Genomic DNA, 931455 nt, shown 5'->3' with positions numbered 1-931455 from the left:
TTTTGTCAATTTACAGTTTACAACAGGAATGCGTTATGCACCAGAAACCAAAGGGCAGGTGCATTTTGTAAATGTGATTAACTCAACAATTAAGCCTGTAAGAGTGTCTCAATCCACAGCCACTTGAAGAGAGTACTCCTTCTGTAAAATAAACTAGTTAAAAGCACGGGCAGGTGGGACAATGAATGATTTAACCACTTTAAGGAATTTCATCTCAAATTTGAACCCCTACCAAGAGAGAGTAGTGAAAAACTTTATGTCTTAGTGAAAACTTTTAATGAACATTTGATATCAAAGGCAGCACTTTCAGCAGTATATCACTTGCTTTAAAACCATTCCAGGGCAATGGCTGAGACACTGCTTCAGAGTGAAATCATGCTACTTGGTATTCGGCATCAGTTTTCTGAATATGAGGTTTTGTTTCAAAGGGCACTGCTCTTCATGAATCTCTCCAGCTCTAACCACCCAGCATGGAAAGATTGCCTGGAAGTCAGCTGTATCTATGAAAAGAAACAAGAAAAACCATGAAAATATACATAGTGCTTATGGGGGTCAGATAATATTCTACGTACTTTATGGAAATGAATTCACTCATTTAATCTTTATAACAACCTTATTAAGTAGTTACTACTATAATTGTTTTACAGATGAGGAAACAGGAACAGAGAGGACAAGTGACTTACTGAGTGCCTAAGGTAAGTGACAAAGCCAGAAATCGAACTGAGGTTTCCAAATCCAGACTGCATGCTCTTCTACAGAGGCTCCCTTTGACTATTCTATGGTACACAAAAACCCATCAAGTTTCACCAAAGGCCTTTGGGCAGGAACACCAAAGGCTGTTTATTCATTTATCAGATTTTTTACTAGTAAATATGCATAATTTCTATCTATATAACTGTATTCTACTAGAATTATTTGTATCTCTATATAAGGCTAATAAATTCCCAAGTTTTTCTAAAACATCTTTATTCTTACCAAGATCTCTCCTTGATAGATTTGATCATCATAGACTCTTAGCATCAAAAAGATCCTTAAATTACCATCTAACACATTAACTGGAATCTCTAAAACAGTGTATCTTGCAAGAATAAAAATCAAAAACACAACTGAGTATTGATGGTTCAGTAAAAGCTAATCGACTAATACATATTGGTTGAACACATACAATTTTTTAAATCACTATTCTAGGCTTAACAGGAGTTTAAAGAGACATGCAAGCAAGTTTTCTCAGTGATTTTATAAGTTAACAAAACAGGTGGGAGGTCATTTATAGAAATGCCATAGGAACTAACAAGAATATATTTAGTCTGTATAAAATATCCCCATTAACAAAAAATAAATATATTTTCTTTCTACCTCTTATGCATAACTGGTAGCAAAGCGGATGAGCCAGCATGTGGCCTGGAAGGGCATCTTCCTATCAGTATCCCTAAGCCCACCACGGAAGGCAACAATATGCCTGCTACTGAAGCTGCCAAGCTTCGAAACAAGTTTTCTAGTTCCACCCAGAACACAATGCCACGATCCCTTTCATAAGAACATTCTAGAGCAACCTCTGCAAATTGTACCATAACTAGCCTCTTATTCAATTTACTGGTAAACATTACAAATGAAGCTAGGGAAAACTTTCCATAATTTGATAGTTATAATGCCTTATTTTTCAAAAGGTATTCAAAAAATGAATGTCTTTTATGTAATAGGCACTGTGCTTTGCTTTCAAAATACCAATACCCTTGGATAGGAGAATCTTTAAATGGTCATTACTTAAAATACACCTTAGTAATATTCTAAATGCAAAACTTCCCTGATACTTTTTATGTAACTGTGTATACGTTTATAGTTTGTCAACTTAGGACCTTGTAAAGAGAAATACAAAACCTCAGCCAGGTGCGGTGGTTCACGCCTGTAATCCCAGCACTTTGGGAGGCTGAGGCAGGTGGATCACGAGGTCAGGAGATCGAGACCATCTGGCCAACGTGGTGAAACTCCATCTCTACTAAAAATATGAAAATAAGCTGGGTGTGGTGGCCCGTGCCTGTAATCCCAGCAACTCGGGAGGCTGAGGCAGGAGAATCGCTTGAACCCAGGAGGCAGAGATTGCAGTGAGCCCAGATTGCACCACAGCACTCCAGCCTGGGGAGAGAGACTCCACCTCAAAAAAAAAAAAAAAAAAAAAAAAGGCCCTCCAGTGTGCTTTAGGTCATTTAATGACATCACAGAGTCTTCAATGCTGACTGTTCTTTTAGGCTAAGACTGACCACTAATTAGTTTACCCTCAGAAGCTGATTTGGGTAACTTTTATACCCAGTCAATAACAAGAGCTAACATTTATTAAGCACTTACAGATATTATCTCATTTAACATTTCAACCATTCCATGAGACAGTTATTATTATACTACTGAGAAAACTGAAGTACAAGGAGATTAAATAACCTTCTAGAAACCCTGATAAGAGCCCAAATGCAAGCCAGGCTTCATAACTTCTGTACCCCCTTAGTCACTACACTTGCCTGCATGACAAGCCAGACACCTGGTTTGTGGTCCCTTGAAATCAACCTATCATATGAATAGAAACTCTGGTACTCGCAGCCGTCTGTGTGGACAACCCACTGAATACCTTGGCTATAGTGGCCCAGAGCCCTGCATTGGCTCCAATAGCCTGATAGTACCTCACTGACATGCAGCTGGACAAGATACCACCTGCTCCTACTTCCTACCTCCACCTACCTCCACTACTTCCTCCAAGCTTTTAACTATGAGAACTGTTTTGTAAGCACTAAAATCCCATGAACTGCCTTAACATCTTTGAGCCTCACGAGCTCCCTAGCCATGAGTTCTCCTGCTCTGGCCAGATATGCCCCCCACTCAAAAGGAAAGGCTTGCTTGCTGGCTACCTCCGTTAGCTGAACCAGCTCCATCCCACCCTGTCTTCAACCTAATGGCTTTCACCTCCCTTCAGAGCAATTATTCCAACAAGACAATCACGTCTGCCTGTGGGAACCAAGGGGTCCTCCCCGCAACACACCATCTTCTTGTTACTACAAAGCTTGCCTCCCACAACTCCTGCAGGTTCACTCTGCTCCCAAATGAAGGCCCTCCTCCCCTGTATGGCCCTGTGTGGCATGTGGTAGCCTCCTCCCCTGGGCTATGAGTGTATGTGACTAACAAACTGCTGTGAATCTCATCTGTCCAGTCTTGTGTGTTTGATCATCTCATATTATTTACAAAGGCGGATCCATCTTTCATCAACTGGGTGAAAAGGAGGTGGTCAGAGAAAGAATATCCTTAATACAAATAACTTCCACTTCACTATTTCGAAAAAAGTACTGACTTTTGTCTTGCCCTACCTTCTCTCTCCCTCCGATGTAGGCTCTAAGCCCTTGGTTGCACAGTAAATACAGCCAAGATGGAGGTCAACCCGAGCTGCCACAGTAATGAATTTCTGCCACCAAGTAACCAGAAGGAAATTGAGTGATACTTCCTTGAAATCTCTAGTGAAGATAGTAATGGTTCTGTAAAAAAAAAAAAAAAAAAAAAAATCACCACCGGGCACAGTCACAGTAACCCGCGCCTATAATCTCAGCACTTTGGGAAGCTGAGACAGGAGGATCACTTGAGCCCAGGAGTTTGAGACCAGCCTGGCCAACATAGGTAAACCCTGTCTCTACAAACATTCCAAAATATTGGCCAGGCATGATGGCACATGCCTGTAGCCCCAGCAACTTGGGAGGCTGAAGTAGGAGGATCGCTTGAGCCCAGGAGGTTGAGGCTGCAGTGAGCCATGTTTGCAGTACTGCATTCCAGCCTGGGTGACAGCGTGAGACCCTGTCTCAAAAGAAACGAAAAGAGAAGAGAGGAGAGGCGAGGTGAGGCAAGGCGAGGAGAGGAGAAGGCAAGGCTGCCTAAAGGAGAGAATACACAGCAAATAAAACATTACATAAAATACTCAAAATCAGACATCAAACTGAAATTAATATGACAGTCAGTGGGAAATTTTGATCAGCAAACATTTTCAAAAATCGCAAATGCACACACACGTATGTCTGCATACCACTAATGTATCTATATATGCACACACACATATGTGTTTCTGTATACCACTAACCTATATTTTTCAATTTGAAAACCCTCATAATCATCAGTACATGTTTATCAATGATTTTTAAATATTTTAGATATACTTATGTCATTATCTCATAACAAGTGTGCTTCAAGGCAAAGACAATGTTAACTATTTCACAAAAAGCCTTAAATAAATACTGTTCCTGTGTGAAAATTTCAAAAGTATTTTGTACTATCTTTAATTTTACATGTTTTATATTTACAATTTCTAATGAAAGACATTTCATTTTTTTCAGAGAACTTATGGAGAAATAAAAACAATAGTTGCTTTCAAAAAGAGAATGTAGGCCGGGTGCGGTGGCTCAAGCCTGTAATCCCAGCACTTTGGGAGGCCGAGATGGGCGGATCACGAGGTCAGGAGATCGAGACCATCCTGGCTAACACGGTGAAACCCCGTCTCTACTAAAAAAAATACAAAAAACTAGCCGGGCGACGTGACGGGCGCCTGTAGTCCCAGCTACTCGGGAGGCTGAGGCAGGAGAGTGGCGTAAACCCGGGAGGTGGAGCTTGCAGTGAGCTGAGATCCGGCCATTGCGCTCCAGCCTAGGTGACAGAGCCAGACTCCGTCTCAAAAAAAAAAAATAAATAAAAAAGAGAATGTAAAGTATTAGAACACTAGGAAAAGAAACCAGCAACACTCAATGATTTTATGAAACCAAATGTCTTCAAATAATTTTCTTCTAGTCTATAATGTAAGAATGTGAAAACCATGTCCCTCAAAGTTGCAATATGCATTGCATGTGTAAATTTTATGTATAATTACAATATAATGGAAATGAATATACTTCACATTTCTCTCACATTCAAATGTTTGTTTTGCACCAACTATTTTTGGTTTCCAAATAGAGTGAAATTCACATCAGAATTTCATTGCATCATTAATTATACCAACATCTTAAGGAAAAATAATTATATTAATCAATAAATCCAGTTGTTAAATACATGAAATACATAACCTTGCTTAGGTGAATGTTTTCCAGAAATTAAACTACGCAAAAAAGTCTCTAACCTTTATAAGACTTTATACCTAACATTGCCGGCTGTTTAACCTGAGAACTAAGGGGTCACAAGAGTTTTATCTGCCAGATGATAAGCCTTCTGAGGTCAAGTGAGCCTGCAAATATCCACCTCTACCCTCTGTAGTCATTGCATAACTTTATTGAATAAATTTGGCTGCTATAAGGTTGATAATCTCGTGTGTCCTATGTTATCTTTATTAAAATCTTTGATTCTTTTTTAAGCAGCAATCCACTTTTTAACTTCACTTAATCTCTAAATTATTATATTACTTTCAAAGTGGAAAATTCACTATCTGATAGAATAGTATCAATAAACATCTTCAGAACCAGGTTGTAATTTCTCAAGTTATTTGGGGATCACTGCATCTTCTAGATTTGACTTTCAGTAAATCTTTGATGTCTGTTTCACTTCTTGTCATTACTTTTTATGATTAAAAATTTGAGGTAGATATTTTAAAAAGTTAATGTTACTACTAAATTAATTATTGAATCAAGAGTTAAAGAATTATTTTCCTAATTGATTTCCTGCAACTTCTGACATTACAATATCTTAAATATTAATATATTCAGATAAAATTAATTTTAATGCTAGTTATCAAATATTCTCCAGAATGGGTATTCATTATCTGTGTCACTTTGGTGGTTGTTAAAACCATTCTGATATTCCCTTTACTTATTATGTAAAATGAGGGGAAAATACAATGTCTATGTTATAATGTTGATAGGGTTAACTGAGATAATATATGTGAAGTATTTTGTACAATTCTTGGATTATGTGACCACTCAGTAACTAGACGTTATTCTTCTTCCCCACCAGAAAAAAAAAAAATACCTTCCATTAATTTGTGATCTATTAGTTACATCCTAGAGGTATTTAAGGTAATAAATCCTCTCCTCTAAACTCAATAGTAATTCAAAAGTAAAACCTCTTGCCCTCCCCATATTTGTAACGCGGTTCCTTCATGTAGTATAGTAGTTATGCACCTATCAAACTATCTTTTTGAGTAGTGGAACAAATGAGCATCATCTCAACTCAATGTAGGTACAGGAGATTTTAAGTTGCTCGAGGTCATGAGGTAAAAGTCACTTTTAAGGGTAAAAGAGTCACTCCTCTCTGAACATAATGAGCACTTAGAGTGGGATCTGGAAACTAATTATCATCAGCTTTTTAAGATGCAAAATGTAGACACTCTCCTAATGATTACACTTTATAATTGATAATTATCTTTGATTAACGAGTAGGAAGTTCTTCCAGAGGCTTTCGCTGCTGTGTACCATTGTCATAATTGATCTTTAATTGTTCCATGTAAGAATCCCTTTTATCATGTTTAATCTTTGCTATTTATAAATAAGGACCATGTACCACCCTTATTAACTCTCCCTAGATGTAATATTACTTTACAATTGTCTTTCCAATTTAATTAACATTCAGCCTAATTCTTTATATTTGCATATGAAAAGGTACAAGCAGTTCATGCTCTCAAGCAGAAAGGAGAAACCCTTTGCTCTGACCACTTTTGAATTCTCTTCTTGATCCAAATTTTGAGAGAAGAGAGAACAATACTCTCTCTGGATATGCGAGAGGAGACTTTACATCATTGCCATCTTTCTGCTCCTGGAGAATGTATTTAGGCCCTTCTTATCTTAGTAAAATATATATCATTTCATCTCTGCTCTGTTTCTTATATAGCATCCTAGTTTTTCCTCACTTTCCTTTTCCTGCCAATATTTCTAAATGATCTAACTACTTTCCTGATCTCTGTGTATGAGATTAGTCCAAAACCACACGGCCAACTTTTTTCATGTATCTTCCGAGTCTGACATTGCTAAACACTCTCTTTAAGTTTCTGCCGCCTTCAGCTTTCCTGAAAATTGACGGTCCTCAGTCTTCTCCTAGCTCACCAACATTTCTTTGTCTATTCTTTTGCCTATTTTCCACCTTCCCCCTGCCTAAGAATTTCCCAAGGCTTATGCCCTAGACCTTGCTTTTCTTTTTCTACTTATTCTTCCAAGGAAGGTGTCCTGGGTTGAATAGTGTCCCCTCAAAATTCATGTCCACCCATGCATTTTGAATATCAGAATGTTACTTTACTTGGAACTAAGATCTTTGCAGGTGTAATTAATTAAGGATCTTAAGATGAAATCATCCTAAATTTAAATCCAATGACTGGTGTCCTTATAAGAGAAGTCGTAGACAGAGAAGGAGGAGATATGAGATGGAGGCAAAGATTAGATTGATTCAACTGCAACCCAAAAAATGCCAAGGATTGCTGACAACCACCTGATGTTAAGAGAGGAATGAGCCTCATGTGGTATTTGGTTTTCTCTCCCTGCATTAGTTTGCTGAGGATAACTAAGTAATGTGTTGATAGGTGCAGTAAACTACCATGGCACACATTTGCCTGTGTAACAAATCTGCACACACTGCACATGCAATTCCAGGACTTAAAATAAAATTCTTTTAAAAAGAGGAATGAGATACCTCCTCCCTCAGAGCCTCCGGGAGGAACCAACCCTGCTGGCACTTTGATTTCAGACCTATGGGTATTTCTGGAAACTTGAGAGAATACAATTCTGTGTTAAGCCCCCAAGTTTGTGGGTTTGGCAGTCCTAGAAAATGAATACTGAGGGCTTATGCCTTTACCTCTAGCATCTGTGCTAAATATCCAGAGACATTTCTCTCTAGGTCTGGTCTCTTATCTGCCCCATCTGCTTTTTAATTTGGGTATTCTACCATCATCTCGAACTCTATTTTTATCAAAGGGATGTTATTATCTTCTCCCCGGTTCACACTCTCCCTTATCCATTGTTAAACTTATTGACAAATACAAGAGCTCGAGGTCTGTTCTTTTTGTTAATAAAATTATCCTTGCTAAACCAGAATGTTCGTATTCTCTCTCCTTTAATATCTCTATGTAATATAAATTACATGACTTATCAAGTTATCCATTTATCTCTCATATTCATCTTTTTCATTCCAACTTCCCCACCCTTTCTCTTTAAATTACCAGTTGAGGTCGGGCGCGGTGGCTCAAGCCTGTAATCCCAGCACTTTGGGAGGCCGAGACGGGTGGATCACAAGGTCAGGAGATCGAGACCATCCTGGCTAACCCAGTGAAACCCCGTCTCTACTAAAAAATACAAAAAACTAGCCAGGCGAGGTGGCGGGCGCCTGTAGTCCCAGCTACTCGGGAGGCTGAGGCAGGAGAATGGCGTGAACCCGGGAGGCGGAGCTTGCAGTGAGCTGAGATCCGGCCACTGCACTCCAGCCTGGGTGACAGAGCGAGACCCCGTCTCAAAAAAAAAAAAAAAAAAAAAAAAATTACCAGTTGATTGCACTAGTCCCCAGAGTGGGGTCATCACCTACACTGTCTTTCTGGTCTAAATCATTCTCCATCCTAGACCCATGTCAGTCCATTTTCATCCTAGGCCCAGTCAGTCTTTTACATTAATATATGTATGCTACATAATATATTTGGTATATTATAAATATACTAAAAATGCTAATTGGTTATTTGTAGTTTATTACATATATATGTAATAAATATTTGCATATATATATATGCAATGTATATTGGTGGCAAACTAGAGTCTAGCATCTACCTCTGTATTTCTTCAAATATAGTTCAGGGAATGCCAGTAACATATTCACTGGGAGTATTAGAATGCAGATTCCCGGGTCTTATCCAAAATCAGATTCTTGGTTTGGGATCCAGAGCTATTCTCATAAAATTCTCATGAAAGCTCAACATTTAAACATATTGAGTTCCCTTTACTTTTATCTAAATTCACTCTTCTTCCTACATAAACCCTCTGTTTCTTCTGGAGGCACAAAAATCCACCACTTATCTTCCCTAAAATGTACCTTGCTTATTTAAACTTGAAGCATCACTTAAGCCTGGAATACTTCCTTCTTGCTCTCCACCTCTCTTTTGTTAAAAGCTCCACTCAAGTTACTTACTCATCACAAGGACTTTTCCAGTCATGCAATTCCACACTATTGTCTTCCACCTCTGGGTTCCTATCACATGTTATTGTGCCAGTTACTATGTACTGATTAATTGTATGTCATTATTTAAGTAAACATGCAGTTATGGTTTGTTTCCTTAAGAAAATCTTAAGCTGCTCCAGACTCTGCACAGGATCTAGTGCGTAACAGGAATTCAGCAAACGTTTTCTAAATTAGTGCTTGAAAGAAAGGCCAGGGGCAGCATCTTGAAAAGCTCACAAATGCATATAGGAGACTCAGATGTAGACCACCTTGTTAGGAAGTACACTAATGGGGATGGATACTTATATTCCTACTCATTCCACTTGAGTACAACTATGAAGGTTGACTGATGATAATGTAACAATGATACCATGTGTTATATTTGATCTTCAGGAATGTGAGAGCAGATAACCAGGCTTAAACTATTAAAGTTATTTTTTCTACTAGTCTAATAGCCCCTGAATTATTGCTAATACAACAAAACTGGACTAACAAGCTAAAAAAAATTATGTTGATAAAAGTACAATTTAAAAATTAAAACCATATCTGTATTCATTATTCACTTCTAAATATAAATCATTGCATTCACTCTGACCAATATTTATTGAGCATTGCTATGTATTATGCAAATCAAAATATTGATTACCTGACCTATGGCACACTAACCATGGAAATTAAACATAGAATGATCTCTATTGCTCTTTATGCAGATAGAGCATAAATATTCTGAAGAGAAATATCTACAACACACACATTGTACCAGCCTGCTTTATTTTCTTAAATCCATATCAACATAAATAAACACAACAGCACTTTAAGAAACTTTCTTTTTCTCCTTTTTTCTGAGACACAGTATTGCTCTGTCACCTAGGCTAGAGGGCAGTGGCATGATCTCAGCTCACTGCAGCCTTCATTTCCCACACTCAAGTGATCCTTCTTCCTCAGCCTCCCAAGTTGCTGGGACTACAGGCCTGCACCACTACACCAGATAACCTTTTTTTTTTTTTTTTTTTTTTTTTTTTTTTAAGTAGAGACTAGGTCTCCCTATGTTGCTCAGGCTGGTCTTGAACTGCTGAACTCAAGTAATGTTCCCACCTCAGCCTCCCAAAGTACTGGAATTACAAGTATGAACCACCAAGCCTAGCAAGAAACTTTGTCTACAAAGGAACATGTGTTTTCAAACTGTGCCTAGGCTTTCACTAATTAACATATTCTTCTCTCAGAAAAAATGTGTAATATATGTTACAAACTTCAGAATTCAAAACACACTCCTTGTATTCTCTTGTCCTTATTCTCACTTCGGAGATGTTACATACAGAAAATTTGGAAAAACAATCATACTAGCTCTCCCCAATATCACCTCTGCTCATACATTTAATACAGCGAATGTTTCCTCAGAATCCAAAAAGCATTACCTAAACCATTGATTCAGAGCAAACCCCACTGACTTCTGTATCAACTCTCAGTATGCCCTGAATCACTTCAATGATACACTGAAACATCAAAGCACTTATATACATGCCAGGCTCTATTCCAAGCCCAGAATTAGGGATGCAGAGCTGGATCAAATTCTGTCCCTGCCCTCAAAAAAATGTACAATTCTGAAAACTAGAAAGGCACAAAAACAAATAGGGACCATAAAAGGTTACAGATGTCCTAATCAGAGTACTCAAAGAAAGGCTACAACACCTTCACAAAGCACAAAACCTGAGAAGTAAGCTGTGTTTCTTGTGTGATTGCTTAACGTCTGATGTTCTTAATATTTCAAAATGCGGTTAAATAGAAATCTTTAAGAACATATATCTCCTTATAATAAGTCATTTATATAAGGGGGAATGTTGAAAATCATAGGGTTTGGAAAGTACAGACTCATGTTTTCACTCATAGCACTTATAAAAACAGTCCACATACCACATCATCAATATGATGGAAAGGAATGTAGTCAATAAAAATCACATTTTAAATGTTTCTAAAAACTTGAGGGCTGTCAGATGAGAAAACTAAGATTAGAAACATATACAGTCCCAGCTAGTCAGGAGGCTGAGGTGGGAGGACTTCTCAATGTAGCTGACTCTGTCTCAAAAAAAAAAAAAAAAAAAATAGAAAAGAAAAGAAAAAGAAGTGTACATAAAGTATAATAGATGCTGCACTATAAACTGCATAGAAAAAAAGCGGTGATAAAAATATACTAAAAATGCTAATTGGTTGTTTCTAGTTTATTACTTTTTTTTATACTTTCAAGTATTTTCCAAATTTACAGTTAAAATCTGAAAATGGACATTTTATGCAAATAAAATTCTACAGTCTTTAAAAAAATTCACCTTTCCCAATATTATAGAAAGAAAAGGCAGCATATAGAAAGATGAGTGGAAGAAAAATGCACTAAAATAAAGGCTAGCACTTGCCTTCCATCCCCACCACAAGAGATTTTAGTGGGAGCTTATAACTGCTCATTGTGCAGATTAGTATATTTCTAATTAGTATATTTCTAACAAAGATGAACCCTTATATCCAAATTAATTAGTATGCCTTAATTCGATTTCAGGAGCTGAAGTCAGTGGGCAGTAGTAGTTAAGTGGAAGCCCACCAGGCCCTTCAGATTATTAAACAATGTGAACTCCCCCTCTCCCTTTCTTGCCTGTGGTTTCCTCCACTGCTCATGTCCCTTGCTCCTATTCACTCAGCCTCAGCATTTCCCCGTCGTCCAGCTACTTGGCTGCCTAGGAGTCAGTGAGGTAGGTGACAGAGAGGGGGTAAAACCAACTCAGTCTAGACAGCCAGTGGTGGAAATATAAATAGTGCATATGAACAATTATTCTAGAAGGGCCAAAGAGACCACAGGATAAGTGTTATTGACATTTTCATACTGTTTGTATGTTAATTTGGATAGTGCTATAAGTAAAATAAAATATTGTCCTTGCACTTTATTACTACATGACTAAAAAATCTTCAAACAAAAATAACGATGGGGAGGGAAAATTATCAGCCCTTGGATATAATCCAAATTTTCCTGCATTTTCAGTACTCTGTGACCTTGAGCCATTCACCAAGCTCTCAGAGCTTCTGGTTTCCCTAGAGAGACTGAGCTAAATGGCCTGTTATGTCTCTTGCAGCTGTGAAAGTCTACAAACTTTAATAAGAGAGATAGTTATTGCTTTTAAACAAGGGCTCTTGAAAAACAATAAGCAGAAAAAATTTAATTGCTCAAAATGAATTAAGGCATTTATTCTCGCTATTTAGGTAGATTTTTAAAATATCATATATAATTAATTTTTTAGTCTTCATATTCTACAAGTATAAAAAGACAGCCCCCAAATTATATATAAATCTAAATAAGATAGACAGCCTTAGGGATAAAACAGAAAATAAGCTTAGCTCTGCAACAGAATGATGGGGATGGTTTTGCCTCATGATTTGGGTAATTTAGGAATTAAGACAATTTCACATAATGTAAAAGTTAAGACTATTTTATTATATTTATTAGTAATCACATTTTGTTTTACCACTTACTATATATACTAGAGTCTGTGGTAAGTGTTTTAACACTCATTTTTTCATTTGATCCACATTACAGCTTGCAGGTACAATTATCATCCCTGTACACATGAAAGAAATCAATACTCAAATAGGTTAAATGATTTGCCTGAGATCATAAAGCCAGTGAGTGGCAGAACCAGATCCAGAACACAGGTCTGGGTTTACAGATTAACCAGAAAAATAAATGAGAGTAAAAATGTTAAAGCAACTTTTCTTTGATGAAACTTTAACATTATTAAATAAAACATTTTATCCAAGGTCTTAATAATTGTGAGAATCAGAAATGTAAAATAAAAAGTTCCATGGACCAAGTTGAACTTTCTCCATATTTCAGTGAAAACTAACCAAAATTTAAAAAATAATCTTCTCAGCTTTTCTTTAAGAGCCGGTGGTGGGCAGGGAGGGAGGGGGAGATTTGCCTGTGCCCCTAACTACTTTCACTCTGCGCAATGACACACCACAGTCCCTTACTCAACCTACCATTCCAGATCGTTCTTGAGCTGAGTCCAAACCTAGTTCTTTAGAATTGTTTTCCACCATTCCCTTTTACATGAACTTCATTCAAGCCAAACTGAATAATTTCTTCTTCTCATCTTTGTGCCTTTGCCTAAGCCGTTCGTTCCTAGACTTTTATTCCCAGTCCCTAAACATGTCTCAAATTAAAACCATTGTTCATGAAACCAGCTTGTCTTATATGAAAGCCATGATCCTCTCCTCAATTCTCATCTCACTTCTCTTGTATGGCATTTATCACCTCATTATTGGGTATTATATTTCATGTCTTGATTTATCACCTCTGCTACAGTAAAGTCCTTGTATACAGACTCAATGAAGAGTTCGTTTGTGTATCATCAAGGCATTTAGTACAAGAGGGAATGTGTTTGGTTTAGAATATAACTATTTGTTCTCAGATAATCAGAAAGTTTAAATATGGTTGTTTTGTTTTAAGGTCCAGTAGCATGTAACAGAACTGGAACTCCTCTCACCAAGGAATCACTGAAGAGGGAAAGACACACATACTCTCCCTCTCTCTCTCTCTCTCTCCTTCCCCTCTCCCTCTCTCTCTCTCTCTCTTTCCCCTCTCTCTCTCTCTCTCTCTCTCTCTCTCTCTCTCTCTCCTTCCCCTTCCTCTCTCTCTCTCTCTCCTTCCCCTTCCTCTCTCTCTCTCTCCTTCCCCTTTCTCTCCCTCTCTCTCTCTCTCCCCTTCCCCTTCCTCTCCCTCTCTCTCTCTCCTTCCCCTTCCTCTCCCTCTCTCTCTCTCTCTCCCCTTCCCCTTCCCCTCTCTCTCTCTCTCCTTCCCCTTCCTCTCTCTCTCTCTCTCCTTCCCCTCTCTCTCTCCTTCCCCTCTCTCTCTCTCCTTCCCCTCTCTCTCTCTTTCCCCTTCCTCTCTCTCTCTCTCTCCTTCCCCTTTCTCTCTCTCTCTCCTTCCCCTTTCTCCCTCTCTCTCCTTCCCCTTTCTCTCTCTCTCTCCTTCCCCTTTCTCTCTCTCTCCTTCCCCTCTCTCTCTCTCTCCTTCCCCTTTCTCTCTCTCTCTCCTTCCCCTTTCTCTCTCTCTCTCCTTCCCCTCTCTCTCTCTCTCCTTCCCCTTTCTCTCTCTCTCTCCTTCCCCTCTCTCTCTCTCTCCTTCCCCTTTCTCTCTCTCTCTCTCCTTCTCCTTCCTCTCTCTCTCTCCTTTCCCTTCCTCTCTCTCTCTCTCCTTCCCCTTCCTTTCTCTCTTTGTTCCCTCTCTCTCCCTCCCCTCCTCCCCCCACCACTTCTCTGTCTTCCCCACTTCCCCTCTCTCCCTTAAAGAAAAGCTGAGAAGATTTTTTTTTAATATTGGGTTAATTCTCACTGAAATATGGAGAAAGTCGACATGCACCATGAAACTTTTCATTTTATAATTCTGATTCTTATGACAGTTATTAAGACCTTGCATAAAACATTAAATATGTTAAAGTTTCATCAAAGAAAAATCACTTGAACATGTTTACTCTCATTTATTTTTCTGGTTAATCTGTAAAACTCAAGGTAAAACTGCGGTAGTGCCTGCACAGTAAAAATATCTATGCATAAATTATTTTGAAAATTAAATCTTTTTTTCTTACTATAAGATTTTAATTACAAGCAGAAAACATTGATCAAATGAACTTTCAATGTACTCACAGAATTTATCTGTCCTCACACCCATGAAGTTCTATTGTGGGGAGTCCATAGCCAGTAGTTAGGGCTCACAAAAAAAAACAAAAAAAAAAAAACCCAAAACTATGTTATCAAACAGTGCCTTGACTCTGTTTTCTGCTTACAGTATGTTCATTTTTGCCTGCCTGCCTGCTTCACTTCCCTAGAAGCCTCTTCAACAGCTGAATCCATCAGACTTTTACTCCCCAGATAGCAATGCTCTCATCATTAAAAAAAAAGAAAACCATCTTATCCAAATGTCTTGGTTTTCACACCTTCACCACAATATCACTGGTACTTATTCCTCTTTTAATATATGTAGTCAATCATTGTCGTCAATTCTCCCTCCCAAAGTTTTCTGAGATTTACACTTTCTGTTTCTTACTTCCTTCAGCCTAATTCAAACTTCAACTTCATAGGCCATTCATTCTGCAAAGACTTCTGTGAGCTACAATATGAAACTTTCCACTTCAGAGAACGTGATGATTAAATACAAAAGAGTTGCAAATATTTCCTAAGAAAGTTAAAAGATCTCAGGTGCCTCCACATTGTTGAATGTAGAGATTTATAATCTATTCATTAATATTTTAATGAAATGGAGAATTAAAACATGAATAAGGTATATATTTACAATTTTATCTTAAGTTAGTGTACCTGATATACTTCATAATATGTTGCTTGTCCCTAACTTATTCCACATTTTTACTGTTTGTAGTATATCTAACATCTGTGGCCACAGAGGGTAAATGCTTATCAGTTGAAAATCCCAGATTCTGATGATTACACACATATTCTTCTAGTAGTTGTTTTTGGAATTGTTACCAACTTATTGGTTTTCATTTTTTCCTCCCCAGATCATTGTTCCTAAATTAGAGTTTGGCAGATGGTACAGATTACTTGTTTTTCCAGATGTTCTAAATTTTCTTAATGTGAAAGCTGCTTTACAATTGAGAAAGTAATAAACATTCTTAACTAGCTTCAAAAACGTGTTCGATTTTGATGAGATTAAGCAGCAACTGGAGATTACGCTCCAAGACTCAAAACTACTTTGCTGTGCTTAAACTTTTTAAATGCCTCATTTTCTCTGACATCCCAGTACCACAACCGTATCACAACCATTACCCGATAAATACATTGTATAGCTGTACAGACGAGCTACACTATAAAAAGGTTCCTCTTTGCCTTTCTTAGCAACAGAATAGATACTATATAATAAGGAATGAACAGCTTTAGAGGAAATCATGTACTTGGTCTAAAACAACATTTTCCAGAAAGCTGTTCAGAGCCATGCATCTTAGTTCCTGTGCTTTTCAGCACTTTCTTGGTGAAATATTCTGAAGATTCTACCCTCTACTCTGAGAAAAGACAACCTAGATTCCATTTTATTAAGTTAACTGTGTAAATAAGAAACAATTTTCAATGAAATGTCTCACTCTGCAAAAAAAATAAAGGCCTGGTGTCAAGTCATTTTATTTTTGTTAAATATGACAAAATTGATAGGAGGACAATAGTACCTATTACAGAATCTATACATGTGTAGGTTGGTGTTTACTGTGTTTATCATGTACTAGATATTTGGCATTAATACATTTGGTTTATCTTCACTAAAACCCATGAATCACATATTATACTCTCTACATTTTTTAGATGTTAAACGATGCACAAGTATGTAAGTAGTCCAAGGTCACACGGCTTGTCAATGGAGGAGCCAGGACTCAAACCCAGGTAGTCTGATTCCAGAAGCCATGTTCTTTACAATCTAGATGATAACAACAGCCAGTAAAGGGTAATCACTAATATTAGTACACTTCGGAATTCACAAATAAAATAAGATGGTGAGTTAAATTCTGGAAATGTGAAAGGGAGGAACCAGAAATGGAAGTCAAGCATGGGATAAATTGTATGATATGCCTAAAAAATTAACGAAAAAACGGCTCTACAGAGATCTAAGAATTCTTTGGTAATACAAAGCTCTCGAAAAGTTAATACTGCAATACTAATATGATGCTAGCTAAGCCACATATTTCATTCCTATGTCATCAAAATTGTGAAGCAAGCCTTCTGGATGATTTTCTATGGGAAAAGAACTTCAAGTTTAGAACCAAAATGGTACAAAAATAGTTTCTTTACAGAATTTCACTTATAAAAATCACTCTCCATCAAATATTAATAGGATCCATCTAATGTGAATAGAAGGGTTGCCCCTTGCTACGTTAGATCTGAGCTCACCTATATTGTAGCCACTAGCCGCAGCAGCTACTGAGCACTTCTAGTCCAATGGACACATGCTGTAAGTATTAAATTAACACTGGGTGTTGAAGACTTAAGACCAACAAAAGAAAAGCACATAAAATATCTCATCAGTAATTTTTATATTATGTCATTGAAATAATATTTGAGGCATATTATATTAAATATATTATTAATATTAATTACCCACCCCTTTTTATTCTTTTTTCACGTGGCTACTAGAAAATTTAAATTTAGGTATGTGGCTCATATTATATTTCTATTGGAACACTTTAGATCTTTTAAGTGCACACAGTGAGGTCGTTGTAATATGTATTCATATTACCTAGTCTGAAGCATATGTTAGTATTAAAACTTTCCTTCTCAATTCATATCTGATAAAACTTTTAATTTCTGATAAAATACACTATATTTACTCAAATGTATTTTTTGTTATCAACTTCTGCAATGAACAGTTAAAAGACAGCTATCTTATTTTTGGTATCACACTTGCAAGACAGTTGCAAAGCACTGGAGCCACCAACTGTTCAAAAGTGGCAATACCCAGGTAATTGACTCTTTTACAGAACAAGAAATAAGTATCTGTAAGAAACACAATTCTGTGAAGGAAAAAATGTTGAATAACATGTAGACAATGTGTATTATTTATATTTTAAAGCAATGTGATTTATCCATTGAGGAAAAATACATTGGCTCACATGTCAGTAAGTTCTGTTTGGAAAATAGATGGAAATATTTGATGATAAAAGAATACTGATAAGTACATTAAAAACTGTATAAAAATCAAAAAAATTCTAACAAATATTGAGTAATATATAGTTATGCTATTTGAAAATTTTAATTAGCAGAAATCAGAAAATAACATTTGATATTTTACATAACAGGAAATAAAGCAGATTATGCATATTTTTAAATGAATGCTTATAAGTTTGAGAACTTTTTTAAGATTAAAAAAAATGGATCCATGTCTATGGGATATGATGCTTTAAGGCCCCTTCTAATATAGTAGTGTTGCTAATGACAATTATGACTGTTATCAGTTCCCCCAAATTCTAGCTGGTGCTTCATTTAGGACTCATAGCCACTCCATGTGGCACCTGAGGCCTAATGAGCCCTCTTGGCTCCCATGAGAGATGCAGAATCCCTTGACTGTCTTGGTGGAAAATTTTTTAAGTAGCTTGATCTGAAGAATAAGGAGATACATGCTTTCTACCAGGGGCTGAAAGATAGAGGGAAAACAACAAACTTAGCAAACGTAAACCTTCAAATGTTAAACCTTAGGGCAGAGTCCCTGTAATAGAATTCACATCATCCAGTTTGTCTTTCATGGTGTTTGACAAGCCTAAAAAGGATGTCACCACAGTTCTGGGGAATTTTCTACAAAGAAGGGCAGGCCATTACTCTTATCTGTAGTAGCTATGGCCAAAGAGAAACCTGAAATTCTCCAGGATCATCCAGATATGAACTACTGCCAAACACTACTCTTATTTTTTGCTAAGAAAATGAACTTTATAGATGTGGTGAAATCTGAAAGAAATGTCCCAATTGCTGTGCTTAGAGAATATCAAAATGAAACATGATGGCATTAGACAAGGTTTGCAAGAAGAGGTAGCCTGAGTTCACAAGCCTGTATAGGAGAAAGGCATGAAAACTTAAGCAACTTTATTTTGAAATATACATACCTTTAGGCAAACCTAATAATTTCAACATTTAAAGAAATTTTTGCTGTTTTAATAATACTGTACAACCTTATGTTGTCCCTTGTGGACTCAAATCAAGTTTCTGGGAAATTTAACATTTTAGATTTTCTAATTCTGGCTTGAATTATATGAAAAATAAATCTTCCTTTAGAAAGTTTCTTAGAACTATCAGTTAGTTGCTAACGGTCTATATTCAAAAGTACTTAGTATGTTTAAAACTGGATGCCATCTCAAAAATCATCTTCTGATTTAATGTATTTTAAATGTGTCATTTGAAACATCTTGTTTTAAAATTTTTAACTTATAGTGTCATTTTGCAGTAAGAATTATTCTTACAAAAAAAACAGTAGCTTATGGGTAGCCAATACATGTGAAAGTTTTGCAACATATAACAAGTTACCCATCAATACAATTTCAAATGGAAAAAAGTATTGAAGTATTGAAGTAGACTTTACAGGTGGAATAGAGAGCCCAGGCTTCTTGTGTCATACAGAGGAGTAGAGATTTGATTTCTACCCTAATGAAAATTACAGACTAGTTGTAGAGACAACACTGACACCTATAGCACCCGAATGAAAATTATGGAAAAAGTGTGGGTGTTAAACTTCGTAATTAGTGCCAACCACTTCAGAGAACTTTGATGCAGCAGAGAAGTTTTGCACTAAAGGGGAGAGGCTGTGAGGGCTCTAAAGAATATATATATATAATGAATATACATATATTATATATATATGAATGTTATATGAATATATATATTCATTATATATAGATGAATATATATATTTTATATATAATGAATATATATAAAATGAATATGTGTGTGTGTGTGTGTGTGTGTGTATATATATATATATATATATCAGATAAATACAAGAGAAAGAAAAAGACATTCCAAGAAATGGGAACAAAATGAGAGTAGAAAAACAGAAATTTGATTTGCCTGTTGGATAATGAGTACAAGAGTTTGACTATTCTAGAAGGAATGTTGAGAAATAGTAAAATGACAAAAATAATATTGAATGATTATCCTTAAATGGAGTCAGGATCTCAACACAGCCAATCTGGCTGTAGCACCTGTGTAATTTCCACCATATTAAATATAACCAATAGGTTGAAAAAGTCAAAAGGGAAAATCAGTGTCCCAGAAGGAAGAGGAAGGCAAAGTGTCAACCTTTTTGCCAGGGCAAAAATGAAACATGACTTGTTCATTCATTTATTTACCAAATATTCTTGACCATCTACCATGGAAAGCTTCTATGCTCCACATCAGAAAAACGCAAGTGAAAAAGATACACTCCCTGCCATCAAAGAATTCACAGACCCACTGAGGAGACACACAAGTAAATAGGCATTGTTTCATTTTCAGAAAGGAGGAAGGCTACTACTTCCTCAAAGACAATGTTCTCTCTTTTCTTTCTTTCCCCTTCCTTCACTTCTTTACCTCTCTCCCTTTCTTCCTCCAACCCTCTCTCTTATCCTTTCCCCTTCTCTTCCTTCTTTCCTCTCTTGCTTTTTCTTTTCTCAGTACTTGCCTCAAGTAGTATATTAAATTGCAGGAAAAACAATGTATTACAAAATTCTTTATACAAATGCAAAAGCAAGTTTTCAAGCAGTGATGTCTTGTAGTGACAAGATGTAAATTTGAAAATGTAATATTTAAACCAAAATTTGAGAAGGTGATTCTGAAGAGATACTATTATTGATATTAGAAGAATAGATGTGGCCCTCAGAAGCTTGCTATTTGTCACTACTTCTTTATTGCAAAGTCCTCTGTATAGTAAAAATTGATACCATTAGGAGTATACCAATTTTCTAAAATATGCATTAGTACATAAGTAACATGAATAATACTAATTTAATCACTAAGAGGGAATTTAAGATATTTCCTGTGCAGGAATCAATATTCTAAAGTCAATAATAAAAGCATTTACTATAGGAAGTATAGTTATTCATTGAACACTATTATTCACAAACCAGAAGCATAGATCATATTCAAAAATAATATTTGTTCTGAAAGTTGACAGTTTTACATTCAGCTAAGTAAAATTATCAACCGTTCCAAAATGATAGAGTACATGTTTACCACTTTGGTATCTCAAGGAGATATGCCATATATCTCAAACAAATTGAACATCCTCTTATATTTATATAAATATCAAAACTTTCTGCTAATAGTATCCCCCTTTGCCTTCCGCTGTGATGTAAGCTTCCTGAGGCCTCCCCAGAAGTGGAGCGGATGTTGGTTCCATGATTTCTGTAAAGCCTGCAAAACCATGAGCCAATTTAACCTCTTTTCTTTAAAAAAAAAAATTCTAATGGAAACTATAACAAAAAAATTATTATAGTGTCTTTCCAAGTACCTTATTTGAAATTGTTGTCATTCTAGAAACAGTCATTAAATGTTATTAAAATCATTGAATTCAGTCATGTATGTACTTAAGCATAATCAAAACAAATTATAATATTTGTATATTTTAAATTTAAATTAATTTTAGTAATTGTTATTTTTCCAACTTACAATAGGATGAAAACATATTAACAGTGCAGTCCGCTCCTGGTTTTGTCCATGTTGAGGCTCGCTATTGTTCTGCCTGACTCTGCTTTTTCTGCATGTAAACTCCTCTGCCCTCTCCACATTGTGGAAGACACGGCCACCCACAGCTCAGGAACCTCAACTGAAAGACCTAACACTTCCCCAACAGTTGTGGAAGCAGAGTCTCGTGAATTCTTGTGTCAAATGCTTATCCCACTCCCCATCATTCTCACTCAGACTGGTCAGATACCCACTCTCATGACCAGAGATGATAGGGATGATCTCTGTCTCACTCATTCCCCACATTTAAATGGAGTTCTCTTACCAGAAATCAAGTAGGAAAAGTACAGATATATCCACAGTCTACCTAGGAAAAACACATCCTTTTTGTTTGAGACGGAGTCTGGCTCTGTCGCCCAGGCTGGAGAGCAGTGGCGCAATCTCGGCTCACTGCAAGCTCCGCCTCCCGGGTTCACGCCATTCTCCTGCCTCAGCCTCCCGAGTAGCTGGGACTACAGGCGCCCGCCACCACGCTCCGCTAATGTTTTGTATTTTTAGTAGAGACAGCGTTTCACCACGTTAGCCAGGATGGTCTCAATCTCCTGACCTTGTGATCTGCCCTCCTCAGCCTCCCAAAGCAAGCACAACACAAGGACTGTGATCACAGTGAAGATTACGTCGCATCTTGTATCCTAGCTTTAAAATGTAATCAGTTTAGGTTTTCTTCCCTTAACCTGAAAGAATACTTGGGCAGGCCCGTGATTTCTGTGGTTACTCAGAAGATAAAAAGTTCTTCAGTTAATGGTAAACACAGTTTCAACTTAAACATTGGAATGTCCAGTATAAAATTAACCACAATTTGAAACTCATCAAGAGTTCTGTTATCCTAAGCTTGGAGCTTCTCTCTCTGGAGCCTTGCCATGGGGAAGCTGAGGTGAGGAGAAGTGGGAGGAAAGAGGGTATGTACTTTGGCTCTCTGCCTTCACCCTTTCTCTCTTCAGAGAGTCCATGACAGACTGTCTCCTACAGTGCCCCCTACAGGCAGATGTCTATTCCACATTGTCTTCTGCTGCCACTGTTTCCATACTTTTAGGCCTATATGTGTTCTTCTTCTTCTCCTTTTTTTTTTTTTTTTTTGTTTTTTGTAGAAAGAGGGACTTGCTATGTTGCCCAGGCTGGCCTTGAACTCCTAGCCTCAAGCAATGCTCCTGCCTTAGCCTCCCAACTCACTGGATCCCAGGTGTAAACCACTGCAGCTGGCTGCTATCTTCGTTTTTTTCTGCTGAGGTTTCTTGGCTCTTATTGGACAAGATCCATGACATCCTACACATGTCCCACCTCTGCACCGTCTGTGCATATTTGTTACCTGGCCTCTCCTGGCCAATGCACATAGTAACAACTCTGTCCAGTAAAATCACTTAACCAATTTTACTCGGTAGAGCCCTTTTCCTTCTAATTCCGCATATGTCAGCTTCGTGAGGGCAGAAAGCTTAAACAGGTTTGTTTACTGCTCCATCCTCAGCACATGGACTAACAAGTGTCATGTAACAGGCACTCCATGTTGAAGGCATGAATATGAAGTTGGGATCATCTGCTCTCATTTAGATATCCTGATTTTGATCACTGATGGCTCTGTCAGAAGAGAGACAGGAAAGATCCAGTTTTAGCATTATTTTAGACACACACAAACAATTCCCACATTTCCTCTGCCTAATATAGTAAATACAATTACCCCACTTATAACTGAAAATGTGCTTACACTTCCCCAGAGGATAGCAACACAAAATCAAATCCAGTTACTCTGTAAGATGGTATGCCCAGGATCTCTAGAGAGGCACATTTTTCTTATTCTGATGAGTATGTGACTTGTCATGTGTGGCAAAGGTTGACTAAATTGTAAGTTTAATCACCCTGTGTTCTGGTTATCTATTGTTGAGTCACAGGCTACTCCAAAACTGGTGGCTTAAATCAATGACATTTATTCTGTTCATAAATTTGCAATTTGGGCAGGACTTGGTGGGGACATGTTATCTCTGCTCCTGCTGGAGTTAGCTGAAACAGCTTGAAAGCTGATGGCTGGCATCATCTGAAGACTCAGTTATTAACATTTTGTTGATGCTGACTCACAGTAGGACCTCTGCTGCGGTCATGACCAAAATCCTAGCACACAGGTTCTTCATATGGATACTTAGCTTCCTCAGAGCATGGTGGCTTGGTTCCAAGGGTAAGCACCTTAAGAGAATCAAGGAGAAGCCACATCTCTTTTATCTCAAAAGTCACACAATGTCACTTTTTTCATGGCCACTGACCTACCTAGATTCAAAGAGAAAATATAGACCTGTACACCTACTGATGGACAAGTGTCAACATTGCACCATAATAAGAGCACAAAGGATGGGATATAGATTATTGTGATCACCTTTGGAAAACACACTCTTCTACATTCCAAAATACCAAACATGCAGTGATGAAGACAGGCAAAATTAACCAGTATTTGAAAAAAGTGAAAGTAAGACAATAGGTTTCACACCTTATACCACCACCCTGTGGCCAGGAACAGCAAGGCCCATATTTCTGATCATTGTTTCTCAGCCTGCCAACCTTGGGCCACCAGTTGTACTTCTGCAAACTCCTCGCCACCCTCCACCCCACTACAGCCTTGTTTGAGAGGAGTTTAGGGAATAAATCTCCATCTTTAACAGCTCTCTTTTTGTTGGTGGTGGTTCTGAAGCTCTGAGAATGGACTTAAGACACAAGTGAAAGAAATTAATCAATACAGTATTACCTAAAATCTGAATTGCTGTTCCATTAGTTTTCTCTTAGTTCCACCAATTAAAATGCTGGTCCACGGCCTGTTTGTCCTCAGAAATGCGTGTTGCCTTTTTGCTCTTCTAAATTTGGTGGGCTCTTCCTCAGGTTCCTATGCCATCTACCTTTTGTTGGAAGCAAGGAGTGAGGGTACTCCTCCCTCTGCCTTGGGTAGAATCTCTGACCAGTAGCTGCATTTCCTTCATGACCCTGGGTTTCAGGAACACTCCATTCTCCCTTTCTTCCTCCATTGTAGGGAAATGGCGCCCTACCCCCTGATGTTGCTAATATCTGGGTTGACATACCATCCCATCTGACTTCTCTCAACTATTCCACCACCTAAACTAAGTCCATGGTTAAATGCCCTCTGTTTCAAAACCTTAAAGTTACTCTAGTGTTATTTAAGTATTCAAGTATTATTTTAGCTATTCTATCTCTGTTACAGTTTTTGTGTATTTGTAGCTGAATCTACAAATTTTTACAAATCAAATTAAGTCTATGTCATGTCCTCAGGCCTTTTAAAATGTGGCTTCTCCCATTTAAAGTAAGCTGAGAATGTATTAATTTATTCACTTTCAGACAAGACAGGTATTTACTGAACACATTACAAACTATACACATTTAATAAATAATTCAGTTCTCACAACTCAGTGAAGTTGGGACATCACCCTGCTCTTATAGTGAAAAACAACTGAGACTCAGATAAGTTAATAAAATAGATTATCCAGAGGTTTATTTTATTATTATTATTCTCATTGCAATACACTATGTCACTGCATTTCTTATTTTCACTCATTGGTCTTTATCCTGGTTTGAAATTAGCCATTGGAATTTGGTAATAAATTTTTGGGTGTTTAGTGAGCTCCTCCAAAGTCGTTATTAATGGTCTTGATAAGTATTTTTTTCATTGATGCTTTGATAAATCAAAGCTTTTGACTCAGAGTTTGTTACTATAAGAATCCAATTGGTGTTAAGGTAAGGAAGGGGAGATAAGGCATTTCAGGATAGGTGGACACAAGCAAATCACCAATAATTATTTCAATTTTTCGCTGTTTGCATACTAATCTCAAAAAATTAATTTGTAGAAAGAACATCTACAAATAAATAAATATTAGCATTGAAATAAACCTGTTACTTGCTTACACAGCAGGTCTGTCATTAGGAAGAAAATACACTGAATTCATAATATCCTCATTATTATAACTATATTGTCAGCTACTCTCATGTCACAAAAATGTTTCTTCATAAAATGATGGTTTTGTTGAAGCTACATATGCATTGAGCTAGATGAACAGCATCAAAGTTTATTTGGTATCACCTTGAAACATGTTTGCAGGCTCAGAAACACACATCTTTTATGTATATGTGTATTCCATCACACTCTTACATGTAGACTAATTTTGTGACAATTTGAGTTTTTCTGAGTTTCTTTTGGGGAAAAATATAGAAAAATAAAAGTTTGAATGTGAAGACAGAACCAAAGAAATGTAAACAACTGAAAGTGAAAATAACAGGTCTCTATCATAGGCAGGACTCTATGATGTCCCCCAGTATTCCCTATCCCAGGTGTACTCACACTACATAATCCTCAGAACTTTAAATTGGATGTCTTTTATGCCTGTGATTAGGTTAGGTTAAATGATACCGTTAACACTGAGATGGAGAGATCCTCTTGAAGGGGGAGACCTCATCAAACGAACCCTTTAAAGCACAGAGTTTTCTCTGGCTGCTCATAGAAGGGGAAGTTGAAGAGATTCAAAGGGGAAGTTGGAGAGATTCAAAGAGCATTTTAGTTGCTGAGATGGAAGGCCCTTCTTGGTAAGGAAGAGAGAGTAGTCTCTAGTAGCTTAAAGTTGGTCCCAGCTGATAGCCAGCAGGGAAACAGGGATTTTGATCCCACAACTGCAAAGAGCTAAATTATCCCAGTGACAACAACGAATTAGGGAAAGAACCCTCAACTCCACGTGAAAATGTAGCTGGCTGACACCCTGATGTTAACCTGAGCAGAATCCAGCCTTGATTTGCCTGCACTTCTGACCCACAGAACTGAACTAAATGGATGTTGTTACATGTTGCTCAATATGCAGTCATCCATTACCTAGCAGTAGAAAATGAATACACCTCCAAAGGTGGTCAAACAGATCCCTTTCCGCGCACTGGGAAAGCATGGGTTGACAAAACATAGAGGAGCTTTTGGGCACAGACTTGTCCAACAGAAGTCATGCTGTACACTGAACAACTCCCGTGGGTTCACGAAGTATTCAGATTTATGGAGCACTGAGGTTTTATCATTCAGCTTTAGTACTTTAAAAGCATGTATAGTGTCCAAACTCATCAGGCACATTGGATCTGGGCAAAATTCCAAGAATTGTATGAGTTTGAAGCTCAGTTCCTCTCAGCATTTCGGTCCATAATCATGTTTGTAAGCAGATGGTAATCCAAGACATTGTATGATAGAAAAACTCTATCCTCAATATTTTCTCTCTAACTCCAATCAATTCCCTAAGATGTGTAATAGTCAAGGAAAATGGTAAACTATATTTTGTAGAATAAGCTGGCATTCTTATTTTGGTACTTATTGACCAGTAAATGGATTTGAATTTTTGAGAATTCTTGTCTGCAAACTGGCAATTTACAAATACCTGAAAAGCACAAACATAATCACAAAAACATAAAAAAAGTGTTAAAGACCATACTGATAATTATTTTCTTACAAAGATAATTGTAAAGGATATTGTTAAATTGTTTTGGGCAAATACGACATTCCTGAGAAGTTGGGCATAAAAAAGTATTTTTAATAACGTAATTGCTACTGAACATATTAAATTTTAGAGATGGAGTTTATTGGCAGCTTTTACCACTTGCCTTTATCTCTTTAATTATTATGTGATTTGAGTATTTATTTAGGGAGTGAAGGTAACCTTATTAATAACATCATACTTCTGTAATACAGTATGTGTTGTATTGGTTTGCTCTAGAGTGTTAGTATCTGAAAATGATGAAAGAGAGACATAGCTATTACATACTTACTCTTAGCACTGCCTGATGGACTGAGTAGGGCATGAACACACTTTTGCTGCAATGAGACTAAGTATAGATTTTAAATTTATTGATGTCTTGAATACTAGATTTTATATACTGCAATGCCATCTCAATCATGAATCAAAATGTGGTATGTGGACCATGTGAGATGATTTTATAGATAGCACACCTAAGAACATTTTTACTTAAGTAGGTATTTCTTTGAATGTGTATTAACGTGTCTGTCCTTTCTATTTAAAGAAAATGGTACGTGTTGAGTAAAGTATTTATGTGAAGTAAAGCCATGACACTATTTTCTAAAATATCAAATATATTTAAGTAAAAATGAAATGAAATATAATAAAATGATTATTATTTTAGGTGTTAGGGGGTACGGCAAAAATTGTCAAAGTAGTTTAAACATTTAAAATATGCTTTCTTTCCAGTTTTTTCCCTCAATTTGATTCCCAATTCTAGTATTAATTATAACCCTTTACTTTTCTAAAATATGTTTACAAAAAGCATTAATGTCAGCAATTAAATGTATTTATTTTAGAATTTAAAGGTATTTACTTTTAGTTGTTCAAATACTTTTTCTAAATGATACATAAACTACTTTCTGCTATATAAAGATTCTAAATCCAAATTTCTCCACATCTTGTGATATGTGTTTTAAAATACAATTAAGATAATCTGTTTTCAACCTTTGCTTCATAGTTTTGAAATATATTTTTTTAATTTAGTCGATAAAATAGTTGATCAACAATTAAACACTTTTATAATCACTGCTTTTGTATGCATATTTTAAAATTTTAGTATATAGATGTTTATATTAAAAATGGTTTTAGCATATTTATATAAAGGATTTTTATATGTGTTATACAGTTAGTTGTTAGTGGTTATAACTAAAACTAGTATCTGCCAGTTTGTTCAGTATTTGTGATATAACAGAAAATACTGATGTTTTGTAAATTGTCCATGGTCAGTATAAAACAGAACTAAGTCACAGTGCTTTTTAAGATGAACAAAAATACTATTTCATTATGAAATATTTTGCACACCTCCAAATTATATTAGAATTTTCCCATTCTACCCTTAGGGCCTCTATATTATCTGAATCCTCCCCAGATCATCAGCAATGAAAATGGATAATGTTTTATCCTGTACTCTGCTCATTTAGTGTTAGTTACTACTGCTCTTGCCTCTGTCTATATCTTACTGTGTGATTGACACCAAAAGCAATCTTAGGATGGAGAAGCAGAGTCTTCTTATTTAGGCGTACCCTGGAATGCATTATAATTACATACTCAAGGGAACTTGTGCTGAACACAATTTTACATTTACATTATGGGCTCTGCCTACAGGCAATGACAGTCACGAGTAATGAGATGAAGCCAAAGATTTCTGCAAACTCTTCTCTCTGGGAAAAAAAAAAAAAAAGGGAGGAGTAGGCTCAAGGGAAAGAAATCCTGCTGTAAAAGTTGCATGTCAGAAATAAAATATTTAATTTGAAAGAAATATGAGAAAGAAGACTGTTTTAGTTAGGGAACAGGTTAAGCTGATATAACAAAAAGGCCAAGAATATAATAGCTACAAGGAAAAAAAAAAAGAATTTTATTCTCTCACATATCAGTCCAGAGGAAGGCAGGGGATTCAGGGCAAGCAGGAGACTCTGCTTCCCAAGGGTACAGTAAGGAACCCAGGTTTTCTATGTAGGGCTCTTTGAACCCCTCAAGAGCTTCCTCTTGACTACATATTAAAAACTGGCTCACCAGCACTGTGTCTATCCAAAACTAAGGAAAGGAGAAAAAAGAGAGCAGGGAGCAAGACTGGGGTGTTGCATGTATCAGTTCCCCTTACATTCCATTGTCAAGAACCCAGCCTTACATATCTACACAGAAAACTTGGAAACTATAGTGTCTTGCAGGGCAAGCACTCAGCAAGAACTTGAGGAGCTTTATTATTAAAGGAAAACAGAGAAAGTATATTAAAGAAAGACTAGAACTCTCTGCCTTTGGCCTCGAGCCCCCAAGGATCCCCATGCACCATCTTCCCATACAAAGAACACAGCAGGTTCTCTCCTAAAAATGCAATTAAAGCTTGTCCAGTTATTGTTCCCCATTCAAAATCTGAGATCTTTATTTCTCTCCACCTGATCTAAAACTGGCTCTTCAAAAATTAGTAATTTATTATATAATATACGAGTTACTTACAATCCCATATATCTCAATGCAACATGGTGAAGTAGGATAAAGAAATTGAATAAACACTCCATTCTGGAAGAAAGACTAGGAAACACAGTAATCACTATGACATTGTTTGGCAGGAATTCAAAAGGCTTCCTTCCGAATTCCTTGGTTAGGCTCTGGTTCTGATCTCTGGAAGGAACTACTTTGTCTACCTCACCCCACCCCCATGGCCACTGGGTTTACCCCTTGTGAGTCATTCTTGTCCATTATCCATTTTCTACTGTGGTGTCACCTTATATCAGTCTGGGTCTAATCAGAAGAGAAACCACAGAGTAATTTGAACAAGGAAAGTTTACTATAAATTACTAACTATAACAGGGATTTGTAATCATGAGGATTTGTCTAATAAGAATAAAAGATAACTAAATAATAGGAATTGTTCATATAATGAGCAGTCACCATCCTTAGGGCTGAGATAGAACTCCAAGAAGCCCCCCAGGGACTGAAATGTAGACCTCAGGGGAGAGACCACAGCTCACTGAATGTCAGAGAAGCCACTGCAGGGTTGACTCAGTGAAATTTACCAGAAATCCACCCTCTAGGATGCTAAAAATAGCTCTTCATGAGGTGGTGTCTTGCTATAGGAACATCACTAGGAACCTGCCTGAGGAATCTGCTGCCGCTTGGTACAGCTGATTGCCGTACTCCGTAGGAACCAAGCAATGGAGAAGCCACACATGCTACAAGAGCCTGTCAGTTGAGCACACCAAAGCCGGAAAGAAAACCCTTTCCTTCTGTAATCTCTTTCCAGCACCTTGTATTGACAGAGTTTAACACTGTACCAACTGGCAGGAGAAAAATATTCAAAGGGCAACCTCCATTTCTGCACTGCAGGCCATAAAAGATGAATTTATTAGAGTGGATAGGCATAAGATGGTAACTGGCACACATCTGAAGTGAATGGTTGGGAGTTACCCTGTTGGTGACCGCATGGCTTTTGCAGCATGCTTTCTGCTGGTACAGTTTCCAGTTGGAGATCGCTGGGTCAGTCACGTTTGTGATTTCCTTGGCAAATAAATTAGGAGCCAAATTTAGTAGGCTCCTAGTCTCCTTGTTTCCAGTCATGTCCATGTTAAAGAGGCTTCAAAGATTTCCTTGGCAAACAAATAGGAGCCAAATTTAGTAGGCTCCTAGTCTCCTTGTTTCCAGTCATGTCCATGTTAAAGAGGCTTCAAAGATCAGATCTTGTTACAGTTCTTAAGCTTTCGGACTCTATTTTCTGGTTGTTATGTTCAGTATACCCAGCTCTCCCTTAATTTAGAGTGGCTACCTAGAGGCCATCTCAAAAAAGAAGACTTAGGTGGGAATGCAATGCCCTCAGTCTATTGTTGTGGGGCTGGCTCCCACTTTCTGGCTGAGAACATATACAGGAGGCTCTTGCCTGAGGGACAATGTCATCTCCTGTGGTTTGGAGCTACAGAAGTTGGCTTTGCCAAACCTGAAAGCCCCCTAATGCTGTCAAATTAAAAAATTAGGAATTTATACTATATACCCTCCATTTTAACTATATTCCCTTTCACTTCTGCTTGCAAAGTGACTAATTCTCATCTGACAATCATTGTCAAACCTGCCACATCTGTTTCTTTACTAACTACTTTCCAATCAATCAGTCATTACCTCATATTGTAAGTTTATGTTATAGCAGCACCTGATTTCAGGTAATAATGTCTGCATTAGTTTGCTATACACTGTCATAAATAACAGCAATTCAAACAATAAGTGCGCATTTCTCTCACATAATAGTCTAGATGTAGGCAGGCTGCCTCCAGGAGGTGTACTGGTCACCTTTAATATACCAAGACTAGCCGACCACTTAGGAGACAAGCTGACTGCCTTGACTCAGACTTTAACTCTTAAGGGAGCAACAATATGTCCTTAAGCAGACACCTTCCTTAGATACGAGTCTGCTGTCTCTGCCCACAGTTTTACCATCTCAAGTCGTACAGAACATCAGATTCAGCATCATACCTCATATATCACTCAAACCAAGAGACTTAACTTTACAGCAAAGAAGTTGGGGCCACTGATACATTGTCCAATGGTCTTAAATACTACACCTCACTGAGAAATCTAATAATGATGGTAATAATAATAATAAACATAATAACCTGTTTAAGGCCCAGATAAGTTCCAGCTCAAGGGGACAACACTTGATGGGTTGGGATACTCCAACATGAAGCATGTGTGCTAAATCAATGGCCAATATATGGTGCTGTAACTCTGAAACTAGAATACACGTTGCTCAGAACATGAGGTGAAAATAGGATTTCACCAAGAAATCCTCAGAACGTGAGGTGAAAGCAAGATTTTATCAAAGGGTGAAAGTAGGACTGACCTCTCGAACCATTATTCCTTGTGATCTATTTGCAGAATTTGTGCTTTTTGACTCTGAAACTTTATGTCAGCCTTATTTGACGTCCTGGTCTGGAAGCAGGGTGGGATGAGAAATGCTTCTATCAGGACACAAGGGTTACACTGAACTTGATGCTGCAATTACCACCTGGTAACTCTGGCCCCTTAATACTGGGAACAAATTGGCCAAAATGAAAGTTATTGTAATGCTGAATGTAATTCTGATCACCACGAGCTGGTGTACAACGAGGTGAGTGAAGAGAATATATTGAGTGCAGGGGCTTCACAAGGCTGTTACTTTGTGCCTTTATGCCCACTGACCAGGACAAATGGGCAATCATAGCAACTGTAGGCCAAGTAGGATATGGCAAGTAAGGGGTCTCTCAGGGTTGAGGGCCTGGATGATTCCATCAAGCAAGCAACCAAGATCAGCTGAGATGCTAGCTGAGCGATAGGGAGATCTAGAGATTTTAAAAACATGGCAGAGGAAGGAAATGTTGAATATCAATGACAGAGGTAGGAATAGCTGCAGTAATAGGAACATAATATTTTCCAGTAACCTTCTTAATACTAAGTGCTTGCCAAGATTGCGGCCAGCCACAACTTGAAGGGAACTCTGCGAATGAATGCAGGATATGAGCAGATCTGAGTGGTGGAAGCAGAAAGCGCGCTGTTAAACACTATTGTGCACCATTTTAAATCTCCATGATCACACCTCTTATTCCAGCCCCTTCTTAGGCAACGTGTTCTAGCCAAACTGACCACGGTTTACAGTGCACCCAGATAATGTCTCACCTTGGATTTGTGCTGTATCTCTCTCTCTCTGCTCAAGGAAACTCGATAGATACAAATGTATGTGTGCAATCCAAAGTGTGGGGTAGTTAGCACTGGGGAACCATTTTCACCAGTAGGGGGATGAGAACCAAAGGAAAAAATGATATCCCCTTTTCAGTCCTAGGTATAAGGATTGTCAGAAGGTTTCATTGGATGGAACACCAGACAACTATAGCAGTGACTATAACTTGATAACTCTTCCTATTTCACATTCCCTCTCCCTTATTCCTGCTTCTGTGATAAGTTCTAAACTACTTGCATATAGGTATTTGACTCAGATTTGATTATCAAGGCAAACTTATTTAAGTTAGGAGGATCTGTTCCAAAAGGTCATCTAGGAATCAAGGTTCCTTTCACCCTGTTGTTCTCCCAACCTCCCAAGTTCCACTCTGCTCCTCTGCATAAAGCCAAGTTCCTAGCACCAGGTCCATATTTCACCTCAAAAAATAGTGAAAAAGAAATTGAGGAAGACAAGCACATTACTTCAAATAAAGTGACCTGGAAGTTGCACATTTTGAGAGAGAGGGTCTTGCTCTGTCACCCATGCTGGAGTGCAGTGGCATGAACAGGGCCCACTCCAGGTTCAACTTCCCCAGGCTCAAGCAATCCTCCCACCTCAGCCTCCCAAGCAGTGGGGACCACAGGCACATATCACCACACTCAGCTATTTTTTGTAGAGATGGGGTCTTGCCATTTTGCCCATGCTGGTCTCAAACTCGTGAGCTCAAGCCAATCCTCCCACATCGGTCTCCCAAAGTGCTGGGATTACAGGTATGAGCCACTGCACACATTTCTAATCACTTTTTAAAAATTCTCTTTAGCAGTAAGTCACATAGCCACTCTACTGCAAAGGAACCTGTAGTCTAGCTGGATAGCCCTGTGCCCAGGTAAACCTCTGTTGATCCTGTTCCTAAACGAAGAATGGGAGAAATGGATATCGACAGCAGTCTCTGCCACAAAAACATATAGAAAATGCAGTAGTATACATTGAAGAATTTTTAAAACTTGTTCCCTCTACCACCAAGTAATAATCGCTAGGTATCTGGTCATATAAATATGCTTCAACATTTTTTCTGACACTAATTCTGCCATTTTCAACCAACACACTCTATATTTGCCATCTGTTTCATTTTCCTTGTATTATCCACACCTGTTTTGCCTGTTCACTTAAGAGAACTTTTGTCATTTTTATTACTTATTATGATTGTTTTATGTATTAAGACTAATAATGCTACTTCTCATGTTTACTTCACATTTTGGTGTATTTTAATTTGGTTCTGCTATTTTTAATTATTTGGGGGCTCAGTATACAATGATGGCTGTTTAAGGTCTATTCATTTTGTCCCATTGATTTATCTTGATTAATGCCAGGGCATTCCATTTTATTAGTGTAACTTCAGAAAACATTCAATAGCTAGTCTTTATGTTATTTAACATCTACTCATCTTCTCACCTGTTTGTTCTTCCAGAAGGATACTAGAATTATTTTTCTCCAAGACCAAAAGTAAATTCCAGACTTCTTATAGCAGTGTTAGCAGAGTAACATAGTATGGGAAGGGTGACATAGTACTGTTTTCTCACACACAAAACCTGCCTAGAGTGCATAAACTCTATTTATGCACCTTTTTTGAATTTTATTAAAAGTTTATGAAAAAGTGAAGTATAAATTTTTACCTTTCACTCTGCATATGTCAAGATTTTCTTCTAGGTGCTTTATACTTAATAATATCTTGCAGTCTTTGTATTGAGCAAATTGTATTTGTTAGTATCAAGAAAAACAATGGTTTTTACATTTTATTTTTGTGTTAAATTACCTCACTGCAGTCTCTATTAGTATTAATTTTTCTAATAATTCTTTGGGTTTTCAAAGACAGTATTTTTGGATGTTAGCAATAGTTATGCCAATTATTTCTGCATTCTATTTAATTGAGTTTCTTAACACTACCAAAGCAGAGCTAAATCATGGTGGGGACAGCAGCTATTTAAGTATACTATTATCTTTGTTATTTGTATTATTTGTATGTAGTTCTTTTGCATCTGTCATGAGTTACCATTATGTTTTTGCTTATTTCTCAGATTTTGATGCTACTTTAAGGAAATGCATTAGGAAGTTTTTACTTTTTCCTAAGAGTTTATAATATCATTTGAATTGGCTCATACTTCAGAAATTTAAAATAAATACCCCAGATTCTCTAGGCCTAATGTCTTCCATAGAATTATTTAATTACATCTTAAAATATTTTTTGGTAACTCGCTTAACAGTTTCCATGTTTTCTGAATCATTTTGGTAATATAATTTCTCCAGAAATCAGTGATTATATAAAGATGACTGTATGTTTTTTAGCATTATTTTTTTTAAACTACAGGTTTAAAATCAAATACCAAAAAATAAAGTACAGAAGAAAAAATGACTGAAAATTTCACTACAGATTAACACTGCAACAAACCTTTTTGCATGTATTTCTCCCAGTCTTTCTGGTGTATTTTATGTAATTCTCTCCCTAGTTTTCATAAAAATTATACTCATTTTAAACTATTTTTTCTGATTGTAGCAGGAATGTGATTATTCTATAACTTTGGGAAAGGTATAAACTCAAAATATTAAAACTCCAAATTTTTCTGTTCAGTGATAACTAACGTTAATATTTTTTGCTATTTCCTTGAATTTTGTTAGCATAGTTATCGAAATGTGTAAGCTGGACTGAAAGGCAATATAGCAGTTAAGAGAACTGGTGCTAGAGCCAAACTACCTAGATTTAAATCCTGGTTCCCCTGTTTTATCAGCTTTGTGAACTTGGTCCGCTCTCTCTCTCTCTCTCTCTCTGTTTCCTTATCTGTAAAATGGCAATAATTATCAAAGCAATTACCTCAGACTGGAGTTAGGGTTTCTGCCCAATAAAATTGCCTCCATGTTGCCTAATGCAGTTCTGCAGCAGGGCAGATTTGTCTATTACTACTTTGTTTCTACTAAGAAACTAAACCAGTAGGGACAGCAGTGATTCAGAGGAGGCAGCAGCATAATTGGCTGGGTTTTTCTTAGCAGTATCCATTATTACTGTCAATAGGGATCAAACCACGGTCTCCTCTTGCTGTATTGTGAACTCAGAATTTAGGGTTCTTGTTGGCAACAAACACTGTTTCTTAATCCCATCTAACTACCACCTCCTCTTCTAATCCACACACTACTAAGTGATTCTGGACCAAGCACTCCCAGTGCCTTCTGTCTCTAATCTCTTGTACACATAGTTACAATGAATTTCAGCCCACATATTCAGGGCAGGGGTAACGGCTTTTTTTTTTTTCTATGCTGGTCTTTGGACATCAGGCCATGAATGTCACTGCTATGTTGTCTCTTGTTCAAACTGGAGACCTTCTCAAGCATGACTTTCAGGGATACAGAGATCTTTATTATGCAATCATTTAAATGTGCTGTATTGTTTATGCACATGTTTTTCATTTTCCAGTGAGGGATATAGTTGAAATCCAGAAGTCAAGTAAATTCCTTGTTTTTCTTCCTTTTATGAGACTAAGAGCTGAAAAAAATGGAAGAAAGGACATGAGGTTAAGGGAGATATCTGGGGAAAATCTTCAGGTAATATTTAAAAGTACATTGCTACATATACATCCTTACTCTGGTCTTTGGGCATAGGTTCATGAGATTTAAAAAAATATTTGAAAGACCTTTATTTAATGCTCAAACTAACATGGCTTCAAGATAAGTACCTTGTCAAGATAAGTACCTTACAAATTCCTTTGAATTTGAGGTGACTAGGAAATAAGAGACACTGTTATGAAAATAGACCAATAAATAGGCAGTTAAGTTTAGGGGGCAGTAACTTAATAAATCTGCCAGAAAATAACTTGGCCTTTCGCAACTGTTTCAAATTGTGCTATTATTTAAAATAATTACTTTTGCCCCTGAGTTTTCCCCCATATGAATGTAAAACATCCAATTGAAACTCAAAATGTATTCTGACTACCTAGATAGGTCTACAAATTCTTAAAGTAAGAATAGATAGGGTTAATAATTACTAAATTCTTAACCGTGTACATATCATTGATGAGAGATACAAATATGGTGGGGAGGGGAGAAAATGGAAGCAAGCAAACATGCATTATTGCAATTCCAACAATTCCTCAAAAAAAAACAAAAAAACAAAAAAACAAAAAAAAAACCCAAATCTACTAAAGATCTATGAAGAGTGAAGCTGTGATGTCATTAAATACCTCTTCTAAAATATTATTCGTTTTATTCCCTATGATCATGTATAGTGATCAAATTTGCTAGATAATTGCTTAACTCCACTTCAGTTTACCTTTGTAAACAAGGTCATTGAGTCAACATAAAAGACTCAAACAGTTTCAAAAGTGGAACATTTTGAAAGCATTTTGTTTGCTAATACAAATATACCTTATGGTTAACTATTTAGTAGAAATTGATTTCCTCAAACTTGGTCCAATTATTTGATGAGTCTAAGACAGAACAGCGTCAGTAGCACTTAGGCTGTTACAACATGGTTAATGTGTAAAAACCAATCATTAATCTCGTAATTTCTTCAGCATCTTTGTAGCATGTGCTCTGTGCTTAGCATTGTTATTTTTTTAAAAGTGGGCAAAGGTCATGGCTAACTCATTCTCAACAATAAGCATTATATAACATGCCCACTTAATTGCTGCAACGTAACCTCATTGAATTACCAAACTTTAACACTTTACTGGTAGTCTTTTTCATTTTAAAGCTCATCGCTACTTCCATAGCCTAGATCCTATCATTATCCAGAATTGGATATGTGTAAGAAACCTATAATTTAAAACTGAATTACATGACTGTTAAATGGATTGCTGTCTCTAATTTTTTTATAAACCAAATCAATACAAAGTAATAACCCTATACAAAATATGAAAATTACTTTTAGATGGCATCCCTTTGGAGACAGACCTATGATTAAAATATTAGACTTTAAATATCAGCAGGATTGCATGTCTTTAAAGTGAATAAAATGTGCTTAGGGTCTTTGATATTCTAATATTCCATCATCATTTTAAGAAGGCACAGTACTTTATAGCAGTGAGATGTCTCAACTCCTATATAAACAAGAAAACCAAGAATTTATTCTGATAGTAATATCAACCAGGACTGAATGGTTTCACTTGGTACTAAACTGTACATTCCATTTTTGGGTGGAAAAAATATTAAATATTAGATCCCTCATACTAAGGATCAACATACTGTGACAAAAATTCTTTTAAAGCAACCTAATTATTGTATTTGTGTATGCTAAACTAGATGGAGTAACGAGACTCTTCTAATTACCTACATGTCATAATGTGTATCAAGCACACACAGTACTGCAGCAGTTATTTCGCCCTCTGAACTCACTTTCTGAGTACTGGTTACCACTTCATTTTATGAATTCTCATTTTGCAGACATGAGACTCATCTGAAAATCACCTGCAATCTTCTTGAGCACACACATGCTTTGTTACAGGGTCATGCCTGTCTATTTTCATAGACATTCATCAGTTCACTCTGAAGCTTACTTCCCAAAGAGTGATCTGGTGAAGAACATAAAAGCCAAAAAGTGAAGATTGCAGTCCCGAGGTACGACTGATTTCTAATTTCCTAACTTATAAAGAAAACAAACAAAACCAAACCTAATTTGAGATCTGTTCTGAACTCTTTTATCATACTATGACCCACTAATAAAGTTCCCAGAGCTGACCAGAACCACTATCCCACCCCAGCCAGCCATTCATTGCCACTGTTACATATGGATTTGCAAATAACCCTTTCTTTTCTTTATATCCACTGCCTCATTCCCTGCTCTACACACACTATTGTCTTTATACTCTCCACCAAAGTAAGCATAATCTTCAGCCTCTACCTCTAAACAAAATTTGGCATCAGGAGACTGAGAAATTTAAGAATGGCATGGAAATATCTACTGCAGCACATCAAAGAATAGGTGAATTTTAACATGATGTTTAGGATAAATCTCCAATTCATTCAACAGCAATCTATTGAATGCCTACTTTGCAGTCATTTTGGGGAATACAAGTAAGATTTGTTCCTTGTTCAAGGAGCAGAGGTATAATAGAAGCTCTTACTGCTGGGCCAGAGTATCAAGGGCCAGGACTTCCCATTGACCATGGGCAAACCACCAGTTGTCTACATTTCCAATGACTAAAAATAACCAGGGCTTGCATGTTATAAAATTTAAGTAAAACTGACTTGAAATACAAACTACTTAAAATTTTTCTGTGCTTAATTTTAATTTAAAATGTTCTTATTTCTGTCTCCTCCTTTTTGTCTTTTGCTTTGTGGGCTGTTTTCCTAGCCTTTTTCCTGGTGATTTCAAAGTATAGTCTTTTATTCTGCTAGTGGTCACTTTGAAATACCATTTCTGTACTCTAAGTAGAAGATAAATTGCTTATTTTTACCTGTATTTAAAAGCTCATTTTCCAGTTCTGGCTAATTTTGAAGTTTTAGACCCTGATGGTCTCTTTACATTGTGTCATTTCTAAAAGCAATTCTTTAATGTTTACTCATATTGGTTAACAAAATTTCACTTATTTTGTCATTCTGAAGGTTGACTGATAAGGACCTACATTTTCTAGAATGTTTGCAAGAAGGATATTATAAGCTCTTCTCGTCTGAGAAAATGTTTTCTTTAAAACCTCTATAAACTGGCACTTAAATACCATAGGAAAACATTGAGACAGTTCGAGTATGTTCTATTTTTTCTCATTGGATTAAGTATTTTCCTTAACTCATTCATTTCACTTATGCTGTCTGAAAACAACTCTAAGTAGTTATGTATGCCTGGCACTATAACCATGTCCAAAACCAACACAATTCCTTAAGACAGGCAGAATGACCTCCAACAGTATCCAAGTCCTAATCCTAGAACCTGCAAATGTGAAACGTTACAAGCAAAGGGGAATTAAGACTGCCAATCAGCTTACCTTAAAATAAATTACTTCTAAATATTTGGGTGGGCTCAATATTAATCACAAGGGTCCTTAAAAGTGGAAGAGGGAGATAAGAGAGGTCTGTGTGATGCAGACGCCACCTGCTGCTGCTAGATTTGAAGATGGAGTAAGAGACCGTGAACCAAAGAGGAATAGTCTTCAGAAGCTGGAAAAGACCAAAAAAACCTTGCCTCCCCTAAAGACTCCAGGGACTAATACAGCCCTGCTAACACCTTAATTGTAACCTAGTGGGACCTGTGTCAACACTCCTGACCTACAGAACTTTAAGTTTTTAAGCCATTAAAAGTTCGTGGCCTTTGGGAGCCCGAGATGGGCAGATCACAAGGTCAGGAGTTTGAGACCAGCCTGGCCAACATGGTGAAACACTCTCTCTACTAAAAATACCAAAATTAGCCTTGCGTGGTGGCACATGCCTGTAATCCCAGCTACTGGGGAGGATGAGGCAGAATCGCTTGAACCCAGGAGGCAGAGGTTGCAGTGAGGTGAGACTGCGTCACTGAACTCCAGCCTGGGTGACAGAGCAAGACTCCGTCTCAAACAAAAAAAAAATTGTATTTGTTGAAAGCAGTAACGTTAACGAATTCAAAATAACAAAATATCCAAATACATAAAAGTACAAATTGTAGTTAAGTAATTTGAATAAAACATGGCAGATTAACTGAATAGGGGAGAGCAGTCAGAAAAGGCTTTGAGGAAGTAATGTTTTAGCTGCGATCTAGAAGCAGCAGCTACGTCGGCCCTGCCAAGTGCGGTTGGACGATGTTTGCCGCTCAGACTTGTGCTCAAGCTATTAACTTTATGAAAATACTCTTGCTTCCCCTCTACCCTCACTAAAATCTGTGCCCCCAAATGTTAATATTGTACTCTCATCTTTCAGTGATCCATGCCACCAACCTGCCTAGGTATCCTGCGTGCTTCAGGGAGGGAAGACTTTCAGTGGTACTGTCAACAGACATGGTACACAAGGCTCAAGCCTGAATGTGACTTTGTCCCTCAGACCAAGTTCAGGTGGGCAGAGTGGAGAACAAAATTCACTTTGAAGGTTGAAGAAAGGTTTATTTTCCAGCAGTATGTGAATGTGATAGCTATGACAGCTACCTTTTTGACCAAGATGGGAAAGCCTACCCAAGCTTACAATTTTGGGGGAAAGACACACACTTAACTTGCCTAAGCTGTTAATGGAGGAAACTGGTACTTGAACCCAGAATTCTCCATCCTAAACATTACATTACACTGTTAAGACTTCTTAATAGTTATTTAAGCTTCTCAACCAATTAGCCAAGTACTACATGACTCAAAATGAATAGAATTCAAGTTTTAGTTTACATTTGTTTCCTAAAACTAATCTGAGGTGCCTTTCTCAACTTCCCTTTACCATCATCCATCTTCTCATGTCACATACAAACATGAAGTAACTGGCATAAACATCTTTTCTAACTTTGAAATTTAGATGCAGTCTTAAGAGTATAAGAAAGTACCATTTTGACAATTATTTTGAGGGTAAGACTAGAAAACTGTGGACTGTAACTTTTCAACACAGAATCAAGGGACTTCTAGATGAAAGCCTTAGACGAGAATCTAAATGCTGAAGACAACCAATGTCTAAAGACATGGCTTGTACCTTGTGCACCTTACTTGTTCAGAATGATGGTGGCCACTGTTGACAAGAGCCAACCAAGGAAATCCAGGTATAGCACAAAGACAACTACACACCTGGCCTGTTAGGTGCTGTTACCAAAACAAAGTATCACTGGAGAAGAAAAAGAGAAGTTACTGAAATTGGAGAGGAAGGAAAAGCCTGTGGATTTAGAAATAAATGTGGGGTTGGAACACATATTTTTTCAGCCAGCTGTAAAACTGAGTAATGACTGCATGAAACAAAGTTTACTGAGTCTCTTACCTGCATATAAATTCTAAGGTGTTTTGTTCTTCTTCTGCTTTCTTATAGCTCATCATTTCCAATAATTCAGGGTAGCAGATAATATTCTTATGCACAGCAAAATCAACAGGTATTTCTCAAAGTACTTGTCTGCGCAGCATCCTACCCCACAAAGATTCTAGTCTAATGCAGCTAGATTAAGGTTCCAGGTCTTTATGTCTTAATAATTTTAAGACAACTGGTTAAGAATCTTTTCATAATCACTTTAGAATTCCTATCACCACCTTACAGGAGCCCAATTTTCATCTACTCTTGGAACATTCACTAGTCTCATCGTTACCCCAACCTGCTGAATAGTGTGGTATTCAATCTGGATCAGTACATCTCAACAAGTGCAGAAATGATGTTGTCAAAGTTTTTTTTCAATGTTTTTCAGTCTACATAAGTTGAAGTCAACATTAAATGTACTAAAAACTTCACAGTACATGTGCTTTTATAAACAAATGTATGACAATTAGTACATGCTCACCTCTACTGAACGTACTCACAAATCTAGGTCTTAAGAGAAAAGTAAACATGCAGTTATTAAGGATGTATATTCAACCTGAGATCTAATTACTAAACACTTAGGAATATACTAACATTTCATTTTGGGGAACTTACTACCAAACTCAAGTCTTTGTTATTTACCTTTATAGCCTGTTAAATACTTGTCCCATCAGTGACCAATGCATTTATGTTGGCATTTACTTAAGTCAGCCCTATGTATCTGTGGTTCCTGCATCCAACCACCAACAGATTGAAAATAGGAAAAAAAATTTCACAAAGTCCCCAAAAGCCAGACCTGAATTTGCCACACACAAATACTATACTGAATCTACATGAATATTGTCTAGGGTATTTTATCAGGTTATTATACAAGCAATATATAGACAGCTTAAAGCACACCTAATGATGTGTATAGATTTACATGAAAATACTGCACCATTTTATGTAAGGGACTTGAGCATCTGAAGAATTTGGTATGCACTGAGAATCCTACCAATCCCTCCATCGATACTGAGGATCAACTACGCTACAAGTCTGCATGAGCCTAGAATTCTTGTGTTACTGTCCATAGGCAGGCACAACCTCGTACCTTATTTAAAAAGTATTTACAATGATTCTTTGAATTTTTAGAGCTGCTGAGAACATACCGTTCTCATTTAATGTTTTAGAGTTAGTACAGACCCATTAACAAATATTCAACCCAGGAGCCAATAAGTATTTGACATTTATTAGAAGCAGGAGTTTAAGACTTTTCATATACTTTGGCCTCCTCTCTTAAACTTCCATATTATCAACTGGCCAAAAAACACACAAAAAACAAAAGAACTCCCATCTTAATAACATGTGTATAATATAAACAAAATGAAGATGCCTCAGACTTACCAAGATTTAAGGAAACTCAAGTGTGATCTGAGAACTTGTCAGATTCCACAAAAATACTAGGCAGAGGATAACCTTTTAAAATTGACATATTTTAATCCAGAGTCCATTTACCACCTTTCCATTCTGCTTGAAAATGAACTTGACCTCATATGTACACACTTCACAGGTAATGAAGGTTAAATAAGAGAATCCAGACAAACAACTTTGGTCCTTGTCTCCATTTCCCCAATTAATTATTAAGTAACAACTTTTAGACCATCTATAGCGACAAAACAAAAACGCCATCAAAACTGCGATAATAACCTTGAAGTTTTTATTTCAATATGCTCGTTTCAGACAATTTCTTAACAGCTTTAAAATGCAGTATTTTATTTATTAACATTAAATGCACTACAACTCCAACAGCCAGACCAAACTGTAAATACAGAATTAGGCACATCTCAATGTTGTGTCTGTGTTTACATTATTGGATAAAGAAAATTAAGCATTCTTCAACTTTTCTATGGGTCTTATTTATGGAATATGTGCATTTTCCTAATGACCCTTTAAAATACCACATATGGAATTTAATCTATCAAGGCAGAAAACTACATTAATTTCGACTTTAGTAAGAATGTAACTCATACAACCACTAAGCTAAAGAATAATCTGAAATCTCAAGTGGGCATGATGATCTTATTTCATCAAACATCAAAGCCTGGCTCTGTGTATATTAAGCTCTCCTTACCTTTACTGCTCAGTTGAGACTCTTAATTCTCTAAAGCTAGACAAACTATGCAGAAGTGTCAATTCAACAGTGTATCATCAAATACATAATAAACTTTAATGTGACACTGAGTTGTTCTCCAGAAGTTGCAGGTTGCATTTTGTCAGGAGTCAGTGTGTCTTCAAACTACAGGAGAAAACCCAAGTCTGGCTTGTAGTTAGGTTTGCCTGTAAAATGAAGATCTCAAAAGTTTTCAGTAAAATCACCAATAGTTTGCAAGCAGCTTTAAAAAGAATTCCTAAAATGTTAAGTGCTTTCTTTCCAAATATAGGCTAAAAATAGAAAGTTGTACATGCAAACGCCAAAAAAAAAAAAAAAAGTTGACCCATTTTTTTTTCCCCCCTCCAAACAGTTAAGGCTATCTATTAAACCTGAAGCAACATGACCTCTTAAGTATCAAGCAACTTCAAGGTTAAAGCATTTCAAGAACAAGAGTCAAAACTGTTTTTTCTCAGGTCAGAGATGAGGCCATTATTAACTTGTTCACTCATCCAAATTTCAAAATGGCTAAATTAATAACGTGAATCTTTTTATACAATACTTACATGGCTTTTTGTTGGCATTCCTAAGAAAATCTTAATAGAACCAAGAATGTAAAATTAGACTCACATTCTAAAGCCAGAAACAAATCAAAAGCAATACCTATTAAACTCTATAGAACCACTGATCACTACCAATCCCACAACAAAACATACACATTTATTAGCTTGCTGATTAGATTTAAATCTCAGTTCAAGACCAAGTAAGTTCTGAACACAATGAATACTACAGTTTCAGTATCTAGGGAGAAAAGCCATTTAAGTCTTTGTTATTGTAACATATTTGACTACATTTTAGACTATTTAAGGAATCATGAAGCAGGCTTCCTATCACACTGTTCCATTTTTTTAAAAATTGCTAGTATATTTCCCCAAAAGCTTTAAAGTAAAATGACATAGTCCGACAAATGTAAAACAAAATACTTTCCTCACTTATAACCACAGCACACCATTTTGCAAACTACCAGAACATGTTGTATGATGATTTTTTTTTTTTTTTTTTTTTCTGGAGACAAAGTCTCACTCTTCCGCCCAGGCTGGAGTGCAGTGGCAGGATCTCAGCTCATGAAACCTCCGCCTCCCCGGTTCAAGTGATTCTCCTGTGTCAGCCTCCAGAGTATAGCTGGGATTACAGGCGCACGCCACTGCACCTGGCTAATTTTTTATATTTTTAGTAGAGACAGCGTTTGACCATGACGGCCAGGTTGGTCTCCAACTCCTGACCTCAGGTAATCCGCCTGCCTCAGCCTCCCAAGGTGCTAGGATTATAGGTGTGAGCCACCGTGTCCAGCCGCAACTTTTTAAGCATAGTTTTAAAGCTGTGTTTGTCACCAAAATAACCAAAAGACACAATTATTAGGTCTCCTTCAATTCAAAATGCTTAAGAACTCTGCTAATGTACAATTTGATTTCCATTTTATAAATCACTGTTCATTTCACATCCTGCAAATCTTTTCATCAACTCCAGAATGATGGAATTCTTACCTTTCTATTCAGGAATCCAAGATTAAGTTCCTTAAATTTTTTTAAGAACACGTTACAGGTAAAAACTTTTGTTAGACTTCACACAATATTTTTAAAAGCTGATTTCTAGATTTATTGGGTGGTCTAACCTAGTGTTATGGAAGTTTATTTCTTATTACTAAGATAGCCTCTTTTACTCCAAAATACAATGACATTTCTCAAACCTTATTTTTTAAACATCAAGTTTGCCTGTACTTCGGCTTGTGTCCAATTTTACCACTTGGTTCTTTTAAATTTATTATTCAGGTATTCCACATTTTTTGACACATATACACATAGGTTAGAGACAAAACACACGAAGAAAAGAGAGAAGGTAGAAATGCTGGATAAAACACTAACTGCCGCTTCTTAGTTTCCACTTCAGTGACTAAGTCAAGTAAGCCTGGAATCAACTATCACTGTTGCCAAAGTCTGGCTTATGTAGGGAGTAGGGAACATAAATGTTAACTACAGACTTAGAAATAAATGAGTATCTGAATCTCACCCCACCGCTGCACTCTTGGCATTTAGGAAGAGTGTACACATACATTTATCTGTTACTCTATTTAGCATTGAGTGTGTTCTTTTTCTAACTCCCATTTTTTTAAGTTACAGATGCTAAAAGCAGTCTGAGGACCTTGGTCATTTACAGCTTATTAATCACTGACAATCAAAGAAAAACTAGTATACGAGCATTTAACAGTTACACATCAGTTACTCATGTATTGGTAAAGAAGTACTTGCTTAATAGAAACAAACTGTACCCACCCTAAATTCCATGCTTAAAAATACCCATCTTTACACATTGCTTTAAACAGAGCAGCATTCCCTCTAAATTAAAAAACTTGAGTAATATATGCGCAACATAGATTAACTTTTAGATTAAGTAAAATATCCTGGAATAACACTAACTCCAAAGAAAGCAAAAAGGTATATTCTAACTTTACAGATATCATCATGTATAGAGTATGTTTAAGCACATCGCAATACTTAACAGCCAAATAAATCTAACAACAAAAAATATAACCAGAATTTATACTGCCAAATCTGACACGCAAACCAAAAAGTGAAATGTTTTTGGATGAAAACAAGATATATTTAAACAAAAAGTTACACATTTTCTTTAATATTTCATATTTCTTGAACATTTAACAGTGGAAGTCGGAATCTTCAGTAATATTTAATTTTCATAATCTTCTGGTCACAATCCCCACCAAACTCAACAGGCCGGGACAAGTGCAATACCATACAGAAACACAGCATTGCAACCGATCCCAACCTGTGTAGAAAGGGGTTTGAGTTTCCCTTACTTTTCTACAGACTTTTCACTACCACAGTCAGTTTTGCATGGATTTGCACAGCAGAATATCACACAGCTGGATGCAAACCTGCAAAACTAACCATAGAACAGTGTTCAGTAACAGGACAGTTTGATTGGGCGACAGGCCGAAGCTGGAGTTCTACAGCTAGCAGTACTTTAAGTGCTCATAATGCAGTAGATAACTAAACACTACCTGCACTATAAGCACTTTAGTGCTACAGAAGCTGTCACATCAGATACACCAGGCAGAGTCTACATCGACACAATAAAAGTACACAAAATTAGTAAAAATCATTCATTTGAAGGAAATAGCAGGCCACCATCAGTTTTGCATAGATTTGCACAACTACATTCTTCTTGTAGTGCAACTATGCAAAACTAACAGAGGACTGCAAACAAAAACTATTAAAACACCTATATACTTGCTTGACTTGAATTATTGGATGAATACATAACTTCTTATGCCAGAAGGAGCACTTAGGGCAGTAGATGCTAATCTACTTCACTATCTGCACTAGATGCACCTTAGAACAAAAAGCACTCAACAGCAGCAGGCCCTGCACTTTAAAGCCCAACTTGGCTTCCCGAGGCAACTGTCACCATAATGCTACAAGTGCCTTCACTGCAGTAGATGCACATATCACTACCTGCACTGTAAGCACTTTGACATTATTCTGACTGGTCACAATCTTCAGTTTTACAAGGTGATGTTCTCTTTATTCCTGCTAAATTTGAAATAGATAATTAGAATTAACGCCTCCAACTCTAACAACTATAAACCATACAAATTCAGCATAATCCCTAATGGGTAAGAGAAAATTAGTTTAATTATCTCAAAGATATGAGGTCCATTTAGACACGTATTTATGCCTTAAGAATTCTTTACAGAAGGCAATCATAACCAACCATCCAACTAGCACTGGAAGTGGTGGCTCTTCCAATGGCTGGCCTCTCCCAAATGGATTGATACATAGAGAAAAAACAAAACAAAACAAAACAAAATGAGACTGCAAATAAATGAGAACTAATTTTGGAACATTTAAGGGCAATTTAGTCCATGTGTACCTTTTAGAGGAAGTCTTCACATCCACGTGGCAAAACATTTTCCTCTTCTTCTGGCTTCCACTTAGCGAATACTTGATGAAATGATTAACAAAATTACTGTTCAGACTACATTTCAAGTGTTACCAGTCAATTGTAGCAGAATTTAAACATCCTGTTTAAATCTATCATCCCAGGTTATATCTACTTTATCACCCAAAAGGATCTAAAATTGTATTTCGTAAACTGCATAAGCCAGTTTGCAAAGATGTACAGAGATATTTACACTGTAATTTTACTAACTTAAAATTAACAAATCCGTACTTAATGAGCTAGTTTTTCAGAAAAAGTAAATTGTCTAAAGGAAGAAACACCTACTTTTACTAAGAACCCAATCCTATAATATTTTTTCAACTTTACTATAATAGCAAGAGAAATTTGTTTTTAAGAAAAGTTCAAGAAAATCAGAATACACTTACCCATTCCATTAAACTTCCTTTTCAGCAAGTATCCTCAGAAAAGCTACTGGTGCAGTTAGCTCCACGTGTATGACTGGAGTAGGGGAAAATAAGGAAAAAAAGATAAACATGATTTGCTCAAAATTACCACCATCGTCCAAATCTGTATTTGCTATTTTCCAACGTCCTAATTAGCAATTAATTTCACCCATTTGCAAAACTGAGAGTAAGAGTCGGGCAATATTAGCAGGATTTAAAAAACCAATGGTATAGTTGAAAAATGCGTAAGAGAATAAAGTTGAAAAACCCTTAGCTATCAGATACATGTCTTAATAAGCTTCTAAAATACTTGATTATGATCAGCAGCAATCATTGACTGCACTGTACAGCTCCAGTAAAAGGAAAAAAAAAGCAGCCCAGGGACTATTCTTCACCACCCCTCCCCCAATCAAGACCTCGTGGCTGCAAGCCGGGATAAAGAGTTGTTTCTCCAACTGCTGTGGTCCTGATGGCATGCCGTTAATTTTCTCTTCTGGTGATACTACAACGACGAGCCTGCCTTTTTCAGTTCCTTTTCCCTTTGCTGCAGTTTAGGAACAGAAGACGGGGCAGGAACACCCGAGACTGCAAAGTGCCCGCCACGCTCATGGAGCCCGGGCCGGCAGCACATGTCGCACAAGGGAGAGCGCGGCCCTGCGATTCACCGCGTAGCCGCCAGGGGGCGGCGGGTCAGAGTCGGGCCTCGCCGGACGCGGCAACCCCCCCCCACCACCACCCCGTTTCCCGGCGGCAGCCGCGCGGCGACCGGCGGCGCCGAGGCCCGAGTGCGGCGGGGACGCGGGCGCGCCGCCCCTCCTTTGTGTCCCCCAGGCCCCCCCGAGCCCGGCCCAGAGGGGCGGGGGCTCCACGGCCGCGGTGCCCGTCGCACGCGGCCCGAGGCCTAAGCCGGGAACAATCGGCGGCGGCGCGCAGTCGCCGCCATGTCCCCCGCCCTCACCCCCGCGCAGCCCGCCCCGCAGGAACATGGCGGCGGGGACGCCGCTCCCGCCGAGCCGGGCCGGCCCTCCCGCGCCACACACCCAGCGAGCGGCAGGGCGCAGGCGGCTCCACGCCGCAGCCGAGGCCGACTCCGGCCTCCTCCGAGGGCCACGGCGAGGAAGTTGTGGGCCCCGCCCCGAGGCTGCCCACGCGGGCTAACAAAGCCCACGCGGAGCGGGGGTGGCGCCCAGGCCGCTCCGAGCTCCGCGCCCCTCCGCCCACCCTCGCGCGTACAAAGTTTGGGGAACCGCGGGCTCCCGCCCACGCCACGCCACCCGCTGGCGCGCAGGTACCTCGTGGGCGCGCCCCCTCCCGGCCCGCGGCCTGCCCCATGTGCCGCCGCCGCCACCGCTTTGTTCTGGAGGCGCTTTAACTCTCGCCCTCGGGAGAAACTTTCCTACCCGGGGACCCCACGCCCCGCGCGCGCCCCGGGCCCCGGAGAAGGCACGGGCCTCGCACGTCCTCTCCCCGAGGGGCCATTGTGTGCGCCGTCCGCCCACCCGCCTTCGGGTCGGCCCAGGCAGGGTCCGCGCGGGTCCCGGGCGCGGCCGCCACGCGCACGCCGCCCCCTCCCACCCTCCCGCCCCGGCCCTGCCGTGCCCTCTGGCGGCCCGCGGGCGAGCGAAGGGGCAGCCAGATGCGGCTGCCACACGCCGGGGCGGCCAACGGCCCGAGACCCGCCCCGGCCACGCCGCCGCCGCCACGCTGCCCCGGGCCAGTCCGCCCCGGGCCGCTCCGCCCCGCCCGCCAGACCCGGGCCGCACACAACAGGTTTCCCTCCGTCGCCGGAGGGGCGGGCAGACTCACCAGGAGGAGTAGCAGCCACCATCTTCGTCTGGCCGGCCGCGGGCGCCTGCTCCCGCCTCCCCGCCCGCCTGCGCTTTACTACGACCGGAGGCCCCAGGCCGGGGGTGCGGCCGGCCGGCCCGCCCCGCGAGGAGAGCTTCGCGGAGGGGCGCGAGCCGCGGCGGCGCTGCGGGGGTCGTCCCCACCCCCTCGGCCTCGCCCGAGGGCGCGAAGTGGCGCGAAGGCGCAGGTCAGGCGGCGGCGGCGGCACCTCGAAGGACCATGTGGGTGAATGAAGGGCGGCGGCTCCCGCCTCAACGTAAATACGGACAAGCCCCACTCCCTCATTAGCATAAAAAACAAAGTACTTCCGACCTCCCCGCCCGCCCGCCAATCACCGCAGGCCCCGCCCACGGCAGCTCGTTCTTGGCGGCCGGGAGAGCGGGAGCCGGGAGCCGCTGGCGGCGCCGCGCAGCCTTCCCCGGGCCGCGCTCCCCCGTGGCCCGCCCACCGCCGCCCGCCTCGCGGAGCGCCTCGCCCGGACACCTCGCGCCACGCCTCCGGCACGCCCTCCGTTAACAAGCTCTGCGCGCGTGCAGACCCCCGCGCGCCGCACACCCTCCTGGAAGCGCACGCTTCCCGGGGCTTCCTGGGAGCCCTGCTCTCCCGAGGACTCGACGTGTACGCGATGCGATCACAGTTTATTACTTTACTGGCCCTTGGTGGGTTTCCGAGGTAATTAGGGGCCTGCTCCATGCCATCCGGAACCAGAGAAGTAAAATCCAGTGACTTTAACATCGAAACGGAATTACTCGCTGCAAAGATCGTTTGAGACCCAGAAATAAATACATTACACCGACACTCTTGTGAATGCACACATCGTGGCAATGTGTTTCCTTAACTGGCCGCGTGTAAACCAAAACGCATGCCTAAGCAGAGGTTTCACAGCTGCAGTACCTGAGCCTCCCCTCTCATGCCCAGCTGCATTTAGTAAGAACTCTGGGTTCTCCAGTAGAAATAGTATAGCTCGGAAAGAACCTCATAAACAACCACAAAGCTGAGAAAAGAAGCCCAATCAGGAGCACCTCCTTCTTCACATTGTGGTTCAGGAAATTCCGGAATTCTCAGAAACATAATTGTTAAAACTGAGGATTCATAACATTTACGAGAAATACAGCAATTTTAAATAGGTTTAAATCTAGTAAGTAGCCACTGCAAAGCACATATCACTAGTTCGTGATTGTACAAGTCAACTGTAAAATACATGTCTTTAATGTCCCAATGTTAAAATTTTTGGCATTCAAACCTTGACAGTATTGCCGTTTACTGTCTTTTTGACTCATTTTATCATGCTTTGCTTAAATCCAATTGTCAAACTAGTGATGACATAAAAATAGTGGATTAAAGTTTTGTTTTTGCTACTCTTTTTTTAATTAAGGGTCTAGTTTCTAGACATTCCTTGCTTTGTAAATCAAAATAAGTGGCAAAATCTGAAATTTTACAATATCTAATATTTCTGTAATGTAGTCATTTATGAACCTTTCAAAGAGGAAAAAACTGCTAATTTTATTACAAGTCTAATTTTACATTACTTCTTGTCGGCATTGACTAATATGTCAATGCCTTTTTCTTTAAAACTTTATCTTCTGTTTTAAATTAGAATGGTTGAGGCGGGGGGGGATGTTGTGAGTAAGATTGTTCATCACACTCTCTGAATCATGGGAAATCCCACCTATGTACAGGTTTCTTAGCAGGAGTTATTCATCTCATAGTTTCCTTCCAATTAAAGTCAACGTTGAAATACTACTAGCTTTAAAAAGCTGTTTTTAGATATCTAACAATATTTCTGTGGAAATCTGACATACAAGCAACTATTTTCTGTGACTACAGTATAAGGAATAATTCTTAATATATATACATTTTTTATGGTAATCAGGATTTTGGAAGGCGCAAATTCATTTAAACCTACTGACTTGGAAATTCCAGAAAGTTTCAGAATTAGTAGGTTGCATTTTATTTTTAAGGGTTTCGCTCACACTTCCTTTCAAAATTAATAAATTATCTTAAGTATAATTAGAATAATTGAAAACTTTTTAATCCCAAATGAATTTGAAGCTTAGCCAACTTGATGTTTTTTGGAAGTCACTACTAATGAGAAACCTATCTTCCTCGATTTTAGGGGCCACACTTGGTTATACTTTCTAACTAAAGGAAAGATTTTTGTGGTTATGATTTTGAAGATCACAAAAATATGTGAACTGCTAACAAATGCCTTCTGCAACTAAGGAATGTAAAAATAAAGCAATCTGAAATGCCAAAGTGAGACACACAGCCTTCTCAAGTCAGCTAAAACACAGTACTGTTTTACACAATCCAGAACATTCAGAACGTTTCAGATAAAATGGAAAGCTCAGTTCGACGTCAGAGCAGTTCCATACAGCCCTCAGTTTACATGGTATATAGAAAGTAGAGAATAACTGTATTTTTTACTTTTTACCCATGTATTTCAGTCTTATAGATGTTATGAATTAAGAAGATCTGAAAAGTTCTTGACCTTCTAAATAATATTGAAGATTTTATTTCCTACCTTTATTGTTTAACTATGTCAGTATCAACTGAGTTAAATGTGTTGAATTTTTGAAAGATAAATTCAGTTAAAATGTTATGTTTTAGCATAATTATAGGGTTTAAGAAACTAATAAAACAATAATCACATTCACATTATAGATGTGAAAACATAGGAATGATGCAGGAATCTAAGTTAAAGACAACTCCTAGTGTTATTTTAAACCTGTATTTATATATAATTTAAATAGTAATTCAGAGAGTCTAAAAATTTTCTAAGCAATTAAGTATATTTCATATTTTTGCAAATTGGCATTTTTAACATAGATGCCTATAATTATGTATTATTTTCCCAAAGCATTTGTATTTTACGGAAAAGGGATACAAATTTAAACACCACGTTGAGTTCAGAAAGTGAACTGGTTATAAACCCAGAATATTTTGGACTCTTTTGTAATGTAGCAAACAGTAATCAATGACACACATTCAATGATGTAATTTGAGATTTTTTTACAATATATAGTTATAAATGTCTGAAAAGCACAGTCTAGTCCTGCTATATTAATTATGTTTTCTATTTAAACTATTCAGTCCACTTTAGCAATTATGTATTATGTGTCTGCTATGCTTGCACTGGTCATAAGTTATAAGGAAGGATAAGACAGAACCCATGCCCATGAAAAGTTCAGGAGCTCCAGAATATTATTGATTACCACGAATCTTTCACAAATAAGCTGAAGGTTTCATGTCTTCAACCTTTTTTTTTATTTGTTCCGATGTCTAATCCAATTATTCTTCTGATGGCAGGTTATTTTACATCCTTAATTTAGAATTTAGAGCAACTGCATTTTGTTTGTTAGTAGATAATCCTGCATAACATGAATATATGAATTAATCCCTACAAATGGCATTCCAAGGTGCTGCTAATGACAATAAATTTGTAGTGAACACATAGACCATAATCATTTAACCTGATCGACTTAAGGTATTGGAATTAAGAAATTATAAATTATAGAGGGAAAAGTAAACGTGTGTGGTTTTGAATAAAGAAGCAATTTGAAGAAAATACTCTCTTTTTGTATCTTTGAAATTGTTACTGTGGTACTGTGTAGAACCAGATGGGGATAATTATTATTTAATTAAGAAAAACAGACATAATAGGTATTATTTGTCACAATAAAGAGGATACAGTCTCTACCCTTAAGGAAGTTTGCTATGCATTGATATCTATCAGTATATATAAAGTGGTATGACTTTTATAAAACTAATACATTTTGAATTTAAACACTTAAAGGCAATATATTGTTATGGTACATCGTAGTAAAGTGTTTCACTAGTTTTTCATTTGTTTTTACTGGAAGAATGAAACATCAAAATTGGAAATGGCTTATTTTCAATTTCTTGTTCTTAACTCAGTGGTTCCCAGCCCAGCTGTACTTTACAATCAACCAAGAGCCTTTGAAACATGCAAATGTGTGACCCTTACTTACAGATATTCTAATTTAGGTGGTAAGAAGTGGGGCCAAAATCCTTTTTAAAAAATTCCCTATTCATGCTTATATGAATCAGGACTGACAAGCTCTGGTACTTAGTTCTTGAATGATACAAAAATGTTTGATTAATCATTACTATTAGCTGATCAATCCTGTTAAGTGTTGTGCCTGTTTGTATCGGTATCACATATGTATGTTATTAATTAACACATAAGGAAGCAATGAGAAACTGGCCTAGGATATTGCAACTCCTTCATCAAAGAGTTATGGGCATAAAGGTTAAAAAAAAGAGAGAAAGAAAACCTTCAGAAATAATTCTGAAAACTTAATGCCTTAAACTGTAGTAACCTTATTTTGGAAGACACATTGGTAATTTAGAGTGCTGTTATAGCTTTGCTATCTGAGGTTGAAGTTTAATTCAACTAACAAATATACTTAATCATGGAAAAATTATTCCTCGCATGGATTGTGTTATGTTTGAAAAAATTTCTCTGGAGTGGACATGTTTAGATATGATAAACTGAATTTGTTCTCAATCATTTAGCAGTGAAAAAGGGCTATGTAGAAATCACCTGGATCATCTACAATTTTTTTTAAAACAATAAAAGACAACAAGAAGAAGTGTCCAGGGCAGAGAAATTGCCAGATAGTAATGCTTTTAGTTAATTTCATTCAATTTGCTAAACTCTTCCTAGGTTTTTTGTTTGTTTGTTTGTTTGTTTAAATATTCTTGCTTTCAAATGTAAGATTTAACTTCAGTTTTCCCAGAAGAAACAAGTTGATTCAGCCTATCATCTGGCTTTTTTCTGCTAGATAATAGTTCTAGAAACAACTTAAGATACTGATTATATAATTTTCTCTTTAAGATTGCTCAAAATAACACACATTTGACAGTTGTCATAGTTTCACAAAACTACACTTAAGTACCAATGTTCATCTTAACCATCAAGCCTAATAATTTCTATGTATATCAAGATGACGAAAATTTATTTTTATTTTGTGTAAATTGTGATGGGTTATTTATATCCTTAATAATTTGCCTTTCTGGGGGCACTTTAAAAGTTGTATAGTGATGTGTTCAGATGGAATATTTATGAAGGTTCAATTGCTGTATTTCTAAAAGAGTGCAAAGAATAAATAAACTGATAAAATTATAAAAACTCAGAAGTATTATTTACATGAGACTACAGTGAAGGAAATACACATTTGACAAATTTTGCAAACCAGTGCACCCTAGTTCCCCTAAATACCAGTTAATTAAGCCTTTCCCCTATGCGGGCAGTACATTTTAATATACCAGCTTATTTTTCACATACTCATGTTCAAAACAAATAAGTATATTACAAAGTTTTGACCAGGTAAAACCAAGACTGAATTTGAACCATAATGATAAATCGTGTCTGAAACGATAAAACTGTAAGGACAAATTAACATTATGGAGAATCAGTGGGAGCTCTGTACTGCAATTGTCCGGAGATAAATCAGTACCCACCCAAGTCACAGAAATCATCCTTGAGAATGTGAATGATTTTCTTTGTTCTCTGAGAATATATGCATAATGGCATTGTGTTAGTAAGAAGACCAGCTATGTCTGACATATTTGCTTATAGGAATCTTCCAAAGTTATCTGGGTATAAATTAAAAAGCAAATATTTGATTTAGCCATACATGCTTACATGTGCCCAGTGTTAACATTTCCTTGCAATATATTTAGAGCAAATTGTTCTCCTTCTCTGGCTGGGATGTCATGGTAGCTATTATTAAGAGCCACAAGTAAAATTTATCCAATAAAGTGTTTAAAGCCAAGTCAAGATAGGAAAGGATGAGGAAAGCTGAAGCTTATGAGTCATACAAACCCAAGCAGGATATTGAAACAAGGGGGAAGATGGAGCCCAAAGGACGGGAATAGGGTATAGAAAATAGCCTAGGAAGGTGGGTGCTGGAAATATTCTGTATTGTGCTCTGAGTGGTTACATAGATGTAAACGAAAGTCACCATTACGCACTTATAATTGGTGTACTTTATGCCATTTTTTTCTACGTGTGTTACTTCTCAATTTCAAAATAATACTGACAGCAATAACAGCAAGGAGGAAGAAATCAGTGTAAGAACCCAAGGCAAAGAGAAGGGCAGGGATTAATGAGATACACACAAGGACAATGTAGTTAAATTCTTACATATTTGCTGTCACTGGCTTTTATGTGTTCTTTGCAATTAAGGAGTCATTAGCAGAATGGACAAATCATCACAGTTAATATTTAAGAAACTACTTACTAATGCCCAGCAGTCAGAAGAGGTGGCTTTTACAATACCAAATATTTAAGAAAAGACTAATCTCTAACATTAGCCAAGGGAATTCTCTTTTGCAATATTACGTAGTTAAGAGATGATTGACATCTTACATTATCCAGGTGAGCTGGATGTTTTAATATACATTGTTTAGATCCTCATTGAACATTAGCTGTAGCAGTTGGTTATTTTAATAATCAGTGTTTATTTTTTAATCTAATCTTTAAAGAAAGATTAGTGCCTAATGTTGGTAAAAAAGATTGGACTATTTTAAAGTCTAATACATGTTCGCTTAAAATAATTGCCACACAGTGTGTACTCAAAAATTGTTTGTTGAAATAATTATTGAATATGAAAATCCTATCTAAAGAATTATGAGTGCAATTACCATTCTATGAATGTATCCTTAGAGACATATTTAATAAATATGTCTTGTAATCTTATCTGAAACGGGAGACACATTTGGGTTTAATTTACACTCATGTAGTATTATACAAAGGGGCTTAGTTGAAGCCTTGGTAAGAACCAGTGGGATGTCAGAGATCAGAAAATACCAGAATAAAGAGATGAGTGAGATACTGATACGAGACTCTGTTAAGATTGTCAGGCTTTTGAGTTACAAAATCAGGAGTGAGTTGAGACCAAGGAATAAAATATTAATAATGGCTGGGGGTAAGGGTTATAATCAAAATGGTGGGGAAGCAGAAAGATATAAACAGGATATAAACACTCTGAATCAGAGAAACAGAAACAGAGATGAAGCTCTGAACAAATTACTGGTATCATCAGTGGGTCTTAAGAAAACACATTTTATCTGGGAAAGCTCAGTGATTTCCAAAGCATCTCTGGCCCTGAGCAGAAAGTTTTCTGTCTTAAAGAGCATTAGACACTGCCTTCCTCCATTGTCCATGTGTCATTTCAGTTATTCTAATATCAGAGTGACTACTTCACAGGCCAATAAGGGATTTCAGCTGTGTGGGCTAGATATAGGTTGATTCATTAAATTTCTAGGGCACTATATATTGTATCACATATCCCTGACATAAAACCTACAACAGGAAACTTCCAGATTCAAAAATGGTGGTGTAGACACAAGCTGGCTTTGCTTTCCCCCATGGAAAACCAAAAACAAATATACAGCACTGACATTGTCACCAGGAATATCCCAGAACTCACATATGAAGATGAGTCAGTTCCTGGGGTCACAAAAAAAAGTAAAAACAAGCAAACAACCAACAACAACAACAACAACAACTCTCCAACCAGACTGTAAGAGAATCAGATTTTCACATATGCAACACTCCTTATCCCAAGCTGATTGGCACCAGTGTGCAAAAACTTGTCCCTGACTCATGTTTTCTACACTAGAAAAAGTGAAATTGAGGTGGACAAGCAGCTTCCCCACCATCTTTTCTTTGGCAGGAGACCTCTCCTTGCCTCAAACCACAGGAAGCGTCATGATTGCCTAAAGAGAGATATATCTCCAAGGACAGCCAGAGGCAATGGGTGGAAACTAGACTAGCATCTCCACCCCTGGAAACTGCCGTGTAGCTCAACCAAAGGAGAGGCCAAATTAGAATGGCTGTTCAGCAGCACCATGCTGTAGTGGATACATTCCACAGGTCCCCTGAGCACAAACCCCTAGCAAGTCTTTCAACACTACAGAGATATCCCCTCTGGGACCTTTCCCACTCTGAATGGGCAGTGTTCTGATTATTTGCCATAGCTGTGGCAAACCTGGGCTTTAGGCACCATTTAGCACCAAAAAGGAGGTAGTGACTTAGTATGGGAAAACATAAGAAACTCAAGAGGTAAATTATGAAGAATCTCTAAGCAAACATATTCAATGAAAAACAAAACAAGACTGGGCACAGTGGCTCATGGCTGTAATCCCAGCACTTTAAGAGGCCAAAGCAGGAGGATCACTTGAACCCAGGAGTTCAAGATCAGCTTGGGCAACATGGTGAGAACCTACCTTTACAAAAAATGAAAATTAGTCAGGTGTAGTGGCATGTGACTGTAGTCTCAGCTCCTCTTGAGGCTGGAGTGTAAGGATCACTTGAGCCTGGTAGGCTGAGTCTGCAGTGAAACATGATTGTACCACTAAACTCCTGCCCGAATGATGGAGCAAGACCCTATTTATTTTTGTTAAAAAATCAAAACAAGACAGACGAGAAGACTGAAATAAATAACTAGTTTTTCAATGCAAAGTCATAGATGTACATCCATAAGAAACGATAACAAATAGGGAACTATGACCTTCCCAAATGAACAAAGCAAGGAGCCAGTGACTGACCCTAACAAGAGAGCAATATGTGAGCTCTCTCACTAAAAATTAAAAATAGCAGTTTAAAAAACTTAGTGATATCCAAGGTAACACAGAAAAACAATTCAGAAATGTATTAGATAAATTTAACCAACAGGTTGAAATAATAATAATTTTTAAAACCCAGAAATCTTGGAAGTGAGAAATACATTCTCTGAGCTGAAGAACTCATTGAGTTGAGGTTGAGTTGAGGTTCTCAACAGCAGAGTGGATCAAGTAGAGGAAAGAATAAGTGAACCTAAATACAGGTTATTTGAAATTATGCAATCAGAAGAGAAGAAAATAGAATGAAAAGGAATGTAGATTGCTTATAAGATAAAGAAAATTACCTCAAAGGACCAAATATAAAAAGTGTTAGTGTTCAAGAGGGAGTTGAGCAAGAACAAGGGGTAGAAAGCTTAATTTAAAAATAATAATAACAGAAAACATTCCAAAACTTAGAAAAGATATAAATATCCAGGTACAGGAAGTTCAGAGTACACCAAACAGGTTTGACCCAAATAAGTCTACTCTAAGTCATATAATAATCAAACACTCAAATGTCAAAGGCAAAGAAATGATCCTAAAAGCAGCAAGATTATAAAAGCAAATAACATGTAAAGGAATTCCAATTCATCTGGCAATAGACTTCTTAAGGGAAAGCATACAAGCCAGGAAGAATGACACTTTCAACATCCTGAAAGAAAAAAAAACCTGTCAGCCAAGAATACTTTGTCCAGCAAATCTGTTTTTCAACTATGAAGGAGAGATAAAGTCTTCCCCAGACAAACAAAAGCTACAATAATTCATCACCACTAGAGCAATATTACAAGAAATGCTAAAGGGAGTTTTACAATCCAAAAGGAAAAAAAAATACTAATGCCCAGAAATAATTTTGAAGGTTTAAAACCCACTGGTAAAATTAAGTACAGAGACAACCCCAGAATATTCTAATACTACAGTTGTTGTGTGCAATCCACTCAGAACTCTAGTATTAGGCGTAAAAGACAAATCTATCAAAAGCAATAATAGCTACAGAAACAAGTTAAGAGAGATAGGCATTATAAAATATGCAAATTGAGACTACTGAAAGTCAAAAAGTGGCAAGGATAAAGTTAAAGTGTAGAGTTTTCTTTTTAAGCTTTGTTTGTTTGTTTGTTTTGTGTGTGTAATGTAAGATAAGTTGTCATCTCTTTAAAATAACTTGTTTTATCTATATGTTGTTTTTGTAAACCTCATGGTAACCACAATGCAAAAACCTATACTACATACACTAAAAATAAAAAGTAATGAGTTAAAAAATACTACTAAAGGAAATCACTTAACCATAAAGGAAGATAGCAAGAAAGGAAGGAAGAGAGGAGTTACAAACCAATCAGAAAATAGGCAATGAAATGGCAGTAGCAAGTCCTTATTTATTACACTGAATGTGAATAGACTCAATTCTCCAACTAAAAGGCATAGAGTAGCTGAATGGACAAAGAAACAGACCTGACTATATGCTGCCTAGGAGAAACCTACCTTACCTGTAGAGAAACACATAGACTAACACATAGAGAAACGATGGAAAAAGTTTTCCAGGCAAGTAGAAACAAAAAAGATCAAGAGTAACTCTGTTTGTATCAGATAAAATAGACTGTAAGTCAAAGATTGCAAAAAGAGACAAAGGCGTTCACTAAATAATGATAAAGAGGTCAATACAGCAAGAGGGTATAACAATTATAAATGTCTATGCACCCAAAACTGGAGCTTCCATGTATATAAAACAAGCATTAATAGACCTAAAGGGAGATATATACTACAATACAATCATAGTAGTGGAGTTCAACATCCCACTCTCAATAATGGACAGAGTACATAGACAGAAAATCAACAAAGAAACATCACAGTTAAAACTGCATACTAGACCAAATAGATACTCTTAGAACATTTTTCCCAACTGCTGTAGAATACATATTATTTCCATAAGCACATGAAACATTCTCCAGAGTGGAACATATTTTAGGCCACAAAATAAGCCTCAATAAATTTTAAAAAGTAGAAATGATATCAAATAGCTCTTTTTTTTTTTGACTGCAAAAAGTAAAACTAGCAATCAATAACAAAACTAATCTTTGAAACTACACAAACACACAGAAATTAAACAACATGCTCCCAAATGACCAATGGGTCAATGAAGAAAGTAAGAAGAAAATTTAAAAATTTCTTGGAACAAATGAAAATGAAAATATAACACACCAAAATCAATGGAATACAGCAAAAGCAGTACTATGATGGAAGTTTATAGCAATAAATGCCTACATTTAAAAAGCTGAAAGACTTCAAATAAATGACCTAACAATGTACCTCAAGGAATTAGAAAAACACAAACAACCCTAGCCCCAAAATTGAAAGAAAAAAATAATAAAGATCAGAGCATAAATAAATAAAATTGAGATAAAAAACACAAATTAATGAAACAAAAAGTTGGTTTTATGAAAAGATAAAATCCATAAACTTTTAGCTAGACTAAAAAAGAAAAGAGAGAGAAATAAATAAACAAAAATGAGTGAAATACGACACAAAAAGGAGAAACAACAACCGAGAGACCACAAAAATATAAAGAATTATGAGACTACTACAAACAACCATATGCCAACAAATTGAAAGACCTAGAAGACATGGATAAATTCTGAAACACATAAAACCTACCAAGATTAAAACCTGAAGAAACAGAAAAATTTTACACACCAGTAATGAGTAATGAGATCAAAGTCATAATAAAAAGTCTCCCACCAAAGAAAAGCCTAGGATGTGATGGCATCACTACAGAATTCTACCAAATATTTAAAGAAGATATAATAGCAATTCTCCTCAAACTCATCAAAATAAATTTAACAGGAGAGAATACTTCCAAATATATTCTATGAGGCCAGCAATACCCTGATTAAAAAAAAATAAATAAAAACCTCAAGGACACAACAAAAACCTAATACTACAGGCCAATATCCCTAATGAACATAGATGCAAAAATTCTCAATAAAATTGCAGCAAACAAAATTCAACACATTAAAAATACCATTTACCTGATCAAATGTGTGCATCCAATGGATGCAAGGATAATTCACTATAATCAAATCTGTAAACGTGATACATCACATTAACAGAACAGAGAACAAAAACCATATGATCATTTTGATAGATGCAGAAAAGGTATTCAATAGATCCATCATCCCTTTGTAATACAAACTGTTAACAAACTTTGTATAGACAGAACATACTTCAAAATAATAAAGGTTATGTATGACAAACATATAGCCAACATAATACTGAATGGAGAAAAATTGAAAGCCTTTCCTCTAAGATCTAGACCAAGACAAGGATGCTCACCTTCACCAGTTTTATTCAACACAATACTGGAAGTCCTGCCTAGAGCAATTAAGCAAGAGAAAGAAACAGCATCCAAATTGGAAAGGAAGAAGTCAAATTAGCTTTGAATGCAATGACCTGATCTTGTATTTAGTGAAACCTAGAGACTTCACCAAAAAAGTGGTTAGAACTGACAAATAAATTTAGTAAAGTTGCAGTATATACCATCAAGGCTGGGTGCAGTGGCTCACGTCTGTAATCCCAGCACTTTGGGAGACAGAGACAGGCAGATCACTTGAGGCCAGGAGTTTGAGACCATCCTGGCCAACATAGTGAAACCCTGTCTCCACTAAAAACAGAAAAATTACAGGGGCATGGTGGCATGTGCCTGTAGTCTCAGTTACTCGGGAGGCTGAGACAGAAGAATCTCTTGAACGTGGGAGGCAGAGGTTGCAGCAAACTGAGACTGCACCACTGCGCTCCAGGCTCAGCAACAGAGCGAGACTGTCTCAAAAAAAAAAAAAAAAAAAAAAATCAGCGTACAAAAATCAGTAGCCTTTGTATACACTAACAGTAATAAATCTGTAAAAGGAATCAAGAAAGCAACCCCATTTACAATAGCTACAAAGAACATAAAATACTAGCAGGTAACCAAAGTTGTGAAAGATCTGAACAAGGAAAACTATAAAACAGTGATGAAAGAAATTGAAGAAGAAACAACAAAAAAAAGGATATTTTATGCTAATTGTTTGGTAGAATTATTAATATTGTTAAAATGACAGTAGTACCCAAAGCAATTTACAGATTCAATGCAATTTGTATGAGAATACTGATGACATTCTTCACAGAAATGGAAAAAAGATCTGAAAACGTAAATAGAACCACATAAGACCTCCGATAGCCAAAGCAATTCAGAGCAAAAAGAACAAAGATGGAGGCATCACACTACCTGACTTCAGAATAAACTACAAAGCTGTGGTAACCAAACTATCATGGTATTAAAAAAAAGCTGGCGTAAAAACAGACACATAGACCAATGGAACATAATATGGGACCCAGATATAAGTCCATACATTTAAAGCCAACCCATTTTTTGACAAAGGCACCAGGAACACTCAGCGAGGAAAGAAGACTCTCTTCAATAAATCGTGCCGGGCAAACAATAATCATATGCAGTAGAATTAAACTAGACCCCTATCTCTCACCATATACAAACATGAAATCACAATGAATTAAAGACTAAAACCTACGACCTGAAACTAGGAAACTACTAGAAGAAAACATTGGAAAAATGTTACAGGGCACTGGTCTGGACACAGAATTTTTGTGTAAGACCTTAAAAGCACAAACTACAAAGCCGAAAATAGACTAGACCCCTATCTCTCACCATATACAAACATGAAATCACAATGAATTAAAGACTAAAATCTAAGACCTGAAACTAGGAAACTACTAGAAGAAAACATCGGAAAAATGCTACAGGACATTGGTCTGGACACAGAATTTTTGTATAAGACCTTAAAAGCACAAACTACCAAGCCAAAAATAGATATGGGAATACATTAAGCTAAAAAGCTTCTGCACAGAAAAAGAAACAATGAAAACAGTGAAAAGAAAACCCACAGAATAGAGAAAATATTTGCAACCTATCCATCTGACAAGGGATTAACGACCAGAATACATAAGGAGCTCAAACAACTCAATGGCAAAAAGCCAAATAATCTGATTAAAAAATAGGCAAAAGATTTCAATAGACATTTCTCAAAAGAAGATAAAGAAATGGCCCACAGGTATACAAAAACACGCTCAACATCATTAATCCCAGAAATGCAAATCAAAACCACAATGAGATATTATCTCACCACAGTTAGAATGGCTTTTATCAGAAAGACAGGGAATAACAGATGCTGATGAGGATGTGGAGAAAGGGAAGTCCTCATACATTGTTGGTGGAAATGTAAATACACTGTTGGTGGAAATCAGGCTGGGCACAGTGGCTCATTCCTGCAATCCCAGCACTTTGGGAGGCTGAGGCAGGTGAATTGCATGAGCACAAGAGTTCAAGACCAGCCTGGTTGACATGGCAAGCCCACATCTCTACCCAAAATACAAAAATTAGCCAGGTGTGGTGGCATGCACTTGTAGTCCTAGCTACTCAGGAGTCTGAGGCAGGAGGATCAATTGAGCCCAGGAGTTTGAGGCTGCAGTGAACCGTTTTCGTGCCACTGCACTCTAGCCTGGGAGACAGAGTGAAACTGTCAAACACTAAAAATAAAAAAAAAAAAGAAGAAAAAGAAAATAGAAAATAAACCAATATATCAAAGAGATTTGCATTCCCTTATTTATTACAGCACTGATACAGTTTGGCTCTGTGTACCCACCAAAATTTCATCTTGAATTGTAATCCCCACATGTCAAGGAAGGAAGCTGCTGGGAGGTGATTGGATCATAGAGGTCATTTTCCTCATCCTGTTCTTGTGATGGTGAATGAGTTCTTATGAGATCTGACGGTTTAAAAGTGGCAGTTTCCCTTCTGCTCTCTCTCTCCTGTTGCCTTGTGAAGAAGGTGCCTTGCTTCCCCTTCGCCTTCTGCCATAATTGTAAGTTTCCTGAGGCCTCGACAGCTACGTGGAAATGTGGAAATTACCCAGCGTCAGGCAGTATCTTTATAGCAGTGTGAAAATGGACTAATACAAGCACTATTCACAATTGCCAAAATATGAAATTAAACAAAGCGTCCATCAATGGATGAACAGATTAAGAAAATGTTGTAAATATGCACAATGGAATATTATTCAACCATAAATAAGATTAAAATCTTGTCGTTTGCAGAATATGGATGGAACTGGAGGTCATTATGTTAAGTGAAACAAGCCAAGTACAACAGACAAACACTGCATGTTCTCACACAGTTGTGGGAGCTAAAAACATGAATCTCTGGCTGGGCACGGTGGCTTACGCCTGTAATCCCAGCACTCTGGGAGGCCAAGGTGGGCGGATCACCTGAGGTTGGGAGTTCGAGACCATCCTGACCAATATGGAGAAACTCCGTCTCTATTAAAAATACAAATTGGCCGGGCATGGTGGCACATGCCTGTAATCCCAGCTACTTGGGAGGCTGAAGCAGGAGAATCGCTTGAACCCAGGAGGCAGAGGTTGTGGTGAGCCAAGTTCGCGCCATTGCACTCCAGGCTGGGCAACAAGAGCTAAACTCCATCTCAAAAAAAAAAAAAAAAACCCAAAAAAAAAGTGAATCTCATGAGGATAGAGAGCAGATTGGTAGTTACCAGAAGCTAGGAAGGGTAGAAAAAAGAAGGGGATGAATAGAGGTTCATTAATGGGTACAAATGTACACTAATGTACACTTTGCAGAACTAAGACCTGGTAGACCTGGTGTTCAATAGATGAGTAGGTGACTATAATTAACAGCAATGGATTCTAAAGCAAGATGTGGTGGTTTATGCCTGTAATCTCAGCACTTTGGGAAACCGAGGTGGGAGAATGGCTTAAAGCCAGGAGTTTGAGACCAGCCCGGGTAACAAAGCAAGATCCCACCTTAAAACAAAACAAAACAAAACAAAATATTAATCAATTGTACTTTCAAAAATAGATACAGGGGAATAATTCAAACACTCCTAGAGTAAAGAAAAGATAGATATTTAAGGTGATGGATATCCCAGTTGGCCTGATCTGATTATATGAATGTATCAAATTATCACCTTTAGCCAAAAAATGTATAGATCTAAGTCAATAAAAAATAAATTATGTAAAAGTTTTTTTTTAATTTAAAAACACTAAAGTAGATATGGGATAGAAATGAGCATTTCTAGCCAACACAGTTGACTAGAACACTAAACAGTCTTACAAAATTGTAGCAGATTATACTGTAACCATTGATCAACTGAATGATGTGTTAATATAACCATTCATTCACGTGTATGTGTTTGTGAAGCTAAGTGGATGCATTCTCTAATTGAAGAAGCTGATACAGAGATAGTGATAACCACATATTGTATGCATGATGAAAACAGAAATCAATAATCATTATCTGTGAATTATATCTAGTTCATCAAACTGGGGTCATGGGGAATGCAAAGTTGATACTAGGATGAGAAGAGTGCCCCTACCCTTGCCCCCCTGCCAAAAGGCCTGCCCTCCCCTGTAGAACAGTGGAAATCAGGTGAGGACGACAGCATGAAAAAAGTCAGTGCAAAGCACCAGCAATCATAACAGTGTCTGGTAAAAACCGATAGAGAGGTAAAATTCTGTTCCACCTAGGAGTTTCTTAAATATTTCCTTTTCAGGGAGTGTACTAACCACTGGCAATCCTAAATCAGTAAGGAGTAGTAGGTACATGAAGTTGAGACTAAAAGTGTTTTAAGAAACTAACAGTGACTGGACTCTAAGCTGAGCCATCAGGTGTCACTTTTGATAAAACTCCCCTTTATTTGTTCTATTCCTTCTTTGACCCTAGAGGCTGGATCCCCTCCAGCTTCTACTACTGAGCTCAGATAAGATTAAATGATACATTTTAGCAATACTTTACAGGTAGACACTATTACATTGGATACTTTTTAGATGACATTTGAATAATGTCAGCTAAGCTAGAATTAGAGACTTAGAGATTCAAAACACTCTGTATAGTTTTTCATTTTCATTTTCATTTTTCAGAAATATCTTGTGGTTTTTTAAATCAAAAAAACTGCCAAGCTAGGTATAAGGGTATTACTACCTTTATATGGGATTCTTGGTTATTAGAAATTTGTCATATTAATATATTAAAGAAAAATTAACTAAGTCCTTACATTTCCAAGGCACCAAACCCTCCTTCATTAAACATTTAGAAAAAATAATAAAAATGTACTCATTTCAAAAAATCTAACTTCCTTCAGTTCCAACAGACATCCAAAGAATAGCAAAGTTGCTATTGTTCTGATTACTAGTAAAAGACAAGGATTATCCTCACATTGCCATTTCTAGATAATAGAAAATTGAGAATATAACATAAATTAAGTAATCTCTTTCTGTTTCTCCTGAAGTCTCAAGCGCATCTTAAAACTTTCTCAGGAGTTTTGTAAGATATTTGGCATTTCCATAGCTCTTTGTGAGAGCAGGGAAGGCACAACATATTTCAATGTTTGAAGAATAAAATTTAGAGCCATAGAGATCAGTGTGGGGGTTTTATACCTTTACCTTCTATAATCCTGGACAACCTTCTACCTCTCAGTTTCCTCATTTTAAAAAAGCATAACAGGCTGGGCACGGTGGCTCACGCCTGTAATCCCAGCACTTTGGGAGACTGAGGCGGGTGGATCACGAGGTTAGGGGTTCGAGACTAGCCTGGCCAACATGGTGAAACCCCCGTATCTACTAAAAACACAAAAAATTAGCCAGGTGTGGTGGCACATGCCTGTAATCCCAGCTACTCAGGAGGCTGAGGCAGGAGAATTTCTTGAACCAGAGAGGCGGAGGTTGCAGTGAGCCAGATTGCGTCACTACACTCCAGCCTGGGCGACAGAGCAAGACTCCGTCTTGAAAAACAAAAAATAATAATAAAATAATAATAAAAGCAGAAAATTAATAATATCTATTTCATTGATTATTTCTAAGAATTAAAGAAGATAAAAATGTCAGTGGTTGAGTGTCATAAAGGTATACAAAGACTCAATAAATATTAGTTATTATTAATAATGGAAATTTAGGCCGGGCGCGGTGGCTCAAGCCTGTAATCCCAGCACTTTGGGAGGCCGAGACGGGCGGATCACGAGGTCAGGAGATCGAGACCATCCTGGCTAACACGGTGAAACCCCGTCTCTACTAAAAATACAAAAAACTAGCCGGGCGAGGTGGCGGCGCCTGTAGTCCCAGCTACTCGGGAGGCTGAGGCAGGAGAATGGCGGGAACCCGGGAGGCGGAGCTTGCAGTGAGCTGAGATCTGGCCACTGCACTCCAGCCTGGGCGACAGAGCGAGTCTCCGTCTCAAAAAAAAAAAAAAAAAAAAAAAATGGAAATTTAAAATATATTGTAAGATCACAACATGTAGCTTTATATTGTTGAATGGATACAATCATATAGTCATATATATTGAATCAGTTTCACAATATTCCATTTTCTATGAATAAATTGTAATCAAAGATGCTATAGCAATATTTTCACCATAAACATGTCCGTTCTACCATCAAAGTACTAGAGATCTCTCCATATAGGCTCAAGTCTACATACCCAACCACACATACACACACATTCAGCAGATGCAGAACTGAATAAATTACGTGTTTTTGAAGCAAAATACGTTTACACCTAGTTATGCAATTAGCACAAAGGAAAAGAGAAACTTAATCTTTTACAAAGTCTTTTCTCCCTGGTTTGAGATTTATGGGAATAAATAATAAACTTTAAAATCACCTCTAAACTGATACACTTGCTCTGTACCGAATATGGTGTTGTCTTCCTCTGGAGCATGATAGAACGTGTTGTTCTGTTTTCTTTTTTCATTCGGCTAAATCCAGTATTCAATAATGAATGAACAAATGACTGAATGAATTCATTTATGTCTTATATCATTCAACAAATAACATTTCAGTAAGATACAGAAATGTATATCATAGACAGCTTGTTTTCAAAGTCCCGAAATATCCATATGATGTACATGTGTGTAAGTATCATATAGGAAAACACAATACCTTGCAGTGAGAAGATGCTGGATACAGGGGTTCTTTGTACGTGTCTATACATTTTTTTAAAACGTACTGAAAGTGGATCTTCACTGATTTTCTATCATTTCGGTATTGTTTGTACAGAGAACTGAGGTTAAGAGCGATGTCAGCGTTTGTCCATGGATGGGTGAAGGGAAAGCAGGACCAAGGCAGAGAACACTAATTTCTTTCCATATTTATTTAACAGCATAGTGGTCTCATCCAAAAATATCTTGAGGTTCTTTTTTACCAGGAGCTGTCTCTAACCCCCACCTCTATCCCAATAATTGTAGCCAGGTCCTGTTTTCCCATGTTCTTTGTCGAATACATTTAAAACTGCAAATGTCCCCAACCTTTTCCTTGTTCACAATTTTTAAGCACTTATCTTAAAATATTCCATTTAATTTCATATTTTATCTATTATTTACTTGCTGCCTGTCTTTCTCAACTAGAAGATAAGACAGTCATCTTTTTTTAGATTCTTTACAACCTAAAGATTCTGGTTTATTGACTCCTCTTTTTCTTAATCCCAACTTTATTTTACTCAAAGTCATTTCTGCTCCAGTCTCCCTATCACCCTGCTCATCAGCTCCGCCCTTTGCCAAATAAGGTCATAAAGGATAAAAAACAGAACAAAATATCTGAGTGTAATTTAAGTTAAATCTTCTTAAAGTTAATTCATTTTAAGTGGTATATGTATGTGCATGAAAGAAAAATCTCGACGATGGAAACACGTCAGTTAATTGTCATAATTACACAGTGTGTTATTTCCATTGGATCCTCTGATTTTCCAAGGGTTAAAGTATTTATTCAATGAAACAATCAAAGACAAGAACAACCCTGATAGGATGCAGAAATCTGAATTAACAAGGCTTTTAACTGTCTTTTTGTATTGATAGACCCCTAATTAAGTATTTTTAGAAGCATAGCACTTTTACCAATCAAAAGCCTTTAATAGTCTTCTAAAATGAACTGTGTATATAATCAGAGATCTTTGCAAACCTTGCTTACAAACCATTAGTAAGCAGGCCATCAACCACAGTGTCAATACATTTTAAAAGAGGCTTTAGAAAACACCAATTTTATAATTCCCTTTAGTGGTTTACACTGAGGGAAACATATAATCTTTTTCTAAGGCTTCAAAACTGTAGAAAGTAACATAGCTCAGAAGCACACTTTGGTAGGTGCCTAATTACTATGACTGACTTTTAATTCCTTGCATGGATGACATACCACAAAACTATCTACCAAAGAAGCAGGATGGATTCAAGTATTATATTTAAAACTACCAGAGAAAAACCCTTGATTTTATTTTGATCCAGAAAGTCTGTATATACACATATGCATATTTTTGGCATGCTTGTTAAATTGTAAGTTTCTGATGGACAAGGACAAATGAAAAACATTTTTAAATTGGAAAAGTAAGAAACTGAAGGCAATTCTAAAAATAATTAAACAATTGAAAAAATCTTTTGAAAACAATCCACTTTAAAAAGGTAAGGATGACTTACCGTAAACGTGATATTGTCTCAGTCAAAATTTGTAGAATCATTTTTTTCTCAGATTAAAAATGTAGCTCGAAACTTGAAAGCCAAAGGAAGAAAACAGAAAGCTTCAGGAATGCTTGCAAAACTGAATACATGGGATGAGATATATACATTCTCCATTAATGTAGACAATATCTCCGACATAACAAAGAGTTGACTGTACTTACTCTAAATAGGCATGGCCTAGGACAGAAGGATTCCTACCTCTGATTTTTGGAGTTTGGGGTAGGGAGTAGAGAAAGGAAGGGTTTCAGACAAACTCTAACTTTTGAGGGAAACATGGTGCCAGTGGCTTGTGGGTTATAGTTACCCAGATGCCTATTAATCAGGGTGTGACTCTAGCCATTCTATTAAGAATAACCTCTTTGGCAGGACCTAAAATGAGATCAGTACTCCTCTGGAAATTATATATAGCATGCTCCTTTTCCATCGGAAACTTATACTTTAACAAGCATGCCAAAAATATACATCCACACATAGGAGCACACACACACGTGCATGCTTGCAGAGACTAACTTTCTGGATCAAAATAAAGGTATTTTTGACTTCTGGATGCAACTTGTAAATTTACCCTGCTTCTTTGGTAAAGATCGTTTTATGTATGTCTTTGATGCAAAAACTTTAAGAGCCTTAATGATTAGAATGATTAGTTGGATTCTGTAGTATTGATTTTTAAAGAGAGTTAAAAAGTACAGTCATCGAAAATTCTCTCGTAACTCCTAAGTCTTCCAGAGCATCTGTTAAAATCCCTCCTATTAATCACAGCTTTTTTGGGTGAGAGATTATCTCCTTAAGATTCCTACTAAAATTCATCTGTTGGTAGGGTAACACAGTAACTCATGAGCATATGTTACACATTCATGCTATTAACCCCACTGAAATATTCATGTTAATTTAGCTTTTTAACTACTTTATCCAAACATAAGACAGAATCTGAAGAACTACAACAGCAAATAGTTAAGTGTTGATGCGGGAGAACTTTGAGGAGGAAGAATTTTGGAGATCATGAATTAAGGGCACTTGACCAGCCAGGAAACAGCTCTAAAATATTTATTATGGAATTAAAAGAAGTAGTAAGAGAGAAAGAGAATACAAATAATGATTTTTCAAAGAGGAATTGCGGGCATGGGGAACGGAAGACACAATGTTAGTTTAATTTATGGTTTGCCTATGATTAGCTTGCATACTTGAGTAAGGAGTAGGGCAGATCTAATATTGCTACACTAGACTTAAGGTATCTCTTGTTTAAGCCAAAATGTTTCAGATATGCCTTGTTTTTAAAAAAATTATGTGGTTTGTAAAGAATATCATTGTTATAACTCTCTCTGTGCCATTTAGTAAGCACGAGGCTAAAATGTTTCTATTGTTTTCATGATTAACTTTTCTAATAGTTAATTAATTAAATGAGAAAATAGCTAGCTTAAACACGTTTTCTTATACTTACTAGATTAATCATACTCCTCTTTTTCCTCCGCAAAATATCCTGACCTGAGACCGCAGAGTATACACTAGAATTAGTAGGCTTCCTTTCAGTATGCACTAGCTTTCCGCTCCCCCCACGATCAGAGTTGGGGTCTAGCCAAATGTCAGTTATGTTTGCTCCCAAACCGGTTTAAGTTAGTTGTTATTGGAATTATGTAATTGCATTAAATGCTACATAAACTGATGAAATAAGCGTTGGAAGAAATTTTTTTTTCTAGGAAAATGGAGTTGAATGTTTTAGAAAGACTCTCTACAGACAATATGATTTTTTTAAATGCTATTAAATTAGGTGTGTGTGAAAACTATAGAAGACTTTGAGGAAGATAGACCAAAAACCCATAAAGACTCCCATATTATTTTGCTAAAGTTTTATTTTTGATTTTTTCACTTTTAATGAAGCCAATATTAGATATCTCAGGAGATAAGCATGATGTGTAGGCCAGGCAAGGTGGCTCATGCCTACAGTACCAGAACTTTGGGAAGCTGAGTCAGGCCATCTGGTTGAGACCAGGAGTTTGAGACCAGCCTGGGCAACATAGGGAGATATTGTCATTACAAAAATTAGCTGAGCATGGCTGCATGTGCATATGGTTCCAGCTTCTCAGGAGGCTGAGGTGGGAGGATTGATTGAGCTTGGAAAGTTGAGGCTGCAGTGAGCGGAGATTGTGCCACTGCACTGCAGCCTGGGTGACAGCATGAGACCCTGTCTCCTGTCTCAAAAAAAAAAAGAAAAAAAGAAAAAGAAAAACAAGTATGGTGTGTATGTGAAACATATGATATGAACTAATTAAAACAATTCTCATTAATGAACCTGTACTTGAGGAACAGGCCTTGGTCCTGCATCAAAGAAATTTCAGAATAAAATGCACACAAATGTGTTTTGTTAATATGCTAATGTGTTTAAAACATGTCATATTAACACAATTAGAATGCAAGTTAGCCATTTTGCATTTGTTTGTGTATGAATGCATACTATTTTCCTTGTTTATTAATTTACATGTCACAATTTTGTGAGACCTATTTCCAAGCATGCAATAAAACACTAATTATCATAGTATTAGTAAGTTTGTTGGCAGTATCTGATGTCTTCTAAGGAGTTAGATTAATTTGGGTCTTTAAAACAGCATATTGATTTCTTGTACTATTTTTTTTTTAATAGAGGTCACTTTGTAAGACTTGTTGTATGTCTGGCAGAAGGGATGAAGATGGGAATGTTCAGGATATGTGAGGCTGTCTGTGTTTAAATTGTGTTATCAACAATATGGTCCACAGCAGTGTCTCCCACATTAGTCTCTGAACAGATGATACAGTGTTTCCTAACCCATGATGAAATGAGGAAAATAAAAACGATGCAGTTATTTTAAAAGCCTAAATGTATTTCATGTTAAGGACTGTATTTATTCTTAAATATGTCCATTTTATTGTTTTGTGTTGAAATTGACTATTTTTTTGAAATTAAGATAATGGAAACTTAAAAAAAAATTTTCATGGGCAAAAAAATTTTGGAGGCTCCATATATCCCATGTTGAAGTTTTCCTTTTTTATTTTCTTTTGATTGATACTTATTCCAATCAGTAGGAGACAGAAGGGAGCTAATAGCTCTCTTGGAACGGTATATAACCTGTTTTATCTTTCTTATTTATAGGGAATCCTATGGGGAAAAAAACGGTTGTAGGCTCATGGAGATCATCCAGACAGGTGGATTCTTGGCAAAGTTTGAAACCCTTGTTCTGCAATATACAAACTGGAAATATGCAGAGGGCTTTGAACAACTTTGGTTGCTCATGGATGAAGAGGCATGATCAGGCTTTTGCTTTAAGAATGAACATAGGGGCTGGGCATGGTGGCTCATGCCTGTAATCTCAGCATTTTGGGAGACCGAGGCAGGCAGATCACTTGAGGTCTTGAGGTCAAGAGTTCAAGACCAGCCTGGCCAACATGGTGAAACCCCATCTCCACTAAAAATAAAATAAAATAAAATAAAATAAAAGTTAGCCGGGTGTGGTGGTGGGCACCTGTATTCTTACCTACTCTGGAGGCTGAGGCAAGAGAATTGCTTGAACCAGGGAGGTACCACTGCCCTACAGCCTGGGTGACAGAGTGAGACTCTGTCTCAATAATAATAATAATAATAAAGAATGAGTATAGCTATTATTAATAGACAACTATGCTGACCTAGGTACAAGTGAGGAGGAGGGAGAGGATCAAAAGGTAATTATCTGTTCAGTATGAACTTGAACAGAATGAAGTTAAATGAAGAGGCATCCCTGTGGAACCACATCCATCCTCAGTTGGCTGTGGGCACTATTGATAAAGATTATTAATTACACCATTCATATATAAACTAATTATACCAAATATAACACATATCAATGATTTCCATTCTGAGTTGAGAATCTTGAGAAACCAGGCTGGATGGAGGTTAGGCTAAGCTTTCTCGTAGTTCAAAGGATACTTATGAGTTTTTATTGTTCTCCTGGGAATAAAAAATCTAATGTTAATACCAAAAGAAAACAAAACATAACAAAAATGACCTTGGCAATTAGATAAGAGATGCTTAAGCAATTCGTTCACTCAGTCCATACATAACCTTCTTAGAAGAATAACTCTGTAAGAAAAAATATTTATCAAATATTCACATAGTGCTTATATTTTTATAGGTGCTTCGCAACTATTACCTTATTTAATTCTCAAACAATATGATATGAAGCAGGTCTTAGTATTGTTACGGCCCATATTTTATAGACAAGGAAACTGAGAGAGATTAATTAACTTTCCTGAGGTACAGTTGAGAAGTGGTGGGGCTGAGATTCACACTCAGGCAGTGTGGCTGAAGAGTCTGCACTCCTATTTTCTACACATTGCTGCTTCTTTAGCAAAGGATGTGGTGGTTGTTGTGGCTGCAGTTACAGGCCACATGTTCTTCCTGCCACCACCTTTACCTTTATGTCATTAAGACCCCAGAAAACCCTGATAGTGCTTAATGAGCAGTGTTGTCCCTGACAAACCTGAAGATGGGTCCTTTCCATGACCTTCCCATGTGATTTCAGTGCACAGTGGCCAGGAGAAGCCAGAGGAAAGCTATTGAGTCATGGCCCCTGGAACAATTATTCTGGTGTAAAAGAGACAGCCAGGAGCCATCCTCCCTTATTATTATTTTTTTTTTTCCTAAACTGTAAAGGGAAGTAGGGAACTACTATAATTTACTCAACTCACTTTTAAAGTCTGTGGACACGCATATGTACCTGCATCTCTGAGAGTTCTTCTTCTTCTGGCCTGTAACTCTTCATGGTCTCTGGCCAAGGAAAAATGGGAAACCCAATTCTTGCATTAAGGCCAGGATAAGAAAGCCTAAGTCCTAAGATTTCTACATACTTCCAATCCAGATATACAATCATATCATGTACAATAAGTATCTTGCTTCATCCTTCCTAATGTTTATAACACATTGATACGGTTTGGCTGTGTCCCCACCCAAATCTTGTCTTGAATTGTAGCTCCCACAATTCCCACATGTTGTGGGAGGGACCTGGTGGGAGATAATTAAATCATCGGGGCAGTTTCCCCCTTACTGTTCTCCTGTTAGTGAATAAGTCTCATGAGATGTGATGGCTTCCCCTTTGCTTGGCTCTGATTGTCTCTTGTCTGCCGCCATGTGAGACGTGTCTTCTGCCTTCTGCCATAATTGCAAGGCTGCCCCAGTCATGTGGAACTGTGAGTCCATTAAACCTCCTCTTGTTTATGAATTACCCAGTCTCTGGTATGTCTTTATCAGCAGCACGAAAACGGTCTAATACACTCGTTCTCGTGTCTAGTTAATTATGCAAATATATAGCTATTTCCTCTAATATATTTATGTCAAGAAAATATCCTTTCATTTAACAGCAGTTTTAATTCTCACAGTGACTTAGTAAAATAAACGTTACTATCACTGATTCACAAAAGATGAAACAGGCTCAGAGAAGTGACAGAATTTTATACAAAGTCTCAACAGGTTCAAGTGACTGAGTCAGGAAAGAAACCCAGGTCTGTCCAATTCCATTATACCATACTAACTTTAATATTCAGCTCATGAAGTCAACATGCATAAAGAAACCTGAAAAAGAATCATTTATGACCTACACCTCTACTATAGGAGTGGGTTACAATATTACTAGATATCTAGTCACCTTTCTCCACTGAACACATGGCATGCTGTTGAAATATCCCAGAGATAAGACCTTTTTCTTTCCACTTGTACTGCTCAAGTGGCATGCCACCCTGCTGTACACTCTTTTTATCCCAAACCAGAACTTACCATTATGGAAAGAGGTGCAGCCACAATACCCTAACAACAATTTCTCATAAATATGCTTTTCCTCTTAAGCATACATCCTCTAGAAGACAGACTTGAGAGATCTCTGCAGGTAGCCTAATTGTCGAGCTTTTTCATCTTTGTGGTTAGCATATATGCCAATATCTAGGAAAGAGGGAAAGGGAGATTTCCCTCAGTGAGGTTGGCTGGCAGATGAGAGCAGGGATGGAAGTGTGCACCCCGAAGTGCTCTTGCTTTTCATAGTCAGCCATCAAGGTGATTTAGGAGAGTGGCTCATAAACACCCGCCATCACACTGGTGCCATTCCATACCAATGTTTACACTGGTTACGGCAAAAATAATAAAAAACAAAACAAAACATAACACCAGTGAGTTTTTTTGTCATGTTTGGAGTGTAACGATTTAGTGTTTTAGATTTTATTGTGAGGTTATAGCCATCTTATTTCTGTGGGGTTAAAACACCTTTTAAGAAAGGACAATAATGGTGATGACTGGGGAATGGCATTTGTTTTTACCAAATGAATAAAATTAAAATTAAAATTTTAAAATCTGAACAATATTAATTTTAATTTTATTTGATAAAAATTAAAAATGTAAATGAATAAAAGACTGGAGTATGAAATCAAAATGCCTAGGACTGTTCATTCTAGTGTTTCCAAACCTTGATTCTTTTCTCCCCAAACCTTGATTTTAACAACATGAGCATGCCTCTAGTTATTCCAGTGAATGTGAAATATTTAAAACTCAGTAATTTTAAAGTTTCTTTCTTTCCTTCTTTCTTTCTTTTTCTTTCTTTCTTTTTCTTACTTTCCTTCTTTCTTTTCTTTCTCTCTCTTTCTTTCTTTTTTTCTTTCTTTCTCTCCCTTCCTTCCTTCCCTCCTTTTCTTTTCTCTTTTCTTTATTTCTTTCTTTCTCTCTCTCTCTCTTTGTCTTTTCCTTCCTTCCTTCCTTACTTCTTTCCTTCCTTCCTTCCTTCCCTCCCTCCTTCTCTCCCCCTTTTCTTTTCCCTTTCCTTTCCTTTTCCCTTTCCCTTTCTTTTCTTTTCTTTCCTTCTTCCTCTCTCCTTCCTTCCTTCCTTCCTTTCTCTCTCTCTCTCTCTCTCTCTCTCTCCCCCCCCTCCCTCCCTCCCTTCCTTCCTTCTTTCTTTCCTTTTTTCACAGTCTCAATCTGTTGCCCAGGCTGGAGTGCAGTCGCATGCTCTCAGCTCACTGCAACCTCCACCTCCTGCATTCAAGCAATTCTGCCTCAGCTGGTGTCTAACACCTGACCTCAGGTGATCTGCCCGCCTTGGTCTCCCAAAGTGCAGGGATTACAAGTGTGAGCCACCACATCCAGCCTTAAAATTTATTTCTAAGGAAAGCAGAACTCCATGCCATTCAACACTTTTAAAGTTTAGGGGAGGAAATCAGTCAAACAAAGGTAGTTTGTTCTACACATCTGGTGGCAGGTATGTTATTGGGAAGTTTTCATTTTAAGCTGGAGTTTAATTGGCCAGTTATAGCTGGCTCTCAGCAGTCTGAGAAAGACAGCAGAAATTCCAAGTCTCCCGGGACATGATCCTAGATGCAGGTTCATACACAGTCCATAAGTTACATTCATCTCTTTACATCTACGGTGAGAAAAAAATGTTGTTAAGAAAATCAAAAGGAAGAGAAAATGTATTTTCTATATTAAATGGAAATGGGTCATTATAAAGGTCTTTATCTTCCTAGTCTTCATGTTGACTAGGCTGAGGAGGAGGTGGAACAAGCGGAAGGGGAAGTAGGAGAGGCAGGCATAGTGGTGTAACTTTTATTGAAAAAAAATCTGCATGTAAGTGGACCCCAACAGTTTAAACCCCTTTTGTTCCACAATCAACAGCATATTCATTTCTATTATTTTATTTTTGCATTTCACAATTTTATTGTTTAACCAGTTTCAAATAGATTTCTTTTCAGAGAAATTGTAACCCTAGCATGCTCAGGGGCATCGTCCCCAGCTCTGGCTTGCAGCTTGCCAGGGAGTGTCCTGCTGCTGCCCAGCCCATCACAAGGAGAGGATGTTTGTCTCAGAACCCGTGAGCCAAGAACCTTTCCCCTTACCGCTGCTCTGCCCACTCAGGCCCCTTCTTGTTGTGTGTTCCCTGGCTGGTGCCGCTTGGAGCAACCCCTGTGTCGAGCATGAACCTTCGTTTGGAGTCTACATGTCTGCACAAAAGAGCATCAGCATTGCCGACTCTACAAGGTTATTGTGAAACTTGAAACTTAGCTTTTGGCTATGTTCTGGTTTTTAGAGTGTGGTTTAGGATGATGTGGGCTTTCGTTCTTCAATATACAGTTTTTAATAAGGCAATGCCAATAGGTTTCTGCCACTTATTTTCTCGCAGTAGCTAATCAAAGCCGTTCACTCTTCCTCAGGACCCAAGGAAACAGTGCCATTCTTCTGGCTAACTTTAATGTGCTGAGGACTTTGCACCTATTAAAGCGGTTCACACACCGAAAGCAACTAGGTTTTAGGACAGAATTTAAGTCCCACAACCAGCATATCAACTTAATTGTAGAAGTTAATATCTTCCATGCAGGAATCTTTTTTCCACAGTGTTCTCCAGAGTGCATGTTTCCGGGCTCACAACACTTTGTTGCTGTTGTTGCTATTGTTTTGATAGTACTTGTTGTTTCTCATAACCTGCCTCTTCTTAACTGATACTGGATTAACAGAACCTTTCCATTTCTTTTGTAAAATAGGCTGACTGATGACAAAGACACTGAGTGTTTAAGAACAGTGGACTCCTCTCTGATGTTAGTCAGCTCATTTTTGACCCCAGTAGTTGAGTTATATGCTTATCAACGTACCTTAGGGTTACAACCTTAAATCGTATCACTTCCCAAACCTGTTTATGTTCATTTTAGTTGTTAGTTTAATGATATAATTTAATTAAAAATTATATAAATAATACAAGATAAGTTTGAAAAGAAAATAGATACTTATAGGGAAGCTAAATAGAATATTTTTGAATGTTCTATGAAAGGCAAGTGATAAAATTACTGTTAAATTAGTTGTGCGAGACTGACAGTGGGAAAAAAATTATGAAAACTCAAAAGTCAGTTCTCAGCTGGTTATAGTGTCTTTAACTGTAACTTTGCACTAGTCTTAAGTTCTTGTTCCACTTGAAAGAAACTGAACCTGGAAATTGTACACAATGCATTATGTGAATGGCTTAGGTAAGGAAGTTGATGTAGAACTCCAATCAATGGGTTCATATTTAAAGAAAAGGATTTGACTCTATATCAAAAGATTGGTGAATGAAATGTGGGTGTCTATGTGTATTTGTAAACGTTACGTGTTTTAACTTAAAATACATAGATGTGCTTTTCCATTAACAGACTAACCAATGGTGTTAGTACTATTAGATAAGTGACTTTTACTTTATTTAGATGTTTTTGAATTTCTTGAATTTTAGGGTTTAGTTTGTTTTGCTCACTGCTTTATGTGGAAAGGTGCCTGGCACATAGGCTGTCTATCAATGGTTGTTGCAGGTGTGTGAATGAATGTAATGATTAGGTTCTTCAATTTGGAATAACGAAATGTAAATATAAATATATATAAGGGTGTCCTTCAGACTACCCTAAGAGTCAAAAGTTGAGGGTTGCTGTAGGTGAAGGAGAAGGAGAGGAAGAAAACTGTGCTCTTTTGAAGGACCTAATACAACTGAGTGGGGTGGTTTTGTCAAATTGTACCCCACCAGTCTGACATGTATCCTCAGTGTACATCCTCAGCTTTCAAATTCCTCCTGTCTCTTCTTGGCTAAGCTCCACTGCAATTTTGTTAAGAACTACTGCCCTAAACTCTCATCTGTATTGTAATTTTTCTCTGAAACACTTAGATTTAGTTCTTTGTATGTTAGGATTGATATGTCTCTTGGTTTACTTTGAACTTTAACACACACAGTTTATTGCACATCTGATTGTTTATTGGTTGAGAGAAGCTAACGCCAAGAGATTGTTTTGAAATTAATGAGAAATTACCAGCAATTTGCTAATCAGTTATGTGACTTAATTTGATTTCATTATTAATTATGATCTTTATTATGTTGTGAAATATGGTACATATATATAAAACCCAGTGACATTATAAAAAACGAAAACCAAAAAAACTGAAATCTTGTGTGCCTACCATCCAGCTTGAGAGACAAGATAGTACAGGCACCTTTGAAGCCAGCTGAGTGCACACCCTCCTACCTTATGTCCCTTCCCATAGTACCTGAATTTGGTGCTAATCCTTGCCTCACTTTTCTTTATAATTTTAGTGCATTGGGTGTCTTCCTAAGCTATCTGTTGTTTCATTTGCCTGTTTTGGAAATTGAAATCAATGGAATCATATTATATTCCTCTGTTACTTGGTTTTTCATTTAACATTTAGTTTTTTTTTTTTTTAAAGATTCTTTTTCACTGATACCTATAACGATAGTTCATTGATTTTCCATTCCGTAAAGCATTCCAGTATACAAATGTGCTACAGTTTATTTATCGTATCCAGTGTTATTGGACTTTTGACTTATTTATATGTTTTTTGCTACTGTGAGCAACATGGCTACGAGGTTGGACATGCCTCTCCCGCTCAGGTGGAAGAATTTCTCCAGCCGATAGTATTGTGCACAGGGATGGTCATATAGTATGGATATATTAAACTTTACCAAGTAAAGTCAAGTCATTTTCCCACATTGGTTTTAGCAGTTTGCACTCCCACCAGCTGTGTATGTATGTTTAAATTCAACTTTCAAAACAACACAGGCATGTGTAGATTTATCTATACCCTGAAATGCTGCTTAATGGCTGCAGTTGGTATAAAGATGTGTACTTCTTTTAAAGCTTACATTCCCCAAAATAAAAGGAAAGCCAGGGAATATGTATGATTCTGTTTATGTTAATTTGTACTGGTTTATATTGGCTAAATAAGGAAAAAGTAAGTAGTAGACCTGAAAATGAAAGGAAAACATTTTCTTGTTTCTCTTAATTAGGTCTTTGAACTTAATTGCCTAGTGTGAAGGGTAAATTCCTAGAATATATGCTATACCATATGTATTATAACACAACCCAGAGTCATTTTGTCTTTATTTTGTAAGAACTTTAATAGAATAAAATTAACAGTTGACTACAGATTTTCTTGAAAATATTTTTGTTAATTCTATAATTATTTTGCTTTCATTTTATGACTATTATACCTTTCCTAATTTAACAGTTTCTTGAAGTAGCATTCCCTCTATTCTGTGAATTGTTTTTGATGTTTTGTGATTTAAGAAATGAAAATATATGCATGTTTTACATTTTAAACAACAAACGACTTTTATTTCCTTATTGTTTCAAATTAGACTTTGGAAATATTTTTAAATCATTTGTGACACAGTGACTAATTTACCACATGTGAAAAAGACAGTTTATTAAAAAGATGGTGAATTTCATTGTCCTATCAAATGCTTTTAATTTCAAGTTTCAACATATTTTAGGTATACAGTATTTTGATCCTAATTTCCAAGCTAACAAAAATAAATGACTCCAAGAAATGTAGAACTTACAAGAAAATGACAAAGCAAATATTTTATATGACCAAGTTGACATCAATAGAATGTCTTCTGTTATAAATATATCTTAATTGTTATTTCTGGCACACATAATTAAATGCTACTATTTCTGAAAATATAATAGCCCTTGAATTTGGCAAATAACACTTAATTTTAAAAGTTATTAATTACTAGCTATGATGAGATTATTTAACCAATTCAACTATTTCTTCCTAAATATTTTATATAAATCTAAAATTCAACATGAATTTATTATTTTGCTATAGAATTTTGAAAATAATGATGGGAACTATGGAAGAAATTTTAATATTTATTCATTTATATATAATTGGCCAATAAATGTTACTTCAGCTATTCAGTTTTGTTTTGTACTAACATTTGTAATGGTATAAAGAAAACATGTTTATGCTTGACAAGTATTTGGGAATTTACTGTTTCTTAGCAGGATCCAGACTCACATTGTGACAATGCATCAAAGATCCTATTGAATAATTACGTTTTAAAAGGGAAACAATAGTTTTACTACTCGTTTTCTTTTACTTGTGCATTCTGTCCTTAGCTACAGTATGCACAGCTTGACTATTTTAAGAAATTGAACAGCTGCTAATTAGTGGTTTTAATAGTCAAGAAAAGGGTGAAGCATGTTGTGCATATAAACTCAACCTAAATGTTTTCTTCTGAATAGGGTTGCACACAAAAAAAAGCCTTTTAAAATTGCATTTTCTTCGTGATCCAAAGTAATATAACCATTTATATCTGCATCCATTTCTCTCAAAATGATCCACAATAGATATGCTTTAAAATAATTTTTTAAAAAAATTTACAGACTCTTGAATAAGTAGTGGGCATACACAAACAAAAGTAAGAACTGTATTATAAATCAAGAAAGCATGTCGAACTTATTTTTTTAAATTCTTACATCTCTATGTTTGGGAATTATATTCTTAATGGTTTTCACCTTAAACGATATTGTCTAAACTCCTCAAGTAAGGCTAATGAAAATAGATTATAATTGAAAAGTTTGTTTGCCCAGAATGATCAGAACTAATCTATTCAGAATTAATAGTGATTCTGAAGTTTAGAGAATTTAAATGATTGAAAAAAGATATTTTAGTTCCCAAATGTGGTTTACATCAGATATAAGATATGGTACTAAATACACCAGCTTTAAAATCGGAGATGCCTTAGAAAATTTTATATAACATAAATAGTTGAGGGACTATATTGAGTTTTTTGTTGTTATTTTGTGTCAGTTGCAAATATTTGAGTTTATCTGAAAATGGAAAAAAGTTTCCTGTAAAACCCTGCACATTTGATTATGAGAAAATATTTTAGCTGCCATTTCAACAAAATCAAAATTTGCCATGATAACAATTTGCAAAAATTTTAAAAATGACTTAAAAAGGAGCTCTCATCCATCAATAACAAATACGTTAACATTTTATTTACCTGAAAATCTACGTGGATCTGCAGATAGGAGAGAGGCAAAATCCCTCCATGTCAAGACGGGTTGAGAAGCCCCTGCAGAAACCCAAGGAGAAGATGACTGAATAGCTTTTTTTTTTTTTTTTTTTCCCCGAGGATCTACCTGTGTCCTTCGATTACTCTTACTAAGTTTTTATTTTCAAGCTTCACTTGTTTCTAGATCGTACAGGTGGAGTTTTTTCTCTTGCTCAGTGGTAATGATCTTAGTTCTATTAAATGTATGGGCTTTTTTACATAGAATATTCTCTGAAAGGGCCACTTTCGTTTCATTAATTATTCCTCGTACCACACAGTCCATATTACAGTCTGGCTGTCACTGACGTGGCATTTGCAGCTTTACAGAGACACCACAGGAAATTGTTCTTCAAGTGTTAACCAGCGGGATTTAAAACAAAACAAAACCAAACAAAATGCTTATTTTAAAAAAAAAACCTTTCGAGAAAATCTCATATTAAATGCTTCCCATATTTAGATTCCCAGGATTTAAAAAAGCCATTTGATTTCAAATAATTGAGAAAACTTGTTTTATTAGAGTTTGCTGTTATTGTAAATTGCATCAAGCGTGAGATGTATGATTTATGCAGATGTGAAAGAAGCATCATGCAGAAGGAAAGAGAAGCAGCAGAGAAATAGTCTTCAGTCCTTTCTCTTCACTGTCATGACCATGCTCACTCATTGAAAGAAGATTCTGAAGACCACACATTTGTAAATTATTTCTGCTGTTGTCCACTGGACTATCAGAGACTCTAATTAATAGTGAGCCGTCTCAGCTACTTTCTGAAATTTTTACCACAGCCGCTTTCAAGTAGCAATTTTTGGTTTCACTGATTTGCCCTTATCCTGCCTACCCTCTGGTGGTGGTATTCAGTAATAGTGAAATGGCTACACAGGGAACCACAGAGAAGAAAAGCACGAGAAATCATTCACACTCCCAATGGGAAAATGAGTGCCTTGACAATTAAAATTAAATTGTACCATAAATATCCACGGAAAGACTTAAAAAATATCAACAACCTCACAGTTGATGGTGATAGTTTCTTGAGAAAATGTCTTTTCTCAAGAATTTATTTGGGGTTTTTTTTTTTTTTTTGGACCACAATTCTTTTATGTTCAACCTTTAGGTATAATTTAATACTTAGAGCAGTGTGTTGTGAGCACAACCAACGTTTATTCTGCTGTAAGTAAGTTTGAAAGGCTATCTGGATTGTCTGAAATTAATTATATGACATTAAAAATTATTTAAACAAGGAAAGAACTCATTGACTCAGGAAAAATAGCAGGCATACCAATACATAGCAAACATAATTATCTGTGAAAATTGTCAAATTTTACTTTTGCATTCTCTGTCAATTCTTCCTAAAATGGATGTATATTAACTCTTTTAACTCAAAACGGTTTATTTTAAACTTTAAAAAACTTAAAACAATATTTTAAATTTAAAAAGTTAGCCGTGGGTTGTTTTTATAAGGTTTAAAGATGTTCACAGATAGACCAAGGAAGTTTCCATGATAGACACCACTTTTGTGCCCTGGAAGTTTGTGTGTGTGTGTGTGTGTGTGGGTGTGTGGGGGTGTGTGTGTGTGTAGTGCAGGAAGATGGGGATTCTCTAGCACAATTAAAGAAGAAGGAAGTAGCTACTGTCTCTGTGATTTACAAAGATGGCTAGAGTCATAGAGTATATTCTTAATTGTTTGCTGATAGATTCACTTGCAATTTGCAACACGTTTTCAAGTCATGGGACTCTGAGACATCTGTAGTCTAATTTCAGTGCCAGGTTAAGTACCATAGTGCTAGTCATGAATTTCTAAGAATTTAAAATGCAATCCTCTGATATTAACTACCTTTGGGACTCTTGGTTTAAGTCTGTCAGTTAATTATTTTGTTTGTTTATTTGAGATGGAGTTGCTGTGTCACCCAGGCTGGAGTGCAGGGGCACACAATCACAGCTCACCGCAGCCTTGACCTCCCTGGCTCAAGTGATCCTTCTGCCTTGTGCTCCCAAAGTGCTGGAATTACAGGCATGAGCCACTGTTCCCAGTCTGAGTATAATTCTTTACACCCATTTCTTCTCCAATCTATTCCTCTCTTCCTGCTCTACCATACAGCTTCCCAATTATAGTGTTTTTCTTAGTACTTAACCCAGGGTTTACAAGACCTTTCTTAAAGCAGATACTCCAAAGATATGTTTGATTATTTGCTGTGCCAGTCATTCCTTTATCACCTCTCAGCTCCAAATTCACCCTTGAATACCTGTTCTCAGGGTCCGTATTGAATCCTTGATGGTTTTTTTCTTTTCGAAAGCATGTTGTAAATTTAGCCAGGGGGTGTGGGAGGGAAATTGCAGGAAGAGGTTAACTTTTCCTGGTTCCTTTGTGTATTTTCATTCTTGCTTCTGCTGCCTGGTTAGTCAGCGGTGGGAAGACATGCAGTGCTCCTCTGCAGGACCATGGGACCAGTGTGTGTAGTTTCTGGAACTTCCTTGTATCCTTGGCCTGAGCCAGGTGACCCGCTTCCTGCAGGACTCTCAATGTTGACAGTGCATGCTCCAGGCTTCTAACCTGCAGCAGCTCTCCTACACACTTTGCACATCTTCCTGCTAGCTGTGACTCCCTTGCACCCTCCAGGACTATTTCATGCTTTTCTAGCCGCTGGCGATGCAGTAAACTTCTCTGCCCTCCAGTGGGCTACAATAATATTTTCTCCAATTACGTCTGAACCTTAGCCTTGAGAAGAGGACCCTCCTCCCAAGTTTGTCCTTCTTTAGTCTGCTCCCTCAACTTTAGGGTACACTTCAGTGTTCTCTTTACATCTTTATAGCTACTCTCCTCTCACAACTGAAAATTCTTTGTTTTAAACATCTGCTGCTTAAATTACTGTGTGATTTTTGTCTCCTGATTGGGCCCAGACTCATACACTGGCTGATAAAGTATGACACTATCATAGAAAAAACTATGATAGTCATAATAGTACCCTCAGTTATACTTCTTATTTATATTAACATATTCAATGTTTTAAAATGTCATCATGTTTCTTTGTGCTTATTATCATTACAGAAATAATTTATATAATATCACTGAGCACCAGTGATATAAATGGTATTAATATCATAGGTTGTTTTCAGGTTTATTCAGATTTTTACTTTGCTTGTAATCTGATTTATATAAGACCAACATTTATAAAACAATCAATAAATCATATTTATAAATGTTTATATCTCAGCTATTGAGCTTTTAAATTTTGGGAGATAGATTTAAAAATTACAGTGTAATATTTTATTTTCTTGAATGTATAGTGTTACATAACTAGGAAGTTTTTTTTTATTCCAAATAGTAACTATTTACAATTTTTACTACCTCAGGATCTAGGTGTCTTTGATTGCTATTGTACTGGTCAAGATTTTTTACTTTGACCACAAGACAGCAACTCCTTCACAGATAAAACATGTGATGAACCATTGTGCAGATAACAGGAAAATAGTAGATAGCTCCATATCAAAAATGTTTCTCTGTCAAAGATGCCATTGACTGAGAATCACAATGTAATTATTTATGTAACGTAGGAAGGAAAGAAAGGGCTGAAACTAATTGTAAGACACTGTAAATGTAATATATTCTGATTTCAGAGATGTTAAAATGTGAAAAAATTATGTCTCTTAGAGTTGATGAAATATGGTAGAACTCTAGATAATTTTTAGGATCAATATCCTTGATATTGCTGCCATGACAAAATTATCCATATTTTAGTTGAAGGAAAAACTACTCTGTGAAAATCTACCAAAATATATGCATTGCAGATGTTCTACAAAAACTTCCTTAAGTCTCAGGTCCAAGGTCCTCAAGTACAGTAGTTCTCAAATTATTTTAACCACAACCCACAAGCAATAATTTTTACATATTGACCCAATACAGATTTATATATAATAAAAACAGAACTTGCGCAAAATAACATTTAGTGTTACGATGTGTGATTATCCTGATGCTTTACTGTCTTCTTTATTCTATTCTGTTTTATTTGTCTAAACTGTAAGGCACAGAGCATATGTTCTATTTTTCTTGTGTACTCTCACTCTCACCTTAGTTATGCATCTATACCGGGAAAGCATATTGCCATTATATATTATGCTATCTCTCTTGTAAATATCAATTAGTCATAGTTGGGTAAATATATATTTAATGCCACCATTAGTTTGTTTATTTATTTTCTTTTTTAAAATTTTGATGTCTCTCCACTCTTTTAAGATATCTGAAGTTTGTTCCCTGTATCATTACTTAAGAAAGGTCCATGGGAACAATTTTCTCTGAATTCTTGCATATTTGTATTAATTTGTCTGTCACTTTTATACTTGAAAATCAGTTTGGCTACAAATAAAAGTTGAGACTTTTATTTTTTTCCTTGAGGATTTAAAATACGTTACTCTATTGTGTTTTGGCATAAAATATTATATTGCTGTGCAAAAGTCTGATAGCAATCTGATTTTCTTTCCCTTGTAAACTACTTGGTCTTTTTAACTTTTTTTTTTTTTTTTTTTTTTTGCCTCGAAGGCTGAACATTTTTCTGTTTTTGTTTTTTCAAAACAAGTAGCTTCACTAGGATATGCCTGCCTTAGTTCATTCTGGATCAGTTTTCCTAGGTGTGATGTGCAACCTTTCAATATTAATTTCAAATGGTCTTTTATTTCATTTTGTTAATTTAACAAAATGTCATTTTGTTAAATTTTTCAAAAAAGTTTTTTAAGATTATGGTTTTTATTATTTGTTCTGCTTAATTAATGCACTATACGTATTTTGGATATTCATTGTGTCTGTTCCATCAACTTCTTTCAAATTCCTTTCATCTTTATCTTTTTAACTTTTAAAACCATTCCTCTTTCTCTTATTTGATTTTTCTCAAGGTATTATCTGTTGTGTTTGTTCTCTTTTGTGTTCCATCTAGTATAATCTTTATTTATCAAAAGATATTTGTTTTAATTTTATTTCTTTCCTGTGTTCTCTTTTCAAATTATCTTTTTCCCTTCTCTTTCTAAATCTTTGTTTTTCCCCAATCAGCTCATTGGTAAGTTTTTATAATTCTGATATATGTGATCCTTTCGTAACTTTTATTATTTTATTTTTTCTTTTATCATCTATCAAAATATTAGGTGTACGTATAAATTTTATACATATATAAAATGTATATATGTATAAAATGTTTATATATGTATAAATTTATATATAAATTTATATAAGTTTATATACAATATATGTATAAATTTATGTATAAATTATATATATATCTCTCTCTCTCTTTTCTGGGGATGTGTTTTTCTGGCAGGTTTTCCTGGAGTGTAGGAAGGTAATTTTGTTCTTTCAAGGAGGGAGAGTAGGTCAAGACAGTTTTTCCGCTTTTTGGCTCTAGAGCTCCCTCTTTGGTGAGACAATGATAAAGATCGTATCTCATGCTTTTCGAGATATGCATCTTTTGTTCTTCCCCTCAATTTTTATCAGAACTTTCTTTTTCCTTTGTCATTCCTGTTTCTCTCTGTGTTCAATTTGGATTCTATTCCCATTGAATTCTAATCCTCAGCAGGGGTTTTGTCTCTAAAATCAGTACGGTGTATTAGTTTAGTACTCTATAGGATTCAGAGTCCTTGGGCACCATTAGACCACATTATACTTTAACACTCTGTATTTATTCATGAATTGAGTCCCGTAGAAACCCATCATGGTTTTGGCTTCTGTTCTCAAAGTGACCTGCTGCAATTTCCAGTGAGTACTCTATGGCAACTAGATTGTTCATTATTCTTAGGACTATCAAGCCAGTTCCCTTCTCTCCACTTCCTGCCAGTCAGATGGTGATTCCCTCTGTGTCTCATAGCTCTTTATGGTCTGTCCCCATATGCTCTCACTTGCATTATAGGTTTCTAAAGTTTTCTTGTAGATGTTTCTGGATTTGCTATTCTTGCTTGACTGTCTGTTTTCATGGAGAAATTAAAGGAGATTCCAAAACCATATTGCTACTGCCAAAACCTTACCAGAAACATTTTGCTTTCTAAACTACCCATTCCAGCCCATTAGAGTAATTTCATCAATTCGTGATAGGCCTGGACCTGCAGTTTGAAAAGCTGCAGTTTATTTTGTGCATCGTGGAACTTTTGGAAATACCAGACCAGTATGCAAAATACTGTGCTTATGTGCATTTCTCTATGGTGATGTTCTAGTCGCTCTCCAACCCCCTCACTCTTAATTCTCTTCAATGTCTGATTTCCAAGAAAAAGAAAAAACGTGCTCTGAAATATATCCATGGATTCAACAATACCAACAAAAATTTATATATAGACTATATTGTTTTCTAAAGCCCATCATCTCCAAAGAATCTCTTTTATGGACCTTCCTTTTTTTTTACTATGTAACCATTTCATTACATTGAGGGATGCTAAAAGAAATAGCTGTATTTGCTGTAAAGATGTTTTAAAATGCATGCTTTTTATGTTCTTATTTCCTCTTAAGTATCCACAGAAAAATTTCTGTCATGTCTCAGTATCAGGAATTGTTAAATGTCCTTCACTGTTATTTGAAGAACACAGAAACAAATAAGTTATGAGCATTTTTAGTATAAAGATAATTAAAGAAAATACATGGCTAATGCTTAAACTCTAAAATCTAATTAAAGACACTTATTTTAATATTGTGGTATTAACAGAAAATACTATAAATTTGCCTGCCTAGATAGTACTATCTAACAATATTCTTTCTTTATTTATTCTCTTTGCCGTAGACTTCTGGGACTCTTCTACCTCATGTTGAAAATAAGAACCTGGAAATAACGTATTATAATATGAATAGATAATATGGTAGTTTCTTGACTCGGTGAAATGTCTTTATGTTTTCAATTGTAAAATGTCTAGACTCTCCATCATGTCAAACTACTGTGCATACTTTCATATTTGTTACCTGTATTATTTCCTGGAAATAACAATATTTCTTAAAGACATTTAAATATTTGTTAATGCTCTTTACAGAGCAATATTTCTATCTTACTGTCTTTAAGGCAATGAGATTTCAAAGTGGTTGGTTATTTTCTTCTATTCTGAATATAAATACTCCATTGATTTAACTTGAGCTAGTGGAACTATTATCCCAATAAATATACAACAAGTTGAAACATTGTTTATATTTTCACATGTTCTATTAGTCCATTTTCACACTGCTATAAAGAACTATCTGAGACTGGGTAATTGATGAAGAAAAGAGGTTTAGTTGACTCACAGTTCTGCAGACCTAACAGGAAGCATGACTGGAAGGCCTCAGTAAACTTCCAATCATGCCAGAAGGTGAAGAGGAAGCAAGGACCTTCTTCACATTGTTTCAGGAGAGAGAGAGAGTGAAGGGGGAAGTGCCACACACTTTCAAACAACCGCATCTCATGAGTACTCACTCACTATCATGAGAACAGCAAGCGGGTAGTCCACCCCCATGATTCAATCACCCTCCACCAGGCCCTCCCCTGATACAGAGATTATAACTCAAGATGAGATTTGAGTAGGGACACAGAGCCAGACCACATCATTCCTCCCCTGACTCCTCCCAAATTTCATGTCCTTCTCGTATTTCAAAACCAATCAGGCCTTCCCACCAGTCCCCAGAAGTCTTTACTCATTTCAGCATTAACTCAAAAATTCAAGTCCAAAGTCTCATCTCAGACCAGGCAAGTCCTTTCTGCCTATGAGCCTATAAAATTAAAAACAATTTAGTTGCTTCTAAGATACTATGGGGGTACAGGAATTGGGTAAGTATTTCAGTTGCAAATGGGATAAATTAGCCGAGACAAAGGGGTTACAGACCATGAAAGTCCAAAACCCAGGAGGGTAGTCATTAAATCTTAAAGCTTCAAAATGATCTCCTTTGACTCCATGTCTCACATTCAGGGCACGCTGATGCAAGGGGTGGGTTTCCAAGCCCTTGGCAGCTCCACTCCTCTTGCTCTGCAGGATACGGCTCCCATGGCTGCTTTAGTGGTCTGGCATTGAGTATCTGTGGCTTTTCCAGGCACTTTATGTAAACTATCTGTGGACCTACCATTCTGGGATCTGGAGAACAGTGGCTTCTTCTCACAGATTTACTAGGAAGTGCCCCAGGGAGGACTCTATGTGGGGGCTCCAACCCAACATTTTCTTTCCCCACTTCCCTGGTAGAGGTTCTCCATAAGGGCTCCACCTCTTCAGCAGACTTCTGACTGGAAATCCATTTGTTCCCATACATCCTCTGAAATCTAGGTGGAAGCTCCCAAACCTCAACTCTTGCCTTCAGTGCACCCACAGACCCAACACCACATGGAAACCACCAAGGCTTGCACCCTCTGAAGCAATGGCCTGAGCCATACCTTGGCCCCTTTTAGCCAAGGTTGGAGCTGGCATGGCTAGTATGCAGGGTGCCATGCCCTGAGGCTGCACAGAGCAGCAGAGCCTTGAGTGTGTTCTGCCAAACCATTTTTCCCTTCTAGGCCTCCAGGCTTGTGATGGGAGGGGCTGTCACAAAGGTCTCTGACATGCCCTGGAGACATTTTCCCCATTGTCTTGACTATTAACATTTGGCTCCTCTTTACTTATGCAAATGTATGCAGCAAGCTTGAATATCTCCCCAGAAAATGATTTTTTTCTTTCCTACAACATGGTCAGGCTTCAATTTTTCTAAACTTTTATGCTCTGCTTCCCTTTTAAACGTAAGTTCCAATTTCAGACCATCTCTTTGTGAACACACAATTCTATATGCTCTTAGGAGCAGCCAGGCCACATCTTGAATATCTTTCTGCTTAGAAATTTCTTTTTCCAGATACCCCTACCTAAATCATGTCTCTTAAGTTCAAACTTTCACAGAGGTCCCTAGAGTAGGGGCACAATGCCACTAGTCTCTTTGGTAAAGCATAGCAATAGTGACCTTTACTCCAGTTCCCAATAAGTTCTTCATCTCCATCTGAGACCACCTCAATATAGACTTCATTGTCCATATTACTATCAGCATTTTGGTCTAAACCATTCAATACGTTTCTGAGAAGTTCCAAACTTTTACACGTCTTCCTTTCTTTCCCTGAGCCCTCCAAACTGATCCAACCTCTGCCTGTTACCAAGTTCCAAAATTGCTTCCACATTTTCTGGTATGTTTCTAGCAGTGTCCCCACTCCAACCAATTTTCTGTATTAACACTTTTTCACACTACTCTGAAGAACTACCTGAGACTCGGTAATTTATGAAAAAAGAGGTTTAGTTGACTCATACTTCTGCAGGCTTAACAGAAATCATGACTGTGAGGTCTCAGGAAACTTACAAGCATGGCAGTAGGTGAAGAGGAAGCAAAGACCTTCTTCACATAGTTTCAGGAGAGAGGGAGAGTGAAGGGTGAAGTGCCACACACTTTCAAACAACCAGATCTCATGAGAACTCACTCACTATCATGAGAACAGCAAGGCGGAAATCTATCTCCATTATTCAATCACTTCGCACCAGACCTCTCTCCTAACATGTAGGGATTACAATTTGAGATGAAATTTGAGTGGGGAAACAGAGCCAAACCATATCAGATATCATTACAACTTTCTTTTCTAATTATATCTTTTGAAAAACACTTTGAGTATAAAAACAATATTTCATTAGGAATTTGGTGAATAATGTAAAAAAATGCATTAGATATTTTGATTTTATAATTTTATAAACTCCAATAATATAAAACGATTAGAAACCAAATATGGATGGGTGATGAGGCGAATTTTAGAAGTACGATGCTGTGATCATAGAATTCTCCAGATTTGCCGGAGTTCTCTGAATGTTTTTCTAAATGTGTTACTATTCTATGGGCAGCAAACATCCAAACACCATTTTAGGGAAAGAACTCCAGATTCTAGGACAGGAATCGGTAAGGGCTTGGAAGGGCTTCAGTTCTATGGGGCACTGAGTTGTAGGCAAAACTTGAAATCAGAAAAACAGAAGCCAAAGCAGGCCCTGATCTATCAGACCTAGTGCAACGTGTTAGCATTGCATTGCTGCCCATAATGGTGAATCTCAGAAGGTGGGAAGTCTCAGAAGTCTCAGAAGGTGGCTGGGACCATTTACATATGTGTTATTGAAACACCAGGGTTTGGTCTAGGTGCTGGTGCTCATTGCATGGAAAGCCCATCACTGACACAATGCAGTACTGACAAGGAAGAAGGCTTTAATTGGGTGCTGCAGCTGAGGAGTTGGGAGCTCAGTCTCAAATCCATCTCCCTGCTGGATTAAAAGTAGGGGCTTATATAGAAGGGAAGAAATGTGATCATGTGTAAGAAAGCAGGAACTATTGAAGAACAAGGAAGCAATCATGATGATTGAGGGGTTGGCATCTGACGTAGTGATCTTGTGAGTTTCAGTTATTTGATACTTTTTTAAAGAGGTCTGAAGGTTGGTTTTCTGAGGAAGAAATTTAGATAAAACAAATGTTAAGTTTTAAGATCATATGAGTCAATTTTTATGTTTATAAAAAAACTACGAGACTATTGGATCAGTTTCATATCCACTGTCACGCATAACTACTAATCCCCAGAACCCTGGGTGTAACCTAGGGGTAGGCATAAGTGATTATGGGGGAAAAAAGATAGATGGATTTAGAAATATGCATGTTGGATAATTAATATAATTGAAGTAGTGTGCCATCACTACATTTCTATAAATGAATTAGTCAAGGAGAAAAAAATGAAATTATTATAGGAAACACAGGTAGAATTAAGATGATCACGATCTAAGAGTACATGTTAAGAGGGGCAGTTTTCTAAAAAAAAGTCTTCCTTCAAAAACTTGCCTATTTGTCAGCTAAGTGGCCTCTGCTTGACTCCTTGACATTGGCTGCAAGAGTTGGCCTAATGACATGTTTCGTTTCGTTCCTGGGAGGAGAACAAAAGATCTTTCTTTGTGAAAATCCAAACCATCCAACTTTAGGCCTATCCTTAGTATTCTCCCTGTGTGAGAGTCTGGGCAGAGGGAGGGACTTGGCTGATGTCAGGGCTCTGAGACTCTAATAAATCTCAAATCTGGGATTAAGTATAGTATTATAGTATTAAGATGAGTCACTAGAGTCCAGTGAACTTATTGTAAAACAAACTAATTATAAGAGTAAATCTAAAACAGTTTAGTGCAGTCTCATAAAAGCAAAAAAAAAAAAAAAAAAAAAAAAAAAAAAGAACAGTTCTACAATTAACAAAATCTGTTTGCAACACCCAACAGGAGAGAACAAGAGAACAAGTCCTCTGACAGTAACATTTTTATCTCTCTAAAGACAATACTTTATGACAGTGAAAATCTACTCGCTGACTACTGAGACTCATTTAAAAGAAAAGATACGTATTGATATTCATGGAAATGCAGTTAACTTTTCCTGGCAAGCTCTCTGGGTATGCCAGGCATTGAAAGGAAATAACAACAGAATAGGTTAACCCTCCTCCTTAGTAAAGATTTGATCAATAAGAATTTTCTCAGCAGGGCACAATTGCTCACACCTGTAATCCCAACACTTTAGGAAGTGGAGGTGGCAGCTCGCTTGAGCCCAGGAGTTTGAGACCAGCCTGGGAAACATGGAGAACTCCGTCTCTATTAAAAAGAAAAATTACCTGAGCATGGTGATGTATGTCTGTAGTTCCAGCTACTCAGAAGTCTGAGGTGGCAGGATCACCTGAGCCCAGGACACAGAGGTTGCAGTGAGCTGAACTCCAGCCTGGGCCATAGAGCAAGAGCCTGTCTCAAATTAAAAAATAAAAAAGAATTTTCTCAAAAGTGATATCTCAGGTCTCCTGCAATTTAATGAAACCATAAAAAATACAAAATGTTTCCTTTCTCACAGCAAATGATAATTTAAAATTAGACTACAGAGAGGGAGGCTGAGACATAAAACCATGTACCACCTTTACTTTGCAGGCAGAGTAGTGGCATGGCTTCATTGCTGTCTTTCTTGTTGCAACTCAATTTTACATTAAACTCATAAGAGAAATAATTATACGTATACTGCTTAATTTTTGTTAATGCACTTTTTAAAAACCTGGCATTCAATTGCTTTTTTTTTTTTTTTTTTTTTTTTTTTTTTTTTTTTTGCTGATTGTCTTTACAATTGCACTGGAGTATTAGATCTATAAAGACAGGAACTCACTGTATTCTCATATTTGAAACAGTGCATGACACATAGTAGGTGTTGAATGAAAGAGTTGAGATGAGGTAGGGCAACTCATGCATGTAATCCCAGCATTTTGGGAGGCCAAGGCAGGAGGGTTGCTTGAGGCCAGGAACTTGATACCAGCTTGGACAGCATTGTGAAACCCTGTCTCTACAAAAAAAAGTTTACAAAATTAGCTGGGCATGGTGGCAGGTACTTGTAGTCATAGCTATCTGGGAGGCTGAGGCAGGCCAATTGTTTGAGCCCAGGAGGTCAGGGCTGCAGCAAACTATAATCATACCACTGCACTCCAGCCTGAGTGACAGAGCAAGATCCCATGATATGGCTTGGAGCTATGTCCCCACCAAATCTCATGTCAAATTGTAATCCTCAGTGTTGGAGGTGGGACTTGGTGGGAGTTGACTGGATTACGGGAGTTGAGTTCTCATGAATGGTTTAGCACCATCCCCTCAGTGCTGCTCTCGTGATAGTGAGTTATCGTGAGATCTGGTTGTTTAAAAGCGTGTAGCATCTCCCCCGCCCCGCTTTTCCTTCTGCTCTGGCCATGTAAATTGTGCCTGCTTCCTCTTTGCCTTCCAACATGATTGTAAATTTGCCAAGGCCTCCCCAGAGGCAGAAGCTGCCATGCTTTCTGTACAGCCTGCGGAATGGTGAGCCAATTACTCCTCTTTTCTTTGTCAATCACCCAGTCTCAGGTATTTATTTATAGAAGTGCAAGAATGGACTAATACACCCTGACTCAAAAAAATGAATCAATGGATGAGTGAACAAATGGATATTCTAAAGGACTGTTTTCTAATGGGGTGTTTGTACTACAGTCTCATGAAGGAAAATTTATCATACAGGAGAGTGATGACAAAGGGGGGAAAGCTAAAGGAAATGGTGGTCTTTCTTTACCTAGCAGACTCATGTACTCTAAAATAAGAAATAGCACCTGTAATCCCAGCACTTTGGGAGGTCGAGATGTGTGGATCACTTGAGGTCAGTAGTTCAAGAGCAGCCTGGCCAACATGGTGAAACCCCGTCTCTACTAAAAATACAAAAAAATTAGCTGGGCGTGGTGTCAGGTGCCTATAATTTATCCCAGCTACTCGGGAGGTTGAAGCAGGAGAATAGCTTGAACCCTGGAGGCAGAAGTTGCAGCGAGTCGAGGTTGCGCCACTGCACTCCAGCCTGGGCAAGAACAAGACTCCATCTCAAAAAAGAAAGAAAGAAAGAAAGAAAGAAAGAAAGAAAGAAAGAAAGAAAGAAAGAAAGAAAGAAAGAAAGAAGGAAGGAAGGAAGGAAGGAAGGAAGGAAGGAAGGAAGGAAGGAAGGAAGGAAGGAAGGAAGGAAGGAAGGAAGGAAGGAAAGAAAGAAAGAAAGAAAGAAAGAAAGAAAGAAAGAAAGAAAGAAAGAAAGAAAGAAATAGAACCCCAACCATTTCATGTCTCTGATTTCTGTCTTTGGCTTATAATTGGCTTATATTTTCTAATGTGGGACGTTTTATGAGATAGTATTAGAAAGTACTGTGTTTCAATAGATAAGCTATTAGTTAGATAAAAGTTCTAGGCAGAAATATGCATTTTTTTTCAGTAGTTTGCAAGCTGGAGGTTTTCCCCAAATACTAATGAGATCACAGGAGAAAACCCACTTAATTTCCCTAAGGGTTGGGTCACTTCCATAAGCACAGACGAGTGCACTTTATGGGGCTCTCAGAAACTTGTTTTGATTATTTCACTTCCTATTTTGGGCCTAGGTTATTTCATCAGTGAAACAGAATTATGGAGGTAAAACTCTCCTGAATGTATACCCACACTTGATATATGTATATATATTAAATATTGAAATATGTAGTTTCTGCAGATAATCTTGAAATTTGGCTGAGGATACACATTAGAAGAGTTCTTGGAATATAGTAAGCACTATTTAGATATTAGCTGTTATCATTATGATTATTATTTTGATGATAACCACTCAGTAGCTTAAGTGTTAAATAAAGAATTGATTTAGGCCAGGTGTGGTGGCCATGCCTATAATCCCAGCAATTTGGGAAGCCAAGGGGCAACAGGATCTCTTGAGCTTAGGACTTTGAGACCAGCCTGGGCAGCATAGTGAGACCTCATCTCTACTAAAAAAAAAAAAAAGAAAAGAAAAGAAAAAAAAGTACCCAGGCATGTGGTGGCAAGTGCCTATAGTCCCAAGTATTCAGGAAGCTGAGATGAGAGGATGACTTAAGCCCAGGTGGTTGAGGCTGCAGTGAGCCACGATTGTGCCCAGAGAGAGTGTCCCCAAGAAAGAGAAACAACTCTTAATGAAGCCTTACTGCTAAATAGCTCACACTGGAGAGGATATCACAAATTCTTACATTTGATGTCATGCCTTGATAAAACATTAAAACGTCAGACTCAGGTAGATATATGTAGACATGTGGATGTGGGCTTTGTTTTGTTTTGTTTGAGACAGGGTCTTAAACCATTGCCCAGCTGGAGTGCAGTGGCGCAATCATGGCTCACAGCAGCCTCTACCTCCCAGGCTCAAGCAATCCTCGCACCTCAGCCTACAGTGTAGCCAGAACTACAGGCTTGCACTGCCACACCCAGCTGATATTTGGATTTTTTTTTTTTTTTTTTTTTTTTTTTTGGTAGAGAGAGTCTCACCCTGTTGCCCAGTCTTGGATGTGGAGTTTCAGGTTTTTTTGAGATGTTGGACCCTTATAGGAAATTGGGGCATCATCTGTGAAATAATTATTCCCTCACCAAAAGAGTTACACCAATCTCCTATTCTTTCAAAAAATGGTTTGCTACATTGATCTTAACTATGTAAAGAAATATCTTCAAATATCTGATGGCCTCTATGTAGACCATGATAAAGTACTATCATGGTGTAAGAATAGCATATTTTTAAAAGTTTTTTTAGGGGTTCGGAAAAGTTCCATAATATTTTTACTATTTTTATAAAATCTCAGTATATTTGAGATAAACTAGAACTAGGTGTTGCTTACACACTTAAGCCAGATCTCATTTAGTCAAAGAATGAATTCAACTGTTTGACATAAATTAGCTAGTTTTCATCAATTGTTGCAAAGACGTTTAGACAGCACACCTGACACTAAGATATTGGTGTCTAATACTATCCCACAAGAAACCAGGGCTCCTTGGAGAAATGGCTGATCTCTAGGAGAAGACAGAGTAAGTATAAGATAAGCCTGGCATGAAAACCTTGTTGTGCCAGAAGGTGAGGAAGAACTAAAAACAAACAGACAAAAGCCAAAAAGAAGTGTAGGCTTCCATCCATGTCTGTGGGTTCGCCATCCACAAATTCAGCCAACTGAGAATTGAAAATATATTTTTAAAAAGGATAGCTGCATCTGTATTGAACATGTACAGGCTTTTTTTCTTGTCATTATACCCTAAACAACACAATATAAGGACTACTTACTTAGCATTTACATTGTATTAGGTATTATAAGTAATCTAGAAGTGATTTAGAGCAGTGGTCCACAACCTTTCTGGCACCAGGGACCAGTTTTGTGGAAGACAATTTTTCCACAGACCAGGGTTGGCGGGGGTGGGGGTGGGGCGTTTTCGGAAAGATTCAAGTGCATTACAGGTATTATGCACTTTATTTCTATTATTATTACATATTCACTGTAATGTAGAATCAGTGGGAGCCCTGAGCTTGTTTTCCTGAAACTAGATGGTCCCATCTGGGGGTGATGGGAGACAGTTGACAAATCATCGGACATTAGCTTCGCATAAGGAGCATGCAACCTAGATCCCTCACGGTTCACAATTGGGTTCACACTCCTGTGAGAATTTAATGCTGCCGCAGATGTAACATGAGGTGGAGCTCAGCTTCACCCACTGGCCTGAATCTCACCTCCTGCTGCGCAGTCATGTTCCTAACAGGCCACGGACCAGTTCTGGTCCATGATCTGGGGATTGGGGACCCCGATTTAGAGTATACAGGAGGATATGCACAGGTTATATGCAAATATTACACCATTTTATAGTACCAAGAACTTGAGCATCCATGGATTTTGGTGTCCTCAGGCGTCCTGGAACAAATTCTCCAGGGATACTGAGAGATGACTATGTTATGGGGACATAGGATCCAGCTTGAGGGGGCTCCTACTGGTCAAATCTGGGAAATTGGAGCACCAAAATAATGAAGTCCAGGGATGAATCATAAACCACAAAAACCACAATGAAATGTCTTCCTGAACCCTGATAATCATTTGATAGATGAATGGATACATATGGATACATAATGGATACATAAAACAAAGATACATAAATGGATACATAAAACAAGGAAGGAATTCAGGAGAGGGGAGACTACTGATCACAGTAGCATGCTGAGGATTGACTGATAAAGGCTGAGGAAATGCTGGAGTTGAAAAATCAGGTTTTTGCAGCCATCATAGTAAAGATCTGCTGAGGAAAGAATCACATTTATACTATCAGGATTATCTTCATGGTCTTGAAGGGTCTCTTCCTAGACTTTATCCTAGATTCAGGGGGAAAATTAATAATTGCACAGTGAGGAAATCAGACAACACCTTGGCTAGAGACCCAAATTAACTTCATTAGTAAGGGGCAGATGAACACTGAATGCCACCTGAGAGGCAATAACCTCATCAATCCAATATCCCCACCTGGGGATGCATAACCTGAATCTAATCATGAAGGAGTATCAGGCAAACATGAAATGAGGAATGTTCTGTTAGAATATAGGACTTTACTGTTTATAAGTGCCAGTGTCATCAAAGACAAAAGATGGCTACAGAAATGTTTCAGATTAAAGAAGGCCAATGAGGCTTAACAATTAAACACAATACCTGAATCTATACTGGATCCTATACTAATGAAGAAAAGTAATACAATGGATATTATTGGATCATGTGAGAAAACTGGAAGAATGGTGGTGGACTAAATAAGTGTGTAGTAGTCTGTTTTCACACTGCTGATAAAGACATACCCAAGACTGAGTAACTTATAAATGAAAAGAGGCTTAATGGTCTTACAGTTCCATGTGGCTGGGGAGGCCTCACAATCATGGCAGAAGGTGAAAGGCACGTCTTACATGGTGGCAGGCAAAGAGAGAGAATGACAACCAAGCGGAAGGGGTTTCCCCTTAAAAAACCATCAGATCTCATGAGACTTATTCACTTACCATGAGAACAGTATGGGGGAAACTGCCCCCATGATTCAATTATCTCCCACCTGGTCCCTCCCACAACATGTGGGAATTATGGGAGCTACAATGCAAGATGAGATTTGGGTGGGAACAGAGCCAAACCATATCAAAGTGTTAATTGCTGAAGTTAATAATTGTATTAAGTAATTGTATTGTGGTTAAGTAAGGTTATTCCTATGTGTAAGAAACATAAGCTGAGATGCTTAGGAGGAAGAGTCATGAAGTATATTACTTACCCTCAAATGTTTAATAAAACATACATACACATCCAATTAGAAAACAAATAGAATAAAACGTTAGTATACAAAGTAATATATGGCATTGTTTGTACTATTTTCACTTTTGTATTTTTTGTACATTTGAAATTATTTCAAAATAACAAGTTTAAAAAATACATTTGTGTCTTAAACCTATTTTAAAAATTTAACTCTGCCTGCCAAAATTATTTTGATGAAATAAAACTTAAGACCAAAATGAATATTCCTATATTAAATAATTCAAATTTGATAATAATTAGCATGTAGTATTCTACTTATGAATCCTACTTTATTGCTTTTAAAATGTTATTTTTAGATTTCTAAAAATATACCCTTGGATAAACTTTGTGTGTCATCTGTGAGTTTTATATAGTATTGGAAAAACACTGATTAAAGAATAGATAGACCAACAGATCAACTGACATGTAATATTGTAAGGAAATTAGCAAAAGATTTTATTTAATTATTATTTATCTTGGAGAACCAGCAATAAGATGATATTTTAAAAGACAATTTAAATATTAATAAAAACTTCACGTTTAAACTTTATTTTCACTTTATTTACTTCACTTTTGTTTTTCACTATTTGTTTTGCTTTTGAAAATTATTTACTATTGCCTGTAATAAGTGTAGTTAATATAATAGCTCTTATCTTAAACAAAATTGTACTGATGGTTGCAAAGATATTCAAACATAATTGTTTGCACCCATAGACATAAGATTCCTTATCAGTTGTAACCAATCATCTTTTGTTCATGGATACTCAGTTAATAAGTGAATGTTTCTATTGCATAATTTACATTAAAATGTTTCATTTGTCTTTGCTAAATGGCACCCTGTGCTGACCCAAAGATGAAAGCCTTACTGTGTTCCCTCTTGGAGAATATGAAAAATTATGGCAATTCTGGAATATTTCCATTTCATTTTCAACAGGACATCTAAACTATTGTCAGTGGTGTAATTTAAAAAATATAGATCAACAATGGTTAAGCTCTTTAAATCCTTAGTTATCCCACATTCCACAACATTAATATTTTAAGGGGCAGCCATCCGACAACACATTTTGTGGGCAAAATAACAGATTCATAATGTTGTATTATTTATGTACAGTTATCATCACTGTGGATTCTGTTAGTAAAAGCAAATAGCATGCATTTATAATAACTAAAATATATTTTATTTATGAAATTATCTTATAAAAATTCTCTAACACTATACATACACACAGTGAATTTTGTAAAAAAATGCTAATAAAATTTAATTAGATTATCTTATGGAAATTAGCAATAGTTAACATTATTTAATAGCCAATTCCTTGAAATAATTTGAAATCCAATTTGCCTTGTATAGCCATTTTAGTTTATTTAGTGTTGCTATAAAGGAATACCTGAGGCTGGGTAATTTGTAAAGAAAAGATGTTGATTTGGCTCATGCTTCTGCGCATCGTACAAGAAGCATGGCACCAGCGTCCGCTTCTGGTGAGGGCTTCAGTCTCCTTACACTCATGGTGGGAGGTGAAGGGGATCAGGCATATGTAGAGAACATCCAGCAAGAGGGGAAGCAAAAAAGAGGAGAGAGGTGCTAGGCTCTTTTCAACAACTAGCTCTCCTGGAAATTAGCTCTCCTGGGAATAGAGAACACACTCATTACCACGAGAACAGCACCAAGACATTCATGAGGGATTTGCCCCCATTACCCAAACATCTCCCATTTGGCCCCACTTCCAACACTGGGTATAACATTTCTACATGAGATTTGGAGGGCACAAACTGTAGCAATAGCTAACATTTGAAGCTATTTCTATCTAATCCAAACAGATAATTTAATAAATAACTCAAATAAATAAATAAATAAATATCCATTTGATTCTAAACAATTCTATTTAGTATTTATAAATATTCAGATAATTGACAACCATTTTTATGTTCATTCTGATCTTTAACTCTTGCATGCATACAATGTTTACAGTTTAAACTAAATAGTATAAGTAGATAATAAGAAAACCTGATTGATTATACCTATTCTTTCTAGGCATTTATAATATGTCATCAATATTATCCATGTGTATTTACTTAAATCAACTAGCTTTTAACTGCTTTTCTGACATTTGAATAGACATTATTTCTACTGATTCAATTCAGATAATTGAAACTTTAATATATCCATCAGTTACCTTGCTTAGACTCCAACACAGTTTTGTTCATTGTTCCAAGGATCAAAGTTTTCTTGTGGAATGCAATAGTTCCCTGACCCACCTCTCAGGATGTGTGACAAGGGTGTGGCTCATCTGTTCAGTTGCTGCCGCTGCTCAAACTCCTTATGGCAGGGGGAGTACGTAGACGGACAGGTGCAGGAGCCCAAGTGGGCATGTGTTACAGTGGGCTCTTTTAGCCTTGCTGTCCTTGGATGGCTTAGGTGTTAAGCAGCTCAGTGAACCCTCTGCCTTTTTGCATGAGCAGAGGGCCAGTGTGACAGATTTCTGTATCCTGAGCTCTGGTGTAGCATCCCAGAAGAATCAGGTCACACATGGGCTTGAAGGATGGTGAATGTGGGGGTTTTATTGGGTGGGGGAGGTGGCTCTCAGCCGGATGAATGGGGAGCTGCAAAGGGGATGGAGTGGGAAGATGATCTTCCCCTGGAGTTTGGCCATCCAGCAGCTGATTCTCTGACCATCCCCAGCTAAACTCCTCCCAACATATCTTCTCTCCTCTGTTGCTCTTCTGCTCTTCCCTCTGCCTGCTTGTCTCCTCCTGGAGCTAGGGGTTTGGGGCTTATAGAGTACAGGATGCGGCAGGGTGCGGGGGGAGGTTGTGGTGGGCCAAAAGGCAACTTTCAGGCACAAAAACAGGAATGCCTGTTCCCATTAAGGGCTGTGGGTATCCAGGCTTGAGGGTGAGGCCTTTCCCAGGGAACAGCCCTCTTCTACCCAGTACTTCCCTGTCTCCTGTCCATATCACTTGTTGTAGAAAAAATAATGCCCCCTTAAATTAACTGAAACTAAATGTTGACATTCAGAAAAGCTGCAGTGAAACACCGTGTTGTGAAGTTTTTATTAATGAGTCTCCCAGTACTGCTGAAATTTACTCCAACTGATAGGGTTAATTCCACTGTAGAGTTCACACATTTTATTCTGTGGTTAATATTAAAGATGAATTGAGAAGAATCTAAATGAGAGAATTAGGAGTTAAGCCATAATCTGGCACTATTGAATCGATGGATTTCAAAGTTTTTTGGATTGCAACTCACAAGACAATTTTTTTTTAACATATGATCACATACACATATGTAAAATTGAAATAAAAGCTTCATAAAGTAATCTTCTTAATAGCTCTTTTTCACTCTGAAATTTCATCTTTTCTGTTTTACATGCACACAAACACACATGCTGGTCAAAACCCACTGAACTGATTTCATGATCTGCTGATAGGTTGCAAATCACAGTTTGAAAAACACTCATGGGAGATCAACTCTGTTGTTTATTGTTTATTTGATATAAAATGATTAAACATATAATACTGTTTATAAAATGAGATGACTGTACTAGTTACTCTCTGAATCACTTAAATCAGGAATCTACTTTAAAATTCAATTTAAAGTCCCAGCTCGTGGATGATTTTGGCTGCCTCCTGCACTGTTTCAGAAAAGCAGATCAAAACCAGTTCGTTCAGGCCTTTTGATTCCTGGGTAATATTGTAAAGACTGGATATCGTCAAAAATTCCACAGATAGATACATAGGCAGATAGATGAATAAATTGAAAGTATTTTTATTACAATGTGTGGTTTACTATATATGTGAAAACACTGATGGATATTCATGTTTGTGTGGGTGTCTAGTGAGTTCACACACTCGTTAAACAAATACTGATAAATTTCTACCATGTGCTCATCACAATGCTAAAAAGTAATCACTGTGGTTTGGGCGCGGTGGCTCACGCCTGTAATCCCAGCAGTTTCGCAGGCTGAGGCGGTCAGATTGTCTGAGCTCAGGAGTTCGCCACCAGCCTAGGCAACACGGTGAAACCCTGTCTCTACTAAAACACAAAAAATTAGCCGAGTGTGGCAGGCGCCTGTAGTCCCAGCTACTCGGGAGGCTGAGGCAGGAGAATCGCTTGAACTCAGGAGGCGGAGCTTGCAGTGAGCTGAGATCGCGCCGCTGCACTCCGGCCTGGGCAACAGAGCGAGACTCCGTCTCAAAAACAAAAAACAAAAAGCAGGTACATGTTTGAGCACTTCAAGGAGCTTCTATATGAAACGAAGACGTCTAAAGACCGTGATTTCTGGAAACATTCTGGAATTGACATTTATACCCTTTTCTGGAGAATGTAGGTTTATCAAATCTGGTCTAAGTCCAGACTTGTTTTCAGTGGGCATCTTTAAGGGCTTAAGCCAGGGGACAGTTTAGGGGTGGGAGTTGAGAGTGGGCCTGAGGAAAGCAGAAACTTCTTGAGTAACTGTTCACGTTATTTTCCCTTAGTAACTTTTTACCATAATTGCTCCAACATTTTGGAAATCTTTCTTCCTTTCAAGTACTTTGTTTTCACTTTTTTTAGATAGAGAATCATGAGAATTTTCAAACTGGAAGGAAAAATGCAAATCTTTCCATAAGCCTCTTTCAGTGCTTAATATTATGCATATTTCTGTTTCTGCTACTTATAAATTATTTAGGCATATAGAATATTATTTTATGGTTCACAGAAAAATCAGATTATTTTCTTGACCCGTTCTTTTATTCATTCATTCAATATTTAGACAGCCAAAGAATTGTAATAGCCTGGTTAATGAGTTTCCTTGTCAATCTGTACTTCTAGGGAAAATCAGTGAATACATGCTTTTTCATCTTTTCTTATTTTAAATTTGTTTATTTAAGAAGTCTTTCTTGTGGCGGGGGCAGTGGCTTACGCCTGTAATCCCAGCACTTTGGGAGGCCAAGGCGGGTGAATCACAATGTCAGGAGTTCGAGACCAGCATGGCCAATATGGTGAAACCCTGTGTCAACTAAAAATACAAAAACATTGGCCAGCCGCAGTGACGCGCCCCTGTAATCCCAGCTACTCAGGAAGTTGAGGCAGGAGAATTGTTTGAACCCGGGAGGCAGAGGTTGCAGTGAGCCGAAATTGTACCACTGTACTCCAGCCTGGGCGACAGAATGAGACTCCATCTCAAAAAAAAAAAAAAAAAAAAAGAAAGAAAGAAAAGAAAAAGAAAAAAGTCTTTCTTGAGCACCTACTATGTGCTGCTTGGAATAGAAGACACAAAGAAGAATAAGCTAAGTCTGTGTGTAAGGGTCCGTTGTTTACAAATACAGCATTCTGGCTCAATAATGCAGCCTAATAAAGCTGTAAAAGTGCTATCCAGTTCTTACAGAATTGGAAACCATCACTCTTTTTAATAGTTCATAATCAATATTGTGTAAGCAAAGTTGTCATATATCGATGAAAATCTACATAACATACACTAATAGTTGAACTCACTTTGGAATTACATGGAGGACTTGTTAAAACCCGGATTGTGGCTTTACCCCTCAGTTGCTGATTCAACGCATATGGGGTGGGATCTAAGAATCTGTATTTCTAACCAAGTTCCCAAGTGAGCCTGATGTTGATGGTCCCAGAAACACACTTTGATTTAAATCAGGGCTCCATAAACTAAAGCCCAGGGGCTAAATCCAGCCACCACCTGTTTTGTAAAAATAGCTTCGCTGGAACACAGCCACGGCCATTTCTATTGTCTCTGATGGCTGCCTTTGTGCTGCTGTGACAGAGTTGAATAGTACTGACAGAAGAGACCTTATGACCTACAAAGCCTAAAATATTTACTACCTGGCCCTTTACAGAAAAAACGTGGCCAACCTCTGATTTAAATGATCATTGTATTTTCATGTGGGATTCTTATTTAAAACTACTTCTGTGATTTTTGAGTTAAATATTATTTTGACAATCACAAATTCAAAGCAAGAATTATTTGTTTAATGCTTGTTTGAGGTATTGAATATGCAGTTTTTTAAAAAATGATTTAACCAGTTTCCATAAAGTGTTGACTAACAAGTAAAATAGAAATTCTTTTTCACTCCTACAAAGGGCAACTATGCCAGTAAGAAAAATAGAATAAGTAATTCAGTTTAAAGAGTGAAGTATTTTGACAGCCAGACCGAACTATATTATTTGACATATCAACTCGAAATTCTAGATGTTTCATCAACTAACATGTTGTCAGTTGGCAAGAATATTGAGATAGTGGTTGTTTTCCCAACTATTTTTTTTCTGAAATGAATAATGTTTCTATTTCTTTCAGAATAAGTGACTTTCAGATATTTTTTCAGATATCTTTCTTTCAGACAGAAAGTGACTATATGGTATAAGATGTGAAATTTTTTCTTTTAAAATTAATCAAGAACCAAGTATAATTCATAAAGCTGTCAGTTTTGAGGGAGTACCACAGCTAACGAAACTCTCCAGGAGGTCCTACCAGTTCTACCACTTGGCGGTGGATCAGTGATGCATTGTATCTGATCTGTGGTTAATCAGGGTGCTGAATTCAGGCCATTTAAGACCCTGGAAGAGGCCTCCTGTGTTCTTAGAGAGGCCTTGACTGTGTTCTCAGAGAAAAGTTGTTACTTCCAGCAAGAACTTATTCTCTTTTTGAGGAACATTCTCTAGCTTTACTGTTGGACCTTTACTGGTTAGTTTAGGTGCCTGACTATGGTGGTTTTAAAGTGTGGCCACAGGTTATTTGATACTCTTCTATTGAAAGGTGGTGCCTATGTCCTTTCCACTTAAATCTGGATGAGCTGTGACTGTGTTGACAAATAGAGATTAGTGGAAGTGATGGTATGTGATTTCCAAGACTAGGTCATAAAATGTCATGCAGCTTCAGCTATAGGGCTGGAGCACCTGTTCTTGGAGTTTTAGCCTACCGCCTAAGACATCCAGATTCACCCAGGGTCCATGCTTGAAGAAGCCCAAATCACATGGAAATACTACACAAAGCACTTTTGTTAGAGTCCCAGCTGCACCCCAGCCTTCAAGTCATCCCTGCCTAGGCACCAGACATGTGCATGAAGAAGCCTGTGGATGAGTCTAGCTTTGAGTTGTTTGTGTATTCTTTGCTATTCAAACATTTTCAGCTGAGACCACAAGCATTATGGAGAAAAAACAAAACAAAATGAGTCAGTATATATCCAATATGAATGGTGTCCTTATAAGAAGAGACACCAGTGGTGCAAGTGCACAAAGGGATGGCCATGTGAAGAGGCAGCAAGACGGCAGCCAGCTGCAAGCCAGTTGAGAGAGGCCTCAGAGGAATCCACACTGCCAGTGCCTTGTTACTGGACTTTTAGCCTCCAGAACCATGAGAAAATAAATTTCTGTTGTTTAAGCAAACAAATAAACAAAAAACTATCTAAACTGTACAGTCTCTGAATTCTTGAGCCATAGATATGTGACTATTCACAGGTGATTTACTAGGTAGCAATAGATAACTGGAACAAAATTTGGCATTTGGAGTGGGGTATGATATAAAAAAGACAGAGCCAAATAAAAAGAAACTTAATGATGGGGCATTGTTTTGGGGATAGTGCTGTGGATGGAAGTCTGACAGGTAACAAGGAGGCTGTTTGTCAATGTTTCAAGAAAAGCAAGGAAATTTCTACAGAAAGTGGAAGGAAAAAGGACCCCCGTTATATAATGGTGGAAAGTTGTCAACACTGCTGTTTGCAGCGTTGTGGAAAATTGATCTAGCTAAGGAGATTTCCAGGCAGAGTATTGAAGCTACCACCTGGCTGACTTTTTCTGCCTATTATAAAATACAAGCAAAGAGAAATAAAATAAAGAGTACATTTTCATTTTCAAATAGAATTTAGAAGAAAAATGGAGGAATCAGAATGGTCTTTTCAGCCAGTAAAGGGCAATACAAGAAGGAACTGCAGGGCAAAAATTAAATCTAGTTTAATTTTTACATATTGCCAGTAAAATGCAGTGTCAGACTAAAGAGAAAGGCATAGGGAAGAAGCAGGAGAATGATATGGCTATAAGCACAGACAGGAATGGTTCTTGACTTATTTTAGCAATAACTCATGCATTGCCCTTATTCTTGCCTGCTACCATTTTATGCTTGGTAAGTTTTTGCTTTTGTAAATGATAATTTCACTAGCTTTACTTTGAACTCACTTTTATTATCCTGGAGATATAGAACCAACAGGGAAGCCTTCAAACTGCGTGTATTTGTATGACTTATGGTCTGACTATTTTAGGGAAGGTAGTGTTAGAACTCAGGCTGAAGCATCTGAAAATTGGTTGGCCATACTTCAGTTTTCTCAAGGGAGTGGATAAGGTTATGACAGTTTGGAAATCATGTTTCTTTGTCTAAATCATTTTTAAAAGGTCCATGAATGATGAATACATTTATTCAGGAAATAAATATATTTTGAACTCCACAAAACATATATTTTTTTCTCCCTTCTCTTCTCTACCCACCATACACCTCACAAATTACATGTAAAACACTATGAGAATGAAACTGAAAATGTGTGTGTGTGTTTGTGTGTGTGTGAGAGATAGAAAGTGTGTGTGTGTGTATCATAAAACACTAGTTATGTTTTTATGGCAATGATTAAATATAAGCATTTTGTTGGATAATTAGTATAGGAAATATTACATAGTAAATATGTAAGATAGTTAATGCCATAATCAGATATCTCATCTTTGAAAATTTATTTCCTAAACATTAAAATGTAGAATCAAAAGAAATGTAAATTCTACATCCCAAATAACAGAGACTTACAAACCAGCAGTGCAGTGCTAACCTTAGAATGCTAAGCATTTTAAAGTTATTGAATAATCCTGATAATATCAATGAGTTTTGTTATTGATTAATATATAGGTGTGAATCTCAAATCATTGATGATTTAGTAAGAGTTCTCAGTGTTCAGTTTTGGCAAGTAATAATGGACCCAACTGGTTAGTCATATTGTCACTGGACCATTCACATATATGATATTAGTATTTATAATATAATAACACAGTATCTGATATCAGGTATTAAGTGCTTTTTAAGATAGGTAATTTAAAATTGACATTAACTAACTGATATTTAACGGTGAAACTCATTAAATTTCCATTAATTGAGGAAACTTGCCTTTTGCTTTACATGTAGAAATGAATGTTGTAAGTAGCCAGTCTATGGTGGTCTTCTGCCAAAATTATCCATGATTAATATGTTTGCAAACCAGTCTACTCTATCAATCACAGTAAAATGATGTAAGAGGTAAAGGAAACAAAGAGATTATCTTGTTGAAATATTTACAGCCCTAAGCTTTAGAGAGCCTAAGTGATTTGTTTGAGGTCCCTCAGATAATTGTAATATAAATTCCTTAATTTAAAATTAGATTATACTACAAAATATTAATCTTGCTAATTTTACTGATTGAAATATAAATTTAAAATAATGTAAAAAGTGTTCTCATGGTGGATAGAAAAGGAAACAAATAATAGAATATATTATGCTCCACTTTGAGAATTTCGTATTTGAGACGAAAATGTAGAAAACTATTTTTAATATGGTAAATTTTAAAAATAGCAAAGCAATATTGTCTCCAGTTTGTTTTCTGTTGTCATAATAGATTGCCACAGACTGAATAATGTGAAAGAAGTTTATTTGGTTCATGGTTCTGGGGGCTGGTAAATGTGAGAACACGGTGCCTCATCTGGTAGCCTTTGTGCTGTGTTGTAATATAGAGAAAAGCATCATATGGTGAGAGAGGGCAAGAGCACAGGAGACAGAGAAGGAAATCAGACTAAACTCATTCTTTTATCAGAAGCCCACTGCTATGATAATGGTATTAATCTATTTATGAGGGCAAAGCCCTTGTGATGTAATCATCTCTTAAAGATCCACCTCTTAATACCCTCACAATGGCAATTAAATTCTAACATGAGATTTGGAGGGGACATTCAAAGCATAACAAATATTTTAAAAATGTAGCATTATCTTGAATAATGCTTAATCTGAGGAGTTCCAAAATTAGCACCTTCTTTCTTGCCCATGGCTCTGAACACTTTGAGAAATAAAACAGCAAATATTAAATCAATGTTACTGATAGAGACCAGGTTGGAATATATACTCTGGTGTGAGATGCAAGTGTGATTTCTAACACTGAGCAGAATTAGACAGTCTTACAAACCTAAGCACTAATTCCTCCTACATTTAAGAAATTTATGGCAGGGTAAAGTGGCTCATGCCTGTAATCCCAGCACTTTGAGAGGCTGAGGGGGGTGGATTGTTTGAGCCCAGGAGTTTGAAATCAGCCTGAGCAACATGGCAAAACCCTGTCTCTACAAAAAAAAAATGCAGAAATTAGCTGGGCATGGTGGCATGTGCCTGATTCAGGAAGCTGAGGTGGGAGGTTCGCCTGAGCCCAGGCGAGGTTGAGGCTACAGTGAGCCATGATCATGCCACTTCACTCCAGCCTGAGTTACAGAATGAGACTCTGTCTGGAAAAAAAATGTGCAGAGCCCCTGTATCGTCAGAAGTACCAGGAAGAGTGTGCTCCAAATAATGCATGGCTTTCCACTGAAACAGAGAATCCCCCCACTATTTTATATATCCCAATTAGAAAAACATGATTGTAGCAATGGAATCTATAGAATGTTTTTGCACAGAATGATCTAACAGACAAATCTAACAATATAGGTTTATAGTTTCCTATAGTACTGGGTAGCTGTACTATATAGCTGTACTATATAGGCTTGCACCATCATGCCCCTCTAAGCTTTGCATTTTTATTTATCTATTTATTTATTTTTGTAGAGACAGGGTTTTGCCATATTGTCCAGGCTGGTCTTCAACTCCTGGAGTCAAGAGATCTTGCCTGCCTCAGCCTCCCAAAGTGCAGGGATTACAGGCGTGAGCCACCAGACTCTGCACTTTTTATTACTGTTGATCTATGTTACAATACCTTTGTTGTAGTTGACTGACAGCGATGCAAAATAATTCTTATTTATAGACATGCAAACATATTCTATTAGGTGATGTCAAAGAGATTTTTTTTCTCTGTACAATGGAAGAGGCAATTTTGCCTTTATTTGCAAGTTCATTTCAGTATTTCTGATTTATAATTGTGATTGTTCTTTGGATTATCTGAACAGATTTTAGCATCTTACCAGCTCCCTCATTGATAATGAGTTACATAAAAATTTTCACATATGTTCACTTTTTTATCTGTATAAGACTCAGAATTTTACCTTTTAAAAAATCCTTTAAAAAAGAAATGAGTTTTCACTTTGGTGATTCTTAAAATATCATTTTCTCCTTTTTTCAAAACAAAATTATTTTAAAATATATTTTCTACTGGGGACGTGAATTCAATACAAATAAATGTAGGAGCAATAAAATTACGAATGGTAATGAAAAGATATAAGTACAACTTTAAATCACTGAGGGATGAAAGAGGCGTAACACTATCTCTGCAACTCTCCCAGTGAACATGAAGGTAAGAAGCAACCAACCTATATACCAATATACATACATTTCACCTTGTAACCAATGTAAGCAGAATCAGCGCAACATATACACACCTATTTTAAGTGTAACTCTTATTTTTTGAGATACAAATGAAGCTAGACTTTATTTTCCCTTGTGCAATAAGACCTTAGCAATAATGAAATACAACCATTGTTCTTGAAAAGATATTTAAAAACAAACTATGAACATTTTAAAGGAAAGACAGAGGAAATTTTATATCAAAAAAGAAAAAATAGAGCGGAAGCCTTGGTCAGGAGGTGTAGAAATAGACAAACAAGTAAATAACTGGATCACTTTATCCTTGCCCTAAAGGATGGGAGTTTACCAGGGGAGACAAACACACAGTCATATATCACTTCACGATGGAGATACATTCAAGGAAATGCATCGTTAGGTAATTTTATCATTGTGCAAACATCATAGAGTGTAGTTATACAAACCTAGATAGTATAGCCTACTACACACCTAGGCTATATGGTAGAGCCCATTGCTCCTAGGCTAAAAACCTGTACAGCATGTGTCTACTAAATACTGTAGGCAGTTGTGACACAATGATACATATTTGTGTACTTAAGTATATCCAAACACAGAAAAGGTACAGTAGAAATATGGTATTATAGTCTTATGGAACCACTGTCATATGTGTAATCAGTTACTGACCAAAATGTCATTACGTGGCAAATGACTGTACAGATAAATAATTACAAAAAGGTAAAATAATGTATTAGTTTCCTGTGCTGTTATAACAAATTACCAAAACTTAGCAGCTCAACATAAAATATATTATCTCACAGTTTGATAGATCAACATGAATCTTGCCGGGCTAAAATCAAGGTATTAGGAGGGCTGCATTGTCTCCTGGAGTCTCTGAGGAAGAATTTGTTTTAAACTGGCTTCAGGTTATTGGCAATATTCAGTTCTGGGTGGCTGTTAAACTGGGATTATTTTTGCTTGCCAGCTGGCAGTGGGGTCATTCTCAGTGGGTGGGTAGAGACCATCCACACTCCCTAGCTCATGGCCGCCTTCATTGTTAAAGCCAGTAATGGCAGGTCAGGTCCTTCTCACACTTTCATTTTCTCTGCTCCTTTCTGCCTCATCTCTTCTGCCTTACTTTTCTACTTTCCTCCTTGGCTTTTAAGATCTCATGTGATTACCTTGGGCCCACCCTACCTTGAGGCCATTTGGCCTTAATTACATCTCCAGAGTCCCTTTAGCACAGTGCCTAGATTCATGTTTGAATAACTTGATTTGAGGAATCTTGGGACAGGAGACATCTATAGAATTATGACTACCACAGATTGTGGGTCAATACTCATGTTCTATATAGGATACATGCAAAGCTCTGCACCAAGATGCTAGTGACTACACTGAGGGCACTGAAATTGTCATCACAATGCCTGTCACTTTTAGCAATCTTTTTGCCACCACTGCAGTGATTGTCTTTAGCACAAATATGCCTATCAAACTAGTATTAAGAATTTTGATATTTTGAGTGCTAACCATCCTAGGGAGGGTATTTAGAAAATGTCCATTTTAGCTTTACTCTTTCTTTTTGCAGCCTCCTTGTCCTTGAACTCAGGCAGGAGTCATCAGGCATTTGGCCAGAGAGCAATCTAACATAAAAATCCTACGCATAATGTTTTCCCTTTGACAACAAGTCCATTATACTTGAAACAATCTTCTACAGAACTATCTTTTTCCCCCTAAGAATGAGTTCGTCAGAGGTTTCTTAGGCTTTCACGTAAACAGACTCATGCCATTCCTACCTCCTAAGACCTATAGGCTCTGCCAGACAAACACAGATCCAGGACAAACATAGATCCATTTTAAACGGAAATGCTTGTTACACAATGCTGCAAAGACGAGCAATGGAACCTTCATTTTCCTTAGAATTGGAGTATGGTTTCTTTGAACTTCCCAATTCTTGGTCTGTGAAAAATTCAACACCCTTGCTACGATTTCTGTAAATTATCTTCCAGCTTACTTCTTCACGGTCCTGTCTCTTCCCTCTCCTATATTTGGGTATATTGATCAGTTAGGACCTGCTTTAGCAGCGTGTAACAGAAATGCAACAGCAATGGCTCAATGAAATAAGGGAGTATTTCTCCCAATCTAGTTCCACAGGGTCACCGTTGACTCAGGCTCTTTTCATCTTTCTGGCCCTCTATCTTCAGGGTACTGACATTACCCTCCTGCTTGCCAGGTGACTGCTGCACCGGTAATAGCCTGATCATACCACTGGCAGGAAAACGGGAAAAGGAAGAGTTGACGAGTCACCTACATTAGGAAACCCAAATCCCCATCAGTCCATCACTCGTGTCTCATTGATGAGAACTGTGTACCTGGGTACAATTTCACCCTGAACAAATGAGGTTCTGTTAATAAAGAAGAACGAGGAGTGGGTATTCGTCAGGTGTTCGTAGTGACTGCTCCAATAGGTGCCTTCTCACTTCTAATTTAAACCAACATATGCAAACAGGCCTGTCATGTGTCAGTTTCAACTAAAGATCACTCCGCGCCAAACATTCCGACAGTCTGATAATTTTGCTGAAGACTCTGGTTTCATCGGGAAAGAGGGAGTCTCTCAAACATCTTATTGGCTGCACTTACCATGCTTTCTTACCCCTCAATTCACACAAACAGAGCCACTGCATCTAACACAGGGTTCCGAAGATGAAGGCCTATGCCTGCCATTAATATAATAATTCCTCAGTCTGTTACATACACGGCACTTTGATATAAAAATATATTTTAACAAGAAGGAAATATTCATGCTCTTCATATACATTCTCAAACAATGTATGTTCCACATTCACATAATTGCTATCTCCAAGAAGTTGATCTCACAGTCCATATTGAGAAAAACTGTTGTCATGTTGTAAAGGAAGCAGCCTTTTAAAACTATTTCCTTGAGCTTAACTTGATTTTTTTTAATTCTGGAAGAATAAGGTTGTAGCAGCTTGATTGTAGAGAGTCTGAAAGTTTACATTAGAAGTTAGGAGACTGGGTTCTATTTTTTGCTGTAACATTAAGAATGACTGCTGTAAGAAGTTACAGGTGTTGTGTCTGTTTTGATCTACATGTGCCTTTTCTGTAAAATAGAGCTCAGCATGCGTAAGTTCCAAAAAGTTCTGAGTTGTGAGAGATCAAACACTTGTATTATTATTATTATTATTATTATTATTATCATTGTTATTATTTTGAGATGGAGTCTCACTCTGTTGCCCAGGCTGGAGTGCACTGGCGTGATCTCGGCTCCCTGTAACCTCTGCCGCCCGGGTTCAACCGATTCTCCTGACTCAGCCTCCCTAGTAGCTGGGATTACAGGTGTGCACCACCACGCCTGGCTAATTTTTGTGTTTTTAGTAGAGACGGGGTTTTGCCATGTTGGCCAGGTTGGTCTTGAACTCCTGACCTCAGATGATCCACCCACCTCAGCCTCACAAAGTGCTGGGATTACAGGCATGAGCCACTGTGCCCAGCCAAGATCAAACACTTGTAATTAGCTGTTGCTTTAAGAGAAAGGAGGAAGAAAATAAGCAAAGGAAGATGGGGATGGGAGGAGAGAATCATATGGAAGCAGAGAGGCAGACCTGGAGAGACAGGAAGGAGGGACAGAATGAAGGGGCGGTGGAGAACCCAGTAGAGTAGGAATGACCAAAGGAAAAATGTAGCTACCTTGTATTCTACTTTTGACTATGACTAGGTAGTTATTTCTGTCTTGGTCAATTTCTGAAAAAGACTTTGATACACCCACTCTGTGCCATAGTACATGCTGTTTCTTCAGTATGAGGACACTAGTTCATATCAGCAAGCATTCCTTTCTCTATCACTGTGCCTGGCTTATTCCTAGCCACTCTTCTAAATCGGCACAGAAAGCACCATCTCTGCAGGGGAGTTTTCAAGCCTTTGCCTGCCCCCTAAATTCATAACCATTTTGAGCTATGAGCTTCTCTATGTGCTCTTATAGTTCCTTATGATAGCTTCTTCTATCAGACTTACCTTTATATACAAGTGTATTCATTTATTCTGTAAAGCATTAGGTCAATGGAGTTTATTGAGTAGATATCATGAAGGAAAGCATATGATAGGTAATAGGTTCAAAGAGAAATAAGTTAGTGTTGCTTTCAAGGACTGAATATTCTACCAGGATAAATAACTTAAAGGGAAAGATAAATGCTATAATAATGATATGCACATAATTCCATGGAAGCTAAGAGGAGAGGTACATAGACAAAGCTAAAGGAGTCAGAGGAAGCTTTCCAGAGAAGATTCCTAAGAATAAGAACAATCTAGCAAAAGAGGAAGCACTAGCAGCAGGCATGCCAAGCAGAGGGCACAGCATAGGCAAAGGACAAGAGAGAGAGAAATGGCACAGCTTGGGCTGTGAGAAGTCACTGCTGCAGGAAAGAGCTGTCCTGGTAGTGGTGAACAAGGGACATTTACGGCAGGGTATGTGTACAAATTCCAAGTTTATCCTAAAACCCATGGAACCCATGGAGAGGTTTAACTGTCTGGGATGTGACATGATCACGCTACAAAATCATGGATGCTACAAAAATTATTTAATTTTTTTTGAATTGTTGATTTTAAAAATACTGAATTAGAACCACGTATTTCCTTCTATGTCTTGCCTACTATCCAGTGAATTTCTTTGAAGGCAGGGATGATGTTTTATTTGCATCTTTTCACTCAGCAAAGTTTCAGCACATAGTAGGTAGGCGTTTAATAAATGTTTGTTGAATGAATAACAATAAGTGAAAATAAGTGAATTTAAAAAATGAATAGGAGAATTTGAGTGAAAAGAAAAGTAACATTGTTAAATATATTCAGGGATGCTGTTAAATTGCACACAAGATGGGAAAGGCTAAGATACGTCCATGTATCTAAAATCTAAAACAAAAGCTTCCTAACTCTGAAGTTGCATTGATTTGAGTCATGGAGCTATTTTTTAAACTCTTAGTTTATTTTTTAAGATGGAGTCTTGCTCTGTTGCCCAGGCTGGTGCAGTGGTGTGATCACGGCTCAGTGCAACCTAGACCTCCCAGGCTCAAGTGATCCTTCCACCTTACCCTCCCTCCAGGAGCTGGGACCCCAGGCATATACCACCATGTCTGGTTAATTTTCAAATTGTATTTAATTTTTTGTAGAGATGGGGGTCTCCCTATGTTGCTGAAATTCCTGGCCTCACATAACCCTCCCATCTCTGCCTCCCAAAGGGCTGGGATTACAGATGTGAGCCACTGTGCCTGGCCTGTTAAAGCCTGAAATCTTGAAAGTAAAATGTCTTTACAATATGGTGAATAGGAATTGTTAATGAGTTTAAAGAAGAGGCAGATGTGAATTGTTAGAAGGTATTTTCTTCCTAATGCTAATAGGCAAATACTAATATGTAAATGGCATTTAATCAGTAAACTGTAATATTAATGATATCATTTTTACTTAAGGAAAAAAGCATCCTTGGCTAAGACAGGTACATTTTTTGAAATATTAATCCTACATTTTATGTCACATTTATATTCTAGATTTTAAATCAGCCATATAACCCATCTTGTGCTACTTCTAGGATGGTGCCTAGGAGTAAGTAGTAACCAGCTTCCATGTTTTAAATTCCAACCATATTTCAGGAAGGATAAACGCAGGCAAAAATAGTAAGTGGAGAATTGCTATCATCTCTCTTAATTAGCTATACCAATGGAAGCCTAGTTCTTCAAGACAGTGAATCCCTAACTACGATTGAACCTGTATTTGGTATCACAGGATATTAAACTGCAGGCCCAATTCTTAGGGAATAAACAGTTTGAAGATAACTGATCTTGAAGACGCACATCTACAAAATATGATAAATTTTATATATGGTTTTAATCTTTATTGCAAGGATCTCCAAATCCATTATGGACAGATTAATCCTCATAACCTTTATTTGGGAGATGGCAAGTATTGTCTTCGTCTGATATAGTGAAAAATTGAGTCATCTAAGATCTTGGCTTGCATCCAGTTGCAGAGCTGGAACATGAAGAGGAAGGAGAAAAGGATGTTAGATCTGCTGCCACTTGGTTTAGAGCTTTAGTCACTAAAGTTTGGCAGCTATCTAGGTGGTAAATTATAAAATTAATTTTCTTCTGAAATTCATTCTTGACAGATGTTTTCCTATTGGTAGATTTCAAAATGTACGCTGCCTAGGAAAGAAACATTTTTTCTCCTCCTAGGATTTCTTCTGGTTGAATTGGAAAATGTTGTTGGTGAAAACAACCTTGCTGTTTCGTTTTAAGTTAAATGAATGCATCATTTAACAAAGCTTGTGTTTTAAAAGCCCGTTTTTCATACTTCAGGCTAATATTTTGTTTCTTTAATTAACTGCCTTAATTAAAATGCCTGATAAATTATATAGTTAATTGCTATGCAATTAAATATATAGCTAAATACTATGCAATTTAACTGTAAATATGTGTACATGTGATGTATGTGATATATATGTGATTTAATTTTATTTAAATTTAATAGTATAAATTTATTTCTTTTTTTTAATATAAATTAAATTTCAACTGTATTTCAGGAAGGCTAAATGCATGCAAAAATAATAAGTGGAAAATTGCTATCATCTCTCTTAATTAATTAGCCTAGTTATTCAGGATGGTGAATTCCTGAGATTGAACCACATATTGGGTTTGTTTTTTTTTTTTTTTTTCTTTTTTTTTTTTAAGACAGGGTCTCACTCTGTTGCCCAGGCAAACAGGCAAATATATATAACCATATTCATATATAACTATAAATGTAATATATGTATGATGTAAAGATATATGTTGTATGATTTTAAAAAAACAGTAAAACCAACACCCGTATATCTAGCATTCAGCTTCAGAAATGCATTACCAATAACTCTGAAGCCCCCTTTCTTCATTTCTGGGGGTAACCACTGAATGATGTGTTTATCATTTCCTTGATTTCTTTATAGGCTTTCTACATATGAACCTATACCCTAAACAAAAAACAACATATTGTTGAGTTTCATCTGTTTTTGAATTCTATATAAATGGGATTATACTATATGTATTTTTTGACTTGCTTATGTCATTTTAACTCCAGAACTTAATTTTATTACATATATATCATAATTTATTTTTCATTCTTGTGTCAGTTGCCATTTGGTGATTTCCTGGTTTTTTTGTTTTGTTTTGTTTTTGTTTTTTTTGCTATTGCAAACAATGCTGCTATGGAAATTTCTGGAAGCATTTCTTGCCTTATCCTGGGTTCTCATGAAAACAGAACTTGATCCACTTGTTTACAGATAGTTTATTTGGAAAGTGATCTTAGGAAGTAGGAGTGAGGAACCAGGGATATGAAACAGATGAGAGGAAACCAATAGAGGATGTTGTCTTTATTGACTGAATATTTGTGTCCTTCCAAAATCTATATGTTGAAGACCCAATCCCCAGTGTGACTATATTTGGACATTGGGCTTCTAAAGAAATAATTAAGGTTAAATGAGGTCATAAGACTGAAGCCCTCATCCTATAAGATTAGTGTTTTCATAAGAAGAGACAGCAGAAAGTTATTTCTTTCTCCCACTCTCTGACATGGAAGGATATAGTAAGAAGGTGGCCATTTGCAAGCCAGGAAGAAAGCCCTCACCAGGAACCAAATCAGCAGGCACCTTGATCTAATGCTTCTAGACTCCAGAAGTGTGAGAAAATAAATTCCTGTTCTTTGAGTCACCCAATTTATGGTGTTTCATTCTGGCAGCCTGAACCAACTAAGGCATTATCCATTGCAGTGGATACAGGTGTAGTGAGTACTTGCAATTTTATGTTGGCCCTGAATCCATTTTGAGTATAGGGTTAACTGTCTTCTACTAGAAACAGGATTTAGTCACCTTTGATCCAGTTTTCAACTCTCTGCCTCCTGCCAGTTCCTCAGTGTGGTCTATCTAGATATCTGCCCTACATAACCACCTCCTGTTAACCACTTCCCTATGAAACATAGAGACACAACCTACTGGACTCATCACACTGACACTCATACCTCTCATGGAATGTGCAGATGTGCCATAGTGATCACTTCTAAGTCACAGTGTGGCTTATGGGTCTTATGTCTAATTCCATCAATTAGAACTCCTCATGGGAAATCTGCTTGGGTGCCCTGCACCCCAATAAAGGCCTCAGCCTGCATCAAGGGTGACTAAATCCTGTTTCTAGTATGAGACAGTTAACCCTGTGCTCAAAATGGAGTCATGTCTATACTTAGACCTTATATATTTAGCCCTATACTCAAATGGAGTCCTCCTACAGGTCTACCTCTCTATCTTCTGGTTGAGCACAATCCCCTTGAGACCTTCCCATCAGCCCTGATTAGTAACTCTCTTCTCTCTTGGACCTGTAAGTAATAAATGATTGCTGTTATTTTGAGTATTTTGTTGTGTGCCTTCTCTGTGCCTCTCCTGACTGACACACTTGGATGCAATGTTTCTCCCAGTCATAGTTATTTTTCTAGAGATGGGCTATCTTGACCAATCTCTTAAGATACAAATCTTAAATACAGGTCAGACAGGAGCCACATGGTACCTGCCAGTATAAACAAGTGTCCTGTGAGGACACCTGGTCATAGGTTAGACATTAGGTAGTCCATCAGGATAAAGAAGTATCTGGGAAAGGCACACTAAATTTCTATAACCAAATCCTTGAGGTCCCCATCAGGGTAGGGCTAGAGTTTATGGCTATTCTCAGGAGAGGTACCTCAAGATCAAATTAGAAAGAAATGAAACAAAAATGTGTCCTATTGTGTTGATGTTCTCTGGGGGGAGTTTTTTTGAAAGACTAAACTGCAAAAAAACAGACACAAATACATGTATATTGTCTTTTATGTTTACCTATGTGTTAGTGTTATTTCTTTCTTCATGTGAATTACAGCAAGTCTAATACCCTTTCATTTCAGGCTGAAAAACTTGTTTTTGTATTTCTTATAGAGTTAGTCTGCTGGAGACCAATTTTTAAAGTTTTTGCTTATCTGAGAATTACTTAATGTACCCTTTGTCTTTTGAATATTAGTTGCACTGAACATAAAATTCCTCACTGACAATCTTTTTCTTTTAGCATTTTGAATACAATTACCTTCTCTTATCCGTGGTTTCACTTTTCACAGTTTCAGTTACCTATGGTTAACTACAGTCTGAAAATATTAAATGGAAAATTGCAGAAATCACCAATTCATAGGTTTTTAATTGCACACCATTCTGAATAGAATGATGAAATCTTGCACCATCCTGCTCCATCCCACCCAGGACACAAATCATCCTTTTTTTTGCAAAGTATCCAGGATGTACACAGTACCTGTTCATTAGTCACTTAGTAGCAGTCTCAGTTATCAGATCAACTGTAGTAATAATCCAGTACTTGTGTTTAAATAACCCTCGTTTAACTTAAAATGTTCCTAAAGCAGAAGGGTTGTGATGCTGGCAATTTAGATATGCCAAATAGAAGCCATAAAGTGCTTTCTTTAAGTGAAAAGCTGAAAGTTCTTGACCTGATATGAAAAGAAGAAAAGTTGTGTGCTGGGGTTGCTAAGATCTGTGGTAAAAATTAATCTACCTATGATATTGTAAAGAAGAAAAGAAGAAATTCATGCTAGTTTTGTTGTTGCATCTCCAACTGCAAAAGTTACAGTGCTTAGTTAAGACAGAAAAGGCATTAAATTTGTGGATAGAAGACATGAACAGAAACGAATTCCAATGAACAGCAATAGAGTTTGATGTTATCTGCAGTTTCAGGCATCCACTGGTGGTCTTGGAATATATCCCTTGTGAACAATTGGAGACTGCTTTATATAATTCCATGGTCTCCTGGCTTCATGATTTCTGATGGGAACTCAGCTGTTAATCTTGAAGATTCTTTGCATGTGAGGAGTTGTTTCTTTGTTTTTTGACAGTTTGATTATGATGTGTCTAGATGTGGATCTCTGAGTTTATTCTACCGTGAATGTGTGGAGATACTTCTATTAGGAGGTTAACATTTTTCATTAAATCTGGGAAGTTTTCAGTGATTGTTTCTTCAAATATCCTTTCTTCCCCTTTATCTCTCTCTTTTCTTTCTGGAACTTTCATTATGCATGTGTTTGCAATGCTTGATGGTCTCTAACAGTTCTCTGATGCTCTATTCATCTTTTTTAAAATTCTTTTTAATTTCTGCTTCTTAGATTGGATAATCTCAACCGATGTATCTTAAAGTCTGCCAGTTCTCTCCTGTGTAAGTTGAAATCTGCTGTTGAGAATCTCTAGGAAATTTTAAATTTCAGATATTTTAATGTACTTGTTTATATTCTTATTTCCCTCACCAGAATGTGAGCTGTTTAGAGAAAGGACTAGAAAGGACTAGATCATATTTGTTTTTTAGCCCTAGCATTGGGAACATAGAACATACTAAGTGCTCTATAAATAGAATTGAATTAATTAATGTAAATCAAGTTTAATATACAAATAGTGTGTACCATGCAAACACAGCTAGACCCACTGGATTCTCTGGAGGATTCTTTCACCATTTAGATAAACTATTTTTTATTATATAAAATCAGTTCTAGAATAAATAGAAAGATCAGAAATTTCTTGATTTATCCTGTATGACAGCATAGTGTTGTGGTCAGAGTGCCAGCTTCTGAATGAGACAGACTGGGTTCACATTCTTTCTCTGCCACTTACTGACTGTGTAGCCTAGGGAAAGTGGCCTCCTATAGGCTTAAATTTCACTTCCTGTAAAGCAAAGAGTTGCTATAAGCATGAAGTGACATATAGATGGATAGAAAATAACTGGCACAGTTCTAGATACATAGAATACATTCAATAAATTGTATCATTAATAAAATGACCAATATGCCACTCTAAAGAACACCACGGATCAATCTCATCAATGTATAGAGACATAGCATTTTCAAATAAAATGTTATTTCATATGATTAATCATAAGTATACAAATATTTCCTTATGACTAGATAACCTTTTTCCTGAACTCAAGAATGTGTCAACATATGGGATTCTAATAATAGACTGAATTTCTTTGCCAAAGATCTATGGTAAAAACTAATCACCTATGGTATTGTAAAGAAGAAAAGAAGAAACCTATGCTAGTTTTTTTGTTGCATCTCAAACTGCAAAAGTTACAGAGCTTAGTTAATACAGAAAACGTATTAAATTTGTGGGCAGAAGACATGAACAGAAACATATTCCAATTGCCAGCAGTAGGTCAATCTTTCCTTTATAATTGATAGGATGTTGATAGCACTGCCAGGTTTCTTTCCTTAAATTATTATATGCATTGCTTCATTAATCTATAAGGTTTTTCTCAAGTGGATTTACATTGTCTATGGAATCAAATACTTAATTTAAGCCCCACCTTCATATTTTGCTTCACCACATTTATTTAATTTTTATTTTATTTTAATTTTTTCTCCTGACATTTCCCCATGCTAACTTTGGACTAGAAATAAGGTGGATCATCTCTCCTTTCAAATCTCTTCTGCTCTTCTGCCTCTTTCTGTGTGTTCATTTCATACCTTCTCCCAAAACTGTAACTTGAATTTTTTCCTCAGGTTTATTTTAAATGTGTATATAGTCACATAATAATCATGTCTTTTCTGAATTTTCCTATATATTTTTGTGTTTATTATTAGGTGAATGCTATTATTACCTAAAATGCCTTTATTGTCCTTTTCTACAACTAGATTATAGTCTTCTATAATAGAAAAGTCTAGTTACTTTTGTAGACTCCACTAGCAATACTTATGATTACTGAGGAAATATTTGGTGATTTTGAAGCCAACTTTACACATCACGCTTTGTAAAAATTCAGTTTTATCTAGTCATTCTTTTCCAATTGTGAAGAAACCATTTCATGTCACTTTTTAGAACATTTAATGTGCTCTGATCAAATGCATCTGTTTAAAATTTTGTTTCTCTGTACACATAAAAGTTTAAACTATATGATCTTTTACAAGTTGAGTTTATCAAGGAGTAGGTATGTCTATTCCACTGTGTGATAGTTGCCATAGAAATGAATGAATGAGGATGTTATTAATTTGGTGATTTTAGGGTGGAGGAATACAGTTCAGAGTGAGAATACTCTGTATGTGAAATAAATATAGACCTGCAATTGCTGGAGAGAAAATTCAATAGGGGCAAAAACAGTTGCTGATTTTCTGTGGTGTTTATTTAGTTATTGAGACAGAGTCTGGCTCTGTCACCCAGGCTGGAGTACAGTGGCGCAATCTCAGCTCACTGCAACCTCTGCCTCCCGGGTTCAAGTGATTCTCCTGTCTCAACCTCCCTAGTAGCTGGGATTACAGCCGCCCGCCACCACGCCCAGCTAATTTTTGTATTTTTAGTAGAGATGTGGTTTCACCATGTTGGTCAGGCTGTTCTCAAACTCCTGACCCCGTGATCTGCCCACCTCGGCCTCCCAAAGTGCTGCTATTACAGGCGTGAGCCACCGCGCCCGGCTGTGGTGGTGATTTTTTTGTCCAGTGTAGGCAGGCTGGAGAGAAGGGACTGTTGGGGAGAGTTCTGGTTTTTAGTATCTACTTAACATCCCTCTGGGGCAGCTGTTTTGTGTTTTGTAATATATAGAACTGGGAAAGACAAATAAAATGAGAAAATGTAGCCTATCTCTTTTTAGCAAGGGAAAAACCAAATGTTTTTGTAGTAACATGATAGCAGAGTTTTGTTTGTGACCTGACAACAGAGAGAGGAGGAAAAACTGTTCTGTTCTTCGCAAAGGATAGAACAGGAATTTGATAAAGTGTGACTAATAATTGAAGATAAATAAAGTGAATGCCTAGTGTTACCTTTAGTTTTCTTTTTAATCTCTTCAAAATATGCTTCATTCACGAATGACTATACTGCTCTGATGGCATAAATAATTATTTAAGGTAGACATATATACTTTTGACTTGTTTTCCAGTTACCTTATGTTATAGAAATGCGGATGTTGAATCAAGAAAATTTTAGAAGCTACCACTTATTGTGTGACATTCCCCAACTTATGGTTCGAGTTACGATTTTTTTCAACTTTAAGACGGTGCAAAAGTGATACGCATTACATAGAAACAGTCCTTTGAGTATTGATGTTTTCCCATGCCAGCAGTATGTGGTACAACACTCTTGTGATGCTGGGCAACAACAGCTGTCAATCAGCCATGGGATCCCAAGGTTAGACAACCAGTATGCTACATTATCCCATGTTGCCAGATGATTTTGCCCAACTCTAGGCTAATGCAAGTGTTCTGAGCACGTTTAAGGTAGGCTGGGCTAAGGTATGATGTTTGGTAGGTTAGATGTATTAAATGCATTTTTTTTTTTTTTTTTGAGATGGAGTCTCGCTCTGTTGCCCAGGCTGGAGTACAGTGGCGCAATCTTGGCTCACTGCAACCTCTGCCTCCCTGGTTCAAATGATTCTCCTGCCTCAGCCTCCAGAGTAGCTGGGATTACAGGCACCCTCCACCAGGTCTGTCTAATTTTTTGGATTTTTAGTAGAGATGGGGTTTCACCATTTTGGCCAGGCTGGTCTTGAACTCCTGCCCTCAGGTGATCCACCCGCCTCGGCTTCCCAAAGTGCTAGGATTACAGGTGCGAGCCACTATGCCCGGCCTTAAATGCATTTTTGATTTAGGATATGTTCAACTTATGATAGATTTATCAGGATGTAACCTTATCACAAGTTGAGCAGGTTCTGCCTTTTAAACAAGGGCAAAAGAACTAAAACGTAAACAGCTTCTAGAATATTGAACTTGTAACTCTTTATCTATTCCATTATAGTGTCAACATTCAGCAATGCTGACAGGAAAGCTCTCTCCTATTTAATTAGAATCCTTATATTTCAAACTCTATTCCTCAATTCTTGGTGCTGGTAAGGAATGCATCCTTTATCAGAGCTAGATTTACCAATGGAGTCTAGCTTCTCGGCTTCTCACTTGCAGGGGGCCTTGGGAGGGATCCCAGCATTCTGTTACATGGATGTATATTTTCATAACATTTGCAAAATTAAGATATTTTAATTGTGCTTAGTTGGATTACTATCACTCATCCATACTTACTGTTATCATGCTTTCCCTTGGTGCTAGATAGCAGGAGAATGGTCATGGGCATTTGTGGATCTGCTAAAGGGAAGTCAAATGTTGAATACATGTATTTTGGTGTGGTGGATGGTCGACATATTTTTATAGTTCACAGACTCACTTCTATGTGTAGTTCAGTTGTTGCTAGTTATCCCATGACAGGAATTGTTTCCAGGAGTATTACTACTTGGTACCCACTGGTGACTTACCTAGTGTCATGAAATAAAGATGTAGGACCAGATATTGTAAAATCAAATAAGCTTGTCCTGTGACACTTGCCACTGGACTTACATGGGAAGTGGGAACAAATAAGTGTTGAAGGCTTTGCAGATGCCACCTCTGCTGTGAGCCCTGTACTATCAGTCATGGTCAACCTCACTGTGTTCTTCGACGTCGCCGTCAACAGCGAGCCCTTGGATTGTGTCTCCTTCGAGCTGTTTGCAGACAAGTTTCCAAAGGCAGCAGAAAACTTTCATGCTGTGAGCACTGGAGAAAAAGGATTTGGTTATAAGGGTTCCTGCTTTCACAGAATTAATCCAGGGTTTATGTGTCAGGGTGGTGACTTCTTATGCCATAATGGCACTCTGGTGGCAAGTCCATCTACGGGGAGAAATTTGATGACAAGAACTTCATCCTAAAGCATATAGGTCCTGGCACCTTGTCCATGGCAAATGCTGGATCCAACACAAATGGTTCCCAGTATGTCATCTGCACTGCGAAGACTGAGTGATTGGATGGCACGCATGTGGTCTCTGGCAAGATGAAAGAAGGCATGAATATTGTGGAGGCCATGGTGCACTTTAGGTCTGGGAATGGCAAGACCAGCAAGAAGATCACCATTGCTGACAGTGGACAACTCGAATAAATTTGACCTGTATTTTATCTTAACCACCAGACCATTCCTTCCGTAGTTCAGAAGAACAGTCCTCCACCTCTTTTGCTCGCAGTATCCTAGAATCTTTGTGCTCTAGCTGCAGTTCCCTTTGGGTTCCATGTTTTCCTTGTTCCTTTCCAGGCCTAGCTGGATTGCAGAGTTAAATTTATGATTATGAAATAAAAGCTAAATAACAAAAAACAATGAGGGTTGAAGTGTTCCGATCCAGAAGCTGATCTATGAAAGATTTTTCTATTTGTCAGACTCATAAAATTATAAGCAGAGAATTGGTTCTCATCAACACCTAATCCAACACCTAATCAAAATGGAAAATATCCCTTATTGGGAATATTTGATAATGTAGCATATACAGTGATCAGTGTATCATATATTTTTTTTATTGTTGGGGGAATTATACAATGGAGAATTGATCAGAATGTGTTTTTATAGGGCACAAACCTGTGGGTTCTAAAAAAGCACATGTCTGTGTGAAGTCACGTTTTTGAGCATCCTAAATTCATTTTTTAAAAATTCAATTGACCATCCTAGAAGGAAGATTGAATTGTCTCTCTATTCTTTCTCTATAAAGTTACACAGAACCATTGTCATATGATGAGGCAAAATATGGAACATGTAAAGGTATACTACACAGACAATAGAAATATTTTTTGAATTTTTGATGTTTGTGATAGTTGTCAGTTTTTTAAAATTTTGCAGTTTGTTGTAATTTCATTTTTCATTCTGAAAATACTGTTCTTCTAACTAATTTGTTATTCTTTTCCTTAAGTATCCCCCAAATTATACGTTTAACAGACCATTTGTATTTGCCCTTCTGCGCTATGTAATGATATTTAAAGGGTCTCACCAATTTAGTTAAAACATTGAGACACTGAAAACATTTTTTGAAACTATATAGAAACAGCATAAAATTTTTCATATGTTGTATGCTCATTTCATATGCTCATTCCTTTTTTTCTAAGAACAACAATCTTAGTTTTAAAACTATTTCTTTGTGTGTTATATTCTGAACACCATTGCTGTCCAATAGAACTTTGTGTGATGATGGAAACGTACTATATCTAGACTGTATAATATGATAGCCACTAACCATATGCACTGGAAATGTAGCTGGTGAGTCTGAGGAACTAAGATGACAACTTTATTTAATTTACATTTACACAGCCAAGTGTTTGGCTATGTAACACAGTTTATACCTTCAATCAACTTTGGGATTAATCCTTCATGTCCTATCCACATTTCTATCTAGTCACTGAGTATGGATTCTATGTCTCTATGAAGTAAAATCCTAACTCATAACTAATATAACATGTATTATTCAGAAAAGTGTGTTTTATTTTTCAATATCTCTCAAATCAAATATTCTTGTATTCTGATTATGTTGTAGACATTTTTATAGACAGGTCATATTTATTTTGTTTACATTTTGCAGATACTGGAAAGCTTAACACAGTTTTGTGGAAATTCCCCATTAAAACATGCTTTACAACGTGTAAAATCAATCAACTCAAGGATGCTTTATTTTGGGGAAATGATGCATGGAATCCAATCAATAATGACATTCTGTTTGCCTAAAAGTGGTGCTTACTAAACTGAGCTTGGCAAAAGTTTGACACATTCAATAAATTGAGACTTGGTGCTATATCAGAATTAACAACTCTTAGCTAGATACTTCATATATTCTACAAATATAGAGTGATAGACAAGGCAGATGCAGCCATGACCTGCCCCCTGGAAGATGACTGTTTATACCCAAGAACAATTCCTGGAATGTAACAGGAAACTGCACATGACCATATATCTAAGCTGGGTATTTCTCTGGGCTTCCTGTTAGAGAAATGACGGATTTTCACTCCCCTCCAGGCACAGAAGAAAATCACTCTGAAAACCATACAGAAGAAAATACGTATTTAAAACAAATGTGACTTCCCAATATCTGATTCTTAACACAATAATCTCTAGATAGCTATTGAAACAGTAGGAATTGGAAATCTAAACTAAAGCTTCAGAAAAATTAGGAGCAGTCTAGAGTTTCAGTATATGCAAAATTATTCTGAAATTCAATAGTAGTGCTAAACAATCTCTCAATCTTTAGGCCCACAAAAATTTACAGAAGTTTGCAAATTTGAGTCAAGACATTTTTCCTTCTTACTTCTTTATTTACATAATATGCCTATGTTTTAGTCTACTGTTTTCATGCTAATGATTGAAAAATCACAGTTATTTTTCGATCAAATATAGTACCCTGTATGCATATGTAATGTTAAGTATTGTGTTAAAACTAAAATGGTTAGGCAAACATCAACATATTTTTGTGTCAGTTAACTGTGTCCTTGAGGCAAGTGGATGATGAGGCATTTTTTTCAATTTTCACTTAGAATGAACCCTAGCGCTGGGTGCACACCAATTCAGCTTGCTTATAAAAAGGGACACTTATAAAAACCCAGAGTAATAAAAGATTTTTTAGAGGCTCCATTTTGCTTTATATTTTGATATTTGGGTTCTCAGCGTGTAAGTATTTGCTCATTTTTTGGGCAGGGTTCACAGTTTATGTAGAGATATAATTACTTTCTAAAACTTCTGTGTCCCTATAAGAAAAATCCTGACTTAGTGTTTATGTAATGGATTTAAAGGTTTAAAAACATTGTTTCCAATATAATTAAATGATAACAAATTTTGGAAGAAGAAATGAATATTTGTCAAGCTGAAGAAGATAAAGCCACCTAGGATTATAATGTCCGCTTTAGCAGTGGAGTCATAGTTTTATGACTGAGAGTTAATTCATGGACCATGAAAAAGTAAGGTTAAAAAAAAAAACAGAGAAAACACTATGAGAAAACCTCAGGAATGAGAGTGTTTATAATGTTCTTTTACATGAGATTTCAAAGTTATTTAAAAAGTTATAAGGAAATATTATGAACAACTTTATGCCAATGGACTCAACAAAACAGATAAAGTGAATAAATTCCTAGAAAGGTAAAAACTACTAAAGTTCACTCAAAAATAAATTGATACACAAGTAACCCTACCTTCACTATAGAACTGAACTTTTAGTTACCAGCCTTTCTGTAAATACAGTTCCAGGCCCATAAAGCTTCACTGGTAAATCCTTCAAAGCATTTAGAGAGGAAATGCCATCTACACACAGGCTCTTTCAGAACATTGAAGAGAACTGAAAAGAAGAAACACTATCTTTAGCTTTATAGGCAGTTACGCAAACTTCTTGTAGCACCCTTTCTTCAGATGGCCTGGACCATAAAAATATTCATGGAGAACTGTCTCCCAAAATATACTAGCAGTGAACACTTGGAAATTAAAATTTTTAAAAATTATTTTTATAATCCCAATACAAGTTGTTTATGTTTAAGGATAAATCTGGAAAGGGTGCAATATCTGCACACTGAAAACTACAAAACATTATTGAGATTTTTTCAAATATTTAATAAATGAAGACATATGCCATATTAATGGATTGGGAAACTCAAGTATTATTAATATATCAGTTCTCCATAAATTGTTCTATAGATTTGACATTGTCCTAATTGAAGTCCTGGAGGCTTTTTTATAGAAGTTGACAACCTGATTCTTAAATTGATATGAAAATGTAGAGAACCTAGAATACCCAAACTCTTTGAAAAAGAACAGTTAGATGGCTGAAATACTTGTCTTCAAGGGTTAAAAACTATAGTAATCAAGACAGTGTAGTATTGGAGTAAAGATAGACAAATTGAATCATAATACAGAATAGCATCCAGAAATACACTCACACATATTATCAATCGATTCTTGAAAAAGTTGAGAAAGGACAGTCTTTTCAAAAATTAATACTGAAACAAATGGATATTCCATAGGTAAAAAATAAGAAAGTTAAGTATAATCTTACCTCATACAATTTCAAAACTTAACTCAAAATTTATCAGTGACCTAAATATAAGTTCTAAAACTATAAAACTTTTAGAAGGAAGCACAGGAGGAAATCATCATACTCTTGACTTAGAGAGTTTTTAGCTGTGATATCAAAGCATGATTCATAAAACAAAAATGTGATAAATTGGACTTCACTAAGATTAAGATCTTCTTCCCTTCAAAAGACATGGTAAAAGAATGAAAAGATAAGCCTCAAACTGGAAGAAAATATTTGCAAATCATGTGTCTAATAAAGATATGGATCCAGAATATTTAATGAACTCTCAAAATTCAGTAGGAAAACAAACAAAAAAGGCCTGGTTTTATGGGCAAGAGATGTGAACAGACACTTCACTAAAGAAGGCATATGGCTCTGTACAATGTGAAGACACAGCTAGAAGACACCTTTTATGAGCCAGGAAGCCAGCCCTCACCAGATACTGAATCCGCTTGGAAACTGGACTTTCTGGTCTCCTGAACTGTGGCTTACTAGAGACGTTGTATACCAGTTGTCAGAAAGAAGGTCCAAAGTTACCGGAGAATGATCATGGCCTGAGTGGAGTGCTGAGGGAAGAGGGCTGGAACCCGTCAAAGAACTCACAGGAAGAAGCTGAGGCACAGAAAAACAAAGCAGCAAGAGTGTGGCAAAGATTAATCCCTGAGGAAATTGGAGTCCCATGGAAAGGGTAGGTAGAGGTATTTGTTTATTCTCACATCCCAGCGGTAGACTGCTGACCAACGAATTGTCAGAGAACCCCTCAGTCCCTGTGAGACCAGGCACTGCTGTGAGTGGCAGTTTGTGAACTTCTGGAAAGCAGAGCACAGGGCAGCCATCTTGTACAAGTTTGCTTGTTCTCCCTTCAAATGCAAGGTGAGGTGATGAGTGCCATTTGTGCTGTGCAAACATTGTGGACCACTCTCCTGCCAAAGAAATCTCAGCTCTTGTTTCTCTGCATCACTAGATCCCCCACAAACATTTGTCAGAACCCACTCTGACTGTGGCAGCCACAAGGGGCTGGCAGCACCCTGGGGAGCTGTGGAATCCCCGGAGATCTAGCTCTCAGCATGGGCTTCTCCTAGGGGAAGGGGGATTGCAGACCCTTTGAAACAAAGGAAACCAGATTATCTGCTCTTTCCTGCATGAGAGCCCTCCTGCTTGTGACCAGACAGTGACCGGGACTCTCCCAATGGAGACATGGGGGTGGTGCTAATCTCTGAAGCAGGGAAGGGTTGTTCTGCTCCAGCAGCAGGCAGCACTATTGGCCAGGAATTAACATGGAGAGGAAGTCTTCTCCTGCTCCCCCTGCCCACTGTTATGGACACAACTGTGGCCTTTCCTACTGGGAGTTGGCATGGGTGGACTTGGAGAAAGTCCTGCCAGTGCCATGCAGGGTGATGTATCCCCACTGAAAGTGAGCCCACTGGCCCAGGCTTGCACAAAGGGAAGGATTCATCTCTCCCTTTCTATGCAGAGTGGCAGTGTTCCTGCAGTGGAGTGCAGACCAGCTGAGGGCTGCCTGTTTTGGGTTGAGGAAAGAGGTTCCACCCTGAGGTCATTTTGGTGGTAGTCGTGGGATAGGCATTTTTCACAGACCTCAGTTGCACTGTGGCCTGGAAGTAAAAGACAGTACTTATGTGAACTGAAATTTGCAAGCCCTGGGATGGGGTCTGATAGGGAAGTGGATCATGTTTCTGCCTGGCAGGATGAGAAGCTGATGCAGCCCCCTCTTGCACACCCCCTACAAAGATGTCAGAGCATCCCACCAGGAGGCACCCCCACAACCCCTGTCAAGATGGGTGATTTCATTCATTATTGGGGTATTCGAGGAAGAGCCAGCTCTTACTTGTAAGTGCCACGTACTGGGCTGGAGACTGAAATGCACAACCAAATGAAAAACCTGCTGACAGAAGGGCATAGTGCTAAGGAGCTAGATAAACTTCTTGAGACATCCGCACTCCTAGTCCTGCGGAAGATAGTTAGTCGGCTTATACACTCAATAAATTGTTACAACGACCAGAATTTGAGAAAACTACTTATACAAAAGTTATCTACAACCAAGGAACTCACAGGGAGTCTTGGTCCCCTGAAAGTGCCCAGACTTGAAGCCAAATGATGACACACAACATACATTACAGTTACACCCTCAAGGGAGAGGATAATAAAAACTTAAAAGTCCAATCCAAATGAAAGCACATTCAAATATAAGAAGTGATAGCTTCTTCAAATAAGAAGGAATCAGTGTAAAAACTCTAGCAGTACAAAAATACCGTGTGTCCTGTGAACTTTGAAAGGAGAGAAGGTGAGAGAGGAGTGAGAGTTGAAAAATTACCTCTTGGGTACATGTTTAATATTTGGGTGATGGGTGCACTAGAAGCTCAATCTCCACCATTAAGCATGTACTACCCATGTAACAAACAAGCACATGTATCCCTGAATCTAAAATTTAAAAAATAAGACAGAGTGTTTAGACACCACAAAGAATAACACTAGATCTCTAGCAATGGATCATAAGCAAAATGAAAACTGTGAAATGACAGATAAATAATTCAAAATATGGATCATAAGGAAGCTCAATGATATCCAAGACAAAGTTGAAAATCAAAAGAAAGAAATTTTGAAAACAATTCAGGAATGAAAAATTTACTAAAGAGATAGATATATAAAAAAACAAACAGAACTTCTGGAAATGAAAAATTTATTGAAGGAATTATAAAATATAGTAGAAAATTTAACAACAGAGTAGCCCAAGTGTAGGAAAGACTTTTAGAGTTTGAAGACCCGTTCGTTGAATTAACCCAGTCAGACAAAAATAAAGAGAAATGAATTTTAAAAATGAACAAAGACTTCAAGAAATATGGGATTATGTAAAACACAACCAAAACTATAAGTTATATGCATTCCTAGGGAGAAGAAGTAAAAAATAGAAAATTTGGAAAATGTATTTGACAGAATGATCCAAGAAAACTTCCCAGGTCTAGATAAATAATTAGATATATAGATACAGGAACTTCAAAAAACATTTGGAATAATCTTTGCAAGACAAGGCTCATCAAAGCATATATTCATTAGACTATCCAAAATTGTCATGAAGGAATACATCCTAAGTGCAGCTGGAGAGAAGCATCAAATCACCTATAAAGAAATCCCATTAGACTAACAGTTGACTTCTCAGCAGAAACCTTACAAGCCAGAAAGTACTGGGGTCCTATTGTCAGCCTTCTTAAAGAAAAGAACGCCAGCCAAGAATTTCATATCCTGCTAAACTAAGCTTCATCAATGAAAGAGAAAAAAAATCTTTCTCAGATAAGCAAATGCTAAGGGAATTTATTACCAATACACTGGCTCTCCAAGAAATGCTTAAATGAATTCTAAACATAAAAGTGAAGGAAAAGGATGTACTCAGAATTATTAAAGTACGCATAAGTAAAAAGCTCACATCCTACAAAGCAATCATACAATCAAGATTACAAAGCAACCAGGTAACAACATTATGACAGGAACAAAACTTCACATATCAATATTAGCCTTGAACATAAATGGCCTAAATGTTCCAGTTAATAGGTATAGACTGGAAAATTGGATCAAACAAAACAAAACAAGATTCAACCATTTTCTGCTGACAAGAGACCCACCTAACAGGTAAATACACACACAGACTCAAAATAAAAGGGTAAAAAAGATATACCAGGCAAACATAAAACAAAAACAAGCAGGAGTAGCTATACTTATATCACATTGAAGAGACCTTAAATCAGTAAAAGTTAAAAAAGATAAGATTATCACATAATGATAAAGGGTTCAATTCAACATGAAGATATAACTACTATAAATTTATATGTACCCAACAGCAGTCCACCCATATTCATAAAACAAATCCTACTAGACCTAAGTAAAGAGACAGAGAGCAGTAGAATAATACTGAAGCCTTCAAAACACCACTGAGAGCACTAGGCAGATCACTGAGGCAGAAAATCAGCAAAGAAACTCTGGACTTAAACTGGTTGCCAGATCAAAAGGACCTAATGGACATTTACAGAATATTCCACTCAACAATTGCAGAGTATACATTTTTCTCACCTGGGCATGGAACATTCTTGAAAATAAACTATATGCTTTGCCATAAAGCAAATCTCAATAAGTTTTTAAAAACCTGAAATCATATTGGATATCTTTTTAGACCGCAGTAGAATAAAATTAGAAATCGATACCACCAGAAACTCTGAAAACTATAGAAACACTTGGAGACCAAACAACTTGCTCCTAAATGATCTTCAGGTAAATGAAATTAAGGCAGAAAAAAAAAATTTTTGAAATGAATAAAAATAGAGACACAAGATAGCAAAACCTCTGAGATATAGCAAAAACAGCACTAAGAGGAAAGTTTATAGCATCAAATACCTACATAAAAAAGATAGAAAAAGATTAAATTAATAACCTAATATCATACTTCAAGGAGCTAGACAAAGAAGAAAAGAAATAAAAAAGATCAGAGCAGGACTGAGATTGAGACAAAAAAATACAAAGGATCAATGAAATAAAAAGTTGTTTCTTTGAAAAGATAAACAAAATCGTTAGACTGCTAGTTAGACTAACAAATAAAAAGAGAGAAGATTCAAATAATATTCAACATAGTTCTGGAAATCCTAACCAGAGCAACCAGGCAAGGGAAAGAAATAAAAAAAAAAATCCAAATTGGAAAAGAGGAAGTCAAATTATCTCTGTTCACTGAAGACATGATCTTATACCTGGAAAACACTAAAGACCCCTTCAAATGACTCCTAGACTTGATAACTGACTTCAATCTAGTTTCAGGTTACAAACTTAATGTACAAAAATTAGTAGCATTTCTACACACCAATAACGTTCAATCTCAGAAGCAAATAAAAAACTCAGTCTTATTTATAGTAGCCACAAAAAATTAAATAAAATACTTAGGAGTACAGCTAACCAAACAGGTAAAAGATCTCTACAAGGAGAATTACAAAACACCAATAAAAGAAATAGTAGATAACACAAATGGAAAAACATCTCATGCTCATGGATTGAAAGAATCAATATCATTAAAATGGCCACATATTCTAAAGCAATATAAGACTCAGTGCAATTCCTATCAAATTACCAACATCACTTTCTACAGAATTAGAAAAAATAATCCTAATATTTATATGGAACCAAAAGTGAGCCCAGATAGTCAAAACAATACTAAGAAAAAATAACAAAGATGGAGGCATCACATTACCTGATTTCAAATTATGCTACAAGAGTATTGTAACCAAAACAGCATAGTACTGAAACAAGAGTAGACATATAGATAAGTGGAACAAAATAGAGAACCTACAACAAAATGATCTTTGACAAAGCCAAAAATATATATACAATGGGGAAAGGAAACCCTGTGAAAATTGGCATATACTGAAGAATAAAACTGGATCCATATTTCTGACCATATACGAAAATTAAATCAAGATGGATTAAAGACTTAAATGTAAGACCTGAAACTGTAAAAACCCTGAAAGAAATCCTAAGAAAAATTCTTAAGACATTGGCCTAAGCAAAAAATTTAAGACTAAGACCTCAAAAGCAAATTCAACAAAACCAAAAATAGACAAGTGGAAGTGAATTAAACTAAAAGTCTTCTGCAGAGCAAAAGAGATAATCAACAGAATAAACAGACAACCTACAGAATGGGAGAAAATATTTTCAAACTGTGCATTGAACAAAGGACTGATATCCAGGATTGACAAGAAACTCAAACAACTCAACCAGAAAAAACATAATCCCATGAAAAAGTGGGCAAAGGACATGAACAGATAAGCACATTACTAGATGCTCAACATCATTATTCGTTAGGAAAATACAACAAAAATATGCAATGTACTATTTCTGCAAACCCATTACAATACCTAAAATTAAAAGGAATGACCTTATCAAGTGTTAGTAAAAAGATGGTGAAACTGCAAACGTTACACATTGCTTATGGGATATAAAATGGTGAAACCACTTTGGAAAACCATTTTGGCAGTTTCTTAAACAGTTAGATATACCTGCATATAACTAAGCCATTTAAATTCTAGATATTTCTGTAAGAAAATGCAAGCCTCAATGACCCGTACATTAATGTTCATAGTAGTCTTATGTGTAACAGTTAAAGCCAGGAAACAATTCCAATGTCCATCGACTGGTGAATGTATAAACAATTTTGGTTTACACAATAAAATACTACTCAGCACTAAAAAGGAATACGTGCCTCAATGCAGATAAATCTCAAATAATTATGCTGTCCAGCAAATACTGGATAAATACAAAAGGTACCTCAAAGAAGCAAATGATCAGTTTTGAAAAGTGTGACAGTAGAAACCAGGAGTTGTTGGGGGAGCAAATCAGATGATGTTACTTTGCTGTCTCTGCGAATGGCGTCAGTCTTTATTCATTTGCTGAAGTAAAATACTTGGACATCCTCTTAGACTTATTTTCTCCCTTGTTCTTTCATTCAATTAGTTATAGTTGCTTTTCTCTCCTATATTAGATATTTTTGAAATATATCTTATTTCTGTCTTGTTTTCTCTCGTTCATTATCCACTACTTTGGTCAGCCCCCAATTATTTCCTACCTACGAGTACTTTGTAACCATTCTCTCTACTTCCAGTCTTCTACAGTCAATCTTCATGCAACAAAGGGAAGCAGTTACCTGAGGGCAGGGTACCAAGCACCTACCACAAGTAGGAAAGAGAAAGTTCTAGCTATAGGCCAGGTGACAAGAGCTGTAGTCTTTGACAGAGACCATGTTCAGCACAGCCATTGCTGAACCATGGCCTAGAGGGAAATGGGGGAACAAATACTGACTTCACCTTCCTCTTCCTGTTCAGTCTCCTGCCATTGTCTTTTATTGGACAAACCAAAACTGGAAGCCAGGGAGACCAGTTGATGCAGTCCACAAAGGTCAGCCTTCCAGGGCACAAAGCAGGGTGGAAAAGAGATAGAGTGGATTTGGAGAGGCAGAGACTTTATCAGTTCATCCTTCTAAAACATAACCCTGATCATATCATTCCCCCTATGAAAATAGCCTTGTGCATGTTTTGGGGCAGGAGCAGATCTTTGCCCCTTCCTTCAAAGTTGAAGGGTGATACTTTGTTGTTATCATTAATATTTATTTGTAAGAAAAATTATGTGCTGAACTGGATTAATGATAACTATAATTTATTAAGTGAGTACTAGGTGATAGGCACACTCTTAAGTATTATATTTTTATATATATATATATATATATATAGTTTCATTTAATCCTCTCAATATCTCTGTGAAAGAGTTGTTACTTTCATTATTTTACTGTTAAGGAAGCTTGTCTGACTTTACCATGGTGTTGCATTACATATACATATCAGTAATCTTACATGAATTCAGTAATACTTATAAGGAGGAAGATGTGATAAAGCAAAATGACAAATTAAATAATACAGATGATTCCACTGCCTTTCCACTGTCAACACTGAGTAAAAATCTAGAGTGTATTTATTTTTTAAACGTACACTAACTAGTTTATCTGGTACTCAATGGAAGAAGCAAAGTAGGAAGAAAATTGGCAATTATGATTTATTGCAAGATAGTATGCTGTTTTCCAATGTGGCTCAATTTGCGTACCTTATTTTCGTCTTATTCACTGACTTTGAAACCTAACCTTTTGATAAGCTGGCTCCACTGTGAAGAATTAGAGCCTAGACTAAAACCCAGGCTGATTGGCAAAGTCTTTCTGATGATCAACCCTATCTGTGCTCCTCAGCACTGTTGTATACAGCCTGGCTAAATAAAAGGATAAAAGCTGCCAACTTTTTTTTTTTGTTTCTCCTTGCAGAATTGAGAGCTCAAGATTATTTCCCTTTCTCTCAGTTTGCTGTTGCTTAATATTTTCAAATGCCTGCAACTTGAAAGGCAATGAAAATTGTATATACCCTGCCATTGTCTTTTGTTAGTATGATTTTTATGAAAGGGTACACTTATAAAATAGTATTCATATTTTAGAGTGTAGGATATGTCAAATTTCTATTGGATATAAAAAGTTTATTTCCATAACTTATACAATATATGTCAGAAAAAATGCTAGTATTTTCAACACTGGTGGCAATTGTTTTCTCTGTTAGTTTTCTTTGTCTAAATATTGTGCAGAAAAATTTAGTAACCATAATCTAACACTGATAGGGATTCAAATACATCCATTTTTTAAAGCAGAAGATACTTTTAAAAAAAGAAACAATGAATAGTACATTCTAATTGGAATAATCATATATTTTTCTTTGAGTCCATATTCCTACTTTCAAAATATCTTTCTAATTCATAAGGCACATCAACTTATATTATTGCTATTTATTTTTAAGCTTTATCTTCTGTATTAAATGAAAGAGTCATGTATTTTTTAATTTGAATTTTGAGGGTGCCTAGAATATTCCTGCAAAGAAATACTCAGCAATGACTGCTGAATGAATGAATTTTCTAGATGACAGCCACCATCTAGATTTATTTATTTTATTCTGATTTTTCTGAATTTTCACTAATTTCATTAATAGTTGACCTTGAAAATCTATACTATTTATATATAAGAAATGATATAAAATTCTAATATATAGAGTTATCATAGTTATATATATATATTTATATATACATTATTTTATGTTTTTGAGATGGAGTTTTGCTCTGTTGCCCAGGCTGGAGTGCAGCAGCCTGATCTTGGCTCACTGCAAGCTCCGCCTCCCAGGTTCACGCCATTCTCCCCCCTTAGCCTCCTGAGTAGCTGGGACTACAGGCGCCGCCACCATGCCCGGCTAATTTTTTTGTATTTTTAGTAGAGACAGGGATTCACCATGATAGCCAGGATGGTCTCGATCTCCTGACCTCATGATCTGCCCACCTTAGCCTCCCAAAGTGCTGGGATTACAGGTGTGAGCCACCGCGTCTGGCCATCATCATTATATTTTTATACTTTGAAATAAAATGTGTTTATTTTAAGCAGAAAACAACAATAAGAGCAACAACAAGAAAACTATCAATGGCATAAAGCAAAAAGTAGCAGTAAGTGTTCTGTCGGGTGTGCACAGAATTTTTTTCAAAGTTTTTGAGTTAGCAGTTTAAACTTAGATTATTTGAAATAAAAGTTGGGATTTCCAGATTTTCTTAAAATCTGAAGATAAGCCAACACTTCCTCTCTTCCCAATGCAGCCTTTTAGACCTGGCCCTTGGCACCCTCTGGTTCACCACTGACCCCACCCCTCATGCAGTGCACGCATTTTCACTTGTAACTGGCTCCAGTCATTATTTATACCACTTGCCTTGAGACTGAGAGTACATGAGAAGAATAATCAGATTGAATGGTTTTAAGGAAATCGGTTTATCAAGTTCTGGTATTCTTTCCTAAATTAGTCTGACTGAGAACCTGCCTGAGTTCACGGTAACCCTTCTTCCACAAGGCGTGTCCTCTCCCATCGCGCATCTATCCATGGACTAGGGCTTTGGGGCATACAATTTATTTCAAACAAGCCTCTTGTAAGGATTAATCAGAGCACCACAGAACTCAGGAGCTGCTTATCCTTCCTGTATTCCATTTGTGGGTTCTTGGAGAAGCCAGGCATAAGAAAGGAGGTCCTTATTTGATGCTTTAAATTCAGATAAATTCTCTAATAAGGTTGTGAGAACAATGTTTATTTTACTCATTTGCTAATTAATTAAACTTATTTTGAACAAATATATGATTCTATTGAGGGAAAGTCTCTCTATTCATGCAACTAGAGTATTTATAAGAGACACCGAACTAATAAAAACATACTTATTTAGTTTTTAAAATTTAATTCTAAAGAGTCATCTTTAGTCAATTTTAATTTTCTTCTTATTTCAGATTGCTGTCCGGGTATGATTTAGCAATATATACCTTTCTCTTTTTTAAATAAAGAGGAAAAAAATTAATTATAAAGTCCAATGAAATTAATGGCTTTAGCTATAACTTTGATACTCAATTATTATTTTTAATTGTTCCTCACATCTGCACACCAGAGGACCACTACACTGTGTATTATCCTTCTCAGTCTATATATAACTTAAAATTGTAGCTACACAATTTTTACACATTATTACAAATTAAGTATCCATCTTGGACAGTGTTTTTTATTTATATAATTCCCTGAAACACCTATTATGTATATTTGAATTGAAAATGGTGTTCTGAGTTTCTGTTTTTATAAGAATATAAGTCTAATTTTGTTGATTCATTTGACAGTGAGGATGGTTCTATCAATTAGATATAATAGGTATTTTCTGTAAATCATGTGAGCTAAAGCTGCAGTTCCAAGTTGTGATGAAAATATATTTTAAAAATGTAATAGTATAAAACTTTTATTAAAAACATATGTGTAATTAACATTATATTTGCAAAATTAGCAATATTTTTATTTTCTCAACTCTTCTGAGTCTTTTGGGGTAAACTATTTCCAGGTGAAAGAACAACAGAACTATTTAATAATCATTTGATAAGTGTTGGCAAAGGCTTTTTTATTTTATTCCTAGAAATTGAGTAAGGGAATGATAGGACACAAACAAAATTCAATTTTTTTTTTTTGAGACGGAGTCTCGCTCTGTCGCCCAAGCTGGAGTGCAGTGGCGAGGCACGATCTCGGCTCTCTACAACCTCCGCCTCCTGGATTGGATGGATTCTCCTGCTGTAGCCTCTCTAATAGCTGGGATTATAGGCGCCCGCCACTATACCCAGCTAATTTTTGTATTTTCAGTAAAGACGGGGCTTCGCCATGTTGGCCAGGCTGGTCTCCACCGTGTGATCCACCCGCCTCGGCCTCCCAAAGTGCTGGGATTACAGGCGTGAGCCACCGCGCCTGGCTCACAAAATTCTTTTACGCTTAAGGTGGTTTCCAATTCTTTGCTTTCAACAAATTTGGACAATAACCTAATAAAGTAGACAGCTGATAGCATATTAAAAAGTAACTTTTAAGGATAGATGGTTATGTAATTTTGACAGCTCATAAACATTTTAAAAATTTAGTGACACTCCAATAACAAAACTTGTTTATATAATGTTTCTCAGTGCTTACATTAATTAAAATGAAAAATTGCAACAGAATTGATACTGACCCCTTTATCAGTTTGGCCAGATGAAATATGGAATAATTGAAAAAAGGAAACCTAATCCCATCTATGTCATATAAGAGATGCATTCACAGTAAAATGTTGTTTTATATTTATTATTTGTATTGTATTTATGTTGTTTTAATCAATTGTTTATAAAATATAGATTAAAATTTATATACATGTATTAGTTATAGAAAAATCTGATGCATAATCATTAAAATACTTTGTGATTTTTAATTTTCAAACATAATACATTACATAAAAATAAAGTTCAACAGAGAAAAGGAATGGAAATACAAGTTAAAGGAAAAAAAGAAAATGTATACAATTTCTAACTGTTAAAGATGAACTTTTCTTTGTAATGGTGATAGTAAATAACTTATCATTAAAGTGTTTAGCTTCCACTTGATAAATTTAAAACCATGATTTAACTGTTTTGTTAAAAATGTTTTATTTACAATATGCTGAAAAACATATGCATTGCAATTATTTAAACTCGTGATGAAAAATTTTAGATGACTTAAAAATACGTGAGGGACGCATAGTTTTTCTGAAACTACTTTAGGGGCTATATGAGCAAAACGTTTGTTCCTATAACATTTGAATTTGTAACTTCTGCTCTAAGGTAGGTTTGTGTACATAACAGAAAACGTCTTCACTTGAGGGAAAGGTTCCAGATTAATTTAAATTAATCTTCAGTAACTGGGACTAAATATTTAAAAGAGCCTCTGTAGTCAGAATGCACCCTGCTTAGTGAGAAAGAGAAAAACTCTAAGAGAGGCGTGTCCAATCTTTGGGCTTCCCTGGGCCACTTTGGAAAAATAATTGTCTTGGGCCACACATAAAATACACTAACACTAATGAGAGCCGACGAGCTAAGAAAAATCGCAAAAATAAACCTTCACAATTTTTTGAGACAGTTTTTGAATTTGTTCTGAACTACATTCAAAGCCATGTAGGACCACATGCGGCCCATGGGCCGGGGGTTGGACAAGCTTGCTATAAGACATGAAGTGGATTTCAACAAACAAGGTGCACATGTTTCACAGCTAAATGAACATTCAATTCATATCAAAGAATGGAAAGAAATTAAAAGTTCTCACTGTGTACACTGAAGTTTAAGATGCTATAAACCTTAGAGGGCTATCAACAGGTTTACTGTAGTGTAGGATAAATAACCTTAATTCTCTTACATAAATGAATTTCTTATCATTGTCTTCTGTTGAGTGAATTTTAGCACTTAAGATTTGGGAGGAGACAGCTAGCTGATTTAACTTTTTGTGTTTATATTTATAGGTTAGTGTAACTGTATTTAGTTCTATAAAGATAAAAAATGATAAATGTCATAAATAGAAAATAATTGTTGAATATTCAATTGACACAAACTATTTTAATGGATTAAATAACAGACCTTTAATGGTATTGGTGTCTTCCTTGATTTTACTTTTTGCTTTTCTCACTTTCTACTAACCATGATTTTAGCAAAACATATGGAGGGAAATTAAGTCATCCCGAAATGAAGAGGATATTAAAGAAGTAAGGAAGTGACATAAGCTTTTCTCTTTTTTGATAATGCTGTCTTCACATACACCAACTCCAACACAACAATAGCAACAAACTGAAAAAATGATGATGAAGTGTACAATGTTCATGGATTAAGTTAAACCCACAATGAATAAAGGGACTATGCATCACAGCAATGTTATCCCTACTGATTAGCAAATATTCTAAAAAAATCCAGTGCACTCCACAATGCAACTCCTTCTTTCTCCTTACATTCATGACAAAAGGACACGTCAGTGGCACTGAAAATCACAGGGCACCTTTGCTAGCTGAGATGGAGGAATGTCAGAGCTGTAGAAAGTTGTCCACAACAATAGTAATCTCCACTCCATAAAATGACACAAATTCTGCCTCTTTGGCATATTTTATGAATGGGGCCTGGCTTCCCGTGAGCTGGCAACATGGTCCAGAGTGGGGTTCTACCACTGGTATAGAAGCTTACCTGCCTCTGTTGCTCAACTGTATTCACTTTACAGATAAATAAATGGAGGCTTAAAAATATAAGTAAATTATCCAGAGTACATGATTTGTAGGTGGTTGAAACTGGAATTTTAAATGTCTGACTCTGTGTTCTTTATAAAAATTTTAAAAATAGATTTATAGATTTAGGGGTACAACAGCAGATTTCTTTTTATTTTATTTTATTTTATTTTATTTTATTTGAGATGGAGTCTTGCTCTGTCACCCAGGCTGGAGTGCAGTGGTGCAATCTCAGCTCAGTGCAGCCTCTGCCTCCTGGGTTCAAGTGATCCTCCTGCCTCAGCCTCCTTGATAGCTGGGATTACAGGCTCCCACCACCACACCCGGCTAATTTTTTTTTTTTTTTTTTTAGTAGAGATGGGGTTTCACCATGTTGGTCAGGCTAGTCTCAAACTCCTGACCTCAGGTAATCCACCTGCCTGGGCCTCCCAAAGTGCTGGGATTACAGACGTGAGCCACCACACCCGTCACAATGCAGGTTTCTTACATGTGTGTATTGCATCGTGGTGAAGTCTGGGCTTTTACGTTAACTGTCACTGGAATACCGAACATCTTACCCAACAGGTAAGTTTTCCACCACCCTCACCCTGCTCCTACCCACCCACCTTCCTCCCCTTGGTAGTTTCCAGTGTCTAGTGTTCCACCCTGCGTGTCCATATGTACTCATTGTTTAACTCCCACTTGTAAGTGAGAACATGTGTTTGACTTTCTGTTTCTGTGTTATTTCGCTTTGGGTAAAGGCCTCCAATTTCTTCCGTGTTGCTGCAGAAGAGGTGATTTCTCTCATTTTTATGACTAAGTAGTATTCCATGGTATAATTATACCACATTTTCTTTATCTGACCCTCTGTTGATGGACACTTAGGTTGATTCCATATCTTTGCTATTGTGAATAGTGCTGTGGTAAACATACAAGTGCAGGTATCTTTTTGATATAATGATATTTTTTCCCTTTGGGTAGATACCCGGTAGTGGGACTGCTGGGTGGAATAGTAGTTCTATTTTCAGCTCTTTGAGAAATCCCATACTGTTTTCAATAAAGGTCGTACCAATGTTCCTTCCCACCAACAGTGTAAAAGCATTCCCTTCTAAGTTTGTATTCTGAACTTCTCTATTATACTATCTTTTATTAAATTTCAAGCTCTCAGAAACCCACAGATCTTATTTGTAAGTTTTATCCAGTTCCACCTTCTGGCTCACCTGTGTCTTGCTTGTTTTGAGGGATACCCTCCAGCCTGAGACTCCGCAATTCCTCCAGCCTGGGGCTCCACAATTCCTCCTGTCCATCTGGGTACTTTGAGGTATCCTTCAACAATGTCTACCTAAGCACAAAATAGTAAAAACAAAACAAAACAAAACAAAACAAAACAGGCCGGGCACGGTGACTCACGCCTGTAATCCCAGAACTTTGGGAGGCCGAGGCGGGTGGATCACGAGGTCAGGAGATCCAGACCATTCCGGCTAACACGATGAAACCCCGTCTCTACTAAAAATACAAAAAACTAGCCGGGCGAGGTGGCGGGCGCCTGTAGTCCCAGCTACTCGGGAGGCTGAGGCAGGAGAATGGCGTGAACCCGGGAGGCGGAGCTTGCAGTGAGCTGAGATTGCGCCACTGCACTCCAGCCTGGGAGAGAGAGCAAGACTCCATCTCAAAAAAAGAAAAAGAAAAAAAAAAAAAAAAAACCACAAAAACCAAACATGAAAACCCAAAACAAACAAAAAATGTTTTAAGATATACATAAAATTGCGATTGATCATTTTACATTTTTATTACATGTGAGAACCTTAAAATCACTTAAAAGATATATCTGTGTTAATATTCAACATACATTAAGTGTAAATTACCTTGGGCTCAGTTCTGTCATTCACACTTAGGAAATACTACTTCATGTCGCCAAGGGAACGCAATTCTCCTTGGGACTATATGATGTGGGGGAATTAATTCTGATTTCTTCTGCCACAAGCAAAGTAAGTTTCCAGAAACTTTCTTTACTCCTGAAATCCATGACATATTCAGAAATATTTAGTGCCCTTCATATTCTTTTCATTATTTTTTAAAACAGGGAAAATCATAAAATCTCCAAGTAGCTACAATATCTATTTGTTTATTGCTGCGGCTGTTTCACACTGACCTTAAGAAATCAGGCTCGCTTATGGTGCTTGCTTTAACTAAAATTATTAAGAAAGGAAAAGAAAATCAGCCTCTTGGATATTATCACACAAGAGGCAAAATTGTTAGAATTCAATAATTTGGTTGAAAATTTTAGTAACTAATGAAAAATTTAAAAGAATATTAAAATTTAAATACACAGTGATACATGTTGTGTATTTAGATACACCTGTGTCTGCATTATGCATCTTAGATTTTAAGTCTACACTAGACAAAGATTTTTAAAACTTGTTCTATATAATGCTCTCAATTTTTGAAGATAATAAGATTGAGAGTTCATGTTTCTATATCATACTCTACTTTGACAATTAGAAAGACTAATAATCAGAATCCAATTTTTGTATGTTTCTTAATTGATACAAACCTTTCCACATAAACTCTACCAATTTCTTAAGAATTTCCCTTCTTGTCTAGACATTAATCATATTTGATCATATAGAAAATCAGATAATGCCACATTTTCTAAAAGGTATTTTTTTTTTAAAAGCCTGATCTAATATATTAGCATGTTAGTCAGGTTCTTCAGAGAAACAGAATCAACGCATTATTTATTAATTAATTTATTTATTATTAGGTACTGGTTCATGCAATTATGGAAGCTGATTAGTTCCAAGGTCTGCAGTCTGAAGGCTTGAGAACTGGGAGAGTTGACGGCAAAAGTTCCAGTCTGAGTCCAAAGTCAAGGGAACTCTGATGTCCCAGCTCAAAGACTGTGAGGCAGGGAGAGTGAATTCTTTAATTCTTTCTTGCTCAGCCTTTTCTTCCATCCAGGCCTTCAGTGGGTTGGAGGAGTCCACACTGGAGAGGACAGTCTGTCTTACCCAGTCTACTGATTCAAATGTTAACCTTATCCCTGCAACACGGGAGACTTTTAATCAAATATCTGGGCACCCTGTAGCCCAGTCAAATCAGTGCATAACATGAACCATCACAATTACCTCTGTGTGAATTTCAGCAATGTGCCTATGGTCACTGCATAAAATTTGTGCAGGCTGTGTACTTCACAAATTTAGAAAACATTATTTATCAAATTATTCATCAAAAGGTCTTAAAGGTGCAAACATTCTCCCCACTAATTTATGTAAAATTAATGTTTAGGCTAGATAGAGGATTCCCTTTACTATCAAACTGTTATAAAAGAGTTTCCAAGTTATGATTTAAAAACTGCTCCCGTCCGGGCTCGGTGGTTCACGTTTGTAATCCCAGCACTTCAGGAGGCCAAGGCAGGCAGATCACTTGAGGTCAGGACTTTAGGACCAGCCTGATCAACATGGTGAAACGCCCATCTCTACTAAAAATACAAAAATCATCCAGGAGTGGTGGCATGCACCTGTACTCCCAGCTACTTGGGAGGCTGAAGTGGAAGAATCTCTTGAACCTGGGAGAGTGAGGTTGCAGTGAGCCATGATTATTCCATTGCACTCCAGCCTGGGTGACAGAGAAAGACTCTGTCTCAAAAAACAAACAAACAAAAAGCAACAAAACAAAACGAAAAAAAACCCTGCTCCTACACAGTTAATAAGATAATTAGGTAATCTTTAGAGTAAAACAAAATTCCCATTTCCTTTAAGACATATTGGAGATTGAGTTACCTCTGTTCTTCATTTACTCATTCCTAGCTTAGTGATTAGTTTTTGAAACGAAATTGTATTCTTAATTAAGTATACAATGTTGCAATCTCAAAAAATATATGGTAACTTGTAACTTACAATATTAAAATGCTTCTAAAGGGCAACAACTTAAACATTTCCAAATAGAAAATGAAGAGAAAGAAGGAAAAATTAACTAAAATAATTTTACAGTTATTTTTTCAACTCATTAATAATCAATTTGCAAGAGAAAAATCTAGTTTAATCAATTTTTAAAATTAGAGTCTCTCTTGTTTTTTTGTTTTGTTTTGTTTTGTATTTACAATAAACTTTTTTCCTCAAACTTGTTTGCCATGTTAAAATAACTGTTGATTTGGAGTTCATTTTGTCGTGAAAATCATTGCACCGAGAAGAAACAGTGTCTGGCTTGCCAGAGTAAAAATGATGTGGCAATCTGGAACTGCACCCCTTTCCATCTAAGATAAAAGTTGTTGAGTAAAAATAAAATCATTGATTTTGAATTCAGACAAATGGTTTCAGAAATCTTTGCAAAATAACCTCTTTTAGTGATCCAAAGGGTCTTATGAATTTTCATGGGAATAATATCTAGCAAGTAATTCCAAATTTGATATCAAATTATCTTACATTTTAGTTCCTTTCTCACCTACTATCACTTTTGTTGAAAGATGACCCTAAAATTAACCTAAAAATAATCTGTCCTGCATCTCAGTGTGTACCCTCACCTCATGCTGAACATTTTTCTTTCTCTCTGGACTTCCTTACTTTTCTCAAACTAACAAACTATCGTTGTTGTCATTCTGACTTAAGAGGTTTCCTTTATGCCTTTTTCTCATCTTCTCCAAATTCAGTAATGAGAAACTCACGGTTATTTTTTCTTGTCATTGATACCTCATTTTAATTCCCACTGTTATCATCTTGGTACCAGAACTCATTACTTCACAGCAAGATGATTTTAATAATTTCTCAGCTGATCTTTCTTGATCTTGTTTCTGGCCTCTCCAATATTTTCTGTATGCCACTACTTGCTTTATTCAGTTCATCTTTCTACTCAAAATCCATCCAGATTCCCTCATAATTAGTAGAATAGCTTTCAGATTCCTTTAGATTTTCTTTAAGATTTTCCACATTCAGACTGCAATCTACTAATCTAACATGGTTTTGCTCTGTATCCCCATCCAAATCGCATCTTGAATTGTAATCCCCACAGGTCAAGGGAGGGAGATGATTGGATTTGGGGGACAATTTCTCCCAAGCTGTTCTTGTGATAGTGAGCAAGTCTCAGGAGATCTGGTTGCTTGATAAGTGTGGGGCTCTTCCCTCTTGGTGCTCTCTCTTCTTTCTCATCTGTTGGCATGTAAGACGTGCCTGCTTCCCCTTCTGCCATGATTGTAAGCTTCCTAAGACCTCCCCAGAAATGTGGAACTGTGAGTCAATTAAACCACTTTTCTTTATAAATTACCCAGTCTTGGGTATTTCTGTATAGCAGTGTTAAAATGGGCTAATACAGTAACCTCATTGATTGGCTCAATCAGAAGACATTTTTAAGAGCTACTCTGTGCCAGGGGCTGTGCTGGGAACTTGATGTATCAAGTTAAGGAGTATGATTATCGGTCTTGACAAGCTCACAATGCTTCTCAGCCGAAGGACCTTAGAGGCTGGTAATGCTTTCCATTACCCCCTCCACAATTTCAAGTGCTATTTTTTGATTTAATAACTAGTTCATTTACATTGTTTTTCCATGAAACCTTCTCTAACTATCCCAGTCCATTTTGGTTTCTTCCTCCTCTGAAATTTCATCTTATTACATTTACTTATGATAATCTAGATCACTTGTTTTTAACTGGGGAGGACTTTGCTTCCCAGGAGATGTTTAGCAATTTCTGGAGACATTTTTAATAGTCAGAACATGCTATTGGCATGTAATGAATAGAGGCCAAGGAAACTGCAAAACATTCTAAAATATGGGGACAGCCCCCCACAGCAAAGAATTATCTGGCCCCAAATGTCGATAGTGCCAGTTAAGAAACCCTGATCTAGGTAGGTGTTATCTATATATAAGCCTTATTTCCAATTATGCTGTAAACGTATTGAAGTAGAAACCATTTATTTTTCCATATATTTTTCTTTCTTTTTAAAATCATAGTGTAGGCTGGGTGCAGTGGTTCACACCTGTAATCCCAGCACTTTGGGAGACCAAAGCAGGAAGAGTGGTTGAGAGTTTGAGACCAGTCTGGGCAACATAGGGAGACCCCATCTCTACAAAAAATTAAAACATTAGCTAGGCATGGTGGCATGTAGTCCTAGCTACTCAGGAAGCTGAGGTGGGGGGATGAATTGAGCCTGGAAGGTCAAGGCTGCAGTGAGCCATGTTTCTACCACTGCACTCCATCCAGCCTGGGTGACAGAGTGAGATCCTGTCTCAAAAAGCATAGTGTAGTGGGTTGAATGGTGCCCCCCCAAAAAAAGATATGTCCACATTAAATCCCTGGAACATGTGAATGTTACCATATTTTGAAAAAGGGTCTTTGTAGATGTCATTAAGTTAAGGATCTTAAAAGGAAGATATCATCCTGGATCATTTAGACAGGCACCAGATTGAATGATAGACAATAAACAGAAGAACAATAAATGGTCCTTGTAAGACATACAAAGAGGAGATGCACAGACAGGAGACACACACACACAGAGAGGAGGAAATGTGAAGATAGAAGCGGAGGTTGCAACCACGCAGCCACAGCCCAACACACAGAGGTGAGGAGAAAACAGAGATGGAGATGGAAAGGATGTGGCTACAAGCAAAGGAAGATAAGGATTGCCAGAAGCCACCAGAAGCTGCAAGAAACAAGGAAGGAGGATTCTCCTGCAGAGCCTCCAGAGAGACTGCAGTCTGCCAAAACTTTGCTTTTGAACTTCTGGCCTTCGGAACTCTGAGAGAGTAAATTTCTGCTATTTTAAGCCACCAGGTTTTCAGTAATTTGTTATGACAGCCTCAGGAAATGAATACACCTAGTAGGTACAATGCATTCATTACCCATAGTGGGTGGTTAATGAATATTTCATATTTATAATGAAAACCGTCTTTCTTCTTTGTAGAAGTTCAATTATGCCTTCCTACAAAAATTAATCAAATTAATATTCTTGTACTTCGCTATAACTTTCCTCAGTTAAACTTCTAGATGTATCAGCACAGGCATACCACTTGCTCACATGAGAAGCCACCCAATGTAAATATCAGATGCCAATGCAAATTCATATGTGTAAGTAGTCATTAATTTATTTAAAATATACTCCATGTAGATGTACTTTAATGAAAATTTAACCTACCCTGCTAAACTTAACAACTATAAAATATAATTTCATACTTTAGAAGTTGGTTGTGTTTAATGTAGCTTGTAGCAACATCAGCTTTAATCTCTAGATGGCACTATGTTATAAGGAATCAACCCAAAATCTGATAATACAATTTTCATATAACTCTTCTTGGAAATGAAGAAAATTGTGCTGCTAAAAATCTTCTGAGGAATTATATACCACATAACGAAAGTCCGATTTTACTAAATATGGATAGGCTTCTAATTTATACATTCCTGTGGGATAAGGAAAGATGATAGGGGAATTGAGTTCTTAAAACATGCTAGTCAACAGTAAAAAATATGTCATAAAAGTTGTTCACTTATGCTTTTGGATTATTTTGTGTACATTTTGTTGGAAAATTATATATAAACAACAGAGCTAGCGCTAGGATTTTTATATGAGAATGTCCATGTAACCTAACACTTTATCTTTGATAGTTATAGGTGAAGATTAATGAACTACTTTTCACTTTAGCTTAAAACATAAACAAGATAACACATTTGCTTTTTTAATCATTATTGAAATTCCAACTTTGGTCTCAGTAGAAAGACAAAGCTACTTGTATCATCTTTTTCTTAATTCTCTTTTTTACATTCCTGACCTCTCCTCTGAAGAATATATTTTGCCTTGAGTCTCTAGTGACTTCTAGGGATTTAAAAAATTCTTTTAACTTCCCAAAGCCTTTAGTAATGAGATTTTTCTCTATTTGCATATGTGGTAAATTCAATAAGGCAATCAATAATCTCTTATCTAGGATTTCTTCACTTTCATAGCATTTTGAACCACTCCTAAAGTACACTTTTTCATTTATTGTCTTGTATTTTAATTATCTGCAAATAGGTCTTGCCATCTCTATAAAATTATACACTTCTGGGGGGATGGCATCCTGACTACCTTTATGTACCTGCTATGTGCTTAGTAACTTCCTATTGAATTAAATGGATTTAGTAGCACACAACATTATCGTATTCAAAGTGAAAAAAAAAAAAGCAAATTTGTAAGTTGACTTTCAAAAACCCCCAAAACATCAGAGTATCTTTGATTGAAGTATAAAATGAAGGTTTCAAATAAAATTACACATAATTTTCTTGGTGAGATCAATGATTTATGCAATAGTTTTTAGGTAAAATTTGAGTACCTTCAAAACCAGTTTGTTTGAATTTTTGTACTCTCTATGTACAAATAGAAAAATAATCTCTATCATCACCCCTACCAATCCCATTCCCTTAACCTTTACTCTTCCTTCAGATCTCAACTTATCTGCCAATTCTTGTGGGAACAATTCTTTCATCTTCAAAAAGATGCCACATTTCTGTGTTCCTAAGTCATACCACCTTTCCCCTGTTATAGCACAAAATTAGACTTTCACTGCTTATTTCTTTGTCTATGTCTTTTACTAGTCTTTAAATTTTAAAAGAACAGGAATCATGTGTATTTTATTTACTCTTACAAGCCCAGCACCTAGCACAAAGCCTGCTGCATCTTAATCCACACACGTGGATATGGGGAGACGGAATGATTTCAGGATGAAAGGAAAACATTTACATTGTTTACTTTACCAATATGTTGGGATATTTATGAAGTGCCAAGCACTTGTGTATTCTAGACACAAACAACAGAACAGTGAGCAAGGCAGAAACTTCCCCTGCCTCCATGGAGCTTCCATTTTGGTGGGGCAAAGACAGGCAAGTCAACAAATAAATACATACGTAAACAACTGAATACAAAATAAAGAATTTGTAAAAAAAAAAAAAAAAAAAAGCTAAAATATAATAAACAAATAATTATATAACATACATAAATTAGGTAAGCACATGTGATGAAGAATGATGGAGACCAGGCGTGGTGGCTCATGCCTGTCGTTCCAGCACTTCGGGAGGATGAGGTGGGAGGATTGCTTGAACCCAGGAGTTTGAGACCAGCTCATGATAATTTGAAACAAAAGATGATGGTACTTAATTATAGCACATTGAATTAAAAATATGCAGGGACATTAGTAATACTTCGTAATAAGAAAGAAGGAATAAAGAAAGAGGGGTCCAGGCAGGGTAGCTCATGCCTGTAGTATCAGCATTTTGGGAGGCTGAGGCAAAAGGATCTTCTCAGCCTGGGAGTTTCAGACCAGGCTGGGCAACATAGCAAGACCTCATCTCTACAAAATACTAAAAAAAAATTAGCCAGGTATGGTAGCACATTCCTATAATCCCAGCTACACTGGAGGCTGAAGTGGAAGGATCACTTGAGCCCAGGAGTTGGAGGGTGCTGTGAGCTAGGATTGTGTTATTGCATTCCAGCCAGGGTAACAGCGTGAGACCTACCAAAAAATAAATAAATAAATAAATGTGATGAAAACCTTTCCAAGAAGATACAACTGAGGCAAAATCTGAATGAAGTGGATGAGGGGAAGGGTACCTGTGTGTGTTTGTGGAAGGACATCTCCTTTAGAGGGCAGTTAATCTGATGGGCATGGAAGCAGAAGATTGCTTGGTGTGTTCCAGGAACAGGCGTGAGGCTGGAGTGCGTGAACAGGAGTAGCAGAGTGTGGTTGGAGATATGGCTGGAGAGGAAACCTGGTGTCAGATAATAAAGAACCTTGTAAAACCTGACAATGACTTTGGATTTCACTGGCTATGGGAGGTCCTTGTACTGAGGTGGTGGTGATGGCGGTAGCGGGCATAGCCAGATTTGGTTTATATTTGAGTTGGAACTGTCAGAATTTGCTGATAAATGTGGAGTGTGAGGGAAAGGGAGGCATTAAAGATGACACCAGGTTTTCGGTGAAGGCAACGGGAAAAATGGAGCTGCTGTTTATTGAGACCGATAAGAAGTAGAAGTTTTAACTTTTTGAAGCAGATATGGGGACAGAGAGGCTTTTGCTTTTAAGGTAGGAGCTATATCAGTGTGTGTGTATGCTAAAGGAAGTGATCCTCAAAGGTGGGAATGATTAAAGTTGCAGAAAAGAGGGGATAATTCCAGGAGTGCTCCTCTATTTGCTGAGAAGAGCTGTGAACCTATACAGGTGAAGTGGTTGCCTCAGATAGTTCACCCCATGTGCAAGGAAGGACTGTAAGGGTACAAAGGTACAGATGCAGAAAGATTGGTAGATTTGAAGCTGAGAGTACATCAAAGCTCTTTTTGATGCCTTTTATGTTAATTAATGAATCAATAAATATGTAATGTTTCTGAGTCATTGCAGGAGGCTATGAAGAAACCCTGAGTAGCCTGGCAGCCTAAGAGTAAGTTCTGAAGTCAGAGAGACTTAGGAATTGATTCTCAGGTCCTTCACTTAGTAGTTGTGCAGTTTTGGAAAAGTAGTATCTCTGAGTCTCATTTAGAAAAAGGAAAGAAAAAGGCCACCATTTATGAGCCAGTCGACCATCTGAGAGCCAGGAATTTGTGTTAAGGCTTTACATGAATTATTTCACTTAATCTTACAAAATATATATAAATCAAGTACTACTTATCTCCATATCTTGATGATGTGAAAAACCAAATTTGGGAGGGCTATAAGGATCTTGATTAGGATCTTGATTGTCACTCATATCAGATGAGTGACAGAGGCGAAATGCCTCTGGGGAGGCAGACCCCAGATCTCATGCTCTTAAATGCTAAATTAAATTACTCATTAATAAACTTCATGGAAATACCAGCCTTTGAATGAAACATCTGAAAGTCTCTAAGATAGCTTTGGGTCTCATCCGTCATATACCACCGCTAGGCAAAGTTCTGAGATGGCCCTCAATGTTCTCTGCTCTCTGGTGCATATACCCTGTATAGCCCCTGGATTTGTGAATATGAAGATTTTGGTCTCTGATTATATTATGTTCTATGGCAAAGTTGACCTTTAAAAAGGAAGATTGGCCAGGTGTGGTGGCTCACCCCTGTAATACTAGTACTTCAGGAGGCTGAGGTAGGAGGATTGCTTGAGCCCAGGAGTTTGAGACCAGCCTGGACAACATGGCAAGATCCTGTCTCTACAAAAACAAAAAAAACAAAAAAAAAAAACAAATTAAAATTAGCTGGGTGTAGTGGCACATGCCTGTGGTCCCAGCTACTTGTGAGGCTGAGGCAGGAGGATCACTTGAGCCCAGGAATTCAAGGCAGCAGTGAACTATGATCACACCACTGCATACCAGCTTGATTAACAAAAATGTGTGTGGCCTCAAGGACCACACAATGGCCCTGGGGGGCCTCTAGGAGCTAGAAAACCCTCTGCTGACAACCAGCAAGGAAACATGGACATCAATCCCACCGCCACAAGTAGCTGAATTCTTCCACTATCCTGAATAGCTTAGAAGTGGAATTTTCCCAAAGCTTCCAGATAAGAACTCCATTTGGCCAACACCTCAATTTCAGTCTTGGGAGAACCTGAATAGAGAACTCAGTCACAGACTTCTGACCCACAGAACTGTGAGCTAATAAATGGCCATGGCTTTATGTCACTACAATTGTGGTAATTTACCACGCAGCAAGAGAAGCGTAATACAATATCTCAAAGATTGTTGTGAAGATCAAGTACCCAGTATTCCTACTTACTTATCAAATGGAGGTAGGAGACCTGCAGGACTTGTTTTCTGGTCAGAATCCTGCTGACCAAAACAGGATCTGGTCTAGACAGGTTGAAATGAAGGAACTGTCAGGAACCAGCAGATGATGAAAAAAGAGATCCCAAGTTGCTCACTGCTCATTAGCATAAGACACTCCCATCAGCACCATGACAGTTTACAAGTGTCATGGCAATGATCTGCAAGTTACCACCCCTTTTCATGGCAACAACCTTGAGGTTACCACCCCTTTTCTAGAAAGTTCTAAATAACCCACTCCTCAATTTGTATTGACTTACCCCTTAATTTGCATGCAATTGAAAGTGGATTTATGTGACTATAAATGTGATTGACAAGAGCCCATATGTGGCCGACTGTGGGTGCACTGCCTCCGAGTTAGCTCTGCTCTACAAGGAGCAGTACCATTCAGTGAAACAGTGCTCTCTAACACCACTGGCTTGCCCTTGAATTTGTTCCTGGGTGAAGCCAAAAACCCTCCCTGGCTAAGCCCCAATTTTGGGCTTGCCCATCCTGCAATAAAACCATAGTAATTTTCTTGAGAAAGCATTCATTTTCAGTCAGATTTCATTCACTTGAGAATGGAGACCTAAAATAGCAGAAAAGCCTGAAAAGAGCAACTGGTTATGGGAAGCTGAACAGATCTGGAAGAAAGCCCAGATGTGAGGAACACAGGAGGAGGTGGTGTGTTGGAAACCCATACATGAGCCATGGGAAAATAGGAGTGGCTATTAAGGATCCTCAGCAAGTTCACACTCTAGGGTTCTTGCTGTGGAACCTAAGGCTGAAACTAAGGGGCGGTTCTTAAAGTGGAGGGAAGGTATTTAGGGTGGCTAGAGCCAAAGCAAACTTGTGTGGTTGCATTTCACTCTGGCTTTGCCCTTAATATGCTTTTCTAATTAGACTCTAATGTTTAGTCACCTAGGTTCAAAGCAATGCTGTTATTTTTGCTGGTTTTTTGTTTTGTTTTGTTTTTTTGAGATGGAGTCTCACTCCGTCCCCCAAGCTGGAGTGCAGTGGCGCGATCTCAGCTCACTGCAAGCTCTGCCTCCCAGGTTCATGCCGTTCTACTGTCTCAGCCTCCTGAGTAGCTGGGACTACAGGCACCCACCACCATGCCTGGCTATTTTTTTTTTTTTTTTAAATTTTTAGTAGAGATGGGGTTTTGCCGTGTTAGCCAGGATGGTCTCAATCTCCTGACCTTATAATCCACCCACCTCAGCCTCCCAGAGTGCTGGGATTGCAGCCATGAGCCACCGCGCCAGAGCAATGCCGTTATTTTTAAGTCAGTCCTTCTACAAGTCATTGAGTCTGATTAATGATACATTCAAATATTTCTTACTTTTCCATTTCTTATGCTTGCTCCTTATTTTAGCACTTTGTCTTCTGGTAATTGGTTTGCTATTGCAAACACTTCCAGGCCATTTCTGTGCATCAGACTGATATTACCCGAACCTTTCACTCCTCACGGCATTTCCTTGCTCGCAGCTTCTCTGCCTGGGACTCTATCTTGCCTAGAACTTTGAGTTGTAGCAGTCTTTTGGTCTAGCTCGATTCTTGTATGAAGAAACTGAAGCCAATGCAGTGCACTTGTTACAGCAGCAAACAGGGCCAAAGGAAGGCCTAGTACAAGATCTCCTGATTTAGCTCAGTGCTTTTGTCCATCACACTATTCATATTTCTCACAATGGCTTCAAGGTTTTCCTCATTTATTTCCAGCCTTACCCCACCACCTTTGCTGTCTTTACTCCTCATTGTGAATCTCCCACTCCAGACAGCCCCATTTCCTCTCTGTCCTGTGAATGTGTGGGACTCACCTTATTCCACCTAGTGGGTGCCCTCTTTTCTCCTTTGCCTTTCTAATGATGGTGTTTATGCTTGCCTGTCACTCTACCAGCACAGATTTCTTCTTTCTCTGAATTCTGCCAGCATTCACTGTTTCATTTCAGACATAAATGAAACTTTATGTATCATTGAAACAAAGTTTACAAACCACCTTATTTGGTTGTAAATGTTTCATGGGTGCCTGCCTTATTTTCCAAGAAGATTGTACATTCCCAGATGATATCCACAGTTTCCCTTTTATTTGTAGCCAGTTCTATGCCTCGTACAGAGTAAATAAATAATATATTGAATTAAATTAGTCTCAGTGTTCTGCACTGTTTACAGATTAAATCGCGATCATTTATTTAGGGCCTATTAGGTATTAGGCAGGGGGATAAAAGGTGAGTTAGGTTAAATCTCTCCTCAAAAGGAGCCCATACTCTAATGGGGAATTTGGGCAAGTGAATTGGAGAGTTAAATACATTGGAGAGTTTTGAGGTTATACTACTCCGAATACCAATCCAATTATTACAGGAAAGTGAGATGTCATGGCTGGTCTTGCTCTTGGCACGGCTTTTCTCCAGATGAGACTGATGATTCATGCAGGGATTTTATCCGTGCTACATGTTACATTAGTTCCATGATCTAGCCAGTTGAACGCACTCAGAGAACTAAAAAATGTTGCAGCAAAGCCACATTTTAAGGACTTTGCTGTAGCACAGATTCAATTATTCTGGGTAAATAACTTATCTGATTAGATGCCCTATTGTATTTTCATTTGAAAAGTGCTCTGATCCAGAGCCAGTTAATTAAAAATCAATTTTCAACCTGATCTTTTTCATTTTAAACAAATATGCCCTTACCATATTGTGAACAATTTAAAGTTTAGAATGTTGGCCCTTCAGAAACATGTTGAACTTAATTATAATAAATTATGTTGCTTTGACACTAGCTACAAATGAAAACAAATCTTTTTTACATAATACTTTCTAAAAAGGCAAAAATAAATAAATAAATAAATAAATAAGACTGAAAAGTCCAGTTGACAAATTGCAACCGGTCTGCACTAGGATGCTTTAGTACATCATTCAGTATCACTGAAATGTAAAGGAGCTTTGTTAGGATTTTAAAAATTGAGGACTTGGATTCCTACCCAGTTGCAGTAACACAGGGTAGCATTGTTAGTTCTGATTCAAGTGCAACTGATCAAAAGGTTATTGAATATTCCTTGTCTCTCTGCCAACTCTGAATGTGTTCTCCCTGCCTGGAATATTTGGATCCTGTTGTTCATTAATGCTTATCTTACATTCCACTCACTATCATTATCTACCTTTCTCAGTAATTAGCTAATTATATTTCAAGATAATTAGTTTAATGAAAGTGTGGGAAGTATGCAGTAAGAATCTAAGTGATATTGTCATGACCTCTACGTGTAGATTAAGTAAAAAATAAGGGACACAAAACACACAAAAATAAGGAACACTTACAGTATTATGCATGTTCAAATGATAGGATATACTTTAGTGAAATATCTCAAATAATCTCTAGTCTCCTTTTTGTTTCTACAACTCCTGGAGAGTATATAATGGTCCATTGCATGTTAGAGATATGAAATTATTGTTTCAAGCCATTAGGGCAGCTTTTTGGCCCCTATAGTTGTAATTTATGGTGTTCTGTTTATGGATTTCTCAAATACAAATAAAGAAATGCAGCAATTTAGGAAAATGAAGTGAAATAATGTAAGATGAGTAAAGTAGCTTTATTAGTAGATGCAATATAGCCACACTTGTAGAATTTCTCTACTTTTTAAAAAAGAGCATATTAAAAAAAAAGAGCAAGTTGAAAGTAAAACTAAATGCTTATTTATTACCTTGTGATCTATTCATTTGTAGCTATGTATGTATGCATTTACATATGTATGTCCTTGAATGTGGCACTTTGCAGTTTGCTATGGAAGAAGAAAAGTATATTAGACATGATTTCCATCTGTAAGGAGGTTATTTCTCCTTAATGGCAGTTATGAGAATGTGCTTCTCAGTTCTCTAACTCTGTGGGTATTGAGTATGACTGACTGTGTTAGTCCATTCTCGTACTACTATGAAGAAATACCCGAGACTAGGTAATATATAAAGGAAAGATGTTTAATTGACTCACAGTTCTACATTCCTGGGGAGGCTTTAGGAAACTTAGAATCATGGTGGAAAGCAAAGGAAAAGCAGGCACCTTCTTCGCAGGGTGGCAAGACGGAGTGAATCCAAAGAGGGGAAATGCCAGATGCTTATAAAACCATCAGATCTCATTAGAACTCACTATCACGAGAACAGCATGGAGGAAACTGCCCCTATGATCCAATTTTCTCCATCCAGTCCCACCCTTGACACAAGGGGATTATGGGGATTACAACTTGAGGTAAGATTTGAGTGGGGATACAAAGTCAAACCATATTACTGACCAAGGACTTCTGCTGTTGTGCTTTGAAGGCCATCACTGCCACATTTGCACTGTGCACAAGGAAAATCATACAGTTATCACAGCCTTCCAAGCTATGGTTAAATTCTCCACACTTCCTAGTGACTGTTCTCAGCTGATGACTGAGTATAGCTGAGATACTAAAACAGCTTATTCCCAGAAGACATGAGACTCCTAAGATAGCGCAATTTGGATTAGGGACTCTCCATGAATATTACTGGACCTTCCTCTGACTGCATCGCAGTCTAGGACGATTCCACCCAAGCTTCCTTCCCAGTCTTCTTCCTTTGGGATCAGACTTGCATTGTATTTGAATAGTTCTTCCAGCCTCCCGCTCCTTATTTTCCTGTGCAGACACATTTTCCCCAGTAAAAATCCTCACATGCTTAATCTTGTCTTGACATCTTATCTTGGAGGACCCAGACTAACATGCTAGATGAATAAATCAAATATTACTCTGGAAAAATTGAAAACAACATTATCAGTAAGTACAAAAGAAGAGGAAATGGGCAATACAGTGGAAGATGTCACAAAATGACATAAAGTACTTGATTCAGATAGGTAAAAAGGGACTGATACAGAAATTGTAATGCATAACGTGCTTTGGGTACAGTAGGCATTGTAACTGAATGGAATACAAAGAACTGAGGATATGCTGGAAAGGTTTATTGAAATCAGATTATGGAGGAACTTGAATTTGGCTGGTCTTTTTTCTCTACATTTCTTTTGAAAATGTGGCAGCAGTGGAGTTCCAAGGATCTGAGAATGCTGGACACTAGCTGGCGTTTTCTTTCTCAGACTATCAATATAGGGGCAGGACTAACGTCTAGTGGAGTTCAGCAGCCCAGGAAGAAAGTTGTGAAAAGGAACTTTAACTCTGGACTGGGATTTGGGATCCTAACCACTTTGTAGTTTCCCAGTGAGCCAAAAATGTAACTACACATGCATGCAACAGATTGCTTTCGGGAATCAGACTTCAGTTCTGCACAAGAACAAGCAAAGGGGCTTCTTTCACTTCTTTCTTCTAGAAATGGGGTAACAATGAGCAGTTATGGGCTAAAGTTGAAAGGTTTTGTTTGGCAATCCAAAACAAGGTTTGTTTGACAATGAATGTGCTTTAAAAAATCCAGAAATTTAACATTGAAATCTAATTTTGTGACTGTTCTTGAATAATCAGTTTATGTGAACAGATTTTTATTCTTGCATGGTCGCAAAACTAGAGTTGAGTAGCAATCCCTCTGTTTAGATAGGGTAAGCGTTCTTTGGTATACCACAATCCCCACTTCACCCTATTGTCTAACATCTGTTTCATGTTGTAAATCTATAGTCCTGTCCAGTGTTTGTAATTTTTGAGTGTATGACCCCAATCTAAACCTACACTTAAACTTTAGCTTTTTAGATCCTCCCACGTTAGTGTCGAAACCTCATACCAGTTCATTCGCATGGGCAGGGCGTTTTGCTTTTGGGCAATTACTTTGTGTATATGAGTTAAAACAGCTGAAATGCATTGGATGCCTGGGAAATTTGTTGTGAGATTTTCTTGTTGACCAAGACATAGAAGGCTAACATTTTCTACTAAGCTGCAAGAGGAATGAATTGACAATCATGGCAACTGAGTTTCCATGCAATGATTGTTGAGAACAATGGTTGGGGAGTCTTACTCCAAGGAATAACCTGAGTGCTTTCCTCCTCTACAGGTGCTGAGGAACATCAAGCATTACTTGAAAACAAGTGCCCTCAAACTATTCAATATGTTATCACGTTATATGTCTATGTTATGTGAGAGCTTACATAATCTTCCTTTAAAGGTTCAAAAACTTTTATTCAAAGACCACAGGAGCCACCTACTCTGTGTCTCAAATCACGAGGCTCATACTTGATTTCTCTAGTCACGGCACCTACCTTACAGATCCATAGATTGGAAATCAGCAAACTTTTTCTATGAAGTACCAGATAATAAACATTTCCAGTTTTGTGGGCCATACAATCTTTGTCACAACTATTCAACTTGGCCCTTGTAGTATGAAAGCAGTCATAGACATTATGTAAATAAAGGAGCGTGGTTGTGTTCCAATAAAACTTTATTTACAAAAACAGGCCGTGGATAGGATTTGGCCAGCAAATATAGTTTGCCAACACTGCCATGGAGCATAAGGAAAATGATACACTTATCACAGCCTTCCAAGCTACAGTTAAATTCTCCAAGAATTTAGGAAGTGTTAAAACTCCAGCCACCACTCCATGTATTCCAGGTCCCTTCCCTCTCTGGTTAAAATGTAAGCTTCTCCATATTTCTACAATATGCTTTCCAGAAAACTCTCATTTTTTTCTTCCTAACTTCCTCATGAACTCTCCAAGAATTTTGTCATTCCTAAGCCTCTGTAGTTTCCTGGCCTTACCAAAAGCCTGGTTCTCTCCCTGAGCACACCGCCTCTATAGCCTGTGTAAGTAAATGGAACAACCGGAACCTGGAGCCTCAGGTCATTGACCTTCTCATGCTCAAATAACTGAGCTCTGGCAACTCCTGACAACCTCCTGTGACATTTCCATTGCCTATATTATTTCCACATTTCTATCTGCAGTCCTGACAAGAATTTCAACTTGTTTATCCTACCGCATGACTGATAGCCTTTTAGAGACCTAACAAAGAACTCAAACTCAGTATTTCCAAAACAGAATTTACTATTGCAGCCCCTAAGTCTGTTCCATCTTCATCTTCTCACCTCAGAAAATGACTTCACTTGACCCTCATTGCCTTAGTCCCAAGCTTATCTTGTTCTCTTTTTCTTATTCCCCACCTTCAAGTCACGAAAACATATTCCAACTCTCACCTTGTCATTGTCACGCTTTAGAGTATTCTACCTTTGTCTCTTCCCTAGATTACTGCAATGACTACCAGCAACTTGATATTCCTGAGGCCCACTGTTTGTAGTCTACACATAGAAGCCAGAATTGACTTTTAAAGCACGAAACAGATCACTCCTCCACTTTAATTTTCTGACATTAAAAAAAAAAGGAGCAAACTCCATGCATTTTTCTATTAGACTGTACACATTATGGCCTGTGTCACTTGGATGTCATTCTTATTTTATTTTATTTTATAATTTGAGATGGAGTCTTGCTGGTCACCCAGGGTGGAGTGCAATGGCTCAATCTCAGCTCACTGCAACCTCTGCCTCCTGGCTTCAAACTATTCTTCTGCCTCAGCCTCCTGAGTAGCTGAGTGGATTACAAGCACCCACCACCACGTTCGGCTAATTTTTGTATTTTTGGTAGTGACGGGGTTTCACCATGTCGGCTAGCCTATTTTCAATCTCCTGACCTCAAGTAATCCCCTGCCTCAGCCTCCCAAAGTGCTGGGATTACAGGCGTGAGCCACAGCGCCCCATCGCATGTCATTCTTAAGCACTCTTCTCCGTGTTTGCTCCCCCTTGTGCCGTGGGCCTACTTTGCATTCCAAGCTCATTCCCATCTTAGTGCATCTGCACTTTTGCTCTGTCATCTTTCCAAATTGTTTTTCCCTTCATGCTTCAAAGAGTAATATTTCTTGTCATTCAGATTTCAACTTAAATGATGTCTCCCCGAGATCCTGACCCCTCAATAGAAAGTAGGCACCCTGTCGTTCTGTATCCCTTCGCCATAATTTTCTCTGTGGTATTCATCACACTCTTTGCCATTTTATCTATGTTTGTTTTATGGCTCCTCCAGTAGAACGTGAGTTTCAAAGGAACAAGAATTGTCTGCTTATTCAATTACATTGGGTCCTTAGTCAGTTGATTCATCACCCCTTCTAGTTTTCTCTCCTTGGTTTTGGTTGTAAATTGTCTTGATGATCATTTCAGCAACTTTCCTGCCAATTGTTCAGGCCTCTTTTCTTTTCATCACACCATTCTCCCAAGTCGTCATCCCTGGATGAATCTAACTTCTACCCACTCTGTGCCAATAGTCTGTCTGATAAGATTTGCTGCAGAAAATTACATAACCAAGATTGGTACCATTATAAATTTACAGTCATCACCTCCCCTGGGCTCTCATTGTTGCCTGGCATTCTTAATATATTTCCCAATTGGCTCATGCTGATGTGCATCACAACAATTATTTCAAATCTCCACCCCTTCACTCTCACCAAATAACCTCACCCCGATTCCATTTAAACAAAGTCCCAAGAGAGGTGTTTTTACACCTTCCACTACCAAACCTACAAATCTTCCTTTCTTCCTTCCCCCCTGTCATATTGGCAGAGGTGGTTGTTTCTTGGATGTAACTGCACTCTTATTTTTGCTTTGGACACTATCCTTTCCCCTCTTTCAGGATCTTGCCCTATTAGTTATTTTCTGTTCTGTTTCAGACACTTCCTCCCCTTACTGGCCCTTCCTCACTCATTGTTCTTGATAGGTTGAATTCATTTTCAGTTCCTGGCCTCCAACAACCTTACTCTCTCTCTCACTCCTTCCTTTTTCCACCTCTTTTGGGATTTCTAGCAGCTTTCTCTGCTTGCATCATTCCCTCTTCTGTTCTTCAGTGCCCCTTCCCCTCATATCATATGGCTAATTCCCTTTCCTGCAGATTTTAGCTTAGATGTCCATTCTTCAAAGTGGCCTTTTCTTTCTGCAGACTGTATTAGGGCCCTTACTATTGCATCTATATAATTTTAATTTTCCTTTTTTAACCCCCATCATAGTTGTAATTATTTGTTTAATATCTGTTTTCCTTGATCAGGGAATGAATGCTCCATGAGGGAAGGGACTGTGTGTATCTTGTTCGCCCCTGACATTTGTACCTGACACAGCTCTGGCATTCATGCAGTGGATATTTGTTGGATGAACGAATAGAAGAAAAAGGAAGGGAAGGAGAAAGGATGACAAAGGAAAAGGAAGAACAACCAAAAAAAAAAAAAGCACACCCGAAAGCCTGAAGCTGATAAGACCGTATTAATTTCATGTCTCCTTTCACTAGAGTCACCCTGTGGCTCCCAAAAGATGGGAGGCCCTGGCCTTGCTATCAGGTATGTGGTCCAGTCTCAGTGCATTACCCATATGGGTGACAAGCATTCTGAGCTGGCTCCAAGTTCCTCCAGCCTGATGTGCTTAATACTCCATCTCCTAGTACTGTTGCCCAATGAGTCTGATGTGTACTCAGACCTCCCTGAGGGTGGATTTAGTGTGGGGACAGGGAGGAGAATGTTGTGCTCCTCTTAGTGGTCATAACCCATAACAAGGAAGTTTTGGGTGAAGGGGAGAGATTAGAGTTTGTAGGGGTAGACTGGGCTAATAGGAGGATATTGCAATGGATGAAAAGCGAGGTGATAAGGATCTATGTTAGAGCAGTGAGAACTCTGGCTTTATACTGTTAATCATGTGTATACTACTGAATATTAACACACAGCTTAAAAATCACTAACAACAGAAGACTAATTCAAACGAGTGTGTTCTTGTGTGTTTCCGCCTAGGGAGATTAGGCTAAGAAATTATTAAAATAAAAATAAAAAGCTAATTTGAACATGTCAAATTGGCTTAGTGAATAACAAGAACTTTGTTTTAAACAAAGGAGGACATATTCAAAATATCAGATTACTGTTTTAATTAGTAACTAGGGTTAAAAGAAAAAAGAGAGAAAAGAAACAAAAAAATCCCTTCAGAATTCAATTATAGAATCCTTAGATAAATGCTATGTGAATTTGATTTTCCTTTTATAATCTTTACCGTGTCACATAAAGAGTAGCAGATGACATAAGCAGATGGACTTGTGTTATCTGCTACTGCTTAAAACCTTCTCTAACATTTTTTTGGCCATATTCATAAACATAGGGTATGGTAGAACTAACTTACATCTGTTTAAAATCCTTGGTAACTTCTGTTAAAATTTATTTTAGTAAGTTATAATATGGCAAGGCTTTTCTTCTTTTTATTATGGACAATATTCTATCCATTTTAGAAATAAAGTCTGAGGTATATTTCAATGCTTCTAGATAACTATGAGTTTGAAAAAGGAAATGTGCCTTTACTTGAGCTTTCATATGGGTGAGCATTCCTAAGGGAATCATTGATTTTGGATGACAGTTTCAATTCATGGAGGAAACGGGAGAAAGAGATGGAGAGTCTCGTTTTAATTCATAACTTCTATAGCTTTTCACAATTTTCAAAGCATTTTAGCACCATCAATTTCATTCTTTACCTAGGCTTGGCATTTTGAGAAGTAGTATGTTTTTCAAATGAGCAGAAAACGAACCACTCTGTGTGCATTACCTTCACTGACTTTATCTGAGAAAAAAAATGTAACCATCACCACTCTTTACTTGGTAAGAATTTACACAGGGAATTGCTTGAGCATTGTACCCAGGAAATGTCACACAGAGTCTTAAGAACTCTTAAATAATTAATCTTAATAAAAGGAATAGGTTAATACTTATGTAGTTATTGTTCAGGTTATGAACAAATTCAAATCTAATGAAATTTGTGTTTACTCCAGTAAATTTTTAAAGAAAATTATGTATTAAAATAGGACCTCTAATAAATGTAGAACTAAATAGCAGTAACATATATACTGTCTGAAATAATAGTCATAACTTTCAAGTTCTGATTATATAACTACTTTTTTTGTTTTAGAACAAATCTGATGACAATCTAAAATTGTCTTAAAAAGCAAGATTTAAAAGCTAGAAGCTGTAAGCCTCAAAGAAGCTCCAGGTCAGATGTAGTTACACATAGAAAATGTGTTAGTGAAGTATACATTCACTTTCAGGCAAATACTCTTAAAAGAGTTTCTTTAGCAGGGATCATTGAGGAAGGACAATTCCTTCAGTTATGTCTGGATTGTTGCGGCAGGTCACTGATTTCAGACGGACTTTATGGAGTCCTAGCGTCCCATAGAATTCCCTGAGAGCCTCTCAGAGGGTAGCAGGGAGATGAGAGGGAGTGGGCTACTTGGAAGATATCCTAAAGCATATAGTTGAAACACAATTCCAGGAAAGTAACCACATAAACCACATTGACTCAGTAATTTTTGTTTTTTGGCAGATACCTAGCCAGAACAGAAAGAAATAAAATAATTATAATAAGAAAATATCATAAATAATTTTTGTGGAGAGCTTACTAGGTCCCAGGTACTAGAATAAATATCTTATATATATTAATACATGTAATTTTCACCTCATCCTCACTAGGTGGCTAATATTATTATTATCTCCATTTATGGTTGAGGAAACTGAGGCAGAAAGTAATGAAATACCTTGTTCAAAGTTTATCCAGGCAGCAAGTGGTGGAGTCCAGATTGAGGTTGACTCTAAGCTTCCCCAAACTTCTCCCTTCTAAAGAGCAGCTCTGCCTTTATATTTGATTTATTGAGGTCTCACTTAAGATGTTTTGTTTTTTAAATAATGTTTTGCTACTAAACACAACTAATAACCACCATACAAAATAAACAAAATAATTACTTCTTAAATAAGGATGTTAAAACGATGAGCTACACCAAATAGCAATCAGATAGATCAGCTACTGTTTTCTAAGCATTTGGGCAGTTATTTCTATTTGAATTCCACCCAAGAATCCCCATATAGTCTCAATGTGTTTTTGAGGTTATTTTGATGTAACATATTGGCATTAGAATATTTATAACATGCTTTTCTCCTTGATTCTTAATCGTCCTAAAAATCCTCCTTGTACAATTCAACAATTTGCTAACAAAATTTGCTAATCTGTTCATTTTCAAGACAATGCAAAATAATTATTCAATATGTAAGTGCATTAAAATGATGTCAAGTCACTTTTATAGGACCAGGAACTAACAGCAGGGGAGTCTTAGCTAGTAGCAAACATAGATCCTGAAGTTTATACCTGTTTTGCCATTACTGTACTCAACAGCTCCAGATGCTTAGAATCAGGTCATAGAGAAAAGTCCAAGTTGATGGGTCAAATGAAAAATGATACTTTAAAAGATTAAAAGTCAAGAATTCCCAAGCAAGAACAGAAAAGATTGGTTGAGATATGAATAGCAGTTCTTTTGTGTGTATCAGATATTTTTGGTTTCTAGTACCTGAGGATGGAAGAGTCAGCAATACCCACAGACATACCCACTTATATTTCACACCAATGTGTTTACTTCCAGCTCTTAATGATGGGGCTGAAGGCCTACAATTCAACAGGACCATTAGATTAATAATGTCACCCAGGGAATACATCAATGCCAACCACTGTTTCTCAGCAGAGAAACCTTCTCATTCTGAATTCCTGTGAAGCACTTTCCTTCTTCGTTGGCCACACAGTCTGAAATATTTAGTTCACAATGGAAAAAGATAAAAACTTCAACTCTATCCATTTTTTTTCAAGCTAAAGAGAAATAAACCTTAATGCCTCTCAAGCTTGTGATAGGTGACCTTTGTTGTCTGACAGGAAAATGAAAAGCCCCCTATTTTTATATTTGGCTTAATAAGGTACTTGAGGTAGTATGCTCAGTAGCCAAAACTGACTGGTGATTTCCTTTCTAGATGACCCATTAAAATTGGCTGGAGATAATGAATTCATCCATCACTTATGACTAAGTGTACTGTCCCCTGCATACACTCAGGATAATAGCATTTCAAAATGAAGGGTATTAAAATCATCAGATAAATCTAACATTACTGAGGAAAGTCATTTCAGAATGATCACCCGGAGGTCATCATTATGCACATTCATGCCAGTTTCCAACTGGTCGAGGCCCAAAATTGGAGAAGGGAGCAGGGCAAGGAACAATTTCTTGTGAATGACATCATGATTTTTTAGCTACTAGGTTGCTCAGCCTTTTTCAGGAAGAAAGAGACTGAGATAGAGAGAGATAAGAATGTTTTTCAGTTCCAGGTTTGTAGAAAATTTTCCTACATTTTACAAAACTGAACCTTTATTTGTTTTATTAATATGAAGCCATATGAAGTCATATTTTCAGAGAATAGGATGAAAATGTGATGAAAGGCACACAGCTTTGACACAGCTCCAGGAGAAGCTGTCTCTAGCATAAGAGTGAGGCCTAACTCAGCTTCAGTCTGGACTCTACCACTTGCTGCCTGGATAAACTTTGAACAAGGTATTTCATTACTTTCTGCCTCAGTTTCCTCAAACATAAATGGGGATAATAATAATATTAGCCACCTAATGAGGATGAGGTGAAAATCACATGTACTAATATATGTAAGATATTTCTCACAGTACCTGGGACCTAGTAAGCCCTCCACAAAGGTTATTCATGATATTATTCTTATCATTGTTTTATTTCTTTCTCTTCTGACTAGGTATCTGAAAAAAATAGTACTGAGTCAATGTGGTTTTCATGGTTACTTTTTTGGATTTGTGTTTCAGCTAAATTCTTTAGGATATCTTCCAAGCCAGCTTGCATTTTCTCTTATTAATTGGATTTCATAACACTCATGATCAGAAATTACTCTTGTTTAATCCAACTTACCCATTACTTTGGGAAACATAGAATACTGAAAGCATAATATTGGATTCAGTTTGTTGGTGGGGGGTGGTAGAACAAGGAGTCTGGAATGATAAGAACCCTCTGGAATATGAATGGTCTGATGGACCATTCACTGTGGAAGGTGATAAAAAGACAGGATAGGAGTGTCAACCTATCTCAACCAAAACTTTCTATCATTCGTTATGGGTGACTGCTGTTTTGGTAAAGGAACATGGTGGAGCAGAATGGATGTTGGAGAAGATACTACAACCAGTTTGCCTATAAAGCAAAATATGCCAAATTCCCCTAATCTGCCTTCTCCCTATTACCCTGAGATCCTATAGAGCTGAAGTAGGATCCTCCTTCCCACTAAGCCTATAGGGAACATTCTCATTTGTTTTCTTTTCATCGGATTAAGAGACTATAACCACCCACTGTGTACAGGACAAACTTGCTGATGAAAAGTTTCACATATTTGTGGCCCATCTTTATTAAGAAATATCTATTTAGCTAATTTACTCTTTGTTTAGATCCTAGGACTACAAATATAAGTAAGACATAATCCTTGCCTTCAAGGATCTCATAGTCTAACAGAGGAAAACCCTATGATAGAATGACTCTAACAAGTAACAAATCATTTAAGCGTAAAAATTGTTCTAGAAACTGAGAGGAGGAAGAAGCTGGTCGACCAAGTAATCAGTTGCTGCTGACCAATTTTTATAGCATCAGTGAAAATTCATTCATTTAAATGAAGCTCATTCAAAGAGACAGATGGTCTCAGAAATTAAAATATCCCTAGATGGCTTTCCTGAGTTAACATATTTTGATAGAACTGAATAAAAAGAAGACTTCTTTAGGCTTTAATGTTTTATATATTATAGCACTGAAAGAGGTGATTCTTATTCAGCAAGGACTTCTTCTAGGCATTCTTGGTCTCTATGTTTGCATTTTGATTCTATTAATATTTATAGAACAGCCACAGGGTGCTCAGCGCAGTCACCAGTTATATGATTTCATTGAGTTTCACTCTTAAAAAGCAATGTTGGAGCATCCAACAGGGATAAATATTTATTGGTGAAACTATGTATCAGAAGAAATCATTTAAATTCATTACTCACCATGCCCCTGAGCTATAATTCTGTAGTATTGGAGGCAAAACTAAGAATAAACCCCCAAATGCCATAACTTGGGTTTAGAATTCAAGACAACAAATGTGGCTACGTAAATTCTATATTTCACAAATAAGATTATTATTCCTTACCATAGAAAACTGAAATGTAAAAGATAGGGGAGGAGTGAGATTAAATGTCTTAACATGATAGTTAATTGAATTATAAGCTGCAAGTTTTGTGGGCCACTTCTACTAAACTACATACATTGAAATATGTTTAAATATAGTAAAATTTTGGTTGCAAGGTAATACATAAAGGTCAAACAGAAATTAGATTGTATTTAATATATGTATCTATTCATCTTTTCTTGTAGATACTTTTAGATTTATACCTCCTCACGTTACCATTTATCACTCTTCCCGCCAACACCATTCCTTGGATGGGTTCAGAGTTCCCAACTTAAAAATTCATTCTCAATTGTATGACTAATCTTTTTAACAATTGTTATTATTTTGTTAAATATATATAACATATAAATTACTATTTTAACCACTTTTAAGTGCACAATTCGGTGGCATTAAGTACATTTACAATGTTGTGCAAACATCATCACTATCTAGTTCCAGGAAACTCCATGCCCATTCAGCAGTCACTCCTTTCTTCCCTCCTTCCCCTAGACCGTGGAAGCCACTAATATGCTTTCTGCATCTATGTATTTGTCTATTCTGGATTGTGTGGCTAATTGAGATGACTAGTGCTGACCTGAGAACAAACATTTTGGTGCCTGGGATGCTGACCTCATTCTTATTCTGGGAAGTGCTTTCAAAATTTTACTTCTTTTCAACTTTGGAATGTATGTTCCAACACTTACCATTACTTGCCCTGCTGTAGGATACTGACTTTTAACTCTGTATTGCCTTTGAGCTCACTTTCTGTTTATATTAGACACCCAAGTTGTTAAGAATGCCATCTGTGAATGGCATGTAAATGTAAATGGCATGAGTGTAAATGACATAGGTGAATGAATGTAAATGGCAATAGGATAGTAGAATGAGTAATTAATTCAGAGGAAGAGAGCTACTACTTAGGGTTTACTCTCCAACATGATCTTAAAATTCAACACATGTTTATTGAGACCTTCCTAAGTGCAAAGTGCTGTGAGTGTGTGAAGGTAAAATTTCTAGGGACTATGGATGGATGCACAACACTCAGTCCCTCCAATGATAGAAAAGAAAATAAAGGACCATCTCTCAGGCCTCATCAGCAAAGGAGGCCCAGCACCTTACTGAACTTTGGGATATTAGAGACAGTATGTCTCAGCTGGCCGTTCTACTCGATCCTTCATATCAGCTATTCTGCAAATCCACATCCTTTGAATAGCACTTGAATCAATGGGCATCTCTGAAAGTTGTCCAAAAATGCTTTGACTGATGACAGTTCACATGAGTGGCAATTTTGCCTATTATAGTGTCTGGGAAAGGGAGGCCATCTGAATTACTTATGCAGATGCTTATGGTAAGTGTCTGTTGTAAGATGAAATTGACTGCTGTGAAGCTACTGATCGAGCCTGCACTGACCTGGGGGACAGCACTAATAACTGGATCCTTCAGTGTATCAGAACTCATAACACATTGACCGTCGTAGACTGGGCACAAATTAAAAGACTTTGTACTTTGAATACAGAGCTACCACTGCATGAAAGATTTGTGACTTTCCCCAAACGTTAATGGGAAGGCCACTTTGCATGGGCTCTGACCTCTGCTTACTCCTGGGAGTCTATCAGGCATATGGCTCCTTTGGGGGCCATAAAGGTGGCCTGATTGCTGTTGATACTTGTCAGGGTATGGAGTTGTTGCAGTCTGATCAGCTGACTCTGGTCACACTATTGTGGCCCTTGAACTAATCAAATGTGTCATGGTTTTGGCTTTTCAGACCATTTTTAGTCTGACAATTGTGAGCCTTCTAACACAAAAGCCACATGGCAGTGGACTGATAGTCAAAATATTCAATAGCCTTTGATGCTCTGCGCTTTCCACAGGCATCTGGTATTTGGTGCATTGGAATGGCCCCCTCAAAAGTTGACTGAAATACATTTTGACTCTACCTCCCTCACCTTCTTCTGATCCATACACCTTTGTGAAGCAGTTTGCTCACTGAATGCACTATTCTCAGATATTCTCAGAAAAGGATTATTGCCTTTAGACCACTTCCTGGGTTATGATCAAGGCAAAAAGCATTGGATAGGGAAGTTATACAGACCTACTTTGCAAAAATTGGGATTCTGTTCCAACCATGCCTGGGCATGATTCTTCTTTCTTTTTCCTTAATGACATCCACATTTTAGTGTGGTTTATGCCTCCATTGGCTGGCAGCCTGGCCTAGGAGATTCAAACTTTATTTGGTTCAGCCACCTGGAATCTATTCTTGAATTGACATGATCCAAGATCATATGGCTAATGACCACTTGGATAAGTACATTAGTCATGAATTCCCACAAAATGGCTCACATAAGACAAAATAGAGAACATAACGGGTCTTCGAAAGATTTAGTAAAATGCCTTTATCATTCCTGTGGCTGGCTCTTCATGATGAAATGTCTGGATGCAACTACGGGGAGATTAGAAAAAAAAAGTAAAGCTACAGCTACTGGACTAGGACATGCTTTTTTGGGGAGGTTTTGCGGGGAGGTGAAATGAGAGCAATGACCTGGAGGGAAACACTGTAGGCCCTGAGAAGTACAAGAGAATGAGGGACATTAGTGATCACTGACTTTCAGATTCAATACTGGAACTTTTTTCACAAAGGAAAATACTCTAAGGCTCTCTGAAAGTTTTGTAAACACCTCGAAATAATTAACTAACTGTTGGTCTGTCATCTTCTGCCACATGATTTTGACTATGATTTGATCTCCACTCCCTAAAACTTTACCTAGGAGTCTGTTGGAAACATCAGGGAGGGCTGAGCTCCTGCACTTCCCTTGCAAAACACCCCATCAGTACCTCAGAATATCGTTTCTAACACCACTCCTGCAGTCATTGTAGTGACATGGAAAAACAGGCAGGTTGGACTGACACCCTGAGGCAGTCTCTTCAGAAACAAGGAGTAGATTCAATTATTTGAACTGAACTGGAAATCTAAGCCCTGCCAGTTACCTAAGAAATTGTGTTGGAAGCACTGCCTCCTGTTTCCTTAATTGATATAGGTCCCAGTTAGGAGGCACTGACATTTAATTTGGTCCCAGTCTCTGTTCAGATTAAGTACTGTGACTGATGAAGTGGTGTACTCAAGAGAAGATTTACCAAAAGACAAGATAGTATAGAAATGAAGAGGCAATATCATTGGGAGACAGTTCTTCATGGGTTTCTTCCTTTTCTGCACATCTTATGAGCAGAGGGACTAATTCACCTTTGTTCAGGGCTCTCTTTTAAAGGATTTTTGTGTGGCAAACAGCCTCAGAAGTTGGAGCTATTTTCACCAAGTACGTGTTACTGTATATTATAAAACACTGGGATTTCCTAAGCTCAGGGTAACTCTGCTGTAATGCCATTCACTCCAGATGCAGGTGTCACCTGACCCTTTCTACACTGCCTTATGGGAATTGGGACGTAGGGGTCAGCACAAGAAAATTGACACTCTGACCAATGCTCTTTCTGCGAGCAATAAACTGTGCATTGTTTCTGACCGAGGAGTCTCTTGTCTTCTGTCAGCATCCATGAAACTGGCAGAAGCTTGCTCAACTTGCTAGCTTAAAAGCAGGTTAAAAATTTTAGACTCTACTATTTCTTAAGAAGCCTGCCCTGAAATAGGGTCTAAGCTGTGATGTGGATGATGCTGTTTGTGAAAATAAAATTTCCAAAGGTTGAAGCCAGATCCACCAGCCAGAATTGCTCATGAAAATATAGATCATTCTAATATGCTTTGGAAAATCAGACAAATTAACTTGAGGTTTGATGATTGGTTTTACTTAGAAAGTATGACTTTTTGGTGGGCTAATCAACTGCCTTTCTATTTTAGCTAAACTGACTAAATAATATGATCCCATATAATCATATTCCTTAACCAAAGAGCCAAAACACTAAATGTTTCTTGGTTATAGCAACTAAGCATAAATAACTGTGAATTGCTGCATACTTGAATGAGTAACTAGAACACAACTCTCATAATATAAAACAAGATAGAAAGAAACCCAGTTCTGCAAATTGGGTTATAGTTTTGAAGTTAAAGGAAGGCAGGGATCAGGTCCCCCATTTTCAGAAAGAGGCACCATTGTGACAGTGTAAATTGATTTGAGAAACAGTGCTGAAAGCCCATGATGAGTACTGAAGGACACTGGATTAAGGTCACAAAGATGATTCACAGCACAAATGGGGAGTTTCAGGTCGGCAGAAAGAAAACCCATTGAGATGCATAACTGAGAGAGTGACAAAACTAAGTCCCACAGAATGTGGCAAGCTGGACAGCTTAAATATATCTTTTCAAACTCATGCTAACAGGGAACCGATTAATATGTTGCTAAATCTGAAGGTGTGGTATATTGGAGCTAGGAGGTGGTGTGCATTCTGCAATCAGTGGTTGAAAATGTTGGGAAAATCAGGGAAAGGGAAAGGAGTCAAGGAGTTGCTGCCTTCTGGAAACTTAGTATCTACGTGAATAGTACACACTGAAGGAGCTGAGGGAGGGGAGGATGGAAAACAGAAGACTGTGCTCCAGGAACTGGGAAAAATTACCTGAAGGAGAACTAGGATAGTGCCATAAGCATACTTTCCCTGACCTCATAATTGTTTTCTTGGAGCTTCTAGCATGCTTAGACTCATCTCCACATGCAAAGGACAGAATGTTTATTGTTATTATTGGTGCCATTATTATTACATGAATATATATGATTATGTCACACTAAAATATGTCTTTGGACAAAAAAGTAATGAAATTTTGTCATTTTGTTACTTTATCAGAAAGTTGAAAGTCACATGAATTCATTTTATTTCTATTTAGCTCTGAAGAATAAATTTGAATTCTTTCCTTCAGTGGCAATATTGCTTTTAGTAATTTCTATCAAAAGATGACAGATGAAATAATTTTGGAAAGATGATTTGGACTAAGTATATGGTTTCATTAATGGGGTCTACAGTATACATTTGCATCATGAAAATATGAATATGTATAAAACATACTTGTAAATTCTGATTTCCTAAATTACACCAGCCTTGGGGAGGGATAGGAAGATAAAACTTGGGTAACCTTCAGAGTGGCATTACTCAAGTCTCAAGTCAGATCTTGAAGTTTGTAACTATACTTACTTTAGATTGCAAACTTTATTATGTTTCCTATTTTATAGGTAGGAAAAATGCCGATTATTTAGGGAAATAGATACTGAACCAAACTCCAACTGAGAGTTGGTTAGAGAAAAGCAGGGATCGGGAATCCTATTAGCAGATGAGGGCTTTCACAGATCTTGGTTCCCTCTCACTTCTATTTCTCCATTATTTGCATCTTATACATACTTTTTGTGCCAAATAAAAATACATCTCAAATGCAATGTGACATTCCCCAAATGAGGATCATCCCTTTCCATTTTGAAGTAGGATGACTCTGTTATTGCAAGAATGACTTCCTTTCCTTCGTTGTGTTCCTCCTGTTATAATAGTGCCAAGACACAAATATGGTTATTCAGCAAAAAGAGTTAGTTCTGGTTTCTGCTACAAACCAACACAGAAAAAAACCCAGAAAACTGGCTCAGTCATTCAAAGCCAAGGTTAAAGAATTCTTTTTTCTAGTTTTGATTTAATTTGGGTGCCATTGCCATGTGGTCACAAATATCCTTTGCTTGACCAAACTTCAGTCAGGCTTCTGAAATTTCTCCTCAGCCCATCTCTGTACTTCCTTATAAAATCCTGGTTTAGCAAGGCAGTTTAGCTGGATATCTGCTCACACCAGATATCTGATCGGATTCTTCATCCCTCACCATCCCCCAGGTGAGGTCTCATTACCCTGGCCTGCATTCAGCAAGAATCCTGTTAGGTCGGTTTAGCCAGAATCCCCCTTACCTCTGATGTTTCTTCTTAGTAATTTTCCATCCTTTGACCCCCTACTTTGCTCCTTGGATGTAAATTCCCACCTGCCCATGCTGTATTTGGAGTTGAGCCCGATCTCCAATAACTACAAGACCCTATTGCAGTGGTCTCTATACCTATTGCAACTGTCCTGAATAAAGTCTTTCATACTGTGCTTTAATAAACATCATTTAATTTTTTTTTTTTTTTTTTTTTTGAGATGGAGTCTCACTCTCACCCAGGCTGGAGTGCGGTGGCACGATCTCGGCTCACTGCAAGCTCCGCCTCCAGGGTTCACACCATTCTCCTGCCTCAGCCTCCTGAGTAGCTGGGCCTAGAGGTGCCTGCCACTGCACCGGCTAATTTTTTGTATTTTTTAGTAGAGACGGGATTTCACTGTGTTAGCCAGGACGGTCTCTATCTCCTAACCTTGTGATCCTCCTGCCTTGGCCTCCCAAAGTGCTGGGATTACAGGCGTGAGCCACCGCTCCCGGCCTAAATAATTGTTTCTTTAACAACGGTGTCACTTTGTCACTTTTTTTTTTTTTTTTTTTTTTGAGACAGGGTCTCACTCTGTTACCCAGGCTGGAGTTCGGTGGCTCTATCATGGCTTACTGCAGCCTCAACCTCCCCAGGCCTAGATGATCCTTCCACCTCATCCTCCCAAGTAGCCGGGACCACAGGTGCACACCACCACACGCAGCTAATTTATGTATTTTTTGTAGAGATGGGATTTTGCCGTATCGCCCAGATTGGTCTTGAACTCCTAGGCTCAAATGACCCTCCTCTCTTGGCCTCCCAAAGCGCTAGGATTACAGATGTGAGCCATCATGCCCTGCCTATGTTTAACAATCTTGCCATGCCACTCATGTGGCAGTACAGGGAAAACATCTTGGGTGTCTGGAACAGGATAAGTAAACACCACAGTGAGGCAGAATCGGTGGCCACCGCCTGGTGTGAATCTGGATAGTGAGGGTTAAGGCCTCTCTGTACAGTATCATCTTCCCAAGTCAGGAAAGGGCCACAGATTTGACATCACAGCTTTCTCTCCCTGGATTTGGAACAGTGTTTTCTCCCTAAGAACCTCACAGGAAGGCACAAATATACTTCCAGGGTAATATCTAGCAAGAGAAAATAAAATAACAATCTCAAGACTGCCTTTAAGGGGCAGTAGTGAAATTATTCCCATACTGAGGGGGTAACATTTTAATCCCCAGCTCACTTATTGCCTAATTTGCTGGGGTTGATTCCTTTGTATTCCTTAAGAATTATTAGCTAATATTTTAATAAGGGTCACTGGGAGATGAGATGTGATCATTAAACAGGGAAAAGAGGAGCTTCACATACAAGCTTTAGTCTGCTTTTCAGTTTTGCCCAAAGTTGGATAGGATCCAGAGACTGGAGAGGGTCTCGGTTCCTCCCCACCTTCACGTTTCCACTATCCACATCTCATGCACACTTTGTGCATCCAACAATAATACACCTCAAATGCTATGCTGTTTCCTGAGCCTCTTAAGGAGCTTATTTTTATCATGCCAAGAACTTTCTGCTTTCCATGAAAGTAGTTCTTTTAGTTAGCACCTTGAATATTCCTTTTTCTAAATTCTTGCTCTCAAATGAAGAACTGCTTTGAACACTACAAAAAATCTAAGTAGAGAAGAGGACTGGGAGAAGAACAGACAGTGGCCATCTGTTGCTCTGGCTATACTCATGCAAATTGGGAAAGCTGTTTCTTTTCTTTTTTTAAAAGATATGTTTAATTTTGAAATTATATAAATGTTTAAAGTAGCTAAAAAGCCTAATATTAAACTAATAATTTATCTCAAAGTTTATGAAACATTATTGACTTTACTCACCTTCTAGCACATAAACATACCTTCGAGCAGATAAACATCCAAATAAATATCATCAAAATCAGATTACAAAATGGGAAGCTTTATTCTTGCTCAGTTAGGAGTATCATTTTCTGAAACTTTTTAGAAATAAACTTTGGCAATTGGCTTCAAAACTAAATTAAAATTAGACCAAACATTATTTTTACTATATAATCATATTTTTTCCCCAACTTTTCATCAGACTTGAAGCCATATATTTCCTAGCTGTTTTCAAAATTCAAATCTGTTATCAACACAATTTGTTATATTTTATTTTTCAAGTCATTTTATTTTAGTTTCAGAAGAGATCCCTGATTCTATAGAAGTAACAATGAAAAAAATGTCTAAAGCCACCAATAAAAACCAATATTATAAAAAGTATTATAAAGGGTCAACAATTATTTGGGTGTGTGGCATATGGCAGGTTTGTTTTAAAAAGTCACTTTTCTGAATGTTATACTGCGTATATTTCTCTGTTTTCAAAACCAATGTGATTGAGGAAATCAGCTCTGAGTGTCAAAAGAACTTCCTGAGTTTTCGTTCATTTGCTTCTTTATTGTCGCGAGATCGCTTATTGCTTACATTGAAACATTTATTTATTCTTCTATAAAGATGCCAGTGCCAGAATCTCAGCAGAGAAGCAGTCAGTAGATGTAAGAGGTTCTTTTCTGAAAGAAATAGATTCATGCTTCTTGTCTAGCATTTATGCAGTTATTCTGATAATGAATTTCTAGGTCAATTTTGTGAGTGGAAGGTATACAACTCTCACAACCACAATAGGCATTTGGAATCTGTAGTAAGAAACACTAGACAATTTGAAAACAAAGTCAGAAACAGGAACTCTTAATGAAATTGATAACGAATATTCAATATATAATATGAAAGATAGCTAACTGCAGAAATCATACACTAAAGAAAAAATAATAAAATTCACCCATTCTAAGAAGGCATTTGTAAACATTTTAATAACACCAAGTTGTTGTTTTAATATTTAAACCTCATCAAGATAATTACAGCAATTGAATTCAGTGGGTCCAAATGCCAGTCCATGGATAAACTGCATCAGAATTACTTGGGCAGTTTTAAAATTGTTTCCACTTTAAACATTTTTGATATAGTCCCTAGGGCCTTACTTTAAAACTATTGAAGCAAAATTGCAAAGACCAAGGTATCTTTAATTTAAAAAATATCTCAGGTGATTCCGATACAGTTTAGCTATGGACAAGGACTACATTTGAGAACTCCAGGTGCAAAGGAGAGTATCCTTAGCAGTTGTCTCAGAGAAACTGCAGAGCAGAATAACCTTTAGTGATCAGATATGAACCACGATTCCTGCTTTAAAAAAGCTCTGTGTTAGGGGAGAGGGGTTGGAGGTTGCCAAGAATGGGTTCTCTGCAGATGCTGAAGAGAGAGAAACCTGAACAACTCTGAAGACTCTAGACGGACTCTGAAAAATATGGAGGCTTTTACTGAGTATTAGAGGATGTTAAATTCAGCAGGTGATGGAAGACACAGGCAAGACACTATGTGTGCAAAGGGAGGGATAGGTCTATAAGAGAACATGTAATGATCTCTTAAAATGTTTGCTGGGCCTCTCTCCTTAGAGTTAAATTTCCCTGCAGGGGATCTTTGGCAGATGTCCTTTGAGCTGAGAGCAAAAGGGCAAAGGGCATGACCCTTGCCCTCTGGCTGGTCCCTGTATTCTCTTATGCAGCTGTTAGAGATGCTTATCAGCCTTCAAAGGTTGCCCGCAGGGAATCCCTGCTGGGTGCCTACTGGCACGTAGAAGTCCTTTTCTTTAGGGAATCTCTCTCAAGCTAGGGGCAAATCTAACCAACACATGTTTAACCTAGGACAGTATGTAAAACCCTTTTGTATGCACCATTTCATCTAATCTTCACAACAATCCTGCAAGACAAGTATTATTTCTCAACTTTTTTTTTTTCCTTAGGGGATTAAGTCACTTGCTTAAGAACACAAACTTAAGTTCCTGTGCAGCAGGAACTCAAACCTATGTCTTGGACTCAGAATCCTGTGATCTTTGCTCTACATTTATAAAGCCCCTCTGCTTCTGAGTAAACTGATGAAATTGAGATTCTGGGTTTATAAGGCTGAAAGCCACACCTGCACTAGTCCTACTTCCACCTTGCCATTTTAAGTTTCCTTGGAGTGTTCTTTTAAAGGACTATGTGGATCTCAGTAAAAGCACAACAAATATTTGTTAAAAAATAAACGGATATATTTTATACTTTGAGAGTCTTTGCAAAGTGTATCGAAGTTAATCTTCCTTAAAAGTTCAATTCAGAGGAATTTTATCTCTTCTATGTCTGAAAATTATGCTCCCTTGCCTTTAATTAACAGAGGACAGTGCCTTAAAAATAAGGCTTTCCCAATGCAGAGAGCAACATACTAACAGATTGAAATAAGGTAAGCTACTGGTCCAAGGGTGTAAGGTTGAGAAGGGAAAATACAAAATAGTGGGTATCAAGACCTGTGTGAATAGAAGGGGAGCTAGAGAACAGGCTTACAAAAGTGACAACGAGGACATTTCTTTTTTATAATGATGTCGAGGGTTTCCCCAGTCTACACCTGCTATTTTTGTAATTTCTTTATGAATACTTTGAGCTATTTAGCAAATTGTAGATCATTCATACTCTTTCACTTAGTCCCCTGACTTCTATTGCCAACCTAGCAACTGTTGTTTTCCTCAGCAGAAATAGATATAAAAATAAAGCATCAGACCAAATGTGCTTAAACGCGGTGATCAAATTCTCTTAGAGAGTGGCTTTAAAAGCCGGATGCAGCTGAGCCCATTCCTTAAGCAAAAACATGGAAACCCAGTAAGTAAAACAAAAGCAGAGCTGATGTAATAAAAACGGGGTCAGGGGGACAAACCTCTATTTCATCACATCCTTCGGGGCGACCTCTCCTCTAGCAAAGGAGAGCCACTTCTGGGATTTGAAACGAGTTGAATTATCCTGTTTTGTTTTCTATAATACAATAAAACAACGGGACCTAGAATCTATTCCTTGAATGTCTTTTCTGGCTCCACTAAAAAGTAGAGTTCAGGACAGTAAGGAATCCGGGTGGCACATAAACTAAGTCCCACGAAAATGGGAAGTGGGAAAACTGACACACATCTAGTAGCATTTCAATAGCAACAAAGAACTATTTTTCTTTGAGAATTTTCACAGTGAATATAATCTCATGAAAGAATAAATGTTCTGTCATTTTCAGAATTTAAAGAGTGGGATGAATAACTTTTAAAAATACTGAAAAGTGCATTGTATCTCTTTGATTTGTGGTTTAGCTCCACCATCCATCATAATTGTAGGTGATAGGAAGAGAATCTTGATCATGAATCTACCCGTGCTCTTGTCAGCGCTGCTGTCCTCAGATAAACATAATTTGTTTCTACTATTTATTTTTTTTTTCTGAAAATATTTGAATAAATGGAAACATAGAAGCATTTATTTTAGGCATATTCTTTTGTAGAACTGAGTGGCTTTGGAGCTTGTTTAAAGCCTGGCCAACCAAAAATGGAGAGAGGAAATTATATGTACATTTTATAATATATAGTAAACTTTAGGTCAGCTTGCTTTCTACTGGGCTAGAGGACATTAGATCCTTTTGTGCTTTTGTAAATCACAGGATGAGGTATTTATGAAGCTCTTATGAAAATTACATAATTTTCAAAGTGCTCTTTCTATTAAGGATATGTGTATTTTTTCACTGAGTAATGTTTCACAAGCAGCATTCTTCTGTCTATGTGCAATAGTTAGAAATCTTGAAGAAAGGAGATTCAACTGAACTTGGACCTGCCATTGTTGAGTACTTCTCACTTATAAATTAGATTTACCCTTATATGATATACAATTTGTTTTTGTATTCAGTCAAATTCCTCATTCACTTTATGGCATTTCTCTAGTCTTGGCCTTTTAGGCATCCAAGTTTTTCAGAACTTTAGTCCAATTAAACATCTCTGAAAATATTTATAGGTATACACCAACTATCTCTGAATCCCAGAGAAAATTAGGAGATGCTCGGCTTATTCTTTTTTTGTAATTAGCTCTTTTTTTTTTTTTGAGACGGAGTCTTACTCTGTTGACCAGGCTGGAGTGCAGTGGCACGATCTCGGCTCACTGCAACTTCCGCCTCCCGGGTTCAAGCTATTCTCCTGCCTCAGCCTCCAGACTAGCTGGGATTACAGGCGTATGCCACCACGCCCGGCTAATTTTTGAATTTTTAGTAGAGATGGGGTTTCAGCATGCTGGCCAGGCTGGTCTCGAACTCCTGACCTCAGGTGATCCTCCCGCCTTGGCTTCCCAAAGTGCTGGGATTATACGCGTGAGCCACTGTGCCTGGCCGTAATTATCTCTTTAGAAATAAAAAGTCTTCTAAACTTATCTCCATTATGTATTGACTTGAAAGGCCATTACATACACAATAAAGCTTAGAGGTATAAATACACAATGCAAAATGTCTGTTTTTTGAGTTTTTTCTTTTCTTTAAAGTAACTTATTTAGAGATTTCGGGGGTACAGAATACTAAGGAAGACAGCACAGATTCAGTAGCAAACAATTTCTGCATATTAGAGCATTTCTTTGAGGAAATATCATGGAGAGGATGTACGAAAATTTTAGTTGTCTACCTAAGAAAAAGCTACCATGTTTTTATACACAGGGACTCAAAATAAGTGTGGCCACCAATTTTAATTTTCCATATAGTCCTTTGGCATTAGGTGGCAAGTCAGATGATGTTTTTACTAACACCCTCCTTTTTGGTCCTTACAATAGAGATGGTAATTCCTAAAATGGCTATGTAAAGAGGGTGTCATGAAAATAACCTTAAAAATGAGTGCAAAAGTTGAAAAAAAAAATGAATCCAGATTATGGGCTCATTCCACAAGAATGAATCAAACAGGGCTGATATTCTTTTCTAAATGCAGATGAGTGTTGGAACAGCATGCACGTTCTGAAAGGCTCAGACAACCTGAAGTTTCATTTTTTTGAGCCCTTCAAAGTTTTGGCTTTTCAGAGAAAGACTAAAGAGAGGAAATGACTCAGCATCATTGAAAAAAGGAATAGATCAAACTTGAACTCAAAAGTTCTATTTTCAGTTGAGGAAGTCTTGTTGCTAAAGCACAGATCTGTTCGCAACTTGAACACACTGAACAAGCCCCACTTCTTTTGCAACCTCTATTCTTACAACAGAATATGTGTAGATGTGTACCCCTTTATAATGCTCTTGTTTTGCATGCAATCAAATGGTTATGAAGTTTTTGTACAAGAATTTCCGTTTGAGGCTAACCTTTATTCCTGAAGTGTCATATATAGTTCCTCTTAAAATATTTATTGCTATTACTCTTGATTCCTTAATGTGAGGTTTGGTAGAGCAGTAACTGCCATCTCTTACCGTGTTGTTATCTTAGTTGCCAACTATACTTTTCTATTTTTTAGAGCACTTTTACATTCCCAACAAAATTGAGCAGAAAGTACAGAGTTCATATTTAACTCCCTGTCCCTGCAAATGCACAGCCTCCCCCACTGTCAAGGACCCTCACCAGATGGTACGTTTGTCACAATTGATGAACATATATTTATATTTCTTTATCACCCAAAGTCTATAATCTCCATTAGGGTTCACCCTTGGTGTTGTATGTTCTATGGGTTTTGACAAATGCATAACGCCATATAGTAACCATTAAAGTATCATACAGTATCACCTTAAATATTCTCTGTGCTTCACCTATGGATATATGTGTCTCTCCCTCTCCCTCCTCCCAGCCCCTGCCAGCTACTGCTCATCTTATTGTCTTCATACTTTTGCCTTTTCCAGAATGCCATCTAGCTGATATTATACAGTAGGTAGCCTTTTCAGAACAATTATACTTTTGGAAAACCCAAAGTATTTAGTTGCAAATCATAGAATTCATTTCTAAATTCATGGCTATTTTTAAGATTAAAAAATTAGTAACAATTGAAAATATAGTTATTTTAATATAAGATATAAATATATATGTGTTTCATGTAAAATAAAAATACATACGTATTCTTTGCACGATCGCTGCATCCAATGTCAGGAGCCATTTTCAGATCCTGAAAGAGGCAAACTATTGTCTTAACTGTATTCATACGTAGTTTCCAAATCTCCTTTTTCTGTATTCTTAGATAAGATACCTGCTAAGAAAAAAGACAAATAAGGCTAAAATATTTGAAAAAGAGAGATTTACTTTTTTCACTTTAAGATTCAGTTTTTCAATTTTTATCTACTTTTCTGTCAAGAAAGGAAATCCTGATTTCTACCAGGGTCATGACTTCTTAATATATTTCCTGCCTAACTAGAATTTAGAAGACTTGAAATTTTCAAAATGGATTGCTGGAGGCTTAATTTTTAATTACTTATTTTAGGTTAGCCGTCTTGTTCCTCCAAACTAAACCTCGAGTAGTTTGGTTTATGATTACCCTGGCAGCTGTGAAACAAGGTGACAAGGAGGTCTTGTTTTTGTTTTGTCAGAAGTAACTGTTATGGACCTTGCTAGGCTGTAGCGATTTCGTCCCTCTACATGGATGGTGTTAAAATCTCCTCATAAAGTGAAGTTTTAAAATCTCATAGTAAAAAAATCAATTTTCCTTTGAACTGCCAACCAAGTTTCCATGTCACATTTGTAAACGTCATTGTGGTGAAGTGAAAACTGCTTGAGAACTCCTAGAGAACTGTGGAAAGAAACACTTACGTGTGAGTTTTGCTAGCTGTCAATTCTTAAATATGGAAGCCTAAGACGAGAAAGTGATAATATTCAAAGAAGAGGAGGGATACTGAAGGAATAAAAGAGTGTGTTAAGCTTTGTTCCATGTGTTAATAATGTTAATACTTTTTAATTGTTATTAAAAATTTGGTAGTTGGCTCTTCTTTTTTTATCAATGAAATGTCAATTAATTTTGAGAATAATTTTCAACGCCGTGTGAGATAAAAAAAAAAAGTCACAAAACAGAGACATTATTACCTGAAGAGGAAGTGGTTTAGGAAACTTGTCAATCACAGTCATGACTAGGGAACCACTTTGGTCACCACTTCCGATCCTAACTAGCTGTTATCTGGAGAAGAACAGTTAGTGGCACCCAAGCTAGATGTCACATTCATGACAATTGCTTGCGGTAGGGATGAAGAAAATGGATTTAAGATATTTGTCTATGGAGTATGTTTTATTTTAAAAAATCAACTTTAAAAATTACTTGTAAAATATTCTAGTCATCAGCTGACCCTAACATGTTAATGTTCTTTAATGGAAAAAATATTCTTGATAAAGTTTGCATAAAACAAAGAGTGTCAAATGCTGTTGAAAAGTAAAGCAGATTTCTAATCTAAAATAAACCACCTTAGTTATATGATATACTGATAAGCGGACTGGTTGAAAGTTACAGAAGAATTAGATACGACATTAAAAACGTATGTCTTGACAAATGATAATTTGTTAGAATGCGGTCAAAAGTGAAGCATGCAGAGGTGCAGTCTAATAAAACTTAACTTTCAAATCAATTTTCTTTTTTTTCTTTTTTGAGACGGAGTCTCGCTCTGTCACACAGGCTGGACTGCAGTGGCGCCATCTTGGCTCACTGCAAGCTCCGCCCCCCGGGTTTACGTCATTTTCCTGCCTCAGCCTCGCGAGTAGCTGGGACTACAGGCACCTGCCACCACGCCTGGCTTATTTTTTGTATTTTTAGTAGAGACGGGGTTTCACCGTGGTCTTCATCTCCTGCCCTCGTGATCAGCCCGCCTCGGCCTCCCAAAGTGCTGGGATTACAGGCGTGAGCCACCGCGCCCGGCCGAAAATCAATTTTCAACAGATGTGAGTGCTCTCAAAATTCTCAATGTATGAGATATCTTTACAAGAATCATTACTTATTACAAATCCTGGCATAGTTCTGTTTCTTTTAAATGCAGCAGGGCGAAAATATGTAATCTTATCAGCTGCCTCCGGAACTCCGGCGGTATTGTTTTGTTTATGCAACATTCACTAGAACAGGGAGACCCTGAGGGAATGGGTGTTGGCAGGAATGAAAGTAAAGTAGGAACAGTTCTGCTTCTGCGAGCCAGGTGGAGAAGAGAGGGTTGGAAGTGAACACTACCAGAGAAGTAGTGTTGGAAGGGAGGTGGGTGTCAGAGATGCCAGAAAGGTTAAAGCCTGGAGTGCTACATGGCATAAATCTGTCCCTCCTTGGGACCCCCAAATCTCCAGTAGAAGTTTTGTTACACTTAATAAGCCTGATTTTTGTAGCTTTTGGGAGATAGGATAGAAGAGGGACCTTTGTTCTATATTTGGGATGACCCCAGGATGAAAATATAAAAATAGGCATGAGACGCATGGCAGGGGTAAAAAATTCAACCTGAGGAAGAAAACCGTATCAGAAGAGATTATGAGAATTTAAGGCACACCTCCACCTTCTCCATTCCCAGGAATTTGAATATAATTAGGGAAGATGTTGAATTTCCACAATCCATGCATTTGAGTGTTTGAATTAATCTTATTTAGATTTTAAGTAGTGAGGAGACCAGGTGACATCATGATTACACAATAAAGTGTGATTCCGTCCATGATTGTGTTTGAAACTTCAGAAGAGGTCTTTTGCCCATGTTTTTAGTGGATTTTCTTTTTCATGTTAACGTGTAGAAGTTCTTTATATATATGAATACTAATTCTTGGTCATATTTTTCTACTATATGGCTCTTTATTGCTTTTATAGTATCTTTTGATGAGCAAAAGTTTGAAGTTTTAATGAAGTTGTGTTTATTAATATTTTTCTTTATAGTTGGAACTTTCAGGGTCTTAAGAAATCTTTCCCAATTCTGAAATCATGAAGATAAACTGTCTTCAACAACTAAGTCTTAGTCTTGAATCCATTTAAAGTTAATGTCTATGTATGATGCAAAGTGTGGAGGCAATTTTATTTTGTTTTACCTTTTTGCCATGGAAGTGATAATAATGAATATCTTTGTCATTAAGCTGCTTTATCTTAAAGTAAATGTTCTCAATGTTTTGCCATTAAGTGTGGCATTTATTTTAATGCTATTTTTATACATGTTCTTTTCAGGTTAGGAAATTTCTCTCTTGCCATTTTCTTGTTTGTCTCCTTGCTTGGATTTTTTATGGGTGATGCTGAATTTCATCAGTCCCCTTTTTTTGTATCCATTGGGGTAATAACATAATTCTCCTTTTTTATTCTTTTAGAGTAGTAACTGATTTTAATACTTTATTATTATTAATTCAATCCTATATTTCTGAAATAATTCCAGCTGGGTCTTGACATATATACACTTTTAAACAATGCTGTGCTCAATTTGTTGAATTTGTGCTCATAAGTAAGTTTGATAAATACTGTTTTCCTTGTTTTTCCTTGGTATCACAGCTTGAGCGCGCCATCTCAAGCTTGAGAACTACATTCAAAATGTATTGAGGAGACTATTACTTTTCTATTCTCTGAAAACTTGTGTAGGATTGGAATTTATCTGCTACAAAGCCATTTGGACCTAGTGTTCTCCTTTGGAGAAGATTTTTAACTGCTGATTTAATTTCTTTAATGGCTCTAAGACTACTAAACTTTTACCTGCTCTTTGAGTAAATTTTGGAATTTGTATTTTTAAAGGATATATCTATTTTTGACGACATTTTCAAGATATTTGACATTACTGTTGCCCCTAAAAACTTGTCGCCTTTTTAAAATCTCTGTAGCATGTACTGTAATGTCTCTTTTTTATTACAAGTATTTTTTATTTTGTGTCTTCTATTTGTCTTTCAATTGATCTAGCCAGAAGTCTTTCTGTATTATTAATCTGTCCAAAGGCTTAATTTTTGGCATTGTTGATTCTCTCTATTGTATGTTTTCACTTCTCATTGTTATGATTTTATTTTTAATATTTCTTTCCTCTTATTTTCTTTGTTTTTGGTTTTCTATTCTTTTTCTAAATTTCTGGGTTGCACACTAAACTTATTAATGTTGAATGTTTCTACTTCTCTAATGTAGGTATTTCATGATATATATTATACTCTATGCATCAATATATCTATGGCAAGTATTTTTTGTTGTGTTGTGTTGTGTGTGTGTTTCTTTCATTTTTGGTGTGTTTATTTATTTATTTATTTATTTATTTATTTATTTTGAGACGGAGTCTCACTCTGTTGCCCAGGCTGGAGTGCAGTGGCCTGATCTGGGCTCACTGCAAGCTCCACCTCCCGGGTTCACGCCATTCTCCTGCTTCAGCCTCGTGAGTAGCTAGGACTACAGGCGCCCGCCACCATGCCCAGCTAATTTTTTGTAGTTTTAGTAGAGACAGGGTTTCCCTGTGTTAGCCAGGATGGTCTCGATCTCCTGACCTTGTGATCCACCCGTCTCGGCCTCCCAAAGTGCTGGGATTACAGGCGTGAGCCACTGCGCCCGGCCGTCTTTTTTTTCCTTTTACTTTTTTCTCCTCAACTTGTTTAGAAGCTATGTGTTCCGCGTCTATTCTTCTAGAAGTATCAAAACGTTTACCTTCATCCTGAAAATTACAAGAACCTTAAAATGCTTTAACTTTGATCTTACTTCCTTTCTAATTTACATACGGTGGTACCTGATATTTTAATTCTGCTGATCTTTAAAGACAGAAATTAAATGTTACTATTTTATTCAATCAATATTGTTGAGATTTAATAAAAAATTTAACGATATCTCTGCTTATGATCCCTTCTCATACTCAGACCTCCTCCCTGGTATTATCTTTATTCTGCCTAAAATACATCCTCAGACTTTCCATTATTAAGGATTTGGGATGACAAAATGATTTTTCGTTTGTTTCTTTCTCAAGGATTTGGGATGACAAAATGATTTTTAGTTTGTTTCTTTCTCAGTTTTTGTTACAGAGATTCAGTTTTACTTCATTTACTCAAAAGAAGGAAGTAGTTAAAAAGACAGGCTGTGGGACTGAGGGAGGGAGAAAAGTTAATTCATCTTAAAAGGTAGAGAGTTTCTGTTTGGGATGATGAAAAAGTTGTGGAAATTGATAGGAGTAATGGTTGTACAATGTTGTGAATGCACTTAATGTCACTGAATTGTATACTTGAAAATGATTAGAATGGTAAGTTTTATGTTACTGTGTTTACACACAGACTCGCACACACACACGCATGCACGCACAGGTTTTGTGGGTGCATGTATAAATGTACCCGTATTCAAATCGCCCATCTTTTGCTAACAGTGATTTTCAGGCAAGTAAATTAACCCTGCTCTGCCTTTCTTCTCGTATCTGTCGAACGGAACTGTACATGAGGTAGACTGCCTACCTCAGGGTTTTTATGAGGACTCAATGAGGTGGTATATGTAAAATGATTAAAACAAGGCCAGTTTATATTCACTATTCAGTAAGCATTAGCTATTATTATTGTTCCTTGTTCCTTATATGCAGAGATCACTAGGCAGTGATAAGAAAGACAACACAGGCCTAGGGAGGCCATGGAATTCACACCAAGCTTAAACCCAAGCTGAAAAACGTCTATGCTGCTTCCCCTGAAATCATGGCTGCATACCCAATGATCTCACACCATTCAGGCTTATTCCCACTCACCTTTTCTGGGATGTGAACCTGTGACTTTAATTTCATCATTTAAAAACCAAGTTTCAGTTTAATAATTTAGTGTTTAAGATGGTTTATGAAACAAAAGTCATCATCCTGTGAGGGTAACTGTCGTACCATTTCATGTTAGTGTTAGAATACTTGAGTACTTGTCAGAGAACAAATCTTTGGCTACCTTTCAATTCTTGTAATAGTCTGAAGGTGCTTGTGAGTAGGATGATTTTTGGCTGTTTTACGTATTTGTTTGTAGTTCTGAACAAAGATATCTGTTTAACCTGGATGTGAAGGCCTGGTCTATTTTCATTCTTTAAAATTGTTTTTTTTCCTTTCTTGTTTTGATGTCTTGAAAAAAATAAAATTAAAGATACCATTGTAGTTTATGAAGAAAAATAATAGGAAGTAACACAATATAAACATGTTTAATTTCTTAATCTGCAGATTTTATTGGGCATACAGTATATATTTTTGAATACAGTTAGGAAATTGCTAAAGATTTAATCAATATGAAAGAATTAATGTTATCTCCATTCTTGTAAGAGACATATTCAACTGCAGTCATTAAGATTGCTAACCTTATTTATCAGGCAGTCCAAGTATCTTTTAAAGGTACGTAGAATGTTTAGAATACTTATACATGCTTAGACTGGAAAGAGTTTATATTGAAATTTACCCAATTGTTTGGTTTGGAAAAAAATGTAAACCTCTGTAATCACATTTGCAATATGAAAATTATTAGTGAAGACAGAAAGTATCTAACTGACTGAGAACTCATCAACAGAGAAAAAGCTTCTTTCAGGCACCCATGGGATATCAGAGCTCTGCAGCCCCTTGACGCTGAGGGTCCCTCAGAGGCACAGCCACTTCAAAGGCTCCCTTCTTCCCAGCTGGCTCTCCACTTCCTGTGAATTCCGCTAGGAATATTTCACCAAGCTGGAAGATAAAAATACCTTTCAGGGTCAAAATCTCACAATCTTTAATAATAAGATGTTTTAATTGGCTTTTCTGCTTTTGTTTTTTAAACAGGGCAGCATAGCCTAATAACTCAGAGCTAGCGTATCTTTTGGTGGTCAAATGTAAGAAATCCACGAATTCCAACTTTTTAATATTATAAATAGAGCAAGATCTGGTGGCCGTTGATTTTCGAACCAATTAAAGTTACGCCACAAAAAACAGTGATGACTACTGTACACTACTGGTTTTATGTAATATTTTAAGTGCAAATTAAATTAAATCTCTCTAGGAGATATTTCATATTCGTTGTTTATTCGTAGTTTTTGTTTGTTTTGAGGCACATGGGACCTGGAAGAATAACTCACTGTAGAAATCAGCATCTTCAAAGATGAAGGATTGAATTTTAAATCCCCAAACTGATGAATCATAGGGCTGCAAGGGATCATGTTTTGTATTTTTATTGTTATTTTGCCTTTTAGAAGGATGTATGTTATGTAGTCAAATAAGGTTATAGTCCGTATTGAAAGTTTCTCCAAAGAAATAAATGTAATATACAGTTCACTTTTTCCAATAGTAGACAGAGCTATTTGCCCTACGGAAGTAGAGAAATCTAAGTTAACAGTTTACTTTCGCCTCGCTTTTAAATGTAATGTCTTCTGTCTTTTATTGTTCAGAAGTTTGCTGTCAGTCTATTGTTGATCCCTTGTAAATAATCTGTCTTTTTTTTTTTCTGGTTTCTTTAAATACTTTCTCTATGACTGTAACTCTACAGTTTCAATATTATCTATCTATCTATCTATCTACCTATCTATACAGTTTCAATATTATTTGTCTGTCTCTCTCTCTCTCATCTACCTGTCTACCTATGTATCTATTTATCTATCATCCATCTATTATCTACCCACCCATCTATTAATCTTGAGAAGATCTTTTGCTTTTCGACTTATGAATGACAGCCTGAATACATTATCAATTAGTAACATTCACAGCCATTATATTTTTGAGTAATATTTCTACATTCCCTCTGTTATCACTATCCAGAACTCCAAAGAGCTGTATATTTGAACATCTGATTTTGTTTTCTTTGATGCTTAAATTGTCTTTTATTTTCCTAATTCCTTATCTCTCTTTGATACATTTTAGGTATTTTCCTTATCTTTCAATTTGTCAATTGTGCCTTACATTTTGTTTTATCTCCTATGTCATCTGCCTATTAAGATTTAATTTCTATGATTATATTTTTTACTGTTACAAGTTTGAATTGTTCTTTCTCAAAGCTAGCCAGTCTTTTTCCATTATGTCTTGTTCTTTTTAGAAGTTGATTTCTCTTTCAATAATTTTAAACATGCTCATTTCCAAAGGGTTTATCAGAGTCTTTTATAATATGAAGTTTGTGGGATTCTAATCCTTTTGGCTGTCCCTGCTAATCATTGCTCATATGGAATATTTAAAAGTAACTTTAAACATATTTTTGGCATTGCAATTTTAGGGTACTTGTAGGTATGTAGTGAGCTTAGGTGGAATTCGTGGCCCTCCAAGGCAGATTTGCTTTTGCTTCTACCAGATACCCTACAAGCTATCAATGCTCGGAATAGTTTTGCTATTGTTGCTAATACCTTGGCTTGGGAGTTCCTAGACAAACTAGTAGAAGAATTCTGAACCCCGAACCCACACTAGGTGCTGGTCAGTTGTTTTTGATTTTCAGGGGAGATTCTCTTTTTTTTTTTTTCCTACCTAAGCCCATGGCAGAGACATAGCTTCCTTGTTATTTTGTATGTGAGTATATTTTTGCGTCAGTCTACTTGTCATCGATAGTGAAATATTTTGAGGTTCCAGATTTCGGTAGGGGTTTGAGTTCTAACTTCCTCCTCCTGTTTGGGCCCAAGGCCTCATTTCTTGTCACTTATGGTGTTTAAACCCAGGCTGTAAGTTTATGGAAGCTGACCACATCTATCATCCACGGTAAGGACAGCTGCCAGTATATTCGCATACTACTTTAGTTTTTCAACTCTCTTTTGTTTCTGACTCCTGAGTACTTTCTGTTCTTGGACTTTCAACTGTGGATTTAGGTGGATTTTATCCAGCATTTCTGGGTGTTTGCATCTGGATCATTTTTAGTTTATCATTTTCCACCATCTTGTTAGAATATGTCATACAGCTAGTAAATGCTGCTCCCCTGAAAAGCCAGTTGATGCTTTAAAATGACCTCTTCCTAAGCAAAATGCCGTTTTTCTCCTTGGCTTCTCTTTGAAGTGAGTATAGTTGTAGTTATAATGTGTTGAATTATTACCATATATTTATGCTTCAATTATATTATTTAATGCTCACATAAAAACCTGACAGGTTGGGTATATATGCATTTTATAAGTGAGGATATTGAGACTCAGAGAGGTTAAATGACTTGACCAAGGTCACATAGTAGAAGAATATCACAGGCACGATATCAGTGGAGGTCTACTCAATGCAAAAACTTTGCTTATAAGCCTTTACAGGTTCAGTATCACTTATCCCAAATGCTTGGGACCAGAAGTGTTTCAGATTTCAGGTTTTTTGGGGGTATTTTAGAATGTGCACATATACATAATGAGAAATCTTGGCGATGGGACCCAAGTCTAAACACAAAATTTATTTGTGTTTCATATACATCTTATATACATAGCCTGAAGGTAATTTTACACAAGATTTGCAATAATTTTGTGCATGAAACAAAATTTTGACTGCAACCCATCATATGAGGTCAGGTATGAAATTTTCCGCTCGTGATGCTGTGTTTACCGAAAATAGTTTTGGGATTTTGGAACATTTTGGATTTCAGATTTTCAGACTAGGGATGTTCAACTTGTGTCTCTGTGGTCCACAGAGATAATTAGTTTCAAGAGATACTATTTGATATGAATTATCTGGTATGCTCCTTATAAAAAGTTTTATTGCCATTAATATTTGGCTTTAGAATATGCTATTTATATGTATATATTCACATGCACACATGGAATTTTTTAATTTAAATAATGATCCCTTCCCATTAATGTTTGACTTTAGAATGCATTTTATGATTTAACAAATTTTCTCCCTGTTTCCCAGCCAGACATTAAAATTAATCAGAGCCTATTTATCACTAATGAAAATTCACAGAGTGCCTTATAAATATATTCTTTCATTTAGCTATGTGACAAGGCAATGCTAGCAGTGATTGAATGGCAAAATTGTCTATAGGATAATACCTACAGTTTTCAGCTTGTCCCATGAAACCTTCCCGTCTTGTTACTACTCACCCTCCCAAACATTGCCCTATGCTTTTGAAGTAAGAGGTGAAGTAGGAAGTGACCCACGGAATGCTCCTTCTCATTCTAATTTAGTAACTGGATGGGTTGGGGCAGTTGCTAAGACAGAGAATGTTGGAGGTGAGGATCCGGTTTGGGGATTGGAGGAGAAAACAAATAAGCATTGAGTCTAATAAGTTTTAGCTCTGGTGGGACATCCAAGTGAAGATGTCTAGGAGGAAGTTTGGTTCTGGAAAAAAGGGGAGAGAACTTTGGCCTCCATATTCCCAATTACAGTGAATTTTCTGGGCAGCAGGGGCTGAATTTATATTTTACAATGCCCCAACACAGTGCCTTGCTCAACAGGTGCTCTCTGTCTAGCATCTGAGTCCGTGAAGTTATTTGGCTACATTATCTCCATGCATTTCCAGAACACCCTGTTTACCTAAGCCTTAGCCCTTTCCACACTACATGCCTCAGATACTATCACACTGTTTTGAAACCTTCTGCTTAATTTGTGTTCTCCCCACTGGACTATAAGCTTTTGGAGAGCAGGGACAGCTCTCTTGTTTATTATCACAAATGGTACCTGGTGCTAAATACATACTCGTGGACTAAATGAGTAGATGCTGACTAATTATAGTTCTAATTCAACACGAAAGCACAGCAGGTAAGGAAGGAAGCCAGGGAATTGTTATGTGGGAATGAATAGTAAAAATGAGGGCATTCTCTTTGGGCTAGGTCAGAAGAAAAGTGCCATGAAAGATAAGCCTCATGAAATGTACTTGTTTGGAATTATTGCTTAGTTTTTAACTCGGAAATAAACTGGAGTTAAGCTCACTTATTTCTGATCTTATTATACTTTGGTGTTCTGTACACTCCAGTTCCTTATTCATTTTTCACAAGTTAGAAGGGTTATTTGGAATTATACAAAGAGGTCTTCCATTGCTATGAAAGGAATGTGTGTTGGTAACTTCCACTAACATTTGTCAAAGTTTATATGTCCTTAACTCAGTGTAAACAAAATGCCTCAAATTTCTGTCTCTTACAACCTTTGTTTATCATTAATAATTTTCCTATTTAAATGACACAAAAATGTACATGCTTTAAAACTATATTAGTTGTTTAAAAATGTCAAGAAAGGTAAAGTTTATGTAGTCTGCCACCTGCTTAATGCCTGTAAAATCATTCCTGCTGGAGATACTGAATTGTTTTCCATTATATTAACATTGCATGAATAAAAATCTAAGCCTTTTAAATCACAAGTTTCATAAGGTGTTGATTGGCCTGGAGCAGGATAAATTCAGACAAATATTTATGGTGCCAAGAGTTGTGTGTATAAATATTCTTCCTCGAAAATGTTTCCAGTGTACTGTTAAACTGCCAAGGTGATATAATTTAACAGGTAAAGCAGTGAATAGAGAGCCAGGGGTCACTGAGTTTGAATTCTTTCTTCATTCCTACTTTAATATTTGATCCTGAACCATTTGGACCTTACCAAAGTCAAATTTCTACTTTGTGAAATGAGGACAAATTAATCGTTCAGTTGCTGGGGCATGAGGATAGGGTCCGTGGTTAAAGACACTTTAAAAATATACAATTACTATTAGAATGTAGATAGTCACAGCATTGCTTTAATAGTTCATTCAGGCTGGTATAACAAGGGCATTAAACCAAATCATGACTTAATCACCTCCCAGAGGCTCCACTTCTTAAGACCATCACCTTGGCAGTGAGGATTTCAACATATGAGTCTTGAGAAGACATAAACATCAGACCATAGCAATTGTCAGGTATGAGGGAATTGGTTTGCATTTATTAATAATCTTCACAAAGCATCATCAAATTAATTTGCAGTGACACTTGTTACTATTTACTGACTGCTTGCTGTTACTCAGACACTGCCCTAAGTGCTCTATGTACCCCATTTGCTCCTTGTAACAAGGAGTTAATAATACCTTTGAGGCGGGTATTATTCCAATATCAGTGAGAGTAATATTAAAGGAGGTGAATGAACTCAACATCACCCAGCTTGAAGATGGCAGAATCACGTTCAAACCCACGTGATTCTAAAGCCAGAAGTCTGCGTTTTTGTACTCCATGCTATGATGTCTCCATGCTTTGCAAATGAGGTATCTGAGGCTTAGAAAGTTCAAGCAGTTTGGTGAAGCTCACAAGCTAACATACTGGACTGAGATGAAAGCCCTGATGTGTCTGACAAGGGAGCTCTAGCTATTTCTAGTATTGCTTCTCTAATATTATTAATGTGCTTGATATCTTTTGCACCACTTCTCTCTCTTGGATTACCAAGATAATTAGAGTCAGTGTTCTGCTGAATGCCTTGACCCCTAATCTCAGAAGCCCAGTCTTGCTAATGAATTCTACTTTGGGGGATATGAAGGTGGATTATGCATCAAAGGTGGAATCAGCTGCATTTAAACCTTTCAGAATTCAGTTCCTTATTGTTTAAATGAGGGGTTAGGATGGTAGAATCTATGGGTTTTTACCTCTATTATAGTTTAGCGTCTTTGAGTGCAATGAACAAATGTGGTCCATCTACTGAGGCCCTGGTGCCTAACTTTGTAGATATACCAAAAATATTCATCAGCTTTAATGAAGTTGCATTAAATTCCTTGATTTTAAGACTAGGTAAAACAAAATTTCCACTCTATTTCATTGCTTTTTAAAATGGCAAATATGTTATTTTCTTTACCAGATGAAAGGAATTAAATATAGTGGCCAAACAATGTACTTAAATTGTTTATTACATCTTTGTTCGTTAGACAGAACATGTGACATGGTGGCATGATCAAACTACTTAGGTAGATCCATTTAGAATAATTCATTTGCTTAATTGAGATGAAGCTGCCAAACCAGTCGTGCTGTCTTGCTAAGACTGTTGAGCAGAACGTACACTGTGGAGAAGAACATTCACAGAGAGTGTAAAATGGTTAAACACTAAAGCCCCAGGTAGTTGCAGCCGTGGGATATATTGATTAGGGACATGAAAGTAGTGTCAGAGAGTCCAAGGATTTCAACATAGATGGGCGTATTTTCAACACGACTGCTCTCTTAAGATAGTCGTAGAGCATGATTGCTTCTAACTTAATAGCATTTACACTAACACGATTTCACTGGGTAGAGGAAGAATGGAAAGTTTCTTCAGCATTAAGTTCCATGTTTCTAGGAATGTCCAATGCCAGCAGCAGCAATAGTTACATCTGAGTTCCAGCCACTTGTTGCCACAATACAGGACCCTTCCAGTTGGTCCCGTGGTGTCGTTAGTAGGTCGAATAGTGCTGTCTAAATATGTGCATGCTCTGATCTTTGAAACCTGTGAATGTGCTACCATGCAGGGCAAAAGGGACTTAGCAGATGTCATTGTTTCCAGACCTTGAGATGGGGGAGATTATCTTAAGTTATCTTTGTGTGTCCAGTGCAATCATATGAATCTTTAAAAGCAAAAAATCTTTTCTGGTTTTTCTGGTGGCCAGAGAGATGTGATGAGAGGACTCAACCCATTGTCGCTGGCTTTGAAAATAGATTAAAGAGGCCACAAACCAAGAAATGCAGGTGGCCCCTAGCAGATGGAAAAGGGAAGAAAACAGGATTTTATCCTCCCTAGAGTGCAGAAAGAAGTGCAGTTCCTTTGATTTTAGCCTGATGAAACTTTTGTTGTACTAATGATCTATAGAACTATAAAATCATAATAAACTTCTGTTTAAGTGGTTATATTTGTGGTAATTTGTTAGTGAAGCAATAGAAAACTAATACAGTGTCATTGTACATATTTCTTGAATCACAGCAATGAGATTCAATAAGAACTACCTTTCGAAGGGTGTGTTAGGTATGGTATTAAGCTATATGTGTGTGTGTGTGTGTATAATTATCATGCAACGACCACCCCCTAAGAATCTATATTATTGTCTCCATTTCATAGATGCAAGAACTTACATAAGTTCTTTTTTTAAAGAACTTAAAATAACTTACATAAATCACCTAAGTAACTTACATAAATCACATATCTAGTAAGCGATGCAATAGTTATTTGAAACCAGGTCAATCTGGAGTCAAAACCCATAGTGGGTCTACGCTACCCTTCATATACAAAATGTTAGGATTATTTTTCTTTATCAGAAGGTATTTAAAAGCAATCACATTCATGTAAAATAGACTTTGTTACGTCAGATCTTTAGTTACCTTAGATGTCAAGTCATTTTCTCCAGAAGAGTGCCTGCTATATTATAGGCATTCAACATGTGGTAATAGAATGAATGATCAGTGCTGTTTAATAGACATGTGTGATATAGGTATATGTTATTATGTTTATTGTATTCTGTGTACATATTATATTACACCACACCTGTATATGTATAGGTATCAGCTTTTTTTTTTTTTTCTTTGTAAAAACGGCAGAGAGATGTTACTTTTGCCACTGAAAAATCAGAGATTCTAATAGGTTTCTTCTACATCTATAACATTTGAAGTTATAATTACATATTATTTTTAAGAAGTTATTTAGGCCAGGGGTGGTGGCTCATGCCTGTGATCGCAGCACTTTGGGAGGCCGAGGCAGGCAGATCACTTGAGGTCAGGAGTTCGAGACCAGGTTGGCCAACACAGCGCAACCCTGTCTCTACTAAAAATGCAAAAAAAAAAAAAAAAATTAGCCAGGCGTGGTGGTGCACGCCTGTATCCCAGCTATTCAGGTGACTGAGATACCAGAAACGCTCGAACCCGGGAGGTGGACGTTGCACTGAGCTGAGATCGCAACAATGCCCTCCAGCCTGCGTGACAGAGCGAGGCTCTGTCTCAGAAAAAAAGAAAAAAGAAAAAAATGTGATTTGGAGGTCATGTGTGGTTTATTTTCATAATTAGCATCAGCAATGAGAGTATATTTAATAAGGTAAAGAGACTAAAGTGGAGGGAATCTTTATGAATTTAGATATTAATGTTATTTTTCATTAGAATACTTTTAAAAGATTACAAACAATGCAAGGGAAGTTAAATGACCTTTGCTTTTTCAGGCCAAGGATTTCATTTTCTTTTTAAAATTGCCAGTAAAATTAGAAAGGTAACAGCGTCTAATTCAACGATACTCATTTTATTTGAAAGTGTACACTAACGGCACAAACTTACCAATAGTGCAACCTGACTTAATGGTTAACTTTCATTGTATGTTAGTCCACCTTTAAATGATTACTACATGCCTTAAGGAAGAATCTTAATGCTACAGAAACTTCACTTTTATAAGGACATCAATTACAACTAAATTGGTAAAGAGGATTGTTAATTAAGAAGCAATTCTTCATATAACCTTTCTTAAAATAACCTTTCATTGTACATTTCCTTCTAACTATTTTGTAACAATTTCAGTGAAGACTCCTAAAGGAAAATAGGGATTCATTTTATTAATTAGAAAAGTAATTCCTATCATTTTACTAAAATGACAAATGTTAATATTTGACAACAAAATAATCATGAGAAATTGGGAATGCTATTTTGCATTTAGTAGAAATGTATTGAGTAGCTAGGAGCAGGATACTTAACCAGGCACTAAAGTAATTTTTAAAATACTTAGTTTTGTATCCTCTAACTTACGTCTCCTTATTTCTTCCCCCTCTCCCTCCCATCCCTGTTTTGTTCTTTCTCTTATGTTTGAATTTTTGTTTTAGAGTCTACATATAAGTGAGATCATGAAATATTTGTCATCTGTCTGCATAATGTCCTTCAGCCTCATACATGTGGCAAATGGCAAGATCTTGTTCTTTTTTAGAGCTGAATAATATTCCATTTTATGTCTACCACAGTTTCTTTATCCATTCATTTGTTGACAGATACAGAGGTCATTTACATATCTTGGCTGTGTAGCTAATGCTGCAATGAACATGAGTATGCAGATATGTTTATGTGCTAGTGACTTTATTGCCTTTGGGTATATACCCAGAAGATGGATTGCTGGGTCATATGGTAGTTCTATTTCTAATTTCTTTAGAAATCTCCATACTGTTTTCCTTAATGGCTGTAGCAACCTAAATTCTCATCAGCGGTAGACAGGAGTTCCCTTGTCTTTACATCCTTGCTGACATTTGATGTCTTTTGTCTTTTTGTTATCAGCCATCCTAACGGGAGGTGAGATGGTATCTCATAGTGGTTTTGATTTGTGTTTCCCTTTTATTAATGCAAAGCATATTTTCTCATACCTGTTGGCCATTTTTATGTATTCTTTGTAGAAATATCTAGTCAGGTCTGTTTCTCATTTTTTAACTGGGTTATTTGTTTTTTCACGATTGAGTTCTCTGTAGTCTAGAGATCTAATGTTGTAACACAAAGACCATGGGCAGTAAATTTGTACTGTATGTGAGATTCATGCTAAATTAGTAGATTATAGCTGCTATTGCCACCAACACACACATACACACAATATGTAACTGTGTGAGGTTATAGATATGTTAATTTGTTTCACTATAGTAACCTTTTCAATATCTCTCTATCCCATAACATAATGTTGTAGACTTTAAATATAAACAATGAAACAAAAACTATGACCATTCCGCATTGAAAGCAGAAACTTTAACAAGTATTTGTACATCCACATTCATAGCCACATTCTTAATAATAGCCAAGAAAGAACTCATGTGTTTATCAATGTTTAAAAGGATAAACAAAATGTGGTGTGTGTGTATATGTAATTTTTATACACACACGCACACACACACACAAAATGGAATGCTATTCAGCCTTAAAAAGGAAGAGAATTCGGCGGGTGCGGTGGCTCAAGCCTGTAATCCCAGCACTTTGGGAGCGGCTGAGATGGGCAGATCATGAGGTCAGGAGATCGAGACCATCCTGGCTAACACGGTGAAACCCCGTCTCTACTAAAAAATACAAAAAACTAGCCAGGCGAGGTGGCGGGCGCCTGTAGTCCCAGCTACTGGGGAGGCTGAGGCAGGAGAATGGCGTAAACCCGGGAGGCGGAGCTTGCAGTGAGCTGAGATCCGGCCACTGCACTCCAGCCTGGGCAACAGAGCGAGACTCCATCCCCCACCCCCCCCCCCCAAAAAAGGAAGGGGAATTCTGACATGTACTAAAACATGAATGAACTTTGAAGACATTATGCTAGCTGTCATAAATGAGTCATACATGGACAAGTATTGTATGAGCCAACTTACATGAGGTAACTAAAGTAGTCAAATTCATAGAGATAGAAAAGAGAATGGTAGTTGTCAGTAGCTGGGAGGAGGGAGAATGAAAAGTTAGTGTTTAGTGGTTACAGAGTTTCAGTTTGGGAAGATGAAAATCTTCTGGAGATGAATGGTTACGATGTTGCTGAACAATGTGAATATGCTAATACCACAAAACTCTACACTTTCAAAGAGTTCAGATGGGATTTTGTATTATGTATACTTTACCAGCATAAAATACTTTTCAGTCATTCACAAAATCTTAGTTGTGAGATTAACATGCTGATTTATTGAAAGTCTGTAACACTGTTATTAATATACATAAATTATATTTGTATATTTTAATAATATAGAATTACACATAACTTTTAAAATTATATATTCTATAATGTATTGGTGCCTAAATAATAAGCAATGTGAAATTCTTCACATTGAAGACCAAAGGTATGAAACGTGTGTTTTATATGAAAACAGTCTGGATTGTGGCATATATCAAATATCTTGATTCACCAATTCAAACATTTTGTAATGACTAAATAGTTACAGCCATGGAAGTAGGGGTGGATTTTGTCAGAAGAGTAAAAAATAGGGAACATTTCAGATGGTAATATTCATGGTAATTTGGAGAATTCAAATCAGAAGTCAATCATGGAACCCAATCAGATCCATGGAGTACCAGTACCCAGAGGGCAATCATCAAAATTGAAATGAGACTTGGGGCACAGGGAGAGAGATTTGAACCACATGAGTTCAGGAAGCACTTCCTCATACCAGTGGCCAGGAAGGAGTGGTTTAGAAGGAGACAAGAAGAGCAGAATTGAAGCCCATGAAAAAGCAAATGTCTTGGCAACTAGTAGTTAATTACATTTGCTTTCGCCTCTTCCCCTCCTGAGGGACAATTACTTCTGTGCATTTTTAGGGAATCCCCTTCCATGTGAGAGAGGAATTCTCATCACCTGCTTTGGGATGTTGCTTCCTAATTATCCTTTGCCATCTTTCTCCCTAGTCTGTCTTTACACCCTTCTCTTGATTATGATGAAGTCAAATTTATCCACAAAAATGCTTCCCTAAGCCTTCCTGCTAATTTTTATTTTAAAGTTATCTAGTTGATTCCTTTTTCAATCTTACAGATTTTTTAATTCCCTGAAAATAACCACATGCATTGAACTCAAAATGTCTTATAGTTTGTGTAACTCTTGGTTTGCATAAACCCTAAAATGAAGTAATGTGTACATTAATTATATGCTTTGCCATTTACTTGTGGTTTCTGTGAAAGCAAATGCCACTATTTTTAGTTCCTGGTCTTCAAATTACTCCTTCTCGAATGCTGTTAAACCTTAATGAATATCCAAATTCATATAAATTATTTAAGCTATAATTTCCTATACTAAACAGTCATTAGATTAACATACATCCTTAGAGCTCTTCCAGCTGTACCAAATTAGCTTTTTTTGAATACTTTTAGATTTGAAGCAATGCAGAAAGTATTGCTCTTATAAGTTGTATTCTAAGGTTACAAACAGCAATTTGACTTAAAAATGCCACTTAGAATGTTTCCTCCAGTTAGTATTCATGCAGTAAAACCTCATGTTTTTCCCTAAGAATTATTGAATTTTAAAACATATCCTGATCTTTTCATTTACATACAAGTGAGGAAACTAAGATATAGAAAGTTTGGATGAAGTGCTCGGCATTTCAAAAGAAGTCTGTATATTGAACTGTTCTTTCCCTCCTTTCTTTCTTTTTCTTTTATTTTCTACTAAGAAAGCAAGTATGACAGAACCATCTTAGTTTGGATAATAATTCTCACTTAGAAAAAAATATAAACTAATTGAAATGATGAAAATCAAAACAGAAAACATTCATTTAAATCTTTATTTTTTAAAACTAACACATATTTAAGAACGTATGAATTCCAGTGTGTAGCTACCAAGGTATTCCTGATTTTATTTTTCACTACACTCTTTTCCTGAGTGTTTTCATCCCTAGAAGACATACCCACATGGAGGAAGCATCTTCATGTTATTCCAACAAATGCATTTTCTTTTTCTTAAATTTCCCCTTTCTAGCCTCTAGATATAGGCTGTCTTTCTGTTTCTATCTCATATCTTTTAGAGATTCTTTTCACATACTTCGCTGTGCTAGTTATTAGTATTTCCTCTCTGACAATTCTTTATTTCTCTTCCTTTGAAAGGGAACCCTGCTGCTGTCATTACTTTTTCTTCAGATTTCCTTCAGATCTCTCCTTTTGCCAGCTACCCAATTCCCAGTTTACAGGGAACCCGCTGATGGCAATATTTCTTTCCTTTTTTTTTTTTTTTGATTCAGAATACTCAGAATGCTGTTTGAAGAATAATGATGACAGGTATATTGTATTTACAAATTACTGTCCATCTGGTGATTTCAATTTAATTTATGGGCATGAATTCATTAGTAGTCTCAATTTTCACACGATGTGTTGGAACAACTTGTGTTGTTTTTTCTCAGTGAGGAAACAAAGGACAAAAGGGAGACAAGATTAGGGACTAACATTGTCTATTAGCGTGATGTGGGCACAGTGTCCAATAGAATAGGGTTTGTCTTAGTCCATTTTGTGTTGCTGTAAAGGAATACCTGAGGCTGTGTAATTAATAAAGAGAAGAGATTTACTTGGCTCATGGTTCTGCAGGCTGTACAAGAAGCATGGCACCCACATCTGCTTTGCGGGAGGGCCTTAGGAAGCTTCCATTCATGGGGGAGTGGAAGTAGGCATTACATGGTGAGACAGAAGCAAGAGAAGGAGAGAATGGTGTTAGACTCGTTTTAAGAGTCAGCTCTTGTCAGAACTTCGAGTGAGAACTCACTCAATCCTTTAAAAATGGCATCAAGTCACACATGAGGGATCCATCCACACACCTCCTGCTAGGTCTCACCTTCAACACCGTGCATCAAATTTCAACATGAGATTTGGAGGGGAGAAATGCACCAACTATAACAGGGACTTTTTTGGGACAATATAATAACCATATATTTCAAAAATTTGATAGATTTTGGTAATTTTAAGGAAATGATATTAAGTGAAGACAGATTACCAGGATTTTAATTTTATTCCAAGAAATTCTACTTTCAATTTTCCTTCCCCTACTAGCATTTCTAGGTGCAGACAAGGCATTTGTGGCATAGAAGATTACGCTCTTCTTGCCATGTCTTAAGGTGGGTTTAATTTCATCTTTTTGGTTTATTATGTTGCCCTTCACATTTGCATCTCAGTCTTTTATCCCAAGTTGTGGCCTGATTATAATTATGATGGATACCAAAGAAATTTTAGGAGCTATCTTATGTTTCCTAAAAGCAGAACTTGGCATGGTGATTTTTGTGCAAATGGTCTATTGGAAGAGTACATGCAGGGGAAGGGAAGAGAGGGAAGCAAGGCAGGACAGGGAAGAAGCGAACAAAGCAAGATTTCAGAGGAAAACTCACTCCAGCTTCCCAGAGAGAGCCCACAACTCCTGAATTGCACCCACTTTGCAGTAGGGGTTTGACCTGTTGTACCTCCTTGTCAGCCATTTATCGTGGACTGCCTTGGGGGCAGAGTGTAATCTCTAAGGTAAGGCAGTTCTCTGAAGTAGGAGCAGCTCTGGGCCCTCAGTAACCTCACAGCCACTGGAGAACAGGTAATTTAGACTGGAAAAGAAGATTGGAATGTGTGTATGGTTGAACTTTGGCAGTGTCGCAGACCACCTAGAGGCTTGAAACTGCAGTGGCTGAGTTCATTTCAGATTTCTTCAGGTTGTTCCTGTGGTGGGGCAGCTGGACCATGCTGCAGGCCTCAGGAGGTTTCAGCTGATCTAAGCTGGGCTTGCCCCCACGTCTGGGGCCTTAGCTGGGATGGCTGGGGCAGTGGGCATGGCTAGGGCTCTCTTCACATAGTTTCTTACCTTCTATCATAGGGATCTGAAACTGTGACCCATGGGCCAAATCCAGTTTTTTTGCTTGTTTTTGTAAATAAAGCTTTATTGGAGTACATTCTTTTATATCTTGCCTGTATCTGCTTTATCAGTAAAATGAAAGAGTTAGGCTGAGACTGTACAGACACCAAAGCTAATATATTTACCATCTGACTCTTTACAGAAAAGGTTTGCTGACCCCTGATTCATAAAGGTAACTCAAGCTTGCTTGTGTGGTGGGAGGGTTCTCAGTGCAAGAGTGCAAGCTGCAAGGCTTCTTGAGGTCCAGACTTGGGGTGTGCACAAGGTTGCTTCTGCCACATTCTGTTGGTCAAAGGAAGTCACGAGGCCAATTGAGTGCCCCAGGAATGGAGAAATAGACTCCATCTGTTGATGGGAAGAACTTAAAAAAAAAAAAGCGTGGCCATGGTTTGCTGTGTACCATGAGGAGGCCCCAACAACATCCCCTACAGAATTCAGCCTTGTCCCTGTCCACTGCAGATGAAGACAGGGGATATACGTCAAATATCATACAACTTGTTAGGGGAAGAACTCAAACTACAATCTCGGTCTCCTCATCAATATTCTGCTACTATTTGAACTCTGTCATGGTGACTTTACTATATCATTACCTGCAAGAAGCATCTCTTTTTGGCTATTGAATTGTTACTCCTCAGAATTTTAACAGAATTCTACAACACACCAAAGAAAAATGGAATCAAACTCATGCGGAAACCTGCTTCCCCACATCCTGGGTTCGATGTACAGTTACTCTTTGTCTCCTATTGTTTTCAAAGTCAGCTGCCTTCACTGATACTCTTTATGAAATGTATCTCCATAGTTTTCAACTCGAATTTATTGGCAAATTCTATTTACCTTCATTTTTTTTTTTTTTTAACAAGTATCTGTTAAATAGAATAAACCTAACCCTACGCTAGGTCATGGGAAATTAAAAGACATCAAAATGCAGTCTGAGACCTCAAAGAGCTTTATAATGAAAAGTAGTGGTTTCCAACCTGTATATATTACAGACCCCTAAGGATGACGGAAATGAGAGTTGCACTTTCTGTAGACTGACTCAGGCTTCACAAATTACCTGTATAATTGCTTTGCAAAAAGGTGTGTAGACACTTCCATGACTAATAGAATACAAGTGTATGAATGTATACTTGTTTGTCATGATGTTTGCCACTCAATATTGTTAAGAGTGGAAAACTCTTAATATTTTTAAGCATGAGCCCTGAATATCTCCACACACTGCAAGACGTATCCCACTACTGGTGAACCCATTTCTGTAGCTAGTAATACAGGCAACTGGTAGGTAAAGGGATCATAGTCTGACTTCCTTATAAATGCATGCTACTTGGAGAGAAAAGGACTGACTATTATTTGCTACAATGTTTGCTGCTTGCTCAAAAATAATGCTGGAGGCCAGGTACGGTGGCTCAGGCTTGTAATCCCAGGATTTTGGGAGGCCAAAGTGGGCAAATCACCTGAGCCCAGAAGTTCAGGACTAGCCTGGGCAACATGGTAAAACCCCATCTCTACAAAAAACACGCACAAATTAGCCAGGCATGGTGGCCTGCACATAGTCCCAGCTACTCAGGAGGCTAAGGTGGGAGGTTTGCTTGAGCCTGAGAGGTTGAGGCTGTAGTAAGCCATGATCATGCCACTGTACTCCAGCCTGGGCAACAGAGCAAGGCTTTCTCAAAAAAATAAAAAATATTAAAAAATAATGCTGAAATGTTGTGCCATGTGATCCAGCAATCCCACCACTGGGTCTTTATCAAAAGGGAAATAAATCAGCATATCAAAGAAATATCTACACTCTCATGTTTATTGCAGCACTGTACATAGTAGCAAAGATATAGAATCGGCTGGGCACAGTGGCTCATGCCTGTAATCCTAGCACTTTAGAAGGCTGAGGCGGGTAGATCATGAAGTCAGGAGTTTGAGACAAGCCTGGCCAACATGGTGAAACCCCATCTCTACCAAAAATACAAAAATTAGCCAGGTGTGGTGGTGCACGCCTGTAATCCCATCTGCTCGGGAGGCTGAGGCAGGAGAATGGCTTGAACCTGGGAGGCGGAGGTTGTAGTGAGCCGAGATCACGCCACTGCATTCCAGCCTGGGTGACAGAACAAACAAACAAAACGAAAAAAAAGATATAGAATCAAAGAGAAAAAAAAAAGCTATGGTTGATTCCATTAACAACAATGTATTTTATATTTGAAAGTAGCTAGAAGAGATGACTTGAATTGTTCCCAACATATAGGAATAAATACTTGAGGTGATGGATACCTCAAATACCATGACTTGTCCATTACATATTCTATCATGTAAGAAAATGTCACACAAACCACATAAATGTCTCAAATATAATGTATGAATTAATAATCAAATTTAGAAAAAAAAAAATAATGCTGAGCCCTAGGCTCTGAGTTTCTCATCTGTGAGCAAACTCAGTGGATGTGAAAGACCTATCTGGGCCCATAATACTGCTTTGGTAGTACTGGGTGCAAGGGCTATGAGCCTCAGTATCCTGATGTGCTTGCTGCTTATTTCGTTATGCCAAAGTCCTTTGTTTTTGGTCTAGGAGTCTCCTCCTTCTGCCAGCATTCATGAAACAGTAACAGGCTAACTTATTAGCTTGCAAGTAGTTAAAATCTCAGAGCCTTCAGTTCATGACAGACCTGGAAAGCTTCAAAATTTAATTTTTTTTAGCATTAAAATGATCTCTAGTACTCCATGGGCTGGAAATCATTGGTCTGAGGTCTTAGATAAATAAAACACTATTAATTAAAAGATTTATATGAGCTAAAAAGAAAAAAGGAAGGCCATTGGAGAAGAGAGTGACCAAGAGCAAAGGTATGGTGTAGAGGAAGAGATCAAAAGTGTGGAGTAAGAGAAATGTGCCTACTTCATTGGCTAAAGGAGAAGGGATTGAGTGAGAGAATTCTGAAAAGGTTGGCTGGGACCACACTTTGGAGCACACTGAGTGTCAGGCAACAGGGAACTCTTAAAGGTATTCTAGCAAGAAAATGACACAATTAGTTTTTATCTGGGAAAATTAAATTTTAGTAGGGAGAGACTGGACATGAGAGAGCAGTAGGAAGGTTTTAAAAATGCTTTGAGCACAAGTTCTAAACTATTAGTATAAAAGGAATAAGAGGTGGACTGATGAAGATATTCCATGAAGAAAGATAAAATGGTTGGCTGGGTGCAGTGGCTCATGCCCGTAATACTAGCACTTTAGGAGGCCGAGGGAGGAGGATCACTTGAAGTCAGAAGTTCAAGACTAGCGTGGCCAACATGGCAAAATCTCTTATGTACTAAAAATACAAAAATTAGCCAGGTGTGGTGGTGCATGCCTGCACCAACTACTCAGGAGGCTGAGGCAGGAGAATTGTTTGAACCTGGGAGGTGGAGGTTGCAGTGAGCTGAGATTGCACTACTGTACTCCAGCCTGGGTAACAGAGTAGACTCTATCTCAAAAAAAGAGAGATAAGATGGTGTTCTAATGGATTGCCTTTTAAGGGATTGAGCAAGAAAGTCAGATAGGATTGTGGTTTTAAAGTGGGAGACAGTGAAAGCACTGAAAAACAAAAAACAAACAAAAAACATATAAACCTAGAGAGAGAGAACTCCAGGGAATTTCAGGTGTGGGTGAAGATAATGGGTTCACTTTTATTCCATTTTGATGGAGGTTGGCAATACAACTAACCTTCCTTCTTTCCTTTCTCCCTCCCTTACTCCATCCTTCTCTTTCTTCTTTCTTTCCATCCATCTGTTATTAAATATTTAGCTTTTTGCCAGTCATATGCTAAGACTTGGGAATAGAAATAAAAATGTTACAATCTAAGAGTATAAAAAGGTGGATTTAAAACTTCAGTATAAGGTGACGAGTTAAATAATAGAGATAATACATGCTATGAGTATAGAAAAGGAACAGCAAGCTCTGTCCAGGGGAATTGAGGAGACCACCCAAGTGGAAGTGATATTTGAGTTGGGAATGAAATGCTGGGTAGGAGCTTATCAGTGTGAAAAGGGATAAGAAGAGGACACTCCAAAGCTTGGGAATAGTGAACATGTGCATAGTACAACCAGGTGGAAAACATATCCAAGAAGTCGGTGATGAAGGATTAGAAAAATAACTTGGCATGTCATTCTATGATATTATACTAGCTCCAACTTGGGCACAATGGTAACAGCTTATCTTTCTATGTGTTTACTATGTGCCACACCTCTTATTTAAAAATGTTTTACAGGCATTACTTTTTCTAATATTCAAAATGGTGATATAAGTATACAGGTGAAGAAACGGAGACTAAGAACTTGACAGATCCTGGAGTTTATGAATGGTGGGGGTGGATTTGAACCCCATCAGAGCTAGGATACTATTATCTTTATCCTCCCTCTGTGTGGAGCTGTGCTCGATGGCCCTGAACCATCCAAACCTGGTTCCAGAATCGCTCTTCATCATCATGTTATACATTATCACATTCCTTTTTTATCCTACTCATCCTATTCCTACCTACATTATCACCTTCTTAAATTGAATAAAACTTCTCTGCATCTTCTGAAACATGCAGAACTGAAGGGAACGTACATGGATTTTTCTGGAGAGATCATCAGATTCTCAAAGGGATATGTAACAACAACAACTACTACTATTACAAAGATTAAAAATCACTATACAAAATGGTCAACTTTAATCATTGGATGGGTATTTCCGTTTTTTTTTTTTTTTTTTTTTTTTTTTGACAGAAAATCAGGAAAACAAAATAAGAGGCAGTTTTCTCAAAACATTATTTTGAGAAATAAATTATGTTTATTAATTTATTATGTTGAGTCAATTATTACTCAACATAAAACCCCAATGTATATTTCAATTTGTGGTAAATGATGCAGGGTAGCAGAACTTTTCAAGTTATCTCTACTTTAGTTTCTGTCTTTCGTGAAATCTAGAGTGATGAGGCTTCACAGTCCCTTATGGCCAATGACATTTACTATCCTGAACAGGCAGCGGACAATCAGTAAGCGATTCCCCCCCAGCACCCCCACTGCTATTTCATTCTCTTTTTTTTTTCCCCAATATTTCCACATTATTTTTGAAGCTGAATTAGAAATGCAATGCTGACTTTTTTTCCTAAGTATTTTAGATAGTCTCACCAAAAAGTGGAGAGAGGTTTAGATGCTAAAAACATTAGCTAGCAAGTTTTTTCTTGCACTCTTCACATTAAGCCTGTGATAAAAGGCCCACTTGAGGGCTGTGCTCAGTGCCTAAAGTGAATGCTTTAAATTTAATGATACAATCAAAATCATTTTTCCCTAGTAACTACTACCGTATTCATTTGAATGGATTCCAGAACATTATGCTTTGTGTATAAATATAAGAGAGATGGTTTAGTTCATGTATAACAAGTATCCAGCTAATAATTTACTTTGCCCATTATTTATCTCTGTCAGGATGAACGTCTGCCTCTTTTCTGTCCCTGGTTCATAGCCATTATTATAATAATGTTGGTTCTGCATTTTAAGAATTCCATATGGAGTTGCTGAAAATTGCTTAGAAGTACTTCATACTAGAAGGTTAAATCTTAAAAAATGTTGGTTTTGCATCTAGCAAGCTAAATTGCTCCTAACAACATTATATTAATTAATGTCAGGTCAAGCTATTTATTTTTCTTTGTATTCAACTCCAAATACTCCAGCAAATGGTTTCAGCTGTGCCAGCAACAAACTGATTTGAACAGTAGAGGCTGAATGGACTCAAATCACTTGCTATTGTGAAAATAGCTATTCATTACAAATTTGACAGTATTTTATCGGTTTTCAGAATCACTTTTAACAATAATTCAACTCTTTCTTAAAAGCTGGCTTGAAATTGCATAAATAGCATCTTTTCCTATTTTGTCTAAATACATGCATAAATGTCATAAGATGGAATTGGTCAATATGTAGGGACAGATCTATCCCTGGATGATTTTCTGCCCTTTTTAAACAGTGATCCTACTTTTTAATGTTGTCAGCCTTAGAAAGGCGACGAAGCAAGCAGATCTAAGGGCAATGGAGAAGGGAGGATGCTAGGTGGATAAATCATGGCAAGTTCATTTCTTACTTAGGGATCCTCTTTTCTGGCCCTGACATTTTGTTCTGTGCACTGCTCAAGTTGTCTTTCCATATGCCACATGGGATGGAGGCATGTCTCAGGCCCACTCATGATGTGAGAACTATCCCTGTGAAACTGATTAACCAATGGGGTCTACTCGTGATTTAGTTATACTGACCAAGGCATTCTTACTTTGGGGAAGTTGAAAGATCAAATGAGCTTTAGGCCATGAATTGAGTTCTTCTAGGTGTAATACATGTGTGGCTATTATAGCACTAGTCATCTAAAATTTGCTCAATCATGTTGACAAGAATGAATATATCAGTTTTGTTTTGTTTTGTTTTCTCTTTTTTATTTTGGAGACAGAGTCTCACTGTATCCCTCAGGATGGAGTGCAGTGGTGCCATCTTGGCTCATTGTAACATCTGCCTCCCAGGTTCAAACGATTCTCATGCCTCAGCCTCCTGAGTAGCTGGGATTACAGGTGCCTGCCACCATGCCTGGCTAGTTTTTGTATTTTTAGTCGGATCGGGGTTTCATCATGTTGGCCAGGCTGGTCTCGAACTCCTGACCCCAGGTGATCCACCCACCTCGGCCTCCCAAAGTGGTGGGATTACAGGCGTGAGACACCACGACCGGCTGAATACATAATTTTGGGAAGTCACATAAAGAGGAGACTATTAGTTAACATGTAGATTATAAAAATGTAATAATTTATAGAATGTTTTAAATTTAAGTAAAGATTAAATGTGTAAAAACTATGGGAACTTTTCAGGAAGAGTCAAGGTTCTTTAACTTACCAATATATAAATTACCATGAATAATTTTTCTTTTAATCTTTTATATCCTAGCTAAAAGGATCCAAGGGTCACCCAATCTTCTTGTTACCAGGAAATAACTATCAATCAAGTATTGAGAAATAATCCAAGAGAGATAAAAGTAGAACAATGTACGCATTTACACTGATATATGTATGTAAAAGTGAAAATAGACCATACTCTTTTTTTTCTCTCTTTTTTTTTTTTGAAGAGATGGAGTCTCACTCTGTTTCCCAGGCTGAAGTGTAATGGTGTTGTCATAGCTAACTGCAGCCTCAAACTCCTAGGCTCAAGTGATCCTCACTCCTCAGCCTTCTAAGCAGCTGGGATTAGAGATGTGAGTGAATCGTGCCTAGTATAGATTATACTTTTCTTTATACATACAGTATCTGGTCTTATTGTCACACTTTAGACTTTGTTTAGTTTCTGCATTTTGTTTTGGTATATTTCTGCAGGCCAAGGGAAGACATGTTTTATCAGTACACTTCTCAAGAAGAAGCAAGAGAGGAAAAAAAAATCTAAAGAGATTAAATAGAAAGGAAAATAAATATTGATTTTTTCAGTAGAGTTTTACTGACAGTATTTTGTGATGTTGGTCTTCTACCTGGTGGGAGGGTATAATGAAATCAGTTTTTGTAATGACCATGCCACCATACCCTGAAACTAAGGTGCCTATAGCTGGATGGTAATGCTAAAGAGCCATAGTCTCTTGTTACTTTCTAAAGTTTATCTCACAATGATTGATACAGTTATAGGATCCTAGTTGATAATACAATTTGTGCTGCCATTTCTGTTGGTAATGTTGGAGGACAGCACCAGGACACATTCAGTCTAAAGTAAATTTGGATTTCTCCATTGGGCATTAGATGGCAGTATTAATCAAGACATTCAGAGCTGACTTATGTGGGAGCTATTTCTAAATTATAATTCTCCTAAGAGCATTTCATGAAACAGATATTTATCCTGCATTTTCTACTTCTGCAAAGAAAATGCGTAAGATGGACTGCAGGTCTGGTTTTGTAATATTTTGCATCTTATATTTATTTTTGCTTTAGGGAAGTTCCCAGAAGACAAGTGACTTTATTTCCAGTTAGTTATCACTAACGTGTCCAAAATGTTTCTTGTACAATTTGTAGTTCTTCTTTTCTTGTGGATATACATTTATATATGTCGATGATTACAATTTCAGAGTTAGAGAATGCTCAATATTAAGAATTATTTATAATGGTTACATAAACTTGGGTTTATCATGCCACTTGCAAGAGAGCAGAGCACTAGAAGCCCTGCTCTGCAGCTTACTAGCCATGTCTATGGGCAATCTATTTAACCCCTCTGTGCCTAACATTCCTAACCTGTACAATGGAGATAATTCTTGTTTCCATCTCATAGTGTTGCTGTTGAGGACTGAGTGAATTATTACATGTAAAGTGCTCAGAACAATAGCTGGTATTATATAAATATAATATAGTAGCTGGCATTATATAACACTTAGAGCCAAAGTGTTATATAAATATTTGCTGTTTTGAAGGGGAAGGTGGGAAGGGGGTGCCACTGTGTGTAATAATAACCCTTCTGGAGTGTTTCTGTTCTGCAGTACACAAGGTATCAGGAGTGCAGGTCATACAAAGCGAGGTCTCGTGGCTGCTGTAGCCAGGCGGGTTGATGTTCAATGGAGCTAAGCAGGTGGCATCATAGCTTACTTGCCACACAATAGGGGATTCTTTTTGGTGATGACCAAACTCAGAGGTGACTCCTCCGACCAGAAGTGTTATGGAATCAGGTTCCCTCTATCCCTGCTGCAACGCAGAGCAAACGACACAGATCTGGCAACGTTGAGGGGTGTCAGGCTCAGAGCCCTCCCAAAGGAACAGGAAGCTGCGGTATGCACACATGGAGAGAGAAGCCACTTTCTGGGACATGAGTAATCCTTGGCAGGCATTCAGAAGAGCACTTTGGAGGAGAGTTTGAAGATCATTTACCATGGTATACAAAGACTCGGATATTGAAATGTGAACTTTTGAGATATTGCAGATAACATCTGAGACTTCTCAGTCCTGATGCTGGGAGGCATTTGACCCCTTCCCTCCCCCTGAAGGGCAGAATAAGAACATTGTGGGGGACTTAGAAGAGGGTAAGCAAACCCCAGAGATCCAAAGAGAAGAACTATAGCTCAGATCCTTAGCGTCATACATGGCTCATGGTTTTCACCAATCCTCTGTGAGGAGAAAGTATATTTTCTATAATGTGCATGGTAACAATAATAGCTAACACTTTAAAAAACTAGGTGCATGCCAAGCACTTTGCTTGCATTATTTCATTAAATTCACATTACCATTAAGGTATGTGTTTTTCCATTATGCTCCTCAGGAGAAAACTGAAGCTAAGAGGTGTTAAGTAACTGCAGGTTATATAACTGAATTAACTAATTCAGTGTCAGTACTTACATTAACTGATTAGTAAAACAGAATATAAGTCTTTTATCATATTAGCTCAGTCCTTCTCCATGAAGCCTTTTATAGATTCAGAAAACTCTTAAGTTGAAGAACCCCTCTGGGTAATTTTATAGATACCTTTGTCTTGTTACAGATGCAACAGGCCCGAAAGGATTTTACCTGGAGATCTCAGTAAAGGCACTGGGTCCCAGAACAGACAAAATAAGCAGCTTTCTTTCTAGAATATTAGGTAGTGCTACATGTATGTATCTCTGTATACAAAGACACACACACATATATTTATATATATGTGAATGATTGTATTCATTGCATATGGAACTTGCCTTCTTTATGCCTGATATGTCATCCCATCAAAATTAAATGTAGGATAATTTTCACCATTCAAATGCTGGGAATTTAGGAGCTCTAGACTTGACTTAAAGACTTATGTATTTTAATTTTCTAAGATATAACGTTCACTTTAATGTATCAATTTGACCTCGTCTGCCCTCATTACTCCCATCCGTCTCTATTATCAAATGGAACAACTTCAGATTCCATCGTTCCTTAATGTCTATTAATGGAATTCAAGTTTTTCATTTAAATGTTCCCAAATTAACCTTTCTAATAAGGAGTTAAGCACCTCTTTTAAGCAAGGATTTTTTAACTTCAAGTGATCTGAATGAAAATATCATTTTAACTCTCCCTGACATCCCCTTTCCTTTTATATTCCATAAAATTTATCATTAGCTTTCAATGAAGCTTCTAGGGATGTTTTTTTCTTGTGCTTGCATCTGACACTAAATACAAAAAAAAAAAAAAATGTGACTCCTCTGCCACAGTGGTTGGATATAATGTCTGAAACCACTGTTTACAAGGTCCATTAGTGTTTACAGCCCTGCCACTTTCCTTCATGGTCTGCAAAGCATTTTAGTTCACACTGAGTTATTCTTTCATAGCAACAAATTTTCTATATCTCTTGGATATCTCTTCAGTGTTGAAAACTCCAAAGGGAGTTCTGCTGTCTTCTGTGTGAAGGCCAGGTAATACGTTAATGTTGCAGTGCAGCACAGCCCAGTGCATGCACCATGATTTGTTTGTGATGCAAGGCGAACTGTGCATCCGGAACTCCAAAGTCAAAATGGTATCAGAGATGATGCTGTCCAGTTTCTACTAAACTGTTCAAAAGCTTGGTGTATTTTTCCTATCAGACAATTCTGTTTTTCTTTAACAATCTCTCGTGCCATCACCACTTCAGGTCCTCCATACCTATAAATCCGTTATGCATGAACATATACACACATGGTAAAATGTGATTTGGATGGAGACAGATCTTGGGCTAAAACTTTGTCTACAATATTCATCTATAAAATGAGTAATATAATACTTAGTACCCAAGGAGTCAAGCAAGGCCAGGACTGGAGTGAGGGAAGAGAGGAGCCCATAGAGAAGGCCCTTGCAGGATCTTGAATGAATTCCTCCTTACATTGTTCGCCCAAGGCACCTCTCGCTTTGCCCTGGTGCCATGATTGTAGTTTCAAGAAACATGAAGGGTCTGAGATTTTATCTTACTTGCAAGCTAACAAGTTAGCCTACTTTAGTTTCATGGATGCTGGCGAAAGACAAAAGATCCCCGGGCCAGAGACTGAGGACTCACGGCATATGGAGCAGCCCGAGCTTCCCATTCGTGCTAGTTCCCTTGCCACCCAAGTCTGCTCTGTAATGGTGAGCAGCCTAGGTGGATGCTGTGTCCTCAGTGGGTTTGTCACATAGCTCAGGAATTCCAGGCTTAAAGAATCCACATCTTTTATTATGGTGTGCAAGCAAACTGGCCTGACCTTTGTACCAGACTAAGATATTATTTTCATTATATTGGGCAGTAGAAGAGAAGAAGGGAAAAAAAAAAAGCAGCAACAACAAAAACCAACCAAACAAAACCCCTGCCCTCTGCTCTGGAAAGAGACACCATTTTTATCTTTCAAGACTGTTTGCTGTACAAAGATACTCTGGAAATAAAGCTGTGAGTGACTTTGCTCATAACATGTGCACAGTTATCAGAGACTCATGGAGAATTATCTGCTAACACAAGGTTTTATATGACTACATGAAACAGCGTTGATAAAGCACTCAGTACCCATACTCCGTATGGGTGAATAGATTGCCCACCGACATGGCTAGCCTGGGGAACGTAATAGGAGCTCAATAAATGTTAGCTCACTTTTTATTCCTTCCTCTCCACTCTGAAGCATGGTGCCACTTACATCATTTCCCCACAACCAGAGGGTTAATTGAAGGTAGGAATCATATTTTGTTTTTTCTACTATGGAAAAACATTTTCAGTTGGTTTCTGATTACTTTATGTCTGCATATGAATCCAATTGAGTCAACCACTACTGAGTTCATGTGAATTGCTGATATTCTCTCTACTTCAGGACCAGTCAATTGAATCATTGATGATGAACCAATCCTCACTAAAGCAGACCATGTTTGAGTAGTCTTGACCTACCAGGCTTACTGATGCAGATCTAGCAACCAGTATCAGAGACTGGTGGATTACTGGGCAATTTATTTGCTCTCTGATCCATTTCCCTCCCTTTGCCCTGTATAGTATGATATTGACTCCTGCCACCTGCATTTCTCTAGCTTCTTATCCAATCAACTTCCGGCTGGGTTTGGCCAGTGGGAAAAAGAGGCAGGAAGTAGAAGGAGAGCAAGAGGGTAGAAGCCAGGGAATTTCTCTCACCCCTAACCTTCCTGTTTTGGATGGGTTTCTAACTATAGTTGTATCAACTATGCTTCTAGCTTTGCTAGGCAGCACCACTCTCTATAATCCCACATCCTCATGGGCAGTCCTAACTCTTGTGTTCTATTAGCCCTATCTTCTCCCTCTGGTTCTCCAAACCCATAGGTAGTAGTATCTCCCTGCAATTGCCTGGGTTGCTTCTCCAATTCCACATTTGCCTCCCTTTTTTTTTTTGCCCTGTGTAATTATCACATAGAGGTTCTATTTCTCGACTGGTTTCTGTTCTGATAAACTTAGATATCTATACATTTTCTTATAATACTTTCTTCTAGACTTTTCTAAGGTAGTCCAGTCTGTTGACCACAATTCCATCTTGAATCCTTTATTGCCTTGGGAGTTATTTGGTTGTAGAAAAGAGAAAGGAATTTAAGCTAGCTTCATTGAAGGGGGATATATTGTAAGGATGTTGGATATTTTTCCAGAAACAGAAAGTGGGACATGCAATCGATCTGCCTTGTCTGCTTTAATAGCTGATTTTCTTGAATGGGGATAGATTTAATCTGGACCTTTGGGGTTGATTTTGAGCAGGAGGGCCAAAGCAAGGAAATCTTTCAACCTAGAATTTCATTACTGTTCAGCTGAACTATACTAAGGAGCCAGTCCAGTAATGAACTGGGTAGGTATTGACAGGACCATCAGGAGGCAACCAAGGAAGGCCCAACATGCTAAGTAGGCCTGATTATAGGAGTAGTTGGCTATACGTCTCAGCTAGGGAGACCCTTATCTTAGTAATATGCACCCCCACGGGGCAACCATGGCCTTTAAAAACATTCATCAAACTAATATCCATAGGAATATTAGTGTGATACTAGTGGTTACAGATACCTAAGAGTAGATGGTGACTAATAAGAGAATTTGAATTAGAGGCCTGGATCTGTATTGACCTCGAGGCATATTTTGTATTTTTTTAAGGTACATCTTACTTTCTGCCATATTTTTAATTTTTTTTTTTTTGTAATTTGCCTCTTCCTTGGGAAAATGGGGTGCAAACATGCAGCAAAACATCATGATTAGCATAGGTAAAAGCATTTGATCAAAAGAATTTGATCAGACCAAGCGTGTTGGCTCATGTCTGTAGTCCTAGCACTTTGGGAGGCTGAGGCAGGTGGATCACCTGACGCCAGGAGTTTGAGGTCAGCCTGGCCAACATGGTGACACTCTGTCTCTACTAAATATACAAAAATTAGCCAGGCATGGGGGTGCATGCCTGTGATCCCAGCTACTTGGGAGGCTGAGGCAGGAGAATTGCTTGAACCCTGGAGGCGGAGGTGGCCATGAGCCGAGATCACACCACTGCACTCCAGCCTGGGCAACAGAGCGAGACTCTGTCAAAGGAAAAAAAAAAAAAAAGCACTTCATCAAAAGCATTTGATCAAATTATTTAGAGCAATAATTTTATATTGTATTTGTTTTGTGGGACTTTAATAAAATTATGGTCTTTGCTATCTTTATTGGTGAACTTTTACACTTTAGTGGCATTTTAAGTATGTTATGTTTTAGCATTTGCAAGCATCTCAACCTCCTAGGTAGCCTCAACTATACTTTCATACATTCATATTATTTTCATAAAGGGATACCGTTATTTTGTAAGTTTTTTTATTACTGTGCTAAAGACTCAAATCAAGTTTGTGTTTTTATAATCACGGGTGTAAATAAGACTTCATAGGCTAATTGCTTTCCACGGGATTTAACTAGGTACTCTATGCTTGAGCAAGGTTGAAGTTTTACATCTTTAAAAATCAGGGTACTGTTGACTGAATTGTGCCCACCCCTCCATACTTGTGTGTTGAAGCTCTGGCCCCACAGTGTGACTATATTTGGAGGTAGAATCTTCACAAAAATAATGAAGGTTGAATGAGGTCATAAGGGTGGAGCTGTGATTGGATTGGATTAGTATTCTTATAAGAAGAGACCTAGAGGCCAGGCACAGTGGCTCACACCTGCAATCCGAACACTTTGGGAGGCTGAGGTGGGTGGATCACCTGAGGTCAAGAGTGTGAGACCAGCCTGGTCAACATGGTGAAACCTCGTCTCCACTAAAAATGCAAAAAATTAGCTTGGTCTGGTGGCGGGCACCTGTAATCCTGGCTACTTGGAGCAAAGGCAAGAGAATCACTTGAACCTGGAAGGCGGAGGTTGCAGTGAGCCAAGACTGGGCCACTGCACTCCAGCCTGGGTAACAAGAACAAAACTCCGCCAAAAAAAAAAAAAAAGAAAAGATCTAGACTCTCTCTGTCCCTCTCATCTATGAGGACACAGTGAGGAGGTCGCCCTCCACAAACCAGGAAGGTATCCCTCCCCAGAACCAGCCCATGCTGGTACCCTTATCTTGGATTCAGCCTGCAGACCTGTGAGACAATAACTTCTGTTGTTTAAACCACCCAGTCTATGGTATTTAGTTATGGCAGCCCGAGCTGACTAGTGCACAAGGTTTCACTCTAGTAGATCATGCTGGTGTTGCTACATCTGTTCTTAATTTAATGGCAAGTGAGGTGTCTGAATGACTTGAAGTGGCCTTGAAACATGAGGTAGGAATAAGTTTGAGGAAACAAATATTTGTTTGTGAATCAATAACTTTTTTTTTCATTGTCAGAGAGAGACGACCTAAGCCCCAAATGATTACCTTTTCCAAAAATTACAATATGATGTTTTTGGCAAAAATTTTAGTTTATTAAAACACACAATACAGTACTGAAATGCAGTAATTTTGCATTAATTCTGGATTAAAAGAATCACATATTTTTAAACAGATTGAATGCTAAATGGAGAGCAACTTGTGAACATATCTGTTACTTAGGATTTTCTCTTTTAATAGAATTCATTTTAGCCCCACCACAGCCAAGTAGTATTAGTAATGGCTGGGATCCAGGGCTGGAAATAGTATCACTCAATCAAAATGGATGCTATAAGTCTAGTCTTTAAAATGGAAATCCACATGTGTACATTTAGTTTGCATACCTTACTAAGAACGATGAGCAGGGAGGTGATCCATTTTTAGGTGAATAGCACTAACATTAACCAGCAATAAGCTTTACCAACTTTATTTTGAGTGGATAAAGATTGATCCCAGTTTATGTTGTATCAAAGATGGGCATTATTTCTTTTAACAATAAGTAAAATATAATGTTCGCCATTTTGGATGCCTCGTAGCCTTTATTATATATTTTTAGCCTCCTCCCTACCTGATAATTGGTGTAGTTTTCCCAAATATCTAACCTAGCACATACTTGAAGAGTTGGCACTATTTTCTACAGAGAACTACGCTTGGGAATTTTTAAACAAACATTGATTGAAATGTACATATGTAAGCAGCTACTCTATGCCTATCACTCTGCTTCAGGCTCAACCTACCACAAAAATAAAGCTTCTATTTTCTGTCTTCAAGGCGCTGAAGGGCTCCTAGGGAAAGCAAACCTACACACAAACAGCTTTGGGTAGAGGTAGGGCTGCTGGAAGTGGACTAAAAATGGAACTAGTCTGCTTCAGCTTCTACCTGGAAAACTGCTATGGCTCACGTAAGCCATATTAAAGACAGATCCTCCATACTTGTTTGCTTAATGCTTATAAATAATACACATCTACAAAAAAGAGGGCAATCTTGCTTCGACCTCCATGATTTTAGCAAATCCTTTAAACAAGTCTGGTTTTATATGAATAAGAAAATAATATCTTTCCCTCTCTCTACTCTGGACACCTTCCTATTCTCTTTGCCTACTTTCTCCTGTCTCTTACTAGTTCACAAAACTTCTCACTACTCTCATACTGCCATTGTCTGGTAGGATAACAGGGTCCCCCACCATATGACCCTCTAGTCTAGAATGAAATCTTTTTTCTGTAAGGGGCCATCTATCTAGTAAATATTTTCGGCTTTGTGAGCATAGCCTTATCTGTTTGCTGCTTATTTATAGTTCTTTTAAAATATGCATATTATTTTAGCTCTGTGGGTGGTATAGCACCATATAGACCAAACAACCCTCATTAATTGTCAGGCTTTAGTGTGCATCAGAATCATCTGGAGGGCTTGTTGAAACACAGATTACTGGGCCTCACCTCCAGAGTTCCTGCTTCACTCTATCTGGGGTGCGACCTGAGGATCTGCGTTTCTCACCAGCTTCCAGGTTGTGATGATACTGCTGGTCTTGAACTGTGTTTTGAGAAGGCTTTTAGCAGCACTTCTTAATCACAACGGTATCTTAGAATCACCAAAGGAATTAAAAAAAAAAAAGCAAAACAAAACTCCCCAAATTATGTCCAGGCTTCATCTCAGAGCATAAGAATGGTTTTTATATTTTTAAATGATTAATATATATCCAGGTCCTATCCCTGATGCTTTGTGTACACTTGCGCGCGCGCGCACACACACACACACACACGCAGAGATACCTACATGGCTCCCTTGTGAGTATTATATGCAATCAGGACGGAATACCATTGCTCTCTATCTTGCTCTAGAACCCCTCCTTCCTACAAAAGATACCTACTAAGTACCTTTTCCCAAGGTACCCTGTGCTGTGTGCTGGGCAATACCTGATAAGCTGAGATTTGTTTTTAAGTTATGGGTACCCATTTTAACTTCTGTTACCCCAGGGTCTAGTCTGATCCCTTTCAACACACAGGTGCCCCCTGCCAGCAAGATCTCAAAGTCAAAGGGTCCTCAGGAGAAATAGTGGGATTAATAGAGTATATCTGGAGACTCTATGGTTATTAGCACACTGACACCTAAAGAGAAGATAATTTTTAGTATAAAATAACTACCTTGGGTGAGAAGTTTGTGGACTCCTTTTACTTGTTTTTAATGAACATATCCACTGAGGGGTAGGGTAAGGGGCGAGATTTGGTGTGAGAAGAGGGAGAGACAAGTGCAGGCTTAGGCTAAGTGGAGGGGGAGCGAATATATCCCCAGTCAGGCCCTGGGGAAAATGAGACAGGAGAGTCTCCATTTGATGGAGAAAGACACAGCACATAAAATGCCATCTGTGGGCAGCGGCTGGGTCCCACAGAGGGTGAGCACATGGATGTACACATGCCTGCTTGACGGTGTGTGTGCGCGATCACAGAAGGGCAATGATGTAATCACTTGATCATTTCGCCCAGGGTTGATGTTTCTCTTGGACTACTGTTTCCAGGTGTGCATGTGTGGGAGCGAATGGGGTATGACTCTTTCTAGAAGCCCGACCGTTTGCTTTTTCTTTTCCAACCCAGCTTGGAAGGGGCTATCAGGAATGTACAAAGTCAAAAGGGCAGCAAGGCGGTGGCTCCTCCTCCCACTGTTTCAGTGAGTATCTGGGAGGAGAGCTGCAGAAAGATCGAGTAAAGTGGGAAGGTTGGAAGGATCGAAGGGGAGAAAGAAGAGGAGAGGGAATGGGATAAGAAATAAAGGGGCAAGGAAGCCAAGAGGTGCCTGCCCCCCTGAGCCCCGCCCTCGTTCCTGGGCTAGCGCGTCCCTTTCTCCTGGGCTCGCGGCTCACGGCGTACAAGATTGCGCTGAGCTGGGTGGGATCTGGCCAGCGGGGACCACCAGTGCCAGGCTCGCCGTTTCCCCGCAGAAGGCTGGGTGTACCGAGCCCCAGACTCAGTTGTGAACGCAGATTGTCTGTTCCTGGGCGGAGGGCCGTCCCCGCGTCCCACTCGGGGCTGGGCACTGCGCGCTCGCGGAGGACGCGCCCGGCGGCGGCCACGGAGGCGCGCCCAGGCCCGCGGGCACCGGGGCAAGCGGCCGAGGAGCGGCGCCGTCCACCGGACGTGGAAAACAACAGAAGATCCGCCCTTTCGCTTCTTCTCCCTTCTTGCTGGTCCTTTACCCTTCCTTCCGGGTTGTGTGGGAGGAGCTGGGCTGCCTTGTGAAGGCGCCCGGGGCTGGCGTGGGACGGCGCACACTGGGGGTTCCCGGGAGGGGGTGTGAATGGGTGGGGTGACTGGGCGGCTCTGTTGGACTCAAGCTTAGGTTTGGCCCTGGCCGCCAGCTCAGTGCTGTGCTTCAGGGAGTGAAGCCAGAGCCTTCAGTTTCGGCAAAACTTGACTGAACCACTTTGGAAAGACGCTGGGGATGGGGTGGGGTGGAGCTGATCAGTGGCTTCGGAACAGAAGGCAATGCCGCCTGCCATTACACCTCCAGTTCTTGGGCTCACGCTGTATAACTCTCATCAGATCGTTGTCATCAGAAGATGGAAAGTAAACGGGACATTTGGGGTTTAAGATCGCCAGACTGTAGTCTGTAAAAGCCCACCTGACCTTACCTTGTCCATGGTCACCCTCAAATCCTAAAGCAGCGTAAAAATTTGAGAGGCTGCTGAAAAGGCTGTGTGGAAAGCCTTCCCACAGTGAGGCTTAATCCTTTCTTCCTCTGGACTGTTAAAGTACATCATTATTCTTTCCCGATGATACCATGCCAAATTAGAAGCGCACTTCCATTTTGTCTTTATATACAGAGTGCCTGGGCACAGGAAAGACTCACAAAATATTGTGGAATGCGTCAGAATCTCCTGGAGGCATTGCTAAAGCAGTCTTGGGCCTCACCCTTGGAGTCCTGATTCAGTAGGCTTGGGGTGGACCCTGAGAATCTGCATTTCTAACAAGTTCCCAGGTGATCCCGATGCTGCTGATTTGGAGACCACATTTTGAGAGCCACTGCCCTAGGGATTGATTTACCATCTTCGGTGCACATTAACATTAGAATCACCTTCGGAGCATTCAAACCAAACCAAAGGAACAACAAACAAAGTGTGTCCAAGCCCCAGTGCCAGATATTCTGAATTAATAGGTTTTGCTGGTTAGAAATTGGCTCTGGTGGCCGGGCGCGGTGGCTCACGCCTGTAATCCCAGCACTTTGGGAGGCCGAGGCGGGCGGATCATGAGGTCAGGAGATTGAGACCATCCTGGTTAACACGGTGAAACCCCGTCTCTACTAAAAACAGTAATAATAATAATAATAATAATTATTAGGTGGGCGCCTGTAGTCCCAGCTACTCAGGAGGCTGAAGCAGGAGAATGGTGTGAACCCGGAAGGCGGAGCTTGCAGTGAGCCGAGATGGCGCCACTACACTCCAGCCTGGGCAACAGAGCGAGACTCTGCCTCAAAAAAGAAAAAAAGAAAGAAAGAAAGAAAGTGGCTTTGGTGTCATCCTCAGGTGATTGAATCTGCTTCCAGGGCCGAGCACCCATGCCGCGGCGCCAGCAAGTGCCACCATTAGAACCACCTGGTTAGATTAAGAATAGAGGTAATAGATAAACCCACTACCCCATTAATAGGGATAAGTTTGATTAATTTGCTTGTCCCGAGAAAATGGCAAATCGGACAAATGCAGTCTAATGTGAAAGGCATTGTGAAAAGAAGGAGGGTCTCTCTTGCAGGCAGATGATCCGAAGAGGGGTAAAGTAAGGAGGAGGATACTTAAGTAGAGGTGACCTAATCACCAGTGATATTCTCATGTGGACCTGCAGTTCATCCCAACTGCATACCGACTCCTTAAGCCTTCTTTTCCCAATTAGCCAAGAAACCTTGTTTATGGAGTTGTGATTTAGTTCTAGGAGAGAGGAAGTCATTATTTGACAGTGGGCGATATTTCTCTAACATCTTATGTGCCTAATCATATTTAAAGTTATGAGCAACAGGAAGAACTTAGAGTCCCAGAGAGGAATAGCAAAAATAATAGGTAACTATAGATGTGAATTAAAGGCACATCTAAGCCCCAGGGTTTAGAACATAGGGGAGACTTAGAGATTCTATAGGTCTGTGGAAAACATGCTGCTGTCATGGCATAGGTGGTCCCAGTGGGAGGCGACTTCCATAAACCTTAATTTGCATTCACTTTTCCAATCTGCATGTTGCACTGCTAGTGCAATGTGTTTTCTTACCAATCTGATAGTTGACATATAACCTCTCATTTTCGTTTTGAGTTGAACTTTTGAATTGCTACTGAAGCTGAAATCTTTATATGCCCACCGTCAATTTTAATCGATTATCCTATGATGTGATTATTCTAATCCTTTGTGCATGTTTCTATGGTACCTATGGGTACCTCTTTTTCTCAATAACTTGTAGGAACTTTAGGTGTCTTAAAGACATGGATATCTTCTGTATACCTTTGTATACATGGTATACATTTGTTGCTCCATATGCCAATGTGTACATTGACTTTTAGGTGTCTTAAAGACATGGATATCTTTTGTCTACATTTTCCAAATTTTTGTCATTTTCCTGTGATAAATGCTTTGATATTTATTTATTTATTTCATGTAAGCTTTTTTTTTGTCTGGAAATAATTTTGCTGTATAAAATGAGGTAGAGATTGGTTTTTGCTGCTTTTTCCGAATGGAAAACTAGTTATTCCAGCACCATTGCTGCCTTAACCTATAAATATATACATATATGTGTGTGTGTATATATAATGCGTGTGTGTATATATGTGCATATATATGTGTGTGTTTATATGCGTATATGACTTTATGTGTGCATGTATGTGCACGTGTGTGTGTATCTGTGTATCTGTGTATACGTGTGTGTATGTGTGTGCATATATATGTGTGTGCATGTGTGTGTATATGTATGTGTATCTGTGTATACGTGTGTGTGTATATGTGTGTGCATGTGTGTGTATGTGTATGTATCTGTGTATACGTGTGTGTATGTATGTGTATATATATGTGTGTGCATATGTGTGTGTGTGTATATGTGTGTGTGTATTCTGTCTCATCTTGTCATCTGTCCATTCCCTGGCCAGTATCTCCCTTTAAAAAACGATTGTAGTTTTTTAGAAAGCATTTTAATATTTCAAAGGGCAAGGACCTCCTTATTATTATTTTTAAAATTCTGGTCTACTCTAGCTCACTTATAATTCCAACTGAAATAAGAAATTGCTTTGTTGTATACTCTTTCCTCTCAAAACTTATAATTATGATAACTTGGAACAACTGCAGATGTTCAAGGATGTCATTCAGATGAAGGGAACAGCCTCAAGGAAAATATATCACTGGAAAAGTACAGCTCACGTAAGTTTGTTTAACAGGTACAAATGAAATTTGCTTATTTTTGGTCCAGAATGGCAAGGTATTGAATATTCAAAGCTGTTTTTAATTAATAAATTAGTATAACATTAATTAACTGACAAATGTGGATATCTAGGCTGTGTAGGGCATATTATTTGGGATAAAACTAAACTTCAAGAGACAGTTTTAAAGAATATAGAAGACGGTTCCTTGCTCAGAGGATAGTTGCAGGTCAGTAGGGTGACTCTACTCCTTGGAGTTAATTTGGTATCTAGATTTCTGCTAATTTCATGTTCTGGCATTGATATTGTTTGGCTCTGTGTCCCCTTCCAAATCTCATCTTGAATTGTAAGCCCCACATGTTGAGGGAGGGAGGTGATTGGATCATGGGGGGGTGTTTCCCTCCTGCTGTTCTCGTGATAGTCAGCTCTCATAAGATCTGATGGTTTTTAAGTGTTTGACAGTTCCTCCTTCACGCTGTCTCTCCTGCTGCCTTGTGAATAGGTGTCTGCTTCCCCTTATGCTTTGATTGTAAGTTTCCTGAGGCCTCCTCAGCTATGTGAAACTGAGTCAATTAAACCTCTTTCCTTTACCCAATCTTGGGTATTACTTTATAGCAGTGTGAAAACAGACTAATACAGGCATTCTCTCCGGCAATCACAATACTGAACTGCTGCCCTGTCTGGGTTGCAGCAAGAAGAAAAAAGAAAGAGAGCATGGAACAGATATGTTCATGGTTTTAAGGCACAGCCTCATTTCATTATAAGACTGAAAAGACATCCATCACTTCTGCCTACATTGTTTTGCCAAAAGCATAGTGATATGGCCCACCCCTAACTGTAAATAAACCTAGATCCTAGAACCATGGGAGGGGACATGCTCAGCACTGTCTATACTGTGTAAGAGAAAGATCAGATTTTGTTGATCAGCTTGCAGTCACCATTCAGAGAGCAAAGAAAAAGCATGTGGTATGGTAATGTCTGATCATCTAAACTCCTTTCTACCCACACAATTGCTATCAGTGTCACAAAGAGCAAAAGCTAGTTCTTTAGTTCATCAACCCATAGCTGCCTTCGATGTCACCTTCTTAAAAGAGCAATTGTAGGAGCAGCTGTATAACAAGCTAGGGGTGGCTAGTAAAAGTTGGCTAGGGGTCATTCTGAGTGATAATTTCCATTTCTCTAGACATTGTAAAACCAAACTAGTGAAATCACTGTAGTTGTTAGATTGGCTATGATGAATTTTTCTGTCTGGCATTTCTGAACTTTTTTTCCTAACCACATTCTCATGTCTGGCACTGTCGCTATTGATAACTATGGAGCATCAGGAAAGAACAATGTGGTCTTAGATGCTACAGACACATTCTGAAGTCTCAGCCAGCCCACTTCTACTAGGCTGAAACATCTAGTGTGCCAATAGGCAGTGTTTTGGTTAAGAGTAAGACATCATTTCTTTATTTTTTCTTTTGTAGAGACAGGATCTTGCTATGTTGCCTAGACTGGTCTTGAACTCCTGCCCTCAACCTCCCCAGTCGCTGGGTTACAGGCATGAGCCACTGCACCCCACTAAGACATCTCCTTTCCTTTAAGTGATTGATGGTTGGGAAGGTTGCTTTCATATTTGATGCACTCGTAATGGGAAAGCCAATCCACAGGCCCTAGAGCTGAGCAATAAGGCCATAAACTAAGATTTAGACCTGCTCTGTTAGCAGCCAAGCCAACACTGGTACTGGATATAGATTTAAACTTCATTTTATTCATTAGAACTACATTTACTGTTATTTTGCAAGAAAAGATTTATAGTTGTTTAGGTAGATATTATTTTCATGCAGCTTTAGTGGAATTATGTTTGCTGCTGTGTGAAATTCTTCCTGATAATCTAAAATTAAAGCGATTCTTTGGCAATTTTCACATTTTCCCACTAGAGAGTTTTTCTGATTTTTTTTTTTTTTTGCTCATGTAATGAAACCAGTTGCAATTTAGGACAGATTTATTCTAATTAGCTTGAGTGTCATAGATTCCTTAAAGACTGAGACCTTTGGTCTGACAGTAGGAAAATAAGATTTGATCTCTCCTTTTTTTTCTTTCTTTTCTTTTCTTTCTTTTTTTTTGTTAGTAGTGAAGCACAACAAGCTGTTTGACTTTTCTTTGTTTCATGGAAAAGATTTTCCTTTCTTGGCCTGTTGCCTTATGTCCCCAAAAGAAAAAAAATCCCCTCTTTAGCCACATGGATTTTTGGGTGCAGATGAAAAACTTCTTGGTATTTTCTGTTTACTGGTAATGGAAAACTCAACCTATGGTATGTTTGATGATGGGATTACAAAAAATTTCCTAGAAAGGGGCTAGACTGGGGCTATCTGATATCAAGTGAAAACCAGAGTCAGGGATTATGGACCATTTTTGCCTTCGAGTGTATTCATTGCCATGTTTAAATACTGTGTTTCTTGAAGATTTAGCATAGCCAAACCAGTTTTTCCAGTAAGCAGACTATATATGTGTGTGCATGTGTGTACTGACCTGCCACCAAGGATCCTGAGTACCGCTTCTGGACTAATTTCTAATACCACTTTCATTGTATCTTTCTCTTCTTCAAAACTTTAGAATAGTTTCTCATGAGCCAAATAGTTTCTCATGAGCCACTGACTTCTGTCTCTCAGGGTGTCCAGACTTTTGCCCTCTGTGTCTGTTTCCTAACAACTTCTATCAAACTCTCTGTTCTACCAAGTAAGCTTCTTCATTGTCATTGTACATATCATGCTTATTTCTCTCCCTACCAGGAATCTAACACCTATTACATTTGCTTGGTTAATGAATGAATAAACAAATTCTTGACTTAAGTGCTTTGCTCAGGCTGATACCTAAGACATGTGGACTGAAGAAAATGAAATTCACACCCTTTTCTCCATTTTGCTTCAAATTCCTGAGTGCCTGTCTGTAGCCAACTCTTCCTTCATGAAGCCTTCTTTGATAACTGTCTAGCTCTTTCTTTTCCCTTCAGGTCATTCATCCTGAAATCATGTAGTATATATTTGGGTATTGAATTTTATGATTAATTTAGTATTTTATTGTACAATTTCTTATATTCGTTGACTCTTTGTTTCACAGTAAGTGTTAACTACACCAAAGCTTTCCAAGTGCTGGTACTCTGCCATATATTATTTTAAATCCTCTAAGGAACATACACACACTATCAAACATATAATACAACCTTAAAATAAATACTTTGAGAATTGAAATGAATAATATTGATATTCAAAAAGAATGTGATCAATTTGTGCTACGGCTACAATTCAGTTCAATTCAATTCAGCACCTGCCCCTCTATACTATTATCACTAAGCCAATGAATCACATTTGATATGTATTTCTTACACACATACGCACCCAAAACCAATAGTCTACTGCAGGATTAATTTTAAGGTTTTGATCCTATGCAAAGGAAGTAATTCACTGATCTCTCCATTCATTCTCCTTCCCAGTCATGGGAAACCACCACAAACGGTTGCAACTGTCCTTATTCTCTAAATCCTGGGCAAGGCTCCATTGTTAAAACGTTGCCCCGAGTTTAATGGTTGCTCTGCCATTTACAAACTGTATGACCTTGGGCAAATTATGGAACCTGTCTGAACCTTGATTTCCTCCTTGTAAAATGAGGATAATCATGGCACCCGTTCAAGGCCACTTTTGGGATTAGCAGTAACACCTATAGTAGTCACTATTTATAGAGATTACTATGTGCTTGGCAGTATGCTATGTACATAAATTTTCTCCTTTAATTGTTACTACATTTTTGGCATAAATTAGATGCTCAGTAGCAGTGACTATTGTATTTCATGCTTTGGCTTAAATGCACACTGAGTCAGACTGGAGATTGCCAAAGACTTATTTTTCATTTCCCAGGCTTGGCAGAAAAGTTTAATAAAGTCAGGCTACCACCAGGGATTTGTGGTCAGTGTAATGGTTACTCTGAGTGGAAACCAAAATGTGGGGTCCTGCCATCCCATTCACCTGATGGCCCTTGGGACAGAGATGCTTGCTCTCACAGCAGAACCTGGCTTAGGAGACAAGATGGATTCTGCTTTGAGTGGCTTGTGAGCTGATTTCTAGGACAGCCTGGCAGAAATGGTGACTCAATTTCATCAAGCATGAAAGGAACTCACCTTATGTAAACTTGGGTGACACTTCAAGAGAGGGCAACATCTGAATGTTATTGGCAAGTCTTATTTCCTCTGAGCTAAACAGGCTCTGAGCTGAAATAATGGGACTTATCTTTCAATAGGAGGGATTTAGATTAAACTCTAGTAAGAGTTTCTTAACTGTAAAGGTTTTGAGCTATTGGAAACACATCAACAATAGAACCCATAAGAACTTGTTCAGGGTTTTCATCTTTCTGCATGGATTTCAGGGTCTTTCTAGGAAGTGGGCAAATGATCTAGATGATCTTGATCAGTAACTTCCCTGGATAGTGTTTCCTTCTCTCTCTTCCTTTCTAATACTAAATTATATTTTAAATTATATTTATTTTCCCTGTTAATGCAGTTCCACATTAGACTTCCGATGATGGGGCTTGGAGATTGGTGTTTTTGAAAAAGTCTTCAAATGATTCCATTGCCTAGCCAGGTTTGAGACCATCTCTTTGGAGAGGACACATCCCAAAGCCTGGGAGAGCCTGGGCTTCAATCCTATGTGGGTTTGACTGTGATGTTGTCCTTTCTCCTGTCATCTTGCTGTTGTGTCTCCCATTATGATCCACATGGTCCTGGCTGAGGTTGGAAGAGGGCTTTCTCTCCATTGGTCTTACAATAATTTTATAAAGTGCTTGAATGGAGTGATCTTAAATCTTAGTTTCTTACAGAGTCACTAACCGTTATATCTTCCATTAACTTATTGTAACCTCTACTCAGAGCATGCCATAGAGCCTTTTCCATTACGGTATCCTGACAGAAGCTTCGGACTACTCACAGTTAAGTGCACTTTTTGAGATAACAATCAAAGGCATTTTTAACGTGCCAGATTCATTAGCATCTTTATTATACAGATGATGCCAATGAGGCCTGGAGAGGTTAACTAACTTGTCTAAGGTCACACAACTTTTGAGTGGTAGAGCTTGATTCAAAGCCAAGTCCATCTGGCTTCTGAGCTGATGTCATGGTAGTAGAATCCAGTCACTAGAATGCTAGAGATTGGTGGCAAAATGGCTCACAAGATAAAACAAAGCACTAGTCCTAGAAAGGGCTGTTGGGATGTTTCTCTTAAACCAAATATGGAACTCAAGAATACAGATGAAGGCAGAATTTATTTTATTCACAAGATAATATGTTGAGGAGATTGAGTGTTAAAAAGGGGTAACTAGACAAACTCCAGAAAGCATTCAAGATCACTGGACACAGAAGCCTGGTATCAAGATTCTCCTCAGTTCTGGAAGAAAGAGGAATATAAAAATTTAGTTATTTATTCAAAGTAGCTGTCCTGGTAATACATGTGTTGGTGCCATGATGGGAGGAAAGTGGAGCTGCATAGTCTAAGTGGTAATAGTTGCTGACACTTTACGAGCACTTGCCCATATTCCAGGCAACACGGTAAGCGAGTGTTATGCATTTTTTCATTTCATCCTGAGAATAAATCTATGAGGTAAATAGCATTTTTATTTTTGTTTTTGACATCACCAATATGAAGCTGTAATAGATTTACCCACGTTCAAAGATAGTAAATGTTGTAACTGAGATTTAAATCTTGGACTATAGAGCCTTCACCATTAGCCCTCTCCACCTCAATTTTCTCCTCCCCCAGCCATCACCCTACAACTTCGTTTTGTGATGGAAGATCAATCAGGAAAACTGAATTCTAGCTATTTCCATTCATCAATCCAACTAAATTAAATTGAATGCACTGTCAAACATTCCATTTTCATGGAAGCTATTTGATATGTCTTACTTGGTGGTGGGGGCAAGGAGAAGGGGCTTCAGTATTTGAGGAATCCGCCCCACGTCCCCAACACACACAGGCACAGTCTATGAACTGTGGTAAGAGGCGCAGTTGTTTCTCTCTTTAGAACCAGTCATGTGACATAGGCTCAGCCTACAAGATGTTCTTGTCTGAGACTTTGAACTTTAAATCTCAAGAAGAAAAGTGACTGGTGAGAAATTTTCCAGAGTGGTGGTGGAAGCATCAGAGGAGACTTGAGTGCCCACTGGGAGTGTTCCTAAGAGAGCATCTGAATCAAGCTTTTCAGTGGTAGGTGTTTAACCACCTCCTCTCCCTAAGTAGTACCCATTTCTGAAACTCATTCTGCAGCGTCCTCCCCTCAGATCAAGTCTTTGAGATATTGGATATCTTTCAGTATTTTTTTTTGCTTAAAGTTGAGTTGATTTCTGTTGCTTGCCACCAAGAATCCATACTGATTGACTGCTACACTTCAAGAAAACTTACAAATACAGTAATTAATTGTACATAGGAAATACACAGACTTTTGATGCAAATAGGTATTTTTTAAAAATCCTATTATCATTTTACATAGCTGGCTCCCTCAAAATCTTGGTCACATTATATAAAAGGTTTTTTCTTCTCTTTTAATTTACTTACATTGATCTTGCTCTCAAAGTTTCTTTTTGATCTACTTTTCTGATTTACTCATTTGACTGTTTCTTCAGATTTTTTTCCACAGCCGGGTGGGCCACATATGGAGTCTTTAATACTTCCGTCAGTGCTCTCTCTGGGTGTTCTACACCTAAGCTTCTCTAATCATAACCATGATTGCCTTGTACTTTTACAAGGCATTTGCTTATTTAATTTATTTAGTGTACTGTTCCATTAATGACTTAGTCACAGTCTGCTTAAAGCTTCTGCACCTGTCCACCTCAGAAATGGAAAAAGAGAAGTGTTGCCTTTTTAAAATCCCTGAACTGGTTTATACTGAAACAGAAAATGAGTATTTTAATTCTTTCATCACTGTTGTATCTCCTCTAACCCTGAGTTAGATTGTTATAAATCTCTTCTCTTGCAAAAGCACTTCTAAAGCTTAAGGGTATTCATTGAGTCTTTGGTTTTGATGACTCTGATGTAAAGGACTACATTAGTTGTTGAATAACATAAAGTAACAGGGAGAAAAAAATGCTAGTTAAAACTACAAATAACATAACTGCCTTTGCCCCTAAGGAGGTAGCATAATTTTTCTCTGGAGTCTTTTGTTTAAGAAAATACGTTAACAGTCTGACCTTGGGAGTAAATGTGTATAGGATTTAGAAGGAGACAGCAAAACAGAAGATTGGTAAATTGGCTTTAAATAAAATAAAAAGAAAGTAGACAGTGGGGAGCTGCCTGGAAGTGAAAAGGACAGATGAGGCTTTGCAATAAGGCAGAAGTCTGCCCAAGTAGAGGGGATACTCAGAAAACAGCCTCTCGCGATGGGGATGGTGAAAAGAATTTTGAGGGTAGGATGTTTAATAGTTTAAGTGTTTTTTTCAATTCTCCAGTAAAAAATGTTATACCTAACCTTGATTTAATTGTTTTTGGGGGTGTGAATGGGTGGAGGTGACTGCCAGTCAAGGGGTAGAAGTCTCTGATGGGGTTAGGAAAGAGGTGCAGAATAGAAATGACTCAGTAGGAAAAAGAAATAGTTTCTCTTTCTCCCAAAAAGACCAGAGGTAGGAGAATCCTGCGGGAAGATGATGGTGGGCTGAAAGCATTTGGGTTGTAATTGTTACTACATAGACAGAATTTTGGGGAAAGAATTGACCAACTGGGGAAGCAAAAAAGGAGCGAAAAGAGCAGTTATCATAAAGAAAGAATCAGCCTGATGAATAAAAAAAAAGCAGGAAGAATTGAACCTTCCCTTATTTTCCTCCCTACCTTTTGTAATGCTGAAATGTTACAAGGTCTATTGTTCTTTGTAAGTATCGCTCTTAAGCCTATAGCCAAGTGGCATGAACTCTATTTAGCACTGTCTAAAATGAGATGAGAAGAATCAAGTTATTTCCCCCCCAACAGCATTAGTCAAAAGCAGAAAATATTAGAAGAATATCCAAACATCTAACAGAAATGTAACTAAGTAATTATTCAGAATGTAAATTTTTTTTAGTGAGAATGTTTGTGTAATGGAAATGATTTCCTTACAGATGATAGGTAAAGAAGTCACTGTCTGCTATTTTGCATTTATGTTTGTGATTCCAAATATATAAAATTTGATTATAGCCATAAATTCTTAATATAGCCAGCTTTATTAATCATTTTATGACTGAGAACAACTTTCAAATCTAAAAAAAAAAAAAAAATGATTACACTCCATGGGAATGAACCGTTCCCCAACTAGGATTTCTAATATCTGTAAGAGAGAGATATAATGGTTGAGAGGGAAGAAGTTAAGCGTCTTTTACAGAACTAAGACAGAAAGAGAATGAAGAAGAGGATGGGCTAGGGAAAGCAAAGGTATTGAGAAAAACACAGTTGGTGAGAGTTACTTTTCAAAGCATCAGAAATATATTTTCTTCCATTTTTATCATGGTTGGGGTAAGTTCTCACCTTTAGGAGGTACCTACAAAAAATAAAATTTCTACTCAAAAAGTAAAAATGGCTGCTTATTTCTAAGTTAACGCATTACAGCAACTGGTCAATAATCTTAAAAATCTATGCTACAGTATTGATATGTAGCCACCATCACCATCAACATAGAACTTACAGTAGTTTTGAAATAAATATTTTGGTTTAATGTTTTTATACTTGAAAATATTTGTAAAGAAATTCCTAATTCTTCAAAGATTCCCTACTCAGTTCAGTTTTAGAACTTAGAATACAAGTTGTGTCATATTTTTAAGAATATGTAGGTTCTTATAGGCTATTGGTGGCCACCTGAATCTGAATCTTCCTACAACTTCTCTGAAAAGCCATACATTTCAAAATAATAGCAAACAAATCATCCATAACCCACATGTAGAGCATAACTAGGATATGGTGATTTCCACCAACTGATACATAAGTAGGGAAGGAAATACTTAGTTAAAACTAGAAAAGCCAGTTTCATAGCCCACAGTGAAATGGAGAGTTCGTTGGAAACTGACTGGAAAAGTTATCAGAGACTTGGCATAAAGTCTTCCCTAGAAATAAAGAGTTATTTGAGTCTCTTTCTAAAAGAAGGCATTTAGATATTTTTCAAAATAACATTATTTTTTCTAATAGGATTACTATGCTGCGTGGGGACTTGGTGGAGAAAAAAAACAACCTTTAGGCAGGAAATGATTAATTTGTGTGGACTGAAAGCTGTTCATCATATTCAACATAATTCTGCTTCCTAGTCCTCATTTAAAAGTAAAATATAAGAGGAAAAAATAAATATGCAAAAACATTATTAATGTAAACATTAAAAGCAATCCAATATAGTGAAAAGATAGAAACTCAATTAGATAGAACCATTGAAAGGAACCATATAAAAATCCTTGTGTAATTAGCAGTAAAGAGTTTGTGACGTGAATGTGAGTCAAGTGTAAATCAGGAGTAGCTTTTCTGGGACAGTTACAGGGGAGGGCTCCCCAGCATCAGGCACCCAGTCTAGTTACCTTTGATGACAGCCCAAGTCCAGGCAGCTATAAGGCCCCCAAATGGCATACTGTCTTTTCTAACTGACATAAGTTCTGCCACCTGCAGGATAAAACCTGCCTGCCAGTTTTTAGGTAAAGACACTTGTTTCTTTCTCTGTTGGTAGCAGGCTCCTGCTATAGAAACACTTCTCTTGCTAACTCAGGTACCTGAACAGAAATCACGGAGGTTCCTCTGCTCCCAACCCTGCCCTACTCTGTTTAATAGGTCTTGTCCTCTAGGTCTCAGCTGTGACTTCCTCTGCAGAAGACTTCCCAGAGCCCAAACCCATTTCCCACTGCCATTGTCCTGCCACCACCACCTGCCTTTGCTCATATCCCAGATGGTTCAGGTATCTTTTCCTATATCTGGTGTTTACTGAACTTATCCTCATCCTTCCCCTTCAATTACATTATTATTTCCTGTTGACTTACCTTCCACTAGACTGTAAGCCCAACTTTTCCCCCTCTTTGAACTCTGTCTATCATTATGCACATTGTGTATACTCAACAAATATTTGCTAAGAGAGTACCTTTGTTCTTCACCTTGAGAGAAGAAATTGAGTATAATGATGGAAACTTTCAGAGGTACATAATAAAATATGATAACAATTGTGATTGCTCTATCATATGCCTCACGCACATGAGTGAATGGAATAACCCTCTACACAGCTTTCCAGTGAGAGCCATTCCACTTGCATTTTTCTGTCAATTTAGGCAATATTATTCAAGTATATGAAAAAATATAACTGGAATCATTCTCTGCAAATTATACCCCCACTGTAGATAGATTAGATGGATTGGTTTGAGTATGTCATACAACTTTCTTAACTTCTGACATTCAGTCTAGCCTTTCCATGCCTGTTGCAGCCACCAGCATAGTTTGGGCCTTTACAGACCTCTGCAGAACTAGTTTTTAAATTGTGAAAAGGTAGCTTCACTCCCTGTCACTTCATCCAATCTCTGCCACACATTGCAGCTGCTTCACACTTCCCCCAGCATAGAGGTGATCATGTCATTCTTTTAACCAGCAACCTATGGTGAGTGACTCTCCCTTGGATGTTTGTCTTATTGGCAGTGAATAAAAAGTTATCCAACTTACCCTCCATTTTAAATTTTTCCCTCTTCTTTATTTTTTTAATCAAGATGAAATTCACATAACATAAAACTTACCAGCTTAAAGTTAACAATTCGGTGGCATTTGGTACAGTCACATGTTGTTCAACCACCTTGCTCTAGTTGCAAAACATTTTCATCACCCCAAAGGAAACCCATGCTTACTGAGCAGTTACTCCCTGTGTTAGTCTGGTTTTGCTTTGCTATGAAGAAATACCTGAGGCTGGGTGGTTTATAAGGAAAAGAGGTTCAATTGGCTCATGGTTCTGCAAGCTGTGTAAGAAGCATGGTGCCAGCATCTCCTTCTGGTGAGGCCTCAGGAGGCTTTCACTCATGGTGGAAGGTGAAGGGGGATCAGGCACATTACATGTTGAGAGCAGGAGCAAGAGAGAGAAGCGGGAGATCCCAGACTCTTTTTTTTTTTTTTTTTTTTTTTTTTTTTGAGAGGGAGTCTCCCTCTGTCGCCCAGGCTGGAGTGCAGTGGCGCGATCTCGGCTCACTGCAAGCTCTGCCACCCAGGTTCACGCCATTCTCCTGCCTCAGCCTCCCGAGTAGCTGGGACTATAGGCGCCCACCACCACGCGCGGCTAATTTTTTTTTGTATTTTAGTAGAGACGGGGTTTCACCGTGTTAGCCAGGATGGTCTTGATCTCCTGACCTCATGATCCGCCCGTACCGGCCTCCCAAAGTGCTGGGATTACAGGCATGAGCCACCGCGCCCGGCCAGACTCTTTTAAATAACCAGATGTCCCATGAACTCACAGCGAGAACTCACTCATCACCACCGGGATGGTGCTAAGGCATTCGTGAGGGATATGCCCCCATGACCGAAACACCTCCCATCAGGCCCCATGTCCAACACTGTGGATTACATTTCAACATGAGGTATGGAGGGGACAGACATCCAAACTCTATCACTTCCCATTTACTCCTCCCCAGCCACTATTGCCAATATCCTTTCTGTCTCTATGGATTTTTCTATTCCAGATATTTCGTATAGATGAAATTATACAGTTTTGACTGTATAATTCATTATGCAGGTCAAATTACTGACCTTTGTCTGACTTTTTGATGCAGGGCACAATGTTTCCAGTTTTATTGATTTATCAGTAACTTCATTTCTTTTTATGGCCAAGCAATATTCCACTACATAGATATGCCACATTTTGTTTAACCATTCATCCATTAATCGACATTTAGGTCATTTCCACTTTTTGGCTATTGTGAATAGAGCTGGTATGAACATGCATGTACATGTATTTGAGTACCTTGTTTTGTATCTTTTGCATATATAAGTAGGATTGGGATTGCTGGGTCATATGGCAATTCTATGTTTACTTTTTTGAGAAACCACCAAGCTACATTTTAAATAACAACTGAAAGGTTTTACATTCCCTCCAGCAATGTACAAGGGTGCCAATTTCTCCACATTCTTGCCAATATATTTATTTTTATAGCCATTTTAGTGAGTATGAAGTGGCATGTCATTGTGGTTTTAATTTGCATTTCGTTAATGGCTAATGATCTTGAATGTCTTTTCATGTACTTTGAAGAGATATTTATTTAACTCCTTTCCCCTTTTAAATTTGGGCTGTTTTTATTTTTTATTTATTTATTTTTTGTTATTGAGCTCTAAGCGATTTGTATATTCTGCACACCAGACTTTTGTCAGATATATTATTTACAAATATTTCCCTGCCTTCTGTAGGTTCTTTTCACTTTCTTATTAATGTCCTTTAATGCACAAAAATCGTTAATTTTGCTGTAGTCCAGTTTAGCTGTTTTTAAAATTTTGTTGTTCATGCTTATGTTGTCATATCTAAGAATTCATTACCAAATCCAATGTGAAGATTTGCTTGTACATTTTTTTCTACGTGTTTTATAGCTGTTAGCTTTTGTATTTTGGTCATTTATCTATTTTAATTTTTGTAAATGGTGTGTAGTTGTGGTTTTCCTCTTTTAAAAATATCATCTGTCACTCAGGCAAACAGAAATAAAATTATTTCAAATAAATTCCTGTCTCTAAGCCTTTCTTATTTCTTCTGTCTACACTGACCTTCCTTACTCTCATCCCCACCTGAGCTAGTATTAACAATCATTCAATGTTGCACAAACACTAACTCTGCCTTATATTTTATCTTAATCTCCTGTATCCGTTTTCCACTTCTCATCTCACCAAAATAAGAAGTAATTTGTCTTTTCTCTGAACCCCCATGACCTCTCTTATGGCACTCCATCGTATATTCATGTATTCATTCATCCAAACAATTATCTACACATTCAAATATTCAAAAAATAATTATTGGACACCTATTCTGCTAAGCTCTACACCCTTTTCAAACTCTGTTATATGTGTTGTTTTTGTGAAGATATCTTCTTTCTCCTACTGCTGTGAAAGTTTTGAAACATAGAAACACCATCTCATTGATCTCTGCATCTCTCACAGCTCTCAGCTCAGCAAACTGAGTGAACTAATGAATGTAGGAATATCCGCATTTTCTAAATATTTATCACTGTCAATGTAGACGACTGCCTCTAGATCCTTGACCTTCACGTATCTTCAGCTAACATGAAGCATTGATCTCAAAAGCTGGGGAAGTTTGGAGCAGTATTCTTTCTCCAAACTTATCAAATTTACTGCACCATCTCTCTTTTATTCATAAATAGAATTTTTAGTTTCTCCGGGGTGGGAATTGTTACAGCAAGATAACCATCAGCTATTTCCTGGCAGTGAAACCAAAAGAATACAGGACTACTTCAACTTGTTTAGAGATTTTATATAAATGTTTGTGCCAGACTCATTTGAAGCTTTAGTAAAGCCATTTAACGAAATCCCAATATAAGAAATGGTTCATACATTTTTAACCATTTCTTTCCCAAATATTCCTTATATGAAGACTAGAAGAAGTTATGATAGTCTTGTTATTGTGTATGTGTGTCTCTGTGTGTGTATGTGTGAGATATGCTTCTTCTACCTCATTCATTATAAACAGGCTTTCAAAATTTTTCTAGTCTTGGAGCAATGAAAATGGCCATGGTGAATACAGGATTGATAGCTTCTAACAGAACATCTGACATTTTAATTACATCCAATGTTGAATAGAGACAAATTGTTGGATATTTTCTAGGTCTAGACTTTGATTACTTATTTTCTCCAAGCTACAAAATAATCCCAAATTAGCAAATTTCTGAATTTAAATACTATTTCCTACACAGTACTGGTAAAAAAAAAATCTATTATTTAAAAATGAGAAAAGATAATGTGGCAGGTATTCCGTAAATAAATTCAGTTGGTGTGCTAAAAAAAAAAAAAAAAAAAAGACACAAGAACCATGATTCATTTAAATACTTCATTCAATTTAATTTGAAGTAAAATCCTGATAATGGCAGTTCTGATTAGGTGGTTATTTTCAGTTTCTCTTGTTTCTCAGTGTTAAGTTCCCAAAATACTTGCTGATTTTAAGTAATGCATTAGATGGCACTATTCACATAGTTTAGAACGGCAGCCACTGCAGCCGTTTTCAATGCACAGACCCAAATATACACCTTCTTTTTGGATTTTACACCATTCCATCTCTGTCTTTAATTGTTAGTTTCCTGGCCTCCTTTTATGCCTTTGGTGCAAGTAGGGAAAACAAAAATTAAAAAAAACTTCTATAGGAAAGTTAGTAATTATGGATATCCCACGACAGACATAAAAGCAGATTCTGTGTCTTTTGAATCTTTATAGCTTACTTAAGCAATAAGGAAATGTGGAAGATCATAGCTGTTTCTCATTCATGGCTATTTATGGTTCACAGAAATACACATCACTGTCTTTTGCTAATACAGTGCCAGCCATGCTCGCTTAAAAGTGATGGGATGACTTTATTAGTAAGAAAATGTTCAGATTTGAATCACATTCTTCATTAAAAATTGTTACTAATTTAAAAGTCTTATTAGATTTTACTATTTTTTCCTTATTATTTCCTCTTTTGCCTTTTTATAGATTTTGACCATTTGGCTTTTTAAAAGAAAACCTCTATTCTAACCCTCCTTATGTTTCTATTTATTTTTATCCTCAAATCCAATAAGGATAATTTGGCAGGTCGAAGCCTGACTTAACTCCATTGGAGCAGAGTCCGCATGGACCAGATGCCAAATAATTTAATATATCTTAGAGCCATCAGGGAAATATCTCAAAGATGCCATTTAGCATCAGGGCATAGCTTTCTTTTAGAAATTTAGCTTGGAAAAATAAATCCTCAAGTCACTGTTTTTCTTCAAGTAGCTGAATGGTCTACGCTCTCCAATTTCCACTACCCAGTAAAATCTGTTTTCCAGTTTTCCAGAAACCCTGGGACCTCTTGACCCAGGAAGGTATCATGCCATATGTTAAATCCACTTAGACTAAATTTAGAAGCATCTTTTCCCCTTCCCCAAGTGAGATCAAGCAGTCTTTGAGGAGAGGCTAGGCATTGCTTCCGGAACTAAAGGTTGCAAGGTCAGAGGAATAAAGGGGGCTTTGTAATACCTGAGACTTAACCCTTCTTATTCCTTCCAAAAACACCACAGATTTTGGATATATGTAATGATAAGCTTTCAAATGGAATAAAATCTTTTTGGGGGGAATGAGCACTGAAAATATATTTGTTAAATGAATACTATCTGATGGAATAATAATGTATATCCAATAGGAGTAACAAAATTCTTACATAAACACAGAAGCTCATAATTTCTATTATCTTATGTTACCAATGAGAAAATTGAAAAACAGAAAGACACACTTCAAGTTCACAGATCTAAGACTCATACTCATCTTCTGATTCCTGATTTAGTATACTTTTAATCAAACTTGGAAAGCTCAACTAAATTCTATGTTTGTTTGTTTGTTTCTGTTTAGCAATCTAGATTATGGATGTCTCACTTAATCATTGGCTTTAATGTGTCTTGATTTATTAACTCAGGGCAAAGCTATAGGTTATTCCCTTTTCTGGTTAGAAAAGAATTATTGGAATAGCTAGAAGGTCTCCACTTACTTCTTGGCTGGCTAAATTGCCCTATTACTCCTAAGTTAATTTGAATACTTTTAGGAGCCATGTTCTTCTGGGTTTAAGGATTTTTGAAAGGGTGAATAGTATTTTAGAGAATTTATCTCCTAAAGGAAGACTGAAACAGAGAAATGCCCTTTAAGTGAGAGTTTTCATGAAAAGACAAAAATTTAGGAAATTGTGATAGACTCTATTCGATTTTTAATATCCACCATATGTCTGATTTTATTCAGGGACTAGAGGAGTGGGTTAGTGCTTATTTTCACAGATTGTATAAATAACAGTCCTGCTATTGCTTCTTCCTTCTAGGTGATAACATTTTGGGTTGTACTAAAGTGCTAGGAAAAAACTTAAAACCATCACTTATTATTAATAGAGACAGTCCACTTATAGGTCTTTGGTTTTTCCGTAATGCTGTGGGCTGTGAGCTTTTAGAGTGGGGATTGTTTTACCAACCAGAGATAAAGGTGATCGCCCTCAGGCATTTCAACATTAATATTTCATTTCTTGTTGTTTATTTTTCTCTCTGATTTTTTCAGATTTTGCTTAATGATCTATACATCTAAAAGTAAGTTTTAAAATAAGGGTCCAGTAACATCTTTTTTTTATATATTTTTTACTTATGTATCTATTCCCTTGTAGGACACCAAACATCAACTTTCCTACTTTCCTTTTCCTGTGTGTCAGTGGTAGGAGGGTAAGTAGACCTTGCTTACTCCCGTGCCCACAGGGAAGGAAGCACTAACATTTGCAGAGTGCTCTCTGGGTCCAGGCACTGTGCTAACCTGTTACATATGTGGTGGTATAATATTTCAAAGTGCTAATTGTCTGGTGGAACAGCCAATTCTCCCCGGCTTGGCAGCTAAATGGAAAAGCAACATGGCCGTGGGGACGATTTACAGTGGGGAACAAAGTTCTTTAGCTTTTAAGTTCAAAGGGCACCATCTGGGTATGAGACAGGGAAATTTCTGAAAAGGAATGCAGTCAGGGAGAACAGGTTTTTCTTCCTAGTGTGAGACTAAAGAGATAAAGGAGCCTGGAGTTTGCAACCAAGTTATCCCCACAGTCATCCAGTTCTAAAAACACTGGCCTTGATGTTACTTTCTGCTTCCCTTCTTTGAAATATGTCTGTGGCTTCTTCATTTCAGAGGCCACCAAGAATCAGCAGTTTCTCAAAGGATAGCAGACTGAGGCTACTTCTTTGGGATTTGTAACAAAAAGGGAACAATTGAGTACAATGGACCGTTACAGAAGAATTCATTAAACATTTTAGTGGATGAGTTTGCAGATAGTGATCTTTGGCAGTAAATCTCCCTATTCTTCCTCGTTTCCAAGTTTCCAAGTTAATAACAAACAGGTCTCGTCTCAGCCTCACCCTTTTTGCTGCTGCTCCCATTGGGTTTCAGAGAGCTTGCAGACTTCTCCTGCAATGACTTCATCTCTAAGGAGGATCTCTATAAGTATTTTCGAACCTTTGTGGCAAATCTTTGTAAGTTCCCCATTTTCTTTAAGCCCATCCCTGGGGCCTCCTCATTGGCCACTAGCTTTCTGTCTCTCACTTGCGTTTCTCTTCTCTATATATTTGCCCTAATGTATCCAGCATCTGAAGCACACTAACACTTGCCTGAGTTATCTTTTCCCCCCCATGAGCTTTTGTCAATATGCAGAATGAAAAGAGTTATTCATTTCCTTTAGAAAATTGTCATTTTGTAATAAAAAGTTTGACTTCTGGTAGTGAAACATTTAGCATACCACTAGGAGGAATCCTCTCCATTTCCTCCTTCTCCAGAAAATAAATAAGCCAAACCCCTTTCTAGTTTCTTCTTGAGTTTCTAATTTTAAAGCATCCCCGAAGCAACCATGCTCAGAACAGCAGTGACCACCAGCTGCTGGAATTACAGAAGGGAGACAAAAGCTTTCAACTCTCTACTGCACATGGTATGTTGGCTACTTCAGCAGTGTGGCCACTGTGAGAGAGCTGGGCTACATGTTAGGGTTTTAGGTTCGTGCATAGCTCCTTGTACAGATGTCACTTCAGACAAAATCATTTGTCTTAATTCTTCATCTGCAAGACAGATTTCTACTACCACTGAGTTAGGATAAAATGAGATGAAATATATACAAATATTCAAGATAAACATGCTTTTATAATGCAGAGTAGTGGTGGTGTTCTTTGGAGATAAGGTGATAAAAAATTCACTGTCTTTTGTTAAAGATGAATAGACTCAAAATATATGTACTGTTTAGACAGGATTTTTTTAAAGATTAGATTTCAGTGCAAATCTGTTTTGAAGATAAGTACAATTTGAACTGTTTTGGACGTCTTTGTTTGATAAAATATTTAAATGAAACAATTTTTGTAAAGTTGAGTAAATTATGTCACTTATAAGTCAGATTTTTCTTTTATTTTATCATAACAGCCAGGCAAATTAAAAGTCATTGTGCAGAGTGAATACAAAGAACAATGACTGTGAGATTCTTGCTACTTAATAAGAGTTGTTTAGTTCCAGATTTTAGAAAAAGTTATCACTTTTTATACTTGCTGGTGGCAATCAAATGCAAGGAAAAAACAGTTTTGAAGAAAAAAAACTAAAATATTTCAAAGGCTATGCAGATCTATTTTCATTTTCACAGATGGAAATACTGCAAAGTTGGTTATAGTATATTTATTTTATTCAGAACAATCTCAGTTGGATCTTCCCTTCTGTACCAAAAAAAAAAAAAAATGTAATTTAAATGAAAAAGTGTGTTTTCATGTAACATTGATGTCCTATGTAACCTGCATTTCAAAATTGATAGATGATAAACATAATATTTTCTACTTTGTTAAAAACAATACTCAAATTGTAAGTTTGTTTCTCTTCAAATGCTATGATATGGCAGGGAAAGAGTAGAAGATTTGGTCAGGAATTAAGGCTGAAAGATTGATGTAGTCCAGAGAGTTGCAACATGAGAAAGCAAGAGGGAAATAGGTGACTGCAAAAATACCATCTTGCATTTCTGAAGGAAAATGATGGAAAGTGGAAGAAAACCTAACTTGCATCAGAAATGCAAAGCCATCTCAGGACTCCATTAACTACATTCCTGGAATGAGATTCAGAAGTATCACATCTCTCATTTCACCATCCCTTTCCAACATTTGCTCAACTCTGATGGAATTTTAAAGCTACGTGCATCATCAGGTCAATATTTCAACCTGGAATTTTACATCTGGTTAAAGACACAGCACTGCCTTCCTTTCACTTTGTACCATGCACTGGTGCACTGGTGTCTTTTTGTAAGCATTTTTATCTCCTGCACAGGACTAAGAATAACTTTGAGGTCAGAGAAATCTCCCTCTCTCTATTGCTAATTGTATCTCTAGCAGGGCTTAGCACAGTACCATGATTTTAATTAAATTTAAGAAATAAAATATATCCAGTTTACATAGTGTTTGTTTACTGATCAAAAACTACAAATACACCTTTACAACAAATAAAATAATACTGTCCATAGGACCAATTAGGCAGAAGCCTACACAGACAACTGAAAAAAATGTGAAAATTTCAGAAAAATAAATACTACTGTTATAAGAAAAATTTTGCTCTGAGAAATGCAAGAAGAAAGTATTTGCATATGGCAGAAATGGATAGATTTCTCCATTTGCCCCTGGCTCTCTGTTCCCACGTCTATTCTCCACCTTGGTCTGTTTTCTAGGAATGCAGCTTCTGTGCACATTCATGTACAGGGTTCTTCATGCTTGTATGTTTTTATTTTTCTGGGATAAATGCCCAAGAGTATATGATTGCTGGATTGTACGCTAAGAGCATTTTGGTTTCATACATTAGCTCCACTTTTACTTCCCAGATAGCTTTGTAAATACTATCTTTACAACTCTTCAAATTGGCCATCACTTTCCTGTTGAGATGGAAAGACTGAAATTAGAGAAAAACAAAATGTTGGAAATATAAGAAATTTCTAAATTATGCAGAAAATGTTTAATCATGCACTCTTTGCTATAAATATATATGCCTTAATTGTCTTACATTCAACTACAAACATGGGGCAAGAAAGATGGACAAAGAATAATAATTGTCTTCCACCTATCAGAGGAAATCCAAGATAACATTATTTTCTGAAATAGACCAGCAGAAGTTTAATTTGGCTTTGGTTATATCTACTAGCTATTGTCTTCCATAAGGCTGTGTGTACTCTTCATAATAAAAAATTAACTGGAAACATCAAAAAGTTACAAAGCTCAAATTAACATAAAAAGGAGAATCACCCACGTATATCTGAATGTGTAGTAGCAGGACTGTATCTCACATTGCCTAACACAAAAATTGCATAAGTTGTCACAAAGGGCAGAGAAAATATCTTGTCTGAGGTATAATTGTGAGGTACAGGATGCTCTGAGCCTCTCCCCAAATCAGAGTGCCTCATGTCACTAATGATTCAGTTGTTAATGCATTCTAAAAATATTTCCTGGCCACCTACTGTGTAAAATGCATGTACAGGAACACAAGCTGTAATTCTATGCTCCAAGATAATTTTCTGAGGACAGAGCAGTTCCTCAGGAATTGCTTGAGATAGCATTCAAACACTAGTAAACATAGTAGCAAACTTTAACAGAGGAACTCTGAATTTGAGTTTTAATAGCTGTGCAACATGCGTAACAAAACAATGGAATCAGATAAATTCATCCCAAAACAAAAATCTTGATTTTATAAAATATTGGAGGTGATCATAAAGATAAGTGTTGTTTTATTGATTTTAATTTTTTCTCATTGTCTTTATTGTGCAAATGACACAAACCTAGAGACAAAATTGTTAGATTTTGTAACACTGAAATTTCTGCTCTACAAGTACAAAAATCATGTGTTTTTCAAATAAAATCAGAAGCTCGACATGCTGTGTTGTATAAAAGGGTAGTGTAGATAAGGAAACAGCTCAAAGAAAAAAAATTAGATACAAATTCTCTTATTACTCTCCAGGATGCACAGGAATGGAAAGTGGGCAGGAATTAAAAGACCTTGGACAAAATCTGCCTCTAGCATGTTCCCACTGTGTGTAACCTTGGTAAATAAATCACCATCTAGATTCTCCTATCCTCCTTGATCTCTCTCTTTCAAAAAATTAAATAAAAATGGCAGGATAATAATGCCTACCTTCACAAAGTAATTATAAGGCTTACTTCACCAGAGTGCTGAGGCAGTAAAAATACAGTAGGAAAGCACTATTTAATAAATGCTTACACACCTATGCGAACAAATAGCAAGATTTCATACAAACAAGTGCTGCAATCCAAATAGTCATGCTTCTTCCTCCCAGTTTTCCATTGTTTAAAACTTTTGGAAATCCTCCTATGAAATGATATTATTAAGATCAGTTTTTCAGTCTCACAAGAGCATCATTCCCATTATGTTACAGCCTCGTGTCCTGTTTGGTCAGACAACCCCTCCTTCTTCCTTGGCTTACTAACCTCCTTTATTCATCACATGGCATCAAAATTACCTTTGATTTTTCTTTTCAAAATGGTGAATCAAGTCATCAAAGAAGGAACCAGTCACCATGAATGAAGCTATCTAAAAGAATTTGTCTCACGCTTTTAAGTCGGCTCTGTAGTTTAAATAATATATACTTATAGAAAGCTGCATAAAGTAGGTGTAAAGCTTGATCAGTTTGCACAAAATGAACACATTGGCTAATCATAACCCAGGTCAGGGAACAGAACATCACTGCCAGCTTAGAAACCTCTTTTTTGCCCTCTTGTAGTCATTAACAATTTCCTAGCTGCCCAAAGGTAATTACTATCCTGGTATCCATCTATACAATTTATGGAGATAAAGTTGTTATATACAGGATGACAAAATATGTACATTGTGTCATATTCACTCAAAATTAATAATTACCCACCTCATTACATATATCTGTAGTCAATTTTCGCGTGTTAATGCATTGAATGAATATTATGAATATGTCATTATTATTCATTCTGATGTCTTGATGATTATTTGATAGAAATATTCACCAGTTTCAGGCTATTTCAAATAGTGTGTTTACATGTGTTTTGGTGAACATAAATATTTCTTTTGAATGTATTCTTATGAGTGGAATTACTACTTCCATGGACATATATAATTTCCATTTAATTAGATACTGCCAGTTTTTGAAAGTAATGATACCAATTTAGACTCCCATCACATTATATAAAATTCTAATTTCATTTTTTTAGGAAATATTACTTAATTTCTAGACATAAGGTGATTTTATAGTGATTTTGCTGTTATTAATTTCTAGTTTTTTATAGTCAGTGAAGATATTCTGATTAAAATCCTTTGACATTTGTTGCAGCTTACTTTATAGACTTGTTTGTGGTCAGTTTTTGATAAATACTCAACATTTACTTGATGTATTAGTCAATTTTCACACTGCTATAAAGAACTACCTGAGACTGGGTAATTTATTAATAAAAGAGGTTTAATGGACTCAGTTCTGCATGGCTGGGGAAGCCTCAGGAAACTTAAAATCATGGCGGAAGGTGAAGGGGAGCAAGGCACATCTTACCATGGTGGCAAGAGAGAGAGAGACAGAGAGAGAGAGAGAGAGAGAGAGAGAGAGAGAGAAAGTGCTGCACTTTTAAACCATCAGATCTCATGAGAATTCACTCACTATCACGAGAAAGCAAGGGGGAAATCCACCCCCATGATCCAATCACCTCCCGCCAGCCCCCTCCCCTGACATGTAGGGATTACAATTCAACATGTGACTTGCATAGGGCAGAGGCAAACCATATCACTTGATAAAGAATGTACATTCTGCAGTTGTTGGTGCATTGTTTTATGTTTGGTCAATTAGGTCAGATTAGTTACAAGCGTCCAAATCTTTTATAATCTTATAGACTTTTTTGGTCTGATTTTTCTTTCTGTTATGAAGATGGGAATGTTAGTATCTCCCATTATGGGTCTGGCGTTGTGGGAGGCCAAGGTGGGCAGGGAGGCAAAGGCAGGAGGCCAAGGCAGGTGGATCACGAGGTCAAGAGTTCGAGACCAGCCTGGCCGATATGGTAAAACCCCATCTCTACGAAAAATACAAAAATTAGCTGGGCATGGTGGCGCATGCCTGTAATCCCAGCTACTCGGAAGGCTGAGGCAGGAGAATTGCTTGAATCCGGGAGGCGGAGGTTGCAGTGAGCTGAGATCACACCACTGCATTCCAGCCTGGGAGACAGAGTGAGACTCCATCTCAAAAAAAAAAAAAAAAAAATGTGTATATCTATATATATATTTGTGTATATATATGGGTATATATATATGTGTGTGTATATATATATATATCTCCTATTGTGATAATTCAACTTCTGTCTTGCATTTTTTGCTGTATATATTTTGAAGGTATGTTATTAGATGCATAGAGTTTGTTGTTGTTGTTGTTGTTTTTTGAGGCAGAGCCTCACTCTGTTGCCCAGGCTGGTATGATTTCAACTCACTGCAACCTCTGCCTCCTGGCTTCAAGCAATTCTCCTGCCTCAGTCTCCGGAGTAGCTGAGATTACAGGTGTGTGCCACCATGCTCAGCTAATTTTTGTAGTTTTAGTAGAGACAAGGTTTCGCCATGTTGACTAGGCTGGTCTTGAACTCCAGACGTCAGGTGATCTGTCCACCTAGGCCTCCCAAATTGCTAGGATTACAGGCATGAGTCACCACACCCGGCCTAGAGTTTTGTTTTAATCTTCTTTGTGGAGGAATGTGAAGGATTATTCCTAGTAATGCTTCTTTCCTTACATTCTGTATTGTCTGCTGTTAATTTATATACATTAGTTTTCATTTGATTAGTATTTGCATAGAATATATTTTTTCCATCCTTTTACTTTCAACCTTATTTTATTCCTTTATGTATCTTTATAATTGTGTCTTATAAGCAGCATTTATTTTGGATTGTTTCATACAGTTTGATAGTTTTTAAAAATTAGAATATTGAGTCCATTTATCTTTGTGGGTATACTTTTGTTTTTTGCTTGCCTTTAATTTTTTTACTAAAGTGAAATTTTCATACAGTGAGACCCATACATGTATCTTGGCTATAATATGACAACTTTAAAAAAAGTATATACTCATACAAACCACTCAAACCAAACATAGAATGTTTCTATCTTTCCAGAAAGTTCCCTGGGTCACATTCCAGGCAGTCTCTACTCCCATAGACAACCATTTTTCTGAGCTCTAACTCCATAGACTGGATATGTACTTCATATAAATGAATCATACAGCATGTAAACTTTTGAGTATATGGTTTCCTTTATTTTGCATGATACATGCTTACCATTTATAAGTAATTTTTTTATTGTTGAATAGTGTTATATTGTGTGACTGTTTTTTTGTGTGTGATATACAGTTGAATTGTTTCCAACCTTCATATATAATGAATAAAGATTCCATAAGCATTTATATGTACATACATTCTTATTTTTCTTAGGAAAACTTCAATGGGGTGGAATTTCAGGGTCAGAGAATAGATGTATATTTAATTCATAAGAAACTGTCAAAAAATTTTCTCAAGCCATTGGACTACTTTACAATTCTATTAAGCCATGTGTATGTGATATAATCACTGATATATTTGACATTAAGTCTATCATCTTACTCTTTTCTACTTGTTCTGCCTGCGATACATCTCTTTTTATGCAAGATTTTTTTGTATTTCATAAAATATTTTATCACTCCACTTTCCTTTCTTTAACTTTGTAGGCGACATTAGTTACAAAACCATATTAGAAGTCACTGTATGTATCCTTAACCTATAAGACTCTAATATAAATTGTATCTTTATCACCTCTTATACCTTATGGAGATCTTAGACTCTTTAACACCAGTTGCTGTCATTCTTGCTTTTTGGATTATTATAATCATGTGTTTTACTTCTATAAGTATTTCTACCACATAAGGTGAAATTATATTTATTTTCAGTCAATATTTATTTAGATTTACCCACATATTTAAATTTTTTTAATTCTCTCTTGCATTTCTGTGCTTCTGTTACAATTTTCCTTTTGCTTGAAAAAACATTTTAATATTTCTTGTATGCAGATATGTTGGCAAATTTTGTTATAGTTTAAGTTTGTATAGAAAAGCATTTATCTCATTTTAGAAGACTATTATTTCTTGGTATAGATTTCTAAGTTGGCTGTTTCTTTTTTCTTGAAAGATATCATTTCGTTGTTTTCTGGATTTATTTATTTCTGTTGAGAAATTTACTATGGAAAGTATTTTGCCCCTTGAAAGTAAAAGCTTGTAATTTTTCTGTAGCGGCTTTGAAGGTTACCTCTTTTCTTTTGTTTTCAGCAGATTTTACTAATTTGCCTAGGCATGGTTTTCAGTGTATTTACTGTACTTTGGGTTCATATTGCTTTTTGAATCTGTGGGTTGATAACTTTTATTAGTTTTGAAGAGGTCCTGGCTATTATCTTCATAAATGTTGTTCGTTTCACTTTTGTTCTTACTCTCCTGTGGGACTCTAATCACACATATTAGACCTTGGCATCTTTTCGCACATTCTCTGAAGTCTTTGTTCTGTATATTCTAGCTTTTTTCTCCCTCTGTTTTAATCTGGCTATTTTTTCTAGTGACCTGTTTTCCATATCATTGTCTTTTTTTTCAGTTGTGTCTAATCTGTCATTTTGGCAATCTATTGCATGTTTATTTTAGTTTAATTTTTAGATCTAGAGATTTCATTTGATTTCTTCTTTCAATAGGTTTCGGTTTTCAAATGCAATTGCTCATTTTGCCAAGTATGTTCTTGAGTTATTGGAAAGTCTGTGCCTCATAACTCCGTTGTATCTATTACATCACCATCTGTTTCTGTCATCTACTTTCTCACTGGGTCTCCTCTCAAATTGTTCAGTTCACTTCTCTATGCTTACCTTCTCTCCAGTTTATGGCTCCTTGGAGTTTGGACTCCAAGTTTTAGCTCTCCAGTTTGGTGAGACTGCAGGAAACCCTGGGATTGCTCAGGGAGAAAAGTGGCATAAAATAGGGAGACTCATCTCAATGAATTTCTCTAGTCTTTGGGATCTTGACTCCTTTATGTTGGGGCTGTTTTGCTAGTTCTTTAAAACTTTCAGGCAAATTCTATTTTTTTTTTTTTTTTAAGACATGGTCTTGCTTTGTTGCCAAAGATAGAGTTACTGGCATGCTCATGGCTCACTGTTAGCCTCAACCTCCCAGACATGGGCTGGGACCATGCCTGGCTTATGTTTTTTTTTCCCCTCTTTTTTTTTTTTTTTTTTTTTTTTTTTTTTTTTTAGTAAAAACAAGGTCTCCCTGTGTTGCCCAGGCTGGTCTCAAACTCCTGGCCTCAAGTGATCCTTCTGCCTCGGCCTCCCAAAGTGTTGAGATTACAGGCATGAGCCACGCGCCTAGCCTCAAGCAGATTCTTGAAAAGTATTTTCTCAAGCTTTTCTAGTTGTTCTGGGTATGAAGACCAGTCAACACTAGTCTGTCACAGCCAGTGGTATGTACCTTATGCTTTCATAGTGAAGCTAAATGATTTAATAGCCACAGAACCGCTGCGGTTGCACTTTAATCCAAAGGCCCCTGGGATTTTTAGCTTCATGACAGAGGCAAGCTGCCATCAGGAAGAAGCTGATCAGCTGTTCTTCCAAGTTAGCCACAAACAAAGCTTAGAGAAACTGAAGTAGTATGTCCTTGGCCATACTACCTCCCAGACATATTTCTGGAAAGAACAGACACTGGGTAAAATCGGCTCTGAGCAGCTCTGATCTATTCATGAAAATTTCACACCTGAATTTTCACATTTTTTGCATGATTACTATATTATGGAAATAGTAAAAAACATGAGGAAATTTCCTTATACTTACAGGCAGAAGTGGAGAATGATACAATTATGACATCAACTTGGGCAATGACTTGCAATTAATTGAAATATCTTAATAATCAAGTCCATTGCCTTCCTCCAAAGCACACCACACACACCACCCCTCACCAAACCACAAATCAGTATATGTTAATTTAAATTTAGGATAAATCAAGAGAAATATTGTCAGCTTCTGTTTCAACTTTAATTGAACTAAAATACCACAAGGATTACTTTTTATTTTCTAAATTTTCAGATTTAAAAAAAATTTAGCAAAATTGGAACTATTATGACTAAAAGACAAAATGTACAATTAAGAAAATAAGTACTATAATAAGTCAGAGTAATGAAATTAGAAAATAAGTCTATAAAGACAAATATAGTTCACTCATTTCCTTTCAGTTGTAATGAATTCCATCCTGTACTACTGCAACTGTATTACTGCTGTGTACATTGTAACTGCATTATAATGCATTTCTGTATAGGTAATTTGATTTTCTTTCTTTTAAAAAATCAAGTCCTATTTTAATTGTGGTGGGGGAGTTCATTATTTAAATGATGCCATAAGGAATGCATAAGGAAAAATAATTTATTTGGTCAAGTCAACTCTTCCTTTTCATTTATGTTTTCCAAATTTGAAATATCCATTATTATTTTTTAAAAAAATGAAACATAGGTGTTTTAGAGTGGGTATAAATTATAAGTAATTCTGATACCCTATTCAAGAAAATGGAATTGTATTTGAGGTAATATGACAGATTTTGAAAACACAATTAGAGCCTTTGATATTAATAAATACATATTTATGTAAATTAATGTTTGATACCTGAAATCTTTTATGGGTACATTGTCAAGAGAGTTACTTTATAGGAGGAACACCTGTATTTCTATGGTTCTGAGAGGCAGTATTTAATACTCAGCATGCCCTTAAATGTTACAATAATATGAATTTATGTTTTAATGAGAACATTAAATGTAGCCTTATATGTTCTTTAAGTTCTCATTCTCTTTATTCACTTTCCTTTGGTAGTTGTCTAAAAGCCAGAACCCTGCATGTTAGTTTGCTTAGAAATGTTTAAACCAGACTGCCAAAAACCTTTCCTACAGCTTTAAAAAACCATTTTTCAGACGTATAGGAATTCTTATTTGTTGAAAATCTGCATGAATCTAAAATTAAACACAACAACAGCAATTCATGTTGAAAAGAATTTATAAAGAAGGAAACCATGGTAACAGAATCATTTATTTTTAACTGTACCAACCCTTATCTCTACTTTCACCCCCAAACTAAGCGCACTAAAGCCATAGCCTTTTCTAGACTGCCTTATCCCCATTGTAATTTTGCACTCGTCAAAAATAGCAACAGGAATTGTCATATTTCCATTACTAAGTACTGTGCATGCCATGCTTCTCTTCCTCTTTAGTTGCTCCCATTATCCTGCAGACAGCCTTTGAGGAACTTTTGTGGTTGTCAAGGGGAAGCTCAGCTATTGCATACTGCAGGGCCGATGCCATTGCTAATGCCAATGACAGGCTCTCTGTTGGTTAGATTGAGGTCCTGACTTAATTCCTCAGAGATCCCACATCTTATCCGAAGCGAGCTGACCACACAGGACAAGAGCAGATGTAACTGCAGCATATCACAACACAGCATCCCTTGGCTCCCAGGGATCCTGTCTGTACACATATCTGAATAGCTCTGTTTCGCTACACCACTGCCTTTTATCTTCCTGGTCATACTTACATCTCTGTGCCAGGAGAACTTACACTTACAACATGCATGCTTTCCTTAACCAAAGGCTAACATACTACAGGAAAAGGTTGTTTTTATTAAAATGTCTTAAAAGTGCTCATCAAAACTTTTCACGTGATTGATAAAGCTGGAAAATGTCAATGTATTTTCCTGTTACTAATTTCAAAAACAAATTACTTGTAAGACCTAAGTCTGAAAATCTAGTCACCCATTTTAATAAAATATCAACTGATAGGATATGGTATTTAAAATGTGTCTTTTGCAATTCCTTTGTCTGTTTTGATTTCTGTTAGCTCACTTGCATGAGGAACTTAGGGTGTTCAGAGATAAGGGTTCATTCCTCCTTGATTCAGTTGAGCTAATCATCCTAGAAGGGCCCTGAGAAAAACACAGGCTTTATTTTGGAAGATCAAAGACTTGGGTGATGCAAATAGGTACAAGAGTATGTTTGAAGGCATGAAGGGCACTAACCCAGTAACCCAATTGAATCACATGGACAATTGATCTTATATTTTCTGAAATAAATGGAAAATCTGATGGTTAAAAGGACATTGGCCCATTTATCTATGAACCATGCTCAGGGTTAAATAAGAGACAAAGAGAAGGCTACGTCTAGTAATGTGCTGGTTACAGCAATAGGAGAGCAGAGGCACTGACTATTAGTTCATTTACACTTCTTTTTTATTTGTTTCTGTCATTTGCTCCTGTGGCCCATTTCTCCGAATTTCTCCCATTAGACGAGTCTGTAGATCCATTTTCCTGACTTTTCTTCACCAAAGGCCTTCTGGAGTATGAACCAAGGTTACCAGGGCTATCTGCATAAAAACACTGTCAAACTCTCACATAGATACTTAACAAAAAGAATGAGTATCTACCAATGGCAGAGTGTCATGTTTTCTCTGAAGTAAAAGAAAACAAAAAAAACATTGTTTGGACTTCTTTGAAATCAGACGAAGACAAAGCTACGTTGTTTTTCAGCTACAGTACAGAGAAACAAAATCTGCCTCTCTTTGGAGGAATTATGAAGAGAAAAGCAAGAATATCATATGGTTTCTCTGTTTCCACAGCTGCAGTTACTTTATTTTCTGTGATTGCTTTTTTGTTTCCAAGATTTCCCATTTTTGGTAGCAGCTCTGAGGATTATTCAGCAAATATTTATTTTGCCCCTACAAGGTATGAGTCACTGCTCGTGATAAATGATAGCTGTGGAAGTCTGGCCACGGAAGCACAGAAACTTGAGGGAGTCTAGGTGTAAATAACGTTTTGAATAGTCATCTCTCACCATCCTAGAGAGACATGAGAAAGAAAGCTGCTTATTCAGCACAGAAAAAACAATAAGAACACAAAAATAAAGAGAAAGGACACAAATTTTTTCCCCCACAATTAGTGGAATATTGATAAATGATTATCTTTGAAAGAAACCATATTTTGATAATATAATTTGATAAAGAAATAAGAAAAAATAAAAGTTTATTTTTCTGAGCCTGTGGCCAGCCTTGTAATAGTCAAATGTGATCAATTTGGATACTTTTGCATTGAAAAAATTACTAAAAAGTTGATAAAGCCCAGACTAACAATTTTTGTGATTTGGATATGAAATTGGACATTTATTAAACATATTAATTAGGTAAGCAAGTAGTAAAGGAAATTTCGAAATATCTGAACAAATTGCTCTTGGGTCTCCGAGGTGCACCTGTTCGCAGGAAGGTACAAGTATTTGAATTCTTTGTTGCTGCAAGGAAACAGTAATAAAAAGAACAATGAAGTCAGCTTGAGGAGAACAGATTTATACTTGGATATTTTGTTTATAGCCAACTCACTTTTAAATGGATGTTTTAAAGTGATGTATATAATAGGATAACAATAATAAATACATGAGGCAATCAAGGCAAGGGAAAAAGCAGGGTGGAAAACAACTGAGGCTAAGCCAGAGGAGCAGGAATGTAAAGTGTCATTGTCATGGGGCACTGCCTGCTTCCCCGGAGAGAGCCACGGTTTTGCTCCTGACCTTTCTGGCCACTGTTCTAAATAGAAACCAAGCAGTTACATGTTTCACAGTGTCCATGAGCTAAATCCGAAGGAGTCATTCAGAAGAAGCGTAACTATTCCCAGTTCTTAGACTTGAGAGAACTTTCTCCCTCCCATGGGTCCTCATAAAAACGCCAGTGCATCATCTGGTGCAGCTCCTGGAGAGGGTCCTCAGCGGCAGCCAGAGAAATCTCAAGGAGGAGCTGCCTCCCAGCATGTCCCACACAGCCACTCCATAAACAAAGCCACTTCACCTCTGGGTGACCAGAATGGTTCAACTGGAAAGGCTGGTGGCCTCTTGGGCTCCATCCAACAGTAAAGATCTATTCCTTGGAGTCTGATCATTACATTAGGTCTTTAAAAAGCTCTGCTTGCTGACATTTTTTTTAGCCTAGAAACGCAGAATATTCTTGAGTTCAGACTGAGTAAATGTCTATGTATTCAGACTTCTTACTCATTGTTACTGTACAAGACAGAGTCCAAAAAGGAAACAGAATCAACACCAGTAATTTATCAAGGAATATTTAATAGAACTACTAACTGGTAGCAGGTGAGTAGCCACTCAGAGAGTATAAAAGAGAATTCAGGGAATTCCCTTGAATTCTCCGAACGTCCCAAATGAAGAAATACACTTGGAGAAGGGGGTTCCTCTCCAGCACTAAGATTCAGACTTCATTGGAATCTAAATTCGTTGTGGCTGGACCTACTGGATGGCAGAGAAGTTGGACTGCTTCAGGCCAAATCTGGTCCATGGCCAGTTGGCTGGGACTGGTGAGCTGGGAAATCCGGGTAGGAACTGGCATTCAGAAAGCCTTCCACTGGGGTCCAAGCAGAACTGGCTGGCGGGCATGTGCCACGTCACCTCTTGGACACACACCTCCAATTGGTACACTATAAAACGAGAAGAAAGGAAGCAACCAAATCAAGAGAAGTCTCTTCCTCTGGCACTGTCCCTCCTCTGATGTCTCCCACTGACAAAGATTAACGTGATACTGACTAGCAAGAGATAAGTCTTTTAGGGTTCCATCTCCAATGTTCCAAAGCAGGGCAATGAAGGGTGAATTTGAAGCACAGGGGCAATAAATGAGTAACTGGCATACTTAATGTGAACTCCCCACATCTGAGATTGGTCTCAGTAAATTTAAGAAGTTTATTTTGCCAAAGTTAAGGACGTATGCCCATGACCAGCCTCAGGAGGTCCTGACAACACATGCCCAAGGTGGTCAGAGCACAGCTTAGTTTTATACATTTTAGGGAGACATGAGAGATCAATCAACTTGTATAAAATGAGCATTGGCTCTGTTCAGAAAGGCTGCGACAACTGGAAGCAAAGGTAGGACAACTTGAAGTGTGGAGGGGGCTTCCAGGTCATAGGTAAATAAGAGACAGATGCTTGTGTTCTGAGTTTCTGATTAGCCTCTCCAAAGGAGGTAGTCACATACACATTTATCTCAATGAGCAGAGGGGTGACTTTGAATAGAATGGGAGGCAGGTTTGCCCTAAGCAGTTCCCAGCTTGATTTTTCCCTTTAGCTTAGTGATTTTGGGGCCCCAAGATGTATTTTCCTTTCATACTACTTTTCCCCAAATCATTAAATTCCAAGATATGTAATGCACATTTATGAATGCTCATTACAGATTTTATGCTACAATAAATAAAGTGATGCATTTTATAGTTTTCAAGGAGTTGCAATAAGAAACAGTGGCAGTGGAGTCTAAGGCATCCGAAGTTTTTCTAATAGCCCATAGGCAGCTGACAATGAATGTTTGTCAAATAAGCATGCTGCATTGCTATATTGACTTTCTGATATTCATGCATAGAAGCTTGTGATTCAGACCATTATAACATCATTCAGTAAGCCAGTGATTGCCAGAAAAAGGATACCATATTTTGAGTAAATGTGAATTCATTTATTTGATCAGTCAACAAATATTTGATGAATACCTACTGTATGTTAGGTATTGGGGATATAGAGCAAAGCAAACATTTAAAAGCCTCAAAGACTTTAAAGTGATAAGTGTCTTGAGGAAGATGTGTAAGTGCTATAACAGCAAATAATGGGGAGACTTCATCTACTCAGGAAGATTGGGAAGAATTTATAATTGCAAGAGGTGCAATTGAGGTTGAACTGAAAGAGGGAGTTAGTTGTTTAATGGCAGGGTGTAGTGGGAAAAGGTATTCCAGGATTGGGGAATATCATGTGCAAAGATCCCATGATGAGAAAGAGCATATATTCAAGGAAATGAAATAAGGTCTGTTTGGCTGAAGCATGGGGATAATGGAAAGGGATCATTGAGGGACATGAATTCTCCAGCAGATTTCATTTGCACCATTGGTTCTCCTGGGTCTCCAGTTTACCTGTCTACACTGCAGATTTGGACTTGCTAGTCTTCATAATCATGGAAGCCAACTCTTTATAATAAATCTCTTTCTCTATTTATATGCACATCCTATTGGTTCAGTTTCTCCGGAGAACCCTGACTATTACAGACTGTAATAGGTAGGAAAACTCCTTAAATCATTCTTGAGGATTTCATTCCATCTCACTGGTTTATCACTGAGGGCAATTTCCCCCTCCTGGAAACATTTAGCAATGTCTCAAGATGTTTTTGGTTGTCATCACTTGGGGATAATGTTCCCGGCATCTAGAGGGTAGAGATTAGGCTAAGCCTCCTAAAATAAAAAAAGACAGTCCTCTTCCCACCCCAATAAAGAATTATCCCATAGTTGAGAAACCCTGCTCCATTTGAATGGATAGCCACTGAGATATTTTATGCAGGACTCCGGGTGGAGGGTTAGGGTGGGTTGGGGGAGGGAGGACAGTGAGGGTGATCTTTTGCATTTCAAAAGTATCTTGCTCTGGAGAAAGCTAATAGTAGATACAGGTTGACATCAAAGGGGTCATAAAGAAATTACAGTCACTATTAGCCATGTGAAGCCTAAAGTAAAATTTGTTTACTATCTCACATAGTAGTATTAATTTTTTTTTTTATCATGACTATAAAAACTGCACCCATCCCTCAGGAGGATGGAGAAAGTCAGTGACATTATTCATTCAAATGGCTTAACATAGGGGAAAAAAATTAAAACATGGATAATATTTGTCGTTTAGTTATCTCATTCAGATGACATGTGTTACAGATTTTCATGAAATTAAGGAATCTATTTCCTATCAAGTCAACTTTCAGACCTTTCAAGTAAGAAAGCAATGCAACAAATTCGCCCAAATTTCCATATGGTTAAAAGCTATTGAAGCCTAGCTCTACAGGAAGTCATAAATATTCTAGTGGAAAGGTAATGAAAACTAAATCCTGAGAGTTTTAATTGGAAGCCATAGGACCCTTAGCTAAGATCTGAGGGGAAAGAATTTTGACTGCTCTAGGAAGTATTTGGTATTGTGGTGATAGATCTGAAAATTAGAAAAAAGTACATTCAGGCAGCGTAGGATGTCACAGGCTGGCCACTGTTAAGTATTTTCTCAACAGTTATCAGCCCATTCAAATGACCCTACCTCTAACTCAGGAAGGGTAATATTTTAACCCCCTGGGCATCTTTTAGTCTAATCTTTTTCTGTGTAGCCACCATAAAAACTATAGGCTGCAGATACACTGCTATAAACAGATTTATGTGAGAATTTTAGAAGAGATTTTGTTTTCAACTCTCTTTAAAATGAATTACAAATATTGAAAGTCTTTGTTGCAAAGGTTTTAACTAAATGAGCATTTATTTGGCAAGCTCTTAATTTTCCTTTTAAAGTTTGATTGAGCCAGGTGTATTGGCTCACCTAAACTGACTTCATTATGGTGCCAATTTTCACTGTTTTCGAAGTATCAAACATGTATTTTGAGCCTCAGAAAAAGAGAAACTGCCAGGAAAAAACAAAACAGTGGACTGTGAATGAATGCAAAAAGTGGGTGGAAATAGCTAAAAATAAAACTATTCCCAAAGCAAATATTAAAATGCTTCTGTCTTGATGCAAAAAGAAAAAAATAAGAATCTCCATGCTGGCTGGGCAGTAAAAATAACCACAGAACATCCCATAAGTAGACAAATCCTAAAGTGTTATGATCCAAGAGATTTCATTCATTCTCATCTTGGTGAAAAAGTATACATCATTCTTCGTTGTGTCGAACCTTCTAGACACTTTTATTAATGTGTATCTTCAAGCTTTTTTCCCCCTTATTTCTTGCTTAAAACAAGCAAGCAAGCAAGCAAACAAACTTGAGTATTAGAAAGGAAAACTTGTGAAAACTCGAATCATGTGTTACCAATCAGCAGTGTGTATTAAATAGATTCTGAATAGTTATTATCGTAAAGACTAAATGAGGTTTGGCACTTAGAACTGTACGTGCTAAGTGGTTGAATATTCTACCCCGAGAGCTTCTACCTACGCTTTTGCAAGCCTGGTTTCCTCTCCTGTACTTGAGTTAGCTCCAACACTACCTTTTATTCCCAATGTTTGCACATATTCACCTTTCACTCACAATGTTGATAAAAGGAATTGCATGTCTTTGGAAATGGAAACAATCTAGAAAGTGAGTAAAAGGAGGTATTGATGACACACAGCTGTGAGATGATGTCTGCAATTTTTAGTGACTAGAGTGCAAAGTACAAGAAGTATAATTTATTAAAGCACCAATCTTTCCACCTCTTACTACATTATATTTTAAATCAAAGAAAGTAAAGATTTTTAAGAGGGAACATGAATCCAAGTGTTTACACTGTAGTTATTGAAATCAATCTACGCCACTGGAGGAAACTTTAAACGTTAGAGCATTTTCCTCCGTGCTTTGTAATTTTTTCTTTTATACTTATTCTCTCTTCGCCTGATGGTTGGCAGAGAAACTATTTGCAAACATTTATATGACTTCTGCTTATGTGTTCCAGAGGGGAAAACGCCTTTTGTTGTAGGTAGTAAAAATCAAGCGAAACAGACAGGGGCATGATTTGCCAAAGGTCAAAGGTCATGACAAGTGAGTGACTCAAGAAGCCTTGAGGTCAAAGGTGCAGCTGGAATCCCATAACCTCCCCTCCACTTTTTACATGACAAAGGAAAGCTGTGCTTTCCTAACTTCTGTGAGGGAATCTAGCTACATGTTCACATTTTCCCTTGAAAAATTATTTTCAAATGATTCTGCCTATGATTATTTTCTCCCTTGAAACCAAGTGGCATGAAATAGGCTTTTATATAAATTGAATGTCTCCTTAGCCTTTTATTAGTATTCTATATCGGGAACCTAGAAGAGGAAGAACTAACAGAGATTAATATGTGTTTTTTAAATGGAAAATAAGCACATTTTTTAGATCAACACAGACTAAGGAAGTACCTTTATCCTTTTTTGTTGTTTTCTTTTTCAATCCCTTGTGTATTTACTGACTGTACCTAAAAATGTTTTTCTTGCAAAAGTAACTAAGAGTAATAGTGATCTCTTACGCTTTCCATTTGGATCACGTTCTTCTGGTAAATCCTTAATACAGCTCCAAAAATAAGGTTTTGTAACAAGAACCATTCTGGTGTTAACATTTTTTGTTTGTTTGTTTTCCTGATTTAAAACAATTACAACTTTAATGATGCCAGGAGGGCCACTGTTTAGGTCAGAATGTCTGGCAAATCTCAGGATATCTTAGTAGCTGCCTATATCTCTACCATGTGAACTGGAGGAAAAATGCAGAACCTTACTTTTCAACTCCATTGGTTTCTAACCTCTCATGAGCACTTAATTCCTCATAGAGAAGGAAATAGTCACGCTGTAGAATCCTGTGGCCCATGAAGGGTAATTGGATAACATCTTTTGAAAGATTTACAAGGCTGCCAAGGATTTTGCCAGCTTTAAACCTGATTGATTCAGTGTGAAAAGATCTGAACAATTCTGACCTAAAAGTTTAAAGACAGACCTTTCCTGTGAAAGTATAATTTAGAGCCTGTAATAAAATTGTATTGGAAAACACCACATTGAAGAACACAGCCATAAATTGCATTATGTTAAAGAACCTTTTTCCCCTTAAATCCTCTGGAAGAAGCCTAATTGTTCACCAGATACTTTAATAATGAAGTGTTTTCGTTTTTGCTCTCCTACCCCCTAAATAAGTCCCTAAAGAAAGACAAAGCTTGCCAGCTACTTTGCCTCTCTAACCAAAAAGTTTGACTTCTTGGTTATATGTACAGATATAATTTATGTATCTTTTTTTCTCATTAGGTACAATAAAGGAAAGCAAAATTTCATTTATCTTTAACAAACAAAGAGTAGACCAAATAGACTTGTCCCGTATTTTAATTTTAATTCTCATCTCATATTAATTTCCATCTTGACAAAATATACATACTCATGATTAGTGGAATATTTTATCGGTAAGCTCAAATGCTTCTGATGACTCAGACAAATTAATGATTAAACATCTTCCAGCTAATTACTCCAGGCCATTAATTATTTATCCAAGTCCATCAGTCTATCATCTATATTAGCCTCACTTTTCTGCTGCCCATTTTAGAAGAGACAGGTTTGGAAAAACTAAAACATAAGAATTTCAAGTAAACAAAATTAAAGAGTATATACATTTTTTTTTTCTTTTTCTCTAGAACCTGGGAAATTGAGACCATGGTATTTAGACAAAAGCCCCTTTATCTTTAAACAATACCCGCTTTGTCACACGCTCACGAACTTTGTATTTCCTCCTCAAATTTCAGTTTGAAGGATTTAGGGAAAAATGCCATGTGCCCACTTACCTGTGATTTGAGTGCTAGACCATTTTGCCTTTTGAAATTTTGAATCATATGAACTAGTCTTAGATGTTTAAAATAGGAATCCTGATACGTGTACTAGGCATATTTACAAGTGACCAAGTATGATTGCTTTTTATAGAGATTGGTGAGAACAGAAACTTTCCAGCAAATTGAAAGCCTACTTCCCTCTCATTATTTTTTTTTTTAAAAAGACAAAAGCAGAACTGTGACATTAAGAAAAAAATTTTGCTTAAGAGATATGTAAAGGAGCGAGCCCTCAGCAGTGTAAACTAGTTGATAGCGTGAAAGGGCACTCGGAAGGAAAGAGGGACACAGAGCTGTACTCTCACATTTCTTTCCTGAAGAATTAGGTAATAAGTTGGCTCAGCCTTTCATCTCCTTCCACATCCTAACTAGAGTTAAGTGTCAAAGAGGTAATTTAACCAGCCACCTGAAAAGCCTCTCCGTCTTGTGAACTAGAACAGCTCCCCACTTCTGGAAGTCATCGAGGGTGGAACAAATTCCACTGTATCAACTTCCAGCTGGTCATTAGCATTTTCTGTAGGATGTGTTGTTTATGATTTTGGTCTACAACAGTCTCTTAAACTGGCACCGTCCCCAGAAGTTCCTCAGAACGTTGCAGTCGGTTAAGCTGAAAATTGTTAACTCCTGTACAAATACCCCAGAGTGAATGAAGAGGCTGATTAGAAATTGGTAATAAAAATATATTTTGACATGTTCACCTCACAAGTATCTTCATAGGAGTCATCCTACAGTAAAGGCTTGGAACAGTGAGACAACCTTCCAGGGAGTCCTGATTTTGAGTTCTGGTGCCACCTTGTGGGCAGTGGGAGGAAGAGAAGATTCGAAAGAGGTTTGACTGAGTCATTCTTCAGAAGATCAAGACTGTCGTCTGATTAATTTCCTTCATACCCTTTGCATCGGAAACAAAACAAAACAAAACAAAAAACTCCAAACCAGAAAAAAAAAAGGCAACACTTTATCACTTTCCCGAGGAGAAACTCTTTAGCACTTCCCATCAGTTAAAGGATTAAGAGGATTCAGACCAAACCCCGATTTTGCTGACATTCAAGGCCTCTCACAATCTGATTCTAGCCGATCTTTGCAGCATTACTGGGAACTGCTCTTCTCTATGAATTTCTCATGACAGCCAGACTGTTCTGCTCCTCCCAGACAGTCATTACCTTTGCCCATGTTATCCTCCCACCCAGAATAGACCTTTATATCCTTTTACAATCTCCCGTTTGGAAGGACTTTACGATTGGATTTGATGTCTTCAATGTTTGTGCCTCTCAAAAAACTCTCTCCTAAGAAGTCATTGAACCTCTTCTTGAACATCTCTGGGGAAGTGCATTCAACCTGATTAAGATGACTTATGATTTTTTCAGTGATCTCTAGTAGTAAACGCTTTCTTAAGTTGGACACGTACCTTTTGCTCAAGAGCAAGGTGAGTGCTGGATGTATGGGTACTTCTGCGCATAGAGTCTGGACCAAGATGAAGATGAGTTGCGTTCAAACTTCAGCTTTGTAGCTTTCTAGCTGCGTAGCATTGTACACATAACTTATCTAGGCCTCAGTTGTTTCTTCACCTGTAAAATAAGAATAAAAACAGTGTCTACTATCAATCATATCAGTGTTGTAAGTCATCTTATATGTATGAAAGTACTTACAACAGTATGTACCATGCAGTTCATGCTTTGTAAGTGCTGGCTTTATTTATAGCTTTGGGAATTCATCAAGATGTGGGTGATGATTGCAGTAATGGAAACAGATGAAAAGAGAGTATTAAACAACATATCTCAATGTGTACAGTTGGAGCATCCAACCTAAAGATGCCACACTAAAGTTCCATAGGGATACAAGTTTGGGATATGCTGAATGCTATATACAGCTGCATACTGTGTGCGTGCCTGTACTCTATCTATGCAGATATATGATAATTAGCATAATCGAGGCTCCTAATTCTTGACATATAACAACCCACCTTTGTCTAACTTGGCATTTCCTGAACTTATGTGATTCGTGAATCCTTTTCAAAGTAACATCTTGACATCTCATTACATATGTATGTTGTAGAAGAAGAATCCTCAACTCAAAATGTTTAGGGACAAAGCAAATAATGTAAATGAGGGAAGAAGGCCAGGTAAAATACAGTATGGAGTAGCGTGAGTTATGGAAATCTAGAGGACGCGTGCTTCGCCTAAATGCATTTCACTTTGGCTTGTGAAAAAACACCCTGTAGGCCAAGGAAAACATATCTGAAATCTGAATCTGGGCTGTGTTCAGCAAATTTGTGATTCCTGTAGAGTGAGAAAAGGGAAGTAACTGCATAATCTGGAGAAGAACCAATTTTTAGAGATAAAGAGAAGCCAGGAAAAGAGACTGTGAAGGAAAAGTAGGAGATGTAGCCAGAAAAAAGCAGCATCCTGGAAGCAGAAAGAGGCAAACCAGAGGGGTCTCTGGGTCTCGAGAGGTCATGTTGGTTTCCTATTGCTGCTGTTCCGAATTACCACACATTTAGTGGCTTAAAGCAACACAAACTTATTATCTTATAGTTCTACAGGCCAGAAGTTTGATGTGTGTCTGACTGGGCTAAAATCAAGGTGTGGTCGGGGCTGCGTTACTTCTGGAGGTTCTAGGACAGGGGTCCTCAACCCCCAGGGCCACGGACTGGTACTGCACAGCAGCAGGTGAGCGGCGGGCAGGTGAGAAGCTTCACCTGTACTGTAGGCTGCTCCCCCATTGCTCCGCTGGCATTACCGCCTGAGCTCCGCCTCCTGTCACATCAGCAACAGCATTAGATTCTCGTAAGAGCCCAAATCCCATTGTGAACTGCATATGTGAGGATCTAGGTTGCACACTCCTTATGAGAATCTAATGTCTGATGATCTGTCACTGTCTCCCATCACTGTCTCCCATCTGTGACGGTCCCATGGGACCGTCTAGTTGCAGGAACACAAACTCAGGGCTCCCACTGATTATACTTTGTGGCGAATTGTATAATCATTTCTTTATATATTACAACATAATAATAATGGAAATAAAGTGCACAGTAAATGTAATGTGCTTGAACTATCCTGAAACCATCCACCCTCCACAGTCCGTGGAAGAATTGTTTTGCACAAAACTGGTCCCTGGTGCCAAAAAGGCTGGGGACCACTGTTCTAGGAGAAAATCCACTTCCTACTCTTTCCTAGCTTCTGGAGGCTGCTTGCAGTCTTTGGCTTATGGCCCCTTCCCCCAGCCAGGAGTGTGGAGTCCTTCTCATATCACACCATTTGACCTCCTCTCCTGCTTCCCTCTCCCACTTTGTTCCCCCAAATAAATAATGTTCATTTTATTAACTGTAAGCCAAATAAATTAACAAGCCGGCTTTCTAGACACATACTAGGTATTATCACCATTAGTATATGTTACTGACACAATTAATAATGTCTCAAAAGGTATTGAACTTACTGAAATATTGTTATGGTTATTTTTTAAATGTTGTTAGTGCTATTAATCATATGTATAATTGTCTGATAATTTTTTGAACTTATATGAAGCAAGGTATAATATGGAAACAAATTATAATTGTGTAGTAATTAATTTTAGGTGTTGAAGAAAATATTCAAGAAGTTGTTGGGCATATCACTGAGGGTGTGTGCAGGCCTCTAATGGCAAAATATTTTGTTTTTATAAGTGATTATGATATCTGGTTAAATTATTGCCTTATTAGTAGGAATTTAACAAAAACTGATACCAGCTTGAACTCAAGCTGTTATTTTTTCAAATTAACACATAAATATAGGCTAATAAAATACACTTGAAATAATAATTGCTAGTTTTCTCTCTGAGAAAGAAAATTGGAAAATTCTTTATATATATATATCTTTATCTATCTATCTATCTATCTATATATACACACAGACTTTTTTTTTTTAAAAGATTATACTTTATAGTGATTTATCTTAGTCCAGGTGCAGTGCCTTACATCTGCAATCCCAGCACTTTGGAAGGCTAAGCTGGGAAAATTGCTTGAGGCTGGCAGTTTGAGACTTCTTCCACTTTTAAGGGACCTTGTGATTATAGCTGGTCCACCTGGATATTCCAAGATACTCTCCCTATTTTGAAGTCGGTTAATAACATTAATTCCATTTTCAGCCTTAATTCTCCTTCATCATGTAACACAACATATTTACAGGTTCAGGAGATTAGAACATGAATATCTCTGGGGACCATTATCCTGCCTGTGACAGAGGGTAAATAGAATACTGAAGAAAGGCCAGGAATCTCTGAGAGCTGGAACTAGGGCTTTCTCATCCTCTCCTCTCCTTTCCTAAATCCATCCTCTTACCTTCTACTAATGGGATAGAAAGTTGGGAAACGAGAAGATAATTGAAACCCATTTGACAAGAAATTATGCAAATAATTCACTGTGTGTGGCACTAAATAAGGATGGGATGTCTTTTGGTACTAAGGAAATAGTTCAGGGAAGCAGCTGTATGATGTCTGTGCAAATTAGAATCAAAATGCCCCTCCAGGAAGATAAATAAAAAGAGGGAGCCTCTTCCAGGAAGATATATGCTGAAAAAGCTACCGTTTCTCCATCTGTGAATGGGTGATACCAAAATGATGCCCCCTTCCAGGCTGATACGGTTTGGCTATGTCCCCACCCAAATCTCATCTTGAATTCCCAGATATTGTGGGAGGGACCCAGTGGGAGGTAACTGAATCATAGGGGCAGGTCTTTCAGTGCTATTCTCATGATAGTGAACAAGTCTCATGAGATCTGATGGTTTTATAAGGTGGAATTTCCCTGCCCATCTCTCTCTTTGCCTGCTGCCATCCATGTGAGATGTGACTTGCTCCTCCTTGCCTTCCGCCATGATTGTGAGGCCTCCCCAGCCATGTGGAACTATGAGTCCATTAAACCTCTTTTTCTTCCCAGTCTTGGGTATGTCTTTATCAGCAGTGTGAAAACAGACTAATACACAGGCCAATGCAGTCCTGCGAAGGACAAGTGGCACACCCATGCAGCCCCTGGCTGGGTTCCACTGCATGGGGCACAGTCTTCACAACTGTAGGGGCAGGCAGAAGACAGCCCAGGTTCTGGGCTTTCCTGACCCTCTTACCCCTCCAACTAGTTCCTGCCTACCAAAAGACATCCCACCATTATTTTCGTGCTCAGAGACACACTTTTTACTCTTTCTATGGTCTTCCCCAAATTTCTAGGATTTTCTCAGAGCATTTTGTACAGAGCTCTAGAATAGCCCATAGCACATGTTACTTTGGTTTCTTACATAATTATCTTTCTTCTTGGCAGTGAATTCCCAGAAAGCAAAGGAAATTTATTTTTTTTTAACTCAGTAGAGTGTTTATATTTATATCATTCAATTTACCACTGATGGGGTATATGAAACAATTTTACTTGATACGAAGATAAATTTTAAAACGTTGCTAGTTAAGTATTTAAGTGTTTATCAGAATATGTATGTAGCATCTTGATATTCATAATGTGGTTCTCAGACTCATCTGAGAACTTGTGAGAGATGCAGAAATGGCCCCAACCCAGACTGATGGCATCAGAATCATTTTAACTTTATCCCAGGTGATTTGAGCTGACATCAAAGTATGAGAAGTGGCCAGGGGGCCTCACGCTTGTAATCCCAGCACTTTCGGAGGCCAAGGCAGGAGAATCACTTGAGGTCAGGAGTTCAAAACCAGCCTGGCCAATATGGCGAAAACCCGTCTCTACTAAAAATACAAAAAATTAGCCAGGTGTGGTGGCAGGTCCCAGCCACTTGGGAGGCTGAGGCAGGAGAATTGTTTGAACCCAGGAGGCAGAGGTTGCGGTGAACCGAGATCGCACCATTGCACTCCAGCCTAGGCCACAAGAGCGAAACGCTGCCTCAAAAATAAATAAATAAATAAATAAATAAATAAATAAATAAATAAGAAAGAAAATATAAGGAGCACTGAGAGCACCAAACCCATCTAGCGGGTGATACTGTGTAGAATGGGCCACGTTTTAAAAAGGTCAGTTGATTGAAGCTTCAATTAAAGGAAAATAAGAGGTAGGCATTGCCTCAATATGACAAACTGTGAAGGAACTAAACAAATGACTGATATGTGGGAAACAGTGAACTAACGCATGAAGGTGGCTGTAAATGTGTGTGGAATTTGTTGAGTATTTAATTTTCTGTAACTTTTGACAACATATTGATCTACTAATCTAACAGGTACCTAATTCTTTCTTTCTTTCTTTCCACCTACACCCAGATTTTTTCTTTTTCCTGCCTCACTCATTCACTTCCAGGCTTTGCCTTATACATTTCTTCACTCAGTCATCAAGCAACAGATAGTTATTGAGCCCTTGTCTATGCCCCATCCTAGGTATCCATACATGAGTCAAAGTCTCTACTTCATCAATATGACATTATGTTACCATACATATGGTCTCAGAAATCCCTTTAAGCACTTAAAGTAACTCCTTTATTACTGACAACTGTGAACAAACTCAACTCTTCTCAGGATTGAGTTAATCACACAGAGCGAGGAACACAGGTACATGTTACAATAGTTACATTGTAATGTGAAGTCCATCAGATTACATAAGACACGTGCACAATCAGCTGAGCCATGTTGGCAATCCGGATTCCACCCAGATGCCACAGGTTTCAGGAATGGAGTCTGCCACATATTCATTCAAACTTGATGTGCCCAGTCATCAGCAGACTTGAGCACTCTCAGGCAAATAACAGCAAGAGGTTAGAAAGCAGAGAAAGAACCCTAGGCTCAGAACTCTAATTGCTAACTGCTTTGGGGCTACCACTTGGGACAATACAGTTTTATTCTTGAGATCCTGGGCATAAATTGTTCAACCCTATTGTCCTTAGCCTAGCCATCACTAAACCAGTAATATGAGAAGCAAAATGCTCTACTTATAGTTCTTCTCAAATTCTCAAAATACCCATACTTTATGTACAAAAAGGAAAATGCTTGTCATGATTCTATGTTGCCTGTTTGTGGATAAATCTTTTAAGATGTAACATTAGGAACACTGTTAGATTGTGTTATGCTGGTTTGACACTTCCAAATGACTGATTCAAGTGATTCATGAGTGGTTTGGTGTGTGGTTCTAAGATAGAGAGGCAAAGAGCATTTGTGCCCATAGAATATGATTAATTTTTTAACAATCCGTTATTTGGACATTTAGAGAGACTGGAAATCAATACTTTATTCACTGGATAATTGATTCAACAATCCAATGCAGGTCTAGTATGAATTGTTGATAATGGAAGCATCTTTGTTATCTAAGACATTTAAATGCTCACTTCTGCATGTTATTTCGATGTAAGAGCTGTAATTTAATGTTTATCAGGTATCTTAAGTGCTTTATTTATATCTTCTCATTTAATCATTACAACTTTCATTTTACAGGAGAAAAATATGAAATCTGAGGTACAGTTGATTTGAATCCAAGAAATCTAAAGGAAAAAGTTCAAGCTCTTAATCCTTTCATACCCTCCTTGTTGTTAAACTTTTTAAAAAAAGTTAATCTTGTCTATGAAGCATGAATCTATAATACTAGGGAAAAAACTGACTAACTTGAAGAAAAAATAAATTGAAATGGAAAGCAATTAATTCCTCTTAATATGAATAAAGGACGATCTAAATGCTTTTGGAGAAATGATTTCCAGTAATGAAATTTTCAGGACAAAAATCTTCTTTTCTGAATAGGCAATCATGGTATTAATCCTCTGTTCCTTAATCTTTATATTTACATTTTTTACACTTGTTCTTAAGGCTTGGTGTTTTCTACCAAAACCATCTGTACATCTCTGTCTGTCTTCATGTGCTCTTTCTGTACACATGCATGCATGCACACACACACACAGATTTCATCATTTATTCATAAAATGTTGAAAATCACTGCTTTGGCCCTTTTTAACTCTCTCGACCAATCTCTCAGTTCTCTAGTGCTTGGAAAGGAAGTATTTATTTTATTTTATTTTTATTTTATTTATTTTGAGACTGAGTCTCACTCTGTTGCCCACACTGGAGTGCAGTGTTGCAATCCTGGCTCACTGCAGCCTCAGTCTCCAAGGTTCAAGGTGTCCTCCCAGCTTCCCTTGTAGCTGGGACCACAGGCATGCCACCTCACCCAGCTACTTTTTGTGTTTTTTTTTTTTTTGTAGAGATGGGGTTTCATCATGTTCCCCAGCGTGGTCTGGAACTTCTGGGTTCAAGTGGCTGGCCCTACCTTGGCTATGATTATAGGTGTGATCCCCAAGTTCTATGATTATAGGCGTGAGTCAACCTCCCTCTCCAGGAAGTATGACAAATAGAATGAGCCTGCAACCAGAGTCCTTTGATTTAAACCCTTGCCTGCCACGGACTGAATGTTTGAGCCTCAGTATCTTTATGTGTAACATGAGGTCTATAACAGAACTTAACAAACAGGAGATTATTATTAATGAGATTAAATGCAGTGAGGAACGTCACTGGTTCCCTCTCTGTAGAGGAACTTAAGGAGTTGAGCATCCAAGCTTATTTCTTGATATGCTGATAAAAGACATAGCCTAGTTTATGGCAGATGCTGGTTAAATTCCAGCCCTCTCTCTTTCAGTCAATAGGCTTGGACTCAAAATAAGCCCCATTCAGGCTGATTTGTCTCCATATATCAGTCACAAACTGCACCTCTTGCACAAATAGCTTTCCCTCCAATGTGTACTGGCCTTGAAGAAGACTGAGAAATAGGGCAACAAAGATCCTTTAAAATCAAGTTACTGAAAGTCACTGAAATAATATACAGTGAAAGATGTATGATGCCAACATTATATAAATAAAGTCAGTACAACCATTAAAGAACTTACAAGTATGGGTTTTTTTTTCTTCTCTATGGTTACAATAATTTTTACATGATCATGATTATATTATATCTGGATGGTTTAGATGTCTGTCTTTTGTGTCTTTCAAAAAATTAATATTTATTCTTTGACATTATATAATTTCTTAAATAAATATGAAGAGAGAAATGTTTTGAATAACATTTCTCCAGCCCTAAATTTTATATACTTAGCATATATTGTTTCTTTTTTAGTAACTTACAGCAATTTTATTTTAAAATTAGTTTAGGAAATGATGTTTTTGGAAATGGCTTCTTTGAGGTCGCTTCTTGGAATGATTACAGTCATTGTGTAAAGCCAGCAATAAGAGAAGAATTTGAAAGTAGAGAGTAGAACGGTAGTTACCAGGGGCTGGAGGCAGGGGTAGAGGAGATATGGGTCAAAGGACACAAAATTTCATTTAGAAGGAATAAGTTCAAGAGATGTACTGTCACATGGTGTCTACAGTTAATAACAATGTATTGTATTATTGAAAATCCATGAGAGTAGATTTTAAGTGTTCTGACCACAAAAAAAAATAAGTATGTGAGATAATACATATGTTAATTAGCTCTATGTAGCCATTCCATAATGTATGCATATTTCAAAACAACATGTACGTAATACACAATAAATATATAGAATTTGTTATTTGCCAGTTAAGAAAAGGGTTTGACACTTCAAACAACAAAATACTTTTGGCGTATGAAAAGTCATTTACAATCACACCCCAGACTTTGTTGTTAATATTAGCTGGGATAGTCATTGCTGAAAAGGTCTTCACACGCTTATAAAAGAAGTTTCACTAAATCTAGTTAGCATTGAGAAGTGTTGACAAGAAGAGTTGAAAATAAACCTCAAGACAACTTTTTGATTTAAAATTCTATTTCTTGGTGTGTGAGTGTTGTTTTTAAGGAAACATACACTTTATTGCAACATAACAAATAAATGAGAAAATAAGACAAAGAAAATGTTATTTCACTCAACATAGCAGGGTGGTCTTTAAATAAGTGCATAAATAGCCCATGAGATAGCTTGAAAGGTCACCCTGTTGGTCTAGCCAAATGACTTACATATTAGCAATTTGTTTGCAAAACATCTTCGTCTTATAGTTTCAATTGGATTACATAAGATTGTTTTCTCCTGATAGATAATCTGGACTTTCTTCACCAAAAGAAGGTTAATATTCCTACACATTTTAAACCAGAACATTAAATTTTATACTGAAAATACATCTTCCTTGAGGTCAAGAATGTAGGGGAAGGCAGATTTTTGGTGTTCTTTTCCAAATGATAGCCTTGTAAACCAGGCTATTTTCATGAGGGGATTTTCTTACTTTATTTAAATCTTCTCTGAGAGTAGCAGGAAATAAATCTGGAGACTCCAGCTTCTAGAGCTTTTCCACAAAGAAGATACTGTTTCTGATATAAAGACACAATAAATTCTTCTTTCTCCATGTTCTTCAAAATCCATAGAGCTAAAATAACTACTTATTTTCATTTACTATAGAATAGCATTATTTCCAAAATTGCGTTTAAATCATCTACATACAGAAGGTTAAATTTGTTTAAAAATGAATAATTACATTCATTTCCTTACGTTTGTACTCTGAAGAATGTGGAATTTAAACTAAGTGTGATTGCGCTTTAGCTATGGGCAAGTCACTTATTCTCTTCAGAGGATTAAAAGGATAAAATATTTTTTAGAATTATCTATCTATCTATCTATCTATGTATCTATCTATCAATAGATAGATAGATACACACACACACGCACATATACATATAGTTCTTATACAAACCCTCATTAAATGTAATCCAAGTTTTAGACCCACAGTACTGATTTAGGTAGGCAAAATATCAAACTAACAACAACAACAAAATACCAGACATAAAAATTGTGCCTCGTATTCCGGACGCATCATTATTCTCTGCAATATCCACAGACCACTCTAATTTGAGCACAACCTAGATGGACCAGGAACACAAGTAATGTGAATGACTGCAATAATAAAATGAGTATGTTAAACTATCAGTTACTTGACTTTAACTCTATGCTTGGAATACATTCAGTGAGCCTCTGCTGTGTGCCAGACAATGTTCTGGGCAGCAGAGATGTACTCGTGAACAGTCCTTGCCTGTATGGAGCTTACATTTTAGAAGACAGAGACAGATCAATAAATAACTCAGCAAACAATTCATCAATATAACTTCAAATAATAACAAATACCTTGAAGAAAATCAACTAGGGTCTTGCCTTGAGGGCTTGGGAATTAAATGTACTTTAGTTTGGAAACCAGAGAAGTCATGGCTGAGGGATTTATGTCTTCACTGACAACTAAAGACCCAGAAGAAACCAGCAAGGCAAAGGTTGGAAATGAATGTTTCCAGCTGTGTCCTTGAGGAGGCAGGAAATGCAAAAGACTCTAAAGGAAGAAGGAGCTTACTTATTTGCCAAAAAGAAAGAAAGCGGATGAGAGCAACTAAAGCGCAGTAAGTGAAGAGAGAGTGGGAGGAAAAGGGTGGGTCATTAAAAGCCTTTTTAGTCATTTTAAGAGTTTTGAAATTTTTAAACAGGGGAATGAGATCATCTGATTTTTGCCTGAACAATGACCCTGGTTGCTACATGCAGAATGGCAGCAGGGAGATAAGGATGTAAACAGAAGACTAATTAGGAAGTTCTTTTAATTTAGGGAAGACATGATGGGCTTGGACTGAGGTAGTAGCTACAGAAATGGAGAGGATGTTATAGGTCCTATGACATTGAAGAGAATACTCTGGAAGCAGAATTGATAGACTTCATGATAGGTTATATGAGGAGGGATCAAAATGGAACCAAGGACAACTATGCAGTGGTTGGTTTGAGCAATTGATGGTACATGATGCCATTGCTGAGGTAAGGATATTTAAGGAGGAAGATAATGCGGTGAGGAAACTTTTTAGAACAACTAGGTGAACCTTAGTTGTGGATATTGTCCATTTCTCCAAATGTGATGCAGTTACTGGGGAACTGAGAAAAACTAGTGCTTTCTCCATCTTTCTAAAATGTAATTCACTTTTTGCTCATGTCTTAAACTCTATGCATAACCTAGATTCTTTTTTTTTTCTTTTTTTTTTTTTTTTTGAGACGGAGTCTCACTCTGTCTCCCGGGCTGGAGTTGCAGTGGCCGGATCTCAGCTCACTGCAAGCTCCGCCTCCCGGGTTCACGCCATTCTCCTGCCTCAGCCTCCCGAGTAGCTGGGACTACAGGCGCCGCCACCTCGCCCGGCTAGTTTTTTGTATTTTTTAGTAGAGACGGGGTTTCACCATGTTCACCAGGTTGGTCTCGATCTCCTGACCTCGTGATCCACCCGTCTCGGCCTCCCAAAGTGCTGGGATTACAGGCTTGAGCCACCGCGCCCGGCCGATTCTTTATGCCTAATATATGTCCACAACACCGTATCTGCAATTCCGAATCCCATTAGCTTGGAAAAGTCATAGATTTGTGTAACCTACTTGGCAGCAAAATTCACCTGATCTGGTCTAATTTGGTGGCAAAATCCAGCTTGAATTTAAGGGATGTCATTGGTAATGTCAAAGCAAGATTAAATGGAGACTCTGCCTGAAGAATGCCTTACCAAACAAAACCAACAAGGCTTTAAAGAGAGCCTTAGCCTTGCTTAAGTTGCAAACATAAGCAAAAGTTAACTCGGATCTTTTCGGGTAAATGCTTATATTACACAGAGACAAAACTTAACCTTAGCCAATCATGAGCAGCCAACTAACATATGATTATGTGACTAGGGACTTTCCAACAAGGTAAACCATAAAAAGCAATTTTGTAATTGCCACTAGTCAAATAGCTTGTTTAGTTTTCTTATTCACCCTATAAATATTTGCCTCTGAAGCTGTGTCATTGGAACACTAAACTTCATTTAGTCTGGTGTTCCCCAATTCATGAATTGTTTCTTACTCAAATAAACTCTTTAAAATTTTATTGTGCCCCAGATTTTTCTTTTACAAGGATCTTTATCCCTTTCAATATTACTATTTATACATTTTGCTATAGAAATATTAGCATTTGATTTCAGAGTGCCACTCTAGACCCCATTGGGGTTACATAGGATATAGTACATGTACTGTGGTATCTTTATGACTTTTTTTAAACAATTAAGAGTTCTGAAACTCGTCTATACTGTGGTCCTAGAGAAGGGATATAGACCTTTAAATTGGATAGTATTTTATTATGTGTTTTACTGCTTGGTGTAAAGAAATATTGGATCGTTTGCTGAGAGAAATGGTTTATAAGGTATCCTTCATGAAGGGAGGAGAAATTCAGAGAGCAAAATTTGCTGGTATTACAAACTCTAGACCTAGGCATAGAGGGCAATGTAGGTGACTTCAGTGTAATGGATTATGAGGGCAGGAAGGAGGGTTCTTACTAAAGGGAAAGTAACATAGACAGACAGATTAAATTAATCAGCAGTCTAATGACTTAAGAATTGTGTCAAAATTCCTAACTCAGCTTGACAAAGTTAACTTGGGGCAGCTTGAACACTTAATTTTATTGAGTCTAGGCTGCACATTTTCCACATTTTAATTTTTCTGAAGTTGGGACATGTCTTATGATTGATGGAATCTTAAAGTGGACTCTGATCAGGTGGAGATGATGGCATGTTATTTCCCGCCCATACTTGACCTTGTCTGTTGCTTCTGTACCATATGGCAAATAAAAACTTTGATATCTCTATCATAAACTATTTGAGAGCATTAGTAGGAAAGTTTATGTCTTTTGACTGTTACCCAAACTTTTCCATTGTCAGAATCAATTAAGATCAAGAAGACACTACACCAAGACTGAAAGGAGGTTGGAAGCTTGAAAGAAGACCTCAAAGACAATATTTGGGCATATTTTAAGAGCATAATCAATACTCTGTATGGCACCGAGGATGACACTTTATGGGAAAACAGAGTTATCAATGACTTTTTGTTGGAAATTATCCAAAAGAGTAAGATTCTGCAAAGAAGTTTGTGTATTTCTTTGCCAGTTTATTTTTATTTCTATTTTCATTTTACAAGTGCATGCGAGTGATATTTGAAGTGTTATATTCATGTATGTCTAAATTTTTCAACAAGTGTCAAAGATTCTAAGTTATTAGAAAGCATTGTGTCAGTTTAATCGGCTGATTTCTTAAAATTAGCTCCACACGAACGAATGGTGTATCTAAAATTGATAATTTGATAATTGTCTCAGATTTGAGGAAACACTATCCTCCATTATAGACAAAGGCTAGAAGGACCTGGGAATGGGGAGAGGGACTATGTAAGAGACAAATATTCCAATCTCAGATGATTATTCTTCCACTCTCCTTTTTTCTCTAAGTTCATCTTTTACTGTCCCTCTGGACTTTAACAGGCACTCTGCTACTAATGCTTCAATGGAGCATCTACTTAATTAGATTACAGCATTTAAAGGACATCAACCTTTGATTACATGTCAAAGACCCTGGACTTTAGGCCACAACCAATGTAAGTGGATGATTTCCCAATGATAGCATATGCCTGGGAAGGTTAGGCTTTATTTTCCATGAGTTCTTATCTAATGCAAAATAAACTTTGAATTTATATTTCTTGAGTTTTCCAGCACACAATGTTTTGCTTTTATGACTTCCATTATTAAAATAAGAGTATTACACCATTTGTAAATGTTTTTGATGTGGAAAATTGTATACCTATAGGTTGCAAAATCTGTGCATTGCACTAGAAATTTTGCTGAGTTTTCAGCTGTTAGCCACAGCATTTAAGTGGTACAATTCATTGCATATTTAACTTTATTTAAATATCATAGTGACTGGACCATTGGTTTTCAGATTAAATTTCTTTGTATAATCTGAGTTGATTTCCCATTGTGTCTGCCAATGTACTCTTCTTTCTTCTTGAGGACAGTGCAGTAACACATTTAGAAATTACCTTTTTGAAACATTTTGAAAATTGACTCTTCAAATATGACTTTTGATACTTAAGAACATGACAAAATATATTTAAAACATATCTTTTAGTAGCATATTATGCTCTATATAAAACTGTGTACCTGTGAATGTTCAACAGCTATCCTCCTCCCTGAAAAACAGCAACTTATTTTGTTGCATTTGCTGATTTCCATGGTATAAATACTCCCGCATGGCCAGTTTCAAAGTACCAACTTGATGTCACTGGATATAGAGTTAGGAAGAGTTATCATTATAAAGTATTTTTATAGTAAAGATGCAATAAATATAAGCAACTACAAAAGCACAGATAATAGTGAAATGCATTAAAATAATTGGGAAATATTAAGTTTTGAGTATTCATTTCCTTATCTTGTAATTTATTTAATTGTAAGTTTATATAATTAAATTTTTGGCCATGCCTGTATTTAACAACTGGTTTCCAAATTTACAAATGTACTCTTTTAGGCCTACATGAACTGGGTGTAGTTCAGCACTCCTGTATATATGATATTTGATATTGCCTATTATAACACAGGTTAAAAACAGTGAAACTTAAACTCATGTGAGACTCCTTCTATCCCTTCCTCCCTCCCTTCCTTCCTTCCCCTTTCCTTTCTTCCTTCCTTTCCTTCCCCTTCTCTTTCCCCTTCCCCTTCCCTTGCCTTCCCTCCCCTTCCCTCCATCGTTAAGTTCTTACAGATTTGCTAGACATGTCAAAATGAGTAGAAGTCATTATGAACGAATTAAATTATCAAGTTACCTATTTATGCTATTGATATGGGGAGAGACAGAAATAAGTTTATACTTTTCTAGGATTCTATAATATACATTTTCATTATACATCAGGACATACGTACATATCCAGTTGTGCATCTTGATACAGTTATTTTTGTTTCTATGAAACCATGTTGAATGCTATAGAAAGCATTGATAATGGTAAGTTACTAAAAAAGGCTCTCTAGTATGAGCAAGAAGGTGAAAGACTGAGATAAAAAATACCAGCTGTCAGTTTCTGTATTCTGATTGCTTTGCTAGTATCTTTTATTCTCAGACCACTTTAAAGAAATAAAACCAAAAATTTTAAATAATGAATTTCTGGAAAATACTTACTACTGATTTATAATTAACAAAAACAGACCTATGTATAAAAAAAGTAAATAAATATGTGCATTTTTGTTAAAGTAAAAATCAATTTTAATTATTTTAATGATTATTTGTATCATTTGTATTTAGAATTTTTTGTTTTGTTTGTTTTTGCCGTTAACTGATAAATGATTACCCCAAGCACAGTGGATATTAGGGCTTCACCTATGCATATACTTACCATATCCAAAATTTATGTTTACTAAATTCTGAGAAACGCAGAGTTAGAATGTAGTAAGGTGAGGAAAGATACATAATTACTAGCATCAGGTGTTAGAAGGGCCATACAATTAAATTCCACAGAATTCAAGAGAAAAAAAATGAATGTAGTCAGGTAATCTCTCTTGTTGTAATTATGACACTATTTAGTTTATAATCAAATTGTTGATTGCTAACAATTTTTATTGACTTTTTGTTATGTAGCCCTGGAATAAGAGGTAGCGATAAGGAAAAAAAAATCCAAATTCTCTTTAACCTAAAAGTCATGTCTTGAATGTGACTATATTGATGCTTATGAGGATTTTTTAAAAACTTGTGTATATCTGCATACAAAATGATTATTCAGAATTTTCTGTCTAAAAACTTAGTATTAATTTTTTTGTTATAATTTTTAGAATTTAGTTATTTGTTAGTCCTACAAATCTCATATATTTATAAATCTAGAAAAATGTAACAGTACTTTGAAGAAGTCTTTAAAGATTAGTGGTGTTTAAAACTTAAAAATGAGTATTTTAAAATAAATTTATAACTTTATTATATTAAAAATACTTTCTAAGTAGTTTAATTTTCTGACTGACCAACTTTCAAGTACTCAAGTATTACATAACGATTGAATAAATTAAACTTATTAAAATGGTTGTGTCACTAAATGTTCTAATAATTTTCATTAGTGTTTCACTTATACATTTAAACTTTAAATCACAAGTTGAAATCAATTATTTAGCAACACATATTCAATTAAAATCATAAGATTATCTGTTATCCTATTGACAGTAGGACAAATTATCTTGAACACTATACAAACCATAGAAAGCAATGCTCAGATGTCTTAATACAAATATAATTAACACCAGAATTTTGATCTTCTTAGATCTTTTTATACTTAAGTTTACATCTTCTCTGGGCTAAAAGAACCTTATTTATTAAATGAACAACTTTGTCATCCCAAACAATTTGGGAGGTTGCTTTTTCAGTTGGTTATGATAGAATAGCGAATGACCAGAGACATTTGAGAGAATATTTACTGGACTCTCTTTTCATGATGTTGTTGGGACATCCTTAACCCCATTTATAATCTGGCATTATCTAGAGGCAAAACCCTATTAGCTTCCGAAGTCTAGTTTCCAGGTCTACTCATGGAAATCTGAAACTTCCACCCAAGATGCTATCCTATTTGATCAGACTGCATTTCTTTGGCTCTTAATATTTATATAATCCCCTTTGCTAGTTATAGGAACCTTCACATTTTCGGGGTTCCTGCATTCATTTATTTCATATTTTTCTTATCTCTTTAGAACCATAGCAAACGTAATGCTGATAGCTGATTAAATTTTGAATCTCTTTCGTGGCTTCATTTGGCCAAATCTTCGGAGATCTTTCTACTGTGAGAAAGGCGTTTGATGCTTCCCATTAGTTAAAACAAGATCTTAGACGTGGTTCTAGGACTGTACTGCCACAAGAATGGAGTAGATTCATGCTGAAGGGATTTCATTAATGTTATTTGCTCAATCATTTGTTTCTTAATATGTAAATATTCTATTAAAGTGTCTTCTCTGTACCCTTCAAAACTATAGGCCAGGCGCAGTGGCTCACACCTGTAATCCCAGCACTTTGGGAGGCTGAGGTGGGCAGATCACTTGATGTCAGGAGTTCGAGACCAGCCTGGCAACATGATGAAACCCTGACTCTACTAAAAATAAAAAACATTAGCCAGGCATGGTGGGGGGTGCCTGTAATCCCAGCTGCGTCGGGAGGCTGAGGAGGAGAATCACTTGAGCCCGGGAGGTGGAGGTTGCAGTGAGCTGAGATCGTGCCACCACACTCCAGCCTAGGTGACAGAGCATGACCCTGTTTCAAAATAAAACTATGTTATGAAGGGAGACTATGGGGAGCCTTTGTATACGTTTTAAACTTCTCTAATTGTAAATATTGCTAGATTAGATAATAACTGCATTTAAATGCTCAGTCTCCCCAGAGTCCTTTAGGAAAAAAAAAATCATTGATTTCTCATGAAAATTTATGGAGCATAAACACAGTGGGACACATAGATCAAAGACGCGGTAGCAGTAAGCTGCAGTAAAGCAGAATATGCCTAGGGGATGGGCTCTGACACATGCCCATAAGCAGAGGGAGGTATGAGGAGTGCAGGGGAGGAGAGACACATCAGGGAACTGTATGTAATGGAGCACTATTTCAATCCTGCCTTCATATCTTTCTGTATTTAATGGAAAATGATTTGAAAATAATATGTTCTTTGCTTTTGAGTGCCTGCACCCTGCATATTACTAGAATATTCATTACCCAAATCTTAAATCAAATGGCAATCACAACAGCTCAGAAATATTCATAAATCTTAAAAATGTTCTTACAAAGTGAGACTTGGTGTGGGCTAGGCAACTTTTCACAATATGAGGAAAGTAGGTAGTGGGTCCACTAGTTAATCTGTTCAAAACAGTGATTTCAGAAACTTTTCCACCGAATTTTTTTGCTTTTTACAGAACTCAAGCAATTATACTTTTCTTTGTGTGTAGTCTTGCCTAGACATAAGTTGCCCTATTTACTGCTCCAATCTCTTTAAAATGTTTTTCAACTAACTACAATGTGATTTTCTCATGGGGACAACTTACATACATATAGACCGTGTTTATACACATAAATTGAAGATGAAAACTGAGCATTTTAAGTTAAAATGTTTTCAACTTTTGACTTTCAGTGAACGTAGTTGAGTTTGAACTATTATGATTCCAGTTACACCTTGGTAAATGGTTTTGCTGGAAACAAACTTTAAAAATGAATGCTCAAGTCAGTAACATAGATTTGAGGGACATGTAATTTTATTTTGGATCAGTATTTTCATTTTAGAGGTTTTTTAGGTTATCGTTGTCAAGATCTGTGTTAACAATATTCACTTATCTGATGGATGAGGTACAGCTGTAAGTATCAGCTTAGAAAAGAGGACATTTATCTAGACCAAAACATTTTTTTTTCTTTGTACAATAGAAGTAAAATAAGTGGACGTAAATACGCTACTTATGCCTGATGACTAGAAAATTCAAACGGCCAAAGGGTCTTATTGGTGGGCCTGAGACAGATACAAACCTTCAGATAAATGCATAAACAAAATATAAATGTATGAAGGTAAATGTGCATGTGTGCAAATTGTTATGTTTCATGTTTAAAGCAGCTAAACATCAGGTGGAAACCTTACATTAAAATTACTTAGAAATTACTTGGAGAAACACGTTACTTTTCATAAGTTGGCAAACATATATTCTTTTTTTTTTTTTTTTTTATACTTTTTTTTTTTTTTTTATTATTATACTTTAAGTTGTAGGGTACATGTGCATAACGTGCAGGTTTGTTACATATGTATACTTGTGCCATGTTGGTGTGCTGCACCCATCAACTCATCGTTTACATCAGGTATAACTCCCAATGCAATCCCTCCCCCCTCCCTGCTCCCCATGATAGGCCCCGGTGTGTGATGTTCCCCTTCCTGAGTCCAAGTGATCTCATTGTTCAGTTCCCACCTATGAGTGAGAACATGTGGTGTTTGGTTTTCTGTTCTTGTGATAGTTTGCTAAGAAGGATGGTTTCCAGCTGCATCCATGTCCCTACAAAGGATGCAAACTCATCCTTTTTGATGGCTGCATAGTATTCCATGGTGTATATGTGCCACATTTTCTTAATCCAATCTGTCACTGATGGACATTTGGGTTGATTCCAAGTCTTTGCTATTGTGAATAGTGCCGCAATAAACATACGTGTGCATGTGTCTTTATAGCAGCATAATTTATAATCCTTTGGGTATATACCCAGTAATGGGATGGCTGGGTCATATGGTACATCTAGTTCTAGATCCTTGAGGAATCGCCATACTGTTTTCCATAATGGTTGAACTAGTTTACAATCCCACCAACAGTGTAAAAGTGTTCCTATTTCTCCACATCCTCTCCAGCACCTGTTGTTTCCTGACTTTTTAATGATCGCCATTCTAACTGGTGTGAGATGGTATCTCATTGTGGTTTTGATTTGCATTTCTCTGATGGCCAGTGATGATGAGCATTTTTTCATGTGTCTGTTGGCTGTATGAATGTCTTCTTTTGAGAAATGTCTGTTCATATCCTTTGCCCACTTTTTGATGGGGTTGTTTGTTTTTTTCTTGTAAATTTGTTTGAGTTCCTTGTAGGTTCTGGATATTAGCCCTTTGTCAGATGAGTAGATTGCAAAAATTTTCTCCCATTCTGTAGGTTGCCTGTTCACTCTGGTGGTAGTTTCTTTTGCTGTGCAGAAGCTCTTTAATTTAATGAGATCCCATTTGTCAATTTTGGCTTTTGCTGCCGTTGCTTTTGGTGTTTTAGACATGAAGTCTTTGCCCATGCCTATGTCCTGAATGGTACTACCTAGGTTTTCCTCTAGGATTTTTATGGTATTAGGTCTAACATTTAAGTCTCTAATCCATCTTGAATTAATTTTCGTATAAGGAGTAAGGAAAGGATCCAGTTTCAGCTTTCTACTTATGGCTAGCCAATTTTCCCAGCACCATTTATTAAATAGGGAATCCTTTCCCCATTTCTTGTTTCTCTCAGGTTTGTCAAAGATCAGATGGCTGTAGATGTGTGGTATTATTTCTGAGGACTCTGTTCTGTTCCATTGGTCTATATCTCTGTTTTGGTACCAGTACCATGCTGTTTTGGTTACTGTAGCCTTGTAGTATAGTTTGAAGTCAGGTAGCGTGATGCCTCCAGCTTTGTTCTTTTGACTTAGGATTGTCTTGGAGATGCGGGCTCTTTTTTGGTTCCATATGAACTTTAAAGCAGTTTTTTCCAATTCTGTGAAGAAACTCATTGGTAGCTTGATGGGGATGGCATTGAATCTATAAATTACCTTGGGCAATATGGCCATTTTCACGATATTGATTCTTCCTATCCATGAGCATGGTATGTTCTTCCATTTGTTTGTGTCCTCTTTTATTTCACTGAGCAGTGGTTTGTAGTTCTCCTTGAAGAGGTCCTTTACATCCCTTGTAAGTTGGATTCCTAGGTATTTTATTCTCTTTGAAGCAATTGTGAATGGAAGTTCATTCCTGATTTGGCTCTCTGTTTGTCTGTTACTGGTGTATAAGAATGCTTGTGATTTTTGCACATTAATTTTGTATCCTGAGACTTTGCTGAAGTTGCTTATCAGCTTAAGGAGATTTTGGGCTGAGACAATGGGGTTTTCTAAATATACAATCATGTCATCTGCAAACAGGGACAGTTTGACTTCTTCTTTTCCTAACTGAATACCCTTGATTTCTTTCTCTTGCCTAATTGCCCTAGCCAGAACTTCCAACACTATGTTGAATAGGAGTGGTGAGAGAGGGCATCCCTGTCTTGTGCCAGTTTTCAAAGGGAATTTTTCCAGTTTTTGCCCATTCAGTATGATATTGGCTGTGGGTTTGTCATAAATAGCTGTTATTATTTTGAGGTACGTTCCATCAATACCGAATTTATTGAGTGTTTTTAGCATGAAGGGCTGTTGAATTTTGTCAAAAGCCTTTTCTGCATCAATTGAGATAATCATGTGGTTCTTGTCTTTGGTTCTGTTTATATGCTGGATTATGTTTATTGATTTGCGAATGTTGAACCAGCCTTGCATCCCAGGGATGAAGCCCACTTGATCATGGTGGATAAGCTTTTTGATGTGTTGCTGAATCCGGTTTGCCAGTATTTTATTGAGGATTTTTGCATCGATGTTCATCAGGGATATTGGTCTAAAATTCTCTTTTTTAGTTGTGTCTCTGCCAGGCTTTGGTATCAGGATGATGTTGGCCTCATAAAATGAGTTAGGGAGGATTCCCTCTTTTTCTATTGATTGGAATAGTTTCAGAAGGAATGGTACCAACTCCTCCTTGTACCTCTGGTAGAATTCAGCTGTGAATCCATCTGGTCCTGGACTTTTTTTGTTGGTAGGCTATTAATTATTGCCTCAATTTCAGAGCCTGCTATTGGTCTATTCAGGGATTCAACTTCTTCCTGGTTTAGTCTTGGAAGAGTGTAAGTGTCCAGGAAATTATCCATTTCTTCTAGATTTTCCAGTTTATTTGCGTAGAGGTGTTTATAGTATTCTCTGATGGTAGTTTGTATTTCTGTGGGGTCGGTGGTGATATCCCCTTTATCATTTTTAATTGCGTCAATTTGATTCCTCTCTCTTTTCTTCTTTATTAGTCTTGCTAGTGGTCTGTCAATTTTGTTGATCTTTTCAAAAAACCAACTCCTGGATTCATTGATTTTTTGGAGAGTTTTTTGTGTCTCTATCTCCTTCAGTTCTGCTCTGATCTTAGTTATTTCTAGCCTTCTGCTAGCTTTCGAATGTGTTTGCTCTTGCTTCTCTAGTTCTTTTAATTGTGATGTTAGAGTGTCAATTTTAGATCTTTCCTGCTTTCTCTTGTGGGCATTTAGTGCTATAAATTTCCCTCTACACACTGCTTTAAATGTGTCCCAGAGATTCTGGTATGTTGTATCTTTGTTCTCATTGGTTTCAAAGAACATCTTTATTTCTGCCTTCATTTCGTGATGTACCCAGTAGTCATTCAGGAGCAGGTTGTTCAGTTTCCATGTAGTTGAGCGGTTTTGATTGAGTTTCTTAGTCCTGAGTTCTAGTTTGATTGCACTGTGGTCTGAGAGACAGTCTGTTATAATTTCTGTTCTTGTACATTTGCTGAGGAGTGCTTTACTTCCAATTACGTGGTCGATTTTGGAGTAAGTACGATGTGGTGCTGAGAAGAATGTATATTCTGTTGATTTGGGGTGGAGAGTTCTATAAATGTCTATTAGGTCTGCTTGCTGCAGAGATGAGTTCAATTCCTGGATATCCTTGTGAACTTTCTGTCTCGTTGATCTGTCTAATGTTGACAGTGGAGTGTTGAAGTCTCCCATTATTATTGTATGGGAGTCTAAGTCTCTTTGTAAGTCTCTAAGGACTTGCTTTATGAATCTGGGTGCTCCTGTATTGGGTGCATATATATTTAGGATAGTTAGCTCTTCCTGTTGAATTGATCCCTTTACCATTACGTAATGGCCTTCTTTGTCTCTTTTGATCTTTGATGGTTTAAAGTCTGTTTTATCAGAGACTAGTATTGCAACCCCCGCTTTTTTTTGTTCTCCATTTGCTTGGTAAATCTTCCTCCATCCCTTTATTTTGAGCCTATGTATGTCTCTGCGTGTGAGATGGGTCTCCTGAATACAGCAGACTGATGGGTCTTGACTCTTTATCCAGTTTGCCAGTCTGTGTCTTTTAATTGGAGCATTTAGTCCATTTACATTTAAGGTTAAGATTGTTATGTGTGAACTTGATCCTGCCATTATGATATTAACTGGTTATTTTGCTCGTTAGTTGATGCAGTTTCTTCCTAGCCTCGATGGTCTTTACATTTTGGCATGTTTTTGCAATGGCTGGTACCGGTTGTTCCTTTCCATGTTTAGTGCTTCCTTCAGGGTCTCTTGTAAGGCAGGCCTAGTGGTGACAAAATCTCTAAGCATTTGCTTATCTGTAAAGGATTTTATTTCTCCTTCACTTATGAAACTTAGTTTGGCTGGATATGAAATTCTGGGTTGAAAATTCTTTTCTTTAAGAATGTTGAATATTGGCCCCCACTCTCTTCTGGCTTGGAGAGTTTCTGCTGAGAGATCTGCTGTTAGTCTTATGGGCTTCCCTTTGTGGGTAACCCGACCTTTCTCTCTGGCTGCCCTTAAGATTTTTTCCTTCATTTCAACTTTGGTGAATCTGGCAATTATGTGTCTTGGAGTTGCTCTTCTCGAGGAGTATCTTTGTGGCATTCTCTGTATTTCCTGGATTTGAATGTTGGCCTGCCCTACTAGGTTGGGGAAGTTCTCCTGGATGATATCCTGAAGAGTGTTTTCCAACTTGGTTCCATTTTCCCCCTCACTTTCAGGCACCCCAATCAGACGTAGATTTGGTCTTTTTACATAATCCCATACTTCTTGCAGGCTTTGTTCATTTCTTTTTCTTCTTTTTTCTTTTGGTTTCTCTTCTCGCTTCATTTCATTCATTTGATCCTCAATCGCAGATACTCTTTCTTCCAGTTGATCGAGTCGGTTACTGAAGCTTGTGCATTTGTCACGTATTTCTCGTGTCATGGTTTTCATCTCTTTCATTTCGTTTATGACCTTCTCTGCATTAATTACTCTAGCCATCAATTCTTCCACTTTTTTTTCAAGATTTTTAGTTTCTTTGCGCTGGGTACGTAATTCCTCCTTTAGCTCTGAGAAATTTGATGGACTGAAGCCTTCTTCTCTCATCTTGTCAAAGTCATTCTCCGTCCAGATTTGATCCGTTGCTGGCGATGAGCTGCGCTCCTTTGCCGGGGGAGATGCACTCTTATTTTTGGAATTTCCAGCTTTTCTGCCCTGCTTTTTCCCCATCTTTGTGGTTTTATCTGCCTCTGGTCTTTGATGATGGTGATGTACTGATGGGGTTTTGGTGTAGGTGTCCTTCCTGTTTCATAGTTTTCCTTCTAACAGTCAGGACCCTCAGCTGTAGGTCTGTTGGAGATTACTTGAGGTCCACTCCAGACCCTGTTTGCCTGGGTATCAGCAGCAGAGGCTGCAGAAGATAGAATATTTCTGAACAGCGAGTGTACCTGTCTGATTCTTGCTTTGGAAGCTTCCTCTCAGGGGTGTACTCCACCCTGTGAGGTGTGGGGTGTCAGACTGCCCCTAGTGGGGGATGTCTCCCAGTTAGGCTACTCAGGGGTCAGGGACCCACTTGAGCAGGGAGTCTGTCCCTTCTCAGATCTCAACCTCCGTGTTGGGAGATCCACTGCTCTCTTCAAAGCTGTCAGACAGAGTCGTTTGCGTCTGCAGAGGTTTTGGCTATGTTTGTTATTGCCCTGTCCCCAGAGGTGGAGTCTACAGAGACAGGCAGGTTTCCTTGAGCTGCTGTGAGCTCCACCCAGTTCGAGCTTCCCAGCAGCTTTGTTTACCTACTTAAGCCTCAGCAATGGCGGGCGCCCCTCCCCCAGCCTGGCTGCTGCCTTGCGGTTAGATCACAGACTGCTGTGCTAGCAATGAGGGAGGCTCCGTGGGTGTGGGACCCTCCCGGCCAGGTGTGGGATATGATCTCCTGGTGTGCCTGTTGGCTTAAAGCGCAGTATTGGGGTGGGAGTTACCCGATTTTCCAGGTGTTGTGTGTCTCAGTTCCCCTGGCTAGGAAAAGGGATTCCCTTCCCCCTTGCGCTTCCCAGGTGAGGCAATGCCTCGCCCTGCTTCAGCTCTCGCTGGTCGGGCTGCAGCAGCTGACCAGCACCGATCGTCCGGCACTCCCCAGTGAGATGAACCCAGTACCTCAGTTGAAAATGCAGAAATCACCGGTCTTCTGTGTCGCTCGCGCTGGGAGTTGGAGACTGGAGCTGTTCCTATTCGGCCATCTTGCTCCGCCCCCCGGCAAACATATATTCTTTTCTGGATAATTTATCTCTTTCTTCCATTCAGTACACATTTTCCTAAGGTAGTGCCATGAACTCTACATGAGTGCAGTCTACTATTTAATAGTTCAATCAGTAGATATACTGTTTCTTATTCACAATTCTGGCCACTGTTGAATGGTGCTATTTTGTTCTAAGCATGCAGTGCTTTCATGAGCTTTCTAGGGATCATGAAATCATCTGAGAACATTTAATAATTACAAGAAATTTGCACTATCAAAGTAAAGAATTGAGCAAACTGCCAAAAAAGTATGTCAATTAGGGATAGAAAAAGGGAGGAGAATACTTTCACCCTAATTCAGATTTCAGGCAAGAGGAATAGTCACTTATAGAATTATCTGGAAAACTACTTTCATACTTTTATTCATTCAGATGGCATAAGCTTTGGCCTCTTTGATAGTTTGTATTATGTACACTAACATTATGATTAAGTCTGATAAATCTGTATTTTGGTAAAAGTGACTTTTTTGTGACAGAAAGCCTTGTATTCTGTAGTTTTCATCTTTTTTTAAACTTAACTTTCCTTTTTGATTATTACTGAAACCAATAGTCTGCTGTGATTTGAATTCATGCAGTGAATGCTTAACTACGTGGTACTACTCATGTGTGAAATTAACAATGGAGCTGGGCTTGTTGTGTGGCCTCTGACTTGCTTCCCACAATTTGAGAAGGTGTCAGAATTATGGCTTCTATTAACCTTCCTTTATGAGGGATTTGTGAACCTATCAGATTTGCTTCCAGCTTGAATCAGTAGAAGTAAAGTTATAATTTTTGTTGTTCTTCATTTTGAAATGAAAAAGGCACATCATATTGAATCATTTTGAGCCATTCATTGATTTTAATTTGTCCAGCTGGAGACCCTGTGCACTGGCTGTGATTGTGACTAAAATAATTGAGAACTTAGAAAACAAAAATGGAGCCACTGGAAGATACTTCATTATGATGAACAACCATCTCCTCAACTTCCAGAGAAATTTGTTTCCATTTTCCAGGAAGCGCAAGTTAACACCATATTTATGGTAACTCGTTTACTGAGAACACTTTCTAGTGGATTTAACCCTGAAGGCAGGCCAGTGACATTGATAGTAAGTATAATAGAACAAATCAGAAATATCCTTCTGCATCAAAAAAATCCTCTTTTTATTTGTATATTGTTACTTGTATGTCTTGTATACATAACCTTTTAATTTTTATATTACAAAATAATATAAATACAAATGCAAATAATATAAAAATAAAATAATATAAATATAAATTGTATATATTTATATACATATAAAATAGAAACTATATATTTATATAAATATATAATTATAAATTGTAAATATATATAATTTTATATATAATGTATATACATGTTTATATTTATATAAATATATAATTTATATTTTATATGTATATAAATATATAATTTATATTTTATATGTATATAAATATAAAGTGCATATATATATAGAAGTCTAAAATCTTAGATCGAATGCCATACTAAACTATAACAGTAGAGAGGAATAATATTACTCTTAGGCCAGGCGCGGTGGCTCATGCCTGTAATCCCAACACTTTGGGAGGCCGAGGCGGGCGGATCACCAGGTCAGGAGATCGGGACCATCCTGGCTAACATGGTGAAACCCCGTCTGTATTAAAAATACAAAAAATTAGCCGGGCACGGTGGTGGGTGCCTGTAGCCCCAGCTACTAGGGAGGCTGAGGCAGGAGAATGGCGTGAACCCGGGAGGCAGAGCTTGCAGTGAGCGGAGATCATGCCACTGCACTCCAGTCTGGGCAACAGAGCAAGACTCCCTCTCAAAAAAACAAAACAAAACAAAACAAAACAAAACATTACTCTTAAAAAATACTAATTTTGTCCGTCTGACTTGTTTTACTTTAAAAAATCCTCTTGTCTGTAGTAGCCTTTGAAACAGAAAAATGCAGCTTAACGCATATTCTTAACCACTATTGTAGTGGGTTTGTACTATTGTTGTTTTCGTTTTAGCCTATTTTTCCCCAGTGAGAAGTATTTCAGTAAGTTTTACCGTTAAATCAGTTCAATGCAGAGCTCTTCATCCACTGAGAGGGAAACATTTGATTGAAGATTCTTCTCAACCTCGAAAGGGTCAGTTAAATTTTACCCCAGCCAATGGCTTTATTGTCTGTGTTGACTTGAACTGTGTTTCAAATAATAGAGCTTCTGCTATACTTTCAGTCTAGTACTTTCTAGCGTACCTTGCTTTTGTTCCTCCTAGGAGGAAAAGTGCTCAAGGCAATCATTAAAGAGAAAAATACATTTCTCAGAGTGAGAAAAATAAATTCATAAACATAAAATAAACCTTAAGCATCATTGCTATTATTTTTATGCTACAATAGACATACTTTTCAGTTCATAAAGAAAAACATAACCAATTTTATTGGGTAAAAGCTTGACAACTCATTATTACCTTTACACAGAATTCACTTGGATCAGGATGCCCGGACTTTATACCAGCCAAGGGCATATGATACAAAAGATAGGCTCCTCAGCTGAATTTGTGTTCTCTGCTTCCAAAATGTGTGTGTGTGTGTGTGTGTGTGTGTGTGTGTGTGTGTTTAATAGAACATGTTAATGCTACCAACAGTAGCATAAAACCCCTCTTCCCTTCTACATCTTGGTTCATCTTTCCTGAAGGCAATCATCTGAAACTCTACCACTGAAGGCTTCAATTTCGACCGTCCTATTTTCAATGATATCATAATTTTCCAAATTTTTTGTTAAAAAGAAAATTCCCCAGGGAAAGGTAATATTTTAAAAGTTACCAGTCATCTTTAACTATGTCAGAATAATTTTGGATCCATTCCTGAGATATGATATTGTTCAAAGAAGGAAAACCATGCTGAGGGGAGGGTGGGAAAGATGTTTGGGGCTCAAAAGACCATTTATTAGAATTGTAACCAGCTGCAGCCAGGTATCTTAAGATGTTTACAGGAGAGGGTATGGCATGAATGTTTATTCAGAGAAAAGATTTCCTCCTTCTCTTGACCTGAGCAAGATGATATCCAGACTGTGCTTTAGATTTAAGGAAGATAGGGTGATCTTTCTTAACCAGAAGCTGTATTGGCAGTTCTAAGACAGAAACATCACATTATTAACAACTATGATTATTTTCTAGCCACATACGTCCTCAAGCCAGTCAGCAATGAATCTCCTGTTTCCATGAGAAGACCTCCCCTGTTCCATGTAGATGGAAGTGTAGTTAGAAGTTTCTAAGAAAGTTCTGCTTAGGTCAGAGACAAAACACCTGACAGCAATAGTCATGTCATTTCTGATTGCTGGTGGTACTTGGGTATTGACTTTTGTTTCTCCTCTCTCTGGATGACCTCATTCACTGTCTTTTCTTTAAATGCTGTATAGTGCAGATGATTTCCAAATAAATCCTTTAGCCAAGGCATCTCTGATCTCCAAATTTGTATATAAGACAGACATGTCCACTTAGACATCTTAGGTATCTCTGCATGAACATAGCTAAAATTGGACTATTGATTCATACTCCCACTCAAACTCAGTTTTCCCTCGCTTTTGTTACGTTCCCCATATTAGTCAATGCATTAACTTCGTCTAGTTTCTCAAGCCATGAACCTAAATTTCAGCTGTTTCATTACTTTTCTCATTTCCATCTCCACCATCCAATTCCTCAGCAAATGCTGTATCATCAAAGAGCTCTATGCTTCACTGTCTTCACCACCATTGCCCAAATTGAAGCTGTCATCATCTCACATTAGAGATGCTGTATGGCCTGCTAATTGGCCTTCCCTCTTCCATTCTTGTTTCCCTAACACTTAATCTTCACATGGTCACCAGGAAGTGTTTTATACGTGTATATTCCATCTTTATGTTAAATTAAATACTGACATCTGGTGCACTTGGAAGAGTTGTGAAATTCTTCCATTGCACTTGTAATGAAATCCTTATCTTGGTGTTCAAGGCCCTACAATGCCTTGCCACACCTTTTTCTTCAACTTTACTTCTGCCAACCCCCCTCTCAGTCCTCCAGCCTCACTGGCTTTTTTTTTTTTTTTTTTTTTTTTGAGACGGAGTCTCGCTCTGCCGCCCAGGCTGGAGTGCAGTGGCCGGATCTCAGCTCACTGCAAGCTCCGCCTCCCGGGTTCACGCCATTCTCCTGCCTCAGCCTCCCGAGTAGCTGGGACTACAGGCGCCCGCCACCTCGCCCGGCTAGTTTTTTGTATTTTTTAGTAGAGACGGGGTTTCACCGTGTTAGCCAGGATGGTCTCGATCTCCTGACCTCGTGATCCGCCCGTCTCGGCCTCCCAAAGTGCTGGGATTACAGGCTTGAGCCACCGCGCCCGGCCCTCACTGGCTTTTATTTCCAGTTTCTTGGACATTCCAAGCTTTCTCTCACCTCAGGAATTTGGCACATGTCCACTCGGCTTGGAATTTATTTTTTTCCACTTTTGGAAATAATAGATCTCAAAATAAATACCTATTCATGGAAATCCTAGCTGCCTACTCCACTCCTTGTCAACCCCTTGTCCATCCATTACCATCTTCCGAAGCACAATGTTCGTTTCCTTCACTGTGCTTTCCACAAGTTAACACTTGCAGGAGGTTAGGTGTTTGTCTTACTCATTGTCACTCTGTATTTGTTATGCTTCCTGTCACTTGACCAATATTTGGGCATTCAGTGAAACAAACTCCTACTTTGTCTGGATCCTCCAATTGCTGTAACCATCCTGAAGCCTGTCTACCTCTTTTTATTTTTTAGGGCTTCTGTTGTTTCTCACTTATTTTCCCTACTGCATTCTGGATACTATCTTCCTTTCTGCATTCTGGTACTATCTTCCTTTTTGGTTTCTGTGCATTATCTTGATCTTCTGTTCCCTTGCTTGGATTCCATGGGTGTTCATGTGTTCAATTCATTTAAACTTATTTGTGAGTCCTTTAAAAGGAAGGCAGTTTGTTGAATACTGCAGGGCATAGAACCATGAAAAAAAAAAGCCTACTCATGTGTGATTGGCTCATTTTTGGTATAAGCATGGGGCAGAAAACAGGGAGGAAAGGTAAGTAAACAAACAACTTATATACTAAGATCTAAAAACTTTCCAAGAATTTTAGCTCATTGGTTTCAGTGGCAGTCACTTTGATAAACAACAAAAGATCCAGAGAAACTAGTTATATAATATCAACTGCAAAGATAATGGAAAAGTCAAGTGGTTGTGGTATGTTATTAATTATGCCACAACCAGCCAGATTCACCATCTCAGAAGGCTGATGTCACCCTGAAGACACACCCTTGACAATCATTCATTGCAGCAGCAGCAATATAATTTTTCATTGAATTATTTCATTCACTCTCTTAAATTTTGTTAAGGTTTTAGAAACAGTAAGTGAAGTAATTGCTCTTGAAAGAATAGAATAGCATATATAGGAAAAGTTCTACTAAACTTTTCTTTAACACAGTTAATAGCATGCTTTTTCCTTTTTGCTCTTTCTTTTCTTTTTTTTCTTTTTTTTTTTTTTTTTTTTGAGACGGAGTCTCGCTCTGCCGCCCAGGCTGGAGTGCAGTGGCCGGATCTCAGCTCACTGCAAGCTCCGCCTCCCGGGTTCATGCCATTCTCCTGCCTCAGCCTCCCGAGTAGCTGGGACTACAGGCGCCCGCCACCTCGCCCGGCTAGTTTTTTGTATTTTTTAGTAGAGACGGGGTTTCACCGTGTTAGCCAGGATGGTCTCGATCTCCTGACCTCGTGATCCGCCCGTCTCGGCCTCCCAAAGTGCTGGGATTACAGGCTTGAGCCACCGCGCCCGGCCCCTTTTTGCTCTTTCTAAGGAGAACAGTTTAGTATTATCAAAATTCACCATCGCTTCACACTGGTCTCTCTCTGATTATTCAAATAGAAATGTTATTAGGCAATCAGCCAGAGTGTCTACCAAACCTTGGCTCCAAAATCAGTGGGCCAGTAGTAATTAAAGAGTAGTGGAAGCTTAATTGTGTAGCCAACTTATTCCAGCAAAAAACAAAAGCACACAAACAAAAACAAAGCAGAACAAAACCCAAAGAATAAAATTCTAAGCATTTGGATTCTGCAATATCAAATTAACTTTAATAGTAAAAAGATGAATGTTTTATTTAAGTCTATCCAGGCAGACACAAAACTCTTCCGATCACTAACAAAAAATGTCTAATACCTTGTGTATGGTCAATTTAATATTGCTAGGGTGAAAAATGTTTATTTAGCCAGCCATCAAACACATATTAAATACTGGAAAAGTTTCCAAAGTTGCACAAAACTGCTGTTTGAGATCAATTCTCAAAGCAGTTTATCAGTTCAAATGTGTTATTTCCATGTTTAATTCATGTTTGGTAGAATGAGCATCTAGTTGCCGATGTGAATGTAACTCACATGAGATGGTGTTGACTAGACAGGTGGGAAAGGGATATTTTGTAATTTATCAAAACAAAATATTATGAACCGAAAAGAAAACTCACTGAATAACCCCAGTGCCATCAACGAATGTACATGTTTTAGGAAGTTAAGAATAAGTGACCAAAATTCATTTTTATTCTTAGACTCTTTAAAAATGAAATAACATTGGGAACCATAAATACAGTCACTTCTCTATTTTGATAAGTTGTTTTTTTTTTTCTCTGTGATCTATACTGTACAAAGGGGGTTAGTTATGATTTTTTTTTTTAGATAAAGTTTCACTCTTGTCTCCCAGACTGGAGTGCAATGGTGCAATCTCTGCTCACCGCAACCTCTGCCTCCTGGGTTCAAGCAATTCTCCCACCTCAGCCTCCCAAGTAGCTGGGATTACAGGCGCCAGCCACCACGCCTGGCTAATTTTTTTTTTTTTTTGTAATTTTTTTTTTTTTAATAGAGATTGGGTTTCACCATGGTGGCCAGACTGGTCTCAAACTCCTGACCTCAGGTAATTCTCCCACCTCAGCCTCCCAAAGTGTTGGGATTACAGGCATGAGCCACCATGCCCAGCCATCATTTTGTTTGTAACAAACAAAAAACTGAAAATAATTATAAAACAATCTCCTTTTTTTTTTTTTTTTTTTTTCCCTGAATGTCAGCATGAGTCTGACATTGAAACAAACACAATCCAGTCCTTATCCAGAAGGGGCACTCATTGAATTTACAGAATTACCTGAAATACAATTTATTACTCTGCACTGAACAAAATAACCTTTTGATTAAGCTAAACTCCCAGAATAAAATGTTGTTTGGCACTGGCAAACCTCAAGGAGAATATACTACTTTCAAAATGTGATCCTAATGTGATATAATGTAATTGCATTATTGTTATCTTATAATTATTATCAGATACGTCATGCATTTAATGAAGAAAATTGAACAACTTCATAAAGAATAAAGCCAGTTTGTGAAATTTTGAAGACATAAAATTATGGTAAATGGTTTGAGTTGTAGTATTTTATTATGTAAAATATGTGTCAATATCATTATTACTTCACTTTCCGGGGTACTTTATGAGCTTGTTGTAATACAATTTAGTTTAGTGGAGTGCACAGTGAAACAAGTATTCTCTGTTCCTATACAACTAATCTTTGCAACAGCTGTGCTTTTTACCATCTTCAGCTGTTCCAGTTACAACAATCATCCTTTTAACAGCTCGACACCTGTCTCTTATTATATTTGAGCGCAATTATTAATTTCTTTAAATTTCCCATCCCTTTTTGTGCCTTTGTGTTGCTTTATATTCTGATGCACATTTACATGCTCTATTATATTAATTCTCTCATTTGATCTCGAAAACCTAAAAATTATTAGGAAGTTAATTGTGCAGGGATCAGAGGTTTTTCTCACAGTATAACTCTGTTAAATGACACAGTTTGTTCCAGCTTCTTGCTGACACTGCAAAAGATTGTCTAGAACGAAGAGTTCAATTACTTTCACAGTGCTAATCATATATCATTATGTAGAGGCATGAATCCTTAATTCCCAAGCCAGTGCTCCAAGCAGCATGACAGCAATAAAAGACACATTCCAAATTCCTCTGTCCACTGCAGCATGCAGGTAATAACTGAAGAATACAATAATTGTGTCTACTTGGCTATGTTTTTCATTAATTTGAATGTTTAATACCCATAATGAATCACATTCCATTGATTTTTATTCACCCACAAAAAAGAATTGATTTCAGATGCATTTTTCAAGGCCGAATATGTATTTACAGTTTTTTGAGAACTTCCCCCTACAATTTACTTCTCATCATTTGTCTTTGTAATTTTTCAAGGTACAAATAAAAGTCACAAAAACACCGAACCGAGTTTCCCAGGTGAAAAACACCTCAGCGTTAGTAAAGTCGGACTACTCCTTTTCCCCACACAACCTCAGACACATAGGTTAATACGTAACCAAGACTGTTCTCTTGTTCAGTTTTCCCAAGGTCAACGAAGTAATGAAATAGGAGAAAATAATATTTTGTTTGTTTTATAGGTAGGAAAATGGCTTATAAAATCTCAGAGCGAGGTGTCATCTCATTAAGATAAATGTAAAAGTAACTCACCAATCAGTAGTTATGGACACGGGAAATGTGTCATCATCAAAGCCTGTGTTTAATAACAAAGGTGCTGGTACACTTCTGGCATAAAACACTTTCTGTCAACATTTTCTTTCTTGTCCTCCCATTCTTCTTCTCCTCCTTTTTCCGCTCTATTTGCCTGGGCATGAAGTTTGTTGGCTCCGTCTGGTGCTGTTGCCAGTTTGTTCTATAATCTGTGCAGCTATAAATTCCCCCCCCCATACCCCTTCATAGCTTCCAAATCTGGGATAGGGTTATAATCAGATTGCCCCTTTGAACAGAAACATGGATAGCATAGTCCATACTCTTAAACATTTTTTTTCTTGCTAAAGCATCTACTTATTTTATACCTGCTATTTTGTGGGGTATTCTTACCTATAGGAATCTTAAAGATGTTTTACAGTTACAAACACATCAGTTTATTAGCAAAAAATAACTTCAAATGGAATTTTCCAGTGAAATCACTTCAATCAAATAGTAACACTGGCAAGTAGTAAGTTTCAAATGGTTTCCCTGTTTTTGTTTCTTTAACTTTCTTCAAAATTGAAAAGGAAAATAAATTTTCCCATTTTCCTTTTTCCTTCCTTCTTTTCTTCTTTTTTTCCTTTTTCTGTTTTTTTGGGAAAAAGGTTAGTCTTGTGTCCTTTTGTATTCCATGTACTAAGTTCCTACACCTGGACTTCAGTAGATATTCAGCAGAGTTTTCTCTGTGACTGTTTTCTAAATAACCTGTAAATACAGCTTCAGTATTATCTCATTTTTATTGAAAAGATATACTGTTTTTCAAAAGTTCAATCTATGACATAGTGGTTCTTTCTTTTGTCCAGTCTCTTCTATAGCATAATGCTTACACTAAAAAAGTTCTCTACTTCATATTATTGGAAACTAGTACTTTCTGTGTAAACCGTGATCTCTATAGATATAGCAGATTCTTTTTATGGTTAACTGGTAATCTTTTGCCTCTGTTTGTTATGTAATCCACCTTGACTACTGGGAGGTACAATTTGCAAAGATGCCACTGTGTTACTTTGAACATATTTTATAACATGAACATGACAGTTCCCATAGATTTTAAACACCAGAATAAGAAATAGATTATTAGAAGTATCAGAATGATTATAAACAGACAATAAGAATTATCAGACTTGATCTGGTTCAACACAATGAGACTGGGAACAGCCAGGGATCTGGAGAGTTGGTAACTGTTATGAATCATTTTGAAATAATTGACTTATTTATATTTTGAAAAGGACAAAGTAGTGATGCTTATTAATCCTAGTCACACTTTGAAATCATATAGAAATCTTCTAAAAGTTACTAATATCTAGGCTGTAACCAAATCAATTAAATGAAAAGCTCAGAGATACAGTGTGGGGACCTCTATGTTAAAAAGCATCCCAAGTGATTCTGATGCAAGGAAAGGTTGCTGATACCTGGGCTGGAGTCTTGGGTTAAAAGCACAATGTTGCCAAATCAAACCAATACTTGCTCTTGTAAAACTAGTGTCTGGCTACCTTTTGGACATTGGTATTCATTTCAAAAGGTATTTCAAATTAGCTTTCTTAAATATCCCATCCCATTTTAAAATTGTCATTCTGAAATTCACCTTAAAACATCGTCATGCATCACTTAACAGCAGGGATATATTCTGAGTAATGTACCATTAAGAGATTTCATCATTGTGCAAACATCATAGAGTGTACATAGACCTAGACAGTATGGCCTATGCCTAGGCTGCACAGTATGGTCTATTGCTCCTAAGCTACAAACTTGTACAGCATGTTACTGTGCTGAATATTGTAAGCCCAGCTTGTGCAATCAGCAGCCTATGGGCCACATGCAGCCCAGGACAGCATTGAATGTGGCCCAACACAAATCTCTCTCTCTCTCTTTCCTTCCTTCCTTCCTTCCTTCCTTCCTTCCTTCCTTCCTTCCTTCCTTCCTTCCTTCCTTCCTTCCTTCCTTCCTTCCTTCCTTCCTTCCTCCCTCCCTCCCTCCCTCCCTCCCTTCCTTCCTTCCTTCCTTCCTTCCTTCCTTCCTCTCCCTTTCTCTCTCTCTTTCTCTCTCTCTTTCTCTCTCTCTCTCTTTCTCTCTCTCTCTTTCTCTCTCTCTCTCTTTCTTTCTTTCTTTCTTTCTTTCTTTCTTTCTTTCTTTCTTTCTTTCTTTCTTTTTCTTTTCTTTTCTTTTCTTTCTTTTTTGCACATCAGCTATCATTAGTGTTAGTGTATTTTATGTGTGTGGCCCAAGATAATTCTTCCAATGTGGCCCAGGGCATTCAAAAGATTGGACACCCCTTCTGTAGGCAATCATAACACAGTGGTAAATATTTGCATACTTAAACATATCTAAATGTAGAAAAGGTACAGTAAAAAGATAGTATTACAATTCCATCAGACCAGCATTGTTTATTTGGTCTGTCATTGATCAAAATATCATTATGGGGTACATGATTGCATTTACATTTTAACATTTTATATTAAGTCACTGAGTTCTATGGTTTTACTGTTGGAAGTTATGCTTTCTTTTTTTTTCCTCCTTCAAGACTGAGACATCTCTTTAATTGTAATACATTAAGATATTTTAGGCCAGTCATGGTGGCTCATGCCTATAATCCCAGCATTTTGGGAGGCCAAGGCAGGCAGATTGCTTGAGCTCAGGAGTTTGAGACCAGCCTGGGCAACATGATGAAACCCCATCTCTACAAAACATAGAAAAATAAGCCGTGCATGATGGCATGCGCCTGTAGTCCCAGCTACTCAGGAGACTGACGTGGAAGGATGACCTGAGTTCAGGAAGCGAAGGTTGTAGTGAGGCAAGATTACGCCACTGCACTCCAGTCTAGACGATAGAGCCAGACCTCTCTCTCTCTCTCTCTCTCTGTCTCTCTCTCTCTCTCTATATATATATATTAAATAAACATGATGTTTGAATTTGTAATTTTATAGAATAATTATTAATAGTCATTCATGTATATTGTCAGGTACTATTTCCATTTCATTTAATTTTTTCTTTTAAAATAAAATCAGTTTTTAAATATATATTTTAAAGTACAATTTTGTATCTTTGAATTTTTTCCAGGTAAATAGAGACTGAAACTAGAAAAGACACTGTAGTTCATATATCTATATTTAGAAAATAGTCACATTAAATGTATCTATTCTTCTTTTTCTTTCCAAATTTTCAAGAATGCCTATCTTTTAATTTTCTTTGTGTGACAGTCTGCCATCTCTTTTCTTTTTTAGATTGTGGGTTTTTTTTCCCCAACCACTGTAATTTATGTGTGGTCAGTGTCTGGCACACCAACATGTATTGATTAGCTCTTGCTGCATAACAAGTTGCACCAAAGTTCCATGGCTTAAAACAGCGAACATTTGTAACTGTTCTTGCTTCTCTGAAGGTTGTCTGAAGTTCAGCTGATGTAGGCTGAACTCAACATGTGGCTTTGATGATCACCCTTCACAAGCCTACGGAATGCCTGGGGTGACTCCATTTCAGGCCCTGGGAACAGGGGGTTTATGTTTCATATATCTCACATTTGTCTCCTGCTACCAGAGTGCCACCTGGGGTATGCTTTTTTCATGAGAATGACAGAGGCACATGAGAGCAAGCGGAAACACAGGAGGACACTGAAGTCTTGGTTCAGAAATTGCACACTTCTACCCATGTGCTATTAGGCAAAACAAGTTACAGGGTCAAGCCTGATTGAAGGATGGAGAAGCACACTCTGCCCTCCCTCCATAAAGCCCTGCAACAGTGTGGAAGCAGGAGAAAGTAGGAATTGGGGCGAGTAAGACCGTTTGTTATATAGAACTACTCCTCATTCTTGTGCTCCTAGCTGATATCACTGACCTTTTAAATGACTCTTCCACTGAGCTAGCACAAGCCTCAGAATTCTTCTCAAGTCAGTGTTCAATGAAGCTATGTGATATTGAATCATTGGATAGACCCTGTTTTCTCTTTCTTATCTAGTATCCACTTTTTTCAAGTCTAATATTTCTTTCTCCTTTAAAGTTCAGACTTGACATAGCTTGGACAATTGGTTTAAAACATTAGTTACCCAATATATTTTTTATTTGATCAATGGTTCCTTTTTGCCTTCTGTTGGGATAAGATTGCAAGGGAAGGATGACACTCCTGTCTCTTGTTGAGGTTTTATGCATAGCCATTGACTTATGATCTAATGAAATTTGACCAGAAGTAACTCATATTCTTCCGAAGAATCCTTTACTTGTGAGACGCTTCAGCACTTTCACCCTTGCTATGTGGTTATAAAAGCAAATATTGAAATGAAGGTGTAATGCTAAGCCATTAGAAGACAGAACCCCTGAAGCAGCACCCAGACCCTTTGCCAACTTCCTTAAGCAAGAAATAAAACTTTTTCTTAAGCCACTGAGATTTTGGGATTTTTCTGTTACCCCCTAACTTAGCCTGTCATGAATAAACTAGATTTCTCTAAAACTGGAACTGAATGTAAAGAAATATATAAATAAATTCAATTCACTGGGGCTGATTCAATATCCCAGACGAACAAGAACAGTATATTCTCACAGATTTAGGAAAGAAAAACCTAGTAGAAAAAATGTGAGTGATTTATAAAAACTGTCTTAGTTCTTTTTTTTTGACCACTGGTTGTGGTTGAAACTGATGCTCTCTAGAAATATTACCGTGCTGGACAAGAGCTGGTAAAGTAGGAGAAAATAAAAATAAGTGAGAAAAGGAGTGGCTTAAAAATGTCAGGCAAAGGGTATATCCTTAGTAAATTTTCCTTTTGTGCTGTCACTCATACCTGAGAGCTGAAGTTTAAATATGGAAGTATTGATTGAGAAGGTATCTTTGGAAGAGTTGTCTATTCTGCCTTTGCTTTATATCTGACTAACTTTGGACTGAAATTTAAGATGCTACCCTTTCATATCTGCGTTGATTGAATTCCTTGCCTACCTTGCAAAATTGATGTTTTTCCTTATTTTGCTGTCTTGGAAAGAGCATTTTTATTTTTACAAACAATATATAATCGGGTCTAAGCAACAGATTGTTTTTTTTTTTTAATTTGGAATGTTTTGTCCAAGTACATTGAATACAATATTGATGCATTTGAGTTTATAGCTACCATATTACAATTTGTTTTCTTTTAGACCCACTTGTATTATGTAATGTTTTCTTACCTTCTTTGCCTTCAATTGGATGAATGAAATATAATTTTTTATTATTATTTTTTCCTGATAACTTGTTGGCCACATAAGTTTTTATTGTTCTTTTACGCTACTCTAGACTTATGCTTCTCAGTGTGGTGGCCACTAGCCACAGCTGGCTATTTAAATTTAAATAAAATTTAAATTTCAGTTTAATTTAAATTTAAGTAAATTTAAATTTCAGTTTCGTAGTCCCACTAGCTACGTTTGGAATGGTCAGTGGCTATGGTATTGTTAGTACATTGTTTGGAATGGTCAGTGGCTATGGTATTGTTAGTACATATACAGGAAATTTCTATAATTACAGAAAATTTTGTTATACAGTATTCCTCTGGAGAGTGCAGCCTATATGTGTATTGGGGTCTATCTGAAATTATTATTCTTACCACTTGCCTGATCATGCTAGAATCCAAGAATAGTCCGGCCCTATATACCCTTTCCATACTTTGTGTCATTGCCATGTGTTTTAATTCTATGTATTTTAAATAAACATTTAATTTTACTTTTTTGATTTAGATTTACAGAAAAATGATGATACTACACAGAGTTTCTAAATAACCATATTCACTTTTCCATATTATAAACATCTTACTTTATTAAGTACATTTGTCTAAATTAACAAACTAATATTGATACATTATGATTAATGAAAGTCCATACTTTTCTCAGATTTCCTTAGTTTTTTACCTAATTGGTTTTTTCTGTTCAAGGATTCCATTTATGATACCATATTATATTTAGTTGATAAGTAGATAAACTTTTTAATGTCTCAAGATTTAATATTATTTTGTACAGTTAATATTGGTTTCTATTTGCCCACTTTTTAAGCATCTATTTTACCCTTCTTACTGCTTTTGTTTTTGTGAGACCATTATTCTTTTTCATAAAGAATTTCTTTTTTTATTTATTTCAGTGAAGGCTTCTTCAGTACATTTTTAAAAACTTGCATTTACCTAAAAATGACTTTGTTTAATATTTATGTTTAAAGAGAATTTTTACTTGGCATATTTTTAGGATGGCAGATATTTTCTTTCTGCATTATGAAGACACCATTCCTTTGTCTTTTGGTTCCCATGGTTTTGGTAGACAAACCTGCTGTCATCCTTAAGGTTGCTTCTTTGAAAGTAATGTATCATTTTCCTATGGCTGTTGTAAGAATTTTCCCATTCCCTTTGATTTTCAACAGTTTTATCACAATGTGCCTATTTGTGACTTTCTATGTAATTATCTTGTTTCATATTTGCAGAGCTCCCTGTAGATTCTTATTAATCACTTTCATTAATTTTTGTTAAGTTCTCAGCCATTGTTTCCTTAGATATATTTTCTATTTCAATCTTCTCCTTCTCTTTATATGAACTCCAATTTTACATATTTTAGACTTTTTCACTCTGCTATTCATGCTTCTCATGCTTTCTTTATTTCACAATCATTTTTCTTTCTGTATTTCGCTTATTATATTTTATTTTGACCCGTCTTCCAGTTTATCTTTCCAATAATCTTATTTTTTACTGTATTCAACCTGCCAGTATACCCAACCAATAGTTTCTTAATTTTAGATATATTTTTCAGTTCTAAAAGTAAAAAGGTGTTTCAGTTATGTGATCAAATTCTTTCTCTTTTTCTCACTCATCTATTTATTCCTCTCTTCCTCTGTTGCCATTAACATATCATTATTATTTTAAGGTACTTATCTGTTTCTCTGTCTGCTAAATGGAGGAAGATAACCTTATCTTGTGTCTCTTGTTTTTTATTTACAATGTGTAGCATTAAATCAAAATTATTAGGCAACAGTTAATTGATTACTCAAGAATTCAATTTCGAAGGTGATCCATTTATTCAAGTAAGCAGACAAAGGTCTGAAAGGGGAAACTGAAGTCTTTAATTTAGTCATGTTAATCCTGTGTGACCAGAGATGTCTCTGCTGGTTTCTTTGTAATCCAGTTCTTCTCCAGGGACAAGAGTGGAATCCCTTTCTCTGCCCACTGAAGAAATTGAAAGTACATCTGTGGATCACCAATACATTTCTCCTTCCAAGACTTTCCACTGAAAATATGATAGTCACTCGGACCGGTTCATCTGAATAGTCTTTTCTCTTTAGCATCACATTACTGTGAAACAGTCTGCTTTACTATTTTTTTCCACTGTTTTAGTGGCTCTCTTTTTTTTTTTTAACCAAATAGATTCTTTTAGAGAAGTTTTAGGTTCCCAGTAATATTGAGTGGAAGGTACAGAGATTTCCCATATGCCACCCTGCTGCCACTCCACCCCACACATGGCTTTCCCCATTTCAACACTCCCCGCCAGCAGGGCATATTACCACTCTGAACCCACACTGACACATCATTATCACTTTAAGTCTATAGTTTACATTACAATTCACTCTTGGTGTTGTGTGTTTTATGGCTTTGGGCAAATCGATAATGACAAGCATCTGCCATTATAGTATCATACAGAGTATTTTCAGTGCCCTCTGGTCTTCACTGACTCCACTCTATGGCTCACGTTGTGCCATATTTCGCTTCCACCTCCCACTAACCCCAGGCATCCACTGATCTTTGCAGTATCTCCACAATTTTGACTTTTCTAGAAAGTCATATAGTTGGAATCCTACAGTATGTAGCCTTTTCAGGTTGTTCTTTTTTCACTTAGGAGTATACATTAAGTTTCCTCCATGCCTTTTCATGGCTTGATAGCTCATTTCTTTTAAGTGCTAAATAATATTCCATTGTCCAGATGTAACACAGTTTATCCATTCACCTACTGAAGGAGATCTTGCTTGCTCCCAAGTTTTGATTATTATGAATGAAGTTGCAATAAATATCCATAAACAGGTTTTTGTGTAGACATGTTTTCAACTCCTTTGGGTAAATACCAAGGAGCATGATTCCTGAACTTCATTGTAAGAGTATGTTTAGTTTCATAAGAAACTGCCAAACTGTCTTTCAAAGCAGTTGTACCATTTTATATCCCCCCAGGCAATGAATGCGATGAATGAGGTTTCTGTTGTTCTACAGCTTCTCCTGCATTTGGTGGTGTGACTCTTCTGGGTTTTGGCCATCCTAATAGGTGTAGTGGTATCTCATGGTTTTAAGTTGCATTTTCCTGATGACATTTGATGGAGCGCATCTTTTTTTTTTTTTTTTTTTTTAAGATGGTGCAGCGGTGCAATCTCAGCTCACTGCAAGCTCCGCCTCCCGGGTTCAAACCATTCTCCTGCCTCAGCCTCCTGAGTAGCTGGGACTACAGGCGCCCACCACCACGTCCAGCTATATTTTTGTATTTTTTTTTAGTCGATACGGGGTTTCACCGTGTTAGCCAGGATGGTCTCGATCTCCTGACCTCGTGATCCTCCCAAAGTGCTGGGATTACAGGCGTGAGCCACCGCGCCCGGCCTGCAGCGCATCTTTTTATAGGTTTATTTCCTCTATATTTATCTTTGGCTGCTTTACTTTATCAAGGTTTTTGGATTACCTCTTCTGTCTCTTTCCTATCCAGTTTTGGGGATAATTTGTATGTTTGAGGCCACTTAACTTTCCGGTCTTGTTTTTCCAGCTCTGTACAACCACTGAACACTCTGCTGATTCTGCTCTCCACATAGCGGCTTTCTGCCTAGACCAAACCACATTCTTTCCCTCTTCCTGGTGCTCTAGCCATAACAAATGCCCTAGCGGCGGCAGATCACCAGCTCATTTCTCCAAAGTCTCCCCATGTCTAACATACTCGTTTTTAGTTTTTGTTGCTTCCACAGAAATCCGATGTTTTAGATAAGTGATTATTATATTTTATCTATCTTTCCTACTTGCTTTTTGCGGAGGCATCAGTATGGCATGAACTACTCAATCCTCTCTCAGTTTAGTCTTTCCGGATTTCATTTCTGTCTGAACATTGTGTTTTCATTTCTTGAGTTTTAGTGTAAATATGGCACACCTTGAATTATTATTTATGAAATTGCTTTCAGAAATAAAAATAACACTAAGAAATTCTCCATATTACCCTAAAATGTGTAAATATTTTAACTTTTTTTGTTTTTTGTTATTTAGGGTAAAACTCTATAACCTACATAGCTTAGCATCTTAATCTTCCTTCAGCACATTGATGCTATGGTAAGTATTATTTGGAGCACAAATTAACTGTAGTATGTTGAAATAGCCAATGAGTTCATTAAGGCTACAGGTGCAGAAGAATAATTATTTTTGTGCGTTTCTTAATGTCTTTTTGCAAACTTTCTGAGGCATTTTGAACTTGCACGGTTTCTGTCAATGACAACCTGTTCTCAAGCTTTGAAATGCTGTTTTTATTATCCTCAATTTTCTCCCTAGTAACAAAGTTTATTAGTGAAGCTAATAGCCATGAATGGTGGTTCATTAACTGAAACTTCAGATTCACTGGTTTTAATAAGAAAGCCTATAGTCACTTTTTAAATCACTTTCACATGTACTTAATTTCTTCTAATCATGTTTTTTTGTTGCTTTGTTTTCTTTGTTTAAAAATAACTTAAAAAGGATTGATTCATTAATACCAACAAAATGGTTGAGTTTGTAACATTAATAAACTAGAAAAGATAAAATCCTAATATCTTTTCAATGATACCATTTAAATGCTCTTCTGATAACAAGGATTTAATTTTTTTAAAAATATTTGTTTTTGAGATTAAAATGTAAACATGTAAGGAGGAACCAATTATTTGATTTTATGCAGATCGTAATGTGTCAATATTTCCTATTTTGATTTACTTTCTTGGTGTTGTTATAGAGTGTTTTGTTTCAAGACAGTGTCATTTGGTCCTGAAATGTTATTTTATTTCTTGTTGCTATAACAATAATTTAAATAAATACCCCAAACATATGTGAAAACTATTTTCAATGTATTACAAATAATTTAACATGTATGTCCATACACAAATACATACACATATATACACATATTACAAATAAATATATAAATATTATTCCATTATACTCCCTAATAGTAGAAAATATAACTTTTAATTGCCTGCTATCTTGTCGCCTCTTTGTAACAAAGAGTGGTCTTCATTACGTGGTCAGTTTTCAAAGCTGAGTGAAAGTTTACTTGATAGTTACAGTGCTTGAAATCTTGTATCATGAATTAGGTTCCACAAAACTCCCATGTATTTATTGGAGTTTAACAAAATTGCAGGATTCTGTACTACTTGGGTACCAGCAGGAAGTAACCGCTGGGAGAAGGAATCACAGCTGGGAACAATTAAGAATGATTAGTTTGTGGCTGAGAAAATCAAAATGGAAAGAAACTTCTCTTCAGGGGGAATTAGGAGCTGCATTCCCAAGCATTTCTGAGCTAAGTACAATTCTCAGAGGAACTTAGGGCTGAGGAAATATGTGAATTTCAAATATTTGGAGGTTTTCTCAGCTTATTTAGTATCTGCATACCCACCGTGTGTTGACGCCATTGGATATTTGCAAGAAAAAGAAGTTCAAGTAAATTCACCAACCTTTCTTCCTACACAGTTCCCAACTTTTCTATACATCCCAGGGTTTCCATAATATTTTCATTTGACTTTGTAGATAAAATGTGGATGGTTTCATAAATTTTCCCTATTTATTTCATAGAGATTCAGATAGTTGTGGTTTCTGAGAAATTGGCAAAGCACATAAATATCAGTTCTTTTGAAAAAAGTGCACAGTATTGTGCATAAGATTGGTCTGAATTATCCTTTAGAAACTGTAAAAGTGTCCAGTTGGAATTTTAAGCAAGAGATACGCAGAAACTTTATACATCATTTCCTGAAACTGCCATCCTGGATAAAGAATTGGTTCCTAAAAAGCCAGATAAGAGTGTGCTTAATAAAGCAAAAGAAGTGAAATAAAATTCCAGTAGAATGCATAGTTTTTCCCAGTTTCATTTGCTTTATAGCTGAATTATGGTGATACACAGAAACACATAATAGTTCCTTTACATAGGCTGCATTTGATCAAATTATAAATATAAACTAAATAGAAAGTTGTTTTCTAGACCTTTTTAGTAATCTATCAGAGATTTATTTAAACATTATCAGTTTTATTTGTCAGTGGTGCTAACTTTGTTGTTTTATGTGGATAAACTTGTTAGTATAGCAAGCTTTCTTAAAAGAAATATGATAATGTGGCCGGGTGCAGTGACTCACGCCTGTAATCCTAGCACTTTGGGAGGCTGAGGCGGGCGAATCACTTGACGTTGGGAGTTCAAGACCAGCCTGACCAACATGGAGAAACCCCATCTCTACTAAAAATACAAAATTAGCTGGGTATGATGGCATATGCCTGTAATCCCAGCTACTCGGGAGGTTGAAGCAGGAGAATCACTTGAACCCAGCAGGCAGAGGTTGTGGTGAGCCAAATTTGTGCCATTGTACTCCAACCTGGGCAACAAGAGCAAAACTCCATCTCAAAAAAAAAAAAAAAAAAATATATATATATATATATATGTATATGTATATGTATGTGTGTGTATGTGTGTGTGTATATATATAATGTAATATTAGGATGTTGTAAGCAGTAATGAGTCTATTTCTTTCTTTTAGTAGGGTTATTTTTATATGTAATAATCTACCTAACATGATAGTCTCGTGTGTCCAGATTTTTCACAATAACAGTTTTTTCTCTTTTTTCTTTTCTATTCTTTTCTTTCATTTTCTTTTCTTTCTCTGCCATTACTAGTCATGCTCAAAATATCACATTATGAGGAACAAAGCGAAAGTCAATTTCTGAAATCTATTTCAAATACGTCACTTTGAAGGACTGGTGGTTCAAAGAGCCTAAACAATATAGAAGAGGGAATTGTGGTTTGGTGGGATGATAAATGACTGAACCAAAATTGGTTTTGGGTTTTATTTCTAGATACATAAGTACATCTCTGTGTAAACTCACTTAGGTTACTTCATTTATTTCACTGCATCAACCATTTTAGAGACGGATCATGCTAATTCTGGATGCCAGATGATTGTCTAGCCTTATTATTGCATATTATTAGAAATATAATAATAATAATACACTTCATTTCTAGCCTGGAATAATTATTGATTAAAGTACAGAAAAATCATGATTTAAAATTTAGCGATCACTGGCCAAGGGAAGAAAGTAGAATGACTGGTTATTGCCAAACTGGCTTTCTATTTCCTAAACCAGTAGCTCTCAAGTTTTTTCTTTTATCTAAGTTCCATGAGTTCTTCTATGAAAGAATCTAAGTTTCAACATAATAACACAAAATCTCACTTTTTTTCCAAGTTGCACATGCATATATTTATGTGGATTTTATAATGTTATTTATAATAAGATTTAGAAATACAAATAATAATACTGCAATAATATTCGGGTGTATATTTTTGCTGTTAAAGATCCTATATCTAATAATGCTGTTATCTCTTGAACAAGGCAAATCACATTACGGTCATCAGTGGATTAATAGAGCTGCTACCTAGACTGACAAGACACACTAAAAATGGCTGGCAAGTTGGAGCTGGGGTGGTATAGAATCCTACAAAGAAGAACCACAGAAAGCATCATTAGAAAGAAAGCCTAGCATGTGAGTTAAGTGAACGCCTTCATTTCCAAGTTTATCATATATTACCCATAACATTTTTCCACTTGCAACTAGACCTGGGAATTAAGTCAGAAAGAAATCTTACGGATATTCAGGAAAAATTTTTATCACTAGTGATCTTCAAACTGGGATTGACCTGTTAATTCTGGGAGTGTAAGAAAACTTTCTAAGGGGTAAGGGAACCCAGATGTTTTAAGGAATATTTTTCAGATTCTCCACCTTTATATGACCTCTTTTCTAAAATTAATCTGTGACAGTTTTTGCGATAATTCTTCCATTTCATCAAAGAAAGGCACCCTACCATACCCCAAATTTTATCATGGTGCTTTAGGCACCCTCAATACTAAAACAAAAAGTTAAAGGAATTACCCCTTTAACTTTTGACAACTGATCAATGCACAAGAAACCATCAGAGATTTTCATTGTTCTTTCTCCATACGTGTTCTCTTAAGCATATAGCATGGCGTCAGACAGCAGGGTAGTTTGATTTGTGTGGGATCTTCTGGATTCAGGTATTTGGTAGAATTGCACTGTGGGATTAATGGCCACGTTTATTCAAAAGTTTTGTTTTGTTTTATTTCATTCCTCTTTTGTCCTATTGTACAAAATGCATTACTCTTGAAGGAGATTAAAACACAGCCAAGTAAATATCAGTAAGATGTACTGAGCAATAAAAATATTTTTCTCATATATGTAATCATAAACTATTCTTTTTCACTGTTCTCAAAATTCACCCTTGGAAAACTTTCAAAAGTACTTTCAAAAAGTCAAAGCAAAACAGATTATTCATATTGACTTTTTAACTCTAACTGGAATATTTTCAAGGACTATTAAATTTTTCATGATACATTGGCTAAAAGTCCAAGATAAAACTTTATTATGATTTCTTTCAAGTTCAAAATAAGTCATACTGTGAAATATTTATTGCAATTGTAGCCTCATCTTATTTCATTTTATTATATATTTAGTATTTTTTTGCCACCTATAGACAAAGTCTAAAATTATATGCTAGCTCATGGATGGATTCATTTTAACATTATATTCTTTTCTCTTTCATTGGTACATTAGAAAAGTTTGATCATGATGTATAAAGTTAATTATTTCTTATTTGATAGTTGGTTCTTATTCAGTTATTCTATAAAATTGAATCCAGGATGTCAATCTCTCCATATAAACATTTTTCAAAGAATACCATAACTTATATTTTCAATTTTATTAATACCTTTAATTTTAGCTATATATCATGTATTAATTTTATATTTTATCTCATTATAAAGTAAAGAGAAGCTGTATGTTTTTCTTCTTTTTTTCTAATATTATACATTTGGATAAAATAAATATATTGGATCTCGTTTGGTTTAATTTTGATGAGATAACCTCTAGTAATTAATATTGCAAGATGATTTATTCCTTAGTCAGCTTTGGCTAATTGTTTGGTAATAAGAATGATTTTGCCATTTAGGCTATATTGTGAAAATGTTCCATAAATGAAGTAACCAAAATATGCAAGTTCAAGGTTTCAAAATATGAAAGCATATTTTACAAAAGTTAAGATGAAAAATAATAAAAATATTGCATTGGAAAATGTGTGTTGAAATAACTATATTTTAATTTTTTCCAACTTTTTCTGACTATACTATGTATGTTGGGGGTACAGGACCACAGTACTTTCCATTGTAAAGTACTCAGTGTTTTAATATTTTACAATGGAAGTACAAGCACAAACAGCAAAGGGAAAGCGTGCATGAGGCGAAGTCCTGAGAAAACCAGGCACACGCTTCCAAAGTGGAGCGAGGGCACACTTAATTCCTCCAGCAACAAGTGACACTAACACTTGGGAATTGTTGTTTGCCACAAAAAGCTTCTTTGAGACTCACTGCCCAGGGTTTTACTGGGGGCTGATCACCTAGGTACCTGCTGCCTGTCATGTACCCAAATCCCAGACTACCAGAAAGAAAGCAGGTGTTCAGCCTAAGCCATATTGTTTGCATAAACAATTTAGAAATCATAAGCCATTATTATCATCTAATGGTGGTGGGAATCCACTCAAAATCTAAGTTCCCAGGTGCCAGTCATGAGCCAATTTTGCAGGCAGACCTTTCAAAGGGATAGCTTTTTTGTTTGTTTGTTTGAGACAGAGTCTTGCTCTGTTGCCCAGGTTGGAGTGCAGTGGCACGATCTCAGCTCTCTGCAGTCTCTCCCTCCCGGGTCCCAGCTATTCTCCTGCCTCAGGCTCCTGGATAGCTGAAATTACAGGTGCATGCCACCATGCCCCATTAATTTTTGTATTTTTAGTAGAGACTGGGTTTCATCATGTTGGCCAGCCTGGTCTCGAACTCCTGACCTCAGGTGATCCACCTGCCTTCGCCTCCCAAAGTGTTGGGATTACAAGTGTGAGCCACCGTGCCTGAACAAGGATAGCTTTTTTGAAAGTTCTATGTCAACTCCTTTCTGTACACTTGCTTTAAAAAAAGGTGTCCCCAAGTAAAAGAGCTACCATTATAATTAAGAGCCACTTGCTAAGTTTTGGTAAAGCTTTTCTGGGATACTTTTCAGATACTGAGAAAGTAAATTCTGGGCAAAATATTCTTTGCAGGTCAGGTGGTTTCAAAATTTGCTTTCAACATGATTAAAAACAAAATATTTGAGTTATTAATTGATATACTATTAAAATCATTCCTGATAATATACAATTTTGGTATAACATTCAGAAGAAATTTACAAAGTCAGTGATATTGTTATCAAGATCTCTTCTATTACCACCTACTTATTACAAGCTCATGTAGTTCTTTTTGGTTGACATTAAAAAATTTAAAAAGGAGTTTAAGTAAACAACACAAATACATTCTAAAATCTATAAATAGGTATTAAAAATGAAAGTAAAATTTTATTGCAAATATATCTCTTAGAAAATTAGACTTTTTTATTTTTTATTTTTTTTTACAGTTAATGTATAGACTCATTCTAGTTATTGGTCATATTCATTCAGTGAGACATGAACTAACTTAAAAAAAAGCTCACGATTTTCTTTAGGAGATACATTTGCAATAGTTACTTTCATGTCTTATAGATTTAGCAATATGTTTATATTATTTACTTAAACTCATTTGAAAAATTGTAGATAAAGACCAAACGAACTACATGAAATTTCAAAATATTTTAAAGTGATAGGTGAGTGAAGATGAAGGCAGTAGCTTAAACTACTTATATCTCACTTTACTGAGTTAGAAAAATTTCTGTAACCCATGGTTATAAAATCAGGAACTGAGATGATGAGTAGAAGGGAAAAATAAAAAATTTCTGTAATTAAGAGGATATAAGAGAGAAATAGAAAATTTAAAATTAGAATCATTAAAGGTTAAAATATTTCTGACCTGTAAACGATAATGTAGATTTTCAAATCTTCTCTCATTTTTACTTTTCAGATAAAATAACTGCAGCCTAGAAATGTTGATAATGGGAAGAATACAAGCTTTATATCAAGTGGACCAAGATTTGAATCCCAAAGCTACCATTTATAATTTGTTTCCTGGGCAAAGGTTTTACCCACTGTAAGTTTTATTTTCTCACCCTATAAAATGTGGCTAATACTTATTTTTCTACACTGTTTTAAATGAAATTTATGTGTTCCTGTCTAATGCCCGGAAAAAAAATAAGTGGCTGAGAAAGATTCCTTTTGGTTATCACAGAACCAGTTGGTAACAGAACTAAGGCAAGGCTTCATCAAGGTTTTCTCATTTCAGTCCCAGGCATAGTCTATCCTTGAATCTATGATATTTCTAAGTGCTATCCCAAGTGAGTTGTTTGATAGCAGCACTCTAAACATGATAATATCATACATATTTCAAAGTACTTTAATATATTGTTTCATTGAAATAATGCATCGATGGGGTAAGCATGGAATATGGGACTTTTCCTTAATGAAGTTCAGGAACGTTAAATGACTTGCTCAAGATTGTTTCATTACTAATAATTAGCGATGGAAGGAGATCAAGAATTTAGCTTTTCTAACTTCTAAAGAAGTTTTCTGACCACAGGCTGTTCTCATCTACAAAGTGAGATTGTTAGACTAGATTGTTGACCCCTAACTGGCACTTCTTTCTCTCTGTCTCCTTCTCAGTCCTTTATTAAGTGCAGGTTAAGTGCAAGGGTCTGTTTTCCGGCCACAATTCTCAGGGGTCCAGTTTTCATGCGGTGAAGAGAGAGGTAAACGTTTTGGGTGTCCCTTTGACTTTTTCCACTCTCTCTCCAGAGCTGTAGGGTAGGCAAGAGCCTCCCAGAGGCTGTCTCTGCATGGGACCTGGCCCCTGCTCGAGGCGTACCCCCACGTTCTTGCTAGCTTTTCTATCTTTTCCTGCCATCTCAGTACTATGATTCAGGGAGCTGAGATTTGGACGCGGGCTTAGAGGGGAGGAGCAGAGGAGACAGCTTGACTTATTTAATTAAGGGCCATCGAGCCCAGGATGGAGTTCCCTGGTTGTGCCAACATTTCTTGCCTATGACGACGTTATTATAAGACACCCACACCTACCTGGCTTGGTCTCTGTTTAAATCTTTTCTTGGTAAATCTTAGAGGGTAATGTGGCTGCAAAAGAAACAATCACGTACTTAGAAGTCTACATTTCTACTTGGGTGTGAGTGTGTGTAGGTGTGGGGGTGTGTGTGTGTGCGTGTGTAGGGTGTAGAGAGAAAAGCAGAGGGGAACTTTGAGTTCCTCTTAGATACCAACAGTCAAGTATAGACTTCTGCACAGATGCATATATTGTTGGTTCAAAAATACATAAATAAGACACAGATAAGAGTGTTTTCATTCACTTGCCATTGATTTGCTCAAGCATTTATTCAATAAATATTAACACCCTATATGCTCCAAACCTTGTACTTGTGCCCTGGATAAAAAATATTAAATGAGACACTACACCTACCTCAGTGAATTCAAGCCTGTTGGGAGAAATTGACAATTACAGCGTAGTAAATGACATGATGGCAGCATGTACAAGAAACCTGTGTTCAATGAGTTACCTCACCTGAATCAGAATGGTTTCCCAAAGGTGTCAAGAGAGAATATGGAGAGAGATTCAGCAAGTTCAGTTTTGGACATGGCTTCTTGAAAGATATTTATCTTACCTGCAATCAAAATCTCTAAAGGTTAGAAGTTTACATGAATGGCCTCTCAACTAGGGAATGAATAAGCAAATTGGGGTACCTTCACACAATGGGGTATTACTCAGCAATAAAAAGAAATGAATTTTTGATACATGCAACAGCATGAATGAATCTCGGATGTGCTGTGCTGAGTGAAAGAAGCCAGATTCAAAGGTATGATTCCATTTATATGGTCTTCTGGGAAAGACACAATTATGAGGACATAAAGCAGATCAATAGTGGCTAGGGGTTGGGGTAGGAGGAGTTTTCTTCAAAAGTCATGGGCGAATTTTGGAGGAGATAGAATTGTTCTATATCTTGGTGGTAGTAAAGTCTCAGAATTGTTCCAGAATTGTTTACTAAAAACAGTGACTATTATTGAATATAAATTACACCTTAAATTTTTAAGAAAGAGTAAGAATTTGGCCGGGCACGGTGGTTCACGCCTGTAATTCCATCATTTTAGGAGGCCGAGGCGGGGGAATCACCTGAGGTCAGGAGTTCAAGACCAGCCTGGCCAACATGGTGAAACCCCGTCTCTACTAAAAATACAAAAATTAGCTGGGCATGGTGGCAGGCACCTGTAATCCCAGCTACTCGGGAGGCTGAGGCAGGAGAATCGCTTGAACCTGGGAGGTGGAGGTTGCAGTGAGCTGAGATTGCACCACTGAACTCCAGTGTGGGCAATAAGAGCAAGACTCCATCTCAAAGAAAAAAAAAAAAAAAGAGACAGAGCAAGAATTCACTTAGCTGTGTCCCCAAAGATGCAGACTTGCATGTGCACACACACATGCCCACCTACAATACTGCTAGGGTGATGCATTCCTTTTTCCTCGTGTTTTCCTGTGGAAATCTCCCCAGAAGTGCTCTCAACAGGAATGTTATTGTCTTTTAGGCAGTAGAGTTCCTCATTGGCTGGGACTGTAGTGTGCTTTGCAGGATGTTTGGTAACTCTGACACGCACCTACTAAATGCCAGGAGCATCTCCTTGCATTTCTTCAAGTCTCCTGTGGAGTCTATCTGCAGCCCAGCTGAAAACCACATGCTAGAGCAAAATCCCTGAACTCTCTTCATATGAGGAGGGATGCGTTTTCTAATTCATTAGTGAAAGAAGGAACTGGTGTGGTGTGTTTGACTTATTTTTTTCCCTTTTGTTCTTGAGGGCAGAGGGAGGTGGAAACTGCCTACTTGTAGTGAAAATTAATTGTGGTCTGCTTTCTTCCATAACTGGTGGAGTTGACTTTGCTTCTTGCCATATCCTGGGGTTAGGGGTGTGTGTGAAAGTTCAATTCGCATGAGTGTCAGCAAGCCATCTGTCAGCACACCTGCCATGTGTCCTCCGAGCTAGCTTCTTCCGGTAAGAGAGGTGGCGCATTCATTTCCATCAATCTGACTCCTGTGTCTATCGTATCTGATCTTGGGAAGGAAGGAGAAGAATGCTAATTATGGCTCCACCACTCCAGATATATGTAATGTTAATCCATAGAAGTATCAGATGGGATACTACTTATATTCCAGCCTTCATTCCCTGCTATAACGCATGCCCTGAGTGTATTAACCCAGATCCTGGAACTCAAAGTAATACTGAGGGATTGTGAATTTTTGGAATTAGTTCAGTAGGTGTGTACTGAAAATCGGTGCCATTTGCTTCTTATAGCACAACAGTAGTTTCTAAGTTCTTCCTCCACCTTTGAATGTAGCAGGTTAAATTTACATAGCAGCAGTCTGTGTCCTGGTGACCCTATGTCAGGTTTCCTAATTGTGTCACTGACAGATCCAGGCTGACTTTTGCACTGCAGTTTGTACTCAGCACACAGTATAAATGAAACCTTCAGTGTTAGGTGGAGACAAGCTTTTGCTTTGAAGTCTGGAACCACTTTTTTTTTTTAAAAGCAAGAAAGTCTTTATTTTGTGAGATAATGGAAGTGTCATAACATGGAACATTATCAGATCTTTTTGTCAGTGACTTCAAAAGCTAGACACACTACCACATACGTGCTGAGGTTGAAAATTCTTGTTTAAACTAGTATTGATGGCATTTTAAGATGACAGAGGTGTACTAGCCTCTGAAAAAATGTTAAACAGGCAATTTATTCCTCCCACCTTATAACAGAGTCCTTCCAGAACTCTCCCATTAGTATCCTTGTTCTTTCACTGATATCCCACGGAATGTGTCTAAAACTAGTTGACTAATCTAATAAACTGTAGGACTAAAGTATCAGTAGGTGTTCAAATACACCTCACCTTGTTCTAAATGGCTTTTTTTTTTTTTTTTTTTTTGAGTCGGAGACTTGCTCTGTCGCCCAGGCTGGAGTGCAGTGGCGCCATCTCAGCTCGCTGCAAGCTCCGCCTCCCGAGTTTACGCCATTCTTCTGCCTCAGCCTCCTGAGTAGCTGGGACTACAGGCGCCCGCCACCACGCCTGGCTAATTTTTTTTGTATTTTTAGTAGAGACGGGGTTTCACCATGTTCGCCAGGATGGTCTCGATCTCCTGACCTCATGATCCGCCCGTCTCGGCCTCCCAAAGTGCTGGGATTACAGGCATGAGCCACCGTGCCCGGCCCTAAATGGTTATGTTTTAATATGTAACACCACCTCTTCTGCTTTTTAAAAATTGCCTTTTAAAAGGACTTCCAAAGATTTAGCCAAGGGAGTACTGTTTGGGCTTCAGGCCCTAAAACAGTTTGTGGGAGGGATATGGTGTTCTCAGAGACCTACAGATAACACTGCACAAACGGTTCCTGGCCTTGTAAATACCAGTTTCTGGAACAGAGTTTCTGAATTTCTGTCTCAGAAATTATGTATTTAATAAATGTGAGAATATTTTGTGTCATTTTATCTGATCGAGGCTGCTATGTATTGTTTTATTTGGCAGAGGCATTTAATTTAACACATATTTACTGAGTGCCTCCTGTGGACTGGGAATAACAATAATAGTAAAAACATATATAATGTCACTCTGTGCTAGGCATGCTTCTAAATATTTCTTTGTATTGATTCGTTTTAACCCTCACAGCAATGCTATGATGTAGTTACTCTCATTAACGTATCCATTCTACAGATGAGAAAACTGAGGGGTGATGTAACTTGCCCAAGGTCACACAGCTGGTAAGAGGTGAATTTGGTTTGAATTCTCATGTTAGGCTCAAGTCTGCTGGTTGGGTTAATGTCGGAAGAGATGGTAAGTGGTCCATTTCAAAGATAATTTTGTGTATACGTGTAACAAAAACAACAAACATGAATTAGATTTGTGCAGAATGGCTCTAATTACGAAGCAATTGCTTTTTAAGTAGCATTATTTTGTTCGCACTAATAGTTTTTTCTCAAAATTAATTATTTCTTCCATAATCTCTTCTGACAAATAGTGTTAGTTTGGCGTATAGGTAGAAGCAAATTTTACAGAAATAGAATGTGTAGGTTTTTACGGGACAGTGTAACATTTCTGCTTTTTAATTTATAAATGATTAAAAATCTTCCATTAATAGGCGCCTCTCTTCTCTTAGAAAAGAAGCTTTACAAAAGACTTAAAAACCTAGATTTAAGATATGTATGCTATTTAAACTGATCAAAAGTACAAACATAATTTGACACCTTTTAAATGCATTTGTGAAATATCTTTAAACTGTGTTATTGACATTGCTCTGTGAAGAGACCATCATGTGCTATGTATTCCTACTTTTAACTAATAGCCACTAGCATGCATGTAAACTTTTTAGAATGAATTTTATAAATATGTCACAATTATCTCAGCCAAAACCCAAACCACACACAATATTCGTTGTAATAGATGCAAGTACGCAGGGAGAACTCATTTTCAGATCTTATGTTTGCTTATTAGATGTTGAAAAATATAGTAATGATGTACCAGTGGAAATAATTTAGGTACGTGGATTTATCAAGATATCTTGTTGAAAAAGTTATTTACATGTGTACTATCTTCTGTATGTGTAGAAAGAAGCAACTATTCTTCCAGTTAATTCATTCTAATTTGAGAAATTGCTTAGAAATTAAGGCAGAGAAAATAATCATTACTACTCTGTAAATGAACAAAAAGAAATGATTAGAGAAGACATTAACTGGTTCAATATTTTGTTCCTTTTATTGACTTTTATTATAAAACATGACTTTTTATGTTAAACATTCTCCTTAATACTGTTGGTTTGTTGGTGACACGTGGCTCCCTTTCTAGAAGTGGGATGGTGACACCTCAGTCCTTCTGGGAGAAGAAGGAGGGTGACCCACATCCCCCATCCCTCATCTTGAAGTCAGGTTCATAATTGATAAGGTAAGCTTTCTAATGACTTCACAAAGAACCAACCTCAATCAACTTTGGTAATTGATAAAATCAGCACTTAGCTTTCTGATATAATGGCAATAATTACATAAGAAAAAAAGTTGTGAAAGATTAAATGTGCATTTCTCTCAGACTCTTGAAGGATATTTGAATAATTTCAAAAGTGGAATCAGTAGTATCAGCTGAAGAAACTCGCTTAGCTAGAATGTTGGACACGTGGATCTAAGTCCCTGCCCTTCCACTAACCAGCTGAATGGTTTTGTGTAAACCTCCTACACGTTTGTACTTGGTCACCTCATTTGTCAAAGTAAAGGCTGAAATGGGAAGATAATGAACCATATCTTTTTGGTCTCTTTTCCATTCATTACTCTGATTTTACAAAGAGGACTGTATTTCCCTGGTGAGGTTGAAGATGAATCAGGTTTGAGAGGTCCCTGGAAGTGGACAAATGGTTATCAGCAGACCTCTCAAAGTGTAACTAGTTCACTGAGCACCTACTACTTTCTTTCCAGGTCTCTGAAAGGCCAGCAGAATGCTATCTCTTTATCCTTGTCAGTGCCACACCCACTAGCAATGGGTAATGTGATCTCATTAGAGTCCATAGAGTCTGTGTTTTAGAATCTAATATCTCAACATTAAAAATACGTCAGAGAAAGGGATATGCTTTCACTTTTCTCCAGAGCAGTGCTTTTTAGAAAATTGATACCAGGCCAAAAATTAATTGTATTAAATCACAATTGATCAAAAAACTAAATTTATCTGACACGCATTTCTTTTAGACATGTCTATTTTTTTTGCAATGGTTATACGAGATTTTTTATTTTTGCTATCATTTTATGTTTAAAAAAAACTATTTTCTAATGTATATGATATGATTCCTGACTTAGATTGCGGTTGCTCTGAAGCAGGCCATGAGATGAGGATTTGGGTGAACATGGTTTATTAGGAAATATATCCAGGAAAAACATGTAGATGGACGGGGACCTGAAACAGAGATGGGAAAGGAAGTGAAGGAAAGGGAAGAAATCCAAGCAAGCTTGTATTATATAGTTATACTCCATGGAAAACATCTGTGGCTCAATCCAGCAAAGAGGATCTGGAGATAAGGCCAGTCACTTAGAATCGTCCCCATCAGAGACAAGGGTGCTGAAGTATTTACAACTGCACCGTGAGTCATGATGGGGGTATGTACATTTCTAGGCATGTTTGCTTTTTCCTGTGTGTTGTCAGAAGGGTTCTGGCAGATGGAGGTAGGCCTCCGACAAAGAGAGCAAGTGCTGTCTCAGAGAATAAAAATGAAAGACATGAGCAAAGAGATGTGAGAGTTACAGGCAGAATACTGACAAGGTCCGCTGCAGGTTCATTTGTAATTACATTCCACGAGCAACCATGAAGCTGATGAATATTAGTTAATGAAGTCATTTTGTATAAAGAACAGGGCGGTAGGTCCTGCTCATCTGTTTTACAGACCAATGTCTGTATTGATGAGTGCATTGCAGGAAGCAGATGGTCCACCACACTGGGTAACTTTATATTATTTTAAAAATCTTTTAATTTTGAATTTTTGTGGGTACATAGTAGGTGTATATATTTATGGGGTACATGAGATGTTCTGATACAGGTGTGATCACATCATAGAGAATGAGGTATCCATCCCCTCAAGCATTAATCCTTTGTGTTGCAAACAGTCCAGTTATACTCTTTTAGTTACACACTGGGTATTTGAGAAGAGTTTCATCAAAGGGCTATTTAGTAAGGTGAGGGCAGAGGGTTAGGAAGCCGTGGGGGATCAGTGCAGAACTGGTTGTGGGGTGAATGTCACGCTTAGATTGGAAGGGGTAAGGAGAAGCAGCATAAAAATGCTGTGTGAAGAGAAGCAGGATCTTCCTCAGTTGGCGGGAAGCCTGCCCGGGGAGTGGACACTGTGTCTCATGTTCTGTCTTCCTTCCCTTTCCGGCCAGGCCTCTGATCAGCCAAATAACAAGCTAGAGGACTCAGGAGGCCCTTGCTTTGGTTCCTATTGGAACAATACAACAAAGAACAGGGCTGAGAAAAGGGCAAAGGAAATACAAAAGGACGCCTGGAAGATTTGCACAGGGCAAAGGATGACTTGCTGAGTTAATTTAAAGTGATGTAAATTGCTAAGACAACACAGCAAAGCATTCCTATCATTTTTTTTTTTTCCAGGAAGAAAATCTAAACATTTTCTTCAGGATCTTCAATAATAAAAATCTATTTATCAAACATGAACTTCTTTTTCTACCCTTTACCAGACTGCCCTACTTACTTGTCTAGAGCAGTTACTAAGAGAGAAATAACCTGATCCTTAATAGTTCTTTCTCATTACCTGGCAATGAGGTCTTTCCCAGTGCCTCAAGATTTGACCTTTGACTCCATTTCCTATTTATCTCATAATGCCTGAGTTTTTATGGCCTTCTTCTCAGCAAAAAATATTTTCTTTGGTCACATACATTCCTTTCTTTTGTCTTAAGATGAAATAGGTTATTTCTTATAATTACATAGTATATGTTTACTATAAATAATACCAATTTTTAAAAATGCTAGTAAAATTACCTTTAGTCCACCAAGCAGGGAATAATAACTCATAACATGTTGCTCTATATCCATCCAATATTTTTCAGTTCAGATACACAAATGTGTGCACACACATCCTTTCTTGTAAAAATGGGAATGTTTACAAAATGATTTGCATTATTTCCTTTGATTACTCAAAGAAATTCTTCCATATTTAGGTAGGTAGATCTGCATAAAACTTTTATCACTGCAACTTTTTAAAATTATAGGAATGTCAAGTAATTTATAATATTTGATGAATTCCATAATATTGAACATGTAGATGATTTCCAATTTTGGGACATTCTTTACAATGATAAATAATGTGACTATAAACTAATTGTATATATGTTTTTTACTTATCCTTGATTTTCTTTGGCTAATTTTCTAGATTTAAATGTCTTGCTGGAAAGTTTTGATTCGCAGAATTTCTTACAACCCTTAAAATTCTTTTTTGAATGCCAGTTCTACGTGATATCTTCAATTTGGCCCAGGCTTTATTTGATCTGCTGGACTGTTAATTGTTATAGCAACAGAAACATTTCCACTGTATATTTATTGGTCTTTTCAGGTTGAAATTAAGAGAAATCTCCTGAGGCCAGTGTAGGTAAAATGGGAGCTGTGTTTATGGTGCTACAGAGGTGTTTCATGAAATCCAAAGTCAGAGTTTCAGTTGGGTTCCAAGAACAGCCTAAGCTGGAGACTAGAGGGCTAAAAGTAACCAGTAGATATTTTCCATGCATATATTTGTTCTCTCCTTCTGTGTATAAGTTCAGTCAATGCCAGTCTTTCTGAGTGTTTCCTATTCCTTGTTTAAGTCATTCTTTGTTTCATTGAAAAATTCCCTAGTCCAGTTCCTCATTTCCTCAAGAAAGGAACAAATTAATTGGACCAGTTTGGGCTTGAAGGTTCACTCCTGGCCTCTCCCAAACCATGGGTATAATTTTAGCTAAAAATAATAATAAATATGAGCAACAAAAGTTAAAAAAAATACTACTATGCCAAAGGAAAATTTAACAACTCTTTTAAATAAATTTTGGGTCATAAGGAATCAAATTTATGACAACCTGCAAAATACAGTTAATGAAGAACTTACAGTTACAGCTGAATCAGTGCTCACAGGAAAAATCTATCATAAATAAATCCATTGGTATAATAAACAAAAATAATCAAAATCTTTAATCACTCAATGCAAGAAATTACAACATTTAAAAAAGGGCATTAGAAGGAATAAATTAAGGTTAAAAACAATAGAAATAGAAATCATGAAAACTGTAAAACTATTACATAGTTTCAAGAGTGCATTGCAGAATTACAGAAAGCTTTTGCTTTAAAATCAGGAATAAGAAGTCCCTGTTATATATTACACAGTATAAGTTAATTTGATGTGGAGTCACGATTTAATGCAATTAGATAAACAAAAATAATTTTTTAGAAAAGATACTCTATTGTTGAAGGCAAAATTGCTATGTGAGGCTCAACAATTGAGCCTAACTAATTCTCTGTCCCTATGTTAAACAATGCTGGGACCGAGCAATAATAACTTATCTGCATGCTCCAGAATTACTGGCTCCTGAAAGATAAGACCAGGAAAGCCCTAAACAACTTATTATCAAGACTAACAGTTTGCTCCTCAAGACTCCCTTCAAGATCATCTCACTGCTAAGTTTAGCAATCAAAGTAAACACTGCCCGTTTCTGGCATTTCTCTGCCTTAAAGTTACCCAGCCCAGACCCTGGACCTTCAAAAATGTATTTTCCTGTTTTTCCAACTTTGGGAGACTGCTAACAATTGTACTGCGGTATGTCTCATACACAGGTTAGCTCCATTAATAGATGTCTTCTCGTGGTCATATGTGGTATAAATGGCAGGCTTAACAAAAGAGGAAAATGCTAACTTGTGTTCTCTGTTTGCCACGAGGTCACTTTGGTTTTGCAGAGATTGAGAAACTGAAACTGTGAGAGATTAAATAATCTATCAATAATCTATCAAAGTCATTGCCCGCAAGCAGGGTAGGAGGATTTAAAAAGGTCTGACACACACCTGAAATTCTCCTTGTTCCATTACTATATCCTGCCTGCAGTCGGCCGTCTCTGTTTCTGCATTTTGCTGGGAGAATCCCACCTTGAGTCCTTTTAGCCTGCACTTTTCCTTCAAATTATCTCAATGGCAGAACGTGAGAAAAGCCCTTGAATTGCTCTTTTTATTACTTCAGTTGCTGTAGAAATTCTGTGTCCTACCTCTCATCTTAGCAGAATGATCATCAAAGGATCTGAATGATTGAATTTGAGAAATAAAAGCAATGATGATTTCTCATGTATTATTTTGTGTATTTATATGTGCCTGCTTGAACCTGAACAAGATTGAAGACAATTTAATGCATGTTTGCAAAGGCTGTAGAGCACATCCAGTGGTTTTACATGCATTGTCTTATTTGAATTTGATTTGATTCTAGTCTGAACTTATTCTCAACATGTTACCATCCACACTTATAATAAACCTTATTACTTTCTTGTGTTTTATTTTCCACTTTTGGATCATATAAATTTTATATTGTCACTGCATTGGTCAAAGTTTAGCCCTGCAATTTGACTTGTAACTATGTATATATGAAAACAAAACGTATTTGTTTGCTTTACATGGTTTTAGATAATTGGTGTTCCGCTGAAAAATGCCACATGTGATTATGTGCTCTTGGTGAATTGCTCGATGGATGACCATATCAATACATTCTTTCAATCTATTTTATAAATTCCAGGACTTTTACTGGTTTATGGTGACTGGCCCACTTTGAAAGCACAATGAAATTGCTTTGCCTACATGAGCTAGTATTAAAAACTGTAGGGTTAAAATGGAGATTTAAGTGAAGCAAAGTGATAACACTGATTAAGAGCAGAGATATCCCTTTTCAGTTTTTTATTTCCAATAGCAAGTTAAAAACTGTTAGATCTTGCAATCTTTCTTCTCTCCTTTCTGTCTCTTTTGACCCGAGATACATTTCAATTACATAAATCCTATTTCCTGTTGCTAATCACCTACTCCAGTCAGTATTCTTTAAATAGTCATTAAGGCTGGGATGAGATCTCTGTCAGTTCTGAAACTAAGAAAATTTGGAGCAGCCCATTAACAGAACAGGAAATTCCCTAATATCCTCAGGATATGTATAGAAACCCATCATGATTAAATACAAGAGGAACTAACATCTCCTGGGGATATTTATTAAATAAACTCGTCTAAATAAGTCTGACAAATACATTATCTTTCCAAAAAAGTCTTATTACCAAGATCCATTTATTTAATTAAGCGACCCTCAAATACCCTATTTTTTTCTTTTGAAATTCCTCTATAATAATGGATTTACTAATAACGAGCTTCCTAAAATGGGTACCAAGACAATCAACTCGTTTGTGCTTCTTTTATGTTTCCTATGTTAGACAAAGGCATTCAGAGGAAAAACAAGCCATTATTCTACCCTCTGAGATTGAATAGAATAACTTTTCCTAAAGAATTTTTCAAAGAAAATGAAAAACATTGTTTACTTCAATGTTATTTGTAGCAGTAGCAATAAAATGAATAAAGGAAATAAATGGCAAACCGTGAATTATATTTTAATAAGACAAATTTTTAAGTTTTTCTTTTAATGTAGCAAGAACAATAGCATGCCATTTTTCCAGATAATCAAACAATAATTATCTCATAAAAGGGAGAGGGCAAGCATTAAAATATGTATTCATAAAATGAACACTTGCTATTACACCACTGACTCTGTATTGAAATTCAGCAAAATGAAGGCACATTCAAGGAGCATTGCTTATCAAAATACTTAAAATACCTTTTGAAGTCAAGGTTTTTTCAATTTAACTTCTCATTAGTTTCTTCTTTTTTATACAACGCCCCCCCGCCCCATCCAAGCTGACCTAAATACATAATTCTCTTCTTATCCAGAAAGAAGAAAGAAACATTCTTCTTTCTTCCTTCTGCGTAATTTGACCATGGCTTCTCCCTGTGTTTAGAATATTCTCCCCATTTCCCTTTGGCCTGTTAATCACAAGTGGCAGTTATAGAAAATGAGAGGAGCGAAGATTTTGAAATTTGGAAGAAGTGGATCTGAATCTAAGTTATCTATATTACTGACTGAGCAGCAGTAGGGAGAAAGCTTTGAACTTCAGTTTTGTCATTTGTAAACTGGCAATGTGTCATCTCGTGGGATCGATCTGAAGGTTAAATAATACAACTAACGTTTTTTTGAAAAGTTCTGTGACATGGAAAGTTCTGCATAAATCCAACCCCCTCTGTAGGATTTTCCTAGCAGTTACTGCCACAGAGATCTCTCCAAACATCCTGCACCAAGTCTGCAACTCATTTGGTTCTTTTCAAATACTTTGTGGAGGTAATGAATGTTTAAAGTTCACTGAAAATCAGTTACTGAACACTTGCTAAGATTCATACTGGGTGTTAGATGCTGGTGAAGACAGAAAAAAGTAGCCACAAGAATCTCATGTTCTATGTTAAATGAAGGTCCAGTAATTTGGGCTTTGCAGAGCTGAAAAAGACAACCACTACCAACTATATATCTCCCCCAATCGAAGCAGTGATGACGGCTGGCTCCGAGCAGGTAGTTTTAATAGGAGATAAGATTGTGACCCTGAGGTTCTCTCCTGTTGTGTATTTTTGACAGTCAGTAACAGAGATCAGATTATAGAGGTTGGGTTCCTCCTGAAGCTTTTAGGTTCTAAAGGGAGTCAGAATTCAATTGAGAGAGGAGGGAAATTTTAACAGCAGAGTGGCTACTAAGTAAAACTCTTCAGGCTTAAAACTTCTAGAAATTTGGTAAGAGATACTAACACAAGATATTTATTATCAGCAAAGAAACCAGAAGCCTGACCTAGAAAAGCCTGTGATGATTTCAGCTCTAAATTAACCCTCAAAGACCCAAACCTACTTAATAGAAAACAGACTGCAAAAGGTTTGCCCATAAGAAAAGCATACACCCCTTTCTTTCCTACTTTTGATAGGATCACAGAGAATAAGGACAAAAAAGAAGCTCCTGAATATAAAATTAGGACAGGAATTCGGGGCTGCCAGATGGGCTTATGCAGCCCAGAACCACACATCTGTCAGGGCAGCAGTCTTCCCAGCAAAATTTGATTGTTGCTATGCGCCAGAGATTATCTTGTTCCTAACATTATCTGCTATTGAGTTTGTGAGCATGTGTGTGTAAATAACGATGGGGGACATATAACTTTCTTTTTCATTCATAGTTTCCTAATCAGGAAAAACAACATATGGAATTTATGGAGAAGACTCTCTCTCAGAGATCCTGGACTTTGATCTGGGTGCAGAACCTGTCTGGGACTTTTTTTTTTTTTTTTCCTTTTTCCTTTGGACAAGAGGTGAATGTACTTTTCTTATGACAAGAAAGATGCACACCAGATATTTTGGTGGTCAAAAGGTCAGGATGTGGCAAAAACTGTTGTTCCCTGATATACAGTTTACTGATTCATTTATTTGTTTTTATTAATATCATATTTTTTGCAATGAAAATTTGATTTTTATATTTCCCAGGCTCCTTTGCAGCTAGAAGTGATGTGCGCATTCAGGGTTGTGCTCTGTAAAAGAGAGAACATATTCATCTCACTTCTCTTGGTTTTTATCTTCTTGTTGGACAGAATATGGACACAGTGGTGGAAAACCATCTTAGAACATGTAGATGAGGGAAAAACTCTTAATTTTTAATTTGATGAAGCCAAATACAGAACCTGGGTTCTTGACAATCTTGGCGCTATGATACCACCACTGGACTACTTACTGCTGGACTGAGGGGACAGAGAGAGGGAGAGAGAGAAAGAGAGAGAGAGAGGAGAGAGAGAGAGAAAGAGAGAGAGAGGAGAGAGAGAGAGAGGGATCTTTTAGTACCCTTGCTTATAATATTTGGCATATAAAATCATGGGTTGGGCTAGTTCACTTAGGGTGGTGGTTCTCAATGGGAAATAACACTGCCCCTGTCCAGAGGACATTCAGAAAAATCTAGAGACATTTTCTGCTGTCACAACTGGAGACTGAGTGCTACTGTCATCAAGTGGGTGGAGGCCAGAGATGCTGCTAAACATCCTACGATGCTCTGGAGAGCTCCTCACATCAAATAATTACTCAAAACAAAATATTAGTAGTGTCAAGGTTGAGTAACCCTGACTTAGGTTAAGCATTGATAAGAGTCCAAAGATTGAAATAGATTATCCATTTGCCTAGAGCATATAGCAGTGGCAGAAAAGGACACTGGAAAATTAGGTAAGTCCAAGTTGTTAAGGTTCTTTTAAGCCATGTGAAGAAGTTTAGATTCTATACCAAGGGTATTTAGAAATTGTTGAGGGAATGAAACAGGATAATATGATAATATTTGCTTTTTAATGAAATAAATTTGGGTGTAGTGAGCAAAATGAACTGGAATGAGCCAGTCTGTAGGTTATTTTAGAAACACAAGTTGAGAGATAGTGTCCCTGATTATGGTTTTGCAGTAGAAAAGGAAAAAGAAGTAAATCGATTTGGAAGACTTTAAGAGGTAGAAGCAATATATTTGATTACTTTGCCACATTGGTGAGGGAGAGGGGGTGTTCAGGACTTAACCACATTTGTGGCTTGGACTGGAGGTATGGAGGTGGTGCTCACTGAGAAGAGGAACATTTCTCTGCCTTGCATATATTCTCAGGCATAAAGAAGACATGAGTTATGAGGCAAGAGATTCAACAAATATTGAAATAATCTCCGGAGATTCCTATAGATATTTGGAATAGAAAAGGAAAGCATTATTATTCACATTTACTGGGATAAGCTAGTAGAAATCATCTCTCAAGAACAACAGCAACAACAACAAAGCCAGGATATGGGGGTCCTGGCAAACCTTCTTACTGAATATGATAATATCATGTTATACCAAATACATTCTGTCATGTTGAGGGATGGTCTCAGACTGGAGACGTTTGTAGCTAACATAGAACTAAGAAGTACAGTAAGAATACTACAGTGTTCAAGGCTGTTTGCATCTTAGCAACCGTACCTTTGTAACTAACATGGAACTAAGAAGTACAGTATGAGTACTACAGTGTTCAAGGCTGTTTGCAGAGTTGCTGTGGTTAAATACATCTTAGCAACCGTAGGCAACTTTCTTAAGGTCTCCAAGTATCAGTGCCAGAACCAGAGTTAAATTTTAGAGTTATTTTATATCAGTGCCAGAACCAAAGTTAAATTTTAGAGTTATTTTAAATACTTAAAACAAGATTTATTATATAATAATTTGTTTTATATATATTAAATATGTATATATATGGAACAGTTAACTTAAGAAATTCAACATGTCAGTCCTAGTTCCGGGATACATATTAAGAATCCGTAAATGCTAAATGCATCAGGTACACATTTAATAAAGCTCTCCTTAAGAATGGAAATTTATCCTTAAAGCCTATAAGCTTTCTGGCCTTACTAGGGTCTCTCAGAATAAGTAGTCATTAGTTCTTAAGACTATTAATTCATTATTCCCAAAATTCTGAAAAAAAAAAAAAAACTAGATAAGAGAGGATAAAAAAACTCACTAAAGAGTTTTTATTTTATTAACTTCAAAATTTAAAGCCATTTACAAATTATTGAAATGATTTTGGAACTAAATCTAAGAGAAATTACTCCCTAAAAATTATGATTTTGAAGTCTAAGTAATTAAATCATTGTAATCCAATGTGAGTTTAATATTACACATTTAACTCACACACATAGCATATCCCAAGATATGTAACAATCTTTTTCCAACATTTATTTGGCATGTTTCTACTACTATTAGATTTCTAAGAAGGAGTTAAGAAAAAATTTAAAAAACTCTAGAATAGATCATTGTTTAAAATGTGCCATATGTAGTTTAGTATTTCTAGAGTTTAAAAATAATTTTTCTTTGTTTGGCTAATATTTAGAATTAAATTTTCATGGATGTAGTGCCTTTAGCAAAATGAAAAGCATAAGACCTACACCTAGGAATATTTTATGAACATTTAGTATGCGCTATTGAGTTGACTTAAATACATTCTTATTACAAATTTATTCTTTAATATAGCATTCAAAATGTTTTCTACAAAAGCACATAGTAAGTCAAAGAAGTTCTTCTGGTAGAAATGAAAATACAAACACTTATTTGCTCCCTCTGCTGGAGAGATGGGTGTTAATGGAAAGAGACATAATTTTAAGCTCTAGAAAGCAGTGTGTATGTTTTATTTCTTTAACTCAAGAAGTGGCCTCGTAAGCAAATGTAATGGCATCTAGAAAGGCGGAAACGAGGCACGTTTTAAATTTACTTGGTACTATTCTATTTCAGAAGACTAAAATAAAACGACGTGCTTTTGGAAAATGTTAAACTGAGAATGAAGATTTCAATGTTTGTTTCTAAAGCTTACTTTAGTGTTTATTGTGTGGTTTCTCTTCCTAGAGCTACCTGTCTATTTATAAAGATGGAATAAGTGTTTTCTGTTTTTTTTTTTTTAACAGATGATGTGGGCTCTTGAGTACTGTATTTTTATACCATCGATACTCAAGCAATAAAACAACAGATCTTGCATGATTTTTAGTACCTAGAAGTTTATTTATTTTGATTTTTTTCTTCTTATTTCTCAAGTATGCTTTCTGGTACAGTTACAGTGAAAGTGTACTAACTAGCAAGGCTAACCATATACCAGCCTGCAGATATAACAACAACAATATTTAATCTTTATTTTGCCCTAACTAAACAAAACTCTGTTAAATTCTTTACTTGCAGTATCTTACTTAGTCATCTCTCAAATGTATGTGGTTGGTATTAAAAATAGACCATTTTTTAAAGATGAAGAACACCGAGGCCTAATAAATAAGAAACTTGTCTTAGTTCAAATACCTAGTAAGTGGCCAAGCCACGATTTTCAACTTGGTTAGCTGCAGCCTGAAGCCTCAGCATTGAACCATTTTAAGAATGTTTAAATGATGTCTGTAATTAAATGTCACATGCAAATTTCATGACTGTTTTTAAACAAATAGAAACTTATATATATTACTACAAAGCTTCCATTTCCTCTTGCCAGCCATCATATTAATGTAAGTTACCCATGAAATGTAAGCTTGTACAAGACTTATTGTTCTTTCAGACTGCTGCTCTGAGGACAACATAAACATTTTTTTTAATGGGGAAATGCATGACACAGTGGACTTTCTGCTTAAGAAATCTGCCTTTAGATACTGATTCTCTGGGTGAAAAGGTCAGAATTTCTCAGGTTTTCTTACTATGAAAGAAGATGTGCCTTCTGTAGGGAAGTCATAATAATAAATTTGAAAAAAATCTGCATGATGCGCTATGCCTTACAACATAGAATAATATGCTCAATAAACACTCAGTAAAAACCTATCAGCCCAAAAGCTGGCTTGATGTGTAGCTATGCTCTTGTGCATCACATATGGTAATGGAATAGAAAATTACCTGGAAAAAAATCTTTTACACTGTTAGAAGATACAATTCAATGCCCTTAAGCTGAAGAATTTTGAATTAGAGTGTTAACACCTAATTTAATGGTTTGAATACAGACTTCTTACCAATTTAAAGGAAATGTAACAATGCATCTGCTGCATTTTGATGATATAGTTAAACTGTAATACAAGGCCATTGAATCTATTGCTCCTTGAATGAGTTGGTATTTTCTAATTGTTTTGCAAATGATTGCTGATTAATTGGTTTGACCAATTATGTATCTGATTATGAATGACTCATAGGCCTGCTGTATTGAGGAAAAAATGATATGGGAATTTTGATTGAGGCCATGAAACTCATAGTTTAAGATACAGGAACTATGATAGTTAAATTGATTAATTATTTAATCATAAACCATTTGAGGACTATATGTATAAATCGATTCAGTTAGCTGGGTAACAAAAACTGCCCACTGAATTGCTTCACATATACACATTCTTAAAGAATAAAACAATTCCTCCACTAGAAAATGGTAATTCTATTTTTAATACCAAAAGATCTCCAACATAGTTTGACCACATTGCACAGAAAAATCTTTTCAGGAGAAATTGCACCAGCAGTATTAAAGATCCTTCAGACGGCTCAAAGGGCATCAGATGGATCTGCCACATCACCTCAGGAAACTACAGCTAGAAACGAGGAGAAAAATAGTTCCTTCCACATTTCACAGAGAAGGCTGTATTAATTGACACAAGAGGCATGCCCAGGGCCACTGAGAAAAATATGTGTGGGGATATTTCAAAATTCCATAATAGAGGCTGCTGTCAGAGGTAAAGCAATTCTGTATTTCTTTTAATGTGATTTTATTTTTATTTCGCAGGTAGCATGGTCTGAGAAAATACAGGTTTATTTGTGTGGGTAACATGGCACATGAGAAAGTTGAGACCCAAGGACGTTGTGACATTTTTCTAGAATATTACCACTTTTCACTGGGAAAAATCAACTGTAAATATTATTTTAGACAAGAAAACCCTTAATGTAGTGATTATCGTAATGGAAAAAGGTCTGAAATCAGAGAGTCAGATAAAGTCCGTTAGGCTATGTTTGTGAAGAAGGAGCGGAATGGGGCTAATTAAATAAAATCTGTTGTATCTACATAGTGGAATTCTATGTAGAATGAATTCTAAAAAGAATGTTGCAGGTGTATTAAAAATCACTAAAGAGAAATCACGATAGCTGAATCTTCTGCAAGGCTCAATCAAGGTGTTATCTAAGACTGGATTCTCATCCAGAAGCTCAACTAGGGAAGTGCCTGCTTCCAAGCATACTCAGGTTATGAAAAATTCATACGGAATTACAAAATATGTTTAATTAACCTATAGGAAGGAAAGACAAGGAAAGCAAATAAAAATAAGAGATCTTAAACAAAACAAACAAAATAAAATGGCTGACAAACCCTAATATATTGATAACTTTCTAACTGCAAATAATCTAAATATGCCCATTAAAAGAGTTTGAGAGAATGAATAAAAAATATGAAACTATGCATCCATCCCTCAGTATCTTTAGATTTGTTCAAGGGTGCCTCTGGATACCAAAATCTGAGGATTGTGCATGTAATGTATGCACATCCTGCTGTATGATTTAAATAATCTCTGTATTACTTTTTATACCTGATATAATACAAATACTATGTGATTAGTTGTTATACTGTATTATTTTTTAATTGCTATTATTTCTTATTGCTGTACTGTTGCTGTTATTTTTATTTTTTGAGGGTTTTTCAACATTTGGTTAAATCTGCTGATGCAGAACCTGTGAATCCAGAGGACCAGCTGTATTCTGGCTGTAAGAAATTCACTCCAAATATAATAATATGGGTAGACTGAAAGTAAAATGATGAAAAATATATACACCATGCAAATATTAATCAAGAGAAAGCAGGATTGGCTGTATTAATATCAGATAAATTGGACTTCAGAACAAAGTAAATTACCAGAGACAGAAAGCAATATGACATAATGACAAAGGATTAATCCACCAGGAAGATATAGCAATGATAAATGTATATGCAGTAAACAACCTTCATATCCTAAAACCTCTTGTTTGATAGGAATGCTTTTGTATAACTAAAGATATCAGCTATTTAGAATACCATAATGATCTTAGTTCTCTTTATTTACACCTATCAATTTAATGTTGTCCTTGGTCTTTTAAAAATTTCAAGGTTTACACTTTTCCAATAGAAAACAATTTTACCAGTCCTTCTCTGTTATAGGGTCACTAGTTAGGCAGATGGACACTTTCAGTGGTAAAGTTGTTAAGTTTAAATTATTAGCACGTGTAAGGGATGCAACATAGTGCATTTTGAGAAGCTAGATATGAGATAGAGAATATGCACAAGATTCTTTCCTAACACCATTGCTCAGTGTATAGGTTAGCTACATTCCAATACTACATAACAACTACTCTAGTACTTGATGACTTAAAGCAGTAATCAGTTATTCTGAAAGACCCGTGGGTTAGTAGACTTGGCTGATCTAGGCGGGCTTGATTTAGCAGCCCTTCCTCAGGCTAACCAGCTTGGTTACCTTTGTTTCTATCTGAAGGCGCATAGTTGCCTGGGGTGGCTTTACCTGTGTGTCTTTTAATCTCCTTGGACAAAGTGGCTACTAGCAGTGTGGCCTATCATATGGAAGTAGCAGAGGCACAACAGATAAGATGTGAAGTATTTCAAAATGTAGTCTTGGAACTGTCATATTGTTCCTTCTGCCTTCATGCCATTAGCCAAAGTTGGTTACATGGCTAAGCCCAAATTAGAAGGATAGAGGAATATAACATTAAACTTTAATGGAACTGTAAACTCCCTTAGCAAAGGGCATAGATGTAGTTGGGGGCAATGGTAAAATTTAATAAGCCTGTTACTACCTACGCTATCAATCCCTCTCCCCAAATCACACACACAGACACACACACACACACACACACACACACACACACACACACAGCTGACTAATACCTTTCACTGAGTTTGAGTAAATTTCTGGCTGCTTTACATTTAACAGTATATGTTACTCCACAGGACCTTGAAATACAATTTATTTGTAAGTCAAAGCCATGAGCAGTAATAGCATTTGATATGATTTGACTGTGTCCCCATCCAAATCTCAACTTGAATTGTATCTCCCAGAATTCTTACATGTCATGGGAGGGACCCAGGTGGAGGTAATTGAATCAAGGGGGCTGGTCTTTCCTATGCTATTCTCATGATAGTGGTTAAGTCTCACGAGATCTGATGGGTTTATCAGGGGTTTCCGCTTTTGCTTCTTCCTCATTTTTCTCTTGCCACCACCACATAAGAAATGCTTTTCACCTCCCACCATGATTAGGAGGCCTCTCCAGCCATGTGGCACTGTAAGTCCAATTAAACGTCTTTTTCTTCCCAGTTTCGGGTATGTCTTTATCAGCATCGTGAAAACTGACTAATACAGCAGTGAACTTCCATTCTATTTTGGTCTGCCACATAGTTCAGAAAGACATGCATAAGGGGGAAAGGGGAAATGGTGGGCAGTGGTAGGGGCCATGCCATTGGTGGTAAGAACAATTTTATGCTATATGTTTGAAATTTCTCTTGTCCACCTGGTGAGTGCTCATGATCTTTCCCCTTTTTTTTTCTCTTTTAAGTCTGTCATAAAATCATGGCCTGATTAGGCTAGAAGAATCTAGACACTTTAAAAGTAATCCAGTCTAAAAATATTCAATCTGTGCTTCTCATAACTACTGGGTTATAAAATGGGAGGGTAGATATTTGAGGATCTTTCTCCCTATTTAATAAGAAGAGATCTATTTTAGCCTCTTTGTCTATTGACCTCACGTGTAATATTTCATGACATAAAATGATTGGATTATTCTCGATCGTATTAAAACCACCATCTTGTGAAACAGATGAGGACACTGAGGCTAAGATGTGAGGTGACTTATTTCTTCAAGGTACTATGGCTTAAAACATTTAAAAAACAGGTCAAACTTGGCTTCCCTAACTTCAGTACTGTATTAGTTTCTTATGGAGCATAACAAATCACAACAGATTTAATGGTTTAAAGCAACACACATTCACTATCTGGAAATGGTCTAGCTGAATCTTCTGCAAGGCTGCAATCAAGGTGTCATCTGAGATTGGATTCTCACCTGGAAGCCCAACTGGGGAAGCACCTGCTTCCAGGCACACTCAGATTATGAAATAATTCATTTCCTCATTCCAGGGAGAACTCATGGTGGTGGGAGTCGTGTCAGTTTGCTTCTTCAAAGCCAGCAACAGGAAGAGAGGGACCTAGCAGGACAGGCACTGCAATCTTCATGTACATTTCATGGCCTTTCCCACATTCCATTGGTTAGAAGCAGGTCACAGTTTCTGCCCACACTCAGGAGAGAGAATGACACAAAAGCATGAAGACGAGAAGGAAAATTCATGGAGCTCATCTTAAAATCTGTCCACCATAATATTGTTTCAGCTGTCGAAGTATTACTAAGTGAAAAGCACATTCATTAACTGTAGGTGAGTAGGTGCAAAATTTATTATATTCTTCCCTTCAATTCCTTTCCCTCAGCTAGATTTAGAGACTCATTTAAAACAAATAGAAAATGGCAGAAGTGATGGTGTGTGACTTCTGAGACAGAAGACATTGTGACTTTCTCTTTATGCTCTTTCTTGGATTTCTTACCCTGTGGGGAACCAGCTGCCATGTCATGAGGGCATTAAAGTAGTTCTATGAAGCAGTCTATGTGGCAGGAAACAGAGGGCTCCTGTCAAAAGCCAGCAAGGGATTTCTGCCAACAAAACCCTATGTGAGTGTTGGCTTTCTGCTAACAGCCACAGGAGTCACCCATTTTGGAAGAGGATTCCTGAGCCCCAGTCAAGCCTTTGGATGAATACAGACCTAGCCAGTGTCACCTCATGAGAACCTGAGCCAAAACCAGTCAGCTAAACCACCCCCAAATGTCTAACCCATGCAAACTGTAAGAGCCATAAATTTTATCAATGCAAGTAACCAAGTTTTGGCATTGTTACTCAGCAATGGATAACTGATATGGACACAAAATGCTTTACTACCTGGTTTCACATCCATCAAGGAACCTCCTGTATTAGGCTATGCTCACACTACTAATAAAGACATACCCAAGACTGGATAATTCATAAAACAAAGAGGTTTAATTGACTTACAGTTCCGCATGACTGGGAAGGCCTCACAATCATGGCAGAAGATAAAGGAAGAGCAAAGGGACATCTTACATGGAGGCAGGCAAGAGAGAGCTCGTGCAGGGGAGCTCCCATTTATAAAACCATCAGGTCTCATGAGACTTACTCACTACCACGAGAACAGTTAGGGAAAGACTTGCCCCATGATTTGACCTCCCAGTGGGTCCCTCCCATGACACGTGGGAATTATGGGAGCTACAACTCAAGATGAGATTTGAGTGGAGTCACAACCAAACCATATCATCTCCTAACTGTAGGCTACAGAGGACTGTTTCTGATAGACTGTATTTTATATTTTCAAAAATACTCCCAAAATGTTCTGTTTTATTTTTCCACCTAAATTGACACCAACCCAAAATAGAAATGTCCACTTGTGTTAGCACTTAAGAGTTCTTTGTAGAATAAACAACATTTCCATACTGTGTCCCAAAGCTTTGTTGGAGGGGAACTTTGCCCTGGAAAAAGCTGTGCTTTAGTTAACATTCAAATTTCAGAGCAGACTTTTCTACCTGCTTTTCTAAGAAGTGTGTGCTACAGAGAGATCAGCACATTATCTGCAGAGAAATGCTCCAAAGATAAGCAAGAAAGATGAGAACACTTGTTCTTGGATGGTTCCAGGTGAGTGAAGCCTCTGCCGATGCAAATGAATGTGCTCAATTGCTTTACTGGAGAGAAAACAGTCAAAAGATAAAATCTTTAGAAGAAACTATAACCCTAACAAACTTCAAAGAAGAGAGGTGCTACTGACAAGAGCCTGTGGATTGTCCCTCCCTCCAGCTGTGAGCACAGGAGCAAAGCAACAAAAAGTTCATCAAATTGGATTGGTTTTCTTAATAAGACTGAAATAATATGGTCTAAGTGAAAAAAATCAACTCTGTTTGTTAGGGCTTAGTTAAGAAGGCAATTCTTTGTGATTATCAAAATAACTGGCTTTACAATGGGTGTTAGTACAGGGTAGCAATTTTTCTTGCTTTCTTTACTATTTTTATCTTCTTGTTTTCCTGTTTATCGTCAATGCATTACCCTATTTTGGTTAAGAGCTGATTAAGCAATGATAGAATATAATCACTTTTCCATCTCAAAAATTATCCTAGAATACTCTTTTCCCAAACTCATCTATTTCACAAATAGGCTTATTACTTTTTCTTTGTTATTGGTATTTCTGTGGCCAAATTGAAGACAACTAATGTATATTCCACTGTGGAAGAAGTAAAATGCATATTATTAATAGTTTAATCTTACCCATACTAAATTTTGATATTTGTGCCATAAAGGAGTACATTGAAAGGTCTGGATTCAATTTATCAAGTATACTGAAGTAGGTAAATAACAGCATGGTGCTTGATGCATCAGAGCTGGAAGTATAATAAGATCAGTAGGTGAGCCCTCCGTTAAATTACTCTGGGCATAGGGGAATCCAGACGTAGCAATTATACTTAGCAAGAAGAAGCAGTTCTAGAGAGTGGGAAGCAATTAGTCAGATTTACAATCTCAAAGTAAAAAAGAGAAAATTACTTAAGTTAAACTAAGAAGCACTCTAAATCATCATTACACTGTATCGATTTCAGTTGAATGTGACTGGATAGACATGCTTGGTTTATCTTTACCATTAAATATTTCTATAGTGTTTGACTAGAACCAAGAATATATGGCCCAATATTTGAACTGTAATAAATTATACACACATTGGCTTTTGCAACGTGTGCATGTCTTTTGGAGGAAAACTCTGAGAACATTTAGGAGAGTCAATATTGATCTACGTGCTAGTTGTATTTTTAACATTCACCAAAGTAAAGGGTGGGAATATAGAGAAAATGAAGAAGTATATATGGCAGTGCTTTTAAGTGAGAAATAGTCTGCACTATTTTAGCTGTTTGGTTTTATATGGAAACATGTCATTGTCCATTTATTTATTGAATGGTCCTGAATATTTCTTATCAAGTTTATTTCCAAGGAAAATTTAATGTCCCTAAAATATCATAAAAAGATTTTGAAATATACATCCTACATTGAAATATCTATTATATAGTCAGTAGTGGACACACTGAGCAATATTTTCCACTGATTTGTATAAATACAGTTGAAGATGTCAAACTATTCATAGTAGAGGCATCTGATGCCTTCAATTACAACTTTAGATTGATGAGAGGCACATAATATCATCCCTGCTTGCCAGTAAAATTTATCCTTGAATTTGTCTTAGTACTACTTGGAAAAATAAGTACTCAAATGTCATCTACGTATTTTTAGCAATGAGCTAAAGATTAGAGGTACTCATTTTCTGTACAGAGAAGCCAGTTATCATTTCTACCAATGATCTGTTAAGTATGTGGCTTGAAGAGAAGAGAGAAAAAAATGGAGGGATGTGGTCTAATAATATCAGTAGGCAGGTGAGGTGGTGTGTATGTGTGTTTTCTCACATACACTTTTGTTCCTTAAGATGCTGTAGTTAACATAATTGGTCAAATACAGCCCCACCCCCTACCCTACCCACACACACACACACACACACACACACACACACACACACACACACACAGGTCAAATTGACCAAAGCTACAGACTACCTGAATTTCCCTTTCTGGAAGCAACCTTTAAAGTTCTTCTGTAAAAGCAGATGAGAAGTAACAGATACTACCAGAAATTGTATGGCAGCTTTTTACAGATTAATTTAATATTAAGCAATTTCAAAATAATGTTATTGAGCTGCCTGTTTATTAGGATAATCAATTTTTCTAATATTGAGGCCTAGAGAGAACTAAAGAGTAAAAGAAAGGGCAATGTTTATTAGCCATATCATAGACCAGTCAAAGAATTACCTGCTCTGTGGAACATTCCTATAAGTATAAGAAGAAAGATAAAATGATCTATGATCCCCGCAGAATCTCTCTCTATCCTTACCATTTCTCCTTAAGGGGTTATTGGTGGGGAAGGAAAGCCAGAGAAGTTTTCAAACTTCCAAGATTTGGTTATTTGTATTGTTAGAGGTGGATACCAGAGTTTCTACCATTTTGTGTTTGGTATTTTTTTATATTTGTGTTTGGGAAACGCTTTTTATAAATCCTTATTTATGCAAAAGAAAGGCAGAAAGGCATCAGGGAAAATAAAGAAATTGCAGAAGCCTCTTTCTTATGCATATTGATGCAAAAATCTGTAAAATTAACCAATAGAGTCCAACAGCATGTGAGAAAATGATGTATCATGATTAAGTGAGCTTCTTTCCAGAAACCTAAGAATGCTTTAATTTTAGGTAGTTTTTACCATATTAATAGGCCAAATGCAAACACAGGAGATCATTTTCCATGGATGTTGAGATAGTGTCACGTAAAACTCTACACCCATGCTCCATGCAATGCTGGATATATTGCATTTGTTCCTCTCAGTCTTTCTTCACCTTGCTCTGTCCCTTAGGAAGCTGGCCTGTATGAACCCCATCAAAGAACAGTCTCAATTTTGGGGGTCCAGCTAGGTTCAGCCAATGGAGATTCCTGTCCCCCATGAGGAGATCAAGGGTAAGACGTCAGAATATTTAGTTCTTGTTTCCCTCTCTGAAGTATTGCTTCTGGCTGACTGTGTCTCTCAAGGAAATGACACTGTTCCCCTTGAGTGGCCTTTCTAAATGACTCTCTTCCTCTAAGACCTGGTAAAGGCTTCAACCCCTTGTCCCTTCTAGCCTTTAAGTAATACCAAGTTTACTGAAATATCTTTTGAGGTTCATTCATTGATACCCACCCTCACCTTAATAAGTTGTACCTTTGTTAAAACCAAATTACCCTAATTTCAGTATGTTACCTGTTTTCCTCCTGAGACTTTGCTTGGTTCAGGAGAGACATTTCCTTGACATGATCAGGCATTGTACATATCAATAAAGTATATAATTATGTAAAATAAAATAAAATATTAATTATTTTACCTAGGTTTCAGGCACAGAGCTTCAAAAAACCCTTGGAATTTACTGAGCAATAGGAACGTCTTTGTTAGGCTAACTGTGACTCAAGGAGGGTCATCAGATAGCCTCAGAATGAGGTATCTTCACCAAAAACCAATTACATGACCAGAGGGTTAGGAATTTTGAGCTAGCCTGACCTCCAGGGAGCTGATGGGGGCTAGAAATTGAGTTCATTAATCACATGGCCCATGACTGTGATACAGGAGATAGAAAGAAATTATTTAGGCAGACAGTGAGGGTAAAAGAGTCCTCAGCAAAATTTCCCTTTTAACAAAAAAAAGCAGCCCCCAAATCATTTCTTTTCTAACAAAGAGCAGCCTGAAAAATTGAGCTGCAAAGATAGATAGGCAAGCTTGAAGCTTTCATGGGGGAATGCCAGCAGCTGTGCCAGTAGAAAAGGGCTAACTGACAGCCAGGAATGTTCAACATGGAGGCTCCATCCTCCCTTTTCTTTGTTACCATGTGTACAGTAAAGAAACAGGCAGCATGGCACCGGCCAGGTAGAGAACACATGTGCATAATAAAAGATTAGGGTGGGAATGAACACCTTTTTGTGTGCTATGTAAATGGCACACCTAGCCCTAACCAGTTTTTCATGCCCATATGCAGATGACACACCTGGTCCAACCAATCTTTCATACTCTATGTAAATCAGATACCACTTCCTCATGCTCATCTATAAAACCCTTGCATTTCACCATGGAACCGGAAAACCCACTTGGGACCCCTCTCGCAGCAGGAAAGAGCTCTTTTCTTTCTTTCACATATTAAACTTCCACTCTTAACCTCACTCCTTTTGTGTCCATGTCCTTGATGATGTCATGAGACATCAATCAATATTATTCATGTGAGACAATGAACCTTGGGTATTACCCCAGATAAACAACACCTCTTCAGTTGCCTACATAATGAAACTCCAAAAAGGAGTTCAGTAGAGCTTCCTGGTTGGAAAACACATAATGGGATGGCCCTGACTCCATGTAGCGATTACATAAAACTCTTCACTCCCACCCAAGCCTCACCCTATATGTATCTTTTATAAGGCCTCTAATAATAAGTCTATCACTGTGAATACAAATCTCAGTTAATTTAGAATACTTATGTTGCCAAGTGTCAGATCTCGGGGTCTGGGTCCAGCCAATGCTGAAGTCTGAGGGGAATGGGTAGATGAGCAGAAAGAACACTTACAGGGTTGTAGGCAGGTGAAAGGTAATTTTGCTCAGCAACAACTCTCATCAACAGCTTTCTCACACTGTTCACCTATATCTCAGCTGTCTGCTCTGACCCTGTGGCTCCTACTGTCCCCAAGCCTGCAGCTGGATGGCCCAGTGGCTCTCCCTTGCCTTCAGGGTCAGCAACTTAACCCTTTCTCTCTCTGGGCACGAGTGCAAGCCATGCTGTGACTCTGTCTGTCCATCTACAAGACGGACAGCTCTGGTTCTCTCTCTCTTTCTCTGGGTGCCACCATGCCTGCCATGGTAAGCCGTGTTGAATTCAGCCAAGTCCCAAGAGCTCCTGTACAGCGTTAGCAGGACAATTATACCTTTTACAGACAATAGTGGCTCAGAGCCAAGAATGAACTGACACAAATAGGTTATATGACAAGTGGAGGTGTGCGCCTGTGCACCAAACTCACTGAGTCATGCAGGCCTGGATATCTGCCTTGGCCTATTCTTTGACCAAAGCACATCCATGTACCTTACACCAAGGTTGAGGACGTGCACCCATGGGACAGCCTCAGGAGGTCCTGAAAACATGTGCCCAAGGTGGTTAGAGCACAGTTTGTTTTTCTACATTCTTGGGAGTCATGAGACATCAGTCAATATAGGTAAGATAAACATTGGTTTGATATGGAAAGGTGGGACAACTCAAGGCAAAGGCTGGATGACTCAAGTCGGGAGGGGACTTCCAGGTCATGGGTAGATAAGAGACAAATGGTTGCATTCTTTTGAGTTTCTGATTAGCCTCTCCAAAGGAGGCAATCAGATATGCATTTATCTCAGTGAGCAGAGGGGTGATGTTGAATGGAATGGGAGGCAGGTTTGACCTAAGCAGTTCCCAGCTTGACTTTTCCCTCTCGCTTAGTGATTTGGGGGCTCCCAAATTTATTTTCCTTTCACACCACTTTCCTGAGTTGTTCTAGCAAATTATCGAACATGAAGGGGTCATGAGAATGCTTGAATTTATAGTCGCTTGGAAGGCCAGGTGGCCTAGGAGCTGCCCAAATGCAGGTGGAGTCTGAAGAACATTCTTGAGGAAGACCGAAACTTTAAGCCGGTGGAGTCTGATGTTAACTTTCGGTAGTTTCAGAATTGTATTGCAGTACATCCATCCAGTTGCGGGTGAAACAGAACAAACATACATATTACATCAGGAGGTGGCATTGTGTTTACTGGTAAAACATAAGAAATATTTCCATTAAAACTGGAACATCTATTGTATCAGTATTTTCTTTTTAATTAATACAGTTGATAAAAATCTATGAATTTTCGTGTAGTAGAATACTGGTTTTGCTGAATTTTACAAGTTTTGATTTGTTTCCCACTTGATATTTTTAGTTTGGATATTCTTCAGTTTGGATGTTGAGTTCTTCTTTGATTCAAGAGTTAATACTTTTGTTTTAATTTCAGAAGCTTTGTTTTTGTTTTCAAATTAGTTTTGAAAAAATGCTGTGACTGCAGTGCATTGTAAACAGAGTGCATTGACTCCTTTTACCTAACTGAGATCTCAAAGTTAAAACAGAAGAGGTAATATGGCTGGGTGAGGGAATGGTCACATGCTCTGTATTCTCAGAGATATGTTGTAAAAGTGTTGCAGGCCCTCCCTTTCTACAATCAAGCCAAATGAGTTTCTATTAGTGTTGAGATAGACGACAGCTGAAAATTCCCCAGCTGTCCATGAACGGATCACCTGGAATGAGCCAATTAAGAAAAACTGATGACTTTGGCTTAAATATCCTTTGATCAAGACACTGTTTCTCTCCTGACTCCTCACTCTTGCCCTGAGATTTTTGCCTTTATAATCTTTTTTCCCTGAATCCTTAGACCACACTTGTATTTTACACCAAGGGCTGTCTCCCCAATCTGTAGATAATTCTTTTTTTTTTTTTTTTTAAATGAAACTCTCCCTTTTTTCTTTCACAGATCTTGTGGTCTTTTGTTAAGATTGCTTTCTTTTTTTCTGAGACAGGGTCTTGCTCTCAGGTTGTCCAGGCTGGAGTGCAGTGATGAAACCATAGCCTTGCAGCCTCAAATTCCTGGCCTCAAGTGATCTTCCTGCCTCAACTCACCAAGCTGCTCAGACTACAGGCATGAGCCACAACACCTGGCTAATTTCTAAACTTTTTTTTTTTTTTTTTGAGAGAAGGGGTCTTGCTATGTTGCCCAGGCTGGTTTCAAATTCCTGGCCTCAAGCGACCCTCCTTCAGTGCTGGGATTACAGATGTGAGCCACTGCATCTGGCTCTATGTTATGAACATTTTTTGATGATGAGGATGGGATCTGAGGGAACCCCAAGCTCCTTTTCTGTGCCACCTGGAACAATGCACTGGCACCTGTGAGAGTTCTTTGAACTTGGCTGCCTTCAGAGCTGCATTGGGTAGGAATCAGATAAGCCCTCTTGGATCCCAGATCTCCCATTTTTAGGATGAGGACTTGGATGCTTCATTTTCTTTAGGGAGCCTGGATTACAACATACAATGGTAGACAGTGGAGCCAATCAAGTAACTATTGCAGTGATCGAGGTAGAAATAAAAGTGAGTTGGACTAGGATAGTGGCAATGGAGATGGAGTCAAGTAGATGGATTCGAGATATAAATTAGTTGGAACAGGCAGGATTTGGGAAATGGTTTAGCTGTAAAGAGTAAGAGGGTGGTCAGGTTTGAGAAAATGTTCTAGGTGTACTGCTTTGGAAACTATACATGGAAAGATTTGAGTAGCAGGAATAGGCTTTTGGGGAGATTACAAGTTAAGTTTTAGGAATATTGAATTTGAAGTGCTTTGAAAGCTATGTTGACATGTCCAGTGGAAGGTGGATTGTATGAGTCAGGAGCTCAGCAAAGGTGAAGTGTACATTGTGAACCATCAGCACATGGGTGGTGCCTGTAGGCATGGATTGGATCAGAAGAGGGTATCAATAAAATGGAAAGCAGATTCCTGAATTATATTACTTAAAGATAAAATAGAATTTCATGAAGCAGAAAAGAAAATTGGGTTGGGACATGGATTTTGACTTTTCTTACACTTTAAACTCCTTCAGGTACTCCACAGGGTACCCATTTGTGGGGTATGCTTGCACATTGAGGGGTCCAGTCAGTCTTGGCGAAGTGTGTTCACGTTCAGTTTTGCAGGTACTCACACTTCGATTGCACTTGACGGATGCCTTCATAACGTGAGTGCTGTGGGTAATCTGGGTTCTATGAGAATGGCTTCTGACAGCTTTCATCAGTGTAACTCAGTGGCTCAGTCTCTGATCAAACACCATCAGGTACTTTGATGGTTTTAAAAGGTAACATTTAAAGATTAAGGCTGGATAAAAATTGACCCAAGGGACACATCTAAATTAAACTATGTGCACAGTGAAACAAAGAGGGGTCCAGACCTCTCAAAGATAGTAATAAACTTTCCTTTAATCAAAACTTTTGAAAACTCCAAATGCAAATGAGAATCCCTACATTTTTTAAGACTAATCTGAAGATTTAACCGTTGTCTCCAAAAACTTCAAAAGCTCTCAAGGTTGAACATGGTGACTCACACCTGTAATCCCAGCATTTTGGGAGGCTGAGGTAGGTGGATCACCTGAGTTCAGGAGTTTGAGACCAGCCTGGCCAACATGGCAAAATGCCATCTCTACTAAAAATACACAAATTAGCTGGGCATGGTGGCACGTGCCTGTAATCCCAGCTACTCAGGAGGCTGAGGCAAGAGAATTGCTTGAACCCGGGAGGTGGAGGTTACGGTGAGCCAAGATCATACCACTGCACTCTAGCCTGGACGACAGAGTGATAACTCTGTCTCAAAATAAATAAATAAATAAAGGTTTTCAGATCCTAAAACAGGGATCCCTGTAATCCCTGTATCTCCCTGCCCCTACTCACATTCTGCCTCCACTTTTCCCTTCTCACCACAACCTTCTCTGTCTGGAGCATTGCAGGGACCTGGCCCCTTGGTACCAACACCAGCCCTTGAGGCCTTCCGGCTCCTCCACAGTTATGCCTGGGTGAGTCTTTCTGGATTCTTGAGCCTTCCACGTGGTTGACGGTCCTGTTTTATTCAGCTAGTTGTTCTCACTCCTTGATGAAGGAGTAAGATATTTTCCATGAGACTTTTCATTTTTCTAGAAGCGGGTAATCACTCTGTGGTTCTCTCTCAAGAACACATTAATACATTCCTATACCATTTCTCCTATTCACCTCCTTTGTGACTTGATTTGTCAACAAACCTTCAGAGGGCAAAAGGAAAGCCTTCCTTTGGCCCCTGCAGCTTTAACACAGTAAGCAAGACACCAAAGACAGTCTGCTTTTCTAGAATCTAGGACTTGAGAAGTCAACAGAAAGGTAAAGATTATTTATGATTAAAAAAAAAAAATCACTGTTTGCTGTTTGTCTCCTCTGCAAAACTTTTTTTTTTTTTTTTTGACCAAGTCTCACTCTCTTGCCTAGCCTGGAGTGCAGTGACCCGATCTCGGCTCATTGCAACCTCTGCCTCCTGGATTTAAGCAATTCTCCTGCCTCAGCCTCCCGAGTATCTGGAATTGCAGGCACGTGCCACTCACCTGGCTAATTTTTTTTGTATTTTTAGTAGAGATGGGGTTTCACTATGTTTGCTAGACTGGTCTCAAACTCACTTCAGGTGATCTCCCCTCCTCGGTCTCTCAGAGTGCTGGGATTACAGACATGAGCCACCGTGCCTGCAAAATCTTGATTCGTGAGAAAGAAAGGATTTTTGTGACTGGTCTTGGGTGTAACAACTCTGGTGTGCTTTTAGTACTTTTGGGTATAAATATTCATATTGCTTGATTCTTTTTCCTTCCCCAAATAGTCTTTTCCTTTGTCTTTGTCTTTCCGTGTTGTTCTGTCATAAGGAGGGGTACCAGAGGGTACATGGACCTAAAACTCGTGTAAGTTAATTGCACGAGCTGGCTCTGTAGCCTGGTTAGTTTACAGTTCTAATTGACAATTTTTTGCTCTGGAGGGAGTTTGTCTAAAGACGTCCCATTCTTAGGGAATTTTTGTCACCTCAACCCTTGCTACCTGGTAAGTCATGGGAAAGTCCAATCTCAGGAGGGCCTTCTTTGCATCACAGATGAACAGGTCTTTAACTGGTGACCTCCTACAAATGTGTGGGTCACCAGAGCCAGCATATTCACAAACATGATCCTTAACTGTTGTCTGTGGTGACAAGAGTCTTTAGTCATCTTGACCTATTTCTGAGAGTACATTTTTGTGTGTGTGTGTGCATGTGTGGATCCTTGGAATTGCCTCTTTTATGACCTCTCAAGGAAACACTTCTTTCTCAAATTGCCTGCTTTGGATCCCCTCCCAGATTTATTAAAAGAACACCGTAACTGGTCCTGGTGGCTCATGCCTGTAAGCCCAGCACTTTGGGAGGCCAAGGCAGGTGGATCACGAGGTCAGGAGATCGAGATCATCCTTGCTAACAAGGTGAAATCCCATCTCTACTAAAAATACAAAAGAAGTAGCCGGGCGGGGTGGCACGTACCTGCAGTCCCAGCTAACTGGGAGGCTGAGACAGGAGAATTTCTTGAACCCGGGAAGTGGAGGTTGCAGTGAGCTGAGATCACACCACTGCACTCCAGCCTGGGTGACAGAGTGACACTGTCTCAAAAAAAAAAAAAAAAAAAAAATTCCTGTGTTCTAGTGACTAAGATTCTGTGCTTACATGACTGTGGTACAGGTTTAATTCCAGGTCAGGGAACTAATCCCATTGTTTTCAATTATTTATGTGACTCTTAACCTTCTGGAGTACCTTTTTATTATTTACCCTATTCCCTTTACAGACAGCTTTTAGTTTCTTGTCTTTTTTTTTTTTTTTCCTTTGCAGGGTATACAGAGCTTTTGGGCCTTCATGCATAGGTGCTCAGCTGGAGAACTGAGATCCTAAAATGTAAGGCCAGACAGAAACGTGAGTTGTAGTCCATTTGCGGCTAGGGAATCTTTACTTTCTTTGATTTGTCTTTGAGGTGGTTCTGAATCTTGTGAGGACTTATTTCCACCTCTTTAGAGATACTTTATGTGTCCTTGGTTAAGTCATAACCCTGGCTTATTGTTTTTAGTAAGTCACTTGGAAAGGTACCTCTGGTTAAAAAAATTTCAAAAGTCAGGAATATCAGTTGTTTGTTCCAGCTAAAATCCAATAATAAAAAATTTTAAAAGTTTTTTTTTTAAAGAACCTTATGGTTAGAGGTCAGCTTAATTAGAAGCTGATAATCAAGATCCTCTTTCCTATTTACTGTCTTTGGCACCACATCAAGACATCTAGAGGAGACTTCTAGTAGCTCAGACTATTTAAGAAACATAAAAACGGTACCACTCATTCCCTTTTTTGGGGCCTTCTGTCTTCTTGTGTAGCCTAAGGAGTACTGGAGAGGTGCTTTACAAGTCTAAAACTCTGCTTTCTTTTACGTTATGTTGCCTCATCTCTTTAGATTTTAGGGGTACCAGAGATTACTTTCTACTATGTAAACAACCACTGGTGGGTCATTGGCAAGGGCTGCAGATTTAGAGGTAGTTGACAGTGGTTACAATATATGGTTGTTACTACAATTCCTTTGCATGTTTGGATAAAAAGACAGGTTTAAACACTCAGAGGCTATGAGGGTGGTCACCACCGAGGAATAAGACTCCCATGGAGGATGGGCTGATCAGAGAGTGGGCTGACTGTTGTTGGGCCACCAGCAGCCTTGGGGGAATGTCTTTACAGTGAGGTACACCATGAAACTGTGTACAATCCATTCTCGTGGCATTTTTCTCTTCTCAGGTACTGGAATTCAGTCTAAAAATGAGATGCTTGATTTTTAAAGATCCAGATACATTGCCTTCCTTAAATATTAGGACCTGAACACTAAAAATACTTTCTTTGCCCTATTAAAGAACTCTACCCTGAAGCCAGTAATCTAGTAAAAAACCCACCAAAGCTAAGTTAAAAAGACCACTTGTCTAATTAGATTACTGTCAAAGACATTTTCTAAAATTTAGCTGACAATTTTAAAACTCATTGTAAAAACATTTACATCTATTAAAAAGCTTCATTTATACACATAAGCTTCTACAAACTTTTATGATAAAAAAGACACTGGCTTCAAATCTACATAAGAACCTTACCTTAGTCTGAGATACTTTTCCTGACAATCTTGTTTTGACTGGGCCTTATTGTTAAGCCTTTCTCTTGTCTCAGGAAATAATGGTGTTTATATCTAAGTTCTGTGTCTCTGAAATGTAAATTTTAACCTGGAAGTCATGTCTGTTTTGTTGTTTTTTTTTTTTTTTTGGTGTCAGTGGTGCAAGTTTAATTTTCAAGCTATTATTTTATTCAATGAGAGGCAGACCGACTAGAATCCGATCTCATTTTTTTCTGAGACAAGATACATATACAGTTGCTCAACAATCAAATGAAAGCAATAGGAGAAACTGCCCCACAGAGTTGCAGTGAAGAGGAAACAAGTATAAATATGGAAGGCAGTTAGAGCAACGGGTGCACGCTAGTCAGTATCACATAAGCATTTGGTATTATTTAATCTTCATAACCTTGTAATGAGTTATAGAAAATTTAAATTAGAACAGAGTGGAATGCTGGGATTTTTTTTTTTTTTTTTTTAGATTTTTTAATTGATCTCATTTAAAAACAAGAAAAACCTTTTATTTTAGGTTTGGGGGTACATGTGAAGGTTTGTTACATAGGTAAACTAGTATCATGGGGGTTTGTCGTACAGATTATTTCATCACCCAAGTATTAAGGCAAGTACCTTCTTTTTTCTGCTCCTCTCTCCTCTAACACTTCAAACTTAAGTGGACTCCATTGTCTGTTGTTTCCTTCCTTGTGTTCTAAATTTCTTATAATTTAGCTCCCACTTTTAAGTGAGGACATGTAGTATTTGGTTTTCTGTTCCTGCATTAGTTTGTTAAGGTTAATAGCCTCCAGCCCCATCCATGTTCCCACAAAAGATATGATATTATTATTTTTTATGGCTGCATAGTATTCCATAGTGTAGATGTACCACATTTTCTTTATCCAATCTGTCATTGATGAACATTCCATGTCTTTGCTCTTGTGAATAGTGCTGCAATGAACATTCATGTATGTGTTTAAGTAAAAATTTCAGATTGCCTAGCTAACAATTGTCTAGGGCTTCACAGTCTAGTAGAAAAAAAATTAAGACATGATAAGAAAATCATATAAAGCTATAACATCTATTTCTATGTGTATGTCTCTATGTCTATATATTTTTATGTGTTATGTATGTGTAATATTTCTGTACCAAAATACATTTTAAAACCTCTAATTAATTGGCTTAAAATAAGCACATAAATAAAATATTTTATCAAAAAATTTAAAAACTAAATGCATTTTAGCTCAGTGACTTTAGTAATCTTTGGTAAACAAAAGTAGTTTAAAATTGTTGCCAAAATAAAATGGCTTCAGAATTGTCATATTAAATATAATTCAGACATTTTTGCCTGGGCCTACTGGTTCGAAAGGTTTAGGCTGTTTCTCATAGATGTCTTAGAATCATAACTGTCACTTCTGTATTATTTTTCTAATTGTTTGATTTGTCTGTGAGTTAAAGCCATAAGGACTGGCTGCTGGACTTCCTCAAGTCCATATTCGAAGTACATGAAGTCCTAAAACTGGGTCAGTAATGATGAATGAAAGAATGAGATTGTTTAATCCTTGGGTCTTAGGAATTAGGCACTTTCTTTTCTTCCTTAACTGAAATAAACATTTTAGGTGAAGGAATGTTAGAAGATCTTTTCTAGCTACTGTCCCAGAGTGAAGATTCCTGGTTAACTAGCTTGGCCTTACTTGGAGGGGCTCCTATGCAATTATGACAGTTGGAGGTATAAATTATTTGACCTTTGGAAAACTACTGCAGAGTATTGGAGGTATAAATTATTTGACCTTTGGAAAAAAGGATCAACAGAATTGAAAATAATAGAGTGGTTACATACTTTTGTTGGATATCTCAAACCCTTTAAGTCGTGTGACTTTAACAATTGCTAGAGTAATTGTTAATTTGCTAGTTTAATTTTTTTTTATTGTATATTTGTAGAAATATTTTGCATTCTGGGTTGTCTTATTTTTTAGTAGTATAATTGGCTCTGCTAAACCTTGAAAAAGAAACTTTACATTTGTAGTAGAATACGTCATGCAGTTAAACCTATTTAGCAGTGAAAGGTTGAAATGAAAACATAGCCATGAAAAATCAGTAAGTTAAAGACCACAGATGGACTTTTTGATATGTAAATTCTGACACCATAAGTTACCATCTATGTAGCATTTGGCAAACTTCTGAAACCTCAGTTTCTTCATCTCTAATAGGGAATTATTATAAATACTGTATAGATTTGTAAGCATGTGAGTGTTCAATGAAATATCTACAAAATCCAATGCACTGGCCAGGTACATACATAGTAAGTGGACAAGAGATGTTAGCTTCTTCCATTCTTCAATTTCCTATATCTACTCTGAGATCTGGGATTTATTCTAGGCATTTAAAGACTAGTCTCTAATCTGATTTGGTTTATATTTTATTAGATTCTCTTGAACATATGATCTTAATTATGAAATATTTTTTACACTTATCCTATATGAGAAACTAGAAAATAACTTTCTGGATGTAAATTTGGGTAGAAATGAATGTCTTTTTAAAATTCCATTACCGTATGTACAATTTATTCCCAAACAACTATTAGTGTTGTCTTTCAATTTGAGAAATATTTTTTAGGATTTTTACATTTATGGGAGGAACAAATTGTGTGGATTCACTCCTAAGTATAACACTCCTCAAATTGTGAAATTAGGTGTTTGTTTGTTAGGATCAAATCTTTATTTTTTTTTTTACTAGCAAGGTAGTCTGGATTATCCTCCTTAGAACCTTGTGGTTAAATCTTAGATATTGCTGGCCAGGAAAACAGTGGTGAGTGTTTTTCAAGAATCAAATCTTCCTAGTCTGATGTACCAATGACCAAGGTCAACTCTCATCAAAGTGGAAAAATTGGTCTCGGTTTGCTCCTTCATGATTCTATTTGCATTTTACTTTTCTTTTGCAGTAAATCTTTTCTTCTTTTTCCAGCATTTTGCTTTACTCTCCCTCATCGTGAGGTAAACATGTTTAAAGCATATAAGTCTGCTAGGCAGTGCACACAAGGCGATATTCATTTCCTCCCAATGCAAATTTGTTTTTTGGCAAAAAGTAGTTCTTGCTGATATTTGGCCATGTAGGCCAAATATTGTATTGTTCTTTTTCTTCTGGAATGGGAACAGATATATACATATTCTCTACAGTGAAGTTTCATGCTGAGTTAACTGAAATCAAGTATTGCTTTACACTTGTGCTTAGCAGTTTGGAAATCTAAAAGTGCTTTTATATTTTATCTTCTTAATAACGGTGTGAGGTAGACAGGATAGGCAGCTTTGTTGTTTGTTGTGTAGATGAAGAAACTGCAAATCCAAGGTTCTAAGTGACATATACAGAATCTAGCAGCTTGAGAGGATGGGCTGAAAACTCATCTTTTGCTTGTTAGCTCCATGATCTTTCTGCTAAGGCACCAGGCTTCTCTATTTTTAGCTCAACTAAGCATAAACTGTTTGTACTAAAGAAGTTGGGGATATGTGATTACTTATTTTAATTCTGACACACCAAATTATAGAGATGTTTAATTTTTTAATTCCAATATTTATAGTGAATTGTGAGAGAGGTGATCTTGTAATTCTAGCTTTAGCCATCACATAGTAATTGATAAATGTTAATTCACAGCCAAATAAATTTGCTTAAAATTATTTGTCTGGTGAGTAGACATGTCGTGGGCCATGGTGGTCAGTGTCAGGAAATGCAAGGTGACAACTTGAATGCACCAGCATTTTGTCATTACAGTCAGCTCTAGAAAAAAATAAGGAAGTAAATGAAGTTGAAATGTTCCCTGACCTGTTGAAAACTATTTTATTTCCAAGAATGTAAGTCAGAAAACAGAAGAAATATTTCTCTCATATGTAAGTATGTTGATCCAGGTCATTTCATGTCAAACTGCCACCTGGTAGTTATCAGCAAAGAAGAAGTTGCTGTTCATTGAACAATTTACTATATATGATTATTCCTTTATTTGACCAGCCCTTTCAATCCTGTCAAGTCTGCAGTGTCTATATTATTGCCCCATTTATAGGTGAGAAAATTGAGGCTCAGAGAGGTCAGTTACCAATAATGACAAAACTCAAATTTGAAGGAAGTGTTGTCAAACAAAACATGTTTTTCTACTCTCCCAACAAAACTTAGTCAAAAACCAAATGTCTACATTTTTTGTAATCTCAAAATATTTGTATTTGTTCAACTCTTATTCTAAACAGATAATTAATTCATAAGTAAATTACCCAACATTTTTATGTGCCTGAGCAACCATAACACTTCAAATTAAAAAAAGCAGACAAATCAAAATATGTTCATTAAGATGTGTTCATTTATTGATTTTTGATAATATTAAAATATGTTCATTAATTGATTTTGATCATATAAGTCAGATAATTAAAACTTCATGTTTAGTATGTTTGATTTTGGGTGTAAGGCATGCCTCTGATGCACTACAGTATTTGTTTCTATAGTATAAAACATTCTTTTGCATGGGACAGAAATCTCAGCATGGTTAGTGAAGATTAGCCAGCTTAGAAATTTAAAAGGCTTTGACCTGTGTATCTACAGGTGAAATAGTTAGATTTAGTACTCAAAATATTTGTGTGTTCTACTGACAATTTAAATTTTAGTTACCATGGCACACAATTATAAAAAAGACTCTTCAATACTATAATTTTAAAAACTACATAGATTTATTTTCTCAGAAAATATATGTGTGATTAATTGCATGCAAAACTCTAAGGAGATCCTTAGTACTTTGCTTCGGCATACAAAGTTTTTATTAAAAAATAGTATTAATGACTCATTAAGGTTTCATCTGAAAATTTTTTGCATTTTAAATATTGTTTGGTACATTCTAGTTTTGACAGTAGTGAAATAATTTAATTTGAAGTGGGTTCTCAGTTATGATGAAGAACTGTAATAAATCAACTTAACAAAAAAAAAAATCAAGTGTACATCACTGTATTAGCTCCAGGCCATTCAAAAGCAGTGAAGGCTTTGTTCTACTCCAAAAAGGAATGTTTAATTCATTAGAACAGGTAGAAAATAAGTATGTTTATGCTTTTTCTTGGTATTTTGCTTGAAGATTAATCTTTTGTTCACCACTGGGTCTGCACAAAAACAAATTTATTTGAAAGGAATTAACTGTCACACAGTGTATGGGTCTTAGTTTTCTTAGAGGAAATAGGGCATGGCTGGGGCCTAAACAATATTTCAGTTTGAGGGTAATGTGTTTTCTGGTTTCTACCCTGTCAGATTCTCACCCTGGTCTCCATAAAAGCAAGGAGAGATTGCCTGCCTGACATATTTTGCCTAAAGCAAGTCCTGAAACTAGGAATCATATTCTTCATTTGACTGAGTGCTGATTTCCATAGTTTTGCCAAGAGGCAGAATACAATATATTTTCTTAAAAAACTTAATACCTTCATTAAAAATCAAGTTGTAGTTTGTACAAAATAGTGAAGGAAAGTCGGGAAGAGGGGATGCTAACTCTAAAACCGATTTTTTTTTTTTTTGGTTCATTAAGCTAGATAAAATCAGGCTTTTAAATAGGTTTAAAAATGTTAACTAACTCATTTATTTTTAGAGGTATTTAAAAATTTAGGATTCTCACCCTCCTTTCTGGCCACAGATGAAAAGCAAAATAACCAATATTGGAAAAATAAGTTAGAAATCATATCTTCTCTTTCTTCAACATCTGGATTGCAACAAAGCAATATAAGTTTAGTCTGATGAAGTAAATGAAGTATGACTTTTTCTGTCTACCCACAGATGTTAGTTTCCAACAAAGAAAATCTCCTTAAGTTACAGGCTGATCTTTTGGAGATGGATTATCCATGGACCCACTTAATAACTATCAGTGATGCTATTACAACCCACAGAGATTAATAGAAGATCACATTTTGTTAGATGAAGTAGTTTTCTTAAAAATAGGAAATATTTCATAAAATTTTATTCTAAATATCATAAATATAACAACATATACTTTGTTCTTCAAATCCAGGGATAAAAGTGTAGAAAATTTTTCACTCTAGAATTAAGTGAAAAAGACAAAGTCAGTACACAGAGCCACGTGATTTATCTGTGGCACAGATGAGAATTCCTTTTTTTTTTTTTTTTTTTGAGAATTACTTTTACAAGTAATTACAGAAATTTCAACATAGAGATTGTGCATTGAAGAATGAATATATGCCCAATCACTATTTTGAAATTTTTCTATAATGACCACTACAATTATAATTGGTCTTTACATTGACAAAAGCCACATCATAATCTTTCTAACCATCCTCCTTCAAACTGGTTTCCTGACTGAAATTCTCCATGTTTGTTAATGCTGCTACCAACGGCCCAGGCTTGATATACTGGAGTGTATTTTAACCAATTCTTACATTTCATCCTGTATATCCTATGAAATGTCAATTGACAAATATTCTACCTTTATAATGCCTTCTTTATCCACCTTGTTCTCCCCTAATCCCATTGCCATTACCCACGAGGAACAGGATAACTTAATTCAGACTTTGTAATAGAGAAAATAAACATCTTCCATCATTGAAAATTTAAGTATCTCACCACCACCATCCCAAACACCCAAATATCATTCACTCAGGAATGAAGGATTATACCCGTCCTGCTGCAGAGCAAAGATAGTTGTTTGTTGACTTGATTCTAATGAACTGTCAAAGTCAATTGAGAAAGAGCTAGTAGAAAGGTTTTTTAAAAAGCAGTTTTCTCATAGGAGAAGGATGAGTGCTAAAAGAGGTAAGAAGGAAGGAAGAACATTAGGGGAAGGCAGGCATATCCTGTTCTAAAGAGGTGATTAGAGAACGAAGGAGGAGAGAAAATACAGGTAGTTCTTTATAGCAGTGTGAAAACAAACTAATACACTGAACTTAATCAACTAGAGGTACCCAGAGCTCAATAGCGTTTAATGATACCACATTAAGACATGTGGGTCTCAGAGATGGCTTTGCTTGGCTCTGATTTATCATATTGTTAGAAGATAAATTTGTAAAAAGGCCAAATCCTGACTCTCATAAAAAATATAAAATGAACACATGTCAGAGCTTTTATCTAGCTCATGAATTAATGAGGTAACCAGTTAGATGTTATACAACTAGTTCAAATGATAATTCAAAAAGCAGAAACATGTAGGTCAGGAAACGATTTTACAGATAGAAGTAAAGCTGACTCTTTTTCTACAAGGGTCGGGGACCTTGAAATAAGGGAAAGAAATAAAATGTCTCTCTATCAGACAGAAATTATTTGCATGCTTATAGGCAGGAACTTTTTGCACTGTTACCAGTTATTGAGAACTTGCAGAATTTCTAAGCAGCTCAAAAGACTATGAAAGGTGCAAAACCCTTAGATTTAGAAACTGGAAAGGCGTTCCTCTAGACTAGAGGTTTGCAAAATTTTCAGTAAAGGATCAGATAATAAATATTTTAGGCCTTATGGACCACTTACAGTCTCCATCACTTCTTCATCTTTTTTTTGTTTGGTTTTACAATGAAAAAAATATGAAAAACATTTGTGGTTCAAAGGCTATATAAAAGCATGCCTCCAGCCAGATTTGCTCCTAGTGTGACAGAGCCCTGCTCTCAGCACACGTGTTTAGCTACTGAAGTCACCAGTAGTCTTTTCGGTCCATTTCAAAGTCTTTTACAATTTTTCCCAAGAGTATTGGACTTATCCTTCATTTTGGTATAAAATAATTTTTTTAAGTTACTAATTTCGTCAAAGCCTTCTACCTCTCAAAAAATTTCAGTGGATCCTTGCAGAATTAAAAACACACTTCTCAGACCCAATATTCAGTGCTCTCTAATCACCCGTGTGACAGTTGCAGATTTATTCCTTAGTGTCTTTGCACGTATGAATCCTTTACTCTTAAATATGTCACATTTTCTCCCTTCTGTAGCTTTTCTCATGTTTTAATAATTATTCAGATTTCTCTCCCCATTTAAAAATCCTGGAAATCTTATTTCAAAAACTATCTGTCCAATAAAGTCTTTCCTGATCTTTATTCAGGGAACATATTCTTCTTTGGGCCTTCTTTACATTGAAATTATTATTTATATCCATTGCACTAATCATTGTTCTATTGATTCATCTTTATCTGTGTTATTCCCTTACAATACTGAATTTTTATTTTCCTTATTTGATCTAGGTCTTTAAAAATTAGGTGCTCAGTACTTTTGTTGCATTGCATCACTTGTTTCTTCTCTTATTCCTTCATAATTTTTGATTTGCCAAGGTAAGACCTATTACTGACTTATTGAGATATGTGAAAACTGTTGATTCCCTTTACGTAAGTAGCCAGGATGGTATCTATGGGAAATCACTTAATATACTTGCCATAGTTATTTACTGTTACATGCCAGATTACTCTAAAACTTATTAGCTTAAAATGAAAAACATATTTATGAGGTACTGGTTTCTATGCGTGAGATGTTGGGATGTGACCTAGCTGGTTTCTTTGGCTCATGGTCCATCACAATGCCATCAAGGTGATGCCAGGGCCTCAGTGACCTCAAGAGTTATCTGAGGAGGGATCTACTTCTAATAAGCTCACTCCCATGATTTTTGGCAGGATTCAGTTTCCTGAGGGTTGTTGGACAGAGGGCCTCATTTTTCACTGGCTGTTGGTCAGAGGCTTCTTCTGTTCCTTGCCAACTCCATGGCACTCAAAGCAGCTCATAACATAGAGGTGTGGCTTCATCAGAGTGAGCAAGTGAGAACAGCCAGAGGGAGCCTGAGAGCCACAAAGCAGGAGAAAGAGAGAAAGAAAGAGAGAAAGAGAGAGAGAGAGAGAGAGAGAAAGAGGAGGGATAAAAGACTGAGCGGCAAGATAGGAGTTGTCTTTTATAACCTAATCTCGGAAGTGACAATTCTGTTCATCACCTTCGCTATATATGTTTTTATTTGTTAGAGGTGTTTAAAGAAGGAAAATTACTCGAGATGTTTGTAAAAACGACAAGGCCGACTTTATTCAGGACTCCTGCCATAAGTATAGAGACTACTGCAATGGGGTTTTGCAGTAAAGGAGCGAGTTTGGGCTCAGCTCCAAAATCCGACAAGAGAAAGTGGAAATTTATAGCCAAGGACCAGGGTGGTTGGGTGGGTTGGTGGATGGAAAATTACTAACAGGAAGCATCAGGGGTAAGGGGGCATTAGGGGCTGAACCAACCTAACAAGTTCTTGCTAATGGCAGGCCAGGGTGATCAGGCATCACCAGTGGGGTTGTGGGGGATGAGGAATCTGATCAGTTATTGAGGGTGATCAGATAACAAGAGTGAAGGATTCTGGCTAAAAGAACTTGACAGAATTCTTGCTAAAATCAGGCAAAGCAAGGAACCCAAATCTAGGCCTATTTGGGAGGAGGATTCAGAGGAGCCTGGCCATAGTTTGGCTGAGGAGAGACTGTCAGAGGCAAGTATCCAGCTCCAGTCTACAGCTATAAGGAGGGGATTACCCCAGGATGTGGATATTAGGAGGTGGTATTCGGAGGAGCGCATTTTTCGAGTCTGCCTGCTCCAAATTCTCTACACTTCCGTTCTTTACCTCTCAGATGATGGTAAGAAGGTTGGATATACTGAACTTAGAGAATTAGGTCAAAATACGATTATAAATTCAAAATAATGTGAAAATTTTAAAGTATTCTCTAAATATAAGAAGACCATGGGAAACCTTCTCCTATCAAATAAAGGAGAAATTGCCAGATTGATCTTGTTTATGAAAAAAGTCAGAACGAATCCTCAACCAAAATTAATTTACTGAAAATGTTAATGATTACATTGGACTATGCATTTTCCCCTCTGTTATATAGGCCTCCAGCCTTTGGAAATCCAGATGGTTTTCTTTTGTCTCCCTATGATGTTGCATATTTGAAACAGGCATCCTTGCATCTCAAAAGAGCCTTTGGAAAGAGACTCTTACCACAAAGAAGAGGTTCTCAAGCATCTGTGAAGGTCTCTAGTGCTTGAAGGTATCTGTCCTAGAAATCTTCAAAGAGATGGTTTTCTCTGCCTCTCTGTGTATTAGATCCCTGGGAAATTATCTTTAAAGGGTCTGGTTAATCTGGTTTAATCGCTACTGTTTTGATTCTTACTGCTGCAAAGATGATTGCAACTATACTATCTCATTGCTCCAGTAGATGGCAGAAGTATACTATGCACAAAATTGAAGTAAGTTAGAAAACTTGTATATAAAAGGCATGAACAAATGGTCTCAACTTGTTTTAAAAATCTGCCTTTGTTGTGTTTGGGGCACCGTGGATGTAAAGGGAATTGTAGCATTCCATCACAGACACCTCTGATTCCAACAGATTTTGCTGATACTCTGCAGAATAAAAATATAGTTCATAGGAATGTGTGATATCATGTAGAATTAAGTCCTGTCTATATGCTCATCTTGTAGTCTCTTCAACAAGGCTTTCTTCCTTGTTTTCATCTTTATAAAACAAACTGATAGTCTCTTCAACAAGGCTTTCTTCCTTGTTTTCATCTTTATAAAACAAACTGAATATAATATGGAAATCATTTTAATGAAAAGAAAGGCATATGGCATTTTGTAATTATAAACCATCAGGATCAGGTATTTAGATAGCGGTGTTCTGCAGTGGGAGTTAAAAGACATGGAAAGACAAAAGATATTCACATTCGATAGCTGTTTTTCAGTTACGTGATACCAGTGTATTCAAAGCACGTACATATTATTGCATATATTGTAGCTTTGAAAATACATATCTTAACAATTCTATCGCTGTTCTTGTCTGTTTATGTTCTTGCTAATTTGACGATAGTGTAATTTAAACCAAGGACATTATACAGCGATGTAATTGTATCCACAGAGAAATGGACATGGTGAAGTTTATATTCATGTGAAATGAACATAAATTAGGCAAAATTCAGATAATTTTCCTGGCATTTATGCTACATGGAAAGTATGCATACAACTAAAATTCAGCAATGCAAACCTTGATTTTCTTTATGTTTGCATGATAGAAATGAGATGCATTCTCACTTAAAAAAAGAGAGAGAGAAAATCCCCACAATGTTTGTTGATAATGATGCCCATTGCTTTATTTCTGCTTTTGACCTAGCAGAATTTCATGGCCTGTCTTCCCTGTGAGGGGCTCTACCCTTGGTAGGAAACTACTCAGGGCAAAGGGCCACATCTAGGCAGAATAGGTATTAATGTTGGGAAGTTTACTGGTGATGCTTTACAGTGGGCAGATGGGCGGGATTTTACCTGGAGATTGCATAGGTTATCAAATCTGAGAGCTAAAGTAATATCTTAAAGGAAAATAAATACTGAGGTTCATAGCTGGGAAATTAGAGCAAGACTAGATGAGCTGTGAGATTGATTTGGGCAGTTCAGGAATTAGTTTTTGAATCGGGTCTGCATGCCTGGGTACTTTTTTCAGTGTGGAGTTTTGGAAGACTTTCTTTTAAAGGCGCCAGCTAAAAGGAGCACATTACATCGATGCCTTTAGGGATTGTCAATCTACAAAGTCCTCTCTGTTTCCTGAGTTTTGCTGATAGCTCAGACCCAATTAGATTGTAAATGAGATTTGGATTACTTTTTGCTTAATATACTATCTTACATATGTTTATAACAAAGCTTAGCTGGCATTTTTCCATCCGCAGTAGACATCTTTTGATATTAACTTATTCGACTAGGCATTTTATTATCTCAAAGTGCTTGGTTTTGAAGGGCAGCCTTAAACAACTTATTGTGCCTTTTCTTCTACATCAGTACCTTATTATTACTGTCTTTTCTTGTCCAGAAGAAATGTTGATTTTCTTTTACAGATTTCTGGTGAATCTGTGATGTTTACTTATCCATTTTTTAATCCCATAGAGATTCTTAAAGAGTCATGTGAGTGACTTTAGTCAAGGTTTTCTTAATAACATAAAGTTATGAGCTTAAAATAAGGCTATCTTGAGAATTAGAATCTTGAAAAATTCAACAAAAGAAAAAATCGGGTGTGAAGAACTTAGTCCTTGTCGGGAGAATGGCATTAGAGAACTTACCTATATGATTTTTACATCTGACATTAGAACAAATCTATGTTATTAATTTTGATGTACCATATTGATATGAAAGAAAGTGGTAGGGACTCTATCCACTTCAATTTCAATGAAATATATGTAATTGTTTTCTTTGTTGAAGACAGTATTCAGTCAGAAAAGCTCTTTAGTGTTTGTTTCTGTGCCTTGGTCTCGAGCTAATTGTGAATCCTTTTTTGGATTTTGTTACTTGGAGTTAATAACAGTGTTCTGATACTGGTTTTGACTTTCTACGTTCTTTTGTACCTTTTCTCATTTCTTTACTTACTTGAATATTTGACTTTCCCAAACCTTTGGGTGACTTATATTATTTTTTATTTTTATTTTTTTACTTTCTAAGGTGTTTTTCATCTCTTCTTCAATTTCCTTGGCTTTAGGGTCTTGGCTCTGCTTTATGCCAAAATACATGCTGTTAACTCATCTTACTTATGCCTCGGCTTCCTCCCATCTCACAAATACAAATACCACTGAAATGCAATTCCAAAGCACAGCAGTAGAGTCTCATATCTTTGTTTCTAAAATATTTATTGAAAAGCCAGTCTATTTCTTTGCTACTCATTTTAGCCTCTCTTTCAATTTCTGAATGCCCAGCTCTTCTTTCTTATCTGTAACAGAGAGTTTCGTTCAATAATTTAACACAAATTTACAGAATATCTACATGTGAATATAGTAGTGAACAATACTGATGGAATCTATGTCCTCATCAAACTTCCAAACCACAGGCACCTGCCACCATGCCCAGCTAACTTTTTGTATTTTAGTAGAAATGGAGTTTCACCATATTGGCCAGGATGGTCTTGGTCTCCTGACCTTGTGATCCCCCCACCTTGGCCTTCCAAAGTGCTGGGATTACAGGCGTGAGCCACCATGCCCAGTGATATATGTTGTTTTCTGATTCTTGGCTGATTACTTCTAAGAAGCTTCTCATCTTGAAGAGAATGGGCACAATTAGGTATAATAATCCTGTTTAGTAAAATATTTCTAGTCTCCGGAGTCCCAGAATGTTTTATTTTTTCAGCAAAGAGTGACTGAATACTTTGGTTATAGTATTAGCTAATGTGAATTGGCTTATTATCTTCTAACCTGCATCTGTACTGGGGGACTTCTGAAGACTGAGTTTATTACAGAAGTATTTATAAACTTCCATACTAAATAATCAAAAAGTGAAAAAGTCGATTTTATAGGGTTCATTCACTCATTCATGTAATATATATTAAATACCTTCTACCTGCTACTTACAGTTTTAGGCTCTGAGGTATAAGAGATGAGCACATTGCCATCCAGGAGCACCCAGTGGAGAAAAGAAGAAAATCTAGAAAATGCCCTACTGCAATTCAGGGTGTTATGAGACCACAAAGAACTGTTATCTAAATCAGAAGCTTTCTCTAATGCCTCTAATCTAAAATGGAGTTGATTTGAATTAATTCCTGCACAAAGCAATGGGTATTATTATCTCTAGCAGTTTTAAAAATATTGCAGATATCCTAGAAAGGGGCAGCATAGGTCCATAGTGTAAATAGGACAGTATTTCCCTTTTCTATATGATAGATGGCATGTAGCACAATGGAAGATTGTATCTCAATCTCTTTGCTGACTGCAGCAAAAGATCGGTTTCCCCGTAGGCCTAATTTTCCCTGCTAGACTCTACATTGTGCCAGGTATTGTGCTTGGTATCTGAATGTGATTCGTTGCCAGTGATTCTCAACACCATTAATGCGTACTTGAATCACCAAGAGGACTTCTTAAAGCAAAGTGCTAGGCCGCGACCCTAGAATTTTTGATTCAACAGAACTGGAGTGGAACCTAAGAATTTGGATTTCTGATAATTTCCCAGGCGATGCTGTTGCTGCTGGTGCCAGAACCACATTCTTGGGATCACTGCATTAGATACAATCCTGGTACTCAATGAATTTACAGACAGGTGGAAGGGACAGGTAAGTGAGCAGGTATTAACAATACAGTGTCATAAAAGCAAAGGGAAGTGAAGATTTGAGCTGAGATTGCTTAGACTAATCAACCATCTGATTCGTGTCAAATGGTGACTTAGCAACTTGTGGACAGGCAAAGTGAATCGAATATTTGATGTAATTATTAAGATAACTCTGTCCCCAAACCCAATAGTATAAACCTTTTACTGAGAAAGTAAAATGACAGTGCTGCCTTGTTTACTTGTCTGTGTTGATTGGTTTCACCTGCTAAATGCTTTCCCCTCACAATTCACCTCGCCTTTGTAGATTTAACCTCACATCATTTGGGAGCTAGTTTTCTCTCCAGTGTCATCGGATACAGGGTGGCAGTATTTGTGTTTCTTGACAGCTATATAAAAGTGCAACTGTAAGTTTGGGTTTCATCTTCCTTCCTTTTATGTATAGTTGCAAATATAGTAAATTTTGTCAGAGCCTGAATAAAAGTCCTTTCTTTTCCTTTTTTTTGGGGGGGGGGGCAAGGTTTATCTTCTGACCCAATTTGAACAATATCAACTGAGAGATTATCTTATTCAATGAAAAGAATGGAGAAATCTAAACTTTTGAAGACAGATTTTATTAGTACAAAGTAGCAATGTGAATACCCTGTAATCATTTTACTTGAATCATCAGAGGGTGAAAAAAGTTATTTCTTTTAAATTTCACTTTAGAGAGAGATTGAAGAGCAATGTCAAACAGTGTAGTTATTTTCCTCAGATGTCAGGTATTTAGAATTGTCACAGAGTAGAGAACAATGATTTCTAAAAGCATATTTGGAAACTAATGAATGCTGTTGCCTCATATTTCTGTCTTCTGAATTGCTGTCAGATAATTCTGTGTCCTCATGACTTTCTTCCTCCTACCCCCTGTCTCTTTGCTTTCTCATGCACTCTTACAAGAAAAAGAGAAGTTTCCTGCCAGCTGATGTCTCAGGACTATTCATAAGGTTTAATCCTATGTCTGTCTCATCTTATTTTCCTCTTATGTAACACCAAAGTTTGACCTACTTTTCCAATTTATGTCACTTAATCTTCCCTATGATTTTGTCATCTTCTCCAAAATACCGTGGAATAGAACCCAGCCTTCCTAATCCTGATTTGTTTTTAACAGGCACCTAATTACCTTTTTTATTTTGAAAGAATTTACTCTTAATAATTAGAAGAGGATATATATAGATAAACGAAATTAAAATATGATCAGGAGATTATATATAGAGTCATGAGACGTCTCATGGAGGCCGCTTTATAACTCTACCTGCTTTTAAAATGCCTTTTCTCTGACTCCCTGATCCATTTGAAACCCTCACTCCCCGTGTCTGTGATTGTTCTGGGAATCTCTGAAAGGTAGTTTTCACACAAGACATAATACTATACCTTCCCCCATTATCTAGCTGTCCTTACCCTTGACCCCTTTTTCTTTCTGCTGATGACAATCCTATATGCCTTTATACTAGCGTAGGCATCTTGCTTTTCATTGCCTGCATTCAGCATGGCCACCATGGACCACAGCAAAACTTTCCCTACTAAAACTTTATTTGATGCCATAAGGAATATCTACACTTACCTTATATTCTGCTACCAAGTACTCAAAAGTATTTTTTCAGCGGTCTGATCTAGATCCCACCAGTTTACAATAAATTAATCAGCGAGTTTCACTGTATCCTACAGATAGTTTCCTAGTTCTTCCTGCCTTTCCCTCCTTGCTTTCTCAAAACAAGGGGCAAATTCAAACCTTCGAGACTCTTTCTTGGTACTGTGTCTTTGGTACCAATATCTATTCTAGACTGGGATCATTGATTGTAAGGAACTGAAACCTGCTCAAGGTTTCATAAACAAAAAGGGAGGTTTATTATAAAGTTTGGCTGAGTATAGTCAGGGCTTATGGGAACTGTCGTTGGGAGCAAGGCTTCTATCTTGAACCATGTTTAGTTTTTCAGCCTCCTTTGGGCAAAATAATTTCCTTTAGGTGTTTATTCATGAGCCTGGTCTATTGTGCTCTTCCTAATTTTAACTTGACCTTGCTGTTTCACTTGGCTCCCCACAGCTCATTGACTCCATATTCCAGGGTCTCTGAAGAGACTGAAGAGATGCGTAGATAGTCTTCATTCATCAGTTGTCCTTTGGGGTGTGGCTACAGGAATAAGTCAGCCACACTTTCACTACTGAAAGGATTTCATCACACTGATCATTTTTATTGTCAGAACCACTTTTACCAAAAAGTTAGATAGGTTATTACTTTTAGAAATAATTTAAATTAAAATTGTACATGTGAGAAAGCAAGCTGTTTTGAAGCTATCTCAAAGGGAGGCCCTTGATAAAGTAGGTAAAAAGCACACATCTTTAGTATGCAGCAAAATCTGCTGTGACAATTGCAATCTCTGTTTTTCTGTCTACAGGACCTTTAAGTACCCAGTTTAAGAAGAAATCTGCATGTTAATAAGTAATGACAGGCCTAAGATAGTGCAGGATATCTGCCAACCAGAGTAGTGATCGATGACTATCAGCAACCTCAAAAAGGGAGCAGGTAAACTTTGTAGCAGGTGCTTTACAAAGCAAGCTTGAACTATTACTTTATCTGATTTGTGGAAAAGTTATCATTGATCTGTAAATGCCATTTTCTGCATAGGCTCTTACCTGCAACCTCTTAAATTATTTGACAAAAAGAAAAAAATAGTTTAGGAAGAAAATGAACCAAAAGAAAGTAAAAAGAAGTATTAAAATATGAAGTAGGGTATGATAATATTAATATTTTCAACTTTTTATAAGGTACAAATTAAATGAACAATGTTGAACATTTTCTTTCCTTTTAGAATTTTTTATGCTTTTATTTTAGGGTTGGGGGTACATGTGAAGTTTTGTTACATGGGTAAACACGTGTCATGGCGGTTAGTTGTACATATTATTTCATCACCCACATATTAATCCCAGTACCCAATAGTTATCTTTTCTGCTCCTTTACCTCCTCCCACCTTCCACCTTCAAATAGGCCCCAGTGTCTGGTGTTTCCCTCTTTGTGTCTATGAGTTCTCATCATTTAGCTCTCACTTATAAGTAAGAACATGTGGTATTTGGTTTTCTGTTCCTGTGTTAGTTTGCTAAGGATAAAAGCCTCCACCTCCATCCATGTTCCTGCCAAAGACATGGATCTTGTTCTTTTTTATGGCTGCATAATATTTCATGGTGTATATGTACCACATTTTCGTTATCCAGTCTGTCATTGATGGGCATTTAGGTTGATTCCATGTCTTTACTCTTGTAAATAGTGCTGCAATGAACATTCACATGCATGTGTCTTTATGGTAGAATGACTTATATTCCTCTGGGTATATGCTCAGTAATGAGATTGCTGGGTCAAATGGTAGTTCTTCTTTTAGCTCTTTGAAGAATCGTGAGCACTTTTTTTTAACAAGAGCTTAGCATGGACAAAACCTGAAGTCTTTAGAGGGTGGCAATGTGACTTAAACGCCTCCTGAGGAAATCCCTTCCCATAAGGCTCCCCAATCTTTATTCCTTCTTAAAAATGTGAAGCAATCTGTTTTTTAATTTTTGTAGATGGTGCTCTGAGTAAAACAATTAAAAATAATTTACATTCATCTGTTACTTGGACTATGTGTGTTTATTAAATTCTGGAATATAAAGTTTTTCTTTTTCCTTTTAAATGGAATTATGAACAACTTCAGTCAACAATAACTGTCTTGAAGTTGGGTACAGTGGCTCACACTTGTAATCCCAGCACTTTGGGAGGTTGAAGTGGGAGGATTGCTTGAGTCCAGGAGCAAGAGACCAGTGTGGGCAACATGGTGAAACTCTGTCTCTACTTAAAATATAAAATAGTAGCCAGGCGTGGTGGGGCATGCCTATAGTACCAGGTACTCTGGAGGCTTAGGTAGAAGGATCGCTTGAGCCTAGGAGGTTGAGGCTACAGTGAGCTGTGATCATGTCACTGCACTTGAGTGTGGGCGACAGAGCAAGACCCCGTCTCTAAAAAACAAAACAAAACAAAACAAAAAAACACCACATTGGGGAAGGAGAAGGGGATAAAGAGGGGGTGAAATCATATAATTGGTCCTAAAGAAAAACTGATGGGGCTTATTAGTAAAATTTGTGGGCAAAGGTCAATGACTTTTTGTTTGTTCGTCCTACGATTGCTTGGGGAAGCCACGAGGAAAAACAAAATGCAAGGTGGAGGTTTAAAAGTAGTACCAGATCAAGTGGAAGAGCTGTTTTCCCTTTCTGAAATATATTTATTCTACAAATAAATTTTTGGTTCTATCAAATTAGTTTTATCTGATATTATGACATGACTAGTATGAATATAAGCAATGCAATTTATGGCAAAATATAAGCTGTAATACAGTTACCAACACATTTTACACATTATGGCTTTGTGTTAAAAACAAATTGCTCCACATATATTTATTGTATGTCAGATATTTTTCTGAAACCACCACCCAACCCCTAGATCTTCCCTCAAGCTGTTCGTCTTCCCTGTGTAAACATAGGTTGGATTTTCAGTGTCTCTGTATTTAATCCACACTGCCCCCTCCCTTCACACCAAATGAAGCTGTTCTTACAATACAACTTTGGTATCAGAGCCAGGACTGGAAGCTGCCACTCATAATTCCAATCCAGTCTGTTGTTTATTGAAACATGGTGAAAAGTTTTTGAAAAATGAAAAAAAAATGTTTTCTGTATGTATATATGATGAAATTAAGTGACATTTTTACATGTAGTTAAATATTCACAAGAAGAAGCCTTATGTCTGCCACGGAGTTTAAGCCCTGCCCTGGCATCAGGATGTGAGGCACAGAAGTGGAGAAAAGGGTAGTTTCAGTTCAGAGGTACTATTTTCACATTAGAACCTGTCTATTTTAACTTTTGCAGTTACTCTCTTTTGCAGAAAATACTCACGTTAGCAGTATCAGTATATTTAACTGGAAAAATTTTCAGAACAAGTTTCTGCCCTACTATAAATACCTTTGGATAGGAAATAGCATATAGCAAGAAATAATTGATCTAAAGTAAAGAGGCGAGCAATGAACCTTCTTGCAACCTGGTGGGATAAACTTGAATATGGAAAGAAGTTATCATGGAGTTTTGTTTCCAGAAGGCTACTTAACTGGTTATCAGTTCAAAGTATGTCCATGAGAATCCTTGCCAAGGCTGGCTAGTTTAGAGGTTTCCAGATAAGTCCTTCATGGATAATGCAGATTTCGTACTTGTACTTGATCTCTGGAGGGAAGCATCGCAAACATTTTCTGTAGAGGGTCACACAGTCTCTATGGCAATTAATCAACTGTCCTTGTTGTTGCCATAGACAATACGTAAATGAAGGTGTTCCAATGAAACTTTCTTTACAAAAACAGTTCGTGGGCAGGATTGGGGGGAGGCTCTACTTCCCTGCCCGTGTATGGCTAACTACCTACTGTAACAAGTGGAGGACCTTATCCAACTTCAGAAGAACACTTTCCACATAGTTACGGATACTGTTTTTCGTGAGTATCCACATTTCCAGCAGTAGCTGCAGTTTATGTGGCTTTGGAGCCTTGGTACCAGTCTCCACACCAGTGCCATAACTAGCGCTAGAATTTGCATTTAGTGCAGAGTGTCTTGACCCAGCAGAACAAATTGGGTGCAGCACAACACATGCACAGTGAGGCTTCGGCAAGGGGACAAGGAGGGCGGCAGTACCAGCAGCAAGAGCAAATACTGTCATGGAGTTTTGAAGGCTTGGAGGCTTTGCAGGGTAAATTATCACAAGGAGTTGAAACCACAGGAAGTGGATAAGCAGATAGCTGGCATTGCATGACAGGTGAAAATAATGTGCTCAGAAGTACATATGGAACAGATCTGCTGAACTCTTGAAGTTTGGTGGAAGCCCCGCATAACGTGTACATAGTATTGGAATGAGGGATGTGCAGTTACTTTGTGAAATCGTGACTTTGTTTTTACTTCCAGGTTAGGATTTAATTGATTTTACATATTTCTGATTGCCAGTTTCCAAATCTGCATAAGGGAGAAACAAGTTTACTCTAGGCACTTTTAATAAAGATTAAATCAGAGCACAGAAACCACTTAGTAGAGCACATGTATAATTCTCAATCCATGTGTAATTCAAGCACAAATGTACTTCCCTGTCCTCATCAAGACTTCCCTATCTGTCCCTCTCTTAGCAGTCCCTGTATTCTAATGTTTCAGGGCAATCTGAAGTTTGTCCCTCATGTATTTCCAGAGCTGTCCATTTGACGGTTGGTTCTAAGTGTGGTGTATTCTTTCTCAATGTGAAGCTCCCAGTCCTGCTGTGGGCTTCTCCACCACTCAGTCCCATAGATGTAGGAAACTTCAGTCCCTCTCTAGAGGCCGAACATGAGAACAAATCAAGAGGTAAATATGGGTAGGCGATTTTACCTTTTCTGCCTTGTCCTTTAAATTATCTTCCCTCATTCATCACTACAGGTTGCACAGGTAGATAGCCATGTTTTCCTGAAGAGTTGGAATTATTAAAATAAGATTACCAGGCCGGGCGCGGTGGCTCATGCCTGTAATCCCAGCACTTTGGGAGGCCGAGGCAGGTGGATCATGAGGTCAGGAAATTGAGACCATCCTGGCTAACACGGTAAAACCTTGTCTCTACTAAAAATACAAAAAAATTAGCTGGGTGTGGCAGTGGGCACCTGTAGTCCCAGCTACTCAGGAGGCTGAGGCAGGAGAATAGCATGAACCTGGAAGGCAGAGCTTGTAGTGAGCCGAGATTGTGCCACTGCACTCCAACCTTGGCGACAGAGCAAGACTTCGTCTAAAAAAAAAAAAAGCAAAAACAAAAAGCAGGATTACCACTCTTAAAGTCTTAAAGTATATTTAAAAATATACAAAAGCACGACACTTACATAAATGTAAATGTAAAAGGAATATATTATTGTTTTTAATCTCATTGGTTAAAGAATAATCCAGTGGGATGTTACAACTGGTTCAAAGGATGCCACACACATCAAGATTAATCATAAATGCTGAAATGAATTTACAAATAGATGCAAAAGTGTCTTTTTTAATGGGGTGATAGAAGAATGAGGAAGGAGGAAAATCAATTGTCCTTCTGGACAGGAGTTATTTGCACGTACATGGACAGAAGTAATTTGCATTGTTATCAGTTATCCATATTTTACAAAGCTGTAAATAGCTCAAAGGCAATGAAAGAAACAAAAACATACATTTACGTAATCCTGAAGGGTGTGCTAGACAATGCTTACTTTTCCATTGAACATACCCAGCAATCTTTCTATTCTGTTTAAAAGTCTTTCACAATTTATCCCTATAGAACAAAGAAAAGAAATGGTTAAAACTGTGCATGAAATACGATTTTCTTGGGATTCTAAAGAAAAATTATCCAAAGCACAGTCATATCCTTCATTTCTATGCTGACTTCCCCCTTTTCACCTCTTTCCGTTAAAGATCTTACTTTTATTCTCTTTCGGTACATCGCTACCCATATTTCAGGATGTTCAAGATTTACCCAGTGAAGTACTTTAACTGAAGGATCCAGCTGCCTCGTCCCGTTATATATTTCTCCAGGCAAGTCACTCAAACAGGACCAATGCCATGAGTCTTTAGCAGAATCTTCAGTTCTGACTGTAAATACCCAAGGTCTATACAATAAACCAAGGAGAGGGGCTTTTTGTGGCAATCTAGCCTAGAGACACATGCTGTCGTCAAATCTGGTCTTCATGAATTTGCTCCATCTTCCTGAGTTTCATTGTGTCTGTTTCTGTTCTCACCTTTTCAAGGAGTAAAGATAAGAATTGTAGGACATATTTATACCTGTGCCAAGAATAAAACTAATTAACATAGGCAATAGGCTAAATCTGTATGGAGAAGAAAGATAAACGTTATTCAAACTGCTTCATAATTTTTAAGGCCCTTCGTCTTCATAGAGCCAGTCAGTAGCCTGATATTGCATGGTAGTGTACAGCTCTTTCCCTGATTGTAATGAGTACTCTTTTGAGACTTCTGCAGATTAGGAAGGAACCACATATCTCTTTATGGCTGTACCTTTAGTTTCAAAAATGAAAATTTGAACCAATTATTCTAATAAGGACTCAAACTCTTAGCTTAGTGTTTGTCAGGAAAAAGGGGAGGAAGGAAGGTTAAGTCTTTCATTTTTAAATGTTTGTTCACCTTCCTTTTCTTTTTCAGTCTGGGAGAATAAGTAACACCACTTGTTAGAGCTGTATCTAAAATAGAAGTATATGGTTAGTGAGAGAGGTTCTGAGGCTGAGGTTGTCAAACTTTTTCTGAAAGGAGACAGGTAATAAATATTTTTGTCTCTGGGGCCATATGGTCTCTGTCATAGCTACTTAGCTCTGCCACTGCAACGTGAAAGAAGTCATAGACAATATGTAAATGAATGGACATGCTGTGATCTAGCACAATTTTATTTTTTATTTTTATTTTATTTTATTTTATTTTATTTTATTTTTTTTGAGACTGAGTCTGGCTCTGTCGCCCAGTCTGGAGTGCAGTGGCCGGATCTCAGCTCACTGCAAGCTCCGCCTCCCGGGTTCACGCCATTCTCCTGCCTCAGCCTCCGGAGTAGCTGGGATCACAGGCGCCCGCCACCTCGCCCGGCTAGTTTTTTGTATTTTTTAGTAGAGACGGGGTTTCACCGTGTTAGCCAGGATGGTCTCGATCTCCTGACCTTGTGATCCGCCCGTCTCGGGCTCCCAAAGTGCTGGGATTACAGGCTTGAGCCACCGCGCCCGGCTAATTTGGTGTGCCACATTCGGCCCGTGGGCCATAGTTTGCTTACCCCTCATATAAGTGTTACTGTTAACCCGTGAAGTGCTTCAATTTAGTATCTGTGATAAAAATGTTTTATCTCTTGAGTTTATTCTGAGTACATTTCTTCTTTTGTTTCAAAAAAGGCACAATGGTATGTAAACCATGTTTGAAAAAAATAAGAATTTTAAATTAGAGAAAGATACAAAATAATTATGAAATAATAGGATGATGGTAAATTAAACTTGTAAATTGTTCTCCGCAGAGTATCCCAATCTCAGCATCCTTGCCTTTAATGGATTTTTGTCTACACTGTGTGGCTTTGCCTGTGTTCATTTCATTTTTTACGTAACACATTTTCATCTGGTGCTAATGGTTTTGAAAATAAAGCTTTAACTGACAGTGTAATCTAAAAGCAGGTGTTTATGTCTGTGGGGGAGATTTTGAGTGTGTGTGCGTGTATGTGTGTGTGTGAATTTTTGTTTTCCTCAAGTTGCACTGACTGGGGCCTCCTGCTCTATCTACGCTGGGTTTTACCTGCTTCTCTCTCCACAGTGCCGAGAGGCTCAGAACAACTAAAACTTGAGCTTAAAGAGAAGTCTGAGACTAGAATCTAGTATCAGACTAAAAGTCTTTTAACTTGACTTCTGGCAGACTTTTAAAAGATTCCCTCAGACACTCTAGCATATAGATAAGGAAATAAAAATGTGATGGAAAGATATGCTATAAAATAAACAAGAGCACTTTCTTATTTTATCTTTGAAGAATCTGTTAGAAAATTCAAAGAAACTTCAGGTGAGTTTGAAGCTATACTACTCCAAAGAGTTTGCCATTCCTTGACCACCCCTTAAATGTGCTTTAGAGGCCATATAAGAAGTGAAAATAAGTTCTTGAAGAATTATAAAGCTCTCACCATACCATACTTGATCAAAAAATATGTGGGTTAACATCTGCACTTGAAATATCTGTGGCCAGAAATGACAGGAACTCAAAATTCTACCCAACCTGCAAGATCCTTTTCTGCAAAGAAGCCTTCTCTCATAATTACAGTACATAGAAATATTCCCTTCCTTTGTACTTTAAACATATTTGTAGGTTTTTTGTTTGTTTGTTTGTTTTAGATACATGGCCTCCCTTTGTTATCCAGGCTAGAGTGCAGTGGTGTGATCATAGCTCACTGCTGTCTCCAACTCTTGGATCAAGTGATCCTCCTGTCTCAGCCCTCTGAGTAGCTGGAACTACAGGTGTGTGCCACCACACCTGGCTAATTTTTTTATTTTTTATTTTTGTAGAGATGGGGGTTTCTGAATCTCCTACCTCAACCTCTCAAAGCTTTGGGACTAGAGTTGTGAACCGCCATTCCTGGCTCACATTTTTTGTTTTAATTTTTCTCTTTGCTACTTATTTGCCTTCCATCATTTACTGGTGTCTTCTCTTTCTGACCTCTTAGATAGTGAAGTGTTTTAGGACTCAATCCTAGATCTGTTTCTTTTCTGTGAGTATGCCCTCTCCCTGGCTGATTCCACCAGATTTCATGGTTTAAAACCCTTTCTATTATCTGATGTCCCTCAAAATGCGTATCACCAGCCTTGGTTTCTTACTTGAACCTCAAACTTGTATATACTAGGGTCTCTCCAAAATTTTCACTCTAACTTCAGCATTCCCACCCCCTACTCCCTGCAATATCTCAGCCTAACGAATACAAAATATGACTCTTGGTTCTGTTACTCCCATTGCTTACACCCTCGATGTCCTCCATCTTACTCAAGCACCTGACATTCACCTACTTACAAAGGCTAAGATCTAGGAGTCATTGTGACCTTTCTTTCTTCCCTCACTACCCATATTTACTACATTAACTTCAGACTATATCTCAAATCTGGCCCCTTCTCACAATTTCTACTTCTTTTACCTTAATATAAGCCACCATCCCCTATTATGAAGACTTCTTCCTCACTTATCCCCCAGCTTCCACCTCTCACTCTCTATGGGCCAGTCTCCACATAGATGCCAGAATGATTTTTTTTTTCCCTAAGGTGCAACAACAGATCATGTAAATCTCCTAACAAAAAATATCTAATGACCTTCCATTATAAGTAGAATAGTGTAAGTCGCAAGTCCTTACTGTGGCTCAGAAGGCTGTAAGTAATCCAATTTTGTCTACATCTTTGATGTTTTCTACCACTCTTCCCTTTCCTCACCATATAGTACTCACACTCGTCATCTTCCTGCTCCTTTCTTGAAGTTTCATTAAAAACAACATCTCATTTTAACTGTGATTCCTCTATTTGTGAGAAAAAGCATAGTTTTAAATGTTTATTGACAATTTGTATTTCTTCTTCTGGGACAAACTCATTCAAAATAATCTCATTTCCCCTAACAAAGGAAAGATCCTGGTAATCCTTGGTTCTGCTCCTTGGTTCTGCCAGTCCTGTTCTTTCCTTGGAGTCTTTACCATTGCTGATGCCTCTGTCTGGAATGGCCTGTCCTGGGTGTTTTATGGCTGGTTCATCCGCATCATTCATGTCTTTGCTCCAGTGTCGTCTTCTTTCTTGTCTAAGGTACACACCCCACTAACTACCTAAACCTTTATCTCCTCCCTATTTCTTATTTTCTTCATAGCACTTAGAACTTTCAAAATTTATGTCATTCATTTGTTTGTTTGTGGTTAGCTTTCCCTTCTACCATGTAAACTTTATAAGATTAGGGGCTTGTATGACTTCTTACCCACTTCCCCAGGGTACAGAATGTCTGACATAGAGTCTGCACTTAATATATATTTATTGGATGTGTAAGTTAGTGTTTTTATAATTTATTGAAGGTTCCATTTAGATGTATTTAATTTAACTAAAATTTTCTTAAAGTTTCATTAAAAGCAGCATCTAATTTTAACTGGGATTTCTTTATTTGTGAAAATAAGCATAGTTTTAAATGTTTATTGGTAATTTGTATTTTCTCTTCTGGGACAAACCTGTCCAAAATGATCTTATTTCCTCTTATAAAGGAAAGATCCCAATAATCATAGTAGTATTAAGTGTCAAGACTAAAGTAGTACATGCAAATAAAATTAGGATAGCCACTTCCCTCTCCAATCTTTATTCATGACAAAAATTTAATTTCTTTATAATCTATACTTAAAGAAGCTTATAAGAAATAAAAATGTCCTCTGAAAGACCCCACTGTGTTTTTTTTGTTTTGTTTTGTTTTTGTTTTTTTTTTTTTTTTGAGATGGAGTCTCACTCTGTTGCCCAGGCTGGAGTGCAGTGGCATGATCTCGGCTCACTGCAGCCTCTGCCTTCCCAGGTTCAAGCAATTCTCCTGCCTCAGCCTCCCAAACAGCTGGGATTGCAGGCACGTGCCACCATGCCCAGCTAATTTTTGTATTTTTAGTAGAGATGGGATTTCCCCACGTTGGCCAGGATGGTCTCGATCTCCTGACCTTGTGGTCTGCCAGCCTCGGCCTCCCAAAGTGCTGGGATTACTGGCATGAGTCACCATGCCTGGCCCATGCTGTTGCTTTGAAGTCACTTTACGGAACACAGACCCACGTGGGAAAGAGTTGGCATCCTTCAGCAACGTCCTGTCTTCTTAAAGATCCACAGGACTTATTCTTGGCTTTCTCTCTCCTTCCTTCCTTCCTTCCTTCCTTCCTTCCTTCCTTCCTTCCTTCCTTCCTTCCTTCCTTCCTTCCTTTCCTTCCTTCCTTCCTTCCTTCCTTCCTTCCCTCCTTCCCTCCTTCCCTCCCTCCCTCCTTCCCTCCCTCCCTCCCTCCCTCCCCTTTGGGGCCTGCAGGTACATCTGGGGTTGTGATTTAGCATGTGGGAAGAAGTCCAGGGGAACTTTTGGAAACAACACCAGGCATTTTATCTTTTCAGTGACACTTTATCAAACTATGTGTCAATGTGTTTGAGGCACTCAGAGCCAAAGGGTTGTGCCTCTTACTTAAAGTCCTCCACTCCTACTTCTTAGGTAAATAAATAAGAACTTCCTACTCTCCTCCTTTCTCTCTCAGACTTGTCTTCTCCTGGCCTCTGCATTGATTCTATAAACAATCTTTGCCCCCTTCACTTTTGGAAAGAGAGGGTAGGGTCAGTCCTGGCTAAGACAGGCCCTGGGAAAGTGCCTGCCAGAGAATGTGGTTAACCTGCCAGCTTCTTGTCTTTGGGGGAGATTCAATGCCAGGCCCACAGCTGGTTTCAAGAGACATTTTCATAGTTTTCGTTTCTGTCACGGGGCTGTATCTGCCTCTCATATTTCCCTAACACACTTTTCAACTTAGAAAAAAAATTAAAAAAGGAAGAGAATAATAATAGAAAAAAGCACTGAACCCCTGTTGGGTCACATGGCCATCTCTGCATTCACCATTGTGGCTCGGGGATCCTATGATTGGAGAAACTGAACAGAAACACTCTCCCCTGCCCTTATCAGTGATTCAAGGTTGGAGAGGTAGAAAAACCATTTCCCCAAATTAAAGCCTGCTATTTAATGCAGGTTAAGCAATGCTTATTAATCAGAAAATCAGAATTGATCGAATTGGTTATCAGATTTTTTTGTGTGCCCTAAAAGCAGTGACCAAACATTGACTTACTGTATCAGAGATACTTCAAATGTAGGATATTGTAAATAAGTGTCAAAATGGTGCAGTGGAGGAAGTGGGCATCTCAGACTTTTGTACCGAAGAGCTCTGTTGCCTTTGGTAAATCACTTAAATGACCTACCCCTGGGTCTCTGTCTATGAAGTGAGCATAAATGACTTCATTATAGTTTTGTTTTAAGGACTGGAAAGGAGAAAACATGTCTGTATATTGCCTCTGGTGTCTAGTACACAGTAATCACTTAGATGGTGGTGGCCAGTGTTGTTATTTGTTGCTGCTGCAGAATTTTGCAGTGGAAGTACTTTTTGGGGGCTTTCTTATAGCAATGCACATTCCATCTGAACACTCTGCCAAGGCTCTAAAAGTTCTTCATCCCAGCTGGTAGCACAAAGGCAAATGTTCCACAATATACAAAATACACATTTCTTTTGTTTCTATTCTCTTCCCATCTAGGTTACTACTTTCTGCTTTCTTTCCCCCTCCCTATTCTTTCATTTCTTAAGTTGGTTTTCCCTATCTATCTTCCATCTCTGACTGCCCAGTGCTGACTCTCTGCCCACCCAGGGACTTTGTTGATGCTTCTTCAGACTTGTGGGCTCAGTTCATCAGAGAATGTGAGGCCCATTAAGCTTCTAATGGCATGACCAGATCACTAATAACAAAGTTTCAATCCTGACACTGATTCCTCTGGGATGAGAGGAGAAAATACTTAACTATATAGAAAAGAGTTGTATACTAAACTTGACCATTTGCTCCTACAAATCACACTGACAGATTGCTATAGGTTGAGTTCACAGCAAATAGTTTTAAACAGGAGAGGTGTATTTGTATTCTGTGCAATAAAGTCTCTGTGAAATGGGGGGTGGATTCAAGATCCAAATTTTTCAGTCACATGTGTGTCTGTGGTGATGGTGGTGGGGGAGGGGATGACAGACCAAATTCCACTGTGCCTTTCACATTTGGATGGTATTAGCATGTTTTAAAGCATCTTCCTTTTTAATAAGCATTATATGTTCTGGAAATGCCAACTCATATTAAAATACAATTAGCAAGATAATCTTCTCTTCATAAAGATAATGCATTTTAAATTCAATATACACATTTTGCTACTTGCATCATGCTCTCCATTTTATTTTCTAGTCATACACATCGGTAGACCAGGTCAATAGATGAACAGAAACTCAATATAAATAGCATCCACTTGAGATATCATAGATAGCAGTACAACAAAATACAGCTTCTCTTTAGCTTTGAACTTCACCATAATTTCACCTTATCAACAAATACATCCTACTGTCAGTTTCAGAATGCACTTAGCTCTAGCTTCAATATTTCCTTGACTTAGTATGTTGTTTTTTGTTCTTAGCTCCTTTTTCTGTGTATTGGCAATTTTATTATTATTTTCAATATGTTAATCCTCCTTAATAAAAGCCATTTATTTAATTCTCTTAGCAGAGTAACTTGTTAAGTACTTTTTTGGTGATGGTGATGTTGGTATAAAAATACCCCACATTATATAATTGAGAGTGTTTGACAGTGATTTATGCATTTGTAACACCTTAAGACTTTGCCATTAACAAGTGCCATCCATGTCAAAACATAAAAAGGTAATTACTTTGTGGAAAGAGATGTTACCCAAGTAATTCCTGGAAAGTGTATGTTACTTCCAGTAGAAATGAAATTTCAAGTCATGGCCAATGAGAGCACTTCTTGCAGTCATCAATGCATAATCTTAATCTTAATGAGGTTCCAATCACATTTGCCTGTCATAGGCTTTTAAACATCTCCTAGGTCTGTTACTTGGTTCCATTAATTAGTATGTATATTTTCAGGAGCCTAAAATAGATATCATATTAAGCGAAAGATTTTGAGATCTGTTCTTGACATCCTGTTTGGCTTTTACACTATTCATAGGCAAGAGCAGCTTCAGCATTAGTTAAAAAGCCTTCCTTTTTCTGATAAGACAGACAACATATGTTACAGGCATTCAGCCACTCTACAAGAGAGCCGTATTAAGATTTTCCTTTTTTCTTTTATTTTTTTTTTAGATTTTACTAGGAATGAAAAGAGAATTGTCTTAGAGATCCACAATGTACATTTTGGGTATTTTGGAGAGGAACTGGAGGGGTGTGGAAAGACTGCTACTGACATTGATGAATTCTGTCAGTTATCTGGGTGATGGGTCGCAATTAAAAGCCAGCTTTATAATCTCTAAAGACAGCATTATGCTAATTCTACTAGAAAAGTTAATAGCTATTTTGTGGGCAGTGATGGTCAAAGAGTACGTTTCTATTTGATTTTGCAGGAAAGATGCCTTGGAAATTAAAAAGAGTTCACCTTGAACAGCTCAGGCTTTAAAAGTCTGACTCTGAGCCTTTATGTTCCAATGACATATTTCACTTTTAAATTTGGCTAAGCATAAAGCAGATGAGTGACAAATATGTGGTAGAAACATGTCACTATAGGTCATGTCTCAACGGTGTTTTTCAAAAGCTAGTAAATGTAATATCCCTTTGTACAGTTTCTGAAGCATTCAAGTGACAATAATAACTTACACAGTTCATCTGAGTCTTGTAACATGTTGCAGATATTAAAATGAGCTTATCTTTATTTAAAACAAAAGTGTTTTGAGACGTGCTTTTAAATGGCTGTCAAATATTAACTTTGTACTTTTTATTTCAGTAGTTACAAATAGCACTCTAAATAATCCATGGCTCTCAGTACTATATTAGCATCTTCTATCAAGGTTTTATGCAAGTATCTAGTTAATGAAGGAACAATTATTGTAACAATGTTGAAGAAATATTATTTGGTGATAGTGATAACTCTTACAAAAGTAGTTTTATTTGAAACATGATACACAATGAGGTTCCAGAATACATAACTTACAAATAGCAATAGTTTCAGGATCCTGAATATTTACTTCTCTATACTGGGAAATTTTAATTCTATACATCATAGTTGTATTTTCCACCATCAACACTATGAGGAAATGTATATAAGTAAGATCAACAAAAAAAGTAAACATAACTTCCAATAGTTCAAATTTATATTCTTCTTAAACATTTTTTATTATCTTGATTTATAGATTTAGATAGTGAAATTTAAAAAGTTATATTGGAATATTAAAATCTATTAGAAGGGCTGAATTCAGAAATATAGTTAATGAAATAAGATGAAAGTGCTTCATAAACTTAAGTGCTGAGTAAACACCAAAAGCTGTAAATAGCTCAAATCATCCTCCTAGCTCAGGGATACTTCTATTGAAACAGACCAGTAAAAACTGAGCATTCTGTGACTATAATTACTACAATATTTTCTTCTTATCCTGAAAATTTAAATAAAATCAACTACTTGGATCGACTCCTTTCCAGCCCATGATATCTAGCCATTTCAGCAATCATCTGAGAACCCTATCTGGAATTCCATCAGAAATAATGCTCTGTAAAGCAATTCTGGGGACAAAATTCAAAATACTCAAGTTTAGATGATTAAAGGCAAGATTTTGTTCTTTGGTTCAAAGATTAGTTGTACATATAGTTTGCATTTCAAATGACTACAATAGGAATGATATTGTGATAATGGCAGCCTTGAATGGAGTTGCTAATTACATAAACTCATTTTAGAGGATCCATATACCTCTTATTCCTGGGTCTTATCTGGCCTGAATAAAGATAATTTATGATGTAGCATTAGTTACCCTGGGAATAATCAATATTTTAATACATTTTAAAACATTAAAAATGTTCAAGTGACTCTTGGAGAAGTAAGTTAGCATAAACATTTTCTATTGTTGACTGCTGTTTCAGTCCTTGTGCTCAGGGTGTTAAACAAAATGTTCTGTTACTGGGGAAAATTAAACAGAGTAAAGATAAAAAGCTTTAATATAAGGAGTATCCAATTTAAGCATAGGTTGAGTTGGTTTACTGGAACTTGGAGACTGTTCTTTAATAAAAGTTATGCTCTGAATATTAAGAAAGAGAGTGAAGCTGGTACACACACACACACACACACACACACACACACACCCTATCCCAATTTTCACCGTAGTCGAGTATATACCATGGGGGGAAAGAAGAGAAGAAAAAGTCTCCGTGGGCCTTAAATCCTGGCACTGAGAAGTACTGGTGTATTTAGAAGCGGCCATCAGGTTTATGAGGACTGAGAGGGAAATTTTAAATTCCTTGAAGGGCTTAAAATATACTGTATGGTTTTTCTTTTTGATTCGTCTTGTTAATAATACTAATATTGTGTTTCATCAGCCATGCCTTTTGTTTTGTTTTGTTTTGTTTTTGTTTTTTGAGACAGAGTCTCACTCTATTGCCCAGGCTGGAGTGCAATGGCGTGATCTTGGCTCACTGCCACCTCCGCTTCTCGGGTTCAGGGGATTCTCCTGTCTCAGCCTCCCAGGTAGCTGGGATTACGGGCGCCCGCCGCCACACCGGTAATTTTTGTATTTTTAGTGGAGAGGGGGTTCCACCATGTTGGCCAGGTTGTTCTAGAACTCCTGACCTCGGATGATCCGCCCACCTAGGCCTCCCAACCTGCTGGGATTACAGGCATGAGTCACCGCGCCCGGCCCATTTTTGGTTTCAAGTGAAAGTTTTTGAGTTTAGGAGATGGATAATGCAGTTGATACTAAGAGGAAAAGAAACGTTTTGTTAGGCAAGAGGCAGCACCAAGAGAAAGGAAGAACTAAAGGGATTTACAGAGAAGTGTATCTCTGGATAAAACAAAGACTTACTATATTGGAATTAACACAATTATGGGCAATACGTAACAAACAAAGAGAAACCAGCACGTAAATAAAGGAAGCTGTGCCTGTGCGTACGTTTCTCAGATGAAATATGGGGTCATCCATTCTCCTATCCAACCACCAGGTGGGGCCAAAGCCCCAGCACAGAGGGGTGGAAGATGGCAATCAGCGTGGAATAGTGGTTACCTAGATGAATTTAAGTTTGTTTTTTTTCTCTTGAAAGAATATGAGATTGATGAACCAGTATTTATGATTGTTTTTTCATGTCTAACTTACTCTCTTTGTTCATATTTTAAAACATTAGGATCTGAAAATGGAAGTGGATATTAGATGTATGATGAAGGAATACAAATTATAAAAGATTCCTAATACTTTCCATTATCATTAAGATTTCAAGGCCTCAAAGAAGATAAAAATGTTATTGCATCATTGCTTTTCATATTTGAAATGATTTTAGCATTGATAGCCAATGTCTGAGAAAAACGGCCAATCACCATACATCCTTCTTGCAAAAGATTTCATGTACAGCTACTTGTAATTAAAAACAAAGTGTTAAAACAAGCAGTTTAAAGTATAACTAATGTATTGTAGATCACTTTAAAACATTTTGGGGTGCACCCAAATAGCACTGATTATATAAAAAGGATTTTGCACTTTACTAATAGTAAATAGTTGTGTGCTTTTTCAAATTTGAAAGTAGTCTAGGAAGTTAACGCCATCTATTTTTTAGGCTATAGTGCGATGCTATCATTTTTGATATTAAGCACTATGATTAGTCCAAAATAGTTTTCTTTAGAAGTGATCTGCTCAAATATGTGTTAACATTACCATGTAAATGATGAGTAGTTAAGTTTGTTATTAGCAAATGGCAATCCTACCATTGCACATACATAACACTTCTCCTGCAATCTTATCTATTTTCAATGTATTATTTAACGTAATTATATAAAGACAAATTTAATCTTAATGTGTCAGAAAGTATTATCATCTTGCAAGCAGTCCTCCAAGGTTAATAATATCTGGGGATATAAAGTGTTTTTGACTGTAAGATTAGTCTTCTTATTTGAAAAAGGCTTTAAATTTCATTTCAAAGGAGATTTCACGCCCCATGAAATTTAAACTATGACATTTAGAAAACATTCACTTTATTATAATGCACTGAAAAATTATAGTGCAAATGCTTCTTGTTCCTATCCATCAAAACTGTTGTTAGAAATGTAAAGGGTACTTTCTTAGGTAAAAATTATGTGATATGCTGGGGGAAAAAAATGAATGCCTCCAACTGTTCATCCTGAAGTCAGGTAATTACTGCTTCAATTATGTTATTGAATGCTTTGAAATTAGGTCCTACGGTAGGTTTCAGTAGAATTTATGTTGAGATAACCTTTTGTTCATTGAATTTTCTGTTTATCCAAATGTTGTATGAAGGGTTCCACAGGCCTTAAAAGTAAGTTTTGAGGAAATCTTTTTAAAGTACTCTTGATATTTCTCCTGGGCCACAAACTAATGGGGAGATCATAAGGTGTAAAACTGTGGTACTTTTAAATACTAATGCAGACACTTCATTTGTTATCACATAGTGGTTTTAGATATTCTGGCTCGAGCTCAACTTTATTTGTGTCTTCTTTTCAAAACAGACTAGTTTTGAACCATATCAAAAAATCTAAGAAATTCATATTCCTACAAAATTTAATGCATGATGATAATACTTTAATTCTTGTGTTTTAGATCATGTTTATCATAATCCCAACTTATGCTTCAATGTTTATTTTGCTTTCTTAAACATCAGAAGTTGACTTAATCCATCAAAATTTCTAAGAAGATCCTAAGAAATACAAACCACACTCTGAGTAGCAATGGTCCTTAGCAGAAACTCAACGAATGTTAGTTGAATGAGTGCATTGGTGTGTCAATATGTGGCAGAAATTATGTGAATTATGCCTACTATAGTGTCAAACAATAATGACTAAAATCACATTCTGACAAAGAATATGTGTGCTTATATTTCACATCTGTAAAAATCTCACTATATTAAATAAGACTGGCTCATTTAAAAATAGACATAAACAAATAAAAGGTGAAGTATACACTTTCTGATTTAAGTTGAAAAGAGTTGGAAATAAATCATAGGAGAAGGATAAGAGATCAAAATATCATCTTTATTCCTTTTTTTTGTTTTTGCTTTTTTTTTTTTTGAGACAGAGGCTGGCTCTGTCACCCAGGCTGGGGTGCAGTGGTGAGATCTCAGCTCACTGCAACCTCTGCCTCACGGGTTTGAGGGATTCTCCCACCTCAGCCTGTAGCTGGGACTACATGTACATGCTACCATGCCTGGCTAATTTTTAATTTTTAGTGGAGATGGAGTTTCACCATGTTGGCTGGGCTGCTTTTGACCTAGTGACCTCCTAGGTCAAAGCCTCCACCTGCCTCCCAAAGTGCTGGGATTACAGGTGTGAGCCATGGAGCCCAGCCATCTTTATGACTTTTGAAGCCCATTGGTTAATGATGAAAAGTGTTTGCTAATCTCTGCACTCCACACTGGCCTATCCATATTATCAGGAAGAGTTGGCTAACAATAAGCCCCATACCCTGCACTTAGGAGCCTACAAAAAAGAGCTCCCTTGGTGCTGAACAAATCAGAGGAGAAAACAAGTCTTTGAGAAGTAGCCACAATTAGATCATTCTTGTGCAGTTTCGTAGCCCAGATTTACATCAACTGTGTTGTGCAAAAATCCTGGATTGGAGCCATGAAGTTATTTTGAAAAAAATCCCAGACTTGTAGTTTCACTAGGTTCTGGGGAAGCAAATGGGAATCCAATCTGAAAGATGTCATTCTTTTAGTCTAGGTATCAAAAATTCCCCACAAAGAATTACTTTCAACCAAAATAAGCAGCGTTGGTCAAAAACACAAACACACACACACACACACACACACGTACAATGAGAGAATTGGCAGGAAAAAAGGAAAGCCAAAGTAGATCCCAAAATAATATATTAGAATTATGAGACACTGATTAGAAAATAGTTTTTATGCTTAAAAAAATAAAAAGTATATGTATATATATATGTGTGTATATACATATGAAGAGAAAATAATAATATAAAAATTGATGAAGCAGATTTGAAAAGGTAGGATATATACCTTTTAGAATTAAATATTATGATAACATTTATTGAAAACTCAATACATGGATTTAAACACTACATACAGATGTAGATAGAATTAGATAGAAGAAACATCAGAAGAAATTACCCAGAGCACACTTCACAGAGAGACAGGTTAAGTGGTATGGGAGATTTAATTAGTTCATAATTAGAAGAAGAAAGAGTGAATGCTGTCTCATGGCTAGTGACTTTCCAGAACTGGTATATCACCAATCCACAGACTCAAGAAGCTCAGTGGATCTCAGAAAGTATGAGCAAAGACAGCTACATTTAGACACATTGTAATGAAACTGAAGAGCACCAAAGGAAAAAAAATCTTAGAAGTCACCCAAAGTAGGAAAAAACTATATTACCTCCAAGGATTTCTAAATAGATCAATGGCTATCTTGTCATCAGCGATAATGATAACTAGAAGACAGTGGGTTGAACTTTTAGTATACTGAAGAAAAAAATCTTGCAATCCATTAATTCATAGCCAAAAAAATATTTCAAGAATAAAAATGTTTTCAGATAAAAAAAAAACTGACAGGATTTTCAATCAGTAGATACTTGCTACAGGAAACAGAATGAAGGTATATGTTCTACAAAGCAGTAATGAAAAATCAAAGTGGGCTGATATTTGGGTAAATCAGAATGATTATTGACTATAAATATAAATCATAGTAATAATATTATGGTGGATTACATTGATAAAAATTAAAACTTATGACAGCAATAATATATAGGTTGGAGTGGGAATAAGTGGAGATAAAGTTGAGTCCTTGTTTTTTCCAGGAAGAGACAAATTGTTTATTGATTCATATTGGAAAAATAAACATGCATGTGATAATTTATAAGTAAATTAGTAAAAGGAATAAACAGACTATGTAACTTCCAAACTATTGGAGGAAAAACAAAAAGATGAAACATATTCATTAATCCAAAAGAAAGAAAAAAAGGATCAAAAGAGCAACATACAAAAAGCAGAACAATTAGCTCACAGTAAGACGGTAGATGGTAAACTTAAATCCAAATACATTGGTAAAGATGCTAAAGGTAAATTGTCTACTTGGCTCAATTTAGAAAGATTGTTAAGTAAAACCATCCGAATGAAAAGTACTATGAAAGACACATCTAATTGATAAAGCTGTGTGAAAGGCTATATATAAATATAAGAGTTAAAAGCAAAAGGGTAGAAAAGACAACCATACAAACAATATCCAAATGAAACCTGGTGTATTTATTTGTATATCACACAAAATAGAATTTAAGGTCCATAGTACTACTCAGGATAAAAGTGGCCATTTTATAGTATTGACAATTTCAATTTCTCAGGAACATAAAATAATTGTAAATTTGGACATATCTACAAACTTAGTTTCAAAATACATCAAGAAAATGTAGTCAGAAACAAAGTGGAAATTAACAAATTGACAATCATGGTAGTAGAATTTAACAATTATTTCTCATTAATTGATAAAAGGCAAGCAGAACCAGTAAAACAAATACAGATTTATAAGATGGAATTAACAAATCTGATCTAAGAGACACATACAGAACATCATATCACATAACTATAGAATGCACCTTCTTTTCAGAAACAGAGAACATTTATAAAAGTTGTCTATACAAAACTTGACCGTACTGCCAGTTTCCACACATTTAAAAAGATTGCTATCCTGACAACTGGAGGATAAACCTATAATTCAATGATGAATCAATAATACAATATAATATTTCCATCCTTTGGAATTAAAAGCTCAAAATAATCTATGTTCAAAGGATAAATCATGATAGATACAAAATATTCTGAAAAATTATACTGCAAATACTATTATGTCAAACTATTGGAAAAAAGCCAAAACATTGCTTATTTAGAAAAGAACTCTAGGTGCCGGGCGTGGTCACGCCTATAATCCCAGCACTTTGAGAGGCCAAGGTGGGCAGATGACGAGATCAAGAGATCAAGACCATCCTGGCCAACATAGTGAAATCCCGTCTCTACTAAAAGTACAAAACTTAGCTGGGAATGGTGGCATGCACCTGTAGTCCCAACTACTTGGGAAGCTGAGGCAGGAGAATCACTTGAACTTGGGACGCGGAGGTAGCAGTGAGCCGAGATCACGCCACTGAACTCCAGACTGGCGACAGAGCGAGACTCTGTCTCAAAAAAAAAAAAAAAAAAAAAAAGTCTAAAATTAATCAAATGATTAATTTCATTGTTATTTAAAATTCCAAAGCAACTCCAAATAAAAGGAACATAACAGAAGTTTAGATAAAACATTAAATTAATGTTATAGAAATAAGGACATACTAAAAATTTTGAACAAAGCCAAAAGGTTGTACTTTGAAAAGATTACAAAATGAACAAAATTTGATTGATGGTACTATTGATACCATTGATCAAGATGATAAAATAGAAGGCACAAATAACTGATGCCAGAAATGAAAAGGAAGCCTAATTTTAGATGTTATATGTTTTTAAAAGATAATGTAAAGATTTTATGAACTTTTAAGTCAACACATTTGAAAATGTAGATAAAATGGACAAAGTCTTAGGAAAGATGTAGTTTTGCATATCAAAGAAAAGAGGAGCCTGAATTAGTACTTAAATGTCTTCCCGTGGAGAAAACTCCAGACTTTATGAACTTTAGTGTGCTATTACTAAGAAAAAGATAAAAAAAATGGCAAAATACAAGAAATATGATAAGCTAGAAAATAAGACACTTAGAAAGTATTTCCCATGCTTGCAGATGGTATGATCAGATTGCTGTGAAGTTCCAGGGCCTTGGGCTGTAAAGAAGCAGATGCTTGCTGTCGAAATCATGACCATCTCACCCAAGCACGAACATCTCCATTCTCTGCATCTTAATCCTCAATCTTTTTTTTTTCTTTTCTTTTTCTTTTCTTTTTTTAAATTTTAATCACAGCAATAAAGAACGAAATGCCAGGCCATATGCATATGGGCACATTCGCCTTTCTTTGAACTTTTACAAGACACAAAAGATGAAAAAAATAATGACGTGTCATACTTAGCATTCAAGTCTGGTAATGTGTGGACATTTGGACTACAAAAGGAATAAAATCAGCAGATTAGAAAGAACGTTGGCTCTTTCTAATCTTTGACTTTTAAAACTGCATGAATGATCATGGTGAATCATTTTTATTTTTAGCATGTCTGCCTTCAACAAGTTTGATCATATGAAGAAAAGAAAATGTGACTTCTTTGGAACTGAAATACATATATATTGGACACCTTTCTACAGGTCTTGCTTTTTAAATTACACAGAAATTTCTATGGGCGGCCATCAGCTTTCAGTTTCCTTTTTCTTACTTTCAACTTGAACGTAACAGCTTAAATGTTACCTGACCCTGTTTCACAATGGCATAGTATGATGATTTTATATTAATTCACATTAATAAAAAATGATAAAAATAATAATTCCCCCTACTAGTGGCTAACATTTACTCAGTTGCTTATCATGAATCCAGCACAGTCCTAAGCACTTTCATCACACCTAACATTTATTATTATGTTTCAATAACTTTACATGAATTATAGAAGTTTAGTCACTTGTCCATGGTTATGAAGTTATGAAATGGCAAGACTCGGATTCAAACCCAAGAAGTCTGAATCTAAGACAGTGGTTCTCAATCTAGTTGAGGGCTTATTAAAACACAACTCACTGGGCCCACCCTTAGTAGGTCTGAGGTGGGGCCAAAGAATTTGCATTTCTGACAGGTTTTTGAGTGAAGCTGATGCTACTTGTCTGTGGCACACACTTAGAGAACCATTGCTGGAGGACCCATGCTGGAAGGTACTGTGCTGTCTTGCCTCCCTGTAGCATCTCATTTAATCCTGCTGACAACTCTGAGATATGTACTATAATGATCTGTATTTCTAGATAAGGAAATTGAGAATAAGAAAGATTAAGTACATAACTGAAGGGTCAAACAGCTAGTAAATAGTAGAATCAGAAATTAAAACCGTGACTATCTGACTCTATTTTTTTTAAACTGTGTTTAAGTGCACAGGTGTAGGTGTGTGTTTAGCTTAAAAATAGTTTAATGTAGATTTTAAATTCTAATTAAAATCCAACATTGTGGAACCATTATTCTCTGTAGAGCTCTATCCAATGGTTTCCTAGAACATGGTTTAAAAACCATTGCAGAGACCAGGCTTGCTGGCTCATGCCTGTGATCCCAGCACTTTGGGAGGCCGAGGCAGATGGATCACCTGAGGTCAGGAGTTCAAGACCAGCCTGGGGAAACCCCATCTCTACTAAAAATACAAAAACTATCCAGGCATGGTGGTACGCGCCTGTAGTCCCAACTACTCGGGAGGCTGAGGCAGGAGAATGGCGTGAACCCGGGAGGCGGAGCTTGCATTGAGCGGAGATGGGGCCACTGCGCTCCAGCCTGGGCAACAGAGCGAGGCTCCGTCTTGAACTATTAAAAAACTCTCTTGGTGTCTCTACCAAGGTAAATGTCCTCAGTAGGGATAACCATGAACGGATAAAATGGCCAATAGCTACCTTCCATTTAGCGACCATGTAGACTGTCCTTGGAATTTCTTCCCTCATTTCTGAGTTCATGCAGCCTTTGCTTTGACTGCATCTCTAGCTTAATAACAAAGCTGGTGCTCATTTTTTTAGGCAAACAATCATTTTCTTACTTTTGTCTCATTATTGAGGTTTCTTTCTTTTCTAAACACTTTGCGTTTATCGCTATTGTCATATTCCTTCAGTTTTTATTTGGTTTCACTATTGACATTTATCTTTTCAATCTTTCTTTATAGATTAATCCTGTCAGTTCTATTGGCCTTTTTGTTATTCATTCTCATATTAAACACTGATTCCAAAAATATAACCTCAATGCATTTTTGTAGCATCATGTACATCTGAGAAGATTAAATATATTTCTGTGCACTTTATGAAACAAGGAACTCTCAGTTGACTCTCCTATTAGTCTTCATGCATTAATTGGGTGCCAGTAAATGTGATATAGTGTGTGTGGATTACCAAACACACTCGAATCTATGGGAAGTGTGTAGTTATTTGGTTAAACCTGTCCTTTTGTATAACTGTAAACACCTTGATGGCAGGAACTATGTCAGTTTTCCTCTTTGTACAATAACACATATTTTGAAATGGGAATGAAAGACTGCATTTTGAGTTGAAATTGGTAGTTTATGGTATAATGGCTTAAAATAAAATTCAATATTTCTAAAAGTCAGTTTCTAGAGTTATTTTAACAGTCAGCGAACAGAAATGTTTGAGTTGAAATGATTGAACCACCTGAACCATCCCTGATTTTACAATACTGTTTTATCTATAGGGAAAAATAGTCAGTCTTTTAAAATTATTTATTTAGTTAGTTACTTCTAGAGATGGGTTCTCACCACTCTACCATATTTGATCAAAAAGTGTGCAGGTTGACATCTGCACCTGTTGAAATATCTCAGGCCAAAAATTATAAGAACTCAAAGTTCGGCCCAACCAGCAAGAACCTTTTCTAGAAAGAAGTCTTCTCCTCTCATCATGCCAATATATAGAAAAGTCCTGTACTTTGGGCTTTAAACATATCTATTGTTCTTTTTTTTTTTTTTTTTAAAGAAATGGGATCTTGTTCTGTTGTCCAGGCTGGAGTGCAGTGGTGTGATCATAGCTCACTGCAGTCTCAAACGAAATAGCTGAGATTGTAGATGTGAGCCACAGTTCCCAACTAAAAAATTCAGTTTTAGACTAAAAGAAATGTAGATATCAACTAGAATGTGTTAATATTTTTGAAATTTTATTGGATTGTATTAGTCAGCCCAGGCTGCCATAAACAAACTAGGCGGCTTTAACAAGAGAAGTTTTTTTTTTTTTTTCCTAGCAGTTGTGGAGACTACAAGTTCAAGATCACTGTGCTGTCAAATTGAGTTTTTGGTGAGGGTTCTTTTCCTGGTCTGCCTTCTTGCTTTGTTTTCACATGGCCTTTCCTATGTGAGTGCATAGAGAAAGGGTATCTCATGTCCTCCTCTTCATATAGGGAGACCAATCCTTTTGTATCAGGGCCATACTCTCATGACATCATTTAACCTTATGTACCTTCTAAAGACCCTATTTCCAAACACAGTGACTTGAGGTTTAGGGAATTAACATATGAATGTTGTCTGGGGGGAGACAATGAGCAAATCTTTCCATAACAGGTGTATTTTTAACTTAAAGCAATACTCATTACTTAGAGTGCTTCAAGGGATCTCCAGTGGAAATACAATAAGGAATGATAAAGACTTCAGTAAAGTAGACTTTCAAAATCACCATGCTTAAAGAGTACTGAAGAAAAATAATCTTAAAAGTCAGACTTTCACTTATAAGGATTAGGCTCTTGAGATAAAAAGGCTCTCTGATTTGCAGGTGTATTCTATAAACTTCAAGAACCAGAATCTAGAGGAATCCAAGCTGTAAGATGTGTGTAGGAATAGATGTGAAAACAGTTTTTCAGACTGAAATGAGGTAAAGGTCTAACCATTTGGCTCAAAGGGAAAAAGATGGAGAAGGGGGGAGTAAGATTGAAAAACAGGTGTTTTTGAGAGGGCTGTGGCCCTAGACTCTCCTGAAATTGAATCTCTAATGCAGTAGAGAATATTTATTCCCCCAACAACTTGGATGATCCTTGAGCAGAAAAGACTCATATTCTAGTTTCTGCCTAGAACCCTGGGAATAGTTGTTCTTCCAAAATTTTCTGAGCCATTGTAGAAATTGAGAATTTTTTTCCTTCTCTACTATACATTATGTGATATTTCATGCTTGCAGTTCGAGTTAATTATAAAATGAAAAAATTCTGAATAAATGAATGTCTTAAATATACTGGAGAAAGTCTAGAATATGGCAAGTCTTCCTAATTTCAGCAGTTTTCTCATGCCATCAGAAATGCTGTCTTTTAGCCCCTCACCCCCTACTTTTTTTTTTTTTTAGACAAGACTGCTAATTTCCTGGAAACAGTTACTAGGGATAAAAGCAAAGGTAGTAAACTGTCTTTCTAGAATGATTTTGGAAACCTTGAACTCTTTAACATGGTAAGATTATCACAGTGACTCTCTAATGCTAAACACATAAAGAATCAGAAAATGCTTTTACTTTCTAGAACCAGAGAGATGGTAAGGTAATTCAATCACTCTTATAAATTGTATTCAGAAACATCATGTTTTGTAGCCATAATCTGACAAAATGGAAACTACAGAAAATGCCTTCTGATTAATGTTCTTAAACTATTAAACAGAATGAAGTAAATCCATGACCCATGGAATACAGAATTATTTTTTCTGAGATCTAGAATCAACCTGTGTTATCATACGCAGACTTTTCCTATATGTATATTATTCATAACTTGGATCTATGGTTTTAAGATTTTTTAAGTTTTGAAAGATCAAAAGAGGTTAAATATCATTGCTCTGCAGTAGATTCTGCAGACCCTCAGGGGAATAGGTATTAGGAAATAACTGAAAAATGTTGATCAGAAACAAGTTATCCTAACTTTGTAAAAATGATGGTCTCCTGGTTGTTAGAAAGAATCTTCTCTCATAAATACCAGAAAGGTTTTTTGTATGTTGAGCCTTTTTATTATGTGTTGTCAATGATACTTTTAAATGATAATGTCAGTTGGTAATTTCTGCTACACTCTTTAACTTAGAATAGTTGGATTTCAGATTTAAAAACATTTCTGTGGAGATAGGAATTGACAATCTTTATTGAAGCTTTTAAAATGAGGCAAAATAATCACATCAGCTTTGAATTCACCTAATAGTATTACTTTTTGGGTAAAAATCCTCAAAATGAGATCATCATGGTAACTAAAACTATTATGAGGTTTGAGGTGGAATTCCTATATTCAGAATTTCTTAATACTCTTTCAGTGACATCTCAAAGGAACTTTGCACACATTGGATATTTTCTGTGTGGACCTTTGGGCTCTAGACTCATGGTAAGCATGGGTGAGGGCCAACATGTTTTCCTTTATAGGGCAGCATCAGGAGTGCATATTTGTTGCAACATTTGTTCTGTCTTGCCAACTCTGCTGTGTGTGCCAACCATGCTGATCACACAACAATTTAGGTTTTTGGCAGATTTTCCTGCCATTTGCGTTGGGGTAAAGGTAATATTCTGTGTAAAAAGACTGTGTAGACTAATATGTCTGAGGACCTCTAAGGCAATCCCAGGACAGTTTAGATGTTGAGGTGCAGTAATGAAATCTTGGTAAGCACAACATGTTCACTACAAATAGTAATTGTCAGCAGCATGGCTCACTAGAGCTGTGGTTCAGTTTCTTTTCCCTTGTATACAGTTAAGCGGAGGCTCTGAACTATCCTATAATGAAGAAATACATTACACGTGCCATGCATCTTGACATGTTATCAGGGTTTTACTGTCAAACATGAGTGAATACTGAAAACATCCTATTGGTAAGATGATGGTAATTGCAGATGGGGAAAATGAAATTAAATCTACCTGAATTTTCAGGTTAGTAATGAGTCAAGGGAAGGAAGTATCCATGAGCATGCTTTTCAAAGAAGTGGCTAAATAATTTAGTAGGATACTTAAATTCTTGGATTATGCTTTTCAATTTGTTGGATTCTAATGAGACAGAGAAAAGCATATTGTAACATTTTTATGCTTGAGCACAATAAAAAGAATGATACTTAAGAAGCAATCATAGTGTGGTCTTGCCTTCTTGATGAAAATGAAAAGAAAACAACTTCCTTTAATAAATCTAAATAACATATAATGATAATGTTAATATCAGCAAAATGATAGCATTTATTATGTACCAGGTGCTGGCTAACCATTTTACCTGTATTAACTCATTTAATCCTTCCAACAATACTATGAAGTTGGTATTGCTGTTGTCCCCACTTTACAGATGAGTAACTTGCCCAAGTCACATAGCTGGGAAAGGGTTGATCTAGGATTCCAATCCATACAGCTTACCACAAGAGCTCCTTGCTTGCCTAGTATACTACACTGACACTGAAGTAATAATAAAGGTAACATTTATTTTATGCCTTTTTTTTTTTTCTTTTAACTACAAGTACTGCTAACTCAACCCTCACAACAACCCTAATGAGGTAGGGACTATTACTCTTCACATTTCTCAGAGGAAGACTGAGACTCAGAGAGGTTAAGTGACTTGTTAACATCATAAACGATGGAGCTGTGGTCTGTACTCAGAAAATCTAGTTGTAAAATCTGTTATTAACTATTCTGCTATTTACCTGTCTAAAATGTTTTCAAAGTAGGCAATTAATTTAGCTACGACCTAGAATCATAGTAATTGAAATTGAGTGGTTTGTTAAGGTTACTCCTTTTAGAATTTTATGGCACTTAAATGCTTCAACCAATGAGAAAAACTTATGTTATGCCAGCAGAAATGCTTATTACACAGGAATAGTAGATGGATACTAACTTTGCTGTGGAATTTCTGGGTTGGCCCTTTGGAATAATAGACTTTACTAGATTATCAAAATTTTTCCTTTCTATTGTTTAATGTAGATATGTTCATGATCTGCATTTACTGGGAATTAAAATTATTAAATGAGTAGGACACACTACAGTAGCGTGGTTATGGGCACAAACCCTGCGGCCAAACTGCCTGGGTTTGAATCATCCACTGACTCCTTGCATGAACTTGAGCAAGTTACCTATCTACCATGTCTCACTTTACTCATCAGTGAAATGGTTTGTTGGACCAATTTTGCATTGCTTTAAAGAAATACCTGAAGCTGGATAATTAATAAAGAAAAATGATTTATGGTTATGCAGGCTATACAAGCATGGCTCCAGCATCTGCTTCTGGTGAGGACATCAAGGAGCTCAACAATCATGGCAGAAGTTGAAAGTGGAACAGGCAGGTCACATGGTGAGAATAGGAACAACAGAAAGGGAAAGGGAAGGTTCTAGATTCTTTTCAACAGTCAAATCTCTCTTGAACTAACTGAGTGGGAATTCACTTATCACGGAGGGGATGGTTCTAAGCCATGCGTGAGGGATTCATCCCATGACCCAATCACCTCCCACGAGAACCCACCTCCAACATTGGGAATCATATTTCACCATGAGATTTGGAGGGGACACACATTCAAATCATATCAAACGGGGATCATGCTATCCCCTATATAATAAGTGTGAGGACTGAATGGATTGTTCTATGTAAAACATTCATGAACGTTTTATATTGTATAAAACGTTGTCTATATTGTAAGCATTGCATACATCTGGTAGTACTAACTGTCCAACTCACCAAGCATGATCACACCTCATGGTCTTTGCATGTGCTTTACTTTCTACCTGGCCTGCTCTTTTCCCCAGATGACTGCATGCCCCATTCAGTTTCCTTTTGGTCTTTGTTCAGATGTTATCTTTGGTGTAGGTCTTCTGTGGCCACCCTTTCCCAGCCTCTCTATATTCTTTATCCCCTTTTCTTACTTTATCTCCAGCCAAGTCATGTGCCCTAGCAAAACTAGTTTAATTGTTTTCCTTATTATTTATGGGTCTCCTTATATTCCTCCTTATCGTTTATTTTGCTGGTTTATGTTTATGTTTTCTGGCTGCTCCTTTGTGTTTTACTGATTTAATCTGTTTACACTCTGTCTCTCCTCACTAGAATGTAAGCTCTATGAGAACAGAGATTTCTTTCTGATTTCTCTGGGCTGTGTTGCTAATGCCTGAATGAGCCCTGGCACAGAATGGGGGCTTAATTAACATGTGTTCTGTGCATGCATACATGCACGCATGCATGGGTGACTGAATATTTCCTCTCAGTGCTAGGGGGTATCACACATCAGGTGTTATGTGATGTATTTGGTTTTGTATTCAAAGGAATGCAGACACTTATGTTTTCAGAGAACTATAAAATCTGCTGTCAGCCTTGGTGTGAAATAGAAAATGATGCTGTTTCTTCCAGAATGGAGCTGTGAGCTAGGGCATGTGATTTGGCTGGGAAAGCACAGGACAGATTCCAGGCTCCTCTTGCTGCCACCTTTGTATTCAATAGAAGCACAAATTACTTTTTACTAAAGGAATCAACTGAGATATTAACATTAATGCAATTAATTGAAATGCTTTTGTAAAATAAACAAAGTTGGTTAGTAAACATCAGTCTCTATCATCTAGCAATCATCTATCTTTGTAATCAATATGTGCATATCATGTAGGGTTCATTTCTTCATTTATTCTGATGAGGTTGATATTTGACAACTTGAAATTTTTATGTAAACCTTTTGTATTTACTTAAAATAATATAAAGGATAATATTAACAGAGATCACTGCATTTGAAATAGATAGAAATTGGATTTTTAAATGTGAGGAAATGAAGGAAATGTTTGCCACTGGGAAGCAGAGTTGCCTTTCTGCTGTTTTAACTTAAATTTGCCTCATTATGGCCTGGTTTTGAAATTTTTACATTAACTCTATTTTGAATCACGATGGAAAAATTGGATAGGCTCTGTAATAGGATAAACTATTTTCTACCTAGAAACATGTAAACACAGTTTTCTAGCTTCAAGTTAGAAACACTAGGTGGTTCCTGACACTGTGTTGAAATTTACATATATTACCATGCCTAAATTATGTTAGCAATTAAAGATAGCCCATATATTTCTGTCTTCCCATTTACCATACCAGTATATTAATGTTAACTTCTATTTTCCTTTTCACTGTTCCTCCATACACATTTAATTCTTTCACCCAGATATTTTTTCTCTATTAATAATCAGTGTTTCTCAGAAAAAATATTGTAAGTTTTCATAAAATGGTAATGTATAGATTGCAGTGATGTTCCAGGGTGGCCTCTGAGAGCTTCTTTTCCATTCTAGGCTGAAGGTTCCCATGACCCGTAAGAAGAGGTGATGGTTGTAATCTGGCACCTTAAATAATTTCTGCAGGTTCAGTCTTCCTATGTATATTCTGATCACTCTTTGTCTGACTTGAAGTTGTGATTTCTATTCAGTTGCCTTATACGTAGACTTTCTCTCTGCAGTCACTTCAGTTGTGTGAAATATCACCTTTCCTATGCTGTTTTTCTTGGATTAACCTTGATGCTGCAATTTGCAGCTGAGGGATCCATCCAACCTGAGCCTGGAACTGGATCTCAGAATTTCAGCACAGTTTTCAGGTCATCTTGAGTTCAGATATATGAAGGAGCATGCATCTAATCTTCCAGGGGGTCAAGGAACATTCAAAGAATAGGTAATATTTATTCATTTTCAGTATTCCATTGCCTTTAATTTATTTCAGTGACACACAATTTACTCATGTAATAAATCTGCACATGTATCCCCTGAACCTAAAATAAAAGGTAGAGAGACAGGAAAGTGTTATTTAAACCAAGAGTAGAAGAAATGAGTAGATCTACCAGGCAGACAAGGGAGATAAGCCTAGATAACAAAAGGAACACCATGCGCTTTGGTATTCAAGAACTGGGAGGTAGTGGAGTACTGTGTAAGGTGTTTTGGTGAGAGTATTGAAATAGCAAAGGTACACTAGAATGAATCACCACGGCATTTTTGGCTTAATTTCAATTTAATTTGTTGGCTATCACTACCCATCTATAACATAGTCATCCAAAAGCTTATTGGTTGAGGGGTACAAGTCTAGTAATCCTTTTAAAACCAATTATAAAGTACCAAAGTTTACACATAATTTATTTTAAGAGTTATGAATTAGAAACACGTTAAGATTATATATATAAATACACACACACAATATATATGTATATAACATACATACATACACATATTTAATAATTTTACTCTCACTTGCATTCTACCTTGTTTTCTTGGAGGGTAGATTTAAAAAAAATTACATTTATTTTGAGAATTCCCACAGAAGTGGATGACTCACTAATATCATCTGTCATAATTAGAGTGAGATTGAGAACCTCATGAGAGGAGTGTAGGGAAGGTGAGTGTGGGCAGGGTGGTTGGAGGCTGGTTTTGAAAGTCCTTGAATGATGTATTAAGTAAGGCACTTGAGTGTGTTGCAGGGACACTTCCAGTTCAGATCTGTGTTGCTGGAAGAAATTAGGCAGCAATGTAAGGTCAAGAGTTTGGAGCCTAAGAGACCAGTTATAAGGAGGTCTCAATATCAGAGATGATAACCTAAATTCAGGTCATGTGAGCAAGGATGGACGAAACTCAATGAGTCTCTGCAGAGGTAGAACAACAGGATAAGACAACTAAAATTAAGTGGTGCCACATAGTATTTGTCTTCCTCTGTCTGGCTTATTTCACTTTTGCATAATGCCCTCTAAGTTCATCCAAGTTGTCATAAATGTTAACACTTCCTTCTTTTTTATGGCCGGATATATTCCATTGTGTGTGTGTGTGTGTGTATAAATCTGTATACCTACACTAAAGATAACATTTGAACAAAGAACAAAAGGAAATAATGAATGGGCGATGCAGTTATCTGATGGAAAGGGTGGGTCACGTAAACAGTAGAGCACATGCGAAGACAGTGAGGTTGGATCACGCTTGGTATCTACATCTATCTATATCTATATCTGTATTTATAGTTGTGTCTATGTCTGCATCTATATGTATGTATGTATGTATGTATGTATGTATGTATGTATGTATGTATCTATCTATCTATCTATCTATCTATCTATCTATCATCTATCTACCACATTTGTGGAATTTTAAAAACGTAGAACTCATAGAAAAACAGAGAAGAATGGTGGTTGCCAGTGGCTAGGGAGTGGGGAAATGTTGGTTAAAGAGTACAAACTTTTAGTTAAATACATTTGGAGGTTCTAGTATACAACTTGGCGACTATAATTAATAACATTGAATTATCTACCTGAAAATTGCTAAGATAGTGGATCTTAAGCATTCTCACTCCCCCCAAAAGATAACTATTTGAAGTGAGGGATAAATTAATGAAGATGATTGTGCTAATCATTTTTGATGTATACATATATCAAATCATCATGTTGTACACTTTAGATATATACAATTTTATTTGCCAATTCTACTTCAATAAAGCCAAAAAAAGTAAATGGGAAATTAGGGAGAAGGGAGAATACAAAATGACTCCCTGGGACATCTGTGTGGCTAGGCCTAATGATAATAATTATAGTAAATATTACATTTATCAAGTACTTCTTTCTTGCCAGGCATTGGGATGCATGCATTTTTCTCAACAATGAGGAAAGTGAAACTTATTTAACATAAATAATTTGGCCTAAGAGTGTTGGCTGGGAGTTGCCTGTAGACACTCTGCTTCCAAAGCGTCTATATTCATACTTAACTACTGCACCATATGGCCTCTAGAGCTTAGGAGGGATGTCGGGGTTAGAGATGGGGATTTGAGAGCTATTAGTTTTGAAGTGATCCCTGCAGTTGTGAAAGAAGATGAGTTTTCCTAGTGGGAGATTGTAGAAGGAGAATGCTGGCTGAACACATCATACAACTTAAGCAGAATAAAGTGATTATAGACATTTAATGTCATGTAATGTTGTAAGACCGCTTTACATTAATTTCCTCTTGCAAGCAAATGGCTTTCTGAGCATAGTGATGTACCTATGCTCAATGCGGTTCATCTCTCATTTATTTTTTGGGGGAAGAAGCCAATTTAACAATACGTATGAGTAATTCTTTCCTTAAGAAATAGAGATGAAGAGGTGACGTTCTGCACTTCCTTCTGATGGCAGGTTAAAAAGAAAGGATTGGGGTTAGATGAACGGCCTGTATTTCTCTGTTAGGTTATGATTATTTCACATGGTATGCCTAGATTTATTCACTGTTGATCAGTATGAAAATAGGAACCAATTATAGGAAATTATAACACAAAAGAAAGAAAATACCCAGCTTTTTGATGTTACTATGCAGGACAACTTTGAATTATTATTTATAGTGTAAAATGAAGAGGTAGAAATGTTACGTTGTTCCATAGTGACTTCAGTCTATCTTTCAAGTATAAAAAAATCCTTTCCCATCATAATAGAAGTGACAACAGATTTTAAAGGAGCTGTAAGTCTCTAATATATATTATCACTATACCTAATTTTTAATATATTCTCCGGTATAAAGCATCTGATATTGGACAATATTTATGTAGAAGGTCAAGATTATTTTTGTTTAGAAGGAAGAAACCCTAATTAAAATGAAAATATCTCTGGAAGGAATAGCTATTTAGTTTGGTCCTTCTCAAACTTGATTACATGGCAGAGTTACTATCTCAGGAGCTTGAAATAATAGCAGTGCCAGGGCTTCACTTCCAGCAGATACCAATTTAATTGGTTCGGGATAGAACATGGGCATTAGTATTTTTTTTTTTTTTTTTTTGGCTTAAGACAAAAGAAATTTATTGTCTCTCAGTTTTGGACAGCAGAAGTCTAAAATCAAGATGTTGGCAGGACTGCATTCCCTCTGATAGCTCTGAGGGAGAATTATTCCCTGCTTCCCGCAACTTCTGTGGGCTGCTGGGGCTGCACAATTCCAACCTCTCTTTCTGTGCTTACAAACCTTCTCTTCTGTGTATTTAATCTCCCTCTGCCTTTCTTTTATAAGGACACTTGTCATTGGATTTAGAGCCCACTCAGATTATCCAGGAAAATCTTTTCTCAAGATCCTTAATTTAACATCTGCAAAGAAACTTTTAGGTGACATTTATTGCGGCTGTAGGCTGAATTTTTCTCCTTCTTCAAATTCATACATTGATGTCCTAAGCCCCAATGTGATGGTGTTTGGATCTGGGGTCTTTAGGAAGTACTTAGGTTTAGATGAGATTATGGGGTGGGCCCTTCATTATAGGATTAGTGCCCCTATAAAAAGAGATACCAGAGCTTGCTCTCCCTTTCTCTCTCTCTCTCTGCCATGTAAGGACATGTCTAGGAGGCAGCTGTCTGCAAGCCAGAAAGAGTGTCCTTTCCAGGAACTGAATCTGCTGGCATCTGCTTTTGGAATTTCCAGCCTCCCAGACTGTGAAAAAAATAAATGTCTTTGGTTTAAGCCATCCAATGGATGGCATTTTGTTATGTCATCACTAGATGACAAAGTCAGCAGTGTGCAGCAATTAGGAATATCTTTTGGGGGACCACTGTTCAACCCAGTACAACTGGGGATCACGGAAAATATAAGCTTTTGGTTATATTTTCACTTTCACAGCCCAAGATTAAAATAAGAGAAAAACAAACTTCACCATCCCTTTTTCCCCTCTCCCCCATATTAGAGTAATTCTTGGGCATTAGTATTGTTTTAACTCCCCATGGGATTCTAATACACAACTGAGCTAACATACATGATGGAATGGTCAGATCAGAGTCTCATAAATTAGAGAACTTATCCAGTGTCATGCTTTACTTGAGGCCTGTGTAGCTGGAACATGGCAGATGTTGGGGAGAATCCGTGAGACGGGGCTGGAGAGGTGGGCTGCAGCCAGGCCAGGCAGGGACTTATCAGTCACAGTTCTAGGTTTAGATTTTGCTCTCATAGCAATGGAAAGCTATTGAGAGATATGAGGGTATATTTAAGTGGAGAAGTGAAAGTGGTTCCTGATCCACTTCTCTTAAGTCCCAAATTAACTGGGTGCTTATCCTTTGACAGAGGGCCCTCGTCAGATGTGTATTTTGGAGAGGATCAACAGTTTTCTATCCAGTGGCTATATCTGCTGCCAAAGACTTTGCTGGCTGAGAAAACACTGATTTCTCCAAGGGAAACATCATAAGGCAGGAGGGTGCATGACAATTTGTAAAAGTGGGGTTGATAACAGAGATAGAAATACTTGGTTTTTAGCATTGGGTTAGAATTATCTACAAGACGCTATGAAGATGGGAAAATATTTTGACCCATCTCTGATAGTTTAGAGTAATATTAAAATTGACTGCACAAAGAAATAAAATGCATATAGGGATTAAAAAATACCTATTATTTCATATGCAATGCAATATGTTGCTTATGTTCTTTATTGCAGTGGAAGCAAAAAAAAAAAAAAGAAAGAAAGAAAGAAAGAAATACAGTAGACAAGCCAAAATAATTTGCATAAAACACAATGGAAAGTGGCTGAGAAGAGGACAATTTAGAAAAATGATCTCTCCAGGAATGCTGCCAAGGTAAGTAGCAGTAGATATTGATTATATAGACCTGTCATGGATCGGTTTAACCAGTCATTCTGAAAATTGAATTGGATTTTTCTTTCTGAAATGATGTTTTTGAAGCTGTGCCAAATGCAATCTCTCTCCCCACCCATTCTGGTTTGTGTCTGCTTTTCAAAGTTAATACTGCTCAGATATTTATAATGTTGGTCACAGAAAAGTCTTTCTCTATGCCCAGAGCAAACTGACTACGTTACATCATTTTATGTGACAATTTCCCTCACTTGCAAAAATTATGGTATATTCTGAAATAGTGGAGGTAAAATATGCAATCCAGTGTGAAAATAGGTTAAGCACAGATGAGAAGGGAAAGCAGAAATTCATTGCAAGCTGTATAGATAAGGTGACTATATAATTTATCCTCCAAACCTGGAAACTTCTGAGAGTAGCAGCAGGCACTGTAAATAATCAGTACAACAGGCTTAAACTGGAGATGCTCTGGACAAACTGGTACACATCATAATCCTGTGAATAAGAAGAGATAGAAAAACCTGGGTGAAAGTGAAATGTTGATGACAGGTAGGTATTTGTTTTAGGAACAAGTGTCAGAATTCAGTTTCAGAATAAGATGTGTTATCATTGGTAATGTTTGAAAGAATGGATTGTAGGATGGGACACACAGAATTTTGGGGGTTAATGAGAAAGCTGATAGCAACATCTTTTGTATTAAAAATATGTCCAGCATTTTGAACGGGACCAAGAAGTGATCAGATCCAATCTTGGACTGTATACCAAAACCCCAACATATGTAAATAAAAGATAAATGAAGCATAAGTAGCATCCTGTGACATGGGAGAAAGTGAAAAATATTAACAAATATATCAAGAGATAACAGAGAGTGACTACCATGAAACTTTTAGTTACAATCTGGTATGGTTCAGGAAGATTTCATGGGCCATGTACTCCTCCAGACAGTACATGATGTATAGGCATTGGGGAAATGAGAGGTGAGAATGAAGGCTATTTCAATAGAGAGAATGGTAAAATGCAAGGTGTATATAGGTAATATTTGACTGAAGTATAGTATGTGAATGTGAGTTTTAGGAAATAAATTTTCAAAAATAGTTTGTTACCAACTCATACAATGTCTCTAAGGTTCAAAATGTGCCACTTGTCAATTGGTGGATACTTCACTAAAAGTTATGTCCAATATCCATGGAACCCGAGATTCATCAAAGCTAAACTGAAACTGAAGATCTTGACCATAATAAACTGGTTCAGAATATTAAATTCTACTAATCAGCTTTATTAAATTATTTTTCCATGTATCATGTACCTACTATTTAAGTATCTGTTAACTAAGATTGTACTATCATTTGAGATATAAATAAAATTGATTCAAGAAAAAAAGATTGATAGAAGCTTCTTATCCTACTTCACACAGGAATTATCGTGCTCCTCAGGGTCCCAGCGTGGAGTCTGTGTTTCTGCTCAGCCTTCTCTCTTCCACAGCCTGCTGGCCCTTTCAGCTCTGTACTGGCTCAGGGAGGGATAGCGTCTTTCCCCTTGTTTGTCACATAAATCCGTTTTCATAAAGCATCTTGGTTTGTTGCAAGCAAATGCATGGACAGACAAAGCCTTGGTAGAGGGGTTGGAGGTAGCGAGAGGAGTGAGTCAGAAAGGATGACAGGCCCCCATGCTATTGATGCCTCTGTTGTGAGCAGCGAGGGCTCCACCCTCCGAGAGCTTACCAGGAAGCATGCAGAATGTCTACCAGAGTGGTCCTTTCTCAAGATAGGAGTCTGAGCATATATTTGCCATCTTCTGCCCACATTGGCTGAAGGTTGAAGTGGCTGTGCACACTGTCCTGCATTCTGGTCTGGATTATATTGGGATGAACAAACTGTTGTAGCGTTTGAGAAGGCCCTGGGGCAGAATGCCCAGGAAGGGGGTGCAATCTTGCAGAGGAGCACTGGTCAATCTGTCTAGGCTCACTCAGAACTGTCCTCCAAGGACAGTTGGAGGCAGGAGCAACAGGTGGAAGTTTACACAGTACTTATACAAAATGGATTTACCTTAGTTTTAGAGGATGTTTATGTAGCAGAAAATTAGGATATCCATTTAAAAATTAACTATGAGACATCTCTGTCTCTACATGGTGCCTGATGGTCCCAAATTCCTCTTGGAGCATCTTATTTTCTAGATACTGTAAAATTTGCTCTTCCCAACTTGCTGCTTCGTCCTTTAACTCACTTTAAATCTCATGTTTCTCTCTCTTTGGGAGTTTATATAAAAGTATACAAACTGCTTCATTGGGGCTTTCTTATGAAATCTAAAGTCCTGAGATCAGGCAACACAATTCACATTTCTACTCCTAGTTAGGATCTGGACTACCATTCGCATATCCAAAAAATGTGTTTACGTTCTTGTTGAAGACACAGTCATCTACTCTGAGTGTCACCTTAGATGTATCAGAGAAGAACTGGCAAAGATTATGAAAGGTCAGCCTTCTCTTATCCCATTCTCTCTCAGCCAAGGTAAGTTGAAAGTTTAGAAATTTATTTCCCCCTTAATATGAATGATGCCTCCCACTCCCAGTCTGACAACTTCCTAATGGCGGAAGGGCCTACAGGCAGTATTGATTTTAAATAGTTTATTTTTTCCCCTGAATCTTACAGAAGTTGAGTAACTTCCTGTTGACACAGACGATGAGTGGCAGAGCTGGGATTTAGATTCACTTACATCTGTTTGATGCCAAAGCCTCATACCAAATATGTAATCATTGCACTAGATTGCCTTTCTAAAAAATAATGCCATGCTTATATTTAGTGAACCTCTTCACTCTTTCTCGCCTAGCTAGGACTGGTTGAAAAGTTGGAAGTCAAAGACAGGAATTTATATTCTTTGAGTAAATTCAGTGTAGCTAATTATACAATTAAATGCTGAGGAAAACTTTGTTTTTTATAGTTGATATGCCAATTGCTTTTATATCACCTTAGTATTAAACTCAGCTGCATTTTTCTTTTTCATAAATCTGGGCAAATGGGGTAAAAAAAAAATCTAGTAAACTACCTAAAATAGTAAGACCTTGATTAAGAATCTGTACATTTAGACCAAATGTAATCAGCATCAAAAATAACATGAGAAGGTAAAACAAAAACATTATGTATGGGTCTTCAGCATAATTTATCTTGAATTTTTCTGTCATAAAACTTCGGCTCACATTCCTCTAGCCTCCTTCTCCCAAGTGATTTTTATATTAAACCTCCCAATTATGTATATGCATGCAGAGATTTATTTATTTATACATGAAATGGCTGATGAATTGGCTAAGTTGAATTTTTTTTTGGATATGTTTTCTTATCAAAACACAATTTTCAGGACAAAACTCATACAAAATTTTAAAGTAGCAAATGTTATATTTTCTTTTTGCATCACTGCATTAGCATATAGATTTATAGATAAGAAACAAAAACAATAACATACATAATATGGACTATAAAGTTTTATATCAAACATATAGATAGCATAAAAAGAGAATGTAATATTATTATATAGAATTTCAGAATTATATTTACTCTTTTGTTTCATTCCATAGCATCTATGTGTTTATTGAAGAACTTAGAAATGTATTGATTCCACATAATAATTTTTAATACGAAGCTTAATATATTTCAGCTGTGGCTGTATTTGCCCATGTAATTTGTATCTTTAATTATTAGTATAGTTAACCAGTTTACATTGAGCTCTTTAAAAGAGCACGTTTCTCTCTCTCTCTCTTTCTCTCTCTCTGTGTGTGTGCGCATGTGTGTGTGTATGTGTGTGTGTGTGTCATGTTTATGTAATTTCCCAAGAGAGTTCTTAAGAATGCTCCAAACCAGTGTCCTTAGTATTAAGTCCTAAAAGAAAAAGCCCTTATCAGAGATGAACTATATATAGGCTCTGACATTCTAAAGTCATTTTTCATTTCCTTCAAAGCAAAGTGATTGTGCCGATACTAAGGTGTCAATGAAAACAAATAAGTTTGCTCTTCTAGAAATACAGTTTAATAATTGCTATTGCTGTCATTATAAGGACAATAATGCACTCAGTTTTTCCTCCAAAAAGGTTAAGGACACTGTTACATTATCAAAAGTAGCACTTTCAAAATTGCACAAAATGATACATGTTCTTTTGAAGGCATTTTATCAATGGCTATTGATTGAACCCAGAAACCAGATTTAATAATGACTGTTTTGCTAAGTACTTGTCACAGTGAAGTTTCTCAACCAGCAATCTTTAAATGAGAAGGCTGTACCTGCATTGACGCCTCTTCTTAAGACTACCCTGTAAGACTTTTAGTTTATCAAAATAATATTTATTTAAACTAGAAAAAGACACATTGTAGTAATTTTATTATATTATTTTATGGCATGCTTTTAAATTTGTACTACAGTGAGGATAAATTTTAATTTAATGAACATTAAGGTTTGCTTAGATTTTAGGGTAGAATGCATATCCTTAATCTTTAGAAAAATATATGGGTTTGATGTTTAAATTACACAATTAAGAAATTAATCTAGTAGTCTAAAAAAAAGATTGAACAATTTGAAATCAATGGATAATTTTACTATATTCCTTGTGCATTTTAATCTTTAATGTTTTGTATTAACTATATACATCTTTATTAACTAACATTTTCTAGGTAAAACGTTTATTTTGCAAAGTAATATCAAAGTAGTATGTAAAATAAAAATTATTGAGCATGAATTTACTAGGTCTCATTTTGGCTAAATTGACCAGATTAAATAGTATTGCACAGTTCTATTTCCAAAATAAATTTAGGCTTTTCTGCTTGTGATACAGAGTTGACAACCAAGTAAGGAAAGTTTAAAGTGAAATTGTGTCAAGAACTCTGAAGGGTCTGTGATTTTACCCTACTTGCAACCTAATAAATTAAACTGCTAAAGTTTTACGGATGCTGACAGAATATAGGAGACTACTGTGTCAGAGACAAAAGACTTTATTACTCGCAGCAATCTGGCAGTCTGAATATCAGCATTGCCCTAATTCTTCAACCCCTGACCCTACAGAGTGACACAACAAAGGCCAGGTATTACCTGCAGCTGCAGTGGGATATGTTACAAGATGGAGACCCTGAAGCTGCAACCTGAATCTTTTCTTATGGGCAGTAAGAAATCCCAACTTCAGAGAGAGAGAGAGAGAAACTAAACGATTTCTACTCACTTTCCCAGGCTATTCACTATCCAGACATACTTGAGAAGATAGTCTATTGCTTACGTGCAGCAGTGCCTTTCTGCAAGACCTGTAGAAACCTGAGACACTTCTGGAGACTTGTCTCCTAACGAGCTGGTTTCCATGAGTTTCTGATTCACATACACTGTATTTTCATTCAACAGAATCCTACGAAAGTCTGGGTTGGTTGATAAATAGATGCAGCAATCGCCTAGCTCATTCAAGTTTTACCATCAGTAGGTATGTGGTATGAGCAGGCAAACGATATGGGACTGCCAAGAATTTGCACTAGCATTTTTTTCTTTTTCCTATTATTTATTTATTTATTTAAGAATCTAATGATTTTAATAAATATTTTTACGATAATATATACAAGTAATATAAATATACATAAGACATGTTCTCAAAAAGTTAATTAATAAAGAAGAAAGAAAATTAAAACATTAATTATAGAGAAATGAATTATATATTAGATCTTTTGATAGGGATTATATATTGAAATGAATTTTATATTAGATCTTTTGATAGGGATATGGGAATATGAATGAGAGATCTCAAAATCCAGTTATGGAAATTTTGTTCAAATTCACAGATTTTTAAGCAAACTATATTTATCAGAAGCAGCACCTGTACTGTACTATCTACACCATGTTGAATGATCACAGTTGACTTCAGCCATGTTTTGTTAAAATGGGCTTTAAATTTTATACTTTATACTGTGATTGATGTGATGAAATGCATGAGTCAGAGCTGTAATAGTTGATTATTAACATGTATTTTTTTCGGTGACTGTTTCTGTTCAGCTTTTGCCATGTCATCTAAAAATTGCCTTCCAGGTACTATTAGAATCTATTTAAGTAGTTTTCAATTCAGGATGAGTTAATAAAAAATACTGCATTATCTCGACTAGTTCAGCAAGGTCTCTTATAGTTTAAAAAGAATGAACCGGCCGGGCGCGGTGGCTCAAGCCTGTAATCCCAGCACTTTGGGAGCCCGAGACGGGCGGATCATGAGGTCAGGAGATCGAGACCATCTTGGCTAACACAGTGAAACCCCGTCTCTACTAAAAAATACAAAAAACCAGCCGGGCGAGGTGGCGGACGCCTGTAGTCCCAGCTACTCGGGAGGCTGAGACAGGAGAATGGCGTAAACCCAGGAGGCGGAGCTTGCAGTGAGCTGACATCCGGCCACTGCACTCCAGCCTGGGCAACAGCGCGAGACTCCGTCTCAAAAAAAAAAAAAAAAAAAAAAAAAAAAAAAAGAATGAACCAGTTAGAGGATGGAATTAGAAAATAGCCAGCTGTTGATTCATTTTGTAGTTTGATGTTTTGCACATTGTCACTTAACCTTCCTCATTCTCTAAAATTATTTTATGCCCTCTGAATTTCTACATAATATTTATTCCTTTTATAAGACTAAAATAGAGATTTCCTTGGCTTTCATCTTTTATTAATGTTTTAACAGCTTTATTCAGGGATAATTTACAGCTCTATAATTCCTTCATTTTAAGTGTATAGTTTGGTGAGTTTTACTGTTTATGAAGATATGCAACCATCACTACAATCCAGTTTCAGAACATTTCTGTCACTCCCAGAAAATTTCTTCCTGCCATTTTCTAATCCTCATTCTCATCCCTTTGCTTGTTAACAACTCACTTGCTTTATGTCTCTATAGTTTTTACCTTTTTTTATAAGTTTTGAAAAAATGAAATTTTATAATATATAATATTTTGTGTCTGATTTCTTTTATTTAGCTTTTGAGATTCACCCATACTGTTGCATAAGTCAGGAGTTCTCTCCTTTTTATTTCTGAGTATTATTCCAGTGTATGGATATGCTACCATTTGTTTATCCATTGAGCAATTTGAAGTACATTTTTGTTGCTTCTATTCTTTGGCTATTATGAATACAGATGCTATAAATATTTGCATGTAAGCCTTTGTGTAAATATTTATTTTCATACTTTGTAGCCCATACGGTAAGTGTATGTTTAACTTATTACAAGGCTGCTAAACTGTTTCCAAAATGGTTATACTATTTTATGTCCTCATCAGCAATACAAATAGGTTGCAGTTTATCCTTATCTTTGCCAATACTGGGTGTTACCAGTCTTTCTGATTTTAGCCAATCTAGTGTGTGTGGTGGTATCTCATTGTAATTTTATTTTCTGTGTTTCTAATGACGATTGATGTACATCTTTTTGTGTGAATATATATCTTCTTTGGTAAAATGTCTATTTACCTTTAATCTTTTCTAAATTGGGTTCTTCATCTTCTTATTGAGCTACAAGTTCTTCATATATTCTGAATAAAAATTATTTATTAGATATATGTTTTGCACATATTTCCTCCTTGTCTATGACCTGTTCTTTTATTAATGTTAACTTTTGAAGAGCAAAAGTTATTAATTTTGATGAATCCAATTCACTAATTTTTATATTATTGTTAATTTGGGAGATCAGAATATTTGAATTTCTTTGGCTATAGTCACCTACGTTTATCTCTGTCAGTGGCTCTAGGACACTTCAAGCTCTTGCTCCCCTAGACAATGAGCACACAGGAACTAACAACATTTGCCTTGGTGACTCCTTCTGCTTTCATAGATGACAAGCACTCCTTCTAACTGACACAACGCTTAGATAGTTAAATACATAGAATTCCAGTCCTGAATCCTCATTCCAGCTTCCTTTTCGAATTCACTTCCAGCGAGCAAAATATCTCTATGATTTCTGTACTATTTGTGAAGCCACCTCAAATCCTCTAATAAATAAAATAATTACCTTTATTATTATTATGGTCACATTATAGCTAGGTAAGGACTTATTTTCTTGATCTTAGCTACCTGTTTAACGCAAGACCTGCTTATAGATAAAAATTTGTTTGATGTCCTGATTGATTAAAATATTGTTAATTGGGCAAAGTGATATTATTCAGCTTCAAAGAATAGTAATACAATATTTTGTGTTTAATATATTAAATAAAAATGGTATTTTCTCTATAAGAATCACTAGCCTTTCTGTTTTTAAAAATTACTTAAATCTCAACTCCCTGTTGACACTTTCCTTTTATTGCAGGAATAATGGTAATGAGAAAGACTAAATACATGTTAGCAAACTGATACACTTAAGCATGCTATGCCATTTACTTTAGAGGATTTGTTATTCAAATTTTCCAGCTCTTTAAAGATTGACACATGTGTACATTGCAAAGAAAGGTAAATAGCCTCTGAGGCTCAAGAATATTTCTACAGAGTATTAAGTGCATCTAAAAGCAAGAAAGTTAATAACTTTTATTTCCTAATGCCGAAATGTGAATAAAATGTTTAATGCTCAACTGACCTACCAAGGACCTTTCTATTCTTGTCAAGATTTCTTCCCCTGTGAATATCAACTAGAAAATTCTTACAATTCTACATTATTTTTCTGTAATTACTTAGTTTTAAAAATGTGATTAAAGGACTTCAATGAACTTTCAACCTCATAGACATACTCTTCATTGTTTCACATATACATAATAGAAAAATATATATGGCAGAGAGTATAAAATATCCAAGGGAAATATATGCCAATCTTAGATTGAATAATATTTAATAAACAGAACAAAACAAAGAAAAATGTTATTTAAAATAATTATTTAAAATGCCAATTTTTTTCCTCGAATCTGCAGTAATAGAAATGAGAACACATAGCTGAAGTTAATAAATATTTTCATTTATAGCCATAGAATAAAAATATTTGCAATCTGTTTTCCAGGTTGTTGCTTATATGTCTAAAATGGTAACATTTATCATGTCATTTCCTTGCTTTAGATATGTTAATGATTACCTATCAATTGCTAGATAAAATAGAAATTTATCTTCTATTTTAGAAGATAATGGAACATTACTATGCTCTTCTTCATCCTCCTCCTCCTAACAGTTACTATAATTCCTTGTTTCCGTAGGAGCGATGCTGTGCAATGTTTTATATGTATGAACTCACATAACCTTTATTGTAATCTGTAAGACAGTCATATTTGTCTCTACTTTAAAGATGAAGAAATTAAGGCTCAAAGATGTTAAATGATTTGATTCAAGCTATACAGCTAATATTTTCATAAGTCATATATCTGGATTTTTCACTCATCTATTCCTCTGTGCTTTTAACCATTTTTGCAACTATTCTATACAGAGTCTCCTATAACAAATTTCAGTACTCTATGGGAAATGCCACAGCAGTAGAGAAGACTATGGAAATTGGGTTGAGGGTGGCCACCATCCTACGCATCATGATAAAGGGCTTATGTTGTGCTTCTTAGAGGATAAATCACTTCAGCTGAATCTTAAAGAAAGATCATGATTCTACTAAGTGGACAAAGAGTGGGGAGGAGAATATTTCAGTTCTATGCTCTGTTACAAACAGAAGAGCATAGCATTGGAGGAGCAAGAAGGAGCATTCAAAATAGCATAGGATAGTCTCAGATTTCTGTGACACGTGTGTGTGTGTGTGTGTGTGTGTGTGTGTGTGTGTGTGTGTGTGTGAATATCTTAACATAGAACATAGTGTGTGATTTACAAATATGACATTTTTCTGAGATTTTAGTCATCAGTTGGCTAGAAAGATACTCAATTGGATGATCTTTCATTTTCCAATAAGATAATATTGTTGACAATATAACCAGTTGTCATACTAATACTGAATTATTTTTCCTAATATGATGATATAACACAAAAACCATATAAGTTTTTAATGACAAAAGTTGTTAAAATTGATACCCCTAACCCAAAGGTTAGCAATGATCATGGGACTTTCTGGGGTTCTTCTGCTTATGATTCTTGTGTTTTAGTCTTTTTAACCCTAGGGAATGCTGCTGCATAACTAGCAAGAATTAACAGTTTTCAAACCAGTGTCTATCCTTCCATTCTCTATGCTGACTATTGCTATAGGTTTGTTTCTTAAGGATTTCAATTTTTTCTCTTTTATTTTTATTTTTTATTTATTATTATTTTTTTTGAGATGGAGTCTTGCTCTGTCACCCAGGCTGGAGTGCAGTGGCCGGATCTCAGCTCACTGCAAGCTCCGCCTCCCGGGTTTACACCATTCTCCTGCCTCAGCCTCCCTAGTAGCTGGGACTACAGGCGCCTGCCACCTCGCCCAGCTAGTTTTTTTTTTTTTTTTCTTTTTTTTTTGTATTTTTTAGTAGAGACGGGGTTTCACCGTGTTAGCCAGGATGGTCTGGATCTCCTGACCTCGTGATCCGCCCTTCTCGGCCTCCCAAAGTGCTGGGATTACAGGCTTGAGCTACCGCGCCCAGCCTCTCTTTTATTTTTATGTACATTTCAAGCCTCTTATGAATAATGGCTAATAATGGCTGGATATAAATTCTACAGACACATAAATCTTATGACCTAAGCACTTTGGTACTGTTGTGCTAGATGCTTCTTATATGTGGTTTTTCTTTATACCTGAAGTAGAAGCCCCTGCTTGCTTTGTACAGTCAGTGTTAATGAGAAAAAGCCCAGTTCCTTTCACAATCTATATAGGAATGTCAAGAAGGAAATTAGAGATATTGTCTAGTTGTTGGATTTCATCAACCTGAATAGAAAAACCTATTATTCTGAAAATTTATTATTATCTAACATACAAAGATCATCAAGAATACCATTTACTGATGGTCTACTCTACTTCTCACAGAACCACAGGCTGAAACTCTGTGATTTTTAACAAAGATAAACTGACTAGATCATTTTAGTGTCCCTCAGCATAGGGCTCGCTCTAGTCATGCGTCACTTTCTGTGAGTGTAGTAGCTGGTTGCACCTCCCAGCTGAAACCCACCTACTGCTGAGTGCCAGCAACTACCATAGGGAAAAGCCAAGGGGGACCACATCTTGTAAAAGGTGCCCTTTTCAAAGTGAGTGCTGTGTTTCCAAGGACTCTTTAAGGACAACTTACAGATCAGAGTATCCAAATGGCTAAAAAACATGAGACAAAAATGTAAAACTTCACTATTAAAAATTCAAATTATCCCTGGCACATTGGCTCATACCTCTAATCCTAGCACTTTGGGATGGGAGTCTGAGGCAGGAGGATTGCTTGAGGCTAGAAGTTGGAGACTATCCTGGGCAACATAGTGAGACCCTCATCTGAAAAAAAACAAAAAATTCAAATTGAAAGGAAAAAGGAATATCATTTAATGTAGAGATCATTGCAGAATAAAAGAAAAACTAAAATATTATCATTTCATAAGCATTTAATGTCTGTTTTCTTTTTCCCCAGTATAGTAGCAGGTATATTTTCTAATATAGTCATTGTAATAATTGTAGAATTGAGTTGTGGACTAGGCATAATCACATCTAGTAAAATCACTTAACACCATAAGAGATTTCAGAAAAAAGACCTATTTTTTGAAATCATATTTGCGTATGTAAACAAATATATTAGTTTGCTAGTGAGCATGAGAAAGCGTAGCCTTTCCTGGACTTTTGAGAAACCTAACGATGAGCTGCTGCAGTGTAGTAGAAGACTCGGGCATTTGGAGTTTACTCAGGTTTACAGCAAACTGGCCTAAACATTTCACTGTCATCATCATTTTTAAAGGCATCCTTAAAGCCTTTTTAATAAAAAAAAAAGCCATAACTTGATTTTAGAAACTGTCCAAATATTTCACAAAGCCTAATTAGGTTTTTCTTTTTATACTGTAACCAAATGTCCCCTTTTATGAGCTGTAGTCCTTAATTCAGATACTATGGTGTATACGCCAGGAGTGCTACTCTTCTTCATTGCCACTGTCCCAAGGCATCTTACATATTTATGTCTGTAATTTTAGTGTTTCCATTTTCTGCCTTTTGTTGAAATTATTTCACCAGATCATGTTTCTTGACTTTTACTTTTCTTATTAAAATTTTGTTGAATACAGATAAAATCTATTTTATTAGTTAACATTTTACTTACTTTTCTGATTAACAGTAGTAATGCCTATATATGGTGTTTATTCGTATATTGGACGTTAAACATGAATACCTCAATATTGGAGATCCAGTATTATCTGCCAGAACTAAATCACTTCTATGAAAGGGATGAAGAGAGCTGTCACTCATAAATATTCTTTATATTCAGGACATTTTTCAAGTGGAGTTTTGCAAGTGGTTATTTAAGACTGAAAGTCAACTTGCAGCAACATATTTTCAACTTCATCAGTTGTTATTTATTGAATGTCCACTGAGTCAGTGGCCTGTGATTAGTATATTTCATAGGCTGTCATGGGATGATTTGCCAGTAACTCTGGATCCCTTGATTTAGATGATTAAAACTTCCAGTGTGGATTTTCAATTTCTAACTTTATTTTTATATCTGGGAGTTATTTCATTTGAAATAGTGTTGAAATAATACATGTTAGAAAGTAGATTTTTGTTGTTTTAGGGAATAATAATAGCAGATACTTTTCTATCTCTTTGTCTTTTTTTTTTTCCAACTTTTATTTTAAGTTCAGGGGTGCATGTGCAGGATGTACAGGTTTGTTACATAGGTAAATGTGTGCCATGGTGGTTTGCTACACAGATCATACCATCACCTAGGTATTAAGCCAGCATTCATTAGCTATTCTTCCTGATACTCTCCCTCCTCCCACTCACCCCTTTGACAGGCCCCAGTGTGTTGTTACTCACCATGTGTTCCCATCATTCAGCTTCCACTTCTAAGTGAGGATGTGTTTGGTTTTCTGTTCCTGTTTTGGTTTGCTGAGGATAATGCCTTCCAACTCCATCCATGTCCCTGCAAATGGCATGATCTCATTCCTTTTTATGGCTGTATAGTATTCCGTGGTACATAAGTATCACATTTTCTTTATCCAGTCTCTCACTGATGGGCATTTAGGCTGATTCCATGTCTTTGCTATTGTGAATAGTGCTGCAATGAACGTATGCATGCATGTATTTTTATAGTAGAATGATTTATATTCCTTTGGGATTATACCCAGTGATGGGATTGCTGGGTCAAATGGTATTTCTGCCTCTAGGTCTTTGAGGAATCGCCACATGGTCTTCCACCATGGTTGAACTAATTTATGCTCCCACCAGCAGTGTAAAAGCATTCCTTTTGCTCTGCAACCTCGCCAGCATCTGTTGTTTCTGCACTTTTTAATAATCACCATTCTGAATGGTGTGAGATGGTTTCTCATTGTGATTTTGATTTGCATTTCTCTAATGATCAGTGGTTTTGAGCTTTTTTTTAAAAAAAAATCTGTTGTCCATATGTATGAGTTCTTTTGAGAAGTGTTGTGTTCAGGTCCTTTTCTCACTTTTTAATGGGTTGTTTGTTTTTTTTCTTGTAAATTTGTTTCAGTTTTTTGTAGACTCTAGATATTAGACCTTTGTCAAATGAATAGATTGCAAAAATTTCTCCCATTCTTTAGGTTGTCTGTTCACTCTGATAACAGTTTCTTTTGCTGGGCAGAAGCTTTTCAGTTTAATTAGATGCCATTTGTCAGTTTTTGCTTCTGTTGCAATTGTTTTTGGCCTTTCATGAAATCTTTGCCTGTGCCTATGTCCTGAATAGTATTGCCTAGATTTTTCTTCTAGGGTTTTAATAGTTGTGGGTTTTGCATTTAGGTATTTAATCCATCTTGAGTTTAATTTTTGTATATGGTGCAAGGAAGGGGTCCAGTTTCAATTTTCTGCATATGGCTGGCCAGTTCACCCAGCACCATTTATTAAATAGGGAATTCTTTCCCCATTGCTTGTTTTTGTCAGGTTTGTTGAAGATCAGAGGGTTATAGGTGTGCAGTCTTATTTCTGAGTTCCCTATTCTGTTCCATTGGTCCATGTGTCTATTCTTGTACCAGTACCACACTTTTTTGGTTATTGTAGCCTTGTAGTATACATTTTAATGCCACATAGCATTATGCCTCCACCTCTGTTCTTTTTTCTTGGGATTGTCTTCGCTCTTCAGGCTCTTTTGGTTCCATGTGAACTTTAAAATAGTTTTCTTTTTTCTTTTTAATTCTGTGAGGAACGTCATTGGTAGCTTAAAGAAATAGCATTGAATCTATACATTACTTTGGGCAGTATGGCCATTTTCATGATATTGATTTTTCTATTCATGAGCATGGAATGTTTTTCCATTTGTTTGTGTCCTCTGAATTCTTTGAGCAGTGGTTTTTAGCTCTTCTTGAAGAGGTCTCCTAGGAGATGAAACAAAGTCATCAGTGGAGAAATCTGGTGTGGGTGTGCCAGGGAGGGGCAGTTTAAGGAGAGGGAATACAATTTGAGTGGTTATCAAGGTCAAATGAACAACTTTTGATTTTTGTATTGTTAACATAGTACTGGCAATTGTGCATTTGAAAAGGGAGAATTAGTATGCCATGCTTGAGATGATGGATGTAAGAGGTCACTTTCTTAATGGATCTTAGTTATTCCTTTTCTTGGCATTCTCTCTCAATTTATCGTGACTTCCTGGAAGGCAGATGTGAATACTTTTTCAGGTTTGTGTTCTCAGGGTCTTTGACAGTACCTGGCATTTAGTGGGAATACTAAAAACATCTGCTGAAGTGAAATAAATTTAATTGTGGGGGTTCATGCTCAGGAAGTTGGTTTAATGTTAAGAAATAACCAATAAAAATTAGAAAATGGAGTGGGAAAGTGTATTAGTCAATTTTCACACTGATATATAAAAAACTGCCTGTGCCTGGGTCATTTATAAAGAAAAGAAATTTAATTGACTCACAGTTCTACTTGGCTGGGGAGTCCTCAGGAAACTGACAATCTTGATGAAAGGCAAAGGGGAAGGAAATATCTTCTTCAAAAGGTGGCTGGAGAGACAGAGTGAAGGGAGGAAGTGCCACTTTTAAATCTTAGATCTTGTGAGAACTTACTCATTATCATGAGAACACTATGGGGGAAACTGCCCCCATGATCCCACCAGGTCCTTCCCTTGATAAGTGGGGATTACAATTCGAGATGAGATTTGGTTAGGGATACAGAGTGAAGCCATATCATTCTGCCTCTCGGCCCGCCCAAATCTCATGTTCTTCTCGCATTGCATAATACAATTATCCCTTCTCAACAGTCCCCTAAAGTCTTAGCTCATTCCAGCATTAACCAAAAGTTCAAGTCCAAAGTTTCATCTAAGACAAGGGAAGTCCCTTCTGCCTATAAGCCTATAAAATCAAAACCTAGTTACTTCCAAGATACAGTGCAGGTACAGGCATTGGATAAATGTTCCTGTTTCAGATGGGAGAAATTGGCTGCTTTGTGCAGCCTCAGGACTTAGTGCTCTGTGTCGCAGCCACTCCAGCTCCAGCTGTGGCTGAAAGGAGCCAATATACAGCTCAGGGTATTGCTTTAGAGGGTACAAGACCAAAGCCTTATAAGCTTCCATGTGGTGTTGGGCCTACGGGTATGCAGAAGACAAGAGCTGAGCTTTGGGAGCTTCCACCTAGATTTCAGAGGATGTATGAAAATGTTTGGATGCCCAGGCAGAAGTCTGCAGGGGTAGAGCCCTCATGGAGAATCTCTACTAGGGCAATACAGAGAGGAAATGTGGGGTTGGAGCTCCTGTGCAGAATCACAACTGGGGCACTGCCTAGTGAACCTGTGAGAAGAGGGCCATTGTCCTCCAGTCTCCAGGATGGTAGATCCACCAACAGCTTGCACCACGCATCTAGAAAAGCCACAAGCACTCAATGTTAGCCCATGAAAGCAGCCATGAGGGCTGTATCCTGCAGAGCTACAAAGGTGGAGCTGCCTAAGGCCTTGAGAGCCCACTCTTTGCATCAACATGGCCTAGATGTAAGACATGGAATCAAAGGAGATTATTTGGGGACTTTAAGATTTCATGAGTACCCTGCCAGGTTTTATACTTGCGTTGGACCTGAGGCCCCTTTGTTTTGGCTAATTTCTGTCTTGATGATCTGTGTAATATTGTCAGTTGGGTGTTAAAATCTCCTACTATTAGTGTGTGGGAGTCTAAGTCTCTTTGTAGGTCTCTAAGAACTTGCTTTATGAATCTGGGTCCTCCTGAATTGGGTGCACATATATTTAGAATAGTTACCTTTTCTTGTTGAACTGAACCCATTACCATTATGTATACCCTTCTTTGTCTTTTGTGATCTTTGTTGGTTTAAAGTCTGTTTTGTCAGAACCTAGGATTGCGACCCCTGATTTTTTCTGTTTTCTATTTGCTTGGTAAATTTTCCTCCCTCCCTTTATTTTGAACCTATGTGTATCTTTGCACATGAGATAGGTCTCTTGAAAACAGCATACCTAAGTCCTTGTTCTTATCCAACTTGCTGTTCTTTGTCTTTTAGTTGGGGCATTCAGTCCATTTACGTTTAAAGTTAGTATTGTTATGTGTGAATTTGATCCTTTCGTCAAGATGCTAGCAGGTTATGTTGCAGACTTGTTTATGTGGTTGCTTCATAGAATCACTGGTCTGTGTGCTTCAGTGTGTTTTTGTAGTGACTGGTAACAGTTTTTCCTTTCCATATTTATTGCTTCTTTCCAGAGCTCTTGCAAGACACTCTTGGTGCTGACTAATTCCCTCAGCATTTGTTTGTCTGAAAAGGATCTTATTTCTCCTTCACTTATGAAACTCAGTTTCCCAGATATAAAATTCTGGGTTGGAATTTTTTTTCTTTAAGAGCATTGAATATCTAATGCAGGCAGGGCTTAATACCTAGATGATGGGTTGAAAAGTGCAGCAAATCACCCTGGCACATGTTTACCTGTGTAAGAAACCTGCATGTCCTGCACATGTATCTCAGAACTTAAAATAAAATAAAATAAAAAATAATGTTGAATATTGGCCCCCCAATCTCTTCTGGCTTGTAGGGATTCCACAGAGATGTCCGCTGTTAGTCTGATGGGCTTCCCTTTGTAGGTGACCTGGCCTTTCTCTCTGGGTGGCATTAACATTTTTTTCTTTCATTTTGACCTTGGAGAATCTGACAATTATGTGTCTGGGGGTTGATCTTTTCATGGAGTATCTTACTGGGGTTCTCTGCATTTCCTGAATTTGAATGTTAGCCTGTATTGCTAGGTTGGAGAAGTTCTCCCAGATGATATCTTGAAGTATGTTTTCCAACTTTGTTCTATTCTCCCTGTCTCTTTTAAGTATACCAATCAGTTGTAGGTTCCTTCTCTTTACATAATTTCATATTGTTTGGAGGTGTTGTTCATTCATTTTCATCCTGTTTTCTCTATTCTTGTCTGCCTGTCTTATTTCAGAAAGATAGTCTTCAAACTCTGAGATTCTTTCCTCTGCTTGCTCTATTCTGCTATTAATACTTGTGGATTGCATTGTGAACTTGTCATGTTGTGTTTTCAGCTCTATTGGTCAGTTATGTTTCTCTCTAAACTGGCTATTCTGGCTATCAGCTCCTGTATTTTTAAAATCATGATTCTTAACTTCTTTGCATTGGGCTACAACATGCTCCTTTAGCTCAGCAAAATTCATTATTAGCTACCTTCTGAAGCCTACTCTGTCAATTCAGCCATCTCAACCTCAGCCCAGTTATGTGCCCTTGCTGGAGATGTGTTGCTGTCATTTGGAGGAGAAGAGGCTCTCTGGCTTTTTGCATTTTCAATATTTTTGCATTGATTCTTTTTCATCTTTGTTGGCTTACCTACCTTTGATCTTTGTGGTTGCTGATCTTGAATGGGGTTTTTGTGGGTTCTTTTTGTGTTGATCTTGCTGTTGTTGTTGTTTTCTGTTTGTTTTTCCTTTAACAGTTAGGTCACTCTACCATAGGGCTGCTGCAGTTTCCTGAGGATCTGCTTCAGACTCTAGTTGCTTCAGTTTTCCTTGTACTTGGAGATTCACCAGTGAAGTCTTTGAAACAGCAAAGATGGCAGCCTGCTCCTTCCTCTGGAATCTCCATCCCGGGAGGATTCTGTGTGTGTGTGAGTGGCTGCTTTGTCCTAACTCCACACAGCTCTGTGTATCAGACTCTGGTGGTACAGGCTCATGAGGGGATTTCGTGATCCATGGGTTACAAAGATCTGTGGAAGAGGCTGGTTTATCAGGTGAAGTCACACAATCGCTCACCACTTCCCTTGGTTAGGGTTGGAGGTTCCTTTGCCCCCATGCTGTTTCCAGGTGGGCAGTCACCCACCCTGCTTTTCTTCATTCTTCATTTTTCATTCTCCATGGGTCAAATTGTTTGCCTAGTCAGTCCCAATGGAAGAACCTGGATATTTCAGTTGAAGGTGCTGAATTCACTTGTCACTTTCATTCCTCTGTGATTTCCATGGACACAGTTGCTTCTAATTGTCCATTTTGGCCCCTCCCTCATGTAGTTTTTTCTGTTGCAGATACTTTCAAATGAATAAGAAGAGTCTGGGTAATTGCAAAATTTTTCCAATTAAAAAAGAGTGCAATTAAATGGCAGAAAGTGCAGAAATATTTTAACCTAGTGTTAAACTTTTGAACCTAAACACTCCAGAAGTGTTTATATCAGTGATTTTTTAAATGGAGACAAATGATGATCAACATCCCCGGGGAGGCTTTTAGAAACCAGGGTGTCTTAATCTGTTTGTGCTGGTGTGACAAAATACCCAAGACCAGGTAATTTATACAAAATATAAATTAATTTTCTCAGAGTTCTGGAGGCTGGGAAGTCCAAGATTAAGGTGTCAGCAGATTCAGTAGTAAGGTGAGGGCTGCATCCTCTGGAGGGGAGAAACACTGTGTTCTCACGTGGCAGAAGGTAGAAGGGCAAGAAAACCCAACACAGTGCAGCATCTTTTTAAGGGCCTTAATCCCATTCGTGAGCAAAGAGTTCTCGTGGCCTCATCACCTTTTAAAGGCCCTGCCTCTTACTGCCATCACACTGGCAATGCCTGAATTTAGGAAAGACATTCAAACCATAGCACAGGAGCTATCTCAGTTTCTTCTTGCTTGGGAAAGCACAGTGGTTGAAGTCTGCTATTTTGAATCACACGTGTTTTTATGAGACAGTCACTTTCAGAAATGTGATATGTAAGCAAAATATATCATCATTAATCAATGCAAAAATCTAGATGAATGTTAGTGACAGGTGGAAAAAGCATTTTTTCTCTAGAGAGATTAAAGATTGGAGGGCATTGTAACTGTTTGCAAATAATAGGTTGAGTGTTGCCAAAAAAAAAAAAAATAGAGTCTATCTCTGGTCCTTCAAAATCTAGATGGAGTTCAGCAATTCGTGAGGAATTTATAACTCCGTAGACATTTTCAATGTCCTTAATTCCAGAATTCCATTCCTGAAGCCCTCCTTCCTGCATGCATGATTTTAAACAAAGATATCAAAGTAACCTCTCTTCTCTGAATTTCTGAAATTCTGTACCTATTCGTTATTCTTTCTCTTTCCTTAGGGTTGAGCTAAGAATGAGTCTCAGACTTTGAGATTACTTTTAAAATAGACATGAAGATCAAGAAAGGCTACATTTGGCAAAAGTGCATGGAAGAAGGTAGAGAAATATGACACAGTATCTGAAGTCTGACTAGCTTTGTAACTATCTCCTTCTAAGTGACATCTTGCGTTTCATCAGCCGTGAGTCTGAAGATCAGCCTCTATAGAAGAATGCCCGAGGCAAGAGTTTGCAAGGGGGTGTGGAGGTAGTGAGAGTTGGTTTTATAGATTTGAATGGATATTGAGAGCAAAAAATAAAAAAAGACAGGAGCAAAACCAAATGTAAAAGGAAGGAAGAAATTGCCTTTAAATAATATGTGTTCATGACTTGCAGGTTTTGTAGAACAATGTTGTAGGTGTTCTGGAAAAAAAATGAAATCAAAATAATAGTTTCATGACTTATGACAAGAACAAGAAGATTAAAGAGTAAGCTGGGAATGGGTAGGGTAAGGGGAAATGGGCCTATTTGGCCCGTACCTTTCTTTAGTAAGACTTAAGAGAGGACTGAGGCATTTATTTGTACAGATGGCACATCTGAAAACAAAGGAGCATGACACTTTGGAGTTAAGTTATCCCTGGCCTTACATCATGAAGTGAGCTGTAGATCAAAACCAAAGCTCTGCCTAGGCTTAACATAAACTATTTGCTAGAAGCAAACATTCATGTGGCATTTCTGAATTTTGATTAAATTCATGTCAAGAGATTATGAGTAGTCCTTGAATCTAAAGACCCTTTTGCAGTCGGCAAGATTTACTACTTCTGAGGACAACGTAACTGTAGACAAGTTAGCAATGCTATTGATGGCAGTCGATGTGTGCTGGCAAAATAAACATCAATCTACTAAGTAGGATGACAGCATGAGGTACCAGAAGACTGTAACAATAGTCTTAACTGTAAGAAAATGCAATTTCCCCTGCTGTGTTTTATGCTTAGTTTTATATGACTACTGCATTATACAAATTAATATTTAATGCAGTTCAACATCGTGCTTGTCAAAGAGTAGCACAGGATATAAACTGCAAAATCACACATTATTTTTTCTGTTTGACGGAGGATAATATCATGCCTTTTCCTGTTTTTCATTGCAGCTGCTTCAAGCTCTGGGGTTGTCTCACCATCAAGGGATCCCCTTTTATAGCCAATATTGTTATGTTGATCACACTCACCCAGTGAAGATGAAGGGAAAGCAGATTTTGTTTTCAAGTGAGAAAAAATGCCATGGATTACTTGAGTGTATTCTGTAGGGGAATGGATTGAGACAACACTGGAATTAAACATGGACTTCCATTATTTTCTCTTATTCAGAATTTATATTTGAAAAATATAATTTCAGAGGGAAGCACATGATAAAAACCCAGAAAGACTTTCCTGGGCTTGTTTTCTTTTTTCGAATATGCTTGTGGCTTGGTCCTAGGGCAGGTCAAGGAAAGAGTTTAGTAACCTCCTTTCTCCTAAAAGGAAAAGAGACAGTGAGCTCATAGACAACTGAGTCATGATGTACAACAGACCTCCCACTCTCCGTAAGAGGTGGGTGGTAGCCCCATCCATTAGACTTCTTGGGAAAACTGGGACACTTTTTCCTATTTTCTTTTTTTTTTTTTTTGAGACGGAGTCTCACTTTGTCGCCCAGGCTGGAGTGCAGTGGCACAATCTCAGCTCACTGCAAGCTCCGCCTCCCCAGTTTCACGCCATTCTCCTGCCTCAGCCTCCCGAGTAGCTGGGACTACAGGTGCCTGCCACCACGTCTGGCTAATTTTTTGTAGTTTTAGTAGAGACAGGGTTTCACTGTGTTAGCCAGGATGGTCTCGATCTCCTGACCTTGTGATCCACCCGCCTCGGCCTCCCAAAGTGCTGGGATTACAGGCGTGAGCCACCGCGCCTGGCCCTTTCCTATTTTCTTAATTTGAAGTCAACTTAGTTATTTTTCTTGCACTGCAGATGGGTTGGTGCTTAGTGAAACTTACCTGTCATTCGTCAGAATGGCCATGGGTACATAATTGATGATGACCTGTAGTAGGCAAAATAATGAAGCAAGCAATGTTTATCATTACTCTTCATCTACTTCTCCTTTCTAAATTTCTTTTCACATTTTCAGGCCAATTTTCGATGCTCATTATCAGTCCTTTGCTCTAACCAGATCAGTTCTCATGTGGAAATACATATTTGGAATTTTTTTTCTTCCCTATTAAAATTCTCCCTCAATGTCCTTGCTTCAACTGAATATTAAAAGAATAGTCTGGTGGGAAATTTTAATCTAATTTACACTATAGTCAAAAGCATTTGTCATAATTAACCAGATTTCTACTATTCCCAGACATTAGGTGTAGCACGTGAGAAAGTACTGTGGTCAGAAGCGGTCTTCCCAATAGCCTCGTAATTATCACACATGGAGAGTGATCTAACATAGTCATAAGCTTTTATCTCTGTATATAGCAACTCCTTCCTCCAGGTTTATCAAACTGGAATACTTGGAATCATCCTTGATGCCACTCTTTCCTTCACATCCCACATCCAGTCACTGGCAAATCCTGTAAATTCTGACTTCATATCCTGAATCTGCCACTGATCACCACCTTCAGTGTGATTCCCTTTTCACCTGGCCTTTGCTTTAGTCTCCTGACTCAGTCATTCTAAAATGGGCAGTACCTTCTTCTGGAAGCACTTTCAAAACCTATGGGGCTGTATTCATTGATCAGAGGAGGTGAAGAAGATATTAATCCTTTACTGAGTAGGGGGGCTAGTGATGCACAGGAAAGCCCACCAGAAAAAATAATTATCCTTCACTCTGCTTGACTTTTAAGTGCCTCACATTCTTGGTCATGTCTGAGCCTAGACTCTCATTCTATTTTACTTACAAACATAAAGTAGGTTGGCCCCATGTTTCCCCCTCTAAAATATGTGGAATTCTTCAGGAACATAACTGCTGTGTAAATTAAAAGTTTACACTAAGTGTTGTTTGAAACTTTACTAGGATTATTTTCATCACTTCGGACAATGACATTATTATTGGCCATGCAGTTTTTGTCCTTGATTTGCCAATATAAGACATCTGGATTGGTCAGCCCTTTTAGCTTTCACATTTATGGTACACATACACATGGGTGTCAAAATCTGATCACTCATTATTGTTTTTTAATGCATTATTTTTGCAGAAAAAGACGTTAAATTAAATGATTTTTTAAAAAATTATTTTTCATTTATTGCTCATTTGTATTATAAATAGGAATTTCAATTTTTGATAATCTTTTTGTTTTGTTTTAATTTTTAGAGAGATGATCTCACTATGTTGGTAGGAGTGGTCTTGAATTTCTGGCCTCAAGTGATCTATCTTGGCCTCCCAAAGTGTTGGGATTATGGATGTAAGTCACCATGCCTAGGTTAAATTTTGATTTACTTTGATAATCAGTTGTACAGGTAGTTCAGATTTATTTAAAATGGTAAAAAAAAAAAAGGAGGGGCCTTAATCTTTGTTAATTTTAAAAAGCACTGGATTTGATGGGGTTGAGAATCACCCTCTTCATTGGTCTCTTCTTTTTCCTTCCTACTGACGGCTCTCCCTATGGAAGCCAGAGTTAGCCTATTAGCACTGTAGTGGGCTCTACCATCTTCTTCACCACAGTTCTCAAATGACTCCCCATATCACTTAGAATAAAATCCCAAATGAAAATCTGTGTAGTCGTTCCCTAATATCTTTGCTGCTTCACCACTTCCTGCAACACACCCAACTCATTCCTCTTTAGCAAATGCTGATCTCCTTGCAACTGTTCTCACACATCCAGCAAACACCCATCTGGGAATATCTCAACTTTTCCTTTTGCAAGAAATGTCCTGCATCCAGATACCCTGATGACAGTGCTGGGCTCCATTCAGGTCTCTGCTTAAACATCTTCTTTCCTACAAAAAACAGTGTTTAGACGCCCTGACTTGATCTTTTCCCTCACTTTGCTTTTACTTTTTTCACAGTGTCCATTAGCTCCTAATATATTATGTACTTTACATTTTTTTTTAGTCTCTTCTCCTCAGTACAATATCAGAGGTAGGACATCAGAATCGTGGTCTGTTTTGTTTCCCACTTTATCAGTGATGCCTAGAATGGTGCTGGCACATAATGGTGACTGGATTATACTGCATGAATAAGTGAGAGTCTGTGGTTTCAAATTCGTTGGAATCCTGAATGTGTCATTTATTGAGTGTGAGATCATCCACAATTCAGCTTCAAGTCTCAAATATTACATCTCATTTAAGATGCCGACTTCATAGGATTACTGTAAAGGCTAAGAAGCATAATTTACATAAAGCCCTTATGACAGTGTATGAAATATACAAATATTCAATTTCAAATACCATATACTTATCCTATCCATCCATCTATGTATGTATCTAATCTAATCATCTAAACATTTTTCTATACAACTGTGCATTTGTTTATCTTCATATTCTCTCATAACTGTCCTGCTTCTTCTGACAATTTACAGATTAGTTAAATTCGCCCCAGTGTGCCTTCAGTCATGCAATTATTAAGATTTGTGTACCATGTGAGTATGCACAGGGTCTGAAAATGATACTCTCAAGAAGACAGAGACTTGTATTATCTGTTAGATGTAATAAAAATATTGATATAGAAAAATTCTCTGGGAGTAAATAATACATAGTATCATTTTATCATTAGTCTATTCTAGAAAATGCTTTCACCTAATCAATCCACTTTACTGGATCCATGTTTTCTTCTGTATTTGCAATTATTATAGAAATTTAATTCATGAAAATGTGTTTGACTGCGTTGCCAGATAGGATAGATTGACCATGATAATGTTGCTACTCATGCATATAGTACCTTTATACAGCTATTCAAGTAAATAGACAAGTTTATTTTCAGTAGTAGCAATAATTAAAATAATATTTCTAACAAATTGAATGAAAAGATTTGATCGAGTAAAGACAGAGAAGTAATCAGGCACACAGATGACTTCTTCAGTTCTCTCGCTTTTAATCCTTTTATTTTTCTGTAGTTCATCCCGGGACTTTTGCCTTATTTGAGTCATTAAGGTAAATTGTGCTTTGTAGTTTATGTTCCCATTTAGAAAAAGACAGTGCAGCCCGCTGCCAGCGCTCATTTAATTTTACATAAACACGCTCTTTGATAGTCTGTTTTGGAAACATTGGATTCATCCAATAAATCTTCAACCAACAACTGTTCGAGAACGATGTTAACATCATGAGCAAGAATGCTATGTTTTCTAGGATTTGACATTTTCAGCAGTTGAGAATTACCATACTTTGTAAATGGAAATGCTACTACTAAAACCAGAATGCTACCAATAGGATAATGTCTTTTGTTTTCAAAGTCAATATACTAGAGAGATGTGAAAATAATAATAAAAGTGAGATACCTTGTGGTAAGGTTATCTCAGGGTAAACTCTGCAGCTGCAAGTGCTGCTGGCGAGTATTCTCGGGGCAAACGGGAAAAGAGTTAACTTACTGGTTATAAGCAGGCAAATGTCTGGTTACTAAATTACAAATATTTTACTCCTGTTACTTAAGTTTGGGTAAAAAAAGTATACCTATTTTTGCATATATCATAATTAAATATTAAACATAAAATGCAATGGATATTTTATACAGAAACTGATTTCTTAGAAAAAAATTCAAAATCAATTGCAACATTATTTGCGATAGTGAAAAAAAGAAAGAATTCAGTTCAAAAGGAGATTGTTTTTCAAAAGGAGAAACACAGCATAACTGTTTATGAATAACAGTATTCTGTTAATTAAAACGTACATATTTACCTCTGTATTTCAAATTGTTGAGTGGTTTTTACTTCGAGATTGGAGTTGTGAAATAATTTTATTTTCTATATATTTCAACTTGATAAAATTTGATCATCATATAATAATAAATCAATGCAGGCTATAATCCTTTGATATAGCTAGATAAACTTTGTAGAAAAATTACACTGGCTTTAAGTATACTTTTCTATACCTTATAAGCTGGAAGAGCTTATAAATTCAGTTCTATACTTCTAGAAAGAATGTAATTTGTAGCTCACATAAATAGAGTACTCGGACAAGCTATTTAACCTTTCTAAGCCTGTTTTCTCACTTGTAAAATGAAGATAATAAGAGTAACTACCTCAAAGATAGTAAAACTGAATAGGAGAATTACTACTCACACTAAATGCCATGTCAAAGAAAACTATTGGCCTGACTTTTAAATCAGAACAAGAAAGCCCTTTCAGAAGAATAGGGGACACAGAAGAAATACTGATTATTAGTGGTCGTAGCCTTTGCCTCCCCTCCAGAACCTTGTGTCTGTTTCTACTTTCATATATTCAAATGGAAATTATTATTCTATAGCACCTTCTGCTGGGCCCTTTTCCTAAGCTCACTGGAAAAGAATATTTTCTCTTCAGAAGCTAGAGGAATTTGTCCAGCTTTCCAGCAAGCATCTAAGAAAGGGTAGATGCTGTTGCTCTAGACAAACTCATCCCACCAGGACTTAGTACCAAATGTGTAACAGAGAGGTGTGTGTTCAACGTTGAGTCATAGAAATCATAGAAAAGACAGGGATGGAGCTGAATCCATTGTAACCCACTGTGTGTAATTAAAGTCTCTCCAGGTTTTGTGTTTATGTGACTAAAAAAGAATAGTCTCATTCAAACAAACATCTTTATAATATTGGCTCATTGCCTCCCACTTGAATAAAAGCAGAGCCTTAGCTCTCCTCCCCTAAATCTTTCTAATTCTTTATGAAGGTCTCTCGGTTTGTTATATATCTATGACCGGCACATCGTATTCTTCCATGGCAAAATAACATATTGACATTTACTCTCTAAGTGGTCACCGGGGCAAGGACCTTGCTTTGGCGTCTATCCTCTGCAATAAAGAGAAACATTCTCTACAGTTCTAACCTTGGAACTGTATTTCCCAGTCTGTGACTCCCTGGCTGGCAGATTTCAAGTTTGATTTAGGTTTTGCACTGAGATGTACTTATGGAAAATTTGTAAGGTGAAAGTCTGCAAAGGTGTTTTTTTCTCCCTCAGTGGTGGCAGTTGGTAAATAGACTTCTGTGGACACGGATTTTTGCTACTGTTGAGGTCAGTGTTCTGCTGCCTGGTTTCAGACTTCGGGGCTGTGGGCATTTGGAGAGTTGGCAGCTATGTCAGGAGGCTTTTTCACCTCTGGGTGGCAGCAGAAGTTTTCGGATCTCTCACAATGGCAGTAGCATGGCTTGAAATCTAATAGAAGCCCCATGACTTCTGTTCACCCAATCCTTCTAACTAGGTTGTACGCATCACCTTCCTTGTAATAAATCTGTTTCCATACAGAAATATTAGAGGAGTCTCTGGTTTTTGCCAATGGACCCTAAAAGACATTGCTTTATTTTCATGCCCCCAGCCTGGTCATAATTCATTGTCTCTGCCCGTTCATTTTCTGGTTCTGCTTTTTTCAGGAGCAACAGAAAGGAAAGAGTGTAAACACACAGGAAATTTCTGTGGCCAGGCTGGGAGCAAGCACACACCATCTCTACTCACATTCCATTAGAAGTCAGTCACATGCCCACATCTAATTTCAAGGGAACTGGGGAAAGTTAATCTAGCTGTGGCCCAGGAAGAAGAGGAAATGAGTTTTATAATCAGCTAGCACCCTCCGACACACAGAGTTTTAATTATTGTGTTTCAGCAGAATTACTACAAATTGTATCTTTAGGAAATCTGGATATGTTCAAAGTGTATTTCTTCATTATCCATTATGGATTCCCTGAACTGCAAATGATATCTTCCCATTAGCTTTATCTTATAACACTGTCTGAAATATAGTTCTGTGGAAATATGCTCATGTTGGGACATGGTAGATACATCTATGAGTTCATTTAAAACATTACTGAACACTTTTCTATCCAATGTTTATATGAAACAATCACTGTTGCAGACAAGCTCTTTATGGTCATTAACTCAAGAAAAAAAGAATAACAAAGTTAATTTAGTCAAATTACTATCATAGTGCAATTTGCTTTGCATATTTCATACTTCAGTGTATGAGGCCATGACTCACTTCTGTTTATATAAGACTAGAAGAATACCTTTCACTGACTTTCTTTTATGAATATGAAGCACATTAATGTGGCAAATAAGATGGACTCACAAGATAGAGCTTAATAACTTACTCTGAGTCCAAAGAGCCTCTCATTTCAGAAGACAATGCTAGAGATAAAAGGGTAAGAACGAGAAGAAAGTTCACATTGGTATCAATCTTTTAAAAAATATAGTGACAGAACTCTGTATTTCAGCGACTTTATTTCTGAGACAGAGTCAGGTGTTTCTCGGGTAATAGGCACAGTGGATTGTTTCCTGTATTACTCTCCTCTCATCTTCGAAAATTGGAGTGTTTTTATTTCTATTCAGAGAAATGAAGAACTACTACTGCTTCTGAATCTTTCCACCTTCAGGACCTTGAAGTAAGTCCAAGATATGCTAGCAGGTGATTTTAGGTCAATGAAACTGTCATTTTCTCTCTAAAGAAAGGAAGAAACTCTATTTTCCTGTGCCACGGTTTTCCCTTCTTGTTAGTGGTTGACTGAGCATTGTGAACATAACACTTGGGCAAACTAGGAAGGGAGTGGTAATTGTTGTACCTCGTGCCCTCTCTGTGCTTCTTCTTTTTTCCTAGGCTGTGATCTCATGATTTGTTCCAGGGAACATTCACACTCTCAAAGCTGAGGAAGAAAACTTATGGGCCAACAGGGATTTTAGTTTTGAACATGCAAAAATGGTGGCTGTTGGAAATAACCGAGACATATGGAGCCAATCACTATGTGATATCCATGATTATGTAGTAAAGTGATCACATTTCTAATCAGTTTAGGATGTGGGCTAAATGTCTAAGTAGAAGGCATCAGGGAGATACATGATGATAACAAACTTTTCTTCTTTTCACTCTTTTTTACAACCCATAGAGTAGTTCCTTGCTTGCTGAGCTGTGGGGGTCACCTTTCTCTATGCCTTCAGGGATCCCACCTTTATACACATTGTTACAGTGTGATTTGTTTTACCATGTGGTAACTCACATAGCAAGTCCACCTCATCTTTTTACATCAGGTGGATTGGTGAACCGTAAAACAATGGCACTACTATTTCATCTACATGTTCACGAAGGGGCACTGCCTCTTTGAGGCAAAGTCTAGAACAGAATTTTCCTGTGTTACCTGGTAGGTTGCACAGAACTATAGCAATCAGGTGTGAGATCAACAAAACATAATGTTCACTTCTTTCTTTTTTAAGAGACAGGGTCTCACTCTGTTGTCCAGGCTGGAGTGCAGCAGCTCTGCGATCACGGTTCACTGCAGCCTCAAACTCCTGGACTCAAGGGATCCTCCCACCTTAGCCTACTGAGTAGCTGGGACTATGGGCACACACCACATGCCTGACCCACAATGTTTATTTCTAAAAGGAGTCAGGGACATTCCAGTGTAAAACTGGTCATATAGATCTTCAATCGCACAGGTAAGGTACTTTTTGAGTAGCTGGGTATCTCATAGTAATCAAGGAATATGCAAGCATACTTCAAAGATATTGTGGGTTCCATTCCAGACCACCACAAGAAAATGAATATCACAACTTCCAGACCACCACAAGAAAATGAATATTGCAACTGAGAGTCATACGAATTATTTGATTTTCCAGTGCATATAAAAGTTATTTTTTGGGGTCGGGTGTGGTGGCTCATGCCTGTAATCCCAGCACATTGGGAGGCTGAGGCAGGCAGATCACGAGTTCAGGAGTTCGAGATCAGCCTGGCCAACATAGCGAAACCCCATCTCTACTAAAAGTAAAAAAAAAAAAAAAATTAGCTGGTCGTGGTGTAGGGTGCCTGTAATGCCAGCTACTTGGGAGGCTGAGGCAGGAGAATTGCTTGAACCTGGGAGGTGGAGCTTGTAGTGAACCAAAATCACGCCATTGTACTCCAGCCTGGATGACAGTGCGAGACTCTGTCTCAAAAAAAAAAAAAAAAAAGTTATGTTTTTACTATACTGTAGTCTATTCATGTGTAACAGCATTATCTCTAAATAAGCAATGTATGTAACATAATTTAAAATGTTATTGTTGAAAAAGGCTAACAATCATCTGGGCCTGAAGTGAATTGTAATCTTTTGCTGGTGTAGTGTCTTGCATCAGTGTTAATGACTGCTGACTGACTAGGGTGAAGAGTGTGGTAATTTCTTAAAATAAGACAACATTGAAGTTTGCTGCTTTCATTGACTCTTCCTCTCAGGAAGGATGCCTATGTAGCATACAATGCTGTTCTATAGTCTTTTACTCACAGCAGAACTTCTTTAAAAATTGGAGTCAATTCTCTCAAACCCTGCTGTTGACTTATCAGCTAGGTTTATGTAATATCCTAAATTCTTAGTTGTCATTTTAACAATGCATATAGCATCTTCACCAGGAGTAGATTCCATCTCAAGAAACATATTTCTTTGCTCATCTATCAGAATAAACTTCTCATTCATTAAAGTTTTATCATGAAATTGCTGCAGTTTAGTCACCGCTTCAGGCTCCACTAATAATTCTATTTCTTTTGCTATCTCCACTACATCAGCAGTGACTCACTCCACTAAGGTCTTGAACTCCTCAAAGTCACCTATGAGGGTTGGAATCAACTTTTCCCAAACTCCTGCTCATGTTGCTATTTTGACCTCCTTCCATGAATCATGACTGTTCTTCATCACATCTAGAATGGTGAATCTTTTCCAGAAAGAAAAAATTATTTTTCCCAGATCCGTCACTATCTATGGCAGCTATAACCTTATGAAATGTATTTTTCAAATAATAAGACTTGAAAGTCAGAATTACTCCTGGATCCATAGGCTGCAGAATGGATGCTGTGTTAGGACGCTTGATACACAACATTGATGTCCTTGCCTGTTGCCATCAGAGTTCATGGTTTATCAGGTGCTTTGTCAATGAACTGTAATATTTTGAAAGAAATCTTTTTGTTTCTAAGCAGCAGATTTCAACAGTAGGTTTAAGATAGTCGGTAAGCCATACTATAAACAGATGTGTTATCATCCAAGTTTTGTTGTTCCATTTACAGAGCATAGGCGAAGTAGGTTTAGCCTAATTCTTAAGGGCTCTAGGATTTTCAGAATGGTAAATGGGCATTGACTTCAACTTAAAGGTTTAGCTGCACTAAACCCTAACAAGAGAGTCAGCCTGTCCTTTGAAGCTTTGAAGGCAGGCATTGACTTCTCCTCACTAGCTATGAAAGTCCTCAATGGCATCTTTTTCCAACAGAAGGCTGTTTTATCTACATTGAAAATCTGATGTTAACGTAGTCATCAATTGTCTTAGCCAGATCTTCTGGATAGCTTGCTACAGCTTCTCCATCAGCACTTGCTGCTTCACCTTGAACTTTTAGGTTATGGAGACACATTCTTTCCTTAAACCTCACAAACCAACCTCTGTTAGTTTCAAAATTTACTTCTGCACCTTCCTCAGCTCTCTCAGTCTTCACAGAATTGAAGAGAGTTACAGCTTGGCTATGGATTTAGCTTTGCCTGAAGGGAATGTTACAACTGATTTGATCTTTTGTTCCAACCACTCAAACTTTCTCCATATCAACAATAGGCTGTTTTGCTTTCTTGTCATTCATATGTTCCCTGGAATATAATTTTTAATATTCTTCAAAAATGCTTTCTTTGCATTCACAACTTGGCTAACTGCTTGGTGCAAGAATCCTAGCTTTTGGCCTATCTCAGTTTTCAACCTGCCTCCCGCACCACTCTTAGTCATTTCTAGCTTTTGATTTCAAGTGAGGTATGTGTAGCTCTTCATTTCACTTGAACTCTTGGAGACATCATAGGATTATTAATAGGCCTAATTTCATATTGTTGTGTCTTAGGGAACAGGGAGGCCTGAGGAGAAGGAGAGAGATGGGGCAACAGCCGGTTGGTGGAGCAGTCAGAACACACATAACAAGTACTGATTAAGTTTGCCGTCTCATATGGAAACAGTTTGTGGCACCTCAAGTCAATTACAATAGTAACATCAAAGACCACTGATCACAGATCACTAGAACAGATATAACAATAATGAGTTTGAAATATTGTGGGAATTACCAAAATGCGATACAGCGACACAACGTCGGAGAACTATTGTTGGAAAAATGGCACTCATAGACTTGCTCAAGGCAGGGTTGCCACAAACTTTAAATTTGTATGAAGCATATTATCTGTGAAACACAGTAAAGCAAAGTGCCATAAAACAAGGCGTGCCGGTATTAACATTCATGGAGAAGCCTGTGGGAAGAACTTGAAGATTTTCTATTTCTTCATATGCAATAAAATCAAATACCTGCCAGATGGAAGAAAATACTGTTCATTGTTTCCCATCCACTTATCCACAGTAGTTGCAGTTATTAATTGTTTCTTTTGTTGTTTGTCGGTTACATGTTAGAATCTTATTATTTTAGAAAAGTATACACTTAAATCTTTTTTTTTTTTTTGATGAGGTATCACTCTGTCACTCAGACTGGACTGCAGTGGTGTAATCACGGCTCACTGCAGTCTCAATCCTGGGTTCAAGCATTCCTCCCATGAGTGAGCCACTGCGTCTGGCCCATTTAAATTATCTTAATGTAGACAACATGTAAAGGATATACAGTGTGAGGCTGGTAGGCAGATAGGCAGGTAGATAGATGCAAAATCTTGTCATAAAATGCCAAGGTTTTGAAGTTGCTACATACCATAGCATATCCTATCTTATATACCACCAATCTGAAGAGTGAGGTGTTTTGGGCATCTCCGTCTGAAACACAGAATAAATTTTCCCAGAGAAGTGTCAGTTAAATAACAAATAACATGATATACCGGAAAGAGAATAGAATTTGGAACTGAAGAGCATTTGTTTTCATTTCAGCCTGGCTACTTAGTTTGGGTAAATTGACTTGCTTTAATCATTTCAGTTTTCTATCTATCACAGTGGTCATAAACATCAAATGAGGTGATGTCCAGGAAATAATTTAGTTAGCTTTATAACCCTTATAAAATTTAAGATATAACTATCAATTTTTAATTACTTTATGTGTGGCATAATTAAAATAATATTTTAAAGGTTTTATTTCTAAACTATTTATGACAAACTGTGAATTAAATTAAGATTGGTTCATGTAGGTGTGATTTAAAATTAAAAATTAAATAACATTAACTGTTGCTGTTAATCACCACATTAACATCTCGCTGAAAGTGGAGTCTATTTTCCAACTTATGTTACTACTATCTATACTAATTTACATATAGTTGATACTAAATAAGGACAATAGGGTAAAAAATGGAGACCAGTATATGTGTAAAAATATCATCTAGAGAACAAAATGAGTATTTCAGAATATTATTAAAAAAAATCAGTTAAAATAAGTTTACTTTTTAAAAAGTGAAATTTGTTTTTTGTTTTTTTGGTTTTTTTATTTTTTAAATTATTATTTTTTTATTATTATAATTTAAGTTCTAGGGTACATGTGCATAACGTGCAGGTTTGTTACATATGTATACTTGTGCCATGTTGGTGTGCTGCACCCATCAACTCGTCAGCACCCATCAACTCGTCATTTACATCAGGTATAACTCCCAATGCAATCCCTCCCCCTTCCCCCCTCCCCATGATAGGCCCCGGTGTGTGATGTTCCCCTTCCCGAGTCCAAGTGATCTCATTGTTCAGTTCCCACCTATGAGTGAGAAAAGTGAAATTTGGATTGTTGAATAATCATTTGGAAACAAGTATGGGTACAATCTTAAAAAACAACCTAAATTTTTAATGAATCAACAGTTTAAACATAAAAAATTAAATCCTAAAATAACTAGCAAAGTGTCCAAGGATTATATAAACTTGGAGAGTAGAAGGCATTTCTAAAGATAATAGTGAAACTGAAAGACAATTAAGAAAAGTGATGATATGATTTGACTACGTAAAAGTTAAACTTGTATGTATGGATATTTAAGCACAATAATATTCAAAATATGAATTATCAGGTTGGAAATTTTTGCAAGATTTATAATAAATGATGAGGTATTAGTCTTAATATTTATTAATAACAGTAAAACAAAGAGAAATTTCCAACTGAAAATTTATCAGTGAACATTGTATTAATCAGCTTTGCTGCAGTAGCTGATATTATGGCTTGCCATAACGTTTTACAGTGGAACTTCAGGTCTCTGTGGGCTGATATAGGCCTGTTCTATGTTATTTAACCCAAGGATTCAGACTGTAGAAGCAACTTCCATTTGGAATGTGCCATTGTTGTCACAGAAATAATAGAGCAAGAGTGTTTGTGGATGTCTGTCATGGCTTTCTAACTTTCCACTCACACATGAACAACATTATGTCTGTTCACATAAGAGGGGATTAACTATTCTCAATGCCATCAAGGCAGAGATGTATACATTTTCTGCAGAAGGCTTTGAAAAATCATATGGTATTATTGGCCGGGCGCGGTGGCTCAAGCCTGTAATCCCAGCACTTTGGGAGGCCGAGACGGGCGGATCACGAGGTCAGGAGATCGAGACCATCCTGGCTAACACGGTGAAACCCCGTCTCTACTAAAAAATACAAAAAACTAGCCGGGCGCGGTGGCGGGCGCCTGTAGTCCCAGCTACTCGGGAGGCTGAGGCAGGAGAATGGTGTGAACCCGGGAGGCGGAGCTTGCAGTGAACTGAGATCCGGCCACTGCACTCCAGCCTGGGCAGCAGAGCGAGACTCCGTCTCAAAAAAAAAAAAAAAAAAAAAAGAAAAATTATATGGTATTAGGTATAGCTGTATAATCTATATATAAAGAAGGGGCCAAATATTTGGAACAAAAAATAGAGGTTATCATCAGAGATACAGATAATTCATAAATGTATAAATAATAATTGGCCAGTAGCATAAACATGTGTAGCCCAAATAGTTCAAAATGCAAATGATAATATAATGGTGACTCCTGGTACAGATGAGAAAATAAATAATTTTACCTTCTCTGATGATGAGTTGATCATAAATATCAGTAACTTTACTTCTAGCCTCCCTTTGATTAGAATTTAAGATTGTAAGAAAATAAATTTCAAAAAATTACTTGAAGGACATTTATCACAAGGTAGCTTATGAAAGCACTACACTGGACATCTACTCGATGTCCCATGGAATTGCTGGGAATTGTTGAAATAAATTATAGCACACTCCATTTAATAAAATATTGTAATGCCATTGAAAATTACAGCCTGAAATTCTGTTTATGATGTCAGTAAATTCATTTGAGATCCTCAGTCTGTTTTGTGAAATAACACACCTGAATCAGTGAGTATACCCATTATGTTACCTGTGCTTGTTTCCAATTATTTAAATAACGGATAATTTCTTCTTTGAACCAGTTTGCATTTTAAAAATTACTTTACAGTGAACAGACAAGGCATAGAATTAAAATATTTTTAAAAAATTGAGTCTAATGCAAGTGCGTAAGTTTCAGTAGATGTTGCCTTCAAAAGACACAACATTTTGTCTCTGTGTTCAAATCTAAAGAAAAGACAAGTTAAAAACAGTGATCAAAGTTGGCCACTCTGGATAACCCCTTGCAGAGCGCTGTCAAGTGAAGCATTTTTAGACATTTCAGACGCACACACTGTGCACCATTCACTTGCTCTCTGTCAGAGTCTTCTGTGTCCTATAATTTTAAACTCTAAAAATACTCAGTGGTGAAATATTGATTTTCTCTCTAATTTTGCTCAGACTTTAGTTGGATGCCTGGTAAGGATTTCATTCTGAGATCAGTACTTGACCCTGCACTTTGTTCTTTAGTAAAGAAACACACTGTATCTTTATTCTTCCACCTCAGGTAGTCTATGTCTTTTTCTTGGCATTCCTATTGCTACTGTGCATCAAAAGGAGGAATCTTATTTTACTTTAAAATCAGCTAATGATAAAATATCCAAGGTGTTTACAGATTTTCTAAGAAAGCAAGCACATAATAGCTATAAGGTAGAAATCATATTTATTGTTTCTTTATTCATAGGTAAATTGCCATGAACTAAACTAAGCAATGTTTAAAAATTTGTAAAAATTCATCTGAGTGTTAGTTATAATGAGTAACTAAATTACGATCTCCCTGAGGCCCAGAGATGTTATTGGCTCATTTAAAAAAATTATACATCTTATTTAGTATATGCCTAGTACATTATGGAAGAGAATAGAAAGATCAAGGAACACACACAAGCAAATGTAAGAATTTAATTCATCATTTTTTAAAACATTTGTTTTAAACTATTTTATATATATGTTTTCTGAATAAATATTTACCAAACAGCTATTGTATCCCAGGTATTGTTCTGTTTACTAGGATTATAAAATTGAGCAAAGTTGACAACCATTTTACATTTATTGAGCTTCCATTTTAGTGGAAGAATATAGAATAAATTCAATACTTTCAATCACTGGAAAGAGTGATCAATGAATAAATGAAATTTAGATAAATTAAACCCAGTACAAATGAGGCAGGGGTATATACTGTAGGAGACCCTGAAAAGTCATACGGCATTGAGTGGCACAGTTTAGGGTAAAATAAGTTTGGGAAGTATTAAAACTTTAATCATTTTACAGAGTCCTTGGTTTAATAAATTTGAGTAGAGATTAGATTGGAATAAATCCCTATTTTCTTTGGAAGTCTTCCAATATAGCATGAAAGCTATATATTTTAATAATAAGAAAGAGGCTAAAAGTACCAGTTTTATGGCAGGAGGAAGACTGCAACACACCAACTGCAAGATGATGCCTGCCTGGGTTAGTTTTCCACTAATACTTTTCTTTATCCTCATTGAATGTTTGGCTCTGTACATTTATATCTGGGTAATCAAGAAGTATAAAATTACCACATACACCCCACTCTTTTCTGCCAATGACACACTAAGGCTGCTTCTGGATCAAGACATTTCTTGATAGTCTGAATATTGTGTTGATTCCACATTTGTACCTATAAACTTTCTTTCCTTTTTTTTTTTTTTTTTTTTTTTGAGACGGAGTCTTGCTCTGTCCCCCAGGCTGGAGTGCAATGGCGCAATCTCAGTTCACTGCAACCTCCGCCTCCCAGATTCAAGCGATTCTCCCACCTCAGCCTCCCGACTAGCTAGGATTACAGGCACCTGCCATCATGCTCGGCTAATCCTTTTGTATTTTTGTAGAGAAGGCATTTCACCATGTTGACCAGGCTGGTCTTGAACTCCTGAACTCAGCTTATCCGCTCGCCTCAGCATCCCAAAGTGCTGGGATTACAGGCATGAGCCACTGCGCCCGGCCTGTACCTATAAACTTTCTATGATTTCTTCTTTGCTCTGAAGTTATATAATGTGTATATATATATATATATATATATTTTTTTTTTTTTTTTTTTTTTTTTGAGACGGAGTCTCGCTTTGTCGCCCAGGCTGGAGTGCAGTGGCCGGATCTCAGCTCACTGCAAGCTCCGCCTCCCGGGTTTACGCCATTCTCCTGCCTCAGCCTCCCGAGTAGCTGGGACTACAGGCGCCCACCACCTCGCCCGGCTAGTTTTTTGTATTTTTTAGTAGAGACGGGGTTTCACCATATTAGCCAGGATGGTCTCGATCTCGTGACCTCGTGATCCGCCCGTCTCGGCCTCCCAAAGTGCTGGGATTACAGGCTTGAGCCACCGCGCCCGGCCTATATAATGTATATTAGAGATAAATTGAGTTTTCGTTAACATACATACACTGATGTGTCACTTATGAGGATTTAGGGAAAATTAGGGGAAATTAATATCTAAATAGGTATTTTACTCTTAAAATTAACTACAAATAATGTTTTACCTCATACACAATAGTAATTTCCTTGTTTCATAAATTATTAAATTTGAAATTATGTTAATTCATTTTCTTTAAGTATTATGTTTCAATTTCCATTAATTTAGGTGAGTCTATAGATCTTAAGTAAAACTGAAAACAATACTAGAGGAGAAATTAGAAATTTCTAAGAACTTTGAAACATAATATTACAGTGATGAATACATTTTAAATTGGTAGAAATATTAGTTTAACTTAGCTAGAATTTCAAAGACATGAAAGTCTATGGAAATAGTTAAAATTGAATATAAGATGCAAAAAAGGAAAATATCCAAAACAGTATGGTATTTAATTTTTATCACTGAACGATGAGATAATTGGTGAAATGAGCACATTATTTGTAGGCTAAATTTCAATATAAATTATTTGGCAACATATATAAGTCTAAATATGTCTTTTACTGAACATCTCCGTAATAATATTTTTCAAATAAAGATTTTAAATAATAAAAACCTATACATTACAATTATTTTTGCTTTTTAGTTTTTGCTGTGTCTTTGTATGTGTTTATGTGTGTGTGAGAGAGAGAGAGACCCAATATCAGAATTTTTAATATTCCCTATATTACTACATTGCTAAAAAAAGTTTTTAAAAATACATTAATTTCTAAATATTTGTGGTTTTTCAAGTTATCATTTGATTCTTTCTAATTGTGCTGTTCAAATCCATATTTTCCTGCTTTTTTTTTCTCCTATTTGTCCTATCAGATTGAGAGAAATATATTAACATTTCTAAATAAGTGTTTAGATGTATCACTAATATTCCTTCTGTCAATTTTTGGCTTTATGTATTTTTAACTAGTGTGACTAAATGTATACAAATTTATAACATACTCTCAACCTGTTGAACTGACTGTTTAAACATTATGAAATATTCCTCTTAAATACATTATATTTATGTAGAAAGTCTATATATGTTTTTGAAATCCCCTTGTTGAAATGTAATTAACTATCCTCATGTTGTGTGTAGACTGTGGTTTAACTACATTATACCCAATGTGTATGGCACAGAGGAGAGTACATATTGGGGAGCTGTTGGTCTAAGTGTACAAAGATGCAGAGAGAAAGGAAGAATAAGTTTTGAATTCTATTACACAGCACAGTGACTACAGTCAATAATAATGTATAGTATATTTCGAAATAACTCAGAGTAAATTTTAAGTATCTCACCATAAAACAATGTTGAGTGTGGTGATGATATGCTAATTAATTTTATTTAATCATTCCACATTGTATCCATATATCAAAGCATCACACTCTATGCACATAATTGAATGTAATTATGATTTGCCCATTAAGATAATATGAATAAACATGGATTGTATGTAAAATGTTCTCATTTTTCCTCCAATCATGAGATTTCTTTGTACCTGTATATCATGCATGCTTTGATATGGGCCAATACTTACTATAAAAGAGTCTGGAAAAAGACTTGACAGCCTTAGTTTGGTAATGATGAAAGGATTTATTTTTATTCTGAGGTATTATAGAAGTGGACATAGAGTGAAGTAAGTAGAGGCTTTAAGGAAAAGAGGTGAGAAGCCCAACCATTCTTTTTGCCATTAGCAGTGTACTTTGGAGGCATGAGCTATTAACTTCATGGATAACTGTGGGAGGAGAGTAAACAGCTGGAGTTGACAGAAGAGGTAGAATTAAAGGGAGATCACAGACTTGCTGAATCAAGGACTTGCTTATAAAGTCAGGAGTGAACTGTAGAATACAGATTTTCAAGAAGTTCTGGGACAGGGTCGCTCTTTTTCTCTCCAACACCTATCCAGTTCAGTTTAGAAAACTGATGCTTACCACCAACCATGTTCTAAATGTCCCTAGGTGCTGAGGTTCAAAGACAAATAAGGTGCAATTATAAATCTTCAGATATTTGTCATCTAGTGAACAAAACACAAATAAATATTTTGAAACAAAGTAAAGGAATATGAGGAGTCAGACAAGCAGACACCAACTAACACCTGTACACAGCCAACTTGTAATGTAACACAGGGGGCGGTTAAAAAGGGAGATAGTAAATACAGAGGTGAATAGTAACAACTAAATAAACACTTGTTTATTAAATCTTAAAAATGACAGAGGGGGCTTGGGGAGATATCAGTTCAAGGATATAAAATCTCAGTTAGAAAGGAGAAATAAGTTGAAGACATCTGTTGTACAATACAGTGACCATAGTTAATTACAGTGTATTATACACTTAAAAATTGTAAAGACGATAGAATTTACACGTCCTCACCACAAATAAATAAGTACGTGAGGCATTGCATGTGTTAATTAGCTTTTTTAGCCATTCCACAATGTATGCATATGTCAAAACGTGCACAATACATTTATGAAATTTGTATTTTTCAATTAAAAAATAAATTTAATAAAAAATAAATTTAAAAAATTCCAAATATTCAATTTATACTTGCAAGTCAGAATATTAGTAAAATTTTAGACTTTATATTTGAAAAAAACATTTGCATAATAATATAGTAAGAAGTTTTTGTAGATTTCAGGATATTTTATGTACTACAGCCTGCTGAAATTTTTTTAAACATACTCCTCTGCCCCAAATCAGTAATTTAGTGTCTTGTGGCAGGCACTTATTTGCACAAGGTTGCACTAGATAAAATTCTATGACCCTTCCATCTTTATGGGTAGTATTTTCATGAGAGAAGGTGTATAGCAAGCACCTTCCTATTTTTAGAAGGGAAACTAGAGCTTTTAGATATCTAATGCTAATGGAGAAAAATTCGACTGAGCTAAATATATTGGAAAGTCAGCCTTGACAGCTGAAACGCATACATGAAATCCAATCTTGCTGCTTGAGTCACAATTTAAGTTTCTGCTTGGGGTTGAGAGAGGCCTTGAAGGCATCACCTCCCTTGCTGCTAGATGCTTCTGCATGTACTGGGAACATGTGCTCCAGCATAGATGATTTATAGAGGATGATGATACACTTAGCATGTGCTATAAATGCCATGAAATCATATCAGGAAATTCAAAGAGCAAGGAATTAAGAAAAAATTAAGTACGTGGAGGATTTTAGAAATCCCAGAAGTTAATAATAGTACAGTTCCATTGGGAACGTTACAAAATTGAAGGACCTAAATATAACTTTTTGAGCAACAGCTCAAAAATCTGACTTTTACAAATTGTCAGAGAACAGAGAACTGGAACAGGAATCATATGATGATGCATATGTCAAAAGAATTAGAGTTGTGTTGTGTAATTTTTCCCTTTGGATTAAATGCCATAGAGGTTTTAGTCTTGATTTTCTGTGTAAGTGTATACAACTCATTTTTATGCCTGAATACCAAGAGAACAGCTCAAATTCATGTTCTGCCATTGAATTACACATGATAATATATGGACCTTTTATTGCAACTTACTTATAATAACCCACGTTAATTGAACACATGTATCTTATGTGCAAAGCACTGAAGGAACTAAATAGATGAGAAGTAAACAGGATCTGCCCTTAAGAAATTTTAATCTGGTAGGAGACAGGAGGGAAACATCCAAGAAAAGATGATGCACACTCCAAGTAGTAAAGTATAGACCATGAAGGAGTGATAAAATCATACTAGGGTATCCAGAAAACATAACATTTCCAGCACAGTTAGTCAGGGGGCTTTTACTAGAGGTCATAAAGGCAATTATATTTGAACTTTCTCTTGAAAAATAGGTAAGATTTGAATAGATGTAAATTTGTGGAATACTTTTTCATAGTGGTGTACTATTATTCGTAAATATGTAGATAGAAAAACACAATTAAGTAGACTGGGCAGTCTACAGATGACATTTCCTGAAAGACAGTTATGGGAAAAACTGTTAAGGGGGGTTGGGACCCTCTTTGTAATGGGCACTGAAACCTGTGCCAAGAACGTAGATTCTAATCATCATAAAAATTGTCTTTATAATCAGTAAAGGAGTTGTATGATTGAAACAGTGTGCTCTAATCGTTCTAGAAAGAGTACAGAGAGCAGCAACAAAGCCAGAAGTCTAGAAAGATGCTGTTATAAGGTCCCAGGCACCACATCCCAAGGCCAGGGAAATGGCAGCAAGAGATTAGTTAGTTAGTTCTCTTTTTACAAAAAAAGAATAGACTTTAGTGAATGATTAGAATTTGTGGGCCTTAGGAACAATAAGAAGAAAAGTAATAGGTCCATGAATAATAATATGTAGTTCTAGGGAGAAAAAAATTGAATGGGTTATACAAGGAGAAATTCCCACCATGTTGTTTCTTATAAGAAAAAGAATTTTAGAGCTAAGTCAATAGAGATAAGACTTTAAACATTGCTTAAATGTTTAAAGTCATTAAAACAACTGTGAACGTGGAAGCCAAGAAGATGAACAAGATTCTTATGGAGATGATCCAGGATGAGAAGGGTGATATAGCAAAGTCCCTGCTCAGGGCAGATCCACAATTAGTCCTATCATGAATCTGGTAAAGGACACGGGAATGAGTTTTCAGATAGTTGAAAGGGGACAAAGGGTGATAGAATATGACTAAGTGGAATAAAATTTTACAAAGAAAGTCCATTGTTATATAAGGTAAAACAGAGAGATGGACAAGAATAAAGACTGATAAGCAGCCATTCTAATAACATTTATAGGTATCTTGTGGATTTTTAAAGTGCGGGTTTCAAAAAGTGAAAAATTTGTGGAAGCACCTGTATAAGGAAGGCATGTCAGGTTATCAGTTTTGGATTCTTCTCCATTCACTCATTCACAACATATTTTTGGAACACCTCCAGTGAGTTCTAGGTGTTGGGAATACAGTAGTGGGAAAAACAAATTCCTTTTCTCATGATCCTTACATTCTAGTGGGAGGAAACTGTTAATTAACTAATATATGTATCAATTGCTGATAAGTTAAAGAAGAAAAATAAAGGATGGGAATAGCTGGAGATTCATAGTTTCCCAACTTCAAAAAAGAGGCTTTCTCTTCACTCATGTACCAGAGTTCTATCTCTGAGTCAGACTCAGTCATGACTACAGATTCATTTTATGATTTAAGAAGATGGCAAAATGTCATTGGAGAATTGAAAAAGTCACTCCCTGGTCTTGCTCTCCCTATAGAACACAATCCTTAGAAAATATGGGAGTCTATTCATGTTGCTTTTACATGATAGGAATAGTGCTTTCTGCAAAAACTTAACAGCTTTGCAGACTCCATGGGTAAAAAAGAAATAAAACTGAGATAATAAAGTGGTAGTTCCAAAATATCGTTCTCCACGTGTCTGTCTTAAACAGATCTGGAAGAAGACCAAGTTACAATATTTTAAGGAATTTTTTGCCTTAAATGTGTTAAGGGCCTTATTAACACAGTATATGTGTGCCTGTGCCTACTACTGACATGATTTGAGCATCTTTTCACCAAAACTCAGTGAAATGAGCAAATAAAATGTGAAATCTTCTATAATAATTCATGGTTTCATGTTGGAAGAGTTATAATCTAAAGTGTGTACATATAAAAATGCATAGGCAAGTTTTAATTTAAGTTAACACTTTTGCAAAGTCATATTGTTTAAACGAATAAGGAAATCAGGCTGTAACCAGGGCAGAAATCAATGCTAAGCATTGGGGAGAAGGTTTCCTTTCACTACCTCTGTGACCCTTTCACTGTTTTTCTTAAAATGAAAATGTCTGGAAATGTAGGAAATTTCACTCTTCCCCAAACACACAGTAATTAAAATTGCCTTATGTGTCTGTTTAGAGAGGATGTGTGATGATATTCTGCCTTTATTTAAAACCATCTTTGGTATTAAATGTTACCTTACCTAAAGAGTAATATAGTGGAATGACTTTTATTATGGATGATAATTTATGAAAAATGTAGCCAATGGAATTGATGTCAAACTTTTATCCACAAGTGCTATTTGCTTTAGTATTGTTCACTATTTGCCAAGGTTTGTTACAGCACTAGTCACTATCTCAGTTGGCATTCTGTCTGTTTATATTTTTTAAAGTGGCATTGTGTTTTATTCTCATGCAACACTGGAGCTAATTACAGCGGCTTACTCTTCTATTTCAACCCTCAATGCTCCCACTTTTCTGTGGGTTTTGCTCTCACCCGCGGTCATAATATTTTTTTCCATTTTGTGTTTGATCCTCTTTCATACACAGCCAGGAGAGGAGCATCCAATGCCACAAAGAATGAAAAGGCTTTTAGAACTAATTTTCATTTTCTGTGCAATGCCCATGGCGATCTCTGAGTGTGTGATGTGCCACCATCAGGTTTTGATTATGCAATTGAAATGCAAAAAGGTTAAAAGCTCAGCTTTATTGGCCTTATCAGCAGTTTGCACTCTCCCAAAAGCTCTGTTAGAACAAATACTTGATCACTTTTGCTCAAAGAATACTACATGTTTTAAGAAGAGGAAGCTCATAGATGATGCACAGAGAGAAATTGATGTTTTGAAATTTTATACTATGTTTTCTCATGCCAGTTTTATTAAGTTTTTATATCAAAAATTGTTTTTGAATGTGATTGAAGTTTCAAAAGTGCCCAAATATATCTTATTTCTTGATTTGCTGGTAAAGACTTGGAAGAACAGAGCTTTATAACAAGATTCTACACAGAATAAAATACAGTGCAATACTGGCTGTTTATATTTCTACACCCTCAAGTCTTCCACTTTAAGTAGTTTTGAACTGGAGTGGATGCTGTATTATTGCAAAGAGCACAGCAATCTCACTTGCCTCAGGAAGAACCAAAAACTCGGAGTGTCTGTGTGTGTGTGTGTGAATAATTCTATGCTAGTCAGGATGAGACTTCAATAAACATGTAGAATCAAAGAAATTCCAGCTAGATTATACCAGTCTTGAGGTCGCATCTTTGAGAGTTGGCTGGCACTATCATATGAGTTGTACTGTGGGGAATATAACTTGCTGTATTTTCTCTCCCTCCACTGATTCAGATATTGTAGGGACTTGTAGTAGGAGATATAAGCAAAAATCCTGGAATCTAAGAAATAAAGAATACATAGTTTTTTTTTTTTTATTTTTCAGGCTCTGATGTTCACATTAAAAATGATTTTGTGCTCATTTTAGAAATAAGAGAGTACATGATAAATTATAAGATCGTTGTCTCATTTATATTTATATAAAACATCATGCCCAACTTTATATCTTCAGAAAACCTATATCACATTTGCATTGGCTAGATTAAGCACTTCTGAAAGGATAGTGATCACGTTAACCTCCCATGAAACATGAATAGAAATCACTGAATTCATTTAGCAATGTAGACCTCACTATATTACATTCTCCTCATGAAAATGAGATCTATATGTGACAATGTACTAGCAGCAAAGAAATCTGAGAGAAAAAAAGAACTTCAGATTCCTTACAGAATCAGAGATCAAAAGATCTGTTCTATTAAACTTTAAACCCAAGAAATTCATCTGTCTGCCCCAGTTCCTAGTGTCAATCAATGACTCAGCTTTAGCTGGATTATGGTTAAGCCTGAATGGTCATGCAAGAGAGAATTTCAGACAACCAGTCTCCAAAGAGATTGCTATCCTAAGACTGAACATGAAAGAGAAATATGCTTAGGTTTTAGCTATGTAGCAAAGAACTCTTACTCACCTTTAATGATATAGTAAAAGAACTGTATACCATATTTGCCACACTCACGCCTAATGAAACACACAGTGTATTCATTAGTAATGTGACACAAATCAATAGATATTTTATTTCCTGTATTTCTTGCTAGAGGTTTGGGGACTTCCTCTCTTCTCCATTTGATAAATATAATCTGACCCAAAATTCCCACTGGCTGATATTTACCAAACTGGTGAGAAACTAGTTTTATTTTATATAATTATAAACAGTTTATTTAAAAATTCCAACTCATTGGGATGAAAAGAGGAAATAGTTTTTTTTTTCTAGTAACTTTACCACCTACCTCTCATTGAATTCCCCTTTCCCACTTAGTCAATTTCTTTACAAAAACATAGTCAACTCTTGTAACTTTTCAGTTACATCACTTGTAAGAAGTCTTATTTTTGTTATTAAAACCAAGTGCTACTCATTATAAAAATTCAATATCATAGGTTTCGGTTTTATGGTTTACTTTAAAAATGCAGGATCAGTATGTCAAGTTGAGGATCATGTTTGTAAATAGTGTCTTTTTCCCCATTATTTTAAAATTATGACAATGTAACACTGATTGCATAAACAAACTAACACACAACCAAAAAGAAAAGAAATGAAAACTCCACACTTTAACTTCATGCCCCCACTTTTAAACTTTTTCTTATTTCGATTTATGTCTTATTGCACTATGTCTTGAAAAGTAATTGTAGTTATTATTTTTGATCAGTTCATCTTTTTGTCTTTCTACTCAAGGTAAGAGTAGCTTACACACTACAGTTACAGGGTTGTAACATTCTGTGTTTTTCTGTGTACTTGCTATTACCGGTGAGTTTTGTATCTTCAGTTGATTTCTTATTACTCTTTAATGTTCTTTTCTTTCAGATGAAAAAACTCCCTTTAAGCATTTCTTACAGGACTGGTCTGGTATTAATGAAATCCCAAACTTTTATTTTCCCGAGAAAGTCTTTACTTCTCCTGCATGCTTGAAGGATACTTTTGCTGGACATGCTATTCTAAGAGAATAGCTTTTTTCCTTCAGCATTTTAAATATGGCATGCCACTCTCTCCTGTCCTGTAAGGTTCCACTGAAAAGTCTGCTTCCAGGAACATTGGAACTCATGGCATGTTATTTATTTATTTTCTCTTGCTGCCTTTAGTATCTTGTCTTTATCCTTGAACTTTGGGAGTTTATTAAATGCCTTGAGGTAGTCTTATTTGGGTTAAACCTGTTTGGTGTTCTGTAACCTTCTTGTACTTGAATATGGATAACCTTCTCTAGGTTTGAGAAGTTCTCTGTTATTATCCCTTTGAATAAACTTTCTACCCCAATCTCTCTATTTCCTATTTAAGGCCAATAACTCTTAGATTTACCCTTTGAAGCTATTTTTTAGCACTTGTAGGTAGGCTTCTTTCTTTTTTCTTTTTTCTCCTCTATGTATTTTCAAATATCCTGTGGTCAAGCTCTCTAATTCCTTATTCTGCTTGATCGAGTCTGGTATTAAGAGACTCTGACGCATTCTTCAGTATGTCAATTGCATTTTTCAACTCCAGAATTTCTGTTTGATTCTTTTAAATTATGTCAATCTCTTCATTAAATTTACCTGATAGGATTCTAAATGGTTTCTCTGTGTTTTCTTTAATTTCAGTGAGTTTCCTCAAAACAGCTATTTTGAATTATCTGTCTGAAAGGTTACATATTTCTGTCTCTCCAGGATTGGTCCCTCGTACCTTATTTAGTTCATTTGGCGAGGTCGATTTTTTTCCTGGATGATCCTGTTGATTGTGGATGTTCATCAGTGTCTGGGCATTGGAGAGTTAGGTATTTATTATGGTGTGCACAGCGTGGGTTTGTTTGTACCTGTCCTTCTTGGGAAGACTTTCCAGGTATTTGAGATAACTTGGGTGCTGTGACCTAAGTTTTTGGTCACTGAATCCATATCTGCATTAGGGGGAACCCCAAGCCCAGTAACACGGTGGCTTTTGCTGACTCGCAGAAGTAACGCCTCAGTGTTCTTGGATAAGTTCCAGAAGAATTCTCTGGGTTACCTGGCAGAGACTCTTGCCCATTTTCCTTACTTTCTCCCAAACACACGGAGTTTCTCTTTCTGTGCTGAGTTGCCTGGAACTGGGAGCTGGGTGACAAAAGTACCCCTGTGGCCATCACCACTGGCTCTACACTGGGTTAGACTCGAAGCCAGCACAGCACAGGATCTCACCAAGTAGTCACTGCCTGGTTACTGCCTATATTTGCTCCAGGCCCTAGGGCTTTATAACCAGCAGGTAGTAAAGCCAGACAAGCTTGTGCTCTTCCCTTTAGGGTGTTGAATTCCCTTGGTCCTGGATGCATCCAGAGATGCCCTCTAGGAGTCAGGGCCTGGAGTCAGAAACCTTAAGAATTCACCTGGTGTTCTATTCTACTGCAGCTCAGCTGGCACCCAAGCCACAAGACAAAGTCCTTCCCACTCTTCCCTCTCCTTTCCACAAGCAGAGGTGTCTCCTCCTCATGGCCACTACTGCCCGAGGCCAGTGCAAGTACTGCCTGGCTACCTCTGATGTTCAGTCAAGGCCAAGGGCCCTTCGGTCAACTTGTGGTTAGTGCTACCAGGCCGTGGTCTCACCTTTCAGGGCAATGGGCTCCCCTCTGGCCCAAGATAGGTTCAGAAATGCCGTTCAAGAGCCATGGCCTGGAATCAGGGATCCCAAGAGCCTGCTTGCTGCCCTACCCCACTGTGGCCAAGCTAATACCTAAGCTATAAGACAAAGTCCCCTTTACATTTTTTTCTCAAGTAAAAGGAATGTTTTCCCATAGCCCCTCAGTAATACCTGAGGGCAGCACATCTCTTAGTCTCACCCAAGGCTCATAGCAAGTACCGCCTGGATACTGTTGTTGGTTATTCAGGGCCCAAGGGCTCTTTGGTCAGCAGGTGATAAATTCTGCCAAGACTAGATCCTTCCCTTTAAAGCAGCAGTTTCCCTTCTGGCCCAGGGAGTATTTAATAATGTCATTTGGGATCTAGGGCCTGGATTGGGGGCCTCAGGACTCTGCCTCGTGTCCTGCCCTGTCCTACTATGGCTGAACTGATATCCAAGTTGCAAGACAAAGTTCTCTTTACTCTCCCTTCTCTGCTCATCAAACAGAAGGAAGAAGTCTGTCTCAGGGGTGTGAGATGTGCTGCCTGGGGTAAGCATTCTCTTGGTCACCCCAGCTGGTATCTCGCTAGGTTGTGTGTGCCCCAAGTCCACTGGCTTCAAACCCAGTACGGCACGAGGACTTGCCCAGGAATTGCAGTCCTTGTGGCCTAGACTGCCTTTCACATTTACTCAGAACACCAGAGCACTTTAGCCCACACTGACGAGGCTTACTAGAGCTCAGGTTCTAACCTCTGGGTTGGGCAATTCCCCACTGGTGAGCGCTCATCTAAATGCTTTCTCCATGGGTATCATCTGAGTTCTGTCCCATGTTGCTTTCCACTGTGACAGGGAAGCACTGAGTTCTAATGCAAAGTCCCACAATCACTGTGCTCTCCCTCCCCCAAGCACACAGATTCTCTCCCTGTGCGACGTGGCTACTGCCAGGGCATGGGGGAGGAGTGCTGTAGGTGTTTCTAGGCTGTCTCTCCTACCCTCTTCAGTGCCTCTTTCAGTGATATGACGTTAAAAGCAGGTACTGTGAGTGCTCATCTCATTTTTGGTTCTTATGAAGGTGTTTTTTTGTATGGATAACTGTTAAATTTGGTGTTTCTATGTGTAGGATGATTGGTGAAGTCTTCTATTCACCCATCTTCCTCCTCTGAGGTTCATGCTTACTGGTGTCATTTGGGGAATTGATCATGTGACACAAATTGCAATGTACAAAATAATGACAATTGAATTAAAAAATTAAATCTTAACATGAAATGAATAAAATAGTTTAAGTCCATATACATTGTGTTGGTTACTTGCTATTTGGTTTTTCACATGTCTATCAGAAGAAAAATTTAATTTGGAGGATACACTCACTAAACCTTTCATTAGAGGAGAAATTTCAAGATTTGTGACTCCTATAGCAATAGTTACATATGAAATCCTTCAAATCTATTTAACTTTCTTTCTTAAGCAGAGTGTGGGGAGAGTGGAAAATATATGTATTGTATTCGGTAGTTTATTTTAAAAAATGAGGTTCACCTGGCTCACAGTTCTGCAGGCTGTACAGAAAGCATAGTGGCTTCTGCTTCTGGGGAGACTTCAGGATGCTTCCGAGCAAGGCAGAAGGCAAAGGGGGCACAAGACATCTTACATGGCTGGAGCAAGAGCAAGAGAGAAGCAGTGGGGGAGGTATCCCACTTTTAAACCACAAGATCTCACGAGAACTTACTCATTATTGTGAGGACAGCTTCAAGGGGATGGTGCTAAGTCATTCAGGAGAAATCTACCTTTATGATCCTATCACACCCCACCAGGTCCCACTTCCAACATTGCAGATTACAATTGAACATAAGATTTGGGTGGGGACACACATCCAAACCTCATTTTTTAATATATCCCCATATATATATAATATACCCCCATATATATATGATATATGTAACATATATCACTAGGAATATAATATATATATGTGTGTGCTACATATAATACTCCCTAAGATATATATATTTTAGAAATTTAGGTTGGGCACAGTGGCTCAAGCCTGTAATTCAAGTACTCTGGGAGGCTGAGGTAGGCAGATCGCTTGAGGTCAAGAATTCGAGACCAGCCTGTCCAATATAAAAAAAACCCATCTCTACTAAAAATACAAAATTTAGCAGGGTGTGGTAACACATGTCTGTAGTCCTAGATACTCAGGAGACTGTGGCAGGAGAACTGTTTGAACCCAGGAGGCAGAGGTTGCAGTTAGCCGAGATCGAGTCAGTGCACTCCAGCCTGGGTAACAGAATGACACTCCATCTCAAAAAAAAAAAAAAAAAAAAGACATTTAATATATATACTTTTGTAGTAAGTCAATGACACTGAAATGTCAGCCTTTAAGGTATGACTCAACTTTATTAGAAACCCTTGATATATCAAAATATAAAACTGTAGAAATATTTCAAAAACTGGATAACATTTTCCACTTTTGAAAGGAGATCAAATAATTATTTTCTAATAGAATACTGGTCAAATATTTATAGTTTTATACAATTGCAAAAACATCAATGAGCCACAAAGCATGTCGATCTGAGTTCTGGATCATGGGTTAGAGGAGGAAAATAGATGAAGGATAACTAGAGATCATGGTGAGATTGAAGTGCCATCTGTGTATCTCCACAGCGTCTGTCACTGTGGCAGCTGGGCGTGACAGGGAAATCTGCACGTACACATCCGTAGGACAGCTTTGAGGCTCAGAGTCCTGGTGACCTCAAAGATCCCAGGAATTAAGTGATTTTATGAATTTCCCTTTCAGTCTTTGGCTCAGCTTCTAATATAACTCATTAACAAATAGTAATCAAATAATGGTTTTCACTTGGGTGCTTACAACAAAATGACCCTCTCAACTTTATAGCCTCTGCTTCAAGACAAAAAGTCCTAAATGTCAAAGTAGAAATATAGCTCCTGCTCACTGCCTTTTTGCATATAAGGAATGAAACTGTGACTGATGTTTATAGCTAAGCCTTTTTATTAAATAACTGTCTTTCTTTGAGCAATGGAATAATTCGAAAGGGAATTCATTAAAGAACATTGCCTGACTTTCTTCCAAACACTCTTGTGTTCTCTTCTGAAAGAAAAGATGTTGCTTGGAACCTCTGTCATCTTGATCTGATTCAGCATTCTAATTATTTTACTTTAATGGAAGAAACTCTGATAACAAATTCATAAATAAATGCTTATTAAAACAGCTCATCTATCAGTGCCTCTTTATAATCAGTTCAATTGGGTTATGATTTAGGTTGTAATGCCTGCAGCATATTAATTTGGCTATTCAAGTGCGATAATCAGTAATGACTTGTATTTGAATTTTGACCTCCCTTCTAATAATTTAATATCACTTTCAAAACAGCACACTAATAAGAGTATATGTGAAGTTTATTTGAGCATTGTATTATGAAAAGTATCTGCAATTGGACCCTGCAGTAAGCCAGATAAAGTATTATAAATATAAGATATAATTACCTAATTATATCTTTGTTTTTGTGGAGTAACTATGTTGAAAATGGACGCAATAACTATTACCCCTTTAAAATATAAGGTTTATAAACGTTCTTAAGAACTTTTTCTGCATCTACATAAGGTTTAAAAACATGGAAACAAATAAGTTAGTGTACAGAAAAGGGATTGCATTGTCCACTGAGATACAAAGTAGATAAAGAATTGTTTAGCAAGGCAGCTTATTAAGCCTCGTTGTTCCAAACTTTCAGTTTAATCCAGAGTCCTGTTTTTCAAAGATTTTCTGCATCTCTCCACAAATTGCATTTTTCAGCCCGTTTCTTCATGGCTACTTTCTAAATGGTTAGCATTTTCATAGCAGAAAGCTAGTTATTCTAAATTGTTCTAATTAGTTGATGTGAATGTTATACTATATAAAAGCACTTACTTACACAAAGCCTAGCACATAGCACTTAATATATTTCAGGATCCCTTTTTCCATCTGTAGACACCGAGATATGGTTCAACACTTTACATGTTGAAGATGCATTGCGATGTTCACTGAGGAATGCAAAGATGAACGAGGTGTTAATGAGCTTGTGGGGGAAATGCACAGGAAAAATGCTTAATGAGGGGAGAGACTGTCTTTCCTTTGTGTAACCTCAGTACCTAGCACAGTGCCTGCTCAATATTTAGTGCTGAAAATGTTGATGGAATCAATGATTTCAATTTGGAAGAAATAAATAATGTGTACAATGAGTAACATATTGTAAACCTTAAGATAATACATTTTATTTGAGAAAAAAGGTGCTGGAAAGGTGCTATTTTTTACGGGTCTTAAAATATTGGTAAGCTATGAGAAGGGGAAATGTGTATTTGAGGCTGAGGAGAGAGTATGGAAAAAAAAAGAGACTTGTACTCTTGGCAATGTTGGTGTAGTTTTGCCTGAGGTGGTTAGATTTGCTGTCACTGAAGCTGAGTATGTGTGCAAAGACAGAGTGAGAGATGAATCTGGAATGGCATGTTCAAGTTAGTCACTAGAAGGCCTGAAGCCACCCCCTTCCCCGAACCCCGGTTCTGTAGATGTTGAGAGAATGGTGGACCAGAGGCCTGCTCTCTCTGAACCTGACTCCTGATTTCCCTATGAAAGCTGGCTTTGCTATGTGTCCTGTGATGTATTTGGGTTTATCCCTACTTTTGCAAAAGTAGGAACATTGTTTCCAGTTTACCTCCAGTGTCTAGAAAAATATGCGGCAGAAAGCATAACTTCAATAAATATTATTTTAATCACTGAATATTTCCACAATTCCACTAATTCTACCTGACATTGTGAAATATTGAACATTTTTATATGGAGAAAAAGTACTATCTTGCCTCTATTTTATGAAAGTAATATTAAGAGTTGGCCTGAACATGTCTATTCATCCACTTGCATTTGTGCTCATATACTCATAAGCCAGTCAATGTGGATGAACAGAATGGTCTATCATCTAAAGCCAATATTTCTTTTCCCTAACTTCCTATCCAAGGACATTATTCCAGAAATACTTCTTTGTATTTCCTACATTATTAATTTTGCCCTTTCTTTGGACCATTTCCATTGGCATGCAAACATACTATTATTTTTTTCCATTTAGAAAACATTAAGCACAACTATCTTGACTCTATTTCCTCTATAACTATTTACCTTTTCTCCATTCCTTTTTTGAGTGAAGTGTCTTGAAATTGTTGCCTATACTTACCGCATTCAATCCCTCTACTTCCTTAGAAATCCCTTTCAATCAAGCTTTCTCCTTATCACTTCCCCCAAAAAACTCTCGTGAGGTCATCAGGGAGAGCCCCTTTGCTAAATCCAATGGCTGATTATCAGGTCTCATTTTATGTCAACTTTCAGCAGCATTTGATCAAGTTGGCCCCCAGTTTCTTGAAATAATACCTTGAAGACATTATTTCATCTCCTTTGGCTGTGTGGACATCATACTCTTCTTCAAAACAAGCTGTTTTGTTTCGAAAGTATAAAAGAAGTATAATACATAATTTCTGATTCGTTTTTTTTAAAACTACAAAATGTTGTTTTTCCCACTATTCTTCTGAGGGATGTTCACCAATATTCTGGCTTTCCTCTGGACACATGGTTGAATTGCACTTCCTCACTCCCCTCCCCATAGCCTACCATGCTTACAGTTAGTTAGGCACAACCAATGACCTGCTGCAGCCAGTGAAATGAGAGTGGAAGTGAAGTGTTTCAGTTCCTAGTAGAAAGATTTAATTGTAGGCACATGACTGAACTCCCTTTTCCCAAGTGTAGAGATTGTAGTGGCAAGTCCTGAAATGGAACTTCCATCAACCTGAGTGACTACAATGAGCTGAAATCAGTGCTTCTCCATTTGGACATTCAAGATGAGTGAGATGAAAAAAAAAATGTTTTGTGTTAAGCCACTGAGAATAGCGTGGTGTTTGTTACTGCAGCCTGACGTGGCCCACCCTGACGAGTACAGATGGTGGCCTGTAGTGCTTATAGACCAAAAAAGAACGATCCTAGAATGCACAGTGTAAAGCCACTCAGTCACTTATCATCAAATTCATACAGTGAGAAAGAGGCCACACAGATCCGCAGATGGTGGGCCAAATTCCTTGGGTGGTTGGTATTGGGAGAACAAGTGTTAGGCCTGGGGAGAATGTGTGGGTAGCCATCTGTCTTTGGCCAAGTGAACACGCTAGTGTTCCAGGTCTTTAGGCAAAAGCAGAAAAGAGATGACAGCTTTCAGCTCAACAGATAACTTAAGATGCCAAACTTTTTTGCTCTGTACCTTATTGTTTTGAAGAAGCCCAGAGATCCCCAGTTCAACAAATAACTATATATAATGACCATGAACTTACGTTTGTCCTAGTTCTTGCAATAAGTAATTTGAGGCAGTTGTGACCTTGGCCATGGATATGGTGGTAAATCATTTGCACTGTTAAGATTATGACGAAAACATTGCACATACTCAATTTATTTCATATTAAAAAAATAAAATACTTTGAACTCACCATAAAACTGCTTGATTAAAACATGGCTATTATGTACATTCTAAATATACTTTTCTTTATTGGAAAAATATTAATTAAAATAATTATTACTTTAACAGAAACTCTAAGTGATTAGTGCTTCATAATTATTGCCCACAGATTTAGGATATTTATTAATTCTATAATAATATAGTCTTTAGAATTATATATGTTTAACTTTTTCAGGCTAAAATAATGTGTTACGTATAAAGTAGTGTAATAGGGTCACTAGGCATGGTCCCTAATCACTTTACCAGCCCACTTATTTAGAATTATCTGGCATATCCTTAAGGTTGATAAGAAAGAAAGGGGTAACTGAATTTCTCAAAGGGAAGTTAAAAGATCTCATGTAACTTTTAGTCTAATACCTAAGTCAAGAACAGCTTCATATCAAAATCAATAAATATTTGTTATGAGCACATTATTTATCAAAGACTGCTCAATTCAAAGGCAGTGAAAAGCACTAAGAGGACCTGCCTGAATGTATTTTACAGTCTCTATTAATTAAAATTACCATTAAGCAAATAATTTGTTATGGTCCTAATAAGTGCAACAAAGGGGATATTCAGGCTCTTGTAAAAGTAGATAACAGAAGGACATAATCTTTTGTTAGGTCAGGAAAGATTTTAGAAAAATAAAATTTAGGCTGAAAGAGAAATGTGAATGATAAGCAGGGAAAAAGTAAGGGAGTAGAGGAAGAACCTTTCAAATAGCAGGTCACAGGAAATGGTGTGATTCATTCAAGAGATAAAATGAAGATGAGTGTACAAGAAAAAGAGAGGACAGGAAGGAAGAACAGTGGAAATGGACTGTTTTGGAAATAGAACGTTTTGGGTTGTTTCTCTCTCTCTCTCACACACACACACACATACACACACACACACATACACACACTAGTCCCCCACTTATCCAGGGTTTCACTTTCAGCAGTTTCAGTTACATGAGGTGAACTGCAATAGGAAAATATGAAAGTGAAAATTCCAGAAATAAACCATTCATAAGTTTGAAATTGCACACCGTTTTGAGTAGCATGATGAAATCTCTTGCTGTCTCACTTCATCCTGCTCGGTGATCAGATTGACTTGTGGTGTCTCAGTGCTGTGGTCAAGTCATCCTTATTTTACTTCATCATAGTCCCAAAGCCAAGAGTAGTGCTGCTGGCTATTTAAATGTGCCCAAAGAAGCCATAAAGTGCTTTTCCTTTAAGTGGAAAGGTGAAACTTCTTTATAAGGAAAGAAAAAAGAATCTCATGCGTAGGTTGCTAAATCCTACTGTGAGAATCAATCTTTTATTTGTAAAATTGTGAAGAAGAGAAGAGAAATTTATGCTAATTTTACTGTTACATGTCAGACTGCAAAAGTTTCCAACACATTGTGCAATAAGTGCTTAGTTAATGGAAAAGACATTACATCTGTGGGTAGAAGACATGAACAGAAATGTGTTCTGACTGATGGCAATTGGGCCTGGTACCATTCATGGTTTCAGGCATTCACTGGGCATCTTGGAACATATTTCCTGAAGATAAGGAGAAGCATGGTACATAATATATAAAACACATATTGTATGAGTGATTGAGATCTGCTTAGGAGAAACATTTGGAATAAGAAAAAGAACCTTCTGGCCCTGCACTGTGGCTCATGCTTGTAATCCCAACACTTTGGGAGGCTGAGGCAGGCAGATCACGTGAGATCAGGAGTTTGAGACCAGCCTGGCTAACATGGTGAAAGCCCGTTTCTACTAAAATTACAAAAAAATTAGCTGGGCATGGTGGTGGGCACCTGTAATCCCAGTTACTTGGGAGGCTGAGGCAGGAGAATTGCTTGAACCCGGGAGGCAGAGGTGGTAGTGAGTTGAGATCCCGCCATTGAACTCTAGCTTAGGCAACAAGGGCAAAATTCTGTCTCAAACAAACAAACAAGCAAACAAACAAACACCTAAAGAACCTTCTTCGGGACCTAGAACAGAGTCCTGAGAAATAACAACATTTAAAGTTGGAGGAGGTAGGCAAAATGATGGGAGAAGAACCACCAGTGAATCAAGAAGAAAACAAAGAAGGTGTGGTGCCCCTCAAAACAAAGGAAGCTTTCAAGAAGAGGGAATGCTGGCTTCTACCTTTCTCAGGCTGATTACTGTCTCAGAAGAATGGAGACCCGGTGTTGTGAGATCTGGTTTTATAAAAACTCTGAAATTTAAATTATTTGACATCCCTCCATTGTGTATTATTTCTTTTTTTCTGTCTTATTTAAAAATCTTTGTTTTACTGTAAGTTCCAGGATACATGTGCAGAACATACAGGTTTGTTACACAGGTATACACATGCCATGGTGGTTTACTGCACCTATTAACCCTTCATCTAGGTTTTAAGTCCAGCATGCATCAGCTGTTTGTCCTGATGCTCTCCCTCCCCTCCTCCCACCCTCACGGACCCAGTGTGTGCTGTTCCCCTCCTTGTGTCCATGTGTTCTCATTGTTCAACACCCACTTATGAGTGAGAACATGCAGTTTTTGGTTTTTTGTTCCTGTGTTAGTTTGCTGAGGATGATGGCTTCCATCTTCATCCAAGTCCCCACAAAGGACATGATTCATTCCTTTTTATGGCTGCATAGTATTCCATGGTGTATATACAGCACATTTTCTTTATCTAATCTATCATTGATGGACCATTTGGGCTGGTTCCATGTCTTTGCTATTGTAAATAGTGCTGCAATAAACATACGTGTGCATGTGTCTTTATAGTAGAATGACTTATATTCCTTTGAGTATATACCTAGTAATGTGATTGCTAGGTCAAATGGTATTTCTGGTTAAATTCTTGAGGAATTGCCACACTGTCTTCCACAATGGTTGAGCAGTCCCACCAACAGTGTAAACGTGTTCCTATTTCTCCACAGCCTCGCCAGCATCTGTTGTTTCCTGACTTTTTAATAAGCACCATTCTGACTGGTGTGAGATGGTATCTTATTGTGGTTTTTATTTGCATTTCTCTAATGATCAGCAATGTTGAGCTTTTCTTCATTTTTTTGGCCTGTTTTTGACTTTTTAATTTTAACTTTTATTTTAGGTTCAGGGATACATGTGAAGGTTTGTAATATAGATAAACTCATGTTACAGGAGTTTGTTGTACAGATTATTTTGTCACCCAGGTACTCAGTCTAGTACTCAGTAGTTACTTTTTCAACTCCTCTCTCTCTTCACACCTTCCACCCTCAAGTAGGCCCCAGTGTCTTTTGTTCTCCTCTTTGGGACCATGAGTTCTCATCATTTAGCTCCCACTTATGTGTGAGAATATGTGATATTTGATTTTCTGTTCCTGCATTAGCTTTCTAAGGAAAATGGCCTCCAGCTCCATCCATGTTCCTGTAAAAGGCATAATCTCATTCTTTTTTATGGCTGCATAGTATTCCATGGTGTATATGTACCACATTTTCTTTATCCAATCTGTCATTGATGGCATTTATTCCATGCCTTTGCTCTTGTGAATAGTGCTGCAATGAACATTCACATGCATGTGTCTTCATGGTAGAATAATTTATATTCCTTTGGCTATATACTCAGTAATGGGATTGCTGAGTAAAATGATAGTTCCGTTTTTAGCTTTTAGAGGAATCACCACACTACTTTCCACAATGACATCCGTCAATTTTTAAATGAAGACTTAATTGTTAAAACTGTACAAACCCTGTCAATGGACTGGAAAGAATGTTATTTTATAACCTCTGTGTTATAATACATCAACATTTGTAACCCATAGTGATAACTATTTGGTTTAATTGGACATCTAGAAAATTAGCAAAACATTGTGCCATAATTCTTAATTTAGCATTGAAATGTCATACAGGCATAAACAGGGACATACGGAAAAGAGAGAAAGTCCATAGTACTTTTACAACCAAAAGTATTCAATTCAATTCAGATCTCATGGTTAGAGTGCATATACTGTATATGCAAGCAAAAATGTAGTTAGTTGTAGTTTTCAAACTAAGGAAAGAACTGGGCATGAGTAACAATGGACACTACTACACGTTGTTTTCCTGTTTGTTCTACTCTATGCATAAGAAAAGAACCTCTTTCATCTTCCCTGATTCCGATCTCTCCAGACATTGTCCTACAAGACAATGTATTGACGTTCTTGATGACATCATTGTTCTCTCCTCAATTAGGTGGTCAGCATGACTGTGCACAGCCTGCATTTCTACATGGAAGTGCTGCAGGGAATGCTGTACAAAGCTGCTCTCAGATCCAGGGCTGTCATGTCTATTGGTGCCCACTAGGATTGTGCAGTGGCCTCAACTGAAGCATGACCTCTTCTCTGGAAGTCTCAGTATTTCTTGTTTTACTTGACATTGAACTGGTGGCTTTGCGTGTATACTGGCTCTTTCTTCTCTCCTCCCTGTTGATGTCTGAAATGCACACGAAAGCACAAGGGAAGCCTGCCAACGTATACTTAGATTAGATTACTGGACAAGGTTGACAAAGGAAGTATTTGAATGGGAAAGATAACTAAATTAGGACCCTTTGTCAAGAGCAAAATCATTTCTCCTCTTCTGAATCTGAATCTTGAAATAGTATTTTTGGCATTCTTAGCAGCTACAAACAGCCTGCTTATTAATTATGGCTCTGGAAATTGCAAACTTTTTTTGAATATAAAATTACTTGCCATGTTTAGTATCATGAGAGAGATGATAATAGAACTTCACTACATTCTTGATCTTTTTGTTAGGTTAGACTTACTCCTGGATATTATAAACTGTAATTCTATGAGCATGTCTTTTCTTTTACCTTTTTAACATTTCTTGTTTCCTAGTATGTATGAAAATGTAAGAATTATGGTTATCAAAGTCCTCCTTTTCATAAAATAAAAATGAGTTTTCAAATGAGGTTTGATAATGTTTATATTTTAAGTATTTTCACATCTGTGAAATTTAAAACAATTTCATCTCATTGAAGGGTAAATTGAATTTTCTGAAAAACCAAACATGTAGTGATTCTATATAGTGAAGCCAGTGAAGGACAGATTATTTTTCATATATCACATATAACTAAGCAGGTTATATGTTATTATGCCATTGAATAAAACATATAACTTGTTTTCCTGCAAGATAAATTCTTCCAAGACAGTAGGATGTGCCTGGAACATCTGTGACCTCAGTGAAAATCTCTGGGGGTTTGATTCCTTAAAAGGGTGTCCTTTCTCTTTCCTCTAGACTCGTTTCTGGTTGGATGTGTGGGGTTTTGTCTGTTTGTTTGTTTCGGAAAATCTTGACTTGGAGAAAGAAGGGAACAGTTCCTGGTCAACAGTGATTGGTTAGCTTGCTACAAACTAACTTATTTATGAACACATTTCCCCAAATACCATATTACTAACTATAGATGACAATCAAAACTCTAGGTTCCAATTAGAGGAATTTAGTTGATGGTTCAAATGCAGGTAATTTAAGGAAGGGACTGTGTTTAAAAGTTGTAGGCAGCAATGAAGGGACTGCTTGAGAGAACAAAAATGGATATCGAGGGAGGTGTCCAAAGAATAGCCGGTGAAGCAGCCAAAGGGACTAAAGGAGGAAATAGAGTCACTGCTGGAGCCCAGACAGACCTGGAGCAGCTCAAGAGGCTTTGCCCATCAGAAGCTGTGGTTACAGAGGAATAGTTCTGAGCAGTAAGATTGCTGGGAGAGTAAACACCCTCTCACTCTCCATCTCCTGCTGATGCTGACTAGTGTGGCGAACTCAACAAGCAAGGGAATGCGGCCCGCAGAGCGCTGAGCAGGGTGGAAGGAGTCAAGAAAAGGTATAAATCGGGGTGCAAATGGAAGATACTCAGCACAGATCAGAATCCTGAGAGGCAGGGCGGGTCTCTAGCATCACCTTGGGTGGGTGTTTAGGACTGCGTTCCAGAAGTAAATCGGAAAGCCTGGGAATGCCAGGTAACTGGTTGGAGAGGTTCCTAAGGAAAGGTAGCATTCTGAAAGCTGTGGTACCTAACATCCTCGAATATCATTATGCCAGGAATGGCACTGAGCCCTCCAAACCCTTTGTCTCACTTCTTATTGACAACATTTATCTCTGGGAGGAATAATTACCAATAATCTATCAACTTTAAAAGAACTGATTTTTGAGAGCTTACATAGCTGGTAATAGAGAGAGTGGTACTCAGGCCAAATCCTTGTCAAGTCTTCAGCCTGCATCTTTCCTTTATCCCATGCTTCCCTTTGACATTTGAAAGCATTTGCTTCACTCAAAGGCATGTAAGCAGCAGAAACCCTTCATCTTCTTTCCTGGTGGTAACAGTGACCACCTCAGTCAGCAGGATCATCACTGGGGTCTTTTACTTCAGACCTTCCAACTCTGTTGCTTTTTCAGATCTGGCTTCCACCCAGACCTAGGACTAATTCTTACTTCCGCACCATCTGGTCCCTTCTTTCCTATTTTATTCTGGCTTCGGCCCTTAGTGTCGGTCAACTACTTCCCACAAGAAAAGAAACCTTTTTGTGTTTGGAAGAAACCTGGAATCAAAGGTGAAGAAAGTGAAGGAAAAAATCTGGAAGTGAGTAGAGAAAAGAGGATAGGAAATGTTCACGGAATGACTGGCACTTGTTCTGAAGTGGGCGAAGGGAGTCGGGCTGTCCAGAGACAGGGTTGCTTTTCTGAAGCTTTGGACACACTGTGAGCCCAGAAGATTGCATGCAGCTGCTTTAGTTTGTAGTTTTGAGTTTAAACCTCAAAAGGAACTAGAAGAAAGCAGAGCAGGAGTGGACTGAAGTGAAACTGGGAAGAATTACACTTCTGCAGCCATCTGTTTTGTGAGCTAGTATAGCTGTTTTTTCCTCAGCTGGATTTTTTATTTTTTTTAGAAAATTAAAAAAAAAAGTCTAGTAGGACTTTACTTGCTGAGGACATTGAAGTTATATGAAATGTGCTTTCCTAATTCAGGATGCTACTGAAATATGCAAACTCTGCTTTACAATGGAATCTATTGAACTGACGTTTTTGCCTGGCTAGCATGTGGACGAATATGGCCACTCTCTGTCTATGGTGCCTCCACCCTCTCTCTTTTCTGCAGGGGTAAAAGTTTATTCTCCTGAAACTAATGAAGTTTAAATCTCAGGATCCCTCAATTGCCCGAGCTCCTCCAAGACCATATGTCTAATTTTGTATTTGTAGTTTTGTCTTCTTTTTCTTAAAGAGGGTCCTTCAAATTTTATAAGCTTTAGACTCCACAGAAACTGGTTGCTGGGGTGGGGTGGGGTATAGGATTGGGCTTCAGAAAAGGGCATGATGTGGCAGAGACTACAAATCCTTTTATCACCAGCTGGCTGATTCTCCACCACTTGGTAAATACCCTGTCAGCATTATCACCCTTGACTTCACTTTAGCTGCACAACACATCTGAAAAAGAGTTAATCAGTGACAAATTCTTCTGTGATAAGTTGCTTCCAAGATCTTTTACACAACACTCAGGCCAAGTAAACCTGAGAGATTTAATACATGCATGTATTAAGTGCTGCAAGCCTTCAAGGAAGCTTTCAAGCCAATGAACTCTAAATGGTGTGGAAAGGAAAATGCAGGATGAGTTGTCCTTCTGACGCATTATTGTTCTTTAAAAGTATTACTCATCAGTAGCTTTGGAATAAAATTGTCTTTTTTGTGTGTGTGGATACACTTTGTGTTTAAACCACATCAATGGTCTTTTTTGTGTGTGTGGATACACTTTGTGTTTAGACCACATCTATGACCACAAGCGTGCATTAATGGGGAAGTAAGAATATATACCTGGGGTCTGCAAACTTTTTCTGTGAGGAGCCAGATCATGAATACTTACAGCTTTGTAGGCCATGCAATCTCGGTTGCAACTATTCAACTCCAATGCTCTAGCATGAAAACAGCCAGAGATGGCTGGGCATGGTGGCTCATGCCTGTAATCCCAGCACTTTGGGGGACTGAGGTGGGTGGATCACCAGAGGTCAGGAGTTCGAGACCAGCCTGGCCAACATGGTTAAACCCCATCTTTACTAAAAATACAAAAATTAACTGGGCATGATGGCACACGCCTATAGTCCCAGCTACTTGGGAGGCTGAAGCAGGAGAATTGCTTGAACCCAGGAGGTGGAGGCTGCAGTGAGCCGAGATCGTGCTGCTGTACTCCAGCCTGGGCAACAGAGGGAGACTCAGTCTCAAAAAAACAAAAAACAAAAACAATCAGAGGCAAGACTTAAATGAACGGTTGTGGTTGTGTTTCAATAAAGCTTTACTTATGGACATTAAAATCTGAATTTCAGTGTGTCAGGAATAGTATTCTTTTGTATTTTTAAAAAATTATTTAAAAATGTAAGACCATTCTTAGTTCACAGGGTAAAGCAGTCTAGATTTGGCCTATGGACCATACATGCAAATCCTTGATATATAGTAATAGTGAAAAGAATACAAATTTTAGAGCATTCATACTTGGTTTTCAATTTTGAGTCTGTTGCTATTAGGTCAATGAAATTGTGCATCTGTATTTCAACTCCCTGGATCCATAGTTTTCTCATCTAGAGAATGGGCTTGTTTAACTTGTTGGTAGGATTACATGAAATATGACATTTCAAGGCACCTAGCATAGTCTCTGTGGAGCTGTAGTTAATCAATATATTCAAATTCTTTTCTGTGTTTTTGACTATTTATTTGACTGACTGACTGACTTGTTAACATAAGTATCTTGAACGATATTGTACAGTCACAAAAACTGAAAAGAGTTTTGAAATTAAACATGAATTTTTAAGTATGCCAGTTGGTGGGATAATCTGACAAAAATCTCATTCATATTTGAATCAAAGTTTGTGTCACCTTTATTTTAACATTGTTCTTTGGGGTCATATAGTTTTCTTTGCATTCTTGAATTTTTTTATGTTTAAATCAAAATATTTTAATATTTTAATATTTGATTTCATTCATATTGTAATACTCGGGTGCTTCTCCTGTGAGTTTTTACCATATCTGCTCCAATGGGTTTACTTTGTATATAGCCATGAGGACCTTGATAGATGAGGACTACAAATACTACATGCCACTCTAATAGTGTATGTTTGTATATTCTATCAATGTACGTGTCAAGGATATAACTCCATTAGTATACACTGAAGGTTTACACTGTTGACCAAGGTCACAAGAATCCACAGGAAAACTGGATTACTTCTAGACAATCTGCATTCAATTAGTTCTTAATAGGAGACATATTAGTATTTTCATATTATTAATTAATTAGTAATATGTCAAATTTCTAGGACAAAGGGAAGAAGTAATGGACTTTAGACTCATTCAAGGAACTTTTTCAAAATACACACATTCTGATTTTTCACCACCAGCCTTCCCCATCTTGTCAAAATACAAAGAACCATGGGGTGGGGAGAGTGGTTATTTGTATTTTGAATAAAAAAAAATCCTTAGTTGAGTGGGACACACACACACACACACACACACACACACACACGCACACACAGCACTTCTGGAGGTGAATGACAGGGCTTTTCTATCTGTTTGGGTTCCTTCTAGTCGAATAGTTATTTTGCTTCAATTCTTACTTTAGATGTGGAGGATTATTACCAGGGAGTTACATTCCATTTTCTCCAGGGAAGCAGTCAGAATTTTGATAATTTTTTCTCCAGTCTTTGATGCTGGAAAAAGTTATTGAGCATTCGCTGAAGGTAGGACACTGCCACACACTGCGAGGTATAAAAAAAGATAAATGTTACTCCTCATGTTTGAGGAGGTGCAATATAATACCTAAGACCAGATGAGACAGATACACACGTAAGCACATATCACAATGTTAAGTGAGAGGTATGTGAAAGAAGTACAATGTCCTGTTGGAAACTGGATGATTGTGATATCATATATGATTTCAAAAGCCAGGAAATGTTTTATATATAATTGGAATTGCCATTTTAAAATGTTGCCAATGTTTAAGGAAATGAGTAAGTGGGCATTTCTTTATAATCCAATATTGCTCCTAAATTCGGATTCTATTCATGCTATTGAAGTGTTAGGTACATCTTTATTTAAAAACGTTTGAATCATTCTCTTAGGAGTAGCATCCATAAACGTTTTAATGCATTTGAAGGTGACAGATTTCCTAAAGTATTTTCTATCATTATATAAGAGCCTATAGCTATAAAATCCAGAATTTATTTAACGTAGTAATTCATCATTCCAATGCAAATTCCTCAAATGGATCAAACCATATTAGATTTAGCTTTTTTCCCCCCACATGAAGGATTTCATCATGGCACATTCTACATTTCCTGATTTTCATTAAACAGAGAAGAAAGAAAAAAAGCACTTAAAAATCCACCTATATCTATAATTTATGAAATAAAAGGAATAATCTCTAGAATGCTTACAAAGCATGAAAACCTAAATAGATTCAATGGATTTTGTTAAACTTTGTGCTCTTTAAGCAAGAATTGCCTTCTGGCTTGTACACATGAAAATTATAATTTTAACGATACGATTTATTTTAGGAAAACTGAACACCAAAGAGAGATTTTTAATTTGATGCTAAATATGTTTATCAATTTCTTACATTTGTGTTTTAAACTCTTCAAATTCTTTAGCAAGACATTTTGATCATTTGTTAAAGTCTGGTTTGTTCGACTACACAGAAAAATTAGATAAGATTTAGTTCAATTTAGTCGTGAGCAGCCCATGAAATATTTAATTTATAATAAAATGAATTTTGTTTCTCTCCAGATCCTCATTTCATATTTCACTGGAGAGACTTTAGTCGTAGAGATATAGTGAGTGGAAATCCAAATTGCCTTTTGGAAATCTTTCAGTAAGGCCAGAGTTTTAAAACAGTAAATGTTTGAGCGACATATACTGAATCCAATTTCAATAACTATTTGAACTTAAGAGATAAGTAAGTCAAATCAAAAGGCAGAGAACTGGATGATATTTTCCCTGATTTTGTAACTTAAAAATTTTTGCTGTAATAATTTTTCTAATTAATTAAGAGAAACACAGCTATGAGATGATAGGTTTGGGTAGTTGCTCTCAAACTATATGTTTTAAAAAAGAAATCATTGAATAAAGTTTTGTTATAGTAATTTGTACAGTTCTCTCACAGTTAAGAGGGTTTCTCTACCTGGATGATTTGCTCATAGGACACATGCACAAAAGTGTCACCTGTAGCATGCCAGTGACTCAAGAACTTCAAGAATCATCATCATACTTGATGAGAATGAGACAATAAAATGGAAATTCTAGAATAAGCATACCTTAAAGCTTTAATATTAATAGTGCTGTTACATGAACATTAGTAATTTGAGTGTGTGTGTGTGTATGTGTGTGTGTATATATATATATTTTTTCTGCACTGTGTTTGTTGACATAAACAGATGGGGAAATTTTATCTCCAGTACAAATCAATGGATCCTGGGTAATAAAAAAAGAAATACTATACAAGCAATGGCCACATCCATAGCACTGCTATTTTCATTGCATTGAACAATTTGTGTCAAAATAATTATTTTAAATTTTTCCTGTTACCTCAAATAAGTGATATATGTGAAGTAAATTGATTACTGTTCCCAAATTCCTTTCACATTTTAAATTCACATACTCATTTATTTCAAGAAATAAATTCTATTATATGCAATGTTAGGGTCGGTACCAAACCAAAAGTTCGGTACCAAACCAAAAGTTCTAGCTATTCTAAAACTAGGTGTTCAGAGTGTAAAATTTGGCCCCTACTAGAAACCAAACTGTAAAGCATAACTATTGAACACACATAACGCTTGTTGCCATAGTTTAAAACCTACCTTTAATGATCTAAGAAAGGGTTTTGTAATGTAAGACTGAAAAAAATTATTAAATGCAAACTTATAAAAATCTATGATGATTTTCATAGACTGGCAGCTTGGCAATGGCTAACCTAAGTCCTCACACTCACATTTATGTTCTGGCTAATACATAGTTATTACTAAAATGTGATTCTAATATTAACCACCAACCTACCTGTGGATTGGGGAAATATTTCCGAGAAACATGAGTGGCAGGTCTGTCCTTATCTCATTTGCTGCTTCACTCTTTTTTAAAGCCTTCTCTTTGCTTTTGTATCATTGCCTGGTCCATACTCTTATGCCTTGGATAGAAAATTTTCTTTTTTCCTTTTTTTGGTTACCCCAAATTTAGTCTTATGTAACAAGCTTTCTTTCTTAGATGTATAGACAAATATATATTTATATCTGTTTTTCTTATTTTTATTTACATTCATAAATGCTGTTAAGCAACTCACATAATGCAGAAACTACAGGAAGTAAACTCTCAAGTGACTTTCTTCAAGTTCCCTAGAATGCTTGAAAATATCTATGAAAGCTTATGCTGTTCCTTGGAAACATTTTTTTTTTAAAGAACACCCTAATGTTAGACAGGAAAAAACAAATGATATGTTCCAGGCCAAATAATTTTCTTCCATTACTCAAGCACTTTTCCTTTCTTTTATGACTGTTTCCTGTCTACAGCTTCAGTGAATGGGGAGAAAATCCTAAGTTTTTAACCTTATAGTTCAAGGGTTGTGGTTTAACTCTTTCATATCTGTTAGTATTGGGATACATTCTACTACAAAAGGAATGAATTCCACATGAACAGAGAACAAACCAGAAAAAAAATTATTTGAACCATCCAATCTGTGGCCCCAAATTGTATTTGTAGTATAAGTTTGTCATTTAACTTATATATTTACTTCTGAATGCATTAATTGAGCAATATAATTATAATTATCCAGTTCTCTGCAACTTTTGCCTATTGATCAGATCTATTGCCATTTGCAATTATGTCTTTAAGTCTGATCTAAAGACATAGATTTATAATAGCACCGAATAACTGGATAGAGATGTTGATTTTTAACAATTACTCCCTTAAAAACCTTATTATGCTCCCTTTAATCCTGAAAATAACACCGACACAACAATGGAAAGATCATATTATTACCTTACTTTTACTGAGGAAAAACTGAAACACAAAGAAATTAATTTGAACAGTATCAGACAATGGCAATGGTAGAAGCAGGATTTCAGTTAAGACTGTCTAGCTCCAGAGTATATGCCTGAAGGCACTGCTACATGTGCATTCTGTGTTCATTCAACATTCAGTAAAAGCCCATGTGTTAATCACCAACACAGACACACAGATGCTCAGTTCTAAAAATGAAGAAGAGGTATCCCCAAGGCACCTTGAGTATAAAAGTGACATACAAAAGACAGTAAATACGACAAAAATTTGTTCCATAAAAGTGTGTGCAGGGTACAATGGGAATAAAATGAAGGGATAACTGATTAAACTTTTGTGTAAGAGTGATAATTAGAAAAGCCTTCCTAGAAGGCATGAATTAATGAACCGCGACTTAAAATCAGATTAGTGTTTGTCAGGAAGACTTGACAAGGAGAGTCAAAAAGTGGAGTTGCCATATGACCAAAGGCTTAAATAAATTAAGCCCAGGCCGGGCGCGGTGGCTCACGCCTGTAATCCCAGCATGTTGGGAGGGTGAGGTGGGTGGATCACGAGGTCAGGAGATCGAGACCATCCTGGCTAACACGGTGAAACCCTGTCTCTACTAAAAATACAAAAATTAGCTGGGCGTGGTGGCGGGTGCTTCAGGAGGCTGAGGCAGGAGAATGGCTGAATTCGGAAGGTGGAATTTGCCGTGAGGCCAGATCGCGCCACTGCACTCCTGCCTGGGGACAAGGTGAGATTCTATCAAAAGAAAAAAATAAAAGAAAAAAGAAAGAAAAAATGAAATGAAGCCCAAAGAAATCTTATGGTGGTATAATAGGGCTTGAAGGCTGAGGGCAATAAAAACTAACTCATGAGAGTGATGGGAAAGCCAGTCTTGGAGGACTCTGCTTAGCTTATTGAAGAATTTAAAAATTTTCTTACAGAAATTGGATACTCACTGAAGATTTTAAGTCCAAACAGATCTAGGGTCGAAGGCTGAGCCCCATAATGGGCACAATGACGTGTAAGGCGCTGGAGCCCTACAAGTCTCAGTTCTGTCACTTGTGAAGTGCAGATTATTAATACCTACGTCATGGTCTTTTATTTTTTGATACAGGGTCTCACTTTGTTACACAGGCTGGAGTGCAGTGACGTGATCTTGGCTCACAGCAGCCCTGACCTCCCAGGCTCAAGTAATCCTCTGTCCCCAGCACCCACAAAAGCTGGGATTGCAGGCACTCATCACCAAATCCAGTTAATTTTTTGTAGAGACAGCGTTTCGCTATGTTGCCCAGGCTGATCTCAAACTCCTGAGCTCAAGCGATCTGCCCACCTCGGCCTGCCAAAGTGCTGGATTACAGGTGTCAGCCACCACTCCCAGCCCTCATGGTCTTTTGTGAGAAGTGAGACAATCATATGTAACATACATCTGATTCTTTATCCCCGAGTTGAGAAGGAAAGGAGAAGCAGAAAGAGGGTAGGCATGTCTGTGTGTGTGTTGGAGGGTAGGCTCACTGGTGGTTTCAATGGCTGTGTAATGTAGAGCAAAGCAATTGAGGACTCCTCCTTACGAGTTAAGGCAGGATTGCACTTCCTTACTCTCCTTGAACCCAGACATCACCATTGACTGGCTGGTCCAGTGAGATGTTAGCAGAGGAATATGTCTAGCTTTAGATGGGAGCACTTAATTGCCGTAATACCACCCAGCCCTCTCTTCTGCTGCTGCAGTGTTCATGGAAGCTTCTATGGAGGTAGAAGGTCTGTGTCCTGCTGGGTGCCCAAGTAATTCTGTGCTCCACTCTTAGCTCCTGCTGGGCCTGTATTATGAGAGGAAAAAGTTCTTGTTGAGATAAGCTGCTGTGAATCTGAGAGTTGTTACCAAAGCATAACGTATTCCACCTGATTATACAGAGGTCAAACGGCTTCACAGAATTGCCGTTGAGTACAGGGTCTCTCACTTGGGGACATGGAAAGATAGGCTAAGTGATCACTGAGGGATGAATGCACACTGAAGTTTCAATAACTGTGAAAGGCAAGAGAACAATTCCAAACTGGAATACTTGCTTCAAAAGAAAAGAAAAATTACATTAATAAGCTGGAAGAAATCTAAACCAGTCCCTGGCTGGCTGTGTGCTACCCCATGATAGGGTTAATATGTGTGTCTGAGGACCATCTGGTTGTAATAACCTGGTTTTAAGACACAGGGTTGAAACTAACATGATGCCTAGCATATAAGGTAAGCTTGACAAATAGTAGTTGCCTTATTCACTTCCCATTTCTTCTTTTAGAAGATCCCATTTGCTACTTATTTATCAAAGGGCTAGAATTTTTGACCTAAGAAACCTTAAAAATGCTGTTTCTGTAATGAGTTGCTTCTGCAATTTAGTGTTCCTGGAGTTGAGCACTTCACATGCAAACCTAAATGTGCTGAGTCATTCACTTTCCTCCATTCCGTATTCGGTAGTGAATAAGCCATGACCTCATGATTTTCAACTTAGAAAAATATGAGTACCCAATATCTTCATCCCACATAGTTTCATTCCTTCGTCATTGCATTGTACAGATGTCTACAGGATGTTTCTAATCATAGCATTTCATTTGGTGACTATATGGAGGCAGACACTTTGACCCTACTAACATACCTAAATTGTTGGCTCTGATGACGTATACAGTCACTGAAGGGCTGTACATCTGATTAGCATGTGTAGTGGGAGTATTTTTTTGTGTAACATATTATGATGTGTTAGAAAAATTCTAGGAGACTATGGAATAGTTTATGGAATTTCTATAGTTTAATTTATAGAATAGATTGTGGAATAACATCTAACACACAGAGACAGACAACCAGAAGGGAAGTCACAAGTCATGACAGGTCCAGAAACATATGTAAGTGTGCAGCAGAAGAAGCTGAAACTTGGAGTTTTATCACAATCAAGTATCCAGTGATTTAGAGAAAATATAACTCACCAGTAACTGGCAGCAGAATCTCACTCATTCTTTGCCTTTCTCTTTGCATGTGTGTGTGAAAAGGGGTTGGCAGAAGAGAGTTTAAAGGATTCTACTGAGTGCTCTAAGAGGGCAAAAAGATGAATTAGACGTAATCCAAAAGTTCACAGAGTTTAAGCATGACAGTTAAATTAATGTATAAGGTATCCTAGCACAGGGTTTTGGGAAAAAAGCAGAGGTTGAAATGAATACTAACAGTTTCAGTCTGAAGTAATCTGAGGAGCAATAATAACATCATGGAGTTGGTAGGGGTTTTAGCACTAAACTAGTCTAATCTTTCAACCCATCAAGAATAATTTACAAGGCTAAACATCCCTCATGACTTGAGAACATGCTATATCTAAGCTTTATGATAAAATTACCAGGCAATTTATTAAACTTAAATCTTATATTTAGCAATCTTCTTTTCACTAATGAGAAGGTTCTAGATACATTATACATTTGAAGTCATATACTAAAAAAAAGTTTAATAATGTTTAATAAGCTGAATTCCATCAATGTTTACATGACAAAATAAAAATAAGGGCAAAAATCAAAATTGGAATAGATATTTTTCCTAGAAATTAATTTTACAACTGTTCAAAATTAAGAAGCCCATTGTATGGTGTAATGAACTTTCATAATAGCAATATCTAGACTCTAGATTATGTGCTAAGAGTGTAAGGTTAGAGCACCAGGATTATAAGCCTGATCTAAGCTTGTGCCTTAAATTTCAGGAGTCCTAAATATCATCCATAAAACTTTTTGATACTGCATGATAATGGGAAAACAATACCTTGGTTATCTAACTAGTTTATTTACAGATTTAGGGTCATTCAGTACAGTGCTGTCACAAACATATTATGTTTTATTAGCGCATCAAAAGTGGATACCATAACTCACTCCATTTTACTGTCATCATTGAACACAATTTGTTGTTATCTTGAAACATAATATGGGTGATCTATGTTTTTTAGTGTTTCCAGCATAAATATATTTTCAATTGACCACAAATTATTATTATTATTGTTATTATTAATTATTATTTTGAGACAGGGTCCTGCTCTGTTCCTCAGTCTGGAGCGCAGTGATGCAATCACGGCTCATTGCAGCCTCAACCTCCTGAGCTCAAGTGATCCTCTCGCCTCAGTCTTTCTAGTAGCTGGAATTATAGGTGCAAACCACTGCGCGAGGCTAATTTTTAATTTTTTTTGTGGAGACTGGGTCTTTTTATGTTACCCATGATGGTCTCGGCCTCCTGGACTCAAACGATCCTCCCGTCTTGGCCTCCCAAAATGCTGAAAACAGTGTGCCCTGCTGACCACGAATTATATTGTAAATGCCTTTAAGTTACAGCTATGGAGAGAATTTAAAGGAGAAATAAGAAAAAAAGGTTGCTGAGCGGTATTAACTACTAGAACAGGTGACATATCCACTCTTCAGTGTCTTTATAAAATAGACAACTCATGCAAATTAAGATTAGCTGGTAATGCAAAAGCAATAAAGTAATGTCTAAAGATGTAAAGGCAAGTAAGAATTTTAACGCAACTTTAAAATAAGGTCTGCATTTACATTGAGTCATTAATCTGTATAAGACAGTTGACAGGTTTATATAAAAAATAGAAGCCACATTAAACTGTATAGATTCAGAAATATTTAGAGGTCAGATTATTTAAGATAGTAATGTATAAGGCATGGCTCTATTTCTATAAAATATAATATAAACTTATTAAACATTTTTCAGAAAAGTCTGTTTGGCAGAATGTATACTCTTTTGAAGATGATTAAAACATGGCTTTTTATTTTTATAACTCCTCTCATTGAAATTGCCTTCACACTCAGTTTATAATGTAAGAATCATTACTAGGTAGTTACATCTTCTTGACATCCGAGCTCTTTCTAAAAAACACACTTATTGTCAAAAAACAAAGCTTTGCCACCACTGAAGATATTAAAAAGAAAATGCTACTGGTCTGGAGGTAAGATGAAAGAGGACCAAATAAAGTGTTTTGAGCAATGACAGCATCACTGAAATAAATGGACACCTTTCCTTGGAAAGTCTGTGTAGCTGACAGTGTTCATTTGTTCAGGGAAGAAGTGTCTGGCGGGTGCAAGAAAAGAGCTTCCATACATTCCATTCTCTTTCACAGTTGATTCTTTTTTATCAGGAGCTTAAATGTAGTGTCATCTAAGGTTCTGCTATCTGCCCTCATTTTTTCCCCATTTGATGATGTCTCTTGTAAATCTCAGCGATGTCACTGGCTACAGTTGTCACCGTTATGACCACCAAATTTATACCACCAGGCCAAATCTTTTTTCTTGATTTTATAACAATGCATCCAGCCTCTTGTTGGGCTTCTCAGACCACTTGCATATTCTACAAATACCTCCAGTTCACCATGACTGAAATGAAGCTCATCATATGAGATCTTACAAGACAGACCCTCAATGTGTTTTTATCCCAGTTCAGTGGAGACAACCACCGTGTGCCCCATTAGCCAAGCCAGAATGAAGCACACCCTACATTCTTTATTCACTCTTCTTCCCTGCCTCAACAGGCCATCCAGTCCTCTTCCAGAATATATCCTCAGCACCCTTCTTTCCCACTATCACTTCTTGATTCAGGTCCTTGTCATTGCTACTTGATATATAACAGACTTTGGGTTGGTCTCATTGGCTCCTGCTTCTTTCTTGCAAACTATTTGCAACTGTTACTAACTTTTCTAAAATGAAAATAATATCACATCATTCGCCCCATTACTCCAAAACAAAATGCTAATGTGTTTCCTTGAACTTTGGCAGAAAGCTTAGGTTTCCTTTCCTCTGTGTGAAATGGCCTTCCTCTACGTCCACTGTGTGCTGTCCTGTTCGTTGTGTAGTGAACTACCACGCACAGTGGGCCAGCTTTTCTCTGATTTCAGTTTCCAACTTCCATGAGACTTACGTTAGTGCCACATCGTGTGAGATGCCTATCTTGTGTAACAGGGTAAGTTACTGTTAGGTAACCTTCCATGTCTGAAATTTGCCTGTTTTCTCCAGTAAACTGGGCTTTTCTTTAGGACAAGCAACATCTCTTTCTTTCCAAGACCCAGCAGAGAGTCTTCAGGTGTTCAATGACTGGTTGAATTACTGAGGGTCTCCCATATTTTAGAAGCTGGAAAGGAAAAAATAGAAAATGAAAAACACAACCCTCTTATTGCCTGCTGTGAGTGGTATAATTCTGCGTTTACTTCAGTGGATACACTAGAAATTAAAATTATATTTTGGTGACAGTCTACTATTTTAAATACAGAGGAGATTAAACAACTTAGTTCATTTAAATGATCTCCTAGGCAGAATATCCATCAGAACACCTAAAAATTATGAACAGATTTAATGGTCCCATTAGCATTTTAAAATACAGAATTCAACAAAAGTATGGAAAAACGCTACATTTTGCTGTTTTTAAAGTTTAAAGGATAAACATGGTTTACATGTGAGTACTAGCATAGCTCAATACTATCATTTGCCACTGACTAGTGCTTAGAATAACACATTTTTAAGAAAAATTATTTTATAAGCATGAATCATGGAGACCTCCAAAATGAAAAAAAATAGTAAAACAAATATATATTAAAACAAGAAAATTTAAGATTTATAATTTGCAGTTCCTCCTCAAGTATCCCCGTAATAGCACCATGATCAACTAAAATCTGAAAACAAGAAAATGACTTAGTTGACCTTAAGTTATATGGATTTCAAATATGCCTGTAGATCTCATTTAAAAATGTATTTATATAAGTATTTTAGTAATTTTTCCCTGAGTTTAGATGACTTTTTAGAAACAATTTCTGTCAAATAATTCAGAATAAAGTCCATATACATAAAACATGTCATTCAACAAGGTAGGTACAACTTTACCCCTAAACCAAAATATCCTCAGGAGTACTTCATATTTTGAAAACATACATTTTTACATTGTAATGTTTACATTTTGTATCAGAATCATAAAAACTAAGGTTAATCAATGAACATTGGAAAACCCAAATTTCAAGGCTTTACGATATCTGAAAATAAACCTTAAGATCATACTTCTCACTTATGAATTTTCATAGATGTATTCTTCCAAAGTGTCAATAATGAAGTTAGAAGAGATTAAGGCTTAGTTGATATTTTAAAATTTGTGTTTAAATTAAGCAAATACAAAGTATTGCAAATACAGAATTGTATATATTTGCGATAGATATAATGCTTCCTGGGCCTCAGAGGGCCCCATTTTCCAACACTTAGAGGTAAGTGCCCACCCTCCTCTGTCATTACAGATAGGTATGTGAACAAATTTGAGAAGAGTTTCAGACAGTTTAAACTGAGTTGCATATTGCAAATCCACCCAAGGCTATCGTTCAATTATTCATGAGAATAAAGAAGCACACATACAACTTCTCTACTCTTATCCCTGCCTAGGTAATTTTAGACGGAAGAAACCAGTGGAAACTGCTTCCATTTTACTTCACAGAGATCCTTAACATATTGATAGACCCTCAAGTACCTTGTCCAGGAGTAGAAACATAATAGCACTTGCAACAGCACTTATTCCCTGAGTGACAATCGATCAACTGTTTAGAATTTGCCACTTTATTATTATCACTACCTTAGTGTATTACTTGTATGATACTTCATAAGATCTTGTTCCTGATGTTTCAAAACCTATATATTTACTAAGTTTCCATTTTTTTCTTATTTCATTACATAATTACTGTTGTTGATATTATTACTAATATCAATTTAGGATATGATTTTACATTAAAGAAATGCAAATTAAAATCACAATAGATACCACCTTACACCAGTCAAAATGGCCATAATTAAAAAGTCAAAAAACAACAGATATTGGCAGGGCTGCAGACCATAGGGAACATGCATACACTGCTGGTGGAAATGTAAATAAGTTTGGCCATTGTGGAAAGCAGTTTGGAAATTTCTCAAAGAACTAAAAACAGAACTACCACTAAACCCAGCAATTCCATTACTGGGTATACACACCAAGTAAAATAAATCACTGTACAAAAAAAAACCACATGAACTGTTATGTTCATCCCAGCACTATTCACAATAGCAAAGACATGGAATTAACCAAGGTACTCACCAGTGATGGATTGGATAAAGAAAATGTGCTACATATACACCATGAAATACTCTGCAGCCATTAAAAAGAATGAAATCATATCCTTTGCAGCTGGAGATCATTATTATCCTAAGCCAATTAATGCAGGACCAGAAAATCAAATACTACATGTTCTCACTTATAAGTGGGAGCTAAACATTGGGTACATATGGACATAAAGATGGAAACAATAGATACTGGGGACTACTAGAGGGAAAGGGAGGGAGTGGGGGCAAAGGCTGACAAGCTACTTATCAGGTACTATGCTCATCACCTGGGTGACAGGCTCATTTGCACCCCAAACCTCAGTATCACGAAATATACCCATGTAACAAACAGCAGAAGTACTCCCTAAACTTAAAATAAAAGTTAAAATTATCTTTTTAAACATTTGATTTTATAATATAGCAATATTTTTAGCTAAATTAGCAATATACCTTGTTCATAATATATTTAAGAACAATAACTAATTTTAACTGTTTTTAAAATCAGTATGTGCAGTAAGTACATGTACCTTAATGAATGAGTTTGGAAGGATGAGTTGAGCTGCGGAACAAGACACACAATAGGTTTTCACAATTTCCAAAATTCAAATTTATCTCATATATGTATAAATATATATATATATACACACATCCACACATATAATGATGTATACTCTCATCCACACATATAACGTTATAAAGTATTATAATGTATTTTTAAAAGATCTCAAATTGCATTTTACCATATTTCATTATACATAAGAAAATGATATTGGTAATAATTATTGTAATTCACTGTTCCTTGGAAAATCTTTAGGATCAACTGAAGATACAAATTTATGCAACTGAAGATACAAATTGCAGATACAAATTAATTGTAATACAATACATTTAAATCAATTTTACTTATTACATATTTTTTAGTATATTAAAAAGTGATGACATTGAAAGTGGTAGTATAATTTTTTCAACATCAATTTCTATAAAATGGTAAAGATTACCTTTATAAAACACACAAAATATCCGCTGTGATGTGATCCTTATGAACTCGTCAGCTGTATATCTTCATGAGCTATTATATCTACACTATATATCTGAGTTAACCTTTCATGTCTATTTGTAGAAGGAAATTAAAACCACCTCTTAAAATTTAAAACAAAGAGAAATGAAGATAAGCAATACAAAGGCATATGATGGAAGAAGCTGGGTTTGAAGACAGATGAAGCTGATTTCTGATTTTTTTCCTCGGTCAATTATTTAGTATGGCATAACTACGTAAGCCCTGAGGTTCATTTTGCTGATTTATAAAATGGGGTTAAAAAAACTACCTCACATATTATCTGGATTTGGAGAGATCATTGGAGTCAGAGCTTAAAATAGTGCTAGGATTATAGTTATAGGCACTCAGAAAATTGTTACTGTTTTATAATAATTAATATAAAATTTTATTATAACAATTTATAATAATTTACTGTATTATAATAATAATTACACTTGAGAGTTTTGAATAACTTTCTATTTGTAATATTTCCCCAGTAGAAAGAAGACTCAGCAATTACTTTGCTCTAAGCATCTCAACTGTAGAAAATTTTTGAACCTGACATTTTTATGTCCTTTTTTTTAGAAATGGGGTCTCATTCCCTCACTCAGGCTGGAGTACAGTGCTGAGATCAAGGCTCACTGCAGCCTTGAACACCTGGACTCAAGTGATTCTCCTGCCTCAGCCTCCTGAGTAGCAGAGACTACAGGTGCACGCCACCACACTTGGCTAATTTTATTTCCATCTTTTATTCTTTTAGAGAAAGGGTCTCACTTTGTTGTCCAGACTGGTCTCAAAGTCCTGGCCTCAAGCGATCCTCCCACCTCAGCCTCCCAAGTAGCTAAGATTATAGGCATGAGTCACTGAGCCTGACACTTTTATCTTTTCATGGTGATTCTGTAACTAGTTCAAGTTGGAAACACAACAACAAAAATCAATAGATGGCATTTATATGAACGTGTCTTCCATATCATGCCTTAAATGATCTCAGTGTTTCCTGGAAATTGTGCCTTTTATAAAAATATTTTGACTTTAAACGCAGAGGTCAAAATTAGATAATTTGTAAGAGGAAATTGATTTTAGAAGACTCCAACATGCAGCTTAATAAATGCGAATATAATACATTTTTATGAGGTTGTTTTTATTTGCTCTTGGGTCTATAAAAATATCTGTTTTTTCTGTCTTGACCTATGAACATTTACCGTATTCTCTTGAATAATCTCACAAGGATGCTGAATCCAGGTTCTCCTAGGCAATGAGCACAGGCAGGACTGCTTAGGTGGTATGAGAAAACTGGGCTCATTTCATGGTGAGTGTAAACGTAAATATCCTAAATCCTACTATTTAAGCCCATCAAAAATGGTCAGTGGAAGGTTCAAATTTTCAAAAGAAGTGCACTTAAAATCCTTACAATGCCATACAATCATAAAATATCTTAGTGTTCAAAATATTTTTTTTCATCTTTTCTTTGATTTAATGTTTGAAAATACTCTGAATCTGAGCAAAAAATTACTGAAAATTTGTTTCACCAGGGCACAAGGAACTAATTATTGAGCATCAGGGCTTAATGATATTAGAAGAGGAGGGGAACAACAGAGAAACAAAGGGCATTGTGAAATCTTGTTCATGAGAAAAACAGTAGAATATGAGAAAATGTGTTTTGCATTGCTGATTATATGGATCTTTGTGTTTTAAGTTGTCCTTGTGAAAATTGATGATGATGGTTTCAGATATAAAAGCTGGTGGAAGAGAGTGTACTTTACATTTTACTCACTGATGTTGCAAGTTATTGGATGCTATTAGGAACTCTTTTAGAAAGATTTATGATAATACGTATTCATCACAAAGCCCATCATTCTGGAGAACAAAAAGTGATGCTGCATTCATTTTGTGTGATTAATGATTTGCATGTAATGAGGAAAAACGTTCAGGACTTATCTGCAATTGTAAATGAAAATGAACTTTATAAAGAGATTTTTCTTGTTAATGTCAACAAAAGAAAGAAACCTTGCATATGTGCGATATTTGCAAGTATTTACGTCAGGTAACAAGAACCATTATATCAAGCAAATAAGACAATCTGTTAATTTGTACCATAATTAAAAATTCACATTCTGTAATATCTCAGACCTCTAAGCATGTTTAATAAAATTTAGGCAGTGTATTTATTTTGCTATCCCAGATAGGATATTAATGAATGGGCAGACTCAAACCTAATTTGCATAGTAAGTGAGTATAATTAAAACTAGTCTTTCATTAAAAGCTCACAAGAAAATATTTAATCTGTGGCATATTTTCAGGAAGGCAAGTAGCAGAGCTTATTTTCGGGTCTAGCACATTCTACAAAACCAGTTGAATAAGAAAACAACTTAGGCATATTGTTTGGTTCTTTCCTTGCCACTGAGCTTTGGCATCATAATCATTTATTTTGGGCAAGTGTGATCTAAACTTCATTATGATGTAAAAACCCTGTAAACATAAAATGAGAAATGTTGTTTTTATTGCTGGTGTAGATATTTCTTTTCCTTATTGACCTGTGGGAATTTGCTAGCTTGAATTGCACCCTCAAGTTGGAGAAGCATAGTTCATTAACCACATCCATATCAATGTTAAAAAATGTGACTCCCATGGTATCAAACTAATCATTACCTTAAAGTTTTTTAACCTTGAAAATATTATGAAATACTCATTTTTGTTACATAGAACAAAGTAACATTTATTTCATTTAAAATTTTGCTGAGACAAATTTATTAGAAAATTTGAAATACTATACTCTTCACTAATAAAACTGCTCTATTTTTTCTGGCTTCTTTTTGATATATGGATCAGCTCTGTGTGGTTGATCTTTCCTTCTCTGAATATGACCAAATCACTTTCAGTATGCTATTTAACTGGGGCGGGATAAAACAGGGTCATTGACTGCCTGTTCTCTGATTAATTTTTTAAAGCCGTATTTCTTTGGGTCTCATGATAAAATCTGTATCCTTTAGTTATCCAATGCCTCCTTCTGAATACTGGCTTTCTTTTCCTTTTTTTCTCTTACCTTTTATGTCTCTATTCTCCAGTGGTTTGTCTCCTTTCCCTTGAAACACCCTTTCCTCTTGTTTCGTATTGATTTCTAGTTTACTTATGGCTCTGTGTAGATTAAACACCTTGAGGAGTAATGGATAAGGTTTCATTGACTGACTCCAAACCCTTCTTCTGCTACATTCTGATCCTTGATCTTTCTTTATCCATTCTCTAAAATTGACCTATTATGTGTATTCAATTAGTATTTTCCTGCAACTTGAAGTATTAAGTTTAGTAGAACAGACCTCTCTCTTGGTGTGGTAAGAAGTGTTACAGCATAATTACACACAAATTAGAGCTAAAATAAACAAAAAATACGATGAGTTACACCACAGAGATCCTCTTACACTCTTAACATTAAATACAAGGGGAAAAAATTCTTCCTTGTTACATTATCATATAGGGTCTTCATTACAACTTCCTGACACAAACACAGATGCTGTGTAGCCTAATGACTAAGATGCCAAGCCATAAGGCCACTCAAGTGGGTTCAAATTCCAGTTCTATTATGAAGGAGTTCTTCATAAAGCTGCATGAACTCAAGTTGTGTTGTCCAAAATTAGAAAGGACTGAAGTGCTTCTGTTAGCTTATCCTGTAGGTACCTACCTCGTAAAAATTATGGCATGCAGAAAAAGAATATTTGCTCCAGGGGGTAGATACATTCATTTGTAAAAGAAAGTTGGGAGAAGGACTAACCCTCAAAGCCCACTTTTCCAAATTCAACAGTCAGATAAATCACTCCTATCCCATGGAACACATGTGTATAAGGATGGAGCAAGAGGCCTAGAGTGTTATCCTAGAAGAGTTACTGCAGAAAGAAGCGTGGAGCTAGGGTAAAGTAAGTTCTCGCATGAATTATGCATGATGAATGCACAAAATGTTTTCTCTACAATTCATCCTTGCAACCTATGAAACCATTAATAATATTATTTCAATTAGCCTCCAAAACAGTTTATAAGTCTTAAATATTTTTATTCATGATATCTTATTAATAGTGACAGGAGGCAGAGAAATTCTATGCAGAAAAAGGTGAGGTCCCTGGCAAAGTCCCACCCTCAAGCTGGAAATCCTGAGACCATGGCCCAAAGTGAGAACTTATATCCCTTTTCCCCACTTGAATGTTGCCTTTTCCTGAGCCATCCATGGCCCCACCCAACTCCATCCTGTGCCTATAAAGACCCCAGATTCAGCTGGCAGAGAGGAAGAACAAGCTGGACATCAGAGAGAAGTGGCTTGACTTCAGAGGGACAGCTTGACAGCATAACTCCTGAGAAGAATCCAGCCAGAGACGGCTGGACTTCAGGATAAGATTAACTGCACACCTCCCTACTCCCACCATCATCTTTCAGCTCCTTTTCCCACTGAGAGCCACTTTTGCCAGCAATAAAATTCCCCACATTTACCGTCGTCAGTTTGTTCCTGCAACTTCATTTTTCCTGGATGCCAGACAAGAGCTCAGGAGCAAGTGTGGATACAAAAGGGTCCACTAAGCTGTTAAAACTTAAGCCGTCTGTGGAAGGCAGAGCTGAAAGAGCACTGGAACATTCCTACCGGGGCTTCAGAAGTCACAGGCACCTCCTCTAGATGTTGCCATGGGACCTGCATCAAGTTTGCTCCTGCTGGTGCCTAAAGGTGCTTGGCCCAGCTCCTGCACTCACTCACCTGCATGCTCCCCTCCCGTGAGGGTGGAACTCCAGCTCAGAGTGCCTGGAGTTCGCTTCTGCCGGTGCCAAAGCGGCCAGCTGGTTCCAGTGCTCGTGTACTCCAGTTCCTGCCTTGTTCACTTGCAAACTCCCACCCGCAAGGAGTGGAAAGCTGAGTAAAATGGAGCACTCATGTAACAAGTCCCATGAAGGGGTCAGGAAAATATCCTGCTTCATCATTATGATAAAAAAAAATCTATCATAACCCCAAATGCAGACATACCCATTTATATAGGTTAAAATACCATTCAACAAAAATTTTAACATTGTATTTGAAGAAAAATTTGACGGAACTGAAGGAAAAAATAGCAGCATGGTAATTGTAGGATACTTTAATAGATCACTTCCAATCATGAGATCATTCAAGTAGTAGAGGACTTGAACAACACTACAGACCAGTTGGATCTAACAGACATACACAGAACTCTCTACCCCAAAACTGCAGACTATATATTCTTTTCAACAGCACATGGAACATTCCCTATGACAGAATACATGTTAGACCAAAAACAAGTCTTTACATATTTGAGAAGATTAAAATAATACAAAGTGCATATTATAATCACAATGGAATAAAACTAGAAATCAATAGTGTGGGGAAAACCTGAAAATCTACAAATATGTGAAAAATGAGGGACACTCTGAAACAACCAATGGGTCAAAGAAAAATTACGAGGAAAATTAGACAATATGTTGTGACAAGTGAAAATGAAAATGCAACATAACAAACTTATGGGATGCAGTGGAAGAAGTATAAAGAGAAAAATTTACAGCTGTAAATGCATACACTAAAAAAGAAGAAAGATATTGAAAAAGAAGAAAGGTTTCTCTCTTTACCAAAACTTGGAAAGTTTTCAGCTGTTATTTCATTAAATATGTTTTCTGCATCTTTTTCTGTCTTTTCTCTTTCTGGGATGCCCATAATATGAATATTTGTACACTTAATGGTGTCCCATAAATCCATAAATCTTGTAAGCTTCTTCATTCTTTTTTATTATTTTCTCTTCTTGTCTGCCTGTGTTATTTCAAAAGACCTGTCTTCAAGTTCAGAAATTCCTTTTTTTTTTTTTTTGGTCTTGTCTGTTGTTGAAGCCCTTACTTGTAGTTTTATTTCATTCATCAAATTCTTTAGCTCTAGGACTTCTGTAGGCTTCTTTTTGTGATGAAGTACCCTCACTTTCCCTCTATTACAATTATTTCCCTCTAATACAATTATTAAACCCTGTGTTTCTAACAGCAACACATCCACTTGTGCAGTACATTCTATCCTTCCTCACCTACTTAAAATCATTGCTCTGGCAACTTGATTTTGTATGTTAATTATTGTCAAATTCCTCTCACATCATTATTTGCATCAGCATACAAACAACCTGTTTCTCTAATTATTTTAAAAAGCAAAAGCAGAAACAAAACACACTATGTCTTAATGATTTTTAAAATTATATGTCTATTAAAAATCATGAAACAAACTAAAAGATACTATTTTATTTACTCATAATCCTATTCTTATTATTTGTCCCCTCAGGGGTCTCTTAATGTCAGTTCTCCTGTGGATAGCATCACTTTACTTTGCTTCTATTTACAAAACTCCTTGGAAAAGTCGAAAAGTTTTCTATACTAATTTAATTCTGCTTCCACTTTTCTCTTGAACTCACTCTGACTCGTGCTTATTCTCCACAATTTAGTAGCTTTTGTCAGGATTCCCATGACCTTCCTGTAGCTATTTTCAGGGTGAATTCCCAGTTTTCACCTTGAACTATCAGCAGCATTTGACATAGTTGATCACATTCTTCTCCTTGATCTACTTCCTTTGCAAAGTTACCAGAATATTACACTTATCTCCACCTAGAATTCTGGATATTTCAGTTTTCCTTGAGTTTTATTAGTTTTTGCTTCATGTTTTTTTTTTTTTTTTTTTTTTTTTTGAGGTGGAGTCTCGCTTTGTCACCCAGGCTGGAGTGCAGTGGCGTGATCCTGGCTCACTGCAAGCTCCGCCTCCCAGGTTTATGCCATTCTCCTGCCTCAGCCTCCCAAGTAGCTGGGACTACAGGCGCCTGCCACCACGCCCAGCTAATTTTTTTTTTGTATTTTTAGTAGAGACGGGGTTTCACCGTGTTAGCCAGGATGGTCTCAATCTCTTGACCTCATGATCCGCCTGCCTTGGCCTCCCAAAGTGCTGGGATTACAGGTGTGAGCCACCATGCCTGACCACTTCATGTATTTTGTAACTTTGTTGTTTGCATAATTCAGATGTTATTTGTGCACTGGTTTCCAATAAGTTAGATATGAATCAATTAATCATTTTGTGTTGCTTTTATGGTGTTTTAAAACGCTTGTCATGCCCACCATTTTTACCCATGTATATCCTTCCTGCATAATTTATGTTATTATCTACTTAATTAAAAAATATTTTGCTATATAATTGAGTGGGTGAACCTTGACATAAACCATTCATGATTCTTTGAGTCTCTGAAATCTTTCTAACTAAATGTGAAAGTAGCTATTCATTTTAATTTGATTTATTGCATTTCTTTGAGTTTTATTTCTTATATGTTTAATATTTTTGGATATGATTGACTTTGCTAGAATTTGCCAAATAAGTCTCTTTCCCCACCTGATTACTCTATCTTTTAACTTCAGGTGAATTTTAGCTTGTGTCTAAATTTTTTTTTCCAACTAGATGTTTACTATCTTGGAGGATAGAGATTTATATCATTTGAATTTATTATAATCACTGTTGACTGGAACAAATCTTACTTTTTACTCTTTATTATTCATATTTCTGTATTGATTTTCTTTCCAGACTTTTTATATTCTATTAAAATCTTATTGTATTTGTTTTGTTATATCAAGAAGGATATATATCTCACAGTCTTTTAGAATCTATTTTAATAATTTATTTTATTTATTTTCCTATCATGCCTAGATATTATTCTCCCAATGAACAAAAAAGTAGCACATTTCCACTTATTTTACTTTTCGATCTCTTTCCTTTTCAGATTGAGCATATTTTGAATACCAATGATAAATTCTCATTTTTATAATAATTAATAATTGTTTTGATAAGACTTAATAATTTCTTGGTACACTAATTTTTTAAATTCATGTCTTTATTTTTATTAAAATCCATTTTTACAAAGTTGGAGTATGTACTTCAGATTTTCTTTCATAGTTTATGGAAAGCAGTCATTCTGAGGTTTTGTATATTAAAATAATCTTTTTATTCTCTCTTAATCATGAAAATTTGGCTGGTAATAGAACTGTATGCTCATATTCCACTAGAGGTTTAAAATAGTCTCTCTTTCTTCTAGCATTAATTATTGCTGAATGAGAAGTTAGAGTCTTCCCAATATGATCCTTGTCCCTTTATCTGTGACGTTCAGAGTTTCCATCACATTATGTTTAGGTTTTATTAATTTTCTTTATGGAATGGCTTTGGTGCCCATTCAATTAAAAGGTTCATATATCTTCTTCTCTGTGTTTTTTTTTTTCTTCTAATTATCTTTTTCAACTTCTTTCTGTTGATATCTTGTTTGACATCTCTTAGATGGGCATGTTAGTCCATTTTGTGTTGCTTAAAGAAATACCTAAGACTGGGTAATTTATAATGAAAAAACGTTTATTTGGCTCATGGTTCTGCAGGCAGTAAAAGCGTGGCATTGGCATCTGTTTGGCTTCTCCTGAGGCCTCAAGAAGCTTTTATTTATGGCAGAACGTGAAGGGGGAGAAGGTGTATCACAGGGCAAGAGGGAGGTGGAGGATCCCAGATTCTTTTTAACCATAGATCTCTCGGTAACTCATTACCATGGGGAGGGCACCAAAGCATTTATGAGGAATCCACCTTCATGACTTAGACAGCTCCCATTAGGCCTCACCTCCAACATTGGGGATCACATTTCAACATGATATTTGAAGGGAAAAAAACATCCAAAATATAGCAAAAGATATTGGGCTCCTGGTCTATTCCTGTCTCTCAATAATTCTTTCATATAATTTTCACTTTATCTTTTTTTTCCTTTGAGACAGAGCCTCATTCTGTCGCCCAGGCTGGAGTGCAGTGGCGTGATCTCAGTTCACTGCGACCTCTGCCTCCCGGGTTCAAGTGATTCTTCTGCTTCAGCCTCCCCGGTAGCCAGGCTACAGGTGCACCACTACAGCAAGCTAATTTCTGGGGGTGATATTTTTCGTAGAGTCAGGGTTTTACTGTGTTGGTCAGGCTGGTCTGGAACCCCTGGCCTCAAGTGATCCACCTGCCTTGACCCCCTAAAGTGCAGGGATTACAGGCCTGAGCCACTGTGACTGGCCCTATCCTTCTGATTATGATTTTTCAGCTTATTTAATACTAACACAACTTTCTTCCTTAGCTATTTCTATTTTGCCATTAAATTAACCCCAGATAGCTTCTGCTCATCCTCCAAACCTATATGTTTACTTTTCATGACCTTTAATTAATTATTTTTGTAATAGATTGTGCATGTGATAATTCCTTTAATCTCTCCTAAAAAATTTTTTAATTAGCTTATTTATTTATTTTAAGAAATGGGGTCCTGCTTTGTCTCCCAGGCTGGAGTGCAGTGGTGCCATCATAACTTTCTTCAGCCTAGAACTCCTGAACTCAAGCAGTCCTCCTGCCTTAGCCACTACACTCTCTCCTAGAATGTTAATTTTACTTATGCTACAGTCTTTTTCAGTTTGCTTTATTAGTTCTACTGCTTTGGTGCTGATTCTCTTGTGTTTTTTTTTTCTTTTGTTTGTTTATTGTTTTTGTTCAACTGAACGACTTTTAAATAGGTTTTATTTCATGTTTCATGTTTGTTATTGATTATTTATTCGTTTAGATGTCAATTAACCTATTTGTATTTGCCGGTTCTTCTTTCATACTACCTTTTGTGATTTGGGCAGAGGAATGCTATATGCTGTCAGAAGTGGCATGACCATGGTTTATCTCCTGAGAGGTGTCCTCCTGGAAGAGAGTTCTTCACTCTTGACCATCGATGACCTGCTGCATAGCCCGGCCTTTAGGGCTCCAGGACTGGGTGGCTTTAGGGCTCCAGGACTGGCTGCCTTAGCTTGTGTGCCAATGTGATGGCTGCACTCAGCTTAGCAGAATAGCACAAGAGGAGAGATGCTGGTTTTCCCAGCTTCCCTAAAGATATTTTCTCAAATAAGCCTCATAGAGCCCTGAAGAACCCTTCTGATTATGATGCTGAGGTACATCTCACAATATCCCCAGTTCCACAGCAGCTCTTTCCAACACCACATCTTCATGAGACTTTTCTTAGTCTTGCTGATTGCCAATCCAGTCCTGTCTGCTTTCTCTTGTTAAGAATTGTTCAATATTTTTCTTACACTTCTGGCACTATTTCTTGCTGCTCAGCATTACTATAGATTTATACATTTTAAAGTATCTTTTTTCTTTTCAAGGGAATTTAGGCAGAAGGCATAAAAGATACATGCACTTAGTTTGCTGTGATGTTCAAATTCTTTCCACTGACCTTTTATTTTAAATATGCTTTAATATTTTTCTTCTATTTGAACTTATTTGAATCAGTATTATTTTATTGGATTTGGGTTGTCCTGGGTTTTCTGGCAAAATATAACATATAATAATAGCTTTTTGCTCTTCATATTTTCTTTTTTTTTTTTTCTGTTTAACACTACCTTCCAAAACTGACTTTATACTTTTTTCTTTTATCAGCCATTTCCATTATAACTTACTGTTTTATCATTCTCTCTCTTTCAATTTTGTTGCTAACTCACATTTCTTGTCAATATATTGTCTGTTAGCAAAATTATCTTTAAAGTATTCACTTACATCTTGAATTTTATGCTTATTGCATTACTATTTCTGTGTAAATAGTGGATCTAATTTCTTTACATCTTTTGACATCTTGAAAACTTTGCCCAGGAAGATAAAGATTAAAAGTAACTTTATTGGTATAGTGAAAACCATTTAAATGAAAATCAAGTTGTTAAAGCTCTTGAAAAGATAACATCAACCAATTGTTTACCCCCAAAGTATTTGAAGCTCCTTCACCTCAAATTTCAAGCCCTGCCACATCCACCAATCTTAAACCAGTATATTATAACCTTTAATCCTAATCAAGCCCATTCCTCTCCCCATCCCATGCCTACCACACTTAATGAAAGACCTGCCTTAAATCAGATTCCAAGTCTTACTGATACCCTGACTTTGTTCTTCTCTTTCTGAGAGGTTACTACAACTGTTTTGGTAGTGTTCTCCCTTGCTGAGATAGCGTGTATCTAGCTTTGTGTGCTTAACAGGTTTTTTGTTTTTTGTTTTTTGTTTTTTTTCAGAGAGCCAGCATTCAACAAGTAGGTATTATTTATCTGATTTTCCCATTTGGAGAACTAAAATGTTGAATTTATAAGAAAAACATAAAATTATTTAAAAAGAAATGAACCACATTCTAATAATAGCATATAAAATGACTATATAAATGCTTAAGCACATTTTACACTATGGGTATGCTAGCCTCAATTCTTGCTCACTAAGAAAAATCAAACTCTTAGCCATGGGTGCCTAAGGAAAAATTTCTGTTGATCTGCTTTTGTTTGAATGCTCTTTCGTAATGTGATTTTATATCATTCGTTTCCTTTCCTTTTCTCTTTATGTTCAACACTATGCATTTAAACGATTATTTCAAAAGGACATTTAAAGGATTATTTCAAAAGATTTTGTTCCTTTTTATTGCTGTGTGTTATCTTGTGGTGTATGTACATCACATTTTGTTTAATCCACAATTGATGGGTACCTGTGTTGATTCCATATCTTTGCTACTGTGAATAGTGATGTGATAAACATATGAGTACAGGTCTCTTTTTGGTAGAATGATTTATTTTCCTTTGCATATATACCCAGTAGTAATTTACTTTTAGCTCTTTGAGAAATCTCCAAAGTGCTTTTGCAGTAACATGGATGTAGCTAGAGGCCATTATCCTAAATGAATTAAGGCAGAAGCAGAAAAGCAAATGCTGTGTGTTTCAGGTATAAGTGAGAGCGAAACATTGGATACAGATAGACACAAAGATGGGAGCAATAAATGCTGGGGATTCCAAAAAGGGAGAGCGAGATGATGGGGAAAGAGTTAAGAAATTACCTATCAGGTACTGTATTCACTACTTGGGCAATGGGATCATTAGGTGCCCAACCTCAGCATCATGCGATACATCCATGTAACAAACCTGCATATGTACTCCCTGAATCTAAATTTAAAAATAAATAAATAAATAAATAAAGTTCATTCTGAGTCACCCCCCAAAAAAGTAAATAATTACTTCCTTATTTTACTATTTATTTATTAGAGCAGTGTGTTCCTCAATAAATTTACTCCAAGTTGTTCCTCAAAGTACAAGATCTTTATCAATAATGGTTTCAAGGACATGTACTTTCCTTTTCATACAATGTCTCCTTAGAGTTCTATGCTCTGATTTCCATATTTTTTCCTTATTTAATCTCTTATCTCTGGGTTATGGTGGCAGAGTTGGTAAAGTTTAGGAGAGGAAAATTTGTGTTTAAAAGCCACTCACTTATTAGGAGAATAGGGTAGCTTTCAGGTGAAGTCTATCCCATAATGTGATATCCTTTTGGGAAAAAATGTGTTTTATTAAGAAATTTGTGTGTAATATTTATGCACATTCCCCTTGAATAGGAAAGGTAAAGCTCTTTAGGCTTTATTGGTGAAGTTTTATGTTGTAGTGAGTCTCTTTTTATAGTAAGATATCCAAGATGAGGAGAAGGAAGGTTTTTTTTCCCACCTTCTTCACCCAAATAAACTGTTGTTTTGCTCATTGAGGATTACTAAACTGCTTAAGAAATTTCATTGTCAGTTAATCATTAGAGAGAATTAGGTGCTAAAGTTAATATATTAGCTTCACACTCTAAACATACCCTTTGTACAGTTACCCATTTGATGTTATTAGAAATGGAATAAAATGATTACAGAGACTTAGTTAAACAAAGGTAGAAAACCACAAAGTAAAATGCAGAATTGACCACGCACTAAACCCTATTAGGCACATAGTAATGAATTAAATAGTCTTAAATAGACCTCCTAATAGAAGACTAAATTATGATTAGCTAACGGCAATAGAAAATGTAATTGGTACTTGGCAAGGATCTTTAGAATTCAGGCTGCCCTGAAAATGGAAAGTATAGGTGACAATGTAAGTGACTGTATTACTTTCACACAAAAATTGCCAATAATTTTAAAGCATATTTGCCTATTTGATACCTTTTTAAGTTCAATAAACATTTAGATTTTTAAAAGTAAACAATTATAAGCCACATGTAAACATTCATGTAAATAAAGTTTTAAAATTATTTTTGACAATTTAGCTGTATGGGTAAGTAACTATTACTAAGGTCAGTGAACAAAATTAAGTTCACAATGCCATCATTTTGTTTATCTACACATTTTTCTGAACACATTTTTTGGATACCAACTCTGCACCTTCATCTCATGGTTTTGGGGAGACTGAAGAATGCAGCTGGATTGAGAGATGAGGGAGAATATGTGTTACTGATGCGTAGGAAAAAACAGATAAAGAACATAGTGGAAGGAAAAGATAATGAATTAAATTTTGAATTGTAGAGATGGTTCTAACTTCTAATTTCATTTTTGTAAATAAAAACCTAGATTTTGAATGTGAATTTTCTGCTGGAAATATTTTGAGGGGATGATCAGGCTATGGCTTACAGATAACCGGAGAACTTTGGGGTGAATATGGCCTTCTTGTTACAGCATGTAGAATGACAATAGATGAAGGCAAATAAATAACAACATGAGAGATGCTGGAGAAGAGAAACTGAAGGAGACCTAACACTCCTGAAAACAATGAAAATGTGTTATCGTGTTTGTTAGTTTTCACACTGCTATAAAGAACTACCCGAGACTTGGTAATTTAAGAAGGAAAGAGGTTTAATTGACTCAGTTGCACATGGCTGGGGAGGCCTCAGGAAACTTGAAATCACAGCAGGAGGTGAAGAGGAAGCAAACGCCTTCTTCACAAGGTGGTAGGAGACAGAGAGCGAGCGCAGGGAATATTATCACTTTTAAAATCATCAGATCTCGTGAGAACTCACTCACTATGAGAAGAACAGCATGGGGAAAAACGCCTCCATGATTCAGTCACTTCCCACTCTGTCCCCCCCTTGGCATGTGGGGATTACAATTCTCTAGATGAGATTTGAGTGGGGACACAGCCAAACCATATCACTTATGAATGTGCAATAGATACTCTAACAGATTAATGCATTGGTATTTACTAATCATTCTGTCTATCCCAGATATAAATTAATGATCCAGAGTTTGGTTTTACCTACTTACATAATTATTGCTTAACAGCTGGGAGTGTATACTTCCAGTTATGAAAGGGAAAAGATTCCTTTTGCCTTGTGTCCTAAATTCAAAGAGCCTGACCCTAAGAGCTTGTTATTCTAAACTTGGCTAGGCCTGAGTCATAAAAGAGGGGCGATGAAATTTTGGAGAGTTGGATATCGCAGATCTGTGAGTCTTTTCTGATAACTAGCATAGTTTTAAGGACAGAGGAGGGATTCAATAAATCATTGCTGTAAGTTAAATTAATCTTCTGGGAGTTGCATAACAGTCTGTATCTCCTGTATGTGCCTATATTGCTTATACTTTTATTGAGTGGATGAGGGAAAGGAGGAGGAAATGTAGATAAATAATATTTAGGGTTTGTTAATGCATGAATTGTTGCTTTAATAATATTTATTTAGTTCATAGCTTTCTTAGGATTTCCCAGAGATTTAGGTAAGTTTCAGTTTCCCCAAGGGCTTCATAATTAGTTCTTCCGTAGCACATTGAGCATTCCCAAATCAACTGATACCCAAGTGTTGACATTTAATTTATAATGTAAAAATGTGAAAGAGATAAAAGCATTGGTGTTTATCTCCCTGTCTCTGTATTTCATATTTTGTTAAACATACCCATTTTAACCAATATTTTTCTTTATGATTTACTACACTCTAGTGAGTTGCTCTGTAACTCATGAAAAGATTTTTCAAGTTTGTGATATGAAACTTTTTCAGTTTTGCATTTGTTTTGTGTATAAGATTTTTGACTCTTAAATGTTACCTTCAGTGTATAAATTGGGAATAATGGATTTACAGTTAAATTTTCCATGCATTAATGGGATGCCATAAAGCTTTAGAAAGTTTAGACTATCTAACTTGGTTTTAAACTAATAAATATTTTATGGTTCCTCTGGGGTTATTTTTCAAGCATTACATTACCAGACCTAAGCTTACATTGTTTCTTATTTCCTAATATATTTTTGTTTATTTGTAGACTCACCAAAGAATGGGTATTTAATAAATATTTAAGACATATTTTAAAATTAAGAAACAAACTATAAAGTGTTGGCAACAAAAATTTTGACTGTGTGTAATTGATATCCACACTATGCTAATAGCAAAGCGTATGTTTCATTTCACTTTTGCCCCTGGCTTCTTTGCTTTTATTGTTATTTCAAACTGAAAGTGTTGCCAGTTTGAAAAGTCTTAGCAAAAAGATAGAAAAAAAAAAGATGCAGTGACTTTTTTGGGGATCAGTTTTTGAATATGACTTTTCTAGGTTTTATAAGGATAGATGAAAAGCAATGCCAATATATACTTAATAAAAATCTACTCAATTCTTCCTATTGACTCAGGCTTCCAAAAGACATACAAAAGGAACCTTGATCACTACACATGAGGAGCTCTCTTATTAAGATGTGGTGCGTCTAGGCTGAGGCAAATGAAGCGCTTATGATTCTGTGCCTTTGTGCCTCTGAGGCAGCAGTCCAGTGACCACACTCTAAAACCATTAAAAAAAAAAAAGAAAACAGATTATTAGGCTTCACCCAAAAGATACTGGGACAGGGTTATTGATCCAATACAACAAATACTATGAATTAGCCACCTCAGGTGCAAGGTTTAGGGCACCATAAAAACTTAGCAATCAAGATAAATATGATTTTAATGCAATCTTTTTAAAAAATAAAAATTACTGAAAAAGACAAAAAGTGATCAAGAAACTAATACATTTTTAAATAAAGATGTGATCAGTATTATTGATCTTTTTGTCTCAGGCTATGATATGGCTCAGCGGGGCATTGTATATTAAAACCAACGCACAACAAAACTGAAAGATTACCATTTATAGGCCAAAGCCATAGAGGAAATGATTCCTTCAGTGGCCTGTGTTAGCTGCTTTCACTTCCCTCCTATCAGGGAGTTCCTGCAGTTACGGGCTGCTTATTTGCCACAGATGCTACACTCTGTCCTCTCAGCCAGCACCAGGGATCACCAAACTGGCAGGAAGTAATTGGCTTGAAGACAGTCATCTTTGGAAGTACAACTTCTGGACTTCATTTCAACAGGGCTCACAAATTTCCGTTATAGGCATATACCTATATTCACATTCATCATTGCTTTAGAAGAACTGTAAATCCGAGAAATGATTCAGATTGAAATTTAACAGAAATCAATAATAACAAAACAAATATGTTTATTTCTTTGAAGATTTCGGTTCCTTCAGATTCAGAATTCAGGTTTGCCTCCTGTTTTTAGACGGTTTATGCTTACTAAAGTGAATAATGATAAGTGAATTGACAGTTTTCTTTTACATATATTGAGCAATACCAGTTTAAAGGTGTGTGCAAAATACTTTGGTAGGAGTAAAATCGTTTGTATGCCTTTAATAATCACCATAAATATTTTCAGAAGGATAAAAAAGTAAAGTAAAATGTGTCCTGTTTCTCATGTAGATTTTATTACCTTTTTCATACTTATTCTGCTTGTGTAAGATGTTATTGCTTTTTAAAAACAATTTTTACTATTGCTTACCAACTACATGGAATGTATATATAAAATGGGAAGAAAACAAAGGGAAATTATCATGACAAATATTCATTTATGCCTAAAATAAGCTGTGTCCTATCATAATATAAACAATATGATAGAGGAATTATCTTGTAGATCAATCCAGAAACTTTAATATCACCAATCCCCAACTCTAAGAAATACAGAGTAAGCTGAAATGGCAACCATTCCACAGTTTTATTGAAAAGAATGGAGTAATGTGTAAATTTCATTCATTTATCTGGCCATAAAAAGAATGCATGAGTTCTATGCAGAAGACGACAGAGAAAAACACTCCATTTAGAATGAAGAATGTAACCTTTCCTCTGACATTCTGTGTGACTCTTCCTACGGGTTATTTATCCTAAGCTATGCGTGATACAGCATAATACTAATATTCCATAAGTGCAACCACTGGCAACTAACAAGAATTGTACAAAACCATGTCTCATGGCAATTCATGAACTTTACCTTCAGGTCTCAAGGATGCAAATGTCTAAGCATATGAAACAAAGTTAACTGATACAAGTTTGGTTATCTGGATTCCCCTTAGGTAACTGCTGATAGTCTATTAGAAATCCACTAGGAGAACAGAAGCAAATAGGGCAAATAGGAGAAACTGAGGACAAAAGAACAAAATAAAACTTTAAGATGTAACAGGTAGGGGAAGAAAAACAAGAGGAGAAATAAAATCAGCAACTGTAATTCAATCTACAGACATTTGCTATGGGGAACAAAGAGTTCCTTTCTATTTAATAACTTCACGGCCCATTATTGAATTTCAGCCTAGTGAAGCAAAAATCATCAAAATAATGATCCTGGCTTATCACAAAGAAGGCAGAGTATATTAAATAAATCTGGTGAAAAAATAAAGTTTTAATACAAGTTTTAAAGTTCTCTCTCAAAGTTGTGTGTGCACGTGCTAATAACTGATGTCAAAATAAGTAAAATAGTCACTTTTAAAATTATCTCATAATGCCATCTCATTGCATTATGATAACATATGTTATGAAGCAGAGCTATCTCTCTATTTTGAGTATTCTGTTAATAAAATGTTAGGGATTGTGTGTATCTCCTGGAGGTAATAATAAAAATAATTTCTTTTCCTCTGTCTAAGAAGACAGAGTGGTTATAGAGGAAAAAAAGGCTACACTTGATATTAGAAGTCCTTGATATGAGACTCTGCTCCATAATTTACTTATGCTGTAATCATGAATAGAAGCCACTGAAACTTTTAAACTTACATCTATTGAGGAAAATGATGTCTGCCCTGTCAACTTCGGTAGCGGTGGATCACATTGGATAATGAACCTGTAGAAACCTGTAGTTCTCCTGGATAATATGCTGAAGAGTGTTTTCCAGCTTGGTTCCATTCTCACCATCACTTTCAGGTACACAAATCAAACATATGTTTGGTCTTTCACATAGTCCCGTATTTCTTGGAGGCTTTGCTTGTTCCTTTTCGTTCTTCTTTCTCTGATCTTGTCTTCATGCTTCATTTCATTAAGCTGATCTTCAATCTCCGATATTCTTTCTTCCACTTGATAGATTTGGCTATTGATACTTGTATATGCCTCAAAGTTCTCGTGCTGTGTTTTTCAGCTCCAACAGAACATTTGTGTTCTTCTCTAAACTGGTTATTCTAGTTAGTAATTCCTCTAACCATTTTGTCAAGGTTCTTAGCTTCCTTGCATTGGGTTAGAATATGCTCCTTTAGCTTGGAAGTGATTGTTATTACCCACCTTTCTGAAGCCTATTTCTGTCAAATTGTCAAACTCATTCTCCATCTAGTTTTGTTCCCTTGCTGGCAATGAGATGTGACCCTTTGGAGGAGAAGCAGTATTCTGGTTTTTGGAATTTTCAACTTTTTGCGCTGGTTTTTCCTTATCTTTGTGGATTTATCTACCTTAGGTCTTTGATGTTGGTGACCTTTGGATGAGATTTTGGTGTGGATGTCCTTTTTGTTGATGTTGATGCTATTCCTTTCTTTTTGTTAGTTTTCCATCTAACAGGCCCTTCTGCTGCAGGTCTGCTGGAGTTTGCTAGGGGTCCACTCCAGACCCTGATTACCTAAGTATCGCCAATGGAGGCTGTAGAGCAGCAAAGATTGCTGCCTGTTCCTTTCTCTGGAAGCTTTGTCCCAGAGGGGCAACTGCCAGATGCCAGTCGGAGCTCTCCTGCATGAGTGTTGACCCCTGCTGGGAGATGTTTCCCAGTCAGGAGGCACGGGGGTCAGGGATCCACTTGAGGAGGCAGTCTGTCCCTTAGCAGAGCTCAAGCACTGTGCTGGGAGATCTGTTGCGCTCTTCAGAGCCAGCAGGTGGGAACATTTAATTCTGCTGAAGCTGCACCACAGCTGCACCATCCCCCAGGTGCTCTGATGGGAGTTTTATCTATAAGAACCTGACTGGGGCTGCTGCCTTTCTTTCAGAGATGCCCTGCCCAGAGAGGAGGCATCTAGAGACACAGTGTGGCTCTAGCAGCTTTGTTGAGTTGCAGTGTTCAAACTTCCTGGAGGCTTTGTTTACACTGTGAGGGGAAAATCTCAGTAATGGCAGATGTCCCTCCCCCCACGAAGCTCAAGCATCCCAGGTCGACTTCAGACTGCTGTGCTGGCAGCGAGAATTTCAACCTAGTGGGTCTTAGCTTGCTGGGCTCTGTGGGGGTGAGTTCCACTGAGTTAGACCACTTGGCTCCCTGGCTTCAGCTCCTTTTCCAGAGGAATGAACAGTTCTGTCTTGCTGGCGTTCCAGGTACCACTGAGGTATGAAAAAAAACTCCTGCAGCTATCTTGGTGTCTGCCTAAACGGCCGCCCATTTTTGTGTTTGGCGAGACAGGTCAAGATTCAAATTCAGAAAGTACAGAGAACACCACGAAGATAATCCTCGAGAAGAGCAACCCCAAGACACATAATTATCTGATTCACAAAGATTGAAATGAAGGAAAAAATGTTAAGGGCAGCCAGAAAGAAAGGTTGAGTTATCCACAAAGGGAAGCCCATCAGACTGACAGCAGATCTCTCTACAGAAACCCTGCAAACCAGAAGAGACTGGGGGCCAATATTCAACATTCTTAAAGAAAAGAACTTTCAACCCAAAATTTCATATCCAGCCGAACTAAGCTTCCTAAGCAAAGGAAAAATAAAATCCTTTGCAGACAAGCAAATGCTGAGAGATTTTGTCAGCACCAGTCCTGCCTTACAAGAGCTCCTAAAGGGAGCACTAAATATGGAAAGAAAAAACTGGTACCGGCCACTGCAAAAACATACCAAATTGTAAAGACCATCGACACTATGAAGAAACTGCATCAACTATCGTGCAAAATAACCAGCTAGCATCATAACGACAGGATCAATTTCACACATAACAATATTAACCTTAAATGTAAACAGGCTAAATGCCTCAACTGAAAGACACAGACCGGCAAATTGGAAAAGCAGTCAGAAACCATCTGTGTGCTTTATTCAGGAGACCCATCTCAGGTGCAAAGACACACATAGGCTCAAAATAAAGGGATAGTGAAAAAATTAATAAGCGAATGGAAAGCAAAAAAAAGCAGGGGTTGCAATCCTAGTCTGTGATAGAACAGACTTTAAACCAACAAAGATCAAAAAAGACAGAGAAGGGCGTTTAAACCAACAAAGATCAAAAAGATGGAGAAGGGCATTTAAACCAACAAAGATTAAAAAAAAAAAGACAGAGAATGGTAAAGGGATCAATGTAACAGGACGAGCTAACTATTCTAAATATATATGCACCCAATACAGGAGTACCCAGGTTTATAAAGCAAGTTCTTAGAGACCTACAAAGAGACTTAGACTCCCACACAATAACAGTGAGAGACTTTAATACCCCACTGTCAATATAAGACAGATCAATGAGACAGAAAATTAAGAAGAATATTCAGGACTTGAACTCATCTCTGGACCAAGCAGACCTAATAGACATCTACAGAACTCTCTACCCCGGATCAACAGAATATATATTCTTCTCAGCCCCACATAGCAGTTATTCTAAAATTGACCACAAAATTGGAAGTAAAACACTCCTCAGCAAATGTAAAAGAACGCAAATCATAACAAACCGTCTCTCAGACCACAGTGCAATCAAATTGGAACTCAGCATTAAGAAACTCACTCCAAACTGCACAATTATGTGGAAACTGGACAACCTGCTCCTGAGTGACTACTGGGTAAATAATGAAATTAGGGCAGAAATAAATAAGTTCTTTGAAACCAGTGAGAACAAAGACACAGTGTACCAGAAACTCTGGGACACAGCTAAAACAGTGTTTAGAGGGAAATTTATAGCACTAAATAACCACAGAAGAAAGTGGGAAAGATCTAAATTCGATACCCTAGCATCACAATTAAAAGAACTGGAGAAACAAGAGCAAACAAATCCAAAAGCCAGCAGAAGACAAGAAATAACTAAGACTGGAGCAGAACTGAAGGCGATAAAGACATGAAAAATATTTCAAAAAAATCAATGAATCCAGGAGCTGTTTTTTTTTTAATTAACAAAATAGATAGACTGATAGCCAGACTAATCAGAAAAGAGCGAAGAATCAAATAGACACAATAAAAAATAATAAAGGGGAGATCACCACAGATCCCACACAAATACAAACTACCTTCAGAAAATACTATAAATACTTCTATGCAAATAAACTAGAAAATCTAGAAGAAATAGATAAGTCCCTGGACACATAGACCCTCCCAAGACTAAACCGGGAAGAAGTCGAATCCCTCAATATACCAATAACAAGTTCTGAATTTAAGGCAGTAATTAATAGCCTACCAACTAAAAAAGCCAGGACCAGATGGATTCATAACCAAATTCTACCAGAGGTACAAAGAGGAGCTGGTACCATTCCTTCTGAAACAATTCCAAACAATAGAAAAAGAGAGACTCCTCCCTTACTCATTTTATGAGGCTAGCATCACCCTGATACAAAAACCTAGCATAGACACAACAAAAAAAGAAAATTTCAGGCCCATATCCCTGATGAACATCGATGAGAAAAATTATCTCCAGAAATTCTGGCAAACTGAATCCAGCAGCACATCAAAAGCTTATCCACCACGAACAAGTTGGCTTCATACTTGGGATGCAAGGCTGGTTCAACCTATGCAAATCAATCAATGTAATCCATTACATAAACAGAACCAATGACAGAAACCACGTGATTATTTCAATAGATCCAGAAGAAGCCTTTGATAAAATTCAACATCGCTTCATGCTAAACTCTCAATAAACTAGGTATTGATGGAACATATCTCAAAATAATAAGAGCTACTTATGACAAACCCACAGCCAATATCAGACTGAATGGGCAAAAACTGGAAGCATTCCCTTTGAAAACTGGCACAAGACAAGGATGCCCTCTCTCACTACTCCTATTCAACATAGTATTGGAAGTTTTGGCCAGGGCAGTCAGGCAAGAGAAAGAAAAGAAGGGTATTCAGTTAAAAAGAGAGGAAGTCAAATTGTCCCTGTTTGCAGATGACATGATTGTATATTTAGAAAACCTTAATTGTCTCAGTGCAAAATCTCCTTAAGCTGATAATCAACTTCAGCAGTCTCGGGATACAAAATAAATGTGCAAAATCACAATCATTCCTATACACCAATAATAAACAACAGAGAGCCAAATCATGAGTGAACTCCCATTCACAATTGCTACAAAGAGAATAAAATATCTAGGAATACAACTTACAAGGGATGTGAAGGACCTCTTCAAGGAGAACTACAATCCACTGCTCAAGGAAGTAAGAGAGGAAACAAACAAATGGAAAAACATTCCATGCTCATGGGTAGGAAGAATCCATATCATGACAATGGCCATACTGCCCAAAGTAGTTTATAGATTCAATTCTATTTCCATCAAGCTACCATTGACTTTCTTCACAGAATTAGAAAAAACTACTTGAAATTTCATGTGGCACCAAAAAAGAGCCCATATAGCCAAGACAGTCCTAAGCCAAAAGAACAAATATGGAGGCATCACGCTACCTGACTTCAAACTATACTACAAGGCTATAGTAACCAAAACAGCATGGTACTGGTACCAAAACAGATATATCGACCAATGAAACAGATCAGATGCCTCAGAAATAATGCCACACATATACAACCATCAGATCTTTGACAAACCTGACAAAAACAAGCAATGGGGAAAGGATTCCCTATTTAATAAATGTTATTGGGAAAACTGGTTAGCCATATGCAGAAAACTGAAACTGGACCCCTTCCTTACACCTTATACAAAAATTAACTCAAGATGGCTCAAAGACTTAAATGTAAGATGTAAAACCATAAAAGTCATAGAAGAAAACCTAGGCAATACACTTCTGGACATAAGCATGGGCAAGGACTTCATGACTAAAACCCCAAAAGCAATGACAACAAAAGTCAAAACTGAGAAATGGGATCTAATTAAACTAAAGAGCCTGTACACAGCAAAAGAAACTACCATCAGAGTGAACAGGCAACCTACAGAATGGTAGAAAATTTTTTGCAATCTATCCATCTGACAAAGGGCTAATACCCAGAATCTACAAGGAACTTAAACAAATTTACAAGGAAAAAAACACCTTCAAAAAATGGGTAAAGACACTTCTCAAAAGAAGACATTTATGCAGCCAGCAAACATATGAAAAAAAGCTCATCATCACTGGTCATTAGAGAAATGCAAATCAAGACCACAATGAGATACCATCTCAGGCCAGTTGGAATGACAATTTTTAAAGAGTCAGGAAACAACAGACGCTGGAGAGGATGTGGAGAAATAGGAATGATTTTACACTGTTGGTGGGAGTGTAAATTAGTTCACTCATTATGGAATTCAGCGTGGTGATTCCTCAAGGATCTAGAACCAGAAATACCATTTGACCCAGCAATCCCATTACTGGGTGTATACTCAAAGGATTATAAATCATTGTACTATAAAGTCACATGCACACGTATGTTTATTGCAGCACTGTTCAAAATAGCAAAGACTTGGAACTAACCCAAATGCCCATCAGTGATAGGCTGGATAAAGAAAATGGCGCACATATTTACCATGGAATACTATGTAGCCACAACCAAGGATGAGTTCATATACTTTGCAGGGACAGTGATAAAGCTGGAAACCATCAGTCTCAGCAAACTAACACGGGAACAGAAAACCAAATACCAAATGCTCTCCCTCATTAGTGGGAGTTGAACAATGAGAACAGATGGACTCAGGGAGGGGAACATCACACACTGGGGCCTGTCAGGGGATCTGGGGCTAGGGATATAGGGATAGCATTAGGAGAAATACCTAATGTAGACGATGGGTTGATGGGTGCAGCAAATCACCATTGCACATGTATGCCTATGTAACAAACATGCACGTTCTGCACATGTATCCCAGAACTTCAAATATTAAAAAAAACCAAACTTGTAAATGTATAAACTAATATATGCCACTTAAAATATATACCACTTAAAAAAACTTGAAAAATTATGAACAATTCACAGTGTAAAACATCAGAATCTTACTGGGACATTAGATTTTCAACAAGGAGCTTTACAACTTTTTAAAGACAAGATATTTATAGCAGTTTCCTCAGCATGGGTTACTTTAAACAAAGAATCTGTCTAAATCAATTTAGACTTTGATATGGAAATTTTAATGTTATTTTTCTGTACTATTTTAAAAAGAGGCTTTTTTGGTACCTGTTAATATTCTCATAGAAAATATACTATAAGCCCAAACTAAGAAGGATATTTATGTTTGTCTAACATAATCCTAACTACTTTGTCCAAGTAATATTTGTAATAGAGAATTCAGTGGTAATTATTCTTTTTAATGAACACATTTGAGAATTCGTTGAAATCTATATGCTATCATTCTAAGGTAAACATTTACATATGAATAGTCACTTTTTCTCATGTAATTTTCAAGAATTCATAGACATCTTGAAGTCAATCCATGAATTCAAAGGACACTGCTCTATTTCTTTCCAGGCAATGGGTCCAACTGAATTAATGGTAGACCTGAGTTTTCCCTGAAATTGACCAATAGCAAACAGTGAAATGCTGAGAATTCAGAGTTAAGAATAATACTCTGAGATATTCTGCTTTTTCAATTTAGGCTGTTTTTAACATTTTCCTTTATTTAAGAAAATAGAATGTTACCTAATAATACAATAAAACCATATCTAAAGTGCAGCAAATAATTATAGAAAATGAAATTAAATTGAGAGGGGGCCACATCATTTATAAAAACATTATAATAGTCATTTGTTTGTTTATAAACTTTGAAAAGCTTTTCTTTGGGGGTAAACTTTATAATGATTGACATAATTTTAAGAATAGGTGGCATTATTAATCTAAATTTGAACAGATAATAATGCAAGGGAACGCTTTTCAGGGGTTAAAAGCAATGTCTGATTTCATGTCAAAAATCCAATTATCATAAAAAGAAAAGTCACTATTGGGTGGATGAGCCATCAACAGAAAGAAAATAAAGAGAAGAGATGCCTAGAAGCTGGAGAGAATGAGAATGATGTAGCTATGGTGAAAGAAAATAAACGAAGTTAACATAGGAGTAGCCATAATTAATTGCTAGGTTATCGTAAGTCAGTGTATGTCAAGAGTAAAGCCCTAAGCAGAGTGTCACAATTCATGTAAAAGAAATGTCTGTTTTGAAGAAAAAGATAGAACTCTTTTAGATTGATGATTTTAATTCATTTGGTAAATCCAAGAAATCTGAATATTCCACAAGCAGTTGTTCCGCAGATGTAGTTACCTACAGTAATAGGAGTTAAACAATGTGGGATTTATGGTTATATGACTGAAAACCTTCTGTATTGAAACCCTGAGTTAGTACTGGGGCTGTTCACAGAAACAGATATTCTAGGCTCAGAAAATAAGGTTTGCAGAATCTTTTTATATAGAGAGTGGAGAAAAGAGTGGAGAGGCAGTGAGTTCTCCCTCACTGTTGTAGAGAGTACCTTGAAATACACCTGAGAGACACAAACCTCTGGAGTGGCTTATAAGAAGTGACATCTAGAATGAATTTTGTCTTTTTGTCTCAGATGAAGAAACAGCAACAATCCCAATCTGGGGTTTCAACACCCACTCTCTTTGCTTATGAGCACATGCAGCCTTGGCGTGAGCATGAGCTAGCATACCAGAAAGCACAAAGGAAGCCTGACAGTAGAAGTGCAAGCATTACAGGGTTCAACATTATTCACATTGCTGACCTCAGTCACTTTCAGAGAGGGTATTTTTTTTTCCACAATGAAAAACAAGTTGTCTAGTGCGATGGTTAGTATTGAGTGTCAACTTGATTGGATTGAAGGATGCAAAGTAGTTTTCCTTGGTGTGTCTATGAGGGTGTCACCAAAGGAGATTAACATTTGGGTCAGTGGACTGGAAGATGCAGACCCACCCTCAAACTGGGTGGGCACCATCTAATCCACTGCCAGCACAGCTAGGATAAAAACAGGCAGAGGAACGTGGAAAGCCTAGACTGGCAAAGTCTTCTGGTCTCCATCTTTCTAACATGCTGGATGCTTCCTCTCCTCAACCACTGGACTCCAATTTCTTCAGCTTTTGGACTCTTGGACTTACCCCAGTGGTTTGTTAGGGGCTCCTGGGCCTTCGGCCACAGACTGAAGGATGCACTGTCAGCTTCCCTACTTTTGAGGTTTTGAGACTTAGACTGGCTTCCTCACTCCTCAGCTTGCAAATGGCCTGTTGTGGAACTTCACCACATGACTGTGTGAGTCAATACTCCTTAGCAAATTCCCCTTCATATATACATCTATCCTGTTAGTCCTGTCCCTATAGAGAACCTTGACTAACACACCTAGGCAAATGTAAACTGGTGTTCATGTGTTGACACCTTGTATTGCCTCACCTGTATCAGCCTGTGTTGAGATAACGCTTTGGAATTTGAGTTAGGACTGAAACCGAGAGTTATTTTTTCTTAGTGTCTTCGAAGACTTTTAAGGGGAAAAGTTGTAATGATAAGGCTTTCATTGCAGAAAGCTCACTCTGACAGCACCACACGGCAGAGCAAGACCAGAAGCAGTCAGAAGGCCTAAGAATTCAGCTAGGAAACTGACATGTCCTGAGCCAAGACATTAGCCATGAGACTAGAGAGGATTTAATAGATTTGTGTGAGATTTAGAAGATGGCATTGAACTAGAATTTGGCAACAGATTGTACATAGTGATTGGTGGAAAGAGGGAAGCCTAACAAGGATCGTCAAGATTCCGAGTGGGGTGACTAGTTAAATTATGGTTTTGTTGACTAAGACAGTATTTCAAGGAAAAGCAGGAAGTTTTCATAAGAAGTTTTGAACATGTTGGGTTTGAAGTGCATGGTAATCTAATTGGAGACATTCAGCCTTGTTTTGTATATATGTCTCAAGTTTAACTAAAATAACTATTTTTTTTTTTTTTTTTTTTTTTTTTTGAGACGGAGTCTTGCTCTGTAGCCGGGGCTGGAGTGCAGTGGCTGGATCTCAGCTCACTGCAAGCTCCGCCTCCCGGGTTTATGCCATTCTCCTGCCTCAGCCTCCGGAGTAGCTGGGACTACAGGCGCCCGCCACCTCGCCCGGCTAGTTTTTTTTTTTGTATTTTTAGTAGAGACGGGGTTTCACGGTGTTAGCCAGGATGGTCTCGATCTCCTGACCTCGTGATCCGCCCGTCTCGGCCTCCCAAAGTGCTGGGATTACAGGCTTGAGTCACCGCGCCCGGCCTAAGTTTAACTAAAATAACTATTACGGAAATAAGCATTTAGGATTCAATAATTTATAATAAATACTTATTGTCGCAGATTCAAAAGAAAGCTTTCGGTGGTATTTTTAGAAAAGTGACTGTCATCTGGAGTAGGTTATGGAGGCATATTAGAATCATCTGGTAGGGGTAACTTTCAAAGTGTACATTTACCTTTACTTCTTTTTCAAGATTATGATGTAGCCCTGAATAGATTGCCCGCTTACTACTCTCCTGAACTGAGATTCTTGCATAGTAAGTTGGTATTTTTAAGTGGGAAGCACTTTTCAAGTAGTTTGAAGCATACAATCAAAGATTAATAAACAATAGAACCAGAAACTGAAAAATTTGGCTTAGTAAGTATGTACCGAATAATTTATGAAAATTCTCCATCATTCTTGATAATAATAAACAGTTGAAGGACACTTGACTGTACTGTTTAGTAGTGACAATTTATTTGGAAAATCAGACAAGCGGTTAATACCTTTAACACTATGAAGAGAGAGCATTGATATATTCCTGTGGTGGTATGTGAAAATACAAACCGTGTGTGTGTGTGTCTGTGTGTCTGTGTGTGTGTAGGATAATACGGGTGACAGCATAGACTTCACAGGAAGAGGGATCTGGAAAGCTAAATTTTGAAGGAAGGGGCTAGGTAGGAAAAGGAATTTCCCAAATACTGTTGCTGTCATGTGTCATTTTAGATTGCTTTTGGCTACAAGTAACAGAAAACCCAACCAGTAACGGTACTAGCCATAGAACCATTTACATTTTTAAAAATAATATTTAGAGTGAATATGTTATAAATAATCTGGAATAATGACACATGACAAAATTGAAAATACCAGACATAGCTGTATAAGCATATTTTATGAAAACATGGAGGCAAATAATAAAAAAAGCTAAAAAATGAAAAACTGAATATACCGTGGAATAGGACTGAGGGATATTGAACGGTGATGTAAAAAATTGCTACTTTTGGAGTGGCCAAGATGGTCAACTAGATTCAGTGGCAATTGCAGGCTCCTATAGAAAAGAACCATAACAGTGTGCAAATCCTGCACCAACAACTGAGGTATATAGGTTCTGTCATCAGAACTGACTAGGTGGCTGGTGTGACCCATGGATCGGAAGGAAGAGTAGTGTAGTGCGGAGGCCCACTTGAGAGCAACACAGGTCAGGGGACCCCCCACCCTCCAGCCAAGGGAGGCAGTGGTTGAACCTGCTACCCAGCCTGGGAAATCGTGCCTTTTCCACGGAACTGTGCAACCCATGGATCAGAAGATCCAACTCGTGAGCCCATGCCACCGAGGCCTAGGGTCCCAACCACTGAGCAGCACAGATTCTCAGTAGCAACTAGGCTAGAATCTGCTTAAGCCTGTCAAGCTCCCAGTGGGTAGGCCGACCAGCACCACAGCTGTGGCTGCCTGCTGTCTAAGCACTTTGTGCTCCTTGCAGGAGGGATGGCAGCCAAGACTAGGACTGATAACTGCTTAACATACTAAGCTCCCAGGGGAGGGGAAGGGTGACAGCCATCTCTATAGTTCCAGGCTGTGCTTTTGCTCTGCTGGAGCCAGGGAGGCTGGATGGCTTGGTCCCAAGAGGTATCTCTCACAACCCAACAAACTGGCTGTGGGAGACTCCGGCCAGAGTGCCTCTTCAGGACTGACCCTAACCCATCCCTTCTCACTGTGCGGGGCCTCCCTGCAGAAACTCCAACAATTCCAGCCAGCGTCTCAGGGACAGAACTCTCATCTCCCTGGACCTGAGACCCTAGAGGGAAGGGTGGCCATAGTCTCCATGGACCAACAGACTTAGTCTTTCCTCCTGCTAGTTCTGAGGAATCTGGGCAGTCCAGATGAGTGGGTTTCTCTCCAACAAAGCACACCCCGTCCACCAAGGAACAGTCAAAGTGATTCGTTAAATGGGTCAGGCTCCCTGTGCCACTCAACTGGGTGAGACCCTCCAACAGGGGTAGTCAGACACCCTATACTGGAGTGTTCCTACTGACATCAGGTAGGTGCCCCTCAAGGTCAGAGATCCCAAAGGAAGGAGCAGGTACCCATCTGTGCTATTCTCCAGCCTCCTCAAGTGACATCTCCAGGATGGGAGTGAACCAGATGAAAATTGCCTGAAGGGACTTCCCAGGAAACCGCAGCAGCCCTACAGAAGAGGGACCTGACCATTGAAAGGAAAACAAACAAACAGAAAGCAAAAACGACAGCATCAACAACAACAAAAAATCCCAACAAAAATCCCATCCAAGGGTCAGCAGCCTCAAAAACTGAAACTAGAAAAACTCATGAAGATGAGAAAGAATAAACGAAAAAATGCTGAGAATCCTAAAGGTCATAGTGCCTCTTATTCTACAAATGATTGCAACACCTCTCCAGCAAGGGTGCAGAAGTGGACAGAGGATAAGATGTATGAATGGACAGAAGTAGGCTTCAGAATGTGAGTAATAACAAACTCCACCGAGCTAAAGGAGAACGTTCTAACCCGATGCAAAGAAGGTAAGCACCTTGACAAAAAGTTACAGGAGATGCTAACTAGAATAACCAGTTTAGGGAGGAACATAAATGACCTGATGGAGCTGAAAAACACAGCACAAGAACTTCATGAAACATATACAAGTGTCAATAGCTGAATCAACTGGGCAGAAAAAGGAATATGCGAGTTTGAAGACCATCTTGCTGAAATAAGGCATGCAGACAAGATTAAAGAAATAAGAATAAAAAGGAATAAACAAAACCTCTGAGAAATATGTGACTATGTAAAAAGACCAAACCTATGATTGATTGGAGAAAGAGACAGGGAAAATGGAAACAAGTTGGAAAACGTAATTCAGGATATTATCCAGGAGAACTTCCCCAACCTAGCAAGACAGGCCAACATTCAAATTCAGGAAATACAAAAAACACAACTAAGACACTCCATGAGAAGATCAACCTCAAGACACATAATCATCAGACTCTCAAAGGACAAAAACAGGAAAAAATGTTAAGGGCAGCCAGAGAGAAAAATCAGATCACCTACAAAGGGAAGCCCATCAGACTAACAGCAGACCTCTCAGCAGAAACCCTACAAGCCAGAAGAGAGTGGGCGCCAATATTAAACATTCTTAAAGAAAATAATTTTCAACCCAAAATTTCATATCCAACCAAACTAAGCTTCATAAGCAAAGGAGAAATAAAATTCTTTACAGACAAGCAAATGCTGAGGAATTTCATCACCACCAGGCCTGCCTTACAAGAGTTCCTGAGAGGTACTAACTATGGAAAAAAAAATTAGTATCACCCACTGCAAAAACACACCGAAATACAAAAACCAATTATACTATGGAGAAACTGCATCAACTAGTGTGTAAAATAAGCAGATAGCATCATGATGATGGGATCGAATTCACACATAACAATATTAACCTTAAATGTAAATGGGCTAAATGCTCCAATTAAAAGACACTGACTGGCAAATTGGATAAAGAGTCAAGAACCATTGGTGTGTGGTATTCAGGAGACCCATCTCACGTGCAAAGACACACATAGGCTCAACATAAAGGGATGGAGGAAAATTTACCAAGCAAATGGAAAGCAAAAAAACCAGGGGTTGCAATCCTACTCTCTGATGAAACAGACCTTAAACCAACTAAGATCAACAAAGACAAAGAAAGGCATTGCCTAATGGTAAAGGGATCTATTGAACAAGAAGAGCTATTTTAAATATATATGCACCCCATACGGGAGCTCTGAGATCCATAAAACAAGTTCTTAGAGACCTTCAAAGCAACTTACACTCCCACACAATAATAGTGAAAGTCTTTAACACCTCACTGTCAGTATTAGACAGATCAATAAGACAGAAAATTAACAAGGATATTCAGGATTGAATTCAGCTCTTGATTAAGTGCACCTAATAGGCATCTACAGAACTCTTCACCCCAAATCAACAGAATATACAATTTTCTCAGTGCCACATAGCACTTATTCTAAAATTGACCACATAATTGGAAGTAAAACACTCCTCAGCAAGTGCAAAAGAAGGGAAATCATAACAAATAGTCTCTCAGAACACAGTGCAATCAAATTAGAACATAGGATTAAGAAATTCACTCAAAACCGCACAACTACGTGGAAATTGAACAACCTACTCCCGAGTGACTGGGTAAATAATGAAATTAAGGTAGAAATCAAGAACTTCTTTGAAACCAATGAGAACAAAGAGACAATGTACCAGAATCTCTGTGACACAGCTAAAGCAGTGTTAAGAGGGAAATTTATAGCCCTAAAAGTCAACATCAGAAAGCTAGAAAGATCTCAAATCAATACCCTAACATCACAATTAAAAGAACTAGAGAAGCAAGAGCCAATAAATCCAAAAGCTAGCAGAAGACAAGAAATAACTAAGCAGAACTGAAGCAGAACTGAGCAGAACTGAAGGAGATAGAGACAAGAAAAACCCTTCAAAAACTCAATTAAACCAGGAGCTGATTTTTTGAAAAGATTAACAAAATAGGTAGACTGCTGGCTAGACTAATAAAGAAGAAAAGAAAAAAGAATCAAATAGACACAATAAAAATCATAAAGGGGATACTACCACTAACCCCACAGAAATATAAACTATCATCAGAGAACACTATAAACATGTCTACACAAATAAACTAGAAAATCTAGAAGAAATACATAAATTCCTAGATACATACACCCTCCCAAGACTAAACCAGGAAGACGTCAAATCGCTGAATAGAACAATAACAAGTTCTGAAATTGAGGCAGTAATTAATAGCTGACCAACCAACACAAGCCCACGACCAGATGGATTCACAGTTGAATTCTAGCAGAGGTACAAAGAGAAGCTGGAAACATTCCTTGTGAAACTATTCCAAACAATTGAAAAGGAGAGACTCCTTCCCAACTCATTTTATGAGGCCAGCATCATCCTGATAGCTAAACCTGGCAGCAACACAACAAAGAAAGAAAACTTCAGGCCATTATCCCTGATGAACATTGATGCAAAAATCCTCAATAAAATACTGGTAAACCAAATCCAGCAGCACATCAAAAGCTTATCCACTATGATCAAGTCAGCTTAATCCCTGGGATACAAGACTGGTTCAACATATGCAAATCAATAAACTTAATCCATCACATAAACAGAACCAATGACAAAAACCACATGATTATTTCAATAGGTGCAGAAAAGGTCTTCAATAAAATTTAACATCGATTCATGTTAAAAACTCTCAATAAAGTAGATATTGATGGAAAGTATCTCAAAATAATGCTATTTATGACAGACCCACAGCCAATAACATACTGAATGGGCAAAAGCTGGAAGCATTTCCTTCGAAAATCGGTACAAGACAAGGATGCCCTCTCTCACCATTCCTATTCAACATAGTATTGCAAGTTCTTGCCAGGGCAATCAGACAAGAGAAAGAAATAAAGGGTATTCAAATAGGATAAGAGGGAGTCAAATTCTATTTGCAGACGACATGATTTTATATTTAGAAAACCCCATTGTCACAGCCCCAAAACTCTTTAAGCCGATAAGCAACTTCAGCAAAATCTCAGGATACAAAATCAATGTGCAAAAGTCACAAACATTCCTATCGAACAACAAATAGAAGGATAGAGAGTCAAATCATGAATGAACTCCCATTCACAATTATTACAAAAAGAAAAAAAATACTTAGGAATACAACTTACAAGGGATGTGAAGGACCTCTTTCAGAACTGCAAACTGCTGCTCAAGGAAAGAACACAGGGCAAAAACAAATGGCAAAACATTCCATGCTCATGGATAGGAAGAATCCATATCATGAAAATGACCATACTGCCCAAAGTAGTTTATAGATTCAATGCTATTCCCATCAAACTACCATTCGACACTCTTTACATAATTAGAAAAATCTATTTTAAATTTTATATGGAACCCAAAAAGAGCCCGTATAGCCAAGACGATTCTAAGCAAAAAGAACAAAGCTGGAGGCATCACGTTACTTGACTTCAAACTATGCTACAAGGCTACAGTAACCAAAACCAAAACAGCGTGGTACTGGTACCAAAATAGATATATAGACCCATGGAACAGAACAGAGACCTCAGAAATAACACCACAGACCTACAACCACCTGATGTTTGACAAACTGTTAAAAACAAGCAATAGAGAATGTATTCCCTATTTAATAAATGGTTCTGGGAAAACTGGCTAGCCATATACAGAAAACTGAAACTGGACCCTTTCCTTACACCTTATACAAAAATTAACTCAAGATGGATTAAAGACTTAAATGTAAAACCCCAAACCATAAAAACTCTAGAAGAAAACCTAGGCAATACCATTCAAAACATAGGTATGGTCAAATGTTTCATGACAAAAATGCCAAAAGCAATTGCAACAAAAGCCAACATTGACAAATGGAATCTAATTAAACTACAGAGCTTGTGCACAGCAAAAGAAACTATCATCAGAGTGAACAGGCAACCTACAGATTGGGAGACAATTTTTGCAATCTATCCATCTGACAAAGGGCTAATACTCAGAATCTACAAAGAACTTAAACACATTTACAAGAAAAAAAAAAACCCCTTCAAAAAGTGGACAAAGACACCTCTCGAAAGAAGACATTTATGCAGCCAGCAAACATGAAAAAAAGCTCGTCATCACTGGTCATTAGAGAAATACAAATCAAGACCACAATGAGATACCATCTCACACCAGTCCGAATGATGATTATTAAAACTCAAGAAACAAAAGATGCTGACGAGGCTGTGGAGAAATAGGAACACTTTTACACTATTGGTGGGAATGTAAATTAGTTCAATCACTGCAGAAGACAGTGTGGCGAATCCTCAAGGATCTAGAACCAGAAATACCATTTGACCCAGCAATCCCATTGCTGGGTATATACCCAACGAAACAAAAACCATTCTACTATAAAAATACATGCACATGTATGTTTATTGCAGCACTATTTACAATAGCAAAAACATGGAACCAACCAAAATGCCCATCAATGATGGACTGGATAAATAAAATGTGCTATACATATACCATGGGACACTATACAGTCATAAAAAGGAATGAGATCATGCCCTTTGCAGGGACATGGATGAAGCTGGAAGCCATCATCCTCAGCAAACTAACACAGGAACAGAAAATCAAACACCACATGTTCTCACTCATAAGTGGGAGTTGAACAATGAGAACACATGGACACAGGGAGGGGGCAACACACACTGGGGCCAGTCAGGGAGTTGTGGGCGAGGAGAGGGAGACTATTAGGACAAATAGGTAATGCATGCAGGGCCTGAGACCTCGATGATGGGTTGATAGGTGCAACAAACCACCATGGCACATGTATACCTATGTAACAAATGTACACATTCTGCACTTGTATCCCAGAACTTAAAGTAAAACAAAAAAAAAACTAAAAAATTGCTACTTTTCTGTATAAGACTTGCAACACAATTTTTAAAAACTAGCTACAAATAATTACATGATAAAAATAAAGTTTGAATTTAAAGAATGTTTTGAGTATGTTGATAAATTTATTCTGGTTATTGCTTATTAAGTTTGAAGTTTCAGTTGTATAACATAAGGGCAATATATACATAATTTTGAAACTCAAAAAAAAAATTTTTGAAACTCAGACCTTGAGAGATATTGTTTGAGAATTAAAAGCCCTACAGAAGGACAGGAGAATAAAAAATCAGAAAAATGAAATAAAACGAAACTTACTAATATAGGAATTTACTATAAGAGAAAGTAATTAGTCTAAATAAGTGCTAAAATTATACTGTGTATTTGTCAAACATTTAGTCATTGGTGAATTTGATAATAGGAGTTGTTGTAACTTGAGTTCATTTGACTACTCAGGAATGTTATAAATACACATCATAAATCAAATGCAGATATCTTTGATATATATGAATCCTCTCTCTCTTTCTCTCGTTCTCTTACTCTCTCTCTCTCTCTCAGGGTTTTCAAAGACTCTTAAGCAGGGAAGTTGGTGATGAGGTTTTCAATGTAGAAAGCTCACCCTGACAGTACTGTACAGCTAAGCAAAGGCGGAAACAGTCAAGAGGCTTAAGAATTCAGCTAGGAAACTGACATGGCTTGAACCAGGTTTTCTCTCTGGTTCTAGTACACTCTTGCTGTCTGTCTTTCTTGTCTTCTTTCTGCACATTTTCTTCTCAGGAAATCAAGACATATTTCACTTCCTTGAAGGGGTTTGAGATTGATAAAAAGAAATGTGAAGAGAAAGAAGATAATTTTTTTTTTCTTTTTCCAGTTCATGTAAAGATGATGCTCTAACCCTCCTCCCTTAGAAGCATGTGTACCTATCAAAAGAAAACTTAGAAACTTGAACCTTGAGTTTACATTTAAGTCATAGCATGGAGAGGATTGAGAATGTGGCACAATGGAATTCTCATCCCTACTATCTCTAAATTTTTCAGCAAACTCAAGCTAGGTCTCTTTGCATGATTTCCAGAGGAGTCATAATGGAATGGAGACAGAAAAAGGACAAAATACTCAAAATTTATGTCTTGGTTCTCACCACTCACTCACGGTTGAGACTCATATTGTCTACCTGTGCAGATATATTATGGCACTGATGGAGGCGGGTGTGCAAGTGAAAAAGCCACAAATAACGTTACTTCCCTGCTGACTTCTATTAATACACAGTCAATCTGTAAGTTATTCAGTAACACCACTGAGGGAGCAAAATGGTAGCTGAGACAAGAGCTTTCATGCCTCCCACAAAGCTGTATTTTCAAGGGGGCAAGGTACCCTGAAGGTGGGGTTGGAAATTAGACATCTTAACTGAGGAACCATGAAGATGGTGCCCAAGAACCAGAGAAGTACATTTTCTGCTAATATAGAAATGGAGACAATGAATCAGGGAAAATAACTATGATCCTGGGAGCTAATAAAATCACAGGCTGCCAGTGCTAAGACAACATACCACATCTTTCACCAGCCTCTAAATTCATCAGCAGGAAGCCATACCAGGTACACAGGATGAGCAAAACCAGAGACTTACACTCAGAAAATAAACTGTGACCACGTTTTCTTCTTGAAATTAGATGCCATATTAGGGAGTAGGAAAAGTTAGGGAGAAACAACCCTGGTAGGAACTTGAACTTTAAATGGTTTGAATACTAATACAAAAGAGATTCAGTTAAACATTTTTTAAACAAAGATTGTCACTTTGTCTTATCTTTCTTATAGGTTGGTGGCCTCTGATGAAGGTATTCCAAATATAGACATTTAAAAAAAAAAATTCTGTGTTAGTGATTTTAGTTGCTTGATCCTGCTATAGTATGTTAGGTAGGAACTCAACACATATAGGAAAAATTGAAGAAATGATGTGTGTCCTCATTTATAGATTATTCCTCATTTTCTCTTGAGCACCTCTTTCAGGATTCAATTTCCTTTTTAAATCTTAAGATTTCTGTAGGTCCATGACTTCTAGAGATCAGCTGCGACAATAAATTGTAATACTGTTGATATTAACTAAACATGCCTGTGAAAAGTCTAGCCAAGCAAAACTCACTTACCTAAGAGCTGCAGTAAGTTCCAAGTTTATACTTGTGAAAGTCAAGTGGCTATTAAGAAATCAGGAGTTAATCCAAATGACTATGTCATCATTTTAGGACCTACTGGCTCCTCAGTTGCCAAATATATTCATGTTCTTTCTATTGAGAGACACATTACCTCATCAACATAATTCTTATGTCTTCTTCCAGGCTTAGGACCAAGCCTGACTTTAGTGAAGAGGGATTTAAGTTGCTCCAACAATCAGGAGACTCAGGAGCAAGTTAGTCTTTCTACTACACTAATTCCAACTCTGTCTCCAGTTTTACATCTCTTGTCACTTTACTCAGACCAGGTTCTCCTTCCACATCCCCTTTCCATTATTTCAAGCGTCCAAAATCCTGCTTTTGTTATCTAATTAGTACCAGAGTCTTCTAAGGCTGGATTTCTGTTTTGCTCTTATTTGTCTCTCCTTCTAAGAATTGGCTAATTCTTCCTAAACGCTGGCTCTGTAACTGGGACGGAAAATTGTGACAGATTTATCGTTTGCTCCACTGAGTTTCAGAGAACTGCCTGTAGAGGCACCTTCATTACATTGTGTTGGGCAGTCAGGAGGCCAAATGTTTTCCTGCATTACCATCTGCTGTCTGTATTCTTCCTGCTGAGTTTTACTTCAACTCATCAGGTGTCATTGACTCTTTCTACCTAGAGCTGGTTCACAGTTCCAGGTACTTGCCTCTTCCTGTCTAGCCTGCACCACATGCTTTGAGATATAATGATCACTCGTTTGGGAAAAAACTGTAGACCAACTAGGCTATATGCAGCTTTATATAATGGAAAATCTGTCTCAAACTGGTACATACAATGAGAAACGTATTAGTTTTCAAATTTTGAAGTTCAGGGATGCGTCAGCTTCAAGGTTGAGGTCAACTAATGGCTCCTTATTTATGCATGTAGTTATGGAGACATGCAGTGCCAAGGTGCAATTTTAAGACATTATTCAAGAATAAAAAATAGTTTCTAAAAATAAACTATATCAAGATTACCTACTTTTTAGAGAATATGGTGTAGTTTCTTCTTGTCATTAGTATACACATAAAGAGTTGGAGACAGTCATTTCTATAACTCACATTTAGATTTACAGAATGAAATAAAGGATTAAAATACAAGAAGCCAAATTAATAGTATTAAGCACATTTTTTATTTATTACCTTGACTTGGGAAAGGGTGCTTTAAAGATAGCCAATAGAAAAGGATAGACTCAAGTATCTTTTCTTGGGAATATTTATTCAGAAGGCTTTCTGCCAGAAGATAGTACATTTTCCTTAGTCCTCAATCTACAAAATTCTGTATCCAGGTACATTTCTTTAGATTCAGCATTTATTAGATTAATCCAGATCTACTGGCTCTTTCTAAACAGGACTTTCCAGGATAAGTTTATTTTTGATATAGTTTTATTTTTGCCTTATTCAATTTTACCTTTAAATGTACTGGTCTTAAACCAAAATTAATATTTATTATGTTATCATTATCTTGTTTTCCTGTTTTCTTCAGTTACATGCACTTCTCTCAAAACACCCATTGCCCAGGTCCCACCACATACATATTTATCTTTTATTGTATTTATTTATTTATTTATTTATTTATCGAGACAGGGTCTCACTCTGTCACCCAGGTTGTAGTGCAGTGGTGCAATCTTGGCTCACTGCAACCTCTGCCTCCCAGGTTCAAGTGATTCTCCTGCCTCAGCCTCCCGAGTAACTGCTACTACAGGCACACACCACCATGGCTAGCTTTTTTGTGTTTTCAGTAGAGACAGGGTTTCACCATGTTAGCCAGACGTGTCTCAAACTCCTGACCTGAAGTGATCCACCCGCCTCGGCCTCCCCAAGTGTTGGGATTACAGGCGTGAGCCACCATACCTGGCCACACCACATAATTATTTAGATTAAAGGTCATTGTTATATTTTAATTTCAATATTTTGAAAATAATAACATTGACCTTAATAGGAAGTTTTTTTTCTAATTTTATCACAAAACTATTCATTACGGGTTGGAGGCAAGGGCAAGAGACTTTCTATGAACCAAGGCGTCTTGAATAGTCTTACGTGCAAAAACCACTTTCATGTGTATCATTAGTTGTGATCTTTACAACAATGCCATAGACTAAGTTCTAAGTTTGGAAGTTATGTTGTATGACAATGTGATATAATTAAAAATGTGCTGGAGTTGAGTTATGACACCTTCCCTTACATCTCTAATCTGTCTCTTGCCTGCATGGGGACTTCAGATAATTTTATTAATCATCTATGGCAGAGTTTCCTCAATCTAAAATGGGAATCAAAACAGATATTTTGTTCCACTTCTAGGAGTTGAGTGAATCAACTGAAATAATTAGAGATCTTAGTATCAAGGTATTCTACTAATGTAAATAAGAGCTTTACACTGAAGGAGACCAGACATGCATGACTGAGGTACAGCAAGTATGTTTGCTTATTTAAAGGATGCAACAAGAAGCCAGCTAGTTGGGATATAAAGCAGGAAAATCCACATTGTTTTAAGTGATAGACAGAGGATTAAATTCATAGGCACCCTATGAAGCCCTCAGAAGTAAACACACAATTAAAAATGATAAGTCTGAGTGAACGACAACCATATCAGATCTTTTGAAAAAGCTCAAAGGCTTCCTTTTGTGGCCAGGCTTATATACAAATGGTTTTAGATGTTCACTGCATCTATTGGGAGCCATCTTATTTTAGGCAGGTACACCTTACGGGTCTTAGTGTAATACAATAAACATTGTGAACACAGACTCGGTGACCACAGGGCAGTGCTCTCAGGAACAAGTGATCCTCATTTATCCCTCAGTATTCCCAGTACTCGCTTAAACTTAGAACTGCCAAATTAGAAGTAGACTTAGTTACCGAGATGTCCTTACTCCATAGTCTCTTAGATTAGCCCCAGAATATATTTTTCAGGTCGCCACGTTTACTTAATACTTTCTGTGTATGTGGTCTTAACCAATCTAAATAATTTGATGTTTGAACTTTCTTCTACACATCATATGCTCTGTGTTAGGGAGTCAGATATCCAAATTCGACCTAAAGGGTTTCAAGAAGCAGTAAGGGACAACTGTATCTAATATGCTGTTACCTAACTTACAAGATGACACTTTCTGCTAAATTCTTGCCTATTATGACAATTAAAATACAGAACTTCTGGAATCTCCGTCATTAGGTAGGCAGTCATTTTATCCTATTCATTTTATAATAAATTCCTCTTGTGCCAAATCAGCAGAAATTGGAAGTTCAGTGAAAATGCAAAGGATTGCATATCCATCCAGATAGGGCTGCAAGATGAAAGATATAGTGATTAACAATAGCTGAGTAACTGTACTGGAATTCTTGCTTCACATGTAAGATACTTACATGTCTCAAAATCCCAGACAGGAACCTCAGCTACGGTTCAAGTGAATGATCCCAATAACCAACGCTAGTTCATTTGGGAGAGAGGGAGAACTGTGCTCTGGACGTTGTGAAGGACAGTACTTTTATTCCTCCAAGTGAATGCATTCTCTCTCCTCCTCCATTCCCCAGTATAAAGAAATTTAGCAATATCTGTCAAAAAATATTTTCACTAATTGATCTGAGTAATAATTTTTGGTCACGTCAACTGTAATGAGGAAGTAATACTCTAACTCCAGATTTAAGAGAGATCAGGATCTTAAAAAAATTCTATATTGCTGATCAGATTAAGCCTATTGTGTATCAGTTGAGATCTAACCTCTTTCTCCAGGCTTTTTCCTTGAATAACTGTGCACTGTAGAGTATTTATCATCATTGGTCCTACTAACCATGGTCAGTCAGGGCCTTTCACAAATAGGTATTTTACTTGAGTTGCTTTTTTTGAAACAAAAAAAATACATATTAAAATTTTATAAATGTCTACATTATTTCCTATGTTTTATTTCATCTTAATAATCTACCCAAAGTTTTACATTGTTCTGATTTTTTTCAGATAGTTCTAGAATACTGCCAAGGAAGGCACATGTTTACACTGATTTGGGATGGTCTATTTACTAGTAAACAAGGGTTGGAAGACAATAAGGCAAGCCAGGCCACAGGACATCAATAGCAGAATTTCAGAGCTTCACACTGCATTTCAAACACTTTTGCCAGTACATTTTTAATAGTAATGGTAGAGGTGTGTATTACTTATTGAGTTCCTACTGTATAAGGTACTTAAATGTGCATAGTTATTCAAGGTAATGGCCTTGTAGGAAGAGGTTAGATCCTAATTGATACATAACAGGCTTAATCATATCAACAATGAAGGCATTTTAAAATAAATGATTCTTTGTATTTTCTTTTAAATTCTCATGAAAACCATATGAGTTATGTGTAAAATTATCACCCTTCCTTCCTATTTCCATCCCTTCTCTTTCCTTTCTTCCTTCCTTCCTTCCTTGCTTCCCTCCCTCCCTTACTCTTTTTCCATTTCTCTCTCTCTCTCTTTTACATTTTAGTTGAGAAGTTGAGAAAATTTGGCCAGTCTAGACATACCATGTAAGCAGATCTGATCTCTTTATACAACTATGCTTTATGGAAACTGAGAGGTTTAAATATTACTTTGTGAAGGACTATGGTAAAAGTGAAGTGGGTATCATTGAAAGGTTTCAAGATCTCCTTCCTGGGGGTGACTCTAGGGACTAAAGCTAAAAATGTTAGATTCATTAATAATCAAGGTATATGTATAGATAGTGTGTATAATGATTGATATATACAGTTGTAAAGGAAAAATTCAGAGAAAAAATAATTTATATTGCTTTTTCACATTTTATTTTCAAGGGCATAAATTCTAATTAAACTAAAATCAAATGATTATTATCATTTCCACTTACAGCAATTATATCTTTGAGATTATTGTATTAATTCTAACAAAATGATATATTTTTATTTATTATCAAGTTTAAGATTCTCTTAATTGCTAACAAAGCAAGAAATCTAGCTTGTTCTTTCCTCTTTGAAAAATCAAATAAGGGGCATGAACTAAGTTATACTCATGAAAATATGTAATGCAGTAATAGTAATAAAAATGATATATTTTCAGTAGAGATAACCATACTAAAATATTATAGGAAAAGAAATTAGTAAACAGAATGTAATTCCTCCTGATAGTGAATGCTTTACCTTGTAAAATGCCTAAAACATTGCCACAGAACATTAATACCCAGTTTTGACTGTTCCAAAAATTCTAAAAAATTACGGATCAAAACACTGCTGTCAACCATCTGTAGCAGAGCCTTTAAAAGCCTTTTAAACTGGCAAGAGACCACATTAATCAATTTGTGATTTATATTGGACTTATAATTGATTTTCATTTGAAATCATAAATATAAAATAGTTTCCATTAAAATAGACATACACTCCTAACACTGTAATAATGCACTATTCTGACAATATGGAATTGAAGTTCAAGTTCATAAATGAGAGAACTGGGTTCAAGTAGCTGACAAAATGCAGAATGAGATTTGTAACTAGCTCTTGAAGGTAAGACTGCAAAGATGAATAGAGACAATTGAAAGTACTTTTGCATCCCAAATAAATTATTTTAAGTACAGTTCTGAAGGAGACTCTTTCTCAAATGATGGTTTTTATTATTTAAGCATGATTTGTAATATAATTCTCTTCTGTTAAACGTACCATTCTTCTTTTGGGGCCAGTACAGAGATGATAAATTTGAAATAGTATTTTTATTGTCCTACATTCTAGCATTTTCTTCTGCTTCTATGTCTTAAATATTATCTGTAAACAATCACAATGAACAGGTAATGAGAGCAAGTGGTGATATTAAATAACCAAACAGAATTGTATTACGTTAGAAAGAGTTAGATAGATAATCCAAAAAGTAGTAAATTTCACATATTATCACATTATTATTCAATAGTATGATTACATTGTATAAAACAGAATGTTGAAGAGGCTCAGAGTAATGAATATAGTCCAGAATATTTTTTAAAGAAGGATGATAAAACTAGGTAAAAGTGTGTACAGTTTTACTTCAAATTTTATTTCTAATCATCTTCTGACAGTGTAAATGAAAAGATGTTTTGAATACAGATGTGATGATGGGGTCTCTTAATATTCAAAAAATTTCATATTTCTTCAGAATGTCTAGCAGTGAAAATGTCTGAGCTGCTATTTCCATGTTAGATCAAGCAGCTTCTACAAGTTGCTTCCGGTGTTTTGAGAGTCCCGTTTCCCTACCGTTTAGTGAACATCCTCCATGCTAAGAGTCCTGGGAGCTGAAGGCCCTCTCTCATCCATCTCATGGAAATCTTAACCCTTCTCCCTTTCTCCCTTGAGCCTGTGGGAAGCCCGTATGACAAGGCGTTGAGTCTCAGCTCTTCAGATGGCACCCAGATCCCCTCCTACTTTGACAGAATCCTCATTTCCAGTGCCAGTCCAAGCCTGACTCTCCTCTAACGTCCTGTTCCAAATCCAGCATAAGAGGATGTCTGTTATGGCCACTACCAACAGAAGCCCTTGGCGAGTTCATTCAGCATTAAGAGGAGTGAGAGATGCTTATTCCACAGCTGTGTGTGTGTGCGTGCATGTGTGTGTGTGTGTGTGCTTGAATGGAAGAGAGTTCCTTAGCATACCTCTTCTGAACTCATAAGTAAATGAATTGATAGCTTTTTTTTTTTTTTTTTTTTTTTTGCCTGAAACCAGTTACTAACTACTGTGTAAACATTTCTATGGGGACATGTACGTTGTATTCCAAGAAAATAAAAAAGTATAAAAGTTAAATTGTGATGTTTTACTGCCTCGGCATTCAGTCTACAGATACTACAAATAGATTACCAATTACAAAAGAATTAAAACATATTAAACATACTTAATATGTAAGTGGATATTATGAATTTAATTTTCATTAATGCTCTTTAGGGTTATCATTAAAAGTATTATTTTTCAAGGAGAGGAAATATGCTATAACTCCTACTATTATTATTATTATTATTATTATAGCAGTGTCATCTAGTGGAATGAGCATGAATGACAAAAATAACCTACATCACTGATTTTCTGGGAGGAATACTTGAGTGGATGCACTTAAATTTCCTCCCACAGTTCCTGGTATATTTGTCAATGTTCATGATAGTTTTTTATTTTTTTTATCTCTATGTGGACAGTTATGGGTACTTTGGATTGTGCCATTCACTTATTTGCCTATATTTTACATTTTCCAAAATAAATTATTTCTTTTGGTAATCAGAGAAAAATACTCAGTACAATGTCTGGCACGTAGTAAGCACTCCACAAACGTCAGATATTGGTATTTATATTAATTATATATGTTATTTTCAATGTGCCTTCCTATCCAAGTCTAGATTGTCAGCATTTTCTCACTTTACTAAATATTCTTCAAAAATAATTTTACAGGTATATTAGAGATTTAATATTTCTTAATTTCAGTTTTTAAAATGCCACAATGAATGTTCTCATACATAAATCATTTTGTACTGTTCTGAATTTTATCCCTGAGGATAAAATTCCAAAAGTCAAATGGCTTTTTTTTAAAATCATTATTCCTTAGCATGAGAAATTCAGAAAGAATAGGAGATTTCTTTAATAAATTTTTATTTTCTGATAGTTGCTGAATATTGTATGTTTAAATTACATTTATACTCTAACTTCTTTCACTCTCATTTATCTGTTTCAAAATAGACCTCACAGTTTTCTTAGCAGTCTGTATATTTTAGTTTTGGATAAACATGATTTGAATAGCTCGTTAAAAAACAAACAAAATTCCTCCAAAATCATGCACCTAAAATACAGTGTTTCAATTGAATAAAACCTATCTCTAAGCTCCTTGTCAGACTAAGAGAAGAAGACACTAAAGAGAAGATACTAAGAAGAAGATACTAAGATACTAAGAAGAAGATACTAAGAGAAGAAGATACTAAAATGTGATAGTGTTCAATAACAAAATAATATTGGGGTATTAGGGGAGACAATATTTTTCTTGGGTTCAAGCTGCAGAGAAAATTTTCACGTGGACAGTGCCATAGGCCATGCCCAGACTGGCTGTGATCACTTCTGTCTAGACCTTCACACCATGGCTCGTGTGGCTGCACGGGCCTGCAGGCAGGTCCTCTACACACAAGGTAGCTTCATTGTGATTGGCCACGCGTGACTCCTAGTCATAGTTATATAATTTGTGGTCCAGGAAGCATGAAAAAACTGGAAGTCAAGTTAAAAGTTGTACTTGATATCTAAATCCTTTGTTCCCAGTTGCTATGGCTTGCTAGAGGCTGGAGTTCCAAGTGGTATGGTTGAAAGAAGCATGGCAAGCTCCTTCTCAGGAGGGGGATGAGGCAGAACTCCTTGGACAGGAGGAATGCCATTGCCACCAACAAAGCACGTCTGCCCAGGAGGACCTGGGAGTCCTGAGAAGGCACACGCAACCCACATTACTGAGCCTGCTAGACTTTGTTGAGAATACACTCTTTTAGCTCATCCCAATAAACTGGAGGTTTATATGTGAGACTGCCGATTTTCTCCAGGCCTCCAACCAGGTCGGCTGTGAATTAGTTCAGATGCACTGTGGGATATAGTAAATGGTATAACACATGAAGTCAGAGGCGACAATTTTATATAACTGAAGCAAGAATACACGTGTAACTTTTTCTCCTAAGGATCTTAGTAGTGTTAGATGACAAAAATAAATTTATGGACAAGTCCTTTTAGGATATATTAGATTTACAAGTTTAAACATACTTATTTATGAAATATACAGGACTCTTGATATGTACTATTATATATTGTGATTGTACACTTCCCAAACTTTTAAAGAAAATTCCCTCATCCCCACCCTCTGTTTCTATACCTCCACACCAAGAAATTTACTGGGATTAATATTCTGTAGTTTATCATTTTGGAATTAATGCCATCTTAGCAAACATATTTTTCATGTTTTGTTCATTGTCACAGATAGCTGAAAGCAGCCTCATTGTTAAATAAGATGTGTGTGTGTGTGTGTGTGTGTTTATATACACATAAAATGAAAGTGGAGTGATTGTGTTAGGCTGTTCTTGCATTGCTATGAAGAAATAGCTTAGCCTGGGTGATTCACGAAGAAAAGAGGTTTAATTGGCTCATGATTCTGCAGGATGTACAGGAAGCATGGCACTGACATCTGCTCAGTTTCTGGGGAGGCCTCGGGAAGTTTTTACTTCTGCTGGAATTGAAGCAGGAGCAAGCAGTCACATGGCTAGAGCAGGAGCAAGAGAGAGTAAGGGGGAAGATGCCACACACTCTTTTTTTTTATACTTTAAGTTCTGGGGTACATGTGCAGAATGTGCAGGTTTGTTCCATAGGTATACATATGCCATGGTGGTTTGATGCACTCATCAACCATCATCTACATTAGGTATTTCTCCTAATGCTATCTCTCCGCTAGTCCCCCACCCCCTGACAGGCCTGAGGGTGTGATGTTCCCTTCCCGCCACACCCTTTTAAATGACCAGGTCTCATGAGCACTTACTCACTATCACAGGAACAGCACCAAGGGTATGATTCGAAACCATTTATGAGAAATCTGCCCCCATGACCCAAACACATCCCACCAAGCCCCACATCCAATACTGGAGATTACATCTCAACATGAGATTTGAAGGGGACATTCAAACTATATCAATGATATTTATGGATTTGTGGAAGGCAGGCTAATATGGGCACTTTTTGAGGACTTTTTGACTGGCAGGGCAGAAAGTAATCTGGGTCCTCGATTGAATCAAGAAGAGCAGAGAAGGAGGCAGCACATGAGGGGAGACTTTGCTGGAGCCAAAGGACAGAAGGCATTGAAGATCGCGGTCTCTGATTTGCCAGAGCACACCCATTCCACTTCAAGAAATGGTGTGTAAAAAAAAAAAGGAATAATTTCACAACATCTTATTGGCAAAATAAAAAGTCTGACAAAAAAAGAAAAAAGAAATGGTGTGTGCCTGTAGTCTCAACTACTCAGGGAACTGAAGCAGGAGGACAACTTGAGCCCAGGAGTTTGAGGCTGTGGTGTGCTATGATTGGATCTGTGGATAGCCACTGCACTCCAGCAAGACATTAAAGGTTGAGTTACTGTTGAGAAATGGATTGACCTGTTGTAGAGAATTATATTGCAGGAATGATAAAACAAACACTGGAAACGGTCAGTGTGGAGTGACTACTGGTGAAAAAGACAACAACCAGGGCACCTTTCTTCTTTTAATGTTATTTCCAAAGTAAATAAGAATTCCTGAACTAAAGTCTTACATGCTTTAATCTCCATTTAAAAACATTGCTAGACACAGCTTGGATGCATGCGGTAAGCAAAGGTTAACATAAACACACACACACATTTATATGTACACATATATGCATCGTTTGGCATTTTTCTAGAATAATAGATGGCTATGTATCCATGGAAATGCAAGCACATTCAAATTGACCATAAATATACAAATTGTATTTACTGAATAGACTATATATGTTATGCGCGCATGCATGTTGTGTTGCGTGAGTGTGTGTGTGTGTGTGTGTGTGTGTATGGAGAGATAAATTTACCCTTTTATTATCCAGTATGAATTATTCAGGATGCCCTGTTGATAAAATATTCTGGGTATGGTTTATGGGTTTGACTGAAACATAAGTGAAAAAGTAAAATTAATCTGAATAAATATAGTCAAGTTTAAGAAAATTTAACGCTACCTTACTCAAACAATGATTAAAAATGAATTGTTGATTTATTTAAGGAAACCAATATTGGGAGAACCTGCTCCCGATGTTTAACGTGGGTTCTTTTCTATTTCTAAGTGTCTCAGCTGGGTTGAGAAATAAAGGGAAAGAGCACAAGAGAGAGAAACTTAAAGCTAGGTGTCCGGGGTAGACAACACATGTCGGCAGGATCCGTGATGTTCCCCGAGCCGTAAAACCAGCAAGTTTTTATTAGTGATTTTCAAAAGGAGAGGGAGTGCACGAATAGGGTGTGGGTCACAGAGATCACATGCTTCACAAGGTAACAAAATATCACAAAGCAAATGGAGGCAGGGCGAGATCACAGGACCACCGGACAAGGCGAAATTAAAATTGCTAATGAAGTTTTGACCACGCATTGTCATTGATAACATCTTATCAGGAAGCAGGGTTTGAGAGCAGATAACCTGTCTGACCACAATTTATTAGGTAGGAATTTTCCTCCACTTAATAAGCCTGGGAGCGCTACAGGAGACCGGGGCTTATTTCATCCCTTCAGCTTCCACCATAAAAGACGGCTCGCTTTTAGAGGGCTGTTCACAGGCCTACCCTCAGGGCGCATTCTTTTTCTCAGGGATGTTCCTTGCTGAGAAAAAGAATTCAGCAATATTTCTCCTATTTGCTTTTGAAAGAGGAGAAATACGGCTCTGTTCCTTCCAGCTCACTGGCGGCCAGTTCAAAGTTACCTCTCTTGCTCCCTGAACATCGCTGTTATCCTGTTCTTTTTTTAAGATGCCCAGATTACATATTGTTCAAACACACATGCTCTACAAATAATTTGTGCAGTTGATACAATCACAGGGTCCTGAGGCGACATTCATCCTGCTCAGGTTACAAAGCAGATGATGGGATTAAGAGATTAAAGACAGGCATAGGAAATCACAGGGGTATTGATTGGGGAAGTGACAAATGTCCATGAAATCTTTACAATTTATGTTCAGAGATGACAGTAAAGATAGGTGTTAAGAAATTATAAAAGTATTAATTTGGAGAACTAATAAATGTCCATGAAATCTTCACAATTTATGTTCTTCTGCAGCGGCTTCAGCTGGTCCCTCCATTTGGGGTACCTGATTTCTCGCAACAAACCAACACATAGGTTTATTCAAATTTCCATTTCTGAATGCTCTCTATATAATTTCTTGCTAGTTATAATACCGTTGCTCATTTTGATTATTTGGGAAACGAGTGTTTTTAGAAGGCACAACTTAGATATATTAATATCATTTATATGCTATTAATTGAGAAATAAGACATTCAGTCTCTCGCTACATATATATGTATATATGCATATACGCACATGTACATATATGTGTACATGTATATATGCACACATACATATATGTATGTATATACGCACATGTGCATATATGCATGTTCATACGCACATGTACATATATGTGTGTATATACGCACATGTACATATATGTGTGTATATACGCACATGTACATATATGTGTGTATATACGCACATGCACATACATGTATATATATGCACGCACAGGTACATACATGTATATAGGTATATATGCACATGTACATGTATGTGTGCATGTACGTATATGTATATATGTACACATATATGTACATATGTGTACATATGTATATACGTACATGTACACATGTATATCTGTATATATGTACATGTACCTATATGTATATACGTATATATGTATATGTGTATATACGCATATGTATATGTGTGTATATGTATGTGTGTATATACATAAATGTATGTGTGTATATACATATATGTATATGTGTGTATATGTATATATGTGTATATATGTATACGTGTGCGTATACACATATATGTGTGCATATACATATATGTATATATGTGCATGTACATATATGTATATGTATACACATGTATATACACGTATACACATATATATACACGTATACACATATATGTATATACACATATACGCATATATGTATATACACATATACGCATATATGTATATATATGTAGTGAGAGAGAGAGACTACATTTATATATTTTGACTTTTTTTTAAAGAGATGGCTTTAAGGTCTATTAGTATAAAAATACATAAATTTGATGTAAGATAAAGATTCTTATTTCTGGCTGAAACTTCATCTATATTTGACTTAGATATACAAACTTAAAGAACATGAACTATTGTTAAACACAATGACATCTTATTTAGCAATTATACGAAATATTTTAGACCTTAAAAAATGGACTTTAAAGACAATCATTGACTACTCTGTTTTCCTTCCAATGGGTCCTAATTCAGCTGATAAATTAAGAATGAATCACAGCAGAAGTGTAAATAAATTTAACATCATTCATTGATCTGTGGCCAAATGTTTTCCAGCACAACCCTCTAAATCCAGGCCTTGGGAGGATCCTGTGAAGCCTTATCAGGCACTTAGGATAGACAAGGGCAGATTTTGATCATTCAGCCCAAGATGGGAAGAGAAGATTGTGTGCAGGTGAATAGACAGAGGGACTTATCTATCTGTTCTCTCAAGTGCACCCATGCAATGGTTTTCAAACACGGCTCAACCACTTAAATCAGAATATTTGGGAGCATAACCAACTTTGGCATTTTTAAGCACTTCTTAAATGGTAGCAGTTATGTGCAGACAGAGGTGAGACGCTCTGGAAACAGAAGCTCCTCACCAGCACCTTGTAATTCTGAAGGGAAGGAATGCCTACTTTATAGGCAAAGATGGAAATCTTGAGGTAGAATAGTTTTTCCTATTACACAGACTGGATCATCACATTTTTATTGTTTGGGCATGAATCTATTTGACAGAGAAGCCCTGAAAATTTTTCTGCCAAAATTCAAAGCTTTATAACCAATATTGACCTGACACAAGCCCAGGGAGTCAGGAGAGAGAGAGTTAATATATTTCAAGAAAAAGTATTTTATACACAGGAAAGGCGGCACAAGTAGTAGAAAAGACCTTTGAATCTGGATGGAGAAGGCTGTAAGTCCGAGTCCCACCACTGATTCCGACTAATTGTACTGATTGTGTAGATAATTCTTAATGTGTTTTTCTAGTTCTAAAACTTCACAACTCTCATTTGATTTTAGAACCCTCTTAATTTGGGTTTAATTTCCTTTTCTTTTTCAGCCTCACCTTTCTCTCTGCTCTCAAGATGTTCCCTGTAATTATTTATTGTTTATTTCAATAGCCCTCTCTAACCTTTCCCTTTGTGCATTAAACTTATCTCTTGAATGTGTAACCCATAAAGTGACCTACTTACTTTTGGTTGTAATTTTATACATAATCAGTTAATAATAGGGTTTTAGTATTTAACACACTTCCTTTCTTGACATTTTATTCAATTGAATTTGAAACAGTTCTTTCATCCAGATGAATGAATGGTAAATTTTCAGCTCTCAATGCTAGGTTAGGAAAGAATAAAAATTGAGAAAAGATACCCTTTCCAAACATCAATAAGTATATGTATCAAAGTAGGTATGGCTTTAGATAATGGGTATTTTATATAATACCCTCCCATAATTAAGCTGGTGCTGGAACTTTCTCTCCATATAATTCTTGAACCCTTTCAATATACCATAATTCAACAATATCAACATGTTCAGGTTGCATCTAAATAGATATCCTTCTTGCTACTTGTGATTTAAAAAATGTATTTCCTGTGATTAGTTAATAAACATATAAACAGTTTCAAAAGGATGAAAATATAATTTTATATATTGTGTGGAAATCTAAGTACATAAAACTTAATGCACATGTAGTCTAACGTTCAACAGGAAACACACATATATCTATATCTAGGAACTAAAATTCACTGTGTTTCATAGTGGGTTGAGACCTTAGGGGTCACATAATTCAAAACACAAATAAACTGTCTTCTTTGACATGTGAGCAATTCAATTTATCCAGTCAATAAAGAATAACGCAGAAATGGAGTGGGAGGTATATTTCCTCTCAATTAACTGTTTTCTGGTTGTTGGTTTTAGATTGTTTTCTAACAACTTGATGTTTCTAATAAATTGTATTCTGCTGTGTTCAATTGTGCCCCTTCTAATCTACGCTGCTGACAGATCGTTGTAAAAAGGCAAATCACATCATGTTACTTCCTAATTATTATCTTTGTGCAGCATCTCGTTGCCTGAAGCATTGATTTTCAACACTGGCTACATATTAGACGTGGAAAACAAAATAAATTTAAAAAAAAAACAGTTGATGACCAAGTCACTTCCTAAGTCTATTCAATATGAATCTTTACTGTTAGAGCCTGGCCATAGTCATTTTAAAATTAGAATCCCCTGATGATTCCAAACACAGTTATTCTTGGCAACAAGAGACTACATCCTCAAACTGATTTCTTCTGCATGGCATGAAAGTAGGATGCTGACACCAGAGGCTGCCTCCCTTGTCTCCAGATTCTCTTCCCAACTGCACTTCATTTTGAAAAGCACATGGACACACACAGGCACACACAAATACATGCATGCACGTGCCAACATGCTATATTCAGTTGCTTTTAAACTCCTTCATGTTCCACAAATGAGCCTCAGATGAGATTTAAAATCTGGGTGAATGTGGTCAACAAAAGTTCCGGATCATCCAGCCACTCAGTCAGAGACAACACCAAGAGGACTCTGCTTTGTTCAAATGGCTTGTTCCGGTAGAAAAGAACTCTGCCCCACCCACCCTTCCCCTCCCTGAATTGGAACCCACCTGGAGCCTTGATCACACCAGAACAGGTAGTGGGCTGTCCAGACCATCCTGTGCATGCTCAAGACAGCCAGTTGGCTGGACTTGTAGAGTAAAGCTGCCTCCACACCCCAGGGAAGGACCATGATATGCTTCCTTACTCTGAGCTGCAATCACCTGAGGACCAGATACGAAGCAAAGCCCAGATGTTTATTTCCAGCATCCAACATTTTACATGCTGCTAGAATTCTGCTAGTCCTGCTTATCTGCCCTCCTCCACAGATCAGTTGGAAAAAAATATCCTCCAAGATTCATGTCCTGCTTTGCTCTAGAACTAGTAAAGTGCTTTGTTAATAGTAGGTTATAAAATTTGTTGAAAATGAATGACAATAACAGTAATAATAGCTTCTTATGTACCAGGGGGTGAACTAAACACACACTTTTAATATGCCATCTTCTATATTGTAATTTATTATAATTTTTATTTTTAAAAAGTCTATATGTGAGTAATATTATCTCCATTATACTAATGAGAAAATGGGGAAAATTTAGGAAAATGCGGTAACTTGTTCATGAAAATTATCATTTTCAGTGCAAACTAATACTGAGAGAGTTTTCCCTCTGCTAGTCACTATACTAAGTGCCTTACATATCATAACTCATTTAATTCTTATTACTCCCATATAAGTTATGTACTAATATTATCCCAGTTTTGTAAATGGGGAAGTTGTGACATATAGAAGAAAACCTGCCCAAACTCACTCAGCTATTAACAGTCAGAGTTTGGGTTTAAGCGTAGCCAGTTTGGTCTCTGACCAGTGTCTTAATTACAACGTAGTGCATTGTTATTTAAACATAGTACTCTGACTTTAAGTCTCTTATTCTATCCAGTATTTAATGAAATAGAATCATTATCTGACTCAAAAAAATTATTCCTCTTCTGCAAATTGGAAGTAATCTTTCTTAGTCTTTCATGTAACACACAAAATCTAGATTTCAGAAATGAGTATATGGAGAAGGAAATATATCTAGGGTATATTGAATTAAAAAAAACGAACATGAGTTTTACTATGACCTGAGAATTGTAAATACATTTAATTAATAAAACCAATTTAATTAACAAAAGCATTTTAAAAGACTACATTGTATTAGTCCCTTAGAGAACTTTATTCACTTGCATGTTGGTGCAAGCCTATTGCCCTATATTTGGGGGGATATTTTAAGAAACTATCTCTGGGAGCCTCTGTGCTTTGATTGTGCATTTTTGCTGTTAGGTGGATGTTTATGATATCCAGAGTGTTTTCTTAATTGGAACCATTGGGGAAACATCTTTCTCATCTCATTTTCACTGAAGGTTGTGCCTCCCCTGAGAAATGAGTTGCTTTAATCTTATGAACTTGTGAATCATGTAGCATATTTCGATTACCCCTTTATTCTGGCTGGTAAAAATCACAGAGGCAAATTTATGACATAGCTTAAACAAATATTTAGGGAGTTATAGCTCAAATTTGGTATATTAACTTCAATGCAATCTGCATTTTGCATTCCTATGTTTATTTCACTATGGATGTTGAAAGTTCTTGTAAGCTAAGGCTATGTAAATGTAATTATTAGTGTCCATATTAGCAGATAAATTTGCCTTACTCTAGTTTGCTTTGATTCTATCACACTGGAAATAGCACGATCTATTTTTTGGAGATTGAAAGCACTGAGTATCTAAAATGGAAATAATCAAAATATGAGGATTCTTAAATTTGCAGGATATAGGACAAGGAAATGTTATTTTGCCTAGAGAGACTAAGTGTGCAAGTATAAGACAACTATATTCAAATAGAAATAGCTGTGACCATCAACTGGATGTTAACGTCTAAGTGCACAAACTCTGGAGCCAGATCCTTGGGTTCGAATCCTGCCTTTTCTTATTATTGAAGGAAACAAGTGAGTTGCTGAGTGTCTCTGTGTCCCAGTTCTTTTGTTTACATGATGGATATAATAGCTCCTACTGTATAGGGTTTTTGTATCAATCAAATGAGTTTATTTATATAAACTTCTTAGAATAGTGTCTATAAGCACGATAAAAGTGTTGGATATTATTATTTGTTGAATTTTTCCCACCTGTTGATATTATCAAGAATGATGATATGAGTATGGGTAGAAAGAAAGGAATGAAGAGGAGTTAATGTTTTCAACAAATAGAGAAGAGTTACTGGGAGGTCTGTTAATTATTGCTTCAGGGAGCTATAGCCAAAGTAAGTCCTTTAAGACGATGTGTAATTTAAAGCATGGGTCCCCAACCCTGGGCCTGCTGGGAACAGGGCCACATAGCAGAAGGTGAGCAGCCTGACAGAGAGCATTCCCGCCTGAGCTTGGCCTACTGTCAGAGCAGCGGTGCCATTAGATTCTCACAGGGGCTTGAATCCTATTATGAACTGCGCATGTGAGGGATGTAGGTTGAGTGCTCCCTATACTAATGTTACTAATGCCTGATGATCTGAGGTGGAACAGTTTCATCCCAAAACCATTCCCCACCCAATCTCCCCCACCGGTCTGTGGAAAATTGTCTTCCATGAAATTGTTCCCTGGTGCCAAAAAGGTTGGGGTCTGCTGATTTAAAGGACAAAGAAAAAGATTTGAAGTCACAATAGGAACAAGCATGGCAATATTTCCACCCTCAAGTTCTGGCATACAGAGGTAAGAAGAAAGTCTAGATTCTACCTAAGGGGACAGAAGGGAAACAGTATTCTCTCAGAAACCAGTTTTCAATTAAGGGCAGGTGATGCAAATTTAAACAAATTTGAAGATAGTAGGTATTTAATATTACCTGACTACATACTCAAAGTTACAGTTTTCAAACTAACTTTCATGCTAACCTGTCGTTCTCTGTGCTGACAGCTGCTATAGGTGTGTTTCTTAATTATTTCAGTTCTTTAATAATCCCTCTTTGGTTTTCATGTACATTTCAATCTTCTTCTGAATAACGGCTAGCTGCGGAAGTTTTCAAGTGTTAACTCTTCTGACTTTTGCTATTGTTGTGTTTGGTGTGCCACGTAAGTGTGTCCTTCTTATATCTGAAGTGGAAACCACTGTTTATTTGGTATAGTCAGTGCCAATGTGAAGGAAGCTATTCTTCTGCAGTCTGTATTGGGATGCCAAAAGGGGAATTATTGAGGTTACTGCTTGAATTTTATCCACTTGAGGAGAAAAACATATTACTCTAAAAATTCATCATCATCTAGATGCCAGACCTCATCAAAAACGCTACTCAGTTTAGAAATAATTGTGGAGTAGAAGAGAAACTAAGAGATTGCATTATTGACTGGGAGGCATTCAACATCTTCTTCCCTTTTCATACCATAGGAAGCTGAGGGGGGGAAAAAACAACAACAACAACTATGGGTCCCCATTGATTTTATTTGGTGTTTGGGGCATTAAAAAATCAGAGATACTGAAAATATTTAAGACACCTGGAGGCAATACTAATCAATATCCTCCATTTCAATGCTTACTAAATGTATCCTTAAAGCCATAACTCAATTTTGAGTAAAGCATGAACACAGCTCCACCCAACAGGGCTGCAGTGAAAAGATATTCTCATGGGAGCTAGGTTTCAGTTAAGGTAAAAAGGTGGTAGAAAAACTAAAACATATTTGAAGGAAAATTATAGGGACTTGTTGGTGATTCCACAGGCATTTCAGAGGGAACAGTGGAAAAGTTTTACAGAGCTCAGGTTAGAAATACACAGAAGAGTAAAGTGGTAAAATACAACAGATTCTCTGGGAATTTTTGGTTTCTGGAAGTCAGATATGCATGGCAAAAAGGCATGATGGAATTAGTCTTGAAAATTGTTTAAAGGGAGGCAATCTATCAATTCAAGGTAGATTGAACTGGCTTCATGAAATGGGGCTTCTGAACAAACTACTGCCTCCTGGGACCCTGGATTGTGGATGGAGAGGAAGAAAGACAATCTCACAAGGAACACTTGGTAAGGTGAAGACATCTGTGATGTTGTTTTCCTAGGCAGATATACAAGGTGTGGCAGCACCAGAGAAACATGATAAGTGATAGTCCTTCAGAAGATTAATTTTTTTCTCTTCTGTTCATGTTGTTAAAATGAGAGAGACAGCTGGACATTGTGGCTCACATCTGTAATACCAGCACTTTGGAAGGCTGAGGTGGGAGGATTACTTGAGCCCAGAAGTTGAAGACTAGCTTGTGTAAAATAGAGAGACCCCAGTCTCTACAAAAAGTTCGGGAAAAAAAAAAAAATAGATGGTGTGATGGCAAGGATCACTTGAGCCCATGAGTTCAAGGCTGCAGTGATTCCTGATCATACCACTGTATTCCAGTCTTGGTGACAGAGTGAGATTCTGTCAAAAAGAGAAAAGAAAAAAGAAAGAAAAGAAAAGAAAATGAGAGAGCGCATACATAAAATGAATGTATCCTTTAATGGGCCAGAGATACACGGAATAAATGGATCTGTTACTGAAAATGTGCCCAATTATGACATACATGCCTTGCTCTTAGTAACTTTCCTGTTATTTGGAAAGAAAGCTGAGATGTGTAAGGAAAAAGCTTAAAAGCATCAGATAACAAAAGCTGATAGCATTGGAATAATAGCGCAGACCATGGTTCTGAGGGATGAAGGAATTTGCACACAGAGAGCTTAAGAGGTTAAAGTGACTAGACTACAGAGACACAGTTGTGAAGGAGCTACAGGTGTAGTCAGAGGCTTTATCTCAAGAGTGGTTTTAAGCTACTGACACGTTTTAAGTTAGTGGGTTAAAATAATGTTTGCTTGGTAATGAGCGAGAAGTGTTGGTAAAGAAATTATAAGGCTGTGGCAAGTCTAGCACACAGGAGCTTGCAGTAATTGTGGAATGCAACTATTGTCTTGGATTATCCTGTGAAAGTATCCATGTCTTATAGGAAGTCAGTATATCCTTCACAATTTCTTTGAATGCTTATGTTTTGATAGTCATATTTGGATTGGATTTCTGACTGCTTTTGGATTCTTGTTCTGTTGCATTGGACTTCCCATTGCTGAGTCCTTTTCTGCCCTAAACTGCATGCATAACAGGTCACTTTCCATGCTTTCTTCAATACAACATTCCTACAAAACATTTTTGATTTGGTAACTTTTGCAGGGGTTTCTTTAGTGGTGGGAAAAGTGGCCCATCACACAATAAAAATAACTAATTAAAATTAGACACCATTGTGCATAAGAGTATTGGGCCATCCATCCCCACAGCCAGGAATTTTATATTAAGAGGCATTTCCCCCATCTGCTACAGATTGATTGCATCTACTTCCTAGCCCTCAGTACTCTGCTCGTATCTCCCAGTTCCTCAGAGTGCTTTCAATCTTCCGAATTTAGATTAATTGCATATGCAGAACAGTTTAGCTGTCACTCTGTCACTATTATATTATCTCTTATCCCTCATAGAAATATTTTTTTGAAAAAAGAAATCAATCCACAACAGAAATAAATTATAACAATATTGTAGTGCACAGAGGATTTGTGTGGCTTTAAACATCATATTTTTGTACCTGGAAAAAACCACAAGCAACTATTGCCCATTTTAAAATAGGGTCCTTAGTTCTGTTGTTGAGTTGTTTGAGTTCCTTATTGTTTTGGATATTAAACCCTTATCAGATGCAGCTTGCAAAAAATATTCTCCTATTCTGCAGGTTGTCTCTTTGCTCTGTTGTTTCCTTTACCATTTAAAAGCTTTTTTGTTTGATGTAATGTCATTTACCTATATTTACTTTGGTTGCCTGTGCTTTTAAGGTTTAATCTAAAACAATCCTTGTCTAGACCAATGTCATGAAGCTTTCCCCTATGTTTTCTTCTAGTAATTTCATAGTTTGGGGTCCCACATTTAAGTCTGTAATCCATTATGAGTTACTTTTTGCATATGGTAGGAAATAGGATAGGGTCTAGTTTTCTTGTTCTGCCTGTGTATACCCAGTTTTCTCAGCACCATTTTTTGAAGAGGTTGCCCTTTCTACATTATGTCAAATATCCACTTGTCAAATATCCACTGGTTGTAGATGCATTGGTTTATTTCTGGATCTCCTATTTCGTTCCACTAGCCTATGTGTCTATTTTTTATGCTAGTAGCATGCTGTTTTGGTTACTAAAACTTCGTAGTATGTTTTGAAGTCAGAAGTGTGATGCCACCACCCTTTTTCTTTTTACTCAGGATTTCTTTGTCTATTAATGGGCTTTGTGGTTCTATATGAGTTTTAGGATTTTTTTTATGTCTATGAAGAATGCCGTTGGTATTTAGATAGGAATTGCACTGAATCTGTAGCTTGCTTTGGATAGTATGGATATTTTAAACAATATTAATTCTTGCAAAAAAAGAAGACATACAAATGGCCAAGAGGTATATGAAAAAGTTCTCAACATCACTAATTATTAGCAAAGTGCAAATCAAAACTACCATGAGACATCTTATCACTACAGTCAGAATGGGTACTATCAAAAAATCAAAAGGTACACAAACAAGCGCTAGCAAGGATCTGCAGAAAAGGGAACACTTACACACTGCTGGTGAGAATGTAAATTAGTACAGCCATTATCAAAAACTCGGAAGAAAAACAGAACTACTATATGATCCAGCAACCCCACCATTGGCTACTCATCTAAATTAAATAAAATCAGTTTGTCAATGAGATATCTATATTCATGTTTATTACAGTACTATTCATAATAGCCATGATATGAAATCAACATAAACGCCCATCAATGAATAAGTGGATACAGAAAATATGGTATATATGTACACTGGAGTACTATTCATCCATACAAAAAATGAAATCTGGTTATTTGCAGCAACATGCAGAAACTTGGGAGACATCATGTTAAGTGAAATGAGCCAGGCAGAGAGTACAAATACGGCATGATTTCATTCATATATGGAATCTAAAAAGCTGTTCTCATAGAAGTAGAGAGTAGAATCCTGGTTAATAGAAGAAGGAGAAGGACAAGGGAAGGCGGGATGGTGAAAGATTGGTCAATGGATACAAAGTTACAGTTAGTTAAGAAAAATAAATGCTGGTGTTCGACTGCATAGTAAAATAACTGGCATTAACAATGATGTATTGTACATTTCAAAATAGCTAGAAGAGAAGTTACTGAATGTTCTCATCACAAATAAATTATACATGTTTAAGGGAATTGATATGCTAGTTAGACTGATTTGATAATTATATAATTTATACATGTATCAAAACATCATGTTGTACCCCATAAATATGTACAATTATTATATGTCAATCACAAGTTGCAAATAAAACCCCACAGAAAACTAGTGCAGTTTCCTGAGGAAATAAAACATCAAAGGAGGTGTGTAATAGAGATCGGGAGTTGCATTCAAATGGAATAAATCATAAATTTTATTTCTACCCACTAACATCTGGGCAATTTTCCAATGCAATAAGAATTCAATAAATTTATAAACTATTACTAGAGCATGCAGGCTTCTTGTTTTTAAGTGTGTATAAAGATTGTTTACTAGCTGGAAGAGGTAACTCATGCCCGTAATCCTAGTATTTTGGAAGGCTGACGTAGGCAGATTGCTTGAGCCCTGGAGTTCAAGATCAGCCTGGGTAACATGGCAAAACCTTATCTCTACAAAAAATGCAAAAACTAGCTGAGCATGGTGGCAGACACCTGTGGTCGCAGCTACTCAAGAGGCTGAGGCGGGAAGATTGCTTGAGCCTCAGGAGGTAGAGGATGCAGTGAGCCAAGATTGTGCCACTGCACTCCAGCCTGGGTGACAGAGAAAACCTTGTATCAAAATAATAATAATAATAATAAATAAACCTATTTTTTACTGGTACTTAAAATGTAAAAAATTAATAACTTAATGACTAGAATTTTTGTAACTATTTACTTTTACTGATTTTTATTCTCCAGTCCAAATATAGCACATGGGGAAAAAAGATAGATGGGGAAATATAAAACCAGACTTTTAAAAGAAGTTTGCTTTTAAGATCTGCAGCTGAGATGTGAGATAGAGGAGCTTAGCCTAAAGGAAATGCATTTGTTTCTATGTCACAGCTCATAAATCTAGTTATACTTTTCTTTTCTTCCATTCTCAACTTTCCAGATGAGAAAAGTTTTACTAAGATAAGAGCATATATTTTTTATGTATCCTTTAGAGCTGCTTTCTGGATAGAAATATAAGCAGTTGCATTTTTAAATAACTGGTTTTGTTAAACAAACTATAGTCATCAATAAATTCACCTACTTTTGCTTAAACTCAGAATCGTGCAAAGAAACATATTTGGTTTCCAATGCCAACTATGCTTTTGAGTTCTTGAATGAGCAGTCATTGATTCTGGAATCAATCCTTTGCGCTGCTTTGCTGGAGTAATCACTTAACACTAGGACAGTTTGTTTTCTCCAAGTTCAGGATTCATCCAGGCAGGTTTTAGGAATTACTTTGCATTATATTGAGTATACTCATATAAATATATGACAAATAAAATATAATTTGTAATTCATTTCTGATAAAGTTCATCTGAAAATAAATTACCCTTGAACAACATGGGTTTGATCAGCATGGGTCCACTTACATTCAGTTTTTTCAATAAATATATTGGAAACTTTTTGGAGATTTGTGACAATTTGAGAAAACTCGCAGATGAACTTCATAACCAAAAAGTTGGAAAATTAAGAGAAAGTTAGGTATGTCATTAATGCATAAAACATGTGTAGATACTAGTTTATTTGTTAAATTGACTATGTATTTGTTAAATTGACCAGTAAATCTTCTGGTCAACAGTAGTCTATTAGTTCTAAGTTTTGGGGAACTCAAAAGATAGATACAGATTTTTTACTACATAAAAGTGGCGCCCCTAATCCCTGCATTGTTCAATGGTCAACCGTATTGCTATTTTAGTCACTATTAAATTTATCTTATAAATATTGATGAAATCATTGATTTAACTGATAATTTATTGTACATGGCATTAGAGTCAGTCCACAAGGGGGCTCCCTTGCTCTAATTTTCAGAATTTTCCCTTAAAATGGATTATGACACTTTGGAAGATTTTTTTATCTTCGCAAAAGAATTTAATAAACCAATTTTAAATGCACCAGAAACTCTGAAATATATTAATGGGTCACATTAACCTGAAAGAAAGAAGTACAGCCTCCACACTCTCTGGGGCATGTCATTTTCCTTAGTGAAGAACTTTCTTTACTGAATGTCATCTTGGTAGTCAACTATGACAAAGTTGTGCTTCTCTAAGTTGTGCAAAACCAACTATATCACTGATTGCATAAACACTGTAAGACAAACAACATAATTGCAGTGGTTAAGATCTGTAAGACCCTCAGGATTTCCAAATGACAACATGCTATTTCAAATGGGCAGACACATAGCACACAAAACTAGACTTTTGGTTTATAAAAACATTTTTATAACATTTCTTAAAAAAGAAAAAAAATCCTATTTGTTCCTTCAATAAAATAGGATTTGAAAGCATTTGAAAATATCTAGTCAACTAAGCATCTATTCGTTGCTTTTTCAGGAATGCCACTGTTTATTCGGTTTGGTTCAAAAAAAATTTGAGTACTGGTTTCATCGCAAATATTGCTTTGAAAACCAGAGAAGTTTTTAAACTTCTCTGATACCCCCAAGCAGCTCACAGTTTCCAAGTGGAGAGTGAAACAGAAACAATCATACAGCAAAATGATGGGAGTTCTGAATAATACATAGGGTTTTGCATCTTGATAAACCAGAAAAGAAGACTGAATTTATCTTAAGTTTAAATATATCTGAATATAATGCATTATTTGACCTTTTTAAAGGCAAATACTTGTTGCTTCTTTTGCCTTGCACCAGTTGATGTGCTTCATAATTTTTGTACATCCTCTTATATCATTCTCATTCCGTGCAGTGGGTATGACCATTAGCTTCCATTTCAGGCCTTTGAGCACTATTATTTCCCCTGTCAACAATGGAGGACTGACTAATCCCGACGCCCAGTTCGGCCTCTAGGTGGTGCACAAGTCTTTTTGTTGTAAAGCTGACCTCACACCTCTGATTTAGTCTCCCCTTTCTTAACAAAAAAATTTCTCAGAAAACACTACTATAGGCTTTCAAGTCTCACAAGATTCCATGAGTAGCAACCAATTCACAGGAGGAGTAAAACACATGATAGGAAGTTTTTTGTTTTTGTTTTTGTTTCGAGATGGAGTCTATCCCTGTCACCCAGGTGGGAGTGCAGTGGCACCATCTTGGCTCACTGCAATCTCCACCTCCCTGTCCTGGTTCAAACAATTCAGCCTCCCGAGTAGCTGGGATTACTGAGGCCCGCCACCATGCCCAGCTAATTTTTGTATTTTTAGTAGAGATGTGGTTTCGCCATGTTGGCCAGGGTAGTCTCAAACTGACCTCAGGTGGTCCACCTGCCTCGGCCTCCCAAAGTCCTGGGATTACAGGCATGAGCCACCGTGTCCAGCCTGATAGGAAGTTTTGTGTTATCAAGAGCAACACTAAAATCAATGAAGTGTTTTTAAAAGGCGAGAAGGATAGAAACAGGGTAGAAGAATGGTTGCTAAGAATGGAGGAAGGGGAAGTGGGGAGCTGTTTGTCGAAGAGAACAAAGTTTCAGTTGTGCAAGATGAATCAACTTTGGAGATCTAATGGACACAGAGTGGTGACTATAGCTAACAATACAGTAATGTGTACTTGACATATGCTTACATCTGAAGTGTTCTCACCGCACACACACACACACACACACACAGAGTAACCATGCAAGTGATAGATATGTTAATTTGCTCGATTGTGGGATCATTTCATAATGTATATGTTTATCAAAAGGTCAAGTTGTAGATCTTAGATATATACAATTAATACTTGTCAATTATACCTCAGTAAAGCTGAACAAAAAGAGGGGAGTTGGGGGATATTGAACTTTTGGAATGATAGATATGAGCTGAACATGGAAGGTAAGCCCTAAAACGTCAAGGATCTTTGTCTTTTTGTTTCTCCATTTCTGTATTTCTAGCACCTAGTTTATAGAAAGCATTCAAAAATTACTTGTTTAATAATTTGCATCCCTAACACATTTCCTTTTAAGACTCAGAGAGTGAATATTTTTGCGTTTGTTGGCCATACAGATTGTATAGCAACTACCCAACTGCAGTCTTCATGAGAAAGTAGCATAGCCAATATAAGAAAACGCATGGTTCTGTTCCAGTAAAACTTCTTTTACAAAAACAGCTGGCTAGCCTACTAGCAGTGTATTGCCAACCCCTGGTCTGGACTCTTCTACTCCTGCTAATGCATTTCCTTGGGTGTTCAACATTTTAGAAACTGATACTTCAAGACTTGTGATAAAAAGATACTATGGCCGTGTGGAGCCATGCCTTGAAAATTACATTAGAATCTTTTTGCTTATATGAGAGATCAACAGAAATGATGACTTCATGATTATTATCTTTGTTTCTCTCTTTTGGAGGTTGTGATTCTTTTGTGAGCACCACTAATTACATTGGAAGAATCTCTCCAATCCCACATTTCATGTTGATCATAGCTTTGGGAATAAGTAGTAATCTCTCGTGGCATAGAATAAGTAGAGGTCTTTCCCATCTGCTTGTTTTCAGTTTAAATGTTTATTTGCCCTATAACTGTAATATTTTCATTACCAGAATCATTTGGAAAAAAATACAATAAAAAAAATTTGCCTCGAAGCTTTGCTCTATTTATTTAATTCAGCAAGAAAGACTATCAGGCTGAGAATATGTAAGTTTTATGATACTTCTTACTTCTTAAAGAACTAAACTTTAGTTCTTTAAAGTTTAGTGGCAAACCCTGTTTATGTCATTCCACACTCTCTCAACCCCTGCATCCACACCTTCAACCGCTGCATGTCACTGCAGTAAGTGTTGGTGAAGAAAAGGTACAATGACCGCAACAACAACCCTACACAGATATACCCTCGAAAAGAGAACAAGGATGCACTAAGATCCTCTGCTTCTAGTTTATTAGTTTCTTACATTGTATCGGTTAGTTTTCTGTATCAACTTGTCTGGGCCATGAGATGTCCAGGTATTTAGTCAGATATAATTCTGAGTGTTTAATGTTTGAATTGGCAGACTGAGTAGAGGAGACTGCCCTTTCTAATGTGGGTGGACCTCATTCAATCAGTTGAAGGCCTAAATAGAACAACATGGCATAAGTTCTACCTAGTAACAGAGACTTCTTCCCACCTGAAGGCCTTCAAAGTGGGATATCAGCTTATTTCCTGCTCTGGACTGAAACTAAGCCATGGGCACTTGTGAGTTTCCAGCTTTCCAACTCACCCAGCAGATCTTGGGACTTGCCAGCCTCTGTAATCATATGAGTCAATTCCTTATAATAAATTTCTTTCTACATCTTGTTGATTGTTTCTCTGAACAACTCTGACACATTCTCTCTCTTTAAATATATATATAATATATATTTATATTTTTTGTTATATATATTTATATATTATATATAAAATATGTATATATACACATATGTGTGTGTGTATATATATACACACATAGGAAGGGAACATGTGTGTGTGTGTGTGTATATATATATACACACATCTACACACACACACACACACACACACACACACACAGGAAGGGAACATGCTACTCACATAGCTGAGGATACACCAGGGGAGGAAAATGTGGTTGGCATCCCAAATTGGAACATCAATGTTTCCCTAGTATACTCTGATAAAGCCAAATTATAAATATGTTTATTTAACATTTTCATGTTTTTATAGAAAATAAACATTATAAAAATGTTTTCAAAATAGAAGGACATTCAACTTTCCACACAATTCACTAACAACTCTTGGGAGACCGTCCGGATGCAGTTTATACATCACAATCTCCCTGGTTCTTTTTAGTTTGTTGCCCAATTTCTTAAGGTTTAGACTGATTTTTTTTTAAGTCTCTGGCTTGTGGATGTATGCTAATTTGTTTAATTTCTTTAATGGAAATTAAACAAATTAAATAAACAAAGACATTGAAAAGGACTGATATTAGTGATGAGCTTAAAGAAACCAAGACGTTTGGTTTACACAAGGTGCTATTGAAATATCTGGAAAGAAAAAGCGCTTTGTATTTCAAGGCTGTTTAGAAAACAAGACATAAATCTTTTCTTGATAAGAGGAACAAATCAATAGAAAACAAAACACATTTATATGTTTCTGATAGCATTACAAATGGGGACTAGAACGCATAGGTCAACCTATTGTTCAGGAAGAGCCATTCAACTCTGTTGTGTATAAAGAGTATAATTCAGGAATTTTGATAATGTTTGAAGTACTTCTTTTTTTTTAAGCATCTCTAACCCCTCCTCTATGAGTTGAAAATTTGATAGGTTTTCTTACTTTTAATAGTTAGATTTCCCTGCCAAGTGCTGAAACAAACAGAAAAAGAACACAGTGTCTCTGCTTATAACTGAGGAAAAACTACGTTGACATTCATAGTCACTGGACAAAGTCATTTTTTTAAGAACAGGTAAGCAACTAGAAAATATGGAGCTGTAACAACGAGGGAAGAAAATAACTGTGATCCCACATATTGAATATTAAACCAATAGGTAATGATAACAGAGTTATGGCCCTGTAGATTATGCAGTGAAGCAAATTTCTATCAGATCTTGACTTGGTTTATACCTTTGTTAGTAAGAAAAATAACAAAAAATTATCTTTACATTATACACTCTTCTATTATAATGGAGAGTTTCTTTTCTTCTTTTATAGTTCTACTGAAAAATCATAGTGATTTGCTACTTGAAACAGAATTAACATTGCAAAAGAATGAATTCCTCGCTAAAACTTTTTTTAGTTCCGTACTATCGATAGACATAATGTGTGTGGTTCTGAAAGCAATTGCACATAAAAGCAGAGAAAGGCGTGTGTCCTACTTTCCTTCTTCTGAGGCCCGGTAGAGCTCAGCCTTGCAAAGCCAGCTTCCATCACTTCACTTCATGTGTTGACTTATTTTTAAAGCGATACATAATAATTGTACATACCTATAGAGTGGAATGTGATATTTCCATACATGTGTACGTTGTATAATGATTAAATTAGTGTAATTAACATATTCATTTTCTAAAACATTTATTAATTCTTTGTTCTCTGTAACCTTCTTTTAAATTGGATTTTGGGAGGCTGGGCGAGGTGGCTCACACCTGTAATTTATGAAGGTAATTTTTGTAAAGGTAAAATTTTAAAGGGATTCAGAGGAGTGGGTTCGCAAACCCATGTCCGTGATCCAATTCTTAAGAAGTTCTCTTCAGAAATCAGAAAAGTGACTAGAAGATGGTCTATATGGAGTAGTTTCAATATGCTAGAGGAATATCTGAATGATCTCTAACTTACTGGTTTTGTAATGTTATTCACAGAAAGAATATTGCTTATGTAATGGCTTTTTTCTCCAAAAGGGTTAAACTTTCCACCTAATTTTACAATGTGGCTTTAGTCATAATAACTAAATTCCCACATTTAATAGAAGTGGAGGGAAACATACAGGCCCAGGATCCATCTTTAGGTGGTAACACATCCACATTCATCAGTCCTTTGCTATATATAATGGTTACCTTATTATACCAGAGCTTGTGTAGACACCTATAGGATGCTGTGGGAAAGGGGATGTTAGAGTGAGCACAAGGAAACCTGAATTCTATTACTGTATTCACCTATTTTTGGACTGTGGATAACCAAAGGTAACTGAAACCATGGAAAGCAAAACCCATGGATAAGTGGGGAACTATGGTACAGGTTATTCTAACTTGTTTTGTGATGCTTGGCAAGTTTACCAATTTCTATGAGACGATCCTTTTTTTTTTTTTTTTTTTTTTTTAAATAAAGGACTTGATCTTGTCTTGAGTAATGGTTTTCAATCTTTGATATTCAAGGCCCCTGAAAGTTCTTCAGAAGGGTCTTGAAGATGAGCCATTCTGGGGGAAAATACATCTGGTCGGCTTGAGCCAGAGTGATTCTACTTGTAGTTATTTTTCATATTGGCATCTATTAAAGATATAATTGGAATAAGCAATTCACTAGTAAAAGCTTCTATAGTCACTTTTTCCATAGTCTCTGAGGTCTCTTTAGCTGTAAGAATGCGTTAATTATTTCCTATATTGATAAATTTAGAAATAAAGTAAAAAAATAATTAAAAAACCAATCCACATAGTACATACCAAATGCAACGACTCTTTCTAAGAGCTTGAAATAAGGTAACACATTTATATTTCACAGAAATATAAGAATAGTGTTATACATATTCCCACTGGCAGACGAGAAAGTGGAGTGTTTAATTTACTTGCTAAAGTTCAAACCAAGGCCAGCTGGCCCCAGATTCTCTCTCTTAACCCTGCACTGTTGCCAGGACCCAGCTGCACTGCAGCGGGACACATACAGAATGGTGGGCACTGGAGAGTCCAATTCTAACCATACAGGTTTATTTAACTCAAGATTTTTTTTCTGTGTTCTTAGGATTTCTGTACATTATTTACATTAGAGAAAACAAAAATGGAAAGATATGTGTATGGAGCCATTTCTCTGCGGCATAAACATTTGACACCATTTGTCTCATCTTTGCTGCAACTGAAGGAACAAATGTTTGTGAAGAAGCAGCTTTGAAAATTGAAGATAATTTGGTTGAGATTTTCGTAGATGCCTTATTTCAGACACTTTAAAAAATCTGTATGACCTTGAACAAATTATTTAACATCTCTGACCTTATATTTCCTTATCAATTCTATCTTGGGATTATATTTGAAAAGTCCACCTACTGAATTTTTTATAATAAAATGAGATATAAAAATATACACTATAAATTATACAACTTTAATATTTCATATTCCTTTTCCTCCTCTCCTCGTCCTGTTTTTGTTCTTTTCTCATTTTTATTTTGATGGTGATGTGGCTAAAAGTCTTTTTCCTACTTACCAGATGTTTATCTTCCTAAATGCATCTTGTTTAAAAGCACTTAATTTATCCTTTAAAACTTTTCTTGCTGAAGATACTAATGCAAAGTTTGTGTGTTAGAGATAATTTGGATACCCTTCTAGCACATTAGTCAGCTTCATGTGGAACATCTGTCCTCTTCCAGATCACTGGGGAAAACATCCTAAGAGTTGTATTAAGGCTGTGGGCTGTGAATCTACTCTTTTGAACATATTTCTTCCTCTTTTGCTATTCAGAGATACTTGACAGCCATTAAATAATCTTAAAATAAAAACAAAGTCAGTGGATTGATAATAGGTCCACAGAGGACTTTTGACATCTTCCTAGGATTCCTAATATCCCTCTATTGTTGAAGAGTGTCCATGGTGTGAGGGCTTAGTAATAATTCATGCCATGCCTTACCCTTTCTCCTTTGATTGTGTTTTCATTTATTTTTGTGGTGTGCTCCTCTCTCTCTTATTCCTACTAATTCTTCAAGGCTAATGTTTTCCTTTCTGACCATTCCTAGATTTTCACAATTCAGACATGGTATCAAGATTGAGGTCTCAAGATTCCTGGATGGCCTCACAATCCTTTTGTCACATGTCCTTTATTGAACTGGTCACATAGTATTATAATTACCTTATATTGACTATTTCTCCTGAAATTGGCCATTTGCTTCTCAAGAGAAATGACTCTGTCATAAATATATTTGTGTACTCTCTTTGCATCACATAGTGCCTGATACCTAATGGAAGATCAAACAATGCATGAATTAGTTAATGGTTATGTCAAAACCCGAACCTGTTACCTGCACCAATTTCACTTGGTTACTCCATTGCTTACTCTAGTGCAAGCATAAATGGTCTGGAGTTGTTGTATTTTTAGACTGAATTCTACTCTTCAATGTTGGCACTAATGGATGCCAGACTATTTAAGAAAACAATTTTTTTTTTTGAGACGGAGTCTCGCTCTGTCACCCAGGCTGGAGTGCAGCGGTGCGATCTCGGCTCACTGCAAGCTCCGCCTCCCGGGTTCATGCCATTCTCCTGCCTCAGCCTCCCGAGTAGCTGGAACTAGAGGCGCCTGCCACCAAGCCCGGCTAATTTTTTTTTTGTATTTTTAGTAGAGACGGGGTTTCACCGAGTTAGCCGGATGGTCTCGATCTCCTGACCTTGGTCTCGATCTCCAGCCTCCCAAAGTGCTGGGATTACAGGCGTGAGCCACTGTGCCTGGCCAAGAAAACACATTTTTTTTTTTTTTTTGCCTGCTCTGATGGCACTTGAACTTTTTATTAATTATTTTAATAAAATTGAAATAAACAACCAATAAATAATTAGTGATTTGAGAAATTCCTGACTTCCCATTTTTTCAGTAATTTAAATTATTGATATTATTTGCTATAGTGCTGGCAGTTTGACCAAGTGTCCTGCCAAGTTAGTAATTAAAATATAAATTGGTTTTATGAATCAAAGTACTTCCTTTCTGGAAAAATAAATCCTCAGAAACACTGGCAGTTGGCATCAACTGTACTTGTAAAGTCAAATGAGATAACAGTTAGTTGCAATTGTAGAAAGACTAATGATTAGAGGTGTTCAGGTTTGTATTGACAGAATTACTCTAAACAGAGATAGTCTAGTCTAAACACTGTCATCTATTGTGATAAAATTTGCCAGAAACCCTCAAGCATTTTTTCTTCGTATTCATCCATTTTAAAAATCAGACAATCCAGCATCCAAATGCTTGTGTTTCTTTATAAATCTATTATTTCAAACTCAGGGAAATAAGCATGTCTCCCAGTGGTCATGTTCCCTTTCTATCTGTGTCAGGCTTACTTTACATAGATGACTCCTGGTGGATGTACTACACTAAAAGCATTGGATGACTTCAGCATCAGACGCAAGGATGATACTGCCTCAAAACGCTAACTTTAAACACTCAACATTCGTGTTCCACAGGGAACTAGGTGGAGTTTCCTTTCCTCCTACCTGTTAGATAATGGGACTGGGGACAAACTTGAGGCATTGATTCCTTAGAAAGAAAACCAGGTTCTAAAAGGAGGAGTACTAGAGAGTGAGTAGAGAGTGAGACTTTTCAGAGGGGCTTAGGGTAGGGATTCATAGTGAGAATCTGGAGATGTTAAAAAAGGGAATGAAAGCTGTAAGTATCAGAACACGAGACACGGTTCACCACCATATGAATGTAGTTGCCTTTTAAATTTTCTTAGCATTTCTCTTCACCCTTACTAAGAATAGAGAGGGGAAGGGATAAGTGACAGAATGGGGGATCTTTCCTTTTCTGTCATATCCTTGTTGACGCTGATTTGATTGAATATGACTCTTGTAAGAATAGTTCTAGTTCATGGTGTATGGATACTTTCCTTCCCAAAGTATCATTTGGTCCTACTTTTTCCTTCTAGTTTTGCTGAAAATCAACTAGAACATTCCAACTACCTCTCCTTTTAAATAAAATGAGATTCAGACCCTTTCTTCTAGTTATTAATGTGCTATCTCTGGTAGTCTAGTGTCTCTTCTGCAAATTGCAGCCTAAATATGGGGTGAAGAATCTGGCACTCTTATGGTGAGGTTGTATGCAGGGCTTTTATACCCGGACCAGAGGTTCTCTATCCCTAGTCCTTTATTTAATCTTTTATAGTTTAGATAGGACTAGTAACCCATGCACATAGTATATTATTTGGTCCATGTGTGTTTAAAAAAATGTTTCTCAAATTGGTTAGTACAGGAAAAGTGATGAGGTTAGAAATTAAGTTCAGGTCAGAAAACAGAGAGGGAGGATCCTGAATGAACTCTTGTTACAGGCCCATTATCTGGCAACCCAAGTAGACATAGGTGATAAGATGCTAAGAGTAAAGTATGAATCCAAGAATAAAAATGTTAAGGGAAATAATCCATCTCTGTTATTTATCAAACGTTGACATCTTGGTGCAATAGCTCTTTGGATGGAGAATCAGCTTTCTTCACCTGGCTACAGACACTAACATCCTAGAATAATGTGCTGCATGGCTAGGCCACCCGAAGCCTTCAAAATGCCAGAGGCAGTGTTTGTTTGTAGGGGCGTGTGTTTGTTTGTAGGGGCGTGTGTGTGTGTGCACGTGTGCGCATGTGTGTGCATGCATGTGCACACGTTATAGCATTTTAGGTAGGTGTTGTGCTCTTACAGGAAGAGAGAGAGAGAAAAAAAAGAGGGCATAGAAGACAATGGTAGAGAGAACAGGGAGTAGCAGATTCCATTGTGAGGTCATCATAGCTGGGTGCTGAAGGGATCTAAATACTGAAGTGAGGAAGACCAATGACAGAAGGATGAAGGTGCTCTTCTTTTCTGCTAGTTTAAATTTATCATCATAGCTACACAAATGCTATCATTCAATCTGGATCTTAGTTAAAGAGAGAGAGAGAAAACGACAGTGACTGGATCTGGGGTATAGCAAAGAGAGCTCAGTAATTTGAACTCGAATTGCAATGTTGGTGGGTAGAGGGTAAGAATTCATTCTCTCATATACCCAGAGATCCAGAACTGTTCATGCAGCCCCAGGATAGACATGTCATTTTTAGGTAACATAAATCTACGCAAACGGGAGAGATGGCTTGCAGTATCAAAATCAGAAGTAGTTTCAATAGGAGGAAGCAATCTTACACTTTTCCTTTAAATTAGGCTGTATTTACTATTTAAATACAGAAAGAAAATGTTTAAAGAAAAATGTTTATTACTATTAATAATAAAATAGGTGAAGAAATGCATATTCTTTGGGAAACCTGTCAAGTTTCCTATTCTAAACTATTATATTTGTCCCCCAAAATTTCTTAACAAACTCCCTTAAGGTCAAGTTGAAACCTCCAGAGGTCTCAAGCCAACAGAAGTGACCTATATGTGAAGGGTTATTTCAGAAAGGGCATTTTGGAAGGGGTTTTAGAAGAGATAAGGAATATAGAAGGGGAAAGGGTAAAATCTATGCACAATATGAAATGACTCCACCCTGGTCTTTCAAAATGTTGGTGAAGGAAATACACTCACAGAATGTTATAAGCAAGTTTTTTGAGGGAAGGAGTGTTGAACATCATGTTTAACTTGATGCAGGTGAAAATTGTGTCAGCATATTTGGAGCAGAAGTACACGTAAAGTGTGAGAGAAGGAAGTGTACAAAATTTGAAAAAGAAGCTGTGTGGAGAGGGACAGTGAGTTCGTGTAGGACACGACACTGGGTTTTCAATCCAAATTTAATCTTATCTCCAGTGGGCTCTCAGCTGACAGGTGGTTAACAGTAAATTTGGAGTCTCATACTTATTTTTGTTTCAAATGTGTGTGTATGGATGTACACTTATATGTAGCTGAGGCCTTCTTACTAAATACAAAATATCTCCTCATTTTCATGACACTTATATTTTATTCTAAAAAACCTAAAAACCTAGAAGCAAACTTAATTTTAATTTACTATTTTATAAAATAAATGAGGCACATTTTACCTTTCAATTTCCCTATTTAGATTTGTTTTCAAATTAGTTTGGGGTTACATTTCACATTGTAATAAACAACCATGCATTTACATAGTTATAAATCTGATTATCTCCTTTGCAGAAATTCCTGGAAGTATTACAATATATAACATTTTTTAAGTTCTTGATGTTTATTGACATATTACTTTCTAGAAACTTACTGCTTTCTACTCTCACCAGAAACTAGAAACTGTTTTATCTACTTGTCATTGAAATGGGATACTATCTCATTCTGATATTTGCTAATTTGGTAAATTAATATGTTTAAATTTAAATTTGCATATTATTAAGCTCATGTAGTTTGAGTCAGTTTGTTAGTGTTTCAGATGGTCTTGGTAGGTTTCTAACAGATTTGTATGAGCTTTTGTATATGAATGGATAATAAATATCATGAAAGGTTTCAGATATATTCCATAGAGATATCTTCATATAACTGTTTTTGAAAGAGTTTCTGTCAGTCTTAAATGAATTAACTTCTTTATAACCCTTGGAAGAGTTCCTTGCATTTAGAAGTATTATATGTATTAGCTTTTTATTGCTGTTAGTACTTCACTTACAAATTCATCAACTATAAAAAATAATTCACAGATTCTTACAGCTAGAAAGAACTTAGCAATTATGAAGAAAAGTGGTAATAGAATTTTTTACTGGTGGATCACTTATTCTAATGATATAAAATCCATTTTTAAAAAAGAACTACAAGCATAACCCTTCTGGCTCAAGTGGGCAGGGGTTCCAGGATACCACCAACTTGACTTGGCTTTTCCTTTGTTCCCAGAGTGACCCATCTTCAAAGCATCTCTAAAGGGACTTTAGTGCCATTGAGCATCAAAGACTGAACACTTACCACAGACCAAGTCCCTTATTTTTTTAAAAAGACACAACCATCCCAGAGAGGCAAATTAGCCCTTGGTTTTACAAGAAGTTGTAAGAAGCAGCACATCTCTTATGTCTTTTCTTTGCAGTTGCTACAGAGTAAAAGAAAATCAATTCAGTGTATTCTCCAGGAGTATGAAGCAAAACAGCCCTTATTTCAAAAAATTTTGGAAGGAAGAAAACCAACATAATTTGTGTGGTTATTGTTTTGTAATACTGATGGTGAAATGCATGTGAATTATCCAGACACATCTTTAGTTCAGCTATCCTAAAATTTTGACTAGAATTACACATTAAACTCTAATTACATAAATGTAATTAAAATACCAGCTCATCAATGATTCATATTTAAAAACACACAAATCTTTCAAAGAAGCATCAATTATATGAACTTACCTGACAAAAATAGAAAAATGACAGATATCAGAAGAAATCACAAAGTCACATGAATGGTGATATTTTTCTTTTCCTAAGGGAGCTAAAAACATTTATTTTTATCTTATTATTAACCTTGTATTTTCATGACTTAGAAGAAAACTAGTTGAGAAATCACAGTACTTTTGCTTACTCTTCCCAAACACAGTGTGTCAATAAACATTTATTGCTATATTTCTTACATAATAGGGATATTTTAGGTGACAAGTGTTTGTTTTAATGTTGCATACATACACAACAAACAAAATGCTAATTTTCAGGAAGTTTGATAGGCTTTATTTTTGCTTCCTTTGCTGAATTTGCTTTGTGAGATTATTATACAGGTTATGATTTTTGGGACCTTGGAAACCTAAATAGGACTTTATTCTTTTCTTTGAATTTGAGAGTTTAACTACATGTACATAACAATGTGCAGTCCATCTTTATTCAAATAGTCTAAAAAGGCATTGTGCCTGAAGGGCTGTTTTATGGCATTATTTGGTTTTATATCTTTGCAATCAACACTATGCAGCTCACATGGCCATGTAAATTCATGAGAGATTTTTCTATTGAAATTCAAACAAGGTCACCTGGTTTTGAAGATCAGAGTGAGATAAAAGTGACACTGTTTTTACAATGGTACTAAAAACAATGTGGAAAGCCTCTTTTTAAAAAAAAAATACTATTGATTTCGTCTGTGAAAATGTCATTGTTGTTTTTTTTTTTTTTTTTTTTTTGCAAGTTTGGATTTTCATTGCTAATTCTAATGAGGAATTTGGGATGAGTTCTGCAATGAGCTATTTATACTTGTTTCCTTTTACATAATGGTCCCTAAAACATTGAAAAGGGTTCAAAACCTGTTTTCTTTTCACTGGCCACAGCTTCTTCAGGTATCACATTTATACGTGAAGGTGAGTTTGCATCTTATATGACTTTATGTGTCTTTAGGATACATTCTATGATACATGCTACAGGATAGATTTGTAACATTTAAAAAAATCAACTGGCCAATATACTTAATGAGATTTCTTTTCTTTTGTCTTTTGTTTAGAGGTGGGGTGACTTCCCTTGTCTCTCCTCTTCTTCCCTCTTTTCATAGTGTCATTTTTTTCTTAAATGTATACAAAATGAAGTTCACATTCACTTACATGTGCACTTTGTATTGCACCAGCATATGGGTTTCTACTAATCTATCTATTGAATGTGTGTTTGGCTCCATCTTACGTGGGTAGCTTTTAACAGAGAGCATAAACTAGCTTAACCAGAGATTAAGCTCAAGACTTTCTCCTTATTATTCTGCTGTATTTAGACACTAGATGAGAATAGATGAGCATTCATCTATTCTCCCACAATTGTAATATTGATAGTTCTAATAGGACCTATGCTAAGCATTTTATGGAGTATCCAGTTCATTCTCAATAATCTTATGCCAAGGTACTATTATTTTGTAATATTATCTACAAGAAAACTGAGGCAGAGCATATATAAGTAGCCTGTCAATGTCCAGGATGCTAGAATGTGGCAGAGGTGACATTACCAGTCAGGGCTTTCACCCTCATCTACTGCATCATAAAATATCACCTCAATTCGAGAGCCCCAGGCCCTCAATTATACTTAGAACAAAACAAATTGTAGAGATGGAAAAGAGAAGGGCCACATTGAAATTTAAGTGTTTTTTTTGTTTGACCAATTCTGGTGAGTTCTGTAGAAGTTCTCACAGTGCTGACAGAGTCCTTGCAGGAGAAGGAGAGGCACTTGCCTGGGTGTCAGAAATGCTGGGATTGAACTTTCATCTCATTTTTAAATAATTATAAGGAAGCACTGGGGTAAGGCACTTCATCTTTTTAAGACTTAGTTAAGAATACAGACCTTTACTTTTTCCCATCTAAATCATAAGGAGGTTATGAGGCAATAAGTGCAGGGAAAAAATATAAAGTATAATATAATTATAAGGGATTACAGGTGAGAAAAAAAGTCTCTTTGAAAGATGATTTGAAAAAGTGCAAACAATTTTAGAAAAGTACAGAGATTTACAGAAGTGCATACTCACGATGAAGGATTAACTGTATTTATACTTTATCATTTTTGCAATAGTTTAGAAATAAAATAGAATCCCTTTTTTCATATCTCAAAGTTCATTTCCCTACCTTCCCACTCTGAGTAAACCAATGTGATGAATTTGCTGAGTGTTCCATTGGACCATGTGTGTACTGAAATTCTGTTTCTATAAGTAACGTGTTTCATTACGTTTTTCCACAGTTATATAAATGCTGTCGGTCTGTACAAAGCAACTGATTCTTGCAACTTAATTTTTTATTCCATGCTGTGTTTTGAGCTCTTCCCTGTACATTTCTATACCTCTGATTCAAGTGTATGAACACTTCACAAATATTTATCCATTCTCCTATTGATGAACAATTGATTGATCCCAGATTTCGCTATGCTTTAACATGCATACGTCTCCTGATACACCCGCGGAAAAATCTCTCTCTTCATTTACCCTAGATTGGAGGCACACCCAGGGTTCAGGCCCAGTGCCCTAATGTGATAAGCACACCTCATTTGAACTAACATTTCATGTTTATTCTCTTGTTTCCTATACTGAATCATTTGCAAGCATCCTATCTCTAAAGGGCACAGTGAAATAAATATTTTGGATTTTAGTACTTTGGTTTAACGGGATCTTGAAAGATCTCTGGGTACTAAAGAAGTAAGCACTTAAAGTCATCTGTCATTTGGCCACTGGAATTCATTTTTAAAAACATGCATTTAATCATCAAATTCTTTAGTGCAAAGCATTTCAATTAAATTGACATTCTATGATTACCAAGTAGGAAACAAGTTCTTAGTAAGCCTGAAAGAATCTTCGATGGTCTCAACCCCTATTTTCCTCCTTAATCTCTTGATCTGTGCCCCTGACTATGTTTTATCTACATTAAAACCCTTGCAGTTCCCAATCTGTTCATTGTAGTTTAATACTTTCATGCTTCATTAATGTCACTGCCTCTGTCATCTTTGAAAAGACGATAGTTTTGTGCTTGCTGAACATATATGCAATGCATACAAAAACAGTTTGTTGCTATGACTTGCTCTTCCCACTTTGCATTCTACCTGGCCTCTAATTTAATATCAATTGTTTTGGAAATCGGAATCGACAAAAAGACCCACAAGACTTAATGGGGTCCCATCAGTCATTGTAATTAGATTTGAAAGGCTGAAAGCAGGCAGCATTGTGATTCGTAGCCAAACGGTTCTATTGAGCGGTCTTGGACTATCTCCGGCCAGCTGCCAGACCACTCCATGCTCTGGGTGTGCTCTTTTGGACAGGGACTGGGAGGGAAACTACCTCTCCTTCCCTTAACCAAGCATATATTATGTTTGTTAGCAAACCTCGCTGGGAATATGTGTCAAGCCACATCCCTCCTGGGGCAACTGCCACTTCAGGGATTCACAATAAACAATTCTGAAAACCAGATACTATCTGTAATTTAGCATAGCATGGAATTATGATACATAATTCACTATGCTTCAGAGAGTAGTGCTGCAAGAAGAGAAAATCAGGGTTTTAATTCCCAGCTATCTCTCTCAAATTTTAAGAGAGATGTTATGGACTGTGCTCTCCCCCCAACCCCGCCATAAGTCATATATTGAAGTTCTTACCTCTAGTACCTCAGACTAAGACTATATTTGGAAACAGGGCCTTTAAAGAGATGATTAAGTGAAAAACAGGCCTTTAGTATGGGCCTAGTGTAATCTGACCAGCCTTTATCAGATGAATAAAGTTAAATACACAGAGAGATAACAGGGATGCATTTGTCCAAAGGAAAGACCATGTGAGGACACGAAGAGAAGGAGGCCATAGGCAAGCCAAGGAGCGAGACCTTATAAGAAATCAACCCGGCTGGGCGCGGTGGCTCAAGCCTGTAATCCCAGCACTTTGGGAGGTCGAGACGGGCGGATCACAAGGTCAGGAGATCGAGACCATCCTGGCTAACACGGTGAAACCCCGTCTCTACTAAAAATACAAAAAACTAGCCGGGCGAGGTGGCGGGCGCCTGTAGTCCCAGCTGCTCGGGAGGCTGAGGCAGGAGAATGGCGTGAACCCAGGAGGCGGAGCTTGCAGTGAGCTGAGATCCGGCCACTGCACTCCAGCCTGGGCGATAGAGCCAGACTCCATCTCAAAAAAAAAAAAAAAAAAAAAAAAGAAATCAACCCTGCCAGCACCTTGATCTTGGACTTCCAGCTTCCAAAATTGTAAGAGAAGAAATTCCTGTTGTTAAAGTCATCCCATCTGTGATATTTTGTTACGGAAGCCTGTGTTAGGTCGCTTTTGCATTGCTGTAAAGAAATACCTGGGAGTTCATAATTTATGAAGAAAAGAGGTTTAATTGGCTCATGTTCTGCAGACTTTACGGGAAGCATGGCGCTAGCATATGCTCAGCTTCTGGTGAAGTCTCAGAGAGCTTTCATTCATGGCAGAAGGCAAAGGCAGAACAGGCACATCACATGTGGAAAGCAGAAGAAAGGGAGAGAGTGAGGGGAAAGGTGCCACACACTCTTGAATTACCAAATCTCACAACAACTTACTATCAGGAAGACAGTACCAAGCCATGAGGGATCTGCCTCCATGATTCAAACATTTCCCACCATGCTCCATCTCCAGCACTGGAGATTACAATTCAACGTGAGATTTGGGCAGGGACAAATACCCGAACTGTATCACAGTCCTAGTAAGCTAATACAACGTAACTGGGATGTCATCCTGCACTTTGGAAAATTTATTACACTTATTCTTTTTGAAGTCTATCTCAAAAAAAAAACCAAAAAACAGAATTCTGTTTCATTCATTAGCCAGTGAACCTCACTGATGCTTTCCTGACTATTCATTATAAAATTGCATCTATGTTTCCAATGTTCCCTACCACTTATCATCCTCTTGCAAAGTACACGTTTTTCATGTATTTGTTAATTGTCTGGGACCCTTACTGTCCCTTCCCCTGCTCTATATTACATCACTTCACTAGAATTTAAACTGCTGGAGAGCAGATATTTGCATTTGTTTTGTACATTGCCCAGTGGCCAGTACCTAGAACACTACTAAGCACAGAAAGGCTGTAAATAACTATTTGTTATATGACAGCAAGGACAGTTTAAGAATTAGGTAATCTTCAGATTTCTATGCAGAGCAAATGCATGGTGTGACAGAGGTATGTAATTTGTAGATATTTAACAAATACCTACAGATTTCAAATATTTTCTTCAGAAAATTTAACAACTGCATAATTTTCATTCTTTCCAAATTCTGTTTTTACTTTAAAAAATGTTACATGCTTCATTTTAAATTTAAGTCATACGTGTGTGTGTGTGTGTGTGTGTGTAATGCTCTAGACATAGTTCTTAAAGTTTTACTAAATTTGACACATTTAACTCATAACAATTCTTTTTTGAATTTTTAAAAGCAAATTATAAAAGGTAGAGTTGGTGGGGAAATCTGGGGAAGAAAGGATCCTAGTTTGAGCTTTGACGTGCTCAGAAATAATTCCAGTATGAATGTGGAGATCAATAGAGCCTTTGAAACTCAGATTAGAACAGAACATAGGAGAAGCGAGGGTCGTTGTTGCTGACTGGATTTAGTACACGGGGAATGTGTAACCCAGTGTTATGTTTTAAAAACCATTCAATCAGTGGCATTACTAATTGTAAATTACATTAGATTTATAACTATATGGTCACTTTTAATTTTTGGGGGGGCACATCAGCTTAGTGTATGCTTGTGTTAAGAACTGTGAAAATTCTGAAAACTTACTCAGTTTGCAAGGGAACAGGTTAGACTGCCACAGTTTTATATATACTGGCAGAAGACACAAGATTCCTGTGTCAGAGATACTGAACTTGCTTACTCACGGCCCTGAAGGCAGCATGAGCTCAGGTTTGCATCATTCTCCTTCCCCTGCAAGCCCATGGGGGTCAATGTGAAGGCCTAGGTGGATGTTGCATATACAAATTTGTGCCACAGATGAGGAATTTCAAGGTTAGGAGGTGTCCATTCTTATAAACGGAACTTCTAGCAAACCTGCCCACCTTTTTCCTTGGAGAGAGACATTATCTGTATTATCCTAAAGAGCAAACAAATCTGCTCTTGGTTCCAAATAGAGACACTATCTCTATCTTTCAAGACAACACCTATGCAAATATCTCAGAAAAGAGAGTCTAGGAGAAAAAAGCTGCCACAAGAACTGCAAAAATGCAAACAGCCTATAAGTAATTGTCTCCCAACATATTGACCTTTTGTATTATTCCCTTTATGCATTTTCATAAAAAAGTTGAGAGACTGCAATCCTGCACCTGAAATCCTCATTTCACTTCTTTTCAGTGTTCTTTACCTGGTTTTTCAAAATTCATATATTATTTGTACAGTTTCTATTGAACTTCACCTGAATTCCAGTTTTATTTACTATGTTAAATGATTCATTCAACAACTATTTACTGAGTGTATATTGAAGAGACAGCTGAACTCCCATGTTTGTTGCAGCACAGGTCACGATAGCCAAGATTTGGAAGCAACTTACGTGTCTATCAGCAGATGAACGGATAAAGAAAATGTGGTTCATATACACACAAAGTACGATTCAGTGATCAAATGAATGAGATCTTGTCATTTGCAACAACATAGATGGAATGGAAGTCATTCTGTTAAGTGAAATAAGCCAGGCACAGAAAGACAAACATTGCATATTCTCACTTATTTGTAGGATGTAAAAATCAAAACAGTTGAACTCATGAAGGTAGAGAGTAGAAGACTGCTTACCAGAGGCTGGAAAGGTGGCGGGGGAATGGGGGGGAAGGTGGGATAATTAATGGGTGGGGCAGAGGTTGCAGTGAGCCAAGATCACACCATTGCACTCTAGACTGGGTAACAAGACCCAAACTCTGTCCCAAAAATAAATTAATTAATTAATTAAATAAAAACAGAGTTTCCTGCACAAGCTCTCTTTTTGCCTGCCGCCATCCATGTAAGATGTGACTTGCTCCTTTTTGCCTGCTGCCATGATTGTGAGGCCTCCCCAGGAACTGTAAGTTCAATAAACCCCTTTTCCTATATAAATTATCCAGTCTCAGGTATGTCTTTATCAGCAGCATGAAAACAGACTAATGCAATGACTATCATATACATTTAGGACAAAGCAAAAATTCTTCTTAATATGTATGTCACCACAGCCATGAAATTTTAAATATTTCTTCAATCTTCTTGAGTAGTCAGCTCTCAACTGAGGAAATAAATCATGTTTTCTAAGATTGTTGCAATATGCTCAGGCTAAAATATGGGAAAAAGATTAGAAAAAATGAAGAAATAAAGGTGCTACCTAAAAATATATTTACCCCAAACATGGAACTGATAAGGAAACCTTAGATTCTCATTAAATACAATCTTAAAATATTTAATGTTGAATATATTCTGTAACAATTTATGTTTTTTTCTTCATCTTGATTTGAAGACACAGATATGTGTCCAGAGAAATAAAAAGCTAAATACTTTTAAGTGAAAAAAGTTTGTTTCATTATCTAATTTGGTTTAGTCTCTATAAGTGGTGACTTTATCCAGAAGCAAGAAAATTGCATGGATTTAAGGATTAATTATTCTAAATACGGTCCTAAGTAGCAGAAACATGTAAAATAAGTGTTTTAAGGTCATCATTGTTATATACCATCCAACAGATTTTATCTGTTAACATACTGATAACCTATTCAGGATTTAAGTATAATTTTCAAAATGTAGTTATAATGTGGACCTATACAATTCAATTTGTTTTCAGTTTAGCATATTCTTTTAAAACATGATTTGAGGGCATAGATACAGAATAGGCAGACATCTATAAATGTTGTGCCAGGATCTTGAGAAATTTTTAGTTCCTTTATATAGGAAGTTCCTTTATATAGTTCCTTTATTTAAATAGCAAGAGTTGATTTGATCAACTGTGTCCATCAGCCACAATTAATGAAAAACATATTCAGTCATCTTAATGTTAAAAAAAAGGAAAAAAAGAAGGTACTTGTTAATATCTTGAAATGCTCCTGAGAAGTGTAAGAGAGAAAACAATGATACAATTTATTTAAAAAGTATTTTAGCTATATCTATCGTATTTAGTAGAATTAACCATATAAACATATAAGAAGAAATCCACTTCTATACTTTTACATTTTATTGCTAATGATGGGCCCAGCCAAATAACTCCTTGGGCATTAGAGAAACTGACTTTACATACTTTTTTTTTTTTTCCTTTGCTTTGCTTTTAAGGAAGTAGATCTTTCACAGTAAGAAATACCCTAAATACAATTTGTTAACTGATTTCAGAAAAAGCTACAGTGATGGCATTTTTACATACTCTACAGTGTCTGAGAAACCTGATAAGCCAACTATCCATCCACACCATATAGGTACAAGGCTACTGATTCTTGGCACATTGGGGTTTACTGTCCATTGGGCTTTGATTTATGCACCTTTGCTTAATAGTACCTTCCATATTGTCTACATATCTGCTGGGTAGCTAGTCTCTCTCTCATACTCTCTTTTTCTCTTTTATTTTAAGATACTTATTATTGTATCCTCAAGGTTTTTCTTCAACATTCAGTTTGCAGTTCATTATTCAAAGTGTTGTATGACATAAAAGTTAGTATCAGCCTCCACGTACATTCTGTCCCACAGATTTATATTGGATTACACGTCATACTTTGTTTGTAAATGGGCTGAATTTTATTAGCTTGTTTCAATGATTTCGTCTCCCTATTTAGTATGAAGTATGACCCACAAGTGACATTACTGAACCTTCTTATAAAGACTTTTCATTGCAATGTGTTCTGGGGAACACAATGTGAATACTACAGAAACTGCCTTATTTACATCTTTAGCCTTGTTCTTTTTTATTGTTCCATGTTCTTTTTTTTTTTTTTGTTACAGGTATCAAAGTATTTTAACTACCTACATGGTTTTAAGAACCCTGCCTCTCTCTTTCAAATTTTTTCTACCACTGACTTGTTTGTTTTGACCTACAATCGCTTCTGATAAATTCCATTCTATTTTCTCTTTTATCTAAAATGGAAATTATTTTGCACCCAATTCAGCAGAATTGCATTTTCTTGGCTTAGTCTGTAGAATTCCAACTTGCTAATTGTTTTATATATCTTTCTAAAAACAATTTTGAGGAACAGATGGCTACAACTGCCCAGGTTCAGCAGCCAAAGCCACTACTCAACCAGCAACAATCTTTGGCACTTATACTAGTTCCTTGTTACGAGATCCCTGGGAACAGGTTGATAGAATTAGGACAATTCCTGTATATTATAGTCTTTTAACTCTAGTGTTTTCTAAAATAAAACATACCTACACTGTCCATAGTAACAGTTATAATTTTAACACCGTCATGGCCATTCCCACTGGGAGAACTATCAACATGAATCCTTGATAAGAACATGCGGACTTTTATTGTTGCTTTCCTAATCGGAGATAATTACTGCAGCAAATAAATGTTCACAGCGAATTACAACCTAGGTTATACCAGACTTCCTTTGGTTTAATGTGATATGCTTCCAGCAGAATAAATTACATTTCACACTAGTGAAATGTAGCAGAATCTCTACAGATATACCTGCCACCCATTTTATTATCGGATTCTATTTTTCAACTGCTCTGTCTATATTGAGAGCCAACTTAAATAAATTCTCCTTACAAAACACATTTATTGAGTGCCTGTTTTAAGAAATATAGTAACATGTGATCTACTATATTTAAAAAAAAGCCCACAGTGCTGTTAAAACATTTTTTGGGCATTATTTCCTACATATTGATGCAATATTTGTTGGATATCCTCCTTCTTTGTGTGACGTGTTTTAATACTGGCTAGGATGTTCCTCTTTCAATATTCTTCAATTTCGAGGAATATTATCCATGTGAATTTTCTTCTAGACAGAACAAATGTGATTATGATCAAATTTATCAGAAATATTAAAACAATGTGGAGCTGCAGGTATATACTTGTGTTTCACCACAATGAAGCCAACACAACTGGCAAGTGATCAAATTCAGAAGCCTTCAATGAGTTTCCTTATATGTTTCCTTGTCCTGTTTTAATACCACCATCAATTCTGTTGCCAAGTGGCTCCTCCTTGGCATAACACTCATCACAGTATGCTCTCAGAAATTTCTGTATTTGAACCCTATACCAGTATCTGTTGATCAATGACCATTTTGGCTTAGCATGGAGAAACTGCCCTGCATGAAGGTAGTGAGAATAAAAAGGCTCTTACCACCTTTATTGTGAGGGTATTAAAATTATAAAGTGCCAATTTCACCCTTTATTGTGAGGGTGGCTTTATTGTGAGGGTGGCTTTGCTCTCTCTCCATTCCAGGTTGCTCTCTGCTATAGAAAGCAAATGTAGTAGACATCTATTGTTTTTGCCTAAACAGGATCCCTTTTTCCTTTTTTTGTTAAAAAAAGCATAGTTCTGGAAGGACTGAAAATAACAGAACTCAGCACCATGATCGGACCTGGACAATCAGACTATTTCATTCCTCAGCAAACAGAGATTGATCTGGAAAGTGGAAATATGAGCTCTTCTTTGGTGTTGGCATATGGACCCTGAGCGAAAGAACTTTAATTGTTTTTCTTGGACTGAAATAAAGTATAGCTGCCTAAAATATTTTTCCTGATACTTGGAGGTTTGTCCACAATAGGTGAAATAAAGGCAAGATGTAACACTAGATGAAAAAATAAAATGAACAAAAAAGAAGCAAGTATATGGAAAATGGTGCACATTGTATCACGGTGGCATTGAATCTCAGTAGAATCAGCAGAGGCCCTTCCATCCTGTGATCACCCTCACTGTCTTTCCCAGGCCCAGGAATCCTTCTTCCCTTTTTTTCATTCCATTAAGTTATTTTGAGTTACTGTTTTGTAAATCGCATATATAAAGTGTTGATTAATACACAATAGTTAATAAGATGATATTATGTTTAAGTAATTAATAAGAACAATAATAGCTAATATTTCACAATTACTGTACATTAGGGGCTTTTCCAATGGTTTTATAAATGTTAGCTTAATCTTCACAATAACCATATCAAAAGTTTAAGGCATGGAGAACTTAAATGAATTGTCTGACTTTTCAAGGGCAGAGCTGTGATCTGCCACCAGGCAGTCTGATCCCCGAACTGGCTCTCAACCATGTTTACATGATGAGAAGAAGAGGTGACCATTGTATCAGCTCTAAAGGCCTCCCTTTTGGTGAAATGGGACCTAAAATTGATTGCACACTTGATTACTTGCTGTCAATACTGAAATTGGCACTTTATAATTTTAATACTATTGAACTTTCACCATAACCCTGTGCTATAAAGATGACTCGCAAATGAAGAAACTCTAATTCTTCAATATTATAAAATGTATCCAAGAGTGACAACTAGTGAGAGAAGGACAGGATCTAACTAACCATATGAGGCTGTGTCTTCACACCGATTCCACACAGTATCTTGTAAATGTTGAGAGGAGAGGTACTTTAGGTCATGGGTGTCTTTCAATAAGTGCTATAGAAAACAGGTGATGACTCATTGGGTCTTGAGGTATGAACGGATTTGGCCAGGCAATGAAATAGGAAAGCAAATATTCAAGACAGATTACAACAGCTTGAGAGAAGCAAAGTGAGAAAGTGTAAGGCAATTGATACTGTCCATGGATTTTAGGAAATTGTGAAGTGGAGTGATTGTGATGAAACATGAAAGATTGTCTGGGGCCAAGCTGTTGAGGGTTTGGTTTGCTTAGATAAGTCAAATGCAGTAGACAATGGATAGTCATCACAGATTTTTGTACATGGGACTTCACATACATTAATTGAATATCCATCATGTACAAAATATTGCTCAAGCACTGTATGGATCAAGGGAATAAAAGTTTATTCTGATATTATGGAGCATACAACAGCCATGTAAATATGCATGGTATAGGGATATCAGTTCTGTGATGGATATAACAGCAAAGTTGCAGAGCATTATACAGAGTTGCTTTTGATATGAGCCCTAGAATAAATTGGGATAAAGAGGGAGTTGGGGGGAAATTGAGATAGTTATTCAAAGAAAATAAAATATGGGAACAAAAACAATAGATACAATCAGAGATAAGTTATATTTTGAATTTTAAAATTATTTTTACAATTACCCTTGTTTTGAGTATATGTCTTGTCAAATCATTCTAATAAATATTTGCTAATAACTGTGTAGAATACACAAATAAATAGTAGGTAGAAATTTGGAAGAATCACTACATATTTTCAATTATCATTCTCTATGTAAATGCATGCTTTAAAAATATGAGAAGTTAAAGTGCCTTGGACATTATTTTATTTTCTATATTTTGTCCCATATTTTATTGTCTAATTTTCATTGGAACCACATAACATGCTTGAATAGGCACGTGGTAACTTCTAAATAAATATTTGTGGAGTGAAGGGATTTTATACATCTTTTTTCTCTAAACAAAAATGTGTTTAGAATCATTAATGCACATACTACCATAAACGTTTACTATAAATATTTAAATGTATTTTATTTTCTCTTATTCTATACCCAGAGTTGATTGCTTTTCAGCTCATAAGTGAAAGGTCACCACTTAGAAGTAGAGGCAAATGAAATTGGTGACTCATAAACACATTTATTTAAATGGAATCAGGGCAGCAAAATCTAATTCCATATATAGTATTGTGAATTATTCATGTTTTTCATAGAAGTGGGCCACAAGCATTTGATGACATTTTGTAAATTCTAACATTTTTATTATGCAGAATCCCATTGTGTTGCAGATTTCCAGTGACTTCACAGGTGTCCTAAAACCCATAAACATCACGACATTTCCCTCTCAGTACATATTGTTTTAATTACAATTGTATTTTCAAATAGCCTAATTAGTTGACACATCTTTGAATTACTCAGAAAACCAAATAGCTGAATTATTTTTGGTTATTGGCTTAGTAGGAACAAACAATGATTATAATGACAAAAATGCTAAGAGAAAATGGAACAGAGCTGACTTATTTATAAGACTGTTGATTTGAATTCAGACTGATTCCAAATTGTTAAAGTTACTAAAAGCAGTGTCAAGGTTCCGTAATCCTCACTGGTTCTTAATTATATAATTGACCTTATTCTCCTAATATACATAAAGATGCTATTTTATATACTTACTAAATTTAATTGGAAAGAGGAATTAAATACAAAGAAAACAAGGTCACCATAGCTCAACTACTTAAAGGAAAGCCTCTGTTTACATAGATCTGATTTACATATTCAGCCTAGTGGTTCTATCATCACGTTTATATTTGGTGACTTTCATTCTTTCCATCAACAATGGTTATACTTGGAAGAGTGAAGACACAGAATAAAATGAGATGCTTACTAAGAGTAAACAGAAACTAGAAGAAATAACTATTTGAACTTAAAATCTTCATATATCTGTTCAATCATAATGACCCAGATATCATATGTTAGTTGTGCTAGTTTAATAACTGGGACAAGTTAGTGTTAAGAAACTTGGAATTCAGTAAGTAACACTTTCAGTAAGTTGAACTTTTTCTTTGTTTATAAGGCTGAGTCTATAATGAATAAATGTATTTTCTGTTGCCTAAGGATGGCAAATGCATGTATTTATTTAACTTGTGACCATTATTTTGTTACTCTGTATACAGACATACAGGCATTTTCTAAGAGCGTAGTTGAAGAAAAGAGCACAGTACTAGGAAGTTTGGTTCATCAAGTCACATTTCTATCAGACCAAACTTCTCTGGGCCTCAAAAATGTAACCCATAAAAAGCAAGCATAATTGCCATGCTCAGGGGTTGCTGTGAATTAATAGATGGGAAATCACTTTTAAAAATAGTTTGATAAGTTATGCAAATTCAAGGTGTTAAGAGATTGTTGTATAAAAGTGAAAGATTGGCCTATCATACCACAGAAATGATAAATTTTATGTAAGTTTTATGTTAATGATCTTTAGATGTTTAGCAGGCAAAGTCCTAATCTTTTTGAGCTATTAATACCTCCCTTCATGCCAGCTTAAAATACATTTAATAAGGCTATGAATTTTTTTAAAAAGAGGTAAACCTGACCTTGCCTTACCTTCCTTTCTTGAACTTTAATATTACCACACTACATGCCTTTCTGGGGCACAATTGATGTTTCTTTTGAAATAATCAGGACATAGACCATATTTTCTAAGAAATGGCAATATTGGCATCTCTCATTTCAATAGTTTAAGCCACTTGTTAAAGAAACAGTCATATGAATCTTGCCTTAATAGAAAAAATGAAGCTGTTTAAATTCAAGTAGAAAGTCCAGTGAATAAAGATCTATGTTACTAAAAACAAAATAAAAAGAATGGGGGATAGATAACAGCGTTAGTTGCAAATTATTTAAAATAAGTGTAGCCACAAAGAAAGTATTTTTATATCATATTTTTCCATGAATGTTTGAAATGCTAAAGTGATCCAAAAGCAATTGAAAATACTTTCAGAAATAGAGTTGCTAGTGAGTTTTCTTGCAGCTTTAGTTAATAATGTAAAATGTCAATATTTGCAGACAAATTTTCAAAGGCATCAAATGGCTCTATGAAGTCCAAGTTCTCGCATGACATTCTAACTCAATTCTTTTTTTTGATAATAGGTTACTTTTATGGTACTAATCTACATGACACCAAACAGTTCCTTGATTAGTTCACAAGCCAGTTGTCTTTTTCTGGCTATATCAGCATGTTCTTACAAGTAAGTGAATCTCTTATCCAGTATTCCCTCAAGGTTTATAGGGGTTTTACAAACTTTTTCAGTGATCAGTAGGTCACATATAATTTGAGAACTTGATAAAAATTTTGACCACACTGTACAATAAATACACACACAAATCTCATTCTGTGCCATCTCCTGAGATTCCCAAACCTGTAAAGTATACTTTAAGGTAGGAGTAGAAAAATATTTCTTTAAAGGTTAGACAAATTTTGACTTTGTGGGCCAAAGCGTTTCAGTTGCACTATTCAACACTGATGCTGTAGTACACAAGAAGCCACAGACAATAAGTGAACAAATGAGCATGACTATGTTCCATTAAAACTTCATTTACAAAAGTGAACAATGTGCCATATCTGGTCATGGGCAACACTTTCCTGACCACTGTGTTTGGGGACCACTGACATCAGATCAAAGACTTGTTGGAAGGGCATGGCTTTAACTGTTAGGATTTTAGCCATCTTGTGTGTGGAAGCCAGTGCTTCCAGAATCAGTGTAGTTCATTTTTTAGCTCCTGAGATTGTAGGATGTACCCTAAAATTTTATTCTCTATATTTTTTTATTTGACTGTGAGTACATTCACCCAAATCAGAAACTGCATTCTTGCTATAGACTGAATTGTGCCTCACCCACTCCCAACCCCACAAATTAATATGTTGAAGCCCTAACCCTCAATTTGATGGTATTTAGACATGAGGCCTTTAAGAGGTAATTAGGTCTAGAAGAGCTCCTTTGTGTAGGGCTCTCATGATGCTGTCAGGCTCTTGTAAGAGGAGACCAGGAGAGCTTGCTCTTTTCTCATCCCCCTACTTCACCATGCATTTAGAAGGCAGCCTTCTGCAAGTTAGGAAGAGAGCTCTCGTCAGAACCTGACCATGCTGGCACCCTGATCTCAGAATTTTGGGTCTAAAACAGTGAAAACACAAACTTCTGTTATTTAAACCAGTCAGTCTGTGATACTTTATATGATAGCCCAAGCAAACTAAGACACTTCTCCAGCCGTTATCGTTACTGGCCATGGTCTTGGACCATGAGGATGAGGGCTATAGCCTTTTGGATAGCAGTGCAGAGAGCTGGAAGGAGACATAGGTTTCCTGATGATTTTGTAGAGTGGATATCGTATCATTCCTGGAACAGAAAAGCTATGGATTTTATGTTAGAGAAATAACCCTCTATCTTGTTAAATTACCAGATGATTTAGTAGTTATTTTGGTTTTTCTCTTAGGTACAATGAAATACACTTTTAACTAGTAAAGGAAATATGAGTGGATTCATCCCACATTCTTCACTGTATGGAGTTGTGTTTATTTGACCTAATCTCTTTGAGCAATTTCTTGAGAATTTTGTCAAGATTCACTTGTTGGGGTTCAACACTATAGATGCATTTAAAGTTGTCATGCATCTTGGGATGGTGATGAAAACTAGGCCGATCTGACCTGTGTAACTCTTAATCCGTATTCTGACAGTATCTTACAATATGTGTAATATATGATGGATATTAGTAGGACTACACACATTGATACAGTTTGGCTCTGCATCCCCACCCAAATCTCATCTCAAATTGTAATCCCCACATGTCAAGGGAGGGACCTGGTGGAAGGTGATTAGCTCATGGGGGAAGTTCCACCATGCTGTTCTCGTGATAGTGAGGGAGTTCTCACAAGATCTGATGGTTTTAAAAGTGTCACTTTCCCCTGCAGTCTCTCTTTCTCCTGCCACCTTGTGAAAAAAGTGTTTGCTTTTCCTTTGCCTTCCACTATGATTGTAAGTTTCCTGAGGCCTCCTCAGCCATGCAGAACTGTGATCAATTAAATGTCTTCCATTTATAAATTACCCAGTCTCAGGTAGTATCTTTTTAGCACAGGCCCAGTGGACTAGAAGGGGAAAAATTGTTTCCTGGGTCAGGCCCAGGGCCCTGCTGCTCTGTGCAGCCTCGGGACTTGATGCCCTGCATCCCAGTTTCTCCAGCTCCAGTCACGGCTAAAACAGTCCAAGGTACAGATTGGGCCATTGCTTCAGAGGGTGCAAGCCCCAAGCTTTGGCAAATTCCATGTGCTGTTGGGCCTGCAGATGCACAGAAGACAAGAGTTGACCTTTGGGAACTTCTGCCTAGATTTTAGAGGATGTATAAAAATGCCTGGATTTCCAGGCAGGATTCAGCTTCAGGGGTGGAGCCCTCATGGAGAACCTCTGCTAGTGCAGGGCAGAGGGGACATGTGGGGTTGGAGCCCCTACACAGAGTCCGCACTAGGGCACTGACTAGTGGAGCTGTGAGATGAAGGACCCCAGAAAGGTAGATCCACTGGCAGAATGCACCATGTGCCTAGAAAAAACTGCAGGCACTCGACACAGCCCATGAAAACAGCCTTAGGAGTTACCCTGCAGAGCCACAGGGATGGAGCTGCCCATGGCTGTGGAAACCCACCCTTTGCATCAATGTGCCCTGAATGTTAGATATGGAGTCAAAGGAGATTTTGGAACTTTAGGATTTAATGACTGCCTGGCTGAGTTTTGGACTTCCATGGGACTGTAGCCCCTTTGTTTTGGCCAATTTCTCCCATTTGGAATGTGGACATTTACCCAATTCCTGTACCTGCATTGTGCCTTGGAAGTAACTAAGCAGCTTTTGAATGTATAGGCTCATAAGTCGAAGGGATTCACCTTGTCTCAGATGAGACTTTAGACTTGGACTTTTGGGTTAATGCTCAAGTAAGTTAAAATTTTGGGGGACTGTTGGGAAGGCATGATTGGTTTTGAAACGTAAAAAGGACATGAGATTTGGGAGGGGTCGGGGTGGAATGATATGGTTTGGCTCTGTGTCCCCATCCAAATTTCATCTCAATTGCAACTTCTGTGTGTTGAGACAGGGACCAGGTGGGAGATGATTGGATCGTGTAGGCGGTTCTCCCATGCTGTGCTAGTGATAGTGAGTGAGTTCTCATGAGATCTGATGATTTTAAAAGTGGCAGTTTCCCCTGTGCTCTCTCTCTGGACACCTTGTGAAAAAGGTGCTTGCTTCTCTTTCACCTTCTGCCATGATTTTAAACTTCCTGAGACCTCCCTAGCCATGCAGGACTGTGAGTCAATTAAACTTCTTTCCTTTATAAATTACCCAGTCTCGGGTGCTATCTTTACAGCAGTGTGAAAACTAACTAATGCACACCTCTTGTGATAAGCTTGTCCATGAATGTAACTGATGTGGTCCTCACTCTTTTTGTTAACTAGGCTTCCCCCTGACTTTTGCAATCCCCTCTGACCACTTTTCTGGTACGATATATGGTCTCATGCCAGAAATAGCAACCTGGGACCTCACAAGATTTATTTTTATCTAGACACTATAGAAAAAGACCAGTTGAGCTCGTGTACTACTTAGAAAGTTTCTGTTCTTTTTATACCACTGCCTTCTCCTGTTAGTCTACATTAATTTGTCTGCATTTCTCCCTGGTACAATGTCTTGTTGTTAAAGCCAGAAAGGAAAACCTTTACATGAGGCATTGTAGAAATAGATGGCTTTGCAGTTAAGGAGACTGTTTGCTGTTGCTCTTGAATCTACCATTCTCTTAGGTGGGGCAGAGTGGTACAACCTTGTGATGTCCATAGTAGCAACCATTGGAATAAGAAGCTAGAATTAATAGCAGTTAGAAGAATGTTGTTCAAAACCCCTCATGTTTATTCCTTCACATTAGTATCTTTCATTAAGTCCCAGCAAAATTAGAGTCCTTCTCTTTCAGTTTTTGCCAATTGTTAATTGAGCTACTGTTTTGGATGCGAAGAATATCAAGGGGTAAAGATCAGAACGCCTTTGTGTCATTGCTGTTTTAAAAGTCCATCAACCACTCAATTACTTCCTCTGCCTAAAGGTAAGATAAGAGGTGAAATTCCAGTTATGAAGTCACATTCTGAACATCCACGGTGGTGAAATGAGTTTATTAATCAGCAACAATGGAAACATGTATCGCCAATGCCAAGAATAGATCATGAGTACCCGTAAAACTCATTGCATACAAGACTTTTCTTGACAATCTACCATTCCTTAATTCCCACTGATAATGTCCAGGAATTGGTGCAAGTTCAATATTTCCCTATAAGATTGTTCATCAGAGGCTCTTTTCCTTACTAGGCTGGAATACTGGTTTCCTGTATGTCTCTCATCTTCTTGAACTTCCTCCTATTAGTTTGCACTTCCTTATCATCAGTACTACTGCAGGCAGAGTCCAAGCAAGGGCTGGGAATGACCTAAGAGAATTATCCTTGGTGCTGGTGCTTAGAAGAGTCCTTTTAAATTACAATGTGTTTACTTCAAACACGAAATTCACTTTTATAGACTATTCCTATGGAAGCATTCAGCCTCCAGAGTAATAAAGAGTGACAAGAAACTAAAACCCAAACCACACTTCAACGTTTCATGTTTATTTCTGTAAACACTTACAGGTCATCAAATGCCAAAAATTCTTACAGGCAATTCCTGTTCCAGAAGGTTTTATCCCTAACACTGTCTCCAGTCACTCTCATATTAAATCACAAAATCAATGAGACAGATTCTTAGGAGTATGCCAAAGGAGTTAGACCAGGCTCACAGAATTGATCCAGGCTTAGGACAAAAAGGAATTCTTGAATCCAGCTGCAGTTACTTTCACTTAGTTTGACTACCCAACCAGGAAATAGGCAATACAGAAAATATACAGGTAGTAAAATCTACCCCTTCCTGTACTTCCCCTGTTCCTCCTCATGGCAGACCTAAAGTTTGGAGGTCTTGGTCGTCTTGGTGGTCTCAGAGGGAGATGTAAGTGATTAGAGAAGCTCAGAGACTTGGTCCAATTTTATTTTATATTTTTTCTAGAGTGTGTTTTCGCCCTAGAGTCCATGATGTTACAATAGAACTATTTCTTGCTGTTCTATGGGTATATGCATGTTTTATTTCTTGATCTTCCATCAAAACCACACGAGCTATCAGTTTGGCAAAGAGGTATTACTGCAACTCAGAGACAACCTGAAATTGTATGGAAAGTTTTCTGTATATCATATTTATTTCTTCTGAAGAGAAATGTCATCCCTTTCATCAGACTCTCAAAGTGGTCTGTGATCTAAAATTATGAAAATAAAACAAACAAAACCCCACTATTACAGAAAATGCCATTCAAATGAGGAAATAAGTGATACAGTAGCTACAACATTCATTACAAAACAATTGAGATAAGATACCAAATTATTAATGTTAGGAACATTTCTAATCAAATTCTTATTGATGAAAATGTAAACTTACCCATATTAGTGAATACCAAGGACAACTAGATTTTTAAAAACTTATTTATCCAATTTAATATTTAAACAAGTATTTCTGTGAAGCTTTCTATATGAAGAGAACTAAATCAGTTTAGATGTAAGATGCAAAAAACAGATCCCAATTTGACTTTTCCTTCATGAAAGCGATTTTAAAGTTTACTTGATATTATAACCAAATATTGTGGTTTTATAATCATCACTCAGAAATTCCAAAACGAACTACTGAGAATCCATTATTCATTAAACAAGTATATATTGAGCACCTACCGAGGACCAGGTCCACTTCTCTGCCCAGGAAATTCAATGTGGAGAAAGACAAGTTCCTGCTCTTATGAGAGGTTAGAAGGAGGAGGTGATAGATTGGATATAGAAAATATTAAGAGACAAAAAAAAATTAGCAAGGTAATTTTGGTCTATTAAGAGAATATAACAGAGTAATTTGCAGGAAAAGAGTGAGATAGGGGAGAAGGCTTTATTAGGTTAGATCATCAACAAACGTCCTGCTATGGAGATGGAGAGTAGAAGGATGGTTACCAGAGGCTGGGAAGGCGTGTGGGTGGGTATTGTGGGTGGAAGGAGTGAGAATGGTTAATGGGTACAAAAATATAGTAAGAATGAGTAAGATCTAGTATTTGATAGCACAACAGGGTGACTACAGTCAACATTAATTTATTGTATATTTTAAAATAACTAAGAGTATAATTGGAATTTTGTAATACAAAGACATGGTAAGTGAGGTGATAGATACCCCATTTACCCTGTTAAGATTATTACACATTGTATGCCTGTATAAAAATTCTCATGTGCCCCATAAATACATCTGTTATATACCCAATAGAATAAAAAAAATTTAAAAAAGAAAATGCCATGCTGGGTCAATATCTGTATTTAAAAGAGCTACCATCCTCAAGAAACCCACAGACTGGAGAAAGACATACACACGAAATGAAAAATAATATAATAAAATTTGGTAAGTGAGGTGATTGAAATATGAGCTATAGAAACCTAGATGAGGAAACCAGGAATTCTCCAAGTGTAAGAGGCCTATTTATCTGTTTATCTCTATGTATTAGCTTCTTGAAATAGAGTTTTGATAATAGTGAGATAAAATGTGCAATATAATTTCTAAAATACTGTTGTAATATAATTAAACTTTCTATTTGTTATCGTTTCAACTTGTTTATAACACATTCATCTTACAAATTAGCCTCTTATGAATGTACTTATCTAAAGTTAGTTGCAGACAGAAGAGTTATACATTTCAGAAAGATTAAAGGTCAGGAAGAAAATGATAATTATTCAGAAACAGGAAGCAAGATTGGTCTAATGGCATCATACAATTAGGTATATTTTGGGCTTGAATAACATGATAGATGTTGGAAAAACCAAGAGATAGTTACTTGGTTTGCAACAGTATTGACGGGCCATACATAAGAAGCACACAGGTCAAGTTCAAATCATACATGTGGTGCAATTCTATTTGAAGATCCTTTGTGAGCATATATATATACACACACACATACACACACACATGCACGTGCATGTATGTGTATATCATATATATAAAACATAGAAATAAATTTTATATAGAGAGATAATCATAATACTGTGGATCAAGCTTCTTGGGTTCCAATCAAAATTCAATTCCTTATGAATACTCTCTGCCCCAGTTTCCTCAGCTTTGTATCTTTCTCTCTTTTTTTTTAGTTTGTAAAAGTTACATGAGGTTGAAAACAATGAATAAAGAACTATGTATGGAAACTAATAAGCGCCAGATAATCACTAGCTGGCTTTACTATAGTCGTAATGCCACCTCTTGGGAGAAATGCAGGGTCTGTGGAACTCAGGAAATGGGGATATTGCTTCTAAGATACATCAGGAAAGACATTTGAGCTGTACCTGGAAAACAACTGGAATTCTATCATGTAGAGGTAGAGATTGTGGGATGCAGGATCAGAGAGAGGGAAGTGGAAAACAAGACTTTCTTAGAAAATGTCAGATGAACTCATTTTTCTAGAATGTTGATATTGACCTGATTAAGTGTGAGTGTTATTTATTCATTCCTGAAAGGATTCATTAATTCATTTATTAAACCAATTTATTTTGCCAACTCTGTGTAAGGAATGATGAAATATACAAAGAGAAACTAAAAAACAAAATCAGGAGAAAAGATGGTTTGGATACAGGTTGTAGGTTGTTTTCAGTGACTGAGAATTTGGTATTATTTATTCTCTAGGTGAAGAGGAACTGTAACCTACATAAAACCAAGGATAAGAATATTAAACAGTAGCATAATGAGAGAAATTTGTCTAAAAGATGTTTAATTCTATGCATCCCAGGAGGATATAAAAAGAGACTCTCCTAGCCAAAAAGAATTAAACACATTCTCATTCTCATGGTGTGTGTAACATGTTATAATGATTACATTAAAAAAGATAATTGATCAGATATTTAATAAAATTTAGTAGAAAACTCACAATCACCAACCAATATGACTATTTGTTTTCCATTTTTCTAGATATGATTTATGGGAGGTGAAATATTTCCTGATAAGAAGAAAATCTAGAAGTGAGGTCACTACCTACAAAGAGATTTACAAAAGCTTGAAGAAAAATTACTCTAAAGATAGGTTAGCTAAACACCCACAACTCTAGAAAGACTGTAATTATAAAATAATACTGAGCGAAACTAAAATGTCAACAAATGTTATTACCTAATATGACCTTTGTGTATTCATAAAGGAGTCTCCACAACTGTAAGGCATTTAAATTTTGGCAAAAATGGGTAATGTGTAATATATTTCTCAGGTAAATCAATGCCATGCTTATCTCAGAGGAAACTACAACTATTTTCAAATATTCAGGAGTATAGAAGTATAATTACATGCGTAAATCATAAAAAGATTTAATTTAGAATATAGTGAAAAATCAGATTAACTGCAGAAATATAAAAATCCAGTTTTTATATGAAATGAAACAAAAGCCTGGAAAGATTTTTTTAACTACAAATATTTAAGCATGATTGTTTCTAAATAGTATGTTTTCTAGAGATTTCTTTGAAGCATCAGATTCATGTTAAGAAACACTTCTAGGGCCTCCAATTTATTCCCCGAAAGCTGATGTGCTAAGAGGACAACTGAGGCCAATTTACTTCCACAGGGATATAACAGGTACATTTCTGAAAAAGCCAAGTATTTCTAATAAAGTATAGAGGATCTGCTACGGGGAAAGATTAGTGAGACAATAAAAATAAGAGAAGACAAGTTACAAATACACAATTGCAAAAGAAGAAATAAATGTCAACATATAAAAACTACTCTCCCTAAAGCATTAATGTGTTTTCAAATATATTCAAGGAAACAACACATGTACTTGTTTTTCCCTTTATAAATGATAGCGAACCAGGGAGAGTGGTTTAGAAACTCATAGAATTAGCAACTATTTGGCAACCATACATAAAAATGCACTGTTTGGTTTCTGACAGGGAGCTTGTTTTGGGTTTTGATTCATGAGAATATGGAAAATTTTAGTTTGGTTAATATTAGGAAAGAATGAAACAAACTTTTATCCTACGTTTAGCTCTTAAAAGAATTCAGTCCTTACCAAGGCAATAAAAACAAGCAAATACATATGTAAAAGCAGGAAACAAATCACCAAACAGATATTTAAGGCATTCAAACACAGAGGGTCTGCATTTCTTATTTACCATTGCCTTCCAAAATTCACTTTAAAACAAGTTTATTCAGAGCAGAAGACATCTATCAAAATATTAAAATGACTAGAGACTCAATTTTATAAAGTGAGAAAAGCAGACAGAAATTTTGCTATTAAAATACTATGCAGAGAATCATCGGGCATAATGGTTAGTTTTCTTGCCTAAGACAACTGAAGTACTAAAAGAACAGTCCATCAATTTAGATGACAGTGCTGAGAAAGGGATGTCTGTGCACCACTCCAGTGGTCAAGTGAGGCAGGCAAATGTTCCTGACTACAAATGTAATACCCTGATTCACTAACCAGTTCACAGATTATAATTTAAAAAAAAAAAAACAAACAAACAGGAGCACATTCATCAATAAACAATTTTTAAAATTTTTAAATAGTTGCTTTATTAGCATATATTTTTATTTAATACTTTGAGTTCTGGGATACATGTGCAGAATGTGCAGGTTTGTTACACAGGTATACATGTGCCAACATTGTTTGCTGCACACATCAACCCGAGTCATCTACATTAGGTATTTCTCCTAATGCTATCTCTCCACTATTCCCCCATCTCATGACAGGCCCTAGTGTGTGATGTTCCCCTCCTTGTGTCCATGTGTTCTCATTGTTCAACTCTCACTTAAGAGTAAGAACAGGTGGTATTTGATTTTCTGTTCTTGTGTTAGTTTGCTGAGAATGATGGTTTCCAGCTTCACCCATGTCCCTGAAAAGGACATGAAATAATTCTTTTTTTTTTATGGCTGCATAGTATTCCATGTTGTATATGTTCCACATTTTCTTTATCCAGTTTGACATTGATGAGCATTTGGGTTGGTTCCAAGTCTTTGTTATCGTGAATAGTGCTGCAATAAACATATGCTTGCATGTGTCTTTATAGTAGAATGATTTATAATCCTTTGGGTATATATCCAGTAATGAGATTGCTGGGTCAAATAGTATTTCTAGTTCTAGATCCTTGAGAAATCACCACACAGTCTTCCACAATGGTTGAACTAGTTTACATTCCCACCGACAGCCACCGACAGTGTAAAAGTGTTCCTATTTCTCTACATGCCCTCCAGCAGCTATGGTTTTCTGACTTTTTAATAATCGCCACTCTAACTGGCGTGAGATGCTGTCTCATTGTGGTTTTGATTTGCATTTCTTTAATGACCAGTGATGATGAGCTTTTTTTCATATGTTTTTTGGCTGCATAAATGTCTTCTTTTGCAAAGTGTCTGTTCATATCCTTTGCCCACTTTCTGATGGAGTTGCTCGTTTCTTGTAAATTTGTTCAAGTTCCTTGTATATTCTGGATATTAGCCCTCTGTCAGATGGATAGATAGCAAAAATTTTCTCCCATTCTGTAGGTTGCCTGTTCACTCTGCTGATAGTTTCTTCTGCTGTGCAGAAACTCTTTAGTTTAATTAGATCCCATTTGTCAATTTTGGCTTTTGTTGTCATTACTTTTGGTGTTTCAGTCATGAAGACTTTGCCCATGCCTATATCCTGAATGGTATTGCCTGTGTTTTCTTGTACGGTTTTTACGGTTTTAGGTCTTATGTTTAAGTCTTTGATCCATCTTGAGTTAATTTTTTTATAAAGTGTAAGGAAGGGGTCCAGTTTCAGTTTTCTCTGTATGGTTAGCCAGTTCTCCCAACACCATTTATTAAATAGGGAATTCTTTCTCCATCACTTGTTTTTGTCAGGTTTGTCAAAGAACAGATAATTTTAGATGTGTGGTGTTATTTCTGAGGCCTCTGATCTGTTCCATTGGTCTATATATCTGTTTTGCTACGCGTACCAAGCTGTTTTGGTTTCTATAGCCTTGTAGTGTAGTTTGAAGTCAGGTATCATGATGCTGCCAGCTTTGTTTTTTTTTTTGCTTACGATTGTCTTGGCTATATGGGCTCTTTTTTGGTTCCACATGAAATTTAAAGTTGATTTTTCTATTCTGTGAAGAAATTCAGTGGTAGCTAGATGGGAATAACATTTAATCTACAAATTACTTTGGGCAGTATGGCCGTTTTCACGATATTGATTCTTTCTATTCATGAGCGTGGAATGTTTTTCCATTTGTTTGTGTCCTTTCTTATTTCCTTCAGCAGTGGTTTGTAGTTCTCCTGGAAGAGGTCCTTCACGTCCCTTGTAAGTTGTATTCCTAGGTATTTTATTCTCTTTGTAGTAATTGTGAATGGGAGTTCGCTCATGATTTGGCTCTCTGTTTGTCTGTTATTGGTGTATAGGAATGCTTGTGATTTTTGCACATTGATTTTGTATCCTGAGACTTCAGCTTAACGAGTTTTTGGTCTGAGATGATGGGGTTTTCTAAATATATAGTCATGTCATATGCAAGATATAATTTGACTCTCTCTCTTCCTATTTGAATACCCTTCTCTTGCCTGATAGCCCTGGCCAGAATTTCCAATACTATGTTGAATAGGAGTGGTGAGAGATGTCATCCTTGTCTTGTGCTGGTTTTCAAAGGGAATGCTTCCAGCTTTTGCCCATTCAGTATGATATTGGCTGTGGGTTTGTCATAAATAGCTCTTATTATTTTGAGATACATTCCATCAATACCTAGTTTATTGAGTGTTTTTAGCATGAAGGTGTGTTGAATTTTATCAAAGGCCTTTCCTGCATCTATTGAGAAAATCATGTGGTTTTTGTCATTGGTTCTGTTTATGTGATGCATTATGTTTATTGATTTGCATTTGTTGAATCAGCCTTGCATCCCAGGGATGAACCCGATCTTGATCATGGTGGGTAAGCTTTTTGATGTACTGCTGGATTCAGTTTGCCAGTATTTTATTGAGGATTTTCTAATCAATGTTCATCAGGATATTGGCCTGAAATTTTCTTTTTTTGTTGTGTCTCTGCCAGGTGTTGGTATCAGGATGATGCTGGCCTCATAAAATGAGTTAGAGAGGTGTCCTTCTTTTTCTATTTTTTTTGAACAGTTTCAGAAAAATTTGTACCAGCTTTTCTTTGTACCTCTGGTAGAATTCAGCTGTGAATCCATCTGGTTCTGGGCTTTTTTTGCTTGGTAGGCTATTAATTACTCCATCAATTTCAGAACTTGTAATTGGTCTAATCAGAGATTCAGCTTCTTCCTGGTTTAGTCTTGGGAGGGTGTGTGTGTCTGGGAATTTATACATTTCTTTAAGATTTTCTAGTTTATTTGTGTAGAGATGTTTATAGTATTCTCTGATGGTAGTTTGTATTTGTGTGGGATCAGTGGTGATCTCCCCTTTATCATTTTTTACTGTGTCTGTTTGTTTTTCCCTCTTTTCTTCTTAATTAGTCTGGCTAGTAGTGGTCTATCTATTTTGTGTCTTTTCAAAAAACCACCTCCTTGATTCATTGATTTTTTTGAAGGGCTTGTTGTATCTCTATCTCCTTCAGTTCTGCTCTGATCTTAGTTATTTCTTGTCTTCTGCTAGCTTTTGAATTTGTTTGCTCTTGCTTCTCTAGTTCTTTTAATTGTGACGTTAGGGCATCAATTTTAGATCTTTCCCACTTTCTTCTGTGGACATTTAGTACTATAAATTTCCCTATAAACACTGCTTTAGTTGTGTCACAGAGATTGTGGTATACTGTGTCTTTGTCCTCATTGGTTTCAAATAACTCATTTATTTCTGCCTTAATTTTATTATTTACTGAGTAGTCATTCAGGAGCAGGTTATTCAGTTTCCATGTAGTTGTGTGGTTTTGAGTGAATTTCTTAATCCTGAGTTCCAATTTGATTGCACTGTGGTCTGAGAGACTGTTTGTTATGATTTCTGTTCTTTTGCATTTGCTGAGGAGTGTTTTACTTCCATTTATGTGGCCAATTTTAGAATAAGTGCTATGTGGTGCTTTGAAGAATGTATATTCTGTTTATTTTGAGTGGAGAGTTCTGTAAATGTCTATTAGGTCTGCTTGGTCCAGAGTTGAGTTGAAGACCTGAATATCCTTGTTAATTTTCTATCTTGTTGATCTGTCTAATATTGACAATGGGTTGTTAAAGTCTCCCAATATTATTGTGTGTAAGCCTCAGTCTCATTTTCCTCTCTAAGAACTTGCTTTATGAATCTGGGTGCTCCCATTTTGGGTGCATGTATATTTTGTATAGTTAGCTCTTCTTGCTGCATTGACCCCTCTACCATTTATGTAATGCCCTTCATGTCTATTTTGATCTTTGTTGGTTTAAAGTCTGTTTTATCAGAGACCAGGATTGCAACCCCTGCTTTATTTTGCTTTCCATTTGCTTGGTAAATTTTCCTCTATCCTTTGCGTTGAGCCTATGTGTGTCTTTGCAAGTGAGATGGGTCTTCTGAATACAGCACACTGATGGGTCTTCACTCTATCCAATTTGCCTATCTGTGTCTTTTAATTAGGGCATTTAGCCCATTTACATTTAAGGTTAATATTGTGATGTGTAAATTTGATCCTGTCATTATGATGCTAGTTGGTTATTTTTGCCCATTACTCGATGCAGCTTTTTCATAGTGTTGATGGTTTTTACATTTTGGTTTGTTTTTACGGTGGCTCATACCAGGTTTTCCTTTCCAAATTTAGAGCTTCCTTCAGGAGCTCTTGTAAGGTAGGCCTGGTGGTGACAAAATGCCTCAGCATTTGCTTGTCTGTAAAGGGTTTTATTTCTTCTTCACTTATGAAGTTTAGTGTGGCCTGATATAGAATTCTGGGTTGAAAATTCTTCTCTTTTCCCATCTCTACTAAAAATACAAAAAATTTGCCAGGCATGGTGGTGGGCACCTGTTGTCCCAGCTACTGAGGAGGCTGAGGCAGGAGAATGGCATGAACCTGGGAGGTGGAGCTTGCAGTAAGCCGATATTGCGCCACTGCACTCTAACCTGGGCGACAGAACCAGACTCTGTCTCAAAAAAAAAAAAAAAAAAAAAATAGAAAAACAAAAGAATGTTGAGTATTGGGCTACACTCTGTTCTGGCTTGTACGGTTTTGGTAGAGAGATATTGTTAGTCTGATAGGCTTCACTCTGTGGGTAACCTGACCTTTCTCTCTGGTTGCCCTTAACATTTTTTTCCTTCATTTCAGCCTTGGTGAATCGACAGTTATGTGTTTGTGGAATCTAAGACAATCAAACTTATAGAAGATAAAGTAGAATGATGGCTACAAGAGGCTGGGGAGTGGGAAGTACAGTGTCAAGTGCACAACATTCCAGTTAAACAGGAGGAATAAATGATAAATATTTGAAATGATGAATACATTAATTGGCTTGACTCAATCATTCCACATTGTGTGCATAGATATCATGGCATCACTTCGTGCCTCATAAGTATATGCAAATATAATTTGTCCATATTTAATAAAATACAATTTTAAAAAAGAACGAAGAGTCAGCATATCTTTTGATGCTCAGCAAACCTCACATCATTGCCTTTTCTCTTACCTTTTGGTATATTTTGATGCAAAATTACAACATTTTACAAGGGAAAAGAAAGTTAAAAATTACTAGTCTAAGCCATTCTTTTTAGAAATGAGGGCACTAACTTAATGCTCCATAACTTGCTGGCAGTCAGAGGTAGGAAGTGGCAGATAACAGGTCTCTGCAGAACTATTTCGAGAACAACACATCTTTGTAATTTACATTTACCTTTTTAAAGAGGCTTATTGCCATTTCCTAGTCACGCATGTTATTTTAAAGTTTCACCACAATGCCGACAATAGTTGTACACAGGGAAGCAACTGCCACAGTTTTCACAGAATCGAGCGTAGAACCAGCAACGGCGTAGTTGAAATAAACAAACTTCAGTTACCTTCTAAGCTTCAGATACAACCTGTATGAGTTATGTGTATGTGAACATGTATTATTTCCTTGACAGAGTTATTATTTATATCTGCAAAGAAAAAGTATAACTTGGATATTTTCTATACAGTAGTAAAATGAGAATTTTTAAAGATTGCTTTAACATTTTATGCCATGTGCTCTTAAATACAAGAATATTATATTCATGATGTGCTAGTTTTAAAAAGATGTTTCTTTGCCTGTCGTTAGATAGAAGAAAAATTTATTTATTTTTTTAATTTTTTTGAGACGGAGTTTTGCTCTTGTTGCCCAGGCTGGTCTGCAGTGGCGTGAACTCGGTTCACTGCAGCCTCCGCCTCCCAGGTTCACGTGATTTTCCTGTCTCAGCCTCCGTAGTAGCTGGGATTACAGTCATGCACCACCATTCCTGGCTAATATTGTATTTTTAGTAGAGAGATGAGCTTTCTCCGTGTTGGTCAGGCTGGTCTTAAACTCCTGACCTCAGGTGATCCGCCTGCCTCAGCCTCCCAAAGTGCTGGGATTACAGGCGTGTGCCGCTGCCCCTGGCCGAACATGATTCTTCTTAAGCCAAAAGAAGTAAACAAAGAAACATAGACCTTGTAGGAAGTCTCCAAGATGGCCTCCAATGATCTTGACCTCCAGATATTCTTTCCTTTATGTAATTATTTCCTGTTAAATGTGGTCTAGACTTACTTCTTGAAAATGGAATATGGAAGAAGTGATGGAATGTCATTTCTAAGAACAGGTTCCAAAAAGACTGTGGCTGCTGTCGAGAGTGTTTCTTGGAGCTCTCTCTGTCATCACCAGCTGCCACATTATGAGGTCACTCAGGCAGCCCATGGAGAATTCTATGTGGTGAGAAACCAGGACCTACCATTGTTCATGTGTCTGCGCTTGGAAGAAGAGTATTATTCAGCTGCACACTAGCCTGGAGATGCCTGCAGTCCTGCCTAACAGCTGAACTAAAACCTCATGAGGAACTCAGAGTCAGCTAAGCTGTGGCCATATAGCTCTCACACGAACACGAGGTGGTTAGGAAAGTTTGCTGTTTTAAACCTCTAAATTTGGGGGTATTTTTTTTTCTACATGCAATAGATAACTGTTATGGTCGAGTTGAACAGAAGCAGAAACTAAAACTCAGGAGTATCATTATTATTTTCCTTTTCATTCCAGAAGTATTGCTTTGGGGAAATAGCTTTCAGCTAAAGGTCAAAGTAAATCTTGGCTTTCCTTTTAAAGACTTTCTTCTATTTGCTTCCCAGAAGAGCATTTAAATATTTCCATAAACTTTAAGGCCACAGTAAGTTTCATGTATGTTTTAAACAACAAAATCCCTGTGAAAACTGCATCACTTTTTATTTCTTCTAATCGCTTGGGAAAATGGAAGAGAAATTGTTTGCCAGTTAAGTTCCCTCATAGTAACACTATCCAGCTAATCAGCGTTCTCACTCTGTAGTTACAGAGATTGTTAGCATGGGGTTTCGCTTTATGATGCTGCAGGGCAACTATTATTCACCCCTGGTTTAACACCATGTAGAGGTGGTGATAGGAATCTAATGAAGAAAACATCAAGCCTAGTAGTAATTTCAGGAGAAATCATGCATGGTTGTTTGAATAGGGTTGAGTAAGAATTGACATTTTATGTTATTGACTGTAATATAGGTGCTTTACCCTCTCATCTTTTGTACATTTACGCCACTGTGATTCCTTCTGTTTTAGAAAGCAATAGAGCATATCTTAACCAGAGCACTATCTTTGTGCCAGATTTTCCTGCAGCTGTTCCGGCTATAATTCTTTTACTAAGCATCAATCTTAAAAAAAAAACTCTGAGAATCTTTGTTACTGTTAAGCTGTTTTATTACTATTATTATTATTGTTTTCCTATAAAATCAGACACCCTAACTTAGAATTCGTGGACACATAGAGGGCTTTTTTTTCCTACCAAACTTATATGTCTGTTTTTTCCCCCTTAATTGAAACAAAGTAGAAACTGTTATATACTTTATGGAGTTGTGATAAATGCATACAGTCATTCTCCGCTTTTATGAAAGGTGAGCGCAGACTTGTCAACAAGATAGAAATAATGCCATTACAAGCACATACAATCCGAGGGTAGTTTATCACATCTTTCCTATTAAAAAGTCTGTAATATATATCTGAACTACAAAGGTAATCTAAGTATAGAGGTTTTGGAACTCAAAACACAAAATCTAAGTTTTATATGTTTTGGCCTGGTTATCCATTTTTATGTTTATAGAAAGAGAAACTATCATGTGTTTAGAAAACAAAATAATTTATCACACCTTTGCCTAATACAAATGGTAATATCCTTATTACTTTCATATATCTTTTCTTAAAAAACATGTTTATAGAAATATAGATGTATTCTGTTTTATCAAGTTAGAGGATATTTCTATTTTAAGGATGTAGAATGGTGTATCACTGGCATAATATAATTGCCTGAAGAGTAATACTTAATCACCAACGGAAATTAAACTTTACAATCTTTAAAACTATGTGATTCATCATCCTTGGTTTAAAATCTATAGCTGAGGTAACTATTGTTTATTATTTTCCTCCCTAATTGAGCACTCCTGTTGAATGCTAAAATAGACTTTTTAAAAATAAGCAGTAATATTCTGGAGAGAATTTAACCACAAATCACATACAATCAAATGAAATTTTTCAAATACTTGAGAGCAAAATTATTCCAATTCTTTAGGATTTTGTATACATCTGAAGCCTAACTTCTATAATTATGTTTAAAACTTAGGTTCTGTTGGCCCATGGCAAAGACACTAAGACACTGCATTTAGCTGATAGGTCTCTGAGAGACCAATTGAAGCTATTCCTCTCAAATGATATAAAAGAATTCAATCCATGTGCCTCACTGAGTTGTATCTTGGCTTAATCAAGGGGACTGGAAAATGAGCCTGGTGACATATCATCTGGGATATAATTGTTGAGGAAATAGACTCGTGGGTGAAGATGAAAGAGGCACTGATAGAATACTCTAATTCCTTTGGTCTCCCATTTAAATAAATATTTCTTATTGTGGCCTATTTCTGTCAATAGCTGGAAAGAACTAAATATTCCCAGATTGCCCTTTACAGTAACACTAAATTTAGAATATTGCTTAATAAATCTGTCCCCAAACCTCACTAGCCTTTTGATTACAGAAATAAACATTTTCTTTAAATTATAAACACTTTCAGAGTTTCCACTTTTTAAACCACGTGAAGTCTGAGGTTTGTTCTATTAGGTTTCCCTCCTAAAAAATGTCAACATGTTATTGAACAATGCTTATGTGCTCCACAAAACTGTCCTGGAAATTGCACTCATTCACCTCTTTGGGAACTGCTCCTGCTCCTGCTGCAGAACTCACCAAGCCTTTGAAACCAATTGTCTTTCTTCCCTGTGGGTGTTTTCTCCAAGCCCTAGGCAGATTCTTCCCTCAATTCACCTGACTAAGCTAAATCTGGACTTGGCTAGATGTGTGACCGTAAGATAAAGGAAATGCATAGGAATACGAGAGAAACAATGATAGCATGATGCACACTGGTTTTACATATAATTACTTGTTCCAGACTGTTCCCGTTTGCAACTTCAGATTTTAGTCCAAGTCCCAGAATGGTAAGTAAGCCTCCCTCAACTCAATATAATGTAGTAGTTCAGGAAGAAAATGATGGTGGCTGAAATGCAAGTAATTTCCGAAATGGATAACTGGAATGATTTGGAATGTGTTTAGGAATAAGATACTGGATTTATAGATGGATTGGATATGGAGGTAGTGAGAGATGATCAAGTTAGGAGAAATTTTTATGATGAAATGGTTGTGGGAAATAAGCAAGAAAAGCCTTTCTCATGGTTTTGAAAACGTGGAAGTCCTCTTTCTCTCATAGCAAATGAAATGCATTGCTATTCCAGTTTTTACCTAACATTGCACAGGCTCATTAAGGGTGAAAGGAAATGCAGCATTCATTACCCATCACTTCATAGTAATTTGGTTTCCTTAAAAGCTAACATGGTCACATCATAATAATTCTTCTTTAAATGGACAGGTTATAATTTGCTTCCTCAGATTAATAAAGTTGCCTAAGTAGAGAAATTCTAACATAAAAAGTCGATAGCTTTATGCTTATTTAAATAGATTATATAAAGCACAATAAATGAAACATAGTGTCTAAGCCATGAACACACGAATCTGTCTACATTTTGTGAAATAGCCAGTCAGATTTTCCTTGTATTTAGAGGGTAGGTAAATAAAATCACTTTCGGGGCCCTCAGGGTCTCCTTCAAAAATAGAGGCAGACATTCTTTAGCAACATTATAACTGTGATATGAGAGAGACCTATATGACTAAGTCCTCATCTTCTCTGTAATACTTTCCTCAGAGACCTTCCTGACCATGATTTCTAAAACAGCACCTCTCATTCTAGTCTCTCAGTCCACTTGACTTTTCTTCACACTTAATCTGACCATGTTAGGTATTTAATTCTTTACTTCTTATTGTTTGCCTCTTCTTCCCCAGATGCAGAATGAAGGATGAGTTTTTCTCTGTTTTGTTTATTACTGTAACTCCTGAATATAGACTAACATGTTACACACAGAATGCTAGCACTTATGATCATTTGTGGAAGGTGTATATGAATAATAAAATGTGCCATGTTTGCCGCTGGCCACGGTAATCACCTGAAATCTACCATTTAGCTTCTATTTCAGCCTTAGCCTTTTGAAGACAAAATAGGGAAATGTCAACTTTATTGTCATTTCTGACATTACTGAGCTGGTATGTGATCAATGATCATGTTAGCACACAGGCTACCATCATAGGTCATCAGTAAAATGTCAGTAATAAAAACAAGGCCTGAATACAAAATATTCACTTTTTAAAAGTAAGAATTATAGATGTACTCTCCAGTAAAAAATTCACTTTATGTGCTTTATGTTTTGAAATTCTATTAGTCTGTTAAAGTAATAACAACTATTTTGAATAAAATAACATAATATTTAGTTGTGGTTCTGTTCATAATTATCTGTAATAATAAAACATCTATTAAAAATTTTAGAATATTTAAATAATTAGAATAATAGATTGCTAGTTATTTTAAATAATTAAAAGATAATGTCTGCTAAATTTATTCTGAACATATTTTTATATGAAAAATTGTTTATAAAAATTAAGCAAAATATGAATAATTATAGTGCTTATGTATTATATTCTAATTCCTAACATTTTAAAAATAACTTAAAAACTGTACTGATCTTAAGTAGACAAGGAGTGTTTCAAGGAAGGTCCTACTAAAAATTCTTCACCTATTTGAGGAAGAAATAAAGTTAAAACAATAACTGCCATCCAAAGGTTTTTGAAGAGAAAGATCTTCAAAATTGCCTAATATGTATGGTAAGTCATTTTCCATGCAGTCTAAAGAAGAACATAGAAAGTACAAAAAAAAGAAGTGTTAAAGTAAATTAGATGCCAACAACATATTTTGTTTTTGCAAATCAAACTTCATAACAACAGATTTCTCAAAAAGACATTAAGTGTAAAATATGTTTTTTTTTAAAAAAAACAAGAGTAAACTTGTTCTAAAACAATTCCTTACAGTTTTAAGTATATGGAAGACAAAGATTACATCAAGTTTGTTGAAATGATAGTGCTGAAACACCAAATGTTTTTAGTAGTTGAAGACGAAGTGCTTTTGAGAGCTCACAAAGGCGTAACTGAGAGAAGCACCTGGTTTTATAAAACAGAAACAAAAAAGAAAACAAACAATGAACAAGAAAACATGCTACTAAAAAAACTTTCACTTGAATTATGTTCTTCTATTAAAAAATTAGAGATAAATATTACAAAATCATGAGCCAATTGCAAATCAACTTCTATTTGGATGTGCAAGTATAAAAGGCATAGTAGAGAGTAGATAGCAGAGTCAGTACCTGGCAGCATAAAGAACTTAATTTTTCATGACATATTGTCAAGATTTTATAATTTGACCAACATTTTAAATATTAAAAGTAGAATAAAAATTTTTGACAAAATGTTATGTATTCTTTATCTTAGGTTTTAGAAAATGGGTATATTAACCAATATATTGATTTTGATATGCAACCAATATATTGATTTTGACATGCAAACATTCATCTTTCAGCAAAATGTCTATTGGATAAACCATTGTTGTGTGAGGATGCCTTAGATACTTAACATAAAGAGTAGTTTCATGTTTGCACCCTTAGTTCCTTAGCACAAGGGGAATGCTCTGAATTTAATGTACTGAACTTTGATAATGTGCTCTCCCATCAGGAGAACTCTATCTAGTGTACTTCGTGGTCAATAGCAGCACGTGGGATTTATTTATTTAACAATGCTTCAGGATTCTTTATTGCAACAAAAGAAGGTCAGCTTGAATACAATACTGACTGCCCTTTTTGAAGCATCAGTTTGACCCACAGTTTGCCACAATAGGAAAATCCTTGATGCCTGCTGGTTTCCGATAAATGTATTATGAAATGGTCTTTGCAAATGGCAGTTTCTTTGGAAAGGGCACAGGTTTCCAAAATGCAGTCCTTAATTTGTCTTGTCTTTGTGTACAACATGATACAAGATAAAAGGTGGTAAGCATAAAATACTTAAGAAAATATGTGTAAGAAACCTTTTAAATTAGTATTTTATGAAGTAAATAAAGTTTGTTTCATTTTCTCTTATTCACACTTCAACTTAACCAGTGATGACCGTCTTAATCACCAGTTTAATAATTCTTTAGGTATCATTTCCTTCCAGCAAAATGAAGAGAAGAGATGTTATGTAAAATTAGAATTCTTGTTTGAAAGCACTTAGTGAGGTAATAACATTTTTGTTGGCTTTGGCTTAATAAGAAATAGATGATATTGATATATCCAATATTGTTTACATATATATAATATACATAGGAATACATTAGAAAAAATCTAGAAACTAAGTATAAATATATTCTGTAAATTCCGTGTAATTGCATTAAAAAATATCTAGAAATTATGTAAAAAAATAAAACATTTTTATGTGAAGGTTTTATAGAACTAATACAAATTGTATATTGAAATCTAAAAATATCTGTATACATTGCATAAAAAAGAAAGCTTACAGTATTTTCTGTCTTTTAACATATTTATACTCCTTCATTTTTATATGTTTATGGGAAAGGAAATTAAACATCTAAATAAAAGGGTTTTGGCCGGGCGCGGTGGCTCAAGCCTGTAATCCCAGCACTTTGGGAGGCCGAGACGGGTGGATCACGAGGTCAGGAGATCGAGACCATCCTGGCTAACACGGTGAAACCCCGTCTCTACTAAAAAAAATACAAAAAACTAGCCGGGCGAGGTGGCGGGCGCCTGTAGTCCCAGCTACTCGGGAGGCTGAGGCAGGAGAATGGCGGGAACTCGGGAGGCGGAGCTTGCAGTGAGCTGAGATCCGGCCACTGCACTCCAGCCTGGGTGACAGAGCGAGCCTCCGTCTCAAAAAAAATAAAATAAAATAAAATAAAATAAATAAATAAATAAATAAAAGGGTTTTTAGTTTTGCTCCTTATTACAAATCAAAATCATGTGGAAAGCCAAACATATTTTTGAAAATTACTTATATTTTCTGCAGAATGTGTCTCAATCATTAGTATCACCTAGAAATATGAAACCAGTATTTGTTGTAATGCAAAGAATGTTGTAATTTTTCTCTGAAAGCTGTTGCAGGCTGGATTTGACTAGAATAGCAAAACCACTACAACTATTATGCAAATAAGGAGTTTTGTGTAGAATTAGGCTTTCCACCAGTGTGGAGGGAGCTGAAATTCTGAAGAACCAGGAAGACTGCAGCCAGAATAAGGTGCTGTAACAGCGTGCTTACTCCAATAGCAGGACACCATGCAGTGGAGGAAGGAAATGATACAGCTTCCGGAAGGCTGCAAACCCCATGGCCGGAAGTCCCTGGCAGCATGCCACATCCCTCTGCCCTGACACTGAACATCCTGGCGTTTGTTTCACTTCCATCTTGCAAATCTCTCATGGGCTTCTTTTATCAGCAAATTACCATTTGTAGTACAAGAGAGAAATTCTAAGAAAAGCAGTTAGATTTTGAGAAGTCTATCAATGGTGCCAAGTTGACCACAACCAACCAAGTCATTTGACACTATATCAAAACTTGAAGCAAAAACTTTTAATTTCCAACATCATCTAGACTTTTTGCAGAACATGAAGGGGCGGACATTTTGGCCTGCAGGACAGACAAATATTGGACCTTAGTCCTTTCAATTTAAAGCTTTTTATTCCTCCTTCAAAATAAAAACTTCCTGTGATGCATATTCTTGAAATACGAGTTGGCTATAACATATTCAATTAGGAAACTTAGAGGAGGTTTCAGTTTAGGAAATGAAAAATGTGAAAGGAAGAGCATGGGCCCATTGAATAAAGAACAGGGAGGAACTGAGATAGAGATCGTTGAAAACCAGTTTCCTCTACTTTACAATAACGTTTGAAACGAGTCCTAGGTGCTCTTTCAAAAGTTCTTTCAGAAGAATATTTCTATTCTTTTAAAATATAAACTAAGTATTTCAAAAATAACCATACAGTGGCATTACTGTTCTGCTTTATCATATGTAATCATACATATGAGGTAGAGATATGACATATATCTAGATATGATATAAATTTCTGATATATATCAATATCTAGATATGATATAGATATATATACACAAGTGTATCCTGATTTAAAAAATGATACTTCAAACAGCGGTATTAATTTACCTTCATTGCAGCACATTTGGTTTTTTGTTTTTGTTTTTGTTTTGGGATGGAGTTTCACTCTTGTTGCCCAGGCTGGAGTGCAATGGCACGATCTCAGCTCACTGCAACCTCTACCTCCTGGGTTCAAGCAATTCTCCCACCTCAGCCTCCTGAGTAGCTGTGACTACAGGTATGCGCCACCACTCCCGGCTAATTTATTTTTAGTAGAGATGAGGTTTCTCCATGTTCGTCAGGCTAGTCTCGAACTCCCAACCTCAGGTGATCTACCCGCCTTGGCCTCCCAAAGTGCTGGGATTACAGCCACCGCGCCCGGCCGCACGTTTGGTTTTTAAAGAAGGGTGATAGTCATGACCCTGTAGAGGAAGAATATCAGCTTTTAAACTTCCTCTAGCATAAACTTAAACCTAATAATCTACTTATGAGGCTATAATAGTGTAGTGTTTCAAATTAGGTGGAAGGTCTGTGGAAACTTTCAGTAATGCATCTCACTGGTCCTAAAACTGTATTACCTATTATGAAATAACCATACCTAGAAAAGCTATAGAGGACAGTTAATGGAACTGTATTTCTAAATGTTGCACATATGTAGAACATTCACCCCCTGGGAACCCTGGACAACACATGTATCTAAAAACACTTCTTCTAGTTAGAAGGAGAAGAAAAAAAAGAAAACATATGAAATAGGATCTGTTCCATATATAATTAGTGCATTTACATAATTGAGTCATCCAGTCCCAAAATTTCATTTCTCCTTAAAACTCACTTCCAGAGGGGGTGGGGGGTGAAAGCCTCAAGGGAAATAAATATAAATAGGACTTCTTCCTGGGACTTTTTCATTTTACTAAAGAGAAAGTATTTGTTTCTATAATTGCTTTACTAGATCCAGACAATGTTTCTTGCCTTGGTGAGTAAGCTGAGTACAGTTAAAACTTAGAGATATTTAAAAATCCATTAATTACATCTGGACTTTTATACTCTTGGTCCTTAGATTAAGAAAAATCTATCAAGTTCTAATTTTTTTCTTGGGTGTCTCCTTAGTGCTTAACAAGACTTGTGATACTGTCTCTTCAAACGGTTCGGGGAAAGAAAACAGCATAAGATGTAGAAGTCTGAGGCTCATTTTTACCGTATGGGGGAAAGCATGCAGAACTAAAGTTAAAAAGCAGAAGTTCTCTTATGCTGATTTTGTTCCTTACTAAATGTATGGCTGTGAGCATTTCATTCAACTGCTTTCGGTCTTTAGTTGTTTTACTTGTTAATTTATAAGGACAGCCAGTGACCCCTTTTAGAACAAGATTTTATTTTATTTATTTTTATTTTATTTTATTTTATTTATTTATTTATTTATTTATTTTTTTGAGATGGAGTCTCTCTCTGTCGCCCAGGCTGGAGTGCAGTGGCCGGATCTCCGCTCACTGCAAGCTCCGCCTCCCGGGTTTACGCCATTCTCCTGCCTCAGCCTCCCGAGTAGCTGGGACTACAGCCGCCCGCCACCTCGCCCGGCTAGTTTTTTTTTTTTTTTAGTAGAGACGGGGTTTCACTGTGTTAGCCAGGATGGTCTCGATCTCCTGACCTCGTGATCCGCCCGTCTTGGCCTCCCAAAGTGCTGGGATTACAGGCTTGTGTTATTTGCAGAACCAACACTATTTGTGTGAAAAATAGTTTCACGAAGACTATGCTCCTAGGTAGAGAAGAAAGTAAGTCTGATGCAGCCCTATCTGTTAGGATTTTGAGGAATAAAAGAGAAAATCTCCTAGAGGTGTTTAGGTGACAGAATCCTACTGATTTACAAGGAGGCTTAGAATATCTCCCTTGGGAACCCTTTACTCTAACCCCCTCCCCAGAAAAACCCTTTAGTAACTGACACGTAACAGAAAGTCAAGTTTATTAATCAGTTCAGCCTTCAGAGATGCACCTGCTCACACTTGGAGAGGTACTAAAAGAAGGAGGAGTAGGGACTGAGAACATGGGCTCTGGAGCCTCCCTTTCGAGGTCTGTAATCCCAATTCTACTACTTACTAATGAAGGCATCACATCATGGAAAACTCACCTAACTTCTGTTTCCTCATCTGTAGGTTAAGGGACAATTCTTCCTGGCGCCCCCACACGTCTAGTGACAGATTTTGTCTTGGCAACTTTTCAAGGATACCTAGAAAGCAAACAGTCTTGCAAAACAGCGACAGAGTCTCCCTGTGGGTCATAAGGCAGATTTGTTTCCTGATTAGAACAACATAGATTCATGATCCCCTCCCTCCCAAACCCTTGGGCAGGTGTGATTGCAGTCACAAAAATCATTGTGGTTTTTGCCAGCACTTTTGATGGCAAAAACTGCAATAACTTTTGCACCAACCTAATAAGACAGGTTTTACTGAGCTTGGTGCTACTTATTTTTGATCCAAACCCACTGTGTGTACAGCGTTTGCCTGGCCCCTGCCTAGCCATCTCCCTCATGGGACTTGGGTTGGGGAAAGCAAGCCAAACTGAGGTGAACGTGAAGTTCTTGCAGCTGCTACACCATTAGTAATGAAGTTTTCTGTCTCTGACTCTTCATATTTGTGTTTTCTGTCAGCATCTATGAAACTGCGGCAGGCTAACTAGAAAGCAAGCTAAAATCTCCAATGCTTCATAGTTTCTGACACTGCAAAAGAAAATAAAACAATACCTAGCTCATCAAATTGTTACAAAGACGATTTACTAACCTTTCTAAAAACCTCATAAAGGTAGCTTGTATCTCAGGTAAGTATTTGCTATATAAGACAAAAAATAAAGGCTATAATTTCATTTCACAAAAGTATCTTCTCTCACAAGACTATGAATTCTCACATGTATATATTGTTATATTCAAAAGGACTTTAGAAATACACATAGATGGCAAATGCAGTTGGTATAACATCTATATTTTCATTATTCCCATATTAAAGACTCTGTGTGAAACCCAAAGACTTAAATATGAAACTCGGCTCCACTATTACTAGTTCTGTGGACGTTAAGCCTCTGTGATGAGTACTTACCTCATGCCCAAAAGCAAGTATAAGTTTACTTTTTTATAATTAAATTTAATTTGTTTTATGATAAATATTCCATGGGGTGTTAAAAACCGAACTCTGTTAACACAGGGTTTTTTGTTTGTTTTTTCTTGAGACAGAGTCTTGCTCTGTCACCCACACTGCAGTGTAGTGGTCTGATCATAGCTCACTGTAGCCTGGAACTGCTGGATTCAAAGGGTCCTCCCAACTCAGTCTCCCTAGCAGCTGGGACTATAGACACACGCCCACTGTGCCCAGCTATTTTTTTTTTTTTCTCTTGTAGAGATGGGTTGCTCTATGTTGTCCAGGCTGGTCTCATACTCCTGGCCTCAAGCAATCAATTATCCTGCCTTTGCCTCCCAATGTGCTGGGATTACAGGTATGAGTCACGGTGCCTGGCAATGCAGGGTTTTTATGGTTATTTCTGAGCACTGAAGATCTATGTGGTATCAAGGTAAGAGGCTTGGGGGAGAGAGGATCTTCAGCTGTCATATCATATCAACTGCATACGCAGACAGACTGAAATTTATGTCACCCGGGAGGGAATCCAGGTTTTGTAACTACTGATTATTGTACATTTGGTGGAGGGTTTAATTAAGATAAGACAGAATTATGAGCATAAAATTAGATATAAGGGAAAATGTATATTTAGAATGCAGAAATATATGATTGCATTTCACAACTGTCAAGAAGCTGATCAGTATCAGCTTGAATAGCATACATTCCAGAGAAATAACAACTCACTCTGTTACACTTCTTGTTGTTTACCATTTTGACTCAGTTTTAATGGAACCCATTATCTTTTTAAAACAAGTATTTCTAAAATATAATTAATGCAGAGGAAATGGTAACTTGTGTTTTCCTCTGGAAGTTTAATATTTTGTATTGATAGTTGTGATCACAAAATATGATTTCACAAGAAGAAAAACTCACTGTTCATTAGAGTTCTAAAGGTTTGTCACCTACAAATAAAGGGGTTCTGGTAAATTCTAGATGTATGATTCTTACAGATCTATATGTATGACATTAATAAGTATATATACTTCACCATCAAGTACAACTGGAAGAGAAAATCTTCTGACAGAGATGATATCTTATGATTCTGCACATTTCAAATCTTATTTACACTACCCATATACCTCCAGTGCTAGGTAATCTCTGGCACTATACACTCAGGTTATTATACCAGCTAAGAAAGTAAAGTGGGTAGCAAAAATATTCCTGAAAGTCTTTCACTCACAGAAGGCTAACAAGAATATAGTATACTTAAGAATCACCTAAATATAGGCCAGTGAATTCAAACTATATGTATTGCCAATTTCACTCTCTTTGCCAGGTCCCTAAAATGCATGCAATCATTCTAATACCACCCTACTCAAGTGGAGGTGTGGTAGAGAGGAAGTCAGTGTGGAAAAAGGCAGTGTTCTTAACCGATTGCAGCTAAAATATTTCTGTGAATTTGTAAAAAGTAGATGACAGGTCTAGCTTCTGGAAATGTTAGGATATTATATAGAAAATTAAAGCTTCTTCCAAACACAATGATGCTTTCCAGACAAATTATTATTGTTTTTTTTTAAAGTAACTGATTGAAGACACTGTAGGGTGATCCAAACCAGGCAGAAACCAAAGGGTACATGATGCTTGAAAGAAGAAAAAGACTGGGTGCAGTGGTAGACCAGCCTCAGGAGGCTGAGGTGGGAAGATTGCTTGAGGCCAGAAGTTTGAGGCCAGCCTGGACAACATAGTGAGACCCTTTTTCTCTCCAAGAGAAGAAAGAAAGAAAGAGAGAGAGAGAGAGAGAGAGAGAAAGAAGAAAGAAAGAAAAGAGAGAGAGAGAGAGGTTGCATGAAACCTAGATCTACCCAGCGTTTTTCCTTCTAGACAGTTCCCATAAAATAGAGCTCAAGCAAATCGTGGAATCATAATGGAATAAGAAGCCAGAGGCCAGAGTTCAAGGTCAACAGCAACTAGAAATTGAGAAAAAAAATTAAAGAAGAGGGAGTTATAAATGAGGGAGTCAAAAATCTGGACACAAACTCTTCTCGGACTCTTGGCTGTTTTTGAACTGTCCATACATTGAGCAAGACTTTCAAGCTTCTCAGAAAAAGCAAGAGCTTGAAGGCTGACAGAGCCAAGTAGAAATAGCCAAGGCACTGACTACTAAGGAGAGAAAATGTAGAGTTTCATTCCTGCCAGGTAAAAGGCTTTTTGAAGAAATTATCAAGGTGGTACTAAAATTTATATGGAAATGCATACACGTAGGATAGTCAAAATGATCTAGAAAAAACAAGAACAAATAGGAAAGGTAACTGCCTCTGAGTGTAGGATGTACTAGATGAGGTCACCATGGAACTACCTGGGGTGATGGGCATGATCTATAGCTTCATAGAACTGAATTGGTGGTTATAGGAGGATACACATTTGCCAAGATTCACTGAACTTGTTGTGCACTGTAAACATGTACATTATATTTTTACCACATATTCTTCAGTTATAGGATATTGGAAAATAATGGGCTAATTTCAACACGTCTTGTGTCCTTGGAGTAATTTAGACAAGTTAGGAGCCCTGAAACTAAGATTCAATAGCATCATGAAAACCCTGTGTGGCCAGGTGTGGTGGCTCACGCCTATAATCTCAGCGCTTTGCAAGGCTGATGCGGGTGGATCATTTGCGGTCAGGAGTTCAAGATTAGCCTGGCCAACGTGGTGAAACCCCATCTCTACTAAAAATACAAAAATTAGCCGGGCGCGGTGGCTTGTGCTTTAACCTCAGCTACTAGGGAGGCTGAGGCAGGAGAATTGCTTGAGCCTGGGAGGTGGAGGTTGAGGTGAGCCGAGATCACGCCACTGCACTCCAGTCAGGGTTAAGAGTGGGACCCTGTCTCAAAACAAACAAACAAACAAACAAACAACAAAATCTGTCTTTGGAGTTGTTCTACTGTGTCTTCTGATTTCTGTACATTCAAGTAACCGCTGTGGGAATCTCAGACTGGTTCTGCCCCTCCCACATCTCTTATTTGTTCTGCCATTCCCACCTTTGCCTCTGCGCCGACCTTAGATGCACTATGAAGTTTTGGCAGATCTTGTTCTCTCCCGGAGCTCTGAAACTTAGCAGAATTGTGGCATGTTACACCAGATCTACGTTTTCCTTTAGGTCAGCAAAAATCATACTATTTTTTACTTGATATGCTGGAGCAAATGGATGATGTCAACAAGTTAAATTTTGGCCATCTATCTGCCTAGAAGTACCAAATTAACATTTTTTTCTACTCTGCTTGATAGCATGCTCAGGAAACTCTGGGCTCTTGCAATTTCTCCAGGGCATTGTAAGTGCACAGGTTCACCACTGGATCTCCAAGTATGCTGAGTTTTTTTCATCTTTAACCCTTAATTGGGTTCATTTCAAAGGCTTGAGTATAGAGGAGAAGACTCCCTCTAGTCTCCAATGTCATTTGTTGTGAGGCTGGTTAGAGAGGTTTGAAACTTCACTTTATTTCTTAATATCCAAGTGACCTGGGTGAGATAGAAATTTCAGGTCTGTATAAGATTTTTATAAAATGTCGCCGGGAAGGTATCTATAGAATAGGTATAATTACAGCCTATGGCTCCCAGTGTTTTTCAGAGGATTAAATAAAATAATTTAAGATATTTTACAACTCTCTTATGTTGTAAGAGTTTAACATAATATTTAGTACAGTTTGTATTTAGACTACAGTTTGAGAAACAAATGGATATTATCAGAAATTACAAAATTCCGTGGTGTCTTAAATCCCTGAGGCGTTGGGCATGAAATACGCTAACTGTGCATGAATAGGGAAAAAAGTTACCGAGCAACAAGAAATATGTGAGGGGAAAACACACCACTTTAATATATAAAAATAGTGCCCTGAGATTCACTCCTCCAAGCCACAGTTTCCTATGTGTAAAATAGAGAAAAAAATTAGTTATCGTATTACATAGAAAAATTATTTATTTTTTTTAGCGAAATGCCTGACATACAGTAAGCAGTCAATAATGTTAAGTAAATTGACTTGTATAATCAATCATTTTCTATGAACTCAGAGGAGAGGAACATGTACAGGAATATATTTATCAAAAATACAGTGTAATAACAGGCAATTTCAAGTTATCTCCAAAGTATTACCTAAGCAAATAAGCCATCCACTGTGAATATTGAGCCATAACTTTTCTAACTTAATGATGACTTACACTAATGTACTACATCCTATTTCATAAAATCCTATTATGCTAATCGTCTGAAGGAATCCTGAAAACCTGTGAGTCAGATATCTCTGTTAATGAGAGGTTACAAGTCATGCCAGAGATGACACACGTCTCAGTGTCAGCACTGAAATAAAACCCAGTGTATTCCGATTCAAAGTCCCTAGTCTCTTCCTAATCCAGAACTTTTTCATATGTAAAAACAAAGCAAGCTGTTTCTGACCCATCCCTATTTTCTTAATTAGGACCCCCTGAGACTGTTCTCTTATCCAAGTTCTTTTCGGCTTATTCTTCAATGAAAGTTTTTGAGTCTCACCTTTTCTAATTAATTTTGAAACAGAACAAGCTCGTGCATTCTTTATACTGGTTCTGAGCTACCGTAGACTGAAAGAAAGGTGGCAGTATGTTGTGGGCATGGTATGTCTGAGAACTTACGTAAGAGAAATAAATGGACTTTAGATGTGTATGTCTGTTTAGAAACGGGCAGGAAAGAAAAAAAGAACATGATTTTCGTTTATCTTCCTTTTAATCAAAGCGTGAATTTGAGGAGATCAGGTCCATCCCTCAAGGCAGAAGGCTAAGGGCTCTGTAATCATCAGATATTAATCTATGCTAGGACAGACTCTACTGTCTACCTCATTCCTGAAATGGGGCAAATTCATCATTTAAAAACACATCTTTGGTTTACCTTATAAAGAGATGAAAACTTACATATAGTAACCCTAATAATAATTAGTGATATCAAATTTTATATTTTGCCAGTGTTTGTTTCTTTACATATAAATGTTATAAAATAACCAAGACATTAACAGATACAAAGATTTTTATAAAAATAGAGAGCCTGTGCACCATGATGATAAGTATAGTACTTACCAGCATAAGAAATACCCTCTAAAGTAGTGTTGGCACATCTGAAGTTAAAATGGACTTTTCCATCATTATTCCTTTATGAAATTTTAACATTTTGGCCAATTTATTATGACACTGCAATTTTGGGTGAACTTGAATGAGTTCATGTGTTTGTTAGGATACAATATATTTATGTGGAAGCATGTGTTTTGCTTGAGTAATATAATTGTGAGATCAAATGCAGATTTGAACATTACTATCTAACAGCAATATACACATTCACGACTGAAGAGTCTTGTAAGCTAAAATCCTGGTATTTAATTCCAAATTAAGAAGTACTAACATCTTTGTTGGAGAGGGCAATATAAAGTGTCTGAATCATGTCTTGCTGTTATAGGAAAAAAATGCATCCAAAGTAAGTATTCAAGTATCTCATACTTGAATGTTAACAATTACATAAAATAAAGAGCATGGTGAGGTTGCCTGCATTTTACTGTAAAACAAAATATGGGTTGCTACAGCTTACAAAAGGAAAAAAAAGGTAAAAAGGAAACCTGTACAATATTGCCTTAAATAAAAAGATAATTCTCTAGATGAAGCTCTAATCCCTAAAAGGTCTAAGTACAATCAAGAATTATCCCCAAACCAGTAATAGGAGTGGCCTAAAAAGTGATAGAAAATATTGTTGATTGTGGTATCACTCCCTGGAAATAAATGTAAATGTTACTGATGAGTGTCCATTTCAAGGCCTTCCAAAGGCCTAAGAATTTGTAATCAGGGCTTATGGTTTTTCACTGAATTGGGAAATAATTCTTCAAATCTGCATGGTATCTTTTGGGTTCTCCCTCTATTGTTTCTTTAGTGAAATAACAGAATTGGTCTAGGATGTGATTCATGATTACTAAAGAATGACAGGGTCTCTTGGCAGTTCGGGGTAAACTCTGGTACATGTCGTTGGAAACCACATACCAGACATTTGTGTCTTTTTCCTTCTTCTAGACTTCAGCTGCTGGTAATTCTGTGTGACCTCACAGGGCACAGGAGAGATTCTGGGTCTCTCAAGGTCTGCATGGGTCCACAAGGTGTGACCAGCATCACTTCAGGACTTTGTCACTTGTCTCCTGTGGCCTCATGGCTAAGTCATGGGCAGAAGAGAGCTCTTCTCTGGTCTGTGACAAAATGTCCCTTTATTCCCATGATGCTTGACTTTTGATATGTCCTAAGGAATTTAAAAAACTATATTTTCCTTCACAAAGCCTGGCATTCAAAGATTTTTCTGCTGCACCTTCAAAAATTCTGTTTTGGATACCGGAAGTTAAATAATAAACTCTGCTCTAACAATCCTTATGCCCTGTCTTTCAAAGCTTCCTCCCCTGTACCCTCCTCATCCCTGTAGATAAATGCCTCAGGAAAACGTGGAGAAGATCAGTATATGAAACTGTATAGGAAAAGAGTATACTAATTTTAAAAATAATATTACCTGTGTTATATATGTGTAAATAATTATTAATATCTTGACTTGAATATATTGGTTTGAATTTCTGACTACTTTTACTTGGTCATTAGAAAAATTATTTTCTTATATTATAGCGAACATTTTAATATATTTTAAAAATTATAAAATTGCATTCTGGAAAGCTTGTGTGAGGGAACCAGCACAGTCTTGTCAACCTTATCTTGACCAATGAGAGAAAAAGAGGGCAAGAAAAAGACAGAGAGAGAAAGAAGATGAGAAAGACACACACACACAGAGATTTGTGCTTCATTGTAGTCACATAAAATAAAGTTAAATATTGGCATCTTTGTTCACATTCATTACCTACGTTTTTGTCTATTCCTGAATCTGGCCATTTATAAGACTGAAATTTCTGTGATTTTCTTATCAATGTTTAGGAAATCTTTATACACAGAGCATATCAAATATCTGTCATATTTATTATAGTTCATTATTTTCCTTTAGTTTTAGATTTTATCATTCTGATTCTATTGTTTGTTGTAATTTCCATAATCCTTTTAGGCTTTAAATTCTGCAAGTAAATGAACCACAATTATTGCATTCTTGAATTAATCCCAAATACTCCAGAACAATAGCTTCAGATATTTGTTTCTCAATAAATATTCTTCAATAAATAAATATTTGAATATTTCCTAGTCTTAGCTTGGATTGTATTGGTATAAGTCCTTATGGCCATCTAAAGAAAGATAAAATAATCAAAATGGGGAAAAGAAAGATTCACCCTTGACTGTGTAGAGTGCTTTGGCTTACTTACAATTTTTCTTTTCAGTTATAAGAGCAACTTTTTTTTTTTAATATAAATCATTGGAAACTCTAAAAGGAAACTGAAAAAGAACACAATTTACCATTCAAAACATTATTGATATTGATGTTTTAAATATTTTAAAATATTTTCCCATTTGTGTATAGTTGTATTTACATTTAGTTTACATTTTTTATGTATCTGTGAACATAGTGAATATGTAAATGATTATTCCTTTTAAAACTAAATATGTAAAACACTGATTTGGAGACTGAAGGGAATAGTCTTCCTCATGTGTTTCAAGAATGATAATTTCATCTTTGTTTACAAATTGATATTGACAACTCCTTTGTTAAGTATTGTATCCTCTCAGTTGCTAAGATCAGCATTAGTTTTTGACAGTCATTAAACTTCAAAAAAGTAGGCCTTCAGCTGCTGTAAGTGATTTTAGTAGCCGCAGATTAAGAAAATTGATAGTGATAAATGCCATATGAATTTGTATTTCATATATATTTTATAGAATACAAATTCATATATATTTAAAGTGACATATATACATATGTATCAGCACAAACTGGAAAAACGAACTATTCAGTATATAGTCATGCATATGGATTTTCAGACCGTTTCTGACACCTGTCTTCATCACAATATCTTCCTCCCACTTGAACTCCTCTATGGCTCACACCGTATGAACCACTGTGTGAGGATGACAAATATATCTGTCAGTCACCCCCAAAATTTATAATCCCATTAAAGTAAATTAACTCCACTTTAAAAAGGTTGATTCATCTACATTTTTCCTCAAAGAGATTTAATCTCCTTATTCTCAAAGCAGACCATTTTGAAAATTACTTCCTACTTGTCTATCTCTCAAGATAAAGAATGACTTGAGTTCACAGCAAAATCCAATGATAATCTGCAGAATTATGGGCTACTTTACCCCAATCTGTGTAGGATACGTTGACACATGTCTCTATGGAGAGAAATGTGGGCATTTTCAAAAGACAAAAGAAGAACGTTTTGTTTTTTTATCAAGGAGACCTTTCAATATTTTAAGTGCTCCTCTGAAATCTCATAAAATGTTTTCTTTCTCTTTAAATGTCAAGGTAATGTTCTTATGACTAATGTAAAATCAAACTCACAGCTCATTCTTTGCACCTTAAATGACATTAGCAGGTCGAGACAAACAATCATAAATAGGTTTTCCTGAGACTAAAGTTAAAACAACATTACCTTCAGAACTTAAATTCTTAAATAATGAATAATAATTTTTAAAATAGTTTCTGCTCTACATATTTTTAAGATATGAAAGAAATTTCAAAGTACCAAAAGGGCAAAAAGACTCTCAGATGTTCACCACAAATTTAATTGCATATCCAGCAGAGAAGCAGCTATATTTAAGTTTGTCTATTATTACTCAAATAATCAAATTTGCTTAACTATGTGAAATTATGCCAGCAATAATGTATGTTATATTTTATCATTTGCCACATTTCCAAATTATGCTACCAGGGTTATTTTGTTCACAACATTCCTAGGAAGCATGTAGATTAAGTATTATTATCCTCATGACAAACTCAAGGCAGAGATCACAGAGCCCAACTGAAGATCACACAGATAATTAATGCCAAGGATAGGACTGAAAAGAAGATGGTTTCATTGTGCCAAATTTTTGTTCAACTAGATTGCCTGTCTCTACCGATAATAATATGAAGTGCTTTATAATAGTTAATATTTATAAGGTAAGCCTTAATTATTAATTCTGTAGTCAATGGTTGGTATGGTTTGGCTGTGTCCCCACTCAAATCTCACCTTGAATTGTAATAATCCCCACATGTCAAGGTTGAGGTCTGGTGGAGATAATTGAATCATGTGGGCAGTTTCTCCCATACTGGTCTGGTGGTAATGTATAAGTCTCATGCGATCTGATGGTTTTATAACTGGGAGTTCCCTGCACAAGCTCTCTTGTCTGCTTCCATGTAAGATGTGCCTTTGCTTCTCCTTTGCCTTCCACCATGATTGTGAGGCCTCCCCAGCCATGTGGAACTGTGCATCTGTTAAACCTCTTTTCTTTATAAATTACCCTGTTTTGAGTATGTCTTTATTAGCAGTGTGAGAACAGACTAATACAATGATCTGTATAAAAATGTGAAGAAAACAGATTGTGAACACTGTAGCCAGGAAAATATAATACTGGCATAGAATACCAATATTAATATAAATAATCATTATGTGCCAGGCAGGAGATATATACAGTCAACTCCACATGACCCCATTCCTATGGTTTTGACTGGAGGCTGTCCAGCACATTGCAACTGAGATGGTGGCCTTGATAATTCATGAATCATCATTAGAGCCATTCTTCCCTTTTCTTGAAGAATATTGCAAGTTTACAGATGAATGTCTGTAAATGAATGCCCTGTCCTGTAGGATCTAAGTAGTTTGACAGCCTTCCTTTATTTATAATAAAAATTGCCTTTCTCTATTGTCTAATAACATGTTTCCCATTTCTACATGAGGCTTCATCAGAATACCCTTTAGTGCCTACATTTCTTCCAACAGACTATACGTAACTATTTATGTATTCTTTAAGAAGATGGAATCAGGCCGGGCATGGTGGCTCACACCTGTAATCCCAGCACTTTGGGAGGCTGAGGAGGGTGGATCCCGAGTTCAGGAGATCAAGACCATCCTGGCTGACATGGTGAAACCCCTTCTCTACTAAAAATACAAACAATTAGCTGGGCGTGGTGGCAGGCACCTGTAGTCCCAGCTCCTTGGGAGGCTGAGGCAGGAGAATGGCATGAACACGGGAAGCAGAGCTTGCAGTGAGCCAAGATTGTGCCACTGCACTCCAGCCTGGGTAACAGAGCGAGATTCTGTCTCATAAAAAAAGAAGAAGAAGAAGAAGATAGAGTCATTATCTATAGCCCTGCTTTTTTTCTTTGTAGTCCTGACCAGAATCACCTTTAAAGCTGCCTCCACATTTTTTCATATTGGTTATAGCAGCAACCTACTTGTCAGTATCAAAAACTTTCTTCATCAATTTTGGCTGCCATAACAAAATTCTATGGATTGGATGACTTAAACAACAAATATTTCTCATGTAAATATCAATATAAATAATTATCAATATTTATATAAATGATAGTATTATTGTCTATGAGACTATATATATATATATCCCATTATAAAATTGTCTAATAAAGAGATGTAATAAATTAATAACAAGATTCAGCTATATGCTGCCTACAAGAGACTCATCTCACTTTTAAGGACACACAGAGACTGAAAGCAAAGGGATGGAAAAGATACTCCTTGCAAATGTAAACCGAAAGAGGGTAGAAGTAGCTATACTTATATCACATCAGATAGACATTAAGTCAAAAATTTTAAAAAGAGACAAGAACACTATAGGCTGGGCGTGGTGGCTCACTCCTGTAATCCCAGCACTTTGGGACGCTGAGGCGGGCGGATCACGAGGTCAGGAAATCAAGACCATCCTGGTTAACATGGTGAAACCCCATCTCTACTAAAAATACAAAAAGTTAGGGAGGCATGGTGGCGAGTGCCTGTAGTCCCAGCTACTCAGGAAGCTGAAGCAGGAGAATGGCATGAACCCAGAAGGCAGAGCTTGCAGTGAGCCAAGATCACGCCACTCACTCCAGCCTGGGTGACAGAGCAAGACTCTGTCAAAAAAAAAAAAGAGAGAGAGAGAGAGATAAGAACACATATAATGGGTTCTTTCCCATCTGGCAGCCGCAGCTCCTGTCCTGACCCTGACCCGCCCTCCCGAGGCTCAGCCATCCCCCAACGCCCCCCAGCCTTGCACTGATGTCGGATGCAAGAGCCTGTGCTTAAGTAAGAATCAGGCCTTACTGGAGACATTCAAGCAAAGGTTGGACAACTACTTTTCCAGAACAGAAACGAAACTCATGCATCAGAAAAGGTGACTAATAAAGGTACCAGAAGAATATGGCTGCACAAATACCAGAATCTGATCAGATAAAACAGTTTAAGGAATTTCTGGGGACCTACAATAAACTTACAGAGACCTGCTTTTTGGACTGTGTTAAAGACTTCACAACAAGAGAAGTAAAACCTGAAGAGACCACCTGTTCAGAACATTGCTTACAGAAATATTTAAAAATGACACAAAGAATATCCATGAGATTTCAGGAATATCATATTCAGCAGAATGAAGCCCTGGGAGCCAAAGCAGGACTCCTTGGCCAACCACGATAGAGAAGTCCTGATGGATGAACTTTTGATGAAAGATTGCCAACAGCTGCTTTATTGGAAATGAGGACTCATCTGATAGAATCCCCTGAAAGCAGTAGCCACAATGTTAAACCATCTGTCATGACTTTGGCAAATGGAAACCACTGGAGAAACAAAATTGCTATTTACCAGGAATAATCAAACTAGAAGGTCTTATTGTTCAATGAAATAATAAGATGCAACATTTGTTGAGGCCTTATGATTCAGCAAGTTGGTCACTTGATTAGAAAAATAAACCATTGTTTCTTCAATTGTGACTGTTAATTTTAAAGCAACTTATGTGTTCAATCATGTATGAGATAGACAAATTTTTATTACTAAAAGTAAAATAAATGGAAATATCACTGAAAAAAAAAGAACACATATAATGATAAAGCAGTAAATATATATGTACTCAACATTGGGGGCAGCTAAATATATGAAACAAATATTAAACGATCTGAAAGGAGAAATAGATTGCAGTATAATAGTAGTAGGGAACTTCAATACTCCTCTTTTAATAATGGACAGATCATCAAAACAGAAAACTAATAAGAAAACATTGGACTTGAACACCTTTCATCAAGTGATAATGGACATGTATAGAACATTTCATTCAATAGCAACAGAATACAGTCTTCTCCAACATACAAGAAACATTCTCCAGGACAGATTATATGTTAGAGCACAAAACAACTATAAGAAAATTTTAAAAAGCTGAAATTGTATCAAGTATTTTTTCTGACCACAATGGTAGAAAATTGGAAATCAGTAACAGAAGGAATTTTGGAAAATTCACAAATACATGGAAATTAGACAATATACTCTTGAACAATAAATGGGTCAATGAAGACATTAAAAGGGAAATTTACATATATTTTAAGACAAATGAAAATAAAAACACATTATACCCAAACTTATGGGACACAGCAAAAGTGGGTCTGAGAGGGAAGTTTTTAGCAGTAAATGCCTACATCAAAAGGGAAGAAAAATCTCAAGCAACTTACAGTTACTCCTTGAGGAACTAGAAAAAGGACAAACTAAGCCCAAAGTTAGCAGAAGGAAGTTACAAAGATCAGATCATAAGTAAGTAAAAGAGAGACAAGAAAAAAGTGAAAAGATAAATGAAACTGAATTGAATTTTTGAAAAGACAAAGTTGACAAACGATTGACTAGATTCTGGGAAAAGGGGAGAAGAAAAGAAAATTAGAAATGAAAGAGTAGACATTACAATTGATACCATAGAAATACAAAGGATAATAAAATATCACTATGAGTAATTACATGTCAGTAAATTAGATAACCTAGAAGAAATGGATGAATTCCTAAACAGGGACAACTTACCAAGACTGAATCATGAAGAAAGAGAACATTTGAACAGACCAATAATGAATGGGAAATTGAATCAGTAATAAACAGTTTCCAATTAAAGAAAAGTCCAGGACCAAATGGTTTGACCGCTGAATTCTACCAAACATTCAAGAAAAAGTTAATACCAATTCTCCTCAAACTATTCCAAAAAATAGAAGAAGAGGGAATAATTCTACACAATTTTTAGGATGCCAACATTACTTGGATATCAAAGCCAGACAAGGACACTACAAGGAAACAAAATTACAAGCCAGTAGTTTTGATGAACCTCAACAAAATGCTAACAAAGCAAATTCAACAACATTTTAAAAGGACTTATGCACCATGATCAAGTCTGATTTATCCCTGGGATGCAAAAATCATTCAACATACAAAAATCAATAAATATGATATATCATATTAACAGAATGAAGAACAAAAGCCATATGATAATTTCATTAGATACAGGAAAAGCATTTGACAGAATTCATCATCCTTTTATAATAAAAACTCTCATCAAATTAGCTAGAACAGGAATATACTTCAACACAATAAATACCATATATGAAAAGCCCACAGCTAATATTATACTGAATGGTGAAAAATTAAAAGCCTTTTCTCTAAGTTCTGAATTGAGAACTTATGTTTCTTTTCTTAATTCAAAAAGTATACCTATTGCTTCTCTTCAATATAGTAGTGAAAGTTCTTGCCAGAGTAATTAGCAAGAGAAATAAATAAAAAGCGTTCAAATAGGAAAAAAAAGAAAAAGAAGTGAAATTGTTGCTGTTTACCGTCAATATTTTCTTATATATGGAAAATCCTAGACTTCACCAAAAAAAAAACCCCTGTTGGAACTAATAAATGCATGCAATGCAGTTACAAGATGCAAATCAACACCCCGAAATCAGTTGTGTTCTATACTCTAATAATGAACAATTCAAAAAATTCCACATGTAATAACTATAAAATATTAAATACTTAGGAATAAATTTAACCAAGGGGTTAAAAAATAAGTAAACTAAAACCTATAAAAATTAATAGAATAAATTGAAAAGAGCATAAATAAAATAAAAAATAACCTGTGTTCATATACTGGGAGAATTAATAATGTGAAAATGTCCATACTACTCAAAGCAGTCCAAAGAGCATGGAGTCAGTGCAATCCCTAAATTTCATTTTTCTTCATAGAAATAGAAAAAGGAATCCTAAAATATGTATAGAACCACAAAATCCATGGATAGTCAATGTAGTCATGAACAAAAAGGACAAAGCTAAAGGTGTCACACTATCTGATTTCAAACTACAGATATAACTTGTTTGTTTGTTTGTTTTTTATACTTCACTTTATTGCACTTTGTGGATATTGCATTTTTTACGAATTGAAGGTTTGTGGCAGCATTGCATTGATCAAGTCTATAAACACCATTTTTTTTCCGACAACATGTGCTCACTTCAAGTCTCTGTGTCTGAATTTTTTTAGCAAAAAGTATTTTTTATGTTATACTTTTTAAAAGACATGATGCACGCTTAAGAGATTGTAGTTTAAATATAACTTTTATATGCACTCAGAAACCAAGAAATTCATTTGGCTTGCCTATTGTGATATTTGCTTTACTGCTGTGATCTGGATCCAAACCTGCAATATCTCCAAGGTATGCCTGTGTACTACAAAACTAATGTAATTAAAACTGCATGGTATTGTAATAAAAACAGATACATAAACCAACAGAATAGAGAGCCCAGAAATGATTTTTGACAAAGGAGCCAACAACATACAATAAGAACAGGACAGTCTTTTCAAAAAGTGTTGCTGGGATAATTGGATATCCACATTTAGAAGAATGAAATTGGAAGTTTATCTAACACCATACACAAAAATCTGCTCAAAATTTAATAAAGACTTACATGTAAGAGCAGAAACTGTAAAACTACCAGAAGAAAACACACACAACATTTTAGAAAAGCTATATGATCCCAGCACTTTGGGAGGCCGAGACGGGCGGATCACGAGGTCAGGAGATCGAGACCATCCTGGCTAACACGGTGAAACCCCTTCTCTACTAAAAAAAATACAAAAAAACTAGCCGGGCGAGGTGGCGGGCGCCTGTAGTCCCAGCTACTGAGGAGGCTGAGGCAGGAGAATGGCGTAAACCCGGGAGGCAGAGCTTGCAGTGAGCTGAGATCCGGCCACTGCACTCCAGCCTGGGCGACAGAGCGAGACTCCGTCTCAAAAAAAAAAAAAAAAAAAAAGAAAAAAAAGAAAAGCTATATGACATTGGCCTGAGCAATGATTTTTTTGGATTTGACCCCAAAAGCACAGGCAACAAAACAAAAATAAACAAATGGGATTACATCAAACTAAAAACTTCTGCACAGCAAAGGAATGCATTAGCAGTGTGCACACACAACCTGTGGATTGAGAGAAAATATTTATAAGCCCCACATCTGATAAGGGGTCTATATCCAAAATATATGAAGAACTCAAGCAACTCAATAGCAAGAAAACAAATAACTTGATTTAAAAAAATGGGCAAGGGACCTGGTTAGACTTTTTTAAAAATACATACAAATGGCCAACAGATGAATGAAAAATGTTCAACATTAATAATCATTAGAGATAATCATTAGGAAAATCCAAATGAATACCATAATGAAATATCACCTCACACCTGTCAGAATGGTTGGTGTCAAAAAGAGGAAAGTTAACTAGTGTTGGAGGATGTGGAGAGCAAGGTACACTTGTATATTGTTGGCGAGAATATTAATTAGTACAGCCACATGGAAAACTATACAGAGGTTCCTCAAAAAAACCTAAAATAGAACACCATGTGACTTAGCAATCCCATTTCTGGATATTTAAACAGGATATTTGAAATTAGTTTGTTGAAGAGATGTCTGCACTACCATGTTCTTTGCAGCAATTTTCATGATAGCCAACCTCAGCAGCCATTAACAGATAAGTACATAAAGAAAATGTGGTATATATACATAATAGAATACTCTTCAGCCTTAAAAAAAAAAAAGAAAAGAAAAAAAGAAGGAAATGTGATCATTTGTAACATGGATGGTATTGGAGAATATTATGCTAAGTGAAATAATCTAGGTACAGAAAAATAAATACCACTTGTTCTCACTTATATGTGGAATCTAAAACAATTGAACTCATAAAAACAGAGAGTAACGTATAAATTGCAGAGGCTAGAGGTGGAGAAATAAGGAGATGATGGTCAAAGGATACAAAAGCTTAGAAAGGAAGAATGAGGGTATTTTTTTTCTTCAGATCAATTCCAAAGCATGATGACTGAAGTTAATTACAGTGTATTGTCCATTTAAAAATGGTTAAAATAATAAATTTCAAATGTTCTCAACACAAAAATAGTAAGCATTTGACATTGTGGGTATGCTAATTAGTTCGATTTAATTATTTCACAACACATTTATAAATCCAGCATCACACTGTACCCCGTAAATATATATACTTATACCTTTCAATTTATAAGAAACATTTTAAATATTTAAAAGTTTGTCTAATGATCACTGAGACAAATAAGACCAAAAAAAAAAAAATCTTAAAATCATGCTTGCCTTGGTGGCACATACACTAAAATTGGAATGACTCAGAGAAGATTATCAGGGTCCTTGCAAAGAATGACATGAATGACATAAAACTTCAGGAAGCACTCTGTGTGCATTTTGTGAAACATGCTCTTGGAAATAATTGCTGAATTATAAATTTGAAAGGGATTCTGCAAGACATTCAACAGTGGATAACTACTTTTACTGGAAGTAGGTTAGCAATATTTAAAGTTAGAATTTTCATATATTAAAGTAATTTTTAAATTTCAAATTACAGATCTTATTTGTGAAAGTAGTCTATTTTACTTCCTTAACGCTACCCTCCCCAGTATGCTACTTTATTCTCATGCAGTGAATTTGGGAATGAATAATAATTGTATTTTAATATGATATAATTAAATGAAATATTGAGATATTATTTATAATCCACCAATGTATGTATACTTTACTTGAAATATCCAGAGAGAATTAAGAAATAAATTAGAGACAAGAAAAGGCATATTAATATTGTGGAAGTACCATATATTTTTAAAGTAAATTGTAATAAACTACAGTGTAAAACAATTTAAAAGATGTTTTGATAAGAACAGTTTATTTCTTAAATATTTTTCAGCTACTAAATCCATTTTTTCTCTCTATATATATGTTCACATTTAGATATGCAAACTTTTAAGTACCACTTTATGATTAATTAAAACATCTTTCCTACCTTTATAGTTATTTGAGCTTGAAAGTTCCCTTTTGAGAAAACGTCACTGAAAAGAGTTAAGGTGAAAGGAAAGAGTGAGAAGGAAAATGGTAATTTTAGGAATATCAGCTTTTAAAAAAAGTAAAGCATATTGAAATGCCAGTTTGGAAAAATATGTGCAGCATAGTAATTAGAGTAATAGAAGACAGTATGTGAAACGATATGTCTAAATTCAGACCTGACATATTGAATGCATATGCAACTTGATTTTGGAAAAAGCAATTGTTATTTGTTCTCATAAAATGGAGAACTATCATATAAAATTAAAATAGAACAAACAAATGAGGGGTAGAAATGCATCAATTTAACAAGTGTACATTTTATTTCAAAATTGAGCATTCTAGCAAGAAATGAAGGAGTAGCTTTATGAGAACAATATGCAAATTGAAATTCATATTGGAGTGATCTGCAATTAAAAGATACGTTGAAAGAAAGGCATTCTAGAATTAGTAGTTTTCATTGACAATATGCTCTGTTATAAAAAAGTCATAATTACATATGGATTATAGTCATGCGTAGCATAATGTCATTTCAGTCAGTGATAGAGCACATATATGAAGGTGGTCCCACTAGATTATACTTTTTCTATGTTTAGAAAAAGTCCATATATAGGTTTGGTGTAGCCTATATATACAGGTTTGTGTCCTACAAACAATAGACTATACCATATTTTGTAGGTGCGTAGCAGGCTATCCCATCAAGGTTTGTGTAAGTAAACTCTATGATGTTCACACAAAAATGAAATATCTAAGAACACATTTCTTGGATTTCATTCCTATTGTTAAGCACTTCATGATAGTATATTTCTTAAGTATCATGTGAGAAATTAAAAAAAAATTTTTTATTTTTTGTGCCTAATTTGATCTGCACCCAAAATAATCTTGGCATTCATGATTATAAAGCACTGAAAACATGTTAGTAAAATTAAGGTTACTTTATAATAATGGAGGGAAGTGGACTTACTCCATTTATACCTCAAAATTTCAAATGTAAAATATTCCATTTTTAATGCAAATTTTTTTTACAGTTTTTAAGTTGATTTCAGTTTTTAAAAAACCCATTATAATAGAAACTGCTCATTCATTCAAAATTATTTTGTGTTTTTCCCTCACTATTGTCATTTGTTTCATTCAAATAAAAATGTTAGCAATTTAACTTATTAATTGATAGTATCTGGTAAGTCCATGTGTTCTTCTTATGATAGATATGTTTACTCATCTTTCTACCATAAATAGTTCTAACTTTCTCATGCACAATTCTATTGGGGGTCACATTTTTTATTATATATTGCCCTGCATCCTCTTGGTTAATACTGAAGAATCCAGAACAAGTGCTTGGCTCAGGGGCAATGAATCCAGAGCCAGGCCAGGTGTTTTTGAAATAAAAGATAAACAAAAACATTACTCTTATGAAATTTGAACTAATTAAACCCGAACGCTGAAAGAATAAGTTAATTACATAAGAATATCAGGTGAATGGTCACGAAGAAGACTTAGGATAAAAATGTACTCAATGGAACATGTTTAAAGTCAACATTATGTTGAAAAGGAATTAATTTTAAGCAGGAAGATGGTGGTAGAGAAAGGTGTAAAGTCAAGTCACAGATAGATACGCCTTGAGAGGGAAAAGACTGCACAGTCTTATTGGTTCTGGATGACTTTAATGTCTATTTTACATTTTTGTTCAAAATAAAATTCTTCCCTTGGATGGGTGTATCTTCTTTAACAGAATTCTGCTGTCCCAGATCGAAAGAACGCAGAGAGTAACTTTTAAAACCATATAGGGGAGAAAGTTTCCTTATTCCAACAAAAATTTTCTAAATGATTTTTCTAAGATCTCCTTTCGTTCACAAGTCAGCAAACTGGGCTCCAGAATTATTTGATGCAATGGATATGCAAATAGAATCATGTTGTGTCTGTTTCTTAGGTTGAGAATTCTTACAGTTAGCAGAATTATCCTCATAATTTCACCTTAACTAACCCAATTTTTTATGGCTGAATCCTCTAAATAATCTAGGACGTCAGTCTCCATAAATATATACTCAGGGAAAATAAGTAGTAATTTGCGATCATATATTAAAATAAAAACATCTTAATGAGACAAATTATAAAGATAATTGGTAACACAAAAAGACAAACTTGAATACTGACTGCCCTAGTCATCAGGGCACTTTACCCACTTTAAATTCACTTCAAGGGCCTCTCCTTCCCCACTCCCCAGGTTTCAAAGCTTAGAAATAGGAACTAGAAGCCTCATTGTGACATTTATGTATTATTAAATGATAATACTTAATTCATTTCTTTTTCACCAGCTTAATTGTTACAGATATTCATTATGCAGAAATCTTAGCCCCATTGACTCTTTAGTGGGTAAAGCTATTATGCTTATTCCAATATACTTAGCAATCTGTTGCATTTTATTCTTTCTTCATGATAGCGAATGTTGAATAAAATTGAAATGTTTTAATTTATTATTTCAATCTAGAATTCAAAAATATTTTTAATAGAGTAAAAGGGCACCCATATGACAAGATCAACATATTATAAGGGAGTAGCTATCTAGTCCAGGTCCCCAGAGGGACAAAAATTCAAAATGAGTTCACGTTTTTTTTTTTTTTTTCAATTATCCTCTTCTGTTTAGATTTTAAATTTCTGAGTGGCTTGTACTAATCTATATTCAACACTATTTTGTTGGAGTATAAGGGCAATGGTTGTGTGTTAAAATTCACTTGGGAAAGAACAAGATCTACAAAGAAACTTTTTTAAAAAATAGAGGAAAACAATATTTATTGTAAAAGCTACTTTTTAGGCCTCTTTGCTTTGTCCTTGGAAGAATTTTAACTGAAAAGAAAAAACAATTATACCTTTTTGCTATTCTCTTGAGTCCTGTGACAAGATGAGCTCTGGGAAGTCTGGGGGCCGACTTGAATATGAGGCTACAAGGAGGAAAGTAGGTCAAATTCAACCTCCAGAAGCTTCTCTGCTGCATTGACTACCTGAGAGACGGTCAGATTGTTTTGTGTCTTTTTGGGGTTAAAAACCCTGCCACCTTTGCCCTTGAATATGGCTGTTCCATGTCTGTGTTTGACCCTTAGGGTTTCATTGTGCTTTCTGGACTATAGAAAATCAATTCAGAATCCCCAAGTGAATTATGATTATAAGTAATAATTTTATAAAATTATTATTTTGCTACAGTTGAGAATAAAAAATCTGTGATGCATATTTGGCATTTTCAAAGACACTTAATAAAGTATTGCTGCAGTACTTCTTGTTGATACTATTGATAGCAAGGTTGCAAGCATGCCAGCTCTCAGTTATTTAAGTCAGTGGGTAACTGTCAATGAGCAAAGCGTACTCCAATTGTCACAGTTTCCTCTTTCAACTCAACTAATGTCAGAAGCAATTCCTGGAAATAAATTTGAACTATTGCTTTTATTTTTATTTTATTTACTCTTAATACAACCTGATGTAGCTGCCACAGTGAACTTGGACTTGCAAAAATCATAAATGATTTTTATGTTATGAAAGCCAGTGGGTATTTTTGGTGTTGTTATCTTGCTAACCTCTCTTCATTCATTCACTTAATGAAGTATTGAACTCTTGCCAGGCTCTTGGAAAACAGAGTTGCAGAAGACAGAGATCACGTTTTTATGATACTGACAATTGACAGCGAACAAATTATACAGATGCTAAATGTGAGAAGCTGTCAAGTGATTGAGCAGCAATCTCTAGTTTTTATTGTTGTTGTTGTTGTTCTTTGAGATAGAGTTTTGCTCTTGTTGCCCAGGCTGGAGTGCAATGGCACAATCTCGGCTCACTGCAACCTCTGCCTCCCGGGTTCAAATGATTCTCCTGCCTCAGCCTCCCAAATATCTGGGATTACAGGCATACACCACCATGCCCAGCTAATTTTGTATTTTTAGCAGAGATGGGGTTTCTCCATGTTGGTCAGGCTCGTCTTGAACTCCCAACCTCAGGTGATCAGCCTGCCTTGGCCTCCCAAAGTGCTGGGATTACACGTGTGAGCCACTGCACCTGGCCTGGCCATGTTGCTCTAGTTTTGAAGTTAGAAACGGTGTCCCAGTGGGAGCAATTTTTAGTTAGGCTCTAAGTGTAAGTAAAGATTTGATTTGTAAAGTGGGAATAAGCAAGGATTTTTTTTTTTAACATGGGAAAAGCAAGTTCCACCTCCTCACCTTTCTTTCAGTTAACACCTACTCATCTAGCAATAGCACTAAATCTAGTGAGAAATAATAAGGCTTTAGAATCAGGGATTGAAAAGAATGAATGTATTCCATTGTATTAAGAATGAAGATTCAGAAGGACTTAGTGATTGGGTGGATGTGAAATGAGGGAGAGGTTGAAGTTAAGAAAGTCTCAACATTCTGGTTGGGTCACTAAGTTGGTGGCGGTGCCCTTTACTAAATCTGGGAGCACTGGAAGAGGAATAGGTTTGCAGAGCGCTCAGGAAGCCAATTTTGCATGTGTTGAGATTGAGAGGCATGGGACATAAACTAGTGGCAGTGATAGGTAGGCAAATATATGGTGCTCCGGAAAAGAGGCTGGAGACACAGATAGGTATCTTACCCTGAAAACATCCCAAAGTCAACTCATCATCACACAAAACGGTATGTGATCTGGATTTTCCTACAGCCTTGTGATCATGGGCCCTGCATCCACTTTGCCATCAAAGCCAGAAGCCTGAGATTTACACTTACACCTCATACTTTCTCATTCTCCTAGTCTTATCCACCACTGTGCCCCTCCAACTCTCGTTTTTAAATTTCTTTTGAAACCACCCCCTCAGCCTCACCCTTTTATTTCATTCTTTACTTCCTCAAACTCCCTCTCTCCCTGGGAATTGAAATATCCTGCTAATTAAAGTTGTTTCCTCAGCAGCACCATGTCCTTAAAATGAACATTTATATTGCTGCCAGCATGAGCCATTTAAAATAGAAACATTTTTGTTTCCCTTTTTCTCTTCTTCCCAGTGTCAACTTCTAATAGGGTTCTGTATGCATTTTGATTTTACCATTTCAGTTCTTTATCTCTCATTTTCCCTTTTTCCAGAATACATATGGGCATAATTTCTCTTCAATTCTTTTTTCATTTGCCAATTGTTTTGCTTACCAGCTAGCCAAAATACATGTAAATGCATTATAAAGGCAATAGAGAAGAATAAGACAATGGGTAACAACATGGCCTGTAGAGAGTGAGTGCTTAGATTCAGGCAGCAGCACCAATATTAACCCAAGAATTGCCCAAGCCTGGTGTCCTTGGGCAATTTACTTAACCTGCCCAGTGTTTCTTTGTCTTCACGTTATAGAATAGGGATAATGATAGTAAGTATTTCCTAGTGTTATTTCAAGGATTTGATTATCTAATACTTTAAAGTGCTTTAGTATATTTTAATGGTAACTGAAACAAAGAAAGCATTGTATGTTCCTATTAACCATATGAAGCATTATTTTGGGATACTAATGAACAGAGGGGTACATATAATATTAATTTACTAAATTAACTAAGTTTTTGCGATAGTCAAGATTTATCAAATACCTGGTGTGTTTCTGGCATTGTCCTAATACCGGTTATGTGGTAACAAACATACAAATCATGGTTCCTTTCCTCGGGAAACTTATCACCTAAAGGAAGAAATACACATTACACATTAGTGAGGAGTGATACATTTATCAACACCTAACCATTATGCAACTACCACATATTTAATATTTTTAAAATAAGATTTCTATTTTTTCCCTAAACCTACTTTCCTTTGCTTCATGTTTTTCATAATGGAAATGTGTATTCATTCTGTTTATTCAGAAAGAGTACTGCCCTCCACTCCTTGCCCTAACTTTTATTCAACAAGTACTTATAGGGTGCATTGTATGATGATGTAACATTGAATGTGATGGACACAACTTTCCCCTGGCTAGATCCTATGTTATCCTATTGTGAATATCTTATAATTCATGGGCAACTTCCTCAAGGAGGTAGTGGTCTTGTTGGTGGAAATGGTCATACATTTCTAAAATATTTCATGAAATAGTCAAATCATGCAATGAAACAATTTAAGAGCTGCTGTGAGGCAGCATGCGCCTCTAAAGTGAAGGAAACAGGGATGCAGAGATTAAGGAGGTCATCTTAGCAAGGAATTGTCACTGAAGCATTTTCTGTTAGAGATAGGATTTGAGAGGGTTGGTATTTCTTCCTTACCTTATGTATTACAGAGAGGTCATTAAATCAAATTCATTATTTTCTCATTGCAGCTGATTATTTTCCTTTATTGTCTGGTCAAATGCCTGAATGTTGGGACTCTGTCTCAGCCCCCGTGTGGAGGGTGAGGTCCTGGAAGTAGAAAATAACAAGAAAGAAGACACCCAGTTTATAAAATAATTAGCATGTGCCTAGTCACTTCACAGGGGATTCTAACCCATCTTAACCTATGCTAACCCCTAAACCAGTTTTCATTATGTTTTTATAATTTATCCATTTTATTTAGACTGTGTCTGTATAAATTATGAAAAATGACTGAGACGGCTGGTGGATTTTCTAGGACTTTCACAGTCCTGGAAAAAATAAAGCATAAGCTAGTTTGGTTTGTAAGTGGAATTGATGGGAGAAAATCTGGGTAACCCATTAGAAAAGTAGGATTATACTCACAATCGCCTCTTCCCCAAACCTAAGTTGGCTTTACCTGTTGACTCCATGTTTACCTCCACTAATTCTTGTTCCCATTATCTATATCGATATATTTATCTATTCCCTTGCCCAATTGACAAACGCTTTAGCTCAACCTCTGCTGGCAAACTTGTTTTATGAGAGATCTTAGTCATTTGTCTAAGTTCTGCCTGCTCTATGACCCTGGCTTTCCAGACAAAATTTGGTTTCCTATTAACATAATTCCCTAATCTGACACACAGTCATTTAATGAAAGGAAAATATCTTAATTAAAACGTATGATTAGCTTTGTCAATTCAAATGAAAATGACTCTCTAATTTAGACATAGGCATAGAATTTTAAAGTTAGAAGAGGCTTTAAAGATCACCTAGTAAATGAATGGTTTTGGTAATTATTCTCCCCTGCTGTGTGCATTAGCATCTGCCCTGCATTTTGGGCTGTCAAATAGATACTTTAAAAAGAGAAAATATGGACTTAGAAATATGGAAAGTTTCTTATAGTTGGACTTTTTAACAATCTTGCTAAAGTCCTCTGACCCTATAGTTCATGACATAATTATTTATTAGGCTTGGGATAGAATCATTTATGGCTTAGAGTAGATAATAAAAGAGTAGATAATAAAAGGGATTACTACACAGGCAGTTTCTCCCTTAAACTCACAGTTTTTGTAATCTCTTTCCCTATGGTAACAGAGCAATTACTTTCCAGCATGTTGATTCTTTTGTACTTTAAATATAGATAAATGTAATCATGCTGAAAACCTGGGGGTTAGCTAGTGCTCCTGAATTGAAATCCCAAACTGCAGAAAATCATTGCTTTAAGCTGGTTACAACGGTAACCAGTTCTCAGGCAAATCCATAACTACCACAGTTGTGAAGAACAAAGTTTCATATGCCTGAATCTTAATTAAAACATTATTTCCAGAAAATGGAATAATTTTGATTTGTTTATGTATGTTATGTTTTAGAAATTACAGCTTGATTGACATAAAAATAAAGTTTATGAAAAAATGTACTGGCTTGAGATGGGGAAGGAGGAAAGCAGTACAATGGAGAAGAATCTCTGGAATTTTGTAAAAGAACAAATCAACTAAACACATCATAGATAGAAATAAAATTACAGCAGAGAGACTGTGTTTAAAACTAATATTGCCCAAGTACCCAATGGGCTTAGGGAATTTAAATTTGGGGTTTCACGTGAAACAAGTCTACCTTAATGATTAAAACAACTGACTGAAGAAATTTCTAGAAGAATGGGGCATAAACTTGTCCTAAATGATAGTGAATCCCATCAAACATGGAAAGTTTATTGAAAACACCATGAGAATTGGTGTGCTTTAGATGAATTACTTTATTTTTATTAGTTCCCACATAGTTCACAAAACATTCTGAGTATGTAGTAACTGGTGTAATTTATGTTAAAAAAAAATTTGTGTCAGGAGTGTATGTTTAGTATCATTATTGAAATAAACTCTGGATTTATTGTCACTTAGGAAGACTGGAGAGCAAATAGCTAAAATATTTGAAGATTTTTCTTCCCATCTTTTTAAGAATAATTTTAAACATATCATTTGCAGTTGTTATAGTCTTTAATTCTCTCATCTGAATGGTAGAACATAGGTCATAAGTATCCTTTCAAAATTAAAGGGAATAAAGCAAGAAAATGTCTTTCCTAAAACAGGAAATATGAAGCATTGTGAACACTGCTCTTCAGGAATGGCAGATATGACATTTTGAGACAATCTAATTTCTGCTGCTCAGCTCTAAAATTAAAAAGCAGTTATTGATGATGGAGTAGGTGGTTAACTTGGTAACATACATTATTATCTATTTTTAAAATTTGCAAATGCTGTTTCTTGTAATAGACTAATGCTTTCATCCAATAGTTAAAGTAGTATTTTCGAACTAAATGTTCAATCATTAACTGCATAGTCACCTTCATCTTTACATTTGGAGGTCCTTGATACACACTGATATAAGTATTAATTTGAGTCCTATTGTGCAGAGAAGTAGAAATAAGACTAAAAAATATGTTTAAGACATCATTAAAAGCCTCAATTGTGTGAACCCCAATTGTGTGAAACAAGTCTTGGTTAATTTAGAAAGTTTATTTTGCCAAGGTTGAGGATGCGCACCCATGACACAGCTTCAGGAGATCCTGATGACATGTGCCCAAGGTGGTCAAGGCCCAGCTTGGTTTTATACAGTTTAGGGAGATATTAGTCATCAATCAATATATGTAAGCTATACATTGGTTCCATCCAGAAAGGCAGGACAACTCAAAGTAGGGAGGGGGCTTCCAGGTCACAGATAGGTGAGAGACAAAAGGTTGCATTCTTTTGAGTATCTGATTAGTCTTTTCAAAGGATGCAATAAGATATTCATCTATCTGATGAACAGAGGGATGGCTGAATAGAATGGGAGGCAGGTTTGCCCTAAGCAGTTCCCAGCTTGACATTTCCCTTTAGCTTAGTGATTTGGGAGCCCCAGAATTTATTTTCCTTTCACGGTTTTCCTTTTTCTTTTTTTTTTTTTTCTTTTTTGAGATGGAGTCTCGCTTTGTTGCCCAGGCTGGAGTACAGTTGCACAATCTTGGCTCACGGCAATCTCTGCCTCCCAGATTCCAGTGATTCTCCTGCCTCGGTCTCCTGAGTAACTGGGACTACAGGCACGTGCCACCATGCTGAGCTAATTTTTTTAAAATGATTTTTGTTAGTAGTAGTAGAGATGAGGTTTCACCATGTTGGCCAGGCTGGTCTTGAATGGTTGACCTCAGGTGATCCATCCACCTCTGCCTCCCAAAGTGCTAAGATTACAGGCATGAGACACCAGGCCCAGCCCCCTTTTCTTTTTAAACTCTTTTGTACAAAGCATTTTTAGCAAAAAGTGAGTCTCTGGTTTCAGGTTTTGTCTGATCTCTCCTGGCTAGGATGGTTTATTCCTAGACAGGTAGGTCTCGAGTTATTAGGAAAGCTTATTTTTAGCAGGTTGTGAACTCTCATCTCCTGTGAAGAGAAAATGGAAGAAGGTAGGAAAAACAACAACAAATAAAATAACAATCATGGGAAATAGATATAGGCCACATTTCTCTGAAGTTCATACATCAGCAGGCAGGTATGAAAGTAACTTACGCATGTAAATAGGTTGCTGTTATTTTCTTCTGAAGTTTAAGTTGTCCAGCTTCAGTTTGGACTTTAAAAAAGCCTAGCTAAGTTTTCAGTGATTTCAAATTAGGAAAAATCGAGGTTGGGGGAAGGAAAGACAGAACAACAACAAAAAAAATTGAAAACATTATTTTGGAGACATGTAGCCAGGGAAAATTACAATTTAGTCCAAATGGTAGAAAATAATAAACATTGAAAAACTTTAGGCAAGGTTAGACTCTAACAACAGGTATATTACAGTTTTAAAACATAATTTTTCTCCCTCCAATTTCCCATTTTTACTAAAGACAAATCATGGTAGGACCAATTTGCTTTATTATACTTGGCAGATTATTTGTGTAAAGTGCAGGAAAAAACATTATTTTTCACATAGGCTTTTAAAATTGGTAATCTCAGATAAGACTTTTTTAAAGCCAAGCCCAGTCATGGATTTGTAACATCAAACACCTATGAGTTAGTGAATTCATCTTCTCTTGAAGTCACAAGATACAGTTGGGGCTTCTCAACCTGTTAGAAAGTGATATTCTTTACTCACAACAGGTCAGGAACCCTGTGCAGGGACTGTGTAGACAAGGTATGAGGACAGTTTTCCCAAGGGGCTTTTATTGACTCCGTAAGTCAAGTTTGATTCCTTAAAGGAAAGCACACCATTCCAGTCAAAGCCTTGGTAAAATAACCAGTTTCTCCAATTGTGTCCCATTACAAATGAAAATAGATTCTCATTGCACTTATATAAATAACTATATTGCCATAAGTTAAGAATACTCACAAATAGTTTCCAAATTCTGGACAAATCAGGTAGAAAGAAACAAATATGCTCCAAATTTTGTCCACAGGAGTATACTTTATTTAATTGTTAAAAGCTGTCAATAGCTCAAAAGAAAAGTTTCCTTGACTTTGAAAAAGAAAACAAAGGATCAGCAACATTTTAAGCAAAAGGACAACAATGTCACTTCAGTCTTCTATTAGTTCAGTCCATACAGTTAATTCTTGTTCAGCTTGACATTCATGAACATTTCAGCTCTCCATAAGTCCTGAAAGTTTTTCCTGTGTTCTGATCTGCAAGGTTATCTGCAAGGTTATCAGAGAGACCTACATTCGAGAGAACCTGTTAGAGTTTTACAGCTGATCGTAAAACCACATTCTAAAGAAGACCAAAACAATTGTTCATGCATGACAAAAAGTTTTAGGGCAGCCATAGTCAGAGATACTATTGACAAAGAAATTTGTTACCTCTGTGGTACACAATAATTTAACATATCAATTATAAATATTATTGATAACATACACTAAGTCATATCAGAATTATAAGAGTTTCCCATAATTTTGGAACACATACGAATAACATATTTTTACAAATACAACCCAAAGAAAGTCAAACACCATTTCACATTTGACAATGCTTCCCATTTAATTTTTATACCAAATAGCCAAATATGTCATTTTTGAACTTTAGGGAATCTAATATCTTAAAGGATTAATTAGGTCAGAAAAGACATAATTTATAATTTGATTTTGGAAAGTTTGTCAAGTATCAAAGGTTTAAAACACTTGATATCACAAAATAGGATTACAGGTCATTGTCAAATAAGTCATTCATTTAACCAAAGTGATAACTCAAGGATTTCAAAAATAGGCAAAAACCTTCATCTTTGAGAGAGGACACTTAATTTTCAAAATGATAAGCCCTAATAAAAACAGCATGAAGTCAACTGAATTTGTTTTTTAAAATTTTAGAAGCAATCTGTAAAATTTTAATCTTGACCATAAGATGTAACTTCCATAAGCCTTTCCTAATCTTTATAATCTTTATTAGGGAGTTGGTTAATGCTTAAGAAAATCTTCTTAATCTGACACAGGGGCCCATATGCTGGTCTTGCATCAGTGTGCCTTTTATATTAATGATTAAATTATAGAGAAACAGAATTTATTTTATCTTTCAAAATCAGCCCTTACAATCTCATGTGGCCACCTCTTCAACGATAGTCCCTGAGCCCTGAGGAACTGAATAGCTTTAATTTGTGGTCCTGTGTCTCAGGAACACAGTTTATTTTGATTGACATCTTCTACTGGGCTTGAAAATGAGGCTTCAATTGCTGTCAGTGTTCAAGATTTAGCAGGACTTGGTGTCCTTTTTGGATCCAGGAGCCAATGCTCTGTAACTAAATCTCACAAGGACTTTAAAAGTACATATAAAAAATACACAGATGTAATCATCTTAATTTTTTTAAAATTCAGTTTTCTTCTGAGCAAACCAAAACTTTATAATAATGGCATAGGACTTATTCAATAAAACATAAAATCTGTTAGGCCAGTTACCAAAAGGCAAAAGAAAAGACATTCTGCAGTGCACAGAATATTATGTTGGAAGAAAATATTTTCTTTAGACCCTTAAGTAAACATCGTTAGCATCAGGCCACAGCAAACAGAACCTGAGGGGAAAAAAAACTTATATGAGTTGAAAATGACTTGAAGGAGAGTGTTTGTGCCTTTTAAAAGGTGAGAGAAAATAGAAAATGGTGAGATGTAATAGTTGAACTTTGGATTAAAAATTTTTTAAATTTCTTATAATTTATTAAGAGGAAATCACTCTCTCCCTCAAGAAAATTTTATTGTTCTAATCAATTATTTAGTGTAGGTGTTTTTTTTACATCAAACTCGATCTCTAGAAAGACCATTATAATTTTCCTTTAATTATAGACAACTTGATTATACAAAAGTTTTTGGTTTTTTAAAATAAATCCTCTTGTTGTGACTTTTATAGACCATTAATGACATGCTTGGACTTTCTGGTTTATCCTGAACATCCCTCTTTCTTAAACAACCAGTCATTTTATTATAAGACTAAATTTACCATGCAAGATTCTTTCTCATATTTCTGTTTAAGCTTTCTTACCAAAAAAATACCTCTTTATTTACACAACTTTCTTTATATCTCTCTTATTTCCTGGTTCCTTTTATAATGTTTTATCTAATTAGCCTTTTCAAAGGAGGCAATCAGATATGCATCTATCTCAGTAAGCAAAGGGATGACTTTGAATAGAGTGGGAGCAGGTTTGCCCTAAGCAGTTCCCAGCATGGCTTTTCACTTCAGCTTAGTGATTTTGGGACCCCAAGATTTATTTTCCTTTCAAAATTGGGTTAATAAGGCCATATTTTTATCATTTACTTAATGCTGACCCAGAAGTAATATTTTAGCAAATGGATGATATAATCAGTGTCATCACTGAAAGATCATTCAAATGTCTGAGAAAGACCAGCTGGGGCAAGATGGGAAAAAGGTAAGTTACATAGAAAGCTATTGTGATAATCTACATAAAAAAATTTGTGGGGCCAGAGCAAAAATGCATTATGATGGAGAGAATAATACAGATTAAATTAATGGTTAGCAATTAGAATTGTAGACTTTGCCAATGATTTGATATGGGGGTGAGAGAGAGAGAGAGACTGAGAAAAAAAGATTCTAAAATAATGATCACATTTGTGTATTGGGTAATGGGTGAATAATTATTATTTTTTTCTCAGGTGTGAATACAAAATAGAATATCTTTGAGAAGGGAAGATTTTGAGTTGAGTTTTGAAGATGTAGAGCCTGAGATGAGTTTGTTTGTGTGTGTATGTGTGTGTGTGTGTGTGTGTGTGTGTATGTGTGTTGGGGGGCAGGCATTGGTGAGCAGGTTGAGTTGAGACCTTCTATTATTTAGCTGGTAAAATAACATGTGTAGTTGCAGTAGCCCAGGGAAAGAAGATGGAAGAGTAGACTACTGGGGATGAAATTCTCAGAAACATGGCCTTTAGGTTCAGAACAGATGCTCAGGAGGATGAATGAAAAGAAAGTGCAGAAAAAAAGGAGGAAAGTTAACAAAGACTGATGTTCAGGTAGCAAACTTTCAATAGTAGTCTTTAAAAAAATAAAATGGTGAATAGCATCAGATACAAAGCAAAGAGGAAACTGAGGATGAACAGATGATACCTCATTTGTAAATTAAGATACCATTAGTATTCTTAATCCATAATATTATTAGGGAAGAGATAAACAAGCTTAGAAATATTTTAATATTAAAAGTTAATTTCTAGAGCTAGAGTTGTATAGAACAGAGGGCTTCAAATTTTGACCACAAACAAACGAGTTAACAACAACAAAAGAGTCCACTACTTGTATAAGTAAAACTATCTATTTATAAATTATATACATTTAGTATTCAACTAACATATCAACTACTTTATAAACCATGTAACATGATTAGGAATTTTGAAGCTCACTGAATAAAGCAGAGATAAATAAAATATTAAAAATAATTATATCTCAGCTGATACCATGATTTTGTAAACATGTTGTTCTCAGTAAATAAAACAAAAATGTAAGAGGGAATAAAAACACAATCTTTAACAATCCTCGCTGATAAGAGAAAAATACTAATTGGTAAGAAGACCTTGCCAAAAAGTCAACCAGGAAGTTTTGTTTCCTTCAAGATTAACTCAAAGTTTATGAGCATCCTTCTCTAATGAGAAGCTGTTAGTCTGAATAACAAAAGAAGCCAGTAGTTTATTTTAAAAGGGAGGAAGATTCCTGCTGTGGTTTATTATTCATATTATTTTGATCAAAACAGCTACTGTTTATCACTTAAGGGGAAGGAGATTTCTAAAGTGAATTCTCATCCTAAGAGGGGAAAAAAATCCCATTACAATTATCTCACTACTTCCAAGCATCTCCTCATGTCCCGAGGATAAAGAAAGGAAAACAATTTCAAAAGCTTTCAAAGGCAAGCAGATCATCCTGATAATACAGTAGACAAGAGTACTGTAAATTCTCTGAACATCATCCACTTCCAGATGGCATTACAGTAATTTCATTTAAGCAATTTGCTCTTAGGATTAGTTTATTTTTGCATAGATTATTTGAAAATCTTTTCAAGAAATATGCCTCCTTTTAAGAATAGAGATTGATTTGCATTTGCCATATGCACATAGGCATTCCAGTGGGAAGGGTACCATGTTACTAAAAAACAGTTTTTCACTTGACAAAGTTGTCGTTCACATTATTTTTTATTGTTATTTAATTACAAGGCTACTACATCACATTTTTCTTCTGTGTCAAGTAATACATAGATCTAAGGAAGTGTATTTCCTCCTCCTATATTGCGTGTCTATATTTTACTTTTTCAGTATGTTTATCAGGTGTTTATTTCATCATTAGCAGATTCTTAGTTGAATAATGGATCTGACATGTAATTTTAAGTCTGAAAATTAGAAAAATGTTAAACATCAGATTTAGGTGGAATATTGAGGTCTTGATTCACAGATGTAAACATATAATTCACTATGAGAGGTAAAAGATAGAAAAATAAGCTGAGAACTGAAATCTACCCAGTGATAATCCTTAATTCAAAGGTCTCTACTGTGGCCTTGACTTGTCATCTTTGTTAATCAGCCTCATCTTGAAAAGTGAAGCAAACTTAGCTATATCTCATGGGAATTTCAGGCTTTAATGTTAATTAATATCTGACTACAACATATTCAGAATAAATAAATACTTGTTAAGAATCAAGCTGTAGGCAAGGTTGCATCTACTCCCCTCACTAGCCAACTCTGTGACTTTGAACAAGTCACATAAACACCAGGAGCTTCAGTTTCTTCATCACAGCAGGAGAAATTCTAAACTGCCTTGGATGGCATGGTAGGTCCTCATGGACTTTCCCTGACTAATTTGCTCAGCCTTATCTTCTTTTTTTTTTTTCTCCTTCTACTCACGTCCGCACTCCACACATTCACATTTGATACTCCAAGAATATTCAACTACTTGTAGTTCCCAGAAAATGCTCTATTTTCCCATACCTCCTGCCTTCACGTGTGCTTCTCTTTGTGCTCAAAATGATTCCATCTCAGCAGTCATTTTAAATTCATTTCCTTCACTTTTAGCTTCCCCTGAAGTGCCCCCTCCTCTGAGAAGATGCAGTGTTCTCTGAGGTGTGGGGTTTCTGCTGGCGATGCGTATACTACACCATTTTCCTCTGCTTTTCATGACTTCAATGACTTGAGCTTTATCAAGGTTCTGATTAAGGATATTCTCTCAGCGGAATGAGCTTTTTCTCCCTTTTCATACATAGAAGATGCTTAACACTTTTATTGAATATGCCTACAAAATGGATGTTTGAATACATTTGTCCAAAAGTTATATAATGTATTTACCATTGTATATTAAATATTGAATACCAAAGAACATTCTAAAAATCTTTACTGAGCAACCACTATGCACCCAAGCAATTAATAAGTACTAAAAACATAAAGCTGAATAATGCAGAATCCTTGTTCTAGTCGTGCTCATCACCAGAGGTGGAGGCAGGACTGTAAACAGACAAATAAGAGAACAATCCTGTGAGTCCTTCTCAGGGATAAACAGAGTTTCTTGTACTATTTAAGGCCAGATATTAGACAGAATAATACTGCCTAGAAGACATAGGCAGGTTTCATCAAGTCGGTGAAACTGATCTTGAAGTTTTGGTGAGAGAAAGGAAGAAAGGCCATTTTAGAAGTGAGTGGAATGTGCAACGGTAAAGAGGTTGAAACTTTTTTTTTTTTTTTTTTTTGAGGACAGCGATATCAGTGGAGTGTGGCATAACTTGCATGCATAGGGTGAGGTGAGTGGTCAGCGAGTCTACAAATATACATTTGAGACTTGGTTCTACAACTTTGTTGATCACTGGGTGATCTTAAACAAGCTACTTAACTTTTCTAAGCCTCTCTCTTGTTTCTGCAAGACAATGCTAAGAACGAGTCTATCAGTGATAGTGATAAGAGTAAGTCAATCCTTCTTTCTGGTTTTTCCTCCTTCTAGGAACAAAGATAGTTCTTCCTAGTCACCTTATGGTTGAACCAATTCTGACTACTGATTTGTCAGCAGAAGTGATGAATTGGATAATCTGCAGTGTTTAATAGTGGGTGTGAGACACCCTTCTCTCACTTCTCTTTTCCCTCTGACATGTCAAAAACTGAGACATTGTTTGCTTCCTGAGACTGACCTTTGAGGGACTACAATTAACAGAGCTTCGCTACCTCCCCTGAGATTTTCTAATTTGAGGAAGAAATAAGCCTTTGTTCTTCTGAGTCAGTAAGGTTTGTGTGGTATTAGTTACCTGAGGATAACCTCATCTATCCAAGTCTATCTGGTATTCAGTTGCTAAAATGAAATAAAACAAAATATAAGAAAACATTTTATTTGCCAGAAATCACTACATAGATATTTATTGTTAAACTCTTAATTACAGTCATGTGTCAAAATATTGAAAATTACAATACATTATAAGGAATATCAGGAATGTTTTCTAATGGGAAAAATTGGAAGGATAATTTAAACGTTATTTTTTATATAGTATATGTATCAAAAATTATTTTTGGATAGTTCTTTAAAGATTATTGTCCTTATAATTGTAAATTATCGTAATATTTGCAGTATTACCACCTTTATTTAAGCTCTGGATCATACCAATTTCATTCCAAAATTAAAACTTTTCATTATCTTATCCATGGATTTATAACTCTATTTTTGCATTAATAAAGGAAACAGTATCAAAATCTCTAGTTAACAAAATATATTCAAAAGTGACTCTGACTTCTGGGTATATTTGTGGTTTTAATGGTTGACAACTTATTAAAATGAAATGAATTGTATTGATGTCTAGTTTACCAGTTTATTGTGAGCTTTAAAAAGCAAAAATAAAGTAAGTAGTGTGCTGGCACACAATAGGACTTGAATGCGTTCCCCTCTATTAAACTGATTATAATTATATTTGATTTAAAATGGTCTTTTAAAAACGAGCTAGAAACTAACTTTTGTCTATGAGCTTATAAAAGGGTTATAATTTTTCAAGAAGTCATCAGATTAAATTTTGAGTCAGATAAGAAATAGATTTTAAAAATAGCAGGATCTCATAAACTGCTCTAAGAGCAGATCAATTATTCTCCAATAAGGAATAACTTCTAGAGCTGTAGGAGAAGGTTTGGATATAATGAGGCTTCAGGAGGGAGAAATTATTCAGTGAGTGCTACCTCATTAAGGGGACTTGTCTGCAAGGATTTGACTTTCATACCTCAAGCAGCCAAACAAAGTGTGAGTGGTCATTGCCACTGCATAGTGATTTTTGTCCTCTACGTGTGGATCTCTTTATTTTCATTAACTTTCAGGGTCACTACATTTTGAAATTGGGTGGGAGTGAAAGGATCCACTCCCTCTGCCAAGTAACAAATTAGCATCTTACATTGTTTAATAACTGCATCCAATTGCAAATGTCACCAAACAGCTATTAAACATCAAATCCCATGCACAGAAACTTAATGGTGCATGATACTGCTGATTAGATGCTGGTTTTTTGTTTTTTGTTTTTTTGTTTTTCTGAAACGGTGACTATTCTTAGAAGGAATATTTCATTACCCTTAATCTGGGTCCAGTTTATGCACCCATAACCTGAAGCCTAATAAGGTGTGTAACCAAACAAACCTGAATATAAATCTATCAATGTTTGTGTATTATCTTGGCGAAGCATCTGTATGATGGAAATGCACTATTCTAAGTTATGTGTCAGAGCTTATTAAAACTCTCATCCATTGCACCGTTGAAATTTTAAAAAGGTTCTACTATTTTAATGCATGATTTGTATTAGCCTTCACTTGAAACAAAGCAGAGATCTCTGCAGTTTCCAAGCAGCACATCTTTTTCAATTACTCTTGAGCATTGAATTCTGTCTCTAGATTTTAAATGCCCTTCCCTTGTTCAGTATGTGTATATTTAGAGTCTTACCAAAGAATAAAACTATTGCATTACTTTGACCGAATCTGATGTATGTCACGTGTAAACCACTTGTAAGCAAGATAAATACATTAGGACATTCGAAACTGAATTACATCAGTTGAACTTACTTCCAGCGAAGGAAGAATTCAATTTAGTTAAAATTATATTCAAAAAGGATTTATACTGGTTGGAGTTTTCATCTTATTTAAGAAGAAAACAGAGTAAAATTTCAGAACCCAAATACCATATTCACCCTTACACATTTTCTAAGATAATAATAATTACATAACAAAAATAAGGTTTGCTTTGATTAAGGCAGCTCATAGATATGATGATGACAACAATGATGATAGATAGATGTGCTTATCATGTGATTGGCCTTGACCTAAGTTTTTGACATATATTAGCTTTATTAATGCACAAATTAATGCCTAGATCAATAGGTAAGTTGGTTACTAGCATGAGCCTCACTTTAGAGATAGGAAACAGAAAGAGTTTATATGATATTCCCAAGGTCAATAACTTAGTGAGTGTCAGGCCCAGTATTTAAACCAAGATAGTCTGATTTGGAACAATGAAATAATAAATGTATATGCCAAAATTGATTGTCATAATTTATAGCCCTAAAGTTAAATCTAATAATCTCTCAAAATAAATTACCAAATAGTTTCAGCATATCCAAAATTAGTTCTGAGATTTGGAGCAAAAATTGTACAATAATTGCTTTATTTAAAAAGCAGTTATGATTTCCTAATACATCTTATTGTGGAAGATATTACTAGAAGAAAATTAACATGAGACATATTTTCTTCCTCAAGAAATGGAATTTCATACCTACTCTCCATATACTCTCAATGTTCCAAGGGCAACTCTTAACCTCTTTCTCCAGAAGATACACTGCTGTTTTCATGTTACAGAGTGAATTTTCCCTGGAAAAATAACAGAAGCAAGGCACAGAAATGGCTCTACAACCTGGCCATTGTGGCAAACAAGAGAATCTGTATCAACTGGTCCTGGAAAAAACATTGTGGATGGAGTCTCTTTCTCATTGTGAATTTCTCTGTAGGTTTGTATGTTATTGGTATCTGTGAGGCTAGATGAAAAATCAAGCTAAATCAAAATCCATCAGTTCATCCTGTATTATACTTTCTATTCATTTGTTTTAACAGATATGAGTTGGCTTTTCCATACACAGGCAGTAATTTATAAACTTTTTAGCTTCTATAATAAGTGTCCTGCAACACATTTTGATAAAAATGACACAATCCAGAAGACAAAAATTCGCTTCTGAAAAAATAAGTTTAATGCTTTTGGTGGCATTAAACTTATTTTTTTCTTTGAGTAAGTAGACAGAATTTGAATATAATAAAATGAGAATCTGCAAGAAATGTAACAGTTTTGATATAATTACCCAGTACAGCAATGTAAACTGCTTAGCAACATCCACTTAGCAGCCAAAAAAAAAAAAAAAAAAAGGAAGAAACAAAGAAAGAAAAGAAAGAAAAATAGGTTACCATGGATATATAAAAATAGAGCTGCATGGCTAGACCATTTTTGTGTATTGGTGTTGGGAACAGGTATCCTATGCTCCACTTTGCCAAAGTCCAAAATAAATGGGATAATTTTGAGGTTTTACTTTGGGTGCCTTAAAGCCAAGGATGTGGAGGGACTCATGCTCACCCTTAATATAAATATATGTATGCTACTCCATGTCTTGCACTCCAAAAGGTCATGGATTTTCTATTATATGTTTAAAACCTCATGTACATGGAATGAAATTCAAAAGGAATAATTTAAATGATTAGGAATGGTATTCCATGTGTTTTGAGGTAAGACCATGTCTACTTCTTGAAGGCAGAATGGTTTAAATAATCTTTTCATTTTTGCCTACCACTCTGTGTCCATGGTTAATTTCAGTGTCTGGTACAGAGCAAATAGGGCATCTAATAACATATTGTTGAATGTGCTAGCATGGTGACTCATGCTTGTAATATCAGCGCTTTGGGAGGCCAGGGTGGGCGGATCACTTGAGGTCAGGAATTCAAAACCAGCCTGGCCAACATGGTGAAACTCCATCTCTACCAAAAAAAAAAAAAAAAAAAAAATTAGCTGAGCATGGTGTCACATGCCTGTGATCACAGCTACTCAGGAGGCTGAGGCAGGGGAATTGCTTGAACCTGGGAGGCTGAGGTTGCAGTGAGCTGAGGTCGTGCCACTGCACTCCAGCCTGGGCAACAAGAGTGAGATTCTGTCTCATAAACAAACAAACAAAAAACAAAAAAATGCATTGTTGAATGAAGAAAATAATTCTTAAGGGTCCAGCCAACCAGCATGGTCTGCCTTCATGGTAGCAAGAGAGACATTAGGAAAACCATTATTAACATGACTATCACTCAGACAATGAAACAATGCTTTATCCTAGCCAAAGGAGGCACACTTATTCTTGGCAAATGAGCAGGGGTGGCAGATGGCTCTGTGGAGAGTGTGTGTGTGTGTGTGTGTGTGTGTGTGTGTGTGTGTATGCATTTGGGGAGAGGGCAGTTGGTGGGGAAGGGTGAGCAAAAACACGAACATCAGCAAAAATCCCTATGAAAAACAATTAGTTTTAGTTTGCTTTAATTCCAGATTTACCATCTGTAATCCATTTCTTCTGTCACAGCCGGAGTTAACATAAAATTTATGTTCTGAAACATAAATTTTATCAGTATCCTGTCTTCACATAAATTTCTTTAATGTGCACTCCATATTCCTACATTATAAGCATCTTCTTTCCTATTACCACCACCCATATTACTTGAGGTCCAATCATACTGAAAGTGATTATGCTTGTATTGAGAAAAATACATTATTAGAAAACTCTGAAATGTTAAACATCTAAATCTGTCATCATCAGTATATCCATTTTTGGCAACTTCCCCGCCTTTTGACCCAGAGGAAGTGTCTTTTTCAGAAAACATACTAAGTCCCAAAGTACTCTTCTCTTCATCCATATGCAATTTCATCTCTTCTTTGCTCCCTTCTCATGAGCTGTATATGCTATCAAATGTGCCCTGTGCTTCCTTGTATCTTCAAATGTTCCTACTTTGGTGCATCCTTCTAGTTATCATTTAAACATAATTTAGCACTTTTCATAAAAAATTCCTTCTACAGTCCATGCTCTCCTTTTGGCTATGATTCTCCACTTCTCCTTCCATATACTCCACAACTCAACTTATTCCTGAGTCAGTAAGATCGATGTGACTTCTTTTGCTTCAGTCATCAATGTCTTCAATCATGCTGAGGTAAAAAATGGATTCTGTTGACTGCTTCCTCTACCATGAAACAGTTTACTGTCTGGGTTACTGTAATTTCATTGTTTATTTATACCCTTCTTATCCTTGTTGGTTACCCTTCCTGGATTCTCCATTTCTGTTGAAACTTTAAATACAAAAGTTCCTCAGGGTTTTGTCCTATACACTTTTTGATTCTCAAACTATACCATTCTTGTAGAAAGTCTCATAATATCCCATGGAATAAAAAAAACATACACATGTTGATAAGCTCCAAATTTATAACTCCAGCTGGGGCCACATTACCAAGTTCCATGCACATATATCTGACTGCCTATTCAGCATCTGTACTTGTGCAATAGTTAAACATTTCACACACAATCCGTCAAATTGGAAAACTTGGTAATACTTTTCTTCCCCTTTCCCTCCTCAACCATCCTTTCTCCAATGTTTGCTTTCTCAATTGATAGCCTCATTACTCAAGAGTTGTCCTCCATAACTGATTCCTTCATATATCTAATAAATCACTGAATCTCACTCTTTCTATATCTGATTATTTATCAAGTCTGTCTCCTTCTCTCCCTTTCCACTGCAATCACTCCAGGCCAAGCCAATGACAATTCTGTACATATGAGTACAGTGGCCTCTAAGTTTGTCTCCAAACATCTTCTCTGACTTTCTTTTCACCTACTGTTCATAGAGATGCTAGAACGATCTTCAAGAATGTAATTCTGCTGGTTCTCCCCTTAATATGTTTTCAGTTCACATTGGTTTTAAGAGGGGATTCAAAGTCTTTCACCGACTAAAAAAGGCCATAGCATTCATCACTGCCTAGCTCATAAACTTTACCTTAATCAACTCTTACAAGTCTCATTGTTGCCATTTTGGTCTCCATTTCTTTGCTTAAATGAACATTCACCTTCTCTCTTGAGAACACAGCCACACGTATCATTTTGTCAAAAGGCTGGCACTAACCCTTCCAACCTTGAAAGTTTCTAGGTACCCTGCAGGTCTGAGATTAAGTCCTGCCATTCTAGAAATCTCTCCCTGACTCCCAAGGCTATTTTGAGATATTCTCCGTTATAATCTCTTACTGTATTTTATTTTTTCTTCATGTTCATTAGAGCAATTGTAATGAAATAAAAATTTATGAAATTATCTGTTGAAAATGTGTGTACCCTTACCAGCTATGAATTCCACGTAACTAGCAACCTTGACTTTATTTTCATCATTCTTTCCCCACCATAATACACACCAAGTAAAAAGCTATGAAATGGATATTGAATAAATTATGCAAGTATTTTACCAAAGCAATTGTTTTCCCTTAGCAGGATCAAAGAATTTAGCAGAAATCAGAGGAATAAGTCAACTGGAGCTTTCTTCTGATTTTCAATTTTCTAGCCTTTGGTGTCCCACAGGTTTATAAAGACTTAACATTAGTGAGTTAATAGCTTGGTGGCTCTTCCTATTATTTAGTGCACCAAATATCCTATGAGATATTACTTTTGACTTTGAAAATTAGATAAGATAAGCTAGCAAAGACTCAAAATACCTACTTTATATCGTGATGAACTAGAAGGTCAGGGTAATGTAAATGTTCTTAGTGTGTGTATATATCTAATCTCTTCATTCAAAATTTCAATAAAATAAGTTAAAGGCTGTTGGTGTCATTTAAAATGTAAAAACAAAAACAAAAGGCTGAACAGATGGAACACACAGCAGGGGACAAGAAGACCTACAGTATAATTGTGTTTTACTGTTGCAAAATCATTCAGATGACAATGTTCACAAATGTACAACACTCAGGTACAGAGACTCAAATGCATCAATATCACTTACCTTGAATAACCGTACTCTTGACATATATAGCTATATGCCTGTGTGAAGATATTTATCAACCACAATTTCCAGAAAATTGTGGACTGAATAGCAACTTGTACTGAAAGTATGTTTATACTCAGAGAGACATGATATAATAGAGCTAGAATGGATTGGAGTAGAGATTAGGAGGCAATCTTTAAAAAGGTCTTTACTCTTATAATGTATTTGCCTAAATCAATCTGTTCCTCCAAAGAGAGTATGGAAGAGACAAATACAATGATCTCCTGGGAGAAGTTGAAGCATTTTGCTCCATTCATACAGCAATTATAATAACATCATTTGGTTTCAGTTAGAAACTGTTTAAGCACTGCTTAAATATTTACAACACCAAAAAGCAATTTAAAATGGAAAGACTGTGTTGTATTCAAAATCATTTTAAAAACATGAATTTTTATCAATTTGTAGAATATTTAAATAAATGACTGCGTTCTTCCTGATTCCATTAGTGTTTCTTGTCATAAGCTCCGAAACTTAATACACAATCATACACACAGAAGCAGCAGAGCATAGAAGAATGACAAGTATTTACATGCAAATCCTACTTTTAAGAGTGTGAGCAATCTCCACGGGACACGTCACTTAACATCTCTGAGATAATTATATATACCTTGCAGCAAGGTTATGAAAACTTGAAATAATAAATGTAAATTGACCAAACGTGCTTGGCTTATATTGACACAGAATAAATGGTAGATATATTAATTAGATGGTCAAAATAATTCTTTTCCATATTTCTGCATATTATTTATTTTCTGTGGGGCTTTATACATAAACGTGGTCTTGCTCACATGGCTTTCAGAGATATCATAGAATTAGTGCAGTGTCTTTTCCAAGGTTTTGAATGAAGGGTGGCTGGGGAATACTCCTGAGAAAGAGTTTTTTCCAAGAAAACAGAAAATTAAATCTCTAGCACAGGGCAATGAGTCACTGATTTTAAGAATAGCTATTTTTAAGTAGTGCTCTGCCATTCATAAGCATGTGGCTAGGCAGCAGCTACAATAAAATTCAAGTACAAACTAAAACAGTTGCATTCATTTGCCAAAATCACACATATCAATAAGGGTACTAATTGGCCTGTCTTGTTCACTTTGCAATTATAAACAATACCACGGTGCTTACCATAGAGTTGGCACCTCTCAGCTTGTTTACTAAATGAATATGGGTGTTGAGTAAAATGAAGTTTGGGTGCATAATAGTTAATCCAAAATTAAAATGCCATAACAGCAGGATCAAGTTAGACTTTTTCAGCAGTGTTTCCTGGCCTTTGATAAACACTTGTTAAATGGAAATGATAAATACCTATTGTTATCAATTAGACCTAGAGAGACACAGAAGACAACACGCTTGAGTGTATTTAGAGCTTTCTCAGGACACTTTACCACTTGGAGATAGACCATGATAAAACAATAATACTGACCAAGCATGTTCTTTTATTATTCCACGTTGGCTGCTGGTATGGGAAATCATAAGCATACTTTAGAGCATGTGAAGGGGTTGGCATTTTTATAGATCAGATGACGTAGGGACTACAGAGGTGTCTAGTCTTACTATTATTATTAATATGATCCAATATCCTGCTCAAAATTTGGTACATTAAACAACATAAGTAACATCTAGGTAACCAACTACAGCTCAAAAAACAAACAAACAAACAAAAGAAACAGAATTTCTGGACCAAGTATGTTGGCTCATGCCTGTGATCCCAGCACTTTGAGAGCTGAGGCAAGAGGATCACTTGAGCCTAGGAGTTTAAAACCAGCCTGGACAACATAGTGAGAAAGCATCTCTACAAGAAATAAAACAAATTGTGTGGTGTGGTGGCATGTGCCTGTAGTCCCAGCTACTCAGAAGGCTGAGGTGAGAAGACCCCTTGAGTCTAGGAGTTCGAGGCTGTAGTGAGCTATGATCATGCCACTGCACTCCAGCCTGGATGACAGAGTGAGACCTTGTCTCTAAATATATGTATATATAAATAAATAAATTCAAAAATAAGTAAGATCAAAAAATTTCAAAGAAGAAGAGATCAGTGTCTATACACTTATTCTTTCACAAAACAACACCATATTATGCTTTTCAGTGATACTCAAAGTATATAGAAATAAATTTGTCATCAACTTCTATGTGTGATTTGGTAAGGGGTGGGATGGCGCTAGAGACAGGTGACATAGGATGGGTAATGAATAAGAGACACTCTTAAGAGTGTCAACCCTCTTAAGAAAATATTTTCCACCTCTATAAAATAATGGAGAATTTTAGAAAAAGAACAGAAATACTTGGGAGAATTGTGGAAGAAGAGAGAACACTCCTCAGGAAAATAAAGTAGCAGAAAGGGAGAAGATTAATATTTTAATAGTGCCAGTTTTGTACTAGACACTTTACATAGGCTGTAACATATAACTCTCACAAAACTCTCATGAATATTTGAATCCCCAGATCTCTCAAATACAAGAGCTTAATGTCATTGTCTTGTTAACTTCAGAGCTCCTGTTCATGCAGCCTCAGCCTGGGCTCTAGAATCTCTGCGGATGCCTACCATAATTCAAGAAAGGGGGTCACTAAGAAAAGCCGAGATGTGCCCTCTAGTGAAGGGCAGAAGGTAGATTGCAGGCAGAGGAAATCTGGGTCTAAAGTACATAGCAGAGCTTGTCTGCAGGTACATGGAACTGGGCACTGAGACTTCTCGTCCAAACCTTAAATGGGCACAAGATGGCTGATGGAGATGATGTCTGGCAAAATAGAATCAGGATGTATTCTGATTCTAGGTCTGGGTGTTTGCTGGTATACACCATGGTAACTTTCTGAAGATATACTCATTTGTATACCTTGAATTTATGTGTTTGTCTATGCATACGTAAACAGACATCTATACATACAGATATAAAAAATATCTTAATTCAATGTTTACGAAACAAAAAAATCAGTGTCCAATGTGCACTTTTATAACAAAAGAATCTGGACCTAGCCCAAAGGGAGTCAGAGAGAGCTTTCCCAATGAAATGGCATTTATTAAGCTGTCTTTTGAAAAACAGAAGAATCTAGCCATAGTTACACGCAACAGATAAATAGAAATGTGTACAAAATAGCATAGAGGTCAAGGAAGTGTTCACAAATAGACAAGGACATTGAGAGACCAGCTAGATGGCAACTTCTCTTGTGAGCATAGTTTGTGAGTGCAAGAGAGACATTCACTAAAAATATACAAAGTCAATAACTTCTACAAGGAAGCAAATGGTAAAATCTCTCATCTTAAGTTAATATTAGTCATAATGCAACTTTTTGCAGAAATACAAGATATTCTTTATGGTTAGATTACTTAAAGGGAGGTCCTGCTGTGAGAAAAGTTTTTTTAATTGGCTGTTTTCCTATACTTTGTGAAACGGATTTTTTAAGAACTTGCTCTTTAGCAGTAAAATTGACATTTTGCTAGGCTTGTGGAGCCTCTATTATAATGAGACACAGGGACTTTGTCAGGGATAGAGCAGACAGCCTGTTGGAGATTTATGTTCAATTTTCTAAATAATTAAATAAGAACAGAATTTTTCAAGCTGGCTCAAGATCTTGTTTCCTCTGATTAAGAACTTGTTGGGAGAGAGAACGAGAATGTGACTACAGTCTGGACTGTTCTAATTATTTACAAAATTTACTCTTTTATGGCAATTGTTCTCAAGGCACCGTCTACCAACTGGCAGCTTCAGAATCACCCAGGAACTTATTACAAATGAAAATCCTTGGGTCTCACCCCAGACCTCCTAAATCAGAAACTCTTGGAATGGACTCAGTCCTCTGTGTTCTCCAAGCCCTCCAGTTGACTCTAGGGATGCTGTTTTGACAGCAAATACAACTGCTCACTTTCACCTCCCTGTTAATTGGAAATCGCACAAAAGGAGACCATAAGTATTTGTGTTAGTCAGGGTTCTCCGGAGAAACAAAATACACACACACATCCACAGAACTTAGAAGAGTACCTGGCACAGAATATTGGCTCTTGTGATTATGGAGGTTGAGAAGCCCCAGGATCTGCCATCTGCAAGCTGGAGGGTGAAGCCAGGAAGGCAGGTGGAGTAGTCTGAACCCTGAGAATCAAAAGTGTGGAGGGCGGGAGAAGATGGATGTCGCATCTCAAACAGGTAGAGGGAGTGTGGATTTAAACTTTCTCCACATTTGTATTCTATTTAGGCTTTCAAGGGAAAGGATGTTGCCTATCCACGTTGGGAAGGGCCATCTTCTTTACTCAGTCCATCAGTGCAACTGTTAATCTTTCCAGAAACACCCTTACAGACACATCCGGAACTAATGTTTAATCACATGTCTGGGCACCCCGTGGCTCAGTCATGTTAACACATAAAATTAACCGTCACAGTACCTAAGGACCACTTTAATGCATCTACTCATATCGTAGTATAGCTTTTGTACCTGCTGTCAGCATTCTCCAGCAACCTGTATATTATATCCTTTCTGTAAACACACAAGGTGCAGCAATTATCCACGTTCACTTTACTTCACTCCAGCATCGCCTCCTCTTTATTCTTCGATTCAGGGCCATCTGGCTTCTAACCCAGAGAATTTGCTTCACTTACATAACCCCAGGGAGTTCCTCATTGGTAAGTGTCAATTCATGGTCTTGAGTTACACAATAGTTTGTTTATTGTCTGTCTCCTATTAGAATTTCATCTCATTAGGAATGTGATTTTTCTCTGTCTTGTTCACTATTGTATTTCCAGCAAATAGAAGAGTAGTTGGCTCGGATTTGTTGCTAAATTCATTTTCTGAATGACTGAATGAAATAATTTTTCTCCTTACTCCCCTGTCTCAACACCTTTGAAGCACTTTGCAAGGGTAACAAACTTCAATAAAACTAACATTCAAAACTATCAAATCCCCACCTTTGATTTTGAAGGTATTTCAGTCCCTGGCTTTTTGCATGTGCTTCTCTGTCTTGTTTTTCATTCCCTTGTGCTGGAGATTCTTTTTCTATTTGTTTCTGGGTAAATTCCTTCATTCTTAGTGCACCCTAACATCATAGAGAGGCTGCAAAATACAGTAATTTAAGAAGACAAACCCTGAAATTGTACCCCTGGCAAATTAACTTTTATAAGCCTTACTTTTCTCATCTGTTAATTGATATTATATTGTTCATCTTGCAGTATTATTTTGAGAACAAAATGGAATAACATTTGTAAATTAGAGCACGTGGCCCTCACTACATTTTTTTTTTTGTTCTTTATTATTGTTTCTCTACAAATGATTGAAATCACTAACCTCCAACTTTTTTTTTTTTTGGTTTATTTATTTAAGTTATTTATCTCCATAGGTTTTTGGGAAACAGGTTGTATTTGATTACACGCATAAGTTCTTTAGTTGTGATTTGTGAGATTTTGGTGCATCCATCACCTGAGTAATATACACCGAACCCAACTTGTAGTCTTTTATCCCTCACCCCTTCCCACCCTTGCCCCCTGAGTCCCTGAAGTTCATTTTATCATTCTTACGCCTTTGTATCCTCATATCTTAGCTCCCATTTATGAGTGAGAACATATGATGTTTGGTTTTCCATTCCTGAGTTACTTCACTTAGAATAATAGTCTCAAAACCCATCCAGGTTGCTGCCAATGCTATTAATTTTTTCCTTTTTTATGACTGAGTAGTATTTCATCATTCATCATATATATATATGATATATATGATAACTGTGATGTGTGTGTGTGTGTGTGTATATATATATATATATCTCTCTCACAGTTTCTTTATCCACTAGTTGATTGATGGACACTTGGGCTGGTTCTGCATTTTTGCAATTGCAAGTCGTGCTGGTATAAACATGCTTGTGCAAGTATCTTTTTTGTATCATGACTTCATTTCCTCTGGGCAGATACCCAGTAGTGGGATTTCTGGATCAGATGGTTTTTCTACTTTTAGGTCTTTAAGGACTCTCCACACTGTTTTCCATAGTGGTTGTATTAGTTTACATTCCCACCAGCAGTGTATACGTGTTCCCTTTTCACCGCATCCACTCCAAGGTCTATTATGTTTTGAATTTTTTATTATGGCCATTCTTGTGGGAGTAAGGTGGTATAGCATTGTGGTTTTGATTTGCATTTACCTGATCATTAGTGATGCTAAGCATTTTTTCATATGTTTGTTGGCCACTTGTATATATTCTTTTGAGAATTGTCTATTCATGTCCCTAGCCTGCTTTTTGATGATATTGTTTGTTTTTTTTCTTGCTACTTTCGATGGTTAATACTGAGTGTCAACTTGACTGGATTGAAGGATACAAAGTATTGATCCTGGGTGTGTCTGTGAGGGTGTTGTCAAAGGAGATTAACATTTGAGTCAGTGTACTGGGAAAGGCAGACCCACCTTTAATCTGGGTGGGCACAATTTAATCAGCTCCAGCATGGTTAAAATATAAAGTAGGTATAAAAATGTGAAAAGAGAGACTGGCTTAGCCTCCCAGACTACACCTTTCTAGCATGCTGGATGCTTCCTGCCCTCAAACATTGGACTCCAAGTTCTCCAGTTTTGGAACTCAGATTGACTCTCCTTGCTCCTTAGCCTGAAGATGGCCTATTGTGGGACCTTGTGATCATGTGAGTTAATACTTAACAAACTCCGCTTTATGTGTGTGTGTGTGTGTGTGTGTGTGTGTGTGTGTGTGTGTGTGTGTATATATTTTTTTTTTTTTCCCCATTAGTTCTGTCCTTTTAGAGAACCCTGACTAACACACTACTTATTTGAGAACCTTGTAGATTCTGGATATTAGTCCTTTGTCAGATGTATAGATAGTGAAGATTTTCTCCCACTCTACGTGTTGTCTATTTACTCTGTTGACTGTTCCTTTTGTTGTGCAAAAGTTCCTTTGTTTAATTAAATCCCACCTATTTATCTTGTTTTCATTGCATTTGCTTTTGGGTTCTTGGTCATGAAATCTTTGCCCAAGCCAATGTCTAGAAGGGTTTTTCCAACGTTATCTTCTATAATTTTTATAGTTCCAGGTCTTAGATTTAAGTCCTTGATCCATCTTGACTTGATTTTTGTGTAAGGTGAGAGATGAAGATCCAATTTCATTCTCCTACATGTGGCCAATTATCCCAGCACCATTTGTTGAATAGGCTGTTCTTTCCCCACTTTGTGTTTTTGTTTGCTTTATCAAAGATCAGTTGGCTTTAAATATTTGGGTTTATTTATGGGTTCTCTATTCTGTTCCATTGGTTTATGTGCCTATTTTTATACCAGCACCATGTTGTTTTGGTGCTATGGCCTTATAGTATAGTTTGAAATCAAGTAATGTGATGCCTCCAGATTTGTTCTTTTTGCTTACTCTTGATTTGGCTATGAAGGCTGTTTCTTGGTTCCATATGAATTTTAGGATTTTTTTTTCTAGTTCCATGAAGAACAGCGGAGCCTCCAACTTTTAACTGTGTTTCAGATCTACATTTGCCATTTCCAATTTGACATCAATGCAGAGATATTACTTGAAAACTTTCTACTTAACTTGTCTAACATCAAGCTCATCAGTTTTTCTCCTAACTCTCCAAGACAGATTTCTTAGCATCTTTGACTCAATGTTATTTTCCCATCTTTAATGTCCAATCAACAATCCATTAGTAATTCATTTTAAATTAGCTCCTCATTATCTTTTTTACACCCAAAATATATTTTTCCATTTCCACTACCTCACTCTTAAAAATCTTTAGATGTGCCTATTACAATAGGCTGAAAATGCTGCATGCCATCTCTCCTTCCCTGAGAGATACTTCAGGATTTTTAGCCAGAGAGCTTCTTTTGAAATACAAATATGATATTATGAGTATTTGTTTCCTTCTCATTTCTCATACAAAAAGTGGAATGTCACGTCAATGATCACTTTTCTGGTCCAGGAGTTTTAAGCTTGTTTAGTGTAGTCCCAGTCTTAAACTGTATAGGGAACTTTTCTCTCTGAATCATGCTGGAGATACTGGGTACAAGTGCTCTAGGATGGCCATCAAGGGTAGTAATGATGCTCATGCAAATCCCATGGCCTGGAGGAAGGTCAGGTGGCCCCACGTTTTGTCCCAATAGGAGATCCTAGGCGTTTGAAGAGGACTGCACTCAAATATATTTGATGAGTTCAACTTAATTATTTCCTTCTAGGTTTCCTGTCTTTGTTTTTATTATTATTATTATTGTTATTATTTTCCTATTATGTTTTCAAGTTTCCCAGTTCCCATAATGTAACATCCTCTCCTCCAGGCAATTTAGGTTTCCCAGGTCCTCATCTTCTTTATCTTTCCAATTGGTTGTTGTTGTTGGTTGTGATGGGGTGATGTGGAGCCAGGGACAAACAAATAAAAACTTTATCATTTTTTGGCATTTCATTAACATCAGAGTATGAATCTGTTCTTTTTCACTAAATGACAGAAAGAGCTTTAACTTTAAATATTCCCAGGATGTGAGAAAAAATATTTGCCCTATAACTTTCTGATGCATTCATGAAAGGAAAACAAAAATATTGCAAGTATGGTTGCATGTCCAAATCCTATTAAGATAGTAATTCTTAACATAGCCCTCCTTCTCACTGTCTTCTGAAATAACTACTGAGCTTTTCCAAGCGTTTCTTAAACTTTTTTTTTAATGAAGAGTGCTCTTTATTTGAAAACCAACAACACAGACGCCAATCTTGTCTCACACTGAATCATTAGCTGTGCACATCAACACATTCCAATTAAGAAATGCAAACAGAACAAATATATGTATATAATATATATATGTAATATATATATATAATTTTTCCCCTATCCAAAGGTTTCAAGTCTCAATGCAGAAAATCCTTCTGAACACAGAATCTGAGGAGCATACTGTTCAAACAGGTGGGACAGACAGGTCCCTGCAAAGGCTACTGACTTTTAAACACATGGGTTGGGGATTGTGGATGGCATGGAAAGGGGAGAAAATGCAAGGAAACAGGCGGCGGGGAGAGAATGAGGAGAGGAACAGGTATGCGCTGGGGAATATGGGGTAGCTGGGACACACAAGGTGAGTTGGTGGATTTCATTTATTGGTTTTTGATAATTTCTTTCTGGTTCTTTTTTTAACTACCCCCTCCCCAGGGAGGGGGTTAAAAAACAAACAAACAAACAAACAAAACCCACAGAAGTGGGCAGGGCCTTATTAGGCCAGTCCAAATCCTTCAGAGCGCTCCTGGATAGCCAATAGTAGCATGTGGCAGAGCTTCTCAAAGCTCTCATAGGCAGGCAGATCCAGCTGATTAAAACATGTGTGAACTGAAGGCAGGCGATCTGTGGACCTGTCATCTCGATGAATCTGAAACTTCTGAATGCCATTCATGCCTTCGAGGGCAGCAAAGCCTTGCAGGGGTACCTTGGAAATACCTGTGACAAACTGGAGGAACTTGGCATGGTCACCTTGGTCGAAAGAACACCAATGCTCTCCAGAACCACTGGATCTGAATAGAGTTGGACTGGTACTTGTGGTATTCAGTGTTGGATTTCAGATCATCGATGTCAATGGTGGGCAGTCCTGATATAAGCAGCTCTAACTCCTGCTCAGTGAAGATGGACATGAGGCACTTTGTAGTGATCTCATAGAAGCCTTCTAAGAAAGCCGCCAGCTGCTTGCGGATGGCTCCTGTCATTCTCATCTGGCATACCAGGCATTGCAAATCCCCCGAAGAAATGAAGAATCGATTGAATATAGTGTTTGAAGGAGAAGGGCAGGATGCTGGCGGGCTCCTGAGGGAGTGATATATGATCATCTCTCGAGAGATGTTTAACCCTAGGTATGCCTTGTTCCTTACCTCACCTGGTGATCGAGTCACCTATACCATCAATCCATCTTCCCACTGCAACCCGAACCACCTCAGCTACTTCAAGTTTGTAGGACGTATTGTGGCCAAAGCTGTATATGACAACCATCTTTTGGAGTGCTACTTTACTCAATCCTTTTACAAACACATCTTGGGCAAGTCAGTCAGATATACAAATATGGAGAGTGAAGATTACCACTTCTACCAGGGTCTGGTTTATGTACTGGAAAATGATGTCTCCACCCTAGGCTATGACCTCACCTTCAGCACTGAGGTCCAAGAGTTTGGCATTTCTTAAACTTTCTACACGCTCTTCTGCCACTGAAATTGCAAGTACTCTACCTTGAAATATGCTTCCCTTTCCTCTTCACTTAGTAGTTAACCACTATTCCTTCTTCTCAACTGTAGTTGCTTCTTCTTGACTAGGTTAATAAAAACCTCTATGTTATACGTTAATAGCATTTCATTCTTATGTGTAAGACTTCAAAAACACTCAATACATGTGAATAAATTCACAATTAATAAATACTAACTTATTTTTGTGCAATCTGTGGTCTAAGTTTGCAATCTTTGATATTATTATTATTTATTTGTTCCCTCCACCATTACTACTCTGCTGCTAAAAATGAGGCTTTTGTTCTCTATTCTGCTAAAAAACTTCTTGACTCAAATTTCTTCCCTAGGCAGTTTATATTTCTGGTTGAATACAGGGAATATATTCTCCAACCTCAAATAAGGTTTAGTTAGTTTTCTGCTCAAAATCTTCTTCATGTGCGTAAGGAAAACACACCAATATGTAAGCATGACATTGTGAGTATTCTTTAGTGTGAACTCTGTCCTTGTCATATTTACCCTACTTAAAGCATCTGCACAAAGTATCTTCAGTGACAACTATATCAAAATATCTGCTATTCCATCAACATATACTGCAACTTCCTAAGGATTGAAAATTAAATAAATATGCACAATTGAAACCAAAAACCTACTGGACTCAGCATGGGATGGAATCAAAGAATTAAAAGGACTGAGGGGACATAGTTTCCCTTCATGTCACAATGTGAACTACCTTCCCAACCACACATATTTTACTTCTCTGTCTTCCTCTTTATGTATTATTTTTTACTCCTCCTAATAATCGTTCTCTATTTACATTTTTAAGTAATGTGGATTTATTTGAAAGTATGTTTTAAGTGTTATGAATTATATTGCTGATCTTTATAGTAAAACTTCAGCCAGTCAAAAGAGAAATCTGAGTTTATAACTTTATGCATCAAAACAATAATATTAACTGTTATCCCAGCACTTTGGGAGACTAAAGCAGAAGGATTGCTTGGGGTCAGGAGTTCAAGATCAGCCTAGATAGCATATTGAGACCCTTTTTCTACAAAATAATAATAATAATTAATAATAATAAATTAGCTGAGCACAGTGTCGCATACCTGTAGTCCTACCTATTTGGGATACTGAGGTGGGAGGATGGCTTGGGCCCAAGAATTTGAGGCTGCAGCGAGCTGTAATCATGCCACTGCACTCCAACCTGGGAAATAGAGTGAAAATCTGCCTAAAAAACAAAACAAAACAAACAAACCCCAATAACTTTAAAAGTGAAAAGCAATTGGATATTTCTCTTATTAGGACAATGGGATATGACAGTAGAGTTAAAAGAATGCTTTTAATGTCTATTTACATACTGACTGTATATGAAACACTGTAATGATCAAAGAAAAGAATGCAAAGGTGATTAGAAAGAAACTGCTGTCCTCAAGAAGCTTAGTTTCTCTTGAGCAACATGAGCAGGAACGTTATTACAGTTAATACAAGGCACATTATATAAACCACCAAAAGTTAAACGAAAAGGAAGTGCTTTGGCAGTGCCTAGAGGAAAAGAGATTAATTTTTACTGAGATGACTGGAGCTGACTTAATGGTATAAGTGACATTTGACCTAAGTAAAGCAAGAGGAAGATTTCATTAGCCAGAGATAGGGAAAGAGGTCACTCCAGGCTAAGGGAGAAGGATGAGGCAAAGCACAGAGGTGAACAAGGGCAAGAGGTTGAAGGGAGACAGCTAGAAAAACAGGAGTGGGTTTAGATGGGGCTTCTGTAAGAAGACTGATTCATATGTGAGATGAGGCTCAAAAGGCAGATTGGGGTCAGATGGGGAACCCATGGATATCATGCAAAGGAACTGCGATTTTATGAATGTAGCAGAGAGCAATGAAAATATCACTTTTTTGTTTTGTTTTGTTACATTTTGTTATTATTTTTAAATTGGCCAGGTTTTAATTTCTAGATATTCTACTTACTACCTCAATTACATTGGGTAACACATAAAACTATCGTAATTCCATCTCCTCATCTGTATGAGGAGATCATGCCTGTTCAACTGCATTTTGGTTTTTGAACATTTACTCTGTGCTGGGCTCTGTTCCGGAGCTGGTGATACAGCAGCGAAGAAAAGAGAAGTATTCTACGTCTAAATCAAGATTAAAATCTTGAGGAGGAAAAGCAATGAAAAAATAAAGACATGCATATATGAGGCGGAGATACATTTGATGAATGGAACTGAGGCACAGTTAGGGGATATAAAGTGACGGCAGCATCTATTTTCAATAAAGTGTTTAGTGCAGGCTTCATTGAGGAGAAAACTGTTGGTCAGGTTCCCACGTGACTTTGCAGTGTTAAATGTGTAGGCAGGGAGGACAGCAGGCACAAACTACCTGAGCTGGGAGTGTGCTAGGCGTGTTCATAGAATAGCCAAGAGTGCGATGTAGTCGGAACAGAAAGAGGAAGAGCAGGAGGGGGAGTGGTCAGGGGTGAGATGCCATTGAACCCTGCAGACGGTGGAAAGAACTTGAATTTTATTGTGGGTAATAAAACAACACATTAGGGTTTCTGGATATACATGTGATACACTCTTATGTCCAGGTTAATAGGATTACTCTGGCTGCTTTATAGAGAATAAATGAGCATTACATAAGTGAAAGTAAGCATAAGGATGTGATTGGGACAATGTATGAGAAGGATTGCATGCATGGCTGGAACTAAGGTGGTAAGAGCACAGTGGTAAAGTGCTTGGATTCCAGATATTTGGAAGGCACAGGTGACAATTATTTTCATCTAAATTAAATGGGAAATATATGAAGAAGAGAGTAGCCAGGGATGACTAATGTTTTTTAAAATAATTATTTATTATTATTATTATTATTATTATTATTGTCTGAGCATCTAAAGAAATTGAGGTGGTCTTGTCTAAGAGGGGAATGTAGCAGGAGAAACAGGTAAGGGAAAGAATTTAGACTTTTGTTTTAGCTACTCTTTAGATGTGCAAGTAGAAATTTGGAATTGTCAATTGTTATACAAGTCTTTAGTTCAAGGGAAAGTTGAGTCTGAGTGTACAAACACACAGTTAGTTAGGGACCATCAGTGCATAGAGGGTATTTGGAGCACAAGACTGTATGAGATCACCCAGAGAAATAATGTAGAGATCTGGGACTGACTGAGTACAGACGCTTGCAGGTTTCTCACGCTTTAGTGTGAAGAAAATGAGGAGGGTACAGTTAGCACCTAGGGAGGAATGTCCAGTGATGAAAAAAAGAAAATCAAGAGAGGGTATTCTGGAAGAAAAAACCAAAGTGCTTCAAGAAGGAAAAAGTGCTTAGGTATATCATGTGCTATGATTATGCAAATAAGATGAAGACTCAGTCAGAATTTATCATTAGATTCAGCAACGTAGAATTACTAGTGAAAATTAACAGGACAGTTTGAGTTGAAGGTGGCTTTTTAAATAAAAATCTGGAAGGCTAAAAATCTTTGTCATGGAAAGTTCCCAGTACACAACAACTTTTCCTACCAAAATATCCAAAATATTTAGCAAAACGTTTATCTAAACTGAACATTTAAATGTTTAAAAACTTCCTAAATATAATTGAACTAAGAATATAGGAGAAATCTTTGAAGGCAAAAGCAACAACAACAAAAAATACACAAAAACTCAAGATGAGAAACACAATTTTTAAAGAGGTAATGAAGTCACGCAGTTTGACTTCTAAGAGCACTACAGCTCTGTGAAGATGTGGTTTGTCAGCTGATTAATTCTTCTTTGCTGTTCTGGATAGTCTTCTATGTACAAAACTGGTGGTACCATCACTCAAAGGGAGGGTTAGATAGTTAGGAAAATGTAAGAAATTATGGGAGAATGATTATAATAATTTATTTTTATTTTACCTGGCATTGAAATGTATTATCAACTATCAATACTAATATTTTTCTAAAGGGGAGAAAACTTTATGATAAAAATGTTTTTAAGAAAAATTGCCTTACTATAAAATGTGCCATATCCAATTTGTGGTTCACTATATTCTCAAGCTATCAGTCTTCTGAAGCAATAAATTTCTGTTGTATACTCCATAAGCTCCTGTGATAACATTTTATATTGCTTGTCTGCTGCCTGAAGGAGGAGGGCAAAATACTATTTCAATGTGCATTTTGCATCTGAGGAGACTAGACTTGTTTATTGCAATAGTCCCATTTCTTACTTTAGGGCAATGGTCATCTGATATGAAAGAGAAAATTAGAAGGGATTTGTTTCTCTTCCCCAAGGAAAAGGGGAGAGGAAAGACAGGAGAGGAGAGGAAAAAGGGAGGGGAAGATACACAATTGACATCCTGGAAGGTGAATACTAAGTGAGTGATCATCTAATTAGTAGTGATTGGTAGTGATTGGCGAAATACTTTTTAAGAATACGAAGTTCAAGTATGATTCTAGCCATGTCACCCTCACATCCTCACTATTGCTTTGTGGGGATTATTTTTGTTGTTATTGTTGTGCATGCAATCCCTGAGGAAGAGGTTAGATGTCAAGTCTGGTGTTTGGGTTGAATTCTACCCCCACCCCACCGCCAAATTCATTTGTTGAAATCCTAACTGCCAGTATCTCAGAATGTACTCATTTGGAAATAGGATTATTGCAGTTGAGGTCATAGTAGAGTAAGGTGGGCTTCTAAACCAATGTGACTGATGCTCTTAAAAAAACAAACAAACAAAAACAAAACAAAACAAAAAAAACACCACCTGAAGAGAGTGTTATGTACAGAGGGAAGACGATGAGAAGACAACTAGAACACCATCTGCAAGAGCAAATCACTGGAGCTGAGCAGGTTTTCCCCCATATCCCTCTGAAGGCACCAATCCTACAAACAACTCACTCTTGGGCTTTCACCCTCCAGAACTGTGATACAAAAAGTTTCTGTGGTTGAAGCCACCCAGTTCGTGGTACTTTGTTACAGCAGCTATAGCAGACTAATACATTTGAACCTGGTGAAGAAGAAAATCAGCATGAAGAAAATCTGTTTCTTAGAGGCAGAATGAGCTAATTTGGGTTAACTGATGAGTTAATTTGGGTTCTCTGAGAAATAGGCACTGGTGGGATTAGATGTGGAGGAAATCCCTGTGAAGGATAAAAGGAGGGAACAGGGAGAGTCTCTAGACTACAGTGCAAGTCTGACTTCCGTGAAATAGAAGGGCAAGAAAGAAGGACTAAGTAGCAAGAGTTTCAAACTGCAGCACAGGACTATGAACATTTGCCAGGTATATGGGGAATTCTCAACCCCAGAGGAGTCGTGCCTCTTGTAGTAATGAGTTTGCAGAATAACCCTGCCATGTTCCTCCATTGGCTGAGAGCAGCTTGAGGGAAGCATGGCCTCGGCATAAATACAGAGAGGTGGCAACTGGGGTTCGAACTCTGCTCTCCACAGTGTGAGATTTAACTTGTGCATTTCCGTGGCTGCTATACCTGGGAGTCTAAAGATGCCTTAGGAGGGGAATAATCTATTTCTTGAGAGTTGGACGAAATATGTTATTTGTTTAAGGTACCATCCGGTATTCTTATGGTGACAACAGAATAAAATTTTGATTAATAAAAATGTAAAGAAAGATATCTGCCTTTAGATCAGGGATTGGAAAAGTATGACCTGTGGACCAAATCCAGCCTCTTGCCTGTTTTCGTATGGCTTGTGGGCTAAGAGTGGTTTTTACATGTTTAAAGAGTAAAGATGAAGAAGAGAAGAAGGAAGAGGAAAGCAAAGAGGAGGAAGAGGAGAAGGAGGAGGAAGGAGGAGGGGAAGGAGAATCAACAGAGACTGTATAATGTCTGTAAAGTCTATGATATTTATTATCTGATCCTTTACAAAACAGTGTTTGCAAACCACTGCTGCAGAAGAGCAGTGAGTGTCATTGCGATGCCAGGAAAGCTGGCTTGAGAGGATTTACAGATTAGCAGGTTATTCCTTGACCTGCGCCTATAGAACTAAGCCAAGTTAGGCATGATGAAGGAAGGTGGGGGTAGGTAGGTAGTGCTTGCTCCCGTAAAAAGAAGGAAAGTGGAATAATTAAGCACAAAAGATCTGGCTTCTTTTGTTAGTCATATGACCATATTAGTTCAGACTTCCCTTCTCTTGTTTTGTCCTTTTCAGATGAGTGGACTTTTCATGTGCTGTGTGGTGGATATGACTCACGTCATATTTTAGATACTAAGTATACAGGGATCATGAATGCTAAGGTGGGGATAGGGGCTTGCTTGCAGTGTTAAGAAGAGTGGTGAAGATAAACCTCATAGAAAAGGTTAAGTATAAGCAGATATAGAAATAGAGATTTAGTCAGGATTAACCAAGGTGCAAATCAAAGGTAGGATATATGCCAAACTGGAGCACACCAGACATACATTTAGAAGCAATGTTAGGAGATACTTGGAGGAACCCAAAGAGGTATATCTATGCTTATTTACCTTTATGCACTCTTTAAGATAGAGTTTGGGAGTGAGGTATTATGGGGGAGAAACTTTAAAGGGCAGACAGAAATATTTTTTCCTTACTCACATAGCTTTGTAATGACTATTGTATTAGTTATTACAAACTAGAATACTCAACTCTAGACTTCATGGGTATTTATTTTATTACATATGCTAAAAAACAGCTGCAGTCAGGTGATTATTTGCAATGATCTAGAGAGCTCCTATTTAATGGCCTTTAGTAAATCTTTACAAATTCCTAATTGAGTTCATGACTTGTCCAGAGACTAAGTACATGAGTGTTTCTGAAAGTTTAAAATAATTTCATAACTTGAAAGATGTGGTTCATATGAGAAAATTGTTTTATAATTATAGTGAATTGGAATAAAAAGTATTTTATAAGTAAGAACAATTACTTTTTAAAATAGTTGAAATGTAGTTTAAGTTAAAAAGAATGTTTTTAAAATGTTTATTCTTTATTCTTTGTAATATGCATTGCTCTGCAAACATTTTATCACCATTTTCTATTTTGGCAGGATCATGACCCACATCTATTTAAAAATAATTTGCTTTTTAAAGTTTAAATTCTCCTTTATGACTGCATTTGAATATTTCATTCTATATGTTGTTTTGTTTCAATTAGCTACTGAACATTCCTAATTGTTTCTTTTTAATATTCTAGCTACAAATCAATGTGACTTTGACAAACAGTGACTAGTACAAAGAGTTTTACTTTTAAATACGCCTTTCAATCTCCCTTGGCATTTATTTTTTATGTGCACATTATGACCACAGCAAGTCACTTTTCATCTCAGAGATTTCAATTTCTCATTTGGAAAAGGTGCACATCAGATTACACAATAGAAACCTTTTCATTGTAAAAAGAATTCCTATTATTTTCATGAGTATTTCTAATCTTTCTCAAGGTTTTAAAATTTAGGAATAGCAAAGATTAGGTATTTTCCAGTTCATGATGAGTTCAGGTTTTGCCAGGTAACATTTAACACATTAGGTAATAACTTAGGCTCAATGATGGGCTTCTAACTGATGGTCAAGTATTAGTTTTTTATGGCTACATATCAGCCACAAGGTATGGTAAATATAGGCAGAATCTTCCCTCTTGTTGAGGGGAGGTCAGTCTTTTGCTCTATTCAAACAGATTGGATGAGACCCATCTATATTATAGAGGACAATATGCTTAATTAAAGTCCCCAGATTTAAATGTTAATCTCACCTAAAAACATCCTCATGGCTGGGCGCAGTGGCTTACATCTGTAATCCCAGCACTTTGGAAGGGTGAGGCAGGTGGATCACCTGAGGTCAGGAGTTCAAGACCAGCCTCACCAACGTGGTGAAACCCGTCTGTACTAAACATACAAAAATTAGCCAGGTGTGGTGGCAGACGCCTATAATCCCAACTACTTGGGAGGCTGAGGCAGGAAAATCGGTTGGACCTGGGAGGCGGAGGTTGCAGTGAGCCAAGATTGCACTATTGTACTCCAGCCTGGTCAGCAGAGTGAGACTCCGTCTCAGAAAAAAACAAAACAAAACAAAAAACACACAGAAAAACATTCTCATAGGAACGTCCAGAATAATGTTTGACCACATATCTAGGCACCATGGCCCAGTCAAGTTGACATATAAAATTAACTAAAACACGCTAACTTGCTATTTTTTTCAGAGAACTTCAACAACACTGAACTCACTTTGTAGGATGTGAGAAACGAAAACATATGAGAAGGAACCCCACTATTTGCTTTCAGGTGATGACTATCAGATATATTTAAAAATAATGTAAAGATAAGGGGACAGATGGGTGCAGTGGCTCATGCCTATAATCCCAGCACTTTGGGAAGTGAAGGCGGGTGAATCACTTGAGGTCAGAAGTTTGAAACCAGCCTGGCCAGCATGGCAAAACCCCATTTCTATTAAAAATACAAAAATTAGCTGGGCGTGGTGGTGCACGTCTGTAGTCCCAGCTACTCTGGAGGCTGAGGCCAGAGAATCGATTGAACATGGCAGGTGGAGGTTGCAGTGAGCTGAGATGGGAGCACTGCACTCCAGCCTGCGTGACAAAAGGAGACTCTGTCTCAAAAAAAAAAAGAAAAGAAAAGAAAAAGAAAAAGATAAGGGGTTAATCTTTTCTGACTTTCGAGATTCCTGGAGTTATGAAGATCCAGGTTACTAGCTCATCGCAATAATATTTTAGAATGGAAGTGTGATATTAAATTTATGATAGAATAACTTACAGATTCCCATATCACAGAGAATATTTGTTGAAATACATGAAATTGTCACCTATTTTTTTATTGCATTTCATTATTTTTAAATCAAATGAAATGGGGCCTGAGGAATTGCAATCTAGCTTAAAACTGAAAACCTAACTTAGAAATTTGCCTATGTCACAAATAGCTGTCTCAGCCAATCACAGAAGTCGAACTTCTGTCCATAGCAGGAAGCCAACTGTTCAAAACAGGTTCAATTAAGGCAAAAGCCCAGGTTTAACCAATCAAGCTGTCTCTGTACCTCACTTCCATTTTCTGTACATCGCTCTATTTTCTCTGGCTATAAATATAGCCTGCACATGTGGTGGGGTGGAGCATTCTGAACCATTTTTGGTCCTGACTGCTGCTCGATTCTAGAATCACAAATAAAAGCCAGTAAGATCTGCAAAACTGGAATTGATGTAATTTTGCTTTTTAACATTATAAAATGATTAACAACTGTAAATGATAATATAAACCAAACATTGAAAAATGCATTTTTATCTACGTTTATTATCCTTCTTATATAACCTAGAATTACTTGGCACAAGATTAGACCTATATTTAAAGGTAGTAAACACTAGTAATTTGCATGATTAATTTTGTGGCTAGATAGCCCCTTGATGACTGACATTCAATTTGATATAACAGCATTTCAAAAGAAATGCCTTCACACCCTCCTGACACATAGAAGTACGATTACTTTGTTAAAGGAAAGAAAAACGTTTTGAAGAAAACATTGTCTAAGCATTTAGCTCTAGAAACTTTAACAAGTGATTTACTTTTCAGGTGGAATTCACATTATACTCTGTTCACATACTAACTCTGTGGGCTTGCATAATCACGCACTGCATCGAACACACAGTCACTGTGCTAAGTAGTTACTGGGGCTACAGGTGTGGTAGAAGACGACTTTGCTCCGATTACATGGGAGAGCACATTCCAGCTTCCAGATCTAGTTTAAATGAAGCTAAAACAGGAATAAGCTTTAAAATTGCTACAGAATTCAGCTACAATTCAGGTTACAGAAAACACTGATGCTGATGAAGAAAATGGTGGCTTATACCTGTAATCCCAACACTTTGGGAGGTCGAAGCGGGTGGATCATTTGAGGTCAGGAGTTCAAGACTAGCCTGGCCAACATGGTGAAACCCCATCTCTACTAAAAATATGTAAAAAGTAGCTGGGCATGGTGGCGAGTACCTGTAACGCCAGCTACTGGGGAGGTTGAGACAGGAGAATCACTTGAACCTGGGAGGCGGAGGTTGCAGTGAGTCGAGATCATGCTGTTGCACTCCAGCCTGGGCAACCAAGTGAGACTCCATCTCAAAAGAAAAAAAAGGGCCGGGCGCGGTGGCTCAAGCCTGTAATCCCAGCACTTTGGGAGGCCGAGACGGGCGGATCACGAGGTCAGGAGATCAAGACCATCCTGGCTAACCCGGTGAAACCCCGTCTCTACTAAAAAGTACAAAAAACCAGCCGGGCGAGGTGGCGGGCGCCTGTAGTCCCAGCTACTCGGGAGGCTGAGGCAGGAGAATGGCGTAAACCCAGGAGGCGGAGCTTGTAGTGAGCTGAGATCTGGCCACTGCACTCCAGCCTGGGCAACAGAGCGAGACTCCGTCTCAAAAAAAAAAAAAAAAAAAAAAAAAAAAAGAAAGAAAAGAAGAAGGAAGGAAGGAAGGAAGGAAGGCAGGCAGGCAGGCAGGCAGCAAAAACACATTGCACAATGTAGAGAAAGAATGGGCTACCTCACCATCCCTGCATCTAGCCAAAAAGATGAAGTCTCTCTAAACAATTTAGAGAACTTGGGAAAACAGAAGTGATCATTCCAGGACAGACCAGAGGAGTGAGACAAGAGCAATGTGGGCTCCAGTGAAGAGGGTAAAGAACAGGTTTTAAGATGCGGATATCTGGATACACATAGAAAAGGCCACGTGAAGACACAGTGAGAAGGCACAATCTGCAAAACAAGGAGAGGCTTTAGATGAAATAAAACCCGCCAACACTTGGATCTCAGGCTTCTAGCTTCCAGAAGTGAAAACATAAATATCTGTTTTTTAAGTTACTCAGTTTGTGATAGTTTGTTATGGCAGCCTAAGTAGGCTAGTACAGTTTTTATTAGTTGTTTGGTGAGATCAACTTGCCAGAAACATGGCTCAAGAATGAAATGCTTTAAGACACACTAAACTCAACTGCACTGTATCTGGCTTACTAAAGATACTATCCCTTAAAACATGGGGGTTTCCATATTTTTAAAAATCAAATTTTTCATTCGAGTTAAAAAACTCGAATTTAAACATTAAAAAATCATTTTAATCCTTTAACAAATAAAATATTGATTTATGGTGTACACCATAATGTTTTGAAATATGTGTACATTGTGAAATGGCTAAATTGAGCTAGTTTACATATCTATCACCTTACATCCTTATGATTTTTGGTTATAAGAACATTTAAAATTTACTCTGTTAGTGGTTTTCAAGTATATAACACATTGTTATTATCTATAGTCACCATGCTGCACAACAGATCTCATGAACTTATTCCTTCTATTGATCTGAAATTTAAAAAAAAATTTATAATAGCCACCAAAAAACACTTAGAAATAAATTTAACCAAGGAGGTGAAAGATCAGTACACTGAAAACTATAAAACATTGATGAAAGAAATTGGAGAAGACACAAATAAATAAAAAGATACACTATGTTCACAGATTGGGAGAACTTACATTGTTAAAATGCCCATACTAACCAATGCTATCTATAGATTCTGAGCAGTTCCTCCCAAAATTTCAATGACCTTTTTTTCACAGAAAAAAAATATATACTAAAATTTACATGGAGCACCAAAGATCTTGCATAGCCAAAGCAATGATAATCAAAAATACCAGAGCTGAAGGCATCATACTATGTGACCTCAAAACCTCATACAAATATATAGCAATCAAAAAAGCATGGTACAGAGGCTCTTCAGTTAAATTAGATTCCATTTGTCAATTTTGGCTTTTGTTGCCATTGCTTTGGTATTTTAGTCATGAAGTCTTGGCCCATGCCAATGTCCTGAATGGTATTGCCTAGGTTTTCTTCTCTGATTCTTATGGTTTTAGGTCTTAAGTTTAAGTCTTTAATTCATCTTGAGTTAATTTTTGTATAAGGTGTAAGGAAGGGGTCCAGTTTCAGTTTTCTGCATATGGCTAGCCAGTTTTCCCAACACCATTTATTAAATAGGGAAACCTTTCCCCATTGCCTGTTTTTGTCAGGTTTGTCAAACATCAGATGGTTGTAGATGTGTGGTGTTATTTCTGAGGCCTCTGTTCTGTTCCATTGGTCTATATATCTGTTTTGGTACCAGTACCATGCTGTTTTGGTTACTACAGCCTTGCAGTGTAGTTTGAAATCAGGTAGCGTGGTTGAAGCCTCCAACTTTGTTCTTTTCTTAGGATTGTCTTAGCTATACGGGCTCTTTTTTGGTTCCATATGAAATTTAAAGTAGTTTTCTCCAACTCTGAAGAAAGTCAATGGTAGCTTGATGGGAATAGCATTGAATCTATGCATTACTTTGGGCATTATGGCCATTTTCACAATATTGAATCTTCCTGTCCATGAGCATGGAATGTTTTTCCATTTGTTTGTGTACTCTCTTATTTCCTTGAGCAGTGGTTTGTAGTTCTCCTTGAAGACGTCCTTCACATCCCTTGTAACTTGTGTTCCTAGGTATTTTATTGTGTTTCTAGCAATTGTGAATATGAGTTTGCTCATGATTTGGCTCTCTGTTTGTCTATTATTGATGTATAAGAATGCTTGTGATTTTTACACATTGATTTTGTATCCTGAAACTTTGCTGAAGTAGCTTATCAGCTTAAGGAGATTTTGGACTGAGACAATGGGCTTTTCTAGATATACAATCATGTCATCTGCAAACAGAGACAATTTGACTTCCTCTCTTCCTATTTGAATACTATTTCTTTCTTTCTCTTGCCTAATTGCCCTGGCCAGAACTTCCAATACAATGTTGAAAAGAAGTGGTTAGTTTGCTAAGAATGATGGTTTCCAGCTGCATCCATGTCCTTACAAAGGACACAAACTCATCCTTTTTTATGGCTGCATAGTATTCCATGGTGTATATGTGCCACATTTTCTTAATCCAGTCTGTCACTGATGGACATTTGGGTTGATTCCAAGTCTTTGCTATTGTGAATAGTGCCGCAATAAACATACGTGTGCATGTGTCTTTATAGCAGCATGATTTATAATCCTTTGGGTATATACCCAGTAATGGGATGGCTGGGTCATATGGTACATCTAGTTCTAGATCCTTGAGGAATCGCCATACTGTTTTCCATAATGGTTGAACTAGTTTACAATCCCACCAACAGTGTAAAAGTGTTCCTATTTCTCCACATCCTCTCCAGCACCTGTTGTTTCCTGACTTTTTAATGATCGCCATTCTAACTGATGTGAGATGGTATCTCATTGTGGTTTTGATTTGCATTTCTCTGATGGCCAGTGATGATGAGCATTTTTTCATGTGTCTGTTGGCTGCATAAATGTCTTCTTTTGAGAAATGTCTGTTCATAGCAAACTATCACAAGAACAGAAAACCAAACACCACATGTTCTCACTCATAGGTGGGAACTGAACAATGAGATCACTTGGACTCAGGAAGGGGAACATCACACACCGGGGCCTATTATGGGGAGGGGGGAGGGGGGAAGGATTGCATTGGGAGTTATACCCAATGTAAATGACGAGTTGATGGGTGCTGACGAGTTGATGGGTGCAGCACAGCAACATGGCACAAGTATACATATGTAACAAACCTGCATGTTACGCACATGTACCCTAGAGCTTAAAGTATAATAATAATAATAAAAAGACATTAAAATTCTTAAAATTTAAGAATTTTAAACTGAATTAAGACAAAGGATGAGCCATGTATAGACCCAGAGAAAATAACTTCAGACTGAGCAAACCACAAGTTCAAAGTTCCCAAGGTACGCATGTGCTTGACATGCTCTTAGAACAGCAAGGAGGTCAGCATGGCAGAGGCCAGATCATGTAAGGTCTAGCAGGTCAGGGTGGAGACTTGGATTATGCACTAGGGTGATAGGAAGCCATCAGAGGGATTTGAGAAGGGAGTGACCTGATCAGATTTCGCTTTTAAAAACACCACTCCGGCTGCTGTTGGATAGTGGGATATTCATTGGAAAGGGGTAAGAGTGATAGCTTTGCAAAGAAACACTCTTCAGAGGCTGTGCCTTTATACATGATTGAGCCTATGGGAATAATGAGGGTTGTGGTCCCGGCAAATCCTAAATTTCTCTATGTTTTCACAAGCTATACATGATCAAGTAAATAGTGGAATTCAGCTATTTTGGAAAAAAAAAAAAAAAAGAAGTGGTTAGAGAGGGCAACCTTGTCTTTTGCTGACTTTCAGAGAGAATGCTTCCAGCTTTTGCCCATTCAGTATGATATTGCCTGTGGGTCTGTCATAAATAGCTCTTATTTTGAGATATATTTCATCAATACCTAGTTTATTGAGAATTTTTATCATGAAGGGGTGTTGAATTTTATCAAAGGCCTTTTCTGGATCTATTGAGATAATCATGTGGTTTTTGTCTTTGGTTCTGTTTATATGATGGATTATGTTTATTGATTTGTGTATGTTGAACAAGCCTTGCATCCCAGCATGAAGCCTACTTGATTGTGGTAGACAAGTTTTTTGATGTGCTGCTGGATTCAGTTTGTCAGTGTTTTATTGAGGATTTTCTCATCGAAGTTCATCAGGGATATTGGCCTGAAATTTTCCTTTTTTGTTGTGAATCTACTAGATTTTGGTATCAGGATGATGCTGGCCTCATACAATGAATTAGGGAGAAGTCCCTCTTTTCCTATTGTTTGAAATAGTTTTAGAGCGAATGGTACCAGCTCCTTTTTGTACCTCCGGTGGAATTTGGCTGTGCATCCTGCTGTTCCTGGGCCTTTTTTTGTTGGTAGGCTATTAATTAGTGCCTCAATCTCTCACCACTCTTATTCAACATAGTATTAGAAGTTCTGGCCTGGGCAATCAGGCAAGAGAAATAAATAAAGCGTATTCACATAGGAAGAAAGGAAGTCAAATTGTCTGTTTCCAGATAACATGATTGTATAATTTAAAAAGCCCGTTGTCTCAGCCCAAAATCTCGTTAAGCTGATAAGAAACTTTAGCAAAGTGTCAGGATACAAAATCAATGTGCAAAAATCAGAAGCATTCCTATACATCAGCAATAGACAATCAAAGAGCAAAATTATGAGTGAACTTCCAGTCACAACTGCTATAAAGAGAATAAAATACCTAGGAATGCAACTTACAAGGGATGTGAAGGACCTCTTCAAGAACTATACGCCACTGCTCAAAAAAATAAGAGAAGACACAAACAAATGGAATAACATTCCATGCACATAGATAGGAAGAATCAATATCGTGAAAATGGCCATACTACCCAAAGTAATTTATAGATTCAATGCTATTCCCATCAAGCTACCATAGACTTTCTTCACAGAGTTAGAGAAAACTACTTTAAATTTCATATGGAACCAAAAAAAGAGCCTATATAGCCAAGACAATCCTAAGAAAAAGAACAAATCTGGAGGCATAAATCATGCTACCTGATTTCAAACTGCACTGCAAGACTACAGTAACCAAAACAGCATGGTACTGGTACCAAAACAGATATTTATTTATTTTTTTTTTATCCTTATAAGAAATCTTTTTTATTATTATTATTATTATACTTTAAGTTCTAGGGTACATGTGCACAACGTGCAGGTTTGTTACATATGTATACTTGTGCCATGTTGGTGTGCTGCACCCATCAATTCATCAGCACCCATCAACTAGTCATTTACATTGGGTATAACTCCCAATGCAATCCCTCTCCCCTCCCCCCTCCCCATAATAGGCCCCGGTGTGTGATGTTCCCCTTCCAGAGTCCAAGTGATCTCATTGTTCAATTCCCACCTATGAGTGAGAACATGCGGTGTCTGGTTTTCTGTTCTTGCGATAGTTTGCTGAGAATGATGGTTTCCAGCTGCATCCATGTCCCCATAAATGACACGAACTCATCCTTTTTTATGGCTGCATAGTATTCCATGGTGTATATGTGCCACATTTTCTCAACCCAGTCTGTCACTGATGGACATTCGGGTTGATTCCAAGTCTTTGCTATTGTGAATAGTGCCGCAATAAACATACGTGTGCATGTGTCTTTACAGCAGCATGATTTATAGTCCTTTGGGTATATACCCAGTAATGGGATGGCTGGGTCATATGGTATTTCTAATTCTAGATCCTTGAGGAATCGCCATACTGTTTTCCACAATGGTTGAACCAGTTTACAATCCCGCCAACAGTGTAAAAGTGTTTCTATTTCTCCACATCCTCTCCAGCACCTGTTGTTTCCTGACTTTTTAATGATTGCCATTCTAACTGGTATGAGATGGTATCTCATTGTGGTTCTGATTTGCATTTCTCTGATGGCCAGTGATGACGAGCATTTTTTTTATGTGTCTATTGGCTGTATGCATGTCTTCTTTTGAGAAATGTTTATTCATATCCTTTGTCCACTTTTTGATGGGGTTGTTTGTTTTTTTCTTGTAAATTTGCAAAACAGATATTTAGACCAATGGATCAGAAAAGAAGCCTCAGAAATAACGCCACACATCTACAACCATCTGATGTTTGACAAATTTGACAAAAACAAGCAATGGGGAAAGGTTCTCTATTTAATAAATAGTGTTGGGAAAACTGGCTAGCCATATGCAGAAAACTGAAACTGGACCCCTTCCTTACACTTTATAAAAAAATTGGATTTTTGTATACTCAAGATGGATTAAAGATTTAAATATAAGATTGAAAACTATAAAAACCCTAGACAAAAACCTAGGCAATACCATTCAGGACATTCGCATGGGAAAAACTTCATGACTAAAACACCAAAAGCAATGGCAACAAAAACCAAAATTGACAAACTAAAGAGCTCGTGCACAGGAAAAAAAACTATCATCAGAGTGAATAGACAACCTACAGAAGCCACAGCCTGACCTCTACATTGGCCCCTTTCAGTCACAGCTGGAGCGACTAGGATCCAGGGCACAAAGTCCCTATGCTACCCACAGTACGTGGACCCTAGGCCCAGCCCATGAAACCATTTTCTCCTAGGTCTCCCGCTGGTGATGGGACGGGCTGCCCTGAAGACCTCTGAAATGCTCTAGAGATATTTTCCCCATTGTCTGGGTTATTAACATTTGGCTCTTATTACTTATGCCAATTTCTGCAGCAGGCTTGAATTTCTCCTCAGAAAATGGGTTTTTCTTTTCTTTTTTTTTTTTTTTTTTTTTGAGACGGAGGCTCACTCTGTCACCCAGGCTGGAGTGCAGTGGCGCGATCTCGGCTCACTGCAAGCTCTGCCTCCCAGGTTAAGGCCATTCTCCTGCCTCAGCCTCCCAAATAGCTGGGACTACAGGTGCCCGCCACCACGCCTCGCTAATTTTTTTGTATTTTTAGTAGAGACACGGTTTCACTGTGTTAGCCAGGATGGTCTCGGTCTCCTGACCTTGTGATCCGCCAGCCTCGGCCTCCCAAAGTGCGGGGATTGCAGGCCTGAGCCACCGCGCCTGGCCCTGGGATTTTCTTTTCTATCACAGAGTCAGGCTGCAAATTTTCCAAACTTATATGCTCTGCTTCCCTCATAAAACTGAATGCCTTTAACAGCACCAAAAGTCATCCCTTGAATGCTTTGATGCTTAGAAATTTCTTCCTCCAGATACCATAAATCATTTCTCTCAAGTTCAAAGTTCTACAAATCTCTAAGGCAGGGACAAAATGCCACCAGTTTCTTTGCTGAAACATAACAAGAATCACCTTTGCTCCAGTTCCCAACAATTTCCTCATTTCTACCTGAGGCCACCTCAGTCTGGACCTTATTGTCCATATCACTATCAGCATTTTGGGCAAAGCCACTCAACAAGTCTCTAACAAGTTCCAAACTTTTGCGCATTTTCCTGTCTTCTTCCGGGCCCTCCCAATTGTTCCAACCTCTGTCTGTTACCCAGTTCCAAAGTCACTTTCACATTTTCAGATATCTTTTCAGCAATGCCCCACTCTACTGCTACCAATTTAATGTATTAGTTTGTTTTCATGCTGCTGATAAAGACATACCCAAGACTGGGAAGAAAGAGAGGTTTAATTGGACTTACAGTTCCACATGGCTGGGGAGGCCTCAGAATCATGGCGGGAGGTAAAAAGTGCTTCTCACATGGCAGCGGCAAGAAAAAATGAGGGAGATGCAAAAGTGGAAACCCCTGATAAAACCGTCAGATCTTGTGAGACTTATTTACTACCATAAGAATGGTAATGAATTGGGGGAAGTACGGGGCATACTGCCCTCATGATTCAAATTAACTCCCACTGGGTCCATCCCACAACACTTGGGAATTATGGGAGCTACAATTCAAGATGAGATTTGGATGGGGCTGCAGAGCCAAACCGTATCACCACACATATTTTATTTGAGCAGCAAAATACATGCAGTCACAAAAACTGCTTTTACATTGACTGTTTTACAGGTCAAGAGAAAGTTAAACAGATCTTGACTTATATAAGACATATGAATTTATTGAACACGTACTATGTAACAGTTCTAACTCTGGATTACATTAAGAAGTGGAGAGTACTTGGAGTCATTGTGTAGCTTCTACCTTGGACAGGGAGAATTTACTAATTCAGAAATTGTGTGAGTAACAGAAATTTTAAAAGAAACCTTTGCTATAAGCAAGACAGAGGCATAACTCTTGTGAAATATTCACAGTGTAGAAAGACAGATTAGATTAACACATCTGTACAAATGAACCCTGTGAGGTCAGGAAACAAAATTATGTACAGAAGAAAGCTGCACTACTGATCCTGCCTTAAATGTTTTACTTGCAAAAGAAAACAATTACCATTTGGTTCCCAAGCATACATTTTCAAAGGCTTGGTTCTTGTAAATGTGTATTTTTCTTCTATTTTTAAAATGTTTCACTTTGCATGTATCATTATAGTTTTTTAAATGATCATGTGTAGATCCAGTGTTTTTTACAAAACAACATTTTTGAGAGCGTTGAAAAATTCCCATCTCACATACATTATCTCTTGTATTTTGAAACTACAGGGAAGCTTTATTGAAAAATTTAAGACTTCTGTGTCATTGAAAGCATAGAAGATATGGTATAATGAAGCTGATCTCATTGCCTAAGAAACAGAAATATGCCAAAGGAATTATTTCAGGATAATTTACTATTCTGGAGAGAGTTTCTGAGCTACTGACCTGTCTATACGTAAATCAAATTTTATTTTATTTTCAGATTTGTAGAAATGTATTTCAAGATATATATGTATAGATAAATATGGGAATTTTAGTTTCTATTCTGTATCTAGAATACTTATAAAATATTGTAAAATTATCAAAATTAAGTATAAATATTATTTCCTTGTATCAGTATAGTACATTGAGGAGATTCACAAATTTAGTATTTTTAGTTTCAAAAATATTTTGTCAGAAAAAATCAAACATAATGTGCCATAAAGCTTTTTGTTATACATTGCTTATATTGTCCATTTATGACAATGTAATTTTGTTACTTCAAACACAACTATAAACAATAGCATTTCTGTTATTGATATCCTATATCATCAAAAGTCCTGTCATTTATTAAAGCCATTGGCAATTTCATATTGCAGAAGTGCATCCTTATGAAGATTTGACAGTATTATTTGGCTACAATTTCGATCACAAATTTAAATTCACATAAAATTGTTATTGAGCATTTGTACTATAAAAGTATCATATATGGACTAAACTTAATATTAGAAACTGGAAGATCTGGGTCAAGAATTATGCATGTCCCTCTTCCTCCAAAATTATTAAAATAAAATTATAAAAGAGCATAAAAGGAGATAAACACATGATGAAATAAAAAAGGAGGCAACTTCCAGTGACAAGAGACCTTGAAAAATTTCTGGAACAGAAAGTGTCTGGAAGTATTTGAAAGATGAAGTGTTTCCTTAGTTAGTTTGTTTTCTTTGAGAAAGTGTTTTCACTGTCTCCCAGGCTGGAGTGCAGTGGTATTATCATGGCTCACTGTAGCCTCTACCATTTAGGCTTAAATGACCTTCCTGCCTCAGCCTCCCAAGTAACTGTGATACAGGAGTGTGCCACCACACCCAGTTATTTTTTTATTTCACTTCAATCTTTTTTGTAGAGATGGGCCCTCACTTTGTTGCCCAGACTGGTTTCAAACTCCTAGACTCAAGCGATCCTCCTGCCTCAGCCTCCCAAAGTGCTGGGATTACACGTCAGCCACTGCACCAGGTGAGGGATGAAATTGACTGTAGTGATGAGCAGTTATGGTCTGAATTTTCCAGGAAGTAGACAGACCAAGATTAGGCATGCTGGAAGTTTATTAGATAATGTGCTTAGCATTAACACTTGAGAGGGGAAGAAAAGAAAGCAAGTTTGGGCACACAGAGAAACTCGAATTGCAATACAAACTCGGCAAAGGCTTCAGCTGGCCCCAGACAAAGGTGTAAAGCTGTCATGGACCTCCAGATTTGTCTTGTTTTAGGGCTAGAGGGTGGGTTTTTATAAACATCAACCAGTCATTGGTGTAGGCTGCTTGGGAAGGACCCTAGTCATAGACAAGACAGCTGAGAGTAGCCAGGTGCAGGATAAAGTTTAAGGGAATTGCTGAGTGTCCCAGTGGAGGTGCTTCCCCTTTGAGAGATCAGGATCTCTAACACTTCAGAGTACAGAGTTGTGGGAAAAAGAAACATATTCTCTGAGAAGGTTACTAGGAGTGATGGTAGATGAAGAATTCCCTACTTTGACTCCTGAGTTCCTAGACCTATGTAGTCTATCTACCGGGTACGACTCCATATAATAATTGCAGATAGGGGAAGTGTCCTGTTTCCTGGAGGAAGGTTAATCTCTTTAAAGGGAATTCTCTCCAAGGTGACACCCCAGCTATGCCATCAATGGCTCCATCATTCCCACAGGCCAGCAGCTTCTGATGGGTGTGACTTAGGATAGGACCAGTGAATGCCTTGGTCATGGGGCAATTACTATGCTTCTGTTCTTGTTAAGTGGGTTCTTTGGCATAATTCAATATTATATGTGATGCATTGGCTATGAATCAATCTATAAGCCCTTTAATAGTGACACTTGTTGAGGGTTTGTAGGTAAGAAAAGCAAAATGTAAAACTGATAGAAATATTTCTAATAAAAATTCTGGGTTAAAGAAGTCCACTGTGTTGATTTACTACCATGTGGCCCATTGACCTGTTCAAAGGATGATGCTGTAATAAGGGCTCAGTGCCTGTCCCTCTTCCTGGCAGGTTGAATATTTAGTAGAAGCAGTAGACAGGTCAAACTTGATGAGTGGGAGCCACTTTGATGCCTCCATTCACAACTGGGCCTCACAGAGACAGAGACTGTCTGATAACAGTGGGCCAAGTCAATGCGTCTACTGGTTATTCAGCGCCTCTTTCAGAGTAAATGCCATCTGGTAGGCATTAGCATGAAATACAGTGATCTTCACATTAGTTCTACCTCCCATAGGTCCATCCAGACTCTTCTACCCATGCCTACATCTCCAATCTTCTAATCTTCCAGGTCCCTGACAAAGTCTTTGGTTTCTCCCTCTTAGTTTGTGTAAATTCTCACCTTAGGTAGCTTCTATTTCCACACAAAATGAGAGATCAGGTAAAAAAGTTATTCTCAAAAGTTCTGCACATTGGGGAGATTTTCCATTTGTGCTGTTTTTCAAGGTTGCACCTGAGTGGGCCTGTATGACAGCTACATTTTATTTCAGTTTACTCTGATATGTGGAGCTAAATCATATTTGTTTCAATTTGCAATTGAACCAAGATGGGTCATTTTCCTCTATCTTCTCCACAAAAGGAACACTCCCCTATAAGGAAAATATTGCATTAGCTATTGTTTAGGGGCATATGAAGAAGAATGACTTCCATTACTATCTTCTTGCTTACTCATTATCCAGGAGTCATTCTGAAAAGTATGACCTCAGATCAAATACTGAGGCATATCCAGAGAGAACTAAAAATAGAAAATATCAGTCAATTAATTTTTGCAGTTGAGAAGCAAGGCCTTTCTTGAAGGATTATCTGACCTGCATATCTTCATTCAACGTCAATACATAAAATTTAATTTTGTTTTTATGTATCACCAATAAGCTACTAAAAATAAATTTGTATCTTTTTCTTTCTAACTTTGTTAATGATTTCCTCTATCTTCTTGAACATATGGTGTATTTTTACAACAGCTACTAATTCCATCATCTGTGTCATGTCTGGCTTTGTTTACATTGATTTATTTTTTTCTCTGTAGTTATGGGCCATATTTTTCTGATTCTTTGCATGCCTGGTAAATTTTGATAGGCTATTGTATACTCTGAATTTTATATTGCTTGGTGTTGGACTTTGCTCAGTTAAGTTACTTGAAATTGGATTGGTCTTTTTGCATTCTAACTTAATTCTCAGTTATGTGGGTGTTATGGAATTCTTTAGTATATGGCTAATTTAGCTCTACTGAGATGATATCCCTTTTTAGGATTCTATCCAGTATTCTGTGTTTGTAAGATCTTTCTGCTCTGGCTCATAGGACACAAATCGTTTGCATCATTCTTTCTCTAGTCCCAGGTAATTTCTTCTTATGCACACATAGATAAGTGTTTAACCAAGACTTCCAGGGGTTCCCTCTACAACTCTCTAGATTCTCTCTCTCTGCCACCACTTTCTCTCTAGTATTGTGCTCTACAGACTCTGGCTATCTTGCCATCCCTCAACTAAGCTACATCGCATGACTCTGGCAGGGTACTGTCTCCCCGCACCTCTCAATAGAGCAATTGCCTTTAAGTAATAAGCTGAGGCAGTTGTAAGGTTCACCTCTCTGCATTCTTTTTCTAAAGTATTACAGTCCTTGATTTAAAAGTCTTGAATTAATACAAAATAAAATTAGCACAAAGGATACTAAAGAGATTACTAGAACAAAATAGACCCATACATACGTGAACGCTTGACTTATAGTAAGAATTATATTAAATAGTATTGGGAGGAAGATATTCTTTTCAATGGATTAATTGGATCCACTTATGAAAAGAAATAAAACTTGACCTATATCTTACATCATACACAAAGATCAATTTCATGTTGATTGTAGATCCAAAATATGAAAGGCATAATGTTAAAACTTTTAGAATTGTATTTTAAAATATCTTCATGAACTGGGGGTAGGTAAATGGGACACCAAAGCCCTGATATAAAGGAAGATAAAAATAAGTTGGGTAATATTAAAATTAAGAATTCTGTTTATGAACTATAAGCATTAAAAGAATAAAAATAAGCTACAGAGAACAAAATATTTTTAATTTATATAATTTACAAATGGCCCATATCCAGAATATATAAGAAAATCCTACATATCAGAATAGAAAAGGCAGAGCAAGAACTTACCAAAAGCGGACATCCAAATATTCATTAAGCATGAAAAGCTATCAAGCATTAATAATAGTAAAATGCCAATTAATATGACAATGAGTATTCTAATACCTATCAGTACAACTAAAATGAAACAATCAATAAAAGAACTATGACTACACTCAATAATAATCTCATAAAACCAATGCTGGGTGTAAGAAGTCAGACATGTAAGTACAAATACTGCATGACTCCTTTTACAAAAGTTAAAAAGCAAAACAGAAAAAACTAGTCGATAATTTTAGAAATTGGGTTAATGGTCATATTGTGTAGGATGAAAAAGAATAGGAATTGGGAATCAACATAAAGAAATTTCCTTTTTTTTGGTTATCTTTTTAATTTTGGCTTGGTTAGTCAAGATATCAGAGGCTTGTTCACTTTGAGACCATTCATGAATGCTCTAGTTATTGATTTATATACTTATCCATGTTATTATACTTCAATTAATTAGGAAAAAAATTAAAAGAGAAAGAAAAAACACAAGGAAGACACTAAAGGAATAAAAGAAAATTTGCCAGATCTAATAAATGATGTAAGAATTTAAATCAAAGATATTCACAAATTGGCATGCAGAAGAAATTTTTTTTTTTTTTTTTTTTTTTGACGCGGAGTCTTGCTCTGTGCCCCAGGCTGGAGTGCAGTGGCGCGATCTCAGCTCACTGCAAGCTCCGCTCCCCCGGGTTCACGCCATTCTCCTGCCTCAGCCTCCCGAGTAGCTGGGACTACAGGCGCCCGCCACCTCGCCCGGCTAATTTTCTTGTATTTTTAGTAGAGACGGGGTTTCACCGTGTTAGCCAGGATGGTCTCGATCTCCTGACCTCATGATCCGCCCGTCTCGGCCTCCCAAAGTGCTGGGATTACAGGCTTGAGCCACCGCGCCTGGCAGAAATTTTAAAAGCCTCACATGTAAGTTTACTTTCTGAATTTTCAATGTTATAGGAATTATTTAATATTATTCAATAATTATAATTATTATTTATAATTATAAATAAATAATATGTATTATTAAAACATTTATTATTAATTATAATAAATATTATTTAATAAGGATAATTATTAAAAACTTCAAGATTGAAAAAAAAAGCAGGTTAGCACCAAAGAAGCAAAGCTAAGACCTATATATTTATCAAATCTTTGGGTTATGGAAGATAAAGATAAAACAACCTCAGATTTTTAAGGGAAGTGCTATTCAACCTGGTATTCTACTCTGAGACAAACTGTCCATCAATTATAAATGAAAATGAGGCCGGGCGCGGTGGCTCAAGCCTGTAATCCCAGCAGGTTGGGAGGCCGAGACGGGCGGATCACCAGGTCAGGAGATCGAGACCATCCTGGCTAACACCATGAAACCCCGTCTCTACTAAAAATACAAAAAACTAGCCGGGCGAGGTGGCGGGCGCCTGTAGTCCCAGCTACTCAGGAGGCTGAGGCAGGAGAATGGCGTGAACCCGGGAGGCGGAGCTTGCAGTGAGCTGAGATCCGGCCACTGCACTCCAGCCCGGGCTACAGAGCAAGACTCCGTCTCAAAAAAAAAAAAAAAAGAAAATGAATGCACTTTGTAAACGATAGCATTTCCAGCAACTCTCCTCCTAGTACTATTTCAGAAGTAGTTACTCAATCTAGGGGTAAAAAAAGAGAGAACGGAGGCTGTGGAATTGCAGAAACAGTGACCCTGACAGAAGAGCTCATGGAAATGAAATCCTAAAAGGATAATTCTGAACAGGCATTGAAAGTAGTTATAAGACTGAACATCAGTGGCTCTAAAATTCCTGTCTAAAAGACACATTGGCTAGTGAACAGTCAAGTAATTATATAAAAAGCTGGAATATACTAGTGACATATATATATATATAATATATATACATGTATATGTTTATTTTTCTCACAAGATAAAATAGTTGACAATCAGAAAAGTCAAGAAAAACAAACAAGCAAAACAAAACTACTAAACACGAATAATAGAAATTCAAGGTCTACATATGAGGCAAGGCTAAATGTGTTATTCTTGGGAACAATGAATGAAACATAAGAAAATAAAATTTTGTTTGTGCTTGGTATTAGGAACATTCCACCGTGAGTAACACTCTTGTCCTGACCTAGGACCTTATAGAGGCTGTAAATTGAAGAAGGAAATGCTGCTTAGCTCTGCTGTGGGTTTTGCAATGAAAAATATTTATATACACAGATTTATGTAAATGTTTAGTGTTTTTTAACCTTCAGAAATCATCTGTGGACAAAAGACTAAGTGCCTAATTATTTTTAAAGGACAAATTACTAACCCTGATAAGACAAGGGTATAGGGAGCTGTAACTATTGAAGAAAAATGGAGTTGGTGGTGGAAAAGTGACCTGGAAAATATGTAGAGATGCTCACATTCATACCTAGTAAGGAAAGTAAAAGAGAATGCCTAAAGGAGATTCAACAAAAAATATAATCAAACATGTATCACTTACAGTTACAAAATGATCAGTTGAAACACTAAAAATAATTTAAAATTTTGATTGATATAGTGGGTATGAGGAATGATAGAAGAAGTGGCAAGTAAGTTAAATTTATTGTGCCCCCATCTTTCATTGCAAGAGGCAAAGATAATAGAAAAGCTTATATATTGTGAAAGAGTTCTATATAATATTTTTAAAATTATAGCCATTACTATCAGATAACTAGTAAATGATATTATTAAATGAAAACTCGAAAATGTTGTGAAGGGAATGGGAACTACTGATTTTGAGTATAAATTCTGGGGTATTATTGTCCTCTGTATTTAAAAATAATAGGAGTTTATAATTTTGAATTATCTGCTTTCCCTGTAATATGAAACATTTAATAATACTTCTTCAGATTCTCCTTTTTCTGTGTTTTGTCATTGAAATGACCAATCTTCAGAGTAGTAACAAGGTCATTTTCCTTTCTGACCATAAAAAGATAAACTCCTAAAATTCCCTTTCCAGATTAGTTGGTTGATCTTCTTCATGCTTTAGAAAAATGTTGCCATACTTTGCCCTGGTAGTATTCACACTCTTTTGGGTCAACTAGTGCCTCTCTCCTCACTCATTCCCAAAAGGTGGTGAAGAGAATTAAGAAAGTCAAAAACAAGAACCTGTGAGTTTGCTAGGCCTTGTTGCAACCAAATTTTTATGATTTCTGCTCTGGCTGCTGTGATGGCCCTTTCTACCATTGTTTAATCAATGAGTCTCATCAATTAACCTAGTCAATGTGAAAAGGGAAAGCTAAAGGGGAATATGTGGAACACACTAAGAGTAAACTTCTATTCATTATGCTGCGTTCTCCTTCCAGGCTGGGACTACATTCCCTAAAACATTAAATGACCTCCATTTCTCCCTTACATTTCACCAGTCAAGTCATGCAGAAATAATTTCTCAATAATTGTCCATTAAATAAGTTGCAATTTAGAAGAAACCAGATATAATTTATAGCTATGAGAGTAAAACAATATATGCAGCAGTTTACCAAATGAGTGCCTGGCAAAAGATAAGACAACATAATTTGCCAAAAAGTATTGCTCTCCTTTGTGTGACAGGAGACATTTCATTGGCATATTGCTTCAAAAAGACACTGACATTTTCTTTATGAAAAAATGTTTTTTTTTTTCCCCTTAAACACGGATTTTTACCTGAAACTTTCTTTTACATGTAATTTGTCCTGAACACTGCAGAAGTAGTTGCTGGGGTCAAACACAGTATGATACTGATCAATCAATGGCGTTTTCAACTAATGTTGTAAAGTGCATTTCTGACACATTTCCAGTTGTTTCCATTTTATATAATAGCATCATGTGCATTCAGCATAAGAACAGCTTGCTCATTAAATTTGCTATCAATCTTTGGTTAGGTACACTTAAAGATGTTGAGGAAATTGCATCTGTAATGATGTAATCTCCCAATTGTTGGTTTTTATCTTCCCTGTGGTGCTACTAGTATTGACATCAGCAAGCTGACTTTAATCTGCATTGTCTAGGTAGTATATCAAAAGATCCCTAAAATTGAGGAAATCACATACACTGTGTTGTTTTCATAAACTGATATACGACTTGTATTAGTCCATTCTCACACTGCTATGAAGAAATACTCAAGATCGGGTAATTTATAAAGGAAAGAGTTTTAATTGGCTCACAGTTTTGCAGAGCTGGGGAGGCCTCAGGAAACTTACAATCGTTTGTAGGATGCAATCACATCCTTCTTTATAAGGCAACAGGAAGGAGAAGTGCAGAGCGAAAGGAAGGGGAAAGCCCCTTATAAAACCATGAGATTTCTTGAGAACTCACTCACTATCACAAGAACAGTATGTGGGGATCCACACTAATGATTCAGTTATCTCCACCTGGTCCTGCCCTTGAACTGTGGGGATTATTATAACTCAGGATGAGATTGGGCTGGGGAAACAGCCAAACCATATCAGGACTCAATTAGAAATTTCAACAATTATTATGAATGTGCATTTTATCAAAATTCTATTAAGGAATCACAATGTGACATATAACAATGCAATTGATTATAGCTAAAGATTTTATTAAAAAACGAGTGACAGACATCTTAAGAAACTAGGTAGTTCCGATTATTCATTTACTGAACTTAATTCATTCACAGCAGAACAGTTAATAGAAATGACTTGTGTTGGGGTGCGTGGGTTTAAATATTTGGTTGGGAATTTACTAACAATGAAGTACTCAATTTTTAAAATCTGTAATAGGGGAATAATAATTTACCTTTAATAAGAAGATTGTTATAAATATTAAATAATATGTAAAATTTGTAAACCATATAAAGTAGCATATAATATGGATTATGTAAATGTATGCCCTTAGTCTTTCTTTAATCATCCATGTATTTTATTTATTCAACAAATAGCTATCAGGCATCTGCTATATGCTGATAGGTACTTAATAATTCTTAATCATTTCAAATATTACAAGAATCTCAGACACATTACTTGAGGACAGTATAGATTCCAGAAGTAACTACTATTTGCTAACTCTTTTGTATAAAAAACTTAAGTGATTGTGAAAGGCAAAGATGTTCAAAATGAGTTGCTGCCAAAGAGAAAAGTATTATTTATCATATTATATACATGTATATCTCATACCAAATGCACAAAAAGAGGTTTAGGGGGCAAAAGCAAGAGTGCTGGAGTGTTTTTATTAAGGTAACAATGACTTTGACAATATATTTTTAGCTGTTTCTGCATCTCATCTCATTCTTTCTCATAACAATTTATCCATTACGTCTATAGTTAAGATTCCCATTAAACACAACTACATGGGTACTTTATGATGGTCTCAGGTATCACACAATGGAAAATATTGGCATTTAGTAAATAATTTCAGCAATTTTCTATCACACAATGTGAAGATACTGTTTAATCTTTAATATTGTGAAGAATAGATTTGTTCCCAAGTAATAGTCTTTCTCCAAATGTAGGAACTACTAACATGAATCTGGAGACCTCCAAGGAATCAATAATAACCATACTGGTTGACCTTCATGTTATAGTGTATGTGAAATATTTCTGTTCAGCCAGCTCTCACTAAAACCACCTTGTGTTTTAGTATATACCATTTTAGGAGACTTCTCCATCTTTTCTCACTTCACTGCCCACCTACCCCTGAGTCATAGGCAATATCTCATGCTTGTTGATCCTTTCACAAGCCTCAGAATTAAAATAACTATTTGGGGTCTTACATCCATGACAATCTAGAAACAAACATGTTGGTGACATCATAGGGGTTAATGTATTAAGAACTTCAGGAAAATGTTGACTTTCATCAAGAGATACCAGAGTGACTAGATAAAGCTAAAACATTAACTTGAAAGAAAGCTGATACTCATGAGAATTTCAAGTAATCATGTAGCCATTAAGGCAGAGATTTTTGAATAGGCAAGCCATTGAGCCTGACTTACACTGTAGCTATACAGTGTCCACCATATTTTAGCTTGTTAATTTTTTGAGACTGAAGAGGGCATTTAAATCAAGTCCTGCATCCTATTGAAATACTTGGGTACATTGCTTTAAACATCCATTGAGTTTTTTGCTCATACTGTTCCCCTATGGCACAATACTGAGCTCATTATTCTCATCTCATTCAAATTCTCTCATTCTTTAAGAAGTAGTTTAATTCTCTTAACTACCCCAAAGGCCTTCTTAAACATCTTCACCCGAAATAATTTCCAGGTGCACTATGCTCGTAGAGTATTGTTACTACAGTAACTAGTATCTTTATGACTACTAAGAAATGGCCTTCTGTATCTCATCTGCATTGTAATTGTGTGACACATCACTTCTGTGTCTGATTTCTCCATAAGACAATAGGATCTGTTTTGGGAAACTCTGAAATGTGTTGCACAAAACACTGGAAAATTTTTGGAACCAGAGACGTGCTATGCATTCTCTGAGTAACTTTTAGCAAGTGATTCAAACTCTGTAAGTCCTAGTCCTCTTCTTTACAAGAATGAGTTGGACATCCATCTTTACATTTAAAAGACTTGGCATAGCCCAGATGGTAAAGGCTCAAAAATTGTCAATCTTACTTTTAAAAAAAAAAAATCAGAGGCCATATCTTGTATTGCTTTTTTCTCTACAGTACTTATATTAGTGTCTTGCCATTTACTTTGAAACACAAGTGTATGGAATTGATTTTGCTTAATAAAGAAAAAGAAAATATGCCTTGCTAAAGTATGGCAAAGGAACTATGTGAATATTCTTATGTATAACATGAAGAATTGTCCCACTGCTATTGATTGCAGGGAAGCTGCATTGGCTGCTAGATTCTGATGGTGCCCATCAATCAGAAATGGTCTGAATTGAATAGATCAAAAACATTAGGCAGCCAATGAGAAAAGAGGCAGAACATTACACAAATTGAGTTTTTTCCAGCAGTATTCTAAGTCTCCAACTGGAGAACAAATTACACATATTCTTACTAGTGAAAGAACTTTAAGTCATGTAGTTGTCTTTTAAGCCTCATTTATTTATACAAATCACACAATCAATGATAATACCCTTGTAGGATAAGAATTGCATATCTTCAAACGCTGAAATAGATTCAAATGCAAACTACATTGCAGTTTTGCCTCATGCAAAACAGCTCTCTCAATTCACATCATGTTTCTTTTTGCTCCCACTTGTGATTATATTTTCTTGTGCTTGACATACTGAACTGGAAGAAAGGGGATATTTTTGATGCTAGAGGTGTTGAGAACTGATATAATTAGGATGTGGAGTGAAATTATTTTGATTTGGGGTTCAGTTGTTCCAAGCAGGAGGGTCCTGGATGAAAACACAGGAGCTTTTCTTGTCCACTTCATCCACATTGCCTGGAAAAATCAATTGTTTGACAATTAAAAGTGGAGCCCACTCCTGTTCAACAGCAGGTATTGACAGGTGGTGACTGGACACCCAACTGCAACTGTTTTTCTCCAGCCTGACTGCAGGCACTGATTGCTGTGGAACTTTAGCTCTGATTGTGATGGAATTTGATTCAGATATTTGGAATATAGCAAATTATAAGTTAGGTCGGAAAATAAACATCAACTATTCTTTTGTATTTTTAAGGTGATGTTTTAAGGCCAATAGCCTGAGGTCATAATAGACATTGTAATTACCTCATATTCTTCTCATGTCTCCTCCCTCCCAAGGTAAAGCAGTTGGAATATGTTCTTTAGCAAGGATTCCATTTTTCTAAGTAAAACTAAGTAATTTTATGCATCATACATATCTCTGAAGTGTATGTTTGACCTTAAGATAAATAGAAGTAAACATTTTGATAGTGCTGCAAGAAGGATAATTTGATCTTGGGCTGGTGAACGTTGTGTGATGGTGGATGAACCCAGTGACCTCTGGGGTCCTGTGATTTCATAGCTGGAGAGGGGTGAAACTGACATCACTATTATTAATAGGAAGAGACTGGCTGAAAACGCCAGGGTTCTCTAAGCTGTACATAAGTGAAGAATTTCTTTGTTCGCAAAACTGCTGTGTGCAGCCAGAGGTGGTTAAAATACATTACACTGAGATTCTGGAAACCTAGGTTCTCTTCCTCGCTGGTTCTCTAACTAGCAATGTGACCTCGGCGAGCTCAATTAACCTCCCTGTATTCTTTTCCTTGCATACAAAACAGGGAGAACAAATACCTGCCTTTTCTAACTTTCAGGATTGTTTTCCAATTCGACTAAGATAAAACATGTGGAAGTGTTTTGAAATGTGTTGTGCAGCATACAAATGGAAGTTAATAATCATTGCCAACTCTGTTTATGACTCCTTTTCTTTCAAAGGCTGTCCTTGCTCAAAATGAGTCATTCCTCTTACGGCAATTACTTCATAACTGATTATGTGATCGTTTTTTTTCCCCCCAAGCATTCCACAGCCACACCACATCCACTGTAGGTCTCTTGCTTGTGTCCTTACAATTTTTCTTTTGTGTACTGCTTTATGTCTTCCCAATCAAGCTCGCCTGTCATTCAGTCATTGTTTTTGGACAAAGATATTGCCCATTAAATATGTTTTCTTAGCACAGTAGAATTAACTTTCAGTAAATGATGTGTCTGCGTTTGACACTGCACCATGTTCCCAGACCTTGTTCTTAGCCATATGGTGTAATAAATGTGCTGAATGATACATGGCTCACAGGTGATATTAATAAAACTGTTTAAGAGACCAGATATGGCTGTTCTAAGAATTCCATGTCTAAGAAACCTTCACCTTGCTGTAGCTGGTAAGTCAATATTTTATGATAAGAAGTTTAATATTCTGTACATTTCCCCCTCCCCACGGTTACTTTATCCTACTTGGTCCCTAGAAAATCAGGCCAAGTAACATACCTGTTTGTTTGTTTTATGTACTTGCAGGGCCTCAAACCCTGCTTCCAGATCTATTTCCGTTATCTGACTCCTGCTTTTAAATCAGTTATATTTACCATGGAACAGCAGTGTTGTCAGAACTTACCTATATACACCTTAGAAAGCTAAACATTTACAACATTAACAGGATTGGTGGAATACTGTTAATGACAGGTAAGTCTAGCAGGCTATGCAAATGAAAGATTTGGGGACAAGATCTCTTCCCCTTCTAGAGTCCATTCACAAACCTTTGGGAATTTCATTTACCTAAATAGGTCCTGCTTCACCATACCAAAGTATCTGATGTCAACCCCCGTGGCAGGGCGTGAATGATGGAAATCAGCCCCTGAATGGGTCTACCTAACCCAACAGGTCCCGTGAATGGAAATCAGCTGAGGGAAGCACAGAACCTGCTGCTGCTGCCATTGCTCATTCACTACTTCATTTCTTACTCAAACTCTAAACTTCACCCCGGATTATCACAACCAGTTCCACCTAAAAGCTTACCACATGCGTGGTCTGGGAAATTATTAGAAACAAGAGGCTGTGAGTCCACAGTTCCAGTGCTGCGACTGTGCACCTGACTTCATGCTGCTTCTTTGTGTCTGTACTTGGGATGTGGTTGTTTTTAGAGCCATGGACTCATGTTCTCTGGTAAGGGGTTTTCATGGTCAAGCCCATCTGCCAGGCCCTGGAAAATATAAGAAAAGAGACCTTACCATGTGCTAAGATCATCATGGTCCAAACTGCTAACTTTTGGGGATAGCTGCTAGCTCAGGATTCACAGCCTATGATTTCATATAGGCTGAAAGTGGTTGGCTGGAGGAAAAGAGATAGTTTCACAAAAAGTAGATTTGAAGATGGTAAGATAATTACTCAGATATACCTTACGATTGATGTAACATCTGACTGAGAAATGATCCTTGGACTATAAAATATTTGAGCCCTTTCAAAATATAGTAAGTCATATTTTCTCTGACTGACTGAGTACATCATCTTAAAACTACACTCCCTGAGATTGGTTTCACATAAGCCACATTTAGATGGCTTTGGAACTAACTGTAGGGACAGCATTCCTAGACATAACAGAATACTATGTTTATAAATCCAAAGGTCAACTTCCAAGGTTATATTCTTGAAGACCAGATATGAATAAGATTAGCAAAGAGATACATTTTCTTAGAAGTCACAAATCTGGGTTACATGGGCATGCAAAGATTTTTGATATTACATTGATATCTACAATAGACACTACTTATTTAGTCTTTATTACTATCCTAAAGACAAGGAGAGAGTTGGAATCTTAGATATATTTCGATCACTTTTAGAGGCAAAAGGCCTTTTTTTCAGTATTAGCTAGAAGACGACAGACTCCTGATGCTTCGTAACTCCTGGGGAAATTAGAAAACTTGTTTTCCTAATCTCTGGCATGTGGGCAGCCTGCATTATCTTTCCCTCCCTCTCCCTCTTCTGCTGGACCCATTTGGCATTATTATCTATTAGACTTGTTCCACATATCACTAGGAGTCTAGAACAAAGTGTGGCAAAGCACATTTGCTTTTCCTTGGCCATTCGCTTCTTGTGCCCAATATCAAAGGCCAGTTTATTACATTGAGACATAAACTCACAAACTTTGGAAAAATATCAGTGTGGTGTTTAATTTTATGTGCACCTTGGATAGGCCATGGCACCCAGATATTTGGTCGAACATTATTCTTGATGTTTCTGTGAAGGGGTTGTTAGATGAGATTAATATTGAAATCAGTAGACTTTGAGTCAAGCAAATTGCACTCCATAATGTGGGTAGGCCTCATCCAATCAGTTGAAGACCTTAAGAGAAAAAAAGAGTAGACTCCCAGGAAAAGAGGATTCTGTTGGAACATTAACTTCGTACTTGAACTGCAACAAAATCAGCTCTTCCCTGGGTCTCCAGTCTGCCACCAGTCCTGCAGAATCTGGAATTGCCAGCTTCCATTACAATCTATACCAATTCCTTAAAATTTCCAGAGAGAGAGAGAGAGAGAGAGAGAGAGAGATAGAGACATGTATCTAGCTATACACATTCTATTGGTTCTGTTTCCTAGGCAAACCCTGACTAATACAGTCAGGTAATTTCAGAATTATCTACATATAAGGAAGAATATTTGTAGTTTTAGTGAACTTAGGTTTTCTCCTTTCCTGCATAGAGGAAGTGAAGATTTGGTCCTTCCTAAAGAGTGTGTCCTCGCAGAAGCTTCTCCACTCTTGACTTGGCCCCACCACTGCAGTTTGCCTACCTCACAGCATACAGGACTTCAATTATTATTCATTATCATCATCATTTTGACTATGGAAGCCAAAATGTAAAAATCTCATGCCTTCTACAGAAGGGGATTTTATTTCTTAGGTCCTTCCTAGGCTCATGTTTTCAAAGGTCATCTTCTTCTCAAGTTTTTCACAAGACTTCAGAACGATATTGGATTCCTAGCCATGAGAGCAAGTTTGAAAGTGGGTCATTGAATTCTAATTCATTCTCCTCAGTGGTAAGAGCTCTGCACATGCCAATTCTTTTACTAAATGACCTTTTCTGAAATCACATTTACCCAAATGCACTATTTTCTTGATAAAAAAAAAATAGCCTAATTTTGTATTAAGAAAACGATGTTTATGGAATTAGGCTCTCAACAGTAAATAGATCCCCAGTGCTCAGTTAAGAAGACACACACACACACAGACACACACACAGACACACACACAGAAACCAAACAGAACTAACACACATAGCATAGTAGTTTTCAGTAACCATCCTTTTGTTGCCATAGAAATGGATCCGAATTTTTTCATTTTATTTTAATTCAATTTCTTTCTGATAAAAAGCAAGGTAATTTTTATCAGTTATTTTCCCTATAAATCTTTTCCTCCACCTTGGCTTACTCTTACTGTTTTGTTATAAGGGTTCTACTAATAAGCCTGTCTTGTTAGAGGTGGCCATCTACTGAATCTGGGGAGCACACGTGACATTGCAGCAGAGATGGCTGGAAAGTGGTGGCAGAAAGAGACAGAGACCCTGTTAATGAACTTTTGTGACATTCAGATGACCTAAAGTAGGTGGAAGCAAGAGATAATATCTACTGCCAATATCACTGTCATAGCATAAAGCTGTGTTACGTGACTAGCCTGTGTAATGCTAAGTCCAGACACTGTGAAAGTGCCTACTTGTTGGAGCTTGCTTTCCTGGGCCATGGCCTCCGGTTAGTGGTCTCTGCCTCTGATTGCTAACTCTTTCCAGCCATCTCTACTGCAGTGTCAAATGAGTTTCCCAGATTCAGTAGGGTCAGAAATGATCATTGCTCACACACCTCCCACCCTCGCTTGGTTCTCCTCTATTCCATGTATTATTAAATGTTACTACACTTTACTTCACACCCTTAAGTTAGAAACCAGGGTGGTACTTTCACTTGCTCTTCCCCTGTGTTCTCCTGTATCTAACCTTTCAACAGTTTCTGTTCATTCTTCATTCTTACTGACTCTCAAATATGTCCTCTTTTTATTGCATCTCTACTGCATCCGTGTTTTATTTTTTAAATCATTTAACTTTATTTTCAGAGCAGTTTAGATTCACAACAAAATTGAGTAGAAAGTACAGAGTTCCCATATACTCCCAGGCCTCCTTCTGCATGACCTCCCCCATTGCCAACATTTTTTTTTTGAGACGGATTCTCACTCTGTCACCCAGGGAGGAGTGCAGTGGCCCGATCTCGGCTCATTGCAAGCTCCGCCTCCCGAGTTCACGCCATTCTCCTGCCTCAACCTCCCGAGTGGCTGGGACTACAGGTGCCCGCAGAGTGGCACATTTGTTACAACTGATGATCCTGTATTGATATATCACTATCACCCAAAGGCCATAGTTTATATTAGTGTTCACTTGGTGTTGTACATTTGATGGGTTTCAACAAGTGTATAATGATGTGTATTCATCACTATGATATCATACATCGTATGAAATAGTATTACTGCCCTAAAAATCCTCTGTGCCCCACCTTTTCATGCCTCCTTCCCCTTTAACTCTTAGCAAAACCCAATTTTTTTTCTTTCTCCATAGTTTTTTCTTTTCATGTTCATTTGTTTTTACATAGGATACACATGCCTGTTTAACAGATTTTCATATCTCCTAACAAATCTCCCTTCCTGTTAAGTTTTCATGGAGAAAATTTATCTTTTTGATGCGCAATTTAATCATGCCAGGGTCATACTTAAGTGATTTTCATTGTCTCTAGTGTAAAGCCCTCATTACTTAGTGATTTAAAACCATTTAAAAGGGTTTCGCTTACCTCTTTTCCTTCATTTCATGCAACTTACAAGCCTGAATACTACATTCCTGCCTTACTAAAGTATTTAGTATGTGTACATACTTGTCTGTGTACATTTACCGATTATTTTATTTTCCCTTTTTTAGGAATACCTTTGTTCCTTTCATCACCTGAGAAAACGAAGCTGATTCCTCAGGTTTTAGCATAGTGTCTTCTTCTCTCAGAGAAAGCTAAGGTAATCTAAGACCTTGAGCTTTTAGATAGAATCCTGCATTTTGCCTCCTTATGGTACAGGAACACTCTGTTGAAACTAACTGCTCTCTAATTGGTCTTCTTCATTAAGCCATAGGGGGCTGGAAGGTAGGGTTTTTTTTTGTTTGTTTTTGTTTTTTCTTTATTAAAGGAAGCCTTTATTTTGGGTTACACCTACAAATATTTATTCTACTTCTCTCTCTCTCTTTTTTTTTAATATATTTTTTATTATTATTATACTTTAAGTTCTAGGGTACATGTGCATAACGTGCAGGTTTGTTACATATGTATACTTGTGCCATGTTGGTGTGCTGCACCCATCAACACGTCAGCACCCATCAACTCGTCATTTACATCAGGTATAACTCCCAATGCAATCCCTCCCCACTCCTCGCTCCCCATGATAGGCCCTGGTGTGTGATGTTCCCCTTCCCGAGTCCAAGTGATCTCATTGTTCAGTTCCCACCTATGAGTGAGAACATGCGGTGTTTGGTTTTCTGTTCTTGTGATAGTTTGCTAAGAATGATGGTTTCCAGCTGCATCCATGTCCCTACAAAGGATGGTAGGGGTTTTATTTTGTTGTTTTTGTTGCTCCTGTACCTACCACAAGGCCTGGCTTTCAGAATTCCATATACACCAGTTCTTCTTTGGTCTTAGTGAAATGCAAAGCAGTACTAATACAGAAATGATTAGTTTGAGTAATTTGCTAACAGAACTGATGTAAACAGTCAAGTTGCCTTCATATCTTAACATTGTTAGGTTTGGCACTGAAATAAAAATATTCCAGACTAGGACATTATTTCCTTTCTAGAAAAATACTTCTTTGCTTAGAAAACAAGGGAGATTTTTAGAAAATAGGAATAAAGATTTTAGTTGTTTTATAGTGGATCTGATCGTATAGGATATTTGTTACATGTTATGAGAATATTCGATGTGCTTAAATCCTAGGGTTACTAATCTTTATATTTTACTTTTTGGAATTTTTTTAAACATAGCAATTATGGATGTGGGTTATAAAGAAATATAATAAATAGATTAAATGTCTAACAAACTTTGCTAAGGAAATCGCTAAAATCTAACAGCTAGGTTTCTTAGTTAATAAGATTACTTGATGGCCAGTGATGATGAGCATTTTGTCATGTGTCTGCTGGATTAAGAAAATGTGGCACATATACACCATGGAATACTATGCAGCCATAAAAAAGGATGAGTTTGTGTCCTTTGTAGGGACATGGATGCAGCTGGAAACCATCATTCTTAGCAAACCATCACAAGAACAGAAAACCAAACACCGCATGTTCTCACTCATAGGTGGGAACTGAACAATGAGATCACTTGGACTCGGGAAGGGGAACATCACACACCGGGGCCTATCATGGGGAGCGGGGAGAGGGGAGGGATTGCACTGGGAGTTATACCTGATGTAAATGACAAGTTGATGGGTGCTGAGGAGTTGATGGGTGCAGCACGCCAACATGGCACAAGTATACATATGTAACAAACCTGCACGTTATGCACATGTACCCTAGAACTTAAAGTATAATAATAATTAAAAAAAAAAAAAAGATTACTTGAAGGTTCAATCAGTTCTTCTAATTCAGATACTGAAAACTCCTTGGTGCTATTGGAATGATTTGTTCCAATAGTTAAGTTTCAAAAATTGAAGGCATACATGGTATATTTAACTATCACTATGACTGGTTCTTTTTTCTTTTAACTCCATTGAAAATATCTAGGGAGTTGACTGGATTAGTCTCCTTTTTCATGGTTCAACATCATTATACATTTAAGGTGTCTCTGTTGCTTGTATCCCCACTTACCTTTTCCTCATCTCCTTTCCAACCGAGGCTACCTTTAGAAAAAGTTTTATAAGTGCCCATAGATATGTGTACATGTGTATTTATTTTATACAAATTATTGTATCATAGAATCGTTCATTTTCTTAACTTATACTCAAAATTATTCACAAAAGTAAATATGCATATTCTCACCTACCGAACTGCTGAAGAGTATACCATAAAATTGTATTTAACTTATCTACTTACCTGAAGTAGAGGAAGCTGTTCCAACTTCCCATTACCATAAACAGTACTGCATTCATATCCTCTTTCAAACGTAAATTGCTAGGTCATAGGGAACGTACATTCTCAATTTTTTTGAGCAATGTCAGACTGTACTCTGGATTGGCTACTTTGGTTCATATGCCTGCCAGAAGAGAATGCTGGTTCCTATTATCCACATATTCTCCAGCACGTGATACAGACACTGTTTGTAATAACACATTTAAAAATATTTTTTGAATGCTCTGTGGCACATGACTGAGGTGTGTCTACCTAACTTATTAGAGCTCCCTTTTAGCTCTTCTCATATACATTTTCTCATCTCCTCATACGTTAATATCTGATATATCATGTAGGTTCATTTTAATTTTTCAAATACAAATGCATGATAATCTTCCTTAGGGTAGAAACTATATTATGTATATATATTTTTGCCAAAAGTACTGGGGGCATTCACAAACTTTTTCTATTTGTTTTATGATCATTTCTTTCCCTTTCCACCATTGCTGATCACCTTTGAAATAACAATTAGTGGGAATTTATTATTATCCTAAGAGTAGAATAGAAAAACAAATTTTAACATTTTATTCAGGTTAACACTGTAGAAGGTCACCCTTAAAACTCATTACCATTTTATTAAACTATAATTTTAAAACACACACATACACATGCACACAGGTAGAGTGTGCTTTCGTCCTTGAAGAGGATAATTATTTACTTTTGTGCTCAAAAATTTCTGTACACATTTTTTCTCTTTTGTTGTTTCTTTTTATTTTTTCATGTTTGACTTTAACTTCCTACTCTATTTTTTGTTTCTCTAATCTTGTGCTGACTTAGGTTACAAATAATGGAAATGACTGTGTGGTTTCTTCCCCTATTTGGTCATTCTTGAAATAGTGGGTTTGTGTATAATAACATGCATTCTTCTTTTTCAAGGTAACCATAGAAACAAGATCTGCAGCGTACAATGAGCTTTAGAATTTAGATGATTTGAAACAAGAACAAATATACCCCCCAACACTGAAGGGAATACTCTTGACTTTATCCTTCCCCCCATGACTTAGGGAGGTAGGCTTTATATACGTGGTAAAAAAAAAAAAAAAAAAAAAAAAATACATGCTTCTCTAAATTACGTGAAAATGTTTTAAACCGAACAAGTATGGAAAACTTGATTGGGTGTTTTGTTGATACAAAGTGATATAGAATCAGTGACTTCAGGTCAGTGATGATAAAATGTGATGTTTTAGGAAATAGAATAAATATAATACCTAAACTAAGTAATGGATAACTTCCTAAAAGCAGTTGCCAGAAATAATTACAGTATGAAACAGGTTAATTTTTATCTGCAGCTAATTGGTCCAAAAGTAATTAGGAATACATATGAAGCTTAACCCTATACCATCAGTCTGCCCTGCCCTTGATCTAACCAAACATTTACATTGTTAGAATGGATCTATTCTGAATTAACAAAAGGAGACTCCAGTATAACTTTTACTAATCATTAACATTAGTGTTGTATTTTTTGTTCTTAAAAATCTTAAATTCTGTTCAACTGGAATCCAACTGAAATCAGTCTCCCCCTTCTTTGTGTTGTATTAGCCACATTGATCCTTTTTCCCCTAGAATGTACAGTACTCATTTCTAGCTCAAAAATCTTCACTCTTCCCTCTGCATAGTCCACCCTCTAATTCGCTGTAAGACTTGTCTCTTCTCAATTTTCAGTTGCTGGTTGAAATTAAGTTGAAATTAACTTACCAGAAGTTACCCCATCACCATATCTAAATAACCTCATGACCCTCATCTACATAATCATTAATTTTCTATTACATCAACTTGCTTTCATTTCATAACATTGATGACTCTTTGATAGAATCACTTTTATGTATGCACTTATTGTCTATGTCTGTCTACTAGAATGTAAGCTCCCCTAGCACAGGTTTTCTCTCTATTGACTTAAGTGTCCTATCTGCTGCTCCCACTCATAACTGCCAATTTACTCAGCTCATGGGATGGTGCCACCATCTGCAGAGAGAAAGATGAAGAATAAGAGGAATTTTCCTATGAAGAAGCTCACAGCCTGAAGACAAAGGTAGTCAAATAAATCAATGATTATAGGATACTATTTATCCAATGGTGTTGCCAATAAAGGAAATGTATCTAAATGGAACTAGCTTGTCAAGGGAGATAGTTTGGAGTCAACTTGCATCAAATCGTCTTCATAAAAGTTAGACTCTCAAACTTGAAATCTTGCAAAGATGGAAGCCACAGGCAAAAGTAGTCATAGAAGAGATTATATTATAATACCTATTTGTTCTTACACATAGTTATACTGTCAAAGCATTCACTTCTGAAATTGAAAGATTTTCCATAGGCATGGGAAATCTTTCAGTCATACCTTAAGCTAATGTATGAATATATGAATACATAAATGTAATGATTCAGGAATGTGTATACAATTATATATACATACATAAAAATGTCCAAGCAAATCACACTTACAATTTAGTCTCTTTTGTATATTTACATACATCCAGTAAGTCTGTAAAATTAACTCTTTTATTTTCTTAGTAAATACACAAAAATTATGGTTCTTTTGATTAAGAAAGTAAAATCCTGGGACAGCATAGTGTAGATTATCTAAAAATCAATAGTGCCTTTATTAAGGTACCATTTCCTACTGCAGAGACTGTAGTGATATATTTTGCTGTCTATCTTCAAAGTTAAATTTGCAGGTTGTGTCATGTGATTTCTTATTGAGTGGATTCACACTGCAAAGACATTTAGAAATTCCTTGAATCTGAACATGTAGTGTGCTTTAACTAGAAAACATTCAGTATACAGGTTTATTTTTGCTAGTGACCAAAGTTTATGTTTAGGTATTTGTGATCAAGAGCTCAAAGTAGTGTGTGTGCTGGTGTTACAAAGCCCTGCCACCTATCATTCAAGGTAATGGCAGAAAAAGCCACACCTGCTCAGAAGCAGAAATACCTGTGTGTGTTGTAGAAGGAGGGCAGAACGTAAGGTGCTATTCTTTTCTCAGAATGGAAGTGTAATGTGTGGCTCATCTATTCCATGAACATGCCTTGTCCAGGCAACATTGCAACCAATGCAGCATATATATAAATATAAAGAAAGAGAAGGAAGATACTAAGGAAAATTAGGAAAAGAAGAAGAAGAAGGGAAACAACTACTGTCTTCAACCACAGAGAGCCACTGCTATCATTCTGTGTCTTGGCATCTGCATAGAAAGAGATAAGGTAGAGCGATACATAAATACTTATAGAAGTGGATAATATTCACATTTAAATCAATATAACCCACAAGGCATATATAGTTTTTTTTTTTTTTTGTAGATTTAGTTTTTTACTTTTCACATATTGTCGGTATATTTAAATGTAGTTTCACTAATAGTATTTCATCTTGTAGATTTAACCTGATGTATTTAAATGCTGACTTACTTTTGGAAATTTAATGCTTCCAACTTTTGGTATAAGTAATGTTGACATGAATGGTTTGGGGTATACGTTTTTGAGATATATGTAATTATTCTTTTAAATACAATCACAGCAAGGAGGTTACTGGGAGAACTACCTACATTTTAAAAACTGGTAAGTACAAATAACACAATTTTGACTGATTTACTTTATTGGGCATATCTGGCTTAGGTATCTCACTAGCTGTCATTAGAGAAAATTTAAATTTAGAACACTGTAGCAACCATACAAAGTAAATAATGATCAAGTGAGAATAAGGGCATTCAGAGTGCAGAAGAGAGACAAAAAAAAATTATCCTCAGGTTGTTCTCACTAGAAGAAAATGATAAATATTTGAGGTGACGGATATGCTAAATACCCTGATTTGAGACTTACACACTGTATATATGTAAGGAAACATTACACTTTACTATATAAATATTTGCTCATTTATTATGTGTCAATTAAAAGTAAAATAAAAGTTTAAACAACCTTCAGACAAATGAAAATGAAACTATAACACATATTACGTACGGGATGTGGCAAAAGCAGTACTAACAGGAAAACTTATAGTGATAAATGCCTACATTAAGAAAGATAAAAGATCTCAAATAAACAAGCTAATTTTACACCTCAGGGAAATAAAAAAAGAAAAAAGCCTGAAGGCAGCAGAAAGAAGGAAAATATAGCAATTAGGGCAGAAATAAACAAAATAGAGACTAGAAGAAAAAATGCAATAGATCAATTTGTTTTTTTTTTGAAAGATTAACAGAATTGACAAGTCTTTAGCTAAATTAGTGTATTAGGATTCTCTTAGAGGGACAGAAAAAATACTATATATATATATATATATATACACACAAACACATATACACATATAAATAGGATATATATATCCTATTATATTTGATATATATGCGTGTGTGTGTGTGTATATATATATATATGAATTTATCAAGTATTAACTTACACAATCACAAGGTCCTACAATAGGCTGTCTGCAAGCTGAGGAGCAAGGAGAGCCAGTCCAAATCCCCAAACTGAAGAACTTGAAGTCCGATGTTCAAGGGCAGGAAGCATCCAGCAGGGGAGAAAGATGTAGGATGGGAGGCTGGACCTGTCTCTCTTTTTCATATTTTCTGCCTGCTTTATATTTGCTGGAAGCTGATTAGACTGGATTAAGAGTCTACTTGACTCTTAATCCATTGACTCAAATGTTAGTCTCTTCTGGTAACACCCATACTGACACACCCAGGATTAATACTTTGTATCCCTCAATCCAATCAAGTTAACACTCAGTATTAACCGTTGCAAGTAGCTAAGAAAAAGAGAAGACAAATAAAATTAGAAGTGAAAAAGAAATACATTATAACTGATGCCACAGAAATAAAAGGGATCATACTAGAAAACTATGAACAATTATAAACCAACAAATTTGTTAACCTAGAGGAAATAAATAAATTACTAGAAATATACAACATACAAAGACTAAAACTGTAGGGAATAGAAAAGCTGATCAGGCCAATTACAAATAAGAACATTGAATCAGTAATAAATAGTCTCCCATCAAAGGAAAGTCCAGGACTGAGTGGCTTTACTGCTGAATTTTACCAAACATTTAGAGAGGACCCAATATTAATCCTTCTCAAACTTGTCTAAAAAAGTGAAGAGAACATATTCAAACTCTTGATGAGACCAGCATTACCCTAATACCAAAGCCAGGCAAGGGCACTACAATATAAGAAAATTACAGATTATTATTACCAACAAACATAGATGCAACAATTGTTTAAAAATGCTAGCAAACTGAATTCAACAACACAGTAAAAGGTATCACTCATGATGAAGTGGGATTTATCTTTGGGATGCAAGTATGATTCGACACACACATATCAATAGATGTCATAATTTCATAATGCCTTTATTTTGTTGACACAGATTCCTTCAATACTTAGGTTGTTAAATTTGTTTGTTTTTGAAGGAGTCTCACTCTGTCACCCAGGATGGAGTGCAGTGGCACGATCTCGGCTCACTGCAAGCTCTGCTTCTCGGGTTCATGCCATTCTCCTGCCTCAGCCTCCCAAGTAGCTGGGACTACAGGTGCCCGCCACCATGCCCAGCTAATTTTTTTTAGAGACCGGGTTTCACTGTGTTAGCCAGGATGGTCTCGATCTCCTGACCTCGAGATCCACCTGCCTCGGCCTCCCAAAGTGCTGGGATTACAGGCGTGAGCCACCACGCCTGGCCTGTTAAGTGTTTTTATCAGGAAAGAGTAACAAATTTTGTCAATTCTTTTTTACACCTATTGAAATGACTATAGAATTTTTATCCTTCACAGAAGAATTTTTATCCTTCACAGAAGGATTTTTATCCTTCTGTGAAGGATATACATAACTTTCCCTAACTCTAACCCTGACCCTACCCTTCCCTAACCCTAACCCTCACAGAATGAAGGAAAACATCCTATAGTCACCTCAATAGGTGTAGAAAAAGCGTTTGACAAAATTTAACACTCTTTCATGATAAAAAACATTTAACAAAATAAGTATAGGAGGAATGTGTCTCAAAATAAAGGACACATATGACAGACTCACAGCTAACATCATATTCAACTGTGAAAAGTTAGAGCTTTTCCCCTAAGATCAGGAACAAGAGAAGGATGTCCAGTCTCTCTGCTTCTATTCAACGTAGTACTGGAAGTCTTAACCAGAGAAATTAGGAATGAAAAATAATAATAAATAAAAGGCATTTAAGTCAGAATGGAAGAACTGTCTTTGTTTGCAGATGATATGATCTTATATATAGAAAACCCTGAAGATACCACCAAAAAAGTTGTTAGATCTAATAAATGAATTCAGTAAAATTGCAGAATTTAAAATGAGCATACAAAATAATGTTGTGTCTTTTTAAACTAACAATGGACTATTCAAAAAAGAAATAAAGAACATAATTCCATTTACAATAGCATAAAAATACAATACTTAATACTATGCTTAACCAAGAACTTGAAAAAATTGTCCACTGAAAACTACAAAACATTGATGAAAGAAATTTAAAAAGATACAAGTAAATGGAAAGACCACCCGTGTTCATGGATTGGAAGATATAATATTGTCAAAATGCCGATAGTACTCACAGCAATCTACATATACAGCGCTGTCCCCACTAAATTCCAATGTCATTATTTTTTGTACAGAAATAGCAAAACAAATTCTAAAGTTCATATGGAACCACAAAAGACAAAAAAAAAGCCAATGATCTTGAGAAAGAAGAACAAATCTGGAAGCGTCACACTTTCTAATTTTAAACTATATTACAAACCTACAGCAATTTAAAGTTTGTTGTTGACATAAAGTTAGACATATAGATTAATGCAGCTGAATAGAGAACCCAGCAAAAACCCGCTAATATACAGTCAACTGATTATTGACAAGTGTGCTAAGAAATACACAATGGGGAAAGGACAGCCACATCATCAAATGATGTTGGGAAGACTGAATAATCACATGCAAAAAAATGAAATTTCACTTTTATCTTCCACCATCCCCAGAAGTCAACTGAAAACAGACTAAAATATAATACATTGAATTGTATGAATTCTTTTTTTAAATTTTTATCTTTAGACAGAGTTTTGTCTTGTTGCCCAGGCTGGAATGCAATGGCACGATCTTGGCTCACTGCAACCTCCACCTCCCAAGTTCAAGCAATTCTCCTATCTCAGCCTCCCGAGTAGCTGGGATTACAGGCACATGCCACCACCCTGACTAATTTTTGTATTTTTAGTAGAGACGGGGTTTCATCATATTGGTCAGGCTGGTCTCAAACTCCTAACCTTGGGTGATTCGCCCACTTCGGGCTCCCAAAGTGCTGGTATTACAGGTGTGCACCATGGCACCTGGTCATATAAATTCTTAAATATACGACATCAAACTGTATAAATTCTAGAAGAAAAGAATGAGGAAAAGCTTATTGGTCTTGGCAATGATTTCTTAAATGTGATCACAAAAGCACAGGCAACAAAAGCAATAATACACACATGGGACTATATCAAACTAAAAACCTTCTGCACCTCAAAAGATACAATCAACAGAGTGACAAGGCAATTGAAGAATGGGAGTAAATATTTGTAAACCATATGTATTTGATAAGGGTTTAATCTCCAAAATATATAAGAAACTCCACCAACTCAATAGTAAGCAAGCACACAAGTAAACAAAACAAAAATCAATACAATTAAAAAATGAACAAAGGACTTCAGTAGATCTTTCTCCACAGAAGTCATAGAAGTGCTCATCAGGTATATAAAAAAACATACTCAATGATATGGTTCGGCTGTGTCCCCACCCAAATCTCACCTTGGATTGTAGTTCTCATAATTTCGACGTGTCATGAGAGGGATCCAGTGGGAGATAATTGAATCATGGGAGTGGTTACCCCCATGCCACTTTTCTCATGACAGTGAATGAGTTCTCATGACAATGAGTGTGTTCTCATGAGATCTGATGGCTTTACAAGGGGCTTTTCCCCCTTTTGATCAGCATGTCTCCCTGCTGCTACCATATGAAGATAGATGTATTTGCTTCCATTTCTGCCATGATTGTAAGTTTCCTGAGGCCTCCCCAGCCCTGTGGAACTGTGAATCAATTAAATCTCTTTCCTTTATAAATTACCGAGTCTTTGGTTGTCTTTATTAGCAGTGTGAGAACAGACTAATACACTCAACATTACTAATCATCAGATAAATTCAGATTAAAACCACTAGATATCACTGCACCTCAGTTAGGATGACTATAATAAAAGTAAAAAGGGTTGGCAAGGATGCTGAAAAATTGGGACATTTGAACACTGTTGAGGTAAATGTAAAATGATTCAGCCATTATGTGCAGCATAAAGATTTATCCAAAAAATAAAAGTATCCTATGATCTAACAATCCCAATTCTGGGTATTTATTCAAAAGGATTGAAATCAGGATCTCAAAGACACATCTGCACTCTCATGTTCAATGCCACATTATTCACAATAGCCAAGGTAGGAAAAAAACAAAACAAAACAGAAGTCCATTGACAGATTAATGGATAAGGGAAATGTGGTATCTACATACAATGCAATATTGTTCAGCATCGAAAAAAACAAGGAAATCCTACTATTTGTGACAACATGGATAAATTTAGAGGGCAATATGTAAATGAAAGAAGCCATTCACAAAAGGACAAATACTTCATGAATCCACTTATATGAGGTATCTAAAATACTTAGACTCATAGAAGCAGAGAATAGAACGGTGGTTGCCAGGGGTCAGAGGGGGAATGGAGAGTTGTTGGTCAATGGTATAAAGTTTCAGTTATGCAAGACGAATAAACTCTAGAGAATTGTGTACCACATAGCACCTATAGTTAACAACATAGTATCGTACACTTAAGGAATAGGGTAGATCACATGTTAAGTGTTCTTACAAACAAAACAACACACACACACACACACACACGCACAAAAGGTCACAAGGACAACTTTGGAGGTAGAGGACATGTTTATTACCTCTATTATGGTGATAGTGTCATGGGTGTATGCATATTTCCAAACTCATCACATTTTCTATTCACCTGCAGATGTTTTTTGTATATCAATTCTATTTCCATAAAGTTTTTTTTTTTTAATAGTTCTCTGAAGGTTTTCTCATTTTAAGTATTGAAATAATGTTGTTTCTTTGGAGCTTTGAGTCCAGATACAGAAGTCAACAGTTGAGAGGCACATTCTATTTTCTCTCACCTTGTGAATTCTCTGTGAGAACAACACAAGATTGTTTGCAGCTTTTATTGATCTTTCCCTAGTCTTTGACCCCGAGGGACCACCAATCACTAAGTTGTTTGGTGTCAATAGAGACCAGGCAGAAAATGATGCCTATAAAGATCTTAATACCCCTTGAGGTTTCACAATCAATAGTGACAATTTCCCAACAGATCACATAACAAATGTGAGAGAAAAAAAATAAATAAATAAAAAGAAAACTTGGATTTTATGACTTGATAATTTTAGGTAATCTTGATGTGAAAAAAAAATATGTATATATCCCCTTCAAATCTGTCAAAAATAGAAAGTTGTGTTTATTTTTATGGCTTTTGTCACTTTTTAAACCATCCTTTAATATTTGTATGAATAGCAGTTCATGATCAAATATTTTTAAATTAAAAGTTTTGAATATAGTCCCTAAAAAGTTAATTGACATTTAATAAAAATTATATCATGTCAACTGATTTACTTAAAAATGGATATGTGTACACAGACACACACATTATGATTGTTCTTCATTTGTGGAGTCTATTGAATATTTGTCATTCTCTTTCTCTGTTTCATATTTAATGGTTATATTAAGCAAGTAATGTCATAAATTGTTCAAAACTATTATGTCCAGACTTTATGGTACAGAATCATGGTATCTATGACCCAAGCTTTTGTAAATTGATAAAGATCACATATGTTTTCTAAAGAAAGTCTTAACTTGAAAGTGTTTAGTTATTCAGTCCAATATCCTTGTTAGCTCCACAGTATTTCTAAAAATTGTCAACTCCAACCTCAGCTTTAATTTCAAAACATATACATCTACTTTTAATCAGCAAAATGAGATGCCTGCACTCCTGTTTATTGCCATTGAACATGATTTCAAGATGCCTTATGGGTATTTATTCTCAAAAGCTGACATGTGAGAAATAAGGATACACAGTTATTTCATTCCTACATATCAGTGTTTATCAAGTGTTAACAGGAGCAATTTGCATCAGTCTTTCAAGAAAAGATAATTCGATATAGAGGCCCAACTCAAACTCACTAAATCAGAATCTCTGGAATCAACACCTTAGAAATATCACTTTCCATAATCACTTCACATAATCCTTTTGCATTCTAAATTTTGGAAATTCTTGCTCTTGATAATCCCAGTTCTGTCTTTAGATGAAATTAGATGATGAGAAAGCTGTGGGCTAGGATTGCACTCCTTAGTGTCCATGTACTTTTGCTGGTGCTAAATATAGAAAATTGACAAGACATCATCTGTTTCCATTAAGAGGTGGTAGAAAAATTCACTTATGAAACTCATTACATTTAATATATGAGCATATATATTAAAGATATTATTATCATTGGCCTGGTATATCCCAAACATAATCTTGGATATTGTCTTAGTCTGTTCAGGCTGCTATAATACAACAGTATACACTGGGTAATTTATAAACAATAGAAATTTGTTGCTCACAGTTCTGGAGACTGAGAAGTCAAAAATTAAGTCATCAGCAGAGACAGTGCCTGATGAAGGCTTCATAGATGGCATCTTGTCCTTGCATCCTCACATGTCAGAAAGAGTCTCAGGGCCAGTGCCACCCCAATAGCTTCAATAGGCATTTCCTGTGTGGGGTTCTTTGCAGTAACCCCAACCTAATGGCTCCACTTAACATTGCCCTAGTGCAGACTTTCTTTGGTTGCCCTGTGACAGTACTCTGCCTGAGCCCTGATGCTCTCGAGGGCATCTTTTGATATCTAGGTGGAGGCAACCGTGCCCTTAGAGTTTGTGTACTCCGTGCCATGGTAGAGGTGGTACCATGTGAATTCCACCGTGGTTTGCCATCTGGTCCCTCTGGAGAGGTGGCCACAGCAGCCTGCCCTGCATCTGGGCCTACTTGAGCCACACCTGGGATAAAAGAGGAGCACTGTGCCAGAATGCAGGGGGAAGAGACTAGAATGAGGCTCTGTGGGTGTCTGAGGGTCCTCTTCAACATCAGTCCATCCCCTGGGAGTTGACCTGTAACTATGGCCTGTGATGGGAGGGCCAGCCAGCACCTAAAATATCTGAAATGCCTTCGGGGTCATTCTTTCACTGTTTTGATGAATAGCATCTGGCTTCCTTGTGTGCATGCTAATCTCCTTATCAAATATTTGCTTCACTGTACCCTTGGTATTTTCTCCTGAACATGCTTTTTCTTTCTTTACAAGATGGTCAGCCTGAGAATTTTTCAAGTCTTTACATTATGCTCCCATTTTGTGTATAGATTTCATCTTTAATTTGTTTCTCCTTGCATTTTATTATAAGCAGTCAAGAGAGGCCATGCTGCATTCTCACCACTTTGCTTATTGATTTTTTCCACCACATATCCTTTTCACCACTTACACAAAGCAGTAGGACAGGAACACAACATCTGTAAAAAAGTTAAAGCCTTCTCTACAGATCTCCTCTCCTTCTGGGTTCTCACCAGAATCACCCTTCATAGCAAATACCCCCAAAACTCTTCCAGCCTCTAGCTGGTACCCAGTTCCAAAGCTGCTTCCACATATTTAAAAATTCGTTATAGCAGCACCTCATTCCTGGTACCAATTTCTTTCTCAGTCCTTACAGTTTGGTATAACAAAATACTATAGACTAGGTAATTTTTAAACAACTGAAATTTACTGCTTACAGTTCTAGAGGCAGAGAATTCCAAGATCAAGGAAGTAGCAGACTCAGTATCTGGCAAGGGCTTCATAGATGGCACTTTGTTGTTGAATCTTCACGTGGCGGAAGGGGCGAACAACTCCCACATGCCTCTTTTATCAGGTCACTAACCCTATTAGTGAGGGCTCTACACTCATGATTTAAACACCTCCTAAAGGCCTCACTTCTTAATACCATCACATTGACAATTAAATTTTTTATTTTTATTTTTATTTTTTGTTTTTTTTTTTTTTTTTTTTTTTGACAATTAAATTTTAACATATAAATTTTGGAGGCCACATTCAGACCATAGCAGATAATATGGATGGCTTTGGTTCTTTATGAATTAGTGAGAAAATATTTATCTTAAGTATCATATGTTTCAAGAGGATTTATATACTTTTTCTACCTAATTGTCTACACATCTTCTATACATTTCTACACACTTAGATTTAGCACGTTATAGTAATTGTTCATTCCATGAAAATGTTTTAAAGTACATATTGGGACCTGGTGCTATGATAAGTGAAATTTAAAATACTTAACATTTTTATAAACTATTATGAAAATGAACAATAATAGATTCCATCAATTAGGGAAAAAAGAAGGGTCCTGACACATCACAAATTCTGGAATAAGTTATTACTTTTTTCAATACAGAAGTGAAGCAAATTTTTAGAAGACCACATCTTGTTTCACTCTACATTGAAACAATGTGAAGTTGAAAATAGGGACAGGACATTTTCTTATAACATTTTCACAGCACTATATGGTTCTCTGCATTTTCAAACGGCTGTGCAGATGAATGTCAACTGCACTAACAATGTCTTCTTTTACTTTAACCACTGCTGGTGTGGTTACCTAAGAAGTTTGGATTTCCAGTAACCATTGATGGGCTGCACATGTACCTCTGAACTTAAAATAAAAGTTAAAAAACAAGAAGTTTGTTTTTCAAGGAAATACAGATTACGTCTGGTGGAAACTGTTTATGTCTGTCTATAAATATCTAGATGTACATCAGGGCATATGCATATTCATGCATACATGCATAATTATACATACATGTTGCATATGCTCATTTTCAAGACATGCAATGCATGTTTTTAAGGTAAAGGAAAAACTAGATCTCATTCTGTATGAGAAGACAAATACTAATTATGGACAATGACTCTATGATTAAATTTAAGACTTGCCAAACATAAAAAGCACATATACCTAAAACTTTATCAGCTGAAACCTAGAAAATCTGCCTTCAGAAAAGGCTGGGTCTCCCACATTTTATCAAAAAACATATTGTGGCTAAGAACTAATATATATTATTTATAGAATTCTTTTCTGGTACTTACAATTAAATTTCCTTACAATTTTCTTAAATATATTGTGGTTACGAACTAATATATATCATTTATAGAATTCTTTTCTGGTACTTAGAATTATACTTTTCTTAGCATACTTCTGGATCATCCATATAGGCTAACCTCTTTTTACTTTCTGCAAACCTATTATTTTCTTATTTTTATTATTATTATTATTTTGAGACAGGGTCTCACTCTGTTACCTAGGCTGGAGTGCAGTATGATTATAGCTCACTGCAACCTCCACCACCCAGGGCTCAGGTGATTTTCCCATCTCAACCTCCTGAGTAGCTGGGACTACAGGCATGCACCACCATGCCTGGCTAGCTTTTATTTATTATTATTATTATTATTATTATTATTATTGTTATGTGTAGAGAGAGAGGTTTGTCATGTTGACCAGGCTTGTCCCAAACTCCTGGGCTCAAGTGTTAACCCTGCCCCTTGGGCTTCCAAACTGCCAAGATTATAGGCATGAGACCCTGCACCTAAGCTATTATTTTTCACTTGATGAGGATTTTTAGTGTTTTTCTTTAGAATTAAAAAAAAAAAAAAAAAAGCGTGAAACAAATCCAGACAAATCCAGACAAATCCAGAATGTGATCACTGCTTTAGTCCATGGAAACTGAGTGTCAGGAAAGAAAATTCTTCAGTTTCTGTGTATTTTTCTGTGTGTCTTTGTTATTTTTCATATGTACACATTTTCGTTTGTGTGTGTGTGTGTGTACAATTTATGTTAATCATTGAGGATGATTATCACATTGTGGTGATCCAAAGATCCTTTGGCATCACCAAGAAAAATATTCTCAGGTGATTTAATTTCTCCTTTTCTGGGAAACTTAGCCAAAAGAATGAACTTCAAGACTTACTCAGATCTTAGATACAGAACATAAATCCTGCTTTTCCGTAGACATTTTGTTAGATACTGACACCCAAGGAAAATAGAATGTGTTTGAAATGTTGGCTTCACATGCGAAAATAACATTGATCTTATGAACTTTGATTCTCTAAGTACATCATTTGAATTTCTCTCAAATTATGTACAACTTGTGCAGATGGTAGCATTTTATGCTCTAAAATTGAAATAATATGATACAAACTTAACACTTAAGTGTCCGATATCTAAAATAATGTCATTTTCACTTCAGCATGTCATCTGTGGCCCATCCTTTCTTCATAAATGCTCCCAGAGCATTCTTTATAAATTGCTCCCAGAGCAGTTCATTTATAACTGTCATATGATACAACATTCTAGGCTAGATTGAATGTATATTAGTCGAGAGGTCATAATATATTATAAAGTCCTTGTAAAAAGCGTTGCTTTATGTATCTTTGAGGAAACCATAATGGCTACAAACTGTAGCATTATTTAACTTAGACTATTTAATGGGTTATTTACCTTAGGGTCATTTCCCATTTCAGGCGCCAGGGAAGTAACCACTTCCTTAATCAAGGACTCCACTCATTCATTTACTCAAGGCTTCTACTAGTTACTGAGCATTTTTAACATGCTATATCTTATGCTGGGTACTGAGATGAGAGAGAAGGAATCCCTACTGTGTTAAACAAGTCTGAAGTCTAGGAGGCTGTGGCTTGGACTGCTGAGAACTTCCCAAATACTCATTATCTCTGCTTCCTTAGTAACAGAACCCTGATTTTCTTCAAGATGATGATATTTTCAGGTAAAATACTACATTTCCCATCCTTGTTTACAGCTAGGAAAGGCCATTTGATGTAAGCAGAAGGCACGGGATCAGGATTCCAGGAAATATTTTTAAGGGATCTGTCTGGCACAGCATCCAGTGACTTTCAGGATGAAAACCACAGCTTTGAGAACAACTGAGGAGAAAGAAAGAAAATAGCCCAGTGACTTATGGATGCATTGTATCAGCACTGGGCAGGCTACCTTTGGACTACTATTGTGTGAGAAAATAAACCTTTGATTCATTTGAGACACTATACCAAGTCTTTGTTAATCACTCCCAAATGCAATTCCTAAGAAATACAGTGGTCAAAACTGTAATCAGGTACATTAAAATGGAGCATATATATTCCTACTTTAAAAGTACATACAAAGTGTGTTTGTAGCAATTATCATCTCCACTATAATAATACATATATTACATATAATCAATTGTTTTTGATTATTTGCTTAAATTTAATTGTATCCCCCTCTGTGTTTGCCTCTTCCTGATAGAAAATAAACGTCATAAGGGAGAAGACACTTGGGTTTTTTTTTTTTACTAACACAGCTCCAGTGCCTAAAATGATGCTTGGCACAAAGCCAACATTCAGTAAATATTTCTTGAATGAATGAACGGATGATTTAATGGATGGTGAGGAAATGGATGGATAAATATACGGTGCTTTCTCCGAAGATGTAGTAGTTCATTTTATCTGTCAGGAGAGTAAATGATAGCAGAGCAAGGTCTGCCTTTGCTTAGGCAGCTAAATTTTGATAAGATAAGCTTTCTGGGTTCTGAATAAATGTTTCTCCGCTTTACAAACTGAGAGTAATATTTTACTGCTTTTTTTATAAATCAAATACAGTATTAATTGAAAATAACCACCACCCTGACATTGTTGCATTCTATGGGAGTCATTTAGCAGTTGGGATTGGCAATATAAAAACAAAGTGGTGTTACAGAAAAAGCAGGCTTATATATGTGCCTCATAACTTTCATATAACTATAGGTAAGTATACATACCAGCATAAACATACTTATAACCCTATAAAACATTTGTCAATTTTTCTTTCATATGTATCTGGGCATAATTCGCAATTGTCACTCATTTTCCTTTATTGAACTGATGTCTTCTAGCCCTGAGCAGTTACAAGTAGTGTCCCTCATGGTCTGCAACTTTTTAATTTTTTCATGTATTGGATTCCACGTAATGCTACTGATCAGATATTTTTGGCAAGTTTATGTCTCAAACAATGTTACTTATAGAGATTCATCAAAATCCCCACACATTTACTGGAGCCTAGTTTCTGAAGAACCGTAATCCTAACTACTGCCATTCCTGTGATTCCCATTGTAGCTGGTGGAATAGTTCTGCCGTGGTTGTTACATGTAGCCCTGTCTCTTCATGTCTTTTATGATCCTGCTCTTCGAATTAGGGGGAATCTGTTTCATTCTTATTAGAACACAATGATTCCTTTTAAAAACTGGTTACACTTTACACATAGTATGGCATATTCTTGAGGGTCTAGGAAACAAGAGAGCCTCAAGGAAAAAGTTATTTTTACTAGAGTGTAACCTCATTTTGTTCTTCATTCTAGGAGCTGCTATTCATGTTGACCAACAGCCTTAAGCAGAAAGAAATAGCTTCTGGAAAAATAACTGTAAGGGTGACTAAATTCTCTGGAGAAACCTGTTTCTTTCTTTGTAGTCTTTTTGTGTCTTCTTAATTTTTGTTTACATGTATACATTTTCGATATGTTTTGGACATTTGTCCCTCAAATCTCATGTTGAAATATGACCTCCATTGTGGAAGGTGGGCCTGGTGGGAAGTATTTGGGCCACAGGAGTGGATCCCTCATGAATGGCTTGGTGCCCTCCCCGGGGTAATGAGTTACCCAAGATCTGAATGTTAATAAGAGTCTGAGACCTCCCCCAACCCACTGCAACCTCTCTCATCCTGTGACACACCTGACCTCCCTTCTTTTGCCATGATTGGGAGCTTCCTGAGAAGCAGCTGCTGGCACCATGCTTCTTGTATAGTCTGCAGAATACTGAGCCACATAAACCTCTTTTTTTAAATATAAACTACCCGGTCTCAGGTATTCCTTTATATCATTGTAAAACAGACTAACACAATTTTTTTTTTACACCTGTTTTCTTTCTTTTCCAATAACAATGTAACAGAGGGTACAATAACTAGCAAGAAGGCATGGCTAATATTTCAAAATTTTGTTTTCTTGGAAGGTGCATATGGATAGTTCTTCTGGTATGTATATGGGAGGAAATTTTATATTAATTTGCTTTATCGCAATTTTATCTAAATTCAGTGTGTACCCACGAGGACCTACTACTACTCCAAGATATTCTGAAATAAAATTTATTTATAGGAAATTTAACTAATAATTTTCAATTTGTAAAACAGTTACCTTATGTTGTAATCAATTCTCATAATATATTTACAAGTTATTTTCTATTTTGCAAAGAATAAATATTTATTTGTTAAAATATGGAATCTTGGATATTCAAAATAGTCCAAATAAATGAAGCTTACTACTTGTAGCCTAAAGGACAATCTTTTATAAAATCTGTATTAGAGTACTGGTCTTCAGCCAGGGGCACTTTTGCTCACTGGGAGATATTTAGCAAGGTCTGGACACATCTTTGATCACATTACTTTGATGGTATTTGTGTGCTACCAACTTCTAACGGGTAGGGCCCAGTGATGCTGCCAAACTTCCTAATAATTTAATTATAACTCATAATCAAATGATAACTAGGAGAATTGTGCACCAAATATCAATAGTGCCTGGGTTGGGAAAGCCTGTATTTGCATAATTAGATGCCAAATAAAACTTGATGATGAGTTATAATTAAATATTTTAATCAACTTAAGATAAAATATTCTTAAATGATTTTGTTCTGTGTATCATTAAAATATTTTCATCAGTCAAGATGATGTGGGGGTTCAAATTTTTTACTAATAAAATGTTATAGAGTTTATACCCAAAAAATACAACGTAAGAGATCACTTCAATAAGATACTCCATCATAATCATGTAACTGACTTGGGAACTTGGTTGGTTTAAATAAAAGAGCCAGTCTTTTCTCTAGGTAATGCATGGAGAAGACCTTTTTATTTCTCCCAAGTTTTCAAAATAAAAGAACACTAAGTATTTCTCTTTGTGGCTCAATGAATTTTTCCATGGCTGTTATTTGTTAATATCTATAATCGAAATTAAACATAACTTGACATAATATTATGAAGTAGTTTAAAAAGCAGATGTCCTGGCCGGGTGCGGTGGTTCATGCCTGTAATCCCAGAACTTTGAGGGGCCGAGGCAGGTGGATCACAAGGTCAGGAGATCGAGACCTTCCTGGCTAACACAGTGAAACCCCATGTCTACTAAAAATACAAAAAAAAAAAAAAAAAAAAGCTGGGAGAGGTGGCGAGCACCTGTAGTCCCAGCTACTCGGGAGGCTGAGGCAGGAGAATGGTGTGAACCTGGGAGGCGGAGCTTGCAGTGAGCCCAGATCGCACCACTGCATTCAGCCTGGGCGGCAGAATGAGACTCCGTCGCAAAAAATAAAAAACAAAAACAAAAGCAAAAGATGTCTTAAAATAGTGTTTTAGAAAGAGGTGTTTAAATCATCTAATTTGGCAAAAGCCCTGATAATGAGACAAAGAAGAAAGCACTAGTTAAGCTAATTTCATCAGACAAGGAATTTGTGAATTAATTGATCATTGCTTTATAGAAAATCTTAAACCTAGGGAGAAAAGGGAGGAAGATAGAATTGATAACCTTCTTTTCTATTAGTGATTTTCAATACTTTTATAAGTTTTGTTAGTATGAATTTCAAGATGCTGTGTTTGAATCACTAAATATCAAGTAAACAACTTTAGCCCGTATGTTCTTTTAAAACTAATAACTCAAAAATAATTACTATGGGAGTAATGAGTTGCAACCGGGTCCCACGTAACGCAGCAAATAAATAGGTTAATTTCCAAGGACTTGTATGGTTCATTTGATCTTTATTATCCACATTTTCCCAAAACTTAATTAAGTACTATTATGGCAGTCACATTAATTGTCACTGTATGAACTATAACATTTATGTCTTATTTTTTTGCATTCCCCTGTATTTTCCTTTTCTTTTTTTTTTTATTTTACTTTAAGCTCTAGGGTACATGTGCACAATGTGCAGGTTTGTTACATATGTCTACTTGTGCCATGTTGGTGTGCTGCACCAATTAACTTGTCATTTACATTAGGTATATCTCCTAATGCTATCTCTCCCCCCTCCCCCCTCCTCACAATAGGACCCAGTGTGTGATATTCCCCTTCCTGTATCCAAGTGATCTCATTGTTCATTTCCCACCTATGGATGAGAACATGCGGTATTTGGTTTTCTGTTCTTCCGATAGTTTGCTGAGAATGATAGTTTCCAACTGCATCCATGTCCCCACAAAGGACACGAACTCATCCTTTTTTATGGCTGCATAGTATTCCATGGTGTATATGTGCCACATTTTCTTAATCCAGTCTGTCACTGATGGACATTTGGGTTGATTCCAAGTCTTTGCTATTGTGAATAGTGCCTCAATAAACATATGTGTGCATGTGTCTTTATAGCAGCATGACTTATAATCCTTTGGGTATATACCCAGTAATGGGATGGCTGGGTCAAATGGTATTTCTAGTTCTAGATCTTTGAGGAATCGCCTCACTGTCTTCCACAATGGTTGAACTAGTTTATAGTTCTACCAACAGTGTAAAGGTGTTCCTATTTCTCCACATTCTCTCCAGCACCTGTAGTTTCCTGATTTTTTAATGATTGCCATTCTAACTGGTGTGAAATGGTATCTCATTGTGGTTTTGATTTGCATTTCTCTGATGGTGAGTGATTATGAGCATTTTTTCATGTGTCTGTTGGCTGTATGAATGTCTTCTTTTGAGAACTGTCTGTTCATATCCTTTGCCCACTTTTTGATGGGGTTGTTTGTTTTTTTCTTGTAAATTTGTTTGAGTTCTTTGTAGGTTCTGGATATTAGCCCTTTGTCAGATGAGTAGATTGCAAAAATATTCTCCCATTCTGTAGGTTGCCTGTTCACTCTGATGGTAGTTTCTTTTGCTGTGCAGAGGCTCTTTAGTTTAATTAGATCCCATTTGTCAACTTTGGCTTCTGTTGTCATTATTTTTGATGTTTCAGTCATGAAGACTTTGCCCATGCCTATGTCCTGAATGGTATTGCCTGAGTTTTCTTCTAGGGATTTTATGGTTTTAGGTCTAACATTTAAGTCTCTAATCCATCTTGAATTAATTTTCATATAAGGAGTAAGGAAAGGATCCAGTTTCAGCTTTCTACTCATGGCTAGCACCATTTATTAAATAGGGAATACTTTCTCCATTTCTTGTTTCTCTCAGGTTTGTCAAAGATCAGATGGCTGTAGATGTGTGGTATTATTTCTGAGGACTCTGTTCTGTTCCATTGGTCTATATCTCTGTTCTGGTACCAGTACCATGCTGTTTCGGTTACTGTAGCCTTGTAGTATAGTTTGAAGTCAGGTAGCATGATGCCTCCAGCTTTGTTATTTTGGCTTAGGATTGTCTTGGAGATGTGGGCTCTTTTTTGGTTCCATATGAACTTTAAAGCAGTTTTTTCCAACTCTGTGAAGAAAGTCATTGGTAGCTTAATGGGATGGCATTGAATCTATAAATTACCTTGGGCAATATGGCCATTTTCACAATATTGATTCTTCCTATCCATGAGCATGGTATGTTCTTCCATTTGTTTGTGTCCTCTTTTATTTCACTGAGTAGTGGTTTGTAGTTCTCCTTGAAGAGGTCCTTTACCTCCCTTGTAAGTTGGATTCCTAGGTATTTTATTCTGTTTGAAGGTATTGTGAATGGGAGTTCATTCATGATTTGGCTCTCTGTTTGTCTGTTACTGGTGTATAAGAATGCTTGTGATTTTTGCACATTGATTTTGTATCCTGAGACTTTGCTGAAGTTGCTTATCAGCTTAAGGAGATTTTGGGTTGAGACAGGGGGTTTTCTAAATATACAATCATGTCATCTGCAAACAGGGACAATTTGACTTCTTCTTTTCCTAACTGAATACCCTTGATTTCTTTCTCTTGCCTGATTGCCCTAGCCAGAACTTCCAACATTACGTTGAATAGGAGTGGTGAGAGAGGGCATCCCTGTCTGTGCCAGTTTTCAAAGGGAATGCTTCCAGTTATTGCCCATTGAGTATGATATTGGCTGTGGGTTTGTCATAAATAGCTCTTATTATTTTGAGATATGTTCCATCAATACCGAATTTATTGAGAGTTTTTAACATGAAGGGCTGTTGAATTTTGTCAAATGCCTTTTCTGCGTCTATTGAGATAATCATGTGGTTTTTGTCTTTGGTTCTGCTTATATGCTGGATTACATTTATTGATTTGCATATGTTGAACCAGCCTTGCATCCCTAACATTTATGTCTTTATCGCAGTTATATAGCCAGCTTCAGAGTATTATAAACTTCAGCTATTTCATAAGGAAGAATGCATCCTATCAGCTAATATTCATGAGAAAGTTAAAAAGAACTTTCATGGTGGTTTAATTATTTCTTGTCTCTAAGAGAATTCAAAATTCAAATGTACCATTTTTTTCTAAATAATATAAGTAGAATTTTCTAGTGCTGGTATGAATCTTCATTAAGTAATCATTTATTTTAATTAATTGGATTAATATGCTTCCTTCAAAGGAAGAAATGCAGTTATCTCTACACCATAATAGGATATTTTATTCTCTTTCTTGTTCTATTTTGTTTAGTTTAATGACAGACATTGCAATGTGACAGTCAGTCTGTGTATCTCCAATGCTGTACAGTACTAATGGAGCCAGCTATGCTGTAATGATATTTGTCTGAACAACATCATTGAAAAATGTAAATTCCTATTGAAAACCAACACTATAACCTTATATAGTTGACAGAAAGTGATCTGAATGTGTAGCAAAGCTAAGTTTGAAATTATAACTAATAGTAAAGAAATGCTGCTTCCTCTTGGCATGTTAATCTGCCTGCCCAGTGTTTTTTTGTTTGTTTTGCTTTTGTTGGAAAGCTGTGGAACACTTGAACCAAACACAATCTTCTTGAAGTATAAATTCAATGATCAAAGATGCTATGGTTAAAATAGCGTTCTATAGACCCAGCAGATCAATCTTCCCTAGTGCTTCCTTCCACCAATCAGAGCCTTTGGGACTCCTGCACAGGTGTACAAAGAATGATTTGAAAGTCACTGCTCTAACCATTTTCAGAGAACTGATACAAAAGGAAGTGTCTCATAAAAAATTTTAAGGCAATTCAGAGAGATACATAGTATATACAGAGAGCAGGTGTTTCTGGTCTATTTCTTATATTTTCCTTTTATTTCCTTGTCTAATTTTCTAAGCTAATGTAATTTTGTAATATCAAATTGTTTCTAAAAGGTTTCTAGTAGAAATAAAGCAATTTAATTTTCAGGCAAGATTGCCAATGCATAGTATTTGGCATCCCTGTATTACTTACACCCTTACTTGACTATATTTCCATTTTTTTCTGCCAATTATTCCTATTCGTTTTAGGAAGCTCACCTCAAAATCTGTGTAATTCCTTTGAGAAAGCTGAGACAATCTCAGAGAGCCGTGGCAAAAATACACATTTTAACACACAAATCTTGTTTGAGTTATATTTCACTGTAACTCGGTAAGCAGAAGGAATTAACTTTCAGCCATGGGTGCTGTGGAATATCTGGCAAGGAAAAGCTTCATGTGTGGAGCTTCTTGAATTTCACTCATTCCTCACTAGACACTTGCTTAGTTAGTTGGCCACAGAATTCTGCCTTCCCTAGATAAGTCCCTGGCAACTGAAAAAATATCTCTGAGTGGGCATATACCAAACTTGTAATGCATTTCTGAAATATGTACTTTATTTTATCAAAAACAAAAATGACTTAGACCAAACATAGAATTCTGGGTTCAGTTCCTACCCCATCACCAGTGGTTGATCTTCCAATGGTTATATAATAATATGATACAGCAGCCCATATGGGCTATTTGTCTGCAAAAATGAGGGACTGAAAATGACAGGCCTCAAATCATATGCGTATTGCCAGCTATTGTATTAAACAGCTTAGAGAAAGCTTTGCTTTTCACAAATGTATTAGAAAATATATTTCTAAAGAAATATTCATTTTTCTGAATTCTAGACTAATAAGTAAATAATAAATTACTGTCAATAATTAATTCACAAATTTGACAGTTTCTAGATAGCAGCTCCTCCATCTGATCCAGGTGTTGAATCCATGGGAACCACGTCCAATGGTGAATTAGCGGGTCCCCTTCCTTTGGCAAGTTGATGTCAAGGCAGGAACCTTGCAAAGTCTGAGACATTATTCTACTTGAACAGTTAGAGGGATAAGTCAATAGATAGATCCTAACAGAAATACCATGCCTCTGAATCAAATATCAGACATTTATTTACTTACAGCAAAAGCAGTGACCAGAGTAACCGTGTAGCATTGTTTTCCAATACCAAGCAGCCCCAGGCAACACTATGAGAGCCAGACGGATTCTGCACATGCAGTGGGTTTGTACTACAGGAGGGGCATCATTTCATGGGTTCAATTGTGTCCCTCATAAAGATATGTTGAAATGCAACCCGCAGTACTTCCAAGTGTGACCTTAGTTGAAATGGGGTCACCGCAGATGCAATTAAATTAGATGAGGTCATACTGGAGGAAGGTAGGCTCTTAATCCAATATGACTTGCATTCTTACAAGAGGAAGAAAAAAGAAAAAGAGAATGTCATGCACCGACACAGACATGGAGGAAAGACAACTGTTTAAAGGCTGAGACAGAGATTGGAGTTATGCTGCCACAAGCCAAGGACTATTCAGGGCTACTGGAAGCTGGAAGAGGCAAGGGAGGATCATTCCTTAAAGACTTTAGAGTGAGCATGACCCTGACAACACTTTATCTGAGACTTCTAGCCTGCAGAACTATAGGACAACAAATTCATGTTTTTCTAAACTACCCAGTTTGTGTAGTTTTCTGTATTTTGATACAGAATGCCTAGGAAATTAATATAGACCCCAAAATTATAAATGTGAGTACCTACACATTTGTAGATTTAAAGAGACAGGATATCCACCCTTGTCATCTTCTTCAGAAGTTGGGACTTTACTTTTTCCTATTTTGAGAAAGGAAGATCTCTAGGTCAAAAGGTAAGTTTCATGGGAGGTAAGAAACATTTCATTACCCTTTGAAAGGGACCACATGGCCCCACCATAAAGAAATCCTAACTACAGACTCTAGAACTAGGCTGTATCTCCCAATTCCTATCTTATTTTCCTTATCTTACCAGGCCACTCACTTGCAGCATCTTTTTACCTACGAATCTTGGTGTTTGTTTCATGGTGCGTAACAGTGGATAAAGGGACTAGTTTTACCGTGTATTCAAGGGGATTGCTAGTACCTTAATTTTCATAAAAACTTGATAAACATTTGTTGGTTGTATGAAAAATATTGGTTATGTTTGCAATGCCAGAGCAGAAGTACTATAGTCCCTCTTATACTTCCATTTTCTCTCCAATCACACAATCTATCTCAAATAACACTTATTTACTCAGTAAGTCTTCAGACAAAGTGTCCTCATGGTCAGAGCAAATCTAATAATTATTTATGTTGTTGATGTCAAAGTAAAAGTAAGGGTACATTATGGGTTGATGAGCACACAATTCTTTCTTTTGTGCTAGCCTTAAATTAGAGTTAGGTTAGCTCTCTGTGCTTAAAAAGAAAAGTATGTTTCAATAACACAATTATCTTTCTAATTTTCTTACTGATTCTATGTCTAAGATTATCATTAACATTTAATAAGAAGTAGTATTAATAGTATACTCTATAAAACTGAATTAGACATCAATTTTAAAATCTGAAAAATAATGGGAAAATGTGGAAAATTTATTTCATATTTTAAGATGTTTCCTTTAGACTACTCTGTCCTAGGAAATTAGTAAATCATATATGGTATAGCAGCTGATACCAAAAAGACCATTTTCAGAAAACAGGGAAAGTTATTCAATTATTCTTATTAAACCAAGACTTTTTTATGCTTATAGGTTTGAATGCTATGAAATTGGTAATATTTTAATATTTACCAAAATATTGTCTCTACATAATCACAGGCATTTTATTTTTGGTGTAGGTCATTTTCTACTCACTCATATCTCTAATGAATTATTGCTATTTATTTTTCTGAATAGATATAGCTCTGAGTTTCTAGAAACAAACAACTGAACAACAACAAAAAAAAACCTAAACAATTTTATATTCTCCAAGAGCAAAATAAAGACAAACTTTGAAAACAACATTCTAACTTGGAAAAGGTCATATTTGATTAGTGAAAAGATTGAATTATGGAGTAAATGCGAATGCTTGCAGTTTCCCTACAGTAAATCAAACTAGACTAACAAAAAGATTGATAAGTATAGCTGAGGGGAAACCAACTTAATGAGAAAATAAGAAAAATTTATAATGAGTATGTCCAAATGGAATCATAAAGTGCTTAAATCCATTTATTCTCTTGAGTAGGTATAAGTGTATTCAGTAGTATTATTTGCACTCAATATATTCAGCAGATTTTCTTTTGAACCTCAGGTGCAGAGAATTTAGTTAATAATAACCTTCAGTTCATGTCAATTATTATTCATTATAACATCAGTCCATGAAAGTCTGCTCCTGTATTCCAACTCTACTGTCGTTCCACCTCATAGGCATCATAAAATTCACACGGATATAGTTTGTCTTATGTATAATTTATGTAAATTGATTTAGGCTATGAATCACATAGAGTTTTCTTTCTCTTTTTTGTTTTTACTCAATAATATGTTTTTAAGATGTAGTCACATTTCTTTATGCATATATGGGATATTCATAATAACTCCATAATATTTTGCTATTTACATCTACCCTGTCCAATCCCTGGTGAGAGAAACTTAAATGACCCCAGGCCTCTGCTCCCACAAGTGCTACTGCAATGAAGATGCTTATGTGTGACCTTTACACTCCTTATTAGAGATCATCTCTGTAATTACAAAAAGGAGAGGGATGCCATGTGTCACATGATGTGTACATTTCTTATTTCAATAAATACTGCTAGATCTCTCTGCTGAAAGGGTGCTACTATGGAAACTCCCAACATCAGTCACACTTGTCATATTTCTTCACATTTTTTCCCATCACTCAGTATTATCTGATTTATTTTATGTCGATTTGACCAGTGTAACATGGTGAGTGGTGATATTGACTGACTGCATTTTCCTGAATTTTAGTTGGTTTGAGATTCTTTTCATATAATTTTAGCTTTTTGGATTTCCTCATGTGCATATTGTCTATGCATGATTTGCCCCCATTTTTCTTTTGGACTTTCTGTTTCTTTTTCTTACACAAATGCAATGATTCTTCATATATTTCCCAATATTAAATAACCATTACTTTGGAATATCATAAATATTTTACGTATTTCCCAGACATATGGATATAAGAGTGTCACACGTACAAGTCAGCTCTGATTAATCTTTCCTTCCACATGCCACTCAGCCCAGGGAAATGTTAGATATCATTACATAAAAACTAGGAACCACTGATTTAGCAGTAACACTTTGACGTATTTTCGGATATATGGAAATATGTAAAATATGTTTTCCAGATATATGGAAATATGTTTTTCAAGTATATGGAAAATACATCTGAAAAAATATGTCTTAGTGTTATCACTAAATCAGTGGTTCCTAGTTTTTATGTAATGATATTGCACCATTTCCCTGGGCTGGGCAACATGTGGAAGGAAAGATTGATTCTAGCTGACTTGTATGTGTGACACTCTTGTTATCTGCTTTCCTCATGGGACATGTTTCAGCATTGCTTAACATTATTTCCTAGATTCCACCCAGAACCACATTAATACTGTCTTATTTTTTAATTCCTCAGAAGTGACACATTGGTCCATGATCTATCAGGGAAATGTGAGTGGGAGTGAAGTGGGGTGGGGATAAAGCAAAAGCATCTGTGCTTTCCCAACTTATTTCTCACTTATGTTTTATCTGGAATCTGAAAATCAAGCTTTGCCTGCTGTGCCATCCCCAGGATTGGCTTCTAGGGATGGAGCCAATAGTAGGTGAGCACCTTACTATGAACCACCATAGATTGGCTTAGTTTTTAAACCTATCACTATCAAAGAAATAAAATTTTTCAAGGGATAAGTCCAAATAATGTAATTTCACCATAAAACTCTAGTAATAAAAACATTTTTATTCTTTTATATTATCTCAGTGAGGGTGGTAAAATGGAAAGCTATGAGATCTAACTTACCGATCAGTTGTCCTTAGTTATATGTTGAACTTGATTGATGTCAATTTGTCAAAAGCACTTACAATATGAAATGATCTTTTCCCAAAGATATTTTCCATAATGTGACAATTTTAGCACATTAAGATGTTCTGAGTAAAAAATAGGCACATATATATGACTTAAAAGCATGGCACAGAGAAGCATTATTTGAAATCATAAAAAAGACAAAGCTTAATTTTTATTAGATAATATATAATTGATATACAATAAGTTGGAAAATTTATTTGCCCATTATAGTTTTCCATTATCCACCTAAATAAAGAAAAAAAACATAATATGTATGGTTATTTAAATCATGCCTAACTTGTCTTTAAAGGAAGTAGGCACTAATCTCTTTTCACAGAATATTTTTCTGCCTTTTTACTTAAATCAGTTACTTAGAGATGTTCAATTTATGCTTATTACATGTTTAAGAAATTGTTCATATTTCTAAAGGGATGAATTTTAATGAAAAATGCATTTGCTAGAGAAATCACATAGAAAATCTGAAGGATTTTAAAAAATACTTAAGAAGTTGGAACTTGCCTTTTAAAGTAGGGTAAAAAGCTATTAAATAGGATGGGAGGCCTTAGGGTGCAGTGAACATTTTTAATTGCATATTTAATTAGATATATACTGAAGAGAGAGTGTTTGGTTAGGCTAAAGCTCATAGGCTTTGGAAAAAAAAATTTTTTTCTAACTTTTTAAAATCTTTTAAAAAAATAGATGAGCTGAATAGAACTTAATTTTGTTGCTATTCACTATGAAAGGATTAGAATCTTTTATTTTCCTATGGAAAAAAAGTTGACAAGTTTATTTTAAAGCATTTCTTTTCTCTTTTAATTATCCTTGAAACTTATTTAGCACCTGAACATTTGTTTGCTTGACAGTTCAGAAAAAATTAACATAGCATCTAAATTGTATAAAATCTAACATCTTTTACATGTTTTACCACTTAACTCAGAGCTTCAATGTCTGGGTGGCTATTGACATTAAAGGTTTAGGACTAACGGCAATATTATTCTTGTTCCATATTAATTTTAATATTGCTGCAGGGCAGTATTAAATATGCATGACGTGAGTTACAAGAAACTTTTCTCCAATTTCAAGAAATGATTAAGCTTATTTTAGTATATTTAGTTTAAAACTTGAGATTCCTCTGTATATTTTAAAAGGATTTCCATTTAAAACACTTATTTTTGTTGTTGTTTTGTTGTTTTTTGAACTTCAACCATTTGTAAAACTTAACTTCAGTAATTTCACATTTCTTAAGAATACTTGATTTGAGTTTTCACTGTATTTGAGATTAGGATAGCAGTTACGTTCAAATGAGCTACCATATTTACTCCCTAAAAAGATGAGCGTACCCACGGAGAAAGTAGCTCTAATTTAATCTATAGAGAGTATATAAATGTAATTTATTTCTAGAGCAAGAAATAAGTCATTGGCTCTAATTCCCTTACGTAATTCTCTCCATCCTCAAGTAAATAAACAAACTATTCAGTAGAAAATAAAAGAATTTAGAAATAAGAGAAAGGCGTGAAGCCTGTAAGAAATAAGATGAACTGTATTATAATGTTGTAAGTAAGAGAGCTTTACTTGGTTTATTAGCAAGAACTTAGAAAAAAGATTCCTACATATATATGAATATATATATATATTATATATATATGAACAAATATATATATAAATATATATTTATATATAACACATTGTACTTAGAGAAAAGTTGTGACCTATGATACTATATGCTAAAGAGATGGGTTGTATAAGCAGTGCAGAAAAGGGGAGTTGGTTTTTGCTGCTTAGATGAGACATGTGTCACACACAAAGGCAGGAAACATAAACTATTTGAATGAGGAACAACAAAAGCTGAAGTAGCAACCACCTCGAGACTAGAGTTCTTAGCGTCACAGCATTTTTTATTCTGGACAGAATAGGCTGAGAACATACAATTACTCATGGGGCTTGAGATTGTACCCTTCTGTGTATTCCTTATGGCATCCTGAGACTTAATCATTCACTAAGGCATCTGTGAGTATCAGCTCCTATCATGATAGGAGTCTTTCGGGAGGTGCTTATCTCTTCAAATGCAATTCTAATTGTCATCAGATACTGAGAGGAAGCTGAGTGAAAGAGAGGATACAGTTTGCTCCCATCATTATTGGCATTCCCCCGTATCTAGAAATGACAAATGTGCTCCTAGAGGGTAAAGTAAACTACATGGAATTGGGAGGCATGCAACAGAAAATCTAAGAGGTAGTATGCATAGCTATGGCATAGTTGAAAAACGTGGCTCATTTTCATGGATTAAAGTAAAGGGGGGCTTCTGGGTTGTTTAGAATGTGTTATTATTGGTGGGGAGAGGTTGTTGCTTATAAAAAATAGTATATTAATTTTCCATTGACACAAATTTACCATGAACATAGCAGTTTAAAGCAGCACATGTTTATTAGCTCATGCTTTTGTAAGTCAGAAATATAGGTATGGCGTGTGTATCAGTCCATTTTCATACTGCTGATAAAGACATGCCCGAAACTGGGAACAAAAAGAGGTTTAATTGGACTTACAGTTTCACATGAGGCTGGGGAATCTTCGGAATCATGGCAGGAGGCGAAAGGCACTTCTTACATGGTGGCAGCAAGAGAAAATGAGGAAAAAGTAAAAAGAGAACCCCCGGGCAAACCTATCAGATCTTGTGGGATTTATTCACTATCATGAGAATAGCAGGGGAAAGAACTGCTCCCAAGATTCAATGACCTCCCCCTGGGTCCCTCCCATGACACGTGGGAATGCGAGATACAATTCAAGCTGAGATTTGAATAGGGTCACAGCCAAACCATATCAGCATGTGTCTGGCTTCCTTGCACAGGTCTCCTAAGGCTAAAACTGACGTGTCTACCTACAGGGCAGCGTGTCTTCCAGAGCTTGGGATCCTCTTCCAAGATAGCAATAGAGGTTTTCCTTTGCAAGTTTAAAATCTCTGTCCTCAGTATGAGCCCAATCCCTATGAAGCACTCACTTAACTAAGTCAGGCCTATCCAAAACACCTCTTTTTCATTAAGTCAGCTGGGACATATAACATGTCCTAACTACAGAAATGAAACTCATCACATTCACAGTCCTAAGAATTAAAAAAAAAGAAAGCATGAACAACAGGGACAAGACATTCTAGGATTATTCCTACCAGCATGGGTTTATTGTGTGAAGTTTTATTGGCCTATATTCTTACTAACTATACACTCTGTATTCAATGTAAAAATTTATTTAAAATGCATATGTAAGTGTAAAGGAAGGAGAATAGCTGAAGAACTACAAAAGAAGACATAAGTTCATATTCAAAAAGACTGTTTTGCCAAAGTTTATGAGCTTTAGTTAAACTAGACACTACTAGTCTAGCTTGCTACTAAGTAAATGTACAACTAAAAATACCTAACACTTTGACCTGGATTAGATTTTGGTTTACAATTTCAATACGGATGTATCTTAGGGACTAGGGGGCCCTCCTCAGGGCTCCCTAGTTCCTAAGATACATCAATAGTGAAATAAGACCAGTTCATAACTCCACATTGGCCTCTAAGTGTTCAAGTTAAAGAAAAAGTTGCTCATCTATCACTTTAAGTCAAAATTATAATTTTGAATGTGTGATACTGAACTATAAGACTTTGTAGAGAATCCAAAATTAGTTGCATGAAAATAAGAAATTTTGTTGTATATTACAGGTGGTAATATAGATCAGTGAGGAAAAAGAAACTTTCAGTATATAGTCTTATGACAACTACTTATATACTTAAAACCAAATTTGAAAAGAACTTACTGAGCTGCTCCAGAGAACCTAAAACTTTACTAATACTGTGAGGACACAGAGAAAGCCTAGGGCTTGACTTTTTAAGAAATGTAAAATTTGACTGGGATAACCAATGATACAAGGAAACTCACATGTGCCTAACAATGCAGCACTCACTCTAAATGTGGTGTAAAAACAGAAACAGGAAAGGAGTAATAAGAGTTGAAATAGCTTTATTTCAGAGTCTTTATAGAAAATAAAGACTGTGGTCTAGGTTCTGAAGGATGACTGGTACCTGAATGAGAGCAGTGGTGGAAGATCGCCCACCTGCTGTGGGTTTGAACCAGGGCATGGAAGTAGGATCTTCAGAAACGGTGACTGGGGAAAGGGTGTATGTTGTGGAGAAGTGTTCAAGCATATGTTAGTTTACTGTGCTTTGCTTTATCGCATTTTGCAGGCACTGGAGATTCTACAAACTGAAAATTTGTGACAAGACTTCATTGAGCCAATCTACTAGCAGCATTTTCCAATATTATATGTTCACTTTGTGCATCTATATAACATTTTGGTAACTCTTGCAATGTTTCAAACTTTAATTACTGTTGCTAGCTCTGTGATAGTGATCTGTGATCTTTTGGGATACTAATGTAATTGTTTGGGGTGCTCCAAACTGTGCCAGTATAAGACAAAAAAATTAGTCAATACATGCTGTGTGTGTTCTGACGGCTCCATGACCAGTAGTTCCCCTATGTCCCTTCCTCTTCTCAGGTCTCCCTAGTCCTTAAAATACACCAATGTTGAAATTAGGCCAATTCAAAACTCCACATTGTCCTGTAAGTGTTCAAATCAAAGGAAGACTTGCTCGTCTATCACTTTAAATCAAAAGCTAAAGATGATTAAGTTTAGTCAGGAAAGCATGCCAAAAGCTGAGAAAGCTAGGCCTCTTGCACCAAAAAGTTAGTCAAATTGTGAACATACTAAGGATAAAGCAAAATAGCCTTATTGCTGGTATGCAGAAAGTTTTAGTGGTCTGGATAGAAGATCAAACCAGCCACAACATTCCTTTAAACCAAAGCCTAATCCAGAATAAAACCCTAATTCTCTTCAATTCTATGAATGCTAAGAGAGGTGAGAAAGTTGCAGAAAAAAAGTTGGAAGAGAGTAGAGTGTGGTTCATGAGGTTTAAGAAAAGAAACCATCTCCATAAAAGTGCAAGGTGAAGCAGCAAGTGCTGATGTAGAAGAAGCAACAAGTAATCCAGATAATCTAAGATAATTGATGAAGGTGGATACATTAAATAATGGATTTTTAATTTACATGAAACAACCTTCTATTGGAAGAAGATGCCATCTAGGACTTTCATGGCTGGAGAGCAGAAATCAATGACTGACTTCAAAGCTTCACAGAATAGGCTGAGTCTCTTGTTAGGGGTTAATGCAGGTGGTGACTTTAAGTTAAAGCCAATGTTAATTTCATTTACCATTCCAAAAATCCCAGGGCTATTAAGAATTATGCTAAATCTACTATACTTGTGCTCTATAAATGGAACAACAAAGCTTGGATGATAGCATGTCTATCTGTTTATAGCATGATTTACTGACTGTTTTAAGCCCACTGTTGAGACCCACTGCTCAGGAAATAGTTTTCTTTCAAAATATTACTGCTCATTCACAATGTACCTCATTACCCAAGTGCTCCAACAGGGATGTGCATGGAGATTAATGTTGTCCTGTCTGCTAACGTAACATCCATTCTGCAGCCCATGGATCAAGGAGTAATTGTAACTTTCAAGTCTTATAATACATTTTTTAAGGCTCTAGTTGCCACAGATAGTAATTCTTCTGATGCATCTGGGCAAAGTAAATTGAAAATTGCCTGGAAAAAAGTTCTCCATTCTAGATGCCCTTAAGAACATTCATGATTCGTGGGAGGACGTAAAAATATCAATATTAATGTGAGTTCAGAAGAAGTCGATTCCAACTCTCATGGCTGACTTTGAGGGGTTCAAAGTTTCAGTAGAGGGAGTCACTGCGGATGTAGTAGAAATAGCATGAGAACTATAGACAAAGGTAGAGCCTGATTTTATGACTCAATTGCTGCTATTGCTTGATAAAACTTGGATAAATGAGGAGTTGCTTTTCATGGATGAACAAAAGCAGTGGTTTCTTGAGATGGAATCCATTCCTGGTGAAGATACTGTGAGCATTGTTGGAATTACAACAAAGGATTTAGAATATTATACAAACTTAGTTGAAAAGGTGACAGGTTTGAATAATTTAGAATATTATACAAACCTTAGTTGAAAAGGTTTGAATGGATTAACTCCAGTTTTGAAAGAAGCCCTGTGGGTAAAATGCTACCAAATTGCTTCACACACTACAGATTACTTGTTCATGAAAGCAAAGGTAAAATGGATGCAGTAAACTTCATTGTTGTTTTATTTCAAGAAATTGCCATAGCCATGCCAACCTTCGGCAACCACCACCCTGATCAATCAATAGCCATCAACATTGAGGCAAGACCCTTGACCAGCACATAGATTAAAATTCCCTGAAAGTGCAGGTAAAAATATTTTATTCTTAAAAATAATGATTAATCTAAGGTATGTACTTTTTTTGACATAATGCTATTGTATTTATTAGACTGCAGTATAGTATAAACATAACTTTTATATGTACTGGAAAAGCAAAAAAATTATGTGACTTGTTGTATTGTAATACTGCCTTTATTGTGGTGGTCTGGAACAAAACCCACAATATCTCTGAGGTGTGCCTGTATTTGATCAGAATGATTGGGGATAATTTGTGGAGTGTTGAAAATTCAAAGAGCCACTGTGTACCACAGAGAACAGCTGGAAAGCAACATGATGAAAGTGGCACTTCATAAAGATTAATTTGGGGGTGATGTATAGGTAATAGAAGATCTTGGAAACGCAAAGGCAGGGAAACCAGATGGTAATTTCCATAATTCGAGTTGGAAGTTTGGTACGCAGGTGGTGACTTCGGAACAAGAAGAGAGAGGGCAAGTCTTCGTGATGCTTCATAGAAACAATCAGAACTGGTGACAGTTCATTTTTAACCAAGTAAGGTTAGAACTTGTTATCAATGTCTCTGTCTTCCTGATTTTCAACCTCGTTGGTCAGAAGATGGTGAGCATTGTAACAGAACTGAGGAATATCCATTGAGATCCATTTTTAAAGACAAAGAGGCGAGCCATAAGCAGGCATTTTGAAAGGATAGCTCTACATCCAAATATCCATGCTCTTTAAATATTGAAGCAGACCTGGAAACAGCTCAGTTCATAATCAGATAAAGATTAAAATAATGAGTACAGGAGCGTTAGTGAAAGTCACAGGAGTAAAAGATTTCACAGTGAACATAAATGAGAGGAGAGACCATCGAAGGCTTAAGAAAAGTGTTTTGGGAAGCCATATCTGTTGTGAAAGTAAAGAAGAGCCTATCAAAGAACCAGAGAGAAAAGAACCACAATTGAAATTAAGGGAACAGCCTAAGAGAAGTGAAGAGGCAAGACCCATAGAACAAGAAGTACTCACCAATATCAAGTATGAGAAAAAAGAGAAACTGAGCATAGTATGGTGACTACAGTTAACAGTAATTTATTGTATATTTCAAAATAGCTAGAAAAAGAGACTTGCAATATTCCCAAGACAAAGAAATGCTATGATAAATATTTGAGGTGGTAGTCTAATTATCCTGATTCAATTGTTACGTATTTTGTGCATGTATCAAAATATCACGTGTCCCATAAATATGTCCAAAGAAAAAATCAGATGTGTACAACCAAGAAAAACCATGTGTTTCAATTAGAAAACAATCAAAACCTTCATCAATTCATTCCATAAATGTTTATTAGCTCTTTGCTATCTACTGTGTATGTTTCTTCCTCATTGGCCCTAGAGATTGTCAAGGAACACACAAAATTTAAAAATGACTTTTCAGGGTTTCCTGAAGTGGTGGGTATTTGAAGTAGAAGCAAAGATATTTGCCTGACATATGGTTGCTTTTTGATTTACTGTTACCGAATTTTCCAAAGTAAGGATCATATTGCTAGATCATTGTGTTTTTGAAGTTATTATCCTTCTTAGATTTTTGGTCAATTTTTCATCATGAAGTGATACCACCCTAAACTTGTAAACCAATGTTAGGCTTTTAGGCTTATGAGTAACTTTGAAAAAACAGAAGTTTTCACGAATCCTCTACATATGTCCTTTTACTTCTTTTAATGCTGGAAATTTTATTTACATGCAATAGGCTACATATTTCATTAGGACATGTTAAGAACAATTTTATGGGAACTAAGGTCATAGATTGTATAATGTCATATCAAGAAACCAAATCTTAAGGCTGTTCACTCACACCCATATACACACACACAAACACAAAGTCAATGTCAAATTTTGGTTATAATTATGTGTGTAAATGCATAAGTGGCATAATAGTAATTATAGTAATTAAAATTGTGATATTTAGAGAGCAATTATAAGCAATTCGCTGTTGAAAGTTTTTTTACATGTATTATTTTATTGAATACTATAGTTACATATGGAACAAGCAACTATTATTATCATTTTTATTATACAGAAAAAGAAATTGAGGCTCAGAGAGGCTAAGCAAATTAGTGAAGTTCACACAACAATTAATCGGAAAAGCCAAGATTTAAGCCATATTTTATTAAGTGCTTATTTTAGTAACGGATGATTATTATTTGAAAGCAATTAGATATTTTTGTTTTCAAATACACCTTTTGATATTTACAAAGTCATCTTTATAGACTGAACTCAAAGATACCCCTTGTTTATTATAGTAATTCAGTCTTTCCTTTTGCTTAGACCCAGGGAGAATTTTTCTAGTCAAAGACAGACAAGAGGCAGACAGATTTGACATAATCAATTACCCATGGTCACTGCGATGCTCTTTGCTTTTTATTTTTTTTGCTAAAGGACTGGCCTGAGAATTATCAAGGCATGATTGAGGAAGACCTATCCGCCAGTATCAGAATACACTGCTTATAGAAGTCTATCAGAGAATAACTTGCCTCCTGGTCTGTATTAAAAATACATACACAGATAGTAATGTACTTGCTACAATTTTCCATCTCTCAAAAAGCTGGCCAGCCCAAGGGAAACTTTAATTTACTAAAAACACAATTTCTGCACACAAAGCCTATCTATATCTGAAAAGCAAAGAAAGCTACCATTTTTAAGTTTTCACCTTAAAGCGAGAGAAATAAAGCATGCAAATCTGTGTGTGTTAGCTTTGGCAGTTTATTTTGGAGTTTTTGTTGTCACACATAATATGAAGTGTTGACTGCACCAACTTTTAAGAACTAGGATCTATCCTGTCTACCTAATAGGGTTAGATAGAATTTTCCCTAAAAATTTAAATGCCTTATTGTTACCACTTTCTCTGAGGGTATCAGATCAGATAAAGAACTAAAAGCCAAAACAAACCTTACAATATTCCTACTACCACCTAGAGTTGTAAAGAGAGTGTATATACAATATTTACACATTTGGGTAAAAATGCTTGTAAAATTCTGAAAATACAAAGAATGCAACTGCCAAATGATGATTATAACAAGACATTTCCTAAAAGATTAACACCATTCTTATTTTTATGCTTTGTATTATCATTGCTAATTTTTTTCATTGTCTTTTAATTTTTTTCTAGTGCAAGCTAACTGTGCAGTTTTCCATTTTCATTTAAAAGTTTAAAGCCTCAAAACTGTCCAATTTCTTGTTTGAAGGCAAGACAGTTTTATACTCAAAATCTATAATTTAAGCTTCCAACAGACTGCAGGCAATAAACATGCTATTCTCTTCCCTGAACTCTCTGCCCTGAATTTGGCTTCAGAAAATTAAGTTTGTCAGTGATGGAGACTGCCCAATGAACTTTACAGTAGTATTTCTTTCAGGCAACTTTGAGTGCCGAAGAGAAAATCAGACCCCTACTTCTTCCCCTACCCACTTGCTGGGTTTCCAAAAAGCCCCACTGTGTCATTCTGAATCAAAACCATTGCTATCCTTCTAATAGGCTCTTGTCCTTTGACCCACTGTAGTCAGTTACACAGTGAGAAGCATTATGAGGTACTATTTTATACTTTCAAATATAAGCATGAACTTGCTAAATGCCTTTAACGTGCCTTTAAGTACACATGAAAGCCCTTGGGCTATGCTCATTTCCAAAACTACACATCAAGTTTGCTAGCTCAAATTAAACCTAAAATGGTGATTTCCTTCAGGCAATTGTTCGAGTATTCCGTATCCTGAATAAATAATGACAAATTGCAGCACTTTCAGAATTAGAATTGAGTTTATTTTACAGGGACATCGTTAACGCCAATCAAGGGACAGTATTAAATGATACTTTACGAAAGCCACCAAGTGTGTCTGTTGGAAGGATTATGACTTGTATTGCTTGCATTTGCTCATTGTATTCTTTCAGTATCTACTGTGATAATACATGTCTAAAGCGAAAATGTTATTGTTTCATTATAGAGAGTCAAAATATATGTTATTGTTTAACTTAGTAGGGTTTACTTAATAGGTAAGTATTATTGAAGAACTCTTATATCAGGCAGCCTGCAAATGTAAGCAAAGTGCAGTTTTTCTCAGGTCCTTCAACTTGGCATTCCAGTTGCCATGTGACTATCCTAATATTTACACAGTTATCAGACAATGGTTGTGCTGGTATATTTTCCATGTCTAGAGAGTGAAGAGAAATTTCTTGCTACTAAACCAGCAGAAACCACAGCCACTGTAATCTGGGATTCAGTTAGTCTGCTGCCACATGTTTCTATGGCAAGACAGGCACACAGACCTCTAAGTGGCATATGCTGCTGCACTGAAGGTAGTGTATGGCATTTAAATGTCCTCTGACTATATGGACTGAAAAATTATGGTCAAGAAAGCTTTAGATTAAGCTATTTCTTAGATTTAGAATGGTAAGAGAGTAAGCATTTTCTCTATTCAGAATGTGAAGACAGGATGTAAAATAAACCTTTAGCAATCTTTTCATCAGTCTGTTCTTCAGAGACAACAAAAAGTCTGTTTCTAAAATAAGAGGCATTGGGGCCAGGAGTGGTGGCTCATGCCTATAATCCCAGCACTTCTGGGAGACTGAGTCAGGTGGATCATTTGAGGTCAGGAGTTAGAGACCACGCTGGCCAACATGGTAAAACCTTGTCTCTACCAAAAATACAAAAATTAGCCGGGCATGGTGCCAGGTGCCTGTAATTCCAGCTACTTGGGAGGCTGTGGCAGGAGAATCACTTGGACCCGGGAGGCAGCACGATTGCACTCCAGCCTGGGTAACAACAGCAAAGCTCCATCTCAAAAAACATAAAATAAAATAGGCATTGGAAACAGTATTGACTATATTATGTTTAAGGTGTATTTTTGAAGAGTGTTGCAATAGTCGAGGAAAAAGAGAGAGAAACATAAAAGTAGTTTTCACACTTAAATTTCTGTTTCTGTTGCCTGCTCGTTAACAGCTCTCCTGAAAGAAAACCCTCCTATAAAATTTTAGTTCCAGAACCTATGAGGCACTTTATAAAAACAGCCAACTAGACTTCTGACATCAAAGCTTTTATACTGCCTTTTTAGTTGTGTTAAAATGCTAAAAATTAAAAAACTGACATTTTTCACCTTTATGTTTTAAAAAGAACAGAAATACTTGAAATTCTGGATGCTGATACTTTTGAAACTCTTCATGCTTTGCCCTGGCAATGTTCATGTATTCATAATGATGGTGAAGAATCGCCGGTCAGTTACATACGGGGGAAGAAAGTCTTTGTCTGGAAGACTTTTCCAGCAGATGAGATTTAGCATCATTATTTCTGAAATATGACCTTCCCCAGCAGCATCTCTAATTATACTCCCAAATTAGAACGAATACAGTCTGAAGACTAGACTCATCATTATGACTTACGGTGTTCAGTTTTATAGAAAAGGGAGCATTCATTGCAGCAAAAAAAAAAATGCATTAAAAGTGTGGTATTGGAAAAGGAGGTCTTTTTAATGTAGCCCTTCCCCTTGTTTGTAAATAACAGTGGCAATAATTATGGACCATATGCCGACCAAGCTCTCAAACAGACTTGGAAAAAAAATCTGTCACTGTCAGCACTGTGGGCCTTGGTTACTTGGTTATGTCTTTCCTAGTATCAAGAGAGTGAGTGTGAACAAAAGTCATCTGGAGACCCAGAACATGTGCTCAATAAATTTCAAGCTGCTGAATAGCCTCTCCAAGCAGCTCTTTCTAAACAGTAAATGAAGGACCCTGTCAGCGAATTAATTATTTACGTGTATCTATCTTATTTTATAAATCGGCAGTCCTTGGCAGCGTACATTTGAAAGGAAATGAATATTAATACCAGATGACATCACACAAACTGGCTGTTCACAAACTCTTTCAATATTAGCCCACAGAATTTTGTGCTCTTTTTTATTCTGGATGCTTTTATATATTTTTTCCTTTTCTTTAAACCTTGCCTAGTTTTTAAACCTCCATAATTCCAAACCTCCTTATTAAATACATCAATTTACTATTACTTTCTATTATTTAAATAATTTGTATATTACATGTACATATGAATTTATCTTCATATATAAATGTATATGAATTGATCCAGATTATTTACATTTTAGGGAAGAATCTGTATCATAAAAACAATCGCCTCCTCTTTGGAGGAGACTGGCCTTCTGATTGCTGCTGGTGCAGAGCCATGACCTTCTTGGACTGGGGCAGTGTTCAGAGTATTACATTCATCGTTTTGATACGTATCACTCATTCTTCAGAGGCAGACAGGCAATTTCCCTTATGGCACTCTCTTTGGGTTTATATGTAGTGGTTTTCAAAATAAAATAAATGTGCTCAGCTATTGATAATGACACTTGATAACAATTACTTACAACTTACTCTATTCTAGCATATTTGTTCATTAAATATTCACAATAACCCTATGAGGTAGGTATTACAGCAGCTATCATCATTTTTCATATGGGGGAACTGAGACACAAGAAAGGTAAACATTTGTCAAAGGTCGGGCAGCCTGTAAGAGACTGGCTCCTAAACCACTTGTGCTGATATCCCTCATACCACCCAAGTCACATTTTGTGTGTCTCTCTTACTCCCTCCTTATTTTAGCCTAAACTATCTTCCTGCCCTTACTTTATGACAATTTCCCATGATTAGCAAACAAGCTCATCCTAGCTGTTGTTCTTGAGCCACCCAGTGTTAGAGCCCTTGTTAATGGCTCTGCTGTGTGGCAGAGACTCTGCTGGACACAGGGCAGATGGCCGTAAGTTAAAGAGACATGGTCCTTGCTCTCCTAGGACCTTGTCTAAAAACTGTGCATCATAGCTTGTCAGCTTTATCTACGACACAGCAGAATCACTTGGGAAGTTTTTAGGTATTTCTAAGCCCCAGACTACAACTGAGAATAATGAAGTCTGAATCTCCAGGGGTGGGATCTTGACAGTAGAATTTTTATAAAGATCTGTGATCATTTCATGGGCACCAAGGGTGAGAACCACTAGCTTCCAGTCTATCACTAAGGCAGATAATAAAATTTAAGTCTTTAATCCATTTGCATTAATTTTTGTATATGGTGTAAGAAAGGGGTCCAGTTTTAATTTTCTGCATATGGCTAGCCAGTTCTCTCATGATCATTTATTAAATAGGGAATCCTTTTCCTATTGCCTGTTTTTTTCAGGTTTGTCAAAGATCAGATGGTTGTAAGCGTATGTCCTTATTTCTGAGATCTCTAGTCTGTTCTGTTGGTCTATATGTCTGTTTTTGTACCAGTACCGTGCTGTTTTGGTTACTGTATCCTTGTAGTATAGTTTGAAGTTGGGTAGCATGATGCCTCCAGCTTTGTGTTTTTTTGCTTAGGATTGTCTTGGCTATTTGGACTCTTTTTTGATTCCACATAAATTTTAAAATAGTTGTTTCTAATTCTGTAAGGAATATCAATCGTAGTTTAATGGGGATAGCATTGAATCTATAAATTACTTTGGGTAGTATGGCCATTTTCATGATATTGATTCTTCCTAGTCATGAGCATGGAATGTTTTTTGATTTGCTTGTGGCTTCTCTGATTTCTTTCATTACTGGTTTATAGTTCTCCTGGAAGAGCTCCTTCACTTCCCTTGTTAGCTGTATTCTTAGGTATTTTATTCTTTTACAGAAATTATGAATGGGAGTTCATTCATGTTTTGGCTTTCTGCTTGCCTTTTGTTAGTGTATAGAAATGCTAGTAATTTTTGCACATTGATCACTGTTTTTTAATCGACTCTTTTTCATCTTGGTGGTTTTATCTACCTTCTTTGAGGTTGCTCACCTTTGAATGAGGTTTTATGGGGTCTTTTTTGTTGTGTTATTGTTTTCTGTGTGTTTGTTTTTCTTTTAACAGTCAGGCCACTCTACTGGAGGGATGCTGTGGTTTGCTGGGGATCTGCTCCAGACCCTAATTGCCTTGGTTTTCCCTGTACCTGGAGGTATCACCAGTGAAGACAGTGAAACAGCAAAGATGGCAGCCAGCTCTCTTTCCTCTGGAAGCTCCTTCCCAGGGACGTACTGACATGTTTCTGGCCTGAATGCACCTGTAGGAAGTGGCTGGAGAACCCTGTTGACAGATCTCGCCCACTCAGGAGGAACGGGATTAGGGACTCACTTAAAGAAACAGGAAGGCTGTTTTTTGGTAGAGTAGGTGTGCTGTGTTGGGAGGCACTCCTTTGCATCCAGACCATTTGTATTCCTCAAAGTCAACAGGCTGGAACAGCTGAGTCCACCAAACCTCAGAGATTGTGGCCACCCCCTGGCCCCACCCCTGGGAGCTTCCTCCTAGAGAGAGATCAGAGTTCTGTCTGTAGAACCCTGGCTGGAGTGGCCAAAGCCCCCAGCAGGGAGGGAGGTCCTACCCAGTGAGGAGGAATGGATTGAGGTTCCACTTAAGGAAGCAGTCTGGCCACGATCTGGCAAGGCAACTGTGCTGCGTTCTGGGAGACCCTGCCTTGTTTGGACTATCTGTATTCTCCAAAGCTGGCAAGCTGGAACAGCTGAATCTACCAAACTACAGAGACGGTGGCCGCCCCTCCCGCCAGGAACTTGGACCCATCTCTCAGGCAGATTCCAGCCTGTTGCTGTTGGCTGGCTGAAATTCCAAGCCAGTAGGTCTTAATTTGTGAGGTGCCCTGGAAGTGGGGCCCACAGAACAATGCTGATTGGTTCCCTGGATTCAGCTCCCTTCCTAGGGATATGTAGAGACAGATTTCCCACCTCTCCAGGGATCCCAGTGCTAGAGTATGTAAAACTCTTGGGTCTCTGTGTGCACCTGAGTGGCTGCTCTGCTGAGACTCCACATAGCTCTGTGTATGGGACCCAAGGTCCTGGTGGCAGAGGCTCATGAGGGGATCTCCTGATCCACAGGTTGCAAAGATGTGTGGGAGAAGCGTGGCTTCCTGGATATATGCAGACAATCACTCACTGCTTCCCTTGGCTGAGGGTTCCTTTGGCTCTATGCCCCTCCCCCCAGCTTTTCTTCATTCTCCGTGGGTCAAGTTGTTTGCCTAGTCAGTCCCAGTGCAAGAACTTGGATATTTCAGTGGATGGTGCTGAATTCACTTGCCCCTTTTCATTCCTCTCCGTTAGTGCTGCAGATGCAGCTACTTCTAATCAGCCATCTTGGATTGACAATTGATATTTCATATTTCAATAGAGTAAAAGTAAGTATTCTGAGGATGTAGAGCAAAATGTGTTTTATAAAACCAGAAATGAGATGCACTATTTTGATTGTGGATTCACGTGATGTTTTATTATTTCTTTACGTTTTGATACTATTTCATTTCCTAATCAACTGTTTTTGAGTTAATATAGATGAAATATACCACCACTGGAAATTTGATTACTATTAATTTCAGTCTTAAAGACAGAGACAATCAACACTTTAGCCTATTTGTGTTGTCATAATTTTTTAAACAGTGCTTCTCCAATTGTGAAAATTATTGCCAGAATTTTGTGTTTCCTTAGCTCTGAAAGAGTTTTCTTTCACACATCAATAAAATGTGTAACTGTCATGGAAGGCATGCCTCAAAACACATCAGGAAAATGTTGGATGGCAGTAAAAAACTTAATAGTGAAAACACTGAAAAAAATTATTTGCCAGGTGGATTGCTTCAGCCCTGGAATTCGACACCAGGCTGGACAACATGGCTAAACCCATCTCTACCGAAAAATTTAAAAATATTAGCTGGGCTTGGTGGTGTGTACCTATAGTCCCAGCTACTCAAGAGACTGAGGCAGGAGAATTGCTTGAGCCTGGGAAGTCAAGGTTGCAGTGAGCCACAGTCGTGCCACTGCACTCCAGCTTGGGTGAGAGAGCAAGACTCTCTCTCAAAAATAACAATAATCATTATTATTTGCTCTTACATTAACAACATAAATTCTCTTAATAACTATTTGTCAGTTATATACACAGATTAAAAAAAAAATACAAGTAAATAGGCCAGGGAAGAAAGCACGTGGTAACAAATGCTAACATATAATTTTATGTTTTTGTTATAAAATTGCTTATATTTTATTCTAATAGCAAAAGAACATGTACTGTTTTAAAAAAAATCTTCAATATATAAAAAGCTTCTATGCAAAGATCTCCAAGCTTTTATAAGTTATTTATGACGCCAGTAGGAGAGTGTGTATGTACATAATGTTTGACATTGAAATCAATGTTAATGATATCAGCTATGGATGTTGCCCAACCCTAAATTACATTATTGAATAGCCTGGTTATTGATGATAGTCTGGTTGATGCTACTTAAATCTGAATGAGATTTTCTTGATATACTTGTGTTTTCAATTGCATTTCTTATAAATAAGTTTTATGGAATAGAAGCATACTCACATATGCATACCTGTCATAAAACTCTTGGATGTGGGATAGTTTGGTGAGTTAGAACCTTACTTCTTGAAGTATGGTCAACAACCAGCAGTAGCAGCATCACCTCTGAGACTGATGAAATGTAGAATGTCAGGCTGAATCCCAGACCTGGATCTTTCAAAACCTTTAGGTGATTTCTACACAAAAGGTTATGGAGCACTGTGATAGAACCTGGATTCTGGCGGAAGAAAAACTTGAATTTTTCAACCCTGGTTTCCTCATGTATAAAGTGAGATAAATTATACTTTCCATATTGTTCTATTTTGAAAAGTAAATAAAATTATACATGCAAATTAACTAGCATTCTGGGGTCTGGATAATGGTGGCCCTCTTCTCACAGCTCTAGTTGGTGGTACTCCAGTAGAAACTCTGTCTGGGGGCTTTGGCTCCACATTTCCCTTCCACACTGCCCTAGGAGAAGTTCTCCATGAGGGCCCTGCTCCTGTAGCAAACTTCTTCCTGGACATCCAGGCATTTCCATACATCCTCTGTAATCTTGGTGGAAGTTCCCAAATCTCAATTCTTGACTTCGCTGCACCCACAGGCTCAACACCACATGGAAGCTGCCAAGGCTTGGAGTTTCACACTCTGAAGCAACAGCTTGAGCTGTCCCTTGGCTCCTTGTAGTCATAGCTGGAGCAGCTGAGATGTAGGGTACCAAGTCCCTAGACAGCACACAGCAGAGGGACGTGAAGCCTGGCCCACAAAATCACTTTTTCCTCCTAAACCCCCAGGCCTGTGATGGGAGCAGCTGTCACAAAGGTCTCTGACATGCCCTGGAGACATTTATCCCCATTGTCTTGGTGACTACCATTCAGTTCCTTGTACTTATGCAAATTTCTGCATCCAGCTTGGATTTCTCCCCAGAAAATGGGATTTTCTTTTCTATTGGATTGTCAGGCTGCACATTTTTCAAACTTTTATACTCTGTTTCCCTTTTAGAACTAAATTCCTTTAACAGCACCCATGTCACCTCTTGAATGCTTTGCTGCTTAGAAATTTATTCCACCAGATACCCTAATTAATCTCTTTCACTTTCAAATTTCCACTGATCTCTAGGGCAGGGGCAAAATGCTGTCAGTCTCTTTCCTAAAACATAATGAGAGCCACCTTTGCTCCGATTCCCAACAAGTTCCTCATCTCCGTCTGAGACCACCTCAGCCTGAATGTCATTGTCCATATCATTATCAGCATTTTGATCAAAGCCATTCAACAAATCTGTAGGGAGTTTCAAACTTTGCCACATTTTCCTGTCTTCTTCTGAGCCCTCCAAATTGTTCCATCCTCTGCCTGTTACCCAGTACCAAAGTCACTTCCACATTTTCAGGTGTCTTTTCAGTAGCACCCCACTCTACTGATACTAATTTACTCTCTTAGTTCATTTTCACACTGCTGATAAAGATACCTGTGACTGGGCAATTTAGAAAAAAAAAAGAGGTTTAATGGACTTACAGTTTCATGTGGCTGGGGAGGCCTCACAATCATGGTGGAAAGTAAAAGGCATATCTTACATGGCAGCAGACAAGAGAAGAGAGCTTGTGTAGGGAAACTCCCATTTTTAAGACCACCAGATCTCCTGAGAGTTATTCCTGTCATGTAAACAGCATGGGAAAGACCTGCTCCCATGATTCAATTACCTCCCACCAGCTTCCTGCCACAACACTTGGGTATTCAAGATGAGATTTGGGTGGAGACACAGCAAACCATATTAACAATCTTCCCAACCTGCCAAGACACAGTAAAAAAACACTTCATTTTAAAGATGAGAACATTGTGATAAGAAACCTTTAAGCAGGATGACCAGTGTAACAATTTAGCCACGATTTATCTTAGATCAGTCTGAAGTCAAAGTCTGTGCCTCTTCATTTTACTTCACATTCCTCTAACAACAAAGACAGCTTGGGCATATTACCTAGAGATAATTCTGAGAAAGTTGAATGGGGTTGTATTACAGGTCATTTTGAATGTCCTGTTATAAGTTTGGATTTTAACCCGAAGGTAATGTGAAGTCACTGAGGGTGTATGAATTTGGAAGTGACATTATTAAATAAACTGTTTTTATTAAGCACCATCAAAGGTCAAGAGAGAAATGTCTCTTAATTATTTTCTAAGCCTTCTATTCTTGCTTCATTCTGGGATGCAATAATAACCTTATTCCTACTTTCTCTTCAATTAAATATACAGCTTAATTGTTAGAGGCATTTACTATCCTCTAGAGGCAAAATGCCTTTTTTTGAATCCTGACAAAGCCACTAACTAGTTGTGTAACTTTGGGTAAGGTGCCCCAGTCTTCATCTTAAAGTGTGGATTATATCTATTTTAGAGTGTTCTGTGAAGTTAAATGAGTTGGTGCATATAAAGTGCTAACAATATGCCTTGGCATATATTGTATTAGTTTATAATATATAACATATAATATTTTGCTGTGTTTGTTTTGTTATTTAGTTGTAATTATCCTATTACATTCTAAAAAAGGATAAAAGACACCTAAAAATAGAATAGTGGAAGGAGGAATTCTGGAATATAGGGTAAAGAATTCTAGTAATAGCCAGTAACTAACATATACTTAAGAAAACTTGCCTGTAGTATTAAGATTGAAATAACCTGGCATAACTACTGTAGAAATAATGAATTTAATTACTGTTCTTAATGGGTGGGAAAGATGAATAATTAAACAGTTATTTTCAAATCACTACTTTTAGCATTGGCAAGCACTGGTATTATAATGTTTGTGTTAGGTATTACTTACCAACTTTTAAAAGTTACAAGAAAAAGTGATTTATTTTCTGTTACATTATATAGCCTAGAGAGTTGGTGGGCTGATAGGCATTTTACATAAATGTCTCAAACTCCATACATTAATTGCACTTCAAAATTAATAATAAAGGTACATCATAAACTCTTGAGATTTGTTTTTTTTCTGTGAATAAGATTAGTGAAGTAGATCCATTACATCCATTCACCCATTCATTCAATCCACAAATGTTTATTGTTATAAAGTAAGAAAGACATAATCCATGTCCTTAAGTATCACATAGTCTATTAGATAAGATCCAAAAGAATATAATTTTAAAAGCACATGACACCAATGACAAAAATATGTGCAATGTATCTGGGAAGCATTGAATAGGGAGACAAAATACAATAAAAATCAGGGAAGCCTTGTTAGAAGAGATGGTCTGGCAACTGCCAGTGGAGAAGTAAAAGTGGGATGGAGGAAAGATATACAGGCATAGCAAGATAAACAACTGAAGCCTGATGTAAAAATGGATGGTTCTGGGAGCAACCTTAAAGAAGTCTAAGGATTTTAGACAATTAATGTGACCGAGACAAAACATTAAATTCATAATTACCTGTCAGTTCACCAAAAAGATTTGGTACCTTAAATATACTTGTTCCAAATTGTGTAGACATATGTAATTGAATCTCTCAATATTTGATTTGCATATGAAAATTCATAAAACAATAGAAAGAATAAAATAAGACACCAAATATTTGAAGTGAAGAAGTGGCAGATAAAAATAAACCCAGCAAAGAGAGGAGTTTTGAGGACAGATAAACCCGTTGCCAAACTTTTAGAAATTTGATAATAGGATTTGAGAAACCTCATTATTTCTGTACTCAACAGCCATTCCTTCATTATTATTATCAAATGAATCTGACCCTAATTGTGTTCAGGTGGCAATATATTCCAGACAGGTATTTTTCTTCACTGCATCAGAGAATGAATCACAATTATATTAAAACTGATTGAAGTACTGTATTAGCATTTGCTTCAACTAGTAGGTAGTTTAGGAATGGGCATGTAACCCTGACTGGCCAAGGAAACTTAAGGACAATTCTTCTGAAAGCATAAAAAGCATGATTTCTATGAAAAGGCTTCTTCTGGTAAGGAGACAAATGCAAAGAAAAATTCATATCTTCTTTCTTTGGATGATGTTATGAAAGGACACAATGCACAGAAACTCTGCTGCCATAGTGTGACCAAAAGCTGAACACCTAGAAATGGCATCCATACATCTGTTTAAAACGGAGCCTCAGAATTTACCACTGTTGAGCTATCCCACTTTCAAAGTTGTATAAAGTTACCAGAAAGCTGCATGGAAAGGTAGTGAGAAACAAGTTTATGAAGGACTTTTTATGCCGTATTAAAAAGTCTGAACTTCCTGTTGTAGCCAAATGGAAACCACACTAATTTAAATAAACAAAGTGATATGATCAGGGTTTTGTTTGAGACAAGACAAATAATGTCTAGAGGGATTTGAAAGAAACCAGATGCTATAGTTGGAGATCTGATTCTCTGAACCTCACGTTGAAATTTAATCCCCAATGTTGGAGGTGGGGCCTAATGGGAGATGTTTGGGTCATGGGGGTGAATCTCTCATGAATGGCTTGGTGCTGTCCTCCTGGTAATAAGTTCTCTGTTAGTTTCTGTGATTGTTCCCCCAGGAGCTGGTTATTGAAAAGAATCTAGTACCTTTTCTCTCTCTCTTGCTTTCTCTCACCATGTGATCTCTGGACTCCCTTCCCCTTCTGCCATGAGGCCTCACCAGAAGCAGACACTGGCACCATGCTTCTAGTACAGCCTGCAGAACTGTGAATCAGACAAAAACCTTTTTTCTTTACACATTATATACCAGCCTCAAGTATTACTTTATAGCAACAAAAATCAATAAAGACACAAGATTAGTGGCAGGGACAACAAAAAAGAAATTGTTGTCAAGTCATCAAGACATGATGAGAGATGGAATAGGAAAGGCAAAAGAAATTCTCCAGAATGTTTTAATCATTTCATTCAAAAACTATGTTTCTCTATTACAAATGGAGACTTTTTCAGAGTTAAGAATAACACTCTTCCTTGAATATTTAAATACTTTGAATTATTTTCAAGAAGTTCTGAGGAATGTTATTTAGCAACAACAAAATTGTGACTAATTTTAATCTTTGATATACATAAAATATACTATAAATTTTGACAAAATGTAAAAATCACCATTTATAACTGTATTGTTTTCAGAAATCAAAGCATGCTATATTGAATGCACAGAGAGACAGAACAAATGAAATTTAGTAGGATGAATTTGTCATTTTGTTATTTTATGTAGATTGAAGGGAAAGTTACTCTCTTGATATAATCTGTATTGGAACAGGATTTTAAAATATTGACTTTCAATCCAATAAAGTATCTGTATTAATGCTCTGATTACAATATTTAGAATATGCCAGTGGAATCCCATTAAAATATTTAGCAACAAAACTGAGATAATTATGTTTCCTTCAAAATGTTCTCATTTTGAATGTGAACATTGAACTTTTTAATACATTTATTATACTTTAGCATAAAATAAACGATTCCACTTAGATGCTATGAGGGTGAAATAATACTTCTTAATGTCAAATGAAAAGATAAGAACTGTCTTACATGCCTGCCTAATCCAGCAGAATTTTTCTTAATTAATGATGTTTAAAATTAATGAAATGCAACTAATTTAAGCTGCTTTATATTATTTAAAATATAGCACCAGAAGTTTAGTATAACATATTTATTTTAGTACATATAAACATAGGGGAATTTATGTGAGGCAGGGAGAACAAACTCAATGCTATGTTTGCAATTAGAGGGATCCTGAGTAAATATAGAGAAACAACCTTCAGGCAACAAGACATTAAACAGTTTTTGACAAATTAGACACAATCTTTATTAAGCTCACTTTCTCCCATCAATGTAAGGAAATATCTCATTTATTGGTGATAGCCAAATAAGATTTGTACCTGTTTGTCTACCGGTGGAATATTTGATCTAACTAATAACCATATTCTGGAAGAACCATATAGATTTATTGGATGGTGCCAGCCCCCCTGTGTTAGTGCTTATGCATACATGTGCATGTATTTGTGTATATGTATATGTATTTGTGTGTGCTTGCATCTGTGTGCATGTGTGCGTGTGAGAGAGAGAGGGAGAGAGACTTTTTAGTATCCTGTTCAGTGCTAGCACTGAAAAAAGAGTAATTAGCAAAGTATTACATGGTTGCTGCCCTCAGAATGCATAGCATCTAATAAAGAAATTCAGAGTCACTAATGATATAATGGGGATATGTGGAGCTAGTGCATCTTATAAAGCAGGAGAATACGTATTCTGGGATTAGAAAAGTGTTTCCCAAAGAGTTTAAGCCAGAAAATTAAGTATCATTGGAAAAACCAGAAAAACGAAGTGTGTAGGAGAGTGTTGAGGGCAGGATTAGGGGCTGTAATCATTAATACTGAGTGTCAACTTGATTGGATTGAAAGATACAAAGTATTGATCCTGGGTGTGTCTGTGAGGGTGTTGCCAAAAGATATTAATATTTGAGTCAGTGGGCTGGGAAGGCAGATCCACCATTAATCTGGTGAACACAATCTAATCAGCTAACAGCAGATATAAAGCAGGCAGAAGAACATGAAAAAAAGAGAGACTGGCCTAGCCTCCCAGCCTACATCTTCCTCCCGTGCTGGACGCTTCCTGCCCTTGAACCTCAGACTCCAAGTTCTTCAGTTTTGGGACTTGGATTGGCTCTCCTTGCTACTCAGCTTGCAGACAGCCTATTGTGGGACCTTGTGGTCATGTAAGTTAACACTTAATAAACTCTCCTTATCATATATGTATATATAATCCTATATATATAAAAGGATGATACATATATGTATCATCATACATATACAACAATGTTTAAAATGTGAAAGTGATTATGTCTCTCCCTACATAAAATCTTGGGATGGAGGGATGAAATAGAAAGGGGCGAGATCAGACAATGAGACATTAGTTAGGAGCTGCTGAGGAAGTTCAGAAAGATGGTGACTTGGACTAAGTTGTTAACAGTGGGCATGGATTAAAGAAGATGGAGTCAAGATGTATTTAATAGAGTCAAAGGATCTTTTCTGTAACAGTGACTAGCCTCTAAGAAGTAGAATCCTAGTGCCCTTGGTGTTAGAATCTGGGCCTTACCTATTCCTGCATAGCTGGAAAATGGTAAGTTACTGATACAGTTTGGCTTTGTCCCCATGCAAATATCACCTTAAATTGTAAATCCCCATGTGTCAAGGGCAGGGGCAGGTGGGGTTAATTGTATCATGGGGGCAGTTTTCCACATACTTTTCTCATGGTGGTGTATAAGTCTCAGGAGGTCTGATGGTTTTACACATGGGAGTTCCCCTATGCAAGCTCACTTGCCTGGTGTCATGTGAGACATGACTTTGCTCCTCACTTGGCTTCTGCCATGATTGTGAGGCCTCCGCAGCCATATGGAACTGTGAGTCAATTGAACGAACCTCTTTCCTTTATAAATTACCAAATCTTGGGTATGTCTTAATTAGCAGTGTGGGAACAGACTAATACAGTAAATTGGTACCAGTTGAGTCGGTGCTGCTGCAAAGATACCTGAAAATGTGGAATCGACTTTGGAACGGTGTAACAGGCTGAGAGGTTGGAGCAGTTTCGAGGGCTCAGAAGACAAGAAGATGTGGGAAAGGTTGGAACTTCTCAGAGACTTGTTGAATAGTTTTAACCAGAATGCTGATGGTGTTATGGATAATAAAGTCCAGGCTGAGGTTGTCTCAGATGGAGATGAGGAACTAGTTGCAAACTGGAGTAAAAGTCACTCTTGCTATGCAAAGAGACTGGTGACATTTTACCCCTGCTCTAGAGATCTGTGGAATTTTGAACTTGAGAGAGATGATTTAGGGTATCTAGAGAAATAAATTTCTAATTGGCAAAGTGTTCAAGAGGAAGCAGAGCATAAAAGTTTGAAAAATTTGCAGCCCTATGAAAAGAAAAACCCATTTTCTGGGGAGAAATTCAAGTTGGCTGCAGAAATTTGCGTAAGTAATGAGGAGCCAAATGCTAATCACCAAGACAATGGGGAAAATGTCTCCAGGGGATGTCAAAGACTTCAAGACAGCCCCTCTCATCACAGACCCAGAGGTCTAAAGGGAAAAAATGGTTTCCTGGGCCTGGTTCAGTTCCCCACTGCTGTGTGTAGCATCAGGATTTGGGGCCCTGAATCCCAGCTGCTCCAACCATGGCTGAAAGGGGCCAATGTACAGCTTGGGCAGTGGCTTCAGAGAGCACAAGGCCCAAGCCTTGGCAGCTTCCACATGGTGTTCTGCCTGCAGGTGCACAGAAGTCAAGAATTGAGGTTTGGAAACTCCCACCTCGATTTCAAATTATGTATGAATATGCCTGGATGTCCACATAGAAGTTTGCTGCAAGGGTGCAGACTTCATGGAGAACCTCTGCTAGGGCAGTGCAGAAGGGATATGTGAGGTTGGAGCCCCCATACAGAGTCCCCACTGGGCCACTGCCTAGGGGAGCTGTGAGAATAGAACCACCCTTCTCCAGCCCCCAGAATGGTAGATCCATGACTGCTTGCCCAGTGCACCAGGAAAAGTCACAGATACTCCACGTCAGCCCATAAAAGCAACTGAGAAGGGGTTGTACTCTGCAAAGCCACAGGACCAGAGCTGCCCAAGGCTATAGGAGCCCACCTCTTTCATCAATGTGACCTGGATGTGAGATATGGAGTCAAAGGAGATAATTTTGAAACTTTAAGCTTTAATGACTGCCCTATTGGAATTTGGACTTGCCTGGGGCCTGTAGTCCCTTTGATTTGTCCAATTGCTCCCATTTGAAATGGGTATATTTACCCAATGCCTGTACCCACATTGTGTCTAGGAAGTAACTAACTTTCTTTTGACCTTACAGGCTCATAGGTGGAAGGGATTTGCCTTGTCTCAGATGAGACTTTGGACTTTGACTTTTGGGTTAAAGCTGGAAGGAGGTAAGACTTTGGGGGGGTGGTTGGGAAGGCATTAATCATTTTGAAATATGAGCACATAAGATTTGGGAGGGGCCAGGGATGGAGTGATATGATTTGGCTGTGTCCCTATCCAAATCTCAACTTGAATTGTAATAACCCTCAAGTGTAAAGGGCGAGGCCAGGTGGAGATAATTGAACCTTAGGGGTGGTTTTGCCCATACTGTTCTTGTGGTAGTGAATAAGTCTCACAAGATCTGATAATTTTATAAATGTGAGTTCCCCTTCACAAATTCCCTTGCCTGCTGCCATGTAAGGCATGACTTTACTTCTCATTCACCTTTCATCATGATTGTGCAGCCTCCCCAGCCGTGTGGAACTGTGAGTCAATTAAACCTCTTTCCTTTATGAATTACTCAGTCCTCGGTATGTCTTTATTTGCAGCATGAGGATATACATACAGCTGCCTTGTTTCCTTATCAGAATAATGGGAATATCAATAGTACCTACTTTATTTGCTATAAATGTTAAAGGTGATAGATGTAAACAATTTAGAGCAGTCCCAGACATGTAGTATGTGCATCTAAATATTAGATATATCTATTCATCATGAATTTGATTTGGGGAGGTGAGGGGAGCCATATATAGGACTTAGGTTTCCTGAATGGGCACTGGGTGGAAGGTACTAGTGAAGAGAAACTTTGGGAGAAATGCTAACAGTGGCACTCTGAGTATGTGAACTTGGAGATATCAGACACACATTCAGTGGAAATGTCAACCAGTCTGATGGATATATGAGTTTATAACTTAGAATAAATCAACAATAGAGATACATATTAGGCATTCATCAGCATATATTTTCTATAAAGGGTGAAGGGCTAGCACACACAGTAGAAGAAGACAAACCTGGATATAAATTACAGCTTTGTTACTTCCTTGCTGTCCTTGGGAAACTCTTTTAACCTGTCTTTTCATTTCCAAAGTGTGAATAGGATAGTTTCAAATGAGATAAAGTATTTGAAATGGTATGCAGCAATTAATATCGTCAGAGTAATCTGTTTCCAGGGATATTGCCTGTTTGTCTTTGGCGCAGAAGCTTCTGTCATCACTAACATTGAGTAGACACCAGCTAATTACTCGCAGGCAGAGCCCAAAAATGCTTCGCTTCCTAGCCCAGTCACTAAGTTTTTGGGGCATAGCAAGATTTGCCTGCATACACAACTGGGAAATACAGGAAAATTGTATTTATAGTCCATCCTTTTCTAGAAATACCGTCCTTATAAGTAATTGATGGTCTGGTAATGTTAAGCAATCCATTTTTCTTGATACCAAACAGTGACCTGTTAAGTAACACACCATTAACTCAGCATGCCTTCCTGCCCAGCCTTACTTTTTCTCAGCCTTCTGGAAAATTTTGGCATGACATGTTTTTCCTAAATGTCCCCAGTACGGGGTATTATCACAAGATAATACAATAATCCAATGGCAATAGGGATATGGTTGCCTGTGTTAAGTGGAGTGGTCATAACTGTAGTGATGTCGTAATCACCAAGAATTTTACCAGTGGCCAACTGTGGAAGGTGCATCTATAATCATGGGTAGTAATAAAGATCAAAATGGAATGGGTCAATAATAACAGTGGTTTTGCTGGGAGGCGGAGGTGGATGGATCACTGGAGGATCACTGAGACCAGCCTGGGCAACATAATTAGACCCCATCTCTACTAAAAATACAAAGAAAATTAGCTGGGTGTAGTGGTTCACGCTTACAGTCCCAGCTACTCAGAAGGTTGAGGTAGGAGTATCTCTTGAAACTGAGAGGTGGAGGTTGCGGTAAGCCAAGATTGTACCACTGCCCTCCAGCCTAGACAACAGAGCAAGACTTAATCATCATCATCATCATCATCATCATAATTTTGAAATGCACTGATCTCCATTAACGCCACGTTAAAAAGAAAATGGGAGCCAAGTGCTAACTTACAGCACACTGTGCGTGCCAGAGGGCTGCTACGGCAATGCTAAGAGACTCTAAAGTCCTTCAGTTGCATTTGAGCTGTGCTCAAAATAACGCCCAGGATCTAATTTTAACAGAGGCGGAACTGCAAAGACGTTTGAAAGAACAATCCCAAAACATCTCCTACACCAAGATTAGAACCTTTAAAGGAAATGAGTCAGACTCAGGGACTTGGAATGTCTGATGTTCTATTGTTTTAAAAAAATGCCTTGGGACATAAGTTGCTACACAGACTCCTCCAATGAAATGTGGGTTTCTTTGTACAGATAGAATTTAGTATCAGTCTTTGAAGCTTTTCCAATTCCAGGAAGAATCTTAGCTCTTTCCCTGTTTCTCCTTTTTTTGTTTTCTGTTTTTTTTTTTCAGAATTTCGCTCTTGTTGCCCAGGCTGGAGTGCAATGGCATGATCTCGGCTCACTGCAACCTCCGCCTCCCCAGTTGAAGCAATTCTCCTGCCTCAGCCTCCCGAGTAGCTGGGATTTCAGGCATGTGCCACCATGCCCAGCTAATTTTGTATTTTTAGTAGAGATGGGGTTTCTCCAGGTTGATCAGGCTGGTCTTGAACTCCCGACCTCAGGTGATCCACCTGCCTTGGCCTTCCAAAGTACTGGGATTACAGGCATGAATCCCATCTTAAACTTTAAGTTTTAAGTGGCCCTCTGTCTCTCCATCTTAAACTTTAAGCTCTCTAAAGCTTATAGGCCAGGCATGGTGGCTCACACCTGTAATTTCAGCACTTTGGGAGACCAAGGTGGGAGTATCACCTGAGGTCGGGAGTTCAAGACCAGCCTGGCCAACCTGGAGAAACCCCACCCCTAATAAAAAAAAACAAAAAACAACCTGGCATGGTGGCATGAGTCTGTAGTCCCAGCTTGAACTGGGGCGTAGAGGCTGCAGTGAGCCCAGAATGTACCATCGCACTCCAGTCTGGGTGACAGTGAGACCTCATGAATGAAAAGAAAGAAAAAGAAAGACAGAAGAGAAAAGAAAGAAAAAAGAGACAGAAAGAACAAGAAAGAAAGACAGAAGAAAGGAAGGAAGGAAGGAAGGGAGGGAGGGAGGAAGGAAGGAAGGAAGGAAGGAAGGAAGGAAGGAAGGAAGGAAGGAAGGAAGGAAGGAAGGAAAGAAGGAAGGAAGGAAAGAAGGAGAAAAAGAAAGAGGAAAAAAGAGACAGAGAGAGAAAGGACGGAAGAAGGAAGAAAGGAGAAAGAAAGAAACAGAAAAAAAGAGACAGAGGAAAGAAGGGAGGAAAGAAGGAAAAAAGGAAGGAAGGAAGGAAGAAAGGAAGGAAGGAAGGAAGGAAGGAAGGAAGGAAGGAAGGAAGGAAGGAAGGGCTGTCTAAGGATTAATTTATTGCCCTCATGAAGTTACCAGATCCCTAATTGCTTGCCACCAATGTTTTCATATTTTCAACAGCAGTCTTCAGTTTAAACTTCCTCACACTCTATATAGAGTAATGTCAATCCCTTTGAGGACAGCTTTCGTGTTCTTTTACAGCTTGCCTCTCTCCCTGGGAAGAACATTGTGCCACTCTTCTGGAGTAGGGATAGGAGACAGTGGCCTACTTCCCTCAGAATCGTATCTTTACCAGCAGAGGCCTGGATGGGGTTTGCAGACTCTGGTCTTGACTTGCCCTTGCCAGTGTGAATCTCCACTTTACAAATGAGCAGAGCACAGCTGACTGGGGATAGCATGTTGATGAGGGCCCCAGACTTAAGACTCTGCAGTTTTAGCCTGGAATAGAACTCTGCAACACAAATGTGGGGAGAAAATGTGGGAAGGTTGTAAAATATTGGTGGACTGACATTCCCAGGGACATAGCCTTTGACCAGGAGCTGCGGAAAGAGAGGGCCTTGTGTCCATGTTGGTTCTTGCCTGGAATGGAGTTTCCATTTTTCTGAGATGAAGGGTGGGGGAAGGAGTGGATTGTGATTAAAATGCTACAGACTCCCCGTTCTTATGAAAATTTAGATCTTTTTGAATAACCTTTTCTTCTTCTTTTATCCCTTTAGGACAATTTCCAGAAACTTTATTTAATTTTTATTTTATTCTTAAGAAAAAACAATTATGGTGGTTGTTTCACTGGGAAGTGTACTACTGGAGCTCTTCATATGGCATTAGGAAAGTCATCTTGTGACTTACATTTTCTGGATGTGTGATGGTGGCATCAACATTACCTTGAACTAAAACTTCTGTATCACTTTGTCTTTTTTTTTGTTGTTGTTGTTTTCTTTTGAGATGGAGTCCCACTCTGTCGCCCATGCTGGAGTGCAGTGGCGTGATCTCCGCTCACTGCAACCTCTGCCTCCCAGGTTCAGGTGATTCTCCTGCCTCAGCCTCCTGAGTAGCAGTGATTACGGGCGTGCGTCACCATGCTCAGCCGATTTTTGTATTTTTAGTAGAGTCTGGGTTTTGTCATGTTGGCCAGGCTGGTGTCAAACTCCTGACCTCAGGAGATCCACACTAGTCGGCTTCCCAAAGTGCTGGAATTACAGACATGAGCCACCGCGCCCAGCCCACTTTGTCTTATTAGTTCTCCTATTGCTGCTTCTGATGCTTCAATAATTTTCTTAAATAATTACATTTCTTACTTTGTTTCTTTTTTTCTGTTACCTCTACATTTACTCTGAGGGCTCTAACTGCACCATGTGTACCTCCCAGGGGCCAGAATAGGTCCCGCGGACTGCTGACCCAGTAACAACTTCATTGTGACCATGATGACTTTTCAGTGAGGCTGACTCCTCAGAGTGTATTCTGCCTGCATCGTCTTCAGTCTATTTTAATGTTAGTTTGCTCTCTTAGAGCTCTTAGAGGCTCTATTCTCCTTGGCCATTACTCAGGGAAATAGTAAACAGTTTCAGGCAGAGGGCCATTCCGAAGTTCGTCGTTTTGGAGAGCATGTTCCTCATTTGTCTAAGGTCTCTTCGTGATCATTTCTTTTAAGCTTTCCTCTTTAAGTTTGTGTCTGATGGAGTTCAGATACATATTTGCATACATCAGAGGCTGAGTATACCATAATAAACCACACTTTCAATTATTAATCCCATACTCTTGCTGTTATGTGTCATATATTTTATATATATATATATATATATATATATTTTTTTTTTTTTTTTTTTTTTTGAGAAGGAGTCTCATTCTCTCACCCAGACTGGAGTGCAGTGGTGCTACCTCTGCTCCCTACAAGCTCCGCCTCCCGGGTTCACGCCATTCTCCTCCTGACTCACACTCCCGAGTAGCTGGGACTACAGGCGCCCGCCACTATGCCAGGCTAATGTTTTTGTATTTTGTTAGTAGAGACGGGGTTTCAACATGTTAGCCAGGATGGTTTTGATCTGCTGACCTAGTGATCCACCTGCCTCGGCCTCCCGAAGTGCTGGGATTATAGGCGTGAGCCACCGCGCCCGGTCTATTACAGTTTTTATTTAAAGTTAATGTATCATTATTCATAGCAATTAATGCTACATTAAATGCTATGATAATTGCTATGACTAATCAGTTGATAACTTAATGGTTTAGAACAGTCACCAACTGAATAAACCTACCATTTTGCCAAATTTTGCCATTTTGCCATTTTGTGATGCCGCATGGGGTTCCTGGAAAGTCAATAGCTCTAGAGATTGTATAGCTCAGAGTGCAAAGGTAGTGCCTGTCGATTTTGAATATGCTCAACATTGAGACGAGTCAATATTTGGAATGATTGCGTCTTTTCTCAGATTTTCTCAGACTCTCTTTTATTACTTTTGTATTTCTTAAATTGTCTCATACATTTACATTATCTTCAATGTAGTGTTTTTTCTCCTAACATAGAGCCGCCCAAAATATTTTTCTTTCCTCATGCTTTTATGATCATCAACTAAAAAGACTTAACTTATACTTTTTGTCAGCTTATCCAAAAAAACTCTTTAATGAATGGTTTATGAATTTAAATTAGTTAGTAGAGAATTTTAAGATGAGTTTAGAATTTTAGCAAGGACTTCCTCTAAAATGTCTTGGAATAGTAGCTGGGATTATTATATTCTTTATTTTAATCACTCATATTTGTTAAAATTTACAGGTTAGTCCATTTTAAGCATAGGCATACACTTTAAAAAGAAGGCAGAATGGCATTCTCTGATTCTGGTTACCAGAGCATTGTCTAGGAGTTGAACAATGGAACAAAGTATGGCAGAAACAGGTGCTTCAGTCACCTCTCGTTGACATGTGGTTTGCATTTACTGACACTCCACTTCTTTTTTTGGACTGGTTTTACTCTTAAGGCATTTCTCCTTCTTTTAAATCTCTGAAGAACTCTGCTATTGTATGCACAGTCTCAGGTTCAGAGGCACCACTGACTCTGCTCCTCACGTTCTGATGACAAGTCGTCTGAACTGTTTCAAATTGACGTGTTAATCAGACTGGCCTCATCGTCTGTACTGGCCCATTCCAGACTTCCAGACCCCTACTCTTTTTTTTTTTTTGAGATGAAGTTTCATTCTTGTCACCCAGGCTGGAATGCAACGGCGCATTCTCGGCTCACTGCAACCTCAGCCTCTCTGGTTCAAGCAATTCTCCTGCCTCATCCTCCCGAGTGGCTGAGATAACAGGCACCCACCACTATGCCTGGATAATTTTTGTATTTTTGGTAGAGACGAGGTTTCACAATGTTGGCCAGGCTGGTCTTGAACTCCTGACCTCAGATGATCCACCCGTCTCGGCCTCCCAAAGTGCTGGGATTACAGGCATGAGCCACTGTGACTGGCCACCCTTACTTATTCTAAATAAAATGTGGGCTGTTACAAATTTTAATTTCTAGCTTAAATGTCCTTTGTACCATCTTCAGAAATATCCTGCATCAATGACTATAGAGAGAAAAAGAGACAAAGTGGAATGATAAAAATGATTGTTATGACTTCTGAATTCTAATACTAGTTTGGCCACTTTCATGTCAATGTGGGAGAACTTTGTATGTCATATTATCCTTTCAACATCTGTGAGTATTTCAGAGAGGAGTTGGAAAAATTAAATCTGAAAGTGCATGTGTGCATGACACACTTTTTAGGAAATTTTTATTATATTTTGTTTTTTGGTAAATTTTTATTTTATAGAGATGGGATCTTACTGTGTTGGTCAGGCTGGTCTCAAATGCCTGGCCTCAAGCTATTCTCTTGCCTCTGCCTCCCAAAATGTTGGGATTAAAGACATGAGCCAGAAGCCGGACGCGGTGTCTCAAGCCTGTAATCCCAGCACTTTGGGAGGCCGAGACGGGTGGATCACGAGGTCAGGAGATCGAGACCATCCTGGCTAACACGGTGAAACCCCGTCTCTACTAAAAAAAAAATACAACAAAAACTAGCCGGGCGAGGTGGCGGGCGCCTGTAGTCCCAGCTACTCGGGAGGCTGAGGCAGGAGAATGGCGTGAACCCGGGAGGCGGAGCTTGCAGTGAGCTGAGATCCGGCCACTGCACTCCAGCCTGGGCGACAGAGCGAGACTCCGTCTCAAAAAAAAAAAAAAAACATGAGCCAGTAAAATTTTTTGATGGAATGAAGTTTAGTCAGTCTGCACGGTGAAAACTGTAGTGTTAATAATGAGTCAAACCAATTTCTTAGTAAGGCAACAGGTCTTTTTAACTATGCAAATTAATAAGCAGGTAAAATGCACAATAAACATCAATAGCCCAAGACAAGTTATAGGAAAATCATATTTAGAAACTAAGAACTGGAATAATAACAATTGAAAACAAAGTTCAAGAATGAAAGCATAAGCACAAAAAAAAAGTGGAGAAAAATTAAAAACATGATTAACAATTGAATGGAGCCAAGCAACTGATGAACTTAACTCTTCCTTCCACCACTAGCAGTGATTTACTAAAAATTCCATGGTCAAAAAAAAAAATTTAAGAATTAACCCCAGTGCCTGTGTGCTAAATCATGCACAAAAATCAAAACTCGAACAGACAGCTCTGCTTAGGTTCTGGCATGCTGATTGTATCCAAAGAACAAGGTAGAGTGTATATTTTGTTGGTTATATTTTGACCTAGACTCCTTCAGCGGAAGGAGAACAGAAACAGAAACACAAGAAACGGAAACACAAGTATGAAAAAAATTCCAAACTCAACACATTAGAAGACCTCTTATCAAGCTCAAGGTCCTTTTGTGCTGTTGTTATTGCTAAGATGGCTTTTAAAAATTACTTTTCCTTCTTCTGATTTTTGTAATTCTGAATATTGTTTTCAGTCAAAGTTAATATAGCAGACAAAACTCCAAACTAATTAAGAATCCTTAATTTTGGTAATTCAATGTTATTATTGATAATAGACATGTATTTCTCCTTCCCAGAAAAAGGCTAAATATTCCTTTGTAGATGTTACCCTAGTCTGCCATTTTATTGGGCTTCCAGAAAACTTTCTGACATGTCTTTAATCTTCTTATATATATGTAATAAACTTATTTTTTGAGAAAGAAAACTAAATGTATCAAAAGCCTTTTATTTCACATTTATGTGCCATTAACTAAAAAAGAAAAATAGTTCAGTGTTTCCAATTAGCTTTTCAGTAAAAACATTGGGAGAAAAAAGGAGTAAAGTATATTAATTTAATTTTAACATAAAATTACATAAACATTTCCAAATAATATGCTATTCTGCAAAAGCTTTTAACATTGTTAATTTATGTAATCATTTTGTATTTCCTTTGCTGTTTCCTTTTAAATATCCTTTTACCCTTTATTCTTTACTTTTTATTTATTCATAAGTTCAATACTTCCTTTGTCTGGTATCTTTACTCAGAAATATTTAAAATATATTTAAAGACACACTGTTTGTAATTATAGACATTCACAGACAAATATCAAAATATCAGATCACACACAACTGTCACAAGTGCATTATATTACTACTACTAAGCTGTGTTAGTTTTTGCATTTATAGAGATTAAATAGTATTATTTCACAAGAAGATAAAAGACAAAATAGAATAATTGATGTTTTGAAATACTAAATCCAAAAAAAAAAGACAGAAAAGGAATTATCACTTATGTATTGTACTGTTACACACACAATTTTTTACCAGTTAATAGTCGAGGCACTGTTAAAATAACTGTGCTAAGTTTATGTGAGTTTCTACTTGAGTATGTTCATGATACTTATATTCCAAGAGAGTATGGCATATTCTTGGCCATCCAAAAAGCTGATTTTCCATGTCATCTGTGGCATTATGGAAATAAACACAATAGAATGTTCTTATCCAATCAAAACAACTTTATTTGGGCAGAAGCCCAGTCACAAAGACCCAAAAGGATCTTGTTCAAGTCTAAGAGTATACATTTGATACAAGTTTTAGCAGCGTTTCTGCTACTCAATGCTATGAGTGTGTACTCAATGCTATTAGTGTTTTTTGTTGTTGTTGTTGTTGTTGTTGTTTTTGAGACAGAGTCGCACTGTTGCCTAGGCTGGAGTGCAGTGTCACGATCTCAGCTCATTGCAACCTCTGCCTCCTGGATTCAAGCGAATCTCCCGCCTCAGCATTCTGAGTAGCTGGGATTACAAGTGCATGCTACCATGCCCAGCTCATTTTTGTATTTTTAGTAGAGACGGGAATAAGATCCGTCTTATGCAGAAATAAGATTACCGTCTCCTTACAAGTTATCTGGGGGAATCAGTCACTCAAGGGCCATTTTTTTTTTTTTTTTGATGCTCTTAGCTAGAATTCATACTATTCGAATATATTCTAACTCCTTGCTTGTTATTCTACCTTATAGTATTGGTGCTATACTGAGAATTAGCAATAGTTCCACCTCACTCCTTGGATGTTAGGCTTGACATGATGATTAGTAAAAGACACCAGTGTCAATTAATTATAGCTGTGAAACAAACCACCTGAGAGTTTAGGGCTTAAAAATACAGCCAATATCCTGTGATTCTGTGGATTGGCTGGGAAATTCCAGGTTTACCTGGCCTTCTTCTTGAGAAGGCATTTAACTGACCTTCAACTGGGCTGAAGTTCAAGCTGGAACTTGGGAATTTCAAGATGGTCTTTTTCACCTCTCACCATTGGTGCTGGCTGTTGCCAAAGGCAGCTGGCTTCACCTTCATGTAGCCTCTCTTCTCCAACTGCCTAAACTGGTTTCCAGATATGGTGATTTTCCATATATGGTAATTCAGGAGGGCTAGGTGAAAAGTTGCAAAATCTCTGTGGCCTAAGTCCTTGAACTCACAAAATGTCACCTTTGCCACCTTCTAAATTGGCCAAAGCAATATACAAGCCAGCCAAGATTCAAGGTCAGAGAAATGGACTTTACCTTTTAGTTTGAAGAACAGTAAAATTGTGTTGCCACATTTTAAAATGTTTAACAAACCCCTCTGGGATGACACGGCATTGTGGACTATAGTTCATTTCCAAAAAGATTTTCCTTCCTGCAATGCACCCATATGTACAGCAGAATAAAAAATGAAAAGTGGAGTGAGGATGAGCTTCAGTCCTGACAGCCCTCTGGGCTAGGCATTTTCATTCAAATGTACAACCTACACAATTGTATGTAACGGCTCAGCTTGCCTTTTAAATTAATTCCCGAGAATCTTGATGGACAGTGTTAAAGGAAGACATTTTCATCTGGGGCACACCTAGAGAACAAGATAACTCTATTAGAGAGCATCTGGGTATGAGAGAAATGATAAATTAGCCTTCTTTTGTGTTAATCGAATAATATTTGAAATAATATTGTATATATTTACAGGTGTCAAATTTTCCTTACATGTTCAAAGTAGAGAATGAAAGGATATTCAAACTATGATATATATTAAACAATTGAAAGAATCGAGACTGTTAAACCTCATAAAAAGAATCTGAAGTGCTATGTAATATATGACTTTACCTAAATAAAATATTGTCCTTAGGAAAAGTGATTAGACTAATCTGTGCAGGACCACCGATTACTAGGAAATGCAAAGTGACTACATGTACAGTATTCCTTAAGAACCCTGATTTTTAAAATTTATTTTAATTTTAAAATTTTTATTATATACAGACAAATTATAGTTGGGTATATTTTTGGGGTACGAAGTAATATTATAGTTTTTGAATACAATGTGGAAAGATTGTCACATGGCATGAGATTTATAAAACGATTTGACAATTATTTGGGGAAGGTAGAAGTTTCTCAACACTGTCGCATTAATGAATCAAAAATTGAAATCATTTGTTATGAAAGAGGGAGGAAAAATAAATTTATAATGCTGTGTATTTGTACATGCAACAAATTTCTCTAGAAAAGTTAGTAAGCATCCGTTATTGTCAAATTTACAGAGGAAAAAGTGTGTCTTGGAGACAAGGAAGAGAGGAAGAAGTAGTTTTCATGTATACTCTTTAGAAACTTGAATTTTTATATTTTGTTAATGCCTAAACATGTATTGTCTAAGCCCATACATGTATTAGCTGAGATTCTATGGTAGGGAGCAAAGAACATTTGCAGTGCATTTTGCATAGTATTTTATCTCTTGAATTTCCCAATTTATACCTATCGAACTCACAAGCAAACCAACTTCTTCATGTTTCTTTTATTTAAGAAAAAAAGAGATACTTGCCAGCACACAAAAGAACATGAACTGAAATCCCCCCTGCATCAGGGAATGGTGTAAGGTTTCTGCTGAGTCATTGCATCCTCTAATTCCATCTAAAGAATTTTGGCCCAGGTGGAAACCCAGTGGGCATTCAAGGGATAATATTTTTCTGCACCTAAAACTAATTGGAATGTATGCAGCTTTACTTTGACCCTGGCCTCATTAGAACCAATCTCTAACCACTTTCGTGGGTTGGGTACTGCTTAGTAAGTGGAACTCTCACTTTTAATGCAGAGTTAAGGTAAAGCAATAACAATTTCTTCACTTTAAGATGGAAAACAATGGTAAAACCTCAGGATGGGATAGGTTTTTCCAATTTAAAATTATTTCCATTATTAGTTCAATTAGACATTGAAAGAAGAAAAAAAGTCAAATCTCAAAGGCTGCCCTGAAGAAAGATACGAGAAAATCGAAATTCTCTGCTTAGCACCCACTCCAATGATATATTAGAATTCATTTTGAAAGTTTGAATTTCAACTTTCTTTTCTAGATTGCTTAATAATCCAGATTTACTCTTTGTTTGTAATCAACTAACTCAATATCTGCTTACTGATCAAATGGATGTTATAAATAAACTGACAACAATAGAGATAAAATGCCATTCATGCTAACAAATTACATGCTCTACTTGAATGTTGATGACCACACATCATCACACTTTCTAAATATAGAAATTATTTCTGCAAAGGACGAAGCTGCTCACAAATGCATGCCACAAATTCAACAGAATATCTCAGTTGCCATGAGTACCACAGTCAATACACACAGCTTTGTGAAGATTGAGAAACACCATTTTTTTAATGTTCACCCATTAGAGTTCAGCATCTGTGGTGAATCAAACCCACTGACTCTTTAGGAAAGGCTGAGAGCTGTAAAGTAGGACATTAAAGCAATAATCACAGGGATAGAATTTGGGCACATTTTATCTGTCTTCTTCCTGTGTGTACATGCATATATGTAAGCTGGTAATAATGGGTAGTGGCAGTAGTAGTGGATATGGACGTAATTTTGTCAAGCCTCACACTTTCACTCAATTGTATCAAGTATGTTATACATGCCACTTGCGGTACTAGCAGATGGGGATATAGCAGCAGATACTTAAGCCATGTTATTTGCCCTTGTGGAGTTTACAATGTAAACATTTATTATGATAGGAGATCCTTAGAAGAGTTACATATCTCTAGATTCAAACATTAAAACTATGCCCAATGGCAATGAATAAAGACATCAGAAGGACAGACATCAGCCTGGAGCTTTACACTCCACAGTGCCAATTCCACGACCGTCCTGGTTTTGAGTCCTCGTAGTGCCACTTACCATCTGCGTGAAATTGAAGCCCTTTCCTCGCTAAGACTTTGTTATGTTATATAAATATTAATAGTATTGACTTGAAAAAAATGTTGTGATTAAATGAGATAAAATATGTAAAATACTTAGTATATGGTTGAATAAATATTAGTATTTTCTATTATATTGCACAATAATCACAAACGTCATTTCAAAGGTTTTATATCATTACCTTAAGTGAACACACCATAAAGTGCTCAACTATCCCTTTATTATTAATTTCCCAAATGCTTGCAATTCTATGTAACTCTTTGATGAAAATTTTTCTACTGTTTATTTCTATGAACATACAGAATCTCTTAAGATTGCATATTGCCCTGTAGAAAGTGTAGGTGAGTACACAGGCCTTATTTTCACCAGTTTTGATGATTCCTGTTGTTAATCTCTTCTTTCCCTCATGTCATCCTTAGGTTGACAAAATTACATTCCCCATAATCAAACTATGGCATACCATTCAACATCAGTTAGTGCATTGCTCTGCTCATTTTATTTAATTACTGTATTTATTTACTCTCATCTGCCTCTCCTCCCTAGAAACCAGTCATTTAATATGTACTCGATAAATACATCCCCTTTAAAAATTCCTTGAAAACATATAGTATGTACTGTATTGTGCTTTGTTATTTTGTCATGCAACATCTTTTGAGATTTAGGTATATTGCAGTATTACCAACTAGTTTGTAGCTTCTGACTGCTTCATATTTGATTATGGAGATCTACTGCTTTAGACCTGGCAGTTCCTCTGGCTAAAGACACTGAGGTTGCCCCCAACTCTCTCTCTCCACTATGCTTTCACAAAAGACTCATGGGAAATATTTTTCTGGTGTAAATACCTAGTATTGGGATTGCTAAATTCTAGCAATCTAGTGAGTTTTATATCTAATCTCATTAAGTTCTCAAGAGTGGATACGGTATTTTGTATCATGACCAACAGGATTCTTGTTTGTCCATATTCTTAGCACATGCTGTTTCTAAATATTGAAAAATAGAAAAATGTAAAGTGGGCGGACTTAATTTTCAAATTTCTTCATTACTTGTGAACTTAGGCATCATTTTTTTTTCCCCTTTCCATTTAGGTTTCTATTACTGGAATCAAATTCTCATCCATTATCTGTTTTGCTATTGGGTTTCCTAACTTCTTATTGTTGATTCAGGATTTCTTTATAAATTTTAACTATTACATCCTTACTATTTTCAGATGTCACAATCATTTTCTCTTATTCTTATTCTTTTAAAATTTTATAGCATACTGGGTTGAAAATAAAACCCTAATTAAAATATTTTCTATCTCTCCAGTTGTGTATATGTCCCTGATTTTTTTACTTGCTTTATAGTTTCAGCTTTTCATTTCAGGTCATCAATTTTTGAAATTTTTCTTGTGTCTGTGTTAGAAGTCAGACTTTTTTCTCCCCTTAGATGAAGTCAGTTTTCTCATCATTACCATTAGTGTGTCCTTGCTCCACACTGATCAGTGATCTTATACAAATCTCCATGCATGCCATTCTGCTCTAGGCTTTCTCTCCATTATCTGTATATTTCTTCCTTTGTTTATCTAACACTGTTTTTATTCCACAGTTATGCATCATGTCTCTTATCTGGAAGGACAAGTTCTTCCTATGTGTTCTTATTTCCTGGTTATTTGTCTGTTGTTTATTTATTTATTTATTTTTATTTTTATTTTTTTGAGATGGGGTCTCACCCTGCAGCTCAGGCTGGAGTGCAGTGGTGCAATCTGGGCTCACTGCAAGCTCCGCCTCCTGGGTTAATGCCATTCTCTTGCCTCAGCCTCCCGAATAGCTGGGACCGCAGGCACCCGCCACCACGCCCAGCTAATTTTTTGTATTTTTAGTAGAGGCGGGGTTTCGCTATTATTCAGGATGGTCTCGATCTCCTCACCTCATGATCCTCCCACCTCAGCCTCCCAAAGTGCTGGAATTACAGGTGTGAGCCACCACGCCCAGCCTTGTCTGTTACTTTTTAATAAAACTTTAGATTCAGTTTGCCAAGATCTCTAAAATACCTTGCTAGATTTGGAATAGATTTGATTGACTATATAAATTAAAATAGACAAAATTAACAATTTAAAATTAATACCATCTGTTAACATTTGTCTTTTATAAGAGTTTTCAATGTTTCTCAATAAAAGTCTTGTGTCTTTCTTCTTTGTTTAATTCATAAATATAACCTACAGTAGGAATCCAAACTATTCAATTATATTTTCTAATACTCACAATATATAAAAACTGTGCCAACATAATTTAATCTTGTGTCCAGCAAGTTTCCTGTACTGACTTATTTGAAACATTTTTTGCGTCAAGTCTCTTAGAGGCGTGAGTGGTTATATCACTTAAAAGAATAACTCTTTGATCTTTGTCTTTATATTTTGGTATCTCTTTACTCCTGGAATAACTCCAGGACAATGATCATCAGATCATTGTAAACCTAATTTGATAGTACTTTATTTAGAATTTTCACATCTATTATAGTAAATGGGACTATAACCTTATACTATCCTTATCCAATATTTGAATTAAGGTCATAAAACCATGTATAATGTATATGACATTATCTTAGCTTGGGTTCCCCCAAAAGCAGAGCTTGAGACAACGAGGCGATTTAGGTGGTATACTGAAGTGACCTCAGGGTGGGGAGAGTGAGATAAGAAAAAGAAAAGCCAAAGGAAAAGGGTTTGTTTTGAAGATGCTGCTGTGAGAAATGTGGACTAATTCTATTCTAGGCCCCCTGAGAGTTATACAGAATACCTTCCAGAAATATCTGCCTGTAGGTTCATCGTGAGGTTCCTCTCTGCCAGATCCTTTCTTTCATGGATTTAGGTTTGGTTCTGGGGACTGCAACTTTCCAACACTTCTGGGCTGCATTTGTGTGTAGATCCCCACATCAGAAAGCAAAAATATGGGGTGAGTCGCTGAGTTGGGAGGTAGGAGTTGAGTCCGAGCTTGAATAAAACTATCCAACATCTGCCACTGATATCAGAGATCAGCTAAGGGAATGTGATATAAGAGACAAGAGGTGTTTGCCAGAGTTTACTCCTTGTACCAAGACCTGCTTGTGCCCACTCTCATTTGGTGTGTTACTGAGTCTTCAAACTGGAAATCAGCCTTAAAACCTATTAAGGACAAAATGAAGGCCAATTTGTAACAAGCTGCAATCTACACTTCTGCAAAGGATTTTGGGCCCTAATGTACACAGATCATCTTTCTCTTCTATTACTCATTCTAGACCTCCCTTACCTTTCACTAGCATTTCTGCTGACCTAGGTGGTTTTCCAGGTTGGGAGTGTCATGACCTTCCACCCTGAGAGGTCTGAATCCTTGCTCTCATTAGCGGGTGTTACTGCAGTTGCTGATTCATCATTATAAAAGACATCTGTATCACCAACAGATAGTCAGTATTACAACTACGTATACTTCCTATGCTATTTTCCAGCGTGATTTCCACTTAAAGTATGAGAATTTTCTTGTTATAAAATTTGTTTAGAAAACGGTATACTTAATACCAGCTTGTAACATTTACATGAGCCATAATTTAATGAATGTTTTTGATATTTCAAATTTTAAATTAAATTACCTTAATAAATACTTTGATAAATAAACATTCATATATATTTTCTTAGGACAAAAATAAATATTTTATTGTGGAAGTACTGAGTCAAAGAAAATGGATATTTTTATAGTTTTTAATATATATTACAAATATATATCTTTCCAGATTATAACGAAGACCCCTTGAAATGTGGGTCTTTTAAATAAATAAATAAATAAATAAATAAATAAAGTCAACGAGCCCGAACAAAGGAAAGTGGTATACATTGTAAAAATAATTTTAATAAGCTAGTTTCTTCCTAGAAGTAGATAGAGAGAGACAGAGAGATGATAGCCATAAATTTATGTTTTTCTTTTGGCAACTGGAGATGCACACAGAACTTACTAGTTCTGAAAGCCAGTAAGATCTGAAGTCCAATGAAGCCTTAACTTGACACAAATATGAATTTGTATTGATGACCATCACTGCATTGATGTGGCATTAAAGGTTAAATTTACTCCTTTACCACTTCTCATGGATTTTCATGAAAAAGAACACGAGCTAGAAGGACCAGAAGAGGAATTTCAGTTTGCCTTATTACATTTTCAAGTCTAAAAGTTATTTCCTCCTGTCTCTTAATTTTATATCAATTTTATAGGTGAAACAAAATGTTATTTTTAAAAGTAACAATAAAGCAGAAATCTTGCACAATAATGAAAGCTGCAGTTGCATCTTCCTCAATTTAGTCCCCAAGATCATGCCTATTACATATTCACATAAAATATGAAAAAATATCAATTACAAATGTTTCCAAGTATTTATTTTCACTTACTGATTTTTTTTCCCATTTTCATCAAAACACTTTGGAATTTTAGAGCCACCAAGACCCAGAATTAATTTGGCAGTTCTAACTTCAGTCTAAATGTCAATACTAATTTGAAAAATGCTCCCTTTACATATGTTTTTAACCAATAGTAATTTAAGATCAATCCTTCTTGATCTTTTCAAAAGACCTCCAAGTGTTCCTCTCTCTGTCACTTGGTCAGTCAGTCCATATTGTCATTTGTAAAATATAAAGCTTTTTAAAAAGCGCTTTCCAATATTTCTTGATAATTGTTACAGACAAGAAACAAGTATTAAGTGACATGGGTATTTTCATAAAGCTGTGTAGATATAGACAAAAGACTGAAGTATGATCTTCTAGTATCTTTCTATATTTCCCAGGCTATTTTTAAATTTCAATTGGAACACTGCTATTACAATACATTTGACAAAAACAATTGCTGCTCAAGACATTCTAAAAAGACATAAAAATTATTTTCACTGAATTTTCTAAATATCGTACTTCCTTATCATCAGAAAATATATTTTCTACCTCAGTTTAAAATCAGTGGCAATAAACTTCTGTTCAACCGTTTATATTGTAAGCTTGATTTTATTGAAGGTCTATAAAAGAAACATGTCAATAATACTTAACATTCTCAAATCTACTTTTGACAATAGTATATTCAATATCTACTTTAGTATCCTTAAACTAGAATAAAATATTCTATTTTAGAAATAGAAAATAGAAAAATAGAATAAAATATTCTATTTTAAGGATACTAAAGTAGATATAGAAATGATAAATTCCATAGATAATTTAATGAATGCAGAAGGATTATTGTTCAAAATACTTTTAGCCTTCTAATTTATACTTTTCTAAATGACTATCATATTCTATCATTTTCTTGATATCTGGGAAGAAATAATATTTTTCTATGTGTCCAAGTCAAATTTTGTCCTAGCCACAGGTTCAGTCAACTATGACTATAGGTGAAATCCACCTGTCTGTTTTTGTAAATAAAGTTTTTATAAACACAGCCATGTCCTTTGGTTTATGCATGACCTGTGGCTGCTTTAGTGCTACTACTACTGAGTAGTGAAGACAGAGAACATATAGTTGGAAAGTAGCACATATTTACTATCTATCTTTTTACAAAGTTTGCCAATCATGGCTCTATTTTTTTCCCTAAAATTTATCTCATACTTGAATTCATTTTATATTGGCATATAGTTATGAAAGTAGTCTTAAATTAAGGTCAGTCTAAAACATTTTTATATAATAGATGGAGACAAATTTTAAGGAAACAAATACTAAATTTGATTTCTTGTTTAAAATCTGTTCAGATACTCTCTAATTATGTTTCCCATAATACTGAGAGGATATTTGCTTCATGAAGATATTGAACAATACATTAATAATGGGAGCATCATCATACTTGGAAGACTAAGGAGTGGATACTTTCCCCTGGCCAAGGATGACTCCTGGAGATGTTGGCTTTTAAAAAGCCTTCTTGAACCTAAAAGTGGTGATGGGTTCCTAGAGCTGGAAGTTAAGGAGTGAGTGACATTTAACTGCCAGAGACAAGATGGTCAAGATTACTGAAGTGGACCACGGGACTGCAGAAGTAATCACAAAAATTTGACCACAGAGCTCATTGGTAGCTAAAATTCATCATGATATCCCTGAGCTAAGATTAATGAGCAGTGTATAAAATTTCTAATTGATCAGCCTAAGTTAAAAAAAAAAAAAAAGACACTGTCTTAAATTGCAAAATCTAATTTTCCTAATACATAAAGAGATCCTGAATAAAGAAAAGTCATTAACAACGGCAAAATATACTCTCAAACAGTTCACAGCAAAGGAAATGCAAATAGCTGGCCATTTATAAAGCTCCTTGTCAATTATTACAAGTTGTTCTCAGAGCTATAAGGGCTTCACAGTGTTTTATTAATATTTCAATTTTAATTATGTTTATATTCAGTTGCTTTTGTGCTACTCACTAATTGATCAATATGTCGAGAAAGTTTGATGGGAGGATAAATTCAGTTAAAAAAATCAAAGTATAGTGGACTAAGTATTCACAAAGGAAATAATTATGCTTACATTCCTTTATCTGTGTGAAATCTTTTGTGCTGTTAATGAGTTCTATCTAAAAGCTGAAATAATGCTTCTGTTATTAGGGATAATGGAAAAATCTATCAAAAAGAATCAGGGCATACAAAGAAGTATACAGTGATTAGTAAATCATTGCTTCCTAATACATAATTTTCAGTGAATTATGTTGAAATTTTACCAAAAAAAATCAATAATCACACCTTCTCCCAAGTTTTGAACTAATAACACAAAAGGAGTGGTATAGAGAGACCCAAAAATACCGTTAATACTTTTAAGACTAGAATAGAGAATGTAGTCGTATCTGCGTGTAAGAATGATCAAACTTGGGCATTAGAGAAACTTCACTACCCAGTCCTAAGGTAGTTGTAGAATAAGACACCTCTCTACCCTGGGGAAAACCTTATCCTAGACCTGCAGAAAGGAAGAAGATACTTGGCTGAAAGAGAATCCAAGAACTAAAAATGCCCAGTTAATCCTTCCTTCCGAATTCGTGAGTCAGACAAGTCACTCTTCTTCCCTGTCAAGGCCACTCCTGAAATACCAAACGTGGCTCCTCAGAAAATGGTGAGCAGCTTAGATTTTCTTCCTGGAACTGTCTGATATGGGTCAATAATGTGAATTAATTAAATCTACTCGAAGGTACTATGTAACCAAATTTAATGCTTATTTTCTCGTTTTACTTTCTATTCCAAATAATATTGGCACATTTCAGCATCCCAAAGCAGATTTTTGCAAGAGGTTAAGCGACAAGATATTCTGCTAAAAAGCCTACGTGTGTAAAGACCCTCCAATGGAAAATATACCAATAACAGAGCCACCTGAAATATAATCTTATTTCATTGACATACTCCCTGGGAGAAAGCAAAGTCCAAATTTTATGTTTCTTGAAATTAGACCTAAGCATTAGATCACAATATTTTTTCACCTTTAGAATTAGAAATCCAAAGAGAAGTCCTCCCTCCCACCTTATTTTCTGTCAATCTCAGCGGGAGGTATGCTTGGAGTTTGGACAGTTTCAAGAATTTGTAATAACTGCAGCACCGACTGTCTCTTGCACTAAAAGGACTAGCTCCCTTAATATCAGAAGCTAAATTTATGACAGGTTGCCTCTTTTTAGAGGGTTCAAATGGTAAACAGTAGACAAGATTATTACCACACTGGTCTCATATTTATCCAACTTAGAAAAGTCACCAGCTGCCTGAACTTGATATTTGAGGCTAAAGTGTGTTTCCATAATATCCAGTACACCGTTCCATCCAAACTCATGGTAGACATTCAACAGAGAAAGAGAAAACCATCTCTTGGACCTTATAGGTTGCTAGTACATCTGTGCGTGTACCTGGAATCAACCCAAACAGGAGAATCCTTCTTCACGAGGAGATTCTTCAGTATCACTTTGGCTTTGCTCGTGTATCCTATATCAGGGGTGGGGAGGGTGGAGGTGGAGTAAGCAGTACATCCCACATACAATCTCCTCCTTTAGAAAGTGGTTTTTCAAATATTGTTTTCTTCTTGACATGATTATAAATTGGCAAAGGGCATCCCCAGTCTCCAGGAGTTATTTGAGATAAGTTTTTTTCCTATCCATAGTATCCAAAAAATCAGTTTTTTGTTTGAGGTGTTTTTTCTGGCCCTTAAAACAGTGATCTGTCAGGCCAGGCGCAGTGGCTCACGCCTGTAATCCCAGCACTTTGGGAGGCTGAGGCAGGCAGATCATGAGGTCAGGAGATCGAGACCATCCTGGCTAACACGGTGAAACCCTGTCTTTACTAAAAATACAAAAAAATTAGCCAGGCATGGTGGTAGGCACCTGTAGTCCCAGCTACTCAGGATGCTGAGGCAGGAGAATGGTGTGAACCCGGGAGGCAGAGCTTGCAGTCAGCGGAGATCGCACCACTGCACTCCAGCCTGGGAAACAGAGCGAGACTCCGTTAAAAAAAAAAAAAAAAGGGATCTGTCTAGTAACACACCCTCCACAATATCTTGGGATCAAACATTACTAGTTCTTTGCCATAGATGCTACCGACACTCCCTCTTTCTATGGCAAAGTCCAGGCCAGTGAATCTTGACCTGCATTGTGCATTAAGACCATCTTAAAGTCTTTAAGAGTCAGTTTTTCAGAGGCAGACACTTTTTAAGCAACACCAAGCTTACAGTTTTCTGGGTGATTCTATATGTAGACCAGTTTAAAAACTACCTGCTTAGTCTTATGACTCTTGCCCCTTAGCCGAGCTGTTCATTTCAAGTACACATTTGTTTTAACTGGGAAAATCATTCTGAACAGATGCCTGAGAAAGTTGCTGTTGATACTTTTGAAGTCTGTATTTCTCAGAGCAGTGACGATCAATATTCCTGCTCCCCAAGGCACTCTATCTTTCCTTTTTGAATTCCACATAGTTTCAGGCATGTTTGTTCAAGAAAAAGGAAATGCTTATACACTCACTGATAAAACCTGCATCACATTGACATCCACAAAATTAGTCACTGTTTTTCATTCTTAGATGTAACCCCTGGCTATGTAAATTCAAAGTTTATTACTGACAAGTTTCTTCCTCAGTTCTAAACCTGAAGTTGAGGGGCAGCTGATCTGGTGTTTCTCTTTCAGTCTTAAAATAATAATTTATAACTAGAACTCCCTAGTATTGTGTGTGAGACTTTTTTGGGGGAGTGTCCGGCAACAAGTAGCAAATATTTTTCTTTTATATTTGTCTTTCCTAAAAGGACTCCTGACTATCACCTTTCTCCTCTAACTTAGTGGTTGTTGATTTAGTCTGCACACTAGTATCATCTGCAGTGCTTTAAAAATCTCCATACCCGGTCACACCTGACTCATTTAAATCAGAATCTCCGGATGTGCACATGTGGGGGAAGAAGCAATGGATTTAATGATTTCCGCCCTCCCAAAAAACACTTCCTGAATACAGTCCTAAAGTTATTTAATAGAATTTATTCATATATGGGTACATGGTATGTTTTATAAAGCAAAGTATTACTGGTATGGTGTTTCTGGTCTCATCTATGCCGGCTTACTAAAGCCTCCAGCTGCTCTCTTAGTCTTAAACTGAAACCCTCCTGTAGCCTACATAAGCTTACTGGACAACATGCAGCCAGTGCAGCCGTTATAAAAGCAATCCTGTGGGCAAGAGCCCAAACCCCATAAGCTCCAGTCATCTACAAAGTTAAACTATCTCACATGGCAGGCTGAAAGCCTTAGCGTTATTACTTTTCTTTTGCTGCTATAACAAGTTACTTTTAAAAAATCAATGGCTTTAAGCAAGACAAATTTATTTTCTTACAGTTCTGCAGGTCTGGAGTACAAAGTGGATCTTCATGGGCTAGAATTAAGGTATCAGTGGGTCTGCATTCATTCTAGAAGTTCTAGTAGAGAATCCCTTTCCTTGCCTTTTCCAGGCTCCAGAGACCACTGGCATTCTTTGGCTTATGGCCCCCTTTCATCTTCAAAACCAACCATCACAACACCCTGATTCCATCTCCATTATTCCATCATTACATTTCCTTCTCTGAGTCCTCAGCATCCCTCTTTAATTTCTAAGGACCTCGTTGTTACTTACATTAAACCCACCTGTGTAACACAGGATACTCACCTGTTATCTCCATATGAGGGGATTATATTATTAGCAGCTTTAATTCCTCCTTGCATGTAACAAAATATATTTCATTAAGTTAAACATATTTTTTAGCATATTGGAAAGTTTTAATATTTTAAACCCCCATTTCAGAGTTTTTTGTTTATTATCTTATAAGAATATTGGATTTCTCCCAAATAGTGTAACTTCTTGTTCAAATCAATATGAGACTCATTTTATTTTTCGGGATAAACAATGCTAACTATTCCAATTCACAAGTGCCACAAGTCTCCACAGTACAATACTACAAAAGTATATTTTTTATTCATTTTACAGGTGCAACCCTTGTCAGAGTGGGCTCTGCTTTCCATAGTTATTCAGGATCCCCTAGAGGATGAAAGCTAGGTTATCAGTCACACCATCTGGAATGTGTAATTACTGTGGAAGGGGAAAAGACACACTACAGTGCATCTTAATTGCCTAGAAGCTGAAAGTGACATCACTCACTTCTGACCACATCCCATTGGCCAATCCTAACAGCATGGCCTCAGCGTAACTGCAAGGGAAGCACACATATTTGGTTAGCCCTCTGTACACATGGTAATTCTAAAATTTAGTGTCCAAAATTTTCCTTCTATTCTATGTGAACAAATTCCCAATTATATAAATAAAAAACAAAACCCTCCAAACAATGGGTCATCTTTCATTTCCCACGTTATTTTGTAACTGATATTCAATTAATCAGAAATCCTACTAGCTTGGTATAAAGAATATTCTGAATTTGATCACATCTCACAACTTCTACTAATACCAACCTCCTTCCTACTAGCTTTACAAACATAGCAAAATTCTTTTTTGTGTTAAAGTAAATTTAATTTAAAATTATTTTTAAATTAAATGTTTTTATGTAACATGCATGTCTGCCTCGTGTGCGTGTATTTGTAAACACACAGAAAAACATTTCCTGAATACAGTCCGAAAGTTATTTAATAGAATTTATTTATATATGGGTATATGGTATGTTTTATAAAGCAAAGTATTACTGATATAGAAATACCACATAAAATACAAAATATTTCATATTTTAAATCTAGCCAAATGTTGAGAACATTTAGACAAATTATTCATTAAATAAATAAGGATTTTTTTAAAATTTTATTTTTGAGACAAAGTCTTCCTCTGTCACCCAGGCTGGAGTGCAGTGGTGTTATCTCACTGCAACCTCCACCTCCCAGGTGATATTACAGTTGTGCACCACCACATCAAGCTAATTTTTCTATTTACAGTGGAGGCAGGGTTTCACCACGTTGGCCAGGCTGGTCTCGAACTCCTGACCTGAAGTGATCTGCACACTTCAGCCTCCCAAAGTGCTGGGATTACAGTGTGAGCCACCACACCCAGCCTAAATAGGGACAATTGAACATTTACTGTCTTTGTTGATAGGAAATATTGCATTTCTGTAAGATCAACAGGCAGTGGAATCAATTCCATTATATTAAATAGTCTTATTTTTAAAAGAGACATTTGTCTAATACAATTCCTCCACAGTATATTTTCTGGAATGCATTAAATGGGAGTTTAAGTGAATTTTATAATATGTAAATGACAACAACCTACTCAAAAGATTTGGAGGATTACATTAACCAGTAAATTAAAATGCTCCAGGAACAATGTATATATGTAATAAATACTCAAAACCTGGTATTATTTTAATGATTGATATTATAGTAGTTTTCACAGTGTAGTAGTTGGAAAACAGTTAGTTACTGTATGTTGATAGGAATGGATAGAAGGAAAAATTCTTACAACACATGTGACTCAATAATTAACCACATTTTCAAGAATTTAATAATGTCATTGAGCCCTGCATAGCTAGGATACTCTTTTGCTACTAATTTATTTCAGCTATAGAGACATGTAAAAATACGGCCAACCTCTCTGCAACCCCAATTTGGAACAGGGGATGAGCAATGCCTCACTAACAGTACTGGAAAAGAACAAAATTAATATCAATTCCTGAGATTTTTAAAAGGAATGCTGAAACCTTATTTTCCAACAACTCACTTCTTTCAAATATCTGCAATCATTGTTCTTTCAAAGGAGTAGTAATGAAAGTTATGATGACTAAAATCAGAGTGATTAGTAGGTAAAATTCACTTATGCTACATTGCATTCCATTTACACTAATTCAGGCCTTGTTTACTGCTATTTATAACTGTCTGTAGAGACAGTTATAAAGACAAATGTACTACCTGCTCTTGAAGATCCTGTAGTGAGAAAAAGAGATGCATTTGTTCAGAAATTAGCACACTACATTGTCATAACTGCCATGATTGTGGCATGAAAGGGAACTTTGTCAGGGAACTATTAACAGGATAAGTAACCTTTGAGTTAACCCTAAAGAGTAAATAAAACATACACAATAGGAAACACAAAAAAATACAGTACAGAAGAAAATTTTCCAAGAAAAAAAAAAACACAAAAAAAGACATTAAGTTCAAATGAGGTTGTAATTAAGTAACAGGATTCCTCTTTATATCAGTTTAGAGCAACAACTTTTGTCTAACTTAAGAGTGAAAACAGATATTGGGATTGTAAGAAAAACGGCTGCACTTTAGTCAGGAGTAGGCTGAGGCAGCCTTCCGGTGCAGCATGACTCAGCAGGTTTGGAGTGCAGGCGCAGGCTACTTGCTGCAGCTAGGTGGAAATGTAGAGTCTTTTCTCTTTGATTAGGGAACTGGCATAGGCTCACAGCTTGGGGGGACATGAGATGACTGGAGGCCACATGTAGAATTAGTGATCCACTGGTCCCCCACCAATATACAGTAGGTGCTGGCACTGACAGATACTTGCACAGATTGCAGCCTTGTTTAAGGGAACATGGATAAGTTTCCAGGAAAACCTGCTTACACTGACAGTTACGGAGGCCAGTCAGTGAAAGTGAAGCCTGTATCTCTGCACCTTGGTATTGGCTGTTTGCCTCCCCGTTTTTATACTGTTTATGTCTCTCCCATACTGGAATAAATTCTGAAGGTGGACATTTTACATGGCCTGGCATTACCAACCATGATCAGGAATTCAGACTCTGAGTGTGTGTGGTAAAGCTGGTGCTCCGCAGACATACGCATCACCAGCCTCAGGTCCTGCCACAACCCTGATGGGTTATTTCCACCTGTCAATAGCATTTGCCAGGGGTGCATACGGAGATAACTGAGACAATTAAAAAGCTGGAGGAGGCACAGAGAGTGAGTGGCACCCACAGTCCCTACAATTCTCTACTGTGGCCAGTTAGAAAGCCTGATGGAACTTGGTGGATGATAGTGGACTATTGGGAACTGAAAAAAGTAACACCCAGCTGTACTGTCAATGTCAATTATGGATCTGATGGACCATTTGACAATGGAACTGGGATGGTACCACTATGTAGTGGACTTGGCCAATGCATTTTTCTTCATAGACATTCTCTAGAGAGCAGTAACAGTTCACCTTTCACCTTCATGTGGGATGGGTGATAGTGGACTTTTAGAGTGTTGCCACAGGGTTATGTGCATAAGCCCACATTTGTCATGGTCTAGTTGCCACAGATTTAGCCACCTAGCAATGTCCAGAATGGGTCTACCTATTCCATTATGTTGATAATATTATGTTAATTGCTGGTTCTCTTGCAGATTTAGAAGTGGCAGTGCCCCTTTTGTGGCAACATTTGGTAGCACGTGGTTGGGCCATCAATGAATCCAAGGTCCAAGGGCCTGGATTATCTGCCAAATTCTTGGGAGTTATCTGGTCAGGTAAAATAAAGGCCATCCCAGAGGCTATTAATGATAAGATTAAAGCATATCCCCAGCCCATCATGGTGAAGCAGCTGCAAACTTTTGTGGGTCTCCTGGGATATTGGCAGACATTTGTGCCTCATTTAGATCAAATGATAAAACCTCTGCATTGGGTAACAAAGAAGGGAACTACCTGGGATTGGTATGATGTGGCCAAGACCACCTTCCTGGCAGCCAAGCGATTCAATTCAGCAGGCACAAGTCCTGTGGGTAGTTGACCAGGGGCACCTGTTTGAGCTGGATGTGAATGTGACCACCAATGGTTTCAGCTGGGGTCTGTGGCAGCTCAAGGAGTGCTTGAGAACACCAGTAGGCTTTAGTTCCCAACTGTAGATGGAAGCTGAACTCTGGTATTTCTTGACAGAGAAACAGCTAGCAGCTGTCTATGCTACCTTTCAGGCTTGTGAGAGTGTGACAGGATGGGCTGAAGTCGCCATGCGGATGACTTACCCGATATCAGGATGGGTGCATCCATGGGTAACAACCCCTTGGACTAGGATGGCACAGACATCCACTATGGCAAAGTGGGGCACCTACTTGGAGCAGTGGAGTACACTGAGTACAAGCCCCTTAGCAGCAGAGTTGCAAGAGATCTTGAAACCTGTAATCATAATACAAGATAAGGCATGAGGTCTGAGGAACCCCTAGACCTCGAGCCTTCACTGTTTAAGGAAGGGCATCCCTCCATTCCCAGTGGTGCATGGTACACAGATGGGTCTAGCGGAGGTGCTACTGCTGCCTGAACCACTGTTGCAGTCTAACCTAGTACTGACACTTTGTCCACACCCGTTTGAAAATGGGTGTGGACAAAGTAGCCAATGGGCTGAACTTAGAGCAGTATGGATGGTAATCATTATAGAGATGACACCTATGGTAATCTGTACCAATAGATAGGTGGTTTATCAAGGCTTAATTTTGTGGTTAACTACCTGGAAAACACAGAAGTGGCTAGTTAGCCACCAACCCATTTGGGGCCAAGCCATGTGGCAAGACCTCTGGGAAAGGGGTCTTCAGAAAGAGGTAACTATTTTTCATGTGTCAGGCCATATGACTTTGGCCACCCCCAGCAATGATAATGGTGAAGGTACAATGGTTAGAGTCAGTACCTACATGAGATGTGGCCTTGTGGCTACACTGGAAACTGGAACATGCAGGGAGTAAACTGATGCAACAGGTCGGTAAGCAGTGGGGGTCTGTCCCTGCACATGCAAGACAATTGGGAGGCTTTTCAGAAATGCCTGGCATGTGCTCAGGCATACAATAAATGAAGACAGCTACCCAATGTTGTACATCAAGTAACGATAGGGTGAGTGCCCTTGACCAGGTGGCAAGTAGACCACATAGAGATGCTGCCAAAGTCTCAAGGTTATATGCATGTGCTAACGAATGCGGACATGACCACAGGCCTGTGGTTTGCCTACACTTTCAGGATGGCCGACCAATGCAACACCATCCAGGCCCTGCAGCACTTATGTGTCCTCTATGGTTGCCATCTGGCCATTGAGAGTGATAGTAGAGCACATTTCAATGAACAGGCACAATGGGCAGAACAAATGGACATAAGGTGGGGATTCCATGTGCCATATAACCCGCAAGCTGTGGGTATGATTGAGCAATATAACAGGCTCTTGAAGAATGGGTTACACTTGCACGTTACATCCATGTCTTTGCAGGGCTGGAATTCCAGGCTGGACCTAGTTCTCCAAACCTTGAATGAACAGCCACAGAAGAGTGGCCCGGCCCCGGTGGAGGCATTGTTACACCGGGCCGCTGCCCCCATTCAGTTGCAGATACATACCAAGGATGACCTCCACTGTCCAGGTATGGGAACGAACAGTAATCTGATGTTGCCTGCTCCAACGGCCCTGAAGGAAGGGGAACAGAAAACCTGGCTGTGGCCATAGACCCTCCAAACACCCTACTGCTGGCGGTTGGCTGTTGTAGCTCCCTAGGGGGAGGAACTACAGTATGACTTGCATGTCACTCCTTGGGCATTCAATACATGGTCCTTGCAGTTGGCTGTTCATAGAGGAACAGTCAGGGAGGGAGCCCTTCTCCAGAGGACATATGTACTGTCTGTCTGTGTGGCCTATTACGTGCTCCCCTGTGACATTGGCATGGATACAGGACCCAAAAGAAACATGGGAGCTGAGAAGGTGTGGTGTCATTACCCAGGGCAGAAGCCCTTGGTGAATGCATTGTTATCCAGGGATGGAAGGTTAGCCTGTATTTTGCCTGAGGGGTGTGATTTACCTCTGTTAGTACCTGGACCTGCTCTGTCATTTTGACTGTAGGTTAACATGCTCTCACTGAATTGTGAACTGGACCCTCACCTATACTGAGGTGACCCATGTTTCCAACTCTTGGCCCTGCACTGCTCTTCCAGCAGTAGCTGTGGATGGCTTGCCTTGGCACATACTTTCAGCGTCTGCAGAGAACTATACAGAGCTGGAGACTTGGGGTCCCATGGCTGATGCCTGGAACGCAATGCTGCAAGCTTTGGACAAAGTACACCACTTGACCCATGGCATGCCTGCCCCCTGGCTGGCCTGTAGCAATTTTGGTGGGTGGGGCTGGCTAGTGGGGAAACATGTAATACCCCTAACCCAGGCACCGTGGTGCATAGAGCAACATTGCGGTAACACCACTGTGGGATGAGTACCCATCAAAACACATGTCACCACACCAAAGGATGGTGGAATAAGTGGCCCAGCTAAGGCTGGGCCCCAATAGATTTTGTGTCCCCTGGGAGTTTATGGGTCTTTGGTGACACAGGGTGGCCTTACCTACCAATGTACTGGACTGGATATTGTACCTGGGAGGGGTAGCCTTATGTACCTACGATTGTTCTCCCCACGTTGCCCAGACACCCACATAACTGGGAGGCACTACACTCTCAGTGACGAGGCCCCTGGTGGTTCTACCCTTTGGCAATGAGTATTCCTGGAGTGAGTGTCATAACTGTAGAAGCACAAGTTGCTGCTTTTGAAGAGCACACTGTTCAGGCTCTGAATTACACCCTAGTGGCAGTCCTCTTGTTAACAGATGAGGTTGACCAGATCAGAAAGGTGGTGTTGCAAAACCAAATGGCCTTAGACATATTAACTGCTGCCCAGGGAGACACCTGTGACCTTTTAGGAACACAACATTGTACCTTTATCCCTGACAATCAGCAGAATGTAACACCACCCTGCAAGTGGTCTCATGGGAGATTAAGGCGGTTCAGAACCTTACTGATGACGCCCTGCAGAGATGGTGGACATCCCTAGGCTCTGGTCTTTGTTGGGCCCTAATAGTCATAAGTAGCATGGCTGAGATCCTAGTAGTGAGCTGCTGCTCTCTGTATTGTTGTTGTGGGTTATGGATTCAGGGATCCACCCTGTGAGCTCGTGTCCCTGCCCGGAGAATGCCCTCAGCCTAGGGGATGGATTGAAAGAGAAATGGCTGTGCTTTAGTCAGGAGTAGGCCAAGATGACCTTCTGGCACAGCATGACTCAGTGGGTTTGGAGTGCAGGCACACACCCTGCACATTATGTGATCATGCCACGTGAAGCTCATTAGGTGATCACCCATGTGAGCTCATGCTTGGCTCGGAGCCACTATTGTCTGTAAAAGGTATAGTTACCCGGCTAACACCATACATATGGTTCACTTGCACCCAGCCTCTCTTGCGCCCAGAGAGAGAGTAAAGCCATGTCAAAGCTGTCTATAATTCCTCGAGTGTTTTTCCAGCACCCACCACTTGCCCATCCATTCTCCTTGGACCTCAGTTAGAACCTGACAAGGATGGATTCCTCTTCAGCTATACTTTATCTCCTATAATATGCTTATTATCTAATTCTGAGAAAGAGTAGGAACAGGACTCAGCCTCCCCCAGCCATCAGGAATGCTTTTTTTATTTTATCTTTCTTTGTACTTTCCTACCTGCTGACCATGCCACCTTGAAGAAACTAAGCTAAGCGGCTTTACCTTAAATCTTACTCAAAGGAGTTAATCCTATCACCCATATGCACACAAGACCTCAATGACCAATTGTTGCCCCTTGCCTCATGATAATACTAAAATCCCTACTCAGAGAGGAGCTTACCCACCTGTTTTTGATCCTATGATGTATGTACTAACATGATTTGTCACTGCACCTCCACAGCCTGAGCTCTACCCTGCACATGTTATGATGTTCACGTACCTCATGCTTATTCATATCTTTCTTCTTAAAACATCGCAAAGACCCACCCTTGGGAGTCAGCTAGAGAACTCTCGCTCCAGTGCTGTCTCCTTTGTGTTCCAACATAAGCCCTTAATAATGCCTTGTCTAAGAAACTTGCCTGGCTTCCCTCTGAACTTCTATTGCATGGGAGCCTAAGAATCTATGGTGGTAACAATTCTATAGAATAATGGTTATGATTTGGCTTGTTATGACAACTTTTCTTCCATTTATACATTGTCACATCCCTGAAAGTTCAATTGTGTGGATGCCTTTAGACCCCAAGTGGATCAAAGGCTGTTGCTCAAGTGGAGTTGGCCTCTTCAACCATAATGTTGGTTCTTCCATTTTTTATCTTTTAGGTCAAGGACAGAAAAGCTTACTTGTTTTTGTGTCTGTACGTAGAGCACAGACTGCCTAACTCAAATATTTGTTTAAATATGATAAATTATTTGAAACAACTTGTTTGGTTCATTTTCAGCTATGCATTTTTATGTTTATTTATACTCATTAGTTGGCAGCACTTAGGTTTCAATTACTCTTTATGATACCACTAAATATGATTGCCATTTTATGCATGTTTTTCCTTCTATTTGAATTTTTTCTTAGAAAATTTCCTTAGGAAAGAAATAGAATTGAGTCAAATTGTGTGAATATTTTTAATATCCATGGTACATGGTGCCAAATTGCTTTCCGAAAAAGCTGTGCTAATTTCCATTCCCAGTACAGAGGTAATTACGCCTCTTTCTCTGTCCTCTTGTCTCAATAAGAAGTGCTTTTCATGGCCAAATAACCTTTTCCAAGCTCTGAGATTCAGAACAAAGTGTCAGAAAGCTTTTACGTAAAGCAAGTAGTTTTTATACTAGTTTACAGATATCTTGAACTATACAGGACAAATATAATAGCATCATCAAGAGGAATTACGAATAAAATTAAATAGAAAAAATTTCCTTGTAGTTTGAACAGTACAGCAGGATAAGAAAATAAGAACTATCTCTCCTATTTCAAACAGCTAGGACTGCTGGATAAAATTCAACAACAACAACTCAACATTCACATTTATACTTCTGCTTGAAATGAAGAGAATTCCATTGTGCAGAAGCTCCTGAGCTGTTACCCTGGCAGCTTTGCATGGGGAAAGGGAGTCAGAATTTTACCTGGAAATGAGCCTGTGTTTGGTGCTGGAGGAACAAGAGCTGGAGATGGGACTCAGGTGCAGATTATGTATTCAAGGCTTTTCTTTAGGAAAAACATGCAAAGATGCATATAAAGCAGGACAGCAAAGAGGAAAAGCTTGGCATGACACACAGGGAAGACTTTGGCATATAAAGCCTATGGCAGAATAATCCACACCATGAGGTGTGGATTTTATACTAGAGACTAAAACATCATCTTTGTGATTTTTAAGAAGAAAGATATGAATAAGCATGAGGTACGTGAACATCATAACATGTGCAGGGTAGAGCTCAGGCTGTGGAGACGCAGTGACAAATCATGTTAGTACGTACATCATAGGATCAAAAACAGGGGGGTAAGCTCCTCTCTGAGCAGGGATTTTAGTATTACAATGAGGCAAGGGGTAACAATTGGTCATTGAGGTCTTGTGTGCATATGGGTGATAGGATTAACTCCTTTGAGTCAGATTTAAGGTAAAGCCGCTTAGCTTAGTTTCTTCAAGGTGTCATGGTCAGCAGGTAGGAAAGTACGAAGAAAGATAAAATAAAAAAAAGCATTCCTAGTGACTGGGGGAGGCTGAGTCCTGTTCCTACTCTTTCTCAGAATTAGATAACAAACATATTATAGTATGTTTATTGTGGGCCTTTTATACTCTGATGTCGGTGGGGCATTGGCTGTGGCCTGGGGTGCAGGTAGATAACTTCTTAGGTCAGATGACTTTCCTCAATCAAAAGGCAACTTGTTGGAGAAAAGCGCAGCGGCAAGTCATCAGCAGCCTGCTGATGAGCCTGCTAAGTCATGACAGCATCTCAGGGATTGATGTCCTGGTGAGGCAAAGGGGATCTTTGTAGGGTACCTGCACTGTCCACCACAAGAACCTAAAGATGGTGCTGACAGTTTGAAAAGCATGTTGTCATATAAAAGAAAACTAAAATACTCTACTTATTAATGCAAACAAAACAATGAAGCTTTTCGCTCCTTATCTGATTGAAAAGCAAAGAAAAATCTTTCATAAGAAAGATAAACCTGAAGCTGCTTTTCTTGCATGGAAGTAGATGACAAATTTAAGTTACTCACATGTTAAGTAAATGCTACACCCATATATTCATATAAAAAACTGACTCTGTTTTAGTTATACAATTGGAAAACTTAGTAGAAAAAGATGCAAAATGCAAATGCAAAATGGAAAATGACTTTTCCAGTGCCCAAAATACATGAATGCCCTTTGGTTGCCTGATGATTTGTCAGTAGAATGCTGAAGATGAGCTTACTTTAAGAGATAAAATCCACATCAGGAAACATCTACCATGAGATTAGTCAATAGAAACCACACTCAGTAGGAATAGTATCCTAAGGATGAAAAAAAAATTGAACAATTTGAAGAATAATGCAACAGTGATATTTTAATGACTAAAGCGATCCAAGTTATAGCCTTTAAGTGTGAAGGCTTCTTCCTAAGCCAAAAATGAGAGAATTATGAGTAAAATATTAGCTAAAATAGTAAATTATATGCCCCTGTCATAAGAAATTTCTGAAATATTTGATTTTACTTGCCTCTTTACCATAGTTCTTTTTTTAAAAAAAATAACTGAGTTAGATGATTTTTGGATTTCCCATATAGAAAGTGGTATATATGTCTATTTGTATATATATTTATATATGTGTGTGCATATATTTATATATATGCAGATTAGTATCTATAGACACATCTTTGTTTTTTACACCTGAGATTACCCTAACTTAATTGAATACAAATGCTTTCCAACTTTTAGAAATAAATGCACAATTATGATTTTAAATATATTCATTTTCATTTTACATTTTTAAAATACACCTTAGCCCTTTCATTAGAGTTTACTTTTCACTTTCACCATCCAGAAAAATCCAACAGGTAAAGAGGCTCTGTTATTAAGTTTTTTCTTTTTCTATTCATTGACCTCATGCTGAATTGGGTAATGCTTATTTTAAAAAAGTGTTTGAGGGTAATACAAAGTTATAGAATATATATCTTTAATATCTTGAGTAATGTCTCATATATACATATATAAATCATATATATATGATGTATGTACATTATTAGCTTTCTAAGAATTATTTTGGAGAGATGTATACACACACATATAAATATATACATATATATGTATGTGTGTATATATATACATACATATGTATATATACAGATATATACACATCTCTCAAAAATAATTCTTGGAAAGCTAATAAATAGAATACTCCTAAAGACTGAAGACAGACTTTTTTGTAAGTAGGAAAGGAGTAAGTACCAATGACATGCATGAGATAACAAGGTAATTTAAAGGTTGTCACTGTCTAGGATTGTTCAGCATGCATGTACAATGCATGCATTAATAATTAATATTTGCTCAGTGCCTTTTAAATATTAAGAATACCTCTGCGAACATGCAGTTGAATTCCCAACCAATATAAAGTTCAAATTCTAGAGGAAAAAAGACAAATAAATTAACAAAAATAAAATATTTCAGGTGGTGATCACTGCTACTGTGAAACTCAAAGCAAGGTAAGTGCTGGCAGAGGGTGCGGTAGGGCAGCAGTGTTTCATAGAGGGTGGTCAGAAAAGGCATTCATTTGAAAAAAATGGTATTTAATAAGAATAAAGGAAATGAGGGAAAGAATTATTCAGCAGAAGGAAGTTTTGGGCAGAAAAAGTACTTGGTATTTCCAGTATTACAAATGTCAAAGGCAGGGAGTATTTGGTATTTCTAGAAACATCAAGTAGGACAATATGTAAACTAAAGCAAGAGGGGCAGGAGATCCTACTGAAAATGGACAAGGTGCCAAATCAGTACAGACCTTGAATTTATCACCTCGTGTCAACTGTACCTGCTTTCCTGGAGTCCAGAGCTCCATTGCAACCTTTTCAGAGTCTAGACTTGTCTGAGTGGGGACAAGTATGCCTGACTTCAAGGGAGGAGGAGTAATCTCTTTTCAGCCTCATGCTGCAACAAAGAATCTGAAGCCTCCAATTCTAGGGTCTTCCCTGGGTTCTGGTCTGTAAATTAGCCAACTCACGTTGGTTTCATCCTTAGCTGAACTTCCGTATTTCCCTTCTATCTCCTGTTTCAATTACTTTTTGTTCATCTATTCAGTGTGTTTAAAATTGTATCAACATCTCTTGCCTACTGTCTTTTCGCTTGTTCATTCTCTTTGTGTGTGTGAGCGCATATGTGCTTATTCCTTTATTGCAATTTTAGTAGACTTTCAAGAGAAATTAGAGATTAAAACTTGTTTAGTGCGTCAAGGTTAAATAGAGTTCATTATTCTGACTTTTCTTGGCCAACATTACCAGAGGTTTGTTATTTTATTAATCTTAACAAGTAACTAGATTTTGTTTGTGTGGGCCCTCCCTGTTTGCAGGTGTTTTCTAGTTCATTAACTTGTGATTATGTCTTTATTTCTGACCTTCTACTTTCATTGTCTTTTTGTCTCTATTTTTCTTCTCCTAAGTTCTTATATTGAAATATTAGATCATTAGGTTTCAGACTTTCTTCTATTTATAAAAGTAATTATTTAAGATGAAAATTTTCTAAGCTCTGCTTATGTATCCCATGGTTTTCTCTATAAATATTTCAACTAGTATTCAATTCTAAAATGTTCTTATTTCCATATGAATTCTTCTATAGTTCAATAAAATGTTTTAATTCATTCATGTAGTTATATATGAATATATGCTATTTAAAACACTAATCTCTAATTGGTTTGCATCATGGTTAGAGGTTTATGGATTGTATGAAACTAATGTTCACATTTGTTAAATTTTATTTCATGCTTTGGCATGCGGTAAAATTTGAATATTTTCCAGTTGTATTTAAATAATTGCATACTTTTTCATTGATAACTGCTAAATTTTGTGTTTTTCCACTAAGATGGTACTTTAACTGTATTTTTCAAAATTTCTTAATCATTACTCCTTTAAGCTGTTTGATCTATCAACTATCAGTAAAAGCATGTAAATATCTTCCCCTCTGAATAAAGATTTGTAAGATTGTTTTTGTAATTCTGACAATTGCTTGTAATTTATTTTAAAGGTATTTTACTAAACCGTATATAATCATACTTTTCCATCTTCTTTCAGAATTATTATTTAACAGTGCTTTTTGCATTATTTCATCCTTTTGTAAGCTATGCCAACATTTAAAATGAAAAATCTATGTTTTTTGTAGAAATTACTATATACAAATGTATATGTATATTTAATTATTCTATGCTTTTCTTTTGGGTGTGTCTTTGTAAAAACTAGGTACTTGGATATTTGCTAGATTCTCTCTGACTTACAAATAGGTCAGGTTAGTCCATTCACATAAGTGATTGCTGTGCTATTTGAATATTTTCTACTACATTATTCTTTCTGTTTATTATGACTTTTTTGTCTACTTCTCTTTTTGTCTTATATTGTAATTCTATATTTAATTCAATGTTCACTATTTCCTTTCTTTCTACTTTCATGTGATTACCTTATTTCCTTCCTTCCTTTCTTCCTTCCTTCCCTCACTCCTTTCTATTTCCTTCTTTCCTTATTTTTTAGTCATTACCCACTACATTTTTTAACACAACTACTTGACATTGACTTCTAAACATACCAGCATTCCTTTCCACCTTGTAAAAAGTCTTTCCACCTCCTAGAAAGTTTTAAATTCTACCATTCGTGTTTCATTTTATGTTACTTCTATCTAATATATTCATTTTTTCTTATTTTTAAGTTTGCCATTCAGATTTGACCTTTTTTTGTTAGAATTAAATTTCAGCATTTTGTTTTTTAATGCTATTGCAAATTGTACTGTGTAAGTTAAATTCTAATAGTTCAACTATAATTTTTATATTAATCTTGTATTTTGTAAACTTGTGAAACTCATTTATTAGATTTGATGGTTCCTTTTTGAAATAGTTTGGGGTTCTCCACCCAAACAGTCATGCCATTTGAAAACAAGAGCAGTTTATTTTTTTATTTCTAATCTTTTTACGTGTTAAAACTTTTCTTTTTTCTACCATTATTGTGGTGGCTAGGTATTCTGGCTAGTTTTTTTAATTATTTTATTATTATTATTTTAGATGGAGTAGTGATATTGTGCCCAGGCTGGAGTGCAGTGGCACGATCTCAGCTCACTGCAACCTCCGCCTCCCGGGTTCAAGCAATTCTCTCGTCCCAGTCTCCCAAGTAGCTGGGATTACAGGTGCCCACCACCATGGCTGGCTAATTTTTTGTATTTTTAGTAGAGACAGGGTTTCACCATGATGGACAGGCTGGTCTTGCACTCCCGACATCAGGAGGTTTACCTTGGCCTCCCAAAGTGCTGGAATTACAGGTGTGAGCCACCATGCCCGGCCCCAGCTAGTTGTTTCATATAAATGGTGACAGTGGATATATTTGTCTCGGTTATAACGTTTTGAGGAAAGCATTCATTCTTTTGCCATTAAATTGCAACTGAGCAATTTTAGCACGAGAGATGTAAAATTTTATAAAATGTGTTCTACTCATATGATGACACTGCCATTTTTTTTCTTTTAGTTACTTAATGTGTTGAATTACATTTCTAGGTTTTCAAATATTGACCCAGACTTAGCTTTTTTTGAATAAACCCACTTGATATATTGATGTATTATCACTTTCATATATTGTTGGATCAAATTTGTTAATATGTTGAAGAGTTTTGCATCTTTATTCATAAAATATAGTATATGATTTATTTTATATGACCGCCAGTGCAGGCGCCAGAGAAGAGGCAGGTAGGCAAGAGTAAAAAGAGACTTTATTAGCTAGCCAATGTGAAGCGGGAAAAAGCGAGGTTCACCGGTCTCCGGCGGTGGAGGCCGTGGAAGTCACTCCGGCGTTCTCGGGCGAAGTTCCTAAGTCCGCATACGAGGAGGGGCCGAAGAAGTTCACGCCGGGCGTCTGCCCAGAGCGGCTTTTTATGTCTAGGGCCTGGGGGTGGGAGGGCAGTAGGCGGGCCACTAGCGGGTCGGGAGCCTTGCCGAAGGCGCGGCCAAGTAGGTTTAGGTTTCTTCGAGCGTACGTCACGTTGCACCTGCGCAGTTGGTCTGTGTTGTTCCCGGGCGTGGGTAAGTTGGTGATGAAGAACCCGGAAATACGCCATCTTAGTCGTCTTTGTTTTCTGCCCGTCCAGAGAGTATAGTTTTCCTTTTAATTATATTTTATCACTTTTGGTATCAGAATAATGCTAGCCTACATAAGGTAAGTTGGAAAGTACACACTATTTTCCCATATTATTGAACGTTTCATATAAAACTGTTATTTATTTCTATGTTTTTGGTTGAACTCACCAGTAGAGTTCTCTGGATTTGGAGTTTTCTTTAATTGCAGGTTTTTATCTGTGAACTGAATTTTTGTAATAGTTACAGTATTACCCAGGGTGTGGTTTCTCGAGTAGGATTTAATTTGCATTTTTTGTTTGTATCTTCTCATTTTTATCTTTTAAAGTATTTGTCCTTTTTGCCTAAGTTGCCAGATTTAATGGCATACAATAGTTTGTAATATTCCCATATCATTCTTTTTAAAATGTCCATACATCTGCAGTGATAACATTAGTTTCATTTCAGATACTTATTATCAATGTCTTTTCACTTTTTTAAATCAAATCAATTGTATTCAGCTGCATTCTCACCAAATTTCAAATGAAATAAAGTCTCATCATGTTTTTTAAATAATAAGGCCAGATTGGCAGGTGGTTTTGGAAGTCTTAGGTTGTTTGCTTGGTTTTTAATTATGAATCAGACACTTGAAAGTGTTAATATGCTACAGTGGATAATTACACCCTAAAAGAGCACTGTTTTTCCATTTTAATGCTCAATGATTTCAGCTTGTAAAAGTGTGGAGTAATACTTGAAAATACTAATGGCAGTAGAGAACCTGCATTAATTCCAATGAGATCATTTACATCCTCTAATCATTTCTGATGAGCCAAGAGGAAATGTAAAATATCTAAATTTATTACAAACAATTTAGCTTACTGATTATTGTGATTTGCATTCTATTTACATATTTGCTTTTCAGAGCTAAATTGATGCCAACAAAAACTGTACAAGAATTTCTAGTAATTAAGTTAGAAATAATTAGTCCATCTTCTATTATCCATTGCATTAGTATGGATTCTCCCCTGTAGGCTGTGTGGGGAGATGGTATTTTACAGTTTAAAACAGCACATCCTCATCAGGACCCAATGCAGCTGAGTATATGGTGGACAAAATAAAAACGAAAACACACCATGTTCTTGCTCCTCAGCAGGGGTCAAATGGATCTGCTCAGAAAATGGTTTCACATACTGTGACAGTTCCTCTGTACTGTACTATGTATTTTATAATCAAACTTATTCTGTATTTAAGTTAAAAAGCCAGCACTGTGTAAAACTGATCTTTGAAAGTTTATGAGCATATTAAAGCCATTATTGTAGACAAAAGGGTACTCTACAGGGGACCATATTCAGCTCAGCCCAGTCACTTATCCAATCAAAACTCACATCCTCAGGTTAGTGTTGGTCACAACCCCAGACTTGGTCACATAGCCTGTGCTTATTAAATATTTTTGAACCTAATGGAAGAAGTGATCCATCTCCGAACACTTCTAAAATGAAGATTATTGTCGTATGTATTTGATATTTGAACCTGGATATCATAAAATACATCATTTCTTCACACTGAACTTAAATTTGCCTTCTCTTACCTTTGACTTCTGTACTATTAATATTTCTGTCTTCTAAAGATGAGCAAAGTCCCTCTAATCTATTTCCAAATCACACACAAAAAATTATACCCAAAGACGGTTAGCAAATAATATTTGTCATGTCTCTGATTGCTTAGACTTTTCTCGAGATACACTGCTTTCAAGGGCCCTCATTTTCTTGACTTATTTTTAAGTTATAGCAGGATTAGTCATTATCCTTCTTAAACTGTGGTGTCAAAAATATATACATAATACAGTAGCCTCACTCAAGCATAAGATTTAAGAAATTCCTGAAAACTGTGAAAGCAAAGATTAAACATATATGACTATTCTATAAAATGAAAAGGATAGCTAGGACTTAAATGACCAAAAATGACTTTTTATTCAAGTTATTTTCCCAATGGTTATATTGTATAACTCGTCACCTAGAGTCATTCAGCTGTGTAGACTACAAAGGATGTTTCCCTTAAGCTGCTTTTCCAAAAATGGAGTCTTATGGGTTAAACTGTGTTCCTCAAAAATAGATGTGTTGAATCTGAACCCTGGTTGTACATTTGGCTTTACTTGGAAATGGGACTCTTAGAAATGCAATTGAGTTATTAATAATAGGAGATCATTGGAAGTAGGAAGGGTTAACCTAATATGACTTCTTATCCTCTAGTAAGAAGAGCAAAGCTCAGACACAGATACACAGGAGCGTAGCATGTGAAGACAGAGGCAGAGACTGGAGTGATGCATGTATAAGTTAAGAAACCCTAGGGCTACCAGAAGATGAAAGAAACAAGGAAGGATACTCCCTTGAAGGCCTCAGAGGGAGCATGGCCCTGCTGACTCCTTGGTTTCAGGCATCTGGTCTCCACAACTGTGAGTATACCTTTCTGTAGTCATAACCCTGCTGGTTTGTGGGAATTTGTGATGGCAACCCTAGCAAAATAATACAGGGTGAAAATAATTATAAGCAAAACAACTCAATCGCTACAGTAACTCAGTTAAGAAACCAAAAAGATGTCTTCTAAAATTAATTTCATGATGTCGTACTCTGATTCTATTTCTTGATACCATTGACTAAGGGAATATTTCAACTAGGGACTTTCATTTGTCCTGAAGGTGGCAATAAATTGTGTTAAACACTGGGGGCAAGACAAGCCTTCATAAAAGAAAGCTGGATGGTAGAATGTAGAACTGAGACAGAAGAGGCATTGCCTTTCTGGGCCTTGACCTCTGGGATCTAATGTACCGGAAATATAACTGATAAAGCCAAAAAGTAGGGAAATACTGGGTAAAAGAGGATGTTTCCCAGCAACAGCCCCACCTTCCAGCCTGGAAACCTGTGGCCCTAAGTAGGAACAGGCATTCCTGTTTTCACTCCCAAAGGTGACCTTTTGGCCCACCACACACCCCCTATCCTGTACCATATAAACCCAAAGCCCCAGGCTCCACAGCAGAAGAGCACAGGAACAGAAGAACAGTGCAGCAGAAAAGGAGAGAAGAGAAAGGGTGTCTGAACATTGAGAGGTGTTCAGCTGGGGATGGTCAGAGAGGAGATCGCCATGGGACGGCCAAACTTCAGGGGAAGATCATATTCCCACTCCTTACCATTTCCAGCTCCCCATTCATCCTGCTGACAGCCACCTCCATCTGGCAATAAAATCCCCTGCATTTACCATCCTTCAGTTTGTCTGTGTGACCTGATTCTTCCTGGATGCCCAACAACAGCCCAGATACCAAGAGGGCACTGAGCTGGTTAAACTTAAGCCACCTGCAAATGGCAGAGCTGAAAGAGCACTATAATATGCCAATGGGGGCTTCAGAAGTCACAGGAACCCACCCCTAGATGCTACTGTGGGGCTGGAGCCCCAAAGCACTCACCCTGGCTCCTGCACCTGCCCATCTGCATGTTCCCCTCCCATAAAGGGTTTGAGCACGTGGCAGCCAAGCAGATGAGCCACATCCTTGTGGCACGTGCTGCAAGGGGGTTCAGGGAACTCTCCTGTTTCATAACCGTAGTTGAAAGTAACTTTCCATTGTTTGGGGTTAACAATATCCTTGCGGTTTTCTAGCTTTTATTCATTTGTTTATTGGTGATACTGAATAGTTAGAAAAAAAATAGGGGGGCATGGCATTACATAATATTTTTTAAATGCAAAAATAGTAAGTGTTAATTGTTCTTACAACAAAAATGATAGCTGTATGAGGTAATTACTTAGACTTAACCACTCCATAATGTATATATACTTCAAAACATCATGTTGTACATGATAAATACATATAATCATATCGGTCAATTAAAAATATTACTAAAATACATAAATAATTAAGAAATGCTGCTCTGGTCATGGACTATGGGCTAAATGAGAATAAAGAGACACTGTGATCTGGGAAATGAACTGTATGGTTGTTGTTGCAAAGTTCTAACTGAATGACGTGCGAACTATAATCTGTAGAAGATAAGCTACAGGCTACTTGAATTTTAGAGAACACAAACATAGTACTGAAGGATGCATGAAGTATTTTTAATGTTTTAAGAAAATGAAAGAGAAAGAGAGAGGGAAAACCTTAACATTTACTCACAAGACTGTTAACACTGCTCAAAAACTTCCAGGTTTATTTGGTTTTGTCTTAAGTGAAATGAACTTAGTTTTTAAACCTTGAATAACTAATTGGAAACATAAAATGCTTTACCACCCATTAATTTTTAATGAGTAAAACAGTGTGTTAAGGGAAAACAACAGAAGGGATTTTGATGGTAGCAGCTCAGGGTCATTGCCTTAGGTCTGGTTCTTTCTACACCTTGCTTACTCAGAGATGGCCTGCTCCCCACAGCCTGCTCAATCAGCAATCCCAATTATAGGGAGAAAGAGAACCAAGGTTATTTCTTCTTGCTTCAGAACTGAGAATAATTTTAATTTCAGAGAAATATGTAACTGCCACTCTGATTTATAGAAGGATATGTGCATATAAGAGTTAAAAGAATTCCAAAAGTGATGTACTTTATTTATTGCCAAAATATGAAGCTAATTTATATTCATTTATACTGAAAGTAGGGCACACTTGACAGCTATTAATCCATACAGTAATTAACATTTGCTTTGCAAGCTGAAGATAATATAAAAAGCTAATGCTGCGATATAAAATGTTTCAATGGATCATAATTAACACAAACTTTGGTTTCTGATTAATCATTTTTCTTACATTATTTTATAAATTATGCCTAAATAATGAAAAGGAATATAAAATTTTGATACTAAGTGATGGAAGTCCAAAAATGAATTATAATTTTACTTTGCTATTATTTTCCATATGTTTATTAGAGTTTGGATGGCTTCTTATGAGATTATTATTACCACAAGGTCTTACCCATTTAAAAAAAGTAAAAATTAAAACAGTGCTTTTGCTATCTTTCTAGAACTCTAAACAACATATTAAGAGTGGTATAGGAAATTTTAATTCTTAAATTATATTTAATACTGACTAAATATGTGCAGGCTTATTATACTCTGATTACTGTTTTTCAAAAAAATATTTGAATTTTGTATATTTTCTTTTGAAATCTGTCAGTATTTTAAGAAAACTTAAAAAATGTAGTGACACTGAAAATAATGTCATAATATATAAAAATGAAATAATTAAATCAGTATTTTTTTCTAAATAAGATATATTTGCTCATTATTACAATTGCTAAAATATTCAGAATTCCCCTTTATAATATTAAATATCACCTAGTTATTTTTATTTAAAATATTATAAATACCAACCAAATTTCTTTGAATGTTAACATGATTTGTAACATGGCTGAAATAAAGATTCTATTGTCTATGAAAAGATGACGTCAATTTTTTTTTTTAACCTCTGTTTCCAGAGATACTAATAAGCCAAGTTCTGGCTTCCTTTCTTACCTAGGTCAGAAGATACTGTCCTATTTCATGTGGAGAGATTATATTCCTAGTCTATTTAGCCACATTAAATACCATTCTTTCAAAAAAGAATTTACATGTCATAAATTATTACTACAAAACAACTCAAAATCCTGCAAACCCTACTGAACTGGCACTGAATAGGCAATGAATTTGAGGCATTGTATATTTTCTTCTTTTTATCTTTTCAATGAAATTCATTTTCAAAATTCTCAATTATCGATTCATAGCTCTCTGACTGCTATCCAACTTAGATACTGATTTATATTCCTGAATAAACCTCTTAGCAACTCACATGAAAATATTTAGTTTAGTTCATTTAATGCATTTGAGCTTGGAGTCAAGGACCACTGCTAAAAGAATATAATGCCTGTTTAACTAGACTTTATATCTGGATTGTAAACAGCAAACCATAAAACCCAATTTTTTAAAAAATAATACTGCTTGAGCAAAAACAAATCATATATATTTATTTATTGGTGATATTTTTATCATGGCATGATTGATATTATTTCAGTAAGTACTAGGATTTATTGACTATTTAAGTGGAAAATGGAAACCATAAAGGTACAAAGGACTACAGCATTGCTTTACTATTAATAAGGGTTCTGCTTCTAGAAAGTGTAAGAGAATTCTTAGTTGGAATATGAAGATGAGCTACGTCATTCCAATGGACTGTGTATGAATATGGGCCTTATTATCTAGAATTTGGGGATATAAAAACAGGTCATAACCCCAGTCAGCAATATGTCCCCTCAAGAATGCTCTCTTCCTTTCTCACATCACAACCTGGGGTCCCTTCGTTTGGTTCTCTAGTATTTTTAACTTCCCTATTCTACCCGAAATTAATGCCTCTTCCCATTCTCACCACCTCTTGCATCTTGACAATCCTTGCAGTTGCAATTTGGGAGATAAAGCTAATTACATTTACAAGAATCTTTTTGCATGTTTTCTTCAACAAAATTGAAAAGATCAGTAAATTAAATTACCAAGTAATAAATCTATAAATATTAACTATAATATTCAACCAGTGTTTCATTCCTAGCCTGTAATTCTAATGGAATTCAAATCATTGAGTGAAATGTTATAACAAAACCCTTTCCATTCTCATTTACATAAACAATTTTTTCCCAATTATAGCACATAAAAAATGTATAACTATAACATTTATTATGTACTTGGTTGACATTCTAGCAATAAGTATTATGTTTTCTCCCTCATTAAGAAAAGTATTTTAAATAATTATCCATTAGCAAAATTTATAGCATTCTCTATTGGTTTTATTACTACTCTTTTATTAACAATTGAAATGAAAACTCAGTCTGAATAGTTTATTTTAAAATTTGGAAACTTCTAATCATAGGAATAAAAAGTGAATTTCAAGTAGTGTGGAGTATGTGTGGAGAATTGTTCATTTCAGGGATGTACGATATGGAGATTAATAAAAGATGATGGGATTACTTTCTGCTGGGGAACTGGAGTGGTAGTACAAGTTTTAAAACAAAAGGAGACATCATAAAATTGACATCTATTAGAGAAGTGCTTGCTTATGTATTTCTAAGTGAACAATTATCATTATCAAATATTATGGTGTTAGATTACATTTATACATGTAAATGCTAAATGTAATTCTAAACTTAAATACACATAACATATTGGGAATTATATCCTTTGCAAGTATTTAAACTCATTGTTCCAATTTTTAGATGTCAGTCTAAATTGTACAACAGTGTGCAGAAGTTTTCTAAAATATTTAATCACTACCAAGTCAAATTGTTTGAAAAACATTGTGCTATACACACCTTTTTATATTTACTGTTTCTCGTTACAATTCAAAGCAAGTTGATTAGCCATTTAGTCTGAATTTCTTTAATTACACTACCAAAATTTAAATGTACAATAGATAATTATTTCCTGGGGTTCTGCTTTATATGGAAATGTGAGCTTTGTGTGCCGTTTGTTGGATAAAATTGACTTATGATGCTGGATTCTGTCCCATGGCATTCTCTACAGTCTTCAGAAGAAAAATCTAATGTTAAAATAAAGGCAAAAAAGTAGCAATTATTTGTTCTAAATGCAGAGTTGTGTCTGTACCTTTGTACTTTATTAGAAGAGATTAGCTTGCCAAAGAGACAATTTCTATGATTATAATATTTTAAATATGCCCTCCTAACCTCAGTTACTAAATGCAAAGAAGATGCTGCTAATAAAACAGTAGATATGACCCTTAATATTCATAATTGCTTTTTATGTAAATTTTGAGCTAATTTAAGAGCCATATGAGGATAATTTATCTTAACGGAACTACTTAATAAGTACATCCTATTTGCCCATTGGCCAGGTTTATAATGAACATTTATGTTTTAAATTCTGTGTGATAATTTCTACTTTGATTTTATTCCATGTTATGAATAGTATAAATGGAATAATGGTTTAGTTTATATTGAATTTTTTAAAATTACATTGTAATTTTTAAAAATTTAAAATAAGGGTAGGTCAATTTTTTGCAAATAATTATTCTCAACATACTAAATGGAACACTTATTTTCTGAAGGCTATTTTATTTTGTGATTATACTATCAGTTAATGTTACTTAATTAAAAACAAACAAAATGTCAAAGGGGTAGTATAGCCTACTTTAGATCTCTCCTGTTTCAAAGGAAACAAAATACAAGTTCAGCCTTTTCAATTAAATTACACAATGGTTTCATCTTATTCTCAGAGCTTCTTGCAAATATATCGGTCTATAATTATAAATAATAACTTCTAGCTGCATACCTGAGTGCTTTTGGCCATTCAATCCAAACATTCCATGAGTTTGATTCTTTCATCTCAAATTTAAGTACATTGTACCATGTTACACCACAATCAAGACACAGATCCAAAATGTAAACAAATGCTCAAGTGCTCCTAAGAATAGCAATACTCATCAGTTTCCAGTATGATCAACAGATTGTATTTCAAAAGTCAGATCTTAAGGTCATTTATTCATAAATTTAACATTTTGAAGATGGATGAGGTTTCTAGACTCCTGATACATTTCAACAAAATGTAATGGATTTAGATATTCAGTTTTCTAAAGCAGACATTTTTCTCTTGCATGATATTCTAAAGGGCATTTACAAATATGATGACTGCAATATATAGATACGTTTTTAATAAAGTTGGTAATAGTTGCCTTATTACTCAACTGTTTTTGCTTGGCAAATATGAATAAACAGCTTGAAGATTATTTTTTTTCTTCAGAGAACAAAAGCAAAGGGGGCACTTTTCCATTTCCCACTCCATCATAGCCAATAATAACCATTATTGCAGTTTATGTACAGGAGTGGACTCAATTCAAGACAATTTAATTTATTTAATGAATACTATAATAGAATAGAGATTTTTAGAAATTCAGAATGTCCCTCTCCAGGCCAAATAATATATTTTTTTATATATTCACAATGTGATAAAAAATTTAATCACCAGGAGAAAAAGTCAGCAAAAAGGTTCACTTTCTCTTTATTTTCCTTCAGAGCACTGATAAGCAGAATTCGACTGTCACCTGTACTATAACGTTCAATCCAGTGTCTACTAGCAATGTCTTTTTCAGAGCTAGGATTCCCACTTAATGACTGAGGGTAGATGATAAATTGTTGCTGTAGTCTATTGGAGTTAACATGTGAGAAAGTGTGAGAGTTTTCTAATTCTATTTAATTATGTTGCCCATGGTAGAATTTGGGCCTAAGTTAAAATCCAATTACAACTTTCTTTGTGTTTTGGGGTAAACAAAAACCTTTATCCTTTTTTTTTTTTCTAACAGAATGCCAGCGAACAAGCTTCCTTTATGAAATAACAATTATCTGGAGGTTTAATCTGGAAGATTAATAGATATTATTAATTTTTCTCTAATGTAGTCTAACAGAAAATAAACTTAAGGTCTTGACTATATCTACTTAATAAAAACAGTAGTAGATAATCTTTTCAAAAGAACAATATCACAATGAATTTCATGAATGATTTCATTTTCCATCTCACAAATCTACCAAACCATCTGTTGAAGATTTGGGAGGTTTTATATATTTATCTATTTATTTATTTATTTTTAATTAATTGTTTAGCTGTTGGTTTATTACGAAGCAGGGATTGTAATGAATCTTAAGTACTATTTTGGAATTAGCTAGTGAAAGTGTAGCAAAAAAACAAAAAACAAAAAACACTGCTGATGACACAGAAATGAGACAGAAAAAATAAAAGAGTTTCAGACATAAAATCCTTGAGGAAGTCAGAGTAGGTGAAATCCAGTAGTGCAGAAAAAGGGTTGGTTGGCCCATAGGTAGGTCTAGGAGGTAGAGGATTTAAGGCTCAGGGTGATATTTGAACATGGCCTCATAAATTTGTCTCACTCATCAGATCATATTGTAAATCAATAAGAAAATGATATTATAATTATACAATGTTTGATTTTTCAATAAAGACACATAAGTTTTAATATATTAGCCTGAATGATTTTCTGATTAGTACTCTTCACTATATTGAAAAGTAAAATCAGAGACAAAAATACATCTTTATTGCTGTTAATATAACATATTTCCCGCTAGGTGAATATTCACTTTGAAAGCTAAATTTCTTAATTGTAAAATCTATATTGTAGGATTTTTATGTATTATTTTTAAATTATTGAGTTTTCATTAAAATATATATTATTTTACATATTTGAAAGTTATTAAGCATATTCAGAGATCACAAACATAAAGCCCTTTACGTATTCCTCAAACATGTTACTCTGACAATTGCCATTTCTTTTCGTGCCTTTGTTGTACATATGTACATTTATTTCTTCTACTTCAGGTTCAGTGTCTTTTAACAGTACTACTATGCATTTATGGATTTATTTTTGTGGTTTCTTTTCTTTTGTGAATTTTCTTGGCAATTGAGTAACCTAGTAGTAGCATTCTAGCTGTATCTAAAAAATTACCAAGATACCCAGCCGTTCTACATGTATTGGCAGAGCTGTTATGACTCTGAGCTTTCAAGTTTTCAGTCATTCTAATCAAGTTCTGCTCATGTTGATTCATTGTATCATTACATCATTGCAGAGACAAATTACATTTGACTGCTGAATTCTAAACCTAAACAATGCTGGTGCAATGAGTCATGCCTATGATACCAGCACTTTGGGAAGTCAAGGCAGATAGCACTTGAAGCCAAGAGTTTGACACCAGCCAAGGCTTTGTATCCATAATATGACCCTCATCTCCACAATTTTTTTTTAAAGAAAAATATTAGTAGCTGGACATCGTGGCTCCTACCTGTTAGCTCTCTAACTATTCAGGATATTGAGGCAGGAGGGTACCTTGAGCCCAGGAGTTCAAGGCTGCAGTGAGCTGTGATCACACTACTACTGCATTCTAGCCTGGGCAACAGAGCGAGACTGCCTCTAAAAACATCAAAAAAAAAAATGAACAAACAAAAGCAAAGCTCACCATGATAAAAAACTTTCCATCAGAATGATTTTGTAACATTTCTTAGGGAAGAATAAACAGAGGCTTGATGACTTCATTCATAAAATCTGAAATCTCCAAGACCTTTTACCATCATAATTTTGTGTTCAGTTTAATACTAGAACACATGTAGCTCAACCCATCTTCCTCAGCAGAAACACCTGGAGTGTTTCCCTGGGAGAGAGATTTGGTAAGTGTCTAGTAATACTCAAGTAGCTATAAAGCACAGCTATAAACAGCATTGCTATAAAAATATAAGCAGCTATATATAAAATAATTTAAATGCAGAACTGCCTGCTTGATTATGCTTGGAACTGAGGAGTTTCAGTGATAAAATTCGACAGTCCTGAGCTGACTGAGATTGGTGGTCAGTGGATGAAATAATTGGTGGTTAGTGTTTTAAAGGTTAGAGATAATGATTGTACTAATTAAATCTTTGAATTTTGTTGGTGCAATAAATAAATTTAAAATGTGGAAAAGTTATTGCTTTCCTTCGTACTACTGGAGGCAACACCTGATACAGTTTTAGAATTTTGGTTAATAAACCAAAATCTCCGTCTAATTGAAGAGAGTTGGTTCTTGCCAACTGGGGCAGTCACTCAATAGAACTTAAGTAAAATCCCCTACTCAGCTGAGAAGCCAGTTCTCCAGAGGATAGTGAATAGTGACCACGTGCATTCTAATACCTTACAGGGAACACCACAAACAAATAGTCATAGAATATTGCCAGGCCCTTTCTTCCATTCCCAAGTGTCGATTTTTGTCACTCAGTACTAAAATAAAGAAGTCAAGTTGAGTTTATTGTGATAACGTGTTTGAATTTTTAAATACAATAAATAATTATATAAGCACTGAACTAAATTGAATTTGCAAATCTTTTCTTGTTTAAACAAAACTGAGAAAAATAACTGTAATGCTGGAGTGTTTTTAAATCTTTGTGTTTGTAGAACATGAACATAAAACAAATTAAAATTTATATATTTTTGATATTGATGATATTCCATGATGTTTCAACTTTAAAATGTTTTTCTATTTCTTGTGCATTGAAATATTTTTGTAGTTAACACAAGGAGTTATTGGATAAATGATGCTTCAGACTGAACATACCCAGTGTAGTTTGGTTTCTCGATTGACTGGTTATTGATAAACTGTTAAATTTTAACAGTCATATCTAAAGATTTTTAAATGTTTATCACAGAGAGAAACGTAATTAAACACATTAGAGCATTTTAAACTTTATTTTCCATACTAAATTTTCCTTTCCAGTATTCGAATACTGAATTTAGACAACAGCAGTTTCTTGAATACTGACATAATTTTTATCAATTTAGTAAATTAAATATCTTTTACATATCTCAACACTAAATACAACTTACTAAGATTTCAGCTAAAATTTATTAAACTAATTACAACTTGTTGCTAAACTAAAATATATTGCAACTATTTATTACGTTGAAATATATTTCAGTACTACCATTTGAATAAGCTAAAACATTTTATGCACTACAAGCACATAAATTGGTAAATATGCAAAACCTCCTTAACACAAAAATATTAATAATATGGGCTTGGTTCTCAGTAACATTTATCTACTTAGTCCTAAATCTGAGATTTAAAAAAAAAATGCTTATCCAGGCCAGGTGTGGTGGCTCACACCTGTAATCCCAGCACTTTAGGAGGCTGAAGCTGGTGGATCACTTTAGGTCGGGAGTTTGAGACCAACCTGACCAACATGGTGAAAGCCCACCTCTTCTACAAACATGAAAATCAGCTGGGTGTGGTGGCACATGCCTGTGGTTCCAGCTACTCAGGAAGCTGAAGCAGGAGAATCACTTGAACCCAGGAGGCAGAGGTCACAGTGAACTGAGATCATGCTGCTGCACTCTAGCCTGGGTGACAGAGTGAGACTCCATCTCAAAAAAAACAAAAAACAAAAAACAAAAACAAAACTTACTCATTAAGGAAAAGAAAAATTACTATCTTTGTTAATTGAGATTACTTGCTATCAGAGATTTAGCCTACATGTTGTAACTGTGAAGCAGTATCATTGTCTGGGGTGACACCCAAGTTTCTTGGTCTCATGGCCAAGGAAATCAAGAACTCAGACACAAAGGTGAGGTTTAGAGCAGAAATTTAATAGGTGAAAGAAAGAGAACAGCTTTCTGCTACAGAGAAGGGTCCCAGAAAAAGGGTTGCCATGTTTACAGTTGAATGCAAAGGCTTTTATAAGAAACTGATGAGGGCAGGGCATCTCATTTGCATAAAGTGTGAAATCTGGTGGCTCCACCCTGTCCTCCTAGTGTGCATGCAGGGCCCTTAGCTTGAGTTTCTCCATATTGCTTTGCTTCCCTTACTGCGCATGTGTTAGGGGATGGAATTTTCCATTGCAGGCATGTCTGGGCAAGTCACTTGTGTAGTTTTTCTTATCTGTGCAGCTGTGGGCATGTTTTAGGCAAGGCCCCTTCCCCTGCCCCAAATTCCCTTATCTGTGCCTACAGGCTGTTCTTCGGTTTGAAAGAATTCAACCGAAGACCAACCCTAACTGCCTGCCTGACTGGGTTTTTTTCATTCTCCTCTCTCAACTATATGGGACATGTTAAACTTTTTCAGTAGTTTACTTCAGAAGGTATACAAGCACTTAGCATATGTTGTTGGATTTCAGTTGAAAACAATACATGATTCATAATTTTACTTATAAAATTATGCAGCTCCCTCTATGGTTGATAAACTGAGTTACATAAACATCTTTCTCCTAACTCTAAAGACTTTAGAACTTAATAGGGTCCTCTGCTATACAAATTTTAAGGACTTTTAGACTTGATGAATTCTTGCATCCTTTTATATTTTTAGGTGTGTAGAACACTGAGCAATAATTAAAATAATTTATTTTCAGATATTTCACATGGTTTTCTTTAACTTAATATTACAATGTATGTTATTATTTAACTGATCCTCTTCCTTGAGTCAGTGAAAGTCTCCTTTTTTGTCATGTTAGCTAATTTTCATATGCATTCTTGATAAAAGTGTTAATAATATTGTATATCTAACAAGGATCAAAATAATTTTTTTTATATTCATCTTATAAAACCATCTTACGTTAATTTGCCCTTTGGTTGACTATTATGGACTTTTCATAGATTGAATGTATTTTAAGTAATTACAGTCATCATTCTCCTTTTGATGCTCAGGTATTCACAGTTTCTTTTGTGTGTCCTCTATGTCCTTAGCATGACCATATTACTATTTTTAAGCTTCATTTCTTTCTGACTCAGCCAGGTGTTCCAGATTTTGTTTGTGCATTCCTGCTCCTGACATGGGATCAACTAACCCTCCCAAAGATTCCTAATTACTTTCAATGGAAAAATACTAATAGACAAGAAGACAAAATACAAATAGACTAATAGACATCTAGTATAGGCTAAATTCATCTTAGTCAATTTCAATCAATAGATCTAGAGAGGATTGTACAGATCAACAGAGATATTAAGAATTTTGATGAAATATTTGCAGTTCAATTTTTACATTAAAATGCTTGTACCTTTTTTCATTCAATGTATTTTCTGCTTTCTCTCTTATACTAGATAATTTGCTTCCTTTTATTTTTTTTGAGACAGAGTCTCACTCTTTTGCCCAGGCTGGAGTGCAGTGGCACAATCTCAGCTCACTGCAACCTCTGCTTCCCGGGTTCAAGCGATTCTCCTGCCTCAACCTCCTGAGTAGCTGGGATTATAGGCTTGCACCATCATCCCTGGCTAATTTTTGCATTTCTAGTAGAGATGCATTTTCACCATGTTGGTCAGGCTGGTCTCGAACTCCTGACCTCTTGATCCACCTGCCTTGGACTCCCAAAGTGCTGGGATTACAGGAGTGAGCCACCATGCCTGGCCTAATGGATAATTTTCTTCCTAATGAAAATGGCATACTTACTTATTTGCTCCATGTGAGAAAGAAATAGAAGAAAATAATACAAATAATACAATATTAATGTGAGCAATAAAACTACTGAATAAAGCTTAAGACTCTGGATTTCTTCTGATTGTTTAAATCTGACGATGTATGCACAGCAAATTTTTCTTTAATAGATGTCTCATCAACTGTTACTTGTGTGACTGTATAGTTGCTTATCTGATGGGCCATTTAGACAATCGTTTTCATTTTCTTTCCACTGGAGTGCACTTTAATTACAATCTTGATAGTTCTAAGTCATAAGTTGGTAGAGTCTTTAAGACAGTGCTCTTGGTGATTTATCAACAACTATTAGGGAAAGAAGGGTCCACCCACTGGCACAATTAGAGCTGATAAGGAAATTTCAGAATGTAAATTCCCAAAGTTTGCTATAAAAATTCATTTTGTCATTATTTGATGTATCTACATAATGACATTACAAAGTTATAAAAGTTATAAATGTATGTATTTTAGCCAAATTTATATATATATATCTTCTAAGTAGACAATTTCCTCATATTACTACATTTAGTAATGTTATGACACTCATTTTCATAGTTTGAATTAAATTTTAATTTGAATACATTATTTTGGAATTAAACATTTTAATTTATGTTGCCTCCTTTTCTGTTCCATATATTTTTCTTCTTTTAAAAAAAGTACTATGTCCCTTTAACAGTAAATATATTATACTGAGTATTGTTATATAATACCAAGGTTTATTCTGTATTAGCCCAAATGATTTTTCTGATAATATTAGCTTATTTGGTAGCATCTTAAATGTTAATTTTACCATGTAAGTAAGAGGAACAAGGACCTTACTAGTATTTTGCTACTCTATATTAACATCTGAGAAAAATCTAAATATAGGATTTTCTGTTTTTACATTAAGTCCCTTTTTGGCTCATAATCAAAAAACAATTTATTTTATACAATTTTTGTAATATCTTTACATTGTACATAAAGATGACCTTATTGTAGAACTCTCAAATTCTGAGAGGTATTTAAATATACAAGTCTATTCCATCAATCCTATGAGATTTCAAACCACTAAATACAATTGAGGGTGTTTAAGGTAACCAGAATGTATAACAATAAAGCACTATTATAATCACAATAATTATCAGAAAACAATGATATATTATATAACTATTTTACCAAAACATTTAAGGTGAAAACTTTATATAATTTTATGGTTATCTAGGGGTTTTTCAAACATTAATACTCAAAACGGTTTTAACAATGCTAGCATATTTCAGTTCAATACAATGTTTTGAAATTCAGTGATTTATAGTGCATTCACATTAAGTTATAGTTATTTAGTTTTGGTATAGAATTTCAATGCCTTGCATGAACTTAAATATACCATTTATCAAACTCCTTACATTACTTGGCTCCACCTAAAACCTCAACAGCATTACACACTTTAAAATGAAAGTAAAACATTAAATTTCTCAGTTACATGCTACATTATTTTTATGGAACTTTTAAAATAAAAAATTTCTTCATAAGAAATTTCTCACTTTACAATAAATGTTTCAGGACTAAAACAGCAAAACTACCATATGAATCTTTTAATAAGAAGATTGGAGACTATCTGTTTCAGCACAGCCACCTAGAACCAAGACTTTTAGACCCTAACCTTAGGGACAACTCTATTTGCTATCCCATGGCCAGTGGTCTGTTTTAATCAGTGCAATTTTAAGTTTCACTCTTTGAAGATAAGACTCCCTCTTTATAGTTTAATTCGCAAAGTGTTTTTGACTTTGTAAACTCTGCATTTCCACTAAAAATTTCACAACATATTCAAATTATTTTTAGGAAGATGTTCTAACAGAATTTTTCACAATTTGCCCGTGTTATGTATGCTTTGTTAATTTTTATTGTTGATGGTGTTGGAAGCTACTGGCCTGTGGTACTTTTTTAACGTCTCCCAGAGTATTTTCTTGGAGAAATTTAAGGAGATTTTGCAACTTCTCTGGGGTTTCTCATGGGCTTTTTTTTTTTTTTTTTTTTTTTTAAATAAAGTTCATCAAATAAACCTCATCTTTCCATAGATATTATGACTCCATCTGGAATTCAAAGTCTGTTTATCAGATATTCCAGGACATTATGATCTGATAATTCACTCAGGAAAAATCATCAGTTTGGGGTCATCCATGGTATGGAAAGATATGCTACATCATTTGCAATTAGAGAAGGGTAAATGAAGACCACAGTGAGGTACTGATCACAATTCAGAAATCAGATAATAGCAAGGATCAGAGGAGGATTCATTAGAAACTCTGCTTATACACTGCTTTTAGAAATTTAAATGGCTCCACTGCTTTGAAGAATGTATTTTATTGTATTTTGGACAATGTTCACGCCTTTTGCACTCCTAGACTCATAGCTACACAGCACAAATGAAAAAATGAGCAGATACAGGTATGACTGGAGCTTATAGAGGGAGAACAGCTTTGGACCCTGTCACAAGGAAAGCCTCTGTCATTAAAACGCCAACACATAAGGTTGCTTTTGAACCAGCAGCACGTCTGAGCTGTCATTGAACAGGAAGTCAATGATATGTGTCTCCCAGTTTTTTGATAGTATCACTAATGAACTGGAGCAGGGGACAATGAGAACTGGAAAGCTCCCAAGGGACACAAGTAGCCAGATAGTTCATAAGGCACAGGTTCAGAAATAGTTATACAAAGGGTCTCAGGACTCTGATTTTACAGGAACTGGGCAGTAGGAAGGCATAATCTCGATTGAAAACTTTTGAAAATATTAAACTAGGTCCTCATAAATACATAGGACCTTAGAACAGGGATGGAGAAGAAACAGTGGCTCTTCATACTTACAGATGAAGCCCGCTAGGTTTCTGGGTTGGGTGGGTACTTAGAGAACTTTTCTGTCTAGCTAAAGGATTGTAAATGCACCAATCTGTGCTCTGTGTCTAGCTAAAGGTTTGTAAATGCACCAATCAGCTCTCTGTGTCTAACTAATTGGGTAGGGGACTTGGAGAACTTTTGTGTCTAGCTAAAGGACTGTAAATGCACCAATCAGCACTCTGTGTCTAGCTAAAGGTTTATAAATGCACCAGTCAGCACTCTGTCAAAACGGACCAATCAGCCCTCTGTAAAATGGACCAATCAACACTCTGTAAAATGGACCAATCAACTCTCTATAAAATGGGCCAATCAGCAGGATGTGGGTGGGGCCAAATAAGGGCATAAAAGCAGACCACCTGAGGCATCTGCACTAACTGAGTGGGTTTGAGTTCTGTGGTGTGGCGGCTTTGTTCTTTTGCTCTGTGCAATGACTTGCTACTCTCGGTCCACGTTCCGTTTAAGAATCGTGTTGCTTGCTGTGGAGGACTGCAGCTTCACTCTTGAAGCTAGCGACATGACAAACCCACCGGGAGGAACGAACGGCTTCGGCCCCGCTTTTAAGAGCTGTAACAGTCACCCGAGGGTCTGCGGCTTCATTGTTGGAGTCAGTGAGACCAGGAACCCACCAATTCCAGGGACAATACCAATAGAAATCCTGTTTATGTATGGAGGGAAAATAAAGTGAGGATTAACTCAAAATACAGTATGAAGAAGCAAAGAAGCCCCTTTGACAGTGCCTGACAAATAGAAAAATTCTCCTTCAGCTAAACATTATCAGTTTTATTGCTTACCTGCACAGACCCGAACCGTTGCTTGCAATCAGTATTTTAAAATTATGTATTTACAGAAAACACTAAATTGTATTCCAAGAGTCAAGCAGGGTTGAAGGTGAAGTATTATACCAGGGAATCGTTTGAACACATTGAATTAAATTGAAGTAATCTGAGCTCGTGAATTGACACCAGAATATCACCAATGGATGACTAAACCTTAAACTGCCAAGCATCACAAATCAGTTTTTGGGCTGTACGTGTCATTCGGGTTTGTTTTGTTTTGTTTTGTTTTAGATTGTGTGTCACCCAGGCTGGAGTGCAGTGGTGCAATCTCTGCTCCCTGCAAGCTCCGCCTCCGGGGTTCACGTCATTCTCCGGCCTTAGCCTCCCAGGTAACTGGGACTGCAGGTGCCCACCACCAAGCCCAGCTAATTTTTTTGTATGTTTATTTAGTAGAGACGGATTTTCACCATGTTAGGATAGTCTGGATCGCCTGACCTTGTGATCCATGTGCCTGGGCCTCCCAGAGTGCTGGGATTACAGGTGTGAGCCACAACGCCCACCTTTAGGTGTGTTTTAAATCTAAATTAAGAGACTGAGATTAATAGTGAGTGAAGAAAAGCAAAGACAAAACACTTTCACAGAGGCATATTGTATTTCCTTTGTATGGTAAAAAAATGATGCTTTTACTTTCTACTTCAAGAATGTGGTTTTTCTAAAACATTAAGATTCATATTAAAAGGTAAATTTATTCCCTTCATTCTACTAACACCAAGAAAAGTAATATCTGTAGAGAGTTTAGGGACACAATGCACAAACTTAATTAGCTACTTAGTATTTCTTTATAGTCCAAAAATTGATATAAAAGCTTCAACCCTCACTTAAGATTTTGTTAAAAATCATGAAAACAATGTGTTTTCAAAGCATAATAATACTAATACTGGATGTCAGAAGTAAATGGAAAAATATCAAACCTTTAAGAGAAACTACATTATATGTGTAGCATTTTATTCATACCTAATCAAGCAATCGGGTGGAATTAACAAATCATACACCTTTTAAATAGGTAAAAATATATTTGCTCATTATAAGTAAATATATTTATAATATAAGCTTATTCTTATGCTTATTTTATGCACACGCACGCACACACTTGAGAAAGGACCACAACCAACAAAAGAAACAAATTCGAAAATACGGACTAAGTGGTACAGGAGCAGCTGAGTATAAACCAGAAGATCTGAAACAAAGTAGAGAGAGGTGAAATAGCATCATATAGTCCAGTTGCTTTTCACCATGGCTGTGCATTAGAACTACATGCAGAGCTTTGGAGGGAAAACACGACACCTAGACATCTGTATTTATAACAGAAACTTCGGAGATAATGCTCATGTGCACTGGGATTTTAAAAGTGATTATAAAGTTTCTCTTACACCTGGTAGTTTTTGTAATATAAAATTCCAATTAATTCTTTGTGGACCAATAATGATACATGGTATCAGAGTGGATAATATTGACATAATGACAGTAGTAAAAGATTTTTAGCAGTTTCATGATCAACACACATACAAAACAGACAAATACACTTGCAAATTATATTGCAGTCATTATATTGCAGAGCATCTACACTGTTGATCTAAAGGCATTCTCCTTAAGCCGTAAGCTGAGCACTGATCAGTGAATGTACGTGAGAAAAGAATCCAAGATCCAGATACAAAAGTCTTGAAAGAATTTGAGGTAAAAAACAATCAAAAACAAAACAATAAAAACCATAGAATCAATATATGACCATGAATAGTTTTTTATCCCGCTAGCCAAAGTACACACACACACAATAAAACCTTAGAATATATTAGCTAGAATACTAAGAAGAGCATTGACTCAATAATTGAGAATAATTAGACTTAGGTTAAAGGCTGCTCTTCCACTGCCTAACCAAGCTTGAAAGTAGGCCTTGAAAGACTCATGCTGTTACCAGGTTACCTAGATATGCCCCAGAGCAACTCTCAGGAAAATGTATAGGTATATGAAGATATCTAATGGCAACCAGTTAAAATCACGAGATTGAGCATCATAAATTATCAGGCATTCAAGAGCAAAACTATATGTATGTGCGTATACATACACATACATATATATATATCAAACTTTTAGACATAAAAGCTATGTTATCTGAAATAAAAAATACATATGAATGTGATGGAAAATACATTGGATGGTACAAGACAAAACCTTAATAAACTTGAATGCAAAGCCATAGAAATTATCCAAAATGAAACACAGAGAAAATGATAGAAAAAAAGGTGGAAACGCCAGTGAGCTAGAGAATAAATTCAAGTGTCTTTATTTACATGTAATTGGGGCTGCTGAAGGAAAGAAGGGTGTGATAGAAAAAATATTTGAAGAATGTATGCCCCCAAATTTTCAAAATTTTATAAAAGCTATAATTGCAAATATTAATATGAAAAACTCAACAATCCCTAAGCACAAGAAACACGAACAAACTACACTGAAGCACATAGTGATTCAATCATTTAAAATCAATAAAACAAAATGTATAACGCTCGTGAAGAACCTCTGCTAGGGCAGTATAGAAGGGAAATGTGGGGTGGGCAACCCCACACAGAATCCCTACTGGGGTGCTGCCTAGTGGAGCTGTGAGAAGAGGTCCTCCAGACCCCAGAATGATAGATCAACTGACAGCTTGCACTGAGTACCTGGAAAAGCCACAGACACTCGATGCCAGCCCATGAAAGCAGTGGGGAGGGAGGCTGGACCCTGAAAAGCCACAGAGATAGAGCTGTCCAAGACCATGGGAACCCATCTCTTACATCAGTGTGACTTGGATTTGTGACATGGAATCACAGGAAATAATTTTGGAGCTTTAAGATTTGACTGCCCCGCTGGATTCTGTACTTGCATGTGGTCTGTAGCCCCTTTGTTTTGGCCAATTTCTTGCATTGGAAATGGCTGTGTTTACCCAATGCTTGTACCCCCGTTGTATCTAGGAAGTAACCTGCTTTTGCTTTACAGGCTCATAGGTGGAAGGGACTTACCTTGTCTCAGATGGGACTTGGGACTGTGGACTTTTGAATTAATGCTGAAATGAATTAACACTTTGGGGGACTCTTAGGAAGGCATGATTGTTTTGGAAATGTGAAGATATCAGATTCGGGAGGAGCTGACTGTGGAATGATATGGTTTGGCTGTATGTCCTCACCAAATTCTCATCTTGAATTGTACTCTCATAATTCACAGGTGTTGTGGGAGGGACCTGGTGGGAGATAATTAAATCATGAGGTGGCTTCCCTCATACTGTTCTCCATACTGTTCTCGTGGTAGTGAAATAATTCTCATGAGAACTGATGGTTTATAAGGGGTTTCTGCTTTGGCTTGGGTCTCATTCTCTCTTTCTACTGCCTTGTAAGAAGTGGCTTTGGCCTTTTGCCATGATTGTGAGGTCTTCCCAGCGACGTGGAACTGTAAGTCCATGAAGCTGTTTTTCTTCCCGGTCTCAGGTATGTTTTTATCAACAGCGTGAAAGTGGACTAATACAGTAGTGAACCCAAAATTAACTACACTGAGATATTATCCAGCAATAGTAAAATTTGGGAGGTTACTGAAAAAAATAATTAAATTATTAGCTCCATGCTTTTTGCAACCTCTCAGAAAATTTCCTTTAAAAAAGTATGCCAATATGAGGCCAGGTGCAGTGACTCACGCCTGTAATCCCAGCACTTTGGGATGCCAAGGCAGGTAGATCATGAGGTCAGGAGATTGAGAACATTCTGGCTAACACGGTGAAAACCCGTCTCTACTAAAAATACAAAAAAATTAGCCAGGTGTGGTGGCGGGCGCCTGTAGTACCAGCTACTCAGGAGGCTGAGGCAGGAGAATGGTGTGAACCTGGGAGGCAGAGCTTGCAGTGAGCTGAGATTGTGCCACTGCACTCCAGCTTCAGCGACAGAGCGAGACTCTGTCTCAAAAAAAAAAAAGTATGCCAACATGATTTGAATATAATTTTAATAAAGTCTCTTGCTATAGTTTAGAGACAAATCTGTCATCTTTATTCATGTCTCATTTTATTTACTAAGTGCTGCATCTATTACGGTGAAGCTCACTCCTTCCTTCCTTCCTTCCTTCCTTCCTTCCTTCCTTCCTTCCTTCCTTCCTTCCTTCTCTTTTTTTGCTGAACATTCCTTTTTTCCCCCTTCTAATATACTATATGTTATAACTCTCTCTCATGAGCAGGGGTCACAAACGTCCTTAAAGGACCTGTCTTAATCTCCTCAGGCTGACATAACAAAATACCATAGACTGAGTGGATTAAACAGTGGAAACTTATTTTCTCACAATTATGAAGGCCAGAAATCCAAGATCAAGGTGCTAGCCTGGCTGATTTCTGGTGAGGGCTCTCTTCCTTGCTTGTAGATAGCCATCTTCTTGCTATGTCCTAACACAGCAGGGAAAGAGAAAAAGAACAAGTTATCTGGTGTCTCTTTGAATAAGGGCACTAATCTCCTCATGAGGGCCCCACTCTCAGGACTTCATCCAAACTTAATTACCTCCCCAAGGCCCCATCTCCAAATCACATTGGTGGTTATGGCTTTAAAATATAAATTGTCAGTGGATACAATGTCATCTATAGCATGGCCAGATAAAATATTTCAGGCTTTGTAGACCACATACATCTTTGATATACAGTTTTTTGGGTTTTTTTTGTTTTACAAATCCTTTAACCTTTCTTAGCTCCTCAGTGGTCCAAAAACAGGCCAGAGGTTGAATTTGAACCATGGACTGATGGTTTGCCAATCTCTGCTCTGTAGAGTTCTACTAAGAAGATAGCTATGTCCCAATAGTTAGCATTTAGTAAGTGCATTAACTATTCCAAAAACTCTTTTACATGCTGGAAATTAATTGTAGTTAATTAGTTACACCTCAATAAATATGCACTATTATTTTTTCCCATTTATTGATAAAGATGGCCCTGAAATGTTCAGAGATTTGTTCAAGCTTATTATATTGGACTCATATACAGAAATGGCAAAATTTACAAACAAAATGATTTGAGCTCACATCTCACACTTGAAACCATTATGCTAAGTGGCCTCATATTTTATGCAAATTTGATTTACCATTATCATGATGCATTCCATGGGAACACTGTGACTATAATTAGCATGTGAATTGAATAGCCATTGATTTAAACTTTGAAGGCAAGCAAATAATGAGGTAAGTCTTTCACTTATGACCTTACTATTCTTTGCAAACTTCCTGGTATTGCTTTGTTACTACTGTTACACAGGGTAGAGTCCCAAAGTAGAATTATTAACAGCATTTTCTAAACACTAACCTCCCACTTTTCTTACTCCTCATCCCCTCTTTCCTTGGAGCTGCCAGAGTATCAGATAAAATGTAAAACATAGAAAGCCTTTGAAAGGACTAAATTGTATTGCAAAATCAAGGGAAAGAAAAAGATAGCAAGTACTATAAATAGAATTGGGGTTGGAAAAAATTCTAGAGAAATTTCAGAAAGAGTGAAGCTTTGGGGGCAGCTGTCAGGTGAGAAAACATGTATGGAAACTTTCACTGAATGAACTGTGCCCCTCTCCTCAGTGTTCTCAAGATATATTTTTAATGAAATGTCTACACGTTTTTGATAATTTTGGGAGCTAGGTTTTTGGGAATGTTACAATGCATGAGGTAGGACCTGAAGTCAAGCAGAAAAATAGGTCAGTTTTCTCTGGGTTACTCATACTAGTGGCATATATTCCATGCTGTCTATGATGTTTTAACTTCCTTGGATGATTAAACATGGAAAGCATATTCAATGCTAGTAGCCTTTCTGAGAGATAACAGAAGACTTCATTTTATTCCTTTATTTTACCACACCAAACTTCCATTTAACACATTGAATTCTTTTGCACTTTTATAAAAACTTTTCTACAAAGTTCTTTTAACTTTTTTTTCCCAAGAGAACTTTTATACTTTTTTAGAAACTATCTTTATGGACAAACTCCACATCCTGGTATCACTACATAATCCATTTTTAGTGACAATTTTGCAGATGGGCTGACAGCCTCTGAATAGTAAACAAATTTAGACCTGTTCATTAGTAGTCAATCTTCACATTTTCTCCAAGATAATCTTACAAGATTAGTAAGTTATCAGTTTGTGGAGGGGGGAATAAAAAAACCTTCCATTTGTCTATTTTTAAATAATCACCTTTTTTGAATTTATTTTCTGTACTTTTTTCCATTCAGATGATAACAGCACTGTACAGCAATGATTTTTACATTTAATAGCCATAGAAATCCCCTGGTGATTCTTGATAGCACCCCACTATATAACACTACTTTGGAACTCTGATCTGTGTAACAGTAATAACAAAGCAATACCAGGAAGTCCACTGAGAAGAGTAAGGTCATAAGTGAAAGACTCACGTCACTGGTGAATGAGATTCTTATTCTGTAGATCTGGAATGGGGCCTTATATTCTACGTTAAATTTCTATCAAGCTCCCAAGTGTTATCAGTGAGGCTGACCTGTAGACTGTACTTTGAGTAGCAAGGAGCTAGAGGGTAGTAGAAAAAATGATGGCAGGAATTTTGGTCTCAATACGCCCACATAGAGCAAAACTGTTTCACTGCCCTTGACCACTCATTTGAGGATTTTTAAGTCAAAGGGAAATACATTTAGTGTCTTTAAGCTACTGCATTTTAAGATTCTTTTTGTTATAGACACCAGAGTTCATCTTAACTGAAACACAAGGTTTTACCATGTTTTTGTCATCTTCAGTTTTCCTCATGATCCAAAATGGCAGCTGAAACTCTCATCATGACATCTACATTCTACATTGACAGCAGGAGACACAAAATACAAAGTGGGTATCCTTATGTTTCTAAGGACATTTCCTGGAAGTCACACACAATACCCCTGCTAGCATTTTATTGACTAGAACTTGTGATATGTACATAATTATCTGAAAGATAGGCTGAGAAATTTAGTTTTGATTCCATTGAATTATGGTTCTTTATAAATAGAATGATCATGTAATTTATTGTACAAACACTATTTCTGATAGTGAAATGGAGTACTATTAAGAATTATTCTGGGCCAGGCACAGTGGCTCAAGCCTGTAATCCCAGCACTTTGGGAAGCCGAGACAGGCAGATCACAAGGTCAGGAGATTGAGACCATCCTGGCTAATACAGAGAAACCCTGTCTCTACTAAAAAATACAAAAAACTAGCCGGGCGAGGTGGCGGGTGCCTGTAGTCCCAGCTACTCGGGAGGCTGAGGCAGGAGAAGGGCATAAACCCAGGAGGCGGAGCTTGCAGTGAGCTGAGATCCGGCCACTGCACTCCAGCCTGGGCGACAGAGTGAGACTCCATCTCAAAAAAAAAAAAAAAAAAAAATTATTCTGGAACAAGATATTTAACCTAGCTCAACTTAGGCAAACTAAAATATATGTATATTCTGGTTTTAAAGCAAAAAAGAAAGAATGAATGTTAAAATGAAAACTTGTAATTGCTGTCATATAATGCTCCCTGAGAATCATTTGGACAGAGAGTATGAAATGAGATATGGAAGACAAATCACACACTTTGACACAGCTTTTTTAAAAATGTTGACTTAATTCCTAAAGGATTTTATTATAAATTTTATTTATAAAGTTGCTTTTTGAGTGAGAAGCTTGTTTTGAATGATCAAAGATTAAACATATAGTAGGTCAAACCCTTAGAGAAATTATGCTTTTTATACCTGAGAAATGGTATTATGGAAAGCTGGGCTATTTCCAGGAAGTGCTACTTATTCGTAGATACAGAACATTACTGAGATGCTGCCAGAATGGCAAGTATCAGAGTCTGGTATATGATAGAGGCTGATGATATGCTAAAAGCCCAGACTGTGAGATCATCTGAGTCCTTGAGGGAAATAGCCCTATGATTACTGAGTTGAAATGCCCAAGTATTCATGAGCAGGAGGATCCAGGGAGCTATCAAGCGGTAAAACATGAATACCTACCAGAAAGCTTAGATATTAATGTCTATATATATTATGTGGCTGGAGGTTTTGGTTCAGGAATTCTGACTACAGGGCTTTGGATTCACAAGTACGCCAGCTTCCAGTAGTTTCAAGCTGATGTTATGTTAAGTGAAATCTCAATTTTTAACTTAACCTGACACAATGTGACCATTATCCCTTGTTTTGTTTTTTTGTTGTTGTTGTTGAGATGGATTTTTGCTTTTGTTGCCAAGCCTGGAGTGCAATGGCGCGATCTCAGCTCACTGCAACCCCCGCCTCCTGGGTTCAAGTGATTCTCCCGCCTCAGCCTCACAAGTAACTGGGATTACATCTGTCCACCACCACGCCCAGCTAATTTTTGTATTTTTAGTAAACACAGGATTTCACCATGCTGGCCAGGGTGGTCTTGAACTCCCGGCCTCAAGTAATCTTCCCACCTCTGCCTCCAAAAGTACTGGGATTACAGGCATGAGGCATGGAGCCTGGCCTATTTATGCAATTCTAAGAGATAAAGACCCAGCAAAAGCAGAAGCTGTTTGTTCCTGTTTCTATTCTAGGGTTGTGTATAGCCCCTGGGTCCTATCTCCAACTATTCCCAAATAAAAATTTGAAACTTAATTTTTTGTAGCACAAAGATAAATTAAGAAGCAAACCCAAGCCAGAAATTCAATTTATATTTTCTATGAAAGGAATACAGTCTGAGTTTAGAATATGCTCAAGATAAAATTCAAATAATACATAATGTTTTTACAGAAGTCAAATGTGATCACAATTGGAAGTCATAAATTTATATGAATATAGGAAATATTTGATAATTAATGGTGTAATGTCTCTATCCTATAGATCTGTTACCCACCACATCTCAATGGAGGTTTTTAATAAATAAGACAGAATGAAAGTAGATATTTGATGGGATACATAAAAAACAAATGAGGATAGTTATACCTGATTTTGGATTGCCCTGTCTAATTTACTAGGGAACTAGTAATGTTTACTATTGCTATAGTCTGAATGGTTGTGTCTCTCCAAAATTCATATATTAAAATCCTAACCCCCAAGGTGATAGTATTAATAGATGGGGCATTTGTGAGGTGCTTAAGCCATAAGAGTGGAGACTTCATGATAAAGATTAATGGACTTATAAAAGAGATCCCATCGAGCTTAGCTAACACCCTCCACCATGTGAGGACACAGCAAGAAATCAATGTCTGTGAGAAAGTAGGCCCTTATCAGACACTGAATCTGCTAGCAGCTTGATCTTGGACTCATCAGCCTCCAGAACTGTGAGAAATAAATTTCTGCTGTTTATAAACAACCTAGTTTATGGAATTTTGCTATAGCTACCTGAAAAACTAAGACAGAAAGTTGGTATCAAGAGGGAGTGAAGATGTGACTAATAGTTAAAATGTGGAAGAAGCTTTGGAATGGAATAATGGGTTTTGAAGCTGGAAGGATTTTGAGATGCATATTAGAAAAAGCCTACATTGCCATGAATAAATTGTTAGAGGTGATTCTGTTGAGATCCCAAAAAGAAAAAAGCGGTGATATAGAGGAAGCCTCAGCTTAGGTATTTCTTAGAAAATACTTAAGTGATTCTGAACAGACTGTGAGTAAAAATATGGATAGACACCTGCTTCATTCTTTTTGCTGCTCTGAATGATTTGCAGTGACTTATCTTTGAGTTCACTGATCTTTTCTTTGGCTTCATCTAGTCTATTATTGAACCTCTCTAGTGAATTTTGTGTTTGTCAGCTCTATGATTTCTGTTCGGTACATTTAAATACTTTGTTGAAATCCTCACTTTGTTCATTCATTGTTCTTTCCACCTTAGTGAGCATGTTTGTTTTGAATTCCCTGTCAAGTTAATTCACTACCTTCCTTTCATTAGGGTTAGTTTCTGTAGATTATTGTGTTCTCAGGTTTAGAACATTGTTGCCTGATATTTATTTTCCTTAATTCTGTGTGTTGGTATCCGTGCATTAGACAAAGCAAGCACCTTTCTCAGTCTTCACAGTCTGGTCTTGTATAGAAGACCCCCACCAATCAGCCTCACACAAGATTCTGGGGGCCTTACCAGCTCTTTGCTTCTACACAGAGAAGCAGGCAGCTGTGTTTTTTTTTTTTTTCCTTTTTTTTTTTTTTTTGTCTTCTGTTCTATGCTGAGCTGAACATAGGATCTATGACATCTAACAGTCCAAAGTGCCATCTCAGTTCTTTACAGGTGACTACACTGTGCCAGACTCATCAAAGTCCCAAGACTAGCAAGTCAGATCCCTGTCCTTTGACACATGTATTAACTCCTCCCCTCCCCTGGGAGAATCTGGGAGCTAGGGCTGTGTCTAGTCCACATTTCGTGGCACCATGTCAGACGGGAAGTAAAGTCTCTGGGACGTGGGTATCCTGAATCTCCCTACCAGCTTCTGTAAATGTGGTTTTGTGTTTCCCTGGGGTGCAGGAGTCTTTCAATTAGTTTTTAGATTTATCACAGAACAAATTTGTCAGTGAATTTCTGCAGAATCAGGGTTTCCTGGGAGTAAGGAGAGTTTAGGACTTTCAGGTCTGTTCTCTTGCTTTTATTAGGTTTTTTTTTGTTTTTTTTTTTGTTTTGTTTTTCCAGCTCTTCCCTTTGGAAAATATACCCCAAGTTATTTGAGGGCTTTTGCTACATTTTACCATTTATTACACAAATTTATTTATAGATATAAGTAATCAAAATCTGTTTCTTTATTTAAAATTCATAAATGTCCTAGTAAGGACTCAGGAACAACATGGGCAAAGAGCATGGTGAAATAGTCTTGGATAAAGTAGGCCTGACGTTACTGTTTGATTTCACAGCTACACAAAATACTCTGGGCACATAATGTCTTCATACAAGTAAACCCTAGAACTGAAAATCTTTAGCTATTATTAATTAATTTTACCATAGTAATTACAGAGAATTTTAAATCTTGGTGTTAGCGATGTCCACAGTGTTTTTGCAAAGGGTTATTCCCTAATGAAAAACCACTAAAATACTCCTCTTGAAGACACAATGTTTTTAAGTGAGTAACTCCTAGAAAAATGTAAAAATAACACAGGGTTACAAAAACTCATGAATGCCCTGGTGCAACAACCTTATGGGAAATATTAGAGAAGACCTAGGAAATCTAGCAGAATGAGTAGCACCCCTGACTAGCCAGCTTTGTCCCTAGTAAACTTTATTATCCATATAATTTTTTCACTTTTTTTGAGACGGATCTTACTCTGTCACCCAGACTGGAGTGTGGTGGCACAATCTCGGCTCACTGCAACCTCCACCTCCAAGGCTCAAGCAATTCTCCTGGCTTAGCCTTCCAAGTAGCTGGGATTATAAGCACTTGCCACCATGCCGGGCTAATATTTTTGTATTTTTAGTAGAGATAGGGTTTCACAGTGTTGGCCAACCTGGTCTCAAAATCCTGACCTCAAATGATTTGCCCACTTTGACCCCCAAAAGTGCTGGGATTATAGGTGTAAGCCATCATGCCTGGCCTTTTTTATCCACATAGTTTTTTGGCCTAGATGTTTTACTAAATGTATTTAGACAAAGAGGCTGTAACAGAGGCTGATAGATATTAATGGTTAGTAGCTATCCAATAGTGAGTTCTGAAAAATACTCTAACCTCAAATTAGAATTCACAAAAACTATTGACATGACATTGACACAGGATATCTCGGTTCCTTTGCTGGACTTCCATCAGGGCACCCTGTTTGCTTGGCCTGCCATGTTCAACCCCTTGTAGGGAGCATGTGAGCCAGCAGGTGTAGGATCCGGCCAGCTGCTTCATGTACCAGCAGGTTCAAGCTCCATGTGGAGCCTACAGTGGTGTCCAGGTGGGGGTGCCCATAACCCTGAAGCCCCAAAGGGGATGGCACAGTCCTCTCTTAGTTCTGCCATCTGCGAATGGCCGTGTGTTAGCAGCTCAGTTGGCCCCTTGCCTTGTCATGTGGAGCTGACACTCTTCGCTGGTGAGGGCAAAGGGCCGGTGGGACAGCCTTTCTGGGTACCTGCACTTGGTGAGTCTCGAGATCTTTTTAGGTGCTCAAGAAGAATGAGGTCATGCAGACAATGGAAGGATGGTGAAGGCAGAGAATTTTATTAAGCGATGAAAACAGCTCTCAGCGGAGAGGGGAGCTTGAGAGGAAATGGGTAGGGCAGGTAATCTTCCCCAAAGTCAGGTGAGGTTGTATCTTCCAAAGTTTGGCCTCCTCTTCCCCAAATTCTGGCCGTCTCTTCCCCAAAGTCCAGCTGTCTCCACCTTTACTGACTGAGTCTGGGGTCTTTACAGGCACAGGATGGGAAGTGCATGCTGATTAGTTTGTGAGTAGGGAAAATAGGTTAAAGTGAAGACATCACTCAAATGTGGGCACAATAGTGTAGACGACCAATTAGGAAAGAGTAGGTATATGTGAAATAGGTGAAGGGTTGGGATCAATCACAGGAAAGTGTGTCAAATGGGAAGACATGTTCTCAATATAGTCTGAGGATTTAACTTGTAGCTTGGCTCTCAGGCTTTAAACTATCTTCAGCTTGGAGGCAGGATTTCACCAGGTACCTGCCCCTATCTGTCTAGGCATTTGGCTGTCTCCTGTCACTATTGATATGAGCAAACATGCTCTAGGGCTGTTCAGAGTAGAGTCTAAGAGTAATTCAATAATAAAAGTTTTGTAGGCCAATTTAGTACTGCTCCATTATTGTGCAAGTGTTTCACATTTATTAAAAAGCAGGTTTCAGCAATAAGAATGCAGATTCCCTTTTCATAAATTAATCAATTTGCATGCCATGGAAATGAATTATAATAAAATGATCGGAATACTTTAGTACCACAAAGAAGAGGTGTAAGATATGATGCTAAGTGGGGAAGGTAATAGCTAAAAGGTTGATTTCCCTCAACTCAGGCTAGGGTAAGTTATCTCAGTTAAGATGGAAAAAAGTGAATATAAGCATAATGGATTGATCTTGAGTTGGGGTAAAGATTAAAGGAAAAAGAAAACAACAGAATACTCTGGGCCAAAGATTTAAGACATTCTCCCAACAATTAAATTTTGCCAAATTACAACATAAATAAAACTCACTAATGGGGTGCTATACCAATTAGTAACCTGCAGTTCATCTCACTAATGGAGTGCTGTACTAATTTGTAACTTCAAAAACAGAGCAAATAATTGATGTTTTCCACTGAATAGCAAGGCCTGGTTTTGAGAACATTATATAATCAATTTAATTTCATTAGAACGAAAATGGTAATAAAACTGATCTGGATCCAGTTTGTCTGGTATCAGATGGCATAAGAACTCAAACCTCAATTGAAGATGTATTTCAAGTGTCAGATTACCAAGCCGAATTTAGAAGTTCTTCAAATTAGAATATATAGATGACTTGTCCTTGGAATGCTGTTGTCAGAATGCAGGAAGTAGTATAACATTATTTAATCATTTCCTCTTATATTAAGGCTTAAGTAATCCGGAACAAAATACAGTTGCTAATTTGTAACTTGTAGCTAATTTGCTAATAGAGAATGTATACCACATTTTTGTATACCTCTAATGACACTAGAAATAATGCCACTCACATTTCAACTTGTTCTTTGAAATTTGAAAAGTAAAGCAGAGAGGAAATAAAATAAAGAATTTTAACTGCCCATTGATCGCTTGAGGATATGGACAGGAGATTTGTGAGGCACTGAAGAAATTGTAGGGGAATATTCTAGGAATTCAACCAGTGAAGGATGCTGAGTCAAACAGCCTCTGGAGCTCTTAACTAGGAAAATGCTTAGTAACACCTCATTCTTTAGAAGTTAGATATTTTTTTAAATGTTTTCAAGTAACTCTAGGAAACAAATTGTATAATAAATAGCACTAGCCCTAGATGTACTTGTTTTTGATTATCAAACATTTTAATTACTTATATTAAATGGTTTATCAGGAATTCATCTTATGTAGATAGTGATGAACTGTTTTTTTGTTCAATATTTCATAATTTTTTTATTTAAAAGAAATTGCAGAGAAAAATATATATAAATGTTCATGGTGTGTGCATTTGTTTACATATATATGTCCATACATACCTAATTCCATCTTGCTAGCTGTGAAAAATCATAATTCTCTGACTTTTAAAAAAGTATATATTTCTGAGTCTTCTAAAATATAAACTTTTTTTTTTTTTCCATGGGGCATAGCTATTGTAAACATGCTTTGTTATTTCTTGCTGTAATTGAAAAATACACAACAGAGACTTGCCCTTTATTTACATAGTAACAATACAGAATAATATTTCAAATTCATAGGGAAATGGTAAATGGTATGCCTAATAAAGTAGTTTAAAGTTAAAAGTATCTATGTTTAATACTTATGTGATTATGGCAGAATTTTTGTGTTCAAATTGCTTTTTGCAGAATAATCTTCATATTAAACCTTTGGATAACTGGCACAGCAAGGTAAGTAAAATCTGACAAGTCCAAGACTTTCAAACTAGATTACTAGTAGTTAGATTCTAAAGAAAGAAGGTGGCAGACAAAATAATAAATTAATGACCCAAATTTTAAAGATGCTTTATCTTTAAAAATAGTGTGAACCACATTTTTATTCAGTATAGTAATGGAATCACTAGCCGGAGAAATTTGACAAGATCAAGAAATAAAGGGCATCCAAATTGGAAAGCAAGATATCTAATTGTCCTTGTTTACAAATGACATCATCTTATATTTACAAAAGAAAAAACCTAAATATTCCACCAAAAACCTGTTAGAATCAATAAACCAATTCAGTAAACTTTCATGATGCAAAGTCAACATACAAAAACGAATTTGAACAGCAAATTGCTGTTTGCCAATAGAAAACAATTTGAAAAAGAATTCAAGAAAGCAATTCCATTTTCAATAATTACAAAAAAATACTTAGGGTTTACGTAACTAAAAAAGTAAAAAGTCTTTACAATGAAAATAATAAAACACTGATCAAAGTTATTGAAAAGGGCTCAGAGAAATAAAAAGATATTCCATGTTTATGGATCAGAAGAATTAATATTGTTAAAATATTAATATACGTAAAGCAATCTACAGATTCAACATAATCCCTATTAAAATGCCAAATTATATTCTTCACAGAACCGGAAACTTTCTTTTTTTTTTTTTTTTTTTTTTAATTATACCTTAAGTTCTAGGGTACATGTGGATAATGTGCAGGTTTGTTACATATGTATACCTGTGCCATGTTGGCGTGCTGCACCCATCAACTCGTCATTTACATCAGGTATAACTCCCAATGCAATCCCTCCCCCCTCCCCCCTCCCCATAATAGGCCCCGGTGTGTGATGTTCCCCTTCCCAAGTCCAAGTGATCTCATTGTTCAGTTCCCACCTATGAGTGAGAACATGAGGTATTTGGTTTTCTGTTCTTGCGATAGTTTGCTGAGAATGATGGTTACCAGCTGCATCCATGTCCCTACAAAGGACACAAACTCATCCTTTTTGATGGCTGCATAGTATTCCATGGTGTATATGTGCCACATTTTCTTAATCCAGTCTGTCACTGATGGACATTTGGGTTGATTCCAAGTCTTTGCTATTGTGAATAGTGCTGCAATAAACATACGTGTGCATGTGTCTTTATAGCAGCATGATTTATAATCCTTTGGGTATATACCCAGTAATGGGATGGCTGGGTCATATGGTACTTCTAGTTCTAGATCCTTGAGGAATCGCCATACTGTTTTCCATAATGGTTGAACTAGTTTACAATCCCACCAACAGTGTAAAAGTGTTCCTATTTCTCCACATCCTCTCCAGCACCTGTTGTTTCCTGACTTTTTAATGATCACCATTCTAACTGGTGTGAGATGGTATCTCATTGTGGTTTAGATTTGCATTTCTCTGATGGCTAGTGATGATGAACATTTTTTCATGTGTCTGTTGGCTGTATGAATGTCTTCTTTTGAGAACTGTCTGTTCATATCCTTTGCCCACTTTTCGATGGGGTTGTTTGTTTTTTTCTTGTAAATTTGTTTGAGTTCTTTGTAGGTTCTGGATATTAGCCCTTTGTCAGATGAGTAGATTGCAAAAATGTTCTCCCATTCTGTAGGTTGCCTGTTCACTCTGATGGTAGTTTCTTTTGCTGTGCAGAAGCTCTTTAGTTTAATTAGATCCCATTTGTGAATTTTGGCTTTTGTTGCCATTGCTTTTGTTGTTTTAGACATGTCCTTGCCCATGCCTATGTCCTGAATGGTATTACCTAGGTTTTCTTCTAGGATTTTTATGGTATTAGGTCTAACATTTAAGTCTCTAATCCATCTTGAATTAATTTTTGTATAAGGAGTAAGGAAAGGATCCAGTTTCAGCTTTCTACTTATGGCTAGCCAATTTTCCCAGCACCATTTATTAAATAGGGAATCCTTTCCCCATTTCTTGTTTCTCTCAGGTTTGTCAAAGATCAGATGGCTGTAGATGTGTGGTATTATTTCTGAGGACTCTGTTCTGTTCCATTGGTCTATATCTCTGTTTTGGTACCAGTACCATGCTGTTTTGGTTACTGTAGCCTTGTAGTATAGTTTGAAGTCAGGTAGCGTGATGCCTCCAGCTTTGTTCTTTTGACTTAGGATTGTCTTGGCAATGCGGGCTCTTTTTTGGTTCCATATGAACTTTAAAGCAGTTTTTTCCAATTCTGTGAAGAAACTCATTGGTAGCTTGATAGGGATGCCATTGAATCTATAAATTACCTTGGGCAGTATGGCCATTTTCACAATATTGATTCTTCCTATCCATGAGCATGTTATGTTCTTCCATTTGTTTGTGTCCTCTTTTATTTCACTGAACAGTAGTTTGTAGTTCTCCTTGAAGAGGTCCTTTACATCCCTAGTAAGTTGGATTCCTAGGTATTTCATTCTCTTTGAAGCAATTGTGAATGGAAGTTCATTCATGATTTGGCTCTCTGTTTGTCTGTTACTGGTGTATAAGAATGCTTGTGATTTTTGCACATTAATTTTGTATCCTGAGACTTTGCTGAAGTTGCTTATCAGCTTAAGGAGATTTTGGGCTGAGATGATGGGGTTTTCTAAATATGCAATCATGTCATCTGCAAACAGGGACAATTTGACTTCTTCTTTTCCTAACTGAATACCCTTGATTTCTTTCTCTTGCCTGACTGCCCTAGCCAGAACTTCCAACATTACGTTGAACAGGAGTGGTGAGAGAGGGCATCCCTGTCTGTGCCAGTTTTCAAAGGGAATGCTTCCAGTTATTGCCCATTGAGTATGATATTGGCTGTGGGTTTGTCATAAATAGCTCTTATTATTTTGAGATACGTTCCATCAATACCGAATTTATTGAGAGTTTTTAACATGAAGGGCTGTTGAATTTTGTCAAACGCCTTTTCTGCATCTATTGAGATAATCATGTGGTTTTTGTCTTTGGTTCTGTTTATATGCTGGATTATGTTTATTGACTTGCATATGTTGAACCAGCCTTGCATCCCAGGGATGAAGCCCACTTGATCATGGTGGATAAGCTTTTTGATGTGCTGCTGGATCCAAGAACTGGAAACTTTCATAGGTTATTCCATGATCTTTTTATGATTCATATGGAATCACAGAAGTCTTCACATAACCAAAGCTATCTTGAACATAAAGAACAAAGCTAGAGGAATCTCACTCCATGACTTCCAAGGCAGCCTTTTCCTTGGTGGTAATGTCAGTTAATACAGTAACTATGGAGAACACTATGGAGGTTCTCCAAAAAACTAAAAATAGAACTACCGTATGATCCAGCAAGCCCACTGCTGAATATACATGCAAAAGGACAGAAATCAGTGTATCGAAGAGAGATGTGCTCTCCATGTTTTTTGCAGCACCATTCACAGTAGCCAAGATATAGAATCAACACGTCTGTTGTTAAATTAATGCATAAAGAAAATGTAAGATAGGTATATACGTGTATCTTTCTCAATTTTTATATCTGAATAATATTCCATTGTGTATGCATCATATATATTATATTCCATTGTGTTGTGTGTATATGTGTCTATTATACATTATGGTATATAATGCATAACATCTAATACATATCACATGATATATGTGTCTATTATACATTATCATATATAATGTATAACATATATCTAATATATATACATGTACTATAATAATTATATATTAGTTATACATTATATATTATAAATTATAATAACTATATATTATATATTATATAGCTGTATTATATAATATATAATACATACACACCAATGGAATATTATTACAATGGAATATTATTCAGCTATACAAAAGAATGAAAATCTGTCATTTGCACCAACACGACTGGAACTGGAGGATGCTGTGTTAAGCAAAGTAAGCCAGACACAGAAAAATAAATATTGCATGTTTTCACAAATATGTGGGAGTTTAAAAAATTTATCTCATGGAAGTAGTGAGTACAATGGCAGTTACCAGATGCTGGGAACGATAGGAGTGAAGGGGAGATGAAGGCAGATTGGTTAATGGGTACAAAAATATAATTAACTAGAAGGGATAAGTTCTAATATTTCATAAAACAAAAGAGTGACTATAGTTAAAAAGAATTTGTAATAGATTTCAAAATAGCTAGAAGAGAAGATTTGGAATGTTCCCAACAAAAATAAATAGTAAATGTTTGACATGATGAACAACCCAATTATCCTGATTTGATCATCATATATTAAATCCATGTACAAAATATTACATGTACCTCATAAATATGTACAACTATTATGTATTAAAAAAGCAATAAACATAATGTGAACCAACATCATTAATAATTCTGTTCAGGTAGAAAGAAATGTATATTTCATCTGTCTGTGCTGCCATAGAACTTAGAACTGTGCCTACCCAGTGAATTTGCTCATAATTGACTAAGAGTCCTGTTCCATCCTATTTCTCACTTATCTGCCAGCAGTCAACATAAAAAGATATCTTTCAGCTTCCAAACTTGAGCAGTTATCTTAAGCTACTACAATCTGCATTAAAAACCAAAGCAAACAGATAATCTTTTTTCAGAAAGAGCTCATTCAGGGACTTCTGGAATAAACTTGGAGTGATCCTCCCACATTCATTGGAGAAAAATCTGTTTATGCTGGCTGCTTCATTTTCATCCAAAAAAGATGTTAGCCGGGCACAGTGGCTTACTACTGTAATCCCAGCATTTTGAGAGGCCAAGGCGGGTGGATCACTTTAAGTCAGGAGTTTGAGACCAGCCTGGAGAACATGGCGAAGCCCCGTCTCTAATAAAAAATACAGAAATTAGCCCAGCGTCATGGCAGGCACCTGTAATCCCAGCTACTCTGGAGGCTGAGGCATGAGAATCGCTTGAACCCAGGAGGTGGAGGTTGCAGTGAGCTGAAATCGCGCCACTGTACTCCAGCCTGAGCGACAGAGGGAGACTCCGTCTCAAAAAACAAAAACCAACCAAACAAACAAAAAACTGTTTGAATCATAGTATAAAGTTTAGGTTCTGTACTAGAGGTGATTATAGGATATTTTGGGAATAAAGTGGAAAAACAAATAACTATCTTTGATAATTATAGAAGATTTTGTATAAGTGATACAAATTTTTATAACAGAATTTACATTCAATTTGAATTATTTCATGCATATAAATAACAGTTTTATGAAAATGGTGAGTCAATGGGAATTTGATGCAAGACAAACAACAAAAGATGGGTAGTTATTAGATAAGTATGTGCTTAATGTTTTGTCATAATCTGTCGACAGTGAGTGGAATGAAAACAGCATAGATCGTGACAGAAGCTATCTCTTCTAATATTTGGCTAAAATGAGGGCCAGTTGACTATAGTCAATTAATTTGACAGACTAAATAGCTGGCTCAAATGTAGTGTATAGAAGTTTCATCTGCCTAATTACTAACAAAAATATATAATTCAGCATGTATATGTATATGTATGTATAACTATATACTTAATTTCTAACAAGAAGAAATTAGGAATTTGGTGGAATATATATACACACACACACACACACACATATATATATATATCTTAGCTAAGGTGTTTAATTTTGTTAGTATTCTTTGCATGAATTTATAGGTTATTTTTACTCAGTATTGAAAGGATTGTTAAAAGTGTCATTCATTTTAGCCACAGATCAGCACCAGTTGCAAAGCACATGTCAAATGATCATGAAATTACAAAGATGCAAATTTAGTGTATCTGCTAGTAAATGATCTAATTTTACACAACTTACACTTGTGTAAAGAATTTTAGATCCAGAATGATGAGAAATACAAAGCTCCATTTCTTATGAACAGCAAAGTGCTATGACTTTCTCATGTAATTTGAAATTAGCTTATGGGAAAAAATTAACAATGCTGATTCTCTGGGTCCAGGAATACGTGTTTAAGAAAACTGGTTTTACACAGATAATACCCTATATAAGCATAACCAGAGAATAAGTTGAGATAATTTTTAAAAAATCTTTGACTACCAATTCATGGTGTTTTTTTTTTTTTTTTTTTTTTTAAGAAAACAAGATTATGCTTTAGGATAGTTTTCAATATTTAAATATTTGTTACAAAGCAGTAACAACATGATGCTGGAAGAGCCACAGAAGCTGCCCTTTCTATAACTAAGTTGCACACCTTTTGATGAAAATAAGGGGGCTGGGAGTGGTGACTCACGCCTGTAATCCCAGCACTTTGGAGGCCGAGGTGGGTGGATCACGAGGTCAGGAGATCGAGACCATCCTGGCTAACACAGTGAAACCCCGTCTCTACTAAAAAATACAAAAAATTAGCTGGGCGTGGTGGCAGGTTCCTGTAGTCCCAAGCTACTCGGGAGGCTGAGGCCGGAGAATGGTGTGAACCCGGGAGGCAGCGCTTGCAGTGAGCTAAGATTGCACCACTGCACTCCAACTTAGGCGACAGAGTGAGACTCTGTCTCAAAAAATAAAAAGGAAAAGAAGGGGTGAAAAGCATTTTAACTTTAACTTCTTAAATCATTTTGAGAAGACAAAAATAGATTTTAAAGAGACCGTGATTATTTATGTGCTGCTTTCCCTAAACTGCTAAAATATGGTAGGAACACTGACTATTATTGGTCATATTATTGGGAGTAGTAATAAGTAATATTTAATGAACATACATACTATGCTATATTTGTTCTTGGACTAGATATTAGTAAGTATTCTCTCTCTGTTTTATTTGGTTTCCTTAATATTTTTTGGTTATTAAAATAACTTCCCTGATAAAATTCATGGAAGTCTTTTGTTTTATAAGCTTTGATATGTTAAAAATACTATTTTGAAATATTTATTTTAATATTTACATACTATTGGCACTGTGTAGAAATGGAATTGAGTTCTGTATGTCATTTTAAAAATCAAACAATCTTGCTCTACTTATTAATTAGACTCCTTTGTGTTTTCCATGTTGACAGGCATATCAGCTGCATAGTATTTTTGTGCCTTTCTAACTTATGTCTTTGATTTCCTTACTCAGCTGTCAAGGCTAGAAGGAGTATAGGAGACGTTGTCTTATACCTGACTTTAAGGGAGAATACTTTCAAACTTTAATCATTAATAGTATTTGTTGAATATCTTTTCACAGATGCAACTTATGACATTAAAGAATTTACCTTCTATCCTGATTATGCTAATGGATTTTTTAAAAATATAAATCAACATTTAATTTTATCATTTTTCTATATAATTTTAAATTATTAAATACCACTCTTTAATTAATCTTTTAATATGTTGTATTAGTCCATTTTCACAGTGCCATAAGGAAACACCCGAGACGTAGAGGTTTGACTGATGGCTCTGTATGATTGGTGAGGCCTCAGAAAACTTACAATCATGGTGGAAGGGGAAGCAGGCACATCTTACATGGTGGCAGGCAAGAGAGCGTATAAAAGAGGAACTGTGAAATACTTATAAAACCATCAGCTCTCATGAGAACTCACTCACTATCATAAGAACAGCATGGGCGAAACCACCCCCATGGTCCAATCACCTCCCACCAGGTTCCTCTCTCAACATGTGGGAATTATGGGGATTACAATTTGAGATGAGATTTGGGTGATGACACAGAGCCAGACTATATCACATGGTAAGCTACATTTAATTTTTTCATATAAAATCAAAATATTACTTCTGTAATAAATATAATTGGTAAACACAAAACAGTACAATTTACAATAGCTCCAAAACATGAAATACTTAGGGATAAATCTAACATGTGCAAGATCTGTATGCTGAAATCACTGTTGGAAAAAATCAAAAGGGTCATAAATTGGGAGACTCAGTACAGTTCATATGCTAATTCTCCCAAAATTGATCTACAGATTTAACAAAACCTAATCAAAACACAAGCAGTAAGTTGTGTAGATATAGATAAGCTGACTTTAAGATTTATATGAAAAGGTAAAAGCATTAGAATGATCAGGAGTTTTGAAAAAGAAAAATGTAGCTGAAAGAATTACACTAACCAATTTTGAGATTTGCTATAAAGATACATTAATCAAGACAATACGGTGTTAGTGAAAGGATAGACCCATAAATCAATGGAACATAATAGAGGGTCCAGAAATAAATCCACACAAATATGGTTGATTGATTTTTAAAAGTTGCCAGTATTCTGAAAGGTGAAAGACAGTCATTGCTACAAATGTGCCAGAACAAACAAAAAAAGCCATTCTTGACTTACACAATACTCTATGATGTTAATCAAAGGGTTGGGATTCTAATGTACGAAATGGAGATTATAGTTAATATAGTTATAATATATCTATATATATAACTATAATATAACTATATTATTATATATTATAACTATAGTTAATATAGTTATAACTATAATATAATTATAGTTAATAATATTGTATTGTTTACTTGGCATTTGATAAAAGAGCAGATTTTAAGTGTTACCACACACACACACACACACACACAAATGGTAACTGGGTATTGATCAATATATTAATCAATTTGATTGTGGTAATCATTACATGACATATACATTTATCAAAATCATCACATTGTATACCTTGTATAGGTACCATGGTAATTGGCCAACTAAATATTTCTAATAAAAATATTTCTAATAAATATTTCTAATAAATAAATATTTCTAATAAAAATATTTCTAATAAAAGGTGGATCAATAAAAAATAAGTAGGCCAGGAGTGGTGGCTCACACCTGTAATTCCAGCACTTTGTCAGGCCAAGGCAGGCAGATCTCTTGAGGCCAGGAGTTTAGACCAGCCTGAAGAAAACTATATTGATGCTAAGCCCTTATATAATTGCACATATAAGCAGTATTCACCATTGCCAAATATTAGGGGTAACATAAATGTTCTTCAAAACATGAATTGATAGAGTGTGGTACTTTCATACAATAGGAAAAACACTATACGGCAATAAAAAGGGAACAATTAATACATTTAAAAGCACAGAGGAATCCTAAATACTAAGGGAAAGAAGCCAGTTTCAAAAGGTTATATATGATATGATTCTGTTTATATAACATTTTGGAAAAAGCACAATTACAGAGACAGGAAACAGATTAAGAATTTCCAGGAATTAAAGGTATGAGAAGGGACTAAATGCAAGATGCATTACAAAGGAGTTCTCTGTGGGGTGGAAATATCCTATTTGTGGTGGTGGTTAAAAGAATTTATGCATGCTCTAAAGTTCATGGCTGTAAACACCAAGAAAAGATGCATTTTACTATATGAATATTAAAAGAAAAGTGAAAAGAATATATTGGTATAATTAAATGATCAAATTAATTACATTAATCATTTGTTATATTCACCCACTTCCATTTTTATAGCTTTTAATTATTTTAATTTTATTATTGTAGTGTATATTATGGAAGCATAAAATATAACTTGAATCACATCATTTTACTTGTGACCTGTTCAATTTGCTTTTATAAAGAGAGGACTCTTATACCACACATAAACTTAATATTCATTTGTACTCCTCCCCCAGTTTGTTTATTTGCTTTGGTTTGTTTGCTTAACATTTTACTCTCAATGCTTTTGAGTTCATTTTTTTTTGGTGTGTGTAAAACAAGTGAAGTTTACAATAACTCAAAGTTTTTTAAATACTTAATTTTTCTTATAGAATGTTTCAAAAATTCTATTTCCCCTAATTGCTTCTCATTTGGTGCTTTTGTTATCAGATGGTAAGTTTTTGTATGAACTACTACGTTTCTAGATTTTTCCTTAATTGTAATTGACCTACATCTGCCATGCTTACTCTAGTCTAATGATTTTGTCAAGGCTCAGAAACTGATAGCCCAAAACATGGCATTTTGTACATGCTGAACTGAAAAGGAGCCTCAAGATCTCTCTGACCTCTTGTTACTGAAACATCATGAGTTTGGTCTAGGTTCTGTTGTTTACCACACAGAAACCCAATCATTGAGACAAAAAGTTTTGCCAAGAAAGAATGCTTTAATTGGGTGTTGCAGCCAAGAATATGGGAATCAGTCTCAATCCCATCTTCCTGAACAGCTAAAATCAGGGGTTCATATAGAAGGGAAGAAATATAACTACATGCAGGAAAACAGGAATTAGGGAAGGGTAAGGAAAAGGATTTGGTTAACAGGAAGTGGCTGGTTGGTTTGGCAATCATGATGGGTGAGAAATCTGAAGCCTCATTGTACAGATGTGATGATCTGGTGAGTTTCAGTTCCTCCATACTATCTGGGAGCCTTCATGGTGGTTTCCTGAGAAAGCAACTCCGATAAGACAAATTAACTTTCTCAAGTTTTAAAACTGTGAGAGGCCAGGCGTGATGACTCACGCCTGTAATCCCAGCACTTTGGGAGGCCAAGGCAGGCGGATCACGAGGTCAGGAGATCGAGACTATCCTGGTTAACACGGTGAAACCCCCTCTCTACTAAAAAATACGAAAATTTAGCCTGGCATGGCGGGGGGTGCCTGTAGTCCCAGCTACTAGGGAGGCTGAGGCAGGGGAATGGCATGAATCTGGGAGGCGGAGATTGCAGTGAGCCAAGATTGCGCCACGGCACTCCAGCCTGGGCAACAGAACAAGACTCTGTCTTAAAAAAAAAAAACAAAAAAACTGTGAGAAGAAATTTCTATGTTTACTCAAAAGAAACCACTAGCATCAGTTCCTTGGGACACCTGGGCCAATTTCCCTTTCCTGTTCCTTTCACTGTTTCTCCCAAAGCACAGAATTCTCTGAAGATCCCTTATCTACCTAAAATCTGTACCTACAAAAGAAAACAATGACCTCTTGCCTCTTCTCTGCATTTTTGTTAACTGAACCCATATTACAAAAAAGACGACTAAGGTCTGTCAACACACCTGGAAAGACATTTTTCACTAACCATTGTCCGTTCTGTGGGATCAATGCACTTTGTCCCAGACCATTCTATGTTCTCCAAGTCCATTGAACTCCCTCCAGTAATCATTTATTGCTTTCAACAGAAGTCCTCTTTTCCGCACTGTAATAACCTAATTTCCTGGAAACAACCAGTCATTCTTTCTGTCACTTCAAGGTGGTATCTGTGCTTCTATAGCTCATTGAGGACTTAGGGCTTCACTCTGAAGCCTCCCTTGTATGCATGTTAAATAAATTTGTATGCTTTTTCCCCAAGTAATCTGCCTTTTGTGAGTTGATTTTCCTGTGACCCTTCAGAGGCCAAGGGAAACTTTCCCCTTGACCTCTACAAGATATATTTTTTTTATCTTATTTAAATACACATTTATCCTCATCTTTAAGAGTAGAATGTTACCAACCTATTGCATAGAAATTAATGAAATGAAATGAGATAGTGACTTTGAAGCTTATGGAAGAATACCTGAACTATAATAGGTTCTCAAAAAATATTGTTTAAGATTATTAATATTTTTAGTCTTAACTATTGAGTAGTTTTGCCTTTTGAAATACAACTATATTATTACTATCTATCTCATTCAATCTATTTCTGATTAGTAATTAAAATTGCTTAATTACAATAAAATTAATAAATGTTGTTTGTTGATGCTACCAGGAAACCAATGCTTCCACCATTCACTTTACTTTTGTTTGTATAGTGTCAATAATATGAAGCTAGTCTGAGACATTTAAGTAAATTGGTAAGAATTTTTATAACAACTCTGATGCTACAGAATAACTAGACTCTATTTTATTCAATTATTTAAGAGTGTTCAATCTTCCATCATTACTTTCATCTTTATAACACTACTGAACATATTTACTCAACATATAATCATGTAGTTCTTAAAGTAACACTGACATAGATTCCATACTACTCAATTACAAAATTCATGTGAAAATATGCTTGGGTAGATTTTCTTAAGCCGAATGATTATGGAAAAAGTTGTTCCATTTTTATCTAGATACAATCACGTGACTTTAACAGAAGAGAGTGGGAAGCAAGTCTATCATTAACTAAACACAACAAAAGTGTTGCTTTATTTTATAAGGGACCAAGATGGCATTAATATTCTCCTTATATTGACCAAATTTTAGACAGATTTCTTCCTGGCTAGAGGTTCTTGATCTCCCTTTTCTTAGAGCATTTACTTATAATCACATATTTTTATCCACCCCTTTAAAAGATGTGCTTATCTTTTTAAAAACCTCTTGCCGGTTTTACAGCCCAGTGATGCAGGAGTTTTCTTGACTCCTTCATCAGACATGCAATGCGCGGGGTACCCTGTTTACTTGGCCCACTGTCCTCAACCTCTTGTGGGAGGGAGCATGTGAGCAAGTGATTCAGCTGGCCACTTAGGGCGCCAGTAGGGGCAAGCTCCATGCAGGTCCTGCAGCCAGACCAGGTGTGGGCAAAAGAGTGCAGATTCTGGCTGGCTACTTTGGGTGCTGGCAAGAGCAGGCTCTGGCGGGCCCCCTGGCAGCACTGAGGCTGGGGTGCCTGCAATCCTTAAAGCCCCAGAGGGCATGTTACCATGCTCGCTTAGCTCTGCTGTTCATGTACAGAGGTTTGTTGGCAGCTCAGTGGGCCCCTTGCCTCATCACATGGAGTGGCTGCCACTCTACAAGGGCAAAGGGCAGCTGTAACAGCCTTTTTAAGGTACCTGCACTCGGGGGGTTCCGAGCTCTTGTCTGGTGTCCAAGAAGAATTATGTTGCCTGGACTCTTGAATGATGGTGGAGGCAGAGAATTTTATTTAGTAATTGAAGTGGCTCTCAGCAGAGAGGGGAGCTGAAGAGGGAATGGAATAGGCAGATAATCTTTCCTGAAGTCCGGTCATCTACAGCTGACTCTTCTCTGAAATTAAGCCATCTCTCCTCTTAAGTCCACTTGTCCCTCTGAAGTCAAGTTGCCTCTCTTCAGTCAAGCCACTTCTACCTCTCTACTGATGGAGTCTGAGGCCTTTATAGGCACCGGATGGGGGATAGGGTGGGCCATAAGTAGTTCTGGAAAAGACAACATTCAATTGGTAAGAAGGCATTATTCAGAAAGAACCAATAGGGAAAGAGCAGGCAAACAGGGATACAAGTTCACACTTTGGGTCATGGGGTTCAGGCTTTTGAGGTTTTGCCAGGGACTCACCCCTGTCTGCCTAGAATTTCTCTGCCTCCTGCCTCTATCATCAGGAAATAGCTTTCTCAATGAACCACAAAACTTTATCTTTGAAATGTAAACGTGGAAGGAAAATAGGGCCTCTATCTCCAAGCTTCTGTGGAAATGGTAGGGGTTTAATATCCCTGGGTGCTCCAAGTTGTAAAATTACTTTGTGTCCTGAAGATAGGACAAACTTTTCTTTTCTTTTGGGCAAAGCCATTTAGCGAACACAGATTGCCTACAAGCCAACTCCCCCCACACCAGCTCTTAAAATCTCTTCCACCCTTCCTTAAGCAGAGTTGAGTACCCTGCCTTGATCTGTACTCTCTTCCCTACTAATGGTAACAGCATTGGAAAAAAATCAACCTCTGCATGTTCATCTTATCTGGTGAAATTTTTTTTTATAATAAACACTCTAAGTTACAACAAATTAGATAAGTGCTGAATAAATTGAAGTCATTTACATGAAATGAAAAACATAGACAATTATCTTTAATATGGTAAGTTATATTAGTACTATGTAAGTCTTTTCATGAAAGTGAATTTCAATGTAAGAAAATCTCATTGTGGATTTAGGCAATATTAATTGAAATGCAGAAATGTGAACAACATAAAATATACGTACTACCAAAATATCTTTTGGAAAAATTGTAAACAACCATGGATATAATAACAGTAACAGTGCTAAGAATGGCTACAAAAGGACGAAAAATCTAATAAGACACCCTCTGTGGAAGTATTTAACCTACTAAAGAGATCTGTGACAATAAAGTAAAAATGATGGATAGGATGTGGGTAGTTGATTTCTGAGCAGCTGTCCTTTAGTTTGGATGAGTGTAAACCAAGAAGTATCTGAGACAGGTCTCAAATCAATTTGCCAAGGTCTAGCACAATGCCTGGAAGCAAAGAGCACAGAATCACAGAAACAGTCTGTGGTTCCTGGGAATAAGTGGGCTGGAGGAGAAAGAGGAAGGGTGTGGTTGCAAGAGCAAAGGAGCATGTAGAGGAATAGTCCATTAGGCATTTATCTTTTGCTTAGCAAATGGGCACTTTACATAGGATGAGGTGAACATAGAGTAGCGACCTGTGGAGATGTTTAACCCTTTATTTGTAGCTACCTGCTTAGGAACAAAAGGAAGGGCAGTTTCTTCAATGATTTATTTGCCTTCCATCTTAATTTTTTCCTTTTGGAATAGTAAACTAGGGTCCCGAGTTTGTATTTTCCTCTCACGTGAGGATACTATAATTATTTTCTTTCTTTATATGACAGTATCCCAGGTAGGATATTTTTAATTATTTACTCAGAGGTGTGAAATCACACCCAAGGCAGAAAATATAAGATAAAATCAAATTAAAGAGGGATTATGTGTCATCAAACATGTTACAGAGGAACAGCTAAATAACAGATTGATTTTATCCAGAGAGAAATCTAATGCAGATATTGTCAAACATGTACACTTTTTTTCTAAATAAATATAACTACATACCTAAGGGTACAGTTTTGACACTATTTATCTTGTTGAAGACATTAACATTATACCATTTATCCACTGTTATGTGGGGCAGGAAAACACCAAGATCCTTAGGTAATAAGATGCTAAGTGAGTGGCCTAATAAGAAAAAAATAAGAAAACGAGGACTGAGAGACACAGACTCAGAGCCTATACTTAGGTTTCTTTATAGTGGGGGCATTTGCTGCCACTCAAAGAGTAATGAAATGTCTTCTTCCCCCATGAAAGTTGAGTTTGGATCTAGAGCCCTTCCCCTTCTTCCCAAGAGAGGAAAAAATAAGCTCTCTACTTCTGAATGGGAAGAGAAGTGAATATTTCTGTTTATATACAGCTGATGAAATTCATAACTTGGGGGTCTGTAATAGTTTCCAAAGCCTGGATAAAACAGGACCCAAACCTGGATGGCTTAAAACAACTGAAATGTATTCTCTCACAGTTTTGGAGACTGCAAGTCTGAAATCAAAGTGTCCAAGGGTCTGTTCCCTTGGAAGCCTTTAAGAGAGAATCCTTCCTTGCCTCTCTAACATCTAACAGTCTTTGGTATTACTTGGCTTGTTGTAGCTGAACTCCAGTCTCTGCCTCTGTCTTCAGATGGCTGTCCTCTCACTTGATGTCTCTGAATGACCTCCCTTTTCTGCATGTCTGTCTCTAATATTGTAACCACCCAAGGGGTTCACCTTGCCCACTGTCTAGACAGAGCCCATTTATCAATACAGGAGAATTGAAATAGAGAAAGAGTAATTCATGCAGAGCTGGCTGTGGAAGAGACTGGAGTTTTATTATTACTCAAATCAGTCTCCCTGATAACTTCAGGATCAGAGTTTTTAAGGATAACTTGGAGGGAAGGGGGGCCAGTGAATCGGGAGTGCTGATTGGTTGGTTTGAGGATGAAATCATAGGGAGTTGAAGTTGTTCCCTTATGCTAAGTCAGTTCATGGGTGGGGCCATCAAACTGGTTGGCAGGTCCAGGTGGGGCCATCTGGTAGTTAGAAATGCAAAAACCTGAAAAGACATCTTAAAAGGCCAATTATAGGTTCACAATAGTGATGCTATCTTTAAGAGTAATTGGGATAGTTGCAAATCTCATGACCTCCAGAATAATGATTGATAATATTTAGAATTCCAACCCCTCTCATTCCAACTTGGTGGCTGGTGGCCTTTCATTCGTTTTACAGTAGTTTAGCTTTTGAGAAGGGCTATTCTTTAAACTATAAACTAAATTCCTTCCCAAGGCTGGTTCAGCCTACACCTATGAATGGATAAGGACAGTTTAGAGATTAGAGGCAAGATGGAATTGTTATAATTTCCTTAGTTATAATTTGCAAATTTTGCAAGTTTTCCTTAGTTTAATTTTGCAAAAGTTATAAATTTTGCAAAGGCACTTTCAACATGTGTCCGAATTTCCCCTTCTTATGAGGATATCTATCATAATGGATTAGGCCCACTGTAATGACCTTATCTTAATTTGGTTACATCTACAAAGACTCTATTTCCAAGTAAGGTGACATTCATGGACAGCAGAGGATAGGACTTCAACTTCTTTATTTGCAGAACAGGATTCAATTCAACAAATAATATTCCCTCTGTCTTCCTTTCTTCCTCTCTCTTTTGCTCCCTCTCTCATTTCCTTTTCTCTCCTTCCTCCTTTTATTCTCAATATACAATTTTCATTGTTGCCCTAATTTTTTCCTGACAGAAAAATGATTTAGCAAGTTCTGAATTAAGTAAAATTACTTCAATAGAAATATCTATGTAAGTAATGAATTTATAAGAGTGATACTTACGCAAATGAAAGAACTACATCCCTTTCTGAGTCCATGAGTCATCTAAAAACTGATAAAAAATGAATGACTGTCACTGATCTTTTCTTCTCCTTTGATACTTTGCTTTGAATATTCCTTGTCTCTCACTTCATGTCATGTTATGGAAAGTCATATCATCTATTTATATTGGCTTATCTTCTACCCCTCCTCAATAAGCTTTATTTACTAGGCATCATCCCTGTCCCAAATGTACTAAAACTTGTCCGTTCTTAATGCAAAAAATTATAAAATACAAAAAAAAAAACACACACACAAATTTTATTCTGATTCTTCATAAGCTACAATACTATCTCACTCCTTTTTCACAAATGTTTCTAAAGAAATTTAAATTGTTTTAACCACCACCTAACCACCCTTTTAATCCTCAGTTCTCTGGCATTCAGCCTCCACCAACTGGCCAGGCAATGGTGGCTCACTCCTGTAATCCCCAGGTGGGTGGATTGCTTGAGCTCAGGAGTTTGAGATCAGCCTGGGAAACATGATGAAACCCTGTCTCTAAAAAAAAATACAAAAATTAGCTGGGTATGGTGGTACATGTCTATAGTCCCAGCTACTCAGGAGTCTAGAGTAGGAGGATTGCTTGAGACTAGAAGGTTGCATTGAACCAAGGTTACAGTGAGCTTAGATTGCACCACTGCACTCCACACTCCAGCCTGGTTGACCGAGTGATACTGTCTCAAAACAAACAAACAAACCCTCTGTTCTCTCCAACTCTATCCCTACTCCAGAGGCAGTTTTCCAATAAGACAGACCTAGCTTTTATCCAAGCACATCCTCTTTCCAGCTGTGTAAACTTCAATAAGCTACTTACATGCTAACTCTTGATTTCTTCTTCTATAAATGGTCATAATACTTTCTTAAAATGAAGTTTATTGAGCTAAGGCATACGCATATTTAGTTACACAGTGCAAGTTTGACAATGGTTAATCACTCAATCCAAGTTATTATTTTAATAATAGTAAATATTAATGTTATTATGTGCACTTTTAAGTAACAGTTAAATCATATTCAAAGTGATTTTGAACACACAGCTTTTTGCACTCTTTTAACTGTTTAGGGCTGCCACTAGACTCTACCCTTAGGCAAAATTATCATCTGATTTGAAATTCATCTCATTTGAGTATATCCTCTGCATTTGTTCATGTTTGCTACTAATGTTTAGATCGCTCCTCTACATTAATCAAGGACATTCTACATGATGGTCTGTGTCTTCTTCAAATCTTTCCAGAATTCCTGACATCTCCAGAATGCACCAGGCTAACATAGCGTCTTTCCTAGATTTTTCTTTCGACCAGTGTGGCAAATTATCATCTTCAGCCAACCTCAGCAACCCATCAGCATGCTCTTACAGTATACCTTGGCTTCAAATCAGTGGATCCTACACTGTAATTGGATTCCCCATTAGCCAATTAGCTCCTCAAATCTTTTAGATTTTAATAATTCTTAAATGTTTCTTAAAATTGGTTGAGAAAATTCTCAACAAACAAGAAAGGCAAATGTTACAGGAAGTCAGGGACCCCTAACGGAGGGACTGACTAAAGTCACGGCAGAAGAACATAAATTGTGAAGATTTCATGGACATTTATTAGTTTCCCAAATTAATACTTTTATAATTTCTTATGCCTGCCTTTACTGCAATCTCTGAACATAAATTGTGAAGATTCCACGGACATTTATCACTTACCCAATCAATAACTCTTATAATTTCCTATGCCTGTCTTTACTTTAATCTCTTAATCCCATCATCTTTGTAAGTTGAGGCTGTATATCACCTCAGGACCCTGTGATGATTGCATTAACTCCACAAATTGTTTGTAAAACATGTGGGTTTGAACAATATGAAACCTGGGCACTCTGAAAAAGAATAGGATAACAGTGATGTTCAGGGAACAAGGGAGATAACCATAAGGTCTGACTGCCTGCAGGGCTGGGCAGAACAGAGTCATATTTTTCTTACTGAAGAAAATGAGTAGGAGAAATATCGCTGAATTCTTTTCCCAGTAAGGAATAACCCTGGGAAGGGAATTCTAGTCAGACCAGTTCTCTGCTCTTGAACCCTGTTTCCTGTTAAGATGTTTGTCAATGACAATGCATGCACAGTGGGACAAGGAACATCATCAGTAATTCTAATTTCACCCCAGCCTTATGACCTTGCCCTGCCCTTCCATCCTTGTGATCTTTTGTTGCCCCTAAAGCATGTGATCTCTGAGACCCACTCCCTATTCATGTACCCCTCCCCTTTTGAAATCCCTAATAAAAACTTGCCGGTTTTGTGGCTCAGGGGGCATCATGGAACCTGCCAATATGTGATGTCACCCCCGGAGACCCAGCTATAAAATTTCCCTCTTTTGTACTCTTTCACTTTATTTCTCAGACTGGCCGACACTTAGGGAAAATAGAAAAGAACCTATGTTGAAATATTGGGTGCTGGTTTCCCCGATGGCAAGAGCAAAAATCTACTGGAAAATTATTTTGAGTTTTCCATGAAGTTTGAGAACCAGTCCCAGTCAGCTTTCATTTTTTATTCATTATAGGTGTCAATCCTTTACTGTATGTCTTCGCATTTTAAACATTCTTTGAGGCGATGATCTTGCCTCCTGATATGAAGAAGTAATTCAGGCTATCAATTAGGAATTTCCACAACTACTTACTTTCTCCACCAATACATGTATTGATACTCACTGCAGTCTTTCCTCTTTCTCTTCAGGACAAGGAGGATGCATATATGTCTTCTAAGCCACACAATTATTTTACCTGTGCTCATGGCTCCACTGACTTGTGATTTCTCCAGAGGTCTTGCTCTATCAACTCTGTCTTTACTGGCTATCTTAGTTAACTTGGGCTGCTGAAACAAAATGCCATACACTGGTTGACTTAAGCAACTGACATTCATCATTTATTCCTCACAGTTCTGGAAGGGGGAGAAGTCCAAGATCAAGGTTCTGAGAGATTCAGTTTCTGGTGAGGATCCCTTCTTGGTTTGCACACCTCCAAATACATTGGGAGTTACAGTGTTCAAATACAAATTTTGACGGGATAGAAACACTTAGTACATAGCAGTGACATGAACTGTTTCTCTCCTGAAACTGTATCATAAATACATAATACTTAAGACTCTTTCGTCTAAAAACTATACAAATTAACAAAACTACCACATTCTTCTTTGAGAGTTAAATTCTAGACAACAATGAATCTCTCTTTTAACTTTATAAGTAAAATTTCTAGAAATAATTCTTTATGCTCACCGACTTTACTTTCACTCTCTGTATATTCATCCATCTGGCTTCAACATTTATTTCCCTCTAAAACTGCTCTTATGTAGTCCAACAGGCCAGATGGTTCTGAGAACATGTACTATGAGCTGGTGATGCTGAGAAAAATCTAAGACTTTTTACATTTTTAAGAGAGGCGTGAAGATGATCAGAATCAGAAACATTATATAAGATCACGTTCTATGTTACAGACAAGACTCTGGCAAAATTCAAACTCTCCAAAGTGTGTCAATCTCATGTACACAATGACCACCCCATGCATTTTAAAAATGTTTGTGCATCTGGCTATATTAGTGAAAGCTTGCTTACTTTATCTTGTATTGGTGAAAGACAAATACAGAACAACACTATAGCATCAGTTAAAAAAACTACCAAATATATACAATGACCATAATTCCATGATCTAAAGCTTTGAGAGTTTTATGATAAAAAATTTTATAAGACAAGGAGATATGGTAATTCTAGGAAAATCATGTTGGTGTCATACCAAGATCACTTAGAAGCAGGTCCAGTTTTGATGACAAGATATAAATATATATATATATTTGCATGTAACTCTTTTTATATGTATGTTTGAAAAATAGTTCTTAAGGTTAATTATAAGAGTATGTAGAAACAGGGCATTCAAATTTTTGGGGGGAAAATATTTTGGTACTTAATTTCTTGAAGAAAATTTGCCAAGTATCAAATATCTTACTGTCTAGGTTTACTTTTAATAGAACAATATTAATTTTGAGATGTATTTGTTTACAACTGTGAAAGTGGAAAACAATGTAAAATCCATTAATAGGTGGTGTATTAAGGAAATACATATACATACAGAGGCATACTTGGAAGCCACTAAGGAATCTATAGCACCAAAATATATAATTCTTGGAAAATATTTCACCTTATAAAAAGATTTAAATGACACATAGGTTACAAAATGGTATGTATCAGAGAATATCAATTCTATAATTAATACATAATATGTCTATATATACAGAAAGGAGTCTGGAAAAATTTGTAATTCTTGATCTTGCTTAATTTTTAGGGATCAGATCATGAATAAGTTTTGCTTTTTGTGTAGCTATTCTAATTTTAAAGTAAAATACAATGTATTAATATAAGGCAATTATGTGAGGAAACACTAGAATTGTAACTTCTGCTCAATCTCCTTCACTTACTCAAGTGACAGCCATTGGCTCTACTCAAATTTCATCTCGAATTGTAATCTCCATGTGTCAGAGGAGGGACCTTGTGGGAGGTGATTAAATCATAGAGGTGGATTTCCTCCCTGCCGTTCTCGTGATAGTGAGTGAATTCTCACGAGATCTTACAGTTAAAAAGTGTGGCACTTCCCCCTTCAGTCTCTCTCTCTCCTGCTCTGCCACGGTAAGACGTGCTTGCTTCCCCTTCACCTTCTGCCATGATTGTAAGTTTTCTGAGGCCTCCCAGTCATGCTTCCCGTATGGCCTGCAGATCTGTGAGTCAATTAAACCTCTTTTCTTCATAAATTACCCAGTCTTAGGTAGTCGTTTATAGCAGTGTGAAAATGGACTAATACTCTAAGTGAATGACTGAAGAGGGTTTTTGTTTGTTTGTGATAGTCTTGCTCTGTCATGCAGACTGGAATACAGTGGCTTGATCATAGCTCACTGCAACCTCGAACTCCTGGGCTCAAGCGATCTTCCTCCCTCAGCTTCCTGAGTAGCTGGGACTGCAGGCACATGCCACCACACTTGGCTAATTTTTAAATTTTTTTGTAGAGAGAGAGAGATTCTCTCTAAGTGGCCCAGGCTGGTCTCAAACTCCTGGCCTCGAGCAATCTTCCTTCCTTGGCCTCCCAAGTGCTGGGATTGCAGGTGTGAGTTACTGCATCCAGCACAAGTGAAGAATTTAATTAAGGGGTGGCTTCTATATATGACCATCACTCAGTAGAAAGTACGTCACATATCCTATTCAATTTCACAAGAACTTATGTATAAAGTATGCTAGATGCTATAACAAATTTTTAGTCCCGATATGGTTAAACATTGTGATTGGTTCTATGGTTTTAAAGTTACTCTGTCACAAATTCTGGGCATTAGGTTGAGATTTGTGTCTGTTACTCACAGAGTTACTCAGGGAATAATGATAAATGCTAGTACCCAAATAGGGCCTCTCTAACATCTTAAAACTGCTCTGAATGTTCATTCCTTTTGTGTATTTATATAGAGTCTCATTACACTCAATCTTTACCTTAAGTTCAAACAAACAAAATGTAATAGGTTCCTATGTCCTGAACTCTCAACTTGACCCACTCATACTCTCCTAAGTGAATTGCTGGCTATTGTATGACTTCAACTCTAGCAATGAAGTTTTTAACTACAGTGTGTGCCTGGATTGCATTTACATAGTTAAAAAAATTCTTACTGTATTTGGAACATCATGAGGGCCAACATTTTAGTTTTCAACATGAATAATTAATATGGAAGAAAAGCATCATTAGAGAAATATTTACTGAACTTTTATACAAGTTTCTTGCTTTTGAACCTTAATTCATAATAAAATACATTTCAGCACATGTATCTATTTAAAGTAACTCAGACATCTGTACTATTTAGTCTCATACTGGGCATATTTTCTGTTCTATTATGTGGGGATTTGGTGTATTTGTTACTACTGTGGAAACACACACATTTTCATAAGTTTTTTCATCCAGGTATAATTTAAATGTATAAAAGTTGTCATATTAAAATATTATTTCCATTTCCAAAGGTCATATAAGATCATTGAATTCCAATTGTACCAATATTAAATGAAACTCCTTGGAGTTTAGGAAAAATAAAAGGACATTATCATGTGTAGACTTCATTACTCAAATGGCATTATATACACTTCAAATTATGCATGATTTGTTTAGGAAAAAAAATGTTGGCTGGAATGCATTGTGTTTTGTTTACCTGTAGCCAGTTTTCGTCTTTTCCTTACATGGTAGAGCCACAAAGTACCATGTTCTATAGGACAAATACAAAAATATATTTTTTCTTCAACTACAAATTATATTTAGATTTCTTCAGAAACGTGTAGCTATTTTTTCCTCATATTATGCCTATAGAAGTTGCTTCTTTTTACATAGTATATGTAGTATTTATTGCTTTATTTTCATCTTGATAAAGATAAAAGAAAGAAAACCTACATTTAAGTGTGTAATTTGCTTAAAATAACTAGAGTCCTTTAAGGTCCATGGATACATGACCTTGTATAAGCACACTGTGTTGTATATTTACCTCTAACTCAGTGAAGCTACTTTTGGTATCTGTTACAGTGTATATCTCTCTTACACAGAATTGGGAAGATGGTTTTTAGATAGTTCAGAGTAAGGAAAATTCAACCAAGATCATATCTTTCTCTATAAACATGTATATGATAAGTGAGCCAATTTAGTCAATTTTGCAAAAATAGATTTATCTTTATATTTTGAAAAAGTGACATTATATCACATTGCTTTTTATTTAACCATTTTAACTCATTAACTGTGCTGATATTTGACTTAATATAGCAATGGTAACTGTAAATGTTGGGAATGGTATTTACAATTGTCCTCACACTTCAACTAATATGTTGATGCTGATATTTATAAGCTCAATAGAACAATGAAATGTCTGTAATGTGTGATGTATATAATTTTAATGTTTCTAAAGCTTCGTTGTAGCTGTAGTTCAGATGGATACATTGTCTCTATTGTGTTTACCGTTCATCATGAAGTTCTTTAAAATAACATTTCCTAAAATACCTGTCATTATAAACTTTGATCAATCTCATTTAATTCTAAGATGTCAGGCTTGTAGACATATAAATAGAAAAACAAAAATAAAAAAAAAACTCCAAAGCTGGGGGAATTTAATTAACATAAGTGGAGTTTCAATAATATATTTTATTCATTTTATGATACATTTTTTCTTAGCATGTGTATTATAACAAGGGAAATCCAGTTCCATAGAATTATACATTTTTAAGTAATACAGAAACATTAACCTATTCAATTTAAATAGCTTTTCCTTTGATCTAAATGATATAAAACTGCATTGTACAGTTAATATTAACAGGTTTTTTGTCATCTTAATGGATTATTTGCTGTAATATTAAAAGTATATTTATAATGTTGGCAGAGATCTGAATTCTGGGTATTCAAAGAAATTGTCTATCTTTAAGTAGGAAACTAAATCTAAGAGTTTAAAAAACTGATTTTAAAAACATTAAAACAGCCTATTCAGGATCCCAGTGGCCAAGCATTAAAAGGAAGTGAGCTATCGAATGTTATCAAGGCTGCCAAACAAACTTAAAGCACTTAGTACTTTTACATTTGACCTCTCCTGTTTAAACTCCAGGATAACACCCAATTTGGAAAGATAAGAGGACAGAACAGAGCAAGCACATATTTAAATACCCTGCTAATTTAGAATTGAAAGAAAATTAATTGAAATGATCCAACACTTTACAATAAAGTACAGTGTCTTCAGTGTATCATATTGTGTTACAGGAAGGCTTGCAAACTGTTCTGTGTTAACAGCTTGTCTCGTTTCTAAAATTAATTGCCTTCAACTGTATGAACAGCAGAGCATGATCAAGTAACATGAAAGCTTTGGACAGATCAATAATAAAGGCTTCCTAATTTATCCTTTATTCACCACCAACACCACAAGATTAATACATTTCAAAAGGGCCAATTGAGTGAAGTCTTTAGCCTAAAATTACTACTAAAACATCATCCAAATAGCACAACACAGCTCCTCAGAGTTGCTAAACCAATCAGGCAAAACTAACACAGAAATCAACAGTAGGGATAAGAGGTATTTGAAGATGCTGAAATATTTCTTCTGCATCTGTTATAGAATGTTATACTCTATAGGAGGCTGAACTGTCTTTTCCATGTGCAAGATTAAAGGGAGAAAAAAAAAAGTAGAGAAATGCTGGTCAAAAGAAGGTTTTGTTTCATAATGAGCCAAACTGGTCTAACTTCATTTTTTGTCTCTTTCCTGTGTAGTCCCTGTTGCATGTGCTAACAAGGACTAGAGTTGTTTTTTTAAATGATGCAAATACTGCATTAGGAAAACTATTCAATTAAATATGTAGTGAGCCTGCTATACAAAGTATTTGATAAACATGTGCAGATAAATAAGCATAGGTATATGAAAAGCTGAGTCAATAAAATACTTTGGTAAGTAGTCAGTTGTGTATATTCACTTTCTAAAAATCACTGCAGTAGACATCAGAAAAACTTTGTTCTAGCCTTGGCTTTGCCTAAAAACAGTTCTCTAATATTGAGTAAATAGTTTGTGCAAAATATTCCTCTTGGTTATCTACAAAATTTTATTATATGATTCTACTTATAATCTGGTCAGAGAACAAGAAGAATAGCAGGGCAGTGACAAGTAGATCATTATTTCATCGTGTTCAAAAAGAGTCCAAGACAAGATCAACTATTAGTTTCCCCTGCAAATATGTGGTTGAGTACAATATATATTTATGCAATATAGATGCATATATTTGTATGTCACAGAAATATATTTTTTAAATTTTTAATATGAATGTAATTTATTTTATACAGTATAAATCTCCTATGTTCCTTTATTTCTTCAGACTAAAGAAATCACACATATGATCAAAACGGACAATATTTCTGAAAACATTAGAATGTATTACTAAACACAGTCTTGCTTTGTTATCAGAACACTTTTGATGTGTTTTTTTTTCTTCTTTTATTATTATTATTATTATACTTTAAGTTGTAGGGTACATGTGCATAACGATCTTTTGCCTTTTGATGTGTTTTTAATAATTGTAAAAGCCAAATTTACTTATGTGGAAAATGACTCTGTATTAAACTTAATATTCAGAACTCAGGTTTAGAATGCAAAGATTCTAAAAGTAATATATACTGTAAAAGTAGTTAACTATCAGAAGGTAGAATTTGAAATCCAATGTTTCGAAAAACAAAAATGGAGATTATAATTTTTTCTAATAATGTTTAGCTTCCTTGCATTTGCTATAATCATTTTTTTAAAATTTAGCAGATTAAGCACTAAATTTATATAATTTAACAAATTGTCTCTAAATAGAATCTCCTTAAATAATTACTCATAAATTGGTAAACAGCTGAACATGATTGAAATAACAGAGAAAAACTGAACTTACATTTTAGAGTTAAATTATTCACCAGAGATATTGATAAAGGTGAATATATTGATGTATTTAATGCAAGTTAAGATCTCCCAGTGGACAAAGAAAATTTCATGGAACTTTGGAAAAACTTGATAAAATGTTAAGACATGCTAAAATATTACTATAATTATCATATTAAGGGTATTACTAGAGACAAATTCATGTTAAAATATGTAAAAGTTCTTTTATACTTCCCATTTGTTCACATAGTACACAAAACCTCTAATTGTGAATACTTTGAAACTGCCACCACTGTGTGTTAAATGACCTTTTAAAATGTCAGTGCTAGGCAAAATGATCAAATAGGGGAAGCTTTGCTTTGACGTTTGTGCGTTTCTCCTTACAGCATCACAAAATGCTAGATGACTGGGAACAGATCTGCAGGTGAGGTTGCTGATGAGAAAAACAATGTCTTTCTTTGTGCCTCAAATGACAGGACTATTCTTTCAACCAAAAATTCAATGGATTCACTTTGGGGCAATTCCCTTCCTTCCCTTTCTTATGGTTTATACTTTGTAATCATGCCTATCATGCATTGTCCAATCAGATGCTATTTCTCCCCATCTTTGTATTGCTCTCTGCCACTGATCACCTTTCCTTCTGTCCACTGAAACAATGACTAGGAATCTCATTCCCCGATAGGCAGTGCTGATGCTCAGGTTTTTAGTATTTACTCTGAAAGCAATAATACACACAATACTTCTTCAAATCAGTTTGAGAAAAGCTTTCTACCTATTTTCTGTCTCTATGTGTCATTTAATAACGCAAAATGAAGAAAATAAATTAAACAACCATTTGATTTAGTTTCAAAATTGATGATGTAAGATAAAACCTACAAACACCATCCCAGTTATTCAGTCAGTTCAATTTATAAGAATGAAATCAATTTCTTACTGATATAAACAATAATTCTTTTGATCTTTTAAATCTAAATGAGGTGAACAGGGTAATATCGCTACAAAAACACTTTGGTATTCAATGAAGGGTAAGTATTATGAAATAAAATCATTATAAAATGAACATCATTATGTAAATAATAAAAAAACTACTTGATCTTAATTAGCTGTACTGTAAGGTTATGATGAACAGACTATGACACAAGAAATGAATTCAATAAATTCATTGTGTCTTTCAAAGTGTGCAATCAAATTATTTTACCAGAAAAATCATAAATTACTTTTTAAAAAAATATTAAGATTTATTTCATAAGTCATTTATTACAGTAACTCATAGCTTAACAATGGGAAAATCTTATGGGAAATGTGTCTTTAGGGGATTTTGTCATTGTGCAAATGTTATAGGATATACTTACGTAAACTTCAGATGGTAGAGCCTACTACACACTTGGACTATATTTTTAATATAGTGTACTACTCTTAGGCTACATGTTACTGTACTGCACACTACTGAATACTGTGGGCAATTTGTAACACAATGGTATTTGTATATATAAACATATATAAACATACAAAAAGTACAATAAGATCAGTATTGTAATCTTAGGGGACCATCATCTTATATGTGGTTCATTTTTTTGTTTGTTTTTGTTTTTGTTTTTTGAGATGGAGTCTTGCTCTGTCACCAGGCTGGAGTTCAGTGGCATGATCTCGGCCCACTGCAATCTCTGATTCCCAGATTCAATCGATTCTCCTGCCTCAGCCTCCCGAGTAGCTGGGATTACAGGAGCATGCTACCACGCCAGGCTAATTTTTGTATTTTTAGTAAAGATGGGGTTTCTCCATGTTGGCCAACATGTTCTCAATCTCCTGACCTTGCGCTCCACCCATCTTGGCCTCCTAAAGTGCCAGGATTACAGGAGTGAGCCATCGTGCCCAGCCTGTGGTTCATTGTTAATGGAAATGCTATTACATGGCTCATGACTTTATATTTCTCAATGTATGGCTAGCCCCCAAATTCACAGCAGTGAAGTCTCAATTTATATTGTTAGTTATGTAAGTGATGTCTAAGCTATCTCTAGGTACTAAAGTAAGGTGCCACTGCAGCTTATTGAAAGTCTAATTTAATTAATTCAGGCAGGACTTGGAAATTGGATTATCAGGAAGACAATTAACTGTGGTACAGCATAGAGTGTAGAGGCATTTCTAAGAACCACCTCTTTTTGAAAAGAAAACAGCAGCTTTTTGGCATGAAACACTTTAGCTGAAAGGTAATTTTAACTATGTAGATACATACTGGGAATTATGCTGGAAATGTGAAAATATTCAGGAGAAAAAAAATTGAACAAATAGAAGTTACCTATTCTTCATTAGGCCACTGGTCGATGTGACCAGTTCGTTAGCCCCTGTATCTAGATACTACTGGCCCTTGCCTTAATTTCGGGGTGCTATGACTATTTTAGTTTCTCTTGCTGGTTGTCAGACTGTTACTTAATCTGTTTCACCCTCTGCAGCCATTCTTAGAGCCAAAGTATCTTTTAACTTCAAACCATATTTCTAGATAAGCACAGATTTTATGTCTGTGACTATCAACTCTATTGCCTCAATAGTCCCCTTTCCTTTTTTATTTCTTTTATGTTTTAAAATGTGGGCAATTAGATGCTTTCACTTGTTTCCCACCACCCCATCCCAACCTACATACACAAAAGAACCATGAGTGTTAAATTTGTCTGCAAAACGTTTTTAAAATAAATTTTGAATTTGAAAAGAAAGTTTAATGTCAGAGATTCTCTCATAAAGTCTTCACTACCAACATCTCTTTAGATATCTGTGGACTGGTTACTCTAGGTTTGTCTCCAGATGAGCTGGTAAAATCTGCTGTTGTTTTGCTGGGATGTGTGCTTGTTTGTTGCCTCAGTCTCCATCGCTCTATACTTGGCTGCTCTACCCATTTTCTTTGTTAGCTTCTCCCTGGAGGCATTTCATGTTGTATTCTTGTAATGAACACTGTTTTAAATAAGCTGTAAATGGACATATGACTTACTATTCAATGAATAAATACTCTCTGTGGGCGATTGTGGCAGAAATCTAGTTGTTTACAAATACCTGTGAGTTGTCTGCTTTGACAATGATATGATTTGTCTGTGTCCCCACCCAAATCTCAACTTGAATTGTAATAATCCCCATGTGTCAAGGATGGGGCCAGCTGGAAATAACTGAACCATGGTGGTGGTTCCCCCATACTGTTCTTGTGGTAGCAAATAAATCTCATGAGATCTGAGAATTTTGTATTTAGGCCTGTTCCCCTGCACAAACTCTCTCTCTTGTTTGTTGCCATGTAAGACATGACTTCACTCCTCATTCACCTTCTGCCATGATTATGAGGCTTCCCAAGCCATGTGGAACTTTGACTCGATTAACTATCTTTCCTTTATAAACTACCCAGTCTTGGGTATGTCTTCATCAGCAGCATGAGAAAAGACAGTCAACTGTTACCAGTAGAGTGAGGTGTTCTCTAAAAATTCCCAAAAATGTGGAAGTGACTTTGGAACTGTGTAACAGGCAGAGATTTGGAGGGCTCAGAAGAAGATAGGAAAATGTGGGAAATTTTGGAGCTTCCTAGAGACTTGGAGGGCTCAGAGGACAAGAAGATGTGGGAAGGGTTGGAACTTCCTAGAAACTTGTTGAGTGGCTTTCCAACATGCTGATAGTGATATGAACAATAAAGTCTAGCCTAAGGTAGTCTCAGATGAAAATGACAAACTGGTTGGGAACTGGAATTAAGGTCACTCTTGCTATACAAAGACGGGTGGAATTTTGCCCCTGACATAGAGATCTATGGAACTTTGAACTTGAGAGAAATGATTAGGCCTATCTGGTGGAAGAAATTTCTAAGTGGCAGAGTTCAAGAGGAAGCAGAGCATAAAAGTTTGAAAAATTTTCAGCCTTATGATGCAGTGGAAAAGAAAAACTCATTTTCTGGGGAGAAATTCAAGCTGACTGCAGAAATTTGTTTAAGTAATGAGGAGCCAAATGCTAATCATTGAGACAATGGAGAAAATGTCTCCAGGGAATGACAGAGACCTTTGTGGCAGCCCCTCCCAGCATAGGCCCAAAGGCCTAGGAGGGAAAAATGGTTTCCTGGGCTGGATCTAGGGCCCCCCTGCTGTGTGCAGCCTCAGAACTTGATGCCCTGTATCCCAGCTGCTCTAGCTGTAGCTAAATGGAGCCAATGTACAGCTTGGGCTATTGTTTCAGAGGGTGCAAGCCCCAAGCTTTGGCAGCTTCCATGTGGTGTTGAGCCTGAAGGTGCACAAAAGTCAAGAATTGAGGTTTGGGAACCTCTGCCTAGATGTCAGAAGATGTATGGAAATGCCTGGATATCCAAGCAGAAGTCTGCTGCAGGGGTGGAGTCCTCATGGAGAAGCTCTGCTAGGGCAGTGCAGAAGGAAATTGTGGGGTTGAAGTCCCACATGAGTTCGCACTAGGGCACTGCTCAGTGGTGTTGTGAAAAAAGGGCTACCGTCCTCCAGACCCCAGAATGGTTCATCCAGTCTGCCGATAGCTTCTATCATGCACCTGGAAGAGCTGCAGACACTCAGTGCCAGTCATGGAAGCAGCTGGGGCAGGGGGCTGTATCCTGCAAAGTCACAGGGCAGAGCTGCCCAAGGCTATGGGAACTCACCTCTTGCATCTGCATGACCCGGATATGAGACATGGAGTCAAAAGAGATTCTTTTGGAGCTTTAAGATTTGACTGCCCCACTGGATTTCAGACTTACATGTGGCTTGTAGCCCCTTTGTTTTGTCCAATTTCTCCCATTTGAAATGAATATATTTACCAAATGCCTGTAACCTCATTGTATCTAGGAAGTAACTAGCTTGCTTTTGATTTTACAGGTGCAAAATCATAGGTGGAGGGGACTTGCCTTGTCTCAGATGAGACTTTGGACTGTGAACTTTTCAGTTAATGTTGAAATGATTTAAGACTTGGGGGGACTGTGGAAAGGCATGACTGTTTTTGAAATGTGAGGACATGAGATTTGGAGGGGAGGTCAGGGTGAAATTACATAGTTTGGCCGTATCCCCACCTAAATCTCAACTTGAAATGAATAATACACATGGTGAGGGTGGGACCAGGTATAGATAATTCAGTCATGGGGGTAGTTTTTCCCATACTGTTCTCATGGTAGTGAATAAGTCTCAAAAGGTCTGATGGTTTTATAAATTGGAGTTCTCCTGCACAAGCTCTCCCTCTTGCCTAACACCATGTAAAATGTGACTTTCTTCCTCAGTCACCTTCCACCATGATTGTGAGTCCTCCTCAGCCATGTTGAACTTTGAGTCAATTAAACCTCATTTCTTTATAAACTACCCAGTCTCAGGTATGTCTTTATTAGCAGTATGAGAACAGACTATAAAGACAACTTCTAGTCTGCATTTCCAAGTTCCTTTGCAGTTAGGCGGAGCCATGCCTTCAGTTCTGGTCAGTGTTTTCAAGGGAAATTATGGACTTTTTCCTGGCTTGGCCCCTACAAAGTCTCCCCAAGCTCCTTCAAGCTCTTTTTCTTATCTAAATGCCTACAATTAAGTGGAGGATTCTGAGACCCTAAATATTGCAGATGTAGAAGATGGAGTTGACTTGTCTCCCTGACAGCACAAAACACAGGCCACTGCTTACCTGCATTGTAACATTACACAAGAGACACACAAACTTTATTGTGTTAAGCCATGAATATTTGCCTAATATTTGTAATAGAAGTTAGATTATCCTGATTAGTACAACAGATGGGGACAAGCAGCAGAGAAATTCTAGGTATAAAAGGGCAGGTGCCTAGTGAAGACCCACCCTCAAGCTGAAAAGCCTGAAACAGCAGCCCAAAGTGAGAATTTATATCTCTGTTTTTCTGCTCAAATATTGCCTTTTCCTAAACCATCCATGGTCCCACCCCATCCCATCCTGTGCCTGTAAAGACCCCAGACTCAGCTGACAGAGAGGAGAAGCAGCTGGACATGAGGGACTATGGCTGGATATTAGAGAGATGCAGCTTGACTTCAGAAGGACAGCTTCCCTGTGTAATTAACTTCAGAGAAGTATCTGGCCAGAGACAGCTGGACTTCAGGGGAAGATTACCTTCCCACCCAGTTCCCTTTTCAGCTCCCCTTCCTCCTGAGACCCACTTTCATTGGCAATAAAATCCCCCACATTTATTATCTTTCAATTTTGTGCATGACTTCATTTTCCCCGGATGCTGGCCAAGAGCTCAGGAGCTATGAGTGTGGATACAAAAGGCTACCACACTAGCTCTCTGCCCTTGTTGGTGGAAGGCAGGTGCCTCATCAAAGAGGCAGAGGGCCCACTTATCTGTTAACACTTCAGCCATCTGCAGATGGCAGAGCTAAAAGACCACTGTAACATGCTTTCTGGGGCTTCAAGGATTGGGGGCACCCCCAAAATGCTGCTGCAGGGCCTGCATAGAGTTTACTCCTTCCAGTCCCCAAATGCAATCACCTCAGCTCCTGGACCCACTCACCTGTGTGCTCCCTCCCACAAGGGGTGGAGCACAGCAGGTCTGAGTGAGTGGAGTACGCTCCTGCTGGTGCTGAAATAGCGAGTTGGTTTCCAGTGCCTCATGTACTACAGTTCCTGCCTTGTTCACTCATGTACTTCTTCCTATGAGGAGTTGAGCCTGCAGGCTGGGTAAACAAGTTGCGAGTCCTGCAAAGGGGTCAGGGGAATATCCTGCTTCACAATCCCACTATCTACAAATTGTTACTTGTTAATAATTGCCATAGTGTTAGATAAATAATACTTTCTTATAATTACTGTTTTCTTTTATCAAAAATTACCGGCATGTGTATCTTTAAGAAGATTCTTTGGGAGGCCGAGGCAGGCGGATCACAAGGTCAGGAGATCGAGACCACAGTGAAATCCCGTCTCTACTAAAAATACAAAATATTAGCCGGGCGCGGTGGCGGGGGCCTGTAGTCCCAGCTACTCAGGAGGCTGAGGCAGGAGAATGGCATGAACCCGGGAGGCGGAGCTTGCAGTGAGCTGAGATCGCACCACTGCACTCCAGCCTGGGCGACAGAGTGAGACTCCGTCTCAAAAAAAAAAAAAAAAAAAAGAAAAACAAGATTCTTTGAGGTCTTTTGGAGACCACATTCTCTCTGATTTCTCTTTTTCCTGAATCTTTTCGAATTAAAAAATGGAATTTTTATGTGTTGCTACAGCATTTGCTAAATTAAAATGAAAGAGATTTTTATGTGTTAGCAATAAGTTGATTATACAATTTATTGTCTAGACCAGGACACTTTTGAAAGCAAAATATTTTGCTGAAAATAATTGAATTTATATAATTTCTGAAATGTTTTACTAACAAATTTGTTTAATAAGTTGAGACATAAAAAATTCTCAAAATAAATTTGTTTTTTAAAATAAAAATTTTCAAAATACGTTTTTAAAAACAATTATTTTCAAAAATGCAACTTAAAATATATTACAGCAAAATTTTAAAAATACTGTTAATTTTTACTTAAACATTAAAATATAAGCCATTTAAATTATTTTTGTGACATTTTATATATTTTAATCAATTTCTCATTATATGTATCACTAATACCAAGTAATTTGTGCATTTATAAAGAAAAATTGTTTTCAACATTCAATATTCAATTTTTATATTTTATCATAAATATGTTCATAATCTTCATCACAGTCTAATTGTGTGCTTAATTAATTAAAATGTTTGATGCTTTCAATTGACTCAATCTTACAGCAGATTTTTAATTGGGGAATGTTCAGAAAAATACACTGGTAGAGAAAGAATAGTATCAATCCTGCTTCTTTTCTGTTTAAATGTGAAAATATCACAGTCCAAATATATTCAGAGCTACTGTCTTTTTACCTGTGGACTTCAGAGTATCTTTCTTTGATAAATATTCATACAAGAAAAACAAAAAATTAGTTTTTACATTTTAAACTTGTTTTATTATTTTTTAATTTTTTTAACATTTATTTTAGGTTCGGGGGTACATGCAGGTTTCTTAGTAGGCAATTTGCATGTCATGGAGATTTGGTGTACAATTTATTTTAGCACTTGGATAATGAGCATAGTACCCAAGAGGTAGTTTTCTATCTTCACCATCCTCCTACCATCCAACCTCAAATAGGCTCCAGTGGCTATAGGTTTTTAATTTGAGTCCAAACTCAATGTTTAGTTCCCACTTAAAGTGAGAATGTCTGAAATTTGGTTTTCTGTTCTTCTGTTAGTCTGCTTGCGGCAAAGGCCATTATCTCATTTTTTAATGGCTGTACAGCATTCCATTGTATATATTTTCCACATTTTTAAAACCCAGTCTACCATTGATGGGCACTTACCTTGATTCCATGTCTTTGCTATTGTGAACAGTGTTGCCATGAACATACATGTGCATGTGTGTTTAGGGTAGAATGATTTATATTCCTTTGGTTATATACCCAACGGTGGGATTGCTGGGTCAAATGGTAACTGTTTTGAGTTCCTTGAGAGATCACCAGCTGCGTTCCACAATAACTGAACTAATTTACATCCTCTCCTCATCAGCAGTGTATAAGTGTTCCCTTTTCTCCACAAACTTGCCGGCATCTGTTATTTTTTGACGTTTTGATAATAGCCATTCTGACCTGTGTGAGATGCTATCTCATTGTGATTTTGATTTGCATTTCTCTAATAATTAAAGATGTTAAGCATTTTTTTCACATGCTTTTTGGCTGTGTGTGTGTCTTCTTTTAAATAGTGTCTGCTTTTGTCATTTGCCCACTTTTTAACTTTTTCGCTGTTTAGGAATACAGCTCGCTGCCAGCACTCATCTAATTTTACATAAACATGCACTTTGAGGCTGAAGCAAATCTGACTGATTTTCAATGTGAAAAGAAAACATAAAAGTTCTTGGAATTATTTCAAAACAGAATCAAAAACAGAACTGTCTGAATCATCAGAATCATCCATTTTGGAAAAATTGAATTTACCAAATGAATCTTAGGCCAAAAATTGTTCAAGAACAATGTTAACATCACACGCAGGAATGCTACATTTTCTCAGATTGGACATTTTCAGTGATCAAGAATTACTATATTTTGTGAGTGGAAATACATCTACTAAAACCAGAATGCTATAAATACAATGTTGTCTTTTGTTTCCAAAGCTGATACACTAGAGTGATGCAATAATAATAATGAGAGTGAGATATTTTGTGGCCAACTTATTTAGGGTAAATGTCGCAGCCACAAGCACCACTGACAAGTATTCCTGGGTGAAATGGGAAAAGAGTTAATGGGGTTGTTTGTTTTGTGCTTGCAAATTTGTTTAAGTTTCTAATAGGTTTTGGATATTTAATATTTGTTGGATGCATTGTTTGCAAATATTTCTCCCATTCTGTGGGTTATCTGTTTACTCTGTTGATAGTTTCTTTTGTTATGTAGAAGCTCCTTAGTTTAATTAAGTCCTGCTTGTCAATTTTGTTTTTGTTGTAATTGCTTTTGGTATCTTTATCATGAAGTCTTTGCCAGGTCACATGTCCAGAATGGTATTTCCTAGGTTATCTTACAGAGTTTTTATAGTTTTAGGCTTTACAATTTAAGTCTTTAATACATCTTGAGTTAATTTTTTATATGGTATAAGAAAGGGGTTTGGGCTCAATCTTCTGCATATGGCTAGCCAGTTTTCCCAGCACTATATTTTGAATAGGGAGTTCTTTTCCTATTGCTTATGGGAAATTTGTCATTTTCTCTGAAGGTAAGATGGTTATAGGTGTACAGCATTATTTCTGGGCTCTCTATTCTGTTCCATTGGTCTATGTGACTGTTTTTGCACCATTACCATGCTGTTTGAGTTACTGTAGCCTCATAGTACAGTTTGAAGTAGGATAATGTGATGCCTCCAGTTTTATTCTTTTTGCTTAGTATTGCCTTGGCAATTCAGTCACTTTTTTGGTTCCATATAAATTTTAAAATAGCTTTTCCTAATTCTGTGAAGAATGTCATTGGTACTTTGATAGGAATAGCATTAAATCAGTAATTGTTTTGGGCAGTTTGGCCATTTTAGCAATATTGATTCATCTTATCCATGAGCATGGAACATTTTTCTATTTGTTGGTGTCATCTCTGATTTTTTTGAGAAGTGTTTTGTAATTCTTATTGTAAAGGTCTTTCACCTCCTTAGTTAGCTGTATTCCTGGGTATATTATTCTTTTTGTGGCTATTGTGAATGACATTGCATTCTTGATTTGGCTCTCAGCTTGGATGCTCTTTGTGTATAGGAGTGCTACTAATTTTTTACATTGACTTTATGTTATAAAACTTTGCTGAAGGCCAGGTGCGGTGGCTCACTCCTGTATTCCCAGCACTTTGGGAAGCCAAGGTGGGCGGATCATGAGGTCAGGAGATCCAGACCATTCTGGCTAACATTGTGAAACCACGTCTGTACTAAAAATACAAAATATTAGCTGGGTGTGGTGGCCAGCGCCTGTAGTCCCAGCTACCGGGAGACTGAAGCAGGAGAATGGCATGAAGCTGGGAGGCGGAGCCTGCAGTGAGCCGAGATCATGCCACTGCACTCCAGCCTGGTCATCAGAACCAGACTGTGTCTCAAAAACAAACAAAACAAACAAACAAACAAACTTTGCTGAAGTTGTTTATCAGCTCAAAGAGTTTTTGTGGAGAGACTGTGGAGTTTTCTAGGTATATAATCATATCATCTGCAAACAGGGGTTATTTGACTTCTTCTCTTTCTATTTGTATACCTTTTGTTTTTTTTTTTCCCTTGCCTGATTGCTCTCATTACGACTTTCAGTACTATGATGAACAGGAGAGGTAAGAGGGTATCCTTGTCTTGTGCCAGTTTTACAGGGGAAAGTTTCCAGCTTTTGCCCATTCAGCATTATGTTGGCTATGGGATTTTCATAGGTGGTTCTTGATATTTTGAGGAATGTTTCTTCCATGCCTATTTTGTTGAGGGTTTTAACATGAAGGGATGTTGAATTTTATGACAGCCCCTTCTTCATCCATTGAGATGCTCCTGTGGTTTTTGTTTTTCATTCTGTTTATGCGGTGAATCACATTTATTGATTTATGTTTGGTGAACCAACCTTGCGTCTGAAGTTTTCTTTTTCTGTTGTGTCTCTGCCAGGTTTTGGTATTAGGATAATGCTGATCTCATTGAATGAGTTAAGAAAGAGTTCATACTACTTAATTTTGGGGAATAGTTTCTGTAGGAATGGTACCAGCTCTTCTTTATGCATCTGGTAGAATTTGTAAATATGTCTGGTCCTAGGCTTTTTCTGGTTTTTGTAGCCTTTTAATTAATGATTAGATTTTGGGACTAATTATTGATTTGTTCAGGGATTCAATTTCTTCCTGGTTCAATCTTGGGAGGTTGTGTTTGTTTCCAGGAATTTATCCATGTTTTCTAGATTTTCTACAGCTTGTATGCATAGAGGTTTTCCTAGCAGTCTGTGAAGATTTATGTATTTCTACAGGGTCAGTGGTAATGTCCTTTTTCTCATTTCTGATTGTGTTTATTTGGATATTCTCTGTTTTTTTATTAGTCTACCAAATGTTTTATCTATCTTATTCATTCTTTCAAATAACCAGCTCCTGGATTAATTGATATTTTGTATGTTTATTTCACGTCTCAGTTTTCTTCAGTTTACCTCTGATTTTGGTTATTTCTTAACTTCTGCTAGCCTTGGGCTTGGTTTGCTCTTGTTTCTCTAGTTCCTCGAATTGTGATTTCAGGTTGTTAATTTGAGAGCTTTCTAACTTTTTGATATGGGCATTTAGTGCTATAAACTTTCCTCTTTACAGGGCTCTAAATATGTCCTAGAGATTCTGTTATGTTGTATCTTTGTTCTCATTAGGTTCCAATAATTCCTTAATCTCTGTCTTAGTTTCATTATTTGCCCAGAGCACATTCAGGAAGAGATTGTTTATTTCCATGTAATTGTATGGTTTTGAGTAATTTTCTTAGTATTGATTTTTCTATTGCACTGTGGTCTGGGCAAGGTTGGTCTGATTGCAGGTTTTTGTTTTTTTTTCATTTGCTCCAGATTGTTTTATGCCTGATTGTGTGCTTGATTTTATAGTATGTGCCATATGCAGATAAGAAGACTGTATATTCTGCTCTTTTAAGGTAGAGAGGTCTATAGATGTTTATCAGGTCCATTTGTTCAAATATCCAGTTCAGTTCCTGAATATCTTTGTTCAGTTTTCTGCCTCAATGGTCAGTCTATTTCTCTCAGTGTGGTGTTGAAGTCTCCCACTAAGTCCCCTTGTCGGTCTCTAAGAGCTTGCTTTATAAATCTGGGTGCTTGTGTTGGGTGCGTATGTATTTAGGACAATTAGGTCTTTTTGTTTAGAATAACTCTTTGCTACTATGTGACATTATGTGATGCTTCACTTTGTCTTTTTTGATCTTTTGGTTTTGTTTTATTTAAAGTCTGTTTTGTCTGAAATTAGAATAGCCGCCCCTGCCTTTTTATGATTTCCATTAACTTGACAGATTTTTCTCCATCCCTTTACTTTGAGCCTATGGGTGTCATTGCGTGTGACATGGATCTCTTGAATACAGTATACCATTGGGTTTTGCTTCCTATATCAACTTGCCATTCTGTGGCCTTTATTTGGGGAGTTTAGCCCATTTATATTCAAAATTACTATTGATATGTCTGGATTTGATCCTGTCATCACTTTGTTAGCTGGTTATTATGCAGACTTGTTTGTGTGGCTGCTTTATGCTGTCACTGTTCTATGTTACTGTGTTTTTGTAGTGGCCAGTAATGGTCTTTACTTTCCATATTTAGCACTCATTTTAGGACTGCTTGTAAGGCAGGTCTGGTGTTAACAATCCTCCTTAGCATTTTCTTGTCTGAGAAGAATCTGATTTCTCCTTTGCTTATGAAGCTTAGTTTGGCTGGATATGAAATTCTTGGTTGAAAATTCTTTCCCTTAGGAATTCTGAATATAGGCCCCCAGTCTCTTCTGGATTGCAGTGTCTGCCATTGGTCTGCTGTTAGCCTGATGGGGTTTTGTTTGTAAGTGACCTGCCTCTTCTCTCTAGTTGTCTTTAACATTTTTTTTTTCTTTCATTTCAACATTAAGAATTTGATGATTATGTGTCTTGGGGGTAGTCTTCTTCTGTAGTATCTGACAAGGTTTCTCTGCATTTCCTGAATTTGGGTGTTGGCCTCTCTACCCAAGTTGGGGAAATTTTCATGGCTGATATCTTGAAATATATTTTCCAAGGTGCTTGGTTTTTCTCCCTCTCTTTCAGGGACACCAATGAGTTATAGATTTACCTGAGTACATATTTCTCAGGGGTTTTGTTCATTCTTCTCTGTTGATTTTTAAAACTTTTTTTCTGACAAAGTTATTTCATACAGCCACTCTTCAAGTTCTGAAATTCTTTCCTCAGCTTGGTCAATTCTACTGTCAATACTTGCAATTGGATTAAGATACTCTTCTAGTTTGTTTTTCAGCTCTGTCTGGTCATTTTGCTTCTTTCTTATAATAGCCATTTTGTCTATCAGCTTCTGTATTTTAAAATTTGAATCCTTACATAACACAGAGAGGGTCTGATTATCTCCTGCATCTCAATGATCTTCATTCCTATCAATATTCTGCATTCTATTTCTGTCGTATCAGTCATTTCAGCCTGGGTAAGAAACATTTCTGGTGAGCTCATGCAATTATTTGGAGGTAAGGAGATACTCTTGCTTTTTGAGTTGTCAGAGTTCTTACACTGGTTCTTTCTCATTTGTGTGGACTGCTGTTCCTTTAATCTTTGAAGTTGCTGTCCTTCGGAAATATTATGCTTTTTTCTTTCTTCATGCCCTTGGGAATTTGATTATGGTATAAGGTGGGTGTGGTTCACTGACTTCTATTCTAGTCTGCTCCTGGGTCTTAGAGAAGCCCCCTCTGATTACTGTCTCCATGCTCGTGTTTCTATTGTAGGGTATTCTGGTCAATGTGGCTCCCTCAGGTAGGGGCTGCAGTTGGCATACAAATGGCATCCTTGCCAGGTCAGCCCCAATGTGCTGTCTGTGTTATTCATAGGGAAACAAGGTCTGTGCCTGCCCAAAGAGTTCAGGTTGAAACAGGACTGCTGAGGTAGAAGCCATAGCAGGTATGGCCCATCTGGGTATGAGAGGTGGGATGGCTGGAGTTGCCCCCACACCATCTGGGTATTTTTAGGGAAACAGGAGGTTTCACCCCTTGGCAAATGTAGGCGGAAGTAGCACCACTGGGCTAGAAACGCTAGCAGGTGTAGCTTGCCTGGCTACCAGTGGTGGGATGGGTGGGGAGACCCACGCTGCCATCTGGGTGCTTCCTGGGAAAACAGGAAGCTCTAAGTCTTGTTTTAAATAACTACACATACTAAAAGCTACTAAGGATTAAATTTTAGCTTCCTATTCAGTGAATATTTTGAATAAAATTTTCAACTTTAAATAAATTTCAACTGAAATATAGGTGTTGCCTTACATAATGTTAAATACCGCACATGGTTCTTTAGGTTGATTTATAAAATAGTTTTTTCCAAGGACAGACATTTCTAAAATATAACTGATAATGGGCATCAGAGTGCAAAATATCATAATATGCAGAATTTTGTTTTGTTTTGTACAAGAGCCACATAACTAAAATTTTGTATTTTAATTATATTCTGTCTGTATGTGTATGCATAAACTCAGATAACTACAAGTTCTATTTCAATTGGCAAAATATGACAGCTAATAATAACCTTACGGTAGCATTCAGAGTAATGGCTAGGGTTTAGCCTTTGACAGAATGAATTTTTAATGACTTCACTTTGATTTCACAAATTGGATTTTAAAAATTAACCTATATCAGGATTCCACTGACTTTGTATTTGAAGTTATCTGATGACATAGATATATACTGGGATCATTTTATTATCTATGGAGTTCTGTTAGCATAGCCACACATTCATGGTTATTTCATTTTTTGTAGTGCATAGGAAGTGCATAGGAAAACTTGAAGATGAGTATAGTGAAAACAATTTTGGAAAGAAATCTTTGAATGCAAATTTGGCTTTCATAGGGAGGTGTGTAAACACACTTTCAGCAGTTACTCTTGCTAAATTATTATATTTGGGCACACATTTTTTTCACATATCAACTAGCTTTATACTGATTGTTCAACAAATTCAAGTCCCAGAGTTCTCTTGTGCTTCATTGTGTCACCAATGTGGATGGCAAACGTGCAACATGAACATTTTGTGTGATTACGTTTTTGATATCAACTATCCTAAACAATAGAAACTCAGAACTTATTTTTCCATTGTACATGTACTTGTTTGGGCTTATTGCTGCTGAATTTTTTTTTTTTTTTAAATACAGAGCAACAAAGGCAAAAGCATGACAATATAACAAATATAGAATTGTAGTTTTGAACCACAGATGACAAAAATAATCATTATAACAACACATCTGGACTACTGTGTGTTCTACTGCAGGATTACTCTTTGTATAATACATATATTTAAAATATAGCCAATAAAAATTGACAGAATTTCTCATTAACCCTGGTAGCTTTTGGTATCTTCTAACTTCAGCAAGGGTCGTGGCACCCTAGCTATTTTAAAGTGGCCAGCAAGGATAGCCACGTAGAAGAGTGTACCTCATTTTATTAGTTAGCGTGCTGTCCTTAAATATGTTGGCTTTTTTGCTTCTGGAAAAGGTCCAGAAATTAAAATTGGGTTTTTGGTTGTCTTTCAGACTGAAATGTGTTAGAATTCAATTCTCTGCCCATGAGTGTCTCACACAATACAATAGAGACAATATCAGAAGATGAAAGTAAAAATTAGAGATATGCCAAACCAATCCTAAATCAATCCATCCTAAATTAATGCAACTATTGATAATGATTTTAAACAACAACAACAAAAAATCAGGAACAACTGCACCATAAGGGTCTCGGGGACAATAAATACAACCTGGATATCTCCCAGGGAAACCAACATTTGGTCACACACAATATTGGGAAGTTCTTTACCATAGAACCACAACTAAAATGGTCACCTATTTAGAGTTCTGTTGATTATTCCCATTAGTTTGGGCAAGTTCCTTTATTTCTATAAACTCATAAAGTTGATATGAAGATTGAGTTCTAGGACAGAGAAAAGCTCAAAGTCTGATAGCTAGAAATATTAAGAGTAAGTATCTAGATGGATTTTCAGTGACCATAAAAGTTAAATAATCTCATTTTTAGTCCAGTTACATTTAGGTACTTTGAGTGTATTTTAATAAATTTAATCTGAAATCACAACTAAAATTCTTATATCACAATGAATACACTTAAAAATGCTGAATGTATTTAAAAATAGAAAACACATTGAATTAAAGATTACTTGGATATTCAGTTGCTTGCTTAGTGATTGAGGTGTGAAAATGGAAAACTATGAGCAGTAACAGAGAGGTCCCTTTACCATTAACATCTGTTACAGCCACAATTATTAATATTGTTACCATTTTTCACAGCAGGAATGGTTTCCATCTCCATTTTATATTACAACCAATAATTTGGGAAATGATTAATGAGCTTTTTAATTATAGATTGAGTTTATCTTAAAACAATCTGTGCCACTACAGCTGGAAAGGATCAGGCTTTAATTACAACCAGGAAAAACTCCACAGTGAAACCAAACATGTCCATTTTAGGGTACACAGACCTTCTCCATGCCTGCCTCACCTTCACACTTGACTGCTTAGCTCCATTTGTTAACACATGGTGCTATGAGGCCATGGCCATGTTTTCACTGCCCATATGTGCCAGTTAGCTTCACTGTTCCAGTGCTACAGATTGTTTTCGTAAACTTGGGCTGCCAACTCAACAATTTCTCCACTCATTCATCAGGGGATCTGGCAAAAAAAAAAAAAAAAAAGAGAAAAAAAAAGAAAAACAAAAGCATGGGTTATCTGTTGTAAAGTTCAAACAACAGCTGATTGCTTGGGGATAAGGTTAAGAAGGCTTATCTTGAAAATCATAGTCTTCAAAATGTCATGTTAATTCAGAGGCTTCCTGTGACTTGATTACTTTTAGTTTAACTTTAAGAAATAACTATTTAAGGAAGGCAGCATAAAAATAACACTAGATCAGGAATTTGAAATCTGGATTTTATTCTGATCTGTTTTTCAAAGAGATGCATGACCTTGAAATGCCATCAAATTAGCCTACGCTCATTATCTTTTGGAAAGTGTGAGGGTGGCCTCACATAATTGCCCACCAAGCAAGCTCTAATAGTTTATGATTCTATAATTCAAGATGCCAAGCATTGGAAGCATTGTTTGATGATAAGGCTTCAGGCTGGAAAGGGGAACTGATGCATCTTAAAAACTCGAACTGTGTCTCAGGCAGATGGTTGTTAGTTGTTAGTTGTCAGGATCTCTTGTTGAGCAAAGATGTGCTCCCACGGACTTACAGGTGCTTCTGTTTTGTAGCACTGGTTTTGCAGTTTTGTTGCTTACAGGAGGAGTGCAAATCAGCCATCAGGCCAGGGGGAGAAATACATGATATTGGTCTTGATGAATTTGCTCACTAATTATCTTTCTTCTGTTGATCTCAGCAGACTTCTGCCCGGGGTGTGGAATGAGTACATTCTTCCCTGTCAAGTCCTGGCAATTATTTTCCACCATGAGCACAGTGCTCTTTTTAGCTTTGCATCACTGAGTAACAGTAAGGAGACAAACGCTATGACAAGAAATATCCATCCTTAAAACCATCTATTTATTTGTACCCAAAGATGTGTTGTTGAGGGTAGAGGTTGGTGTAAAATCTTGTGATATGTATGTGCATATACACCCATACACACACACACACACACACAGACATACAGACACGCACACAATCTAGTAAAGTTCCTGTTTGCTAACTTAACGAGAACTATAACTATATTTACAATAGAGTCTAACATAGGGACTTATTTCTTTTAACAAATATAGGCTGGATAAGAATTAGAACTAAGTTGGTAAAGCAACTCTTCTTGAGGGAATTAAATTATTATACTTAATAAGAAGCACAGTATCCATTTTTACTTTATCCATAGTAACTACAATGGGAGGGATATAGAGTGGGAATGTTTTTATTTATGAATGAATAAAGTTGCATGGATTACAAGTTGAGAAATAACTCAAACTTGATGTTAAATATCAATGCAAACAACCATACAGGCTTCAAAAAAAGTGTGCTAGAATTAATGAACGTGAAAAATAATTCAGTTAATCAGCAGTTTGATAGGTTTAGAGCAAAAATTAGAGAAATGGAAGAAAGGGTAAAAGTATTGGAAAAACACAGTAAGGAATGTAAGTAGAGTGTGAAAACTGCTGCGGAACAGATTGCTGTTATAATTAGAGACAACATTTCACTCTCCTTTAAATACAAGTCCCTGGAAATTGCTCTGAGTGAAAGAGGGGGAGGCACAGCTGTTTGAGTGTACAGCTGGTGGGAAAGACAAAGACTAGAGTCAGTTAGACATAAACCAGTTAAAAAGAAACTCACTAAGTAACAGTAACACCTGGCTTGAGCATAACCACAAATATGCATTATTCTTAAGGAAATAAAACATAGAGGGTTTTTATGGAGAATAAGAAAATTTTCTTGCATATAAGAATCTCTCCAACTAGTGGCTCATGCTTATAATCCCAGCACTTTGGGAGGCCAAGGCGGGTGGATCACCTGAGGTCAGGAGTTTGAGACCAGCCTGGCCAACATGGCAAAACTCTGTCTCTACTAAAAATACAAAAAATTAGCCTGGAGTGGTGGCACGTGCCTGTAATTCCAGCTACTCAGAAGGCTGAGGCAGGAGAATCGCTTGAACCCGGGAGGTGGAGGTTGCAATGAGCAGAGATTGCACCATTGCACTTCAGCCTGGGCAACAAGAGCGAGACACCATCTCCAAAATATATATATTTGGAGAATCTCTCCAACTATTCATTGTACAAAGAGGTAAAATACCTAAATCTGAAAGAACAATATATATTGAAATATGATGAGACTAATAGCATTAATTGTAACGCTGACATTCAATTGTGTCCTTTGTTTTACATAAATATTGAGAATAAGTGATCAAATACTTAGTGATTAATAAAAACTCTTCTCACTGTAATAGGCAAAAGAACATTCAGTAGGTGTTCTGGAAGGATACTCCACACACCCAATTACTAGTCTCACCCTTCCTCTGTGCGTTCTTCAGAAACGTGCACAGATTCAACCTACTCACTTATTTTGTCTTGCCATAAAAGTGCAATGAGAAAAATGAATATGTACACTTTTGGTTTACAGCTGACCAAAATCTCAGAAACACCAGGATTGGACAGCTTGTTCTCTCATCTTTTAATGTTATCAAATATTAACATCTACATCAGATTTTTTTTCATAGTACACAGCAAACAATTCCTACCAGTGCCTTAGCTGCACAACTGTACAAGCAGACCCATCCTGTAGATATTCTTAAAGAGGCTGCTGTGATATTTGCCAAGAACACATTATCCTGTGAGTGAGGGTATTGTCTGAGATGAGATAGCAACTTTGTGAACCGACGCATAAGAATTCACAGACCATCTCTGTTTCACCTTCTCCTGATTATATTCACATGAAACCAAAGACATTTGATGATTCTTACCTCTTCAATACAGACAATTTTCCCTTTTCTAGTCTTCACCTCATTCTGCTAGGAAAAAAAAAGGGATGTACAGAGGGGCAAATTGTCTGATGAGAATCCAAAAGCCAAGATATCTTTATTGTGTACCCCTTCCTCTCTAGTTAGTGCTCCGTGGAATATTTATACCTTATCATCGTGAGGAAAGGAGCCAAATCTTTTCTGCTAAGTTAGAGATATTTTTAGTCAGAGTTTACACTGTGTTTTACTAGCTCTGGTTTAATCAGTAGTTGTTGATAAATTTAGTGTGTAAAAGTAAGAGATGTAACAACCCTCATTGCATCACCCCTTTGCTTGTATATAAAACAAGTATTTGTTGTATCTAACTTTATATTTAAATAGTCAATCATTTGTAAGGGTGTCTTGACTACCTATGCCAATCAATAAAGTGATTCTGTTTTTATTTTGGAGGATATGGGTCACACGAGAAAGAATGAGACCAAATTTCTGATAACAAAGATTAAGTATAATCTGAATACTGTTATTTGGTCAACAAACAAGGTGACTCAAACAATGTTTGCAAACAAAAAGCTTTTTGCTCATATTTCTTAGAAATTTTTTTTTACTCATTCATCAGAACAAAATTTTAGCTCAATTTTGTAGTGGAACTTCTCTGAAGCCCTGGATTTGATATCATTATCTCCTATAATTTCCCATAATATTTCATATTTATTGATGACATTTAAGCATTTATTTAATAGCTATATTTCACATTAGAATATTTATGTATAAACAGAGAAAATATCTAGAGTGTCTGAAAGGACATGGCACATATTAAATGCAAATAAATATTTACAGAGTATTAATTATTTCTTTATCCACCCGTCATCTCCACAGATACTGCCTGAGCATCTGCCCTTGCGCAACTTTCATTCTACGAGAAGGAGTGACAATAAAACCTTTAAGTAAAATATCCAGTTTGTAGGAAGAAAAGAAATGTTAAAGAAAAAAGAAAAAAAATAGAACAGGGTGAGAAGGATTAGGAGTGTTGGCATGGAGGGTGGGGTGGCCTAAGGTAGGTTTATTGAGAGCATGTGATCAGAATAAGTCCGAAGGAGGTAAAGGAAATTTCCCTTGAATTTCAAACTGAAAACTGCTCCATGCAGAGAAGAGTCAGGAAAATGCCTAGTATGTTCAAGAGACAGAAATTACTTTTGTTGAAACAGTACCAAGGATCCAGGTGCATTCTTATTTTATTTTCCCTTCCTAAGGAGTCATTGTATTTTTATTTTTTCAGAATGGCTTTTTCTGATTACCCATGAATTATTTTCACTGTTCTGAAGACAAGAATCCAAATACTGTCTTTTGACACCACAGATCTGTTTTCCAACAGAGACATCCCTTCCTTCCCTCTGAAAGAACCATGGAGAAAATAGAGTTGAGATGTAATAGAGCTTAAAATCAACTTTATTAAATTGAATTTCTCCAGAATTGAGAAGACATCTCACTTTTCCTATAGCCTTCAGGTAAACACTTACAAAGAGGTATTTTAATATCCACTTAGACACACAAGGACAGCTCTTCAGGTGGTCTCAGAGAGGATAAAAAATTGCATATGTCATCTGCCAGAACAGATACTAAATTACCTTGGCCTACAGAAACTTTCTATTTGCCTAGAAGGTATTTATTTTCCCACTTGAGGTGTTGGGAAAACAATAGCCTAAACTTCCTATGACAGAAAATATATCAGTGAAAACTCAGTATCTCTTTAATCTTTTATTACATACTCTGTTACTGGTGGCCTAAACTTTTTGTGACAGAACATACATCAATGAAAACTCAGCATCACTTTAATCTTTTACTGTGTTGTCTGCTACTGTGTCTCTGTGATTACTGTTAGCATATCATGATCATTTGTTCATTTTTCTTTGTACGCATGTTTTTTACATTTCACACAGTATATTCAATCAAAATAATACGTAGATCACATAGGTTTAAATTGAATGCTTTCTGAAGCTTATTTAGTCTGTACATTGAATGCTACCTTTATAAGTACCTTATTTTTGGAAACATTTCAATATAATCAATCTATCAATATTTGTTAATATACTAGAAACTATTTGATTAACTGTATTATTTCACAACCATATCTCCCTTTGACTGTGTTTTTGCCTTAGAAAATTTGTTGTAATTTATGCTAAAATAGGAAAAAATGAGCACAACAGCATAAGCATTATCCAACTCCTTTTGAAATTTAATTCTTATGTATAATTTTATGTAAATTTTATTTTACATAAAAATGTTATCTCCTGTAGTGACTTCTTGAATTAAGAGTGAATACAAAAGATTCAATATGCCTCTAAGATTTATATACATTTTTACTGAATTGTGAATTCATTGAGCAATGTTTACCATATCAATGTTGGAAATATCTTAACATTATGTTGAGGAATTGATATTCATACATAAAAAGAAAAATGAGAATATGTATAAATATGGTGTGTATACATGTTTGCATGTGTGTAAATTTGACCAAATATATTGTGAAATTAAAAATTATGAATACATTTGAGAAACAATCTGATAAAGAGAAAAAATACCGTCATAAGCCCCTGAACAATTTCAAATATTATGTTGAAATTTTCTTTTTCAGCGGATAAAAAAGAGGCATTAAACAAAATGTCTACTCCTAAATTGTGTCAAATAAACCAAAGTTCACTTTGGGAGGAAAGGCAAGTGTGGCCAACATCTTATTTAGTATTCAAACTATGCATTAAACTGTGGTTTATGGACTTGTTTCATATGATGACTTGTTTTTTTTTCTTGAAACAAAGTCTCACTCTGTCTCCCAAGATGGAGTGGGGTGGCATGACCTTGGCTTACTGTCATGTCTGCCTCCCAGGTTCAAGCAATTCTCCTACCTCAGTCTCCTGAGTAGCTGGGACTACAGGCGTCCACCACCACGCCTGGCTAATTTTTGTATTTTCAGTAGAGACAGGGTTTTACCATGTTGGCCAGGCTGGTCTCAAACTCCTGACCTCAAATGATCCACCCACCTTGGCCTCCCAAAGTACTGGGATTAGAGGCATGAGCCATGGTGGCCAGCCTCATATATGACTTCTAATTAATTAATATGAACAAAATTTCTGTCTACAATTATTACATAAACATGTAATTTATAAATGGAAAGACCTATAAGGGTGTAGCTATTTAAATGGTTTTTAAATAGGTTTTTTTATTTGTCAATTTATGTTATAAAATCTAGGAACTGACAAATTGTATAATTTAGCCCTACAAATCCTGTTTGACTTCTGTCTTCAGCAAAAGTATGTGACTGTCTTCCTTCAGGGCCCATGTTAATAATAATTTAGGAGTGTTTTGTGCAGATCTGATCTGAGCACCATGTATAGGTTCATTTCTTCTATAACACTTGAATTCAAATTTGAGAATCTTCAGAATTAATCAGGTAATATTTATAGAAATATCACTATAAAACCTCATGCAGACATTTATTATATAAAATATATTTTTTTCTAAAAAGAATAAGCAAACTGAATTTTGACCAGTAATCCAGGTGAGTTGCTTTAAGTTGAATATGAACTGAATAAACACATAAAAGTAATTTTTCATATTTTAGCTTCATTGAATTAATGATATTTCTTATTTGTTCTTGGAAAAATATATGTTTATAAAATTTACATAATTAAAAAATCCATCAATATTTGTTAATATATAGAAGATTATTAAATGAAAATATTATTTCATGAATACATCTAACATTGAATATCTATGTGTTTTTAATTTGGGACATTTATAGTCATGTGTGGCAACATAGGAAAAAGTAAAACATGTATAACTTATACCTCCTTTCACCTTTGTGTTTTGTCATCTCAATTTCTAACTTCCATAATAAATCAATAAATATCTGCAGTTGTCATATCAATTAGAATTACTTTCAGTTGAATGAACCAGTAATTTGGCTACATCAGGATATTTTTTCTGTTCCATACGTAGTATTGAAGAATATTGAGAGGAAGTATGGCAGTTCCATTATGTCCTCAGTTACCTTAACTGTTCTTAACCTTCCATTCCACCTTCCTTAGAATGTAGCACTATTCTCATTCTTACAAAATGGCTTTTACATCTCTAGGCATCATACCTGTGCTCCAATTTGGAAGATGAAGCAAAGGAGAAAGGCAATAGGCAGAAGATACAAATGCATGTAATAGTTCTGCCAACTCTAACAAGCTAGAAGTGAGAGACAAAGCAAATTTTATTATATGAAAAGCATATATAAATACATATTTTAAAGTTTTCTCTCTATATATAGGAAGATATTCTTTATACTATATATACCTTCTAGTTTCCTTTTGTGGTTAGAAACTGGAGATTAAATGTGGGTGATTAACAACTGTTTAAGAGGAAGTGATAGTTTTTGCCAATAAGAGGATTACTGTAAAAATTTATTTTCCTCTTGGCTGGAGCCTTTTAGATTTACAATATTTTCAGATACTTTGTGGCATTCAAGTATATTCAAGTGCACTTTTTAATTTTAGTACTTGCTGTTTTTAGAGAAGTTTTAGATTCACAGCAAAAATAAGAGAGAGGCACAGAGATTTCTTATGTCTTCTCTGTTTTTACACATGTATACCCTCCCCCATTATCAACATTCTGCACCAGAGTGGTACACATGTTATAACTGATAAACCTACACTGACATATGATAATCACCCAAAGTTCATCGTTTGCATTAGGGTTCACCTTTAGGTATTGTACAGTCTATGCAAGTGTACTTTCAAGAAAGCATGGGCTTGCTTACAGGATTCTATTAACATAATGAAGGGATTCCACTTGTGTAAATACAGCAGAGGGATATTATATTAGTCTCATTAACCCATTGAACCTCTTGGTGTTTCAACCCAACTGTAACAAGGCTTTTATTGAGTAGGGTAAACCAGAATGTTTGAGTGAAAATTAATTGGCAACACCAAAACATGCCAAGAGATTCTAAGTACGTAAAACTAAATGTGTTTTGAAATGATTGTACGTATGTCTGACTTTTTTTTGTTTACATGCAATGGCAAACCTGTGAAGATATTAAACTTTTAATTTTATTGTTAATTTTTAGGAACACATACTAGTTGTAAATATTTATAAGGTACATATGATATTTTGATATGAACCTATAAAGTATAATAATCAAATCTGGGTATTTGGAAGATTCATTTTCTCAAACGTTGATCATTTATTTATGATGGGTCGATTGAAATCTTTTCTAGCTATTTTGAAATATAAATACATTACTGTTAACTATATTTCCCTAATTATGCTACCAAACACTAGATCCATATCGTTCTATAAAACTTATTTAAATTCAATAGCTTATTGAAAATTCTAGAAAAGTATCTGCTTTGTCGTAAACACTTGATAAAACGTAGTTCATTGCCGGGCGCGGTGGCTCAAGCCTGTAATCCCAGCACTTTGGGAGGCCGAGGCGGGTGGATCACGAGGTCAGGAGATCGAGACCATCCTGGCTAACATGGTGAAACCCTGTCTCTACAAAAAATACAAAAAACTAGCCGGGCGCGGTGGCGGGCGCCTGTAGTCCCAGCTACTTGGAGGCTGAGGCGGGAGAATGGCGTGAACCCGGGAGGCGGAGCTTGCAGTGAGCCGAGATCGCGCCACTGCACTCCAGCCTGGGTGACAGAGTGAGACTCCATCTCAAAAAAAAAAAAAAAAAAAAAAAACGTAGTTCACTTATGAAACAAATAAATCATTTTCTTTAAACAACAGAATTCATTTATATACAGATTGTTTCTTTATAGTGTGGGTAGAAGCTACCATTTTATAATTCACTGGTTTTCAAATTTTGGGAGCTCAAAATCCTTTCAAAATAATAATTTTATGCAGACCTCCAATGTAGTAAATGTTCCAAAAACTGCTTTAATTAAAACAGAATTCTCCAGAGCTCTGCTCCCTCTGCCTCCCAAGCCATCCCTTGAGACTTCTGAGGCAACTCCAAATTGCTGTAGAATTCTTAAAAATGTATTGAATCTAGTAAAACAGGCCCTGCAGATAGTTATACTTCTAGCTTAATATAATCTTTTCAATTCAGAATAAACTCATTTATCTATATTGTTGATTGTCAAATGATAATGAATTATGAACAATAGTTACTTTTTGTTCATTTTAAAAAGTAATTTTATTAAAGTTGCTCATTGTAATATGTTAAAACTTAGGAAAACTTGAACCTTGTGAGAAATAAGTTATTGAATGAGGCTATTAGTTTGAACCCCTCTGTCTTCTAATTTATTACACTGTGCCACTCCCTACATTCTTTCTTTTGTGGAGTTACCTGTGTTTTCCTCATATACTAATCTGGGAATCAAAATGTCTTTATTTAATTATTTTAATTTGGATTTTTGTCCAACATTTAAAATCTAGATTAAGTGATAGAAACACATAACTTTGGATAATTTGGAATTTATGTCTGTGGCAATTTCAGCTATCAGAGTGCCAAAACAGCAGTAGTGACTTCATTTGATCATAGTTCCTCTGGTATGCCCTTAGTTCTTATACACTGTCCAAGTTTGGCTTAATATTCCTCCCATGCTATAGGATCCCATTCTATTTTATCCCATTCTATAGGTTGTCTGTTGACTCTGTTGATAGTTTCTTTTGTTGTGCAGAAACTCTTTTGTTTAATTAGGCACTATTTGTCAACTTTGTTTTTGTTGCAATTGCTTTGGGTGTCTTTGTCATTAAATCTTTGTTAGGTCCTATGTCCAGGATTATAGTTCTTAGGTTATTTTTCAAGGTTTTTTTACTTGATCTTAGCCAAAAGGCCAAGAAGCAATCTCCAGGGTTTTTGTAGTTTTAGGTTTTACATTAGTCTTTAATCCATCTTGAGTTGATTTTTTTTAATATGGTATAAGGAGGGGGTCCAGTTGCAATGTTCTGCATATGGCTAGTTGGTTATTCCAGCACCATTTTTAAATAGAGAATCCTTTCCTCTTTGCTTGTTTTTCTTGACTTCATTGAATATTAGATGATTATAGGTGTACAGAATTATTTTTGGGCTCTCTATTCTGTCCCAGTGGTCTATGTGTCTTTTTTTTGTACCACTTCCATGCTGTTTTGGTTACTGCAACCTTGTAACATAGTCTGAAGTTAGGTAATGTGATGCCTCCAGCTTTGTTGATTTTGCTTAGATTTCTCTTGGCTATTTATGCTCTTTTTTGTTTCCGTATGAAGTTTAAAATAGTTTTTTTCTAATTCTGTGAAGAATGTCATTGGTAGTTTGATAAGAGTAGCACTGAATTTGTACATTGCTTTGGGCAGTATGGCCATTTTAACAATATTGATTCTTCCTGTTACTGTGCATGAAATGGTTTACCATTTGTTTGTGTCATCTCTGATTTCTTTGAATAGTGTTTCATAATTCTGAATGTAGAAGACTTTCACCTCGTTGGGTTAGTTGTATTCCTAGGTATTTTATTCCTATTATGGCTATTGTGAATGGCATTGCATTCTTGATTTGGCCGTCGGCTTGTAGATTGTTGGTGTATAAAGGTGTTACTAATTTTTGTACATTGATTTTGTGTCCTGAAACTTTGCTGAAATTGTTTACCTGCTTAAGGAACTTTTGGGCAGAGACTGTGACTTTTTCTAGGTATAGAATCATATTGTCTGTAAACAGGGATACTTTGACTTCCTCTCTTCCTACTTGGATGCCTTTTATTTCTTTCCCTTGCCAGACAGATCTATCAAGAACTTCCAGTACTATGATGAATAGGAATGGTGAGAGGTCATTCTTGTCTTGTTCTGGTTTTTAAAGAGAATGCTTCTTGCTTTTGCCTATTGAGTATGATGGTTATGGGATTGTCATAGATGGTTCTCATTATTTTGAAATATGTTTCTTCCATGCCTATTTTGTTGTGGGTTTTTAATATGAAGGGATGTCGAATTTTATCAAAAGCCTTTTCTTCATCTATTGAAATAATTATATAGCTCTTGCTTTTAGTTCTCTTTATGTGATGAATCACATTTATTGATTTGTATATGTTGAATCAACTTTGCATCCCAGGGATAAAGCATACTTGATCATAAGGGATTGTATTTTTGATGTGCAGGTAGATTCAGCTTGCTAGTATTCTGTTGAGGATTTTGCATCTATGTTCATCAAGGATATTGGTCTGACATTTTCTTTTTCTGCCATGTCTTTCCCAGGTTTTGTTATCAGTATGATGTTGATCTCATAGAATGAGGTAGGGAGGAATTCATATTCTTTCATTTTTTTGGGATAGTTTCAGAATGGTACCAGCTCTTCTTTATACATCTGGTAGAATTTGGCTATCTGATCCTGGGTTTTTCTGGTTGGTAGGCTTATTATTACTTATTCAATTTCAGGACTCATTTTTAATTTGTTCAGGGATTTAATTTCTTCCAGTTTAATCTTGGTGGTTGCATGTTTCCAGGAATTTATCCATTTCTTCTAGGTTTTGTAACTTGCATGCACTGAAGTGTTCCTAGTAATCTCTGAGGACTTTTTGTATTTCTGTGTGGTCAGTGTTAGTATCCCTGTTAGTTATCACTGTGATATCCCTGTTAGTATCCCTGTTAGTATCACTGTAACTGTTAGTTACAGTGTTTGTAATTTCTGATTGTGTTTATTTGAATCTTCTCTCTTTTTTTCTTTATTAGCCTAAATAAATTTTCTTTATTTAGATTCTTTCAAAGAACCAGCTCCTGGATTTGTTAATCTTTTGTGTGGTTTTTGACATCTCAGTTTCCTCCAATTCAGCTCTGATTTTGTTTTTGTTTTTGTTTTCCTTGTCTTCTCCTGGCTTTGGGATTGATTTGCTCTTGTATCTCCAGTTCCTCTCAGTATGATGTTAGATTGCTGATTTGAGATCTTACTTTTCAATGTGAGTGTTTAGCACTATAAATTTTCCTCTTAACACTGTTTTTGCTGTGTCCCAGAGATTCTAGTATGTTGTATCTTTGTTCTCATTAATTTCAATACATTTCTTGATTTGAGTCTTAATTTTATTGCTTACCCAAAGGTCATTCAGGAGAAGGTTAGTTAATTTCTATGTAATGGTATGGTTTTGTGTGGCTTTCTTAGTATTGATTAGTATTTTTATTATGCTGTGCTCTGAGAGTGTGTTTGCTAAACAAAACTCTGAGAGTTATTTTGCTTTTGCTGAGGATTGTTTTATGTATGATTATGTGATCAATTTTAGAGTACGTGTCATGTGCAGATGAGAAGAATGTATATTTTGTTGTTTTGGGGTGGAGAGTTGTGTAGATGTCTACTAGGTCCATATGGTCAAATGTCAAGTTTGGATTCTGAATGTCTTTGTTTAGTTTTCTGCCTCAGTGGTCTGTCTAATACTGTCAGTGGGGTGTTGAAGTTTCCTATTATTGTGTGGAAGTCTAAGCTTCTTCATAGGTCTCTAAGAGCTTGTTTTATGAATTGAATGCTCCTATGTTGTGTGTATATATATATATATTTTGGTTTGTTGTCTTCTTGTTGAATCGAACTCTACCATTTTGTAATGCTCAACTTTTTTTTTTTAATATTTGTTCATTTAAAGTTTGTTGTGTCTGAAATTAGAATAGTAACCACTTTTTAAAATATTTTCCATTTGGTTGGTAGCTTTTTCTCCATTCTTATACTTTGAGTCTATGGGTATCATTGCAAGTGAGATGGGTCTCCTGAAGACAGCATACCATCAGGTCTTGCTTCTTTATCCAGTCTGCCACTGTTTGCCTTTTAATTGGGGCATTAATTTTGTTTACAGTCAAGGCTAATGTTGATATGTGCATATTTGATCCTGTCATTATATTATCAGCTGGTTGTTTTGCAGACATGTTTGTTTGATTGTTTTATAGTATGAATGATGTATGTACTTAAGTTTGTTTTTGTAGTGGTTGGTTGTAGTCTATCCATAGTTAGCACTTCTTTCAGTGCCTCTCTTATGACAGGTCTGGTAGTAACAAATTCCTCTAACATTTGCTTGCCTAAAATAATATTATTTCTCCTTTGCTTATGAAACTTAGTTCAGTTGTATATGAAATTCTTGCTTGGAGATTCTTTTCTTTAAGAATGCTGAATATAGGCCTTCAATCTCTTCTGGCTTGTCAGGTTTCTGCTGAAACATTTCTTACATGCCATTTCTCTCTAGCTGTCTTTAACATTTCTTCTTTCATTTCAACCTTGGAGAATCTGATGAGTATGTATCTTGGGGATGGTCTTCTTGTGTAGTATCTCATAGGGATTTTCTGCTATTCCCGAATTTGAATGTTGGCCTCTCCAGTGAGGTTGGGGAAATTTTCATGAACCATAACCTAAAATGTGTTTTCCAAATTTCTTTCTTTCTCCCCCTCTCTTTCAGGGATGCCAGTGAGTTGGAGACATGGTCTCTGTACATAATTCCATGTTTCTTGGAGATTTTGTTCTATCCTTTCTTAAAAATTTTTTGCCTGACTGAGTTAGTTTAGATACCCAGTCTTCAAATTCTGAGATTCTTTCCTCAACTTGGTCTATTTTGCTGTTAATATTTGTGATTGCATCATGAAATTTGTGTAGTGTGTTTTTCAGCTCTATCAGATCAGTTTTTTTTTTTTTTTTTTTAATAATGGTCATTTTGTTTACCAGTTACCACATTGTTTTGTGTAAACCTTAATTTCCTTGAATTGGGTTTCAATTTACTCCTGAATCTAGATGATCTTTATTCCTGTCTGTATTCTGAATTTGATTTCTGTCATTTTTAGCTACTTCACTCTGGTTAAGAACTCTTACTGGTGAAGTAGTGTGGTCATTTGGAGGTAAGAAGCAGCTCTAGCTTTTTTGAGTTATGAGAGTTCTTGTGCTGGTTCTTTCTCATCTGTATAGCTTGGTGCTCCTTTAACTGTGGTGTAATTTGAGTACCGTCAGTTGACTTTTTTTCTATATGTTTCCAGAGGGCCAAGGCTTTGTGCAAGTCTTTATCTGTAGCTGAATTCTCATCCATGGTTTCACAAGAGAGTATGTTAGCATTTTTGGTATTGAAATTTGGACTTTGAGCCAACAGATGGCATGTAAGCAAAGGATGTGTAGATAGACTTTTGCTCAGACACATGACTCCTCTGTATTTCCTCATGATTGCAGCCACGCTACCGCTCAATGCTCTGAAAGTGTATGCTCCTCTCCTATTTAAGTGCTGGCTGCAGTTCTCAGCTTGGCACTCCTGGGCTTCACACTGCAGCACTGGGGCAAGCTGAGGCTTTATGTTCCCTTTCCAGCTAGGAGGCAGCAGGAGAAGGGACCATGGCAGTGCCTGAGGCAGAGGACCTTTTACTTGTCTCTTGGGGCTCCACCCCAGAGAGAGATGCAAAGTGGCTTTCTATTAGTGTGATTGGCCTGTGGTGGGGCAGCTGTGTTCTGGACCAAAACCAGGGCACCTTACCTGATGATGAGCAGCAGCAGGAGCAGACAGACTTTCAGTTGCCTCTGGGATCTCAACCTCAGAAAAACACAGAGCCACTACTACTGGAAATGGTCAGCAAGAGTCTGGGGCTGGTGCACTGCTGGCTCAGCTGTTGGCCCCACTTGATGAAAAGCTTGTGGTTGAGGGCTCACAGTTAGGAGAGAGTGGGCAACTTTCCAGATGGTGACTGTGTTGTGTTGGAAATGAGTAAAGCCCACAGGCTCTTTGTTTCTTCTCCAGTCTTGGAGCAGCAGGGACAGAACTGCTGCAGGGACAGAGAACCTTTTCTTGCTTCTGGAAGTCACTGTCAGGGAAACACAGAGCCACTGGCAGTGGAAATGCTTGGCTGTGGGTAGGAGACAGCTGTTCTGTGTTCCCAAGCTGGGGGCCCTGACCAGTGAAGAGTGAGGGGTGGGGACTCACAGGGAAGAGAGACTGAACTCCTTTCTGTATAGTAGCTGTGGTGTCCTGGTGATCTAGTGTAGTGATTAGGCCCTTTGTTCCTGTCCAGTTCTGAGGGCAGTAAGTTCATTACCACTGTAGTTGCAATGGGAGAGGGGCTGTAGGCTGTTTCTAGGATTCCCTCCTCAGAAAAATGCAGAGTTGTCACAGATTGAAGTGTCCAGATGGGGGAAATGTGGTTGCACTGGGGGTCAAGGTGGAGAAACACTGCCCAGTGAAGAGTAGTGGAGGTGAGGACCTGTGTGGAAAACAGTCTGGCCACTTTCCCATAAGGCTGCTGCACTATGTCCAGGATGTTCATCAGTTGCCAATCACTGTGTTCCCTCCCATATCTGAGGGCAACAGGAGCAAGGGCTGCAAAGCAACAAAAACGTTGGCCTTCCGACTTCCTTTGGGAGCTCCATCCTAGGGAAATGCAGGGCTGCTGCTGGCCTGAGAGCCAAGGCAGCGGGTGGCTAGCGTCCAGGGTCTGGAGGCCGTTCCTAGAGTGGAGTAGCGGGGGTGTGGGCCCACATGGCAAACAGCTGCACTGTGCTGGGGGTCTGGATTAGTCCCTGATCACTGCACACCCTCTTATCCTGATGGCAGCAGTAGTGGGAGCTGTGGAGCAGCAAAAATGGCCACCTGTCTCTCCTTCTGGGAGCCTCATCCCAGGGAAGTGCAGAGCTGCTATTGGCCTGAGAACTTAGGCAGGTGGTAGCAGTTCACTTTTTACAAATAATGAACTGGCATTGAGACATCATTATCACTAAAAGTCCATCATTTACATTAGAGTCACTCTTGGTGTTGCATGCTTTATGGCTTTTGAGAAATGTATAACAATATGTATCTACTATTGTAATACCGTACAGAATACCCTCACTGCCCTAAAAATGATCTGTTCCCCACATATTTATTCTTCCCTCCTCCCTTACCCCCTGTTAACCACTGATCTTTTTACTGTTTCCATAGTTATGCCTTTTCCAGAATGCCAAAGTTGGAATCATAGAGTGATATTATACTCTTCAGATTTGCTTTGTTCATTTAGTAACATGCATTTAAGGATTTCCCATATCTTTTCTTGGCATGAGAGCTCATTTTTCTTTGGAGTGAATAATAATTAATTCATTGCATGGATGTACCATTGTTTACTTATTCAGTAACCTACTGAAAGATTTCTTGGTTGCTTCTAGGTTTTGGCAATCTTGAATAAAACTGTGAACATCAATGTGCAGGTATTTGTGTGGACATACATTTTTAGCAGATTTGGGTAAATACCAATAAGATCAAGATAAGATTGCTGAGTCATATGGTAAGAGTATGTTTGATTTTGTATGAAACTGAAAATATCTTCCAAATTAGCTGTTCTGTTTTGCATTCTCAGCAGTAATGAATGAGAGATGCTGATGCAGCATTTGGTATTATTAGTGCTTTGGATTTTAGCCATTCTACTCTTGTCATCTATATTTAATTTAATTACATTGCTTTTCAGATGTCTTGCTGTTATTTTTCTTGATATTTTCATTTGTGCTTCATAAATGTGTGTCCACAGATAATATCTAATCATAAAATAGGTGATATTTTATGAACACATCAAATATTACAGTGATTTGCCAAAAGAATTTCATAGTGATTTATTTTCTTTGGATATTCTGAATCTCCTTATTGCTGCTTCCCCTGAACAGAGCAATAATTATGCTTTTCCTCACATTGTGTTCAATTAAATTATCTTCTTTATTGAAAATACACTCCCATTCCTCCTTTGGGTAATTAGATTTTATCTTTTTCTAAACACTTTAACAATTTCCTTCTTAGCATATATATTTTCCTTATTGCGGCAGACACTGTGTGTCACTTTCCTGTCATTCTCATTTCTTCACCAGTGGATTCCTGACTTTTCTTAGATGTAAAAGTGGTCCCAGAGTAAGAATTTATGTAATTGCAACAATCTGTTTCCATTTTTTCCTCTGACAGGCATAGTAGAACTTTGGCTACTCCGTTCTACTCAACTAGACAGAAAAGATGTCATCTGTGATATCATGGAACAATGTTTAGTTTCTTGACAATAATAGAGAGAAGTGAAAGGAAATCTCCTTGGCTTTCTTCTTCTCTTCTTAATAAATGTGGGAAGATATAATCACTGCAATTATGGCAGCTATCTTATGATTATAAAGGAAGAAGTACCATGATGAAAATGCAGATGGAAAAATGAAAAGAGCCAAGGATTGGGTCTGTGTGATAATTTTCACTCATAAAACCACCTACAGTACCACCTCCCTTAATAAGACACTCAGCTGATATTTCCTTACTTCGGCCAAATGTATCTTGATACCCTCCTAGAAATAGATTTAGTGTCAATGACCATGCCCACATCTTTGAAACATTATCAACAGTATTTATATCAGAAAAAGGTGTCAGCTATTTGTATTTCAGCCTGATTTAGGCCTAAAGATCTCAGGTGCAGGGTATTAATCAGATATTTTGTCTGTTCTCAAAATTCATATTTGAAATATAAGAAATTTAAGGCAATGTTTTAATTGCTTATGTGTGTCTTCACCATATTTCATGACACTTTGGAAAGAAAATCAATAAATGCGTTGTATTACATATGCCATCTGTCAATATGTAGAAAATATGATCACTAACCTTTATAACAGTTCTGGGTAAAATTTTTAGTATCGTTTTTTTTTTTTCCTTTTTCTTTGTCTTACAATTTTTTTTTTTCTTTTGAGACTGGAGTGGAGCTGAATGGGCTGCACAACCCCTTCTTGATGACAAGCAATTTTCTTCCAATTCTACCAAATAACTCTCACACTAAAGTTACATTTTACATAATAAAGTTTTCCTGTATTTTGTGTTTCTTTGTTTTTTATTTGATTTTTGGAGATTTGAGAGCATTAACTAACAGTTAAGCCACTCTTTTGATTAAAATTCTCATTTTCTTCCATTAGTACTTGAAATAAAATCCAAACTTATCACTGGAAATGCTGTTAATGCTCTTTCTAGCTGTATCTTTATAAATCTCCCCACCAACAGTGACACAGCTGCTAGAGTTTGCCAAAATTTTTCCAGACACAGGCCCTAGACCTTTCCAAGCAAGGGCCCGGGGTCCTTTTCTAGAGAGCTTTACTTCCCATCATTTAGCCTTCACTGTAAATATTACCAACTCAGACAGACTAGCTCTGTTCACCTCTCTTAAGGTTCTGCATTTAGCTGCTCAACTCATGGTTACTTTTATTGATTATTTTATATTGTCTTTCTCATCCTGAGTATATATTTTAATCTGTTTTTCTACTTCTTAATCACTGTCAAGCCTTCTCCCCCACCACCATCATAAGTTACAACCGTGACAGTGTGGATCTTTAAAATTTCACCTTTATGCATCATCGTGTTTGGCAAACAATTACTTTGAAACATAATTTGAAATAAATAGGTAGATAAATAAATACATAATTATCTGTAATAATGATAAATAAAAAATGTTTTTAAGACTCATTTTCCTTCCTTCATTCCCTTCCAATAACTTGAGCTTCAGTCCACTCAACAAGTGGGTTCACCTTTTCTCTTCTCTTTCTACTGCCCCTTCTCTAACTTCCTTTGAATTTCTTTTTATTCTGCTGAGAAATTAACTTAGGACATGAGTATCTTCTTCCATCCACAGCGTTGACATGAAAGCTTCTATTCCCCAAAAAGCCTATTTGGTTATTTTTCTAAACAAATACAAACTTTCTTGAAAGCCTACTGGTTAAAATAATATTTTAATGCCACACCAAATCAGGTAACCAGTGTCTCTACTTCATTTAAACAGAGACAAAAGCAATTTTTGCCATTCATCCCATTGAGTTATTATTGAATTGTTTTTGTGACATTTTAAAAATTAAAAGTCTAGACATTTTATACTTTTGCATCAAATATTATATTTTTCATATTCTTAATAAATTACCTGTAACACTGATTGTACTTTTTCTGAAAAAAATCTAGTCTTCTTTCATGACCATTAAATTAACAAATAAAATTTGTTTACTAGATTCCGTTTTTCGGAAAGTTTGTAAGTATCATTGAGCATAGTCGATTTTAAGAAATATGACAAATACAGAAGTAATATTGTAATAACGTAGAGTCACCCTTTAGTTTTAGAAAAAAGTAGAGTGAACTTTTTTTATATTCACATATTTCCTTGTTTCCATAAATCTATCATAGATATGGACACACATACAATCTCATTAGATATGCATTTAAGATAATTCTACATACTTTTTAACATTATGGTCTAAATATTTTAGCTATTTTGGATACTTAACTGAAATAACTGATTAATTTTATTGAACTGATCTACATGGCTAATTAAAATAATTAATTTCCCAGTATTGGAATTAGACCAATATATATGCAAACATCATTTCTGCAGAATACTAATGTGATTGTGGAAAAGCTATTTGTTTCTTAGAGCTACAAATTTATTTTTTAAACAAAGAAAATGTCTAAATTTAGGGAAGTCACAGAGATGAAATTAGATAAGCAATATATTACATACACTATATATCATATATGTAATTATTTGTGATGATATATATTATATATTAGTACAATGTAGTTGTCATTTTCAGTTTTTCACGTTGCCTATTACAAAATACCCAATTTATATTCCTGACTGAATTTTATTTAATCATTTTAATGTATTTTATTAAACTATTTTCATATTTTAGGCTACTTGCCTTTTTCTGATTACAAATGATAAGTGCTTTAGAACCTACTTCTATTAATACATAGTTGTAATATTAAAATCGATTTATAAATGAATGGAGATTAGGACAGAAACTTTCTTCTTAGTTCTCTAATATTAGCCCTGCTTATATTGAGGCACTTTTACATAATGGCTCCCCTTTCTAAGATAGAAAATAGCTTTAGAATGCATGTACTTTAAACTCCTGACCTCGTGATCCACTCACCTCGGCCTCCCAAAGTGCTGGGATTACAGGCTTGAGCCACCGCGCCCGGCCCAAGACCAGCCTGGCCAAGATGGTGTAACCCCGTCTCTACTAAGAATACAAAAATTAGCCGGGCTTAGTGGCGAGCGCCTGCAATCCCAGCTACTCAGGAGACTGAGGCTGAGAATTGCTTGAACCCGGGAGGCAGAGGTTGCAGGGAGTCGGGAGACGGTGAGATTCCGTCTCCAAAAAAAATAAAAATAAAAATAAAAAAGAAGAAGAATGCATGTACTTTAGAAAGCATTTATTGGAGCCACTTAAAACTTTTTGTGAATACAAGATTCATATTATATACTAAAATAATTGTATCATAAAGACGTATGCTCCCTCTGGATCGCTGTTTATCAACAGAGCACAGTAGATCTGTTTTCCTGCCTTCTCCCTCTCCAGTCTGCACAGAAGGTTTGGAAATAGGCAGCAGCTTTCATAAAAGTCTCAGTGATTGAGGTTGGCACGTGCACTTAATTTTGAGTACGGCAGAACTGGTAGACATCCTGAAGTGTTCATGATGTTCTACACAAAGGGAGTTACCTTTTAAAAATACCAAAAACAACCTTATTGTAAATACTGGAACACAAATTCATGATATCCACATGGTACTAATATTTATGAATTTGGAGTGCTAAATGCTACCACATGCCTTAAAAACAATAGTATCAGCATCCTCTACTTTTAATTAAAAGAAAATTTATCTAACAGGTATATTTAATTTGTTTTCTTAGATTTTCTTGTTATGTCATACTGTCTTATGTAACCATATATAAGTCACAAGACATGATAGATTGATCTAACCCATTCCAAAAATTCTTTTTACCTCTTTCTAATTTTTACATGGCTTGGCTTTAGCCAGAAATTTCAAAACAAAATGACAAACAGAAAATTTTATAGTGATTATTCTCATTTGTCACTTCTGGTAATACTTGTAAAAATTAGAAGTTCTTTATGATAATTTCCGACATTTTTATAAGATTTTATATGTGTTATGATTTTATTATTTAAGACTTTATCTTAAAGTCTTAAAATTGTTAGCTATAATCTGATTTTTTTCATAGTTTTAACTAATTTTTATGGTAATTAGAATACCTTCAGTGTTATATTCCTCAGTTTTGTAAAAATTCAAATAATACATATGACTACATAGATATTATTTTTCAGGTTTTTTAAAGGGAATTATGCTTCTCTTAAACATATATCTGGGAATACAAAACCATTTCTTTAAATTATGGTAAACTATGATATACATATATTATATATATATATAAAGTATGTTTTATCATTTTTATACATCTTAAATTTCAGTTAAATTGTAGCTGACAGATTCTTTAATTATCTAATCCTCCAATAAGAGAAATTCTTGCTGTTCTTATAGGTCTTTTCCCTCTTTTGTTTAGTTAAGCTGCCTTGGTGATCTCTGGTAACTTGTTGGTCTGTGTCCTCAAATCTGTATTACTTTCTTTCTCACACTATTTCGAATTTGTTCTCTAATTCCATCTGGTCAATTTAATCAAGTTGAACATTTACCATCTGCATATGCTCTGTTTAATACAACTGAAGGAAGACAAGGACCCTCGTTAGACATCCCAAACCTCTGACTTCAACCACCCCTATACTAGACAAGTCAAACTCCATATTCTAGAAACACTCACTGGCCGCAAGTTTACTTTCATTTTCAAGGTAGTACTCTTCCTCCATAAACATCAATTCTTCGTCTTTGTATTTCTTCTTTTTAATATCTAAATTTGGATGATTGCATTTCCAGCCCTTGTGCTGTATTACCTAATTCTCTCAACCTCTGGTCTAATGAGGAAAACTACTTACCTGATGTGATTTAGGAGGATATTAAATAAAGCAATTTAAATGAAATCCATAGCACTGTGCCTGTTAAGCAAAGTGTGATCAGTAAATATTAGCAATTCTTATTGTTTAATTATTATAATTACCAAACTTTCTCGAAATGATTTTTCTGTTTTATCAATGACCACTAGTGGTATTGAAAAATCATTCCTATCAAAATATTATTGATACATGAGTAGATTTTTTTTAAGGAAATACATTCTAATCCCTTAAAACTAAGGTCTAATCCTTTGGGTATATACCCAGTGATGGGATGGCTGGGTCATATGGTACATCTAGTTCTAGATCCTTGAGGAATCGCCATACTGTTTTCCATAATGGTTGAACTAGTTTACAATCCCACCAACAGTGTAAAAGTGTTCCTATTTCTCCACATCCTCTCCAGCACCTGTTGTTTCCTGACTTTTTAATGATCACCATTCTAACTGGTGTGAGATGGTATCTCATTGTGGTTTTGATTTGCATTTCTCTGATGGCCAGTGATGATGAGCATTTTTTCATGTGTCTGTTGGCTGTATGAATGTCTTCTTTTGAGAAATGTCTGTTCATATCCTTTGCCCACTTTTTGATGGGGTTGTTTGTTTTTTTCTTGTAAATTTGTTTGAGTTCTTTGTAGGTTCTGGATATTAGCCCTTTGTCAGATGAGTAGATTGCAAAAATGTTCTCCCATTCTGTAGGTTGCCTGTTCACTCTGATGGTAGTTTCTTTTGCAGTGCAGAAGCTCTTTAGTTTAATGAGATCCCATTTGTCAATTTTGGCTTTTGCTGCCGTTGCTTTTGGTGTTTTAGACATGAAGTCTTTGCCCATGCCTATGTCCTGAATGGTACTACCTAAAGGATTATAAATTATGCTGCTATAAAGACACATGCACACGTATGTTTATTGCAGCACTATTCACAATAGCAAAGACTTGGAATCAACCCAAATGTCCATCAGTGACAGATTGGATTAAGAAAATGTGGCACATATACACCATGGAATACTATGCAGCCATAAAAAAGGATGAGTTTGTGTCCTTTGTAGGGACATGGATGCAGCTGGAAACCATCATTCTTAGCAAACTATCACAAGAACAGAAAACCAAACACCGCATGTTCTCACTCATAGGTGGGAACTGAACAATGAGATCACTTGGACTCAGGAAGGGGAACATCACACACCAGGGCCTATCATGGGGAGGGGGGAGGGGGGAGGGATTGCATTGGGAGTTATACCTGATGTAAATGACGAGTTGATGGGTGCAGCACACCAACATGGCACAAGTATACATATGTAACAAACCTGCACGTTATGCACATGTACCCTACAACTTAAAGTATAATAATAATAAATAAATTAAAAAAAAAAACAAAAAAAAACTAAGGTCTAAATAAAATATTTATTACATGTTAAAAATCAAAATCATAGAAGTCAAGATTTGGAAAAGATTTAAGATTTTCTTCATTTTAAGGTCATCATTTAATTGTGAAGCCAGAAAATATATGACTTGTCCAAGGGACTCTCATCAATACCTTCTCAGAAGTAATTAATCTCAGGGGAAATCAATTTTGGTACTTGTTAAAAATCTGTTTTCTTATTTTCAAATAGTAATTATTAATCATGAGATTATCAGAAACAAGACTATCAAACAGTCTTTTATTATTTTCAGTTATCATTTTTAATATTGTCTTAGTATATATTTTAAACTGTAACTTCAGTTCTGGATTCACCATCATTGATTTATTAATTTTATTTATATATAAAAGAGTATCTAATGTATACAATCACTATGCTAAGTATTTTACAAATAATATGTAATGTAAGCCTCATATAACTATGGTGCTTCTGTTATTCTCATTATATATAGAAAGATTTGACAGAGTAAATTGTTTCTTTCAGACAAACATTGGTCCCAACATCTTGTATGCTGAGTTTGTTCCTATCTTACAGTTTCCTAGTCAGCGTGTGTTTATTGGGTTGATCAGACCCTGTCCTTCATCTGGTGCAATGCGATCAAATGATGTACGTGAGTTGAAAGCTAGTTACCTAACTTTTATCTTTAGGTCTTCCAAAATGATTATCTAAATGTATATATACAAGGTATTTGTCAAGTAATTCTTTTCAAAGTTCCACATCTCTTATTTCCAGGTGACATCCTTGAAGGAAACCTCATATACGTCTAATAATTGTAAAAATACATTCAAGAATTCATGAGTCATGGTACATTAAACAGGGATTTCTTGATTAGTCGGATTTTTAACGTAATGCAGGTATTGTAGTATCTGCAAACATAGTCCTTTCAGTCTCCTGCTAAACTTTTAAGTATTTAAAACTGCCTAATAGCATAGCAGAGTTAAGGTATTAATAGCATATGTTTCTAATTCAGACTTTTGGTCTCTTTCCTAAATTTTTTGTCTCCCTTTCTATTTATTTTCCTTACTAGAAAGTGTGTGCTCAGCTTTTAAAATAGGCAAGAGATTAAATTGGCTGATTCACTGATTTTCATTTTATTGCAGGATATACGAAACATGTATCTTCTTGTTATATACCCCATATTATAGCTCTGTGCAATACCTAAGTTTTAGATTTGCATTTCAAAAAGAGAATTACAAGCTTTCTTAAGAGTAATGTTACCTATCTGATGCTTTCATTGAAAACAAAGTTTAAATTTCATCTCATTGGCAAGGTCAACTCTAAAGCTTACTACACAAATTTGGAATTTAGAGTGGTTGTATTCAGAGGCTTTTATTTAGTTTATGCTTATCTCTTTTTATCTTACTGATATTATAGAAGTAATAGGAGTCGTTAAAATGGTGTATTCAGCAAAGGTTTTGGAAATAGATATCATGAAAAGCATTGTTCCTATCTGGGTACGTGAATCATATTAGAATTAGTGCAGAACTAAGATATTTAGAAAAGATTGTAAGTAGTCACAAGTTTTTTCTTCCTAGGAATACATGTCATTTTATTTATTGAATTTAGATCATTTAAACCTCTTTTGTATCCTCAGATCTATGATAAGTTCTAAAAATCTGATTTCCAGCTAATTCAGCTTGTTCTAATTTTAGGATAGACCTGTAAGAATATAATGACCAGTTTAACTATAGTGATATATTCATTTCCAAATAATCCTTAATAATATAAATATTTCTAAAGTTTGCAATATAAATATAAATAACATTTTCTGTTCCTATTTAGAGGGAGGGCTATACACATATTTGTAGTTTAATGTAAGGGTCATAGTGGATATTCCTCATGCAGTAGAATAGTTGATAACAGGGAATCTATCCTATTTAGAAGAAAAAAATAGCTTTCATAGGAAGTAATGAGCAAGCTGAGAGATGATGAGGAGATTGAGAGTTCCTCACTGGGGCTGGGGCTGGTGAAGAGGGCCTTCCATGGTATGGACATACCGCAGTGTTCTCATCTATTTACTAATTAATGGACATTTGAGTTATTGCTAGTTTTGAGTAATAACAAATAAAGCTATTATGAACATTCATGTACAAGTCATTGTAGAAACATAAATTTCATTTATCTTAAATACATAATAGTGTATCCAGTCAGTATAGTCCATGTATGTTTAAGTTTTTAGGAAACTGCCAACCTGTGATCCAAAATGGTTATGTCATTTTACATTCCCACCATTAGTGTATGAGAATTCCTGTTCTTCCACATGCTTGCCAAAATTTGGTATGGTTAGTCTTTTTGCTTTTAGCCATTCTAATATGTATGCAGTAACAATGGGTTGTGCTTTTAACTTGTATTTTATGAATGACTAATCATAGTGAGCATCTTTTCATGTGCATATTTCACATGCTTATTGGCTATGTCATTCTTGATGAATTACCACTTCTTATCACCTCTCATTTTGTAAATTGGATTGCTGGTTTCTAAGTTATGGGCCTTGAAAGTTATTTTATATTTTGGATTCAAGTATTTTATCATGTATATGATTTGTAAATGTTTATTTCATACAGTACATATTTTGCATTTGGTCTTAGCAATATATGTCAAAGACTAGAAGCTTTCATTTTGATGAAAGAAGTTTATCATTTTTTTTCTTTGATAGATTTTGGCTTTGGTGTTGTATCTAAGAAATTGTTTCATTTGAAGTGATGAAGGTTTTATCTTACGTTTTCTTCTAGGAGTTTTATAGTTTTATGTTTCACATTCGTGCCTATGATCAATGTTGGGTTAATATTCTAATATGGTTTGAAGTATAAAAAATATTCTTAAAAAACGAAAATGGAAAACAACGTATGGATATACAATTGTTCCAACGTAATTTCTGAAAATACTATACTTTCTCCCCTGAATTGCTTTTGCCCCTTTGTCAAAAATCTGTTGTTTATGTAGGTCAACTCTAGTTTCTAATCTAAATTCTATTTTGTTCCAAGGACCTATTTTTATGCCAAAACTTGAAATCAAGTATTGTTAGTTCTTCAACTACAATCATTTTCAAGATTATTTTGAATGTTGTTTTGAATATTTCTAGGTCCTTTGCATTTCCATATGAATTTTATGATCATCTTACAAGTTTCTGAAACATGCTAGGTGGGATTTTGATAGGAATTGTATCCATCTGTAGATAAGTTTGAGGAGTATTGCCATTTTAACAGTATTAATTCTCTGATTAATGTTCATGGGATGCTTTTCATTTAGATGGAGCTCCTTTAATTTCTTTCAGCAAAGTACAGGTCTTTCACGTGTTTCAGATTTATCCTTAAGTATTTCATATATTGATCCTGTGGTAAACATTTTCATTTCAATTTTTAATTGCTCATTGCTAGTGTTCAAAATGCAATTGATTTTGTCCATTGCTCTTTTATTCTGCAACCTTGCTGAACTCATTTATTAGTTCTAGTAGCTCTCTTTATGGATTTCATTAGAATTTCTTTATGAATGATCATGTCATCTGTACATAGTAACAGTTTTACTTCCTTGCTTTTCATTTTAGATATCTTTTATTTCTCATGTTTTAGTTTGTTGATATGGCGAATTATACTGACTGCATTTCAAATGTTTAACCAAACTTGCATTTGTAGGATAAGCTGCATTTAGTATAAGAATTATTAATATAGATAGATAGATTGGTTGCACAGATAGATTCAATTTTTATTTAAAACAAATTTCATCTAGATTTATGAGGAATACTTGTTTTTTTTTTTTTTTTTTTTTTTTTTTGCAGTGTCTTCGTCTTGCATTGATAGTGCAGTAATGCTAACCTACTATTCTATTCACTCTTTGTTTTTGTTTTTGTTTTGTTTTCTGATGAGTTTGTGTAGAATTGGTATTGTTTCTGCCTTAAATATTTGGCTGATTCTAGCTGTAAGGCCATGAGAACTGGGAAAATTCCTTGGGGTAACTGTCTTAACTAGTAACTTAATTTCCTTAATATCCTATATTTTTCCTGATGCTTATATCTTTTGTTGTCCCTTTTTTCTTTCTGATGTATCTGGATAGAGGTTTATCAATTTTATTGATCTTCTCAAGGAACTAGCTCTTGGCTTCATTGATTTTTCTATTGTTTTCCAGTTGACTGATTTCCACTCTAATTCTTTTTTTTCTTCTTCTTCTCCTTACATTGAGTTTTGTTTTTCCTTCTTTCTTTAAGGTTTTCTTTTTTTCTGGTGGTTGCTGAGGTGAAGATTTTAACAAGACATTTCTGCTTTTCTAAGGTGGAAATTCACCACTATAAGTTAATTACTCCTTAATGTCCTTACTGCTTCTGCAGTATCCTACGTATTTTGAAGTGTTTTCACTTCCAAATGTTCCAGTTAAAACTGCTTAACTTATATTTATATTTTCCCTTTTTATTTCTTCTTTGGATAATGGGTTATTTAGAAGTGAATTATTTGGCTGCTAGATATTTTGTGATTTGGTAGATTGTTATTGATGCCATTATTAGTAGAAAAGATATTTTTAAATTGATTGGCAAAATTTGTAGCAAAGGGGACATTCATACATTATCACTGAGTATAATATTTGGTACAACTATTATATTCTACTAGATCACATCAGGTACAATTTTACTAAAATTGCGTGTTCTACTAGATCACATTAAATACAATTTATATTTGCAAAACAATTTTACTAAAATTGATAATAAATACTAAATACCAAACATTAATCACTAAAATTGGACATATATGGATACAAAGACCAAATCTTAGCCATTGGCATATCTGTTTAAAAAAATCATAAATATATGTACCCAGAAAAAATGTTCACAGTAACATTATTTGCAATAATTTAAACCCCTACACAATCAAAATGTCAATAATGGCATGGAAGATTTTACCTATGAAATTAAATACGATGATAATTTTTTAAAAACTCAAAATGAGTTTTGGAGTAATAGTCATCATAGTATCAGGCTTTACAATTTCAAGAGTCTTGAAACCTTTTAAAATTAAAAATAAAGGACCACACAGAGCTAAATTAACTTCGAAAAAATAAGGGTCATAATGAAGTCCTTTCCCTATTAGGCTTTAGCATGTGTATTATATGATAAGGGCAGTATGATAACGGATTAGGAACAGATAATCAGACAAAGACATACACAATTTGGAGACATTTATAAGTGTTTTATGTAGAAAATATATGGTCTCACAAGTCAAAGGGTAAAGAGTTTAACTATTTATAATGTAGTGTTAGGAAAATGGGTTTGTTACATGAAAGAGAGTAAAACTAAAATTATGCTGTTTAAAATGTCTGACCTAGGATTAATGTAAAACTTGTATAAAAGCAAATTAAAAAACATGATGTATAGAAATATGCAAAATATTTTTATGTCTTAGGAATGGTTAAGCACTACACTAAACATGCCAAAATAAATCACAAATCATACGGGAATAAATAATAAGTTTGAATTAATCATACTAAGGTTTCACTGTCTAAGTCTAGAGTTTCTGTTCAATAAAACCCAACTTGTGCAAATTTAACAGAGATTTAACATATTAGAATATATTTGCAAAACATAAAATCAACGGTGAAAGAGTATGATACAAAAGAAGTCCTAATTAAAATGGACCAAAAAGCAAAAGAAACAATAGAAAAATGGACAAAGTCAATTTGTAGAAAAGGAAAAGTAAATCATTAACAATTAAAGAGACAGTCAACTTCTTTAGTGTGTAGAATAAGTAAAACATTAGTAAGGTGCTGCTCTACATATATCAGTGTGGCAAAAAGTGAGTAAGGTTGAAACTGAGAAGTTTTCTGAAAACAGAAAACTATCTTGCCCTTCCTGCAGGAATGTACACAGGTGCAACCCTACTGGCAGTATTAGATAGTTTAAGTATTAGCATTCATGGCTCAAAAATCCTAGAAAGATTCTTATAAATTTCCCAAACAAGCCAAGAGTGAGATTTTAATTGCAATGGTACGTGGTGGTAAGGAGTAGAAGGCAGTGTAGGGGCACATTATTGAGGGATAGATGAAACACAAACAGTGAAATACTTTCAGGAGTCAAAAGCCAAAAAGGCTACTTGTATGGCAAGCAGTGTGAATAGGTCTTTAAACAATGCTGAGTAAAAAATCACGACAGGAAATATCTATAGCAACATGTCATTTACATTAGTCAAATACACGATCTACGTATTTTAAAAGAATAAATACAATTTAAAGATACATTCTATTGGGTACGAGGCTTAATACCTGGGTGACAAAATAATCTGTATAACAAGCCCCCATGACACAAAGTTTACCTATACAACAAACCTGCACAAAAACAAAAGTTATATTAAAATATATGTGTGTGTATATATATATTCTAAGCACTCAGGACAGCAGGGAACATAACTAGGGAATAGGCATAAGAGAAAATGAATAGATACATAAAAAATTTAATCTGGAAAGTGAAATTAAATCATTTACTGCTATAATGCAAACATTTTAAAAATGCAAAAGTTAAAATTTATCATAAAATCTAAAATTGCACAGAACCAAGCATACATAATATTTTTAAAATATTTACTGCATTCTGGCCGGGCGCGGTGGCTCAAGCCTGTAATCCCAGCATTTTGGGAGGCCGAGATGGGCGGATCATGAGGTCAGGAGATCGAGACCATCCTGGCTAACACGGTGAAACCCGTCTCTACTAAGAAATACAAAAAATAGCCGGGCGAGGTGGCAGCGCCTGTAGTCCCAGCTACTCGGGAGGCTGAGGCAGGAGAATGGTGTGAACCCGGGAGGTGGAGCTTGCAGTGAGCTGAGATCCGGCCACTGCACTCCAGCCTGGGCTACAGAGCAAGACTCTGTCTCAAAAAAAAAAAAAAAAAAAATTTACTGCATTCTATCCGGTAAACAAACCTTTCTTGAACCTGGTATTTGTAAGCCAACATGTGTACCTGTGAGATTATTGTTTATTGCCTTCTAGAGTACACTCATATTAATTAGCACAAACATCAGCTCAGTAAAAATTAATAAAGAAATATGTTTAACTGCCATATGTTTCTATTAATTAATGCATGCCATTGCAATTATCCGTAATTGCTAAGCAAAGATCAGACAATTACTGACCCTAATCAATATCACAAAGTTAGACTTTCCAATTAATTGAAGTTTATGAGGATTTTGAGCTTGGATTTCAGTCATGTCCACAGAGTTTATAAAATAACCTATGCTAATCATTCATACCCAATACCTCTGAGAAGAAATAAAACTCTGGTAGTAAATCCAAGACTCAAATGCAATGTTGCCTGAACTTGAATTGAACTCTGATAACTATTTGTTGGGTGGATTTGGACATCAAAAACTCAACTAAAGCTTTGTTTGAGGAGCCAAGCAGCCGGAACCACTGACTGCATCTTGGGGATGCCATTCCCATCACAGTCTCGTAGACTTGAGTATTTATTATGACAGTTCTTGGCTAATGGTAGTAAATTATTCATAAAATGGGGTGACATTCTGATTATTTTAGAGGGTGACATTCGGGTCAGCTGAGGTTTTAAGAACAGCATCACTAGTTTCAAAGAGGTGTGAAGGTGATTTCCTCTTTTGCTACTATCTTCCTCAATTCAGCTCATCTTCCTCTGTTATTTTATTCGTGATAAAAGAGAGACCTTTTGCCCTGTCTCCTGCTAATCCAATGCCTATGTCATACAGGTTATCTATTACTACTCTTTAAAAGATAGGCTCTACCTCCTCATGCTTAGCCTTTTCTTCATACAACAAAATATTTCAAGTGGGAGTCACCTAGAACCAAATATGAAAACAAGCCCATAAATCATAAATACCAAAAATATAGAAACAATTATGTAAGTAAAATAATTTGTATGCAGTTTACATTGAATTTTATGAATTTTATCTCTTGTTTACCGCAAGCCCTCCAGCACAGAGTCCTAGTTTTGTCTGTGTGTGTGCGTATGCATGTGTAGTGTATTGTTGTATTCTGAATACACTGAGTTATCTCATTGGTTTTGCCAAAAACACTCATGATACATATTTCTGTCACTATGGAGGAACAGTTAGCTTTTTGAGTAATTGTGTCAGGGATGCCCAGGACCATTGTCGGGTTCAGAGATTCACCACAGCGACTCACTGAAATCAGCAAAGCTGTTACACTCATGGTAATAGTTTATTACAGTTAAAAGATACAGCTTAAAAATAGCATGAGAAAAGACACTTATGGCAGATGGTCCAAGAGAGAACAGGAACAAGCTTCTAGTTGTCCTTTCTCACTGGAATCACTGAAACAGTGCTTAATTCTCCAAGCAATGATGTGTGACAGCACTTGTAAAATGGTGACAATCAGAGAAGTTCACCTGAACCATGGTTCCCAGGGTTTTTGACTTATATGACTTATAGTTTTTTTACCTATATGACTTAAAGGTAAATCTATAGGCATGTGGCTCTCATTTGATTCACCTTAGCTACTCCTACCCAGAACCCCCAGAATTCAAACTGGTACAGTGTGACCCAAAGTCTAGGAACAGAAAACAAGCATCTACCATTAATCACATTGTTAGCATAAACTGGCATTCCCAAGGTCTCAAATCTATAAAAGCACTCTTTGTATTTCAAAAGATTCCAGGAGTTCAGAGGTTATCTTTCAGGAACTGATCAAAGGCTGGTCCTGAAGACCTTTGGAATCTGCAGTTTGGGCAAGCTAGACCTGCTGAGTTAACCCTTTGCTGCACAATAATATTGAAGAGTATAGGCATCTGGAATAGCTACTTTTTCTCCATTTTTCTCAGTGGTACCTGTATGAAAGGGTAAGGTAGTGGTAATTGGTAAAAAGGGCTCTCAAGGAAGCTTTCTTTAAAACTATTTTTCTTAAGTTGCACATATACTTAGAAGGATGAAAACTGCAATCAATCACACTCTATCCAGCTGCCCTTTAGCTACCTCTCTTACCGTAATAACTTCTGAAAAATTCAGTGGAAACTTCCAGAAGAACAGGCACTCTAGAGTATGCTCCTTGCTTTCTCATTGGCCCACTTAGTCTTGAATCTCACGTTACCCAGTGGTCTACATGGCATCATTTTCTCACTGAGTGCCTACTCTTGGCACGATAACTGTGTTTGCTGAATCTGCTTTCACTCCCTGGCACCCCTCCACTAACAATTTGGATGTAATGGTGTAGTGTGCTTTGCTCAATTTGATGGCAAGTTTACAAGTGAGGCTGCTGATTATTGCATCACAGTTCAACAACTCTGGGTGATAGTGCACAAAAGCATAGCCTTTCCATCATGGCCATGGCATCTGGTGGGGTACACAGGCACAGACAAGCCATTGGCGGGAGGACTTATTATTAGTCATGGCTGATCCTGATAATCTAGAGCCCAGAGTGTGGGCAAAGCATTTCTTTCCTTTGCCTTCCTGTCACCTTTCAGTCTACACACAGCCTCCTTTTAGTGGATTCCTTAAATTCCCTTATTCTTGGACCTCCCCTCCGTTCTTTTACCCTTCTGGGTTCTGCAGAGAGCCTAGGCTTCACCCTTATAACTACTTCAGTTGAGATTACTGAGCTAGGTTTGCTCCTTATATCTGAGACCAGGGATATCAAGTGATTGTTCATTGGCTAGATTAGAGACCGATTTATGACTTTATTATTATTTTTTAACCTAATGAAGATCTTTACCTTCAAGAAATTACAAGGAAAGAAACATCTTCAGCTAATGTTGATGATCTCTTAGGGAAGGAGAAAGATAATAGTGCTCTGTTTTATATGTTTTGTTTCTACTCTTTTATTTGTAAACAAGTATCTTGCCTGTGTTTACATATGCACAAATTTGTATGGCTGTATATTGTACACATAAATTAGAAACTCTGGATGTGGCTCCCAACAATTTGTGTTTTGACATGTCCTTCAGGTGCTTCTGAAGCACACTCAAATTTAAGAACCACTGCACATACGAGTTTAAAAATTAGGCATTGTAGATTAATATTATTGTGATGTTTTATGCTTGAGAAATAGATACACAAGTAATAGAGATAACTTGTGATTCTGATACAAGAGATAACTTGTGATTTCTGAATATCTAGAAATCAATGAATGATAGCTACAGATAATATTGTCCCCGTCTTTCAGTTTAAGCAGAGGAATGTTTCTTGCTCTCACCAAAATTTCTTCCTTGTGTCAAATAAAGCAGTTGATCCATGAATAGTTGGTTTTGGTTGGGGAGGGTGACGTTTTCCTTCAGCAGACCTGATGACAGCAGCTCTGTCCCCACATTTTTTCTAGATGCAAATTATGTGTAAAAATGTCAATGAAAACATGTTTCTGCTTCAGATATAACAGATTTGATTCTCTAGATAGATGGAAACTAGGCAAGGTCAGTGTATCTACTGTTCTATCCCTGCACCAAGTACTAAAAATAACTGGACTCAATATCAAGAGAACATGTATGAGCACAACAGAATATTTTTCAATAAATATCTTTCTAGTCTTAAAAAGTATCAGACAGTAAGCTAAAATTGCTCTTATATATATTATATCTGATCTGTACATATCCAGTCTATCAACTTGCCTATCTCATCGTCAGTTTATGGGATAGAATGAAAAATATGATCCCCAAGGAAATTCAGGTCTTAATCCTCAAAACCTGTGAATATGTTATCTTACGCCGAAAAGGGGAGAGAAGACTTGGCAAATGTGATTAAGGTTATGAACCTTGAGAGTGGGAGATTATTTTGGATTATCTCTGTGAGCCCAGTCTGATCACATGGCTCCTTTAAAGTGGAGTAACTGTCCTGGCTGTAGTCAGAGAGTTCTGTGACTGTGGAAGCAGCCCCAAGAGATGTGATATGAGAACCACATGATGTCAGTTTCTGGTTCTGCCATGTCGGGGCTATGCTCAAGGGCTAGCGAAAGTCCTCTAGAAGTTAAGAGTGTCTCTGAACTGATAACTAGAGCCAACAAGAAAATACAGACCTCAGTCTCTGCATTTGTGTTACTGGACAATTTTCACCAGTGTTACAATATATAATTCTATAGTAAGCCACAATGTTTATTATGTGGAATTTTCACGTCTTTCTTCTTCAAAATTGACACCTTTGTTCTTGGCTTTTCATTTTAATAAACATGATAATATTAATTGTTTACTCATACTGAATAGGTTAAAAATAAATCAGGGGCATTTTGATTGAAAATACATTGCCTTAGCAGGGCATGGTGGCTCACACCTGTAATCCCAGCACTTTGGAAGGCCTAGGCAGACGGATCACGAGGTCAGGAGATCAAGACCATCTTGGCCAACATGGTAAAACCCCATCTCTACTAAAAATACGAAAATTAGTTGGACGTGGTGGTGTACGCCTATAGTCCCAGCTACTCGGGAGGCTGAGGCAGGAGAATCCCTTGAACCCGGGAGGCGGAGGTTGCAGTGAGCCAAGCTCGTGTCACCTCACTCCAGCCTGGCAATGGAGCAAGACTCCGTCTCAAAAAAAAAGAAAAAGAAAAAAAAGAGAATGCATTGCCTTTGTAGGTTGATGTAGGTATAACTGGCATGCACCTTTTCACAGTGTATCATCCTAAAGAGAAACATGGTGAACTTACTCATTTACCTAGGCCTTTCAAAGATCTTTCCATCAATTTTATATTTTTCTTCATGAATTTTTTTACACATTATTTTTGTTGGATCATGCATTTCTTGAACATTGTTTTTGTAAAATATGAAATTATTATTCATTTTGTTTTATAAAAGCAAGTAAAGCATAAATTTCCTTCTGAATACCATTAAGCTTCCATCAAAATTCAGTATCTGCACCCATTAATTACCCTTGCTTCCCTCTATGGTTGAACATTATCAAAATATTTAAAAAACAATTAAAAAAATTATGTAAAAATTATGTGAAATTTGTATTGCAGAGAATTCTTGCCTTGTGATTGTTTGGCTTGCGGGTTTCTGACTTTATGATAGTTTTATCAAGGTGTTAAATGTGTTTTCAGCTTATATTTTTGACTTAAAATGGGTTTATCAGGTCACAACCCCATCATAAGTTGAGGAGCATCTGTATTTTATTCTTTTAACTTAACTTCCTTTTTAAATGTGTATTTATAAATTTTAAGTGTATTGAATCTTTTGGTGTTTAAAGCAATGAAGTATACTTAAATTTTAAATTAAAAACTGTAAATAGCATATCTGGGAAAATATTCCAACACAACTTATTATTGACATGTAAGAAACATGAGACACCTGAATTTAATAAAAATTGGCAAAGATATGTATGATTACCTATCAAAAGAAGAATTAGTGATCCATATTATTCAATTGGTAATATCAATGCTAAATGAGTACGTATTAATTTGGTTCATTGGAAAGTTTCAGGGAGATACTGGCCAAACAACTTGAAACATCTAATGTTAAATTTTCATTTCAAGTACAAGAAAACTCCTAAAATACTCCATAGAAATATTCTACTGTAGTAAATCAGATGATCTGAATTGATGGAAATGGCAAACTATTGACTAAAATCTATTTCAGGAAAAAACAGCTGTTGAAGTCAGCTGTCCTGGTATAAATAAAACAAGTTAAACCATAAGGGCAGAATCTTAGAAATTTGGAAACATAATTATGCCATCTGGAAATAAATAGACTAATCAGAGAATAGAGATTTGGAGAAAATAAAATTAAAAATAACTTGAAAAACAATAACAAATATGTGTTATCTATTCTCGAAGTCCAATTTGCTTACCGCTTATAAGATCACTATGTTTCTGTAACTGTATTGTACTGTATCCCCGTTATCTGTATTTGTCTATTTATTTATAGTATACATATAGTGGTTTTCTAAGCTATATGTTCCATGCATAAACTAAGTTACATTTTATTACATGACCCAGGTTTATTGTTCATAAATCAAGTTATAGAAATGAAAGATCTCAGAAATTTTTTATGTGGCGATCAGAATGTTGATATGTGTGTGTGTGTGTGTGAGAGAGAGAGAGAGAAAAAGAGGGAAAGAGAGGGAGAGAGAGCACAATCTACATTGTTCTCTTACTCCATGCTAAAGTGTTTTTGAAAACATACTTGATCTTCAGGATCAACATTACTAAGCAAGAAAACAACCAAGAAATGATGAAGACAATTATTCCTACTGTGACAAACAAGCATGTCATACAAAAATGAGACTGTGCCTTTAAATTATTTATATATTTCTGTGTGTGTATATTATGTCATCTTCTCAGAATGGACTGCCCTGATTATCTTACCTAGAGCAGCTGCTGCTATACTGTCCAAACTCCTCAACAACGAATACATTCTATACCTAGGGCACAATTTTGTGTTGTAAGATAAATAATCATAGAATCATATTAGAAGTTGTATAATTGCCTATGTAATAAAATTAATTTGAATGTCATTTATATTTCAGTAACCTATTTTTCATTATAAGGTCGGAAAAACATTTCGCTTGTAAAAAACGTAAGAGATATGAACATAAGAGATATGAGTACAAATCTAAAATTTCTCTGTGTCATACATTTTCTTTAATGAATAATCGACATTTCTGTTATATTAATAAGGACAATATTAAATACAACATGCTAAAAAATGTGTGGCAATAGTAAACATGATTTCAGTGAATCTAACAGAATTGAAAATGCATAAATTGACATTCTTATGAATACTGATTACACACACATATGACTAGAAATGGGCATGATTTTCAGATCACATAAAAACTTTGAAGTTTCAAATTATATTCTGTGTATACCTAATGATGTTTTCCATTTGCAAGACAGAGAAAGCCAGACAAAGAGAGAGGAAGAAAGAGAAACAGAAGAGAGATAATTTGATTCAAGTCTCTAACTCATTGATCAAAAATAGGACTGCCATAAACATTCAGAGAGAATTTCTAGTCAGAATTAAACCAATAATGACAGTATTCTATAGTCATTTCAGCTCCTAATAAATCCCTTCTCCATGAATGCTCATAATTCAAGTCTGTCGGTATTAAAATACAGAGCTAAATTTTTTCAAAGAATATTACCATTGTTTTTGTTACATTTGAAAAAATGCTGTATTTCAATTTGAAGAATGCAGAAAATAAAGCTCTTAAATGTTGTCTGTCAGATATGTAGCAGATCTGACACACAGTCCAGCATTACTAATATTGCTTCACAACTAACTATATTTTAATAATTTCTAAAAGCAATAATTATAAATATATTTTCCCCCAGAAAGGATCTATGTCTGAACATTTTACCCATCTTATAACGTTGAAATACTTTGCTAAATCTAATTCAAGTAAATATTGCTTTAGTAGGCACCAAATTGATACATTTCCTCCTTCTAGCCTGAGTAGATCATACATATTTGAACAACAGCATCCAAAATAAGTTGAAAAGAAAAATCTTTGATCAAGATTGTGAAAGCACTGTTTGTTGTCTAGTGAAGTTATGGAGATTAGCCCACAATTTTACTTTCTATTCTTTAACCATTTTTTTGCCCTTATTGTTCTAGGATAATTTATGTTCAGCTGTTGGGTTAAATTATATACATTTTTTTCCTTTTAAATTTATGATTTGAGATCCCTTGTGCTGTGTTGTCTAATTTTTTATTGTGATTATCAATATACTGTTCAGAAAGGTGACTCCAAAAATAGCAAAATGATGGTATAACAATGTATGTACTTAGGTTACTTCATGCCATGAGAGTAAAAGCTGAGAAATTAACAAGGCCTGATATTTGAAGAAGTTTGCTTAATTACTAGTAGAAAATGTTAGAATTTTATTTATTAAAGTGAGCTACACAAAAATTTAAATTCTAATTAATTATTTATTGAACACTTACTAAATATTATGTGTTGTGTAAAATGCTTTTCATGCTTACTTTAATTTCATTCTCACAATGACCAGCAAAATATGATGGAATAGCATAGAAGAGAAAACTGCAGTTTTACAGAATAAGTAGCCTGACAAAGATGGCTGGACTTTGGCCCAAGTATTCTAGTCAGGGTATTAACTATAACTCTAGAATTTATGCTAAGAAAGTAACTTTGCATCAGTCTGAATATTTTTTCTTTATAAGAAAATAGACCTTAGTCTTCAGAGATTTACTTGGTCCTTTGTATCAACAATAAACACTAGTGAAATAACCATCAATTTCTTCCCAAAAAGTACATGTAGAACATACCTTTAGTACAGCAGTGATATGATCAGAGAAGTGCCTCATGCCACAACAATATTTTCTCCTAGAAAGTCCAGTAAGCTTCTCTTGCCTGTAGGAGGGCTTTGACGCAAAATGGTCCTTAGGAAGTGCTTTTGGTGGAGGGACTACTTGAGGTTTTACTTCTGATCCCACAGAGCTTCTTATGAAATACTTATACAAAGATAGATGTTTCAGGATAAATAAAACCTTTATCTCTTCTACAAAACTGACATTCTATTTAAAAACAATCCTTTATCACGTCGACGATTGCAAAGACTAACAAAGGCACTGTTATATTTTGAAGAGTGGCCATGCATTATAATTCAGTATTGTTTCTTATTCTAACATCAATAAAATAATTTATAATGAAAATTTAGAAGATGAAAACAGTTCAGCAGTCTCAACTACCAAAGGTAGATCTTAGTAGTGATGTCAGCAAGATAGTCAAACAGGAAATCTCAGGCTCTACTTGGCCCACAGAAAGTTTAACTAGCAACTATCCACGAACTAGAACATCCTTTGAAAACCGCTACACCTGGAAACCAGCCGGAGATACCAGCATGGGATGTAGAATTGAATGAAATCTGAATCTGAAGGGTAAGAAGAATGGTCTCACTCTACCTGGGCCTCCCCATTCCTTTTCCCCAAATTGGCACAGCAAATGGAGATGGTTTCCCTGCACTCACAATTTCTCCCAGGAAGAAAGAGAATAAGAGGCAATCATTCAGTTTTCCTAATGTTCTAAGATGCTACTCAGGAAGTCCACTCTGGCTTCACCTCATGGAGAATACTAGGGGAAATGGCATGGCTTGACTGCCCTAGGGTCAGGTAGAAACAAAAAAGTTACTGGTGCACAGATCCTCTGTTTTCCTGACAGCTGTGTTTCCCGGTCAGGGATATCAGCCAACCTCACAGCACAACCACAAAGTTAATCTGGTTCAGGTTCCCTTCAGAGGCACAGTGGGAATACAATTTAACTTGAGCCCCTAGACTGCTAGTCTCTGGGCTCAGCCTTAGAACCCACGCGAACAACTCTGCCCAGTCAGGGAAACACAGCTTCACCTATTTGTGAGAAGATCAGAGGTAGACTGGGCCTGACCAGGGAAAACAAGTAGCAGCTCCACACAGCCAAAAAACCCACACAATGACTCCAACCAGGAAAGAATATGTCCACCTTTCTATATTTTGGAGAAACACGAGGGCTAGTCTTACATTATCCAGGAAGTCAATGAGACAATAAACTCAGCTGGAAGCCCACTTCATGGCTCCACCCAGTTAGGGAGAAAAATCTTCAGTTTTATATAAGTAGTATATTGTAGCCTCAGGTCTTACCTGTCCAGGGTTGTGACCCTGCCTAACTTCAGAGTCTAACTTGCAATCTTGCCTAACTATAGATTTCAAATAGCAGAATTTTCCGGCCAGGAATACATCTTATGACTGAATTGAACAGAAGCCATTGTATTTTCCAGCCAGTAGTTTCATCTGACAGAAAAGCCCAGACAGTGGTCTCCGTTGGTCAGTAAAGTCAATCAATAGCCCATTCTGATATCACAGCAAAGACAGTGGATCAGCCAACTAGAGAACTCAGCAATTTCTACCTGCCTGGGATTTTCACTATCTAACCTTCCAGAATCACAGGCTAGACCAAGTATGTGAAGCTCTGGGCTGGGAGTGGTGGATCATGCCTATAATCCTTGCCCTTTTGGAGGCAGAGGAGGGAGAATTGCTTGAAGCCAGGAGTTTAAGACAAGCCTGGGCAATAAGATAAGACTCTGTGTCTACAAAAAAGAAAAAGTAAAAACAAAATTAGCCAGACACAGTGGTGTGCACTTGCAGTCCCAGCTACTCAGGAGGCTTAGGAGAGTAGATTGCTTGAGCCCCAGAAGTTTGAGGCTGTGAGATATGATTGCCACTGTACTCCAGCGTGGATGTCACAGCAAGACCCTGTCTCAAAAATGAAATAACAAAATAGTGATGCTTTGTTCCTGCCAAAGAACTCCTGTAAAGGCCAGAAAACAAAGCTATCTCCTAAAATGTGCAGATAACAACATAAAAACACAAGGATTACAAAGCATCAGGGAATCATGACACCTCAATAAAAAATAAATAGGCTCTAATCATGAACCCCAAAGAAATGAAAATTTGTGAAATAACTGAAAAGAATCAGAATAATACTCATAAAATAGTTCAGTGAATGACAAGAATATGCAGATATACAATTTAGTAAAATTTGGCAAACAATACAAGAAAGAAGATAGAAGATCAACAGAAAGTAGAAACAATAAAAAGAGCCAGATAGGAATTCTAGAGATGAAAAACACAATGACTGAACTAAAAATTTCAACACAAAACTTCAAGAGAAGACTGAGTTGATCAGTCGGAAGAAACAATGAGCTGGACAGAACATCCAGTCACTGGAGAAAAAAGAGAAAATAGAGAAAAAGAATGAAAAAAGCCTATGGGAATTATGGGACACAATCAAGAGACTAAACCTTTGTGTAATAGAATTTGTAGAATGAGAACAAAGCGAAAAAGGGCCAGAAAGCACATATGAAGGAATAATGGCCAAATAGTTCCTTAATCAGAGAGTAGGTGCCAACATTAAAGTATAGGAAGCACAATGATCTCCAGTAAAATCCACCAGAAAGAGAAGTACACCAAGACATAATAATCAAACTACTAGAAATCAAAGACAAATAAAAAATTCTGAATGCAGCAAGAGACAAGAAACATATCAGATACAAGAAAGTCTCAACATGACTGTCAGCAGAATTCTCAGCAGAAATCTTATAGGCTAGGAGAGAGTGGCATGATATATATGAAGCGCTGAAGGAAACCTCTCAACTAAGAATACTTTATCCAACAAATTTTTTTAGAAAGAAAGCAAACAAAGATTTTTACAGAAAAACAAAATTTAAGGGAGTTTAGTTGATTATCATTAGACCTATGTTACAAGAAATGATAAAGACAGTTCTTCAAGCTGAAATTTAAAAATCCTATTGATTTAAAAAAATTAAAACGTATAAAACTTACTTGTAACAGTAAGTACTCAGTCAGATTCAGAATAATACTGTAACAATTATGTGTTAACTGTGTATATCTTTAGCTATGTTGGAAAACAGTAGGGAGGCACATCAAAAAACTAAAAATAGAATTACCATATGTTCTAGCAGTGTCACTACTGGGTATATATTCAAAGGAGTTAAAATCAATATGGCCAAGAGATGTCTGTGCTTTCATCTTGCTTGCAGCATTATTCACAATTGCAGATATTTGGAAATAATCTAAGTGTCTATCCATGGATGAATATATTTTTTTAACGTATATAGACACAATAAAATATTACATAGTCTTAAAAACACAGGAAATTCTGTCATTTGTGACAACAACAATAAACCTGGAGGACCTTGTGTTAAATGAAACGAGCTAGGCACAGAAAGACAAATACTATATGATCTCACTCATATGTGAAATCTAAACAAAACTGAACTCATCGAAGTAGAGAGTAGAATGATGGTTACCAGAAGCTGGGAAGCTGGGTGGAAGGGCAAAGGGTAGATGATAGTCAATGAGTACAAAGTTATAATTAAATAGGAGGAATAAATCTGGAATTCTCATGGCAAAGAAGAGTGACAGATAAAAATCATGAATTGTATATTTCAGAAGAGCTATAGGAGGGGATTTTGAATGTTCTCACCACAAAGAAATGATAAATGTTTGAAGTGACAAATATGCTAATTGCCATGATTTGATGATTACAAAATATATACATGTATGAAAACATCATATTGTATTCCAAATATGTATAATCAGTATTTTTCCATCAAAAATAAAATAAAATAAAAAAGTTTGAAGTAAAACATTAAGATTTGATTTATTATTTTTTTTTAATTTTATTTTTCATGGATGAATACTAATTGTATATATTATACTCTACATCAAGGACATGCAGTGGGCAGAAAAACTATGCCAGAGAGCAATTTTCTATAAATTAGAACCCAGTAATAACTTGCATACTTGTGTATGTTTTATTATATGCGTTCTCCACACAGCTGAAGCAACAGACTGAAATTCAGTTTTTGAATAATACATGCTTTTCAAAGAACTTCCAAACAATGCAGCAAAAAGGCATGAAATTAAAGTTGTTTACCAAATGAGAGCATACAGTTTGCATCTTTTTTGTATTCCTGGAGTATTTTAATTTTGAAGCTATACATATACAATAGTTAATTACAGGTGGTAAAACCTAATCAATCAGCCAGCTGTTTTGATTGTACTGTGCCAGGTAGCTGCTTTCACTGATTTGTGTTCCACTTAATTTAAAAGGCTTATGTAAACAGATATAAATATATGCTTTGTGAATGTATGTGGGTGGATATGTGCTTTTTTTTATTATTTCTTTTTTTTTTTAGACGGAGTCTCCGTCTGTCGCCCAGGCTGGAGTGCGGTGGTGCCATCTCGGCTCACTGCAAGCTCCGCCTCCCGGGTTCACTCCATTCTCCTGCCTCAACCTCCTGCGTAGCTGAGACCACAGGTGCCCACCACCACGCCCGGCTAATTTTTTGTATTTTTTAGTAGAGACGGGGTTACCGTGTTAGCCAGGATGGTCTCGATCTCCTGACCTCGAGATCCGCCCGCCTCGGCCTCCCAAAGTCCTGGGATTACAGCCGTGAGCCACGGTGCCGGGCCTGGATATGTGCTTTAACTTGACAAGGGACTAAAGGTGTTTTCACAGCCTTAGACTAAACAATGTGTTTCAAAACCGAAGAATTTAGAAACGTTTCTTAACTTGTATAATTAAAAACAACCACTCTGATTGAATTATTATGATTCTCCTAGTACTGTTGATTAACTTAGCTATTGTTTGGTAATATTGCTAAATATTGTTCAGATGACTAGGTCCGAGGCTGTGCTGATGACATAATTTAAGAAGTGGGGACCGGGCGTGGTGGCTCATGCTTGTAATCCCAGGTCGAGGCGGGTGGATCATGAGGTCAGGAGATCGAGACCATCCTGGCTAACACGGTGAAACCTCATCTCTACTAAAAATACAAAAAATTAGCCGGGCATGATGATGGGTGCCTATAGTCCCAGCTACTCCGGAGGCTGAGGCAGGAGAATGGTGTGAACCCCGGAGGTGGAGGTTGCAGTGAGCCGAGATTGCTCCACTGCACTCCAGCCTGGGCAACAGAGGGAGACTCCATCTCAAAAAAAAAAAAAAAAAAGTGGGAAGAAGCAACTTATTTGTTTTCATTTTCACTTCATTTTACAAAGGATTTTTAACTATTATACATTAAACATATATTAACTGAAGCAATAAATTATTATAAATATATATGCATTATATATTTTTACATAAACTATATTAAACAGTTTTATAAAACATATTAAACAAAATAATGAATCAAGACAGAAAAATCCAGTGGAAATTATAGAGTTGTAAGAGGGGTGAATAAAGGGTGAATGCGATTAAATCACATTGGCTTCTAAATATTGCATTCAAAATTTTTCACTGTTTCATGGTTTTATTTTAAAAACTGTGGCCATGTTTTCTGATACATGTTACAAGAAACATATTTTTTGGAGGGCTCTATATTCTGAAAGAAATTTTTCACATTGCACTTTATACAGAGGCATGAGCAATTTATTTCATGGGGCTCTTTCTAGATCCGTTACATGACAAAAATCTGATTGGAAAATGTTGGAATTGATTATTTTAATTGACCAGTCGTTCTTAAAAATTAAAGCAAATACACCAGCACTTCAAGGAATTAGCAGAGTCCTACACCTGTTCAGTGGTTTACTTTGAAACAGCAAGATACCTAGTGGATGAACAATAAATAGAACCCAGATTTGGTCATCCACATGCTGTGCTTTCCTTGATTTAGTGTATGAGACAGTATAGAATCTTAGAACAAACATAGACTCTGGATGCACGGGAAAGAAATAAAACCTCTTACTTGTATAATATCTTGCCTTATTTATTTATTTATTTTTTTGGATGTGATGGGGTTTTGCTCTTGTTTCCCAGGCTGGAGTGCAATGGCACGATCTCAGCTCACCACAACCTCGGCCTCCTGGGTTCAAGCGATTCTCCTGCCTCAGCCTCCCAAGTAGCTGGGATTATAGGCATGTACCACCATGCCCAGCTAATTTTGTATTTTTAGTAGAGATGGGTTTCTCCATGTTGATGAGGTTGGTCTCAGACTCCTGACCTCAGGAGATCTGCCTGCCATGGCTTCCCAAAGTGTTGGGATTATAGCTGTGAGCCACCATGCCCGGCCCCGTCTTGCCTGATTTTTTTAAGTTTTGGGTTTTTCTTTAAAAAGTTTTTATAATATCTATTTCTGTATGAGTCTATTTTCACACCACTACAGATATACCACCTGAGACTAGGTAAGTTATAGACAAAGGAAGTTTAATTGACTCATAGTTCCACATGGCTGAGGTGGCCTCAGGAAACTTACAATCATGGTGGAAGGGGAAGCAGGCACCCTCTTCACAAGGCAGCAGGAGAGCAAGAGCAAGTGAAGGAGGAACTGTCAAATGGTTATAAAACCATCCGATCTTGTGAGAACTCACTATCACAAGAACAGCATGGGGAAACCACTCCCATGATCCAGTCACCACCTCCTGTCAACACATGGGGATTACAAGTCCTTTCCTCCACAAGCAGGGATTACCATTTGAGATGAGATTTGGGTGTGGATAGAGAGCCAAACGGTATCAATCTCATAGGAGTTTCTATAGTGAGTAAATAATATAGTTTGCACTAAAGAACTAGCATGTGCCTGACAAGAGGAACTGCCATTATTTTTTTAAAAGAATGTGAATATTTAATAGATTGAGAGAGATGGACAGGTTATAAACACATTTTTGTAGAACTTAATATTATGTTTTGAAACTCAGTGTCATAGATGGTTGTTGTAGATGGTGTTCATCCTAGCAACATGCCTCTATTACTAAAAATGATTACCTCAATCACATGCTTGACTTTTGTTTCTATTCAATCAAATGCTTCCTGTTTGTGTCGTGGAGATAAATGGAGGTCTGCTCTCCAAGATGTGATTGTGGTCACTTAGTTTATGTGACAGGCTTCTGGAAGGAAATGAAGGAAGAAAATGGCAGAAGGAAGGAGAGAAGTTTCTCCAGTCTCTGCTTTCTGTCTTCTTCTTTCTTCCCAGATTGTTCAGCAGGTCAGTGCCTAGATTCCCAGTGATATATTCATATAATTAAAATTGTTTGCCTTGGAATGGGTCATTAATGATCTTGTGTAGCTCTGTAAAAGATTAGTAAAGGTAAAAAATAATTTGAAATGAAGTATATGCATTGAGAGCAGTCATGTAAAACCAAGTTTTTAAATATGTTTAGATTGACTTTTTTCCCTTGTTTTGCTCCCGTTATTGAAATATTTGCTTTCAACCCTGATGGCCTAGCTAAATATGTGTTTAAAAAAAAAAAAAAAGAGAGAGAGAGAGACTAAAGCAAGCTATTCACTTTACTGGCTACCACTCTTTATCATTCTCCTACTTAAAATTGGGTCAGCCGTCAGTGTCCAGCAAATTAAAACAGCCCTTTAAAATCCAAAAGCCTCTTCAGTTTTCTTAAATGAAAATCAAGTAAACTCTTCTGTTGCTTAATGTGAAAATTAAGAATATTTTATCACTGTCTTTGGTGTTTTTGTTTTTGAGACGGAGTCTCGCTCTGTCACCAGGCTCGAGTGCAGTGGCATGATCTCAGCTCACGGCAACCTCTGCCTGTGGGGTTCAAGCAATTCTCCTGCCTCAGCCTCCCGAGTTGCTGGGATTACAGGCATGCACCACCCCGCCCAGCTAATTTTTGTATTTTTAGTAGAGACGGGGTTTCACCATTTTGGCCAGGATTGTCTCGATCTCCTGACCTCGTGATCCACCCACCTCAGCCTCGCAAAGTGCTGGGATTACAGGCGTGAGCCACCACACCTGGCCTTATCACTGTCTTTGAATTTTTTTCCTCCTTATTCACATAGGTATAGTCTTTGGAAATTCTAAAAATATGCATATATATGCAGTATTAGTTTAACCTAATTGCATTTTGTATACACATAAATTACCTATTCTTGCATAGCAAATGACTTGAAATCAGTGGCTTAAAATAGCACATGTTTATTACTCATAGTTTCTGGGGATCAGGTATTCAAGAGCAGTTAAATTGGGAAGTTCTTGCTCATGGGCTCTCATGAACTTCAAATCAAACTGTTGGTCAGAGCTGCAATCTTTTCATGGCTTGAGTGGGGCAAGACCCGCTTCCAAGGTCACACAAATCCTGATAAGCCCCAGTTCCTTGCCTTGCTTCTCTGTAAGCTGCCTGAGGATCCTCACACGATGGCAACTGGCTTCCCCCAGAGCGAGACATTGAGACAGGAAGAGAGAGAGAGAAATCATCATGAGAAGCTATAGTATTTTTAGAATCCCATCATTAGAATATTCTCTTCACTAGAGTAAGTCACTGAAATCAGTCTACCCTCATGTGGAAGCGAGTTAAGTTCGATGTCTTGAGGAAAGAAGTATCTGAGAGTCTGTGGACGTATCTTTAAAACTACCATGATGTATTGATCTGAAGAATTTATTCACCTGTATATTCTGTATATTTATAAAAAGATAATAAAATTATGTAAGCACTGTTACTAAAACCTACAGAATGAGAGATTTGTTATAGAATGCAAAGTTAAAGCTAGATGGAAGGAATAAGTTTCAGTGTTCTATAGCACTGTAAGATGACTATAGTTCATAGTAATATATAGTTTCCAGTAGCTATAGGATGACAATGAACATTCCCAACACAGACAAATATAAGTTTGAGATGATTGATATGCTAATTACTCTCATCTGATCACTATACGTTATACATTTGGAAATATCAGTATGTACTCCATGAATATGTACAATTATAATTTGTGTCAATTTAAGAAGTATAATTTTTTAACAAGTCAAAATAAAATGAAACCAAAACCAGTACATTGCTTTCAATATAGTACTGTAAGAATTAAAACAGCCTGAATTCAGCAATGTCCTGATTATCTAACAAACTTTGTGCTAGCTCATTTATTAGTACTATCTGTCCAATGACCCATAGATATAAATAATTCAGATGTTATGTTAACTATGTTCATTTATGCACTGAATCAAGAAGTATCTGAGCCAAAACTTCTCCCTTCCCACCTCAATTTTTGAGAACATTGTTCTTTAAAGTAATAGATAATTTCCCCTAGTTTTCTGGTACCAATGTTTTCATTAATTATCTGTATAATTGGATAACTCATTTACTATCCATTCCTGCCTTAAGTATCTGTGAAACATTCATTTTAGAAGTACAAGTAGTGGAGGTATGAGAGGTCACTTCTCCTTATCTTCCATATTGGAGCAAATATTCAGGACTGAGGGATACAGACACTCATAGTAGCCAAATGCACCAACACCCTTTTCTGCCTTTTGTTCTCAACTTCTTTTTATTCTATGTGAAGGACCCTGATGTTTACATTTTTGTGTTACATTCAAATGTTTATGGAGAAAAAAACTATTCTTGGATCTCCTCTATTTGCAACTTCTTAGTCTTTCTCTCTTTGAGTAGCTATACTGTGTTTGACACAAAAGCCTGGCTAATTCTCTTTATAATGGTTGAATAAAGCTCAAAGTAGTCACATCAATTTCCTATTGCCACAGAGTGATCTAGGTCATGACAAACCACAAGCCAAGTTACTAGACCATTACTAAACTACCATCACATAAGGATAAGTTAGCAAGTTTGACCTTTTAAATCAAACTGCAAAATGTTCTTTCGATTAAAGTCTACAACAGTCCCCTGAGATCTCCAGTGCTGAATGTTAGGGATTTAACACAACACTGAGATTTTGGCAGATAAATGTACCTTTTCCTCATAAGCTTTCCAACTCACACACAGTTTTAAATTCTCTTGTTCTATAGAATTACCATTCTATGCTTAGTTTTATTTTGAAGGCAGTTGCATTTCTTTCCAAGGTGCGGACTCATGACCAGGAAGCCAATTTATATAGGCGAAAGTAATAGTTTTATTCTTTCTGAGAAAATTAGCTATTTAAGGATAAATACTCTAATTTGTCCTTTCAACCTAGGTTTATGGGTAATTCTCAGTTTCTTTTAAACACCTTTCTAATTTCTCCCTTGGATACTCCTCTTTTTATTTCAGTTTTTTTTTTTTTCCTATTCAATAGTGCAATAAACCTTTCATCATTCTAATTTTTTGTACAACTGCCGTACCCAGTATTTACTTCTAATTTGGTCCATATATTTTTGCCCACTTTTTCTATAATGCTGGCTTTAACACAAATGTAAATCACACACTGAAAATTATAAGTTTGATGTACATACATGTGAATATTTTTGTTCACATTTTTATTTCTGGCCTGAAAAATATATTATAGCACTAGAAAGTACACATGAGTAGCCTTTTAATTATTTTATACTCATTGAAAAGAGTATAAAAGTGCAAATAAATTCCTTAACTCTTCCTAACTTGGGAGACTGAGTCCTCCCAGTTCCTTTTCAGACTTTAATAGCACTAGTTCTTCAGAAATAATGAAAAACTTTAGGGAACCTTGGTTAATATGTAGGCAAAATCACGTTATGGATTTTACCCCTGGGATTTTTTTCCCCATGTGACATTTTCTTTAATGCATTTATATCAGAGAAAATTATCTAAACACAAAATAATTTTTATTGATATGTGAAACACAAATTAGGAGATATTTATTGAATTTTCATTTAATGTTTACTGATAATATTTTAGTTTTCTTTCAAATTCTAGTAGTCTTTTGTGATTTATATTTCTGCCAAAATTACCTATATTAGTTTTTATACTGAGTTTATTTTATCTCAGGAGTCTTCCTGATTCACTGGAATTACATACTTTGCAAACTGTGCTATTCCATGTGTCAGGAGATCCTCAGAAGTCCTTAGGAGGTACTTAATTAAACATACAAATTCTAGGATCATAGCCTAACATTAAGCTTAGTATTTCTTCTTTTATCAGATTTGTGTGTATGTCATCAGTATAGGTTTTCATTTGAAAGAGTTATGTTCAAACATATTTTATAACCGTTGCCCTAATGCATCAGGGAAAGTTTCTCTTGGATATTAAATATTCAATATGTAAATATCTGGTTCATGTTTTTCCCACTGCTCACTTCAGATTTTCTCTAAAACTAACCATGTTCATCTTGGTTCTCCATCTTTCCATAGTTCACAAGATTTTATCATCTGTAATATTAGCACTTTGGGAGGCTGAGGCGGATGGATCACTTGAGGTCAGGAGTTCTAGACCAGCCTGGCCAAAATGGCAAAAATACCATCTCTACTAAAAAAAGCAATAATTAGCTGGGAATGGTGGTGGGTGCCTGTAATCACAGCTACTTGGGAGGTTGAGGCAGGAGAGTTGCTTGAACCAAGGAGGAGGAGGCTGTACTAAGCTGAAATCACACAAAAGATTTGTATTTTGATTTAGTTGGTCAGTTTATTCCTGATTACCTTGGTAGGTATATTCACCAGAGAAAAATGAATAAGAAAAGTTTTGCTAATTCTGAAATTATTTTTAAAAAGGTGAAAAATATATGTATTTTTGCAAAGGCAGCATTTAGAAGACCACCTAAAGGGGTTATTACAAGCTGAGATGGTTCTAATGCTTTGGTTGCTCTCCTGAAAGCATCACAGAAAAAGCATCGCTGTTAATTGTGTTTTAAAATTTGAGTGGGTTTCTATAATTATTAAATAATATGATTTGACAAATCTTGCAGCAGCTAGTGTTAATTAGTAACATATTGCAGAGTTATCTATGAATAAATGTTTCCTATGGTACATTTCTTTGATGTTTCTATATTTAAAATAAGCCTTTTTTTTTTCTAGAGTAGTATGACTTTTAGATAGCTTCTTCTCAGGTATCCATTTATCCTCTTCAATTCAGTTTACTTTGTTCATGTTAAAACCTTAAGCTTCTGAAATGTCAGTGAAACATGGAAAAGTAATTTTAAAGCATAAAATAAATGTAAATAAAACACCCCTTAATTCAATCAATTAATTAGTGCATTTGCTTTTTTATTTTTCTGTATGGAATATTATCTTAGGTTGAAAGAGAATTAGTAAGAAAAATCAGACATTCTTGTTTTCAGAGAGCTCATATCTATTTTGAGAGGCAGTATGTGCATATTAAATTAAAACTAAAATTACAATTCATGATGAATTAACCTTCATATAAGTAGTATAGATTATTACTTTTCAGAGTTCTCAGGTAGAGAGGTTTTCATACAGCCATGTGTGTTTGTTTGAAATAAAATTTTGATTAATGGAAAGGAGAGTGAGGCACTGTTGTTTGCCAGCTCAATGTCCATTCTCCCCAACTGTTTATCCAAAATAAACCCCAGTGCTGTCCAAGTGTCCACTGTCGTCCAAGGAAACCCAGTCCAAATCATAAGATATGAGTCTTGGTTATTCTAAGCCAATCAAAGTGTTCCATTTCTTTTGCTATAACTTGATTTAATGTTGGCCATGTGATTTAAATCTGACCAGCAACATGCTAGAAGAATGTAATCTTTGAGGCCTCTTCACACTTAATTAAGAAAAAAGGAGTGCTATGGTTTGGCTGTGCCCCTACTTAAATCCTATCTTGAGCTGTAGGTCCTATAATCCCCAGGTGTTGTGGGAGGGACCCAGTGCAAAGTAATTGAGTCATGGGAGTGATTACTTTCATGCTGTTCTCGTCATAGTGAATGAGTTCTCACAAGATCTGATGGTTTTATAAGAGGACTCCCCACCCCCCAACCACTTTGCTCCGTACTTCTCTCTCCTGCCACCATGAAAAGAAGGATGTGTTTGCTTCCCTTTCTGCCATAATTATAAGTTTCCTGAGACCTCCCCAGCCTTGTGAAACCATGAGTTAATTAAACCTCTTTCTTTTTAAAATTACCCAGTCTCAAGTATGTCTTTATTAGCAGCATGAGAATGGACTAATACAGTATATTGGTACCAGGAGTGTGGCATTGCTATAAAGATGCCTAAAAATGTGGAAGCGACTTTGAAACTGGATAACAGGCAGCGGTTGGAGGGCTCAGAAGAAGACAAGAAAATGTTGAAAAGTTTGGGACTTTCTAGAGAGCTGGAGGGCTCAGAAGACAGGAAGATGTGGAAAAGTTTGGAACTTCCTAGAGACTTGTTGAATGACTTTGACCAAAATGCTGATAGTTATATGGACAATAAAATCCAGGCTGAGGTGGTCTCAGATGGAGATGAGGAATTTGTTGGGAACTGGAACAAAGGTGACTCTCGTTTTGCTTTAGTAAAGAGACTGGGAACATTTTGCCCCTGTCTAGAGATCTGTGGAACTTTGAACTTGTGAGAGATGATTTAGGGTATCAGGTGGAAGAAATTTCTAAGCAGCAAACTGTTCAAGAGGAAGCAGAGCATAAAAGTTTAGAAAATTTGTAGCCTGACAATGAGATAGAAAACAAACCCCCATTTTCTGGGGAGAAATTCAAGCCTGCTACAGAAATTTGCTTAAGTAACAAGGCAGCAAATGTTAATCACAAAGATAATGGGGAAAATATTTCCAGAACTTATCAGAGACCTTCACAGCAGCCCTTTCCATCACAGACATGGAGGCCTAGGAGGTAAAAATGGTTTCCAGGTCTGGGTCCAGCCTTGGGACTTGGTGCCCTGTGTCTCAGCCACTTCAGTCATGGTTAACAGTGTCCGAGGTACAGCTCACGCTATTGCTTCAGAGGGTGCAAGCCCCAAGCCTTGGCAGCTTCCAAGTAATGTTGGTCCTGGAGGTGCACAGAAGACAAGAATTTAGGTTTGGGAACCTCCACCTGGATTTCAAAGGATGTAGGGAAATGCCTAGATGTCCAGGCAGAAATATGCTGCAGGGCAGAGCCCTAATGGAAAACCTCTGCTATGGCAGTGAGGAAGGAAAATGTGGTGTTGGAGCCCACACACAGAGTCCCCACTGGGGCACTGCCTAGTGTAGCTGTGAGAAAAGGGCCACCATCCCCCAGACCCCAGAGTGTTAGATCCACCTACTGCTTGCACCATGCACCTGGAAAAGCCACAGAAACTCAATGCCAGCCATGAAAACAGCCAGGAGGGGTACTGTACCCTGCAAAGATACAAGGGTGGAACTGCCCAAGGCCATGGGAGCCCACCTCTTGCAACAGCGAGGCCTGAGTGTGAGACATGGAGTCAAAGGAGATCATTTTGGAGATTTGAGATTTGACTGCCCTGCTGGATTTTGGACGTGCATGAAGCCTATATCCCCCTTGTTGTGGCCAATTTCTCCCATTTGGAATGGGTGTATAGACTTTGGATTTGGACTTGGACTTTTGAGTTAATGCTGAAATGAGTTAAGACTTTCCAGGACACTTGGGAAGGCATGAGTGTGTTTTAAAGTGTGAGGACATGAGATTTGGGAGGGGCCAAGATGAAATGATATGGTTTGCCTGTGTTCCTATCCAAATTTCATTTTGCATGGTAGTTTCCATAATCCCCATTTGTCATGGGAGGAACCCAGTGGGTCCCTCCATGATGGCAGTTACCTCCATACTGTTTTCTTGATGGTGAGTTAATTCTCATAATATCTGATGGTTTTATAAGGGGTTCCCCCAACCTACACTCTGTTTTTCTCTCTCCTGCCACCATGTGAATAAGGATTTGTTTGCTTCCCTTTGCCATAATTGTAAGTTTCCTGGGCCTCCCCAGCCCTGTGGAACTGAGTCAATTAAACCTCTTTCCATTATAAATTTCTCAGCCTCAGGTATGTCTTTATTAGTAGCATGAGAATGGACTAATACAAGGAGATATGAGGAATAGGTGAAATCATTTACTGTGTTCATTTCCTGGAACTGTTATAGGCATTTTGTGAACCTACTCTATCACTGGAGGAAAAAACTCTTATACCAAGTATAGTATAGTTGAAAAATAAGAAGGAAAACCTTGAGATTGCAAATATTTTGAGCAACTGAATATCTCTTCTAAAGAGCTCCTATATTTGTACTAGTGATTAAGAAAGCCAACAATGGCCGAGCACGGTGGCTAACACCTCTAATCCCAGCACTTTGGGAGGCTGAGGTGGGTGGATCACCTGAGGTCAGGAGTTCAAGACAAACCTAACATGGAGAAACCCAGTCTCTACTAAATACAAAATATTAACTGGAAATGGTGGCATATGCGTGTAATCCCAGCTACTTAGAAGGCTGAGACAAGAGAATTGTTTGAACCTGGGAGGTAGAGCCGAGATCACACAGTTGCACTCCAGCCTGGCAAAAAGAGTAAAACTCAGTCTCAGAAAAGAAAAAGAAAGCCAACAATTACCCTCGTTGTCATAACTATTGAGCCAGGCTTTTCCACTACCTGCATTTCCTAATATAAAGTATATTTTATACTAAGAAGAATGGGGAGCATGAATCATGCTAGAGAGACAGTGAAGGTAATGTTGGCTCATTTATAAGCTACAGCTTTTAACTTAGCTTAGGCAAAGTACATTCAAGAGGTGTAGGCTAGGCTGGGCGCGGTGGCTTAAGCCTGTAATCCCAGCACTTTGGGAGGCCGAGACGGGCGGATCACAAGGTCAGGAGATCGAGACCATCCTGGCTAACATGGTGAAACCCCGTCTCTACTAAAAATACAAAAAAAAAACTAGCCGGGCGAGGTGGCGGGCGCCTGTAGTCCCAGCTACTCGAGAGGCTGAGGCAGGAGAATGGCGTGAACCCGGGAGGCGGAGCTTGCAGTGAGCGGAGATCCGGCCACTGCACTCCGGCCTGGGCGACAGAGCAAGACTCCGTCTCAAAAAAAAAAAAAAAAAAAAAAAAAAAAGAGGTGTAGGCTAGTACAAGTTTTAAAATTTAGGCAAGAGGTAAAACCACCTTAAAATCAGCAAGAGCCAATGTAAATGGATGTAATTTACATATTTTTAATGACTACTGTTATTAAAGTATTGTTTTAGAAATGCTTGGCATATTGTTAGCTTTCTGTATTTTCAGAGGTAAAATAGAAGACAACACAGGTGTTTGGATAATGGGGGAGGGGCTAAAATTTAGCAAGTAACACAACCAAGGGCCTATGGGCAGCGGTTGTGTTACCTAAAGAGGCCTATGGCCAAAGCATATTAAATATTACATTAAAAAAATTGACAGGGGAAAAGGCATGATAAATGTGATATGTTGAGGATTTAATTCTTGCTTGTGCTTTGTTATTGGTCTTGTTTGATGTGTACTCTGGTGTTGGTAAGAGATCAGATTTTCAAAGTTCAGAAAGGTTTATGACCTAATTTCATCTCACAGCAGGCAATCACTGTAGCTAGGCCTGGATGTTTTCTTGCAGAGTTAATGCTAATTTTCTGTTATTCTGACCAAAAGGCCAGAAAATACAAACATACAATAACACACTGAGACAGGTTAAAATGCCCACTATGCGCATTGCCGCAGGTTTTCTTTCATTTCTAGTTAATATCCTCTAGGCCTCTCAAACAGAGGCAGGGAAAACAAGGGTCATATGTTATCTCTCTACCTTCTTGCAAATTAGCAGAATTTTTCTGTTTCAGTGGTCGAAGTATACACTAGCCATCAAAACTGATTGAGCTTCATCTATCACATTTTCAGTGGAAATATTTCCATATTTTAGAAATGGCTTGACTATCAGACTTAGTTTCCAAAGGTATTGCAGTTTTCTATTTTTGTTTTCTGTAAAAAAGTATAGATCTAAAACTTATTCGGAGGCTACTTTAAATTAGAACTTCTAGGACCTATTTCCTTAAGTTGAGGTGATGCAAATCTAACTTTATATGAGTAAAACAGCTAAGGGAGAAAGAATTGTGGTGGATATTAGAAAAAGTGAGGTCAAAAGAGGAATATTTAGGCTTGAATAGTAACAAAGACATTTCATATGAGACACAAATAATATAGGAGTTGATAAGTTTAAAGGGACAGACTTATGGTTAGAAAATATGGCAGATTGGATAGTTCTTGCTTAAGGCCCTTACTCTCAAAAGTGGAAATTAAGGTACTCTGTCTTCATCAAAAGGAGGATAGAATGTTGAGCTTGGAGAAAATGTGAAAATTTGTCCTATGTGAAGTTATTCATGAAATCAGCAGGATGAAAACACAAAGTTTACAAAAAATGAATGAAAAGGCAGATGAAGTTTGTCAGGAAAAACCTGTTTTGGGTCAGGCAAAAAATGCTCACTAATCATTTTTAGTTAATTAAAATATAGAGTGGAGATGTGAGAGGATTTGATGCTGTGTATTGTCGAGACAAGGGACAGGAAAGGTGATTTGTGTTTGGAAAAAAAGTACGCTGGTTATTGTCTTTATTGTCTGGTGTATCGTTGGCTCTATTTTAATGACTTTAATAATGGCTGGATAGTGACTTTTCTATTTAGCTTTTTGAGAATGTAATGTGGATGCAATAGCAAACTAGCAGTAGATCTCATAGGGAATAATGACAAAAGCAAAAAAGCGTTTTATAGTTGTAACTTTTTATCACTTGCTATTGCTAATTCTCTTTTATCATATTATTATGATGCCCATTTATAAGTCATTACTTGTTTCATCTACTGAGTTTCTCAGGAATCATAACCTTTAACAGGATTGGTCACTTTTTTATTGAACTTTCAGAACGTAAAACTTTTAGTACTTAGTTTTCTGTGATTTCAAATTGGAAATAACAACTAGATATATTTAAGTATCATACAGGCAATTATATGTTACAGAGTAAATTGTACTTTATGAATTTTCAGATTTTTGTGACACTGTATCTTCCAGAAAGGACTTTAGTGATAATGTACTGTAGAGAGCTACTGAAAGCGAAAAATTAGGGTTACAATTCCAATTAAAGGAAATAAGTGATTTCTATAATTCTGAATCTATCTGGGGGGAGGAAAACACCAGTATGCCGAATGTCTAATTTGATGATAACAATTTTTTGCACTTATATAGTGTTTTATACTGCTTAAAATATTTTAATTTACGCAATTTTATTTCAACATCACTAAATTCGTAGACAGTAGTAAAGGTAGCTCATATAAATCCAACTTGGTCACTATTTTATCCCAGCACCTTTTGACTAACAAAAACCAAGACCAAATCTATGTATTTATTGCCTTGAATCCATTTAGTAACAATGCCTCTACCTCAATTCAGTTCCTTTTATTCTGTGATGATTTCCTCAGAATGAATCACAATATGTTTAGGATATATTACTCTGCCATAACACACCTGATATTCCTGTTTTAGTTTTCAAGAGTTATGTGACTTGAATAGTGATTTGCAAATTCTAAAAACTGATGAGAAATAAATGTTTTCTATTTTTTGCCTTATATAATTCTAACTTACCTCTGGTTCATCTCTTTAAGGAGAGAGCTATGCTAGAATAAAGCAAGAATCATTAATCACAGTAGCACAGTTAAGGCATAGACCTTTTCTCAGATAACTTATTTGGGTCATCCCAACTGACTCTTTTTATCATTAGAAATAGTGATTTTGCTTGTGATAACTAATGGAATATTTCTTCTGCACTGTATTCTAAGCAGCGTCCCAGTTTTGCACTATTTTTAGCAATTCAGACTCTGAAAGGCATACTGCCAGCTCAGATGCAAACATTCTTGCCTGATAAACTGGACCTGCAACAATATTTGTCTTATTCTGTCCCCAAAATGTTTAGATAAGTACCATTTTGTCATTATTAGTTTATTTTCTTCCATTCTAAATAAACCTAGAATTTTCCTTTCAAAATGCACAATGTTACTAAAATGCAAAATCAGAAGACAAAGCAAAATAAATACATTTGCCAGATTTTCCTTAACTGTGTAATTAATTTTCTCTCCAGATGCACTAGCATTGTGTTCCTTATAACAGTCATTGAACGAACATCAGTGGAGGTCAATATACAAGATAGGCTTGAAAATAAGACAGACCTAGGTCCTAATCCTAGATTAGCCACTACCTCTGAAGCTATGTGTCTAAACTCAGTAAATGTCAGTTACCTCAAATAAAGGAGCAAAGAGCAAAATGTACTAATATGTGTACCCAAAAGGATTGTTATAAGAATTAAATATATTGAATGTATACAAAATGCCTTTATAATATTTGTGGAATGAAAACATTAGTGTAGCTTTCAAAACGTTAAATTAGTTTTGTATATGATTAATTTTTAATATATAATTTTAAATCTAATTAAAATTTAATAGAATCTATAATTAATTCATCCTTGTATTAGTGTTCTGTGCTGTGTAACAAATCACCAAACTTAGTGATTTGAAATAAGCTCATTTATTATCACATACTTTCTATAGGCTAAGAGTCTGGCCTTGGCTCAACTGAGTTCTTGGCTTAAGGTCTCACGGGCTGAAATCAAGGTTCTGGCTGAGCTGTGGTCTCATCTGGAGGCTTGACCAGGGCAACTCCTCAGATTTTTGACAGATGTCATAAGTCTATGGCTGTAGAATTCAGAGCAGCTGGCTTCTTAAAATATATTAATAGAGAGAGAAAGCTTCTGATACTTCAATCATCTAACTACAGGAAAGGACTGCACTCTCTTCTAAAGGGATAACCTGATTAGTACAGGCCTGCTCAAAGCAATATTCCTTTTGATGAACTCAAAGTCAACTGATGAGTGACCTAATTACATCTGCAAATCTTTTTATTTGTGCCATATTCTATTAGTTAGAAGTAATCTGTAGGTTCTGCCTTTTTAAAAAAGTATATTTTGTATATTTTATACTTTATGTCTTTATATTATATTCAAAGACAGAGAATTATACAAGAATGTGGCTTATTGGAGATCACCTTAGAGTATGTCTACCACTATCCCTTTTAGTTAAAAAAAAAATTGTGTATAACAGAAGTAGAAGCATATATGAGATTAGAAATAAGAATGGATGGAAAGAAAGGAATAAATGGAAGTTTTGGAATTATTTACCTTCATTAAGACTTAATACTTTCCTTTACCTTCTTGCATGTCACTAAAGGTGGAATACTACTAAAGCTTGTACTTTGAATTGCAGAGGCAGCGTGGCGTAACACCTTAAAATATTATCTCTAAGCTTTTTTTTCTCTTTATTTTTGAGACAGAGTCACTCTGTTACCTAGGCTGCAGTGTAGTGGCGTGATCTTGGCTCACTGAAACCTCTGCCTCCTGGGCTCAAGCAGCCCTACCACCTCACCCTCCCACCTAACCCTCCCAAGTAGCTGGGACTACAAACCTGAGCTGCCACACCAGGCTATTTTTTATATTTTTTGGTAGAGATGGATTTCCCCATGTTGCCGACGCTGATCTCAAACTCCTGGGCTTAAGAAATCTACCCTCCTTGGCCTCCTAAAGTGCTGGGGTTACAGGTGTGAGCTACCACACCCAGCCCTCCAAGCTTTTTTTGACAAAGGGTGTCCAATCTTTTGGCTTCCCTGGGCCACATTGGTAGAAAAAAGAAATTGGGGGAGTGGGTCACACATAAAATACACTAACACTAATGATAGCTGATGAGCTAAAAGAAAATCTCAAAAAAATCTCATAAAGTTTTAAGTAAATTTACAAATTTGTGTTGGTCTGTATTCCATGAAGCCTGAGGGTTGTAGGTCAGATAAACTTGACTAGACTTTAAGTGTTTCATGGAGACTGTTATGGTGTTTCTGGCATGTGATTTTAAGACTTTTTGGGAGTCATATAACATAGCCCGAGTAAAACACTTAGAAGAAAAATGCAAATTTTCCACAAAATTTACTTTTGAACTCAGAGTTCGAGGGTTTCTAAAAAAATTTGTCTTTCTTTTCTTTGTACTTGATAAAAATTAATCCTTTTACAAATTCTTCTGAAGATTGTAGGTAAAATTGTGTATTGGTTAGTTTTCTCTTATTACATGGTAAAAATTTGACTGTACTTTTATTTTCATAACCAAATGATTTCTGTTCATTATAAAATATTTGGAAAACAATTATAAGAATAACAAACATTCAACACATTCTAATCATTCATTGGCAAAATCCTTGTGCGTCTGTGTGCATTTCAAGTTATTTTCATGTATATTTTTGTGGTGATATTTTTTGTTTTATATATATGGTCACATTAAACATGTAATTAATTTTTGTGAATTAATTTATGACATCAAAAAGCATTTATTGTATCTTTATTAGACATAAGTATGCTGCTAGGAGCTAGACAGAGAAAAATTAACTAGCATTCAGAGATGAGTTTTCTAGAAACAGCAACATATGTCTAAAAACATAAAGGGTATTTATCATAGATTAATTAATTAATACTCTCTTATGTTAGAAATGTTAGCTATTATAATTATTTTTTCTATACTGTATTGCTGAATAATGAATATGTCAAATTTTATGTAAACGATTTTTTCAGAATTAGGATTATTATACAGGAGATATAATTGCTTGACCAACGTTATGTTGGAATTTATTTATGTCTCTGTTGTGCTTCACAAATATTTCTGAAGTCATGCCCAAGATGCTCAATTGACCATCTCTCACTAGCTCTCAAGAGCCACCCAAGAATATCTACTACTTTTATATTAATAATAGTTTGTTACATTTTTCTCTTCTATCTTATTCTTTTCCCGCAGTCAAGCTCTTCTCCATTTTCTGCACCCCAAAGTTTCTCAGAGCTTCCACTCAGAATTTATTTCTTAACTGTGTTACCTGACATTGTCAATAGTGATATGGATTAGGTTGCAGAGTTCATCTCATCATTGCTTCCTGCAGTCTTCTTAGTCTCCTCCTAAATATATTGACCTTACTCTGAGGATGTTAAAAAAAATAATAGTGATATCAAAATAATTTTTATGATATGTCTAAAAATAGATTTAGGACTTAAATAATTATACCTTGATTACTCAGTATATAAAACTAAGAAATATACTTCACACACTTAGGCATATATTTTTTGCTTTAACAGGCATACTTTTGTTTTTCTTCAAGGACTTTGTAACCCTGGCTTATCTTCCTAGACTGTTAAAATTATTTTTTGTGTATGTGTAGGTAACACATACTTACTCCTCAAAGTTTTCTTTATTGCTTGGCCTTTTCCCTCTCTGATATATTTCCTTGAGTTGTTGATAATTTAAATAATCTTTTTAAAATAGTGATGTAAGTATTCTTTCAACTAGTAATTAAAAGCCTTCTATATAACTAACACTATTCTAATACATAATTTCCCCATGATTCTGTTCTCAAGGAGATTATAGTATAGCGTAAAATAATCTATAATAAGCTATTTACTATAATAGATACCTGAAAAAAGTGTGGTGGGAACACAGAGGAAGAAAAAGTTGTGAATGCTCTTCAAAAAACATGGACTTTTGCTGAATCTTCATCTCAAAATTTTAAGATCCTATCAAAATAATTAAGAAATTAAACAATGGTGGAGGTTGCAGTAAGTGGAAATCACTTCATTGCAGTCCAGCCTGGTCAACAAGAGCAAAACTCCATCTCAAAAAAAAGAGAGAGAGAGGAAATAAAAGAATGTAAACAATGAAAAGGCATTCTGTTAGTCAAGGAAAAGGCTTAGAAGAGCTTACATTAAAGAGGTAGCAATTAGGGGGAAGGGAACTAGCAGTATAAGAGCTATTGAATATGTAGAATCAAAGAAAATATAAAACAAATAGATCAAGTCTAAAACAAGATAGGAAATAAAGAATATCTTGAGAATAATATAATTATTTGTGGCATTTTAAACTGGAACTGTTATAAGAAAGTTGGAGAAAAGTTTACAAAGGGCAATTGGAAAGTATCAGTGACTATTTAAAATCCTAGAGTAGATGAGACCCTTCTAAGTGAGAGAAGAGTCTAGAACTGCTGTCCAATGCAATACCCACTGACCATCTAGTTATACAGTAGAATTTAAAATAAAGATCCTCAGTTGTATCAGTTGCAATTAAAGTGCTTAACAGAAACATATGTCCAATGACTATGTACTGGAGGGCACAGAAAAACATTTCTATCATTAAGAAAATTCTGTTGAACAGCTCTGATCTAGAAACTATAGATTATCAATGTTACAGAGCAACCTAGAGTTGTTAGAGAGATAAGAGGATATAATTATTAAAGTCTGGCATTATAAAATCAAAGAGAAGGAATGCCATCTTTTAAGTGATACTCATCCACATACTTCAGCAGCACGTCAAAAACCTTATCCACCATGATCAAGTGGGCTTAATCCCTGGGACACAAGGCTGGTTCAACATATGCAAATCAATAAACATAATCCATCACGTAAACAGAACCAAAGACAAAAACCACATGATTATCTCAATAGATGCAGAAAAGGTCTTTGACAAAATTCAACAGCCCTTCATGCTTTTGCTTATGACCTCTTAAAAGTTTTTCTGTTGTTAGAAAATAGACATTTATTCTATGTTCTCTGTAATGTTAAATCTAATATTTTAAAAATCTTCTGTATTCTGATAGAGAATTTTAAGGTTATTCTTCTCATTACTCATTACATGTCATTGTCATTTCTGTTCTTCTTTCTAAAAGCCGTGCTTTAAAATTCTCTATCAGTCTTCTGCATGCTTTAATGGTATGTCATTACACTTTTAACACAAACTCATTATGGTAGAATGAATGTTTATTATTTTCACTGTTTAGAATCCTTATCAATGTACCAATAATTTGTGCTAGTATCAACCATTCAATATTATGGTATGTCATTACACTTTTAACACAAACTCATTATGGTAGAATGAATGTTTATTATTTTCACTGTTTAGAATCCTTATCAATGTACCAATAATTTGTGCTAGTATCAACCATTCAATATTTTCAGTTGTCCATTTGTCTACTCTAGGCTTCATGAGAAGAACGTCTGACCAAATGCTGGCAAAACAGGATTCCCCAAATCCTCACAAACCATATTTCGTGAAAGGCAATGTTACAAGTTTGTTTAATCAGAGTGAAACCTAGGAGTTTTGCAGGAAATATAAAGAGATGCTCTTTATTGTACTTGAACATGGATGAGTGTAGATCCAGATCTCCTGAAACTCCAGGTACAATTTGTTTAAGATGAAACAAGCATCAATATTAACAAATCTCAGGTTTAAGAAAAATACCCTGTTTCTTACAAGGTTTCTCTGTAAAGCTAGGCTTTAATCGTGCTCTATTTCTGGACTTTTTGAGTTATGTCAGTTAATATACTATTTTCATCTTAAACCAATTTTTATTGAACATTTCTTCCACTAATAATCTAAGTCTCTAGTCAATAAACAAGGTCTTTAAACTCCTTAAGGCTATTCTAGAGTCATTGCTGATTTTTTTTTTTGTTGTTTGTTTCTTTTTGATTTTGCTCTTTTCAAGGTACACTGATCTTTAAACATTTCCAATCTAGAAGGAGGTGACTGTGTTCCGTGAGCCTGAGCCTCTAAAACAGAGGCTCTGAGCCTGGCGTGGTGGCTCAAGCCTGTAATCCCAGCAATTGGAGAGGCCAACGTGGGCAGATCACTGGAGGCCAGGAGTTTGAGACTAGTCTAGCCAACATGGCACAATGCCATCTCTACTAAAAATACAAAAATTATCTGGGCATACTCAGGAGGCTGAGGCAGGAGAATCGCTTGATCCCAGGAGGCAGAAGTTACAGTGAGTCGTGATAGCTCCACTGCACTCCAGCCTGGGAGACAGAGCAAGACTCCATCTCAAAACAAAGCAAATAAACAAACAAAAAATCAAAGGATCTGAGATTCTTTTAGAGAAAGAATATGGATCTTCACTTTCTGTGGGTGAAATAATAGAATAGGCTTTTGAATCTGAAGGGGGTTTATGAGATAGAGTAGTTGGCTAGACTTAAGTTTAAAACCCAGGCTGTTCACATGACATTTAAGAATCCCAGAGGACCAGTGATGTATAATTCTCCAAGCCTCCAACTCTACTTCTTACTAGGTATTGGAGTAAGTATCACAATTACTGCACATCCCCAGTCAGATAGGAGGAGATGGTAGCACATTGAAAACCTGCATTTCAAATTCAGTAATTCAGTAATAGCAAGGGACAAAGATACAAAAAATATAATAAAACTTATAGTCCAGAAGTTGCAAAGTTTATATCGTGCTTTGGGCAAGGGGTGAACTATATACTTCTTTAAATTGAAGCCTCAAATCACCCTTTATACGAAGAAGCAGAGTCAGAAAAACATGTCTTTATTCCTGTTGAATCCTATAAGATAACTGCTGCCCAACACCAGAGAAAGCTGACTCAAGGCTCTTGATATTAATTTGCCTTCCATATGAAGAACTGAAACACAAACTTAAGTTCGTATTTCAAAATGTTAAAATGCATATTATATATATTTCTTTGGAATGATATTCTGAGGTTGCATTGGAGAAAGGTTCACAGAGAAACCTTGACAAGAGGGACTAGGACATTTATGGATCTGTCCAATTATGGGAGCAGGGAATAATCAAAATAGTTAAAGTAGAAAAATAAAGTGGAATGATGGTGGATTTTGCAATGAGATTGCTACCAGACCATTTGCGATTGAGAGGACATCAGTGCTTTGGAAGAATAAACCTAGGAACCTATTTTAAGTCATCTGCTTTTTGTTCTCAACAAAAAATTATAAAACATGAAACAGGAAACAAGTATATTATGAAAAGGTTACAGATAGAAATGGAACTAAATAAGACCAAGTAAGATGACATGAAAACTAGAAACCTGATATAGAATTTTAAAGCACAGTTTTTAGAAAGAAGAACAGAAATGACAATGACATATAATGAGTAACGAGAAGAATAACCTTAAAATGCTCTGTCAGAATACAGAAGATTTTAAAAATATCAGATTTAACATTACAGAGAACACAGAATAAACGTCTATTTTCTAACAACAGAATAACTTTTAAGAAGTCATAAGCAAAAGAGATACTTAAGAAGTACCTGAAACATAAGTGGAAAGTATTTTAGGAAAATACACTGGGAAATACTAAGAAATAAGGGAGGAGGATGAAGATATAAAGGTAGTTTTTATTTTCTTTTTGAGATTAAAGAAAAAAAATCTCTATAGGCCCAGATTTCACAATAATGAGAAGAAAATAAGGTCATATCAATTACTGAGTACTGAGGAAACTGTTCATGATTTAATAATTGTATTTCCCAACAAGTTGCTCATTTCCAAAGACAACTGGAGAAATAATCAGAAAACAAGGTTCTGAAATTATCACCAAATTCTTGTGTTTTCAGAAAAAATACTCAAATGTGTTGACAAATTACCTGAGATAAACTTTAAAAATCTATAATTTATAGTAGTGCCTTTATAGGCTTTTAATTCTATGTAGAAAATAAGCATAAAGTTTAATTTTTTTAATTAAACATGGTTTCACGACTCAATGCAACCTTAGAATATCGTTCCAAAGAAATATATATAATATGTATTAAAACATTTTGAAATACAAACAATTTATATTTTAATTTTAATACTTCCTTTTCACATCGATGAGCTTTCACCTCCCATTTTCTGCCCCACATGATGTCTTTTCTTATGACTAATTTCCCTGGGAAATTAAAAGTAAATGTTCTAAATTTGTGGATATGTAATTGTGATAACAACATTGGTATCATGTAAGGCAATTACTTATTATTGAAATACAAACCAATTGTTAATTTGACTTGGAATTGCTTAATGAAATTGAAATTTAACATAGAAGTCATTAAGAAATGGATAGGTGGTTGCGAAAATTATATTGTTAAACTTTGTCAAAGATTTAATGAAAATAAGTGGCTGGTTTAAGGGCTTTGTTCTCATTTGTAAAGTTGAGATCAGTACTTTTTGGTTGCTTACTTAATCCCTTAATCTACTTTATCCTCTATAGCACATGTTATGTAGATAACTCTTTGTTCATTTGTTCATTTTACTAGGTTGTCTACCAGGTGACCTGATTGTTGTGATTTATTCATTAATTGCAACAAAACACTGGTGATTATATTATATTCATTATCTTTTGACTTTCAGTGTCACATGCATAACTAACTTATGATTACTTTTCTTGCATAATTAAGTGAACTAAGATTTCAGTTTAATTTCAGTAGGCATCAGGAAGTCATGTAAAGAGAATATCTACGTGGCAGGAAAAGTGCTAATAATTACAAGACTTACAACCCTGGGCCAATTATTTAACCTCTTTGAGACTAATTTTCTTTCCACCTATAAAATTGGTTTATAGAGATAGCTCTGTTTAACTCATGGGTTTTTTTTTTTTTTCAGTAATGATATTAGAATATGTATGAAATTGCTTTATTAACTGAATATGCTGTTATTGTTATTATACTGATATAAAATTTCTTGCTATGCTATAGCAAATTTCAAAGTGAGAGGAAAGGCTAGCTCTGTGATTATTGAAAAATTGGGTGGTGAAACTCTCTTGCTATTTTTAGAAAAAGAAGAAATTGAGGTTAGATATGTTGATATCCTTAATAACTCGGTCAATAATATATAAGGCATGTATAGAACAAATGTCGACATAATTTACCTAAAAAGGGCAAGATAGTAATACCGTAGACTTTACAGGCCTAGAGAACAAATTTTAGATTTTTATGTACATATTTATTTAACCATTTTTAAAATGTAACCATTTAAATTGAAATATATATATATATATTTTTAGCTCAAAGACCATACAAAACCAAGCAGAAGTGAGAGTAGAATGGTGCAGATTTAGTCCACAGACAACAGCTTGCCGACCTTTGGAATACAGCAATATGTTCTACATTTTTTAAAGTTACCTCTATAAATCTTTTGAAAAATCATGGTATCAAGCCATATTTCTTTATAAATGATACTCCTAATTTACTCGACTAATGTGTGGGAAAAATAAATCAGTAGGTTTCCGTAATGAATACATGTGGAGATAAGGGAGATTAGAATTTTGTTCACTTTATAATGCAAAATTTTAACAAGGAAAAAAGTTGTATTAAATAACCTGAATTTCCCTTTCTGAAGAAATTCCAATTAAAGAGGTCCTAGTGGATACAGAGTCTCTTGTATATAATCCCAGCCCTTTAGGAGGCTGAGGAGGGAGGATGGCTAGAAGAGAGGAGTTTGAGACAAGCCTACGCAACAGAGCAAGACCCCGTCTCTACAAAAAATAAATACTGTGGGCATGGTGGTGCATGCTTGCAGTCTTAGCTACTTAGGCTGAGTGGAAGGATCTCCTGAGCCTTCACTCAGATCACCATATGTTTTTCTTGTGCTTGAGAGATTTCTGTGAATAAGCAGACATACTTTGAGGCTGCAGTGAGCTATGACTGGGCCACCACACCCCAACCTGGGTGAGAGAGCAAGACCTTGTCTCTAAAAAAAATTTAAAAATGAATTAAAAACAAGAAGATACCTATTGTATACTTATATATAGAAAAGTCTTTCACCTCTAGAACTCCTTTCAAAAGTTATTAAATAAAAGAAGTAACGAACATTTGATTCAACTGGAAAATAAATATGAAACTAAGAAGATGTTTACTTATCGACAGTAATATTTTACCCTTCTCTAATGTGAAAAACAGTTCTATCACAGTATTTTTAATGACCAAACATTTTTGTCTCCCCAAATTCAGAGTTATGACTCATGCAGTTATTGTAATTAAGTTCATTAGATACAATAACTGCTCCTGACATTCTCAAGAAGAATCTTAACAAGCAATTCTCTGATGAACCAATTTGTTGAGCAGATAATTCTTTAAATAAATTTTGATCTCATTGACTTAAGATTCAAGTTTCTGTCTTTACAGGTACTTTTAACATTGATAAAACAATCCTGTTTGGTATAAAAATATCGCCCATGCAAATGCATGTAGGTTTAGATATTTTGTGTATTGGCAAGAGCCAATGCAATATTGTCCACGTAATGGTTATAATACAGTTTGTCTTAGCATAAAACTCCTCACTCAGGGCACCAGGCATAAGAAAAAATGAAGGCATTGTTCTTGCTTATAGTGATGATAGTTACAGGGGATGAGAATCTGACCCAAGGAATTACTTCTATTGATTGGACAATGATGTGGCCTAAGTTGAAAACTTTGAAACATTAGGGCACTGGTAGTTATCTAAATTGATGTAACCTGATTCTAAGTCCTTTAGACTATGAAATATGACAGTAATTGATCTTCTGTGGTCTAGGCACCATGTGAGACACTATAGATTGCAAAGACTGAATATAATCCCTAATTAACAAATCAAAAATAATTATCAAGTGCCTACTATGTTTCAGATACTGTACTGGATGTATAAGATATTTCTGTGAATTAAGCAGACATACAGAAGCTGACAATTTAAAAGTTGGTGGAGCTTTTAGTCTCTTAGCATGCATGGCCTAATTGTGTCCTAAATAGATATGCAGATTAAGAGAAATTGGCATACTTTGCCTTGTCTTTTCACTGTCCCAATCTCTGTGTTCGAATCAATTTGTGGCTGTAACTTTTTCTACTTTTAGTTTTTTCTCATGTTTCTTCGTAACAGCTAATCTCCCCTAAACTAGAAAAACCATAAAGCATAATTTGCTGCCTCCACTCTAATTTTACTAGTCATTATTGTTTACTATTAATGGTAAAAGGTATATTCATTCCATAGTACAAACAGACTTTTCTGAACAATTTTACTGATATATTTCTTTTAGAACTGAGCTAAAGAAAACAAGTGAACAATTTCTTTGAATGGCATATATTATAAAATACAAATGTCACCATTAGGATGACTGATAATTGACATATGAACACACACAAAGTGTGTATTTTTATTACTGAAAATATAATCTCAAGAAAAGAGAAGCAGTTCAGCAAAAATAATTAGCTTCCTTGTTACTCAAATGGAATTTAGAAGCAAATAAGTCAAAGAGCCAAAAGTCTCTTCTTCTAAGCCCTTTGATCTTGATGAAGCCATGGGAGGAGTCTCTTCAGATAAGAGAAGGCAGCCTGGAGGACAAGTTCCTATTTCTATGTTGAGAGTACATGGGTGCACATCTTGTCTATTTGTACAAAATGTGAGGTACAACTTTTCTTTGTGAAATATTAGCTATGTGGATTTGGATACATGCATAGTGTGATTCAAAGTGGTTTATTCTTTCATATTTTTGCCAACAATAAATACACCAATGGAAAACGTTAAGACTGTGAATATTTTCTCATATATGACCAGGGATGAAAAAAGGTAATATGCAAAAAAGTATAAATTCAAATAAAAAATGGCATGTTTTCTTTAGAAGGTTGTGAAAATGGAATCTAGGGTTACAGATGGCTTCAGGAAAGGACACACTGCTTGGAAACATCAGGGCACTGATGCTGCCATTTCACTCTTGGTGGAAACAGGAAAACTGGATTTGGTTACAAAACCAGGAGAGGCAATGTCAGTAAAAGTGGCCTTATATGATAATTTCAGATGTATTAATGTAAATTAAACCTGAATTAAGACAAAATTGGTAAGTCAATTAAGGTTTTTGTATGTTTTTTTAGGTCTAGGAGGTTCCCAGCTTTGCAGACTGATTATTCTGTGGTGAATTAAAATTGGTGAAACTCCTTTTCCACTCTTCCTATTGAAAAGTGATGTCTATTTCCTCTCCCCTCAAATTTGGGATTGCCCTTAGACTTGTTGAATAAGTAAAAATAGCATAATTTACACTCTCTGATTTCAGACAGTGTGTTTTGAGAGATCTACAGGTTAAGTCTTCACTACACGGTACTAATTCTTTAAAAATAGCCACCATGCTGTAAAGAAGCAGAAGCAGCCACATGGGGAGACCCACATTAAGGAAAACCAAGACATCCTCCCCACGGATGGGTCTGCACTCAAAACTTCAGCCCTCTTACTAAGGCCATTTGGGACCTTCCTGGCATCTATGTATCCCAGCTAACACCAAACGAAGGAGGAAAGCCACCTCAGCTTCCCGTAGAATCATGAAATTCCATAAATTATTCTTACTTTATGTAGATAGGCTGGCAGGGGGCATTGTTATATAATCTATAACTGACCCAGAAATTTGCATTTGGGCAAAGGATACTGCTAAAACAAAAATTAAAACAAACAGACAAACAGAAAAAGACATTGAGTTTGGATCTGAGAGGGCTGAACGGCAGGGAGAAGGCTGGAAAGGAAATGGGGGAGTAGATACTGGAGGTGTGATAAAATATAATATTATTTACTAGCACGAAAAAAAAAAAGATTGAAAAAGTTCCAAATGGACCTTTGAATCTAAATGTGTTTCCAGGCAGAAAGTTACCATTTGGCTTATGTTCGCTGTTTGTAATAAAACATATATAAAGAAGAATGACCTAAAAAAGGAACTGTTCAGTTTTCAGGCGAATCTTCTGGAAATTTCTCCAACATGACTTGTATGGTTGAAAAATAAAACTGTTTCTTGTTACCAGGTTTTTTATTTGGCAGCCTTGCGGAAGAAATGAAATCTAAGGTGCTGCCAGTTTAAACAAAAAAATGCTTAGGATGAAGATGAAGTCAAATGTGAGGGTATTTGACTCTTTATAACAAATTTTGAAATATTAATGGCCATACATCCTAGAACCTGTGTGCTAAAGTTCCTAAGGATATGGTTCACAGAGTCATTCGGAGAGACAAAAAACCTCTATGAATTGTAACAGCTTTATTCCACAGCTACTAACTCTCAGGCACATGTAGAGAAAGACCTGGCTCACAGTATAATATAGAGGTTCTAGGATGCAGCATTATAGATATCTCTAAGGAGATAACAGCATGGCCATTAAAAGATTCAAAAATCCATGTTTAGAACTCAGAAGAGGTCTTTAAAATCAGCCAATGAGGAAGTACAGGCAGCCACATGAAGGGATTTACATAAAGAAACCGTGAGGAACCTGTCCCACAGAGCTGAGTTCCTGATTGGCAGCCTGTGCCACACTGCCAGTCATGCCCATAATGCCAGCCTAACCAACAGCAAGCAAAACAGAAGAATATCAGATCAAACCAAAGAATCGTAAGAAATAGTTAGGAGCCAGAATTTCCTTAGTAGGTGGACGGATAAATAAACTTTAGTATATCCAGACAGTTACTATTCACTGCTAAAAAGAAATGAGTTATAAAGTCCGAGAAGACATAGAGGTAACTGAGATGCAATATCACTAAGTGAAAGAAATCAGTCTGAAAAGGCCACATGCTATATGATTCCAACTACTGAATATGCTGTTTTGAAAAAGGTAAAACTATGGACAGAGTAAGAAGGTCTGTGGTTGCCAGAGGTTAAGAGGGAGGGAGGGATGAAAAGGCAGAGCACAGAAAATTTTTAGGGCAGTGCAATTACCCTGTATTATACTACAATGGTGGATACATGCTGTTATACATTGTCCAGACTCATAGCATGTGCAACACCAAGGGTGAACCTTAAGGTGAACTACTGACTTTGAGTAATTATGATTTGTTCATCAGTGTATAACCTGTACCACTCTGGTGGGGGATGCTGATAATGGGGGAGGCTATACATGGATGGTATACAGGAACTCTGTACTTTCTGCTCAGCTGTGATACAAGCATCAGTTGATCCAAAAATAAAGTATTTCAACACATTATTATTTTCAACATCAATATTTGGAGTGTTTTTTTCTCCAAGTAATGGATAATTGAAATAAGGATCAAAGTAATTTGCATAAAAATACAATAAAAAATTAGGTATTTAATTCATACTTAAATTATCACCCACCAAATATGCTGCATCTCCTCCTGTTCATAGGGCTCATCATTATTTTTGATAATGTTGACTAAAAAAATCAGTAAATTAATATGGGTGTGTTTGTGTGTGTGCACGTGTGTGTGTTCACTCCTTGCTGATTTGTAGCCACCATTAGAAGATGTAACGTGCTAATATCAACCCATCCATATGTGAGTGTGGCAGATTATTAGAATAAATGATATGTGATGGTCTAGGGATAATTTTCCTCTCCTATCTCTTTTATGCTATTCCTAACTACCATATCTCTTCTAGGAAAAAAATATCATTTTCGATCACTTCTTTGCAATCATGGCTCTCAATGGACTTTAGATTATGTCCCCTCTTTTATACTTGTATGCTATGAAAGTGATACATAATAGCACTTTGATGTATTTAAACTTTATAAAGTATATTATATTAAATTCTGTATGATTGCATTTTGTTCACTACTATATTTGTGAGATTCATACACAAACGCAGATAGCTCTATTTCGTTCATTTTCAAAGCAGTGAAAATGAACGAAATAGAGCTATCTGCGTTTGTGTATGAATTATTATTTATCCTTTATTATTTATTTATTGTTCATCTGAAAGAATGAAAACTGTTTCCAAATGGTTCTATAATAAGCAATACTGTGAGGATTATTACTGTTCTTCCTGTTGCTCATATGGGAAATTTTTCTAGCGCCTCTACCGGAACTGGAATTGCAGGATTCGATTTATGTATATCTTCAATTAATTGATAGTGTCGAATTTTCTCCAAAATGAATTTATCATTTATACCCCCAACAGAGGCATGTGAGTGTTTTTGTTTCTGCACAGATTAATCAACCACTGGTGTTATCAGATTCAATAGCATTTGCCCAACTGGTATCTAGGAAATTTATCTTACTGTTATTTTTTCTTGATATGTAGATATATATTTGTTTGAATTTTAACATACGCAGTATACAGATATGCACTGTGTGTGTTTGTATGTGTAGTGTATTTAATAAAAATAAAAACAAGTGAATTGGAATAATAAACACCCAATTCAAATGAATGTTTACCTGTGATGGGGAGGAAGGGGAGTGAATCTAGAGAGATGGTGCTTGGAACACACACATATATCGGTAATGTTCTGGTTTTTATTTAAGTTTATTACCTAAGGGTGCATTAATGCAAGGCATTAGACTAATTTTGTATGTCTTAATATTCTGAAGTATTTCAAATTTTATTTTCATGAACATGATAGAGGATCATTGTGGCAGACACTCTCACTTAAGTATGCTTGTCTATTCTCATCATGAAAATTGTCAAAGCCAGATTATTTATTTCCCAGCCTCCCTTTCTGCTATTGATGGTCACATAGCCAATGTTGTAAGAGTAGTGATATGAGAAGTTTTCTGGGTATTCACGCCACATCTTCTTTATCTATTCATTTGTTGATGAACACTTAGTTTGCTTCCATATCTTGGCTATTGTGAATAATGCCGCAATGAATACGGGAGTGTAGATATCGCTTTGACATACAGATTTTACTTTGGGGGATATATACCCAGGAGTGAGGATGCTGAATCATATAGTTATTTTATTTTTAGTTTTTTGAGGAACTTCATATTATTTGCCAAAATGGCTGTACTAATTTACACCCCCACCAATGGGGTAGTATACAGCCTCAAAACAGATGGAAATTCCGTCATTCCTGACAACATAGATGAAATTGGAGGACATTATGCTCATTGAAATAACTGGAAGACGAATACTGTACACTCTCACTTATATGTGGAATCTAAAAAAAAGGTTGACTTCATAGAAACAGAAAGTAGAAAGGTGGTTACCAGAGGCTGAGAGAAAGGCAGAGGGAAGTGAACAGGGAAAATGTTGATTAAATAGTACAAAGCCTCAGAGTGGAGAAATGTTGCTACACTGATACATTACACTACATCATGACTACAGTTAAAAGGAATGTGTCATATATTTCAAAAGTGCTAAAATAATAGGTTTTAACATGCTTATAGCACTAAAAAATAGTATTTGTGAAGTGATGAGTATGTTAATTGGCTTATTTGAATCTTTCTACAATGTGTACATAGATAAAAAATCACATTGCACCCCATAAATATATACAATTATTTGTCAACTAAAATAAATAAATACATTTCAAAAAATAAAGAACTGATTATAACAAAGGTTATATTAAAAAAGAAAAAGAAATCTGCTGGGAGATTTCAGGGAGTAGTTTCTTTGTTAATGAAGAAGAGAACCCTAGAGCCAGAGTTTTGTCATCCAGAGTATTGTTGGCAGGATATGGGTGCAGTGCTTAAATTTTTAGCAGTCATATTGCTATCCTCTCAAAGGACAAAAAACCAATGTTGTTAGAATGTAGAGATAAAGAAGAATTTGAGGTAATATTTTGAAACTGTTGAATCACCCCTGGATCACCAATCCTTGACATCTTGTTGCCTGTATCATACATTTCCTAGTTTGGGTTTCTGTTCTTAGGGTTGAATGATTTTTAGTTTACAATTATTTTAAAGTTTTGAAATAGAACATTATAAAGAAAATGTTAAGTGTCATCTTACACCTACATATATCTATACACAGCTTTTCAATTTAGGTCATTTCTCTTTGTTTTACCTTAGTTGCTCTGGTCTCTCTCCATCTTTTTTCCTCCAAGAGTTTCCTTACGTGGATTCTTCCCATCTACAGGAATTTCAACTCGTATACAGCAGAAGCAGCATCACACATCATGATGTTTATGTGAAAGCTGGTTCAGGTTTCCCCAAAAAGCCTATATGATTTATTGACCACCTTTCACAGATGAGCACACACAGTTACACATAAATATTACAGCCCATCAACTAATACTGAGCATTCCTAAAATAGTTAACTTAGGATGGATTTCATCTGTGATGAGCTTCTCTTCATACCCATGTGATACTGTTCAGGAGTCAGTAGATCCCCACACTAGTTGACATGCTTCCTCTTCTCCTATAGCAACCCCCTTTACTCTTCTAGGTATACATACCTACACCTATCTATCTTCCAACATTTCTTATCTAAGGTCTACCAAGTTGCCAGATTTCTGGTATCAGCCCCAATTTGTAATTTAATTTGAGGATACTTGTTAAAGTTTTTCTTTTACATGTTCTTTTGGTCAGCAACCGTAATACATAATCTAACAGTTAAGTGGGAAAATACATGCTACTATCACAAGCATATTGAAACCGAATTGTTGGTATATTGTTGCTCAGTCAGTTTTACTGACAACCTGGTAATCAGTCATGATTTGAATGAATAATCATATATATGGCAGAATTTCAAGATCATCCAGCACACCAAGGGTCAATACAGCTGTCAGCTGCTTGCCAATGCCCTGATGGAAGATACCATATAGCTCTCTCCCTGCTATAGTTAGAGGTTTGGCTAGATGAACAAAACCAATCTTCCTGCTTTTTAAAAATTTTTGTTGTTATACTTTAAGTTCTAGAGTACACATGCACAACTTGCAGGTCTGTTCCATAGGTATACATGTGCCATGTTGGTTTGCCGCAACCATCAACTCGTCATTTTCATTAGATATTTGTTCTAATGCTATCCCTCCTCCAGCCACTGACACCCCAACAGGCCCTGGTGTGTGATGTTCCCCACCCTGTGTCCATGTGTTCTCATTGTTCCACTCCCACCTATGAGTGAGAACATGTGGTGTTTGGTTTTCTGTCCTTGTGATAGTTTGCGTAGAATGATGGTTTCCAGTTGAATCCATGTCCCTGCAAGAGACATGAACTCATCCTTTTTTACGGCTGCATAGTATTCCATGGTGCATATGTGCCACATTTACTTAATCCAGTCTATCATTGATGGACATTTGGGTTGGTTCCAAGTCTTTGCTATTGTGAATGGTGCTGCAATAAACATATGTGTGAATGTGTCTTTATAGTAGCATGATTTATAAATCTTTGGGTATATACCGGGTAATGGAATCACTGGGTCAAATGATGTTTCTAGTTCTAGATTCTTGAGGAATCGTCAGACTGTCCTCCACAATGGTTGACCGAATTTACACTCCCACCAACAGTGTAAAGGCGTTCCTATTTCTCTACATCTTCTCCAGCATCTGTTGTTTCCTGACATTTTAATGATTGCCATTCTAACTGGCATGAGATGGTATCTCATTGTGGTTTTGATTTGCATTTCTCTGATGACCAGTGATGATGAGCATTTTTTCATATGTCTGTTGGCTGCAAAAATGTCTTCTTTTGAGAAGTGTCTGTTCATATCCTTTGCCCACTTTTTGATGGGGTTGTTTGTTTTTTCCTGTAAATTTGTTTAAATTGTAGATTCTGGATATTAGCCCTTTGTCAGATGGGTAGATTGCAAAGATTTTCTTCCATTCTGTAGGTTGCCTTTTCACTCTGATGATAGGTTGTTTTGCTGTGCAGAAGCTCTTAGGTTTAATTAGATCCCATTTGCCTATTTCGGCTTTTGTTTCCATTGCTTTTGGTGTTTTAGTCACAAAGTCTTTGCCCATGCCTATGTCCTGACAAAGCCTATCTTCTTTCAAAGCAGTGACAATTACTATTTCAGTGGACTTCTATTCCTGTTGATCTGTCCTGCGTTTAAACTTTTTGTTCTACTTGAGATCATTGATAATTTTGTTTAGGTACTACTGCCATCTCTAGGTGATGTGCTACAGGATCACTTGTCAATGGACTGTCCACTTTGTTATGGGTCTGAACATGTAAATTTTTTTCTGACTGGCGAGCTCAGGGAAATGCTCTCACTCCTCCATCAGGGGAGCATTTTGAAAATGGATTGGTTTCTGTCCTGAGAGATGACTTGTAGTTATGGCTGGGGGTGTGCATAAAATCCACCTTTTCTTTGTTTACTGTTATTTCCAGAGACTTTATTTTATATTTGACTTCCTAAATCTGATTATTTTATGGTCTCTTCTTTACTATATAAACTTAATATTTCACACTACAAGCATTATAATTATTATTTTGATAATGCTTGCAACTTTTCTTTGCAGTAACTCAGACCGTGTTTCTGTAGGTGTCATATCTTTTCCAATTTCAGGAAGGCCTTTTTAATTTTGGACTGGGATTCTTTTTTATGTCAGAGAGTCATGAATTAGCTCTGACATTTTCCAATGCATGTTACAACTGGATTGAATAGATTGCTTTGATCACCTAGTTAGATGTGATAGAATATTTTTAGACATTCGTAGTTTGCTCATTTTCACATTTAAATGATTTAACTAACAAAATTTATTTGATTTCAGTTGTTTCATTCAATATAAAGTGCTGGAACTATTGCAGCTGTCTTTTGATACAAAAAAAAACAAAAAACAGGAGAATGGATGTGACATAAGAATGCTGCCACAGGAAACCTTTGTCTCTTCAAGAATGGATAGCGGCCATAGAGGAAGATGATTTAAAATGTCTCAAGGCTGCTTCTAACTGGCAGGACTTAATTTACTTCAGGAACTGTGGTTTCAGAGGTCAGTACAGTGTTAGTAATCATTCAAAGAGGCAAAACTTTTGATGCACCCAACCAAAAGTGTCTACTGCAGATATTTATGCTCAGAATATATTTATATATATAATATATATATATTTTTTTACTATTTAGAAGTTATAAACAGCAACTCTAAGAGAGTCATTCTCCATGAGGTCATTGCTAGCCACTCTCAATTGTCACTTACACCACATTTCCCTGAATTTACACTTTTGGTTTCAGAAAAGAGTCTACTGGCTGATGGGGCCACCAATGGGCTGAAATTGTGACGGAATATGTATAATTAATTACCCAATATGTAGGGTGTTGAAAAAAATATACTGGATAAAATAAAAATGGATAGCAGGAATTTGTAGATAGCCAATATTTTTACATGAACCTCATCATCTTTTCTCAAATTGTCAAATTGCATAAATAGCAATGGACATGCTTGAGTTTCTAAATGGATTCTGCATCCCACAGCAGAGACAACCAACTTAAAAATTCAACATGTTATTGATTTGCAAAATCATACTCATTTTGTTGTACCAGTTTTATGTCTTAATTCTAGAAATATTTGAATAGTTCTTTGAAAAGAGTGGTAAAATAACTTGTACACTATGGCCTTAGATGCTTTCAAATTTAACTTATCAACAGTGAGTTTTTAAGTCATTCAGCAAAATGGTTATCTTTTTAATCATTGCAAAGCTGTAGCTAAAGGCAAGCAATCAGGATGATAAAAGTATTTCCAAGCATGTTTTATTCATTTTGACCAAAATTTTTATTGCTTAAAATATTAGTTCTGTCTGTTATTTGTAAAATAAACAAATTATTCACTTGGTATTTAATTACATATTGCTTTTATACATACTACCTAATTTCTTGTCTTGCTATGAGTAGTGTATTTATGTACACATCCCTAAAATTACAACCAAGGCAAAAGTTAGACAATAAAAATAAAAAGATGATAGTAGCAACAGATTTGCACAAGTGATTGAGGGTTTAATGATTCATAATGACTTGGCAAATTCATGAGCAGTAATTTAATCAAAACATTATTGCTGACATAATTGTGTGCTCAATTAACTTTCATAATATGAATAAAATCTGTTTGCTTTGTACATTTCTGATTTGTTATCTTAACTGACACATGATTCTGACTGAACTTTTCTGTAATAAGAAAAAAATAGTCTCTTCAGTGACCAATTCAAAATAAGTTCAATGTTATATAATGTTGAACAATGTCTATGTCATTTCCAAAACCTAAGCGTAATTACTTTTGTCTATGAGGTTTAGCCATTTTAGATATTGCTCAAAGTTTTGAACAAATAGAGACTTTAAATATTAATTTAATAAATTTAGTATGGTGATTGCTCAAAGACCTAAAGACAGAAATATCATTAGTCTGAAATTCCATTACTGGGTATATATCAACAAAATTATAATTAATTCTATTTTAAAGACACATGCATGGTGTGTCTAAAATAATTCTATTTTTAAAGACATATGCATAGCAAAGACATGGATCTAATAAATAACAAAGACCTGAATGCCCATCAGTGATAGACTGGATAAAGAAAATGTGGTACATGTACACCATGGAACACTATGCAGCCATAAAAACAAATGAGATTTTTGTCCTTTGCAGGGACATGGATGGACCTGGAGGTCCTGATGCTTAGCAAACTACCACAGGTATAGAACACTAAATACTACATATTCTCAATTATAAGTGGGAGCTAAATGATGAGAATACATGAATACACAGAGTGGAACAAGACATACTGGGGCTTTTTGGAGCATGGACCATAGGAGGAGGGAGAAGATCAGGAAAAATAACAAATGGGTACCAGGCTTAATACCTGGGTGATGAAATAATCTGTACAACAAAACCCCATGACACAGACTTACCTATGAAACAAACCTACATATGCTCCCCTGAACTTAAAATGAAAGTTAAAAATAAATAAATTCCTTATCTCTAATAATGTAATCAATGTCCCTGTTAATGATGGCTGAATAAATTTGATCTTCCTTCATACATTTACTGGTGAACATGTGCTATTTGTTAGCTGCTTGTTCAACCATGAGTTTTAGGGTGTCAAGTAGAAGACTGTACTCATCTTCCTATGTTGACACTCAGTTTTCAAGAGATCATGCCAAATAGTCTTAAATTATCATTATTGCATTATTATTATTTTTTTTTGAGACAGAGTCTCACTCTGTTGCCCAGGCTGGAGTGCAGTGGCACGATCTCTGCTCACTGCATATCTGCCTTCTGGGTTCAAGTGATTCTCCTGCCTCAGCCTCCTGAGTAGCTGGGACTACAGGCATGTGCCTCCATGCCCGGCTAATTTTTTATTTTTTATTTTTGTTAGAGGCGGGTTTCCCCATGTCAGCCAGGCTGGTCTGGAACTCCTGGCTCAAGGATCTGCCCACCTTGGCCTCTCAAAATGCTGGGAATACAGTCATGAGCTACCACCCTGAGCCAATTAAAAAAAAAAAATCCTTGATAAGTGCTATAAGGAAATAAAACCACATAAAGCACATAATGGGATAGTGAGTGACTGAGGGTCAAGTTGAAATAGGTCTCTTAAGACAGGTTTGCATTTTTGAGGAGATGATATTGAAATTGAGACCTGAATGATGAAAAGTAGGCAGGAAACGATCTGGGAAAGAGAATTCCAGGTAGAGAGAAACACTCACAATTATCCTCAGATAGAAAGATGTTTGACATGTTTGAGAAAACCGGAAATGATGATATTTCTAGCAAATGCTGAACAAAGTATTTGTAGTCCAGAGAGAGAAGTAAAGGTAGGTTATAGGGCTATAGAGAACCATTAGTCCATAGTAAAGAATTCGGATTTTATTCAAATTTTCCATGGAAGCTATTTCAAGACTTTTAAAAAAATTGACATTACATACTTAACTGATTCCCACGTGGGAATTATATTTAGAAGAGGTTCCTCTGAAAACCAGGAAACCAGGTAGGATTAAATTGCCCAGTTGAGTGTTGACTAAGATGGCAGTAACAGAAAAGAGGAAAAGTGATCACATTTTCTATAAGTTGTATGGCAAGTTAATAGAACTTGCTGATAAATCAGATATAGGTTAAGAAGGAAAGAGGAATTAAGCATGATTGACACATTTTGGGTCTGTACAAAAGTATAAATAACATTAAGTAAGAAGTGGAAGCTCTGAGAATTAGAATGGGGATGTGTTTTGGATGTAAGAAGTTTGAGATACCAATTAGACATTCATGTAGAAAGGTCAAGTCAACAGCTTGATGGAAGCTTTGTGGAATTTGAATATAAATTGGAGAATCAATCCGCATACAGATGGTATTCTGTATGAGACTTGGTGATATCAACTTGGAAAATTGGTGTCAACAGGCAAAAATAATACTTGAATCTTAAGCATAGGTCAAAACAGTATTAAGCAGTTCATGCAGAAGAGGTGACATCAGAGGAGACCATGAACAGGAGGAAATCTAAAGGAGGAAAGAATTCAAGAATGTGGGAGCCGTCAACTATGACAAATCCTGCTGTTACGTTGAGTTAGAAGAGGGAAGGTGATTTACCACTGGGCTTGACAAAGTGTGAATCACAGTGATTTTTAAAGGGTCCTTTTCATTGAGGGCCAGATAAATGATTTGGAGGCCGCAGTGAAAAGTAAAAATGTAGTACTCTTATTCAAACAACATGAATAATTTTTTCTTAAGGGTACCAAAATATAAGACATTTTTTCTTTCTCTCACAGTTTCCCTCTTAGCCTGCCATGATGGTTTTCGCTATTTAATGTTGCATTACCTCGGCAAGGAGATGATTGCCAGGAGAGTGCAAACACTTACAGGTGGCCAGCGGCCCATCCTGTGGCCAGGCACGTGTATACCTAAGTGCATGGCCACCAAACCAGATCAAAATGCTCACACAGAGGGAAGCGGAAGTTGAGCCAGGCAACTATCTTTCCCCAACAAGCTTTCCGAACTAACTCTTGGTGGATGAGTGACCCCAGATCATTGCAACTTCTGCATTAGGACATGCTTGGTATCTAGATTAGAGATGTGTGAGAGGCTTGATCACACAAGCCACCCACTGAATATGCCATCGTGCTGAATGGCTGCTGCCCTGCTCTGCCCTCAGACAAGGTGGTGTATGCTTGCCTGACCTCCACTCTTTCTGCATCCAGGCCTCTGCTGAGGATGGCCGCAGAGCAGAAGTAACTGGCT

The 931455-nt window shown here is 36.7% G+C and overlaps 4 long non-coding RNA genes, 1 other non-coding gene and 3 pseudogenes across 7 annotated transcripts; 5 read left to right on the top strand and 3 right to left on the bottom strand.

Annotated features, from left to right (window-relative positions):
• Positions 1 to 76989: 76989 nt before the first annotated feature.
• LOC135968041 (uncharacterized) lies at positions 76990 to 94644 on the bottom strand. The gene is made up of 3 exons (XR_010582467.1): positions 94519 to 94644; positions 82876 to 82947; positions 76990 to 77478 (listed from the first exon to the last, which is right to left on the bottom strand). It is a non-coding gene; the product is annotated as an uncharacterized lncRNA (long non-coding RNA).
• A 31801-nt stretch (positions 94645 to 126445) lies between these two features.
• Positions 126446 to 126990, top strand: LOC141408929 (peptidyl-prolyl cis-trans isomerase A pseudogene; annotated as a pseudogene).
• A 59193-nt stretch (positions 126991 to 186183) lies between these two features.
• On the top strand, positions 186184 to 701003 carry LOC102122603 (uncharacterized). 3 transcript variants are annotated; one of them, XR_010582636.2, is made up of 5 exons: positions 186184 to 186390; positions 310506 to 310656; positions 314100 to 314225; positions 401981 to 402119; positions 700498 to 701003. It is a non-coding gene; the product is annotated as an uncharacterized lncRNA (long non-coding RNA). The 3 variants fall into 3 exon arrangements; XR_010582635.2 differs by lacking the exon at positions 700498 to 701003 and having other exon boundaries at positions 401981 to 403527; XR_006693641.2 differs by lacking the exons at positions 186184 to 186390; positions 700498 to 701003 and adding an exon at positions 306788 to 307220 and having other exon boundaries at positions 401981 to 403528.
• On the top strand, positions 186615 to 271363 carry LOC135968040 (uncharacterized). Its single transcript, XR_010582466.1, has 4 exons — positions 186615 to 186694; positions 204671 to 204735; positions 267630 to 267815; positions 271125 to 271363. It is a non-coding gene; the product is annotated as an uncharacterized lncRNA (long non-coding RNA).
• LOC107127980 (mitochondrial import inner membrane translocase subunit Tim9 pseudogene) lies at positions 605166 to 605980 on the top strand (annotated as a pseudogene).
• Positions 610535 to 610636, top strand: LOC123569953 (U6 spliceosomal RNA). Its single transcript, XR_006693823.1, has one exon. It is a non-coding gene; the product is annotated as a U6 spliceosomal RNA (small nuclear RNA).
• Positions 644158 to 644948, bottom strand: LOC141408928 (E3 ubiquitin-protein ligase HUWE1 pseudogene; annotated as a pseudogene).
• LOC135968039 (uncharacterized) lies at positions 675014 to 688527 on the bottom strand. The gene is made up of 3 exons (XR_010582465.2): positions 688374 to 688527; positions 677837 to 678020; positions 675014 to 675811 (listed from the first exon to the last, which is right to left on the bottom strand). It is a non-coding gene; the product is annotated as an uncharacterized lncRNA (long non-coding RNA).
• Positions 701004 to 931455: the final 230452 nt, after the last annotated feature.

The sequence above is a fragment of the Macaca fascicularis genome, chromosome 17 (genome assembly GCF_037993035.2).
Source record: "Macaca fascicularis isolate 582-1 chromosome 17, T2T-MFA8v1.1".
In the NCBI taxonomy this organism is placed as follows: Eukaryota; Metazoa; Chordata; class Mammalia; order Primates; family Cercopithecidae; genus Macaca; species Macaca fascicularis.
The sequence above is the reverse complement of the archived record's forward strand: the minus strand, read 5'-3'. Positions and strand labels throughout refer to the sequence as shown.